At 44.0% G+C, this 1149961-nt stretch overlaps 2 protein-coding genes across 4 annotated transcripts; both read right to left on the bottom strand.

The window, feature by feature from the left end:
* Window positions 1-65574: 65574 nt before the first annotated feature.
* GCG (glucagon) lies at window positions 65575-91118 on the bottom strand. 2 transcript variants are annotated; one of them, XM_086956606.1, is made up of 6 exons: window positions 90928-91118; window positions 85985-86085; window positions 80843-81004; window positions 75731-75865; window positions 71186-71329; window positions 65575-66089 (listed from the first exon to the last, which is right to left on the bottom strand). In XM_086956606.1, exons 1-6 carry the CDS (start codon window positions 91069-91071, stop codon window positions 66068-66070), a joined length of 708 nt encoding a protein of 235 aa, XP_086812732.1. In that variant the 5' UTR covers window positions 91072-91118; the 3' UTR covers window positions 65575-66067. The 2 variants fall into 2 exon arrangements, with proteins under 2 accessions (XP_086812732.1, XP_086812733.1); XM_086956607.1 differs by having other exon boundaries at window positions 85985-86082; window positions 90928-91057.
* Window positions 91119-278242: 187124 nt separating this feature from the next.
* On the bottom strand, window positions 278243-1108453 carry FAP (fibroblast activation protein alpha). 2 transcript variants are annotated; one of them, XM_086956603.1, is made up of 26 exons: window positions 1108300-1108453; window positions 1107646-1107730; window positions 963243-963335; window positions 932664-932758; window positions 932462-932536; window positions 908122-908174; window positions 907955-908027; window positions 891115-891235; window positions 830574-830728; window positions 784859-784962; window positions 784591-784726; window positions 760648-760692; window positions 731226-731330; window positions 731071-731141; window positions 688534-688587; window positions 652005-652129; window positions 633536-633583; window positions 607945-608043; window positions 589754-589823; window positions 581409-581603; window positions 514628-514682; window positions 419123-419222; window positions 402546-402610; window positions 401561-401633; window positions 401207-401280; window positions 278243-278561 (listed from the first exon to the last, which is right to left on the bottom strand). In XM_086956603.1, the coding sequence occupies exons 1-26, from the start codon at window positions 1108303-1108305 to the stop codon at window positions 278463-278465; spliced, it is 2274 nt and encodes a 757-aa protein (XP_086812729.1). In that variant the 5' UTR covers window positions 1108306-1108453; the 3' UTR covers window positions 278243-278462. The 2 variants fall into 2 exon arrangements, with proteins under 2 accessions (XP_086812729.1, XP_086812730.1); XM_086956604.1 differs by lacking the exon at window positions 581409-581603 and having other exon boundaries at window positions 1108300-1108445.
* Window positions 1108454-1149961: the final 41508 nt, after the last annotated feature.

Genomic DNA, 1149961 nt, shown 5'->3' with positions numbered 1-1149961 from the left:
ACTGATCAAACCGGTTTCAATGTAAAAGGCGGCTTTTCGCTGGGGGAGTGGATATATTGAGGCATTTCGTATACAATAACCAGCTTCCTTCTTCGCAGTGTGGGCGTGGTTGATTTCGTTTTCAAGAAAAACCTGATGCTACGGACACTTCCCTTAACACCAACGCCGTGTCTGCCAAGGTAATTTTAGAACTTCGTGTAAGGATGTGTTTCATTAAATACAATTCTTCAAACTGGTTCTTAATGTTGTGCGTTCATGCCAGCGTCTGACAGGAAGAAATGTAAAACATTTTTATTGTGTTTGTAGGACCTACCAGCAGGGTCGGATTGGGATCACAATTCGGCCCGGGCACTGACGAAAAAAGTGGCCCACATTCAAGAGGCGTGGCCCATATTTAAGGGGCGTGGCCCACATTCAAGCGGCGTGCCCTTTCATGAAACACCATTTGCACAGACAAGGAATGAAAGTGGGAGGATACTGTTCTTGCACAGGACACAGGGCCAAGGTGCCAATGGCCTACATGCTGAGCAACTAAAAAAAATAGCAAGGCCCCTTTCTTGTCAAAAAATTATTCCAGGCCTCCAGCACAGGAGCACCTGAAAAGCAGCAAAGCCCCTGCTATTACTAACCTACTTAGCCCTCCCCAGACCTTCAGCTCAGGAGCACATGAACAGAGGTAAGGCCCCTGCAAAAAGTAAATTAATCAGCCCTCCATGCCTCGGGAAAATGTCCTCGCAGGGGAGCACAAAACACAGCTTTCTGGGTCATCCAAGGTAGCCAGGTAGCCAGGGGGGAGGCTGAGGTGAAGCTGGTGCATGGGAAGTGCCTTCCCAGTGTGTTCTGGCAGTTTGAGTGTTTACCATTTACTGTAGTATTACCCTTGTACCTGTGTATGGTACCCTTTTGTAACTTGCACACGTCACTTTTCTCTGGTATCACACTTTATGCTACCTCTCACTTTTGTTTGCTTTCAATACTTGCACAAGTGCCACCATTGCCTACGTAACGTTTGTTCTTGTGCTGGAGTGTTTGCCATTTATTGCAGTATTTTACCTCTACTTGTACTTAGTACGCTTTTGTAACCTGCACACATATCACTTTTTCCTCCTGTAATGTACCGATTACTACCTCATGTATTTTGGTTGCTCACTATTGTCACTTTTGATTCATATAACTTAACGTTTGCTTTTGTAATTTGTCCACTTGTAATTTTTCTCCTCATGTATTATTGCTGTTCCTTGTGTGAAGTGCTCTGACACCTTCGGGTAAAGTCCGCGCTATATAAAATCGCATAAATAAATAAATAAAATAAAAAAATTCCAAACATCACCTGGCCCCCACAGCAAGACCCATTCTTCCTCGTCCACTATGCCCGGAACGTGAAGGGCTGTGGGCGAGGTGCTAAGACTAACACCGTTTCTGGGCTGTATGGGCCCCAGGGGGGCCGAGGTGAAAATTGCTCAAAGGCCTGAGAAAAAGTAAAGATGACCGCTGAACTCCAATGTAATTATGATATTCGATTGGTAAAACCAAAAGTAAGAAACGTATAGGTACACCGGGTGTTCACCTCCTGGATCCTGAGGTGCTAGTAACCAATAGTCTCAAGAATCTTACAACGAGTAAGAATAACCCGGGGCCCTCTTGGGCACAATTTGTGCTATATATGAGTAAATACAAGTAATCCAAAGTAGAGTATATAGTTTACTCAATGCATTTAGTAAGTTTATCCATGATTGTTCAATTTTCCATCATATTAACATCATATGGTGAAATCATGAAAGCATATCCATCATTGGTAATCCATAGTAGGTATGTAAAACAACATCCACAATATGTTAAATCCCCGATGCATTTCGCGCTAGAAAGCGCTTCTTCAGGGGGTCTGGAAAGTTAAAAAGTAAATATTTGTAACAATACTGGATCACAGGAGCGAGAAGTGCATGTGATAAAAGTGATAACCATGCGTGGAGTTTAGACGTGGCTAGTGTGAAAGTGCATATCCAAGATAAGAATAGAGGCGAGAGTCACGAGAACAAATAACCCACAAAGAGTGAGTATGGGAGTAGTGGAAATATACCTACGCACTACGCATGCGCGGCGTCTTCCGGGTTCGCGGATAGCCGGGACCTGGCTTTCTCCGCATCACTGTATTACCGGTGCATCTTCTTCCATATTTACCGGGTGAGGACCATTTCAGTTCGTGTATACCGTACTCTCATTGCACATTTGCCGTTCGGGCATCTATTTTGGTTAATTTGCATACCACTTTTGTTTCTATTATGGCTATTGGTTTTTCTCCCTATAACTATTATCGATGAGTTATCATTGCTTTCACTACCTTTCCGGATCGCATGCTCAAATTGATTTAATCTTCACTACCCTTGGACTTGAATTATTCCTTACACGTGCACTCGCTCTCCAACCGGCACAAGTCCTATCAGACACTACTCCCATACTCACTCTTTGTGGGTTATTTGTTCTCGTGACTCTCGCCTCTATTCTTATCTTGGATATGCACTTTCACACTAGCCACGTCTAAACTCCACGCATGGTTATCACTTTTATCACATGCACTTCTCGCTCCTGTGATCCAGTATTGTTACAAATATTTACTTTTTAACTTTCCAGACCCCCTGAAGAAGCGCTTTCCAGCGCGAAATGCATCGGGGATTTAACATATTGTGGATGTTGTTTTACATACCTACTATGGATTACCAATGATGGATATGCTTTCATGATTTCACCATATGATGTTAATATGATGGAAAATTGAACAATCATGGATAAACTTACTAAATGCATTGAGTAAACTATATACTCTACTTTGGATTACTTGTATTTACTCATATATAGCACAAATTGTGCCCAAGAGTGCCCCGGGTTATTCTTACTCAAAGGCCTGAGAAACACCTGGCCCCCAGGGAGGCCGATTCTTGCTAACAATCACCCCTCCCCAGCCCAGCCTCAGCTTGATTGCTTGGCAGGGCAGGGGTGAAGGAGAGGCCACAGCTGACAATCGCTGTCCGGCCGCACAGCGAGGATGCTTTCATTTTCTCTGTCTGTCTCTGTGCACTCTGTGGGCCGTTTTTTTTCTCCCCTTTCCTAGTCCACTCTCTGTGGACTGGGACAGGGGAGAAAAAAACGGCCCACAGAGGGCACTGAGGCACCGGCCCTTCGGCCCATGCCCGAATGCCCGCCTTGCCAATCCGCCCCTGCCTACCAGTGCTTCACCCGCGAACCCTCAGCTCCACTGGCACGTGTTTTTGTTTTGATACACAGTGCCAGACTCTAAAAGAATCCCATTGGGCATTACCCCACAGGGCTGAAGTCTTTAGAGCACAGCTTTCCAAACTTTTCCTATTGGTGACACACTTATTAGATATTCATCATTTTGCGACACGGCAATGCGACCGAGCCCGAACAACCTAAAGGGGTTTGGAGGGGGCTCGGGGGGTGGGGGGCTAGGGGGGTGGGGGGGGTTTGAAGCCAAAAGTTCCCTCCCAGCACAACCCCAAATACTTAAAATATGGCGATTTTTAAAACTAGTTTCAGGGAACATGAGTAAGGGCTTGTCCACGTTATCATCTGGCTAAATAGTGTAGCAGAGATGAGCGCTAGACTGCTAACCAATGGTGGCCAGCAGCCAATGGTGACAGCAGCCAATGAGGAGTGACTTAAAAAAAAAATTACAATAGGAGGGACAGATAGGGCTATTTTGTAACAGGGTCCAGCGTACAAGCCCAGGAATATGTCAACAAAGAGAGGTACGCAGTTCCCCAAGTGTGATGTACCCCAGAAGTGAAGCTAGAGAGGCCAGGTATAGACATAAGAAGGAAACACGAGAAAGGGGGGGGGAGATCCTCCCTTTCGGGACTAAAACCCTCACACACCCAGCAAGCTAGGTGTCGTGCTTCATCATCTGGGTTTTGCTCTTCATCAAACTGGCGGTGCAGTGTCTGACGGGCACTCAGATGGGGCTCTTTATCGGAGATCTTTTGTCCCTGCCAGTTGGTGCATGTGGGTATGAGGGCCTAGTGGGAAGTGTGTAGATGTGAAAAAGTGGTGGTGATTATTAAAAAAGGTTAGGTAGTCCACTAAGTGTTTTTTAATGGTGTGGCTATCTACCTTAGTAAAAAACAGTGGGGAGAGATAACTTCCTGGTGTTAAGATCCAGAGAAGTATACTCTGCCAGGTGGTCAGTTAGTGGTTGGTCAACATGTTTCATGCAATTGTTCTGAAGGATACAGCGCAATTCATCAGGACCTAAAAGCTATAAAAACTATCTACACGCTGTGGAAGGAGAGAAGATTACCTACTCCACAGGGAGTTCAACGGTAGGCCGAAGGTCCTACCACTTCTCAGTGGAACCTGGGGAGGAAAAAACAAAAGGTGGGTACAGACGTGGAGAAATGGACTTGAAGTCAAGCCCATTGATCATCCGTTCATTCAAGGGTACACATCTAGACAAAGGTTAAGGGGTTCACCCATGTCGAGGTAGATGGTAAGTGAATACACAATTAAAAACATGGCACAATAAAATCAACAACGGAGCAATATTGATATGTCAGTTACATGATTTAAAACGTGGAGAAAACATAATTGATGCTCATCCTCACCCTAACGTGTACCGTGTATGGCTTCAACGGTCTCCTCCCGTAAAACGAGCACTTCAAAAGTACGTGCCCTGATGGAGCGAAGTAGGGAAGAGTGATTAAAAGGGCCGCCTTAATGGGGGGTGGTGGGTGAGTGGCCAGCTTTCAATGGTTACGCCAGCAACCCCAATGGTACCAGCCCCCTAGGCAGTGGGACTTGCCTTTGCTGGTAATGTTACAGCGCGTTTAGTATGTCTGGTTACGGAGCAAGGCAAAGGCATAGGGCCAGTAGGTAACAACGTAGGGAACTGCATAAGTATACCCCACAAGGGCAATGAAGTAGCCGCGGAGGTGTGGTAACACATGGGAGCCCGGGGGTACCATAGCCCGGAGGTCCAGGTGCAGCATCACATTAACCGTTGACCCAATGAACCGCACACACAATGTCCAAACACCGACAGGCAAGACCAGGGCGCCACTGCAAAGTAACCTGGGCATGGTGAGTGGTTCGCTAGTACCAAGGAGCGGAGGTCTGCCATGAGAGTCAGCCACCGGAGGTCCTGATGGCGGCGCTCACACTTAACTAGTGCCAGAGCACGTTGCAACCGTCAACCTACCCTCACGCAGCACAGGGAGAGTGAGCCGGAGGACGGAGATGCCCAAGACGTCGTCTTAAATGCAATCCCAGCCCGAGCGCAGAGCCCGCACTTCCGTGTCTGCGTAGAGCCGATTGACCTGCACATGCGTTGGCTACTGTGATTGGCAGGGCTGATGTGCCGTGTATGTCGGTGTGGTGGCCCTTTTAATCACTCTTCCCTACTTCCCTCCATCAGGGCACGTACTTTTGAGGTGCTCATTTTACGGGAGGAGACCGTTGAAGCCATACACGGTACACGTTAGGGTGAGGTTGAGCATCAATTATGTTTTCTCCACGGTTGAAGTCATGAAACTGACATATCAATATTGCTCCGTTGTTGATTTTATTGTGCCATGCTTTTAATTGTGTATTCACTTACCATCTACCTCGACAAGGGTGAACCCCTTAACCTTTATCTAGATTTGTACCCTTGAATGAACTGATGATCAATGGGCTTGACTTCAAGTCCATTTCTCGACGTCTGTACCCACCTTTTGTTTTTTCCTCCCCAGGTTCCACTGAGAAGTGGTAGGACCTTCGGCCTACCATTGAACTCCCTGTGGAGTAGGTAATCTTCTCTCCTTCCACAGCGTGTAGATAGTTTTTATAGCTTTTAGGTCCTGATGAATTGCCCTGTATCCTTTAGAACAATTGCATGAAACATGTTGACCAACCACTACCTGACCACCTGGTAGAGTATACTTCTCTGGATCTTAACACCAGGAAGTTATCTCTCCCCGCTGTTTTTTACTAAGGTAGATAGCCACACCAATAAAAAACACTTAGTGGACTACCTAACCTTTTTTAATAATCACCACCACTTTTGCACATCCACACACTTCCCACTAGGCCCTCATACCCACATGCACCAACTTGCAGGGACAAAAGATCTCCGATAAAGAGCCCCATCTGGGTGTCCGTCAGACATTGCAGCGCCAGTTTGACGAAGAGCAAAACCCAGATGATGAAGCATGACACCTAGCTTGCTGGGTGTGTGAGAGTTTTAGTCCCGAAAGGGAGGATCCCCCTCCCCCTTTCTTGTGTTTCCTTCTTAGTCTATATTTGGCCTCTCTAGCGTCACTCCTTGGGTACGATTCAGAAAAGGGGGTGGTGATGGACAGAGTATCTGAATTAAACAGAACACTCGTACCCAGTCAACAGATCAGGGCTTGATCCATCACCGTTTTTTAGCTCACTGCACCATCCCAGCTCAGAACCTGGCTACATGCAAATTAGTCTGTCCCTGGCCCAGTGCATCATGGGAACAGGGCAGACCAAACTACCAAGCCAATTCTTATACTGGAAAGGAAACAAGCTTCCGGGGACTGGTTTCTGGCATTTCAGCCGTCTTGTGCGTAAGCGGTTCAAAACCACGCTTGACATTTCCACTGGTTTTTATGCCCATTCATTGGACAGTCTGAGTTCCCAATGGACTTCTTTCACATGCGGCAGTGTCCAAAAAATGTTTCGGCGTCTCCCAATGGGCTATAAGAACAGTCCTGGAGTATTTTCCGCCCGCACTGTCTTTCTGTTAGAGAGGGTCGACCCAGATGCTTGTTCCTATGTGGATGATATCTATCTCACAGACGACGAACTTTGGGAGCATCTGTGTCGAGTGAACAGTATTATTTGTAACTTTGCGGACATGGGTTACAAGTTTAATTTTGCAAAATCGCACATTGCAGAGTACATGGTGTTGTTTCTAGGCTATGAACTGACTAATGAAGGAAAAGGCTTGGCTCCTCATTTCCTGAAGAAATGCGCACAGTTGCGCTCTCCGACAACACTGAAAAAATTACAGTCTTTACTGGGCTTTTTGAATTTCGGAAGAACATACATTCTGGAATATGCCCAGCGTATCACGCCTTTGTATGCTTTGATACAACCATCTGTTTCCAAATCATGCTGGCTGCCTGAGCATTCAGCTATTCTGCAGTCTTTGCAAGCTGATTTGCTCGCTTCTGAATACTTACAGACTCGTGATAACCAGACCAACCTGGTGATAAGAATTGTCCCGGGGACGGTAGGTTTCACGTACCTAACTTTTAATGAAGGAGATACCATACTTATGGCTTACAAGTCACACTTGTACACTTCGGCTGAAATGCGCTTTTCCACTGTGGAGAAAGTTTTAACGGCTGTGCAGATGGCAATTCTTAAGGAACGTGCCCTGTCACAGGGAAAACGCATGTTGGTTGTGGCCCCGTGTCCTGCCTTGGAGGCAGTCACAAAAGCCAGTGTACCACATTCTAAAGCTTTGCACCCTCGGTGGATTCAATGGGCTGCATCCTTGTCATCCCAGGATGTCACGGTTATTGTTGACGCCACTTTACGGTCGCAGGAGTATTTACAGTATGAATTTGTTCATCCTGCTCCTTTAGCAATGCGGCCGTTGGAGGATTTCCATTGCATCATTTACACTGATGGTTCGGCGCAGGTTGCGCATGGCTCTAAACATGCCTACGTTTACGCTTGCGCCATTGTGGTCGGTGCCATGGTGAACGATGAGTTCAAGTCCAGTGTCGTGCACACGCAGACGCTTGGAGACTGCACCGCACAATTAGCAGAGCTTCGTGCACTGATGCTTGCATTGGAGTACGCTGATCCTAGTGTGACGACTTTGATCGTAAGTGACTCTTACTACTGTGTCCAGTCTTACAATGAGAACTTGTTCTTTTGGATTCAGAATGATTTTTGTGATTCCAAAGGTAGCACAATCAAACATAAAATGATCTGGGTCCGAGTGGCGGAACTCAAAGAAAAGTTGCCACTCGTGTTTGTGATTCATACTCTTGGCCATCAGCGTGTGGGGGTCCACGCTGTCGGTAATTCGCTTGCTGATGAAGCAGCGAAGTCAGCAGTATCTAAATACTTAGTTGCAGCAGTCACGAGGTCCAAAAGTAAGATAGATGATGACATCATGGCAGCGGTTGCTGCTACTGAGAAGGGAAGTAAATATCCTGCGGGGTTCCCTTCTAAATACACATACCACTTAAGTCCTGATAAGGTTCCTTATGTGAAAATTCCTGATGTTGGCGAACGTTTAATTCCCAACTCGGATCGCAGGGCTGCTTTGATTACAGCGGCTCATGAAGGTGTGGCGTCTGTGCATGCGGGCGTCTCAGCCACTGTAACTCAGCTACAACAGAGGTTCTGGTGGCGGGGACTATACAAACAGACGTGCGATTATGTCCTTCAATGTGACATTTGCCAGCAGATTAAACCTTCAACTGCTGCGCGTCCGCCTCAGACACAGTTGTACATTTCTAATAAACCACTGGGGTGCGTTTATTTAGATCACTGCAGTCCTTTTTCTTCTGATACTGCATATAAGTACATCTTAGTAGCAGTTGATTCATGCACACGCTTTGTGTGGGTCTGGCCCCATCGGAGCGCTGATTCACGGACTGTCATTAAGGATTTGCGAGTCTTTGTAGGGATTTTTTCCCTGTGGTATCTTCCATTCGGATCAAGGTCCGGCTTTCGCCTCTAAGGCGTATAAGGATTCTATGGTTTCGCTGGGGGTCCAAGTCAAGTTTTCGTCTCCATACAGACCCGAGGGAAACAGTGTAGTGGAACGAATGAACCATGACTTAAAGCAATCTTTGACAGCTCGAGTTATAGGCACTGGCAGAAACTGGTTAGCCCACCTCAATGGCGTGCAGCGTGCGCTTAATAATCTCCCTAGAAGGTCTCTGGGTGGGCGGACCCCATACGAAATGCTCTTTGGTATCAAGATGTACGTCCCTAACCTCGACGGTCTAGACTGCAAGGCCCAGGCCGCGGCCTTTGACGTAGATGAACATTGCAATGTTTTACAAGATCTACAAAAGACCAGAGACAGTCTAGCAAAGGAACATTTGCCCTCCACATCGGATGATGCGTTGCAGATCCCGGTAGTTGGCTGGCTACCCCAAGTTGGAGAACTGGTTCGAAAGAAGATCGATAACAAGAAAGAGTTTGGTCCCTCATATCGTGCACCGGTTCGAGTTCTTGGAGTGAAGGGCATGAGAACAGTCATATTACCACCACTTCCAGGTCGTAAGGAAAACAGATTTATCTCTATTGACAATGTCAAGACACACAGGGTGGCCGATTCTTTATAGCATGACACCGGCTGTATCCTGTCCTTCCATGGTGAGGCATTCTGTGCTGGCTATTACTTCTGGTGCAGAACCGGAGGTGTCCCTCGAGATGCCTGCTATATCCAGTCCTTTATTAAATACTATTCCTGTTACTAACATTGAGGAGCTGAACTATACCTATCCTGCAGATTTATCAATGCCAGATTTGCAGACTTGTTTGGCCGACCAGTCCACATTCTCTTTTGACTCTGTTTCGGAACTTTCAAAGAAACCCTCAACTATTGCAAAATATGCCACTCTATTTAAAAAACATTTTTTAATTCCCCCTTGGACATACATTTGGTTGATTCTATTTTCATTTTACCTTTTTATGTCAATTGGTTTTGTGTTTTATTTTTTTCCGCCTGATCGATGGCCACTATGTTAAAGAAAGAACAGGAATTTGGTACCTTAATGGAACATTGGCCCCTCTTTCCTCTTCACATTCAGCACACAGACTGAAACGAGACTTGAATACAGTCAACATTACTGCTTGGCCTGTCCTTGATGGGATTGTGTGGGATGCGGTTAGATTTCAAATACATGGGCCCACTGAAGTGATTAATGTTCCGAATGTGCTTAGAGTAAACATGGGGGATGTAATTAAACAAAATATGCGTTCTGATGATTGGGATATTCAGGCCGTAGAAGCATTGTTCTCTGATTTGAAATATTATGCAGCTTTTGATGCTGAGGATTTATATTTAGATTCTGTTAATTATGGTGATTTGTTTTGCTTCCAACATTATGGTAATCATTTTCTACATAAGACGAATTCCAGGAGGGTTGCTTTGAATTACACACAGTGGGAACACTGCCCAGCTCCATTAATAGGCAGCTCCAGTACATTTCTGAAAAAATACACTTATTTTACAGACTTTAATCAATCAAATCCTGAGTCATTTTATTTTAAAATGACACAAAAGCCCATGTCCAAAGTTAAACTTACCGATACAAAATTGCTGTATTCGAAGTCCTTTCTAGACAAATTAGCTGTAGATGGCCACGAATTCTGGAAGGAATTAATTGACCTTAAATCGGTTTGGGGTACCAAAGATTGGCAGGTACAAGGCACTGAGGCTTTGCACCGTGCATGTCTCATCCCGAATCACATGTTGTTTCTAAATTCAACTATTTCCCAAACAACATGCTTTGGATTGGCTACTTCTAAAAAATTAAATACGCCAATTATACCCGAATTAGAAGAAAATTCAGGTTGGGGTAATTTTACTGAATTGTCTATTCGTGAGTTACAAGCTCTATTACACAATTCATCCTTTAATGTATCCAGTATGGATCCGAAGGGTTGGCTGATGTGGCAAAGAAGTGCTGATTCTTGCCAACGTAGTTTTCTAGGTTTGGCTGAAGGGTTCACACAAGTCAGACCTGATCCCCGTTTTGAAACTGATTATACTGTCACCACTTACTCTGTGGGGAAACTGTGTCAGAAGTGGTTACAACATTCAACTTTAGCTGCAGTTAAACTACATCTGTCTCAGTTGACTGAGAATGTGGATTTAAATGATTTTATAAAAGGCTCGGCTAAGGGTAGGTCTAAACGGTGGATTTATGCAGTTTACAATGAAATTTGGAAATTTTCGCAAATTGAGGCTGCTAAGCGCCTAAGGGCGATTGACCAGGCAAATTGGGAAAAAGTGCTTGCAGTTGTCGATAACAGTATTAACATGCTTTTTTCCCGAATTTACACGTTGAACAATATTGTCTCTTCTGTAGTTGATATTGTAAATGATGAAGTGTCTGTATTGTACCATGGACAAAATCAATTGCGTTCTGTGATGCAGTTTGCATGGACACTAGAGACTCTTAAGGCGGGTCACGTACCCTGGAGCTACATGAACGTGTCATCCCTATTTGCCCCATTTAATTTGACTGACAAGCAGCGCATGCTTTCCATGCGAGATGCATCATTTTCTATGTTACACATTGAAAAGTTAGAATCTTTGCCGTTTTCTGTAGCTGAAGCAGCTGCTGCTACATGGCTTATCCATGGTGTTATTACGTTACCATTTGCTTTGTACAAATTTACTAATTGTATGCAATATATTGCAATAGGGCGATATGAACCACTAGGCAGTGCTTTCCTACATGAGGCATGGTCTTTACCATACACGTACAGATGCCTAAAGGATGGAAAGGAAGTGAATCTGAATGGTGAAGAATGCACACAGTCGCCTGACCGTTCACTGATATGCAGACACATCCAGTTACATGGTTCTTGTAATCAGGACCGGCCTAATTTAGCCTGTGTTTTAAAAGGTACACCAGTTCCTGCAATAGTTCCCACATTCACTTTATTGACAAACGGTAGTTATTTGCTTTTGAATAACGAGGAGTGTTGTGGGTTAATGGTCGGTATCGCCTATGTGGTTACTGTATCAGAACGTTTGGTGTGTTGCAAGAACGTGTTATATCCACCCACGCATGGGAATTCAGATGTTTCCATCTGGCCGCGCATCCCAACCTTGAAAGCGGAGTTCAATGGTATGAGCAGAATAAGGGCTCTTTTGTCTCAAAAGGAAGTGGCCCTGAGCTCGGCCCGTGAAACTTATGTCCTTCACATAGCTAACACACGCACAGAGGTGCAGGCACTTTTAAATACTGACTTGCAGTTTCATTTCTGCGAATTAGTTCATCAAATCTTTAATGCCTCCTCCACGTCTGGCTTAGCTCATTTTTTTAAATTGGTTAGCAGTGGTCTTGTGACTACATTTGAAAAGATTTTTGGTGTCATCCCCGCTTTCTTCCATTCAATATTTTCGAGTTTGTTTGGCGGATTCCCTGTTTTGCTGGCTTTAGCTGCAGGCATTTTGATTTTATTCTGCTTCCTAAAACATGGATGCCCATCCTGCGCAAGAAGTCGCTCAGCCCCTTCTGACACTGTTTCGCAACCGGATGCTTGATTACTATGGCACCCTGCTGCTTGCGACCTTAAGCACGGCATTTGGATTATCGTTTCGATTTTCCTATTTCACATGTGTCCAGCCTGTGTTTCATTGCCTGAGCTGCGATTTTGACTGGGCCATTGATTTGTGTCTCTGCTTGCCGTTATCTCCTGAAGTCGATTTTAATCACCTGATGGGCCCCGTATTTGCTAACGAGTTGGTTTGTTCTGGCGAAAGGATTATGGCCTTGGCAGCGATGCATGGACTAATGGGTCAGTGGGACATCCCCGCAGCGGCGCATGAGTTTCTGGCACATAGCGTTCTTGAGAACCCACCGAGTTGTCCTCTGATGTTGCTAGAGGGTCCGGTGCTGGAGGAGCACGTATGTTCTTTCCCATTGCTTAATTGGATGGCTGAACTGTTTTCGGATGATGACAGTGATTTCATGTTGGAAGCTGTGGCTACCTATTTTGCATATTCTATCCACCCATGAGTGGCTTTGGAGACTTTCACTATACTGGCACGTGACTTTTTAGTAATTCTGAATGGTGCCTTTTTTCTTACGGACATTGGACTTTATATGTTCTAGGCCTATGATTTTGGCCTCAAGTTCGAGACTTTTATTACATTTTGTTTGGCCACTATAGGCGTTCATACATATTTTTGTATTGTTAATTTTTATATACACATAAATACATACATTTAGCTTGAGCAATATTGTTGAACTTTGCTTTCATGTTATGCCTTTATTATATTATTGGCTTGTTTTTGACCGTCCTCGGATCATTGGGGGGGTGTCATATAGTTACTGCTTTTCTATATATTGTGTCAAGTTAGCATGAGTTTATTAAATGTTTAAACGACATATTTTCCTTCGGCTTCAGTTTGCACCCGACACATAATTGTTATTGTAGCTTTCAACCTAGACGAAAGATGTGATTTATTTGAGAATAATATGTTATTGCTCTGATATCAGTCGTGCTTGGTACACTGTCTGCACACTGAGAGCTAAAGCCTCTAAGAATAACCTAACACAAGGTTGCTGGGAGGCCTGATCCTCGCACCACATTAGACATAACACAAATAAAGTTGCTGCCAACATTGGGCTCTACGCGGGTTTAAGATAGAGTTACTGAGAATGCACAAACACACTTGATGGTGCTTCGCATGAAGAGAGCTGGTAGCTGATGATGTGATCTTCTCCTACTGACATTTAGAGGTATGGGCCCGCCCTGCTAAAACCCAAATGAGACCTTCTTAGATATAAGATAGTATGCTAAATAGGGTGCGCAAAATATAGGTGATACAGATTTCTATTGATTTTTGCATTATAATATGCTATCACCGTTCGCTTACTATGGATTAGTGACTATGCTGATAACTCTGATTTTTATAATATGTATGCTGGTATTATGTAAGATACTGCATTTGAGAACCTTGCATTGAAAAATAAATATTTCAAACTTGCACGTGTGTTCTTTTACTCCCCGTTGTGGTTTGAAATGATTATAGAGCGAAAGAGTGTTCATGTGTTCCATGATACCTGAGGTAACCCAAGTTCATGTTCTGGTTTGTCTAAGTCATTGGGAGTTTGTTATGACCAATGAGACACTGTAGCTAGTTCGGTAAGGGGATTTTGAATACTAAGGTGAGTTTTGGGTCACCCTAATTCACAGAGGTTCCTGATCTCTGTGCACAGTTCTGTGGGAGAACGGAAACCCTGCTACATGGCGCCCATACGTTGTTGGCCCTATATCATGACACTCGAGTAGTATATCATTCAAACCTTAACCCCTTCATTCCCGTTTCCGTGAAACGGCGGTGTCGGAAAAACCTACCTATTTTTGAAATAGGTCTTTTCAAGCTTGAATCTATCTAAAACGGTTTCCTTGAATTGCTACCCAGTTGTGCTACAAAGTAATCTTTGTTTTTTTCACGTTCCTGTGCAGTCATGGCACAAGCCGTGGACATCCCGCTGCATAGTCGCATTGCGGTGCGTGATCATTTGCGGACTTATGATGTCCCTGCTGAGGGCTTGGCTGTGGGTATGGTGGTGAGTGCGGAACATGCGTACCCATACGAGCTGTTTTATTCGTGGGTGACATTTCCGGCAGTGGACGCTAATTCTGGTGTGTTCCACTCGTACACTCCGTCACCTGTACCTGCTGAATATGCTCCGTACAGAGCACAGGAAGTACCTATTGATGTTTGGCAGCATGGAGTTTGGTTTGGTGGCGCCCTACCACACGCTTTAACCGCTCCGAGGTTAGGTCCTTTGTCCATTCCGGGCACGAATTGGCCCGCTTTGGCTGGATTTACTCCTCACCCTAATCACGCCACTTGTAATGTGGCTGACCTTAGGCGACTTCATGTAGTCGCCATTGCCGTGATTAGAGCCCTTGTACATTACACAAGTCGTAATGTTCAGGGGGCAGCCCCTAGAGGTGCAGGCCTTCCGTCAGGGCAGGCTGGTTTGAAAATCAGTCCTGTCATGGAAATTCCGTTATGGGCAAGAAGCCCCAGGATAAGGATGATTTTCCTTTCTGGCTTGCCGAGAAATTTGACCAGCTGGAGGCGGTGTTTCCTAATACGACTCCGGGTGAGAAACACCGGATTCTTACGCTTAGTTTGCCGAAAGATTTGGCCCCTGAGCTTGTTGACTGTGAGACCTGGGGTAAGACTTTTGCGGCTGTATATTCGAGGTGCTTCGGCTTCCCGTCCGTGTTCAATCTGTCTACGGTCCTTAAACGTGTTCAAGATGATCACGGGCCGGAATCGGCTGTTGAGTTGGGTTTACGCCTATGTGTCTCCTTTAAAGTGGTTCGCGATCTGATCCTTGCGAATGTCAAGGGGGATGCAGTGAAATTTCAGGTGGCTAACGCTTTGGCGCTGGTACCCAATGCCGAGAAACCCCGACAGTTAGCAAGGATAATTGTGGCGGCTTATAAAACCGTGGGCCGCAATAGTAAGGGTAATAAGCCTTTTCCTACTACGGAGAAAAAGCAGCCCCAGGGACAGGCTTCGGAAACTGACGCTCAACCCAAGTCCAAGAAACAAAATTGGCCTAAAAAACAGAATCAGGGTAAGCAACAGCAACAACAACAAACACAGGTTTCGCGCCCTGCGTCGCCGTTGCCTGCGCAGTCAGAACGGGTTTATGATTTGTGCAACCGCGCGATGATTAAGTCATCTGAACGATTTCAGGCTTCTGACCAACGCTCTCCTCGTTCCTTTCAGGACTCATCAGCTCCGTCAACCGGTGATGGAGGGTGCGGCAGGGGCTGGGGTGGCCAGCAGGACGTGGTCAGCCCCGCCCGCACAACGGTGCAGACAAGCAGGAGGGCTCTACGCCTCAGAGACCGCAGTTTGCCAAGAAGAAAGTCGCAGCCTTAACGGCGCATCGATATGCCCCAGATTGTGAGAACGCGGCTTCGGAATATGACTTGGGCTCTGACCTTGCTGGACAGCGCTGCGGAGATTACCATAGTGAGAGAGGCCCTCCGTCCACTACTGAAGGTGACAGCGACTGACACTTATGTTGTGATTGAAGCAGCTGATACAAGAGTTGCTCCCCCTGATAGACTTTTTGAAATTGTCCTGTTAATTGAAGGTGACATACAGCGTACCATAAAAGGGGTATTTTGGGAGAATCTTTCGTCTACATATGACATTTTGCTTTCAGAGGCTGACTGGCCCCCACCTTTTGTGCTCGCAGCTCCGAGAGGAGAGGAGGTAATCCTCCCCAGTTTCGCGAACACTGTTTCGAGAGTGGAAGCGCTGCACTTTGCAGAAGAGTGGGCTCTAGCGCTTGCACTGGCTGTGTACCGCAATCAATGTGGATGTGATAAATTGTCCCCAAACCACGAGATTCCTTTACGGTCTCAGCCGCAGCCTCAACCTCAATATCCCATACGACGTGAAGCCAAAGCTTCAGTCGCAGCGATCCTTGAACAATTGGAATATCAAGGTGTAATTCAAACATGTGTGTCACCGATGAATAATCCCCTTTTTACTGTAAACAAGCCGGACGGCTCTTACCGTTTGGTTTTGGATTACCGGCATTTAAACTCGCATTGCCGTAACTGTGCAGTACAAAATACTCACGGCTCGGCCCTTGTAAATAGTCTTGTGCGTAAGCGGTTCAAAACCATGCTTGACATTTCCACTGGTTTTTATGCCCATTCATTGGACAGTCTGAGTTCCCAATGGACTTCTTTCACATGCGGCGGTGTCCAAAAAATGTTTCGGTGTCTCCCAATGGGCTATAAGAACAGTCCTGGAGTATTTTCCGCCCGCACAGTCTCTCTGTTGGAGAGGGTCGACCCAGATGCTTGTTCCTATGTGGATGATATCTATCTCACAGACGACGAACTTTGGGAGCATCTGTGTCGAGTGAACAGTATTATTTGTAACTTTGCGGACATGGGTTACAAGTTTAATTTTGCAAAATCGCCAAGCATGGGCGAATTTTGCGAATCTCGCGTTCGCGAATTTTGCGGATTTGCGAACTCGCAATCCGCAAAATCCGCGAATTCTCGCGAATTTGCGGATTTTTTTTTTTTGTGTTTGCGCGGGTTTCTGCCAGTTCGCGAGGGTTTTGTACACTTTCGCAAATTGCGAACTTACCTGTCGGGTCGCAAGTTTCGCGAACTTGTTGTTTCTACGTGTCCAGCCTGTTTGGGACACTCTTCTTCATCACTGCCACTCTCTGTCACCACTGCCACTCTCTGACTACTCATGCCACCCTCTGGCCCACCCATGCCACCCTCTGTTTCATCACAGCACCCTCTGGTTGTCCAGTCAGTGTACATTATTGTGGCAAAGCAAGCACACCTTCCCTGCCTCAAGTGACCTGAATTAATTTGGGGCTGATTAATGTGTCACAGAATATTTTTTTAGCTGGCACCTGCTTCCTTAGTGCTTCCTGATTAGTGATCTTTTGCACTTGCTAAGTGCTTTCATTGTTGCAAAATTAGTTACAACACCTGCCCTGCCCCAACTGACAATAATGAATTAGGGGCTGATTAATGGATTTGAACTTCCAGCCTGGCTCCTGCTTGTCTCCCTTAGCTGTAATTCAGGACCTTTGTGGCATATGTGTAACTATTCTGAGGTTCAGAGCAGGGTCACATAATAGTTGCAACTGGCAACTGAACTCTGGAGGGGCCCCTCAGGAAGCACTACAGGAAATGGCTACTAATGATGAGCCTGAACTTTTGAACCTGGTAGTTTCAGTTTTGCTAAAATCGTATTTCTGCAATTTTGCACTTATTCGCGGGGCGCGAAGTTGTACTGGGAAGCCGCGAACTCACGCGAACAGTGCGAGCAGTGCGAGCAAAATCCGCTGCTCGCGGATTTGCAGATTTTGCGGGAGATTCGCGAATCTCGCGGATTGCGAATTTACCGAAAATCCGCAAAATCCGCGAGCGAAACGGATTTTCCGCCCATGCTTAAAAATCGCACATTGCAGAGTACACGGTGTTGTTTCTAGGCTATGAACTGACTAATGAAGGAAAAGGCTTGGCTCCTCATTTCCTGGAGAAATGCGCACAGTTGCGCTCTCCGACAACACTGAAAAAATTACAGTCTTTACTGGGCTTTTTGAATTTCGGAAGAACATACATTCCGGAATATGCCCAGCGTATCAAGCCTTTGTATGCTTTGATACAACCATCTTTTTCCAAATCATGCTGGCTGCCTGAGCATTCAGCTATTCTGCAGTCTTTGCAAGCTGATTTGCTCGCTTCTGAATACTTACAGACTCGTGATAACCAGACCAACCTGGTGATAAGAATTGTCCCGGGGACGGTAGGTTTCACATACCTAACTTTTAATGAAGGAGATACAGTACCTATGGCTTACAAGTCACACTTGTACACTTCGGCTGAAATGTGCTTTTCCACTGTGGAGAAAGTTTTAACGGCTGTGCAGATGGCAATTCTTAAGGAACGTGCCCTGTCACAGGGAAAACGCATGTTGGTTGTGACCCCGTGTCCTGCCTTGGAGGCAGTCACAAAAGCCAGTGTACCAAATTCTAAAACTTTGCACCCTCGGTAGATTCAATGGGCTGCATCCTTGTCATCCCAGGATGTCACGTTTATTTTTGACGCCACTTTACGGTCGCAGGAGTACTTACAGTATGAATTTGTTCATCCTGCTCCTTTAGCAATGCGGCAGTTGGAGGATTTCCATTGCATCATTTACACTGATGGTTCGGCGCAGGTTGCGCATGGCTCTAAACATGCCTACGTTTCCGCTTACGCCATTGTGGTCGGTGCCATGGTGAACAATGAGTTCAAGTCCAGTGTCGTGCACACGCAGACGCTTGGAGACTGCACCGCACAATTAGCAGAGCTTTGTGCACTGATGCTTGCATTGGAGTACCCTGATCCTAGTGTGATGACTTTGATCGTAAGTGACTCTTACTACTGTGTCCAGTCTTACAATGAGAACTTGTTCTTTTGGATTCAGAATGATTTTCGTGATTCCAAAGGTAGCACAATCAAACATAAAATGATCTGGGTCCGAGTGGCGGAACTCAAAGAAAAGTTGCCACTCGTGTTTGTGATTCATACTCTTGGCCATCAGCGCGTGGGGGTCCATGCTGTCGGTAATTCGCTTGCTGATGAAGCAGCGAAGTCAGCAGTATCTAAATACTTAGTTGCAGCAATCACGAGGTCCAAAAGTAAGATAGATGATGACATCTTGGCAGCGGTTGCTGCTACTGAGAAGGGAAGTAAATATCCTGCGGGGTTCCCTTCTAAATACACATACCACTTAAGTCCCGATAAGGTTCCTTATGTGAAAATTCCTGAAGTTGGCAAACGTTTAATTCCCAACTCGGATCGCAGGGCTGCTTTGATTACAGCGGCTCATGAAGGTGTGGCGTCTGCGCATGCGGGCGTCTCAGCCACTGTAACTCAGCTACAACAGAGGTTCTGGTGGCGGGGACTGTACAAACAGACGCGCGATTATGTCCTTCAATGTGACATTTGCCAGCAGATTAAACCTTCAACTGCTGCGCGTCCGCCTCAGACACAGTTGTACATTTCTAATAAACCACTGGGGTGCGTTTATTTAGATCACTGCGGTCCTTTTTCTTCTGATACTGCATATAAGTACATCTTAGTAGCAGTTGATTCATGCACACGCTTTGTGTGGGTCTGGCCCCATCGGAGCGCTGATTCACGGACTGTCATTAAGGATTTGCGAGTCTTTGTAGGGATTTTTGCCTGTGGTACCTTCCATTCGGATCAAGGTCCGGCTTTCGCCTCTAAGGCGTATAAGGATTCTATGGATTCGCTGGGGGTCCAAGTCAAGTTTTCGTCTCCATACAGACCCGAGGGAAACAGTGTAGTGGAACGATTGAACCGTGACTTAAAGCAATCTTTGACAGCTCGAGTTATAGGCACTGGCAGAAACTGGTTAGCCCACCTCAATGGCGTGAAGCACGCACTTAATAATCTCCCTAGAAGGTCTCTGGGTGGGCGGACCCCATACGAATTGCTCTTTGGTATCAAGATGTACGTCCCTGACCTCGACGGTCTAGACTGCAAGGCCCAGGCCGCGGCCTTTGACGTAGATGAACATTGCAATGTTTTACAGGATCTACAAAAGACCAGAGACAGTCTAGCAAAGGAACATTTGCCCTCCACATCGGATGATGCGTTGCAGATCCCGGTAGTTGGCTGGCTACCCCAAGTTGGAGAACTGGTTCGAGAGAAGATCGATAACAAGAAAGAGTTTGGTCCCTCATATCGTGCACCGGTTCGAGTTCTTTTAGTGAAGGGCACGAGAACAGTCATATTACCACCACTTCCAGGTCGTAAGGAAAACAGATTTATCTCTATTGACAATGTCAAGACACAGAGGGTGGCCGATTCTTCATAGCATGACACCGGCTGTATCCTGTCCTTCCATGGTGAGGCATTCTGTGCTGGCTATTACTTCTGTTGCAGAGCCGGAGGTGTCCCTCGAGATGCCTGCTATATCCAGTCCTTTATTAAATACTATTCCTGTTACTAACATTGAGGAGCTGAACTATACCTATCCTGCTGATTTATCAATGCCAGATTTGCAGACTCGTTTGGCCGACCAGTCCAGATTCTCTTTTGACTCTGTTTCGGAACTTTCAAAGAAACCCTCAACTATTGCAAAATATGCCACTCTATTTAAAAAACATTTTTTAATTCCCCCTTGGACATACATTTGGTTGATTCTATTTTCATTTTAACTTTTAATGTCAATTGGTTTTGTGTTTTATTTTTTCCGCCTGATCGATGGCCACTATGTTAAAGAAAGAACAGGAATTTGGTACCTTAATGGAACATTGGCCCCTCTTTCCTCTTCACATTCAGCACACAGACTGAAACGAGACTTGAATACAGTCAACATTACTGCTTGGCCTGTCCTTGATGGGATTGTGTGGGATGCGGTTAGATTTCAAATACATGGGCCCACTGAAGTGATTAATGTTCCGAATGTGCTTAGAGTAAACATGGGGGATGTAATTAAACAAAATATACGTTCTGATGATTGGGATATTCAGGCCGTAGAAGCATTGTTCTCTGATTTGAAATATTATGCAGCTTTTGATGCTGAGGATTTATATTTAGATTCTGTTAATTATGGTGATTTGTTTTGCTTCCAACATTATGGTAATCATTTTCTACATAAGACGAATTCCAGGAGGGTTGCTGTGAATTACACACAGTGGGAACACTGCCCAGCTCCATTAATAGGCAGCTCCAGTACATTTCTGAAAAAATACACTTATTTTACAGACTTTAATCAATCAAATCCTGAGTCATTTTATTTTAAAATGACACAAAAGCCCATGTCCAAAGTTAAACTTACCGATACAAAATTGCTGTGTTCGAAGTCCTTTCTAGACAATTTAGCTGTAGATGGCTACGAATTCTGGAAGGAATTAATTGACCTTAAATCGGTTTGGGGTACCAAAGATTGGCAGGTACAAGGCACTGAGGCTTTGCACCGTGCATGTCTCATCCCGAATCACATGTTGTTTCTAAATTCAACTATTTCCCAAACAACATGCTTTGGATTGGCTACTTCTAAAAAATTAAATACGCCAATTATACCCGAATTAGAAGAATATTCAGGTTGGGGTAGTTTTACTGAATTGTCTATTCGTGAGTTACAAGCTCTATTACACAATTCATCCTTGAATGTATCCAGTATGGATCCGAAGGGTTGGCTGATGTGGCAAAGAAGTGCTGATTCTTGCCAACGTCGTTTTCTAGGTTTGGCTGAAGGGTTCACACAAGTCAGACCTGATCCCCGTTTTGAAACTGATTATACTGTCAACACTTACTCTGTGGGGAAACTGTGTCAGAATTGGTTACAACATTCAACTTTAGCTGCAGTTAAACTACATCTGTCTCAGTTGACTGAGAATGTGGATTTAAATGATTTTATAAAAGGCCCGGCTAAGGGTAGGTCTAAACGGTGGATTTATGCAGTTTACAATGAAATTTGGAAATTTTCGCAAATTGAGGCTGCTAAGCGCCTAAGGGCGATTGACCAGGCAAATTTGGAAAAAGTGCTTGCAGTTGTCGATAACAGTATTAACATGCTTTCTTCCCGAATTTACACGTTGAACAATATTGTCTCTTCTGTAGTTGACATTGTAAATGATGAGGTGTCTGTATTGTACCATGGACAAAATCAATTGCGTTCTGTGATGCAGTTTGCATGGACACTACAGACTCTTAAGGCGGGTCGCGTACCCTGGAGCTACATGAACGTGTCATCCCTATTTGCCCCATTTAATTTGACTGACAAGCAGCGCATGTTTTCCATGCGAGATGCATCATTTTCTATGTTACACATTGAAAAGTTAGAATCTTTGCCGTTTTCTGTAGCTGAAGCAGCTGCTGCTACATGGCTTATCCATGGTGTTATTACGTTACCATTTGCTTTGTACAAATTTACTAATTGTATGCGATATATTGCAATTGGGCGATATGAACCACTAGGCAGTGCTTTCCTACATGAGGCATGGTCTTTACCATACACGTACAGATGCCTAAAGGATGGAAAGGAAGTGAATCTGAATGGTGAAGAATGCACACAGTCGCCTGACCGTTCACTGATATGCAGACACATCCAGTTACATGGTTCTTGTAATCAGGACCGGTCTAATTTAGCCTGTGTTTTAAAAGGCACACCAGTTCCTGCAATAGTTCCCACATTCACTTTATTGACAAACAGTAGTTATTTGTTTTTGAATAACGAGGAGTGTTGTGGGTTAATGGTCGGTATCGCCTATGTGGTTACTGTATCAGAACGTGTGGTGTGTTGCAAGAACGTGTTATATCCACCCACGCATGGGAATTCAGATGTTCCCAACCTTGAAAGCGGAGTTCAATGGTATGAGCAGAATAAGGGCTCTTTTGTCTCAAAAGGAAGTGGCCCTGAGCTCGGCCCGTGAAACTTATGTCCTTCACATAGCTAACACACGCACAGAGGTGCAGGCACTTTTAAATACTGACTTGCAGTTTCATTTCTGCGAATTAGTTCATCAAATCTTTAATGCCTCCTCCACGTCTGGCCTAGCTCATTTTTTAAAATTGGTTAGCAGTGGTCTCGTGACTACATTTGAAAGGATTTTTGGTGTCATCCCCGCTTTCTTCCATTCAATATTTTCGAGTTTGTTTGGCGGATTCCCTGTTTTGCTGGCTTTAGCTGCAGGCGTTTTGATTTTATTCTGCTTCCTAAAACATGGATGCCCATCCTGCGCAAGAACCCGCTCAGCCCCTTCTGACACTGTTTCGCAACCAGATGCTTGATTACTATGGCACCCTGCCGCTTGCGACCTTAAGCACGGAATTTGGATTATCGTTTCGATTTTCCTATTTCACATGTGTCCAGCCTGTGTTTCATTGCCTGAGCTGCGATTTTGACTGGGCCATTGATTTGTGTCTCTGCTTGCCGTTTACTCCTGAAGTCGATTTTAATCACCTGATGGGCCCCGTATTTGCTCACGAGTTGGGTGTTTCTGGCGAAAGGATTATGGCCTTAGCAGCGATGCATGGACTAATGGGTCAGTGGGACATCCCCGCAGCGGCGCATGAGTTTCTGGCACATAGCGTTCTTGAGAACCCACGAGTTGTCCTCTGATGTTGCTAGAGGGTCCGGTGCTGGAGGAGCACGTATGTTTTTTCCCATTGCTTAATTGGATGGCTGAACTGTTTTCGGATGATGACCGTGATTTCATGTTGGAAGCTGTGGCTACCTATTTTGCATATTCTATCCACCCATGAGTGGCTTTGGAGACTTTCACTATACTGGCACGTGACTTTTTAGTAATTCTGAATGGTGCCTTTTTTCTTACGGACATTGGACTTTATATGTTCTAGGCCTAGGATTTTGGCCTCAAGTTCGAGACTTTTATTACATTTTGTTTGGCCACTATAGGCGTTCATACATATTTTTGTATTGTTAATTTTTATATACACATACATACATACATTTAGCTTGGCTCAATATTGTTGAAATCTGCTTTCATGTTATGCCTTTATTATATTATTGGCTTGTTTTTGACCGTCCTCGGATCATTGGGGGGGTGTCATATAGTTACTGCTTTTCTATATATTGTGTTAAGTTAGCATGAGTTTATTAAATGTTTAAACGACATATTTTCCTTCGGCTTCAGTTTGCACCCGACACATAATTGTTATTGTAGCTTTCAACCTAGACGAAAGATGTGATTTATTTGAGAATAATATGTTATTGCTCTGATATCAGTCGTGCTTGGTACACTTGGTACACTGTCTGCACACTGAGAGCTAAAGCCTCTAAGAATAACCTAACACAAGGTTGCTGGGAGGCCTGATCCTCGCACCACATTAGACATAACACAAATAAAGTTGCTGCCAACATTGGGCTCTACGCGGGTTTAAGATAGAGTTACTGAGAATGCACAAACACACTTGATGGTGCTTCGCATGAAGAGAGCTGGTAGCTGATGATGTGATCTTCTCCTACTGACATTTAGAGGTATGGGCCCTCCCTGCTAAAACCCAAATGAGACCTTCTTAGATATAATATAGTATGCTAAATAGGGTGCGCGAAATATAGGTGATACAGATTTCTATTGATTTTTGCATTATAATATGCTATCACCATTCGCTTACTATGGATTAGTGACTATGCTGAAAACTCTGATTTTTATAATATGTATGCTGGTATTATATAAGATACTGCGTTTGAGAACCTTGCATTGAAAAATAAATATTTCAAACTTGCACGTGTGTTCTTTTACTCCCCGTTGTGGTTTGAAATGATTATAGAGCGAAAGAGTGTTCATGTGTTCCACGATACCTGAGGTAACCCAAGTTCATGTTCTGGTTTGTCTAAGTCATTGGGAGTTTGTTATGACCAATGAGACACTGTAGCTAATTCGGTAAGGGGATTTTGGATACTAAGGTGAGTTTTGGGTCACCCTAATTCACCGAGGTTCCTGATCTCTGTGCACAGTTCTGTGGGAGAACGGAAACCCTGCTACAACACTTGATTTCTGTGATTCACTTCCTGTCCGTTCATTATTGTAAAGTGCATACAGTGCCTTTTTGACCTCGACTTTATCCTTTGTTTCAATTGTCATAGGGTTGGTAAACAGAATACCTCTATCAACTTCATTAAGTGATTTAAAAACTTCTAAGAGCCATGGAATATCCATTCCATGATCACAATTTAAACAGTCCTTTATAATATTTTGTGTAAGGACAGCAGCATCATTCCTCCAGATTCTAATCCAAAAAAGTGCTGGTCTTGCTCTAATAAAATCACTTATATAAGGAAGATTTAATTCACTGTGACAGATGAAATCAGATGAGGAGATTGGTGCGCCCAACACTTTTCTGCAAAAGCGATTTTCCTCCCTTTGAATGCAGAGGCTACTGCCCCCATACCTCCGCTCCATACGAGGCAACAGGTGAGCACTGCAATTTAAAAATCTTTAAAATAGCCTTAGTGGCACCGATTTTCTTTGGCCGAGGGAGGCTCAAAACAGAATTGTTGGCTTTCGAGAACTTGCTCGTGGCGTGGGCCAAATGCCCACGCCACGAGCCGTTCGCAGTGAAAACCAACCCTAGATAAGGGAATTTAGGGACAGATTCGAATTTATCTGTACCTATCTGTATAGTATTGAGTTTCCTTTTGCTAAAACGCACCCCTGTCTCACCCCTCTCCCTATATCAATGGCTCCTGAGACCTCTCCCCCCATCCCAATACGAACCTGTGCTTTCAGGTCAGTATGGAGGTAGGCTAAGAATCTTACAAGAGTGTCATCAAGGCCATTGAATGAAAGGATTGACCAGAGTTTGAATCTATTCACAAGATCAAAAGCGGATGAAAGATCCATAAAAGCAAGGTAGGTGGGAGATGAGCGGGCAACACTATATTTGTCAATTATTAATTTCAAATTTAGACATTGCTCCACTGTTCCCACCCCACTCCGGAACCCCATCTGGCAAGGGTCTAAAAAGTCTGTGTCAACCGCCCATTCCAATACTCTATTGTAGATTATACGTCCCAGGACTTTTAAGGTGTTATCCAAAAGGGAGATAGGGCGATAATTCGCAGGATCTGACCTGTCTCCCTTTTTATAGATTTATACAGCCCACACAGTTACAATCACTTTTGAAGGTGATGCACTGAAAGAGGCTGAGACCTTCACCTACCTGGGCGTAAGTTTGGGAGCAGATAGGAAAATATGTGTACACTCAAATAAAATGTAATTTAAAATCTTCTTTAATAGCAAAGTTAGATTTTTGGGCACTTTTTTTGAAAATGCCACTTTTTGAAAGTTAACATCACTGAGAATTGGGGCCTGTCTGCGCCCCAAACCAAACGCACTGCGAAATGTGCCACATTGGCAATAATTATTTGCTTATAAACCACTTTAAATTCATTTCATCCATCCTTTTACTCCTTTTCTTTGTTTCATTCTGTTAGTTTTTTGTCCCCACTCGACTTCATGCGCCTGTTTTCCAAATTTCTACTGTTCTGACTGTGCCCCTCCGGACCTCTTGTAAGAACATGACTGCTGCGAAGTTCATCGAAGGCAGTGTTTATTAAATAAAACCCAATGCATTTCGGGCAAAGGAATGCCCTTCATCAGGGGTCACTGTGAATAACAACAAAAATAATAAACAGCAAATCAGTATTGATTATCCTGTTACATAGTATTTGATTGCTCTTTTACAATATCATGTTTAGTTTACCAAAATTACTGTTTCTTTACAAGTCCAATTGTGTATTCCCCTGGAACGCTCCCCCAGTCACGTTTCTGTCAACCTCCCATCGTTATCAGTAAAATACTTTTCCAGAATTGTGTCTCTCCTTCCCACTCTTAGTCCGACAACCATTAATCACTCATGGCGGTAGAGCTGTGTATTCCACTTCTTATTATCCCCACAGCCTTTATCTCTCCCTATGATTCACACGTTTAGAATCCCTTTCCATTTTGCAATATTAAATTAGCCGGCATTATTCATTTTCCTTTGTGAATACAGACATACCTGCCGCAAAACGTTTAAAAACCGCCCGTCTTTCTCTTCATTGACTGAAATCATTATTCCTCCCAAACTCCTTTGCGTTTTTAAATCCCTCCTGGTCAGTCAGCAGTTCTACCTTTTCCTCCATCAAGGTTGACTACAGAAGTTATTTATGGGGTAAATACTAAATATACCAAAATGCAGTGTGATCAACAAAACGCAACTTAACAATCACAATATCCAAAAGTAATGCAGCCCCGCCCCCCACCCAGCAATGACTACCCATCCCTGTGCACCCAGGCCTCAATGCTCACCTTCCGCCACTGGCATGTCTCAAAGAGGGCCCACCACATTCCGGTACAAGCCCCAAGCCTGGGGCCCACGAACATGGCAGTTCCACATCATGCATCCCTGCTCCGCTGGCCACCAGGTAAGACACACTGGATTCTGGGTCTTGATTTAGCTATGGCAGAGATCATATCAGTGCACACTGCATCATCGTAGGCTGCCACTAACTCTGTGACCCGCGAGGCAACACCACGTGTCGGTAGGCCAGCACTGCCCGCTGACTCAGGCCTACACTGCGGTCCAGCAGGGCTCACACAAATCCTTACCTGTCTGGACTGCCAGGACGGGGCATCATCACAGGCTGCACACCCGCTCAGCTCTTTAGGTGCCCCTACCTCAGTGCACCGAAAGTCACCGTCCTGTGGCGGTGTGCCTGTGCCGGCCACAGTGTATCCAGTGAGACCAAGTCTGTGCCCCGCAAGCCATGGACCCTTTATGATTGAGTCTTGTGGTGCGAACGCCATCATGTCACTTCCGGCACTGGGGAATGTGATGTGGCAGGGCCCTAGGCCCTCATGCATAAATAATAACCACATGTATACACCCAGATAGAGAGTGGAAATGGCGTCCAGCACGTGCAACCGGCCCTTTTTATTGGCAGGGTCACATGTCCGGTGACGCGTGTGCTGGATGGGTGTGGTTTGGGTGTAAAACAGCTGTGAAGGAGTGGCTGTGGCATGATGACAACTAGACCTGTGATTAGCAGATCACTACAGGGAAGACCTGGGACATGTAGCGTTGTCGCCCCCCCTGTGAGCGAAAGCGGAGTGGGCTGGCCTGGCGTATGCCAGTCCAGCGTAAGGGTGTGAACAATGACCCAGGGCTCAGGGCGTGGTTCTGTCCTGGGCTGAGCAAGGAAATAACTAATGCGTGTGTCCCTGTTGTAGTGCCAGCGCCACCCGGACCGGAATCGGCAATGTGTCACCCTGTGACCCAAGTCTCACAACATGAGCAACATGGACGTAAGGGGGAATCACTGACCCTACATTCATCCATACTTCCACAATTGAAAGACCATAGACATGACACATCTGTGTGAATATGAATGTTTAATGCACATGCAGTGGAGTGTTGTAGCTGGAGCAGTACAGGGCCATGCAAACCCCACTTTACATTGTTGGCCCATGGAGTGCCAGCCATAGTCCTTCAGGGAATGACAAGTTCATCTGAAGAGGAAGAGTTCAGTCTGCAGTCTGATTGCTGTGTCATTGGTAACCATACAGAATATAGCAATACATGTTGAGGTCCAAGGTGAGTATCGCAGAGTGTATGGGGGACAGTGGAAGGTGATGATGCAGAGGGCAGAACCAAGCAGAAACTGGCCATCTGGCGGAGATGAATGCTACTGCGTCCTTCTTACCACGAATGGCAGATTCATCCGCATATTCGTCCTCTGCTGTTTCATGTGCCTTTCGTGTGAGTGGTGGTATTCTGTCTCCAGCACTGTGTGCAAGTAATACCTCAGGGGCCGGAGTTGGAATGTCTGCCACACTGTCTGGCATTGACAATTCAGGGCGTGGAGATGTGGATGGAGTGGTAGCAGCAGCATTATTCAGTGCGAGGCCTTGTGGCAGCAATGCCAGGAGGAGGGTCTTTAGGACATTGAGGAACCCAGCTACCTCTCACTGGTGTGCAGCCCTGGCAGCCGTTCTTTTTGCCTGAGTCTGCTCCATGGTCTCCATTATCCTCCGCATGTGTCCCAACTCCTGGGTTACATCGCTAGAGCCACTCTGACTAGACAGTTGTTCTTGTCTTTGAGTCAGGACTCCAGCAATGTCAGCCATGGATCATTGAAGGGCATGGAGCGGACTGTGGGTGTCCATTAGGGAATGTGAGTGGTCCCTGATGGGACTTAGACACCCACGTAGGGCATCTAGTTTGGATGCCATGCAGTCTAACCCCACCTGCACCTGTTCAACCAGCTGCTCCTGGCACCCCAACACTCAGCATTGGAAGGCCATGTGTTTTTTGTGGGGGTCATGGGAGGCAGCCGTTGTGGTGGCGGCTGCCTGCAGTGTGGTCTGTGCAGGGCTTGGGGTCTCATCGATGCAGCTGGGCAGCCCTGCTCCTGGAGGTGGGGTGCTGAGGCTGTCCACGAGCTGTTGGAGGGCGTCGGAGTCGAAGGTGTGGTGGTCCTCTTCGTCATCAGAGAAGACAGGTTCGGCCTGCTCTGCAGGAGGTGTTGGTTTTCCCTCTGCAATGTGAAGGGGAGATGCAGTTTAACATTGTGTTCACATGTATGTTGATGCATTGTACATGTTTACATACAGGCTGCATGACAGCGAACATTGTGACAGTTTGGGAGGAGCTGCATATTTGATGAGGGACAGTGGACATTTCAACAACATCACAGATGTGTGTTTGTACTTGTACAATGTCAGCTCACATTTCCCTGCAATGCCAAATGTGATTGGCCAGTTTCTACACACAAGAGGCTCCTGTTGTGTCCTCTGTTCTGTTGTGCATGTGTTGTGGTTTACACCACATTGTTGTCAATGTTGATGTGCTCTGCATGTTATGTGTGTCTGCTGAATTTTTAGAGAGTCACCCCTGCAGCTCTGATTTTGCTGCCCCTTATCCCTTTCATGCCATGTGCCTTTGACTTACTTCTGTGCTTATACAGTACTGAGATGTTGCAGACTTGGGTACATTGGTCTCTTGGTGGGAGTTGGGGGTCTGGTGCATGGTTTGTCTGCAGGGGGTTACATAGTCCCTCACCTTTCTAAGTTGTTGTAACTAGTGGCAGTAGGGCATGCCTTTCAGCCAATCTGCACGCAATCACGCCGAAGGATGGATTAATGTGAAGTTAAAAGAAAACGCGGTTTAAAAACAGGGTGTGCATTCCCTCATCTCACATAATTTTCATAACTACAGCCCTACCCAGGGATTGCACCCGTTAGAAGAATGAACATATTCATGAAAAGAAAAGAAGAGCGCTTGGAGATTCTAAAACATTCAGAGAAAACATCAAAGTTCATCGCATGGAGTTCGAAGGAATTATATGTACTGACAGCAACTGAACTCAAGGATACATCAAAACTGTGACATTTATTTTTTTAACAAACTTGATGAGTCGTATTTCATACTGCAGATATGCATTCTGGGTAATGTAGTTTTTTAGCGTCCTAAGTAGGGAGGAACAGGAAGTTTTATGTTCTGGGCCAATGGGAAGGGAGAGTGCTGGGGTGTATTGATTCAAATGAACGGGTTGTACACTTTCCAACAGCTTTGAGCAATCATGACGAGGGAAGGAGACGTTATTTTATCAGTCAAGCAGGTATGTCAAATGGTGTGTGATTTAGATGGCAGGCATCTTTACAATATGCATAAGAAGGATTTCGAGCTGGAAATGGGACACTGCCAGAAATAAACGTAGCTGCGCACATGTTTATGAAGTAAACGGACTTGATGATAAATGGATTTCCTTACAGAAACACCAGTAGTGGCACTAGCACAGAAGGTCAAAAACTGGAGGGGAGGGAGTAGCATTGTGAACAATTTATTAAACTAACAGCGTGTTGGGGAATTTGGTTTACATTCTTAGCATGAAGGAAAGGAACGGGATATTTTACTGAGAGGGAGACCCAGTGAGATAATGCAGTTTGTGTTAATGTCTTTTTTTTAAAAACGAAGAGAATGTAATTGTGAAATTATGGTGCAGCGTTGTGCATGGAGTTAAAGAACTGTTACTAATTCACTCATGTTATGATTTAATTGTAGTAGCCCCCGACGAAGGGCACATGGCAGCCCGAAATGCATTGGGTATTTTAACATGAAACATTAAAGACTGCTTGCGATGGACTTTTTGCTTCAATCGTATTCTTACTAAAAGGCCTGGATGGGCACAGTTTGAATATAAGAAACCTGTAAATTGGCATCATACCCCGAGTGTTGGACCTCTGGAAGAAACGGAGATAAAAAAAGTGGGACTTACAAGAGTTTAAATATGGTTACAATTTGGAATACTGCGGATAAAAGTTATTAGTTGTTTAAATTAGAGGTGCACGCTAAACTAGCGGCACGAAGCTGTGCATTTGGTTTTGGGGCTACATAGTCCCTCACCTTTCTAAGTTGTTGTAACTAGTGGCAGTAGGGCATGCCTTTCAGCCAATCTGCACGCAATCACGCCGAAGGATGGATTAATGTGAAGTTAAAAGAAAACGCGGTTTAAAAACAGGGTTTGCATTCCCTCATCTCACATAATTTTCATAACTACAGCCCTACCCAGGGATTGCACCCGTTAGAAGAATGAACATATTCATGAAAAGAAAAGAAGAGCGCTTGGAGATTCTAAAACATTCGGAGAAAACATCAAAGTTCATCGCATGGAGTTCGAAGGAATTATATGTACTGACAGCAACTGAACTCAAGGATACATCAAAACTGTGGCATTTATTTTTTTAACAAACTTGATGAGTCGTATTTCATACTGCAGATATGCATTCTGGGTAATGTAGTTTTTTAGCGTCCTAAGTAGGGAGGAACAGGAAGTTTTATGTTCTGGGCCAATGGGAACGGAGAGTGCTGGGGTGTATTGATTCAAATGAACGGGTGGTACACTTTCCAACAGCTTTGAGCAATCATGACGAGGGAAGGAGACGTTATTTTATCAGTCAATCGTATTCTTACTAAAAGGCCTGGATGGGCACAGTTTGAATATAAGAAACCTGTAAATTGGCATCATACCCTGAGTGTTGGACCTCTGGAAGAAACGGAGATAAAAAAAGTGGGACTTACAAGAGTTTAAAATATGGTTAAAATTTGGAATACTGCGGATAAAAGTTATTAGTTGTTTAAATTAGAGGTGCACGCTAAACTAGCGGCACGAAGCTGTGCATTTGGTTTTGGGGCTACATAGTCCCTCACCTTTCTAAGTTGTCTGCAGATGTGCCATTCTTACTTGTACATATGTGCCATTGTGCTCATCTCTCCCCATCCCCCCAGTCCCTAGTTGTTACTCACCCTGGTGCTGTTGTGTCAGGTCATGCTGAACAGTGCCCGGTCCCCCAACTCCTGCCACCGTCTCCCCACTGATGACTATTGACACCATTTTCTCCATATCGTCCAGCTACTCCTGTGGCGCAGGATTCCCACCTCCAGTCTGCATTGCTACCTTCCAGTTGTTGGCGAGTTTCTGCTTGGTTTTGCCCTACACATCATTCCAGCGCCTCTTGACCTCTTCCATTGTCCTCTGCAGTACTCCGACTGCATTCACCTTGTCCACGATGGACTGCCATATTCCATTGTTTGTTGCCAATGACACAGTGGAGGTGACGAACAGTAGTTGATGGTATTCTACCACCTCCGTTATCAGGATCCTGTTTTCCTGCGGACTGAACCGCTTCTTCCTACTCTTCTTGTCCTTGCCCTTCCCTGACCCAGAGGTCCCAGGCTGGTCCTCCGGGGGGCTTGTGGGGTTCTGGTTGTCCTCTGTACTTGCTCCGGCTACCTCCATTATGTTTCGCTGTTGTTTGGCTTTTGTTTGTATGTTTTTTTTCTACTTTTATAGCGATTTTCCCCGCCTAACGTGTGTGAATTGCAGGCCTGGGGAAAATTATCGCTGATTTTCTTATCGCGGTTGGGCCCATCACAACTTTTTTCGGGTTGGAGTTTACATTTTTATCGCCGTCCCAGTGACTTTATCACCGATATTTGACACGTTATCTGGAACATTTCGCATGTTGTGAATTGGAAGTTAATACAGAGGTATTTTCCCACAATAGACTGCGATGTGAGACATTGCGATAATCAATTTTGGCGATGATTATCACACGTTCTTAAGAATATCCCCCATCGTTTTTAAGCCATAGTCCCTTAAGTCTCACTTTGGACTCAACAAACCAAGCCGAAAGGCAAGTACAGAACACATGGGCTATTCTATTAAACACTATGCAACAAACTGTTGATGTGCTACACTATCAGTCTGACAAAATGGACCTACAATTGACATTACTTGACACCCTAGCTCTCTTTGTAGGAGGAATTGATGAAAAACTGGGGCTATTAAACTTACTAATCAGCAGAGCCCAGCAGGGGGCCAAATTGAACTGCAGCTGCAATCCCATCGTTGGCAAACTGGCATTGCTTCCCTCAATTGTATCCACACTCATGGAGGGTTTGGCAAAGGGCCAAAATCAAGAAAAAGTTACAGCGAATCAAGACAAAGCAGCGCCCAAGGGACCATTTAAAAAGGATCCTGCAGTCAAAAATACTGCTGCTCTAACCCCAGGGGACAGCCCGGCCGTTGGGACACAGCAGCCACAAAAGGAACAAATTACAGTTCAAAACGCTAAGCAATATAGTCAACTTGGAGAAAAGGATGCAACAAAGCAACATTCCTGAGTCACACAAAAGTATATCCCCTCTTTGTCACGAAAAAATAACAGCAGAAGATGTCCACACACAATATTACAACACAAGATCCAAAAACTCATGGAAGAACAAGTCAGCCAAAGGAAAATTTCCCCATGGTAGACAAGAAGGTGATGCAAGTGACAACTGCTTCACTCAGGGCAGATTCGACATTACCAAGCTGCCAAACTTGCACTCCAGGTACCAGAAAAATCAAAGTCGGACAGAATCAGGAAGGCAGCAACAATAGCCGACTTTTTTTACCAACAGAAAAATGAGGGACCCCCCCACACTCATGAACCAAATCAAGCACAGGCACCAACAGAAACACAGAGTTCACTCAGGGGCAATCTAGGGGACAAGGTAACCTTAAACGAATCCCTTTTAAAACTACAGGGCCACTATCTAAATACACCTACCACACCAAACAATCTCTCAGCCCACAGTATTACCCATGTTCCAACTCCAGTGCCAGGAGCAGCGAATCGAGAAAACGGCAACGATGGTAAAGCCCATATGGAGGTGCAGGGAGCACTGCATGGGCCAACAACAACCAGGCACCGGGTCTTCCTTTATTGCAAAATCAAAATATGAATACAGATGGTTGCACAGAAGTCTTCTCAGGCCCCAGGTGTCGAGAAATCCCAAAACCCCACAACTCCAGCGGGTTAACCAAGCAGCCCATTGGTACCTTTGGAGAAAAGCACCCGGGGGAAAAATCACTTAAAGCACCTCTAGTCAAACAAACAAGAAACTCTACCATCACACTTTTCACTCCAGAGTATGAATCAAAAGGGCTTTGTAACACCCTGAACAGAGGGAAAATTCTCCAACTATTAGGAGCAGTACCAACATTGAAAGGCGTTAATACAGCCGATCTTCTATGAAGAGAATTCATAAAGTAAGAAAAAAAGCTAGGCAGGGAGTCCACCATGGCCACCTGGGGCTCCATTCAAATTGCAATCAAAGTCCAGGAAGAATGGGAAACCTTTAAAGCCTGGGGTATGCGAACCTCTGCGTATTACAACATAGGATCGCCAGAATATGAGAAGGAACAACCAGCAACAGAGAAAAAATATCCTCAGTACTAATGGGAGCTCGAGGACGGTCACCCCACAGGGAGCAGGTGCTGAATACACACACATGCACTGATTACCATCATCCCATTATTTCTGAACATACCCGGATTATTAGAACCAGCAACACAGCCAGACCGTCACAATGACTAACTAACCCATATAACAACTGTAGAAACAACTAAAAAACAACCTTGAGGCTATGCTCATGGAACATTAATGGGTTGAACTGTAAGGTAGCAGATGTCGAATTTCTAGTTTACCTAAAAACCTTTGATATTGTCCTCCTGCAGGAAACATGGTTAGTGCACCCCTTGCAACTAGAGGGGTATATCTGCTTCCACACCCCAGCATTAAGGAAATCCAAATATGGCCCCCTATCAGGCGGTTTACCACCTATATTAACATAACAAAAATCAACGGCACGCAGGAATCTCCTTCCTCTTCATCATCTCTAAATACTGTTAAGATTCATTTAAAACTTAGCGGCAAAAAGGAGGAGGTGCTACTGACCAACACATACCTAAACCCGAAAAGGAAAAAACAAGACTCAAAAAATCTAATCAAACACTTGATTCAATTAAGTCTGCACAACACACCTAACCTTATCTAAATCAATTTTAGGCACATCATCAAATGACAATACACAGGTCCAGTCCTTCTATTGGAACATACCAGCTCAAACTAAAAGCAGCCACGGAAGACCTTCTAAGAGTGGTTTAGAGCAGTTAGAAGACCTGGAGCATACTGGCCTAAGGGCATTAAACGGAAGATTAACCGATGGCTCTCCTCCCGCCACCTCTTTTAACACTGAATTTGTGAATTCTACCATAGACTACACTTTAGTCTCTCTTTCCTTTTTCAACACGTAGCAGGCTTCTGCCTAGGAGACAAAGGGGACAGTGACCATCGTCCCCTGGAAGTTGTAATTCAAGCTCTCCCACATAAACCAACACTTAACCCAGTTGGTAAGCACGTATGCCTCACCATAGATTTAAAAAGAATCAAGTCATCCATAGCAAACACCAGGGAGGTGCTCCTGGCAGCAAAATCACAGTTAAATGAGCTTAATTATCCCACTGAAAACCTCAGTAGTCTATGGGAACATTTCATAGCTTTGTTTGCAAACTCCTATTCAACCATAGTCAGATACTCCCCTCCCAATGATCCAACGGCCGCAGAGAGGGTCACACACGCACAGAGGACTGATTTGAAACTTCTCAAAAATCTGTAAAAAACTTTTAAGATCATTGAGGGTTTGCACTGGGGATGAGAACCTAAACCATCAACTTTGTAAAAGAAAGGCCAAACTTAAAAAGCTCAATTGGAATATCAACAGGTCCACCAAAAACGAATTCTGGGCAAAACTGCACCATGACTCCAAAGGAATCAATAGGGCACTTATCTGGTCAACCATAAACCAAACTCTACAACCGGCAGATGGAGGCTTAACATTGCACATTACAGAAAATGCATGGACATCCTTTTTAAAATGTAATTTCAATCAACAGACACCTGGAGCAGAAGTGCCTCCGGATAATCTATTGAGTGCTCCCATTCAAACCGCGATGAATATAGAGGAAGAGGCAAATGGAATCGATGCCATCATGATTAGTAAACAAATTTCAAAAGGGAGGAAAGAAGGAGCACCAGGGCCAAATGGGATCCCACCACCCCTTTTCAAACAAGACCTGGAATACTGGTCAGAAACACTGGCTCCTCTCTTCTCTTCTGTCAGGCAGTCCGGGCTCCTACCCACATCATTGAAGGGCTCCATTATTTCACCTATTTATACGGCCACCGACAAAACCTTACCAAAAACCTATCGCCTGATTGCTCTACTAGATGTGGAGGCAAAATATTTTGCAGACACTCAACTCCATAGAGCTAGAGGACTGGGCAAAAGAGAAAGAAATAATCCCCTATTACCAAACAGGGTTTTGCAAAGATACCGGCACAACAACTAACATACTGACTATGTCAATACTCATCGACAAGGCAAAACTTTCTAAACAAACTCTTCATTTTTGGTTTGTGGACTTTAAGGCCACATTTGACAATGTTAATCGAGCAATACTGTGCGGGAAATTGGCACTCTGGAGGATCCCTCCATCTCTTCTGAACTTCTTCATACATCTACAATCCAATACATGGTTAAAGGTCAAACTAGGCAATGACTCCCATCTCTCGAGGGGCATACCAACAACCAAAGGCCTCAAACAGGGAAGTGTGCTCTCACCAACTCTTTTTAACCTTTATACAGCAGATATGATATCAGCCCTTAGTGCCTGCAAGGTGCACGCTCCTCGACTAGGTGGCAAAGCCATCTCTAATATGTTATACGCGGATGATGTTGTTCTAGCAAGCCATACTCAAGTTGGTCTACAACTGTTACTCAATAAGATGCACGAATACGCAGCTGAAAACCACCTAGAAGTAAATATTAATAAAACAAAAACCCTGACAGTCAATGGCAAGCAACGGTCTCACTACTGGTTTTTGGTGAAAAAAAGCAATTGCGAACACCTCAGAGTACAAATATCTAGGGGTAATATTGATAAAGGTGGCCAGTTTCCCAACCAATTTAAGGCTATCAAGAGGAAAGGGATGGCGATAGAGACAACACTAAGGCAACTTAAAACAAAACTTACTTGACCCATATTTTCCCCCTTGCTTCAGGTAGCACAAGCAAATATTCTACTGTCCATCACTTATGGCAGAGAATCCCTGAGGGATAGGGACGCAAAACTGCTGGATACCACCATGACGAAAGCATATAGAGTTATGCTAAACCTCCCATCTTACACTTCGCCTGCACAGATTCGTCTTGAGTTCGGCCTAACCAAACAACTTCTTGCAAGGCTTCTTACATCAAATGTTGGCACAGAATTAAGAACTCCCCCAGGAATACATTGAACCATCAGCTCTGGCAAGAACTGTGCAGCACGTCCACCTCGCCGGCCAAAAAATACTTGGAGGAATAATTGGCCATTACTAGATTAGTCTACTTATGGGAAACTCAAACTACTCACTCGCATTTTGCGCTCGTAGTAAACAAGGTCATCAAGAAGCTCTCTCTCGTTGAAGAAAAACCTGCCTGTGCCCATAGGAGCCATACATGAATGACATTGAGCAGCTACAAACTACTTGAGCCACAAGAATATTTTAAATTAGGGTACTCAAGGAAGATCAAAGAGGACTTTTTAAAATATAGGTTAAGAATCCTGCCAGCCATGCCGCAGATGCCACCCAGGCATAGGATCTCATGCAGGTTATGCGTGGACAGAACTGAGGACATAGAACATCTAATATGCTCTTGCACTAAATTAAAAGGGTAGGCGTTTTAAAAACCCATTTCAATGAACAAGTGATACCGATCCAGAGACAGGCTGTGATTGCCTGCTTCAATCCTAAGGACCCGCAGCTGAATGGGAAGTTAGTAAAGTTCCTGTCACTAGCAGCATCTAAGCAAGGATCAGTGGTACCCTGAGCTAGTGCAAAAACTACACAAGGCTTTAGCCTTCTTAACTGTAACCTATGTATAAATATTGGATTGTCCTCAGTGCAATGTGAATAAGGGCCTCTCTTATACCGGAAAACTTTCAGCTTTTAGAAATGTATTTCTACGTTCTTTAAACTTATAAGACTTCTACCAATGTGCATTTTGTAATGGTTTTAATTAATAAAAAACAATAAAAAATTAACTTACTTACTTACTCTCTTGAAGACATTCTGGCAGCAATTCACTCCACTAGAGCAGATATGGTCCACAGGATCAATGCAGTGGCAATAGACATTAATTTACTGAAATGCGATCTCCATAAAGTGTCGGACAGAGTCTCCTCAAACAAAAAAGATGTAAAGGCCATGCAGCAGGATACGTTTGCGCTGCTACAGAAAAAGGTGGTTCGCTTGGATGACCATGCAGAGGATGCAGAAGGAAGAGCCAGAAGGAATAATCTAAGATTCATAGGTTTTCCCGAGAAAGCTGAAGGTCTGTCTGCTGAACTATTCCTGGAGAACTGGATCGTCACTGAGCTGGCCCCCAAGAGACTTTCAAAATATTTTAATATAGAAAGAGCACACAAAGTGCTTGCTCTGCTGCCTCGCCCTGGAGCGCCACCAAGAGCTATCATAGCCCATTGTTTTTATTATAGAGATAGAGACATTTTTCTACAGGTCATCCATTCTCAGGGGCCACAATCATATCAAGGACACACCATTGCTATATATCCTGATTATATATAAAAAGTTCAGGAACAACGGAGAACCTTCCTGGTGGTGAAACGCTGTCTCCGGGATGCCGAGCTGAAGTACAGTCTTCTCTAGCCAGCCAAACTATGGTTGGAGCATAAGGGAAAAGTCCTTTTCTTTCAATCAGAGACGTAAGTGGCAGAATGGCTGGATGAGTCAGGCCACTTGGACTCCTCTTTGGTGCTACAGTCGGGATCTGGCCGGTCCCTGCGAATGAAGGGCCAAGCTAGAAGCAAATCCCGAACCGGTCAAAAGACTCAGGGGGAGCACAACAGCAATCCGAGTAGAATCGGAGTACACAAGGACGGCACCCCTGCCAATGATGGATTCGGTTTCTGACTCCTAGGACGAATTGCAGGATATAATTCCGGACTCACACCTATCAAAGTATGACGTGTGCTGAAATGTAAAGAGCATAACTGTAAGGAGTGTAACAGATTTGTGTACTAGTCTCAAACAAAGGAATGAAACACAAACCAGAATAAGATTTTATTTTAGTAACTTGCCACCTATCCCCGCCCTCCAGGGTCCAAGTCACGCTCTGAGAGCTAGAGGCTCGGCCTCGCACCCTGCTGTTTGCTCGGTCGCTTAGAGGTTAAGACTGGGGGAGTATGGACTCAAAAAAGTTACTAAGATTGTGACCAATATATTGACATGGTAACTTGAACATTGGTGCACTAGTTGTTGACATTTTGTAATTTGTTAAGGTGGGGGTAATGGGGGGTATGGGGTGGCATCTGTGAGCCAAGAATCTCTACGGTTGGGGGAAGGCGTGACCAGCAGTGCTGCCCAGGGGGTGGGGGGTTTGGGGAGTTCAGTTTGTTCAACAAGTTGGGAAATGGTGGATGTCCGTCTTTAATGTGTCTGGTCTATATGTAATGTACACAAAAATAATACAACTCGCTAAGAAGAATCTGAGAGGCGGGATTGATAGTGGGAGGAGGAAGGCACAAGAGAGGAAATGGCGGGGTTAACCTTTAATTCCTTGAAAATACTCACCTGGAATGTCCAGGCACCGGCAGCATTCGAGAAACGTAGGCGAGTATTTGCCTACCTGAAGTGTTGTAAGGTCTAAATTGCATGCTTGTGTGGTGGGAACTCATTGCCATGTATTAGATGCAAATGGAGGGGGCAGATGTAAGCAACTTCCTATTCAGGATTTGCTCGAGGAGTGCTCATATGGGTGGCAACGGGGATCCTCCTCCAACATTTACATCACGTGATAGACACGGAGGGAAGGTATGTGATCCTAAACGGGACACTAGAGGGGAGGGAAATATGTATTATATAAATGTGTTTGCTCGTAATGTCGACTGTCCTGACTTATTCCCTTTGTCATAGCGGCAGCATCACCGTATGCTGGAGCCACAATAATGTTGCTGGGAGATGGTAACTGTGTCATGGATGGGTCGGTAGATCATGAAACCCCCCCGATTGCACACAAAACCACATATGACTGATACACTGATAGATGTTTTGCAGGGCATGCAACTTACAGACATTTGGTGAGCCCGCAACCCGGGATTCAGAACATTCTCATGCTACATACCAGCAACTAACACGTTTCGCTGGCTAGACTACTGTTTCATTTCACATGAACTGATACTAGATGTCAAAGGGATAACATACCAAGCGCAGTATATCTTGGATCATTCATCGGTCCTGCTCAGCTTTGAGGGCCGCAGGCCTAAACCGGCAATCCCGATGTGGCGCCTCAGGGCGGAGGCGCTATTGGATCCCTCTTTGCAGCGGTGGTGTCGACTGCGCTGGTTAGATACTTTGAGGAAAATTGTGGATCAGACTCCAGTATGGCGTATGAGTTGAAAGTCATGAAAGTGGTTCTGAGGGGGATCTATATGTACATGACATATGGGGTGCCGCAGCAGCTGGAACACAATATAGATACGCAGTAGCGCAGCCTGGCCAAACTGGAGGTGGAGATGCATGTCTCCCTGCAGAGAAGGACATCATGGTGTGAAGCTCGCGCTGAGCTATTGGAAGCATGGAAATGTCTAGAAAAATATGACTACACTGCTTATAGACAACACCTCCATCGTGAGTGGGACAAAACTGGGGCCACGTTAGCCAGGTTACTGACAAGAAAATCAACATTACCGATCTTACAACTTCAAGTTAGCGACGGGAAACTAGAACTAACATAAGGAGCGATCCTTGATATAATTGCTAAACACCTGGCTAAGGTCTATCAATCTCAAGGTAGCGACACTCTATATTAAAATATCACTATCTAGTAAGAATGGAGCACACAAATCATTGATCCAAACTGTACTATTATTTATAGATACCATTGAAGCGCATGTTAAAACAAGCGAGAACTTATATTCAGTTCCTGACCGGATTCTAGAACCTGCTCATGGCTTTCCAGGATCTGGAAGCTATTAACACAATACAGGTAAATTGAAAGCTAATACCTAAATAATAAATATATTCAAATGAGTGAAATCTTCCCCATTAATATAAACTGGGCCCCATATTCTGGTACTATGAATGATATGTGATGTATACCAATACCAATACCAATAGTGTCAACCGCCACCTATCTTTCCCCTTTTTTTAACACCAACCACAAAATAATGTAGCCAACTAATAGTGTTGTTTTTGGAGAAATGTTCTGTCTGATAAATTGGAACTGCAAAAAAAAGTAATTTTCTGTTTCCTTTTAGAACTTGGTCCTGAGGAAGGTTTTCTATTGTTTGCCTGTAACCGAAACGCCGCGTCGACCCACGTTCTTTTGAACTTTTTAACCACTGTTTACTTTATGTGATTTTAAATGTTTTTTATGAAATGTTCAACATATTACATGTATGTTTTTTATAAGACTTGTGATCTCTGCGATAAAATGTTTTTCATCTGAATAAATATACAAAGTATATATATATTTTTCCAAAAACTACTCTCTGGTTTTCCAATTTTGTATCTTGTTTGTATAGGGTGCATGGTGTGCCATAGTGATATAAGCTTGCAATCTTTGGTGGTCCAATGAGTATATTTGTTTGCCTATGTTCTATATTCCTGAACCTCTGCAACCTATAGAATTGTGTGATTGGTATTGCTAGACATCCAAAAAGTTATAACGTACCACTCCTCCACTCTTTACCAATTGATTGGTAACCCTGTGGGACACTTGTTGTTTCCAATATATCTCCCCTGTCCCTAAGTTGACAGATAAAGGGGGCCTCCTCTTTACTTTTTTCTAAGGTCTATCAGGGACACACCGTACCTCCACGGGAAGCCATGGATGAGTTCTTGTCCTCATTGAGCTACGCCATCTGAAACAGGAGGCAGAGGAAATGCTCGGGGCTTTGATTACAAAGAAGGAGTAAACAGAGGCTATCAAATGATTAAAAAACAGCAAAAAAACGGGAAGTGATAGCTTTCCAGCAAAATGCTATTAACATTTTGCACCTATACTGGTTGATCGACTAGTGGAGGTCTATAATGAAGCATTACAGGCGCAAATCTTACCGGCCTCCATGAGGGAGGTGGTGGAAATAATGATTCCAAAGCAAGACAGAGACTCAAAACTGCCAAACTCCTATAGACCCATATCACTTTTAAATTTAGATTTAAAACTGTTGAGTGACATTCTCGCAGGTAGGCTTCTCCCTCATATGACTCCCTTGATCCACGCTGATCACAAACCAGTTTTATGCCACAACTTAGCACAATGCACAACCTAAGGAGGCTGGCGCATGTTTGGCATGCCCCCTGCCTAGCGGAGGAGGATTGTGCTTTAGCCCTCCTGGACATTGAGCAGGAATTTGATTTGGTGGCCTAGTCTTATGCTTGAGTGGTATTACAGTGATCGGGAGCGGACAGACCTTTCTTAGTTGGACTCAACTGCTGTACATGGATCCAGTGCCAGGGTCAGAGTAGGAGGCAGAGTTTCAGAACTGTTACCGTTGGAACAGGGTACCAGACAGGGATACCACCTGTAGCCCTTTTTATTTGCAATGGTAACGGAGCCATTGGCGGCGGCACTCAGAGATCGGTTAAGTGCTTAGAGAATACCTCTGGTGAACACTAAGCATGTGTTTTCCCTCTATGCCGACAATACACTGCTGTATATCCAACAGCCAGATCGGTACCGGTCCTTTTGGAGATTCTAACGGATTTTAGCGCTGTTTCGGGTCTACAAATTGTTTTAAAAAAAGATTTGCACTGGGAATGGCGACCTGCCTCCCAAAAAATGCTGTGTCACTTTAAAGAGCACCTCAACGAACCTGTGCTTCCAGCCCCACCGCTCTCAAACTTCATCAGCAGCCACTGAAAACAATGGCATAAAGCATAGAGTGGCTCATCTGTCAGATAGACTTAAGAAAGGTTACATTTTGCAGTCTAAAAGATGAAGATATCAATTTATGGACACATATATAAAAAGGTTGTCCAACCCCAAGCTCATATAGCTTTCGATCTCTGCCGCTAGGCATATAACAGGCATCTAGTAATTGCATAAGACAAGCCATTTTGTTCTACCTGACCTGAGTATGCGCAAGGCTTCAAGGGGGCGTGAGACGGAAAGCAATCGGCAAACTGGAATAATCCATGATTTCCTTGAGCTTGGATACATGGGACACCAAATAATAAATTGTTCTATGGTCTGTAAAGCAGAATGACAGGACGGGCAAATGGGAGATGTAACAACATTTGTCCAGCTATTTTTCCGTGCATTGAGTGAAGGAGTCCCTGTCCTAAACGGTATAGGCATACGTAACAACTGTCCACCATCCTGCTCCACTCAGGATCACTTAACTTAGATTTTAGTCCTGCGATATTCCAAAAAACATCCTGGAGTGACTGTTCTGCACCAACATTTCCCTGTTGAGTGGAGTCGGTTATGTGGTTTACTTGTGACAGGTCCTGGTCAGTTTCACTGGTAGTTGATTGGGTAAGTGAGGTATTATTCACTAACTCATTATAAGAAGCATTACCAGCAGTAATTGTTCCTTCTACTCTTATGTTTCTTCCTACAGCATTGGGCTGCCTTATATTCCAATTCCCTTGGTTTAGTCAGTCGGGGCCATCCAAATCGGTAAGGGCTGCATATCTATATATAATATTCAGAGAATGCAAGCGCTTCGGTGAACAACTGGGATTTGATTTTGTCATTTGCCTACGATTGCTGAGTGGCTTAAGTATTTCACCTTAGAAATACACAATTTGTCTCAGTGACTCGGAATGGTGTTGCTTTAACAAATGGAAAAGGATTTGAGAGAAATGAAGGTGATCAGTCCGGTGGATCAGTGGACACATGCATCTACTCTACGAGTATGTGTTTGACATACTCTATGAGTTTGTGTTTATCCTCATGGTCACATGTTTAAACTTCAGTGATCCCATTCAGCCTTCATCCTTCTGAGGCTGATAAAATAAGTACTGCTGAACTGCATAACAATAATTGTCTGGGCACAGATTTGCTATTCTTTGAGACAAGGCATTGGTGCATCAAAGTTGTTTCACTGTCTTGTTTGAAAGGGAGAGAGAAAGAATGTGCTGCATCTACTTAAGATATGGTGTATTTTTCTCTCTACCAGCCCAGCATCCATTGGTGATGCAGATACAGTGGCACGGGCCCACTGAGGTCTGAGGGGCCACTAAACCCTGATTATTGTTGTATTTTATAATTCAAACAGTAGCCAGAGGGCCATTTCCTTCTTTGCACCAAGGCCCATAAAACAATGGCTATGCTACTGATTATAGCAGCCATTTGCCAACGCACACACCCTTATGCCACAATGCAATGGTGTGTGCGTTCTATGAAACATAGGTTTTGTACTCGAAGGAGAGCCTTCCAATACAAAAACATGCTTTTAGGCTTGTTCCACTATGTAAGTGTGCTGTGCAATGCTGCTCACATGTAAAATGGCACAAGCGAGGAGAAATTAAAAAACTTTCTCCTCGTTACACCTGCCTTGAGGAGGTGTAAGATTTTGGCACAAACCCCTCTCTACCAATGATTTAGATAGGGATTTGCATCAAAGCCCATCAGTTGTCACATGGGAAAACCCATGCACCAAACACAAAATGCCCCGTCGACGGAAAGCAGCGCCTAGCTCAACTTTGAGTTTCGTTGGGATAGTATTCAATGCAAATCATGGCTAGTAAATCACACCGTAACACTTTGTGAGAGGTTTGTGTCACAAAAGTGTCACAAACCCTATACACAGCATTAGTAAATGTGGGCACCTGTGGGTGGTGAACGATTAACTTAAAAACATGTTATATTTAATACAAGGTCCATTGTGCAAGGACATATTTGTTATTGACTAAACTGGCTCCTAAGGGAGTTTGGATGGGAGCTTTCAGGCCTGCGGCTTGCAGCAAGGCCAAGAAGGCTGCCAATTGCAAAATGAGGGTATTTTATGAGTTGGAAAGGACTCACAGAATTCATAGGGAGATTGAATTTGAGGAGTATGTGTTATTTATTGACAATGATGCCTGCATGTATTTTATTGGAGAATGCATCCTTACGCCTCTCCTGGGGAGGAGCAGGATTCTGAGGCATTCCCAGCTTTACAAAATGTTGTAATTCTATGAATGCATCAAGTGCCATGGATGTTGAGTGGGAACACCCACAGCAACACCCATGGAATGCCCCTTTCACGCAGACTTATGCATGAAAGGGTAAACATATTTACAATGCCATGAAAAATCATGCAGGATGACTTAACATGGCCTTGTAAATATGGGGAAGCCCATTGCGCTGCTGGTGCATCAATAAACATGATGCACCGGAGGCATGTAAATAAGCCCCAGTATTTGCACGCATATGCATTATTTTAGTTCTGGACTGACAGGCCAGTTTGGCGAGGGGTGGACATAAAAATTGATAGCCCACATCAAAAGGTAATTAAGGAGTTAACTGGAGATCAGATTGAAATGGGGCAACAGATAGGTACTGAGGGGTAGGCTGAGGGCAAAGGATGCATAGTGGAGAGGACATTTTATGGAGGCGGACGGATAGGCTTGAAAGGACAAGGGTGGCTGTAGGTCCAAGTGGTTGGGTCTACTCTATTAGTAAGGCTATGAGATTAGGCTGAAGGCAATATGCGTGGTGTGCAATTTTGTGACCGTGCACATATCAACGTGTTATTTTACACATCAGACCCATGATTTTGAGTTACTCAGAAGATATGGCCCATTCCTGTCTTTCTCCCCTGCCCCAGCGCACAAAAAGCAGCCATGCATCAGAGCAGATACCCTTACCTTAATTAGCAAGGGTGCCAGTGCTGAGGAGATGTTTGTTTTTGTGCAGGAAGGGACACCTTCATGCACAAAAACAATCAATAAAGGCATTTTCCTCTTTCTATGCGTGCTGCAGAATGCAGCACGTATAAATAAATATTTTTCTCCTCGTTGTGCCACCTTACGCCTCTCCTGGGAAGGCATTCCTAGCTTTACAAAATGTTGTAATTCTATGAATGCGTCAAGTTCCATGGATGTTGAGTGGGAACACCCACAGCAACACCCATGCAATGCCCCTTTCACGCAGACTTTTGCGTGAAAGGGTAAACATAATTACAACGCCATGAATTGTCATGCAGTATGACTTAACATGGCCTTGTAAATATGGGGAAGCCCATTGCGCTGCCGGTGCATCAATAAACGTGATCACCGGCGGCGCAAGGGGCATGTAAATAAGCCTCAGTATTTGCACGCATAATGCAGGGAAATGTGCCTGAAGGAAAATGAGAGTGGACTGGTTTCATAAGCGCCCTCTTCTTCAAGGGGACTCTCTTCCAAGGCTGGATTACTATTTATTCCATTGGGCATTTCCTCTTGGGGGTTGTAGCCATAATAGGCCAGTTTTTGAGGGCATAGGGCAGCTTCTGGCACCCCTGCCATTTCCTCCATCTCCCCCAGGTAATTACAGCAGGTGCATCAGGCACTTTAGAAGAGAGACAGTAAAGAGGAGACAAGGACAGAGAGATGAGAAAATAGGGGGCTTAGCTATTATTGGTGCAGTGGCACCAGGACACAAAGCTCGAGGGGGCTCATTGAACTCTGATAATTGGTGTATGTTACTAGTCCAACAGCAGTCAAAAAGGACATTTTCCTTGCTCTTACTGAACCCATTGTATCCTTGCTACACCACAGTTGAACTACCCTTTCCCCTCTATTTTGTTTGGATTAACATATAACCATTGGGTTTTGTACAGCATCTTGCAGTGCTTCATTTGTAAAAGAATACGTGCCAGGGCACTTCCCAGAAACCCATTGCAGCCATGCATAGCCCCTGCCAGCGCTGTCAAGGACAGTACCAACATAACACCTAGCCATTCGCACTCCTACAAGTATGACAATGCAGACTATTTCAGGCCACACAAAGCTACAATAATGGTGTGAGAGGCTGGTATCAGACACCCTCAAAGCAATTTGACTTAATAAACATCGGTGTTGTATACTCATCTCAAAATTAAACAGACAACACAGACATGCAGTGGATAGTCACTAAAGCCTGTGCTACCAATTAAGATAGGGGCGTCCTTGTTCAGTATATATAGGAGCTGTTAGAGTGGGCAGAGTTAATATGTTAAATTACAGAACAAGAAGATCTAAAATAAAAGGAAATGTTACCAGGTTGTCTCAATGGCCTAACAATAGTCTCAAAGCTCCCCCAGTGCTGGGGTAATCGCAAGCTTCAGGTGGGCCCCTCTGGCACCGTACACAGGTGGGTCTGAGAGCTCCTGACAGGGTACAGAGTGTGGGGGCCCCCTTCATGCACTTTGCATGGGGCATCCGCAGGTTTTCTTCCCCACTCTGAACATCCCCAGCACCGTGGGATACAGGATTCAGGCAGTGCAGGTGGTATTGTAGCAATTCTAGAACAGATAGCTTGAGTTCCACAACAAACTCCTCATACAACTCTGGGACAGCAGACATGTAAAGGTGGTGATATCAGGCCTTGCCCTCCAATCCGCTCTAACTGGTCGACTTTTTAACATCTTCAACATTAATGTCCAACGCAGTGACTGTTTGACTCTCGGTTATGATATGTGTTTCTATTTGTTCTTCAACATTAGATTATAGAGTAATGATCTCTTTTGATTATACTGTTAATAATTATACTGGGGTCTAGCAAAATCTAGTCATAACAATGCTAAGTTGACTTTGACTATGATCTTCCTTATAATAGCCCTTTACCTGATGTTAGGCATGGAAAAGTGAATACGTTTCCTATTGCTAGTCCTGGATCTGACTTGTAAATGGATTAGGTAGTGTGCTATTACTTTCAAGTAGGCATGGGCGGAAAATCCGTTCCGCTCGCGGATTTTGCGGATTTTCGGGAAATCCGCAATCCGCGAGATTTGCGAATCTCCCGCAAAATCCGCAAATCCGCGAGCAGCGGATTTTGCTCGCACTGCTCGCACTGTTCGCGTGAGTTCGCGTGAGTTCGCGCCCCGCGAATAAGTGCAAAATTGCAGAAATACGATTTTAGCAAAACTGAAAGTAACTACTTACCAGGTTCAAAAGTTCAGGCTCATCATTAGTAGCCATTTCCTGTAGTGCTTCCTGAGGGGCCCCTCCAGAGTTCAGTTGCCAGTTGAAACTATTATGTGACCCTGCTCTGAACCTCAGAATAGTTACACATATGCCACAAAGGTCCTGAATTACAGCTAAGGGAGACAAGCAGGAGCCAGGCTGGAAGTTAAAATCCATTAATCAGCCCCTAATTCATTATTGTCAGTTGGGGCAGGGCAGGTGTTGTAACTAATTTTGCAACAATGAAAGCACTTAGCAAGTCTAAAAGATCACTAATCAGGGCGCACTAAGGAAGCAGGTGCCAGCTAAAAAAATATTCTGTGACACATTAATCAGCCCCAAATTAATTCAGGTCACTTGAGGCAGGGAAGGTGTGCTTTGCTTTGCCGAAAATAATGTACACTGGACAACCAGAGGGTGTGGTGATGAAACAGAGGGTGGCATGGGTGGGCCAGAGGGTGGCATGAGTAGTCAGAGAGTGGCAGTGGTGACAGAGAGTGGCAGTGATGAAGAAGAGTGTCCCAAACAGGCTGGACACGTAGAAACAACAAGTTCGCGAAACTTGCGACCCGACAGGTAAGTTCGCAATTTGCGAAAGTGTACAAAACCCTCGCGAACTGGCAGAAACACGGGCGAACACAAAAAAAATCCGCAAATTCGCGGGAATTCGCGGATTTTGCGGATTGCGAATCCGCAAATCCGCAAAATTCGCGAACGCGAGATCCGCAAAATTCGCTCATGCTTACTTTCAAGTCCATATCTCAATATCCCTTCCAGGCCATCAAGCCATCACATTCCATTAAGTTAGAATATGACACTTAACTCTGCACGCATTTACAATACGTGCCACTACCCCGCGTTTTTTACTCCGCAAAAACCTTTACAACGCAATCCATTACAAAGCATTGTCCATTACAATGCAATTTACATTCTAACGCCACCACGGCATTGTAATGGGGAATGCATTGTAATGGTTTGCGGTGTAAAGCCCTGAGTTGTTAATGTTTTTGAAGAGTAAAAAATGCAGGGTAATGACATGCGTTGTAACGAATGCGGAGTAAAGAATGTTTCCCATTAAGTTATACCACATATGTTCTGCATATTTGAGTCATTTGAATTTTGAAAATTTTGAGCTTCAGACCCAAGTATTGTATCAAAGTCCACACCTTAAGGCAATCATTTTAAATTGCCAGGGCGTGACCAGCGGTGAAGCAAGATGGCCAGTAGCTAGAGAAGCTCCTGAATACCGAACCCTCTTAAATACAAAAATACGATCTGTAATCCATGCTAGGTAAACAATAGGAGTCGCCGCCAAATTTAGAGACTCACCGGAGAGTTGTGGAGAAGAAGTGGACCCCTTGGTGGGGCCGATAAGGAGATCCATGGTGGGACTTAGAATTCGGCCGTGAACCGGGGACCCACGGTGAGAGAATCCCGCATCCGAATGGATCGAGAGATTGAGCATCATCGACTGAGGACCCCCCAAGAACGGAGAGGCCCTGGCTATCGGACCCCAGTCTGGACATGGTGAACTGAGGGTACAATCCGGGGGGTCGGAAGCCCGCTCGGAGATGAACAGGAAGAGGGCAAGGCTTCGGCCTAGTGGAGGAGCGAACACCAGTGTAGCTGTCGGAATAGGAAGAACGTCAGCCAGGTCCCCGGGAGGCAGAAAAGCAGCCACAGAGGGGCAGAGCCTACAAAACGGCAGGAAGGGAAAGATTGGCAGGGACCGGAGAGGGGAGGACAATCCATTGGATGCAGAGAGGGCAGGGCTGCATCCTGTTGAGACAGCGGACGCTGAAGTATTGCGTCAGAAGGACCCAAAAAGCAAGTGGGTTACCCGTCGAACCCATGAGTGGTCTGAACATACTTTGGAGGGAGGTAAAGGCTGGAATATGACAACAAGAGAGAACTGGTGCCAGGGCAAGACACTAAGAATGCACACTATATCCTCCTCTGAGGGGCAAAGAGGCAGGCAGATCGTGGCCTGAATACACGAAACATAGTCAGAAGACACAGGAAATAGAGACACTGCCTCCCCCGCCAGAAACTAAAAACTGAGCGGAGAAAAAGCACCCCCTCACATAAAGACAGACCCATTGACAAGCAACACGGCAATACTCACAGTTGAGGAGCACAGTAAATCAACGTACGCCAGATCATTGGCCAAGCGTGCAACAAGATCCGCACCCTAGTCCCACCAGGAGGCACCCGACAGGACACGTTGTTTCCAAAGGCACATACTGTCAGGTGTCGGAAAACACTTGGATGAGACAGAACAAGAGTGACCATAGTAACCTCAGTAACAGATAAAACTCCGGCACCATGACAGGCGGCAAAGTAGAGCGAAGCTCCCACCAAGCTAAGCTGGATGAATATGCTTGGACAAAACAGAAGGAGGTGGAAGAAAACACAAACGCAGAAGCCATGACCAGCATACAAAAAATACTGCAAGACATAATGATGGCTTTAAATGGAGTGCGAACCTCGCTAGAGTCTAGAATTGGCCCTGTCACCACTGAGGTATGCCTGGTCAGGGCAGACCTCAGGAAAATGAGCTTGAGAGTCACAGAGGTGGAGGAGAAGACAGCTGGCCTGCAGAATGGAACAGCCACACTTAAAAGTCAAGTCAAAGAACTTTCCGAAACCAGCAAAGAGATGGAAGCCAAACTAGAAGACTATCAAGGAAGATCAAGACGCAAAAACGTCAGAATCATAGGTGTACCAGAGTGAGCAGAGGGACCAGCGAAAGACTTGTTTGTCAAAGACCTAAACCTGAAATCGCTTTAGCCCCGTGGCTTCTCCAAATATTTTTCAGAAGAACATGCTCACTGAGATCCAGAGGGGAGACCGAGACCAGAAACACCTCTGAGACTGATACTGGCTCGTATTTTCAACTTCCAAGACTGATATGCAATACTTCAAGCCGCGCTCAGTGCACCACCAGTACGCTGTGAGAACAGTGTAATCACATTCTTTCTAGACTTCACACTAAAGGTCCAAAGACAGAGGCGCATCTTCCTGGAAGTCAAGAAAGGTCTGAGAGAAAAGAACATAAAATATGCAATGCTATTCCCTGAAAAGCCAAGGGAGGAAGCAGAAGGGCAATTCTGGTTCTTCCCATGGGAGTGGCTGGAAGGAAATCCACATATAACTGAGCCAGAAAGTACAGAGGATCCCTGAAGACCTCCACCAACACTCTTGAAACTGAAGCAGGAACAAGTGAAATCAGGAGAGATAGGAGTATTATGAGTAAACAAACTTTGAGAACATGAATCCGGAATCCAAGACCCAACATGCGGAGCGGGGAAAGACAGACGATACCCTGCTCCAGGAAATACAAGACTCTCGAAACGAGCAGGAACTAATCAAGGAATATTGTACCTAACGTAAAATACTATTGAGGGGAGGGACAAGGAAGGCAGAGAGGCTGAAACACTGATCCCCAAGTAAGGGTGGGGGGGATCAATCAATCAATCAATCAGTGACACTTATAAAGCGCGCTACATACCCGTAGGGTCTCAAGGCGCTGGGGGGGGGGGGGAGCTGCTACTGCTCGAACAGCCAGGTCTTCAGCTTCTTCCTGAAGGAGAGGTGGTCTTGGGTCAGGCGCAGGTCGGTCGGGAGGGAGTTCCAGGTCTTGGCGGCCAGGTAGGAGAAGGACCTTCCTCCTGTAGTCGATCTTCGGATGCGGGGGACGGCGGCGAGGGCGTGGTTGGCTGATCGGAGGTGGCGTTTGGGAGCGTAGAAGTTGACTCGGCTGTTGAGGTAGCTCGGGCCTTGGTCGTGTAGGGCTTTGTGTGCGTGGGTGAGGAGGCGGAAGGTGATTCTTTTGTTGACGGGGAGCCAGTGAAGGTCTCTCAGATGTCCGGAGATGTGGCTGGTTCGTGGGATGTCGAGGATGAGTCTGGCTGAGGCGTTCTGGATCCGCTGGAGTCTCTTCTGGAGCTTGGCGGTGGTACCGGCGTAGAGGGCGTTGCCGTAGTCCAGTCGGCTGGTGACGAGGGCCTGGGTGACGGTCTTCCTGGTCTCGGTGGGGATCCACCAGAAGATCTTCCGTAGCATGCGTAGGATGTTGAAGCATGCCGAGGAGACGTGGTTGGCTTGCCTGGTCATGGAGAGGGAGGAGTCCAGGATGAAGCCCAGGTTGCGTGCATGGTCTGTCGGTTTGGGTGCGGTGCCCAGGGCGGGAGGCCACCAGGAGTCGTCCCAGGCGGAGGGAGAGGAGCCCAGGATGAGGACCTCCGTCTTGTCCGAGTTCAGTTTCAGGCGGCTGGTCGTCATCCACTCGGCTACCTCTTTCATCCCTTCGTGCAGGTTGGCTCTGGTGGCGGCGGGGTCGTTGGTCAGGGAGAGGATCAGCTGGGTGTCGTCGGCGTAGGAGATTATGCTGAGGTTGTGTTTGCGTACGATGGCCGCGAAGGGGCTCATGTAGACGTTGAAGAGGGTGGGGCTCAGAGATGATCCTTGGGGGACGCCGCAGATGACTTCGGTGGCCTCTGACTTGTACGGTGGTAGGCGGACTCTCTGTGTTCTTCCGTCGAGGAAGGAGATGATCCATTCCAGCGCCTTGTCCTGGATTCCGACGTTGCTGAAGCGCCGTACTAGGGTGCGGTGGCAGACCGTGTCGAATGCCGCGGAGAGGTCTAGGAGGATGAGGGCCGCTGTGTCTCCATTGTCCATCAGGGCTCGGATGTCATCGGTGGCGGCGATGAGGGCGGTCTCGGTGCTGTGGTTGGCTCGGAAGAAGGACTGTGAGGGGTCGAGGGATCCGTTCGTCTCGAGGAAAGCGGCCATCTGCTTGTTGACGGTCTTCTCGATGACTTTGGCTGGAAACGGGAGGAGCGAGATGGGGCGGTAATTCTTGAGGTCGGTGGGGTCCGCTGTTGGTTTCTTGAGTAGAGCGCTGAGTTCGGCGTGTTTCCAGCTCTCAGGGAAGATGGTGGTGTCGAAGGATGTGTTGATGATGTCTCGCAGGTGGGGTGCGATGACAGCGTCGGCCTTGTTGAAGACGTGGTGAGGGCAGGGGTCGGTCGGTGATCCGGAGTGGATGGAGTTCATCGTGCGGATGGTGTCTTCGGTGCTAATCGGGGTCCAGGCATGGAGGGTGGTGGTGGGGGGTGGTTGTTCGGTCATGGTGTGCGTTGGTTGGTTGTTGAAGCTGTTGTGTATGTCCGCGATCTTGTTGTGGAAGTATGAAGCGAGGGAGTTGCAGAGGTCTTGCGATGGGGTGATGTCGTTGTTTCCTGCGCTGGGGTTGGAAAGCTCTTTCACGATGTTGAAGAGTTCCTTGCAGTTGTGTGCGTTGTTGTCCAACCGGTCCTTGAATGCTGTTTTCTTGGCGGCGCGGATCAGTTGGTGGTGTTTCCGGGTGGCAAGTTTGAGGGAGGTCTTGTTGTCCGGTGTCGGTTCCCTTCTCCAGACTTTCTCGAGGGCTCGGCAGTTCTTCTTGGAGCTTTTGAGTTCGTCGGTGAACCAAGGGGCTTTCTTGTTGCCGGGTCTGCTGGGCGGGGTCCTCAGTGGGGCGAGTTCGTCCGCGCAGTTGCTGATCCACTTCGTGAGGTTGTCGGCGGCCTGGCTGGGGTTCGCTGAGCTGGCAGGAGGGTGCTGGCTCAGGGAGGTGGCGAGATGGTCTGCTGTGATCTTGTTCCAGCTTCTGCGGGCGGCCTGTTGCTGGTGTTGGTGGGTCGTTGTTTTCTTGAAGGTGAAGTGGACGCAGCTGTGGTCCGTCCATTGAAGCTCTGTGGCGTGGCTGAAGTCGATGTCCTTGCTGGATGAGAAGACAGCGTCGAGTGTGTGTCCGGCGAGGTGTGTGGGGGTGGACACCAGTTGCTTGAGTCCCAGGTTGGCGAGGTTGTCGAGCAGGGTGCTGGTGTTGCGGTCGTTGTTGTTCTCCAGATGGAAGTTGAGGTCTCCCAGGAGGATGTAGTCAGCGGAGGGGAGGGCATGTGGGCTGACGAAGTCGGCGATGTCCTCGCAGAATTGTGTGCGTGGTCCAGGGGGTCGGTAGATCAGGGTGCCTCTGAGGGTGGTGTTCGGGTTGGTGTGGATCTGGAAATGCAGGTGTTCGGCGGTGGTCAGGGTGTTGTCGGTGCTGGTCGTGAGACGGATGGTGCTCCTGTGGATGATGGCGATGCCTCCTCCCATCTGGTTGGCGTTTCGGTCCCTCCGGACGATCTTGTAGCCCCCTGGGATGGCGATGGCGATGTCGGGAGCTGAAGAGGCGTTCATCCAGGTCTCCGTGAGGAAGGCAACGTCTGGAGCTGTGGTGTCGAGGAGGTTCCAGAGTTCGATGGCGTGTCTGTGGACGGAGCGGGTGTTGAGCAGGATGCACTTGAGGTGGGTGCTGCTGGTGTTCGGCTTGGTGGGTGCTGGTGCGAGGCAGGTCCGGATGCAGGTGAACTTGCAGGCGTGGCAGCTGAAGGGTCTGTGGGTACGTCGTGGAGTGGCTTGATGGCATTCTGGGAGTCGGCCGGTGTTGAGAGCGGTGAGGGTGGCGGCGGAGTACGTCAGGCGGGTCGGTCGGGGTCTTCGTGGGCCAGGGGTCCTGGCGCTGGTCGCGATTCGGTCGCGGACGGGCGCAGACGGGCTTACCTTTGGCGCGCCTTCGGCGCACAATCGGCGCGCCCGCTGCGCGTGACCGCTGCGCGTTCGCACGGTCGCCATTTAAGGCCAAGTGCGCGGGTGGGCGGAGCAGCTGGGAGGCGGGAGCGGGGAGGGTACAGAATAGAAAAAGGGGCGGGGAAAAGCGGCAGTGGCGGGAAGGGAGGGCGGAGGGCGGCGAGGTAGGCGGACAACAAGGAAGGAAAACCACAACACGGGGGAAATAAAAATTAAACAGATCAGGCACAAATTCTCGACAAAACAAGGAAAAAATGAAAGTTATACAAAACAGGCACAAATTCTAGACAAAACAAGGGCAAAAACAACTGCAGCGGCGGCAGCCGGCAACCGGCAAACGAGGCAGCAGCGAGGCGGAGGGCAGGCAAGGGGCACACGCAGCAGCTGGTGGCCGTGCGGCGCGGGGGTGTCCCACAAGTGGGATGACAGGCACTCTGCCGATTTAGGGACATGGGTAGTTGTAGGACCGAGTTGCAGGGAGGGAGGGAGGGGGATAGTTTAGTTTTAATATACCGTAAATAGAGTAGTTGGATTTCAGGTTCATCAGCAAATTATGTCACAAGTGGCATTTGGGGTCAAGACACCTAGGGACATTTCACCAAGGTCTCAGGTACACACAGAAATAACCTAAAGATTTACAACATTATAAACTTGTGGCCCTCTTGAGAACTATATGTCCATTCCACATATCAGGAAAGGCCAGACACAGGACGTCTAACAGGTACAGGGTGACAAGGTTACCATGCACAAATTGAGACTTCTCTCGTGGAATGTCAATGGGTTAGGGGATAATCCTAAAAGAGGGCCGATGCTCCAATACATTAGGTGTCACTCACCAGATGTGGCACTCATAGAGGAAACACACTTAGTTGGGAACACATGCAGGGTGCCCGACAGATGGGGATATACTTTAGCTGTACACACCAGTTTCACAACTGGGTCAAAAGGAGTGGGGGTGCTGATGAGGAAACAGTTCCCCTTCATGGTGGAAAAGACATTGACGTACAATTAGGGCAGAGTTGCTGCACTAATGGGCAAATGGGAGGGGAAAACAATTATCATAGTTTTGGGATACATACCACCAGCACTACATATTATCACTCGCCCAGAACTAAGCACATTCCTCCTCAGATTGCCTGACGGTGAACTTCTCATTGGCAGAGACTTTAATCTAACCCTAAACAATCTTCAAGTAGGTTAAAACCCTGGGTGCAGCCTAGGTGCCCCATGCCACTGCCGGACTTTGTGGGACCGATGGGCCTGGTGAATGTATGGCGTACACAAAACGCGCAGACAAAGCAATTAATTTCTTATTCTGGAGCGCATAATAGTCACTCTCGCAAAGACTTTATTATATCACATGCTGATGCAGTCTGTAATTTTAGAGAAACACATCAGCTGGCCAGAGGAATATCGGAACATTCCCCCCTCTGGTCCTGCTACTCGACAGGAGCTCCCAGCACCCAATGTGGTATATCCTTTCACCTGTGGAGCTTAAGGGTGCCCAAGATCTGAAAAAGGCTAACTCAAGCCATTAAAAACTACTTTGAGGAGAATAATGGCTCGATGACTTCCACACTTGTCCTGTGGGAAGCTTACAAGGTGGTCATAAAGGGGGAAGGACTCTATCTAATGGTAGGGCATAAAAAAGGACGGCCATAGAGGAGATAGAGGGAAATATACTGCAATTAGAGAACCAACTGGTCAGCAGCCCCACCAATGAGTCGGCAGAAATCTTACAAGAAAAGAGGTTGGAGTACAGAGAGCTAGAGACGGAAATGACCAGGGCCAAATTAACAGCTACAAGAGATAGAGTATACAAGCATGGAGATAAAGCTGGGAAACTTTTGGCCTGGCTTGGGGGACGGTAAAGGTCAAGTTGATGGTTACACACAATTACCACTGACTCAGGAGAGATTCTGAGCAGACCGCAAGAAATCACAGATTAATTTTTACAATATTCACCAAGATTTCTACAGCCACAACTAGAGCTGTGCTGGCGGATCTGACACTCCTAATCCTCACCCCCGATGCTATATCCGACTTGGACAAAGACATCACGGTTGAGGAACTATCCTCTGCCGTCCGTAGTATTCAGTCCGGAAAGGCAATGGCCCAAAATGTATTCCAATCGAATTGTATAAGGTAGTGGCATCCCAGATGGCACCATTTCTACTACGAATGTATTCGGAAAGTGTAGTAAGAGGTGAACTGACACAAGATCAGCGACTCGCCATGATAGTAGTCATACACAAACCTGGCGAACCGAGTGATCGCTGCTCCTCATACCGCCCCATTTCACAACTAGATGCCAAAATAATAATACTAGCTAAAATCCTGGTTTCTAGACTTATACAACACATCTCTCACAAATTCACCCGGACCCATCGGGAGTCATGCGGGCAGGAATATGGCGCTAAACCTGCGTCGCCTCCATGGGATGCTCGGTAGGAAAGATATGATTAGAGAGGAGGCAGTGATAATGTTCCTCGACACACGTATGGAGTTTGACACAGTGAAGTGGACATAATTATTTGCAGTGTTGGAGAAGATGGGGTTCAGTCCCAAATACCAGGCATGGATCGGCCTTTTGTATTCTGGGCCCATGGCACAGGTGGTAGTAAATGGGGGAACCTCCACAGCGTTTATGCTGCAGAGGGGGACTAAACAGGGTTGCCCCTTGTCGCACCTACTATTTGTACTAGTTCTCGAGCTGCTGGCGATATGGATATGGGGAGATCATCTGATGCGATATCTGCGCTGGGGGGAAGCTTAGGAAGATCGCAGATCATTGTATGAGGACGATGTTCTACTATATGTCACCTGCCCACGTCACTCCATGTCTAGGATTATAACGATTCTTATGAATTTAGGCAAGCAATCAGGGTACTCAATTAATTGGTCTAAATAAACAATATATATATATATACTAAGAAGTCAAACGCTGACACTACCAGAGGGCTGAAAATTAACTGTGACGAGAGAGGGATTTTGATACCTTGGCATATTACAGAATATGCTCTTCTAGCTGTCACAAAGCATCTGAGATGAGCCCTAGATGAGGGTCATATCTCGGCGCTGATTTTGCTTGACCTCAGTGAAGCGTTCGACACAGTCTCCCATCAGATTCTGCTAAGGCGTCTGGAGGACGTGGGCATAGTGGGTTCTGCCCTGGAGTGGTTTTCCTGTTTTCTTGCTAAGAGGTCCTTCCAGGTAGCCACCCCTCCCTTTGTCTCCAGTGTATGCCACCAAGCAGGGGGTACCATAGGGCTCAGCTTTGATCCCTACCCTCTTCAACCTATATGTTCAACCACTGACGATGGTAGCAAAGAATAGAAGGCTCACGGTAGTATCGTATGCAGACGATACTCAGTTGGTAGTCATACTCACCGACGACAGCACTCGCAACGCCTGACGGGGTGTGGATGACTGCCAACTGTCTCCAGCTCAACTCTAGCAAGTCTGAGATACTGCTGGTAGGGAGAGACTCGGGGCTTTGGAGTGAGGTCTGGTGGCCTGCCTCGTTGGGGCTGGTGCCTGCCCCTAAAAAGGCATTAAAAATCCTGGGGGTCTGGATTGACAACACCCTTAGCTTCCGCACCCAAACCAAGAAGGTGGCTGGGATTTGTTGTGGGCTACTGCGGGGGCACAAGCCTCTGTTGGGTTTCTTTGATCCCCCAATTAGGCAGGTTATTGTCCAGGCTTTGATTATGTCAAAACTAGACTATGCCAGTTCCCTGTATTTGGGGGCCAACCAGGCCAAAATTGTCAGACTACAAAGGGTTCAGAATGCGGTGGCACAAGCTCTCCTTGGTCTGCCTCGGAGGTGTACCACTTCTAATGCCATCCGTCACCTCCATTGACTGCCTGTGGCCAAGCGCATAGAATTTAAGGCTCTCTGTATCACGTTCAAAATCCTTAATTTTTATTGTCCTGGTATCCTGGCCAATCTGTGTACCTTTTATACCCCCTCCCGCCTACTTTGTTCTATGGGACAGAATCTTGTGGCTGTCCCTATGGTGAGGAGGGTTCGTGCTGGAGGGCGTTCCTTCTGCATGTTTGCCTCAAAACTCTGGAACGCGCTGCCCTTTTCCATCTGCAGTATAAAGACCTATCTGCCTTTTCGTAAAGCTGTCAAAACATTTATCTTCCCTCCGCTGTAAGTTGTCTTCTGGCCACTAGCTGTGCAGTTTTCTGCTTCAGCGAAGGGATGCCACTTTGCTGGGGCAGCCGTGCGCTTTATAAGCCATCATAACATAACATAACATTTGTGACATCAGATCCTGGGCTATTCTATGCTCAAAATATCCAAGCCCCACTGACCCACCTCCGGCGCCATGTACAACTGTGGACAAAGCTACTACTGTTGTTGCTGAGCCAAACGGGATTCTATAAAACAATGGCATTGCCTCGCTTCCTATATGTGCTACAAAATACACCATCCCTAATTCTCCAAAACCTTTTCTGACAGTGGAGGGGGAGGTACAAGATCCCTTACGGGATGGAAAACATTCACGGATAGCGGCTTGGAAACTGCCTTAAGGTGGTATGACCAGGCCCCCGTGCTACCACATCTCGAGACATACTATTGGGCAGCCCAATTGGCGGTAATAAATCAGTGGGTTCACCGACCACGCGATGAACCATTATATAGAATAGACAGGTTACTTCTGAGTAAGGGAGGATACATGAGAGCTTTGTACAGAAAACCAAGAGAAAATGCTCTGACTGGACCCACTGCACATACAATCACATTATGGCACAAGGTAAACAAAAGGCTTGGATGGTCTAACATCCTTATGCAAAGTACCCATTTATGGGATTGCAAGGGATTTGGAGGGCTTTACACTTCCCGAGGTTTCAACAGATGGGACCTCATAGGTATCTCGATGATAGGAGACATGTAGAAACAAGGGGGAGTTATACCCTTTGAAGAGTTACAGTATAAGTACGCAATGGCCCCAACCGAAACCTTCAGATACTTGCAGGTCAAATATGCTTTAAGGGTGGCTATACCACCGGGGAGAATTCCCCCGGAACCCTCTCTGTTAGAGGACAGGCTTTTCACAGACTGCCAATCGAATCGATTCAGCTGTATTGGAGGGAGGTGATGGGTGAAGTGGTTAGCGTCTGTGGGAGAAGTGGAGAGAAATAACCAAAGCTGTGTCTCCTTAACATATGGGAGGGGACCGACCTAAGCAGTAAAGAGCAGATAAGGGCTACATTGGGTGTGATGATTACAAAACGAAACATAGCACAACACTGGGGGCCCCAGAACACACTGATACTCTGGAACTGGGCAATGATATTGGCTCCTGTATGAAAACAGAAAAAACGATATACTCTATGAGAAGGTTTTCTGGGGAAATGGGATCAGATATGAGGCGACTGGAACACACACAGGGGTGGAATATGCACAAGTCCCTCAGATAACGGGAGAGGGGCCACAAGGAGATGCAGGGAGATGCACTCCCTGCAGTTGTGATAATTTCTCCGACCAATCTTTAATGCATTTTATCATGTTTTGTGATCACTCCATCAGAAAACAGTTTTTGGTGCCACTACTGAGAGAGGCGGCCTTTACACAAGTGCGGCCTGCCCTTATGCATTTACAACTGTTGGGGAGCACCCGGGTAATCTTTGGGGTTGCTAGCTTCCTTGTTGCTGCTATGCGTATTAAGGCTAAAACCCGGATGGCGAAATCTCAGAGGGGTGATTATATTTTGGTGAATATTTTTATCTTTGTATGTGGTGTTATTTTTACCTAATTTTTAATGTACACTCATGATGATGAATTGGTTTAATCTGCTTTTTTAATTTGTTCTTTATTGGAATTGTTTTTAATACTTGATAAATGTAATATAATTGCTTTTATGATTTAATTAATCGAATAAAGTATGATTTGACTTGACTTGAATAGCAAAGGGAACTCGAGTGTAGACACTCATGAAGCGGTCGATATGGGAGGAAACCTAAATTAAAATTGTAACATTTCTCTTTTAAAACTCACTGTGAATTTCAAGATATCAGTAAAATGCTGTACCTACCTGAACAAGTTACCTTAATAAAAATACTATTAAAAAAAAAAAATATATATATATATTGCCTTTTGTTTCGCAAATATATTTATATCCCACTCCACCTTTTCACAGGCTGAATATTCTCCTGTTGTCTTCAGTCCAGGAGCATGGGCATAGAGATTAATGGTGAAGGGGGTGCAGTGGCACCAGGGCCGAAATGTGTGAGGGGTCTTGGTAGCCAGGGATCCTTGTGCTGCACTACCCGATGTAGTCATTGTGTTGGCCAAATACACAGGTTGCCTACCTTTAATGACAATCCACCATTTAGTCGAACATGAGATACATTTACACATAAACGAGAGGCAACCAGACAGAAGCAGTGAGTATAGCTACAATATAGGCCAGTTTAAACAACACAATTCATTCCTCTGCTTGTATATTTTATTTTTATTCAGGGTTTTTTCTACACAAAAGAGCGGTAAACATGCAGCAAATGTGTTTCACCAATATAAGGCTTCTTCAGGGGCCAAAAGAGAATATTGGCAGTGGCCACCAATTTTGGTCCACAGCGTTACAGAAAGCAATTAAATTATTCACAAATATCTGACAAAAAGGTGATGTAGCATTGTTTCCGCGGTCCCCAGTGCAAGTAAGGTATATGGGTGTCCTGACTACTTCTTGGGTAGTAAAGTGGAGCAATAATTGTCCTTTCATTGAGCTCACAATGAACTTGGGTATCGGTTATGCGACGGACAAGGCCAAACAAGACTTAATTATTTTACCACTAACTGCCCAGAACAATTTGCGTGTTGTGATTGATGCAATCATACTCACAGATTAGGTTGAGAGACGTTTCTGTTGGATTTCTGCTTTGAATTTATGAAATTAGATTGACCATATTAACTACATGCCTTTTCGTCAGATATTTTTGAATAATCGGATTGCTTTTCTCACTTGTTGAGAAAAAAGCATGGATTAAAAGAACATATACAAGCAAAGGATTGAATTGAGTTATTTACACTGCCCTATATTGTGATTATACTCAATGCTTCTGTCTGGTGCCCTCTCGTTTATGTGTAAATGCATGAGGGGTCCAATGAACTCTGCTTATTGCTATACTTTACTACTCAAACAGCAGATAAGGTACCCATATTCCTTATTTGCACTGGGGACCCCGGAAACAATGATGCACTCATTTTACCCATTTTTCAATATTTAAAATCTGTTTGAGGGAGGATTACACATAGGAAATTGACAAGAAACAAAACAACCAACAGCCTTGTCAGATCTCCGTCAGAAAAAGACAAACGTGAAAAGAAAGAGAAAGAAGTCACAACTTAGGCTACCTTTTTTCCTGTTTTCAACTGAAACATTTTCTAATGGAATGAAATGTGGTAAAAAGTGCTCCACCTATCTGAATTAGCAGCCAGTCAGTGGAGCTTGTATTCACGGTGTTTTTTTCTTCTCCTTGGCATTGCCTATTGTCCTATTGTCCATATCAGTACCCACTAAGGTGGCATGGTGGGCAAAAGAACGATGCGTTGGATTGCTACCCAAGCCATAGCTAGAGGTTAGACGCATTGCAAGCATTCCTCCCATTATCTTTTGTGTGTTTGATTTAATGCTCTAGGTGGTCAAGGGTGTGCCCACATGTAGGTCCCAAGCTCACTATGCCTCTGAAATCAAGTCTGACATGACTAACAAGCCCCAATTTGGGTGAGATCAGTCTTGGGTTGCTTGGGTTGCGGTTAAGGTAGAACCTGGCCTGGCAGTTCATGCTGGACTGTTTCTGTTGGAGAAGGGTCAAGACTGATTTGCAGATTTCTGGGTCAATACTGAGGTGGCATTTTGGGCAAAAGACCAATGGATTGGAATGCTCGACCTAGGTAATAACAGCGGTTAGATGTACTGAACACCTTTTTCGTGTTTGATATATCACACTAAGTGGGTAACGGTCGCAGGTGTGGGTCTTGTCTCAATCTGCCATTTGAATCATGCTACATGCAACTGACAAGACCCATTCAGGGTAAAATTGGTCTTGGGTTGCTTTTGTTTCAGTCCAGAGAGAACCCAGCCTGGCAGTTTGGGCTGAACTGTTGCTATTGGAGCAGGGTCAAGACTGATCTACAAATGGCTATGTCCAAACCGAGGTGGCATGGTAAGCAACAGAATGAAGAATTGGAATGCTACCCTGAGTGATTGCCAGTGGTTAGACTTATTGCAAGCATTCCTCCCATCAATATGTGAGTGTTTACTATGAAAGTTAGCCATTTATTCTGCACTTGGGAAAAGGAGCGGTGTCTCACACAAAGCAACTGTCAGGATTGTTTACATCTTAAGCATAAAGTGAAGGGGCAAACTCATTCAAAGTTAAATATTATATTGAAACTATGGTAATGTATGTTAGAACATTAAATTAAATGAGTCAAACAACATGCTCAGCAAGAGGACTTTTACTGTCAATAAAGGAATGTTTTACAGAAACCGCTGCCATATGATGTTATAATGGTCTGGAACCATTCAGAATGTGACATTCCTGGTTTTTATTCTACTACTTTACTCACTTCAAGATTTTTTATGATGAAACGCAACAACGCAAGTTAACCAACCATATACATTGGACAATGAAGCACGCTGACTTATTTGTAGACTGGAGAGTGGCCCACCAGCTGCCCATGTTGACCGAGCTCTTGACCTGCTGCACCTCGAAGCAGAGAACTGTCTAACATATTTAGAGAAACCTACCTGCCTGACAAGGATTGCATTAATGAGAGCTCACTCTCCAGTGTGGCAAATGCAGCTTGATTTCTGCTGAATGCAAGTTGGGGCACTATGACGAAGCAAGTAGTTTGGTATTTTCTTTTGCTTTGCAACCACAAACCCTCCAAACTGGAGGTTTGTGGCTTCAAAGCAAAAGGCAAATGTTCCTAACAAACAAATAACTTCTACATCTACATTTTCCTTTCCGAGACTATCATGCTCCACATTATGGACACTCTAGGTGAGCATAACGGGCAATATTTACATCTAGTGTAATGATTCGTAATTACAGCAAAATGAGCCATAACTTTACGGAATTATATTAGAAGCTTAATCCAGAATTTAGTGCTATTTTCTTACTGCACAATGCACCCCCGCAACCAAAATGGGCCAGAGTGTGGTTTTTGCGCTAGGGTGTTGTATGACGTTACAACGCATGCCATTACCCTGCATTCCGTTGCAATGCAAATCTTTACCCCGACCTGTTGTCTGGGGTGCTCTGGAAGTTGGAATAGTTTAATTTACCATTCAAACTCCAGTGTGTGCAACAATAGGGAAGGTATTGGAGTAAAACCCAACACCTTGTACCCCCTGCTACACACCTTTCGCGTTGCAACGGCATGTGGGGTAATAGCATGCGTTGTAACAGTTGCGGTGTAAGCTGTTTCCCATGCTAGGGAAATAGCACTAAATGCAACAGAAAAAAAACAGCAGTAACCAGCACCTGCTTGCTCTCTCTTAGATAATCTCTTAGATCCTTTGTTCCTACGCTGAAGCTGTAGTACCATTACCCCTAGTTACTCTTGATTACTGGCATAATTGTGTCATTTCGTTCATTTCACATCGCCTGAGTAATGCATAATAACTGAAATTTCTCCAATTACTCCAGCATAATTAAAATTTTGCCCAGGCCTAATGGTCTCAAGCAGGAAAAAAAGTGAATGTTAGACCCTAGAGTAAAAAATAACTCATAGTGCATCTGACTCGACTTTGCTTTGGAAGCTGAATTAAGGTCATCTGGACATCTCAATGATGCCTTTCCTTCTCTTCAGCATCTTACTCCAAAATGAGTTTCTCATACTATATTTGCCATCAAGATGAGGACTGAGTTACAGGTCACCATAGTGGCAAAATGGCAAGGACTACCCAAATCCACCTTACATTCAGAATGTGAAGAACTTGAATGTCATAAAACTGAGGTTAACAACATTCTGTTGCAGAATGGAATGTTGGGTTGACGGATGGAGGCAAAATACTGTGGTTTACCTCTTCCTCCATCAGCACTGTCTTCTGGGGAACATGGAGACTATGCCCTGGAAAAACTGAACAGTTGCACGCACAAGCACATACACACACACACACACCCACACACACACAAACACAAACACACAGCCGCTTCTTGCTCCGAGTTCAGTTTGACATGGGAGTCCTGAAAATGCACATCTATGCTTATTAAGAGCGTAGTTCATACTTGTTGAATGTTTAATCGAGAAACTGAACACATACCAACACTTAAATACAGAAGGCAGAAAAACAAATTCCACTTGCCCCACCACTTTCTTTGATATATTACAGTAAAATATGTTTGTTAGGTCAAATTGCTTTGGTTAATCAAGCAGCTTCCAGGTAATCCAAATTTAGAACTGACAATTAGGCTGTCTTTCGGATATTGTATGCATTTATTTATGTTTTTAGTCAGCCAGACCTATGTAGGCAACATGCAGTGCGGAGCAGTGGGTTGAGGAGATCTAAGCAGGAGGAAGTAAAGTCTTATGCTGTCCAGTTTGGAACCAACACGCAACCTTCTCTTGGGAGTTCAAAAGATTTTATTTGTACATATCGGGAAAAAAGACAATGTAAAAGAAGCTTCAAAATATTTATTTAAGGCTGTTATTTAAGATCCTGAAAGCTCAGCATTTTCATAATAATACTTCCTTCTTCAGGGCGTGCGGATTGTAGGCCCTAATACTAGACCAATAATGAACCATGGAATGATTGGAACAATTTGTATATACAACTCAAGTTCAATAGAAAAATAATTTCATCCCTAAATGTAAACATGGTGTTTTTGTTTTCCTTTCTTTGCATCTCAATTAAAGGGAGTCTGTGGACCTGGAACTTATGTTTTAAAACCTCTGACTTCAGTTGTCCTTTGGATAATAAGTCTTTTTCTTTCACAATCCTTTGGCGACACAACACTACAGCACAGTTAGATTCGTTTCCTTGCATGCAAAGCGATACTGTGTGGCTTTAACATTACACCCGCTGTAAGTTACAGAACACAAATTTCAACGTTCAAAAGTGGCCGGGATTCGGTTTAGTGGAGAGGATCTGAGCAGGTCGGTTCTTCCTCGACTAGTATTCTCCCAAGAGGTCCCTGAAAAACAAAACAGTGACACAGCCATGTGGATCATCAGTTAAACACATGCTTGCCAAAGACATATCATTCATATACACAACGCACACTACCAACTAACTTGTCTGTTGCCGCTAATACCGTTTTATTGACACCGACTCAACCCCGTCCACACTAGAACACATGATCTCTAGAGTTTTTTTCAGCAAGAAGTTTACTGTCATATATTTTATGTGAAATTTAGTTCAAATATATTCTCTGGCTTGGGCTCATAGTCTTGTTTGTTCTTTGACTGTAGTCCATATCATGTACAATCCCATTGTATTGGGATTATTTAAAGTCAAATTAATTCAGAGATGTCCAGCTATCTAGTGAGAGAGGTTGACTGGACACAGTCCTGTACAGATTTGAGGCTATGAGTGTTTACCAATGAATATTAATGAGCTGGCTGTATGTACAGGCCTTGCAATTAAATAAGGAGAATGATGATGGCATACACATTCAACAACAATTGCCGCACTCTACATTTGTAGCCCGATTAACCAATTCAGGTCTTGCAATTTTGAAATAAAATCGATCACTTTTTATCTTACTCTGAGAGGTGGTATTAGTTATACAGCAGATTTTATTTTTCGAAGATCATTATGCCGCAAAGAACTGTTTAATAATTTACAAGGAACAGCAGTTTCTCCCAGTTTAGATTTTTTAAGATTTGTTTTGCAAAAAAGCAGTAATGGGTGTTTTCACTGTGATTTATCTTAGTATATCAATTCACTGGGGAAAGAAGCAAAGCTTGCTTGATGCTTTTCCTAATTTAATAGTTCTTATTGATCTTTTAAGATTTGAACACATGGAAGGATGTTCCATCCCTGCTACCTTCTCTTAACCTCCTGACTGATAGAATTGTTTTTGATTTTTGAGAATCTGTGCAAACTCATAAACTCATCCAGGTTGATATATTTTAGAATTATCACCTCACCACCTTTAGGTTAGATTTCCCAAATTCCAGGGTGTGTTTAGTCAGAGCATTTGCACATAATAATGGATTACTTTGCTGTTTATTTATCAGATGAGGCCAGTGTAAATACAAAAATACTCCTTATAGAAATATAGTGCTAATTAATGAGAATATCAATTAATGCAAATTAGCTACTTCCCCTTTTCGGAACCTCTGACTCTTCATTTACATGATCCAGAGATTAACCTTGTTTTTCTAAACCTAAAACCGATCACTTATGAGTTATCATCCATAAAACTTTAAACAAGCAGCTTCTCAGAATTGTGAGAACTGTTTCAAACTCAAATCAAAGGGAGGAACACAACTTACCAAAAACCTTAATATCAGTGGTAAAAGGGGCTGAGATTAATTCGAGCATCACTTTTGTTGTATTCTTCATTGTGATGCTCTAAGTGCGATGTTTATGCCCAGACGTGAGTCCAATACTCAAGGTCTTGGGTTGTTTGTGATCCAGGTCATAAATGACCTGGCTTAATAGTTTGTGTTGGACTGTTCCTATAGAAACAGGACCATGGGTGAGTTACATATGACTGGGTCTCATTTGAGGTGGCTTGGTGGGTGAGAAAATGATGAACTGGGATGTGGCCCGAAAAATGAATAGTGGATGAGACTAATTCAATCATTCCATCTATCAGTCTTTGAATTCTTCATTACCATGCAAATAAGGCATACTAAATATGTCTTCTCAAATTTCAAATGTCTATAATCAATTCAAAGAAACATCTAATTTCACGAATAGTTTTCCACCTAGATTCAATGTCAAAACCCATCTTTGTCACCAATGTATTGCATGAAGACATTGACCCAAAAGGAAAATATAATCAGCAAGCATATTTCTGCTAGCATCCACCGTCTGTTTTAAATAAATGGGCGTCAACAGGATAAATGGATACAATCATGCATTAATTTGATTACATTTTACTTTCTTCTTTGAATTAACTTCCTACTCTTCTTAGATGCATAACTCTGTATCAAGAGATAGTTCTGCACCCTTAAGCATAATAAAACCCTTGGGCCAAGTTAAGTTATGATGACATCTTTTTTTAAGATAATGCCCTTTGCAAACTACAATGGTTTCAAACTCCATCAGGATGGCATTGGTGAAACCACTTTTAATTAAGTCTATTTTAAATGCAACGTGAGGCTGTTTAAGACACAAAACATTATTCATTGTAGCTAAACTGGCTAGAACAAGGAACTCAGTTGATGTTGAAGCAATCACCATGAAGCAACTAGATATGTAGATCGTTTCATACTAACAACAGGATTGCTGTCTATTTTAACACTAGCACTTGACAATTAGAATTTAATTTTCAATAATAGCATGGTATCCTTCCTCATCTTACTAGTTCTAGTGAAAGCATTTGATATTGTGAATCATAGTTTCACCTTTGATTACCAGGCTCTGCTTGGAGTAACAAGACTATCTTTAGTGCAGTGTCACTCATTTTTACCAGGCTTCAGCCAATCCCAACCATTTGCTAATATTCTCCCAGTGCCTATGCAGTTACCTGCCTGGTCATGCCTTTTTCTAGTTTATAAAAAAAAGTGGTGAAACGTTTGCAGAATGTGGGCTTGCAAATGTTACATTGTCTTGTGAGCTAAAGCAATATGACCATGTCTCTCTTGTATGTCACAGTCTTTAGGGGCTTCCGGTAGAACATCATTAAGGCACAATACATGTTACATCAAGTTTTTAAGAATATCACATCTTCTTTTTTAGTTTACAAACTTTGACCATAAGTCCCATGGATATAGATTCATTCAAGCAGTGAGATCATTATGAAAATATCCTGCTTCAGAGAAAAGAAAGACTGAGAGCTGTTTTGAGTACTCCTGTTGCCCTTGGGGAATTCCTGGTTTCCTTTTGAACCTACATCATTCTACTATATCAATGTCTTCTATTTTTGTGTGTTCTAGTGCCATGATCTCAAAAGAAAGAGTTTGTAAAAAAATGAAAATAGAAATCGATAAATGAACTAATGTAAAACTAGGATAATACTAATATAAATATCATAGAAAGGACTGTGTATCCATAAGGAGGAGAGGAGGCTGTTTAGTGAGGGTGCTCTATGTCTGTGGTGGATAAGTGTTTTACAGTACAGATAGAGGGAAATAGTGGCAGTGATCGAACGTTTGTTGGAAGGACATGGCGTGATGTTCTATTATGGCTCTCATTATGAATGGGCCGGTAATCAGAATTTATCCAGGGCACTAAATGCTGTCCAAATAAATGTTTCTCCCTGATAATGGTGAGTAGCATAGAGATTTGGGGCCAGATGTAGGTGGCCCAATAGCGGTGGGTAACGGCCAAAATTACCGAATTTCGGCCGTTACCGACCGGTATTGGGCATTTGGGATGTAGGTGGCTACATTTCAGATTAGGTAATTTACCGAATCGGTAATTTAAGGAATCAGTAAATTACCGATTCCTTAAAATACTGATTCAGTAAATTACCGAATCTGAAATGTAGGGAGCACTCAAATGAGTGCATTGCACAGTTAAGGATTCGGTATTTACCACCAAATAAAGGTTGGTGGTAAATATCGAAAACCTTAATAAAAAGCAATTTTGTTATTTTTTTACTGTGCCATGTGGCAGACATACATGCCCTTAGAGCATGTATGTGGGCCACATGTGCACCTATGCACTATTCAGAGTTGCAACAGGGTGTCAATGTGACACCCTGCCACCCTTGAACATGGTCCCCCTTTAACCGATTCGGTAAATACCGAATCAGTAATTCCCAATCATTCCTATGGGCCTCCAGGCCCATAGGAATGAATGGGAATTACTGATTCGGTAAATATAGAATCGGTATTTACCGATTCGGTAAATACCGAATCACCAATACCGAATCCTACCGATTCAGTAAAATGTACTGATTAATTAGCTACATCCCGTTTACCGATTCTGAAATACCGAATCGGTAAAATTCAGTATTTTAGAATCGGTAAAATAGGATTACCTACATCTGACCCAACATGCTTACTTACTATATATAATCTGGTATTTTCCAGGCATGCTCCCCCCGCCCCAAAAAAAACCTTATAGCAGGTTTGTCCTGCTATTTATGAGTGGAATGCAATTTTATCATATACTCATAAAACTTATCTATTCCTCCACCAACTCGTACTAGGAGCCATAAATGGATTATTTGCATTCTTTTATTTTCAATGGCTAGATCTATATGAGCATTTGTAAGATATATCAGCTTTTTTAAAGGTGTGAAAACCTGGAGTTCTTTTATTTGATAAGTAACATTGCCCTTTTAACAACCTATATTTCATTTTGAAATAAATGTCATACCTCTGTATTTTAGTGCTTCCTTTTTTCTCTTATAGACATTGGGTGTTAATGTTCTCATTTGATTTAATATGACACTGTCAAACTTCTCAATTCAAGACAACTGCTATGAAAAGAGTAAATATACTACTTGGTCACTGGTAAATTGATGAATCAAGCCAAGTCTAACACATTTTTCAGACACCATGGGTTATCCAGGACAATAAGGCAGAATGGATTTTTATTGAAAGGATCTCATTCCACTATTTTATTCCTATTGGTTGAATACATTTTCATCCTGAGGTTTCCTTTCTTAAACTCAAAGGAAACATGCACCTCTTTGGATTTAGGTCTCAATAAAAATACTGCTCATGGATTTTGAAATGTGTGTGTCAAAGGAAAAGAGGAAGAGGTAGAATGTACAAAGGCACAGCTGTGGCATCAGAACACATTTATTGAAGAACACAATGATATCGTTAACTCAACCATCTATTACCATCAGAACAAGAAACTGCTGAGGGCAATGTAGAGGTTTATATGACTGATGAGGATATTAGCATTCTGACCTTTTGCTGTTGGTGCATAATAACCAAAGATAGCAAAAGAGTGAGGTTAGTGAAGGTTTATCATACACATCAGATGTGAATAATGGGAAGCTGTTATTTTGCAGCTCTGAGAGGTGCCTGTTTTGATATGATAAAGCCCTCCATTCTAATTTCAGAAGTTTTAAAAAGATAAATTATTTCAATTCCTGGATACTCACAGCTTGGGAAGTTTTAATGACATATATAAAAATGCAATTAATATTCATACCTCTCAGTAACTTTTGTGTTGATTAACCAATTTAAGAATTCCTTTGCAGCAATAGTATCCAGAACTTTATTGATATCGCTTGTAAAGCTGCCATCAGCATGTCTTCTGCCCATGTCTTCTGATACAGTATTTTCTTCTGAGAAACTTTAGAAAGTTGAAATTTCATCAGAAATTTCATCATATAGTGCTAAGGGCCATAACATACTTTCGAACAATGACCTAATGAAATTAGGCTAATACATTTATGCAAAATATCTTCTGAGGATAAATCCCAATGAAGGCATTTAAATGTCTTGACATGTGTTAGTACCAGAAGTGATTGTGGAAAAATCCATGCTCAATACGGCTCATACCGACTAGCTTTCTCTTATTTCTTGACTAAATAATGCTGTGTTCCAGACATTAAATTTGCAACAATATATCATCTTCCTGAAATAATATGAAGGAAGGATTATGCTTCCTTGATTTATTTAATTGAAAACAGACTGTCCTAATCACATTTATAATACAAATTAGAGAGTTATGGTTTATTCATGCAATGACATTGATTGGCTTTATGCATCTTGGCAGTGCAGTTATGCTACAGAAATCACATTTTCTCCAAGCAATGTTACTTAACGACTATTTTGATTTAGAATTTGGGAAATAAAATTAATGTCAACACAATTACGTTAATGGAATTAGCAAATAAAGGGTAAAACCTACAATCACATTTCAACTATCTATTTCACTTTTGATACATGTAAAATGTGTGAGATATTGAGTGCCAGAGTGAGTTCAAATAATCTTAAGAACTTCACACCTTCTAATGCCTTTTAATGTCCTACTTAGGCCATCTGGCAGACCCAAGCTTCATAAGTACACAAACAAAATAACAAAGAAGGAGGGGAGTGAAACACTCAACATATGTGACCAGGACTTTGGCAATTATCAGATCTTCTATAAACTGGTGTGCCTTAGAAGGAGAACTAATTTGTGCTCTGTGGGACATTCTGGGATATTTCCAGGAGAAGGTATTGGAATGTATTTATTAAGTACTGGACTGAATTGATTTTAGTCGGGCTGAGAGTGGAAGAAATGGCCATTTACCTAACAGGATACCCTCTGCCATGTTGGATTTTGCATCTTTGACAGAGAGAATTTTGATTCCAGTAGACCGCCAATGAAAGGCAATCACTTAATTGTACTTAATATATAATATGTACCTACTCTTTACTGCCATCTAGAAAACATATATCTGAGAACTCATTTATTAGATGTACAATATGCAGCAATAGCCTGTAGGCCCTATGATGAACATATGTGTTATGTCACATCACAATAACAATATATGGAGCTGGAAATAAAGTTGACCATATGTTTTAAGCTACCATTTGTATACTTAGACAGGACGTGGACGTGTTGGCAGCTTCCTTTCATACATTAAGCTATTTTTTATTTTAACTTTAAAAAAGAAACACAATTGTACATTAACATGTTTTTTCTGATGTTACCAGTTTGGCTGCAGCTGTGGTCTACAGCAGGGTTCTCCAGTCAAGCCTGGAGGGCCAGATCCATGCCAGATTTTTAGCATATCCCTCTTTAGATGAATGAAGTTATTTAAAAAATCTGGCATGGATCGGGTCTTCCAGGACCGACTTTTGAGAACCATGGTCTATAGTAAAACATTACTCAAGTGAAAATGCTTGTGCATCAACAGTTAGTACAAGAAAAGAGTGTATAGTAAATGCAATAGACCCCTAAAGCTCATGCTTTTGAAACATATTTTGCAAATAATCTGGACCACAAATCCCCCAAATATTCTGATGATTATTAAAAGAAAAGGTCATTAAAAGTGCTTTGAAAGTTGAAAACTGTTACCAAGTGGCTTGGGCCTTAGACAGAGGTAGGAGAGGGCTTTACAGCAGGAGTGATGATGTCCAAAAAGTGCACAGTAACATGGACATAAGATAAGCATATATTTTCAAAGAGTAGCTAGAAAGAAAAATGGGACCTTAAGAGCAGGGTGGGAGCAAAAAGAGTGAAAGTAAAAATGGAAGGGGCTCGTGAGGACATTAACTAAAGGGAAAAAGAGGAGGTGAGATAGGGATTACCTACATATAAAAATGGAAGGAAACATGTCAAGGAGACTAGGAAGGTGGATTGTGATCAAAGTTGGATGTAGACACGATAATTGATGAGCATTGGGTGGCGACTACAGAGAGTAGGCAAAGGAGGCAATAGGAGAAGGAAGATATTAACTAGATTGAGAAAATAAGTGGTGCAAAGGGATTTTCACCCATTAGCCCCTTCAGAGTGTGTGACCTGCATGGAGCGGCCCCATGTCATGGGGGGCAGGTGTGGAGGATGGCTGCATGCAGTCCCAGTACCAACCTTGTTAGGAGCGCTGGCGCTTCCCCCCCCGGGCCCCCCTCAACAAGCCTACATTGGGGTTGCAGCGGAAGCTCTTCCGCTGCCAGCACTGCCCCCACTCGGCGATCCAATGATGTCATCAAAAGACTACAGGACACACTGCAAACCATTTGTTTCGAGCATGTCATAGAAACAAGGTTAGTGTCTCCTCCAGTGACAATTCAGGGAAGGCAGAGAGTCACTAGGGGAAAGGAAAGAGTTTCTCCTTTCCCACAGAGTCTTTTTGCAGTGTCTTCCTGCTGTGCGATTGTGGGTGGGGCCACAATTGTGTAGCGGGAATGCACCCACTAGGCCACCAGGGATCTTCTTTCCTTTTGGGCAGCCGCGGCTGGTAGTGGGAGTACCTGCCGGGCGGTGACGTGGGGAGGGGGAGGGGCAGGGTGGGGGGGTAGTAATGTTTGGATTACGGAACAGGTAAGTAAACATATGAATAAATAAAACAAATTTTGTTGCACGCACTGCATTACATTTGGTGTTGCAGTGCACGCAACAAAATTCATTTTATTTATTTATATGTTTACTTACCTGTTAAGGTCCGTAATCTATACATTACTACCCCCCACCCTGCCCCTCCCCCTCCCCACATCACCGCCCGGCAGGCACTCCCACTACCTTCCGCAGCTGCTTTTGGGGAGCAGCCCTTTAGGCAAGGGTCTCTCCTCTTTATTTTGGGAAATATTTTGGTCATTTCTGCCCCCTTGGGGGCTGATCAGCCAAGTTTTTAGACGGATCTGTCCCCAAGGGGGTAGAAAACACACTAGACACCAGGGATAATTGTTTCGCAATTCTGGGAGTGGCCCCTTTTATTTGGCAGATAGGTCATAATTTCAGGCCACTCAACCCTCAAGGGGGCAGAAAGCCACTAGACAATAGGGAAAGTTTATGTGTGTGTGTGTGAACTGGAGGTTGACTGACGGTCTGTGTGAACTGGCATTTGGCTGACTGCGTGTGTATTGGCATTTGGCTGGCTGTGTGTGTGAACTGATGCTTGCCAATGTTGTCAGGCAATATTCATCAGATAGATGTTAAACCTTTTTTCCATTTCATCGTTGCAGCACATCTTCTCATCCTTAGGCAATATGAAGCTAAAGTACAAAAGTACATAACAACCATGACAGGAATGGTTGGAACCAGCTTCTTGGTAGTTACTCTAGAGTTGGAACTTTTTTCTAAAACAATTTTTGTTTCAACAATGCTGAAACAAAAACTAGAAAAGTGGCTAGAAGAAAATAAAAGATATAAAATAATTGATATGTTGTGGTTCAAATATACATATTGGGGTTGGAGCAGAAGACGAGTTTAAGGAGAATTTTATTGTTGGATTTCGGATATCTTAGGGGGTTAGGGTGAGGGTTAGAGTAACATATGGGGTGAGGGAAGATACGCATTAAGGTGTAGGGTAGAGGTAATGTGTAGAGGTAGTATTGAGTTAGTAGTTAGTGAATGTGTGACAGAATTGGAGTGTGGCAAAGAATAAGGGACGATGTAAGAAAAAGGCTCATGGTTAGTGCTGGAGTAATGGTTATATCAAGAATGGGGCAAGATTCATGGTTAGGGTAAAGCAAGGAGGTTAAGAGTACTTTGACAGAGGGGTGTAATAGGATTATATTAACAGAATGGGCAGGGGATGGAATAAGAAAAAGGTGAATGAGAATAGTGGCATGTAGAATGATATAAGAATATTTGCAAAAAACATTAGGAGACAGCATATTATAAAGGAAACATTTTATGTTTAGGAATAAGCAGGGAGAAAAAGGTTGGGATTCGTTTAAAGGTTTAGATTTCACTAATGTAGTGTTACATTTGGACTTTTTATCCCTCTAAATTCTTGTATATTCCATAAACATACATGCCATCCACGAGTTATTTCCTTAACCTTTTTTAGCTTTAGTTTTCCATCTCGATTTTTATATTTATTTTATTAACATGCAATCTTTTAATCACCCCACAAGAGAATATCCCAGTCTTGCTGATTCGTTTTCACTAAGCTCCACTCTTCATAATGGAAGCACAGCACACTGGGTGAACATACTTATTCTTAAACAGGGCATGCACACCGTAAAACCTTCTTCTATTTTCCTCTGACAGAACACACATTTGTAATGTTTTTAAATCCAGTCTATTGATACTTACTCTCTTCGCCCTCGGCCGTTCACTAACCAAGCAATAAATTCCTTTGCAGCCTGCTTTTCGAGGTAAGAGCTGATATCACTGGTAAGGGTTCCATCTGCATGCCTCTCGTATTCAGCATGGCGCCTCGTAACACCACTTTAATGAAGAAACAGAGAAACCATCAGTACTCCATCTCACTGTTCATATTACATTCAGTGAACGTGACTTTTAAAGTAACTGCATAATGCCTGGGATTTTACTTATCATGGTTTTGTGATTCACCTTACCATGTTCAATAAGAAACTTATATGTGCTGCCGCTTTTACTATGTATTTAAACTTTCAAATAAATTGTCATTCCCACACAAGAAAAATAAATCCACAGGTGTAAAAAAGGAAAGGAATCTTCTTGGGAGTGGGAGCTGCGAAAGTTTATGGAAAAGGAACATAACATTAACATCTCATATGTTGAACTGATTACATACAATGTTACATCTTTCTTCAGGTAAAAGGCTCACCATGAGAGCTTTAATAGGGCACCAGCAATATTTGAGTCTGTTGGAGGGGAGTCATATGGATGTGAAATAAAAAACATAATCACACAATAAATTGATGATTCCTCCTGAGTCCTCCAAATCTGGGTTTTAAGATACACGTTCTTTGTGGAGCAGCCAAGAGCATTCCCTGAATCTGTCCAGCTTTGGGTAAAGTTGTATGGTAAGGCGGCAAAGGATGTTCACCATTTGGGGCTCAAAACTCTCTTTGCGGTGATTTTCAAGAGTTAGTCTAACCATCTGCGAAGTTCTAAGTCATCCTTCTAAACTCTTTTTCACTCAGGCATTGAAAGATTTACGTTTTGTACAAGGAAAAACCCCTAGTTAAGAATTTTGCGTTGATGTGGCGAACTGTGGGACACACTCAAAAAGCTGATGGGTATGAGTTTTTGTATCTAGAAGTCACTTATGGGTTATAGAATTGTGCTGCTTTTCCTATAGTCCATTACACAAACCATTACTACCGAGCGAGATAGGTGCTGTATTTCTCTGATTATATAATGCAGCTGCCCCAGGGGGTCTTTAAAGGTGTTTTATTCTTTGCCATCACACACTGGAAATATATTTTCTCTTCCGTTGTATTACAAAAGTTTCATTAGTTCTTCAAATCTTCAAATGGAACACCTTCAAGTCTAGAACTCAAAATAAGGTTCAGAAGCTGTCATTATGCACAAGGACCTTAAAAATAAATTTCCTTCCTTACAATAACTAGTCCAAAAACGAATGTTTGCCAAAGGTGTTTGGCAAATTTGATAAGTGTAACGTTCATGAGACAGTGTGCTTCAACAAATAACTTTTTTGTTACTTATATGTACATGATAGATATAAAGCACATTTTTAGTCTGTGCCAGGAGCAAAATTTAGTTTTTACTTGTTCTATGCCCTGCAGAAATTGGCATTATTGACATGAGTACGGTAACTTAACTGTACCGCTAAATGTAAAAGCTCAGAGCCAATACAATTTTTACAGTGAAAGAAGCTAATGTATACGGAGTACAGCCCCTTGCAAATGAGCTCTGCTGAATGCTTCCAGTGTAATTCTCAGTACTTCACGTCTTGTTCTTTAACTACGTAAGAAGGACAATTGTTTTTATCACTTCAGGGTAAACACAGAGATTTCCGCATTGAATACATCAGCAAGAGACTAAAGGATCTAAGCCAGTGGTCTTCAAACCTTTTGATACCAAGACCCGCTTGTCAAACATTTTTAGGCGGAAGGACCCCCTTCCTAAAAAACTTTTTAGAACCTGGTATTCCTCATCATCAACAACTATCGACAACTATAAACACCCCCAATTACCAAGGAAAATAATGTTTACGGTGGGGAAAAATATGAAACCGTGTTTAGCAAAAAAAAAGGTCCGTGAGTGTGGGGTGTTGTTGAATGTGTAGCTAAAACCAAAGGGCCTCATTTATGAGGAATCGGGGTAGGGCAGTGCAGCAGTCTTCTTGCTGCACTGCCCTATGCCAATGTGAAAGGGCAGGAATGCACCGTATTTATGAAATGCGGTGCATTCCTGTCCTTTTCCCTTGCATTGGCGCACAAATTGCTGCCTAGTACCAACATAGACAAGAATGTTTTTTAACAGGAAGGGGCGCCTTGCTTCACAAAAACAATCCCAAGAGGCAGAATGCAGCAAACATGGACAGGGGAAAAAACTAGGAGAAATAAAATCATTTCTCCTCATTATGCCTCCATGGGGGAGGCGTCTGTTTGTGGAGTTGCCCGAGGGTTACATGATTTTGTGAATATGGGGCAGCATCAAAATCTATAGGTGTTGCGTGGAAACGCCATGCAAAGCCATTGAACACCTCCTTGACACAGAGTAAGGCAATGCAGTGACTTGCGCTGATATGTCTTACTTAGGCCATGCAGAGCCATGCAAGGTGAATTTGCACAGCCTCATAGGTATGGCTAAGACGCTTGCTCCACCGGAGAGTCATAAAAAGTGATGGTCTGACGGTGCAAGCCTCCCATAAATAAGCCTCAAAATATTCTGTACGCTTTTTAAGTCTTTCACCATCAGGCATCTATATAAAATATTGGGCACGGTAAATGAAAAATAAATGTAAAAAGTTGTTACTCAGTATGAAATGCACTGTAGTACGTTATGAAACCTCTATTAGTTAATGCCCTTCAGAGGTCTGTGAGTAACCAGATCGCCACAGATTTAAATCTTAATTGTTGCGGTGGAGGATAGTGATGTATATTTTTAGTGCTATGACAGAAAGCACTGTGAATATGTAAGTAATCATTTTATACTTGCATTACACACAGTATAAGATAGAATGCTGCAAAACGTGCACATATTTTTTTGATAAAATGTTTTAGTAATACCAGAGCGTATGTAATGCAATTTTGTTTTTACATAGCTTTCTCTTCAAAACCTCTTTAGGGGTACTGAGGGCTATGTAAATGCAATTAAAATTAAAAGGAAGCACTTCCCAGTCCAGTTATTAACTCTTTGGACTTCCACGCAACAAAATAAATCTTTGTCATCACAAAGCTTGGAGTGATTTGAAGAACTAAAGCCAGAACCACTCCCAAGCATCCTTTACACTTGCACATTAACTTCTAGGATACATTTGCATTTCATTCAGCCAGGCATTTGATAATGATCTTAGGGACATATTATCATGAAAGGGTGATACATTATCGCCACTTTTATCGACAGGAAACTGTGCTAAAGCGGCGATAATGGGCTTGATAATATGGCCTTGTGAATTCCAATAGAAGCCCATGTTCTGGTCGAACATGGGCTTCTATTGGAATTCTCAAGGGCATATTATCAAGCCCATTATTGCCACTTTAGCGGCAGTTTATTGTCGATAAAAGCGGGGATAATGTATCACCCTTTCATGATAATATGGCCCTAAATTAGCTGTCCCAGGATGGGTGTCTTATTACAAAAGGTAAGCAAATGTTATGGATTGCAGGGACGAGTAAAGCTGGGGAATGCGTGACCGCCATCCCAGGACTCCACGGCCCCCCCTGAGGGTCGCGTCCCACATGTTGAAGACCTCTGATCTAAGCGGACCTGTAGACTCTCAGAATGGGGTGCCAGCCATCAGAATTTACCTCTATTCTTTCAGATTCACTATCAAAGGCACGAAGCTAGCTGAGGACTTAAACTGTAGAGAATGCTAGGCTCAGATAAGTTATTGTTGGGGTGCTATTATGCAAATCCAGCCAGGCATAAATTATTTAAACTGTTCACCAACCTGAAAGTGTGCTGGGTCACGTGATGTATAGCCTGCATGCTTTGTTCTGAGAACCCGCACAATATTATTAATCTTTCACCTACAGGACATTGCACTTAGCTCTTTTATTTTACCAGGTCTACAAGGCATTTAGGGTGTGATGACGTTTTCAAAGAACAAACTATCCAGCTATCAAAAAAATCACATCTCCCAGACGAATAACAATGTGCATTTGTTACCATAAATGTTTTGTAGGCGAAGGAAATAATAAAGGAATTCCTTTTATTTTGTATAACAAAAAGAATTATAGAAATTTTAAAAATATACAAAATTGGTTGCCTCATAGCCATGGAAAAGGGGAGGCGAGACAGGCACTGGACACCACAAGGAATCCAACCAGATCCATTATTTCAAACGTTGACATGTGTACATCGGTGGCACTGCACTTTTCCTAGAAGAGATAGTTACTGCAAAATCTCTTGGATCCAGGTTTGAAATGAAGCTTTCGAAAATACAAGTTCATGTGAGTTTAGGTATTTGAAACTGCAAATGGCTAAGCAGTATTGGGCTTAATTCTGACACAGAATTCACCTCCTCCCACTTGTGCCACCTGGCCTCACAAGCTACTACCATCACATCCGCTACCTGGTCAAACTGACAAATGTTGGCATTCTGCTGGCAATCCGAAAGTATTCCTCTACTATCTATATCTTGTCAATTCATATTAAAATATATGTGACAATAAACAGCTGTCTAATATCGATCATTCCTATTGCTAACATTTCATTTCATTGCCTTAATCCTCTCTTATATCTCTAACATTTAATGACGTACCATTAAGGTCACTATGACAACTTAAATTTGTGTTTCTAGTTTATGTTATCCTTACTTGCATTGAACGCATGTAGGCTATAGAAACGTGGGATTGCACCGGCTGCAAAGAATACTAGTGCCAGAGGGCGTTTACTATGCCTTTTGTTTGTTTGAGGTCAATAAGAGATTAATGCTTAACTCAGCTGTTTAAAAGAAAATCGTATAATTTACATGGGTTTAATGTATTGTTACATTTTACAATGACAGAAATAATATATCATACGATTAAAAAAATGAATAATGTGGCTTTTTCTGGTTGATTTCGTTCAGTAGGTTTGAAATTGTGCAATAAAACACCTTGTATTATTTGCAGATATATGTATTTTTATTTGGCATCTCTTTACTGTAAGAATTACGAACTGTTATATTACTCTAGTTTCAGTTATATAACGCGCATTCTGTTGTTACTTTAGTCTTACACTTCTGCTCGCACTCTGCAGCTACTAGCCCTGATTTTGAGGAGTACTATGCTTAAGATAGTTAATTGATGACATTAAAATACTTACCCACTTCTTTTGGTGCTCATTAACCACTGGACAAAATCTTGAGCTCGCCTGTTGTCTAGATATTTGCTGTAATCGCTTGTGAATGTGCCTTGAGAATGGCGTTTGACCTCATTGAGCTGTCTGGAATCATCTAATGGAGCATTCTGAGAAGCTGCGAATGACCTTTCAACAAAATAAGAGAACAGTATTACTCTCAGGGTGAGCAAAAATATAGGAACAACAAATTCTTGTCGATGACAATTAAGACATCAAGTCTATTTCTAACATTGGACATTTATTCAGTTTGAACATATAACGCAGGGCATTACAAAATCTTGCTTTATGACAATTATAGAAGAGCAGAGGTATTTAGGCACATGAAGAATAAGTTGGTACTGGAAATGTGACTTTTCAGGTTATAAGTAATTTTGCAATATTTTCAATATGTATTTTGGGAGAAACATAATAATATGTGAATTGTACTATAAACTGGGAAAATTATATATTTTGCAATCTTCAATCTTAATGGTGATTACGTTTTATAGAATTATATAACAGGCCTCAACTGCTGTCAGTCTTCAGGCCAATGAATTATTTTTATTCAACTAGATCACAGCCTCTTACAGTTTTTAGTAGTCAAAGACTTTTAATTGCCCAAATAAACACAGAAATGACTGCTTTTTCTAACCTGAAATTTTGGGAAAAGCTGGTTTATTACCAATGCACTGTGCAGTCAGATCTATTCCATTGTTCATCCATGAATAATAAGTACGTAGTACCACCTTTATACGCATGTGGTGTTACAGAACTGACTATACCCTCCGTTTCAGATGTACCCTGTAACTCAGGCACTTATTTATTTATTCATTATTTAGTATATACTTCTTTGAGGGCTTACTGGTATTCATCTGTTTGTTTCAGTGTATTTTAAAAATCCTTGCCTGCTAGTGGTCAATCCTTCCTATTTGTCTCTCTGTTTTGTCAGTTGCTTAATCCCAAAGAGCAGTGCCCCAGAACTTGTACCCTTCTCCTTGTCCAATTATAGGATCTGTTTAGGGAATCTTTCTCTAAGAGCATTTAACACAACTGCTGGATGTTTTCAGTCACTCAGAGGTCCCATTTTGTAAATAGTGCTGTAAATTATGTTCTTATCTGCTTATATTGCTGTGCATTCAAAGACAGAGGTCAAATGTTAGAGGCTTTTCTCGAGGGAGCCTGTTTCTGCTCCCACCGCTGCCACTTTCAAGCACCTGAGCTGCCCCTGTTGCCTGTTAAGGGCAGTGAGCAATGCCTATTGGGACATGCAGTTCCTCATCACATGCAGGAGACTGCTGCTCGCAAACAGAGTGCACTGAAAATGCGGGTACTGTTGTGTTTGTCCCAGCATCGGCAAAATGGACAATGAGACAGTTAGTAGTTGCTCCCATGGATTTTCTACTATTACGGAGGCCGAATCAGTCCCACCATAATCCGAATTTGTGACTTCTCTCGTGGAAATAGATCTAGACGTTCTTTACACGTTTGACAGTGACAGATGGACGGAGCCCGGCGTAGTCTCTCTTTTATGTTCATGCTTGGTACCCTGGAGGGTGAGATTAGCATCTGCATTGTCAGGCAATACATGACCATCCATAGCAATTGCTCATAGCTGTGACTCTGCATGTCCTTGCAGACGCTACTCACAGAGTGGCCACATTGCATAATTAACATTAAGTAATGCTCCTCACGCTCGGGGACAGGCTTCTACCTATTACAGATGTGCTTCTGTGCTGTTTCTCAGCAGGATAGTGGATGTCCGTGCCGCACTCAGCTGGGCCCCTATATCTACAGTGAGTGTGCGGATTGCTCCCTCTGCCAAGTGCCTGTTTGATCCCCTTGCCAATCTCAGTTAATGGCCTTTCACAGCTTCAGAAGGTCACACCACAGGCTTCTCTCAATGATGGGGCAGGTGTGCCTTTCCGATCCTCTGCCCAATATAGGGTGGACAGTTGCAGGAAATTGAACCTTATTGGCTCCCATGTCCTAGGGACAATTAAATGGAGTGGAGCCCATGGGGCTGGTGTGGTCATTGCTTCAGAGACTCCACAGGGGGTAATTGCTGGTTGACTGTGGTGCTCCTTCGCTGAGTTTGGGGGCCTGGCACAGGTCTACCCTTCACCTTCTCACCAGTCTCCAGAAGTGCCTCCGATTCTGGAGAAAGTGCCAGTCATTGAAATTGTTCATGTAAAAATAAGTTTAAAATAGCTATCTAGGGATCATTGTAAAATAATGCTCTTTAGTTTCTGTAACCCCAATGAAAGCTAAACACACAAACCCTGCTCCAGATGCAAATCATATTGACTTGTGACAATCCATAAATATTCTAACCTAAAGTATACACACGCCAAAATCTATCCACATTCCCATTCACCACATCACGAAAGTTATTCAAACAAGATCAGCAATGAGTCAAGACAATTACAACCCATTTACTAAAACAATGTTCTTTTCTCATATGGCGCTTTAGCTAGGGGAAAACTTTGCTACTCTTCATAAATGTTCTTATACAGTGCATAGTGCAATGTGATTAGGCTCCAGCTACCCCACAAGGATAAGCAAACCGAGGTGCATGCAAACCAAGTCTGCATCAACAGGACTCACTCATAAGGAAAAATTAGGGGCTTGATGGGTGGTGTTGTCCAGATTAGTGGGGGCGGGGCTTTTGCAAGCTGTATCACCGCATACAGAAGGTGGGAACCACATTTTGATGATTATCGCTGCTGCTATTTTTCATACTGAGGAACATTTTACTTATGAGAACCCGACCAGTTATTAGCCTTTGGTTCCTAGAAATGAAGCATTTCAATCAAATTTTCTATGTTGTTATTACAAGCACTGCACCTGAGTTGCAAGTTGAAGTCAGGGAATTTATGTATTCCACATTTATCTTAGATGCCAATTCAATGATGTCTAGCTTTCAGAAATATTAACACACAACAGATGCATGCCTGCCAAGTTTGAAATAGATTTAGGGGGAGATTTAGGAAAGGTACCCTTCCTGTACAAAATAGTATGCTCAACAAAAGGGAAAGCTTTTCCCACTTTGTAAAGGGCGCAGTTTTATCATACTAAACCCAATCTACTTTATTTAGTAAATTGGGTTTAGCGTGAGAAACCTTGGGTGGTTGCATGGGAATGCCCACGCTCTGCCCTTGGTACGCCCCCATGGCGTAAAATAACGTGAAGCAGATCAATGCGCTGCTTCGTATTACTTTTATGTTATTTCAAGGGCTGAACAAGTTTATTGCTGGAAAGTAAATTACAAAAAAAAGATTTTGTGTCATTTTGCGTTACTTTTGGAAATCAAACATGGTGCTATAGCTGAGTAACTCCCCCCTTGGTATCATACGAACTTACATTTGCGCAATCACATTCATACACACTTGTTTAAACCAGAGTGTTCATTTTCCGGTCATTTATGTTATTGACACTATACTGATACGCATATGAGCATCTTTTGTCATTTCCGATACTACAAGGGTTTAATCAGGATATTCTAGTTTAATGCATCTTGCTCTCATGATTTTGTGATGATTTGTTATCCATCCAAACATGCATACAACCCTTTGTAACATCCCTAAACTGACAGACGGTGTTTAAATCCCAAGTAGTGACGCTTTTACTAGAACTTCATGCTTACTTTGCTCAATTCCACCCTGCTGCATACAACCTGAAATATTCTTAGTGCACACACCACATCGATAGCCGAGGTACCCGTAGTAATCCGGGATTCAACATATTTAACACCGCCATAGATTCTTAAAGGCCAAAAACATACCGATCAGAAACGCTGCTCTATCCATACATTTTATTACATTTCTGTTCATGATGTTGTACCTCAATTTTTCCTTCAGTTGACCACTTTCTTGTGTATGATGATATACTTTGCTTTTTCGGTGAATGTGATAGTGATGGACAATGCATATCAGTACTCATCTCTCTGCCTATTAGTGTGAAATCTTCTTTGTTAAAGAAATACACTTTTTTGCATTTTTAAGAGACGTTATCATTAAATAGCACGGAGACCCGCCCTTGGCTGTGTGTGGCTGTTCATCAGTGGTACGTGAAGTAACAGTAGATGTTGTAGCACCCAGGATGATTTGCAGCATGGCTAAATACTTATAAGATCCCAAAGTTGTGAGCTACTGGCAATGCCAATACCTGCTTTTGTTGTTGAGATTAGCGTGTGTTCTCAAGGAAACCATTCTATGCATTACTCCAATGTTCTATGGTAAATTGAATTAATAGGAGTAAGATGAAATCATCAGTGGGGACTTTGTGAGTTAATGGAGATTGCTGGTGAGCCTAATAGATAGGTTGGAGGGGACTAAGTATTGTTAGGTTTCCGGGATTTGTTTTAAAGGTATGAGAAGATGTGATCCATTAAATGAAATGTGGGCAACTTGCAGATATTCAATAACAGTTAATAAGGCAGGGAGTCGGGAGTTTACTATGAGGAACCATGCAGAGGATGGGAGTTTAGGAGAGTCATTGCATAGAAAGAAACGGTAGGAAAGCAATCCTTTCTTATTTAAGACAAGGGCAATTTTTCATGAGTATAAAGAATACTGTCAAAGACACACTTAAATCGAGTCTAAGTATATTTCTAAAACATTATATACATGAGAAATAAACGTTTAACAGCAGAGTGGGATCGAACTCGCATGCAAATTCGAGATGCAAATAATCAATTTTTAATGTATACCTCAACATTTGGAGCTAAAGGATTGTACAAATGTTTTACTTTAGGGTGTTCGAGGGGACTAGACTGAGGAGCGTGAAGAACGAGAACTTGGAGACAGTTCACTAGTTACAATCTTTCAAAAAAAAAAACCTGTTTTCTTTTAAACAAGAGAATGGTTCAATTTACGATGCAAATATTTGATTGCATTTTGCCATTTATGAAAGAAGTCCATTTTACGTAAAGTTCAAGGAGTTAATTGTGAAAGTCATACGTGGAAATTAATATACTATTATTTATTCTCGTGCTTTATAAAGCAATTGATTTAAAGAAGAATGTGCATATTAAAAATAAATCTAAATTGATCCGAGGAAAGTTTACATAAATGTGGATACATTTACATTAATACAGTAGTTTGTAGTTAGAACATGTTATATTCAAACCTGGATTTGTCTTCTGTGTCTTCAAGAGGGTTCTGGTAGCTGCTTTGTATGAACATTAAAAGCATACCGGCCACACAGCAAATGGTTTTCATCTCCATCTTCTGGGACATAAATTGATACAGTTTAATGTAAGAAAATGTTTCCGCATTTTTAAGCATCACGCTTTGTTTACAACATAAAAAGTGAAATAAAGCAGTAGAGTAAAAACAAGATAAAATAGAAAAACTGGCTGCACCATATTGTGCAGGGAAGGACGTGGCATGTATTTTAAATAACTGTTCAGCCTTTCTCATGCGCTACAAAATTCATCAGACCTGTATTATGGGAGGTGGTTTTTAGTTTGCATGCTGTTGTTGTGTATCAGTACATTTTGATGTAACTGTGTTTAATTAAATGAGCATGAACATTCCGGATCCGTGTTTGCTTGCCAGCCTCTATTCCTATAGTAGGTTTCAAGAATACAATATAAAAGTAATATGGTGATTATGAAAACAGCGAAGAGAATAGTAAACCAACCCCGTACACTTGGGCTGTGAGGTCAGTGCTTCTGAAAGGTAAGATTTAAAGAAGCTGAAGTCACCAAGTAACTCTTCAATTACCAAGTACGTTCTCTTAAACTGTAATTAGGGGGTGTTGAGGCAACATCAGTTTATCCGAGTTCTACAGATTTTTTGAGAGTTCAATTTCAAATTCATCAGGAACTTATAAATGGTTATACCGTCTAAACAAAGAACTCTTACAGCCCTGATATTGAGTTTCTTTTATGAGACTGATTCACAAACGTTTTTCCATAGGTGTGACTTACTCTAAAACATTTAGGAGTCAACCAGAATATGTCTGAAGAGTAGTTGGAAAATGCCCAAAAAGGCGTTTCTCATACTACAAACAATGGTCAAGCATAAATTGCGTGTTTCCAGATCCACGAGACTACTGAATGAAAATGCTGTATCTATCACAGATGCATTGTATGCCCTTGAATTACATGAACAGATTTTTGGGTGATACCTCTTCGATAGCACACAGTTGAGTACAGGGAAAGGGGAGACATTCATTCTGTGCAGTTATTATACATTGCTCATTGAAAAGAAAGATGGATATTGAGCATAAAGATTTTGTTAAGGGAGTGTGTATAGAAAGTGAATATAATATATGAAAGATATGAAATATATTTATTTATTACAAGCTGCTCCAAGTGTACTCCTGAACCATGAGGGAGTGGAGCACTATGTCGGCAGAGCGTACTGGCTATTGAATAGCGTAGGAAATTCATTAAAGACGGTCACTCGGGGTTAGAGTTGCTTGTTGAATAAATATTTAACGCTGCAAGTAGTTTGGCCCTGAGTAAGCATCTTTACTGCTTTCCCTGCATCATATGCTTAATCAAATAAATATTGAAGAATGCCTTCAAAAATTTTCCAACAATTCAGTGGGCAACATCAAATTTCAAGCTCAACTGGTAAGGCAAAGATCACATGCATTATGACCTGTGCAAGATTTGCTTTTGAACCACCTATATTAAATATGCTTCTCAAAATTAGCATGAAAGGCTGTTTTGTCAACTTCATACAGATTGTATAATTAGGAAATAAGTTGTCAGCCCAGATGCCTTTATCACGTTTAATGGTCGTTATATTTCAAAGGGTTATTTATACTGTACCACAACAGAAACTCTACCATGGTCTTTCAAATGATCTTTTCTTGAAATCAGGACATTACACATGTGTGGTCACGCTGAATAACCAATGCTGCTATAAAGTTAAGATGGTCAGAGATGGAGTCAATAAAGCAATCTTTCTTGACTCCTCTCGTTCCTCCATCCCCTTTCTTTTGAGGACAAAGACAAGCATAGATGAGTAGACTGTGATTTGGAAGCCTCAAGGAAAGGTGGAATATTTTGAATTGAAAAGTGCTAAGCCCAGGGCTTCACAGTCCAGAAAGCGGGTACTCAACTATGTCTCCATGCATGGAAAAATCTTTCATCCTGCTTAGGTAGCTGGTATTTTTATTATGAATCTGATGACATGAAGGTTGTTTAATACTCGCTCTGCTCTCCTGATTTAAAGTTCAAAATAGCCTGAGTTTTCAGTTTACAGCCAGGGAAATGTGGACACCGCTCAGTTACGAAGGACCCAAGCTATGAGAGTGTTAGAGCAGCATGAATGATGCCTCTTGCAGTCAAGGGTGTGTTGAAAGTACAGTACAACCAAGTGCATGGGTTTGAACAATGACATATAGAAAATTGCTGCCTAATCTTAACCCAGGTGTCTGATGCCTAATTAATAATACTATGGCTCAGTGTGTAAATCAGACACCTTTTATCTGCTCTGTTCAGGGAGCAATAGACTGCTGCAATAGGAATGCAATATGTGTGTGTTGATATATATATATATATATATATATATATATATATATATATATATATATATATATATATATATATATATATATATATATATATATATATATATATATATATATATATATATATATTTCCCATATATGAATGTATATACAGTATGCACAGTAGAATGCATTTTTACTACCTCTGCTGTCCAGAAGATGCTGGGGACTAGTAAAACAGCAAGATAGTATAGGAGGTGTGGCAACATTTCACCAAATCTTCAAGCCCAAGGTCTGTGCCACAGAGAAATTTGTCTCTGACAGCACAATACTGCAGCAAGGAGCAATATTTCATGTTTCATCAAAATGTTGTCACCTGACAAACCCATAGGCTCCATTTCCTATCACACAAGTTATGCTTTTCGCATGGAGGGGACATATTTTAAATATCCCAATGTCTCAATCGATACGTTTCTTTTACTAATATTTATTGAGGCTCCAATCATCATCCAAAAGAGAATTGTTATGTTTGTTGGGACATAAAGCACACCATCAATTTCCTTTGTAGCCTGCACAGACTTTATAACATTATAACAATAAAATAGTTACCAGGATAATGACATGTTGTTGCATTTTTAATTTTATTTAGCACATCTGTGGAACGGTCTTTATTATAAATTTGATAATAATATAAATACACTGCACTAAGGCACTGGACCGAAAGAATTGTCTATATATATAACAGTGCAAATAGATATTCCATATCTTTAACAAATTCAGCAAGTGTAGTTATATTGAGGCAATCTCTTTCCTTTAATTGTCATGCCTTTTCTGCCTTCTGTTCAGTATATCGACAATTGTTACAAATCTAATCATTTCTATTTGATATCTAATAGCGCACCTTTTTTAATATTGGATAAAAGGACTATAGTAACCTTTCTTAATTTCTACTAAGGGTGTTGCATGTTTGCGTTCAATAATCCTACACTGTCACGTTGCATTATTATTGCTGAACTTTATTTAATTCATGTTCTTTTGAAACCTACAGCGTTTGCTTGATTATACTGTGGATTGTGCAAACGAAGAACAAGACAACTCAAAGTTTGCAACATAGCAGCCAAGAAAGAATGCCTGTTGAATTTGCCATTAGATCATGGGCCATATCACATGAAGTGAGCTCTGTAGGCGCTAAGTTTAGACTCAGACAGTTTTGGGCTGACTGGTGCCATAAGTAGTTGAAAAGAGGAAGCAGCACAATTTTACCACAATAGATAGTGGAAATGGTTACTTGTCCTGTGAACTTTAAAGTAATGTGCTGCTTTAGCCTGGAAATGGAGCAGTATGTTGGCATATCTTAAGTAAACAACAAAACATGAAATGATAACATACACAAAGAGACATATTAGCACATTAAAAACACAACTGGACAAAACATGACAGTGCATCACTATAAAAAGTCAAAATAGAACACTACTGCCTAACTGTAATACAAGCCAACAAAACCACATTGCAAGAAAGTAGCACGAAAACAGCAGCATAAAAAGCAGCAGAGCTGAGCACATACCCACCTCAACAGAGTACCACCCAACAAATATGCACAAATGTTCTTTGTCACATATTATCACCACCTCCAGAAAAATCTGTTTCAATAAAAAATAGTGAAAGGTGCTTCGATAAAGCACTGCCTTAACTTGTTAACATGCAACCAAGGACATGAAATGTTTTGTGATCTGGCCCAAATTGAAGGGCCGAGTGGTTGTTTTATTGTCTGTAAGTTTTAAGGAAAAATAATACGAAATAAACTTTATATATATTGATAGACCGCAAGGAACAGTTTTGTAACAAAAACTTTATGCCTGCAATGGACAGGGTTAGATACTTTTGAATACGTCAAAAAACTTTACAAATGAACTTCACAGGGAAGAAATAATTAATAAAATATCCATGTGATGCATAGATTGTGTTCAACTAGAATGTTAGAAAGGCAATTCATTTACTGATAGCAAACCGACCAATGCAACAAACTACTCAATGCAAAATGTTTATTATGTTTAATGTCGATATGTTAAAGTGTGGAGATAAGTTGCACAGTTTCTTAAATCGTGGAACATTCTTGGACTTTTACGTTTCCGTATTTAATTATTGGAAAATGGGGGTAATCGAATTTTCAAGTTGTATTAAATATGCTCAAACGTAGGAGTTCACATCCCATCTCCATTTCCTATACAGTTAATATATAAAATATACTTTGGAAATATACAATATGTGTGAGTTTTCGAAGGTGTTAATACATATTAATTTTATTTTTAAACCTGCCTATAAGGAGGAAAAAATAGTATTGCTAAAACTGCAACCATATATTTCCATAGAAAAATTGCCCATGCTAAATTGGTCCTCATATTTCATTATAGCATTCAAGGTTTCACTTAGTTACTTAAACCTGAAGGTCAGCTTCTCAGTTATGGGCAAAACTACAACGAGTTCATTTTTAAGCACTCAGTCCAAAATATATATTGCAAAGAAAAAGAGTACGATTATTCTGTCAACGATCCACTCTCTTTAAAAGCAAGACTTTTTCCACAAACATCTAAAGAACTTCTTACCTTCTTGAACTGTGATGGGTGTTGCAGGTAGGGGGGAAAGAGTACAACTCTTTCTTCTGGAACTTTGGAAAGTCTTCTGATCCTGAGAGATGTCTGTCTGCTCCAGCCACACAGCTTTTTATAGGGTTCAGCTTCAGTGAGCATTCGTCGGAGTGCATTATTTCTGACATAGATAACATGATTCACGTATTTACCCATGTTTACATCTGACTGCTTTTTATTCAATTTCAGCATCACAGATGACTGGTAAATGTTTTCAAGCAATTGCACACATTGAAACGCTTCCTCCGTGGCATTGTATTTCTATTTGCAATGAGCCCTTAATGGAGGCTCGATAGAAAGGAGGTGTCTATGTCACAGTAAGTAAACATCACCACTAGAACGCTGTGGTGTGAGATTGATAACTGGGCAAACAAGCGCGCTCGCCATCAGGATGACATGTTCTTTGAAATCTGAAAGAATTCGTGCATCGAGCACTGTGTGCTTTAGCAAATCGCATACAGTTTTTCATCTTTACTGAAAGTAATGAAGGGAATGGAAAAAGCGTTTCATCTTTAATCGAGATAATGAGATGTAATACGGATGAAATCACAGAGCTCAGACCTAACTTGGAAAACATAATTTCAAATAAATAGGAATTAAACAGAGAAATACGAGTATCACACTGAGATAATAAAGTATTTGCTTACTTAAAACAGACAGTTATTCTTTTGTTTAATAGTTGGCAATTAGTAAAATCCACAGTTAGTATAAAATAAGACTTTACTTCTAGTGTGATCCGTGTTCATAGGGTCTACATTGTATTGCAGCATTTATGTAGCTCATGCTAACCCTATGTGAGGTACTTCCCTACATAGGTAGCACACTACACTGTTAGCGGGGGAAATGTATAGCTTATCATGTTATAGAGACCTATAGGGTCCAAGCCAGGATCCTAGTCAAAGGGTAAAATAATAGAATTAATAATAATATTCACTTGTGGTTTTATTTATTGCCTCACGTAGAGGGGCCTTCCATAGCACACTAAATACCAACAATTCGATATGATGGGCAATATAAATTATGGCTAGGTTCAACATATTGGATAAAGTTTCTGTTCCTGTAGTTTCAGATACTTCTATGAACTTGAGGGCAATCAGCTTTCAGAGTGCATTAAAATATGCATTCTTCTGAATATCTATACGCTAATGAACCTCTTACAAGCTTCTTATTCCAAGGGAGGTTACTAAAATTACTGTTCTGTGATTTTAGGATTTAAATCTGTAGCTTATTTGGAATTAAGGAATAATAAGATCAACTGATTATTCCCTTAAACATTTTGTGCCGTATATTGGCGCATTTGCAAAGTGCGTTTTCTACTTTCTGCCAATTGTGTGGAGGATTTCTTTAATCTAAGCAGATGAAAACCTTAGCCCATATAGTGTTTCTGCTTCTCGGCTCCTTTGAAAGGATGACCCATAAAAACGACAGATTGAACAAAACGTTACGCATTTCTTAATTATTACCAGGGGTGCTGAAATTATGTGGCAGAGGAGGACCTGATTATTTAGCAGGGTTGCCTACATTCTGTCATAAAAAAGGTAAATCAAGCAGCATATTATGCCACATTTTGGGATAGTCTTACTTCATTATTTTGTCATTTTTACTAATGGTAGCACTGAATGGGGAAAGATTTCAGCTTAATAGTTCAAGTTTAGCACCCAACTAGAGCAATAGGCAACTGAAAGATGGCCAGTCAATCTTTGTGAAGTGCCTTTTACTGCTCAGGAATAGGTGTCAACACGCTTTTAGTGACTTTTGATAATTAGAGCTAGAGACAACTTTTGTTTGCTATAATCTGCCAATTATGGAGAAAATTATGGATTATGTGGCAAATGCGGCACATCCATAATAATATACACAAAAATACATCTGCAGAAATCCATAATTCCTTTGGTGGTCTGACCTCCAAACTCGTAAGGGTGATCGGACTGCTGGTGCGGCATTGCCTGGACCGCCACCACGGCTATGGCAGTCCATAGGGCTGCCGTAGTCGCAAATTAACCCTTAAATCCAAATGTAGACATCTTCACTGCATTTTTTTCCAGTGGCTGAACAACAAACAACACTCCTTCCTCGGACACTGCCTGCAGCATTGTCCCGCTGAACTTCACCTTCTCAGAAAATTTTTCTTCAAAGTCCAAAGCGCTATTATTTACAAAAACTAAATAAATTCATGACTCTGATTCTACTGACTGGATTTTTTGTCATTTTGGTATCAAATAATGTAATAAAATGTACTTTATCTTCCAGCTTGGTGGGGCGATTTTTCTAGAGTTGTGTTTTCACTTTATTATTGTTTGTGTGCACCATTAATTACTTCACACTTTGTCTTTACGTTATGTCTCAATGCTTTTTGTGCCAAGCTACCCAGGGTTAAGCACAGGATAAATTACTGGCTTTTCCACTTGCCATTTCCCAAGACCAATGTTCATTTTATCATGCAAGTTAAAACACATTCTTGTTATAAATGAAATTGTTTAATTGTTTATCCCTGCTTTGAGTCGAGGTATCAAGTCAAAGTAATCTAAACTTAACAATCAAAAAGGACAACCCTGATTATACTATGTTACCCTCTACTCCATTGAGTGCTTTGTTTTATTAGGAACTACACACTCTACTCTTTAGTCATTAGTTCATGTCTATACATTATCCTTTTAAGGATATTGATCATCTTCTAAGTCACTGTTTTATTGAAGGTGTCTACAAAAAGACCCAGGATCTTCATGAACAATGCTCTGAATTATTTATTCTGTATTGGAGTTTTAGTGCCTCTTACTTATATAATATAACTTTAACCTCTAGTGCAGTAATTAGAACCCCTAAGTGAAAACTGGGTTCCCTTTAAGTGGTTCATCTTTTGACACGTTTCATTGTGTAACTCTTCTGTGGAACGAGACCTACTAACTGGGCATTCAGACATTTTCTCCGTTAAGATTGTCCCATTCTGCCTCCTAGAGCATCCACTATTTAATAGCATCAGGCTTGGCACACTGAATCGTCAAATTATGTTTTTACATGTCACTGATAGACATCAAACATTAACAAGTGCCACATTATAAGTTGACTGCAGCAGTTCCTAGTAATTTCTTCAATTATAAAAGTATGAAGCCGTTGGATTGTGGAGTAGGATACACAAATAAAATATTTCACAAGGTGTGTATGTGTAAATGTGAAAACTAACAGCCTTGCTATGGCAGAAATTCACCTAAAAGGTAAACATTGTTTACATCAAATTTTTGGGTCTGATGGCATATTCCTAATTCATTTTTCATATATGAATAGAATGTTGCTCAACATAACCAAATGGATATGGCTGAGATACCCGCCACCCCCTCTCAACACAATCCCCAAAAGGAGGGAAACCGGAAACAGTTCTTAAAGTTTTTGGATGTGGGAGGGAGTGACCCTCCCGGCCGTATTTATTAAAACAAAAATTAAAACATTAAACGTTTCATGTTATGTACAATTTCATTATCACATTGCGATGTTTGGCTAACCTTAACATATTCTCTAATACAGAGGTTCTCCTAGCCGAACTAGCATCCTACAAAACATTCTCTAGAAACACTGAAATTGTACATCCTAACGTTTAAGGGCCAACGGCAAGGTCATAACCGGTGTCAAGATCCCTAACCAGACTTACCCCTCCCACTTGGGAGGGGCGACAGCACAGAGGCTTACCTCAAGTGCAACTACTAACAATTTCCCTTGACTTGACGGGGGCACTTAAGACTCGACGCCATTTAAAGGTCGTTCGAAGACTTGTGTGTGGTATCTCGAAGGTATCGTGGACCTCCCCCCACCCCACACAACTTACCGCATCTGCCGTCGCAGATGACACTGGCCCCGGGAAATTCCCCAGGAGGGGGCTGTAACCCCTCCTACAAAGGAAGGGGCCTTGACCGCCTTTCCTTTACTTCCGGCGACCCGCCCTTAGACGGGACCGCCTCCCCACTGAGGGGCCAATGGCCACCTCTCCCGAGCGCTCCCATCCGTGTTGGGTGACGCCCACTCATAGGGATCTACCAATTAGTGCTCACCGATCATGACCTTACCGCCTACCAAAGATAAATACGACAATTCTTACTCAAACCTATGAAAACATTGGTCGCTACGACCGAAAGAACATTATTAAAATGCAATACTACATCAAATCATTTTAATCGTAACAACTTACACGATATTCACCATACTTTATTATGATCAACAACAAACTGGTACTTTCACAGCCTGTAAACGACACGGAAAACATACATATAACATTCACTTTATTGCACAACGACTTGCTGTCCTCAGGGGCTGGTGGGTGGGTCAAAATTGGCTCTTCGTTCTGTCCCGAGCTCACGGGTAGCGAGGAGGTGCAGCTTCGGAGCACAAGAACAAGAGGACGTCTTCTGGTCTTGCGTCTCTTTTTATCCGTCTTCAGGGCGGGCGAGAACCCGCCCCTGCCTGCCCCTAGGGCGGGGCTGGCTACGTCGGTGTCTAGGCCAGCCCACTCTAGGGCGGGAAAAAGCGTGCCCCGGCTACGCCGCTTCGGGCATACCAGCCGAGACGCGCCTCCCGCCCAAAAATGGCTTCCCGGGGGGATCGAGGCACTCCGCCATACGTTCGGGGGGACCGAGTGGTCGCCCCTTTCCATATGGCTGAGATACCCGCCACCCCCTCTCAACACAATCCCCAAAAGGAGGGAAACCGGAAACAGTTCTTAAAGTTTTTGGATGTGGGAGGGAGTGACCCTCCCGGCCGTATTTATTAAAACAAAAATTAAAACATTAAACGTTTCATGTTATGTACAATTTCATTATCACATTGCGATGTTTGGCTAACCTTAACATATTCTCTAATACAGAGGTTCTCCTAGCCGAACTAGCATCCTACAAAACATTCTCTAGAAACACTGAAATTGTACATCCTAACGTTTAAGGGCCAACGGCAAGGTCATAACCGGTGTCAAGATCCCTAACCAGACTTACCCCTCCCACTTGGGAGGGGCGACAGCACAGAGGCTTACCTCAAGTGCAACTACTAACAATTTCCCTTGACTTGACGGGGGCACTTAAGACTCGACGCCATTTAAAGGTCGTTCGAAGACTTGTGTGTGGTATCTCGAAGGTATCGTGGACCTCCCCCCACCCCACACAACTTACCGCATCTGCCGTCGCAGATGACACTGGCCCCGGGAAATTCCCCAGGAGGGGGCTGTAACCCCTCCTACAAAGGAAGGGGCCTTGACCGCCTTTCCTTTACTTCCGGCGACCCGCCCTTAGACGGGACCGCCTCCCCACTGAGGGGCCAATGGCCACCTCTCCCGAGCGCTCCCATCCGTGTTGGGTGACGCCCACTCATAGGGATCTACCAATTAGTGCTCACCGATCATGACCTTACCGCCACAGGTCCGGATAGTTGACCGGCTATCCGGACCCCCCACAAAACTCCTACCTAAAGGTCATGTTTTAACGACTTTAACCAAGCTAAGAAGTCTCCTATGAGTAACTCATTCCCCACCCTTGACAAATGCACACCATCCCCCAGATACATACTGTCATCATTAATACAACTATGCGAGATCGAATGCAATGTCTTGGCACGGAACAACCTACTCACTTTGTTATTCAATTTTCTAACAGAATGATTCAAAGCAGGGATCGAGATAGCCCCCCGCCACACTTTTCGTGGGATCATATGAGACCACGCAATTATGCACCCCGGAACTCTCCTCGCTAACCAACTTACCGTGGAAAGCATAGCCTCCAGGAGAAGTCGTCTACCGGTGGTGACCAAATCATTGCCCCCCAAATGCACTATGACTATGGACGGCGGTGACCTTATCCGCTCTAACAGACCCTCAAAGAATGGCTGAAACTGGTCAATACAGAGACCGCCCCTTCCGTAGAAGGACACTCTGTACCCGTATTCCCCAGGTACGTGAATCATGTCACCTGCTTTGAATACGTCTGCGGCCCGTCTCACGTATGAGTGGCCCACGACCCACACCTCCTTCCTCACAGCCGGTGACGTGCGACCGCTGGCCTGGTGTTGGGTCGACTGCACAGTCCGCCCTGCCGCGTAGGCTTGCGCAACTGAAAACAAACAAAAGACAAGAAGCGTGAGTACATGATTACAGCTTCATAACATGTGCAATCGCACGTACCTCTTATAACAATTGGAGGACCAGCGCCCCACACGTTTCACTTGTTCTACATTGAGACCCCTGGCTGTAGCTTCAGTGGCAGCCCCTATTCGAAAGGAATGGGTCCCAAATTCGCCCGGGTCCAAGCCCGCTGCGGCAATGGCCATTGTAAGCACCCGCTGAAACTGAAACCTCGTCAGCGGGGTGGCGTCTGCATGCCTCAACAATGTCGCCCCCATGATGCCACCCTTCGTGCTAGGTAATCTTCTAAGCACTGTACCGGACACATGGATGACCCGGGGATCCTGCGAATGATCGTGCAGTCCCCCCTCCCATCTTGGTCGGTCTTGGACCTGAGAAAGGAGACAATCATCGCATCGCCCCTGATCTGAACATGTTCCCTGCACAAGCCCCCCGCCACATCCTGTTTGTTCCTTGCAACCAGCTCACTAACTCTCATAGCCCCGTGAAATGCTAGCGTAAATGCAGTCCGGAACAAACAGGTCTCGAAAGGAGACGAGCATGTGTTAGGGAGTGAGGCCAGTAACTGGGACAACCTATCTAGACCTATCGGTCGTCTTACGTCAACTCTGCGACCCTCTAGGCGTTGCCACCCACGCAGCGCCTTTTGTACTGTAAAAGACGCTGTCGGGTCCTGGATGCCATGGGCCCTGGCAACAAAGGAAATGGCGGCACGATGCCTTTGGGCCGTAGCCACCGATTTCCCAGCCCTACGTAAAGACATCAGAAAAAGTACTACCCACTCTTCCTGACCCCAAAATCCCCCTCTCTCTGCCCCCAAAAAGGCTAAATAGGCCTGAAACGCCCCTTCATATGCCTTCCTTGTCCTGGGTGCTAGACTCTCTCCCACGAGGTGACGAAGTTCGGGGCACCGAGAGACCAGAGAGCTTCGGGGAAGGGTGCCGGCTCTGGGTCCGCTGAAGGAAGGAAACCCGAGAAAGCCTGCATGTGAAAACGAGACAGCGCATCAGCAGCCTGATTCATCACCCCTGGGACATGTTTTGCTCTGAATATCACGTTCAGTTGCATACACAGTAAGACAATTTCTTTGAGCAGCCTCAAGATCAATTTACAACGGGCTGCCTGACTATTGATGCATTCTACCACGGTCATATTGTCGGACCAGAACACGACAGAATGATCTCTGAACCCTTCTGGCCAGGTTCTCAGGGCCACCAGAATGGGAAATAGTTCAAGGAAAGCAATATTACTCGTCAGCCCCTTCTCGTGCCACCATAGGGGCCACCTTTGTGCAGACCATTTTGTGCCGAAGATGGCGCCAAAGCCTATGCTTCCTGCTGAATCCGTCCATAGCCCAAGCTCTTCGGAGGACACGGCTGGCTTGTTCCAGACGACTCGGCCATTGAAGTCCGCCAAAAATGCTAACCAAATCCGCATGTCCTGGCGGACCTCGGCCGATAACCTCGTGCGATGATGACCCTCTTTTAGGCCAACCATCGATTGGGCAAATGAGCGGGAAAAGGGGCGAGCCATTGGGATCACCCTCAAGGCAAAGTTCAACTTTCCCACTAATTGTTGCAACTGATGCAGTGTAACCTTAGATGCATTTAAACATACTTGGAGGGCTGTCCTGAATTTCAACACTTTGCTAGCTGGTAAACGGAAACACCCCTCCCTTGAGTCCAACTCGATCCCCAAAAACTCGAGGCAAGTCGTGGGACCCATAGTTTTACCTGGTGCCAATGGCACGCCAAAATGACCCATCAACACACGGAATTCAGCTAAGGCCTGGGCACATTCGGGATTTCCGGCGGAGCCAAGGAACAAAAAGTCGTCAAGGTAGTGCATTACATTTCGGAAACCCGTTTTCTTAGTAAACACCCATTGCAGGAAAGTACTGAATTGCTCAAAATAAGCACATGATATAGAGCATCCCATTGGCATACACCTATCCATGTAAAATGACCCCTGGAACCCGAATCCCAAAAGACGCTGATCGTCTGGGTGTACCGGGAGCAACCGGAACGCTGACTCGATATCTGATTTCGCCATCAACGTCCCGGGCCCCAGGCGATTCAAGATGGCTACTGCCTCATCAAACGATGCGTATCGCACCGAACAAACTTCTGGATCAATTGCGTCGTTCACCGAAAGACCATGCGGAGCAGACAGATTATGGATCAAACGAAACTCACCTGGGTCCTTCTTGGGGACCACCCCTAACGGAGAACAAACAAAATCCGGTACCGGGGGTACACAAAACGGGCCGGCGACCCGTCCCCAGCTAACCTCTTTCTGAATTTTCTCTTGCACTACAGATGTATGTTGTAAAACGGAAAGTTGATTTTTGCAAATCCCTACACCCTGAAAGTCCCCCACCGGGATGCGGAAACCATGTGTAAAACCGTTCCGCAGCACCCCAGCAGAAGTACGATCCGAGTATTCACTGAGCCAGGGAATCATTGCCAAGGTATCAATCGGGGTTGGTAAAGGCGCCCCTCGGACTAGTTTAGACCTGTTTGGCGCCTCCCTTACCCCAATTCTCACCCGTTCTGGCTCTGCACGATGACTCAGGATGGGACGACCCACACGTACTACACTCGTGTTTGAATTTACACGATCCCGGAGGCCTGGTACATTTCCCTTTGTTGAAATTAAAGCAGAAACCCTTTCTCCCTGTATTGCCTGCGGGCCTTGACTGATCGTCGGTGCTCGTACTTGGTCGAAAGGGCGTCCCCACATTTTGGCGGGAGTAATCAACAACATTGCTCCCAACCAATGGCATTTTCAACATTCCTGATTCTTTCATTTTATCCCATGTTACAGAATCGTAACAATCCCAAGTCAAACTCTTGTTATGTTCCTTTTCTTTCCTGAACAGATTGTCATAACAAAACCAATGGTTACCTTGATACGCTGTCGAGTAACCCATAATTCGTGATTGATAAATGGGAAACTCAGGAAGCAACTCGGGCCTACGTCCCCCCAAAATCGATGTAAAAATACCCCACGCATTGCCCCAGTTGCCAATATTCTCATTTACCTTAAAGGCGGCCATTTTTGCGCGCCAAACACTCGGATGCATTAGGTCCTTCTGACTTCTAACATGCTCCACCTCATAATGATCAACAAGCAAGGAGAAAATATTCACGTACTCCCCCGCCCAGATCTTTTCCTTTATAGCTAAAGGCACATGTTGTCCTAATCTCTCTCTACGAGAGGGTGCTGACTCGTCCCTTGCAATCGGCAATGGCCGCTTACCTGCACCGGATGCAGCTTCTGCCGCTTGCGGCTTGTCTATTCCCGCCAACGGCGCAGTCACTTTAGCTGCATCTCTCTTCTCACGAAGCCCTTTTATCAGCGCCTGTGCCTCGGCAGCCGTGGCGCCATCACTACTATCCCCCAACCAAGCTGCCAGCTGTGCTGCCAGCTCGGGGGGCATGTCTTCCTTGGATGTCGGGGTGACGACAACGGGGATTGGATTCCCCTCCATTGGTACCGGGGTCGGCGCCTCGAGCGGGGCAGAGGGAACCGGGACGTCTCCACCAGCTGGAACCCTTCTCGGCCTCTTAGGTCTCCCTCCAGCCGGCGCAGAGCCCGAACCCTCCTCCCCGTCTCGCTCCGCCAACCGTTTCTTTATGTCGGACACCACTTTGCAAAGGGCCCGCACCATCTGGTCGGTCGTCATTCTCTTTGCGCCTTTCTTGGGCATCTCTCCGACGAAGTATCTAGAAGACAAAGAAAAAGATCAAAACGCTCAAAATTGGCTCTTCGTTCTGTCCCGAGCTCACGGGTAGCGAGGAGGTGCAGCTTCGGAGCACAAGAACAAGAGGACGTCTTCTGGTCTTGCGTCTCTTTTTATCCGTCTTCAGGGCGGGCGAGAACCCGCCCCTGCCTGCCCCTAGGGCGGGGCTGGCTACGTCGGTGTCTAGGCCAGCCCACTCTAGGGCGGGAAAAAGCGTGCCCCGGCTACGCCGCTTCGGGCATACCAGCCGAGACGCGCCTCCCGCCCAAAAATGGCTTCCCGGGGGGATCGAGGCACTCCGCCATACGTTCGGGGGGACCGAGTGGTCGCCCCTTTCCATTTGAATTTGCGCTTGTGCTGTGACTTGATTTTACAAATGTACATTTTTATTTGAGTTATTCGTCAACAAAGTATAAATTGTATGAAATTTAATATGTATTTTAACATTCTAGATTAGTATTTATTGTGCTTAGCTTAGGGATATATGCTTTTATGACAATGTTGTCGAATAAAGTATTTAAACTTGAACTTGCGTGTATAGCTTTATATATTTAAGACCTATGATGTTTCATACGTTTTTGTACCCCTAATATAATAGTGAGATATTAGCACAAAGATCTAGCTTTCTGTCGAATTTGGTGTAAATCCGTTCAGTGTTTTAGGCTGTAGCTGTGTCTGAAACTCCTACAGTAAAAAAATGGAGAAAAAGTGTTTTGGACTTCCCTTGTTTCTCAGCCCCTCTTGACAGATCAACCCGACAATTTCCATCCACAAAGTAGGCACTTGATACTTTCTGCCTGTGGTATGTTGGTGTAAATGGATACACTGTCCAGAATGGCTAGTCATTCAGTCTCGCTGTCAAAGGACATGTCTTTGATAAGATTTATCATAAAATGACTGTCCCTTACATAAGTGTCCCGTAAAAAAATCTATATTGCACCCCAAAGGTTCCAAACTGAAGCCGCAACCAGATAAGATAGTCTTGCCCGGGGGGGGGGGGGGGGGGCATTTTTGTATACTTTTGGCAAGGTGTATACTTTTCGAATCGGGGTACAGGGATTCTCACTATTCAGATATTAAAATTCTTTTTTAGACATAATTCCTTGTTCTTTAGCAACAATGGTGATCTTTAATATCTCATTCCTGATGGTAGCTAATGGATTAGTTGTCAACTTTTTGTAGTGCTTCGGGTCCAACATTTGTCTTTTAAGATCATTGTCATAGTCTATATGGTCCTAAATGACAATTCCACCTCCTTTATCAGCAGGTTTCACAACAATGGATTTGTCATTTTTTAAAGATAAAAAGGTTTGCCTTTCAGCTAGAGAAATGCTGTAGGGAGTGAAACTCTTTGAAGACTTCAAATGGTTGAGGCCCCGAAGAACGAGTTTATCAAAAGTTAGTAACTCCGGTGGCATCATTGAATTAGCAGGAACGAAGCTCTGAGATGCGCTGAATTTGTTTTGTTTTCCGCACGACAGTCATCTGACCCAGAGTAAGTCCTGCAATCCAATTTCGCTTTCCCACCCCTTAATTACTCCCACTATTCCACATTGGTAACAGCTTCTTTATTCCACATTCGTCAGGCCTCCTGTCTAACACTTGTCCATGTGGTTACTATCATAAGGATCATTCCTCCCTTTCAGGTTCACATTTCACTGACATCAATCCACAGTTCTGTGGCAGCTTTATGGCAATAGACTGGTGTGCTATACAAGAGGAGGCATTTACACAGCCAGAGGGTGTCCAAAGAATTACCACAACATTTGGGGAAGGTAGTGGGTGTAGCAGAGTAGGATCTGCTTACTATGAATACCCCCACTTTTTGCTGGTGTTTCGCTGTTTCTCAACTTTAGTCTGACTGAGGCCCTGCCAATCAGGACCCCAGCGTAGCTGCTTACTTTCTAAATTGATTGCATGTACTTTAGGTACACTCCAGATTGGTTACTGCGTTACCCTTGTGAGCCCCAGGTATATTTTACCTTAGGTACTAAGGGCATAGGTACCCCAGAGGCCTACCAGGGGCTGAAGCATGTATTATGCCACCCCTGGGAAGCCTTCCAAAATGGTATCAACGGTTCTCTTACTGCAACCTGGGTAAGGTGGTGCATGCACCCCTTACTAAGATATAGGTTACCTATATTTACCTTAAATTACTGACACATATAAACCTATCAGTCACTCGTATGGCAGGCCTTATCAATCTTGAAGGCAGAGTGCTTGGTTTTGTGTGAGAGGGTGCCCATGAATGAGCAGGACCCCTCTGCAGCTTTCAGAATCTATTCTCTGAAGCTGTTCTGTGATGCAGCCAGACCATATACTCATTATATGATTGGGACCCTTGACCCCACCAGTTAGGTCGCTCCTCCTCCGCACAGCACTGCCTGTGTCTCCCTGCCCAACCTGCCGCTGCTGAGGAAGTTTGAGGCCCTACAACACCCACAGGCTACTACCTGTGCCTCATCCCTGGTGGCCAGTGGTAGGCCGTAGGTAGGTTTGTTCATCCTCCGCTTTATTGCTTTTATTGTATTTCCTGTATTTTCATTGTGTCTGTGACTGCTGTTGTCTGTCTTCACCCTCTGCCTGTACATGGTCTGGGCCCCTTTTTCTTCCCTCTGTTCCCCTCACTGTCCCCGTACTCTCTCTGCCCAGTCTTTCCATCTGTACCCCTCGCTGCCCCCGTGTCTCTGCCCGGTTTTCCCTTCTGTTCACCTCGCTGCCCCGTGTCTCTGCCCGGTTTTCCCTTCTGTTCCCCTCGCTGCTCCCATGCCTCTCTGCCCATTCTGCCTTCTGTTCTTAGCTTCCTCTGTATTTCTGTGTTCTGTATTTTACCTCTGTGCCACTCGTTTTTCCTGTATTTCTGTGCCCTTTATCTTCTGTGCCACTCTTTTTTCCCTCGTTTTTGTGCCCCTTTTGCCTTCTGTTCCACTTGTTTTTTGTGCCCATCTGCCTTCTGTGCCACTCGGTTTTCCCTTGTTTTTGTTACCCTTTTGCCTTCTGTTCCACTCGTTTTTTATCCCCTTCTGCCCTATGTTCCACTCATTTTTTGTGCCCTTCTGCCCTCTGTGCCACTCGTTTTTCCCTTGTTTTTGTGCAACTTTTGTCTTCTGTTCCACTCGTTTTGTGTGCCCTTCTGCCCTCTGTTGTACTTGTTTGTTTGTGCCCTTCTGCCCTCTGTGCCACTCGTTTTTCCCCTCATTTCTGTACCCCTTTTGCCTCTGTTCCACTAGTTTTTTGGGCCCTTTTGCCTTCTGTGCCACTCGTTTTTCCCTCAATTCTGTTCCCCTCACTGCCCCATGTCTCTGCCCGGTTTTCCCTTCTGTTCACCTCGCTGCCCCTGTGTCTCTGTGCGGTTTTCCCTTCTGTTCCCCTCGCTGCTCCCATGCCTCTCTGCCCATTCTGCCTTCTGTTCTTAGCTGCCCCTGTATTTCTGTGTTCTGTATTTTACCTCTGTGCCACTCGTTTTTCCGGTATTTCTGTGCCCTTTTGCCTTCTGTGCCAGTCATTTTTCCCTCGTTTTTGTGCCCCTTTTGCCTTCTGTTCCACTTGTTTTTTGTGCCTGTCTGCCTTCTGTGCCACACATTTTTTCCCTCGTTTGTGTGCCCCTTTTGCCTTCTGTTCCACTCGTTTTTGTGCCCTTCTGCCCTCTGTTTTAATCGTTTTTTTGTGCCCTACTGCCCTCTGTGCCACTTGTTTTTCCCTCGTTTTTGTGCCCCTTTTGCCTTCTGTTCCACTGATTTTTTGTGCCCTTCTGCCCTTTGTTCCACTCATTTTTTGTGCCCTTCTGCCCTCTGTGTCACTTGTCTTTCCCTTGTTTTTGTGCAACTTTTGCCTTCTGTTCCACTCTTTTTTTGTGCCCTTCTGCCCTCTGTTCTACTTGTTTTTTTGTGTTCTTCTGCCCTCTGTGCCACTCGTTTTCCCTTCATTTCTGTACCCCTTTTGCCTTCTGTTCCACTCGTTTTTTGTGCCCTTTTTCCTTCTGTGCCACTCGTTTTCCCCTTGATTTTGTGGCCCTTTTTCCTTTTATTACGTTTGTTGTCCCTCACCGCCCTCGCCACTGCGTCCCCCAGGGCCCGCCACCCTGATGGCCCACTGCCCATGCACTGCCCCGCCTCTCCGTCCTCCCCGCTGCTCCTCCCTCCCAACTCCCCATATATGCCGGCCACTGCGTGGCCACGCAGCGGGGACGCTGAAGGTGTGCCTAAGCCAAACTCATCTGTGCCCTTCCGAGCCTGGACCACGCCCAGCGCCAGAACCCCTGGCCCCCGCACCCTCCACAACGACCGCTGCCACTACAATGCCAGCACTCTGCATACTCTCAACTCCGGACGGAGCCACACCTGCTTCGAGGCCACCCCAAAACGGCCCCTTCACCTGCCAGAACTGCCGCTACACCAGCCTCGGAGCCGATGAACCACCCGCCAAGAAAGACCCCAACCACCTCCGATGCATACTACTGAAGACCCGCTCCGCACGCAAACATGCCGACGAGCTCTGGGACCTTCTCGACACAACATCCCCAGACGTCGCCTTACTGACAGAGCCTTGGTTTAACGACTCCTCTGTATCCGACATCACCATAGCCATCCCAGACAGCTACAAGATCACCCGCAGAGACCGCACCAACGGAGTTGGAGGAGGAATCTTCATCGTCCACAAGAACAGCATCAGGGTCTCGACGAGCACCGATGACGCGCTCAGCACCGCCGAACACATGCATTTGCAGATCCACACAGACCCTAACTCCACCCTCAGAGGCACCCTTGTCTACCCACCCCCGGACCCTGCCCCCAGTTCAGCGACTCCATTGCCGACTTGATCAGCACGCACACCCTGACCTCCACCGACTAAACCCTCCTCGGAGACCTGAACTTTCACCTTGAGAACAACAACGACAACAACTCCACAACCCTGATTGATAACCTCGCCAACCTTAGACGGAAGCAACTCGTCACAATGCCCACCCACTCCTCCGGCCACACGCTCAACCCCGTCTTCTCCTCAAGCCTGCACGTCTCCGTCAGCCACACCACCGAACTTCTCTGGACCGACCACCGCTGCATCCACTACGTCTTCCAGAAGCCCACCACACACCACCGCACCCAACAGATCCCCTGCCGCTGCTGGAGCAAAATCACCAAACACCAACTACAAGCAAACACTGCTCTCAGCCCAACCAACCGAACCCTCCAACACCGACGACGCTGCCCACGGCCTCAGACGTTTGATCGAGGACTGCGCCAACACCCTCGCCCTGCTGAAGAAACCCCCCCTCAGAGACACCAGCAAGAGGGCAAGCTGGTTCACCCCAGAATACCTAGCCTCCAAGCAGCCTGCCGGAAACTAGAGAAGAAATGTCACAGTGAACAAACTCCGGACAGCCACGCAGCACACAAGGACGCCATCTGCAACCACCACCACCTCATCAAGGCGGCCAAGAGGACCTCATTCAAAGACCACCTCAACAACAATGCACACAATAGCAAGGATCTCTTCAACATCGTGAAGGAACTCTCCAACCCCAGCTCCAACACCAACTACATCCCACCGTCGCAAGCCCTGTGTGACTCCCTCGCCACCTTCTTTCACCGCAAGATAGCAGATATCCGCAACAGCTTCCACACCCAGACACCCCCAACAGACAGCAACACAACAGACCCTCCGCACACAATCAACCACAACCCCCTGCTAGCCTGGGCCAGCGTGAGCATCGATGACACCTTTAAGACAATGCACACAATCCACTCCGGCTCTCTGCCAGACCCATTCCCGCACCACATCTTCAACATAGCAAGCAGCTCCATTGCACCCAACCTGCGCAACATCATCAATCTCTCCCTTGAGAGCGCAACCTTCCCAGAGATCTGGAAACACGCCGAGATCAATGCCCTACTCAAAAAACCTAAGGCAGACCCAAGAGAGCTCAAGAACTTCCGGCCCATCTCTCTGCTCCGCTTCCCGGCCAAGGTCATCAGGAAAACCATCAACAGACCAGTCAGGGTTCAGCAGCAACCACAGCACCGAGACTGCCTTCATCGCCGCAACCGATGATATTAGGACCCTGCTGGACAATGGCAAGACCGCGGCTCTCATCCTCTAGACCTCTGTGCCGCCTTCGACACTGTCTGCCACCACACACTACGTGCACGCCTCCACGCCGCAGGGATCAGAGACAAGGCTCTGGATTGGACCACCTCCTTCCTCTCCGGCAGAACCCAGCATCCGCCTCCCCCATTCTGTTCCAAAGCCTTACTCGCACATGTAGCCCGAGAGCACGACCTCAACATAATCTCCTACACCGACGACACTCAGCTGATCCTCTGCCTCACCAAGGACCCCATCACCGCCAAAGCGAACCTCCATGAAGGAATAAAGACTGTAGCCGACTGGATGAAGACCAGCTGTCTGAAGCTGAACTCAGACAAGATGGAGGTCCTCATCCTCAGCTCCAACCGTTCAGCCTGGGACAACTCTTGGTGGCCGACGGCACTGGGGGCAGCCCCGACACCCACTGCCCACGCACGCAACCTGGGAATCATCAGCGACTCAATGCTCTCAATGACCAAGCAAGCCAACGCCGTCTCCTCCTCCTGCTTCAACACCCTCCGAATGCTCCGCAAGATCTACAGATGGATCCCCACAGATACAAGAAAGACAGTCACCCAGGCCCTCGTCAGCAGCAGACTCGACTATGGAAACGCCTTCTACTCGGGAGCCCGACCAAGCTCATCAAATGACTACAACACATCCTAAACTCCTCGGCATGACTGATCCTCGACAAACCACGCCACGGCCACATCACCCCCACCTGAGAAAACTGTACTGGCCCCCCCCCCCTTCAAGCTCCTCACCCACACACACAAGGCACTCCACAAGATCGGCCCAGCCTACCTCAACAGACGGCTCTCCTTCTAAACCCAACCGCCAGCTACGCTCTGCCGTCCTCTCACTCGCCACAGTCCCGTGCATCCGAAGAACAACCATTGATGGGAGATCCTTCTCCCACCTCGCCGCCAAGACATGGAACAAGCTCCCACTGAGCCTATGAACCTAGGAAAGACCCAAGACCTGCTGACCTTCAGGAGAATACTCAAGACCTGGCTGTTCGATCAGCAGCACCCCCCCCCCCCCCAGCGCGGGTATGTAGTGCGCTTTACAAATGATTGGTTGATTGATAATTGGTCCAGCTGATTTTGTATTGGCCTGATTTGCACAAGGCACTTTTTCTCTACTTTTATGATCCACTTTTTCACATTAATGTACCTCTATTGGTTGCCAATCAATGATTCCCATGAATCAATGTGTTTTATAAGTTAAAGATCCATTGGTGTACATGACCTCAACTACAATACTCTATAATGGATCCTGAGCGATAAAATTAACTGTATCTTAATCTGTCAGTGTGGGTACAAGTTGGGAAATCGAATAGCACTAAGGGCCAGATGTAGGTAATCCTGTTTTACCGATTCTAAAATACCAAATTTTACCGATTCGGTATTTTAGAATTGGAAAATGGGATGTAGGTCGGTAAAATTTACAGATTCTGTAAAATTTGGAATATCCGATTCGGTATTTACCGATTCGGTATTTACCGAATCGGTAAATACCTATTCGGTAATTCCTATTCATTCCTATGGGCATCTAGGCCCATAGGAATGATCGGGAATTACCGAATCGGTATTTACCGATTCGGTAAATACTGAATCAGTAAATACCGAATCGGAGATACAAAAAACAAGCAATTGAGCAAACAACCAAACACGTGCATTCACCTCACCCCTCAACCAAGCAACAGAGGAACCAGCCAATCCTGTGCATCCACCCCACCCCAGAACCAGGAAGTGACCACACCCATGCAGGTGCAGACTAACTGAACATTCAGGAGAGCTCTGAGACCCTGTACTGAGCTGAGCTGAGCAGAAGTGCCGGATGGAATCATAAGACTCCCAGAGGGAAGGTGCTGACCGGAAAAGAAAACTGAAGTTCAGCACAGGTGAACTGTAGGTGCTGGTGGAGGAGGTGGTAAAACACCACACCCAGCTTTTTGGCAAACAGTCTCTGCAGGTAGCCGAGGCTGTGAAGAGGAGCACCTGGCTCGGAATCCAGGCTAAGGTGAACCCCATAGGGGTGACTACAAGAGAAGTAGATGATCTCAAGAAAAGATGGTATGATCTGAGGATCATTACTAAGAAGAAGCTGGCATCACAGAGAAAAGAGGCCAATGTGACAGGTGGAGTCCACCCTGGAGCCAGAGAGTATGTTTGGGAATGGTGATGCTGACAGCTCAGCCCGAGCTGCAACAAAACAAGGTAAGGGACATGTCCATAATTCCTCCCCCCTTGCCTGTCTCCCTTCTCTAATGTTGCTGTGTGTTACACACTCCAGTACAGGCTTTGGGATACACCAGCAAAGCATCATGGGAGAGGTAGTCATTGCAACATACATCAGTACAGTCATCATGAAAGAATGCCAGGCATGCCACACACTACATTTAGAGGCAGTTGAGGACCATGAAATTGTGTGACTGGATTGTAATTTAATATTAAAATACAGGGTTGCAGCACCACTAAGCCAATGTCCATATCTGTCCACAGGAGAGTCATTGTGCATGACTGTGCAGGAGAGGGAGAAAAGGGTACCCCAAAGGGAGAGGAGTGAGGATGCAAGCAGGAGTGCAGGGCCCAGCACTGTAACACCTCCTGCACCCAGAACACAGGCAGCTGCCACACCAGAGGCAGGCACGATACCACATCCATCATCGCCTCTGCTCTATGACTCTCCACAGCAGGACCCACAAACACAGTCTCCATCGGCAGCTTCAGAGGTGCCGGAAGTCTTCAGGCCCAGGAGGCATGATGTTCCCCCTCTACAAATCCTTGCAACGTCCTCTGATAAGGAAAGGGAGGGTGACACCCAAACTGAGCCAGTGGAGGCAAACATTGCTGGGCTGCCATCCACTCCTGTAGCTGTGCACAGAGGTGCAAGACGCCATAGGGTCCGGGAGGGAAGCAGAAGTGGCCATGGTGACGGGGTCTTCCGTGGGCTGGAGGCCACGATGGTCAAAGTGCAGCACCTGCAGGTGAAAGCAATTACTGTAGTACAAAGACAAATGCGCCACCTGAACAGTAACATGGGCAACATGAACTGGGGCATCACCTCCATGGCAGAGAGCATGAGGGACATGGCAGATGGGATGAGGGACATGTCCCAGTGCATGGTGGCACTTTGTGACGAACTGCATGATGACCGCACACATCGGGAGAGGCAGTGTATGCAGCATCAGACATGAACCGTCTTGCAACAGCAATTTCTCTGCTATGTTGCCGTTTTGAGAATGTAACTCATGGCACTCCCTTTTCCACCTAGGCGATAGCGCTTATGCTGTGCGGTCCTGTTGCAATGCAGGAGGGGCTGGTGCACTGCTGCACAGATCTTTCCAGGGGGATGGGGAGAGTTACAACTGCTATGGAAGTGCTGCTGACAAACCAGTTAGCCAACACTGGAGATGTAGGTGTGGGGGATACTGATGACACCAGGAGCAGCAGCAGCACACCTATACAGGACATTAGGAGGAGCAGCAGACGCCAAACTACAGGCCCTGGCTCAACAGCCAATGTTCAATCCCAACCTCAGGCATCCCGCAGTGTTGTGCGTGGGCGCAGACAGTAATCCTGCCCACACTCCAGAGGACATGTTAGGGTGAGGTAACCCGTTTCCACCTAGTTAGGCTTGTCACAATTTGTACTACAATGATGTGTCATTTGACATTTACCGTAGGGCCCATTAAACTACGTCATTCACATTCAACCCCTGGCTGTGTCTCCTTACTTACTTAAAAATAGCTGCATGTGATCTCTGCCCGTCTCAGTCTCCCATCAGTAGCTGGCGCTACTCCTGCTGCATATGGCTCTGGCTGTTCAGTTCCATCATCAATGTCCTCATGATGTGTTATTTCCACTTCTGTGCCTTTCTTGGCAGTAAGGTTGTGCAGCAAGGCACAGGTCGCAATCATTTTACAGCAGATGATAGGAGTGTACTGCCGTGCACCTCCACTCTTGTGGAGGCAGCGGAACCTGCTTTTTAAAAGTACAAATGTGCGTTCAACAACGTTGCATGTTGCTCTGTGTGCCACATTGTAACGTCTCTCACTCCTGGTAGATGGATTCAGGTAGGGGGTGAGAACAAAGGACCGCACAGCATAAGCGCTATCGCCTAGGTGGAAAAGAGAGTGTCATGAGTTACATTCTCAAAATACATTCATCTGCAGTATATATCAGGATGTGTCACAGTTATTTACCTAGCAGGTATCTTTCCCCAAATTCTCCAGCAGCAAGGCGTGTGTAGATCCCACTGTTCTGGAATATGTATGAGTCTTGGGTGCTCCCAGGGAATTTGGCCACAATGTCTGTTATCATGTTGCCAGCGTTGCATATCACCTGCACATTGATTGAGTGGGTTGACTTTCGGTTCCTGTACATGTATTTTGTGGCTGCAGGTGGGTAGACTGGGATGCGGGTGCCATCTATACAGCCTATGACGTGAGGGAACTGTGCCAGTTGATAGAACTCAGTTTTGGTCTTGAGCAGTTCTTCATGTGTGTCAGGGAAGCTGATGTAATGATGCATTCTCTGCATCATGGCCTCCAGGAACTTACGGAAGAAACAGGACAGGCAGCTCTGGGACACCCCACCTCACACTCTGGTAACTCCCAGATGCAAGCAGGTGTAGGCTACAGAGCACCTGCACATGGTGTGGATGCGTGCGCCCTTGGTGTTGGGTGCTCCAGTAGTGGGTGCAGGTCCCGGATCAAGTCCAGGATGGTTTGGGGGTGTAATCTGTACCTTTGCAATATCTCTGCCTCAATGAGTTGGAAGAGCGTAATCCTGTGCCTGTAGACTTGCTCCTCCCTCATCCAAACCCTCTCTCTCCTGCTGCCTGTAGCCGTAGCCGCCTTGAAATGACGTAGAATGCCGCCATTCTGGTCACACTGTTGCATTTTGGGGCCTTTTTTATAACCTGCACCTGGCTACCACCTGCTTTCACTCCATAGTAAATACCGACTCTTAAATACCGAATTTAATGAAATTCAGTATTTTTGAGGTTTCCTACATCTCAAAACTCATTTTTTACCATTTATTTATCGATTTGGGAAATAAGAATTCGGTATATTCCGAATCGATAAATTACTGACTCGTACTTACTGAATCGGTCAATTTTTGGCTCCTACATCTCAATAACCCAATTCCGGTCGGTAACGGCCGAAATTCGGTAATTTCGGCTGTTACCGACTGGTAATTGGCTACCTACATCTGGCCCTAAGTATTTTGTTTCCTCCATGACAGTATATCTTTGCACTTTAAATAGCTGCTGCTATTTATATATGTAATCAGGAATCGGTTTAGCTAATATGGTATTGCTTTGATATACTCAAGGCACTTTTTCCCAGCATTTATTATCTACTTTCGCATTTCTTCAAATGTTGTCATCTGGCCCGTATTTTGGTGAATGGGTAACTTTACAGTTGATATCGTGATATCGCTGCTATGCTCTGTTATTCTTCTACGATTCTATCCTGCTCAATAAAAAAAAATTACAACAATATTTGTGCTTCATATTCAAACTGTTATAGTAAATGACAAAAGAATATTACTTGTATTCTTAGTTGTCTATTGTAACAAAAATAACAAAAATACATCATATCATTGTCAGTTGCTGATGGAAAGCTACAACATCTTAAGACCCAGTGTTTTCATACTGAACCACAGTCTTTCAAAATGTGCTAGACTTCGAAAACTAACGCCTAATGATTGCACGTTTAACATAAATTAATTTAACGTTTGGCACATCTTTAAAACATGTGGAGAAATTATTTTTGGACTGAATGTGGTATGAAGGAATCATAATGCATTTATCAGCTTCAAAATCTATTAAGCACTGTTCTTGGCCCATGACCGAATAATGGACAGATTTTCAATTAATATAAAAAGGAAGTTACATAGATGTAAAAGTATGTTTGTTAAATTACTGTGTTTATCGTCAAGAAAACACATGGTGGCAATTACGAATTCCTACCAGTTTTTTTTCTGAGAATGAAATCTGACAAATCGAGCCCAACAAATAATTTTCACCTGTTATTGTGCAGTTTAAATTGAACGATCCTGGTTGGGATTGGATGTTTCTATTTTCTGGAATCCAGTTTGGGTAGAATCCAAGCCACCCCTTATATTCAGTTCCTAGGTGCTCATCTGTAACAGGGGTATGAGTGGGGAGTCACAGGAACCCACTACTAGGAATACAATGGCACAACAAGATCATAGGAAAGTGCAAAGAACACAAGACCAAAATACAGCCTGCAGAACAGACCAAATATAGCCAATGACCTCCAGAATTCTCACCTTTCTCCTGATACAGTAGTGTGAGCAAACCCCTTCAAGTCACTTATCCGTTGTATTAATTTGCAACAATAAGGTCAGAATCAAAAGCCTGGCCTTATTTCCAAGAAATTGTCCTTCAGATGTTGGAACACAAGACGCCCTGGCAAGATAACACAGTGAAGCAAAATTTCTACCAACATTTTTAGCTTAAATTCTAGGGGCCTGATTACGAGTTCCTTGGGTGGTGAAGGTGCGGTGGCAGTCGAAGACCACTGCATCAGTGGTCGACTGCCGTATTACGAGTATGGCAGTGGGAGTGCTTCAGGACTGCTGCAACTGCCTGTGATCTGCAATCCCAGGAAGTGGTGCGGTGGTCTGGAGCAGCAATATAATATGCATATGTTGAGTTTCTCCACCACAATCCTTTTCATAACAGTAGACACAATGGGGGCGGGGATTCATGCAGGGGGGCACATGTTGTGCCCCTCTGTCTGCATGCACCCCCTTTTCTGCATGGGGTGGACTCTACGGTCCATGTCATGCAGGAACAGCCTTAGGCGCTCCCATTGCGGTGCCTTTTCAATAGGCACCTCAATGGGACTGCTGTGCCGAAAACCCACCCACCAGACAACAAGGAAACTTCTAATCTGGCTGGTGGTCGACTGTTGACTTTGGCGGTCTGGGAGTGGGGCGCTGGCGAGGCGGACAGCTTCAGACCGCCAAAGTCGTAATCAGGCCCTAAGTAACTAATGCTTTCTTAGATAACGACCATCTATGCTAAAATCAGTGTCTCGTCGTTTGTCATCATGAGACCAATGTAGAAACAGACAAACAACACTCATCGTTATGTTTATAGGAAATGTCACAAGATAATGGTCACCAGCTGTATCAATCTGGGAAAATAAACAGAGACATTATGTCTTCAGCAGGATTTGAAAACATTACTAATTTTAAAGCCAAGGTGCTAGTTTTGGGTCTTACAAGGTGCAAATCATGCGCTATGAAACAAATATAAATTGATATTCATTTCATTATTCAAAAGTAATCACTACTTTTGCAACACAGTTGAAACATGTCGATCATTTCCATATAATGAAAACCATTTCTACTGGACAATAAAGCAAACAGATGTTTTAGCATGATAACATGGAAAACATTGACCATGAGATGGCAAGGCCTATAAAATGTGTGCTGAGATTTGTTTCACCTGGACCTCCATTGGACACTTGCTAACTTGATTATAAATATATGTGTACTTTGCTCAAAACATTGAAGATTTCAAAAGTACCTACAGGGTAGAGCTAGAATATTTCAGTAATTTTCAGTAAAGACGCAGTAGAAGCTGCTAAGCTTAAGCCTTTGGACCTGATGTTGATCTTAATTCTATTTGCCAGTATTCTTTAGTATTAGAAATTTTTGCCATACATCAGCTCTGGATCGGGAGCTGTATCTTGATTAGACGACACTAGCTCCCACTGAACACCTTTTTATTAAATGTCGTTGGAAAATTTTACTAGTGTTTACTTTTATTGCTAGATACTCGTGTCAGCATGTTCTTTTTTCATTTCAAATCCTTTTTATTGGAGAATGCAAATAACACCTAAAATACAAGAAATACCAAAGAAAAAGGAGTCAGAGAATAATGCATGGTTGAATATCTAAGGTACTATCAGGAAAGTAATATAGCCAGGATAAATAACACATATGAGAACAACGTAGCATATCATACACTGACAATTCCAATTGAAAGGCATTATACATAACATCATGCATAATATATTGGTCCTGTGTAACAGGTGCAATGAAATAAAGGGGGAGAAAGGAGAGAGAGGAGAAGAAGAAGGGAGATAGGCAAAGAGAGTGGAGGAGCCTAGGGAAGGGAGTAGAGGCGAGAGAAAGATAGAAAGTGAGTAAGTGAGACAGCAGCAACATGACATAAGTCAGTTGTCTTAGGTCAGGACAGTAAGGTTGCAATTCCGGAAAAATGACCATTGTGACACAAGTTACTGGGCGTGAGACAAGATGTACAACAGCCGGGTTAGCCTAAGGTGGGTCGTAACAGAGCTCTAGCGAATTAAGTAAGCTCCAGAGTTTGGTATGAGGTTTTCGCCAGGGAGATGAGTGAAGGACGTCATTATCTGCTCCCCTCAGTGAAGACAACCATACCTGCCAAAGTTTCAAGGAAACGTCGGAAGCGCTCTTCCATTTACTCAAGACGACCTTACATGCAAGTGTGAGCATGAGGTCCAATAGATATCTATCGTGCTCTTTTGTTATTCTCGGGTCAATCGCTCCCAGTAGGACATACACGAAGTCTCTGGGCGGCTGGAAGTGGAACATTCTTAGGATGTAGTTATAAATATTATCCCAGAATTTTTGGAGTAGTGGGCAGTGAAAGAGCATATGTGCCAGGTCGCCCACGTGGGATTTACAGCTCCAGCAGAGGGGATTATCAAGGAGCTTGAGCTTAAAGAGTTTTTTTGGTGTCCAGTACGATCTGTTTATTAACATAAACTTGGTCTGGGACAGTATCGGTGATATTTTATTATAAAAAGGAGTGAGATGGATCTTATCCCAGTCGAATATCAAGTTGTAGGAGTTAGGCTCAGTTTCCCAGTCCCGTTCGCACTTTCTGTGGGCTTTCTGAGGCATGGTAGAGAGGATTTTGTAAACTTTCGACACCATATGACCCATTGACATGAGTTGGAATCATTTATTGCAAAGTGTGGGTACGCATGGTGGGATGGCTCTGGCAGAAATAAGGGATTTAAGGCGTAGGAACCTATAAAAATCAAGCGGTTGGAGGGCAAATCGTGATTGTAAGGTGGCAAAAGCTAAAGGTGTGGACCCTTCATATATATCTTGTAGTGAGTTCAGACCCTTCTTAGACCAGTGATCCCAAAAGAGGTATTTGCCTTCATCTTCTTTAAAAGCCGGATTGAACCAAAACGAAGTTAAGTTGGATTTACAGAGGTTTACTTTAACTTTACAGTGCCTCTCTAGGTTAAGGAGAGCCCTTTTAGTGTTAAGAAAGATATACTTGGATTGGGGAAAGGCTGCGACATCCATAGTCATTATAGCAGAGAGTGGTACGTTTTTGATGATAGACTTTTCAACTTGGACCCATATAGGAGTATAACCCGGTTGAGCATGGAATCAATTTGTCCCCTGTTTGCATAAATAGGCCGTCTGGTAGCATCTAAAGTTCGGTAAGCCTATTCCCCCTTTATCTTTTGGTAGTTGGAGTTTTCGCAAGGAGATTCTTGGCTTCTTTTCCTGCCACAAAAAGGTATTAAAAATCTTATGTATCTCCGTGAGGAAGTCCTCAGAGAGGAGCATGGGCAACATGCTTATTAAATAATTGACAAGGGGCGTGATCATCATTTTTAGGGTTTCTGCTCTGCCCCACCAGGACTAAAATTTTGGGGACCAGCCATTCAACAGTGAGGATATCTTTTTATACAGGGAAAGTTCATTGATTTTAAGAGTGCGGATTAAGTCTTTCTCAAATTCAATGCCAAGATATTTAAAGCTCTTCAATTGCCAGCAAAGACCAGAATCCCTCAAAATGCTCTTATCACCTATATTATTATTTATTAAGTTTATATCCTGACACTGCAGCAAAGTCAGAAATAGAGGACATTAAAGCCGGAATTGCCACTTCTGCGTTCTCAGAGACTATCAAAACATCGTCAGCGTAAGCCGAAATTTTGACTGTGAAGCCTTCAAAATTGATCCCTTTAATTAGGTTGTTGTTCCGTAGAGAATAAAGAAAGGGCTCGATTTCTAAAAGAAAGAGTGAAGGAGAAAGGGGGCAGCCTTGTCTTGTTCATTGTTTGAGGTCGAATGAATTAGACAGGCATCCACCAGCTCTTACTCTTGCTGAAGGATTAGAGTATAAGGCCATCACTATACGGAGGAAGTCAGACCCCAGATTAAATTTATGTAGAGTTGCCTCTAGGTAATCCCAGTCGACCTTGTCAAAAGCCTTTTCGGCATCCAAAGTCACAGCCACCTTAGGGGAGGTAGTCATTTTTGCTCTTTCAAAGATGTGTGCTAGTGTCCGTATGTTATCGCTAGATAGTCTGTTTTTGAGAAACCCTACCAGGGATGGGTGGACCAGCTGAGGCAAGACCTTTTGAATCTGTTTGGCCAAAATCATGGCGTAGATCTTACAATCAAGGTTATTCAAGGATATCGGTCTGTAATTCTTCGGGGACGATGGGTCCTTACCATCTTTTGGGATAACCACAATAATGGCCTCTGCTGGGGTACCTTGAACTCGACCACTTGCGGCAAAATGCTCGTATAAGTCCCTGAGTGGTTCCATCAGGGTGGACGAGAAGCTCTTGTAGAACGTAGCGCTAAACCCATCAGGGCCTGGGACTTTCCCAGTTTTGAGGGATTTAATGGCCTGGATGATATCTTCTAAGGATATGGGACGGTTGAGTTCAGGTTGGTCTTGTGACGAGAGAGAAGGGAGCTTACATTTAGCTAGATATTTCCCTACTTTGAAACCATCTATTTCTAGGTTTTTGCTGTAGAGGTCATTGTAGAAATCGTTAAAGATGTCAGCAATTTTGTTGGGGTCTGAGTGTGGCTTCCCCAATTTATCAACAATGCTCTTGATAGCTGTTTGTTGTAGCTTGAATTTCAAATAAGAAGCAAGGCTCTTATCCGCTTTGTTAGTATGACACAGCCTGAAGTTTTTATGATGTTGAAGCCAAATTCCTGCTCTTTCACTTATTATTTTGTTATATTCGTATTTTTTGTTCATCAAATCATTGAGAACCAGGTGATCTTCAGAGGTTATATGATGTTTTTCTAGTTCTGCCATCTCCCCTTCTAACTGAGTTAGGGTTGAGTTAGCGTCTTTATTCATGGCTGCACGTATTTTAATTAATACCCCTCTGACTGTCTTTTTAACAGCCTCCCATCTTATAAGTTCCGTAGTATCCCCATTTTTATTGAGAGTAAGATAATCGTTAATGGCTGTTTCTATAGCCACCGTGTTTGTTTCTTTTTTCAGGACCGCATTATTGAACCTCCATAATGTAGATTTTTTAACCACATTATGTACTGCCAGAGTTCTCGTGATGCATGAGTGATCAGAAATCACACACGGTTCAATGGAAGTGGCTTCAATGTCCGCAGTTGAGGGAGCAGATATGAGTAGGTAATATATGCGTGAATATGAGCAGTGGGGTGGAGAATAGAAAGTATAGTCTCTACCTGTCGGATTCATCAGTCTCCATGAGTCAACCAGGTTGAAGCGGGAGCAGAGATTGAGGAGCACTTTGTGTGAGTGGTTTGATCGAAAGGGACAGCGGGAATCTCTATCTAAGAGAGGATCCATAGTAGATTTAGGTCACCACCTAGGATATGCGTTACAGTGTCTGGTATTGTATCAATATGGGCCCAAAGTTCCTTCCAAAAATCTTGGTCATCCTTATTGGGTGCATAGACATTGGTTACATAGAATTCTCTACCATCCTTTGACAGCTTGGCAGACACCCATCTACCTTTAGCGTCAGCAGTTTGGTGTAGAACATCAACATCAACATCAACATCAATCTTTTCGCAATAATTGTTAAAACCCCATTCTTTTTTCCCAAGGCATAAGATCCAAGTTCCTCACTGTACCATTTATTTTTCATAGAGTTAAATTGTGGTGAGTCAATTTTAGGTTCTTGTAATAGTATAATGTCACCCTTCTGTTTGTGTAAATAGTCTAGAATCTTTCTCTTTTTGATCGGGTGATTGTTACCCTTGACGTTGAGTGACACTATTTTAATAGTCTGTCTATTTGTTGCCATTAGAGGGGGATGAGTGTGATATGTGAGACATCGTGTTCTTCACAGCGCAGGATGTGCGGGACAGTATGCTCCTATCAGAAGTGAAGCCAAGGGACCACAAAATATATAGGCAAATGTGAAAGCATGCAAGTTGAGTACTGTCCTTGTTACTGACGAATAGAGCGTTGCTGCAGGAATACAGATGCCGAAGAGGAAACAAAAGCAAGAAGAAGAGCAGAGGAGAAGAAATAATAATAAATAGCAATATAATCAGGAACCCCCCACAACCCAAACCCACCCAAAAAATACGCAATGAGCATGGCGACCAAGGAGAAGCAACCACATGAGTTTCCTTCCCCCGGAGCGATTACAAGATAACCTGCTTACATTTTAGAAATGACAACCTGACTGTAAACAGACAATAGGAACGTTGGGTACATGTCAAAAGCACCTCGCCCCAAAACAGTGGATGCAACTAGCAAAGTAATCATATTTGCATCAGAACGTGCATAAGGCACTTGAATCAGCAACTCCAGGCCCTTATAACATCGGCATAAAATGATATGTAGTATGGTAACCGTGTAAACAAAACGTTAAGCCATTGTTAAAACATTAAACTTGACTTGTGTGATAAACGGACAGTGTTGAGACTAGGTATGCAACGTAACAACTCTAAAGCAAACAACCTCTACATCAGTCGAGAGATAATAAATGTATGGTGTACGGCACTGTGGGGTACCTTGACGATTAGTGCACAGCAACACCACAGCTAAATGTGGAGTCATAGGTAGAACATTGAACTTGACTTGTGCAATAAGTGAACAGTGGTGAGACTAGGTATGCAACATAACGTCCCGAAATCAGACAACCTCTACATCATTCAAGAGATAATGACATAACTTGTAGCTTATTCTCGTGCTCGCATACAATATAGGAAAGCTTCACAGGAACGTGGGCACATAGTAATGAGAGAAACATGCGTCCTACCACACCACCAATCATGCTTGTGGTATAAGACAATGAAGTCAATGAAGGTGAGCATTCTCCTTGAACCATGGACCAGGCAGCGACCACCATAGACTCCATGACCCCAGCCATAGATCAGCAGTTATCTTGTGATAGTCAAACAGGCAAAAGGACTGACAGGTTGTATTGAGATCACATAGGACCATTTTTGCCACCATGTGCTAGGTGCCATCTCCGTGAGCATTCGCCGCAGCAGCAGTTTACATCGAAGATTCCTCAGGACCATCGAGAAATGTCTTCAGGTGTGAAGGATCCGCGAATATTTGTGGTACTCCTTGAATCATGACTCGAAAGCGTGCCGGGCCCACAAAGCCATATTGATATTCCAGTGTACGTAGCCTTGGGCGAAGAGCTAGGACATTTTTTCTCAAATTGACCGTCTCTTTACAGTAAGCTTGCGAAATGTATACTTTGTTGGTCTTCCATAGGATGTGATTATGCTTGCGTATGAACGCTAAAATTTGGTCCACGTGCTTGTACCTGAGAGGTTTACAGACAATCGGCCTAGGACCCCTTTGTCGAGGCGTAATACGGGCCGGGACCCTGTGAGCTCGATCAAACTCCAGCGGGTGTTGAAGGAGATGTTGGTGGCTTGCGAAAACCAGGACTCCAGGAAAGGTATGCACGATCCATCTTTATCTTCTGCTCCCTCCGGGATACCAAAAATGTGCAGGTTCCCCCTTCGATTTCTGTCCTCCAATTCCGAGAGACGCAGCGACATGGAAGATGTAGATAGTGAGAGTTTCTTTGAGGGATTTGGTGACCTTCACCTCTGAATCTTCAAGTTGGCTGATCCTACATTCAGATTCAGAGAGCCTTACATTAGTGTGCTTAATATCTTGTCTTACTGCCGAGATTTCTTCTCCGGTGGACTTCGGGATTTCGTGAACTTCAGCGAGCTTGAGAAGTATCGTATCCAGCGTCGCATTTATGTCATGCGCACCCTTGGTTGGTGAAAGTGGGATTGGCAGGTCGGCCTTCAGCCGTTTCAGATTTGTAGCTTCCTTCTCTCCCATGATTAAGAATTGAGGTCCGCAGTAGTTCCAGATATTCAGAAAATGGCGCAAAGCCGCGGTATCACAGGAGTAGGATGTGGTGTGTCGTATGGACGTTGGGCATAGATACAATATCAGCAAGCGTGGTAGACCGTGGTAGACCGTGTATTAACTGACTAGAGATTGAGACCAAAGTAATAATAATGTTAATGCCTCAGTGACCATGTGGTTTGTGGTCGTCACTAAAATAGTTCAGCATCTGAGATACTCAACACATCATCTGAGAAGTGCATCCATCAGTCTCCTCCTGTAAGTGAGTGCTGTTTACTCCTTCACTCAATTAGGGTCATCAGATAGTTTGTCAACTACTTTAAGTGAGCAGAGATTATAATGAGCAGCAACTATACTCATCCTCACATTCAGCAGCAGATAGCTTTATTAAGGTAGCTTAATGTTTCAGACACCGGCCATTTTAGGGTCAGGCAAGGCTGAAATTGGAGTGGCTCCTTCTTTTGTCGCTGTTAGTGCCAGGTGACTCGGCAGTTCGTGGGCACCCATTAAATATATTGCAGTAAATGCGCACAAGCTTTGTAATCCACTGGGGTCAATGGAGAGCGCGTACATATTCCTCGCGCGGGATCGGGCTGATTAATGAACTATCGACCGCCATTTTAAGGGCTGCTGCGCACGGTGCCTTGAGAAAAAGGTCGTCCAGGCCGGGACTGTGGTACACAGCAGGCTGTCGGCATCCGCAGTCTACATGGATTTGAGTGAGTGAGCCGGTGTGGCGTGCATCGGAAGCTGCAGAAGCCTTCTGGAGGTGAGATGACTCGTCTGGTACACGCAGATGGCGGGCAGGGATCCGCAAGGGCTCACATGCGGTCACCACATCGGAGGCCCGGTTCGGCGGATAGACGTGTCCTCCAGTGCTCGGAATATCACTGTTATATTCCCAAGGAATTCCGCCATTTTACTGTACCATCGGGGTAAGCCAATAGCAGCAGGGAGATATCAAAACGCCTCACTGACTTGGCGCCACAGGAGGAGAAAAGGGCCTAGGCTGCCATCTTCCCCGGCGTCCAAGCCACGCCCCTCGTGTCAGCATGTTCTAAAACTTATTTTGGTGACCAAAACCAAGAAAAAAACGAAGACAAGTATTTTATTGACTAAAACACTTTCTACAAACTGTTGGGTTAAAAACGCAGAAGGCATTGTTCAGTTTGTAAAAATACTAACAAAAGATTTATTCAATTTGGTTCTGCTAACTTCCAATTCAAGGCTTGACATCAAGAAAATTAATTATTAAGTTTTAAGTAGTTTTCTAACTAATTCTTTTAATTTTAAATATTCCTCTGGTGTCTTGTGGTGTGTGATGGGTATACTCTGACGTGAGTCCCAGGCTCTCCACACCACTGGAGTCAAGCTATCCAGGCTGATGAAGGCTGATAGGTTATAGATGGGGGGGTTACCCAATTGTAGTCAATGGGACCTGGGTTCAGTAGGTACTAGGAGGAAGGGGTCCCAGTGTGAACAAGGAACATATATTACAATTCAATGAAATAATCAAAAACAATTATTTTGATCCGCAGAGTTTTATTCACTGTGGGATCCAGTGTTATGAATACACGTAGCAAACAATCAACAGTATTGGTGGTCATACAGTGCCCCAGGGGGGAGAAGGGAAGTGCTAGTGGAGAAATAAGGGAGGTGGTGGGATTGTGTGACAGTAAAATCAATCTTTTAATGAACTTTTCATGCTATAATTAGTATAGCAACAGCTGCCATGAGAAATGGCGTCATTATTTTAGAAAGGCATACAACACAAGGTACAGTGTATATACAAAATATTGGCGTGAGGTTGCCACAATCGGAAAAACAGTCGACGTTTCGACCCTCTGATAATGCAGGAAAAGTTAACCTTGCTGCGGGGTCTTCATCAGGACCAGGGGGAGGGGCAGGGAACCACAGGGTAAGGAGTTCTCCGTGTGGTCTATGATTAATTAGGGCAACGTCGGTAGTAAAGCTGCACCGGTAGCTGCGTAATGCACTCAGTAGGTGCTCGGTACATTAAGATATCGTGGGGAATTGATCCAAAGTTCAATAGGTTAGAGTTAATCAGGGAGCTCCGTACGAGGGCAGCCGATCGACTGTACCTTGTGTTGTATGCCTTTCTAAAATAATGACGCCATTTCTCATGGCAGCTGTTGCTATACTAATTATAGCATGAAAAGTTCATTAAAAGATTGATTTTACTGTCACACAATCCCACCACCTCCCTTATCTCTCCACTAGCACTTCCCTTCTCCCCCCTGGGGCACTGTATGACCACCAATACTGTTGATTGTTTGCTATGTGTATTCATAACACTGGATCCCACAGTGAATAAAACTCTGCGGATCAAAATAATTGTTTTTGATTAATTCATTGAATTGTAATATATGTTCCTTCTTCACGATGAAGGCTGATAGCCAGAAACCGGTCCTTGGATGCTTGATTCCGGTCTGGGAAAGACATGGCTTGGTAGTTCGGACTGGACTGTTCCCATGAGGCACAGGGTCAGAGCTGATTTGCATATAGCCAGTGTCTAACCCAGGGTGGTGTGGAGTGCAAAAAAACGATGGATGTAGGCCCAGATCCTTGTACTGGGGTGAATGTATGACATTGTTCTACATTCTGTCCATCAACTGTGTTTTTTGCAATTTTCACCTCGAGTGTGCTGGGTATACTCTGACGTGAGTCCCAGGCTCTCCACACCACTGGAGTCAAGCTATCCAGGCTGATGAAGGCTGATAGCCAGAAACCGGTCCTTGGATGCTTGATTCCGGTCTGGGAAAGACATGGCTTGGTAGTTCGGACTGGACTGTTCCCATGAGGCACAGGGTCAGAGCTGATTTGCATATAGCCAGTGTCTAACCCAGGGTGGTGTGGAGTGCAAAGAAACGATGGATTTAGGCCCAGATCCTTGTACTGGGGTGAATGTATGACATTGTTCTACATTCTGTCCATCAACTGTGTCTTGTGGCAAATGTACATGCAATTCCGGCAGTGCTGCTATTTTGTTTTTATAATTTCTGATTTAATGTATAGGATTTTTTGCCATAATATTGTACTGAGTTTGTATGTTTAATGGAATACTTTGGAACTGATTTTCTCTCTTCATTGGGGCTTACTGGAAGGGGTTCCCCTTGCCCTTGTTCCAATATACACTGTGTTGGCCAAAAGGCTACATGCAACTGACAATGTAAAACATCCAGGAGCCTGCTATGGATTTGGTAGCCATACCAGCTTCTCTTGGAGACAAAAGAACAAGAGATGAGGAAGCGAGTGACTGGACTGTCTGTGTTAGTAAAAACAAATGTTTTGGTAATTGGATTGGTGAATCAACATATTCTCCTTCAGAGTAAAAATAAATACATATCAAATCATTCAGCTTTCTTACACAGAATCTGCCAGTTAAATCCGAAGAATTCATAACAACTTTTAAAAAACAGCTTTTTAAATTAGCCATGAATTTCACTGTCTTCCCAGTCAATTCCACAACTTCACTCCATTGATACAGGACATCACTTCTGTGTTGAAATTGACAAAAAATAATCAAAAAATACACTGAAGCTAAAATCTTTCTTCATTTTTAATCCCAGGGCAATTGCACAACAAAAAAGATCGAATGTTCAGTCTTATAGTCACAGAATCTACATGTCTTTGCATCGTTAGAAATTGCCTTCCAACAACGCCCACACTTTTAAATAGGTACGATAAATTGAGGTATTACATTTCGGGCAATCCCACAATATGTGTAGCAGCGTACCTGGGGATGCACAATGTCACCAACATTCAGGGGATTTGGACTGGTTATATCTATGAAGCCAGTGTGGTGTAGAGTACCAGTAGGTGGCGATTTTCATAGCTGTCTCGATACTGGCAATGTTGTGGGAGGTGTGTCGGGCCCTATGATAGATGTCCCCCCAATCTTTGGTTGTAAGTTCTCTGCCTATTTCTTATCCCCATCTTGATTGGCTTTGGGATTTGTGGACCTCCACAGGTGGGCGTATCAATCTGTACATGTCTGAGACTATGCGCCTGTCGGATGTCCGGGACAGGAGCCAGCTTTGGAAAGGGGTAAGATGTCGTTTCATGCCTGGTTGAATAGACGGGTGCAGCATCAATTGGCGAATCTGGGTGTGATGCCATCGCTTCCTTTCTGGGAGCCTATACTCTGCACGGAGGGACTCAAAAGGAAGAGGGCCTCTCTGATCAAACAAACGGCCGACCGACCTGCAGCCCGCCTGCACCCAAACCTGAAATGTGAGATCCTGGACATCTGGGTGAAAATCTGGATTCTCAACTATTGGGGTTAGAGGTGAAGAAAGGGACATAAGGTCCCTCTGTGTTGCTATTCCATCCCAGACCGCCAGCGATGCCTTAATGATGGGAGAAAGATACAGCAATTTGGGCCTCCCTTGTTTGGGGAGGAAGGGAATGCACCATAAAGCCTGACCAGCCAGCTCTTGGTCCATAAACAACCATTTCATTTCAGATTCTGCATTTGACCATTCCACAAAGACCCATAGTTGAGTGGCTTGAAAGTAGCGATGAAGGTCGGGGATTCCCAGGCAACCCTCATCCGGGAAACAGTAGCTAAGGTCTCTGTGAATATTACGGGGCCCACGCAAATCTATTAATCTATTGTTGAAGGGAGGGCAGAGTCCCAGGTGGGGGAGCAGCCGAAAGCATCTGAAAAAGAAACAGGATGATGGGAAGGATCATCATTTTAATTGCCGATATTCGTCCTAGCCAGGAAAGAGAGTAGAACCGCCAGTGATGAAAATCTGATTTGATCTGGTGCGTTAAGCTTTGGTAATTGAGAGCAACGTTATCTGGAATAGTGGAGGTTATCTGGAGGTCTAGGTATGGGATGGAAGTCAGCGCCATTGTATGGGCAGGGTTTGTCACAAGTTGTCTAGGGTTTGTGGCTGAAGAGTAAGAGTAAGGGCCTGCGATTTATTTATGCTTATCTTAAAGCCTGATGCCCGGCCAAATTCCCTCAGCTCAGACAAGAAGGCAGGCAGTGAGTTGGAATGCTCTTCTAAGGATGCTATAACGTCGTCCACGTAAAGGCCTATTGCGTGCGCTTCCCCTCCAAATTGGACCCCTTTTATCTGTTGGTTGGAGTGGATTCTTTGGGCCATGTGTTCCATATAGAGGGTGAACGGTTGGGGCGACAGCGGGCACCCCTGCCTAGTTCCTCTGCTAATGTGGAAAGTGGCGGATGAGCATCCATTGACATGGACTACAGCTGTGGGGTGGGTGTAGCTACAGAGGATCCACTTTTGGTGGTAATCTCCCAGATCGAAGTGCACCAGAGTTGCCGCCAAGTAGGTTCAGTGGACTCTACCGAATGCCTTCTCAGCATCGATTGCGAAGAGTATTCTTTCTTGAGCTTAACTTGGAGATTTATCAACAATGTGCAATATCCACCTAATGTTGTCGCTACACTGCCATTGGGGCAAAAATCCAGCTCGGTCAGGTTCAATGAGGCCCGGGAGGAGAAGATAGAGATTAAGGTCGGTATTCAAAGGTAAAATATGAAGAGCAGGGAGTCTTGTCCTTTCCCGGTTTGGGAATTACTACTATTGCCACTCGGAGCATTGAAGAGGGAAGTGGGGTTATGTCCCCGATCACATTAAAAAGCCTAGTAAGGATGGGAGCAAGACTGTGGCAAATGTCTTTGTGAAAGGGGGCCGGAAAGCCATCTGGCCCCGGATCCTTGGATACCTTTTGGCAGGCTATGCTAGAAATAACTTCTTCAATCTGGATCGGTTGATCCAGTTCAAATTCTTGTTTGGGCATCAGGGAGGTAGTAGCGGCCTCTTTAAGGTATTCTGGTGTAGCACCTAGGTGGAGGTCTTGAGCTGTGTAGAGCGTCTGGTAGAAGTCACGGAAGGACTCCACTATGTCCGCGTCATACATCCAATCCTGTCCCTCCTTATTTAGGACCTTTCAGACCCCCGTCTCCTGATGCTGGGCCTAAGCCAATTCACCAGGAGGCGACCACAGTGGTGGCTTCCCACATAATACCGCTGTTGGAGCCTAAGTGGGGGATACTCAGCCCTATCCACGTCAAGTCCCGCCAATTGGGCTCGGGCTACTTCCAGCTGCCTCCACATCCTAGGAGCCCCTGTTCTCTTGTGTATGTGCTTCTGTTCTGACATTTGGCATGACAGGCGCTCCCTTTTTTCCCTGCGGATTCTATTATCCGCGGCAGCTATGGCTATGAATTCCCCTCAGACTATTGCTTTGATTGCGTTCCACAACGTGAAGATTGAAACCTCAGGGGTATCATTCATCTCCAAATAATCAGTGATTGTCTCAGTGACCCGGGCTACAACCTCTGGGTGCTGGAGAAAGGTGTCCCTAGGTCTCCAAGTTCTATGGCATGGGTTAGGGGTCGGTACTGCGAGCGTCACTCTTACTGTGGCGTGGTCTGAGAGAGAGCGTGGCTCAATCTCTATTGTCTGGACCACTGAAGCCACTTCCGGAGTGCCTAAGAAAAAATCAAGTTTGGCATATATTGTATGGGCATGGGAGTAATAGGTATGATCTTGGGAATCCGGGTGTGATGTTCTCCAAATGTCTGCTAAGCCCCCGTCCCCCAACCAGGTCCATCCCACTATATAAAGTGACCACCGTGTCCATGACGTTGTGCCAATCTATCTGAGTAAGTGTTGAATACCAGATTCAGATCTCCCTCCAGAAGCACTAGCCTATCCTGCATGGACATAGTCTCTGTCACTGCCTTACTGAGTAAGGATTCCTGTCCCTTATTGGGGGAATATATTGTTCCCACTGTGATGGTACTGGACCCAATGAGTAAAGAGTTTTCTAGGAGCCTGCCTTTAATCTCTGCCTGTTTGGACCCCACTTTCCCCTGAAAAGACCGGTATATCAGGTTCGCCACTCCTGCAGTCTTGGTCAGGAGGGAAGAGAAGAATTGATTAGGGAATACCTTCAAGCGAAGTCCATGGTGATCTTAGGGGACAAGGTTACATTTCTTGCAACAAACATATGTGTTTTCTAAGTAGGAAAGGATGAAACTACATTTTAGTAAGTGATTGAGGCCTTTGACATTAAGTGTGAGAATCACTAGTGGATGACTCATGGTGGTTCGGATGGGGAACAGCGTTTTGTGTAGCCCCAACCTGTTGTGACCTAGCCCTGTGTGGTTTAGGGGTACCAACAATCTGAATGTGTGTGTAACCGCAGAAGTGGAATCTGCCTCAGCGCCGGGTCAGCAGGTCCAACAAACCCATATAACAAAAGGCCCTAGAGGCTCAAATAAACGAGAACACACTATTGTCCAAAGAAAGAACATTGTCCAGGAAGGGTGTCTAGATGGAATATAAGTTGAAGAGGACAAATCTCTATGGCCCCCCTCCCTACCCCTGCCGAGCCCCGCTAGAATGAAAGGGGAGAGCATATATAGGGAGGGCAACAATGAAGAGGAAGAACATGGGCAAAGTGCATTACACAGTCGTGGACCTGGCTGAGTCTCCCAGCAGAGTAACCAGGACTGCCCTCCCCTCCCTGGCAATTGTATCAGGATCCGGGTGCCCTGCGACCCCGTCTCCTCCTAGGGTTGGAACACTCCGGGGAGGGATCTTTCAAATTAAGTAGGGGACATGCTTCATCCTGTGAGCGGAGTTGGTGCAACTTCTCCTGTAGTCGAAAAAACAATGGGTGACTCCAGGAGTAGGGCACCCCCAGTTCTCAAAGATGCAAGGTGATAAGTTGAAAGGCCCTGCACTTCTGGAGAGTGGACGCTGCCAGATCTTGATACATAAGAGGAGAGTGGCCCTGAAACTGGATAGGATGTTTGTCTCTGGTGCCCTTTAGGATTCTCTCCTTGAGAGTAAAGTGGTGGATGCAAGTTAGTATGTCCGGGGGGGGGGGTAAGTCCAGCTGAGGTTTTCCTCAGGCCCACTCTATGAGCTTGGTCATTCTTAAACTAGGCCTGGGTGAAAAATTCCATTCAGTTCGCGGAAGTTGCGAAGTTTGGGCATTTCTGCATTCAGCGGAGAACGCGAAGATGTCGAAACTTCTGCGATCCGCTGCGAAAGCGGAAGTATTTTCTTGTTTGCGCTTCAAAAATGCGTTCTTGTGTGCGCAGTAGCAACTTACCGGATCCCTGCGTTCGCTGACGAGTTTTCTTATCCGTTCGTGTGAGACACAAGATGTTGGATTGTTGCTAGACGGTTGCGCTATCCCGTTAGAGTTTGCAATTGCGAACACCTCATTCGACCCGGAACAGGAAATAAGCACTGTGAGCAAGATGGCCGCGCCCATTAGCGACTGCATGGACAAGTTAGAGATATATTTTCCAGCGAGCATGTAAAAACACATCGCCAACGGGCGGGAAAAGCAATCTCCGCGTGTTCGCGAAAGTTCTGCATGCTCTTGGAGATTTAGAGCAATTTCACGATAATTTGCATAGGGCAACTTCGCAAATTCCGCCAACACCACTCTTAAACTCCTGATTGTGGGCATCTTCGAGAATAGATCTGAACAGCTCCGACACAAAGGTGACGATATCTGATCCTTCTGCCACTGAAGCTACGCCTTGGATGCGTATGTTATTAGGCCGGGACCTGTTCTCTAGGTCCTTGCAGTGGGCTTGGAGGTCCAAATGCTGGTCACGAAGGTGTAGAATCTCCTTCTGGCACTGCTCGACTACTGTATCATGTTGCTGCTTGGGGTCCTCTAGAGTAGAGACTATCTCCTAGGCCCTCCACCTCCCTGCAAATCTCTTGTATCTCCCCAGCCAGCTCCTTTTTGGAGGATTGTAGGTCGTCTCACAACAAAGGGAAGAGTACTTCCAGGTATGGGCGAGTGACGGGTGCCTCCGCCTGTGTGGCGTCTGCCAGGTCTTTCATGTTCCAGAATGAGGCTGAGTCCCCAGAGTGGGGCATGTCTGTTTGAGGAGCATATCCTTTACATTTTGGTCCCTTTTATTCTTCCCTGAGGCCATGGCAGAGGCCAGGAAGTTGACCACCCCTCACAGAGGTCCATACCTGAGCTGATTCCAAAGGTTCAGGCTATTGGGATGTGACTGTGGTAGCCTCAGAGAGACCCAGGTTCAAGGCTAGTCTCAGGCAGGTTCCCTTCACAACATGGGGGCCAGCAGAGGTGGAACGCTCCTGTTTCTCAGTGACTGCATCACAATCACAGTCGGAGTCAGACAATGGGGATCAGAGCTCCGGCTAGGATACAGATTATGGGAACACGTATAGTGGGGACCTCCAAAGTTTTCTTTCCGGTGTGGGTCAGGGTAGGTCAGACTATGCTGTAGACCTACCTTCAGTGCCCACCCTGACACCCGGATGAGCCCAGGGTCTTCAAGTATCCACCCGGCCTCTGGGGGGAGCTCCCTATGGTCTCTGCCGGGTACTGCCTGTGTCAGGAGATGGCACAACGGGGAGGCTCATACGGCCTTCAACTCCAATGCTGCCCCCTCTCCTCACCACCTTTGGCGACTTAACCCCAAAAGGCCTTATTGTACCCCCTCCTCAGTCCAATGCGAAGGCCCTGCAGGCCCAGCAGCTCTGGTGGACCCCAAAGGAGGCTGCTCAATCCGTGGATGGGGCCAGTCGGTCTCCCCCCGCTCCGCTGCCAGAGCGTGTTCGCCCAGCCTCCTGTTGCATTCCGGTGCCTCCCAGGCCCCCACTTGGTCTTGTATCGGCAAGCCACAGGTCCCGGGCCACACACAGCCCACTTGCAGGTCCTTCAGGGGGTCTCTCACCAGGGTTTTGAAGCGGTGAGCAGACAAACCTGAGGCCTCTGATGTTGGGCCGCCTCTCTGAGCCGGAGAAGACCTCATCACTCCCCCTCCTCAGTCCAGGACGAAGGCCCTGCAGGCCCAGCGGTTCCTGCGGTCCCTGGAGCCTCTGATGTCAGACTGTCCTCACTCTGCCAGATGCCACCTGCGTGACCATGCTCAGTCCCCTGGTTTCTCTGTGCATACTGGAGGACTGGAATTGCTATTGCGAGATCCTGTGACTCTAAGGATTCCTCTGCTTTACTCAGTAGCTCGTCGTCCCTGTGCTTGAGGCAGCTATTGATGGGGAGTGTTTGTGGGGAGCAGGGAGAGACAAAAACGCATCTCACCTATCCGCCATCTTGGCCACGCCCCAGAGTGTGCAGTTTTAAAACTGAAAATTCTACCTGGCTTAAAGCGTCCTACTTAATGCTTAGAAGTCACCCCTCAGGCAGGCCCTAAATGCCCATAAAGCAGGGTGCATGGTATTTAAATACTAGGACATGTTTCATTTTACATGTTCTGGCTGTGAAAAATTGCCAAAGTCCCTTTTCACTGTGGCAATGATGGCTCTGTTCAATCAATCAATCAATCATAGCATTTGTATAGTGCACTACTCATCCGGAGGGTCTCAAGGCGCTTGGGGAAGGGGGTTCTGCTATTGCTCGAACAGCCAGGTCTTGAGTTGTCTCCTGAAGGCGAGATGGTCCTGGGTCAACCGGAGGTGGGTGGGGAGGGAGTTCCATGTCTTGGCCGCCAGGTAGGAGAAGGATCTTCCTCCGGCGGTGGCTCTTCGGATGCGTGGTACGGCGGCGAGGGCGAGGCTTGTCGAACGTAGCTGGCGGGTGGGCGTGTAGAAGGTCAAGAGGTCGTTAAGGTACTTGGGGCCCTGGTCTTGGAGGGACTTGTGTGAGGAGTCTGAACGTGATTCTCTTGCTGACGGGGAGCCAGTGCAGGTCTTCAGGTGTCCGGAGATGTGGCTGCGTCAGGGGATGTCCAGGATGAGTCGAGCGGAGGCATTCTGGATGTGTTGGAGTCTTTTCTGTAGCTTGGCTGTGGTTCCGGCGTAGAGGGTGTTTCCGTAGTCCAGTCGGCTTGTGACGAGTGCCTGGGTGACCGTCTTCTTGGTTTCGGTCGGGATCCATCGGAAGATCTTACGGAGCGTGCGTAGGGTGTTGAAGCATGATGAGGAGACGGCGTTGACTTGTCTGGTCATCGAGAGGGAGGAGTCCAGGATAAAGCCCAGGTTGCTTGCGTGGTCTGTTGGCTTGGGTGCGCTGCCTAGGGCCGGGGGCCATCAGGTGTCGTCCCAGGCGGAGGACGATGGTCCCAGAATCAGGACTTCCGTCTTGTCTGAGTTCAGTTTCAGGCGGCTGTTCTTCATCCACTCGGCGACGTCTTTCATCCCTTCGTGTAGGCTAGTTCTGGCGTTGGCGGGGTCACTGGTGAGGGAGAGGATCAGTTGGGTGTCATCAGCGTAAGAGATGATGTTGAGGTTGTGTTGGCGTGCGATGGCTGCAAGGGGTCTCATGTAGACGTTGAAGAGGGTGGGGCTGAGTGATGATCCTTGCGGTACGCCGCAGATGACTTCGGTGGCCTCGGATCGAAACGGGGCGAGGCGGACTCTCTGTGTTCTTCCGGCGAGGAACGAGATGATCCATTCCAGGGCCTTCTCTTGGATACCTGTGTTGCTCAGGCGTTGGACTAGGGTGCGGTGGCAGACCGTGTCAAATGCTGCGGAGAGATCCAGGAGGATGCGGGCCGCTGTTTCCCCGTTGTCGAGCAGGGTTCTGATGTTGTCGGTGGCGTTATGTCGTCAGTGTTATGTTATGTGATTTGTTATTTTATTGTACAATAATATTCTGTGAGAAAAACCAAGGCAGCCAGGTAGAAGGTGAGTGAGGCCAGCCCTGCATGCTTAGTCAAAAAGGTGGGTCTCAGCTTCCTGTCAAAGTCAAGAAGAGAGGAGGTGTCTCTGATGTGTTGTGGGAGGTCACTCAGGCTTTAAGGGCCAGATACGAGATGGCACAGCCCCTTGCTCTGCTTTGATTTATACTTGGGTTGTGTGCTAGTAGGAGACAAGCAGAGCAGAGGTATATGGAAGGTTTGTGGAAGTGAATACAGCTGTTCAGGTAGGCAAAGCCAGTATTGTGGAGAGATTTGTAGAGAGCTGCCATAGAAAATAACTGGGTTACATTGTAACACCTAATAATGCATAACTTCAGTTTGGAAATAGCTAGACCATGATCCGAGGACTCAAATTACCAGTGATTTGAAATCCAACCTAATGGTAAAGATGGATTTTAAATTACTATTTTGAAAATCCCACTTGTATGAAGTTGCCATTGTCCTATCTATGACAAAAGTGCCTTTCTGCCAGTGTTATGTGTCATCTGACTGTTAATGGCTCTTCTGGGGTGAGGTTTGTATTGCTCCCAGACATTGGACAAAAGTTTGGGTGTGGGAAGATGGAATGGTTGATGGGCTTTGCGTAGAAACGTAATTAAACATCAAAAGGCACTTTTAGACCAGGCATCCTTTGTGTGGTCCCCCAGACTTTTAGCATTTCACCCTCCTGATTCGCTGTCTTCATTTTTGCTGCCTTTAGGACTCTGCATGCTTTACCACTGCTAACCAGTGTTAAAGTGCTTGTGTTCTCTCCTTACAACAATGTAGAACTGACTTATACCCAATTGACATAATTAATGTACCTGTAAGACCCTAGTAAAGTGATATTACCTGTGACCAAGGCCTGTAAATTAAATGCTACTAGTATACTTGCAGCACTGATATTTCTACCCACTTAAGTAGCATTTAAAACATGCCTATGGAGAGCCATTGCATCCTGTGTGTGCAGTTTTAAACTGCTATTTTGATTTGGTAAAAGAAACATGTTGCCATGGGCAGACCTTCCTTGTTAATACATGTTAGCCACCCCTAGTATAGGCCTTGGACAGCCCAGAGGGCATGGTGCAGTGTTTCTTAAAAGTGGAGCATGTACTTTTCAGTTTTACATGTCCTGGTAGTGAAAAACCCTTAAAATCATTGTTCACTACTGCAAGGCCAACCTCTCCTACAGGCTAACATTGGAAGTTACCTTTTCATAGTTAATAAGTGATCATTTTAAAATAGGAGACTTTCAAAATAGGAGCAGGTAACCAGGTTATGTTGGGTGTTGTTAGAATTGTAATGAGAAATCCTCTCTCATGGTTGAGTCGGATTTTGAATTATACATCTGAAAATGCCACTTTTAGAACATTGGCATTTTCCTGCTTTAGACATTTAGTGCCTGCAGCCTGGCTCTGGGTCACATGACTGGGTGTAGTTAGCAGTTGGGATTTTTGTATTCCTCCTAAGCAGCAACACATAACAATGAGCTTAGGTGTTCATGGATGGACCATCACTGGCTGGATGGGAGGGCTGAGCTGGGCCTAGCCCTACTTACTCTTCAAAAGGCAGTGTCCTCCCTCCACACAAAGGGTTACATACCCCCTGTAGTTAGCCTGGAGTCAGTACAGGTAAGGCAGGATCCCTGGACTTCAAAGGGGAAGCCTCTAGAAGCATCGCCCCATTTCAAAGGAAGCCTGAGGTATAAATCTTGGACCTCAGACACCACCTCTTCAGTTCACTTCTGGACCTGTGGACACTCTACCAAGAAGAGGGACTGCTAACCTGCTGAAATGACTGCCACACTGGTGGACTGCTGCTCTGAAAGAACTTCTACACTGCTGTGCTGATCTCCTTCCCTTCTGTCAGGATAAGTAGCACTGGACCTGCAACTTTTGAACCCAGGACCCCCAAATCATTCCAAGGGCTCATTGGCTGACCTCCTGATCCTGACAAGAGTCTCAGGCACAGAATGCTCCAGCAACCTGGAACAAAGCACCAAGACTCTCCAATCTATGAGCCCTACTCTCCCAGTAGGTGCCATCCCAGTCCTGGACCCTTGGAAGATGGCCTAAAGGTACTCTGTTAGCCCAGCTGTGAATCCAGCAGAACTGATGCATCTCCCTGCTTTGCGGTGCAACCCGAAGCACAAACGATGAATCACCTCTACTGCAAGCATTCTCCCAATGCAAGGAATCTGCATCAACCTCACAGCTTGCATTGGAACCGCTGCCTGGGCTTAGCTTTTTCGATGCAGGTCCCTGCATCACAAATCTCGTTCACACCAATGTCTATGACTATGCAGGTTCTCTCATCGCAGCCTCGGAGCTCTTTGGAACCGGTGCATCGCCCCAACTGCATAACACATCCTTGATGCCGGACTTTGCATCACATGTCCCTCATCGGCAGGATTCTTTACAATGACGCAGAATCCCACATCGTAGCTTCACCATCCCTGGGAACTGACACATTATCCTAGATGTGCGACACATCCTCAGCGAGGTACCTTGCAATACTAGGCAAACTAGGATTTAAGGTACACATACTCGTGGGCCTAACTGGGTTCCTGAAGCCCGCCCATGCTCCATCGTGTGTGACCTGAAATTTTCACTTTGTCCCGGCCAGTGCGACCAGATATCCACAGTTAGCGCTTTTTGCTTTTTGGCACATTATTTGCTGAAATATTTAAATCTGCATATCTCCAGTTATACAAATTGGATTTTTGTCATTTTGGTCTTGATTTATTTATTATAATTCACTGTATTTTGTTGGGCCTTTTCTTGTGTTGTGTTTTCACTTTATTACTAGCTGGAGTGCTGCATAACTACTTTACACATAGCCTCTAAGTTAAGCCTAACTGCTCTGTGCCAAGCTACCAGAGGGTTGAGCACAGGTTGATTTGGGGTTTGCTTTTGCCTCACCCTGACAGAGATTGTGATTTCTGCTTGAGTTGGGTTTCACCCCCTCAACCAGTAACACAATTTCTCATGGGCGCCTATCCTCTCTCAAGCAGATGAGATTCACATCTAGGCCTAGCCCTTGATTGGCCTAGATGGACAGAAGGGCTCAGGCAGGTTCAGTTGCAGGTCCAGGTAGGCTGAGGTGCAGCAGGCCAGCTGGGCAGTTGCAGAGAGGCCTTTGGAACTTGTTGATTCCCGTTAGCTCCAAAAAGGAAGTCAGTCAGCTGAAACTTGGAGAGTCTTCTGCCAGGGATGAAGAGTACAGGTCTATTCTTCCTCCTTAGTAAGCACAGCAAACCTCAAGCAGCAGCGCATCAGGGTGTCCTCCTTTTGTAGTAGCCACAGGCCAGGAGTGTACTGAAGAGTAGGTCAGTGGGTACTAATTAAGCATGGGCGAATTTTGCGAATCTGGCGTTCGCGAATTTGCGTATTTGAGAACTCGCAATCCGCAAAATCCGCGAATTCTCTCGAATTTGCAGATTTTTTTGTTTTTATAGTGTTCTCAAGGGTTTCTGCCAGTTCGCGAGGATTTTTGTACCAGTTCGCAATTGCGAACTTACTTGTCGGCACGCAACGGTCGCGACTATGTTGTTTCTACGCCTGGTTTATCATCACAGGTTCACAGCACCCTCTGTTTCAACACTGCCACCCTCTGTTTCACCCATGCCACCCTCTGGTACATCAATGCCTCCCTCTGGTTCATCATCATCACTGTAGATTATGGGGGGAAAAGCAAGCACACCTGCCCTGCTTCAACTGACATGAATTAATTTGGGGTTGATTTATTAATGTGTCACTGTTTTAAAATTCCAGTCTGGCACCTGCTTCCTTATCTGTAATTTGCTTTCTGTTGCAGTGCAATTTTTTTTTCCAGGACCTTTGTGGCCTACTTGTAGCTATTCTATGATCCGGCTGTGAGGGTCAGAGCAGGGTCATACAATTGTTGCAACTAGCAACTGAACTCTGGAGGGGCCCCGGTCAGGAAGCACTACAGGGAATGGTTACTAATGATGAATTTGAACTTTTGCACCTGCTGAGTGCTTTCAGTTTAGCAAAACTCGTTTTTCTGCAGAACAGCAAATGTAATGCCCCAAACAAACTTACTTGTGAAAGTTTATTTCTAATCCAAAAGTGATCCAAAGAAAGTCAAAAGGCCTCAAATCCAAAAAAGGGCAGGCAAATGTCAACCTGAGGAGTTATTCTGATAAAAATCATCATTTTCAGAAGCTCTATGCTGCTTGCTAGTGGATTTCTTGTGCAGAATTGCAAATGTTGTAATTTTGCGAGTGCGAGATTGTTGCTGCCCGCCGCACCTACATGTTCGCAATTGCGAACTTACGCCGCAAGCCGCAAAATTGTATCACCAAGAAAAAAAAATCCGCTGCGTGCGAATTTACGGCTTTTCGGTAAATTCGCGAGCGTTCGCGGATCGCAAATTTACCGAAAATCCGCAAAATCTGCGAGCTGAACGGATTTTCCGCCCATGCTTAGTACTAATATTATACCTGTTGCTACCTTTGAGGTTGGAGACGTTTTTGAATTTCCTCCAAACAGAGGTGTCTGGCATTTCCTGCCTCTCTGCACTTGTCCTTGCTTGTCTGGAGACACAATAGACTACCATGAAGTCCTTTATGAGTGTGCAGGGCAGTGCGTTTGATGTGCAAGTATGGTATATGACAGCTGTGACCCTCATTAACTCAGGATAGCTCATTTCGCCAACACCCAGACCCTCTACTGTGATACTATCTGGGAGGAATATACAAAGGACAGTTGTTAATTACACCTAGTCATGTGACCCAGAATACAGGCTGAAGGTACCAAATAGTTAGGACAAGAAAATGGCAACTTTCTAAAAAGAGTTTTAAATTGCAATTCCTCAGACAGCAATCGTGACAGTCCTACCTGCTCCTGAACAAAACTTATCACTTATTGAATGTAATAAGGTAGCCCAATGTCATCCTATGGGAGAGGTAGACCTCACAGTAGTGAAACATGAATTTAGGGTCATTTAAAAGTACATGTCAAACTTCTTAAACACAATGAACCCTGTCCTATCTGCTGTTTAGGGCATATCCTAGGGATGACTTATATGTCATAAACTGGGAGTTTTAAGTCAGTTAAAAGGTTTATTTTTCCAGGTTGAAATAGCAGTTTAAAACTGCACACAGAGGCTGCAATGGCAGACCTGAGACATGTTTAAAAGGCTACTTAAGGGAGTGGGAGTGGGACAATAAGTGCTGCAGGTCTACTAGTAGCAATTAATTTGCAGGTCATGGGTACATGCCGTGCCCTTTACTAGGGCCTTAAAACCCTTAAAGTAAATTCAATGTGCCAATGGGGTGTAAGCCAATGTTATCATGTTTTAAGGCTAGAGCATAAGCACTTTAGCAGTGGTTAGCAATGGCAAAGTACACAAAGTCTTAAAAGGCAACAAAAACAAGTTCAGCAAAAAAGAGAGGGGAGCAAAAAAAGCAGTACATCTTAAATAATTTATTATATAACTTCAAAATGTAAATAAATACATTTCAGTAATATTTAATGCTATATATAAATATATACTTATATAAACAAACACATGTATGTGTGTTTATCCATATGTTTAGTGTAACACAATTATTGAAAATATATATTTAACAATATATTACTTTTTTAGTTAATTTATCAAATTTACCCATATAAAAAGCATGAGGGGCAGAAGAACGTTCTCCTTATGATGCACCAACTTCACCCTCTTTTTTGTAATAATTTTCATGCACTAGGCCTATCCCTTGTTTTTTAAGACCAAACTAGGCTGCTGTGCTTGTCAGAATTGGTGTAATTGATTATGGGTACTATACCTCGATATTTCATTATTTATAGAAAGGGTACTACACCTCCACTACCGCATTCCCATTTAATAACTTTGATGGCATGGTACCCCTTTACATAAACTAGGCCAAGATAACTATGTTTACCTTACCAGGCATAATGTGCGTAACTTATACCTTGTGCCTTCCACACTTACATATCTGAGCCTATCACACTATGGATACTCTATCCTGTGAACATTAATTGCATTCGGCAACAACAGTCTCCCATCATACACACACAAATCTCCGCCGCATTAGTATCCTAACGTTACAGATAAAGGAAAAGAACGGTAGATAGAAGGTTATACGCTTGCGCTCACTTGTCATAAATAATTATTGAACTGTGTGAGGCTGCTACTAGGGATAGAGATGACGTCTATCAAACTGTCACCATTAGATATGGAAAATCACATCCACAAAAATATACATGTTGTATCCCGAGCAGATTTGAACAAATGTATTGTGCAAATTATGAGTCCAGATGAACCATTACAATCCAAATAAGTGGTAATCTTCTTCTTTAATATTCAAAACAGCATCCTTTTGAGTTCTACCCAACACGTGTTTCGTCTAAGTAGCAGTATATGCATACAGGCTTCATCAGGGCAAAGCATGTATTGAGATACTGGCAACGCAAATTACTACCAGTTCCAATCGGCGCGTTTAGAAATAAAATAGATGTTCAAAATAGAATCCACGAAAAGCTAACACTTCAAGAAAAAAAGGGTTGTCGATAGCCTCGTTAGGGCATAGTCAGGTCACACAATCGAGTAAACTACGTGTTCAAATGAAAGTGGCAGCGAAAGTTCGGCGTCTAGATACATGCTTTGCCCTGATGAAGTCTGTATGCATATACTGCTACTTAGACGAAACACGTGTTGGCTAGAACTCAAAACGATGCTGTTTTGAATATTAAAGAAGAAGATTAACACTTATTTGGATTGTAATGTTTCATCTGGACTCATAATTTGCACAATACTTTTGTTAAAATCTGCTCGGGATACAACGTGTATATTACAGATAAAGGGTTAACCCAATGGTACTGGGACCTGGGTAGTTCCATGTTACATATAAAGGGGGTCCCAGTCGCTTGACAATCAATTATAATGGAACGGTTTGCAGAATTTTACAAAAGAATGAAAAAAATCTTTAAGAGCAATGTTGTTTATTCACACCCTCTTCATAAGTTGATTATGCATACATTTAGTCATATTTTTATCACAATTTTTAATGCCCAAAGAGAGGCGTGGGTGAAAGGCGAGGAAAGGGGGGGAAAAGGTACGTGATTGTTGAGGTTCAGGATAGTGAGAGAAAGCTTAGCGTAGGTCACATGTGGTCACCATGACATATTATACAGTTGGACAACACATGGGCATGTTAATATCGCCAAACAACAATTCTATACAAATGGCATCCTGTCCCAATAATTGGTGCACAGTCACAAATGTTTCTGTTGAACTTGGGTAGGATATGTAAAGGAGAGTAAGTCGACGTTTCGACCCCTGGTGGTGAAGGTTCACTTGCACCTTACCGTTGGGTCTTCATCAGGACAGGTGAGGTAGTGGGTCTGGGGGTGGGTGGGGACCAGGATAGGGCACCTAAAATTAAAAACATAAAGTAAGCTAGTGAGCAAACACCTAGCGGCAACTTAATTGTATAAGGGAAAGCATGTTTACCAAAATCACCACTACACTGGGTGTGGCAACGTGAGGAAGAAGAATCTAAAAAGGTCCGTGGGCTCCAGTCTGCCGAGCGAGCAGCAACCTAACGATTTGGAATAAATAAAAAACAGTAACGGGCTTACATGTAACAGTCCCACATCCAAAAGTTGCCAATGACTCGTAATGTGCAACCTAGTCCAAATACAGTAATACCCAGCCGGGTAAAAAACAATAGTACTATCATACTTGCTGAGGAAAACAAAGAAAATGCAACCAGTCCTGTTGAGGAATCAACCTAAACAATACTATCTGTAAACAGTAATACCCCGCCAGGCTAAAATCGCCAGTTCTGGTATGGGTACACAGAAACTAACAGGTGACTTGCGAGCAGTCATCATGAGTATACAGTGTAGAGGTGAGATCTCTAAACAGGCCATTGTTGGAGGAATACAAAAACAGTATAAAACCTTAATGGTTTGAACCATTAAAGACACTAACTTGGAACCTATCATCCGGCCTATTGTTTGAAACCGTGATTGGCATAATTGCACATACAATGTGAAGCTAAGAACAACAAACGGTCGTTTCAGTGTGAACTCTCAAACAAAAAACCTGATTAAATGTAGAATTACACAAAATAAACAAATTTAAATTAAACAAATGAATTGGGGCCCTGTGGACAAACTACAACCCGCTTTATACAAACAAATACATGGTGGTCAGTGGCGGCCTCCCCGATCGTGGCTGGATATGAATCAATTACTGAAAGGCTACAGGGCTTAAGCGTCTCGTCCATTCATCCATTCGTCTAAGTAGAGGGAACAATGGATTAAATAAATAACCTACGCGGACAAAATGAGTGGTTCAAAGATCCTAAAGAATGGGGGCGGACCGAGGCACTCACTGTGTTAGATTTCTGCAGCTTGCATCTTCGTTTGTGCTAGAGAAGTGAGCGCAGTATCCAGGCCGGTATTTCTAGAGCGATGCTCTACTGTTCCCACCCCAGTCTATGCAACAGCAGTGAAAGCACTGGAGTATATGGTGGGGTAAGGTTTACTATTCCCTCTCAAGTCTGTTCAACAGCAGGGAAAGCACAGGACTTCAGTGGGGTAAGATTTATTTTTCCCACTCCAGTCCCTGCAACAGTAGGTAATAAGTTGGACTTGGGGAGGTTATATTTACTACTCCCACTCAAGTCTAAGCAATGGCAGCGAAAACATTTATTTTGGAACTTTTAGATTGACTCTTCTCACTCCAAGCATTGAAACAGTAGAGAAAGCATTTGACTTCCGAGCGCTTAGATTTACTATTCCCACCCCGGTCTATTCAACAGCAGGTAAAACATTAAAGTTTGGAGGGGTAAGACTTACTATTGCCACGCCAGTCTGTGCAACAGTAGGGAAAGCATTGGACATCAGAGGGGTAGGATTTAGTATTTCCACTCCAGTCTATGCAACAGTATGTGTTGGACTTCGGAGGCGTTATATTTACTACTCCCACTCAAGTCTAAGCAACTGCAGGGAAAGCATTTCATTTTGGAGGATTAGATTTACTATTCCCACTCCAGTTAGTGCAACAGTAGGGAAAGTATTGGACTTCAGAGGAGTTACATTTACTATGCCTACTCCAAACAGCTCAATAGTAGGTAAAGTGCTGTACTTTGAAGGCATTAGATTTATTATTCAGACTCCAGTCTGTGCAATAGGAGTGTAAAATGTTAGACTTCGGTGGGGTTAAATTGACTATTCACATTCCAACCTAAGCAACAGTAGGGAAAGAAATTCAATTCAAACACATTACATATTTGAATAACCGTACTAATTTAGGAAAATTATTAAACTCTTAATGTGAATATTTTTATTATAGCAATATTTAAATATGTATTGAAAAAATTAAAAACAGGTACAACATTTATAAAATATAATAAACAATTCAATAATTAATAACATTATTGTTAATTACTACTTAAATACATTCCCACCAATTACCCTTAGAAGCTAGCAACCCATACCTAAAATTAAACTAAAATAAATAGGTATAGCACAATTAACATAAATGATAATCAAATAAACAATTAATAAAAAATTGACAATGTATTGTTTAACTAATTCTGACTTAATTATCTTCCTAAAATATACCCCTACAAGCCCAGCACCCTACACTTAAAACATAACAAAAATATATAATTATTACACAATTTACTTAATTAATACTCAATTAAATAATTATTACTAAACTAATAATGAATTGGTAATTCATTATTACTTAATTAACATCCCACTATATGCCATTACACACCTAGCATCCCGCATCTGAAAAATAACTAAAATAAATCAGTATTACATAATAGACACAATTTATATCAATTGCATAATTAATTAACTATTATTAACCAATCGTAAACAATAGAAATACATAAAATTAATATATTAACTAAAACACGTTACAATTAAAAAAACTATATTTTTACAACCTTATAATTGAAAACGATATTAAAGATATTGCTATTCTTAAAATCAATATTGCTTACCTAAAGAACAATATTCTTGACAATGATGTTATTGCATCACAATATTTTTCTGTCACAATATATTTTTCCACTATTTACTAGAAAACATTTTGTCCAAACATCTACAGGACAACGTCCTATTTTCTAACCAAACAAGATTGAAAAAAATCTTCAAATTCAACAGCTCGAGAATAGAACTGATTATCAACTTCAAATGAAGCACATCTTAAGGGCCGATTACAATGTCGTTAGGAAAGCATTCCCACTGCATCGGGTTAGGAATGTTTTCCGAACAATTTGTATTCGTGGAGTCTCACCGAATAAGCATGGGCGAATTTTGCGAATCTCGCGTTCGCGAATTTTGCGGATTTGCGAACTCGCAATCCGCAAAATCTGCGAATTCTCGCGAATTTGCGGATTTTTTTTTTGTGTTTGCGCGGGTTTCTGCCAGTTCGCGAGGGTTTTGTACAATTTCGCAAATTGCGAACTTACCTGTCGGGTCGCAAGTTTCGCGAACTTGTTGTTTCTACGTGTCCAGCCTGTTTGGGACACTCTTCTTCATCACTGCCACTCTCTGTCACCACTGCCACTCTCTGACTACTCATGCCACCCTCTGGCCCACCCATGCCACCCTCTGTTTCATCACAGCACCCTCTGGTTGTCCAGTCATTGTACATTATTGTGGCAACGCAAGCACACCTTCCCTGCCTCAAGTGACCTGAATTAATTTGGGGCTGATTAATGTGTCACAGAATATTTTTTTAGCTGGCACCTGCTTCCTTAGTGCTTCCTGATTAGTGATCTTTTGCACTTGCTAAGTGCTTTCATTGTTGCAAAATTAGTTACAACACCTGCCCTGCCCCAACTGACAATAATGAATTAGGGGCTGATTAATGGATTTGAACTTCCAGCCTGGCTCCTGCTTGTCTCCCTTAGCTGTAATTCAGGACCTTTGTGGCATATGTGTAACTATTCTGAGGTTCAGAGCAGGGTCACATAATAGTTGCAACTGGCAACTGAACTCTGGAGGGGCCCCTCAGGAAGCACTACAGGAAATGGCTACTAATGATGAGCCTGAACTTTTGAACCTGGTAAGTAGTTTCAGTTTTGCTAAGATCGTATTTCTGCAATTTTGCACTTATTCGCGGGACGCGAAGTTGTACTGGGAAGCCGCGAACTCACGCGAACAGTGCGAGCAAAATCCGCTGCTCGCGGATTTGCGGATTTTGCGGGAGATTCGCAAATCTCGCGGATTGCGAATTTACCGAAAATCCGCAAAATCCGCGAGCGAAACGGATTTTCCGCCCATGCTTATCACCGACCACTTTCAATGTGTCTGGATGGTTACGGGCTTGGTTTGGTTGGTCACGCATTGACTTCAATGGGAGCCTGTCTCCCGAATGAGAACATAGGCTCCAATTGGAAAAAGGGGTGGGTGGTGAAAACCTTGCACTGTAGGGCGGGCACCCCATGGTGCCTGCCACATTGTGCATGGTTGGGAGGAAGGGTCCCTTGGGTTGACCCACCGCCCTATTCGGTCACCTCCAGGTGAAGGGGTGTCCACAACAGGCTCCCAAAGGCCGATTCCAAAAGCTATTTTGTCTCAGTCAAACCGATTCGGGGCAGCTGTCCGAATTGGTCATTGTACTCTCACGTTCGGGCGATTGGGCTGTATGATTCAGCTCAGAATTTCTCCGGCTGCCTGAATCCCATCCAGAACCGTTTAAAACTGCCTGGATGGCTTCCTTGCATCGTACTCGGTCGTCCGGAAAGGTGACCAATTCGGTAGGAATCAAGGGTTCCGAATCGAATTTGACAATACCAAATCCCAACCGGAGCCCTTCCTAACGACATCATAATCATCCCTTAGTGCTTTTGGTGCACTAATATACTTCCCAATCTAGAAAAAGTCTTCAGACCAAGCCTCAAAAGCAAAAAACCTAGGAGTCACTCGTTAATGTGACACTAAGGGGCATATTATCAAGACAGGCAATAAAATTATCACCGTTTTAGCAGCAGAAAACTGCAGCTAAAACGGCGATAATGGGCTTGATAATATGCTCTATGGAATACCAATTGAAGCCATGTTAAATGTCCTTCACATTTAACATGGGCTTCAATTGGAATTCCAAAGAGCATATTATCAAACCCATTATCACCCTTTTAGAAGCAGTTTTCTGCCGCTAAAACAGCGATAATGTTATTGCCTGTCTTGATAATATGACCCCATGGAACCCAGATCAGAACAATATAGACATTTCATCACAACTTCTAAAATCTCCTCCAATGTCTGATCTTCTTCACCCTCAAGAGAAATCTGTAACAGTAAGAACCACCAAAAACATCTGGCCTCATTATGCAGTCTTCCTCAAACATCAGATTGTTAAGTAAAAACCTGGTTATCCTGGCAGCCGCTAGGTTCTGGATGTGACCGCTCCGCGTCGTGGATTCGAGCACCCCGGATCTCCCTTGAGATACCGTTTCTAGATCTGACGTCAAACACCTTTATAGCATTGCGTGCTTGTTGAACGAGTCCCATGTTGCCCCCTCATCCCTCTCTGGCAGCGTGAAATACTGCATCCATTAGTCTGACCCACCTATCATCTAAGATTGCCCTGTTTCCCGACCCAGTATCCAGACGCGGTAGCTCCCATGCTAACTTACGCAGCGCCCACAAAACTACGGAAGCCACTAACCTTACAAATCCAGTCTGAATTTATCGACCACTGCTTCATCTTCGATCAGTCTTCCACCAGTTTATCACTGTGATCTTTACCCTTTTTTCATCCCCTGGAACCTTTGGTACCTATCCTTGCGACCCCTTAGCTAGGATCCTGCCTTCTAGATTTTCGACCTCTAATTCTTCTCAGCTAGTGTGTTCCCCCCCTCACTTCTGCCAAGCCCTGACGAAGGTGCCCCACACCGAAAAGCACGTTGGCGTTATTACGGCGTTTACCACCAGGAATGGCAACTATACTCAATCTCCCTGCCGTCCGTTAAGTGGACCCACGTCTATGCAACCATAACCCCATCTTTTTTCTGTTGCAGGCTAAATACCAACCATCTCTATGAAGTGACTGAATGTGTTAGAGTATGAATGATTTTCTTAGATGCGAATGACTGTTGAGCCCCCGTTTTACCCCCTGGAGTGAGTGGAACACTGTGTATTTTTTATGTGTATTGGTCTTTATAAAAAAAATCCTTTTCTATCTATGAAATGACGAACAGCATTGATGTTTTTATGAATTTTTGTACCTCTCATCTGTGTAATATCTCGTCAATATGAATAACTGCACTAAAAACAAAAAAATAATAAATATATATATATATTGTCCCCACTCCCCGTCGCTACTCAAGGAAGGACTACTAAAAATACTGAACTGGATGACAGCAAACCAGTTAAAACTGAACGGGGACAAGACGGAAATTCTGATTTTGGGAAAGAACAAAGAACTCTGGAACCCCGCGCATTGGCCAGAACAGATGGGCATCCTTCCTACCCCGGTGTCCCATGCTCGTAATCTGGGTTTTGTACTAGACAACGCCTTATCCATGGATAAGCAGGCCAGCAAAGTTACTGGATTGTGCCTCACCATAATCAGATGGTTGAGGAAAATCCTGTGGATGTTGCCTTCGTCAACACAGAAGACCGTAGTCAATGCCCTTATCACATCAAGGCTTGACTACGGCAACATCCTATACTTAGGCGCAAATAAATCTGTCATTGGACGCCTGCAAGTGGCACAAAACGCCGCGGTCAGACTCCTGTGCAAGATTCCCAGGAACGCTGGAGTCTCGAACCACCGCCGGGACCTTCATTGGCTCAGGATAGAGAACAGAGTTCGCTTCAAGGCTTTGAACTACATGTTCAAAATAAAAACTGGAGGAGCCCCAAAATACCTCCAATCCCTTGCTTGCCTCTACACACCAAAGAGAAACCTCCGGTCCCAGACAGCAGCATGTTTCTGTATACCAAGGTTCAAACGTGCAAGATCAGGGGGCAGATCCTTTGCCTATCTTGGACCGTCCCTATGGAACTCGCTTCCTCCAAACATTCGGAAGGAAGATAACCACCATAGCTTCAGAAAGCTTGTAAAGACCTGGCTGTATGAACAGTAATCCACTCAAATCCCCCCTCCGTTTTTTGTCTTTTCGTTCTAGCTGAGTCTAGGCGCCGGGAAACCCTTCTTGGGTAGCTGTCGCGCCCTACAAATTGACAAAATAAAAATAAATAAAATAAATAAAATATTTTCTATAAAGAATGATCTAACTGTGATCCATTTGCTGATTTGGTTCTAGGCACTCCCCTGATATTGCTCCCCCTTATCAAAATTGGATCCCAGGTGGGACCACTATTTATCACTTTAGGCAGGGTGATCTTTTCTATTTACATTTGTGTTTTCCCCTATCTTCCTGCCTATATCATTCATTAGCCCTGGGGAACCTCCTTCTATTTCAGATTGTTAAGTAAAAATACTCTAGCATCCACATTGCTGCAGCAAGCATTGCTAATGCGAATCCTACTGCATGTTTAGTATACCCTAACAAGTCTGCTAGAAAGCTCCAGTCACCTTAGGAATCTCAGCATCAATCACAAATGCTTCAATCACTATGTAAATAAGCAACATGATTGTAAACGATTCCATAGAGCCCTCAATTGAAATGCAAACTAAGGCAAAGATCTCTCCCTATGCCGTCCAACAGTTTCTCCACAGTGCTGGGACAGATTTATAACTCCAAAGGCAATGATCACTACATATTTAGACTTTATAACACAATTTTACAGTTATCTATTAAAAAACACCTGTCAGTTAGCAAAACATTTAAATCATAACTTTTTCAGCTATTGTACTGCTCCCTCTTCACCTAGGAAGTGCCACAAGAGCGCACTGTAGAGGTCTTCTGGATTTTGTTCACAGTGCACGTACTCAAAATCACAACCCACTATTTGGGCCAGATGTTGTAATATCTTGATGTGATAGATGGTGACTTTTACAACACATCATGTATCTGGCGTTATGTTCTGAGCAGATTGGTATCACTGGAGTGGTCTTATGTGTCTCCCTTTTCTCTTGTTTCTATCTATAATCGTTCTGTACATTTTGTGTTTATTTTGAGCCTCATTGATGAATTATTATTGTAGAACAATGCTTTTAACCTATGAGACTGTGGTTTACGCACTATATTAGTATGCATATTGAGATTGCAACATTTTTAATTATATATGGTGTCTTTAAAACACATCATTAAACATTTCGAGTTTCTCCATAATGTTGTGGTACTGGTTTGATTGAGGGTGTCTTTGATGTATGACTGACCTAGAAAAGAGTGTTCTCTGAGTGTGTGAAGTGAGTATACTGCTGGCACACAACGGTTCTCAAGGGGAATTTTGATTGTATTGTCTCTCTGCTCCAACAGGAAGAGATGTTGTCAAACACCTCAAGGTTCACCTTGTGCCTATGTTCGCTTGAGATACTGCACATTTATTGTTGAATGGCAGTCACTTGGGCTCTAAGGTAATTAGTAACTGATTGAGTGATTTACATGTAAGAATTAACAGGCCATAATACCTGTTTTTCTCTTATCTCCTGTTGCTTAGAACTGTAAAAATGGACTTTGATCTGACAGCAGCCCTGGCTTCTTTTTCATCAAAGAGACGTTAAGAAACATGTTATGAAAAGCTGATGTAAAAATATAAACGTCTCGTTCTTTAAACTGAGCGCTTCGGCTAAAACGGTTCACATACAACTTGCACCATGTTTTACATTTAAATAAAATTACATGAAGTTTTTAGTAAAACGTGTCTTAACATATATAGACGTTAATAAAGACACTTTAGCATATTATTCCAAACTAATTTCAAGCACACTTACATTAGTGTAGATTCATCATATTGGATTCATTTTTGAAACATTATTCAATAACGTATTTTTCACGGCAAAACTGCTAATCTTAAAAATGCTACAGCAGCGCTTTGTGCGTTTCCTACTTAACATTTTAAAAATTCACATCTCCCCTTTTTAGTCATTTTGGTATCAATCTGTTTAATACATTTTATCCTATTTTCATTTTTCGGTTTTGAGAGTTTTATTTTAAGGCATTTTGACTGTATTACTGTTACAGTTCAGCCTGTCTACCAAAAAACTGAGCTCCAGTTAATTTAGTGAGTATAAGCGTTCATCTTGGCATGAGTGATTATTCCTTGAAGTGAGCAGTTGCCCATCCCAAATAGTAATCCAATGTCATACAAATTCCATCTAAGTGAAATCATGCTGTCAAGGTTTTGTACTAATTATGTGCTATACCAAGTCACCTACTGACCTCGGATGTCACTGAATGCATGAACAGGCACACATGTTTATCTGAAAGATGAAGACCAACTACAAGTGTGATTGAACTATTGGAAAGGGGCGACCACTCGGTCCCCCCGAACGTATGGTGGAGTACCCCGATCCCCCCGGGAAGCCATTTTGGGCGGGAGGCGAGTCTCGGCTGGTATGCCCGAAGCGGCGTAGCCGGGGTGCGCCTTTTCCCGCTCAAGAAGAGGTTGTCCTAGACACCAACACCACTAGCCACGCCCTGGAGGCGGATTGGAGGTGGGTCCACGCCCGCCCGAAGAAGGATAAAAGGAGCGACAAGCCAAGGAAGCATCCTCTTGTTCCTGTGCTCCGAAGCTGCACCTCCCCGTTGCACGTGAGCTGGAGACGGAACGAAGAGCCATTTTTGAGAATTTAATCGTTCGTTTCTGCTTTCAGTGAGTTCGGAGCTTCCTGGCCTAGGACCTTGAGGAATACGTGGACGATGCCCAGCAAGAAGGTCGGAAAGAGGGTCGGGACCGATCAGATGCTTCGTATGCTGATGAAGGACATGGCGGATATGAAGAAGCAGATGGCGGCAATGAATGGTGCGGGGGGACCTAAGAGAGTCATCGGACCAGCATTGCCGGGAGTGGTCCCTAACGGTAGAGGTAGAAGGGCCAAGAGGGGAGCGTCGGGTGGGGAGGCCCCGGTTCCCGAAGCACCCCCAACGCACCCGGTCACCCCGATAGAGGCCCCGACTCCGGTCCCGAACGCGGGGCAACCGATCCCTGTGGTGGTCACTCCTGTGAACGGGGAGGATATGCCTCCTGAGCTGGCTGCCCAGTTGGCGGCATGGTTGGGCAAAGAGAACGAGGGGGCCACGGCTGATGAAGCCAGGGCAATAATGAAGCAGTTGCGGCAATCGAAAGATGCTGCGAAGGCACCGTGTCCTTTTGTTTCCCCGCAGGCTCCCGTGGAACAACCAGTATCGGGCGTTGGTTCGGCAGGAACTACGGTCACAGTGGCCGGTTCAGGTAAGCAGGCACTGCCGATGGCGGGGTCGGTACCTTCAAGGAGGGAAAGAGTTGTTCAGCATATCCCGATTGAGGTAAAAGAAAGGATATGGGCTGGTAAATATGTGAACATGTTTTCCTTGTTGACCGATCACTATGAGATTGAGCATGTAAAAAATCAAAAAGAGTTTCTGCATCCTAGTGTATGGCGCGCCAAGATGGCCGGTTTCAGAGTTGATGAATCGATAGGCAATTGGGGCAGAGCGTTTGGAATGTTCACTGCAATTATGGGGGAACGTAGGCCCGAATTATTGGTGGAATTAGCCGTGTATCAGACACGTATCATGGAATTTTATGAAACATATGGTGGCAATCAATGGTTTTGTTACGATAGCATATTTCGTAAGTCCAAGGAGCACGACTCATCCCTGACGTGGGATTGTTTCGACTCCATTTCCTGGCAGAAAATGGAGAAGTCAGGCACGGCGAAGTCGCCATTTTTAGGGGGAAACGTGGTCGAGTTTTCCCGTCATTCGTCTGGGGCGCCCTTTCGGGCGGGATCAAGCAATGATCAGCACACAAGGAATAATGGCAACTCAGGTAAAAAAGGGGTCTGCTGGAGCTTTAACAGAGGCAAATGTACTAGGTTCAGGGATCTTGCAGGTTTAGGCATGAATGTGCAGGGTGCGGGCAGTCCTCGCACTCCGAGACCATGTGCAGAGCCAAAACTGGTGATACAGGAAGTAGAGGGGGCGCCAAACAGGTCTGAAATAGTCCGAGGGGCGCCTCTCCCTACCCCGATTGATATCATGGCACAGATTACTTGGCTGAACGAATATCCGGATCATATCTCCGCTGGGGTGTTGCGAGATGGTTTTTCGTATGGTTTCCGCATCCCGGCGGGGGATTTTCAGGGTAAAGCACAATGTAGGAACCAGCTGTCGGTTCTGCAGAATACGGCGGTGGTACAAGCAAAGATTGGGAAGGAGGTGACCCGAGGTCGGGTTGCCGGACCATATGACATGCCGCCAGTTGCTAATTTTGTTTGTTCGCCTCTGGGAGTGGTCCCCAAAAAAGACCCAGGGGAATTCAGGTTGATACATAATTTGTCAGCACCAAGGGGTCTTTCGGTGAACAATGCAATTGACCCGGGAGTTTGTTCGGTGCGGTACGCATCTTTTGATGAGGCTGTCGCCATGTTGAATCGCCTGGGGCCCGGAGCGCTGATGGCCAAATCAGACATTGAGTCGGCGTTCCGGTTGCTCCCGGTACACCCAGATGATCAGCGTCTCCTTGGTTTCATGTTTCAGGGACGCTATTACATGGATAAATGTATGCCAATGGGTTGCTCCATCTCTTGTGCGTATTTTGAGAAATTCAGCAGTTTTTTAATTTTTTACAAGAACAACGAGGTTTACGCATGTTATGCATTATCTTGATGATTTTCTATTTCTGGGGGCAGCCGGGGATATAGAATGTGCACAGGCTTTGAATGAATTTTGTGATCTCATGACTCGTTTTGGCGTGCCATTGGCACCAGGTAAGACAGTGGGCCCGGCTACTTCGCTCGAGTTTCTTGGAATAGAGCTCGATTCCGAAGAGGGGTGCTTCCGTTTGCCTAAGGAAAAAGTAACAAAATTTAAGGCATCGCTTGAAACATGTATTAGCGAGACGAAGGTAAATGTGCATCAGTTACAGCAGGCCGTTGGTCAGCTGAATTTTGCCCTTAGAGTGATACCGATGGCTCACCCCTTTTCCCGCTCTATTGCTCAAGCCATGGTCGGCCTTAAGGAAGGGCACCACCGCACAAGGCTCTCGGCAGAGGTCCGCCAGGACATGCGCATATGGTTGGCATTCTTGGCGAATTTCAACGGTCGTGTCGTGTGGAACAAACCAGCGGTTTCCTCCGTGGAGCTGGGGTTGTGGACTGACTCGGCAGGGAGCGTGGGCTTTGGCGCCATCTTGGGTAATCATTGGTCCGCACGAACCTGGCCGGCATGGTGGCACGAGAATGGGCTGACAGGTAACATTGGGTTTCTCGAAATTTTCCCTATTCTGGTGGCCTTAGAAACATGGCCCGAGGGGTTTCGTGATCGCTCTGTGGTGTTTTGGTCTGACAATATGACCGTGGTTGAGTGTATCAATAGTCAGGCTGCCCGCTGCAAATGGATTTTGAGACTGTTGAAGGAGATTGTCCTGCTGTGTATGAGACTGAACGTCCACTTTAGGGCAAGACATGTGCCAGGGGTGTTAAATCAGGCAGTTGATGCGCTTTCTCGTTCCCGTATGCAGGCCTTCTGGGGTTTTCTGCCCTCAGCGGACCCGGTGGCGGCACCATTTCCCGAAGCTCTCTGGTCTCTCGGTGCCCCGGACTACAAGACCTCGTGGGAGAGAGTCTAGCACCCAGGACAAGGAAGGCTTATGCAGGGGCGTTTCGTTCTTATTTGTCCTTTCTGGGTTCAGCTAGGGGGGAGCTGTGGGGTCAAGAGGAGTGTGTCCTGAACTTTTTGTTATCATTACATCAGGCGGGCAAATCAGTGACTACGGCCAATAGGCACCGGGCCGCCATTTCTTTCATGGCACGGGCCCATGGCATACAGGATCCCACAGCGTCTTTCTTGGTACAGAAGGTGCTGCGTGGGTGGCAACGCCGTGAGGGTTGCAGAGTGGATGAGAGGCACCCGATAGGTCTTGAAAGGTTGGCCCTGTTACTGTCCGTACTCCCTGCGACATGTTCATCTCAGTCAGAGACAGTGCTATTCCGGGCTGCTTTCGCATTGGCATTCCATGGGGCGATGCGGGTAAGCGAGCTGGTAGCAAGGAACAAGCAGGATACGGGGGGAGGTCTGTGCCGAGAGCACATCCTAATTAAGGGGGAGACAATGGTAGTCTCATTTGCCAGGTCCAAGACCGATCAGAGAGCGATCGGGGACAGCGTAGTGGTTCAGCGGATTCCCGGATCTCCCATGTGCCCGGTAGCATGCGTTGAGGAGTATTTGGTGCAGAGGGCGGCATCATGGGGGGGAAGCTTGCTGAGGCACGCCGACGCCACCCCGCTGACTAGGTTTCAGTTCCAGCGGGTGCTAACGATGGCAATCGCAGCAGCGGGCTTGAACCCGTGCGAGTTTGGGACCCATTCCTTCCGGATAGGGGCTGCTACAGAGGCTACAGCCAGGGGTCTGAGTGTGGAAAAAGTGAAACGGTTGGGGCGTTGGTCCTCAAATTGATATAAAAGGTATGTGCGGTTGCACATGTTGTGAAGCCTATGTCATGCACTCACGCTTCTTGTTTTTGTTTGGTTTACAGTGTCGCGAGCTTACGAGGCGGGGCGGACTGTGCAGTCGACCCGACACCTGGGAACCAGCGGTCAAAGATCACCGGCTGAGGAAAGAGTGGTGTGGGTCGTGGGCCACTCATACGTGAGGCGTGCCGCAGACGTATTCAAAGCAGGTGAAATGATTCACATGGCTGGGGAATACGGGTACAGGGTGACCTTCTACGGAAGGGGCGGGCTCTGTATTGACCAGTTCCAAAGTTTTATGGAGGGTTTGTTAGGGCGGACAAGGTCACCGCCATCTATAATCATAGTGCATCTTGGGGGCAATGATTTGGTGACCACTGGTCGACGAGTACTTCTCGAGTTGATACTATCCACAGTGAGTTGGCTGGCGAGAAGGGTTCCGGGGTGCACGATTGCATGGTCCCATATGATTCCACGAAAGGTGTGGCGGGGGGCTAATTCCGTGTCTGCTGTAAATCATTCAGTGAAGAAGGTGAATAACAAACTTGGTAGATTGTTCCGTACAAGTACATTGCATTCGATTCCGCATGGATGTATCAGGGGGGACCAGATGTATCTAGAGGATGGAGTCCATTTGTCCCGGGTGGGGAATACTTTACTCATAGGAGACCTCGTAGCTTGGTTAAAGAGTTTGCAACCATGACCTTTAAGTAGGAGTTTTTGTGGGGGGTCCGGATAGCCGGTCAACTATCCGGCCTGTGGCGGTAAGGTCATGATCGATGAGCAGGAATTAGAAGATCCCTAGAGGTGGGGCGTCACCCATTATGGATGGGAGCGCCCGGGGGGAGGCGGCCATTGGCCCCTCAAACGGGGAGGCGGTCCCCTCTAAGGATGGGGACGCCGAAAGGGAAGGCGGCCATAGGCCCCTCCCTGGGGAGGAGGGGCTAGGGCCCCTCCTGGGAATTTCCCGGGGCCAGGACATCTGCGACGGCAGATGTGGTAAGTTGTGTGGGGTGGGAGGGGGGTCTACGCTACCTTCTAGACACCTCACACGAGTCCTCGGACGACCACTAAGATGGCGTCGAGTTAACAGGGGGCCCCCGCTAAGACAAGGGAAATTGGAAGTTGGCACAGAGGTACAGTCCTCTGTGCGACCGCCCCTCACAAGTGAGGGGGAGATCTGGTATTGGGGATCTGACACCGGTTACGACCTTGCCGTTGGCCCGTAATGTTAGGATGTACAATTTCAATTTTGAGTAATGCATTTGCAGGATGTTTAGTATCGGCTAGGAGAACCTTTGTATTAGAGATGTGTTAAGGTCAGCCAAGAACATCGTAATGTTTAAATGAAATTGTACATGATATGAAACTGTTATTTTAACGTTTTAATTTTGTTTCATATTTTAATAAATACGGCCGGGAGGGTAACTCCCTCCCGCCTTCCAAAAGTTCAGAACCGTTTCCGTCTTCCCATCCTTGGGGATTGTGTTGAGAGGGGGTGGCGGGTATCTCAGCCATATGGAAAGGGGCGACCACTCGGTCCCCCCGAACGTATGGTGGAGTACCCCGATCCCCCCGGGAAGCCATTTTGGGCGGGAGGTGCGTCTCGGCTGGTATGCCCGAAGCGGCGTAGCCGGGGCGCGCCTTTTCCCGCTCAAGAAGAGGTTGTCCTAGACACCAACACCACTAGCCATGCCCTGGAGGCGGATTGGAGGTGGGTCCACGCCCGCCCGAAGAAGGATAAAAGGAGCGACAAGCCAAGGAAGCATCCTCTTGTTCCTGTGCTCCGAAGCTGCACCTCCCCGTTGCACGTGAGCTGGAGACGGAACGAAGAGCCATTTTTGACCCACCCACCAGCCCCTGATGACAGCGATTTGTCGGAATAAAGTCGAGTGTCGTGATATTGTTTCTCTTACAGGTTGTTTTGAGTAAAAGTTGGTAATTGGTGTGTAATAAAGTTGATAATTTTTCCTTTTCAGCATGTTTTATTCAGCAAAGTAGTTGCACCGGATGCTCGGTAGAGATTATACTTTGAATTGCTTAAGTATAAATTGTATTTCTCCATTTTAGTCTTAGATTGTCGTATTTATTTTGGTCGGGCGGTAAGGTCATGATCGGTGAGCAGGAATTAGAAGATCCCTAGAGGTGGGGCGTCACCCATTATGGATGGGAGCGCCCGGGGGGAGGCGGCCATTGGCCCCTCAAACGGGGAGGTGGTCCCCTCTAAGGATGGGGACGCCGAAAGGGAAGGCGGCCATAGGCCCCTCTCTGGGGAGGAGGGGCTAGGGCCCCTCCTGGGAATTTCCCGGGGCCAGGACATCTGCGACGGCAGATGTGGTAAGTTGTGTGGGGTGGGAGGGGGGTCTACGCTACCTTCTAGACACCTCACACGAGTCCTCGGACGACCACTAAGATGGCGTCGAGTTAACAGGGGGCCCCCGCTAAGACAAGGGAAATTGGAAGTTGGCACAGAGGTACAGTCCTCTGTGCGACCGCCCCTCACAAGTGAGGGGGAGATCTGGTATTGGGGATCTGACACCGGTTACGACCTTGCCGTTGGCCCGTAATGTTAGGATGTACAATTTCAATTTTGAGTAATGCATTTGCAGGATGTTTAGTATCGGCTAGGAGAACCTTTGTATTAGAGATGTGTTAAGGTCAGCCAAGAACATCGTAATGTTTAAATGAAATTGTACATGATATGAAACTGTTATTTTAACGTTTTAATTTTTAACTCCCTCCCGCCTTCCAAAAGTTCAGAACCGTTTCCGTCTTCCCATCCTTGGGGATTGTGTTGAGAGGGGGTGGCGGGTATCTCAGCCATATGATACTGAGCATTAGTTGAATTTCCATAGTTAAATCAGGGATAAAGAAATATCATTGGAGTAAGACCTTGTTAATATGACTTATGTCCAAGTACCAAGAAATTGAAAACTTTTTTAAATTAATTGCCTTGATATGAATTACATGTCGTACGCTTACAATTTTCTTAGATATTTGGGGTCATGTTGTTGTAGTTTTTATATATTTTTTATGTACTGTATGTTGTCTTTTATGAATTTTACTTCGAAATAAAGACATAATGAATTGAATTGACTTATGTTATGGTTATTTATAATGCACATTATCAACCACGAGGGTATTCTGGCGATGAGCCGATATGCCTTTTGTTGGTTAATTGAAAATCCTGGTCTTTAGCTTCTTGCGGAATTCAAAAAGAGAGGAGGAAGCTCCTATGTTGATTGGCTCGCAGTTCCACACTTTAGGAGAGATGTGAGAGAATGCCCATCCTCCTGATCTGGTTCTCTGTATATGAGGTATGGGCGTGAGTAGGGGTCCTGTGGAGTGAAGGTGTCTGGCTGGCTGATGAAAGGAGATGCGACTGTTCAGCTAGGTGGGGCTTAAGCTGTGTAGTGTCATGAATGTATATGGTTGTGAGGGCTTTGAAATTAGTCTGCTTATGTATTGGGAGCCAATGGAGCTCCCTGAGGTGAGATGTAATGTGAGTTCTGTGAGGGAGGTTGAGGGTGAGTCTGGATGCCAAGTTCGGGATGATTTTTAGTCTTCCAGTGATATGCTTGGTGATTCTAGCATAGAGGGTATTCCCGTAGTCCAACTTGCTGATGATTAGGACATAAGTGACAGTTTTGCTAGACTGGTGGGAGGAGTTGTCGCTGACACCTTAATAGGGCTGTGCCTGTCCCCTTGTAGTGTGTCTAGAGCCAAGACAGGGCAAGGCAGGATGTGAGCACTACGTCCGACTACCCTTTGAAGTATTCCTACTTCACAGGCCAAGAGGGGTATAAGTATTGGACCTATAACCTCACACTTCTGGATCAAGAGCAGACTGGAAGGATTGGACTTTTGCATTCTGTATCCTGCTTGCCAAGGTTCTCCAAGGACTTGTGTGTGTTTACCTCCTGTGAAGACGTCTCAGAGACACATAAGTCTTCTTGCAACTCTGCTGGTGCTGCTGGACTCTGCCTCCCGCCAGTCAAAGGTATTCAGAAGTGGGTTCTGTAGCTGATCTCTGTAAGAATAGGAGTTTAGCAACATGAAGCCTCGCAAAGTCTCGCCATGCAGCCTCTTGCAACTGACGCTAGATGACACAAAGCTTCACCCAATCCCCTGCACTGCTGACAGCTTCTCAAAACTGATGCCGGATGACGATGTAAAGCCCCATGAGGCCTCATTTTGCAGCTTCTTGGAACTGACTCCGGACGATGTAAAGCCTAGGTCAAATCTCACTGGACAGTTCCTCGGAACAGATGACGTGAAGCCCCACAAACTCTCGCCACGCAGCCTCCCAGAACCGACAAAGGGCAACGCGAAGCCTCACAAAAGTACTGCATCACTTCTGGTGAGCAACACATCATATCTGTGTGCAAAGTTTCAAATGCATCCCCTACAGAAAGGAGCCACCTCTGAAAATCGACGCATCACTTCTCCCCGCAGTGTGAAATCGATGCAACACCTCTCCTGCGTGCAGCAGAACAGACACATCCATTCCCCATGGACTCCAGAACGGATGCATTGCTGTGTTTTACGATGATTTCCACCTTTGCTGCAGTTTTTCGTTTTGGATTTTGACACATCAAAGGTACTTTGTGTAAACTCACAGCATATATTGGGTTCTATTGACAGAATTGCTAGAACCTTTAAAAAGTGATATTTTGAGTTATGTATGTTGACATTTTGTTGTTTTGGTCTCGTTTGGATTAGATAAAGATTGGTTATTTTTCTAAACAGATGTGGTGTCCATTTGTAGTGTTTCCTCTGTTTAACTGTGTGTGTTATGTACAAATACTTTATACATTGTACATCATACAGGTGCTGGTTTTGATAATTATGGGTGTGAGGAAGTCTGTGATGTTGCTGGTAAAATTGGTGCTGGTTCCTGGTGATCTGAATATGAGGGTTCCACCCCGGGTGAAGTTGATTGTGATGGGTATCATGAACTTGAAATTTTCCATGTAGCTGATGGGGGTGTCCGTGTTGTGGCGCAGCTCATGGTATCTTTTAATATGATGGCGCCTTCACTGTAGGACTTGTGTTGACGGTCCTGCCTGATGGCCTTACCTGAGAATCTTGCATCAGTGGGGATGACTGTAGCTATGTCCGGGGCAGCGTTTGGGTTAAGGCATGTTTCCATGAGGACAAGCAGATCCGGAGCATGGTCGTGCAGCAGGACCCATATGGGATCACAGTGAAGAGTAATTATTGTAAGCACATGACCTTGTCAGTGGTCAAGCTGGGGTTCTACCTCATTTTATCTGTAAGGTCCAGGATAATTTGGAAAGGAACATTGTTTGGAGAAAAATATATTTAAATAATCTTGGGGGGTTCCCGCATTAGAAATCAACTATTTAGTGACAAGGAAGTGAGGTGTTGGGCTAAGACAGGTATGAGAATCAGTGGTGAAATCATCAAGAGAGGTATTTGAGTACTGGAGGGTAATCCTGGTAACTGATCAGCCCTTCGGTGAAAGTATAATAGCTTGAATTCTTTCCTGAAGTGGGACAGCCAAAATGTGCTTAGTGATCATATTTGTCTGATACATAGTAAACCTTTACCAAATATTTTAGGGTATTCACAGGGGTCATTCCCACTCACTAGTTTGTGCCATTATCTCCAGGCACCCATTTCAGAACACACTTGTACCTGCAGAAGTTCAGAACAGAACTGAACCTGTTGACTTCAACCTAAGAAGGGCCCTGAACGGCTGTACCTGCTCTCTCTCTTGCACCCAGGGCAAAGAAGTAAACTTTGAGGGTACTAAGCGCCTAACCTCTTGTTCAAGCTACAGGGATTCAACAAGCAACAAGAGGCCTTTTCCACAACAGCCCAGCTGATCAGTTGACACTGGATGTGGTTTGGACTTTGCCTGCCACCCTGTCCTTCTGTAATGGCCTCCGATGCACAGACATATTATCGAGTCCAAAATATCGACTGGACATAATATCGAGTTTTTAATATAGACTGGACAAAATATCGACAGGACAGAATATAGATAACAAAAATATCGTTTTTAAGGTAAGCGAAGTAATATCAAATGTTAAAAATATAGATAGTTAAAATACAAAAGTATATAAAATAGATAGTTAAAAATATCGATTTTTTTAAAAATACATAATTTTTTTATAGTGTATTTTCATGTTATAATATGTGTGAAAAGTGTGTATTTATGTTATAAATCATTTTATTTAATGAATTTTGTTTTATAATTATTGCGTAATTTAATTCTGTAGCGGGTTGTGGGTTTATAGGGGAATAAGGTGGGAAGTAATTTAATTATAATTAATTAAATATGTAAATTTATTTATTGATAGTAATTTGTAATTAATTGTTAATTAATTTATATGTGTTAATTAATTTGATTGTAATTGGAAAATAATTATTATTAATTGATTAATTGGTAATTATGTAAATTTTACTAATTTAATTTCTGTAGCGGGTTGTGGGTTTATAGTGGAATAGGGTGGGAAGTAATTTATTAATAATTAATTAAATAATAAAATTAATTAAAATTAATTTATTTGGAAATAATTGTAAAATAATTTTTAATTATTAATTAATTAATTGTTAATGTTTAATTATTTGTATTAATAGGTGATTAATTGAAATAATTATTGTTAATTAGTAATTTTAAAATATTAATTAATATATTAGATAACATTTTTATTTATTTTTAAATAATTATTAATAGATATTCATTTTTAGATTTTTGAAGAATATATGAAATATTTACTTTCCCTAATGTTGTATTCTCTGGAGTGGGAATAGTAATTTTAACCCTTACGCTATCCAACACTTTCCCTACTGTTGCATCCACTGGAGTGGGAATAGTAATTTTAACCCCTACGATATCCAATGCTTTCCCTACTGTTGCACCCACTGGAGTTGGAATAGTAATTTTAACCCCTAAGCTATCCAACGCTTTCCATACTGTTGCACCCACTGGAGTGGGAATAGTAATTTTTACCCTCACGCTATCCAACGCTTTCCCTACTGTTGCAACCACTGGAGAAGGAATAGTAATTTTAACCCCTACGCTATCCAACGCTTTCCCTACTGTTGCACCCACTGGAGTGGGAATAATCATTTTAACCCCTACACTATGCAACACTTTCCCTACTGTTGCACCCACTGGAGTGGGAATGGTAATTTTAACCCCTACGCTATCCAACGCTTTCCCTACTGTTGCACTCACTGGAGTGGGAACAGTAATTTTAACCCCTACGCTATCCAACGCTTACCCTATGTTTGCACTCTTTGGAGTGGGAATAGTAATTTTTACACTTTTGTTATTGTACGTTAATAATATTGGCTATTATTTAATTATATTTTGTTACTATATATATATGTTTTAAGAAATATGATTTTTTTTTACTTTCATTAATTATTTAATTATTATAAGTTAATTTAAGTATTTTAAGTATATTTTAGTAATTAATTTTTAATATTAATTTAATTTAACATTGTTTTTAGTAAAGTCGATATTTTTTAAAACTATATTTTTGTAAGCGATATTTTTAACTCAATATTTTTGTACTTACCTGTTTGTAGATAGAAACTCGATATTTTGTCAGTCGATATTTTGTCAACGATATTCTTGATGGTCGATATTCTGTCTCTCGATATTATTTCAATGATCCATGGCCTCCAATAAGGTCCTGGGGGTTTTAGAAGTGTACTCATTTGGTGGATTGGAACTTAAAGGTCTAAAGTCAGAAGGAAAAATCTTTGACCATGATGAACCTGGTAGGGGTTTTTGACTCGTGTTCCATAGCTGTAGTGTAGTTCCTATATTCCCAATAGGCTCAGCGCATTGGAATAACATAAACAGTAGTTTATACGAAGGACTGAGGTCATCTAGGTCTCTACTGAATATGTTAGACTTAATTTGTTTTGCCAGCTAGCTCAGAGGTCACTAGAAACTTTCTTGAGTGAACAGGAAGGAGTTAACTTTCCTGAATATACAAGAAGGGATTAGTTTCTGACAACCGCATAAACATGACAACTTTGCTCCCCCTAGAATAAGGAGTATATCTCCAGAGTCGTGTGAAAACAATAGACAGCTATTTCACTCAGTCAATCGTGCATGCTTAGTTTCACCAGGAGTGCAGAGAAATAGAGAGACGGGCGTTTTCAATAAAAGTAATTATTTATTGAGCAGTCTTCTTTCTCATGCAAGAGAAATGAATTGCCACAATTGCAATACTTATCATGAAGTAAAGTGCGTACAGTAAAAGGAGTATTATGAAATAATACTGTAAAAGCATTTATATGGTTTCCGAGCCATAAGATACTTAAAATGGATAAAATATATACATACTTAAAATCATTGACTAAACGTGCTCAACTGGTGCTTCTAAGATACGCCTACCCCGGTGTACCTAACCTAAGCCTAGTACGTGGGAGGGAGTAAGTGAGCTGCAGTTTAAGTTAAGTTATTTTTGCCAAGAATCTGAATCAAGAATTCTCTAAGGATCTAATCAGCTCCGTACCTTGGTTATAGAATGAAGGAGGTCTTGTATCTCTTTCTCAGGACTCGATCTCCCAGCAACCCGCAAGGGTGACTGGAAACACTGGAGCTGGATTTCTCGGCAGGAGAAAAGACAGCGTCTCTCTCAGTGCGTCAATGGGAGGGTCGGCTTCCTTCGGCACTCATATCAGCTGGGTTTCGGGCAAGTAGATAGCAGATCTGCTCCAAACCACCGTGTGTGTGCTTAAGGCAGATGCTGGTATATTTATACCTGGAAGGTGCCGAGTTTGACGTAAGGTTGGACATAAGACATCACTAAGAACTTGCAGTTCTTTCAGGACTCCAGGAGTTCTAGGACAAATCAAAACAGAAGCAGGGGGAATTCCCGGGCTGCTGAAGGCTTGGTTTGTTTAAAGAACGCGTTGTACTTTGTAGGAGTCTATGGGAGTAGCCTTGCCGTATTTGGACTGCATTGGCTATGACTAAATATGGATATGATTCTTATGCCTTTATAAGGATATGATTTGTTATAAGCGCATAAGGGCATGAATCTGGAATATTTAAATAGGGTCCTAGATACGTTTACAACATAGCGGTCAGCATCAATTGTGCCTAGGTCCCAGGCTACAATACCATAGACTATCATTGGCACTTTGTGCTTCTTTGGGTTTTTCTATTTGCAGTTTAAAAATATATATATATGTAAATCCTCTTATTGAATTGTCGTTATTTTGGTGTCATGTTGTACATTTAATTTTACGCATTTGACTCTTTTTTCTACATTCGTTTTGGGATTCAGTGGTTTACCCTGACAAGCATTGCGGTTATTTTTTGAGGAGGGTATTTACTCCCCTCAACCAGTCCTCCAATTTCTTACAAATAGCATGTGTGAACTACTCCTACAGTGCCCCATCAAGTCTGATACCAGTTGCAAACTACTGGTGGTTCAGCTTAGCGATTTATGATGTCACAAGAACTCCTTAATGACAACATAGGACCATATAACACACTAACTCTCCTCATGTAACCTCTAAACCTGCATTTATGCTCTCAGATGCAGGGAAAACTATTGAGAACTGAGGGAGACTAACTATCCAGTGCTGCAAAGGCTCGCTGTAGCCAAACCACACATTTTCAAATGCTAGTATTTGCGTCGAACAAGTAAAAGTGCATTGCTTTTCTAGAAGTATTGCTGCTGGTATTTTCTAAAACGTAACAAACAAAAAGAAAATCCAATTAATTTTCTTTTATTGAAAAACATGCAAGCTGAATGCGTAAGAACAACTATAAATTAGTATGAATGTAATTCGGTTTGCGAAATTAAAATTAGTACTCAACATGTTGTGTGAAAACCTTCAAGCTTAATATGTGCGTTTCAAGTTGCAATTACATTATCATATTTAAGCTAATTAAAATTATGTTAATGGATTAATGTGCAAACATTATCCCATAAACTGAATTTAACATTACCATTGCAGGATAATTGTTGCATTTTGTTTTTACTAATAGCAATGGCAGTAGGCAGAATAAATGCAGCTCAAAGAGCCTCGTTACGAGTGGCCGGATAAATTACACTATGTCAGTTAATGTTACTTTGCATATCACAATTACAGACTTCCCTGATTTCATCACAACCGTTAAATACTGTGTGCAATAAAATATACATACTTGGATACATTTTTCAGGTGAAATCTTCCAATATTTCAGGAGGGTGATTGTAGAAATTACAGGAATATGTGGATTTTGGGGCTCAAAAATTCACATGGTATTTTCTGTTTTTAGGTGAAACACGTGTAGGAGGCATCACTTATTACACTAATAAATACCGTAACCCGCAGTATTGTTATATATCATGTGTCATAAATATAGCACCTAACACAAGGCCACTCAAAATTAGGACAATAAGCATCCATCATCCACCTGAAACTGTAGCTGTAGTGTCTTGCTAGTTAGAAATGATGGAACACTTTTAGTTCCTGATGGACTGCGTAGAACTGTGATGTTACGGTTAGAACGGAATACAATGAAGGCTGGTTTAGAATGTTGAGTTCACAGTTACAGGCATATAAATAAAGACATGTAATTCTAAGCTCCGTGTGTGGCGTAGTCATTGGTTGGTCCCCACCCTTGGGAGAACGCTATAGTAGCCAGAGGTGGATAGGCATGTAGGGAACTCACACAGCTTCCTGGCATTCCTGTATCTGTCACAGAGCCAGGGAGGGGCAAGGCAAGGCATTGGCTAGCAGATAGAGGCCAATCTGAGTTAGTGAGAGAGAGACACAGGAAAGATAGATACAGAAAGAAATCTTTCAGAGTCCTTATAGTGCTGCAATCGCTCCAGTGGTCTCTCTTGCACCGACCAAAGTATAGGACATTCCTTTATTTTTTTACAACTCTGGGTTTTAAAAACGTATTTGCATACCTAGCGGAATTACAGAAGACATGTTATTGGGAATAAAGTGTGTTTACATAAACCTAAATCTCTTTTTTCGTTTGACTTTATTGATGATTATTTTGATAGTGGTGAATTACTTTGAATATTAGTTGTAAGAATAATCACTAAAAGTGTAACACATAAAAATTAAGGTTGAATGCTAAGTGTTAATATTGCATATCCCAAGATATTTCTTTTAATTACCGTAGGAGAATTTAATACTGAGCTGGCAGACGAGAATTGAAACGTGTGAAATCCATTAAGCATGGTTTGCTTTGATGCTGTGAATACACTTGCAGTGTTGCTTTGTCAAGCCCTGCCTACATCACTTCACAGGAAATACATGAACTAGCTCATCCCAGAGATGAGACCATTCCAGAGCACTATTAATCCAATCGCAGCTCAGGGTCTAACCAAGTGGTCTGTTTGCCAAGATTAGATTTGAGCCTAATCCACATTCAAGTTTAGGTTTATATGCCACAATATGTATTAATGAAAAATGGTGCTACAACAATTTTGTAGCTTAAATATTGACAATCAAAATGTTATGTATGCTGTCATGTTTAGCTCAGTTTCTAGGGGCCATATGTATCATCAAACTATTTTGCATTTCCTAAATATCGAATTTTAGGTAATCGCTATTTAGGAAATGCAAAATGGTATGTATGAACAAAATCGCATTTAATTTGCGATTCCTTAAGCTTCCTTATTTGCGAATTCGCATTTTGCGAATTCGCAATTAAGGAATAATTTCCAATGCATTCCTATGGGCCAGGAGGCCCATAGGAATGAATGCAAAATAATTCTCAAATTGCGAATTCGCAATTTGCTAATCGCAATTTGAGAATTATTGCAAGGGTGCAGGGGTGTCTCAAAGACACCCTGCTGCAACCCTGAAAAGAACATGTGTGTGCATATGGCGCACATACATGCCCTATGGGCATGTGTGTGCATCATATGCCACCTTCAAAAATGCCAATTTGTGCATTTCTGGAAGAATTCGCAAGTTACCATCAACTGAAAGTTGGTGGTAATTTGCGAATTCCTAAACAGAATTCGCAAGCCAAAATTGCTACATACACAGCATTTAAGGAATCGCAAATTTGCGATTCCCTAAATGCTATGGAAAAATGAGGAATCGCACAAGTTTGCAATTCCTTATTTTGGGAATGTTTCATACATTCCAAAACGTGCAAAACGGCAGTTTGCGAGTCGCAAAGGCCGAAATTCTGCAAATTTCGGCCTTTGCGATTCAAAAACGGCTTGATAGATATGGCCCTAAATGTCGTAACCCACTGCTATGATGTATAAAAAATTGATAACACAAATTGTTACCCATTGTCGTAATGTCATAAAGGTCTTCCAGGCCAGGCTTTCAGAGCTATCTGAGAGCCAATCAGTGTAGCTGGGCTTGTCTGCTTTGAATCAAAGTAGTAAGCACAGTAAGCACAGCTGCAACAGAAGGAAAAAAGGCATGGGAGGTGGTGGGAATCGGTCAAGGATGGAAGGAATTGTTTTTTTTTTTACCTTTTGGAATGGGACACCTAACAGATGCCATGGCATATATGACTCAACCATTACTCCTCTGCCCCTGCGTAGCTTTTGAAAGCAATGTGCAGAACATTTTGGGGCAACACATTACATAAAATTATAGATGGATAAAAAGTGAATTACTGGGATGTTTTTCACCTCGGGGTTCTGAGTGATATCATAGACAACTCAATCTCATTCTTGTTGTCAATTTGATGTCACTCAGAACCCCTCGATGAAAAACATACCCGTATCACATGTTACCCATCTATAATTCTATTTATTGTGGTGGAAAATTATTGGAAAGTTTAATCAATTGCACTGTTAGCTGAGGGTGGTGAATTCCCATCTCAAGCAAAAATCATAATACTTGTCTGGGTGAATTCTTAAAATTACTAAATTAGCCTAACTGAACCCTATGGAAGCTATAGCACAGAGCAGACAGGCTCAAGTTAGAGGAAATGTGTCAAGTATTTATGCAGTACTAAAATAGTAATGAAGTCAAAATGCAAATGAATACAAATCACAAAATGAATTAGAAAAATATAGTCAAATTTAATAAACAAAATTGCAGCAAATTGACAAATATCTAATGATGGGAACAGCACCAAGAAGCAAAAAGTGCTGAAGATTATCACTAGTTATGGGATAACAGCATCTAAGTGCAATTTGACGATGACCACAATGAGTTTGAATTGGATATACAAACAAGGTTTGTCTTGGTCAAAGATTGTATCTTCTTATTTAAAGCCTTTAAGTCCCAATCCACCACAGGAGTGCACATTCAAAGCCCCCAAGGACCTCAGGGGTGGGACATTCACAGGCTGGCCGGTAGAGGTCCACCAGAGTCTACTCCAGGTCCAGTGGCCACTGGTCAGCTGGAAAGTTGTAGGAAAAGGTCTCTTTTAGCTTGTTTTGTCCCTTTAGCTTTAACAAGAGGTCATTCTTATTACCCTTGGGGTCAACTTCTTTGTCCTTAGTAGAAGAGGGAAAGCAGGTCCAGTCGTCTAGGATCTTCTTGGGTCTCAGACAGCAGTTCCTCTTCTGATCTTCCACAGGTCCTTGTGAGTTCTGAAGGGGGTGTTTGGATATTGCACATTTATGCCTATCACAAGGTAGTAGGTGGGAATGACGTATGGGGATGCCCTTGGGTAAAGGTTAACGAGGTTAACTCTACTCACTTTGGGAATTTTCAAGATGGCTGAAGTCTTCAAACACACTAAACTTGAGCAGTCTGAGGGCTGGGAGTGGGTGTGGAGACTCCACTATGGTAATCTCAGACTGCTCCCACATCTAACCCCGAAACCCACCTTTAGGCAGCCCTGTACCCCCAACACTGCAAAGAAATGTTTGACATTAACCTTTTACGCATACCCCCATTACTATAGAGACATGTTTACAATTAACCTTTACATGTCTTACTTTTCAATACCATGAACCCTGCCTTTATGGGCACTATGGCCGGTGTAGTGGTGAGTTACAAATATATATATTTGCGCAGTTTCCGTATCAAAAGACACAAAACCACAATCCCAGTGGTAAGAAAGATACGGACACGGTCCTCAGTTCAGTGCTTAAGTTTTATTTTCGGTGCTCAAGCGTCACGACGCGTTTCGGTCCCACCTTGGACCTTGATCACATGACACAGTGTAATAGATCACATGGGTTTAAGTGCTCTGTTGGAAATGATGACATCAACACAGTACCATAGACATAAAAGAGTTCCTATGGAACAAAACCACAATTCATATCATTGCTTAATTCAATATGTCAGTTTTAAAACGGTACATAGAACCCTGGTTTAAAGAGCGTGATAAAGTGCAGTAATAAATATAACAAGGTTAAAAACTTAATTTACCTTATTTGAAAAAGTGCTCGTGCAAGTGCAAAAAACAGGATAAGATTAATAGCTGCGCTCTGATGTTCACAAGAGTTTCTACAATTTTGAGCCCAAAATTGGTTGCATATGATGCGCAAAAAAAGTCACACATATCGGTATAAATACCCGAGCCAAAACATTTTTGTGTGATAAACACATATGTCACAAATTTTAAATGCCGGTATAAATACCCGAACCATAACATCTTGTGTAATAAACACATGTGTCACCAGGGTTATTTACAATAAAATTTCAAAAAAATATAAAAAAGTTCAATTACCTGATTTTGGAGCCCCAATAAAATAAGATTATAAAGAGTTCAGTTGCATTGACATTCGTTGTTTTATAGTCAAGGGTTGATTCAGAGAAATTGGACTCATCAAGTAAGTTTCATAATATACATTTCTGTATCATACTAGTGATCTCATAATTGTAACCCTCATATGCTGGCTAATATGGTTGCAGAGAGTAAGCGGGTGCTCACAGGAATATGCTGTATGGACTTTCATAAGGTCCTCTCATGCTATTATGTATGCTGCTGTTTATTGTTAGATTAAAATACATCATTGAGTCCTAAATTTCATATCAATATAAATAACAATAAAAATATGATTAATAAATAGGATAAAATAGCATACATAATGTGTGGGCAAACCGCAGCGTTAATATTAGCCTCAAAGGAGTATATGAATGCGAGAAAACTGTACCAAAATTAACAATAGATGAGATACCAACAATTCACATCAACCATACAGCTATGCTAATGTATCAGGTACATATGTGGGCAGGCTTACAAGCAGGTCGACCGATCTTCAGTCATATTAAGACCCGTAGGCTGTTTAGTATTAAGCTCGAGGATGTATCTTGTTTCTAATTGACGCAGTTTTTCTTCACGGTTACCACCCCTTCTACTGGCTGGTACCGAGTCAATAACAAAGAAACTGAGTTCCCGGCTGTTGGAGTTGTGTACGGATTTAAAATGCCTGGCCACGGGGTATGTGTTATCTTGATTATGTATGTATATATACATTTTAAGGCTCAAACATGTGGTATTAAGAGTAGTAGCCCTGTACCAATATGCACTTCCATGTTCTTGCATATGTACAACATAGAATTTCCGTCACCATACCAATCCCAGAGACTATCCTTGATCCACTCCTACCGAGTACCCAGAATAGGCCGGCCCAGAGTAAAATCAAAAGCACAGTTCAGCACTGAGTTTGTCACCATTTCCTATTTAACTAGTGCCTGGTTCACGATCTAACTCAAATTATTGTGTAGCTCTGATCTAAGCCCTTGGGCATTTTGTTTTCAACTTTACCATTTTATTCTGTCTAATTTGTCATGCTTTAAAATATCAGTAGATTATTTGAGATAAAATGCTCAAGCAGGATAAATGTTTAGGTCTATGGCAGAGGACAACTCAAACTCTCAACCATGTTTCTCTTTCCCTTCTCTCTCTCTTTGCACCTCACCCAGTGGCGGCTGGTAAAATTTAGAGGAAGGGGGAAGACGGGGCACACACACATGCACACATTACACTCACATCCATACATTCACATGCATGCACACACACACACTCACACACAAACACATCCATTCACAATATCTCTACCAAACATTCATACATGCATGCATGCACGCACCAAACATTAATTTAAAGCAAAAAAACTCTTACCTGCAGCCACCTCTGCTTCTGAGGTTCCAGAAGGGTTGGGACTGCTGCCTTCCCTCATTGATGGACCCCAATTCAATTCAAAACAAGCTTTATTCGGTTGAGACAAACAACCATAAAGACGCAAAATATAACATGTGACACTTTAAAATTAATAAAATAGACAACATGATAAAATGACATATAGTTAATTATTTTCCAATATGTGTCAAACATTGCATTGGTTCTCTTAGTGTAGATTATAAGCACATAACAACCTTACAAAATTAAAGTTGAAAAGATCACCAGGGCTTCGCAAAGAGAAGTTTAAAGTGCATAAATTGTATCATAACTCCAGATATAAACAATAACTGCATAGCAGCATAACATATTTATAAAAACGGAGTATAATTTAAAGTGCATAGATTGTGTCATACCTCCAGATGTAAACAATTGACTCATTGCAGCGAAATATGGTTATAAAAACGAAGGCTCAGAACACATGGGCTTAAAGTGCAATATCTAAAGGGCATAGGGTAAGATTTACGTTAAAACAGCATACTCTTTCTGGTCCTTATTGCACTTAAGATATATGTGGCAATATAAAAACACATATATGGTTCTTTAAGTGCAAGAAGTAGGGTCATAGCAGCATTAATGATATTAGTTTCGTATTTCTTAAACAAAGGTGTGAGATATACAATCCTAAGCGACAGAAATAAGTCACATAAAAACAAAAAGTGCATTGTGCTCTGTTTGATAATCCCATTGCAGGGGCAGGGGGAAACAGGGTACTGTTTCATCGTAGGAAACGTAACCAAATGGTGCACAAGACCTAGCCTCAATCTTGTTAAAACATTACGGTGGGAAGATCTTGTGACGAATGAAAGATAGGCTTGAAAACCCACTGTATCTATGTATTGATGGTATGGTACATGATGGACCTAAGTTCAGCCAGTGAGGGAAAGCAGCAGTCCCAACGTCATCACAGAGGGGGATGGGGTCAGTAGGACTGCTGACCCCACCCCACTCGGGTGCGAGGCAATCAGTGCCACAATCCCTTATCACTAAGAGGAGGGCCTCCGGGAACTTTGCTGATTTGAGGACATCACGCCCACAGGAGCTGTGGCTTTCTCAGCCCAGCAAAGCTCAGCTCAGGCAGCCAGGAGTCTGCACATTTAGCGCATGTCTAGTGTAGTGTAGGAGAGTAGGATCTGCTTACTATGGTTACCCCCACTTTTTGCTGGTATTTTACTGTTTTTTCACTTTAATCTGGCTGGGGCCCTGCTATCCAGGGCCCCAGCCTCGCTGCTTCCTCTCTAAATTGATTGCATGTACTATTGGTACAATCCAGTATGGTTACTGGGGTATCCTTGTGAGTCCCTAGTATATGGTACACTAGGTACTAAGGGCATAGGTACCCCGGATACCTACCAGGGGCTGCAGCATGTGTTATGCCACCACTGGGAAGCCTTCCAAAATGACACTACAGGGCTGCTACTGCAGACTGGGTAAGGTGGTGCAAGCACCCCTTACTAAGATACAGGTTACCTATATCTACCTTAAATCACTGCACATAGAAATCTATCAGTCACCCCTATGGCAGGCCTTATCAATCCTGAAGATAGGGTGTTTGGTTTCATGTGAGAGGGTACCCATACATGAGCAGGACCCTTCTGCAGCTTTTGGAATCTATCCTCTAAGGCTGTTCTGTGATGCAGCCAGACCATATACCCTTAAGTGTATTATAGCCTTGTGGTAAATGCTAACTTTGGAATGGCTGCATGGAAAAATGTTGTGTTTGGTGTCAAACACTTTGGAATCCAAACCCGTGAGTTCTCGCGGTGGGGTTAGAATTCCACCCTTCTAGAGGGAGAGATATGTACACACTGGTCTACCCGGTAATAGTTTAAAAGAGCCATGGCATCACAAAATGGATGCTGCAGCCACAGACTTGAGTCTGGATGAAACTCCGGCAGGGGAAGCCTGCCCAATAGATTTTCTGTCACAGGGAGATGTAACCACCTCCCAGATCGGCTTCAGTGTATTGGGGCTGGTTGGTGCACTCTGAGAGTGCCATAAAGTCTGTAATGGGGGCACATTTGGTGTCCCTGTGCATAGCCCAGTTCAAACCAGTTACAGGGGCTACCAGCCCCTCCTCTGGCATGAAACTGGACAAAGGAAATGAGTGTAGCCTTCCCTCTTTCCAGACCCTCCCATAGGTGGGTCCCCAGAGTATGTCCAACCCCTTTCTTTAGTATAAGTAAAGAACCCCTGGCAACAGGACTTTAGATTACACCGGGATGTTCCCTGACTCCCCACAATGTGGTGAGTCCCTCAGACCTTGCTGGTCTGCACCAAAGCATTTCTTTGATTTCTCCATGGGTTGCTGTTACCAAAGCTTGTTGGGTCCAATACGGGCACTGATACCGCAGCACCCAATATCTTTTGTGGAACAGCTCAAATCCAGATCCTGGTTGTCATCGACACCTCCTGACCTTAGTGGCTGAAGAGTCAAGCTTCACCTTCTTAACCTGAAGTCACCCGACATCGGTGGGCATTTGACTGTCGTGCCCATGGTCACTGGCAAGTGACCCAGACTCTGTCCCCTCTGCTTTCAGGTTCTTCTCATCTTTGATCCAGGTTTGGATCACCCCGGACACTTTCCTCTACGACGGCAACAGCATTTTGCAGCAGATCGCCATTGGAAACGACGACGATTCCCGAAACTAAAAGACACCTATACAACCGGCTTTCCTGGGTGAGGTAACTCGAGTACTCCAGTGCTTTCATGGTTGTTGGCTCTAGAACCCCTTAAGTCTAAAGGGGTTTGCTCAAAGTCCTCTCCTAAGTGTCCTTTATCTTTAAATTTCCAACCGCAACTTTCCCCATTGAAGTTATTGGCAACCCGTGGCTGTGTTCAGGCACTGCATGCGTTCCCTGTGGGTCCCCTGTGTCACTACCTTGGGTGGTTCCTTGTGGCCCCAGCACTTCTACAGGCTCTAGGCGTTGTGTATAGTTAAGTCGTGGTTCATATACCACTTTCTTAATATATGGTTTGGTACGCCCCTAGGGCTCAACGTATATTGTGCTAATTTACTGTGTGCTATTAAGTTTTCCGTATGTACTTTTGCCTCTAGCCTCATAAAGAGACTAGAGAGATGTGTTTAGAATAAATACATATATTTTATATATATATATATACCTAGTGTGATTCTCCTTTCATTTGGTCATTCACAAGATTATAGACTGGGAAAATAAGCTGCTTTACATTCCTCCATGACTTAGCCTGAAGGCAGCTCTCCACAGCTACCACTAGGATAGCTTTCTATAGAGGTTGTCTCTAACCTCCCATAAAAAAGGGGTCGTTTGGACTGGTGCAAGATGCCCACTAGAATAGTGGACAGCATATGCCAGGCTAACTTCTCACATTGGTGTGCAGCGTGTGGGATTCCAGCTTGCCATTGTTTTACCAGATAATCTCAAGTGTTTGACTAACTGAAAACCACTAAAGGTACCAGTGGTACATATAATATAAGCTTAAATACAGTAAGTTCTACTGAACTTAGAGTTGGATGTCAAGAGCTTAGCACACTCTTTCTACAACTCAAGAGAGTTTAGTAGGCTACAACTAGAGTAGGTAGGTACATACACCACACCTCACTAGTAATGTTGTTAAGGCGAGGTACCAGTGGGTCCCTGCCAGATGTCAGTATGTTATAGGCATCCAAGTATGACACATTCCCATTCTTAGAATTGAGGGCCTTGTATACTATGAGGAAATTGATGACAGGCAAACGTGCCAACACCCAATGCCTCAGAGAGGTACTACTGTTAGATGATCTTCAGAAGGCTTCAGAGCCTGGGGGTCAGGCAGTGGGGGTGGGGCAGCAGAGGAGGAAGAGGTCAGTGGTACAAAGCACATGGAATCAGACTCTGATGCTGACCAGGAAGGTAACAATAACCTTGACTTGGACCAAGCAGCTGCTATTGGAGCTGAGGAGCAAGGCCACGGTGGCCCTATCTTTGTCCCCTCAGGAAGAGTTGGAGGTATACCTAGAAGGCCCATATCCCCTTCTGTGGAGTCTAACCATTCTGGTGTATCTATAGGGACCTCTGTCTGTTCTCATAGGAGGGAATCTTTCCAGGAGAAGAGAGAAATGCAGCTCAAGTTTGAGGAAGCCCAGCTGAGAATTAGAAGACAACAGGTAGCCTTAGAAAGGGAGTCCCTAGAGCTTGACAAAGCTCAAAAAAAGATGGGACTAGACTATAGTTCCATGGTGGCAGCAACTTCCCTAGTGGTCGAGAAAGATCTCATGACCATACAAATTTAAACAAAACTGTCCCTCCCTACCAGAGTGGGGATGACATCCAGAAATGGATAATCACACTGGAGTGGGCCTGCAAAGTTCAAAAGGTCCCCCAGGAGCAGTGGGCAGCTATCTTGTGGCACTCGTTTGCAGACAGAGGCAGAGTTAAGCTCCTTACTGTTAGAGAAGAGGATGCTGATGATTATACAGTCCTGAAGAGTGCTCTGATTGAAAGGGTTTGGCCTAACCACTGAACAATACAGGATAAAGGACCAGATGTAGGAAGGCTATTACCGGTCGTAACGTCCGAAATTAACGAATTTCAGCCATTACCGACCAGTAATAGGTTTTTCTAATGGAGGGGCCTAAATTAAGGATTCAGTACTTAACTGAATCGGTAATTTAAGGAATCAGTTAATTACTGATTTCTTAAATACTGATTCGGTAAATTACCGAATTCCTAATGTAGGGAGCACTTAAATGAGTGCTTATCCCATGTTAGGATTCGTTATTTACCACCAACTACAAGTTGGTGGTAAATAACGGAAAAAAAACAAAAAGCAATTTTATGCAAATTGTTTCAGTGCCATGTTGCAGACATACATGCCCTTAGGGCATGTATGTCTGCACCCATACACAATTGAGGGGTGCAACAGGGTGTCAAAGTGACACCCTGCCACCCTTCAATGTTTTCCCCCTTTTACCGAATCAGTATTTGCCGATTCGGTAATTGTCATTCATTCCTATGGGTCTCCAGGCCCATAGGATTGAATTGCAATTACTGAATCGGTAAATACCGATTCGGTAAATACCAAATTTTACAGATTCTGTCAAATTTACCGAAAAATTACCTACATACTATTTACCTGTTCTTAAATACTGAATCAGTAAAATTTGGTATTTAAGAATAGGTAAATAGTATTTACCTACATCATGCCCAAAGTTCAGAGATACCCAAAAGGCTCAAACTCAGGACTGGGTTGACTGTGTTGATTGTGCTACTAAGGCTCTGGAGGGCTGGTTACTTGGCAGTAAGGTGTGTGATTATACAGGATTGTACAACATAATTATGAGGGAACAAATCCTTAATAATTGTCAAAATCATCCGTTGCTTCAGCACCTGGTAGACTCTGATCTGACCTCTCCCCAAGAATTGGGAAAGAAGGCAGACAAATGGGTCAGAACCAGGATGAAACAGAAGGTTCAGAACCAAGGTGGTGGCCAGAAGAAGTAAGATCCTAATAAGGGTAGGGAAAAGGGTGAGAGAGCGCAATTTGAATGCAAAGTATATAGTAACCATATCTAGACGTATATGTTATAAACGTAGGAATGAAACGCATATTGTAATGTAAAGTTGGCGACTATAGCATAAAAGCCAACGAATGTGATAACATGGTATAGGAAATGTAAATGTATTTACATGTTAAAATGCATTAGATTTAGAAGGCCCGTATATATGATGGGTAATGTAGAAATGCTTAGGAAATATCGAACGTGCACAGTAGAATTCGTGTACGTGTGTAACTTTAACATGTGTAACTTTAAACGGAGAAACGTGGATAAATGTATAAGAGAACTCACATAAAGATGTAACCAAGGAAAATGCATAAGTTATATTCTATGCAGTCGTATTTTATGTATTACACATATTTGATGTAGAATGTATTTAAGTATAACTAGGGCTTTTGCTGAAGTACGAATAAATGTATGCCAAAGGTTATACTGTGTAGAAGGCTTTTGTAGGAATGCTGGAAGAGTTTAGGTCATTTGTGTTTGTAACCTAACTGGTCAAGAGTTCGCAGGAGCATAGTCAAATGAATGTAATTTAGAGGACTTGTAAAAGTCGTAAATAGCTTGATGTGGACGTGAGAGCCAAGAAGTCTAGCACTTGTTAGATTTAAGGTGACAATGCCGGACGGAGCTTATTGCTCGAACGTGAGGAGAGACACTTTGAGTGTAGACTATGTTTTGACAAGACCATTCACAGGACCTAGCAGGGTCAAGTTAAGAGACATAGAGTTAAAGCCTTGTCTAAATTCATATGTTACTCGATCTGAAAGAGTCAATAAAAGTCGACGATGAGATGATGAAGATGACATCCAAAGGAGAAGGGTCAACTTAACGAACGACGCAAGGAGTGGACCAATGGACAAAGCAGGAAGTTGACATCATCGGGGAAAGTCCGTGGTGGGCGTCAAGGGGCGTTCCACCCACACTGTGATTGTGTATTTTAGGGACAGCACCCCGGGGAGGAGAGCAGAGCAATTAGCATTAGGCTAAGGCGAGAGCAAAGACAAGGGTAGATGCCTTGAGCAGATGCGCTGAGACATCAGAGCGCAAGGGAACAGTAGGCCGAGGACCCTTAGAAGAGCGGATGGGTAGGCAGATAGGGTACTGTTTCTGAAACTTAAGATTTCCTTTAGAGGCTAAAGAGAGTTTGAACTTCTTTGGGAGTCAAACTGCTGACACCTTTTTAGGGAAGAAACTTGCGAAGTAGGGTTGTCACGTAGCATAGAGTAGGGACAGATTAACTTGATGATATTTTTTATCTTACTGCAGATGACGCAGAAGGAACCACTTCACATCGAAGCTTAAGAATCTGATATTGTAACTGATTTTGTATTTTGTATACTTTGAGATTTTATCCTGAGTGGATTGTATCGCATTCAAATTAACTTTATATAAACTCTTAAAACTTTATCAGTTGTAAGTGGTTCTTCAGAGTGGCGTCAGTTAATGGGGTTTATCTAACCAATGCGGGGGTGGTCCTTTCCTCAATGACAGATACAAGCGGTCCAAAATAGATGAATGGGATTCTTTATTAAATTTATCATAACCATAAATTGATATCAAAATCTCATTCCCCGCAGTTGGTAGCAGAGTATGATGGTTATCTTCTTGAGGAAGACGACCTAGGCCAGGTTAATTTACCCCAAGGTCCCTAGTCATCGTCGACCAGAAGAAGAATTGCAGCCGAAGACGGTGCTGACGGTGTGTCGAGAAAAAAGCAGCAGAGTCGGTCGAGAGTGAGTATAAGGGTCATGCGTTGTAAGATTGCGGTGTTTTATGTTGTTCCTGTGTTGTAATGTCAAGCGGAGTTGAATGCCTGTAGTGTGATTGGGGGAAGGTTGTGAGCGCGCGCAACCGGATGAAATCTTATGTCCAGAGGACTTAAGTGGTTCGGGTGTATCGAACACCCAGAGTAATTTGTCTACCATTGAAAGGGGGTCATGAGGTACCATTGATTTCCCGACAGACCGATGATAGGGGGAGCGTGTGTGTGAGTGAATGAGTAGCGGACGCTGGTCGTACGTTTACTGTGTGTAAGTAACCTATCAGTTGAGGCAAGTGTCCGACCGTAAGAGGAAAAACGCTGTGCCAGTTGAGGTAGCAATTACAGTTAGACTGTGGCCGTACAGTCAGAGAAAAGTGATCGCTTGGACGGAAGTAGTCATTTTTCAGTGTATGAATGAAAACGCATGTGAAATTGTGAGACGAGTTGAGTTACGAGAGAAGCTGCTGAAGAAAGAAGTGACGTCAGCATAGAACCGCGCTGAGATTGGTTAGTTTGTCAGACGTCAGCGAAGAGTCGCGCTGAGATTGGTCGGTCAGCGTAGAGTCGCGCTGAGATAGGCTGATTAGCGAGAGTCGTACAGGGATTGGTGGTTGTTATCAAGACGCAAATAAGTAAGAAACATCATACGTGATTAAAATGAAGTGTTTTAAGGGTTTAGGAAAAATCTTTAAAAAGAAAAGAAGAAATTTATATACCGGAGAAGAAGCTCCACCAGAAGGCACACCTGCATATCATATGGCAGTAAATGTAGGCTTGCACTCGATACTATGGATTTCCGAGTGGCATAGGCTAACTGAAGGGCAAAAAGAACTGGCGTTCCCGAGATTTGGAACATTTAAATTGAGGTGTTGAACCAACTAAAAGCGACGATGCTTTCAATGAGACCTCTACCGAGGCCAACACAATTTGAAGCTCTTGGTGTGTGGTTTAGAACAGCACACGAAAGGGGCGTAAAAAGGCGCCAAGAAAGAGTGAGGAGATCGGTAAAAGCAGTGCAGGATGCTAAATGGGACGATGAAGCTAAGAAATGGAGGGTACAAAAGATAGAAGCGGACAAACTATTCACCATGATAGAGGCTACGGGAGAAAGGAAACCTCTAGAACAGGAAGATGAGGAAAGCGAGTCGGAGGAGGATCTGATAGAGAGGCTATTGACAGACAGACCACCTCCATACAGTGGGGAACTTGCGAGTCCCATATTACCGCAAACAGACGGAGCTAGGTGGGGGGAGTATAAGTCGATCCCAGTAACCGAGTGGGACGCTAACAAGACTGAGGAAATACCCCAAACTAGTTCTGAACAGAGAGTAGTGGGAAGATTTGTGGTCCAGAAGGTGCCGGAGACGCAGTGCGCTAGGTCATACCAAATGCCGGACGCTTTGCAGGTCCCGGTCACCATAGGCCCTATTGTGTCAATCTATAACCCAGAAGGGGTCCAGCAGGAGGAACAGGCACGATGGGACAATAAAAGAGCAGAAGAGGAGAATAGGAATGCCACAATGAATCCCCACAGGCCAATACGAGCACCAATAAGTCGGAGTACCCCATTAGATTCCGCAACGGGTCCCAGGGTAGAACAGGGAGGTCGAAGAGGACCAATGGATTTGAGGGGTCCTAAACCGAAAACCCATAAGGAATTAAGGGAATACCTGAGAGAATGGGACGCTGCCGAAGAGGCTCGGAATAAAAGTTTAGAAACGGGATCCGAGTGGAGAGAGCAAGATAACAGGATTCTCTCTCATTGTGGAGCTGGCGAAAGCAGCCCCGAGTGGGAGAGAGGAAGCCAAGAGAGCAGAAGAGATACTTATCCTACTGATAACAGCAATAGACTAATGTGCGAAGACAGAAGTGCAGGGTGTGGCGAAGTGCCTCGTGTCACCTTCAGTGAAGGAGAGCGTAGGACACAAGAGTACCAGAATACCTTCAGGTGCACACACCATGCCCCAGGTGAGAATGTGAGACATTGGAGTCACGGAAACATGGAGAGTCGCGAAGCGTCTCGACATACATCCGGGGATAGTGGAAGGAGTCGTGAGAACCTAGGGAGTCGCGAAACGTCTCGCCATGCATCCGGTGATCACGAAAGAGATCACGGGAACACGGAAGACCGGCGAGGGCCTTTCATTTTATTAAGCGATACCAGACAGCAAGCGAGTTATAGTGGGTTAGAACCGAACGGTGGATCCTATCTCACATTTGGAGAAACCGAGTCTAAAAATCGGAACATAGGGTTGGGGGACGGAGCATTATTCCACCATACCCCACGTGGAGATGGAAAAGCTTGGGATCTAGAAGGATGGGAACGAAGAGATGGAAGGAAGACTCCTCATAACTCACCTGTGCTCAGGCGTAGGGCGCACAGTGGAGGTGAGAGGGATATGAGAGAAGAACATAGAACTGAAATGCTGAAAGCTGAAATAAAAGCAAAACGGCTTGACGTGATGAGTTTGAAGGCAGATTTGGATGAATTGATTGATGGTACAGTGCCATTAGAAAGATTAGCCTCGTATACACCAGATGAGATACTGTTCCTATCCAAAGATATTACTCGGAGGGCGAGGTCAGCTCATGAGAACTTATCTAATTTAGCAAACAGGTATATGGTAGACCTGTCACGAACTAAGGCTTTACAGAGTAACCATAGGCTAACTTGCACGGATCAGGATTTGGATGATCGCAGAACGATCGCGCTGAAAGTACACATAAGGGAATTGATCGTAAGTATCAGAATATGGAGAGATCTAGATAGATGGGAGGAAAGATGGTCCAGAAAGGGCTCTGTCAGACGGAGTGTACTTGAGGGCTCCCAGGACACAGGCTTGATGCGAATGGAAGCTTTCCCTTTGCGAGAAATCGCGAATGGAAGCTACGTTCATGTGCCCTGGAGTAGGGGGGATTTGGCGGCATTCACCAATTCCTTCCCAAAGCTTAGAGACAATCCCGTTGAGTGGTATAAGCAGGTAGAGAGATTTATGAAGATCTCGAAGGTACTGTGGATCGATTTGAACACACTGTTCGATATCGTAGTACCCGGAGACTTGTGGACGGCGTGCAAGCTTAGTGTTGAATGGCCCACTTGTGAGCCATCAAGAGACGCCAGGACGAATGGTCCATCTGATAGAGTCATGGAAAAATACGAGAGAGTAATAACGTGGCTAAAAGAGAAAGTGCCGGTGCAAGACATAGACTGGGTAAAGATAGATCGGACTACCCAAGAGCCGAAAGAGACAGTTCATGAGTTTTACGAACGATTACTGAAAGCATTCAAGCAGTACAGCGGGTTAGATGTGATGGATCCCAAGGACATAGGACAGTTTGTTTCGAAGTTTGTCCTTGGATTAAGACCAGAAATATGCCTAATGATCCAACAGCATCTGATCTGTTGGCAGAACAAACCTTTAGATGAAATTCTGAGGTATGCAAGGTACTGTAGTGACGAGATAGACTCTAAGGCAAAGAAGCTTAAAGAAAAGTTAATGCTAGTGCAAATGCAAGCTGCTGGAAAGGATAAACCGCGGCAGCAGGGAACAGGAATGCAGGCAAAGAAACAGAATAATCAGAGCAGAGACGAGGAAGAAAGACCGAGACCGAGAATGGATATCGCGACACTGAAAAAGACGACGAGATGCCATCAATGTAATGAGGTGGGACACTGGCGACGTGAGTGTCCTTACAATGTTGAGTCAGGGGATCTTGAGCAGGAGGAGGAAGAGGTTCAGAACAACGTGGTTAAGGGAGCCACAGTCCCGAAGGGCAAGTTTGTCAAAGGGGGGACTCAGACTCCTCGAGCCCCGTTTCCTCAACCACCTCGCATCTCAAACGGAGGGAAAACCTACAGACAGATGCCATTGTTTGTAGGAGGAGAGGAATGCTACTACGTTGATCCTCTTACAGGGCAGCGGGCGAATAGGGAGGAAGACTGTACTCTAGGAGCCGCTTTGGAAGTAGATCAGAGAGGACCATACGTAGAGGCGGAAATAGCGGGATGTCCTACAACCTTTTTGGTGGATACAGGGGCCACTCGATCCACGTTAAGATCTGCGGTAGTCCCGGGTCTGCCAATATCAGGAGAAACGGTTCAGGTGGTAGGAGTCGCGAACAAAAGGATGACAAATCCCTTGACCGAACCAGTGTCAGTAAGAATAGGGAATTACAGTGACGAACATCAGTTTGTGATCTGCGATTCTAGTCCTGTGTGCTTATTAGGGAGAGATTTGCTGTGCAAACTGAATTGCACGATACATTGCACACCTGAGGGAGTAGAAGTGCAGACCAATGATGAGGACGCTGATTTTAAGGTTGTAAACTCAAAGGAGTGTGTGGAACTTTATCCTACCTTAACAGTGGAGGAGCTTCCGCAGGACTTGAGGGAGAAAGTCTCAGCTGAGGTATGGGATTTTACTGGGGAAGAAATCGGATTGATCAAAGGAGTGGAACCGGTAAAAATCTTGGTAAGACCCCATGCTGAGTATCCAAGAACACCACAGTATAAGCTAACGCCAGAGACGATTGCAGGGATCAAGCCTGTGATCGAATCCATGATTAAGCAGGGAATACTGAAGGAGATCGTGGGTAGTCCATGTAACTCCCCGATCATGGGTTTGCAGAAACCTAGTGGAAAATACAGAATAGTGCAGGATCTTCGAAAGATAAATAACATTGTTGTCTCATGTTGTCCAGTGGTACCGAATCCATCAGTCATATTGTTTCAGATACCGTTCCAAGCTGAATGGTTTACCGTGATAGATTTGTGCCAAGCTTTCTTTTCGATACCATTAGACGAAGAGAGCCAGTATCTTTTCGCTTTCAAGCTGGAAGATCGCGTTTTAACATGGTGTCGTATCCCTCAGGGGTATACAGAGAGCCCATCGATCTTTAACCAGCTGTTGAAGAAGAACCTTGAGAGTCTAGTACTGCCCAAGAATTCAGTTCTGGTCCAGTACATAGACGACCTCCTAGTTGCGTCAGAAACTGAGGAAGCTTGCAGAGAAGACACCATCACCTTGTTAAATCACTTGGCCGAGAACGGACACAAGGTGTCTCCAAGTAAATTGCAATATTGTAAGACTGAGGTGCAATACTTGGGCCACAGGATTGAAAAGGGAAAGCGGAAGGTGTCTCCCGACAGAATAGAGGCGATTATGAAAATGAACGCGCCTACGACACAAAGAGAAGTCAGGATGTTTCTAGGCATGGTCGGTTATTGTCGACAGTGGATAGCAAACTTTTCACTGAAGGCTAAACCGTTATTACAACTGACGCACAAAGGAGTAAGTGATCCGGTACCATGGGACAAAGATTGTTTGATGGCGTTTTTGCAGCTGAGGGAGGACTTATGTCGTGCCCCGGCTTTAGGAATGCCAGATTACACTAAACCTTTTTTGCTTTACTGCTGCGAGAGAGAGGGATGCGCTTTAGCAGTTTTAGCTCAGGTCCATGGAGATGCGCGCAGGCCAGTGGCGTACTTTTCGGCTACATTAGATCCAGTAGCCGCAGCGTTGCCCGGATGTCTCAAATCCGTAGCTGCAACGGGTGTCAGCATTGAACGATCTGAAAGCGTAGTTATGGGTCATCAGTTAGAAGTGTATGTACCACATTCTGTAGAACTGTTAATGACCAGGACTAAGACTCAGCATCTGACGAATAGCAGGCTCACACGCTACGAGCAGGTCATACTGGCTGCCGAGAATGTGACCCTAAAGAGATGCTCTGTCTTGAATCCTGCAACCTTGATGCCACTTCCGAATGAAGTGGACGACGAAAATTGTACAGAGCATGACTGCCTCGATGTGACTGAACTATGTACCAAACCAAGACCTGATATCGTAGATGAGCCATTGACAGACCCAGACGAAATTTTCTTCGTCGATGGTTCATGTGTAAGAAGCGATGTCGGTCAGCTGAGAGCAGCTTATGCAGTATGCACGATTACCAGAGTTATAGAAGCCGCTTGCCTGGAAGGAGTATACTCCGCACAGGTAGCTGAAATTGTGGCTTTGACTCGCGCTTGTCTAGCAGGCGACAGACTTCGAGTCACTATATACACCGATAGCCAATATGGTTTCGGCGTAGTTCATGATTACGGGCAGTTATGGTCTCAAAGAGGTTACATGACCTCCTCGGGTTCTCCTATTAGGAATGGAGAATTCGTGAAACTACTGTTAGAGGCTTTGCAAAAACCTATGGCCATAGCTGTGGTCAAATGTGTAGCACATACAAAAAATATGGATTTTGTATCACTAGGAAATAGATACGCAGATGAAGTAGCGCGTTATTGCGCAGAGCAGGGATATTCTCACACTGATGCCAAAGTGGGGGGAGTCCAGGAGAGAACTGAATTGACCATGTTGTTAGACACTGTGGATACATGGGATGAATTGAGAGCTGTACAGGAAAATGCACCAAATGATGAGAAAAAGAGCTGGGAAACAGCAGGGTGTGAAAAAAAGTGAGATGAATTTCTGGGTTTCTGCCGATGGAAGGGCAGTATTACCAAATGAGCTTGTTAGTCCAATGGCAAGGAAATTGCATGGATCAGCACACATAGGGAGAGATGCTATGGTGAGAGTATTCAGACAAACGTGGTTTAATCCTAAGTTTAGAGTAGCGGCAGAAGCAGTGTGTCAGCGATGTACGATCTGTCAGCAACTAAATGTGGGAAAGAGAACACCAGTTACCTTGAGTCACATAGGAAGGTCGGGGGGGCCTTTCAATAGGATGCAGATTGACTTCATAGAAATGCCTCCATGCAACAGACTCAGATACGTTTTAGTGATTGTCTGTATATTTTCTAGATGGGTTGAGGCTTACCCTACACGTAGGTGCGATACACTTACAGTAGCAAAATTGTTACTTAGAGAGTTGATACCGAGGTTTGGGGTGCCATCCTCTTTGGAATCGGACAGAGGAACTCATTTCAATAGCGAAGTGGTGAAGATGCTGTGTTCAGCTTTGAATATCGATCAGAAGTTACACTGCAGCTATCGACCAGAAGCTTCAGGGATTGTAGAACAAATTAACAGTACCATCAAGCCCAGACTGGCTAAAGTTTGTTCATCGACATCCCTGAGTTGGCCAGACGCACTTCCAGTAGTTCTTATGAGCATACGTAGCACACCTGATAGAAGAACAGGCCTCTCTCCACATGAAGTGCTAATGGGGAGAGCTATGAGATTGCCATCGGTTCCGACTGCAGCGCTAGTGAACATCACAGACGATTTGATCTTGGACTACTGCAAGGGACTATCTGATGCCGTTAATTCTGTGTCCCTCCAGGTCCAGGCTGCAGAGGTTCCATCAGTACAAGACTTGTGCCATGACCTGAGTCCAGGAGACTGGGTCCTGGTGAAGAAGCATGTCAGGAAGAACTGCTTAGACGTGCGTTGGCGAGGACCGTTTCAAGTCATACTTGTAACGAATACCGCAGTGAAGTGTGGAGGTCTGCCAAACTGGATACATGCCTCCCACACCCGAAGAGTGCCAACACCTCCAGAAGACACAGCTCCTCTCTCGGATGAGAATCCGGCGGGAAGCGGAGAAGCCATAGAGGGGGAAAGCCAAGCTGTGGAGGTGATCGAAGAAGCTGAAACTGTGTTGGAACAGGACGACGGAGGTCAGGACACTAGTGGGACCGAAGTCGCCTCAGGAGAAGAAAGTAATTGGGAGTCCGACACAGATATCGAGCAAACTGGGAGTGACCAAGAGACGGGTCCTGGAACAAGGAGCGGAAAGACGGAAAGCAACGAAGCCAGTTGGCCGGAGAGAAGGAAAAGGCCAAGTTCGGAAAGGAAAAAGGAAAGAACTCTTGCCCCGATCGCTGAAGAATCGGATCAGGAGGAAGAGACGACAGATTCAGGAACTGAGAGTCCACGAAGATCGAGAAGGGTACGTGTGCCCTGCAGAAGGTACGCCACCCCAGAGTGGACTTATCTAGCAGATGTATTGGGGACAGAAATCTGGGAGAGTGAAGAGTGTGAAAGTAATCAATCTCGATCCATTTGTGGCAGTGGAGATATGGATGTTGGCACCTGGACTCGAGACTGAGGGGTTACTGACTTTCACACTTCCCATACCCCCACGTTTGAGTAAAATTCAAGATCTAGTGCTAAAACGATTACAGTTTCCAACGGCTGGTCAGCAAATGACAGAAGAAGAAGAAAAAGTTATTCGCTTTGAACTATTAATTATTGTTGTGAAGGCTGCAGGTCCGAAAATAATTGTTGATGCATAAAAGACTTTTGTACTTATGTTATAAAGAAGAAGATAACCTAGCGCCGAGTGGAAAGAAGAATAAAATTAGGGATTACATTTAGAGGACGGAGAAGGGCTAGGGTTGTCTGCTGCTAGGAGAGAAAAATACATTGTGGTGAAAAAGATACCTGTTGATAAAAAGCACTTTAAAGACTGTGAAAGCAAACAAGCAACCAAAGACTGGAAAGAGAATTTTCGCTAGAGAACGAGGTATGCTGTTTTGATAACATGGAGAACGGCAACCCAAACCGAAAAGCTAGATTTATAGTAGGTACACTTATAGCAATAGTGATATTTCTCATAATCATAGTAGTGACGATATCTTACATGACAGGATATGAGAATGATAAAAGAATAGCAAATGTAAAAATTGTAACGACCTTGAAACCTGCTCTTGTGGGAAAGAAGGAGGAGAGCACTGTTATACGTGAAAAGGCGTTACTTGCAGATGAAGTTCGTAGGTTACACATAGATGAGTCACAGGGAAACTTTAGGTCAAATGCATATGCTAAATTATTGTATGAATATATCGATGCCATGGAGGCCAAAGATTGCTACGTTTGTATGCAATTGCCGGCTTCTGTAGACGAAGGCATTAGATATCACCATCTCCCATTGACTTATGGGATAACCTGTAGTTTACTGCTTAGTATATTTTATGGTAGAGAAGGGTTTGAGTACTACTTTTCAAATTATGATTCGGTACTGCCTGAAGTTCCGAATTATAAGCAGATGAATAAGTGGGACTACTACAAAAAGGAGGATAGATTAGCAAAATTCTTTCTTCCTTGGGACACATTAGATACATCATATGCACGTAGAAATAATCTGACTTGCAAGGTATCAGAAGTAGAGAAAAGGTTTATAGCACAAGTAGATGATCGATGCAGACGGCAGAAGATTCTAAAAATGTCAGGACAATGGAAAACAGATTGGACAGAAGAAGAGAAGGCACATAAAAGGAAAGGTAGCAATGGTCCAATAGCATTGGATAGAACACAGAAAGGAAAGTTATGTTTAACTCGAAGCAAAACGTATTATGAGAGTGAATTTGTAGGTGAAGTTAGTTGCGAGCACTCTTTTAGACTAGAGTACTACACGAAAGATTTTATGAAAGGGATGCAAGCTATTCCGAATGTGTATTTTGTATGTGGGAGAAATGCCTATGTAAAACTTCCAGACAATTGGTATGGTTCGTGTTACTTGGCAATTGTCTTCCCCAAAATATATCATGCAAAGGATTTAGCGAACATAGAAGGAAAGGCTTCGAGGAGAACGGAAAGGGAAGTAGGAGATGCAGAAGTAGTAGGAGATGTATTTGGAGCGATGTTTCCATTGTTAGGTTTGATTCTTAACGATGTTAAGATTAGGAGGTTAGCGACAGTCGTGGATAGATTGTCTGCCAGCACTGCAAGATCATTAATGTTAGTAGAGGGTGAGATGCAGTCGATTAGAGCAATGGTTTTACAGAACAGACTTGCGTTAGATGTGATATTAGCAAAAGAAGGCGGAGTTTGTAAAGCTTTGAAGGTTCAGGAATGTTGTACTTATATTCCTGATAATTCAAAACCACTTGAGAAAGTCATACAGAACATTACACAGATTCATCAAGAAATTGAAGATTTATCAAAAATAAATGTTTGGGAAAAAGTAGGAAATGGAGTGGGAAAGGTTGGAAGTTGGTTTACTAATATAGGCAAAAGTATAGTTTGGTATATTTTAAAGCCTGTATTAATAGTATTAATTTGTATAATTACATTATTAGGATTAGTAAAATTGTATAAATGGTATAGGTCGAACCAGTTACAAAGATCGATGAGAGACCAAGAAAGGAGACTAGCTGTTCTACAAGATCAACAGTATAAAAGTCTGAGAACACTTGAATCGATAAAAAGAGGAACTGATGTAACTAGTTCGGTATAAGAGATGTATTCAAATTGCTTTTAGTGATGACTCCTAAAAGTCATCAAAGGGGGGAACTGAGAGAGCGCAATTTGAATGCAAAGTATATAGTAACCATATCTAGACGTATATGTTATAAACGTAGGAATGAAACGCATATTGTAATGTAAAGTTGGCGACTATAGCATAAAAGCCAACGAATGTGATAACATGGTATAGGAAATGTAAATGTATTTACATGTTAAAATGCATTAGATTTAGAAGGCCCGTATATATGATGGGTAATGTAGAAATGCTTAGGAAATATCGAACGTGCACAGTAGAATTCGTGTACGTGTGTAACTTTAACATGTGTAACTTTAAACGGAGAAACGTGGATAAATGTATAAGAGAACTCACATAAAGATGTAACCAAGGAAAATGCATAAGTTATATTCTATGCAGTCGTATTTTATGTATTACACATATTTGATGTAGAATGTATTTAAGTATAACTAGGGCTTTTGCTGAAGTACGAATAAATGTATGCCAAAGGTTATACTGTGTAGAAGGCTTTTGTAGGAATGCTGGAAGAGTTTAGGTCATTTGTGTTTGTAACCTAACTGGTCAAGAGTTCGCAGGAGCATAGTCAAATGAATGTAATTTAGAGGACTTGTAAAAGTCGTAAATAGCTTGATGTGGACGTGAGAGCCAAGAAGTCTAGCACTTGTTAGATTTAAGGTGACAATGCCGGACGGAGCTTATTGCTCGAACGTGAGGAGAGACACTTTGAGTGTAGACTATGTTTTGACAAGACCATTCACAGGACCTAGCAGGGTCAAGTTAAGAGACATAGAGTTAAAGCCTTGTCTAAATTCATATGTTACTCGATCTGAAAGAGTCAATAAAAGTCGACGATGAGATGATGAAGATGACATCCAAAGGAGAAGGGTCAACTTAACGAACGACGCAAGGAGTGGACCAATGGACAAAGCAGGAAGTTGACATCATCGGGGAAAGTCCGTGGTGGGCGTCAAGGGGCGTTCCACCCACACTGTGATTGTGTATTTTAGGGACAGCACCCCGGGGAGGAGAGCAGAGCAATTAGCATTAGGCTAAGGCGAGAGCAAAGACAAGGGTAGATGCCTTGAGCAGATGCGCTGAGACATCAGAGCGCAAGGGAACAGTAGGCCGAGGACCCTTAGAAGAGCGGATGGGTAGGCAGATAGGGTACTGTTTCTGAAACTTAAGATTTCCTTTAGAGGCTAAAGAGAGTTTGAACTTCTTTGGGAGTCAAACTGCTGACACCTTTTTAGGGAAGAAACTTGCGAAGTAGGGTTGTCACGTAGCATAGAGTAGGGACAGATTAACTTGATGATATTTTTTATCTTACTGCAGATGACGCAGAAGGAACCACTTCACATCGAAGCTTAAGAATCTGATATTGTAACTGATTTTGTATTTTGTATACTTTGAGATTTTATCCTGAGTGGATTGTATCGCATTCAAATTAACTTTATATAAACTCTTAAAACTTTATCAGTTGTAAGTGGTTCTTCAGAGTGGCGTCAGTTAATGGGGTTTATCTAACCAATGCGGGGGTGGTCCTTTCCTCAATGACAGATACAAGCGGTCCAAAATAGATGAATGGGATTCTTTATTAAATTTATCATAACCATAAATTGATATCAAAATCTCATTCCCCGCAAGGGTAAAGACCAGAAGTCTTTTCAAGGTCCCCAAAAATCTTCAACTGGTGGGGAATCCCAATATTCCAAGAAGAAAGGCCAAAAGAAACCATGGTGTAAAATCTGTAAACAGAACAGCCATTGGACTAGTGATTGTTGTAGGCCCAATGACTCAACACCAGCCACCATTGCCCCTAAGGCAACTTTCCCCCTAGCTCAGCTCAAAATGATGGTACACAGAAGAGTGTAGTAGGGTTAACCCTGGGTTCTGAGATGGGTTGTGGCCTAGTCAGAGTTCCAACTCAGGTTGTACTGATCTGTGATGGAAGCATGGAAATGTCCTCCTTTGTGAGTCCCAGTAATCTGGGCAAATACAGATAGCAGCCTTTAATCAATGGAAAAGACGCTTTGGCATACAGGGACACTGGGGCAAGTGTCACAATGGTGACAAAAGACCTTGTGGCCCCTGGGCAGATCATACTTGGTGAACTTTACCAAGCAACCAATGCTAGCAATGTCAGGACCAACCATGCCCTGGCAGTTGTTAATTTCTCCTGGGGAGGGGTAACGAGCCTCAAAAAAATTGTGGTAAGTGCAGACCTCACTGTTGAATGCTTGCTTGGCAAAGATTTAGAGATTTCAGCCTGGTCTGAAGTGGAGCTCAGGACCCATGCAGAAATGTTAGGAATCTCTGCATGTGTTTGCTGTGACTAGGTCACAGGCCAAAATGTCTAAAACTGAACAGGCCCTGGTTGCTGGAAGAATGGACCAACTGCCTCCCAAGAAAAGGAGCAGTAGGGTTAAGGCAGTGCCTTCCCCCTGACTCAGAGTGAAGATCAGTCTCTTGAGGGAGATGATTGTTCTCCAGAAGAAGGAACTGTCACAGATGAGCTAAAGCCTGATCAGTTTTTGGGGACAAGGGGCCCTTCCAGGGCAGATCTGAGTCAGGAGCCGCTGAACTGCCCTTTTCTTGAACCCCTCAGACAGCAGGCTGCTGCTGAGGCTGCTGTGAATGCTGGTGGCACCCATAAGATTTATTGGGATGATGGACTTCTGTACTCAGAGAGTAGAGACCCCAAGCCTGGTGCAGACAGGAGGTTGGTTATACCTTTGAAGTTCAGGGGCTTCCTATTGACACTATCTCATGATATTCCCCTAGCAGGTCATCTGGGCTAAAACAAGACTTGGGACATAAATGTTCTTCACTTTCATTGGCCCCACATGTCTGAAGACACCAAGGAGTTTTGTCACTCCTGTGTCACCTGTCAAGCCAGTGGTAAGGCAGGAGGTACAGCAAAGGCCCCACTGATACCACTACCTGTGGCGGGGTTCTCTTTGAGAGAGGTTGGAATTGACATTGTTGGTCCCATGGATCCTCAGACAGCATCTGGGCACAGATGTATCCTGGTGGTGGTGGACCATGCCACCAGGTACCCAGAAGCAATTCCCCTTAAGACCACTACAGCACCTGTGGTGGCAAGAGCCCTCTTGGGAGTGTTCTCAAGAGTGGGTTTCCAGTTGCGGCTGGTGACATTTGAAAGTGGTGGGGCGTAAACTAATAGTCGTACTTCCCTGCGGCGAGCGAACGTTGAGAAAATTTGGAAAAAAGAGTGGGCAAATGGTGTATTTTCAAGTAAATTTGAGAGTGCAATCCCATTATTCGGACTCCTCCCTCCTATTCGTCATTACTACTGACGCCATGCACCAAAACACAGACATACCACAGCCACCCTACATTAAGATGAGGCCTTCTGCTACTACCAACCACTACACACTGACCGATCCCATGCACTACATCGCAACAGTGGCGGACACTATTACTACCCCAGAACTCTGCAGTTAAAACTTCTCCCTCGTTCTCGCCCTGTTTCTCTCATGTATTCTCCCTCGCTTGCTCATTTTTTATCGTTCCCCTCTGTCTGCCTTCTTCCTTCCATTTTCTTGCACCCGCCCCTCATTTTCTGCAACCCACTCTCTATCTTTATCGTTCTCGTACTCTGTCAGCCTCTTCTCTCTCCCTCTCCTGCAATCCCTTCTGCCTCTAGCTCAAACGTCTTTCTCTCAGCCTCACCTTGCAGTCTTGCTCACACCTCCTCTTCCCTCTCCCGTCTTCTGCCCCATTTCATCCTCCCTCTCTCTTAGCAACCCTCTACCTATCTTTTTACTCTATTTTCCACTCTCTCTCTATTTAAGCCCCTCCCACCCTCTCTCTCTCGTTGCTGCAGTTGGAGACATGTCTACATATTTAAAGATGTCAGATAGGACTGTGCGTTCCTAATTTGAGTTTTGAAAATGAAGGGTAAACAGTATTCTTTCAGTTGAGACCTGTCTGTGCACAATCAAGGTAGTGAGAGGTGCCCTACCAGTTCTTTCATCAAAGGTGCTCTAATTATCATCACTGTCATGGCACACATGTGGGGACCTTTTTCCTTTGAAATACTTACGATCTGACAAGAAAGTTATCTGCTATCACATGCAGATAGATGCATTTGAGGAGGAGGCATTCGCAGTCATTTAAGATGTGTTTAGCTGTAAGTAGGAGGTTCTCTGCAACGCTGTTCAAAGAGAATTTCAGTTCTTCACAAAGCAGAATTACAGTGCATTGCAGTAGAATCGCAGGATTACAAAATTCCTCGAATTTCGCTGACAGAATGAAAAATTCTACCGAGGCGTATACATTTCTTTCGCATGGGGGGTTAAATGCCCCAGAGACAGAACTAGTGATGCAACCAACCATCTTTATGACATCCATTTATCCAATAGCTTGATGGCCTAGCCTTGCCTCCCTATGCTCCTATGCCCGCATGTGTGTGGTCTGTTACTCTGTAAGGGGGTGGGGGAGTATGTGCATGCGTAAGTGTGTGTTTTTGCTTGCTCTATGCGCACGTGTGGCATTGTTTTTTATCTCTTTGTGCAGGAGTCACCAAGTGGTTCTATGTTAAGTGTGATATCCCCAGTGTGATCTCTCTAGGATGTTATGTCTGCTTCTTTCCCACAGCACAGGACAACTCCAGACTCAGCAAAAATACAACAAATCATACAGAGACATCAGTGACCCTTGACCCTGATCATTAAGCAGTCCCAGAACATACATAGGATACAAACCTACCTCTGCAGTAAACATTAGGAACAAGCCCAGCATCAGAAAGTGCACAATAACGGCTGCAGCCAAATAGGTGTCTGGTGTCTGTTCGATCAGCAACACAGGCCCTGGAGGTCCATTTACTCAGTAGTCCATATATCAAGCGCCCAGAGGAAGGGAACTGAAATATATTGAATCTGATCCACATACCGTCACCCCTTAGCTCGACCTTGCTCTAAAGCCCTTCCAACTGCTTGCTGCTCATTAAGTCATCCACTCTGTGTAATTTGGATTTGCATGTTCTTTTCAAAGGGGATTGCTAGTTTAGCAAGTTATTGTTGGAGTGAAACCATACAGCGATTTTGTTGACATTATGCAGAAAATGCTATGCTTCAATTGTACAAAGTCAAGAGGCTAGGATCCGCACATGATGCACTTGTCTCTCTGGCCTGTCACTGTTCTCTTCTTGGTTTACATAAGCGAGGGAAAATATATGCAGACCTTGAGGCTGATATATACCAGGAACTGTCCAATCTTTACCTGCTTCAGTCACGGATTTCATGATGGGCGGAAATGGGGTCGTCAGGGTGGGGGGGATGGGGGAGGCGTTAATTAAAAAAAACATAACATAAAACTTAACTTACCGTCCTGCGCCACTGCCACCTCACCTTCTGCCTTCTGGATGGGTCCGACTTCCGACTCCCGCCGACCTGCCTTTTTGCAATTCCTGCATCATCATGGCAGCCTCCCACCCTCCCCTCCACCTATCACGTTGCTGAAATGACAGAGTTGTGATTAGTGAGGCGCAGCGGAGTGGCCCCACCCTGGCCATTTTCTCTATGTAGGCTGATGCAGCAGCCTACATAGAGAAAAAAGGAAGAGTGGGCGGTCCTGCTCAAGAGCAAGGAGGGAGTGGCTTGCCCACTGTTGTGCATACTGACAGTTTGGTCGGTCCCACTCCCCCCTGCCCTTGAGCAGGAACCGCCCACCCCCAACCAGGCACTTCTGTTTTCTCGGGTGCGAGAAGGCAGAAACATAAAATGGTAGTTATTACCATTTATGTTTCTGCCTTCTCGCACTGCGAGAAAGCAGTGGGGCAATAAGGGAGCCTAAGGAGGTAGCATCAGACAGAGATGCAAACTTTATGTCTAGCTACTTGACTGCAATGTGGAAGGAATATGGAGTGAATTACAAATTCACCACACCCTATCACCCACAATGCAATGGTCTAATTGAAATGTTCAACAAAACCTTAAAGGGTATGATCAAGGGTCTCCCAGAAAAGCTTAGGTGGAGATGGACATCCTACGGCCCTGCCTTTTATTTGCATATAGGGAGGTTCCTCAGAAGGGGGTTGGATACAGCCCTTTTGAACTTCTGTTTGGGCATCCTGTCAGAGGTCCATTGTGTCTGGTGAAGGAGGGATGGGAGTTACCTCTCAAACCCCCTAAACAGGACATAGTGGACTATGCACTAGGTGTCCGCTCCAGGATGGCTGAATACATGAAAAAGGCAACCAAAAACATTGAGGCTAGCCAGGAATTGCAAAAGGCCTGGCATGGCCAAAAGGCTGTGTTGACTGTTTACCAGCCAGGACAGAAAGTGTGGGTGTTGGAGCCTGTGGCCCCAGCAGCCCTCCAAGACAAGTAGAGTGGCCCCCATACAAGGAGAGGTTACCTATCTGGTAGACCTTGAAACTCCCAGGAGCCCCCATAGGGTGCTTCATATCAACAGACTGAAACCTTAAGTTGACAGGGCAGACATGGCTACTGATGGGACAGGAGGAAAAGAGTGATCCACTCCCTGACCTGCTCTCACAGAACCCTGATGATGGGTCAGTTGATGGTGTAGCCTTGGCAGGCAGCCTCACTGCTCAGCAACAAGCTGATTGTAGACAGGTGCTCAATCCCGATAGCAACATGTTCTCAATGACTCCAAGTCAGACTACCTGGTGCACTCACGAAGTGGACATTGGGGACAGTCTACCTGTTAAAAATAAGATTTATAGGCAACCTGACTATGTCAGGGTTCTGTATCAGGACTGAAGTCTAGAAAATGTTGGATGTGGGAGTTATTGAACCCTTAGATAGCCCTTGGGCTAGTCCAGTGGTCTTGGTACCTTAACCTCACACCCAGGGTGGTAAGAGAGAGATGAAGTTGTGTGTGGACTACAGGTGTCTCAATGCAGTCACTAGGACTGATGCCATCCAATCCCAAGAGCAGATGAGCTTATAGATACTTTGGCCTCAGCCACGTTTCTGAGCACATTTGATCTTACAGCTGGCTACTGGTAGAGCAGGTTAGCTGATGATGCAAAGCCCAATACAACATGTTCTACCCCTAGTGGCAATGCCCTTTGGTTTGAAAAAGGCACCTGCCACTTTTTACAAGTTGGTGAAGAAAGTCCTAACAGGCCTGAAAGACTATAGTGCGGCATATCTCTTTGGCTCCAACTGGGAGGATCACCTTGTACACCTGAGAAATAGTTTGAAGGCCCTGCAGAAAGCAAGCCTAAATATCAAGGCTACTAACTGCCAGATAGGACAGAGTTAGGTTGTGTACCTGGGCCACCTTATAGGCGGAGGCCAGGTTCAACCATTGCAGAGCAAAATCCAGACCATCATGGACTGGGTTGCTCCAACTACCCAGACTCAAGTCAGAGCTTTCTTGGGCCTGACTGGGTACTACAGAAGATTTGTTACGGGGTAACTATGGATCCATTCTGGCACCCCTGAATGACTTAACTTTCAAGAGAATGCCAAAGAAAGTTCAGTGGACAATTAGCTGTCAAAAATGATTTGATGACCTGAAGCAGGCCATGTACACTGCACCAATTCTGCAAAGTCCTAACTACTCCAAAGAATTAATTGTCCAAACAGAAGCATCTGAGTTGGGGGTAGGGGCTGTGCTGTCACAATTGAATGATGAAGGTCAGGACCAGCCAGTAGCTTTTATTAGCAGAAGGCTGACCCCTAGAGAGAAACTTTGGTCAGCTATTGAGAGGGAGGCCTTTGCTGTGGTTTGGGATCTGAAGAAGCTGAGGCCATACTTGTTTGGCACTCACTTCACTGTTCAGACTGACCATAAGCCCCTCTTATGGCTAAAACAGATGAAGGGTGAAAACCCCAAACTTTCCCTACAGGGGATGGACCATACAGTGGAACATAGACCTGGGAGTAACCATGCCAATGCAGATTGACTCTCCAGATATTTCCACTTAGAACATGAAGACTCAACTGGTCAAGGTTAGTTTAATGTCCCTGCATTTGGGGGTGGGGTTGTGTAGGAAAGTAGGATCTGCTTACTATGGTTACCCCCACTTTTTGCTGGTGTTTCACTGTTTTTCGATTTCAGACTGGCTGGGGCCCTGCTATCCAGGACCCCAGCCTAGCTGCTTCATCTCTAAATTGATTGCATCTAAATTGATTGCATGTACTATAGATACACTCCAGTGTGGTTACTGGGGTACCCTTGTGAGTCCCTAGTATATGGTTCTCTAGGTACTAAGTGCATAGGTACCCCAGAGAACTACCAGGGGCTGCAGCATGTATTATGCCACCCCTGGGAAGCCTTCCAAATTGACACCAAAGGACTGCTACTGCTGCAGCCTGGGTAAGGTGGTGCAAGCACCCCTTACTAAGATATATGTTTCCTATATCTACCTTAAATCACTGCACATAGGAACCTATCAGTCACCCCTATGGCAGGCCTTATCAATCCTGAAGGCAGGGTGCTTGGTTTCATGTGAGAGGGTGCCCATGCATGAGCAGGACCCCTCTGCAGCTTTCGGAATCTATTCTCTAAGGCTATTATGTGATGCAGCCAGACCATATACTCTTAAGTGCATTCTAACCTCGCAGTAAATGCTAACTTTGGAATGGCTTCATGGAGACATGTCGTGTTTGGTGTCAAACACTTTTGAATCCTCCCCCCCCCCGACCAGTTCTGGCGGCAGGGGTAGAATTCCACCCTTCTAGAGGGAGAGACATGGTACCCGGTAATAGTTTAAAAGAGCCCTGGCATCACAAAATGGATGCTTCAGCCACAGACACGAGTCTGGCCTCCTGCTGTTGGATGAAACTCCGGCAGTGGAGGCCTGGACAATAGGTTTCCTGTCACAGGGAGGTGTAACCACCTCCCACACAGGCTTTAGTGTATTGATGCTGGGTGGGTGCACTCTGAGAGCCGGGGCCCTTGAGCTTGGGTAGGATATCAGCAAGTTGCTCAGCAGAACCTACATCCGGAGCAACGTTGTGCTCCGGCCACCCCGTCGGCCCTTGACGTTTTTACTTAGGGTTCACCTATTCCCCAGTTAACTTCAACTAGGGTTCCAACAAACCCTGGTAATTCACTACCAATTTTCGAATACCAGGTGGTAGTGCACCCATTCACTTCACTCAATTACGGTCCTGAAGAAGTGCCAATTGACCCATTAGGGGCTAGCATAGGCACAACACATGTCGACCTTACACACTTAGACTGCCCCTTAGGAACATTATTTTATTTATTTATTTATTTATTTAAACATTATAAATCCCCACAGGGGCACACTTTTGTTTTTGCCTAGGCTAGAGCTACCTTTTTCATTAAAATTTACTGTAAGGGACAGTCCTAGACCCATTTTAGCTTACCTTACTGTGCACTACCCAGCCCCCACGCCCGCATGCACCAAACGACTTCATATTCAAAAGATCTCCAATAAAGAGCCCCAAGTTCGGGAGCCTGTCAGGCATTGCAGCTCCGGCCTGACGAGGGGCACCGGCCCTATGATGAAGCATGACACCTCTCGGGATGTGTGAGGGCAGCACGAAGAAAGACCTGTCTTTCCCCTTCACTTCTATCTACTCCCAAACCCCCCCTGCCACATAGGAACTGCATACCCTCTTTAAAACACCTGCATTCTGAGAGTGCCAGAAAGTCTGCACTGGGGGCACATTTGCTGTCCCTGTGCATAGCCCAGTTCAAACCGGTTGCAGGGGCCACCAACCCCTGTTCTGGCATGAAACTGGACAAAGGAAATGGGTGTAGCCACCCCTCTTTCCAGACCCTCCCATAGGTGGGTCTCCAGAGTATGTCCAACCCCTTTCTTTAGTATAAGTAAGGAACCCCTGCCAACAGGACTTTAGATTACACCTGGATGAAACTCTGAATCTGAATCCTGGAAATTTGATGCTCTTCTAAAGACTAGTGGACGGAAGAATCTCCCTTGTGGTCAAGGAGTAACTCCCCTGCTTTGCAGGCACCAACAAAGCATCTTGCTGGTCTGCATTTCCGAAGCTCCCACCAGACTCAGAAGTCTTTTCAACACAGAAAGAAGATTTCCAGACTTCTCAGAGGCCGACCCGAGTCCCCTGCAAAGCTGAGGCCGAAAACCCTCACAAGTGACGTGGAACTGGAACTCCTGGACACCATGCACATTTGCTAGTTCATTACCTTCCCAACATTTGTTGAAGTTCTGCTTTGGGATACTTGTAGTCCAATCCCTGAGCACTATCTGCTCTGAAGATTGTGGGCCTACACTCCACGAGTGTTCCGTGAGCCCGCTTCTTGCATTTCTGCCTGAGGCTCCTTTGTGATCCCTGGTCTTTTGACTGGTGGGTCCCTGTGAATGCAACTCTGATTTTCAATGGGCTTCCTTAGTTGCTCCAAATGTGCCCTGACTTCCCACTGCGTGGTGAGTCCCTCAGACCTTGCTGGTCTGCACCAAAGCATTTCTTTGATTCCTGCGTGGGTTGCTATTGCCAAGGCTTGTTGGGTCCAATCTGGGTACCGATACCGCAGCACTCGACATCCTTTGTTGGACAGCTTGTATCCAGATCCTGGTTGTCGTCAACACCTCCTGGTCCTTGTGGCTGAAGAGTCAAGCTTCACCTTCTTAACCTGAAATCACCCGACATCGGTGGGCATTCGGCTATTGTGCCCCTGGTCACTGGCAAGTCACCCAGACTCTGTCCCCTCTGCTTTCACGTTCTTCTCATCTTCAATCCAGGCTTGGATCACCCATGACACTTTCCTCTACGACGGCAGCAGCACTTAGCAGCAGATTGCCATTGGAAACGAAGACGATTCCCGACACCAAAAGACACCTATGCCCCCGGCTTCCCTGGGTGAGGTAACTCGAGTACTCTGGTGCTCCTGTGGGTGTTGGCTCTAGAACCCTTTAAGTCTAAAGGGATTTGCTCAAAGTCCTCTCCTAAGTGTCCTTTATCTTTAAATTTCCAACCGCGACTGTCCCCATTGAAGTTAATGGCAACTCGCGGCTGTGTACAGACACTGCACGCATTCCCTGTGGGTCCCCTGTGTCACTCATACAGGCTCTAGGCCTTGTGTCTAGTCAAGTTGTGGTTCTTATAGCACTTTCTTAATATATGGTGTGGTATGCTCCTAGGGCTCAATGTAAATTGTGCTAATTTACTGTGTGCTATTAAGTTTTACTTATGTACTTTTGCCTCTAGCCTCATAAAGAGGCTATATTTTATATATATATATACTTGGTGTGGTTCTCCTTTCACTTGTTCATTCATGAGATTATAGACTGGTAAAACCAGCCGGTTTACATTTGTCATTGTCCAACAGACCCTTTTCATGCCACTGCTTCAAATGTCCATTATTCAAATTTGTTAAGGTATACATTGGATTATGAGGTTGGAAACTGTCTATAGTCAAGTAAATAAGCAAACCTATAAAAACTGTGTGATATTCACCAAAATTTATATATATATATAGTTGGCCAGTAATAAGTGAGAAAGTCACCCGACAAATCAATAGAATGAAGTTATTTCTTTTATTTATTTTGAGATTCTTGCAATTGTTTTTATCTTTTTATAGTATTTTTATAATTTATAAATATATTTTTTCTTCACATTTTTATATATCAGTTCATTATATAGTTGATGAACATTTCATATACATAAGATATTAAAACAGTTATAGACAAACATAAAATAAAGAGCAGACAATTAGTGTTGGCAATACTGCAAGATGGTTCACAACGCGCGTTTCGGCCTATATAGCCTTCCTCAGGTGGCCGTATATTGTTCTGAAATTTAAAAAAAACATATCATGTATATGAAAATAAATTTTGGTGAATATCACACAGTTTTTATAGGTTTGCTTATTTACTTGACTATAGACCGTTTCCAACCTCATTAGTTTCCCTATGTATAGCAAGTATATTACTATTATTATATAGGGGTCCCCTACTTTCAAAAATACATTGGATTATGAGCCACTTTTTCATAACACATTACATTATTCAATTGACCGTTGATTTAATTGCCAAAGTCAGATTTCTTCATCAGAACGATGTTCCCACCTTTATCTGCATTTCTGATGATTAATTCAGTATTTTCCACCAAACCCTTCAAGGTCTCTCTTTCATGTGATGACAGATTGTCTCTAACAAATCCCCGTAAAACTGCTCTTGTGGTGTTGTTATCTAGGTCTGATAGAACTAAATGGTGGAGTATTTCTATATTGTTACCACCCATCAGATTCGGGGACCATCTAGATTTCCCCTCAAGTCCACTTGATATGGTTAGGTCCGGTCTGATGTCCAGGTCTTCTAGTACCCTGGCCATTGTGAAAGGATCTTCTTCCGACTCTGTGATTGATAATAAATTCACTGTCTCTTGAATATTGTTAATAGTAAGTGAATTAGACATTGCGCTACACATTTGCAAAGTAATTTCTTTATTGGGTTTGGAATTTTGCGTGAAGAATTTTTTCAATTTCAATCGTCTGATAAATTGAAACAGATCTATCTTTGTATCACACAAATCACCTCTCGTACTTGGACAGAAACCCAAACCTTTCTTCAGTAAACATGCCATATCCTCCGTAAGTATAGTGTCAGATAGATTCACCACCTCCACTTCTTGGCTCTGCCTTAAAGTCATTCCTTGTTGTCCCAGGACCTTGTCTTCATTCCTGCCCTGTATCCTCCTGTCTCTTCTTTTCTTTCCCCTTCTGTTTTTTTTTGTTGGTTTTTTTTGGAACGCCTGTCCCAATATGTCGATATTTTTCTCCAACAACTAATGATCAATCTGCCCTCATGCATAAAGGATACACGTCACATTCTGAACATACTGGGAGACATCAGATGGTACCCTGGCATACTACTGGTCACCCTTGACGTGGTGTCATTGTACACTAGCATTAGAAATGAATTGGGCCTCAAGGCACTTATCTATTTCTTATCAAGGAAACTAGCTACTTAATGGGAACACACACAGATGGTACTAGTGATGACAGAACTGATTCTATCAAATACCTTCTTTCTGTTTAATGGAGAATGGTTTAAACAGACTCAGGGTATAGCCATGGGCTCCAAATTTTCCCCAACATACGCTAACATATTCATGGCCTTAATGGAAGACGTATTTATTTGGAGCCCAAGGGCAAGCCGTTGGCATAACATATCCTATACTTAGGAAGGTTCATTGACGACTGCCTAATGATCTGGACAGGCCCTGAACAACTACTAAATGAGTTATTTGATTACTTAAATGAGAATGACATGAACATAGGATTCACCACCAACCATAGCTTGACCAAAATAGTCTTCCTGGATGTGGAATTATACATGAAGGAAGACAAAAGTTTGAGTAGAAAGTATCGGAAACCGACCTCATGTAATGCAGTTTTGCATGCCAAGAGTGCGCACCCAAGACACCAAATTATAGCTATTCCATTTGGGAAGATGATAGGGCAAGAAGAAAGTGCAGCAAGGATCAATACTTTTCGGACTGTCTTAAAGACATGGAAGGGAGATTCCTCCGTAGAGGATATTGCAAACGAGATATTCAGGCAGCCAAACAGAAAGATATGAACAGGTGTCCTCAGGACACCCCCACGCCGCATGGCCCTCCAGCTGTGTCTGTGCCCCCTCACTGCTGCTCGCTGTGCCGTTTGCCCTCCTGTGCCTCAAATTATTACTTGTTCTTTTGCAGTATATCTCTGTTGTTTTTTGTTCTACTGTACCTCTGTTTTCTTTAGGTTCGTTGCTCCCCTCCGCTCTCCGCTTCCCGCCGCCGTGACATCGCGGCCCGCCCCCTTTTCTTTCTGTGTCCTCCCCGCTCCCGCCTCCCAGTTGCTCCTCCCTCCCACTTGGCCTTAAATGGAGACCGCACGGTGCAGGTGAGTGTGACCTGTCATCAGGACACCCCCACGCCGCACGGCCCTCCAGCTGTGTCTCTGCCCCCTCGCTTCTGCTCGCTGTGCCGTTTGCCCTCCTGTGCCTCTAATTATTACTTGTTCTTTTGCAGTATATCTCTGTTGTCTTTCGTTCTACTGTACCTCTGTTTTCTTTAGGTTCGTTGCTCCCCTGGTGTGACCCCCCCGCCGCTCCCCGCTTCCCGCGACATTGTGGCCCCGCCCCCTTTTCTTTCTGTGTCCTCCCCGCTCCCGCCTCCCAGCTGCTCCGCCCTCCCACTTCGCCTTAAATGGAGAGCGCGCAGACGTGCAGCGGTCACGGGCAGCGGGAGCACTGTTTGTGCGCCAAAAGCACGCCAAAGGCAAGCCCGCCGCGCCTGGACCACGCCCAGCGCCAGGACCCCTGGCCCCCGCCGACGCCAGACCACACGACGGACCTACAACGGCGCCACCCTCCACGCACTCAACGCCGGCCGGAACCCCGCCTGCTATCGAGCCACCCCGAAACGCACCCACGGACCCTTCACCTGCCAAGCCTGCCGATTCACCTGCCTCCGGACCTGCACCACACCCGCCAAGCCGATCTCCAGCAGCAACCACCTCAAGTGCATCCTGCTCAACACGCGGTCCGTCCACAGACACGCAGTGGAACTCTGGAACCTACTCGACACAACATTACCAGACGTTGCCTTCCTCACGGAAACCTGGATGAACGCCTCCTCAGCGCCCGACATCGCCATCGCCATCCCGGACGGATGCAAGATCACCCGGAAGGACCGCCTCAACCAGACTGGAGGAGGCATCGCCATCGTACACAAGAACACCATCCGCATCACGACCAACTCCGACGACACCCTCACCGCCGCCGAACACCTCCACTTCCAGATACACACCGACCCCAAGACCACACTCAGAGGCACCCTCATCTACAGACCCCCGGGACCACGCACACAATTCAGCGAAGACATTGCAGACTTCATCAGCCCGCACGCCCTCCCCTCCGCTGACTACATCCTCCTAGGGGACCCCAACTTCCACCTGGAGAACAACAGGGACAGCAACACCACCACCCTGCTGGACAACCTCGCCAACCTCGGACTCAAGCAACTGGTGAAAACCCCCACCCACTATGCCGGCCACACGCTTGACCCAGTCTTCTCCTCCAGCAAATACATCTCCTTCAGCCACTCCACCGGACTTCATTGGACAGACCACATCTGCGTCCACTTCAGCTTCAGAAGAACCACGACCCACCACCACCCGCAACAGGTTCCTCGTAGGAGCTGGAACAAGATCACCGCCGACCAGCTCACCACCTCCCTCAGCCAGAACCCTCCCGCCAGCACAACGGACCCCAACGAAGCAGCCAGCAACCTCACACAGTGGATCACCAACTGCGCAGACAACCTCGCACCACTGAAGACCCCTCCCAGCAGACCTGGCAGCTAGAAAGCCTCTTGGTTCACCGACAAGCTCAAAAACTCCAAGAAGAACTGCCGCACCCTCAAGAAAGCCTGGCGCAACAACCAGACCACAGACAACATGACTGCCCTCAAGCACGCCACCCGCAAACACCACCAGCTGATCCGCACTACCAAGAAGACAGCATTCAAAGAACGACTGAACAACAACGCCCACAACAGGAAGGAACTCTTCAGCATCGTCAAAGAGCTCTCCAACCCCAGCGCCGTAAACCACAACATCACTCCCTCGCAAGACCTCTGCGACTCACTCGCCTTGTTCTTTCACAGCAAGATCGCCGACATAGACAACAGCTTCGGCGCACAGACCAGGCACCCAACCTCCGAACCAGCACCCCCCACCACCACCCTCTGCTCCTGGACCGAGGTCATCACCAAAGACACCACCCGCACGATGAACACCATCCACTCCGGATCACCAACCGACCCCTGCCCCCACCACGTCTTCAACAAGGCCAACTCCATCATCGCACCCCAACTCCGGGACATCATCAACACCTCCTTCAACACCGCCACCTTCCCGGAGAGCTGAAAGCACGCCGAGCTCGGCACCCTCCTGAAGAAACCAACAGCGGACCCCACCGACCTCAAGAACTTCCGCCCCATCTCGCTCCTCCCTTTTTCCGCCAAAGTCATCGAGAAGACCGTAAACAGACAGCTTGCCACCTTCCCCGAGACGAACGGATCCCTCGACCACTTGCAGTCTGTCTTCCGAGCCAACCACAGCACCGAGACCGCCCTCATCGCAGCCACTGATGACATCAGATCCCTGCTCGACAATGGGGAAAGAGCGGCCCTCATCCTCCTGGACCTCTCCGCAGCGTTCAACACTGTCTGTCACTGCACCCTAGTGCAGTGCCTCAGCAACATCGGAATCCAAGACAAGGCACTGGAGTGGATCATCTCGTTCCTCACCGGAAGAACCCAGAGAGTCCGCCTCCCCCGTTCAGATCCGAGGCCATCGAAGTCATCTGCGGCGTACCACAAAGATCTTCACTCAGACCCACCCTCTTCAACGTCTACATGAGCCCCCTCGCAGCCATCAACATCATCTCCTATGCCGACGACACCCAGCTGATCCTCTCCCTCACCAACGACCCCGCCACCGCCAGAACCAGCCTACACGAAGGGATGAAAGACATTGCCGAGTGGATGAAGAACAGCCGCCTGAAACTGAACTCAGACAAGACGTAAGTCCTCATCCTGGGATCATCGCCCTCCGCCTGGGACGACTCCTGGTGGCCCCCTGCCATCGGCAACACTCTCAAGCCAACAGACCATGCACATAACCTGGCCTTCATCCTGGACTCCTCCCTCTCGATGACCAGACAAGTCAACGCCGTCTCATCATCGTGCTTCAACACCCTGCGCATGCTCCGAAAGATCTTCCGGTGGATCCCCACCGAAACCAGGAAGACGGTCACCATGGCACTCGTCACCAGCAGACTGGACTACGGAAACACCCTCTACGCCGGAATCACAGCCAAACTTCAGAAAAGACTCCAACGCATCCAGAATGCCTTCGCATGACTTGTCCTGCACATCCCCCGACACAGCCAGATCTCTGGCCACCTGAGAGACCTGCACTGGCTCCCCGTCAGCAAGAGGATCACGTTCAGACTCCTCACCCACGCACACAAGGCTCTCCACGACCTGGGCCCCAAGTACCTCAACAACCGCCTTACCTTCTACACTCCCACCCGCCAGCTACGATCAACCAGCTTCGCCCTCGCTGCCGTTCCACGCATCCCCAGAGCCACCACGGGAGAAATATCCGTCTCCTACCTGGCAGCCAAGATATGGAACTCCCTCCCCATCCACCTCCGGCTACCCCAGGACCATCTCTCCTTCAGGAAGCAACTCAAGACCTGGCTTTTTGAGCAGTAATGGACCCCGCTCCCCCAGCGCCTTGAGACCCCTCCGGGTAAGTAGCGTGCTATACAAATGTTATGATTGATTGATTGATTGATAACCGTATATCCACCTTAAAACTGGAAAAAAAGAAATACTGCAAATTCCAAACTAATTAGGGTCATTGCTAGCTATACCCCAACTAACAAGGTTTTACGAGAAAGTATGAACAAGCATTGGCACATTCTGAAACTAGATAAGGCTTTAGAGGGCCATATTGGAGTGCAACCTCAGATTACATATCGCAGAGGAAAAACGCTAGGCACACTGTTAAGTCCCAGTTATCCCATAAGGAAATTAGACACATGGCTGGACAAACATTCTAGGGGGTTCTTCAAATGTGGGCACTGTGGGGTTTGCAAATGTGCTAAGGATAAAACAAGGGATTTTCAGATAGGAACGGGTAAAAAGTATGAAATGCTTATGAATATTACCTGCAGTACCAAATATGTTGCATATTTGGATACGAGGTGACCGAGAGAATAGCTTCAAAGTGCTATTGATATACTCCGGACTGTGTAGTGCATGATACTGGCCTGATTTGGGTTTTACAAGAGAAAACAATTTATTTAATGGATGAGTCTTTAGGCTTTACTTAAGACCGAATTTGTCGTTTAAATTGATTGTCACGGAGGAGCTTCGCGCCCATCCAAGATTGCTGCATGAGCACAGGGCTTCCGAGACCCTCGTAGCCCCCCAAATATATATCCTGCCACTTATCCTGTCTACCGTTGAATTCTCAGTGTAGCTGAACCACGGGAGAATCGAACGCCGTAACCCGTGTCCCAAACGGACGCCGGATGCCAGAGTTGTGAAGTTAGAGAGTTTGCGGCCTCCACCTCCCGGGTACCCTAGGTGTAGTTCAACAACAACGGCGCCGTTTACCGGAAGTGGTGGGTCTGGCCCCACTTTCTCTTTCGATTTCATTAATCGACATCGACTTCGGACCTGGGTGCATTTCACTAGCACAGACGACCCTATCGCTGTTAAAAGAGCTGGTTGACTGCACAGTCCGATGAAGGACAAACTCTTGCCTTGAGAGCTGGGTATCTGGCCGACCATCGCTGGTGCTTCGCCTCGAGGCCTTCCTGTACCTTGCCTCTGTGGGAGCGGTGTGATCACGTTTTACAGATCAGAAACTGAGGGATCGATCTTATCGGCTGGCAGGCATTTGTAAGTCTTAACACCCCCTGAACTGTACGACGAGTTGGGGATTGCACTGAGATGGCGAACAAGCCGGAGGGGGATAAGCAGAAATTGAAGATCACTAGATGGGGTGGATATACCCAAACTAATGTTATGGACCGCTACGCCCAAGTTAAGGGATCGCCTAGTGGAACGGGTAGGTCACGGGATGAGGCAAGAGATTCCTCTGGTCTGTCAACTGAACCAACTTTGCAAAATGTCATGGCCGCCATTGATGGGATCAAATCCTCCCTTGGGAAGCAAATGGAGACCCTTCCTCATAAGCTAGACACAGTATCCATTGAGGTGAATTTGATTCACACAGACCTCACAAAAACTAGCGAAAAGGTAAAATCATTGGACATCAAAACATCAAGTCTCACGGATGACGTCACAGAATTGCAGACCGAGGTTCGGAATCTGAGGGCCTCTAATGACCTCGTCGTCCGTCGCCTGGAGGATTTCGAAGGGAGGGCCCGGAGGAACAACGTTCGCATTATCAAAGTGCCAGAAAAGGCGGAGGACCAGGCGGCTGACCTCTTTGTCTAGGATCTCATTGTCCAACATCTTGCACCCAAAGGCCTGAGCATGTTCTTCACTGTCGATCGAGTACACAGGGCCCCTGGCGGGAGGCCGCGAGTGGGCGCCCCGCCTAGGCCTATGATAGCTCGGATATTTAATTTTAGAGACAGAGATGCCATCCTCCAGGCCTCCTCAGTGGGTGGGCTCTTGAAGTATGAGAACTCGTCCATCGGTTTCTACCCGGATTTCACACAGACTGTTCAAAAACAGAGACTCAGTTTTCTGGGAGTGAAGAGAAGACTCCGGGACATGGGACTCAAATATGCGTTGCTTTTCCCGGCTAGGCTGCGGATCAAACACAATGACGGGCCTACTTCTTTGACAAGCCGGGGATCGCGGCTGACTGGTTGGACACTTTGTCGGCTCAGCAAGAACCGGAGGGAGAGAGTGGTGGTGCGGAGGGGGATCACAGGAGCAGGAATGAGCGCTGTTGTTCTGGTATCTGGGAACACCCAGGGTGCTGATTATTGTGGTGGTTCTGATCTAATTATGTTGATGCATGCAGTAAGGTTGGGGGGTTAACGGGCAATCGGGGGTCTCTCTCCTACTCAGATCTACTTCTTGTAGTTTAGTTTAGATGTGTGGGCGACAGGCACACTGCGAGTTTGGGTAGCTTTATAGTCGGAAGCAGGGGTGCAGGGAGGGGGGTATCGTAACGTGAAGTTTGGGGGGGTGGTGAGGCATTGGTTCTTTGTTTTGTTTTGTTCATGTTCCTGCAAGGCACCATATCGCGAGACTTTTTATTGTTGTGCTGGACTTAAGGGAGGGTTGCTTCTTCTTTCTCTTTCATGATGGGGGTAGGGGGTTGAGTGTGATGAGCTGGAACGTAAATGGGTTGGGGGATAAGATTAAACGCAGTATAGTATTGCAACTACTTAAAAGGCATTCACCTGATGTAGTGCTGCTTCAAGAAACCCACTTGATAGGCAATACGTGCAGAGCGATGAATAGGAAGGAGTATCGCCTAGTGGCTCATGCTGGGTTTACGTCTGGGTCCCGAGGAGTTGGCATCCTTCTCAAGAATTCTCTTCCGTTAGAGGTGGAATCTACTGTTTTGGATGATAGGGGGCGCTGTGTTGCTGTATCGGGACGCTGGGAGGGCTGTGCGCTTTCGCTGGTGTCTATTTATGTTCCTCCTTGCTTGCAGTCTGCGACCTTTGCTGACCTGGGAAGGGTTGTACTGGATCTTCCGGATGGTTTCTTGATCCTGGGTGGTGATTTTAATGCAGTGATTTCCGGTGTGTTAGATAGATATCCGCCTAGGGATGTCAGAAGGGCCCATGGATGGTTGCCTGACTTCATTGAGACAATGGGCCTAATGGATTGCTGGAGGTTGCTTCACCCCAATCAGCGGCAGTATATATTCTTCTCGGGCGCCCATGGTAGTCTTTCGAGGATAGACTATGTTTTGGTACCGGTGGCCCAGGCGTCATATGTCGCTGAGGTCAGACATATGGCTAGAGGTGTCTCGGATCATTCCCCGCGTTGGCTTAGATTTGAATTGGCCCCTGGCTCAGGGGGGAGGATAGCCCCCCATTAACCCTTGGTATCTGCGCAATCCTAAGACTCGGAATGATTTGGTAAAAGCGTTGGAGCATTATTTCCGGGAAAATTAAGGTTCAGTCTCCTCGTCGGTTTCGCTGTGGGAGGCTTTTAAGACGGTGCTTAGGGGTCAGGCTTTGTCCCTTATTACAGGTGTCAAAAGACAGAAGGAGGAAGATGTGGTTAGGGTACAGAACGTTGGTTACAGATGGGGCGAAGGCCCTTAGTCGAGAACAGCAAGGGCGTCTTTATGACGTTGGTGACAAGGCTAGTAAATTAATTGCCTGGCTGGACAAGAAAGATAGAGCTAGTCGTGTAGTTCCTGAGGTTGAGACGGAGTGTGGTATTTGTATAACTGATCCGCAGGGGATAGTGGACTGCTTCGCTGATCACTTTCGTTTTATTTACTCTTCTGTATCTGATAGACCGGAGGAGGATTCTCGCTTGTTTTTACGGGACATAGCACTTCAGTGCCTATCTGTGGAGCATCGGGACCTCATGGACGGTAGGATTACCGCGGATGAAGTAGCCTTAGCGGTGCGCTCCCTGAACTCGGGTAAGGCGATGGGCCCCAACGGTCTCCCGATTGAACTTTACAAGCTTAGGCCAGACAAGATTGCTCCCTATCTGAGAGACATGTTCCTAGAATCTCTGGAGTGTGGTCTTCTCCCTCGAGATCAGAGATTGGCGTCGATAGTTGTGATTCATAAGGAAGGGAAGCCTAGGAATAGATGTACTTCATATCGGCCGATCACGCTGTTGAAAGCGGAACCCAAGATTTTGGCTTAATTGTTAGCTACTAGATTGCCTAAGGTCATTAGTGAGCTTGTCCATCCAGATCAATCTGGCTTTATGCCGCACAGGAATACTGCGTTGAATCTTAGGCGTCTGCTTGGGGTTATTGCGAGGGCCTCTACGTTACTGGAGCCGGTCTTATTGGCGTTGTGAGATGCCACAATGGCTTTTGATACAGTTGAATGGCTGTATCTATGGGCAGTATTGGCCAAATTTGATTTCGGCCCGGACTTCATCAGTTGGGTGCGTCTTCTCTATACAGCACCCCTCGCTCAAGTAGTGGTTAACGGTCATGTTTCGGCACCATTTTGTCTTGGGAAGGGCACCCAACAGGGCTGCCCACTTTCTCCTCTTTCGTTTTCTTCGGCCCTTGAACCTCTTGCGGCCTGGCTTCGCTGGGAGCCTTCGATCAAGGGTATTCGATGGTCTCCTCAGTTCGCAGATCGCATTTAATTATATGCGGATGATATTTTATTGTATCTGACCTCTCCCAGGAAATCTTTGAATGTTCTCTGCGATGTGCTGGCTTCCTATGGTAGAAATTTAGGATTGGTTATAAATTGGGCGAAATCCTATTTGTATGTCCTGTGTGGTGATGCACTGGTGTTTCCTCGTAATTTTCCGATTCAAATTACAAAGGGCGGGTTCAAGTATCTCAGGATATATGTCTCCATGGATCCCGTTGGCAGATACGAAAAGAACCTTCTCCCTCCGTTGAATTGGCTGAAGCTTGATGTTGCTTGCTGGAATAAGCTTCCGCTGTCTATGTTGGGTCGGGCTGCCCTCTTTAAAATGATGTTGCTTCCTCGTTTTCTCTATTCCCTTCAAAATACTCTTGATATTGTTCCAGCTAGGTATTTTTGCAAATTGGAGGGTTTGCAACGGAAGTTGTTGTGGGATGGTAGACCGCGTATAGCATTGGCTAAATTAACGCTCCTGTGGTATGATTGGGGGATTGCTCTCCCTGATATTAAAAGATATTATTGGGCATCGCAGTTGGGGGCTATTAATCATGGTACGTACGGGCCTATGGCTGATCCCGGCTATGCCATGGATAGATGGATACTTCCTGGAGGCAATTATAACAGAGCCTTGTATACTAGGTCTGTGGAGAAGAGTTTGACTGGGCCGACTAGGGTGGCAGTGCGGATATGGCATGATGCTACTAGCTCGCTTGGATGGAAAGACCGTTTGACTTTAGCGACCCCGCTTTTCGGCTCTGAGAGGTTCGGCAGACTGTGGAATACTAAGGGTTTTGACAAATGGGATCTCATTGGCATTTCCACAGTGGGCGACCTCTGGGGGAAGGGAAAGGTTAAATCATTTGTAGCCTTACAGACTGAATACAAATTGGGAGAGACGGAATACATTCAATATGCGCAGGTCCGTCATGCACTGACATCGGTTTTCCCGGAGGCAACCCCATTGGAGGACCGTATATTGGACGGTTATCTGCCTGACAGTACCATTTCCCTTGTCTATAAGAAGCTGATCAATCATAGAACAGACCTTTTGACACAACTACGGGATAAGTGGACCCGAGACGGCTTAGAACTTGATGATGAGGACTGGCAATCGGCAATCTCCTAATCGAACGAGGTCGCGATTCCTGCGCGATTGAGATTGGTTCAGCTTAAAATACTACACAGAGTTTATGTCATGGGTCCCCGTTTGGTCCGAATGGGTTTCACGACGGAAGGTCTGTGTCAGCGAGGATGTGGTCATTTGGGGGCGTTTCTGCATATCATATGGGAATGTCGATATGTGGTTGAATATTGGGGCAGGGTCCACGAGGTGATGCAGGAAGTGACAGGGGTGGCTCTCTTGCCAGAAGCTAGGTGATGTTTGTTGAATGTATGGGAGCCGACTGATCTCAATAAGGCACAGACTCAATGGATGACTTTGGGGGCCATGATTGCTAAACGGAACGTAGCACAGCGGTGGGGGTCCCAGAGGCCACCCACTATTGAGGTGTTAATAGAAAACATGGAATGGTGCATGTGCCGGGAAAAAACTGTGTATTTGGCTCGGGCCGCCCAAGGAAATGGAATAATGTATGGGGCCCGTGGAATCGATACAGGGGAAACGTGTTTGTACCACCCGCGATTGCAACCCTTGATATCCCACTTTCCTCTTGACCCCTTATTATCAACGCTGATGTTGTATCTCTTCAGTACCCTCTCCTCCTCTCTCCTTACCCCCCCTCAGTTCATCATTAATTGTGTCATATGTTGATATTGTGGACGACCCTTGTATGTTCTATGCACTCATGTATTCTGTGGTTGCCTTGCTTTAATAAAAAGAAATATAAAAAAAAAATTGATTGTCACGTGGAAACTATATCACTAGATTTGGAAGCTTTGATTAACTTATCAAGAAACTAATGAGGGCGGAGATAATTAACGCACAATAACTCCAGCGAGACAATATACCTGAGAGATGCTAAAGCCCTGACAAAGCCGCAGGTAAACCCAACCAAGGCGAAATGCGTTGGCACAAAGGGATTGGAGTGTGACGGAAATAAAGAAAAGAACTACAAGAGCCCCACTGTTAACCTTGTGTGGATTTTTTGGAGATATTTACAGAACTGAGACTTTAAATTGTGCATGTGTGCTCCAAAAACTATTGTTTGAAGCTTTTTCAATCTCTGATTGAGTTTAAGGAAGAGGGGTGCTCTCTTCCCAAATTCTGGATACACCAGACTAATTGCCTTACTAAGGGATATTAAGTGATAATTACTATATGAGCGCCCGTTAATTCCGTACACCAAAAAGTTTTGTACCTGATAGGCTTGCCTTTTATAAGATGTTCTGATCCTTAACAAAGCCAGTAGGTCTTACCTAATTAAAATGACACCCACTTACGCTGTTACTTACATTTAGAATAAACTCTGAAATATGCTGAAAAAAAGGTTAAAATTACATCATAGTTAGGTGTGTTGATAATATCTTGCTTTAGATTTAAATAAACTCATTCTCTGACAAAAACAAAGGTTAAAGTGACATTAAAGCTAGGTGAAAAGTAATGTTTTAAACTATAAAAACCACTAAAATTCACAGTTATAGTTAGCTCCCTCCCCTTTAACTAAAATAAAAACATGGCCATGGGCTTGGGGAGGGGAACTGTGCAGCCCCCTTCCCTTTAATAAAAAAGAGGCGCCAAGTCACCGACAAGCCCTACCTGTTTGACCCCGTTCCTTCCAGTTAGTAGTATGCAATGGTGTTCCCGTCATTATCAAGACTGGTGTGTTTTCTCTAAAAGTACACCTTCAAAATGATCTAAAGTACTTGATGAAGGTGAATGCATGGTTGACTTATTGGAGTGTGATCTCTTATGTAGTGATTGTCCAAGAAAAGTGGGTTCTTTCTTGTCATCTCGTAGTCTGAGGGCAGAGTTCATTGTTCTCCATTTTAGTTGCTGCTGAGTATGCAAAGGTGCCAATTGACCTAAACGCTAGGCCTGTTTGGCCCCACCCCATCTGAGTTAATAGTATGCAATGGTGCTAGCTCCAGGTGGCTTGATTACAGTGCCTGGCCGCAGGTCATGCCTTGATGCCAAACCCCTGCTGTGCACCACCAAAAGGCCGTATGCAGTGTGGGATTGGCTCCAGTGGGGGGTTTGATGCAAAGGCCCTGCGGACAGCCCCCCCAGTCCCCCATGGTGGAAGGCCTTCAGCTTTTTGCCATGGGAGTTTGGCTTTATATATGGTAATAGAATATTACTGAATCTTAAAAAGAATCACTGAAAAAAACAAAGGTTAAAGCAACATTATAGTTAAGTGTGATAAAAAGATCTGTTTTTTGTTTAAAAGAACCATAGAAATTCACCAAAAAAAGAAAGGTTAAAGTAACATAAAACATTAAAATGTACTTGCATGTTTCACTATACTAATTCAACACTAATCCTCTATGGGTCCCAGAGTAGCGTGCTACTCGCCGAAAAAGCGATTCGACACCTTGTCAGGGGTAGTAAACGCAATATAAATGCAATTACAATACAATAAAATACAATAAATATTATGGTACTTTGTCAGTGAGAACAATAACATTTTGAACTAAAAGTACAGAAATTCCCCAGTCATAGTTACCAGAGATAACAACTTGCACCACCTTGATGAACTGCTATTATCTACTTATGATCTTTCATATTACATCACTCATGGCATGTTCTATGACATCGTTTATGACTCAAGCTGTTACACCTCCAAAGCACTCAATGATGGGGAGAGTACTTCTTTGGAGGCTCGAATGATAACAGTGAGTCAAGGCAGTCATCGAGCAATTCCTCTAAGAGTGATGCTAGTATAATTGATTCATCATAGTGAGCATGTAGCAGTAGGGACAGATGCATTGATTGACATTGTCTATGGTTTGATTGCAATGGTTGCTGAAGCATTTCCACATGTAGGAAGGCCAATGGAGGTTGTTCCTGATGTAGATCTAAGATGATTTCAGCTGGGTAGGTTATACACCAGAACACAGATTTCACTTACGTAGCATCTATTTTGTGAAAGGGCAGTATACAGTTCTTGCTAAGATGAAGGAAAAGTAGGACTTTGTGTTAAAAGAGCCACCACATCAATGGCAGTGTCTGAGATGTTTCTGAAACAGAGGTTCCTGCAAAGAACTCAGTTGCACTAGGAGGAGACTGATTATGCAATACCTGAAATTCGTGAGTACATTAGTATTCAGAAATGACATTGATGAAGACGAAGGCACAACTGGGGGCAGGGCCTAAAGGATTACAAGGGCTGAAAAGTGCATCACAGCAAAGGAGAGAATGTCATAAAGTTGGAGTAGGGCAAGTTCCCTGAAATATCATAATACAACAGAAGGTATTTAAATGCTGTCTAATTACGTTTGTGATGCCGCTGGATTCTGTTGTGGAGAGTCTGAGGCACATATTGTGAGTTTCTGCCATTTCTGGAGAAGGAGGATGTGGAGGATTTACTCTTGCTTCTTAAAAAAGAGAAAAACCGGGATGCAGCTGAACTGCAGGTGGACATTCATAAATTAATCAGGCTATCCATAATGATATCAAGTCAGAGAGTGCCCCAGAAGATAAGCAGAGGAATTGATATTGTGTCCCCCTATTCATCTAAGGTATGTGGAAAAAGTGCACTGTAAAAAACACCCCCGTTAGAAAATAAAATACATTGATCTGTATCTCTGAAGCTCCACTGCTTCTTCTACTTCACCTCCATACTCACCAACCTATGGTCAACTAGATATTAGTCTGGACATAATTGTTATTGCAAGTTTTCTTCTCAGAGCAGATGCTTAGGGCCAAACCAAATTGTCTTGAGTTCCAACTTGAGTCTTTCAAAACTGAAAATCTAGAGAGCTGCTTCTCATGCAAGTACACATATGTGTTGTGGAGGAAAGTGTAACTGCCTTGTGACACATCAGCAGCTCCTATCTGTGATCATACCTCCATTTGCCTCGCCTCTCAATGGCTAGGTCCTTTCATGGCTGTCAAATGTGGACGTTTAGGTTCAGTGCAATAGCGCTGTTAATGGGAAGCAGGCTGATCATGGCTGGGCCAGTCTTCCAGGGCTGTGCCTAGAATAGGATGCCATAGCGGAATTTACATTTTTATACATGCTTATTTACATAATAGTTTAAGAACAGGACATGGTCATACTCAATTAAATTACACCTTGTTTTTGACTTTGGCAACCTTCAAGCACATTCTCTTAATTGATACAATTTTCTATACGTTTAAAATGAGGAAAGGAGAACTATTACCAGAAAACAAAATTTCAATAAAGATATCTAGAAGGGGAAAACAACATATTTTATTACATTGTTCGGACCTGACAGAGCAGACAGAAATGTATGTCAAACCATAAGAAAATACCTGTTTTTTTGCATGAGAGTAACAGAAGGAACTTGATTAGCTTTACAAGTATACACTGTTAATTTTGTTGAATATCCTATTTTAACTAGTAGCTTTTAGACAGGTTGCATTTATTGAACTTTGATAAATGAACTGTCAAGGACTGTCATATCTTTTTCAAACTTTTAATAAAACTTAATATTAGAGCAAGACAAAGAGGCACATGAAAGTTGTATCTTCTTTAATTTGGCAGCAGCAGTAAAGTCATTGTCATGTCACACGGATGTCAACATGAAATAAAAGTCTGTGAGCTCTCCTATTCCTCAACACCAATACGCAGAAGTACTCTGATTAGGCTCTTCCATCCACCATAGACACTAGTCCTGTTTCATCTTCACACCTGCAGTCAAGGCACTGGATATATGAACTATTTCAACTTAGATTCTAGGAATGTTTTCCAGTCAACCACCCAGCTTAATTCTCTAGGAGCTAATGTGCCAATCCCCCAAAGTCCAGAGGGAACACCATGCACATCAGATACACGCTCCTATCATTTGCATCCAGTGTGCACAGCTTCAGAGATCAATGAACATATTATGTTCTCCCTCTATCTCTCTAGGAATGACCATCACACGTCCATGGATAGGTAGCAAAATGCTATTAGGAATGGACCAAATAACTCAAACCAAACTAGGGTGTTGGAGCATTTGGACCTATTATGATTGTTTCCCTTGAAAACATGAGGCGTATCTAGATTCTATGTGCAGATGCCCCCAGCATGCAATTTGCATGGAACATGCGTTTCCTGTCTATTCAGATGAATGTAGAAAGTCCATCTTGCAGAATTGAATTGCTCTGAAGATTGATAAACACCCTCTGGATGGCTTTATAAAAAAGTATAATAACCTCATCTTCAACAACAAAATTCAAAGTTCATTTCCGCCTTCACCACTCTTCACAGGGCTCAATCTTTGATCAAGAAGGGATTATGTGCGCCACTTGTTTTTGGTGTGGCAGGTAATTTTGGCAGACATGTCTTTGGATAACCAGACCAGTTTCTGCATATCCCTTTGAAACATGGCAATTGTTTATATCACGTATTTCCTGTGATATTCTAAAGTTATTTCTCAGGAGAGAATAAGGCGGAAGAAACAGTTTCAGCCCAAGCAGCATCATTTCAAAAACTCCCTCCTTCATTGCAAAGTTAGACAGCGTCCTACTTGCCCTTCTTCGTATAGTGAGGTTGATTGGGCCACATTGCATGGTTTATCCCACCTTAGCAGACCGTTTTGGCCAGGAGTACTGTTGAGCATAATGAGAATATTTTCTAGGGCGACAAAGCAAGGGCTTCAAAAAAGCTGCCTCTGAACTGGCTTCTGTCTACCTGGGGACTAATCATGAATGTATAGTGCCAGGAGGTACTGCACAAAAATGCAATACTGCATCATTGCAAATTTCAAGCCTCCGAAAGGGTGATTACACAGTAACACAATGTGTTTTTTCTGCTTCACGAGTTGAACACACCTACGATGTGTGCTCTTTGATTGCACAAAAAGTTTTGCCTGCAGAAACTCCACACAACTGATGACCCAAGGTCAGTTGCATGATATCTACTATTTTGTGCTTACTGGAATTGTAGGCTTTTGAAATTCTGTGCTCACTGGCACTGCTCATCAGGGTCCAGTGTGTGTGCTCCGACCCCAAAAACATTGTAAAATTGAGTAATCCCCAAATAGCATAATTAACTTTCCGGTAAGGCCGATGGAATAGATTTGCATGGGAGGGGAATCCGACCCACTGTGTTGGGAGAATAGAAACTTCAAAATTGAAAAATATAGAATTTGTAGGAATAAAACAAAAGATCATGTTTAGACCCTTAATTCCATTACTCTACCATGGTAAGTGTATAGGAAAAAACAGAGCTAAAACATAGGCCCAATAAAAAATGAACTAACTATAATACCAGTAAGATTCAGCTTAGTGTAGAGCAACATCATCTTTAGTACAATTAAAAAAACATTAAATATTAAAAAACCCTATATAATTTTTTTTAGAATTACATTCTTTTTTATATTCTCAAACAATTCTGGAACCATTCCCAAATACTTACCAGGAGGTGCTGTATAAAATATTTCATTACAGACAAATAAATTGCATAACTTCAAGACAGTGACTTCAATCATTACCAGAACAGTACCCACAAGCTGCCTAGCTGCATTGTCAAAGGCGCACGTCATTAAGAAGGGGGCGTCTGATCTTTAGATGGGAACCATTGAATCACTGAACAGATTGTGGAGCAGATGGCAGACACCAGAGGTCCTGCATGCGTTAAACTACCAAGGTGCTAATTTCGGGTTTGCTGGAATTAGGTGTGGGGATATCAATGACTGGAATATCCAGTTCCCGTTGGTAAAAACTGGCATTTATAAGTTTTGTCAAAGAATAGGGAATAGGCATATGAACTAAGAAACAGCATGTTCAATTCCATATTTTTCCATATTCCAAGAACAAATCTACTGACATTTTCCAGTTCCTCCAGGAAGCCCATAGCTGGATTTGGGCAGGACGAGGAGAGTACTGCCTGCTACACCCTGGCATTTCTTGGATCTCGGGTCTGTGCTCCTGTCTGCAGCACATGCCTCTGCCCTGCAACAGTTTCAACGTAGGAGCATTTGCACCGGGTGAAACTGAGCCCGGTGTTTCTGGGCCCTGGAATATCAGACAGACCCACAGACATCAGGCTTTGGAACTCACGCTCACCCAGTGGGGTCTCATGAGGTTATTTTACAGATTGCAGATGTTTCTTGTTACCTAGCTCAGTTGTGCTCATTTCAACGTCTGAAAGCAACGTCCTCGCTGTCCTGACGCCTCGCTACCTTGCTGGATCTCCGTGTGCTGCAGCCTGCCCTCCCGCCTCCCGCTGCCCGACTCCAATTACATCCAGGAGTAAAGTGGTGGCCGAGTGGAGCGTGGTCGAGTGGGTCTGGACTACAGTACCCAGAAGCCCAAGCGGCGCACGCCGCGTCACCTGCGCGCCTGGAGGCGCTGAAATAGCGCATCACCCCGGTCGAGGGGGGGAATCTGTCTGAAAGCAACGTCCTCGCTGTCCTGACGCCTCGCTACCTTGCTGGATCTCCGTGTGCTGCAGCCTGCCCTCCCGCCTCCCGCTGCCCGACTCCAATTACATCCAGGAGTAAAGTGGTGGCCGAGTGGAGCGTGGTCGAGTGGGTCTGGTCTACAGTACCCAGAAGCCCAAGCGGCGCACGCCGCGTCACCTGCGCGCCTGGAGGCGCTGAAATAGCGCATCACCCCGGTCGAGGGGGGGAATCTGTCTGAAAGCAATGTCCTCACTGTCCTGACGCCTCGCTACCTTGCTGGATCTCCGTGTGCTGCAGCCTGCCCTCCCGCCTCCCGCTGCCCGACTCCAATTACATCCAGGAGTAAAGTGGTGGCCGAGTGGAGCGTTGTCGAGTGGGTCTGGACTACAGTACCCAGAAGCCCAAGCGGCGCACGCCGCGTCACCTGCACGCCTGGAGGCGCTGAAATAGCGCATCACCCCGGTCGAGGGGGGGAATCTGTCTGAAAGCAACGTCCTCGCTGTCCTGACGCCTCGCTACCTTGCTGGATCTCCGTGTGCTGCAGCCTGCCCTCCCGCCTCCCACTGCCCGACTCCAATTACATCCAGGAGTAAAGTGGTGGCCGAGTGGAGCGTGGTCGAGTGGGTCTGGACTACAGTACCCAGAAGCCCAAGCGGCGCACGCCGCGTCACCTGCGCGCCTGGAGGCGCTGAAATAGCGCATCACCCCGGTCGAGGGGGGGAATCTGTCTGAAAGCAACGTCCTCGCTGTCCTGACGCCTCGCTACCTTGCTGGATCTCCGTGTGCTGCAGCCTGCCATCCCGCCTCCCGCTGCCCGACTCCAATTACATCCAGGAGTAAAGTGGTGGCCGAGTGGAGCGTGGTCGAGTGGGTCTGGACTACAGTACCCAGAAGCCCAAGCGGCGCACGCCGCGTCACCTGCGCGCCTGGAGGCGCTGAAATAGCGCATCACCCCCGTCTCGCGGGACGCCGGGCGAAGCCCGGGCCAAGGGCGGGCCCGTTTTAGCCCGTTCTAGACTGTGAAAGACTGGACTGGGCCACCCCTCTTTGCCCCATCATCCAAATCTACTTGGGGTAAGGTGACATACTTCTACATTCCCTGCGGTCATTGTGTAATTGGTCTACTATTGCCATATTTATTACCAGGGTTCTGTTGCCCAGAGTTGACTGATTGTTATGTCGAGGCAAAAAACACCTGTCACCCCGGCCAACACAATGGACAACTATTTGGTCCAGGTCGTGCCCAAAATCAATAATGATCGGAGGTCCTCTTTGGGACTCATGGACTCTCCACCTTGTGCCCAAATTAATTCAACAGGGGTATTCCACCCTGTCAGCGACGACACAATCACCACCGACCCTATCGAGGACTCTAATGATTGCCCTACAATAAATGTGTCCACGGCATCTATTGTCCAACAACCTGATTCTATTGCCGACTTACTCATTACAGAAGAGTTAAATAAATCCGATACAATTGTAGAGCTAGACTCTGAGAGCATTTCCCCTCCTACCCCTGTCCCTGCACCAAGAGCTAAAAGAGGGACCACTAAGGCTCCGCCTAGAAGAGGTGGTCCTCGTTCCTGTAAGAACAAACCTGTAACTCCACCTAGAAGAACAAATAAAAGGGCGGATGAAGGGATAAGGGAGGAAGAGAATGAAAGTATAGCCTGGGAGGATACGCTCTCAAATAAGCTCATGGGTATACTGGAGTCCAAACTATCAGGGCTAATGAAACCCCTTATATCAAAAATAGACCAACTAGCGAACAAAGTTAATAAATTAGAGACCCTCTTGAGAAAAACCAATGAGGGGGTGGGAGAAATACCAAATTTAATAATACACAAACTTGAAGATATAGAGGCTGCAGGGAAAACGCTTGGGGGGAACCCGAACGTAGGCCCACAAGTCCCACTTGACCAAACACAGCAAGCCAGCTCTAGATCCGGTGATATTCCTGACATTGCTCCAATCTTAGATCCAGTGCAAACAGTAGGTAACACTACCTCTGAGATTTTCAACCCAGAAACCGGCCCAGTTGAACTAATTGTTGAAGCTTCCCCCTTGATTCTAGTGCTTGCTAACACACCACCACTTAAAACAGGGCAGATTGAGTCTCCAGATTCTTTACGAAATAAGGCTCTGCAGTGGCTTAGTAACAACATGCATATATCTCCTTGGGGAAAGGAAAAGCTATCTGATGATTTGCTTACAGCAAGAAGGGTTAAGTGGATAGGCACTAAGACAAAGAAATTTCAAGGGGATTGTGTGGTTTTGAACTTCAAGGGCCCCGATGTATTACCTGATGTCCTACGGAACATCTTTCCACCACAACATAGAACAGCAGAAATAATACCACTGACACTAGACTTCTTCTATAGTAGAAGAGGCCTAGTAGCTAAACCTAGTATACTGAGAACAAAGTGGACAGTTGTGGGAAATAGAAGGGTCAGGAAGGGCCCATTATGTGAGTGGGGGTTAAATCTGGAAAACCACTACTCTGCGCTATCTGACTTAAACGAGTGTGACTGACTCGTGGGCTCTTCTCCTGCCCCTCCTAAAATCCAGTTGCACCAGGGGCGCGATAGGACACCTGCCCCACACGTGCGCTTACCAAAAGTACTGACCCTGGTCCCCAGGGAATCCTACACTCCTGCCTCAGAGGAACTAAGCGTAGTTTTAGAGGGACAAAATAGAGTACTAGAGGTGACCGAGAAATTACCAACATTGAGTGGAGGTCTAACACCAAGCACAGAATTTGAAGTAGCAGTAAACACTCCTGATAATGACCTGACATATCATCAATTGGATATACTGCCATTATCTCTTGTCTCTTGGAATATAGCCGGCATTACAAACAAGCGAAACATTCCAGATTGGGTCGATTTTATCGACCACTATGATATTATTATGCTTCAGGAAACGTGGTCGCTCACCCCAATTTTCCGGCAAGGGTACTTGAACTTCTATGTCCCAGCTGTAAGAAATCGAGTAGGTCGACCCTCTGGGGGCCTGTTAATTTGGGTACGCCAAACATTGAACTGCACAGTTAAGCAAAGGTCTATACCTTCTAATGATATTCTAGCTCTTGATATTACTTGGCAAAATGGCCAACAACTTGCCCTGTTCAATCTTTACTCCAGGGGAGTTGGTGGGGGTAAATTATCAGAGACTATAATGACTCTTGAGCATCACATTGAAATGCTACCAGTGCCACCTCATGTAATAATAGGCGGGGACTTTAACACCACCTTTGAACCTTTGGGTGAAGAGGATAGGATCCTGGCCGAAGAAGAGGATGCCAAGTGGAGAATTCCTCAACTAGACGTTCCAGTCATTAGAAAATGGAGCGCAGTAGCAATTCAACTAAAGAGTTTTTGTCTCTCAAGAGGGCTTAGAGCAGTCAATGGACGGGCACCCTCTGACACAATGGGGAAAAATACATTTGATAATGGCCGAGCAGCCAGCAGAATAGATTACATACTACTGGATGTAAGGGCTTGGAACAAATTGGTAGATATGGAAGTGAAAGATAAAATAGAAAGTGACCACAATCCTTTATGCCTGACACTCCATCCCTACCAAGAAGTGTTCGAACATCCAAGAGGAAATGAAATGGTGACGCAAGATCTTGTGAGCTCAAATAACCTTCGCCACCTGAAGTGGAGTATGCTCCTAGAAGACGCTTCTAAATTAGAGATTCTCAAGGAATTAGTGGTGGATGAAGTCTCTAAGATTAAGTCCCATTATGGGTTGATTGACTTTATAGACTACATGATGGAGGCCCATGAGAAACTATTCTCCAAAATTCAAAGTTTCTTTGTCAAAACGGTAGTCTCAAACAAAAAGAAAAAGGTTCAAGAGAGCAAAGGGTGGTATGACAAAAGTTGCAGGATAGCACGCCAAAATCTTAGCTTGGAACTGAGAATAGGAAATGCATCATCAGTTAGGCTGGCGAGAAACTAGTATAGACAGACCCAAAAACTGGCAAAGAAGCGTTGGGATGAGGATTGCTGGCGCAAACTTAAGGAGGCATGTGCCTCCAAGGATTCCAAGCGCTTCTGGGCCACAGTAAAATGGGAAAAGGGTGGCGTAGCCCTCCAGCCGATGAACCATGTCCCGAAAAGCAACTGGGTAGAATTTTTCCAACCTCAGTATGCCCGTAACCCAACATTTACCCATGATTGTCCTCCTCCACATGTCTATTACAAATCTCCAGTATTTGATGAAAAGGATGTGAGTATTGTATTGGATTGTGTAGCGGGGGGCAAAGCTCCAGGTATGGACGGAATTCCGGCTGATATATTCTTATCGGATCGGAACTCCTGGTGCAGTTATTTTACAATGCTGGCTAATGCGGTGCAATGGGAGGGAAAGTACCTGCCTCATGGAAGGGAGCCGAAATTATTCCCATATTCAAGAAAGGTGATAGAACTCTGGCTAAAAACTACCGACCCATTAGTCTGATCGATACAGCACAAAAACTAATGGGCCGTTTAGTCCAGAATAAACTGCAGCAATGGATTGATGAAAAGAATATTTTGTCATCTTACCAAGCTGGGTTTCGCCCTTTAACCAGTAGCGTTGATCAAGTCCTCCACTTCTTAACCATCTATTGGAGAAACGTTACGTTAAAAAAGGGGACATTGTATGCAGTCTTTGTGGACCTAAAATCCGCTTTCGACTTGGTCCCCAGAGAAAAACTCTGGCAGACCCTGGCGGACGTAGGCTTAAGCCAGGAATTGCTTACACTCCTTGTCCGTCTCCATGAAAACAATTTTGCAAGAATAAGATGGGGCAAGCAAGGAGAAGTAACTGATCCCTTTCCGGTAGAACGTGGGGTGAGACAAGGGTGTGTCCTAGCGCCGACTCTCTTCTCAATCTATATAAATGGCATTGTGGAACATCTAGAGAAGATTGCTAGTGACGCCCCAGTAATTGCAGGCTCTCATGTCCCCGTCCTCATGTTCGCGGACGACACGCTCTTACTTTCCCGCACCCCCGGTGGTCTCCAAAAAGTGGTTGATGCCTTTGGTGAGTTCTGTGATGGTAGGGGCCTTGAATTGAGTACCACCAAAACAAAATTCATGTGCCTCAACCAGCAGTCCACCTTTAAAGGTGTAATAAAATATAAAGGTACACCCCTAGAAAGGGTGGACTCTTTCTCTTACCTAGGCATCATCCTACAGGAAAACATGAGCTGGAAATCACATATAAATACAACTTTACTACAGTTTAGGCAGTTAGCAGGTGCAATTACCCTAAAACATCGATCCTCGCTAACAAAGCCGGTAAACTGTGCGTTGGAAATTTACTCTATGAAAGTCCTGGGCGCTTGTTTATATGGCTCTGAATTATGGGGGTTTTCTAATTTGAGAGAACTGGGCCGAGCAGAAAATAGATTCCTACGTGGCCTTGTGATGGTTCCCCAAAGCACACCCACAATCCCATTAAAATTGGATCTAGGAAGAAAAGGTATAGAGGACACAGCGAGGCTACGGCCCCTTCTATATTGGAGACGGATCATGGTGACCCCAGAACTAAGCCACTATGCGGCGGCCTTGATGGACGTCATTAAGTTCGACCGTTTCCATAGTATCCCATGGCTAAAGGAGCTCCGGGGACTCCTTATAAAACTGAAATTGGATTATCTATGGGATACCAAAGATGTGACCTGCTTCCCCACGAAAGCAATGCTGAAAGAATTATATTGGGAAATGGTGTATTTTACAATGTTTAGTGATGGTACAAGTTCAAGTCTAACATCTCGCTTCTTGGATATAAAAATGTACCCCTCATGCGAATCTTTTTGGGATATCATTGAAAAACCTTATGATAGAAAACTTTATTTCCAATTTCGCATAGGCACACTCCCGGTGAATGCTTTCAAGAAGCATTGGTCCCCAGCTTGGGATGAACACTGTCACCATTGTAATGAACAAATGGAGCACATTTCCCATCTCTTGTTCTGTTGCCCACTGTACTCGACCCCCAGACGTAAATGGTTAAAACCAGTGTGCTTAAGTATGGGAACCCGCAGTCAATCTGTAGCTCTTAGGATACTTGAAACAGATTGTTCCACTATGCTCGTGGTTGGGGTAGCAACATTTCTGGCCTGGGCAAGGACTATTCGTACCCGTTCACTAATGGCAATTACATCTCAATGAAATTATGTACATTATTAATTCTGCACTTTGCCATATGAATTATTGTATTTTAATTTTTAGAATAATTTACTTTTTAAGAAGTGTGATAATCCAGTGTATTTTTATCATGTATTTATTCGACAATTCATGTTTAATATCTATTTTAGCAAGTATTTTATGTGTAGTATTTATTGTATTAGGGTTAGGTGAATGCTTTTATGACAAATGTCGAATAAAGCTTTAAAACTAAAAAAAAACTAAAAACATTTCAACGTGGATCCACCAGCACTTACCCGCATCGGACTGTTAATGATTAAATATTTTATGTATCGCTACTGTGTACATATGACTTAGCAATAATAAGCAATATAGAAGGTTATTAGCTGTGATAAGTCTCCAAATTCCCCTTTGAACAAGTGTTTTTCTTGCAGATAAAACCATCTTGTTAGATGAAAAAGATGACTACTATTTGTGATTAATCCTGCTTACAGCTTATCAATAAAGAATGGATATTGCATAGGAAGTGATATTTATCATTAGGGCTCCCAGTTTTCTGTTTTTACTGATTTTTACAGCTAAATGACAGAAATCTATTTATTTTCCAGTCTTTATTTATTTTTAAGTACAGAAAAACACAGAAAATAGGCCTTCTTTGGATGATTTTTTCTATTGTCAATCATGAGTGTCAGGTCGGTAGGTGTGAGGAATGAGATGTAGAGGAGATGAAAAAAGACAATAGATTTCCTAATTAAGCATAATTAAGTGCAGAGCTACAGTTATTTATGCTATTTTACAATGCAAGTGCTTTTAGATAACGCTATTGCACTGTATACTGCTGAAACCCTTTGGAAATTTAAATGTAAGTATACATTTATCAGTTAAATGAATGTGGAAAAGTACCCATTGCAGTTTCATTTATACAGAAAACACAAAATAAATATGGATAAATACAGAGGGAAATTTAAAAAAAATTGATACCATAAAACCGGGAGCCGTATTTATCATAAGCCTGGAAACACTGCGGGAAAAATGAGGATTTAAGAGTTATAATTAGGGTTCAAGCACTGAAATATATTTGAGGTCCTAAATCACAATTAGGTTTGTGTTTTTATTCATTGCCAGTGAAGAGGAAACTCGTTCCTCATTTTTATAACCCACAACAAAGAACATAATCATCTCTTTGAGGCTTTAGAAATGTACGCATAGGTAGTCACATTTTGTGGTGACCCTTGAATTCTGAGCGTAGGTTCAACACAAAACCACCACTGTTCTTTTTCGAATTATTTAATGTAGATATATAATATAACTTGGTCATAGAAAGAAGGAACAGCAAAATATGTTTATTGTAGCAGGTTGATCTCAAACATAAGATGCCGAGCATAACAACCTTGTGATGGTTGTGAGATCTGATTCAAGAAACTTTGGCGTTACATGCATAAGTATAGGAATCAGTAAACCCCTGTATAGACTTAATGGCATGGGGAAAAACATAGTTTTCCAAATGTAATGTTCTAATTGCAAGTTTTTTTCTGGGGACATATACCCCTTGCTCAGTGCTTCCCAAACTTTTTAGAACCACAGCCCAATTTTTAGAACAAGATTTGTTTGCAACCCACCTAGCCATAATAGGCATGAGGCAGGTGATTTTTTTAATGTAACTTAAGTATAGTGCAGTAAAGCACTGTCATTTACAGAGAGCACAGTTTCCATTGAAATGGTCACTAAATTTGCATTGACGTGCAGTGTTAATGATAAAATTATATTCAGCATAGAAGATAATGTGTGGAAATCAGGTTTTCGTGAATATGTATCATTTGTGCATCACCATGGAAAGTGGCTTGATTTGGTTTGATCCTGTTAAATTCTTTGTTTCCATCACACTTTAGAATTGCAAAAAAGTGCTTCATTTTTGCTCTTCTAACTGTTGAATGTGTACCCTTCATTTACAGCTATTTAAATCTTTGGGGAATAAAAAAAGTGACATCCTGCAACCATTCTTTTCACCCTCCCCAAACCACAGCAAGATTGTCACATAATCTACTTTACTTTTCTTACTCTGACTGCAATGAGAGAGGAGGTTGTAAACACCAATGCTCAAGTTTAAAAAACAGGTAAGGCAAAAGACATAGCCTGACATTTGACCTCTGTATTTTGAATGCAGCAAATGTGGCAAGTGGTCTTGCCCCCCAATGTTTTACAATCTATTTCCATTTATTGTGATCTCGTTTTTGCTGGCCTTACGACTCTAGGCACCTTACTGTTGCTAACCAGTGCTAATGTGCATGCTCTCTCTCAGTTAAACATGGTAATATTGGCTCATACCCAATAGTCACATTTAATTTACTTACACATCCCTAGTAAAGTGCACTACCTGTGCCCTGAGCCTGTAAATTAAATGCTACTAGTGGGCATGCAGCACTGATTATGACACCCACCTAATTAGCCCTTTACACATGTCTTATGCCTGCCAGTGCAGAGCCTGAGTGTGCACTTTAAACTTCCATTTCAACCTGACAAATTAAGTATTTTGCCAGACCCAAACATTAATTTTTTACACATATAAGTCACACCTGAGGTAGGTCCTGAACACACAGACCAGAGGGCAGGGTGCCATGTATTTAGAAAGTAGGATGTGCACTTTTAAGTTTTACATGTCCTGGTAGTTTGTTTTTCACTACTGCAAGGCCTAAATCTACCATAGGATAACATTGGGGACAAGTGGTGCCACCCGAGTACTGGACCTTTGAAGGTGGACCTATGGTGCTTACCAGCAGAACCAATGCATCCGCCCTGCTGAGCAAAGCATCAGCGAGAAGAAGCCATGCATCTCCTCAGCTGAGCGGCTCATTCTGGAGCACAACGGACACATTGCTGCTGCTGTGTGGAGTGGACCCATTGCAAAAGACCCGCATTGTAGCCCTGCAAGTCCTCAGCACTGGCGCATCACCTCGATGGCACAGGGCATCCACAGCCCAGGTCCACGCATCTCTCTTCGACAGCAGTCTTGACGATGATGATGGATTCTGCATCGTAGCTTTGCAACTCCTCACAACCAATGCATCACCCGGGAGCGTGACGTTTTTCTGACACCAGACTTCACACCACAAGCCCTGTTGATGGAATGCTTGACGACAACAGGATCTTGCACCGCAGCCTTACAACATCTTGGATTGCATGGTGCATGGTGCATCATTGACATGGATCCACGCAACGCTCTGCAACCAAGATTTAAAGTACTATGTTCAGTGGGCATATCTAGGTCCCTGTAGCCGGCCCTTACTACATTGCGGTCGGCTTGATCCTGTGACTTTTTCCCAGTCATCCGTGACCAGATATCCCCAGTAGTGCTTTATGCTTTTAAGCGTTATTTTTACTATAAACTTTAAAATTAAAAATTTCTGATTCTACTGGTTGGATTTTTGTTGTTCCAGTCTTGTTTTATTTAATAAACATGCTCTGTCTCAATCTGTTGTCGGTTGCTTTTGTGGTGTGTTGTCACGGTTTTACTGTTTAAAGTGTTACACAAATACATTACACATTGCCTCTAAGTTAAGCCTGACTGCTCTGTGCCAAGCCACCAAGGGGGTGAGCACAGGTTAGTGTGGTGTTTGCTCGTTTCTTACCCTGACAAGGATTGAGGTTGTTTCTGACCAGGGTTTACACCCCAGTCTACCAACAACCCAATTTCTTACACAGAATTTATAGGTTATTTTTTGCCACCAAGAACCAGCTCGCAATCCACCAGTGGGTTGTGATGCACAGTTTGGGAAACACTGCTCTAGTTTGACTTAAAAGATTTGACTCCACTCGTAAATAATTAGGACCTGGAAGTATTCCCAGTGATAATTTACAAATGTCACATAATCTGATAAGCACCAGAGCAATGGCTTTCACAGATTCTAAAAGTATGCAACATTGCTGAGGTCAGAAGATCTTAATAACTAATACAATTGAAGAGGCACTACAGAAGAGGACTTCCTTTGATTGTTTTGTTGACACAAACATCATACTCTGCCACACATTCAAATAACCATGTTCAGTGATCACTAATGATTTCCCGATATGTGTCTGTTACATGTAAGTGATTTAGGTTGATTTGAGGCAACCACCATACAGGTGTGTCAATCCTAAATTAGTATAGTGAGTAAGTAGGTAAGTAAGTAAGTAAGTAACTGAGCTTATAAAGCGCCTGGTTACACTAGCCAGTGTGTCCCCGCGCTGTACCGCTGAGGAACCCATCCTGGCCTGTTCCTGTGAGGCGCCCACTCCTGGGCACCCCAAGGTGGAGCCTGGCATCCTTAGCGATTAGGGCCGGTGTGGAGATTAAGCAAGCTAATGCCCAGAGTTGCAGAATGGGACCCATGATTAGAGTAGGCACCGTGGCGATATTTATCGGGTCCGCGGACATTGAGCCCAAGACCCTGCAGCAACGGGAATTGAACCCTGGTCCCGGGTCAGATCTCTGCATCTGGGTCTGCTGCCGCTCTAACCAGTGAGCCACACTCACGATAGGTCCGTATTCCAACAATCATCGACTAAGTATCTTTGTGAAGTATTTATTATTTCTCCACTATGATCATGTCTCTTTCATCAACATTTTGCTACTGCTCTTCTCCAGGTGAACTATATTGTGTCGATCATTTCTTAGGCCAAGTCCCAGTATGCTGCATCTCTTGTGTTCTAAGTTGTAACTGTGCCTATGTGACCATTTGCAGTTTTGTAAAGGAACTTTTCTGGGATAGTGTGTTCTTCAATGAGTGCATGGCAGTCATACTTGCATAAGACCTCAAATGACACATTTTTGCAACATTTCCTAAAAGGTGCATTGTCATTGAAGATAATATTGATTGATGATGCCCCGTATTCTAAGATAAAATTAGAACTTTGATAAACAAAGGTATCTACTTTGTGGGTTTGTGTTAACCTTGTTGTGTTAGCACATTGCTGTAGGGATAGAGTATGGGCTCTATTACCCATTGCCCTAAAATAGGTTGTGAAAATCCCTCTGTTTGCACAATCATCCCATTTCTTGCTGACTAGTATTGCTGGTATTGGAACTGTGTATGTTGGGGAACTGCTGTCCATGCCCCAGTCCAGGCCACAGTTTATATGCTTTGACAATACGCCAATGAATTGGAAAGTTAAATGTCACCTGTGGATTGCAACACATGCTATTCCATCCACTAGGACAAGAAAAAAACATGGCTTCAGACCTAACTTTGTAGCCCGACTGCTGCAGCTTTTAAATCTGCAGACAAACCTATAAAATAAATGTTTTTGACATGAAAGTACCTGTTAGACCTGGCGTGTTTCCTGTGTCTTTTTGCTTTCTGACCTCCTGGTTTTTACTGGTTTAGTGTCTCTGCACACTGTCTCACTGCTGTTCAGTATTAAAGTGCGAGTGCTCCTACTACGAAAATTGTGTTATTGATTGGTGTTTCCATGACTGGCATGTTTGATTTAATTGTAAGTCCCTAGCAAAGTGCACTGAGAGTGTCAGGGCCTGTAAATGAAATGCTACTAGTAGCTTGGTGCACTGATTGTGCCACCCACAGAAGTAGCCCTGTAAAGGTATATCAGACCTGCCACTGCAGTGTCTGCGCACAGTTTTTACTGCCATGTTGTCTTGTCCAGTGCCCCCAATTGCCATGCCCTAAACTTCCCCTTTATGACATGTAAGTCATCCCTAAGTTAGGCCCATGGTGTCCCTATTGGCAGGGTGCAATGTATGTGAAAGGTAGAACATGTACTGGTGCGTGTGGCATGTCCTGATAGTAAAATACAGTGCATTTTGTTTTTCACTATTGAAAGGCTATCTGTCCCACCTGTCTTACAATATACCTTCCCACTGGGACAAGATGGAGAGATGGAGTTTAGTATGCCTGAACTCAGAATGTAAAAATGCACCTTTTAGTAAAAATGATTTCTATGTTTTGTGTTTGAAAATACCACTTTTAGAAAGTGGGTATTTTCTTGCTTCACCATCCTGTGTGCCTCTGCTGGGTTGTGAATTGACTGTCTGGCTTTGGAGTGACAGGGGCTCGGGCTATGCATTCGCTGTAGACAGGCACTTGTGGGGGGTTGAGGAGTGTCCTGACTTTTCAGCATGAGTCAGGGCTAAACTGAATTGACCTGGGCTGCATTTAAAGTAGTGGGAGGAGATTTCCTTGCACCTGAATAGGCCTTGTCTGCCTTACAAAATGCTGTCTCCACCTCCTGCCAGGAAGCTGGGCCAGAGAGGTCAAAACTGGTTTGGCTGAGCACAAAGGCTCTTTTCCACAAGAGAACAAAGGGAAATGTCATATAAATATTGGGGCCTAGACCCCAGAATTTTAGAGCTCTGTTGAACTAAGAATCATGCCTAGAAGAAGAGCAGGAGGAACTACCACTTTGCTGCCTGCTTTACTGTATTAGCCCGCAGTAGCTGCTTCTGTCTTGAGCAGAGAAAGGAATCGAAGGAACTTTCTGCTACTTCTTTCTTTGGGTTTTTCCAGAGGCTTGAGGTAGACCTTGCCCCCTGTTCAAGAAGTCTCAGGAACAGCAAAGACTTCAAGTTAATCTGCTACCAGCACTGGGAACTGTGGGACCGATTCCAAAAAGATAAACTGAGACAAAAATCTAACTTTACAACTTTCAGTATTCACAAAGTGCTTTTACGAGTAGTAAAGTTAAACTTTGTCTCAGTTTAACTGAAGCTTTTGTTTTAAGTTTAACTGAGACCATACATCTAGTCTCAGTTAAACTTGAGACCAAAACTTAAGTTAAACTGAGACAAAGGTCTAACTTTACTACTCGTAAATGCCCGTTGTGAAAACTGAAAGTCGTAAAGTTAGACTTTCGTTTCGGTTTACCTTTGTAAATCATCCCCTTTGTGTATTGTGCTGCAACAGAAGAAAAAGCAACCCAATGCTGTCAACAATGGCACTGCCGACTCTGTGTCCTGAAGTCACCAGAGAGGGCACCGCCACACTTGTTATGTTATAAGTTATGTTATAAACCGTTTTGTAACGCGCTCTGTTACTTGTGAGTATCCTGGCGCGGGGAAGGGATCAAAGCGGCAGAAAACAAAACAGAAGAGAATCCTCCTAACCTGCACTCGTGAATAGGTGGGTTTTCAGATGTTTTTTAAAAGCAGTGACTGTCGGCATGGAGCGAAGATGGAAAGGGAGGGCATTCCAGGCCCGAGCCACCACCACCGACAGCGACATACCACCCAGTCTGGCGCGTTTGAAGCGGGGAAGAGACAGTTTGAACAACGAGGCAGATCTCAGGGTGCGTGCCGGGATGTACTTAATGAATCTTCTCTTCAGATATGAGGGGCCTTGGTCATGAATTGCGCGAAACGCCAGCACCAAGGCTTTAAACCGAATGCGTTGTGTTACTGGAAGCCAGTGAAGCGAGCGCAGCTCCGTGCGAACGCTCTTCCACCTGGGGATGTTAAATAATAGGCGTACAACCGCATTCTGAACAATTTGGAGGCGATTGACCAGGTATGCCGGAATGCCACTAAACAGTGCATTCGCATAATCAAGGCGAGCCAGTATGAGTGCTCTGGCAACCGACTCTCTGGCCTCCCTGGGGAGCAGGGGGAAAAATTTGCGGAGCATTTTCAGAGTGGCAAAACAAGTGCCAGTGAGTTTTTTGATGTGATACTCAAATCTGAGATCCTCCGTAAACCAAATGCCCAGATTTTTTGCAGGTCTCCCCATCTCTGTTGGGCCAGGAATGTTTGGGGGCCAGAGTGTGCTCTTGAATGAGGGGGGAAAGGAGCCGTAAAAGAGCACCTCGGACTTGTCCTCATTGCACTTCAGCTGGGCCTGTGTTAACCAGCGAAATACTGAGGACAGACACAGATGAACTGTAGATGTGTCCAGGTTGTCATCTGGCCAGGTAAACAACAGTTGGGTGTCATCAGCATACCCTAAAATTTTAGCCCCGAACTGTTCAGCTAAGTACACCAAAGGTGTAATGTATACATTGAACAGAAGGGGGCTAAGTGTGGACCCCTGCGGGACCCCTGTAAGCAAAGGTCTTTGCTCCGAAGCATACGGAGGCATCCAAACCTGCTGGGTCCTATCTGATAGAAAAGAAGAAAGCCAATCAAGCACCACTCCCCCAATGCCAATGTCCGACAGCCGGCCAAGAAGGAGATCATAGGGGACAGTATCGAAAGCGGCAGAGAGGTCCAATAAAATTAGGACCGCTCTGCCACCTCCATCAAGACACTCCCGGATGGCTTCAGACATCTCCACCAGGGCCGTCTCGGTGCTATAAGCAGCCCTGAAGCCCGATTGGGCCGGGTGGAGGGCATTAGATGTTTCAACAAAGCTCTCCACTTGTAGAAGAGCAGCCTTCTCACAGATTTTTGTGAGAGCAGGCAGGAGGGAGATGGGTCGATAGTTTCCCGGGACCGACACATCTAGTCCTGGTTTTTTCAGGAGTGGAAGGAGTTTAGCGTGTTTCCAAACCTGGGGAACCACGCCAGCGGCCAGGGAGAGATTCACCAATTGCGTAATCTCACTGCAAACAGTCTCCGCCACCTCCGAGAGCACTCGGGCAGGGCATGGGTCGACAGGGGAGCCCGATTTAAGGGACTGGAGAAGATGGAAAACATCATCTTCCATAACCTGTGCGAAGGTGGTAAGTTGGTGCCCAGGGAGTGCAGGAGAGGGTGAGCAGGGACCAGCTACAGAGCGATCAGCGGGAAGTGCCTCTAAAAGGCCTTGCTGGATCTTCGCTATTTTAGTTATAAAAAAAGTAGACAACTCCTCACACCATTGTGCAGAGGACGGGAGGGGCATGGCTTCCGCCACAGGGGACACAAAGCTTTTGACGATCGCAAAGATCTCTCTGCTGTTGTTGTTGGCCTTGTTAATGCGCCCGGCATAGTAGAGACCTTTTGCGTCCCTAATGGCTCCATAATAGTTTTTTTGAGCAAGTCGAAGGGCGGATTTAGCCTCGAGGCTATACTCTCTCCTCCATGAGCGTTCTAGTTTCTTACAGCCCTGCTTCAGCTCTCTTAATTCTGGGGAGAACCAGGGTTGGGAGGGCGCGCGTCTGGCTCTGGTCAGCACTGTTTGTTTAGTAGATGCAGTCGCCGCCTGCCCTATCCATTCATTGAACTCCCCCACTACATCGTCCAAACATCCCTTGAGATGTGGGCGAGTATTAGACAGGGCAAGTCTGAACGCAGGTAGATTAATTTTTTGGCGATGACATGTGGGGGGCGGGGGGCTGGACTCTGCCAACTCCCAACTAAACCTGACCAGGTCATGATCAGACCAGGATGTTTTTTCCACCGACACTGGCTGGATGGGGAAGTTCGTACATACCAGGTCAAGTAAATGGCCACCCACATGCGTAGGCCCCGACACCCATTGTACTAGCTGGGCAAGCTCCAGAATTTCCCCGAGCCTACGAGCTTCGGAGGAATCAGGGGTATCCATGTGAACATTTAGGTCCCCGACCAAAAGAAACTTAGGAAAACCTAATGCCCGTGGAACTAAGTATTCTTCTAAAGAATTGATTAATTGGGTGGCTGAGCCTGGGGGCCTGTAGATCAAAGATCCACCTAAGGTAAAATGGGGAGAGGTTTTGATGGGCAACCCTGGCATCACCAAACAACAACGTTGATCCGTTGCTTGCACCACAACCTGTGGGCAAAGCACTTCATGCCACCGCCTTGATATTCCCGACAATGCCGCTCCACGCCAACATCGACGCCTCTGCTTGCACCGTGAATCGAGGGCATCACTCATTAGTTACACAATGCACTGCCCTCTTCTCGCACCTCAGCCTTGGCCTACTGACGCTGGTGCCATCGACTCTGGTTCTTCAGCTGACAACAGCACCTCCCGCAAAGATGAAGTTGTTGCTTGCATCATGACCTGCCAGCACTGTGATGACCACTGCATCACTTCGCACTACAGCCCTGGTTCTCTCCGATGTAGCTTGGTGACCATCAGCGAGTCGCTGCCTGCACCATGACCTAAGGGCATCAAACGCTGCAACTCGCACCACAGCCCCGACACCGGCAGTCCCGATTTCAACTGCTAGAAGTTCGGTCTGCAACGCTTGTGACTTTGAGAGAGCGCAAACTGACCAAAATGTAGAAATACATCACACTTACACGTAGTAAGCACAAATCATGAAGAGAAATGCCATGAGTGCTGATAGTATCCATAGTTATATTCTGAAATGTGTAGTTAATATAGAAGTTTAAATAGAAGTGGAACTAATACAGAAATGTGTGAAGTAATACAATTTTACTAAGCGTGATAATTCCTGAATCCATGTTGTGTAGCTGCTAAAATGTAAGATGGCATATGGAAAGTTGAAATGTGGTAGGCCTCAGGGCCAGAGCAAGACGGGAGGGGAAAGGTGATTAAAATTCACAATATGGATTGCACTAATGTTTAGTATTAATGAGTAGGCTTTTTGATTTATAGATGTGTTTACCGAAATCAGTAGAATATGAGTACTAACATGCTAATAAATAAAGAAGAAGTTGAATGCTATAAAATATAGTAGAGCTGGAAAGCTTTAAATGTTGATTTATACGTATTAGTCTGGGTCGAAGAATGTTGCAATGCGGTTGGAAAACCATGAGAATTGGGATTAGGCTGCAGATGTCTGTCTGGAAGAGAAAAGGGGGTATTCAATTATTAATATAATGAATAGAAGCTTGTTCAAGAAATGGACCAGACATGGAGGAGGGTTCCGGAATGTTTAAGGGGTATCAGCGGGCCGGAGACGAGTCTGAGAAGCAAGGTCGACTCTAACCACAAGGCCTCATCATGGAAACAGCCAGAAGCTACACCACGTGAGGGGCGTCTCACGAGGGGCGTCCTAAATGTTGTTGTATTTTTGTATTAGGGACAGCACCCCTGGGGAGAGTTAGAGCAGACGCCTGAGGATCCTTTAGAGAGCGGATGGGTAGGCAGAGAGGGGCCATGATTGGAGAACTATAGGTTTTCACCAAGAGTTCGAGAGTGAGTGGCTTCCCTTGGGAGTCATTCACTGCTGACACCTTTGATAGATTGAGACCTGGTTAAGTAGGGATACCATCTAGAGCAGGGTAGGGAAAGCCTAACCTGTATTTTCCTTCCGCCTGTAAATGAGTGATAGATTTCAATATGTGTCTATGCTAACGGCACTATTGTTTTTAGAACTGGTATTGATAGTTTCCGTTGTTCGTCTGAGGGCTTTCAGAGAACACGTGTACGTAGTTGGGCCCGTGTATCTGGTGAATCTCATCTTGAGATGCTTGTACTTGCAACTTATAATAAATCTTTGAAAGCTAGAAGTTGTTTGTGATCCTTTGAAGCAGAGTCCTTTACTGGGGGAACTAACTTGGTAAGAGATGCACTTTCTTTCCTCAATGACAGGCAATAAAGATTCAGTCGGCCAGACCGGGGTTTTAGATCGATAGTGATAAGGTATTGATCAAAATCTCAACCCTTCCAGTTGGTAGCAGAGGATGGTTGCCTTCTTGAGGAAGGTGATCTAGGCCAGGTTAGATTACCCCAAGCCCCCTAGAGACCGATGATCGGAGGAACCACCCGCGGAAGAAGGACCGGATGACGTGAGACAGAAAAGCAGCAGTATCGGTTAAGAGTGAGTATAAAGGGTCATGCGTGTTAAGATTGCGGTGTTTTGTATTGTATCTATGTTGTAATGTTTGGCGGAGTTGAATGACTGTAGAGAGACTGTGGAACAGGTTGTGAGCGCGCGCAACCGGTGGAAATCTTAGGCTCAAGGAGAGCTTAAGTGGTTCGGGTGTATCGGACACCCAGAAGTAATTGTTAACCAGGGTGAAGGGGGTCATGAGGTACCAGTGACCACCCGAAGGACCAGATAGGGGGAGTGAGTGCGCGAGTAACAGACGCTGGTCGGAAGTTACTGTGTGCGTAAAGAACCTATCAGAGTGACGACAGATATCTCGTCAGTTGTGTTGATAATTACAGATAGACTGTGGACGTACAGTCGAGGGAAGTGACCGCTTGGTCGGAAGTAGTCATTTTTCGGAGTATGAATGGGACGCATGCATGACCGCGAGGAGAGCTGAGAAAGGAGGGGTGCTGCTGCGAAGCGGAGACTAGTGACGTCAGACAGTGCCGCGCTGGGATTGGCCGGCCGGGGAAAGACCGCGCTGCGATAGGCCAGCTAGCTAAGCCGCGCTAGGATTGGTGGATTGTCATCAGGAAGTAAACAAAGTATTCAAGCTGGAAATTTTGCGCATAATTATGAAATGTTTTAAATGGTTAAGAGCGCTGTTTAAAAGAGAGCGCAGGGGATCGTATGAAGGGGAAGAAGCCCCGCCGGAGGGTACGCCAGCTCATTACATGGGGACAAATGTTGGGCTGCACACGATTCTATGGATCTCAGAGTGGAGTAAGATGACAGATGGAAATGAGGAACTCACGTTCCCGAAGTACGGGACGTATAGATTAGAGGTGCTACACAGATTAAAAGCAATTATGACCTCTACGAGACCCTTGCCTAGACCAACTCAGTTCGAAGCCCTTAATGCATGGATTAGGGCAGCGCATGAGAAGAACATGAATAGACGGCAAGAAAGAGTGAAACGTTCGGTAAGAGCAGTACAGGATTCCAAGTGGGATGAGGATGCTAAACGATGGAGGGTGCATAACATGGAAGTAAATAAATTGTATCCAGTGTTAGAGATGCCCGGGAATAAAAACCCCCTAGAAGAGGATGACGAGAGCGAGACAGAGGATAGCCTGATAAACAGATTATTGACAGACAGGCCGCCTCCGTATAACAGAGCAGGGGGAGATGCCGAGAAAGGGGGGGGCAATGCAGGAGAGCATGGGCCGCTTCCCAGTTCCGAATGGGATCCTGCTGCAAAGAAAGAACTGTCCCAGCCTAGCCAAGTGCAACAGGTGGTCGGGAGGTTTGTGGTGCAAAGAGCGCCAGAAATGGAGTGTGCCACATCCTACGCGTTACCTGATGCACTACAAGTACCGGTTACCATAGGTCCTATAGTATCGGTATATGATCCAGACAGGGCTAGAGGGGAGGAACGAGTACGGAGGGACAGAGAAAGAGCAGAGATGGCAAGGAGGAATGATACGATCAATTCCTCAAGCCAGTTGCCGATACCAAGAGATTGGAGCACCCCAGTACCCACGGCAGGGGATCTGGGGGACATTAAATACCCAGAGGATATGAGGGGACCAGGACAGAAATCCTTTCAGGAGTTAAATGAGTACATGAAGAAGTGGGATGAGGCAGTAGAGGCTCACAAGAACATCATAACTGCGGAAGCTGAAAGGGAAAGGCAGGACAGCAGAGCCCGGACTCACTGCGGGGCTGAAGAGAGCAGTCCGGAGTGGGACGGGAGGGAGAAAGACAGTAGGAGAGGCACCCATTGGGCCCGGAGTGGAGGTAGATCAGACCTGGAAAACGGAGGGGTGTCTCGCCCAATACGTAGTGATGAAGACAGAAGGGCTCGGGAGTACAGAGACAGCTTTAAGTGTATCCACTGCGTGCCAGACAATAGAGAACAGAGTGGGAGTTGCGAAAGGCCGCACCATAGTCCCTGTGATGATGGACATGAGCGCAGCCCAGGGAATATGGGAAACCAAGAAGGATCGTATCAGATACTGAGTGATACAAGGCCAAGAGGGGATGGGGACCGAAGGGAGAATAACAGGGAGTCCTACTGTGAGAAAAGAGGAGAGAACGGACAGAGTAAGGTAGGGGGTAACAGGCCTGTGTTCCATCACCTTCCAAGATCGGATGGCCGAGCATGGGATCTGGAGAGATGGGAACAAGAGAGAGCACTCCCCAACTCTCCCGAACCCAAACGAAGGGCCCGGAGTTGGGATGGGAGAGACACCTGTGAACCTCCCTCGAAGGAGATATTACGAGCAGAAATAAAAGCCAAAAGGCTCGATGTCTCCAGCTTAAAGTCAGATCTGGATGACATGGTAGATGGTACCCTGCCCTTAGAAAGAATAGACATGTATGAGCAGGGTGAAATTCTGTTCATGGCAAAGGACGTAACTCGAAAGGCGAGAGCAACCCATGAGAAATTAGTGGAACTAGCAGGCAAGTACATGGTAGACCTGTCAAGAACCAAAGCCTTACAGGGCAACCACAGGCTACATTACACAGACCGAGACCTAGATGAGAGGCGAACCATCGGATTGAAAACACACATAAGGGAACTGATCACTGGAATAAGGACATGGAGGGCCCTAGATAAGTGGGAAGAGAGGTGGTCCAAGAGAGGGACCGTCAGGAGAAGCACACTTATGATGACACCAGGAGGACAGCAGGGAGTAGAGACATACCCTTTGAGGGAAGTCGCAAATGGGACCTATGTCCACGTCCCTTGGAGTAGGGGGGATTTAGCTGCTTTTACCACCTCTTTCCCCAAATTGCGGGAAAACCCAGTGGAGTGGTATAAGCAAGTTGAGAGATTCGTAAAAATCGCAAAGGTCTTATGGATAGATTTGAACACGCTGTTTGACATAGTAGTGCCAGGAGATTTGTGGACCGCATGCAAGGTTAGTGCTGAGTGGCCCACCATAGAGCCAGAGAGAGATGCTAAGACTAATGGGCCGTCCGAGAGTGTGATGGCAAAGTTCGAGAGAGTAATGACTTGGCTGAAAGATAAAGTGCCAATGCAAGACATAGATTGGGTAAAAATTGACCGAACCAGACAGGAACCCAAAGAGACAGTTCACGAATACTATGAGAGATTGCTGAAGGCGTTCAAACAGTATAGCGGTCTGGATGTAATGGATCCAAAGGACATAGGGCAGTTTGTGTCCAAATTCGTCTTGGGTCTGAGACCGGATATTAGTTTAATGATACAGCAACACTTGATCTGTTGGCAAAATAAACCCCTAGACGAAATACTGAGGTATGCCAGGTACTGCTGTGATGAGATAGACTCCAAGGCTAAGAAACTAAAGGAGAAACTGATGGTGGTACAGATGCAGGCAGCAGGGAAGGGGGGACAGCAGCAACAGCAACCGGGAACAGGTACTGGAGGAAAGAAACAGTACAGTCAGAACAAGGACAATGGGGAGAACTCCACCTTTAGGCCCAGGATAGATATAACTGCCTTAAAGAAAACAACTAGGTGCCACCAGTGTAACGAGGTGGGACATTGGAAACGCGAGTGTCCCTATAATGTTGAGATAGGAGACGAAGAGGTAGAAGAGGAAGCGACCCAGAGTGCGCCTGCAAGAGGGGTAACGCAGTACCAGGGAAAGGTGCTCAAAGGGGGGGGGGCCACCTCCCCGAGCTCAGTTCCCACAGCCACCCAGATTAGGGACTATGGGTAAGACCTATAGACAGATGCCACTGTTTGTCGGGGGAGAGGAATGTTATTATGTGGACCCACTAACTGGACAGAGGGTAGAAAGGGATGACTGCACCCTCGGGGCAGCTCTGGAGGTAGATCAGAGGGGACCCTACGTTGAGGCCGAAGTGGCAGGGTTCCCCACGACCTTTCTCGTGGACACAGGAGCCACCAGATCCACGATCAGGTCAGCCGCAGTGCCAGGCCTGCCCATGTCTGGAGAGACCATACAAGTGGTGGGGGTCGCTAACAGGAGAATGACCAGTCCTCTGACGGAACCCGTGCAGGTGAAAATAGGGAAGTACAGTGATGAGCACCAGTTTGTGGTTTGCGATTCTAGTCCTGTATGTCTGTTAGGAAGAGACCTTTTATGCAAATTGAACTGCACTATATACTGTACACCGCAAGGAGTGGAGGTACTGACAAATGATGATGATGCTGACTTTAAAGTCGCCAACTCCAGAATATGTGTGGAACTGTATCCCACTTTGACAGTAGACGAGCTCCCCTGGGATCTGAGAGAGACCGTTGCTCCAGAAGTATGGGATTTCACTGGGGAAGAGATTGGGTTGGTGAAAGGAGTAGACCCAGTGAAAATTGTAGTGAAACCACATGCTGAGTTCCCAAGAACCCCTCAGTATAAATTGACCCCAGAAACGATTGCAGGCATACAACCCGTGATTGAGTCCATGATTAAGCAGGGAATACTAAAGGAAATCGTGGGTAGTCCATGTAACTCCCCGATTATGGGTCTGCAGAAACCAAATGGGAAATTCCGGATAGTGCAGGACCTCAGAAAGATTAATAACATAGTCGTTTCGTGTTGTCCAGTGGTACCAAATCCATCAGTGATACTGTTTCAGATACCGTTCCAAGCAGAATGGTTCACTGTAATTGATCTTTGCCAGGCTTTCTTTTCGATCCCTTTGGACGAAGAAAGCCATTTTCTTTTCGCATTTAAGCTGGAAGGTCGCGTCCTAACATGGTGTCGTATTCCTCAGGGGTATACAGAGAGCCCATCGATCTTCAACCAGCTCCTGAAGAGAAATCTTGAAAGTCTAGTACTGCCCCAGAGGTCAGTTCTGGTCCAGTACATAGACGACCTCCTTGTGGCGTCAGAGACAGAGGAAGCTTGCAGGGAAGACTCTATTGCTTTGTTAAACCATCTAGCCGAAAATGGGCATAAGGTGTCCCCGGGAAAATTGCAGTACTGCCTGACAGAGGTACAGTACTTGGGACACAGAATTGAGAAGGGGAAACGGAAGGTGTCACCAGACAGGATAGAGGCCATCATGAAGATGAATGCGCCTAAAACGCAGAGAGAAGTCAGGATGTTTCTAGGAATGGTGGGATATTGCCGACAGTGGATCGCAAACTTTTCACTGAAAGCAAAGCCCTTACAAAAACTGACGCACAAGGAGGTGAGTGATCCGGTACCATGGGACAAAGACTGTTTGATGGCGTTCCTGCAGCTGAGAGAGGACTTGTGTCGTGCTCCGGCTCTGGGAATGCCAGATTACGATAAACCATTCTTGCTCTATTGATGTGAGAGAGAGGGATGCGCGCTGTCTGTGTTAGTCCAAATCCATGGGAATGCCCGTAGACCAGTCGCGTATTTCTCGGCTACTTTAGACCCAGTAGCCGCAGCGTTGCCCGGATGTCTCAAATCCGTTGCCGCAACAGGTGTCAGCATTGAGAGGTGTGAGAACATTGTAATGGGGCACCCGTTAGAGGTGCATGTGCCCCACTCTGTTGAATTGTTGATGACCAGGACCAAAACCCAGCATCTGACGAATAGCAGGCTCACGCGCTATGAGCAAGTTATTCTTGCTGCAGAGAACGTGACCCTCAGGAGATGCTCTGTTTTGAACCCTGCCACCTTGATGCCACTTCCAAACGATATTGAGGGTGATGATGAATGTACAGACCATGACTGCCTCGATGTGACTGAACTATGCACCAAACCAAGACCCGACATCTTAGATGAGCCACTGACCGACCCCGATGAAATCTTCTTTGTCGATGGCTCATGTGTAAGAGACGAAGTTGGGCAGTTAAGAGCAGCTTACGCTGTTTGTACAATTACTGGAGTAGTGGAAGCTGGATGCCTGGAAGGAGTACACTCCGCTCAGGTAGCCGAGATTATTGCCCTGACGCGTGCCTGCCTGGCAAGCAATCAAATTCGAGTCACCATATACACTGACAGTCAATATGGTTACGGGGTAGTTCATGATTACGGGCAGTTATGGTCTCAAAGAGGTTTCATGACCTCTTCAGGCTCTCCCATTCGCAATGGAGAGTTTGTGCGCCTGTTGTTGGAGGCATTGCAATGTCCAGCAGGTATCGCAGTTGTGAAGTGTACCGCACATACCAGAAATATGGACTTCGTGTCACAAGGCAATAGATATGCCGACGAAGTCGCACGGTATTGCGCGGAAACAGGGTATTCTTTCACCGAGGTGGAAGTGGGTGGAATAAATGTAAGGACTGAATTAGCTATGATATTGGAAACTGTTGATACTTGGGACGAACTGAAGGAGATGCAAGAAAATGCTCCTGATTGTGAAAAAGAAACATGGCAAAAGGCAGGATGTGTAGTGGGGGAGGCCCATTTCTGGGTTTCAGCAGATGGCAGAGCAGTGTTGCCCAATGAGATGGTGAGCCCAATGGCCCGCCAAATACATGGTCCTGTCCACCTAGGAAGAGATGCTATGCTGAGAGTGTTTAGACAGACCTGGTACAACCCCAAGTTCAGAGTAGCAGCCGAAGCAGTGTGCCAGCGTTGTGTGACGTGCCAGCAGTTGAATGTAGGGAAAAAGACACCAGTTGCACTGAGCCACATAGGGAGGTCAGGAGGTCCATTCAACCGAATGCAGATAGATTTTATTGAAATGCCAAGGTGCAGCCGCCTCCGTTATATCTTGGTGGTTGTTTGCGTTTTCTCCAGATGGGTTGAGGCATATCCTACACGCAGGTGCGACACCCTCACAGTAGCTAAGATATTGCTTAGGGAGCTTATCCCGCGCTTCGGGGTGCCGGCCTCTTTGGAATCAGATAGGGGAACGCATTTCAACAGCTCGCTTGTGAAAATGATTTGTGCAGCTTTAAATATAGATCAAAAACTACATTGCAGTTATCGACCAGAAGCTTCAGGAATTGTGGAGCAGATAAATGGCACCATCAAGGCCAGAATTGCGAAGGTGTGTTCATCAACATCCTTGAGTTGGCCTGATGCGCTGCCATTGGTCCTTATGAGCCTCCGTAGTACCCCGGATAGGAGAACTGGTTTGTCTCCTCATGAGGTACTGATGGGAAGAGCAATGAGGTTACCTTCTGTCCCAACTGCTGCATTGATTAGCATCACAGATGATATGATCCTGGACTATTGTAAGGGGCTGTCTGACGCCATTCATTCTGTGTCCCTTCAGGTGCAGGCTGCCGAGGTACCATCGTGCCAGGACCCTTGTCATGACTTGCTTCCTGGGGACTGGGTCCTGGTGAAAAAGCACGTGAGAAGCAGCTGCTTGGATGTTCGTTGGCGTGGGCCCTTCCAGATCATCCTGACCACAAACACGGCCGTGAAGGTGGGAGGCCTGCCCAATTGGATCCACGCGTCGCACACGCGGAGAGTTCCAGCACCTCTGGAAGAAACAGCTCCTCTCTCGGATAGACGTCCAGCAACGGACCGAGAAGCCATAGAGGGGGCTAGCCAAGCTGTAGAGGTGCCAGCGGAAGCAGGGAACGAGTCTGACCAAGCTGAGGACGGTCAGTACAACAGCGAGACAGACGACGCTACTGAAGGGGAAAGTAGCTGGGAGTACGAGTCAGACGCTGATAGGTCTGACAGAGAGCGTGAACAAACGAGAAGAAGACGGAGTAGAAGGGTACGCGGAGAAGCTGATTGGCCGCAGAGAAGGAGCTCTAGCCTAAGGTCAACTCTGGAGAGAACCCTTCCTCCGATATCAGAAGACTCAGACCCAGAAGACGGTGCTCAGGGCGCTGAAGCACCGGAGTTGAGGAGGTCAAGAAGAGTGCGGGTGCCTAACAGAAGATACTCCACCCCTGAGTGGACATATCTGGCGACAGATGGCTTCGAAACCAGTGACAGGGAGGATCAGAGCGGTGGTGGTGTCCAGTTCTGAGCCCATCGTAACAGTGGAGATACGATTGTTAGTACCCGGAGTCGAACAAGAAGGGTCACTGACATTCATGCTTCCCCGTCCTCCCCGCCTCAGCAAGATAAAGGACATGTTTCTCACAGAATTGCAATTCCCTGATTTTGGTACAAAGATATCAGCCGCAGAAGAGCACAATCTTCGTCTGGAAATATTGAATTTTGCTGTCGAAGCTGCAGGCGAGCGCCTGATAGTGGATGCTTAAAAGACTTTGTAAATAAGCGTGAAGAAAAGAAGATTACCTAGCGCCTAGGAAGCAGAGAATCTTAGGGACTTTCCCTGAGTTGATGGAGAAGGGCTAGGGTTGTCTATATTGAACTAAAAGGAACTTTGGCGGAAAAGGTTGTCAGCTTCCAGTTGCGTGGTTCTCAAGACAAAAGGAGTAAAGAGACTGTAAAGGAACGAAAAAAAAGAAAGGAACTTTGTGCTGAGTTACGAGAGAGCCACACTATCTGACGAAATGGAGGCTGGTACCCAGAACCGCAGAGCGAAATGTATAATAGGTACACTAATAGTAGGAGTGATAATATTAATAGCTTTAGTAGTAACAGTCTCCTATGTAAAGGGACGTGAGGAAGAGGCAAAGGTAACTGATGTGAAATCTGTAGAGGCGCTTACACCCACCGTTGCGGGTGGGAAAGGGGAAAACACACAAGAGAAAGCGTTATTAGCTGCAGAAGCCCGCAGGTTACACGTAGATGAGTCCCAAGGTGACTTTAGGTCAAATGCTTATGCAAAATTATTGTATGAATATGTGGATGCCATGGAGGTCAAGGACTGCTATGTCTGCATGCAGTTGCCGGCATCTGTAGATGAAGGCATTCGATATCATCACCTCCCGCTGACATATGGCATTACATGTAGCTTATTGCTTAGTATATTTTATGGGAGAGATAGTTTTGAATACTATTTCTCCAATTATGACTCAGTGCTACCAGAAGTCCCAAATTATAAGCAGATGAACAAATGGGACTACTGGAAGAGTGAAGACAGATTGGCCAAGTTCTTCATTCCTTGGATTACATTAGACACTTCACATGCCCGCAGAAATAACCTGACATGTAAGGTGTCAGAGGTCGAGAAAAAGTTCATAGGGCAGGTGGATGATCGGAATAGGAGACAAAAGATTTTGAAAAAATCAGGACAAGGGAAAACAGATTGGACCGATGAAGAAAAGGTACACAAAAGAAAGGGTAGTAGTGGTCCAATAGCTTTAGATAGAACGCAGAGAGGAAAGTTATGTCTTCATAGAGCCAAAACGTATTATGAAAATGTATATGTGGGAGAAGTTAGCTGTGAACATGCTTTCAATTTAGAGTACTACACCAAGGACTTCCTGAAGGGAATGCAAGTGATTCCAAACGTATATTTCGTATGTGGAAGAAATGCTTACGTGAAGCTACCTGATAATTGGTATGGCTCATGTTACTTGGCAATTATCTTCCCTAAAATATACCATGCCCAAGACTTAGAGATCATCGAGGGCAAGACATCATCGAGGGGAAGGAGAGATGTAGGAGGTGTAGAAATGGTTGGGGATGTCTTTGGAGCTGTGTTCCCTTTTCTAGGATTAATTCTTAATGATGTTAAAATTAGACGACTAGCAACAGTCGTAGACAGGTTGTCTGCCAGTACTGCTCAGTCCTTAATGCTGGTAGAAGGAGAGATGCAATCGATAAGGGCTATGGTTCTTCAGAACCGTCTTGCCTTAGATGTCCTATTAGCAAAAGAGGGCGGAGTCTGTAAGGCCTTGAAGGTCCAGGAATGTTGTACTTACATTCCAGACAATTCGAAGCCCCTTGAAAAGGTTATTAGGAACATAACTGATATTCACAAGGAGATCGAAGACCTGAGCAGAGAAAATGTCTGGGAAAAGGTGGGCCAAGGGATAAGTGACGCTGGAGGTTGGCTCACCACCTTAGGCAAAAGTTTTGTGTGGAAAATACTAAAACCTATCATCATAATATTGATCTGTGGGATCGTGTTGTGGGGATTGGTGAGGGTATTCAGATGGTACAGATCAAGAAGGTCAGAGAGGGCTCAGAGAAAGCAGCTGCAGAGATTGGCTGCCATACAAGATAGTCAGTACCGGAGTCTGAGGGCTTTGGAAACCCAGAAACGAGTTATGCTAGCAATCACTGCAGTTTGAATATTAATGATGACCCCGAGAGGTCATCAAAGGGGGGAACTGAGAGAGCGCAAACTGACCAAAATGTAGAAATACATCACACTTACACGTAGTAAGCACAAATCATGAAGAGAAATGCCATGAGTGCTGATAGTATCCATAGTTATATTCTGAAATGTGTAGTTAATATAGAAGTTTAAATAGAAGTGGAACTAATACAGAAATGTGTGAAGTAATACAATTTTACTAAGCGTGATAATTCCTGAATCCATGTTGTGTAGCTGCTAAAATGTAAGATGGCATATGGAAAGTTGAAATGTGGTAGGCCTCAGGGCCAGAGCAAGACGGGAGGGGAAAGGTGATTAAAATTCACAATATGGATTGCACTAATGTTTAGTATTAATGAGTAGGCTTTTTGATTTATAGATGTGTTTACCGAAATCAGTAGAATATGAGTACTAACATGCTAATAAATAAAGAAGAAGTTGAATGCTATAAAATATAGTAGAGCTGGAAAGCTTTAAATGTTGATTTATACGTATTAGTCTGGGTCGAAGAATGTTGCAATGCGGTTGGAAAACCATGAGAATTGGGATTAGGCTGCAGATGTCTGTCTGGAAGAGAAAAGGGGGTATTCAATTATTAATATAATGAATAGAAGCTTGTTCAAGAAATGGACCAGACATGGAGGAGGGTTCCGGAATGTTTAAGGGGTATCAGCGGGCCGGAGACGAGTCTGAGAAGCAAGGTCGACTCTAACCACAAGGCCTCATCATGGAAACAGCCAGAAGCTACACCACGTGAGGGGCGTCTCACGAGGGGCGTCCTAAATGTTGTTGTATTTTTGTATTAGGGACAGCACCCCTGGGGAGAGTTAGAGCAGACGCCTGAGGATCCTTTAGAGAGCGGATGGGTAGGCAGAGAGGGGCCATGATTGGAGAACTATAGGTTTTCACCAAGAGTTCGAGAGTGAGTGGCTTCCCTTGGGAGTCATTCACTGCTGACACCTTTGATAGATTGAGACCTGGTTAAGTAGGGATACCATCTAGAGCAGGGTAGGGAAAGCCTAACCTGTATTTTCCTTCCGCCTGTAAATGAGTGATAGATTTCAATATGTGTCTATGCTAACGGCACTATTGTTTTTAGAACTGGTATTGATAGTTTCCGTTGTTCGTCTGAGGGCTTTCAGAGAACACGTGTACGTAGTTGGGCCCGTGTATCTGGTGAATCTCATCTTGAGATGCTTGTACTTGCAACTTATAATAAATCTTTGAAAGCTAGAAGTTGTTTGTGATCCTTTGAAGCAGAGTCCTTTACTGGGGGAACTAACTTGGTAAGAGATGCACTTTCTTTCCTCAATGACAGGCAATAAAGATTCAGTCGGCCAGACCGGGGTTTTAGATCGATAGTGATAAGGTATTGATCAAAATCTCAACCCTTCCAACTTCAAGAGCCCAACGACTCCTGCAACGACCTCCAGAACCGTCACCTGCTGACACCGGCTCTTCAGAGCTCAACAAGAGGTCGCCAACGCCCTGCATTTCTAAAGATACAGTTTTGCAGGTCTCCCTGAAACCATAGCTGTCCCGCTATGCTGCGTACTGTTTGGATTTGTTGCTCACAACGCCGTAATAGCCCCAGACTGAGCTTTTGACTTGAAATAATTGTATTTTAAGTCCTTCGATGCTTGGCCTTCTCCCCCCCCCCCCCCCCCCCACAAACTCCCCACCCCTGTCCTGTGCCTTTTTTGGCTATTTGGGGTAGTTTGTGCTTAGGTCCCTGTAACTCTCTGTCCACATAAGGTATCCACGCCAGATGTGCATTCTTTTCTTCCAACCACATGGTGATTTTAAAGGTACCTAGGGTTTGTGGAATCCCATGGAGGGGACCTAGAAATTAGCCAATATACAGCTGAGTTTTCTTCTTTTTTTTAAATGGAGAAATAGTGCTGCAGAATAAAGCATCTGGTTCTTTCCCTGCAAATGGTATCAACTAAAGGGTTGTGGTGCTGAAAGCACCATCTTCACAGCTTCCAGAGACATGGCAGACTCTTGTCAGAAAACCACATTTTTTACACAGTTTTGGCATTTTACTTGGGACATAGCCTATTTATACTTCTTTTTGTGCTTTCAACCTCCTTCCACTTAGTAGTAGAAATGGGTCTGAAAGCAATAATGGATCCCGGAAAGCTATATATCTCTGAAAAGTAGACAAAATTCTGAATTCATCAAGGGGTCATTTGTGTAGATCCTTAAAGTTTTTGTTTTATAGAAACTAATGGTTGAAAATAAGAAAAATTAAAAATGAGTTGAAAAAACAGTCATTTGTGCAAACATTTTCACCTGTAACTTCTTCTAAGTATGACAGATCTTTGAAAGGAATATACCGTTACATCCGCTGGACCCTTTTGGTTGTGGGGATATATAGGAACCCAGAGCCAATAGCTGAGCAGCACATTGCAATAGTTTATTATTGTGTACTGGTTAATAGCAATTCATTTAGTAAAATATAAAAAGTGAAAAATAGGTATCAAAGACACCTATGTATTTCCAAAATGGGAACAAAATATAGAGTTTAGAAACTGTAGCTCTTTGCACATCTCCAAAAGTGTGGGTACCCATACTAGTATGTGAATTATTCAAAGTAACTTCTGTTTTACACATCGTCTTACATTTGGAAGGCGAAATGCATAGAAAGTCAATAGGTAATAACAGTTGCTCTACAACTCTGTGTTCCCCTAAGCCTCCTGATAACAACGGTACCTCAATTGTGTGGGTAGGCCTAGTGCCCACAACAGGAAACGGGTCAAAACTAAGCATGGGCTGAAAATTAGTTCCGCTCGTGGAATTTGCGGATTTTCCGCGATTTCGCGATCCGCGAATCTCGCGAAATTGCGGTAAAATCCGCGAATCAGCGGGGGCAAATTTTCAGCCAAGCACTTACAGGGTTATAGCAGCAGGTGCAAAAATTGAAGCTACTTTTTTGTAACCTTTTACAAAAGGGTTACAAAGAAATTAACTTCAACTTGGGCACCTGCTGCTGTAAGCCTGTAAGTGCTTCCTGGCGGTTGCCTACTTGCAACTATTCTCTGACCCTGCTCTGACCCTTGAAGCGCAGGGTCAGAGAATAGTTACAAGTAGGCAATGAGGCGCCTGTCACGAAAATTAAACCTCAACAGGAAGCACTGACAGATATAGAAACAAGCATTTGCAATGCAATAGGTCTCGCATTAGGAAAGTTTGAGCTATTGGTCTTGTAAATGACAATTTTTTTATTTATGTGTTGGTTTTGAAAATAGCTAAATTAATAGCTTTGTCATTTACAATGCCAATAGTTATAACTTTCGCAAATGTGACACCTATAGCATTTGTAATGCAACATGTTTTGTATTTACGTGACTTAGCTGTATTGATATTACAAATAACAATGGCTTTTAATTTTTTTAAATAATTAATACTTAAATAAAAGTGATTTTAATTTATAATGGCAATAGCTTAAACTTTTGTAAATAACTTTTGTGAAGATTATGTTCAGGGTATTTTATTGTGACGAAAGTCCAAGAACAGAAGTGAAATATTAACAACTTTTTGTGACATTTGTAATAAAGTTTGAAACATTATGAGAACATATTTGAACCAGTTGTTGTTGAATGGTTACGCAGATTGATGCTGGGGTGGCGCTGAGTGATGCTGTGGTGGTGCTGAGTGATACTGGGATGGTGCTGAGTGATGCTGGGGTGGTGCTGAGTGGTGCTGAGTGATGCTGTGGTGATGCTGTGGTGGTGCTGAGTGATAATGTGGTGGTGCTGAGCGATGCTGTGGTGGTTCTGAGTGATGCTGTGGTGGCGCTGACTGGTGCTGTGGTGGTGCTGATTGGTGCTGTGGTGGTGCTGATTGGTGCTGTGGTGGTGCTGAGTGATGCAGTGGTAGTGTTGAGTGATGCTGTGGTGGTGCTGAGTGGTGCTGTGGTGGTGCTGAGTGATAATGTGGTGGCACTGAGTGATGCTTTGGTGGCGCTGAGTGATGCTGTGGTGGAGCTGAGTGGTGCTGTAGTGGTGCTGAGTGATAATGTGGTGGTGCTGAGTGATAATGTGGTGGTGCTGAGTGATGCTGGGGTAGCACTGAGTGATGATGTGGTGATGCAGAGGGCAGAAAGGCACAAAAAGCAGTCTAACAAAGGGCAGAAGGGCAGAAAAACAAGGGAAAAACGAGTCTAACAGAGGGCAGAAGGGCACAAAAAACTAGTCTAACAGGGCAGAAAGGCACAAAAACGAGTCTAACAGAGGGCAGAAGGGCACAATATACGAGTCTAACAGAGGGCAGAAGGGCACAAAAACAAGGGAATAACAGAGGGCAGAAAGGCACAAAAAACGAGTCTAACAGAGGGCAGAAGGGCAGAAAAACAAGGGAAAAAGGAGTCTAACAGAGGGCAGATGGGCACAAAAAAACGAGTCTAACAGGGGGCAGAAGGGCAGAAAAACAAGGGAAAAACGAGTATAACAGAGGGCAGAAGAGCAGAAAAACAAGGGAAAAACGAGGCTAACAGAGGGCAGAAGGGCACAAAAAAACTAGTCTAACAGGGGGCAGAATGAATCCCACCCTGCGTGTTTGTCCACGAAGCTGCCACCTTTTTGTGCAATACCTCTACTCAACTGGAGCCCTTTCTACTGTCTAATCAGTAAGTGCTCCCTCATTGACTAAATGTATAGGGGCAGATTTATAATAACTGGCGCATCCCCAGGGATGCGCCAGTTATTGTGTGCCGCAGCTCCGCCACCCATGATGTGCTGCATTTACAATGTGGCGCACCATGTGGCAAAAACGGCACAGATGTGTCACGCATCTGTGCCGTAAAAGCAGCGCATTGCTGGAGCTGCGTAGAGCTAGCGACGCAGCTCCAGCAATGCTCTGGGGGCCCTATCTCCTCAATGCTGCATCAAGCCTTACGCCTGCTTCAAGCAGGCGCAGGGTTTTGACGCAGCATTGGCCTAAAAGTGCCTGAGTGAATTCTTGTAGATTTCACTCAGCCACTTTTAGGAGGCGTTCCTGCGCAGGAACGCCATCCCCTGCGCTGGAACGCCTCCTGATGGCGCAGGGCTTTACAACGTGACACATCTCTCAGATGCGTCAAGTTGTTAATACCCAGCACCATGGCACATCTTTTGTGCTGCCGCTGCGTCACAAAAGGTTTCGGTAGAGGGTGGGAGTGGTGAACCAGAGGGGGGCAGTGATGAACCAGATGGTGACATGAATGAACCAGAGGGTGGCAGGGGTGAACCAGAGGGTGGCAGAGGTGAACCAGAGGGTGGCAGTGATGAACCAGGTATTGGCAGGGGTGAACCAGAGGGTGGCATGGGTGAACCGGAGGGTGGCATGGGTGAACCAGAGGGTGGCAGTGGTGAACCAGAGAGTCACAGTGGTGAACCAGAGGGTGGCAGTGCTGAAACAGAGGAGGACAGTGGTTAACCAGAGGGTGGCAGTGGTGAACCAGAGGTGCTGTGATGAACCAGAGGGTGGCAGTCGTGAACCAGAGGATGGCAGTGGTGAATCAGAGGTTGACAGTGCTGTACCAGAGGGTGGCAGGGGTGAACCAGAGGAGCTGTGATGAACCAGAGGGTGGGAGTCGTGAACCAGAGGGTGGCAGTGGTGAACCAACAGGTGACAGTGCTGTACCAGAGGGTGGCAGGGGTGAACCAGAGGGTGCTGTGATGAACCAGAGGGTGGCAGTAGTGAACCAGAGGGTGGCAGGGGTGAACCAGAGGGTGGCAGTGGTGAACCAGAGGGTGGCAGTGCTGAACCAGAGGTTGACAGTGGTTAGCCAGAGGGTGGCAGTGGTGAACCAGAGGTACTGTGATGAACCAGAGGGTGGCAGCCGTGAACCAGAGGGTGGCAGTGGTGAACCAGAGGGTGACATTGCTGAACCAGAAGGTGGCAGGGGTGAACCAGAGAGTGGCAGTGCTGAACCAGAGGGAGGCAGTGGTGAACCAGAGGGTGGCAGTGGTGAACCAGAGGGTGGCAGTGATGAACCAAAGGGTGCTGTGCCCATACACGACCGCATGGGTAACTTTGCCATGCAAGCGGCCCGCAAACACGCAAAAAGCCCCGCGAACACGCAAAAAACCCCGCAAACACGCAAAAAAAACAGCGAACACGCAAAAAACAAAAATCCGCAAATTCGCACAAATTCGCAGACTTTGCAGATTGCGAATTCGATTTCGTGCAAATTTGTGGAACGCGAATTCGCAACTTTCGCCATCCTTAGTCAAAACGCCATGTGGATTCGCTACATTTTTACAGTGAAAATGACCCTTTTTTCAAAGTGCCTAGCTGTGGATTTTGAACCCTAGCTCTGCCAGCACCTAGGGAAACCTAGCAACTAGACACCCAGGGGAATCCATAATGGGTTGACTTGTGTATATCTCACTAGGTTCTGTAATCCACAATCCCTTGCAAACCTCATACTTTGTAAAAAAAAAACATTTTCCTCACAAGTTTGTGATGGAAAGTACTGGAATCTGCGTGGATCCACAAAATTTCACACACCCCGCATTCCCCAAAGTCTTCCTATAACAACGGTACCTCACATGTGTGGGTAGGCCTAGTGTCCGTGCCTTGAAACAGGACAAAATGCAACATGGACACACCACATTTTTACAGTGAAAACAGACCCTTTTTTGCAAAGTGCCTAGCTTAATCAATCAATTAATCAGGGAGGGGTTTCAAGGTGCCGGATGGGGAGGGGGTTGTGGCAGCTCCGGTCAGTGGAAGAGCCTGGTCTTGAGTGTCTTCCTGAAGAGTGGTAAACGTCTGATGCGGATCGGGAGCTGGTTCCAGGTCTTTGGCGCAATGTAGGCGAAGGCTCTTCCACCATGTCTGGCTCTGCGGATGCGCGGGGTTTCGGCAGGGGCGGATTGGAGGTTTCTCTTGGGGACGTGAAAGGAGATTCTTTTGGTGAGATATTGGGCTCCGGTGTTGTGGAGGCATTTGTAGGCGTAGGTGAGTATCTTGAAGGTTACTCTCTTCTCGACGGTGGAGGTCTTGCAGGTGTTAGGTGATGTATTTGTGTCAAGGGATACTGAGGACGAGTCTGGCTGCAGTGTTCTGTATGGTCTGGAGCTTGCAGAGCTGAGATGTGTTGATCCCAGCATAGAGGAAGTTTCTGTTGTCCAGTCTGCTGGTTTTTGAGTGTGCGGGTGATGGTCTTTCTTGATTCTGGGGGATCCATTTGAAGGTCTCGCAAAGGATGCTGAGGGTGTTGAAGCAGGTGGAGGCAACGGCATTAATCTGTTGGGTAATGGCGAGGGAGCAGTTTGATTGCGAGGTTCCAGGCATGGTCTGTGGGGGTGTGGGGGCTGCTGAGGGTGTTGGGCCACCAGGTGTCCAATGCAGAGGGTCCAAAGATGAGGACTTCTGTCTTCTCCGAGTTAAGCTTCAGACAGCTGCTGCTCATCCAGGATGCAATATCCTTCCTTCCTTCCTGGAAGCTGAGTCTGGTGGTGAGGGGGTCCTTAGTGAGTGAGAGGATAAGCTGGATGTCATCGGCATAGGATACTATGATGAGTCCATGCTGTCTGACAATGGTGGCGAGGGGGGCTATGTAGATGTTAAAGAGCATGGGGCTGAGCGATGAGGCTTGGGGTACTCCGCAGCTGATCTCTGTGGGTTTTTGAGAGGAAGGGAGAAGTCAGATTCTTTGCGCTCAGCCGGTTAGGAAGAAGCGCAGCTGGTCGAGGGTGGTTTCCTGTATGCCGGCGTTGTGGAGTCTGGTGGTGAGAGTTAGGTGAGAGACGGTGTCAAAAGCTGCAGAGAGGTCGAGTAGGATCAGGGCTGTGGTGTGATCCATGTCGAGGAGGGTATGGATGTCATCTGAGGTGGCGAGTAGGGAGATCTCGGTGCTGTGGTTGCTGCAGAATCCGTATTAGGAGGGGTCGAGAATGGAGTTCTCTTCGATGAATTTCGTTACTTGGCCATTGACGATATTCTCAGTGACTTTGGCCATGAAAGGGAGGAGAGAGATGAGTCTGTAGTTCTTGGGGTCCGTCGATCTGCTGAGGGTTTCTTGAGAAGGGGCATGACTTCTGTGCATTTCCAGTCATTGGGGAATGTGAGCAGGAATGGGGTGACTTGTGTGGATCTCACCAAGGTCTGTTACCCAGATTCCCTTGCACACCTCAAACTTTTAAAAAACACATTTTCCCACATTTCTGTGATGGAAAGTTCTGGTATCTGTGTGGGTCCACAAACTTCCACCCACCCAGAATTTTCCAAAGTCTCCTGATAAAAATGGCACCTCACTCATGTGGATGGGCCAAGTGCTTGCAGCAGGGAAGGGCCCAAAACGCATTGTGGAGACATCAAAATTACCCATCACAAAAAAAAGTGGTTTTGCAAGGGGGGGTCACCTGTGTTTTTGGTCTTGGGCTTGGCGGCCATCTCAGGAAACCTATCAAATCACACATTTCTGAAACCTGGACACCCGGGGGAGACCAGGGTGATATGGTTTGGTTGCAAGGACCCCCAACATTTTCCTACCCAGAATCCCCTGCAAACCTCAAATTTTGCTGAAAAAGAAAATTTTCTCAATCTTCTGTGTGGGAAAGTTGTGGGTTCACTGGGCTGACACAAATTTCCTACCACCCAGCGTTGCCCCAGGTCTACCAATAAAAATTGTATCTCACTCGAATGAGTGAGACAAGTACACGTGACAGGCAAGGTCTCAAATCGTATTGTGGAGACATCAAAATTACCCACCAAAAAACAACCTGGTTTTGCAAGGGGGGTCACCTGGGTTTTTGGCCCCAGGATCGGAAGCCATCTAGGGAAACATACCAAACCCACACATTTCTGAAAACTAGACACCCAAGTCCATGTAGGTATGGCTTTATTGGCTTGCATGGAGCCCCAAACATTTTCCTACCCAAAATTCCCTTCAAACCTCAAATTTAGCTGACAAAATCAAATTGTTCTCAAATTTCTGTGTGAGAAAGTTATGGGGTCATTGGACTGACCCAAATTTCCTACCACCCACCTTTCTCCCAGGATGCCCGATAAAAGTGGTACCTCACTTGTGTGGGTGGGCCAAGTACCCAAGACAGGCAAGGGCCCAAAACGTATTGTGGAGACATCAAAATTACATATCACAAAATGACCAGGTTTTGCAAGGGGGTCACCTGAGTTTTTGGCCCCGGGCACTGCGGCCATCTTGGGAAACCTACCAAACCCACACATTTCTGAAAACTATACATGCTGGGGAGTCCAGGGAGGTATGGCTTGCATGGACCCCCCCAGCGTTTTTCTACACAGAATCACCTGCAAACCTCAAATGTAGCTGGAAAAAAATCACATTTTCCACATATAATGGCCTATTGCCTCTAACTGCCTCTGGGGCACAGAAAGATTGTGGCAATTTGTTTTGGGAAGGGGGCATTGGCATGCCCATTCTGGGCAGCCTCAACCCCGTGTATAAAAAAGTAATAAACCCTGGTGCCTAGTGGGTTTTCTGCCCTCTCAGGGGGCAGATCAGGGTCTACTGCCCCCATCTGCCCCCGGGGGGGGGGGGGGGGCAGAAAGACTGTGACTTTGGGGGGGGGGGGGTAGGGGAATTGGCATGCCCATTCTGGGCAGGCCTCAACACTGATTTAAAAAAAAATATTCCCTGATGCCTAGTGGGCTTTCTGCCCCCCGGGGGCAGATAAGGGGCTATTGACCCCATATGGCTCCTAAAGGGGCAGAAAGACTGTGGCAATTTTATTGGGGTGGGGGCATCAGCATGCCCATTCTGGGCATCCCCCACCCCAATGTTTGAAAATAATAAAACTCCCTGGTGCCTAATGGGCTCTCTGCCCCCGCTGGGGGCAGAAAAACTATGGCATGTTTTAGGAGGTTGGGGGCATTGGCATGCCAATCTTGGGCAGGCCCCAACCCCTAAATCAAATTTTAAAAAATCCCTGGCTTCTAGTGGCCTTTCTGCCCCGCGCACATTAGGGGATATTGCCACATCTGCCCCCAAGGAGGGCAGAAAGACTGGAATTTTGCTTCGGCAGCTCCCAAGGCTATTCTGATGAAAAAGAAATCCCTCTGGTGCCCGCACCAGAAGGATTTCCGCTGCTCTGTGTCAGGACGGCTCCCTCCGGACGGCCCGAAGCCATCCTGAGCACACTAGCCCCGTGGCTCAGGACGGCTCCTGGCTGTCCTGAGCACCCAAAGGGTTAAGTCTATTTTTGATTATTGATATTTCTGAGAACTATATGGTGGATGTTTTGATCGTTTTTGGTCTTGTTTGCTCAGAAAAAAAAATGGTTATTTTTCTAAAACTGGTTTGGTGTCTGTTTGTATTGTTTTAACTGCATTACTGTTGGTTATGGGCAAATGCTTTACACACTGCCTCTGAGGTAAGCCTGACTGCTTGTGCCAAGCTACCAAGGCAGGTGAGCAGGGGTTATTTAGGTAGTGGTTCCCCCTTATCCTGACTAGGAAGAAGTGTCCTTACCTGAACAGGGTGATAGCCTGCCAACTAGAGACCCCCATTTTTAACAGGACCCCACTTTTAAATATTCAATACGTTACTCCCAAGCAGTCCTTGTCGGTCTCAAGGTAGGATGCCTATTATTTAAAAGTTATGTAGAATTTAGTGTTAGTATGCACCTACAGTGACTAGTCCTCTTAAGCTCTTTTCACTCGACAGGGTTGTAGATGCTCCTATTTGGAAAAACTAACACTCAGATACAATAATACATCTGATATCTCTGATTTGGGATCATCTACTGAGATGATTCAATGACTATTTTCAATGTCCATTACAAAACGATTCACTGGTTTTCATTTTGGAATAGTATTTTTTTTTCAAGTTATACTTCTCTGCCTGAACATTCAGTGGACTAATTAGCATTAGCCTGCCAGCATCTGGCTTCTGTCACTGCTTCCCATATTGAGATATGAAAACTCATGAAGGGTAGCCAGGGAGAGTTCAGAAACTTCATTCGCTTCAAAAGTATCAAGGTTATGGCTGTCCCTTCATGCTTAAGTGTAAGGGGAGACATTTATTCCCTATCAGATCTGTAGCCAGATTAGCACCAGTTCAGTGTGAGGGATTCTGGTTTCTAAACTAGTTTGGTGAAGTTTAGAAGAAGGGAATTGGCTATTTTTCGACACACACCACTACCTTGCACACCAGAAACCTCAAAGAGCAGAAGGGTGCTGCCATTTTGTGTTTGCCTCAGAATAGTGCACTGTAGGATAAGCTGCAGTAAGTCAAAGAGGATTGCTAAAAAAAGTGTGAAGGGCTGGGGGGCGCTAGAGGGTGCACAACAAGATGGCTGTGCATTAGTGCAGCTCTGCTGGCTGATCTGCAATACGATTGGACTTGCTAAAAGGGATACAGCGACAAAATAAGTGGCCCTGGACAGGTATCAGACTGTGGCTGACTTTCTTAAGAATGGACGTGAGCCCAGCGGGGTGCCTGCTGTGCTAGTGGGACCTGGTCGGAGAAAGAAGGAGATCAGGACCCAAATCGCTGCCCGGTGCCGCTTATCGTTGTGTGGAGGTCTGCCCGGATCTGAACGGCGGGACCTGTCCTAGTTGAGAGGCGGGTCGGGCCTGCCCTGCGCAGTTCACTGTGAAACTGCTGAGGCGTCGGACAGTGGAAAGGGGCAGACTATCAATACGCCCTACGAAGGGAGAAGCTATTGCTAGGAAGCAGGGTTGGATTGGGATTGAAAATGGGCCCGGGCACGCAAAAAAAAAGTGGCCCACATTTGCATATTACGTTGCCGCAAAACACTGCTTCAGCGAAATGTTATTAAAAAGGTGTGGGGGGGGAGTGTTAAAAAGAAAATGCAAGGATTAGTTAACACTGGTGAAACACACCTGAAGACAAGGGAGGCCACTTTTGCTCAGGCCCCTATCCCCGCTCAATATGCATACATTAATGGGCAAAAGGAGTGACACCTCTGCCCCTTGGTAAAAGGGAGGTAATGGACACCCATCTACCTCCAGAAAGGCCGCTCAGAACTCAACTGGGCCTTTGGTGGCATGGAACAACTCAGAAACCGCCCAAATCGCCCCCCAGGCTGCTCAAAAAAGCAGCCCACAGCTGGAGCACTGACACCATCCCCTCGGGCATTGCCCGAGTGCCCTCATTACCAATCCGACGCTGCTAGGAAGTACGAGCTGCAGCGGTAAGCGGGAGTGGCGAGCCATTTCAGCCTTCGCCAATCGGGCCTGTGAGGGCTGGGACATACTTGCGGCCTATACATGATGCTGAGACCTAGGGCAACGATCGGACTGGTGATTGTCAGGACTAAGCAAAATCTGCAGAAAAGCCGGATGAGGGAGCATTGCATTGCTGCAAGGATATAAGTGCATAACTAATTGTGGACAAGGCAGAGGATGCAGCGGGCGGAGTGTGCTCTGAATTGGTGCCTGATAACCGCTGTGGAGGCTGATGGGATTGGCCATTGCTAGTAGGCCAAATGAGCAGGTCTCGATTTGAGGTGACTGGGTGGAAGCTACAGATATTGGGTCTTCATCGCTGTGAGATCAGGCTTGGCAATGTGGTGGGCTATAGTCACTAATAGAGGATCGGGCATGAGGAGCTGTGTGATGAGATTGAGCCTGAGCTGAGGTGCTGCCGTGGAGTTGCTGCCTGCACTGTATGCCATAGCAAGTGGAGTGGACACGGTGGACTGCGTGGAGGCGAGTACAGACGGCCTGCATTATGAGAGAGCCAGCAAATATAGGGAAACCAACAAATCACAATCCTGTCTCACATTTGAGAGCTAAACGTCGTTTACAACGCGGTGTTTACACTGTACGACCTTTACCACGCTGCCATTACAACGCAAGTCATTACTACGACTTGCGCTGGATGGTGCTGTTGGTTAAGGAATATTGTAATTTTATATTCCAACACCTTCCCTACTGTTACGTGGACTGGTGTTGGAATATAAAATTATAATATTCCTTAATCCGCGCCCTCCAAAGCAAGTCGTTGTAACGACTTGCGTTGTAATAACCGCGTTGTAAAGTACCGCGATCTAAAAGATCGCGTTGTACTGACATACATCCGTTCGAGATGCTGAGCAGGACCCTGTCGAAACACGCATCGGACTCAGAGGTGGATGCCCTAGCAGAAACTGCCCCCTCCCTGGAACTCACACTTTTGGCGATGCAGCGAAGCCTTCAGTCAATTGATGACAAAATCGACGCCCTGAATCTACAAGTGGACCATATGACTGTGAAATTGGAAAAACAAAACACCAGGCTAGGGAAGTTGGAACAGAGGGTCTCCACAGCTGAAGATTAACTGCATACGGGCTCCAGTAAATCCCTGGACAGGGAGAGGGTGTTGGAGAGGGTGTTGGCGATCATACAGGCGAAAAATGAGGATCTGAAGGTGAGGTCAAGGAGAAACAGCCTCACAATTACTGGGCTGCGAGAATCAACCAACAATAGTAAAATGAAGATCTTTGTGGAGGCAATGCTTAAGGACATATTTGGTGCTGATAATCTATCTTCGATGCTAATAGTGGAACATGCCCACCGCTCGCTGGTGGTTCATCCGATCCCGGGTGCACCGCCGTGCCCCATCATAGCTCGGATATTAAACTAAAGGGATCTGGATTCAATTCTATGAATGGCTAGGGAGAAAGGTTCCATCAGCTATTAAGGAAATGCACTGGCCTTCTTTCCGGACTTGACGACAGCGGTGCAGGCGGCCAGGAGGGAATTTGTGCCAGTTAAAAAGCTGCTGATGGCTGAGGATATCCCTTACAGCATGCTGTCCCCCGCTCACCTCAGGATTGGTCCAGAGGAGTGCCTCCAAGATCTTCACCGACCCAAAAGCTGCGCTGGATCACACCAAAACCTTGAAAAGGCGCAGGTGAGAAGTCTCTAACAGTCCTGACGATGAGGAACAGTAAGTCTCGGATTGTGCTGTGCTATATATGAAGTGAGAGGTGCTAATGTGTGGGGTGCTGCCTGTACAGCTCTGTTGTCGTGGGGCTGAGCCTTGTATTCTCACAGTGTTAAGTTAACATGAGCTTATTAGAAGTTTAAACCCCATTTTTCCTTTCTGCTGCCTTTTGCACACGGCGCACACTTTATTAATTGTTTTGAGTTTAGCAGAGTGTTTTGCTTCACACAAGAATAATATGTTTTTCTACATTAGTAGCCTTGCTTAGTAAGCTTAGTCTAAACAGTGAGTGCCGAGGCCTTCAAGGTTATTTCAACACTGGTTGTTGTTCGGACTGATCAGCTCATGTTCTAGACATAACACATATACAGCAGTGGCCACCTCTGATATTGGCGTGTTTAATAATGCACTGCATCGGCACGGTCACACACACTTGGAGAACATTTGTATGCTGAGAGCTTGTGCAGAATTTGATGTGATCCACTTCTGCTAAATACCAGAGGTAATGGGCCGCCTATGTAATCTCAAAGAGACCTTCTGTAGTTATAAAATAGCCTACTAGCAAGGGAGGGTGAAATATAGGTATATATTTAACCTGTTTCCGTTTAGCATTATAACATGCTTTCTCCCTTTGTATTTTATGGAATAGTAAATGTGCTGACAATCTAGTTTCTAATTATGTGTCTGCTCGTATTAGCTAAGGTGCTGACCATGAGGGTATGCTCAGACGTGAGTCCCTTGCTCACTTTGCTACTGCCACTGGATTCAAGCAAGCCAGGCTGAAGACGGCTGGAATGCCAGAAACCGGTCCTCGGAAGCTTGTTTCCGGTCCAGGGAAGACATTGCTTGGCAGTTCGGGCTGGACTGTTCCCATGAGGCACAGTGTCAGACTGATTTGCATATAGCCATGTCTGAACTGGGGTGGCAGAGTGGGCTGAAGAATGGTGATGGATTAAACCCAGATATTTTGACTGAGTGTGAGTGTTTGAATGATTCAGATGCTCCGTCCATCACCACCCCCTTTTGTACCGCTTTTGGCCGCCATAAGTGTGGCAGGGTATGCTCAGACGTGAGTCCCTTGCTCACCTTGCCAATGGATTCAAGCAAGCCGGGCTGAAGACGGCTGGAATGCCAGAAACCGTTCCTCAGAAGCTTGTTTCCGGTCCAGGGAAACATTGCTTGGCAGTTCGGGCTGGACTGTTCCCATGGGGCAGAGGGTCAGACTGATTTGCATATAGCCATGTCTGAACTGGGGTGGCAGAGTGGGCAAAAGAACGGTGATGGATTAAACCCAGATCTTTTGACTGGGTGTGAGTGTTTGATTGATTCAGATGCTCCGTCCATCATCACCCCCTTTTGTACCGACCATGAGAACACGGCGTTAGAAATAAATATTTCAAACTTGCTCATGTCTCTTATTACTCCCTCTTTTGGACTGGTATGTGAGTATAACGAAAGAGTGTTCTTATTTTCCACATTGCCTGAGGTAACCTAAGTCGCATGTTCTGGGTTGACTTATCATTGGTATTTTTGCTATAGGACGAAGAGCCAATGTGACACTGATGCTAGTCTGGTAGGGATTTTGGGTACTAAGGGGAGTTTTGGCACACCCTAATTCACTGAGGTCCCAAGTCTCTCTGCACAGTTCTGTGTAGGAGCAGAATCCCTGCAACACTGTCTGTAGCGTGGACTCACTCACTCCCCTGTGATGTTGGAGTTGCATGTCCCTGAGTGTGCTAGACCCCCATTTCAGTGGAGGCTACAGCAGTCCTCCTTTACTGACCCTGTCTTTTGGGCTACAATAGGAAATGCCATAAGGAACTTTTTTGCAGAAAATGAGGGATCGGTCAACAGTGCGGGGACACTTTGGGAGCCTTTTAAAGTGACCATATGAGGGGAGTGCATTGGGGCGCAGGCGAGAGTCCTGAAAAATCTCTGAAATAGAATCAGAGGGTTGGCAGCACAGATCTCTGAGCTGGAACGGGAGTATATGTTGAGTCCCACACCAGCGACACTTGCCAAAATCAGGGACCTGATTTCAGAACATAACCTAACAGCTGATCATGAGATCCAGAAGATATAAAGTGTTTTATTATGGGGATGGTGGTAGGCCGAGCCGCTCACTGGCTCACACGATTTCAATGCAGAGGGGTCAGGAACATATTGCTGAGATGCTGGATGGGGATCCTGTTGCACGGCAATCCACTTCGAACATTAGTAAGATATTCTTAGATTTTTACACCAAATTATATGGGGATAGGTCCTCGTAGAGCGAGGCTGAGATTTCCAGTTATCTAGAGGATATTATGCTTGGATGGCTCTCTGAGGGCCAGTGAGAGTATTTGATGTAACCTTTTGATATGGAAGATGTTAAGGAATCTATAATGTCCCTCCCCACATGCAAAGCCTCAGTTCTGGATGGGTTGCCCAGTGAATTTTACAAGGCCTATATTGAGGACCTTGCACTGAGATTGTTGGATGTATACGCTGAAGCATATGAGTCAGGTATGCTGCCTCCCTCTCTAAAAGAGGCGCTTATTATCACACTGTTAAAGCCTTAATTAACATTGATACTAAGATTTTGACAAAAATAATTGCTAATAGATTGCAGCCAGTGGTCCCAAAGCTGATTCTCCAGAATCTGTTGGGATTCATCCCTAAGCGATCAACTGTTCACAATTTGTGAACCATCTTCACAGTTCTAGATTATTTGGGCTCGACTTCCAGGTGGTTGCGGTTCTGCTAGATGCAGCAAAAGCCTTTGATTCACTACAATGGGGGGTATGTCTTTACTGTTTTGCAGACATTGGGTATGCCGCCATTCTTCCTGAAATTGGTGCATTTGCAATGCGCTGAACCAGTGGCCCGGCTGCTGGTCAATGGGTGGATTTCAGATGCCTTTCAAATTAAGAGAGGCACCAGACAGGGATGCCCCCTGTCCCCAATGCTGTTTACCTTGGCGCTTGAACCTTTGGCCTGCAAGATCTGACAAAACACACTGATGCTAGTCCAAGCTTTTGACAGCAACCACTTGCTGTTTCCTTGTATGCGGACGATATGATGCTGTATGTTCGTGAGCAGGCCACATATCTCCCGGCCCTGCTGTGGGAATATATATGTTTTATTTGAGAGGTATTCGGGTCTGGGAATAAACTGGGCGAAGTCCACAGTGTTCCTGTTGACTAATGGCACTCAGGAGACTGCTTTGGATTTCCAGCTTTCCTGGTCAACTGACCCGGTAAAGTATTTGGGGATATGGATACATAGGGACCCGGAGGTGGTTCTGACAATAAACTTTGGGCGTGCCGTTACTAAAACCATGGAGCAAGTCTCACGCTGGACTCGCTTGCCCCTCTCTTTTGCGGTCAGGATAGCAGTAGTAATAATTACTATTCTACGCAAGCTTCTTTATTTATTTGTCAATATCCCAAAGCGACTGAATGTGGCACTTCTTACAACATTGCAATCCTACCTGCTATCCCTTGTGTGGGCTGGAAAGCAACCAAGGTGCAGTTGGAATACTCTAGCACTACTGTTTGATCGAGGTGGGTTTGAGGCACCTGACTTGTGTTTGTATAATTTGTGAGCCCAAGCGCAATTCGTACACTACTGGTATTTCCCACAGCTTTACCTTCCACATACCGCTGTGGAGGCAGATACTGTGCATCCAACCCCGCTAACTACCATGGTTCTGCTGGATGGGGAGGGTGCCACCAGGAAGGAAATCAATTTGGTAATGTGCACTGGCTGGGCGTGGAAGACCCTTGCTAAACGTGCTCGGTTGGATTATATATATGCCCCTGCTATGCCGATTGCTGCACATCCAGGTATATCTGCAACCCAGGTACCGTGGGCCCTATTAGTACTGCAGAAGCCAGGAGTCACAAAACTTGGCGACGTACTCAAATGGCTTTTTCAAGCCTTTCTTTGATTTTCAGGATGGGCAAACGTATAATGCAATGCTTGGTTTTACATTTTCCAGGGTGCGCCAGGCATTACAGGTGGTCCTGGCTGGGGAGGAGTGCAGTGGGCTGATCACTAGATTGTATAACCCTTCCCAAAGGCAAAATGGGATGGCGGACCCCCTTGGCTTGATAAATGCAATGCGGTGCTTGAGATCCCCTTGACACTGGAGAGTTGGGAGTTCTACTGTGGGATGACTATTCGCCTGACCACTAATTGTAATCTCCATATTATACATTTCAAATATTTACAACAGTGTATAACACACCTATTCAGTTAAGGAGCTTTGGGTTGAGGAAGAATGCAAGGGGCACCAGATGCGGGCAAGATGTAGCTGATTTCATGAATCTGGCGTGGGGTTGCGCTGTTATATTTGCTTTTTGATTCAGAAAAGGTGGTGGTGATGAACAGAGTGTCTGAATTAAGCAGACCACTCCTACCCAGTCCAAAGATCAGGGCTTGATCCATCACCGTTTTTTAGCTCACTGCACCATCCCAGCTCAGAACCTGGCTACATGCAAATTTGTCTGTTCCTGTCCCAGTGCATGATGGGAACAGGGCAAAACCAAACTACCAAGCCAATTCTTATACTGGGAAGGAAACAAGCTTCAGGGGGCCGGTTTCTGGCATTTCAGCCGTCGTCGGCCCGGCTTGCTTGAATCCTGATGGTGCAATGAGCAAGGGACTCACATCTGAGTATACCCTTCCACGCTTATGGTGGACAAAATGATTCAGAAAAGGGGGTGGTGATGAACAGAGTGTCTGAATTAAGCAGACCACTCTTACCCAGTCCAAAGATCAGGGCTTGATCCATCACCGTTTTTTAGCTCACTGCACCATCCCAGTTCAGAACCTGGCTACATGCAAATTAGTCTGTTCCTGTCCCAGTGCATGATGGGAACAGGGCAAAACCAAACTACCAAGCCAATTCTTATACTGGGAAGGAAACAAGATTCCGGGGACCGGTTTCTGGCATTTCAGCCGTCGTCGGCCCGGCTTGCTTGAATCCTGATGGTGCGGTGAGCAAGGGACTCCCATCTGAGTATACCCTTCCACGCTTATGGTGGACAAAATGATTCAGAAAAGGGGGTGGTGATGAACAGAGTGTCTGAATTAAGCAGACCACTCTTACCCAGTCCAATAATCAGAGCTTGATCCATCACCGTTTTTTAGCTCACTGCGCCATCCCAGCTCAGAACCTGGCTACATGCAAATTAGTCTGTTCCTGGCGACGTACTCAAATGGCTTTTTCAAGCCTTTCTTTGATTTTCAGGATGGGCAAACGTATAATGCAATGCTTGGTTTTACATTTTCCAGGGTGCGCCAGGCATTACAGGTGGTCCTGGCTGGGGAGGAGTGCAGTGGGCTGATCACTAGATTGTATAACACTTCCCAAAGGCAAAATGGGCTGGCGGACCCCCCTGGCTTGATAAATGCAATGCGGTGCTTGAGATGCCCTTGACACTGGAGAGTTGGGAGTTCTACTGTGGGATGACTATTCGCCTGACCACTAATTGTAATCTCCATATTATACATTTCAAATAATTACAACAGTGTATAACACACCTATTCAGTTAAGGAGCTTTGGGTTGAGGGAGAATGCAAGGTGCACCAGATGGGGGCAAGATGGAGCTGATTTCATGAATCTGGCGTGGGGTTGCGCTGTTATATTTGCTTTTTGGCAGCGAGTTGTATAGATGCTCACTGACATAATACTCAATGGAATTGAATGTACTCACGAATTGTGCCTGCTCGGCCTGGTAAAGAAGCTTAAACCATGCAATAGGCATATTTTAGCAATATCTACCCTGCTTACTAAGCACGCAGTCACAATGCACTGGGGCTCCAAGACGGGACCACGTTGCTGAAGTGGATTCGTGATTTGGTGTATTGTAAAGAACGGATGGGGATGATGGGATATAAATATGATGAATATATGTTATTGGCCTAATATATACAATATAACCCTATAACCGCACGTTAGCTTAGCATTATTCACATTGTATTATTTTTGTAAGAATGATTCACTGTAGCGCTGCTGAAACCTATTGGTATGACCGGAGCCATCTTGTTTCGTTTCTCTATGTCAAGTACTTTTTTCCTTGAAATCACGTGATTAGGCTTGCTGGACGAAACCACGATGGCAGACTTAGCTCCCTGCTCCACTCGCTAGTTTGTAGCCCAGGGAACCCAAGGTCACACCTGCCCTTCTTGTGGGATGCGCACATTCTAGCAGAGCCCGTTCCTGTACTTCCTGAGCTACAGATAGAAAGGGAGGCACCTTAATGACCTGCCCCCGGAGTAGCTTAGGCCTAGCTGCTAGCAATCAATTGTGCCTTATATGGGTCTTCCTGCTGGCTCACTGACAAGTTGTATCTTTCCTAGTAAGGTGATATCATGCTGTGTGTGAAACGTATATATGCTTTGCCCTGTTTGTATGTAGTCAGTCTCCTCTGCGCACCTCCGAGGGTTGTGTAGACTGAGGCTCCCCTGTCAGGGCTTGTATCTGCAGAATAAACGATTGAACCTTCTCCATTGCCGACTGACTTATTATTTATGTATATGGTATATGGGCTATTGGTGAGTATAGTCCATTAGTCAAATATTTTGGTTCCTTCAGGGATATATGCTGAAGAGCTGCCTGTTGCCTCAAGACCAAAAGATTTTTGGGCACCGCTGTCTATGTTTCTGCTTGAGAACCCGGACCTGCGTTGAACTGTTTGGAATGACTGCCTAGATTGGTTATAGAACACTGTGATAGACTATACTTACCTCCCAGAGCTAGCACCATTATGCACAAATTGTAAATATGCTATACATGCTGTGCCTGCTGAATGGGATGAGTTGGGTTTGGGGTGGGATTGGGTATGATTAATTGTATCAGGAATAGAATTTGGATCCACTATTGCACAGCTCATGTTTGTATGGTTGCCCCCTCAGAACTCTGCTTGTTGCATTTTGCAAATTAATAAAAATACTTTGGGACTGCCACTTGGAACTTTTTATTCTCATTGGTATTCAGGAGCCACCCCCATCCACTTGCTAGGTAATCCTAGAAAAATGTTACCCTACCCAAACGCATCAAAACAAATTCTGGAATAGCAGAAGTGCAGAAGAGGACTGGACTTCCTGTCTGTGTTTGGAGGACTGAGGGGATGGGCCTGCACCCCATTGTACTCAGGACTGAGAGGTGGACTCAAAGGGTCAGTTGGCTCACCTTTTCAGACACAACAAGTTGCGAGCAGCCTTTCTCCTCAAGGGCCCATCTCACCACTAGCAGCTAATCTTGGAATGACCATGCTGGTGGTGTTTTCTGGAGTGAGTCCTGGCCCAAAAGTGCTGTACTTGAGATCCTTCAAACCACAGAAGAGACCAAGATAAAATGCTTCAGAATATCTGAATAGTTGGGAATTTCAAAATATTTAGAGTTCTAAGACTTACTGAATGTCTGCAGAACCTCAAGGCAAATTTGTCGAACTTTGAGAAGACTTCCTCAGACACAGCTTCCTGGTGTACCCTCTGGAGGGTTTTAAGATCCAAAAAAGAGAGTAAGGGCCCGATTTATTTGTTGGTGGTAAGCATATTCTCTTGCAATGGAGACAAAATATGCTTACCGCCAACTTAATGGTCCACCCACCAAATTTAGATGCAGGAGGAACTTTGGTTTAATCATGGCAGAGACTACTTTGTCTTTGCCGTGAGTAAACCCGTCTGACGGCCTTGTGGTGTAAGGGCAGTCAGACTCATAACTCTAATTTCACCCCCCTAATTTAGATGGATGGAACTAAAGGTCAGATTTCACTGCCCGTCCCCACCAAGAAAATCCTGGCAGTAAGGAGCTGAGAAAACTGCTAAATGTTCCCCTCACCATGGGAGAGAGCTCCTATGATGAGGGGGCCATATTTGTTTTTGTTTTCAAAAAGAAAATCCCACTTCAGGGTCACTCAGGTAGCCTAGGATGAAGGGAGAAGGTCCAGGCTTCCTTCTCAGATAGCAGGGCAGATGTCTAGCAGAGAAACTTCGAGATTCCTCCTAGCATCTGGTTCTGGAATTTCATCCAGTCCCCAGACCACAGAAACATATTCTCGCTAAATAGCACTCCACCTCTGTTTCTTGAGGAGAAAACTTCAGCCCATAAAGGGTAGAGGTTGTTCTAGGCCCTCCTCATTTAACTGTGATAGTATATACCCTATGCCATGATCTGAAGCATCGATCTGTACTATGAAGACCTGGGAGATGTCGGGGCCTTGAGCACTGGTGCCATGCATTTAGCCTCCTTGAGCTTGTTTTCTGGCAGGCCTCAGTCCAGCTCACCTTGTTGGACTGCTTCTTGAAAGTCAGCTCCTATAATATCCAGAGGCACAGGAAGGCTCTCACCTTTGTCTGAATTTGTGGGGGTTCCCAGGTCAGGAAATTCTCTATCTTGGTTTGGCGGGGCTGTACCTTGGCACTGCCCACCAGATGACCCAGCCTACACCATTGTTCCCTGCCCTATCAAGCTTTTGCTGCCCTTGATAGTCAGCCCTGCCTACATAGCCTGAAGTGCTTCCTGGAGGTGAAACAGGTGTTCCTCCCAGATGGAGCTGAAGACAACTATGTCGTCCAGATAAGTGGCACAACATGCTCCATCCCAGCCAGAACCCCTTTGACCAACCTCTTGAAGGTGACAGGGGCATTTATTGTCTCAAAGGGCATCACCCTAAATGGGAAGTTGCTTTCTGGGATACAAAGTGCTGACCTTTCTTTAGCCCCCTCAGTCAGGGCAATGTGCCAATGCCCAGATGTTAACTCAAAGGTACTCAGGAACTTGGCAGCTCCCAACCTGTTAATGAGCTTATCAGCTCCGGGGATCGTGGAGCATCAGTTTTGGTAAATGAATTAAGCCCCCTATAATCCACACAGAACCTGAATTCTGGTATGGTGCTCGGTGGGGTGGATTTGGGTACCAGCACCACTGTGCTGGACCAGGGACTACTTGAGTGCTCAATCACAGCCAAGTCAAGTATCTTGGATACCTCTGCATTGAAGCTAGCCCTCACCTTGTCTGACAGTCTGTAAATTGTATTCTTTACAGGAAGACTGTCTCCTGCATCTATGCCATGGGTACATAGGTGTGTGAGCACAGGTGCGAGGGAGAACAAAGAGACAAACTGCCCTAGCAACTGGCAATAGCGCTGCATCTGGTTTCCGAGTGCAAGCATGTTACTACATTCTGGGAGGGGGCTTCTTGAGAGCTTGCCCCCACCACTCTGTCTCTGACATTTGAAAGGGCTGAACCCAACTCCCTTCTGTGGTACTTCCCTGTAGGCATAAATCAGGCATGGTAAAAAGGCTTCCCACTCCTGGCTCCTGGGCTTAGGCAGAATCATAGTGAATTGAATCTTTCAACAAGCCCATTGGTCTGAGGGTAGTAGGGTGTTTGTGAATTTGTAAATTATTCCACACTCATCCTACATGGACGTCCTGCTTGCAGACATGAAAAAAGTGTCCTTGTTAGATACTACTTCTTTGAGGATTCCCATCGGGCTAAAATCCCCACCAAGGCCATAGCCCCTGCAGGTGCAGTTACAGAACTCAGAGGTATGGCCTCTGGGTATCTAGTAGCATGGTCCACCAAAACCAGAATGCACCTATTGCCTAAGGCAGTTTTGGGGTCCAGAGGCCAAACAATCTGGATGCCCACCTTTCAAAAGAGGTGTCAACAACAGGAAATTGAACTAGGGGAGCCTGGGGCTTTTTGCTTGTTTTCCCACTGGCCTGGCAGGTAGCACAGGACCTGCAGAATGCATTTGATCCATGTTCATCTGGGGCCAATAAACGTGGGTGGCAAGCCTGGTGAAGGTCATGTCCTGCCCCAGATGTACTGCCAGGGGTATATTGTGAGCCAGACCCAGAACGAAGGCGCCATAGCACTGAAGGACCACCAAAACACAAGTTGACCCATGCCCAGGAACCTAATGCTCACTATGTAGGAGAAGATTATCCCAATATATGTGGTGATCTTTAGAGCTGTCACCATCTCCCTGTGCTTCAGCTTGCTGCATCAAGTCCTTTAGGGATTGGCACTCCTTCAGTGCTTTGCAGAATTCCTCCCTTGTGGGCCAACCTTCAACTTGCCATCCAAGACGCTCAGACAGTTCTCCCAGGGTGGCCGTTTCCTCCCTGGTAGGTTCAAGGGTGGCACCCTCAAGCTCCGTTTCCCCCTGGTCTGGTGGGGATTCAGGGGCTGGCTTCTCATGCCCCTTGCCCTTCCTCTTTTCGGTAGTGGCCTGGCCATTTTTACAGGCTCCAGACCTCCTTGACTCCCTCTGTGGGCAGTGCAGTCTGTAGAGATGACTCATATGGAATTGTAAATGTGTTGCTTAGCAGCTTAGAATGTTTGGTTTTGAGTAGATGGTATTGAGCTGTGAAGCAAGCTGTGGATGAGCTGGAGGTTCCTGTACCTACTCTCCAATAAAGATTTTAATCACATTTTTCTGCCTGGACTCATCTTTAAATTTTTTCTCACAAGATTATTCTCAAAAGTAATGCCATTCCTGTAGTTCATAAAGTTAGATCTGTTCCTCATCTTATGAAAGGTCCTTTGCAAGAGGAACTTGATAAGGTATTAAAATTGGGGATAATTGAGCCTATTGAAGCTTCTGAGTGGCTTGCGCCCATTGTCGTTGCACCTAAAGATGGGGGAAAGAAGATTCGTTTATGTATTGACCTTCGAGATCTAAACAAAAACATATGGGTCGATCGTCAACCCTTACCGAATATTTCAGAGATGTTGACGGCAATGGGTGGGGGAAGCGTTTTTAGTGTTATTGATATGTCGTCAGCATATCATCAAATTGACCTCAGTGAGGAATCAAGACATTTAACATCATTTGTAACACCGCTGGGTGCTTTTTGTTACCGGAGAATGCCTTTTGGTTTGGCTTCTGCTTCAGCAGTGTTCCAAAGAGTTATGGGAAAAGTTCTTTATGGCATTAGTGACGTACTTTGTTTCCAAGGTGATGTGTTAATTGTAGGAAGAGATCATGGCCATCACGATCAAGTGATGGAAAATGTGTTGTGTCGTATGCGTGAACATGGGTTAGCAATAAAAAAAGAGAAATTTCAGTTGAGAAAGGACGTAGTTAGTTACCTTGGTCATGAGATTTCCAAGGAGGGTATCAGACTGAAGAAAAGTATTGTCTCTGCCATTAAAGATGCTCCTGTTCCTACTAGTACGGATCAACTTAGAAGTTTTCTTGGTTTAGCGGAGTATTGCTCCAAGTTTGTGAGGGATTTTACTAATATTGTGGAACCTTCGCGGGTCTTGATGAAAAATCGAGTAGAGTTTCTATGGTGCAATGCATGTGAAAAGACATTTCAGAAAGTTAAGGATGGAATATTGTCAGCACCTAGTCTTGGACATTTTGATGTGAGAGCAAAAACTTTTATTACTACTGATGCGAGCGTTATTGGTATTGGGGCTGTTTTAACTCAAGTGTTTAATGGAGAAGAAAGAATTATTGGGTTTGCGTCTAGAAGGTTGCAGGGTGCTGAGAGATCGTATTCTGTAATAGAAAAGGAAGCCTTAGCGTGTTATTGGGGTATTAGGCATTTCAAATACTTTGTGTGGGGTTTACCGTTTAAACTCCGCACTGATCACAAGCCCTTAGTCCATTTGTTTAAGGGTGGTAAAGGATTGGAAGGGAGTGTTACTCCGAGGATATCAAGGTGGATCTTATCCGTGTTGGAATTTAATTTTGAGGTGGAGTACATGAAGGGTTTGAAGAATATAATTGCGGACTGTTTATCAAGAATACCTGTTTTGGTCTGTGAAGTTGAGTTGGATGTTGATGTTGAGGTAGTAAGTTATACTGAAGAGCAAGCTTTTAGGTTGGAGGAATGGAATGCTGCAATGTTGGATGATGGTGTGTTGAAAAAGGATAATGTATTTTATTTCTAATGGTTGGGATACGCACTCAAGCAATGATGTGCAGCTCAAAGGTTTCATCAATGTTGCTGAGGAGTTAAGTGTAAGAGAAAAAAAATTGTGGAGGAGAGATAAGTTGGTACCACCGGAGACTCTTAAATCTAAGATTGTCATTATGGCCCACGAAGGTCATTTGGGAAGAAACATGACTAAGCGACGTGTGCGTCAGTCGTTCTGGTGGCCTGGTTTAGATAATGATGTTGAAGCTGTTGTCAAAGACTGTTATGCTTGTGCAACTAGTGATAAGACAAAAGTTTTACGTCAACCTCCTATTGCTCCTGTGAAGTTTCCAGAGCGTCCTTGGGAAAGGTCAGCTATTGATTTCATTGGTCCTGTTTCCAGATTAGGGTCAAACTGCAAGTTTTTAATGGTCTTGGTAGATTATCACTCCAAGTGGTTTGTGCTTGAGACATCTGAGTGCATCACAACTGAGAAGGTAATTACATTTCTTGAGAAAGTTTTTCAGAATGAAGGTATTCCCAAAGTTTTGGTGTCAGATAATGGTCCTCAGTTAATTTCTAGAAAAATGGAGGACTTCCTTTGTGGAAAGGGGATTAAGCATGAAAAAGCTGCTTTATTCAGACCACAAGCCAATGGCTTAGTTGAAAGAATTAACCGTTTAATTTTGGACAATATACAACTTTCGTTGTTCAATGGTTTGTCCTGGTCTGAAGAGTTGAAAAAACGAATGTGGTCTTATAGAGTGACACCGCACTCCATGACAGGAGTATCACCTTTCATTTCTCTCAAAGGAAGGGAACCAGGTTTGAAGAAGATACCAGGGTGGTTGAAAAATAGGGACTGTGTATGGGTGAATCGTGATGTTATTAGTAAACATGTTGTCAACAAACAAGAACTTGCTACCAAACACTATGATCAATCCAAAGGGGTTAAGTTTCCTAACATTAAATCAGGAGATTGGGTGGTAGTAAAACGTGGAGGTTTTGTTGTTAAAGGTGATAGCAAATTTTGTTCAAGTGAAAGAAGTAAAAAGGAGTGTCGTGATTTTGTGTGATGGGTCAACGTGGAGTTTAGGAAATGTTACTAAATGTTTTTCTCCTCGTATTTAGGTCTGTATATTTTTCTTTTTCTGTATCATGATTTCTTTCCGTTTTTAGTTGTGGGATATGTAAGGTGGGAGGTGTGTAGAGATGACTCATATGGAATTGTAAATGTTTTGCTTAGCACCTTAGAATGTTTGGTTTTGAGTAGATGGTATTGAGCTGTGAAGCAAGCTGTGGATGAGCTGGAAGTTCCTGTACCTACTCTCCAATAAAGATTGTAATCACATTTTTCTGCCTGGACTCATCTTTACACTGTCATGCACACCCACTCAAGCAACCATAACATCTCCAAGTGTGACCTGAGCCCCACTTCTTTCCAGGCTGTGTGCTCCAGACATTGCTTAACAGACAATCCGCAGGCATTCCAGCTCTCACAGCCACTTTTAGAAAACTCGACCACCCCCCTCCCAAAGGGAACTAGAGCTACACAGTAGTGACTCTCATGGTTGTCTACAACTACAATCTGGTCGAATGTATTGGATGTCACCTGCTCTATGGACAGCAGCTGACATCTTAGAGAAGCTATACTGGCTCCTGTGTCCTTGACCCTCAGTCCATTATTTGAAGGTATGTGGCTTTGGATACCATCTCCTTGTCATCAAGAGACAGTTAGGTAACGTCTTCACTCTCCCCCATGCTGACTGGAACCACATCCTACCCAAGAGCTACGCTGGTCAACCCCAGTGTTTGCCTACCAGTAGGGGTCTGTGGGTTCTTGAGGAATTTGATGACGTGCTTCATGTGTCCATACTTTCGGCACTCACTTCACCTGGAGGGGGCAAACCTGTATTCTTGTCAAAGAACCCCTTTTTCTTCTGATCTGGTTGAGACTGATTACCTCTCCCTTGTGAACTATTTGGGAGCCTGTAGAGAACTAATTATTATGTTTTTCTCCCTCCTCTTTCTTCTTTTGTGAAAAAGTTCCACACTTTGGGTGATCCCCCTCATATACCTTCTTGTTGACCCTGGTACTGAGCCAGCAGTCCACCTTCTTAGTAAACTACCTTGAGTCAGTGAACTTACTATCCTCTAGTTTTTGGCACAGCTCTGAAAAACAATTGCTGAACATGTGCTTTCAGTCAATCAAATTGCACAGGTCCCTTGTAATCATTCACATCATTGTCCTTCGTCCATCCATCAAGTGCTTTGAAACATTAATCCACATAATCCACCCAAAACTGTTGTGGCAACTTCTGCCTGTAGTTCTTTGGAGTGACACCATATTTCCTGGTAAGAAGGTACTTCTTGAGGGGGCACCTCATCCTAACCTCTTTCCCTAGGAGTGACAGCACATCCCTCCCTTCACTGGGAATGTACCTCCAGAAACTAGCCCCCATTCCTCCTCAGGGACCCTATGCATCTCTAGGGTAATCTCATAGGCATAAAACCACTTGTCATACCCTACATCAAAGTTAGGCACAAGGTCCTTGGGAATGTGAGCCTTCCTGTCTCCAGTTGGTACTGGGGTCTTGAGCCACTAATGATGCTGGACTCGGATGCTCGTCTTGCTTTGAGGTCCACCTCCTTCAGGCTTCTCTCATCAGCTAGCCTCTTTTCCTCCAGAGCCGCCTTCTCCTCTATTTTCAATTTAGCCATCTACAACCTGAAGTCCCTTTCTGCTTTCCTATTCACTAGTTCCTCTGAAGACACCTAGTGGTCTGAGATACTGCTGCTGGCCCTGGTTCTGGCAGAGGGTTCCCCTCCTGTCCTCCCTTTTCACTCCTTTCGTTCTATATTCTGAGGATTGTCGCCATCCCCCATATTCGCCCTGGTTCTGGCAGAGGGTTCCCCTCCTGTGCTCCATTTTCACTCCTTTGGGTCTATATTCTGAGGATTGTCACCCTCCCCCATATCATCCTCCTCTTCCTCCTCAATGTACCCCTCCTCATCTTCCTCCTGTGCTGTAGCCTGTAAGGCTCAGAGGGTTTTCTGGGGTTCCTGCTTCTTTGAACTCCTGGTGTTTGGGAGTCTCCAAGTTGTTAAGCTCAAACCCCATGCTTGCAGGTATGGTCATGTGTGCAAGAGAAACCTGGTAGAATTGAGAAATTTGAAAAAAAGCAAAAGAGGCCAATCAAGGAAAATTTTGGAAGAGGCTGAATCTGGTATCAAATTATTTATAGGGGATTAGTGTTACACAAAATCCCTAAACGACACAGCGCAAACACTAAATTACTGAATTCCATTGCTGAGCTCCAATGTTAGAAATTGGGGGTTTTGGGTTGAGGGGGTGAAAAACCTTCTCAAGCAACAACCAAAACTCTTGTCAGCGTGAACCACAAAAAGTCACTAAATTAACCTGTTACTAACCCTCTGGGAGCTTGGCACAAAGGCAGTCAGGCTTAACCTAGAGTGAATGTATGAAGTATTCATGCACACAAACAGTAATAAAGTGAAAATACAACACATTAAAAATCCCTACCAATTTAGAAAATTAAAATGAATGTAATAAATTAATTGAGACCACAACGAAAAAAGTCTTATCGGTTGAACTGGTGATATTTAGAAAATGTAAGTAGGAATAGCTCCTAAAAGCACTAAGGGCTACTCGCGGTAATCTGGTCATGCTAGGCCGAGTGAAAGGTAGAAGTTTAGACTGACTCACGACTGAGATGGAGCCAGATATAGGGACTAGGTTAGTTCAGCTGAAAAGGTTACCTTCTCAAATTCCGACAGGAAGAGTCCAGTTTGTGGTGGAGGAGTCTGTGAGGAGCAGGGAGAATGCCGCAAATGGTCGCCCTTGTGGTGCAAAGAGCAGGCAAGGCATCGTGAATGGTTGTTGCTGTAGAGAAAAGATCTTGTTGGGCATCTCAGACAGTTGTTGTTGGAGTTTCACACTGGTGATCACCGTGGGCTGTCAATGCTGCAGCTCCAAGTGTAGATCTCACCTTGTCGGTTGTTCCTAGTTGTCGCTGTAGCATGAAGAGTTGGGGTCATCGGAGCTTCATGTTGGTGGTCAGCAGAGGAAGCAAGATCTTGGTGCCCATTCACAGTCGCAAAGAGCCAAAAACTTTAGAATGACTCCTTTTCCTCACAGGAAAAGCTGAACGGATGTCAGTTAAGGGCTCTGGACCTGGGAAGGCACCACTTGGTAATCAGAAACTCACTTTAACAGAGGCCAGTAGGAGTCAGGCAGTTCAAGTTGCAGGTCCATACATGTCAAGTGCAGCAGGTCATCTGGAAAGGTACAGGGAGGCCTCTGTCCCTGTAGCTCGGAACAGAAGGCTACCTAATTAGCCCTTGGAGTCACTCAGGTAGCCTGGGTTAAAGGAAGCAAGTCCAGTCTTCCTTTTCAGACATCAGGGAGGAACTGAAGCAGCAGGGCAGTCCTTCTTCTGTACTATCCATAGGTCCAGGAGGGTACTGAAGTGTTGGTTTGGGGGTCCGATATTTACACCTAGTGCCAGCTTTGAATTGGGAGAAACTTCTAGACTTCCCCCTACATTTGGTTCTGAAATTCATTCTTAACTTGCACTGGTCCAAGGATGTCTGAAGTCACAAAAGGCGAGTGTGAAGCTCTTTGTGCGTGAGCTGAGGCAGCTCCATTGAAGTTCATGTGTGCTAGGTGACAGCTCCATGCCTCTCATCAAGTCAGGATGGGACATCCTGACAACACCAAGTCCCTCTTTGTGATCTCTCTGGGAGGAATACACAGAGACCAACAGACAACTACATCAAGTGATATGACCCAGGATACAGGCTGCAGGCACATAGTGGTTTGGATAAGAAAATTCCAAAATCCTAAATGTGCCACTTTCCGAACAGTGACTTAAAATCCAATTTCACCATTAAAGAGGGCTTTAAATTACAATTTATTTGAGTGCAAACATGGCATTTATACCTGTTCCCAAACAAAAGTTATCACGTATTAAGATAACCTCATATTTATCATCTGGGAGAGGTAGACCTTGCAGTAGTGAAAACATTAATTTAATAGTTTTTCACTACCGGGACATGCTTAAAATGATATATCCAACTTTTTAAATAAACTGCATCCTGCCCCATTGGCTGCTAGAGCCTACCCTAGTAGTGACTAATATGTATTATAAAAGGAAGGCTTAGGTCTGTCAAACGGTTTAGTTTTCTAGGTTGAAATTGTGGTTTAAAACTACACAACAGCCTGCAATGGCAGACCTGAGACATGGCGCTACTTATGTGGGTGGCACAATAAGTGCTGCAGGCCCACTAGTAGCATTTACTTTACAGTCCCTGAGTATATGTAGTAGACGTTTGCTAGAGACTTATAAGTAAATTAAAGGTGCCCATTGGGTGTAAGCCAATGTTACTATGCTTATATGAGAGAGCACAGGGGCTTTAGCACTGGTTACCTAAGGCCAATAAAAAATAATTCAGCAAAACAGGAGGAGTGAAAGCAAAACATTGGGGAAGGGAAGAGCCAAGGATGTCAGGTCTAACAGTCATGTTGATGGAGCCCTGCACCAAACTGCAAAAAACATTGAAAGGAACTGCCATGATAGTGGTTCCTGGCAATGCTTTAAGAAATGACGGCCTGCTTGATGTAATTTTTAAATCTGCCAGACAGTATCTCAGTCAGGGCGATGTAGAAACAGGCTGTTCGCCAGAATATAACTCTGGCCCCAAATCTGAATGTAGACATTTTGAAGATGGAAAAAATATCTGCCTGATAAGAGAATTTTCCTATTTGGAGCTTTTTCCACCAAAGAGTCACAAAATAAAATCTTTTAAAGGATGATGTGGTTGGGGTATCGACCTCCGCCCTATTGCAGTCAGCCTGAAATCATGTCTAGGTTCTGAACAACCGTGAACACTGACTTCTTTTTGGCGTTTTACTCTTTCTAGGTGAATTTCCTGAATTCTTTACTAATTTATATCATCAGCACTCCTTATAGGATCATATTCATTTTGGTATAATTTTCCTAATTACGTTTTTCTAGATTTCTAGAAATTAGTTGTGGGATTTTTATTGTGAAGAGCTTTGACTTTTCAATTATTTTGGTACTGCTAAATACTTTACACACTTTTCCTTAAGTTAAGCATGTCTTCTCAGTGCCAGAGCTACCAGGGGTTGAGTCCAGGTTTATTTATTGAACTTGTGTGTTGAATCTGACAACACTTTTGACTTATTACTTGGGACTGGCTCAAATTCTCCCCAACTAATAAACCATTAACTTAAAGGGAGGGAGGGGAAAGATTCTGAAACTGGAATTAACAAGTCTGCTGGTATCTCCACCACGGAATCTGGGCATTAACAGTTAAAGCTCTTGGAATGGAGAATAACATGTGGAACACCAGATCCTTTACCTCGTAAGGATTTGTGACTCTTGTGAATTTACTGCACACATTTTCCATCTGCTTTGAGAAGATGGAAAATGTCAGGCAACCTAAAGGTGGTTTTACTGGGTACAGACATGTACCAAGTAAAATCAAGACAGGGATTCCCGAACACTGTAATTTTGGGTATGGGAATACTAGCACAATCAGATTCAGTTGGCGTGATATCACTCTAGAGATACCTCTCTGACCGGCTCATAATGAAGGCCTATGTGTACAGTGAGGTCCAAATTTGTCTACTCTTTCAGGATTTGATATACAGTACTTTCATAATTCCTGTTAAAAGGAGAAGCATCTTATTCAAGGACATTTCTACTTTTCATAAGGCATACAGTATTTACTGATTTGCTATGTCCACATCTGTATTGCAAAGCATACAGAGTGTGCTCATATACATACAATAGATTGACTTATCCCTGGTTTCTTTCCGATTCTAGTGCAGGTAATAAGAAATAGAATCATATATAGAATTTTTTTATTTTATTCTTTTAAGAAGTTGTCATAATTCAGCTTTAGAGCTGTTAAAAATACAGAGAACTCACCAAAAAACATAGTCCTCGATTTAGAATTTGACGGACAGATTACTCAAATTCACAGGTGACGGAGTACCCTGTCCTCCAATCTTCCATTGGCTTAGTTGATGGAAAAATTCCTCCTATGTCCTGATGGAGTAGGGGCCATGGTAGGAAGGACGTTACACTGTCTGCCTTATTAATGGTGGACAGTGTAATGTCCTTTTTCCTGTCCATCATTGTCATGAAAAACCTCAGGGGCTCAGTAGTATTTGTTTCTCTGAAACAAACTCCTGCTTTGGGAGTTAGTTTCAGAAAAACAAAATATTTTGAAAAGTTTGGTGACCGGCCATCATACCTTATGACGGTCATCCACATTAATTTATGTACATTGACAGGAACCGCTACAATGGAGTTTCTTTCCAATTTAAAGCGATGGCAACATGGCCTGCTGTAATCTTTAAATTTGGCAGGCCATACTCAGTCAGAGTGGCAGATGTAATGTTCTCAATCACCCTGATGGATGGAGTGCTGTCCATCAGACATTAAATCAAGCCCTTACTCTGCAAACCAAAAAACATGAAAGGCCACAATTTTGAATGGTAATAAAATGAAGGACCACAATTTCCAATCGTAGTAAAAACACATTTTACTTTGAACATTATTTATAACTTCTGTAAAAATTAGAATAAAAAGGGACAGCTTTTCACTTAATTCCTGCTTGAATTTTACATAATCATAATTAATGCTACAGTCTTCTGAAAAACAGGTCGTTCAAAACTGATTACCCATCAGCTTTTCAAGGCACTGTGTGTAGGAAAAATGTGGTCACAAATAAATGTCTCTAAGGGAGAGAAAAACATTGCTTTAAAAAATGAGTCATATGGGTGTATAGGTGTTGCCTTCCAGTTCCTGAGATTGAATGGTCCTTGTCCGTGTACCACTGGAAAAAGAAGATAGACAAATCAGTTTCAGTTAATATCCGTTCATACCATTCGTTGCATCACTTCATTAGTTTACTATCTTTGCATTTAGGCAATATCAAAAGCAAAAGATCATATAAGACTGGAGTTTTAAGCCTGTACAAGATTAAGGGCCTAAATTAGAGTTGGCGAACGGGGATGGATTTCCCATCCACCTTAGCTCAAGTACATTGTGTTCTTTGAATGGATGTAATTTAGGGATCGCCAGTGGTTGCAGCTGTATCCCTTGGCTTGCTCCTTGCACCCCCTGACACTGTTTTTAAGACCCCTGCCTCAGGGGTGGCAAAATGAGTGCCTGGAACACAGTGGTAGCTTGTTCATATGGACAGTGGTTTGGGGTTCACTTTTCTTGTTTTCTGTCAATTGTTTTACTACACCAATAGTGAATAATATATTATTTACTATTAGTGTGATAACAATGGAGTACAATTAGCTGCAATATGACTATTTCTGTCAGCTTAGGTAAGCTAAACTTGCTTTTAAATGTATGCTTTGTGTTCTTGCAAGTGAGAGGGAGTTTATGTGAAAGAGAAGTATGCAGTGTATGTGTATGTGTGAGCATGTGTGTGTTAGTCAAAGTAAAGATCAAACGACATATGAGGTCGCTTTTACTGCCCCTGGCATTTTGGCCAATTGACGTCCACGGTTCTTTGATACTTGTAATCAGGTGGACGGAATATCTGTCACATCTGGGGCATAGTAACTCATTCCCCAAACTCAAAATCAAGCCTCAGAACTGGAAACTGGATTATATGTGTTGCAAAGTCATCCTGTGCCCTGGGCACCCCCCAAATTTTTGCTGACTGATGCTGGTGGTAACCGATTTTGACTGACCCCGGGCTTTGCCTAACCAGGCCCAGGGCCAGTGCTGAGCTGAAAGGACACATTAGAATACAGTTAAAACAACCAACATATACTAGGGTACACTATGGTATGGTGGGGTACCCCCTGTAATTGGCATGACCTACCCCATAGGACCCTAGTATAACTATATTGAAGGGCAGGGGATTGAAACTACCTAGAAGTCCCCAGTACCCTGGGGTATGGCAGTTTAGAGGCCAGCAGAGCAGCTTTCTCTGCACTAGCATGTGTGCAGTGCTGAAGCCTGAGGTCAGTTTAAAAGCAGCACTGGTTGCCAGGACTGCTTTTAAACAGTACATTGTGCCCAAAATCGACTTCGGTGGTAGGGGCACTTAAAAATGGAAAACCTACAATGTGTTGGCATATTAGGGACCCCCAGGGTCTCCGATAGGTATCCCTGGGGTGGGGGACAGTTATCTATATGGTACACCCTTATAAAATGAGTTTTTATATGCCTGGGTAAAGTGGAATTTCACATTTCACTCCCCACATTATGTTAAAGTGCTGGTCAAATTCGACTTTGATGCTAGGAGCACTTGGCAAAGAAGATCTGCAATATTTCTGCAGATTTAGAACCCCTAAATTCTCCCCTAGTTGCACAGGGGGTGGGTGTCCTGTAGAAATTAGGGAAATACTTATAACATATTTTTTGTAAGCCCTGGTGCTAGAATACTGGCCCAAGTCATTTTCCCAATTGCAAATCCCATGGGCCATAGGCTAACATGGGAGGGAATTATTAAAGAATAACTACTGATAGGAAGGAGATAGAGCTACCTTTCAAACTCTTAGTAGAATGGTAGGGAAAGATCCAACAATATTATATAGTTGGATTTCTTCTAAAGTGTACATTCGAATTGTTATAAGACTTTCTTGTTTGTAAGTCGAAATTCAGCCTTCCAGTGGTCTGCCCTGATTCGTCAGAGTTAAGTGGATTACCCAGGCTGATTTGAAGAGGTGATAAAGAACCCCTTGGGTTAACAACTCCGCTCGGAGAGCAGTGTGCTGGTCTCTAGAATGCCAGGCCAGGGGGTGGAGTCATAAACCATGCTCTTCAAAGGCAAAGGGGAGGGCTGAGTTTTAGTTTCACTCCTACAATCTAGACCCAGAGTCAGGGCTAGGCTTAAGGAAGGTATGTGCAGATGGTAGGTGGAGAGTCCATGGAAATAAGCCACCCCAGGGGGTGTGTTTAGCCAGCTCTTACCTGCTTGCTGAAAAATCAGCCATTGTGGATTGGAAGATTGGTGCACTCTGGGAGAAAATAATGCCACACTCTACAGGATGTGGTCATAACTATGAGGAGTTACCCTGCTGCTCTCATTGGTCATAGGTGACCTAGTGCTTGACCCAGAGAATTTTGAATAATTATCTGAGAGGGGCAGAGCCCTTCAGATCTGCTGCTTGAAACTTACTGAAGCAAGAAGTGCCCTGCTGAGAAGTTTTGCTGGGCAAAGATTTCTAAGGCCTGGCCTCTGAAAACTGCACCATCCAAAAACTGTAGCCCTGTGGATTACCCTGCTACAAAAGGACTAAGAAGTAGACTCCCTGCAAGCTACAGGTTAACAGAGCTCACCTGGACATCCCCACAAAGAATTACCAGCCTGGAGTACCAGTAGATTTGTATGGGTTTTGTTCAAGTGGATTGCGGGATTGAATGTTTTCACTTTCAAGGACCCTCTTGAAGATTCCAGAACCTTGGATTGTACTTTGGGACTCGCAAGCAGACCTTAAAGAAGGAGTTGTAACTGGACCCTGCTTGCTGAAGAAGGCGGCACAACACAGTGGTGAGAAAATTCTTGATTACAATTTCTTAAGGTGTGTCCCTGTCAGAGAAAACAAAATTACTGAAAAGGGCACTGTTGGTTTCTGAGCACTGGAAAGTGACTAATCTTCATTTAAAAGATAAAAATATTACCTATTTTTATAAATTGTTGTTGGACTTTTATTTTGTGTTGTGTCTTAACTATTTACCGAAATATGTATTTTTAAATGCTTTATATACCTGTCTTTGAAGTTAAGCCTGTCTGCTCGCAGCCACGTTACCAAGGGTTGAGCATAGGAATAATTATCTAAGACCAATGCTATGTCCTACCATGTGTTAGTGGCCTTATTGACAGTGGCAGACCTACATTTGCCCTTACCAATAACCCACTTTCCAACATTTGGCACTCAGCTGTGTGGATGAGGACTTGTGTTTAAAAAGTACACCTTTCAGTGAATAATTTAAGATTATAGAAATCCTCTAACAAAACTTTTGAGTTTGATTTTTGGAATTCGGACTAAACTGTTTTTAATCCATTGTTCTGATGTTCCCAAATTGTTCTAAATCTATTGTGCCTAGATTTTTGTGATCCAAAACTAGGGAACCAGGGCGCTGGACTTGGCTAAACTGTTCCAGTTTAAGACGGCTGATCTTAGGGAACAGTGTAGGCTTAGGGGGTTGCGTGCTGCTAAGAAAATGAGGAAGGCATGGTTGCTTAAGTCCCTAAACGCCAGGGCAGCTGAGGAGAACCCAGGGGGTGGGAAGATGTTCCCCCCAACCTCACGCGAGAGAGGGGTGAGGATGAGATCTTTTCCATTGTGACTAGTGGTAACCAGGTGAATCAAGGGGGTCTTGGATTGGGGAAGGGTCTCTTACTCAGGTACGACTACTGTAAATGTAAAATGTAAATTGATACTTGTATAGCGCACTACTCACCCGCAAGGGTCTCAAGGCGCTTGTACGAATACCACTGTGGAACCCGTCCTGGCTTTCCTTGTGAGGCGTCCACTCCTGGGCACCCCCAGGGTGAAGACCAGGCATCCTTAGCATTGTGGGGGCCGTTGTGGAGATTAAGCAAGCTATTGCCCAGAGTTGCAGAGTGGGACTCCATGATCAGAATAGGCACCGAGGCGAGAATTATCAGGTCCGTGGAATTTTGAGCCCAAGACCCACCGAGGCAGGGAATTGAACCCTGGTCCCGGGCTAGACCTCTGCATCAGGGTCTGCCGCTCTAACCATTGAGCCACACTTCTCCACTGTCCCTTTCAGATAGACAGCTTCAGGCTCAATTAGAGTTGATTGCCTTGGAGAAGGAGAAATCCAAATTGGCTAAGACAAAACAGGAGAGGGAGGAGGGGAAAGGAAATGGTGGCAGCGAAAGTGAGGAAGATGCTGAGGTGTCCAGGGGTGGTAGATTTGAACCTAAACTTCCCAAGGGCATAATACCCAAGGACACTGAGGGGGATGACATTGACAGGTGGCTAGCAGCTTTTGAGAGGGCCCTTAAAATGAGTAGGGTCCACTCTAGGGATTGGGGTGCACTCCTGTGGGAGTTAATTTCAGTAGCTGGGAGGGATAGGCTCCTAACCCTGAAGGGAGAGGATGCAGAATCATACCAGCAGATGAAGGCATGCTTAGTCAAGAGATTTGGTCTGACTCCAGAGCAGTAAAGGGTGAAGTTTAGAGAAATTGAGTTGAAAGTCTTAGACTTTGTGGATGTTTCAGTAAAGGCACTGGAAGGCTGGATTGTTGATAACAAAGTTGACACATATGAGGGATTGTATAATTTGTTTTTGAAAGAACACATTTTGACTCATTGTGCAGAAGAGAAGTTATGCCAGAATCTAATGGACTCTAAGCTGACAGACCCTAGAGAGTTGGGGGAATCAGCTGATGAGTGAGTGAGAACCCGGGTTTCCATTCAGCACCAGGGGGGGGGGGGGTGACCAGAAAAAAGGAGGACAGGTGCCTCCCCAGGGGAAAGCCCATGGAAATGAAGGTCAAAAACCTAAGGAGTCCTCCAGTGACCCACAACAACCTGCACAAGGTGGGGTGGCCCGAACCAACCCAAATTCAAAGGGAAGGGGTTTCAGGGAAAGCCTGGTAGGTTCTTTGACCCCTCAAAGATGGGTAAGTGATTTGACTGTAACCAGCCAGGGCATAAGCAGGGATATGCTGACTGCACCAAGTAGTTCCCCCCTAAGGGGCCATCCAGCGGAGGATCTGAGATTGCCAGTGTCAGTGTAGGGGTGGAGAGTAGTGCTCCAGAGAGGGGTAGTCAGGTGGTGGAAGCAAGCTTAGTGTCCCTTGGAGGGGTGAATATTGCCAACCTTGCTGCCTTACCTCCAAACATGGACAAGTACAGGCAGAGTCCTAAAGTGAATGGGGCTGAGGTTGAGGCTATCAGAGACATTGGGGCTAGTGTAACTATGGGCCCGGATGAAATGGTGCCTTCAGAGAGGTTGTTACCTTGTGAGTTTCATCAGATGACATATGCATACAGCACTACCAAACTCCGTCCAATGGCTGTGGTGGATTTGGAATGGGGTGGTGTGACAGGCCCTATGAAGGTAGCTGTGTCAGAGGTGCTTCCAGTCCAGTGTTTACTGGGCAATGACCTTGAAGCCTCTGTGTGGTCAGAGGTGGAGAGAGGACTCCATAAGAAAATATTGGAGCTCCCTGAGTGGGTATGTGCTGTACTAGGTCACAGACTAGCCAGAAGGGAGGGGCTAGACACACGGACCCTGGAAAAGGGCCAAGCATCCAAGGGCAAGGGCACTGGGCCTGGTGAGCCAGCCCAGGGAACTCCAGAGGTACAGGAAGAATCTAACCCTGATGCGGAGGATCTGACCTCTGAGGGAGGGACTCCATCCCTGCCAGAGCTGTCAGATTTGGCAGAACTGACAGGAGCAGGCAGACCCTCCAGAGAGAAGTTCAGTCAGGGACAAAACCCTGAAGGGCATGATAAATGGGTTGTCGGAGAAACTCAGGAGGAGATGGGATGTTTTCCTCCCATGCCTACTGTTTGCCTACAGGGAGGTGCCACAGAAAGGGGTTGGTTTCAGTTCCTTTGAGCTGCTGTTTGGACGCCCTGTGAGGGGGCCATTGAACCTGCTAAGAGAGTCTTTAGAGAAGCCTCTTAAAGAAGCCAAGGACAATATGCTTGATTATGTCCTAGGCCTGAGATCTAGAATGGCAGAGTACACGTACAAGGCAAACAGAAAACTGTAGGCCAGTCAGGAGCTCATGAAGCACTGGTAGGATCAAAAAGCTACTATGCCTGAGTATACTTGAGGACAGTTGGAGTGGGTGTTGGAGCCTGTGGCTCCCAGGGCCCTCCACAACAAGTGGAGTGGGCCCAATCCAATCTTAGAAAAGAAGGGTGAGGTTACCTATTTAGTTGGCCTTGGCAAACCCAGGAACCCTCACAGGGTCCTGCATGTGAACAGATTGAAACCCCACCATGACAAGGCAGACATGACACTGTTACTGGTCACTGATGAGGGTGTGGAGGAGGAAACTGAGCTTGAAGCAAGCCCAGGGAACTCCAGAGGTACAGGAAGAATCTAACCCTGATGCAGAGGATCTGACCTCTGAGGGAGGGACTCCATCCCTGCCAGAGCTGTCATATTTGGCAGAAATGACAGGAGCAGGTAGACCCTCCAGAGAGGAGTTCAGTCAGGGACAGCGTGACTGTCCCAACCTTGGGAGCTTGAGGCAGATTGCTTCCAAGCAAGAGGAGGGGGATGACAGTGGGTTTCACAAATTCTCCTGGGAAGATGGACTGCTTTATACTGAGGTCAGAAACCTCAAGTAAGGGGCCACCCGGAGTTTGGTGGTGCCCCAGAAGTACAGAGAGTTCATCCTGACTTTGGGTCATGATATCCCCTTGGCAGGACAATTGGGACAGACAAAGACATGGAACAGGTTGGTGAACGATTTCTACTGGCCCAATATGTCTGAAAAGGTAAAGGAGTTTTGCAGCTCCTGTGTCACTTGTCAGGCCAGTGGCACGGCAGGGGTAAGACAAAGGCTCCCTTAATACCACTGCCAGTGGTTGCCGTTCCTTTTGAAAGGGTGGGGATGGACATTGTTGGTCCCCTGGACCCACCTACTGCATCAGGGAAAAGGTATATCTTAGTGGTGGTTGACCATGCTACTAGATACCCTGAAGCCATACCTCTTAGAACCATTGATGCTCCTGCGGTGGCTAGAACCCTGCTTGGTGTTTTCACCAGAGTGGGTTTTCCAAAAGAGGTGGTGTCAGATAGGGGCGCAAACTTCCTGTCCAGCTATCTGACTGCTATGTGGGATGAGTATGCTGTTAACTACAAGTTCACCACCCGCTATCACCCATAAGCAAATGGTCTTGTTGAGAGATGCAACAAAACCCTGAATGGGTTGTCAGAGAAACTCAGGAGGATATGGTATGTTCTCCTCCCATAACTACTGTTTGCCTACAGGGAGGTGCCACAGAAAGGGGTTGGTTTCAGTCCCTTTGAGCTGCTGTTTGGACACCCTGTGAGGGGGCCATTGAACCTGATAAGAGAGTCTTTAGAGAAGCCTCTTAAAGAAGCTAAGGACAATGTGCTTGATTATGTGCTAGGTCTGAGATCTAGAATGGCAGAGTACACGTACAAGGCAAGCAGAAAACTGTAGGCCAGTCAGGAGCTCATGAAGCACTGGTAGGATAAAAAAACTACTATGCCTGAGTATACTCCAGGACAGTTGGAGTGGGTGTTGGAGCCTGTGGCTCCCAGGGCCCTCCATACCAAGTGGAGTGGGCCCAATCCAATCTTAGAAAAGAAGGGTGAGGTTACCTATTTGGTTGACCTTGGCACCCCCAGGAACCCTCACAGGGTCCTGCATGTGAACAGATTGAAACCCCACCATGACAGGGCAGACATGACGATGTTACTGGTCACTAATGAGGGTGTGGAGGAGGAAACTGAGCCTGTGCCTGACCTCCTCTCCGCTAATGTGCAAGATGGGTCTGTGGAAGGAGTTGTACTTTCTCCCAAATTGACAGACCAGCAGCACAGAGACTGTAAGCAGGTGCTGGAGCAGTTTGCTGGCCTGTTCTCTTTGACCCCAGGCATCACTGAGTGGTGTGTGCACCACATTGACACTGGTGACAGCCTAACTGTCCAAAATAAACTGTACAGGTTGTCTGACCATGTCAGAGCCAGCATTAAAGCTGAGGTTGCTAAGATGCTGGAACTGAGGGTAATTGAACCGTCTGAGAGTCCATGGGCCAGTCCAGTGGTGCTGGTACCTGAACCTAATCCTCAGGGGGACCCAAGGAATTAAGGTTCTGTGTGGACTACAGAGGTTTGAATGCAGTCACAAAGACTGATGCTCACCCTATACGTAGAGCTGATGAGCTCATTGATAGGTTAGGGGCCGCTATGTACCTGAGTACTTTTGATTTGAATTCAGGTTACTGGCAGATTGCCCTCACTGATGGAGCAAAGGAGAGGTCAGCAATCTCCACACCAGAGGGACATTATCAATTCAAGATAATGCCCTTTGGGTTAAAGAATGCACCTGCCACCATCCAAAGGTTGGTGAACAGGGTCTTGTCTGGGTTGTAACTGTTCAGTGCAGCTTACCTGGATGATATAGCTGTTTTCAGTTCTACCTGGGGGGATCACTTAAACCACCTAAGGGAAGTGCTATAGGCCATGCACCAGGCAGGCCTGACTATTAAGGCAAGCAAGTGCCAAATAGGGCAGAGTTATGTGGTGTACCTGGGCCACCTGGTAGGTAGGTGGAGGCCATGTACAGCCTCTCCAATCTAAAATTCAAACTATCTTGAATTAGACAGTTCCTGTTACCCAGACTCGGATCAGGGCATTCCTTGGACTGACAGGGTACTATAAAAGGTGTGTTCAATATTATGGGACCATTGTGGGGGCCCCTAACAGAACTGACTTCTAAAAAGAGGCCCAAAAAAGGTGATTTGGACCGCCGAGTGTCAGAAGGCTTTTGTCACTCTGAAAGCAGCTATGTGTTCAGCACCAGTGGTACTGGCCCCTGACTACACAAAATAATTTGTAGTTCAGACATATGCTTCAGAGCAAGCGATTGGGGCAGCGTTATCACAGCTAAATGAAGGGGGCCTTGATCAGTCAGTTGTCTTTATTAGGAGGAGGCTTCTTTCCAGAGAGCAGAGGTGGAGTGCTCTGGTGTGGTCCCTGAACAAGTTGCGACCATATTTGTTTGGGACTCACTTTCGTGTTCATATTGACCACAGGCCTCTCAGATGGCTCATGCAGGTCAGAGGGGAGAATCCCAAGCTGTTAAGGTGGTCCATTTCCCTACAGGGAATGGACTTTACAGTGGTACACAGACCTGGGGTTGCCCATGCAAATGCAGAGGGACTTTCCAGATTTTTCCACTTAGCTGATGAGGACTACCAGGGTGTAGGTTAGTAACCCATCACCTTTCGTTTGGGGGGAGCTATAATGAAAAGTCATCCTGGGCACCCCCCAACTTTTTGCTGACTGATGCTGGTGGTAACTGATTTTGACTGACCCTGGGCTCTGCCTAACCAGGCCCAGGGCCAGTGCTGAGCTGAAAGGAACACATTAGAAAACACCCAGCATACACTAAAGTACACTATGGTATGGAGGGGCACCCCAGTTATTGGCATGACCTACCCATAGACCCCTAGTATATAATAGGGCAGGGGACTGAAACTACCTAGAAGTCCCACGTATCCTAGGGTATGACAGTTTAGAGGCTAGCAGCTTTTTCTGCACTAGCATGTTTGCAGTGCTGAAGACTGAGGTCAGTTTAAAAGCAGGACTGGTTGCCTGGACTGTTTTTAAACAGTAAATTGTGCACAAACTCGACTTTGGTGGTAGGGGCACTTAAAAAGGGAAAACCTACAATGTTTTGGCATATTAGGGACCCCCCAGGGTCTCCTAGGTATCCCAGGGGTAGGGGGTCAGTTATCTATAAGGCACACCCTTATAAAATGAGTTTTTTATGCCTGGGTAAAGTGAAATTTCGCATTTCACTCCCCACATTTTGTTAAGGTGCTGCTCAGATTCGACTTTGATGCTAGGAGCACTGGGTAAGGAGGATCTACAATATTTTTTGCAGATTCGGAACCCCTAAAGTCTACCCTAGTTGCACAGGGTGTGGGAGTCCTGTAGAAATTAGGGAAATACTTATAAAAAATGTTTTTATAAGCCCTAGTGCTAGAAAACTGGCCCAAATCATTTTCCCAATTTCAAATCCCATGGCCCATAGATTAACATGGCAGGGAGTTAATAAAAACATAACTCCTGATAGGAAAGAGATAGAGCTACCTTTCAAACTCTTACTAGAATGGTAGGAAACATATAACAATATTTTATTTTTGGATTTCTCCTAAAGTGCACATTCAAGAAGTTGTAAGACGTTCTTGTTTGTAAGTCCAAATTCAGCCTTCCAGTAGTCTGCCCTGATTGGTCAGAGTTAAGTGGATTCGCCAGGCTGCTTTGAAGAGGTGATAAAGAACCCTTTGGGTTAACAACTCTCCTTGGAGGGCAGTGTGCTGGTCTATGGGAATGCCAGGCGAGGGGTGGAGTCGTAAACCATGCTCTTCAAAGGCAGAGGGGAGGCCTGAGTCTCAGTTTCACTCTTACACTCTTGACCCAGAGTCAGGGCTAGGCTTAAGGAAGATAGGTATGTGCAGATGGTAGGGAGAAAGTCCATGGAAATAAGCCATCCCAGGGGGTGTGTTTAGCCAGCTCTTACCTCCTTGCTGGAAATCAGCCATTTTGGATTTGGAAGATTGGTGCTCTCTGGGACAAAATAATGCCACACTCTACAGGATGTGGTCATAACTATAAAGGAGTTACCCTGCTCCCATTGGTCAGAAATGACCTGGTGTTTAACCTAGAGAATTTTGAATAAGTATCTGAGAGGGGCAGAGCCCTCCAGATCTGCTGCTTGAAATTTACTGAAGAAAGAAGTGCTCTGCTGAGAGGTTTTGCTGTGCAAAGATTTCTAAGGCCTGACCTCTGAAAACTGCACCATCTGAAAACTGCAGCCCTGTGGATTACCTTGCTACAAAAGGACTAAGAAGTAGACTCCCTGCAAGCTACAGGTTAACAGAGCTCACCTGGACATCCCCACAAAGAATTCCCAGCCTGGAGTACCAGTGGATTTGTAAGGGTTTTCTTCAAGTGGATTGCGGAATTGAAGTTTCACACTTTCAAGGACCCTCCTGGAGATTCCAGAGCCTTGGATTGTGTGTTGAATACTTTGAGACCCTCAAGCAGAACTTAAGGAAGGAGTTCTAACTGAACCCCGCTTGCTATAGAAGGCGGCGCAACACAGTGGTGAGAAAATTCTTGATTACAATTTCTTAAGGTGTGTCCCTGTCAGAGAAAACGAAATGACTGAAAGGGGCACTGTTGGTTTCTAAGCACTAGAAAGTGACTACCGTATTTTCCGGCGCATAAGACGACTGGGCGTATAAGACGACCCCCTACCTTTCTTGATAAAATGTAGGTTTCGTGCTATACTCGCCGTATAAGACTACTCCCTCTTCCTATGCAGTCCTGCATAGCCATAGCCATTTTGAGAATTTATTTTGGGCTTATTAGTGATTCTAGTAAAGTGATAAAGTAAAGTGTAAAGAACTGTCCTGTTCCTATATATAACTGTCCTGTTCCTATATATTTTGAATATGGGCATAGTCCTGTTGGTGCCTCATCTTGGTGTCTATAGTTACTGTTACCATATATTCTGTAGAATGCAAAAGTCAAAGTGGAGGTACGGTACTGTCGGTAGTGGGGTTGCTCTCATACGGGACAATGGATCTTTCTGATTATGGCACTTACTATTTTTGAACCTTCATGAGGAAATTCCTACCCATGATCTTGCTAGCATTAAGAGATTTGGAAAGCGGGTGAAGGAGGTCTCTGGAGTTATCATAGTTTTAGTACCGTGTGGATCTTGTCTTTCAATCCTGTCTTGTTGATGGACATGCGATTGCAGGAAGCTGGCTCTGTATATACTATACCAAAGTGAGGTATAGTGTGCACAGTCTCCAGTGGAACCCCAAGGGTAGGCAGAGGTAAAAGTAGAGAGCACCTTATTCTCGGTTTGTGATAGTGTGGGTGAGCAGTAAGGCTTTATCAGAGGAAAGTGTTAAGCATTTATTGTACACACTCAAAGACTGAACTCAAACCAATTGTTTATATAAACAATATTGCTTTAGTCACAATGTTTTTTTAGAACCATATGAAAAACAGTCACTTATAAACATAAGGCTGTTTGTCATCAAACATGTACGGTAAACATAAAACAGTGCAAGTGGATTAAACTTTTCAAAACTCCAAGCTATTTTTACAGGATTTGCTGGTGTGACAGTTTCCCTTTAAAAGCCTTCAAAATCCTCCTCTTTGTCATCTGATATCATAAGTAAATCAATGAGATCCTGTGGTATATTTGTAAAGCAGTCATCGTATGGATCTAATTCTGTAGCAGATGGTGTGGTCTCGGCTTCGGCTTCGGCTTCCTCTTCATCTTCCCACAAGTAGTCGTCCTCCATACCATCTAATAAATTTGATATGCCACACTTCCCACAAGTAGTCGTCCTCCATACCATCTAATGAATTTTATATGGAACACTTCTTGAAAGACTTGATCACTGTTTCTGCATCAATATAATTCCAGGCTTTTATGACAAACTTGCACAAAACATCCAACTGTGGAGCACGCATGTTTCCTCCTTTTGTGAATGACTTTTTGCTGCTAACCATCCACTCATTCCACTGTTCTCGAATGAGATCTTTAAATGGCTTGTTTAGGCACACATCCAGTGGCTGTACCAACGATGTCAATCCTCCAGGAATAACTGCAGCATCTGTTTTTATTCTTTCCAGCCTTTGCTTGGTGCTGGGAGTTAAATGAGCCCTGAAAACATCCCACACCAGTAGACTATGTTTTTAAACAAGTCCACCTGGTCGCCATAGCTTTACCCATTCTTCATCCATCCAGCCTTTTTCATTCACATGTACAAAACAACAAACAGGAAACTTGAGTTTCAACATTGTTTTTCTTATAAAAATAACCATTGGTCTCAGTTTGCCGCCATCAGCTGTGCATGCAAGTACCACTGTAAAACTGGACTTCTCATGTCCTGTTGTTTTTATTAAAATAGTTTTTTCACCTTTTGGATGGACAGTTTTATTTGCAACCATATCAAAATTCATTGGAGTTTCATCCATATTTCCGATACTACTTAACGCATAGCCATGTTTATTGCACAGCTGTATTACGTAGCAATGGAAACTATGTACTTTGGCACAAGATCTGCAGGTAATTTTTGTGCAATTTTCGTCTTTTGCCTCGGTACCAGATTATGCCTTCCCAAGAATCTAGTACACCAGGATACAGTGGCCTTAACTCTGTTGCTGAGATCTGGGTTAGATTTGGCCCACTGAAGTGCAAACAAACGTATTTTATTTCGTGCCACTACATAACCGCTTTGGCGATGCTCATTCACCATGTCTGCTACATGTTTATCGAGTTCTGGCCAATGTGGGGTCTCTCTTCTTAATGCACATTTACCCCTTGCCATACTCCTTAATGCTTTTTCATTTGCTTTCCAGTCCCAAACCATCTTTTCTGTTACTCTATATTGTCTTACAGCAGCACAGTTATTATGCTCCATGGCAAAGTTTACAACTTTAAGTTTGTAACTGGCTTCATATTTCTTTCTTCTTCCTGCTGCTGGAGCCATGATGGGTTCTTGGCTGTTAGGCATTTGCATACTGTACTGTATGTACTGGTGCTGTACTGTCTAAACCAGTACAGATACTGGTGCTGTGCTGTACTGTCTTCACCACGACATGTATCTGCTCACCAGATTGACTTCCTTTCCTGTCTACAACAACCAGCCAATCACGGCAAGCGATGTACCTGTACTGGTACAGGTATTTCCTGTGCACACTGCATACAAACTCTGCTTGGATTTGGAGGTTTGTAGTTCCTCTCATATTCTAAAACGTGTTGCAGTGTCATCTTTACTATGTGCTCACACTACAGGCCCTCTCCAAGCATCTCCTTTCATTAAACAGCCATGCAGAACAGTGCATTTCAGGCATTATGCGTGTGTATCAAAAGAAGGTTTGTAAGGATTCAACATCCGATCTTAAAAAGAAATGCTGTGTGTTTGTGATTCATCAGGTACCGTAATCACCCTTCAGAAATACCATAACTGCAGCAAAACATTATGTAACGGTACTGTATTGCCGGCGGGAACATTCTACAGTCCCCTTTCAATGGCCATGAACTGAGGAGATGACGTACTGACGCTCCTCTCCTTCCGATGTAGTGAGATTTATGGCCACATCGGAAGGAGAGAGAGACGCCAGATCAGCGCATGTTCCGCTGTGTCTCTAGACTGAAAATACGCAAAATGCCCCGTGAGAGCCTGCTCCCATCGGCACTACGGGACTGTAAAAGACTGCACACCGACGCGATTGGCATCAGCTCCTGGCTCGTGGAAGCGGAGCTCACCATGTCACCTTCTGGAGTAGAGCGGCACGGCTACCGTACAATGCCGGTAAGTGCGTGACAACAGCTGAACCCAGGGACATTGTACCTACTTAGGCATGACACACGGCGGCACTCTCGCGACAGTTCATTACGCTGGGCCCCGAACAGAGTGCCTCCGATTCCGAGCCACAATCTGCTATGGCACAGAGAGTGCGAACGCGCGCAGAGTAAAGCAAGAGCCCAGAGGCCATATTGGAGGGCTCGTGGGTGCTGACTCGTCAAACTTGGTTTTTGCTCCCAATTCGGAGCGTTGCTTCCACTCCTAAAAATTTGGTTCCCGGCGTATAAGACGACCCCCAACTTTCGAGAACATTTTAGGGGGTTAAAAAATGGTCTTATACGCTGGAAAATAGGGTAATCTTTAAAAATTCATATCTCTGGTTCCCTACAGTGGATCTTTTTCGTTTTGGTGTCATTTAAAAGATAACAATATTACCTATTTTCTTAAATTGATGTTGGGCTTTTATTTTGTGTTGTGTCTTAATTATTTACCGAAATAAGTATTTTTAAATGCTTTACATACCTGTCTTTGAAGTTAAGCCTGTCTGCTCGCAGCCACGTTACCAAGTGTTGAGCATAGGAATAATTTTCTAAGACCTAAGCTGGGTCCTATCATGTGTTAGTGGCCTTATTGCTAGTGTTAGACCTACATTTGCCCTTGCCAATAACCCACTTTCCAACAATATGTAATTTAATAAAAAAACACACTCTTGAAAGCAGAAGTGCCAAGTTTCAAAGTAAACCATGAGTGTCTATCTTTTCTCTAACTTCAAATTCTGTTGTCCTCAATATTCCAAAGTTCCTCTTTCAATCATCCAGCCAGTAGCTGTCAATGGCAGCTGGTGACATTTGAAACTGATAAGGCTTAAATGTTCGGTATGGCTGACCTGTGGCGAGTGAGTCCAGAAAGCGAGCCCGACTGTCATTAAGTGGGATCGGGGGAGGGGTGTTCTCCCCCCTAAAAGTTTGAAAAAAGATTGGGAAAATTGTGAATTTTAAAGCAAATCTGAGAAAGCAAGAAGATCAATATGATAATTGTGAAAGTGCAATTATGATATTGATTTGGGATTTCATATGATAATGACGTAGGTAGCTACTTAATCAGTATAACCACAGAACTTCATAACAGATTTTGAGATAACAATTCTGAATACCGCATAGATTTCCTTATTTACTGACATATCTTTGCTAATCTACTGAGGAAATACAAGTTATTGTGATTTGTCGGACTGGACAAAATGAGACAGCAAATAATAAACATTAAAAGGCAGTAGGCACCCTACAAGGTACTTAGGGGCATATTACCAAGGGCCTTATTGCCGCTTTAGCAGGACTTTCTCCCGCTAAAGCGGCGATAATTTTATCGCCCTATTACCTAGCTGTCGCTAACACCAGTTAGCAACAGCTTTAAGGAGATAGCGATCATCTTGGGGCCCACTTTGCATGTCAGTGATAATTATCGCTAATGACATGCAAAGTGGGTGTGCCAAGATGTTAGCGACTGGAAACAGTCGCTAACATCGCTATCTCCTATTATCTACTTTTGGAAATATTCGAACTAAGCGCGAATATCTCCAAAAGCTAACGCCTGCCAAAAGCAGTTCTTAGCCATGTTATCCAATGGAAGGTAGATAACATGGCTAAGAGCATTGTCACGATAATGCATGAATATCGCAGATTTTTCAGCGATATTCATGCATTTTGCAGGATTTTTACCGCTTTTGAGATAAATCTTGATAATATCAAGGTATCTCAGCGGTAAAAATCCTCGGTGCTCGGGGATATAATTTTACCCGCTAACCATGCATAGCGATAATTATCGCTATTGCTTGGTAATATGCCCCTGTATTTCTCATTCAGGAGATGTACTGGAAGTGGCAAGTCTAGGCGCTGCATTGTGCTATTTTAATACACCTGTTACTCTTATTGTATCATTATTTTTTTAGCAGTGGCATTCCTTGGTGCTTTTTAAATTATGACATCTGTGCCAAGCACTGCACCCGTCCCTGTTTTCGTACACTACTGCGATAGGTGTGTTTTCCTTACACTAATTGTTATTTGTGTTGTTTCAATACTCCGTTGCATTTGGCCCCTGTCAAAAATGATAGCTCTTGGCACAGCACTGTACCCTCTTTAAATAAAAACGCGACAGTGTCGCATTTTTACTAATACAATGCCTGAACGGAACCACGTATTTGATGCAGTTGTAAACTAGTGGCTGCTCTTGGGGCTATATTGGGGGTAGCTTGCAGAGCCTGGGGCTGCTCCTGCGCCAAACTTTGTGCTATTTTAACAGTGCTTGATATTTGCATTATATTGGGGCTGATTTAATGAATTGGCTGCTCTTGGCGCTACACTGGGCACTGTTTTAAGACAGCGGTTACTCTTAGCGCTACACAGAACCCTTTTCGAGCCAGTCACTGTGATTTGCGTCGTGTTAGGTCAGGAATAATTCAGTGGCTGCTGTTGGTACTGCTTCTAATGAAGATGTTGTGACCTGTTTTTGATGAATATGACCTGATTTAAATTGCTTGTGACTTCCTTTCGCATAGTACACATCTGCAGCACTGCTCGAAAAAGCAGCATTCAACTGCTGTGTGCTTATTTAATAATACATTTCTATACCTGTTTACACGATTTTAAATTGTTACATTTCTAAATTTGCATATTACTATTCTTTCCTGGGCACAGTGATGTACACACTTTCTGAATGTATTAGGAAGATGTGTAAGGAATGTATTTCAGCCCAGATGTTTCTAAAAATTCCTTGTTGAACAACTTGAGTTGCGATTGTTTTGCTCAGACTTATAGAGGCATAATAGCAAGAACCTCGTTAAAATTATCGCAGTTTTAGCGGCTGGAAACTGCCGCTAAAATGGTGATAACGGGATTGCTAATATGCCTTATAGAAGTCCAATAGAAGCCCAGGTTAGATGTCCTGTACATCTAACCTGGGCTCCTTTTGGAATTCTATACCGCATATTAGCAAGCCCATTATCGCCCTTTTAGCTGCAGTTTCCTGCCGCTAAAACAGCGATAATTTTAACGAGGTTCTTGCTAATATGCCCCTTAGCTTCATGCTAGAGTCTAGCCCACATCTTTGTATAACAATATTTAACAGTTCAGTGAGGCCACTCAGGCCTGCGTTTTTTAAGTATATTTGTAGGCTAAACACGATTTTATGCAGAACTGCTAGTAATATTTGTTTGCATGCTTTTATGGTATTTTTCAAAATTTTACGTCTTGAGTGTCACGAGGGGGGGGGGGGCACCTGTTAAGACCTAGATATACAGAGCTAAACATGGGATCTACCCGATACCGCTGTTTCTTAAAGTGTCTTCTTTACCATAATCCTTCCAGACTTCTAGATGATATATTCTGCAAGTTAGTAAGTTTCACATGTAAAGTCATTTTTCAAAATAGCGTGTAAGTAATACCTATATCTTTGGGGGTCAGGTGCATGCACAGTGTCATTGTAACTAGGAATGGGTATTGAAATAATGGATGTGGTATGTCCGACAGCTAGGCCAAAGGATAGCTCAGTGAGCTGAACGTTCACTACTGCCAAATGTTAGGTTCTTGACATCATCCTCATCCATGTACCGTTCCGTGGCAGTAACCACCATAAAATGGCTGTTTTGTCATTTACATGGCAGTGCTTAGAAAAGGAAGAAGTACGGTATTCAGTTCTACAACCATAACTTTGAGGGAATTTGGATATAGTGCCTAACTTTGTATGGTGTACTGTGTGGAAATCGACTCCTAAATAAGTGCTACAAAAACATCATAAGCAGAATATCCTGAATATATGTATGTGATACTTAACTTCACTTATAGGTACCATGCCAATATACATCTTCAAGGTACATGGGTTTGGAGATAAGAATAGTAAATCTGTACTTCGCTTGACCGAGTTCGGCACTTCAGATTGTGGCTGTGTTAGAAATGGGATCTCTGATTGGCTAAGGCTTGCACCAAAGCCAGGCAGAGACCACCACTCTAGTCAGGGCAAGGGAGTTACACGCCAAAGATAACCCCTGCTCACCCCCTTGGTAGTTTGGCACGAGCAGTCAGGCTTATCCCGGAGGCAATGTGTATAGCGTTTGCGCAACACACACCCAGCAACAACATACCAGGCACAACCCAAAAGGAACTCCACACAAGGTTATATCAGAAATAGCCTTTGTATAATTATAAAACACATTAGAATAGTAATCACACAATATACACTGTGCCAACTGGCACTGGGCAATATTTACAGGGGATTATATACACATGACAAGGCCACTTGGACCACTGTCAGAACCATCAGTTAGTAAAGATAGTAAATGTAGAACATATATTAAACATAGAACACAACCAGTAATTACTGGCAAACACTGTACTTAGCTTAATCCTGAAACATAAACCATATTATGCACAGTATTGTTGTTTTTTCAGTAACACATTTAAGTGTGAAATACATTCTGCGCCAACCTCATAAGCATAAACATATTAGACCATAACCTCCTAAGCATAACTCACATTAGAAAATAATCTCACTAGCATAAACCACAGTAGGCAAATAACCCCATACCTAAACCACAGTTAGAAGAATAAATCACAGTAGAGAATGAACTCAAACATAAACACAGTATGCAAAACCTCATAATCATAAAACCACATTTGGAGGCATAAATCAGGGTGTGTAAATCACAATACAGGAATCCCTTTTCTTAGCACCACATAAATCACATTAGGGCCTGGCGTCCGATAAACCTAACAGTCCCCTTGGCCAACTGGCCTTCTCAATGGGGCTCAAATGCTCTATGTCCAACAAAGTCAGGATGGCTGAAAATGCAGCGAAGTTCGCAGGTACGCAATTGCGCTGGGGCAGAGGAGTGCATCTCACTCCTATCTTCCTCAAAAAAAGGCCCCCAAAGAACTATGGCCTAAACGTTGCAGCTGGTGCTAATTGCTGCGCAGCTGTGAATGAAAGAAAGGCCTGCGCACTCAATGTGCCCTCTGAACCAATATGCCAAACGTTGCAGCTGCCAGTGGTGCAGCTGGAGATAATGTGAAGGGGCCCTGGCACGACTGTGCCCTCGGGGCCTCATTGGGGCTTTCTAAATCTGTTTGCCCAGAAACATTGCAGCTGCCCACTGACAGGCAAGGCAGCTGTGATTGCAAAGACTAAAGTCCCGGGCACAGGAGGGCCCTCTGGACCCCCGTAGGCTCTACCACAAGCCTGGCCCATCACTAGAATGGCCCGCAATGGCGGGACCGCTCAGGCACTCAAACCTGACACTGCGCCTCAATAGATTCAAGCTTACCAGCTCTTGGTGCAACTCTGCACTCCTCTCTGGACAGCTCAGCATTACGCGTGGCTCTCCCTTTGTTACGAGAGCTCTGCCGACCAGCGCCAGCATTTCTCCCCACTTCACCTGGGCCCCCCCTGGGACACAAGACTTTGACGAAGAGCCTGCGAGGCTCCGGGACGGACCTCCGGATGTGTGTAGGGGGCGTAGGCCCCGCCCACAACCAAGCAAGGCCGCCTGGCTTCCGGGCCATGCTGATAGCGGCCCAGAGAAGATTTCTTCTGCGGCTCGGGCCACGGCGGTGAAACTCAAAAGCGGGATGGGCACCCTCACATAACTATAAATGGGTGGGCACCCGCTTTCAACATCCATAAAGCGGGATAGGTTCCTGCTCGTAAGAGGCACAAACGCGGGGTGGGCACCATCGAATCACAGCGGCAATGCGGGGGAATCCCTACGTCGAGATTCCCTCTAAAAGGGTGGCAGCTCAGCGCTGCGCAGCCCACTTTTCTTCCTTCTCTGGGAAAATTAGAATAAAGTGCTCACAGGGCGCAACATGCAGCAAAAAGGTCCTGAAGGTCCTGGACTGCCAAAGAAAAGTAAAAGGGTCCAAGCAACAAGTTCTTTCAGTTCCAAGGGACATAGCTGGGCCCAGGGAGGCCAGCATACAGGGCCCTCCAGCAGGGAGGCAAGCCCCCATGGAGGTTCCTCCTGGGCCCCAGCAGCAGCACGTCCCAGCATGATTCAGGAACCGGAACTGAACAAATTCATGGGGTCACAGCTCCTCTACGTATACCAACATTTCCTTTGTCTGTAGTGCAGGGCATGGGGGAACCTGATGAAACAGGTTCAGGGGGGATTTGGAGCACTTTGTTTTGCAAGCTCCTCTTCCCATTTGTGAGGTGGGGGTCAGGTGATCATACACACCACAGGGGGCGGAGTCAGCATTCACTAGGGCAGGCACCATCCTATTTAGAGTCAGGGGATTACCCCTCCCACTACTCCCAGCCCAGATGCCCTATTCAGCCCAGAGCTGACTCACCCTGCCCCTTCTGGAGCCACACACACCTCCCAGCCCCTGTCACTTACAAGCCAGGCATGTAATTCACATCAGGCAGGCAGACACATAGCACACAGAAATGCCAACTTCTAAATGTTGCAGGTCTAAAATAACCACAATAAATCTGTGCACACCATTGCACAGCATTTATTCTCACAATGTCATACATACTAAATTTGACCATGCTTCTCCTCCCATTCCATGAATTACCACTGACACACACTGATCAGGGAATCCCCAATGCATTCCTATGGTAGGGCAGGCCAACCCTATCAAATGTACACAGAGAGTGCATGCACTTCACACTGGGTCACAGTTGCTAAAGGGCCCAGAGGCATAAAACCACCAACACCAGGTTACAGAAAAGGCAAAACGTTTAGGGGTGAACTTGCCAAAAAGGGCCAAGTCCAACAGGCTGACATACGACACTAATGTTTCAAGGAAATGTGGTTGTGCAAGAAGGATACAGACCTAATGTGTTTACAGCTTACTCATGATGGTCGCCTGAAAAGCTGATATACATGTGGCCCTGTGGCTGACCATGCGCGACACATGATACATTAACCTCATTGCAAACACATTGTGTTCATGGTTGACAGTTGCACGCTATTTTAAATTAAGAAATACAATAACATTGTGTGACCCTAGACCGCCATGGCAGCATGCATACCTGTCAAATGTTTATTTTTAGAGAAAAAATGGTAAAGTGTTCGCCAGCCCTGGAGCTTGCGTTATGCAGTGGAGCAGTCTTATTTTGTATTCACAAACTGGTTGCGGTTTTCGAGACTGCAGGGCTCAGTGGGTTTCTCGACCCACCTGGAGGCAGAGCAGAGGATGGGGAAACCAGCATGCCTTAAGTGGCACCAGTAACATCTTGAGCCCAAGCTCCCAAAGCAGCGAAGCAGAGATGGCAAAATCACATCAGCTGAATCTTCCAGGTCCGGGTTTGAGTGTGGGGCCTTTTGGGATTGTAGTAGGGCATTGGTGAAGTAGGACTGCTCCCTATCAGGCTCGGCCCTAATGACCCTTAGCATGAAGCACACCCTGGTAAAGGCAGAATGGAGGGCCTTCAAGGCCCAGTATAGGGGTATACCTGGGGAGACCTGTGGGCTGACCAACACTGGCAGATGTAATGAAGAAGTAGCACCTACACTCTCCACCTGGCCCATCTCATCCAAAGTTCTTTACTAACCATTAACCAGGTTAAATCTTAAGCCATAGGCACTGGAATATGTACATCATCACACTTATAAAATGCAAATAATACATTTTCTGCAACTGTTGTTCCATTGCTGGTGTGACATGCTTATTATTTAATGCACACATTCCCATTCACTCACCGTCTGGTAGTCCTGGCCTGGACCGTCAGAGACAGCAAAGAACAATCGTCAACTACTGGACTCATCAGGTTCATCATACCTCCAGACGTGCATCAAAGTTATTTTATGGGTGACGTGACCACCAGCTCGGCCCCCAGCCCCACCCTGCAACTCCTGAGCTTCTTTTCTGTTTATGTTAGGAAACAGCATGGGAACAGCGCAAGGATTGGCTCGGTCAAGCACTGCCAACGCTCCAAAGGGGCTTGGGGGCTGTGGCAGAAATCCCCAGGACTCCCTACATTGTTCATGTAGGCAAGGGTTCAAGTACATATGTTGGGCTGGGAAGAGCAAGGCACCCCTCCAACCTGACATGCACACTTCACCATAAGGAGGCCCGGCATCTGACTTGTCAATCACTCAAGCTCCCAGTCCCTTCCCTCACCCTCCCCTTCACACCAGCCTCACTCCTGTTAAAGAAAAACTTTGCCTGGGTCATGGTGTGCACTGTGGTCTAAATAATGAAAACAGCCAGCACATATCAATTGGTATGAGGTAAAAAAACAGGGGGGAGACGCGCCCAAGCTCAAATAACCGTCACTGGTAGCTATTTAGGAATAATGTAGTAACAACACGCTGCTTACATGAGACTAGTGTGTGTGAACTGCTTCAGTTGCAGTTGTATGGCACGTTCTCACACCACATTGCAAACCTCCATTTTTTTTTTAAACAACATAGCGTGATGTTCACTCGCACAAGCAAAATTGCTGTATGTATGTATATGGTATTCATACCACACAAATATAGCTGAATGGCAGAGGAACACTGGGAAAGTCAAGATAATGTCAATTTAAATTGTGAAACTCAGGAAACAGAAAGTCTGGCCAGCATACCTGTAAATATACAGCTCAAATGCACTGAAACGATGCAATCACGGTAGAATTGGATTGTCTTCAAATTCTCATGGCTGTGGTTCTCTCATCATTATGGTAAGACATATGTATAGATACTGTGCACTTGCTTTTACCAGGCTACAGTAGATAGAAGTTAGGTTTATTGTTTCCAGTCTTATTTTTAATCTTTGTCCATGCAGTCTTCTTGAAACGTTGATACAGCATTTACCAGTTAACCAGTATGTCCTACAGGCTCCTCCCAGCCAATTCTATTTGTGGATGCTCACAATCTCTTTGCTTCCCAGTAGCCAACACAGATCTCATTCGCTGTATTTCCAATATGAACATAGTCTTACATCATGTCTATAAATGTAGTTGTGCAAAAATTAAGATTCTGTTCTTGATTTTAGTGCACACACCATAAAATCCATGGCATTCCATGCATTTGGGAGATGGTCTTGCTTCTAACCTGTATACCCCTTCTGATCGGTAGATTCCTATTCTCCCAAACCTGAGCTAAATTCTATTTATCAGCATTCCAACTTGGCTCATGCATCTTATAAATAAAATACATTTTGAGACTGCTACCTCTATGAGTGTCTACTTCTTTTTTATGACGATGGATGATGAAGTGTCTTCCTTTCCACAGTTTTCCTACGTTTCACTTCATTTGCATTTGATTGTTTGTACCAAGGACATTTTTCTTCCATTTTTATGCCCACAGAGAATGTTGCTTGATGATTACCTCTTGCCCGGTACCACTCTGGCTCAATTAATTTAATTGTAATAATATGAAGTCTCATGAGCAATTTTCAACAAACGTTCCTCTGAATTTAATGCCACAACTAAATCATATATCCCCATAAAAGATCTATATGCCCAGATCACAGCGCCCTTGTGGGTAATGTAGCAAATCTACTCTTCAAGAATTTTTTCTTCATTTCAAGTACATTCCTGCTTTTTTGAGATTAATAAGGATCCTAAGGAGGACTCAGAAATCTACAGAAGTCAGAGTCATTGGAATACTCCACTACCTCCATCAGAATTAGACATGCAGATGTTAAACCATATGAACATCTGCATTTGGTAAATGTGGTGGAATGTGAATTTTCACATCCTTTTTCATAGCAAAATATTTTTTCCTTTTTCCAACCCCATACACACACACACACACACACACACTGGGAAAATTGGAATTCTCTGCACTCACAATCTTATTTCCTCATTTGGGGAGTCGTTTTAGGCCTGTACATGTAGCAGATAAAGTCATCAGGTTTTTATTTATTTATTTTACGCATTTAACATATTCAGTGGACACCTCTCTGGCCCACCTCTGTGAACCCGGATATTCCTATCCCCAACTCTAAACAAAGAATAGTAAACAATCCACAGATATAGAAGACAACTGCCATTGGTAGTACAAATGACAATAGAAAAAGATCCCCTACATCTTCATGCTTGAATAAGGATGCAAGAGTTATATTGCACTTTGCTGGGTCGCTAAGTTCCCTTTAGTTTTGAAGGAAGTTTGTGAATCCGGCCCAGTTTGATAATTTGACATAAAAAAACAGGATTAACTTGAGATTTGCCTGTTATTGATATTGCTGCCATATTGGCATACAAAATTAACCAAATCTTCCTTTTTACTGTAATGCCATTAATTGTCTTTTTACATGAATAGAAAAAGTGGAGTCCACATAGGCCGCTTGTTTCAGTATTTTATAGCTATTGATCACTGTCCAAGAATGAGATCTTTTAGAAAATATGCCTATATCAACCAGCTACGAATGGAACTTTTCGGCTTTGTTTAGTGCTAGCTTGAATGTTGGATAGGGCATAGTTTTAGTCCAGAGATGAGTAGTGCAAGTAACTTTTAGCGCGTGTTCCAAGAATTTATAGGCAGGCAATTTTTTTTTCTTGTTCCCATTCCAGCCATAAAGATTAAATGAGACTATTTTCCTCTACATTTTGTTTTAAGTGATACAACACCTTTATGTACCTGTAGAGTCTTCCCAATGTTTCATTCAATAGGCCAAATTCTAGGCGCATTTGCGCTGGTGAAGCAGTCTTGGGGAGCTGTACAACCTTTTTATAAATACTAGTTATTAGCTTGTTTAGAGTTTCTGAGTCCTTCCCATGCATAGTGGCACTGGCGTATGATAGTGTAGGCAGTACTTTAGCAGAAATAGTCATCAGTAGTGGTCTTAATGAAGGTCCCTACAGTTTCTTTGCAAGTGCTTTTAGTTTAAGTGTTAAAGCCCCCGCTCGCTGCGCCATATATATTGTCTGGTCTCAAAAGGATAACTTATCATCTTCATATTATTCCAAATATATGTAGCATGATACTTTCTCTAATAAGTTGCCTTTTAGCCTGATGTTATGTTTAGAGGCAATTCAGTTTTTAATGAGCATTGATTTCGTTTTAGATAAATTGAATTCCAATTTATTTACAGACAGAAATTCAGAGAGTTTGTTTAATAGCCTTTTCAAACCCACCTTAGTGAAGCTCAAAAGAACAATATCATCTGCGCAAGGAAGAAGCAAGATGTGACAATTGTATTTTGCCCAACTTCGGTGAATGTGACACACACTGATCAGGGAATCCCCAATGCATTCCTATGGGAGGGCAGGCCAACCCTATCAAATGTACACAGAGAGTGCATGCACTTCACACTGGGTCACAGTTGCTAAAGTGCCCAGAGGCCTAAAACCACCAACACCAGGTCACAGAAAAGGCAAAACGTTTAGGGGTAAACTTGCGAAAAAGGGCCAAGTCCAACAGGCTGACATACGACACTAATGTTTCAAGGAAATGTGGTTGTGCAAGAAGGATACAGACCTAATGTGTTTACAGCTTACTCATGATGGTCGCCTGAAAAGCTGGTATACATGTGGCCCTGTGGCTGACCATGCGCGACACATGATAAATTAACCTCATTGCAAACACATTGTGTTCATGGTTGACAGTTGCACGCCATTTTAAATTAAGAAGTACAATAACATCGTGTGACCCTAGACCGCCATGGCAGCATGCATACCTGTCAAATGTTTATTTTTAGAGAAAAAATGGTAAAGTGCTCGCCAGCCCTGGAGCTTGCGTTATGCAGTGGAGCGGTCTTATTTTGTATTCCAAACTGGTTGCGGTATTCGAGTCTGCAGGGCTCAGTGGGTTTCTTGACCCACCCGGAGGTAGAGCAGAGGATGGGGAAACCAGCATGCCTTAAGTGGCACCAGTAACATCTTGAGCCCAAGCTCCCAAAGCAGCGAAGCAGAGATGGCAAAATCACATCAGCTGAATCTTCCAGGTCCGGGTTTGAGTGTGGGGCCTTTTGGGATTGTAGTAGGGCATTGGTGAAGTAGGACTGCTCCCTATCAGGCTCGGCCCTAATGACCCTTAGCATGAAGCACACCCTGGTAAAGGCAGAATGGAGGGCCATCAAGGCCCAGTATAGGGGTATACCTGGGGAGACCTGTGGGCTGACCAACACTGGCAGATGTAATGAAGAAGTAGCACCTACACTCTCCACCTGGCCCACCTCATACAAAGTTCTTTATTAACCATCAACCAGGTTAAATCTTAAGCCATAGGTGTAGTGTCCTGGCAATCACACAAGGACACAAGGTTTATTATCAACTCTACTCTTTATTCTTTACGTCCTCTCTCCACCAGGTCCCTACTCTAACTGCCCTCGTCCTGTCCTGACTCCTCCTCTTCCCCTCAGCCCACCTAGCTCCGCCCACCCCAGCTACTAGACAGTCAACTATATTACATCTCCCCCTTTCTTAACAAAACGAGCTTAATGTCTTCAGTGTTCGCAATTCTCTAATCCACCACACGGGTCGGCGGACAGCCTGTTCTTCAAGCCTCAGTAGTGTCGAATCAGTGGTGGGCTTGGTTTTGATCAATCTTTCCGTTGTCTTAATCAGGGCATTATTGACCACGTTGCGTGTGAACTGTTTACTCTCACACTCCGCAGTCATCATGTTTCCTTCCTGTGATGTAACTGCTGTTGGTTCAGATGCTTGGTCTCTTTCACGAGTGGATAATGTTCTAGTCTTTCTCTGAACACCCGCATCTAATTTTACTTCCCTTTGTCTTGTCCGGTCGAGGGCAACACTGCCCTCCAATTCAGGGTCATGTATACCAGACAGTACGGTGCTGTCTGACGAGACTGTCTTGGTTTGGTTCGATAACTCCTTCAGGGCCTCGGGTTGTCTGGCGAACTCGTGGGCCATCTGTGCATAGGCACGTTTCTCTCTCATTTGATGATATCTCTCTACTGACATGTCCGGCTTTCCTTGCGGAGTGGCTGGCCGGTCCCTTCCCGTCCGGTGACTAAGGTCCACTGTCTCTGTCTTCTTTTTGTAGGTCCTTTGAGTCAGCCTCGCGGACCCCTTCAGGAGTGACGGTGTCTGATCTATGTCCGGATATACTTGTGATTGACATGACAGGTTGTCTTGTAGCATGGCTGAGTATTCAGAGACCTTAGTGTGTGGCATGTTGCTCTTGACGGGAAGGATGTCCTTTGGTTCCATGGTGTGTTCGGGTGATTGACGCCATGGTTGTTGTCGGGACCATGACTCGGTCGACTCACAGGATTGAACAGACGTGCTCTCTGGGTCAGAGAAGTCTCTTGTCGACTTCCAGGATCGGACAGACGCGCTCTCTGAACCAGAGGAGTTCCTGGCCATAGACAGGCTTGCTGGGTCAGAGAAGTCGTTTGTCGACCTCCAGGATCGGACGGACGCGCTCTCTGAATCAGAGGAGTTCCTGGCCATACTCCTTTTAAAGCGTTCCTTTGAGAGTGTATCGAGTAATGAATGTCTGAAATGAGTAGGCCGTGACACGTTGTTCTTTGACTCAGGGTTGTCTTTAAGACGCTTCTCCGGGAGCCTTCGCCGACTTGTCTTTGGCGTTGTTTCATGTGAGAAGTTGTTCAGCAACCACGTGCTTGTTCTTTGTGTTTGATCTTGATGTTTCCCATCTTTGCCTTTCTCATATGTCACCGACGTCTTCTCAGTTTCTTCGTTGCCCCAGGTGCCATTGATGCGTTGATCTTTTCCTGTTCGTTGTTGGGGAGGGTCAGTTCGTCTTATGCAACTTATTTCTTCTTCCCACTTATTTGTTGCTCGGACACTCATGATATGGGTGTGATGTGTTCTCCTGCTGGATGTTTCTTCTGACTCATCTTCACAACTTGGTGAAGAATGTTCCTGCACCAACTTCCAGTTTTGACCATTGTGATTTCTTCTTCTATAGTTTGTCTTCCTTACTCTCATGTTGTGCAGGTTGCCTCCTTGTCCAGGAGTGCGATCTGTCCCACTTGACGCTCCCTCCTCGTCGGACTTTGAATGACACCTTGAGGGTGAAGAACTCCTTGAGGTTGTCCTTTGACTGATTGACTCGGAGTGCTCCTTATCACTTTGTCTCTCTCGTTGTCTTTTCACTGGTCTGCCTTCCCTCGAGGGTGAATGACTCCTTGAGGTTGTCCTTTGACTGATTGACTCGGAGTGCTCCTTGTCACTTTGTCTCTCCTGTTGTCTTTTCACTGGTCTGCCTTCCCTCTCTCTCCTTTTTGTTTTGTGTATTTTCCGAGTTTCATCCGTCCCGGCATCTTGATATTTTGCCTTCAGAGGCAAGTCCTTTGATCTGTCTCCTGCTTTGACGTGTATTCCAATTTCAGCCTTCCTAATGATTTCTTCTAATGACCAATTTCCTCGCAGGATCTTGAGCTTTTTGTCGGGGTTTTCGCAGCCTTCAATTATCCGGAGTCGAACTGCGTCCTCATTCGTAAAGGTGTTAAAATGGCAGCCTTGTACCAGGTTTTGCAACCGAATGATGAAAGTTGGCAATGGTTCGCCTGGTTCCTGCCGAGCTGTGTTGAAAGCGATGCGATCATGATCCACTTCCGCTTGTGCGGAGAGGCGGGCACATAGCTTCTCTTGGAGTCTTTCATAGATTTCTGTGTCTTCTTTGGAAAATGTTTTGATTGGGCATCGGCCCTCAGGACCCACCAAATGGAGGAGCAGCATTAGACATTTTCTCTCTCTTTGTTCACCATTGGCGTCCAGGAAGTCACCCGATGTTGCCAGCCATTGGTTTCGTTTGAGACACAGACTCCAGGTATCCGTCTGTACCCCTGGGGGTGGTACTTCAATGCAGGGATTGAATCGTTGTGCTACTTCTTCCCCCGCCATGAGAGGAGGATTCTGACAGATTATATTTGCAGGGCACGGGCTGTTCAATTGTCTTCTCGTCTTCTTAGCTGATCCTCTTTAGTCGAAGCCTTCGGTCTGGTCATGCGCTGGGACGTTGATAATCTTTGTAATCATCACAGTATGTGCCAGTGAATCACTTAGATTTTGTGCGTTCCCAAGTGTCCACCACCCAGCTGCACTGTGCTGGACACAAGGTTCCTTTTCTTTTTTCAAGTCGCAAGCTAGTGGCAGGTGGTTACCAACTCTTCCGCGGTGATGCTGGGCATGTTTGACATCTTTGTTCGTTCGGGTGTTCCCTGTGTACTGGCGCAAGTCCTCCAGTCACTTCAGGGAGTGTTGTGCTTGTCTCTGGGACTGTCTTTCGCAGTCTTGCCCTCTTCTGAACCTTGTGCGGTTCTGTGCAGCAGCTCCTCTCTTTTATGCTCTTTGGTGCGTGTTCACCATCACCTGTACCCGTTGCTTGCGTTTGCATGTGTTTGTTTTCTTATTATACTCCTTGCAATTGCTCGCGACGCCCAGGGACCGGACACTGCTCAATTAGGGGTCTTGGGATGGTGAACTGCCAAATCCCACCCTCGTCGCCAGTTGTAGTGTCCTGGCAATCACACAAGGACACAAGGTTTATTATCAACTCTACTCTTTATTCTTTACGTCCTCTCTCCACCAGGTCCCTACTCTAACTGCCCTCGTCCTGTCCTGACTCCTCCTCTTCCCCTCAGCCCACCTAGCTCCGCCCACGCCAGCTACTAGACAGTCAACTATATTACATCAGGCACTGGAATATGTACATCATCACACTTATGAAATGCAAATAATACATTTTCTGCGACTGTTGTTCCATTGCTGGTGTGACATGCTTATTATTTATTGCACACATTCCCATTCACTCACCGTCTGGTAGTCCCGGCCTGGACCGTCAGAGACAACAAAGAACAATCGTCAACTACTCGACTCATCAGGTTCATCATACCTCCAGGCTTGCATCAAAGTTATTTTATGAGTGACGTGACCACCAGCTCGGCCCCCAGCCCCACCCTGCAACTCCTGAGCTTCTTTTCTGTTTATGTTAGGAAACAGCATGGGAACAGCGCAAGGATTGGCTAGGTCAAGCACTGCCAACGCTCCAAAGGGGCTTGGGGGCTGTGGCAGCAATCCCCAGGACCCCCTACATTGTGCATGTAGGCAAGGGTTCAAGTACATATGTTGGGCTGGGAAGAGCAAGGCACCCCTCCAACCTGACATGCACACTTCACCCTAAGGAGGCCCGGCATCTGACTTGTCAATCACTCAAGCTCCCAGTCCCTTCCCTCACCCTCCACTCACACCAGCCTCACTCCTGTTAAAGAAAAACTTTGCCTGGGTCATGGTGTGCACTGTGGTCTAAATAATGAAAACAGCCAGCACATATCAATTAGTATGAGGTAGAAAAACAGGGGGGAGACGCTTCCAACCTCAAATAACCGCCACTGGTAGCTATTTAGAATAATGTAGTAACAACATGCTGCTTACATGAGACTAGTGTGTGACAGTCACGGCCCGTGCCGGGCATTATACTGGGGCGGTGACGTCAGGCAGGGGAGGGTCAGGGTGGGGGGATGTTAAATACGGGATAAGGTCCATTAGAGGTAAGTATCGGGGGAAAAAAACCCGAATTTCGTTGCCCACGCTACATCACATTTGGCGATGCAGAGTGGACAACGAAATTCGTTTTTTTCCCCCCGATACTTACCTCTAATGGTCCTTATCCCGTATTTTACATCCCCCCACCCTGACCCTCCCCTGCCTGACGTCACCGCCCCAGTATAACACCCAGCACAGGCCGTGCCTGGTGTGTGAACTGCTTCAGTTGCAGTTGTATGTCACGTTCGCACAGCACATGCAAACCTCCATTTTTTTTTTAAACAACATAGCGTGATGTTCATTCGCACAAGCAAAATTGCTGTATGTATGTATATGGTATTCATACCACACAAATATAGCTGAATGGCAGAGGAACACTGGGAAAGTCATGATAATGTCAATTCAAATTGTGAAACTCAGAAAACAGAAAGTCTGGCCAGCCTACCTGTAAATATACAGATCAAAGGCACTGAAACGATGCGATCACGGTAGAATTGGATTGTCTTCAAATTCTCATGGCTGTGGTTTTCTCATCATTATGGTAAGACATATGTATAGATACTGTGCACTTGCTTTTACCAGGCTACAGTAGATAGAAGTTAGGTTTATTGTTTCCAGTCTTATTTTTAATCTTTGTCCATGCAGTCTTCTTGAAACGTTGATTCAGCATTTACCAGTTAACCAGTATGTCCTACAGGCTCCTCCCAGCCAATTCTATTTGTGGATGCTCACAATCTCTTTGCTTCCCAGTAGCCAACACAGATCTCATTCGCTGTATTTCCAATATGAACATAGTCTTACATCATGTCTATAAATGTAGTTGTGCAAAAATTAAGATTCTGTTCTTGATTTTAGTGCACACACCATAAAATCCATGGCATTCCATGCATTTGGGAGATGGTCTTGCTTCTAACCTGTATACCCCTTCTGATCGGTAGATTCCTATTCTCCCAAACCTGAGCTAAATTCTATTTATCAGCATTCCAACTTGGCTCATGCATCTTATAAATAAAATACATTTTGAGACTGCTACCTCTATGAGTGTCTACTTCTTTTTTATGACGATGGATGATGAAGTGTCTTCCTTTCCACAGTTTTCCTACGTTTCACTTCATTTGCATTTGATTGTTTGTACCAAGGACATTTTTCTTCCATTTTTATGCCCACAGAGAATGTTGCTTGATGATTACCTCTTGCCCGGTACCACTCTGGCTCAATTAATTTAATTGTAATAATATGAAGTCTCATGAGCAATTTTCAACAAACGTTCCTCTGAATTTAATGCCACAACTAAATCATATATCCCCATAAAAGATCTATATGCCCAGATCACAGCGCCCTTGTGGGTAATGTAGCAAATCTACTCTTCAAGAATTTTTTCTTCATTTCAAGTACATTCCTGCTTTTTTGAGATTCATAAGGATCCTAAGGAGGACTCAGAAATCTACAGAAGTCAGAGTCATTGGAATACTCCACTACCTCCATCAGAATTAGACATGCAGATGTTAAACCATATGAACATCTGCATTTGGTAAATGTGGTGGAATGTGAATTTTCACATCCTTTTTCATAGCAAAATATTTTTTCCTTTTTCCAACCCCATACACACACACACACACACACACTGGGAACATTGGAATTCTCTGCACTCACAATCTTATTTCCTCATTTGGGGAGTCGTTTTAGGCCTGTACATGTAGCAGATAAAGTCATCAGGTTTTTATTTATTTATTTTACGCATTTAACATATTCAGTGGACACCTCTCTGGCCCACCTCTGTGAACCCGGATATTCCTATCCCCAACTCTAAACAAAGAATAGTAAACAATCCACAGATATAGAAGACAACTGCCATTGGTAGTACAAATGACAATAGAAAAAGATCCCCTAAATCTTCATGCTTGAATAAGGATGCAAGAGTTATATTGCACTTTGCTGGGTCGCTAAGTTCCCTTTAGTTTTGAAGGAAGTTTGTGAATCCGGCCCAGTTTGATAATTTGACATAAAAAACAGGATTAACTTGAGATTTGCCTGTTATTGATATTGCCGCCATATTAAATGTGTGGATTTTGTGGAAAATTGTTTTTTGAAATTGTCTGAAATTGATTCACTAGGTATAGGGTTTGACAATGTAAAAAGGTAGGTACGTAGAGTGCGTTTGGCTTCATCATTTTAAACAGTTAACTTTCTTCAACCAGCCATTGTAGTGAGACTTTGACAATTGTGTCTTGGCTCAGCCCAGTGAAATATCTGACCTAATGCTTTTGTCTGTTTAGGTGGGTCCTTCTGCTTCCACTCAAGTGCTTACAGTAAAGTGCATGAAGGACTATTTCACATCTGTAGCCCTCTAATTCCACTCCTGATGGCTCCCTCATGTGTCTAGCTCTAATGTCCTCATGCTGCTTGCCTGAATACATTAAACAGAAATTCGTTTTGCCAGTTTTTTTTTATTTTGTCTATTGCACACAGCCATCTTTGCACTCGAAATCTGTTGAGAGGGGAGTCCTTGCAACTGAACAGGAAAATAGTAGGTCAGAGAGGGTGGAATTAACAGAAAGTTTGGCGGAACAAAAGGAGATTCCAGATTCAGGGAGGTGAAGCAGCTATCATTTCATAGCTTGTGGCCAAGGACCTACTATGGTATAATACCACTACAGTGTGCAGGTTTAGAGTGGAGCATTTTAAAAGATCTCAGATGCCAGATCTGAGCAGTCTCACATGGACATGTGGTATCAAAAAAGAGCTGGTCGTGGCAAGATGGGCGAGCTTAGACAGCCATAAGGCTAGTCTCACCGCTGTGTTCTCTTTAGGTTGGTGCCACCAAATCAGGAGGGCCAAGATATAGGGAATTCCCATAGTTCGGGTATGATAAATATTGACAAAAACAACCATGGCATTCTGATCGACACTGATGAAAGACACCATCTTGTTAAGAAGCTGGAGCATCATTGTAGTACTCTGTTTTAATGTGTCTTTTTTCCTTTATGGAATTCTACTTCAGTATTCCAGTGAATGCTGCATGACCATTGAAGGGTTGTGTAATTCAACAGTTAACAGTTGGGGAATGCGAGTGCAGAGGCTGGCAGGCGGTGATGTTTCCAGCTCCACTCCCTGAATAAAACATTAAAAGAAATCTAACCGAATTTCCCTTTGTTATTTAAGGAAGATCGCTAAAACTTTATTATGGAGTGGAAAGGAGCTGTAGAATAACTCACTATGAGAAACTACAGAGGAACGCTCAGGTAAGCTTAACTAATCTTATTTGGCTTTGTCACCCATTCTCCCAATCCTATAAACACCCATAGGGTTGTTCTTGAGCATTAAGCTTGTCCTGTGAGGTGCAAGGTTCCTGATTGTGGCTTCCTTCATGCTGTGTAATGTACTAGTTACAGGTCTTGCGTTCCTGCAATCAAAATGCGGCATGTGTCCCACTGACCACATCTATTTATGCATGCATTTTTTTATAGCGTGGACTTTACCCGAAGGTGTCAGAGCGCTTACCAATAGGAACAAAACTGATACATGAGGATAACATTACAAGTGAACAAATTACAAAAGCAAACATTAAGTTACATGAGGCAAAAAGGACAATTGTGAGCAAACAAAATACAAGAGGCAGCAAACGGTGCATTACAGGAGGAAAAAGTGACATGTGTGCAGGTTACAAAAGCGTACAAAGTACAAGTAGAGGTACAATACTGCAGTAAATGGCAGACACTCAAGCACAAGAGCAAACGTTACGTAGGCAATGGTGGCACTTGTGCAAGTATCTAAAGCATCGGGTGCATCCTTATGTTATTTACGTTCTGGATGCATGAATGAATGAATGAATGAATGAATGAATGAAATGAATGAATGAATAAAATATTTAATAAAGCGCACGATGGCCGAGCGGCTTCCTGGCGCTGGGGACCTGATCAGAACTCAACAGAGGGGACCCAAGGAGACTTAAGAGGGGAATGCCTGAGAGAAGAGAAAGGTTTTAAGAGCTTTGCGGAAGTGAGTGTAGATGGGAATGGAGCGGATGGAAAGGGGAAGGCTGTTCCAGAACTGGGGGGCCAGGACAGAGAATCGAGTGCCCCCTGTTCTGGATTTACGGAAGCGAGGGATATGAAGAAGAGAAAGAGAAGAGGAACGAAGAGTGCGGGCCGGGACATGAGAAGAAACAAGACAGGTGATGAACAGGGGCGCAGAGCGGGAATGAGCCCGAAAAGCTAGACAAGCCAGTTTGAAAAAGGATCTAAAGCGAACAGGGAGCCAGTGAAGTGATTTGAGAACCGGGGTGATGTGTGAAGATTTAGGGAAAGAAAGGATAAGACGAGCAGCTTGATTTTGGATGGCCTGTAGACGGCGGGATTCGTAAGCAGGGATGCCCACGTACAGGCTGTTCCCATAGTCAAGGCGGGAGATGACAAGGGCCATGACTATGGATTTAAGTGCATCGGTAGAAAAAAAGCGTGAAATTTTCCGAATTAAACGGAGAGAAAAGAAACAAGAAGACACCACGGAGCTGATCTGACTGTGCATTGATAGGTCATGACTGACCTTAATCCCAAGAGTGCGGACAGAAGAAGCAGGCACCGGGGGGGGACCAAAAGAAAGGGGCCAGTGTGCCGGGGACCAAGGGTTGGAAGGACCACCAGTGAGAACAAGTTCCGTCTTATCTGGATTGAGCTTCAGATGGTTGGCGCTCATCCAGTCAGAAATGAAAATTAAAGTAGAACAGAACTTGGAAAGGGAATCAGGAGTAGAGGAAAGATCAAAGACGAGCTGGAGGTCATCTGCGTAATTGTACACAGAGACCCCCAGCTCAAGAAGAGAGGTGATGAGAGGATGAATATAGAGATTGAAGAGAAGAGGGGAAAGAGAAGAGCCTTGGGGAACGCCGCAAGTGACTGAGCGGGGTGGAGCAGAAAAGCCGGAGAGATGAACTGCCTGGGACCTGTCCCGAAGGAAGGACGCCAGCCAGGAAAAGGCCGCACCCCGAATGCCCGCTGCGCTGACACGGTCGAGAAGGATGGAATGATCGACCGTGTCAAACGCAGCGGACAGATCGAGGAGGACCAAAGCTTGGGGGAGATTAGAGTCGGCTTTCCTCTTGAGCTCGTCCAAGACTGCGAGGACCACCATCTCCGTGGAGTGGCCCGGGCGAAATCCTGCTTGATGGGATGCAAGAAGGCCATTCTCCTCTATATAAGTGGAGAGGCAGGAGGTGACATGGGCTTCAAGGATCTTGCCGAGGTAGGGAAGAAGAGAAATGGGTCGGAAATTAGAAGGAAGAGAAGGGTCTAGACCGGTTTTTTTCAGAATAGGGAGGACTACTGCGGATTTGAAGGAAGAGGGAACTGAGCCAAGGGCCAAAGAGGAGTTGAGGAGAGCAAGAGGGGGGGCAGGACAGTTGGTGAAAAGAGTTTTAAGAATGCGTGCTGGCGCGCAATCTACGGGAGAGCCAGACTTGATTTTGACCAGAAGTTTTAGGAATGAATCGGTAGAAATGGGAGGGAAAAGAGCAAAGGAGAAAGAGGGACAGGTGGAGAGACAAGTAGGACGAGGTTGAGGTACTGTGGGAATGTTGGCTTTGATCTTCACGATCTTGTCGATAAAAAAGTCATTAAGAGAAGAGCAGAGGGATTGTGAGGGAACCAGGCTAGGGGTGGAGCGATCAGAGGTGGCAAGATTATGAACCAGAGAGAAGATTTCACGGGGTTTATTGGCCGCGAGAGCTACTCTTTCAGAAAAGTAAGCGGTTTTGGCCGCTAAGATCGCTTTTTTGTATTCAGTAAGGAGTGATTTGTATTTGGCGCGCAAGGAAGAGCAATAGTTCCGTCTCCAGTGGCGTTCCGACCGTCTAAGGTCGAGTTTGAGTGTTTTAAGTTCTGGAGAGAACCATTTGTGCGCGTCGTGGGAGCGAACCGCCTTGATCTTACGGAGCGGAGCGACTAGATCGCACGAAGAGGAAAGCCATGTGCCAATGGCGTTGACCTGGGAGTCAAGGGGAAGATAAGTGAGGTTAGGAACAGAGGAAGCCAAAGTGAGCGAGAGGGAATCAAGATCGGTCCGATTCCAACTACGGGCTAAGATGTTTTTCGGAAGGGGGGGCTTGTCGACCGCTCCCAGATGGATGGAGAAGGAGATGGAAGAATGATCCGACCAGACGCATGGGGATGTGAGAAGAGATGAGACAATGGGGCGTGAGGACCAGATTTGATCCAAAGTATGACCATGGACGTGAGTAGGGACTGAAACGTGAGATGTGAAGTTTAAACATTGGAGAGTACCAGAAAAATCTTTAGAGGGGAGGTCTTCCTTAGGGTCGCCCGGCCAATAATTAAAATCGCCGCGCAAAAGGACGGAGGAATTGTTGACCACAAGAGTGGCCATAAGGTCCTGGAGGGAGGCTACAAAAGAAGGCATAGATTGGGGGGGGCGATACACAAGGACAACAGTGAGGGGGGCAGAGAGATTGAGAGAGCGGGCAACAAGGTAGTCTACATTGGACATCCCACTGATGTCAGCATCTGTACACAATTACAGAGGAAGACGTTGTGTGCGGAACTGAGTATGAGGTCAGTTTTAAATGGGAAGTCGGACAGCTTCTGTCGCTCAACAAAATGTTGTCAAATAAAAAAAATTAAAAAAACAATCCGTGGAGATCTTGGTTGAAGCCTTTTCATTGCAGCCACCCTCAGTTTGTGAACCTGAACGCAAGACAGTTTTTAACTTAATGTAAGAAAAAGTCGAAATTATAAAAAAAAGTAATAAAAACCCTACGAGGGTCCACAAGGATTAGCTATTTGCCAGGGATTAGCTGTTTGCCGGGTTTCTGCCCTGTTGTAATTTGTCCCAGTTGAACATTTTGTCCCAGTTCTACATGGGTGAAAACGTTTGCTGTAAACAACAGTGGCACACACTTGTTAATAAGCATGTCAACAATTTATGACGTGCAAATGGAATACAAGCATGTCAAGAAACTGACATGCGCACTTATTTCACACACTTATTTCTATTACTGAAGAAGCATGTCAACTGTAGTGATACGTTAGTCCTTCGGGCGGTTGGGGGGCCTTACCAACCGGGGGTGTGCCATACCGCTCAGCCCTGAAAGGTGCGGGAGTATAAGACGCGATCACGTGATACGGAAAGGGATCTACAAAGGTGCTGCACTGTCTGGGCGTCGACCCACCGTGCTGGCTGGCTCATTAGGCAGGTGGGGCGGGGCGGCGAGGGGCTGCCGCCTTGGATCGCCCGTAAGATAACCCATGAACGTCATACTGTGTTGTATGAAAATAAACCTGCAGCTGTTCTTACCCATAAACAATGTGTCCTGTGTAGTCATTATATGGTCAAAATGTGTAATATGTTTGGTGGGAGCGGATGACAGTGTGGGCACTATGCCGCTGCCCGCGTCTCACGCAGGGGGACATCAGCAGGGCAGCCTTCCTAGTGGCCACTAGTCGTAGCCCCCCCTTTTTCTTCAGGGTTGGAGGGGAGGCTCTCAGAGCATCCCAGCCCCTCCCCCGGGGGACACCAAGGCGCACTTCCGGGGGAGGGCGCTCCCTTGGGGGTGGGCGGGCCGGGTACATATGCCCTGGCTGCCACCTGATCGTCCTCTTCTGAAAAATGTTGCCCCGTGGAGGATCGCTGCCTGCCTGCCGCACTGCACCCAACCTATCCTCATTCCCAGCAGCAGGGCAGGCGGCGCGCATATGGAATGTTTTAATTTTTTCTCTTGTGTTGCAGCTGGAGTTACAGGGCGATCTGGAGGCAGACGGGCACAGTAAGGGTACCTCTGCGGCAGACTGGTACAGTAAGGGTACCTCTGCCTGGCACAGTAAGGGTGCCTGAGCCAAAGACCTGGAGCCGCAGGAGGTTCCGGGAAAACCGCGACGGCGCCCCGTTAGGCCTTCGGGTGGTTGGGGGGCCTTACCAACCGGGGGTGTGCCATACCGCTCCGCCCTGAAAGGGGCGGGAGTATAAGACACGATCACGTGATCCGGAAAGGGATCTACAAAGGTGCTGCATTGTCCGGGCGTCGACCCACCGTGCTGGCTGGCTCATTAGGCAGGCGGGGCGGGGCGGCGAGGGGCTGCCGCCTTGGATCGCCCGTAAGATAACCCATGAACTTCATACTGTCTTGTATGAAAATAAACCTGCAGCAGACTTACCCATAAGCAATGTGTCCTGTGTAGTCATTATATGGTCAAAATGTGTAATATGTTTGGTGGGAGCGGATGACGGTGTGGGCACTAACAAGCATGTCAAGAAACTGACATGCACAGTTATTTCACACACTTATTTCTATTAGTGAAGAAGCATGTCAACAGTCAGAGACACGCCACTACATCTGTAGTGATATGCACGATTGTTAAAATGTACTCAATTTGGGTTCTACTACAAGCAATTCATTCTTCAGTATCCTGCGGGGGGGGGGGGGGCAAAGATTGCACACTGTTTTTGTATTTCTGCGTTCTGTTTTACAATCATTCTCTTTGAGCATGTTTAAAGTCAGTGACACACACAATTTTTGCTACTTTTGGTTGCAGAGACATGCAGTAGGTGAATCCACCACCTCTGTTTTTGGAATCCTGTGGCGAAACTCCTGTTAAGTAGAGTCAAAGGCTGGATGCATTCCAAACATATTTGGGTGCCATTGGTGTATCAATAGTTTTCCCAGAAAGAAGAAGAATTCTCCTCTTACATTCGATTGGTTATGAAGGTCGTTCTATTTGTAAACATTTACCTGATGTGGAAAGAGCAGAAGGGAAGGTAATTGATGAATGGATGGAGGCCATATAGAAATTGGAGGCTAAGTTCAATGTTCAATCAAGCATTGTGGTACGATGTCACAAATTCTTTATGAGGAAGCAACTTATTGGGTAAAACGTCAATACCTATGTCTCAATACTTAGGAGATCAGTAGTAGAATGTAATTTTTTTAATTTTACAGATCAATTGGTCCGTGACCGTTATATCAGTCATTGCAATACCAATGCTATCCAGCAAAAAAACTTATAATTTGGCAACCTGTTGTTGGATGAGACATTACGCAAAGCCGAAAGTATAGAAACGTCTGTGATCTCTGGAAAAGGATCGGAAAATTGGGAGAAATAAGTGACACTGTAAATTTTGGTAAAAGTCAAAGACGCCAATTTTGCTAGAGATGTCAGGTGTAAAGATAGCAGATTAACGGGGAGATTGAGTAAAAGCAATTCTGTCTAAATAATTTTTGTTTCAGGTGTGGAAACACAGCTCATTCCTTTGTGAGAGAGCATGTCTAGCAAAATTGGTATTTTGCAGGAATTGTAACAAAGTGGGTCATTTTGCCAAAGTATGTCAGGGCCAGGCAAAGGTATAAATGTGGTCATGGAAGGTTCAGGAGTAGAGGAAAATTACAGTTCTGACCAAATACAGAATGAATTGAGAGACATGGTTGTAATAATTGATGAGGGAGAGGCGAGGTCAGTTGATCTGTCAGAATGTTTTGACCCTAATAATGATATTGATAATAATAATAATAATAATAATAATAATAATAATAATAATAACATTAATAATCATAATAATCATAATCATAATCATAACCATAATCATGGTCTATTGTTCAGTTAATTAAAACCATAACAATATTACATACATCATTTAAAAAAATGCAAAAAAATTACATTATTGTATTCTAAAAACATCTTAAGATATACACAGTTGTTAAAATATTCTCCTGCATGTCTCATTAGGATACTTTTGCTTTCAGTTCTTGTTCATGAATGTGTAAAAACGTTATAAATTTGCAATTCATTTGGGAGTCGGTTGAGTCCAGTACTCTTATAATAGCAGTACTACACGATTTTGTTTCTCTGTCCAAGAATGCTCTCCGTAGTAAGGTAATTCGAGCTCATTGCAATATCTTACAATGGCATACAAAATGAACCAAATCTTCCTTTTTGTTGCCACAAAACGGGCATTTTTGGTTCTCCATATGCTTCCACCTCGGGCGTCTGCAAGATTGGGGAACTTTCCAAACTGTAATGCCATTAATTGTCTTTTTACATGAATAGAAAATGTGGAGTCCAAATAGGCCACTTGTTTCAGTATTTTATAGCTATTGATCAGTGTCCAAGAATGAGATTTTTTAGAAAATATGCCTATATCAACCAGCAACGAATGGAACTTTTCGGATTTGTTTAGTGCTACCTTGAATGTTGGATAGGGCATATTTTTAGTCCAGAGATCAGTAGTGCAAGTAACTTTTAGCGCGTGTTCCAAGAATTTATAGGCTGCCAATTTTTTTTCTTGTTCCCATTCCAGCCATAAAGATTCATTGAGACTATTTTCCTCTACATTTTGTTTTATCTGATACCACACCTTTATGTGTGTGTAGAGTCTTCCCAATGTTTCATTCAATAGGCCAAATTCCAAGCGCATTAGCGCTGATAAAGCAGTCTTGGGGAGCTGTAGACTCTTTTTATAAATACTAGTTATTAGATTTTTTAGAGTTTCTGAGTCCTTTCCATGCATAGTGTAGGCAGTACTTTAGCAGAAATAGTCATCAGTAGCGGTCTTAATGAAGATCCCTCTAGTTTCTTTGCAAGTGCTTTAAGGTGAAATGTTAGAGCCCCCGCTCGCTGCGTCATATATTTTGTCTGGTCTCAAAAGGATAACTTATCATCTACATAATGTCCCAAATACTTGTAGCAAGATACTTTCTCTAATAAGTTGCCTTTTAGGCTGATGTTATGATTAGAGGCTATTCGGTTTGTAATGAGCATTGATTTAGTTTTAGATAATTTGAATTCCAATTTATTTACAGACAGAAATTTAGAGTTTGTTTAATAGTCTTTTCAAACCCACCTTAGTTGAGCTCATAAGAACAATATCATCTGCACAAGCAAGATGCGACAATTGTATTTTGCCCAACTTCGATGAATGTGAGTTAATACCTTTGAGCTTTCCAGATAGGTCTGAGATGAATAAATTACATGGGTGCGGGGCCAACACGCACCCCTGTTTTAGACCCATGGTGGTATACACCTTTCTGGAAATTCTAGCTCCATTCCCAAGCTTCACACGAACCCAGGTATCTGTATCAAACAGCAGTAGACCCCTAAGTATTCTTTCCTGTATATTCAAGGATTTTAATTTAGTCCACATTAGTTTCCAGTCTACACTGTCAAAAGCAGCTTTTAAATCTATATAGCACAGATGTAGGTCCTGTTTCTTGTTTTTACATTTTTCAGCAATCAGTGAAATTGACAGGATATTTGAAGTAGTTCCGATGCCCTTTCTAAATCTTGTTTGATTTTTTGGGGAATTAAATTACATTCTCTTGACCAGTCAACCTGATCTTTATGAATAGGTGAGGCAAAATACTTAGCTTTGGCGTCCTGTAAGGCAATTAGCCTATAATGTGTAGGGTTGGATTTGTGTCCTCCTTTGTAAATAGGGTTTACGATTGATCCCTGCCAACTACCCTATTGTCCGGTGTATAAGATGACTTTTTAACCCATGAAAATCTTCTCGAAAGTCGGGGGTCGTCTTATACACCGGGTGTCGTCTCATGTAACTTAACGTTTGCTTTTGTAATTTGTTCACTTGTAATGTTCTCCTCATGTACCAGTTCTGTTCCTATTGTGAAGTGCTCTGACACCTTCGGGTAAAGTCTGCGCTATATAAAAACACATAAAATAAATACTGCTAAATAAATACCTAAATAAATATGCTGGTATACGGCGTGCTGTAACTTCAGGGACAGGCGCCGTAATGAATACCGAACATCGGCGCTGCCAGGCCCACGCGGGTGCACTCTGATTACAGGCACTGCCGCACTGATCATTGCCGCTCTGATTAAAGGCATTAAAAAGCTTTTAATAAAAGATTCCACCTCTGCTGGGTACGTTTATCGGCTACTGGACGAGGATATAAATGAGCCTGCGCAGCTAGGCGCGGGAGATCCAGCACAGATAGGGGCCCATCGACCACCCTCTTTCCCATCATCAATATCCGGAAGGTCATCTTCATCCTCACTAAGGCGGGGACATTATTACGGATGGAGAAACAAAGTGTGTGGGTTTTAATGGTAGGTATCAGTTCTTTTCCTATCCTGAAGCGTTCTGACACCTTCGGGTAAAGTCTGCGCTATATAATAAATACCGGTAAATAAATACCTAAATAAATATGCTGGTATACGGCGTGCTGTAACTTCAGGGACAAGCACCCTCTAGCTGAGCCACCATGCGCATTGATGTTTTTTAATTTTTATTTGGCGTGCGTTGGAAGAGGGGTAGTCTTATATGGCGAGTTTAGCCCAAAGCCTATATTTTAACAAGAAAAGTAGGGGGGTCGTCTTATATGTAAGCCCAGTCGTCTTATACGCCGGACAATACGGTATCTGGAACTAGATTATCAATTTCTATATCAGTGTAAAGTTTTTCTAAGTGCGAGCTCCAATACTCTGAATCATATTTAAAAGTGGCTTGCGGAATGCCATTCGGGCCAGGAGCTCCATCACTTTTACCTTTGTTTATTATATTTATTATTTCCTCTGCTGTGTAGATTTACTGAATTATCTGTGGAATCAATTCATGCTCAGTTGTCTGTGTCACAGTCAGTGATTGGCAATTGTCCGTGTCTTGAAGTTGTTTCTGTTTAAATTTCTCCCTGAGGAAATTAACCCATTCCTGCTCCTGTATATTCGATGTTAATACATTTCGAGGTCTATACAAGTTATTTATTGCCTGCCAGAATTGGTTCGAGTTTGAATGTCTTATGTTGTAAAGTAGTTTGGACCAGAAACTCTCTGCTTTCACTATTTTGAATTCCCACTTTCTCTTTTTAATTTGTTTTCTCAGTTGTTGAAATGTTTCCCAGATTATCCCCTCGGATTTGTCTAAGCGCAGATTCCTTTGTGCTCTTCTTAGTTCTCTCTTTAGCATTTGTAGATCAATTGGTAGCTCTTTCATTTGATCATATCTTTTAACCCTGATTTCTGGTTCTTTCATTATTTTTGCTAATTTGTTTAGAAAAATCGACAAAGCCTGTATTCTGTTCATGGGTTCTATTGTTTGTTCTGCCAGGAGAAATTTTATTGTTAAAAACAAATCTATTTGGTTGTGTTTGTCCATTTCAGACGCCTTAGATTTATTGATGTAAATTTGCCTTCTGGTGTATTAGTAAAATAAAATCTTGGCATGTTTAGATAAAAAATGACGTGTTGTATTGAGTGATCACTCAAGGTGGTGCACACTATGTAGAAGCGAGCTAATGATGGCATCAGAGGAAGTGTTATAAGTGTAAAATCTAATCTCGATTGCGCCCTTGGGCCATGATACGTTTTGTCCGGCGGGAGATCTTCGTCCATTCTTCCGTTAAGCGCACGCATACCTGGGAATTCAAGATCTGTTGCTAGTTGCTGACCAATATGGTCCACATGACATGTCTCCGCAGAATTTTGCTGTGGAACACACCAAAATGCATTATCTAATGTTGAGATTTCATCATCATCCGGCTTAATATCAGATTAGAATCAAAATCTCCTGTCACTATTAGATTCCATGTGGGCTGAGTACAGAGTAATCTTGATATTGTATTACCTTTTTTACTTGAGTGTTCATCTGAGAATTTTACAAGTTGTATACTGGGAACCAGAGATTTCAGCTGTTCTGTTGTTATTTTTATAGCTGTGGACTCATACAATATCAGTCCGCCTATTGCACGACCATATTGCATGCATTTTTCCACAGCTACTGTATAGTGGGTGAAACCTGCTATCGGAATCTCTTCCTGCAACCAAGTCTCCTGCTGGGTTATTATATCACAATCTACCCACTCCTTAAGTGGAAGGCCCTTCTCAAGTAATCGCCTGGCTCAGCTATGTTCCATGATAATGTGTATAGCACTTGTTTCAGAGCTGGTAACCTTAACTGTCTTATGTCAGACACTGCTTTTGTTGCTTAGTATACTGGGTAGCCAGTTCCATTGATCTTGATTTCATTCAGTCTCCCTTTGTACTTCTGTAACTAATCCCTCTGAAATCTGGACTGTCCCACTCCTACCCTTTGCATTATATAGAATTGAATAAACCTGTGAGTAAACTGCTTTTTGATTTGTTTTCCTTTTAATATCCCGCTTTTCAATTTCTTTCAGTGGAAATGAATAACAAGGTATTACCGGTGCTATTATTTGAATTCCCTAGGCTGAAAACTGATCCTAGCTACTTAGCATTAACTGTGCTAACTCGGATGTCTGCCACGTAGTTAATGCTCGTTCTTTTGTTGAATTGTTATCTTCAGGTAGAAATTGGACTGCTACAAGATCTGACGATTGTATGTGTTTTAGTTCCAAAAATTCTGCCATAAGTTTCATAATATTGCCTCTATTTAGGATATCATAATTGCCCTGTGTTTCATATTCTGGGGTCCATATTACCTGGTGAGTTACCTGGGTACTAGATACTATTCCCCTTCTTATATCTTTGTCTTCCATATTCTTAGACTGAGATTTAATTTGATTGGGAATATAGATACTTAGATGACCATAAGAGGGACATGGCTACTTTGTTTGTATATGATTTTGAGATACTACTGGAGTACATTGATTTGACACTTCTTTTACTGGATGTCGAGGTTAGAAGTTGTGTCTACTTTTTCAGCGTATATAATTGCCCCACTAACAGATTTCCAATTATGAGTATTAGTAGGTTCCCTGTTTACCACTAGATCCGTTCTGAATTTTTGAGCACTTAACAGAGTATCTGCAACATGCATTTTGGGAGTTTTTAAGTTTCCCTCTGTGATGACACCATATTTTCCTTCTTCCTTCTTGTTTTCTTGTAAATGTGGCTGCGTTGGTAAGGACAGGTCGTGTTTTGCAGGCTTGTTTTTGCTTGCTACATTGTCTAACTCTTTATATATTCGATTACTGTCTTCGTGCTTTACTGTGGCGACTACACGTTTTCCCTTTGACTCGGTTTTCATGAGATCTTTAAATAATGCTGAGGAGCAGTCCTCGATTTCCATTGGAATTGTATTATTAATGTATTTCCTGGGAGCTACCTCCTTTTCCTTATATGTGCCTTTGCATCCTTCACTAGAGGTATTTGCGTTATTTATAACACCATGCAGTGTTATTCCAGGACAATATTCTTCTTGGGGCTCACCTGCTGTTGTTTTAGAGAAGATGGCATATACTGTTCGACCTTGCTGAGGTTTAGGATCGTTGGTCCAGTTTCTTGCTTTCCTTTTTCTTTTGCCTTCTAGATTGAGTCCTCTTCTTTTCAGGTTTCTCTGTTGTCACACTCTGATCAGTTCTTATAAGATCCACCGTCTCAACAGTGGGAAGCTGAAATTCTTTCTTTTGTTCTTGAGCTATATTTGTGGGTGCATGTGCATGGTTCTGACTTACATTTACCTCTGATTTTATTGTATGGGCAGTCTCTAAATTCACAGCTGGCGAAACCAAGCGCTTATTCAAGCAAAATATCTGTTCCAATATTGTTGGAAGAAAACCTAATTTATCCATTACTGGTCCACATGTGCAGGTTCATTCCTGTGGTGAGTAAATTGGTTGTACCTTTTTATTAAATTTGTTAGGTCTTCAAGTTTATTAAAGCTTTATATGATGCAATGATATTCATAAGATCTATTTGTATGTCCAATTAAACCGAGTGCATTATCAAGGTAGCTGTCAACATTTGTAGTGCTTGGAGTACTGATGGAATTAATTCTGTTTGCCCATCTTTATTGTTTTTGCTATTACTTGGCCCTGTTTCAGGTGAATCTCCAGATTTCTCTGTTGGATTTGATTGAAAGTTGGCTCTAAGATCAGATGTTTTGTCTTTTCCTCCTGTGTGGTTTAGGCTAAATATATGTTTTTCCTCTTCAACCCTCCACTTGGGACACGTGTGTGTCTTCCTCAGGTTTGCTCGCCCATGAAGCGCCCAACTCCTCTTTTGCGTTTCCTTCCGTCGTTCTCTTGTGAGTTCCTTCCACAAGTTTACTCATCCTTGAGTCATCCAAGTCAGTTAGAGATAGACCTTGGCTTGACCAAAGGTGTACTAGATCGCCTATGTTTGATTGCAAGTCATTTAGGCTAACTTCTTGTCCATGCTCAACAGTTTGTAAGGAGTAACTGTTTGATGTATTCAGAACCGTAGGGCTTCTGTGTTGTAGCCAAACTACATGGCGTACATTCCCCGCAGATTTTACTAGAGGCAGGTAGAAGTTCATGATGTTGATGTTCCGAACTAATACTGATGTCGTATTGCGCAGCACGTACTGTTGCTGTTGCTAATATGGCACTATTCGGTGAGGTTACCCCGGCTAGACTGCTCTTGTCTTGAATCGCTAGCTTCCCTATCTGTTTGTTCGGGTATTGCGTCTCAATGGAGTTTAAATTTGAATTTAATTTCCTTAGCTTAGTTTCTTGAAGCAGCTCTTCCCCCCTTTGGTGTCTCCATTGTACGATTTTTTGGGATGCTAGCAAGGTCATCAGACCTGATGTTTCTCCAGGTGTAACACAGAGAGATAAACGGGGATCCTTTAAATAGTGAAATCTTGAATGTTGCATAGTTTTTCTATTTAACATTGATTTTTCAAACATATATGCAATAGGTGCGATTAGCAGGCTCTTCAGTAAAGAATTTCCACCATTTACTATTGCTGGTTTGTCGCCTTTTTTCCTTTAGGCAAAGCTTTTATGAGTAACTATTTTTCCTCCCAATGCCTTCCTCACCCTGCCTGATTGCATAGCTAAACGTTTAAATGATATATATTCGTTTTAAAGTAAAGTGGCGTTATCCACTGCTCACCTTCTTTTGACCTCTACTCTCTTCAAGCCTCCTTGAACCCCTTCCTTGACTCAACAGATTTCTCTCCATGAACCTATAGCTTTTTCTTTCCTTCTGCTCCGCTTTCTGAGGCAAGGGAGCAGAGAGCAGGGTACTCAGGAGAACCTGCAAGCCGCGTGGGTGGGTCGCTTCCGCAGACTCACTGTGCACACACTCCGCTGCCGCCCCCAACGGTGGCTGCGATCTCTTGCCCCTGCTCCTGCTGTTAGTGCTGTTCTAACCCCCAGGAATTGCTCCAGACATGTGCACTTCCTCCCTTCCTGATAGAAGCACACTGCAGGGGGCCAAACTGCTCTCAGCTCTTGCTCTTGCTACAGCTTTGCTTCACTCTGCCCCCTCTGCTCGATCCCGGTGGAGGTATGGTGCGAGACAGCGGGCATAGGCGCACGGCAGTAACGTACTATCAGGGGGCTGTCTGGGGGATGAGCTGCTAAACTGCTCCTAAGCTGCTGCTCCTACCCCCCGCCTCCACTGCCGGTCACTGTCAGCACTCCACAGTCTCTCCTCTGGACTGCACAGCTTAAGCACAGTCCACAATCACGGGTCCCGCCACACACCCCCTCCTTTTCTGAAAAACGTGTGGAGGATGCTGAGGGAGCTGCAGGAGCCACTGATCAGGACAGAGCAGGCCAGCGTGACGTTCTCACGGCTCGGGAGAGCAACAGAGCAGGCAGCTGCAGGCTGTCAGGCAGACAGGCGGGCTGCCAGGAACGAGCGAGCAAGCAAAAACTACGGAGGCAGCAGGGGCAGTGATCGCTAGTCCCACTTAGTCCTGCTCAGCTCGGCTCAAGCTCCTGCTCCGACTGTGAACTCTGTGTACTTTATGTGCAAACTCCTCCCTTTCAGACAACTTCCGACTCGCCAGGAACGTCTCTCGACTTCATTGATGTTTTGACCCATACATTGATGTAGTAGTGGGTGACAAAGTAATCAGAGCCAGAATTACAATGGTAACTGAAGAACTGTTCCAGGAAAAATGGCCTGGCAGGGTTTTAGAGCCTCTGGATTGTGCCCCTGTCTCATACGAGTATAGGAAGATTGAGTTGGCTGAATGTTTGGCTGAATTTTTTTATAAACTTTGGTGTTCAGCAGCAGGAAAACTGGGGAAAATATATGTAGCAATCAAGGGTTTGTGCATTTTGGGTGGTTCCACCAGAGACTTTTCAAAATGGTTTTGAGGCCAGAAAAAAAAACAAGCCTCTGTCATTGGGTTAGATCACATGGAAGAATCAAGATCCAAATATCCCTTAGGATTTTCAGAAATTGTTGGCACCATCAAGGGATTTTGTCATAACCTAAATGTTAGAGGGGTCCATTTCCATTAGGCACAAACTTCGTAGTGTTCCCTTTTCAGTCAGAGATCACCTCGAGAAAGCGTTGAAAGGCTTGTGTGGCAAAAGTATAATAGGACCCATTCTGTCATCCCTTTGGTTGTCTCCGTTGGTGGTGGCACGCAAATGTAACAGAGTATTGAGAGTTTTCATTGATTTGCATAGTCTCAACAAGGCTGTATGGGTGGAATCCTATCCACTTCCAATCATTTCTGACCTGTTGGCACTTATTGCTGGAGTAAAACGGTTCATCTAATTGAACTTAGCTTCAGCATACCATCAGTTTGTTTTAGAGCCTGAATCCAGAAACGACATGGCTTTTGTGTCATCATTTGGCATGGTCCAGTCCTGCAGGATGCCATTTTGTTTGGCATCATCCGCCGCAGTATTCCAGAGAATAATGTAACCACTGTTTAAGGGTATTAATGGCGATACACTATTTAAATTCATGCTGTGGCGGACGCGCAGAGGATATGAGTACGTTTGTTGCAGATAACTTTGATTAAAATCTGATCTGCTACTTTTTGCACCACTTTCTGTAAAACTATTGTGTTTGCAGATGTTGTCATTTACCTTTTCTTGCTTGCATTTCTCACTTTGTTCGCGCTCTAAGTGGTTTCATGCCTGGTTTCAGCTATGTTCCACCGCGGCTGTGTGTTGTTTGCGCAGAGGATGTTGTAAAATCAGCCAGGCCAATCAGGACACTCAGTCAGGCCACCCCGACCCACTTATAGCATTTCCAGTGGTGCGCGGTTGAGCGCCTACCGGCAATACACTATTTAAATTCATCCCGTGGCCGACGGGTGCAGCGGGCGCGCCACTGGCACGCCAAAGGCGCGCCAAAGGCAAGCCTGTCGGTGCCCGTACTTGTCCGGCAGGGGCCAGTGGCCGGGATCCTTGCCTATTTTTCTTCACAATCACGTATTGCCTATTCTTCTCAAGCCCTTTTTAGACTTAAATCCACCCTTAATGCTTGTTGTTAGATCTTCGCTCCAGATACATGCCCTTTGCATTGTACTAACTGCCAGTTTGATAGCATTTTTACCTCTCATCTTCTGTCTGGTATGGAGGCTCCTTGCACTCCGGTAAATATTAAGACCGTTTCCTGTCTACCCAAGGAATTTCGCTGTTTTAGCCTTTTTTTGTAGAGTTTTTTAAAGTTTTAACTAGACTCGAGACATCAGGTATCAGAGCGCTTTACATGAGCACCAGTTTTGTTACATGAGGACACATTCATTTTCATTAGGCACAGGGAGATTACGTGATTTGCCCCAAATCACAAGATGTTGAGCGTCGTTGCCCAGACTCAAACTCGGTTCCCCAGCTTCGAGGTCAACCGCTCAAGCCTTAAGGCTACATCCTCTCCCCAGCCTTAACTATCACTTGCTCCCTAAACATCAGCTGCATCTATTTCACTTCCTTGCTGACACTGACCCTTATCTGTTTGTTTTTAACAGAAACCTGACTTCATGATGGGTCCGGGCTGGATGTGATCACGGCACTCCCTGAAAACTTTGCGCTTCTAGGTATCAATAGACCTTACAAAACTAGTGGAGGTATTGCTATTGTTTTTATAAATGTCATAATTTTAAAATTGATGAACTTCGGATTCCAAACTGCAAAGCTTTGCTTTTTTCTATTCCTTTGTCTCCCAAATACACCTATTCTGATGCTTTTATCTATCATCCCCCTAGGCCAACCAACAACTGGGGCTCTATCCTTGCTGAATTGCTAATTGCTGGTTAATTTTTCAGTACTCAGGATTTAAATATTCCTCTTAAATATTCATTTAAATGTTCACCATTGGCCCTAACCCAGAAGCTGACAAAGTACGTTTCCCCAGGGGCATATTGGCTATTTCCAAATGGATGACCGATAACTGTCTCCAGTTGAACCCTGGAAAAACGGAAGTCATGCTACTGGAAAAAGCCTTGGCAGTCAGGTCAAATGAATGGTGGCCTTCTCAGTTAGGTTTAGCCCCCGTGCGCACACAAAGTGTCAAAAACCTTGGATTAAAATTGGACCAACCTTTAACAATGAAGGATCATGTAGCAGCCACAACGAGCTCTTGTTACTATAACTTACGATTACTTTGTAAAATCCTTCCATTCATGCCGACTGATCACCGCAGAACCCTGGTCCAAGCAATGGTGATCAATCGCTTAGACTATGGCAATGCCTTGCTGGCGGAAGTGGATGAGACCCAGTTAAAGAAAATACAGGTCATTCAGAATACAGCAGCTAGAATGATCTTGATCATGCCTGCTGGCTCCCCCTCCAAACCCTTGCTAAAAGAACTGCATTGGTTGCCAGTAAGGAAGAGATCCTTTTTCAAAATTTGCTGCCTAATGTACAACGCTCTAAACAGTCGTGGCCCTTACTATCTACGAAATAAACTAATTAAATATGGTACAGGCAGAAATCTGAAATCAGGCTCATCAGGACTTCTTCAGATCCCTGGCATACGCCTGGGGGTAAAGCCTTGAATGAATGAATGAATTTGAATTTATAGAGCGCAACTAAACCCGAAGGCATCAAGGCGCTGAAAGAGGGTATATCTGTTGGATCAAGAGATGGGCATATCATAGGTAGACTTCTCGGAAAAGCCAGGTCTTGAGTGCTTTGCGGAAGAGGGTGTGAGAAGTAATCCCCTTAAGGTCATCAGGGAGCGTGTTCCACAGTTTGGGTGCGAGGGAGCAAAAGGCCCTTCCACCCCATCTGGCCTTGAGGACCGGGGAACAGTCAAAAGATTTTTATTGGCAGAGCCAAGAGCCCTGCCAGGGACATAAAAAGACACGAGGGGACGAATGTCTTCTGGCCCAGTCCCATTTAGGGCGTGGTGTGTGAGGCAGAGGGCCTTAAAGTTAATCCTGGCCTGAATGGGGAGCCAGTGCAGGTTTTTCCGGATGGCAGTGCCTGACGCACGCTTCGGGGCATCTACAACAAAGCGGGCCGCTGCATTTTGCACTACCTGGAGGCGTTGGGCCAAGCCATTGTTAATGCCTAGATATAGTGCATTGCAGTAGTCCAGCCGGGAGGCTATAAGAGCCACGCGACCTGTTTGCGTACTTCTGGAGAGAGATAGTGGGAGATTTTTCTTACAATTCTTAGGGCACCACAGCAGGTAGAAACTGTCCTGCTAACCTGTTTATCAAGGGTAAGAGTGGTGTCCAGGATAACACCCAGATTTCGGGCCAAGGTAGAGGGCGTGGGACAGGCGCCAAGAGCAGAAGGCCACCAGTCCATTGACCAGGTCTCGTGTTTGCCTCCAAAAATGAGGACCTCCGTTTTCTCCCCGTTCAGCTTAAGGAAGTTCTGAACCATCCAGCCTGCGACTGCCTCCGTACAGTTTTTGAAATTTAAAGCTGCTATGTTCACCGATTGTGATATGGAGACCACAATCTGTGTGTCGTCGGCGTAGGAAAGAACTTCCAGCCCAAAGGATCTTACAAGCCTGGCGAGTGGGGCCACGTAAATGTTAGAAAGCATGGGGCTCAGGGAGGAGCCCTGGGGTACCCCACACTTCACAGGCTTGACTGGCAAGAGAAAATCGCCCAGCTTCACCCTTTGCTTCTGCTGGTCAAGGAAGGATGTTAGGAGGCTGAGTGTTGGGCCGGCCACTCCAACCTTACTGAGTCGGCTAGCTAGGATGGAAGGGGACAGGGTGTCGAAGGCCGCAATAAGGTCTAACAGCACCAGTAAAGCAATCTGGCCACTGTCAACGTTAGTGCGGATACTGTTGACAACCACTGTGAGCGCAGACTCAGTGCTGTGAGCCTTCCAGAAGCCGTGTTGTGAGGGATCCAGAGAGCTGGAGCTATCCAGAAATTCACTCAGATGATGATTAAGATGTGCCTCTAGTAACTTAGCAGGGGTAGGGAGGAGAGAAATGGGGCGGAAGTTTTTCAATGTCCCAGGGTCCAGAGTAGGTTTCTTCAGCAAGGGCTTGACAGTGGCCAATTTCCAGGGAAGGGGATAGACGCCTTCGGAGATTGCCAGATTCATGACCTCAGCAAGGGGGGGTAATATTTCCTCCCTGCACTCTTTGAGGGTTTTCGAAGGACAGGGGTCAAGCGGGGATCCGGACTTAAGTTTGTCTAGGAGCGGACTAAGAAGCTCGGGAGTGAGGAGGGGAAAGTGAGTAAGGATGCAACAGGGTTCGGGCATCTGACTTTCCAAAGGGGGTGCGACGATCGAGACGGGACTTCCAGGACTAAAGTTGAGAGCTTCCAAGTCTATGTAGATGTCCATGATGTTAGTATGGAAGAAGGAGGAGAAGAGATCTGATCACACAGTTCTTGGGAGGCGACTATGGGGTCGGGTGACTGATGGAGGGACAAGGTGTCAACTATTTTAAACAGGTCCCTAGGGGTGTTGAGTGAAGCGGTCAGTTTGGCAAAATGGGCCTTCTTTTCTGCCAGAACCGTAGCTTTATAGCCCTTGAGAAGTCTTTTGTGTTTGTCCTTCTCTATGGGGTCCAGATGTAGCCTCCAAAGTCTTTCTTGTTTCCTACATCCCTGTCTGAGGGCCCTGAGTGAGTCTGAAAACCAGGGAGCAGAAGGTCGTTTCCTGGCAGAGTGGTATTGCTTAGCCGGTGCTAGGGATTCAACGGCACCTGCCAAAGTATTTGACAGATCAAGGGCCGCAGCATCGGTACCACTTCCTAACAGAGGCTTGATTTTGGACATAAAGGGGGTAAGTGTATCGTTGTTTAGCCCCCTAAAGTTCCTCCTCGATTCCCACTTGTTATCCAACTGGGGCACAGTGAGGAGGGGAAGAACAAGATCGAGGGGAACAGCCAGATGGTCCGACCAGGACAGGGGGAGGGGAGAGCCAAACTGAAGCCGGGGGTTGTTGGTAAATACCCCGTCCAGAGTGTGCCCAGCTAGGTGGGTCGGACTACCCACTACCTGAGGCAGTCCACAGGAAGCGAGGGTGTCCAATAGGTGGACAGTATCAGAGGAATTGGAATTCTCCAAATGAAAATAGAAGTCCCTAAGAATAGTGAGGTTGGGTCTGTCCATATAGGGTTCCAAGGTCTTAAGAAGTCCGAGACAGAAAGCGGACCTGGGACCCGGGGCCTGTATATCAGGATCTCAGTGAAGGACACAGTGAGGGAGGGGTTTAAAGCAAAATATAAGGCCTGGAAGGGGTCAGACGGGGAGGACAGGTGATCGATTGGACATCTTGTCGAGCTGTGATACAAGATCCCCAGCCCTCCTCCCCTGCGACCAACTCTGTCCATTCTGGCCAAGGCATAGCCTTCTGGAATCGCATTTATTAGGTCGGGCTCGGAGGAGTCCGTCACCCAGGTTTCAGTAATAAAGACCCAGGTGGTATTTTTTTTCCAAAATGAATTCCCTGAAAGTGACATTATTTTTAACTAACGAGCGGGTGTTGATAAGAAACCCAGAGTAGTTAGAAATGGGGGGGGGGGGACCTGGCCTCTTAGGAGCAACCCTCTTATGGGTGGTTTCCGGGAGGTTATGGTGATGGCCTCTCTTGTTACAACCACAGTCAGGGTCAGTCATGAGCAAATCCGGAGCATAGGTGTAATGGCTAGACTGCCAAGGAGGTTTGAAGGATTTTAAGGCGGATAGGGTATACAGTGGTTCACATGAGGCTTGGATGTGAAAAGGGCCAGCCTCCCTGGCCCCTGGCGCTTCCTTGGCGCTGACGGGCGCAGACGGGCAGGACTCTGGCACAACTCCGGCACAGCCTTTTCGCATCTAGCTCCAAAGTATTGGAACATCCTGCCCAAGGCCTTGCGCAAAACTCCCACTTATTGAATTTTCAGGAAACACCTAAAAGCCTTCCTGTTTTAAAAAGACCGCCTCCCTGTCCCCCTGCCATTGGATTGTTCACCAGGCAGCGCTGAGATGCCCCAGGGTGATTTGTGCACTATAAAAGAACATCTAACATAACATCTAACATCTTGATGATCCTAATAACAAATCAGCACTGACCATTATGGATGACCTGAAGACCTTGGACCCTTCGCTTATTGATTCCCTACCTACTCATTCAGAGGGGCATCTCCTGGACCCTATTTTCTATAATTTAATAATGTTGTCCACTGGACCTCCTATTCAACTTGGTTGGTCTGATCACTTTGCTGTTCCCTTTTTCATTAAATCTCCATCAGGCCCCCCTTCAACAATCCGTCACACCAAAATTGAGGAACTGGTCTAAACTTGATACGCAGATGCTCAATAAGAAGCTCTTGAACACAATCCCACTTTACATCTCAGCCTGACCCAGATCAAATTTCGGTGCATCACTGGTTGTCGGAAGCTATTAATTCTACTCTTTGTCTTTCTGCCAAACTACAACCGAGAGCACACCTCCCTGCCCTGTGGTTTACTGACTCTCTCAAGCTTGATAAAAATCCTTGATAAAAATCACTGCAAAGTTTTGGAGAGACAGTGGAGAAAACACTACACACCAGAGGCTAAGGCTGTCTATTTTGCACCACTGGAAGAATACCATGTTCTATGCAGATGTGCACGTGCTTTCTTTTACACCAACAAGATTATGAATGCCCAAAACTGTCAGAAAACTTTATTCAACATTGTGAAAGAACTTTCTGCATCTAGCACGTTTCTGCCGTCTCCTTCGCTCTCGCTACATCAATGCAATGAACTTGCTTTGTTTTTTTCATAATAAAGTAGAGTCTATCCACGGTCAGCTTGACTCTGACTCTTCACTTCAAAACAACTTTATTTTCCCTAATTCTCCCTCTTTTGGTCAGGTGAATACTCTCTCTCAGGCCCCCTCATTTGTTGAGTCCAATCAGATTAAGGCCTTGCTCCCATTGGACTTGACCTTTCTTCATTGTTTGTTGGCAACAATTAAGTCCGGCTTTTCACTTGACCTCTCCCCCCATCCAAGCTAAGACTCTTGGAGGAGTCAGCCTTTGATGTGATTCTTACTCTTCACAATTCCTCCTTAAGTCTAAGTCAGGTCCCCCAGAATTGGAAGCATGCTCTGGTGCTCCCTTTGTTGAAAATGACCAATCTTGACCCCCTCTGTTGGTCAAATGATCATCCTATATCTCCTCTTTCTACTTTTTCCAAAGTTTTGGAAAGACATATCAATTCCCAACTCTCCTTACATGTGGCATTGCACAAGTTATTCCATCCATCACAGTTGGGTTTTTGTCCTTGGCATTGTCCGAATCTGCTCTGCTTGGTGTTACGGATTATTTTAGGCAGCAGCTTGAGTTCGGGTGTACAACAGCGCTCATCTTATTGGACTTGAGCGCGGCCTTTGACACGGTCTCACACTCCATCTTGGTGGATCGTCTTGAAGTCTCGGGTATTATTGGAGTGGCCTAGCAGTGGTTGATCTTGTTTTAAAAGGATTGCTCATTTCAAGTCTTCTCTCATACCACTAAATCTAATTCAGTAGCCCTAACATCAGGAGTATCGCAGGTTTCGATTTTGAGTCATCTGCTTTTTAATCTTTATGTTCGCCCTTTGGCGGACATTGCATAAAAGTCTTGGCTGACTTTTTTCTCTTACGCAGATGATCGTTTTCTCTCCTTCATCTGCTTAGCATCAGGATTCTTCCTTGCTCCAGCTCGGACTGTGTAATATCTCTTTGTGGATGCCTAGTAATGCTTTAAAGCTAAACGGCTCTATCACTGAGGTCCTCATTCTCGGAAACAATCCTGATCTATGGGGAGCAAACCATTGGCCTGACTCTCTGGGGCCTCTACCTGCTCCGGTTCCGAAGATGAAAAACTTGGGTGTTATCATTGATAGTAATCTCTATTTTAGAGCCCAAGTGTCTGGAGTCACTGCAACATGCTTTGGGGTTCTCAAATGGCTAAAAACAAATCTTTGGTTAATTCCACCTACAGCCCAAAGAACCGTGGTGCAGGCAATGGTGATCTCCAGACTTATATATGGCAATGTACTGTACTTGGGAAAGATCAGACAGCTGTTCGTCAGTTACAGCTCATTCAAAAGGCAACCTCTTGCCTGCTTTTTCGGCTGGCTCGACAAGCCTCTATTTCTCTTTTGCTCCATCAACTTCATTGGCTTAAGGTAAATAAACATATCGCACCCAAGGCACTATGTTGAGGAAATATAAATTTTATGGTCAAGTTGTGTTCCCTAGCGCGTACCCCATCGACTCCATGTACCATCTTAAAGTGCATGTAACTTCCCTCCTGTGTCAGCTATGAAGACGCAAATACATTTGCGTCCAACGTTAATATGTCCTCTTTCAGATCCACCCTGAATGGATTAAATGGTCCGTTCCTAAGTATGCCATGCCACCGTCTTTTTGTAGTGTACTTTACATGTTTTCCTGCTCTGGCGGAGTAGGCCCTGAATTTCTGCCATCGAGCCTCTTTTCTGGCTTTTGACTCTGACAGCCTCTGCCCAGGCTGCCTCTGTACCCGTGAACTCTGACTTACTTCCAGCGCGGCCCCTCGCGCTCAGCTCAGCCTGCTTTCTGCCAAGACTGACTATAACCTTCGAGTTATCTGTTCCGCTCCTCGAAGAATGCATTCCTGCCTACTAGTTTCAGTAAACATCCTCTCCAGCTGCAGAGCCAAAGGGCCGACCTGTCTCGGTGCATGTAATTCATAGCTTCTGTTACCATGCTTCCATGGAAGGCCCCGTGCCCCCACGCTTCTCATGCAGACACTCAGGCGCATATACACGCATCTACAGTCAGTATAGAATAGCTTCTGCCCTAGAGACCTTTCTGTCCAGATAATATGGTTCCCAAACATCAGATATCAGATATGATAAAAGTACAAGTTGATCTGACATGCCAGACTTCTGTCTCTTTCCGTCAGTGGAAATGTCAAGTCCCCTGCACCCCTCCAATCACCCGTCATGCAGCTGCGCGCGCATCCAAGCTTCCGATTTCTGCTGACATTGCAACATTTCTGTTAGTGCCACCCCTTTGTGACACCTACCTGTGACGTTTTCTAGCACACACCTCCAGTTCACGCCTAGTCCACGCCTTCTGATTACGTACTAGTAACACGTGTATACTGTTATCTTGTCTTCTCTCAGCTGTTACGCCTACTATACCATTTTCTTATGACATGAATTAATTATATAAGCTATGTACTGTCAATAAAATGTAGCGCGCTCTTACTATCCCTTCTTCCACCCCAGTGGTGGGAAGAACATGATATCTTGGTCATGACCATTCCTTTTTGAGGAATAAAACCCCTTAGAAACTCTAACACCACGGACTCTGGTTTCTTTCTTTCCGATTGAGTTATTATTGATTAAGTACTTACCTGCATAGAAATTAAGAGAGTAAATTAATTATTTACGTCATTTTGGCGCCCGAACAGGGACCCCTCCCCCACCTCACGCGCCGGTTGGTGCGTTGCAAGCTATGTCCCCTGCCATCAGTTAGATGGAACCTACGCGTACCGGCAGGATTTCCTGCATCTCCCTCTGACCCACGGAGGTGACGAAGACTGCGATCAGTACCCAGACGAGGCGGTGAGGAGTGCGGAGGATCCCGACCAGAGCCTAGCCGAAAGAAGCAAGGTCCGAGGTGTCAAGAGGCCCACCAGTTTTCCGAAGTTTTCCGAAGTTTTCCGAAGTCGAGCCGAGTCGAGTCCAGTCCAGTCGAGTTTTCCGAGGCCTTCTGTTTCCGTGCTTCCCGGTGAGTACCATTGCTGGGACGTATCTAGACGGGTTTGGGTACACAAGTCCGGTCTGCACTGTTTTTAGGCAGTGTATCTGTACTGTTTAGCAGTATATCTAGTATTCTGAATTTCTGAATTCCTGCACTGTTACACCAGTGTATCTGTACTGTTTTAGCAGTACATCCAGTATAGAGGGTAGTCATCTATGTCTCAAATGTCTTTTCATGTGATTAATGTCGTGGTATGAATGTGACCGTTTTAATGTGCATTATTGTGTTTCTTGTATAAACTAGCTGTATCCAGTATTAGGTAGTAAGGATCGAGCATTCAGTAATAAGTAAACAAGATGCCGTTTTTCAACAAGTTAAAGCAGATAGGAACTAGGAAAGGGATACTAGAGGAAGAAATTCCTATCCCCCCTAGGGACACTCCAGGCAACTTTATGTACCACAAACACGGCATAGATGCCATATTATATCTAGACTTATGGGCCGACTATACTAAACACCTAGACGAAAGACACAGATGGCCTGTTACCGGAACATAGGATGCCGAGTGCATCATGAAGGTAGAAGAAGTATTATGGAAAAAGAAAGCTAGACAATCTCAGAAAGACGCCATAGAATTCTGGCGTAAGGAATCACATAAGCGTGCTGAGAAAGCACTCCGTAGAGAAGACAGACTCAAAGAATCAGAAAAAGCCCAAGAAAACGAATTAGTTACTGAAGGGATCAGAGTAAAAACAGAACAAATAGACCGTGCCCGAAACAATCTCGTAAACGGTATGTATCTCGCGGCTGAGGGTTCACCTGAGGCCCTATCAGAAATACCGAAAAACTTACCACCGCCATTAGTTCCAACTAAAGTAATGCATAAGACTACTAAAGACATATTCCTAAATTCCTATCTAGAGGATGTAGCACCAGCTTACACCAATCTGCCTGTTCGTGCCCTGCCTCCTGACAGGGACGGGGGTGGCACTCCGCCCCCAGATCATGTTCCGCCGGTACCGCGACAGACCTCCCCCGTTCCGCCAGCCCCGCCACTTCCCGCACCCAAAATTGACCTACCGAAACAACGTCTACCTGATCCTACAAAACGACAAATTCAAGTTCAGATACAGACTCCACAGGGAGATAATGCCCAAGCATCCGCTTCAGGAGGTGCGACCGCGGGTCTTCGGACCCCGCCATTAACACCCAGATTCAATCTCAGGGACATGCAGAGTCCTCTCACGTTCAGGTCACCCCGCCTTGATGCATTAAAAGAAAACATTTCAGTTTGCAGATATGATCCAGTACCCGGAAAAGACGATCTTATGATATTGGCATCACTACGGTTAAGATCTACCACTGATATCTTGCTATGCTATGTAGGGATGAAGGACCGTCTAGATAGAATATATGAGTTTGTTCAGACAGGGAAAGACCCTGACAGTATCAAGGATGCCATGGAGAAACAGAAAGTTGACGTTCAAGCACAGATACTACGCTTTTTCATAAATTGCCTAATAAGAGAACGAGACAGGCCCGGAACAGATCAAAGTGAATTAGATGCACTGAACAAGAGGGGTCAAAATATAGCTGAAGGAAAACATGACAAGGGGGCTTGCATAGCCAGTATGTACAAGAAAATTAGAAAAGCAGTGATAACAGTACACCAGAAAGAAAAAGCTTCCTCCGAGGAGGAAGAAGAACTTGAAGAACCAGAAAGGACTACAGATACTATAGCGTATGTAGGTAAGGGAACTTACCTTAGGAAAGGCATCCGTCCGGAAAACAAGAGAGTTTTTCTCTCTGCTTTAACAAATCCGAACTCTTCTGAACATCAGTTCCAGGAGACTGATAAAAGACTACGAGAAAGAATGGGGTACCATGTACTGAATTCGATGGATGAACAAGAACTAGCCCGGTCAGCCATATTATGGGCCGAAAATCCAGACATATACAATGATGACACCTTAGCACAGACGTTTCTGAACCTTTCCCCAGACGAACAGAAATTAGCAGGTGTATACATGGTACAGCACCTCCTCACTAAATACAGAAACCAACACTCCGATCCAGGTCCCTTACACGAAACATTAGAAGCACTACTCATGGATAGATGGAGAGGTTTCAGTACCAAGTTAATACAAATAATTATAGAACAACGACATAGATATAACACTTTCATAAGTTCTGAATATGTTCCCGCTCCGCCCCCAGAAAGGAAAACGTATCATATGCAATGCGGGAGTGGCATTGAAAGTCAGAACCCCTTAGCTTAAAGACATGTTACTGATGGGGGATTACACGTATGATGATATTATGAAAATGTTAAAGGTACTGCTGCCCACGGGCATCTACGAGAAACTAAAAGAAAAAGGAATGGGAGGTGGGAGAGAAAAAGATTGTGTGGGCAGAAATAGAAGACGAAGAAAGCAAACGTGTCCCAGGGGTGGGCCTTGGGGACAGAACTAAAGCATTACCAGGTTTAATAGTACAGGTCCTGCCAAGATTATTGACAACTAGAAAGGAAGATTGGGACGCCATCTCGTCCTGTAAACAGAGACATGATGAAGATACTAGTGACTTCTATTCAAGATTCGAGAAATGTTTCATTATTAATAGTGGCCTAAAACCAAGTAGCGAATCATATCCGCACCTTTTTGTATCAAAATTAGTCGAGAACTCCCTACCATTAGTTAAAAACAGAGTGTACAAAGTTGAAAGTACTTGGCAGGCAAATACGCCATCCCAGATGTTACAAATGTTACAATACCATCAGAATAGAATTAGAGAAGAACAGGATCAGGAACAGAAACGTATGAAAGACACAAAGATGAAAATGTTAGTAGCTCAGACGGTCCCAGCTGACGGTCAAAGGAAGGGTGGGACCCAGACAAGTCACACTACAGCTCCCGTTAAAGGAACGTGCAATTACTGCAAGCAGCCAGGTCACTACGTACATGAATGTCCCGTTCTGAAACATAACATAGCAACAGGGAAAACTAAAGAAAGACCGCATCCACCTAGACAAGATCAGGTCCAGCAACAGACCTCACAGAATGCACAGCACATGCAGAATACACAGCCTATGCACGCCCCATCTCATACAGCCCAGACAGTAGCAGTACCACAGCCCATTGCCGCGACTCAGCAAGTTTCACAACAGATGTACCAGTATGCCCAATCTGCATATCCAGATTACCCCCGATATACATGAAATAGCCTAGAGAGGGAATTTGGCTTGCCTCTTATTGAAATTCCTGTAGATCAAGAAGGTCCTTATGTACACAGTCAAGTATTGGGAAAAGACAGAAAGTTTTTAATTGACACAGGGGCAAGCCGCACCACAATCAGCCATAATGAAGTCCCAGGGGCACCCCTCTCAGGCTCACAGAATGTTTCCCTTGGTTTTTCAGGACAGCCTATTGTAAATGAAGTATCGGAACCAGTACCGTTGGCTGTGGGTCCATTATCGCGAGTTACAGATTTGTTACTTACGAACTCATGCCCAGAAAATCTGTTAGGAATTAAAACACTGAAGGCTCTAGGAGCTATAATCTGCTGTTCCCCGGAGGGAGTTAGACTCTTTCTACGGGATTTCAAGGGTCATTATGTGTTGCGAGAATTCGATGTCAGGTTGAAAAATGTACCAGATTACTTGTGGGCAAAAGGCCCAACTGATGTAGGTTGTATGCATATCACACCATACCGTGTTACACTCAAGACAGGAGTTGTTCTACCCCGAATCAGACAATACAAGTTACCGCCTGATGCTGTAGTGGCTTTACTGGAAATCATTGAAGAGCTCATTGCCCGAGCAGTGGTCGTAGAGACCGACTCCAATATCTGTAATTCACCCATCATTCCAATTCTTAAACGTACTGATCCCAATGCACCGCCAGTATATCGGCTGGTGATTGATCTTCGAGAACTGAACAAATGTATTGTACCACAGTACCCTGTGGTCCCCGATATCTCTTCCCTATTGACTGCTATTGATTCAGAAGCAACGTTCTTTACCGTAATTGATCTCAAGAACGCTTTCTTCAGTGTACCCATTGATCCGGAGAGCCAATATCTCTTCGGATTCAGTTTAAATGGACGAAGTTTCAAATTTTCCCGCGCACCTCAAGGATTCACAGAAAGCCCCAGCATCTATAGTCAAGCACTAAAAAGACAACTAGATTGTATTCAAATGCCAGTTAACACCGCTTTACTGCAATACGTCGATGATCTACTGATCACCGCACGAAGTGAGCCCGAATGTGAACAAGCATCATTGACAGTTTTACATTTCCTGGCAGACAAGGGACACAAGGTGTCTCCTTCGAAGCTACAATTCTGTGTTCAGCAAGTTGTGTACTTGGGTCACTTGCTGTCCAAAGTGGGGAGACAGCTCACTCCCGATCGCATTCAGTTAATTGTAAATATGCCACGACCCCAGACACAAAAGGAAGTGCGGGCCTTCATAGGCCTCACCTCGTACTGCAGACAATGGATTCCTCAATATGCATTTCTAGCTAAACCACTCATCCAGTTAACGACGCAGGAGGCAGCAACTTCGACTGCCCTCCCTTGGACTCAGGAACATACACAAGCCTTTGAGGAATTAAAGAAAGCATTATGCCAAGCACCAGTTTTAGCGACACCATGTTACAGCAAACCGTTTACACTTTTTGTTACAGAACGTGATGGTACAGCATTGTCTGTCCTCACTCAAGATCAAGCTGGTTCACATAAGCCTTGCGCTTATTTTTCAAGTACATTGGACTCAGTAGCCCAGGCACTCCCTGCGTGCTTAAAGTCAGTAGCAGCAACAGCGTTAGCAATAAGACAGAGCGGCTCAATTGTTTTAGGACATCAGTTAACAGTACAAGTTCCACACTCTGTAGAGGCTCTTTTAAATAGAACCCAGACTCAACACTTGACCATAGCACGACTGACAGGTTACGAATTAACGCTATTCCAGCCACACATAGAAATCAGACGCTGCAGCATCCTGAACCCCGCAACACTATTACCTACAAATATGACAGATCCAGCCCCGCATGATTGCATAGAGATCATTAATGCAGTAACAAAGCCCCGACGAGACTTAACAGATGTTCCATTGACAAATCCAGACCTGACACTTTATGTGGACGGTTCATGTATTAGAACAAGCACAGGAGAATTAGTGGCCGCATATGCAGTGTCCACTGAAACCGAAGTTAAAGAAACACATCGTATTGACACACTGTCTGCTCAAGCGGCAGAGCTCATTGCTCTGACCCGAGCCTGTATACTAGCCAAGAACAGAAATGTCAACATATACACTGATTCCCGCTATGCGTTCGGAGTTGTACACGACTTCGGCATGTTATGGCAAGAAAGAGGTTTCTTGACCTCTCATGGTGCCAAGATCCAACACGGTCCCCTCATTCAGGCACTGTTAGAAGCAATACATCTGCCTTCAGGCATATCCGTCATGAAGTGTAAAGCACATACTAAAGTCACAGATTCTGTTTCCCAGGGTAACGACCTGGCAGACCAGACAGCAAAACATACAGCATTGACTCACACTCAGACAACTAACATGACAAAGACAACAGGACCGACAAATTGCATGACAGTCAGGGATCCCGCACTAGATGTTATCGATATTCAGACACATGCTACCTCAGAAGAAATAAAGAAATGGATTGAACTAGGAGGGATCCAGACAGATCAAGGTTGGATGACGAAGGGAAAATCTACATGGTTTCTCCCTGACTCTATGGTTCAAGTCATGATTAATACAGCACATAGTCCAGCACATCTAGGAGAGAAAGCGATGTTAAACAGTTTGCAAAATCTCTGGAACAATAAACACTTACGAGCAGCAGCAAAACAGAAAGTGCGTACTTGCATGATCTGTTGTGAGTTCAATCCAGGTAAAAGCGTCCCTGTAGAGCAAGGTGGATTTCATCCTCCCGATCACCCTTTTGAAGTCCTCCAGATGGATTATATCCAGATGGACCGTTGTCGAGGATTTAAATATGTCCCCGTAGTTGTTTGTGCTCTGTCCCGTTGGACCGAAGCATATCCAGGCCCAGACTATACTGCTCCGACCACTGCCAAGCAGTTGGTTCGTGAATTCTTCCCACGGTACGGCTTGCCTCGTGTCGTGCACTCAGATAACGGTCAGCCATTCTCATCCGCATTAATGAAAGAAGTTTCTTTATTGCTAGGATACCAGTGGAAATTCCATTGTGTCCGACACCCCGAAGCCGCAGGCCTTGTAGAGAGGCATAATCAGACACTAAAGACACGCCTTGCAAAAATATGTCAGGAGAAAGGGGTCGACTGGATAGTCGCCCTGCCAGTGGCACTATTCTATATGAGAATGGTTGCCCATTCGAGATCAGGGCTATCCCCGTACGAAGTGGTTTTTGGGAGACCACCGAATATGTGGGGGACGCCCATTCCGAAAAAGATTACTGATGTTGATTGTAACATGTTGACAGATTACCTTGCCTCCTTGATGTCTGCACTCCAATCATGTCGTTCACAGGTTGCCGCAGCCTTCCCCGACAACACTGATGTAAAGCCACATGAGGTCCGTCCTGGGGACCTAGTATTGGTACGCAATTTTGATAGAAAGAGTCCGCTGGAGCCCCGCTGGAAATCGCCGAAGACCGTCCTTCTCACCACGAGGACCGCCGTGAAGATCGAAGGGAGAAAGGGGTGGGTGCATACGAGTCATGTGAAAAAATTCCATGAACTGAAACCAGACCGAGACTCGTCCACCCCCACCAAAGACTGTGTTGAGCCAAAAGACTTTACAGTATCTGAACGAGAAAAAACTCCCCAAGAGGAGTATAAATTAAAACTCCAATCTAGCAAGTCAGACAGTTTAATTGTTTAAGTCCTCCCCTAGGTGAATCGGTTAAATAGTTTCTGACATGTATCCCCTAGATCGAGATAGAGAGAGAGAGAGACGAATTAAGAAACATGCATATTGTAAATCACTGCGTAGTCACTGTACACTATTAATCATGTTTATTCTGAGTATTTTAATTATTGTTGCTAGCATCTTACTACCTATCTACTACCCTATTTTCAAGCGTGAACAATCTGCTTACAATGTTTCTGCTGAACATACTTTTAGCGAGTTACCTCCACACGAACTCTCCTACAGACTTGCGCTGCGCAACAACACTTTCATTAGTATGCTACATCATTCCCATCAGACTAACAATGCTACAAACTGCTGGATATGTGGCCGACTCCCTCCCTACCAGAATTACAAGGGAGCTCTGCCCCTCTTTCCGTACCCGTTCACTCACAATGGCTCCTGCGGTGCATGGTTTAAAATAATTAATTCCTTAGATCCTGATATTGCTGTTTTCGATGGGGGCTGGGTTTGGGGAAACCTGAACCTGGTCCTGCTCGACGTCTGTTACCCTGATAAGGAGGGACTCCCCACTAGAATAGGAACTGATCTAGAAAATGAAGTATATGGATTAGGTAATTATACAATTAGCCTCATGATTCTCACTGTTGAAGCGGAAGCTGCACCAGTTCTACCCATTATGTCAGTATTACCAGTTACTGGTGAATTATGTATCAGGAAGAAAGGTTCAGTACACTTAGGTCATAGTAAATGCACTACTGTGATCGAATTCAGTGATCATGGAAAATCGTCCTTCAAAGCTATCCGTCATTCTTATTTTGTTTGTGGTCATACCGCATACATACGCTTGCCTCCAGATTGGGATGGTACCTGTTACATTGCATTCCTTCTGCCACCTGTCTTCCTAGCTCCTCCTGATTACCACAGAAATACAAATCTAGTAAAGAATAGACCCAGAAGAGATATCCCACTTGTCGACTACACAGAAACGGCATGGGAACAGTATACTGATTTTAATAAAGGATTCTTTTTCTTTTTAGGACCTGTTCAAAATAGTAAACTAATACGCAGATTAACTAGAACACTTGAAGCAGTAGTAAATGAAACTGCCTCCGCCCTAGGTAACTTAACCGAAGAGCAGTCCGCCATGCGGGTTGTTGTCCTTCAGAATCGTCTTGTTATTGACGTCATCTTGGCAGATAGAGGTGGAGCCTGTAAGGTCATCGGGTCAAGTTGCTGTGTTTTCATACCACAAAACGCACCATCTGTATATCAAGCTATTACACGTCTCCATAAAATTGCAAATCAGATACATCAGAATCCAGGCACCTGGACTTGGTCCGGATGGTTCTGGACAACGTTAACCGCTTGGGGATGGAAGATCCTATCCTTCCTAGGCATTGGCCTAGTCCTAGTATTCAGTTGCTGCCTGTGCCTGCAGTGTGGGCCAGCGATTTGTGGACTGTGTGCCACCTCTTGTATTGAACATTCCAGTTTTCTCTCAAAACGTAAAAGAAAGAAAGAAGAACAAATGATGTTACAAGAACAAACTGATCGATTCATGAGGATCGACATATCATGAAGGGTCCGTAGGGAACAAGGAGGGAATGAGGAAATATAAATTTTATGGTCAAGTTGTGTTCCCTAGCGCGTACCCCATCGACTCCATGTACCAGTTTAAAGTGCATGTAACTTCCCTCCTGTGTCAGCTATGAAGACGCAAATACATTTCCGTCCAACGTTAATATGTCCTCTTTCAGATCCACCCTGAATGGATTAAATGGTCCGTTCCTAAGTATGCCATGCCACCGTCTTTTTGTAGTGTACTTTACATGTTTTCCTGCTCTGGCGGAGTAGGCCCTGAATTTCTGCCATCGAGCCTCTTTTCTGGCTTTTGACTCTGACAGCCTCTGCCCAGGCTGCCTCTGTACCCGTGAACTCTGACTTACTTCCAGCGCGGCCCCTCGCGCTCAGCTCAGCCTGCTTTCTGCCAAGACTGACTATAACCTTCGAGTTATCTGTTCCGCTCCTCGAAGAATGCATTCCTGCCTACTAGTTTCAGTAAACATCCTCTCCAGCTGCAGAGCCAAAGGGCCGACCTGTCTCGGTGCATGTAATTCATAGCTTCTGTTACCATGCTTCCATGGAAGGCCCCGTGCCCCCACGCTTCTCATGCAGACACTCAGGCGCATATACACGCATCTACAGTCAGTATAGAATAGCTTCTGCCCTAGAGACCTTTCTGTCCAGATAATATGGTTCCCAAACATCAGATATCAGATATGATAAAAGTACAAGTTGATCTGACATGCCAGACTTCTGTCTCTTTCCGTCAGTGGAAATGTCAAGTCCCCTGCACCCCTCCAATCACCCGTCATGCAGCTGCGCGCGCATCCAAGCTTCCGATTTCTGCTGACATTGCAACATTTCTGTTAGTGCCACCCCTTTGTGACACCTACCTGTGACGTTTTCTAGCACACACCTCCAGTTCACGCCTAGTCCACGCCTTCTGATTACGTACTAGTAACACGTGTATACTGTTATCTTGTCTTCTCTCAGCTGTTACGCCTACTATACCATTTTCTTATGACATGAATTAAGTATATAAGCTATGTACTGTCAATAAAATGTAGCGCGCTCTTACTATCCCTTCTTCCACCCCAGTGGTGGGAAGAACATGATATCTTGGTCATGACCATTCCTTTTTGAGGAATAAAACCCCTTAGAAACTCTAACACCACGGACTCTGGTTTCTTTCTTTCCGATTGAGTTATTATTGATTAAGTACTTACCTGCATAGAAATTAAGAGAGTAAATTAATTATTTACGTCAATGTTATATGCTTAAATTTGAGCATGGCTTGGCTCCCTCATACATACAAAGCCTGGTCAAATCCTACCTACCCAACCGTCAGTTGAGAACGGCCAGCCACTCTCTTTTTTCTGTTCCCAGAGTGCTGATGACCTATATGTGAGGCCGCTCGTTTTCCTACCTTGCATCTAAACTGTGGAATTCTCCTCCTTTGGAACCTAGGAACTGTCAGTCTCTTGGCTTTTCGTAGAAAGCTATAAACTTTTCTTTATGACCAAGCTTAATCCTCTTGTTTCAGATATCTGCAATCATGCTTGCCTTGTTTAGTGAAGGGAAACCCTGCTGGGTAGCAGTGCACTGTGTAAATCTTTAAAATAAATAAATGAATTGATTAAAGGAGTCGTGGCCTTGAAGAAGTCTCAACAAGTGTTGTCTAAATTGCAGGAAAACGGGGTGGTGCTCAAAATGGGAACATTTGGATTGCTTAAAGACAAAGTGGAGTATTAAGGCCATGTTGTATCGGGTGATGGCATTGAACCAAGAACAGGTTGTTGAGGCCATTATCAGTGCAGTGGCATATGTAGATAAATCAACTCTAAAGTCATTTTTGGGTTTATGTACATTTTACGCAAGATTTATGCCCGATTATGCTTCTCATGTTAAAGCTTTGACTGGGTTGGTAAAGAAAAATGTGTTATTTGTATGGGATGTGAACTGTCAGGAGGCATTTGATTAGATTAACCCCTTGCGTGCTGATGACGGCCCCCATCCATCATGTAGTACGGTGGGCGTATGCTGATGACGGCTGGGGGCCGTCATGAACCCGCCCACTCTTTAGAAGTGCCGCACAGGCGCAGAATCGCGGCCACACGCAAGGAATTAAAAGACAGTTAGCAAGTTCTAGAGTACTTAAACCGTTTAACCCCAAATTGCCTTGCGGTACAGCAGTTTATGCCAGCAACCATGGGTTGGGGGTTGGTCTTACTCAGAATGAAGCAGGGGTTGCAAACACAATTGGATATGCATCCAGAGAGCCTGAGTCACATTTTTCCACTATTGAGAAAGACGTTTTGGCTTGCAGCTGGGCTATTAAAAAATGTAAGCCTTATGTGTGGGGAACCATGTTCACTGTGAAGACTGATCACAAGCCATTGGTGACAATTTCAGGGGGAGATAAGCTGAAATGAAACTCCTAGCATAGTTAGGTTGTCAACCAAGCTTTTACAATTTCATTTTAACATTGTTCACATTCAAGATGCATTGTGCAGAACACATAGAGCACTTATAGAAACAGCAAAACACCATTGATTGTGTATGTGCAGGAAGGTTTTCCTTCCTGCACGTAAACAATCTTTAAAAACAAATTACGCATTACAACTTCTATGTGTGCTGCATTATGCACCACACATAGAAGTTACAAAATGCCATTCATGATTGTTTATGTGCAGGAAAGGACAAATAAAAGAAAAATATAACGCAAACTGTGTGAAGCCCCCTTTTTTTGTAAGATTATAATAAAAACGTCGTGAAGTTGAGGATGAAAATCAATCACAAATTTCTACACCTATAATCTGAAATCAAAAGAAAAAGCACAAGCAGAGTTGGAGCAAGGGATTGCTGGTCGAGACAAAGTGAACATGTGCTGTCCACATAGCATGCTGTGGGATTATATTTAATTTTTTTAATAGAGATGGGAAATTGGTTAAATCAGAATATTGACTACAAAATATTGTCTGACAGAAATATCCGTTCTTAAATATTTACAAAAATATTGCTCCATTGGGAATATATTTTATATTATTAAGTAGAACAGTGTTTTTGTAAACAATATTTAGCTCACAATAATCTGGTATGCGAACATGTCCAACTTGCTTAACGAAAAGACACCTTATCAAACTGACAGACTGTTACAGCAAGCCCTTTTGCCTTGCTCAAGACTCCTCTAGTAATGGCATAAGTACTTCAGCTTGCAAGAGCAAAGTCTTTCACCTAACTTGAAGGACTTCTAGTAATACAAATTGCAGGAAATGACACGACCTATTGGCTTTGCTCGTGCTTGTTTTTTTCTTAGACTCAGGTGCTCATGCCACCTGACTTGAATAAACAATCATTAAAAATGCAATCGATCTCGCCTTTTATTAAGTTAAAGCCATTTGATTTGCTATACAATACCAGTAGCAAAGCAAATGGCTTTAACTTAATCAAAGGTCAGACCTATTGCATTTTCAATGCTTGTTTCCTGTGTACTGCATTGGATTGTAATGCGTTTTCCTTTGAGCCAGAAGAGTTCAAGCATTAATGCTCCAGCAGAGACTGAGCCCGAGCCCAGGAAGGACGCAGTGGAACATAATGAGTCCGAGGAGGAGGAAGAAGAGGCTGGGAGGGCTGGTGGAGAAAAAAGACAGACCCAGGTTGGGGGTGGGAAATCAGTGTTTGTGTGACGGTCTAGTTGTTCTGTGGGGCGGACGCCGCAGGCAGAACCTGAAGCACGGCCATTTTGTAAGAGCCGCGACTTCTGAGCCCGTAGGAAGCTCGTCCCGGCGCTCTGAGAATAAACATAGTTAAACCACTTTCGCCTTCTGCGTTGGTCAATTTAAATATACATGCCTTGCTACAAATGGCAACGAGGCACGGGATCCAGTGATAGCGAGCGTGTCACGCTGCACACTCACGCACACAAACACACTCTCAGATTGTGGCAGAGAGAGCAGAGCGAGGCTGCTAGCAACGAGCCCCCCACGGGGAGACAAGGCAGGAGGGCGGAAACAGTCCCCAGAGAGCCCACACACCCGGCTGCGGCCGGTAAGTACCAAGGACCACAAAGGAGGAGCACATCACCAGGGGAGAGCCGACAAGGCACATACAGGGAGGAGACGGCCGAGCAAGTAGAAAGGGGGCCATAAAGGAAGAATAGGGGCTCCTAAGCAACAATACCCACAAGAAGGAAAGGACAAGAAGGAGGAGCAAGGACGTGAGGGAGAGTGGGGGACTCAGGAAGGTCCTTGCGTCCAGCTGACCAACTGGGCAAGGGCACAAGACAAGACACAGCAGCCCAGTCACAAAACGCAGCCCTGGACTACTCAAGCACATCCGGTAGTGAAGAAGGAAGTCAAGTTCACGCCTGAGAAGGCAAGTGAGAAGAGAGACAAGCACCGGGAAGCCCACCGAGCATTGTCACGCAGCAGAACCCAGTGCCACGAAACGCGGAAAGGATGAGTGCGCAGTCGTCCTCTCTCACCAACCTGGTCCCATTCTTGCCCAAGAGAGGTGAACCAGCGATGCCATGGGAAGACTGGAAGAGGTACTTTCTCAATTACCTATCGGCCCTGTAAGAGGAGAGTGAAGGGACGTACTTGAGCGCCCGGAAGAAGAAGATACTTCTGCACAACCTGGGTGCGGAGGGGATCAGAGTGTATGACAACTTAGTGAATGAGACCCGTCCTCCCACAGATACAGATGAGTTCCGACACGCGATCGAAGATCTGGACTTGCACTACCGACCCGTGGTATGTGCCGCCATGGACAGATGTAACTTCTTCCGGTGAGAACAAGGCAGAGGAGAATCGGTCGACGAGTATGTCGCAGCGTTACAGAAACTTGAAGTGACCTGAAAATTTGGGACGCTACATGATGAACTGATCAGGGACCGGATCATTATGCACACATCCAACAAGGCCATCCAAGAAAAGTTGTGGGTAAATGGCGTTGCTCCGCTCAAAGAAGTGCTGGCGTTGGTGAAGAAGGCGGAACTGTCGGAACGGTGCGCGGAAGCGGCAAAGAGGGAGATGACCAGCAGAACGGCAGTATGCAAAGTCACAGAAGCAAACCGACCAACCAAGACCAAACAAACAGGACCAGCCAACACACGACCCCAGAAAAAGTACCCCCCAAGAGCAGGAGGAGGACAAAGACCAAAGTGGACCAACACAGAACACTGTTACCAATGTGGAATTTCAACGCATGCAGGCAATGACAAGGTCTGCCCAGCCTTCAGAGCTAAATGCTCGTACTGTGGCATCATGGGTCACTATGAGAAGGTGTGCCGCCACCGACCCAGGAAAGCAGAAGTGAAGTACGTAGCCCAAGACGGCGAAGAAGAAGAAGAAACGCAAGGGGAAGGTGCAGAGGAGGAATAAGTCTTGTGTATAGATGACCAAGTCATGGGGATAAGTTGCACGGGATCCAAGAAACCAGTGCTGAGAATGAGGATAGGAGGAGTAGAGATTGACATAGTGGCGGACTCCGGTTCCCCATACACGATAATTCAACGTACCGTATGGGAAAGGGACTTTCAAAACAAGACGAAAGCCAGCCTAAGTCCTCCGGACATATGCCCGGTCACATACACAGGTGAACCCATACCCATGGTAGGGTATTATCCTCTCACGTTTGAGTTCAAGTGGCGTAAGGCGGACGGCAAGTTGTATGTGGTGGAGAAAGGGCCTTCGGTCCTAGGGTGGATGGATCAAGGAGCCCTGGAAATTCAGCTTAACCCAGGAGGAATCCACAAAGTGCTAATGACTGACTCAGAACAAGAATACAAGTCGGACACCTGGATGAGGGAATACCCGGAGGTCTTCAAGGGAACCATAGGTCGGATAACCAAATTCACATACAGAATACGCCTGAAGGAAGGAGCTCGTCCGGTGAGCCACAAAGTCCGCAACATTCCCTTCCGTAGCAGGGAAGTGGTACAAGAAGAACTAAGGTGCCTGGAAAGGAGCGGGATCATAGAGGCCATCGAAAGCGCCGAATGGCTCGCACCCCTTGCCGGTAGCACAAAAACCAAACGGGAAGGTGCGTCTATGTGTGGACCTCAGGGAACTGAACAAAAACATATGGGTGGACAAGTTCCCTCTACCCAAGATCAACGAGATGCTATCGAAAACAAAAGGAATAAAGTGGTTCTCCACCGTGGATCTCTCTTCCGCATCTTACCAAATAGCTCTATATCCTTCCTGCAGCCACTTAACATCTTTCATAACACCGTTCGGGTGTTATAAGTTCCTGAGGATGCCTATCGGGCTAGCATCGGCAGCCGCCGTGTTTCAAAAATGAATGCACAGGCTGTTTGAAGAAGTGGACAGAGTACAGTACTTCCAGGACGATATCCTCATAATGGGGAAGTCTAAGAGCGACCACGACACAAAGCTGCACACGGTGTTGTCCATACTGGAGAAAAATGGGCTCACTGCAGAATGGGCGAAATGTAAGTTTAGCATGAAATCAATAACATACCTCGGTCACGAAGTCAGCGAGAAGGGAAAAGAACCGAAGAGAGCTAACGTAGCAGCCATCAAAGATGCACCTACACCTACGAGGAAGAAGAATATTCGCTTGTTTTTAGGGATGGCAGAATTCTACAGTAAGTTCATACCGCATTTTGCATCCAAGACCCACCACTTAAGGCATCTACTAAAAGAGAAAAACGTGTTCAAATGGTTCTGCGTGACACAGGAGGAATTCGAAGCCTTGAAACAAGAGATCTGTCATGCAGTACCCCTCAAAGGATTCGACCAAGCTGCCCTGTCCATACTGACCACGGACACAAGCGATAAAGGGTTAGGAGGTGTATTGATGCAGAAGTCAAGAGAAGGTGAAATCTCTACTGTCAGCTTTGCCTCAAGGTCATTGGTGCCGAATGAAGAAAAGTTCAGTGTAATCGAAAAGGAGATGCTGGCAGTGGTATGGGCCATGGAACGCTTCAGGCAGTTCTTATGGGGTTCCAGCTTCCTTCTTCGCATGGACCAAAAGCCACTAGAAAAGGTCCTCACCTCAAGCGGACACACCGATGTAACGCCCCCAAATAGCGAAGATGACCTTAAGGCTGTTAGACTATGTATACAAAGTGAATACATTCCAGGAAATAGGAACAGAGTGGCCGATTTTTTAAGCAGAGCGGCAGCAATGAAAAAGGTGGAAGATCAAGAACCCTCTGGCTGGGAAGGCTACATGGTAGCGTTTACCCAAGACCACGAAATGGTAATCAGTGAAAAGGAATGGGAGGAGGCGTACACCCAAGACGAGACGTTGGTGGCAGTGAAAGGCTATGAAACGCAGGGATGGCCGGACAAGAGACACCTCGACAATAGTCTGAAGAAGTTCTGGGAAGTTCGAGAGGAATTGTCGATCAGAGACAACCCAGAGTTCTTGCTGAGAGGGGACAAGGTAGTTCCCCCACAAAACTTAGTGGAACACCTCCTAACTATCCTCCACGAGGGACACCTCGGCATTGTGAAAACTAAAGCCAGGGCCAAGCAAGCGTACTGGTGGCCCGCCATGGACTGTCAAGTGGAAAGACACGTACGATCATGTGAACTGTGTTGCAGGGCGGACAAAACGCAGATCCTGCTGAGACCACCCCTGGGGAAATTTACGGTTCCCACCAGCCCATGGGAAATGCTATCAGTGGATATCCTAGGACCTATCCTAAGTATACATGGAGTGCCGAAATATGTCATAGTATTAGTAGACCGGTATTCCAAGTGGCCGGAGGTGAAAGTGCTAGAGACAGTGGACACGGAAGCAGTACTCTCATTCTTAACCTCCACATTCGTGAGTGAAGGGATCCCCAAGGTGATCACCTGTGACAATGGACCACAATTCATATCAGCAAAATGGGGTGCTTTTATGATCCGCAACGGAATAGAAATCAAACATACCCCAAAATACCACCCGGCGGGGAATGGATTAGCAGAGAGATTCAACAGAGTAATAATGGGGTCGGTGCAGGCAACGATCAGTGCCGGACAAGATTGGGAGAAGGAGCTCCTGAAGATGTTGTGGGCATATAGTATCACTCCAGCCAGCACCGGGTACACCCCCTTCCGAATACTGCGAGGGTGTGATCCCTTCACAAAAGACAATCAGGCATGGAAACATCTGGTAGTCCAGAGCAAGTGGTCTCCAGCAGTGGTACGTAGGAACATGGAAAGAGCACAAGCCTTGTACACCGAACACTACAACAAACAGTGGAACGTCCTGGAGGCGACCCTAGAAAACGGTGAGTGGGTGAGAGTGAAGCAGGCGGTTTTGAAAAAGAAGGTTGACAGCAATTTCACACCACTGTTGCAAGTGGTGGAACCATACTCCAGATCAGGTCTGCTCAGCGATGGCAAGGTGTGGTCGCAAGACAGAATGGCTCGGTGCAGTAAGATCCTGAAGTGGGAAGTTCCGGATGATATGTCAGTTAAGAACTGAAAATTAAGAAGAGCTGGGACTCGAAGCGACTTCAGGTCTGGTCTGGTCTTGACGTGTCTGGGGATCAGCTAAGGTGGAAAGGTGGAGAAGATCAGCAACACCGGGAGGAAGAAGAAACCGGAAGATCCTACCCACCGACGCCGAGGATTCAAGTTGGCGACAGGCTCGGCAGAGAACTGAGAACGGATGCTCATAAAGCGGGCGGAAGCCCTTTCAGGATCCAAAGCGAGGACATCGGCCCGGAGACGATGAGAACAAGGTCCGGCCGAGCGGTCAGACCGGCCAAGAGATTCGAAGACTTCAACATGGAGCTCAAGTAAGACTGTTCTTACTTTTTTGTCTTTTCTAATCCTTTGCTCTACCTCTTGGACTGAAACCTCCTTGTTCTGAAGGGCATTGTGATGAGGTTAAAGGGGGGAGATGTGTAGTCACGGTCTAGTTGTTCTGTGGGGTGGATGCCGCGGGCGGAACCGGAAGCGCACCCATTTTGTAAGCGCCCCGACTACAGAGCCCTTAGTACGCTCGGCGTTTTCAGAATAATCATAGTTAAACCACTTTCGCCTCCGCGTTGGTCAATTTAACCCGTTTGTATGCTCATGACGGAGCCGCTCCGTCATGAGCATCGGCTGAGCTGTGCTCATGACGGAGCGGTTCCGTCATGGCCCTGCCGCCGCGCCTGCGCGGCGCATTCTATTAAGCGGGCGGGGCTATGACGGAACCGCTCCGTCATGAGCACAGCACAACCGCGGCTCGTGACGGAGCGGCTCCGTCACGAGCATGCGGGCGCCGCTCGGGCCCTCCCCCTAGCGCTGCGGCGGAATTGCTGCCGCAGCGAAGGGGTTAAATATACGTGCCTTGCTACAGTGTTTTGTTTACAACATATCGGATACTGTGCTGTTGCTTTATAAAGTCGGAATTACATTGCCAGAGATGTCAAGACACGTCAGGTGTGAGTAGTGTATGTCCCTTGAATTCTGGGAATTGAAGTTTTGCTTTCCTATAGACGAAGGACTAGCTTTGCAGAGAGATGAAAATGGGAATAGATGAGTAGCTCGCACCACACAAGGCAGCTTGAGTGAATAAGCTCAGAAGCAGGTTTCATTACAGTATTCAGGTAACAGGTTCCACGTTTCTTATCCTAAAGTCAGACTACGAGCACTATATGCAATTAAAATTAATGTGGCCTGGTTGAGTCAATCTAATGGCTAACAGGGCAATGCAGAACCTATTGAAATGAATGTTGTGTGGCCCTCAAGAGATGGGCGGGTAGTAGTGGAAACCGAAAGCAACCTCCCTCCGGGAACGTTCCAGTTCACAGGCAGCAAATGGTGTCTCCTGGGTGGAGCACGAGACAACAGCAAAGGATTATAGGAGGGCTTACTCATTAAATGGAGATCATCAAATCAAAATGTTTAAAGGTAAAAACGTATTTTAGCCAGAAAGGTGGCAAGAGAGGACGTTATAGAAAAGCACATGCCATGAATATTTGGAAATAATTCTACTTATAAAAATGCTCCTCTCACCTGCTATTAATTGGGGTGGAGTCCGAATACAAACTAGGAAATCAGTTGTCAGCCCAGCATGTTAACAAGGAGACTTCCCAGAGGGGCCAAGATGGAAGGCTCGTTCCGCAGCCTGCTGTGAATGAGAGCAGCAAGCACTTGGGGGAAGGGGGGGGGGGGGGGGCTCGGGGATGCCTGTGACCCCCCCCCCTCATCTTCCAGTGAGCGGAGGAGGAGAGTGGTGCTGGTCAGAGAAGGGAGCCGCGAAGAGGAACAGAGCATGATTGAGCAGAAAACAGACACACAGTTTTCAGAGTGACAACTGACTCCGAGGGAGATGAAAATGAGCTGCCTGAAAGCGTTAGTGCTCCTGGAGAGCCTGAGCCCTAGCCCAAACTCAGGAAGGACGCAGCAGGAATGAGGGCTGGAGGGATAAAAAGACAGCCCAGGTCGGGCCAAAACTCGCACACTTTGGCTCCTGCAGCCTCCAAAACGGCGCTGCTACTCATGTTACACAGCGCAGCCAAGGTCCGTATAATAACAAGAGATACTGTTTCTACAAATGCAAAGCGAGGCGGACATAAACCATGTGTAGCCTGAGGCAGGACAACACAAGATGAAGAAAAGTAGTCCGCAAAAGAAGAACAAAAACACGCACAGCGTCGAACTCGCAATATAGTACTTGATCGGTGCTGCATGGCGAAAACCGGAAACAATAAGGAGGGACAAAGAGGACAGATTGTCCTTTAGCAAGCTTGTTTTTGTAAAGGAGTTCAACTCCTAAAGCATAAACAATAGGTCGCTAAGCGTTAGCTCAAGCGCTGTACACTCAACCTAAAAAGGCAAGGCTTGCCACAAAGTTTTAGATTTTTCTAGCAAACACTTCTAGCAATCCTGAACTGTATATGTGCTCTGCAACATATTAACCTTGTACACATATCTCGTTTTTATGTGTGCGGCTCCCCCCGCTCCATCGCCTCCGTTCACCCTTCTCCGCGCACATGACTGACGCGGTGCCTTAGAGGAAAGCACCCTAACCGGCAGCACGCACGTCGCTGCGTGCGTAACAACCATTTTGTATACCTGACAACCATCTCTATCGGCGTCAGGCACACGAACGGTCATTTCCTCAAATCAGCTGTTTTTCACTCTTCGACTTCGCGTTTTTTTTTTAATCGGTAATTTTTCCGATTAACTAGCTCACCTTTCCCTATCATTTAAACCCATAAAAAAAAAAAAAGAGGGGAAAAGTATACTTACCAACAGAGAGGCTACCTATTATCAGAGGCACAACAATGTCTACATCACCATCTCTCGACCAAAAACTAGAGGAACTCCTCAATAAGGCTCTAGAAAAAGCCCTGGGCTCAATTGACGACGCTATTAACAAAAAATTGGACTCCCTTTCCAATCTACCCTCTACCAGTAAAGCTAATGGGATATCTAAAAGTAACAAAAAAAGGGCCATTATCCCAACTCAATCCCAAAAAGGCGCCAAAAAGCTGAAGAGCTCTACTCCTACAGGCCCTAGGGGCGCTGACCAGATTGGTGCCTCGGGCACCCCAGATGGGGATGGTATAGGCCCAGAACTTCCTACCCACATCGATAGCAACGAAAGCTGTGAGGAAGAGATTGAGCTATCGTGCTCATCAGGATTTAATACAGATGTGGAGGATGACAATGCTAGACAAAGCGGAAACTTAGAAGGGGCTTCTAAGGCCTCAGCCTCTAACAGTATGCCTCTAGACCCCTTCGGGGAAGAAATGTTTGATCCCCTCCTAATTAAGCACCCACTCTCCCCAGAATGGACCCCCTCGCAACATATCGTTGACTACTTTTCATTCTGGCTCAGAAGAGAAATACCCCAAGAAGTGAGGTCTAGACTCAGATCCGAATGCCCACGCCCATCCCTACCAAATAAGGTCGCAATGACCCCAGAGTTAGACCCTAAGGTCGTGGCTTTTATAGCCAAAAATAACAGAGATCCTAGGAAAGGTCTGGATAAAGGACTTAAATCTTGTCAAGACCGCCTTCTGGATGTAATAGGACCTCTTGCTAAAATATTCGAGATGACAGAATCTGCGTACGTAGGGAATAACCAAATCGACGTCAAAGAACTACGAGAATGGGTGCAAAGAGCAATATACCTTGTTGGCAATGCTAATACTGCCATCTCCACCGAAAGGAGAAAAGGAGTCTTACTTAAAATAGATCCTAAACTCATTGAATTAGCCAAAAAAGACAGAGGTCCCGACTCACAAGGTCTCCTCTTTGGTGAGGACTTCATTAAAGAAATGGCTAAGTATGTGAGTGCCTTCAGTTCGATCCAAAGATCCCAGAAGGAAATTAAAAAAGTATTCAACGATAGAGTTTTTGCCAGGGCCGGGAGAATACGGGGTCGTTTCCCCGGCCGCGGAACTCAATCCTCTAGACCCTTTAACACCCGTGGAGGGAGATTCTCCAGCAACTATGGCTCCAACAACTATGGATCCCAATTCTTCCCGCAGAGACAGAGGAACCGAGGACGCACCTTCAGAGGCGAACGGAGACAACGTTCCTTTTCCTCAGGTAAGAACCTTCAAATACCATTCAGATATCCCTCCAAAGGTGGGAGGGAGACTACGCCAATTCGCTGGGAATTGGAACTTAGTAACACAAGACAATTGGGTTTTAGACACAGTAAAGGGTTACAAAATAGACCTTTTAGGCGTTCCCTTTCAATCTCGCCTCCCTCGCAAGATTACCTTCTCCCTCAAAGACCAAGACCTAGTCTCCAAAGAAGTACAAGACCTACTACAAAAAGGGGCAATAGTCGAGACGCAAACACAAGGTTTCCTCAGCAATGTTTTTCTAGTGGAGAAGAAAAACAAGGAACAGAGGCCAGTAATAAACCTAAAAGATTTAAATCGTTGGGTAGTTTACCAACATTTCAAAATGGAGGGCATTCACCTCCTAAGGGATATTTTGAGAAAAGGGGACTGGCTCACGAGGTTAGACCTGAAAGACGCCTACTTAACAATTCCCATCTGGGAACCCCACCAAAAATTCCTTCAATTCACTTGGCTGGGAAAACTTTACCAATTCTGCAGTCTCCCATTCGGTCTCTCGTCTGCCCCTTGGTGTTTCACCAAGGTGTTACGCCCTGTAACCTCCTGGCTCAGGCAGAGAGGGGTGAGACTGATCATATACCTAGACGACATCCTTATAATGGCCCAATCGAAAGAGACTGCATCTCTCCACACAAACCTTGCAATTCAGGTCCTGGAACATCTGGGTTTCATCATAAATACCAAGAAATCTTGTACTATTCCCGAACAACAAACACAATTCCTAGGCTTTACGGTAGACACTCTCAAAGCGGAACTGAAATTACCCTCCGAAAAAGTCAGGAAAGTAAGGAAAGAGATTAGGAAGGCTCTCGCGAAGAAGACCTTCCCTCTGAGAGTACTAGCGAGAATCGTTGGCCTCCTTTCTTCGACAATCCAAGCTATCTTCCCGGGACCCCTCCATTATCGGGCACTCCAAAGACTAAAAGCGAATGCCTAAGATCAAACCATTCATATTCCCACATGATTTCTTTGAATCAGGAATCAAAGACGGAACTGCTTTGGTGGCTCAGGAATGCGGAAGCATGGAATGGCAGAGCCATCTTCGGGGAACAACCGGATCTGGTAATAGAATCAGATGCGAGCTTAGAAGGATGGGGAGCGAGATGTGGGAAATACTCCACAGGTGGTCGTTGGACCACTCAAGAGAAGAGATTGCATATCAACTGCTTAGAATTACTGGCAGGTTCATTTGCAATTCGTTGTTTTACACCCAAAACAGCGAAATGCTGTGTGACATTACGCATGGACAATGTTTCGGCAGTCTGCTATGTCAACAAACTGGGCGGTCCACATTCCAAGGGCCTAACAGACCTTGCCAAGAGCTTTTGGGAATATTGCTTGAACAAAGGTATTTCGGTTATAGCGGAACATATCCCGGGCCTGAACAACAGTGTCGCAGACTGGTACTCCAGGAATTTCAGAGATTCGAGCAACTGGAGACTAGACAGACAGATCTTTTTGGCCATTCAATCAATATGGGGTCCATACAAGACAGACCTTTTTGCAGATCGTCTAAACACACAACTGAAGGAATTCTTCAGTTGGAGACCGGACCCTCAAGCTCAGAATGTAGATGCCTTCCTACAAGATTGGAGAGGTCTGAGACCTTATGCCTTCCCGCCGTTTGCTTTACTCCCTCGGCTTCTCCTTCATGCTCGACGCTACCACGAAATCATAACTGTAATAGCTCCTCTTTGGAGGTCCCAAGCCTGGTTTCCAGTCATTCTGGAAATGTGCATAGACTTTCCAATTCTAATACCCCCTTTCGGGGAAATGCTCTTGGGTCCAGAGGGAGACGTCCATCCCCTCGTGGATCAGGGTCTTCTAACTCTGACGGCCTGGAGGATTTCAGGAGACAATGGCAAATCCCTGGGCTTTCGCCAAATGCTTTCAGACTCATTTCTGAGTCATGGGCTCAAGGTACAAGAAAGGCATATCGACTGGCATGGAGCAAATGGGTTCGCTGGTGTCTTCAACGAAGTCACGATCCCGTTTCAGTTGATCTAGTTTATGTTATCAACTACCTTTCTGAACTTTTTACTTCAGGACTCTCTTATAGAACTGTTAATGTCTATAGATCTGCAATTTCTGCAGGCCATTCTCTCATTGATGGTCTCTCCGTTGGACAGAATTTACTCACTAAAAAAATCATGAGAAGCATGAGAGTCATTAACCCTCCAACCGCTAAATATACCGCCCTTTGGGACGTAACACTGGTACTCCGGACCTTATCTTCCTGGGGGGAGAACTCTTCCCTTTCTTTGAAACGTATCTCTTTCAAACTTACTGTTTTATTATGTCTGGTATCTTTCAGAAGAACCTCCGATGTCAAAGCTCTAGATATTTCTAGCAGATCCTTTCAACCAGAGGGTGTATGTTTCTATCTTAAAAGAAGAACTAAAACTTTATCTTCCTCTATTTTCTACCCCTTCTTTCCTCAGAATGAAAGACTCTGCGTGGTTAAATGTCTGAAAGAGTATGAGAGGAAGACTGCTAATCTAAGATCAAATGAAACTCAATTATTGATTTCCTTTAGATCTCCCCATAAAGGAGTTTCTTCTCCAACTCTAGCCAGATGGGTGAAAGGAGTTATGTACGAAAGTGGTGTGAACACCTCTATTTTTGGAGCGCATTCCCTTAGGGGCGCTTCTGCTTCTAAAGCCTATTTTCTTGGTGGTGGTTTACAAGAAATTCTTAAGGCGGCAGACTGGTCTAATGATACTATGTTTAGATCTTGTTACTTTAGACCAATCTCTAATGTGATTGATAATGTTCTTAATGCACTTTGAACTTGCATAATATGGCCTCCGTGTCGTGCCATAAAATTTAGATTTTTCACAGCCTGCTGGGCAGAAAATCTGGATTTTATTAAGGACACGGAGGCTAATATTATCCCGCCTCTATTTTTAATATGATTTGTAACCCACCCTTTTTTATTTGTTCAATATCTCGTTAATGTATACTTCTTCTTTCAGATTAAAATCTACTGGTTCAGAAGCTGAAATTTTATTTGTTGGAATTCTGATGCTGAATGTTTATTCATTGGAATCCTGAAAGTTTATTCGTTGGAATCTTGAAAGTTTATCCGTTGGAATCCTGTTTCTTTAATCTTTTCCTCATGTTGATCATCTTTCTTCGCAGCCTGACAAGAAGGAAGATGCCTGGTCAGAGAGGGACTAGTCTTCTCTTTAGAATGTTCACAAAGTTCTATTCCATTATTGCTGCTGAGCTGTGGTAATAAAGGAGATTTGCATAATATTAGCCTCCGTGTCCTTAAATAAAATCCAGATTTTCTGCCCAGCAGGCTGTGAAAAATCTAAATTTTTCTAGCAAACACTTCTAGCAATCCTGAACTGTATATGTGCTCTGCAACATATTAACCTTGTACGCATATCTCGTTTTTATGTGACGGAATACACCAGTTCCCTATAGAGACAGTAACCTTGTGCATGCACATCCATGTTTAAGCAATTAGTTACCTCCTCAACAAGTGCTACATATGCCCAGTGATTACTGTGCACGACTGCTCACTCAGTACACAAATGAACATTGTCTCAATAATGAATGCGCTTATAAGTGTCACTCCTACAGACCCAGAGGTTGCAGGTACGTCCCACATAGGCAGTGACGTGTTGTAAATGCACCACTGTGCACAGTGACCCGCTGCACATGTGCTGGGCTTACACTAACCTTGTCTGTTTGCCCTACAGGGTCTCTGAGCCAGCCTAGCCATACCAAATGCACATTGAAACTCAAGCACACATGTGGGATCGCATTTATACTCAGTGGCTGAATATGTATATGCCCTACATGAAAACATTGTCCCTAAACAAACGTGCCTGTTGAAGAGGCTGTGACTTGGTAGGTTAAGCAGTTGCCCCAAGTGTAGAAACTAATCCTAAGAGTCTGTGGACAATGTGGAAAAGAACTAAGATTATCTATGGTCAGTAACCCTATGATAAAAGCCATGTGTGCACATGTTCACTCAATCCCAGGCAGCGGGAGTGACCTTAATGGGTTGTAAGAATAGATACTTCTGTTTTAATATTGTACTTAAACTATCTATCTAAGTCGAGACACATTTCCTCAACAGTTTGATAAGAGAAAGTTTATATGAGCAGAGCAAGAGTTGGAATCTCTATGAGTAATTGAATGAAATGAAATGTCAATTTATAAAGCGTGATTGTTGCCCTGGGGCGTCCAAGCGCTAACAACCAATATCGAAGTTGCTTAACAGAAGGAAAAAAAGTTAAAATGGAGCATTAAACAAATAGGTCTCCAGCTGTTTCCGAAAGGTGGAAAGGTTTGAATTGGACCTGAGTTGAAACGGGAGTGAATTCCACAGCTTGGCGGCGTTGTAAGTGAACATCCTGCTGCCAGCTCTTGCCTTTTTTATTCTGGGGACTATAGCCATACATGCCTGGCTAGAACGAAGAGTTCTACTGGGTTGATACTGTGTTAGTAGGTCCTGAACAATAGCCGGTCCCGTGTCCCAAAAAGCTTGGTGGGATATACACATCGCCTTGAAGGCGATTCTTTGTCGTACTGGAAGCCAGTGCAGACTGATCAGACCAGGTTTGGCTGACAGCCTGCGCGACAACTGGAGCACTGTGCGAGCCGCACAGTTTTGCCCAATCTGAAGCTTGCTCAGTGTATATTCCGGGGCGCCAAGATAGAGGACGTTGTTAGGGTCCAAGCGGGACTGAATCAAACTCTGAATGGCCACCTGCTTTGCCTCCACAGGCAGAAGAGGAAGAAGTTTCTTCAGCATCCTTAGGAGACCAAAGCAAGTAGCCGAGAGTTTTGTGGCCTGAGTGTTGAAAAATAGGGTTTTGTCCAACCAAGCCCCAAGGCTTTTTATATTGTCCTTGGGTGTTGGAGGGGCACCAAGACATGAGGGCCAGAAGGGGTTGAAGGAAGTGGGGTTAGTGGGACCCAGGAGCATCAACTCTGTTTTGTCCCCATTAAGCTTAAGGGAAGAGGAAGTCATCCATCCCTTTACCTCCTCCAAGCATTTTGCCAGCCCGCCTGGGGATGGCGAGCCCGGCTCCTGCGCCAAGGAGACCACCAGCTGAGTGTCGTTCTGCATAGGAGATGATCTTAATGCCAAACGGACGGATAACCTCAGCCAGTGGTCTCATGTAGATGTTAAAAAGCGCAGGGCTTAAAGAGGAACCCAGCGGGACTCCACACTTCAGTGGCCTGCTTGAGGATACCGTGTCTCCATCAAAAATTTGGAAAGACCTATCACTCAAAAAGGATTTGAGCCAATTCATATACAGGAAAGTCCCCACATACCAACGATCATTCTGATTGGAGTATTTCTTTATCCATCAGTATTGAGGGCCAGAAAGGCTGTTTCTTTTAATAGATAATCAAGATTGGCGTAATACGTGACTCCTCAGTCTCTTTTCTTGTTTCTAGGATTCCTTCACAATAGAGCTAGATGCTCTCACATATCGATGGACCAATAGTCAGCTGTATGTTTTATCACTTATTCTCCAGTAGGTGTTTGTAGAATACCTTTATAAACCGGGAAGGTAACAGGATCCACTTCTTAAGAAGATTCTGATATCTAAGATATGGTTTCTGTCATTCATTACATGCCCTAAGTCTATTCTGTTTTTGTTTTTCACTCAAACCTCTAGAGTTGGCAGGTTGGAGATTGGGATGGAAGAGCACAGAGGTGTAAACCTTTCCCTTTTAATATAGTGTTACTGTTTCTGGGAAGTAATCACCTGACAGGATATATCATTATTATGTAATCTCTTTTGCAATGAGGAATACAGAGATTGGGTTATCTCCCACTCATTGTTCCTTAAGGAACATGTTTTCATTCCTATAGGACAGAGTATAACCTATGGTCACATTAGGAGGTTAGGGGAGAGGTTTTCAAAACTCCAGATCTCCTTTTATTCAGTCAGTGAATAATGAATGACAGGATGTTCTGAAATTATCAAGTTTTATTCATATTGTAAACTAATTTTCGATCAAAAATAGAAATCAAGAGTTAATTCTTCTGTTTTATGAATAGATCCACCTACAAACTAGGATTTTCTGCTGACATTGTAAAAATAATTAATTTTTTTGCACAAGCATATTCCAAATGTTCCCAATGTCTGCCAGATCCAATGCACGTTTTCTCCATGAGAGGAATGACAGCCTTATACATAGAATGGGGTGGAGCGTACATTTATTTACTTTACATTTTAATTTTGACCTAGCTCAAAAGTTGGACTTTGGGTACAGAATTTGGAAATTAAATACAGTTCCTTAAAAATCTTTACTTTGTTCCTTCAGAAGCATGATTATTTGATCATTTATTTTTACTGGTGTGGCTGTTGTCTAGATTATGTTTATGTGTGATTAGTTGCAAAGAAAACATTTGTTCTTGGGCATATATGCATTTAGTAAGGAATGGGACAAGGAATGCTAGATGTGGAGGCAACATCAAGATTACTGACCAGTAATCTTAATTTCTGCACTAGTAACATATTGTTTGTTTGTAAAGCGCACATTCACCCATGGGCATCTTGGGGCTGAATAACTGATGTTTATTGATACCCAAGGTTACACATTTTATTAACCGCAGAAGGATAAAAGGCTGAGTGGACCCACCGGGATTTGAACCTGTGAGCATGAAGTCAAACACAGGCCCTTACAATGGGCACATTAGTCCACTAAGCTACCAGACCCAGATAACCATGCAGTACTTATTTTCACACCCTCCTGAAGTCTCCTTCATGAGTTTTGGGAGCTTTAAAATATCAGGAGGTTTAAGGGATGCTGCTAGAAATGGGGGTTCTGGTTGGCAGAACATGCACCCTGCACAAGCAGGACCAACCACTCTATTCAGGGTAAGCTATATACACTTTAAAAAATAACCTGTGCTCGCCCTATGGTAGCTTGGCACAGAGCAGTCAGGCTTATCTAAAGAGGCAATGTGTAAAGAGTTCATGCAACACACACAGTAATACAATGAAAAAAACACAACAATACTCCACAAAGGGTTAGAGTAATAGGTTGTATTTCTTTTTGTTTCATTTTTTTTCAGAGTCAGCCATGATCATAGAGATAATATAACACGCTTTTTGCCAGTATACATTAAATTTAAGTAATCCTACCCTGAAAAACACCTTAATTGATTATTTAACCAGCAAATGTATTATAGGCTTTATTAATCCCAATTAAGACCGGCCCAAAATCTTTGAAGACGTTTCGTTGCTTTAGGGTCTCTAGCCTTGGCAATAGCTAACTCACATTCGTATATTTGTATAGCAATTGCCCACCTCTCAGCTACCTTTGGGGGAAGAGAAAATATCAATGACCTAGCTATTGGAAGAAGGGCTGCAATCATTATAATTGCCATCAAAAACCTAGCGCTGAGCTCATGCTCAGCTTTATAGTCCAACATAATCTCCCTAGTGGACAGCTGAAAGTCACGACCAAAAAAGGGTGTGACAGCTTGCAAGCATATGTACCAGGTCTGCTGCATGGCAGCTGCCATTTGGGCATTAAGTCTTATCTGAGACGTAGTTTGCGGTCCATTCTGAAATCCATTCAGGTGTGTAACAGAGCATGTAAATTGTCTTAAACTGCTACAGCCTTAGACTTACAGAGCAGATAGAGCGTTCGATAATTTTGAAGGCACTCTGGATCAGATCTGTGGCAATCCGGAAGTGATATATAAGCAGTTACTGTGCTCACGTCAGGTAAATAATTTGGTATACATGTACTGTAGGACAAACGAAAATGAAGCTGTTGGTTTGATGAAAGCTTTATGTAATTCTCTTTAGGGAGTATACAGACGCCAGCCGACACGTGTTTCATCAAGCAGGACGAAGCCTGTGAATCATCAGGGCTGTAAGACATGTATGTGACAATTGTCAAATAATAAATGCAAACACAAAACATAACAAAAACGAAAAATACTCGAAAGACAGCGGAAAAACAAAATCTCATGTGCACATTAAAGTCATGTGCAGCACAAATGGGACGTGAGTGCTCAGTGAGTGATCACTTGGGATAATGACTAAGGTGAGTGGGAGTGTATAGTGAGAGAACAGAGAACCACTGGTCGGGCCAGGAAAACAACTGGAAGTCACCTAAAATAGTGTTGTTGCGAATATAAGTTGCAAGGGTCGTGAACGGACGTCCGTTAAGCCTGGGACAGTCCGAAAGCGTATAAAAGAAAGTGGGGTGTAGTGATCTGGAAATTGTGTGTATACCGCGCCTAAACAAGCTGAAAAAAGGGGTAGGTAGTGCCGGGTGCGGTATAAAGCAGAAGGTATGCCCCGGGAGTGTGGGTGGAAACCGTAGCACGTGCTATTTTGGGCAAATGTACCAAGTAAGTACAAAGCCCTTGAACGAATCAGCAGGATGATTGTATAACCAGTTCTTGGGTAACTAACATGCAGAGGTGACAATCAGGGTCTAAGAACATGTCTAACACAAAAACCGGTAACATGGATAGCCTTAAACAATCGGGTGCATAATGCAAAGTATAGTTATTTCTATGCTACATAGTAAAGGAAACACATCTCTAAGAAAACGAGGCCAGTTACAATATATGCCTAGATTAGAAAAAACATTCGCTTTTGTAAATTGACATTGAGATGTGACTGGAAACTTCATATATACAACAGTAATCTCGTTTAGTTAATAAAAAAGTACACAGATGAACAGCATGACATGGTACATCGTGGTGAATAAGTCTAAAACATGAACCCGGTGCAGATATACGCGTTGTGGTAAAGTATTGCGTATCGGCGCGTGAACAATTGTAAACATTGGGACTACTACAAAATGACCGAGGGGTCCCGAAGCCAAGTGAATACATATAAATACCTGTGAGTGGCGTGAAGAATTGGAATACTGTAGAGAAACGACAAGATTATGGGAGAGGAGAAGAATATCAATGCCTGTAGAGCAATTATGTTTATATTACACTAATGGCGAGCGTGAGGAAGACAGAACTCACCTGGTAGGGTAGAGTAATCGTATTTTACTTGGTAGTCAATGTACTTGGTGTACCGGGATATGTTGACTAGAAGTAACAGTCGGGTACGACTGCAGTCGGTGACCTATGAGTGAAGAAAGGAATGCCCGTACGTTAGGGAGAAGTAACGTCAGGGAGGGGGCAGAAGGAAAAACCGCAAATCTCCTCTCCTTACCGTGAAACAGGGTAGCGGTGTCGCTCCGTGAGGGGTGTGACTACAAGAGGCAGTATGCCCCCATGACTAAGGAAATACTAATCCGTGGTGGTGCGCATGCGCAGTGACACCCGGAAGTGAGTATGGCCGACTAGAAACTAGTGTGCTAACCGTAACGGGAACGTAAACAAAAGGGATCATGTTTGTACAGTTGTGGAGTCCCGAAAGGACACTATTATAACACATAAGCAAGAAAGGTGATATACAAATTGAATAAATTCTAGAACATGCAAAGAACTTTGCGAGAAAATCATCTAACAAAATAGTAAAAATCTGTTTTGATGAAAATTGAGTCATGATTGAATTTAGTGTGGAAAGTTAGAAAGGGTGAGGATATATGCATATTGAGGCGAAACTGTTTCTGAGAAAGCGCGAAAAGGGCAGATGCGCATACTGCTCTGCGCAGATGATAAGTGGCAGGATAACAGTAGACAGCATGACCAGGGGTTTCAGAATCTAAATCAGTTAGAAAAGTCAATGGTCTAGAAAGTATTGAAGCTCTGAATCAAAGTTCTGACCGTATTTTACAGTGTGCAGACGCATTATCCAGGTTGCTTCTAGTCTGCGTAGACGGAGTTCTCTATTTCCTCCCCGTATGTTTGGTTTAGCAGTGTCAATCCCATAGAACTCAAATTTCTTGTATTGGGATTGGCTGGCACACGTTGCTATGTGAAGAGCCATAGGGTAGCGGGGATCCTGTTGGTGCATAGCTCTTGCATGTTCTCCAATACGTTCTTTTAGGGGCCGGATTGTGCTTCCCACATATTGGGTGTGACATGTGCATTCCAAGATGTACACAACGAACTTTGTGTTACAGTTGATGTTTTCCTTATTGTCATATTTTTGTTTGTGGTAGCCTTGAAAGTGTTTGGTGTTGTTTTTAGCCCATCTGCAGACACCGCAGCCGCCGCAGTTGTAAAAACCCTTGGTATGTGGGGTGAACCATGAGTTGGAGTTGACTGAAGGCAGGACCGTAGGACTAAGCCTGTTCCGTAGTTTTTTGCCTCTTCGATATGTGATCTGAGGTCTGGAGTTGATGCATGGTGCCAGAGTCTTGTCTGCCAGGAGGATATTCCAGTGTCTATTGATACTTTTCTTTATCACAGGGCTGATCTCGTTATAGTCAATGATCATTCTTGATTCTGGGTTCTTGTCAACAGGTTTGGGTTTGATCAATAGAGTGTTACTGCGGTTCAGTTTTTTTGCTCTTTTGACTGCCTGGTTGACTACTTGCTGGTTGTAGCCACGTTTATAGAAACGTGTGCGCATGTCCTCTATGCACGTGTGGAATTCTCCATCTTCGCTGCAGTTTCTCCGTGCTCTGACACATTCACCATAGGGTATGGTGTCTATCTGGTGTTTAGGGTGCGCGCTGTCAGCTCTCAGGATGGCGTTGCAGGCTGTCTCTTTCCGGTAGAGTTTGGTATGTAGAGTGTCATCGATTATGTAGATTTCTAGGTCCAAAAAGGTAACTTTGCTGGTACTGTAGCTGCACGTGAATTTCATATCCATGTTGTTCGTGTTAAGGTATTTAAAAAAGGCCTGTAATTTCACGTGTGTGCCAGACCTAAGTATGAGCGCAAAATCCATTCCGCTCGCGGATTTTGCGAATTTTCAGTAAATTTGCGATCCGCGAACTCCCGCGAATTTACCGCGAATTCGCAAATCCGCGAGCGGCGGATTCCGGGGGCAAAAGTTGAAGCCTGGCTTGCCTGTCAACTTGTAACTATTTTAGGATGGCGCCGGCAAGCTGCCAGCGCCATCCTAAAATAGTTACTAAGTTAGCTTCAACAGGAAGCTCTAATAGACATGCCCTAATCGTGAGCGTCGTCGAGGCAGGTGTGCCTTCTTCACAAATCTACCGTGGAAAATCAGCTGTGATGCTGGATAGAGGCTTTTGCATCCTTGACTTTCACGAGCGCAATACCCATGCTGTTTCTGTGACCAGGAGCTTATTTCTCTTCATCTGCTGAACTGATCTTTCTCTGACCTTTTATACACACAAGAAGCATGTGTGAACTCGCAGGGTAGCCCTGCCCGTTTGGCCCCGCCCACACACTCGCGGTTTGTACCGTCTTCCCGCCATTCACCCACTATGATGGACAGCTCACTCAAGGGACCCCTGCGCCCGTCGGGGCGATTGCATAGTAACACACACATGGTCGCTCAAACTAGTTGATGCTCAAATTCAGTGACTCATTCATTAGCCCAAAAACAATCGTGAGCGTCGTCGAGGCTGGACAGGTGTGCCTTCTTCCCAACTCTACCGTGGAAAATCAGCTGTGATGCTGGATAGAGGCCTCACAAGAGGCATGTGCACTCGCATGGAAGCCCCGCCCCAAATCCGCGGATCCGCAAATCCGCAAAATCCGCGGATTTTGCGGATCCACGATCCGCAAATCCGCAAAATCCGCGGATCGTGGATCCGCAAAATCCGCCCATGCTTAGCCAGACCAGATGAGCAGACAGTCATCAATGTATCGTCTCCAATACACTATTGAATCTATCCACGAAGCTCCATTGATGCTCCAAATCCAGGTGGTTTCTAATGTGCCCATGTAGAGATTCGCAAAAGAGGGGGAAAACCTGAGCCCATGGCTACCCCCTTCGTTTGCCTGTACCATTTTTGGTTGAACATGAAATAATTGTTTTTGAGGATGAGATCCATTATAGTTGTGATCATTTTGGTATGCTGCCACAGGTTGGCTGGTCTTTTATCCAGATATTTGGAAACGGCCACTAGACCTTTGTCTGGGTCTATTGAAGTGTATAATGACACCACATCCAGTGTGGCAAGGGTCATGCCTGTTTGCCATTGCATGTCACTGAGGATACTCAGGACATGTTTGGTATCCTGAATATATGACGGCAGGTTTTTGACAAGGGGATTGAGAAAGATGTCCACATATTCCGCCAATCTCTCGGTGGGTCCCCCTATTCCGGATACTATAGGTCTGCCGGGTGGAAAGGCAGCTGGTTTATGGATTTTAGGTAATGTATAGAACCATGGCGCCATGGGTTTGTTAACTTTCAAGTACATAGCCTCGTCATCATTTAATAGTCCTGCCCCATGCCATTCTTTGAGGTGGTTGTTGATTCTGGTTGTTACGGACTCTATCGGGTTGTTCTTGATAGAAATGTAGCATGTGGTGTCATTTAGTTGAGAGGTTATTTCTTGTTCATAGTCTTTTCTATCCATGATTACGACGTTTCCGCCCTTGTCCGCTTCCTTTATAACTAGATCCCTGTCCAGGGCAAGTGTCTTCAAAGCTATCTGTTCACTTCTGGTTAGATTGTCTTCGAATTTTGGTCTATGTTGTTTGTGGGTCTTGATTTCGTATCTTTCTAGGTCTTCAAGGACTAGAGTGTGGAAGGTGTCAATCGGGTTGCCTGCTGGTAAATTGGGTGTCCATTTGGATTTACATTTCAGATAGCTGGATTGAGTGTTGTCATCCTCAATACCCAGATCTTGTAAAAGTTGTTCGTAAGTAAGGGGTTGTTCGAGGGTCTCGTCCAGGGTCATGAGAAGGTGCGTGTCCTTAATTTCTTGTATGGTTTGTGAACCTCCAGTCAAGGTTATATTGACTCTATCTCTGGTTTGTGCTTCATTAGGATTATGTGCAAAATGTTTCCTGAGTTTCAATCGTCGTACAAACTTGAATAGGTCAATCTTGATTTTGCAGGGATCACCCATGTCTTGGGGATTGAAATTCAGACCCTTGCTGAGAACACGTCGTCATCTCCTGGGACAGAGTTTTACTGGAAAGGTTCACTACTTGTACTTCCTGGGTATCTTGACTCATCTGCGAGTATCTCCTGACCTCAGTTTTCTTCGATATTCTTCCTTGCCCTGATCGTTTCCCCCTTCTGTTTTTTTTGTTGTGAAATTCTGACGTTGTTGAGTCCTCTTCTCCCGTCTGATGGTTAAAATTTCGCCGAAAACTTTTAGAGGCGTTGGTGTTTCTATCCGGCTCAGTTTCGTTTTCACTGGGGATGGTATTGAGAGAAGAGGAGCTATAACTTCTAACTAATATTAAGGCATGGGATGCCTAAACATTATAGAACATATAAGCAGTTACTGTGCACACGTCAGGTAAATAATTTGGTATACATGTACTGAAGGACAAACAAAAATGAAGCTGTTGGTTTGATGAAAGCTTTATGTAATTCTCTTTAGGGAGTATACAGACGCCAGCCGACACGTGTTTCATCAAGCAGGACAAAGCCTGTGAATCATCAGGGCTGTAAGACATGTATGTGACAATTGTCAAATAATAAATGCAAACACAAAACATAACAAAAACGATAAATACTCGAAAGACAGCGGAAAAACAAAATCTCATGTGCACATTGAAGTCATGTGCAGCACAAATGGGACGTGAGTGCTCAGTGAGTGATCACTTGGGATAATGACTAAGGTGAGTGGGAGTGTATAGTGAGAGAACAGAGAAACTGGTCGGGCCATCCATTACCATACTCTACCCGCACTGTTTGAGTGCCTCTCACCTGTACATACCAAACCCACAGCAGATCATACGCAATCCGGAAGTGAGCATCCTGCTTGACTTAGATGCAAGCAAAGAACTATCAATGATGGTATGTACACATAACCTCTGATTTAATGCACTAATCATAGCTTTACCAGGTGCTCTGAAAAAGTAAAATAAAATGTCAGATTCTTCGAAGTCTATAGAGTCCTTACACCCATATAGAAAATTATCCTGCAGCGGTAGCTATTTAAAGAAAAACTGATAGGGAAGTGGATAACGAGTTTAGAGAAAGGCACATGGGCAAAATCCATTACAGTAATAAGCCCAAAAGTCTTCACATCTAACCTTATCCAGGCCTTGCCCACTGAGTCATGGAATATCTTGGGAAATGCTGGATTCCCCCACAGTGACGTGTGCACATGAAAAATGGCTAAAGAGTACTTTGAACAAATTTCCCTCTAGATATGGGGTAAGTCCCAAACAATTGTAAATCAAACCCATTTATAGTAGTTGGGATCCATGGGTTTATAAAGGAGAAGCCTAACATTGGTTCCAAGAGCCAGTTGATAGCTCAGAATGGACAGTTCTGGTTCCCACTCAGTGAACAGTTTTCGTACATGACCAGCAAAAGCTGCCCAAAAATAAAGTCAAAAGTCACGTAGCTGAAATCCCCCAACAATTGATTATATTTGTAAGAGTAAAAAAAGGCCATAATGACAAAAATCCAATAAGTAGAACCAGAGTTAAGACTTTTCAAAGATTAAATCAAATTATAGTGCTTAGAGTCATAAAGCAAGAAAAGGGACATCTGGGCGCATTAGTCTGAGGTAAATCCAAAGTTCTGGATCACCGCGATGGAGGGTAGGCCAGTTGCAGGACGAACGCAGGTACCGCTGAAAAAGTACCTTGAATGGAGGAAGTATTAACATTGAAGACTCAATGTGAAGAGCAGCAGAGGCGAGGTATCGTCATCCATCCTGGGGATGCAGGCGATGCATCAGTTCTGACCCACGCAGCCAATAAATGCTTCGTCAACAAACCCATTTATGATGCAGGTGATGCATCGTTGCGCAGTCTGTTATCATCGAGCCACGCAGTCAATCTTAACAATGCCATCAAGTGGAAGGCACATCAATGTTGAAGGTCGATGCATTGGTTCAGATCAGAGCAAAGGTGTTGATGTGCCAGTTTTGCTACATCAGCAAAGCATGAATCACCTTTCAAGGGCCTAGGACTAGATTGGGATCACTTGGAAGGGCAGGACTCACAGATGGCAGAGCCCAGGAGATGTTGAAGGAAGTCTTTGATGTCCCTAAGACTTCAGAACAGCAAACCATTGGAGTCACTCTGGGTTCAAATGAGATGGGTCCAGTCCTTGTCCTCAGCAGGGCAGGGTTCAGCAAGGCAGAAAATCAGTACTTCCAGAGTAGCAGACAGAGTGGCAGTCTTTACTCCTGGCAGAGTTCTTGACATGCCCAGTATTGTACTGTCTTGGTAGGGCCATAGCCCCAGTACATATACACAGTTGTAACTTTGAAGTGGGGGTGACTTAAAAAAAGGGTATTTGAAGTGCACAGAGCCCCTTTTTTCTCAGCCATGGCTCCAGACTATAAGTAGGGGGGTAATCGCCCTTTGTGTGGGAAATAGGACACCCCCTATTAAGGTGCAAGTGTGAGCTCCTCCCACTCTTCCTGCCCAGGAAGAGCTATCGGAATGCAGATGAGTTCTGTCACACCTACCCTTACTCTGTTTGTGGCTGTCCAGAGGGAATGCACAAAATGTAGCTGTCACACTCCCCAGAAGTGTATGGGAGACAGGTTGCAGGCACAAAGAGCAGATAAATCTCTGTATTCTAAAAGTGGCATTCCTAAAACAGTAATGTTAAATCCAACTTTACCAGTACAGAGGATTTATCATGTCACATTCAAATATATTAAACATATGTGGCTACTCCTTTCTAATCAGGAATTACATCTTAAAAGTGTATTAAAGATTTCCCAATGCTAGCCTATGAGATAAGCAGGCCTCACAATAGTTACAAACAAATGTGGGTGTTTGTCACTACTAGGACATGCAAAACTTACCAGTACATGTCCTACATTTTATTTACACAGCATTCTTCCCTATGGGCTTCCTATGGCCTTCCTAAGGGCTGACTTATGTGTAATAAAAGTTTTTTTTTTAGGCTTGACAAGTAGTTTTCAATTGCAAGTCGAAGTGGCAGTAAACTGCACACTCAGTGCTGCAGGTGCACTAGCAGCATTTAAGTTATAGGTCCTAGGTATAGGGTTTACCACTTTACAAGGGAATTACAAGCAAACTAAATATGTCAATTGTGTATACACCAATGTTACCATATTTAGGGCAGAAGCAAATACACTTTAACATTGGTCAGTAGTGGTAAAGTGCTGAGATTTCTAAGGCCAATAAAAAGAATCAGCAAAAATAGGATGTAAGCAGGTAAAACATTTGAGGGAAGACCACCCTAAGGATAACAGGTCTAACAGATGCCATTTCCCTTTATATTGTAAAGGGGGTAGGACTAAGAAAGAGTCATTAAAATGAAAGAAGATGCTATTGGAAGGATGGTGGTATGGTGGCAGTGTGTCCTCACTGAATTTAGTTAGTACTTGAATTAGGAATTCAGTATCAGAGTAATGAAAATTGTCAGTAAGTAATGAGTTTTGTGTCATGTTTTGTTTTATTACCTAACGTTATATTGCGTTGCGTTACATTATGTTACGTTATATTACATATATTGGTAAAGTGCGCTACCATCAGGGTATCCCGGCACTGAGTAGGTTTATTTATCTAGTCATGTCTGTAGTAGGTTGGGTAATTGAAAAGCCAGGTTTTCAATTGCAGACATAAAGAAAAAAGGAGGAGGTTATGATGTGAAGTGGGAGGCCATTCCACGCTTTAGGAGAAATGTAAGAGATTGCCTGTCCTCCTGATATGGTTCTGTATATGTATGGGATGTGTGCGAGTAGGGGTTCTGTAGAATGGAGGTGTCTGGGTGATTGGTGGAAGGAGATGCAACTATTCAGGTACTCGGCCCTACAGTATGTTGTGCCTTGAATATGTGTGTGGAAAGTTTGAAATTAATGTGTTTGTGTATTGGGAGCCAGGAGACCTCCCTGAAATGTTGTGTGATTGGAGTTATGTGTGGGAGGTTGGGGATGAGTCTGGCTGCTGAGTTCTGGATGCTTTGTATCCTTCTAGTGAGTTGCTTGGTGATCCTGGTTTAGAAGATGACTAGTGCATGAGTGACAGTTTTTCTAGTATTGCTTGGGAGCCATTTGAAGATCTTCCTCAGAATCTTCAAGGTGTCGAAGCACGATGCAGTGATGGCATTAACTTGTGCTGTCATATCCAGTTTGTGGCTCCTGGCATGCGTGTGACTCCAGGTTTGGCTGGCTACCAATTGGAGTCCTATGACGCGGTGTTATTACTGAAGATCACTAGTTCTGTCTTGTCAGTGTTGAGTTTGAGACAACTGATTCATCCAGTTAGAGACTTTGGTCATACAGGCAGTGAATGTGCTTCTTGTTTCGGGAGTCTAGTCTTAGAGGGAGGATATGAGTTGTGTGCTGCTAGCATAGGAGAGGATGTTAATGCTGTGTGCATTGATTACGTTGGCCAGAGGGATCGCAATTATCTTAAAGAGGATGGGGTTGAGCAGTGAACATTGAGGCACTCTGCAGATGACTTTGCAGGTTTCTGAGGAGTAAGGTGCCAGGCTGACAGCTTGTGTCTGATCCATTAATATGGAGATTCAGTGGAGAGCAGGCCCTTGGATGCCAATCTCTTGCAGGCGTCTGATGAGGATGGGGTGTGAGACCATGTCAAAAGCTACAAAGAGATCCAGGAGAATGAGAGCTTCTATGTCTCCTCTGTATGCAGATACCATCTCTAGCGGTGATCAGTGCTGTTTCTGTACGGTGGTTTGGGATGAATAGAGACTGTGCGACATTGAGGAGCTGGTGGTTGCTGAGGTGGCACTGAGGAATCAGTTGATTAGTTTCTGTAAGACTTTTGATGGGTATGGCAAGAGGGAGATAGACCTGTAAGTGGAAAGCATGGCTGGGTCAGCGAATGGTTTCTTGAGCAGGGGCATGATGGCAGCATGTTTTCAGGGGTCCGGGAATTTGGCTGAGTTGAGGGAGGCATTAAGGACAGGTATTAGTGCTTCAGTGATCGGTAGGAGTCCTTTGGTAAAGGCTTAGTTTGAGCAAGGGTTAGATAGGGCATCAGAGTGGATTGTTTCTATGGTAGTAGCGATTTTGATGGTGGGCAAATAGGCCAAAGTTAATTCTTTACTGTGATGGAAAGTTGAGCTGCAATAGTGATGAGGTCAGGATGAGGGTTGAAGTTGCTGTATATAGAATTGATTTTGTTGCTGAAGAATTCTGAGAGTTTGTTTCAAAGGTATTCCAAAGGGGTGATGTTGCTGGAGGCGGCAGCAGATGTAGTAAAATGTTTGATGATGGTGAAGATTTCTTTGCTGTTGTGAGTGCTGGCATTGATGAGATCTGCAAGAGCTGTGTGTTTGTTACGCATATGTTGGTGTTAGGGTCATAGAGCTGATTTGAGCATACCTTTATCTGTGGTGTCTTAAGTTTTTCTCCATTTGCTCTCCTTTTGCCAGTAGTTGCATTTCATCAGCATGAGTTCCTCTATGTACCAGTTAACTTGTGGTGGGGATCTTGCTGTTGGATTTGTACTTGATGGGAGCCAGGGTGTCAGTGAATGCAGTGAAACAGCTGTTGAGGCTCTTGATGGCTTTTGGCAAGTTGCTTCTTTTCTCTGGCCGATGTGCAGGGAGGGTGGAACCCTCTCTTCTTCTGTGATGCTTTTCCAACTGCAGTGGGCCGATAAGTGGGTGGTAGTCTGTGGTGGTGTGGAATGGGTATGCTGAACTGATCAGGAAGTGATCTGTCCAGTTCTCAGATGCTGGCTTGTCGACTGTGATGTTGATTAAGGAGAAAATTGGGTCCAATATTTTACTGGCAGTGTAGGTGGGTTTGGTAACATGCTGGATGAGGCCAAAGTTGCAGAGGTTTACTAGAAGGGCTGTAGAGTTCAGATAAGTGCCATCTGCCAGGTAAAAATGAAGGTCTCCAATGAGGATAAAGGTGCTTGCCATGACGAGGGGTGTAACAATATCCAAGATGTTGCTGGTGAAATTGGGGAGGTATCCTGGTGGTCTGCATACAAGAGTTACGCCCAGGGAGAAGTTGGCTGTGATATGTATCTTGTATATGAGGTGTTCCATGTAGCTGGTGGAGTTGTCCTGCTAGGTACAGCAAGCAGGTGGTGAGGTGCATGCATCCGAATGTGGCATGTTGTGTGGATGGCATTTGGTCTGTATACATGTGAATGGTTGGCTAGTTTGTGTCAGTGTAAGTGAGTTGGGTGCCGTTGGTGTGGCAGTGGTGGGTGCAGGGTGTGGGAGAGTGCATGAAAACGTGCAGGAGTCACAAGTAAATGCTCCTTCTGTGTTGTGGGAGGTTGTCTGGAAGCAGTGCTGCATTCAAAAGCTGGGATTTAGAGCATGGAGGTGTGCAGCAGGTTAGCAGTTGGTAGGAGGAGAACCAGGTTTTCTGGTGCTGTGTGCGGGTCAGGTGCAGATGGGCTTGACTTTGGGTTGCTAGCAGTGCATCCACTGCACGCGTCAATGCTGAAGCCACCATTAAGTAGGTACTGGGAGTGGGAGGAGCTCATGGTGCAATGCACGGGAAACCAGTGAAGTCGCTTCCTGGGCAGATGGATTTTTGGGAAATCTGGTGATGTCACTTCCTGTGTCGATGGATGATGAAAAATAAAGTTATCTTGCATAGCTTTTATAACAATGGCTTTAGTGGGAATCTAAGGTCAGGAATACTCGCATGAGTTGTTGGAGGGCTAAAAGCCCAAGTACGTCCTTGACCCACACTTCCATTAATGCCCTGATTGATGCAGGAGTGAAGGCCTTCTGGTGGGATATACTCAACAGGCTGAAGACATGGTCAGATGCTAATGACATCCTGTCTGATGCTCAATATGGCTTCAGGCCAGGTAGGTCTACATTTGATTAATGTTAGAATCTTTACTTAAATATTAACAAGTGCACAATCCATCTGGCATTTATGGACCTTACATCCGCATTCGACAGGGCTAACTGCACAAAATTGTGGGCCCTACTTTTTGAGTAAGGCTCCCTGTTTTCCACTTTTACAGATTTTTACAGATAAATACAGACAGAAAACAATGTGTTTTCTTTCTGCATTTATTTTTAAAAATTGATAAACACAGAAAATTGTGCTTCTTTTACGTGACTCTCTGTGCTGTCTTTCGTGAATTGTAGCCCAAACAGCTGACCAGATGGACAGCATGGGAAATTAAAACACAGGATTAAATTTCTTTAATTAATGGCATATGTCAACATACATTTGTGTTATAATGCTAATCTTCAGTGGATATATTGTTACGTAATATTTGGCAGCTTCAAAAGCTAAATCATGACAGAATTCAAAGAATGAGTCTGTCTCTATCCGTTAAATTAATATGGAAATGTACAGTTTTACAACATAATTTATAAACAAAACATAAAATAAATATAGATAACTACAGATAAAATGGCCCAAAAATAAATATGGATAAATACAGATGGAAATGTTAAAAAATAAAACATAAAACAGGGAGCTCTATTTTTGAGCTAGCGGTGGACCTGAGTATAGTGTGTTTTTTATACCTGATTTACAGTGTGACACTTCTGCTTTGGTGTGCTTTTCGCAAAGGGCTGCTCACACTGTCTTTTCCGACTTACAGATGTGTCTGGCAGGGGTGCCTTCTTGCACCATTTTTGCTCATCCTATTTGTTAATGGGCTAGGCAAGCATTTCTTTCAGTTTAGGCAGACTTCCCGAGGATCGGTGAGAGGTCGCTTCCAGTATTGTTATATGCTGATGATGTGGTCCTTATCGCCCGTATGGCTAGAGTGCTGCAGCTACTCTTGGACACATTTGTTGCCTTTATGGGCAGCTTGGATTTGGCTGTAACTGTTACTAAATCTTATGTTATGATAGTAGGTCCACGAGTTCTAAGACCTTTAATGTGGTCCACAAAACTCATGGTAAAGTTCCAGCCTTTCCCAACCTAGAGGTGTTATTTGATGCTAAGAATAATTGGAAGCCCCTGATTGAGGGAGAGCCAAGGTTGAGTAAAATTACTGGGGCAGTGACTAGTTGTCCACTTAGCTTGAGTTTCTGATCTACGAGTGTCCTACTTAAGATTTGCCAAGCCAAATTTGTGTCTCAGAATCTGTATGGCACAGAGATATGGGGGCATGTGAAGACTGACGTAATCCAAAAAGCAGAAAATCAATTTTTCAGGTGACTTGTTCAGGTTCCGCAAAGTACCCCTGCTTTTTCAGTTCATGCAGAACTGGGAATTAGTTAGTTAGGTGATATAGTCACTCTTAGCCCTCTGCTGTGCTGGATAAAGATCTGGATCAGGGTGGATCGAAGGCTTAATAGAGTGATCATCCCAGATTGTTTGTCCCTTGATGCTGCACATAGAAACCCCTGGTTAGCCTATGTGAAGGCAGTTTTTGCTTCCCAAGGAAGAGATGACATATATTCGAATCCCCAACTATTGTTATCTCAAGAACTAAAAAGAATAAAAGTTTTCCTTGAAAGGGCCGGGATAACTAGGCAACAGGTTGAAATGGTGAAACCCTCTGTGAGGGACACGCTTTTAAAGACTGTTCAGGGCATGTAACAGTACTTAGGGCAGGCACTGAATAGGTGAGATAGTTTTCTATTGTTCAGGTTCTGATTTAACTTGTTACACCATCTCCTTGCCTCACCTAGTACATGGGCTCAATCTGGCTATAGATTGCCATGTTTCTGCAACAATAGTCTCCGCAGGACACTCTGCACTTCGCCAGGTTCTGTTACTATTTTAGTAGGCCTAGAAAGCAGTTCTTAGTCCCACTGTTGGAAATATCTCAATTTTACTCTAGTACACCCCGCCCTTATGTACTTGTTGATGCTCGCTAATGAATATGTTTAATTTGCTGCTGTTATTTTTTTTACAAGCCGCCTTGATGTCAAAGCGATTGTGCCCTGACTCATTATGGCATTGATGCACTAGGGTCCTTTTTTAACCTGTTTTATTGTCATTTGGATTTTTTTTAATTCGGTGTTTAAAGTTTAAGCACTATATAAATTTGTTATCATGTAAATATTACTGTATTCTTTTATGGTTGATTTGGTCAACTGAATAAAGATTTTTTATGATGATAATTCAGAGTTTTTGTTGACAATACCCTTACTATGGTGTTTGAGTCGACTCCTTTCAACCAATCATTTTATTCGAACAGTCTCTTTCAGCCATTGGCTGGAGACTTTGTCAATTGTCTCTTGGCTCACCCAAGTGGTGGCATTTATCTCTTACTTAATGCTATTGGCTTTTTTGGGCATATCCTTCTGCCTCCACTCCAATGCTTGTATTGCACTGCTTGAGGGACTACTTTGTAATTAAATAACCTTCTCTATCCCCTTATTCTGGCTCTTGAATGTCTTGCTCTAGTTTGATAATGCTGCAAGCATTAGCACATTAAACCGAGATATATTGGCTTTGCCAATGTTTGCTGTGAAACATGTATGTAATGTCGTCTGGTGCAAACTCAACGAAGCAAAAACATGATTGCCCCATGTTTGCTGCAGTTAGTTAGACACACCGATAATCAGCAGAAGTGAAGTCATATTTCATGTGGCTGCTCTGAGAGAGCCGTATGCAGAGTCCAAGTACACTTAAACAAAGGAATACGCACATAGCATGTTCCAGTATCTGTATTTTTTTTTTTAAACTAATACGCAAATTTGACATTCATGGAGGATGCCAGTTTAAACACTTCCGTTCTGAGATATCATGAGCATGTCCCACGTGCTATTTAATGACACGCTGTACGCGCAATGGAGGCTGATAAACAGAAAGACAATGTAATCTGCTCTAGATAAAAGTGTTTACTGATATCAGATCCAAACTCCTTGGGAAAGCAGGTTTTAAAAACAGATGTTGGTTATTCTTTCTATTTTAGGTTTTTTCCGGAGATCGTACTTCCGTTAGTTTGTGGAAACACTATATTTGTGGAGGAAGTTAGTGCAGTGTTTAGCAATGTATACTTTTGCCTGATTCGCGTTCTGGTTAATTCGGTTGAGTTGCCTGTTAATCGTTTTTTGTACTGTTTAATTTACGTTTTGTAAAGCAACTATGCAAATCCATTTGCACCATTTTGCTAGTGCGACGTGTTTAATACAGAATGGAGCAAGATATAGAACCCACTGCTTTAAATTAACTTTGCAGTTTACATTCTAAGGGGCTTATTGCGTCGCTAGTGCGTCACTTTTAATATGGGAACAACAGCCTTATTCATGAAGGGGCCGTTTTGCGGGCCCCTAATAGCGAATCATAGTGATTCGCTATTAAGGACTCGCAAAACGGTAATCATGTAGGAATCGCATAATAAAATGCGATTCCTACTGATTCCTTATTTGCGATTAGCAAATTGCTAATCGCAAATAAGGAATAACTCGCCATTCATTCCTATGGGCCAAAAGGCCCATAGGAATGAATGGGGAGTATTCCTTATTTGCGATTAGCAATTAGCTAATCGCAAAAAAGATTGCGATTTGAAGGGTGCCAGGGGTGTCCACAGGACACCCTGTAGCACCCCTCAAATGATCTGTGACACAGGTGTTGCACACACACATGTCCAAAGGACATGTGTGTGTGTAACATGCAACTCAGAAAAATGCATTTAAATGCATTTTTCTGAGTTTTCGCAATTTACCGCGAGGTCTGACCTCGCGGTAAATTGCGCCTAGAAATAGCGAAATCGCAAATTGAAATAGGATGTTGAATAGCATTTAAGGAATCTCAAATAGAGATTCCTTAAATGTCATTTCCTCGCACATTTGCGACATCGCAATTAGCGATTTTTGCTTTTGGGATGCTGAATCCCAAAAGCAAAAATCGCACTCGCAAAGGGCCGGATTCTCAAAATCCGGCCCTTTGCGAGCCGATTTAGCCTTCATGAATAAGGCTGCAAGTGACGTACAGTGACGCACCGCCGGCATAAGGGACTTGTAAACAAGTATCTAAAATAGATTTCCTTCATTTTTCAAATATGAAATATGAGTTGTGGTTTAGCCAAGATCAGTTTTTTATTTTGGGGCTCTAGTTGTTAGTATACAATAGGTAGTATATTGTATTCAAGAATGCATCAAACTGGATAAAAGCACAGCAATTCCAGATTTTGTTTTTGTAATGTAATAATAAAGCAGTCCATAGGTACTGTACTGCCCTATACATTTTTTAGCACTTTTATAATGCCCTTTTTTAACAAGAACGTTTTTAGCATTTTTATGCAATCTTTTTAAATTTACAGTTGTGTAATGTAATGTATTTATGTGTCAGATTTCTATGAGACTTTTATTGTTTATATTTGCTTGGTTTGAAATATTGTTCCATTACATAATTAGCAAAAAATGTGCATGCATTTCACTTTATTTCTTTTGATATAAAGAGTTATTCATGGATGTGTGTAAGTGGTTTTGTTTTTGTTCCGCTTAGTACCCCCCTTCCACAACTGAGACATTAGAATAGAGCCTCAACCGTTGTAAGCTTCTGTTAAAATGGTTTTGAGTGATAACTACCAATGCCTGCCTTTTGTGATAAGGCCTATTGTTGTGCAGCTGAAGTAAGATCCTCTGCTCTGCTAACACATGAACATGTGTGCAGACTAAGCAAAGCAGACTCCTTTCTGTGTGACTCTGCCTGATACCTGCGCACAGGTAGCCTGTTACAGATCGGATTCTTAATACATTAGATATGAACTGTGCATGCCCTATATTTTGCTTGGGAATTCAAAAACAAATATCTCCATTTCGTTTTTTTAAAGTAAATTCTTTATTGCATCACTGTATTTACATTTTGGGCCACAAACTACATAAACAACTAAATGTGGATTGGGTCAACATACAGACTTGATTGATGTCACTTTCTTACATTTATAAAGGTTCTGAGAGCATATGGCATTGGCACTATTAGCACTCCTTAATGCTTTTAGACTTTGTTTTAGTATAGGCAGTATTTGCATGAACTATTCCTAATGAGATTCTGGTTTGGAACTCTGCCGCATTAAGTGTTCTGTTAGCCAGATGGCAGTTCACAGCTACCCTAGACAATAGGACAAACCTGGGCGGAATTAACTGTCAAGACCAATTGTAAGGAGTGAGGTAGTCTCCAGTCACCTTTGATGTGAACCCCTCTTTTCCAACAATGTCTGCACTTAAGATTCGTCAAACTTAATAGTGCATGATCCAAGGGAAAGAGAAAAAACAAAAGAGGGGGAGATAGCACTTTATCAATGACTGGTGCAGGGTGGCATCAAATCGCGGATGAGCTCCCAATTTCAGTTTTGAAACAAAATAGTACAATGTGGAGTAAAATACTTTTCCCGGTGTTTAGATTCTGCTATGCAAATAAAACGGTTCTCCCGTCTTGGAAAGGGAGTATATTAGTCCCCCTTTACAAGAAGGGAGACCGAGATGTTCCACATAACTACCGACAAATTGCACTTCTAGATGCCATGCGTAAAGGCTTTGCCAAATGCCTCTTGATGCAAATTAATGACTGGGTGGACATGGGTAAAATCTTACCTTTTGAACAAACCGGATTTAGGTTAAAGCATGGAACCATGGATAATCTAACGGCATTACAGGTAATAAATGAAAAATATGTTAAAGTCCGAGGAGGAAAAGTGTACACAGCATTCATAGACTTCTCCACAGCATTTGACAAAGTAGATAGTCTTTTGCTGTGGAGAAAACTGTCGGACCTCAGTATGCCGGTTATCCTCCTGGAGTTAGTCCGTGCTCTCCATACTGATACTTGGTGTAGAGTCTTGATGGGAGGGAAAGAGGTCTCTCCCAAGTTATCCCTACAATAAACGGCTTAAAACAAGGTTGTTTATTGGCCCCTTTACTATTCTCCTTATATATATCTGACCTCCCCTATGCCCTGTCTTTAAGTGAAGGTATCGCTCCATTACTGGAGGGAAAATCGATTGTCTGTTTACTTTATGCCGACGACATATTAATATTGGATCTAACACCGAGGGGATTAAACAGTCATCTGCAGGTATTACATGAATATGCAGAGGCACATTACTTAAAGATAAATGTGTCTAAAAGTAAAATAATGTGTATGCATGGAAGGAAAAAGTTGAAGTATGGGAATTATGCTTGGTCCGTAGGTGGACAAAAATTAGAATTGGTAAAATCATATGTCTTCCTAGGAAAAACGGTGTGCGGAAACTTAGGTGACAAGGCTCATATAGAAAACAATATCCGTAAAGCAATTGCACAAGGGAAAAGTTTAATCTCCCTCTATAGATCCACAGGAAGAAGACACTTTGCACTCCTACTAGAGGTATTTTGTGCTAAAATTCCCGCTTCCTTGTTGTATGGTACTGAACTACTCGACTCAGGAAAATGGGGCTTTTTAAATACAACAGAGGGTAAAATCTTACGGAACCTAGCCTCAGTTAATTCTACTTGCCCTGTCGCCGCACTCAGGTTGGAATTTGGTCTGCGAAGTAGTTGGGTACAGGGTCTTGCAGGGATAGTGCGATGGGTCACAAGCCTTGTAAAGGGTGATCCTGGTACATTAAGATCTTTTATTCAGAGGGAATTACTAGGAACCTTAAATGAGCAATCATTAATTGTAAAAAAAAATTGAATTGCGGTTGACTTGCTTCAATTGGACGAATCTGTACTTTTTACTTTATCTTCATATCAGCTAAAGGCCATTTTGAAACAGGACACCTGGAAATTAAGTTTCACAGTGGACAGGGAAACCCGTATTCTAAAGAGAGGCATTCATCCAGCTATTGACTCCTATCTGATCAATAAAGCACAATCTTATATTACTTGGAACCTCCCCCATGGAGTGTGCCGTTTTTGGCTTTTATTGAGGCAGGGTTCTCTTTCACTAAAAAAAGTATTATTCAAATGGTACGGTTCCTCCCCAGTCTGTAATTTGTGCAATAATTCTATCCAGGATGTTACCCATGTGCTCTTTATTTGTCCTGCTCTTTTATTATATCGACGTAAGTGGATGAGGCCAATCTGTCTACAACTATCCATTTTGTCTGCCTCAGCATTTATAGACGCCATCTATAATCCACCAAATGAAATGTTTTGTCACAGGATTTTTAACTTTTTTAAATGTTTTTTAGATATGTATTAAAACTTTATATGGATGTCATGATCATTAATATCGATTTTATTGGATGTTTTATAATATTTTGTGTATTTGTAAATCATATTTTACTGTCTGAGAATGTATGTTTCATCTTTTGTTCTTCTTTTTATGTGGATCTCTTTTGAGTTCCAAAATCATAAATAAATTTCACTTGAACTTGACATCAAATCGCGGCTCAAGATGGGGTTTTTTACTGTCTTATCTGGTAGATGGTGCACCATAAAGCAGAGGAGTGGATTTTAGCATCATGCACAAAATATCAAGCCAAGAATACAATAAAGGATAAGAATTCACTGACCAGCGGGTGCTTAAAGATAGACTGACGAACCCTGTGGAGTATCTGGAGTAGTCCTGAAATATGAGCACAGGCTGGTGAACACCTGCAGGATGAAACATAATCATAGCACCAAAACAACCAGCCAACATCGATGGAACAAGGAATAGCAATGAGCTTTGAAAGGGTAAATGGGGGGGCTGAGAAGTGAAACTAAGTAACAAAGGTGAGGGAATGCAATTCTGGTGAGCAAACTAGAGAGACTAGTAGACACACACAAAATGTTGATGGGCATCAAGGTCATGGACCTCATTCTCTTCTTACTGCTGCTGCTTAGTGCGACCTGGGACTATTGCATGACCTACGTTTATTAAAAGAACCGCTGACCTGGAACTAATGCTTGAGAGAATGAGGTAGCCTTTTCCCTTGTGCCATCAGCCTGTTCTCCAAAGTCACCAGTCTCTAATACCCAGTAGCCAAAAATAGTGACTCTCTCACATGTGTCGGATTAGCAAATATAATGGACTTCAGGCAGCCTACATTTTTTAAGATCGGTTAAGAGAGTGATGTAATGAGTATAACGTTCGAAATGATGTCCCCTGTGTGTAAATGCATCTTCTGATAGCCAGAAGCTCTCAATCATAAATTGTGTCGTTCTTTTCACATTGCGTCACAGTAAGTGAAAACTAGGGCACTGGATGTACCGCTTACATTAGGGTAAGATGGCTCCCAGAGCAAAGACCGAATTATCTATTTCTACAACAAAAGGCAGAAGCTGATGGAGCAAAATTGTCTTTAATGCTTTGAATGGTATTTCTTGCATCCTCTTCCACTTGAAACGTTCTCTCTTCTAGCATAATTTAATGATGGGAGCTACAGTTTCTGAAAATCTCTCAACGAATTCCTAGTAAAACCTCTCAATTCTTAAGAATCTTTGGATCTCTTTCACTATTTAAGGTTTTGGTCAACTGGAAATTGCTTTCAGATGCACAAAAAAGGCCGTAAAGAAAAGGGATGAGACTTCAAACACACAATGTTCAGTCTTAGCATGTGAACTATGCTTTTGTAAACAAGACGGAACTGTCTTCTTGTCTCTTTAATGTCAATAGTGAATATCTGACAACATCAACAAGTCATCAAGGAGACAATGATTTAACTGTCCAATATATCTTTGAAAAATATATGAATGCAATGTTGAAACATTGTTGGAAAACTGCACAGACTAAAAGGCATCACAAGATACACATAATACCTCAAGCTAGTGTTGAATGTCATTTTCCATTCATTGCCTTCTTTGATTGAGTTATATGCCCTTCTCAAATCTAGCTTATAAAAAATACGGGAATCCATAATCTGATACAAAAATCAAAGGAAATGGATAGCTTTTCGCAATTATAATGGCATTACGAACTCTGTAGTTAATGCAAGGTCAAAAAATAACATCCGGCTAGCAGGTTTAAAAAAAAAAGGGCCACTGCTGGAGAGGTAGAATGCCATATACGCTCTTTTTCCAAATGTTTCACCAAAATGTTAATTATCCTTTAAGCACTGATCCTCCTTTACCGAAAGTGAGTCAGTTCTATCATGGGCAACTTCAGTGACAGGAAAAAGATCAATTGCACAAATCATAGCTGTAATACTGTGGCAGTTGACAGCCCCCTTCACCCTGAATACATCACTGAAGATTTGGGAAGCTAAAGGAATCACAGGACGTTCAGTCATGGTAGAGAAACAAGATAAGGCTTGTTCCTCACAAGATTCTTGATGTTTAAAGGAGAAACTATGTTGCTAACTATAAATGGACCTAAAGTTATTTTCTTGGTGATCACAATTGATACGTGGGATATACAGTCATAGCAAAGTAATGCCCATCATCACATGAAACGATTGAAGAAATTATGAGATCAAAGCTGATTTTTTTCCACATGTTAATTTTCTGTAGACAAATGCAATGGTGGTTTTTCGAAGCAGACTGCTCCAGAGGTAAGCATTATACCATTAATGCCCTTGTTCCTTTAGGCTGTTTTTGTTAACTCTGGGCATATAGGCCCCAACATGAAATCTGATATTGCTAAAACAATTAGAGGATCTGGAATCAAGTAAGTCCAATACCAATAAGGGTCCATCATTGGTAACAAATATAATACATTATAAGAAATGCGCCCTGTTGATTACATATCTAATAATCAGGGGAGGCACCCTCTACTGCTCTGTAATTCAAAGGCAGGTTCTCTTGTTTCCCAATTGCAGTCAAACTGCTTTTGTGTCCACAGTACAAACTAGATGCATTCATTCCTTGGCTTTCATTTTCTTCCATTGTGAGTGTCTTTCTAACATTTCCTATCTGCATTTGTTCTTTGGAAGGATCAAGTTCTGCAAGCCAAGGAGGAGGAGGAATAATGTACATCTAAATCTTCCTCCTCTTTCTCGCTTTTGCTGTCTCTGTTGTTCATCAGTCTGTAAAGTCAGATCAATAAGTGGTGTTGTTTTCAATCATGTTTAATGTCTCCTTTATTCCTTTATGAAGGTCCTGGAAAAACCTTTAGCTACGCCATCATCAATCCAGACTGCTGGTTGTAATCGCTGAAATGATATTACTGACTAGATCATGGAACTCTGGTTCATAGGTAAGTAAGCCTGTGTGTGCAGTTGTGTAGTTTGTTTCGTTCTAAAAATAGCAAATAATTATTTCAGAAATTCCTTAAAATCCTCCAAGTATGGACTCCCTTTCAAAATTAAAGAGGTGGCTTATAACATGGTGTTTTTCCGCAAAGTATGTTAGCATGAAAGACACATTAGTTGGTTGCTGGAACCAAGCTCTAAATTGTAATTGACACATTACAGCAAAAAACCGATGCTGCTGAGGACCCCCCCAAGTGTATGAAGTGCTACTTATTGAGAAAATAAGGCCAAATGGTTGCCGCCCAATGAGCTGATGCTCCATTATTAAGACTTCTACCTGCACCTGCGAGTGGCGTTGGAGAAGCCACGACTGAAGCCTCAGAATGCAGTTGCACCAATAATTGTTTCATTTTATCTAACAAAAAAGTGTGCTCTCAAAAATTGGTTTCTTAATCATTTTGCATCTTTGCATTTGCACTGACCATTGCTTGTAAAAGATATATGGCAGAATCCATCTGCTCTGTCTTAGGGGCCTGGCAAGTTTTCATGACCATTGGTTATGTGTGAGGTAATCAGCAAGAAGCTTTGACATAAATCCTGCCCTTCCAATAGAGCCTGCACATGGAGTTTATTCAACTCACTAGTGCAAGTCCGAATGGAAAGGCAGGAACAAAACGAAGGAGATCAGACTTCATCCGAATAATACCAAATGACGTCAATTCTTGGCTCAAGTGGTCTTCTTAAGTGTCACATTTGGCATTGTTCAACCTAGGATAGATGAATGGATTTCAGAATCATGCACTAAATATCAAGGACATAAGAATACAAGAAGGGATAAGAAGTCACTAACAAGTGTACTTTCAAAGCCAGGCTGTGGTGAGCCCCTTGGAACACCTGGAGACCTCCTGGAATCCCAGCTTTGCTGGCTTACAACTGCTGGTTGGAGCATAATCAAGGAACAAAAACAACCATCCAAAAATTGAAATGAAGGAATGGGAATGTGCTGGGAAAGGGGAAATGCCAGGGACCAAGATGGGAATCAAAGTAACAGAGATGAAGGAATGCAAATCTGGTGAACAAATTTGAGCAAATAGCAGGAGCCACAACAAATGAAACAAAGTGACCAGGCACCAAGGTCATGGATCTCAGCCTATTCTTATGCTGCCTCCTAGCGTGGAACTAATATTTGTTAGGACATCCCAGTCTTTTTCCTATGCACTATCAACATTTTCTCTAAAGTCACCAATCTCTTACACCCAGTAACCTGTTCACTGTTCCCTTATTGTTATATGTCGGTAAGCATTTAATTCTTCCTTAGCCATGTTTCTACTCTTTTGATACTTCAATGTGTATATCTGCCTTCCTTTTGTCAAGGTTTGTATGTTACCCATTTCCTAATTTACTGATTGATGAATTTACAAGAGGGCAAAGAAAATTGAAACAAGTAGTGATTGGGTCTTGGCATGCCTACAGGATCTCTATGCGGGGGTCCTGCAACAAATTATGTCTACATAAATTAGGAAAGAGGAATGGGATATGTTCAAGAGAGATCTGGTAAATCTAATAGAGCTCCAGGGGGAAAATCCGATTTTGTTATTATTAGGGGATTTCAATCTGCATTTAGATCCAAGGAAGGCGGCCTTTGTAATCCCAGATGTGCTAAAGTGTTACAGCATCCCATCCACATTTTTTTTTAAATGTGTTTAGTCGAAGCTTGATAAGAACATGGTGAACTTTTTGGCAGAACTAGGGTCTGTATGCCTAAATGGCCATTTCAAAGAGGACGACCGGACAATCCAAACTTTTCTATATGGGAAACAACAGTGCCCTATTGACTACATATTCTTACAGTCATGGTATTTTAATCTCTGCAGGGAATTTATGGTACTAAGACTAACGGTAAGCGATCATTAGGGGCTAAAATTAGACATAGTGATAGCCCCATTAGTGAGTGATCAAGCTATTCCAATGACTCTAGAGTTCTCTAAACGTTTAACTACAAGAATTGATGGGAGATTTATAGAGCAGTTAATGCAGTACCAATAAATCAATGATATGATCCAGGATAGGGCCATGGAAGAAACCAAATGGTGCTTGGTATGAAACTACCATTGCAGAGGTAATAAAGAGATTGATACCAGTAGTAAGAGTATGTAATGAGAGGGGGAAAAAGGATCAGCTGTGCCAAATTTCAAATCAACAATGGTTTGACAAAGAGTGTGCCAGGAAGGAGTTAAGGAAAATAGAAAGGGTAAGGCGATCTAACAAACTTATTTGAAATCTACCATTGCAAGAAAAGGGAATATGAAACTCTGGTGAGTAGGAAGAAGTAGGCTTTATTTGAGTTGAACTGGGATGTGATGATTAGGACGCTTCAGGAAAAGGATATGAGGAAATTCTGGAAATTGGTCCAGAAGATTTGAGGTACGGATGCCCCTCCAGCTAGATGTATGGTGCCAGAAGCAGATTGGGTACCCTTCTTAACAAATATTTATAAGCCAAGTGGGACAGTGGTGAAGAAGGACTGGCCAACTGTGGGTATGGAGGCCTTGAAGTCATTCTCTTTTCAATCAATAGATACGTTGATAACTTCCTTAAAATTGACAAAGGCAATTTGACCAGATATCCTGCCAGCTTGAATAATTAGGTCAAATCATTGGTGGTGGGTTGGATTCTTTTCCAAAGTTCTATCCACATAACAAAGACCGGATATTTCCTCCGAGTTGGAAAGGTGCAATAATTAAACTTATGCATACAAAAGATGCTAAGGAAGACCCAGGGAATTACTGGTTAATAAGTCTGTTGAATGTAGGTGCGAAGCTGTGCTCCAAAGTAATACTAATGGATTTAAAGAAATGGATAGACGGAAATAGTGTTATCCCAATGGAGGAAGGAGGCTTTAAAGCAGGACACTCCTCAGTAGTTCACTGCTTCAGTTTATGGGCTTTGGGGAAGAAGGTAAAAGAAACAATAGGCTATCTATTATGTTGCTTTGTTGATTTTAGTTCAGTGTCCGATTTGGTCAATCGTAGAATACTTTAAGCAAAATAATACGATTGGGCATTCCTTGTCCATTAATTGAAATTCTGCAGGGATTGCATACTGGGAACTGGGCCCAAGTAAAACTTGACTTAGCTGGGTCCCTCTCTGAAAAAGTTCACTTGGGTAATGGATTAACCTCTTGCGTGCTGATGACGGCCACCGTCCGTCATGCAGCATGGTGCTCGTGTGCTGATGACGGCTGGGGGCCGTCATAAACCTGCCCACTCTTTAAAAGCGCCGCACAGGCACAGAATCGCGGCTGCATACAAGGGGTTAAGGCAGGGCTGTGTCCTGGCTCCCACATTGTTCTCCCTATTTTTAGCTGATCTACCGGGAGAGTTGACAGTGACACATTCGTTCTCCCCGAAAATAGGATGAAGACATGTGTCATCCCTACTCTATGCAGATGATGTGGCAATTCTGGATGTGACGCAAGTAGGCCTTGAGAGGAAGTTAAAAAAGTTTAATAATTATTGCGAGGCTAACAAATTGAAGATAAAGATGGGAAAAACAAAGATAATTTTGTTTGGGAATAAAGCAAATCGTATAATTGGCAGTTAGGCAACAGTAGAGTTGAGGATGTATTTAAGGAACAAACCCTCTGCTTAATACATGTTAGATTCATGGGAAAATATGAATGTATTCCTGTATTTATTACCATTAACGGATGCCCGGTTACAATTATTACTATTAAAGTTCTGTGCAGGATTAAATATGCGTTATGTAAGAACTGAAAAATTTGAAGCCATTTTAGATCAAGAGAATAACTGCACATGTGGGCTGCCGTATCATAACCCTAACGTTCATGTTTTAATTGATTGTCATAATTTTTATAGGCCAGGCTGCTTGATTTTAAAACCTCTTTTTAAAAATATAACAAATCAATTATAAAAGATCAATTGTCGGAATGATGCACTAGAACATCTCTTAAGGATGGAATTTTTTTATGTGACTTGTGCACTGGCTAAGTTTCTTTAAAATTGTTTGAATTAGTGCCTTAAAGTTTAAATAGTAGGGGTTCAGAGCTTTTAGTGTATTATAATGAATCGGTATTTATATGGTGTAATTATATACATTTTTGATTGTTTTTAGGGATGTATGTTTTAAAGACAGGCTCTCAACATTATTAAAAATACATTCATTCAATTTACTGATTCCTATCAATATCCTTTTTCTTGTGAGATGAAGAGGGCAAGGAAGAATTCTAAATTAGCTCATACCATCTGACAAGACTGGGCATGCCCTTCTCACAGGGACAAAGAGAGAACAGGCAGAACTATGACATCAGTCACACCAGGTATTCCCTTTCAAGTCTTGGAGGGTGGGAACCAGATTAGCCATGCTAGTAAACAGAAAATCTAAGGCCCCAGAAGAACTCTTGCAGACCACAACTTGATTCTGCTAAGTGACTAAGGCTGTGATGTAGATTTTAGTTGAGAGGGCACTCTACCGCAATGGCGATGGAGCACCCTCTCTGCTAACCTGAAGATCCACCGGCCTCATTTACAGATGGGTGGACTTTCGGTAAGCAGACGGTGAAAAGTATTTCGACCCCGCCATCTACTTAGTCCTCTGATGGCCCGAAAGAGTAGGAGCCCAGAGGTTTGGCAATGTGTTCACCTGCTAGTTTAGAGTGGACAGGCACATGGCTTGTTTTACTTTTACAAACCACCACCCAAAATATGGCAGTAAGTAAATGTAAAAACTTTTCAATGATCCCCATGCAATGAGAAAAAACTTGCCTGGCGAGGAGGTCATTGTTTTTTTCACTTTTAAAAACAAAATTTCGAAAGTGAAATTGTGCAGCACAGCACACTATTATTGCTTTTACAGGAACAGCTGTGATGGAAGTCATAGCAGGTCCCTAAAACTCTTTCTCAGTAGAGCAAGAGCAGGCAAAACAAAGTAAATATGTATTTAAAAATGAAGGCAAAAGTGAGTTGCTTTTTTTTATTTTGTTCTACATTTTATAAAAAATATTTTGAAATATTTTACATTCATATTTACCTTATGAATATATATATTTATATTTTTTTTAACATTTAACATATATTTTTTAACATTTAATAAACATTTCCCTATACTTTATTAAAGCGAGATCTTCACCTCAGTGGTAGAGACATCAACCTACATGTGAAAGTTTATATGTAGTAACTTTACATTTCTAAATTAGGCCCCAGCCCCTAAACACAAGGATTAAGGATTATTAAGTCTACTCTTGTAAGTAACTTTGCACTCATAAATGGCGAATAGCCAAAGTAAAAAAAAGTACGAGCAAACATATGTGAGGATTTACTCACATGTAAGTTTACCTTGTGAATAGCCACCTCGATCTTTAGAGTAATGTATCCTTCTCTTCTTTTTTAACTTCTGTTCCAAATCTCTGCCTAATACTAAGTCACCAGGATACGGTTTCCATCTTTGTTTTTTCAGAGAATAAATTCATAGCCTTCTCTTCTATTATAGCCCCTATCTTCTTCACCAAGATCCTTAGATATTCTAACCCTGTTCTATCTATCTACTCATATGACCTTGTTTGCTATATGTTCTATGTAAATCACTCTAAAACCACTCAGTACTGGGGCATGATCAAAACATTAATAATAATATTATTATGAGGATGATGGGGACACCCTGACAAAGGCAGCAGGCATACTTTTTAAATAATTCTCTCCCATTCTTGCGTTTGGTTCATGGGGGGGATTTTGTGTTTTTGCGGGCTAGGACTTACTGAGGTGGAGACTGTTGTTGCTATCTCATACATAGGGGTCCAGTGTACATTTAGGGGCTAGCTTGACCTTGATGACCTGGTGTTCCCTGGCTGTATGTTAGAGGGTGTCATGATAGGTATTCCACTTGACATTTTCTAAATATTTGTTAATTTGTGTTTAGTATTTAGATCTGGGTGTAATGTAATATGTTTCATTTTTATAAGAAAAATCATGGACTGGACAATCATTTATTAAGTGTGGTCTGCTGCATTGTTGAGCCCTGAATCCCTAGCCTGCAGCACCTCTCTTAAGTAAACCTTGGACTGATCTGTCTTGTTACCTGGAAAGTCCTAAAAGGGGTACTTGGTTCTGAGTTTCAGTGTACACAGTATGGAGGTCCCAGAGCACCAGCTGCGAAAGACCTCAGTTTTTATTTTGTTTGTGAACTTTTCTATGATATTTAAAGTATCTTTATTCAAGAGATTCATACATATGACTTTACAGTCTATTCCTTCATTTTTGCCCTGGTACAATTGTTTTTTACCAGGATCAAAATCTATCTGCTCAATAGCATATTGCACAAAGAGAAGCAATGGTGCACCAGTGTAAAGTGCCTGTGAAGTAATCAATGGTACTGTTTCATGAACTGAATGTTTTATATCATCATGTATGCTGTTCTTCAACCTGCACAGATAGCCATGTACTGCCCTTGGCAAAAATAACATAGGTTTTTACACAGAGTGTTTTTACACAAGAGTAAGAGGATAACCTCTTGTGTTTCTTCATTTTTTCACTAACTAGTATCTAGTGAGATGTAGCACTACACTTATATGTAGAGTTTGTATATCAGAACATCAAGCACAAAAATATTGATCTACAAAAATATAGGATCCAGAATACCAACTACTCTAGTATCCTAGCCCACTAAAAATGTTGCAATTACTTGCAATATATTGCTCTGCCTCTTCGCTGGTTCTTCCTCAGCAAACTTTTCTTTTTTTTCATAATCTTGACCATTTTATGAGTTTATCACATTGGTTTGGAATGAGCCTCAGAGAAATTACCTCTGGCCATGATTTATATCCACCCATCAACTCCCTATTTTCCTCACTGTGACACCATAAGTGTGATGGAGTTACACCTGGGAAGGAAATTCATCCAAGAAGGCAGGAAAGTGGGTTTTTAGTCTCTCAACTGCTATGAATAAGGGAGTGTGTCTCTGGACCTTGCAGTCTGCATGTCGTCAGAAGATTGCTCCAAGTTCCCTCAGTCAGAATTGATGTTTTTATGGCTTTGGCAGCCTGGAAGGTTCTTCTTCAAATGCTTGCCATTTCGAGAAAACACCATACTCCTAAAGAAGTAGGTGTGGATAACTTTGAATCTATTCCTATCCATAAAGGTCAAAATGGTGTTCGTGGTCAGAGTCTCCAATCAATGATGGTTCTACCTTTTTTTCTGTGATATCATTTCTTATTTAGAACATATATATGGAGGCATTGGTAAGAGAAAGATATAATGCAATGTTTCCTTTTCCTATTTTAGTTACAGTTGTTTATCACCCTCTTGGATGCTTTTTCTCCCTGGTGTTTGCTTCCTTTTTCTTCAGGCGTATTCCTTACTGGATGGTGTTGATCACTTGCTTATCTGTTCTTGTATCACTCATCATCTTCTATCAAGGACAACCAATATTACCACTGAGGATGTTTTTTGCCTTTTTAGTTTTTTCTTCCTAATTGGGAGTCTCCTAAGGAGCCACTTTTCAGCTTTTCATACATTTATTAATTGCAGCATGTCAGACAATCAAGAAGAAACTAGAAAGAGCTTCATAGCATCCAGTCTTTGACAGAATGCATTACCCACAACTTCAAAGTTTTGCCTTTGTCATGGGTCCCTTTCAGGAGCATGCTGAAGAATTTCAACAAGTTTGCTTTGAAAATACAGTCCTAAAACAGACATTTACATTAAGGTGTACAGAAGTTCCAGCAGTCCCTTCTAGTGTTCCACTTTTTTCGGAATCCCATGAAACAAATGGATTTTTGTATTCCCTGACAGTGCATGTTGCCTTCTTCCCAGCTTATTTCGTGCTAAAAGCTATAGTGGCACATTTAAAAAGCTGTAGCTACCACCCCTGACCCTTGCCTGAATATTTAGGTTACCTTCCTATTTGCAAGATGTTTGAAGGTTCTAACTTCTGATGAAGAGGCTCTTAGCCAGCAAGTTGCTTTGTATGTAGTGTGTTTACTCGTTGGTAGCTAATACTACTTGGTTTGATAGACACAAATAACAATATTGTTCTGTAGATTAAAAAAAGCAGATCAAGGACAAGTTAGCTTGTCTTCATCAAACTACTTCAGCTTTTGAACTCATGGATATAATAATAATATAGTGATTGAAAGAGTGCATAGTTACGTCAACTGACGTGTCCCAGTGCTGAGGTTCCCTTCCCACAGTACGGAGCATGAAGTGCCAAAATGGCTGGAATTTTGTAGATCTAAAGAGCAACCTTTTTAGTTTCTTGTGAAAGGATATCTCTGATATTTCCTGCCTAAGCAAGAGAGAGGCAGGGAGTACCACAGCTTGGCTGCCAGAAATCTGAAAGAGCATCCTCCAATATGAGCTCTTTTGATTCCTGGAATGCATGCTAGGGCACCGTCAGATGATCTCGAGTTTTTCTTTGGGGAGTAGGATGCAACCAAATTATGCAAATAACTGGGGCCTTTGCTGTTGAGAATTTGTGTTGCAGGTGCACACAGCTTTAAAGGAAACCTGTTACTTCAAGATAAGTCAATGCAACTTTACCAGAGCAGGAGCTGAGGTGAAGTATCTATGAAGACATAATAGCAGCCGAGCTGCCATGTTCTCCACACACTGAAGTCTCCTTAGTCGTGACTAAGAGACCCCCTATGTTGCAATAGTTCAGCCACAACGTGATCAGAGACTGGAGGATTGTCTTCCTAGCTGCCTCTGGCAAGAAAGCAATGATTGTTTTCAGGGACTTAAAAATCCCAAAAACATTATCCCACTAGGCTCATGGTTGGATTGACTTTGAGTCAAACCAGATGCCCAAGTTTTTGCCTCTTAGCTTGGGTAAAGGTAGAGGGCCCAGAGAGTCAGGCCACCAAGCAGTCAACCAGATTGAAGGCTGCTTGCCCCGGATGAGGACCTCAATCTTCCCAGCATTTAACTTGAGGCAACTGAGGCTCATAATTTCAGCCACCTCTTTCAGGCAGGTGTGAAGCAGCAAATAACATATGGCTCTGTTATTTGAACAGAAACTTAAGAAGGGATGTAATATCTGAGAGTAGAACCGATTCTACACCTCAAGTGGAACCTATGCAAACATAGGCAGTCAGGGAACCTTTAGCAGAGGATGAAAGAGAATGCTGGTGAATAGGCTGGGCTGTGCTTTGATTATGGTCATTTTAGACATATGATCCATAGCTGCACCATATGTCCTCAAAAAGATTTGAAAAAACAGCCAGTCTCTGAAAAAGGATATAGGATAGAACATTGTTCCTTTTGCCAGTCGCATTGAGAGCTGAAGCACGAAGGTGTATTAATTTTCCAGCACTGTTGTATAGTGGAGCATGTGGAACGTTTATTGATCTTATTGTGTTTTTAAGAACAACATCACTATGAGAGCTAAAAGGATACCTGAGGTAATACAAATGAATGATATTAAGCCACTGACCTTATGACCTGTTAAGGAGACTTCAATATTATTACAACTTTTTGGAGACCACAACGAAGTACTATTTTTTGGTCTAATAACTTTCCCAATCATGCTGTGTTTTGAGGATTCTTTATCTTCGGAAGCATACTCCATATGTCAAATGTGTTATCAGAACAATATCATTGCCATCACTATGTTGTCATTAGTGAACTATGGTTCTGGCGGTTATTGGTCACCTATGGAGGAAAAGGAAGAGTCTACCACTACTTTGAACTTGGTTGTGACAGAACTCTTTAGTGTCACCTCAGCACCATTTATGTTTTAGAGTGTTTACATAGCCTAATATCTTCCTGCTTCCTAGCATAGGAATAATGATTGAGCTATATTATTTGAACCAGGAGTGGTTGTACCTTTTGGATGCATGTATTATCAGTTTTAGAAATAGAAGGAAATATGTAAGGCTATTCATAAGAGAACTTGGAAAACTGATTGATTGTAGGTTCTTCATCTCCAGTTGCTATATCTGTGGTTCTTGTTCCAAAGATTTATCAAGGATGGTGATGTAGGCATTTAAGCTGTATGAGGCGATGTGGAGATCTTGTTCTACCCCGGAGGCCTGGTGATGAGACTGAAGGTGGTAGACAGAGTTGCAGAGAGTGGAATCTAACATGCAGTTGAATCTCACTTGCTTACTAGTGTATAGGGCCAGAGGGACATACAGATGACAGCAAAGTACCATCTCTTATGTGCATGATCTGTACAATGGATACTGTAGCCTATGGAAACAAGGACATCTAAAATGTGTGAGGGCGTGGGTGTTAACCATGCTTCTGTAATGAAGAGTGCATTAAGCTTATGAAAGGTGATAAGGTCTGCAATGTCCAGAACAAGGAGTACTGTAGTGTGCATATTAATGAAAATTCCCAGCAATTTGCGTATTCAGTAGCATGCGAGTATATGCAGTTGTTAGTCGATATTGATAAGGTTGGGACTGTGTTTTGTGATACTCCTCTGTGACTGTGTGGTCTAGGTGTGGGTGATTGTGGGGATGAGCAGTGTGGGGTGCTGGATGAGGCACATCATTGTATCTTACTGCTGGACCTGGCCCTTTCTACAGAGTCACCCCCAAATGTTTTGCCTTCCTCTTCCACTTTTTGCTAACTTCATTTTTGCTGGCTTTAGGATTTTGGGCACTTCACCACTGCTGACCAGTGCTAAAGTGCATGTGCCCCTCACTTAAAACTTGGTAACATTGGCAAACCCACAGCTGGCATATTTAATTTACTGAAAGGCCCTAGTAAAGTGCACCACTTGTTTCCAGGGCCTGTAAATTAAATGCTACTAATAGGCATGCAGCACTGATTGTGCCACCCACTTCAATGGCCCTTTAAACATGGATGTGTGAAGTTTTAAACTGCAATGTTGACCTGACAAGTTAACCCTCTTGCCAGACCCAAACCTTCCTTTTTAATACATATAAGTCACCCCTAATGGTAGGCCCTCTGCAGCCCCAAGGGCAGAGAGCAGTGAATTTAAAAGGTTGGACATGTACTTTAAAGTTTTACATGTCAGGAAGTGAAAAACTCTTAAATTCGTTTTTCACGTCTGCAAAGCCTATCTCTCCCATTGCTTAATGTAGGGACTATTATTATTATTACAGGTTATAAGTGTAATTTCCAAATGGCACAAGATAGATATTTTGAGGTTGGTGTCTCTGGACTCAGAATTTAAATTCACAACTTATGGCAAAGTTGGATTTTAAGTTGCAAGACTGATAATGCCACTTTTAGAAAGTTGCAATAACAACACATTCAAACAACATTAATTCCTCCTGTGACCACACAACTCAATTATTATGATCACCAATTATTCTTTCTTTTTCATTGATTAATACCTCATACCGAAATTTGAATGATAAAAGGCTGCAAGGGCCTTAAGAATATTCAAAACTATGACCCAAAAAGTCTCAGAGCAACACATATGCCCAATAAGCTCTTATCATGCATCTAAAAATAGCTATGATGTTATAAAGTTAGCCTAATGTGAAAGAGATACACATTAGTATTCACTTGTCTTTTTCTAAATTATTTTATTTTCACCAAATTATGCCTGACTTTATTGCTAAATCCTTCTTTGTCACAGAAAGACGTATGCTATGAATCATCCAGGTAAATTGGGAAAACACTTATTTTATGAGAGAGTGGAAGGATGATAGCTAGTAAAACATTAACTAACCAGGTGCTCTTTCATACTTCAGTCACAGTCTCTCTCTGCTGCCTACATTTCCTTTACTTGAGTCTTATATATAGAATGATGCACGTGCTCATTGTCATTGATTGCAGTGAATCAGTGGAAAGATCTGAATAACGATTGCATGGGTTTAGCTGTAACAGGTCAGTGAGACAAGGAAATATTGACGCAAACGTTATATTGCAGCAGATTAAAAGCTAGTGGAACCATTTTCCTGACCACTGCTGCATTTCATTTCAAAGTGGGCAATAAACTCTGCTTCTCCGCCAGAGTTCACAGAGTTTTGCCAAGTTTCGGAAAAACTATGCCAACTGCCACATGATGGAGTTTTTTCTCGCGTGTGGCTCTCCAACGTTAAGTTGGTGGCCCAGAAAATAAAGCTCGAGACCGCTCATGTTGAGAAAGCTGCTGCTCACATTGAGAAAGCTGCTGCATGAGTAGAAAATCTACTTGACCTACAGAAAGAAGCAGTGCACTCTGATACACCCTGTGGTGTTGTTCATGCTGATTTTACAGCGCGAGACAAGCTCCTGGCGCTTAAAATTAAGTATGGGCGGAAAATCCGTTCCGCTCACGGATTTTGCGGATTTTTGGCAAATTTGCAATCCGCGAGATTCGCGAATTTCCCGCAAAATCCGCGAGCGGAACGGATTGGGTCAAAAGTTGAAGCTGACTTTTGTAACTATTTTAGAATGGCGCCGGCAAGCTGCCAGCAAGCTGCCAGAGCCATTCTAAAATAGTTACAAAAGTCAGCTTGGGGTGATTAATGATTGTGTAACTTAATTTGACCTTCAACTCGAGCACCTGCTTTACTTTATCTATTCGTGCTTCCTGTTGAAGCTGACTTTGTAGCTATTTTAGAATGGCGCTGGCAGCTTGCCGGCACCATTCTAAGTGGGGCTGAGGGCAGAAGGACACAAAGTGGGACAGAGGGCAGAAGGGGACAAAAAACGAGTGGGTCGGAAGGCAGAAGGGCACAGAAACGAGTGGGGCAGAGGGCAGAAGGGGACAAAAACGAGTGGGGCAGAGGGCAGAAGAGCACAAAAACGAGTGGGACAGAGGGCAGAAACGAGTGAGGCAGAGGGCAGAAGACCACAAAAACGAGTTGGGCAGAGGGCAGAAGAGCACAAAAACGAGTGGGGCAGAGGGCAAAAGGGCACAAACACGAGTGGGGCAGAGAAAATAAAAAATCAGCAAATTTGCAAATTGCAAATTCGCAAAATTCGCCCATGCTTACTAAAAATAAGGGTGAGCAGCGCAACGTACCGAAGACCGCTGCTAATGGAACTTTGCAAAACCTCGTGGAGTTTTTAGGTAACTCAGCGGAATTCCATGGAATGAAGCTTCGCATGTTCATCCCACCCTCAATCACCATCACCTCTACTGTGCCCCAAGTAGAGGTGATGCCTCTATCTTAACTTAGGAAACATCCACCCGTCTATTTTGGAAGATAATGCCTTTCAAGTGTGCTCTTTCTTCATTTTCTGAATTTACAGACTTTTCATTAATTATTTAACTTATACAAAGTCTTTGTTTAGCTGAAGTGGGCATTTTCTGTTCTCTAACATTAAATTGTACAAAGACTTTTAACTGTTACTTTAAAAAGTCAATCATAAAGTGCATAGAAAAGAAAAAGGCCATACTACCATTGCCTGGAAGTCCACCTGCGCATCAACCAGAGCTTTACTGATCTGAGCTGCCTGCTGAAAGTGTACATTATCTGAAATTAAGAACAAAATAAAATAGTCAGATAACTAACAGTTAAATGTTTGAGAGATAAGGTTATAGTACATTAGCTGGAAATGACCCTCGACAATTGCTTATTGATTCAGTCGATCCTATCATCGCTGACTAAGCACCCTTCACCACTCTTCACTGTGAAACGGTACTAAGCACATTTATGGTCTAAGCCTGATCAGAAGTAAAGGAGAGTGCTTCTCAAACATTAGGTTGCCCTGGCTTTGTATTTGCACTGAAGACTGACGTCTGATAAATCTCACCATCTGCTGTGCCATGGATAAGAAGATAATCTACTTTTTTGAAATTCTCTGCTCTTGCCATCACTGTCGAGTTCTGAAAAGGGGAAAGAAAACTCGGTTTAGCAGATGTGATCCGTGATGCACGTCTAATATAAAAAGGTTTTTGTTTAGTCAAGCTATTGCTTACTGAATAGAACGGCAAAGTAAACTGACTTTTTGGGTCTGATGTCACATTTTACATTTGAACTAAAAGTAGTACTTAAAATTAGAATTCATCTTTTTTTGTTTTTGGCTTTGTGCTTACAACAATATTAAAACAGTGAAAGTAATAACAAGACAATGCGAGAGGAGTAATTGAAGCACTCATTTCATTATTTTTAAAAACCTACCCCACTTCCACCAATTCTTATCTGATTTACAAATATAATCTAAATCTTACATCATTTTCGGATCTGTTACTGGCATTCGTGTTCTCTTCTTAGTCTTGCTGCACACAGCAGCAACAAAGGCGGATTTGCTATCGCCTGCTCCCTTGCCGCCTAGCAATCATGCACACCACATCGTCATTAATGTCGACACGCCACATTTCAAGGTTATTTGGAGAAATATATATAAAGTTTTAAAAAAGACGTCCTCTTCACGCTCCAAACCATTTCGATTGTGAAATTGACTCAATTGTTTCTGAAATCCAAGTCTCTGAGGGTTGTTCCAATTAATATGTGACTCGTTACAGTAATATGTCACTCATTCCAGTAAACATACGACCTCTAGCTTTCGTTGTTGCATTGGCTGGTTGGAGGTAGGACGCAGACAGAGAGACTTTGGTGTTCACTCCTTCTGTTGCGACGCCCCTATTCGTTCTATACATTTGGCATACCATTACAGCTAAGTGACCAAAGCACAATTTTCAATACAAATGGAATGCTGCATTTCACATAAATTAGGCATTTGTCAGCACGATTCAGTCATGAAAAGACATTTACAAGAAACAAATTAGGCTGCATACCTTATACTGTTCAATGTTGTCTGATTTTGTAGGAAGACCCATATAACGTTCTGTATAGATTGATGCTAAACAATATTAAATAGAAGAATATAAATATGTTAGTCATCAAGACATTAACATAGGTTTCAAGGATGGACATAGAATGATTATAGTAATATTTTGATTATAAACAAATATTAGAGCCTTTCCTGTAAATAAAACACCTGAACGGGGTTTCTAGAACCCGTACCACAGTATCCACTGAGGCCCTTGTACTCTCATTAGTAGTACAACAATAAAAAAAGTTGTAAAAAAATGACTAGGGTCTGGTCAATGACCAGACCCTGTGGCCATTTGCCACTGCAAAAACCACAGTTGATGGACAGAATGCAGAACAATGTCATACATTCACCCCAGTACAGAGATCTGGGCCTAAAGCTATCGTTTTTTGCACTCCACACCTCCCCAGTTAATACATGGCCATATGCAAATCAGTTTGACCCTGTGCCTCATGGGAACAGTCCAGCCCGAACTGCCAAGCCATGCCTTCCCTGGACCGGAAACAAGCTTCAGAGAACCGGTTTCTGGCATTCCAGCCGTCTTCAGCCCGGCTTGCTTGAATCCAGTGGTGTGGAGAGCATGGGACTCACGTCTGAGCATACCCATCCCACTCGGGGTGACAAATGCAAAAACCACAGTTGATGGACAGAATGCAGAACAATGTCCCATCCCACTCGGGGTGACAAATGCAAAAACCACAGTTGATGGACAGAATGCAGAACAATGTCATACATTCACCCCAGGACAGAGATCTGGGCCTAAATCCATCGTTTTTTTGCACTCCACACCACCCCAGTTCAGACATGGCCATATGCAAATCAGTCTGACCCTGTGCCTCATGGGAACAGTCCAGCCTGAACTGCCAAGCCAAGCCATGCCTTCCCTGGACCAGAAACAAGCTTCCGAGGACCGGTTTCTGGCATTCCAGCCGTCTTCAGCCCGGCTTGCTTGAATCCAGTGGTGTGGAGAGCATGGGACTCACGTCTGAGCATACCCATCCCACTCAGGGTGACAAATGCAAAAACCACAGTTGATGGACAAAATGCAGAACAATGTCATACATTCACCCCAGTACAGAGATCTGGGCCTAAATCCATAGTTTTTTTGCACTCCACACCACCCTAGTTCAGACATGGCCATATGCAAATCAGTCTGACCCTGTGCCTCATGGGAACAGTCCAGCCCGAACTGCCAAGCCATGACTTCCCTGGACCGGAAACAAGCGTCCGAGGACCGGTTTCTGGCATTCCAGCCGTCTTCAGCCCGGCTTGCTTGAATCCAGTGGTGTGGAGAGCATGGGACTCACGTCTGAGCATACCCATCCCACTCTGGGTGACAAATGCAAAAACCACAGTTGATGGACAGAAAGCAGAACAATGTCATACATTCACCCCAGTACAGACATCTGGACCTAAATCCATCGTTTTTTTGCACTCCACACCACCCCAGTTCAGACATGGCCATATGCAAATCAGTCTGACCCTGTGCCTCATGGGAACAGTCCAGCCTTAACTGCCAAGCTATGCCTTCCCTGGACCGGAAACAAGCTTCCGAGGACCGGTTTCTGGCAATCCAGCTGTCTTCAGCCTGGCTTGCTTGAATCCATTGGTGTGGAGAGCATGGGACTCACATCTGAGCATACCCATCCCACTCGGGGTGACAAATGCAAAAACCACAGTTGATGGACAGAATGCAGAACAATGTCATACAATCTCCCCAGTACAGAGATCTGGGCCTAAATCCATTGTTTTTTTGCACTCCACACCACCCCAGTTCAGACATGGCCATATGCAAATCAGTCTGACCCTGTGCCTCATGGGAACAGTCCAGCCCGAACTGCCAAGCCATGCCTTCCCTGGACCGGAAACAAGCTTCCGAGGACCGGTTTCTAGCATTCCAGCCGTCTTCAGCCCGGCTTGGCAGTTGGCGCTGGACTGTTGCCATGAGGCACAGGGTCAGACTGATTTGCATATGGCCATGTCTGAACTGGGGTGGTGTGGAGTGCAAAAAAACAATGGATTTAGGCCCAGATCTCTGTACTGGGGAGATTGTATGACATTGTTCTAGATTCTGTCCATCAACTGTGGTTTTTGCATTTGCCATTTGCCACTGACCTGGCCGTAAGTATTGGGCAGTTGGGTTTGCTGTCTGCAGTGGGATGGGCTCAGGGCCAAATCTATGCTATGCATGGATGAAAGCCATGGGCAGTGAGGGTGAGGCGCCCATGGGGGGATGGATGCAGGGCCTCGACATAGGCCATGGAATGCAGGCAAAGTTCCTAGCACATGGACAAAGGCCATGCACAGTGGTGGTTTGGACACCCATGGTGGTTTTTGTGCAGGGCCGGGCCAAATGCTAGGTCCTGCAGCCAACCCCTGCTTTGCACAGCTAAAGAGGGCATCAGGAGGTTGACCACTGGTTGCCTGGAAAGATATGGCATGTGCTTAAATTTGAATACGCTATTAAAAAAAACACAAAAGTGTACTGAGAATAAAAGAAAAAAAACATAGTAAAAAAAGAATGATGGATTTAACCCATATCTCTTGACTGGCGGTGAGTGTTTTGATTTGTTCTGCATTCTGTCCATCAATTGTGTGTCTTTTGCTTTCTCGCCCTAAGTTGCCCGGGTATGGCCGGACCTGGTTTCAGGGCTCACTGTGCCACTGGATTCAAGCTATCCTGGCTGATGAGGGGGTGAAACCCTGAAACCGGTCCTGGGATGCTTGTTTCCGGTCCATGGAGGATCCTGGCTTGGCTGTTTGGCCTGGACTGTTCCCATGAGGCGCAGGGTCAAGACTGATTTGCATATGGCCAGGTCTAAACTGGGGTGGCATTGTGAGCAAAAGAATGATGGATTTAACCTAGATCTTTTGACTGGGGGTGAATGTTTTGATTTGTTTTGCATTCCGTCCATCGATTGTTTGTCTTTTGCTTTCTTGCAATAAGTGCACCGGGCATGCACAGATGTGGGTGTTGGATTCACTGTGCTACTGTATTTAAGATATCCTGGCTGATGAGGGGTGAAACCCCGAAACCGGACCTAGGATGCATGTTTCCTAGGATGCTTGTTCCCGGCTCAGGGAGGAACTGGCCTGAAAGTTTGCGCTGGACTGTTCCCATTAGGCACAGGGTCAAGACTGATTTGCATATGGCCAGGTTCAAACCAGGGTGGCATGGTGGCCAACAGATTGATGGATTTAACCCAGATCTCTTAACTGGGGTGAATGTTTTGATTTGCTCTGCATTCCGTCCATCAATTGTGTGTCTTTTGATTATATTTCGGTATGGCATTAAAATATTTTCTTCTGTTAAAAACAACCAGAAATCCACAGAAAAAAACAGGCAAAAACTATTGTTTTAAAACTTTAATCCATTGAATACCACCAGTTACAGTTTAGGGAAGTAATTATAATGTGAGTCTCATCATGCACTGCTTATGAAAACACTCATGGCCTGTTAAATAACAACACTGATAAAATCACTGATAACATTTCATATGAGAACACTGATGAGATTTCCGATGACATAATGCAGTCAATTTATTGTGTTAATTTTGATTGTTGTTATTGTATATATATGTGCTGTATGTTTGTGTACTTAGTGTTCTTTATTTTGTGCTTTTTCAGCCCTGATGAAGTTCCGCAAGGAACAAAACGCGTTGGCTGAGGCCTTTTAAAGATTGAATCAATAAAGGATTTTCACAATATTGGAACTTTTTGCACTTCTATCTTTGGTGCACCACCCGTATTCTCAAGATTTGGTATCCGTCTGAACAGTGGAGCATTCGTGTGGCTAGCTCTGGGTGTTTTGTGCACAAACCCAGTACTGGCAAGCCTATTTGGAAACTGAAGTGCCTAACCGTGGTCATCCACATTTTCTGTTCTTCATAATGCAGTCATTGTGACGGCACATCCATCTGCTGTTTCTCACTGTGACTCTAGAGAGTGGAGATGCAGACTTAACTTCGGGTTCAACCAGGAGACTCAGCATGTGGGAAATTTGGGAGGCAACTGTGACAGTGGCTGAAGCATTGAATGGGCCAAGGCAATGAATTAGGGCCCACACTTTTAGTGTGCCACCCCTAGGAAATCACTGGTTTGGTTACCATTGTCTTTCATGTCAGCACCTGGAAGCTTGTACTACAGACCTATGTGGTTGTGCTTGAATTTTTCTGACGCCAGAGACTTTTATTGGGGATAGAAACATTTTGTTCCTGTTGGTCGTCTCCAGTCACCTGTGCCAACAGCTAGGAGCCTCATGATACCAGATTTGCATGAGGAATTCATCCAGCCTTTCAACACCCCTGACACTACTGCTTCTTTCTCCAGCAGCACGGCTGCAATGGCATGGACCTGCTGTCCTTTACAGCCCTGGTGATCTCCTGATCTGGCATCTTACTCACAGCAACCTCAAGTCATCCTTGGTAGCCCAACCTCCCTGCCTGCACTCCGCTGCCACAAAAGCTTTGTACCAATTGCAATGTGACTGTGCGCATCAATAATAATCTGCAGTGAGAACTCTGTCCCCATCACAACAGGACCAGTCATACTTATTAGTGGTTGAGATTCTTGCATTTGAAAATAATTTTTTTTTGCATTTGTCACCCCGAGTGGGACGGGTACCCCAGTACAGAGATCTGGGCCTAAATCGATAGTTGTTTTGCTCACCATGCAATTCCAGTTTGAACCCAGCCACATTCAAATCAGTCTTGACCCTGTTTCCAATGGGAACAGTCCAGGCCAAACTGCCAGCCCAGGTCCTCCCTGGACTGGAAGCAAGTAGGCTAGGGCCAATTTCGGGGTTTCACCCCTCATGAGCCAGTGTAGCTTGACTCCAGTGGCATGGAAAGCGCAGGACCCACTTCTGGGCATACCCGTTCCACTCGAGGTAACAAATGCAAAAGGAACATTTGATGAACAGAATGCAGCACAATGTCATACATTCACCCAAGTACAGAGATCTGGGCCTAAATCCATTGTTTTTTTTTCTCAAAATGCCATTCCAGTTTGAACCCAGCCATATGCAAATCAGTCTTGACCCTGTTCCCAATGGGAACAGTCCAGCCCGATCTGCCAGGCCTGGTCCTCCCTGGACTGGAAGCAAGCATCCTAGGACCAGTTTTGGGGTTTCACCCCTCTTCAGCCAGGATAGCTTGACTCCATTGGCATGGAGAGCACAGGACCCACTCCCATTCAGAGTGGCAAATGCAAAAAGAACAATTGATGAACAGGTAGAAACATCATGTTTGGACTCAAATAAATTGTAATTTAAAAACGTTTTTAATGCATAGGTAGATATTAGATTACAATTTAGAAAATTTCACTTTTAGAAAGTTGGCATTTTCAGGGCGTGAACATTCTGAGGCCTTCTAGGAGTTTCCATCCAGCTGCCTGGGCCTGTAAATTGCTTCCCAAACAGATATGCATGTTGGGCCCATACAGCGAACAATAAGACGTGTGTTACTGGAAGAGGGCCACCCTGCCTGGATGGGAAGTGCAGAGCATTTCCCTGCTCCATTGACATTTCAAAAGGCTGCCTCCAGCACACTCAAAAATTAACTTAACACCAGCCTATTTTTACCCTAGACCACGTGGAGACTGGGCAGGAGAAGGAAGGACATTTCCAGAACCAGATGAAGGGTTAGACTAGAGGTTTCACCCACTTCAAGCCTGGCACCAGCTATGCATGCTGGACCCTCAGACCAGCTCCTTAGTACACTCATGGACCTGTGCAAGACTTCAAAAGGACTGACTTGAGCATCAGAGGACTGCCATGCTGCATGAGGACTTCCTTGAGCATCAGAGGACTGCTCTGCTGCTTGGGGCCAACTTTGTTCTCTAGACCTATCCTGCTGCTTGAGGGATGCCTTGCTGTTTGAAGGAGAGAGGTTTATCTCATTGAACCCAGAAATACCAGAATGACTTCAAGGGTCAGTGTATTGACCACCTGGTCTGGGCTAAAGGGACACAATTCCCGTTAGACATTGCAGCCTTAGGGTGGTCTTCCCCCAAATCTTTTGCCTTTTTACCTCCATTTTGCTAGAAATCATTTTTGGAGGCCTTTGGAATCTGAGTACTACTTTACCTTTGCTAACCAGTGCTAAAGTGATTCTGCTCACTCTGCTAGACATGGTAAGACTGGCTTACACCTAATTGGCATATTTAATTTACTCATACATCCTTTGTAGAGTGGTATACTATATACCTTGGCCCTGTAAATTCAATGTTACTAGTGGGCCTGCAGATCCTATTGTGCCACCCACTTAGGTAGCCCCTTAAAACATGTCCCAGGCCTGCTATTGCAGCCTAAATTTTTGACTTCAAATTCGACTTGGCAATACAACCCCCTTGCCATGCCTCATCTTCCCTTTTATTGCATATAGGTCACCGCTAAGGTAGGTCCTAGGTAGCCCAAAGGGCAGGGCCCATTTTAATTAAACAGTTGGGCATGTACTTTCAAGTTTACATGTCCTGGTACTGAAACTCCTACATTTGTTTTTCACTACTGGGAGGCCTACATGTCACATTGGATAACATTGGGTTACTTTGTTATATTTAATAAGTGCTGAATTTCAATTGGGAACAGACACTCATTTCACGTTTGCTATCTATGAAATTGCAATTAATAATCCTCTTTAATGGTAAAGTCGATTTTTAAATTACAATTTTGAAAATGCCACTTTAAAAAGTTGGCATTTTCCTGCTTGTTGTCATTTTGTGGCTGCAGCCTCCCCTGGATCTCATGACTGGGTGTAGTTCTCAATTAGACTTTGTGAATTCCTCCCAGACGTCACACAATAGAGGGATATGATTTGCATGAATGGGCCATCTTCTGGCAGGCTGGGGGATGGACCTGGGCATAGTCCTATATACAACTGAATAGGTTATGCCCTGCCTTCATACAAAGGGGGTTTCATCACTGCATTGCCTATGCAGCTATTCTGGAGCCGGTACACGGTAGTCTGGAAATTTCAATCACCTCAAAGAGATAACTCCAAAAACTTGGACTCCAAAGAAGGCACCAGGTATAAAAATAGGACCCATGGACCTATTCTTTAGTTCACTTTCTGGATCTCTGACAAAACTCTGAGAGATAAATTGTTCTCATGAGCACCAAAATATAAATGTTCAAAGTCCTAAAAATGTATTCTTTAATTTTCATCTTTTCTCATACATCCAGCAATTGATACAACACGGGTTTTATCATATTGGAATATTCACTATTGTCGTCATTGGGGTTACAGTAAACAAATCAAAGTTGCAAAATCAATATAAATCCACACTACTATAAATCAACCCTTCACCACACCTATGGTGTTAAGTTCTGTAAATTGCTCCAAATTTCTGAAACAGAGTTAACCCAAGTTAAAGTCACCCATGGTCATGAGGGTAGGGCAAATCAAAATATAAGATATGAAAACAATAGTATTGGGTATCCAAATAGTCAAAGAGAAAACACTTTTTCCAGCCTTATATCCCTTAGACAACCTGTGCAGAACAAAAGAAATTCCCATAAGATATTGAAACCATAATATAAGCTGTGTGATAATAAAAATCAAGACCATGTGTTAACCACTATCACACTATATTCTTACTGTAGGACTTGGCCCTTTTTGGCTAAAGTTCCCTAAACTATTTGTTTTTCCCCCAGACCTTTTTTATGACATGGTGTTGCCAACTTACATGCCTTGGACACTTTGCCACTGCTAAACAGTGTCAAAGTTCAAGTGCTCGCTGTATAAAGTGTAATGGTAATTGGTTGTCCATGATTGGTATGTTTGCCTTTCTATTAGAGTCCCTAGTAAAGTGCACTATGTGTGCCAGGGCTGGTAATGCAAATGCTACTAGTGGGCCTGCAGCACAAATTGTGCCACCCACACAAGTAGCCTTAAAAAGGGAACTCTGACCTGCAATGTCAGTGCCTGCACGCAGTTTGTTAAACTGCCATGTTCTGACAAGGGCACCCACTTGCCAGACTGTACCTTTCCCTTTCTATGCACATCAGACACCACTATGGTAGGTCCAGGGTATGCAGTGCATGTGAAAAGTAGGACATGTACCAAGGTGTGTACCATGTCCTGACAGTGAAATAATCTCCATTTTGTTTTTTCACTGTTGAAAGGCCATCTTGCCCATAGGATAGAATGGGAAGGCTGTGTAATATGCTTTCCAGCCTACCTTCCCAAAGGCTTAAGATGGAGAGGTGATGTTTAGTGTGCCTGAACTCACAATGTAACAACACATCTTTTTATGAAGGTGGCTTTTGCATTGTGTGTTTATAAACCACTCTTTTAGAAGTGGCTGGGTTTTTGTGCTCCAACATTTCTGTATGTGTCTTCCTGGTTGTGGATTGACTGACTGGATTTGAAAGCGATAGGATCTGGGGAATGTCTTGACCCGGGGAGGAGGTGTGCAGAAACAGGATGACCTGCATCTTGAGTGTAGCGAGAGGAGTAGCTCCTAGAGTTGAAAACAATTGTCCCACCTTCTGCTCAGTGAATGACAATCCAGACCCCAACTAATCAAAGGTAGAAGGTGTGATTGGCAGGGAGGCACCCAGAACTGGTTTGAACAGCGGTCAGTGCCTCCCTGAACACAAAGACTTCAAATACATTGAGGGGTATAACTATGAGAGCTGAAGCCCCTAAACTTTGGAGAATGGCTTGATCAAGATTGAACAAGATTGGAGCTACTTCGTGGTCAAGAGGAACCTTTGCCAAGTAAGAAACAACTGAAGAGACTGAAGGAAAGGACTGACCCCTGCTGCATGTTCTGAGGCTGGCCTGCAGTTTGCTGTTTTAAACAAGGAAAGGGTAAAGGGACTTTACTGTGTGATGTGTCCCCCTGCTTAAAAAGTACTTTGCTGTGCTGTGCCCTGAGATAACTTATCCCCAAGAGCCGGAGGTGAGCTGACTTCCTGTTGTGGAAACTCAGGAACACAAAGGTTTCCAGGAGAGTCTCAGCGGCGCTGTGTGCGTGCGCTTGTTGCAGCCTGAGACCCTCGTAAGCAGTGCCCTGTGATTGTGGGCACCTGGGGTCCAAGCGAGGATCAGCGACGCTGTGTGCGTGTGCTTTTTTCAGCCTGAACCCTTTGTGATGATTGTCCAGTTACCGTGTGCACCGGAATATAAGTGAGTCTCAATGATGCTGTGAGTGTGTGCTTTGTGCAGTGTGAGACCTTCGTGAGGATTGCCTTGTTATCGTGCACACCCGGAATCCAAGTGAGTCTCATGGCGCTATGTGCATGTTCTTTGTGCAGCGTGAGACCTTTGTGAGGGTTTCCTTGTTAACGTGCACCCGGAGTTAAAGTGAGTCTCAGCAATGCTGTGCGTGTGTTCTTCGTGCAGCCTGAGACCTTCGTGTGAAGTGCCCGGTGATCGTGCACCCGAAGCTCAAGGGAGTCTCAGCGATGCTGTGTATGTGTGCCCTGTGGCAACCTGAGATCTTCGTAGCAGTAGCTGCCCGGACCGGCAGCCCCAGAGGAGCTGAGCCGCCGGCCCGAGCCCGCCGTTGCCAATTCACAAAGATTGCATCAGAGGCCCAAGTCGCTGGACGAGGAGAGAAGAGTGAGTTTACGCCATCCAGGTAATGTGTGTCGACTCCTGGGGCGGGTTTCAGGCTCAGAGGGAGACATTCTCGGCATCTATCTCATTCCAGCAGCGCGAGCCTCTGCTTCGGCTCGTATCACGACCCGTATTGCCAAGGGAGTGACAGTACTGGAGCCAGAGTGCAGAGCTGCCCTTTTTGTTACACCATACCCTTGTTGGGGGCAACTGTTGACAGAGGCTGCCTGTGAGTCATGATCAGTGCTGGAGTGTATTTTCTTATTTTTGCATAACGGAGTACCTGATGGTCGTATTACACATTGCATCATTTCTACATAATGAAGTACCTGATGAGTGTATTATGCATTGCATTATTCCTGCATAACAAACCACCTGATTAGTGTATGACGCATGGCATTATTTCTGCATAATGAACTACCTGATTGTCGTATGAAGTATTGCATTGTTTCTGCATAACGAACTACCTGATTAGCATATTACGCATTGCATTATTCCTGCTTAACGAATTACCTGATTAGTGTATTACGCATTGCCTTATTTCTGCATAACGACGTACCTGGTGGTTGTATTACGCATTTCATTATTCTTACATTCCAAAGTGCCTGATTGTTGCATTACGCATTGCATTATTTTTACATTGCAAAGTGCCTGATTGTTGTGTTACGCATTGTATTAATTTTACATTGCAAAAGTGCCTGATTCTAGCATTACGAACTGCATAACATGGTATTAGGATTACAGTGGAATGTTTAGAAGTGCTCATTAATGTCGCCAGAACTTACAAGAGCTGGCTGGCCTAACAACCGGCCAGGAGGAATATTACAAATACAAATATGTTGGATTTATATCATGTGGTCTCATCGTACATCTTTTTATATAAATGTATACTTGATTTTATGAAACTCATGTAGAGTCCATTTGTGGGTATCATCATTGGGTTACTGAGAGCATGGTTGTAAATACTTTATTTTTTATTTTTATTTTTTATTTTATGTAGTTTGTAGAGCGCGCAGCTACCCCCGAAGGGGTGTCCCGGCGCTGAAATTCAGGGTCTGCCAAGGGAGAGGGGGAGTGAAGAAAAAGGGGAAGATGGATAGGCTAGGGTCGGGAGAAGAGCCAGGTTTTAAGTTTGGCTCGGAAGATTGTTTCGGAAGGACAGAACCTCAGCTCGAGTGGAAGGGAGTTCCACAGTCTGGCAGCGATGACACTGAAACCTCTGCCACCGGTTCTAGTCAGTCTGAACCGGGGCGAGATCAGGAGGCGGAGGTCATTGGATCTCAGGGATCTGGAGGAGCAGGATATCAAGACCCGTTTTTTCAAATAGGGAGGACCGTAGTTGTTGACGGCTCGGTAAGTAAGAGTGAGGACCTTAAATTGAATACGGCTAGCCACTGGAAGCCAGTGGAGTTCTCTCCGGTAGGCAGAGACAGATTGACGGTACGGGATGTTACCGATCAGTCTGGCTGCAGCATTCTGGACAATCTGCAGCCGGCTTATCAGGTACTGGGGAGCCCCTGCATAGAGACTATTGGCATAGTCCAGGTGGGACGTGATGAGGGCCTGGGTCACAGTGCGACGGGAATCCAGGGGGAGATAGGGTAGAATCTTTCTTATCATGCGAAGTTTTACAAACTTGCATTGAAGATAAGCCAGGCTGCTCGTGCCAAGCTACCAAGGGGATAACTGGGGGCTATCTGAGAAGGTGTTCTTATTTGCCCTGATGTGGAAGCAAGGGTCCCTGTTTGGCCTAAGGTACCTACCTCAGCCAACTAGCGACCCCCAGGTCTAACACTTACCCAAACTCTTATTGTGATTGGATGCACTTAAAAATATCGTCAAACAACTGTTGTATCCAGCAAATATAACCTCGAATAGAAAGACAAATCCTGTTCCAATCCTTATAGTGCAAGTGTTAGGTCATGCTCTAAATAAACTCTTATCTGTACATCTCACCCAGTACATCCAGTAGCAAATCATGCCATAAAATTATTGTATAGGTACTTAAATCCACTCATATGTAAAATAAAGTCCAAAACAGGGATAACTATTTGTTCATGATACAGCCCTGCTTATGTTACACATTTTTCAGAATCAGTTGCTTCAACCTTATATTGACCATACAACATTTAGGTACAAAATATGTCACAGTTCAGTTCAGACCAGAATCATGTGATGTTTCATAACATTGTGACTCAAACCCCAAATATTACATGATAAATATCAGTGCTATAATAACAGCTTATGATTCAATGCAAGATCCTCCTGCGTGCCAGGCGAAGTCTCTGGCAACATATCTGAGGCATTCAAGTGAATATTAAAGTCTTCTCTATCATAATAATCAGCTCATATACCCATATTTAAATACTCCATACCAATGTCAGCCTATATATTTTATGCGTACAATTCTCCAAAAACGTATATTTATTGTTAAAGCAACTCATAATATAGGCGCTACAGTAATAACATATTTGAAAACAAAGCTCCTACAGCGTGATGAGAACTTGGGCATACATATTCACTAATTACATCCGTAAAAAGTATTCACGTAAAATACTTTGTCTTCAATATCATAATAATCGGCTCACTTACAAACATTCAAATACTCCACATCAGTTTGTACCTTTTAACAAACATAATTTAGCACATACATGTCCCAAAGCTTAGCTAGAAAAACTGCAACTGTTGATGTTTGTGACCAGCGCCATCTTGGAGCATCTATTTGTTCTCATGTCTAGAAGACGGACCACAGCTCTCATAGAGTGGAGATCACAGTTACAAAAAACATTACGTAAGCACGGTGGCCATTGTTTAGTGTGGTAATCTTTCACCATTCCTTCTTATATTTTTCCTAAAGAATATATTACAGAGCAAACTACGCATCATTTTACAAAATCTTATAATATCTCATAGTATCCTATAACCATATCACACATGAACTCTGTCTAGCTTTGCCACTACAATCAGCATTCCCCACGAGCTCCATCTTAAGATCATTGCCAATTCTCATTTAGCAGATACTCTGCCTTTATGTAGCGCAAATATTTGTCATTGTGCATTTAAGTGCCATCTTAAATTAACTAGTAGCATCCTTCAACCATATTATAAAAGGGTTCTATCATATCATAAAAAAGTAAATTTTACACTGCGGTCTATACATGTGATCATCCCTCAGAGGACTGCTTGTTGGTGTGGCCAATTGTGTAGCCCCTAGACTGCCTTGCTGCATCTGTAAGGACTGCTTTGCTGGCTGGAACCTCTCTTGATTCCTCTGAAGCCTGCCCTGCTCCTTGAGCCCTGTTTCATCAATTGAACCCAAGACTACCAGAGTAACTCCACAGGCAAGTTTGCTGTTCTCCTGTTCGGAGCCACATAACAGGCTCCCCCATCTCAAACACAAACCTGGACCAAGCCAGAGTGGAGAGTCCTGAACCCCCAAGTGCTGCCCATCCAGGCTGAGACCCTTGGATGTGGTGTTAAAGTGCTGAAATAGCCAAAATCCAAAGCTTTAGACTTAGAAAATGTACCAACCTGCTTGTCAATCCACCCAAGGTCTAGCTTTGCGACAGCTCCCACCACGTTCTTCTCTGCAGCAGCAAATCCTTTTCAGCCGTACCTCTGCAAATGGGGTATGTGGCCTCCTGAAACTCTCATTGACTACAGCTTCATCCTGCAGAAGATTTCCAACTTCCAAAAAATAGACTATGCCTGAACGTAGAAATCTTCATGCAACTTCATCTGGTCGCTCTCTGATGAAGACACTCTCTCCGCAGCCACTCACTGCACCCCAGCCCTGCATAATTTTCCCTTCTTCGAACTATTTCTTCAAAATTTCTCATAAGTCTGAAGGTGAGTGCCGGCCGGACCAAATCCACTTCTTGTATCAGACCAATGCTCCATTGCGGTCTGCCTTATAGTTTTACTTTAAACCGGTCTCAAGCAAGATGTCCGAAGTTAGTATTTTGATCTTTCAGGTGCTGGATTTTACTAAAATCTTTTAAAATTCGTATCTCTGGTTTACTAATTGGATTTTTGTGGCTTTGCGGTCAAGTCATTTATTACAATTTACTCTATTTTTTAAATAAATACATTACACATTGCCTCTAATTTCAGCCTGACTGCTTGTGTGCCAAGCTACCAGAGGGTTAAGCATATGTTAATTTAGTGACTTTTGTGTTTCACCCTGACAAGGGTGAACCCCATTCAACCAACATCCTATTTTCTCACAGTGCTTGATCCCCAAGAGGTGCCTCCCCAGGTTCAGGACCCTTGGCTGGGATTAGTTGAGATCCTACTGTGAAATTCTGGAGATTTTAACTCTGCGTATCGAACTTTGAGAAGGCAACACTTTCAGCTGGATTAACCTGGTCCCTGTGCCCAGCCTGTACTCCCTTATGGCCGCCCTGAATTTGTAGCTTTGTTCCGGTCTAGAATGACCAGATACCCACACTTAATGTCTTCTTCTTCTTTGCACCATTTTTACTTAAAATTTTTTACAACTGCTCTAGTTGGAGAAGTGTGGCTCACTGGTTAGAAGCGGCAGACCCTGAAGCAGAGGTCGGTCTGGGACCGGGGTTCAATTCCCGACGCGGCAGTGTCTTGGGTCAATGTCTGCGGACTCGATAATTCTCGCCTAGGTGCCTACGCTAACCATGGGTCCCACTCTTCAACTCTGGGCAATAGCTTGCTTAATCTCCACAATGGCCCTATCAGCGCTGGGGATGCCTGGCTTCACCTTGGGGGTGCCCTCTAACAGGGAAAGCCAGGACGGGTTCCTCAGCGGTATACAGCACCAGGACGCCCCGAGTGATGGGGTAACAGTGCGCTTTACAAGTATACATACATACAGATTTAATTTTTACCATTTTGTTCTCATTTTATTTATTTATTTTTACTCTATTTTCTAAATTGGTGTAGGATAGCTCTTGTGCTTTGTGGTCACTTTATTACTGTTTGTGCATTGCATACATACTTAACACAGTGCTTCTAAGTGAAGCCTGGCTGATTTTGTGCCAAGGTATCAGAAGGTTAAGCACAAGTTAATTTAGTGTCTTATGTCGTATGTGCCCTGTTTTTAGATGCAAATGTTGACTAATCTATTTTTATCATTGTTTTTTAGTCATCGCACTGTTTTTTAAAACTTTTTATTATGTATTTTATATTTTATATTTAATTATGTACATGTTTTTGTGGCTTTGTTGACTTCCTATGGTTTTGAATTACAGAATAAAGTATTTATGACTGACTGACTGACCTTTGAGAATGGTTTTCACCCTCTCACTCAAAAACCCAATTTCTTCGACTATGCAAGACAGGTTCTCTATCTATTTGGATGAGGATCTGGTTAAATGCTATTGGAAGGAGGTGGGTGCATTTGGCGGGTTCTGTAAGTTGTTGGTACCAATAGATATGCCAGATGCATGACTGATTCCGACAGGTGTGACTGGGAGCCTATTGGCCAGGTTCGAAAAGAGTTGCAGAATCTCATTTTGCCACCTGATGTTCAAAATGCAACTTTCTGTCTTAATTTCTTGAAGGCAAGGTGTCAGAAACTGGGATGTTGGTTGACTGGGGTGTGAGCCTTGCTCAAGCAGCAACTACAATCCCTGTTGGGGTAAAGCACAAGCAAACCGCAAATTAACCTGTTCTCATCCTCCTGGTAGCTTGGCACAGACCAGTCAGACTTAACTCAGAGGCAATGTGTAAAGTATTTGAGCAACACTTCAAACAGTGACACAGTGATAACACCACATAAGTAGACGCCACACCAGATTAGACAAATAGAGCACAATGTAATATTAAAACAAGACCAAAACAACAAACATCCAATCACTAGAACCACAGTTATGAATTTTGAAAGAAAAACTGTAAAGTAGCACCTAAAAGCATGAAGTGCAAAATGCAGCTCTGGTTGCACTGAGCCAGGTCAAAGTCAAAAGTTTAGGCTGACTGCGATGGAGCGCACGACTGATACAGTGGCAAATTAGTCCCGCTACAGTTATCTTCTCAAGTTCTGTACTAAGAGGCCCGTTTGCATTGGAGAGATTTGGGAGGAGCAAGGAGGGTGTCAGGGAAGGCTGTTGGGATGGCGCGAAGAGCATGCTTGGAGACGTGAACACATGGGCTGTTGCTTCGCATTGGCAGTCTCCATGAGTGGTCAATGCTGCAGTGTGAAGAGACGGGCTGGCGATTGCTTCCGCTGATTTTCAGTGTTAGCAGCATGGTCTGAGTTTGAATGGCCCCATTCATAGTCGTGAAGAGCCCAAAAGCTTGATTTAAGAGCCTGTGAGTCACACTAAAACATGTTTAGAGTGCTACTTAAGTGGGTGGCACAATCAGTGATGCATGCTCAGTAGTAGCATTTAATTTACATGTAATTGTTAGAAATGCGGGTCTCTAGTTGGCAATGTTCTGCACCCTTGTCCAAGAAGGGACTCTTGCTTCTAGTCAGGGTAAGGAAGTTATGTCCTTAGACAACCCATGCTTACACCCTTGCTAGCGTGGCACGTGTAGACAGGCTTATCTCGAAGGCAATGTGAAAAGCATTTGTTCACACATACAGAAACACTGTGAAAACACTACAAATGGACACCACACCAGTTTAGAACAATATGTAATCTTTATCTAAACCAAACAAGACCAAAACGATAAAAATCCAACACACAAGAATCAAAATATGCACTTTGCAAGAATAACCTAAAAAATGCAGTTCCTTGAAGTCGGTAGCTCTGTCCAGGGCTACAGCTTGCTGAAAATAACCAAACCCAACAGTTTTGGCCACCCACATCAGGGTGGACTGGCGTCAATAAATAAAGAATGAAGTGACTGATACTGTTAAAAGTACTAGCCATGCAAATTCATGCATGTTCTGTTACATGTAGCAGCATTGAACTATGCCTTCAGTCAAAGGTGTTTTGATAAAATAGAACACTGGAAATATTGCAGTGCATTTTTAATACTGATGCATCATACATACCATAATATTCCCAGCTAGCGACAGGAGCCACTGCCATTCCACATTTAAATAGTCCACTTCCGGATCCTAGAACCATCGAGGTCACATATCCTCCATATGACTAAAATAGAAAAGGCATCTATATTTCACAAAATAAAACACTGACAGATAGCAATTAAATATTACTTTAAACATGTTCTTAAAGATGCACTGTGCCAATGAAAGAACACATAAAAGCAGTGCTGGTTAATTTAAAAATAATCTATAACCATGGACTGCATATGTCGGGTCCAGTGTGCACAAAGCAATATACTTTTGTTCCATTTTTTTGTTCTTTATTTATTAATGTATTTGTTCTTATACGCATGTTTGTATTTAAGAGTGGTATAAAACAGAAATTTCAGAGAGCTGTTGGTATGACTGTATCATTGGATTGAGATTATTGCCATACTTTTTTACCACCAACAACAATCAAGACATAGGACCCCTCACACACCCTCTCCCCAAGCCCCTCCCTTGCCTTCCAACGCCATCTACCGCCAACCATCTCCCGCAGTGAAGGCTCCACCCACCGCCTAACCCGGCCCCACCACCAACCACAGTCAGCCCACCAGAGAGGAGCCCTACTCCCATTCTCAACGGCTCCACGCCCCCCCTCAACCAGCCCTATCACGGCTAGACACGCGGACAGAGATAGCTCCCCCACTTCCCTTGAACCCTATTAGAAATAATGATACAAGCGGCTCGCCCACCATCATCCAACAAGACAGGACCGCACACACCTCCCCAGAGCAGAGCATTACCCATCTTCCCCCTCCCACCCACACAAATAACCTGTTGCATCGCCTCAACCTTCTTGAAGCTCAGCTCGAAACCCTGGTCCGAGGCCTGAACAAAACCCTATCCTCCCTAGCTAAAATCCGTATGCCCACCCACAATCCCACTGCCCCTCCTACCCCCACTCCGCCCACAACGAGCAAATCGCCTCCCTCCAATTTGACCTCCGCCCCCCCCCCCAGATCTTGTCTGCCCGACACTAAACGAGGGACCGAGATGCGAACAGACAGGCCAAGAAGAACTAAACCCACCCTCTCCCCGCAGGAAGTGACCCCACTCACCTCATCTTATGACCACCCTGCTAACCCTGACCACAACTCCGCACATCCCTCACAGAAAGTGACTCCACTTGCCTTAGCACAGGACCCCCATTGAAATCCTCACCCAAGTCCTCGATTCAAGTAATTACGGGAGTGGGTAGGGAACATCCCCCCTAGTATCCCTAGACCCCCAGCACACCTAACCTCCCTAACCAGAGCCCAACCCAGCAAGTCAAGGTCCGAAGAAGAACCCCTCATCAAATGCATGCTCATAACAGCAGATCTGCTTTCAAACATGCAACAGAATTAGAAGAAGCTATCCTCTCCCATGACCTAGATGTAGCTTTCATCACGGAAACCTGGCTCAACACCTTGTCCGGCCCCATCATGGACATGCTGGTGCCGCCAGGATTTACAATAACCCACAAAGATAGACATAAGCAGAGAGGCGGAGGCTTAGCTATCATTCATAAAAGTAACTTCTCTATCACAGAAAGCTCACCGTGTCTTATAGCTCCTTAGAATGCCTTTCAATCAACATCAAATCTTGCACGAGCAGATCGATACTCTGCCATCTCTTGTACCACCTTCCAGGCAATTCAAAAGAATTTGGAGCGCAGCTCTCTGACTTAATCACCCACTGCGCGCTAAACAACGCCAACAGCATAATTCTGGGCGATCTCAACATAAGATGGACTGAAACAAATAACCCGCTCATCCAATCTCTTAACAGCCTCCTGCTAGAAAACGATCTGGTACAACACTGCTCAGAAGAAACGCACCAAAGAGGAGCGATCCTTGACGCAATCATTTTGGACAAAAACACTATTACTATTGATTATTGATTATTGACCAGTAGACTGGTCAGATCATCACATTATTCTTTTCCATATCAACCAACCACCCCTAACTCAACCCCCTAAACAAGCTCCTCCCAGGTGGGTCAGAACACAGCTCAAGTCCTGTGGGCCAACCTTGAAGAAGGACTGAGCACGCTCCTCCCGAGCAGGGCGCAGCACCTCTCAACCACAGAACTCACCTCTCTCTACCATTCCAACATGATGTCTACCTTGGGCTGCCTGGCGCTCCTGAAATTAAAACTCAGAAGCACCCCCTCCAGATCTTGGTTCACCTCTGACATCAATGATGAAAGAAGACATCTTAGAACCCTAGAAAGAATCTGGAGGAGCAATCCCTCCTCCCTCCACCGTGATCAACTCAAGGCAGCACGCAGAAACTACAATAAGCACATCAAGAACAAATAGACATCTTTCTTCTGCTCCGCTTTAGACAATGCAAAAAAACGACCCAAAGAACTCTTTAACATCATCAGAAGCCAAACATCCATACCAATGTGATCTGATTTAGTGGCTTCCAAAGAACAATGTGACAACTTTGCCATCTTTTTCAACAAAAAAATCGCCAAGATCGATGTCTCTCAGCACAAATCCCTCCTCTCATAGGGAGACCAAGACGCCAGCAATTAAGGTCAGCGCCCCAGTGAACCCACCCACTCACTGGTCTGTCTTTACCCCCATTCAGGAAGCAGAGATAGTCAATCTGATCACCAACACCAAACCGTCATCCCACTCCCTAGACCAGCTTCCCACCAGCCAGGCCAAAGACCTGAAGCTTATCTTAGCCCCAATTTGGTGCAAGATCATCAACAACTCTCTGAGCTCAGGAAACTATCCCAGGCTGCCTCAAGGTCGGCCAAGTCATGCCGCTACTAAAAAAAACAGGACTAGACACTGAGGATATGAACAACTTTACACCCGTATCGAACCTACCTCTCTTATCCAAAATTCTAGAAAGATGTGTTCTTCCACAGCTAACCCAAGACTTGGAGAACATCAAGCTACTAGAACCACACCAATCGGGATTCAGAAAGGGATGCAGCACTGAAACGCAATCCTAAACGTCATGGACGATCTACACAAATCACTTGACTCAGACGAATGCTGCCTTCTCATTTTCATAGACTTATTGGCCGCTTTTGATACAGTTGATCACACCCTGCTCCTCAAAGTCCTTCAAGAAAGAGCAGGCATTGAAATGACGGTCCTAAACTGGTTCTCCTCCTTTCAACACAATCGCTCACAAAGAATAAAAATTAAAAACTTTGAATCCGACCCACTGCCCGTCATCAGAGGAGTTCCACAAGGGTCAGTACTTTCTCCCCAACTCTTCAACATCTACATGGAACCCCTCACCACACTACTCAGGAATTCCCACATCCCCTTCCACCTCTATGCGGATGACACTCAGCTCTATCTGGAAACCACCTCCATCGACGACATGCACAGACTAAATGGCACGCTCAAAGAGGTCCAACAATGGCTCTCATTGAAACACCTTAAACTTAATCACGAGAAAACTGAAGTTCTATTCATCTCCAACAGAGACGAACCCCCCCAAATCGAAGAATGGCTTAAAGCCGTTGACGCCCTCAATGGCACCCTCACGCCAACGGACTCAGTGAAGTCTGTAGGTGTCACCCTGGACCCCAAACAAGACATGAAAAAACACATCTCTAGATCTGCCAAAAGCGGGTTTCTTAATCTGAAACTTCTATACAAAATAAAACCCTTCCTTCCCCCGAAAGACCTTCAACAGGCCGCCCAGGCACTGGTGCTCTCCAGAATTGACTATGGAATCGCAGCCCTGACCGTGACAGCTAACTCTCACCGAGGTCCCCTGAAAACCACCCTCAATGCCGCAGAAAGAATGATCACAGGAACCAAGAAATTCGATCACATCTCTCCCGCACTCAAGGAGCTGAAATGACTACCAATTGAACAATGAGCCAGCTTCCGAACAGCATGCCTTACGCACAAAGCCCTTCACACAGGCAAACCAGAATACCTGGCTGCCAAACTCAAAAGGGCTGGCCGTCCAGAAATCTCAGAAGTTCCAACACGCTCCTTATCATTCCATTGAAATCTCGGAAACACAAAACCTCAAATAAATCCTTTGCAGGAAATGAACCTAAGATCTGGAACTCCATCCCCCCCAAATTAGAACGACCACCTCTTTCCCGAAATTCAAGACCCTACTCAAAGCCCTCTTCCTAGAGCGCTCTTGAACTTAGTGAGAAGAACACAAGATACTCCGGAAAGAGTTCGACACCGCACCACAACCTCGTTGTGGTCGAAAAATAGTCGTCTCAGAACTATAACCGCCGGGATCTCCAACCACACCTCATCCTACTTGATAGACACCCCTCTCGCTATCAGCAAACTAACTCCTCTGTATCAAACCCCTCAGACGCGACCCTCCGGTTTGACCTCAAGAACTGTATGGTAATTTTGTATATAATGCTCTTAAGTTTATAAGCTGTGGATTCTGCCTCCGCTGGTAAGGCGCATAATTGTACTTGCTGTGAAGCGCTCTGATATCCTCGGGTCCAGCTAGCGCTATACAAAACTTATAAATAAAATAAATAAATAAAGTACTGAGAGTGATTGGAGGGAGCATGGCTCAGAAAAGGCTACAGGAATGGGGGAGGGAGAGTATGCCTAACTTCGTGCCAATCTAAGCATAAATGATACATTAGCAGTGGATGGTGGCTCCTACACATTTCGCACAGAGTAAATGGTTGGCCTTTGATGATTAACAGGACTCGGGCGATGAAGGACAAAGATGCGCCCATTGTGAAGGCTTTTCTTTTGCTTCATTCTCAGGAAATCCTTGCATTGATGTCAGTTGGGCATGTTCTCAGGCCTAGTATTGTTTCTTCATGTTCATAACGCACAGATAGAGCTGGGCATCATAAACACGAGTTGCAGAGAAGGTTATTTTCCCCTGCAGTCTTCATTGTGGAGTGGGCTAGTGTTAAATACTAAAAAGTACTGTCTCACGGGGATCTTATGGATTACCACACATGACTTCACAGGAGTGTGAGCTAAAGAGGCACAGTCTGAGTAATTGAAAATTGCCTGATAGGAAATTGATGGAAGGCGAAGAAGGAGTAAAAACATCTGCTCCCTCAGAGTGGTGATGGAGTAGGACTTCATCATCAAAGTTGTGGTACACAACTAGAGTGAAAAGTACTATCAGTTTCTTTATGATGAACCTGAGGATGGTTGTTTTTTAGAGAAATCCCTTGAGTAAAATCCACAAATATATAGGATCAAAAATGGTAGGTTTGACACAGCTAGCCATAAGCATAAAGAAATAAGGCTTCTAAATGAGTTTTTAGGGAACAGAGAGGCCAGCACTGTACTTGTAATTTGGTGAGACACTGGTGTTCTCTTGAACATACTGGCAAATCTTACTCAATCAGAGGCCACATGTTCTAGTTTGCATAACTGAGTACCTCATTCAGCCCATGTTTTAGATTTGCACTCTTCCTTAAGACTACAAAGATATTAGATACTAAAACTATGAATACAAATAGTGGTTAGACAGCAGTGTTAAGAGCATTTTCGCAGTGAGTGGTAGGAAATGAGCCAGTAAACAAATGAGTGAGTGAGTTATGAGGGAGAGGGAAATTCCATAGCACCCTAATCAATTCTGTTCCCAATTGCACTAACTTCCATATAGAGAAGGCGTAATGCAATAAACATGGATCATCAAAATCAGACATTGGATCAAGCAAAAAATGAGAACCTTATCTTCCTGCAGCTTTTTAGCCCAATTCCACGTTCAAGTGGAGACAAACCTTCTACAAAACCAGAAAGTACCAGAATAAACACTCTCTCTATGGATGGAGTTTTGGGCACTTGTTGCTCATGGGATAGGAGTATGTTTGAGGCACCCCAAAATAACACAGCAATTAATTTTGAAGAACTTACATATAAGTGACAGTGTCCTGGATCTTCATGTGAGTTCACCATTTAATCACTTTTATGATCATCTTATGTATTTATTTTTGTTTGATGATATTCATCGATTGCGAAACTTTGCTGTTTAATGAATTGTATTCATTTGATTTTTCAATTATGGAATTCTCTTTTAATGATGGCGTATTATTATGATTTGCAGTGTTGTGTCTTTGTTTTTTATGGCCTGGCACGCCAAATAAAGGATTACTGAACTGCGTTCTCCATTTGGCAACACAATGTCTGAGTTTAGAAATATATATATATATATTTTCTCTTTAACAGATGACTGGTTTGTCCATGACTAAAATCGTATATCCGGAAGATACATGTTACACTAAAGTTTAATATTATACATTTTGGGTCAAACCCGTGTGCAGTGCTCATCTACCATTTACTGGATGTCCCAGCACTGGCTTTCTGAGGCAATTACTTTATAGTTGTAGTGTATAGTTTACTTTGGGTCAAGTGTTTCCATTTGTTGACTTTGTTGCAATATTGCACTAATGGGTAAACTAAATAAGGTGGTACTCCAGACCCTCTTGGTTCCTTATCTGAACTGGTGAAGTCTGTAGTGCCCAAAGAGTAGTTAAAAAACGTCCCCCATGCTTGGTGTGCACCCTGTTGAAAATCCAGTCAGATCATGTGAGGTATGTGTGAATTTTGATGTCATCACTGGAGAATATACACTAGAAATCCTTGTTGACAGAAGAATGATTGCATTTGAGATTTTGCTTATTAGATAATAAGTACCAGCAGCGGCCGGTGCAGGTAAGAGTGGTGAGGTCGGGTTGGGGGTGGATTTCGAAAGACGACGAGCAAAAATTAATTCTTTCTTTTTTTTTTTCAATCGTGGTCATCTGCCGATTCCACCCACCCCTCCCCAACCCAGCCCCACCGCTCTTAACTGCACGTGCTGCACTTTATAAGAACTATTGTGTAAAAGTGGGTTACCAAGATGGGGAGAACATTAAAAAACACAAATGGAAGGTTTGTCTAAAACTCAAGGGGATATTCACAAAGACGGGCGATAACTATCGCCATCGTCAGTCATCGCAAGAAAAGTGAACGCTGCCTAACCCTGATTAATATCGCCATGTTAGCAGGTTATTTTCAAGACCGCGGTACATGGCTATAGGGGTGTCAAAACCCACGTACTAATCATCGCGATGGCGAATTAAAAATCCTGCGTTAGCTGGGGATACGTTGTGAATGGCCAATTATCAGCTGAAAACTCCCATCATCACTACGTTTGGCTCCCGGCCCAACACTGCCCCTGCTGAAAGCAGGTGTCACTGTGAGACTGGCAGCATGGTGACCGTGGCAAACAGCTTCCTCGAAGTCTAAACCAAAAATACTGTCATTTTAGTGGTGCAAACTTAGGCAGACACCTTCCATCTGGAATAACTGCATCTTAAAAGGCTCTTGGCTATGTTCCCTTCCATGCTGAAGGTAGTTGTCCTGCTTAACACCAGCAAAAGGCAGGAGTAAAATCCCTGTCGCTACTGCAGGTTAAACCCTGTTTTTGCTTCACTTCACAGATCTGGCTGTTTGTTGTCAATGTGGTGTTGGGGTTTTCTCGTGTGTTTTTGCACAGGAACGCCTACTCTGCATCTCATTAGTGTTAGTTGGTGGTGTCCACATGGAGATAAATTTGGGGGCAGTTATCGCGGGAATACTGGTGTTGTCTGCAGGTTGCACCAGCTTGTGAATGGGGTGTTAATTCTGTCACCACTTTTGATGCCTTAAAGTGGGGATAATTCGGAGATAAGTCCTTGTGAATATGGCCCTCAGCATTTTAGGTCAGTTTGAAAGGCTTGAAAATCAGAGGTCAAAGACTGGGGGGCTATTGATTAACATGAGACTGTAGGAGCTACCAACCTAAGGGGGAAATTGAGTATTTATAACAACGTAATCCTAGAAACTCAGACAAACTCTATTAGACTAGGGGAGACATTTTCCTTCCCCCGAAGGAATTTGAATGATGAAGTTAAAGCCAAATCACAGTAATTGTTGTGCTTCGTGACGATGGGAACCAAAAATAATTGTGACAGTTGTGGATACGATGAAAGAACTGATTTTTTCAAGGCCATGTGTTCGAGAAGACACAAATCAGTGTGTGAGTTTTGAAATAGTACTCGTTCAAGGTTTCATTTGCTTGTCAGCAGATGGAATAGGTGCTTATAGGACTAGTATTGCACAGGGGTAAACCAGATATGAATGGCCATGGAGAGGCCACTGTAAATGTGGCAATATGTTGTGAAACCTTGTTGAAATGTAATACGTAAAATGAATGAGTCATGTTTTGCTGGTGTGCCATCAGTGGGCTCCAGAAGGCTGTATCAGTCTTTATGAAGCTGTGGGTGAGACTGTTAAACATTAAGCCTGCAGAATGTTTGAAAAGAAGGAAAAGAAGGAGATGAGGTAGTAGCTGGAAAACTGAGGACTGCTTTTTTAAATGATGGCTCACAAGCTAGTAAGTTGAGTGATATATTCGGGACCTAGATAGTTCATTGGCTGAAAAAAGGGGAAGGTTTTTTCCAGCGTTTTGCCCACTTTCCACAGGACAGATTTTTCTTATAAACTGTGATAGCCACAATTTAATTTAACTCAAGGCTACTGAATTCAGGGACAACTTGGTCACTTTAAAGAAAGGTCTGAAAAAAATGTCAGTTAAATAAATATGTACGAGTATCAAAGACAGGGAAACTGTAAAGTTCTGTCAAGTTTCCTTAAAGACTACCCAAGGAAAGGATGACTCCTCTCATACCCACGGTGCCACCCTGCATTTAATATACACAGTCAAGGTGTCAAGAGTATCATTAAGAGGAGGAAAACCCACGAAGGGCGAAACAACCTCCTTGCCATTTTTCATAGTTCTTGATTCAATAGCAGCACAGCATCAAACGTTCCAAGTATTAGGGCCGAGAGGAGAACCCAGCAAGGATCTTCCAGAAAGAAGGAATCCATATGTAATTTAGCTGCAGGAAAATTGGAGCAAAAATCGAGGACAAACATAGTCTCAAGGTACGATGAATACTATGGAAAATAAAGGAATAATGAAAGAAATGGGGTGCAATGCATCCATTTCTTGTCTATTTCTCCCTAAATATTATCTAAACTGGAAATGACATCACAGGAAAAAGATCAATGCCATCTTGGTTTGGGAACCTTAGGCAACAACCTTTTGAAAAGCCATCACTTTGAAAAGACCATAAATAAGGCTAGCCATGCCTACCTCTTAAGGAGTTCGGCTGTGCGTTGGTATGACAAGAAGGCAGTGGAACACTCTTCCCGGTAACTATGGCCGCAGAAATGCTGCCAAAGTGTGGGTGCCAAAGACATGTAACCAAGCAAGGCGTCTAGACAAGTACCGCCTCACCTGTTGGTAGGTGCAAAACTTCATCTAAGACCATCCCTCCTCAAGTAAGCAAGCAGCACAGATGTACCACCGAGGCAAAGAATCTTCCTTAACTTTGAAAATATTGTACAGATTTTGTAAGAAATAATCTATAAGCAGAGAGAAACAAAAGAAATAGATAGAAAGCTTTTCCCTATTGTGTAGAACGACACAGAGGCAGTGATTTATTTCTCAATACACACCCACGATTGGAAGATAATTGAAGAGCTAAAGGAGCAGCAGCCAGAGGAAGTGAGAAAGTGAAAATAGGACTATCCATAGGGGTTACTGATGCACTCAGTGTCAACATATTCAAGGGTAAATGGGTATCAAGGAAGAAGAAAGTAGATCCCTAAGAAAACAGAAAGGTGAAACTAAACTATTTGAACACTAAGGACATAGGCAAAGCGAGCATAATGAGACGAAGCAGGAGCAAACATGTAGGGGAAGAAGAATCACAAAGGGCAGAAACACAGGAATTTAGGCCAGGGCTAGAAAGAAGTCAATCATGGGCGACTTGGATGATCAAGAAAAGACAGTCACCCAGACACTGTCTGCCACCGCACCCTAGTGCAGCGCCTCAGCAACGTCGGAATCCAGGAGAGTGCACTGGAGTGGATCATCTCCTTCCTCGACGGAAGAACACAGAGAGTCTGACTACCACCGTACAAGTCAGAGGCCACCGAAGTCATCTGCGGCATCCCTCAAGGATCCTCGCTGAGCCCCACCCTCTTCAACGTCTACATGAGCCCCCTCGCGGTCATCGCACGCCAACACAACCTCAACATCATCTCCTACGCCGACGACACCCAGCTGATCCTCTCCCTGACCAACGACCCCGCCGCCGCCAGAGCCAACCTTCACGAAGGGATGAAACACGTAGCCGAGTGGATGACGACCAGCCGCCTGAAACTGAACTCAGACAAGATGGAGGTCCTCATCCTGGGCTCCTCGCCCTCCGCCTGGGACGACTCTTGGTGGCCCCCCGCCCTGGGCACTGCACCCAAACCGACGGACCACGCACGGAACCTGGGCGTCATCCTGGACTCCTCCCTCTCCATGACCAGACAAGTCAACGCCGTCTCCTCGTCGTGCTTCAACATCCTGCGCATGTTACGGAAGATCTTCCGGTGGATCCCCACCGAGACCAGGAAGACGGTCACCCAGGCCCTCGTCACCAGCCAACTGGACTACAGCAACGCCCTCTACGCCGGAACCAGCGCCAAGCTCCAGAAGAGACTCCAGCGGATCCAGAACGCCTCAGCCAGACTCATCCTCGACATCCCACGACACAGCCACATCACCGGACACCTGAGAGACCTGCATTGGCTCCCCGTCAACAAAAGAATCACCTTCCGTCTCCTCTCCCACGCACACAAACCCCTACACGATCAAGGCCGAGCTACCTCAACAACCGCATCAACTTCTACGCTCCCAAACGCCATCTCCGATCTGCCAATCACGCCCTCGCCGCCGTCCCCCGCATCCGAAGAACGACAACAGGAGGAAGGTCCTTCTCCTACCTGGCCGCCAAGACCTGGAACTCCCTCCCGACCGACCTGCGCCTGACCCAAGACCACTTCTCCTTCAGGAAGAAGCTCAAGACCTGGCTGTTCGAGCAGTAGCAGCACCCCCTCCCCCCCCCCCCCCAAGCGCCTTGAGACCCTCCGGGTAAGTAGTGCGCTCTATAAATGTCTTTGATTGATTGATTGATTGATTGACCCAATATACATTCGCAAAATAAATTGCGGGAAAGGCCCTCGAATTCAAACTTCCAACTGTCATTTCGAAATTCATTTTTTAATGCAAACCACACAAACTGCTAGATTGTTCAGTAAACCTAAGTGTGGTAAAATGTCCAGTGAATACAACTTCCAATGAATTACGTTTATTTCTGTAGATGGCATATTTCAGCGAGGTGCCCTGCCAATAAGCATGAGCGAATTTTGCGGATCTCGCGTTCGCGAATTTTGCGGATTTGCGGATTCGCAATCCGCAAAATCCGCGAATTCCCGCGAATTTGCGGATTTTTTTTTTTGTGTTCGCCCGTGTTTCTGCCAGTTCGCGAGGGTTTTGTACACTTTCGCAAATTGCGAACTTACCTGTCGGGTCGCAAGTTTCGCGAACTTGTTGTTTCTACGTGTCCAGCCTGTTTGGGACACTCTTCTTCATCACTGCCACTCTCTGTCACCACTGCCACTCTCTGACTACTCATGCCACCCTCTGGCCCACCCATGCCACCCTCTGTTTCATCACCACACCCTCTGGTTGTCCAGTGTACATTATTTTCGGCAAAGCAAAGCACACCTTCCCTGCCTCAAGTGACCTGAATTAATTTGGGGCTGATTAATGTGTCACAGAATATTTTTTTAGCTGGCACCTGCTTCCTTAGTGCGCCCTGATTAGTGATCTTTTGCACTTGCTAAGTGCTTTCATTGTTGCAAAATTAGTTACAACACCTGCCCTGCCCCAACTGACAATAATGAATTAGGGGCTGATTAATGGATTTTAACTTCCAGCCTGGCTCCTGCTTGTCTCCCTTAGCTGTAATTCAGGACCTTTGTGGCATATGTGTAACTATTCTGAGGTTCAGAGCAGGGTCACATAATAGTTTCAACTGGCAACTGAACTCTGGAGGGGCCCCTCAGGAAGCACTACAGGAAATGGCTACAAATGATGAGCCTGAACTTTTGAACCTGGTAAGTAGTTACTTTCAGTTTTGCTAAGATCGTATTTCTGCAATTTTGCACTTATTCGCGGGGCGCGAACTCACGCGAACTCACGCGAACAGTGCGAGCAAAATCCGCTGCTCGCGGATTTGCGGATTTTGCGGGAGATTCGCAAATCTCGCGGATTGCGGATTTCCCGAAAATCCGCAAAATCCGCGAGCAGGACGGATTTTCCGCCCATGCCTACCTGCCAACTTGGCTAGATTTGAACCACCCTCTGACATTATCAAAGTTACTCTTTTCCACTCACTGGGATAATGCCCTGATGGTAAAATCTGGGTATACCCATAAAATAAAACATGAAACATAAAGTGTATTTCAGGGGTGTAACAAAAACCACAGCAGTACCTGGGTGCCGGGAGGAGGTGTGGGGGGGGGGGAGCCTTCAGGGGCCCCTCAACTCTTTAGGGGTCCCCTATTCAGGTCAAAATCAATGAGTATCTATGAAATTTGCGAAACTGGGGGGCTCCTCCTTAAATTCTGCAGAGACCCCCATCATTGTGCTTTACGCCTCTGGTGCATCTGTGGCGAACTGTAAAATCAAAACATGTGAATCTGGAGTTCTGAATCCATCCAATCAAAAGAAATATATGACACTTCGAGATGTGAATGCTTTATGCTCGACTCAGTGGAATCAAGCATCAATAATGTGCTGTGAAGATCGGTGCTTTCCTGCATTACTGCACAGCTATGACTTTCAACATCCCTGAGTCACCTTGCGTCAAAGTTAATGATCACATATGTCTAAATGTTAAAGGTCAGATTACATTATGGTCCTAAGATTGCTTGTCGAAAACGACCTGTTTATGCTCTTTGGTCACGGTGAACACTGCTGTATGAACGATCTGTTACAAGAATTGTGCTTCAAATATTGCATTACTGGAGATACAATAGTATTTTTCTAGTCACATTGTCACAAACCACCGCAGTTTAAGTAAAGGCAGTATAATATTTTATTACACACTATGTTTCAGTGAAGAGTTCTCTCTATATCTATGGCCTGCGACTTCCACACAGCCTTAAGTATTCTAGAACTCCAGTTAGAAAAGTCATATACAAAGTATCACAGTTTGTTGGTAAAAACAGATAAGTTGCCATTTAAAACATCTTACACAAAATATGACCCATAAATGTACAAAATAATGTAAGTGGCGTGTAAAAAATCATAAAGCAGATATGTAAGCATTTCCCGATTTCTTTTTACTCTAATCACCTAGATCCTTTATGAAATATGCATTGTTATTTCTCAAGCTGTTGGCATAGTAATAGTCGGAGTATTTTTTTAAGTATTATTATCTTTAAAATGTAGGGGCATATTTACAAGGGCTTTATTTACGCTTTTTTGGCTTAAAAAGCCCAAAAAGCGGAGATAAAAATATCGCCCTTTTTACAAGAGGGTGGTAACATGCATAATCCTATGTTAGCACCCTTTTGCACTACGCCTACCTTTGCATCTCTAATGAGATGCAAAGTGGGCGTTCCTGACATACACTACATGTCAGGACATCAATAGCGTGGCTTTGCGCTATCAGCAAGGATGCCCTAGCATTTTAGCAGACTTTAGTTTTTGGAGAAAACTGCTGTTTTCTCCAAAAACAAACTTCTGCTAAATTCTTGACTTAGCCACCCCTAACATAGAGGGGTGGATTGTGCTGATACGACCCTTTGGGCCGCTGTTCCCTGCAAAAGGGAGATAACCTCGCTATCTCTGAAATTTTTATCACCCTGGAGTAACGCCTTGTTAATTACGCGCTACCAGATAAAAAGCAGAGATAGCCTGCAGATAATCTAATTATCGCTAAGGAAGGCCAGCGACTGGCCGTTGCTAATATGCCCCTTATTTTCTTATAAAATACAATATAGGCGCAAATGTTCTCTTTTACAACAGTACACCTACTGTTGCTGAAAGCTGACTCATGTTCTTCCTCGCTTGTAGGTTATCTCACCCTAATACTTTGTGGGTCCTATTACCAAAGCTTTATTTTGGATTTGGAAGAAGCGTTGTGTGGTCAGTGACGTCAGTGGCATTTCTTCATCAGGGCGCTGGAGAGAGTGTCTTGCTATGGATCACTGCAAATTACAGAATCACTTATTTACTTGAAATTTGTCCCTTGTCCATGTGGTGATCATAAAGTTGCTTGCATTGAAATTATTTAATGGAAGGGTGTAAAGGTCAACGGGCATACAAACATTAGTGCTCCCAAACATTAAAATGGCTCGACACCAATGTAGAGATTGACATTTGTCTACATATCAATTTCAAAAGCAATCCTTCAACTGGCATGATCTTTGTGCTGATACGCACAGGGACACTTTCTATGGAGGTTTAAATAAACTTGTTTCTTCATGAACCGATCAGCATACCTCTACTTAAGATAGGTGGATACCGATTTTACCGGTGTAGTCCACATAGGATGGATGGGTAGTCAGGTCCACAGTCAGGGCCAGAGAGGGAACCAAAAGCATTCCATTTCTCTCTTCTGTATCTTTGCTGAGGCCCCCAACCCACCTGCTTTAATTACCTGGGGAGGCTGGAGAAAGTGACAGAGTGGCCAGTGCCGGCCCCTCCCGGCCCTAAAAAACGGCCCTCAATGATTCCAGCACTCCATGGAAATGGCCGATGGATATAGGGGGCAGGCCGGGCCTGTGAAATGCTGGGGAGAAAGTACAGGCCACAACGAATAATTGATGTGAAAAACAAGGCGGTGAAAAAGTATATATATCTGGGGTTTAATCTCAGTACAGGTTAGATACTTCGAAATATTGATATAACATTTTGCAAAAGATAAGATGTACTGCAGTTTTATGTTATAATTCCCCAGCAGTAGTCTGTGCCTGGTGCAGACAAAACATGCCCTTGCCACAAACTTCCATTTTGCATCAAAGAGTACAAACATCACCATGGTCGTGAGTGCATGCTCACCTTTGGGCATGATGTGTATTTACAAATTGCATATGGCGTGCCTGATTCCCCTTCTATTTGTGTGGGTCGCCCGAAGCCCTCACGAAGAGGGCCCCTGGAGCTTTGATGAAGGTCATTTGTTTCCTACACTGATATGGCGCCAAGAACCCAGAGAAGGATAAAATCTCAGATTGCACATTTCTGACTTGGAAACGTGGTGGATGGAGAGTGTGGCTCAAGCCTAGGAACAAGGGAAATATATCACTTGCATTTCTAAATGCACATGGCTCTGATCTGGTCGCATTAAAATATTCAAATGCAGATGACCCAGGTTAAGAGGATACACCGGGATATCTCACCAACCCTAGTCCAAAATTGGCCATCTGCCTGCTAATTAACCACAGTGGTTGAGCTGTTGGGACCTCTAAGTGGGAACTTCAACCTGCATGTAACATTTTTCATGGAGAAGGAAGAAAGAGGGGCAAGGATGTGGGAGGGAGTTTGCCAAGAAGTGGAGACTGCGTCCAACTCGGAGTACAGAGGAAGTTACAGTGTCATCTGGACTTCTCAAAACAATCTTTTTCACGATTTTATGATGTCGCAATTTCGTAAATTGGGTGGAGGTCATTTTACACAATTAATATGGTTGTTGTCTCTGGGATTTGTGATGTTGCTAAAATAAATGACAAACTCAGTCCACAAATACTTAGGTCAAAATGCGGTTACTCACTTCCTGCATCAGAAACTTGAGAAGACCTATTCTTGTAAAAGTGAAGCATACATGCGCATTAATTCATTCATGCATTCATTCATCAGAGTTCCTGATGAACGGAAATGCATACAGTGGAAGCACGTTTCCTGGTGCATCTTAAAAACAGTTGAGTGCCGTGCCTGCTGCTGTTGTTTCCGCATGTTGTTGGAGACACAAGAAGCTCCTGTAGTGTGTTTGTAAAGCCCAGGAGAGAAGTTCATTCTCCAGTGAGCAGGAAGCACTCTTAGTATCTGAGAAATTGTCTTTCGAAACACTGTGCCTCACTGTGCATATGACCCATGAGGCACAACAGAGACTGATCTGATATTTTGCCACCCAAAGTGTGCAGTACCTTAAGGGTCAGAAGTATGTCGATAATCACACAAAATATGACCCATAAATGTACAAAATAATGTAAGTGGCGTGTAAAAAATCATAAAGCAGATATGTAAGCATTTCCCGATTTCTTTTTACTCTAATCACCTAGATCCTTTATGAAATATGCATTGTTATTTCTCAAGCTGTTGGCATAGTAATAGTCGGAGTATTTTTTTAAGTATTATTATCTTTAAAATGTAGGGGCATATTTACAAGGGCTTTATTTACGCTTTTTTGGCTTAAAAAGCCCAAAAAGCGGAGATAAAAATATCGCCCTTTTTACAAGAGGGTGGTAACATGCATAATCCTATGTTAGCACCCTTTTGCACTACGCCTACCTTTGCATCTCTAATGAGATGCAAAGTGGGCGTTCCTGACATACACTACATGTCAGGACATCAATAGCGTGGCTTTGCGCTATCAGCAAGGATGCCCTAGCATTTTAGCAGACTTTAGTTTTTGGAGAAAACTGCTGTTTTCTCCAAAAACAAACTTCTGCTAAATTCTTGACTTAGCCACCCCTAACATAGAGGGGTGGATTGTGCTGATACGACCCTTTGGGCCGCTGTTCCCTGCAAAAGGGAGATAACCTCGCTATCTCTGAAATTTTTATCACCCTGGAGTAACGCCTTGTTAATTACGCGCTACCAGATAAAAAGCAGAGATAGCCTGCAGATAATCTAATTATCGCTAAGGAAGGCCAGCGACTGGCCGTTGCTAATATGCCCCTTCTTTTCTTATAAAATACAATATAGGCGCAAATGTTCTCTTTTACAACAGTACACCTACTGTTGCTGAAAGCTGACTCATGTTCTTCCTCGCTTGTAGGTTATCTCACCCTAATACTTTGTGGGTCCTATTACCAAAGCTTTATTTTGGATTTGGAAGAAGCGTTGTGTGGTCAGTGACGTCAGTGGCATTTCTTCATCAGGGCGCTGGAGAGAGTGTCTTGCTATGGATCACTGCAAATTACAGAATCACTTATTTACTTGAAATTTGTCCCTTGTCCATGTGGTGATCATAAAGTTGCTTGCATTGAAATTATTTAATGGAAGGGTGTAAAGGTCAACGGGCATACAAACATTAGTGCTCCCAAACATTAAAATGGCTCGACACCAATGTAGAGATTGACATTTGTCTACATATCAATTTCAAAAGCAATCCTTCAACTGGCATGATCTTTGTGCTGATACGCACAGGGACACTTTCTATGGAGGTTTAAATAAACTTGTTTCTTCATGAACCGATCAGCATACCTCTACTTAAGATAGGTGGATACCGATTTTACCGGTGTAGTCCACATAGGATGGATGGGTAGTCAGGTCCACAGTCAGGGCCAGAGAGGGAACCAAAAGCATTCCATTTCTCTCTTCTGTATCTTTGCTGAGGCCCCCAACCCACCTGCTTTAATTACCTGGGGAGGCTGGAGAAAGTGACAGAGTGGCCAGTGCCGGCCCCTCCCGGCCCTAAAAAACGGCCCTCAATGATTCCAGCACTCCATGGAAATGGCCAATGGATATAGGGGGCAGGCCGGGCCTGTGAAATGCTGGGGAGAAAGTACAGGCCACAACGAATAATTGATGTGAAAAACAAGGCGGTGAAAAAGTATATATATCTGGGGTTTAATCTCAGTACAGGTTAGATACTTCGAAATATTGATATAACATTTTGCAAAAGATAAGATGTACTGCAGTTTTATGTTATAATTCCCCAGCAGTAGTCTGTGCCTGGTGCAGACAAAACATGCCCTTGCCACAAACTTCCATTTTGCATCAAAGAGTACAAACATCACCATGGTCGTGAGTGCATGCTCACCTTTGGGCATGATGTGTATTTACAAATTGCATATGGCGTGCCTGATTCCCCTTCTATTTGTGTGGGTCGCCCGAAGCCCTCACGAAGAGGGCCCCTGGAGCTTTGATGAAGGTCATTTGTTTCCTACACTGATATGGCGCCAAGAACCCAGAGAAGGATAAAATCTCAGATTGCACATTTCTGACTTGGAAACGTGGTGGATGGAGAGTGTGGCTCAAGCCTAGGAACAAGGGAAATATATCACTTGCATTTCTAAATGCACATGGCTCTGATCTGGTCGCATTAAAATATTCAAATGCAGATGACCCAGGTTAAGAGGATACACCGGGATATCTCACCAACCCTAGTCCAAAATTGGCCATCTGCCTGCTAATTAACCACAGTGGTTGAGCTGTTGGGACCTCTAAGTGGGAACTTCAACCTGCATGTAACATTTTTCATGGAGAAGGAAGAAAGAGGGGCAAGGATGTGGGAGGGAGTTTGCCAAGAAGTGGAGACTGCGTCCAACTCGGAGTACAGAGGAAGTTACAGTGTCATCTGGACTTCTCAAAACAATCTTTTTCACGATTTTATGATGTCGCAATTTCGTAAATTGGGTGGAGGTCATTTTACACAATTAATATGGTTGTTGTCTCTGGGATTTGTGATGTTGCTAAAATAAATGACAAACTCAGTCCACAAATACTTAGGTCAAAATGCGGTTACTCACTTCCTGCATCAGAAACTTGAGAAGACCTATTCTTGTAAAAGTGAAGCATACATGCGCATTAATTCATTCATGCATTCATTCATCAGAGTTCCTGATGGACGGAAATGCATACAGTGGAAGCACGTTTCCTGGTGCATCTTAAAAACAGTTGAGTGCCGTGCCTGCTGCTGTTGTTTCCGCATGTTGTTGGAGACACAAGAAGCTCCTGTAGTGTGTTTGTAAAGCCCAGGAGAGAAGTTCATTCTCCAGTGAGCAGGAAGCACTCTTAGTATCTGAGAAATTGTCTTTCGAAACACTGTGCCTCACTGTGCATATGACCCATGAGGCACAACAGAGACTGAGCTGATATTTTGCCACCCAAAGTGTGCAGTACCTTAAGGGTCAGAAGTATGTCGATAATCACACAAAATATGACCCATAAATGTACAAAATAATGTAAGTGGCGTGTAAAAAATCATAAAGCAGATATGTAAGCATTTCCCGATTTCTTTTTACTCTAATCACCTAGATCCTTTATGAAATATGCATTGTTATTTCTCAAGCTGTTGGCATAGTAATAGTCGGAGTATTTTTTTAAGTATTATTATCTTTAAAATGTAGGGGCATATTTACAAGGGCTTTATTTACGCTTTTTTGGCTTAAAAAGCCCAAAAAGCGGAGATAAAAATATCGCCCTTTTTACAAGAGGGTGGTAACATGCATAATCCTATGTTAGCACCCTTTTGCACTACGCCTACCTTTGCATCTCTAATGAGATGCAAAGTGGGCGTTCCTGACATACACTACATGTCAGGACATCAATAGCGTGGCTTTGCGCTATCAGCAAGGATGCCCTAGCATTTTAGCAGACTTTAGTTTTTGGAGAAAACTGCTGTTTTCTCCAAAAACAAACTTCTGCTAAATTCTTGACTTAGCCACCCCTAACATAGAGGGGTGGATTGTGCTGATACGACCCTTTTGGCCGCTGTTCCCTGCAAAAGGGAGATAACCTCGCTATCTCTGAAATTTTTATCACCCTGGAGTAACGCCTTGTTAATTACGCGCTACCAGATAAAAAGCAGAGATAGCCTGCAGATAATCTAATTATCGCTAAGGAAGGCCAGCGACTGGCCGTTGCTAATATGCCCCTTCTTTTCTTATAAAATACAATATAGGCGCAAATGTTCTCTTTTACAACAGTACACCTACTGTTGCTGAAAGCTGACTCATGTTCTTCCTCGCTTGTAGGTTATCTCACCCTAATACTTTGTGGGTCCTATTACCAAAGCTTTATTTTGGATTTGGAAGAAGCGTTGTGTGGTCAGTGACGTCAGTGGCATTTCTTCATCAGGGCGCTGGAGAGAGTGTCTTGCTATGGATCACTGCAAATTACAGAATCACTTATTTACTTGAAATTTGTCCCTTGTCCATGTGGTGATCATAAAGTTGCTTGCATTGAAATTATTTAATGGAAGGGTGTAAAGGTCAACGGGCATACAAACATTAGTGCTCCCAAACATTAAAATGGCTCGACACCAATGTAGAGATTGACATTTGTCTACATATCAATTTCAAAAGCAATCCTTCAACTGGCATGATCTTTGTGCTGATACGCACAGGGACACTTTCTATGGAGGTTTAAATAAACTTGTTTCTTCATGAACCGATCAGCATACCTCTACTTAAGATAGGTGGATACCGATTTTACCGGTGTAGTCCACATAGGATGGATGGGTAGTCAGGTCCACAGTCAGGGCCAGAGAGGGAACCAAAAGCATTCCATTTCTCTCTTCTGTATCTTTGCTGAGGCCCCCAACCCACCTGCTTTAATTACCTGGGGAGGCTGGAGAAAGTGACAGAGTGGCCAGTGCCGGCCCCTCCCGGCCCTAAAAAACGGCCCTCAATGATTCCAGCACTCCATGGAAATGGCCGATGGATATAGGGGGCAGGCCGGGCCTGTGAAATGCTGGGGAGAAAGTACAGGCCACAACGAATAATTGATGTGAAAAACAAGGCGGTGAAAAAGTATATATATCTGGGGTTTAATCTCAGTACAGGTTAGATACTTCGAAATATTGATATAACATTTTGCAAAAGATAAGATGTACTGCAGTTTTATGTTATAATTCCCCAGCAGTAGTCTGTGCCTGGTGCAGACAAAACATGCCCTTGCCACAAACTTCCATTTTGCATCAAAGAGTACAAACATCACCATGGTCGTGAGTGCATGCTCACCTTTGGGCATGATGTGTATTTACAAATTGCATATGGCGTGCCTGATTCCCCTTCTATTTGTGTGGGTCGCCCGAAGCCCTCACGAAGAGGGCCCCTGGAGCTTTGATGAAGGTCATTTGTTTCCTACACTGATATGGCGCCAAGAACCCAGAGAAGGATAAAATCTCAGATTGCACATTTCTGACTTGGAAACGTGGTGGATGGAGAGTGTGGCTCAAGCCTAGGAACAAGGGAAATATATCACTTGCATTTCTAAATGCACATGGCTCTGATCTGGTCGCATTAAAATATTCAAATGCAGATGACCCAGGTTAAGAGGATACACCGGGATATCTCACCAACCCTAGTCCAAAATTGGCCATCTGCCTGCTAATTAACCACAGTGGTTGAGCTGTTGGGACCTCTAAGTGGGAACTTCAACCTGCATGTAACATTTTTCATGGAGAAGGAAGAAAGAGGGGCAAGGATGTGGGAGGGAGTTTGCCAAGAAGTGGAGACTGCGTCCAACTCGGAGTACAGAGGAAGTTACAGTGTCATCTGGACTTCTCAAAACAATCTTTTTCACGATTTTATGATGTCGCAATTTCGTAAATTGGGTGGAGGTCATTTTACACAATTAATATGGTTGTTGTCTCTGGGATTTGTGATGTTGCTAAAATAAATGACAAACTCAGCCCACAAATACTTAGGTCAAAATGCGGTTACTCACTTCCTGCATCAGAAACTTGAGAAGACCTATTCTTGTAAAAGTGAAGCATACATGCGCATTAATTCATTCATGCATTCATTCATCAGAGTTCCTGATGGACGGAAATGCATACAGTGGAAGCACGTTTCCTGGTGCATCTTAAAAACAGTTGAGTGCCGTGCCTGCTGCTGTTGTTTCCGCATGTTGTTGGAGACACAAGAAGCTCCTGTAGTGTGTTTGTAAAGCCCAGGAGAGAAGATCATTCTCCAGTGAGCAGGAAGCACTCTTAGTATCTGAGAAATTGTCTTTCGAAACACTGTGCCTCACTGTGCATATGACCCATGAGGCACAACAGAGACTGATCTGATATTTTGCCACCCAAAGTGTGCAGTACCTTAAGGGTCAGAAGTATGTCGATAATCACTTGCGATGACCAAATATTTCATTTTTGCAATTCGCTATTTGGTAATCGCAAACACCCACGTACAAATGTATGCATTACACATTTTGAGATTCCCACTGGGTCAAAATAGACCCACCTCATAAATATTAAAGTGGTAGGTCTCAGTTTGCGATTTATTGAGAATCGCAAAATTCACAGGAATGGTGGCCCGTAGCGGTCAGCAGACCACCATGTATCTGATTGTTTTTCAATAAAGGTTTCTTTTTTCAATGCAGTCAATTTTTCAAAAAGAAAAATGAAACGTTTTCTTTTCATTCTTTAAGAGTGGCCAATGGTCTGTGGAACCACTGCCTTCTCTCAAAAACTGTTTTAACAAAGATGAAGGGGTCCCTTGGTGGCCCCTCCCTACTTGCAAATGGTCTACCACCAACTTGAAGTTGGTAGAAAATTGCGAACATTTTACTGCCGCATTTCGGTCACAAAACATTCACACATGCCACTGCAATTCGTCATTAGGAAGGGACACCACTCCTTCCTAATACTGAATCGCAAACCTATTGCTATTCGGTAAAAGGTTCTCCCGTTTTCTACAAGAGAAGTTTAAACATAAATGACAACATCCTAGTTTGCAAATGTTTTTTACATAATTAAGGCTATATTATAACAGAATAAGAACCATTCTACACGGAATAATCCTGACCAGTCTGCCATATTTGCCACATACTACATAATCTGTTGCATAATTTGACGATTTTGAGAAAAATGGACTAAAAGTTACAAAAAAATGTGACTTCTAATGCTGCAAAGTGCATTTGTATGTTACACTGGCACTGATAAGGCAAAATGTTTTCAGAAACTATCAGTATGTATAAAATGTCAAAATAATAAAGTATCAGAAAATGTACTGCATTACTCAGCAGCCTTTTTTTCTGCATAATTTAGTCAACACGGCAACATAATTTTGTCCTCCATTGCTGCATAATTTTGGTGCCCACAAAGCAGGCAGCACATTTTAAAAGTGCTTCAGCATGAAGCAGAGAGACTGTGAAGTTTGGAAACTTAGTTTGGTTTGCATGCAAATCCTGCATTGCCGATCCCTGGTGAATTGCACTACTGCAGCTGAAACAAGGGCAATGAGCGAGGCGGACTGGCCTCAAGGGTCCTGTGACCTTAGTGGCAGAGCCACTTTCGTTCTAGGATGTGCTGCTTCGTAGGCCTTCCCACAAGACTGGAGATGAACCTCAGTATGGATTGTGGTGGACAGGCATTGAAAATTAACACACACTTGCCACTCCTAGGGTCCACCTGCTGGTGTTAAGACACCAGGGTTTCCAAGGTCTAGCTGGTCCTTTTTAAGGTCTAGTATGGGAATCTGCTCCCTCAGAAGAGTGGTCTAGTGGACTGGTCATGAAGGCTAAGCCTTGTTCCTCTGTTCCAAATTCGGCAGCTCTGGCTATAGTGTCACATCCTCTCTCCCACTGAACACCATACTGCCCCGCTGAGAGAAACTCCCACTGCCCTCAGCCACAACCCAATTGTGCCCCTCCATAAAACCCAGATGCGACTCAATTCTGGTTATGCACTAGACAAGAGTAATATGCTGCCTGAAGACACAAAATAAATAACATCCTGGAAAAAGCAAACATTCATAGGAAATGCAAGATTAAGTAAAGCATGTGAAATTTTAGCAGGAACAACATGGTAACCTTGATGCTTTTAAATTAATTATTCAGAAATCAATTAACGTTTTTGCCTGAAAAATTAAGGGCATGACAAAAGCACCCGGAAGGGACCCGTTTCAATGTCCATTGCTTAAATCCTTTAAGATCATAAGCAGTCTGGTTTAAAAAGACCTCATCCCTGAACACAGAGCCGTGGTACACATTTTAGCAACTAGAATAAGGAAAAAGGCTGAAAAGGATAGCATTAAACGTTTTCCACTCCACGCATCAACCAGGTATGGCTGAACCAGGAATGGTGCACTTTCCCAGTAGGGGAAACTATATTGTTCAAAGAAAGACAAGAAAATTAAAGTAGCGGTTCACTGGCAACATTTCTTTAAAGTGTTGCTAATGTGTTTGGGTGTGAATAAAACCAATCTGGTCACTGTGCCACACTCTGTCTTCCTTTATTGAGTTATTGTTGGGCTTTTCAACCTTTTTTTCTCACTGTCTTTTCAATAGTCAAATGTGAGAAATAGAGGACATTTCCAGCAAAAGTGTTTCTTTCTTTTAGGATCCATTTCAGAGGAGAACACATGAAGGAAAGGAGAGGAAAGAGTTGTATTTTTGAAGTCATGGGTTTCATTCAGCAAGTAAGGAGGAGCTAGACAAAGACATAAAGTTAGGGAATAAGAGGTAGAAGGGGGGCAGCTGCCAGCGGCAGAGCAGGAGAAGTGGACACTGTCCTTGGCTTCTCTGGGCAAGGACTCCTCCATTCCTGTAAATTACCTCATTGCGAGCGCCCATCAGCACTGTCGGACCTACCTTTTTTGGCTCTGCCCTACTTTTACCGCATGCTCTTGAGAGAAAATCTCTGCAAGACCCAAAAAAAGTCAAGAAAACTGTGAAACCCAGTCTCGCAATCTGACAACTTCACTTTCAGTATAGGCCGTCGTAGGTCCCTTTTGCAGACAACGCCTTCAACTGACTTGTTCCCTCCAAAAACGATTATTAACAAATCTGTAAATGACAGATCAGAGAACCTAACCAAAGGGAAGGGCTTCCACTAGATGTGTGAAACAACGCCCCGAATCTAAGATGAGAAAATTATCTTCCCTTTGGTTATGTTCTCTGATCTGTCATTTACAGATTTGTTAATAACTGTACGCAATCTGGAGGATGAACCTAACGTTTACCTCCATCTCTCCCTTTTTGTTTATAATTCCTTTAAAAAACAACAAAACAAAAAACTCTAGTATATATAATCTCCTGTGGCCTTTTTCGGATGAAAGGTGGATGTTTCTAACGGGAAGTTTGGAGCTCAGTAAATAACAATCTGAAAACAAGCCACTGATCTCTGTAAATGGCTTTGTGCCTAGGGACCTATGTACTTACATAGCATTAGACCGCTTTTTAATTCAATATGAGTTAACCGAACAAAATAGCTGAATGATAATGCCAGAGAATGTGGTTTTGATTGAACAAAATGCGACCTAATTTGGCTTCTGTTATCGCAGAATAAATTCAATGATTGAGTACAATTTGGTCCTCTATTGCCATTTAATTGGGTCTTCTGTTGCCCTATAACTCGAGTGGCTTTTAAAAACACATACACATTTGTTCACACTCTGGCACAAGACAGTGATGTGATGGTTACGTTTAAGGTTGATAGGCCTATGTAATAGGCAGCTAGCTGTCGGGCACTTCTCTCAGGCGTGATTGCGGCTTGTTTTATTTTCAGTGTTACATTTCCTTTCAGTTTAATACCATTTAAAACAAGCACTGTGGCATGTTTTTAGCTATTTATACATAAGTAACGATTATGATTTTGTTAGCCTTTCATGCAACCAAAAGGTCCTTGGATTTTCCTATGACGATCGATCCAAAGTCCCTCACTGCTTATGGTTATTGTACCTAATAAAGAAATAAAACTTTATTGAGCTGGAAACCGGGCTTCTTCCTTTCAAGTCGCCTTCAAAGGACATTCAATAGCGGTAATCTAGGACTGCCAGAAAATAGCAGTTGCATATCATTAAATGAGTCACCATTATTGGCAACATATGCCTGGGACTTGCAGTACTTAGGCAACAGAGTAAATCTGCAAAGCCGACTAATGTCCACGCCCTGTGCAGCTTGAACTGTTCAATTTACTAATACTGACAGTAATGACAGGGAAGATTCTATTAGCCGACTGCTAGCCAGTCACGTCACTGCAGCCGCCCTTACTTGACGTTAATCAAGATTTTGGGCCCGTTTTAGAGTTTGACGGAAAGGGTACTTTGTCGTAACCATGACAAAGCACCTTCTTGACCAATCTCCTGGCCTGATTTTGGGTAGGGGTGATGGCTATGTTTATGCTGAAAAATGTATTCAATTGGCATACATTTTTCTCCAATGGCTAGATGAAGTGGGGGAGGGTGTGTTGAGAGAAGCACATGAACCGCCCACCCTATTTTGGGCAATGGAGTAAATCTGCAACGCCGACTAATGTCCACGCCCTGTGCAGCTTGAGCTGTTCATTTTACTGATACTGACAGTAACGACAGGGAATATTCTATTAGCCCACTGTCAGCCAGTCACGTCACTGCAGCCGCCCTCACTTGACGTTAATCAAGATTTTAGGCCCGTTTAGAGTTTGGCGGAAAGGGTACTCTATCGTAACCATGACAAAGCACCTTCTTGATCAATCTCCCGGCCTGATTTTGAGTAGGGGTGATGGCTAGGTTTATGCTGAAAAATGTATTCAATTGGCATAAACGTTTCTCCAACAGCTAGATGAAGTGGGGCAGGGTGTGTTGAGAGAAGCACATGAACCTCCACCCTATTTTGGGAAGGTGTAATGTTTTTTTTTTTTTTTGTCGCCGTTGATAAAACCTGGCAGTGAAGGAAAAAAGAAACAAATAATGCACTAATGACAGAAAACTCCCATGGTGTGGGGGAACATTAGTTCTTTTTATTTTTCAAAAACGAACTTGCGCTTTGGGAGTTTGTTTTGGAAAAATAAAAAAACTTTGTGAATGGTTGATGGCGGGCCATCAAGTTTAGCAGTGTAGTCTGTCAAACCTTTCCAACATTGACAGACGCAACAATGAAGAGGGTTATTGGTAATGTAAGCTTGTGTCAGCCAGGTGCTGGCGTAGCTCTGGAAAACAGTGACTGAACATTTGCTTTCTGGAGATCAAATTGTACAGACATTCATAGGTGTTTACCTCACTACCCTTCACCCAACCATCCAGTGCCGTACAGAAGTAATCCTAGAAATCCCCACAGCTGATGAGGCAGTTTTCGACTGCCTTTGAACCTCATCCTGTACTTTACTGTGTCTATATTTCATGAGAGGATACCTCATTGAGCCATCTTCTTAAGAGTCAGTAGTGTCAGGTTTGCATACCCCCCTCGCCCAGCGCCTTGAGATCCTCACGAGTGAGTAACACGCTTACAATTCTCTGATTGATTGATAGTGTTTCCCACCCTAAGTAGGTATATACCTCCAGAGGCCAGCTCCCCAATCTACCTCCAGAATCCTGTGAATCTCTAGAGTAACTTAATATGCCTCAAACCACCTGTCTATCTTATCCTCCACCTCAACATCAGGTACCATGTCCCTGAGTATGTGGATCCTTTCTTCACCGCTGGATAATGTATTTTCGCTGCCCCCATTCATGCTGGACTTTAAAAGCTGCTTGGCCATCAAGTCCAACTCTTTAAGAAAGACTCAGTTCATGAGTCATCAACAGTTTCCTCTCTTCCAAGGCTCTCCTTGCCTCATTCTTCGTTTATTCTTTCTTCTTGGCCAGTTTTTCCTTTGCTAAGTTTGTCTCAGTCTCAGCCCTTCTGTTAAACCTGACAGCCTTAGGATGGTCTACACCCCAAAACTTTACCTGCCTCCTCCACTTTCTTTTTTTTATTATTGAGCAGAGCACTAAAGCATAATATACACAGTACTAAACAGGAAATATAGCTAACACTTTTCGATAAAAAAAACCCACCTCATTCATTATTTAAATGGAACCAACATAAATTAAGTACCTGCACATGGAAGGAGAGCATATTGCAACAGTAATCTGGCTGTATCTTAAATTATTTATTAGTGAACAGATCTTCCATTTTGATATTCAAAAGTGCTAGAGTGCTACAGTGACCAGAGATAATCACACTGAAATAGTTCGGGGATCTATACATTTGCGTAAAATCAACATAAGAGCAAGGTTATTTAAAATCGTAGTCCAACTATAGGTCAACTATATCCTTGATTTTAGGGCACTACTTAAAACAGTATCTCAACCATTCACAAATGTGCAAGGATTTACCTGTAGAAATGCTGCAGTGTTCAAGTGCTATTGTGCCTTTTTTGAAGTGCATATCGAGCGCGCCAAAAAGTGCAATGTGCTGTAGAACCCAGGTGCTGAAGTGCAAAATCTATAACAATTATATTCCACCCATAATTTCAAAATTCTCAAAGAACTTCCAAACAGCAGTAAACTTTCTTGTAGCGCCTACCCTCCTAGCATATGCTTCTTAAAACATCATGGTTTGTTTAATTTTGTTTAACCATTTAGAGCAAGAAAGCATGTCTTCAGACCTCCAATTCTGGAGGACTAGAGAACAAGCAACAAGGGAACAAATCACAGTGAAGGTCTCTTCTGCTTTTGTCAGATCTGTCCTTACTCTAGAAATAACAAAGAAGGCTACCTAAGCCTCTGGGTCGAGTCTCTTCTGAATTGCCTGGTTTATAGCAGAGAAGATCTTGACCCAGAATAACTCTAATTTTGGACATGTGAAGGATGTGTGAAGCCAAGCCCATTCACCTTCTGCGTGACATCGGAAACATCTATTCTCCACTTCCAGATATCTTTTACTAAGAGTTTAAGGAGTATAGTATGCCAGCCACTCCTGGCTAGAGAAAGAACACTTAGTTTCCTGTGTTACTCTTCCTATGAATTTTTCAACCAAGGGAAACTCATTACATTTCCTCAGCAGAGAGTACCAGTTGCCAACCCCCCTTAATTTGGCTCAGTATAAAGCGTTCACTTGCTTTGTTGGGGCACCACTTAACGATAGATTATATCTATTTATAAAATGTACTATCTACAGATACTAAAAAATGCCAAGCGTATTACATTGTCCATATCTATTTTTGACCTCTTGTCAGGAAATTACTTTATTATTCATAAAATAAAGTGCTCCAGTTCTTCTAAACCACAATCCTTCAAACTTTTAAGATGACTAGAGTGTATTTGAAGGCCCAGATTTTTACAATCTGCTAACTTTAAATAGTGGAATCCAGAAGAGCCGGCTTGTTTAAAAAAGGATGGCAATCTAGAGGCGAAGTCTTGTACCGTCTTAAATCTGGTCTTCTTCAGCAATTTAGATGTTTTTAAAAATATCGGAATTTTCAAACCAGTATAGTGAACCATTTTGTCAAAGAGAAAATTGCCTAATAATCGCTTTGATTCCAGTAGACGAGCTGTAAGATCTAAAATCGCTGCCTCATAATAAGTTCAAAGTTCAAATTTCGGCAATGCTAAACCACCCTGATTGATTTCTTGCTAAAATATTTCTAGCTTGACCCTAGAAGCCAGCTCTTTAAAATAATTGGTATTGATTTTCAAAGGTACATTTATAAAAAGGAATTCTAATAGGGGAAGAATATACATTTTATTTGAGCTACATGGCCTATTAAAGTTAGGGGCAGACAAGACCACTTATCGAGCAATACTTTGATTTAATTCTGCATTGCTAGATAGTTTAAACTGAATAACTGTTCACAGTGGTTCCCAGATATGATACCGCTTTCAAAGCCCGGGATTTGATATTGGAGGGGAGAAAATGACAGTCGACATTCAATGTTAAAATCTCAGTTTTATTTTGATTTATTTTGTATCCCCAATCGATTCAAATTGGGTAAATTCTATTAGTGCCTGGTCCAGGTTCAGGTTCTCAGGACTTAAATATAAAACAATATCATCTGCAAACAGTTTCAAATTCACCATCCCTGGTATTGGAGCTTTAATTTCTGAATTTTCACGGATTCTTATGGCCAGTGGCTCGATGAAAAAGGTGAACAGTAAGGGGGACATCAGACACCCTTGTCTGGTCCCAAGATTAATATTTGATTGGCATTATCACTACCTGAGCCTGGGCACCCTGATAGACCTTCCTCAACATATTGGTGACCTGGACAGGGACACCAAATTTGTCCAGACCAAAGAAAAGTTTTCAGAACTGTTAAAGCTTCTGTTTCTGATATTTCAAGTTGGATTTGTTCCACGAGCATCTCTGACAAGCTCTGAAGATTCACCCCCTCAAAATATTTCTGGATTTGGTCCAATATCGCCCATATCAGGTGGCGTTTAACTGCAATATTCCATAAAGACTTTGGCTATGCCGTCCCTATCCATTATCATATCCTTGGTCTTAGGATCAATTACCTCGGAAATCAAGGCTGCTTCCTGTTCAGTTTTAGTTGCCCCGGCTAGCAATTTACCAACCATTTGGCTGTCCTCGTACACACATTGTTTGTACGTCCTAGAACTATTTATTTCTTCAATTAAAAAGAATTCCCTAAGTGCCAGTTTGGCCCTCTCAAGCTTACCCCCTGCTTCCCCTGCCTGCTGTGCCGTGGTATTTCTCTGGCGCAAGGCACTATCCACAGCCTGCGGAAGTTTGGCTATTTTTTCACTCCGTTGTTTAGGCTGGGCAGCTAAAAAGCCATCATTTTCCCACGCAAGGCTGCCTTGAACCCCCCAAACTGAAAAAACTTCTGCAGTACCTTCATTAATCCTGAGGTATTCCAGTATCCATTCTTTTACATCAGCTACCCATTGAGGGTCCTGAAGGAGAAGACAACCCATCTGCCACCTGGATATTGTCTTCCCTCCCTTCTCAATTTTCAACTCTAGTTTTACAAAGGAGTGGTCAAAGAATGAATGTGCCCCTATTTCTGTATCTATATGTTTCAGAGCTCGAGATATGAGAACAAAATAAATACGGGAAGCTGTTTGAAATTGGCGGGACTAGCATGTATATTTACAATTAGTCAGGTAAATTTGGCACCAGGGATCTAGCAAAAGATGCTCCTGTTTTAAAGTATCTAGGACTTTTTTGATTTTTGGCTTTAAATGCTTCTTGTTTTTGTTAGAGGTGTCTTTTTTCAAATCTAAAATCATCTTCCTCCGTATCCCTCAGAGTAGCTCACTGTCTTTCAATAGTGCTTTGGTATCGTCTATTACTGGGCCGTAGTAATTTACAAAGTTTAATGTTGTGCCGTTTAATTTAGCCATGACCCAGATCCACCTTCTAAAGGGGTCTCTCTGGTTTTGAACAAACTCCCACGGGAGACCTCTACAAAAGTAAATAGATACCCCTCTTTTGGCCAGCCCAGCTGATGCATAGAAAGCATTTGAAAATACTCTGGGGAGGAAAAGTTTTGGGGAATTGTTTTTTTAAATGGGTTTCTTGAAGAAATAACACCTGTGGCGAAAAAGAAGCCAACCACCTAATAAGCCCTTCATACTTTTGTTTGTTCAGTATTCCATTCACATTGACCGAAATAATGCAGCACTTATTTATCATTTCTAGAAACTTTCATACTGCAAAAGAAAAATCCCACAATCTTGTTTTTCTTCCCCACTTGCCCCTGCTGCTGCTTTCTTTACTGCTATACCCCTCTCTGGACCAGCCCCCCCTCAGCAATCCCCACTTCCAGAAATGTGGACCACCACACTAACAACATCTCACCACCCCCCCACTTCTCTAATGGGTGTCATGGAACTACACCCTGAGTGACCCGCCTCCCCTGGCAATAGTGAACTTCAACGAAATATTATCTAGCATATCATTTTATTTTGGAGAAGAAATCTCCTTGAGAAGACCCTAAGCATCTTCTAAATTTGAGAACATGTAGCTTGGATTGTTGGGCTATTGAAGCTTGTGCACCTTGAGCTTTAAAAAGGAAAAGAAGTTTGACTAACTCTTTGCTCATACGTGCAGCTGCCACTGACATGTCAGAAAATATACGATATTTTGAAGTTTCATTAATCGAAAATTATCTTTGTTCTATGGCCTGAGCCATAATCCTTTCCTTGATCTGATAGTCAGCGAAGTTGACCAAGATGGTGCATGAACTGTTAGAGTTAGGCAAGAGGTGAGAGGGGACTCTATGGGCCCTTGTGATTGATAGGTCTCCATTATGCTCGGGCAACGCCCTCTGCTTGGTAAAGGACTCCACCCATTGCAATACCTGGGAGCCCTCACTCCCCTCTGTCGTTCGATCGTCACAAATGATTTTGATGCTCCTCAAGTTTGTCCCTAAAATATTCTTATCCTTGGTGGCTTTGTTTACTCTCAGGAGCATGGAGCTCATTTGGTCCTCTAACTGGGCAATCCTTGACTCAGCTTCCTGAATTTTTACTGGAAAGCAGGCCACTGCTTCTTCAATTTTCCCAGGACGCTGATAAAGAGAGGCTATTTCATTTTCTTTATATCTCTTCATTTCTCTTATCTACTCAAGGATCAGGTTTAGCAAGGTCTTAACATCCATCTGTTTAGTGAGGGCTGCATCCATTGAGGCTTCTACAGATTCTGAGATCAGCTGTTGTCATTTCTTTTCCCCCTTCTGATCCCCGGGGACTGGCCCGGTGATCCTGCATTATTGCCATGGGACAGCTGGGGCGGGGTCTGCTGCTCTGCCTGGGCCCATGGTCTCAGTTCAATTGACTCTACTGCCGGTGTCTGAATGAGCTGGGTAAGGAGTTGTAAAGTAACGCCTGAAGAAGGAGGTACTGCCTGATCCACGCCGCATTGGCTGGATTCTTGTACTGTTTAGTCGGCTGGGACAGCAACCTGGGCTGTTAATAATGCAGATGTAGACGAAGTCTTTTGTGGGCTGTTGTGGATGTCTTCTATCCCTTCTACCCCTTCTTCCGTCAGCCCTGGTGGTTGGGCAATGAATTTGAGGGGGGCCGCCTTTTTCAAAAATAGAGGAAAGTCTTTCGTGTTTTTTGCCTCATCTTTGCTAGACCCTGCTGTAGGATCAACAACCTGTTTTTCTCCATTATTACAGGATCCTCTGTCTGAAGTTGGACTGAGGGAGCCCTAACTTCCAAAAACACCTCTACAGGCTCCTCTTCAGAGCTCTCAAAGCTTGAGTTGAGGCCAGGGCGGTTGACCGAATGTTCAGCTCTAACCGCGGAAGATAACGCTTTAGCCTGTGCCAATCGGGTTTTGGCTTTCAGTCCCACCACAGAATCAACTTTGGCAACGAGATTCATCTCTTTATGGTGCTTTCCCATCTTTACCCCCCCCCCCTTTAAATCCACACAGCATATATTTAAAGTCTTCCTTGTTTTTAATTTTTTTTCATTCAAGCAAAAGGCTGAAAACACCTTGATTTGTAAAGCCTGTTCACATTGAAAAATTGAAGGGGAAATTAAAAGGGAGAATCTGACTCCAGAAATATAGAAAAACGTTCTGCCCCTCAGTTCTTATTAATGAATCTTTTAGCTTTTAGACTGCGGAAATGACCGTACTTTTCAGGGCCGGTTCACCTCACCTCCTCAAGGACATCGTCTTCCCAGCAGGGTGGCGCCCACTCCACCCAGCTCGGCTCCAATTCGGATGTCCTTGCCTTGTCCTGCTGTTTAATGATGCATTATCAAATGGGCCTAATTTTCAGCTCCTGATGGAATGTTACTGCCGGCTCCCCAATCACTGGGCACACCGCAATGACGATGGTTAATTCTATGCGCCAGCCGCCAGCCAGCGAGATCTCAGTTCCGTGCTGTGCTGCTCAGAAACGCTGATCCGCTACCGCCATTGCCGGAGGAGGAAACTGGGTTCACCTGTGGCTACGCTGAGGCATAGTTCTCCATGGCCATCCCCTAGTTGAACTCGTTTTTGCTGGTATTAGGAGTCTGCACATTTAATCACTGCTATCCAGTGCTAAAGTGCTCGTGCTCTCTCTCCTAAACATAGTAATATTGGTTTATCTCCAATTAGCATATTTAATTTAGTTATAAGTCCCTAGTAAATTTGTAATACATGTGCCCAGGGACTGTAAATTAAATTCTATTAGTGGGCCTGCAGCACTGGTCATGCCACCCACTGAAGTAGCCCTTGACCATGTCTCAGGCCTGCCATTGCAAATCCTGTGGGTGCAGTTTACACTGCCATGTCATCCTTTTTCTAGACCCAAACTTTGCCTCTTTATACATGTAAGTCATTCCTAAGGTAGACCCTAGACAACCCAAAGAGCAGTGGGTACTGTATTTAAAAGGCAGCACATGTACTTTTAAGTTTTATGTATCCTGGGATTGAACAACTCTAAAAGTCATTTTTCACTACTTTACAGCTTATCTATCACATAGGATATCATTGGGATTACCTTCTTACATTTTTAAGTGTTATTTCCAATTTGGAACAGATAAACTTTGAAAGTCTAGTGTCTCTAGAATTGCAATTTAAAATAAAAACTGATGGTGAAGTCAGATTTTAAAGTGCAATTCTGAAAATGCCACTTTTAGAAAATTGGCATTTTCTTCCTTTAGACATTTGGCACATGTAGCCTGCCTCTGAGCACGCGACTGGGTGTAGTTTTCAGTTAGGGTCTGTGTATTTCTCCTAGACAAACACACAATGGGAGCTTAGGTGTGTCTCAAAGGACCATTTCTGGCAGGATGGGAGGGAGGAGTAGGGCACAGCCTCACTTACACCTGAATAGGCTATGTCCTGTCCACACACAAAGTGCTACATACCCCCCTGTAGTGAGTCTTGAGCCAGGGCAGGAAGGGAGGACATCTCTGCACTACAGAGGCATGTCTCTGAAGTATCCTCAACTTCAAATACACCACTGGGTATAAGTAAAGGACCTCAGATACCACCACTTCAGTACACTTCTGGACCTGTGGATACTATGCAGGAAGGAGAACTGCTGTGATGCTGAAGGACAGCCACTCTGCTGGACTGCACTCTGCTAGACTCCTGTTTGCTGAGCTGATCTGCCCTCTTGCCTGACTGAACCTGCATCTGATGAGCCCAGAACGCAAAGTGACTCTAAGGCTAGTTTGCTGGCCTCCTGATCTCAGGGACAATACAGACTTCCAATAACCCTGCACCTGGACTTTGTCCTGGCAAGCTGTCCCACCCCAGTCCTGGACCATTGGAAGTGGGACTAAGGTGCTTTGCCTGCCTCTGTGGATGCAGCCAAACCAACTCTTCTCCTCTGCTGCAGAGTGCAACCCAGAGGAGAACCAAGACATTGCTGCATGGATTGGACCCATTGCAAAGAACCGCATTGAAGAAGCAGTCTGCAAGCTTTCTGGACCCACTGCTGCATGAGACATTCTCGGTTCAGGCCCTAGCATCCCTCGTGAATGGCAGCTTTGATGTTGGAGTACACATTGCATCCTCACAGCTCCTCGAAACTGAGGCATCTCATCGACTTCGCAGCGCATCTTTGATACTGGACTTCCCCGTGAAAGCCCTCATTGGCGGGATCCTCGACAATGACGCAGGATCACAGAGCACATCCTCACCGCACCTCAGAACCAACACATCGCTTCGGCTGTGCAATGCATCTTCGAACCGGATGCTCGTAGCACTCAGCAAACCCGGGTGTAAGCTACTTTGTTTAGCAAGCCTAACTGGGTCACTGTTGCCTAAATTTGTTTTTCACTGCTGTGAGGCTTACCCCTCCCATAGGATAACATTGGAGATTCCTTGTTACATTTAACAAGCTATAATTCCTCATTGGGAGCAGGTAGATATCTCATGTTTGATACCTTTGAAATTGCAGTGTCAAACCCTCTTCAATGGTAAAGTCAGATTTTTCATTACAATTTGGAAAATGCCCCTTTAATAAAGTCGCCATTTTTCTGCCCATAGCCCTTTGTGCCTGTAGTTGGGCCTGGGTCACATGACTGGGTGTAACTGACAGACTTTATGAATTTCTCCCAAACAGTCATACAATATAGTGATTAGGTGTGCCTGAATGGACATTCTGCTGGCAGAATGGGGAGCAGAGCTGAGCACAGCCCCACTTACATCTGAGTAGCTTGCCCTCTGCCTCCACACAAAGGGCTTAACGGTCCTCTAGTGTCACTGAAGCCAGCTTGGAGCCAGTGCAGGGAGTCAGGAAATTCCATGCCCTTCAAAGAAACTTTCCAGAATCTTCTTCCACCTTCTAAAAGAAGGGGACTAGATTTTAAAAATGAGACCTTTAGACCCACTCTTTAGTTCACTACTGGACGTGCAGAAGGGCTCTCAGAGGGCTACCTGCTGCTGTGACCAGCTGTGCACTCTGGCAGACTGCTGCTGTACCTGGAAGGACTGCTTTGCTGCATGGAGCCTGCCGTGAACCCCCAGAGACTAGCCCTGCATCTTCATCTGCACCCAGGACTACCAGAACCAGCTCCAATAACTATTTGTCTGCCTCCTGTTCAGAGCTACAAGGACATCAAAGGCTCCACCATCTTGCACCCACACCTGGACACAGACTGAGTGAGACCTGAACCCCCAAGAGGTGTCCCACCCATCCTGGACCCTTATAAAATCAAGGATGGTGCACCAAAGGTAAAGAGTCCAAAGCATCTTGAAATTGTAGAAAATCAATCCTTTATTAATTCAAGCTTCGTCAGGGCTTATACATTTCTTTATCAAACTCATACGGCAGTCCGATACCTGGTGTGGAGAATATCCACTGTATGTCGGGAGCGCGTTCTTGGGTCATGTGTAATATAAGAGAGCAGGCGGCAGCTTGTAGGGCAATCTGATATCCCCACACTCAGAATAGGTTTCAACCATAAAAAATAATAGGAAATCTGTACTTTCCAAAAGGCAACGTGCCCAAGGACTTAGATAACACTCCGGATAAGTGAAGAAAAGATAAAGTTCATAGTGGCAGTCATACGACTCGGAGAAATATCAGGAAGGGGGCATACATAACCCCACGTCGCCTGGATACCTATGGCCTCCCGTCTACATATGTCCCTCCTCAACCGGTGTACACAGAGGCGTTCATTCTCCATGCTCAGGAGGGACATATGTAGACGGGCGGCCACAGGTATCCAAGCGACATGGGGTTATATATGCCCCTTTCCTGATTTTTCTCTGAGGGACTTATGTAGACTTATGCTAATCGCAAATAAGGATGCGATTTCAAGGGTGCCAGGGGTGTCCAAAGGACACCCTGTAGCACCCCTGAAATGAAAATGTAGACTGATGTTGCGCACGCACATGTCCAAAGGACATGTGTGTGTAACAAACAACTGAGAAAAATGCACAAAAGTGCATTTATCTCAGTTTTCACTATTTACCACGAAGTCAGACTTCGTGGTAAATAGCGGCAAAAAATAGCGTTATCGCAATTTTTCAAAGGTTCATGAATAGCATTTAAGGAATCTCAAATTGAGATTCCTTAAATGCGATCGCAATTTGAAAAATCGCAATTATTTGTGATTTCTCAAATTACGAGTTCATGACCCATTGATGAATTCCAAATGCCATTTTTGCGGGCGCAAACGGCCGAATATCGAGATTCGCACCGTTTGCACTCGCAAAAATGCTTGATGAATCTAGCTGATTATGAATATCTTGTCATTCCATTTGTTATATGCATTAGCCTTCTGCTTTCCAACATTTGGAGAGTGGCATTTTACAGATGTTGGGATACTTTACTGCAAGTATACTGGGAAGTAATCCTCATCAACTATGAGAACTCACAACATAGAGAGCATGTCAAGGAAGAGCTCACATTACAACAAGACACACAGTTTATGCTACATTTGAGACATTTATTTTTGAAGTTTGTGAAAGCATATTTTTAGGATTTAAAATATTCAAGAAGGGAGTAGGCATGGGCATCTCAAAAGTTCACGCTCTATTAGAGTGAACTACACCATGGGCCAGATGTATGATGTGCAAAATAGCGCCTTGCAAATTGCGAGTCTTCTGCGACTTGCAGTTAGGGAGGAGCTTTTTTGCATGTACTACATTGTTTTGACCACTGATTGCTAATCCCAATGGGGTCGCAAATTGCGAGGCTCATAAATATTAATGAGCCTCTCACAATTTGTGAGCCAATTGGGAATGACAGGCCCTCCCAGGTATGCTGGACTGCTGGACTCAGCAGAACACCATGTCTAGAACTGCTTTTAAGTAAAGCGGTTTTTCTTTTTTATTAAATGCAGCCCGTTTTTTTTATGGGAAAACGGGATGCATTAAAAAAAAACAGTTTTGTTTAATTTTCTAAGGACAGGTAGTGGTCCCTGGGACCACTGCCTGCCATTAAATATATTTTTTTAGACTGTTGCAAACTGCATTACCACCCTCTTGAAGAGGGTGGTAGCTTGCAAGTGTTTTGCGACTGCAATTGCGGTCATAAAACATTTGTGCATTGATTTGCGGATGCAATTAGGAAGGGAACGCCCCTTTCCTAATTGCGACTCGCAATTCATGATTAGTGAGTCGCACAAGAATTGTGATTTGCGATTTATGAATTGTACATGGCCCAGACTGAAATTGCATGCACAAACAGGTCGCAAACCAGTTTGCGCATGCAATTTTAGGTCGTACATCTGGCCTTATATATGATACGATGTTGCCAATCAAGGAAACCTTCACACTTTGGTGTCGTTACTTACAAGAGGGTAACTGCAAGGCCAAAGTGCGGACAGATTACAAGGACCTATTATATTTGACAGTGATGAAGTGTGCTAATACTCCCTATGCTTGTCGGCCCCTCTTCTTTTCTCATTTCCACTAAATGATAAATTGTTCTGGTTATCATCACGAGAAAGCTGATGCCTTGTTGAGACAGAAAGGTGAAGAAGATGAGTAATAGTTGTTTCTGAGTATATTAGCCTTCCAACATACTAAAGGATCCCAGAGGTCTGATTTTGAAACAAGTAGTTTAAGCCTAGCAATATGTTAATTCTACTCAGTGGTCGCAACAAGAACCCCAAAGGTAGCAGAGAGGGTCCGAGCTTTGTAGAGAGGAAGCTTTTTTATCTTCCTTTCATTGGATAATAAGTTCAGGCTCTGGGTTGATGACATGATTGTCCAGAGGCCAGTTGTTCAGGTCATGAAAGTCACATGATCTAGGCAGTTATTTTTGTTGACTAGGATTTACTCAAACCATCAAGAAAAATGCACAATAATGTGCTGTAAGTGTCCAAGTTAAAGACTCTTGTACCAAACCTGCAGTGTTACTCCAGCCACTGCCAAAAACCAGAATAACCTTGGTTGAATATTTTGATAGATTTTATTGTTGATCTGCTCTTCGATTGTCACAGACTAGTGTCCTACATTGGAACATGCCATTCTCTGTAAAGAAATTCTGGGCAGCAGCATATTTTGCACAGATGTTCCTACATCAAATTTTCTGAATAGGTGGTGTTAGAAATTAGGTTGTGGGTTGACTGGGTTGTGAGCCCTGGTAAAGCAAAAGTCACAGTCCCTTGCAGGGTGAACCAGAAAAAGATACATTCACCTGTGCTTATACCTGGGTAGCTTAGCACGAAGATCAGTCATTAGGAGCAATATGTAAATTATTTATGAAGCACAAAGACAGTAATAACATGAAAAATCAATACAAGAACATTTCCAAACCAGTTTAGAAAAATAGAGAATGTTTTAATAAATTATTTGATACCAAAAGGAAAAACATACAATCAGTAGAACCAGATTTATGATTTTTTAAATATTTTAGTGAAAATAGCCCCAAAAAGCAGAAAGCGTCAACTATGAATATCTGGCCAAGCTGAACCAAGTCAAATTCAAAAGTAGAGTGCAGGTAGGCTATAGTCACCAGATTAGTCCCACTAAGTTATCTTCTCACATTTGTGCCAAGAGTCCTGTTTGCGGTGGAGAAAACCTTGAGGAGATGTTCTGGAAGTGTATTGGTGTAGCATGAAGAGTCGGCAGGTGTCGTTGGCAAGCATTGCTGACAGTAGGTCAGCAAAGCAGGGCAACAGTTCCTTCAGAGCAGCAGTTCAGTAGAGGGTCAGTCCTTTCAGCAGCACATCAGTCCTTCTTCATACCACAGTATCCAGAGGCCCAGAAGTGTACTGATGAGTGGGTCTGAAGGTCCTATATTTACATCCTTCTTCTGGAAGGTGGGAGACGTTTCTGAAAAGGTTATTTGAAGTGTTTGGAATTTCCTGACTCCTCTGCCCTGGTTGTAGTGAAAATACAGGATTGTTAGGCCCTTTGTTTGAAGGCAGAGCAAAGGCTATTCAGTTGTAAGTGGGGCTGTGCTCAGCTTCGCCCCCAGCCTGTTAGTAGATGTCTTATTGAGGTACACCTAATACATCTAAAGTTGACTGTCTGGGAGGAAATCTCAAAGTCTAACCCTCAGCTACACCCAGTTATGAATGAATGAATGATGGGGAATTTATAGTGCGCAAACTTAACCCAGAGGGCATCAAGGCACAAGACACACACAAACATACAGTCTCAGAGAAGCGGATGCCAGGACATTAGTAAGCCTGAGAGAAGAGCCAGGTTTTTAAAAGTTTGCGGAAAATTCCCAGTGAGGGTTGACTAGAGAGTTCAGGTGGGAGGGAATTCCATAGCTTAGGGGCCAAGGTGGAGAAGGCTCTTCCTCCCCACTTCGCCTTTTTAAATCTGGGAACCGAAAGCAGATTTCTAGAGGCCAAGCAAAGGGTTCTGCTGGGAATGTAGGAGCTGACAAGAGACCTGATACCTTCAGAGCCCTAGAGCTTGAAAGAAATTCTGAAATGGATAGGTAGCCAGTGAAGATATGTAACATAAGACAGCCTGCAGACACAAAGGGCTAAAGACAAGAAAAGTGCCATTTTCAAATTTGTAAAAAAGAATCTGACTTTACCGTTCAGGAGGGTTTATCATTACAGTTTCATAGATACCAAACATTATATTACTACCAGCACCCAAGTGAAAATTACAATTTATTAAATGTAATAAGAAATCCCCAATGTTATCCCACAGGAGGGATATGTCTCTCAGTAGCGAAAAACTAACATAGGTGTATTTCACTACCCGGATATGTAAAACTTAAAAGTACATGTCCAAACATTTAGTTACACAGCACCCTGCCCTATGGGTCACCTAGGGCCTACCTCAAGGATTACCTATTTGTAATAAGTGTCAGGCTTGGCTAGAAGTTTAATGACAAATTGACATGGCAGTTTAAAACTGAGTTCAGGCTGTAGTGGCAGGTCTGGACAAGTTTTGAAGTGGCACTTAAGTGAGTGGCCCAATACTTGCTGCAGGTCCACTGGTAGTATTTAATTTAAAAGCCCTGGGTATATGATATACCACTCTACAAGATACTTACAAGTAAATTAAATATGTCTACCAGGTGTATGTCAATCGAATCATGTTTAGGGGAGTGAGCATAAGCACTTTATCACTGCTTAACAGTGGTAAAGTGCATAGAGTCCTAAGAGCAACAAAAACTAATTTAAGCAAAATATTCGAGGTAAGTAGGCAAAAGGTTTGGGGGAGTTGTGGCATTTGAATAGCATCAATACTGACCTTGGTCCAAGGGCCCAAACTTATTGTACACCGGCACATTAAACAGGACCTTCATCTGGGCCTGCTCAATTCAAGGTGGCCTAGGGTGCCGATTTGTATGTATCAAGGATGATGGTTCCTCAGACTAAAACCTGCAAAATGTTTATAAAAATACTCTAATAGGAGAAGAGTCAACTCAGAGCCCCTAACTTGGTGAGATTCAACACAAATAACAATTTGTGAGCTACTGCAGGATCTCTGAAATTAATAATCAAACAATCCCCGGCCGGTCTTTCCTCCACCTCCCCATCCACCTCACTTGGCGTGTAAACAAAATGTTATTGCCCAAGGATGTTGGATAATTTTTGTTCCTTCCCAGCTAAGTTACGCACTTGTTGCCAATCTAGCCATCACTTAGCCCTGGGACTCCAGTCAACACGACCACCGAAGGACAGGCCACTGGTGGAAAACTAATGTCCCAAAGATTCCTAGTTCCTTGGAGGGAAGATCCAGCCTCATTATTCCCAGCAAGGGATCCTAGGTTATCATGGACGCCCTGTTTGTCAATACACCCTAGTACTGCAGTTTTCTCCATATCAAGTTCCTCAGATCTGGCCATGACAGTGTTGAATATCTGTGGGGCAGTTGGGCTGGTAGCCTTTAACAAGCCAGAGTTTAATTTCAGATTTGACTCTGTGGAAGCAGGTTAAGCTCTTAGTTGGGGCTGCTCCTGTGATTGGTAAGGTTTAGAGGCAGTATTAATATGTGATTCAATCTCAGATATCCTGGCCAAAATAGGAGAAAGTCCCTCTTGTTAAACCCCTTTAAAACCCCTTTAAATTGTTTTACTATAACTTTACTAGAGCTTTCACAAAGTCATCCATCCAGCTTGATTCTATTGTATCAGCAACCCCCCGCATTATAGTAGTTTTTTTAGTGTGTCCAGATGGAGAGAGCAAAGGCATAGTGGGGCACCCATGGGTGGTGTTTTTTTCCTAACCACTCGCTTTGTTTTTTTAGCTACTTGTTGCTTTTCATCTAGACAACTTTCATGGCTCAGCTATGGATAGAGACGCTGGGGCCATATCCAACGAGTTAGAATCAGTATTAAGCTACGACTACAGATGCAACTTCAGCGAGATCCACAGATAAAGTTGGAAGTATAGGGCCAGAATTCTATACAGGTTCCCCACCTTCCAATGAAAGTAAATTCAATTTCTGTGTCAATAACCTCAATGGGCCTATGAAGTATCATGTGAATTGATGTGACTTTAGGAGGGGATGGAGTTCCTTAAGCCCTCCCACACACTTACATTTCCCCATACTAAACAATTTTCAAAGGAAAACCCAAGGGAGGTGTCCCAGCCCAGCCTCTTCGGGGTGATACCAGGCGAAAAAAGGCCCGTCTTGGCCTGGTCTGCACCTGGGAGTATACCACGCTGCAGGCAACATTAGCTGTTTTTAATGGATCCTACCCACGTTACCTCCCGTAGGAGGACTGGGGGATGGAGTCCGGCCCCAGTCGAAATGGCAGAGTACATGGAACCAGGGAAAAAAGGTCTAGCTGTAATCAGGGGCACTTGTGGCCCCTTCACTGTGGGCAGCGTCAGCTATTATTAAAGGGCTCCTGCCCACATGACTGCCTTTTGGAAGACTAAGGAGTGGATCCCTTATCCAGCTGAAACTGCAGAGTACAAGGAAACAGGGAAACAAAGTGTTACTGTCTTCAGTGGCACTTGCGGCTCTCATGCTGCGAGCAGCGTCAACTATTTTTAAAGGGCTCCTGCCCACGTGACTGCCCAACTGGCGAATTGAGTCTGGCCCCAGCCAATACTGCAAAGTTCAAGGAAACAGGGAAAAAAGGTCTAGCTGCCTTCAGCAGCACATGCGGTACTAAAGGGGTGTGATGGACGGAGCATCTGAACCAATCAAACACTCACACCCAGTCAACAGATCTGGGTTTAATCCATCACTGTTCTTTAGCCCACTCTGCCACCCGAGTTCAGACATGGCCATATGCAAATCAGTCTGACCCTGTGCCTCATGGGAACAGCCCGAACTGCCAAGCCATGCCTTCCCTGGACCGGAAACAAGCTTCCTAGGACCGGATTCTGGCATTACAGCCGTCTTCAGACAAGCTTGCTTGAATCCAGTGGCAAAGTGAGCAAGGGACTCACGTCTGAGCATACCCTGCCAACTTATGGCGAACAAAGCGCTACAAAAGGGGGTGGTGATGGACGGAGCATCTGAACCAATCAAACACTCACACCCAGTCAACAGATCTGGTTAAATCCATCACCGTTCTTTAGCCCACTCTGCCACCCCAGTTCAGACATGGCCATATGCAAATCAGTCTGACCCTGTGCCTCATAGGAACAGTCCAGCCCGAACTGCCAAGCCATGCCTTCCCTGGACCGGAAACAAGCTTCCTAGGACCGGTTTCTGGCATTACAGCCATCTTCAGCAGCACTTGCGTCTCCCCTGCTGCGGGCAGATTGAGCTGTTTTTAAACTACTTCTGTCAACCTGACTGCAAATAGGAGGACTGGGGGATGGAGTCCAGCCCCAGCCGAAATGGCAGAGGACACGGAAACAGGGAAACAAAGTCTTGCTGTCTTCAGCAACTTTTGGGGCTCCTGAAATACTGCATTAAGATATTTCTATAGGGGCCCAGATGGCTAACATGGTGAATGCTCTTCTTGGTGCTCTGGTTCTGCTCCTGGAATATCTTGGCATGGAGAGGTGCTGTTGAGCCGCACACCCATGAACAGGAGGAACTCTTGGTCTGTGGAAACCCAGGGAAGATAGTACAAGGCTGTGATGAGGCCTTGCAATGGATCAATGTGCCTGCAGCATGGATCAGGACTCAACGCTCCCATTAAAATGGAGGCTGCACCATCTGCTCTGGTGTAAGCAGCACAGGCCAGTCCTTAGTGACATTGGGGCCGTAGAGCGGCCCTTCATCTAAGAGCTGCCGCGGGGATTGGGGCCACCCCAGGGGAGTGCCTTGAGGTACAGGACCTGGAGGGACTTCCCTGGAGGTGAGAGAAGAGAGCAGCCAGAGCCACGTGGGCGAAGCCTTGTGGCAGGGAGCGCAAACAGTCATAAAAACCCAAGGTGCAGAATGATATCCCAAATGGGGCACTGAGGCCCACAGGATGCCTTGGGCATGGGAAACAGCCTTTACACTGCAACTGTTACAACACATGCATTTACCCCGCATGCCGTTGCAAGGAAAAAGGTGTGTAGCAGTGGGTTGAAGGTGTTGGATTTAACTCCAACACCTACCCTACTGTACATACGCTGGAGTTGCAATATAAAATTAATCTATTCCAACTTCCGGTGCTCCCCCGAAAGCAAGTCAGGGTAAAGTTTGGCGTTGCAACAGCATGCAGGGTAATGACATACTTTGTAATGTTAGATAACCCTCGGACACATCCGATGTAAATAGAGAAGGGACAGATTACCTGAACATCTCGGAATCAGGGGCTGTGGAGGGAGGTCCCACCAACTATTGATATGTAACCCTAACTTTCTGGAGGTATGCTGCTCTTCTACATTTGATAAACCTCTGCATACCAGTACAAATGCATGCTCTACACAGCTCTTGAAAGCTAGGATTTCCGGTTGAAGGTTTGGGACACAGCCTAGTTAAGAGTTGGTGAACTGTATTCTGGTGACATCAGCCTCGATAGAGTGGAAGAATAGGTAATAGAAGACTTGGGAGGGAAAGGTACTTAGTTGAAATGTTATGATGTTTGGTTTGGTTACCTTCTTCTAGGCAAACTTTATGACATGCATGGCTTACACTACTCCATGAATCATAACACCATCCCATAGAGAAGAGAGAGGGTCCAATCGGGGCTCTCCAGGGACAGAGAGAGTCCATTAGGCATCCCTTAATCCTACATATTGGTCTCATGTAGACAGCCATGATTTATAATTTTGCCATGACATGGGAAGTGAACAGTCTCTTAAACTGCATACAATGCGGGATGGTCCTGCAATTCATACATCGCCACACTCCTAGTGATGCTACAGCACACCCATCTCCCAGGGGCCAACTGTAACCTTTTGGCCAGATATAGCTACAACAAGATTTATCATGCAGTATTTACCTGGGGCTATAGGGGTGTGGCAATTATGCTTCATAAACCCTTTCATGGGTGGTCTCTCTGGCTATTTGTGACATCGGGAGAGGTATATCTGGGTGGAGGGTTTGATAGATGGTTTCCACTACACTCTGCTCAGTGTCTACATCCCCCACAAGCAGCCTCTCCTACACTGCAGACAGTTAAAGATCTTATCCTGTCTGCTCCCCCCTAGGTAGGACCATTACTGGAGAAGATTCTAACAACATCCTAAGCCCCTGGGATTCCCTATGGAGTCCAGTGCCTACTTCCAGGGGAGGAAGGGTATTGTTGAGCTGGGCTCTGGGACAATGCAACATGTGGAGGATATGGAAAAATGAGGCCAGGGGGCACACAAGCTTCCGTGACCCATGACTCATTATCCCTCATAGACTACTTTTTCCTCCTGGCTCCTGACTTTTTCCACATATGGGGTTCCAAAATACTTGTCTAGGGGTATCTCAGATCATGCTCCATCATAGTCCATATAGGAACCAGGAGGAGGAAAAGGGAAAGGCAGATGTAGCGTCTCAATTGTTTCTATCAGACCAGCCATTTATCCAGAATCATGGAAGAGCACTTAAAGACTTTAAAGACTCGCCCGGGACATTGCGGAAGGCACATAAAGTTACTATGAGAGGGGAAGCACAGTCCTACATTAAGAGCAAATCATGTGAGGCGCGTACCTGCATCTTAAAACTGGAAACATCTATCCTGCATTCCAGAGTAGAAGCTGGTGTACGCCAATGGAAATCAGGAGACTAGGCTCACTGGTGTTGGGAAGCCTCAACTAGAAGGGTATACAAGTGGCCTGATAAATCTGGCAAACGCCTGCACCGTCTGACCACTAGGGACATGGAATCCAGAGTGGTGCTCTGTATAAACAAAGCAAATGTGGTGTGGGTGGTAACTGCCCCAGAGTTCATGTTCACCTTTTCAGGATATTGTTGTCCCCACTACACTGAACCAGCATGACAGATGCAAGAAAAGGATGCCCCCTTACTCACCAACATTCCCCTGCCCAGACTGACTACGACAGAACGGGATGATTTAGACCTGCAAATTACCATACAGGAGATCAATGAGGCCCTTTTGGATCTCAACCAGGCAGGACTTCAGGCCCAGATGGATTCCTGATGGAATCGCACAGTGGACTTCACCGAACCATCCAGCCCTGTATCCTAAGAATGTACCTCGAAGCTATCACGTGAGGCCAGTTCCTTGGAGAAATAAACCTGACAACCATAGTGGTGCTTCTGAAACCCTACAAGTCGCTGGACCGTTCTGCCTCCCACAGGCTTATCTCCCTCATAACAATTTAGTTCAAACAGTTTCCCACGTCTTTGCGAGATGCTTCACCCATGTGTTAAGTGAACCTGGTCTATCCGAACCATTGTTGTTTTATTTACCCTTACAGCACAAGACACAGTATCTGAACAGTAAACATTGCCCTGGCCTGCTCCTGGACTCTGCAAAGCTCCACAACACTTTTGCTTCTAGACTTTGAGAAGGCCTTGGATTCTTTTGACTGGGCCATTTTACTGGAAGTGCTGAGCAAACTGGGTCTTAGTGTGCGTTTCAAATAAAAAAAAAAATATATATATATATATATATATATATACAACCTGCTGTAACAGGTCCCCTTACTCATATCCTGGAAACCTTTGGGACAGCGTCCAGACTCATAGTGATTCGGTCCAAACCTCTCCTGGTTCCCTTGAGAGGTGATTGAGGAGAAGAAACATGGCACCTTGCTCTCTCCATCTGACGCTTGAGCATTCAATACCAAGGCATCTATATGACCTGGGAGCCAGAACTGGCCTGGAGCCTTAACCTTTGATCACTTACCTGGGCAAATCATGCTATTGACTATAGACCAAATTGCCTCTAAATCAGCAACCAGGAGGCCCTATATAAGATGATGATTCTCTTGCACTTGCTAGATGTCCTCCAGAACTTCCCTTCTTTATCCAAAACCACTGGTTCGTGTATTTCACTCCCAAAGCACGTAAATAGCTATGGACCAACAAACCCCCAGAATGTCCTTCGATAATTGTGTCAGATCCACATTCAAGGGAGGCCTGGCTATGGAATATATCTGCCTTTACTACTGGGCCAAACACACTGGTGGTGAATAAATGGCTACACACTGGATTGGTAGACCTGGCCTTTAGGGAAGAGATCTACTTAACAGGTCTTGATAATATTACAGGTATACTATACAGGACACACATTCCCCCGGAGCTTCTGGAGATCACAGGACAGTTTTCCTGGCCTGGGGGTCGAGATTGCGGTGGATAGAGTGGGATCACTGGGTGACAATGACGACCCCTCTGGACAGGAAGGTGAATCAGGTGGCACAACTCAAAGGTTTCTGGGGATGGGACTTTATAGGAGTGCTGAGACTGCGAGATGTCTGAGAGGGTTACCACATGAAATCCTTTTTTACTGAATTTTCCCGACACAAATCCCAATTCTGTTGCTACCTCTAGCTGCAATACACCCTGCCTGCATATCAGACCACACTTGCAACGCCACCAAAATATAACACATTTGAGGCATGACTACTTATGGCCCATTGGTCAAGGGAGGTGTCTCTCAGATATACTGAACCCTAGTTAACCCCTTCCATGCGTCAGCCATCTGACGCAAAAGTGTTCCTGTGCGTTGGGCGGCTTGTGCGCGTCCGATGCCATGGTGCAGGAAATTCCTATGGAGCTGGCACCAGAGGGATTTCCTTTCAGTCAAAACACCGTCAGGAGCTGGGGAAGAGCTTCCCCAGCTCCCAAGGGTGATCTGATACTTTCTCCGAAATGATGATCGGTGCGCAAGTCGCGCTGACGAATTACGCGCCGAAATTTCAGAAAAACTGAAACTGAAATTTCAGTTTTCGTTTTACTGCCTCGTGCTCATGGGGATACCTCGGCGCCCTGAGCACCGAGGCAGACAGAAGATGTATCATTGCAAAGGGGAGAATCTCCCCTTAGCAATGGTAGCCTCCCTAGTGGATCCCTGCTTGGGGATCGCCTCAGGAGGGCGATCCCCAAGCAGGGATCCACCCATTAGGTACCAAGGAGGCGGAACAGCCCTTTGGGCAAGGGCTTTTGCTCGCCCCATATTTATTGGCCAGGTCAGTCTTTGTGCCCCACCGCAAAAATATGAAGGCAATAGCCCCTGATCTGCCCCTTAGAGGGGCAAAAAGCACACTAGGCACCAGCTTTTTTTTAAATGTATTATGTGGTGGGGGCTGCCCAAAATGGGCATGTCAATTCCCCCACCCCCCAAGAAAAAGTCCACAGTCTTGCTGCCCCCTTCCTGGGAGGCAGATGGGTTAACAGCCCCCGATCTGTCTCCGGAGGGGGGAAGCACTCTAGGCACCAGGGATTTATATTATGTCTACAGGGGGGGGGGGCTGACAAAATGGGAATGCCAATGACTACCTGCCCCAATGATTCCACAGTCTGTGTGCACCCATGGGAGGCAGATGGGGAAATAGCCCCCAATTTGTGCCCACATGGGGGGAATAAAGCCCACTAGGCAGCAAGGATTGTTTTATTTTTAGATAGGGTTGGGGTCTGCTAAAAATGGGTATGCCATTGTCTCCACCCCCACCCCCAAAAATGGCACAGTTCTTCTGGCTCCCCTGGAAGGTAGATGTGAGCAATAGCTTTCTATCTGCCCCCCAGGGGGGCAGAAAGCACACTTGGCACCAGTTTTTTTTTTCATGTATATAGGGGTGGGGTTGCCCAAAATAGGCATGCCAATGCCCCCACCTTTCCCCCAAAACTCCTATCTTTCTGCCCACCCGGGAGGCAGATGGGGGCAATATCCCCTGATCTGAGCCTCCAGGTGGAGGGGGGCAGAAAGTCCACTAGGCACAATGGATTTTCTTTTGTTATACATAGGGTTGGGGTCTGCCAAAAATGGGCATGTCATTACCCCCACTCTCCTCCCCAAAATTGGCACAGTCTTTCTGCCTCCCCTGAGAGGTAGATGTGGGCAATAGCCCGTGATCTGCCCCCCCTCCGGGGAGCAGAAAGCACACTAGGCACCAGGTATTTTTTTTGTTTGTGTATATAAGGGTGGGGCCTGCCCAACATGGGCATGCCAATGCCTCCACCCCAGCAAAAAAAATCCACAGTCTTTCCGCCCCCCAGGAGGCAAATGGGGGCAATAGCCTCTTATCTTCCATCTCACCGAGGGGTGGCATAAAGCCCACTGGGCACCAGGGATTTATTTTTATACATGGGGTTGGGACTGCCCAGAATGGGCATGGCAATGCCCCCCACTTCCCCCCCAAATTGCCCCAGTCCTCCTGCCTTCCCCATGAGGAAGTTGGGGCAATAGTGCCTTATCTGTCCCCCAGCCCCTGGGGCAGCATAAAGCCCACTAGACACCAGAGATTATGTTTTTTTATTATATGTAGGGGTGGGGGCTGTCCAGAATGGGCATGCCAATGCCCCCACCCCCCAAAAAAATAGCCACAGTCTTTCCCCCTGGGAGGCAGATAGAGGCAATAGTCCCTGATCTGCCCACACCAGTGGGGTGGTGGGGGGGCAGAAAGCCCACTAGTCTCCAGGGATCATGTGTTTTTTATATGTTGGGGTGAGGGATGCTAAGAATGGGCATGCTAATGCACCCACCCCGAAAAAAGTCTTTCTGCCCCCTGGAAGGCAGATTGGGGCAATAGCCCCTTATCTTCCCTCCAAGTAGTGGCAGAAAGCCCACTAGGCACCAGCGATATGTGTATGGGCATGTCAGGAAGAAGCCCCATAGGCAAGGGTCAGTCCTCTTTTTTTAGGCACACCTTCTGGCTGTTTCATTGATAATTGTAGTCTCATCTGCCCCCAAGGGGGGCAGGAAACCACCAGAAACCAGGGAGAGTTTGTGTGTGTGAACTTGAGTTTAGCTGATGATCTGTGTGTACTGACCTTTTGCTGGCATTTTGTTGGTGTTGTATGTGGACCTGTGCTTGTCTAATGGTGTGTGTGTGGACTAATGTTTGATGATTGTGTGTAGATTGGCACTTGGCTGGTAGTGTACATGGACTGGCGCTTGGCTGACTGTGTGCATGGATGGTGCTTGGTTGCAGGGCCGTACTGGCCCTAGCAGGCATCAGGCATTTCTCCGGTGGGCCGGAGTGGTGGGGGCCAGTTTTCTGGCCGTGGGGGCAGTTTTGTCACTGGGGACTGGTTTTGCAGCAGTGCTGCAATACCAGGACCCAGTAACAAAAGCGGGAGCAGTGCTTTATACTAGCTCTCCCCTACTCTCCCAGGGCCGGTCGAGAAGCTATCTGTCAGGGCTGGTTGCTTTTCTCAGTTCGGCCCTGCTTGGCTGGCTGTGTTCCGGGGATGGCGCTTGGCTGGCAGAATGCATGGGTGGCGCTTGGCCACGTTGTGCATTGATAGCACTTGGCTCATTTTGCATGGATGGCATTTGGCTCCCGGTGAACGTGATGGCATTTGACTGGCGGTGTGTGTGGATGGTGATTGGCTGGCAGTGTAAATGAATGGTGCTTTTGCTGGTGGTGTGCGTGGACGGTGGTGTGCATGTACTGATTCTTGGCTGGCAGTGTGGCATGCATGGATCCCCAGCGTTGTCTTACCCAAAATCCTCTGCAAACCTCAAATTTACTTACAAACCTACATTTTTATGTTTGTAGCAGATCCTGGGAAGAAATGTTGGGGGTTCAACGCCACACCTCCCTGGATTCCCACGGGTGTTTAGTTTTAAGACATTTCTAGATTTTTTAAGTTATCCTGGATGTGTGCAATTTGGGGACCAAAAACACAGGTGCCCAACTTTCTATCACAAAACGACCTCCTTTTTCAAGTGGGTCACCTGCGTTTTTGGTCCTGGGCTCAACGGCCATCAAGGGAAACCTACCAAACCCAGACATTTCTGAAACCTAGACACACTGGAGTCCAGGGAGGTGTGGCTTGAGTGGATCTCCAACATTTTCCTACCCAGAATCCCCTGCAAACCTCAAATTTAGCTAATACAATCTAATTTTCCTCACTTTTCTGTGTGGGAAGGTTGTGTAATCACTGGGTGGCCACATATTTCCTACCACCCAACGTTCCCCCAGGTCTTCCAAAAAAAAGGTACCTCACTTGTGTGGGTGGGCCAAGCACCCGCAAAAGCCAAGGGCCCAAAACATATTATGGAAACATCAAAATCACCTATCACAACCTGGGTTTTGCAAGGGGTGGTTGAACTGGGGTTTTGCCCCAAGCTTGAAGGCCATCTAGGAAAACCTACCAAGCGCACACATTTCTAAAAACTAGAGAAACGGGGGAGTCCATGGAGGTATGACTTGCGCTAATCCCCCAATGTTTTCCTACCCAGAATCCCCTGAAAACCTCCAATTTAGCTGAAGAAAATCAAATTTAGCTCACATTTCTGTATGGGATCACTGTGCGGTCACAAATATTCTACTATACAGAGTTCCCCTTGGTCACCCGATAAAAATGATACGTCATATTTCAATATTTTTTATTTCGACTGCTAGTTTCTATAAAAAAAAATTAGTCGGGGAACAGATTTTCAATCATGTGCTGTGGCCATTTGCTGTAACTGTGGAGCTATGACAGAACAGGAAAGGATGGTGGTTATGGTCACCTTTGTGGAATGGTTAGTATTGTTCAATTTGTTTATGAGTCATCTTAGTGAGTATCAAGTGTCATGCTTAGCATATTATGGCCAGACATGAACAATGTTTGCTCACTTCATCGGCCACAGATGTGGTTGTTCATTAGTGATTGAACATAGGACTGGAGGACCATGCTTGTCTCTGACTACCTGTTCCTAATGATGGAGGCCAATTTTATTTATTTATTTATTTTGATTTATATAGCGCGTAATCACCCCGCGGTCTCTAAGCGCTTTGTCTGTACATACCAAAAATTCTACAGCCGATCATCAAGTTACAACACACCCCATGCTTGCTGAAAAAGCACTGTTTTTAGTTTTTTTCGAAAAGGCAGCAAGTTGGATTCTTTGCGCAGTTCGATTGGTAAGCTATTCCAGACAGCTGGAAAGATGTTAGAGAATGCACGACCACCCAGGGTGGATAATCTGAAACGCGGTTGGGTTAGGAGGGTGGCTTCTGAAGAGCGCAGCCGAATACCAGGCTTGTATGGGGCCAAGCGGGCTTTGATATAGCTTGGCGCCTTTCCATACAGGACTTTATGCGTAATGCAAAGCCCTTTGAACAAAACCCTCTGTTTAACAGGCAACCAGTGGAGTTCACGCAGTAGAGGGGAAGCATGCGTTCTCCTCGGTTTTTTGAAAATCAATCTTTCAGCGTCATTCATGACGATTTGCAGTCGGTTCAGGTGTTTTTGAGGGAGCCCTGCATATAGTGAGTTGCCATAGTCCATCCTGGCTAGGATCATGGCAGACACAGCGCGCCTCAGGGTGGCAAAGGACAAGAGCAAGGAGATTTTCCTTAGTTGTCGAAGGAGGCCCACCAAAGTGCCCACCACCCCAGAGACTTGCTTTTGCATCGTCAAACTCCCATCCAGGGATATGCCCAGGCTTTTCACTACTGCTGCAGGTTCAGGGGGTGCCCCTAGTTCTATTGGCCAGAACCGATCATTCCAGGGGTTGCCCATGATAGTGATTGGCAACACCTCGGTCTTATCTGGATTGATTTTCATGGAGAGTTCACAGACATCCAATTAGCTGTATATCTTAGGATATTCTGCATTCTTACATGTGCACCCGGACAATCTTCCATTTGGATGATAATCTGGGTGTCGTCGGCGTAGTTGTCAATTTGACAATCCATCTGGTTAAGGGCCTAAATCAAGGGTTGTAAATAAACATCAAATAAAAGAGGGGAGAGGGCAGAGCCCTGTGGCACACCACAGGTAATTGGCACTGTGGTTGAGACTAAGTCTGCCAGTTGAACTCTCTGAGTTCTCCCTTGGGGAAAGGAGGAGCCAGACATGTGCTGTGCCGTGGATGCCTAAATCCCTCAACCGTAACAACAATTGACTATGACAAACGGTGTCAAATGCAGCGGAGAGGTCTAATAGCATCAGGGCCCCAGGGAGTTTCAATGTGGGAAAGGGAGATCAGTTCTGGCCTTGAGAATCTAAGGATGTCTGCCAGGGACCTACCTTGGAGTATCCGTATTTAAGTGCGGTATGGCCACTTAAGAAGATCATTAGAATTGTAGTCAAGCAATTTTAAGGCGCATGCAAATGTATAAGAGCTGTAAAGCTATCAAACTTGGGTATAAATATGTATTGATATGTGACCTAGATAAGTAATATTTTAATAAACATTAAAGCTGCCTCTTCAAGTTATGCTGACTGTTGCATAACAATTGTAGATTCCTCTGTCATGATAGTTATTATATAGACTGTAATGCGACTGATAAAGTTAAAGAAGCATTGTTTTTAAATAAATACACCCAATACGTTTCCAAGGACACAATAGAGTGTGCTTGTTTTTTAGGGACAAGCACATCTCACTGGACCCCAGTCTAAAATCAGAACCAAGACACACTAACGTTTTATGAAAATTAAAAGGAAAGAGCAATTGTTAGACCTAACATCCTTGGCATGATATTCCCCCAAATGTTTTGCCTTCACTTCACGATTTTTGCTGAAATCTTTTTTATTGGCATTAGAACTCTGCGCACTTTACAGCTGATATCCAGTCCTAAAGTAGTTATACCCTCCTGAAACATGGTAAAATTTGGCTACACGTAATTGGGTATTTTAATTTAGTTGTAGGTATCTAGAAAATAGCACTACATGTATCAAGGGCCCGTTAATTAAATGCTAATAGTGGACAGCAGCACTCATTGTACCACCCACTAAAGTAGCATTTTAAACCATGTCTCAGGCCTGCTATTGCCAATTTGACCTGCAAATAAACATTTTGCCACGCTTAAACAATCCTTTTGATTACTTGTAAGTCACCCGTATAGTAGGTTCTGAATGCTAATAGGGCAATGTATATTTAAAAAGTAGGATCTGTATGTTTAAGTTTTACATGTCCTGAATGATAGATAGATAATAGATACTCTTTATTGCTTGATTAATTAAAATCTTAGCAGTCTGTACAATAAACAGATAATTAGCACTGTTTCATATTCCCTTAAAAGCTAAGACTCTGTATTCTAAAAACTAGAATTTTACTATTTAAAATTACATGTACTAAAATTATGTTACACTTCATTAGTTCAGACAGAGTCTATATGCAAATCTAAGTGTTAAAAGCCAAAACACTATATTCTAAAATTGTGTTAAACTTCATTAGTTCGGGCAGAGTCTGTGTACAAGTCCTGAGCTTTCGTCTTCTCCTGGGTCCATGGGTCTTAGTTGGGATCATAGGTAAGCACCTGGCAGGGAACCTCAGGCGCAGTTGGATATACCCGAGTTTCTTCGCCTAGTTTTGCTTGTGCTTCTTCCATAAAACGGACAAAGCTGCAGAGTAGCCTGACGTTGGCCCCTTCGAAACATGCCTTCACTGCCTGTCTGCAGGACCGAATATGCAGTGCGTTTATATGTGGTTTTAACAGTTCTCTCCTCTCCAGGTCGAGAGCCTTACAGATACACAGGAGGTGCAACACATCTTCCTTGGTTTCTCCACATAGTCTGCAGAGGGTGGTTATTGGTGGTCTTTTCCAAGGGGGCATTTGAGTTTGGGCAGGTAGAATCCCCATCCTCATTGCCAAAAAGCGTTCCTTCAGTGTTTTAGAGAAGCTGGTGCCTAGGTACGATTGTGGTGAACATTTTGAGTAGCTTTGAATTACTACCCAGCTGTGTGCCCTCTTGTTTAGGTCTGCTCGATCTTTTTGAATAGAGACGAGGTTTATTGACTTGTTAACTAATGTTTTCACGTTATTGTAAGGGAGACCAGATTCCCAGATGTTCTGTAGGGCTAACTCGCTGATCCCTAGTTGAAGATAAGCCTTGGCCAGGGAATTGTTTTTCCGTGTAATTTCTTTCCAAAGAAATGAATTCAGTGATCCGGCCATGGAGCTCTTTATTTTGTACCAGGTTTTAACGTACATACCTTTCCGGTTTATTGTCTGGTTTGGGAATCCGAATTCCAATCTTAGTTGCGCTGGAGAGGTGTATTTTGGCAGCTTGAATATTATTCTCAGCGCTTTGGAGACTGTTTTATCTAAGATTGTTTCGTCCTTCCCTCTCATGGCCTCGCTGCCGTAAGTTATCGTTGGGAGGAGCTTAGCTCGTAGTACTTCGAGCAACGGGAGCAGGTTTGGACCAGTTATTTTATTTTTAAGGTTTATCAAGGTGATAGCCAGGAGGGTCCCTCGCCTTTGTATTGCCTCTTTTTGTTGGTCGAATAAACCTTTGTTATCGATAATTATCCCTAGATATTTGTACTCTTTGACCACTTCGAGATTACAATCTCCCAGCTGCCAATTTGAACGTCTTTTTACACGTCGCTCGTTTAGTACCATAATTTTTGATTTGTCTAAGTTGATTTCCAGCCCGTTCCTTGTTGCAAAGTCGTTTGTGGTGTTAAGTAAATGCTGTAAGCCTACTTGGGTTTGACTGATTAAGACCAGATCGTCGGCATACAGTAGGTTTGAAAGTGAGTGGCCACCCAGATTTGGCGCGTGGTGGTTGCAATTGTCCAATTCTATCGAGAGATCAGCTATGAAAAGGTTAAATAAAGTTGGAGCAAGAACGCAGCCCTGTTTTAGGCCTCTGGTCATTGAAATCCGCCTTGACGCCATGGTGCCACTCCCCAGCTTTATTTGAACCATGTCTCGGTGTGTAGTAAAATGAGTTGGTTCAGGAGGGGAGGAGGAATTCCCCATCGGGCTAGTTTTGACCATAATTTTCCTCTATCGATACTATCAAAGGTGGATTTGTAGTCAATGAAGTAGACAAATAACGATTGGCTGATTGCTTTTGCAGAGTCGGCTAACAGAGAGAGGGCCAGAATATTTGTGGTGGTCCCCAGGTTTTCCTGGAACCCTGTTTGGTTAATTGGGATTAGTGTTTTTTCCCTGGCCCAATCCTGTAGTTCGCCCAATATAATGCCTGCATAGTATTTGGCCTCAATGTCGATAAGAGCAATAAGCCTATAGTTTTTTGGGTCGCTCTTGCAGCCTTTTTTGTAGATGGGGGATATGATGGAACCTTTCCATGATTCTGGTATTATTCCTGTATTGGTGATGCTGTCAAAGAGTGGTTGTAGTGCCGTGGATCAATATTTAGGGTCTTGTTTGTATAAAATTGGAGGTAAACCGTTTGGCCCTGGAGCTCCCTCACGTCGGCTTTGGTTAATCTTACTCTCGATCATTTTGGGAGAGAAGCGCAATGGCAAGACGTTCCCTTGGAGGTCGCGAGATGGTTGGGCACCATAGAGCTCAGTTTGGTTTTGCCGATTGCTGTGTGGTTCAGGGTTAAAGTAGGTTTGTAAATGGTTTGCCCAAACGTCCTCCGTTATATGCGAGTGTATACCTGGTGCCTGTGGGTTCTCAATGCTCTTAACCGTTTGGCAGAATCGTGCGCCGTTGTTCCTTTTTGCGTCATGCAGTAATTTTGCCCATAATGATTCTGCGCTATCTTGCTTTGCGCGCCAAATGATTTTATTTTTCCTGGTCCGGAGCTTCCTTAGTTCTTCTGCAGCTCCATCGATCAAGTCGGTTTGGCGGAGGGTGCGAATTGCTCGATTTATGTCTCCCCTTATTAGTCTTAGTTCAGCGTGTTGGGTTGAGGAGAGGTGGAAGCAGTGGTTTTTTGCTGCCCTCTCTCCTTGTTTTTGATGGTGCTCACTTTTAAATATGTGCGAAGCTACTGAGGAGGTAGGCAAACCTAGGGCTTTTGTAAGAGTTTCCCAAGCGGGGATGATGTTTGCTTGTAAGGGTTTAATATCCTCCCACAAGGTTTTTGCCGCAGTTGATAGTTTTTCAGGCTCGTGGATTTTGCATTTGATTCTTCTATGTTGATATCTCGTTGTTAGGTGGGGGACCGGATTTGCGTATGTTAAAGCGGTGCCCTGAACACTGAGGGTGAGTTCTTGCGGTTGGTGGTCGCTATGGTCTGACACGCCGATCCTAAAGTCCTTAGTTAGGACAAAAGGTGGTAAAGCAACGAAGGTGTAATCAATTGCTTTGTTAACTAGTTGTCTGTGAAAGGTTGGGGCTTGGGGTCTGTCCCCTAGCGTGCGGCCATTTAGCGCCACCAGCGATAGACTTTCCAGCTCTCTCAGTAAGTCCTTCGAAGTCTTAGTTGGTTTGCCCCACTTGTATTTATCCTGGGAGAAGATCCCCCATGCTCGTTGGTTATCCTCTTCTGAGCTGTCTTGATTTTGGTCCTCAGCGAGGAATATATTAAAGTCACCAGTTATAATGTAACTCGATTGATCCGTCTCGTGATTAGCTTGGTCAGTTGGTAATTAACTGCTTTGCTCCATTCCTCTTGCTCTGTGGGTGTATATAAATGTTTGCCAAAATTAGGTGCTGAAGGTTTCTCTTTCTTTGTATTTGAAACTGATTTGCCATTATTTTGAGGGATGCAGTTTTCTTGCTAATTAGTTATTTTGCTGTAGATATGGCTTTAATCGAGGCGTAGATGGCTAGTGCGCCTTTGCAGTGACCGTAGTTGGAGTTTCGAGCTGCGGGGAGATGGTGGGTCTTGAAGCCTTCGAGATGGAGGGGGTCCTCTAGCCAAGTTTCCTGTAGGAGTGCCAAGTCGAATTTTTGGAGATATAACTGAAATGAGTGGTCGTTGATTTTGGTCCCTAGACCGTTTATGTTCCATGAACAGAATTTTAAGGCTCCCTCCATAATCCCCTGTTCGGTGTTGGGTCATGGGTTCTCTGATCTTAGATTTATAGTTTTGGCTAGCCAAGACCAGTCGGTTAAGAGATGGTTTTCTTGTTGGTTTCTGCGTCCCCCATTTGAGGGGTTTGGTGTGTCTTGGCCTGCTGGCGAGGTACTACGGGCTCCTTTAAGGACTGGAGTGACTTGACAGCGCCCTCTCGAGCTGGTGGATGGCCTCCTAGTGGAAACACAATGATGTTGAATCAGTGGGTCAGGATAACCATCTGGTCAATGATGTTGCACTCGGATCCCCCAAGCTTCTAGTTGTAATTCCTCGCTAAGAATTTTCTCCGCTAATTCTAATGTTGCCCATTCGGTCCTAGTTACCTCTTGGTCGGATAGATGTTTAGAGATATCAAATTTTACTGACAGCAAATCTTGGGTTCTGATCCCTGACAAGCTGCCAATTGCATATAAAATTTGAAGAATATTCCCACGATTTAAGGTATCTGTTCGCCCTTTTGATATATACTCAGGGATGAACAGGATTGTTTTTGAGGTTACTGGATGACAGTTATTCAGTGCACTTCTGCTGCATAAACGATTGTAGTTACGCTCTTTGCTTGCAGATGTTATTTGTGTTTTTTCTGCTTCTTTGCCTTTACTTGGGCTTGGCTCTTTAGGGATCAGATTTTTACCGGTGCTTGATTGGGGGGGAGAGGTCATTTTGATTTCTAAGTTGGTTTGACGGCCCAGGACGCATGCTGGTTGGTATCGCGTGTTGTTGGATGTCCATCCGTTGTGGGATCTTTGCTTCCTTTTATCTTTAATCGGAGGTTACTGATCTTGTTTTCTTGTTGGTTAAGCTGATATTGGTTGGGTTCCTTGAGAAGGGTCCCAGCTGCTTCTGCTGAAATGTTTGGCGCCTGATCGTTGGTTGGAGACTGATCTGATTGTTCGGTTTTTGATGCGCTGGCTCCTATGTGCTCCTGCTGAGAGCCGGTGTGGAGATTTGGTGTTTTTTGGAAGTAGGATTTTATAGGTGAGTTCTTATGCCTCCCTTTTCTCCTTTGTTTCCTTCTTTGTTTGGAGTTTTGCCTGCTGCTCTGTACAGCCTTTTCTTCTTTGATGGATACTTCTTGTATTTTATGGCTGCTGATAGTTGCTGCTGTTGGTTTAAGATGCATAGTCTCTGCACAAGCTGCGGGTATAAGGGGTAAATGGGTGACTGGTGCTAACGGGCCTTTGAGTCCTGCTTCTGCCTCTCGTCCTACCTCGTCAGGGTTTAGGGTCGTGCATTGACTTACTTCTTGGTGTGTTATTTTAACCGGCCATATGCCTGTCCTTATTGAGTTGGAGGTGGTAATTGGACTGGGATCTTGAGCGGCCGATTCTTGCGTCTCTTTGCGTGCCCTTCTGATGGAGGAAGTTGGCCTGTCGGGTTCGGGATCTCTGTTGCTGGAATTTACGTAGACGTCTGATTTAAAGCTTGTACCTATATTTTTAAGGTCGTTTAAAAGTTTGCTCATCACAGTCGGTAGTGTTGCAATTTTTTCCACTATTATATGGCAGGTACAGCTTGGTGGAAGTATAGCTGATTCACGTTGGGCTTTTTCTATGAAGTTATTCATGTCTGAAAGCTTACTGTCGATGCTGGTAATGTGTAGCGCTAGGCAGTTAAGCAGGGTGAGCTGAATATCCATTTTGTCAGAATGGTATTCCCGAGCTTTAGTAGAGAGTTGCATGGTATTTAAGAGGGAGGCCCATATTCCTGTTTTGGTTTGCGAGATACTTGCATCCGCCTTTTTGGGGGTGTTGCCTAGTCCTTGAGGGACCATTTCTTTTTCCCCCCAGATATATATGTAGTAACCAGGTTTTCCCATTCATCATTTGTAAGACCGGAGTGGTGGTTACCTGCAAGGGTTGATTCCTCAGAGTCTCCTTCCGTCGTCTTCGCTATGTTGGTTGGATTGGGTGGGGAGACTACTGTAGGAAATTCTGGCTGAGTTTGCTTTAGAGGCTTATGGATTGTGGTGTTCTTGACGACTATATTGTCTTTTATCGTCTCAATTGCTACTGGTTCCTTCTTACTGTCTTTGCAGTCCAGTTTATTAAGCTCAGTATGACGATCAGTAAAATTAAGATTCGGTTGAGGCAAAGTGGGTATTGCTCTAAGCGGGTTTAAGACTGTTGGATTTTGTAGAGGAGTACACGGGATCATAGAACCAGTAAAGTGGAAAACCTTTGACGTTGGGGCGGAGGCAATGGAGGGTGCCGGAGTTCGAGGAACGTGAGACAGTACTGTGATTTTAGGCTCCAGGGAAATCGTAGATGGTTCCGTTGGTGATTCCGTTAAGACTTCCTGAGGAGATGGCAGGGCTTGAGAGAGCGCGGTTTCGTGGTGCATTGGACTCCGTTCAAGTGCATCCCCGAAATAGTTTTCGGGGCAAGTTATGGGGGTTACTAAGGCCGCCGGTGGTCCTGTATTTTCTATTTCTTTGCGGGACCCTAGGTAGCTTGGTCCCCCTGGTTTTGTTGAATAAGTGAACGAGCCAAGGGATGATAGTGGAAGAACATTTTCCGAGTGCTCAGGGTGTAAACGCGAAGGAAGATTCAATTGGTTGTTAAGATTAAGATTTAATAATGCTCCTGCGTCTTTAATGAAGGAGAATTTGGAGTAGATTTTGGGTTGGTATTGTTTTTTCCCTTGAGTTGTTGGTTGCTTCTGAGCGTATTTTGCTCCTGGGGCTTGGGTTTGGTCTAGGTCTGGGTCTAAGTCTACAAGCATAATTCCTGGTTCTGCGCAGGGGTTGTAAGTCGCCTTATCCCTTACTGTGGGAGGGATTTTTGTTTGAGGATTACTACTGGTCGACGTATTTGTATCCTTGGTGTTTTTACTTTTCTTTTTCCTGGTGTTGGCGGCGACAGTTGTGGCTCGCCTCTCCTTGCCAGACCTCATTGCTGGGTTGCCAGCCTACGTAGGAAAGTGCTGAGTTTGTCAGCGAGTTGAATCCTTCACAAAAATGTTTGTTTTTTTAGTGGTTGCTAAGTTGCTAGGTTAGTTTTTTTTGTTCGGTGAATTATTAGGTATATATTTGTTTGCCTGGGGTTTCCTTCCCCTCAGCCTTGTGAGGTTCTAGTTTGCTCTGTTTGCCTTGCTAGGTGCTATTTTTGATACTTTTTATTTTATTTTCCTTCTCTGGCGGTGAAGCTCAGTTCTCATCTAGGCTGTTCCTATTATCTCGAATTGGCTTGTTGTACTGGTTATACAGGTCCTGCCCCCCCCCACCCTCAGTCCCGTCACTCTCTGTCTCCCCCCTTTCGCAGGGGGTGTCTGTAGGGGGGTCTGTGGGGGGGGTCTGTTTGCTGTACTATGGCTTTCCCTGCGCAGGCTCCCCACACACGGCTGTGGGGAGAAGCAGGAACCAGAAGGGTAGAGGGGACCGGTTTGCCCGTATGTAAAATGGAGAGCAAGTGAGCAGATGAGCAGGGAGGGGGTAAGGCAGCACGAATCACTATAGCTGCAGAAACCCCTGAGTCCTCAAACCTTCTTGCTGGAGCGGGGACAGGCGACCGCCCAGCCGGGTGAGGTGCTGGGAGGCTCAGACGAACAGATGAAATGGGGGTCTGCTGCACCCTCTATTGTGCCCACAAAGTCGCTAAAGTCGCAGAAGCTGAAGCTCGAAATTGTGTGCCCAAAATGCTGGCGGTACTCTCGAGAGCACAGCTTGCAGCTTACAGCGCGGTGCGGCTCAACACTTGCCTGGTTGCCGTCTGCCTGCCGGCGCCCAGTCGATGCTGCCGGTGTTTGCTGCCTCGAGAATCCGTGATGACTGGGACCCGGGTGGCCGGCGGGCTGATCAGCAGGTCACGGCCCATGGAATCGCGGCCCGTGGAGTCCGTGAGGCAAAGCAACAGGAGTAAGGACAGGGGTGAGGACCGCGGTAATGGCGGATCGCCAAACAGCAACAACAGTGCAGCTCCTCCTTGCAACAGCGGTGCGTAGCTCCTCCCACCACTCAGCTAGTGCACATGTCCTAAATGAAAACATTGAAAAACTCGATAAATCGATTTTCTCCAGTTGCAAGGCCTGTCTATCCCATAGGCTAACACGGCTTACCTTATTACAATTAATAAGCGTTACTGTCTGAATGGGAGCAGCTAGAAATATGCAGTTTACACTCAAATTATTTCTAATTTAAACTCCTCTTTAATTGTGGAGAGAGATTTAATTATACAATTCTGAAAATGCCACATTTAGAAAATAGAAATGTTCTTGTTCCAACCAACTGTGTCTTTCTTAAGCATGGGCGGAAAATCCGTTCCGCTCGCGGATTTTACGGATTTTCAGTAAATTCGCAATCCGCGAACTCTGGTGAATTTACCGAAAATCCGCAAATTCACACGCAGCGGATTTTTTTGCTTGGTGAAACAATAGTGCGGCGTTCACTTACCGTCATTCAGAGTTTGCCAAGTTGTTTTTCTCGATATTTTGTGCTGCGCCATTTTGGTTCTTGCTGCAGGAGTTTGGCGATGCATCGCGAGAGTTCGCATTTGCGAACATGTAGATGCGGCGGGCAGCAACAATCTCGCACTCGCGAAATTACAAAATTTGCAATTCTGCACAAGATATCCACCAGCAAGCAGCATAAACCTTCTGAAAATGATGATTTTTATCAGAATAACGCCTCAGGTTGACATTTGCCTGCTCTTTTTTTTACAAGGAGTCCATTTTGGGGGGGGGGAGGAAGGAAGTGCCCCACATAAAAACAAGTTTTGCAAAACTTAAAGCACTCAGCAGGTGCAAAAGTTCAAACTCATCATTAGTAACCATTCCCTGTAGTGCTTCCTGAGGGGCCCCTCCAGAGTTCAGTTGCCTACTTGCAACTATTCTATGACCCTGCTCTGACCCTCACAGCAGGCTCATAGAATAGCTACAAGTAGGCCACAAAGGTCCTGGGAAAAAAAATTGCACTGCAACAGAAAGCAAATTGCAGATAAGGAAGCAGGTGCCAGACAGGAAGTTTAAATTCAGTGACACATTCATCAACCCCAAATTAATTCATGTCAGTTGAAGCAGGGCAGGTGTGCTTGCTTTTCCCCCCATAATCTACAGTGATGAATCAGAGGGTGGCAGTGATGTACCAGAGGGTGGCATGGGGGAACCAGAGGATGGCAGTGGTGAAACAGAGGGTGCTGTGAACCTGTGATGATGAACCAGACGTAGAAACAACAAAGTCGCGACCGTTGCGAGCCGACAAGTAAGTTCGCAATTGCGAACTGGTACAAAACCCTCGCGAACTGGCAGAAACCCTTGCGAACACAAAAAAAATCTGCAAATTCGCGAGAGTTGGTGGATTTTGCGGATTGCGAATTCGCAAATACGCAAATTCGCGAACGCCAGATTCGCAAAATTCGCCCATGCTTAGTCTTTCTCCCAGTGTCCTGGGTTACATGACTGTAAATGGAACTGCTGCTGGGGTTTGTGTATTACTTCCAGACAGTGAGACTAAGGGAGTTCAGGTGTGATCCGGATGGGTCATCCTGACAGGATACCTGGGGAGGTGCTATATTTCAAAAGGCTTTGCCTGCAGCCCACACAAAGGAGTCTAATACCAGGCCAGACCTGCATTTTGTTACCCTAGACAGTTTGGAGCTTGTACCAGGGGACAAAGAAGAGTTGACCTTAATGTTGGGAAAGTCTGGACAGACGGGAACAGGCGATAAGCAGTGATATCACTGGAGACATCTCTGTGGCTTTTTATGGTATTATCGTGGACAGTGAAGATGAGACGAAGAAGATCTTGGTGAGGTCTGTGTATGTGGTATAACTGGAGCAGGCAACACTTTGTGAGGTCCGTGATCAGTGGTGTAGACAGAGTAGGTGGCGCTGTGTGAGGTCCGGCAGTCCGAGAGCTGCTTGCTCTTTGATGACATCACGGATACTCAAGACAGCAAGGGAGATTGCCTGGAAAAGTATGTAAGGCAGTGTGTTTGCTTCCATTTTGTTTGCTTGGGTGGCATTGGCTACGTTACCAAAGTGATGTGATAGTCTCCAAAGAGGAAATCAAGGGAGATTTACCAAAGAAAGCATGCAGGTTGGTGTGCGTTCTCTCATTTTAGGTGTTTGGGCTCCCTAACATTACTGTAGTGCAAAGGGTTGATTTTGAAAGCACATTACGCTGAGTGCATGCTGCTATTTTTTGATAGTGATATGAACACGAATCAGGAGCAGAGAGCATAGTGCATATCACGGTGATAGACACGTCTTATTTACATTACAGAGTGTTTTTATCTCAGACAGTGACAGGCATGCCTTATTTTGGGACAAACGTGTGTATTTTTGCCTTGTACTGTGACATGCACACCGATTAGCAGCACTGTATTGATGGTAATGGGACAACTGTAGTAAGTGTGTATTTAAATAAATATATTCTGTTACTGTGACAGGCACACCTTCCTTTGAGAAAAGCAGAGCATTTCTTCATGAGTGTGTGTTGCTTGTAACAGTGACAGTCACACCTGTTGTTGACAGAGAGCAAGTGTTTGCAGTTATTTTCAACACATTCATTGTGAAGTGGTAAGGTGGGATTTTTTAATTAACGAAATACTGCATTCTAAAGAAGAAGTAGAAACAAATAGTTGTGCAGGTAAGAACTTAAGTACTTGAGGAAGTTTCATGTTTCACGGTGGCCGACACATCATATTATTTAAGCCTGCAAATCTATGAAAAGTAGACAATTGTTGAAGTCATAAGTTGTTTAACAACTGATTGAAGTCATAAGTTGTTTAGGTATGCACATATTAGGTATATAGTTAGACTATTAGTTAGTTGTGACAACAATATATAATAAGGTGGATCATACTCTTTAGTAGACAATGCAGAATGTAATATCTTCTTTCTTAGCAGTCCAAGTGAACCAACTGTAAGCTGGAGCAAATGGGAAATAAATGTTTGACATTATATGTCTTGGTGGGGAAGGTCAAGAAGTACTGGAGGATTTACCAGAATTAAGTGATGAAGAACACATGGATTTAAATGAGTATGAGATATGTATGTTGAAACTTGACAGACATTATTTGCCACACATTAGTACTGTTCTTGAGAGATACCATTTCAGTTCAAGGGAGCAAAGCAAGGATGAATCTATTGAATAATTTAAACCAGCTCTGAGAAAATTGGCATTGACATGTGAATTTGGGGAGCCCACAGAATAAAGAAGAAAAGATCAACTAGTGTTAAGATGCAGAAATGATACAAATGTGAGAAGATCTTTGGCCCATGGGTGATCAACCTCTAGAGGAGGCAATATTAGTGGCAACGAGCTGTGAGCACATGATGAAACATGTCTTGGAAATAAACATTTTAAAGGGTAAAGAGACAGAATCTGTACAACCAGGGAAGGTGGATAAGATTGTTTGTGAAGTAAAAAACAAATTTAGAGTAAAACAAGATTCATACAGATCAAATGAAATTTGTGGTGGTATGTTATCGCTCTGGCAAGAGTGGTCACAAACCTTATGAAAAAACTGTCCAGCTATGAATGTGGTGTGCCATAGCTGTGGGAAAAGAGGCCATTTTAAATACCGTTGTGCGTCCAAATTCAAGAAACAGCAAGATAAAGAGGCTAAAACAACCACACATGTGGTCCAGGTTAAAGAAGCTGAGCTGGAGCATCCAAGTGGAATTGTTAAAAATGATGGAGTGGATGTGAATATGAAGTTTGATTCTTGTTTGCACATAACAAATATTTCAAATGATACGTATGGGCAATAGTTTGGATGGAAAAATAAGTTACAATTGATGGATGGAAATCCAGGAGGATTTGGGGACAACCCTTTAATGTGTGTGATTATTTTAATGTGTGCTTTGAAATGGCAGTTATATCCTGGGGGAAATGTATGTATCTGAGAAAGGAGATTATCTATTTGGGTGGTCCTCTCAGCAACACTTGGAGTAACCCTAAATCCTAATGCTGAGCCTCAAGTACAAATACAAGAGGTGGAAACAAGTACAGTGGATTTTGTGTCAGAATTTGCACACTTGTTTAGAAAAGAGTTAGGATATTTGAAGGAGTACAAACATGAAAAAGGGGCAGTACCAATCATAACTAAAGAAGGATGGATTCCTTTGGCAATACAGGAGAAGGTAGACCAGGAACTAAAGAAATCTACTACCAAATATTGATTAAATTGTTTCATCATTAATGGGTGTAAGGTATTTTACAATGCCGGACCTTACTTCAGTGTATCATCAGGTGGATTTGGTTGAACTATCCTAGGAACTTACATTGTTCATCACACCGATGGGTACATTCAAGGTTAGGCACATGCCATTTGGACTGGCGTCAGCAGCATCTGTTTTTCAGTAATGGCAACAGTCCTCAACTGGATAAAGGGTGTGATAAGTTAAATTATTGGTGCATGGTAACAATGTTTCTGAACACGATTTCAGGATAAGGCAAATGTTAGAGTCTCCTTCAAGCTGATCTAACCTTGAAGCAGGAAAAACACAAGTTGTTGGTAAAAAGAAGCAAATTACTTATGAGACTTGATTTCAGGAGAAGATGTGTTCCCTAAAAAGGAGTTGGTGGACACTATTCTAAGTTTGGCAAGCCCCATTTCAAAGGAAGAGAATGTATCTTTTCTTGGGATGTTAGAGTATTTTAGCAAGTTCATAAAGAATGTGACTGAGAAATCTGCACATTTGAAAGGTTTAGTGGTGAAGAATAAGGAATTTGTTTGGCCTTCGGATAGCCAACAAGAATCTCACATTTTAAAAGATTAAGGAAGGTTCCAAATTTGCAAACATATAGTCCAGGAGAAGAAACATTTATATTCACAATGTGCGTTCCAAAGTACTTGATACAATCTTGAAGCAAAGGAAAGATTGAAAGGAATGGCATTGTGTGCATCACAATGTTTTGATTAAGTGGATCAAAATTAAATTATTCTGTGACAGGGAGGCTTTAGCTACTTTTTGGTCATTAAATACATTGCAGAATTTTGTCTGGGGCACAAAATCTAAGGTATGCGCAGACCATAAGCTTTTAAAATAATAATTTCCCGAAAAATTATTGCATTTTGCATCGTCTAGAATCAGAAGAGGAGTGATTCCTTTACAGCATTTTGAGTTTGAAGTAGATCATGTTCCTTTTATTCACAATTTATCAGCTGATTGTTTTTCCAGATGCATGTCTACACAGGTGCAGGATGAAGAAAGAAAAGAAAATTTGGGAGAAGGTAATAATGTATGTGACGTAACTCTAGGGATATCGACAGAGGAGAACTGGATGGAGGAACTAGGTGAAGGTATCGAGTTAACAGAAATTATGCAGGCAAATTATGCAGGATAAAGTTCGAGGTCTAGCAAAACCTTGCTTTTTCATAAAGGATGAGTTAACAGTTTATACACGTTTACTGTTGAGGGGTACATGATTTGTTCTTCCTTTGAATTTGAAGAAATATTTAATATCTGAAGCTCATCTGCAACATCTAGATTGTAAGGGCAAAATTGAGTTGGCCAGGAATGGATTGAAGTGTTAAATGAGAGGTAAGAGATTGCTTGGCTGTAAGAGTGGTGACAAAGTATTAAAACCTCTACAGATGCCTTTAGTGTGTCGCACATAACTGAATCACCTGTGGCAGGAATTTGCAGACCATATTGTGTGTCCTTTGAGAGAGGAACAAGGAATACCTTATGTAATAGTTCTTATGGAGCTATATTCACAGTGGGTGGAAGTCATGGCTGTGCAGAGTCATCCAGAGTAATCATTACATTTCCAAGAGAAATATTTAAAAGGGAAAAATAATCCTACATCGCTTCTCTCTGACAATGGTCCTCAATTTATTTAAAAAGTAATGGAAGAATGTGTGCAATCTTGTGCAATGCACATTGGAAATGCTCTATTTATCATCCAGAATTGAACGGAAATCTGGAGAAATTTTACAAAGTAATCAAAGGAAATATGTAATTACTCAGAGTGAAGAGTTTAAATTGGAAAGAGGAGTTACAAAAATGCATAACAACACATAGAATGACACCACATATATTAACAGGAAAGTCACTGTTTGAATTATTTAAGGGCATGACTTCCAATACCATTTTGTGATGAATGGATTAGGACAAAGGAATGCAGTATAATATTGCAGGTGAATGTAGAAAATGTAAACTGGGGTTGCAGAAGAAAAAGAAGGAGTAGCTTGAGTTTGATAAAAAAAATAAAGCAGTAAAAAAGAATATAGTACAAGTTAGAGATTGGGTAAAAATAAGATTGCCTGTGGGTTGCATGCTTTGGTCAAAATTCACCAGGATAATTTGTGTGATTAAGTGTTTAGACAATGCTATTAAAATGAAAATGGCAGAGTGTGGAATAAAAGTCAGGTGGCGGTGTTAAGAGGTAATGTGAATGTTGAGGAAGAAAGTGAGAAGAATGAGGTTGTAAAATTAAAAAGAAAGATATAGAGTAAGGTAGCAAAACGGTGTCAAAGGGAAAAGAAACAGAAAGAAGCAAAAGCTTTTTTTTAAAGTAGATGTCCAAATTATCTCAAAGAGCATGCTTAATAATGCGGTTTATGTGGTTGGATTTTCATGTTGGGGAACTACAGAAGTAATATATGAATCATTCTGGAATTTTTCTTTTTACATTAGGAATGTTAGGAAAATCATTTCACAAACTTAAGTACTGTATCATTGGTGCTTAAAGTTGAAATATTTACTGTATGGGCTTATATGTTTCTTGTGTTATTTTTTGTTTATAATATTGAGGGAAGAAGTGTGGTATGTTGTACATGCTTATCTGGGAAAGAATATAAAATGAAGTGAATAGAATAGAGAACATAGATTGTTAAGCAGCTAAGTGACAGTTGCAGCGGTTTGTTTCTTATGAATCTGGATGGATGTGGTGCCTTAATAAATACTTCTTTTACTCGCCTGAATATGGAAGTTGGAGTGGTCATTTACTTCATTACATCCTAGTATCATTTTGTTAAAATGTACTCTATTATTTCTAAATTGGTTGGAATTTTTCTTGAGTTGTGTGCTATATTAATACTTTACACATTGCCTCTAAGTTAAGCCTGACTGCTTTTATGCCAATCTACCAGATGTTTAAGCACAGGTTAATATAGAGACTTTTTGTGGTTCACCCTGATGAGGATTGTGTTTGTTGCCTGAATGGGGATTCCCCTCTTCCTGCCCATCTCACCTCAATGGCCCCTCAGCCAATTATCCAATTCCCTACAACAATGCAGACTGTATTGCTGGGACGGACACTAAATTCACCTTAGAAGAAGCACAATAAAAAGGGACCAAGATAAAAGTTTCACAAGTGCGCTCAATTCAGTAAGAAGGTGCAATGTATCGTGAATGAAACACTGCTTGCTGACATTGCTAAGTACATCTGTGCTTTCCTCATTTGGTTCTTTATGTTCACCAAGGGCTCAGACGATAATTAAAATTCCTATAAATCGCAAGTGTTGCAGAACAGATTTTCTGCACCAAAGATACATGGGACCTCGTTTACAGAAAAGCGATGCTGCGCGGCTCCGCCAGCCATTTTGCACCGCAGAGAGGTGTCATTTTAAAAGCACATGGATGCATCATATTAACAACAATATGATGCATCCATGTGCCATCCACTGCAATGGCACACAAGTGGCTGCCATGTGCCAGCGTTCACACCCTTGCATCATGTTGCAAGGGTGCCTGCGTTGCAGGGATGATTGTTTTTGTGCAGGAAGGGACACCTTCCTGCACAGAAACAATCATTGATGGCATTTTCCACTTTCTATGTGTGCTGCAGAATGCAGCATGCATAGAAATAGGAAAAAACAAGGAGAAATAAAAGTATTTCTCCAGGTTGCACCACCAGGATTCTGACTCATTCTCAGATTTTAAAGAACTTTGAAATCTGGGAATGTATCAGGTTCCATGCATGTTGAGTGAGAAGACCCACAGCAACACCCATGGAACACCCCTTTCACATATTGAAAGGGGGCCATATTCACAAGGCCATGAAATGTTACGCAGGGTGACTTTACGTGGCCTTGTAAATATGGACAGGCTCACTGTGCTACATGTGCGTCAAAAAAAGTGACGCTCTGGTGGCACAATGGCCTTGCAAATGAGGCCCCTGGTTTATAGTGGGAAATTGTAGACTTTCACACAAGAAAACAAGAAGAAGGATAGAGTACTCAAGAACATAACTTCAGCATTGGACAAAAACGCATGATTTTGTAGTAATATTTATAAGGCCATTCTTGACCTGGCATCATAAAGGCAAATAAATGGAGGTTTAATTAACAGCACACATATTTATATTTGAAAATATAAACATTTTGCAAACTTTCACTTAGGTATTTTACTGCTGACTGTGTTGGCCGATCTGTGTGATGTAGGGGTAAACATTATAAATTACAGAAGAATGTTGTAAGGATTTGTCTTGTATTTTCAGCAAAGTAATGAGCAGTTTCATAAGGAAACTGTCTAAACATGTATATATATATATATATTACCTACTGGCGGTCGCCAGTAGGTAGTTATAGTTAGGATTTTTTTAAATGTTAAATCTCAAAATTCTATTTGGAATAACTTTAGCGCCGGTTGACGAATCTGCATGAAAATGTCCTCAAAATTGCCTCTTTGAGCTCCGGTCCTTCCCTGAAAGTTTGGGGGGGATGCGTCAAGCGGGGGCCGAGATAAAAGGGGGGTCCTAAAACGCGTTTTCCCCATGTTAATTTCCATAGGACGGTCGACCTCACTTTTAGCCCGAACGGCTGAATGGATTTCCACCAATCTTGGCAAAATTGTAGGGACTGGTAGCCCGATGTGCCTTTGCTATGTCTCAAGATATGTGCTCCAGTGGATTTTGAGTAATTTAGGTTCCAAAAAATATATATATCTATGGTAGCACCCCGGTACGCGCTCCGGGGAGCGCTCCGGGCGCGCTACTCGACTTGCGCACGGAAAGCTGATTGGCTCTCGGGTGTCTGTAAACATTCCAAACGGTCCGGAGCGGCCGCCATCTTGTGTCTCGGTATGATCGAAACACAAGAGGTGGCCAAAACAAAGGGGGGAAAGACCATTAGGGGGCAGAGTAGACCCCTCTGACCCCCTAGGTTTCATGTGGGGCTATAAAAGGGCCCCGCGGGGCAAAAAAAATATTATATTTTTTTTTTCGATTTGCGCGGGGGGAGCGCCCGGTACGCGCACCGGGGAGCACACCGGGGAGCGCACCGGGGAGAAAAGAGAATGGCAGAGTTTAAAAATTTAAGTCGTTTTATATAAATGGGAGGTAGTTCTGAAAATAACTGTTTTTTTATTCTTTTTGTTGTTTTATATTTTTTGGGGGTGTTTTTAATTTTTTTTTTCTTTTTTTGGTTTTTCTGAACATTCTTTGTTTTTTTTTGTATTTTTTAAGGGGAGAAACAAAAAACAGGCATTTCAAAAGGGCTCAACAGGAGAAAAAAAAGTGCAACAAATTAATATTTCCTTTGGCACTTGTGGTTATCCCAAGCACGATTAATAAGTGTGATGCATTGCTCACCATAGCAAATTGTTTGACCACAAAATTTACAAACCATTTTAAAATTTGAAAAGTTGGTTTGTATGATGGAGCATGTCTCCCTAACTTCCGGTCCTGATGGGGTGGAAACAGTAGTTTGGGAGGTGCTGGCAGAAGATTGGACAGGGTTTTTGGCCAGTTCCCTGACCTCTGCCCTAGAATTGTTATTGGGATGCTTTCTAAGCATATGCCTAATCATTGTGTGGTTGCCGAAGGAGTATTTCTTGTTGGGATTCCCCCTTGACAGCTCCTGATGACAGATTAAGCAGGTTGCTTTAGGTGCATTTACTTTTTTTTTGTCACTCGGATAGAAAAAAATTGCCATATGATGTGCTCTTTTGGCTTGTAGGTTATGTTGTCCTCTCGGACGAATCTACTCTCCTCTTCGTCCTCATCCTCGTCCTGTTCTTGATCTCCAACACTGTGAAGTTGTGGAGGTCCTTGTGGTGGTGGTGGTGGTGGTGGTCCAGAAGATCCAGCAGCTGCAGCTAATGTAGCCATTTTCGACAGATATAAGTACAGGTCTTCCTCTCTCAAAGCAAAAAGGTAGAATAAGGAAAAAAGGTGGGGGCTTTCATCATTTGGAGAAAAAGAAATATCCTGAACCAATGAAAAGCGTTAATTTTAGGTCACATGACCAGGGGTTTCATCATTATGAAACCAAAACTGTTATGAACCAATGAAAAGTGTTATTTTCAGGTCAAATGACCTGACGCGCTTACGCTACGCATAGGTTTTACACACGTTATAGTTAGGTAGTTAGGAAGTAGCATTTAAACTGATACTAAGAGAAATATCTAATAACCCATATACATACGCATGTAGCTACTTACCAACACATGTAGCCACTTATACAAAAAGTGAAACACTAATATATATATTTAAACATTACTCACTAATGTTTATTTTTCAGAAAGACACATATTCACTGGATGGTGTCATCAGTGATGTCATGAGTGATGTCACTGACCATGTCATGAGTGATGTAATATGTGATGTCATCAGCAGTGCATTGCACGTGCAAGTTATAGTGAGTCCAACTAACTATAACGTGGAATTTCATTGGTTTTTTATCAGTAAAATTTCCAGCTAACTATAACATGTGTCAAACCTATGGTTTTTTCAGTGAATTTCATAGGTTTTTTTAAATGCTACTTCCTAACTATAACGTGTGTAAAACCTATGGTTTTTTCTGTGAATTTCATTGGTTTTTAAAATGCTAATTCAGAAATATGTCGTGTATGCAACCTATACTTTTGTCAATAAAGTTCTGGCAATATTTTTTTCGAAAACAAGCCGTTTTCTTCACTGTTCAAGTTGCATAGAGACTCCTTGTAAAGCGATACAGAATTCGAAAGTCTGTACCTTGCCTTTTTTTAAACACATTAAAATTTGTCTGTAAATAAAAATAGCCTTACTAAACTTTCGTGCCCGACCCGGCGTGCACACTCTCGGCAACAGTTGTCAATAAAATAGATATCGCAGTTCCAGGCTTTCGTGCGCGACCGAGTGCGAGCACCTGCCTATATATTTCGTGAAAACTTTGCAATTTGAACTTATAAAATTTCTTCATACACCCCTCAAAGAACTTATAGTACGTCAAAGAGACTGTACCTAGACTTCTTTTTTATTCTTATGAAACTTTTCAGTAAATGGAGCCGAACGTCTTTTTAAACTTTTGTGCGTTACCGGATGTACACACCTTCGTATTTTTTTTAGAAATATAAAACGTTTCATACTTTAACAATTGTGTGCTTAAATCCAGCTCAGAAGATATACAAAATCAGGATGGTAGTTGGTTCAACCCGGACCGTTTATTAGAGGTAGATCGTCCGACTCCACAGCAGGACACCCCTAATAAAAAGGACATATATATAAAATGCGGACTAGCCGCTGTATCGTGCTAGCAAACTATAACATATAAATCATTAGAAAAAACAAAAGGAATCGAGCAAAATCAGTAGGCCACTGATGGGATCTCTTTTTGACCTCGCTAAAATTGAAAAATTAGGAACAACCCCTCATGAGAAATATGAAACTAGTGAGAGGAACCGAGCTCGACGCCATGATGGCTGCAAGTCAGCTCGGCTCCGCCGCCCACCCCACCCAAAATAACGACAAATATTATAAAGATATACAACACACCAGCAAAGTAACAGGGTAAAACGTTTTATTAAATAACTATTTACATGGCAGCCTACTGCAACATGAAAACAACACTTTCAATTGGTTCTTAATAGTTTCAATTCTGGAATTTACACGCAGCACTCCACCCACTTCCCTCACTATCTTTTCTACTCTCAAGACACAACAACATCCTACATCTTTCGGAAGACTTTGGTGAAATGGCTACCGTATCTCATTCATCTTCCGAATCTGACCAAAATGATCGACTACCTTTAATAAGAAAAAATAAATCTTTCATCTGGCAATTTTTCACTTATCCTGAAGATCAAAAGAAAGTGAATGCACCAAAAGTAACCTGCACGATATGTGACTTGGTTCTCTCAAGAAGAAATCCAGCAAAAAAATATTCCTTTGATAATGCCGCCACCCCCACCACCTTCTGTAGGAAGGACTCTGGATATGCTTGGTCCCTGAGAGGCTTCGATGTCCCTGCCTTGCACAAATGTCATAAGTTCTGGATGTTGAGTGCCATACTTCAGGGTCCAAGAAACGCGGACTCGGAGGGGGCGCTTGGCTCCTGCCCCCTCCCCAAGTCTTGTTCCCCTGGTATGGCCTGAGATCGCCCCCGACATAGGCGGCCGGCTCCCGGGGTCAGGCGGAACTTGTTGCCTTTTGATGCCTCTTCCATTCTGGACCTTGTCCCACAATCCGTTTGACCTGAAGACACGTCCTGCGGTGCCCTGGTCCGACCATCACATATACCTGCGCCAGGAGACGGCGTGGGGTGCACTGGAAGGGAGAGGCGGCGCGAACGAGCCTCTCCCACCACACCAGGTGGAAGTTTCTTAGCTACACCCCAGCGCTTCACTCGGCCAGCTGAGTTGCGCCTGCTCCTGCGGCACAGTGCCTCGCTCGGCCAGCTAAATTACGCCTGCTCTTGCTATTACAGCGTCTCACCCGCCATCCGGCTGAATTGCACCCACTCTTCCGATACAGCGACAGGCGGCTGCCACGGAGCTCAGGAAATGGCGGTCGGCTCCACAGACTTGGGCCTGGCCTGCAAGGATGGCTCTGGGCAACCCTGGAACTCGGACGCTTGACTGCTAGGGCATGAGCCCCATTCCCAAAAGCGTCCCCTCAGCCTTGAAAATTCTACAAGAGTCACCGAGGCCCCCGACTCCTGCAGACTTCCGGTGGGGAGCGACTGCCATAATTGCTCGCGGAATGGCCACGACGTAGCCACGGGGTGCTCTGATGCTGACGCCAGCTTCAGTCTGAAACATCCAGAAACACTGTAGACTACCAATTCAATCAGTTCCGGTGGAGCCCCAACGACGTATCGCATTGTTGCGTAATCCGTCATATGACGCGCCGCGTTAGCGCACCCGGAAGTGCTCCGGTGCGCGAGGCGCAAAGCGCAGCTTCCCGGAAGCAATCCGGGGCGCGGCGCGGAGCGCGTAACGTAAGCATTTACATTTCAGTTGGTTCTCCCTCACAATATTTTCAATGTCACATAAAAGTCACCCATCACCCACTGCCATCTCTGGCTGTTTCCATGGTAACACCTCATTCTGCACCTGGCTGAAGGCACAGGTCAAAAGTTCATATCTCAACGTTCTACAGCAAAGTAACAACACTGTTTACCCTCCAGAAACACCTGCCTATCCACAACTCTGTTACATGTCATTTTTCTCACACCCAATAGTACTTTTAGTTTTACATAACATTAACATGCAACGTAGTCTTCAATCTTCACGTATTAGAATCAGCCAATCATTTTTTGTTTTTCAACCACACCAAGCCTCATCCATTTTTTTATCCTGACTTTCAGCTTCTAACTGCCATTCCACTTCCAGAACACATCGGAGTACGAGTGCATCTGCCTTGAAAATTAAGGTTTGGCTTTTAGGACACAGCTATATTCACTGGACTGGAAAATATGCACCAAGCGGAAAGCAAGGAGACATGTAAATAAATCTGTTTCTGCATTCCTCAGAGATTATAGCATGGGTTCTATTTACCACAACGACTTGCGTTACCACATGCAAGACATCTATAGGAGAGATGGTGTTCATTTCACGGATGAGGGAAACAGAATCTTCCTCTGCAACATCAGGCTCTGCATCGGTACTTACTTATAAATGCAGAAAAAACTCAATTAACACAAGGGCTCTTTTCAGAGCCACCTTATATCTAAGCACTTAAACTTCTGATTTATCTCCATTTTCACACTCTTGTAAATAGGTGTGCGCGACCGGGTGCGCGCACCCCGTTATTTATTTCCCGGAAAAAAATATATCTTTTCGCGCTCAAGGGCCTTACTGCACACCCCGAGAAAACCTACGCAGCAAGACAATCTCTACCTTCTCCCCTTTCCATGTTTCAACGCTTTGAAATGAACAATATATTTATTCGCAGTGACAAAATGGCGGACACAACTTCCTGATTTCCTTCGAATCGAACGTTAACAGACGTCACGCAGCAAAAAAAAATTCCGCCCACGCGCAGCCGCTAGGGTGCGCGCACGCGTGCGCGCCTATAGATATATAATTGACTTTAACTTTAATTTTCTCAACAACTACTGAACGGATTTACACCATTCCAAAAAAAGCGTAATCTGCGAACAAGACTCTACAATTTTGGCAAATTTCTTATAAATCCATTCAGCCGTTCGACCTGTAGCCGAGTCTAAAGGTCCTATGGAAAATAACATGGAGAAAACACGTTTTGGGACCCCCCTTATATCTCAGCCCCCACTTGACCAATCCCCCCCAAACTTTCAGGGAAGGAGAGGAGCGGAGCGAGCCATCTTCTTTGAGAAATTTGCGAAGATTCATCAACCAGCTCCAAAGGTATTCTGAATAGAATGTTGGGGATTTCCTATGGAAACTAGGTCCTAACTATAACTACCTACTGGCGACCGCCAGTAGGTAATATATATATATATATATATATATATATATATATATATATATATATATATATATATATATATATATATAGATATATATATATAGTCCAACTGTCCTAAACTATTGGACATATAACTCGGGCACAAACCAAACTGCAAGATCAAATATACATTTTAATTGTGTAATTCTTACTTTGCACTAAAATAGGAAAAGACCATTGGCCAGTCTTCAGGGCCAGATCACAGAATCTGGCAAACAAGTTCAAAGAAAGCCAGGATGTGGCTACAATTAAAATGGTTACAATTAAAATGCACAATGCGGTGCCTTGATTAATCAAAGAGGTTTATAGAGACATCAAACTCTACATTGCCCTATACAGCTTATTGATAGCTTGTATCATTTTATTGGTACCATGTGATAATAATATATTATTTTGTTAGGTACATGTTGCCTGGATACACAATGCAATTGTCAAAGAGCATCGCAGGCCAACTTTGTCGAAAGAAAATCGTCTCTTAGACGTTTCTTATGCCCTGACTATTAAACGACTTTTTTTATAGCCGTGTTTTTTTTTTTAATCAGGAAGTCAGAGGTTGTTTTTTATTTCATTATTTTGATTGAAAATGTTCACCGTACGTTAGTGCAAAAATAAATCCAGGCAACACATTGCATGTAATGAGTGAACATTAAAATAATTTCGAATTCTCTAAAATTATTGTTACGAGTAACTAAACCTTCACAGATCAACAACCACTCAGATCCCTAGTGCACCGACGCAGTTACATCCTGTTAATATTTCTGAAACAATGAATCACTTTCTTCTTTCCTTGGACCGCTACCACATTTGGCAAGGTCCTCTTTCAAATACCTTCAAAACCCATTTTTCCAGCTCACAAAATATGATCCAAATAACTAAGAGGAATCACTCACATGAGTCCATCCAAGCTATCTTTAACAAACAAAATGAGATTTCCCCATTTGACACCATGTCCTAAAATCATTCAAAAACACCACATGGAAAGTCTTTCTCTCACGCTATCCTCCTGTTGCAAAAAAGATGTCAGCCCTGAAACACTTACAGCAGGTGCTCTCTAAGGATTCGAGTAATGCTGCTTTATGTTTTTTTACCTTTGCCCAAGGTGAACTTAAAAGCTTGGCTGCTGAAGGCCCATTTGGTGCATAGCTCAACCCATGTACCCAATGCTTTCATGCTGCGAGATGTCCCATCCACTCATGGCGGGTATATCCAGTAGGACATTCTTGTGTGCTGCAGTACTACAACCTGTGGTGATGGTGGGCGCTAGGCCCGCATAGCGGAAGGAGTGTGACACAGACACTGGATTGATGGTGGGTGCCACGGCACGTGCGCTCGGCCACTTTTATTAGAACAGCGTCACCAGATCAGGTAACGTCTGTGGTGGGTGGGTGTATAGTGTATTACATGCTCTGCAGCTCCTGGCACGTTTTGGCGCAGTGCTGTGCGGTCCTGGTATGTGGGTGTGGAGTTCTTGCACTCCTGGCGTGTGATCCGTTGCAAACTTCTGGGCGCTGCTGCGCTGTGCTCCTGTAATGCTGTTCTCTTCACTGCGCTTGCGATGAGCACCTGTGGCCACCAGGCATCACCACACTTCTCCTCAGCAGGGAGAGTGGGTCGCAGTCTCCGTCCGCGTCGCTGCTTTCCTCCTGTTATCTTTTCCTTGGCTTGTCTTGGGCTTGTTTGCTTCTTTTGGCGCAGTACCACCCAGTTTCCACTAGATGGCAGTGTATGATTAGGCTTGAATCTAGAAGCAGTCTACTTTGCTATTTGACTTTCTTTCCGTGATGTTTCTTTCCTTCTTGCAGGACCTGCTTCTCATGGACTGTACAGGGGGCTGGAGCCACTGCTGACCCCAGACATCAGGAGCAGGACATCACCTCCTCCTCCCGGTGAGTTTCTTTTATTTTGTTCACTTGTCTGGGAGCAGGAGGGTACAGGCATCGTTTTCGTATTGCCAGAGGGAGGCAACGCATTTCTGTGCGTGTGGCATTTCTGAATCTTTGCTGGCTGCATGGTGGCAGCTTGTACCACCGCATACACGGTCCTTTCACTTGTTTAATTCCGCTGCACTGGCCGCTTGCAGGCATTTCATTACTCTGCTGGGGCTCAGGAGGTGGGGGCACATTCCTTTTTGCCGGCGGCGGCCATCTTCCGCCGGCGGCGGCCATCTTCCGCATTTTCTTCGCCCTCCCTGCCCGCGGCAGCCTCGCACAGTCCTTGCACGGGCAGGGAGGCTATGGGCCAAGTGTAGCCGTGCGGGGTTGGCACCCGCCGGGTATTTATATCCCTTTAAGGCGGTGTTAGGTGTTGTTACATGGGCGGGTGCCCGGAGATGGCTGCAGGGCTTCACTTCAGTGCCCTCGCAGCGCTGTCGGTGGTGCTTCGTGCAGCGCTTTCCTCCGGGGCGCTAACCAGACGCTGTTTACTCCCCCTTCTCTCCGGTCCGGCCTTACATGCCGGGGAGGGGGTTTTGCTGGTGACACGGGCCGCATATCACTTCGCTCCGCTCCCACCAGCGGCAGCTACTTCCAGACTTCACGCTGCGAGGGTGGGGATCAGAGCTACCGTCTAGGCCCAAGTTTCTACCGCTTTCTCTTCTGTCACCCCCGCCACCGCAGCAGCCTCACATTACACATGCTGCGCGGCGGGGACAGGGGACGCTGCAGGCAGGCCGCGGGTGGGCTCCGCTGGCCTTGCTTCACAGTATGTTTATTTCAGGGCACCATGGCCATGCGGGTTGGCTCCGCTTAGTTTACAGTTCTACGGGGGGTCGCTTTTTGCTTGCGCGGCCCCTCAGGCACTTCCCAGCGCCCAGGCTCACGTCCGGCCTATAGGCCTTTTCCTCAGTGGGGGTGGGCTCTGGCTGGACTCTCAGTGGCGGCTGACGCGGGTGGGCTCCGGTCGGTCCGCTTATCTTCAGGCTCACTTGCGCCCTGTACAGGTGGGCTCTGACCGGTCCGCTTTCTTGGCGGGGGTCCCTTTCCCACCGGGCAGTTTGCTGCTGGAACGCGAGATGCGGGGTAGGCTCCCAGTCACCTCTTCATGGATCTTTAGGCCCGGGGCACGGCACACGCCCCGCAGGCCTCTCGGCGGCCGGCGCCGCTTCCCCGGGGGGTGCCCTTCGCATGGGCAGTTCACTCCTTCTTTTCGGGGGGTTTTCAGCTGCGGCACGCGTGGTCAGCGGCCGACCTCGTCGCCAATGTGGTGATGGTGGGCGCTAGGCCCGCATAGCGGAAGGAGTGTGACACAGACACTGGATTGATGGTGGGTGAACTGGCCCAGAGCACGTGCGCTCGCCCACTTTTATTAGAACAGGTTCACCTGACCAGTGACGTCTGTGGTGGGTGTATAGTGTATTGTATAACGCACTGGGGCACTAGACTGCTGACTTCCACGTGACTTCACAACCGTGTACCTTGGAGACATTAGCTGCAACGAACAGCAATGTATCCACAACTTCTCAGTGGTTACCCCTAGCCCTGAGGAAGAGTAGAAAAACGTTATGCAGCTGTTAGGCTGTAGTGGTTTATAGACAAGGAGGTCATAAACTGTCTCATTTCATTTGAAGTGAATTGTACTCCATTATCGGTTATTAATTCACTTGGAATGGCCTCTTTGGAGAATGTTTCTTTCAAAAATTCAATTAAAGAAGAGGTGGTAATGGAGGTGATCATTTTAGTTATAATCCAATGGGAGTGGTAGTCAATGAGAACAAACATGAATCTTTGGGAATCATGTAGCTGATTCAAAGGTCCAATATTGTCCAACCCCAGTATGTCCCAGGGTTTGGACGGGATGGATACGGGTGAGAGCTCCACAAGCTAGGCAATTTTGTACCTGTTCCTCTATCATGGAGTCTATATTAGGAAACCAATAGTCTTGTCTGATTTTGCTTTTTGTCATGTTCCTACCTGGGTGACCTTCATGAGCAATTTGGATGATGTGTTCCTGCATATTCAAGGGTGGACGATTTTGTTTCCTCTACAGACTAGGTCCCTTACAATGAACAATTCAATCTTTACGACCCAGAACTTATGGAGATTTTATGGCAATTCTTTTATGGTTTTAGGCGGACGTGATCTTCCATCAAAGATTTCTCCCATTCGCTTTTGTTGATGGCAGGAGTTTCAATCGAGAGGATTGTATCATCAGGAGGATCTAGAGTGGGGTGATCATCAGCTATAGGAAGTCTTGAGAGACAGTCTGCTACACGATTCTCTGATCCTGGAACGCGGAACATGGAGTAATTGAACACTTGAAGTCCCAGAACCCACTTAGAGATGCGAGGAGTGGTATTTTCTAAGCATTTGGTGGAAAAGAGAGGGATTAAAGGTTTGTGGTCAGTTTTCAAAGAGAACGGAATACCCCACAAGAAATACTTAAAGTGGTTTATAGCCCAATAACAGGCTAGGGCCTCTTTTTCAATAGTGGAGTCATTGATCTCAGAATCCTTCAAGGATCTTGATGCGAATGCTATCACCTTTTCTTGTCCATTGGCTCGCTGGGTAAGTGAAGTACGTAAACCTCTATTGCTGGCACCCGTAGACAAGGTCGCCTTAGCGTTGGGGTTGAATGTGCTTAGAACGGGTGCTTCACATATGGATTTCTTGATGTGTGTGAAGGCGTGTTGGCACCGGTGGCTCCATTCAAACCTCGACCCCATCTTGAGTAACTCCCTGAGAGGTTGGAGTTGATCAGCAAAATTCTTGACAAATTTGGACATGTACTCCACTAGGTCAAGAAAGGACTTTAGTTCGTCTTTATTCGTGGGGGCTGGAGCAAGTTTGACAGAGTCCACTAGACTTGATTTTGGTTTTATGCCTTCACTTGATATTGTGTATCCAAGGTAGACTATGGATTCTACTCCCACTCTGCATTTATCTCTTTGAGTAGTGAATCCTGCTTTGCTGAGTTTAGTTAGGACGTTCTCGAGGATCTTATTGTGTTCTTCTTCTGATGCACCATACAAAAGGATGTCATCTTGGAAGCATGTCACCTTTTCTACTCCTTGTAGTATATGCTGCATTATGCGTTGAAAGACTGCCGCTGCGGACGCTAGTCCGAACGGCAATCAAGAGCAGTGTTTCTCAAACTTGGGTCCGCGGACCCCCAGGGGTCCTTGACACATTCCCAGGGGTTCTCTAGGCAGCAGTTTTAAAAGAACAGCAAAGTTTCCTGTATAATTAGCAGCTTTCGAGGAACAATAAAAGTGTCAAGATAATGCCAGTGATTTATGTACCTGCTGGAGAGAGGAGTTTTGCTCAGTGGCAGCTTTGACTTAACTAATGTAGCACAGAGGGTTAATATGCCTTCTGCAAAAAAACTGTAACATGCATTTTATAAAGCAGTATTTTATGTGCATAGGTCCATGGTTACTGCTTTTGTCACAGAGATTCTTTTGCTACTTTGCACTTCATAAGTGACAATCGTAATCAAGCAGAGAGACCTATAAACTGACATCAAAGAGCTGCTTGCAAACTGATTGGTACTAGCTAGTTCCCAGTCATTCATTAACTTGATGCTGTTAAACAGCCTCGCACTGCAAAATAAAACCAACAATTTAAAAGGTAGTCACGGAGATGCGGCACCAACCTTCCCATTAAATGTTCTCCTTTTTTGCAAATTCCTTCAATATAAAATATTAAGGGCGAGATGTACGACCCATTTTTATATGCGCAAACGGGTTCGCGAACCCATTTGCACATGCAAAAACCTATTGGGCCATGTACATAGCCTATTTCGCGATTCACAATTTTCTTGTGACTCGCTAAATAGGTTTTGCAAATTGCTATTTGGAAGAGGCATTCCCCTCCAAATAGCGAGCCTCAAAACCATGTACAAATATTTTGCAACTGCAACTGCGGTCGCAAAATACTCGCAATTACCACCTACTTCAAGTAGATGGTAAATTCAAGTCCCCAGGGGACCCATTCAACTTTCCAAATGCATGGAAAATAATTTTTTAAGGGCTGGCAGTGGTCCCAGGACCACTGCCTGCCCTTAATAAAGTAAAAATAAAAGTTTCATTTTCTTTTTTTTTTAAATGCATGTAAACGGGCTGCATTTTTTTTAATGCTTTATTTAAAAGCAGTCCCAGACATGGTGTTCTGCTGAGCCCAGCTGGGCACCATCCCTGTGAGGGCTGGCATTCCCAATGGGCCCGCAAATTGCGCGAGGCTCATTAATATTAATGAGCCTCGCAATTTGTGACCTCATTGATAATCCAAACAGTGTTAAACACACTGTTGTACAGTTCATTAAGCGACTCGCAATTTGTCACTCGCAATGTGTTGCCAATTGCGAGGCGCTAAATGAAATGGTCGTACATCTGGCCCCAAAATCCTTAGTAATTTGAGTATTTGTTTTGTGTGTATACGTGTGTTTTTTTTCGAATTACTGTTTTAATATTTGAAATTTAAATCATACAAATTGCTTGGGGGTCCCCGGCTTCCAGTAGTGACTCAATGGGGGTCCTCAGGAGTCAAATGTTTTGGAACCACTGATCTAGAGAATTGATACGTACCAAATGGAGTTATGAAAGAAATTAGGTGTTTCGACTCAGGATGGAGGGCAACCTGATGGTAGGCTGAGGAAAGGTCTAATACTGTAAAGAACTTTGCTCCTTGTATAACCGCAGGCATTTCATTTATGTTGGGGAGGGGGTGTCTGTCCACCCAAATGTTGGAATTTAAGTCTCTGAGGTCTACACATAAACGGATACCTTTTCCCCCTCCCTTAGCCGCTACCACAATGGAGGCCAACCACTCCCAGCTTTAAATCCTCTCTATGATTTTGTCGGCTTCTAGTCTATTAAGTTCCTTCTTGAGTGATTCTCTTATCAGCAAGAGTAAGACCTGGCTTTATGTATAACTGGTTTGTAATTTGTCTTGAGTTTGATCTTGTGAAGAAACCCCTTAAATTGTCCTAATCTATCTGTAAATACCTCAGGAAATCTTTCACAAATTTCTTTTCCAACATTAGATCTATCTATCAGGTACACTGGTTCAGGGGCATTAGGATCCAGTGTGATACCCAAAACTTTCTGATGTTTCCAAGCAAGTAAATTCGAACCATTTATTTGTGAGGTATACTTTCCCTAATGTAGACCTATCCTTAAAGTCGATATGCATTAGTAGCATTCCCACTAAGGGTATAGGGTCCTGATTGTATGCACCTGGTTTAATATCAGGAAGCAGAAGGTTGTACCCTTTGTGTCCAAGAAGCTTAATTTATAAGGGTGTAAGTGGAGCAATAGTCAGCGAATACTTCGGATACTACGTTGTCGATTGAAATTTCACATTTAGGGTAGATATTGGTGTTCTGCTCCTCAACATTGAAACCCTGGAAATAATGTCCTCAGTAGGATGTTGTGGCAGGGGATCGGTAGTCACCTTGTGGGTGAGATTTCTCTTTAACTCATGGCACACCTTGGAGAAGTAATCCCTTTTTTTACATCTACTACAGGTAACACCTCTCGCTGGACACCTCACATTATTCGCTAAGTGGTTGGGATTCCCACACCTGAAGCATCTCAATTTGTTCCCTTGAGCAAATTGTTTCTCAGAAACTGAGGATGTTATTTTAGGTTAAGTGTCCTCATTTGTGTCTTTGTTAGTGATTTTGTTTCCTTCATTCTCTGAAACTTGTTTAATCTCAACTGCCTAATCTCATTCATGCAATAAGCTGTGAGGTCAATACTTTTTGCAATGTCAATGGCACGTTTTAAATCAGGAGCTTCCGCTAAAAGACTTTCCTGAATTTTCTTGTCACTGGTGCATCTAACTAGTTGATCCCTAATAAGGGACTCTTTTAAAGCTTTGAACTCACAAGTTGTGGCCAAACCCCTCAATACAGCAATATAATTCTTTACTTTTTCATTTTTTCCTTGAGCACGTAAGAAAAACTTGTGGCGTTCTAGAACAATATTAATTTTCTCACCGAATTGTGCTTCCAATTTTTTCATAGTTGTTTCATGGACATCATCTTGAACATCTCCTTCCCCTTCGGCTTTGGGGTTTACATTCTCAATTATGGAATCAGGAAGATCATCAAATATTTCTCTACCATGTTTCCCCAAATTGTGTAGTAGAATGTGCTGCTTACGTACTGCGGAAAACCTGTCACCCCTTATAGCAATTAAATATGACTCAAATTGATTTATCAATTTCTTCAATGGGATGAGAGTATCCCCTGCCTCATCAAGAAATGGAAGAGGTTGGTACATTGCAGCTCCCTGACGCGATGATGCAGTGTCGAATCCCAGAGCTCCGCCGCACCTCAGATGCTGTTATCCGGGGAGACCAAAAGGGCTGAGGCAGCACCCGGGGCAAGCGAGGACCACAGCAACAAATGGAGGCCTTCAGGGACGTCGAGGAACGCCAACACAATTGAGGGAAGGCCACCCACACAGCGTGCCTCCAGAGCGTGAAGGAAGCTCTGAAGCTTGACAGCAGTGAACATCCTCACCTACGAAACAGCGGAAAGGCCTGGACACTTGCAACCCGGACTGGAGGTACTCTCAGCTGACTGTAGTAGTAAGTTGGAAAGGAAGTAGGAACTCCGTGTGGTATGGAGTTCACTGTGGCAGGCAGGAGAAACTGGGGAAAGGATCTTGAACCGTCCCCAGCACGGTTCCCTCATCGCCAGTTTGATGAGAAGACACAACTCTCAGTGAGGTAAGAGAGAAGGTTTATTGGTATGGGTCCTTCAGTGCCTGCTCTATGAGTGAGCTCGCCAACATTCTAAGGCGAGCTTCACTCCAACATTCTACAGCGGGAGTGTACCAAGGGGAAGCGAGGGAAGGGGGACGAGGAGGAAGAAAGGTGGAGGGAAATAGCTAGTTACAACAAAATCAAATGCATGTGAGAGGGGATATTGAGAGATGAAGGGTAACTGGTGAAGCATGGTAGTGAGAGGACGTGTGATGAAGGAGGTTTTGGGAGGGGGCGGCAACCAAGATTATTGTAGGTGGCTTCACTAGAGCTAAAAAATACCAATGGATCTCTTGTTCCCAGATGTCGCCACCATCTGACTGTCCTGAAGAGAGTTCCATATTTCAAACAAATCTAAAACATCCATAAATACTTGGCATATATCTATTCTTTTACTGGGGTAGACAAGATGTCTAGCTGAAATTTGCATTTGATAAGCTTTCTTTCAAATGTTGACACCTCTGTTCAGCCCAGGTCAAAAGAAATCTATATGCTACATGGACACCAGGAGTTTACCTGATTCAGCAAGAAGACAGTATTCTCATGCTTAACATTAGGTTGATCATGATGATGTTAGAGCACAGAGATTTGCATCATCAGAGGAGAGATTCTTATTCCTTTGCCTATTCCATGCCCTATGCTGAAAGAGACATAGCCAAAAACATTTAAGAAGTCTACCTCTCCTAAGACTACTTCTTGAAGTTTTCACTCCAAGATTGAGTGAAGTATTTTCCTTGGAGGTTTCTGTTTAAACGAAATTTAGGGAAGCATTGACAAGTGATGAATATGTCACAACATATTTGTTCACCAGATACCTAGCAGACAACAGGGTCCTGATTTGAAAGATGCAGCAGGTGTAGTAGTGCCAGGAACAAAAGCTCTAGGCACCCCATGGATTGCTTGGAGGTAAACATGGCGGCCGCTGGTTAGGGCGGTGCGCGTCGAGGATGGATCTCCCCCCAGTCCCTGCAATTACGATCCAGTGATCGGCTACGTACTTGTTTCTCTGCCGGGTACCGATGCAGAGAGGTCCCCCGGTGGTCCTGGGGTCCCGTGGTGAGGAGAGGAGCTGATTGAGGTTTTCCCTATGTGTGCACTGGTTGTCCCGGGAGCGGCGCAGGCTCGATGTGCGTGAGCCTGGTTCCGCCCCCCTCCCTTCTCCCGCGGTGGAAAGAGGCAGCCATGGAGCTTCGGCGCGGCCCCACTGCGGCAGCCCGTGATCTCCTAAGAGGCTGCCAATGGATAACTGAAGAGAGGAAGGCAGCGACGCATCCTTTCTTCACGGAGTGTGCTGTATTGGAGTCAGCAGCTGAAAGGAGCGGCGCCTGTGGAATTACATCAGCTGTCTGTAGAACTCCATCAGGAAACCCGGCACCTGTCAGTAAGGAGGGGGAAGAGGGAGGGAGCGGAGGAGGAAAAGGCTCTAAGCCCGTAATCCAACCCATTGTTACCCCTGGCAAGAGAGCCAAAGGCAGGAGAAGGGGAAGGGGGGCAAAGAGCACTTCTACTACTAATAAATCTGGGAGAGGCAAGAAAGCGTGTCTAGGCGCTACACGAGACCTTAACTTAACAAAGGAATGCAGAGTGGGGGCAGAGGGAGAAGTGGATGTCACTGCAGAGGAAGTTCCCGGTGTAGGTTCCGCCGAAGACCCCCAGGAGCCTACAACTAGACACGGGAAGTTTTACCCTCTACCCAGTAGCAGTGCTAGTCCCAATACTCAGGTGCGGAGCAGTAGAAGAACAAAGTCGGGATCAAAAGGCGCAGCACGTATTACACCATCACTCCGCTCCTTCTTTAAGGTTATTCCCCAAGTCCTCAATATCCACCAAAAGGTAGGTATGGCTAGTGGGCCGGGTGAAAAAATGATGAGCAATGCTAAAACCAACAAGGGAAGCGAAGTGACCGAATCAGAGATTTTGGCCATTAGTCAGTACCAATGGAAAACCACGGCGGTCCTGACCTGGTCGACAGAACAACAACATCTGGAGTCCAAACCTTGGTAGAAACTACTGGGGACAACCGCTTAGAGGTACTCCTTTCGACAATGAGGAAGGAGATTTAGAGAGGATTTGCAGAATCTAAGAGTAATCAAATCGAGATTAGGGCAGTACGTGAGACACTTGGAAAAAAAAGGGGATGGCCTCTATGAAAGAACAGAAAGCCTGGAAGGTACAGTGGGAGAGTTAAAGGCTAACCTCGAGTCCGCAGAGAGTAAGATTTAGTGTCTTTGGAGGGATGGAGACGCAATGAAGGAGAGGGTCGAGTTCCTGGAGAATTACTCTAGGAGAAATAATCTTAGACTCTGAAGGGCCCTGAAGGGAAGGAGGGAGGCGATATTAAAGCCTAAGTTGTGTCCCTATTAAAGAATGTCCTTAATTTGGAAGAGACAACAGAGGACTTAGAAAAGGATATACAGAGGATTCACAGAGACCCTTTTCGCCTCAACCCCGGGAGAGAGAAACCAAGGAAAATCCTAGTGAATTTCCTCACATACAGCATAAAGGAAAACATTTTGAATCTTGCACTTAAAACAAAATCTCTAAAGGCTCAGGATTTCTCCTTCGAAGTCTGATCTGACCTGTCAAAAACCACCTTACATAGGCAGTGGGAACTGGGCCAGAGAATGGAGAGGTTTAGAGCCTTGGGGGCAACCATGCAGATGAGGCTTCCTGCATTCTTGAGGGTGATGTACAACAACAAGATGCATAAAATCCGTTCCCCTCTTGAGGCAGATGAATTATTAGCCTCTATCAGTGACCACACACAAAGTAGGCACCAGGACCCTTCTTTTTCCACTTTTAGCGCTCCCTCCTAGGTCGATACCTCAATATTATAGATAGGTCACATATCTACTCCATACACGCAAAATTCAGGTATCGTGAGTTTACCAAAATTGACAGAAAGCAAAGGGAAAAAAATAAAAATAAAAATGTTTTTCAAAATGTATAAAAAAAAGGTAAAACAAGTAATAAACATGTAAAGTCAACAATAAAACTCAACTTAAAAAAATATATATATATTACACGATAATATCGATACATTTCACGAGTGTGTCAACTAGAACTTGAACGAACTACGACACAAAGACACAGTTCCAAATCAAAAAACAGACAGAATCTAAATTACAAACAAAGACAGGCCACTGTTTAAATTCTGCCATGATTGCTACGGTATGGGAAACACTCAAAGCCTACTTAAGGGGATGTATAACCAACCGAGCCTCTTATAGAGGGAAGAAATATAGAGAAGCATTCACAAATATAGAGCAAGAATTAACAATTATAGATCAGAAGAGTGGATCCACCATCCGATTCTCTATTGATCAAGAGAGGTGGGAGGAGTTAAAGAAAAAGTTAGAAAATCTACTTCAAAGCAGAGTGGCTAAGAGGTGGGAGGCTAGCAAGCTCCAACACGTCGAATATGGAGAGGCTGCAGGCAAGGTTTTGGCCTGGAAAATTAAATCAGACCAAGCCAAAAAATATATTAAGGAAATAAGGGTGGGGGAGAAACGACATATAGAACCTCAAACCTAGGAATTGGAAGTGCCTTCCAGGATTTCTTCGGGAATATCTACAAGGAGGAGATCACGGAGGACGTGATGGCCCGGGAAACATGGTTGGATAAGATCAAACTGCCCTCTCTTTTATTAGAACAAAGGGACCGTCTGGATAAAGAAATATCAGAGACAGAAGTCCGTAATGCTATAAATCGATTAAAATGGGGGAAGGCTGCCGGACCAGACGGCCTACCAGGGGAGTTGTATCGTGTCCTGGGTTCCGCTATCATTCCAACATTAACGGCCCTTTTTAATGACATCTGTATGGAAGGCGTAGCACCCACTGAGTCATGGAGGGAGGCAACAATCGTCCTGATACCCAAACCAGGAAAGGACCCGTCTGATTGTGGGTCTTATCAGCCGATCTCGCTCCTAAACGACGACTACAAGATTTTTGCCGCCATTTTATCAACACGGCTGGGGAGCGAGATCAGTTCAATAATACACGACGATCAGAAGGGATTTATACAGGGGCGTCAGCTGGCAGATCTTACTTACGATCTGATCGGCACAATTGACATCGCCTCAACCTTCTCTCTTCCCCTGGGTATCCTGACCCTGGACGCCACCAAAGCGTTTGACAGAGTCAATTGGCCCTATCTGACTGCTGTAATGAAAAAGTTTCGGTTTGGGGAAAGGTTCTCACAAGTCATCATCCTGTTATACAGGGACCCAAGGGCCAGGCTTATGATCAATGGTGCTTGTACTGAGCCCTTCCAAGTTAAGAGGGGCACTAGGCAGGGCTAGCCGCTCTCCCCCCTCCTTTTCAATATATATATAGAACCTTTTGTGCAAGTTCTCAGAGAAGAGCCTAACATTCTCCCTTTTGAATTTGGAGGGTGGGTGAAGCGGGTAGGACTCTATGCCGATGATATTCTTATTTATACAACAAACCCAGTTGAAGCTTTTCCCACAGTAGTGAAAAGGGCAAAGGAATTCGGGGGGATCTCCGGATATGAAATTAATGAGGGAAAGACGTAGATCATGACTTGGAACCTAGACAACTCAAACCTCATAGTGACTCCTTCCATGCGATATTAATGTATAAGGATCACTCAGGACATCAGCAAACTAGCTCAGACTAACCTAGACCAGGTTTTCCGAAAATGCAGGGCACTATTAAAATCTTGGTCCTTTCTCCCTCTGACAATTTTTGGAAGGACTAGCCTGGTAAAAATGTCCATCCTCCCGAAATTCACATTTATATTCAATTCTATCCCCTTAGCCTTCGATAAAAAACAACTTCAAAAGAGTCGGCAGGAAATCAACTCTTTCATTTGGAGATATAAAGCAAATAGACTGGCATGGAAGAAACTAAGGAGGAGGAGGGAAAAGGGAGGGCTGGCATTGCCAGACCTACAGTACTATGCCTGGGCTTTCCAACTAACCCACTCAAGGATGCTATTAAAAGTTGCATCAGATACCTCAAACTGGAAAATGTTTAAAGCCATGCTAGCCGGGTCTAATTTGCCACTAGATGGATTTTTATTTAAGTTTGGCGATCAGAGATTTTTAAAAAAAGTAAGATTAAAGACTACTATCCCTGGTAAAAGACTGGGTGCAAATAAAAACAACTCTAGGACTAGTCTATTTCTCAAACTTTGCCCCGATTTGGGATTCCCCGGGGCTTCCCCCATGTCTGAAAGATAGTCTTGCAGTCCCGGTTAAGGAAGCTGAGATCCTTAGATGGGGAGAACTATTAGCAGGAGGAACACTGGTGGAATGGGAAAAGTTTAAATATATGCAACTCGCTAGCTGGGCTCGGGAGATGTCCAGGAAAAAGGTTCAAATAGGGAAGAACTGCCTCTTGGAAAAACAATTGGTAGAGAGGCAAGGGGGAAGAAAGGAGGTGGCACTTTGGTACTGGCAATATTGGAGGAGGTGGATGGGGAGTTCTCTCTCCCTGAGGAGTTGTGGGGGATGGACATGAATGTGCAGGGTGACCTTTGGATTAGATCCTTCTCCATTCTTTACAAAGGGGTAAAGCCAGCGTGGCTGAGGCAAAACAATCTGTACACAACACATCGCGCTTATCTTTCCCCTCTAAGGCTTTCCAAAGTCCAGCCAGGAAGGTGTTGTAATAAGTGCCTCCTCCCCGCAGCCTCCGACATACATATGTTCCTGGAATGTCCGCACTTAACTGCGTTTTGGGATGAAGTAAAGATCACCCTGGACTCAATTCTAAAAACATCAATCTCTATCACCTTGCCATTAATAATATTTGGGTGGGATGACAATCTTACGGGGCCAGCAGGAGCTTTTTTATTTTATGCAATTCTGCTTGCAAGAAGACAGATCTGTAAATGCTGGGTTGACTCCAAGGCACCATCCCATGCCGGCGTTTTAATGTCCCTATATGAAACATCAAAAGTGGACATGGCCAGGACCCGCAGTAAACGTAATCTTACCTTCTGTTATCTGCTGATCCAGTGGAGATAGTATGATCACCAGATTAGCCCAGGTTTTTTTTTATGCCTAAATACTCTATGGACATGGTGGGGGCAAGATCCAAGTAGTTTGATAACCAACCCGGTCCGGCAGGTTAATATGTGCCTAAGACGGAGCAAAAATCCCTTGAAAACATCCTCTGCCAATCTGGTACATTTGTCCTGAGCTGGGCAAGGGGAAGGTCCCTACCCAGTACTTAAAGGACAAACAAGGTGGTTGGTGCTTTAGTTTCTTTCTCTGGAACAAGGGATGGCAAATGAGGACAGAAAAAAAAAGAAAAAAGAAAAAAAACAGAACATATTTGTTCACTTACTTTACATTGCATTCTTCATACATGTGCTACTAATTTTGTCACTGATTATTGCTCGTATTGCTCCTCTTTCAAGCCAAATATTCTTTGGCTATTCATCTAAAAGTATTAGTGTCTTGTGTTGCTATTATCCCAAACCAGATGATAGGGAGGGCTTGGTGCCATACCTATGAACCATCTTCTTCGTTTTTTCTGACAGTGTGACTTATTCCTCCTAAGTGGGACCCTCTTGATGAAACCCGTGACCCCTTTCATGCGTACCTAATAGTGCAGAGTGGCACCAGATTACTTGGAGGGGTCACCCTTTGTCTGGGAAATCAAGAAGTAAACTTAACATAGCAGACTATCAAACTGTCCACCCCTTGTGACTATGTGACTCGGACAGGTGAATCCAAATGTCTATTTTCTAAGGTTTGCTGGGCCCAGTGAGGGCAAACCAGGGCAATCCAGTTAGGCCAAGATAGTGTTCTAGCTGATTATGTTTAGTAGCAAATCAGTTACAAAGTATTCAAAAATATTTTCTAATCATACGCACAGCAGAGGACATTCCTTCTTAGATTTCTGGGGGTTAGTTTTCCAGAACTTCCAGTCTTAACATTGGGGCTCTTGAAGTTTGAAGGCTCTTGATAATTAAATTGTGTACAAAGGTTTTTGGAGAAATTCTCTCCTATCAGAAAACATATAAGTAAAGAGGCACTATAATTTAGAAATAAGAGTAAGACATTTTGTGAGCATAGGCAGAAGAATCGAGCGGCATTATGCACCTAATTTGATCTTCAACAAAACCTCAAATAAGTAACCCAATCTTTGGAGCTGAACATTTTTGTAGTTTGGCTGTACTCAAGATTTACACCAGCCAGAGGTGGAGTTGTATGCAAGGGACCACAAATAGAATATAAAACAAAAGATGGACTTTCAGGCAAAGGTTTATATAACAATTAAGAATGCAATAATTAAGAATTTGTATATAAATGAGAAAAAGGTGAAATAACATGTTAGAGAAAAGCCCCCTATGAACAGATCCAAGCAATTTGTTATTCTCTGATATGTAATAAAACGAGCATGTGTTAGCATAGCTTCACTTTAGAAGCCGCTGTGCTATGGCACGTTTAGGCAACAGGAGAAGCTGTAAAAATTCAGAATATTTTTGCTTACACATGAGCTGATCAATTTCATAGTATTAACTGTGAGAGTACAACAGCCTGCCTTTCATCAGAATGTCTGACATAATATCGACAGACAGAATATCGAAATACAAAAATATCGGACCAAAAATATCGACATCAAAAATATCGGAATCCTATCTTCATAAAGGTAAGTACAAAAATATCAAAAAAATATATCGTAGTACAAAAATATCGGAATCAAAAATATCGTTTTTTTAAATGTATTAATAATAATGTAAAAATAATGTTAAAATACATATAATTTTACAAATATTAAATAAAAATATTAAAACAAAATTAAAACTAATACATATACATTTAAAATAAATAAAACACTTAATAATTTAATGTATTTTTTTTAAATGTTATTTATTTGATTTAATGTAATATTTTTTTGTTTTTACCCTGTACGCCAGTACCCCAAAAACCCAAAACTGACCCTGAACCCTAAAAATATCCCTGTACCCCAAAAACCCAAAACTGACCCTGAACCCTAAAAATATCCCTTTACCCAAAAACTGAAAACTGACCCTGAACCCTAAAAATACCCCTTTACCCAAAAACTGAAAACTGACCCTGAACCCTAAAAATACCCCTTTACCCATGAACTGAAAACTGACCCTTATCCCTGAAAATACCCCTTTACCCAAAAACTGAAAACTGACCCTGAACCCTAAAAATACCCCTTTACCCAAAAACTGAAAACTGACCCTGAACGCTAAAAATACCCCTTTACCCAAAAACTGAAAACTGACCCTGAACCCTAAAAATACCCCTTTACCCATGAACTGAAAACTGACCCTGAACCCTAAAAATACCCCTTTACCCAAAAACTGAAAACTGACCCTGAACCCTAAAAATACTCCTTTACCCAAAATTAATTAATATTATTTAATTACCAATTAATTATTAATTAACAATAACAATAAAGTAAATATATTAGCACATTAGCTGTAATTAATTTAATTTAATAATTAATATTATTTTTCCCAATTAATTAATTAAGAATAACAAAAAAATATATATATAAAAAATTACTATAATTAATGTAATTAAATAATTAATATTAATTAATTACCAACTAATTAATAATTAAAAATATGTACAAAATTATATTAATTAATTAACTAATTAATATAAATTCATTACCAATTAATTATTAATTAAAATATGTACAAACATATATTAATTAATTAATTATTATTAAATTACTTCCCACCCTGTTCCCCTATAAACCCATAACCCACTACAGAACATATTTATCAATTAATCAATTAATTAAAATTAATTAAAAATTATTTCTCAATTAATTAATTAATAATTCCTACTAATTAATAATTAATTTAACATAATTAAATTACTTCCCACCCTATTCCCCTATAAACCCACAACCCGCTACAGTAGTAAAAGACAATATTTAATTAAATTACATTAAAAATAAATAATAAAACATAATAAATACAATATGATATACACTAAATTTATTTAAAAATTGATATTAGTAACATCGAAGTTATTTATTTCGATATTATTGACATCGATATTTAAAACTTCGATATTACTGATATCATACTAATATCGATATTAAGACTGCCGATATTACTTACCTTCGATATTTTGTCCCATCGATATTTAAACTTCGATATTATTGTATATCGATATTTAAAAATCGATATTTTGTCTGTGTACCTTTCATCATGAGGAACCTCTGTGTACCTCATCGTTACCCACACCACTGCTCCGTTTCTTGCACCCTTCCATGCCAGTTGTTTCCACACGTTATATTTGTAAAGAATGAGTAAGTTCTGTTAGATGTTTAAAACTAGGATCATTAATAGCAATACATTTCATCACGTGAAAAAAGAGTCGTGACCTAACTTATTCTGTTTTTAATATGGTCCTAAAGCTAAGAGGGTAATTTAGAGTTTGGAGGAGCGGAAGTGCTGCTTTAAATTGAAAAGCAAACATACATTTTCCCGTCTTTATTTAGAGCTGGCAAGCAGCGGGTTCAGCTGTGGAGCCCCCACTGACTCCACTATTGTAAGCCTTTGACCTTTTGCACATGCTACACAGGGCCTGATGGTTATTGTGACTTGGTGATAGTATGTCCATCTTATTTAGATCTGGCTGACAGTCACTCAGTTTCTCTGCCTGGGACCACTATGCATGACAAGGCGTCCCAATTAGAAAAATCTTCCAATGACCTCGAGATTCTGGGGGAAACATCTTGTGTGCCTGGGGAATCGATTTTCTGTTTTTCATTCATAAACTCCCACTTTGGCAGTTTATTCTTGGAAAGCAAAAAAAATGCTAAGTGGGCAAATCAAACATAGTACCCGTTTCACTGCCTCCAATGAACTCCTGGCCACCACATCACCTCCATACAAGGCAGGGAAATCTTCATGTTGTTTGTGGCGATCTCTTAAGTATGGTACACGGTCTTCCACTGGGACCATCAGCTATAATGTAAATATCACCTTTAAGACATTCCTTCAGAATTCATTTCCTATCAGAATAAGGAACTAACAAAATATCAATCAGTTGAAAATAGTGTTGCTCTCCCAGTGTCAGATACAAGTTTTGTATGTGCATTCTAGAGGCCTCCCTTTACAGAGAGGATGCCTCTCCTAAGCGTTGTATTACCAGTGTAAACTGGCAAACAACAATATGCCATGTTACTTTTAGAAACAGAAGTTATTGTTTATCAGTCGAAGGAAATAGCAATAAAAATAACTTACCCAGCCCCAGATAGCTATTCTTTTTTCATCAATGAAACCCATGTCAATGAATTTTCTAAATGAGGAAAGAAAATCTCAGCATTAGGTCAGGTTTTATCAAAATAAATAGCAAGTCTTAACAACACACCGTATGTATCCATTTCATTCAAAGCTCAATGAAGTTTGGAATAAAAAAGAATCTTCATTTTCAAAGCCTATCAGACTGAAATGGTTGTGGCTATGGGTGGCATTATATAAATTGAACTTGATGTGAAGAATGTGGGGATCCCTCCTACCCAATGTGTTTTCTTATTACTGAATATGAGTATGGACAAATAGGCCATTCACTCATAGCACATACTTCCATTCGGGTTTATTGGATACACTCTGGGTTTCCTGTGCTACAAATAAGTCATTCAGTCCACCAACCAGTGAGGAGAGTCCAAACAAGTGAGTACATACCAAGAAACTCCTATAGCAGTATGTTCTGTGCAGATGATATTTGTAAATATGTACCAAGTACCATTTTTTCAAGAGGAAGCCCCTTAAAGCAGACACCAACTATCAGCACAATCTGTGGTTGGTCAAAATGCATGCATGTAAGAAATTGGTTGACTGGGGTATAAACTAATCTCAAGCAACAACCACAATCCTCGTCAGGATGAACCACAAAAGTCCCAAAATTAACCTATGCTTAACCCTCTGGTAGCTTGGCACAAAATAAGTCAGGGATGGGTTAGAGGCACTGTGTAAAGCATTCACGCAGCACACAAACAGTAATACAGTGAAAACAAAAGAAAAGAAAATTCAAACTTCCTCAAATTTAGAAAAATAGAGTAACCCCTTCTCCTGCTCAGGCTCCAAATGGTCTAGGGTGAAAATAGATTGGTTTCAAGTGCCTTTGTGAGTGTGCTGGAGGCAGCCCTTTAAGATGTAAGTGAGGCAGGCAACAGCTACACCCCCACCCACAATGGCAGGATTGCCTATCCTACCAACTCCCAGTCCCCCTTTATGTCACTGCCTAGAAGGAATACACAAAGGCCAACTATCAACTATCCACATCTTCATTTTTCACCCACCATGCCACCTCAGTTTAGACCCAGGAATATGGAAAACAGTCTTATTCTTACTCATCAATAGAATAGTTCAGCACAATACTGCTAGGTCAGGTCCTCTGTGCATGGAATCACAAACAACTCAGGAGTGGTTTCACTCTAACTAGGCCTCTTCAAATAGATATAACTTGATGACACTGGCACAGTGAGCCTGGTACTCATGTCTGGGCACTTGGGGCATCAAATACAAAAACAAAAAGGCGATGGATGGAATGCTTGAATTAATGTCACCCACTGGCAATCACTCTTGGCAACATCTCTATCCATAAGTTTTCGCCCATCATGCCACATATGGACCTAGCCATATGCAAATCAGTCTTGACTCTGCTCCTCATGGGAACAGTCCAGCCCTAACTGCCAGGACTGGTCCTGCCTGAACAGGAACACAAGCAACCCAGGACCATATTTTGTATAACTTTATATAGAAGTGGTATTTTCAGAATTGTGACTTAAAATCCGCCTTTATCATTAAAGATGGTTTTAAATTACAATTTGCTTGAGACAAACATGACATTTCTATATGTTCCTACTAAAAAAGTTACCATTTATTAAATGCAATAAGGTATCCCAATATTATCTTATGGGAGAGGGAGGACTCAAAGTAGTGAAAAACGAATGTGAAACTGTTTCGCAACCAAGACATGTAAAACTTAAAACCACATCTTATTCTTAAAATACAATGCACCCTGCTCTTATGGCAGTTTCAGGCCTACATTAGAGGTGATTTTTACATATAAAAAGGGAGGTTTAGGTCTGGCAAAAGGTTTATTTTGCCAGGTCAAATTGGATGTGTAAAACTGCGCACAGGCTGCAATGGCAGGATTAAGACATATTTAAAAGGATACTTAAGTGAGTGGAACAATAACTACAGCAGGCCCACTAGAAACATTCAATTTACAGGCCAGGCCCTGGGCACATGCAGTGTCACTTTACTAGGGACTCATAAGTAGATGAAATGTGCCAATTGGGTTAAGCCAAATTGTACCATGTTTAAAGAAGAGAGCGCAAGCACTTAAGTACTGGTCAGAAGTGGTAAAGTGCACAGAGTCTTAATGTCTATAAAAACAAAATTCAGAAACAGGAGGGGAGAAACTAAAAAGGTTGGTGGAAGGGACACACCAAAAATGACAAATCTAACAAAGCACTCCAAACATTTTGTATATTTCAGTGAGATGCCCTAAGTTTGACTGGTAAGCGCAGACGTGGATCCTCTGCCCACTGTACCACTGGAAACAGCCTACACCGGCTGAAGAGCCCCAATCAGGGTGAAAACGGTCTTAGGCTGCTGGTGTTCTGAATCAGGGAGGACATGGCCTGGCAGTACGGGTGGGCTGTTCCTTTTGGAGCTGAGTCCAGGCTGATTATCATCTGGCTGGGTCTCCAACATTAGGTTGCTTCGTGTGCAAAAGAATTATGGGTTGGAAAACGGACCATCTAATTAGCAGTGGTTGAGATTAATTCAAGCATTCCACCCATCACTTAGTGTACATTATAAAGCACAGTAAAGGCTGGCACCTGAAAATTACACACCAGTCTGCTGATTTGTGTACAGATTCTGATCCTAATGCACTATTTCCATTCGGATGCCACGGATGTTGAAATTGTACATGAACTGGTTTACAAACTGGAAAGCAGTTTGCGATGTGACCTATGTTTTACTAGGACACAATGCAAATTTCTATTCACAGGGAGGTCACAAAATGTTCCCCCTAATAAATATAATTTAGGCAGTTTGCAATTTGCAACACTCTGTGATTGGCTCTCAATGCAGAGATGGAGGCCTGCAATGAAGAGCAGACATCCATCTGTACATGTACATTACCAAAATGTAAACATTTTCTTTTCAAAACAATAAAGGAACCACTGCCTGTTCCTTCAGAGGCAGCTGTCCTGATTTCCAAGGGGCAATTTGCCACAAGGATACAGCTTTTCTTTAGCAAATCAAATTCCACCCACTTGAGGTGTCAGTATCAAATCAATAGTTTGCAACCACTATTAGGTCACATGCCACTGATACATCCAAATAACAGATATGTGAAGGTTAAACTTTTCATGACCCCATTCCTCTTTAAGATTGTGACATGTTCACTTAACCTCTTTTAAAAGATATACAGATTTTCTTGACCTGTAATAGGTCTTTTTACAAGTGCTAAAAATGTATTTTGCAGTCACAAACCGAGTGATTTTGCTAACTGAGTGATAGACAATTACCCTTGAACTTCAGTCCAAGGTTCCTGGCATTGAACAGGTACTATGGTATGGCATAGTTTCTGCATTTGCACCAGCGGCGGATCCTCCGTAATGACGGAGGAACACCTCTCCACTGGGTAAGAGCCAGAAGCTGAAAAATAAAATAATATTTTATTATCGTTCTATTTTCCAGATGCTGGCTGAGTCAGTGTGTGAGGGAGGGGCTGGGCATGGGAGGGAGGAGGAGTGGAGTGCACTTCTAGGTGCACATGATGGCCAAACGGGCATGCAGAGTTAATTTTCTCCAACCCAGCTGTATTGCACAGTAGGGTTGGAGAAATAGCACAGACTCCCTGTGCCTGAGCGAGTGTTAAAGCCGCCCGCTCAGGCCAATCCCCGCACTGCTCTCCTGCTATTGGTGAGAGCATGAGAGAAGCGCTGGGATTTCACAGGGAGTCTCTGGTGCTGCCCCAGTATCTGCTGAAACCAGGAAGCAGAAGAAAACTGAGGTCCAAGGCAGCCGACAAAATAAGGTAAGTATTACTTTTATTATTACCCCTATGCTACCACCCCAGCTAAGTCTTTTTGTATTATTACCCCTGCGCTTCACCCACCCACCCACTTTTTGTTAGTGTCGGATGCCTCTGCATTGCACCCATTTTTTTAATAGGACAAAGAATGATCCAACTTCCCCAGACAAAGATAACAATATGTGTATTACAGGATTCTTTCATTAAGAGAAGGCTCTAGCAGCAAGCTTTCTTATATCAAAACTCATGTTTGTTCAAAGATACATGGTATCACCAGAGAAAAAGCAGTGCATAAGAACAGTGCATAAAAACAGGTGGATAGTAAGAGGACATCTGCTTTGAACAAATTTTGTTTGGCTGGTCCAACACAATTTTCCATTTCTGGCAGTTCCAACACTGGTGATGTTTTAAAGAAAGCTCTTAAAATGTTGCAGGTGTCCTGAAAGAAAGCTCCCTGTAAGCCACCATTATTTATAGTGGGAGAACTGGAACATTATTTCCATTTTGCGGCTACGTATGCAATCTACACAGTGTTTGTCAGCAATTCCACCTCACCAGGGAGGCATGGTAGATTTGCCATTGGGTATCATTTTTAGATCTGGCATCAGACACAATCTTTTAATTTTGCTAATATTGTATACATAAGATTATGTACGTTTGCTTATGAAGCTTTCAGAAAGCAGTCTACATCCACAGGCCTGTTGTGTCATTCACATGTTTTGTCTGCTTACTATAGCATTCATCATGGGGCATTTGATCAGACTACTTCAAGCATTGACAAATTTCACTGTGAGTGACAGAATTCTGTTCTTACACAGGGAGCACTCTTACGCATAGTTCTTCTCAGTGCCAATGAGAACGGTAGCAAAAAATGCTTTTAGACACAATTGTTTTTTAACTTTTAGCAATGTTTTGCTTTTATACATTGGTGAGGGCTAGGCAGCTCCCCTAACATAACATTTTAGAAACAACCATGAGAAAACAAAACAAGCAATGGCAAAGACTTGCTGCCAATGCCAGACCTGTTGGCTTGACCAATGCTTGTTCCACATGGCAGCTTACCCGATCCCACAACCCTCCCCTCCGCCCCACCAGGAGACACCTTGGAGAGCAAAACATAGGGCCAATTGTGTGGATCTCATGATGAGACAAACCATTTTCCATTGATCCAGTGGATTGGTGTTCTGATCACCTGTCCTAAATATTAGTTTCAATTTAATTACCTTGCTTGACTTTTGCTATGTCCTAAGTATGGTGTACTTCCTTTCTACTCAGGATTGATTTACTTATGTGCATTTCTATGACACTATATTCTTGAACGTCATCATACGTATTAACCAAACTATTACTCCATCAACAACCAAAACCTACAAATGTATATGTAAATGTAAATGTTTCTAATGTATGTAATTGAACACTTTCAGTAAGAGGATATGCCTTATGGACGTGCTCAGAGTATAAAAGTAGAACATTTCAAGACCACAATAGCATCTTGAGAGATTTCATAACTTTCTTTTATTCATGAAAATCAAAATTAATGAATGAGAAATTGGTTGGTTATGTTGGGTTCAAGAGCCTTTGATTCAAGGCCTGATTCATAAGTTTGCTTCGATGTTCATGACGTGCTATCCTATGTCATTAAATAAACCTTATATGACAGTGTGAGACAGTACTTGGGTATTGTATGGTGCCCTTCAAAACATTTGCCATTTGAAATTGGGATTCCATTCATGTGTACACATTAATGATTTAAATATTCGTTTTATAGATTGTGTAATTCAGAATGCATGTAATATATTAAATCGAACTTGACATCTTAGAATAGTATATGGCCAGGTTAGGGGTTCAGATTGTAGCAGTAGTTTATATTTTGAATTTCACATCGTTTACATTTTGTGATATATGAATTATAGCACCCAGGTTAACATAAATGAATGTAAAATTAATATGGACGTTAACAAATAAATCTCTAATATTTTAGGTTTTGCATTGTAGCTAATAGTTTCTCCCCTATCAACTGTATCTGTACTTCAATTGAGGTTTTCCTGGTTGCACGTTATATACATGTTTGTGTTCTCTCATTGGACGACATGCTTCGGTGCAGTGATTCAAAAACCCTTATTTCACAGGGACTCATAAAATCCGAACAGCATTTCTGAGGTCCCTGATAAATACGGAAAACATTTCACAGGTCTTTGTGTATTATGAGTTTCTACATCATAATTACAAACCCAAATCACTCAGCATAACTTTTTTTATTATTAAAACATTTTATTTCGTAGTTTTCATCTTACATGACACATACAACAACATAACATCAATTGCCCAACAATGGTGTTACAATTCACAAGTGTCATGCCAGGCTGAAAGTGCAAACAACTCATCTTATGGGCCTTGCGACAGTTCGAGTTATCACACATGTCCCTCATGACTCTTCCGGTATAGGCAGGAGATAGGTGCCCAATAGGGCCCAAATATTCTTTGGCCATGAGTTTTGTGGCAGTTCTTCAGCATATGTCTCCAGGTGATGAATTTTGGATATTACTTTTCCCCCAGTGTATGGCCATCTTCCTCTGGGCCTGGCACTGGTTTTCGATTTGTTGGTTGTAATGACTTAACATATCCCAATATACGCATTTGGGGGATACTGATATTGGTTCCATCACCACTTCTGTAAGGACTTGTGTTTCTTGCACCCAGTACTGGTAAATCAACACACATAGCCCATGCAAAATGAATAAAACCTGCCCCAAAGTCACATACTGTGTGCATTTACATCCACTCTAAGACCATATTTAAACACACTGGCACACACTTTTTAATCAATATAAGTACTCCTCTGGAGTATGTGGAATAGGGCCAGGTCATACAATAACCAGCCCATCGAGCACCAAAGGCACTTGCCACATGATGGGTGAGAAGTGTCTCCTTCAATAATGCGATCTGCACCTGGTGTCTGACAAGATAGTCCAGCACCTGGAACGTGTTTTGAGGGTTATTAAGCCCCGAAACATTCAATGTTATCAGGGCTATCTGAGCTGTGGTGGAAGATCTAGCAGCCCTTGCAGAACCCATTATTAAATGTGTAAATACATATTTGGGAGGAGAGGCTGCAAATGCCCTAGACGCATACATTACAGAGAATGACTGGGTCAGCCATATTTAGGGTATGTTTAAGGGCGCTTCAGCCCAGTTTTTACTACCTGAGGGGGGAACCAAAAATACAGGAAGTGAGGCGAGGAATTACTGGCATGACACGCAACAAGGCCACTGGACCTGACAGAATTCCACCCGATCTTTATCTGTCTGAAGTGAAGTTCTGGGCACCCTTGCTTACCTCTGTAATTAATGCGGTCGTGAGGGCTGCCTCTCCTGCCTTCTGGGCTACCTCAATAATTGACCAGGTTTTTAGAAAGGGGGACCGGGATAGTACTTATTGCTACAGGCCTACATCCCTGCTGGACTCCGTGGTCATAGTGGTCGGAAAAATCCTGCTGGGTAGGTTATCGTCTTGGGCTCTTGACAATAACATCATGTCGGATGCCCAGTACAGTTTCCGCTCTGGACGCTCCACGATTGATCAATGTCTAAACCTCTTTATGATTTTGAATAAGTACCCGGTTGCACTGCTCTGGTACCATCTTTTTGGCCTTTATGGACCTGCGTTCCACATTTAATTGTGTGAACAGAGGTAAACTTTGGCAGATCCTTCTTTCTTTAGGGGTGGATAAGGACATAATCACCTTCCTATATGACCTCCATCGAGACACTAAGGCTGGCATGCGTTATTCGGCCGGCTTGAATGTATCTTGCTTGTTTCCCGTCAGGGGTGGGGTCCAGCAAGGTTGTATTTTGGCACCATTTTTATTCAATCTCTACATTATCAACTTGGAGAAAACTGTTTTGGAGACCAATGTGGACTTCCCTCAGTCAGGACAGCGGTGTCTCTCACTCCTGCTATATGCAGGTGATGCCGTTTGAATGGAGGTCGGATCCGCCTGGGCGGTCCTGAATGATTGGAGAATAAACACACAATTCATCAGGTGTGTCTCCTCATCTGAACTAGGACCCCAACATCAATCCCAGATGACGAGACTCCGCCACATGGGTGGGCCGATGGGATTCATTTCCACTGTTTCGCACACTCTTTTCTAACTCTCATGCATTCTTTTCTACTTATAGAGATCAGTCTTCTGCAGAGACCTCATTAAGCCTTTTTTCTTTTTGAGATGCCGTTTGAATGGCCAGGACCGAACATGGTTTGCTAACTCTTATAAACTCCTACGCACAATTTATGGGGGATATGGACCTGATGATTAATTATTAATATTCATAATTAATAATTACATTATGCAAGTAGGGGCATGGCCCAATAGGCCATATACTTTAATGGCAGGGCTTAACCCAATTCCTAAGTCAACCGCGTTCTCCTATCTGGGGGTACTTTTAGTTGAAAAAATTAACTGGGGCTCCAACTCATCAGCAAGAGAAATTACCTCACCAGGGAGACCGCGGCCATTTTTTATTTTGCCACTACACTGGGGAAAAGACCGACGGGGGCCCTTTTAAAGCTCTATAGGGCCAAGTGTATTTCAAAGGCCCTTTATGAGAGTTAAATCTGGGGTATACCAACACAAACGATCTCTAATTTGATGAAAACACATTTCTGAGACATCTTTTATCTGTTCCTTAGGCTACTCCCTCTTTCACTGCTCATGAAGAGCTAGGCCTGCCCTACGTTTTGGATCTAATAGCAATCTGCCCAGTGTCCCTCTGGCTAAAAATGTGGGTTGGGAAGGGGACCTCCCTAAATAAAGCAATTCTAAAAGATTGTCTGGCCCTAGATTACGCAGCCAGGGTACCATGGCTCAAATAGGTAGAAAGGAGCCTCACGAGTTTGGGAAGAGGAGACCTTTTCTCTAACCCGATGCGACAAGTGAAAATGATCTAGCACTCGTTAAGACGGCCTTCCTTGCATGCCGTCCCTTGGTAAGGGAGGAGAAGGAGCTTCTGAAGGCCAGCGTATGTCACTTCATCATGTTACGGACCACTCAGATGGTGGAACTGTCCTTGTTGGGGTTCATAAACTCATATGATCGTTTTCTTCTGACTAGGTTTCATTTTGATTTTTTCCATCTTCTTCTTGCCCATCCTAGGGGTCAGGATAAAGGGCATACTCTTTCATCCTGCGGCTGCGATGGTACATCTCCGCAGAACATGGTTAATTTCACAATGTTTTGCCCATTTTATGATATGCCCCGAAAATCCTTTATAATTCCAATTCTGAATCAGGCCAATTTTAGACAAGTACGGCCTGCATTTATAGTACCTCAAATGTTGACATGCACCATTGTTTTTATGAGCTTAACTTTTTAAAATCTGCGAATATACTTAGGGCAAGCTCTGATTAACTCGCCTCACCCTTGTCACTATCACCTGCACTATGCACTTTACCTTGCTCCTCTAGCTTTTTAACTAACAGCTCAATTAAGCGCAAGGTCTTACTGCACCATTTAGAGCGTTGTTTAGCAGGCATTTTATGTGTGTTCGTGGAGATTTGGTAATTATAGATTTTTAAACTGTATATATTTTTGTACATTGTATTTAAAATGGTTAAACCGGGTATGTTCCAGTCTGGATTGTATGTATTATATACTACTTGCGCGTTTATGGTTTTATCACATGACATCGAATAATGTGATTTTGATTTGATTTGATACCTACATATTCTCAACAAGGCTTTGCACAGTACCACACCGCCATGACGCTGAAAATTGAATTTCTCCATTGTTCAATTAGCAGTCTGATCACAAAAGGTAAACAAAACTTGTACATTCGAATGCCAGTCAATATCCACTGTTGAATTCACCTTGCAAAAAATACATTCAGCAATCTCCCTCATCTATGAGAAGAATTTGTTTTTTTTGTAAAGCAAAAGGTATTTTTTCCTTACATTTTACATTGTTAACAACGTAAATAATTATGGGCCAGGTGTAGGTGGCCAAGTACCGAGCGCTAATGTTGAAATTCACAGAATTTCAGCATTACTGACCGGTAAATAGCCGTGTACAATGTAGGTAATACCAAGCACTATCACAAAAAAGGAATCGTTAAAAATAAGGAAAACCAGTTAACGATTCCTTAATTTGCAATTAGTACACACCGAATCCCTAAATATCAAATCATAAAATAAGAAATCCTTAAAATAATTCGCAAATCGATGTACCAAAAATCGCTATTACCGATTTTTCAAATATTCGTTATTTATAAGACGAAAATTACCACAGACTCAAAGCAGGTGGTAATCAGGTGCACTGCATTTAAACAGCCCCAAAATACAACAGTGTGAACACAATGGCCGCCCTCTATGTCATTGCAAGGCGGCTTCGGATGGAAGCAACAAGACTTTTGGATCTGGAGACAGGAGTAATGCGTGTACAGACTGCACATTACATTATTCCTACTGACTGAGGCTGAAATCCATGAAAGGTACAGGCTTTACCCCCAAACCATCCTACACCTGATACAGGACCTGCACCTACTCCTGGAGAATCAGACACCAGGGGGGCACGCTATATCACCACATGTCCAGGTGCTTTGTAGCCTGCACCTACTTGCATCAGGTAGTTACCAGGGGGTGATAGCTGTGGCAGGTGGTGTGTCACAGAGTTGCCTGTCCCGTTTCTTCAACACTTTCCTGGATGCCATGATGCAAAACTGCACCACTACATACGGTTCCCCAGGACACAGGCGGAACTGCAAAAAACCAAGATGGATTTTTATAAAAAGGCACAGTTCCCACATGTAATAGGGTGCATTCATGGGACACACATACCAATCTGCCCACCTGCAGCTACAGAATACATATATTGTAACCGTAAATCTACACATTCCATCAGCGTGCAGGTAATTTATGATGCGGACCACATCATCACCGACATCATAGCCAAATTTCCAGGGAGCAACCATGACTCCTACATATTCAGGAACAGTGGGCTCTGCACACGTCTGGCCGGGGCGAATTTGGGGAAGGATCCCTGCTAGGTAAATCAATGTGACACACCGTGATGTATACCTTGGATGAATGTGTCGGTGACTGTTATTAATGACTCTTCCTTTCTCACTTAAGTAATAGCGCATATGCCGTGTGGGCATTTATCCTGACTCCATATCTCAACCCATCTACCCCAAGTGAGAGGAGATTCAATGTGGCACATAGATCTACGCATAATGTTGTGGAGTGCACATTTGGCCTCTTAAAAAGCAGGTTCAGCTGCCTCCACAAGGAGGTGCACGGCAGTACCGCCCTATAATCTGCTGTAAAATAATAGCAACATGTGCCATGCTGCATAACCTTGCCACAAAGAAAGGAACAGCAGTGAAACTAACTGACTCAGAAGATGAGGGTGAGGATTATCCACAACCAGAGCACAGAGCAGCTGGTGTGGCAGCAGCACCAGATGGGAGACACAGACGGACTGAGATCACACACAACTATTTCTGAGTAAGTAATGAGACAAAGCCAGTAGCTGTAATTGCGTGACAGTGTTTTATTAACCTTAACTCAGGCAAAAACACAGCACACCGTGACAGTGTTTTATTAACCTTAACTCAGGCAAAAACACAGCACACCGCCACACCATGAAGGCCTCAACATGCCATGGCAATATGCACTAAACATTCAAAAGGTGAAATGGGTTACATCACCAATCTCACAATGCCAGGTGATGGCTGTCATTATTTTCTGTGCCCACGTGGAGCACTGCGACGTTCCTTGGGCACATTGGCCTCCCTGGCGGTCTATCCTGTGGCAGCTTTGTGCCTTTTACTGTGCCTCCTGGACTCAGTTATATGAGGTGTGATGCTGCTGCGGCTAGTTGCCTCCTTACTTTCCCCCCAACCCCTGCACCTATGCGTCTATTTGGATGGCCTGGAGCACTTCCAAAGCCCTGGTAACTGTGACCAGCCCCCTTGCAACGTCACGGCTGCATTGGGCCATCTCTTCCTGCAAGGCCACTGAGTGCCTGCAGAGCACAGAGGTGGCAGTGGAGAGGCTTAGTGTAGCCGTCAGTCCCTGCGCCTCGCCACAAGATCTTCATCCAGTTTGCTGCATAGCAGCCTCACAGCCTCTGACATGTCCCTCATGCCCTCAGCCACAGTGTTGTTCATGCTGTTTATGCCCTCCTTAAGTTCTAGCATGTGTCTGTTCATGTGGACCATCTGGCGTTGCACTGATCTAATGGCTTTGCCTTGCAGGCGCTGTACCTTCAGCATAATCCCCTCTAGACCGGCGAATGCGCTTGACTTCTCGCCCTGTGCAACAAGACTGGCTGCCCTCGATCTGCAGCGACTGACACCTATGTGGGCGTACTCTGTGGCGGACTGTGTCCCTGCACTGTTCTCATCCTCTAACAGCGTGAAATGTTGGCCTCCCATGCTCTCCTCCTCGGACACCTCCATCTTATTATCGTAATTTTCCGGCGCCGAGTCTCCACTGCAAGGCAGTGGAGCAAATTACGATAATAAGACTTATCAAGGTCTTCAAGAATCTTTCACTCAGCAAGATAGGATTTACCTCCACGCAGCGAGTCGCACCTCCATAACAAGACAAATCTGCATCCAAATCACTTTTGTTCTTTCAATGCTCCACGAGGGACTATACAAGATTAAAGTTACCTAGAGGGAACCCACTTTCTGAATAGCTCGCTGTGACCAAGACATCCAATAGGTTTCGCATAAACGCTTCATACCCATATCTTTTCGAACTATAGACCTCTCCGATGCCAGAGCAGCATAAGACCAGAACAAGATAGCCTTGAAAAAGCCCTGGAGAGGGCGAAACACGTGTCGGCAGTGTAAAGCTGGGAAACTTTTAACTTATTTGAACAATAAAGAACTTGAAGCACAAGATTTAGTTTTGGATCCATACTTTGAATTGCCATTGAACCATTGAATGATGTTGGTGCAATAACCTTGGAAATAACTACATTTACGTTCATAGATTAATGGACTTTTAAGAGGGTGCTTGTGTAATTTGGTTTTCTCTCTTGATGTGTTACTTCTGAGTTCATCTCCCATAATGCAGTGCTGTTTTTCTGGAAAACATGTACTGGAGTGGGAATCATACTGCCTCATTTGGGATTGTGGATTGGGGTTAGGGAGTGGGGGACACAGCATGCTGTGCATGCATCTTACCTTGCCTGTTGCCAGCTCTGACTAAGCTGTCTGCGTCTCCAATCCCACTCACGCTCTTCGGCTGGAGGGTGGACTCCACCAATAGATCCAGGGCAGTTGGTACAGGCACTGTAGATCTCCCACCACCTGTCTGCTTGGCTTGCTTGATTCTTTCAGCCAACCTCTCTTTTGCATGTTTTCTGAAGTCATACCAGTGCTTTATTAGTTCTTCTATTCAGCGCTGTGTTACATCAATAGCATTTGTCCTCTCCTGGATCACCAGCCATATTTGCCTCTTTTGGGATTCCGGGACGTGCAGGGAATTTTTGCCGAAGCGCTTGTCATGGTCCTTTGTCACCTCTTCTATCAGCACCTCCAGCTCCCTCTTGCTGAATTTGTGCTTTCTTTTTCACTCTCCTGCCTCCTTTCCCTTTTCCTGGTTGTCCATTTTTGTTTTGGTGTGTCTGTAAAATGTTTGCCCAGCAGCTCCTTTGTTGTAAGGTCTGCTCCCTGCCTCTCCCACAGCTTCAGCCACTGTGTAGCAGCAGGTGTCAGGCCACTTCCTGCTTGTGATGTTGTCTGAATGCACCGGAATGGCAGTTTAAATAGTTAGCGATTTCTTAAAATACTGATTCGTTAATACCGATTCGGTAATATTAATTGCTATTTGCTAATCGGTAAATCTGAAACAGTATTTAATTTTACCGATTTTTACCAATTCGCTATTTTTTATGCATTATTACCTACATCGGACTTTGCAAGTTCATAATAGCGAATTGGTAAACATCGCTATTAGGAACTCACAAATTGTGTTTTACCTACATATGGCCCTTTGTGTCTTGTCATTTTCTACAGACCCCTACATCGTGACAAGGCAGCTATATTTAAGAGCTGAGCTTCTGTGTGGCTGGAATTAAGTGTCATTTTAGCAACGAAACAGAGCTCTTTCACCCGAAATGGGGACCAACATAGAGTTTTAGTGATCACTTGCAGATCCCTATTTCAGGTCAGATAGTGGAGCCTTTCAGCTCTCTTTTACCATCTGCTTGCATGGATCCCAGTGGATCGTGCATCTGGTACAAGGGGAGACGGCTGGTATGACGAAGGGAGAATTCTATGCTCTTCCGAGCAGTAGGAGCAGTCAGGCAAGGGCCAGTTTGCACTTGTGATGGGTGTATTTCCGTCTAGTAAAATAGGAACAGTGTTTCCACACCTGGTATTCCCATTGTGAAGGTAAAGAGTGCAAATTGTGATTGGGCAGAACAGTATATCACCCGCTACTCTGGAGCTACAAATCAGTTTGATTGGTTATCAGGCCCTTACTGTTTACAATCAATATGAATGACTTCATGGAAAAAGATGCTTTTCAAGCTAACTACTCATAAATAACAATGAAACTTTAAAAATATACAAAGATAATTTTACAAAACTCTCAGGTCCCTGTGACATATGAGGTTCTATGATACAGAACTTTGTGCAAGATAAGTCCCATTGAGACCTTCTGAAATAAGTCTGAAATGCGCTTCTATGTAAATAAATGGTGCAGCTATGCAATAATGAATAGTTTTCTGGAAAGTAAATATCCAAATACAAACTCTGAATGCATAATGAGACGTGGTGAAATGATAATGCTACAGACTGGAAACATTTTCATTTATTCATGATTGTCAATGTTTACATCACACATGACCAGGTTAATTAATGGTTTTTCCATTTGCAAAACCTGGGAAATCACAAGGTTTCAGGGTTTCTCACTGCAAAATCCATTTTTTATTCAAACTAATGCCATGATGTGGTTCAGCAAAGTTTTTCTGAATCACAACTTAAGGTTTCAATCCCATACCGAGAAGGAATTTTGGAAGAGGCATGTAAGGGATGTTCATTCCAAATCCCAAATTGATGTAATATGTATCAATGGTTCGTGACCACAATTTCTCCCGATTTGAGATGGTAACTGATTTACAAATGTGAAGAGGACCTGTCTCTGATTTTGGGATGCAACCTCTATACTGCTAGGTTGTGTTGCACTATCTCTATTTGCAGGGGTCTTCAGAATGTCCTGTCTAATAAATATTAATTACAAAGGTCACTATCTGCAATGAGGAGGAACGTTCCCGTTACACAAATTCTTAATTGCGAAGTAAAATGAGTCTGTAAATCTATTTTGGGATTCCAAAGGGCCTTACTGAAACCTAGATTGGGTTTAGGAACTAACTAAAAGCCAATATGTCATCACAAACACTGTATTTTTGCAAGTCACGTTGTTTGCGACCTCAAAAAGCCTTTTTGCATCTGGCCCGAACTGTTCTTGCATTTTTAACTTCAAGATGCTTTTCTGAAACGTGTAATGTGGAAAAGTAGCCTTTTGGAAGTTAATAACACTTTAAAAGATATAAACCACATATGACTAAAGTAGCGCCTCAGCTGTCTTCAGTAAAAGGTAATCAAACATTGTATTAGACTTTGTCAATAGCGAACCTACTTTGGTGTAGGGCCTTATGAACGAACTGCAAAGGTTTATTCGTGCAGAATATTAGGATAAAGTGCGTTTAATCGCTTGAGCTTCATATCTATTACACATGTGTTTGAGCTGGTCTGTATGCCGGCCTCTCATTTAGAAGTGTTTTCTACCAAGACTGAATAAGACAAAAACCACAAGTATGTAGTGTTTTTTGCAAACTCATCAGACCTCCGCCACATGTGAAGACATATCTGATGATGTATGCAGTTGTTTTTGTTGGCATCTGGAGTATTGACTGACACTTCGCACTAGCTCGCGGAAATGACACAATTCCCCTAGCCCACATTTTTTGAGACATTTTGTGAAGCATATGGACTTAGTTAAAGTTTTCAATTTAAAGACGCCCATAAATGGAAAAACATCATGCGAGCGGAATTCGCAAACATATGGCTTCAGGTTCTGCAATCTTGCATTACTCATTGAAGTAGGACAGACCAAAAGTTACCACATTAATGAACTATTCATTATTTTCTTGTAAAGTGCTGCACAGAGCTGCTCACAGCAGTTTGAAGGAACGACAAAGAGATTTTGTGCCATATGTATGAACACATTTTCCCATAGACACAGAATGGTTAAAACCCTTTGATACATCTGGCCCTTTATGTGGTACAGGAGAAATGCCACGGGACGATTGGCCAAAATTGCTCCTAAGTTTCACTTCTCGGGGAGAGCAAGCTACCACTTTAGCATGTTCTTCTTTCTTTCCATTCGGTGGGTCATATCTTGAATACAAAATAACTTGGATACACAGTATAACTTGGAATCAGAGTCCTTATAGCTGTTGCAGCTGGTCTGCGGTGAAGTAAGTCTGCAACAGCATAAAATAGTAGAATAGTGAAAAGGTTTGGGGGATCATTTCCTTTAAATAAATCCCAATTGTATCTGCCACTTTAGCAATGGTAATGTCGTATAGTATAAACCTCCTGATTTACTTCACGGTGACCAAGCAATCTGTTCAAAGCAGCCTTTTGTTGTCCTGCTGCCATCACAGGTTACAGACTCTGGACCAGATGTACAACCGTTTTTAGCAGTAGCAAATAGGAAATCAGGGCGTTTGTGAAAAAAGAAGAAAGGGTCCCGGCAAAGGGGGCACCAAGAGACACAGGAAGGTGGTCCAGGACAACATCCAGGGCATCACCAAGCTAGCCATTCGCTGCATAGCGTGCCTTGGTGGGGTAAGCGCATCTCTGGCCATATCTACGAGAAGACCCGTGGTGTGCTCAAGGTTTTCCTGGCGAATGTAATCACGGATGCTGTCACATGCACTGAGCACGCCAAGAGGAAGAAAGTCACTGCCAAGGACGTGGTCTATGCACTTAAGCGCCAGGTGTGCACTCTCTATGGATTTGGCGGCTAAATACTCGACTTACCCACCCAAAAAAAAACATCAACATGGGAAGGGGCATGTCAAGGGCGCTCCTTCCTAATAGCAAGTCGGATGGCGATGTAAGATTGCTTTGAGACCACAAATGCGGTTGCAAAACAATCACAGTTACTACCGATTTTAAATTGGTGGTAAGCCAGTTGCAAACAGGAAGGAATTCCTAGGGGAAACGTCCCTCTTTGTGATCAGCAGAAAAAATGTTTTTTTAGAGCAGGCAGTGGTCCGCTGGGACCACTGACTACTCTTAAAAATTGAAACTGAAACATTTCATGTTTATTTCTGAAATTTATTCCGTTTTCCTTATGGGCGGCATTTAAAAAAAAAACTGCTGCTTTACTTAAAAAGAATTCACAGACATGATGGTCTGCTGACCCCAGCAGACCGCCATCCCTGTGAGTGCCGAACATTCCCAATGGGTTGCAAAATGCAACGTCTCAAGAATATTAGAGAGGCAGGTTCTTTGCGGTCCATTTGAGAATCACAAGCAGTATCTCAGACTCTGTTGTACATCAGTTTTTGCATCTCGCAATTCGCAAGTTGCAAAATAATGCAAGCTGCTAGTCACAAACACTGAGGGTCGTACATCTGGCCCTCTATTCCTGATTACAATTTGCAGAGACTGGAGTAATGGTAAACTCTCATGTGATTTTACTGTAATGGTGTGGTATATCTGCACCAGTACCATGCAGTTACAAGTAAAACCCCATCAATTAGGTCATTACCGTGTTCAGGGCAGGTGGTAAGTGTATGCGGGACCTACCTGTGGGTTGGGGGGTGGTATGGGAGGGAACAGGGAAGTATTTTCTGACAGGGGAAGAACTGCATGCTCCCTTGTCACAAAGAAAGCAGGGAATGAGGTGTGACTGCTGGTGAAGGCAAACCCTCTTGGGATTTGTCTGTCCTGAATTACCAGTCGAAGAAATCAGGTATGATTTTCCCAAATGTGTGTAGAAAAAAACGACCTCATCTGAATCTGGCAGAGTACAATTCCACTCAGTAACCTTCCTCCACATTACTTAGAATAGGTTGTTAAATGTGGTGTAACTAGTTGCCCCATATAGTTTTCAAATCGTATACATAATTACGACACAAAACAATATTACTGAGCTTGTCCTAGGGCAGTGGGTTCGATAACTGATAATGTGTCCTTCTTTATAACAGCTGATTTAAACATTGACCTACGGCCACTAGGTATTATAATTGTCCATCTGAGTGCCATTGGAACTCATTATTTCAGTGTGGTAACAATACTGTTTCAGTAAACCATTTCCCCCAAACAATTGCTAAAAGCAAAGGCGATGCAAGTAGAGGTACTGGGGGTGCTGCAGAACACCAAAAATACCCATGCTGAAGTTTAGAAGGCCAATGAGCAATAAAGATGCCTTTAATTTTTGTTTATTTTGTCACAGTGGCTGTACTTCATCATCAGAGGTTAAATGGCAGTCTATGTCTTCTAACAAATTGCTCCTTCTTCTTTTATCTTGGAGATTGACGTTTACTTTATCTGAGAGTGAGAGCATTTTGTAATGTGAACTATGTGACAATCTTAATTGAGTACATGAAGTCTGAAAGTAAAGACGTTAGGATATCATTTTTTCAAAAACACAGAATTTAATTTCTGTAAATGAACTGTACAAATATTTCAGAATATATCAGCAGTTAGGAAAGCACAAATGAAGCACATTTCTTGTAATTCTGAAGTTTGATTGAAACAAAGATTTGAGTTGAAACAAGACAAATAAAGACACTGGTGATGCAAAAATGGTAAATAGTTTTGATTCGCACACATCATTCCTTGTGCTCTGTACTGTTTTATCATTAACTGTGTATGTCAGTGCAAATAGCGTGACCATTTCAAGGGAAAATGTGCTCTCTGTAAATGATAGTACGCTACCACAGCATGCTCAAGCAAAATATGTCAATGTGTTCCAAAATGCACTACCAGCTACCAAGCCCATTCTCATCACTCTTGTGCTGAATACATTTGCTGCACGTGTTCTTTGTGTGACCCTTTGATTATTCACAATCCCTATGATTTCGGTTATGTACCATTTATGACAGACCCTCACTCTAAAAATTGTTCCAGCACCACTGGATAGAAGGAGGAAACAGCGGGCGGTGGGTCCGCATTGGGGGATTTCAAGGAACGTTGCAGAGAGAAATTTAAATAAATAATTATTTTTCCCTCAGCATCGTCCTTCGAAATACACCCAACGCGGCTCCTCCACTGTTACCTGCACGGACCACGGCTGCAAATAATCCCTTTTTAGGGTGACTAAGTTCCACCATACAAATACACCTCGGTAGAATGCCCAAAGCCTGGGAAAACGGTGATGTAAATCAATGTGGATAATTAATGGGGTGAGCTACATCCCTACCTCATTGCAGTAGTCATGTATTCCTCCCTCACTGTTAGCTACTTAAAAACACATGTGCCATGCACACACAATATTGCAACAGAGTACTCTGCCCACCAAACCCTCAGTTCACCCACCTCATTTAGAGATGAGCAGACCGTAGCTATTTCATTGAGAGAGCTTGCGTTGGCTCTGTTGTCAGAATACTTTCTCTGGCAGTACAAAGGAGTAGGAGTCATCAAAGAAAGGAAATTACACCAATTTCGTGTGGACAATGTGATGCAGTTTCTCCTGTCCATCACCACCAGGAGTAAGATATATCTAATAATCCTCCAAACCCTGGGACAAGGATCCTAGGGTGTGGTGGTGTGGAAGGGGGTTATTATTTTTTTTGTTTTTACAAAAATAACCTCCTGCTTTCGGAGTTTGTTTCTAAAAAACAAAAAATACTAAAAACCAATAGCTGCTGGCCACCAAATATTTAGTACATTGAAAGCAACCTCAATGACAGTGGTTCCTTTCAATGCATAGAGATGACCCTTGGGCTGGGGGTCCTTGCTAATATTTTTACTGTCCTCTGCCACCCTAACAGATGGAGTACCATCTATCAAACAATAATTCAGGTCCTTACATAATTGGGTAGATTAGTAAAAAAATACATAAGAACCAGACTTGAGTGAAGGTCATAAATGTTCTGGTTTCTCTATAAGGATCCCGTTTAATGATCAGAAAGGGATCCTTCATCACATGCCTAATAGTGAGACACACTATCATCTCTACTGTATTTACAAAGAAGGATATCTGTGGATGGAGTAGAGCCTTAAGAGAATTACTAAGGAGATTCTTGAATATCAACAATAGATTCTACCTGTATAGTGGCCTACAGAGATGCACATGACGCAATAGGCTATCTGAATGAGAGTACATATGTAGCCAGTTTCATATCATTATTTGGAATGCATTAGGGTGGAAAACATTCTAGATAAGATGAAATAACTAAACATAGCTTAAAGTTTCCCAGGGCAGATATGTGTTAAAAAGGACATAGTCAATAACCATGTGGGGTCTGTGAAACTTATGGTTGGGACAGATATAAATTAACCAATGAATCCAAATACACCTTCCGCGCTAGACTTTACAATGCAGACATCCACGTCAAAGCCCTTGACTGGATTTGCTCATTCCTCACCGGTCGAACACAGAGAATCACAATTCCACCTTTTCTCCCAGAACCCACAGAAATCGGCTGTGGAGTGCCACATGGCTCCTCCCTGAGCCCCACCCTCTTCAATATCTACATGGCCCAGCTTGCAACCATCATCAGAAACCACGGCCTCAACATCATCTCTTACACTGCAACAACCAGCAGATTCTCTCCCTCACTGATTAACCCACAGCCACCAAGAACAACTTCCACAGCAGAATGAAGGCAGAAGCCACCTGGATAAAGGACAGCTGCCTCAAGCTAAACTCATACAAGACTGAAGTCCTCATCCTGGGCCCTGGCCCCTCCACCCAGGATGACTTCTGGTGGCCCACAATGCATTCTTGACTCCTCTCTCTCAATGATCCGCCAGATCAATGCCGTATCATCCTCCTGCTTCCACATGCTCCACCTGCTCCGGAAAATCTTCAAGTGGATCCCCACCGAATCCAGAAAAACAGTCACCCACGCACTTGTCAGCCACAGAATCAACTACAGCAATGCACTCTACACTGGCACCGTGCAAAAACTCCAAAAGAAGCTGCAAAACGCTTCCACCTGATAGAATTCACTTTTCGATGCTCTAATTACCCTATGATGACGTGCGAGTTAGCATCATATGACTAACTAATGCAGTTCGTATATGCACTTATGCTGAATTCATATTCTTACTTATTGCTTATATTCAAATGTATGCGTGACCATATTAGTTTCTTAGCTTAGCCTGTGTGCCACCATTTTGTGTAACTCTCTGTGCCTGCGGGCTCTGCTCGCTCATGCCCCTCCCGCAGGAATACAGAAAAATACTAAGACAGCAGTTTTCGTTTCTCGGCTCACTGTGACCGAAACTAACACTTCTCGTTATCTGTAATGTTCTCATGCCCAGAGACGCCGAAGCCTAGCTCCATGGCCTTGAGCAGAGATAATAATGTATCCCTTGCAGGTGCAGATGCCTGCTGTATGAGAGCATTGTCCACTGGTCTGAGGCTCGGTAACTTTCCACAAGGGGCGTACCCCATTTACTGTATTGCATTATAATGTATTGCTGTGATGCAGAGAGTCAGTCCTCTCGTTCGCACTCCTAGGAGTGAGGTCGGACAGGGCCCTCTCATATGAGTGTTGTTTGGCCTAATAAAGACTTTTGTTTATACTTCTCCACTGTCCGGCTGACTTCCTATAAGGTAATTATAGGTGAGTGCTGTAAGTCACTCCTGTGGATTTGAGCCACGCTTATCAGATGGCGCCCGAATAGGGACCCCGCGATAAGGATCTTTCTCACCCGTAAGTGGGTAGCAGAAGACCGGGGACCCGCTGGTCGGCACGGTGGGCCCGGGATCCCATTTGATGCCGAGCTTGGTTCTCGCAGCGCTGCCCCACCCTGCTGATCGGGAGAGGTCCCGGTTCGGATCTTACGCCGGGGTCCAGAAGGCGGAACTTGAAGCTGACCGTGTTGGTCCTGGCAGCCGGAGGTGGAGAACGGTAGAGGTCGGTGCCGCCTACGGAAGGTGAGTGGTCCACCTGTGATTGCTGCAAGAACGGGAGTGTTCCGAGAGACTAGAGTGTCTCCGATGGTTTGAGGAGCCGGTGTGCTCCTGGGGCTAGCGTGCTCCGGGGAACTCAGAGTACGAGTTGGTGCTCTGACAGACTTGACGGGGTTGGGGACGTATTTCGAGGTAATTGTTTGTAGCGATCCGACCGAATGGTACTGTGGTGAAGGCGTGGCTCATTGTGGGTAGACTCTGGTGCGCTTACCCTGAACTCCTAGTGTGGTGATTCAGTGGAGGTGTGATCCGGGTTTCCCGCGGTAAAGTGCGCAGCGATCCATAGTGCCGCACGGGTGGCGGATCTGTTCCCCGTCCTCAGAACAGTTAGCGTACTGTTCGGTCTGCGGTAGAGTCCAGGTTCCCCAGGACTTGGTCGACGGGCCTTGTCCCATTTGGTAACACGTGTTTGGAGATATTGTATATGTGTACGTGGTTCTCTGATGTCCGTCTATATGTTTGTGTGTGAATGAACTCGAGTTGTGATTCAAGATAAAGTAAAGATGCCGTGTTTTAGCAAGTTACGATGTTTTGGATGCTGTTGTCGACCCTCAGATACTAGACTGGCCGAGAGCCAACCTGCACCCCCTGAAGGGACACCGAGTTTTGATATGTATGTTAAACATGGACTGGTCCCGATTTTGTTTGGTACTTTGTGGCATCGGTATACTGCTGATAATGTGGATCTACAATGGCCTTTGACGGGTTCTTTTGATGAAGCTAAGTTGGATTATTTGCAAGACAAATTGTTTGCTAGGCGTAGCCGCCAGAGTATGTTCGACTCTTTGCGAGTGTGGCAGAAAGAGGCCAGGAAACGTAAGATGCGAGAGGAGAAAGAGGAGTATAAAAAGTCCACCCAGACTATGGCGCAGAAAGCGAAGGAACAGGTGGGGAACGAGAATGCACTACGCATGGAGCGCGCAGATAGACTTTGTAGGTTGAAGGAAAATAAAAGTTACGTAGTGAGAGAGGACGACCCAGATGAGATGGAGGACATTTTGAATGCCCGACCCCCTCCCCCTTATGCCCCGCAGCCCTTGTACCCCTCCTTGCCACTTTCGGCCCCTAGTAGTGCCATTCCAGGTCCTTCAGCGAGTGCCCCCCAACAATCCCTGCCCTCGACACCCCTCGTTTCTCTACTCCAGACCACTTCACCTGCCCCCTCACCATTTTCTTTAGCACTCCCTACTGTTTCAGCTAGTACCACCCCCAGTCAGGAGATGCTAACACCGAGTCGCGGCGCAGGTAGCGGATTGTTTTCGCAGGTACGGAAGCTGCTTACACGTTCTACAGTTGGTTTAGATGAAAAAAGTATGGTGGCTAATCAGGCATGCCAATGGGCCAGGAATAATATTTATTCGTTCGAAGATATTTGGTCCACCATTAAAGATTTTGAGCCCTTGATGCAGCAGCACGCTTTGTGGCACATGTCTAATGTATTGATACCGCTATGGGAGCAGGGATATGGAGGTGTGGCTCCGGCGGTTTTACGGGATATACAGGCTGGAGCGTACAGAACGAACACGGGGGTGAAGGAAGTGATGAGTAGTCTGCGTGCGCTATTGCAATACAGGAATGAATTGCCCTCTGTTGGTACACCCCACTTCCCAGGTCTCCCCCCAATGCGAGAGGTGCACCCTATTTTTCATCCCGAGGTCCCCGAGTTGTTAGACCCAGTCACGAGGGCTGTTACAAGGAACAGAATTGATGCGCATTTTCAGGAGCAATGGGTGTATACGCCATGGAAGAGAAGTGAGGTGTTGTCATTGAAGGCTCAGCTGCCGGATTCCAGAAAGAATCTGACCGCCTATTACAAAGAGCTTACGGAAGCGGCGTCTTCTACGGTGATGACGTTAGCCGATGTTGAATTGTTTTTCGGGCTTTTGGTCCCGGTTGATGTGTGGCGGCAGGTGAAAGGTACGGATCATAGGGAGGAACTGGGAGGTACATGGCAGGAGTTACAGGACTGGGACAAGGACCGTAAGCCAGGGGAGAAGCCGAAGGCTGAAATATTAGCTTTACCGGGGCGCATAATAAAGTATATGCACTCCCTTATTCCCCCGAAAAAGGTGGATTGGGACAAGTTGACGGCTTGCAAGCAGAAAAAGGATGAGGCGGTCTCAGATTTCTTTACGAGGTTTGAGGAAACGTTCATGGATTTTAGTGGACAGGATGTGTCACAGGATGGAGGGTTACGACTCTTTGTTAACAGGTTTGTCACAAATTTATTGCCTGAAATATCAGCTAGACTGCAAGCGTCGGAGAGCACGTGGACGACGTCCTCTCCTTCGGGAATACTAAGTATGGCGCAATATTACGAACACAGGGAAAATGAGAACAAGGACAAGCAGGAAAAGAAGGCTAAGGATTTGAAGACGAGGGTTTTGTTGCAGCAGGTGGCAAGAGGCAGAGGAAGAGGTGCGGCGCTGAGTCGCGGAGGTGGTTTTGGGAGAGGTGAGAGTAGGGAAAGGCTGGGACCGAACCAGTGCGCCAAGTGTAAGCAGGAAGGGCATTGGTGGCGAGACTGCCCGCTGCTCCAGTCAGGTACCGGTCCAGGAAGAGGACGAGGACGAGGTAGTGGTGATTTTGGGAGACAGGCTGCGCGATCAGAAGGTGGCGGGAGACCGGGAGGCAATTACTTTGACAACGGGACAGATAGACAACAGTCACAGAGGAGCGGGGGCCAGTATTACAACCATGATTACTCGGTGGACGATTTGACAGGGTTTTCCCACAACTAGGACAGCGTAGGACAGAGCATGGGACCGGTACTTATGGAAGTTGATCAGAGGGGACCTTATGTCGAAGCCGACCTACTAGGGTCTCAACAGAAATTTCTGGTGGATACGGGTGCAATGAAAAGTTCAGTGGCTCGTTCTCGGGTCCCAGGGGCGGCTCTGTCTGGCAAGAATAACATATCCGTGGGTTTCGCAGGAACTCCGGTGATTAGCCCCATTTCTAAACCTCTCACGTTAACGATTGGTCCTTTTACTGTTGATTCACCGTTTTTATTGACATCAAATTGTGGAGAAAATTTGTTGGGTTTAGATTTATTGAAGAGATTGCATGCCACCATTTATTGTTCTCCGGATGGCGTGTACCTTACTCTAGGCCCGAATGTTGCCCGCCCACTACAGTGCTTTTCAAAAGACGACCCGCTGCCACCCGAGTTCCGAGGCATACCCGACAGCTTGTGGGCTGTCAGTGATAATGATGTAGGGAAAATGGATATTGCCCCGGTGACAATAAGAGTGAAGGTGGGAGCCAAACTGCCCAGAATTCCACAATACAGAATACCTAGGGAGGGTGAGAAGGCCTTGTTACAAATAATTCAAGATTTAATACAGTCTGGAGTAGTGGAAGATACTGATTCGAATATATGTAACAGTCCTATTTTGCCTATACTTAAAAGACAGTCACCTGATGCTACTGATAATACTCCTGATGTTTATAGATTTGTGATTGATTTGCGACAAGTAAATAGAGTAGTGGAGCCCCAATATCCGGTGGTCTCGGACATCACTACAATATTGACTATGATTCCACCTTCGGCCAAATATTTCTCTGTCCTAGATTTGAAAAATGCTTTCTTCAGTATTCCAGTACATGAGGAAAGCCGTTATCTCTTCGGATTCTCATTGGCTGGCCGAAGTTTCCGCTTCAAGAGAATTCCCCAGGGGTACACTGAGAGTCCGAGTATATACAGTCAGGCTCTAAAGGCACAATTGGATGACCTGGAACTTCCACCTGGCAACGTCATGTTGCAATATGTGGATGATATCCTAATAGCATCGGATGATGAGCAGGGTTGTCGGGATGCTACTGTAAAATTGTTACACCATTTGGCAAAAAGGGGGCATAAAGTGTCCCTTCCGAAATTTCAATACTGTCGAACGGAGGTCACCTACCTCGGTCACCTCCTTTCGAAAGTGGGGAGGAGATTGACGCCGGAGCGCATAAAAGCGATCACTAACATGCAAATACCTAACACGCAGCGAGAGGTGCGCGCGTTCCTAGGCATAACATCGTATTGTCGCCAGTGGATACCTAATTATGCGTTACTAACAAAACCCCTATTGTATCTGACTACCAAAGAAGTGCGCGAACCCCTACCCTGGACCCCCGCATGTCAGGAAGCGTTTGAGTCACTAAAAACGTCTTTGTGTTCTGCGCCAGTTCTTGGAACACCTGATTACCAGAAGCCTTTTGTTCTTTACGTGCACGAGGCGGAAGGTTGCGCGTTGTCTGTCTTAACTCAGTGTTTTGGGGGGAAGCAGAGACCGTGTGCGTACTTCTCTGCAATGCTAGATAATGTGGCAAGAGCGCTGCCGAGCTGTCTGAGAGCCACGGCGGCTGCTGCGGTCTCCATAAGGCAATCGGCAGGGCTCGTGCTGGGATCAGACCTCACAGTAATGGTACCGCATGCTGTGGACATTTTACTGAACAGGACACAGACGCAGCATTTAACAAGCGCTCATCTGACGGGTTACGAGATGACTCTTTTTGCACCCCATGTAACAATTAAAAGGTGTGCCACATTGAATCCCGCCACCTTGTTACCTATCCCCACAGATACTGACACAAATAATGATGACATACATGACTGTCTGTATAGGACTGAGGAGGAGACAAAGGGGAGGGTGGATCTGACAGACAGGCCCATGGAAGAACCAGACGGGGAACTGTATGTCGATGGATCTTGTTTTAAATTACCAGACGGTACATCGACAGCAGCATATGCAATAACAACATTACAGACGGTGGTAGAGACTTCTAGAATACCTTACAATTCTGCTCAGGCTGCCGAGATTATTGCCTTGCTGAGAGCATGTGAGTTGAGTGAGGGGTTGGATGTGAACATTTACACCGATAGCCAATACGCCTTTGGCGTGGCTCATAATTATGGGCGACTTTGGGCAGAACGGGGATTTCTGACGTCTCACGGACAACGTATACAACATGGTCCACTGATATTACGACTGCTAACGGCACTGACATTACCCAAAAGATTGGCTGTGATAAAATGTAGCGCACACAAGACAATAGTGGACGATGTCGGGCGAGGCAACGCTTTTGCCGATGAGACAGCAAAAGAGACTGCTAGAGAAAAATTACCACGAATGTTTGTGGCAGGACCAGCACGATGGGTCCCAGATGTTCATATGTTCGCAGACACGGTACAGAGTGTCAAGAACATACAAAGCAAAGCGACGGATGAGGAATTGAGAGCATGGAAGGATGGGCAGGGACGACTGGATGCGGATGAATGTTGGACAGATGTGACAGACAAGAGACGATGGATGTTACCGAATGCGTATGTCCTTCCAGTAGTGACGATGGCACACGGGCCTGCCCATGTGAGTGCCAAGGGTATTTGCAAATTGTTAGACCCGGTGTGGAGCAATAAAAATATCTCTAAGATGGCCACCAATTTGGTTCGTCAGTGTATGGTGTGTTTGAGACACAATCCTGGAAAGGGTACCCCTGTTCCAACTGGAAATTTTGCACCCCCCTCTTTCCCTTTTGAGGTGATTCAGATGGATTACATCGAAATGGAAAGAGTCAATAACTTGAAGTACGTCCTTGTAGTCGTGTGTGCTTTTAGTAGGTGGGTGGAGGCGTTCCCAACGAAAGACTGCACGGCCATGTCTACTGCGAAAATGTTGATAAAGGAGTATTTCTCCCGCTTCGGATTACCTAGGGTGATCTGGAGTGATAATGGCACGTCCTTTAATGCAGAATTAGTGAAACAAATTAGTAAAGGTTTGCACATATCGCAGAAGTTTCATTCAGCCTTACACCCTCAGGCAGCAGGACTCGTGGAGCGGTTTAATGGCACGCTCAAGCTCAAGATGGCCAAAATATGTGAGAGTACAGGTCTCCGTTGGCCAGATGCACTTCCCTTAGCTTTGCTTTCCACGAGAGTCACTGTAAATGCAAAAATGGGCGTTTCTCCACATGAAGTGGTATTCGGCCGCCCGGCCAATATCTGGGGAGTGCCTAGGCCTAAATGTTTTACTGAAATACCTTACCCTTTGTTGACAGATTATCTGTATGCTTTGACTAAAGATCTTCGTTCTATTCATCAGCAGGTAGCAGACACTCTGAAGCCGTTGCCAGAGGGGCCTGGACACACCATCCACCCGGGGGACTGGGTCGTCGTCCGAAGATATCAGCGGAAGTCTTGTTTGGAACCGAGGTGGTCAGAGCCGCGCCAGGTGCTCCTCACTACGCGCACGGCGCTTCGGATTGACGGCAGGAAAGCGTGGACCCATGCCTCTCATGTGAAGAGGGTCCCGCTCCCGTTGCCCTATGATCAATGGGTACAAGATGGCATCGCTGACCAGGAGTCTGAACATATCCCGCGGTATGTTCCTTTCTCGGATGCTTCACTGATTGGAGAAGAGCGAAGCGGAATTGAGAATACTGTGAGCTCTACCACTCCTTTTGTTGCTAGCAAAGAGATATCGGAAAGTTCAGCATCTGCCACTGATACACCTGCTTTGTTTTCTGACCCCGAAGTGCCTGGGAGCACTCGCTATAATTTGCGGCCCCGAAGAAAATAAGCAACAGTGCTGGAATATGATGGACTAAATACTGGAAGAAGGGCTTAGTGGACATTCTGAAAAAGAAGATTTAGTGGTAGGGATGGACTTGTAAGAGCCCTGGTGTTTAGCCGAAGATTGTGTTCTTGAGACTATAGAGTGGCGCGGGGCCCGAATTAAGTGCTTCCCTTGTTTCAAATTGTTGAACAGCGACGGTGGAGTTAGGTATGGACGGTAAAAGCCTGCCTGTGAGGCTTTGAAGGACACAGGGAGAAGATCCCTTTTTAAAGGGTTGAAGAACCCCTCTGGCCGGTTGAGGATTGTCTGGGACTATTTTTTTTTAGCAACAGTGTGATTTTTATCTTTTTGATTTTTGATAATTTTGAACGATTATTCGAAATGTATCCCTTTGGGCGGCCCATTCCTGATGAGGAGCAGCCTTTTGCAGCTCCCCCGAGACGTGAGCCTGATTCCCCCTGGTTGGCCCTTCCCCGAAAGGGTAAAATAGTAGTTATCATAATTGTTTTAATTGCCTTTCTGGTGACTCTTGGAATACTGTTTTTCCTAGATAAACACTATCCCGTTCATACATTTGCACCCACACCTACTGCTGTTCCGGAACACAAAATGATCACTGTCGATTATGGTGAGAGAATGATACGTAAAAATTATAAAGACAATGTTTTTATTAAGACTTTGCATCATGCACATGCCACTACCAACATGACAGATTGCTGGGTTTGTGGGCTTTTGCCTTCTGCTGCTTATAAGAAAGATAGATTCCTTGCTCTTCCTTTGACTCCGGTAAATAGTTGTGTGGGATGGTACACCCTTATAGGTCTTGTTAAATATTTCCAACAGCCAGATTCCCTAACTCCCCGGCTGCAGAATAGGGGGTGGACAATGACCATGCGAGTACGCCCTTTGCCTTCAGCTTCCCTTGGACGAATATATACTGACGGACGTTTTGACCAGACCTTTATAGAGACATGTGAGAAAAGGTTGGGTCGATTCTTGACACCTAATGATACTGATCGACTTAGGGATAGTTTCATGAAATTGAACGCCACTTTGTCTTATAGGCATCCCCCTAAGAGTAACGACAGCTCCAAGTCTTTGATACCCCTGGCTGTGGTGGGTCCTTCTCCATTTTTCTGTATAGAGGGTAGGGGTCCCATAAAGGTTGGAAATAGCTCTTGTAATGTGACTGCTTCAATACGCCTGCCCGTTAGCCCCTCTTTGATTGCCCCACCCAGTGTCTATTTTGTTTGCGGTGAAAATGGGTACTTATGGTTGCCCGAGGGTTGGGGTGGGGTGTGCTACCTGGCTTATATGATTCCTCCCGTGTATGTGGCTCCCTCTGATTATCACAGAACTCATCGACGATTCCCCAGTCCCCAGGAGCAGCCGCAAGAGCAGTGTAAAAGGAGGGAACTTCAGGTAGATGACGTTGATCAGACGGATACTTCGTATCAACAATGGACTGATTTTTCTACGGGTTTGCTTCCTTTCTGGGGCCCTATATTCAACAGTAGAGCTATTAGACGACTCTCTAGGGTAATGGAAAAGGTGGTTCTGATTGAGGCTGACATTACGACTAACATATCTGTTGAGGTTCAGGCTATGAGATTATTACGATCCAGAATAGGATGGTCCTTGACGTCATACTAGCTGATAGGGGCGGGGCCTGTCGCGTCATCGGGACATCTTGCTGTGTTTATATCCCAGACTCCGCCCCGACTGTTAACTTGGCAGTACAAAAATTGCATAGATTAGCGGCTGAACTGCACCAAGACAATGGGACATGGTCACTACAAGGGTGGCTCTGGGGTGCCTTTTCTTCTTGGGGTTGGAAAATATTGATGGGCTTAGTTGGAGTGGTGAGTGTAATTCTGTCCTGCTGCCTTTGCATATATTGCCTCCCTCCATGTTGTTCAATGTGTGCTGCAAATATACGTCCGAAAAAGAAGTTACAGGGTCAATATGCCACCTCTATGATTACTGAAATTCCTGCTGATGCAAGTTGGTTGATGTTTATTGCAGAAGATGTTCTAGACTGAAGAAATATAGTCCTGCCCCTAGAATGGATGTCGGCACTACCTTTATGCAAATAAATGAGGCTATAGTTAGCCAATGATGCTAAAAGGAGGGTCTGATAGAATTCACTTTTCGATGCTCTAATTACCCTATGATGACGTGCGAGTTAGCATCATATGACTAACTAATGCAGTTCGTATATGCACTTATGCTGAATTCATATTCTTACTTATTGCTTATATTCAAATGTATGCGTGACCATATTAGTTTCTTAGCTTAGCCTGTGTGCCACCATTTTGTGTAACTCTCTGTGCCTGCGGGCTCTGCTCGCTCATGCCCCTCCCGCAGGAATACAGAAAAATACTAAGACAGCAGTTTTCGTTTCTCGGCTCACTGTGACCGAAACTAACACTTCTCGTTATCTGTAATGTTCTCATGCCCAGAGACGCCGAAGCCTAGCTCCATGGCCTTGAACAGATATAATAATGTATCCCTTGCAGGTGCAGATGCCTGCTGTATGAGAGCATTGTCCACTGGTCTGAGGCTCGGTAACTTTCCACAAGGGGCGTACCCCATTTACTGTATTGCATTATAATGTATTGCTGTGATGCAGAGAGTCAGTCCTCTCGTTCGCACTCCTAGGAGTGAGGTCGGACAGGGCCCTCTCATATGAGTGTTGTTTGGCCTAATAAAGACTTTTGTTTATACTTCTCCACTGTCCGGCTGACTTCCTATAAGGTAATTATAGGTGAGTGCTGTAAGTCACTCCTGTGGATTTGAGCCACGCTTATCACACCGGACATTCCTAAACACCCCCTGCCACAGCCATATCACCGGCCACCTGAGACACCTCCACTGGCTCCTGGTCAACAAAAGGATCACTTACATACTCCTCACATATGCCCATAAAGCCCTCCACAATGCTGGACCCGCAAACCTCAACCACTTCTTCTCCTTCCACACTCCCAGCAGACATCTCCGCTCCACCCATCAGACCCTGCCACCATCCCACAGATCCGCAGGACCACTACTGGAGGAAGATCCTACCTCACTGCAAAGACGTGGAACTCTCTACCTTTTGCATCTCAGGCAATCTTCATCTCTGCCTCAATTCAGGAAGGACCTTAAAACCGGGCTCTTCGATTGAACAGCAGACTTCTCCCACCACCCTCAGTGCCTTCAGATCCTTACAAGTGAGTAGCTGCACTTTACAGGAACACTGATTGATTGATTGATTGATTGATTGATTGATTGATTGCACCAGTAACACAGTCTTAAATCTACTTCAGCCTCCAATGGATTACATGCCATTGAAAATATGTGTCTACTTTAAAGGTACCAGGATCTAACTTTTTTACGCAGCTGAAAAAGTGGCTCTTCCTTTAAAGTAATGGGAAATGGTAACAAAAGACTATGGGCCTGATTTAGATTTCGGTGGATGGTGGAAAACTCCATCACAACGTGACAGATAACCCTTGCGCTGTGTTCCAAGTGCATTACATTCAATGACACTTCTAAAATGGCGACCAGAATGTCCATCATATTTGTGATAGAGTAATCCATTCGCTGAAATGTAAATTCCATTCCCTTTAATTACACTACATACATGCACAGGTGAAAACATTTCAGAAAATATAGATATGTTTCAGTAGTAATGCTTTCCTATTTTCAAGTTATACTTGTTAGGATACATTCTCATTTAGAACCTGCTTCCTAGGAAACCCAGAATGTATTGTGAATCTACCTTGGTTGCCTAGCACAGGATGTCAGTTGCTGCGGGCTGTCTTGTGGATAGGATGTTATATCTACTTTATCTTAAAATAAAGAAGAACCATCAATCAATATACTGACTCGAAGTGCTTCTTCACAGTTTCATTAGTAAAAATAACTATTCCGGTATGCTATTTCCTCCACACGCAAAATAGTTATACTTTTAAACATGTAACTCCTCCTTCTACTTTCACTGCTGCTGACAATCCAGTTCACTTTGGTCATTTCTTGTACCCTGTTTTACTTTCTATGCACCTTTCTTCTGAATTTCCTTTCAGTCTTTTCTGCTATCACATCTACCTGATAACATTTCTGTATCCCTACTGCCACTGACCTGTGATGCATCTAAATGACCAAATGCTTGTCTCCTCATGCCCAACACCAACGGACTTCAAACTGTGGGTGACACCCTGCTGATGGTCTCCATTTGCCATCAGGGAGAGTGTTGAATCCACAGCAGCAAGCTGTTGTCTTCTCTGTTATAAAAGCTCCACTGGTTTACTTCATGCTGTGAAATAGAGCCTTGGAGATTGGTGAAAGTAAATATTAGGTAGATGGCGTCGCCTTTTTCTTTATAACGTTTTCTATAGAATTTTTGCAATAGAGTCTTTTGCTGTCATATTTATCCCTCAGTAAATACCATCTGCTGGCATTCAAAATTAACAATCTTTCATTATACCAGAAGCTTGCTCCATTTATGGGGGTGCTATTATTCTAGTGTCTGTTGCCAGGTAGGGCCTTGTGCCCCTGGTTGAGATAATATATTTCACTTTGCAAAGAGCCCATGTGAAAGAACATAAAAACAGAGTAACTGTGAACCAACCATGATAACGTTTATTGCAGCTATAACAATGAAAACCTATACATTGGGTATGCTTTATCTGTTAATCTGGTTGTTACAGCGTGTGTTTTGGGTCAAGGGAATCAACTCTGTAGGCAAGCCTTAGGAGTAGCGGATACCTGTTGCTCTGCCATTACTGCTATCACCTCTAGTACTCTATCCCAATAAGGGGATAGGGTCAGGCACACCCAGACGATGTGGATAAAAGTGGTGCAAACCTTTCTGCATCTGGGACCACCTAGGTTTGTATCGGGGAAAAGTAATATGGTATATGTTTAAATTGTGTGTTACGTGATACCCTGGAGGTATGCACCACAATTTTAGTCTGGTCTGAGTCACCAATAGGGGTTCCCAGGTCCAACTCCCATTGTTCTCTGAGCAAACGCAGAGTAGTGTGTACCTGTTCCAGTAGCGCAATCTAAAACAGTTAGGTAGTGTGCCATCACCCAGAGATCTAGCAGATGCACTGCTACCCCGAGTGGGTCATTAGTTCTGCCAAACCATTGCGCCACCATTGTCGCATCACCACCGTGAGCATGCCATGGAGTAGGAAGTATCTCACTGGGATCTGGTATTGGTGCCCCAGGTGCTCAAAGTTCGTGAGAGTATCGTTCAGATATAAGTCTCCCACCCTGCTCCAACTGCCCCCCAAGAGGTAGGGCTAATAGTGTTTGCAACAGGAGTTCTTGGGCATAAGGGACTTGTGCTTTGGTGCATTGAAGTGCCCAATTCAATGCGTATCTGAGAGTCGCTGTCAGGATCCCGAATGTGAGGGGGCAAAATGGGCCCAGTGGCACAAGTAGTAACTTAGCTAGCATGTTTCACAAGGGTAATTCCTTGTATTCGTCCCGGCAGCCAACCCAACAATTCTTCTGCCAGCACGCAGCCCACTGCAGTTGCAGTAATAGACTAATATGTAGTAGAGTTCAAAATCTGGGACCATCAACCAACCCTCTGGCATGGGATGCCTCAACTTCACCAGTGCTATTCTTTTCCTGCCCGTCCCCATATTAGTTGTAAGAGGAGTGCATCCACTTTCTGGATGATCTTCCTAGGGATAACTACAAGTAGCACAGGTAAATAATACAACAGCCTTGAGAGGACAATCATTTTTGTTAGGGCTATTCTTTCTATGACTGAGGGTGTTAACTAATATGTTATCGCTGGGCACAGGGAGGCTACTGCTGTTTGAACAATTCCTTTTTTTTTTGTCCTCATCTTCACCAAGAGTTTTATTCCTTGATTCCTGGGGGCCCCTTGGCTCACTGTTTCCGTCTAGGCCCCTTGGCCTTCCTCACGAATATGAGGGTTGGTGTAATCATAGGACCATGTAAAAAAATTTTTTTTTAAAATAAAATAAAAAACTAGAGAACTCCTGGGACTTGATTGAGACTATTGGGACTTTAGTTAAATAATCAGATGTCTATGTCGTGCCCATCTTGTGAAGGGCTGCCAGATGTTAGGGGGTTCGTCATTTCCGGTGTTTAATTCCAATCTTGACATATTAACTGCTGCTCTAAACCAGAATTCTTTATCGGGGTGTAGGAGATTTCCAGTTAATACATATCTCTCTTCTTGCTAGAAGTATTAGGTACAACATTAATGCTTTTTGACACTGAGAGAATACTCCCATGGTTTGATCATTCATTCCAAAAAAGACTAGAGATCAATCTACTTCCAAACTAATGTCGAAGATGGATGACAACGTATCCCCAGCACCCTTCCAGTAAATGGTTAAGGTTGGGCATTGAAAAAAAATATGCAGATCGTTTGCCTTAATTTGGGCACATCTGGGACAACTTGGTGGCGGGTCTGGGGCAAATTTCGATATTTTTTCTTGGGTGTAATATAACCTGTTTATTACAAAAAAGAAATTTTTCTTCAATTTGGGCGGTTTCACATATTTATATAGAGTCTTTAATGAAATATCATATAGTACTTCAATATTTGGAATGACTAATATTGAATTTCATACTAATACTGGAGGTGGAGCAGTGCCTTCCTCTGCTTCTTGGATTTGTGTGTACCAAAGAGATATCTCTCTCTTCTTTGGGCTAGGATCTTGTAGTAGCATTTCAACTTCCAGTTACCTAAGATGTCGTCAGCTTCTGATTCGTACCAAGATTTTAGCTGAAGATACTTAAATCTCGAAAACTGGGGACCTATCTTGGCTTGTAAATATTCCCAGGGAAGAATGCACTCTGAATCAACCAAATTTGACCATCTAACCATCCCTGCATTTTTTATAGACATCGCCACCCTGCTTTCAAACAGAGTGGTGTCCCAGGGGAGTCCCAAATAGGGGCGAAATCCGAAAAGTATCCTAAGCCCCAGATGGTTCTTATTTTATACCAAGTGGAGAGTGCTAATTTTAACACCTTTAACCTGACTCTTTTGAAAAATCTTGGTGCGCCGAATTTGTATAAAAAGCCACCAGAAAAGCCCCCCTCCTCAACCATAACAGTTTCCCTGAGTACTCTGCCCCATGCTGATTGCTCAGGATAGGTTGATAGCATCCTTATACCTTTAAATTGAAAGGCCATCAGGTACCAGTTTATGTCCGGGAGTGCTAATCCTCCCTTGAGGAGCTTCCTCCTCAGCTTTTTCCACGACATCCTGGACTTTTTCTGACCCCATATAAACCTACAGATTTTCCCCTGTATTTTGTTGATAGCTTTACTAGGAAAAGTTATAGGGATTGCGTGAAAAATATATGTGAGTTTGGGCAGCACTGACATTTTAACTAAATTGACCCTCCCGTAGATGGTCAAAGGGAGGTTTTTCCATTTAGCGAACAAAAAATCCAGATCTTTCTCGATTTTGGCCAGGTTGATCAATGGGATTTTATCTAGTTCCTTGACTACCTTAATTCCAAGGTATCTGAGTTCCCTACTTTCTGATCCATTTCTATAGACTGTATTCCAACACATTTTTTCGGTTTTATCTGAATTAACCTGATACCCTGAAACCTTGCCAAATTCCCTCAAGGTGCATTCGAGTTGTGGTATGGAATGATCTGGGTTACTGGTATAAACTATAATGTCATCGGCATATAATGCCAGTTTACACTCATAGGCCGAGGATTTAAAGGGAGTAATGGCATTGTTCAATCTAATGGTCTGTGCTAGAGGTTCTATATATAAATTAAATAGAAGGGGTGACAGGGGGCATCCCTGCCTGGTCCCCCTCTGAATTGAAAAACTCGGGGTCAAAGAACCATTCAAAAGAATCTTAGCCAAAGCATCTGCATAATATTGGGCCCAGTCCCATAACCTCTAATGTTCCCCAAAGATATCTCCAACACACCCGGTCAAAGGCTTTTGAAGCGTTGATTGCAACTACTGCTAATGGCTCAGTCTTAGTCATTGCACGATCAATATTGCCTATAAGGAGCTGGGTTTGCTCTTGAATCATCCTGCCTGGCATGAAACCCTTCTGATCTTGATTAATTTAGTTGGATGCCAATTTCGCCAATCTACCTGCTAAAATGGCGATAAAGATCTTGTAATCGCTGTTTGAACAATTCCATCAATGATTGGCCCACTGTGTGACAGATACTAACCCCAACGTATTTAATTGTGGTGATTGCCCATCATAGAGTGTACTCCAGTGGTTCAGGAATAGTCCCTTTTCAAGTGGCCGTAAGTGGGAATGTGCAGGACATATTCCAGTTGACCCTCAATCCAGAGAGTCCCCCAAAAGGGTCCAACGCCCCAACAGATTCTTGTATGCTCGCCGTTTTGCCTGGCATGTATAGTAGCATGTCATTCATATACATGGAGAGGTAAAGTGGGGCTCCATTAACCCTAATCCTAAGAACTCTCTCTGTGTGGGCTGGAGGTGCAGCCACACGTTAACTAATTTCCATTGTGTCATCTAGTCATGAAACCCCCGGGCAGGTTTGCGTGGGGTCGAGTTATACAGTGGAGGAATGATCTTTCTAAGAGCATTTCAGCTACACAATTATATTCCCCTCCCATCATTAGGAGGTAATGGGTGGTTTGAACCAGTAGTCGGGCCAGATTGGATAGAAAGAAACCTGCACTGCTCCACATTGGGAGCATCAATGTTGAGGAAAGCTACATCTTTCCCATCTAGCTGCCCTGAAAGAAGTACATAATGCTCCTCTCTATCTACCACCTCCAAGTGAGGACGGTAGGGGACCCCTGGACGGACCCATATCAGTACTCTCCGTGCATAGGCAGAATATGTTGTGTAATGCAGATGGCCTCAATACCTCTTGTGAAGGGCTTGCCCCTCTGCCATAGTCAGGTGCATACATTGCAAAAAGACAACCTGGGCCTTCCACAGCTTGAGGAATACCTGCACATTATATTGCTTGTTAAGGGAGTTAAGCCCCAGCAGATTCCATGCTAGGACTCTTATGGACACCATCTGGTATAGGATGCAGATGTTCAAAAGGTCTCCACTGCGACACTCCCCTTCCCTGAATTAGCAATACGAGAAACCTTCTCTGTTGTATAGAGCAACACTTACACAAGTAAACACTTCCTGCACCCTCACCCAGAACAAAGAAGCCAAAACACACTGTCCAAACCAGCAGCATAGTTTGAAATGTTGCATCAGGGGTCTGACCCCACCTATGAACCATGCAGACATAGTGGTGTCCATTTGTGTCAAGGGTGGTAGAGTCCAAGTCCATTACAAATGAAAGTCTCAAGACTTGGTGCCACAGATGCTCTAGAGCGCAGAGCCTGTGTCCCTCATCCTATCTTTAGTGCCCCCAGTACCTAGTATCGTAATGACTTTCAGGGTTTCCGCAGGTGTCCCATCTACAAGTCATCTGTTTCAGGTTCAGTGCTGGGGCCTGCTGTCTCGTTCCCTATGAGGCTCCCAATTTACTTGCATACCCCTCCAAGTGTGATCCAAGTTCTAAGGCCAGTAGTTCAAAATAAGTCTTGCAGTAGTGTGTCAATTCTCCCACCACTTGCGCTCTCCTTGGACGCCTGTTCCTCCAAAGGGTGGTGACAAGCCTGGCAATTTACCTGTCTCCTAGGCCTCTTGCGCTACCAGGTGTTGTCAGGCATGCCTCCATTTGGTTGTAATTTGACGCCTTTAGCATGCAACTAGTTCCGGGCTTTCTCCTGGGTGTCAGAAAATGTGTAAACCGTGAAGTAATTAGGATATACTGTCTAAGTATGGGCGGAAAATCCGTTCCGCTCGCGGATTTTGCGGATTTTCAGTAAATTCGCAATCCGCGAGATTCGCGAATTTCCCGCAAAATCCGCAAATCCGCGAGCAGCGGATTTTATGGCTTTCTCGCACTGTTCGCGTGAGTTTGCGGCTTCCCAGTTCAACTTCGCGCCCCGCGAATAAGCGCTAAATTGCAGAAATACGATCTTAGCAAAACTGAAACTACTTACCAGGTTCAAAAGTTCAAGCTCATCATTAGTAGCCATTTCCTGTAGTGCTTCCTGAGGGGCCCCTCCAGAGTTCAGTTGCCTACTTGCAACTATTTTGTGACCCTGCTCTGACCCTCAGAATAGTTACACATATGCCACAAAGGCCCTGAATTACAGCTAAGGGAGACAAGCAGGAGCCAGGCTGGAAGTTCAAATCCAGTGACACATTTATCAGCCCCTAATTCATTATTGTCAGTTGGGGCAGGGCAGGTGTTGTAACTAATTTTGCAACAATGAAAGCACTCAGCAAGTGCAAAAGATCACTAATCAGGAAGCACTAAGGAAGCAGGTGCCAGCTAAAATAATATTCTTTGACACATTAATCAGCCCCAAATTAATTCAGGTCACTTGAGGCAGGGAAGGTGTGCTTTGCTTTGCCACAATAATGTACACTGGACAACCAGAGGGTGCTGTGATGAAACAGAGGGTGGCATGGGTGAGCCAGAGGGTGGCATGGGTGAACCAGAGAGTGGCAGTGGTGACAGAGGGTGGCAGTGATGAAGAAGAGTGTCCCAAACAGGCTGGACACGTAGAAACAACAAGTTCGCAATACTTGCGACCCGACAGGTAAGTTCGCGTTTGCGAAATTGTACAAAAACCCTCGCGACCTGGCAGAAACCCGCGCGAACACCAAAAAAAAATCCGCAAATTCGCGAGAATTCGCGGATTTTGCGGATTGCGAGTTCGCAAATCCGCAAAATTCGCGAACGCGAGATTCGCAAAATTCGCCCATGCTTAATACTGTCACTGTGGAACTCTCTATCTGCCAGTGCCCTTTAGCATGGAAGAGCTGTACAATCAAGTCTCTGTAGTTGAGGAGCAGTACAGTAATCGGTCGTTGGGCAGCTCCCGGCAGTGGGGGTGTCCTGGTACATGGCACGTTCTTTAAATGGAGAAGAACCAGGGGTTTTATCTGCCAGAACTATCTCCATTAACCAGCACTCAAGAAACGACTCCACGTTGTGCCCCTCCACTCATTCCGGGATGCAAAGGAACCTGATATTGTTGTACCATGAGCAGCCCTCATCATTCTCCGCCCTCTCCTGGAATTGTATTATGTCCCTGGTAAGCTGCCACAATTGCTCTTGCATCGTCAGTACCTGGGGACATGATGCAGTTAGTGGTTTTTAGGCATCCTCCACCCTCTCTGACAGTTTCTTGCAATCAGCACAGAGCAGTGACACCTCAATGGTGATAGTGTCAACCTTAGAATCCCGTGTGGACCTGGTTTCTTATATGGCCTGCAGGGTTTGTTCAGATTGACTGGAATGTTTCTCCAGGGTAGCCTCTAGTTGACCAATCACCCCTCTTTCCGGTGGCTGAGTCAGCAGTTCATCCCTTTTCATGTGGGTTGTTTGAAGCATCATTTCTGCTGTTTTAGGTTTCACCACTATGGGGCAGGTGCTTGGGGTCAATACTTAATTGGTTGTGTCTGTGTCGTATATCCCTTCACTAGGTTGGGACAGGTTGTTTGCTTTGGGGGGCATGTGGGGAAGAGGGCTCCCAAAGCGTGAGCCCCATACACTCTTCTGCAGGGGTGCCCCAATCCACCCAGCTGGCAAGATCTGGCATCATCTTCCCCGACTAATTGTGAGGCACTTGTCTGTGCTGGCCGTTAGTGCAGCCCAGTGGTAGAGTTACTGTCTGTCTCCATGGGGGAGACCATCTTGCAATAAGCTGATAACCAGCTTCGCTTTCAATCTCAATCCTAAGTGTTATTCAAGTCCCTTTCCTAGGGGTGCATTGCCTACCACATTCTATGCCCCCACCAGCCTGGCTAAGTCCATGCTTTATTGCCAAGAGATATGGGGGAGCCAGACTGAAGGGAATTCCTCTGCTGTGCCCGGGACACTCGCTGCTGGCCCAACTCCTCTGCCCAGCTAGGATCAGATTCCAGATACCGTTGTCTCCGGCGGCATGCCACACTCTCACATAACTTCAGACCTCTGGATGCATCACTGCACAGTGCTGGTAGTAGATCAGAAGGGGTGGGAATGAGGACTGATTCAGGAGTCTCTCTCGGTCATTTCTGTGAGGCTCTCCACCAGCCCTGCCCCCTGTCTGGGGCAAGCCCGTATCCAGGCCCCGTCACCATCCCCAGGCCTCCGTTCCACTCCGGCATGGAAAGACATATGTAGACCTGCAGTGCTGTTGGTTGTGATGCCCCCGGGCCCCATTGGGCACCCTTCACTGCCTCCCTGGCAGGTTAGGCCGCAAAGTGATGCACTGTCACCTTGCTGCTGCTGTGGCCTAGTCGTTTTCAGTTCTTAGAGCCCTGGGCACAGCAAACCCCAAAACATGACCTCCTGTGTCACAATGACACTGGGCTGAAAAGGGGACCCTGGAAACTAGATGGTCAGGATGAAGCAGGATTATGGTGGACCGCACTTTGAGCTCTGCCGCAAGCATCTGCTAAGTCCAATATCTTGGCCATGACCCCTAACTAGGGAGATACCCTTGTCACCCGCAAGGGGACAATATAGGGTCCAGTCCCTTCAAGTTTTCCTTCTACCCAGAATAAAAGTATTTTTCACTGGCCATTCGGCTACTCAAGTAGGCCACCACAATCTCCTTTCCTGTGAACCTGGGGTGACATTGTGTCTTGGCTAATGTTTGGGTGTTTACAAGAACTCATACACCTGCTCTCTCTTACTTTTGCCAGTAGAACACATAGCATATACTGCCTTCCATGTGAGAAGATTGCGGAAATCTGCAAAAAAATTCAGAGCATCCTGAAAAGGGACCAAGCAACATTAGGCAGACTTACTTTTGCAGCAAGGGCAATACCAACTGGAAGGTCATTCACACAGACTGGTTAGGGTGACAAAATTTAGCAAAAGGCATCACTTGATTTGGGTGAACCCGAGGCTAAAGAAGGACTTGGCTATGTGGCTATCATTCTTCAGATATTTCAATGGAGCATTAATATGCTACTGCTTTATTGATGCATCAGGTCAAGAATGCTTTGATTCTGCAAAAAAGAGATCTAGGAACTTAAAGGAGCTGTTTGTAGTACACCCACTTCTTGTCGGGCCACCATTCTGCAGTGTGAATATAGATATGATTTTCTTGGAAGCCTACTCCCCTATGGTGGAGTAAGCTTCCATTCAAAGTATATCTATATTCTCGCTGCAGAATGGTGTCCAAACGAGGAGTGGTTGTATTAGTGCAAGGAAGCACAGTAAGTTCCACTTTGAATATGAGCAGAAAGAATGGAGGTTGGATTGAGAGGACACTGTACGCTAACACACAGCTCCATTAAATTTCCAGAACTGAGGCCTGGATTGTGTGGCGGATATGTGTGGACCATAAGGGTAATAACACATCCCCATGAAATAAAAGTAAGTCATAATCTAGAATAAAATGACTCATAAACAGGAAGTTCCTGCTCAAGCGATTATATAACCTAGGCACTCTAAACAGCTATCTTCCAGATAAGAGTATCAACAAGGACAATATCATAAGAGATATATTACGTTTATTAGTGGTTAATGTGTATATTTATCACTAGGAGGAATGGTTTGAACTATCAGATAACTGACCCTGTTTTGTAAACATGTCTCAAGTGGTTTTATGATTGGGATATGGAATCTGATTTGTTTCCTATGTATAATATATGTTGTTTAATATAGTATCCTGAAGAAGATAGGGTGTGTGAATTATTTTGATGGATAGTTTTTAACTTCTCCGCCAGGCGAGAAATGCATCCTCAGTTCCAAGAAAGAATATTTCAGATCAGAACTGGGGAACACCAAGAACAGAGCCCGCAAGCTCTTTGAACTGATCAAACACCGATCTAATAAATTGGCTAAAACACAGAAAGAATCACCCAAATCTCTACTATCATCAGAGGAATTCTCCTCCTTCTTCGCTGATAACATCTCGGCGTTAGGAATTGAACTCAATACCGCCACCTACTCTCCACCCCTTCCGGACTGACCCCCCCTTTCCCCTCCACCTCACTTGACCTCACCTAAAAACCAAGCCTGCTGGACTGACTTTAAAAACTATAACGAAGGCTCCATCTCCAAAATCCTCTCTACCTTGAACCCAAATAATCACTTCAATGACCCGCTTCCAGCCAACTGTCTCGCAGATGCCTCCCAATCCATCGTTCCTTGCTTGACTGCAATAATCAACACCTCTCTCCAGCAGGGCTCGATTCCAGACCCTCTGAAGGCCAGCCAAGTCCTCCCTATTTTGAAAAAACAATCACTGGATCCAGCCTCTCCTGAAAATTTCAGACCTATCTCCAATATCCCTCTACTAGCCAAAGTATTGAAGAAGTGTGTTTAATAGCAACTAGGTCAGCACATCAACAACATCCACCTACTTGACGACTTCCAATCTGGACTCAGGCCAGGACACAGCACTGAAACAACTATGCTCCACATCGTGGATGACGCCCTCCAAGCCCTAGACCAAGTTAAAACTTGCCTTCTAATCCTCCTTGATCTATCCTCAGCCTTCGATACAGTCACCTGAAAAAATACTTGAACGCCTCAAATACAGGATGGGTCTGGATGGCGTGAATCTAAAATGGTTCAGATCCTTCCTCCACAATCGCTCTCAGAGATTCCTCATCAATGGCAACCTATCAGCTCCTACCCCGGTCAGAGTTGGAGTCCCCAAAGGCTCAACCCTGTGCCCCACCCTCTTTAATCTTTCCTTAAAGCCTCTCACCAAAGTTCTTTGTACCGCCAACATCTCCTACCATATGTATGCGGACGATACCCAATTATACATCAATATATCTTCGCACGAGGAGATCCTTTTCCTGAATGAAACCCTGAAACTGACTGTCCAATGGCTAGCCGACAACCAACTCAAACTTAACGCAAAGAAAACTGAATTTCTCCTTATCTCGTCTTCAAAAGCTAACCCGGATATCCAGATGTGGATTAAGGCCATCACAGCTCTGAATTGCCCGCCGACTATTGTGGACTCAGCCAAATCCCTGGGAATAATCCTCAACAGTAACCTGAACATGCAAGACCACATTAACTCAAAGGCCAAAGCTGCCAGATTCCACCTGAGCTACCAGTGGAAGCTAAAACCTTTCATCGAGGCTACGGACCTAAAAATGGCAGTGCAAGCACTAGTTGTCTCTAGACTGGAATATGGTTGTTCCAACCTCACAGGATTACCCAAGATCTCCTTAACAACTCTAAAAGTCTGCCTCAATGCAGCTGCCAGATTAGTCACAGGCACCAGGAAATTTGGTCACATCTCCCCACATATGAAAGCCCTGAACTGGCTCCCTCTAGTGGCCAGAATTCAGTTGAAACTGGCCTGCATTACACAAAAGGCTCTATACACGAACACCCCTGCTTATCTGGCTCAGAAACTAGTAGTATCTGGAGGTAGCAGGAACTCCAAGTTGGCTAGAAACCTCTTACTCCAACCTGCCTTCTTTCAGAAAAAACAACCTACAATAGGGCTTTTACTAGAGCAGCACCAAGAATTTGGAACTCTTTCCCACCTGAGGTCAGAAGAATCCCTACTCTAGCACTTTTCAAGAAGGAGGCCAAAACCTTCCTCATGGGTAAATTCCTCAGCTAAGGCCTCACCATACCCACCACACTGTGCCTGATGAATCTAAGACTATCGCTCCTTTTTGTCTACAACTTTGATTGTAACCATATACCTGTGTCCCCTTTTTCCCCATGTTCTCAGCACAGTGTTTGGTGGTTAAACAATATTCTTAACAAGTCTTATGAATATGTAGCATTATGGTGGTGCATCCTCATTGCCTCTCAACTAGCACATTCATATTTCACAGTAGTTAGGTACACAAAAGAGACTCCTATTTTTTCAGATTTCTGACATACCCTGTCCCTTTTGGTGAAGGGTGCCTCCTCCAGGTTTGTGAACTCAAGAATGCTTTAATGCCATACATGTTTTTTACTGGCATGCAGCCAAATAACACAACATTTCACTTCAGTGGGGCATTACCAGCAACGTAGCAATCTTGGAGCTACTGCCCATAGTGCCTGCACTCCTTTTTTGGCCAAATTAACTGAGAGACAGAGGGATCATACTTTAGTCTGATAATATGACAGTGGTGCATGCAGTGAACTCCAAGTCTGCAAAATGTCCAATCATACTACAACGCCTCAGGGAATTGGTTAGTGCATATCTCTATAGCAAATGCTGATTTCAGTGCATGTTGTGTGCAAGGCATAAAAAAACACCACAGCTGAAGGCCACCAACACTCTCTTTAATTGCAGTCTTTGACCTCCTTTCCTTGTCAGTCTTGGCAAATATCAATATAAGTATTAATATGATACTCACATCTGGCTACATCCAAAGTTATAAGCTCACCAGGGAGAAAAATGAGATGTGCTCTGCTTGTCACTCAACACGTTATTCACCGAATAACAGACAAACAAAAATGTGTACAAAAAGACGACAGTTGTGTGCGAGCCTGTCTAAAATAAATATAGTTTACTATCACAAAGAAAACACCATACAGAACACTTAACATCCATCCACTACCACAAATAAAATTACAATGCACACACATATACTTCAGTGACATTTATCACTAACACACATACCACAACAACACCTTAAAACATACAATACATTTATTCACATCCAGTAACACACATATATATTTAAAAATATATATGTTCAGATGCAGTCCGGCATGACCGACTCCACTAACAAATGGTGTTGGTGCTCAGTGACGAGTGTCAGATCTCATCAAATATTCAACGTCATAGCACTTCTATCCATATCCATGGAAATACACTGGCATCTTGAGAAAATGCATAATCTGTTTTCCAAATTCATTAAACATTAATCATGAATCTGTACCATGCAAGGTTCATCAATAGATCATTCTGGGGTATTGATGGATCGTGCACCCAAAGGGGGCATGTGGAGGCATGGGGCAATAACCCAAGTGTTTTTCAAAGAGGAGAGCTTTGAGGTATTTTTTGAAGGCATTGTGATGTGGCCAGACAGAGGCTTGGAGGGAGATTCCAGATTCCTGTGGCACTTCTGGAGAAGGGCTGGGTCATGTAACGCTTCCTCTTGAAGGTGGGGGGGGGGTCAAGGTGAAGGGACTGAGTGGCTCTTGAGTCCCTGTTGCCACCTGAACTTTCAGTTTCTCAGTTAGGTATGAGGGTGAATATGAGAAAAGTGCTTCATGAGCTGTTTTAAATTGAGCTCTCACCTTTACAGGAAGCCACTGTAGGGCGAGTAGGATAGGGGTGATGTGTTCAAATTTCTCATGCCCTGTTACGTCAGTGGCTGCACCATGTAGGACTACTCTGAGTGGCACGGGGTTGATTTTAAGGATGCCTGATTATGTACTCAAGTCTGGAAATGATGAACTCCTAGACAACTGATTTAAGGTCCTGTTTTGGGATAAGGTCCTGTTCTGGGATGATGAAATCCCCAGAGCAGCCATAGCTGGAACTGGGCATTCTTGGCTATGGATAATATTTAGCTCTAGAGGTTAAGACATATGTCACCGGTGAATCCCAGTGATTTGACATTCTGAATGATGGATGGATGTGCATCCAGGCCAAGGAGGACTTACATCTAGTCTTGAATTGATGTATTAGCTTTCTTCGGAGAGATTAGTAGAAACTATGTTTTCCCTGAGTTAAGTTTCTGGTGGTTGGCTATCTAAGTTCAAATTCTTTTCAGGGTGTTGTATAAGCAGGTAAAGTCATTTGGGGATGTTACCTTCTGGTAGATTTGGATGTTGTCAGCATACAGGCGGAAGAGTGTTCCAGAGTTTCTGAGGATCATACAGAGTGGTTCCAGAAAGAGGTTGAAGAGGGTCAGAAAAATAAACTATCCTTGGGAGAACCCTTTCTGTAGGCTAACTGGCTTCAAAATTGTGTTTCTGATTTTCACTATTTGAAAGTGGTTTGTAAGGTATGAAGTGAACCAGTTTAGGACTACACCTTCAAGACCTATTCACTGCTTCAGAGCGTTTAACAAAGCCTGGTGATTGACTATGTAAAATGCAGAAGAGAGGTCAAGAAGCTGAAGAAGAAGACAGGAGTTTTCGGTGTCAAGGATGTGAAGGGTGTTAGACTTGGCTGTCTCTTATTGGCAGAGGTATACACTTCTGACAAATAGGGACTCACCTCCTCTAGTCAGGGCAAGGGGATCACACACTTAGAGAACCCCTGCTCACCCCCTTGGTAGCTTGGCAAAGCAGACAGGCTTATCTTAGAGGCAGTGCGTTAAGCATGTATGACCACATACAGTAATAAAGTGAATACACTACAAATGGACACGACACAGTAGTATTATAAAAATAAGGATTTTTTTATAAGGCTTAGCACAAGACCAAATAACGACAAAAATATACCACAGTCTTAATAAATACTCTTGGAAGGAAAAAATAATAGTTCAAGTGTAGTTTCTTCTTAGCACAAAGTCTTTAGTATCAAAAGCAACTCTTCTTAGTTAAATCACAGTTCTTGGCAACAATGTAACCCACACGGGAGTCACACGACGTAGAGGCAAAGTTAATCCAAAGGTTCGGCATCGACCGCGAGGAGCGCTACGTCGAGCCCGGAGTCGCACAGACCCCCACAACACAGTACCTTGGAAAAGCGAAGCACACGATGATCAGCGGCGTCGAGATGTCCGGCGTCGCGTCTTCGGCGCCGATCCGGCCTCGGAGTCTGGGCGACCTGCAGCAGCGTCGACAGATGTCAGGCAGGAGCAGCGCTCACGAGGTGAAGCAGGATACGGCGTCGTCGTCGATGTCGATGATGATGTTGCAAGAGGGAGCAGCGCTCACGGCGTCGAGAGGGCTCGAAGTCGATGCGATCAGCAACGGTGCAGACACGGGGTCACTTGGAGCTGGAGCCGAACTCGCTACTCACTGGCGTTGCTGCTGGCATCGATCGGGCCCGGCGGCCGGCGTCGAGGAAGCGGGACACTGGAGCGGTTACTCACGATGGCGAGCTGGATTCGGCGGCGTCCGTCGGCGTCGAGATTGCTGGATTCTTTCAGAGGTGCTGGATTCTCAAGTTCCAGCAACCAGCACTTTTAGCAGATGAAGTCCTTTAGCCCTGTGACTTCAACAGGAGGCTGGCACTCTTCCAGCCCTTGGAGATTTTCTTTAGCAAAGCTTGAGAGTACACACTTAGTTCCTCTCTCCTGGTTCCTTGGCAAAAATAAAGAAGCACTGCAGGATTCCCCCCAGCAAACAGCACACTGGCAGAAGGGGTAGGCAAGTCCTTGGATCAGCAGGCTTCTTGTCCTTGGTTCAGGGTTTCTTGTCAGAAGTGATCTAAAGTCTTGGTTCAGGGGTCCTTCTCTTATACCCCTTTTTGGCTTTGACCCCTTTGTCCATGCAGGGGAATTTCCCCACATCCTGGGTCTGTAGTGGGTGTAGCCAGGCAGAGGCACCTGGCCTATTCACTGTGCAGGGCTGGGTCCTCAGACGCCCAGCAGGAGGTGGAGCCAGCATTGTATCAGGCAGGGCAGGCTATCAGGAACTCCCCCTACTCTCAATGCAAATGTCCCACTCATCCCACACTGACTCACTCAGACCTCTGGAGCCACCCAGCTCTTGTCACACACACACCAAACCAGCAGAAACCAGAAATAGTTAGACAAGAAAATAGCCACTTTCTAAAAGTGCTATTTTCAAACCCAGAGTCCAAAAACCATCCACACAAACGGATGCGTGATTAAACCCCGAGCTCAGGGATACCAAACTCGACATTGCACCATGCTCCCCGAGCCAGCTAGGATTATAGCATTAATAATCCTGGCAGCCCATTCTAACTAATGGAGAGCAGGTTACCTTACAATAGTGAGAAACGAATATGGCTGCAATTCACTATTAGGACATGCCAACTTGGTCAGGCTTGTCCTACCTTATGCTTGCAATGCACCCTGCCCGTGGGCCTACCATAGGGGTGACTAACATGAAGTTAAGGGAAGGTTTAGGGACTGGCAAGTAGGTGTACTTGCGCAGTCAGCGCCGCAGTACCAGACTGCACGTAGGTCTAGCAATGGCAGACCTTCAGACATACTTTTACTAGGCCGCTCTTGTGGGTGGACATGAAAGAATCAAGCTCAACAGCCTGACCTCTGCGCACTGTAGCTATTACCCTTTTGGGTTGGTCAATCTAAACACTTTATTTATCGCTTTTCAAAAAATCAGAACAACACCAGCTGTGGTTATGATTATGTTAAATTATATTGTCAGAACATGATCAGCAATTACATTTACAATTCTCATGTAGTTTGTAAAAAAAGTTCATTTGAAATTTGATGTTGTAGTCACATCTATGTAGCTTTCATCTTACAATTTATGGCCATAAGTTATCGTGCCCAATGCATTTCGGGCCGCACGGCCCTTCGTCGGGGGCAGTACCTGAAAAAAACATAAATGTTGTTGTTGCTTGATATACTGGTCTAACATCATGCAATGTTGCAGTAAGACACAACAGATTATAAACATGTATGTTAAAGATCCAAATGGGTGATGTTGACAATGATGTTTTGCTTACACCAAACTCTAAGGAGACCTTCATATGATTATACATGATTAAAATGATACTATACAAAGTGGCAATTTGAAATCACATTATTGAAACACATGAGGGTGACCGTGTTACCCTGAGTATGAAATGACTCACTTATCTGGCCTAAACTGCTGACAAGATCTGGGGTTTCTGTGGGATACAAAGTAATTCAAAGAAGCGTTTTCCCAATGAACTGAAAAAATGAACAAACGTGGATCAATACACCAGTGCTGAAACGGGTATGAAATAATGAACAAATCAGGTTGAATCCTAAAAAGCAAACTCACAAGGAACTTTCCGGTGATGTAAAGATTTGGTGAACCAAATTATAGTTGCGATTATTTCCGAGCGACACGAATGTCCAACCTACAAACACAAAGAGGAACTTATTTTAAACGCGCTGCTCACTATCCGTTCAATTAGACTCTATTTCAAAGTAGTTAAAGCTACGTTTTGAAGCCCACTGTTAGTTTTTTAGAAAAAACCAATGCCATAACTTTACACTTAGCCTGATTGCACACTAACCTTATATATGATCCATCAATGACCGGCAACCTGTTTTCGGCATCGTTCTATCGGCAACTCTCTAAAACGGGAAAACGGCGAAACTAGAATGAGCTTACATAACATGACGTGATGCCTCCTGCCTCAAAGCAAGCCTTTGTGAACCATACCTGTACGTGTCAACTGAGCGCATTCGCCAGACCGGACTGTTACCACCATTCCGTCTATCTTCCCTGACTTGACACGGCGCCATTAAGTGACGCGTTCTTGAACATAGAAATAAACAACGGACTAAAAAGAACAGGAGAACGCTGAGCCTGAAACTAGTTCGAGAATAGTGACAAAACCTCCAACAGGCGCCATATTTAAGTGGAAAAGTATAAGTATTAGAGTTATATCAAAATAGTATCTGCATATTCATAGCAATGAGGTCACCCTAAGGCCAAACTGAAAACAATAGTCAATGTACATGTAATAATACAATTCTCTTATACTGTCTTAACTGTCCTTCTGCATACAGTGATAGTGCAGTGTCTCATAGAAAACAAGTAAGATCCACTCGATCATTGATCCCTTTGGGATCTTGTGTCTGTAGTCTGCGAATCCAGAAAATTTCCCTCTGTAACAGAGTCTTGGTAATACATTTGCCAGGTGTCGGGGTAACCATTTCGAGAATCTGGAATTTAACCTGCGCAATGGTGTGTCTGTGATTTTCCCAATGTAAGGCTAGACTGCTCTTGGGATTCTTGTTTCTGATTGTGCTTTTATGTTCCGATATGCGGGTTTTTATCTTTCTTTCAGTCTTGCCTATATACAAAAGTCCACATGGGCACTTAATAGCATATATAACATTAGACGTGTTGCAGTCTGCACTGATCCTGATTGGGATAGTTTCTCCCGTGTGGGGGTGTTTCACACAGTCAGTCACGATAACATTATTGCAGTGAACGCAATTGTGACCTTTTCTCATGCCCTTGTGAGTTTTGGATGGAATCATGGGATGGTGTTTCAACATTTCTTTGATGTTTCTTGAGCGTTTGTACGCAAAAATTGGCTTGTCCCAGAACAACCCTTTGAAGTCGGTCTCATGTCTTAATAACTCCCAATGTGTGGTGATACTCTTCTTGATCTCATTTGAACAGGTAGAGTATTTAGAAACAAAAACCTGTCGTGTTTGTTGCTTTTTCATTTTCGGAATGAGTAAAGAATCACGTAGTGATTTTTCCGTTTTGTCCTTGGCTGTTTCTAGTACAGTAGAAGGATATCTCTTTGATGCGTATTTTGCTGTAATGATGGTCAGATTGCTTTGAAATGTTTCTGCTTGCGAGCAAATTCTTTTGGCTCGTAACATCATGGAGTAAGGTAGGTTGTTGATGAGATTCCTGGAATGGAAACTATTATACATCAGAGCCGTGTTCTTATCGGTTGGCTTATGATACACTTCAGTTTGTATTGTGTTATCCTTTATTCTCACCAATACATCCAAAAATGCAATCTGTTCCTTTTGTATGTTACAAGTGAATTGAATGTTCTCATCGTACAGATTCATTTGCACAATTTTCTGTTCTAGCTTTTCCTTGGTGTCTTTCCAAATCAGGAATATATCATCTATATAACGACAATATAAAATTGTGTTGTCTGTCCATTCTTTATCATTCCTTAGAAACATCTCCTCATACCTTGCCATATAAGTATTGGATGCAGGCGCACCAGAAAAACCCATGGAGGTACCCTTGTTCTGCAGATAAAAATCACCGTTCCATTTGAAATAACTATGGTGTAAACAAAAATGCAACAATTCTAACAAAAAGATTTTTTCCGCTGGTATCTCCTCTTGTTCCAGCAGGGCCCATTCCACAGCCTCTATGCCCTCAGAATGTGGGATAGAGGTGTAGAGAGCCTTGACGTCTAGCGTGCAAATCCATACATCTGAAGTTACTTGTATATCCATGAGTTTTTAAAAAAAATAAGTGGTGTCTTTGGTATAGGAGTACCAACCTTGGACAAACGGTTGTAGGAATTGATCCAAGTATTGGCCCAGAGGTTCGAAGATGGTCCCGCACCCGGTGACAATGGGACGGAATGGTGGGTTCGAAAGATCCTTATGGACTTTTGGTAGCATGTAAATTGCCGGTTGTTTTGGGAAAGAAACTGTTAGGAATTGGCGTGTTTTTTTGCTAATCCATTTCATGTTTTCTGCTCGTTCTAAGATACTTTCCAAAGTGGTTTGTAGTTGTTTGATCGGATCATGATCCAATTTAAGATAGGTTTGGATGTCGGATACATGTTCTGACACTTTGAGATCATAGAATTTTTGATCCATGACGACTATTGCGCCGCCCTTGTCTGCTTGTTGGATGTGTATCCTGGAGTCTTCCGCCAAATCTTTAAGGATCATTGTGGGTGGCACAACATGTGCTGCAAGCCCACGAGCAGCATTTGTATTTACAAGCCCTGGCACTCCTGGTGCACTAGACTAGGGACTGACAGTAAACCAAATAAGCCAAACATGGAATTCAATCAATACAGCAATTTTGCATAGGGAGCACTTGCACTGTGGCACTGATCAGCAGTGGCACGGTGCCCAAAGCATTATACCATCAAAAACATCGTAAACAGAGGAGGCAAACAGAAAAAAAATTGGAGGAGAGACTCAAGCCAATGATGTCAGGTCTAACAAAGGGCATTGTCTAATTTCTGCAATCTCCGTGCTCTGGCCATGGTGGAAGCCGGATTAAATTGGGTCAAGGAGGTTGTTTGCCTGTATGGGCAACAACAGTTGGTCATCACTTCAGCTTGCTATCATCTTGCTTAGGAGAGGCGAGGTGGAGACTAGACAGAAATTGTTCAGGTTGTTGGGATCCAATGACTTTTTTTTAGGAGAGGAGGGATTTGACCTATTTTTAGATGATCTAGGAATGCACCCTGATCAAGGAAGAAATGATCAGGATAGACCATATGGGGTGTAGCCATTTCGCTAGGGATTTGTTGATGGATCCCCGAATGGCATTGCAAGCTGCTTGAGGGTTTAACCTTGGATAATGTTAGTAATAGATCTGCCTCTGAGATTGAGGAGAAAGAGAATCAAGGTGCAGTGCTTTAGAGGATAAATCCTCTTTGACTACGTTGTTGTGGATAATAGTAAAGGAGATGTTTAGGTCCTTGACTTTTTTGTAGAAGACCTCCATAAAGCTGTTCCATAGCACTGCTGGTGGCTTGGATGAATGGGTGGAGGGGGGTTGTTAGCTTGTTCAATTACTTCAAATAGTTGTTTCAGACTGTTCTTGGCTGTGTCCATGGTGGATCTAATATGTGAAGACTGAGCTTTAAAGATGTAGTCATTATAGTTTTTACTGACAGAACACAGCTTAGTTAGGTTGAATGGAGAGGTAACTTCTCTTCATTCTTATACCAGCTTTCTGAGACACATTCTTCTTTCATAAAGGACTTTTGAGTCCTGAGGGCGAGAAGGATTGGGTCTGCTGTATCTTGTCTTGACTGATATGAATTCCTCAATAAGGGATTCCATGCAGGGGTCGAATTTGTGTGTGGCCTTATCTATGAAGAGCTGAGGAACTATTGTTGTGAGTTTATAAAGGCTAGGTTAGCCAGGGCTTCAGGTAGTTTTTCTAAACAAAAATGTTTCTTCCTTCGTTTGGCCAAGAGTTTTCATGTTTGTGAAAGGCAGTGTGAAGGGAATATGCATGTGATCACATCAGTCTACTGAGAAGGGGGAACTGGCCTCTAGGTGTGATGATCTGGAGATAATCAGGCCCAGGATGGAGCCCTAAAGTTGGTGGGTTTCAGACAGTGTTGGTGGAGGTAATTGTGGCTGAGAAATGTAGCAAAGTTGCCTCAGTAAAGGTTGAAATCACCAAGAAAGATGAGGTTGTCTTACCTGATTAATTGGTCTGTGAAGAATTCAATACAATCTCTGATGAAGGTTTTGGTTTGTTCAGGTTAGTGGTAGATTTCATTGTCCTGAAGAAGATGCGGGAGAGGATATTTCCAGTGATATACATTCAAACAATTGAAAGCATGATATGGAGAGTAGCCTGTAGCTAACGGAGTTTCTATGAATGGCCGCTAGACCTCCAACTTCGTCACATCTCAAAATGGTGTAAAGGGAGGAAGAATGAGAAGCAATGGATTGTTTGAGGAATTACTGAGCCAGGTTTTGCTGAGGGCAGTAATGTTGATGTCAGGGTCATTGATTGCGTCTGAGATTTCAAGGTAGTGTTTGACTGTGGAGCAGTAGTTGTGTAGCATGCAGATGAGGGAGGATCTGGAGATTTTCTGCATATGATGGTCGGAGGTAGAGTGGGAATTTGCAGGAGGTTGTGGTATGGGTTGTGCTTGTGGCTGGACGTGAGATTTGGACTAAATGGAATGCGGTTCAAGATGATGGTGGATTTAGGTAGGCCAGTTTGTATTTACTGTTGCAATGAGAGTCAGGGGATTTGGTCGGCTCTAGCCTGCATGCGGGGCTCTCCTCGTCACACGGGAGGCCCGCCTTGCCTCAGGTGCATTGCTACTTGTCTCCCTTCGCCCGGTCCCTCTTCCTGGGACCGGGACTTTGGTGGAACACCAGCGATGCTCTGGGTGGCTGTGGCTGGAGTCGGACACAGAGCGCGGTTTCCGTCTGCTCGTCTTGCCTGAAATCCGGCTTTTCCTGCTTCCTTCCTCGCAGGTCAGCCCGCCCACGATCAGGCTTTCAGGATGCCTGACTTCCTGTTTCACCGCCTGATCACTTCTCTCTAGGGCGAATGCAGGGTGGGCTCCCGCTGATAAACCAGCACAAGTGGGGGGTGGGCTCCCGCTGAACTTCACAAAATGTGAGGTAGGCACCTGCTAGTAAAGAGACCACAAAATGTGGGGTGGGCATCGCTCCCGCATGCAGTTTGGGGGAAATCCCCATCGGGATTCCCTTTATAATTACTGCAGCAGCACGCTGCCCGCTGCCAGCTCCTCCCTCTCCTCTTGGGCAATGAAAAGACAGCGCTTACGAGGCTCTATACCCCAAAAAAGTCCAGGGCAAAGACTGGGCAAGGAACTAATAGTCGTTGGGGCTCCCCAACAGGGTGCAGCCAGGCAGGCCAGCACACTGGGGCCCCCAAGAAGCTGCAGCTGAGTCCCACAACAGTTCCTCATGGCAGAGTGTCAGAGTGTCCCCCCCTGCCAAAGTAAGTACAGGAACAGCCTTTCTCATGGGGTCATAGCCCCTACCTTTATACCACTTTTCCCCTTTGTCTGCAAAGCACTGGGGCTGGGGAAACCAGTTCCAACTGGTTCTGGAGCACTCTGTTTACCAGGCTCCTCTTCCCTATTGTGGGGTGGGGGATTGGTGATAAGACAAACCAAAGGGAGTGGAGCCAGCATTGTACAGGGTAGGCACAGGCATATTCAGATCCCAGGGACTTCTCCTACCACTACTCCAAATGCAGATGTCCCATTTAGCTTAGTGCTAACTCACCCTGCCCCTCCTGGAACCACACACACCTCACCAGCCCCTGTCACTCAAAAGCCAGCCATGCAATTTACATCAGGCAGGCAGACATAGCACAAAGAAATGCTTCTAAAAGTGTAATTTCTAAAATAATTATAATAAGTCTGCACACACCATTTCGTAACATTTATTATCACTATTCCAAACATACCAAACTTGACCAATCTGCACCTCTCATATCAGGAATTACCTTTGAAACACTTATCAGGGAATCCCCAATGTATTCCTATGGGAGGGTAGCCCCACAGTAGTGAGAAACCAAAAATGGTTGTCACTACCAGGACATGTCACACACTTAACGTACATGTCCTATCTTTTACCTACAATGCACCCTGCCCATAGGGCTAGCTAGGGCCTACCTTAGGGGTGACTGATATCTAGTAAAAGTGGGGTCACAGACATGGCACACACTTTAGGTGCCATGTCACAGCGGCAGTTACACTGCGCACACAGGCCCTGCAATGGCAGAGGCCTGAGATAGGTTTGCAAGGCTACTTTGGTGGGTGGCGCAATCAGTGCTGCAAGCCCACCAGTAGCATTTAATTTACCAGCAATGGTTATGAGGTACCACTTTACTAGGGACTGACAGGTAAATTAAATAGGCCAAACAGGTGTAGACCAATCTTACCATATTTAACACAGAGAGCACACACATTTTACACTAAACAGCAGTGCTAAGGTGCCCAGAGTCCTAAAACCACCAACACCATGTTAGAAAAAAGGCCAGGAGAAAGGCAAAAAGTTTAGTGATGACCCTGGGAAAAGGGCCAAGTCCAACACAGCCCCCTTCCAGCCAAAACGCAGGGTGGACCTATCACCACCTTGATGGTCTTCCCTGCCTTGGGAGATAGAACACAGAAACAGGCCCGCAACTGCAGGGACACTCTCCAGTTCTACGCCACTCTGAACCCATGTGGTTCCCTCTGTAAAAGCATCCAGGACCAACTAGACTACCCCACTGGTAATCCCTGGCTGGCTGTCCATGGCCAGGAACAGGCCCTAGGCCATCCTGATGGGGTCAGTGCCATCTCACAGAGTGGGGGGTAGTAACCCCTGGCACAAAGTGATCATTCTCAACTCTACCTTTCATCAGGGCAGTTATAAACTGCCACTGATCCTCCAGCCTAGGGTCCGCACCCTCAGGCTGACCAGAAGTCATGGGTGAGGCTCTCTTCCCCCTACCTCTCCTTCTAGGGTTCCGCACTCTCCTCCTTTGAGAGGCATCCTCAGAAAACAACTCTCCCACCACTTCAGGACTTTCTCCAACAACTGGCATACCGACCTAGGGTCTAAACCCTCAGGTTCCACCGAAGTCAGAGGCGAGGACTCTCTCCCTCTTCATCCCCTACCAGAGTTCTGCACCTTTCCAACTGGAGCGTAACCCCTTGAAGCCAAACTAGTCAGGACACTGGTTACAGATGTCCCTCCCTCCAGGTTAGGCAGAACCTGAACCCACCCTCCCAACCTTGGGGCTGAACCCCACGGTTGAGGACTTCCCTGCACACCAGGACTTCTGGGGATGCACACAGTATCCCCCAGGTCAGGACACCACCTATCAATGCTCTTCCCTCCAGGTCAGGCAAAACCTGAACCTGGCCTCCCAACCTTGAGACCAACCCCTGCGGTTGAACACTTGCCTGGCACGCCAGAACTTCTGGGAACTCACATAGTATCCCCCGAGGGCAACACATGACTCATGTGTCATGTGACAGTCTACCTAGCGCAGATCTCCCGACCCCTGTCCATCTGACGGTGCACAAAGATCCCCAGGACAGAAGTGGTGTTACCATGGTTGCTTCTAGGAGACTTAGCCCTTCTGGCTGGTCCCTGACCCACTGGTTCTCCCACTGGGGAAAACATCCCTTCAATCTGGACTTCTGCACCCTCCCAACTGGAGCAGCTTTGCCAGGCACCAGAACCACTGGAGCTCCATTTACAGATGCTTCAGGTTCTCCGGACACTAGGAGCTCCCCCTCAAATGGTCTACTAGTACAGCCTAGGCCCCCAACCTGGTGTTCCTTTAGGGAACCCTCCAGGCCCTGAGAATGGGTTTCGGGCTCCTTGGGACACGCAGTCCCACACTCACTCCTTTTCCACTGAGACAAGACGTGGGCCCCTACACCCACTCCCAATACACTGGGACCTAGCTTGGCAAATCTAAACCTCTTCCCTCACACAGGTGTGGAAGATACCTAAGCCACTTCTTTTGAGATCACTCTCCAATGCCTATTCAGACCCTCCGACACACAGACAGAGTTCTCTGATCCCAGGGAGTGCAAGCTCCTGGGATCAGAGAACTCACACTCCAACAGGTGTTGGCGTAACCCCCCAAAAACAATTAATGAACATGTGCTCTCTGACAACCAGATTGAACAGTCCTTCAAAAATCATTTGCCCTGCTACCCATAACCCAACCTTCCAGTGCATCACAACATTCATCCACAAACTCCCCTCGAGACTGGTGAGACAGTTTCTTACTGCCACTGAACATCAACCTATACCCTTCAGGTGTGACACCCTCTTCCTGGGAACTAGGTACCACGCTCTGGGATCTAGGAGTGGGACTTCCTGCGCTGGACTCCATATTGCTGCCACCACTGGACCCCACCCTCACTGGTGAATCTAGACAACTAAAACTACTCTCATGGGACAATCAACCCTCCAGAAGCTAGTTTCTCCATGGCGAAGGCCCTCTCTGCTCCCGCCATCCTCTCCTGAGCTAAGACTCGTTCGGTCACTAGCTTTTGCTCCTTAAGGCCCAATGCCTTGAGACTTAACTCATGGGCCAACTCCTTGAGCCTCAGCTCCTGAGCCAACAAGGCCCTTTTCTCCTCCCAACCCAGCCGCGCTATCTCTGTGGCATACTCCGCCTGGAGCTTGCCCAAAGCCAGCAGATGCCCCCTTTCTTCCTTCCTATTCACCCACTCCTCTGTGGGCAGGGAAAGGGATTGGGCACTGCCCCGACACTGAACCCAGCAAGGGACTGCCTATCTTTGGGGTCCTCATTATCTACTGTCGTCCCTGCCCTGTCATTTTCTTCCTCTGCTTCAAATTCTTCAGGGCCACCCTCAGACCCACCCCCTCTTGGAGTGCGCCCTGGTACCTGTCCCTCTGTTTCTACCTATCCTGTTACCAGGGTATCAGGGCACACCCAAGGTTTCCCCGAGTGCCCTCTCCACTTATTTCTAAGCCTGTCTCATCACAGTACCCCCTCAGCTCCTATAGACTGTAGTTCAACATATCATGCAAGTTAAAGGTAGATTCCATTTGGGCAAGGCACTTAACCCTTTCGATGCTCATGACGTCATGATGCACAGTTGAGCTGTGCTGATGATGAGCTGAGCTCGTCATGACACCAGCAAAATGGCAATTTTCAGCACAGGGGGGGGGGGGGGGGGGAAGCCTAGCAGCCAAGGTGTTAATACACAGGTGCAACACAAGAGACACAGGCGTCTGAGCCGAAGCAAGAGTACACAATTCAGAAATGACACTTTTAGGAGAAAAATAAAACTCAGGAAAAATAATCCACAAACCTGTGATTATCTAAATGCAGAGTTTGTAGTGCAGCCTGTTGTTGCTGTGTTACTGCACAAACGCAAGTCCTATCCCACCCCTGACAACCAATGTTAGAAATGGGATTTCTGGTTGGCTAAGGCTTGCGCCAAAGCTAGGCAGAAACCACCACTCTAGTTAGGGCAAGGGAGTTACACGCTGAAGATAAACCCTACTCACCCCCTTGGTAGCAAGGTACGAGCAGTCAGGCTTATCCCAGAGGCAATTTGTAAAGTGTTTGCGCAACACACACACACACAGCAGCAACACACTAGGCACACTACAAAAGAAACTTCACACAAGGTTATATCAATAATTAGCCTTTGTATTATCATAAACACATTAGATCATAATCACACATATACACTGTGTCAACTGGCACCAGGTAGTAATTTACAGGGGTATATATACACATGACAATTGGACCACTGTCAGAACCTTCAGAAAAGGTAAGTATAAAACACAACCAGTAATTACTGGTACAATAATGAACTAAGCATTATCACATTAGGCATACAATACATTAGGCCCAAACCTCACTATCATAACACATTATGGCATAGGCATCCCAAACATAAATCATATTATGCAATCACATTAGGCATAAACATATTACACAATTTCACATTAGGCCTAAATCAGCAGTGCACCACAGTACACTACTACCAGTTGCATATATCACCCAACTGTCCCCAGGCCATTCTGGCACTCCATCGGAGCTCAAATGCCCTTTTGTCCAATTAATCAGGGCTGGGCTGCCAATGCAGCAAAATCAAAGTGCGCGTACTGCGCTAGTCTAAACATTGCATTGGCTACTAATTGCAGTGCAGCTGTGAAAATAAATCAGCCCTGGCACCACTGTGCCTCTTCAGCCCCGCTGGGACTAACTAAGATCAAAAGGGCCCCTTTGTTGCAGTGGCCTGCTCTCCTGTGGGGCCGCTAAGCAATTAGATCTGGCAGCACTGTACCTTGAGTCCCCCACTGAGACTCCACAACAAAAACAGCCCCCATGTTGCAGCTTCCCGCTACGGCGGCACAGCCGAGGGAACAAACAAGCACTGGCATTACGGGGCCCCCAAGGAGCACCAACGTGGCTCCAGGCCCAGACAATGTGCCTTGGTGGAGCCAAGATTGCCCCCAATGTTGCAGCTGCCCACTGTCAGGTGAGGCAGCTGTGGCAGAAACGGGCACCGACAATCTGCCCTGAACGTCACCAGCAACGCCTGTGTGAGCCCCACTGGGCTCTTTAACAAAAACGCTGCCTCCCAATCGGCCCCACTCACCGGGACCTTGCAGGCTCCTCTCCGGTCCTCCGGGCTCCTGGGACACGTGGGGCTCTCTGCTCAGTGGCCGAAGGTGGGCCGGCACATGTTACAGGTAGGCCCGACCATGGGACATCTTCTGGTCGGCTCTAGCTTGCAAGCAGGGCTCTCCTCACCACACGGGCGCCCAGCCTTGCCTCAGGTGCAGCGCTGCCTGTCTCCCTTCACCCAGTCCCCCTTCCTCGCGATGCGCTGGGTGGCTACTGCTGGAGTCGGACACGAAGCCCAGTCTCCGTCTGCTCGTCTTGCCTGACTTCTGGCTTTTCCTGCTTCCTTCCTCGCAGGTCGGCCCACATACGATCAGGCTTTCAGGACTTCCTGTTTCACAGCCCAATCGCTTCTCTCTCGGGCGAATGTGGGGTGGGCTCCCGCTGATAAACCAGCACAAGTGCCGGGTGGGCTCCCACCAAACTTGGCAAGATGCGGGGCAGGCAATCGCTAGTTAAAGTGACCTCAGAATGTGGGGTGGGCACCCGCAGGCAGTTCAGGGGAATCCCCCCATCGGGATTCCCTTTATAATTACTGCAGCAGCACGCTGCCCACCACCAGCTCTTCACTCTCCTCTTTGGCAATGAAAAGACAGCACTCAGTAGGTGCTATGCCCAAAAAAAGTCCAGGGCAAAGGCTGGACAAGGAACTAAAAGTCCTTGGGGCTGGAGGCACCCAAGCAGGGTGCATCCAGGCAGGCCAGTACGCAGGGACCCCCAAAAAGCTGCAGCTGGGTCCACAGCGGTTCCTCCTGGCAGAGTGTTCCCCCCCAGCCCAAGTAAGCCCTGGAACAACCTTTCTCATGGGGTCACAGCCTCTACCTTTATACCACTTTTCCCCTTTGTCAGCAAAGCACAGGGCTCGAGGAAGCCAATTCAACTGGTTCTGGAGCACTCTGTTTACCAGGCTACTCTTCCCTATTGTGAGGTGGGGGCTTGGTGATCAGTCGCAACACAGGGGGCGGAGCCTGCATTGTACAGGCTAGGCACACGCCTATTCAGGGACCAGGGACTTCTCCTCCCACTACTCCAAATGCAGATGTCCCATTCAGCTTAGCGCTGACTCACCCTGCCCCTCCTGGAGCCACACACACCTCACCAGCCCCTGTCACTCAAATGCCAAACATGCAATTCACATCAGACAGGCAGACATAGCACACAGAAATGCCAAGTTCTAAAAGTACCTCAAATCAATAAAGGGTTCTGGCCCATAATCAGTAAGGCTGGACCAATCTAAAATGGAAACACCAAAACAAATGCCAATACTGATGTCTGGTCTCACTTAATTTGTCACAATCACACATGGCACTCATTGTGATTGTAAAACAAATGAATGTTTTATTTCTTTTTTGTTCTTTTTGGCTAATTGATAAAGTATTCATATTATTATTTCACATTCCAAGTGCTTTTTAGACCACAAAACCATACAACCAAATAATACAAATAAAGTAATCACAAATAGGACACAACATTACATTTCATATTTAAAAACATTTAAGAAATATGAGTAAGCTCAAATTTTAGCCCAACAAACAAAAAAGAAAATAAACATTTATTTATTTTACAATCACTGCCACGTGCCACGTGCCACATGTGATTGTGATGAATGAAGTGAGAACAAACATCAGTATTGACATTTGTTTTGCTGTGCCCAACTGTGTCCAACTTCAAAAAGTGGCATTTCTAAAATAGTTATAATAAATCTGGGCACACCATTGCGTAGCATTTATCACTATTCCAAACATACCAAACTTGACCACGCTGCACCTCTCATTTCAGGAATTACCACTGAAACACTTATCAGGGAATCCCCAATGCATTCCTATGGGAGGAAAGCCCCACAGTAGTGAGCAACTAAAAATTACTGTGTTTGTCACAACCAGGAATTGTCACACACTTAAGGTACTTGTCCTATCTTTTACTTACAATGCACTCTGCCCGGAGGGCTAGCTAGGGCCTACCTTAGGGGTGACTGACATGTAGTAAAAGGGGGGTCACAGACATGGCACACACTTTAGGTGCCACGTCACAGCGGCAGTGACACTGCGCGCACAAGCCCTGCAATGGCAGAGGTGTGAGATAGGTTGGCAAGGCTACTTTGGTGGGTGGCGCAATCAGCACTGAAGCCCAATAGTAGCATTTAATTTACCAGCCCTGGGTATGAGATACCTCTTTACAAGAGACTGACAGGTAAATTAAATAGGTCAAATGGATGTAGACAAATCTTACCATATTTAACACAGAGAGCTCACACACTTTACACTGAACAGCAGTGCTAAAGTGCCCAGAGTCCTAAAACCACCAACACCATGTCAGAAAAAAGGCTAGGAGAAAAGCACAAAGTTTAGGGATGACCCTGCGAAAAGGGCCAAGTCCAATAATACTATTATTTATCTTTTAATTCATTAATTCTTCTATTATTCATCATTATCGAGAGGGAAAAATATGAGGTGTTTTTGCAATGATTTCCAAATATTCCACATACTTTTTGCAAGTGACTTCAGAGTCCTTCTCCGCATTTCAATGCCTGACTGTTGAGCAGGTAAGCAGCACTTACAAAAGCACCGACAGGGGGCTGAGCAATAACATAAAAAATGATTTGCATTCACATTTCACAACACAACCTTCCTTGGCTCGAATCAATATTTCAACTCATCCTATCTGACAATTACTTTAGGCAACATAAACTTGCACTTGCTTACCTTAAATGGCCCATATTACTCAATGTTTTTCCTTCTCATGGGAAATCATTTGATCGAGCAATGCCTCCACACACTCACACATGTTAAAGGAGCCAGATTAGACCTCATCATCATTACGAACTACATTCTATTAGAGTGTCTAATCACAGTTCATTGGTCTGATCACTATCAAATTCCATTTTCTAGACCATTGGTCTACCTAAGATGCATAGAGCATGGGAGTATGAAATTAAGAATATTTCTATCTATAATAACTTTGCTACATGCCTCACACAGAATCTCCCTAGCTTCTCAGGAGGCCATAACATTAGTGATACTTTGTCTACCTTTTATAGAAGCTTGACTGATATTATGAATGATTTCACCGCTCTCAACGAGGGAAGAATGAGAAGAAATAGGTCTGTACCCATAGGGCACCTTTGCACGGCTAGAAGGTCTTACAAGAAACATGTTTCCAAAGCTAAATCCTCAGCCATTGAACCCCAAATTGATTCAGAAAAACGTAGACAGAATAAACTATTTGACATCAACAAATCACAAATATCTCCTTCTTTGGCATTAACACGATTTCAATACCTGAGCAACGCTGGCGTAAATAAATATACATATCTATAACAACACTCTTTTTGGAAGAATAAGATTTCTTTGGTTCTCTTTTATTGTTGCAATTTCATGTTTTCTTCAAATTGAATCAGTTCTCAATTCTTGTCAGCCACAGGGTAACCAACATAGAAATTCTTGCCACAGTCCAGAAATAGCAAATTTCTCAGCCAATGAGAAGCCAAAAGATCTTGCCAACACATGTTTTGTCAGGCTTTTATGCCAACAGACTTCATCAGGCCAAGGATACGTGTATTATTTGGAAGTAACAATCCATCAGGAGTAGAAAAGATGGAAAGGTCCAGAAATGCTATTCTGTTTTTGTCTATTTAGACTGTGAACCCCAGGAAATCATTCCTCGTGTTTAGCCAATGTTGGAATTTGATAACCGAATCTGGGCTGCCTCGCCAATCCACAAAAACGTCATCTATATATCGCTTCCATAAGCGAAGAGATTCATGGAAGGGATTATCTGAAGTGAGAACGTGACGTTGCTCAAAGGAATGGACATATAGGTTGGCAAGGCTTGGCCCGAAAACGCTGCCCAGACTGGTCCCAGAGACCTGAAAAGAAAAAGTCTCCTCAAATTTAAAGAAGTTGTCTTTCATGGCCAGTTGGGCACATGACATGATAAAATAAACCAGAGTTATTTAATCTAAATCTGTATCAGTGAGGATGGTTGAAATAGTGCCCAGAATTTCATCTTGCGGCCCAGTTGAAATTTACATAACACCACTGTAATTTCCAAAATTTCATGTTACTCTTTTTATGCATAATTCCTGAAATTACACTATTACGCAATGTCACATAACTACGTGCAGTTTATGACAATATTTACCCCAAATGCGCAGTTCATTGTAAAAATGTTCTACGAATTCACAGGAATTATGCAAATGCCAGACGTAAGGGATTGTTGTTCATTGTGCTTTTGTTTTTTGTACATTTTTTCTTGCATGAATTGCATTTTCACATCCATAGAGAGCACAAGGGCTCATTTTGTGTCGTCAAAGTTTCAGGAACACATCACTCATGTCCATTCAGCAATAGCTTAAATTGATCAGTGTACACAGGAATGATGCCCATAAATACACATAAAAGGCAATTATTGCTCTTACTGACACAGTGAAGGCAGGTCACCAGTTACTATGGGAACAGGGATACCTCTGTGCTCATTCACAAATAACAAATACAATTCGATAATGTCTAGAAGGATGAGATAATATGATTTCAAGGATTTTGAAATGCAGATACGATTGTGTAGAACCTTTAAGGAATTTGTTTGCATTTTCGGGAGGCTTGCTGGAATCACAGTCCTCTGCACACAAGCAAGTTGTGAGAATCCATATTCATCATCTGTTTTTTATATTGAGTTCCCACTTCTTTGTGCAGTCTTTTTAATTTATAGCTCTTCTTGTGATACAAGAAATCTATGTCTTTCACTGGTATTGTTAATTGCTTCACAAGCAAATTCCACTTTCTTCTGGGCTTTTCATAATTCCGAAGTGGACCAATGGTCTTTCACTGCATTGTATATTTGCTGGCTCTAGTTAATTTACCATAGAGGAATCCATGTGTTCCTCGTTTTCTATCTGCATGTATCACATGTCTTCTTTCAACATTACTTCTCTCTGTAAAGAAGCATAGTGTAGACTTAGATACCTGGTTAGCTTTTCTGTGGCATTTTATTTTCCTGTAAAATGTTGGTGTTGTTGTTTCTTCCATTTAATATTTAAGTTTTCCACATCCAGGCTGATGATAATACGTAAATGTGAAGTTTATATTAATGATTGACCATATGACATGACTACTCAGATATCTTAGGAAAGATTGACATATTGACTGAAACATTATATAAAAAGTTAAATAGAATGTAGACTACTTACATGGATCTGTATAGCTTCCCATTGGTGGGGATCCTTAATATAAATGCCAGGATATAAGTTGTATACTGCCACTGATATCCAGGGTTCACAAATCATGGTTTCCATGATATTGAAGTTTAGAATTGATGATAAGTATTCTGCTTTTCTTTCAAAGCTTTAAACACCTATTACTTTGTTAATGTGCTTTACAGTATACCAATCTTAATTATTTTTGTTTATTAGCATGTAATTTGTTTTCTTAGTGCTTTTTCTTAATTTTGATTTTTATTAGGTTTTCTTATATTTTTTAACATGTTTTCTTTTGATTTTAATTACATTTGTAATTGTAATTTCAGTTGATTTTTTAAGGATTTTAGGTGTGTAGTGTTTTAAATTAATATTTTGAATGTATTTTGTATTCATGTAAATATTGTGTTTTTTAATATTTGTAATTACATTTCAAACTTTTTTTGGTTTAATTATATATATTTTTTGATGTTGGGATTCATGGGGTTTCAATAGGGTTCAAACTAAAAATAATTGCTGTTATCTTTGAAGTTAATTACATTTTTAATATTTTTCCTTTTTTATTTACTTTTGAAATGCATATATTTTGCATCTTGTTTTTGGTTGTTGAGGGCTTTCGCTGGGTAGTGTTTTAAAATTTAAACATTTACATTTTTGTTTTAAAAATATATGTGTTTTGTTTTTAAACATTTTAAAATATTTTTGTAATTCATTTATTAAAAATATATTGTTTTGTTCAAAAAATATCTTTTCGATCTTTAGCAATACCTTCATTTTTTTAATTAGGAAAACGGAATGGATTGTTACTGTTTTAAAATAATTTTTTCGCCCCCAAAAATATTGTGTTAATCTAAATATTTATATTCATGTTAATCTTAGTAAATCTGCCCCCTGCCCTTCCCTAGAGTCCAACACTTTCCCCCAATATTGTTCAGTTTGGAGTAGAATTACCAAACATTATTTTCCTTCTCCAACAGAGTCCAACACTTTCAATATTAAATGTTATTTACTTTGGAATGTGAATAGAGAATCTGACCCCTCCAGAGTCCACCACTTTCCCCATGTTGCTTAAAGATTAAAGTGGGAACACACCTTGTAGATATTGTCTAATATGTCTAACATTGTTCCTCTTTTTGTGACAAATGCATTCTTACATGATTTCTCTTACGTCATGCTACAATTAAATAGTATATATAAATAATGTAACTTTCGCTTGCATTTCTTGTTATGGGATCAAAAAAATGGGCATCATATTAAGCAGTGATGTCTTTCATTCAAGTACACTGCCAAATTTGCCAGAACTGCAAACATATTTGCAGAAAAGTTGATTATCCTTTGGTTGTAAAGGCATTTTCTATGTGTGTAGAGGACATATGAGTTCTTTGGAGAAAGGCATGTGTATTGTACAACCCAAAATAATAATGTAAGAATATTTCTCAGCAGCACATAGCATGGCAAAGTAACTGTTCTCCTTTTTAAAGATAGGTTTTTTATATCTGGTAAAGAGGGTCACATTCTGGAATCAGAAGGTATTTTTCATAAAAATCAAATGCTCTTTAAAAGTAATAACATATTACTTCAGTAACTTACTTAACTGCGGAAATTTGATCTTCAACTTCAAATGTTCCAAGTCTCTTGTAAATTGCATGCATAAAACTGTCACCTTGATAAGCTGTTCCCCTGCCATCCACTGATGCAATAATGATGTTTTCTGAACTGGCCAGGTATGTTCTCCACCCAATTGCAAATGTGTGTTGGGCCTCCTGACTAGCAGGTCCTCCATACCTGCAAGGAACAATTTCATGTTTAATTCACTTTGCTGCATAGATATGAAGTAATTTCTTGGATTGAAGTATATCTTTAAGTGTCAGAAATGTTTGGTGTAAGGCTTTTCAAATGGTTTGTATCTATAATTGGAGTATAAACCTTTTTTATGTGTGCACTTAAATTTCCCAGGGTACAAAAGAGAGGACATGCTGAGGTACATCCTACATTGCATCACCAGAGCAAGTGAGAGGAGAGGAGAAGAGAGGGGAGGAGGGGAGAGGAGAGAAGAGGAGAGGAGCAGAAAGAAGAGTGGGAGGAGAGGAGAGGAGAGGAGAGGAGAGGAGAGGTGAGGAGAGGAGAGGAGAGGAGAGGAGAGGAGAGGAGAGGAGAGGAGAGGAGAGGAGAGGAGAGGAGAGGAGAGGAGAGGAGAGGAGAGGAGAGGAGAGGAGAGGAGAGGAGAGGAGAGGAGAATACAAAACATGACAAGTATAAAATCACCATAACATGTGCCCCAAAATGAGTTTGAGAACTATCAATTCATCCTTAATGTTTGGATTGAAGATGCTGGTCCATTCTCCATATTTTACTTTATCCTCAACATTTCATTGAATGTGTCTGTTTTTGCCATAGCTTGAGGGCACTCTACTCCCAACAAGATCTTCCAGACTAATGTTCTAATGCACGCCATTGGTCTCACACCCTGTAGTCTTGAGGGGGTAGTCCCTCTTGATCTGTTTATAGGGTTGCACAACAGCATCAAGTAGAGTTCAAGTTGGCTGACCCCAGACAGCTTGGTAAGGAAGCTGATGTGTGTGTGGAGATTAGGGTGTCTAAGATGTCATTTGGGTGATCATAAGAAAAGAAAGGGGATTCAGTCCAGAGGGTCAGTCAGTAAGTCAGTCAGTCAAGGCAATGTTTATTTAGACCTTGGTCTTTAAACAATAGTAAAACCAATTGCAGTTAAAACATTCCACAGCACAATTTATACAATCTTAACATTAGAAGAAATAAATTAAGATGGAGTAACAATAGTGAGAAAACTTCATTGGGCGACACTGTTCTTTATAAAAGATATATATAAATTAAAACTTTAGGATGCTATACAATTCATCTATTTTAGGAGGAAATTTTATTTTAACCTTTCCTTTTAAAGTAAAACATTGTAAAAACTCTAAAAGTTACGGCTAATATGCTCTAAGGAAGCTTTGTATTGCCTTCGTATAGTTCCCTAGTGCAATCGCGATCTCGATAGTGGGCATTTCTGTGATTAAGTTTACCGCCTGTGCCCGTAGCCTTATATCGTATTTTAATAGTATTGGTCGAAGGTATCATTTACGCTGTTCTAATATTGTTGCACAATCTAGCAAAATGTGCAAAATATCACCTTTTGTTCCCAACATGCACTTACAATAACTATCGTGATCCAACATTTTTGTTTTTAATTCTTCATTTACCAGCCAAGGATTTATACCAATTCGCAATCTTAAGATCTCCTGTCTGTACCAGTGGTTGGGTGAAATGTCCAGATAGGGGAACCAATTTTCATTTGACAATGACTCCCTCATAAAATGTACAGATTTTGTCTTAGCCAGATATTCCATGTCTGTACGTCTAGAGAATTCTTGTCCATGATTCCTCATGGCACTTTTAGAGAATTCTACATGCAGGGATTCATTGCAGATTTCAACCTTTATTTTCTCACAGGCCAATAAGATTTTCTTCCTATTCACTTTTGCCCAATTTAGGTTGCTAGATCGGATCTCTTTTCTGCACCATTGGGATACCTTCTGACCTTTCTCTGAGTCCAAGCGTTTCCAAAATCTAATTAAAGCTATTTGTGACTGAACCCCCTAAGCCGTTGTTCCTATCTCGGTTCTTATTGCTTGGATCATCAACGAACGTGGTAGAGTCAACAGAGTTTTCAGGCATTTCCCTTCCTCCAAGTCCTAATCACGTTTGCCGCTTAAATAAAGCACTTCTGCTCCATAAAGTACTTGTGAGGGTATCATTGCATGGAATGCCTTTAACAGCGTTCTGTGAGACATATCTCCGTAATCACAGTTAAATATTTTCAGTCCACAGATCGATGTAAAGGCTTTCGCTTTCTGAGCTTTTAGATGCGTGTGCCACTTTAAAGAACTATCGAACCACATCTCAAGGTAGCGATATTCATTCAGCATTTCCAATTTCAAGTCTCCTAAAACCAATTAAACTTAGTATCTTTTTTCAAAGGCATAACATTTTTGTCTTTTCCAGATTTACAATTAAAAATTTCCTTTCACAATATTGTCTAAATGAATTTAGCTTTCTTTGGAGGCCCAATTCAGTCTGGTCTAAAATTACCAAGTCATATGCGTACAGTAGGCAGGACACTTTATTACCGTCCATTCTTGGGCTTGCACTTCTTTCGACCTCTAGGGATGCTGGTAGATCTGCTAAAAATATGGCAAATAACAGAGGGGCCAACACGCAGCCCTGTCTAAGGCTATTTTCAATTGGTATTGTTGGCGTCAGTGACACTTCTGTGTCTTTAATAACTTGTGCCCATTTTCCACTATGTAGCTCTTTTATTATAGCCAGCAAGCCTTCAGGAATATTTTTATTTGCAAGAGTTTCCCAAAGGCAGTTCCGGTCAACTGAGTCGAACGCTGCTCGGAAATCAACAAAACAGCAGCGCAGCTTACCGTTTTGTTCTATTGACTTGCGTGCTACTGCCCACAAAGCAATGCAGTGATCGACAAGGAGTGCCCTTCTTTAAAGCCCCCCTGTTCAACTGGAACAATTGAGAACTCCTCCACCCAATCTTTTAGTCTATTCAAAATTATTTTTGAGAAGACTTTTTCTCCTATGTCTAACAGATTAATCAACCTGTAATTTTGTGGTGCATTCATTCTACCTTTTTTATGGATTGGCCTTATTACTGCCCCCTTCTAATTCCTTGGAATTTTCCCTACTGCCAATATTACCTGGAAGAATTGGGAAAAGAATCTCACCCACCACTTTATCTGTGACTTTAATATTATTGCTGGGAGATTATCTGGTCCTGCTGCTCATGTTAATTTCAATTTCATTATTGTATTTTCTACATTCTGATATGTGAAGTCTGGTTTTAGTTCTTCCATTAGGTCTTGCCATGGCTGGGGCTCTGCTACTACTACTTCTCCACAGGGCCATAAAGTTCCTTCAGGTTCTTCTCCCAAGCTGCCTCGTCAACTACACAGTTCATTGCCCCAATGGCAACAAAGATAAAAGGAGTTCTCATTAGGGCCCCAGAGGTCTACTCAAGCAGGGGAGGCTAGAGTGTGCCTTGACAGTCACAAGCCTGGACATAACAAAGGAGACTCAGTCTGTTCCAAGAAGTTCCCCACTCGTGGGCAGTAATAATGGAGTCCAAGAAGTCCAGAGCAGATTATCGTAGATACTCTCTATACAGTAGTCAATGCTGACATTGGGGTGAAGTTTTGTTCCTTGGTAATGTCACCTTTAGTGCGGCAGGGTCATTGGCCTGAAGAAGGTAGCTGTGAGCCCTGCAATTCCAGAGAAGTATCTGTTGGGAAATGACCTAGAAACCTCTGCTAGGGCTGAGGTGGAAAAGAAGACTCATGATGAAATGGTGGGTCTGCCTGAGTGGGTGTTTCTGGCCTCAAGGTTAGGTTATCCTGAAGCCTGGAAAAATGGTCCAAGTTACCACAACCTAGAGGAAGGGCAACAGGCGTGGGTAACCAGCCTCAAAACTTTCCACAAGTAAGAAAAAGACACACAACTAGTGGACGGGATGCAGACCAAATCAAAACATTAACCAAACATTAACCACCAGTCAAGAGATCTGGGTTAAATCCATCATTCTTTTGCTCACCATGCCACCCCAGTTTAGACCTGGCAATATGCAAATCTGTCTTGACCCTGTGCCTCATGGGAACAGTCCAGCCCGATGTGCCAAGCCAGGTCCTACCTGTACCGAACACAAGTATCCTAGGACAGGTTTCAGGGTTTCACCCCTCATCAGCCAGGATAGCTGGAATCCAGTGGCACAGTTAGCCCGGGACCCACGTCTTGGCATACACAGCGCACTTAGGGCGAGAAAGCAAAAGACACACAACTGATGGACGGAATGCAGAACAAATCAAAACATCATGCCACCCCAGTTTAGACCTGGCCATATGCAAATAAGTCTTGAACCTGTGCCTCATGGGAACAGTGCAGCCTAAAATGCCAAGCCAGGTCCTCCCTGGACCGAACACAATTATCCTAGGGCCAGTTTCGGGGTTCCAACTCTCATCAGCCAGGATAGCTTGAATCCAGTGACACAGTGAGCCTGGGAGCCACGTCTGGGCATACCCGGGGCACTTAGGGTGAGAAAGCAAATGACACACAACAGTTCAACAGACTGCAGAACAAATCAAACAATCACCCTCAGTCAAGAGATCTGGGTTAAATCCATCATTCTTATGCCATCCCAGTTTAGACTAGGGCATATGCAAATCAGTCTTGATCCTGTGCCTCATGAGATCAGTCCAGCCCCAACTGTCAAGCCAGGCACTCCCTGGACCGGAAACAAGCAGCTTAGGACCAGTTTCAGGGTTTCACCCCTCATCAGCGAGGATAACTTGAATCCAATGGCACAGTGAGCCTTGGACCCACATATGAGGATACCAGGTGACTTAGGGTGAGAAAGCAAAAGACACACAACTGGCATAGAGAGCAGAAAAACGATGGATTTAGGCCTGTGCTCTCCAAGCCACTGGAGTCAAGCTATCCTGGTTGATGAGGGGATTAACACCGAAACCGGTCCTAGGATGCTTGTTTACAGTCCAGGGAGGTCCTGGCCTGGCAGTTCGGGCTGGACTGTTCCCACTGGGCGCAGGGTCAAGACTGATTTGCATATGCCTAGGTCCAAACTAGAATGGCATGGGGAGCAAAAAAACGATTGATTTAGGTCCAGGAGAAGAGGGATACCAGTGGAGCACACATGATCTACTGGGAAGAAGCTGTCTGATACAGTGAGTCTAGAGACCCATGGCCTGGGGCTATCAGGAGATTGGTGGTTCTCCAACAGCATAGGACCTGTCTCCTAAACCTAGCCCATTGCATAAGCTTGGATTGACATTTGGGGCAGACGAAAGCCTGGGATAGGTTGGTCAGCCACTTTACTGGCCCCAGATGTCTGAAAATATGAAGCATTTTTGTTGCTCCTGCACCACCTGTCAAGCCTGTGGCAGGACTGAAGGGCAACTCAAAGCTCCCTTAATTCCACTACCTGTGATTTGGATGCCTATTCAGAGGGTGGGAATTGACACTTCTGGGCCCCTGGACCGTAAAAATGCTTCAGGTAATAGGTTCATCATTGTGGTGATGTGGTAGTCCATGCCACTAGGTACCTTGGAGCCATACCTCTGAGGATGGTAACTGTACCTCTGAGGATGGTAACTGTGCCCATGATGGCCGGGCCCTGGTTAATATCTTTACCAGCTAGGGTTCCTCAAAGAGGTATTCTCAGATAGTGGCACAAACTGTGTACTAGAAGGCTATTTGAGATGAGTGTGGGGGTGAAATGTAAGTTCACCACACCTTATAACCTTCCCAAACCAATGGTCTTGTGAGGTGATTCAACAAGGTATGAATATGGGGTTGTTTGAGAAACTTCATAGGAAGAGGGATGCCCTATCCCCATGCCTCTTCGATGCCTACAAGGAATCACTGAAAAAGGGAGTGGGCTTCGGTCCCTTTGCACTTTTGTATAGGTCCCCTGTCAGAGGTTCCTTCAGTCTTGTCCGAGAAGAGTGGAAGTAACCTGTCAAGGAACCCAAACAGAACATAGTGGAGTATGTTCTAGGTCTGTGTTATCACATAGGTGAATACATGAAAAGGTCTAGCAAAACCTTGGAGGCCAGTTAGAAGCTTATCAAGCACTGACATGACCAGAAAGCAACCTTTATAGAATACCAGCTAGTTCACAAGGTGAGGTGTGTAGATCTTGTGGCTCCCAAGGCCATCCAGGACAAACGAACTGGGCTCCAAACAGTACTGGAAAATATGGGTGAGTTCACCTACTTGGTGGACCTTGCTAACCCCCAGACACCCCAGCAGGGCGATCCATGTCACCAGTCTGAAGCCCTAATTTGACAAGGTGGCTCTGACCATGCGCATGATCACTGATGGAGGGTAGGGAGAAAAAAGTGAGCCTCTCCCAGATCTCCTCTCCCACAATGACAACGATGGATCAGGAGGGAGTACTGTTCTGCCCTACACTGACAGAGCAGCAGAAGAGACACTTTCACCAATTGTAGGAACAGTTTGCTAGACTGTTCTCTCTGGCACGTGGACTGACTCAATGTTGTGTCAAGAGTAAAATCTACAGATTATCATAAAAGGTAAGAGCCAGAATTAAGGCGGAGCCTCCAAAATGGTTTTCCTGTGGGTCTTAGCCCTCCAGTACTCCCTGGACCAGCCCTATAATGCTGGGGTCCAAGGCTAACCCGAAAGGGGGGACTCCTGAATTCAAGTTTTGTGTGGACTACAGACGACTGAATGCTGTCACCAAGACTGATGCACCATCCATTACCGAGATGATGAGCTTATTGACCGCTTGGGGGCTTCCAAGTATCTCAGCATGTTTGCTTTAACATCTGGGTACTGACAGATTGCCCTGACTGAGGGAGCAAAGGAAAGGTCAGCAATCTCACCTCTTGAGAGCCACTTCCAATTTAAGGGGAAGCCCTTTGGGTTGATGAATGTCCATACCACCTTACAGAGGCTAGTGAACAAGGTGCTTTCTGGGCTGGAGCACTTTAGTGCAGCATATCTAGATGATGTTTCTCTGTTTATATCTACTTGGCAGGACCACTTGAATCACCTCTGACAAGTGCTTGAAGACCAGCAGCATGCAGGCCTCACTATAAAGACCAGCAAGTTCCCAATTAGATTTCTAGTGTATCAGGACACCGAGTTGGCATGGGACATTTGCAGCCTCTCTATCTCAAGATCTAGACAATCATGGCTTGGGACTCTCACAAAACCCAGATTCAGGTCAGATCTTTCATGGGTCTGACAGGATACTATAGAATGTAGGTATGCACCATTGTACCCCCTAACAGAGCTAACTTCAAAGAAGCAGCTAAAGAAAGTCATCTGGACGGAAGACTGCAAGAAGGTCTTTGACACCCTGAAAGAGGCGCAGTGCACAGCAGCCATACTAAAGGCACCTGATTTTAGCAAAGAGTTTGTGATTCAAACAGCTACCTCAGCATATGAAATTGAGGAAATGTTATCTCAACTCGCAGCTTCATGATGATGGTTAGGATCAACCAATTCCCTTTGTTAGAAGTCGATGACTCCCCAGAGAGCAGTTTTGGAATGACTAGGAGAGGAAAGCCTTTGCTGGGGTTGATCACTGAAGAAGCAGAGAGCCTATATATTTAGGACTCACTTTAGGGGTTAAACCCACCACAGGTCTCTCAGATGGCTACTGCAGGTGAAAGGGGAAAATGCCAAACTGTTGCGGTGGTCCATCTCCTGACAGGTTATGGACTTTACCGAGGAGCAGAGATCCTCGGTGCCGATGGCAGTTCCAGGTTCTTCCACTTGAATAATGAGAACTACCAAGCTGAGGGTTCGGCGCAAAGGCTGGCTCTGCGTGCAATCCCACGCTGCGCACATCTGAAGGTAATGCACGGCGGGCGGTTGGCATACTTACGAATAGAAATAACATTTTACTTTATGTAAAAAAAAATAGAAATTCACTACAAAAAAACAAAGTGATGTTATAGTTATGTTTGGCAATAATATCTTACTTTACATTTAAAAAAATACCTTGGAAATGTACTGACTAAACCAAAGGTTTAAGTAAACAGGTGAATTTCAGTGTTTTTGTTGTTGTTTAAAATGGTACATTTATACTGACATTTTCACCTAAGTATAAAGTCACTTTAACCTTTGTTTTTTTGTGAATATAGATAGAGATACATATTTTATTTTCCTTTTCCTTTTTTAGTACATTAACTTTACTGCGAAGTCTTGCTAGCCCTAGAAACAATTCTATTAGGCTACCAGTATGTAAACTCACAACTTTCTATAGTATTTCTCGTATTGCACGAATAATCTTCAGAATTAGACTCGAAAGTTCTTTAAGATGCGAATTGATGAGTAAGTAGGTTTTAGAAAATACGTACACATAGATGAGAAGAGGGTACTTCTTGGATTTTTTAAAATGTGGCGGCAGAGTCATCTTATACCATACACCTAGAAAGAAAAGAGAAAATAAGGAGGGTTCCCCGCTGTGACAAAAACGGATGGCATACATCACTGTTACGATTTTGGACGAACTTCCCAGCTCCTGCTAAATATTCAGTCCTTACAATAAGCAGATTCTTTCAATGCATGTTTACTTGCAAACAATGTAAGGCATATCGATAGAGCCAGAAAACACACAGTAAGGGAAAAGAAAATGTTGCCTAATGATGCGTTGCAGAACTGGGGTTGAAGCAGCCTAACGGCGCCTTTTCTCTATTAGCGTGTCATGAATGTGTGCATTGGCGCCGAACGAAGCTGTGGCCCACATGCATCAAGCACTTTTTCATTCGCAAACGGTGCGATTCCTTAAAATCGGCCGTTTGCGAATGCAAAAGTGCTTTTTGGGATGCATGAAGCAATTTTAGAATTTGCAACATTGTTGCGAGTTCTAAAATTGCGGGTGCTTTTAAGAAGTCGCAGATGTGCGACTTCTTAAAAGCAATGCATCATCACTTTTGACAAGTGAAAATTCGCACTTAGGGTTCCAAATTTACCGAGTGGTTGAACCACTCGGTAAATTTGGAAAAAGTGTTTAAAATGCTTAAAATGTTATTTTTTCAACATTCATGTTACGGACACACATGTCCTTAGGACATGTGTGTGTGCAACATGATGCGAAAAATACATTTCAGGGGTGCATGGGGGGGTCCTTTGGACCCCCCCCTGCACCCATGAAATTTTCTAAGTGCCACTCGCAATTTGAATTGACTCCTATGGGCCTTTTGGCCCATAGGAATCAATGGAAATTGCGAAAATTTACTTAAGAATTCGGTATTTCTTTGGGATTCGGTAAAAAATGCGATTTTTACCGAATCACAAAGAAATACCGAAAAAAATGATGCATAGCATTTTGCATTTCCTAAATAGCGATTCCTTAATTTTCGCTATTTAGGAAATGCAAAATCCTACAATGATGCATGTGCCCCTGTGTGCCTAATTCCGAACGAAATCACGTTGTCTGCACTCCATATATTAACTGTGAAGCTCGAGGAAATTCTCTGAGTTTGTGCATCGGCTGCAGACACCGAAGTTTGGAAACACAGAGCAACAACAAAATCTAGGTTTGGACTGGCCATATGAGACATAGGGACCCTCTGTGTCCACCCCAATAGGCTGAGGACCAATGTGCTTCTTTTAGGGGCGCATGCAATGAAGGGTCACCAGCTATCCATCCCCCACACAGCTCTTTGGGAATACGCACGTGGAAATGCACACAGGGCCGCTTTACAGCATTATAGGGCCGGGCAAAGCAGTGACCTGGCCCAGTCCTGCCTACACAACCACTCACAGGAATACAAGTTTCTAATGGAAAATGAGTGTTAAATTCTGGTTGCATGGGGCTGCTATGCTCATGGGGCTCCAAGGCAACTGCCCAGCGTGCCTATGCGTTAAGAGGGCACTGCGTGCACATATAGACAGGCTAAGTTGGTTCGAAACAGGCACAGCAATATAATACGCCTATGCACCCTCTCCCTCATACGGGCCTGGTCTAATGCATGGTATGTACCTGTACAAAAGGGCACTCAATATTTAACATGGATCAGAATTCAGATTCACCAGTTAGTACCCAACGAGATTCTAGTCTGATTGTATTTACGCACAGTTTCTAACAGGCACATGCATCAGTATTGCATTTTGCGATTCCTTAATCGCGAAAAATAAGGAATCGCAATTAAGAAATTGCAAACTTCAATGCATCAAGAAATCGCTATAAAAATTGCGATTTTTTAAAATTCCTTAATTGCGATTCTCTAATTGAGAATCGCAATTAAGGAATTTGCAATTCACCATTGAAAATTGACAAATTAAACATGCAATTTCAAGGGTGCAGGGGTGTCCAAAGGACACCCTGTTGCACCTCGGAAATCTGTTTAGGAGTACATTTTGCACACTCACATGCCCCAAGGGCATGTGTGTGTGTAAAATGGAACTTAGAAAAATGCACTTTAGTGCATTTTTCAACGTTTTCACAAATTACCATGAAGGTCATTGCATTTAAGGAATCTCAATTTGAGATTCCTTAAATGCAATCGCAATTTAAGAAAGTGCAATTTTGCGATTTCTTAAATTGCGAAAATTACTAAAATGTTACTGCATCCCAAAAATGGGAATTGCATTCGCAAACGGCCGAATTTTGCGATTCGCTCCGTTTGCGAATGCAATTTCCTTTGATGCATGTGGCTGTAAATGTATTAAGGCTTCATTACATTTCTGCTGCACTTTGGTACAGTCATAAAGTACTCTATAGATATGCTGACGAGTCAGGTGTGATCTAACGGCCTGTTTTCCGTTTCCATAACTTGTAACGGGAAATAGTTTTTCACCTATTCCAAGGTCTGCAAACTCGGAATTATGTGTCTCTTGTATCAAATTCTGCCAGGCTTTGTCTGGTGAAATCCCTGCAGGAAAAATGTGCAACATTACCAAACACGACAGCATTCCATTTCGGGACCTCTATTGCTGAAAAATACAAATTTCCACACACATCACAAGGTCCACAAACTTCCAATACACAGCTTTTTTACTGCACAAATTCTGTCAAGTTTTACTTCGTGCAGTTAGTGTTGTGAAAATGTGCAGTATTACCGCACCAGTCGGAGTATCAATTTGGATGTGATATCACTGCATAATGGCAATTTGCACGGTTTGGAACGGGGGGCGGGGGGGGTACTGGGTTGGGGGTTTGAGGGTGATGTGCATTACCTCAAATATGGAAAATGTAGCCTTTTCTCCACACCAACTCTGTCTGGACCAATTCTTGCAGGGAAAGTGTGCTGTGCAATAATATTTCACCATATCGATTCCCAAATTGGGGTTTAGTAATTACTGAAGGAGCTGCAAATAACTCATTTACTTTGATTATCCTTAAATCCTGACCTTTCTGCGGTCCTCTGGAAATTTAGTTCTGTGCCACTGTACACAAGTAACACTGTGCAGCAAAAAGTATGTGGTTACCAATGCACGGAACATGTTCAATAAAATATAGCTCCCTGACAAGCATGTGTAAATAGGGAGTGTGTTTTAACCCCCTTAGTAGATCATCCTAACTTTAAACTCGTAGATAAAAGTGATTGCGTAGGTGCCTAGAGCTGTTTTTCAATTCGATTCCAGCTTAATGCATAGAATTATACAATTATCCTGTATCTTAATAAAGCCCTCGTCAAAAACACAGAACTCGAAATTATGTTACTTAAAAAATGTGGTCCCAAACTATGCCTGAAAAGAAAGGCACAACTGAAGTAAATTTAGTGAAAGCAGAAGAGCAAAATGTAAACATCTTAAGTTAAGTTTGAGCAGAAACAATACACAATAGGACATCTTGGAGCAGCTGTGAACTTCCGAGGTTAAACTGACGTTTAGGTAAAGATAACAATAATGCGGAAGTGGCCTCTGATACTTTATGGATAACTCTGAGACAGCAGTAAACCCGGATGTGCTAGTCGCCACCAACCTGTCTAAATTTCTACTGCAGCACATTGCAAAAGGAATTGTGCAATGTAACCAAGTGCAGATGCGAAATAATTAATCTATTTTAAAAAGATGCAAAAATATCTTTGTTGTCGTAAGTATGCCATGTTTTCAACACATTTCAGGACAGATGCTTCCTCCCTCGTCTGCCCTTTAACAACAACTGTTCTTTCAAGTGTCTATCATTTCTCAGGCTTCTTAAAGCAATGAGGCGTGGTGCCAGACAACCCATAACTCCGTGCTTCAACCACACATTTGCATAGTCAAACGTACATACTCATGCATACAAGCACATACGTCACATATGTACAAGTACACATTAAAGTGCGCACAGACACCCGACCTATGAACTCATACAAGTGCTTGTATGCACATTTTGCTTGCCAGCTATTGTCCCTTCTTTCTGTGACGAATAACCCAACAAGGTCTCCATGGTGGAAAATTTCACAGTGACGGTATTGAGAGAGCGCAAAACTGAGTTAGAAAATTGTAGGGGTGCACCATATTCATGAGAAATCAACACCCGCATATATAAAGGATTATAATCATGTTTAGATGTGGTGTAGGTCTACGAAATAATGTACTAGGATTTACCTGGAGTAATGTAGAGTGTTTTGAAAGTACTAATGCCACGTAAATCTAGAAATATTGTTTGCAGTGAAGTATTAATCCAATTAAAAGATGGTCAATAAGTCATTAGTGTATTAAGATGCTTTACTAGAAGTTCATTATTGTATTCATATAACGACATAGAAGTGTTTAAGTTAGAAAATGTATTCTTTTGTTATAATGATGAAGGCCTAATGAACGAAAATGTTTTGCCAATGTTAGAATGTGATACCCAGAACGTGCAGAGGCCCAGGTGGGGAGAAAGACTGTGTAGGCCGAACTGAGAATGTTTCACTTCACATTAAATCATGGAAATGTCTTTCCTAGAAGGTTGCTTCAGAAAATTAATTGCAAGTAGCATGGAACTGTGAACCGATTTATGTGCGTTCTTTTGCAGGTGCAAGATTAACTAGAGATAGTAGAAGAAGGGCCCATTGTGTATGAGCGTTAGGATGGTAGTCCCAGACATGGAGGAGTGGCTGCGGAATTTAGGGAAGCAACTTCAAGAGGAGAAGGCTCTGGGACCCAAGGACGTTTTTCAACGAACAAGGATGAAGATGTCGTAATGGAATTTTCTGAAAGTTAATACCTTTGAGAGGGGCGTACCCTAGGGCGTGTTGCCCATATTGTGGGGTTTGTATTAGGGACAGCACCCCGTAGGAGGAGAGAGCAGGAGCGCATGAGGGCGAAGGAAGATGTTGGTCAGGCAGAGAGCTTTGCTATGCGAGATGGGTTCTTAGGCTAAGTCCGAACAAAGTGAGCGTGCTTCTTTGGAAGTCACCACGGCTGACACCTTTGGTAGGAGGCAACCTTGTTAAGTAGGGATGTCACTTAGTATAGTGTAGGGACAGATTAATCTGGATTCATTCTTTCCTTTTCCGATGCAAACCAAGACTCAAGTTATAGCAATTCTTGTTAGTCTGATGATTTTGGAGCTTATACTTGTATTGTTTCTTAGTCGATTAAGACTTTTCCGTAGAATTATGTTTGTATTAGTGCCTGCTTATCTCCTGAATCTTTTACTGAGGTGTTTATATACACAACTGTTTTGGCTTTATAATAAATCTTTAAACTCGACCTTATGTCAGTAGTTCTTTTGGGAAAGTAATGGGGATCGTTCAAATTGATGTTATACTGGTAAGAAAGATTGCCCTCTACACTCTATGACAGGTAAAAAGGTCTAGTCGACCTGCGACGGGATTCTAGAAAATGCTATTCTGGTTCTAGAGTAGAAATCCCGACTTTCCCAGTTGGTAGCAGAGTAGGATGGTTTATCTTCTGGAGTGAGGGTAATCTAGAGTAGGCTAAGATTCTCCCCAAGGCCCATAGAGATCTGGAGATGTGCGTCCGCAGAACCGCGGACGGAAGATGGCGTTCCACGGAAAATGACGGAGAGTGACGGTGCGGCAGAAAGCAGCAGGTCGTAAGAGAGTGAGTATGAAAAGGGTCATGCGTGTTAGATTGCGGTGTGCATTGTGTTGTTGAATTGTATTGTCTAGCGGAGTTGAGTGCCTGTAGTGTGAAAGGAGATCAGGTTGTGAGCGCGCGCAACTGCTGAAAATCTTAGGCTCAAGGAGAGTTTAAGTGGTTCGGGTGTATCGAACACCCACAGTGATTGTCGACCATTGAAAGGGGATCATGAGGTACCATTGATCGCCCGCAGGACCGAGATAGGGGGAACGAATGTGTGAATGCGTGGGTAACGGACGCTGGTCGGAAGTTGCCGTGTGTATGTAACCTATCAGAGAGGCGATTGTCTGGTCGTTAAGTGGACAGACATTTGCCAGTTCGGTGTCAATTACAGTCAGACTGTGGACGTACAGTCAAGGAAGTGGTTGCTTGGTCGGAAGTGATCATTTCAAGTGTATGATTGGGACGAATGCATGACCGAGAGACGAGCGGAGAAAGGAGGGGAACTGCTGCGAAGCAGAGGCGAGTGACGTCAGAAAGAGCCGCGCTGGGATAGGACGGTTAGTGTGGAGCCGCGCTGAGATTGGGCGGTTAGCAAGAAGCGAGTGACGTCAGAAGAGAGCCGCGCTGGGATAGGGCGGTTAGAGTAAAGCCGCTCTGGGATTGGTGGATTGTCATCGGGAAGTAAACGAACATAGTAAACAAGGAAACATTGTGGTTTTCATTATGAAATGTCGAAAAGGATTGCGAAGCTGTTTTACGGGAGAAAAGAAACCAGAACCTCGGGGTGGGGAAGAGGCTCCACCCGAGGACACGCCAGCTCATTATATGGCTACGAATGTTGGATTGCATACCATATTGTGGCTTGAGAACTGGTGTAAAATGACTGACGGAAGTGAGGAATTGACTTTTCCTAGGTACGGGACATTCAGATTAGAGGTGTTGTACCAGTTAAAAGCGACTATGTCTTCTTTGCGACCTTTACCTAGACCAACACAGTTTGAAGCATTTAATGCATGGATCAGGCAGCCTACGAAAAGAACAGAGATAGGCGACAGGAGAGAGTGAAGAGATCAGTTAGGGCGGTACAGGATGCGAGATGGGATGCACTGGCCAAGAGGTGGAGAGTGCAGACCATTGAAGGAGACAGGTTATAACCATTGCTGGAGAATGTAGGAGATGCCCAAAGAAAGAGCACAAAAGATGACGACAGTGAAACAGACGACAGCCTGATAGAGAGACTGTTGTCGGAGAGACCACCTCCATATAATCCTGAGATAGAAGGGAGCCCAGCACCACCAATGGGAAGAGAGACATCTATAGTAGGCGGTGGAGTTTTAAGAGAGAGCGACTTGGGCCCAGTAGGGGACAGGTTCGGCTCAGTGGAAGGAGAGGGGGTATCTCAACAGTCCCCAGAAGTGAGAGTAGTGGGAAGATTTACGGTGCAGAAGGTACACTGCGAAGAGGGAGTCAGTGCTCAGAGGCTACCAGATGCTCTTACGGTACCTGTCACCATAGGTCCCATAGTATCAGTATACAATCCGGAACAGACACAAGGTGAGAGTCTGCCACAATTAGACAGAGAGAGAAGCACCAGCGAAGGTAGAAGTAATGTGGCAGACGAGTGGAACCAATGGTCCAGACCTGTAGAAAGGAGCACCCCTTTGGCAGCATCGGCAGACTCATCCAGAGAACAGGGAGGTTTTAGACCGATGGATCTGAGAGGACCACGGCCAAGGCCGATTAGGGAATTGAGGCCAGATTTGAGAACCTGGGAGACGGTCGTGGATACCCAGAGCGACAAGGGAAGGTTATGGAAATGGAGGCCAGGACAATAGGGGGGTGTCTCACTGTACGTCTAATGGAAGCAGGCATGAATGGGACAGTAGGGGGGATCTGCATCTACAGATAGAAGACAAGACTGGGACCGTGAAAGATGGGAGCAAGGAAGCGTTCCCCATAACACACCCGAGGAAGACAGACGAGTGAGTCAGGAATGTAAGGGGAGAGACTCGAGTGAAACCTCTAGTTAAGGCACATTGAGGGCAGCAATAAAAGCAAGGAGAATAGATGTGCTGAGACTTAAATCAGAGGTGGAGGAAATAGTAGAAGGTACAATACCCCTGGAGAGAATAGAACTTTACGAACCAGATGAACTGTTGTTTGTAGCAAAAGATGTTACTCGCATGGCAAGGGCAGCCCACGAGAAGTTAACCGAGCTAGCGAACAAATACTCAGTGGATCTGACCAGGACAAAGGCATTTCAAGGTGGCCATAGGTTGCAGTATTCAGACCAAGATCTAGACGAGAAGAGAGTGATCAGATTAAAAACCCACATCAGAGAATTAATTGTGGGAATCCGAATATGGGTCCAACTGGACAAATGGGAGGAAAAGTTGTCAAGGAAGAAGAGCGTTAGGCGAAACACTATAGAGACAGCACCGGGAGCGGGGCTGATGCATGCAGAAACATACCCCTTGAGGGAGGTGGCTCATGGGGGATATGTGCATGTACCTTGGAGTAGGGGAGATTTGGCCACCTTTACGAACACATTTCCTAAATTAAGAGAGAGCCCAATAGAATGGTACAAACAGGTAGAGAGGTTTGTCAAGATCTCGAAAGTACTGTGGGTTGATTTGAACACATTGTTTGACATTGTGGTTCCGGGGGACCTGTGGGTAGCATGTAAAGTCAGCGTTGAATGGCCTACGGAGGAGCCAGAAAGAGATGCACTCACGAATGGACCCTCACCTAGGGTGATGATAAAGTACGAACAGGTGATTACGTGGTTAAAGACTAAAGTACCACCACAGGACATAGATTGGGTGAAAATAGATCGAACTAGACAAGAACCGAAGGAGACAGTCCACGAGTACTATGAGAGACTGTTGCAGATATTCAAGCAGTGCAGCGGTTTGGATGTGATGGATCCAAAGGACATGGGACAGTTTGTGTCCAAGTTTGTTCTGGGACTGAGACCCGAGATCTGTCTCAAGATACAACAACACTTGATTTGTTGGCAGAATAAACCTCTAGATGAGATCCTGAGGTATGCGAGGTACTGCAGTGATGAGATAGACTCTAAGACTAAGAAGCTCAAAGATAAGCTGATGATAGTCCAGATGCAACCGGGAGGACAGGGTCAGTCTGGAAATGGAACATTAGGGAGAAGATCGGGCGGTAGGAAAAGAGACAGTGAGGATGGTCCAAGGCCAAGGGTAGACCTGGCGACTCTGAAAAAGACAACTAGGTGTCATCAATGTCACGAGATCGGGCATTGGAGGCGCGAGTGTCCCCATAACCCAGAAAATCAAGTACAGGAGGAGGAAGAGGAGAGTCAGGCCCCTCAAGTACCGAGAACAACAGTAGTTAAGTTCAAGGCGGCAAAAGGGGGGACTTCCGCTCCTAGAGCTCCAGTTCCCCAGCCACCGAAGATTGCGGCAGGGAACAAGGCTTACCAACAGATGCCTCTCCTGGTAGACGGAGACGAGTACTATCACTTTGACCCAGTGACAGGACGGTGCCTGAGTGAAGGGGAAGATTGTACCTTACGAGCAGTACTAGAGATAGACCAGAGGGGACCCTTTGTAGAAGCTGATGTAGCTGGACACCCCACCACCTTTCTGGTGGATACGGGTGCTACCCGTTCTACTGTATGGTCTGCAGTAGTTCCTAACTTACCACTTTCCGGACAAACTATCCAAGTTGTAGGTGTCGCAAATAGGAGGATGACAAACCCACTGACAGAACCAGTCCCAGTAAAAATAGGGAATTTCAGGGACAACCACCAATTCGTGGTATGCGATTCTAGTCCTGTGTGTCTGCTAGGAAGGGATCTGTTATGTAAACTTAACTGCACCATCTACTGTACACCTAAGGGAGTGGAGTTAGAGACAAACAACGACGATGCTGCCTTTAAGGTTGCAAACACACATGTGTGCATAGAACTGTATCCTGCACTAACGGTAGAAGAACTCCCCTGGGACTTGAGAGAGACAGTCAGATAGGAAGTTTGGGACTTTACTGGAGAAGAAATTGGATTGATCAAAGGAGTGGAGCCAGTTAAGATTCAAGTGAGACCTAATGCAGAGTTCCCAAGAACACCCCAATACAAGTTGACTCCAGAAACAATTGCAGGAATAAAACCTGTGATTGAATCCATGATTAGACAAGGAATCCTGAAGGAAGTAATGGGCAGTCCATGTAACTCTCCGATCATGGGCTTGCAGAAGCCTAGCTGGAAGTTCAGGATTGTGCAGGATTTACGAAAAGTGAACGACATAGTTGTTCCATGCTGTCCAGTGGTACCGAATCCATCAGTGATATTGTTTCAGATTCCAGCACAGGCTGAGTGGTTCACAGTGATGGATTTGTGTCAGGCTTTCTTCTCAATACCATTACATGAGGAGAGCCAATTTCTTTTCGCTTTTAAGCTGGAAGATCGCGTGTTAATATGGTGTCGTATCCCTCAAGGGTATACAGAGAACCCATCGATCTTTAACCAATTGTTGAAGAGGAATCTTGAGAGTCTAGTACTGCCCCAGAACTCGGTTCTCGTACAGTACATAGACGACCTCCTTGTTGCGTCAGAGACAGAAGATGCTTGTAGAATAGACACCATCGCTTTGTTGAACCATCTGGCAGAAAATGGTCACAAGGTATCTCCCAGTAAGCTACAGTACTGTCTGTCTGAAGTCCAGTATCTGGGACACAGAATAGAAAAGGGCAAACGAAAGGTATCTCCAGATAGGATAGAGGCCATAATGAAAATGATGGTGCCCTCTACGCAGAGAAAAGTTAGAATGTTCTTGGGAATGGTTGGCTACTGTCGCCAGTGGATTGCTAACTTTTCCCTGAAAGCGAAGCCCTTGCAGAAACTGACGCTCAAGGACGTGAGTGATCCGGTACCATGGGACACAGACTGCATGATGGCTTTCTTTGTGTTGAGAGAGGATTTATGTCGTGCTCCGGCTCTGGGAATGCCTGATTACACCAAATTGTTTTCATTGTTTTGCTGCGAGCGAGAGGGTTGCGCATTGGCAGTTTTAACCCAAGATCATGGAGGTGTCCGTAGACCAGTTGCTTATTTCTCGGCTACCTTAGACCCAGTAGCCGCAGCGTTGCCCGGATGTCTCAAATCCGTTGCTGCAACAGGTGTCAGCATTGAGAGATGTGAAAGTATTGTGATGGGACATCCATTGGTGGTACATGTTCCACATTCAGTAGAACTGTTAATGACCAGGACCAAAACGCAGCACTTGACCAACAATAGGCTCACACGCTACGAGCAAGTTATACTTGCCGCGGAGAATGTGACCCTTCAGAGGTGCTCGGTTTTGAACCCTGCTACATTGATGCCATTGCCAAATGTCTTAGATGATGATTGTGAAGACCACGACTGCCTTGAGGTGACTGAACTGTGCACCAAACCTAGACCAGACATTGTCGATGAGCCATTGGAAGACCCTGATTAAATTTTCTTTGTAGATGGCTCATGCATAGGAGACAGTGCTGGACAGTTAAGAGCGGCGTTTGCACGATTCATGGGATAGTCGAAGCTGCCTGCCTAGAAGGAGTACACTCCGCTCAGGTGGCTGAGATATTTGCGTTGACGCGTGCCTGTTTGGCAGCCAACAAAATTCGAGTCACCATATACACCGACAGCCGATATGGGTTTGGTGTGGTTCATGACTTCGGTCAGTTGTGGTCTCAAAGGGGTTATATGACATCGTCAGGTTCCCCTATCAGGAATGGAGAATTTGTCAGGCTACTGCTGGAGGCGCTGCAGGGCCCAGCAGAAATCGCTGTGGTGAAATGTACAGCACATAGCAAAGGTGCTGATTTTGTGTCCCTGGGAAATCGTTATGCTGATGAAGTCGCACGTTATTGTGCAGAACAAGCTTACTCATTTACTGACCAAGTTATCGAGGGGATGCATAGAGGGACCGAGCTAAACATGATACTTGAAGTGGCTGATACCTGGGATGAATTGAGGAAGATGCAGGAACAAGCGTCAGACTTCGAGAAAAGAGTGTGGGTGACCTCTGGTTGTACCAAAGGGGAACTGGACTTGTGGATTTCAGCTGATGGGAGAGCTGTGTTGTCGAATGAACTAGTGAGCCCGATGGCTCGACAGATACATGGTCCTGTGCATTTGGGAAGGGATGCAATGATGCGAGTGTTCAGGCAGACTTGGTACAATCCCAAGTTTCGAACGGCTGCAAAAGCGGTGTGTCAGAGGTGTGTTACTTGTCAACAAATGAATGTTGGGAAAAGGACACCAGTCACGTTAAGTCATGTTGGAAGGTCTGGAGGGCCTTTCAACAGAATGCAACTGGATTTCATTGAGATGCCGAGGTGTAATTGCCTTAGATATGTCCTGGTGATTGTGTGCGTGTTTTCTAGGTGGGTCGAGGCATACCCAACTCGTAGGTGCGATACACTCACAGTAGCAAAATTATTGTTGAGGGAGATAGTGCCAAGATTCGGGGTCCCGACTAGGGGTGGGCGGCCAGCTACGCTCCGTGCACGGAGTGTGCGTAGTGCCGCCTACTCCGCATTTTGCGGAGCTGGCGTAGCCAGGCGGCACTACGCACGCTCCGCAGACGGAGCGTAGCTGGCCGCCACCCGCCTCCCTCCCGCCCTCCCTAGATACTTTCAAATAAAGCAATCAAATAATTTAAAAAGCACTTACCTTGCCGCCGCTGCCCGCCGCGTCCCCGGGGCTCGTTATCTTCCGTCTTCCGTCTTCTTTAGTAATGCGCATGCGCGGGCGGCCGCGCATGTGCATTTTCACGAGAAAATGCGCATGCGCGGCCGCCCGCGCATGCGCATTACTAAAGAAGACGGAAGATAGCGAGCCCCGGGGACGCGGCGGGCAGCGGCGGCAAGGTAAGTGCTTTTTAAATTATTTGATTGCTTTATTTGAAAGTATTTAGGGAGGGCGGGAGGGAGGCGGGTGGCGGGGCTGGCGGCCAGTGGTGTTGCGGAGTGGGGCTACGCGGAGTGCGGAGGTGGGCGTAGTTTCTCGCCCACTTCGCGTAGCTCGGCGAAGCCCCACTCCGCCAACTCCGCCCAGGGCTAGTCCCGACCTCTTTGGAATCGGACAGAGGGACGCATTTTAACAGTGAAGTTGTGAACATGCTCTGCTCTGCACTGAACATTGACCAGAGACTGCATTGTAGCTAACGACCAGAGGCTTCTGGCATAGTAGAGCAAATAAAAGGAACACTCAAGGCTCGAATGGAGAAGGTGTGCTCATCCACGTCCCTGAAATGGCCAGATGCTTTACCGTTGGTGCTAATGAGCTTACGTAGTACACCAGACAGGAGGACAGGACTCTCACCCCATGAGGTGTTGATGGGAAGGGCTATGGGATTGCCGTCCATCCCTTCAGCAGCCTTGCTAAATATCACAGATGATCTGATTCTTGACTACTGCAAGGGACTATCTGATGTCATCCATTCTGTGTCTCTTCAGGTGCAGACTGCTGAAATCCCGGCTTCCAGAGACCTTTGTCACGATCTGTGTCCAGGTGACTGGGTCCTGGTGCGGAAGCACGTGCGGAAGAGCTGCTTGGATGTGCGCTGGCGAGGCCCGTTTCAAGTTATCCTGGTGACGAACACTGCCGTGAAGTGTGGTGGATTGCCGAACTGGATACATGCTTCTCACACCCGAAGAGTCCCAGCACCCCTGGAAGAAACAGCTCCTCTCGTTGAAGGAAATCCAGCTGTGGAGGAAGATCCACTAGAGGGGAAAAGTCAAGCTGTGGGGGTGTCTGAAGAGGCTGGTAACTCATCTGACCGAGCTGAAGGAGATCACGACGACAGTGACATGGAATCCGCCTCTAAATGGGGAAGCTGCTGTGAAGGTGATCTCGTCCCTGAAAAAGCTGAAGGCAGTGATGAGCAGGTTGTGCCAACGAGAAGCAGAGGAGTGAACAGCAAAGAGGCAAGTTGGGCTGAGAGGAGAAGAAGGCTGAACGTGAGGCGGACCTCTGAAAGAGATCCTGCACCTGTATCTGAAGGTTCAGACCCGGAAGAGGAAAACAAAGAGTCAGAGGAAAAGGGTCCGAGGAGATCAAGGAGGGTGAGAGTTTACCTTGTCGAAGATACGCCACTCCAGAGTGGACCTACCCTTTGACAAATGCCAGGTGTACTGAGGTCCGGGAGGGTGAGGTCAGTGCTTGTGACCAATACGACCCCCAATGTTAAGTTGGAAGTGATACTGTTGGTACCTGGACTGAAAATTGAAGGTATACTGACAATCAAGATTCCTAATCCCCCTTACCTAAGCAAGATAAATGACTTAATCCTGAATAGACTGGTCTTTCCTACATATGGTCCTGAAATACCTGCTTATGAATCAATAGTCCTTCGAATGGAACTCTTGGATTATGTGCTATGTGCAGTTGGAGAAAATATCATCATTGATCAGTAAAGACTTTGTAAATAGCTGTTGAATTTTACTTAGAGCCGAGTGGAAGAAGAAGAAATTTAGGGACATCCCTTAGAGGACGGAGAAGGGTCAGGGTCGCCTGAATGCGAATGGAAATGAAGAATTGAAAGGGGATTTCTGCTTCCAGGTGTGGTTCGATTCACAAAGCCAAGAAAAAAAAAACTTTGTGTTGCTGCTAAAAACGAATCGCACTGTTTGAGACCATGGAGGCTGGGAACCTGACTCATAGGGCAAAATGTATTATAGGCACGCTTATAGGAGTAGTGATATTCTTTATATTTTTAGTAGTTTTAGTTTCTTATTTAGCACCACAAGAGCAGGAAGCGGAGGTCGAGGGAACGCCTACACCTACCACTCCTAGCCAGAAAGAGGTTAACATAGGAGCCGAGAAAGCTTTGCTAGCAGAAGAAAGCCGTAGATTACATGCAGATTTGTCTAAAGGAAACTTTGGAAAGAATGCGTATGCAAAGTTGTTGTATGAGTACATTGATGCGATGGATGCGAAAGATTGTTATGTGTGTATGCAGTTGCCAGCTTCAGTAGACGAGGGTATTAGATACCATCACCTGCCATTGACATATGGAATTTCATGTAGTTTGCTGCTTAGCATATTTTATGGGCGGAATCATTTTGAATATTTCTTTTCGAATTATGACGCTGTGCTACCGGAAGTCCCAAATTATAAGCACTTGAACAAATGGGATTATTATAAGTCAGAGGATAGACTTAGATACTTTTTCATTCCAGCACGAGAAATAGACACCTCATATGCTCATCGGCACAACTTGACCTGTTCATTGGCAGAGGTAGAGAAGAAGTTCATAGAACAGGTAGAGGATAGGTACCAAAAGCAAAAGCAGTTGCAGGCGTCAGGCCAAGGTAAAGTAGATTGAACGGATGAGGAGAAGTTGCATAAGACAAGGGGAAGCTATGGTCCGATAGCATTGGATGAGGTACAGAAAGGGAAGTTGTGCCTTCACAGACCAAAGACGTATTGTGAAAATGTATATGTGGGCCAGACAACTTGTGAACACACCTTCACATTAGAATATTACACCAAGGATTTCCTGAAGAGTGTGGTACAAGTGATCCCTACGGTGTACTTTTTCTGTGGGAAAAATGCATACGTGAGGTTGCCGGATAAGTGGTATGGGACATGTTACCTGGCGATTATTTTTCCTAAGATATACCACACCGAGGACTTTGCTCTGGTGGAAGGTGGACACTTGACGAGGGTGAAGCGAGGAGAGAGTGCTGGTGCAATAGTGGGGGATGTGTTTGGAGCTGCAATACCAATGTTGGGAGTGATCTTGAATGACGTGAAGATACGGCGGTTGGCAACTGTAGTGGATGAACTGTCAATGAGTACGGCTAAGTCATTAGTGTTCATTGAGGGTGAGATGTTGTCGATAAGGACAATGGTTTTGCAGAACCGTCTTGCTTTAGACTTCCTTATGGCGAAAGAGGGCGGAGTCTGTAAACTTTTGAAAGTTCAGGAATGTTGCACGTATATTCCAGATAATTCCAAGGATCTGAAGGAATATATACGTAACATTACTGCAATTCATTACGAAATTGAGGATTTGACGCAAGAGAATGCATGGGAAAAAGTTGGTAAAGGATTTGGAAGTGTTGGAAACTGGTTTGCAGGCCTGGGAAGGAGTTTCCTTGGATACTTACTGAAACCCCTTATCATCATAGTGGTATGTGTGATCGGATTATGGGGTTTGCTGAGATTGTACAAATGGTATAGGTCAAATAGGTTGACAAGATCGATGAGAGTGCAAGAGCAGAGAATGGAGAACTTGCAAGACAACCAATATCGAAGTCTAAGGGCATTAGAGATGCTCAAGCGAGGGAAACTTGCGACAAGTGCTGTGTAGCTCGGTCCCTACCCTAAGGAATGTTGGGTTGGTGGTGATGACACAGGTCATCAAAGGGGGGACTGAGAGAGCGCAAAACGGAGTTAGAAAATTGTAGGGGTGCACCATATTCATGAGTAATCAGCACCCGCATATATAAAGGATTATAATCATGTTTAGATGTGGTGTAGGGCTACGAAATAATGTACTAGGATTTACCTGGAGTAATGTAGAGTGTTTTGAAAGTACTAATGCCACGTAAATCTAGAAATATTGTTTGCAGTGAAGTATTAATCCAATTAAAAGATGGTCAATAAGTCATTAGTGTATTAAGATGCTTTACTAGAAGTTCAGTATTGTATTCATATAACGACATAGAAGTGTTTAAGTTAGAAAATGTATTCTTTTGCTATAATGATGAAGGCCTAATGAACGAAAATGTTTTGCCAATGTTAGGATGTGATACCCAGAATGTGCAGAGGCCCAGGTGGGGAGAAAGACTGTGTAGGCCGAACTGAGAATGTTTCACTTCATATTAAATCATAGAAGGTTGCTTCAGAAAAATAATTGCAAGTAGCATGAAACTGTGAACCGATTTATGTGCGTTCTTTTGCAGGTGCAAAGTTAACTAGAGATAGTAGAAGAAGGGCCCATTGTGTATGAGCGTTAGGATGGTAGTCCCAGACATGGAGGAGTGGCTGCGGAATTTAGGGAAGCAACTTCAAGAGGAGAAGGCTCTGGGACCCAAGGACGTTTTTCAACGAACAAGGATGAAGATGTCATAATGGAATTTTCTGAAAGTTAATACCTTTGAGAGGGGCGTACCCTAGGGCCTGTCGCCCATATTGTGGGGTTTGTATTAGGGACAGCACCCCGTAGGAGGAGAGAGCAGGAGCGCATGAGGGCGAAGGAAGATGTTGGTCAGGCAGAGAGCTTTGCTATGCGAGATGGGTTCTTAGGCTAAGTCCGAACAAAGTGAGTGTGCTTCTTTGGAAGTCACCACAGCTGACTCCTTTGGTAGGAGGGAACCTTGTTAAGTAGGGATGTCACTTAGTATAGTGTAGGGACAGATTAATCTGGATTCATTCTTTCCTTTTCCGATGCCTACCAAGACTCAAGTTATAGCAATTCTTGTTAGTCTGATGATTTTGGAGCTTATACTTGTATTGTTTCTTAGTCGATTAAGACTTTTCCGTAGAATTATGTTTGTATTAGTGCCTGTTTATCTCCTGAATCTTTTACTGAGGTGTTTATATACACAACTGTTTTTGGCTTTATAATAAATCTTTAAACTCGACCTTATGTCAGTGGTTCTTTTGGGAAAGTAATGGGGATCGTTCAAATTGATGTTATACTGGTAAGAAAGATTGCCCTCTACACTCTATGACAGGTAAAAAGGTCTAGTCGACCTGTGACGGGATTCTAGAAAATGCTATTCTGGTTCTAGAGTAGAAATCCCGACTTTCCCAGTATTTAAGCATAAGCAAAACTTTTGTTGTTGTTTCTAGGATGTTTAGTATTTTTGAAGTGTCTCTTATGTGGTTATTCTTAAAGGACCATCTCTTGAGGGGGAGCATTCAGAAATCTTCTTTCGGGGATGTGCTGATAAGATTCCAAGTGTTTCACTAGCCTAGGGTGACCAAGTGGGACCATCTATGCACAGTTTTTGAGTACCGTTGGGTAACAATAAACATCTGTTATTCAGCGCCAAGAGACCCTGTTAGGGTGAACGTGCGATTTACAAATACACATGTTGTGATATGTTATGCATGTACTTTCATCGATCCAGCTATCCACACAATAAACTGCTTTCTGTTCCCACTTGGATATGTTGCCAGAATTCCTAGGCATCCTCAATACATGCTGTTGCTGTAAGTAAAACAGGAGGATAGCACTGTTGTGACCTGCAAGAACTAATGTTGCAAAGATGCAAAACTTAAGGGCCAGCGGAATCTCAAGTTGAGGGGAAAAGCTGACCATCGTGCAGATGTCTGAAATAACTAAGGTCCGTGCAGGAGTCTTCCTAACCAGAGTAGAAGACACTACATGATAGTATTGGTTGTTCTTGGTTCAGCGCAAAAGGGGCTCATGAGAGATCGCAATGTTTGATGAAATCCATATAAAGAGAGATTACTCATTGATTGAAGACCAACATGGAATCAAAATCACGTTTAACTGGTGTTAAACCAATGTAAGATTCATATAATACAGACAAAAATATTGAAAATGCACAATAGAAGCACATTTAGAATTAAATATCTTACTCATTCCATCCAGTTCAATTGTCTTTATTTCCTCTGTGGGCATTTGGATTTTTTGAATCCCAGTTTCCAGGTCTTTATTGTCTTCCAAGATGTTGAGCTCTAAATAAAATATTTCATAGTTAAGTATTGTGTGTAATTATCTTGGGTAGTCGAACCAGCATCGTATTTCAAAAGCAGTTTAGATAAATTTTTTATCTGCAGTAATCTACCAATTGAACAACTCATGCAACCTTAACATTGAGTTTCTTTCAATTTTAGGTCTTGCATACGAACGGCTTTAGGAATATTTTGCTTTAAATTCACTGTCTATAATATAATGTACTTAAGGCATGCATTCTGTCAGTCCCTTGCTCAAGATTGCATGGCAAATATGTCTATCTCGGTGCCTTGCTCCTTATTGAATGACTTTCTTCCCTATTCTTGTTTTTGGCTCATCCAAACAGTATTTCAGTCCTACTAAATTTTTTACTGGATCAGCTGCATTCTTATACTGTCAAAACATTGCAAAGCATGAGGAACTATTTCTTTACCTTGCTCTGTCTCTGCCTTGTCCCTTTCCTTTAACACCAGTCCACTTGACTCTCTATTTAAAATAATCACCATTCACCTACTTGATTGTTCAGGCATCTCACACACCCATGCCGCCCACCACTGTATCACCTGATGTTGTCCAGAGTTATGTTTCAAAATAGGTTGTGACTCAACGCCTGTTGCAAAATATCTGTGAGAAAGCCCAATGCTTCTGTTGACAGTGGATATCTGGGCATGTGCTCATGTTAAATCGTTGCAATACATGTTAGAGAAATTCTATGTAACAAGGATGTCTATAAGCTGTGGATATCTATTTCCAGACCATCGCTGACAATTTTGAGGCATTGCAGGTTTTTGAATAATGTGGAATATAGGGGTTACCCACTTAGAGATGGTTTATCTCACACTGGATTGTACACATCAAGCTAAGGTTGTATACCATTGTGCCCATCTCAGGAATGTGTGTACTGTGTTTTTGAAAACTATGGAGGGTTGTCCATAGGGCTTGGCAAAAGGTGCCTTTTCAGTGGCATATGCATACCTGCCCCCCTCTTGACTTAAAATTGCAGGACATGTTAAACCTTTAACACGGTAATCCCCTTAAGGTAAATAAGCTACATTTCTTTTTGGAGGGATTTCAAGGCTTAAAATGGCAGAGACCCTATTAAAGTCTATGAGGCATTTTGTTTGTGGGTTGGGTGAATATCACTAATGAAAAGGATAACATTCAGCAACATGGGTGACTTGAAAGATAAGCTACATGTTCAGCATCTGATCAAAGATTATGTCCATTGTCACATTACTGATCGAAGAATATTGCCCACAGATGTTAAACGTTGAATTACTTCCAATCCACAAGCCCTATAGGGCACTGTTCCAATGACTGGATGATGTCATCAGTGATATGTGAATTCTTAAGCAATGCATTTTGGGGCACAAGTTACAGTAAGCACAGTAAACTATGACTGTTACTTTGATCAGGGAATCAAAATTAGCCCTGTGATTATTGTGTGGTTTTAAGTCTTGACAGAGACTCTAAGAAAAAAATAGGAAAAAGGAGAGCCTTAGTTCATTTTAATTGTATAAATAGCAACTTACATTGACCTTAAGATTCATAACTCACTTAAACTTATGTTTCTGGCCTAGAGACATTACTAAAAGATGTGGTGCAAAGTGCCCCCTTGTGGGCCGTTGGGCATTGCAGTGCCGTCGCAAGGAGGAGTACAGCCCGATGATGAAACATGCCACCATTGATGGGTGAGGGCTTGTGCTACTAAAAGGAGCTATGTTTAATGACCAAGACTGGTCCAGATCCATTTTATATGCTGGTGTCCCTTCTTTGTTAGGGAACAGTAAGTTTTTTTGTAGGAGATTGTTGATAAAGGGAGGATACATGCTGGATTGATTAACCCTCGCTACTCCTCAAGGATTTATAGGAGTTACGACGGAAGCAGCCAGCTTTACCACAATGAGAATTGTTTTTAGGCTTTTTCCTGTAAAGGCATGTGTAACATTTAGGGGCCTATCACGAAGTCGGTTTTAAGACCTCCGACCTCAGGTCGAAGGCCTTATGACCGACATCATCGGTTTCAATTCAGACCGGCTGATTTTAACTCAGCCTATCAGAATAGAAACTGACCAGTCATTCCGGCTGGCTTCCGACAGGCTCAACAAGCCCGTCGACCAGTCGAAACCAGCACGTAATCCAAATGGACGGAGGTTTATGCCGTCCAGATTACGATGCACAGTTTCCGGCAGTGTTTCCATGCCGTCCTTTTTAACATGGAAACCCTTTTGGAAAAATTGTGTTTGGGGGGCCCTAGCATCGGTGCAGAGATTAACACCACCTCACACCTCCCTATAGGAGCATGTACTAATGCCGGTTTACGGCCTTAACACATGCTTTAATAGGGTAATGTCAGTATGTGACCGCATCATGTGCGGTCACATCATAATGAAGTGGTCGGGACCGCCGACTGGAAACCGTTTGTCCCATTTCTGGCTGCTTGACATCGTAATAGGCCCCTAAGTGTTTACAGGTCCTACTTTTGAAGGGAAACATCCTTTACATTGCGGTAAGTACACCGCAATGAAGTTGCAACACAGCCATTACAACGCAAGTCGTTACATCGACTTACGCTGGATGGCGCTATAACCTAAGGAATAGTAAGATTTACTATTCCAACACCTTCCCTACTGTATGCAGACTGGTGATGAAATAGTAAATCTTACTATTCCTTAGTCCAGCGACCTCCAGTGCAATTCGTTGTGATGACTTACATTGTAAAAACAGAGATGTAACATACCGCAATAATTTTGATCTCCTTGTTACATCACATATTCACTGTTGAATACCATGCACTCTGCCTTCTGAGCATTAAAATCTACCTTATGGGTGATTTACTAATATTTTAAAGGAAGGATTAGGCTTGTGAAGAGGATTTATTTTGGCAAGTTGGAATAGTAGTTTTTGAATGCACTGTCAACATACAGTGGTAGGCCTGGGGTCGAGTTTGCTGTGTCACTGCAATTGGTGGCATAATGGGTGCTGCAGTCCACTGGTAACATTTAACTCACAAGTCCTGGATACACTTTATACTATATTCATGGGACTTATAGGGAAGTCAAATGTGCCAACCAGCTGTATATGAATTTCATCATGTTTAAAGGGGGATCACAGGCACTTTACCCCTACTTAGCAGGGGTAAAGTGCATGGCAAACAAAACAGTCAAGGCAACAATCTGGACAAATACCACACAAAAAATGATAATTTCCAACAGGAGTGATGAGAGGATTTGACTTTCCACCTAAGAGGAGGGCCTTCGGCTTGCACCACGCACAAGCCAAGAGGTGCCTCTACAGGTGAAGGGAAACAGATAAGAACAAGATCCAGAGTGTTGGACCTGACATCCTTGGTGTGTTTTCCCCCTTCTTTTTGCCTTCCATCCTCCTGTTTTTGCTGATTTCGTTTTTTCTAGCCTTAGGACTCTGAACATTTTAACACTACTGACCAGTGGTACAGTGCTTATGCTCTCTCCCTAAAGTACGGTAATATTGGCTTCCACCCAATTGGCACATTTAATTTACTTGCATGTCCCTAGTAAAGTGGTACTAAATGTACCCAAGGCCTGTAAATAAATGCTACTAGGTTGAATGATCTAGCCCCTGTGACTCCCCCGTACCACTTTGAAACGGGTCTCGGCCCCTTGGTTCACCGAAGTACTGGCGCACTCCCGTAAGCAGTGTAAAGTTGCCGAAAGGGCGTGGCGGTCTCAGTACGATGCTGAGGCGAGGGTTACCTATAGATCAATGGTCAAAGCCTACCATCGGGAAATTCTCCAGGAGAAAAAATGCTATTTTGCTAGGAGAATCGAGGATGCAGCAAACTCCCATAAGGAGATTTTCTCGATTGTTAGGGAATTTACGACCCTGCGCCCTAACTCAGCTCAGGCTGCCCCCTCTGAGACATGGGCTGCCACCCTTGCCAACTTTTTCACCACTAAAATCAGGTTGATACAGGACTCCTTTCCTACTAGGCCTGTTGATGTTTATCCGAGCCTCCTAGATGGGTCAGTCCATCCCATTACATCAGGCCCAGTCCTGGCAGTTTTCCCGTCGCTGACACTCATGACGAATCTCAAATCTGGCTCACCCCTTGATCCTTGCCCGGCCAAATTCCTAGCTAAAATGGCAGCTATTGTCAATCCTCTGGCCAACCCACTTTTGAACCTTTCCCTGAGTCAGGGGGTAATTCCGCAGACATGGAAGCAGGCTATGGTCATCCCCCTCCTTAAGAAACCGAGCCTTGCCCCGGAAGTCCCCGCCAATTACAGGCCCATCTTGCTTCTTCCTGCATTGGCTAAGATCCTGGAGAAGCATGTAAATGGTGTGCTCTCCAATTTTTTGGAGTCTCACGAGCTATTACATGCCTCTCAATCTGGCTTCCGCCCCAATTTAATCACTGAGACGGCGCTGTTGGAGGTATCTGAGGCCATCAAGGAGGCGCTGGATTCAGGAGGCAAAGCTATGCTGGTCATGCTTGATTTGTCGGCGCCCTTCGACACCGTCCCCCACGAGGGTCTCCTTGCAAGACTCCATGAAATCGGTCTGAGGGGGACAGTGCTCAGCTGGTTTCGTTCATTTCTAGCCGACCACCGACAAACGGTCTGGGCCTCCCCTGGCTCCGCCGAGATGTCGCCACTGGGAGTCGGAGTCCCTCAGGACTCTATGTTGAGCCCAACTCTATTTAACATCTTCATGACCCCATTGGCGACACTGGTGGAATCTTTCGGGGCCCAGATCGTATCCTATGCCGATGATACCCAGCTTCTCTTCACCTGCCAGAAGGGAGAAGATTTCGATGGAGAGAGTATCCGTGAGTGCCTTTGGGGCTGTTTTTAAATGGTTCCAGCAAAACAGCCTCAAGTGCAACTCAGATAAATCTGAGATACTCTTCTTCGGCTGTCCATCTGATCCGGACTGGCATGGGTGGTGGCCCGCCGATATGTTCCCCCCAGCTCATTCGTCCCAGTCAGCCAAGAACTTGGGAATTAAAATCGATAACGGGCTGACGCTTGAATCCCAGGTTCTGGCTCTCACAGGAACTTGCTTTGGCATCCTCAGGATGCTCCGGAAGTTCTTCCCTTTGCTCTCTGAGGAGCATAGGAGGACGATAGTTCAGGCCTTAATCGGCTCAAGATTGGATTATTCGAACATCCTATATCTTGGCCTGCCGGAGTACCTCTTGCAACGCCTGCAGGTGGCCCAGAGCACAGCGGCACGAGCCATCTTCGCCTCCACACGCGGGCCAGTGCCTCTAGCCTATTACAATTGCTCCATTGGCTACCTATCCGGAAGCGGATAGCATTCAAGGCCATGACATTGGCCCACAAGGCTTTGCATGCCTCGGGAGCCCAATATTTGCAAAGGAGGCTCGCCTTTTACCATCCGGCACGATCCTTGAGATCGGTGTCCTTCTTCCTGGCTGTGGTGCCCCGAGTAAAAAAAGCCCGCATTGGAGGGCGCTCATTTAGGCTGCTAGCCCCGCAGCTGTGGAACTCCGTACCTTTGACCCTGCGCTCTACATCTAATCTGCTGGCGTTCAGGAAGGGCCTAAAGACATGGCTCTTTCCCCGCTAGGGATTTCCTGATTTAGTTTCTGAACTTCGTGAGCCTTCCTTCTTAACTTATATTGTTATGTTTGTCTGTTTTCTTTCAGGTCATGAAATATAAAGCGCCGGGACACTCCTTTGGAGTAGCCGTGCGCTATAAAAGACCTATTTAACATATCATAACATAGTGGGCCTGCAGCACTCATTGTGCCATTCACTTAAGTAGCCCTTCAAACATGTCAAAGGCCTGACATTGCAACCTGTGTGTGCAGTTTAAACTGCCATTTCGACCTAACAATATAAATGTTTTTGCCTGGCATATATGTTCCTTTTTAATACAGATGTCACCCTTGGTTAGGCCCAAACGAAGCTATAGGGCAGGGTTCCAAGTATTTGAAAAGTTGCACATGTACTTTTGACTTTTACTTGTCCTTATAGTGAAAAACTCTTACATTGTTTTTTCACTCCTGCAAGGCCTGTCTCTCCTATAAGATAACATTCATCTACCTTATTACATTTATTAAGTGATAACTTTCAATTGAAAGCAGGTAGGAATATTGAGATTAGTCTCTAAAGAACTGTAATTTAAAACCATTTTAATGGTAACTTTGGATTTTAAGTTTCAATTCTGAAAATGTCATTTTTAGAAAGTTTTCATTTTCTTGTCCTAACCATTTGGTTCCTTAGCATGTATTCTGGATAGCATGGCTAGGTGTGGCTGGCAATTGGTCTTTATGTATTGCTCCCAGACAATGGGGGGTATATAAGTTGGCAGGGTGGGCTATCTCTGACTTGATGAGGGGGAGGAGCTGTCACCTCCACACTTATACATCACAAAGGGTCTGTCTCAGCACACTTACAATCAATCAATCAATCAATCAATCAAAGCATTTTTATAGCGCACTACCCACCCGGAGGGTCTCAAGGCGCTAGGGGAGGGGGGGGTCCGCTACTGCTCGAATAGCCAGGTCTTGAGCTGCTTCCTGGAGGCGAGGTGGTCCTGGGTCAGGCGGAGGTGGGTCGGGAGGGAGTTCCAAGTCTTGGCGGCGAGGTAGGAGAAGGACCTTCCTCCTGTGGTGGCTCTTCGGATGCGGGGGACGGCGGCGAGGGCGTGGCCGGTCGATCGAAGCTGGCGTTTGGGAGCGTAGAAGTTGAGGCGGCTGTTGAGGTATCCTGGGCCTTGGTTGTGCAGGGCTATGTGTGCAGGGTGAGGAGACGGAAGGTGATTCTCTTGTTGACCGGGAGCCAGTGCAGGTCTCTCAGGTGTCCGGAGATGTGGTTGCGACGGGGGTTGTCCAGGATGAGTCGTGCTGAGGCGTTCTGGATCCGCTGGAGTCTCTTCTGGAGTTTGGCGGTGGTTCCGGCGTAGAGGGAGTTGCCGCAGTCCAGTCGGCTGGTGACGAGGGCTTGGGTGACCGTCTTACTGGTCTCGTGGGGATCCACCGGAAGATCTTGCATAGCATGCATAGGATGTTGAAGCACGACGAGGAGACGGCGTTGACTTGTCTGGTCATGGAGAGGGAGGAGTCCAGGATGAAGCCCAGGTTGCGTGCGTGGTCCGTTGGTTTGGGTGCGTTGCCTAGGGCGGGGGGCCACCAGAAGTCGTCCCAGGCGGAGGGTGAGGATCCCAGGATGAGGACTTCCGTCTTGTCCGAGTTCAGTTTCAGGCGGCTGTTCTTCATCAATTCGGCTACCTCTTTCATCCCTTCGTGTAGGTTGGCTCTGGCGGTGGCGGGGTCGGGGAGTTTCACATCATTCTATTTTGCCCCAAGACAAGCTGAGGCCAAGAGGAAATTCCAAACTCTTCTGAAGAAGGAGCATGCTAGAAGCTTCTCCCACTTCAATGCTGACACCAAGTATATATATTGGACCCTCAGACCCAACTCTTCAGTTCACATTTAGACCTGGGGGATACTCAGAAAGACTGTTGTGCTGCTCTTCTGTAAGATGGTTTTTGAGTGAGAAGGACTGGGGCTGCATCATGAATCCAGGACCACCAAAGTGACCCTAAGGGCTAGTAGGTTGGCTGGATGATCAGATCCCCGGAGACAGAAAAGGCTCCAAACATCTTGAACCTTGCACCAGGACACTGCCTGCTGTAAGTCCTACCCCCCCCCTTGTGGTGCTAACCCAGTCCTGGCCCCTTGGAAGTGGGCCTGAAGATACTCTGCTGGAGGATGTGTATTGGCCTATGTGGCAAACAGCCAGGTTTTCAGCCCCTTCCTGAATGTCCGTTACAAATAATGGGGTAACCCAAAAATCATCACCAGACCTGAGTACAATGCGGGAATGAAAGAGTATTGGTCTCTGAGGTCTTTTGGAGCAAAATAAATTCAGAATTTAACTATTATGTAATGTAAATGTACATGTATTTATATAGCGCAAATCGCCCACATCGCAGGCATCTATGTGCTTGCTTAGGGAACCCGTCCTGGTATTCCCCTGTGAGATACCCCGGCAGGGTATCCACAAGGTGAAAGCCAGGCATCCCGCCGCGAGGGGCCGTTGTGGAGATTAAGCAAGCTATTGCCCAGAGTTGCATACATATACAACACTGGTATTTATTACCCTGTGGGGATGCACTATGTTCCAAGAGTATATTTTCACCATATACAATGAATGTAAAACAGGAGCGCCAAAACAGTTGGAATCAAATAAAGTCTGTTTATTCTGTATATTTAGAATCCAAATCATAATGAAGAATTTGATCTAAGGTTGGAAAAAGGAAAAGGAACTGGATTGGGCGTGTTTGTGATGGAATAGAACTGATGCAACATGACAGATCCTCAAACAGGACTGAGCATCATAACCCTGCAGCTGCTCGGAACTTCTGGTGCGTGATGAATCTTTGACTTAGGACCTTGCACCTGCCGCTGCCTGACACATCTGGGATGTGGAACTTTGCAACGCTCAACAACCAGGATTTAAGCTACTTTGTTCAATGGGCCTAACTTAGCCCCTGTCTTCGGCCTACGCTGCATCGCAGATGACCTCAACTTGTGGCTTTTAACCAGTTCGGCTTGACCAGGAAAACCACAGTTGGTGCTTTGTGCCATAAAGCACTATTTTTCCTTAACTATTTTAAATAGCATATATCCAGTTCTACTAATTGGATTTTTCTTGTTTTGTTGTCAAATAATGTTTTAAAATATACTGCATAAATACTTTGCACATTTCCTCTAAGTTAAGACTGAGTGCTTTTTTGACAAGTTACCAGAGGGTTATGTCCAGGTTAATTTGGACTCTGACAAGAATTGTGGTTGCTGCCTGAGTAGGGTTTCATCCCCCTCAACGAGAGGATCTGGAAAGAGACATGAAAAATAATGAGTAACAAAAATACTTGAGTACTACTTCTTCGTTTTCCCGTAACTTTTTTCCAACAGAAATATGAATAATGCTGCCTCGGGTATTCTATTTACCTAATGCAACTTCTAATTTCGAAAGGGTATCTCTCGGGTAAGGTAACCATCAGAGATGGAACAATGACATGAGACAGTAGAAGTCAGGAGTTAAAGGTGACTGTGAATATCTTTTAGATAAAAGTAAATGCAACACAGATACATACCCCTGTTAAATAGGGGGCATAAGAGAAGTGGTAAGAAGAAAGAAGAGTAGGTAGGCAGGAATTACAGTTCTAGCTAGGCTAACTACCTCCTGCCAAGTAATAGGATCATGAGGGGAAAGAATAACACCAACCTAGGCAATTATTCCAAGTACAAGGAAGTTTCAGAGGCAACAAACTTTGTTTGCTTAGGTCTTTTAAACTCATGCTGCCTGGCAAGTTTAGATCTCCTTCCTGGATGATCAGGGGGCAGGCTAGGTGATCTCTAACAGAGCACTTGCTGCCTCAGCTGAGGCTGGATTATGCCATAGTTTTCTGGAGGTGACTGGAGAGGCCCTCAGTAGGGGGATATGATATCCAATAGATTTAGGACAATCGCACACCTGGTAAAGTTGGGGTAGACTGGGTGAAATGGTAGGTAGGTGCAACTCGGTTAACCCTCCTGATTAAGAGGGTGAAGGTAAATCCCAAGACTTGCGTTATCCCTCACAGTGGAAAACGTCCCCAGGATGCACTCAATTGAAAAGATTCATTGATGTTCGAACACGTGTTTTTCAATTTTTTTCTTCAGTCTGATTTATTCAAATATATTTCTCTTCCAATGTTAGTTTTCTTCCATGCCATAGTGAATACTGAACGCCTGCATGCGCGCTGCCGCTATAGCCTCGACCTAAAAAGTGAGGCAGACATATTGGCCTGTTCAGTGCTTTTTGATTCTATTTTATTGCTTCAATGGCCGGCAGCTTCAAGATGCTACCAGCCCACCTCGTTTCCATTTTACATTCCTGTGTATTTTATTTTACTATTGTTATTTTAATGTTCTGACATGATAATCAGCTTTTTAAGTACGTCACTATCTGGCTGGCCCAAGGTACATAGTGAGACAGCCAGGCACCAGAAGGCCATTTATATGCATTTGCGCATGCATCAAATCTCGATGCCTGGGTGACGGCATGACGTCGGCTTACCACTCGAATGCCAGTTTTTTTCGGTCACCGCCTCTCTCCTCGGATCTGGGAGCATGCATGAGAAAGTTTTTTAAAGTACTTCTGTGGCCTGCGTGGTCAACATTTTTGTGCACGCACACGCAAACAAAGTCTGTTTCTCCTCATAAAGTCATAAGCCTAACATCTTAGTGGCTGGAGGCATAGATCAAATATTGCATTTGCTGACAGTGGCTTTAGGTAGCTGTTGTTGAGCTCGCTGTATTGTGGTCTTCATCCGCATCTAAATGCCCAATTGCCTACAATGCCTGACTCTGTGTTTGAGAAGAAAAGGTGCCCTGTTTTGTGAAAAGATGGTTTTAGAATTTGCTTCGCTTTTTAAAATCATCTCACTGTTTCAATACATTTACATTCCTAACTCTTCATAACATGTGTACTTCATGAAAAAAAAGAAAAAGTGTAAGACTGCAAAGAGTGGAAGCACATTGGTCTCTTGGTGCGATAAGATTGCTCACTGTGGACATCTCTGCCGAACCAGGGATTCATTCTAAGCAGGGCAGATTCAGGCTTTCATGATTTTGAAGTGAGTAAAATGTGCATGACTTTGCTCAGTTATAGGCACGTATTTTCTCACAAAGCTTGTATACTCCACTGGTATTTCAGGCCCGAGTATGACTAACGTGGATTTATGTACGAGTATACAGTGTGGCTGGAATTTACACTTCTGGCGCGTGACCCAGTATATACATCTGGCTACTACAAGGCAGTCACCAGATAATGGGGAATAACTGTGAAGACCGAGCTTTACCTGGTCAAATTACTCAAGGAATTGCCAATTCTGTGTAGACAACTGGTTCAGTTCATCACCTGCTCTAAGCAGTTGGTAAACCGGTGCAGGGGAGAAGGGGGCAGGTGTGTTGTGGGGTGGGGAGGGTGGCAGTGGGCAGGGACAGATGCCGTGCAGAGGGAGTGGGAGTACTACAGGCTCCTCCGTCCCAATGGGCAGGGCTTTAAGTGGTAAAACAAATTGGGGGTGCTCTAAAAGGGGCGGGGAAAACCTCAAATGGGTGGGGCCTATCTTAGTAGGGGCGTCGTCTCAATAAAGCTAAGTAGTGTAGCAGTACCCCCTGCTCTGACAAGCCGTCAGCTCTAGAACGCCTCAGAGCCTCCCCCCCCCCCCCCCCCCTCTGTGTGGCAGCCCAGGCTGAGACGGCTTCCGCACCCGAGTACTTCACAGGTCTTTAAAAGACCATTTGCATGTTAATGATTCTTTGACGTTTTTTCACCCCTTCTTGGAGCCCCTGCATCTCCACACTTCCTACTACTGTGCCCACAGGTGTTTTTTTCAGTGCAAATGCTCCCTCCTCCCCTTCATCGCCCCGTGGGTATGCCAGTGGGTGCTTGTCGCCAGAACACTGAATCGGCCCCTCTGTGGCTTTAACACTGGCAGTAAACAAACTGAGAGGCTTGTGGTGTTCCAAACAACTGGGCAATGCTGCAGGGCAGCGTCGCAGCGCACAAAATCAGTCTGCTGTTCTCACACTTGCATAATAGGGCTGTCACATTCTTGTTATGATGCGGTCACATAAAATTTCCTTCTGTGCAAACGCATTTGTATTATTTCACGTCTAACTTTTGTTTGACTGGACTTTTACAAACAAGTTTCCCATGATCAGAAGTAAAGAAGAGATATCAAAATGTAGGCAGTTTCTAACACTTGAGCTACCATTCATCGACACAAAGGTGCGATGAAAGAACACTACCAAGGAGTTGTGGGCACTCTAGTTGCGTCTCTGATTGAGCTGGTGTGGGGATGCCAGGGGTACTGGGTGTGCATTAGCTTGATTTGCTTAAGCAGTGTGCGCTCATGCTCACCCAAAACACCAACAAACACCGGAACTTCTGGTCACCTTACCTTTGAGGCCTGAAAATAGAGCCCCCTAGATACCCATTTTGAGGTCCCCCCCCAAAAAAACTGGGAGTGCATAGACCCCACAGACCCCCCCCCCAACTTAAAGACCTGCACAGGGGGATGTCTTGAAATCCAGGTGCGCCATCCACAGGTGAGTTATCATTGAACGAACTGGCAGGCGCTCAGCATTATCTGTCTCCTTAACATGTAACCGGGTCCTAAACCGTACGTCAATGGAAAGATGCTCTTCTCCTCAGGGCTCACACATACTGCAGCAGTGACCAGAAGTGTAGACCTTACTGTACTTCTTCACTTCAAACTGGTTTTAAGAGTTGGCCTCGGGCAAGGAGGTCAGTCGGGGCGGGCATGACAGGCGGGCGGGGGGGATCGCGTGGCGGGGTCGGAGAGGCAGGTGGGGTTTAATTAAAATTAAAAAAATTCCTGCTGCCGCAGGCGCAGCTCTCCTCAGTAAGCAGCCACCCACAGGCAGCCTGCCTCCCCTCCGCCAATCACAACGCTACAAAGGCAGTATCAGGATTGGTGGGGACGGCGCCCAGCCGGGCGCCTAATGGGAGGCCATTTTCTCTATGTAGGCTGCATGCAGCCTACATAGAGAAAAAGGAGAGTGCACATGACTGCTTTTGTCGGCCCCAGAGGGCCGACCAAGCAGTCAGGGCCCACAACAGCAGGCTAGCCATGCCTTCTCTGCTTTCCAGCAGAGCCATACAATCAGGCACTTTTGCTTTCTCACAGTGCGAGAAGCAAAAACATTAAATGGTAGTTTTACCATTGTATGTTTCTTCTAGAACTGCGAGAAAGAATTGGGGCAACGCCCCTCCGCCCTAACGGAGGAGCCGCCCCAGCTTTGTTGTCTGAAGAGGCCCGGACATACTACATAGGGCTTTAATCAAAATCGTATGTATTAATTTATAATTTGAGTTTTGTGCCTTGGTTTCTTTTAATTATTAATCAGGGGCCATTACTGCATCTCTAGAACACATTTAGAAGGGCTTTCTTTTTATATTTTCTGCTTAAAGTTTGTTCAGATAAGGAGGGAAAAACAGGATTTAGTTAATTCTGCTTATTTTGGTGACGGCCGGGACTACCTGTGTTGCCGGTAATAAACCTGCCAGGTGACAAACTTAGCTTTTCCGACGGAGTGCTGGCATCTGCTGCATTGCCTTGGAACACTTTAGTTTGCAGTAGGCACTACAGGTTTCCAACACATTACCGTTAATCTCAACCATCCAGACACGGTGCTACAGTATGGGGCCACATAAATAGACACAAGAGAGAAGTATTCATCCAGTGTATTTAAACAACATTCAGTTTCATAGTCAACACCATATGAATAGCACACATTATGCCATTTGTGTGTCATTGTACTGCTTTGGCACTCCTTAATTTTTCCTTGTGAGGTAAATAGTTGGGCGTTTTTGAAGCCAATCAGAATTGGAGCCAAAAAGCACTGGTTTACACAACCTTTGTAATAGCACTGGTTGTGTTTAAACCCCGACGAAAAGCAGCTAGCCAGTGCTGTCATTATATAATAAGCGCTGTAAAACCCAGTAGTACATCCTTTGGTATAATTCAAGGTTCATTTTCAAAACTACTGCAATGAAAAAGTTAAATCGTAGCTAAAAAAAATAAAGGTAGGATTCATCCACTCTTGTGCTCATTTTGTGAAAATTAGACCAAAGTCACATTTAGAATGTTTACCTTGTTTCTTGTTTTAGAATCCAGAAAAATGTACTGCTGAGCACTGTATAAATGGGAAACACATATTTGAAAATGTTGGTAGTGATTTCACATTTCCAATACAAGACTAAAGGTCAACAAAATAAATTTTGCCAGTGGAGTTTACAAACTTAGCATTCCATTAGGTTTGCACAGTTTATTAATTCTCGGAAAACATTTATTGCAGAACAGTTTCCTTTCCAAAACTATTCTTTGTAAGGTATGTCCCACTGAAAGTGAAATGTTGCATTACACCCACAGTGCCAAAATGTTCCTCATAATATCTACATCACAACCTTTGTGAGTTTTCCAGAGTTTGTAAAAAAGTTCACAGGGGGAAAAACATAGCACGCTCTTGGACAAGATCTTTCCACAAACACACTGCTATGCAGGGCCCTTCCATCATGCCATTCCATATGCCATTTCCAAAGCACTGGCTGGTTTGCCAGTGCACATCACCCCTGCAAAGTCCTAAAACGATTCTACGTAGATATCAAATTCAATGCAGTTTTCCATTTCACAAACAACTGCCCGTTCTGGACACCCTTTCACCAGGATATTGTATCTGTCATCTCGTTCATGTCTGTTCAGTGTTTAACTCAAAAGCACTAGGTTGCAGGATCCGCCTTATACTGGCTAGCATAGCTCTTTTTGTCCCTGCTGATGACCCACCACATCACTGAAACAAACATCCGTTTCACAATATGCTTCTACTTGTTCTCAGTGGACAGTCGGTTGATGGCCTTCTGCCTGCCTGTAGCTCTTTCCAGCTTTCACACGAGTGCCTGACAGCCTGTTATTGGGACACAAAAGAAGGTCTAACTAGCAAATCAAAATGAAATTCCAACTCTTCTTGTTTAAAACACTGTTCTGGTGGACCCTGAGACAACAACTTTTGTGAGTTCTATGAGTGTACATCATAGTTCTTAAACTACCTTCAAGGTTCCCATTCAGTGTTTTTAGGAAAGGCTACGGAGTACCACGCCTCCGTGTAGCCTCCCGTGACCCGTAACCTGGGACCCTGCACTGGAATGGCGGCAGAGAAACGCTAGCTGACAGACTGCTTCTGCAGCTTTGATTCTGCTCCTACGGCGTTGTGCGAATTTTTCACGGGGGCCGAGGCACCGGCGTCCCGTGAACTGAGTGAGAAGCTGGGGGGTGCTTGAATTTATCCGTAAAGCTGTTGCCGATTTAAAAACACAGCTCCTACGGCTTTTACGGCTTCCTCGGGGCTTGATGCTCGTTGCTTGTGGCTTGTAAGCGGTTCCTGAGGAATGCTACTCTGCAAGGGCAGGAGTGTTTGAGGACGCAAAGAAACGCGCAGAAACGGCTGAAGCGGTTGCTGATGAATACCTGCCAATGCTGGAGCTGGAGCTGGAACTGAGGTGGGGGCTTGGAGCCTATTAAGCCCTAAAGACGGCGCAGGGGCAGCACAGTTAACTTTGCACCAAATAGACTCAGGAAGAAGATACAACAAGTTGCTGCTGCTGCGGTGGAGGGATAAGGAATCTTGGAACATTTACACACTGTGAGTAACGGCTGGCAGAAAAAATAAATATATAAGAAAAACTGGAGGGAGGGAAAGGGGTTTTTTTCCTGCTAAATTAAAGGGCATAATGGGCAAGCCTCAGAAGGAGGGAGAAGAGTTTATTAAGCCTAACAAAGTTGAATTGGCTGCCCGCCAGAAAACAAAGACCCGCTTTGCCTTAGCCAGTAAGGCTCCACGAAAAGCAGCCAAGGACAATGATGAAAATAAAGATAAAAATAGGGAAGAGAACTCGGCTGAGGATACCATGCTTGAGTCCTCTGAAGATGAATTACCCCTTTCTTCTACCTCTCTGCAAGTTACTGAGCCAAAGAAGGCAGTTGTGGATCGGGAAAACATCTTAAATATAACTGCGCAATCCGAATTAGAAGCAGAAGTGCCAGATTCTACCTTGGTATCTGTTTCAGAAACACCACCTCAGGTTGGAGAGGCCAAAAATAAGAGTGGTATTGGAGGAAAGGAGATAAAGTATTTTCCACTCTTTGCAAAGAAAACCACTCCGAAGTCTCTCCCCTCACAATCCCCTATAGCCCCAGTTCCTGCTGCCTTGCCAGCTAACATTGTACGGTCTGAAGACTCTGGTCTGACAAAAACGACTAAGACGCATAGCCATGACCAGGGACCTGAACCTCTGCTCTTATCCCTACCACAATCTCCCTTAATTTTCATAAATGAGATGGTGGATGAGGGGAACTCTGTACAAGATTCTTCTCAATTACAGAGGATACAAAGCGGAACATCTGGGGCAGAAGGAGTAGAGGGAGAAGAGGTGTAGCTGAGTCCTAATGAGAGAAATATGAGTATCAATGTAGATCTATTGGTAGGAAAAGGCAACCTCCCGGGATCTGAGGCGAGATATCAGCTAGATATCCGTGAAATGCTGAATTTGATCCTTGATGAGATTCGAGAAATAAAAAACAATCAGCAGGTGGAGATAGCTGCCTTACATTCAAGGATGGACAAATTTGAGGAGTCAATGTTGGCACTCCCTAATAGACTACAGGAGGCAGGATCTAGGATCTCTGCACTTGAAGATCAAATGAACCTGGTCACGGGAGAAGCTAGGGAGGCAGCCAAGAAGAAAAACTCTCTTGAAAACAAGCTGGAGGAGCTTGAAAACCACTCTAGAAGATCAAATCTAAGGATAGTAGGGGTTCCGGAAGGAACAGAAGGCTCCGACACTATTCAGTGGGTCAGCTCTTTTATTCAGCATACAGCTCTACCTGAATTTGAGGGGGATTTGACTATAACAAGGGCTCATCTGGTCCCGACACAGCGCTTTGCAAATTCAACATTTCCAAGAACTATTCTATTGAATTTTGCTGATAATAGGATTAAGGAGAGGATTCTTTCTAGAGCCTATCAACAACGACAGTTTTCGGTGTCAGAAACAACAAAATGTAGGATCTCTTCTGACATGACAGCGGCAGCTGCAAGAAGGAGAAAAGAATTTGTAAAAATTTTACATCTATTTAAAGTAAATGGCACCCAAGCCTCGATTGCACAGCAATCAAAGTTGAAGGTCCTGGTCAAGGGAAAATGTTACTTGTTTACTGACTTAGAAGAGGCACAATCTCTTCTTAAGAAGATTTCTTCAGGGGCCAGGGCCTGAAAAAAAAAAATGAACTCATGGTTTGCAATGCTTTACTCTTTCTGAGTTGTTTTTTTTTCTTTTTGTTCTCTTTCTCTCTTTCTTTCCCCTTTTGGGGGTAAAGGAGGAGCGTTGTCTAGCGTTAAACTTAAAACAATAGTAAGAATGAGGTGGCCCCAGATTAATGGGTCACTCAGGGTGTAGCAAGAGGACACCCAGAACAGAAGAAGTAGGAGGAATGTGGACAGCGTGGAGGGGAAGGGAGTCTCCACATTCCCTGGTAGGGTGGGGGAGGGGGCGGGTAAATGCAGTAAAAAGGAACATGTGCAATAGGTATAGCATTTTTTCATTTTCTAATGGTAGGTACTTAACAAGGAAAATACCTTTTTTAGATGAAATTTAATACTTGCAATATCCTGTCAATTAATGCTAATTGAATGTTAAATAAACAGAAGTACGGGGCTCTTTTGAAATGGGTAATATCTCTTAGATCAAAGGTGGTCTATTTTCAGGAGACACATCTAAAGTCTAATACCCCTAAGTTGTTTATCCCGAAATACTTCTCTCATGTTTTGTATTCATCTGCAGGGGTGGCCCAGAGAGGGGTCGCTATTTACTTTTCGAGGGATCTGCCCTGGGAATTTCGACAGGTTCAAAGAGATTCCAAGGGAAGGTGGTTATGGGTTGTAGCGAAATTGCAAGAGAAAGTAATACATTTTGTGAACTACTACGGCCCCATTCTTGATGATATTTCTGGGTTGACAGAGATTTATGAATTTTTAAGGGGAGCCCCAGGACAGATTATTCTAGGAGGGGACTTTAATTATATTCAAGATTTGATAAGGGACACTTCTAATGAGAAAAAGAAGCAGCTAAAACCTAAAACTAAATGTTTTTTTGAAGCAATCTTACTCGAATATCAATTACGGGATCCCTGGCGCTGCAGGAACGTAGAAAAATAATCTTTTACATGCTATTCCCACTGGTTTCGGACTGCATCCAGAATAGATTTCTTTTTGATATCTAGATCTCTCCAGATCTCAAAAACTCTGATTGGATGCAATCCGTTTTCTGATCACAGCAGAATCGAACTAGAGCTAGTATTTGGAGGGGTGGATGGAGAGCATCCCAGGTGGCAGCTGGATCGCACCCTGCTCCAAACTCAGGACTGGGTTTCAGGATCCAGAGAAAGGATTACAGAATTCTTTGAAATGAATTATAATACAGCTGAACCCTTTTCAGTATGGGGCGGATTTAAAGCAGCAGCACACGGCCAGATTATCGATTATACTAGTGCCCAGGCGAATGAAAGAAAGCTAAAAATATCTAAGCTACAGTCAGCCATAGAGAAGGAATATGCCCTACAGTTCCAACAACACTCAAATCAATTAGACTAAAGCACTTTTACGGGATTTTTTTATTGTGGAGGAGATAAATAGCTCGAAAGCCTTCCAGCAAAAGGTCTACGAAGACAGCCAGTTGGTGGGGAAATTACTGGCTAACTCTGCGAGAAAGACTCAGGAGTCATCAATGATAGTGAAAATCCGAGACCCTCAGAGTGGACTGCAGGAGGTGGATGTTGACAAGATCTCTAGGATCTTCCTGGACCATTTAAAAAAATTTACTCTACAGAATACCAGGTAGAGGAAGTAATGATCCAGGAATATTTTGCCAATATAGAGATCACCAGATTTTCAGAAAATCGAGTTAACCAAATCGGGCTTGAAATAAGTACTTCTGAAATACAAGAATGTATAAAGGCAACATCCGGGGCAAAGGCTTCTGGTCAGGATAGGTACGCAATTGAATTCTAGGTTTTTTTTAGAATTCACCCTTAAAAAAGTTATTTAACCATATTAGATTAGGTGGCCATGTCCCCGTGGATTTTAAGTAATCCACAATTATATGTTTTGTTAAAAAAGATAAAAACCAAAATGACGTGAATTCATACAGGCCAATTAGCTTATTAAATTCGGATTTCTAAAATCCTCATGCAAATATGGGCGGAAAGATTTGTGCTCGCAGCCCAGGAAGTTATCCACCAAGATCAGACTGGGTTTATTGCAGGACGCTATATGGCAGCAAACACCAATTTCCTAATACAGGCATTGGACTATTTGAATATTAATTTGATTCCAGCCTGTATTTTAATGATTGACGCAGAAAAGGCGTTTGACTTGGTCAACTGGGCAGCACTGTTTCATTCTCTTGGCCAATTTGGATTCCCGGTCTCAATCATTGAGATGGTAAATAATATCTATGAGGGAGCATTGGCTCAAGTAATAATCAATGCAAAACAGGCCGGTAAGATTAAGGTAAATCGGGGAGCAAGGCAGGGCTGCCCGTTGTCCCCTTTACTCTTCACTTTCTTTATTGAGCCTCTAGTGGTAAAGATCAGGGATAATGTGGCTATTCAGCTCCCTATCATTGGTACGTCAAAGCTAAAGTTGTTTGCCAATGACATTATCCTTTATTTAATACCTAAAAAAGAAAATATTGAGAACTTAATGAGAGAGCTCAAGGATTATGAAAAGATAGGGGGCTGCAAAATAAATGCCCAAAAAAACGAGGTCCTTGCTTTGAACATCTATTTACATTTTCTTACTATTTATTTGCAGGCCCAAGCTGCAAGAAGCGACCCAATCAGATACCTGGGTATCTCCGTGACCTGCGAATATGATAAGCTTTTTGTCCTGAATTATACTAGAATGAAGAACAAAATTCAGAACCTTCTAGATCAATGGCTTTTACTCCCTTTATCAGTTATAGGCAGGGTATCATTTATCAAAATGTCAGTGCTGCCCCTGCTTATATTTCTGTTCAGCAATGTTCCCATTAAAATTAATTTAGGTTTCTTTAAAGAGCTGGAAACAATGCTGAGAGGATTTATTTGGGGCAATAAAGCTTCGAGAGTCAAGCTGCCAGTGATACAACTCTCAGTTGATCAAGGAGATCTAGCTCTACCCCATTTAAGGACCTACTATGAAGCTGCATTCTTTGATATAGTGGCAGGATTACTGAGGGTTAATCAGACAAGAGACAACTTTTTTCTTGTAAAGATGCTACAAGAGGCAGGTTCTCAAATTCCAATTTTTTTGAAAACTGCAAAGTTTCCAAAAAGGTCAAGATACAAGACGCTAAGAGAATATGTGTCAAGACTGTCGCTCCTTTTTAAAAAACATGGTTCTGATGGCTCCCATTATTTAAGTTTAATTGAATGTACTCAAATAGGTCTCCAAGTAAGTTTGAACCACATACAAAGTTGGGAACTTTGCGGGTTCCGCGAGTTGAGACATCTGGTAGTCCAAAACAGGGTAATTAGCTGGCAGCAGGTGTCAGCTAGAACGAATAGTCCCAAGCGTCCGACTTTTTTTTAACATATGCAGATTGTCTATTTCATCAGAAAATAAAATTCTCCTAATTTCTTGTTAAAAAAAAAGAAGACGTGTTCCAAAGAGCTTAATACACCTGGAAAGGGCACGTTATACGGCCATTTTCTTAAGCTCCAAGTCATTTTTTTCAGCTAAAATGCGTTTAATCTGTTTTTCGAGCAAAAGGATGTTCATTATTCATAGACTACATAACATTAATGGTGTAATGCAAGGAAACATTTTTGCAGGAGCATCATACAAGTATAAGCTATATTTTGGGCTAGTCTGTTACAGAAGAGAATGTAAAAAATATTTTAAAAAATCACTTTTGTGTCAGTCCCTTTAGTCACAGGTGTCCAAAAACATGCCATCATTTGTGTTAATATCTGGGTGGGCTGAAGTCTGGCACACTCTGCAAATTGTATGTGCACATGAAACTGACAGTATTTCTTAGATAAACGTGCAGGACGATGCCACATGGACCACTGCTGCCACGCACCATCTGCCATCAAAGCCAAAAGGTAAGATTATTAGGACAGGTCTGGATTTCTCTGGAAAAATAGACAAGCCCAGTCCTTATCAGTGTTCATATTTACAATCTTAAGTAGTGCCGCTCTTGTTGCCTCGCACTAAGTGAACAGCTTACAGTTAAATGTACCTGGCATGCTTTCACAGTCCCACCAACATGCATGGAGTGTATGACCTGCGCTGTGATATTCACTTGGCTTGAGAGCTCAGCACATGTGGCACTACCTAAAACCCACAGCTTTCTTAGTGCAAGTAGGTAAAGGCACTGCTCAGCACCCTCTCCCTTATTAACAAATGCTCCTCCTCTCCCAGCTGCCCATCACACACACACAAAAACTCACACCACCCCTTGCCCAATACTGCCATGTATAGTACCACTTCTTAGTACTGCTGTAATACATTTAATAGGAGCTTGCTTGCACTTCTCAGGAACAAACAGGTATTCTAAACAGTGCATAACTACACTTCTATATTTTCAATTCAAGTTCTGGAAACATCAACATGTTTCATCTTTAGAATGAAATACATTGGAATATGTTATGTTACTACTCATTTCCTTCTTTTGGTTTTTAAGCTGTCTGCGCCACATGGCTCTAAGCTGTCTGCAATATGTTTTGCTGCAGTACTCTGTGCTGCCTGGACTAGCAGTTGCAGCATACTTCTGGTATGCACACACCAATACATTGAGAAGCAGTGTGCCAGGGTGATAGTAGAGGAGTTCTATCCAATGTATGCGTGCTTTCGTGTGCACGTGTTCTTCAATACTTTCTGTTCGGCATGGGTCATCTGGCGTGATGTTTTAACGCCGTTGCTTCTATAGTGTGCTGCTTTTGACAACGTATAATTTGTTATCTACACAGTTCCATACCACACTATTCAACTCCACACATTGACAATCCACATCACATAAAAGCCACGTAATTCAACTCTGCAACACAACTACCGTATTTTCCGGCGTATAAGACGACCTTTTAACCCCTTAAAATTTTCTGGAAAGTCGGGGGTCGTCTTATACGCCGGGTACAAAATTTTATGGTATTTTTTCATGCGCTTTTTCATAGCGAGGACTTCACTCGAAGGTGTCAGACCGCTTCACAATACGAAATAACAAGAAACAACACACCTTATGTTAAAAAATACAGCCACCGACCCTGGCAACGTCCAAAAATACAGCCACCGACCCTGGCAACGTCCACACCCAGGCCCCGCGCCATGAATTGTGCAAGTATCGAAAGCGAGCGTGTTTTTGTCATAGCGAGGACTTCACTCGAAGGTGTCAGACCGCTTCACAATAGGAAATAACAAGAAACAACACACCTTATGTCAAAAAATACAGCCACCGACCCTGGCAACGTCCACACCCAGGCCCCGCGCCATGAAGTATCGAAAGCGAGCGTTTTTTTCATAGCAAGGACTTCACTCGAAGGTGTCAAACCGCTTCACAAGCGAGCAAATGGCGCCATGAGTCTTACCTCGACTGCCGCTGCCGCTGTACACGCGCCTCCAACCGCTTGCACATCCCCAGGCAGACGAGGCAGCAGGACGAGGCAGCAGGACGTCCGAAACACGGTACATGGTAATGGGCAGCCAGCGCCGAAGATGGCAGCGCCCAGTGTGTTGACACGTTTGGCACGTTTGGCACGTTTTGGCACGCTCACCTCTCCCCTTGGCATGGGCGTGGCATAGAAAGGGGACTGTACAATGTTCCCGAATGTTCCCGAAGGCAGTAGAGCACTTGCCGTGATTGGCTGGTTGTTGCTAAGAGGAAAAACAGTCTCGTGACCAGATAGCGTATTTGCCGTACCGTACGTGTGGTGTTGAAGACAGTCTCTGCACCTGTCCATTCTGTACAGCACCAGTACCGTACATCGAGTGCAAATGGCAGACAGCGAAGAACCCGGCAAGGCTCCAGCAGCGCATCCAGAGCAAATGGCTGGCAGTCTAGAACTCAGCAAGGCTCCAGCAGTGGCAAGGAGAAGAAAATATGAAGCCAGCTACAAACTCAAAGTTGTGGCTTTTGCCACGGAACATAATAACTGTGCTGCTGCTAGGCAATATGGAGTGACAGAGAAGATGGTTCGGGCCTGGAGAGCAAATGAGCAAGCATTGCGGAGTATGCCAAGGGGCAAGTGTGCACTAAGAAGAGGCACCCCACATTGGCCAGAACTGGAAAAGCATGTAGCAGACATGGTGGCCGAGCATCGGCAAAGCGGGTATGTCGTGACCCGAAATAAAATCCGCTTGGTTGCACTTCAGTGGGCCAAATCTAATCCCGATCTCAGCCACAGATTTAAGGCCACTGTGTCCTGGTGTACCAGATTCTTGGGAAGGCATAATCTGGTATTGCGGCAAAAGACAAAAATTGCCCAGAAATTACCAGCGGATCTTGATGCCAAAATGCATAGCTTCCATCGCTACGTCATTAGGCTGCGCAATGAACATGTGTATGCGCTAAGTAGCATCGGAAACATGGATGAAACTCCGATGAATTTTGATATGATCGCCAACAAAACTGTCCATCAAAAAGGCGAAAAGACAATTTTAATAAAAGCAACAGGACATGAGAAGTCCAGTTTCACTGTGGTACTTGCATGCACAGCTGATGGTGGCAAACTGAGGCCAATGGTTATTTTTAAAAGGAAAACAATGCCGAAACTCAAGTTTCCTGCTGGTTGTTTTGTGCATGTGAATGAGAAAGGATGGATGGATGAAGAAGGGGTAAAGCTATGGCTTGATAACGTATGGAGCAGGCGACCAGGTGGACTTCTACAAAGGCGTAGTCTACTGGTGTGGGATATGTTCAGGGCTCATTTAACTCCCAGCACCAAGCAAAGGCTGGCAAGACTGAAAACGGATGCTGCTGTTATACCTGGAGGACTGACATCGTTGGTGCAGCCACTGGATGTGTGCCTAAACAAGTCATTTAAAGATCGCATCCGAGAACAGTGGAATGAGTGGATGGTTAGCGGTGAAAAAACATTCACAAAAGGAGGAAACATGCGTGCGCCACAGTTGGATGTTTTGTGCAACTTCGTCATAAAGGCCTGGAACGACATCGATGCAGAAACAGTCATAAAGTCTTTCAAGAAGTGTGGCATATCGAACTCATTAGATGTTATGGAGGACGACTATCTGTGGGAAGGTGAAGAGGATGCCGAAGAAGAGACCACATCATCTGATACGGAATTGGTACAAGATCCATACGATGACTGCCTTACAGATGTACCACAAGATCTCATAGACTTACTTATGAGATCAGATGACGAAGAGGAGGATTTTGAAGGTTTTTAAAGGGAACGTTATAAATCCTGTAGAAATCGCTTGGATTTATGCGAAGTTATGGAACGTTTAATGCACTTGCACTGTTTCTTGCACTACGTTATTTATGTTTGCCGTTATTCAGAAGTGACAGTTTTTGATATGGTTTTAAATAAAATGTTTCCGAGTAAAGCAAGATTGTTTCTACAACCAATTTCTTTGCGTTCAGTCTTTCAGTTTGTAAAATAAACGCTTATAGGTACCCACTGCCCACTGATAAAGCCTTACTGCTCACCCACAGGGAGGAGGACTAGACTAATACGGTAAGTTCAAAATACCGGTACATACTCGGAATGGCTATGCTGCGCTGGAAGTGGGGGGTCGTCTTATACGGCGAGTATAGCACTAAACCTAACATTTTTCTGCCAAAGTCGGGGGTCGTCTTATACGCCGGGTCGTCTTATACGCCGGAAAATACGGTACTCAACACACCACATACATCCAATCCACATCACAAAATTCCTTATCATGCCACAAAATTCAACAGCACAACACTTAATTAAACTCCACTACATATCACTCCACAACACAAAATACAATTCCACATAATTACACATCAATAACACACAATCACACTCCACATAATTTCACCACACCCAATACCACATATTTACTATTTACATAGTTCCCCTGCAAACCATGCCATATAATTCCACTACACAAATCACCTCTATACAACACAATTCCACCACATACAATTTCACAACTAATAATTCCAATCCACATAATTCCTCTACACACCACATACATCCACTCCAATCCAAAACACTTAGGTAAAAAACATTGTCATTAATAATCCCAATAACTCTAACAATCACAAATGCTAGACCAATTTGCATTGCAAATGCTTGTTAAAGTGAGGCATCAAAACATATTAGCTTTGCCAATGCTCAGTTACATACAGGGTACTTTGGTGATGGAATGTTTGGCACTGAGTGCATGAGAAGTCCTGGTCTGTGTTTGATACCACTTCTGCAGTAGCTAACAGCAATCAAATGGGGTGAGTCCCAGTGACCTGCTGACATCACCAGGCCCTTTTACTCCACCCACATAGATTCTGAGAAAGCGACTCCAAGGGTGTGTCCTCTGAAATGCCAGTATTCCATTTCCACCTTTTATAATTTGATGGAAATGAACGCTCAGAAATATTTTCTTCCAGTAGAGCACTTCCGGCTCTCTTTGGTTTGCATCTTTCACTATAACTGAAGTGCACATTTTTTTGTCCCCCTTAACACCATGGAAGTGTGCATTTTTATGTATGGCCCTTCGATTAAAAGTACACCAAAAATTTGACAGAAAACAACAACGTTTACTGAAAATATATTTGCTTGGCCTTTTAGTAAGCTGAGATTGGTACAATGAACAATATTCTTAATTAATTCAAACTCCAAAACACAACAGGTTTATACAAATATAATTGCATAAAAATAAGTTAGTACCTGCATCATCGTATCCACGGTGTACGGTGAAAATTGGCAAACCTGGACCTGTGTCAGGAAACAAAGCATGTATCCTTGACTAAATAATTTTAAAAGTATAAAAGTTAGTTTTTCAGCATAAATAATGTAAGGTACAAATTTGAGTCATCCTGGTGACCAAAACTATCACAACATCTTAACATTGCATTGTATGATGTTGTTTGAGCAGTTGCAATTATAGCTAAATAGGTCCCACATTTCAAAACCTCGATCTAAAAATTCCTGTAGAGAAGTAATATACTTAACATACAAATCGAATTTAGATTAACACAATTTGAAAGAAATTTTATGAAACAAGAGTAACACTTTACTTAATTAACAACATTTATAAAGGTTTTTCCTAAAGCAACACTATTGACATTCTTGAATTCAAGCCCACCTTAGTTATGAAACTTCCTTTGTCCACCATATGTTCTACACCACTTTCACTGCAATTGATGCTCATATTTCCAGATTGTCATAGATTGTATGCACAATGTTGCTCTCTATTCCTATTGTTCTGCTACTTTTCGAAGGTAGGTTTGCTCTCTCTCAAAAAAACTGTGCAATATACATTATACATTTAATTTCCCATTTTACTCTTACTCATTTATATACTAAGGGCCCGATTACGACTTTGGCAGTGTTGGAGTAGGCACCAGGCCACTGCCCTGTTCCGACACTGCCAAACAGGGCAGCCACGCGTCCACCAGACTATGAGTATCATCGTGGTCTGGCGATGTGGTGGTTGTGCGGCGATGCAGTCAAGAGGCACATATGTGAGCCTTACACAGCACCGCTTGGAGACCGCCAGTGCATGTTCCTACATGGCATGGACTGTGCAGTCCATGCCCTGCAGGAATGGGGTGCATGCACACAGGTGAGCACAACATGTGCCCCCTTGCATGCACCTCTATGCACAGGGCCAAAAGGGGGCCCTGTACGGCCCCCTTTTGTTCCTCACTGCCAGCAGTTTCATGGAGTAAGAACCTCCATGAAATCACTGGCAGTGAGGAAAGTCGTAATATGCTTGGCGATGCCACAGCGCACCACCAAGCATATTCTAATCCCTGTCGGTTGCAGCTGTCCCATGGCGGTCCAACCGCCCAAGTTGTAATCCGTCGGTCGGACCGCTGGTGCAGCGGTGGCCAGACCGCTGACAGTGTGCCACTGTGAGTTTGGTGGTCATTAGACTGCCAAACTTATAATTCGGCCCTTAGAGTTTTTCCAAAGTTCAAATTTCAAAAATAATATTCATTAACCCTGGTGAGCTTATAAGCCATTGGGCATTCATTACGTTAAGCATCATCTCATTTTCCATCAGGGTATTGTTCTGTGGCGTGGGTCTATATATTAAGGTAAAGCTAACATTAAGTTCAGTACAGTTTCAATGCATTGGAAGAAAGTCTTGTGGGGTAATCCGTGATAGTTCATTTTGGAAGTAAACAGATGTCTGAAAAAGGCAAGTCTTCATGAGGTTCAAGCAGGGCCGTACTGGGAACAAAAACCGGCCCTGGCAAAGTGTTCTGCCTCCGCCTGGGGGTGCGACAGAGCTCGTTGCCGGGGCCGGTTTTTGGCCGATTTTGTTACAGGGCCGATTTTGCAGCTATGTTGAAAAAACGGTCCTGTAAGAAAAACGGTCCACAGGGGCCCAAAACCGGCCCCCACCCTTGCTGCGCACCAGGGGATTGCCCGGTGCCCGCAATGGCCAGTCCGGCCCTGGGTTCAAAATATGTTTGTTTTGGCAGCTCAGTTGTAAGTTATTGCAAGGCTTGGAATCCAGTGCCTTACACTTCTTCTACCTGAACCTTGTAAGAGAGATTCTGAAAGCTTATATGAGCATGGGTATGGACATAGTGAAGAGAACGTTTGCGTAGCTAGATTTAGCATTGTCTTCAGACTAACAAGCAAATGGTGCATAGGAACTTGGATTGTATTTTGGGCTTGTTTGGAAGCCAGTGAAGTGATTTCAATACAGGGGATATATGATAATGTTAATGCTCAAGATTAATATTTTTTCAATATTTGAAGATTTTTTTATATAAACTTTTGGCACACTAATTACACAGCATTACAGAATTGGTCACTATAATATCATTTATGATAGAATTGTTGATCCAAGGAAAGTCTTTAACCATAATCAAAATGTTGGGATTGTCAGTCATCAGCTATGTAGGTCACACTCAGATAGTTGTGTCCATGGCTGGCAATCAGGAAGACACCGCTAGCAGATTTCATAGCTGTATGCTGGAAATCAGCAATTGGATGACCTACAACTGTTTAAACTTAAATTCCAGCTAAACCGACGTGCTACTGCTGTGCAGCAACACTTCCTTCTGGTTCCCTTCCTAGTGGCCACAGGAACTGGGCGTACTGCCTATATCAGTTTCTAATGTAAAAAACTTGGGAGTTATCTTTGATGATGAAAAACGGTTGTTTGACAAGAACATAAATATGGTGACATCTTCGTCGTTCTATGTCCTTAAAATTCTAAAGAAACTTGTGGTTCTCGCACTTGTGCTCTCAAAATTAGATTATCGTAATGGACTAACTGCTAGATGCATCAACGTTCGATTGTGCGAGTCCTTAATTGCGAAGTTTAAGGATTCGCATTTAGGGACTCGCAAAATCAGATGCATGTAGGATTTGCTAAAATATTAGCAATTCCTAAATATTCCTTATCTGCGACTCGCAGGGTGCGATTAGCAAATAAGGAATGACATCTCATTGATTCCTATGGGCCAAGAGGCCCATAGGAATTAATGGGGATGAATTCTCAATTTGCGATTAGCAATTAGCTAATCGCAATTTGAGAATGCAATCTCAAGGGTGACGGGTGTCCAAAGGACACCCTGTTGCACCCCTTAAATTGACCTCGACACTGGTATTGCGCACACACATTGCCTTGCTTGGCTGCTGCTCTTTTCCTTACTATAATTTCCAGTAGTTCAGTCTTAATAGGGGTTCTGATGGTTAAATTACAGTTCCGTGAATTATCAAAAAGGTCCTGCCGTCCGATTTAATACAGTTGCAATTTAACTTAAGACAGCCATTTGATATTACCGGCTTTATCTAAATGTAGTCAATTTGTTATCACCATTTGACTAAGTTAGGCTTGCAGTCTCGCCCAGACCGATAGCCATAATGAAGTCGGATCCATTTTTATGATGTTCTCCCAAATTATGGAGGCCGTGTTCCTCTTGGCATATTGAGGCCTGAACACGCCTTGGTAATGAGAGCAATCTGCGTAAAAAAACACTGTTTTTGCAAATATGCAACTGTGTAGAGTTGCAAAATCCCCAAATTCCTGCTGAGAAGAAGTATTTGAAATACATTTGGCCTTGTAGATTTTAATTACTGCCTCCAAGGGTGATGACCCCAATTTGTTGGCAAACTCGAACAGTGAGACAATATTCTGCTCTTGGCAGTTCGGGCTGGACTGTTCCCATGAGGCACAGGGTCATACTGATTTGCACATGGCCATGTCTGAACTGGGGTGGTGTGGAATGCAAAAAAACAATGGATTTAGTCCCAGATCTCTGTACTGGGGTGAATGTATGACATTGTTCTGCATTCTGTCCATCAACTGTGGTTTTTGCATTTGTCACCCCGAGTGGGATGGGTATGCTCAGACGTGAGTCCCATGCTCTCCACACCACTGGATTCAAGCAAGCCGGGCTGAAGACGGCTGGAATGCCAGAAACTAGTCCTTGGAAGCTTGTTTCCGGTCCAGGGAAGGCATGGCTTGGCAGTTCGGGCTAGATTGTTCTCATGAGGCACAGGGTCCGACTGATTTGCATCTGGCCATGTCTGAACTGGGGTGGTGTGGAGTGCAAAAAAACGATGGATTTAGGCCCAGATCTCTATACTGGGGTGAATGTATGACATTGTTCTGCATTCTGTCCATCAACTGTGGTTTTTGCATTTGTCACCCCGAGTGGGATGGGTATGCTCAGACGTGAGTCCCATGCTGTCCACACCACTGGATTCAAGCAAGCCGGGCTGAAGACGGCTGGAATGCCAGAAACCGGTCCTCGGAAGCTTGTTTCCGGTCCAGGGAAGGCATGGCTTGGCAGTTCGGGCTGGACTGTTCCCATGAGGCACAGGGTCAGACTGATTTGCATATGGCCATGTCTGAACTGGGGTGGTGTGGAGTGCAAAAAAACGATGGATTTAGGCCCAGATCTCTGTACTGGGGTGAATGTATGACATTGTTCTGCATTCTGTCCATCAACTGTGGTTTTTGCATATTCTGATCTAGCTGCACACATCTCACCCTCGATAGCAGCTTCCAGGTATCCATGTTATCGAATGGGATCCCCAGGTAAGTAAAAGTGCTAACACTCTGTAGTTTGATACCTGTGACAAAAAGGGAGCTGTAGCTACATGCTAAGCCACTGCCAGACGATCTGTGCTGCAGTCTCTGCCTCTAGTTTGGTTGAATCCCCCCTGCTCATTGTTTTTATTTCCCCCTACATGCAATGACTAGAAAGTGCGATTAGCTGGCCTTGATTGCATGGATTTTGGGCTCCCTACGTTCAGGTCAGGCTTGGGAACAGCAACCAACCTGGAAGATTGTTGCTCTAGCGGCCCTGGGAGCGGAGGTTGGGGGGGCTGCTAGCAGGAAGCACCACTCCCGATTTTGTTACCGGGGGCCGGTATGGCAGCACTGCTGCAAAACTGGCCCCCACAGGCACAAAACCGGCCCCCACCCCTCCGGCTCACCGGGGAAATGCCCGGTGCCCGCTACGGCCAGTCCGGCCCTGCCTACGCTGTCCCTGAGGATCAGTGTATTGGTGCCCTGCAGATCCTCGCCTGTGAAACCTAAAGACTGACAGGTGTATGAATATTAAAATGCCCCCAAAAAATGACATTTTATGGCCGAAGCTGTGATGGCATTAATGTGCTACTAAAAGAAGCCTCAGGCTAAATCAATTCTCACTAGTGTGCTAGGGTGCTCATTTCGATATTTTTCCATGGTGTTCCTGAAGGAACAGGGGTACACCAAAGTACTGGTTCTGGGGCTGCCCAACAGTGCTCTCATGCAAGAAAATGTTGACACCCCACGTCTCCCAAGGTGGAGAATGATTGCCGCCAGAAGAGGTTTAAGTTAATGTGGGTTTACCTTTTGGCATACCCTGGATGTGTAGACCCATTAAGTTTCTTGGTCCCCAATGCTTGTAAGGCAATGTTATAAAACACTAGAAAAATGTTTTTATTGAAATGTTTGTTGTTAGACCTGGCACCATTGGCGTGGGTCTCCCTTCCACTTTTTCTGTTGACTCATGTATTTTTGCTGGTGTTATAACCTTTGGGCACTGTGCCACTGCTATCCAAACCCAGATTAAACCCAGATCTTTTGACTGGGTGTGAGTGATTGATTGATTCAGATTCTCCGTCCATCACCACCCCCTTTTGTACCGCTTTTGGCCGCCATAAGTGTGGCAGGGTATGCTCAGACGTGAGTCCCTTGCTCACTTTGCCACTGGATTCAAGCAAGCCGGGCTGAAGACGGCTGGAATGCCAGAAACCGGTCCTCGGAAGCTTGTTTCCGGTCCAGGGAAGAAATAGCTTGGCAGTTCGGGCTGGACTGTTCCCATGAGGCACAGGGTAAGACTGATTTGCATATAGCCATGTCTGAACTGGGGTGGCAGAGTGGGCTAAAGAACGGTGATGGATTAAACTCAGATCTTTTGACTGGGTGTGAGTGTTTGATTGATTCAGATGCTCCATCCATCACCACCCCCTTTTGTACCGCTTTTGGCCGCCATAAGTGTGGCAGGGTATGCTCAGACGTGAGTCCCTTGCTCACTTTGCCACTGGATTCAAGCAAGTCGGGCTGAAGACGGCTGGAATGCCAGAAACCGGTCCTCTGAAGCTTTTTTCCGGTCCAGGGAAGACATGGCTTGGCAGTTCGGGCTGGACTGTTCCCATGAGGCACAGGGTCAGACTGATTTGCATATAGCCATGTCTGAACTGGGGTGGCAGAGTGGGCTAAAGAATGGTGATGGATTAAACCCAGATCTTTTGACTGGGTGTGAGTGTTTGATTGATTCAGATGCTCCATCCATCACCACCCCCTTTTGTACGGCTTTTGGCCGCCATAAGTGTGGCAGGCTATGCTGGGACGTGAGTCCCTTGCTCACTTTGCCACTAAATTCAAGCAAGCCGGGCTGAAGACGGCTGGAATGCCAGAAACCTGTCCTCGGAAGTTTGTTTCCGGTCCAGGGAAGACATGGCTTGGCAGTTCGGGCTTGACTGTTCCCATGAGGCACAGGGTCAGACTGATTTGCATATAGCCATGTCTGAACTGGGGTGGCAGAGTGGGCTAAAGAACGGTGATGGATTAAACCCAGATCTTTTGACTGGGTGTGAGTGTTTGATTGATTTAGATGCTCCGTCCATCACCACCCCCATTTGTACCGCTTTTGACCGCCAAATATTGGCAGGGTATGCTCAGACATGAGTCCCTTGCTCACTTTGCCACTGGATTCAAGCAAGCGGGGCTGAAGACGGCTGGAATGCCAGAAACCGGTCCTTGGAAGCTTGTTTCCGGTCCAGGGAAGACATGGCTTGGCAGTTCGGGCTGGACTGTTCCCATGAGGCACAGGGTCAGACTGATTTGCATATAGCCATGTCTGAACTGGGGTGGCAGAGTGGGCTAAAGAACGGTGATGGATTAAACCCAGATCTTTTGACTGGGTGTGAGTGTTTGATTGATTCAGATGCTCCGTCCATCACCACCACCATTTGTACCGCTTTTGGCCGCCATAAGTGTGGCAGGGTATGCTCAGACATGAGTCCCTTGCTCACTTTGCCACTGGATTCAAGCAAGCGGGGCTGAAGACGGCTGGAATGCCAGAAACCGGTCCTCGGAAGCTTGTTTCCGGTCCAGGGAAGACATTGCTTGGCAGTTCGGGCTGGACTGTTCCCATGAGGCACAGGGTCACACTGATTTGCATGTAGCCATGTCTGAACTGGGGTGGCAGAGTGGGCTAAAGAACGGTGATGGATTAAACCCAGATCTTTTGACTGGGTGTGAGTGTTTGATTTATTAAGATTCTCCGTCCATCACCACCCCCTTTTGTACCGCTTTTGGCCGCCATAAGTGTGGCAGGGTATGCTCAGACGTGAGTCCCTTGCTCACTTTGCCACTGGATTCAACGAAGCCGGGCTGAAGACGGCTGGAATGCCAGAAACCGGTCCTCGGAAGCTTGTTTCCGGTCCAGGGAAGAAATGGCTTGGCAGTTCGGGCTGGACTGTTCCCAAGAGGCACAGGGTCAGACTGATTTGCATATAGCCATGTCTGAACTGGGGTGGCAGAGTGGGCTAAAGAACGGTGATGGATTAAACCCAGATCTTTTGACTGGGTGTGAGTGTTTGATTGATTCAGATGCTCCCTCCATCACCACCCCCTTTTGTACCGCTTTTGGCCGCCATAAGTTTGGCAGGGTATGCTCAGACGTGAGTCCCTTGCTCACTTTGCCACTGGATTCAAGCAAGTCGGGCTGAAGAGGGTTGGAATGCCAGAAAACGGTCCTCAGAAGCTTGTTTTCGGTCCAAGGAAGACATGGCTTGGCAGTTCGGGCTGGACTGTTCCCATGAGGCACAGGGTCAGACTGATTTGCATATAGCCATGTCTGAACTGGGGTGGCAGAGTGGGCTAAAGAACGGTGATGGATTAAACCCAGATCTTTTGACTGGGTGTGAGTGTTTGATTGATTCAGATGCTCCGTCCATCACCACCCCCTTTTCTACTGCTTTTGGCCGCCATAAGTGTGGCAGGGTATGCTCAGACGTGAGTCCCTTGCTCACTTTGCCACTGGATTCAAGCAAGTCGGGCTGAAGACGGCTGGAATGCCAGAAACCGGTCCTCGGAAGCTTGTTTCCAGTCCAGGGAAGACATGGCTTGGCAGTTCGGGCTGCACTGTTCCCATGAGGCACAGGGTCAGACTGATTTGCATATAGCCATGTCTGAACTGGGGTGGCAGAGTGGGCTAAAGAACGGTGATGGATTAAACCCAGATCTTTTGACTGGGCGTGAGGGTTTGATTGATTCAGATGCTCCGTCCATCACCACCCCCTTTTGTACCGCTTTTGGCCACCATAAGTGTGGCAGGGTATGCTCAGACGTGAGTCCCTTGCTCACTTTGCCACTGTATTCAAGCAAGCCAGGCTGAAGACGGCTGGAATGCCAGAAACCGGTCCTCGGAAGCTTGTTTCCGGTTCAGGGAAGACATGGCTTGGCAGTTCGGGTTGGACTGTTCCCATGAGGCACAGGGTCAGACTGATTTGCATATAGCCATGTCTGAACTGGGGTGGCAGAGTGGGCTAAAGAACGGTGATGGATTAAACCCAGATCTTTTGACTGGGTGTGAGTGTTTGATTGATTCAGATGCTCCGTCCATCACCACCCCCTTTTGTACCGCTTTTGGCCGCCATAAGTGTGGCAGGGTATGCTCAGACGTGAGTCCCTTGCTCACTTTGCCACTGGATTCAAGCAAGCCGGGCTGAAGACGGCTGGAATGCCAGAAACCGGTCCTCGGAAGCTTGTTTCCGGTCCAGGGAAGACATGGCTTGGCAATTCGGGCTGGACTGTTCCCATGAGGAACAGGGTCAGACTGATTTGCATATAGCCATGTCTGAACTGGGGTGGCAGAGTGGGCTACAGAACGGTGATGGATTAAACCCAAATCTTTTGACTGGGTGTGAGTGTTTGATTGATTCAGATGCTCCGTCCATCACCACCCCCTTTTGTACCGCTTTTGGCCGCCATAAGTGTGGCAGGGTATGCTCAGACGTGAGTCCCTTGCTCACTTTGCCACTGGATTCAAGCAAGCCGGGCTGAAGATGGCTGGAATGCCAGAAACCGGTCCTCGGAAGTTTGTTTCCGGTCCAGGGAAGACATGGCTTGGCAGTTCGGGCTGGACTGTTCCCATGAGGCACAGGGTCAGACTAATTTGCATATAGCCATGTCTGAACTGGGGTGGCAAAGTGGGCTAAAGAACGGTGATGGATTAAACCCAGATCTTTTGACTGGGTGTGAGTGTTTGATTGATTCAGATTCTCCGTTCATCACCACCCCCTTTTGTACCGCTTTTGGCCGCCATAAGTGTGGCAGGGTATGCTCAGACTTGAGTCCCTTGCTCACTTTGCCACTGGATTCAAGCAAGCCGGGCTGAAGACGACTGGAATGCCAGAAAACGGTCCTCGGAAGCTTGTTTCCGGTCCAGGGAAGAAATGGCTTGGCAGTTCAGGCTGGACTGTTCCCATGAGGCCCAGGGTCAGACTGATTTGCATATAGCCATGTCTGAACTGGGGTGGCAGAGTGGGCTAAAGAATGGTGATAGATTAAACCCAGATCTTTTGACTGGGTGTGAGTGTTTGATTGATTCAGATGCTCTGTCCATCACCACCCCCTTTTGTACCGCTTTTGGCCGCCATAAGTGTGGCCGGGTATGCTGAGACGTGAGTCCCTTGCTCACTTTGCCAATGGATTCAAGCAAGTCGGGCTGAAGACGGCTGGAATGCCAGAAATCAGTCCTCAGAAGCTTGTTTCTGGTCCAGGGAAGACATGGCTTGGCAGTTCGGGCTGGACTGTTCCCATGAGGCACAGGGTCAGACTGATTTGCATATAGCCACGTCCGAACTGGGGTGGCAGAGTGGGATAAAGAACGGTGATGGATTAAACCCAGATCTTTTGACTGGGTGTGAGTGTTTGATTGATTCAGATGCTCCGTCCATCATCACCCCCTTTTGTACTGCTTTTGGCCGCCATAAGTGTGGCAGGGTATGCTCAGACGTGAGTCCCTTGCTCACTTTGCCACTGGATTCAAGCAAGCCGGGCTGAAGACGGCTAGAATGCCAGAAAACGGTCCTCGGAAGCTTATTTCTGGTCCAGGGAAGACATGGCTTGGCAGTTCGGGCTGGACTGTTCCCATGAGGCACAGGGTCATACTGATTTGCATATAGCCATGTCTGAACTGGGGTGGAACAGTGGGCTAAAGAACGGTGATGGATTAAACCCAGATCTTTTGACTGGGTGTGAGTGTTTGATTGAATCAGATGCTCCGTCCATCACCACCCCTTTTGTACTGCTTTTGGCCGCCATAAGTGTGGCAGGGTATGCTCAGACGTGAGTCCCTTGCTCACTTTGCCACTGGATTCAAGCAAGTCGGGCTGAAGACGGCTGGAATGCCAGAAACCGGTCCTCGGAAGCTTGTTTTCGGTCCAGGGAAGACATGGCTTGGCAGTTCGGGCTGGACTGTTCCCATGAGGCACAGGGTCAGACTGATTTGCATATAGCCATGTCTGAACTGGGGTGGCAGAGTGGGCTAAAGAACGGTGATGGATTAAACCCAGATCTTTTGACTGGGTGTGAGTGTTTGATTGATTCAGATGCTCCGTCCATCACCACCCCCTTTTTTACCGCTTTTGGCCGCCATAAGTGTGGCAGGGTATGCTCAGACGTGAGTCCCTTGCTCACTTTGCCACTGAATTCAAGCAAGCCGGGCTGAAGACGGCTGGAATGCCAGAAACCGGTCCTCGGAAGCTTGTTTCCGGTCCAGGGAAGACATGGCTTGGCAGTTCGGGCTGGACTGTTCCTATGAGGCACAGGGTCAGACTAATTTGCATATAGCCATGTCTGAACTGGGGTGGCAAAGTAGGCTAAAGAACGGTGATGGATTAAACCCAGATCTTTTGACTGGGTGTGAGTGTTTGATTGATTCAGATTCTCCGTTCATCACCACCCCCTTTTGTACCGCTTTTGGCTGCCATAAGTGTGGCAGGGTATGCTCAGACGTGAGTCCCTTGCTCACTTTGCCACTGGATTCAAGCAAGCCGGGCTGAAGACGGCTAGAATGCCAGAAACCGGTCCTCGGAAGCTTGTTTCCGGTCCAGGGAAGACATGGCTTGGCAGTTCGGGCTGGACTGTTCCCATGAGGCACAGGGTCAGACTGATTTGCATATAGCCATGTCTGAACTGGGGTGGCAGAGTGGGCTAAAGAACTGTGATGGATTAAACCCAGATCTTTTGACTGGGTGTGAGTGTTTGATTGATTCAGATGATCCGTCCAATATCACCCCCTTTTGTACCGCTTTTGGCCGCCATAAGTGTGGCAGGGTATGCGCAGACATGAGTCCCTTGCTCGTATGCTCAGACCTGAGTCCCTTGATCACTTTGCCACTGGATTCAAGCAAGCCGGGCTGAAGACGGCTGGAATGCCAGAAACCGGTCCTCGGAAGCTTGTTTCCAGTCCAGGGAAGATATGGCTTGGCAGTTCGGGCTGGACTGTTCCCATGAGGCACAGGGTCAAACTGATTTGCATATAGTCATGTCTGAACTGGGGTGGCAGAGTGGGCTAAAGAACGGTGATGGATTAAACCCAGATCTTTTGACTGGGTGTGAGTGTTTGATTGATTCAGATGCTCCGTCCATCACCACCCCCTTTTGTACCGCTTTTGGCCGCCATAAGTGTGGCAGGGTATGCTCAGACGTGAGTCCCTTGCTCACTTTGCCACTGGATTCAAGCAAGCCGGGCTGAAGACGGCTGGAATGCCAGAAACCGGTCCTCGGAAGCTTGTGTACGGTCCAGGGAAGACATTGCTTGGCAGTTCGGGCTGGACTGTTCCCATGAGGCACAGGGTCAGACTGATTTGCATATAGCCATGTCTGAACTGGGGTGGCAGAGTGGGCTAAAGAACGGTGATGGATTAAACCCAGATCTTTTGACTGGGTGTGAGTGTTTGATTGATTCAGATGCTCCGTCCATCACCACCTCCTTCTGTACCGCTTTTGACCGCCATAAGTGTGGCAGGGTATGCTCAGACGTGAGTCCCTTGCTCACTTTGCCACTGGATTCAAGCAAGCCGGGCTGAAGACGGCTGGAATGCCAGAAACCGGTCCTCGGAAGCTTGTTTCCGGTCCAGGGAAGACATGGCTTGACAGTTCAGGCTGGACTGTTCCCATGAGGCACAGGGTCAGACTGATTTGCATATAGCCATGTCTGAACTGGGGTGGCAGAGTGGGCTAAAGAACGGTGATGGATTAAACCCAGATCTTTTGACTGGGAGTGAGTGTTTGATTGATTCAGATGCTCCGTCCATCACCACCCCCTTTTGTACCGCTTTTGACCGCCATAAGTGTGGCAGGGTATGCTCAGACGTGAGTCCCTTGCTCACTTTGCCACTGGATTCAAGCAAGCCGGGCTGAAGACGGCTGGAATGCCAGAAACCGGTCCTCGGAAGCTTGTTTCCGGTCCAGGGAAGACATGGCTTGGCAGTTCGGGCTGGACTGTTCCCATGAGGCACAGGGTCAGACTGATTTGCATATAGCCATGTCTGAACTGGGGTGGCAGAGTGGGCTAAAGAACAGTGATGGATTAAACCCAGATCTTTTGACTGGGTGTGAGTGTTTGATTGATTTAGAAGCTCCGTCCATCACCTCCCCCTTTTGTACCGCTTTTGACTGCCATAAGTGTGGCAGGGTATGTTCAGACGTGAGTCCCTTGCTCACTTTGCCACTGGATTCAAGCAAGCCGGGCTGAAGACGGCTGGAATGCCAGAAACCGGTCCTCGGAAGCTTGTTTCCGGTCCAGGGAAGACATGGCTTGGCAGTTCGGGCTGGACTGTTCCCATGAGGCACAGGGTCAGACTGATTTGCATATAGCCATGTCTGAACTGGGGTGGCAGAGTGGGCTAAAGAACACTGATGGATTAAACCCAGATCTTTTGACTGGGTGTGAGTGTTTGATTGATGCAGATGCTCCGTCCATCACCACCCCCTTTTGTACTGCTATCCAGTGCCACAGTACAAGTGCTCCCGATTGTAAATTGATATATTAATCAGTGGTTCCATGTTTTGCTATTTGGTTTACGTGTCAGACCCTAGTACAGTGCACTGAGTGTGCCCAGGGCATGTAAATCCAAATGCTGTGGGTGGGCCTGCAGCACAGGGTGTGCCACCCACAGAAGCAGCCTTGTAAAATGTGTCTAAGGTCTGCCATTGCAGAGCCTGTTTGCTGTCTGGTAATGTCACACTGACTGGACAAGTGCACCCACTTGTCTGTGCCTAAACCTTCCCTTTTCTTCATGTCAGTCACCCCTTTGGTAACCCCAAGTGCAGGGTGCATTGTAAATATAAGGTAGGACATGCCCTGGTGTGTGTGGCATGTCCTAATAGTGAATTACAGCTATTTTCGTTTTTCACTATTGCAAGGCTACCTGTTCTCCATAGGCCAGAATGGAATATTAGATTATTACATGTTTATAATCCTAACTGTCTCAGTGAACAAGGTAGAAATTTGAGTTTAGTATGCCTGAACTCGGAATGATAAAACACATCTTTATGTGAAGTTGGTTTTAACGTTTTGTGTTTGCAAATACCACTTTTAAAAAGTAGGTATTTGCTTGCCTAACCTTTCAAGCCTGCCTCTGCTAGGTTGTATATTCCTTGTCTGGTTTTGTGAGTGACAGGGCTGGGGGATTCCAAGAGACAGGATGAGTCAGCCCAGTGGTGAATAGAGAGATCTGCATCTAGATGGGAGGGGGGAGTTGCACCTGAACCTTAAATAGGGCTGGGTCTGCCTTCCACAATGCTGGCTCCCCCTCCTGGGGAGTGGCTGATGGCTCTGCCCTGCACACTGAAAGAAGAGAAGGTGTCCTGCAAACAAAATGCTCCAGGACTGTACTTCCCTTTCACAATTCTGGCTCCACCCCTTGTGGGGCGTCTGATGTTTCTGCCCTGAACTGTGAAAGGAAAGGAGAAGCCTGGTAAACAGAGTGTTTCAGAACTGGTTTGGACTGGGCAAAGCCCCTCTCCCCTCAGATAACAAAGGATTTTGTGGTATAACTATTGGGACCCTGATCCCATGAAATTAGATCACTTTGGACTACAAGAAGAAACCTTTACTGGGGAGAGGAACCTGAAAAAACTGAGGAGAGACTATTCCTGAGCTGAAGTGCTGCCTTGAGATTAGCCTGCAGTGGTTGCCTTACTGCCAATGGAAGGAGAAAGGAACTTTGTGTACTTTGCTTTCAACTTGTGTAGGATCTCCAAGGGCTTGGGAAAGAGCTTGCCTCCTGCTGAAGTCACAGGGACAACAGACTTCACCCCAAAGCTCCCCAGAGTTCTATTGGAAGTGCCTGCTGCTGTTTTGAGCCTTCTGAGGAACTGCGTGTCGCAAGGAGCTGGAAGCCCGACTCATCAAAGAAGAAGCGTGTCGCCGTCGCCGCTGGAACTGTCGCATTGCACCGCATCGAGAGAAGTGTCTGGCAACGAAGAGGAAGCATGTCGCCGTCGCTGCTGCTGCCATTGCAACTCTGAAGGAGGGTGTCGCCGCTGTAGCTGTCGCATTGCACCGCATCAAGAGAAGAGTCTCGCAACGAGGTCGGAGCGTGTCGTCGTCGCTGTGCCTGCCGTCGCAACTCCGATGGAGGGTGTCGCCGCTGGAACTGTCGCACTGCACCGCATCGAAGGAAAAGCGCCTCGCATCCCCGAGAAGCGCACCGCCATCGGAGCTGCTGCCGTTGCATCGTGGATATCGCCGGTGTAGTTGTCGCATCATGCGGAAGCTTCACGCATCATGGGAGAAGAGTGTTGCTAGTGGAGCTGCTGCTGTCGCATCGCAGAACAAGGGTGTCACCGCTGCAGTCCACGCATCGAACCGAGAAGTTCTCGCATCCCCAGAGAAGCATGTCGCATCTTGAAGATCTTCACGTCTTTATTTCTTTGTACTTGAACTTTGCCGCATTTCCCTTGCTGCGACATTGCCTGTTGTGGAAATGCAACGCAACCTAAGGTACATTGACGCAAAGTGTTGCATCTTAAGAACTGATCTTAACTAAGCTAAATCTACCATCTTAAAGTAACAGTATTGTGTATTTTTGTTGTTTATGGTCTTGTGGTAACTCTATATAAATAATACTTATTTTTTATATAAACACCTTGTGTGGTGTCCATCTGTAGTGTTGTCAATGGGTTACTGTATGTGGTCACAAATGCTTTACACACTGCCTCTGAGATAAGCCTGTCTGCTCGTGCCAAGCTACCAAGGGGGTGAGCAGGGGTGATTTTAGGAGTGCAATCCCCTTATCCTGACTAGAGGCAAGGGTCCCTATTCGTCACAAGTACCTACCTGTGCCAACTAGAAACACCCAAATCTAACATTTGTCTTTTCCTATATGTGCTATAGGCAATTTGTCAATGCCGTAAGGTATAGCTTTTCAATAGAGAATGGCAAAATATTTTGTCAGACTTTGAAGCATTTAAGCATATTGAAGCATGTTCATTATTGAATGTATGGTGAACACATTGCGACAAGACCAGTGGGAATTATTATTTTTCTAACTACACATTTTCTTTATTTAATCTAGAATTATATAGTGGTATGGCTGTTTTAGGAGCTGGAGTCTGCTAGAAGTTCTGAGTTACTAGCCCAGAGCACCTCTAGGAGTAAGCCCCGAACTGTTCTGCCTCACTACCCTGAGACTCAAGTGTTAGAAGGGATCTTTCGTTCAGATTGTGAGGTTTTAAAATACATGGACATCACATGTGGGGCTCCATAACTTATGACTGACCTGAGCACTCTGACCGATATTGATCATATCCAGCATTTCTATTTCTATAATTTTGTAGATAATCATGAATGGCTAGTTTGAATGGTTTGAGGTGCCCATGATTATTTCTGACTAGCAGGCATTCCTGATGTCTCTAAGAGTTTCAATGCATTTTTCATATATTCCTTTCTGCATGCTCCATCCACTTCCAAGTTTGATTTGTGCAAAATTCTGACAAAGATGCTTACATACAGGATAAACACACGTGTACATGCATGCAGGGAAACAAACCTACAGAACATTGCTATCTGCTGATACCGACCAACAGGTAGATAGGCAACAGGGCACACAGACATACAAGCATACATGAACGCACCCATGCACACAGGCCAAGAAACATTGTCTTCCAGTTAGATGTAGCTGCAGATAAAAAGAAATTAATGTCACCTCTGCTGACTGACCAATATGCATGCATTGACCCATGGCCATTGACCAATAGAAATGTGGCCTGCTGTAGGGCTTGGCAGGCGCCCCCCTGACAGTCAGGGTGACAAAGGATATTTTAACTAAGGACCCCACATCAGGGAGGTTTTACCCAGGGTGTGGGGGGGGGGGATCAATATTTTATTTTTATTTTCGTCCCCACCAGGTTTTCCTTGGCAGTGATGGATAAAAAAAAAAGACCTCAGATTGACAGTCTTAAATAGAGCATCGTGTGATGCCCTTACACTGATGACTAACTTTATGTTAGGCCATAGGAGTACGTTTTCTGTCGACAGAGCCAATGGGGGCAACATCGACAGAAAGCTGATAGTCCACCCATTTTTAAATAGAGTGGGTGCATCAAGAGTTTGGCCAACATGGTACTCCAAAAAACTGTACACAAAACTCAATATTGAGCCCAGAGCCTGGTGCAGCCGGGCACACATGATGATATGCCTCAAGGGAACGCAGTGGTAAGTGCATCAGGAGCAAGAGGGTGGTTCACAGCAGGGAAGCGGAGTACATTAGGGACAGAGGGAGAAGTGCTGCTGGGGAGCACAGTGTTTTGTTAGTTGAGTGTATATTAAATTAGCACTGGGTGTTGAGCACCAGGATAGAACTATGTGCAGTACATCAGACTAGCACTAGACAATTCTGGAGTAGTGGGCTTTGTGCACTGGAGACTGCAAGAGGTGCAGCTTGCGGCACAAGCTTTTGGGCACTAGGGGTATATGTTGATTTACTGTGGAGTGATGTGGAGTATGGAGCCCATATGCAAATATGTAACATTTGAATGGAACTAGTTCCCTAGGACACAGAGTAACGTGTATCATTGGAGCTCAGTATCAATGCATCAGGTGACAGGTGAGCTTGTGCAGAAGGGAAGCACAGGGTAATGTGTAGCAGTGGAGTGCAGTTATTTGTGACTCAAAGGAGCACTGGGTGCTGTGCTTAGCGTGTGAACAGGTTGCTCATTATTAGTGCGAAACTGGGCGTTGGGCATCAGGTTAGGGCAGGGTGTAGTATATCAGTTAAACTCTGGTAATTGGTAATTCAGGAGAACAGAGCTTTGTGCATTTGGTCTCTGTGTGATGTGTAGCATGAGGGACAGGCTGATCTGCTGCAAGGGGCAGAATGATGTACTTTGAGGGGTAATGTGCAATATGGGTCACATAATTGGTGAATTTGCAAATATTTATTTAATGCAAATTTATATAGCGCCAACATTACCCGAACGTGTCAGAGAGCTTTACAAAAGAACCAGTTACGTTACATAAGGACTTTGGATTACATGAGTTACATAAGAGATACAAACAGAAAAAATTGCAAATGTACAAGTTGTAAAGTCACACAAGGAAGAGATACACACAGAAATAAATTGCAAATGTACAAGTTGTAAAGTCACTCAAGGAAAAGATACAAATGGATAAACTCTAAACTTTTGCATTTTTACTAGCACAAACGCCCTGATTTGGCATTTGTGAAAGTAATTTGTTTTTCAATGTGCTAATACCTCCTTGGGAGTCAGAAATGTTTTACCAACGTCTAAAACGGGATTCTGAATGGATATGTTTCGTTATCTGAGAGGGGCGTGTTATAGGTATCTCTTCAACATGCCGAATCAGTATGCCATGGTCGCGAAATACTGAAAGGTTATCCAGACCTCAAAGGAGATGGTACCCATTTGCAAAATGTAAAGTTCCCCCTTGAGGCCCCTTCACCTAGTGAATTAAAATACATTTGTTCGGGAATAGGCTGTTGTCATGAGACCACTGCCTGCTCTCAAACAAGCAAAAAAAAGCTTTTCCTGTTAAACTCAGCCCTCTTTCCTATTAGGAAAATGTGCTATATGTAAGAAAAAAGTTTCCTTCATTTAAAGTGATCCCAGCAGGTCACCGCCCATGTGATGGCCTCCAACCATAGTGAGTCTCAGTTTGCCACCAAACTCATTATTATGAATGAGATAGGTCAGATAGCGACCTAATATGATCCAGAATTTTATGATTCGACCAATTACTACGTAGGTTTTTTTCGTTAAAACAAATTCTGGTCACAAAAATACTGGTTGCAATTTGCACTCAATGGGACTATTTACAAGCCTCTTGCGCCACCCTTACATCACTTTTCCCATGTTAAAAATGACGCAAAAGTGGCGCAAGGGGCTTGTAAATCTGACCCAATATTTTTTACCACTTATTTGTACACCTGGACCCAAATTCTCTAATACAATATAATAAAGTATTGTCATTTTCCACGCAAATCCCACCAGAAGATATAACATGCAGTCAGCAATGTCTCAAAAACTGTTGTAGACAAACAGTAATATTATCCCTTACACAATATGTGACCGTGGGGAATGCCACTAAAGGATGCAGAATGTAAGATGAAAATGTTCACATACAGAACTTACCGTAGCAGTATAATGAATAATACTTTGCACTTCTGCTGAACTTTGCAGAATAATACTGGCATCTCTTTCCACGCAAATTACAACTTATACATGTTTTTCTTGGAGGATTTTCATGGATATTAATTCTAAAATGTAAATAAAAGCATGTTTTAAACAAGATATATTTCGAGTACATATTTGACTACATGTTCGAATTTGGCACTTGCGCTATGAGCTGTTATGTGGTGTCTACAATTATATTCTGTGCAGTTGGACACATCCTTCCTCAGTGGGACGGGTGGGGAAGCTTTCTTAGCCAGACGCACTGACATAACACACCAGGAATTGGAGTCTCCACCTTTTTAATGGTGTTCCCTGCAGTTTTCATTGAGTCACAACGTAGACCGAAAATTCAGCTCCTAAGAGTGCGTGAATTACCGTATAGTAGTCTAGAAGTTTTTCAAATGTACACTGTCTTTTTACAAATTAAGTAATCCCTTAATATTTATTTTTCGTGTTGGCATCGATAAAATACATATTACAACTAACTCACACAATATATTAAAAGTAAGAAAACAATAGTTAAAATACAGAAGTAATAAACAATAGAAAAAACAATTGCATGAATTCGAAAAGGTAATACAGTGCATCATAGGGCAAAGATGTAAACATCTATGACCACGTTTTCACTAGGCCCGGCGAAATGTCATTTACGCCAAGGTAATTTGTGTAGTGTCTGACATTCTACATTACGTTGTTTATGTGAAATTACGCAAACATTTGAACGTCTCTTATTTACAGCACTGTGTCTGTCTTCGTGTCCAAAATTGGCGCAAGGTTGCATTTTGCACTAAAATGTGCTGAAAATGACAGATTTGCGGTTTGGGGAATTAGGCTTAATTTTCCTGAAATTTTCCATAATTACGCAAAAGGAATAACGCGAATTTCACAAACCCCAAATTCATAACCAAAGCATTTGCCACAGTCCATCTTTGGACATCATCATTGTACTTTGTGTCTATACTTTCCATAAAAAATGAGCTGTTTCCTATTCATATCCAGAAGTCTGGCATTATGCTGTGCATGCATCTTTAATGTGGCACTGCCTTGATTTTGAGGTATGGCACAGGACAGCTTTGGACACAGCTTCAGCTGTCTGCCACGGCTCAGCTTTTCACACAAACTATAAAATGCAATACTGAGAGATGCTCTGGTTCCACTGCTCTCTTGATTTTGTTCTTCAAGGGCATTTGATAGATCTGAAACTGTGATAGTCGCCGATGAATTAGTTGCATTGCTCATAATACATAGATATTTTCATCAGCGTCCTGTTTGAAATACAGTAGGAAGGGACTTTGTATAGTGAAATTCAGGGACAAAAAAATACGGCGTGGTTTTATTTAGTGAACTCTTTGACAATTACAATATGTAGGGGGTTTGCATTTTGAACTCTCTAACCTTGGGAACTCTGGCATGCAATTCAAAGATTTACAATGTGAACTATCTGACAAGTAAGATAGGAAATGGTCGGACATTGTGAATTCTGTGCCTAATATAATAAGGTGTTTTACACCATGAAGCTTTTGGCAAGGGTCTTTACATTGATTATTTTCTTAAACATATATATAGGGTAAAGGCCCCATTTGAAACCAATGACGCCCAATTTCCCTTGACCATCCTAACAAACCTCTCCCCACATTCCCAAAATAATTGTTTAGGAGGTGCATAGTTACTGCCCACTGCCCTGCATCTGATCCTCTGGCACAGCAAGCTATGACAGGTGCCACGGAAAAATACAGCAGTACCATACCATGCCATCAGAAGCATACCACGGCATTTGTGCCAGATGCACCAGGGGCATTTCAACACAGCATGACATACTATGGAGTCTCTAATCCAAACTTAGTTGCCTCGTTCAAACAGTGCCTGTTAGGTTGGTGCAGAGGGACAGGCAAGTAACTGCTAAAGAGCTGTTCTTGTGAGGCAGGGGACAGAGTTCCAGAGAAGAGTCTGAGGGGCTGAGACACTGTTCACTGGTGCAAGTGATGTTTGTGGCAACACTAAAGGCAATCCTTTGCTGTGTAATGATGATCTAACAAGGGGATTGGTGGTTGTGGGTGGTCTACCAGTGATCACTGAGCAAGGGGTCTCGAAGGTAGACACATGGACTGTCTGGATCATTAATAATACATCTCCAAGTCCATGGGTAGAGTCCTTAGGTAAAACAGGTAACTAGGGCTTACTGGCGGTGATGGAGCAGGGTTTCATATGTAACGAAACTTGCTCGGACTCAACTCTCTCGAAATAACATGTAACTTATTAACTAATTTGTTTTGTGAATTCTAATTATGCACCATACGAACATTTCAGTATCTAAGGGTAGCTTACCTATGTGCTTTTACTACCCAGTGACCCGAGTGTCCTAAAATGGCTGCCAAAAACGCTGGAACACTTCTGCGCATGCGTCTACTGCATGTACGTAGTATGACATACTTTACTTTTGGTGGGAATTCTTTGTGGCTGCGCAGTAGTGCCAGAAACCCACATGCTAATGCATATGCTTTTGCCTAAACTAAACCTCGTGTGTTTGCTTAACTGCTAATGCATTAGTTAAAATAAAACAAATGGGATTAGAGTAGGAATAAGTGGTATACAGGTCATTAATTTATTTTTGTATTCTAACGTGTCTTGCTTTGACTTTATTAATAGCTCGGAATAGGGCCTGAAGGGTGACTTGTAAAGACATCTTGAAACCTGAGTACGCATGTCCTGAAAGTACTGCGAGACCTCTAGCTATGTCATTGAACCAGTGCCAAGTCCCATCTTACAAGTGATGCGCCTGGGAACCTAACCTTCTAACCCAGAGAAAAGAATAAAATAAAATAAAATGTTTTACATTGTATATGAAATGAAAGGAAATAATGCTGGGCCGAATAAAAAAAACATGAGAAATAAATGAATGGTTGGGAATTTAGAACTATTAAGTCAATGAAAATGAGATCATACTAGTATGGTGAGATGACCTCTTCCCGTCTTTTTGACCAATCAAACAAAAGGAATACACTAATTTGCAACATTGGGGGGTGATACATACCCTGAAAATTGGTATAACTAAGGTAGGCTCAGTTAGTTGAGTTATCTGACTTGTCACAGACCTGTCACTGACCCAACATATGCTGAAGGAGAATCGAGAGCAGAGTGCTGGTTGAGCACTCTGAAAGAAGAATCAGGAATTTGCTGAGGGAGAAGAATCGATCTGCCCAGTCGAGGTCGGAGAGTAGCTGTAGAGAGGGGTGTAACGCTGGCGTTAGACTTAGTGGAGGTTACCTGTCCTGCAGCTGTCCTGACCTGTTGGCTCCTGTCTAGTCAGGAACCCTTTCTTTCCAGGCCTTGGCTGGGGTTGGTCCTCGCATCATTCTAGGTAAATATAAATCTGTGTGATATATCCTTGTACTGTCTTCCCTTCTTCACCCTTTCCAGGTACCAATGTCTAGAATTGTAATTAAGTCTCCAACGATTCTTGCTTTGATCATTATTCTTATTCTTGAGAAACTGTTAAATAGATTGCACTGATTTTTGACTCACAAATTATTGCACAGATAAAGTGTTTAAACTACCCGAGTCTGTGGTTATTTTTATGGTAAAGGTAAATTGTCATACTACCTATTATTCTAACTGCCAGATCTATGTTCCTCAGTGATTAAAATATATATAAGTGACAAGGAAATTGGTAAATTATGGTATTCTGGTATATTTTGTAAAACTCTTGATAGGCAGGAAAATAGATTACTGGTTCAAAGTGTGTATATATATATGGGCCCAGGTGAGTATGTGTGTTTAGAAATATCCTGAACTGGTAATCTCGCGCCATCAGTATTGCTGGAGAAAACACACGAATGGCAAAGAAGAAGGAAGATAAGACGAAAAAACTGTTAACAAGGGAGAAAGCCGGAGCCTGCAAGAGTGAGATAAAGGGGCAGGTAATGTCTGGCAGTGCATTAAACAGGCATGAGGTGGATTCAAGTTTAGGCAGCCTTGGTATTCAGCATGGGGGCATTCATCAGCATGGTTCACTGTATTTTGAGCAGTGCTTTGGGCACTAGCACTCATTATATTACAAATTAAGCACTGTTACAGAGTAGCAGTCTCACACCACCTACAGAATTCTCATACCATAAACAGGCCTACAGTCACACTCTACCATCAATATTCTCATACTTTTCAAAGAATAGGTATGGCTGATCCACAAAGGTGCCGCCACATCGGTGACTTCATGTCTATGGTTTTGAAGATGGGTGAGTGGCAGATTGTAAGAATGGGCCAGCAGTGGACGAATTTTTGACACAAATGTAAACATTAGTGACTTAGGGCCAGATGTACGACCAGTGTAAATTGCGACTCGCAATTTGAGCTTGAGTGTGAGTCGCAAATTGAGAGTCGCAATTTACAATGTACAACAGTGTCAGAGACACTGTTTGGAATTCCCAATGGGACCACTGCCTGCCCCTAAAACATATTTTCCTCTGCATTTACAAAGAGGAAGGCGTCCCCTGGGGACCTCTTCCCATTTGCGACTGCATTACCACCCTCTTGAAGAGGGCGTTAAATTGCAAGTATTTTGCAACTGCAACTTTCCATCGTACATCTGGTACTAAGTGCATAGGTGATGAGGGACTGGGGTAATGCAAGTATGGTGGTATCCAGGCATTTTGAATAATAAGCCAGACTGAATGAATGTGTCAATGCTTTCTGAAAATAGGTGCCACACTTGTCTGCCCTAATTAATTGTTAATTAAGTCGGAACAAGAAAAAGTCAACCAGTGCCTAGTGAGATGTTTTTTACACCTGTACAACTGTGAGAACAAACAAGCATTTGCAATGCAATAGGTCACACATTTACATGAGTTTAAGCCATTGGCATTGTAAACTACAATGCCTTTTATTTATGTTTTAAAAACCAAATCATAAATAAAATGCATTGGCATTTATAATGCCATTAGCTCTAACTTGCGTAAATGCGAGACGTATTGTATTGCAAATGCTTCTTTTGTTTACTTTCCCTGGCCGCGCATTGGCGTCCATCTATGGTGTTCAGCCTGTCACTGTTTACTGCAGGTCACTTCTCTTATCAGCTAACAAGCCACTTCGCCACAACCCCAGCTGCTGGAATAGTCTGAAATCAGAATATTGTACAGAAATGGTATAAAGGTTGAAAGTTAAAGTAGATCACCATCCTTCTTTCTGTAAATTTTCAGCTCTGCCCACCCTTAGCTTGAGTACGGTGCCTGTGGCTTCCATTGCTCGCACAAGCATCACACCCAGCTCTACCCAGGAGGTTGGATTTTTGTGCTTGTGCTTTCTGCCAGAGTCTTTGTCTCCAGACTTTGTTGTTTGTAGCGTTCCTGCAGTATTGTGTGCAACAGGAAACTGACCGAAAACCCCCAAACGCCCCTGAAAGTTCATGCCAACAGAGCACACTTCACTTCAGTCTAGTTCGGGTTCAACTGGACGATTCGGCGTCTTGTAGGTGGTGGCACGGAAGGTGGGGAGTTGAAGAGGTTATGGGAGAGGAGGTGTCAAATGCAGACTCTAACCACAGATTAAATGGTTTTGTTGAGCAGGAATGCCTAGTGTGGAATTTGGGGCCCGATGTAGGTGTCCATTTACCGACCGGTAAATGGTCATTCCTGATGTAGGGGGCCATTTTACCGATTCGGTAAATTTACCGAATAGGTAAATTTACCGAATCGGTATTTTTACCGATTCGGTAACTTCCATATGTAGGTGGGACTCTTCTGAGTCCCACAGGCCAGTCAGATTCGGTATTTTACCACCCAATCCCATTGGGTGGTAAAATACCGAATACAGGTGTGCATGCACATGTGTGCATGCACACCAGTGCCATGTGACAGATAGACATGCCCTTAGGGCATGTCTGTGTGCCACATGGCACACGTGCCTGAATTCAGGGTGCCAGAGGGTGTCAAAGTGACACCCCCTGCACCCTTGCTGGAATCCGTGACCTCCCTCAGAATATCCACTACCTCCCGCTAAAAGGGACCCAACTCGGGGCAGGACCAGAACATGTTTTGGAAACCAGCCAAGTCCGCCGGGCATCGCGGACAGGCCGCCGGGTGGGCTGGGAAATATTTTTGTAATTTGTCCGGGGTCAGGTAGGCCCTATGCAGGACATAGAAGTGCACCAGCTGTAACCTAGCGTTACGCGTTCTGTTTCGGGTCCGCTCCACAATGCCAGACCATGCCTCCTCAGGGATCTCCGTCGCCAGGTCAGCCTCCCATTTCTCCTTCAGAGTCAGCAGTGGGGTGACAGACTCCGAGACCATGCGCCTATATAGGCACGTGACTGCCTTAACCGTCCCCGCCATCATTACCACGTACTGGCAGCCCAGGGACAGTGGTGGCTCCGTCATGCCCGTCCTCCAGTGCTTGCGGATCGCCGTCGTTAGCGCCCGTGAAGGAGGAAGTCCCCCCCCGCCAGCTCAAAGCAGTCTCTTAGGTGATCAAAAGGCAGTAGCACCCTGCTCTCATATAGGTTCCCCATGGATGTCAGCCCCTGCAGCTCCCAGCTTTCCAGACCGTGCCACGAGCCCCCATGCGGTAGTACCCTGCACAGCTTGAGCGGGATCTCAGGTGCATATGGGATTGCGATACGGGCCCTCCGGGGATATCTATTCCAGCATTTCCGGGCCGTCTCAAATTCCTGAGTGAGGTGGAAATCTCCCACCGGGAGCCCCAGGACAATCTGGGATAACACCTGAACCGGGCCCGCCGGTTCCCCGGATCCGTCCTCTCCTCTCCTGGCCCTCGCGACCCATTGCGTCAGCCATTGCAGCTGCGCCGCCAGGTAGTATAATTCGTAGTCTGGCTCTGCAAGCCCTCCATCTGCTCTGGGGCGGAGAAGTGTGTTGTGTGCCACCCTGCGTCTGCCCGCCCCCCACATAAAAGCCGATTACCATCGACCGCAGACGTCGGAAGTAGCTCGCCGGAATCCAGATCGGGAGGGTCCTGAAGAAATAAAGCAGCCGCGGCAGGGTCACCATCTTGAGAAGTGCCACTCTCCCCATTAGCGACAATGGGAGCGTGCTCCAAAAGTCGAAGTTCGCTTTGGTGTGTCTAATGGCTGTCCCAATATTTCCCTCAAGGATATCAACATTGTCATGGAAGATCGAGGTCCCTAGATAGCGCAGGCTCCTCTCCACCCATGTCACCCCCTCCGTGGACTGTGGACAAAGCCTCCGCGGGCGGGCCGAGAACAGGTAGGACTTCAACCAGTTCACCCGGAGGCCCTACACTCTGCTCAGTGATTGTAGGAGGGACTTAGCTCCTCGCAGAGAGGCAACCAAGTCTGCCAGGAACATCAGCAGGTCATCTGCATATAATGCGATATGATGCACCTGTCCATACACATCCAGCCCCCGATACGCCCGGCCCAGGTGGGCACGCGCCGCGAGGGGTTCAACGGCTATGGCGAACAATAAGGGGGAAAGAGGACACCCCTGTCGGGTGCCCCTGCCCACCACACACATCTCAGAGAAAACTCTCCCAGTTCGGACCCTCACCGCCGCGTTCCGGTAGAGCAGTGCCGTCCAATCCACAAAGTCCTCGCCCAGGCCCAGCGTGCGCATGACATGGAAGAGATACGGCCATTCCAGGCTGTCAAAGGCCTTCTCCATGTCAACTGCAAACACCGCCGCCTCAGCGCCGTCATAGGTGTCAGCCTCCAGTATATGCAGGAGCGGCCGTACGTTAAGTGCCGTGTTGCGGGCCGGGATGAAGCCGGACTGGTCCGCGTGGATCAACATGGGCATATGGGGGAGCAAACGCGTCGCCAGGATTTTACTCAAGATCTTATAGTCCAAGTTGAGCATGGACAGTGGGCGATACGCTACCCTGTCCCATGGTTGCTTGCCCGGTTTTAATAGGGGGACGATAAGCGCCTCACCAGTGGTCACCGGCAGGCTGCCCAGTCGCTTCGCCTCGTTGTAGAGCCACGTCAGCCGGGGCGCAAGGAGGTCGATGTAGGTGAGATAAAATTCCGTCGGGAGCTCGTCGGAGCCCCGCGTCTTGTTCCTTGCCATATCCTTGATGGCGACTCTCACCTCTCTCTCCTCAATTTTGGTTCCGAGCCGCTTTGCGTCTTCCTCCCCCAGCTCCGGCAAATCCAAACCCCCCGTGAAGCCCTGGAAGTCTTCCTCCGACGGTAAGACCCTGCTGCGGTAAAGTTCAGTGTAGTAATCATGGAATAACTCATTAATCCCTTGTTGGTCAAACCGCGCCACACCCGAGTGATCTCTGAGCTCAAGGATAACCGAGCTCCGGCGAGCCGGGTTGGCCAGCCAGGCCAAAAGTGCTCCCGACTTATCCCGCTCCGAGTGCGCGCGTGTGAGGTAGGTCTTGTAGTCGAAGCACCTGAGGCGCTCCACTGTCACCGCCACTACTTCTCGTGCCTCGAGTAGTGCCTCATGTGTGTCTGGGCGCTCCGGCCTTGCCCTCTCCAGCCCCCGTAGCTTCTCATCCCCCTTCGTGATGTCCTCTAGCAAGGTCCTCCTAACCCCCGACGCCATCGCAATGCATTGTCCCCGCACAACTGTTTGAAGGCGTCCCACTCAGTTGCGGCTGAACCCGCGGTGCCCGCATTGACTTGAAAATACGCCTCGATTTCCGAGGCTATGGAGGTGCGGAAGAGCTGGTCGTCTAGCGCCTCTGGGCGCAGCTTCCAGGCAGGAATTCGCGGGCGACACTGCGACCAGCGCAGCTGCACAAGTAGCGGGTTATGATCGGAGATCGTGCGCGTGAGATACTCACTGTGGCACACCTCTGCATGCACGTCCTGGGAGCACAGGAAGGCATCGATGCGAACGTGTAACTCGTGGAGAGCAGAGAAAAATGAATAGTCCCTGTCTGATGGATGGTTGGCCCTCCACGAGTCGACCAGACCCCAATGGCATTGCCAGGCAGAGCGCGCAAGTGCCAGTTTGCCAGCTGGTGCATTAGGTAGGGGGGGGTGCGATCTGTCCAGGGCAGTGTCAGCTACACTATTGAAGTCCCCGCCAAGGAGCAAGGGCTCCACTAAGAATGGGGCCAGCTTGTTAGACAACAAGGAGAGAAATGCAGGCTGGTCTACGTTCGGGGCGTACAGACAACCCAAGGTAAGGTCCTTCCCATCTAGTTTGCCTCGCACCATTACATACCTCCCCTCTGGATCAATCAACTGCTGTGTGCACTGAAAAGGAACACCCGCCCGTACCCAAATGGCCACCCCCCTAGCATATGCGGAGTAGCCAGTGTGGTAGACCTGCCCACGCCATCTCCGCTGTAGCGCCTTCCCCTCCTTCGCTAGTAGGTGTGTTTCCTGGAGGAAGGCGAAGTGAATGCCCCGTCTGACTAAATAGGAGCGGATCTTGTGGCATCTGTGCATAGTGTGCATCCCTCTTACGTTCCACGTGAGACATTTGTAGTCTATGTCGGGTCCCATTGCAGAGCCCATCGCGCTTCATTCACACTCTCAGCGACCCCCCTGGCACGCCCGGGTCCCACCCCCATTCCCCCCCTGATCAATTAAACTCCCCCAACTCCCACACCCCAGGACAGACAACCAACGTGGGAAACCCCATCCAAACTCAAGTAGTGAAAGTGTATCTCAATAAACTAGGGCTAGGTTGGCCAGGACGCCGACCCAAACAGGTCCGAAGCCCCCCAGTCAGGAGCATCCCCCTCGGCTCGTCTCCTCCCCCCACAGCTTCAGTGAGAAGACCCGGTAGTCACCCACACCTCACCGCATAGCGTCCGATGGCAGCCTCACCCACAACCCAGTACCTTTTAAATGTGTCCAGTGTCCTGCTGTACACCTCAGCCAAGGATTCCGTCTGCCGTTTGGGGGGGTCAGCACCGGCAGGTCCGTCTCCGAAAGATCATGCCCACTACTGGAGCCAGGGCTGGGAGCTCTGGCCTTCGAGTGCTCCGATGCGCTACTGGAGGGACTGGCGTCTCCCTGGCTGATGGCCACCACCGCCAGCACCGCCTTAGCTCGTTCTTGTGCCATCCCGACGGGGAACCAGACCTCCGTGTCGGCGTCGGCGTTTTGGTAGAGCGCCTCCCAGGCGAGGCCTCCGGAGGGGCATCTGCACCCGACTGCTCCCTGGCGTCCAACCAGCTCCAAGCCTCCTGCGGTGTAAGGAAAAAGTGGGAGCGACCTCCAGCAATGACCCTCAGCCGAGCCGGGAACAACATTGCGTAGGGCAGCTGCAGCGATCTCAGTTTCCGCTTGACCGCCAGGAAAGAGGCCCTTTGTTTCTGTACGTCTCTGGTGAAGTCCGGGAACACCATGACCTTGCTATTGTCAATTCTCAGGTCCGGTAGGTCCCTGGCCCTCCGGAGTATGTGGTCTCTATCTCGGAAGTGCAGGAGGCGCAGCACTATCGGCCGCGGCGGTCCCCCTGGCTTGGGAGGGCGCGCCGGGACTCTGTGGGCCCGCTCTCGTGCAAAAAACAGGGAAAGTCCTTCTGGAGCCACTTCAGTACGCAGCCAATGCTCCAGGTAGGAGTCCGCATCCTGGCCCTCCACTTTCTCTGGGACCCCCACAAGGCGGAGGTTGTTGCGTCTGGAGCGCCCTTCACTGTCCTCAGCCCTGAGCTCCAGCACCCGGACCTTCTGCGCCACCTCCGCCAATGATGCTCTCAGGGTAGCCACTTCCCCCGGTAATTCCTTCAGGGTTACCTCCGAGGTCGCTACTCGCTCCTTCAGCTTCCTGTGGCCGTCCTTCAACAAGGTCAGGTCCGAACCGATGGCATCTATCTGCTTTTCTAGAGCTTTTCGGGACGCCACTATCGCCTGCATGATGTCTCCCAAGGACGGATCTCGTGAGTGGGTCGAGCTCCCTGCCCCAGACGTCGGTGCATCTTCCTCCACGAGATGGCCCGGGCCATCCAACAAGAGCCACATTATCACCCATGCATGCACACTTTGACACCCATGCTTATAGACCTACAGAACAAAACAAAAGCCATGACAACATATGCTGAAAGCCTCCATGTGGGACAAAACATACAGATAACTTTTCAAACAGGGACCAGACACGCACAGTGTTTCCCTTGCTGGAGCGCACAGCAGCGCCATCTGTTTTTAAAGCGCAAGCAAGATAATTGAAAGCAGATGGCGCTGAAACTCGCTCCCGCAAGGGAAACGCCAAACGTGCACGAGTGCCAATAGAGAACACTGCAAAACATCCACAAGTTTGAGCAAAAGTCCTGAGCGATTCTAAAAGGTCCCCTCCTAAGCAGCACTTCAGCGCTGCATAGGTGAGACCTAAAAAGACTTCGAGCTGGATTTTTTTTTTAGTCTTTGTTTTTATCAGGTAATCTCTGCCAATTAAATGTTGGGATAATGCAAAAACCATTACAGTAGAGGTCTAATGTTGTGAAAGTCTAGGTTGAAGGTACCTGATCCTATGTCGCATAGAGAATAGACTTTGCAACATTAAAGGACGTAGGCTTTATTCTGCATTCAAGAGATCATCAAAGACCAAGACATGTGTAATTCCATCTATAACAATCTTTAAAAAGAGGAAAACCTTTCAGTACCAAAAACAGAGAAGACAATAGTAATTTATTTAAACAAAATATGTTATTTAGTTCTATAAACTATAAGAGGATATACAATATCATTTAAAAAGAGCGGGGTTAAAAGAGAAAATGTAACTGCATCTAAAGAAAGGAGAATAGAGCGTCTGATCATTATCAATGATTCTAAAAAAATTGCAGTCACAACAACCAAGCTGAAAGTATGCTTCTTACAGAGGTGGAGTTGCACCTCTGTGGTTAAAGCTGTTGCCTCAATTCGGCCTCAAAGGTTGGCAAGTAATCCTTCTCTACAGGCCAAACAGTGGTGTGGCCCATGGAGCAGGGGCTAATCTGTAATGGGCAACTGTCACCCATTCCTGTGCATGGATCCCAATTGCGAAGAGGATTGGGAAAGTGGAGCGGGGTTCAAAGATATTCCATAGTCTGCTCTTCTAAAGGTCTGCATAATGCTGCGGGTAACAAAAGAAGCAGGGGTCAGCAGTCATGCATCCCTGAGCTCTGTTACCCAGTGCACAATGGGCAGCTGATAGGTGACCCCGAGTCTTCACCCACTCCTCTGTGACGCACTCAGTGCTGCAGGTCACAGTAGAGCGGCTGCGGTTACACACTCTCCTACACACCTGTCCTCAGCTGGAAACAGGACACATGGGCAGGTAACAGGTCACCCACTATTTGCTATTTTAAACCCCCCCCATCCTAGGGAAAAGTGTGGATAGAAATGAATAATTAAGAGCCCAGAACCCCTGGTCCAGTGCGGTGGAGGCACAAGCGCTCTAATGTGGGTGTAATATTAGACACAGTCCTCTTCATTTCTTAATTTTCTTGCGTTTGCAAAAATCAGGAGAGTTTAAAAAAATGACCCAGAATATTCGTGGGAGTTAAATTGCAAATGGTCTTTGATTATATACCAGTATTCCTTCCCATGGTTAAAGCTCCATTACACTCAAGGCAGTTTTGCACTTTACACACACCTTTTTACATACATACAAGATGCCAAGAGGTTATTTTTTTAGTCTCTTGTGAATTATCATTTTATTTGCGATTCTGCTTGTTTTAAAACTACCAGGTAGCAATATACTTGTGCTATGACGGTGAAATGATGCATGCATTATCCTCTAAATAAAGCAGAAAGAGAGTTAAATGTGCTATAAGTTTACAGTGCCTTCTCCATAAAAACTAACAAATCAAAAAACTTCTAAGTGAAGATGCTACCTTAAGTTTCCTCTTCTGACTCCGTACATCTTAACTGTTACTCCTATTATTACTGATAAAGCTTGTATTTATAGGTGGTTGAAAGGTTCTGTTATGTGTTCTGATAGCGTTTATGAAGTAACTCTGCTGAGCATTGCAAAGTGGTGACTGTGCGATTGAATGATGGTCGGAAATTGGTATAGGATGATGTTGGTGCAGGTCTATGTTGGCAGGTGTCTGCAAGCACAGTGATATGTGTGGTAAGTAGGGATGTATTATACTAAGGGTCTGATTAAGAGTTTGGCGGTGCGGAAGCGGACCGCCATGCCAGCTCTCGTTCCCGCACCACTAAACCTGTGGTCTGGCCGCCCACCAATTTTATGAGTGTTTCTCGTGTCTGGTGGGCTTTTTTTGGCAGTCCCAAGTCTGTGCCTCTGAAAATGGGTAGTGCAATGGGAATGGCAAAAAAAAGTCCTGCACGGCATGGAATGCAAAGTCCATGCCATGCAGGAATTATGGTGCATGCATAGGGGGGCACCTGTTGTGCCCCTCTGCATGCAACCCAGGTGCCATGGTTTTTATGGAGGAGGAACTGCGATGAAAACCACAGACGAGAGTAAACTTGTAATATGCTTCTTGGGACCTCAGCAGTCAATGACAAGCATATTACTGCCTCTACACTGCCACGCCACCAGTGGCTCTCTGGTGGAATCTGCAATGCAATGGCAGTCTGACCACCCTACTCGTAATGGGGCAGTTGGAGCTTGCGGGGGTGGCTAGACCACCACTGCCTCACCTCCTACATACGTAGGTGAGGTACACACTCATCATATCTATGTGACACATGGATGCGTGAAGGCCTGACTACCCTTGCTGAGGAACATCCTCTACTGGACTTGTTCATGGACTTCTTGAACGCTCATTCAAGCCCAAGTTCATCGTGTGGGACTGATCGGCCTTGCTGCCCTCCTGGACCCAGTCTGACATTCTATATAGTTTCTATTCACTGGTACACTATCCCCTGTGCCTAGATCATGGACACAGACTAGAGGTCACAGTGGATTCAGTAAGAAGGAAGGGCAGCTCATCCAAACTCCATCTGCTGTTCAGGAGACAGATATGGGCAATATTCACACCATCTACTGAACTATCTTTCAAATGTAATCAGATTAATGTGGGGCTGCCTTTTCTCCTCAGATTCCTTTGGTATTGCAACAACACAAGGCAAAAACAAGGAGATGAAGGACGCAGTGCTGAAACTTTTCAGACACTCACCCCCAGTCACAGATCTGGGTTGAATCCATCATCCTCCTTTAGTTCACTTCACCACCCCAGTTCAGACACAGTTATGTGCAAATCAGTCTTGACCCTGTGCCTCATGGGAACTGTCACTAACTGGCTGCCGGTTATGCACTGACTGCCCGTTGCATGTATGACTGGCATCATAGGCACACCCCCTCTGAACTACAACTCCCTGCAGGCAATGTGAGTCATGCCTCATGTGATGCAGATTCAAATCCCGCTGTAAGATTAAGGGCAGCGGAAGGAATCACTCGCTGCTGATAATTCACAGAATGCCTGTAGCAGACTTCTCTTGCAGACATCAGACTTCTGGGTGGTAAGTGTGCGAAAGCACAGGTTGTCGTATCGCTACCTATTGAGGGAGGCAGAGGTGTTCTCTAACCTCTCTGATTCCTCCACTGTTGTGACTCCTCTGTTGGCCAAGACCAGCTCAACCGATCTCTTGCAGAGGAGTCTCGGTGTTTCCGGAGCCCGTTTAGCATGGCATAACCCCTACGTTGGAGAGACGAACCATCACAGGTCTCAAGCGGGGAGGTAAAGAACTCTTTTCCATATTGCGTGCATTTGTGGTCATTGGTTTTGAGAGACCTGAAATCCTCAAAACACAGACGATGAACGAATTTGAGCACTGTCGTACCAGTTATAGAAAACCTGGATTGTTTATACCTAACATGCTGGGGGTATTGTGTGTCTATTAACAAGCACGAGCATAACACAGACTGGATAAGGGCAAGACTGTTATTGTTACCTGGTCCAGAAACACTCCTTCACTTTTTTGTTGTTTTTGTTCTCATTCCGCTTTGTATAGGAGAGAGTTACCAGAGAGGGTGTGCCGCCGCCAGGCCTCGGCATACTTGGCCTCACTTCATTTGCCCGTTTAGTTGGTGTAGCAGGGGGAACCAGTACACGCATAGTACAGTGTTAGAGAATCTCTAAGTTCTTGCCAATTTGTGTTCTTTATGTCTTTCACTAATTTCATGTTGTGATCCTGCCACCATCCTCTGCTCTCTTCTGTAAATCGTACTACACCTTCTTTATATTTCAGGTGGGTGAGGTAGGCTTTGTGCATTATGTCAGTTATTGTCTCTTTATCATGAGTCATATCTTGTATTACGCTGTGCTCATATTGTGCTCTTGTATCCTTCTCAGATCTCCTTCCCCGCAGTCCCTACCCTGTCCTTCCCCCGCTCGACTACCCCAACAGTCTGTGTGTCATTATATGCCAGACTTGGGGCTATCCAGATGTTGGCCACCTTTGAGCATCAACACAATCCTGAGAATTCAGAACGGAGGAGCCTGACAGGAATAGTCCAGCCCGAACTGCCAAGCCATGTCTTCACTTCCAGTGGCAAAGTCAGCAAGGGACCCACGTCTGGGCGTACCCTGCCAACTTAGCGCGAATAAAGCAATGGCATGGTGAGCAAAAAAACAATGGATTTAGGCCCAGATCTCTGTACTGGGTTGATTGTATGACATTGTTCTGCATTCTGTACATAAATTGTTCTTTTTGCATTGCACACCATTTGGGGGTTCCTGAGTTGCACCTGTGTCACCCAGGTAGGTGACATCAGAAGTCTTCCTAACCACCTTGTATGGAACACCTTCAAACCACTAGGGAGAGATAGTCCATCACTGTATTGCTTGGGGTTTCTTTTCAGTCTTCTATCCAAAGTCAGTGTAGTGTGCACAGAATAACCAAACATAAGCTCACAGGGAAACCCTACCCGCTTCTGTGACTTTTCCTGTAGGCAAACACAAGACATGCCTGGACATCTCCTCTTGAGGTTCTCAGGTAGAGATTTAATTGTGCTATTCAGGATCTTGTTAATTAATTTCACCAACCTCTATGCTTGCAGTGGTGAGGTGGAGAAGTGGTACATCATACCTACATGCTTCCACAGCACCCTCACGTATGAGAGAATGAAATTCATGTTTCTGTTGGAAACTAAAATCCTAGGTAATATGAAGCTGGAGGACATCTTAAGGAGGGCCCTTGCCACTACCTTAGAAGCTGTGTGCCTCTGGATACCTGGTGGTATGGTCTACCACTACAAAATGTACTTGTTCCCAGATGTAGAGGGATCTCAAATAGGTATACTATGTCTATGCCTAGCCTCTCAAACTACCCACAATCTATGGGTAGATGTACCAGTAGGGCCTTGTTTTTACCCCAAGAGTTGCCACTTATTTGACAAGTGAGGAAGGCTCTAAAAACCGTCTCTAAATCACAGCTCATATCTGGCTGGTAGAACAAAGGGTCTAACCTGTCATTGACAAGGGGGGTGGGAGCACACTGCCTATTATCCCAGCACAGTTCATTGCATCCTGGTAAATGCAGTACAATTACTTTAAATGTCTCTGTAGTTCTTCACCAAAGTTGGTACATGTAGTGCCGTTATCTCTACACTGTTTCTGGGTTTAACCCTTCATCAGTAGAGAACAAACGTAATGTAGAACAGAGAAAAGTATTCAATGGTTGCTGAAATGGTGCCCAAGTCTTCACTGGCCACAGTAACACTCCACAGGCACACAGGTGCATCCCAGGAGAGCTTGTCAGCTCATTGGCTCAAGGGAGCCTTTCAAACACTAACAGCACTAACCTGCACCAACTGTGGTGAAACACTTCAAGTAAGTATTTAAACTGAACTGCATTTACCATGATGCTAAGGTGCGAATGGTGCTGGGAGATGAAGCAGTGTTCTCCCATCCCCATCTATTTAAAAAGGCTCCCTTGAGCCACTGAGATGAGGAGCTCTTGGAGATGCACCTGTGTGCCTGGGAGAGGTCCATAGACCTGAGAGGATGGTGGCAGCTTTCTCAATAACCCCAGATGAATATCATTTTTATCTCTACTGATGAATGATAATATCCAGAAACACATGTGTCCAGAGATTAACAGCACTAACCTGCACCAACTTTAATTAAACACTTCAACAAAAATTCAACTAAACATTTAAACTTAACTGCATTTACCAGGATGCTAAAGGGTGACCTGTGCTGGGAGGTGAAACATTATGCTTCCATCCCCCTTCAGTCTAACCTGTCATTGGTTTTATTGAATCCAGGCTCCCTGCTATAGTTAACTAAAGGCCTAACAACAACAGGAAGACCCTGTGCACCCACTGAGCCACCAGCTTCTTGCTGGCTTTGGGTTCTAGATCCATGGGCTTACTGTACAGCATACTGGCATCCAAAGCTACCAACCACTGTGGTGGGAACTTTTTCCAAACCCAAGTTTATTAGGCCCAAAAGAGAAGGATATCCTTTATGTGCAATGCAAAACTACTCCTTAGAAGATACACCTGCTGTAGGCCTGTCCCATGGGGAGCTAGTGTGGCTCAGGGGTTAGAGGCGGCAGACCTGGAGCTTGAGTTCGGCCCGGGACCAGAGTTCAATTCCCCGCCTCGGCGGGTCTTGGGCTCAAAAATTCCACGGACTCGTTAATTCTCGCTCCGGTGCCTTCTCGACTCACGGGTTCACACTCTGCGACTCTGGGCAATAGCTTGCTTAATCTCCACAACGGCCCCTCGCGGTGGGATGCCTGGCGTTCACCTTGTGGATACCCTGCCAGGGCTATCTCACAGGGGTATACCAAGACGGGTTCCCTAAGCAAGCGCTGAGATGCCCCAGGGTAAGTTGTGCGCTATATAAGTCTCATTCATTTCATTTCATTTCAATAACTCTTGCAGTCCTGGCAGTGACCCAGACTCTAACACATCTGCAGCCTTCTTGCTCTCACCCTCAACGTCATCAGGTTCAGGGGCGATGTGCAGGGGCGATGTGCACCACAGCTGATGGCTTCCCAGAGACTGTTAAGGCACACATTATCCTACTCTTGTCTGATCCCTCCATTCCCACAAGGAGTGATCGTATTCTCTTCCTGAGGTTGATGTGAAGCCTGTACTATGGTCCTGGCCTTGACCAACAAACAAGCTGGTCATATCCCAGTCGGTATCAAGCACCTTGTTTCTCTTGCACCCCAATGTTAACAGTGGATATCTAACCATTCATCTCTAAATCAGTCTTGGAGTGCAGGTTCTCCATTTTATCCCACTTACTACCAGGCCATTGCCAATGGTACCAGGGAGAATTTCCTCAGCTTTGACATACTTCCTCTCAACCCAAGTCATGGAGGTGCCAGTGTCCTTTCAAAACTCATTGTATCACTTCTTCAGATGCCTATAGCCACTATGTTGACTGCCACTGGCTCCCCAATGGTACCCATCCATACTGCCAGTATACTGCCTATCAGGTGAAGACAGCATAGAATTCTTAGCAGGATAGTCCTTCTTATAATGCCCTTCCTTGTGGGACATAATGCAGTATACCACCTTAATTGAGGAGAGGGTCTTTTCCCTCACTTACCATTCTGATTCTAACTAGGAACCCAGCTTCCCTTAGGTTTCTGCCCTGGACAGGGCCCCTGAGAACTATTCTGGCCCCTCTTTTCTGGTCTAAACCCGTTTTTCTGAGAGCTCCTTTCCCCTTTCAGTTGGAACTATGCTGTTCCAGCGCCTTGTTCACCTTGTTAGGTAGCCTCTTGTCAGCCAACACAACAAGCTATTCCAAAAAGGTCTGAGAACTGTGCTGCCTGAGTGGGTTAAAGTACTCTTTCCTGAGCCGCTCTTAAATTAATAACTGATTTAGAAAAGGACAATCTTTGGCTTTCTTCTTCTCATCCATTAGTTCCAGACATGCACTATGCCATAGATCAAATTCTCAAAAGATATTCATTATTCGCTCTTGATTTTATAAAGCCTCTGCATCTTTATATACTCATAAGTTAGATTGTCATCCACAGGACTCCTTCCAATGACCTCAGCCCCTTCAAAAGGGAGACGACTTAGATGAGCCACTGTGTTGGATTATCATTCGGACGTTGAGCCTTATATGGAATTTCAAAATTGTGGAGCAACCTAGAAAGTCACTGCCAAGCTCATACATGTAGCAATTTCTTTAGTTTCATAATGGGGGATTTCTGGGTCTTAGATATGGGATTACCATCCCCAGAGTCAACTCTTCTCCCGACTGCTAATCTTAGATTTGTATTTTCCAGGTTTATCCACTCCTTCTTTAATTCCCTATCTCTCTCTTTCACTTGCCTCTCCTGTTCCATCTTCTTTGCTTCTTAGTCTCATTTATTATGGTTATCCCTTCTCCTAATCTCTCTTTTCTGGTGGTCTAATCAGAGTTTCTGTCTGTCAAACTCCTAAGCCTTATCACCCTTCTTCTTCTTAGCTTTATAGAATTCTAGTTCAAATTACAGTGTCAGAGTAAAATTTAGCTACCTAAGGGAGTGATCTCTAGGGTATGGTACATGGGTACCCCATTGATGGGCGGATTAAACTGTCTCTGGGACACTCTAGAAAACAATCTAGAGTACACTGTGAGGAAACTTTTAGCGATTCTGAGAGCCTGTGTCCACAGCACTCTCCTCTGGGGTATTTTGTACTGCGACCTTATCCTTCTCTTTCTGGCACTATTTTCCCCATTGATCCACAATAAAATCTATATTGATCTTCCTATCTTTGAATTAAGCAGCCCTCCACCTCAAATCCAACAAATCCCCATCAACTCCTCCATGGACAGGTTTCATTTCTTTTTTGAATGACATTGTTGATGGAATCAGTCTAATTTCCATTAGAAGGGCGTTCCAGATTCGTGGGGCAATTTCTTTGGTTTAAATAAGAGGGTGCTAGAGCTCCTGGAGGTATGGGCACCACCTGACAGGTCAAGTTTTTTTGCGAGGTAGAGAGGGGTGTTGAAATGAAGGGCTTTGTGGGTCATACAGGCAAGTAATATATATATATTATTTTCCATGAGTAATTATTAAAAGTGATTGACGAAGTTAGTTAAAAGTAATTTGATTATATTTTAATAAAAGTTATTGCTACCTGTATCTAGACAGTCAAAAATGGTCTCAAAATGGTTTATAGCTAATTAATATATTTTTCATTTTCTTTTCTTAAACATTAATTTATATTTATTTACATTTGTAACTATTTTAAATACTTGAATTTAATGTAACATTTCCTACACAAATTTATACCTCAATTATTTTCTAACGGAGTAGTACCAGTACCAATGGTTGGTCATGTGTGTTACTGGCTTACTCCAACCCAGAGCTGGACTAACTCATTACTGTTTTGGGTCTCTTTTTGGCTGCAGTAACTTTAGAAGTGCAGTTTGTTAATAGCGATTGGCTTACTCTTTTGTGGGTGGGTGGATGTATTTCCCTAAACTCCTGCCTGACCTTCCTAATCTCCTCTTTACTCCTCTATATTTCCCTCCCCTTTAGACTTGAGTGTATTCCATTTCCACACTTTCTTCTGTCCCTCCCACATAAACTACTAAACGCTTACCTAAGTGTGTGGAGATTCCACAGTTGGGGTAGAGATTGCTGCATATGAAAATATGGGGGGGAAGATGTGGCGTAACAGCTAGAGCGATCAACCTGGAAGATGGGTAACCGGGTTAGAGTCTCGGTAGGGACGTTCATGGGATTGTGGGCAAATCACTATTATGATGTCAGGTGGACTTGCATCAGCCCAAGACTGTCGCAGAAACAGGACTGACCGACCTCCAGTGAGCGGTCCCCACCGCCTAATTAGTCCAAGCTCCAATAGGGAAATGGGAGGCTGTGTTTATCCCTGCACTGCATTGCAGACACCTCAGGGCACCTCCCACACAGTGGAGGGATCACCAAGGGGGCACCTAGTGCCCTTAACTGAAGACCACAAACAAAAGGGGGCTCCCAAGCAAGCTTTCTGAGAGGAATTCCATGTCGGAAAGCCGGGCATGGAAAGCCTGGTGGTAACCGTGCATCATAATCCGGACAGCATAAAATGCCATCCATATGGATTATTGGTCAATTTCCAACTGGCTGACGGGCTCCTATCATTTTTTTGGCAAATATTATCTTTATTAAGAATGTTGTTACTTTTATATCGTTTTTAGTAATATAGTTGTTGAAAATATTGCGTTTTAAACATGTTACTGTGTTTTAGTTAAGCCTGGGTCGAGTTCACAGAGTTCCAGCCACAAAGTGCAAAAAAACCTCAGTTTGCAGTAATTTTCAGCAATGGGTGTTGGTCCGCGCTGTGAAATTATCGCGAAAGGCATCATGGACAGTGCAATCGGGCTCTGCTTCCTTTCTGCCGCTCAAGTAGATTTTCTACTCGAGCTGCAGCTTTCTCAACACGAACAGATGGTTTTTCAACATGAGCAGGAGGTTGACTTCCCTCGCTCGCATCAAATCGACGAGCGCAAATGAGGAAAGGTCTCGTCGGGAGGTGGATTTTCCTCATCCGCGCTTGCCAACTTGATGTTATCAAGCGCAAGCGAAGAAATCACTTTTTGGGAACTCCACGAGCTTCACATAACGCAGTGTGCAGAAAACTCAGCATATCCAGCGAGTGGAGCAGAGGTCACCGCCCAGACTTAGTTTTATTTCATATAATAATTTTAGGTGTTATTTTATTGATTGTTATAATTATAAATAATGTAGTTTGTAATTTTTAGTAATTTAGTATTTTATTTAATATTATTAGTGATTCATAGTGTTGTAGCAGGTTGTTGTGTTTATATTGAGTTAGGGAAGGAAGGTATTTAAATGTGAAACCGTTGAAAATATTGTTATTTTTTTAGAAATAATTAATTTTTTTAATTGATTATTAATAATGCACACACTGTTGTGTTAGATTTGGAATTTAAAAACATAAATGTAAAGCTTATTTTAGTTCTTTTATTAATATTAGGAAATTGCATTTTACTAGCAGGTTGTTGGCTTTGTAGGAGTATAGGGAGAGAAGTTATTAGATAGAAAAAAAATCTTATTTTGTTTTAAATTGTTCATTAATTATTTCACTAATTTAATTATGTAAACATTTATTATTGATTTATTTAAGGTATATTTTAGTAGATGGTTGTTGGTTCTGTAGGGATACAATGTGAGAAGTTAATTAAGTATAAAAAATATAAAGAAATTATTGGTAGTTCATCTTTAATTGTTAATTAACTATTCATTTAATATCTAGTTAAGTAAATAATTTCATACTGATTTATTCAAGTTATATTTTGGTAAAGGTGTGCTGAATTTGTAGGGGAATAGGACGGAAAATGAATTAAATTGAATGTAATTTAATTTCATTATTTTCTATATTAAATGTTAATTCATTATAAATTATATCTATTACTTAATTTATTAATTAATGTGTAATTTTTGTAATGGTTTTAGCATTTTATTATAGTTGTTATATGTATAATACAAATTTAATTCTTAATGCTGTGCTATTTTTTTAGGTGTGTAGTTTGCGAGAAAAAATATAATATTTTTTATATTCATTGATATTTAATATGCAATTAAATTGGTAATTATCATGTATACAGTTTTTAAATAAATTTTTTATTTAAAAAATATTTAATAGTAAGTGTTTGAAAAATTATGTTTCAGAGACAATATTTGTTACTGTTTTTTACAAAACATTTGAAATAAGTAAATAATTTTTTCATATTTGTGTTTTTTGTAGTTAGTTAATAATATATGGAATTACATATTTTTGTTAACATTTTTAAATATTTTGGATCAATATATATATATATATGTATTTTTGTATACTGTAATTTAATAATGGTTTTTATCACATGTTTATAAGATTTGTATTGATGTATGTAATCCTTTTAAAGTCAACCAGTTTCTCTGCTGCTACTGAGACTGGAGTGGGAATAATAAATCTATCCCCTCCGAAGTCCAACACTTTCTTTGCTCTTGCTTAGGCAAGAGTGGAATTAGTAAATTTATTCTGTCCAAAGCCCACCACTTTCCTTTCTCTGGAATAGACTGAGCTAGGAACAATAAATCTAACCTCTCTGAAGGCGAAGACATTCCTACTGCCATTTACACTGGAGTGGAAATACTAAATCTAAACCTTCTGGAGTCCAGCGCTCTCCCTACTGTTACTTAGACTAAAGTGGGAATTTGAAAACATAACCCCTCCAAGTCCAACACTTTCCCCACTGTTGCGCATACTGGAGTATGAATAGTAAATCTAGCCCCTCCGGGGTCCAATTCTGTCCCCAATGTTGCTTATAATGGAGTAGGAATAGAATACCTAAACCATTCGAAGTTCAATACTTTTCCTTCTCTTGTTTAGATGGGACTGGGAATAGCAAAAGTAATCACTCAGAAGTTCGCTTTTCTTACTGTTGCATAAGCAGGAGTGGGAATAGTATACCCAATATTTAGTATAACACTTTTCCTAGTATTGGTTAAACATAATTTATATTATTATTGATTTTTTTTGTACGGCATATAATTAGTTTTTATGTTTAAACCGTTTACCGCAGCGGTAATTCCACCACAGTGCAGGCATTCGAATGCGTTGGCAGGGGTGCGTCGGCCAACGGACGTGCGCAGCACTACCGAGGTAGTGCTCGCGACGGCCGTGGGCCGACGCACGCATGCAAGGGGTTAAGGTTCTTTCATGTTTATACTAGTTTTGAGTAATTTGCTAAAATCTTATAGATTGGCAAAATTAATTAATATATCTGTTATTTATTTGTATATGTATCACTTATAAATATATATATATATATATTCTTCAAACACCGCTGCCGCAGTACTTGTGGTAATATGTATATGTATCAATAGATGCTTTTACAGTACTAAATATACAAAAATGGATTATAGTGTAAAGTAAATATTTTTATTCATTATGTTACGCACACACATATACACATATATGCGTGTGTGTTTTCATAATTACAATTAGGATTAAGTGCCAAAACCTTTTATATATGTGTGTGTGTCTGAATGTGTATGTGTGTGTGTGTGTGTGTTACGATAAATACTATTAGGGTAAAGTGCCAATACCTTTTATCTTCAGTGGAGGCCGGTGGGTCAGGCTCCTATTTCTTTAATCCAAGACACACTTTCGTATGGCATGTTTCCAGTCACCACACATGAGTATTTCTGTTTTGGAAGCATGCGATTTGAGATGGCTTCACGCCATCGATTGATCCACGGCTCTGAGACAACTGAAAATTGACGAGTTTCCAATGTCTTTGGGGCATTGCAGTTGAAGGAGAATTTGTGTGTCATCTAAATAGTTATAGCAAGTGAGGTGGAACTGTTTGATCAGTGGGGTTAATGACTTCACATAGATTTTGAAAAGCATGGGTAATGATAGAGCCTTGAGAGACTCCTGTTTTGGTGAAGTATTGTTTGGATGAGAAAGGTGGGGTATGGATGCCATTAGTTCTGTTGCGAAGGTAGGACGTGATCTGGTCTACAGCAGTCCCCTCTATGCCAGCTTCGTAGAGTCTTTGTGCAACTTTTTGAGTTCTTCTGAAAATATTTCGGTAGTCAAGGAGTTGTTGATGATTCTCCTTACTGGAGTGGCAGCAGAGGTTGTTAGAAAAATTGTCTTGTAGGTTTGCGGTGGACACTGGTCAGAAGGGCTGCCGGCAAGCCTGCTTGCTTTGACCAGGCCCATAAATTCATTGTACCAGATGTGTTGGAAGGAACAGAGAGGCTGGGTTAAAGTTTTCTTGGATTGAAGCTTTTGAAACGGGTTAGTGCTGATGCTCTGTCTCTGTTTTAGGTATGAGTCCAACGTGTCTGCTTTGTCGGTGTAATGATTTGCCAGTTTGTCCGTGAACTCTAGAGTAATGGGATGAGCTGCTTCTAGGTAATTTGGTTTTGAAATTCATTGAGTAGTTTATAGAATTCTTTACTTGCAGATTAAGCATTTTTGATTTTTTGATAGCTTACTTGTATACTCTGTTAAGTTTCTCTAGGCAAAGTTTGTCTTGGTTGGTGTTTGTTTTGAGCCAGGCACGTTGCAGCTTTCTAGTTTGTTGTTTTATTTCTTTTATCTCTACATTTCTCAAAGGTACTTGTTTTCTTTTGTTCTGTTGTGTGCTTTTTTAGTGGTATCAGGATATCAAAAGCTTCCTGTAGCCAATCATATACTTGTTGAACAGAATTTATTGCTTGTAGATCTCTACTGCATGTTAGCTGTGTTTCTAATTGTTCCAAATTGAGTTTGTTTCACGCCCGATATTTGGATGCATGTAAGGTGGTATTTGGTGCGTCGCTCAGTGTTGTGTTATGCTGGAAGGAAAGCAAATGGTGGTCTGACCATGTGATCGGAGTCAGTCAGTCAAGTAAGCTTTATTCGACAAATGTCATAAAAGCATAAAACAGATAAGAAATGCATCTTCCATTTTGAAAAAACATGAAATTCATGATAAGAGAGTAAAATATACAATTCATTTCTGCTAAAAAAAATTGGCTAAAAATCATGACCAAGGTTAATAAAATATTAGACTATGTACAACATATTATCACAAATGCACATACCGGCAAATCACCCCTTCATCAATTTCCTCCTAATATTCCAAGACCAACCTAGAAACTTGGCAGCTGCGACATACACAGGTGGGTTGGTACTTGTACGAATAATTCTAGTAGCCACCATTCCACTCCTGGTGCCCATTAATTTACACATTGGGCGCAACTAAACTCTCCTCGGAGCAGAGTATCCAGGGCACCCAAATAGCATATGACTGGTTGTTTCAAAAGGAGCCGGACAACAGGGACATGCGGCGTTTCCACCATTTGACCACCTAGTTGTGAATGCTCTAATTGGTAAACTGACAATTCTCAATTGGAAGTAAAGCTTTCTGTCTAGAGGCTTAGTTATGTCATCCCAAAATGTCACAAAGAGAATCTCATCCTTGAATTCCAAAAAGACCCCCGTGAGTGAGAGTTAAGGAGTGGTTCTGAAAACTCTTTAGGGTACCATCCCCCAGTATAGGCCTTTTAGTACCTTCTTTGATGGAATCGTGGCATTGGATGGGTCCTCCCATAGTTCTAGCAATCCCAGCTCTATGAGTATTCCACCAATGCCAGAAAGCCATCTGATTCTGTGGAAGGTATCACTTTTGATTGTATCCAAAAGGCCAGAAGCAAATATTTTTAATTCAGGTGTTATCCATATGCGACTCCAGTACACTACAAGTCGCAAATTGGCAATGAGGTCAATTGGTCTCATACCCAAGTCATAAAGAACAGGACCCATAGGAGTACTCAGGGGTAAGTTAACAAGACTACGTAGAAACCTATTTTTGAATCCTACCATCATCTTTAGGTTCCTGAACCCCCAGATCTCCACCCCATAAAGGGCAGCACTCACTGCCTTTGGTCTATAAACGCGAAGGGCCAGGGCCAGTGGTTTTGTCAGTGACTTGGTGTGCTCTTTGCTCAGTGCTCCAGCCAATTGCCGATGCTTGAGTGTAGCTAGATCAATCTGTTCATTCCAGCACAAGTCATGTTGGATGGTGACACCCAGGTAGCTGAACGATTTGACTCGCTCCAGGGGTAATTCGTTCATATAAATATTGCCTTTGTATGACTTGTGTTGATTAAAAGACATGAATTTAGATTTTAAAACATTTATTTCCAGACCACGATTGGTGCAAAAAGCCTCGAAAGCACCTAGCGCTTTGACTGTCAGCAAACATTAAGATAGGTACTTTCGCCCTTGCTAGGATTGGAGCATCAACTTTTTCATCAATCAGTACTTTAGCCACATCATTAATGTATAAAGAAAACAGGGTTGGGGCTAACACACAGCCTTGACGTACCCCCCTTTCCACTGGAAACTGGCTAGTAACACTTCCAGGTCGACCCCATCTAATCTGAGCAAAGTTATGTTCATGGAGTCTCATAATTAATGAAAGGAGGGCAGGAGACAAACCCATATTATTCAAGACAGACCACAGGTTCGAGCGTGGAACGAGATCAATGGCTGCCCTCAAATCAATGAAGGCAAAGTATAAACTACCCCACCCCTAATTGCACAGTTTTCCAATAAAGCATAGCAAAATGCAGTACTTGGTCGACTGTGCTAATACGAGCTCTAAATCCAGCTTGCAGGTGTGATAGTATACTCGTTTCGCACTCCCAGTCCTGAACCTTGTTTAAAACCAGTCTGCCAAAAATCTTCTGCATGTTATCAATCAGACTGATTGGGCGGTGATTACAGAGGGAGTGACTTGTCACCCTTTTTAAAAACTGGGATAATTTCTGCACCATTCCACGATTCAGGTATGGGTGCTCCTTTAGCTATTATATTTGACAACAAGAGTATGTACCTTCCCAAGGATTCTCTATCATATAAAAAAATATCTGCCGGGACGCCAGCCATATCAGGCGCCCTTCCTGCTATTACAGAATCTAAGGCACATTCTACATCCCCGATATTAAACGTGTCTTCGAGCCATGGTGTATATATAACCTCTGCTCTGGGTTCTCTACCTAATTCAGTCCCCTTAGCATATTGGGGCTTAAAATAAGCCACCCATTCTTCCTGTGCAACCCAGTTTTGTGGCTCTTGGGACGGGCCCTCACATCCCCATCTGATTATGTTCCAGAAATGTTTGGAATCCTTTGCGGCACTAGCTTCTTTAAGCTCTTGCCACCTTTTGTCGTCCCAGGCACGCTTAGAGTTTTTTAATACATATTTGTAGGCTGCCCTTGCAAAGCAAACATTACCACTGGGTCCAGATTATACTGCAAGGCCCAGATCAGCTCGTGCTTTTCTACATTCCTTAGTATACCAGCATGGGGAATTTTTAACTGGGGCCTTCTTTCACTTGCACGGTCTGACGAACAGTTGTTTTAGTTGGGAAAACAGCGTTCCGTGTATTTTAGTACCATAATCTATGCCCAATTCCGCGTCATTGGTGCTGTAATAGGTGCTCAATTCCCTAGTTGCTTGCTCTAGCTTACTTAAAATATAAACAATATTTTCCTGACACTCAATCCCTTTGAGCCATTTTACGTGGCGCATGTCATTTGTGGGGACTGTACTGGGGGGAAGTTCTTCATTCGGTCCCCTATCAGTCATGGAGGGTTTCCAATAGGACAGAACCATACAATAGAGGGTTGTGGTTGCTCTCAAGGCGATCAACAACCATCATGTCCTCCAAGTGGGACCACAATTCGAGATTCACTAGTATGTAATCAATCCTACTAGTTCTTAAACCACTTTTAAAAGTGATAGCACCCACCTTATCCTTCAATGTCCTACCATTGGCCGCTCTTAGCCCTTTATTTAGACAAATTGAGTTAATCTGAATCGCCAGTTCAGACCACCTCCTGACTGGCTCCAACTCTATTTTAGGGACACCCCATTGCTTATCTTGTTCCTGTGTTAGGTCACAGTCGCCACTTATCAGCGGCTCAAAAGTCGTGTTAAAATCTCCTGCTACTATTATGTGTGATTGCGCAGAGTATCTATCTATGAGGTCTTCTAGGGCAGTGAATGTCCCAGACTTCTTCCCCCCTGTACTCCTTGCATACACATTGTAGATATCTACAGATTTTGCATTTGTAAACTTGAGTGAAACAATCTGTGTATCTCTATGATTTGCACAGAGCACTTTTATTTTAACGTCTAAGTCCTGCCTAATCCAAATTGTCAAACCTCCCGAAGGTCAACCTCTTGCACTTTTTTCCGCAGGAACACTAAAATTTAAAAACCCCTGGAAGTGTTGTGGTTCGAGTAACCAGGTCTCTTGGAATATGCATATGTTATATAGATTGACAAATAAGGCCCATTCCGGGCATTGTATCTTAGTGTTCAACCCTGCAATATTCCAGGACATGATTGAACCAGATTTTCCAAATCCATCTGGGAAATTAGCATTTACACATAAATTTGGATTCTCTGAAGGACAAGCTAGCATAGATTCGGCTTGGCCCTCAACAGCCCACAGGGTTACCATCGGACAAAGGGACTGCAGATTGCCATTTGGGTGCACACTTAGGGTTTCCACCACGGTGTAAACTGTGGGGAGATAAGTGATTATTCTCTTTTATCAGTCAATCATTTGACTCCAGACTCGAGCCACCCTGCCATCTTCCTGGTGCTCACCTCCCCATTTCTGCCGACCACTGGTGGGGGGGAGAAGATCTCGGTTGTATCAGGGAATGATCAGAGGAACAGCTTCTAAACTCTAGTAATATCAAACTTTGTGCCATATTTGCCAGCCTAACGGTCAGTTCAATACAATCGGCTTTCACCCCGGGATAGGAGAGCCTTCGCGCTCTGGTAATGTCATCCCTAATCACAGATCGACATCCCCTGATATGTCTGATCCAGTGAATAGCTTCATTCGTTAGGGAGTCACTTGTTTCTGTATCCTTGCCAAGGGCCAAATTTGGGACGTTAACCATGTAGACTTTAAACATATCATCCCGATTGGCACAGAGTTGTTGATTGCCTCTGTTTACCAATACATTATCACTATCAGGTTGTTTCAGCAAGCTGGTGTTCATACTCTATCCCAGTTTAGGAACGCCAGATAATTCTCCAGATTTTATATTTGAATACCCGGCAGTTTCCTTAAACGATGCTTGCGGAAGCCCCCTTCTTACTTCAGCCGCTTCGCTATACAAGGTACCAGCCTGTCTTGGCAAACTAGTGCTGTTCCGATTGGTCACAGTGTTTTGAGCTGTCACCCTACGCTGGTCTGGGGGTTTATCAATCAGTGGTTTTGTAGCCAGACAACAATTAGGGTATGGACCACAGCCAGATGTAACCTTATTTACAGTGGTGGTGAGAACTTCAATCTTAACTTGCATGCCTTGAATTAGCTTACACAATTGGTTGACTACACTAATCAAAACGGTGCTATCGCCTCCCAAGGGAAAAGAGAGTGTAGAAGAATCAGAAGAACCCCCCTGTCCCAAGTCACTAGCTCCTCGTGCAATATCTTGAGTGCACAACTGATTTATATGACCTTCGGTCTCGAGATCAGGGCTTTCAATGTTTACTAGCGCTGAAAACCTGTTTTTACAAAGTATATTAGGCTCAATCGCTGGTGGACGGATAACTCCTGGTTCTAAATCAGTGCTACCATTCTCATTACATCTAGAAACATCATTCCCTCCACCACGATCACAACTACATTGCTTTTTCCCGAAGAACATATCAGGAACCACTATAGAGCCCTGTTTACCAACCCTTCTTTGCTCTTCTACCAATTCCCCCACATTCTCAGCCAGATATCAGTTAGGAGGGTGTTCGGACGTAAGTAAAGTCCAGCAGTCCTCAATCAGTTCTTCAATACGGGTCATAACACAATTTTCCCCCGCGTCTTTTGTTACTTTCTTTGACTTCCTTGGCTTTTTCCTTTTTATCAGCACATTTGGTCCTTCCACCCCCCCTTCATACTTTTCCTTTTCCCCATTGTTCAAAATCAAAAGTCAACAGTACCTTTATGATTTACAGGGAGAAGTTAGGGGGGTGGCCCAGCCCGGCCTCCTTCGGCCACAGACGGTCCCGCCCTTTTCCCGGGCTTCTCCCGGCGCCGCCCGCGCGCGGCCCACGATGCGTGGGGGCGGGCACGCTTTCAGGGCTGGGGCCGACGCAGTGCTGACGTTGCTCCCCTAGAGGCTGCTGGGAGTTGTAGGCGGCGATGGGTATGTCTGTGATGCCATTCCCCTCACGGCTCAAGGATCGCGGTAAAAGCCATTTCCCTCACGGAGCTGGCGCTGGTCTCACTAGGGAAGCCGTTCACCTCACGGCGCAATGAAGAAAAGCCCAGGGACAGCCGTTCCCCTCACGGCGTTCAGGCAGGTCAGTGAGCGTGTCCCACGATGCGTGGATGTGGGCGCGCTTTCTCATTGCAGGGGCCGGCGCATTGCTGACATTGCTCCCCTAGAGGCTGCTGGGAGTTGTAGGTGGCGATGGGTATGTCCGCGATGCCAATCCCCTCACGGCTCAAGGATCGCGGTAAAAGCTGTTTCCCACACGGCGCTGTCGCTGGTCTCACTAGGGAAGCCGTTCACCTCACGGCGCGATGAAGAGAAGCCCAGGAACAGCCGTTCCCCTCACGGCGTTCAGGCAGGGCAGTGAGCGAGTCATCGTTTGAAAGGAAACTAATCTTGTATTAGCAAAAATGACATCTTGGTTGTGACTAGTGATGTGTGTGGGTTTGTGGACAATCTGATGCAGGTTCAGTGCTTCTAGGGCCACGGTGATAGTTTTTGGATGCCGAATATTTGGTTTGTCAAACCAAATGTTGAAGTCACCCAGAATGCAAAGTTTGTAGTGTAGTGTTATCAGGTTTGAAACTGTGTCTAGATGTGCATCTGGGAATGTTGCCTTGTTAGGTGGAGGTCTGTAAAGGAGCAGAAAGTTGCACAAAGAAATAGGTGTAGGATTGCATCTGGTGAAAAAGGCCTCACAATTTCTAATGGAGACGTCGTCAACTTTAGTGATATGTAATGTTTGTCTGTACACAACAGCTAGGCCACCTCCTTTTTTGCTTATCTGATTTTGGGTGATCGTGTTGTAGCCTAGAGGAATGGCTTTATGCAGGACTGGAGCTCTATCATCTCTCAACCATGATTCAGTTATGAACAGTATGTCTGGCTTTGCGTCAGTGAGAAGCTTGTGCATGTGATGTTTGTTCTTAGAGAGCGATCGAGCATTTATTAGTAAACAGTTTAGAGAATGTACTTTGGTGATAGTGTGATTTTGTTTTGTAGAAGAGTGAGCAGTATTTTGTGGGCTTGCAGCGGGTGTGTCCTTAGTGTTTGTATTATCTGTATGAGGATAGCAATTGTGTAGCTTTTCTTTATCATGTTCTTCGTCCAACAGGTTAAGAAGGCATTTTGATAGGTCTGCTTGTGTAGGTGGTGATGGTGTTTAAGAGTGAGTTGGTGTGCTGTGTTGTTCTTTTGGTGGAACCTTGTTGTACAGTAGACATGGAGAAGCAAATTTGTGAGGTGTGGCACTTTGCTTATTTTGTTTGTGTCTGCAGCATGTGGGTCATGTAGTAAGGTTCTAAATTGTCTAATGGATGAGACGCTGTTAAAAAGAGGCTTGCTGTGATGCTGTGTATGTGTTCGGTGTGGTGGATGAGAGAAAGCTTGGTATTGGAGGATGTTTATTTGTGTAATTTGAAAGGTGCGTGTATTTTTGCAGTTTGTGATGGCAAGTATTCAGAGGTTTTGTGCTTGAGATTTGGTTGTGCTGTTTTGCGTGATATGTTTTGTTTTTGATGAATAGTGAAGGGAGATGATGATATATTTGCTTTCTGAGATGGATTTGTTAGTATAGTATTGTTCATGAGTGAAAGTTGTAAGGTAAAAGGGTGGGTGATGCGTTTGTGAGTAGAGTGTGTGTTGTGTATAAGAGCGGAGGAAGAAGAGTTGTGAGTGTTTGTCTTAGACTTGTTTGGTGCAAGAGGTGGTATGTGTGGTGTAGTGGAGTTTAGGTGTTGTGTGGTTGTCTTATTGTGGTTGAAAGAGGTGGAGTTGGTCGTATAAATGACTGAAGGCTGATTCTAGGTTTGTTAGTCACAAAAATGGTTTTCTGAGGTATAATTGGAGCAGGGAGTGTGTGTCTGGTTGGGATATAGTTCAGTGTGGTATGGAACTGGGTTGTATTAGTCATGAGTGGATTGGTTAGTGGTATAGGAAAGAGTTGTGCACTTTGTGTTGGTGATGGTGAAAATGTACGGTATCTGGGATAGAAGGGTGTATAGGTGTGGTTTGTGTGGTTTTGTAGTGTGTGCAGAGATATAGATTTTTGTGTAGGGTTATTATGTTGTAAATGAGTAGAGTAGATGTGGTGTGAGTGTGTTAATCTGGTTGTGGATGTGGATGGGGTAGGGTGAGCGCAGGTGAATGGGAAAAAGGGAAGCATTACTGGCCCTAGTTCCAACCAGTCTTAAACAGGCACTTACCCTTGTTCTCTCTACCCTTTACTCGATGCCCAGGCTGGAACACCCTACGTCCTGCCCATATAGAGACCTAGTAATCAGATGATCCCGTCAACCAATGGGGACCCTAGCCTCAACCCTAGCCAATCACAACACTTGCCCTAAACCCTAGAACCAATCATAGCCCTAGTCCAATCACCCAATCAGGTACAAAACCCTAAACCCTACCGCCAATAGAAAGACTAAGTCTAGCCCTAGTCCCAAACCTACTCCAAGCAACCAATTACACAGGAAACCCTAAGTCCAATGTCCAATAGAAAGCCCAGGCCCAGGAACCAATTGAAAACCCTACAACTATCCACCAATCAGATCGCAAACTCTAAGCCCTACATCCGTAGCAGCACTGACTCAGGAACCAATGAGAGCCCTCAAATAACCAACCAATGAGAACACCATCCCTAATCCAATTGAAACACCAGATGCAACCACCAATCAGTGCACACATGTAGCATCCAATAGCAGACTATATAAGCTCCCTGTGCAAGGGTTGCTGGCCAGGGAGTTGGAATCTGCTCCTCAATTCAGAATCTCCTAGGAGACAGACAGGTTCAATCCACACTTTGTACTTCTGTAGACAAGGGCCTAACAAACTTTGCCCTCCACAATCCTGCTTTTATAAAACTGTACTCACTTTCCTAGCCCAAAAATGAGTGTACAATCCCTACAAAACCCAGCTTAAACAGCTCACAGCAGATTACTGCTGTCTCAGAGCACCCTATAGTCACTCTGATGTAGAATATCCCTGTTGCTAAGGGGGGAAAGGGAGGGGATCTGGTTTACTCACTTATTAACACAAAATGGGAGCTGGGGGATGGATTGCTTAACACACAGGTTTGAGCACAGAGTAAGGGAGAAATTAGGGGGGAAAAACAGAGAAAACAACAGAGTTTGGACTGCAAATCCCACAATTCAAAAGTTGAAATGAAACAGTCACGGGCAAGTAAAAAACATGGGTTTCTAAACAAAAACAGGTGAACAATGATGTAATCACAGGCAGGTTAAACTTCAATTTTTAAACTGTAGCAATCACAAGCAAAACAGTTAAAAATGATGCAATCACGGGTAGGGAAATACAATTTTACGAACGGTGCATTTGCCGGGGTGTGACTTACAGAACACTTACACAAATATATCTGTATCAAGGGGTTAAATCAGATTATCAGCATGTTAGACTCCATTTATTTACATATAAGCGGCAAATACCCCAGGAAGCCTGGTGCAAATCTTATTTGTACATGCTATTTTTCATCTATTTCTGAAAAAGCACATAATGTTGTTCACCTACCTATAAAAATTTAGGCTTGTAATGATTGGGTATTAGTAGGAAGGGCAAAAGATCAACTTGATCCTTTGCCATATACATGTAAAATATATTCAATGAACTTTTAAGTACTTCCATTTTGTTTAAACATTTCTTAAGTAAGTCATCATGTTCTCTTGGTGTGGCTCTAAATATATGTGTCAGGTGCATGTGCTTTATATGTAATGGATAATATGCCTGAATCTGAGTGTATAGTAGACAAAGACAAACTGGAAAAAAAATCTTTCTACATAATTTGCCTTCCGAGAAATAATATTATACTAGTGTTTTCTATAGGCTAACTTTCTGCCAAATTCTGTGACTGAGTACTCCATATAGTCTTCAGCTTATTACTCTTTATATGAGATCACCTTACCATCTGAAATTTGCAATATATGTATCTGCACCAAAATCCACATGTTCCCTATTTTCAGACATGTTTCACCTCTTACATTTTGAGACAGTTAGCCTGCCGAAATTTAACTCCCTGTGTTGGACTTCATTGGATGGGTGTGGTACATTTTAACAAACTTATAACTTTGACCAACTTGGCTGTACGCAATGTTTGCACAGGGGACAGGATGAGCCCTTTTTTATGCTGTTATGTGTGTATCACTAATGTTCTGTTACCATTTTCGTTAGCAGTTACCACTTTCACTGCATGTGTGTTTTGTATTCAAAGCCGAACTACACACATTCCCATTCTCAGCATCAGTAGTCACAGGAGACCAATTCAAACAATAACGCATACCTCATAGTCTAAACATGTCTTAAAAATGTATTTATATGTAACTATGACATTTCTCAATATACTAAGGCTCTAGGAGCTGGGTGCTAGAATAAATAACCTACAGAGGAAAGATGCCTAGGTTCAGATGAAACTCACTGTGAAGTTAAGGATTATGTGGATGAATAAAATGCTCAAATAACATCAAGCTTACAAGTTCGATGTATCTAGCCTGTGATCCCCAACCCCTTTAGAGGGTCTGGAAACACTATGTGAATTGTTAAACAAATTGAGGGTCCAATGATTAAGCCATTCTGCTGTGTCCATTTGTCTTTTTCCTTCTTGAGCCTGGGGAGGCCATTAAAAACAGCAATAAGCTTGTGTGGGTGGACCCTCCACCTCTTCGGGCGGGAGGGGAGACCTGTGCCAGCAAGAAAGAGATGGTGGGATGAGGACTCCCCAAAAAAATCTAAGGCCCTCTTAGACCTGGCAGTATTGGCGTGGGTCTCCCTTCCATTTTTTGCTGTTGCCTCTGATGTTTTTGCTTGTTTTAGTTGCTTTGGGCAATGTGCCACTGCCACTCAGTGCCACAGTGCAAGTGCTCCCTATGGTAAATTGATGTATGGATTAGTGACTCCATGATTGGCTTATTTGGTTTACTTGTCAGACCCCAGTACAGTGCACTGTGTGTGCCATGGCTTGTAAATCAAATGATGCTGGTGGGCTTGCAGCACTGATTGTGCCACTCACAATAGCAGCTTGTAAAATGTGTCTCAGGTCTGCCATTGCAGAGCCTGTGTGCAGTCTGGTACTGCCATGCTGACCTAGCAAGAGCACCCACCTGCCAGTCCCTAAACCTTCCCTTTTCTACATATTAGTCACCCTATGGTAGGCCCAAGGGCTGGGTGCATTGTATGTAAAAGGTAGGACCTGCCCTGATGTGTGTGGCATGTCCTGATAGTGATTTACAGCCAATAATGTTTTTCACTATTGCAAGGCAACCAGTTCCACATAGGCTAGAATGGGCACTTTGATTATAACATCTTATAATCCTAACTGACTCAGGGAACTAGGTAGAAATTCTTTCCATGGAACTGCCAAACTCGATATAAGGGGCTAAGATATAACGAGGCACTGTTCCATACCACATCTAAAATCTTTCTTCAGTCCATTAATCAGTGTTGTGCAGTAACTAATACTAATTTTAGGACTAATGCTCCACGAGAATCCTAAGGAGCCATAGGGCTTATTTCAGATCACAGACTTACTACTGTTGTAGTCACCATGTTCAAGCGACATAGACAATGGTAATTTGCATACGTTTAAAAGGATAGGTGCTGCACTGGTGTTTGCAGCAAGGTGAGCGATTTTTGAAAATACAGCCCCACCATATGTAGGTACTAATATCTGATATTGTTCACCAACTCTCAGGCATTTTTATATTGACAAATTTATATCTGGTGCTAAGATTTTCCAAAAATATGTGATTTCATTTTTAAAATGTACAGTAAGGTAGAGATATGTAATTATTTCCGGAAAAAAACATGATTATTTAATGACATCCATACAGTACATATTATAGACAATATTGACTTTAATTTTCATCAAATGATTATGATAAAAACTTACTTATAAATATTCCTTCTTCCGGGATACCCTTCAAATTCATTGCTTGAATAGTATCTGTAAATCAGAACGAAACTTGTTAGTAACTCGTATTTTATAGCAAGATTTAGTTTTTACTAATTCAAACCCTGTAAGTCACAAGCCATTATACTTTTCATATGTCAAAGTAATTATGGGTATATAGATCCAGGTTTCAAGCACTAGTGATGGGTTATGGTGCTAGAAAGAGACTGAGCAATAGATTAGGAATTTTAAAAACCACGATTCCCCATTAGTGGTATTATGATCTTCTTCCATTCGAACAGGACCGTTAAAGTTATAAGGAATGCTCTACTGGTAACACCAACAAATCCTAGATATTGTATCTTAAAAAGTACTGAACAGAAAATTAAAGCGTTGAAGATTTGTAAAAATGAAAAACAGTTATCAAGTTAGAAAATTCAGAAATATTAAGATGTGGTTGTTTTGTTTATTGGTGTAGATGTCCCTCAGTAGAGAACTGGGGTAGAGAAGTAATCTCCTTGTTTTGATATAGGGTCATATTAGACCTCTTTTCTTTTTTTTCCCCCTGTTTTAGGAAACTGGATTGATAACTAGAGGGAAGAGAAGTATCATCCTTTCTGTCTACTGTGGCTGAGCTTCCATAACGTTATGAAGCAATACCATGCGTGGTTCGGGTATTCCAAAGTGTATCCTTTTCAGCTGGACACAATCAGTCAGGATTCCATCAGAGAAAATGCAGTAACAAAAACAACATAAGAGTCCATTTAAAATACCATTACCAATTATATTTACTACACAGTTATTAAAACATGATTACATTGGCACAGAGTGGACAAAAATAGGTTTCAGGGATTAGGAGTTATGTATTTATGAAACAAATGTCAACCTGTGCCCATGGGAAAAAATGAGATGTAAAATGTAAACGTTACCCTAAGAGAGATGATGGACAGCGTCCTCTGTAGCTGACCAACATTGGTGTGAGATCAAACAATACAAGCAAAATGCCTTAACAATGTTACCTTCTGACCTAGTCCTTTGTTTAAAATCTAAGGGGCATATTCCCAAGTACATGTGATTACCAACGCAAAAATAACTTAACGCAACCTCCAACAGCGCAGTGTATCGCAGGAAAATGACGCTGTATTAACCAAGCATTCTCAACTGTGTGGTACCATGCGTTAGTCTCCAGATAACGCGTCAACTGACTGGTTAAAATCAACGCCACGCCACGAAAATGCGAAACACAAACGCAAAAAAAGCTGCGATGAGGCCGTTCGCTATACTGAAATCAGCAAAAACCAGATACAGGCCTGCAATTCACACGCATGGCTTGGCAGTTCGGTCTGGATTGATTGATGTTCATTTGTATATTCTGTATGATATTGATTGCCTGACAAACCCGGTTTTCATTCCTATATACTCCTGGTTCGTGAAGTTATGTTCTGTTCAGTATTGTATGCTGCCTACTTTAAAAAACGCAATAAATATGATTCTCATTAAAAAAAACTCTTACCTTTTGGCTTTGGTTCACAAATTTCAATTCTTTGGTGAGAAAGAGCACACTCCAGTACCAGCCGAGGGTGAAGGACCTGAGATGGACCTCTTGGGGATGAGGACTCTATCTTTAGGACTATACCAGCGGAATCCAGAGCAAGTCCATTACAAACTGGGCAGCACCGCCATACTAATTTATCCTTTCCATATGGAAATGCAGCAAAGATCTCATTGCTTGTTACTTTATCAAATACAGAACAGCAGGTCAGATATTTGTTTGACACTTAATTTGGCTGCCTGTGCAGCAGCTACTTCCTTTCGATCCACTGTGACTGATCACAGACATATTTGGATGCATTCCTCAAAGTAAACTATTTTCAAAAAGTCTGTTCTTTAATTCACAGGAGCAAAACTCTTCAGCAGTTAGAACTCCTTAAGAAGTCTCCGGAAGGCTAGAGGTTAATGACTCATGAGGGTCTTCCTGGCAAGGGGTGGAGCTATGGTTCTCTGACATTTTTGTGGCTTCTCTCAGCCGTGGGGTCTGGCCAAGCTTTTCAAATTTAAGGACCTGTAGTTGGGGGCTTATTTATTACAAATCCATCTTTCAGTCTTGCAGCACCCATCCTCCACAACTCCTTCAAAATTATAACTATGTCAGGCACCTTCCTGAATCTTCCAGTCTGGAGGAAAGTCAGCTTTAAGCCTTCTTCAGGGTTTGACAGACATCAATCTCAGATGCCTGGATACTCAAGAGAATACAAAAGGGGCATCAAATTGAGTTTCAATAAATTCCAAAGTACGATATCTGCTTCACTCCAGAACTTCACTGCCACAACCATCATCAATCTCTTTAGAGTGACGTCTAAGACCTGGCAGACAAGGTGGCAGTAATTCCTGTAATGAAGTCAGAGGGAAGGCGGGGTGTTTGGGAGTGCAAAAACCCCCAGTAGACTCCAGACCCATTTACATTTAAAGATGGTCATTTCTTTACTGTCCTATCGTTCAAAATGGAGACCCGCCAGTTTGTTCTGCCCTTGATCTTTTCATCTGACTTTTTGGATCTGTTTAATTTATGGAAGCTTGCTTGTACATTCCAAAAAATCGGGCTTCCGAGCGGTTCCTTTGAATCTGCATTTTGGTTGGAACTTTCAGTTCTAGGTGTTGAAACCCTCCCAAAGTCCATGTTTTCCCATAATTAGATGACTGGCTAATCTGTACCTCTTCTTTTTTCATAGATGAAGGGATGTCCATCAAGTTTGCAACACTCTACAATCCCATGGGTTTCTAGTACGTTTAATGAAGTTTGGTTTGGTTCCTAACCTATGCATGCAATGCATCAAAGCAGTGTTTAGAACTGATCTACGACAAGGGTTTCCCCCACCGCCGTGAATAATGAAGTTGGTGTCCTGATTGATATTGTTGCTGACTTCAGCAGAAGCTAGTGCTGGAGAATTGTTGAGAGTTAAGTATGAGGTCACAGCTTGTCTGCTCGTAATTCCCTGGGTCAACCTCTCCCTATAGTCCCTCACCAAACATCTTGTAGCCAGTGCAACCTCATGTCAATTAATTCTGATGTATTACCTTTTGTCACGTTACATAGTCAGAGCTAATCAAATTGACAAACTCTCATGTGCTTCCAATGCAGTGTACAGGAGCTGATTGCAGAATAGACCTAGGAAATGTGTTCCTTCACCTCCAAGGAAATGTAGGCGGTGTCTTGATCATCATTGTTGCTGACTCAGTCAGAAGCTATAGATTCGGAATGACTGAGAGTTCAGGACTGGATGGCTGTTTGTCAGCTGGTATCCTATTGAATCCAAGGGTTCTTTCTGTCCTCACCACTTGGGCACCCATTTTGAACATCACGGGCAAGGGAACACCCTAAACACCCTAGTATGGGATTATGACTTCCAATCCCATATGGGTAAACTGGACCCTGCCCAGAGCAATATCACTCCCACTTTCAAAGGGCATGGTAGTAACTATTTTATTGATTTTATTCTTGGCTCCAACCCTCTTTTAATTTAATATCGGACTTTTTTATTAAGGCAAGTATTCACAATGACCACAATCCACTATTTCTCAACCCAGATGTCTCACACTGGGCTTGAAGAAGAGGAGTGGGAGAGGAGGTGCCCTGAAGCCCACAAATGGGGGTAGAAGGCTTAAATGGGTGCAGATTATCACTGGTCTTTTTAATGAGACCTTTTTAGCTTATTGTCAGTAGGTATGGGCGAATTTTGCGAATCTCGCGTTCGCGAATTTTGCGGATTTGCGAGCTCGCAATCTGCAAAATCCGCGAATTCCCGCGAATTTGCGGATTTTTTTTTTTTATGTTCGCAGGGGTTTCTGCAAGTTCGCGAGGGTTTTGTACAATTTCGCAAATTGCAAAATTGTACAAAACGTGTGCGAACTTGCAGAAACCCGTGCGAACACAATGTGCCCAGTAGGGTATGTGCCTCTTGTGTGAATAAAAGGTCAGAGAAAGATCAGTTCAGCAGATGAAGAGAAAGAAGCTCGGGTATTGCGCTCGTGAAAGTCAAGGATGCAAAGCCTATCCAGCATCACAGCTGATTTTCCACGGTAGATTTGGGAAGAAGGCACACCTGTCCAGCCTCGACGACTCTCACGATTGTTTTTGGGCTAATGAATGAGTCACTGAATTTGAGCATCAACTAGTTCGAGCGACCATGTGTGTGTTACTATGCAATCGCCCCGAAGGGCACAGGGGTCCCTTGAGTGAGCTGCAGACCTGACCTGTGCCCAGCCATGCAACTATTTTACAATGGCGCCAGCAAGCTGCCAGCGTGGTTGTAAAATAGTTACAAAGTTAGCTTGCACAGGAAGCACTGAGATAAAATAAAGCAGCACCTGCTTCGTTTTATCTAGTGGTTCCTGTGCAAGCTAACTTTGTAACTATTTTACAAAGGCACTGCCAGCTTGCTGGCCCCATTGTAAAATTGTTGCATGAGTGGGGGTTCAACTTTTGCACCCGTTACGTTTGCGGATTTTTTTTTGCGGATTTTGCGGGAAATCCGCAAAATTCGCGGATTGCGGATTTCCCAAAAATCCGCAAAATCCGTGAGCGTAACGGATTTCCCGCTCACACTTAATTGTCCGGAAGAGATACAGGTTTGTCTGGCCGCTGAGCAGTATCCAGATGAGACAGTTGTTAAAGCCTGTGCATCCATTTCCTGCTCCATCGCTGACCTATTGACGATTTCCTCCTACAATAGCCAACAAAAAAGGGCACGAAGATGGTTCGAAACAACATGTTCACGCGTGGCCAGGTCGCTTAAGCAAGCACTGCATGCTGTCCCCAGAGATAGAGATTTAGTCGGAACTTGTAGAACACAGTATAAAGCGGCCCTTAAAAAACATAACAAAGCTTTGAAAGCGGATGCCTGGGGTAAGCTTATGGAACCCAGCACAATCAGGAGCAGTACCAAGTTTTGGGGTATTATCAGTAGTCCAATCTTGGGAGTAGAGACAGCAAGTGCTCTTATAACAGAGGATGACTGGGTCAGCCACTTTGAGTGTGTTCTTGGTTATTACGGACCAGAGATTACCCTGCAGGGTTGTTAATGTAAAGTCTGCACTGACAGTTTCGGAGGGAGAAGTGAGGCGGGGAATACCGGGCATGACACAAAATAAGGCACCTGGACGGGATGGAATTCTACCCGTCCAATACAGGGCATTGGGCACTGGTGCTTACCTGTGTTATTAACGCGGTTGTTAGGTCTGGTTTCCTGTTCTCATGGGCCATTTCCAACATTGTCCCCATTTTAAAAAAGGTGGATAGAGAGAGTACACACTGTTACAGGTCCATTTCCCTACTGGACATTGTGGTTGAAGTGGTCGGACAAATCTTTCTAGATAGGTTATCCAATTGTGCCACAGAGAATAACATTTTGGCAGATGCCCAATAGGGGTTCCATTCCGGCCGCTCAATAATAGTCAATGTCTGAACCACTTCCTGATAATGAACAAATATGCGATTGCTCGCGCCATAACCATTTTTCTAGCCTTTATGGACCTTTAATCCTCATTTGATTGTGTGAATAGAAGCAGGTTGTGGCAGACCCTGCTTTCCCTGCGGGTGGACAAGGATATAGTCCTTTTTTTACAACATTCCACCAAGACACAAGGGCGGCTGTGCTATACTCGGGTGACATGAAGGTCGCACGCTTCTTCCCTATTAGGAGAGGAGTACGACAGGGTTGTTTCTTGACCCCATTTCTATTTAATGTATATATTAAAGACCTGGGGAGTACTCTCAAAGAGACCAAGGGGGACTTCCCGCATGTCGGACGCTCTGTTCTTCCCATTCTGCTGTATGCAGACAATGCTGTATTGATGGCTAAGACGGAACAGAGGTTACAAATGCTAATAAACTCTTTTGTCCAGTTTATGGGGAAGCAGGATCTCATGGTTAACAATTCTAAGTACTTTATCATGCAAATAGGGCCTGCCCTAGTAGGCCATATACCTTTAAGGTAGGGCCCACCCCCGTCCAAGGTCGAGTGTCTTTTCATGCCTGTGTGTTTTGATGGATGATAAAATGAAATGAGGGCCTCAACTTACCCATTAAAAAAAGATCTACCCAGAGAGTGTTATGTTATGTTATGTTATGTTAAATTAACTTATTGAGCGCGCTAACACCATAAGGTTTCTTGGCGCTATACAGAGGGAGCAGGGAGGAGAGACAGAAGATAACATAACACAGAATGACGGCTAGTAATAAGCTACAGTGAAAAGGTGAGTTTTGAGGGAGGATCTGAATGTGGTGTAGGGGGAGGGCAACCTAAGAGAAAGAGGTAAGGTGTTCCAAAAAGACGGGGCTAAGAAAGAAAACCTGAGGCCACCGTGTTTCTTCCGCTTGAATCTGGGGACAGAAAGTAAGGCCAATTGAGATGACCGAAGAGTGCGGGAGGGAACATAAGGATGAAGCAAAGAAGAAATGAAGGAGGGACCATGACCAGTGAGGGATTTAAAAATGATGCAACCAAGCTTAAAGTTGCAGCGGGCAGAAACCGGAAGCCAGTGGAGACTTTTTAGGAGAGGTTGGACGTGCTGATCTCTAGGTTGATGATAGATCAAGCGTTCACAGCCATATTTAATTTTACAACTAGATTAATTTAATTTTACAACTAGATTGGGAAAAAGACCAATGGGATCCTTACTAAAGCTCTACTGTTGATTCAGCGGCGAACTAGCACCAGATTCTCCATTACCATATACTCACCTGGGCCCACAAAACACACAATTCACACACAGCCTGGTGCTAACCGCTGGAGTCAAGGTTTTATGATTTTATCATTTCAAGATTAGTTATCTCTTGTTCTCAACTAATCTTTTCAGTTATCAAAAAGTTCTTTCCTCCGGTCAATGGACCATTAGTTGAACTACTTGATGGTGAAATGACATAAATTATTTTCTATTATAATGAAATATTCACAGACTTGGGAAAAGTTTTAAATCTGTATCTAAATTATTTCATGAGAACCGTTTCTCAAAGTACAGTACAGTCTCTGTCACTCATAGAAAGAAAAACTCAATTAATCAATCAATCAAACAAATATATCATACTCCACAATGACGTTGCTCTGAAAGGAGAGGATAGAGGGAAAATTATAGACACATTCATGAAAGTATAGTTACCTAGGATAGTGTGAAAACCAACCCCCTGGCCAAGGAGCTGGAAAGGGTCACCCGGGAAAAATCATGTGGCAAAGGCTTCAGGACATGAATCAGGACAGGAACGATGACCTCTCTAACACCGATGCTTGCTTAGCACCCCTCTCTGACACTCTCTTCCTCTTAGAGATTCTTCCGCGATCTTCTTCTAAAGTAATTAGTTAAAGTAATTGGTTCAGCATTCGATTCTTCTTCAGTATCTCTCGTCACTCCTACAGCATCCCGGGGGGGGGATCATCACACCATGCTTATTTTTCATCTTAGTCTATCAGTCTATTGTTTAAAGATCCCACCCCTTAATTTTTATTTACAAATGTTTATTACCACCGTATTCACATTTTATTATACACAAACGTATCATTTTCACGTATTCCCATTCATTCGAAGGAATGTGGAGCTGGTTCCCAGGTATTAGCTTTTGCGTCCTTGGACTGCGTTCAAAAGTCACATCACTTCTTCGGGCTCAATCACACCACGCGGAGGTGCGGAGGTCAGGTGATTTATAGACAATGGAGAGGCCGAAACGATACTAATAGGAAAGTCAGAAAGACACATATTAATTTCAAAATAAAATGGTTTCACTGTATACCACTTATCACTACTCTAAACCCCTTTAACCATTATTGCTTTCCCCGCGTTATCATTAGGTAAATAGCTTGTTTTTGTGTCCGCAAAGCAGATGCTAAGCATGTGATCTTTCAAGCAACCATTTTAATAGCATCTGCGTAGGTGCAAGAAATTCCCTCCAAGCGATAGCACGTCATACTGCGTAGATGCAGTCGACGCATGTGCAATAAAGATTTCCCATTAGCGGCCATTTTAGAATTTCGCTCGAGTTACATATTAGTAAAACACGTAGGCAAGCTTCTCTGTCTTTTATGTCAAATGTGGTGCATATTTTGTTTACACAATACATAATTATTACAAGGTTAAAAGTTAAATGAGAAGATTGCTTCCGAGCAAGTCTCTTTTCTACGAGTCCTTGCGCCATCACTGTGCTAAGTGTCAATACGAGGCACTATATGCCAGTGAAATTTGGGGGTACATTAATACTGAGGGCCTTCAAATTGTGGAAAATAAGTTTCTGAGACGGATTCAATCGGTTCCTCAAGGTATCCTCTCTTTCACTATACGTGAGGAGCTTAGTATAACATATATAACTGACCTGATAGCGTATATTCCAGTATCCCTTTGGTTATAAATATGGGTTTGGTAAGGGGACAACATTAGATAAACTAATTTTAAAAGATTGTTTAGCTCTTGATTACGCCCCACGTGTGCCATGGCTCAAGTACGTCAAAGTGAGCTTAACAAGCATTGGGAGAGGTGATCTTTTTACCAATCCGGACCGGACAACCAAGAGAGACTTGAATCTTATAAAGGCGGCCTTTCATGTGCAGCGGGCTATGGTAAGGGAATAGAGGGAGCTCCTGAATCGTAGCATATGTTACTTTGTCATGTTAAAACCTTCTCAGATGGAAGAGCCTTACTTACTGGGATTCATACAGTAGTTTGGTAGATTTCTTCTAACAAGGTTCCGGTTTGACCTTTTTCACCTCCTCCTACTAACCCTAGGGGTCATAGCATGGGGCACACTTTGTTTTGCTGTTGCTGTGATGGGCAATCTCCACAGAACATGATTCATTTCATGATGTTTTGTAGTTTTTATGAAACTCCTAGAAAGTACTACTTAATTCCGATTCTGAAAAAAGACTAATTTTAGGCAAGTGCACCCAGCTTTTATTTTCTTACAAATGCTGACAGGTAGCACTGTCATTTATGTACTCAAATTCTTTAAATCCACCATCAGACTCAGATCTAGTTGTGATTAACAAGCTTCCTCCCTTCATCCCTTTTTTTTGGATGATGTATTCTTGCACTCCCGTACGTCATATGTTAAGTGCTGTGTTTTACTGTATTGATCGTGGTTGGATTAGTTTCATTGGTATAGCATGAACGATATTGGAGCCATTGAATTTTTGGATACCCATTGGTACAAGGTAATCGCCGGTTGATACATCTGTAGATAGTTATTCACCAGACGGTATTATTGTATTAATATATTTAATATGTGCTTTTATGGTTTTAATATCTGAAACCGAATAAAGATTATTTGATTTGATTTATTGAGTGTATAAAACACCTCCAGCCTCTCGTCAGGTATCTTCTTAGTCACTGGAGCCACTTTTAAGTTGACTATGAGCAATTTGTTGTGATCACTCTGCGTGTGGAGCTCAAATAACTTAACAATGTCTCATTTGGTCCCGACACAGAATCTTTAGTACATTGGAGGAGTGATCAGAACTGTTCTAGATCGTGTTTATCACTCCTCCAATGACAATGAAGCTAATTTCCCAAATGTATTGTTCCTGGCTCAATCAGAAGCTAAGTAAATGTTGAGTGTTCAGGGGTCAATGGCTGCCTGCCTGCTAGTAACTCATGGGGCTCATCACCACCGCCAATCTATGTTGAGACATTCTTAGATGTACTGGAACCCCCTGTCAAAGAATATAAAGCATTAGTTTGGTCATTTTATAGCTTCTCCAGTGGTGGTTGGTTTCACAGAATCTTTGACAAGGTAGATTTTCTTGTGCTTTTTTCCTCAACACAGATGAAAGTAGCAGGAATCTGGGGGAAATTTTGGAGTAGCACTAAGAACAGGGCCTCTGGGTTTTATCAAAAGCAGTAAGTTCCTGCAATTGGAACGAACTCTTTCATTTACCCTGCTCTCTTCTTTAGCCCTCTCTGACAGGGTAAGTCAGCTACAGGCAACCAGGTGGTTGAAGAGAGGGTTGTCCTACATACTAAAATTAGCTGCCTTGACTCAGGATATTGCCCTTTAGAAAAAGCACAAATGTCACTCTTTAACAGTATTTAACGAATGACCAAGAGAATGAGCCTGAGGGATATTTGGACCTATTTTTCCTTTCTCAGTGACTCTCTAGTTTTTTTCCCAAAAAATTCAGAGGATCATGCCTATCTCCAATACACATCTTGGGTGGGTGGAAGCTTCACATGGTGCAGTCCCGCTAGACAGCCACTAACTGAGAAAGGTTAGGTGTGTCTGAGGCTGATAGCCAAAAACCGGTCCTAGGATGCTTGATTCCGGTCCAGGGAAGACATGGCTTGGCAGTTCGGTTTGAACGGTTCCCATGAGGCACAGGTTCAAGACTGATTTGCATATGGCCATTTCTGAACTGGGGTGGCTTTCTGAGCAAAATAACGATGGATTTACCCAGATCTGTGACTGGGGTTGAATGTTTTGCCATTGTGCAACATTAAATCCATCATCTTGTGTGTTTTGCTGTTCACCCTAAGTGGGAAGGGTATGCCCAGACGTGGGTCCCGTGCTCACTAGGCCACTGGAGTCAAGCTATCCTGGCTGATGAAGGCTGATAGCCAGAAAATGGTCCTAGGATGCTTGATTCCGGTCCAGGGAAGACCTGGCTTGGCAGTTTGGTCTGGACTGTTCCCATGAGGCACAGGGTCAAGACTGATTTGCATTTGGCCATGTCTGAACTGGGGTGGCTTGGTGAGCAAAATAACGATGGATTTAACCCAGATCTGTGACTGGGGGTGAATGTTTTGCCATTGTGCAACATTCCGTTCATCATCTTGTGTCTTTTGCTGCTCACACTAAGTGGGAAGGATATGCCCAGACGTGGGTCTCATGCTCACTAGGCCACTGGAGTCAAGCTATCCTGGCTGATGAAGGCTGATAGCCAGAAAATGGTCCTAGGATGCTTGTTTCCGGTCCAGGGAAGACCTGGCTTGGCAGCTCGGTCTGGACTGTTCCCATGAGGCACAGGGTCAAGACTGATTTGCATTTGGCCATGTCTGAACTGGGGTGGCTTGGTGAGCAAAATAACAATGGATTTAACCCAGATTTGTGACTGGGGGTGAATGTTTTGCCATTGTGCAACATTCCGTTCATCATCTTGTGTGTTTTGCTGTTCACCCTAAGTGGGAAGGGTATGTCCAGACGTGGGTCCCGTGCTCACTAGACCACTGGAGTTAAGCTATCCTGACTAATGAAGGCTGATAGCCAGAAACCGGTCCTAGGATGCTTGATTCCGGTCCAGGGAAGACATGGCTTGGAAGTTCGGTCTGGACTGTTCCCATGAGGCACAGGGTCAAGACTGATTTGCATATGGGCATGTCTGAACAGGGGTGGCTTGGTGAGCAAAATAACGATGGATTTAACCCAGATCTGTGACTGGTGGTGAATATTTTGCCATTGTGCAACATTTCTTCCATCATCTTGTGTGTTTTGCTGTCTCCAATACACATCTTGGGTGTTTGGCAGCTTCACATGGTGCAGTCCCACTAGAAAGCCACTAACTGAGAAAGGTTAGGTGTGTCTGAGGCCTCATTTACATTCTGATGCCCATTCCTGGGCAGAAAGGAAAGGAGGAGTTGACTTTTGTACCTGAATAGACAGAGTCCTGCTCCCAAACAAAATACCCCCTAATGATAGAACACAACAAAAATGTGATGGATCGTGGGAACCTAGCCTGTAGAGAAAGTTTTTAGGTTCTCCCAAATTTTGGGTTTGCCTTGCCAGAAAAGAACAATTATTTTCTTGAGCCCCCTCACTCACCCAGGGTTGCTCCTAGGTGACATGCTTCATCATTGGGGCCATCACAAGCATCTACTGCTTGGGGCGTGCTGCGACTTGCGAAGGATATAGGAGCACTGATTACGTGAAACTATGTGTGGTGCAGTGTATGGTGGAGTGGTGATTGGTGCTACTTAACAATACCTAGCTAGTAAGCTCAATTTTTTTATTCCTTGACACTACAACTGACAAACACAACATGCAACATTTAACATTAATTCCCGGTTTTTGGGGAAGAAAACGTACTTTTTAGTTAGCAATGTTATGCCCCATTGTCCGCCTGGGTGGAAGGGCCTGTAGATTCTGTTGGTGCAAGGGAGGAGAAAATAGGCAAGAGGTGTAATTTGCCGTGGTTTTAATTGGCAAACCCAGCAGTAGAAGGAGCGTGTCATACTAAGGTAGGTCATAGTGGTATTAAAAAACTCCCAAACGATGTACCTGTTCAAGAAAGAATAAGTACTGAGTAGGGTGCTAAAGCGTTATTACTAGTCTCACCTAAATATTGTTACCAATACAAGTAAGGCTCAGGCTTCGACCACGTTTATGTGTGTCTGAGTCCTGTGCCCGTTTCCAGATTTAATGTTTGCTCTGCGTCTTATTTAAAATAAAAACACTATTTTGGGAGAAAAAACAACATGCTGCTACTACCACAATGAACACTTACTTGTCTCGGCAGCCCTCCGTCTATTGAACCTGCTGAGTCCCCGGCTCGACCACATCTTAGCGTGTTGGAGCCTGGGGGCCATTTTAAGTATTAGAATTTGCCCTGTCACTGTCCTCCTCGTGTCGCTAAAAGACTAGTGCGCGTCTTAAGCGGAAGTAAAAAGTAAAAAAGGCACGTAATGGAGGCCGTTATTTCCAGGTAGGTGTTCGTGGGGGTAATAGAACTTGAACGAAGGTTTAAACTGGTGCCCGTTATTTAACGTTTTTTATCACACGATGATAAGCATGCCATGAGGTTAACTGGGGCTTTGTTTGCTTCACCGGTGTCTGTAAGGAGTTTAAAAACCCACCTCTGTTCTCTTTCCAACAGTGCTTGTTCCAAATTGTCACAATGTTTTATGTGTTCCAGGATTACCCATTTTAAGTCATTTGGGGGGTGCTGTTTCTCATTAAAATGAGATGCCATCCTGGTGCTTGCCCTGTGGAATCAAATGTTACTAAGATATCCCTTAGGTTCTTCGCCCGCTTATGGGAAAACATAGGTACGGGTATATTCAAGTTTCCACTGTTAACTATTTGCCTTTTTTTCCCACAAGTTTAGCCACTTTGTCTGACGCTATGCTGAATGTTGTTATGCATATTGGTGTTTTCTCTCTTTCTGTCTCTTTCTTTTCATAGGTCTCCAAAAGGGCATGCACCTTTTGGAGACCTATGAAAAGAATGAGACAAAAGGGACACAAGGGTTCATTGTGGTAGTGGCAGCGGTCCTGAGCTCTTGGAGGTGAGTTTTCTGTGCTGACCCAGCAGAATTGACTCATCGCCTCCATTGCGCCGATCAAAACCAATGCATCCTCCCCAAAGCATTGCTGCTCAAGGACTTTACTTTGACAACAGTGCAACCCAACGATGATGGACTGCATGACTCAATGACGATGCATCACCTGCATCGCAAAGCAGATCACCGACAAAGCTTCTCTAACTGAGAGGATTGGAACTGATGCATCATCTACATCCAAGGGATTGACAACGGCACATAGCATCCACTGCTCCTCGCATCGAGGTATTCAACATTGATGTATCCTGCATCCAAGGTACTTTCTCAGTGGGAAAAAGCTGGTCCCAGTATCCAACTTGCTGTCCTTCACGGTCTGCCAAAACATTGGATTTGCCCCACTCAAGCACAACCAGGTTGGCACTGTTTGACTCTAAGCACTATATTTTCTTTTAACCTTTAAAAAATGATAACTCCAGTTCTACATATTGGATCTTGGTTGTTTTAGTCTAATTTTACTAAAGGCTTGGCAGTGGACACCGTTAGCAGAGTTCACAGAGTTTTGCCCACTCAGTGCTCCGCTTCGAGCACTGAGTCTGGCAAAAACTCAGTCGACAGCCGTAGCAAAGTTTACCGCCCACGCTCAGTTTATTTATTATTTTAATTAAATACCAGAAGTACCAACAATACTTGCTTTCTCTGTAGAGACATGTAAATCAGTTGCCCCATGTTATTCTACCACATGGCATCGCGCCATTAGCGCGGTGGATTAAATGTAGCAAGACACAAGAGACTGACGTACATTAACTAGACATGCTATGTGTATATTTCGAGGGGGCTCATACATTAACAGACATGATTTGTAGACTCCTGGAGAGAGGTTAAGGGCTGGAGGGCAGGGCCTGCTGAGCTGTTGCATGGCCGCCACGTCATCTGTCACTGCCTTAATCAAGTTATCAATGAAAATGTCAGATTCTGTAAAATAGAATATTCTTCAAAGAGTGAAAGGTTCCCCAAGCTCCCCCATCTGGCCAGAACTGCCGGACTAGAGGAGGATTGATATCAGAGGCCTCCCCCACCGGTAATAATGGGACATTCCTTTCTATTAAATGCAGCACACATTGCTCAATAAGTACATATTCCTTTACTAACCTGCAAACTCTTCTGCTGCTGGTAATTCCTTATGTCTCCTCCCAGACATAGGAAGAGGCTGAGGTGAAAACAAATACAGGCTAGAAAGAAATGAATATGCTACTGCCTCAAGATGGTGGTGGAACCATCAGAAATAGATGACAGATGGCGTGTACATCTTTTATTTCCAACCCTGCCTTCTCCCCTCCATTGTTGTGCGTGATCGCGGTGAACCAGTTCAGTTTACAGAGGCCTCTGCTTACCCTTTCGAGATCTGGACAGCGCTGAGACCGGTGCATCTCACTGACTGAGTGTGCCTGCTTTTCTGGGGTGAGGGAGGGAATGATGGGTGTTTGTGGCCCTTCCACTGTGAATGAGAGGACCTGCATTGAGGCCTGTAGTGCCTCCCACTGGGTTACAGATTATTAGCCTAATACTCCGCACACATATGGAACTCTACCGAATGCCACAGAGTTTTTCTGTAACTTCGTGGAATTCCACGGAGTCCAACTCCGCCCAGGCTTAATTTTACTCCTAAAATGATTGTATATTTCTATCACTGTGTGGAGTCTTTTTGTGCTGTTTTTATTGTATCACTATGTGTATGAGTTGCACAAATACTTTACACATAGCCTCTTTAGATAAGCCGGACTGCTCTGGGCCAAGCTACCAGAAGGTGAGCAAACATTATCTCTAAGTGTGTATCTACCTTACCACAACTAGGATTATGGTCCCTACTCGGACAGGGTGCATACCTCTGGCAGCTGGAGACCCTATTTCTAACAATGATGTGTCACTATGGGGCAATTTTGGGGCCTAGAGTCCGCCAAGGTTTCCAACTGCATCTTGTAACACAACTCAGGTTTTGGATTTGCTTAGAGATAGTCTCCTCCTTAGACCGGCATTTTTAGCCAATAGTAAATGGGTAGCGGTCAAAAACTGGGTTATTAATTTGGGAGAAGGGTACCTCTATAAACTTAATAAATCCACTACCAGTAGGTTGAATAAAGCCCCAGGAGTTTCACTGCTCTAACCTTGGGAGTCATGAGACAAGCAGAAGGCAAAAAGTGCTGTCAGTTCATTTTAAAGTAAGAACACTACACAATAAAATTCCCAAACCAATTTAACAAACTAGAGACGAATATAATGAACAAAATGAGAAGAAGAATATTAGAATTGGTTTATGGGAACAAGAGATATGAATTTTTGAATTTTGAGGGAAAAGAGTGCCTAGCAAGATTAAAGATCTATTGAAAACAACAATTCATAGGTGCAGGTTTGGAATAAACACCATGAAGGGTAGGTTGGATACACAAAGCAAGTCATCCCAGTCAAAGTTTTTACTAGCGCTGGCAGTGAACTCCACTCCACCAGCAGAGTTCAGAGAGTTTTTGCTACCTTGCGCTCCGCTTGGATCCCGGAGTTTAGCAAGAACTCCATCAACCACTGCAGAGGAAAGTTTCCCATATGATAGATCGCTTCTCTGTCTACTCACTAGAGTCATATATTGAAACAAGAGGCTTTGAATGCACAGTATTGTCTTGAGTTTCCTGTTCTGGCTGGCCTTCCCCTCTTTTGGTCTGTGGAGCTGAGAGGGGCATCACTCTGTGTTGCGTGTGTGCAATTTAGGTGATGCAAACAACAGAATTCCTATACAAGTCCCAGGTTGCTTTAATATAGACAATATTAAAGCATCCTGGGAGTTGTATTTCCATGTCCTGCGGCCACTTGGTGCAATGTATTTAAAGCACTTGGCTGTGATTATTGTTAACCTCTATACCTATGACTAAGGCATAAAAGGATTTTGATCATGCAGCCAAGACATTGTGAAAATAAACAAGGTGGTGCAACTGTGAATTGGCTTCTGTAACATATATATACATATATATGACCCGCCTGCAGTTTGTTCAAGGGGCTTGAATGTCAGTGGGGACCCAAGGAAGACAGAGGACATGTTATCTGTCACAGGCCCACCATCGGTACTTTGCACCTACTACTCCTGGCTTCTGGACAATTTTGGTCCTCCTTTCCCCAAAGCAGAGCCCATCCCGGTACAGCAAACTCTGGGATCTGTAGTTTAAAACATCCAAACTACAGAGGGCGTGCCATCATGTGGCCGTGGGGTGGAGCTCCCCAACCAATGGGAGCACAGCAGGAGGTGAATCTAGGTGGGAGTTCGACTTTCCTGTGTGAATAGGGGCATCTGATGAAGGCGCAGGAGCGCCGAAATGCATTATGCCGGTTTTCCCTATTAATGGCTCCCAAAAGGATTCCCCCGTGTGGCCTCTCACTTCTCAACATAGGAGGGGTGCTGTTATAAATATATGTTGTGGCCACTCTTCTTCGTACGGAGGAGTTCCTGTTCATATTTTCAGCGCGTGCACCAGAGTCGCGCTTGGAGAAGCCCCCGCAGCATAAGTTGGCCTTGGTAACGCTGGTCTCTTCCTCAGCGGAATTCTTTTTGCATCCTTGGTAATGGAATGACCAAGGCCCACCTTCAAGCCCGGGAGAAGATGGGGCGGTGCTGTAATCGGCGAGATTGCACGTTGGGCGAGGGGGACTTCCAGCATTGCCCCCGCCGATAGTATACCCCGTGGCCTGGGGATTGTTGTGGTCTGGGGACTGGAGGAGGCAGCTGACATTCGGCGGGCACACTCCGTTTGGGGAATTATCAACTTGCTGGCGCTAGACTCACTCCCGCAACACTGAACCTGCCAGGAATAGTGCATTCTGGGTCCTGTAGGCATCGCACAACAGGTAGCCTGCAGGAAGTGTTTGTGATTGGTACTTACCATGGGGGCGGAGCTACGTGTCCAGCAGCAGGATGTGGCAGGACATTTAAACCAACATCGGCGCCTGCATCCTGAACACACCCCTGGTGCTGAGGAAGGCAATACAGACGCCGAAATGCATTCACCACTGTGAGTGTGTCATTCCGCTGAATAAAGGTACCTCTGCTGTTTCCCCTGTTGTGGCCTCTCTTCTTCCTACGGAGGAGTTCCTGTATATATATATTATTTTTTTCTCTTCTCTTTTCATTTGTGGGTTTGAACCCTATGTTAATGTACATAGAAAATGATGCTCATAGTCTGTAAATGCATTTATGCAGAAATGGGACTAATATAAGCATTAACCTACATACAATTTCCATTATGGTTTATGAATATGAATACACCATTAACAAAATTGCATTATTGCATCAAATGTGTTGCTTAACTGTGTATTCAGGCGCATTCAGTCTGCTGTTTATGTCAATAGACCATGTGACCTAGTGGGAGGCAGCCTGAGGGCGGAGCACAATGCACTTTAAAAAGCACCTAATGCAGCTACTCCTTGCATGTGAACAAGGGCTGCAAAGCCCGAAACGCGTCATGGTCGGTTGTACTAGAAAAACCTGCAAATAAAAAACAGTTTCCTGAAACCTGCGGTCTGTCTCCTGCTTCGCCAGTTCTTTACGAGTGGAGGTGGCATTTGGGAGTTCCTGCACATGTTAATTACAGAAGTTCGGTTTGCTTCTGTCCACAGACCCCCTCTCTTCAAGTGGCGCCCGGATTTCATACCGAAATTGCAAGTTCTCTCAGACGGAATTCTACGGGTGCCCCCTACTGCAGTCTTGGACACAAATCGGCGAGCTACGTGCAGCGGTCGCGGACAGGGTCGGCTGATTCTGTCCTTTGATTGGAGCAACGCATCGCCGTTTCAGATACACGGCAGCACATAGGTGGAGAGGTTTTTCAGGTATATCACGAGCATTTTTCAAGTGATAACCGCATAAACGACTCACGGGCGGTTTGTCAGTGCATTGCAGCAAGTCTTAAGGCATTTCTGGTCAACTGACATGTCTGCGGAGGCTTTCCGTGCTAGGGAGGCGGAGGCAGAGCTACTATTTGATAACATTGCAATCTCTAAAGATACATCGCAAAATGTCCCGGCCGGGACGAGACAGAACGAGAATGGTGACATCAAGACATTATATCGTAGCCTGGAAAAACAAAAACGTTTGGAGGTAACAAAATGGTGGGAGCACTATTCTCTTTCTAAATATGCTGATGTCGGTCGTGTCCATAGGGGACTACGGATCATGCTGGCGCCGAGTTTTGACCGTCCTAACCCCGCAATGCTTAAGGAATGGGGTCAACTGAACTTAGCAGCGTCAATGAATCTTGTCCATTTGTTGGTTAAATATGCGGCAATTGACCGGGCGGAAATTCTTATTAACATTGAAAAGCTAAACAGCGAGATCGCCAAAGTAGAAGAAACCGAGTTGATCAAAAAACTCAGGGAGGCGATGGAAGAAAGATTAAGAAAACATGAAGATAAAATCAAAGCGAGGAAGGTCAGCAAGTTTGCACGGGATGAGGCGGACTACGCCCATGGACAAATCTTTACTTTTGCATGCAAATATAGCGTAGCTAAAAGACAGCAATACAGCAGCAAGATCAAAAAGCAGTCCGGACCCACAACATCGCAAATGGTACATAGAGAACCGACCGACAACGAAGATGAAATACCCAATGAAGACACAATTTCCATATCAAGTGGCACAAGTGGAGAATATGAAAGAAATCTGCAAGCAGCCCCTATCCTCAATTTGGAAGAGGAACTCGATTTTTTAGTGGCGGAAAGACTGATGACACTGCTCCCACGCTTAAACAGCCAGACATCAAAAGCAAAAGCAAAAACCAAAAAAGACGAGAACGTAGAAAACAAGCCAAACAAAAACGAGAAAACAAAGAAAACAAAAGTCCCATGGCAACGCAAGAAATAAGACAAAATAATGCTGTGATCAATCTGTCTAACATCACTTTAAGCAAAGCTGAAGAACAACTTTTAGCTCTAGGACTGAATTTTTGTCCAGCACAATCCTTTGATTATGCGGCAACCCGCATTGATGTGTACCGTTTCATCAGAAAAATTAAGCTGCAGAAATTCTTCGCCACTCAGAAACTGAAAATGGATGAAGACAAATCACCCGCTGATGATTCAAGCACTCCGGACGGAGTGCTCGAGGTAAGAGCGGCTCGCACCCACCTTTTTAACTCTCCATGACTTAGGTCAAGCTACTGACTCACAGCCTATGTGCCAGGACAATGAAGATAACACCCAAACTAGACTTGCCCAAATCAACATTTCTCAAAAAGGAGCAGGTATGACACCATTTAAAAATAAGTCCAAATTCACTCCTTTAATGATAAAAGACGCCATAGACACTTTACAGGATTGCATTGTAAATGAAATGAAGCAACTGTACACCAAAACATGTAACCGCAAACGACAACAGTACAATCATAAACAAGCTGAATATGTCGCTCTTGTCAAAAAACTCAGTACTAATCCTGACATAGTAATAAAAACAGCTGACAAGGGGGGCAACTTGGTAATTTGGGCCAAGAAAGATTACATAACAGAAGCCCTAAGACAACTGCATGATACTTCTTGCTATATTAAAAGCAACAGCAAAGAATACACCAAGGCCAAAGTCACTTTAGAAGAACTCTTGAGCAAATACCGGCGTGAGGGGCTAATTTCTGGAGAAGAATTCAAATTTATGAATAAAGAATTTCCAGTGCTGCCGGTTCTCTACCTGATTCCCAAAGTACACAAGGGAACCTTCCCCACCCCAGGACGGCCGATCATTTCGGCTATAGACGGTGTTGGAGAGAATGTAGGTCACTACATAGACTATTTTTTTCAAGACCTAGTCACTGCGTTACCAAGCTATGTACAGGACACCGGTGACTTCCTACGAAAAATCAAAGATCTAGAATGGCAAGAAGACATGCTACTCATGACATTGGATGTTGAGTCCCTATATACGAGCATTGGACATAAAGAGGGACTAAGGGCTACTCAGCACTTTCTAGGCAATAGATCTGCGGAATTATATGCTCACAACAATGTTATTCTTGATTTGATGGACTGGTGTCTGAATAATAATTATGTTTCTTTTGGCAAGGATTTGTGGAGACAACTTCGTGGCGTGGCGATGGGATCCTGCTGCTCCCCCAGCTATGCGTGCTTGCACGTAGGCTGGTGGGAGGAGAGGGTTCTCGCCGTCACGCACGAAGTGTGGGTAAGAGAAAAGATTGTTAAATATCTTAGATATATTGACGATATTTTCATTCTCTGGCAGGGCAGTGCAAAGGAGGCTCAATTGTTTGTAGATGAAATTAATGTCAACTCCCTCAATCTGCACTTTACTTCACATATCAGTCCCTCCGAAATAGAATTCCTGGATGTCAAGATATATATCAATGCTAACAGAATAGAGTCCACTCTATTCCGTAAACCCACTTCTGGTAATACTACATTACATGCCTCCAGTCTCCACCCACAACACACCATATCCAGTATTCCTTATGGAGAAATCCTAAGGATCAAACGTATATGTAGCTCTGCCACTGATTTTGAAAGGTGTGTTACTGAACTAAAAGCCCGGCTAAAAGACCGAGGATACTCTGATCGCACCTTTAACCAAGCTTTGGCTAAAGCTAGGTTGAGAAGTAGGGAGAGCTTTTTGCCAAATACTGATGTTGATTTGGAAGACACTGAGTCTGTTGCCAATACAATGTTGAAAAATACTACCTGTCCGAGATTCATCACAGCCTACAGCAGTGATGAAAAGGCCATTTAAAAGATTATCCGGAAAAATTGGCCAATAGTCTTAACTGACAACATTCTCAATTCCACCTTGCCCCGTACACCTACTGTCACCTTTCGATGGGCTAGAAATATGGGAGTTTCTTTAGATACCAGCAGTCCGGAGCTAAAATCAAAGGGCACATGGCTAAAAACTAAAGCAGGTTTTTACAAATGCACACATTGCAGAGCATGCAAATTCGGTGTAAACATGACTCATTATCGTACACCATTTAGCATGAGTGAAACTCCCATCAAGGGCAACCATGATTGTAAAACTGATTTTGCAGTCTACGTTCTGACGTGCACCTGTGGTCTAAACTACATTGGCAGCACAAAAGCCCAGGTGCACGTTAGAATTCTTCAACACCTCAGAGCTATACTCCACAATGATCAAGCCTACCCAGTGGCGCGTCACTTTGCGCTAAAACACAATCAAGATCTGCAGTGTTTAAGGTACTATGTAGTAGGGTCGGTACCCCCTTTGCGCAGAGGAGGTAACAGGGAGTTGTTACTGAGACAGTTGGAAACACGTTTCATTCTCCAGTTCGACAGTAAGTGGCCCAATGGGCTCAATAACACTGAAGATATATACAACTTCTTATAGAGCCCAGGGTCTTTGTTGTAATTGTTGAGTTCTGAATTTTTGTTTCTACTGCATATTGATTCATTCATTTATTTATGCCCTGCACTGATATTGGAGTTTTACATCAATCGTGCTTTGAAATTAACTCAATACAGTCATCATTTGTCTGATTCATCATGATGTATCTCCAGTTGGGTGGGCAGTCAGGTTCCCTGTTGCCCACCCATACTTTTTTGGATTACAAGAAGGGATAAACCCATACTATTTATGATGCACAATAGATAGTCAGGTTCCCTGTTATCTATTAGATTTTAACATATCCTTTTCATTAGTACATCTTTGTCCTTCGGCCATTATACATCTGTGGCATTCCTTCCTTTTTACACTTACATTTTTATCACTGCATATTTTATCACTATATTTATTCCTCACTTGTAAAATCATGATGAATTATTGTTTTTAGAATAGCATTTTATACTTACCTTTTATCATATAATATGGCTTTGTACATGTTTATATTACTGGTAATGTTCATATATGCATTCTTTGTTAACAGGAACACACATTTATATCATGGATTTTAGCACTCTTGTGATGTGAATACTTGCACTTTACATTTAGCCTCTTTGCACACTAGACAAGGTTGTCTTAGCTTCAGGTGTTTGACACTACAGCACTTTTTTTGCTCATTTGCACATCCGGCCGCCCATTCCCTCACACATATGTACATAGGTCCTTTGGAATTCATTATACAGAACATTGTTCTAGTTTTCAAGGTTGCTCATCCCTATTTATGGTGACATATCGGATTTATCCGGTTATTTTTTCTCTTCTCTTTTCATTTGTGGGTTTGAACCCTATGTTAACCCTTTCGATGCTGATGACGAGCTCAGCTCGTCATGATGCACAGTTGAGCTGTGCTGATGACGAGCTGAGCTCGTCATGAATATAGCCTAAGAGTAATTTCCAGCACAGGGGGGGAAAACGCCTAGCAGCCAAGGTGTTAATATACATAGAAAATGATGTTCATAGTCTGTAAATGCATTTATGCAGAAATTGGACTAATATAAGCATTAACCTACATACAATTTCCATTATGGTTTATGAATATGAATACACCATTAACAAAATTGCATTATTGCATCAAATGTGTTGCTTAACTGTGTATTCAGGCGCATTCAGTCTGCTGTTTATGTCAATAGACCATGTGACCTAGTGGGAGGCGGCCTGAGGGCGGAGCACAATGCACTTTAAAAATCACCTAATGCAGCTACTCCTTGCATGTGAACAAGGGCTGCAAAGCCCGAAACGCGTCATGGTCGGTTGTACTAGAAAAACCTGCAAATAAAAACCAGTTTCCTGAAACCTGCGGTCTGTCTCCTGCTTCGCCAGTTCTTTACGAGTGGAGGTGGCATTTGGGAGTTCCTGCACATACATATATATATATATATATATATATATATATATATATATATATATATATATATATATATATATATATATATATATATATATATATATATATATATATATATATATATATATTCACTGAAAAACCATAAGTTATAGACCATATATAGTTAGGAATTAGCATTTACAAAACCTTATTTTACTCACACAAAACCATTGAAATTTGCATATATAGTTGGTTGCACTAACTATATATCGCGCACTCGCAATCCACTGCTGATCATGTCACATATTACATCATTCATGACATGGTCAGTGACATCACTGATGACATCACTGATGACATCTCAAATGACATCACTGATGACATCACTGATGACAACATTCAGTGACTGTATGTTTCTGTAAAGTTAAAATATGTCTTACATATTGAAGAATGAGTGGATGTATAAGTGTCTGGATGAAGGATTTAGTAGGTGCATGACTGACTGTATGAGTGAGTGATTAAATGTGTCTCACTGAGTGCATGGGTTAGTGACTAAACTGTCTTAATTTGTGCATCATTATGTCTGTTGTTCTGTAAACTGCTGCATGTGTTGATCAGTAGCTATGAGAGTAACTATATGGGTTATTGATTGGTTGCCCAAGTATTTGTATGGGAGACTGAGTGTGTGTGTGTGGGTGACTGGGAGGTGTATGACTCTGTGCATAGATGTGTGAGCAGTTGATTCACTAGATGTATGGATTCAAAAGTGCATGTGGAAACAGCTGTATGGGCGGTTGACTGTGTGCATGAGTGTATTGGTGAGTGAATGGATATCTCAGTGCTACATGTCAAAGTAAGTACATATGTAAAACACAGTACAAGTGAGAGTTGACATATATAAATAACTGTGCATAAGAGCCAGTGAATGTGTGAGTGGCTGTATGGATCATTGTGAACTTGTATCAGGGATTGTTTAACCTCTTAGGTGCTGCGCCTATTCCAACGGCCGACGGCACCACTACCTCAGGAGTGCTGCCGTCGGCCGTTGGACGTTCGAACCTCACCTGTGCAATGGAACGTTCAGCACTGGAGCTGGACGTTCCATAGCTGCTAAGAGGATAAGAGAGTAAATATGTGTTAGTATATGTTTGAATAAGTAAGGTGTGTATAACTGTATAGTTGAGGAAATGGAGGTGTGATTGATTCTTTGCATAGCTGACTAGGTGTGTGAGTAACTCCATGGATGAGTGACAGTCTGTGAGTGTCTGTTTACACTGAGTGTATCTAAGGTTATATTAGAGTCTGAAGAGGTTCATCGTATTATCACATGAATGATGTCATCAGTGATGTGATCAGTAATGTCAAATGAGATGTCATCAGTGATGTCATTTGAGATGTCATCAGTGATGTCATTTGAGATGTCATCAGTGATGTCATCAGTGATGTCACTGACCATGTCATGAATGATGTAATATGTGACATGATCAGCAGTGGATTGCGGATGTGTGATATATAGTTAGTACAACTAACTATATATGCGAATTTCAATGGTTTTGTGTGAGTAAAATAAGGTTTTGTAAATGCTAATTCCTAACTATATATGGTCTATAACCAATGGTTTTTTTCAGTGAATTTTCAAGGTTTTGTAAATGCTAATTTCTAACTATATATGGTCTATAACCTATGGTTTTTTCAGTGAATATATATATATATATATATATATATATATATATATATATATATATATATATATATATATATATATATATATATATATATATATATATATATATATATCCAACATCAAAGTTCGCCTGCTGTAGGAAGAGCCCAACACTCGGTATTCAATAGCCCAACTCTTTAATGAAGGAAATGATGTGGCAGAACAGCTCAGTCCAGCATAAGATGAGCCCGACGTGTTTCGTGATTCTCATCACTTCTTCTGGGGCTCCTGGCTTGTTAACTGGCCGAAACAGCGGTTTACGCGGCATCGCGTTTTTGTAATTGTTCCCGCCCCAGTGGGCGCGGCCACTCCCCGTGGCCTGTGGTAGTTGTAGTGCCATGTCGCTGCCGTTCTGTTAGTCAAAAATTGCCAAAATTAAAATCACAGTGGATTGCGGTGCCAAGCTGCCACATAACACACCACTTGCTTGCTCCTTCAGAAAAAGGCACCCAATGTCCTTACGTGAAAGCGCCGTGTGACGCCACCACAGGACTGCCCACAATGGCAGCCAGGCTCTATTCCCGCGGCTCAGGCAAGCCGCAAAACATCCAACATCAAAGTTCGCCTGCTGTAGGAAGAGCCCAACACTCGGTATTCAATAGCCCAACTCTTTAACCTCTTCGCCGCTAATGACAAGGGTAACTCGTCATGGACTTTCCATTGATTTCAATGGAAATTACATAAAAGAAAGAAAATAGACTTAGCAGTAAAGGGGTTAATGAAGGAAATGATGTGGCAGAACAGCTCAGTCCAGCATAAGATTAGCCCGACGCGTTTCGTGATTCTCATCACTTCTTCTGGGGCTCCTGGCTTGTTAACTGGCCGAAACAGCGGTTTACGCGGCATCGCGTTTTTGTAATTGTTCCCGCCCCAGTGGGCGCGGCCACTCCCCGTGGCCTGTGGTAGTTGTAGTGCCATGCCGCTGCCGTTCTGTTAGTCAAAAATTGCCAAAAATAAAATCACAGTGGATTGTGGTGCCAAGCTGCCACATAACACACCACTTGCTTGCTCCTTCAGAAAAAGGCACCCAATGTCCTTACGTGAAAGCGCCGTGTGACGCCACCACAGGACTGCCCACAATGGCAGCCGGGCTCTATTCCCGCGGCTCAGGCAAGCCGCAAAACATCCAACATCAAAGTTCGCCTGCTGTAGGAAGAGCCCAACACTCGGTCTTCAATAGCCCAACTCTTTAATGAAGGAAATGATGTGGCAGAACAGCTCAGTCCAGCATAAGATTAGCCCGACGCGTTTCGTGATTCTCATCACTTCTTCTGGGGCTCCTGGCTTGTTAACTGGCCGAAACAGCGGTTTACGCGGCATCGCGTTTTTGTAATTGTTCCCGCCCCAGTGGGCGCGGCCACTCCCCGTGGCCTGTGGTAGTTGTAGTGCCATGCCGCTGCCGTTCTGTTAGTCAAAAATTGCCAAAATTAAAATCACAGTGGATTGCGGTGCCAAGCTGCCACATAACACACCACTTGCTTGCTCCTTCAGAAAAAGGCACCCAATGTCCTTACGTGAAAGCGCCGTGTGACGCCACCACAGGACTGCCCACAATGGCAGCCGGGCTCTATTCCCGCGGCTCAGGCAAGCCGCAAAACATCCAACATCAAAGTTCGCCTGCTGTAGGAAGAGCCCAACACTCGGTATTCAATAGCCCAACTCTTTAATGAAGGAAATGATGTGGCAGAACAGCTCAGTCCAGCATAAGATTAGCCCGACGCGTTTCGTGATTCTCATCACTTCTTCTGGGGCTCCTGGCTTGTTAACTGGCCGAAACAGCGGTTTACGCGGCTTCGTGTTTTTGTAATTGTTCCCGCCCCAGTGGGCGCGGCCACTCCCCGTGGCCTGTGGTAGTTGTAGTGCCATGCCGCTGCCGTTCTGTTAGTCAAAATTTGCCAAAATTAAAATCACAGTGGATTGCGGTGCCAAGCTGCCACATAACACACCACTTGCTTGCTCCTTCAGAAAAAGGCACCCAATGTCCTTACGTGAAAGCGCCGTGTGACGCCACCACAGGACTGCCCACAATGGCAGCCGGGCTCTATTCCCGCGGCTCAGGCAAGCCGCAAAACATCCAACATCAAAGTTCGCCTACTGTAGGAAGAGCCCAACACTCGGTATTCAATAGCCCAACTCTTTAATGAAGGAAATGATGTGGCAGAACAGCTCAGTCCAGCATAAGATTAGCCCGACGCGTTTCGTGATTCTCATCACTTCTTCTGGGGCTCCTGGCTTGTTAACTGGCCGAAACAGCGGTTTATTTGGCATCGCGTTTTTGTAATTGTTCCCGCCCCAGGGGGCGAGGCCACTCCCCGTGGCCTGTGGTAGTTGTAGTGCCATGCCGCTGCCGTTCTGTTAGTCAAAAATTGCCAAAATTAAAATCACAGTGGATTGCGGTGCCAAGCTGCCACATAACACACCACTTGCTTGCTCCTTCAGAAAAAGGCACCCAATGGCGGGAACAATTACAAAAACGCGATGCCGCGTAAACCGCTGTTTCGGCCAGTTAACAAGCCAGGAGCCCCAGAAGAAGTGATGAGAATCACGAAACGCGTCGGGCTAATCTTATGCTGGACTGAGCTGTTCTGCCACATCATTTCCTTCATTAAAGAGTTGGGCTATTGAATACCGAGTGTTGGGCTCTTCCTACAGCAGGCGAACTTTGATGTTGGATGTTTTGCGGCTTGCCTGAGCCGCGGGAATAGAGCCCGGCTGCCATTGTGGGCAGTCCTGTGGTGGCGTCACACGGCGCTTTCACGTAAGGACATTGGGTGCCTTTTTCTGAAGGAGCAAGCAAGTGGTGTGTTATGTGGCAGCTTGGCACCGCAATCCACTGTGATTTTAATTTTGGCAATTTAAAAAACCAGGCATGTAGGGTAATCTGTGACTGTGAACAAGGGCAACTGCCCGAAACGCGTCAGTCTCGTATGCTGCCTTTGCCTTAAGAAAATAAAAAGAACTTGCCTTGATTTTGGGACTCGTGTCGTTTTCTGGGTCTGGGGCTCCAGATTTCAGTCTTCGTGCTTTGCCTGCATCTAACCTGCGGAGGGTGGTTGCCTCCGCCTCGAGTCCACTCCCCAGTAGCTGTCCGACGGTCTCAACCAGCTGTTCGTATCCAGAGAAGTGGAATTTTCCGACGGACCCTGCCTGCGGAAATCAAACACACCCTGCCTTGTAACGTGACTCACTGAGACGCGCTGCACGCTGAAAAGTTTTCGCCATTGAGGAAGTGAGCGAGAAAGCAGAGCACAACGCGGCGTATTGGTGAGCAAAAGAAGAGTGGGGTGTTTGTTTCATATCGCATCACCAGGCGGTGGGAAGGACTTCAGGCATACGCGAGGGTACTTTAGGCTTAAATCGCACTATTTGCCTTTTGTACACCGAGCGTTTAATTTTCTATTCACACATATCCGGGCATGATGGCAGAAACGGGAATGTCGGAAGAGACAATGAGGGGGCGTGAGGCGGCGTCATTAGAGCTTTTTACCAACTTGCCGAAAATCACTCGGAAGGGAGCAACAGCGGAGGCAGGCACATCTGCATCTGCACAAAGCAACAGCCCATCGATAGAAATGCAGATAAGGGCTCTCATGAAACGCTTAGAAAAAACTATGAGAAACGAAGTCACAAAGTGGTGGGAGCATAAATCCCTTTCAATGTATATTGCGGAAGGAAGAATCCCAAGGGGTTTGAGAATTTTACTTGCTCCCAGTTACGATAAGCCACACCCGGAAATGTTGAAGGAGTGGGGTCACAGTAATTTGGATGCCTCCCGGAATTTGGTCCAAATCCTTATAAAATATGCGGAAATTGACCGCATGGAACTGCTTAAAGAATTACAAGAAATCAATGGAGAGCTGTCAAAACTAGAACCTCATGACCTCATTGCAACAATGAGAAAAGAAATTCAAGATAAAGTGAATAAACACGAGGAAAAAATAAAAGCGCGCAAAGCGTGGAAATTTGCGCGTGATAAAGATGACTACGAGCACGGGAAGATTTACACTTTTGCTCGTAAATTTGAATATGCAAAACGCCTAAAAATGAGCCAAAAGTCAGCCCCTGCGAAATCATCAACGAGGGTAGAAGTGACCGCTGATGGCTCACGCACGGATGTGCAGGCAGATGCACAAACAAATAGCGACTCCAACTCTACAAGCAGTAACAGAAGTAGCATTTATTCGGATGATGAGGCCTTAACAACGGGTTATGAAGAAGGAGAACCCCCCATGGTTTTGGATCTAGGTGAGGAGGTGGATTTTTTAGTGAACGCGCGGTTACAAACGCTGCGCCCACGAAATCAGCAAAGTCAACAGAAAAAAGGGCCAGAATCAACCGCCGTCGCAAAGAGCGCCGCAAAAAACACAAGCGTCAACAACAACAACAACAAGAAAAAGCAATGGCGCAAGAACAGAAATTAAATGACAAGACCGTTATAAACTTGTCCTCGACTATCCTCACCACTGCTGAAAACCAATTATTAAGTCTAGGCCTCACTTTTTGCCCAGTAACAGATTTCAATTACACAGCCACCAGAGTGGACGTGTTTCGTTTCATTCGAAAATTGAAGCTTCGCAAATTCTTCAATATTAAGGAGGGCCCAAATATTACTGAAACAGTGGACTTAAATCCAACTACACCTGTGTTACAAGCCCGTGATATCAGAGGCATGCTTACACTTCATCACCTGAGTGATGATAACAATGAGCCAAATACCAGCACATCCACGCAAGAGGAACTCAGGGAAGCCAACATCTCCCAAATCGGAGCGGGCTCCAGTCCATTTAAACCAGCGTCGACATTCACACCCACCATGCCCAAAGATGCAATAGATGCATTCCATGATGTGGTAACAGCAGATTTGAAAAAACTTTACCATCAGGTCAAACATCGAAGAAGAGCCAAGCGAGAGCATGAAAACCAATATTGGCAACTCATGAACAAGTTAAAACAGGATCATCGTAATATAGTCTGTGGTTCAGATAAAGGAGGAAATGTTGTTATATGGCCACAAGAACAGTATATAACAGAAGCCAACAGACAATTATCAGATCTGACTTGTTACATGAAGACAAATTTGAAAGATTATGATCTGGCTAGAGAGAAGTTACGCAAAATGCTCTTCAAATTTAGAAGGAAGGGCCTAATCTCTATGCAAGAATTCAAATTTCTACACACCGAGCTACCTATTATGCCCAGATTTTATTTAATCCCCAAGGTGCATAAGGGGATATCCCCAGTCCCAGGACGGCCCATTATCTCGGCTATAGACAGCATTGGTGAACATCTCGCTCAATATGTAGATTATTTTCTACAACCTTTGGTATCTAGTCTGCCCACATATATCAAGGATACGGGACATTTCCTACAGCAGATTAAATACACCACATGGACAGAAAACTCCTTACTAATAACATTGGACATAGAAGCTCTTTATACGAGCATTGAGCACTCCACTGGTCTAAAAGCTTTGGAATATTTTCTAAGTACCAGACCAGCAAACTGCTACAACCACAACAAAATGTTGGTGGACTTGGTCGAGTGGAGTCTCTATCACAACTTTTTTATGTTTGGGAGGGATGTTTATTTGCAACGGAGGGGGGTGGCCATGGGGGCCTGCTTCTCCCCTAGCTATGCGTGCTTGCACGTAGGCTATTGGGAGAAGCGGGTCCTCATGGGGGAACATCAGGCCATCTTTTCTAAATGTGTGGAACAATGGGTCAGATTTATTGACGATGTGTTTTTAATCTGGAGGGGTGATGAAGCCAGTGCGTTGGATTTTATAACAATGTTAAACACCAATGAATACAATCTAAAATTCACGCACCATATCAGTAAAACATCAGTTAATTTTTTGGATGTAAAAGTTTACCCCAAAAACAACCGGTTGGCAACCACCCTGTACAGAAAAGAAACAGCGGGCAACTCCACATTGCACGCCAGTAGTGCCCATCCGAAACATACCATAGATAACATTCCACATGGTGAGCTACTCAGGATTAAGAGAATCTGTAGTGTGGCAGAAGAAAGGGACAAATGTATAGAAGAATCCATCAGCAGATTTAAGGCCAGGGGATACCAAGACAAAACCCTTAAAACAGCAGTTACAAAAATCCAACAAGTAACCAGGGAATCCCTTCTGTCCCAAAATAAAAAGATTCTGAATGAAAAGGAACACTTTGAAAGTTCTGATATTAGGTTCCTTACAGCTTTCAGTTATCAGGACAGAAAAATAAGATCTATCCTCACGAGAAATTGGCCAATTCTGCAAACAGATGGAGTTCTAGCCGGAGATCTTCCAGCCAATCCAATCATTACGTTTAGGAGGGGACCCTCCTTACGTAGCCATGTCTCCAACCCTTTCCCAGAACTTAATACACAACCTACCCGATTACCACCCAGAAATTGGTTTTTCAAGTGTAACAGCTGTCGGGCATGTAAGTTCGGGATAAATACATGTTCATATTCTACTCCATTCAGTCCAACTCCCCTACAAATCAAGGGGAATTATAACTGTAGGACCGAATATGCAGTCTATGTCCTGACCTGTACTTGCGGCCTGAGGTACATTGGAAGTACCCGACCAGCAGTACATGGCAGGATATTACAACACTTGCGTGCAATTGTTAACAACGACAATGCTTATCCTGTCGCCAGGCATTTCAGACAAGTTCATAACAACAACTTGGAATGCTTGAATTATTTTGTGTTAACATCAGTTGCACAACCAAGAAGAGGGGGAGACAGAGACAAACTTCTGCGCCAGATGGAATCTAGAATGATATTAGAGCTTGACACTAAGGTTCCTAATGGACTTAACACCACGGAGGATCTCTATCATTTTCTTTAATTGATTTGTGAGTTTTTCCATTTGTCAAATTTCACACCCATTACTGACCCTTGTGTAGTCTCTTACTTTATGGTTGTGCTGTTATAGTTCCTTGTCCTTCTCCCTTCCCTGTGGCCCTCACTCTTTCCCTCATTGTCGATTCCAGTCTATCTTTCTTTCCTTCCCTTTTCTATATATATTTTGCACTGGGGTTCACTCAAATTGAAATGGATTAGTTTATGTTCCACCTTGAGTTTAACACGTGGCACTATGGTGTTATCAGCACATTTAGAACATTTGACATAGAGATCTACCAGACGGGGTGTTAGTCAAGGAAAGTAATAGGGCTGCCATCGCTTTTTGATGTCCCTTACAATTTATTTAGGATAAACAGGGTTGCCATCATTTTAAGATGTCCCTGCAGGATTGACAACAGTATTTTTTGGTCTTTACGGTTCTTGTATTTATATTGCGATTTTGCACAGAGTATATATGTTTACAGATCTTGTCTCTTTTAATGTGTATATAGGATATAACATTTTTATGATATAACAATTAATTTTGTATTGAAATTTTTTAAGTATTTATACTTTTATAACTAAAAATGCCTATTTTGCACAAGATGTAAAGACCTACAATTTGCACAATATAGCACCTTGCACTTTGCACTTTATATGAGAGACTGTTTTAGACCATAATCATGCATTTATGCAGATACAATCCTGTGTTACATTATCTATATTGTAAATGAATTACCAAATTGATTTTTGGGTATTCAAAACAAGAGGACTTTTCAATATAGCAGCCATACTCCAGAAGATGTATAACCCAAACCGTAATAGTAACTCTTCTATGTTTTTTACTATCACATGGTGTGCACTAGCAATTTAAAAAACCAGGCATGTAGGGTAATCTGTGACTGTGAACAAGGGCAACTGCCCGAAACGCGTCAGTCTCATATGCTGCCTTTGCCTTAAGAAAATAAAAAGAACTTGCCTTGATTTTGGGACTCGTGTCGTTTTCTGGGTCTGGGGCTCCAGATTTCAGTCTTCGTGCTTTGCCTGTATATATATATATATATATATATATATATATATATATATATATATATATATATATATATATATATATATATATATATATATATATATATATATATATATATATAACATTTCTATGGCAACATGAAAACCCTCATTGTGTTCCTTTGCAAATTAAATGTTTTAAGTGTTAACACTTTATTCCAATCAAGATGACTTCAGGTGTGCCATACTTTTGTCATAAGTAAGACTGTTAGCGCTCTAGTTGTTCTTTAGAACACTCTGGGACATTCTGTCACTGGGCTATAGTTGGGCTACATCTGGCTGATATTTGGGCTACATTTGTTTTTTTTTGTCTCTGGTGGCCATCTTTGGGCTACATTGGGCTACATTGGTCTACATTGGGCTACATTGGGCTACATTTGGGCTCTAACATATATATAGCCCAATGTAGCCCAATATATATTTTTCAAAGTTAATCTTCGTAAAAACCACTGGAGCATATATCTTGAGACATAGCAAAGGCACATCGGGCTACCAGTCCCTACAATTTTGCCAAGTTTTGTGGAAATCCATTCAGCCGTTCGAGCTAAAAGTGAGTCCAACCGCCCTATGGAAAACTCAATGTTAAAAACACGTTTTGGGACCCCCCTTTTTTCTCGGCCCCCGCTTGACGAACCCCCCCCCCCCCCAAACTTTCAGGGGACGCTCAGAAACAAAATGTGCCATTTTCCTGAAAATTTCAGCCAATTCCGTCCATCAATGCCAAAGTTATTATTCAACATAGAATTTTCAGAAATCCCTATTCAAAAAAATCCTAACTATATATACCTACTGGCGACCGCCAGTAGGTAATATATATATATATATATATATATATATATATATATATATATATATATATATATATATATATATATATATATATATATATGTATATATATCTCTCTAAAAGTAGCTCCTCTCGTCAGATAATGCCAGTGCTCTCTCACGGTGCGGTGTTCCACGGTAGAGCCAAACCGTTGAATATACACCACAAATCCCTTCAGCAAGGAAAGGAAGAATCGGGTCTCACTCATGTCTGGAAAAGTTTGCAATTTTTTTCATTTTATTTTGTATTATAAGTTCATAGTTAAGGTCTAGGCAGGCGATTTTCGCGTTTCGGTCTTAGCATAAGACCTTGGTCACGATCAAGATGGCAATTGACAAAACCAGTACTAGTACTTTTGAATTTACTGATGTCATTTCCTGTCTCATTTTTTATGTTAACCTGTAAGGAGTATGGGAGATGTAGTCCTTATAAATTATTTCCTGTATTAACTGTGCACAGTGAAAAAGACAAATACTAAATCAAACAATGAAAGTGAATTATTTACATATGAAACCAAAAAGAAAAATCTTGTTCATTTAATCCTCAACATCATTAAATGATTTAGAAATGTTCACTTTTTATATAGGCCAATATTCTATCAGTTCCTTATCATTAATTCAATTTTCAATAAATTAATTGTTTTCTTTTGTTTTTAAATTCCTTTTTCCAACCCCTCCAGTGGGCCTAGATGTTCTTTTTTATTATACCATCCAGTGGGTATTTCTTGGCCAATGATCACTATTATTTTGTTTCATATGTGTTGGTGTGAAAGTGTACTTTTTTATTTACATCATAGATAATTCATTTCAGATTTACGAGGGAAGCTGTGCAAGGAATGGAGAAGTTCCTAATATGGACCACATTTTATTTCTAGATAAATTTACATCTCTTCGATTTGATTCAATCTATTCGGTGTGAGAGTTCTTAAATTAAGGATGTGGCATGATTCTTTTTGCCACAATAATTTTTCTGTATTTCCACTGAGAATGGTTTGTGGCACTGACTCTATTCCATAGAATTTCAAGGTTTTACAATCACTTGCATGACACTGCTCCTTGTGTTTTTGCCACTGTATTAATTTTGTCCTTGTTTATCGTGGCTCGGACGTGTTCTAGTATTCTTTTTTTGAGTTTGCATATGGTGCTTCCAACATATTTTAACGAACACAGGCATTCAATCACATACACCATTGGCTTTTACAGGTTAATTAGATTTCTGATTTTCCAGATTTTGTTTTTAGCTAATCTGATTTCTGTGGTTAGTTTTGCAATTTGGCACCCCTTGCAGTTATGGCATTTTACAAAGTCCTGAGTTTTTAGCCATTGGTTACTTTTTTGATTGTTTCCTTTGTAGTGGCAATGAATCAGTTGATCCTTTAAATTTCTTGCTCTCCGATATGTAATATTCGGATGTTTGCCACAAATTTTCCCACAGTGTTATCCACTGGAAGTATTTTCCAATCCTTTCAAAGGTTGGATGGTATTTCTTTTGATTCCTTTGAGAAATCCATTATTAGCCCTATTGGTTCTGTTCTCCGGTGCTCATGACGAGCTCAGCTCGCCATGGCCCGTGGAACGCTCAGGTGCGGGGAGAATTCCCCATGCTATGCTGAATGTTCCACAGGATCCAATGCACCTGTGACGAGCTCAGCTCGTCATGAGCACAGGAGCGCCGTGCCTCATGACGAGCTGAGCTCGTCATGAGCATGCAGGCGCTGTGCGTGCCCCCCTCCCCCCAGCACAGCGGGGAAATAACCCCCGCAGCGAAGGGGTTAACATTCTGAGTTCAGGCATTCTAAACTCGTTTTTCTGCCTCGTTCCCTGGGTCAGTTAGGATTATAAGATGTGATAATCAAACTGTCCATTCTGGCCTATGGGAACAGGTAGCCTTCCAATATTAAAAAACAAAATTGGCTGCAATTCACTATCCGGACGTGCCACATACATTAGGGCATGTCCTACATTTCACATACAATGCACCCGGCCGATAAGGGTGACTAACATGTAGAAAAAGGAAGGTTTAGGGACTGACAAGCGGGTGCACTTGCCAAGTCGACATGGCAGTCCCAGACTGCACACAGGCTCTGCAATGGCAGGCCTGAGCCATATTTTACAAGCTGTTCTGTGGGTGGCACAATCAGTGCAGGAAACCCACCAGCAGCATTTGATTTACAGGCCCTGGCCACTCATGGGCACTGTGCTAGGGTCTGACAAGTAAATCAAATAAGCCAATCATGGAGTCACTAATCCATTACTGGAATTTACAAAAGAGAGCATAGGCACTTTAGCCCTGATCAGCAGTGAAAAAGTGCCCAGAGTCATAAAACCACAAACAGGTCAGAAAAAATACAGGAGGAAGACAAAAAATTCTGGGATGACCCTGCAAAAAGGGCCACGTCCAACAATTCCCCTTTGTATACATTTGTTGCAAAATTACATCTGAAATGCATTTTCCTTGTTCGAGGCGATACAAGACAGTTGTGAAGACTTCGGTGGTCACGAATACCGAGTGTTTTTGACGAAGTGTTAAACACATATTTAGATATGTTTTACATAAAGTTTGAGTCCACTGTTTAGAAAGATATTGATTTAACTTTCCCCTTTGTATATATTTGTCGGAAAAAGGTGTATCTAAAATGCATTTTCCTTATTCACATCAAAAACGGACAGTCATGATGACATCGGTAACTGCCACAATTGGGCCTTTATTCAGAGGTGTAAAACACATATATGCTCTCCTTTTACAGTATTTTAGACTCTAGGGGTTTATTAGTGCACTGTTTAAAATCATATTTTTTAGGGAGTTTGTATAAAAGCCATCTTTAAAACCGATTTTCCATTTTCGCCATGAGGCTGGGTGCCGCGATGATATCGGTTGCTGTGTTCACCGAGAATACGTCACGAAATGAAAGAACAAAAGCAGACATTTAATAGCCACCACTACATACAAAACGTATAACTTTAAAATGTATTATAACCAACACACTAAACACATTCTCTATAATAGCTTGTATAACTCCCTTAATATCTCTATAACACAGTGTATTACTCTTTCAATGCAGTCTGTGACTGCCTACATCACTGTATCAGTAAGTCTCTCATTAACTGTATAAGTATTTCTGTGGATCAGCGAGACAGTGTATCAGTCTATCAATGGTTATATGACGAACTGCGTGACTGTCTAAGTGCATCTATGACTAGGTGCAACAGTGTTTCAATGGATTAGTTGCATGATTCTCTCAGTTGATCTGTGAGTAGGTGCATGAGTGCATCTGAGCATTTGAAACTAAGCATATTGCTGCCTGACTGGATCTGTGAGTCAATACATGTGTGTCTAAGTGAATGTCTGAGAGGGTGAGTGAGTGCGTGCATGACTGTCCGAGTGGATCTGTGAGTGAGTGCATGAGTCTCTCAGTGGGTCAATAACTGGTAGTGTGAGTGTCTGAGTGGTTCTGTGGTTGGGTGCATGTGTATCTGATTGGGGCTGTGAGTGGGTGCATCAGTCGCTGAGTGTATCATTGACTGGGTGCATAAGTCTCTGAGTGAATCTGTGTGTGGATGTATGATTGAGGGAATCTGTGAGTGGGTGTGTAAGTGTCTCAAAGGGGTCTTTGAGTAAAGGCATACGTCTCTGAGTAAGAGAGTCAATGGATGCATACATGAGTTTCTGGGTGGGTCTGTGACAGCGAGTGTCTGGGTGGGTCTGTGAGTGGATGCATGAATCTTTGAGTGGGTGGGTGAGTGGGTGCATGTATATCACTGGGAGGGCAAGATGGCTGGAGCTCCATAGAGCTCCGTGTGGCTTGGGGGTGTCGGGGCTCAATCTCCTATCCTCTGACTTGACTGACGACCCAGTGTGTCAGAACACAGTACCTTTCCCACCTTCCCAGCACTGTCCGCTTTGCGGAAATGCTGACTGCATTATGGCCTGTAGTCCGACTGACCATTGTGAGACTGCCATCTTAAAAGTATCAAAACGCGCCAGATGAATTACCAAACGGAGAGCGCATCCATAGCGCTTCCGAACACCAAAATACTTGACTTCATCCGGAACGATGGAGGTAATCAGCAGATTTATGCCACAGTGGTGAGGACTGCCGTAGATCAGACTCCGGACCAGCGGCCACCATCGGTGAGGGCAAAGGTGGTGGGCCCGTTGTGGGGGCGATGCAGAGGACCGGCTGCGGCATCTGGAGGGCGGCGGAGCACTGAAGACACCCAGGGAGCCAAGACTGCGCTGGAGGTGAGCCTGGCAGGGGTCCTCCACCCAGTAACACCACACAGAGTGGCAGAGGTGACTCTGAGCATAGTGGAAGACTTGTGAGCCACAGAAACTCCCGTTTGCCCCTATTGCAGAAGAGGAGAGACACAGTCGGTGATTGATGGAGGTGACGGGCACATTAAATGCCGTAGTAGAGAGGCCTGCACCCGAGGCTCTGAAAGCTCCTGATCGTGCCCTGAACAGGTGAGTGAAGAGACGATCTAGAGGTCGAAATTGCCAAAGATGGAGATAAAACAAAACAATTGGACCTACGAGAGCAGATGATGAAACGCTTGAAGAATTATGAAGGAAAGATCAGGCAGAGGAAGAAAGAAAAATTTGAGCGCGATGAGCAAGGTAGAGTAATCACATTTGCCAAAAGGTACGATGCGCCACGAAGAGCCCTGCAAGATAAATCAAAGGCACAACCCGTGGTACGACCAGAAACCTCAGAGTCTGAGGTCACGAGCCCTGAACAATCGGGAAATAAAAATGCGGGTATACCAGGGGCTTCAAATAGATCCCTTTTTCAAGACGAATTCCGTGTGGTGCGTCAATCGTACCGAAAGATCCGGGGCAAACCGCCAGACCAAGGAAGCGCAGGCCAACGAGGAGGGGCGGCCAATGGCGTAAAAGGGCGGCAGTCACCACCTGTCACCAGGAGCAAGAAGAAATTCTTCAAACGCAGATAAAGAGTAGCGAGACTGGAGGTGAGACTCTAACTATAATTAATTTGACCCCACGAGTATTAACAACTGCTGAGGATGAAGTCTTGAAATTGGGCTTCACGTTTTGTCCTCAAAAAAACCTAGAATACACACAGACTCGGATAGACCTTTTTAAGTTCACTAGGAAACTTAAACTTCATAAGTTCTTTAAACTGAAGCCCAAACAAGAGAGTAAGAAAACGAGAGAGCAGTATGTGGCATCAGATGTTTTGGTGGAAAGGGACTTACCCGGTATGCAGATAATGGAAGACCTTCTACAAGAAGGTGGGACATTGAACACCCAACAGGCAATTGGAGGGGTAGTTGTTATAGCTCAAAGTAATGTAGAGACTCCATTTAAACCGGCATCAACCTTTTTGCCACAAATGCCGAATGATATAATTGACACTTTCTCGGAGACTATCACGAAGGAACTTATGAAAATGAGATGTAAGGAGCAGGGACGAGGCAAGAAAAGATATAATTTTAACTACGCACAATCTCAAGCTATAGAGAGTATTAGAAGTGACAAATCGATTGTGTGTAAGCCCTCTGATAAGGGCGGGAATGTAGTGCTTCAGACGTATGAAGCATACAATAAGGAAGCCTGAGACAACTGTCCGATAAGTCTTTTTATGAGAAATCAAAATAAAATGTGTGTATCTTGAAAGCATCAACAAGTGTCATGCAATGTAGAAAAGTTGGTATGAGAGGGGGATGATTGTTACAGAGGAGTATTTGTTTCTAAGAACTCTTAACCCCATAACACCGTGTTTTTATCATCTGTCCAAAGTCTACAAGGACATAATTACACCACCAGGTAGGCCGATTGTTTCTTAACAATCAAGTCTCCTGGAACATATCTCCGTCTATATTGATCATTTTCTGTTTGAATTTGTATTGCAATTGAGGTCATATGTGAAAGACACTAAGGATTTTCTGAAAATCATAGAGAATGTACAATGGCAGGATGGTGACCATATGATTGTCCTAGATATAACTAGCTTATATACATGCATTGCACATCATGATGGAATGAAGGCTGTGAAATACTTTCTGCAGAACAGGCCAGCTAAATTCAAACATCATAATGATATCGTGCTGGAATTTTTAGACTTTTGTCTGTATCATAACATCTTTTTATACCAAGGTCAATATTAGCACCAAACCTCTAGGACCGCGATGGGCACCTGCTTCGCTCCCAGCTACGCAAATTTATTTGTGGGTTGGTGGGAGGAGCAGGTGGCCGGGGCGGTAGATAACAGCGTTTGGACACAGAGGATAGTAGCATGGCATAGGTACATTGATGACCTGTTCATCATTTGGAGAGGGTCTTCAGAGAGTGCCGGGGAGTACATTGTGAAACTAAATACTAATGATTTAAATTTGAAATGTAGTGCAGATATAAGCTTGTCCTCAGTACATTTTTTGGACCTGGAGGTGTGTGCAACAGATGGTACCCTTTATACCAAATTGTTTTGGAAACCAACCGCCGGTAATTCTATATTACATGCGCAGAGTAGTCATCCAGCGAAACTGTTACAGAGCATCCCCTATGGGGAGCTCTTACGTATCAAAAGGAATGACACAAGAGAAGTAGACTTTGAAAGACATGCAGTGGAATGTATAGATAGATTCAGAGCACGGGGATATGAGGAATCTACACTCCAGAATGCATTGAGTAGAGTGAGTAAAATCTCTAGGAGCCATCTGTTAAAGGAAAAGACCAAAGTAGCAGATGAAAACAAGTTTCGCATTTTCACCACATTCTCAGAGGATATGGGAACCTTGAGGCAAATAAAAAAAAAAAAAATGGAACCTTTTAAAATTGGATCCAGTCATAGGTATGGATATACCGAGACAACCGCTACTTACGTTCAGAAGAGCTAGGTCATTAAGAGACTCCCTTACCAGCAGTTATCAAAAAAAAGAGGTGCCGAACCCATTTGCTAATACAATGCAGGGCTTTTACCCATGCTGTAAATGCATGGCTTGCTCTGCAAGCAAAAGGGTCCTGACATATAAGATTCCAGGTTCGGATAAACCCAAGAAAATAAAAAAATTCCTAACGTGCAGTACACCATACACTGTCTACTGCTAGGTCTGCCCCTGTGGACTCCAATATATTGGGAGTACCATCCATGAAACAAAAAAGAGGGTTCTGGAACACACCAGGGCCATAAAAAACTGTGATATGAATTATACGGTAGCACGTCACTTTCAAAAAGAACACAATAGTGATAGGAACCTTTTGTCTTTCTTTGCATTAGACCATGTTCCATCACACACCAGGGGAGGAGACAGGGTGATGACATTAAGGAGGTTAGAGTTGAGGTACATTATCGACCTACAAACTAAACACCGTGAAGGTCTCAACACACATGAGGAGTTGGCAATACACTTGGGGAACTGAGAGAACAGCCTAAGGCATTGAAATGTAATCAACATGAAATGTATTTATTCTGTAGGGTTTGGAATACACACGCATAGTTGGGGAGGATTTGCCCATTCAGGGCTTTTTGAAAGTTTTCGCCATATACGATGTGACTAACGAAATTTATAAAGCACAATTTCAAATGTAAACTTACTCATCTGTGGGTTGAATGTGTTTATAAATGAAAAATGGTTGCACCGATAAACGGATGTATTGTGTTCGACATGGTAAAGACATGTTTAAATATGGCGATTGTATATTTGGACATATAGTCCTCTTTCTATGCATGTGGTTTGTCGGAATCAAAATGACATAAAAATGGCCGTTTTAGGCGCGCCAAATTACCATCGACAAAGGCGAATGCCGAAACGCGATTGGCGACTGTGAGTTCACAATAAAAATCTTGAACTCGCCCCTGGAGAGTGCTTTCTCTTTCTTCATTACGAGGCAAGTGTGGAGCTAATACATATATATATATATATATATATATATATATATATACACACATATATATATAGACATATATATATTTATTTTTTACTTTCAATTTTCACATGACATTTTTTTGTTGCCAAATGTAGAGCTTAGTGTGCTCAAGAAATCAAATAAAAATCTATGGGGTGATTTACCCTGAAGTTCCCACAAATCCTGGATTCGCAGTATGCTACCTGGACTGTCAAATTCCATTAGTGACTGTAAATGTTCATGTTTAAGTTTAACCGAGATGCACAAAACATTTAGGCCCTGATAACATATACTGCAGTTTACCCGTGCTGGTGGACCAACTACCACCTACTCGTCGGACCGACCGCCCTATTAGGAGTAGGCCAGTCAGACCACCTCATGTCCACTGCAAGTCCTCTACCACCAACAGGATCATGGATACCACGATGACGACAGTCAGGAAAGCAGGGGGATGGCGGCGGTGTTGATGCAGGCATCACTGCCAGAATTGCTAGTTGCATTTTTGATGACTTTTCTATGACGGGAACCGTGCCATGGAAAGGTCACCTGAAAGGCTGGTAAGGGGCCCCAAACAGGGACCCCAGGCGTTGTAGCCCATTATAAGTGTGACTGGGGGCACATGTTGTGACCCCCCCATGCCTGCACTGTCATGCAAGCACTGTGTGCTATGCACAACATGGTGCATGTCCACAGTGCGTGAACAACAGTGCAGGTGCTGTAGTACAATGACAATACCTACAGGCTCATTCGGTGCGCCTAACAATGCCACTACCTTAAGACCACCATCGGCACACCACCGGCCTGATGGTCATTCCCAGATCCAGCTGTGAGGATGTTGCCTGTTTGACGACAATTCTAACGTCTGTCGCAATCGTGCCCTTAATTACCGGACTGAGATCTTATTTTTTAGTTGTACTACATGTGCCTAAAAAGGGGGCCTCTGTAGATTCGACGGCTAACATAAAGGTACAATATTTGCTTGGCAATACTTGGTCACATGCTCTAATTTTGTTCTTTTGCTTTGAAAAATAATCAATTCTTCACTGTGTTATTACCACGGTTTCTCTCTTACTTAATCATTTCCATACAGAGAACATGATGCAGATGTCTATGAATTAAAAATGAAATTGTGTAGTATGTCTGAAAAAAAGTATATATTTATTAATAAAAAGAAATGTTAGTAAATGATTTTATCAAATGCATAATACCTACATTGCATCATCTGTAACCATGAAAATGTATATTGCTTCCCATTTTCCACTGGTAAGTTGTACAGCATCCTCCTAAAACAAAAAATATTGGGCAATGTAAGACTGTTCATTTTGAAACTATAATCTGAATGTAAGAGTTTTATGATTGGATCATACCACAGAATTGTTGATATAATGGATATGTTTGTATCCCGTCTTGTCACTGAAAATTTTGTAGTATGATAAACCATCCGAAGTAAACACTGGAAGCGAAGGGAAGAACTGAAACAAAAGAAGAAATCACGATGTTTAGTTAGCTAAAGTATACAAATGTTGATTGCTTGGCATTTTAAGCAGACTAGCGTTCTAGACAGTTACATTTTCCTTTTAGGACTTAGCTACAGACAAGCAGACCTTTTGCTTCCGATACATAACATATACTTTTTTAGAGGTTGGTAATATATGTATGTATGTACATTCGTATATGAAGGCAGCGGAGGGCTGTATATGATCAAAGGCAACGGAGAAAGCATTTTTTATCAATTAGAAATTTGGTATAATTAGCTACATTTACGTCAGTTTAACTCAGCCTGCTTGCACTGACATCCATTTTAAAGCTGCTGAAGAAAAAGTGTTTCTTTTATTTTTCATGAAGGAACTTTCACATTCACGTTTCTAGCTGGTGAGTTTTCTTTTTTAGGAAGTAAAATAAATATATTTCACTTTCATGTTGTTGCAGAAGTTGCACGATAAAATGTATTGATCTGTGTTTCTGAAGAAGGAGGCTGTGTTCAGATGTATCAGACAAGTAACATTATCAATGCTTATTCTCAGGCCACACTGTGCTTAATTCTTGCTTAAACAGCTTATCATGGTGTTCGCTTCAAAATTGCAATGTAATTGTCCTTGTTTGTAGGCTTAATGGTGCTCAATAATTATTAATGATGTAGGTGTTTCATAAATGTGGTTTATTTCGTATAATGCAAGTTACCCAATGGCGATCTTTGTTAGTACAGCCCTATCATGCTGAATATTACCAAGTTCAGTGTGTGGTTTATCACTGTCTGAAACGAAAAAAAATTGCCCTTTCTCGGATGTGTGCAAGAACTTCTCTGCCTGTCCAGCCGAGTAGTCTCCACAGACCTTTTGGCTCTCTCCTCAGAGAAGGACTTCATGTTGGTCCTCTTGCTGATTTACACATCGACTTTCCTTGACTTATGAGTTGGGAAGATTTATGCTGGTTCTTTGCGGAACTATTTATTAGTTGTAGCTATTTACTTACTTTTGGAGACAACCTTATGTATTACCCCTTGCAAAATGTATGTTAGGATGCATTACTGATGATGATTTGAATATGACTGACTTACTATTTTTGATTTCTATAATGATCCTTAACTTTTGAATAAATCTTTATGGTTTTAACTTTGAAATGTGTGCTGAGAAGGATTTTTTTATTTGCACAAAGGCACTCTTCCTTTGGGACTTGGCCCAGATTTTGTGCATCAACCCTTTTAATTTAAGTGTTGAGGCAAGCTTAAAGTCATGAGATATATGAAAAGGAAGCTGAGTTGTGGATGGTTAATGCATTGTGACATAGTATTCTTTAAAGAAGTGAGTCTTCAATTTTTTTTAAATTGTAGCAGCATTTGGGTGGTCCTGATGGACAAGGGGATGCTATTTCAGGTCATGGGTGCATAGACTATAAAGGCCTGTAGTCATGGTTTCTTTTCTTTTCTTTTTTACATTTCTTAGTCTACACTTGGTGTCCTTGCTGTGGTTGTGCTGGGACTACCAGAGATGGTGACGTTGTCTGCAGGATAACCAGGGTTGCCGTTTGTGATGGCTTTGTAAAGGATGCAGCTGGTTTATGAGATGATGTGGGATGAAAAGGGGAGCCAATTGAGTTTGATCAGGATGGAGGTGATATGAACCATATTTCTTCAGGACCTGGTTGAGATGTGCTGTGGTGTTTAGGATGTGTCTTAGGGATGCTAGTGTAGAGTCTAGGAGGTCATGGACTAGAGCATTACCACCATCCAGATGAGAAAGAACAAGTGCGTGAACAGCAGTTCTAAAGTCGCTTTGTGGAAGGAATAGTTTGGCTTTCTTTAGAAGCGATAGCTGGTACCTGGCCATCTGTGTGTTTTTGACAATGTGTTCTTTGATGGAGAGGTTGGTGTCCATGGTGAGTCCAAGTAATCGGGCATTCAGTGAGAGTTGTAGTTCAAATCCATCAAGGTTCATGTTATTGAGCCAGGTTTCTATGGTAGCTTGTTTGTTGTTCTTAGAAAATAATAGGAATTCTTTCTTGGTTGGGTAAAGGTGTACCAATACACTCCTACTCTTAAGACGGGGTTAGGCTACGTTACCATAGATGTCTAGGCACTTGAATCACCATTAAAAATATACATGACATCAATTCGAATAGTTTGGTTTTTAAGCTTTGGGAGTCTCAACAAAAATATCCCTAGATTACATTTTAATTCTTTATATCTTTATTATAAGTATATTAATTCATTCAAGTACATATATAAAATCATTTATGAAACATATTTAAGGAAAGACAGTTTTTACAGTAAAAGGTACAACAAACACATAAAAAGACTGAAAAATTACCCGAGTAGACTCAACATACATCCTTAGACATTAAAAAGTTTGTAAGAGTGAATCAATTGTAATGTGTGGAGTATCTACTTTACACTGAAACTGGCCTCATAAAACATTATATCTTTCAAACTCTTCTCTTATAGCTTTTTACTTTTAAATCATACATCGATTAGTAGTCCATAATTTCGGCTGCTTCACTTTAGTCCTTTATCAGGATGGAACACATAATATACGTCTCATAACATCCTGTTTTGATGTTTCTACAATACAAAAACATTTAATCATTTTTATAAATGATGCATGTTGAAAATTACTTATGAATAATGAATATCAAAAATTACCCACACGGAAAGTAAATAAACTTTACACAAATTCAGAAACCATTTATCAATGTAAACATTACCATAACAGGATGTTATGACATCTGTATATATTTATATAGCAAGAGTGCGCAGTGTTTCCTAAGCAGTAATTTTCACTTTGATAAGTACTCAACAATATACTGGCAGACACAAGAGAGACACAAGAGAGTGGTAACTGGGCTATATTCCATACTAAAATGCTTACTAATGGCATCTGTCATGATCATTATTAAGGCTAGTGGGTTCAGATGTGTTACTTATTCAGATGTTGTGAGGTGTTCAACTTAGAGATCCTCAATTCATCTTACGGAAAGGGTTTTTCTTGTTTAAACACCTTGAACGCTACCACACTACAGGTAATGTGACAGGGGATTGAGGTCTAAATATGTCTAGGGGACAACTGTAGCTACTGCAGCCACTGACCAATGAGCCACCAAACATTATTCTTTCACAGCACATTAGCAAAGAAAGTGCTAATTAGCAGTAACTTTTAGGCTGGCAAAATATGAGGTTTCTGATGACTGAATTTCATATGTGCACCTTAATAACATGTCTGAACTCCTCCCTTTGCTTTTATAAACAAAGCTACCAGAGTGAAGCAGTGTTTCAGAGGGAAAACTTTCTTATGCAAATATTCTACTACAGGAGCTAGTAACTTGTTGAGCGCCAGAAGAGAGAATGTTTGCCTAAATTGAAGGACATGAAATTAGAAATGAGCCTTTGCCATAGAAACTGCAGGAACATATATATACGTACCTTTGACCATATGTATTTGTGTGATGCAATAATATTAATGAGATATGGTCCACTAAAGGTATTGAAGGTGCATTGATTGTGTGTTTTGACATATGTGTGTGTGTATATAGTGATTGTAGACCTTAAGCTGACATTCGAAATATTTAAAAGTAACGTGAAAGTTGTTTTTCTGCATGGTTTTCTCCTCTGAAGGTGCAGACTAAAGGCATTCATTAGTTAGTGAAAATCACATTGTATTTCAGAGATAGACAGGTGAGGAAGAACTGGCAAGGTTGAATTATTTTAATGAAGAACAAAGGGAGTGTTACCAGTTGGTACTATCAGACGAAGGGAGGAATCCAAGGAAGCCTTGGAAGCCAAGACTGGAATATGGGAGTAGCGTTTGAGGTGCCATGGTCTTTTTTGGGAAGTACTATGATGTATGTACGGTCATATTTATTGAATGTTGTTTGTGCATTTTAATTAGTGAACTTACTTTGGGTTTGGTCAGATTCCCCTTTAGACCAGGAGAGGTACAGTCCTCTCTTGTCATCTCTTATTGTGTGGCTTTACAGCTGCAACAGAGATCCTTATCTGCCCTTTGCTGTTGAGGACCAATATTGTACATCACTTTGGTCTTCCACTGATAATTTTGTGCTTTTATAGTATGCTTTTCAGATGTATTTATATTAGTCTGGCTTTGAGGTTGTAATAAACCTTTTAACTTCACAATACTGGCTCAGACTGCTGTTATGTGATCCTAATGGTCACACTGTACCTTAAAATACACATTTACTAACCCCTTTTCCTCTCATGCTATCAAGGTCTACTGACCAGCATTAAATAGGAAGAACCGGGCTACAGCATTCTCAACAATTGTGGAGAGAAAGTCCACTCTCCTCAACCCCCTGTAGTTACATATACTGTCAACATCTGTCATTTGGTCACGCTCTCAGTAGCGGTCGCTCCCCACGCTCCCTGCTCTCCTGTGGTATCGTTTGGCTGTACTCTTTGCTTTGCTCTGCGCATTTAAAAACTGCTGGCTGGTGTATGTTATAGCACTGTACCTCACTTAAGCATTGTTGATTAATTAATTAATTGTAGCGCTGTACCTCACTTAAGCATTGTTGATTTATTTGTGCAGTCCCAGTTTGTAGCGCTCGCTGTGAAGCTTTGACCTTTGACTGTAATTTGTATTGCTCGTTTTGTGCATTGACAATAGTAGCGCTCACATCACAGATTGTTATACCTCATCAATACTCTTTGTGCCCCGTCCTGTTCTGGTTTCACTTTTGCTGCCATTTTGTTGTTGTTGTGCCTCGGAGCCCGTCCTCTCCACCCCACTCCCGCCTCCCAGCTGCTCCTCCCTCCCACTGACTGCATAGCCTTGCCCCGTCCCCAGAAGCGCTGTGACCGTCCTGACGCTCTCAGTAGCGGTCGCTCCCCACGCTCCCTGCTCTCCTGTGGTATTGTTTGGCTGCACTCTTTGCTTTGCTCTGCGCATTTAAAAACTGCTGGCTGCTGTATGTTATAGCGCTGTACCTCACTTAAGCATTGTTGATTAATTAATTAATTGTAGCGCTGTACCTCACTTAAGCATTGTTGATTTATTTGTGCAGTCCCCGTTTGTAGCGCTCGCTTTGAAGCTTTGACCTTTGACTGTAATTTGTATTGCTCGTTTTGTGCATTGACAATAGTAGTGCTCACATCACAGATTGTTATACCTCATCAATACTCTTTGTGCCCCATCCTGTTCTGGTTTCACTTTTGCTGCCATTTTGTTGTTGTTGTGCCTCGGAGCCCGTCCTCTCCACCCCGCTCCCGCCTCCCAGCTGCTCCTCCCTCGCCCCCCCCCACTCTCCACTTATGACAGATGCATTTGCGCGCAGCATTCACGCGCAGCGGTCGCGCCCTATGCGCGCCGAAGGTGCGCCAAAGGTAAGCCTGTCTACGCCCATCCGCGCCTGGACCGCGCCCAGCGCCAGACCCCCTGGTCCTCGCAAATCCCACTCCACCCGCATAACGTACGATGCTGCTTCCCTCTCGGCACTCAACCCCGGCCGACTCCAAGACTGCTACCAAGCCGCCCCTGGACACACCCACGGACCCTTCACCTGCCACTCCTGCAAACTCGACTGCATCAAGACCCACACCAAATCCACAGACTCCAAACAGAGCTCCGACTCTAACCACCTTAAGTGCATCCTACTCAACACCCTCTCGGTCCACAGACACGCCATTGAACTTTGGAACCTACTCGGCACCACATCACCGGACGTCGCCTTCCTTACAGAAACCTCATCAGCTCCCGACATCGCCATAGCCATCCCGGACGGCTACAAGATCATCCGAAAGGACCGCACCATCTGAACAGGAGGAGGCATCACCATTGTACATAAGAATTCCATCCGCATCACGACCAGCTCAGACGATAACCTCGCAGCCGTTGAACACCTTCACTTCCAGATCCACACCGACCCCAAAGCCACACTCAGAGGCACCCTCATCTACAGACCACCAGGACCCCGCACTCGATTCAGCGAAGACATCACTGACTTCATCAGCCCACACGCCCTCTAATCTGAGGACTACATTCTACTGGGAGACCTCAACTTCCACCTGGAAAAGAAAAATGACAGCAACACCACCACCCTCCTGGATAACTTGGCCAATCTCGGACTAATACAACTTGTTGATACCCCCACCCACCATGCCGGGCAAACGCTCGACCCAATTTTCACCTCCAGCAAGCACATCTCCTTCAACCACACCACAGCTCTCCATTGGACAGACCACAGCTGCGTTCACTTCAACTACAAAAGGACCACGACCCACAACCTCCCACAACCAATTCCCCGAAGAAACTGGAACAAAATTACCACCGACCAGCTCTTCACTTCGCTTCACAAAAACCCTCCTGCCAAATCATCGGACCCAAACCAGGCTGCCACCAACCTCACACAATGGATCACCCACAGCGCCGACGAACTAGCACCCTTGAAAAACCATCAAATCAAGCAAAGTAACAAAAAAGCCCCCTGATTCAACGATGACCTTAAGACATCCAAGAAGTTCTGTCGTACCCTCGAGAAAGCCTGGGGAAAAAACCCAACCACTGACAACCTGACCACCTTCAAGAACGCCACCCGCAAACACCACCAACTGATCCGATCCACCAAGAAATCAGCATTCAAGGATCGAATTGACAACAACGCCCACAACAGCAAGGAACTATTCAACATCGTCAAAGAATTTACCAACCCCACCGCCGGCACCAACGACATCACCCCATCCCAAGACCTCTGCGACTCCCTAGCCTCTTTCTTCCACAACAAAATCGCCTACATACATAACAGCTTTGAAAACCAGTCCGGAGACCAGTCCACTCCACCCACCCCCGAACCAAATCCCCCCTCTAAAAACCTTTGCGCCTGGAACCCAATCACCACTGAGGACACCATCCGCCTGATGAACACCATCCACTCAGGATCGCCTACCGACCCATGTCCCCACCACATTTTCAACAAAGCAAACTCCATCATCGCACCCCATCTTTGAGACGTCATCAACTGCTCCCTCAACTCCGCTACCTTCCCGGAAAGCTGGAAACACGCCGAACTCAGCGCCCTTCTGAAGAAACCCACAGCAGACCCCACTGAACTTAAGAACTACCGTCCCATCTCGCTCCTCCCATTCCCTGCAAAAGTCATTGAGAAAGCCGTCAACAATCAGCTTGCCACCTTCCTCGAATCCAACAAATCCCTCGACCCCTCACAGTCCGGCTTCCGAGCCAAACACAGCACCAAAACCGCACTCATCGCAGCAACAGACGACATTCGAACACTTCTGCACAACGGAGAAACAGTTGCCCTCATCCTACTTGACCTCTCCGCAGCCTTCGACACAGTCTGTCATAGCACCCTCATACAACGCCTCAGCAACGTTGGAATACAAGGAAAAGCATTGGACTGGATCATTTCGTTCCTCGCCGGAAGAACACAAAGAGTCCGACTCCCCCCTTTTCAGATCAGAAGCCACCGAAGTCATCTGCGGCGTACCTCAAGGATCATCACTCAGTCCCACCCTCTTCAACGTATACATGAGTCCCCTCGCATCCATCGCGCGCCAACACAACCTCAACATCATCTCCTACGCCGACGACACCCAGCTGATCCTCTCCCTCACCAAAGACCCAAACACCGCCAAAACCAACTTATTCGAAGGAATGAAAAATGTTGCCGAGTGGATGAAGGACAGCCGTCTAAAACCGAACTCGGACAAAACGTAAGTCCTAATCTTAGGCTCATCCCCCTCTGCTTGGGATGACTCATGGTGGCTACAGGCCCTGGGAATAGCACCCATACCAACGGACCACGCACGCAACCTGGGCTTCATCCTGGACTCCTCCCTCTCGATGACCAGACAAGTCAATGCCGTTTCCTCATCATGCTTCAACATCCTACGCATGCTCCAAAAAATATTACGCTGGATACCCACCGAAACAAGAAAAACGGTCACCCACGCACTAGTCACAAGCCGACTGGATTACGGCAACACCCTTTACGCCGGAACCACAGCCAAACTACAGAAAAAACTCCAACGCATCCAAAACGTCTCAGACAAACTCATACTAGACATCCCCCGCCAAGCTCACATTTATGGTCACCTGAAAGACCTCCACTGGCTCCCCGTCAACAAGAGGATAACGTTCCGACTCCTCACCCACGCTCACAAAGCCCTCTACGACCTAGGACCCGAATGCCTCAACACACGCCTGTCCTTTTACTCCCCCACCCGCCAACTTCGTTCGTCCAATCAGGCCCTTGCCGCTATTCCGCGCATCAACAGATCCACCATGGGGGGAAGATCCTTCTCCTACTTAGCGGCCAAAACCTGGAATTCTCTCCCCACCCACCTCCGCCTTACACAGAACTACCTCTCCTTCAGAAAGCAACTTAAAACTTGGATATTCGATAAATAAAGTACCCCCCACCCCCCCCTCCCCTCCCTCAAGCGCCTTGAGACCCTCTGGGTGAGTAGTGCGCTATACAAATTTCTGAACTTGAACTTGAACTTGGTCAGGGAGGATTACTGGATGATTTTCTAGTCCACTGCTAATGAGGACCTAGGGGCACACCATTCTTCAATAGCTGCCGATTGCAAAGCACTTTTTCTGCTGTTTATGGACACATGGAATGAGTAATTGAGGTTGTGTATACTCTTGGATTCGTTTTATTGTGCAAGACAGGTTGTATGTACGAATTTTACATCTGATATAAGGGTTCAAAATGAAATGACGGAGTATTTTTGTATAATATTAAAAGAAAATTACATGCATCTTCATAGCAGCGTGTCTCAATATGTAAAGTGTTTATATGGTCATATTAACCATCTATAAGCTACCTAAGCAAAAACGATATGTTATGCACAATATCTGCAAGGCAGAAAATAGTTATGGCTATCATACTTCCTGTTATTTAGAGTTAAATGCGCAGTCAAGTTTTTTTAACTGATATTAGTTGGGAATGTAAGGATTTACAGAGTTTGAAGGAAAGGGTTGATGTTAAAGAGGCATGCACTGAGCTATGCTTATCAAGTATGACTAGGGACCATGTACATGCCCCAATTAAAGACGAAAAGCAAAAACATACAGGACTTTTAAAGGGCAAAAAATGTATTCAATCATGTAAGGATATTTTTACTGCCTAAGGAACCACCTACCTAATTTCGAAAGCTAACCTTAGGTATATGTGTTTTCCTTCAAACAACATGGTTGCAAGATCAGGTGGTTGGTATTTTAATTAGAAGAACTTTCTAGACACAGATTATTAAATTGCAACTCTTTGATAACTTTCTCTTTTATATCTATCTCAATATAGCAGTCATTTTTTTAAATTGCTTCATTATAGTGTGTTCAGACAACAGCATTTCTGCTCTCAGAGTCTTTAAGCAAAATTACAGCTATTTCATATAACGTAGGATCATGGAAAAAATTAAAAGCACCGGTTCCTTTAAGACTGTAAATGCGTTAGCATCAGAAATGCAATATCACAATGCAGTTTTAGTAACATTCCAAAAGAGCACAATCTGTTGCCTTCAATTAGTTCAGTTCTATAAATACTATCATTAAATGAAATTGATGTCAGCTGTAATGGTCAATTACCTCCAACAGTGTCAGTGTGTTCTGATTTGATATTTACACAAATTGAAAAAAGAAATAGATTTCTTCTATTAATATTGTTAAGAATAAAAAAATGAAGGAATGACTTATCAACAGAAGGTCTGAAGAGGGGAAGAAATTAAGGTTTGAACGAACAATGCAGTGGAGAGAGTGTAATCTGGTAGAAGGGTGCAAGTAATGGAAATAGAAAGAAATGGGGAGGAAATGAAAAAAAATATATAACCATGAAAGTAAAGAAGGAAGGATTATTTCTACCCTGCTGCACATAGTATTTCGGTTTGGATTCATGAGTTTATCAGTGGCGGATGGTGACATTTGAAAGTGGTGAGGTGAAAAAGTTGCAGATTAATGCCTGGCCGCCATAAGGGTGGATTGTAGCAGGGGAGAGGGGGGTCGGGTTATCCCCTCGAGAAAATGTTGAAAAAAGAGTGGGCACTATGCACGTCGAAGAAGAGCACATGTTCAGAACTCTCTTTGGCAGTGTCATGTCCATCAGCCCTTTGGCACAGCTTGTGCATTCGCATTCTGGGCACAGTGTGCAGGTTGAACTTCTGCGCTCAGGGAACGTGTTCTAAATGGATGGCACCTTCAAAGCAGGAAACATTACCTGATCACTAGACTGCTACTGTGGAGTACTGGAACCAAAATGCAGCTTGCCAACCCATGCCATCCTATGCTAGATTATTGGGATAGGCACCCACCAAGCAGCTGTACCTGAAAGAAGTGACTTTAACATCTTACACCTGTCTATCTGTAAAATACATGAGTTATACAGACAGTGGTCGGTGTGCAGCAGTTCAAGCTGCAAAGGATAGGTGGTAAACCCATGGTCACAAGTGCATCAAAGGCAAGACTGGGATTTGCTTTCCCAAAGTTTACAAACTACAACCCGAGCCCATATGTCATGATTGCCACCACTGCATGCCCATTCCATCAAACCCCGCCAGCCATCTGTTTTTAGGCCGATTGTTTATATAGTTTCGTAGGAACAGAAGTGCCAGTTGAGGTTTTTGCAGACCACTGTTTTATTCAGGCTGCAAGCCTTTTATCAGAACATAAGCACGGGACAAAATCCCAGCCTTGCCCTTGTAATGTAATGTAATGTAATGTAATGTAAAATTTTATTTATATCGCGCAGCAATCGCTCCAATGGAGCATCTAGGCGCTACCTCCGGCAAATTACCAGATTACTTGATGCAGACGCTGCTCTTGTAATCAGCAGCAAGGCTAAAGACTTCACAAAAGGACTGTGGAAAGATATCTTAAATTCATTTAACACTTTACATCTGGAATATAATCGGGTCCCCCGAACAGCTTCATTAGTTCTAGAGGGAAGTGAACAAGTAATCTGCAATAGGGAGCAGACAGTACGTTGTTGGCAATGTAAACATGCACGTCCGAAATGAGTCTGCACTGGGTGGGTTTTACATCCGTGCGTCGAGCAGTGACATGGAAGCTGAAACTGAATGTGTCTCTTTAAAGGATCATGTTGATGGGTGGAAAAAATATAGTGAAGAGAATACTCTGTCAACTGTGGAGCTCGGAGGCGGTAGGTGCAATCCTGATTTTTTGCAGGATTGTGGTTATGGTGAATTGCTTCATCACTCCGAGTATACATTTCCTCATTCCCTTAAGTACCAACATTTGAATTTTTTAGATATGGGCACACCTATTATGCAGTATGGAACTTGCTCAAAAATGTTCTGAGGGGCTTTTAAATGTACTTTAGAAATGCAAGGTGCTTCTATGATGGTGAATAATCTGGTGGGAGATGCTGCCGTTGGGGTATCAATAGCTTTGACCAAAGACATCCTGATCTCTTTAATAATTAAATTAACCTTCCAAGCTTTATTATTATGTATGCAACAAGGATTTTCATTGTCAGGTATCCATGTTTCTGATTCTGAAACTTCAGATTGTTGTAGAAAAATGCTTATGTGAAAGTTCAGGGAGAGTTTTGAAGCAAGTACCCCACAGCTAACCTCCAACCTCATCTTTTATTACCCTAAAGAAGGGACTGAAAACATACTTATTGGCCCAACAAGAATAGTTCAAATTAGCCAGCATTCAGGGCTCTACTCAAGAAACCTTTCTGTGCCTTTCAAGCGTCTGGTGAGCTGTAAGAGATATCCCCTGTCTCTGATTGTAAGTTGAAAGTCACAGCGATTCCCAACAAAACTAACATGCACAATTCTTCAAAGTCACTTTTAGGACTATATGTACAATGAGTTGGCAGGGAGAGGTGTTAGTCTATCTGGCTTAACGCCTCTCTCCGCCACTTCTGAAACGCAAGGCTGGATCCTATTTACAAGAATGTGGTGCCGCCTTGCATTTCCCTTGCAATGGCACTAAGTTTAGCAAGTTAACGCTAACGCAGCCAGTGCAAGGGTGCAAGCGTGCAGGGGGGGATTGTTTATGTGTAGGAAGATGTCCCTTCCTTCACATAAATTATCCTAAAATGCCATTCTGTCACTGCCATGTGTGCTGCTTCATGCAGCACACATGAAAATCACAAAATTGCATTTTTAGAAGAATTTTTTATGTACAGGAAGGGACACCTTCCTGTAAAGTGCTGCACAAGGCAGCACACTTGGCACACAAGGCACACGTGGCATTTCTCCTGGTTTCGCCAACTTAAGACCAGGATTTTCCTGGTCTTAAGTTTGGCACTGCCTCCTATGTACGCCACCCTTGAACATAGGGGACAGCGTCAAATACAATGGGTGTTGCAGTGGAACGCCCACCACTACACCCACTACACGCCCCTTTCACGCTAACCCTAGCTCGAAAGGTGGCCTTATGTACAAGGCAGCGTTAAGCCACGCTAAGTGGCTAAATGCTGCCTTGTAAATAAGCCACAGCCCCTATGGCCACCACAACGTCGATAAAAGTGACGCTGTGCTGGTGTTAGGGGCTTGTACATATGCCCCCTTAGTTTCAAACTCTCGGCTCTCCAGTGAAGCAATCGTGTGAGATCAGAGTAGGGAACAGTTGTGAAGGCTATTGAAACCCTGGAGTTATTTCGCAACATTAAGTGCTGAACATTTTCTTACTTAATGAAACATCTCATTCTGTTTTTAATTCCGATTTTTAAGCGATATAATTATGTTTTTGTCAGCATTCACTGACTACAAAGATACTGGAGATATTTCCATTTAATAGGCATCGACTGTTCACAAAAAGTTCAAATGCAACGGTGGCCGATGAAGGTACTTACTACAAATGCATGTAGAAGTATTCATGAGAAAGGCTATGGGCATGCCTTTCTAGAATGGGAAATGGAAAGAAGCCACCAACATGTGTAATGATCAAAAACAATTACCTCTTCTTTATGCAGACTCCAGTCCGAGTGCTTGCCTATCTTTCTGACATTTACTGAAAGGTCAGCAAGGTCACAATGTCTGGGCCCTACTCTAAGAACCTGGGGATATGGGTGGACCCTACCCTTTCTTATGAGGGGCGTGTGGTGGGAAACTGTTTTGGTGTTTTAAAAACACTAAACAAAACCTTGGACCTGCTCCCTCTAGAAGCGAGACGCACAATGACCCAGGCCCTCATCACACCCCGTATGGATTACGGGAACGTCTTATACCTGGGTGCATCGGAAAAAAGTATGGGACGTTTACAAGTTCTACAAAATGCGGCTGCCAGGCTAGTTTTAAGAGTTCCTAGAAGAGCAGCTTCTAAGCCTGCACTTGCGGCACTTCATTGGCTACTGGCCAAGAAGAGAGTCCTGTTTAAATCCCTCCTAATATGCCATTGTATTCTCTGGCACAATGCCCCTCCTTACCTGGGAGACCTGGTTACCTGATATGTGCCAGGCAGAGCTCTACGCTCAGGTGGGACAGGGCGACTTGAAATCCCTCGGATCAAGAAAACCAGAATGGCGGGACGTTCTTTCAGAGTCATAGTCGCTCACAGTTGGAATAAACTCCCGGTGGGTCTCAGACTGGAAAGGTCAGAGGCCAAGTTCAGGGATCTTCACAAAACTTATCTGTTTACTATTTAGAGGCGCATCTATACGGAAAGGTGTTTTGCGGATGGCATCTGGCGGGTTTGCTCTCCACAGCGCGGGGACACAACGGAATGGCGTAACCAGGCGCTTTATAAACTACCTTATTATTATATTATTATTATTATTATTATTATAACTGGCTTCTAAAAGTCCCTCTTTGTGCGTAATGCCGTTACTGGTACTGTGCATACTAAGAGGGAAGAGAGCAACTTCCACACCAATCCATACGCTGTTCTAATGCTGTTGATAATGTTCAACAACATGAGAACAGCGCCAGGATTGGCTGGAGTGGGCTGCCTCAACACTCCTACAGGCACTTAGGGCCTATGCCTGCTCTCCACCCAGATGTCTAAGGCAGCTCGGTGGAGTGGTTTATAGTGCGCATGTCAGGCTGGCCGTCGCAAGATAGTCAGCAAAAAAGACATGCACACTCTAAACTAGTGAAGTGAGTACCACTCCCTGCTGCCATTTAGTAACAGTGGACCCGCCCCCAAACACGGCTCAGCTGGGGAACAGAAAAACTAAAATGGTAAAAACTTCATGTTATTACCATTTTATTTTTCACCTTTGCGGTCATGGCAGCAGGAGGAGAGGCTTCTCTGCCCTAATGGAGGGGCTGCCGCTTGAGTTTTTCATCTTTTTATATTCCTTCAGGTATGGAGTGCTTCATGTGCCTCAGTGTCCTGACAGTTCCCCAAGGACTAACTGTATGTTCCATAATTTGGAAGTCCAAAATTTGTGTGGGGTTTCCTTGTTATTCAAACGAAAATGTGATCCGGAAACAGCTAGTGATTCGATTAGCTCACCACTGTTGCACTTGGATTGCAGAGTAATCCAGTACAATTCATCAGGATCACTGGAAAATTCTAGTATACATCAATCTATTTGGATGCTTAGAATTTGGCCTAAAATTACCCTCTACCCATGGCAGCTATCTGCAAAAGCAGATCTCTGCACTGCAGCATCTACTAATCCTTTTACACCATGGCCTAGATTTACTAAAAAGACATGCAACACATTGCAGAAAGGCAACATTCTGCACTTATTTGCATGACAGAAATAGAGCAGAACTGGCCATATTTACAAAGAAGCAATGGTGCCTAGAATACAATTTTGTGAAAGAAGGAGTACCTTCCTGCACAAAATCAATCTGTAAGGGCATATTCCTCTTTCTATGTGTGCTTCAGACAGAGGAAGTAACAAGGGGAAATAAAGATATTTCTTCTTGTTATGCTTGAGTCTGGGAGGTGCACCATTATGTTGCAACCCTAGGTTTACTGCCCTTAGTGAATCTGGGGTTGCGTCAAAACTCATGGGCGGATGCATGGGAACACCCATACATCACCCATGGAATACCTCCTCAATACCCCATAACACAAAGCTGCAATATGTGCTGATGTGCTTTAGTCTGGATTTACTAAACCATGCAGAGTTACATATGATGACTTTGTGTGGCTTAGTAAAATCCCAGTTGAAGACTTGCATTGCCCTGCGTCACTTCGCGTGATGCAGGGACAGTGAAAGCCCTTAATAAATCAGAGCCCGAATATACTCCAACTATCCCTTAGATATCAAGATTACTTTTACAACTAATTCTGTTCTTCCAGACTTTATCTCTCTCTTTACTATGTGTACTGTAGGAGAGGATCACATTTTTCAATATGAATCACCAGGAAATACCAGGAATGGCCAGTCTAAAATGATGTTGAGACTCCCTTCTGGTCAATTAATTAGTTCCATTTTTGGTAGCAATAAAAGTAAAACTATCATCATGCAGTGTACACTGACCTTTCATTTTAATGATTCACCTTCTTTGGCAAATTATTATGTTCTTTCAAACTCACCAATGTCCCTCTTTCATCAATGGATTACAGGTGAGTGATGAGCTGTAGTTGATAATAACTGCTACTAATAATATTAATAACAATACCCACAATAATAATAATAGAAATAAGGTATTTACATAAAGTGCTATTGTATGAAATTGGGTGACTGGTTGAGGGGGATATAACCTTACTAAAGCAACAACCAGAGTCCTTATCAGGATAAAGTCACAATCAAACCCCAAACTAACCTCTGCTCAACCCTCTGGTAGCTTGACAGAGAACAGTCAGCCTTTACTTAGAGACAATTTGGACAGTATGTATGCAGCACCACAAACTAATAAAGTGAAGACACAACACAAGGAAAATCCCCCACCTAGTTTGAAAAATGGAGTAAGCTTTCATAGATAAAACAACAGAATGACAAGAACTCCAGTATAAAGATTTATGCGAAAATAGCTACAAAAAGCACAAAGCGCCAGTGGTGGTTATCTGGTCAAGTAAAACCCAGACAAAGTCACAAGTTTAGGCCGATCGTGATGGAGCAGTGGCCAGCTACATAGACCCAGTTAGGCCTGTTTAACAACAGTACCATAAATCTTGGTTGCGAAGAGATATGTAGTCCCATGTTGAGCATGTGGCACACAGCAGAGGCAATGTGAGGGCTGGGCGAGGAGATACATTGTGTAGTGGCAGTTCCAGGAAGCTGCAAAGTTTAATGCAATCTTCTTGCATGGAGATATATGTTCCACAGTGGCAGTTCCGATGGGCTGTTTTAGGTGAGGCAATGTCTTTGAGTAGAGATGTGTTGCACAGCAGCAGTTCAGATGGGCTGCAGTGGGCAATGCAAAATCCTTGCTTCAGGGAAGTCCATACAGCAGAGGCTATGCTGAGGGTGATACATCGAGCAGCAAAGATAATGCACCGGTTTGGCAGGAGATGTGCCGCACCAGAGGGGATGCAACCATTCTAAATCCACGGATGGGCCGGCAGTGCACCTTCAGCCCCACTTCCAAGGGTCCAGAATTGGAGTGCCACCACTTAGGAGGGCAGGACTCACAAATGGCAGTGTCCAAGTGCTAGGTTCAAGATTCTTAGAGCCCTGTTATGTCCTTGGGGCTTCTGACCAGAAGGCCAGCCAACTAGCCTTTGGAGTCACTTTGGTGTCCTGAATTTAAAGATGCAGGTCTCAGTCCTATGCTAAAACTATAGTGTATATTATTCCAATGCACAGAGCCTATAAGGGAAATAGGAACTACACTACATGGTGCCCAATGGTTTGGTAAGGCACTAATTTAACGCTAGATACAGAAGTAACTCAGTCATGCTTTTCGCAGAGACCCCTACTCATATTACTCCATAGGACGTCCGGAGAGGATAGGGATAATTTCCGCCATAGCTGAGTAGGACGAAAATCCTATATATTAACTGTTTGGTTTGTTCAACGTTGAAGGATACAGTGTTCCAAAATATTTTGCACCTTATCTTTGTTCCCTTGAAACTTGTTCTACCTTTTCCATGAAACAATGACCGAGAACACCGGGACCGGTGGAGCTGCGGCTGACCCAGTCATAATAACTTTTAATCAAACAGGTTTTAACGAAACTGATGAGGATGTTATACAAATACATCCAAATTTAAGGAAAGCCATCACTCTAAAACTTATAAAACATGGTCTAACACCCAGAGGTGGTAGAGGAGTTTTCGTGATAGAGGCACATGAATCTTTTCAAACAGAGGTATTCTATTTATGGATAGTATTCCCAGAATCAAATCCAGTAACAAAAATGTTTCACTTCTACAAAGAATATGACCCACCTGAGGAATATATTCCTTTTGAGGATGTTGAAATTCCACTCACATACCAGGAGCATCAGCTCTGGTTTAAAGGCACCCTACAACATCATAATCACAATACCAGGCTCGGTCCACTAGGTATACATGGAGCAACATGGCCGATTTTAACCGGCTAGACACATCATCCTGACATTGAAGCAATGTCAGACGATGAATTACTTACTCAACTAAGGGAGTTAACAAAAATTCACAGACAATTAGTCCAATATGTCAACCACCATTAACCATTCCAAATCAAACCCCTTAACAGGGTAATAATCAAAATGTTACTTCACAGACTTTACACGCAGTCCTAATACTAGCCCTTATGAGAAACACAGAATCCTAACAATCTTTTTACCTATGGGGATCACACCACATCTGGCCACTTGGGGTTCGGTCTTTGCTGCCATCTACACTAAAACACATGGTGTTCCGTCTATTGCGGTAATACCTGATGTCCTGAAACAAATTCAAAATGAATATGGGGTAGAGGCTGCTATAAATTCAGGTATGAAATTACTGAAAAACTTTGACCAGTTCTCAACAATAATATTATCTAGTATTAATGGGGAGGCAGCCTCAGTGGCGATCCGCCAATGCTTAAGGGAATTTGATGTAACAGAACATCTACACGAACTACCCAGAATAATTGAAAAATCCTAAGAAGAATTAGGCAGAGACAGTTTGGGTAGAAAACCAGTTAAACCACAACTTTCTGGAGTTCCTTAAAAGGACTCTTTTAAACAGATGCCTACATCTTCTAAAAAGAAGTAGGAAAATAACAAACTAAATTCAAAAGATAAACATTCTCAATCCCGAGGAGATCTCCTCAAAAGAAGCCCTCTGAAAGGAGGTATAACCTCAGGAATAGGGATAATTTGAAAAAACCTGACAGGTATCAAGATACTGATACACGTTCCTCTTGTACCTTTCAGATATCGTCACAGACAACCGAAAGAAGAGGACAGTCAGATCAAAGAGAAGAACGTGTGAAGTCCAAAGACGATCAACACGTTCAGAAAAACAAACCCAAACCTCACTTCACCAAGAAAAGGTAGCAGGTCTGAAGATCAGACATGCCAAAAATTCTGAGAACACAACTCAAGAACTGAGAAAGGGCTCAGACAATGCTGGAAGGGGCAGCAGAAGTAACAATATCTCATCAGAACCTGAAGGAACTTCTGGAGACAGGGAACTTGAATGAGTACATACAAGTAGAGACTGTAGACACCAGGGTTAGTTCTCCACAAAAGTTATATGAAATAACACTCCGAATGGAGGGAGATATACCAAGAAAACTGAAAGCACTCTATTTTGGGAGAGACTTTCAAAGGGCTATGATATACTTCCAGCAGAAGGGGACTGGCCACCAGAATTTGTCAGGGAGTGTCCACATGGCGAAGACATCATTATGCCAGCCTTCTCCAAACATGTTCCAGTACATTTAAAAATATACTTATGCCAGGAAATGGACAGTTGCCCAAGCCTCAACATTATACAAAAATCATGTAGAATGGGATGAGGACTCACCTCACCACATGATCTAGTTTAAAAATCAATCTACTGCACAAAGGCAGTATCCAATTAAGAAAGAAGCTAAAAAACAGGTCAGGGAGATCTTAGATCAACTAGAATACCAAAGGGTGGTTGAAACATGCACCTCCTCAATGAACAATCCTTTGTTTTCACTATTCTGAGACATGTTCCAATTCTAAAGGGAAACAAAGTTGTCATGTTTATGCGGTTGTTAGAAACAAATCCCTTCTTGTTCATTCGAGAAGTTTCTAGTGACCTCTGAGTTAGCTGGCACACACAAGCAATTAAGTTTAATGTACTCGACAGGAGCATACTGACCTCAGTCCTATGTTAAAAATATTGTGCATATTATTCCAATGCGCAGAGCCTATAAGGGAAATAGGGACTACACTACATTACTAGGGACTTACATGTATATTACATGTGTCAATTGGGTGTAAGTCATATCTGCTATGTTTAAAGGAGAGAGCACAGGCACTTTAGCATTGGTTATCAGATGAAAAGAGTAGCAAGTCCTAAAAGCCAACAAAAACCGGTTAAAAGAACAGGAGGATGAAGGGATGACCCTGAAAAAAGGTCCAAGTCAAACCGCTGTAAAATCTTTCTGCTGTTTTTGAGGCTGTAAGTAAAAAATGCTACTGGTATTATGGTCCTGGATATAACTGTCTGGGGAAGGACTGAAAATGAAACTGACATTGATGGATTCAACCTTGTGCCCAGTAGAGATGAAATTGCAGAGCTATCTTTCAGGCTATGGGAGTCTTTCTGTGTCAAAAATGCAAAAAGCAAGTGTAATTGTGAATGAGATGTCTATCCATCTCTGTAAGTTCTCATCTAAAGGTTTCCTGGATTAATTGCAGGGATCCAGATAAATATTAGAAATGCCTAAAGGTATGATTTGGAAGCAATTGATGAGGAACCAGTAGATGTATCAGACAGCATTTCTTCTTGATGAATGTGTTACTACAGATTGGTTCCTCCCCAATGTGACCAGTAATACTCGGTCCCACCCATAAATTAGCGACTTGATCAAATGTTTTTAAGCAGTGTAAGGTATGAGGGCAATAGGCCTCATGATTTTTGTATGGAAAGAATGGATAGTTAGGCAGGGATTATAGTTGACCCGAAGAAAAACATGGACCCACCAAAGATTTTTTAGTTGGCCGAAACATGTTGGCATAGGAACAGGGCTAGATAAGTCTTTATTTCACAGGCCAACATATCTTTTTCCAACCACAACAAAGAAAATGGAAATTCTTGGGTTTACCTTTGAGTATTTTTAATATTGACTTGGATCCCTGCAATTAATCCAGCAAACATTTGTAAAAGATCTCCCAGAAATGTTTGAGACTGGCAAGGTGGTATTTACCTATCAGGGTGTGAGGAACCGCCAATGATGAAGCATTCCTCAAAATCCTTTGGCTTCCTGTAGGTTTAGTGAGTTAACCTCGCACAGCACCTTAGCATCTTTGGTATTTTCCTGTGTTCATAAGGGGGTTTAGCTTAGGTGTTTGTTCTCTCTCGCTCATTTATGTAAGTTCATGGGTATCCATCTTACTGCTCTTTGGGCAGATGGACTTAACTCTTCAGTGTCTTGAACTCTCAACGTAAAGGTATGGAGCTCCCTGTATGTTGGATCAACAAACCTATCTCGTTTGGATAGAGCTAAGGCAGACAGTCTGTAATTTGATGTTTAGAAGTTTGCTCTTTGTCTCCATTTTGAAGAACTGGATTTAGAGACTGATTTTTTGACATTCAAAAACAACTTAAGAAGAAACAAATTGAGCATTTATGGGATCACAAATGAGACACAAATGGAATCATTGTACTTATATTAGGCGTGGACTATCTTCCAGTGAGTTCCCAGTAGTTCTCAAAATCGTAGCATTAAGCGGCATATTTACGCGTCTCTTGCGACGCTGTTGCATCACTTTTTGGGATGCAACGACAACGCAAACCTCCAAACAATATTTATGAGGTGACGGAAAACCATTTTGAATGGCTCATCGTCATGAGTTAGGGCCAGGCAGAAACAATTGCTGCATTGCCTTACTCTGCACAAGGAAGGCATTCCATGAGCATTGCAACACCCATGGTTTTTGATGCATCCCCAGATTTACAAGCACATGTAAACCTGGGGATGCAGCCAAACCTTATCTATCATTTGGTCTGACCATTTTATGCTTACGTTCCTGATAAAAACAAATTGATCAGGACTCAATCTAATGGTGTGAAGAAAATAAAGGAATTTAGATCTTTTAAGCTCATCACACCTGAATCCTTGGCTGATATATTAGACTTTCACCCTATCCCTGGAGAAGGGTCTCTTGAAGATCCAACATTCGCTCTTGAGGATTGGTTACAGAATTGGGCGTTGCATCTTGCTCCTCCAAAGATACATAGGGCCTCTAGGGAAAACACCTCTGCTCCTTGGTTCACAGAAGCACTGAAAAAAAAGTAAGAGTGCTTTCTAAATCTCTGAAACCTTTATGGAGAAAAATCTTTGACCAGGAGAGCAAACACGTGTATAAACAGGCATTTAAAGCACACCATTTAAAGGTACGTGATGAGAAAAAAAGAAACCTGGCCACAAAAATTCATCTGGCTAGAAATAGTAACAGGGAGCTTTTTAAGATTGTAAAGGACGTTGCCTCTCCTATCGTCACTCATAGTCCTGTGTCTTTAGATACTTCACTCACTATTATGAAGACACTTAAATCTGGGTCCTCCATGGATCTTTATCCAGCAAAAATAATAGCATCTGTTGCTGAAGTTTTAAGCCCTGCTGTAAATACAGTTCCGAATCTCTCCTTCCAGTGGACAAGAGCCGGTTAGATGGAAACAGGGAAAAATCCTTCCCCTTCTGAAGAAACCTTCAGCGGATCCTACTGTAGTTAGTAACTATAGGCCCATTACATTGCTCCCTTTTTTTGCCAAGACTTTGGAGAAGCATGTAAATAAGGTTACTACGGACTTTATTGAGAGCACTAATTGCCTTCATCCTAGCCAGTCGGGTTTCAGGGCAAACTACAGTTCTGAAACAGCCTTACTTGAGGTTTCAGAAAGCATCAAAGCTATCCTTGACAGAGGAGGTAAGGCAGTTTTAATACTGCTAGACCTCTCGACGGCCTTTGATACCGTACCCCATGGACGCCTTCTTCAGAGGCTTAAGGAATGCGGCTTCGGGGGCACGGTTCTAAGATGGTTCTCTTCCTTTTTGGAAGACCATCAGCAATCTGTCTGGTCGCCACCTTTCTCAGACGATATTCCTACGCTGAATGTTGGAGTGCCTCAGGGCTCAGTTTTGAGCCCCACTCTTTTTAATATTTACATGGCACCTCTTGCTTCTTTAGTAGAGAATCAAGGGGCCAAGGTTCTTACTTAGGCAGATGATTCTCAACTTTAGTTTTCTTTTGAAAAAGATGAGCCATTCAACAAAAGTCAAATACATCTGTGTTTGAACACCTTGTTTGATTGGTTCCGACTGAATCAGCTATCATGCAACCCCGCCAGGACCGAAATTATTTCCTTCGTACTTACTCCAGATGATGAATGGCGGAAGTGGTGGCCCCAGGATCAACCGGCCCCTTCTAGTCCTGTTACTGCTGTTAGAAATCTTGGAGTTATGCTGGACTCAGAACTTTCTACGAAGATGCAGTTCAGTCAGTGGCTGGTATGTGCTTTAGGCTTTCAAAAATGATGAGAAATTTCCTCCCATTGCTGCCGCTGTATCATAGATAGACAGTGGTTCAAGCCTTAATAATATCAAGGCTGGACTATGCTAATGTGCTTTACTTGGGTATTCCCAAGTATTTACTAAGCCGTCTTCAGGTTGTTCAAAATTCAGCCGCTAGAGCTATCTCCGTGGCTGGGCCTAGAACACACATGACTAGCCTTCTGAAATCACTACATTGGTTGCCAATAAAAAACAGAGTTAATTTCAAGTCTCTTGTGTTGGCCTTTCAGGCTCTTCATAACAGCGGGGCTCAGTATATTAAAAAAATAATTATGCCCTAAATTTCAGCCAGGACCTTGAGGTCATCAACCTAACATTTGCTGTTGGTGCCAAAATGTTGTCTGGCCAGGAAGGGTGGCCGCTCCTTTCAGGTGGTAGTGAGTCGTCTATGGAACTCGCTGCCTCTATCATTGAGACAAGAATCTGAGCTCCTGAGCTTTAGAAGCCAACTTAAGACCTGGCTGTTCCATCAATAGTGAGAATTGTGTATGACTAAGAGTAAACTGGGTCCCTCTTTTTCAGGGTCTTCTTCTCTCATTCTTCTCTCCTTTTCTTTAGCGCCGGAACACTCCATGGAGTAGCCGTGTGCTTGTATAAATACCCCATTATATTAACATTAACAAAACCTTACACTTCCCCAGGGGAGGCAGAACAGGGAGAAATATGGTTATTTCTCCTCGTTTTTAGGTCTTGCCTGACCCAGCGCATGCACTGACTCTTCGAGACATTTAGTAAGTGGCTTTTAAAAGTGCCACCAGAAACGTTTGCTGGCCTACAGCTTGCGTTCAGGAGCTTGTGCACGCGCACAGCTGTTGTCTGTGTTTTTATTGCTGTAATCAGGCTCCTCTGCTTGCACTACCCCTCTCCCTTCCCCCCCCCCTCCTGGTCAGCTTCATTTGTGTCTTCTAGCTGTGAATCATGTTCCTCTGCTCGCACTAACCCCTCCCTTCTTTCTCTCCCTCTTTGTCAGTTTCATTTGTGTCTTCTATCACTGTGAATGCTCCTGCTTCCACCAGGCACACACACCATCAGTTGCCAGTGCACGCTTTCACCAGGCACACACACCACTAGCTGTCACTGCATGCTTCCACCAGGCACACACACCACCAGCCGTCAGTGCATGCTGCCACAAGGCACACACACCACCAGCCATCAGTGCACGCTTCCACCAGGCACACACACCACCAGCCATCAGTGCACGCTTCCACCAGGCACACATGCCACCAGCTGTCAGTGCATGCTTCCACCAGGCACACACACCACCTGCCATCACACACTACCATCCATCGGTACACGCTTCCACCAGGCACACACCACCAGCCTTCAATGCACGCTTTCACCAGGCACACACACCACCAGCCATCGGTGCACGCTTTCACTGGGCACACGCACCACTAGCTGTCAGTGCATGCTTTCACCAGGCACACACACCACCAGCCATCAGTGCACGCTTTCACCAGGCACACGCACCACCAGCTGTCAGTGCACACTTTCACTGGGCACACACACCACCAACCGTCAGTGCAGCAGGCAGGCTCTTCTCAGCATTTCTTGGTAAATATGTGTTCGATGCCTGGGAGGGAGTGGGTCGAGTTTTCTTAAACAATGCTGAGTATGCAGGTGCAGTGCATGAATTCCTGTGTGAGTGAGTCATGCTGCCTGGGGCTCACTCACTCCACACTTGTAAATTGCCCCTGCACCAGGCTTTTTCTCATTTACAAAGTTCGGCGCATGCGCACAGCTAGGCTGCCCCCACACCCCCGGGAATGACTGCTTCCTACAACCAGAATGGAAACAACATTCAGAGCAATGAAAACAAGTTCATTTGATGCAAGGAACTGTTAACAAAAACTGTGGTCTCGCTTTTTGGACCCTATAAGTATATAGTTATGCAGCAGAATATTCTTGGTGCAACAACACCAACTGTTGCATGGCTAAACACTTATGAGGTCCTAAATGCGAGACCTATTGGCCATGCCAATGCTTGTTTATTTTTCCTATATGTGTTGCACTCTGCAGCACACATAGAAAGAGAAAAAGCGTCCCAGGATTGTTTTTGCGCAGGAAGGTGCCCCTTCCTGCACAAAAACAATCCTTTATGCAACACAGGCACCCTTGTATTATGGGGAAGGGTGCCTGCATTGGCGCTATGATGGGGTAAAGATACCTTCAAGGGATTTTAATAGACACAGGAATTTTGAAATCACTTAAAGGATGAGATCGTGTGGGCTTAGTGATTTGGACCCACTAATGCTGGTTATGCAACAACAAAAATTACATATATTCAAAGCTGTTACTTGTGAGTAATCAGTCAGAGAGAGAGCAAAAAGAGATTGAAAAACGGGTGTGTATAAACAAAGAGTATTTAATCTTTTTTTTCAAATCAAGTTAAAAAGTTGGGTACAAGATAAACAGCAAAGATGTAAAAGGGTAAAACCATCAATCCACACAGACCTTGTTACATCAATTGCTCAAGCTTCTCTACCAAAGAGCTTGAGCAATTGATTTAAGTGATTTCAAAATTCCTGTGTCTATTAAAATCCCTTGAAGGTACCTTTACCCCATCATACTCTTTGCCCAAACCCTCAAGGGTATACTGGGTCGCCCACTATCAATTTGCATTGGCGCTAGGCTGCTGAAATGACTCCAGTGCAGGGGGAAAGGACAGAAATGTGCCGTACGCCATAGATATGTTCTGTGGCAACAAATAATGAATGGAATGCTGAATAAATCAAACATTCACCCCACTCAATAGGTCTGGGTTAAATTCATTGTTCTTTTGCTCACCATGCCACCCCAGTTTGGACCCAGGCATATGCAAATCAGTCTTGATCCTGCTTCTCTTGGGACCAGTCTAGGCCGAACTACCAGGGTTTGTCCTCCCTAAACGAGAAACAAGCATCCTGGGAGTGGTTTCGGGGTATCACCCCTCATCAGTCAGGCTAGCGTGAATCCAGTAGTAATGCGAGGTAGGGACCCACACCTGGGCACACGCATCCCACTCAGGGCGAAATGTGATGCAGCAACAAATGATGGATGGAATGCTGAAGAAATCAAATATTCACCTCAGTCAAGAGATCTGGGTTAAATACATTGTTCTTTTGCTCACTACCCCACCTCAGTTTGGACCCAGCCATATGCAAATCAGTCTTGACCCTGCTCCTCTTGGTAACAGTCCAGCCCAATCTGTCAAGCCGGGTCCTCCTAGGACTGGAAACAAGCATGCTGGGACCAGTTTTGGGGGGATGTATGACGGTACAACGCGTACCGTTACAACGCGTCCCTTTTAACAACGCTGATAGTGAATAGTTTAATTCACTATTCCAACACCAGTCCCCGTGGATAGTAGGGAAGGTGTTGGATAGTAAATTAAACTATCCCCTATCCTAGAGCGCCCTCCAGCGAAAGTCGGTGTAACGACTTTCGTTGTTAAAGCTGCGTCGTAACGGTATCGCGTTGTACCAGTTACGTTGTAAAGGATGTTTCCCATTTTGGGGTATCACCCCTCATCAGCCAGGCTAGCTTGAATCTAGTGGCATAGAGAACAAAGGACCTATGCCTTGGCAGACCAATTCCCACTTACGGCAAAAAGTGCTGCACCAATAAATGATGGACAGAATGCTGAATAAATCAAACATTAATACCCAGTCAAGAGATCTGGGTTAAATCCATTGCTCTTTTGCTCACTACGCCACAATAGTTTGGCCTCCTGTTCTGAAGTCTCAGGGATATCAAAGATTTGTTGGCCTGCTAAGTGGTACCAATCCAGGCCTGGCCCCTTGTAAGTGGGGCTTCTGTCTGTTTCTACAAAAATCCACAAAGTGTTGACTTTGTGCCATCAGCACTGATGCATTCTCTTCCCCAACACATCGCCGCCTGGAGGACACCACAGCGCCGACAGTGCAGTTCAAGTTCAACAAGGACCCATCTCCCCACTGCGCGGCTTGGAACCAACCCATTGTCTAAAGTCCTACGGCTCGCTGCCAACGTATCATCTCTGACCGCTCCTCACAGGTTGATCCTCGACGTCGATGCTTCCTCTGTGAAGTTAATTTTTGCAGTGGGCCCTGCGTGGCTCCTGTCCGACCCAATCTCCATCATGGTCGGTCTGACTTTTCAGATTTGACCAGGTCCAGCACCACCAGATAGCTATTTTTCTGAGCACAATATTTTGAGACGTTTTAAAAAAAATCAAAACTCTGGTTCTACTTTGTCGATTTTTGTTATTTATGTCATGTTTTGTTCATTATATTAAGCTCTGTTTCTATAACCTGGTGTGGATTCGTTTTCTGGGGAGTTGTTTTACTGTATTAAGTGTTACACAAATACTTTACATGCTGCCTCTTAAGTTAACCAGGAGTGTTCTGTGCCAAGCTACCAGAGGTTGAGCACAGGTTAATTTAGGGTGTGTATCTGACTTACCCTGACTAGGATTGTGGTTCCTACTTGGACAGGGTGCATACCTCTGCCAAACAGAAACCCAATTTTTAACAGGGCCTTGAACATATTCAACAACAACCATATTCTTAGAATAACCAGGCTACCCTGTAAATAATTATAATACAGCCTGGTAGTCTGTTTTAATGGACTATACTGGTCATTTAAGGCCTGCTCCATCGTTATAGGCCCAGGACAAAGACCACAACGCTATTAGAACATTCCATCCCCTGATGTCCCAATTAAAACATAGGCCGTCTGGGATACAGAGAGGAATTTAAAACCACATGCAGTTCTAAAAACCTTTGTTTCACTGCTCTTGCTGTGAATGCTCAACATTTGCAGCTGAGTGCTGGGCGATGGCTGTTAACTGTCGAACATGTACAGCAACAGCTGTGAAAGGAGGCTGAGGTCAGCCCCTGGTTCTCCCTTGGGTAGACCAACCAAGCCCGTGTTCTTCATTCGAAAGAGCCCGGAGACCTGCTAGTTGAACAGAATTCCACTCCCTCCTTTTAAGGTTCCAGGAACACTCTCAGTTATGGGTATTATGATGGGAGGCTTCTGTGTGCCCTTCTCCACAGCTCACATCCTCTCTCTTTCCCCTGAGCAATCCACATATCCTGGAGGGGCAGAGGCAAGAGAGATTCAGAGGCTCTGGATTAGGACTTGTAATGCTGAAAGGAGCGTGCCTATACAGGCATTTATATACAACCTGTTGCTGCTCCATTGTTTTAAGACATGAAACAAACACTGATGACTGAGTGTTGTAGGTTTTACACCCGTGTTGCTTAGAAGGCCTATGCGAAAACGTTAACAAATGCCATGACCAATGAGCATTAATTACAATGTTGTCGTTCCTGCTTATATCCAAGGTATAATTTGGATGGACCAAGTCATAAAGAAACCTGCCAGACTGTTCTCGTACAAATAGAAGCTTATTTTCAAGCAAGCAGAACTGTGGTGCTTAGGCCGCGTTTTTAAATTAATAATTTGAATCAAATTGGCTAATTTAGTTTTAGACTATTCGGATTTCTTATACGTGTCGGCAAACAAATTGCAGTAACCTACAGTTGCAGATAAAGCGTATGCTAAATGGATACGCATTTAGATCGCAGTGACCATTTTTGCAAATCACAATGTTATTTGCATACTATGAAGAAAAAAAATCTAGGCTTTATAATGCTTATAAAATCACACATTTGCAAGCTTTGTAAAACACTATTTCATTGTGGTTTGGGAATGCATATATGCCTTTCTTATAAGCTTATTAGAAACATTTCTCTATCAGGTGAATGATGGACTGTGCATAATCTACCAATACAACTGGGGAAAAGTGAAAGCCTGGTACCCTGCCCTGCTGACATCTGAAGGGCATCGACTTCACATGTGATGAACTCCGAACCTTGCCTAGAAGTCCCTCGGAGACACCAACTACAAATATAGTTTACTCTGCCCCAATTCAAGCTAATCTTTCACTGGTGGGAATGCCAAATAACTGAATGTCCTAGCGCTGGTATATAAGGGAGTATACACAATGCTTAATTTGTAAAATAACTGCTGGGAACCAAAGTTTATCTCAGAAGTCCTCGTGTTGCGCTATCAAAGATCGGGGTGCCGAATACCATGGCTGTGTAGTCTTGATTCCACCTCATGCCTCTAACCCACCACCAGGCACACTCGCTGCCTATTTATTTACCTCTCTATTTTCTCTCTTTGTGACTGTTATTCCATTTGCCCCCATGTTGTGCTTTTCTTTATTGATCTGGTTCAAAGTCTATTCAGGAAAAATAAATGATGTCCCCCAAAAATGAGTGCCCCATCTAGGAGGTAACTGACTGCTAGACCCAGAAGATTTTCGTGGCACGGGTCTGACATGTGACTGGCTCGATGCGAGTCTTGTCAGCCTTTGTGAAGCAGCACAAAATGACCCACTCTAATACGTGCCTTGTGTTCCTTGTTATTGTAAACTTGAGCTTAACAGTTGTGCATGGATGTCAGGCTGCTTTTGTGCTGGATTTTGGCATCCAACCAAAATGGCATGAGGCCATGGGCTATGCATGCAAATAGTAATAAACACTGGCTCTGGAATGTTACCATAAACTAACCTACACTGGTACGAATTTTCACTTACAAATCACCAGGCAGCTGTAGATCAAAAATGCGACAATTAATCGTATGTTTTCAAATATTTCAGTTTAATCCTGGAAAAGTGTTCTGTTGGCTGAGGGGGCCTGTGCAAATAAATTACTTGTTGGTGCCTACCTAATCTCGCAGTTTTTCATTTCTTCACATAATTTGTATTACAGAAAGACAAAAAAACATACTAACCACACCAATCCATCCAGTTTTACTTTCTTCAATGTGCTGCCGGTTCTGAAAAGTAAACAAATAGGCATGTTGTATTTATTTTGTACTGCAGTAGATTAGACACTGAAGGGCAAATTCACAAATTCACAACGTCTTTTCTACATTTAAGTTCACATTAGGTGTTCATATGGCTTTATTTAAGAGACGAAATACGGGTTTGTGATTCGAAAAATGTAACTTCGGAGTCCTAAAACGATATGCTCATTGCTTACATTACACCAATTTGGTGAAAAATCGGAAAGCAAGTACAAAATGCAGGCTAGGAATGTATAAAATGTTGATACATGCTTGCCAAATGTTTCTAACTCGGCATAATATTAACTTACGATTCCTACTTGCGATTAACCTACATACAAATACACAAATATACTTAGGATATGAGACTGTAGAAAACTCACACAAAAAATCATACCTGCACGCATAAAAAAACAACAATGATAAGTGGTAGGTTAATAATCACATTACTGCATTCCAAATCATATCATTTTGTATTAAACATATTTGATTTCTAGGTATTGCTGTTCATATGGGCAGCTAATCTAAAGATGTGTTATTTGTGAGTAATACAGTAGCCACTGAATAATAATGTCACACACAACAGTCTGCTTCAAAACATGCAAACACAATAAGATGATGGACGGAGTACTTAAACTTTAAAAGTCGAATCCCTTATTGTTCGTTTTTTTCCCTTCGCCACCCCAGTTCAGACCCAGCCATATGCAAATCATTCTTGACCCTGTTCCTCATGGGAGCAGTCCAGCCCAAACTGCCAAGCCAGGTCTTTCCTGGACCAGTAACGCTGCTCATCAGCCAGGCTAGCTTGAATCCTAGTGTCAAAGTGAGCAAGGTACCCACATCTGGGCATACACTGCCAACTTAGGACAAACAAGCCAACACAATAGGATGATGGACAGAGCGCTGAAACTTTTCAGACACTCACCCCAAGTCACTATTGGATCTGGGTTGGATCCATCGTCGTTCTTTTGCTCATGTCGCCACCCCAGATCAGACCAAGTCCTATGCAAATCTGTCTTTATCCTGTTTCTCATGGGAACAGTTGAGCCAGAACAGCCAAGCCAGGTCTTACCTGGACTGGAAACAAGCATCCTGGGACCGGTTTTGGGGTAACACCCCTCATCAGCCACGCTAGCTTGAATCCAGTGGCTTCCAGTAAGCAAGAATATTTTTTCTGCTCTTGCTCACTACAAGCGAAGCAGTGTTTGCTATGGCTTAGCAGGAGCTTCACCACTCCTGCCAAGCCATAGCAAACACTGCTCCGCTTGTAAACGGCACCATATAGGCCTCAAAGAAAAAGGATTGAAAGCAGCCGGGTCATAGAGGGCTGCACCACTAGAGCTAGTCACAAGTAGTATGCGATATTGCCCACCTCAAATGATCTGCTGCTTGTAGATCACATATATAACTATGTAGACTGGTTTGGATGAGAGGCAATATATGGACACATGTAATTAGATATAAAAAAATACATCAATAAAAAGCAATAGCAAGTGAATATTTTCTGGTCTTTTTATTCTCTGTTGCGCTTTGTATGATATAACCAGCCAATGCGTTTCCCCCAAACATCGGTTTCCTCAGGGCAAGATACTGTAGCAGTTAACCGTATCCTCTTGCGTGTGCATTTTGTGGAGATTCATCAAATGGTACCAAAGTTAATGGCAAAACAAATAACGCCTTTCCTATGGAAACTTTAGTCCTAAGTATAACTACCTACAGGCGATTGCCAGTAGGATACAAATATGTATATATATATATATTCACTGAAAAAAACATAGGTTTCCGGGACGTTACAGTTAGTTGGACATTTTTCTTGTACAAAATGATAGAAATTCCCCCATTATAGTTAGCTCAGCTAACAATAACTCGCGCCCCCGCAATGCACTGCTGATGATGTCACATATTACATCATTCATGACATGGTCAATGACATCACTGATGACATCACTGATGACATCTCAAATGGCATCACTGATGACATCATCCCGTTGTTTTTCTTTAAAGTTTAAATATGTGTTATATATATGCCAAGGTGTATTGAAGAATGAGTGGGTGTATAAGTGTCTGAATGGAAGATTTAGTAGGTGCGGCGTGACTGACTATTTAAGTGAGTGATTACATGTGTCTTACTGAATGCATGGTTTAGTGACTAAACTGTGTGAATGTCTGTATCAGTCTGTCTGTTGTTGTATAAGCTGCTGCATGGGTTGGTCAGTAGCTACACGAGTGTCTATATGGGTTAACAATTGGTTGCCTGAGTATTTGTATGGGTGCCTGGGTGTGTGTATGAGTGGGTGGGAGGTGTGTGTCTGTGCATAGATGTTTGAGTGGTTGATTCACTGTGTGTATGGGTTCAAGAGTGCATATGGAAACAGCTGTATGGATGGGTGAGTGTGTGTATGGGTGTGTCGGTGAGTGAATGGATGTTTCAATGGTACATGTCCAAGTAACTACATATGTAAAAGGCAGTGTATGTGAAAGTTGAAGTATATAAATGATTATACGTGGGAGTCAGTGATTGTGAGAGTGGCTGTATGGATGAGTGTGTACTTGTATCAGTGATTGTAGAAGAGAGTAAGTATGCATTTGTTTCTGTTTGAATAAGTGATGTGGTGTGTGTATAACTGTATAGGTCAGTAAATGGAAGTGTGATTGATTATTTGCATGACTAACTAGGTGTGTGAGTAACTCTGGATAGGTGGTGCTGTGCAAGTGTCTGTTTAGGTGTAGGAGTTCTTATAATAGTGTTGTATTGATGAGTGACATCATGCATGAGTGATTGTATGGGTGAATGAGTGGATGTGCGTGTAGTCCTAGGAATCAGTGAGTGCGTATGTAGTAACTGGTATGTCGATGGTTTCCAAAATGGTCATCTGTATTTTACAGTGGGAGTATCAAAGGTTATATTAGAGTGTGAGGAGGTGCATCAGATTTTCAGATTTTCAAGTGGATGATGTCATCAGTGATGTCATTTGAGATGTCATCAGTGATGTCATTTGAGATGTCATCAGTGGTCACTGACCATCTCATGAAATGATGTAATATGTGACATCATCAGCAGTGCATTGCGGGGGCACAAGTTATAGTTAGCTGAACTAACTATAACCGGGGAATTTCTATGATTTTTTTACGAGAGAAATGTACAACTAACTATAACGTCCCTGAAACCTATGGTTTTTTCAGTGAATTTCTAAGGTTTTTTAAATACTAATTTCTAACTATAACATACCTGAAACCTTTGTTTTTTTCAGTGAATTTTAAAGGTTTTTTAAATGCTAATTTCCAAATTATAATGTTCATTAAACCTATGTTTTTTTTTAGTAATTTGGAAAAAAATAATGTGAAATATGTTGTAAGTTTAATATCCTAAAAATATTTTTTGTAATTTTTTTTGTTTGTTATTAAAATAATATAATGTCTTCTGTTTTCTTAAGCATTAATATATATATATTTTGGGGGGGAGAAAAAAGTGAAGTCGCGCACCCATCGTGTACCTATCTCGGTGGGTATGCTGATTCAAACTGCCATATTAGTAAAGTTGTGAAGGGTGTGCATTTCAGCCAACCCACTCCTCTTACGCTTACAGGGAGGGAAGTACAATACTACATGTCCCACGTCTTCCCTGTAGTTGTCTGCTGATCAAAGGTCTAGTTGTCAGCATGCCATAGTCACTCCCTCACTGCTGGTTTACACCCACACCCCACCCTTGCAGCACAGGCATCACAGGACATGTGACACTGCCAATAAAAAGGGCCAGGTGCACATGCTCAATGCCATTTCCACTCTCTATCTGGGTGTATCAATGTGCTTATTAGGTTGGTGGCAGTCGAGGCACTTTGGCCGACACGGGCCTCCTGCAATGTGGCGATGACTTGAGATGCACAGAGTTGGTGGCAGCCGAAGCACTTTGCCAGCAGAAGCACTTTGCCAGACGCTGGCCTCCTGCCACGTGGCAATGACTTGAGGTGCACAGAGTTGGTGGCAGCCGAGGCATTTTGGCCGACATGGGCCTCCCATCGCGTGGCGATGACTTAAGCTGCACTGAGTTAGTGCCTCCAGAGCTGAGTGGGTCTGCAGCCTGGGATGATGCGTACGGCTCGATAGGCCATCCTGGCAATCAAGACCCGATTTGAATTGTGCACTCGGCTGCACCGCGTGTACGCCAAAGGCAGCTGGCAGTACAGACATGACTCCTCGGCACGGTGCAGCAGGATGTGCTGGGGGCCTGTGCCGCGGAATCCAGCGACGGCTGAGGAGGTTGCTCCAGCACATGGTGGGCCCTCTTAGAGACACGCCAGTGTTGGCTGGTGAGGATTGAGGTCTGGGTGCGGACTGGTCAGAGGACCAAGGCTGAGATGCTTGGAAAGATGTAGGAATTATGTACACTGCCTCACCCCCGTCCTGATGAAGACCACGCTGCAAGGACTTTACAAACACCTGCCAATCTCCAAGGGGTCGAAACGTCGACAGCTTTCTGTTGCTTTCAGCTCCACCCCATGAACATAACATTGAATGTATTATGTGGAGCATGCTTTGTGTTTCTAAGGAACTTTTGTATTGATGATGGCTTTATCTATGTTCAACTGAATAAACATAGTACAGTGTGGCTACTTAGCCTTTTTATGCCACTACCTCATTTACACTATCCTTCACAACACCACTCCCTTCCCTTCCAGGGGCACTTTTTGAATATTGTTGTAGTATATTATTAACTCATTCTTGTGATATATAGTACGTGTCTACATTGTGAATAAATAACAATGTATGTTAATTGATTGTTATCCAATTTTGCTCTATACCTTTACTATTCATTCTAGGTAAATCTGTTTTTGATTTGCTGGGACCCCTTTTACTGGTGTAAAGCAGGAGGACTACCTACAGTTTGAAAGGTAGCCCAGCCGAGAGCTACATCTGAAGACCAACATATGTCGTAGAGCTACTCATCATGTAGCTCCACTACCCAAGAAGGCCACAACACCCACCACCACCACTACCCCAGGACCTGCCCCGGACCAACCCCCCTACTACAACCAAGACAGTGCAGAACAGGACAGCGGACCTTCCGAAACCGGTATGGCCCCTCAGTCACACAATAGCTGAATTTTGGGAGAGGTGGGAACCAAGTATGTGTGAAGGAGGCAAGTCACCCATCAATAACAATGCACACAATGCCAAGTGTAGCAGTTATGTGCTGGACAGACCTCACTATGCAGAGCACAGACCTCTCCATGTGTATATATTCTGCTGGTGCTTGTAGTGCTGTGGACAGTGGACGCAACCATGTTACCTTAGGCAGTGGGGAAGATCTCGGTCATGTAGCTGTTGTCCCCCCCTGTAAGCGGAAGAGGAGTGGGCTGGTCCAACGTATGCCACTCTAGCGTAGGAGTGTGAATAAATAGACTGGGTCTCTGGGCGTGGTTTACTTCTGGGAAGGCCAACGCATCTGCCAGAGCATTGGCCCTCAGCCTGCCACTAGGCCACCACGGTGACCGCCGGCCTCCTAAATACAGGCCCCCTGCAAACCCAGCGGCACAGCACTGCAGAGTTATGTCTGTACAGACTACTGCCTTTGATGTACACTGCGGACAGCAAGGCTCACAATGCAGATCGAGTCGCGATTGCAGATGACGCAGTCCAGAAGGCAACAGACATTGCTACCAGTGCAGCCCACCCGGAGCACGCGTCATTGCAGGCTGCGGATACATTGAATACTTCTGGTGCCACTAACTGTGCAGCTCAACTCAACGCCATATGGCTATGGGCTCTTGCTGACCGCTGTCTTCGGCCTAGACTGTGGAAAGCAGGTCTCACAATTCAGATTGAGTCGCGATTGCAGATGACACAGTCCAGTAGGCAACAGACATTGCTACCAGTGTGGCCCTCCTGGACCATGCATCATCGCTGGCTGTGCACACACTGAGTGCTTCAGGTGCCACTAACTCAGTGCACCACAAGTCACTGCCATGTAGCCTTATTGAGGCAGAATTCATTAGGCAAAAGACATTGCTCCCAGTGCGGCCCGCCCGGACCACGCATCATCGCTGGCTGCGCACACACTGAGTGCTTCAAGTGCCACTAAATCAGTGCTCCAAAAGTCACTGCCACGTAGCCTAATTAAGGCTGAATTCATTAGGCAACAGACATTGCTACCAGTGTAGCCCTCCTGGACCACGCATCATTACTGGCTGTACACAATCTGAGTGCTTACAAGGACCACTAACTCAGTGCATCACAAGTCACTGTCAGGTAGCCTTATTAAGGCAGAATTAATTAGGTAAAAGACATTGCTCCCAGTGCGGCCTGCCCGGACCACGCATCATCGCAGGCTACGCACACGCTTAGTGCTTCTGGTGCCACTAACTGTGCGGCTGAACTTAATGCCACATGGCTGTGGGCCCTTGCTGACCGCTTCCTCCGGCCTACACTGTGGTCAGTAGGGCTCACAATTCAGATCGAGTCGCGATTGCAGATGACGCAGTCCAGTAGGCAACAGACATTGCTCCCAGTGCGGCCTGCCCGGACCACGCATCATCGCTGGCTGTGCTCACCCTGAGTGCTTCAGGTGCCACTAACTGTGCAGCTCAACTCAACGCCACATGGCTGTGGGCCTTTGCTTATTGCTGCCTCCAGCCTACACTGCGGACAGCAGGGCTCACAATTCAGATCAAGTCGCGATTGCAGATAACGCAGTCCAGTAGGCAACAGACATTGCTCCCAGTGCGGCCCGCCCGGACCATGAATCATCGCTGGCTGTGCCCCCGCTGAGTGCTTCAGGTGCCACTTACTCTGTGCAACTCAAGTGAACTCACATGGCTGTTGGCCCTTGCTGGCCGCAGCCTCCGGCCTACACTGCGGTCAGCAGGGCTGACTCCCATCTTACTTTAAAAGAGAGCATTTGATTGGTTCATAAGGTTTCCCATTCTAACAGTTGAAGGATCCCACCCATTTCAGTCCTTGTCTCTGCAACACCTGTTGTGTTTTTGCAGCTAGTCTGTAAGGTTTTGGGTGTTTTTTGGAAAGATTTGGAAATGGCTTCTTCCAATCCTCAGCAAGAACATGCATCTGATGATGAAGAGATAGAAGAACAACCTCCCAAAAAGAGACCAGAATCCATTGTGTGTACATTTTTCACCATCCCAGATGGTGAAAAGAGAGTCAACGCAAGAAAGGTCAGTTGTAGTCTCCGTCCATGGATTTTGTATAGAGGTAGTGACAAAAATACTCTTGGGACACGTCGAGCATGTACAAGCACCTCCAGAAAATCCACCCCAGACTTTTTGCACGGGAGCAGATGCGACATGCAAAAGAAAAATATGCAACAAGGTGACCATGGAGCTGCTCCCAGCACTTCAGGAGCATCAGGTACATCATCTCGAGGGCCAGACATACGCTGTTGGCACTTGCTGACTGGTCACACGCTGAGTGCTTCAGGTGCCACTAACTCTGTGCAGCTTAACTCAATGCCACGTGCCTGTGAGCCCTTGCTGAGAACTGCCTCCGGTATACACTGTGATCAGCAGGGCTCACAATTCAAATTCAGTCTTGATTTATTAATTGCAGAGTGAATTGTACTCTATGTCCTCGGATTTTGTCAAGAGGAAGTGACAAGAATCATTCCTTGATGTCTGTACTGACTACTGCCTTTGATGTACACTGCGGACAGCAGGGCTCACAATTTAGATCAAGTCGCGATTGAAGTTGACGCAGTCCAGGAGGCAACAGACATTGATCCCAGTGTGTCCTGCCCGGATGCCGTATCAACGCTGGCTGCGCACACGCTGAGTGCTTCAGGTGCCACTAACTCTGTGCAGCTCAAGTAAACGCCACGTGGCTGTGGGCCCTTGCTGACCGCTGCCTCCGGCCTACACTGTGGTCAGTAGGGCTCACAATTCAGATCGATTCACGATTGCAAATGACGCAGTCCAGTAGGGGAAAGAAATTGCTCCCAGTGCGGCCTGCTCAGACAATGCATCATCGCTGGCTGAACACACATTGAGTGCTTCAGGTGCCACTAACTCAGTGCACCACAAGTCACCGCCATTTGGCCTTATTGAGGCAGAATTAATTAGGCAAAAGTACACCTGTATCAGGTTATTGTTCGCATGGAGCCTAAAACAAGTAGGCTGCCTCCATCAGATTTACAAAGAGGCTTAAAAGTAAGAGTTGCGTATTTATCATTAGATTTTGAAAACAATCTTGAAACTATTGCTGTAGAGAAAGAGGAAACTGAACCTGTAGTTATTCTAGTAAATGGTGTTCCTACGAAGAGTCAAAAAATATGGCAAGAATAAGTAGATGTCAGCAAAGTGCAAAAGGCTACGTTATATCTCACAGAAAATAATGTTTACTAAAAAAATGTGTATGTGGAAGAAGAAGAAATCAATTGAGTTTATGATAGCGAAATTTCAAGTGGACAAATTTAAAAAGTAGACATCTCCAAAAGTGAAGAAATGTATGAACATTATAGTGTACATCCTTTAAATTCAAAGGAAGTGATTGGAAATAATATTGAATTATTCCAAATAAAGAAAGCAAAGGGAACATCCATGAGTGTTTGGGAAAGAAGTTTGGAAGCTCGTTGTTTTCCACAGCTCTTCACCACAGGAAAAGGTGGACAATATGACAAACAACCAGTACAGATTCCAGCATTAGAATATCGTCCAACAAAATTGTACTCAGAAGATCGAATATTTCAACAATGTATTCCATATTTATTTCATCTTTTGTTCCATTCGTCTACACTGCAGTCAGCAGAGCTCACAATTCAAATTCAGTCTTGATTCATTAATTGAAGAGTCGCTGCATGCGCACAAGCTGAGTGCTTCAGGTGCCACTAACTCTGTGCAGCTCAAGTCAACGCCACGTGGCTGTGTACACTTGCTGACCACTGCCTCCGGCCTACACAGTGGTCAGCAGGTGTCACAATTCAAATTAAGTCTTGATTCATTCATTGCAGAGTCCAGTAGGCAACAGACATTGCATCCAGTGCGGCCTGCCCGAACGATGCATCATCAGTGGCTGCTCACACACTGAGTGCTTCAGGTGCCACTAACTCTGTGCAGCTCAAGTGAACACCACATGGCTCTGTGCCCTTGCTGACTGCTGCCTCAGGCCTACACTGCGGTCAGCAGGGTTCACAATTCAAATTCAGTCTTGATTAATTAATTGCAGAGTTCAATAGGCAACAGACATTGCATCCAGTGCGGCCCGCCCGGACGACGCATTATCTCTGGCTGCACACATACTGAGTGCTTCAGGTGCCACTAACTGTGCAGCTCAAGTCAACGCCACTTGGTTGTGGCCCCTTGCTGACCGCTGCCTCCGGCCTACACTGCAGTCAGCAGGTCTCACACATATCCAATCCAATCCTGACCTGCAAGGACACGCCATCATCGCTGGCTGTGCACAGGCTGAGCTCTTCAAGTGCCACTAACTCTGTGCATCACAAGTCATGGACCCTTTATGATTGACTTTCGTGCTGTAGCCACCGGATGCAATAATGTCACCTCAGGCAGCAGAAATATCCAGAAGGGACATTAACAATTTCTTCACACGAGCTCGCTCATCTCTGGTGCCCCTACCTCAGTGCACCACAGGTCATGGACCCTTTACGATACAATTGTTTATGTGTGATTTAAGATCTGGTTGTCCTACCTTAGTGGACCATAAGTCATAGACCCTTTTATGATTGAATCTCTGTGTGTGATCCGATGATCACTGTTGTAGTTGTTGCCAGCACCAACCATTCCCTGAGGGCTGGCTTACAGTCACGGCACACACATCCAGCACAGGCGTCACTGTACATGTGACCCTGGTAATAAAAAGGGGCCGGGAAAACGTGCCAGTAGCCTGTTCCACTATCTATCTAATTGTGTCTGTGTGTTCATTACGTATGCATCTGGCCTTCTGCCCTACCACATTACATTGTGCTGTTGACTGCACACGCAACCATGTTACCTCTGGCGGTGGGGAAGACCTCGGTTATGTAACTTTGTCTGGGACATTCTATTAGTACATTGGTAGAGACTAGATGATTAGAGTACTGCAAGGAGAGTGTATGGTAAATTTAAAAGTGCTTGGGGATTGGCGGAGTGATTGGATAAGTACCTATGTTGACGGAGCCTAACCCCCGAGCACAAGCTTGGCTCTAATTGGCTGCCAACCAGAGGCAACCTCGGCGGAGCATCAGGATTGCAAGCCAAGCCTCGGGAGAGCCAATGCTATGCACGGAGTGTGAGTAGACACCACGCCGGTTCCGGAGGCACCCGCCTTCTTTGCAATGGGATCTCCACAGCCTTTGCTCTAGTACCCTGGGTTCCCGCTCACTAAAATCTGGGCCACTGGCTAGCGGGGATACCGCACGGATGCCTGGAAAACCAGAGTCCAGGAGCTTGAAATTCTCCTTGTGGAATACTGCATTCTCATTCAGTGGCTACCCTCCCAGGTCGTTGATCTCTGGATCAAGCAATTCTGACTGTTGGATCCCCGGAGTCCCTTCCACTGGATTCCGTAAAGCGAGCTGCTGGTTCCATGGAGCACCGGTAATAAAAGGCCCAGAAACCTGTCTGCAAGGTATTCCCAGCTCCACAGCTGGATCATTGACATACGATGGATAGAATCTATGGAATTCTGTAAGTGTGAGCGGAGTGGGCAGAGACGGCGTATGCCAGTCAGGGGTGCAACTAGAGCCACATTTCAGGGAAGGCTGATAAGAATTTCGGGGGGCTAATTCTTCCAGTCATAGGCAGAGTGGAGATGCAGGGGCTCTAAGAAGGGGTGAAAACTCAACAAAACCTAATTAACAGATAAATGGTTATTAAAGACCTGTGAAGTACTCGGGTGCAGCGCTGAGAGCCGCGCACCCAGCGCGTTCTCCTCCTTAATCAATAAATAGTAGTTAAGCAACTGAGAGCCCCTCTCAAATGAAGAAACCACCACCCTGAGGAATACCATCCACTCAGGAGCCCCCTTAGAACCCTCATCTCCCACACACTCACCATCATCATCACCTCATTAATACTATCACCTTCCCGTCTTGCTGGAAAAATGCAGAAGTCAATGCCCTATTGAAGAAACCAACAACAGACCCCAACATCCTCAGCAGCTACAGACCCATCTCGCTCCTGCCCTTTCCAGCTACATTCATTGGAAAGGCATCAATGCTCAACTCGCAGACCACCCAGAACCCCATCAACTCCTAGACAGCTCTCAACCAGGCTTTTGTGCTAACCACAGCACAGCGACAGTGCTCATTCTGGCCTTCGATGACATCAGAGGCATCCTCGACTGAGGAGAAACAGCTGCACTCATCCTCCTCGACCTCTCTTCAGCTTTCGATACGGTCTTTCACACGTCACTCATCAGAATGCTTCAGCACTTGATTATCTGCAGACTGAATCTCAAGTGGCAGAACTCAACATGTTAAACTTCCTCCCTACACCTGAGAACGCAAGAATCTCATCATACGGGGTCCCTCAAGACTCGTCGCTCAGCCTAGCACTCTTCAAGTTCTACATGACACTCCTCACAGCCATCGTCAGAGCCCACGGCATTAACATAGTATCCTATGCCGATTTCACACAAGTCACCCTCTCCCTTACTGACTTATCGAGCCCTGCCAAAGCAAACTGCGTGAGTAATAACGCGGCTTGGATGAAAAACAACTGCTTCCAGCTCAACACAGACAATACCAGTCTTAATCTTCAGCAACAAGCACAGCCCTGGAACGCCTCTTGGTGGTCCTCTGAACTTGGACCCCCACCTATCCCAGCAGACCATGCCAGGGACCTTTGGATCATCCTGGACACCAACATCTCCTTCAGCAGACAGACCAACACTGTCCACATCATGCTTTCATATCCTGCGAATGCTATGCAAGATTTTCAAGAAGCTCCCACTGAACACCAGATGAACAGTCACCTAGGCTTTTATCACAAGTAGATTTGATTACAGAAACACCCTGCACATCGGATTCCTAGGCCTATTCCAACCAATATCAAGAAGTTACCTGCCTAAATACTTCAGAAAGGCCATAAGCAAAGGGTCCCAATATTTGCGCAGAAACAAAGTGGGCATTTTTGAGAAGGCTGTGACTACCAAAATTGAAAAAATCATCAAATAAGTACCAAATCCTACTTTTATTCTTTCTAGAGAAGAAAATACCACCTTGATGACCCTGAAAGAAAATAAACTACTCACGATCAAGCCCTGTGATAAGGGAGGGGGCATTGTGATTCTCGATACCCCTTCATATGTTTAGAATATGAATACATTTCTTTCTTCCGCCAGACACTACAAACGTATTGTCAGAAACCCTGAACCTGGCTTGAAACAGCCGATCTTGTCCATGGTGGAGACTGCAGTGGATACGGGATACATATGCCCCAAGGAATCTGAATTTTTGACCCCTAGGCACACCCGTATGCCCATCATCTACCGGGTCCCTAAGACCCATAAGAATGTATCCGATTCTCCTCTAAGGCCCATTGTATACAACATTTGGCTCTGCCACGGAGCCCCTCTTCAAATATGTTGATCAATTTCTAAAGCCATTTGTCAACAAACTAGAGTCCTTTGTCAATGATACTGGCCATTTTATGGGAATACAATACCATGCAGGCAGGGAACTCTTGGTTACGCTGGACCTGGAGTCCTTGTATACTAACTTCCCTCAGGAAGGAGCATTGATGGTGCTGCAAGAGATTCTGTTCTCTGAAGCCGGAATTACTAATGACCAGTTTATTATCCAATGTCTCAACGTGGTCCTCAGTGAGAATTACTTTGAGTTTAACAACTGTGTTATAAATAAGTCCAAGAGGCAAAAGTAAGGAGAAAAAGGTGGGTTTATTTAAAAGAACAGTTCCTCTAACTGCCTAGACTAGAGCTCCTCAGGTCAAACCTCAACATTCTAAAGTGCACTCCCAATGGAATTCTCGGGAGAGACCACCCAGGGAGGGGGGAAAGGAGCGTACCAACAACATTATTATAAAGATAATAGCCATACGATATAAGAGGATTAAGTAATAAGGGGGAGATTATAACACATCTCCTTACCATAAGAAATTGAAGGGAAAAGGACGGGAGACAAGGGAGAAGAAGAAGATGGATAAAGACCAGGAGAGGAACAAGAAAAGTGCGAGAGTGGAGAGAGAGAGATGGCACAGGGAGAATGAAAAGTGGGTGATCAGAGCAGATAGAAGCAGTAAGGAGAAAGATGAAGCACCAAGAGGACAGCATCCAAAACAGTGCATAAAATATATGTAATAACATCAGAACTAGCATTAAGACAGTGTGAGAGACGATATTGAAAGTCATTTCATGACAAAATCCCCAAACCAGTTGGGTGACCTTACAGCTCTGTCACTCCGTTTGATCGCTGGTGCAAAGACTTTCCTGTTAGACTCATCCATAAACTTGTTGTCACTCTTTTGTTCCTTGCATGGAATCACTCTATCCATGCTCCACATTTTGTCATCAGTCATTGTGACAACATTTTTTCAAGCGTCTTTAATTCTAGCAGGACCATAGAATTTGTTGTACCTGTAAACATTGTTATCAGGTCTTTTGACCAGGACTCGTTGACCAATTTTGAGATCACGTGGTTTGACCCCCATTCTGCGATCGTATTCTTGTTTGTATTTCTCTTGATTGCACTCAATCTTTTCCTTGACTTTTTGACCATCCCTTTGAAAGGAATTATCTTCAAACAGCCAATTGGGCGTAAGTTTTGAACCAGGTTTGCATCCTCTTAGGAGACAAAAAGGGGAGTAACCAGTCACACTATTGGGTGTAATATGGCATGACCATATCATGTCTTTTATGGATTGAACAATAGGTTTCTTGGCAGCCATCGCCAGTTGTAGGGCATCTTTAATCATCCTATTGCAACGTTCTAAAAACCCATTGGCACAAGGGCAATATAATGGTGTGGAAATATGCTTTATGTCTAGACTACCCAAGAAATCTTTCATTTCCTCTGAAACCAACTGGACGCCATTGTCGGTAATGGCAGTGTGGGGCACAACTTCACTAGAAAATACATCAGAAAGCAAACATTTGATTGCTTTGGTATCCACTTTGTTGACAAATTTTAGTGTGACCCATTTTGAAAAATAATCCACCAGAACTATGATCAACCTTTCTTGAAGACCAATTATTTGTAGGGGACCTATGATGTCTAAGCCTAATTTTTCCCATCCTTTGATGGGAAATTCCACTGGTTCCAGTGGTATCCTTCTTGTGCTTTTAGTCTTATCACTAAAGCCACATGCATGGCACCCTGTGACCAACTATGTAATGAGAGTATCCATACCAGGGAACCAGTATCCTGAACGGAGTTTACTTTTGGTTAGGCTTCTTCCTAGATGGCCTTCATGCGCTATCTCACAAATGCGTCTTCTAAGTTCCTCAGGGGGAATTATCTTGCTAGCTTTGTACACGTTCATTCCTGCCATTGACAGTTCCTCTCTAACATTCCAGAATGGTTGCAACTCACCTGGTAGATCTGAACATTTCTTAGGCCAACCTTTTGTGATGTTTTCCCGGACTGTTTTTAGATTGACATCCTTTGACACAAAGTTCTTCCACTCTTCCTCTAAAATGGCAGGAATGGTGACTTGTAACACTTCCAAATCTTCCATATTGTCTTCTCTATACTTATTTAGGGGTAAACGAGAAAGGCAGTCACCAACTTGGTTCTTATTGCCAGGAACATGTTCCATCTTGAAACTAAAATTTTGTAGAGACACTAACCATTTCCCAATCCTTGGCGTAGTTTTCTCAATGTCCTTAGAGGAAAATAAAGATACTAAAGGCTTATGGTCAGTCCTGAATACGAACGGTAGGCCCCATAGAAAATACTTAAAATGGTTGGTTGCCCAAAAGCAAGATAAAGCCTCTTTTTCAATTGTGGAGTAGTTAATTTCAGCATCTTTAAGTGTGCGGGAAGCAAATGCTATGATTTTCTCTTTACCCTCTTGTATTTGAGACAGGGTGGCACCAAAACCACGGTTACTGGCATCAGTAGTGAGGAAAGTGTCTTTGGTACTGTCAAAGTTTCCAATACATGGTGCTAAAGCAATAGCTCTTTTGAGCCTAACAGATGCAGAATTGTGTACAGGTAACCATTCAAATTTGTTTTGTTTCTTGAGTAGATCTCTAATTGGTTGTACCAAATCTGAGAATTTTATGAATTTAGACATGTATTTAGTTAAACACAGGAAATATTTGATCTCTTCTTTGTTAGAAGGAACTGGAGCTTCTACCACTGACTCTATTAGGTTCATCTTGGGTTTCATGCCCTCGCTGGACAAGGTGTGTCCTAGAAAATCAACAGATAGTACTCCTATTTTGCATTTGTTTTTCTTGATAGTGAAACCAGCTTCACTGAGTTTAGTACACACTCTTCTTAAGTTACGATTTTGTTCCTCTTCGTCAGAGCCATGAATAAGAATGTCATCCTGAAAACAGATGGATTTGTCAACCCCCCCAAGATATGTTGCATTATTCTTTGAAAAGTCGCTGCAGCCGAAGCCAGACCAAAAGGCATTCTTAAGAATTTGTAAGTGCCAAAAGGTGTGGTGAAAGCTGTGAGGACTTGAGAATCAGGATGTAAAGCCACTTGATGATAAGCTGGAGTGAGATCTAATACAGAAAAGTACTTTGGACCATTAATTACAGATAGCATTTCATTAATATTTGGCAGTGGGTACCTAGCCACCCAAATGTTGGCATTTAAACTTCTCAAGTCCACACACATGTGGATCTCATTACTCTCTTTTTTTGAAGTTATAACAATGGAAGTCAACCATTCTGAACTTTTCACTGCCTGGATAATGCCAAGCTTTTCTAGCTTCTCCAGCTCTTTTTTTAAAGGCTCACGCATCACCAGAGGAATAGACCTGGTTTTGTGTGCAATTGGGACAGCATAATTCTTCAGTTTTAGTTTGAGCATGTAGTTTTTCAATAAACCAACATTATCAGTAAAGACCTCTGGAAATTCATCTCAAATACCTTTACCTGTTAAGGAATTACCAACCAGTAATACTTGTTCAACATTGTTGGGATCTAGTGTGATACCCAAATCCTTCTGGTGCTTCCACCCAAATGAGTTGCTTCCCTTTTCCGTGATGTAGACCTTCCCAAAGGTATGTCTATCCTTAAAGGTGATGCACATGCTAACCATCCCTTTTAAAGGAATGGGGTCCTTGTTGTACCCCCCCGGATGTACATCTGTTTTTTCCATAATGTAATCACCATCATTAAGTAAGTCTTGGAAAGTGTCAAATTCTATTAAGGTGTAAGGAGAACAGGAGTCGGCAAAAGCTTTAACTTTTTTGCCATCCAATTGTATTTTGCAAACTGGATAATTAACCTTTTCTTCAACCCCTTGACCATGAACTTGAAATATAAACTTGCTATCTGGAGAGACATTGGCTCTATCCTGGACAACATGTACATCTTTGCTCACCTCTCTAGAATTGCACATTTTTTAAAAGTGTCCCACTCTATTACACTTTCTGCAGTTCACCCCTCTAGCCGGACACCTGGGGAAATTGGCTAGATGATTAGCATTCTTGCATCTGTAACATCTGTAAGAGTCTTTTTTTTGCTTAGGGATGACAGTATTTTTGCTCACTACTTTAAGAATTTCCTCATCTTCTTTAATTACATTGACATGTTTCTCCTCTGCTGCAGACTCTTTATTAATTTCCATCTCTTTTACACAATAAGCTGTGTGTTCAATGCTCTTTGCTATGGTTACATCCTCGTCTAAATCAGGATTTTCGGTCCACAGCCTCTCCTGTACTTTGTGATCATTAGTGCATTGGACCAATTGGTCTCTGATGAGGGAATCTGCCAGTGCACCAAATTCGCAAGTGGCAGAGAGCCCTCTCAAAGAAGCAATGTATGCTGTGACTTATTTCGTTCTTCCCTTGAACTCTTTGGAAAAATGTATGTCTCTCCAATACAACATTTACTTTATCCTTAAAATGAGAACCTAATTTTTCTAATGTGGTAGTGAACACATTAATATCACCCTGATCATCCTCCCCTGTTCCATCAGCTAGATCTCCGTACACCTTCCTTCCATGAACACCCAGATTATGTAACAAGATATGTTGTTTTCTTACTGAAGAAAATGTTTCCCCTCCTATGACAATTAGATAGGAATGAAGCATTTTAACCCACGTGTCCCATGGACTCTCAGGTTCCCCTTCATCATTTAAAAATGGAGGCAGTTGATTCATGTTAGTAACAGACATGTTTACCTATAAGCTACACCAATATAGCGATCAAAGGTAACGGAGAATAAAAAATCACAGAGTATGACGAGCAACAGAAAGAGGAAAGCTATGCCTATAACCTTCTCTAATAGAAAATATTATCACAACATAAAAGTTCCAGTTACAATAGGTTGCAGTGTAAATGAGCACTACAAACAACATAGAAGCATGTGCCCATAGAAAAATAGAACTCTAGAAGCACCTGTTTTAAATGTAAAATGACTCTTGTTGGAAAGTAACACCACAATAAATAGGCTGTAGGAGCTGAACAATGCTGTTCCTGTCAGCGCAGATGGATAGCTGGCCGGCAATTCATGGTTCATCAAGCTTGGAGAAGGCGGCAGCACTGCAGATATAAGAATGTACTACTACAGCAAAGCTGTGCCTGTCAGCGCAGATATACAGCTGGAAGGCAATTCCAGATGATGGAAGGTGGGGGTGCAACCTCATGAAGGGAAAACGACAAGCAAAGCTGTGCTTGTCAGCGTAGAAAGACAGCTGGCATGCGACACCGTCAACACCAGGAAACTCAAGGAAATCTTACAGGAACATAAAGAACACCAGGAAACAGGGCACGAAAAAAAGAAATCACGCAGGTGGCACTGCAGCTTAAGATATGAACCAAGAAAACAAAGCAGCCTTCACATTGAAAGCTCACCTGAGGAGACATGACTGAAAAGGCTGAAAGGTAGTCTTCCAAACGTAGAAACCCCACCGCTTATGAGGAAAGCAGATGACAGACGCCCCACCTCAAGGCCTGTGTCTAACAGAAATATGCCAATGACAAGTCACTCTTTTTCTGACTGACTCCACAGAAAGCAGTGGAGCATGCATGGCAAGAAGACTCACAGAGGAGGTGGATGACGTGATCACTGGAGGCAGTACTGGAAAACAAACACAGGGTAAGTAGGCTCATTGTCGGAAGAGCCGACAGGGCAGATTTCCTCACTCCCATGATGAAACAGTAAAACGGAGTGGAGACTTGACACGAAGGCAGCAGGAGTGAGGAGGAGCAACGAAACTGTACACTCGGCTGGCAAAATCAGGGGAGTGGAACAGCAGCTATCCCCTGTGTAGCGATGTTGAATCCCATCCACGTCGCCAAATTGTTATAAATAAATCCAAGAGGAAAATGTAAGGAGAAAAAAGTGGGTTTATTTAAAAGAACAGTTCCTCTAACTGCCTAGCCTAGAACTCTTCAGGTCAAACCTCAACATTCTAAGGTGCACTCCCAATGGAATTCATGGGAGTGACCACCCAGGGAGGGGGAAAGGAGCGTACCAACAACATTATAATAAAGATAATAGCCATACGATATAAGAGGATTATGTAATAAGGAGGAGATTATAACGCACTGCTACTTTCAACAAGTCCAGGGAGTACGAATGGGGGCCTGGTGTGTCCCCAGTGTAGCCTGCTTATACATGGAGCATTTTGATCAAGTGAATATCTACAATGAGATGGCCCCCTTCCATGAGAATGTTCGAGCATGGTCGCGAATCATTGATATCTTTTTCATTTGGGAGGTGAACCATGTCTCAATAAATGTTTTTATCTTATGGATCAATGCTGTCGACAACAACTTGAAGTTTAATGCTCATTCAAGAAATTGCAAACTTGAGTTTTTGGATGTTTGGATCGAGCATAACCAGAATGAACTGTATGTTTCCTTATTTACCAAACCCGCTGCCCGAAATACTCTGCTGCAGTATGGAAGTTACCACCCCCCCTGTCAAAGGGACAGCATCCCTTTCAGCCAGTTTCTTCGTATATGAAGAAATTGCACTGACATCAAAGACTTCCTGAAGCAAGCCGACATTCTTAAGGAAAAACTTTCCAATCAGGACTATCCCCACAAATTTATTAAGGAGTCATTTAAAAGAGCCAGATACTTCAACCGAGATTCTATGTTCCGAACCAATGAAACTAGACCTATGGACAAGCTGGTCTGTGTGACAAAACATTCTAATATTAACCACAAACTGAGACAAACGATCAACTCTTACTGGTACCTTCTAAATATTGACAATGGTGAAGACAAACTCCCTAAACCCCTTTTTGCTTTTAAGAGAAATAAAAATCAAAAAAACGATCTAGTAAAAGGGAAGATGCAGGAGCCGTGTGTTCCTCACCAAAAATCCATATGTGGCCCTGGACCAATCAAAGGAATTCATCACTGCGGCAGTTGCCAAGCCTGCCCTAATGATATTGTGAGCGACACCATCAACACCCCTGAGCGTACGGTTATGCTTCAGGGAATGACAAATTGCAGCACCTCCAATATTACTTATATCATCACGTGACCTTGTGATCTTATGAATGTTGGAGAAACTGGACGTGAGTGTGGGACTAGAATGGGGGAACACAAGTCGAACATTCAAATAAAAAAACTTTTGGCTCCCCTGGTCTGCCACTGGCTTGAAAAAAACACTCTGAATTGGACCTTAAGTGGTGAATCCTGGAAAAAATCTGTATTACCCCAGGAAAAGTCCCCACGCTAATTAGCAAGAAAAGAGAGATATTTTGGATCTACCTCCTTAATTCCGTTAACAAAGGCCTTAATGAATATTGTCCCTGGGAAAATGACATAATATAACTGTTGTTGTGAACCCCCTATCTTTGGGACCTAAGGGCATCTAGATCAGATCCTGACCACTCCAATTGATTTGAGCATTTCCTCTTGTCATTAATTGAAACTGTTATTCGAATGGAGTTTCTCTTGTGTTCTCTCTACTCATTTTTGTGCTATTCTTAAAGTTATTATTATTTTGTTTGCTTCGTTAAATCAGTTTTTCCTCCCCCTTTTTTTAGAGCTCTCAGCTAGTTGGGGCACATTGTTTTAACCTTGAGTCCATCATTAAAGGTACTGTCTCTACCTATGTGATCTACTTTTGCCTCCTCTCCAAGAAGGCAAACCCATCGAAGTCTGTTTTCTATTGGGCTCTGCAGCATGTCTGAGCTCCTGATTGGGCCCGGAAATCATTGAAAGCGACCCTCCTTCCCCTGTCACTTTCTACTCCAGGAATTCTGCTACGCTACATCCTGGAAGAATGCTTCTGTGAAAAAGTTATCCTCGCATCCTGGTAAGCTGGGGCCAACCCGCAGGAATGTAATATCTCCCCCCCTACCCGCCCGACCTTCGTTGAGGCGCCCCTAGTAGGTCTGCTTTCTCTCCCTCATGGCGGAAAAGACGCTCCATCATTTCACTCAATAGACTGCGGGGCGGTCCATGCATAATTCCCTGCTAGCCCCAACAGAGCCTCTCTCATGCATGGATACTAAGTTTTCTGTCTACACAGTACCGAGCTTGACTCCTGTTTGTTTCTTTTTTAATTGTACCAATGAGTGTATCGGCTCCCGTACTTGTTTCTCCCACCCTTCTTCCACCATTTCCCCTCTCCCCTGCCCCCTTCCCCACAGCCCCCCTGCCCCCCCGCTCCTCTCTACTGAGCGCATAGATTATCTCTCTTGGAAACCCCCATGTTGAGCGTAAGGGGCTCTCACCGATGCCTGAGCGTGTATTTATCTCGCTCATTGAAAAGGTTGTTTTCACCTAGAATATTCCTTCCTTGCTTTACTGTCTAAATCCAGTACGCAATAACCAGCCCGCTTTTCTAAACTTTCTCTTTTCTTTTTTGTGTTATATAGAAATAATTAAACCCCTTGGAGACCTGTACCGAGCCTGAGCCATCCGCCATAGCCCCTCAATAAATCTCCACGCGTGGCCCCCCTCGTTGCCCTCCTCTGCTATTTATTGGACTATAAGCCTTGTTAGGGGTGATCTGGACAACGCTTGGTAGGTATTATATTGTGTGATTCTTGTGTGTAACTCCTTTGTGCCCATTCTATGTTTTTCTAGGATGTTTGTACCCTCCTACCCCCCTTCAAACTCTATTCCTCGATTCTTATCTCAGATCTAGCCGGAGTATATTCATGAATCCCGGAGTTTAACAGTATCCGTGGGAATTGTTTTCGCTTTTGACGCTCAGGTATTTTGTTATAATGTATGAGAGAGCTTTTCTCCTTCATCCTTGCCTGTTGGGTTGGGCTGTCTGATGCACACTTTTTAAATTTTTCAACTTTCTACACAGGTTTCCTTTGATTCCGTCTTAATCCTTTTTCCACGATCAGTTTGCATGAGAATTGTCATTGCCCAATATAAACCCTCATATGCTGCTTGGGTTGAGTATATTCCATACTGTCTTCGCCAAATCTGGTGGTGCACCCTATTCCATTTAACTCAGTTGTTGGCTGTGTTAATTATAATGAACTTAAAACCTGAAAAACCTTTGTTACACTGGGGCTGACGTTGGCTACTAGAAAACTCTAGCTATAATGAGCATTGATGCTGCAATAATTTGTCAGAATGTATACTGAATATGTATATTTTTTCGTGATTTTAGGTGTGTTTGTCCCACAACACTTGTCTGTCCTCGCCCTGATGAAGGTGTTGGCCCGGCTGGGGCTATGCCCTGAATTGCGTGTTGGCGTTTAAATTGTTCTGGGTAGCTGGATTGGTCCTACACCTACCCTTTGGATGATAGATGAGAACCTGTGATCCAACCACCTGTTGATGTGACGATGTTGTTCTGTGTTGTACATTATAAATGTTTGTGCTATCTGGAATGCATGCTAGTATGATTGTGCATTCTGATTGAGGTGTGTGGGACATGGTATATGTATAAATGTGTTGTTTAGTATTTTTGTTATGTATTTATTCTGCAAAAGCTTGATAAAGTAGTTTTGATAATATGAAAATAAAAATGAAAAACCTTTTTGATAAAAAAATTTGATTGTTGGATCTTTTGATATTTGCATCTGTCTGCGCCGGTGTTTCTGTGCAAGTATTGGGACCCTTTGCCTAGGGCCTTTCTGAAGTATTTAGGCAGGTAACTTCTTGATATTGGTTATCCGTATTTTCCTGCTCTACCTGCCTATTATTTGTTTGTAAGGGTCCCCCTTTTGAGTGGCTAGGCCTATTCCAAACCATCCAGAATGCCACAGCCAGACTCCTCCTGAACATCCCACAAAATAACCACATTTCTCCATACTTCAACAATCTCCAATGGCTCCCAGTCCAGGAAAGATGCAAGTTCAAGCTTCTCACCCACGCCTACAAAGCTCTCCACACCTGTCCATCTTATCTCAACAACCACCTAAACTTCTATCAACCCACCTGAGAGGCAAAAGCACACGTTCTTTGCATCAAGAAGACCAGAAAAGGAGGACGCTCCATCTCATACTTCGCAGAAAAGACCTGGCACAACCTCCTGAAACACTGCATAATCTCTCCATCACTCTTGTACTTCCAAAGGAACCTCAAGACACGGCTCTTCCAGATGAAATAGACATGATCTCCTCCTCCCCTCTCAGGCCTGTCCTACTTAGTGCCTTGAATCTCCTCACAGTTGTTTTGACCCTCTCTACAAATTCTCATAACTCAACACAACACAACATGGCATAACATAGCATAATACAACACAGCATAACATAACAAAGCATAACAGAACTTGCTTACTTATTGATGTGTATTGATCTGCAACAAATGTCATGCAACTAATTTACAATAACAGGTCATATTTGAATTAAAATAACAAAGACCTGGATAAAGGTTATCCTTTGCCCATTGAGTGTGTGAATTATATTTAAACATGGGTGAGTATTACAAACAAGCCCTCCAACTTATAATTCCTTGTTTAAGTGTTGCCTCCAAGCACTTGTAATTGTCTGTCGGAGACATCATTTTACCAATATACATGAACACAGCATACACATACAAAGAGAATGGGAATTTTGGTCCGCTCCTGTCAGTCATTTCCTGTTGGAATTTCTTAAGAGTTGACAATAGTTGCGTGGGCTGTCCTTAAAACCATGGCAATTTGTGAAAAATTACATCGATTTGCCATTACATTTTGTATTGCCTTTTGTGATAAGACAGGGCTTTAAGCAGAAACATTTTGCAATCTCGCCCCACTTCCCTTTACACCCACTTTCTGTCTTTGACTCAGCATGCAGAATGATACAACCCGCTGCCACTGTCCACTCATGCTTTTGGCTTTGACCGTCCTTAATACATTACATCACAAGCAATGGCAAAGTCAAAAGCATCATTCATTTATCTAGACTGAAAACAATTAATTCCAAGATAAATGCACAGCAGCCATCTTGTTATGGTATTTCATAACAAATTTTCTTTGAGTAGTTGTGCTTTACTCCAGACATAGATGTAGTTTAGCCGTGAATTGCAAGGGGTAAGACATGCTTACTCCTAGAGAAAAGCTTTGGGAATCAGAACACGTTTTTAAGAGAGTATTCATTTCTTACTCCTGTAACTCATTAGTAAGCCATACATGAGCCTAGAGTAAGGCTGCTCACTGACTGCAAGTGTTTTCTGAATCCGGCCTAGATACTAATGTGAATATCACATAGAAGACAGGATTAAGAAGGTCAATCAGCTGATAATAAGGCTTTGTAAATTGGGCATGCATGGTTCAGATCCATAGATTTAAAATGTGTATCACTAATGTAAATATCCTCATGCATTCTACAATGGCAAGCATAAATATTAAAAAGATATAAAATAACTAAAATAGTTGCATCATACCTGTGGACACGCCCATATATTCGAACTTCTCTTGTAGTCACATATAGATAGAACAGAGAAATTCTGTATTCTTTTCACCCATTGTACACAGATTCTCTCATCCAAAATCCATGTCGCCCAAACAAAGTAGTATTCACTGCAGACAAAACATTAAAATAATCAAAATAGGCCTTTAAAAAGAAATTACCAAAGTAAGACCTGACCATTTGTACATTTTCAGAGGTAAAACTAAGATTTATTAAAAATATATATTTGGGCAATCTCTCACCTAGATGCCATCATTGAAGACACAGGGACTTCCATCACATCCACATCTCCCGGATCATCTGTTTTCACGATGTTCAGTCTGACCGTTGGATTTTTTGTCCCTGCCTTGAAAGGAGATTCATTTTAATGCTACATAATTCTTACAGTAGGAAGAAAGTTATGCAAAAATGTTGATCTATATAAATATTTTTAATTTTGAAAAATGGTTTACATTCTCGGCACAATGGAGACGAAGTGCGTTGAGTTCACGATTCTACGTGGATTTTAAGCCACCTGCGTTGATAAAAAAGAAGCCCTTATGAGTAACACAACCAGCAAAGGTTCTAAACTCGACAAGCATGCTCCTCAATGTTCCGAAGTTTCCTCAAAGTAAAATAATGTGAAGCAATCTAAAGAGTGAGGACATTAAGGTGCTTATTTACTAATGTTTTCAAGGGTGATTGCACAATGCAATTGTATTTGCCGCTGCAAAAGCAGGCCTTATGGTCAGTAAATTGATGTATAATTTTCGTCATGTTTGGTTGCACGCTCGCACTCCAACAAAACTTGACTAAAAGAGAGCATTAGTTTGCTAACATTTCACATTTCTTGTTTCCTAATACATAAACTAGTTCAACATATTACTAATTAAGGATGTGGGCTCTCAAACATTAAGCATTTAAAGACCTCATGTAGAGGTTGTCACAAGCGTTGTGGACCACAGTGCCTCAATAGACTCGCATTGGGACAGGCCTTCTGAAACTGAGGGCCATATATATCAAAATTACATGCAACCCAACACAGAAAGACACCTTGATGTGCTGCGTGAAAGAGAGAGGGTAGGCATGCCCCATATCTACCAAGATATGGCAAATTCCTGCTCGCTGCCTGCGCTGGCATGCTGCCTAGTGCCAACGCAGGCACTCTTGTGCCTGCCTTACAGACAGGATTACTTTTATGCAGAAAGGGACAATTTCCTGCACAAAAGATTGGTCTGAGGCTTTTTCTTCTTTCTACACGTGCTGCAGAATGCAGCACATGTAGAAAGTGGAAAAGAGAGGAGAATTAAAGATATTTCTCCTAATTTGCCTCCTCTGGTGAGACGTACCCTTCTGACGCATTCCTTTGTCTACCAGTATTGGCAAAACTTAGAATGCTAATACAAAGCTCCCCCCACTCGGGTGGAGACACCCTGTTGCACAGCGTGTAACATAGACTGTTGTCTATAGATAGTTCATCAATAATTTCATCTCATGTTGGGGTTCCAAAATGTTTAATGCTTCATCAAAAGTTCAAAAATGATTCAAAGTTCAAGTATTTCATCCATTGTCAACATCATCCAATCATATAACTTCCCCAATGCATTTCGGGCTGATTACTGAGCCCTTCCTCAGGGGGTTACTCTACAAAAAAGGAACAAAGCATAATATCACTATGTCAATCACAACTCGTATCTATACAGTTACCCAGTAAAGTCATTAACTTCAAAAAAACTGTTTTTTAGTTTGCACTGGTATTTTAAATGCTGCACTGTTCGGTGAACGGGATAATCTGTTCACAAGCCTTTACTCGTTAAGCATGGACATTTTTTAGGCACGCTTTGGATTCACTTGTGGTGCACTCAGTTTATTAAGAGCATGTATATATAATTGATTCGATATATCGCAGTTTGAGCATACTGCCGTGTGTGTAATTTTCCGTTTTTTGAAGTTAATGACTTTACTGGGTAACTGTATAGATACGAGTTGTGATTGACATAGTGATATTATGCTTTGTTCCTTTTTTGTAGAGTAACCCCCTGAGGAAGGGCTCAGTAATCAGCCCGAAATGCATTGGGGAAGTTATATGATTGGATGAAATACTTGAACTTTGAATCATTTTTGAACTTTTGATGAAGCATTAAACATTTTGGAACCCCAACATGAGATGAAATTATTGATGAACTATCTATAGACAACAGTCTACGTTACGCGCTGTGCAACAGGGTGTCTCCACCCGAGTGGGGGGAGCTTTGTATTAGTTTTCAGTTGACCGCTGTGAGGCACGGGCAGCGTTTGACCCTGTTGGCACGCCACAAATTTACACTGTGAGAAAACTATTGAATTATCCAGCTGTGCAGGTCCTTCTCTTATTGTTTAAAACTTAGAATGCTTCAGAATCTACTGGTAGATGCATGGGAACCCCCATGCTTCACTCATGGAACACTTCCCTGGGGCAGAGTAATGTAAGACAGCGATTTGCGTATATTTAAGAAGCCACGCAGGGTGACGCAAGGTGGCCTTGCATGGCTTTGTAAATCTCATCTAGGTTTGGCGTCACCCTTGTGTTACCTTGCATTGCGCAAGGGTGATGCAAAACATTGATAAATATGCCCATGAGTTTTTTCGTCCCAAGTTCACCTTGTGGGACATGGTGATCGTGTGCAGGAAATTAATTTTAAAACTGTCCCATAAGCTGGGAGGAAAATCCTAGTATGTCAGGGTCATGTTTTTTTGTTTTCAGTTGCATAAAAAACACTGTTATGAGTGTTTATTTCGGTTAATCAAGGAAAATGTGAATCAGGCCAACATGACTACGCTCTACGGAAAGCGTGACATTTTCACTGAAAGAACTTCCAAGTACGCTGGAGCAGTTTCAGGAAAAATCCTTCACCAAAATGGTGAAGCACCCTCAATATTTCAGGCAATACTAGGGTTTAAATGGATTTGTATGCCGCTGTATATGTGCGTCTAAAATTTTTCCACATCATATCTAAATTTTGTGCTTGCACTGCAGGAATATGAGGTCTACATACTGCACAAATATGCCGTGAAAGGATGAAACAAGGGGGCACAGCTATCCCACTCCATGAATCCCCTTCCTAAAATGAAATAATGTAGGGCACAGGATGTCGAATAATCTAATACAAGTTCTAGAAATAGTTGAACACCACTTTTTCTACAAAGTATTTTAGCTATGGACAACAGACTGAGCCCTAGAGAACCCTTGCACAGGGAAAAGGTCCTGACGTACAAACCTGCCAGAACCTAATATCATTTGTGACTCTGTTATCCATCTTCAATTGAAATTTGAAATTCTAAGTAGAAACATTCTAAGCAGATCACTATTTGATGGGTTCTCCAATATACTCTCCATTGGCTTCAGCTGTCCCTGCGATAAAAATACCCAGGCCCCATAGATGATGCCCACAATTACAAAGGTTGTGACATTAAGATATTTCATCTTATTTCTATCAATTGTTTTTACTTTTTTAAGCTATAAAGCTTTCCTTATCTTTTTTCCTGATTAGTATCTGTCAGGTACATGCATCAATATTGCTTTTTGTGATTCCTTAATTGCGAAAAATAAGGAATCGCAATTAAGGAATTGCAAAATGCAATGCATCAAGAAATCGCTAAATTAATATTCCTTAATTGCGATTCGCAAATTGCGAGTCCCAATTAAGGAATACCTCCCCATTCATTCCTATAGGCCCATAGGAATGAATGGGAAGACATTCTCAATTTGCGATTAGCAATTAGCAAATCGCAAATTGAGAATGCGATTTCAAGGGTGCAGGGGTGTCCAAAAGAACACCCTGTTGCACCCCTGAAATCAATCCGTGCACATATGTTGTGCACACACATGTCCTTAGGGCATGTGTGTGCACAACATGAAACTTTGAAAAATGCACAAAAGTGCATTTTTCAAAGTTTTCGCAAATTACCATGAGGTTCAACCTCATGGTAATTTGCTCCCCCTAATTGCGAAGTCGCAATTTTTTTAAGTTTCATGCATTGCATTTAAGGAATCGCAAAATGCGATTCCTTAAATGCAATCGCAATTTGAGAATTCGCAAATATTTGCGAATTCTCAAATTGCGAGGGCCTTCACCCTTCATGCATTCCAAAAGCAGATTTTGCGATCGCAAACGGTTGATGTTTGCGATTCGCACCGTTTGTGATTGCAAAATTCTTTGATGCATGTGCCTATGTCTGCTTTCTTAACACGCCTTTGTAATTTTAAAAGAAATGGAACACAAACATAAAATGTATTAATTGACTGCATTAAAATAATTTTCCATCTGTCAAACATGGTATTATAAAATACATTTTACTATCCACAGTTCAATCTATCCAAATAGCTCTGCTATGTTGTTTTTAGAGACAAAGATATAGAATACACCAGAATTATGTCAGAGAAAGCGTGAAGAAAATGGCTTCCTTGTGATAAGATCTTAAATCTCCCTTTCATGTATGTTGTATAACATAAGCTCACTCTCAATCTCAAAAAGCTTCCTTGTGGCAACATTCAGAAAGTTCATAGGATATACCACTTATCTTCTACCAATTCCATCCTCTACAGAGGGTTACAACCAGAATCTTTAGTAAGCTCACCCAAGGTTATTTAGGAGCATGTTCACTAAGTACATTTCTCATAAGTCTTTATAGAAAATGCTGCAAGTGTATCAGAGAAAAGGCTTATTCCGAGGAATTAATTGTTATCAAGTAAACCATAAAACCAATTCTCATCAAATATTTAAAACCCTTTCCTCAGGTGTACGCTATTAAAGAGAAACCAATGCTGCCTGAGTGACAGAATACTGTGCAAACAGAGATCTTGCATATAATGTGAAGCGGGGGCGTGCCTTCAGGTACCTGACCCCTAAAGTATGAAACAACTTCCTACAATACATCAGTGTCTCCTCCTCTGTTCTTGTTTTTTGCAAGAAGCAGAAGACTTGGCTTTTTGAGTAAGCCCCCTTGGCCGGCCCACATACCTGCTACAGGGCAATTAGATAACCTCGCGGTGATTAGTGTGTAAAAACACACATAACATAACATTGATTATTTACTCATAATGATGATTACAGGCTCATGTCACACCGAACGGGGCATATTTGGGTACCTGGGGGTAGCATCAAAACCTTCCTCCATAAAATACCCTCTAACTGTGCCAAACGGGGATGATCCCTTCTTAACCAATTTGCGACCTCAAACGTGATTAAGGAATGAATCTTAATTTTGTAGACCCCAAGCAGAGCAAGCATAGGAAATTATCCATAGGTGTAGTCAAGTTGTGCTATCCATTTCGTTGCAAATCCCCCCTATTTAGACCTCTTTTCATTTAATAAATACCAAACAATTTCCTGTTGGTGTCTGCTACTCAACACCATATGGTTATTCATATTATACATGGATTAGGCCCCTTGAGGGCTGATTCGTCAATACATTATCATCTGCATACTTTGATAGACTTGCCTTCATGTTGCCAACATTTGGGATAATGAATGCAACACTATTCAGATCTAAGATCTAAAAATGTCGCTTAAAAGAACGACATACAATAGTGGGCCTAGAATACACCTTTTTCTCGAAAACAATTTACTGCTATTCAATTTGACAAAGAATTAGATCTCAGGCAGACAGAAAACAATGTGTCAGTGTATAACATCTCTGCCACACTGAGGATGCTGAGGGTAATATTTAAATGTCTGCAAAAAGGTTTTCCTGCGTAACATCTTTGTTATTCTATTTAACACTGAGCAAGTATAGACCAAAGGATTCATTGAACTGCCTTACTCATTAATACGAATTACTTAGAAACCCAACCAACTACAAGGAGGAGATGTGCCAGCGCTAGACACATATTAAATGTATGGACTAGAACATCACGTGGCACCCTACATGAGACGACAACATTTCAATTGAGAAATAGCTCTATAATTTAAAATACAATTTTTACTTTACATGAGGGAAATAGGTTACTCCAAAGTGGACCAAAGGTCTTAAAATCACCCAAATGAATGAGCTTATTGATAAGGAGCCATTGTGAATGAATAAATAAAAAGATTTTGCCCCGAGAAAAATATATATTAGAAAATGGTGCTGTTTCTTGATTTAAAAAGAGTCCATCAGACCTTAAGCACCTCAGTAATTTCTGATGATCACGTTTTAGCCACTACGTTTCAACTCCAGCCAGCTTTCAGGGTTAATGGTATACCTGTATTGGTTTTTGATCTTCACTGTTTTCATTAAATCAGACCCGCACTTCACGCTACAGTAACAACAAACAGCAATGACTGCCATCGCAAAGCTACAGTAGCAACAAACTGCAACACTACAGTGACGAACGCTTTGACACCCAACCTGCTCTTTGACGTTTTTGGTTCACCTTGACAAGGGTTATATTTGTTGTTTCCTGAGTGGGGCTTCCATCTCATCTCAACCAATAACCTGATTTCTTAAAGGCCACATCTGCATCATAATCATGTTGCAGGGTCAGATTTGCTGCCTAGTACTTCTTTTTTAACACATGGAGACAATGAATTTCCCTTAAAAGCAGTACTTGTCCAAGCCCGTAAGAAAGTTGCCATAATATTTTCCTCTTGCCAACAGAGCTGTGGTCACTCTTTGCCCCATTTGTGCAGAGCTGGTGAGGAATTACCTATTACTGTCCCTGAGAAGACCATCACCTCCACCTTCGCTGTCAAGAATCTACTGAGAAGAGACAGATCAACGAAAGCTGAATAGTGATATGCCAATCTGCCACCAGCCAAAACACATAATTGCAACAAAAATCAGTAACATGCAATGCAGTTTTCAGTTAATGGACATAAGGCCAGATGTACAAAGCATTTTTCTGGTCACAAACGATCCGATTTCCAGAATCGGCCTTTTGCGACTGGAAAAACGTTTTTTCTGATGTACAAAATGGAAAATGTGATTCACTAACTTGCTGCAGAATTGAAATTTGCATTTGCAATATAGCATTTGGAAGGGGCGTGCTTCCTTCCAAATACAGAATCAGTATGGTATGTATTACTGTTTTGCGTCTGAACAAAACAGTAAAACTTTATCACCATTTTAAAAATGGTGATAACTTATTTGCAAATGGGAACGGGTTCCTATGGGACCCTTTCCCTTTTGAGAATATTGAAAATATATTTTTTAAGAACAGACAGTGGTCCTTTGGACCATTGTCTACTCTTAAAAAATGAAACTTCAACATTCTCCCTTTTGTTTTTTTAATGCATCCCATTGGCCAGTGGCAATTGGTTTATTCTTGACCCATTTGCATCATATGAGTTTTGGGTTATTACACTACGTGTTCAGGTTTGTCAATTCAAGCCGAGAAAATCTATTGAGTAGATATAAATACCCACTAAGCTGGTAGATACTGTTAGACACCCACCGTTACCTAGTTCTGCTGTTGCATTGAACTGGATCTTTTTCCTTTGCAAGCAAACATTTGTCCATAAAACGTCATACCTACAACTTGATAAAAAATGTACCATTTTTAGCTGGTAACTTGAATTTCTAGTGGGACAGGCAGGTACAAATATAAACAAAACCAGTGCATATTTTGAATTGTCGGACTTCAAATGCAACCCAAAATATCCTTCTACAGTTCAAACGTTGAAAGTCCTGTGGGGGATCGGCTAGTTAGTGGCTGAAGGTTTCAGTAAAGGGGATTCACCGAATGGCCTACTATAAAAAATCAGATGGCTTTCTCACCTCTAAATGAAGCGGAGAGACCGCACAATTTGTAGAGTTGTACATCCACTACATTTTGGAGGATAATCTGAGCCACCAAACCTAATCAAAGCCTTTAGGTTTATTAGCCCCCTTCCTTCTTTATGAGTATCGAAAGTCTGATGACAGCCAGTCTGGTCATTTTCATACATTGCTATGCACATTAATTGGGGAAGTAGCGCAAAACAGTACTACCAAACTCATAATAAATGATGAAATAATAGAAATCGAAGATAGAATGTGGTGATTGTCATACACCATTGGAACTGTCAATCTATGAAAAAACAAACACACCATGTAACATTCGACCGGAAAAGGAAAACATATTGTGTCAAGACTCAAGAAGTTAAAATAGTTGGCTTAAAACATCCTCTTGAGTCAGAAAGCAAGCTATGGAAGAAGCTATACAGCAATGGACTTTACGACCATGACCCGGGATGATGCAGGTAGGAGTCCTTTATTTAAGCTCTTATTTCTCAGCAGCCAAGATCAATTTGGTCCAAAAATCAACAGGAACTACATTAGTGGTATTTTTTTACTATTTTTTTATTGTTTGTTTTTCTTCCTTTACATCTCAAATATTGCAAAAAGCACAATAGTAACATTTATAACAGTAACAAGTTCCTTATGAGGTACATTCCAGAAGGACTGTGCGGTTATTATACCAATTGTAACAGTTGAGTGAGAACACTTATCTCGACATTTTATATACCCCTAGCGTTTAGGGCTTATCTACATATATGGTGGATTTTCACTATGTGTTTAGCTTGTCCTTCAAGACATAGTTCGTTCCATGGCATCATGTGATTGGCTATATGATGTGTATTGTATTGAATGTTGTCTAGTAGATCTAGCTCATAGTAGCGTCGCCATAGACCCCATATTTTTTGGAATTTGCATGTGCTTCCCCTGACAGTATTGGTCATGTGTTTGGCGGCCATATAGAGGTCCATACCCTTCCTCCATACTTTCCTTGAGGGAGTTTACGCCACCCCCCACCACCTCGCTATGTCTCTGTGGGCACCAATAAGGTCTAGTGTCACCAGTGTCAGCTGAGCCCTGTTAATATCCACTTCATTAGGTATACCCAGGAGGATGTATTTGGGCCATAGTGGTATAGATGCTCCTATTATCTTCCCCAATTCTTCCACTATTGTTGTCCAGTACAGTTGGATTTTGATGCAGCCCCATATCGTACGATAGAAATCTCCCTTTATTACTTTACAAATGAGGCAGAACAGCGAACTAACCATCTGGACCCATCTAGCCTATGATTCTTTTTTTTGTAACCATGCCAGGAGTTTCCCTGCCTTGTCTCCAACCTCGTACAGTCTATGTAACATCGCCAGGCTTTAATTTTTTGCATTGTCTATAGGCAGGTATTTATAATCTTGGCGTATGATGTCTTAGTGTCGAGTGAGATCTGGGTATGCCGCTATGATGATCCGTTCCTCGAGGTTTAGTATGTTTTGCTCTATTTCTTCTAGTCTTTTAAATCTATTACTCTTTCCCTAGTCTATCTGATTTTGGGCTTTATCTCGCAGGACGGTCTTATAAGCCTCCCACACAGTTACCCCGGATGTTGCAGAGTTTTTGTTAAAATACATCTCAGTGTCTGTCCTGATGTCCCTTAGTACTCTGCCTTCTCTAAGCTCCCATGCGTTAAGATGCCACTCAGGGAGGTGACTACATCTCTGTGTTCCCAGTGTTTGAGCAGAGGGGAGTGGTCAGATAGCCCCCTATCAAGTATTCCTCATGCCCCACTATTTCATCTCCGGGAACAAAAATTTAATCTAATCTTGATTACACATTATGAGCCCCTGTATGATAGGAGTATTGTCGTGTATGTTGGTGACTACGACTCCATATGCCCCTGAGCTCTAAGGTGGTAGCCAATCGCCTTAATGGTGTAGCGTCTTTTGGTTCTACACCCACCCCTGATCGGTCCACCAGTGTATCCATTACATCATTAAAGTCTCCTCCAATCACAAAAAAGGAGGAGGATGTCTCCAACAGGATGTCCACTAACTTTTTAAGACCGGGAGCCTTGAGTCTAGGGGGTACATAGACGCAAATCAATGTTATCAGTTGTCTTCCCCAATGGCCCATAACCCCTACGTATCTGCCCATGGGGTCTATCCATTGGCGCAACATCCTGAAGGGGGGCCTCTTGAACAGCAAAGCCACTCCGCGTGAGCCCCTGGAGTACCCAGCGTGAGCCCACATCTTGTAGGCTCCACGGCCCAAAAAGCCACATTGGGTACCCAGCAGATGTGTCTCTTAGAGCATTATCACATCAGGGTGTAATCTCTTGATGTATTGTGTCACTAGCCCTCTTTTTATTTTATCTCCCAGGCCATTGACATTCCATATGAGTACTGTAAGGGAATTCCCTATATTAGATGTGTCCTGAGCTATAGGGGGTGATCTGTCAACTGTTTGTTCTCACGTGTCATAGACATAGAATGTATTTGTTCTGGGTGTTGCCTGTGTCCCTTTGTGTCCTCTGCGACTAACAGATAGCCAACTTTTCCTCTCCCCAACCAACCCCCCCTCCACCTCCGGTAGCCTCCCCTCTGCATCATGTTTCTATTCCGTGTGACACATCAGTATGCAGGAAAAGAGGAGGAGGTCTGTTGTCCACCCCCAGGAAATTAAACATTGTCCAACAGTGTGCTTTCTAATACAAACTAACACATACGTCCATGTGTATCACTATAACTTCTTGGATCAGCGTATGATGGGGGCGTCTCCGCAATCAATCTCAGGTAGTAGGCGGTGCTCCAGCCGGAATCAAATTGTTTGACTCTTTTTCTTGCGCCTTTAAGTTTATCCTTTCATCCAGTGTCAAATTCATGTCAGGGTCAGTGTCTTGCTCCATGGTGGCAAACTTGACAGCCAAAGGGTGTATGCTCTCCATTTCAGAGGACATTTCTGATTCCTCCAAGTTCGAATGGGACTCCAAGGATGCAGTTCCATTTGTATGGTGACCCGACCCTTCATTTTTTTCTGTGCCTTGCTCTTCCAGTAGCATCTTGCCTTTGGGGTTCCCGTTAGGGCACATGTTGTTTCTCTCCGTTCATGCCCTAGGCTGCGGTTTTTAACGGGTTGTCTTCTTGTCGATGTTTGGGATCCGTCTTTCCATGGGCGCAGTGAGCGAATCATTGGTTCGAGTGCCTTTTGGGAGCATAGATGTAGTCTTTACTCCACCCATGCCTCCTCAAGCGTTTGGAAGAAATGTGCCTTTCCCAAGTGGATAACTTTTAGTTTTGCTGGGAAGAGGAGCATTTATTGCAGCTGAGCGGCTTGGAGTTTCGCTATGACAAAGGAGCATCTCTGATGCTGTGCTTCCCAGCTATAGTGCAGGTATATAATTATTTTGGCATTGTTGTGTCTTATTTCACCTTTTTTGCGCATTTCTTGCAATATCATGTCTCTGTCCAAAAAGTTAAAAAATTATTATTATTTTTTTTCCCAAGACCTTTATTACAGCAAATACAAAAAAATACACAGCCAGGAGCCTACAACCCTGGGGCCGGCTGCAACATCAAACATATCATAGTATCGTGGCGTTATTACACAGCCCATTAGCCAACAACATGTGGTCCGGCGGCGTGAAACATTCAATTGTGTCTTGTTTTTAGGTTTTGGCGGTGCACATAAGTGAACATAAAACAACCACATATAACTATTTAACTGAGACCATTATACTCTGTTAGACAAATCAGTGAAGTTTGAATCATACAGATCACAACTGCAGAGCTAGAGCCATGAGGCGTACATTTCCTAGTAATTGTGTCTTACTCGTGCTGCACCTCGTCTACAGGACATTCGTTTGACCCAACCACGAAGGTGTTTAAATAGTCGGTTAGGTAACACCAGAAATCTTTGGGTTTGGATTTCGCCGGAAGTTCCCCTTCATACGTTAGGAGTCTATCGCTACAGCTAGCCATGTCTCGTAACCATCTTGACGTGGTCGGTTTTTTGGTACTATTCCAACATTGTGCAATTTGTGTCTTGGCCAGTTGTAATGACACTACACAAAATGTGCGTTTGGTGGCTTTAAATTGTGGTGTTATGCCCAACAAACCCACCCGTATTGTGCATGCAATTTCCGTCTTTAGCATGGTAGACAGTTTGGTGAGTACCTCTATCCAATATTCATGAATACTAGAACAGAACCAGGCTAAATGCATAAAATCCGCCCCTTCACTGCCACATCTTTTGCATCTGTTTTCTACTTGTAGCCCATATTTACACATACGTGCAGGCGTATAGTATGCATGGTGAAGGAATTTGTAGTGTATTATTCTAAGATTTCCATTTGGAGTGAGGATTTGTATTAAAGCGCAAGTCTGCTGCCATTCTTGATCCGTTAATGGAACCTCTAGCACCGAGTTCCATCTCTCCATGGCTTTCTCTGTTGTGTACGGTAGTTCTGCCTGTGCTGTTGTGTACAGTCTAGAAACTAGGTGTGATATGTTTTGCGAAGTAATGATCAGCTGTAGTGTGTCTAGACTTTCCGGTTCCTTAGGAAAGGTGGGGTAGTGTTCCTTTAAAGCACGTTTCAGTCTGTAATACGTGAAGTAAAACATTGGAGACTTGTTTTGTATGTAAGTTAATTCTTCAATGTCTATAAAGTTACTCTTGTTAAATAAATCTCCCAATCGCTCCATGCCTACCTGCTGCAATAATGACATACCTACTTTTTCTCCCGTGACCGACAATGCTTGGTGGTGTGATAAAGGCAGTGCTGGAGCGTATAGTGGTGTTTTATGTGCCAGTTGCCCCAATTTATGCCAAGCCCTTACAGTAGTGTCTACCGGGTTTATGTCTTGAGCATGAAGTGGTTGCCGTTTATGTGTCAGAATGGCTGTGAGAGGAATTGGATCCGTGTCACCTTCTTCTATTGCCGTGTGGGTAAGGTAAGGCACTTCGTGGTACCAATAAGCAGCATATTGAGCTTGTGCGCAGAGGTAGTATAAGAGAAAGTCTGGTACGCTGAATCCGCCCCTGCTATATGGCAGTGTCAATGTCTGGAGCTCTAAACGCGCCTGTTTGCCCACCCAAACGAGTTGTAGGACTGGCGACTTAATGCGTCGGAACACTTCTCCCGGGGGGGTGATTGGGATATTATTAAAGAGGTATAATAGTTTGGGTAATATATTCATTTTGACGATCGCGATGCGATCCGCCAAAGATAGAGGCAGCTGTAGCCATCGTCGTACTTTGTCCTCTAATTTGGAAATTGTCGTCCCATAATTCGCTCTGATCACTATCTCAGGATCCCTATGGAACATCACACCCAAATAACGTATTGGGTCAGTCTGCCATTCTAATGGATAATCTGTGGTCAGGGGAGTGGCCATGTCAGTCAGAGGAATGATGTAGGATTTGGACCAGTTTGTGGCCAATCCAGAGTGTCCCTCGAATTTTACGTATTCTCTCATAAGTGGATTTAGGTGGACAGCAGGTTCGCGTACATACACTAACATATCATCCGCATACAGAGATATATGAAGCGGTCTGGAAGGAAAGTGCAGGGCAGACGACTTATACTTCTGTCTAATCCTGCAAGCCAGAGGTTCCAGAGCTAGGGCAAATAGGAGGGGCGATAGTGGGCATCCCTGCCTAGTACCCCGCTCAATAGCAAAGCTGTTTGATATGTATCCGTTCACCCGGACCCTAGCGCGCGGATTAGTGTAAATCAGCAACACCCATTGCACAAATCTTTTGGGAAAACCCATTCTGTGAAGGGTAGTTATCAGATACCTCCACTCGATGGAGTCAAATGCCTTGGCGGCATCAAGCATCACCGCCACTGCCTTTGTGGAGGGCTGTAGTTGTGCGAGAGGGCAAATAGCGTTCTGGTGTTGTGCGCCGTGGAGCGTGTAGGGATAAAATCCGCTTGATCAGGGAGAACCAAGTTGGTCATCAGAGGTGTCAACCAGACCGCCAGAATTTTTGCCAGTATCTTGGAATCAACGTTAATAAGCGACAGTGGCCTGTAGGAGTCGCATAAGTCTGGGTCTTTGTGTGGTTTCAGTAAGGTGATTATTACCGCTTCTCTCAGTGTGGGGGGTAATTCTTCCTGATCAAAGGCTGTACCGTACATCGCCACCAGCCGGGGGGCCAAAATATCTACATATTGTTTATAGAATTTGTTTGTGAACCTGTTAGGGCCAGGCGCTTTGTTATTTGGTAATGACTTAATCACATCCGTGACCTCTTCTACCGAAATGGGTGATGCCAAGTATTCCCTCTGCCCATCTGACAACCATGCTATTGCTACATCATCCAAATAGCTTAAAATCTCCTCGGTGGATGCAATGGGGTGTGATTTATATAGTGCCCCGTATGTGTCAACAAAGCAATTTAGAATGTCTGATGCTTGTGTCTTAAAACGCCCTGCCCCGATTTGACCCGTAGAATTGATGTCTGTCTCCTACCATCACAAATTTTAGACGTCAGGATTCTGCCCGGTCTACCACCCTCACCGTAAGCTCTGGCCATGTGGTTTTTATCGAGATATTTTATTTCATCTTCCACAAAAGTCTGGTGTTCTGTGTGTAGTTGACGTAGCTCCCCTAGTAGGGTGATTTGCTGTGTGACCTCAAAGGTTCTTTCTAGTTCACTCATACGTGTTTCGCAGCGTTTTATTTGTTGCCTTATATCACGCAAAATGCCCACAGTGGTGCTCATGCATACACCTCGAATCGTCGCTTTGAAAGCTTCCCATAGAAGCCCAGGATCGTCCACTACCAGCTCGGTTATTTGAAAATATTACTCGATCGCTGTATGAATAGTGTGGGCATAAATTGTGTGTCTGTGAGGGCACGGGAATTGAATCTCCATTGAAAGGGGGGTGGAGTGTAATGTGGGACTGTGAGTTTGAGCAGAACAGGATTATGATCCGAAAGTGTCTTGGGGAATATATGCACATCTTGGGCCCATAATGTGCTGCTATCAGTACCTAGCCAGTAATCGAGGCGTGACCAGCTGTTATGTATGGCAGAGATATGTATCGCGCCCAGGATGTCAGGGTATTTGTGTCTCCAAAGATACGTCAACGACAAATCTCGTAGCATTTGTTGGAGTTTCAACCTCGCTTGTTTGTGTGGTTCAGAAGAATGTGGGGATCTGTCTAAATCATCTGTTAAAACCACATTCCAGTCGCCCCCACATATGATGTGATTGTCTTTTAGCGGTTGAAAATGACCCCAGAGCTCCTGGATAAATTCTGGCGCATCCACATTTGGACCATACACATTAAGAAATGTTATTCTTTGCCCCCGCAACATGCCAGTCACAATAACATATCTGCCATTAAGATCCTGTGTCACCCGTTGTTGTGTGAAATTCGTTCCTTTTCGGATCAGTGTTATCACCCCTCTAGAATAGGATGAATAATGAGACGTGTGGGATAATTCAGCCCAGCGTTTACCCAAGGAGTGATGAGAGTTGGGTGCAATGTGTGTTTCCTGTAACAAGGCCACGTCTATATCCCATCTATTCAGGTAAGCGAATATCTGTCTTATTTTCTTTGGTTGTGTGAAACCCCTAACTTTCCACGTGAGGAGGTTCACCTGATTTCTGCCTGCATTAGTAGTCATTTGTGACATTGGTAAAGTAAAGACATCAAAAGTAGCAGCCCATCACAAGCATGAGCAGGAATAGTGTTCCATGTAATTTGTGTGTTTGTACGTAACTCAATAACCCACTTTTGCCCTGCATTAATACGCTCTGCACATTTCAGATGAGTTGGTCTCATAACAGTAACGAAACTCCCGCCCTTCCCACCCCCACCCACTCCAGCAACCCAACCCTGCCGAAGCCATTTACCCTTGTAACATCTCCCTTTTAACCCAGAAAGCACTGTAGCTCTTCCCATTGAAACAAAACTTTTTTGGGGAACACCCTTGTGGAGGTCCGCTTGGGGCACAACTCAACATCCAACCAAATGGATGTGGACGACCCTAATGCCGCTCGGTCTGTACATGCGCGATGTGTCTGTATGTCCCATTGTCACCCATGTATGACTCATGGCTGTTGGCATCGTGCGTATGGCCTTTCCTATATAACGATTCAGAAAAGGGGGTGGTGATGAACAGAGTGTCTGAATTAAGCAGACCACTCTTACACAGTCCAAAGATCAGGGCTTGATCCATCACCGTTTTTTAGTTCACTGCACCATCCCAGCTCAGAACCTGGCTACATGCAAATTAGTCTGTTCCTGTCCCAGTGCATGATGGGAACAGGGCAAACCAAACTACCAAGCCAATTCTTATACTGGGAAGGAAACATGCCTCCGGGGACCGGTTTCTGGCATTTCAGCCGTCGTCGGCCCGGCTTGCTTGAATCCTGATGGTGCAGTGAGCAAGGGACTCATGTCTGAGTATATATAACATCGCACCTTCGCACCGGCTGGGACCATTGGCATATGAGGGTAGGCGAGACAATGTGCCAGTCACCTATATGTGATGCAGTATCACCGTACTCTAACCAGCGCAATCATAATTACAATATGTACCCCTTCAACTGATAAGGCCATCACCTTGATTGTCAAGCAACCGCAGAGGTTTCATGTGGTCGTGCAACGTACATAGGCAGTGTCTGGCAGAGCCGTTGTGAACTCAACATAGTTTAGAAAATTAGCAACAGGTGCCATCATGAACGGTGCAGCCCAACAGTTCACAATATGTGTCCTGGATTTACTGTAGCAGCTGTAAGTCAGACAGTGTCCTGTCTAGCATCTTACGTGTAATCAGAAGACCAAGTGAACACCCCCGAAGGCAACCGCCAATCAGCACCCGATGGCAAACCTGACAACACCTTGCAGTTTTATGCATAGACTGACCCTCTGCCCAACACATGAGTATACCTCTCAAACCTCCAAATAATTAGGACATCTAAGTCTGTACATTTCGTGCAATAACAGAAGGCCTCAATGCCGGCTATCAAAGAGCAGCCGACCCTCAGCAAACCAGCGCACAGCAGTAAATTAGAATGTCAGTACATGTTACAAAATGATCTTCAACTATACAAGACGCAGTCGCAGAGGCCACGGTAGATTATTGCATCTCAATAGCACTTTGTCAGTCAAGAAATACAAATAAGTTCGGACTGGAACGGTGGCAAAGGATTGTAGTGTGTTCCATCACCCATAAGTAGCTGGACACGCATGTAACTGGAATGTGAGAGCTCAGTGCAAGAGCGCATATAGAACTTGAACCGTGTAGAATAGTGTCATGTTGTAATACAATACATCATAGATTCGTAGGTGATCAAACACATGCACGTAGAGCGTTCAGTGGCGTGCGATGTACATGACAACTAGCCCTTCGACCAGGCTGAGCAAAAACCCCTATAGCGCTCACTATGTCAGTGTCATTACACCTGTGTGGCTCACTCAATATTTGGGGGTCCCATACTGTCAACGCATGTTACAGCTCCCCTGTTCTTTCAAGATGGCACCCGGGGCGGGGACCCTTGCAGCAGACACTGAGCATGTTGCGATATGTTCATAAGCGTTCAATAGAGTTCAGCATAGCACTCGTGTCCCTCATTGTCCGTGATAGCATATATACTGCATGAGTAACGGCACCTTGTCTCTGAATGTCAATAGGTCCGCCGCTGCCCCTCAGCAAAGTACGTCATGTGGCGAGCATGATCCACAACCCCCCTCACCCCCAGACCAGGTGTAGAGAATAACAATTAGCCTTTCAAAGTGACTGAAAAAGCCTTACCGCTGTTCATAACGTTCGTTTGTCAGCCATCGTTGACTCTCAGTCTGAATCTATGTGCTGTTCTTCTCGAGCTTTGGTTTTAGCCAGCTTCGCTGCCTTTTTAATAAACTCCTGCGCTGCCTTTGGATTTGATAAAATGACTGCTTTACCTTCCCATTTCACACGGAGCCGAGCCGGATACAGCATAGAATATTCAAGATGGAGCTCCCTGAGCTTGGCTTTCACAGAGGCAAACTCCCTCCTTGCCTGCTGAACTGCGACTGTGTGATCCGGATAAAATTCTAGCTTGTTACCCTGATGGGTGATTGGCCCTTTTTCCTGCGCCAATCTGAGGATGGCGTTTCTGTCACGATAATTTATATCCGCGCCACGATGGGTCTTGGCGTGGCACCTGGTGGAGGACGTGGTGCTAGGGACCTATGAGCCCTCTCAACTATGAAGATGGAGGACAGGGCCTCTGCTCCAAACAGTTCAGTGCACAGTTGTTCTACATATAGTTCCATGCGCCTCGTGTTCGTCGTTTCTGGTACGTCTGTGATGCGCACATTATTGCGTCTTGAACGCGCTTCCAATTCCTCCTCCTTCGCACGGATAACCTCCAGAACCCGCTCCATGCCACTGCATTTCGTTGCGGTGGCTCGTGCCTCGTCCTCCACTTCTGAAAATCTGGTCTCAGCCGTTTCCAGTCTTTCACCATGTTTCTCAATTTTGTGTAACATGCCATCCATTCTACACGTTAAGTGATCCAGCTTACCATTAATATCCTGTAAGTTTGATTGAATGGCCTGAAGTATTTTCTCCATGTTGTTGTTGGGTGCCATCTCGGGCGGTCCTCCACCCTGTGCCATTTGTTCCGAGTTTTTTTTAGGGGTCTTCTTAGCTTCGAAGCTGATCTTTTGTCGTTGCTTGTCCGGCCTCACCATCATCCCTTGCCGATTGGATTGCGTTTTAGCTGTCTGTAGGGAGGACCTTGTTAATCTTGTGGATGTCGCCGTTTTGGCACTCAGAGCGATGGTCGGTTGGTACTGGTTTATGGTCACTTGGTCTTCCAGTGAACCATTACTCACCCGGGCCCCCCGCTGCCTTCATCCGCCTCTTGGGGTATTTGCTTGCGACCGTGTGGTTCTGAACCGCTAAAGTGGCGGTCTCGTGTGGTCCGTGGTGCGACGTCGCGTGCAGAGTCAATGAAGCGCTACACCGCAGGTGTCACGTCATGGGACATGTTCCAATGGCATCGCGTGGCTCAGTAATGGACCGTAGTGCGATGGGTCTGCCGCGTCAACAGCAAGGCGGTCTCAGCCACTCACCGTCACACACAGGCCGGGCCTCCGAGGACTCATTTCGCGCTCAAAGCGTTGTTAATGCGCCGCCTCCGCTGTGAGCGCCTGGCAGGAAGCATCACTCATGAGCCATGAACTCCATAATCACGCACAGTCGGAGATTGTCGCGATGCCGTCCCCACAGTGGTAGCTACGTTATATTGCCGCTTAGAGTTCCGAAGCACAGTGGACCCAGTTGCGTCCATGCGATTATGTCAAAGTGGCACCACATACAAACGCGCCGAACATGCCACCTCTACCAGCGGTCCCCGCAACTGTGCTCACCGCTTCCAGCTTCATTATCATGGGTATCGCTGTTTCTTCGCACGATATCGCCGTGTCCTCCCCGCACACATTAGCTCCGTGTATACTGACTGAGCCTCGCCACGTTGGGCGCCACCATCTTGTCCCAGCCGGACCCTGAATGGCGAAGTGAGACAGCGCCGCTTATTACCATTTAGAGTCCCGGCTCGCAGTTATCAGGGCATTCCACTTGCTTTCAAATCGCACAGTCACCATAGGATTCACGATATCTGAACACACTTCCCCACTTACTGGTAGGCTCTCGGGGGAATGCCGCTGAGTAGCGCGGCGGCCGCCATTTTGTCCACTGCTCCGCACCGGCAACTAAGACCTCCAATTTCTCCTGCTCGTGTTTCCTCAGCCTACCAATGCATAGTCCAAAAGATGCACGCTACATTCCGACACCAGTTTCTGCCATTTGTTGATGGTTTTGTGCGTATTTAGCTGGGTTTCATCCAGTACGATGTCGGCCGTCCGGCGGAGCTGTGGTCTTACCCAGCCATCCCGCTGTGCGCCCCCTAGCGCCTCAAAAAGTAAAAAATGTTTGCTATGATCGGTCTTGGAGGGTGCGCCAGGCAGCGCCTCACATTTAATGCCCGATGTGCCTCTTCTATGGCAAAGCAGGAGGAGAAATGCTCCAGGGCAATGATGTTTTTGAGTCATGTCAATAGGAAGAATGCCACATTATTCTCTTCCACTCCTTCCGAAAAACCGAAAAAAAATGCAGATTATTCCTTCTTGTTGTTTTCTGCATCCTCCAGACGTCATATGACATTAACATTGGTGGTGCGGAGATCTGATACTACTTTTTGGACATCACATATGGTATCTTCTGCTTCTGAGCCCCGTGTTTTGACTTCTGTTACTCTTTCTGATATCTCACAGAGGTCCTGGCAGAGGAAACCCACCTCTGTGCATACCTCCCCGATCTTGCTTTCTCTTGAGGTCTGGATTGCCTGAAGTAGGACTGCTGTGTCTTTCCCAGGATGAGGTTTCTGCAGTCTCTGGTTGTGCATTCAGGACCTTGATGAAACAATCTAATTTTCCCTGCCGGGGTGGCTTTGGTACCTTATCCTTAGTCATCTTGCTCCTTTGCAGGGTGTTTGAGGGTATCATACTAGCACACCCAGTTCCTATCTGGTTCACTGGGGCCATATGGGATGTTAGGCTTCTACCGTTAATGGTATTTATAGGGGCCCTCTCTACAGCACAGGTACCTGGGTTGTCTCTGCTCAGATTGAAGTCTTTTGTTTCTGTCCATTTAGGCACGACTGGCAGAGGGTCTCTCTTCATTTATTTGCATTCTTTTGCCACTTTGTTATTATTAATGCCTTCCAATTGATAGTGGGCCCAAGTTTGTCTTGTCTGTTCCTCCTTGTTGCCAGCGACACCAGTAATTACACAGTCACTCAACCTCTTTCCTGCAGGGATCTTGGGATATCACATTCAATCTCCTCACAGTGGCACTGATCAGATGGCTAGTAATTTAGGTCTTCCCTGCTTCTCTCCTTTGCTTCAATAGATGTGGTCCAGCCTTTTAATTTTCACCTGTCCAGGTCTGCTGCCCGCTATCTAATGAAGATTGATGCTCAAGGCCTGCTGTTATGGTTGGGGAGGGTCCTTTAATTAATTCCTGTCTCCTGTCGCTCCGCGGTGTTTACTGCTGTATTTGGCCGCGCGGCCCAACTCCTTTGCATGGCCATTTCAGCACTTCTCCTCTGCACCAGAGCCTCTCCTGTGGCAGATCACGGGTCTCATATCTTGAACCCGCGTACCCGACCCAGCCCGCATGCTCCCTCTCGGACACGCTGCCTCGTTCTGAATGCCGCAAAGTTAGAGCGTACGGGGTGGGGGTGACATATTCACCGGAGCTTGTGGCAAGGTTCTTACCCTCTCAAGGCCGCTCTGTCTCTTCGCCACTCTGGATCTTTGATTGGCACCAGATTCTCCTTATAGCCACGAAATGGCCGCCATCTTTCTTGCGAGACACTAGTGAATCCGCCTCCCCGGACCTCCTCTCCATGAGGTAAACTGCGCCGGAATCCCCACCAAGCAATCTCGTATTACTTTCTGCCCCTTATTAGTTCATGGGAACTGCATTAGTTTCGTCATTTGAGGCAGAATCATGAACGAATGGTGGATCCAGGCAGGAGCTCCACTGGAGCATGTCTTACACGGCCATTGCCCAGGCCGCGGCCCTACATTTGTGGTACTTAAGTTTAAATAATTAAATTTGCTAACAGAGAACAAAAAACTGTCAAACAAATGCCTACATATTTCCATACATGTATTTTTCAAATTAAATATGTTGCCTTTACTTAAGTAAATCTGCTAATGTCATATTAAACATTCATCATACAGCAGACATTAAATGTAATCCTTTCTCACGAGTAGATAAAAGGGTTACATTCAAGATTTTGTGTAACATCTAGGACTAAGTAACACATACCTGTAAAACCCAACATCATGTTACATTCCCAAAATACATAATGTCTATGTCTACTCATCAGATCAACCAGCAAGCCTTCCAGGGAATAATGTATGGTTATAAATTTCTGTACTTTTAAGGACCATGACTCTGGAATGCCTTTGATGCCATTTTAAGAGCTGAACTCTTAATGTGGCATCAAAGGCCAACCACTTTGTTGTACGGCTTGTACCTCCATCAGTAAAACAGTGCATTTGTCAGACAACATAAAAGTCAAGATTGTGCCAGACTGATTTCATGCACACTCTGAGGATATGTTGACCTATGTCCCTGCTAGCCACAGTACACCATCTGTATCCCTAACCTTAGAGGCCAATACATGTGTGTGTGCAACTTTAGAATATGACAACCCTGATCCCCAAGGAAATCGTGGAAACAGATCTAAAACCTTTTTGTTTGCAGTCTCAGTCATACGTAAAGAAGTGCACAAGAAATACTCAGCAAGGCTTTTCAATATTTATTAAAACATTGCGATTCTTGCGTAAAAAATGTGTGCTTCAATAATTAGTAGAATGAAACAGATTCACGCATTAGCATCATAAGAACAGTGAAAATGATGAACATTTTCACCATTGCGCTGATACAGTGAATATATGCAGGCATATAAGTACTGTATATATTAGTACTCCTAGTTAGCGCTCCCTAACTTAGGGGCATATTACCAAGGCAGGCAAAATGAAATTATCGCTGCTTTTGCGGCCGGCGGCGATAATTTCATCGCCCTATTAGCAAGCTGTCGCTAACATCAGTTAGCGACAGCTTTTAGGTGATAGCGAGCGGTTTGGGGCCCGCTTTGCATGTCAGCGATATTTATCGCTAATGACATGCAAAGTGGGCTTACCCAACCTGTTAACGACTGAAAGCTGTCTCTAACATCGCTATCGCCTATTATCAACGCAGGCGTAGCGTCCAAAAAATGTGCGCTAAGCGCGAATATCGCTGAAAACGAACACCTGCTCAGACCATTTCTTACCCTGTATATCCAATGGGAGGTGGATATTCAGGCTAAGTCCCTATTAGCGATAATGCCTGAATATCGCTGGATTTCTAGCGATATTCACGCATTTCACCACTATCGCCGGATATTTTATCGCTTTGGAGATAAACGCTGCTAATAGTACGTTATCTCTGCGATAAAATCCGGCGATGTGGGAGATAAAAAAAATTTCGCTAAGCTTATTTAGCGATAAATATCGCTAGTTGTTGATAATATGCCCCTTAGTTTTGCCTAGGGTGGGTGATCTGCCAAATCTCTGTCTGTGTGGACTAACTCCCAGTTAACTGTAGGTAAGTGTTATCAGGCTGCCCGTCTTAGTGTAGAACTGAACATCCTTTGTGTTGGTACACAGGAATCAGCTGAGCTTGAATTTTGACATGTGTTTTCCCCACATTGTCAGCTGAGTGTTCTTCTGTCTAAACAAGGAAGTGGTTATATATATATATATATATATATATGTATATATAACAATAAAACCCATGTGGCCTGTTGCAACCCCTGTCAGGCCGCAATTGTTTATTCTAGTCGGATAGCATTGTTGCCTTACGATAACATAAATAAAATTTGCTCAGTAAACTTTATCTCTCGTACTGAATGTTCAAGGTACCTCAATAGGTGCCTATGAAATAGAAACGGAAGCAATGCAGATTCAGAGAATGTTATCCTACATGGTCACGCATGCCAAAGTATGTCAAAAGTCAATGGGCCTGATGTACGACCCTTTTTAACAGTCGCAAATGGAAAATCGTCCCATTTGTGACTGCTAAACTGGGTTGTGGTATGTACAAACCTTATTTTGCGAGCCTGTCACCTCTTACTGACTCATAGAATAGGGTTTGAGAAATGGAAAAATGGAAAAATAGATTTTTTACAAGATTGTTAATAAAACGATGCAGAGGAATGCATAAATCTGTCATGAAGGCTCAGATCAAACCATAATAAAACCTCTTTTTATGGAAAAATCTAAATGTCACACTGATAACACTGACAGAGAGTGAGGGAGTGTTCACTAGTTAAAACACCTGAGGGAATTCATTACGCGTTGTGGGTATTTAAGCATGAAGGGCAGACTGAATTACCGTTATGGTCGGACTTTCATGAAAGAGGATTATGTTGGAAGACAGCTTGAGAGGCTGCTGATTGCGGCATTTAAAAGGTAATTGGTTGGTAAAAGAATTTAGACAGTGAATACACAAGAGAGGTTAGAAGGAATTTACGTGAGGTTTTCTTGCAGGGATGTTGTTTAGTTTGGGTTACATGGTTGGGAAATACAAAAGGGCGGTCATGTATTGTGAGGTGAAAATCGGCGGAAGTGATTTAGGATGAGAGTTTGGTTTCTGCTACGGGGAGGGTAGGGAGTGTAATTAATTTTATGCTTACAGTTTTGTCACATTTTTTCATGATATGTTTTTTAAATGATTGGTTATTTTGCTTTTCTACATAGGTTGGTTAAGATGTTTTCTTTATTCTATTATAGAAACCCCTGGCGAAGAGTCGCAAAGGCTCGAAATGCATTGGGTTTAGAAGCGTTTTTCTTACTCCAGCATTGATGCATCTATTATTAACGAGCCGGTGTACAAAGCCAGAAGAGGCATACAGCCGGTGAAAACAATGTTGATTAAAAAACGCAGATGTAACCTTACCGTCTCCTTGGTGATGAATTACGGTGAACAAGGATAAGTCAAATATGAAGAATTTATTTGAAGAAAAGGTTTCAAGGACGAACTTAGGAGTACTAGGATGAATTGGATACATATGGGGAACGAATCCCACTTTTGGCAGTGCAACACTGAGGAGCGCGAGACACGTGCCCAGGTTTTTGTCAGTTCAACTGGCTGATGGCAGGGGTGAGGGAGCAGAGAAGAGACAGCGAGGAGAGCCAGAAGGCTGCATTGGACACTATAAGACAGCACTGCCCCTGCTGAAGAATTAATGTTACCAACCAAGCCAGTAATATTAACTAATAAAAACAGCACCCACCATACTAGCCTGCACAGACCCCAAACAGTTGTGGTAGAAAAAGGACTACATACAACTGTTGTGGCAGACAACTTTGAATAGGCACTACAACAGTGTATATATACAAGTGTTGAGACACAAGCTGCAGGATGGACCTGAGGTATGTAAGGGGGGTATAATTCTGAAGAAGGTGCATCCGAGTGGCAGACTTGATACAATTGACTCCATCACTGCATAAAAACTCCTGAATGTTATAAGTGGAGAAGTGTGGCTCACTGGTTAGAGGAGGCATACCCTGAAGCAGAGGTCAGACCTGGGACCAGGGTTCAATTCCCGACGCGGCAGGGTCTGAGCCCAAATGTCCACGGACTCGATAATTCTCACTTCGGTGCCTACTCAAATCACTGGTTCACACTCTGCAACTCTGGGCAATAGCTTGCTTAATCTCCACTACGGCCCACCGCGGCGGGATGCCTGGCTTTCACCTTGTGAATGCCCAGTAAGGGTTATCTCACAGGGAAAAAGCTAGGACGGGTTCCCAATGCAAGCGCTGAGATGCCCAAGGGTAAGTCGAGCGCTATATAAGAACATACATACATACATAAGACCATTGTAGAAACCCAACTGAATAATAGCTGTGTGAAGCTTGTGCCTCATTAGCACTCGTGCATTGTCGGATACATCCAGACAGGCAAACACACATGACAACTGTTTATTTCAGAGGCAGTGGCCAAACACCTGCAAACTCCAAAGTAAACCCAAGACATGTGGGCCACCAAAGAAATGTCGGAACCAGTGATTACGATGTTGCTTAAAGAACTAACGGATATCAAACTCTCTTTCAATGTGGTGAACACTGCAGTAGAGGCTACAATTGCGGATGCCCATTATTGCGAGGGGAAATTGCCACATTCAGGACACATTCTTAGTCAAAAGAGCTGCTGATGTAGAATCCTGTCTGGATCACTACCCAACTGGGACAGTGCAATATGGCAACTTCAGAAGAAGGCTATCGAATTCGAAGACCAAAACAGACAGGATAACGTGCAAATCACGGGCATGCCCGAACAAGTTGAGAAAGATGAAATGTTTGCATTCCTGACTACATTTTTTCAGGTGACATTGAATGTTACATTTGATCCTCCTCTAGGGCCTCAACATGTGCACCAAGTCAGAGCAGGCCTCAGCTCTTCCCCATACCCCATACTGCCCAATACATATCCTGATTTTCTGTGTATGACACCAACTAGCTCGCCAAATCATAGAAGTGGCCAAAAAGAATGGCCTTTATCAATGTGAAAACCCCCAGGTTTTCTTCACAGCAGACTTCTCGTACAACACCAATGCTGAAAGATGGCAATTTCTAGCCCTACCACCAACTCTGGGGGAAAAGGAGATTGATTATGGCTGGCTAGACCTGGTATTGATGATTGTCACACTGAACAGATGCCCCTTAAACCTGTGGAACTTGACATTCATGGAAGCGCACAATAAAAGACGTTTAGACACTGCTTAAAGTCTTAGGTGGCAAAAACTTGCCACGTAACAGTGAACAGATTTCTGGTCGTGGGAGCGTTTTCCTTTTTGCCCTGATCACCCCCTTTTTTTGTACTGGCACTGATGTTAACTGACTCTGAAGGTGCCGTGGGCTCTACTAGCCTGGCCAAGGGCCAATGCTCTGTCTTAAAAGGTATATAGTAATTGGTGTAAATATAATTGGCCAAGACAACCTACCTGTAAGTCCCTAGTATATGATAGAGCATGTAGGTTTAGAGACCCAGTAGGACTTAATGCACTTAAGTGTGCACTGCTGTGGTGTGTTGTGTCATTTTAAAGCCAGGCCTGACTTGCAGGCTGATTGTAAAATAAAACGGAATCCAAATTCGACTTTGGAATTCAAAGTACTTCCATAGTCTAAAAGTACAATTGTATTATATATACATCAAACCTAAGGTCTGCCCTAAGTGCCCCAATTGTGGGGTGCCTTTTATAAAAAGAAGGGACATTATAAAATATGTTTTTTGAGTCTTGGTAGGAAAAAACAGCCAATGTCATTTTCCCCCGTTGTAGTGCTGCTAGGCAACATAGGAAGGCTTTATAAACTTTCAAAAAGTCAAACTTTTGATTGGCGTTAGCTCGCAACATAGTTTAAATGATCAAAATATTAGTTACAATACATCCAACAACTTGCAAAGTTGGATTTAATATAACTGTTACAGGAAATAGTTTTGAAACTTAGTATCCTGATGCTACCTAAAACAGCCCTGCAGCAGCCTCTTCTGATTGGCCAGCCTCTGACAGTCTGAACCAAGCTTCCCCATGAGTAGGTGTGAAGATACCCGGGCCATAAAAAATGCAGCCATTTGGTGGGAGGAGATTTGCTTCCTTGAGAAGACAAGAAGGGAGCTGGGGAGATACACAGGTACCACAGGACTAGGCCAGCCCCCACTTCTTTGATCCCTAGCCATATGGGAGCCCTTCCAATTAGATTAGGAGAGGGGCTAAAAGGGGAGTGTAGGGAAATGTTAGCCACACTCGTGGGTTGGGTTTGCCAGACGTGCACTCCAAGGAGAAAATTTCTGCATTTTGTTTTTGGAGAAATGGGCATTCTGGGTCAAAAATATGCCACACTTCCCAGGAAGTGGCCATAGTAGAGGGTGGCTACTAGAAAGCCATTGGTTGGGTGACCCACTCTCGTGCTAGACCCGAATGAGGAATTAATATAAGAGATCTTCAGGAGCTCACAGATCCCTGCCTGCAACATTTGGAAGAGAAGGACTGCCCTGTTGAACCCTTGGACTGTACCACAGAAGGCTTGCACTCAGAAGGACTACACCTGCTACACTCTCAAGGCTCCACACAAGAAAGGACTGTGCATGTTTAAAAGGATAAGGGGTGGACCACCTGAATAGCAACAGGTTGAAAGGTGCTGGAAGAAGCCACCTGCAACAGCCCATAGAGAGAACTACTCCAGCTGACAAGCTCCACCTGGATTTTCTTTACTGCACAGATGTATTGTGGGAGATTGAGTCCTAGCCCCCAAGTGGCAATCCAGAACTTCGGAACCCTTGCCTAGCGCTAGAAGACACTGAACTCCCCAAAGAAACCAAGAAACAATAGAACTATAACTCCTGGAACCATCTGCAATGAGTTCCTGAACTCCAAGAGGCACCTCTCAGGTTGTTGGCTCTTGGTGTGCTTGCTTAGCTCTTAAATTAAAGCGTTTAGGCTTTTCACAAATGCAAACTCGCCAGTTTGTTCAAAAACTGAGACGTTCACACAAAGGATCAGCGGGATTAGGCGCAAGACCGAATCTTCATAAAGCATGTATGCCTACTCACAACTGCGAGGTTCCAGCCTGTCTGTCTGCAATGCCCGGTGGCTCTTCGTACCCAGCAAACCACTGCCATAATCGCTCTCCTTTCTTCCACTGACCGTCTTCCTTATGAACGGTACACTTGACACAATTCTTAAGAAGGGAAAGCTTCAGCTAGAATTACCTGGTACTGTACCCGAACTGCACTCCATCGCTGTGAGCTTGAACTTTCAGTTTTGACCCAGTCCAATGAGACCAGATAGCTACGAATGGCGCTTCATGCTTTTAGGCGCTATCCTGCAATTTATTCTTTATAAATTAATTTCTCTGGCTCCCTATATTAGATTTTTGTTGTTTTGGTGTCATTTTAAAGATAGAAATATTCTCTCTGTTAGATTTGTGTGTTGTGTCTTTTATTTATTTACTGTTTTGGTGATATTAAATGCTTTGCACACCTGTCTCCTATGTTAAGCCTGACTGCTCATCAGCCGAGCTACCCAGGGTTGAGCAAGGATTAATTTATTTAGACTTCACTGGACCTTATTAGTGATTGTATTATTACAAGCAGTAGGTACCTACCTGCACATACTAATAACCCGCCTTCCTACACCGGTCTAATGGACAAAACACCTGAGAGGCTTCTGGACATGCTAGGGAGTCCCTCAGAGCTGAGTGCAGCTGAAGAGGGATGGTTTTGTTTAACCTACAGAGGAGGAGACAAGCATCATGGACCTTCACTCATCTCTTCCCTTCTGCCTCTCCTCAGTGAGTTTTTATAAATACCTGTTGAAGGATCTGCTTGTGGTCTAGACCTTCACCATGCTTTCCCTTAGTTGCCTTTATCCCCCTTTTTCATTTCTTTCTTACTACTATTGTGTCTTCCAGGAACCACCTCTTTCTATTCAAGCAATTGATATGCTAAAGACAGTTCCTAGAGGGTACTGTCACATGATTCCTCAGAGTGATAAGCATGCTTCCCTCCAGTAGACTGAGAAATACTCTAGTTGAACAGCCTCTGGATCATGTGACCATTGGTTCACCTTATCATCCAGTATAAAGAGAGATTGGCCTTACCATAAAATATGTTAATATTCAGGATCTTAAATAGAGTCATATCTTATAATAATAATAATAATAATATTAATAATAATATTAATAATAATAATAATAATAATAATAATAATAATAATCTTTATTCAGCTGTTAAAACAGCAATAAAAAGAGAACAGACTGTAAAATAACATAAAATTAATTAAACAGAAGGGTCATATCTGTAAAATATGCAAAATAGCAAAATGTCAATATTCTCTTAAAACCAAACCTAATTTCTTGGCCATTGTGAGATACTTAAAAACATTCAATATCCTTAAACATACATTGTGTTTAGTGGATATTTTCACAAGCTGAGTCCACACAAACCTTCTATAGTAAATACCATAAAAAAGTCTGCGAGAATCACATTAGATCATTACACCTATAGAAGTGTGATAATAGACACTGCCACAGCTTCAATCACCTCTAGTGTTTCCTGGCCTTAATAATGATCTTAAAAAATTAATGACACAACAAAGTGTAGACACATTGGGTAATAGCTTTAAATACAGTAAGGCTACACAGGCATGCCTAAATCTCATTTCTTTTAAAAGCCTTAAAGAAACACTCGTCTGGGATACGTAAAATATTTACAAAGAAAGACAAAATGTAGGGTATCCTGTGGAGACCTATTGTCGCAGCCACACGGGCCCCTGTTGTCTGGGTGTTGGGCAAACCCTGGAGAGTCATATTTTAGTTTCCCTTACCTGCTTCACTGTTTATTTCCCCGCCCTCCTACCCCTCTTTTGCCCACCAGACCCCTCTACTGTAGATTTTGTAAGCATATTGATTCTGAGAGCACTACCTTGGGTTCATCTCTAACCTACTGTCATGGGAAAAAGGAATGGGTCCTTCTGTGTTGAAATAGGTTGTGGTAACTTCACTTTTCTCCCACTCACACACTTAGGGGGTCATTAGGATCGTGGACAGACTTGAGTCCGTCCGTGAACCCTGAGGAGGAGGGAACATCCGCAGGGGCTGCGGCGTTTCCCTCCGAGTAGATTAGGATGTGACCACCAGGGTGGCAGTCACATCCTCTATCTTTAACATTGCGGCGGGTGCAGCTTCAAGCTGCACCTGCCGCAAGGTTAAAAATGCATGCATTGCATTTGCATGCACAAAGCAGCAGGCACTGAGCAGTGCCTGCCGCATTGTGCACGCAAATGCAGGGGGGTACCATAGGTACCCCCCCATGTGCACCCCCCATTCACCCAGGGGGCCTGCAACGGGCCCCCAAAGTGAAAGTCTGTATGCTTTTCCACGGCGGAAAAGCCGCCGTGGAAAAGCATGTATTCACCACCATCCTAATATGGCTGGCGGTGTCTGATAGACACCGCGAGCCATGTTAGAGCTTTTCTGCCGCGGTCGGAAGGCGACCGCGCCGGAAAATTCCAGACCCAGCAGCCATCCTAATTTGGCGGTGGGTCTTTGGAGGCTCCGCAGCGGTTTTTCCTCATACTCCGGCCCGGCGGTGGCTTCCGCCGGCCCGGAGGATGGGGAAAAACCGCTCTCATAATCGGCCCCCAAATACCAATATTACATACTCTTGAGCTGGGTTCTTCATAATCAGGTGGACCAGTAGACTTTACTGGTGCTAGACCACACAGACGTTTCCTCGACTAGGGAAAAGTAGCGATCAATTATACGTTTTCTGCTATCCATAACCTGCTGAAAAGATGTGCCTCTCAAAATCAATGGTTAGTCACGTTTTATAAAATGCAAAAATATACTTCCAGTGTTAGGCCGGCAGCAAACTGCCCTTATTGAGCATTGAGATTGCTACACCCACGGGAGAGTGACAACGCTTTTACCTCTTGCCCCTACAATCTACGCACCTGGTTGACTGTTTTTTAATAGCCCCTAATGCTGTGCCTGGTGGGGGCCTCAATAGTAAAGAGTGGATTTCGGATCATGATATTATTAATGTTCAGTTAGAAATTGACCTCACTGTGGAGGTCTATGTTGCATGCGATCTTGAAATATAGAGACCCAAAGGCTACAGAATGTCCAAACTTAAAGGTGTTCCTAGTAGAAAATGAGAAATCAGTGTCCTCAGCAGAAGTCCTCTCGCGTGTAGGTAAAGCATGTATATGTGGGTTCCTCATGAGAGATGGAGCCATAGCAAGAAGAGGAATTTCAGCAATTGACAGAATGACCACCAACAGTGCTCCAGGAGGTGACAGATACGCCATAGATTCTATAAAATAATGAAAATAAAATAACAAAACCTATGATTTTACCACTACTGGACACAGTGTTTAAGAAAGTCCTTAAAATTGGCATTCAAATTCACTAGGGGCCAAATATCAGTATTTCTTAAACATGGAATGCTCAATCTACCGGCCCATTTAACTAATCTCTAAATCCTAATGAACCATTTAAAGTGTGTTAACCAAGCGTTAGTGGATCCAATGCAAGTAGGCTCACGAGGTGATCTTAATTTAACTATTTGTGAACATTTTCTCACGTCATTTGGCAACTTAAAGATGACTTAGAGGAGAAAATCTTTTTTTTAAATTAGATGCCAAGAAGGGATTCAACAGAGTGGGATGGAGCCACATGTTTCGAACGATGATAAGACCAAATTTGATGATACTGACTAAAGCGGTGTGCTAAAGCCTCAGTCAACCGTGGGGCTACGGCTCATCAATTTTATTAATCCTCAGGGGAACCAGTCAATGGTGTCCCTTGTTCTCATTATTATTTCACATGGCCTTGGAACCGCTGGTACTTGTGATAAAGGGGTTGACCGAATTCAATAGTAAGGGCATCGCCTGGTGAGATGAAAAGTTTTTATTACACAGACAACATCCTATTAATGCTGTCTCACATCATGGCCTCTGCTATGGCACTGGTGGACTGTATAGATTTTGCCACTGCCTTTTTGGGGTACTGTTGGAAAATGGGGCAGTATCTGTGAGGCTTGCACAAATAACATGTCACATTTGTCCTTCACTGAAAACCAAAAACTCTAGTGCAGCGCCTGACTCTCAGAGGTTAGCGTTGCAGAGCGGTCTAAGGCTTACCCATGCTAGGTGGTGTGCACTAGTAATCGCCATTACAGGTGCGCAAAAATAGCACTGAATAACTGATTGTCCCGTCTGTACTTTGCTTTATAAATGTAAAAGTACATTTATTAGACTCACACACTACTCAATACTATCCACCAAATTACAAATATACATAAGATGTTGGAATTACTTTGTGACATTCCATAACATCTCAACCCATCCCACAGGGGGAGTGGGGTAAGGTACCACCACTTCCATGTATGTACATCATCTTGCACCCAATGCAGTGGGTTGACACAACCTGGAGTGAGGGCTTGCCAACTGGCACCATCCGAGTGGCGGCCCACCCCATCATCTCAACAAGCATTAAAAATAGGTACTCCTGCCCTGGGGACACATAACCCTGACAGAGCATTGTAGACTGACCATACAGTATGCACCTCTACATCTTAGTAGCTAACAGTCTGGGTTGTTCATCCCCTAATGCAGTAGCAAGAATTCATGTTTAGGCATCACTTTAACCCCTTAAGTGCTGCTGACGGCCAATGGTCGTCAGCAGCGCTACCTCCCCAGTGCTGCGCACGACCATTGGACGTCCATTCAGCACTGGTTCCAATGGACAGCGCAGCACTGGGGAGGGATGTTTACACGCAGCTAAGGTGTTAAATGAGGTACTTATCCTAGCTGATAACAGTTGTAATGCATTGCAATCACAGCCTCTAAAAGGCATCTCCGGTAAAATTACTGGATTAAGCATTTACAGCCAGGCACCCTCGCAGGAATATCTGGCAACATAACCCTACTTTGCTGATGACATTACCTTACACAGGTGCTTCACATAACACATGTGACTTCCAATCCCTCTAAAAGAAATAACCTTAGCAAATGCATTTCTGCTGCAATTACACCTATTCGCCTCTAGGGGATGCCTTTCTCCAGACATCTCCAACTCAGACCTTCATGTCATGGTGTAGTCCTTTAGGCACCCCCCCCCCCCAGCTGTAGAACAAACGTTCCAGCGTGAGGATGCTTCAACTGCTGGCTGAGCACTTGAGGGGTGATCCGGAGCTTCACACCGCATCTAGGCTTTGTTGGAGGGTCCAATCCCACCTGGACCCCCAGGTGAGTCCTGCAGCTCGAGGAGCCCACCCCCGGCTGCTCCGGCTGTTTGTATGGGCCCGGTCCCACCCGGGTCCTTCGCTCCTCACCCTTTTCTTATGGGGGCCGGGTCCCACCCGGGCTCCCCGCGCTCCTCCGTGTTGGAGGGCCACCTGGGGAGCCCACCCCCGGTGGCTCCTGCTGGCTCCCCACCTGGCCCACACCCTCAGGTGAGGCTGTTGGAGCAGGGGAGTCAGTTTCAGTCTGTCCGCTCAAATTTTAAGTTCTACACCAGGTCAACACGAAACCTTGAAGGGTCCCTTTGGTGCCAGGATATATGTATGTGCATACCAGACGTAGCTGGATGACAGTCCAACAGGCTCAGCCTTTACAAGCGAGCACACGTGTTCATGTGCATACAACGGAAAGCCTCTTAACCCATTTGTGCAGCAGCAGACCTTATTTTAAAAAGCAGAAATTGGCGGCTAACAATCTTTGATCATTATCACCGAGTTTAGTGTTAGGAAATCGCAGTTAGTGAGAGTCACTCACAAGGAAAGTCGAAAACCAGGTGGTCTAAAAGTAAAAAGTCCAGGGCGTTAGCTGGGATGGGATTCATTTTCCTGTACATAATAAATAAATAAATACATAAATAAGCATGGAACAATAATTGTATATCCATATGTCATTATTTGCATGCCTGCTGGATTGAAATAAAAGAAGAAATGTCTATTTTAACTGTCTTTTATGTGCCTTTAATAAAACTGTATACGCAGAAACTATTTTTTATGCAGCTTTCTTTAGGTTTGGCATAATGATGCTAGAAACTGTCTCACTGAGCTGAAAATAAGTTGCTACCCTGATCTGAAATATACTGATTTGAGCAGTGGAGTTATGTATCTTCTTCTATAGTTTAAATCTTACCTGGCCAAGCAACTGCAGTCAGCACAATTTTGGGAGCTAAACTTGAATATTGTAGCAGCCATTATAAACCAATGAAATTTTTTTGTGTCTACAGAAAGTCTAAAACTATTCTGAAATAGCTAGAATTCAGGCAGATAAACGAGAGCCAATGATTTCGATTCTTCCCAAGTGACATGCACTCCGAATTGTGCCTCCAGTTAGTTGTCTTTAAGCTCCTCACCACAATCAACAACAGAAATTCTCGTCCCTTTTGCCATCAAAAGTGTTCCAGAACCCACTGGTGAACTTTTTTCTTTCCACAAAAAATCTTCTTGAAATCATGACATAAGCAGAAGAAAATGAAGTAAAGATGAATCTAGCATTTTTTAGCAGAAATATCTGGAAAACACAATTTTATAATTTTACAGAGGTACTGAACGTTTGGCCTTCAAATTTTAGCCTAAACACACATCTATGAAAATCTTCTGCATATTCAAATAACTTTGGCCATCTTTGCTCTTTTGCAGTGGACGTTTTCCTAGATACAAAAACTATACAATGTTCTAATTAAACAAAATATGTTATGTTATGTTCATTTCATTCCTTGAGCGCATAGTTACCCAAGGGTGTCCTGGTGCTGGCTACTGCCCTTCGAATTGCAGAGTATGTATTGGTCTATGTGGTAAACTGCCAGGTTTTCAGCCCCTTCCTGAATGTCAGCAGATCCTTTGTGTTCCTGAGATGGAAAGGAAGCTCGTTCCATGCCAGCGATGCACTTGTGACAAAGCTTCTACCACCACAGCTAGCTTTTTTAGCTAGAGGTGTAATCACCCCTGTTGGAAATGGCCCTTTTTGCAGGGTTATCCCCAAACGTTTTGCTTCTTCCTCCCTTGTTTTTCCTGAACTGTGGTTGTTGGCAACAGGACTCTGGGCACTTTACCACTGCTGATCAGTGCTAAGGTGCATATGCTCCCTGTGTAAATTATTATTGTAAATGGTTATCCATGATTGGCATATTTGTATCACAAAGAAGTCCCTAGTAAAGTGCCTTGAGTGTGCCAGGGCTGGTGATACAAATGCTACTAGTGGGTCTGCAGTACAGATTGTGCCACCCACATGAGTAGCCCTAAAATGGTGTCTCAGGCCTGCCACCTAGTGCATGTGTGCAGTCTGTGAACTACCATGTCCTCTTGGTCAGTGTCCCCACTGACTAGGCTAACCCTTCCCTTTCTTTACACATTGGTCACCCCTATGGAAGACCCAAGGTACCCCCTTGAGCAGGGTGCAGTGTATGTGAAAGGTAGAGCATGTACTGGTGCAGGCGACATGCTCTGGCAGTGAATGGCAGCCATTTTCATTTATCACTATTGTAAGGCTATCTTGCCCATAGGCTATCATGGGGGATGCTGGCTACAGTGACTACCAGCATATCTTCCCATAGGAGCAAGGTAGGACATAAAAGTCTGGTATCCCTGAACTCAGAATTTAATAACACATCTTTTAGGAAAGGTGGTTTTTAAATCCTGTGTTTGGGAACATCACTTTTAGAAAGTAGCTGTTTTCTTGTCTGACCTTTCTGTGTGCCTTGGCCTGTTTGTGAATTGACTGTCTGGTTTGTGAGTGACAGGGGCTGGGTGGCTCCCACAGGCTGAGTGGGCCATCCCTGGGCTGAATAGTCCATCTGCATCTAGAGTGGTGGGACGGGGTAACACCTGGGCCTGAATAGGGCTGTGCCTGCCTTCCACAATGCTGGCTCCACCTCCTGCTGGGCGGCTGATGACCCTGCCCCTCTCTCTGAAAGGAAAGGAGAGGCCAGGAAAACAAAGTGCTCAAGGAACACCCAGAACTGGTTCAGACCGGGCTCAGAGCCCTCCTGCACAAAGGGAACGAAGACTTTTAGGGGTATATGTATAGGACCCTAGACTACAGAAAATTAGATCATCCTGGAATCAAGAAGGAACCTCTGCCAAGGAAAAAGATGAAACTGAAGAAGGAAGACTTCCTGCTGTTGCTCTGCTGGACTGACCTGCTGTTGCTTTGCTGCCAAGGAGAGGGGAAGGACGTTGCTTTGTGCTGTGTCCCCTTGCTTGAAGGATTCTCCAAGGGCCTGAGAAGAGCTGACTCCCTGTTAAGAAGTCCCAGGAACAAAAGGACTTCACCCCCAGCTTCCCTGAACTCTGCTGAGAGAGTTCTGTCCTTCCTAGAGTGCTTTGGCCAGTTGGGGTGCCTCTGGAAGTTGTACCTGTGTTGGGAAGCTTGAAACCAAGATTTTAAAGACTTTTTACAAGTTTTATCACATTGCTTGCTTCCGGAGCGCATCCCAGTCAGTGCAAGGAAATTCCCGCCGCTACGAAGACCGAGATCGTCGCAGCGCCTGTTGTCGCATCCTTCGTTTGTGGGATGCACCCTGTGCGGGAAGATTACCATCGCTGCGAGTATCGTCACAGAGCCTGTCGTCACTGGATGAGATCGTCGAATGTATGACGGTACAACGCGTACCGTCACAACGCATCCCTTTACACCGCATCCCTTACAACGCAAGTCGTTACCACGACTTGCGTTGGGGGCGTGGATTTCAAATAGTATAATTTACTATTCTAGCACCAGTTCCCGTGGACCCTAGGGAAGGTGTTGGGATAGTAAATTTACTATTTTTAATCCTTTAGCGCCCTCCAGCGCAAGTCGTGGTAACGACTTCCGTTGTAACGGCCGCGTGGTAAAGGTACCGCGTGGTAAAAACTTCGTGGTAAAGGATGTTTACCGAGATCGTCACACCGCTTGCTTGCGGACCACATCACGTTGCTGCGAGAGTCATTGCAGAGCCATCGCATCGAGGGGGCCGCGAGAGGAGAAGATCGACGCTGATCCGCGCATCGTCACCTCACCGGAGATCGTCGCCATCCTGAAGATCATCGCGTCGTACCTTTTGCGAGCCGCTTCCACCGAAACTTGTGCACCGGAATCCACCCAAGGTATCGCATCCCTCCCCATACAGACCAGAGTCACCGCAACTCGCCCAATGCGTCCAGCGGGTTTGTTGCATCACCTTCCTAGGGTCTCAGGAGTGACGCATCGCTTGCTTTTCAACGCTGCATCTTTCACTTGGAACTTTTGTCGCATCTAAAGATACTGTTGGCTTAAACTTGACGCAACTGTGGATTATTTTAACACAACCTTAAGAACTAATTTGAAACGATATTCTTGAACTGTGTATGTTGTATTTAGTCATTTTGGTCTTGTCTAGTTTAGATTAAATACCTTTATTTTTCTAAACTGTTGTGGAGTCAGTTTGTGGTGTTTTCAATTTGTTGGACAGTGGTACCTACCTCTGCCAACTAGAGACCCCCAGTTCTAACAACCCCTTTGACTCCAGAGGAGCGAAGCGCTCTTCTGGGGATGTACCATTGGAAATGCTGTTTCAGGTAGTCTGGACCTATTCCATGCAGGGCCTTGAAAACCGTACACAGGGATTTGAATTGCACCCGTTGTTTCACTGGGAGCCAATGTAGCCTTTTTATTTCTTTTGCGATAGAAACAAACTTTGGTGTCCCAGTCAGCAGTCTGGCTGCTGCATTTTCCACCAGTTGTAGCTTGTTTAGGTGTTTCGTTTGTATATTAAGGTAAAGGCTATTACAATAGTGCACGTGTGACAGGATTAGAGATGTTATGACTATCCTTTGACGGTCAGCTGGTAAGAAAATTTTTATTTTTCTTATCATTCTGAGGAGATGGAAACTGGCAGAGGTTACAGTGTTTACCTGGTCCCCAAAGGTACGTTTATTGTCTACTATGACACCCAGATTTTTTGCTTTCCTGGTTGGCTCAGGGGGAGTCCCTAGTTCTTCCGGCCACCAACCTTGCGTCCAAAAGTTGGCATTGTTGCCAAAAATGAGGACCTCTGTTTTATTGGAGTTTAACTTAAAACAGTTGTTCGTCATCCATGATCTGACCACTTTCATGCAGTCGTTAAATCTTTTCCCTTTCTCTACCTCCTGTCCGGGGTGTAGTGACACCACTATATGCGTGTCATCAGCGTATGATGTCAGCTGAAATCCAATACATTCATAAATGTTAAATGAGTAAAAAAAATCAAACATAAAGATTTGATTAAATGGATATTGTTATCTAAGGGTCAGGTGTGCATAATTAAATGTCAGATGTGTTCTGTTAGTCCACTGGAATAATGAAGGACTTCGTATGTTGGGTTGACTTGTATTCATTTAAAAATTAATTCCGATTGGGAAAGCTGCATTTGACTCTGCCAGCACTACGAGTCCCGGGGGGCCAGGAGAGGCTCGCATTTGAGACTGCTGTGCACTGCCCTCAGCACCTTCATTACGGCTTGCCGCTCCAGCTTCACGGGACCCTCTGCGCCGATTGGGAAAGCTGCATTTGACCCTGCCAGCACTACGAGTCCCAGGGGACCAAGAGAGGCTCACACCTGAGACTGCTTTGCACTCTCCTTAGCACCTTCATTACGGCTTGCCGCTCCCGCTTTGCAGGAGTGGCCGCTCCGATTGGGAAAGCTGCATTTGACCCTGCCAGCACTATGAGTCCCAGGGGGCCAGGAGAGGCTCGCACCTGAGACTGCTTTGTACTGCCCTCACATTATTTTTTGGTATTTAACTATTTGCTTTCCCCAATACGCGAGACGCGCGCACCGGGCGAAGCCCGGGCCAAGGGCAGGCCAAGGGCGGGCCCGCCTGTGCCCGTCAGCGGCCGGAAGGGGCTGGGCCCCCTCTGAGAACTGACTCCCGAAACACATTTTATGAGATCGGACTTTTATGTGAGAACTTTGTGAGTGTAGTGTAGAATACAACTCCATTATTGTATTCTTAAGATGTATAAACGCAAATTGAGTAATGTAACATCTAAGCAGAAGGGGCAGGGCAGCAATCACTTTTGACCTACCTCACAGGGGCTATGGGAGCTATTGAAGAACAAATCCACATGGTGGAAGAAACATTAACAAAGGGGGGGGGGGAGATGTAGATACGATGGAGAAAGGGGATACTACTAGTCCTATAGTGAAAAGAAAGGAGGGTAACTTTAGGAGTCCGCAGAATGGATGCATACAGAATGTGGACGACCAAATAGCTTTAAGTGATCACAGTGAGATGGGTGAGGATCCACACCCTCCCTCTAAACGTAGTAAGATTTCTGCACATTTGGAGGAAAGTAGCTGACCCAGGATCGGTCACTGGCCATACTGATAAGGGGAACAAAATGAGAAAAAGCACTAAGAAACAAACTGTGCTAAAAACCTATACGAAGAAAAATCAATATAGCGTGGGTAATAACTCTATTGGTGCGATACTGGAGGGCCAGAAAAGGATAAAGGACAGCCTCCAGAATACCATGGATTCCCTAAAATCATACATTACACAGGTCCTGGGGTACTATCAGACAGAGTGACTAATATCGAAACTATTATACGTGGCACTACAGGTAATTTTAAAGAGGGGACACATAGCAGCACTGGGGGCTTGAAGGATCCTAGTATAAATACTCCTGTTAATATACATAATACCACAGCTGTGGCTAGAGACTCTAATAAAATTATCCCAGTGCAAAGATTGAGTGGAGAATGTGAACAAGGGAAGAATGACAGGGAACAGAGGAAACCCATTGACAGAAATACAGGCTCACTTGGGATTGTACCCCGTGGGGATCAAAGAACAGATCAATGTATGCAAGGACAATCCTGTCTTGATTTACCCCCAGCTGCTACCCCTTTTGTGGTCATTTTAGCTAAAGTTCCAGAACTGGAGCACCCTGTCCAAGAAACATGGAGGGAGCTGCGCAATAAATCATTACATTGGCTGGGAAATCGGACCGGCCTTTGTGATCCTTTATTCAAGCATTTCAAAATGGCCAGACGAGTCCCATGGGTTGGGAAAGGGCAAAAAGAGCTCAAGGGGGACTGCATAGTCTTGACTTTTAGCGATCCCAGAATAATTAGGGAGATCTTGAATAGGGCAGGGAACAATCGTTATGATTTTCTTGATATTAATATATTGCCTTTAGGATTTTTTTAACCACCAGCCCAGACAGGAACAAATTTTGAATTGAGATGTCCTGTTAATGCACCCTCTGGGAGGAGATCAGTTAGGGACCTTCAAGATGCACAAACTGGTTACATCCAAATCGCTTTAAATCCTTGACACGGTTGGATGAACAGGATTGACAGTGTGATACCCATGTGAGGAAGGAAACTCATGGGAACTCTGTTATATCTTTAGGGATGGAGGATAGCAGGGGAAATAGTGAGTTGAACGCTGGTAACAGCTTACGTATCGAAGAGACTATTCCCATGCAGGTGAAAAATAGTAGCCAGCCTGATGATGTTTTCACCGACCGACCCCCAACTATTTTGGATAAGATAGATATTATTGGTCAGACAAGGGCCTCACAGGGAACGTCTGATAATGTAAAAGAGAAGGGGGACACAGTGAGCCCTTGTAAAATTCTGAGTTGGAACATTGCAAGCCTCGCAGCCAAAGTTCATGATCCTGAGTGGCTATTATTCGTGGATAAGTACGATATATTATGTTTCCAAGAAACATGGTTAGAGAGGAAACCCATATTCATGGCTTTAGTACATTTCATACTCCAGCAATTGTTACCAATCATGGCCGCAATAAGGGGGGTTGTGTACTTACATTTCAGTAGAGGCTGGAGTATCAAATGTTAAGATCAAATATTGGTCCGAGTTCTATCAGATCTTGAATCTAAAGTTAAGATGGCATAAGGAAGTGGTTTTAGTGAATTTCTATGATAATGTCCCAACAGACCGAAAAGAGACTGCCTTTAGGGAATGAAGTTATGTCTTAAAAACCATAGAGGAAAACATGACAGGAGATATGCCTCTAATATGGGTAGGGGATTTCAATTGTTCACTCTGTGCGCACAGTGAACAGGGCATTTGCGGCCTATACGAAGATAACGAGGATATTTCTTCACACTTTACTCATAATGAAAGTGGGGAGTTGCTTAACGATATATTACATCAATTTGACCTGTGTTTTGCAAATAAGTTGTGTTTAAGTCCTACACCTTTCCATTCAACTTTTAATGGGAGAGGCTGACACTCTATTATTGACATTTTTATATTGTCCAAGAGATATGCCTCTAGCGTCTTGGAGTGCATAACAGAGGTAATCTCAATGAGTGACCTCTACCCATTTAGTCTAAAGATTCTTGTTTTGAGAAACTATAAAAATAGAAAGAGGCAGGCTCCTTGTGAGTATGGGATACTACTAGCTACCACTAATGGTTATTCCCTAAAATGGGATAGAGTTGACCTTGAGGATTTTTTGCGTAATTTAATTAATAAAACCCAGTCTGAAATGGAAACATGTCTCACACAGGGGAGCACTATTGAGGATGTTTATTCTGCCTTTTTAAAGATATCAGAGGAGACTTATAGACTCCTAAGGAGGGAAAATAGTTGTGGAAGATTTAAACCGAAGGGTTGGTTTGATGGAGATTGTTCTAGAGCCCATATCCACCTCAAAAGGATGTTGCATACTGTACCAAAATGTAAGGAGGATATTAGACAGGCGAGGATTGCCTATCGCCTTGCCCTGAAGAACCGTAAAAGTCAGTTAAAGAAGGAAGCCTGGGAAGTTTTATATCAGGCATGTGTAATGAAGGACAATATCGGTTTTTGGAAAGCCGTAAACGCTCCTTTTTATCAGTATAGAGAGGTAGATATCATAGACGTGGCTATTACGGGAGAAAGGTGGGTAGAATATTTTGGGGATCTCTACAAATCCAAGGGAGTTGTCACTGATATGCGAGTAGTTAGTGAGCAGGGAGTTTTCCCCCTTGATTTGAACATTACTTTAGAGGAGGTAACAAGGGCCATCAGGGAGAGTGCGGCAGGGAAAGCACCAGGCCCGGACGGGGTTCCAGTGGATGTCTACAGATCGTATATAGATCTGTGGGCTCCACTGTTAACGATGGTACGATGGTTAACGTTTATCCCTACCTGGTCAGATGCGATATTGGTACCTATTCTTAAGAAGGGGAACAGGAACGACCCTTGTTGTTATCGGCCCATTTCTCTCTTGGATGCTTTAATGAAAATTGCTGGGAGAATAATTTTAAATAGACTTCAAATTTGGGCGACTGAGGCGGGCTTTTTAACAAATTTACAATATGGTTTTCATTCAGGCATGGGAACTATAGATCAGGTATTGAATTTGGCTTTGATTACAGATAAATACACCAAGACAAAGAGGGGGAAACTTTTTCTTACTTTTGTAGATTTGAGTTCAGCTTTTGATTGTGTTGACCGTGTGTTGCATTAATAAAAGTACTTAATTATGTAAGTAGATCCAATAGTCGTTGGTATTCTTAAGTAGATATTTATTGGTTAAAGATGGTAAATAGGAAGGCCCCACCAGGAGCAGCATCCAGCTGCTCAGCCCCACTCATTCAAACTGACCACACATTCAAACCATGCACACAGGAACATTCTAATGACATCACACACACAGGCTGAGCAGCAGGGAAAGAGATGATCAGGATATAACACCGTGGTACGTTATGGAACACTTTAGAAGATCTCAAGGTGGACCCGGTTTTAATATTGTTTATAAGGGAAATGTTTAAGAACGTGGGGCGAGGGTGCGATTTGGTAAGATGGGGGAGTGTTCTGTCAAATTCCCAATCAAAAAGGGTGTCAGACAGGGGTGTATACTGGGCCCATTTCTTTTCACACTTTATATTAGTAGTTTGGGCCAACACCTCAGTAGAGATCAAAATGACTACCCGACTATTGGGGGCTCCCCCGTCCCTGTTTTACTTTACGGCGATGATGCGGTGATCATGTCAAGGACCCAACGGGGCCTTCAAAGGGCAGTTAGCAGTTTTGTTATTTATATGAAAGAGACTGGCCTAAGAGTGAATATAACAAAGACATTTACCATGGACTGTGGCAAGAATAGAGGAATAATATGTAATGTTTTATCGATAAAGGAAAGGTAGAAAACACTGGCACCTTTTGTTATTTAGGTATTACTTTTGATAAGAAAGGAACATGGAAATCGGCAATTAAGGCCAGAAAGCTGAATTTTAGCAGAGCTGTGGGGGGAGTCACAAATTTTGCTGGAAGGATAGGAGGAAGACTTATACAAGAGTTGCTGGAAGTTTATAAGTCAAAATGTATATCCACTGGGATATATGGGGCAGGTTCATGGGGCATCGAAGGATCGGATATAATACAAACCTGCGAAAATGGTTTTATTCGCTACCTCCTAGGTGTCTCTACCTCTTCTGCTACCCACAACTGTCATCAGGAACTGGGACTCTCTTACATTTCAGACACCATCAAGATAGCTCTGTTACTACTGTGGCATAAGGTCTGGGTAAAGGACGAAACAGGCTTTAATAGGGATGTATTCGGGACTACTTTAAACAAGATGGAGTCAAAGATATGGTGTGGCTCAATTATATAAAAAAGATAACTAATGCTATTGGACATCCCGAATATTTTATGGACCCCAGCAGCCTTGAAGACATGTCCAGAAAACATTTGAAAGCTCGTTGTTTGAAATATTTTTAAGATCAAAGATGGTGCAAAGAGAGAGAAAAACATATGGTAATGGCAAATCAACTGATTATGAGTGACGTGGCATTCAACAATATTTGTTGACGGTACAAGACAGCTTTAGCCGTATGCTTTTGGCCCGTTTTCGATTTGGTTTCTTTTTTAGAATGGTTTTATTCCCGGTGGTAAATGATTGGTCATCTTACACACTTGTATGCCCCTGCGATGATGTTTCATTACATTCAACCCTGCACTGCACTCTATGTTGTACATTTTTCTCGGTACCTAGAAAGAAATACCTAAGACCGATTCTTAGAAGCTGGAATATCAGATATTGTAGGGTAGCATTTCTAAGATTACAGTTGTTAGAAACATCAGCGACTATTCTGGCTGTAACAACTTATTTAAAGGCGATCATTAGGTCCCGGGCCACAATGTAATGTTTTTTTAATAGATTTATTTCTTCTGTTTTTACCATTTGATTATGGGGATTTATTAATACTTTTGCCAAGGTTTGTATTATTACTATACTGTGATACCTTTTTATACATTTTAGATTGTGTTTTTAAAAATAGACCCTGGCATACTATTAATTAATTTTTGTCTTTTTTTATGAAATGTTTTTGTGTAATCTCATGAGTATTGTCCCTCCTTTTAGATATACACCTTGTATTGTCTATTGGTTTTTCTTGTGATTATATATTTGACTGTTTTTAAGTATTTATATATTTTTTCTTTTCTTGTACTTTTATGATTTCTCATGCCATGAAATCAAATAACGTTTTATTTGATTTTTAAAAAAATGTATTTATTTAGTCTAACTTGAATGTGTCTTTATAGTCAAGTGTATATATATCATGTACATGACCCTTAGACCAACAACAACACTTTCTTGTTCCTCTGCTCTACTGCTTACTGCTCAATATGTATACTGTTTTCGTATCATATTCTTATTTTCTTACTATCTTTTGTATGTGGATAGGTGTTTCCTAACGTTGTGGCTTTTAGTCTTGTCTGCATAACCATATGTTTAATCAAAGAGACATTAGGACAAACAGTTTTTGATTTATCCATTGGTTATTTGGGGGCACAAATTAGGTAAAATTAAGTAATTCATTTTGGGGACCAACTGTGATATGCAAGCTAGCTCTTTATAGTTTCACAATGACAATGTAGAGGAGGTCATGAAGAGAGTGAGGGAGTGATGATCTGCATGACAGACACCATGTCATCGTTTTTCCCTTCGGTGAAGTGTAGCTTTCGGGCACTTATGGCATTCTGTTGCACGGAAAAAAAGCAATACGAATCCATATTTCCATTTTGTACCCTGAAAATATCCCTCATTCTTGACAAAACAAGCACATTTTGTAATGGCCTTATTGACCACAACAAGATCAAGTATTTTTAATCTTGTTAATATTAAATTCCAATATCCCTCTAAATGAAAAAAGCACTTTAAATATCTCAGAGCAAGTTTATTGCAGATATATTGTCTTTACGTTGTCTTTTTACTAGGCCCATGAGTACTCAAAATTGAAATGAATAGAGAAGCACTTATCACTTTGACTGCAAGTGATAAAGATCATCCTTAGTGCAATCTTTGGTAGGAAGTTGAGTCTACATGGGGAGTTTAAGTGTCTTGCCAAATTTAGCTGTTGGCAGGCCATCCACCAATCGTTGGACTGGTGGAAGCACTGCATCATTTCAGTTTTTGCACGAAAGTGGATCCAGAATCAGGGGCGGAAGTCCATTAGGTGAAAAACAACATAGGGCCTGACTAAGAGTTTGGTGGACGGGTTACTTCCTCAGATATGTGGCGGATACATATTCACCTTATTCCAAGTGAATTATATCCTATGGCACTTGAAATAAGGCATATAGGCCATAGCTCATGTTTCTGGTGGAGTAAACCATCTTCCAAACTCTAAATCAGGCCAATTGAGAGTAGACAAGCCATTGCATAGTAGCATACCAGAGGTGTCAGCATTTTGTTTCGAAGACAGGCCGTGAAAGTAAAGTCCCAGACATGGATGTTTTCTCCCAGCAGTGGTGATCTTTTTAGAAAACTTATCCTGTCTGTGACCAGCATAGTGCTTATGGCAAATCCAAAATGGAAAAACAGTGGGCATGATATAAATAGTCATGGCCAAATGATGTAATATATGCTCTTATTTGCCCTGCAGAAAGGACCTCATTCAGACAGAGGCAATGTTTGTTGTGCCATTGAGAAAATTGCATTCTTTCACGTAAAATTAAACAGTGCATGCAAGGGGTGGATGAATTAGATATTTTCGAATTTGTGCTAAATGTCCTTTTACTGCCTACCGATTAACTGAACCCCAGCTGTTTAATGCATTTGTCTTGTTTTCTAATATGTGATGATATTTTAACAAGAATTTGCATATCATATATAGAATTATGAGAAATTCACTCACCTTTGGGTATGGAATTTTTATTGTCCTTGGATATTGGTCGTCTCCATAAAAAGAATATTCAATAACTGGTATCCCTGTATCATTAAACTCCACATATGCTAAAAATCTTCCATTTGGAGACCACCACAAAGCAAACTTTGTGCCAAGCATTTCCTCTGTAAGAAGATATTAGGTCAGTAAAATTGTCTTTTAATTTTTGCATGATAGCACAACATTCTCTGTCCCACTCCAAACTGGGGGGTATCCTGTAATCTTCTTAGGTATTACAAGTGAGCTATCAATGGCACTATTGGTCGCAAAGATTCATTGATCGTGGTCCTAAAGGATATGTTGCCAGCTAGTCATGTTTTACATGCATTTTAAATGAAAGTTATATATGGGGTCTGACATAATTTGTGTGGAAGCATTGCAAATATTGAAATGTCTTGGGATAAAATACATACTGCGTCAATATTTCTATAAGGTAAAACAGTTCTAATTGTGAGGTACAATAAAAACAATGGACACAATTACCAAACTGCATTTTGTAGCACATAACATCGAACTAAGGTAGTACTAATCATACTACAATGTACTACAAAATGCAATTCACAAACATATGTCTAGAGACTACTCCTATCTTTTCTGCAACTGTAGGTATACAAAGTAGACATAAATGTGTGGCAGAACAAGGTGAAGTGGTGGGAAAATGGTGAATAGTTGCTACCAAATTGGAGGGGTTTGGGGGTATTTAAGGAGGGATCATAGACGGACAGAGTAATACAAAATGCAAAACCACAAATGAGTAACACAAGTGCAATTTACAAAATAAACTTCTAAGGTTGCTACATCTGTATGTACTAATGTACTAACACCAATCTTACAGTCAAGCACCAAACATGGCGAACCACTCGTACTACAACACACTCCCATGGAAGAAAAATAGAGGCAAGGGATTACCATAGCACCCCATGGGAACTAATGTTAAATAAATCTGTGATGTCATTTGAGGTGTCATGAGTGATGTCATGAGTGATGTTGCTGACCATGTCCTGAGTGATGTAATATGTGAAACTTTAAACAGTGCATTACTGGGGGTGTACATTATAGTTAGTGCAGGTAGCTATAACAGCTGAATTTCTGTGGTTTTGTGGGTGTACAATCTGAAACTGTATCTTTGCTTTTTCAGTAATATATATATATATATATATATATATATATATATATATATATATATCACAGGATCTCCCCGGTCCCGGGGAGGAATGGAGTCGCTGAAAGACGGCACTGACAAGCTTCTTTCAATAAAGGTGATTTATTTCATCAATCCATGTGGGGGATTTAACAACAAAAAGCAACCAACGCGTTTCGACAGCGTCCGCTGTCTTGATCACGACAGCGGACGCTGTCGAAACGCGTTGGTTGCTTTATTGAAAGAAGCGTGTCAGTGCCGTCTTTCAGCGACTCCATTCCTCCCCGGAACCGGGGAGATCCTGTGATAATTTGCAGCGGTTGGCTCAACCGCAGGAGAAACGCGACCGAGAATCAAGGAGCGCCTAGCGAAGGGAAAGTGAGCCAAGCGGTGGAATATATATATATATATATATATATGAGAACACAGGATTCCCTCTCTCCAGCTCTGCGTAGGCGGTCACAGCCTCCACGCCAACCACAGGAAGGAAAAGACGAACCACCAATCTAGCAGGCAAATAATGTTTATTGCAGTTCACAAGCCATATGTCAGCGACGCGTTTCGAGCACGGATGCCCTTGCTCACGCTGCGATGCAAGAATAAAACAATCACAAGCCATTTTTAAATGCATGTCACCTGTGTAAGTTACTACCCCCTGGTGGTAACCTCCCATATCACGTGATGAATATAAGTGAAGAAAGACTAGCGCTGCATTAGAATTCTTTCTAAACACACTTAAAACAAGGGGGCAGATGTCAGGTTAAATCCTGAATTATTTAACAGCGTTAATGAATTGCACTAGATGACTGGTTAAATCCACAATTGTACAGAATTGCTCATTATTGTATTTGCATACATAACACATTGTATGTACAAAAAATGTTACTGATGTAGGAATTGGGATCTCATAAGTGCAAAAACGTCAGAACCATAGTATAAGTGTGCAAAATATAGCAATGTTATCTTAGCAGCAAATAGACCATAATAAAGTGCGTATGTGACAAAAAAGTGCCTAAATAGTGATTGCGACGAAAGATGATCAACATCTATGGAAGTACATGTCAAGCCACGAATACCACCAAACAACGGAAGCCTAAGCAGCAAATATAACTGAATTCAGAGCCCTGAATTAAAATAAGTCATAAATACATAAAGGCAATCGATGTCATGAAAGGTAAAAGAAGTATCAAAAGTGTAGAAAAAAGTGTTAAAATTGTGTTAAAAAGCGGGTATCAAAATTTATAAATATAACAATATCTACAATCAATTTAGACAGATCAAATAGTCATGAGTACGGGGTTAGATTGTGCAAATTTGCAAAAAGCAGTTATATAAAGTACTATACACAGTGCAAGAATCAACACACCAATATCAAAATACAGAGTTAGAATACTTAAATAGTGCAACATGGCAGGGAAACAAATTCAAATTGATTAGTACATAAATAGGGAACCTAACTTATGTAGAATTTGTGGTCTGACAGACAATGGTATGCATGACTGGGTAAGGAATGGGCACACCTATTTAGACATCACAAATAGGGAACCTAACTTGAGATGTCTGAGAGCTTACAAGGAAGTACTTATGAGCTGGAAGAGAAATGAGTGGGATGGGATATCATTCTAAAAAGTGGTGCATTTCTTCAATGTTGTTAAGCCCGTTGGGCCAACGGCTATCCAACTCTAGTATAAATCTCGATTCCAACTTCCTAAGTAATAGCTCTCTATTGCCGCCTTTCCTGGACAAGGGTACAGAGCCAATTACAAAATAAGAAAGGCAAGACAGATCTCTTTTGTGAGTGTGGTTGAAATGCCTTGCGACCGGGTAGGCCGGATCGTTATGGAGTATGGCTCGTAGGTGTTGTAATATGCGCATGTGTACCTGGAGTTTGGTACTCCCCACGTACCGAAGTCCGCAGGTACATACCAAAACGTACACGGCATAGTCAGTTTTACAGGAATAGTTACCCAGTATAGGTTTGTCTTCAGAACTAAATGGGGTAGTGTAGTGGGTAGTGGACATGCCAAATTTGCATGCCCGACAGCTGGAGCATTTATAAAATCCTCTAGACGGTCGTAGCCACGCTGCTTTGGTTTTTAGTTCAGGAGCAGCAGTATCTAAGTAGCTACCCATAGTCTTAGCTCTCCTAAAAGTCACTGAAGGTGTGGGAGGTAACACTGGATTGAGAATATGGTCACTTAAAACTATTGGCCAATTTTTGTTCAGGATGGCCCTGATTTTCTTTTCTTCTCTGCTAAAAGTAGTGACCATACGAGGGCCTGTATCTGGAGGCCTGCTGGTGGTGGTGTTCTCAATATCAGTGTTGTTCTCAGGGAACAGGCTTTCTCTAGTACGGGATAAAGATTTTTTGTAGGCTTTTTCTAGCAGTGCCTCCGAATATCCCCTAGCTTTAAGACGGGATTTGAGGTCCTTTAAGCATGATTCAAAATCAGAATTGGAGCTGCATATTCTTTTAAGCCTTAACATTTCTCCGTAAGGAATGCCTGTGATGGTATGTCTAGGGTGCATACTGGTACAGTGTAATGTGGCATTACCCGCTGTCTTTTTTCTGTGTAAGGTGGTGTTTACCTTATTATTTTCTATATACACTTCCACATCTAGAAATTGAATTCTTTCTTTTTCCACAGGGGCGGTAAAATTGAGATTGCGATTGTTTTGGTTAATGTCATCTATAAATTCAATAGCTTCTGCCTTAGTGCCCTGCCATGCTATGAAAATGTCGTCAATATAACGTAAAAAACTGGTGACATGTGTGTCCATCCAGGCTTTGTGGCGTGTCATGAGGACCCGCTCCTCCCACCAGCCTACGTGTAAACACGCATAGCTGGGAGAGAAGCAGGCCCCCATCGCCACACCCGAAGCTGTCTGAATATATCTTTGCCAAAGGAAATTGTGGTGGAGACACCAGTCCATTAAATTAATGATGACCTTAATATATATATATATATATATATATATATATATATATATATATATATATATATATATATATATATATATATATATATATATATATATATATATATATATATATATATATATATATATATATGTGTATATATATATATATATATATATATCGCAACGCACTTCCAAACAATTACGTCCAGAAAAACGGCAAGCACTCCGATGTTGTGATGAGAAAGTAGATTTATTTCCAAACCCCCTTCCTAAACCCCCCCCAAAAAAAAAAAATATATATATATATATGTGTATATATATATGTGTATATATATATATATGTATGTGTATATATATATATATGAAACAGAACTCGTTCCGGCACAGGCCTGTGCCACCAATTATTCCAATCAATCGGCCAGAAAGAACGAAGAGCTAAACCCAACTTCAGTGCTGACAACAGGGTGCTTTATTTAAGTATGTTGCTGAGCCTGTCCGCCATTACGCGTTTCGACTGTTCCTACAGTCTTGATCACCAGTAGGTATATATAGTTAGGATTTTTTTGAATAGGGATTTCTGAAAATTCTATGTTGAATAACTTTGGCGTTGAAGGACGGAATTGGCTGAAATGTTCAGGAAAATGGCACATTTTGTTTCTGAGCGTCCCCTGAAAGTTTGGGGGGATTCGTCAAGCGGGGCCGAGATAAAAGGGGGGTCCCAAAACGTGTTTTCCCCATGTTAATTTCCATAGGGCGGTTGGACTCACTTTTAGCTCGAACGGCTGAATGGATTTTTATGAAACTTGGCAAAATTGTAGGGAGTGGTAGCCCGATGTGCCTTTGCTAGGTCTCAAGATATGTGCTTCAGTGGATTTTGAGAAATTAACGTTCAAAAAAATATATATATCTGTGACAGCGTCCCGGTTAGCGCCTCGGTTCGCGTACCAGACACGTAACGGAACTTCGCGTGGAGAATCGGATTGGCTCTCAGGTGACTGTGAACATTCTAAACAGTTCGGAGCGGCCGCCATTTTGTCTCTCGGTAGGATCGAGAGACAAGAGGTGGAAATAAACAAAGGGGGAAATGAATGAAAGGGTGCAAGGTAGACCCCTCTTGACCCCCTAGGATTGATGTGGGGGCTATTAAGGGGCCCCGCGGGCAAAAAAAAATTCGCGGTGGAAGCGCTACCCGGTACACGAACCGGGTAGCTTACCGGTAGCGTAACGGGAGTCCGCCATCTTGCGTTAAGGTCTAATTTGGACACAAGATGGATGATAAACAATGCTGAGTTTGTGTAAAAGGGGGCAAGGGAGACATATCTTGACCCCCTAGGTTTTGTGAGGGTGGATGAAGAGGCCTATATATGTCTAAAAAAGAAAAAAAAAATCAAATTTTCGCGCGGTTAGCGTCCGGTGCGCGAACCGGGTAGCGCTCCGGAAAGCGTAAATCCTAAAAATTAGTTACATTTAAAATGTATATAGAGTAATCATAGTTAGGGTAGCTCTGAAAAGAGCTTTTGGGTCTGTGGAAGATTTAGGTACTTATAAGTAGGTTCCAATACACAGTCTAAAATTCTGGATGAAAACTCTGTTCCCCTCATCTGTGAAGTGCACACCATCTCCTCTGTAGATATCTTGCATGTAGTAACGCAAGTTATTGTTGTAGAAGGCGCCCATTCCATGGTCTCTCATGTAAGCTGAAACAGACTTATTTACATGCTTCCTCGCTTTCTCAATTTGTGGACAAAATTGATTGGACCACCTCCATTTCTGTCTTTGGCATATATTGGAATATACCAAGGCAGTTTGAGGAAAAAGTGCCATCAATTGCTCAAAGGTGTCCTTTAAAAGCATTTCCAGACCAACCCCAGTCAAAGTGCCCAAATCATTTCCTCCACAGTGCACTACTATGAGGTCAGGGTTTGGCAGATGCAAAAAGGTTTTTACCAATGGTATCAATTGGTGACATTTCAATCCTCTTTGGCCAATCCATTTGATTTCCACATTTTGTAAATTGAGGTTGTGTAAATTTCTGTTATCAGCATACCTGTGAGCCCAGTGGATGTAGCCATGTCCAAGAATCCAGACAGAAAACATGGTGAAAGGAGGTTCTGCTGCAGTCAGATGAAGTGTGGGAATGAAATGGCAGTTGGAACAGTAGGAGTTTGTAATGGAAAAAAATTGTGGAGTTTTAGTGCTAATGATTCAGTAGCAGTGATTGGTGGTTTTTGATTGCTGAAAACAGAAAGTTAGGGTGCATGGATGTGTTCTTTGAAAGATGTATTCGAATGGTTAAGAAAAAATCATTTTAAGAAACATTGCACTGGATAAGCAGGTGTACTGAGAGTTCAGAGTTCATTTGGAACATTGTTGTGTGAACTTGTAAACATGAGAGGTCTTTCAGGAGGTAGTTGCTATGGAAAAAAGGCAGAAAGGGCAGAGGGGGGAGGGGTGTTGATTTGAAAAAAGTGAGGGAAGAGTTTTGATTGGGTGACATGAGAGATATGTGTGATGAATAACAGCATTTCTGTGCCATTGTTGGTTGCAGCCTCTGGAGTGCATACCCTTTGCTCTGCTAAAGAAAAATTGGTGTGTGTCTGAGACTGTTTTGAAATTCAAAAAGCATTTGCTAAGGTGAGAAAAGATTCATTTAATTTAGATAGAGACTAGTATGCTTTAGGGAGAAAATTAGGACGAAAGTTGTGTATTTAAAATGTTGCTTTGTGTCAAATGTTTTACAACAAGATTTTGTTTCTTTGAGAAATTGTAATTGGAGATAATGTGAATTATTAGTACTGACAGGGTGTGCTTGTACATAGGAGCTGTGCTGTGTTTTCAAATTATGACTTGAACATCGTTTTTATGGAAAAGCAATGCTTTTTAAATTTAAGAGAAGGAAAAAATGGTGTCTGCTTCTTTAAACAAATATTTCACTTGTCCCATGATTCAGGGAGAATAATTTGCTTACTTGATGTGTTTAAAAACGTTTCTTGAAGTCATTTAGGTTTCTTGATATGTACTGCTAGAGTTTCATAGCCAGCATGGGGCATATTTACAAGGCCTTTGAGTCACTTTCACGTTATTTTCCCCATGTTAAAAGTGACCCAAAAGTGGTGCAAGGGCCTTGTAAATACGCCCCCATGTGTGTTAGGGCATTTTAAGTCACTTCCCCATGAATCAGGGAGAATAATTTGTTTACTTGATGTGTTTAAAAACGTTTCTTGAAGTCATTTAGGTTTCTTGATATGTACTGCTAGAGTTTCATAGTCAGCATGGGGCATATTTTTAAGGACTTTGAGCCATTTTCACGTTATTTTCCCCATGTTAAAAGTGACGCAAAAGTGGTGCAAGGGCCTTGTATATCCGCCCTCATGTGTGTTAGGGCATTTTAAGTCACTTCTCCATGAATCTGGGAAAATAATCTGGTTGCAGCCTCTGGAGTGCATACTCTTTGCTCTGCTAAAGAAAAATTGGTGTGTGTCTGAGACTGTTTTGAAATTCAAAAAGCATTTGCTAAGGAGAGAAAAGATTCATTTAATTTAGATAGAGACTAGTATGCCTTGTAAATACGCCCTGATGTGTGTTAGGGCATTTTAAGTCACTTCCCCATGAATGGGGTTGAATAATTTGCTTATTTGATGTGTTTAAAAACGTTTCTTGAAGTCATTTAGGTTTCTTGATATGTACTGCTAAAGTTTCATAGTCAGCATGTTGAGCCACTTTTGAGCCACTTTCACGTTATTTTCCCCATTTTAAAAGTGATGCAAAAGTGGTGCAAGGGCCTTGTAAATTCGCCCTCATGTGTGTTAGGGCATTTTAAGTCACTTACCCATGAATGGGGGGAATAATTTGCTTACTTGATGTGTTTAAAAACGTTTCTTGGAGTCATTTGGGTTTCTTGATATGTACTGCTAGAGTTTTATAGTCAGCATGGGGTATATTTTTAAGGACTTTGAGCCACTTTCACGTTATTTTCCCCATGTTAAAAGTGACGCAAAAGTGGTGCAAGGGCCTTGTAAATACGCCCTCATGTGTGTTAGGGCATTTTAAGTCACTTCCCCATGAATGTGGGAGAATAATTTACTTATTTGATGTGTTTTAAAAATGTGTTTTTTGACTTAAAATGGCTCAAAGGCTTTGTAAATAAGGCCCATACTGGCTATGAAATTCTAGCAGTACATATTCTGTCTATGCTGCTAAATTACCATAGGTAGAATTGACATCTAGGGCTAGATGTAGGTAAATTAGATTTACCGATTCTAAAATACCGAATTTTACCGATTCGGTATTTTAGAATCGGTAAATCTGATGTAGGTAATAATTCGGTATTTTTTACTGAATCGTTAAGATTCGGTATTTACCAATTCGGTAAATACCGAATCGGTATTTGCTATTGAATCCTATGGGCAATGAAGCCCATAGGATTCAATAGCAAATACTGATTCGGTATTTACAGAATCGGTAAAAATACCGAATTGCCAAGGGGGACAGGGTGTCACTTTGACACCCTGTTACACCCCTGTTTCTGGCTTGTGTGCCATGTGGCACACATACATGCCCTAATGGCATGTATGTGTGTCACATGGCACAGGTGTACATGCACAGATGTGCATGTACACAAGAATTCGTTATTTACCATGCAATTGTATTACATGGTAAATAACGAATTCTAAAGGCCCTGTAGCACTGTTAGAAGTGCTACCTACATAGGAAAATACAGATTCGGTAATTTTACCGATCGGTAAATTTACAGAATCGGTAAAATTTACCGATTTTGTAATTTTACAGAATCGGTAATTTTACCGATTCGGTAAAATTACCGATTCGGTAAAATTACTGAATCTGTAGGATTTTCAATGCCCTACATACCAATGTCAAAATACCGGTCGGAAACGGCCGAAAATCGGTATTTTCGGCCGTTTCTGACCGGTATTTTGATACCTACATCGGGCCCTCTGTGTGTTAATTGTTTGCTTACTGTTATTGATTTACTGTTTGGTAATAGTATTTAATAACATTTTTTTTTAAATTAACCACAGATTCAACTCAAGATTTTTTGAAAAATTGAAACATGCCCTCAAGGCAAAGGAGAAGAAAAGAAGCAAAGCGACTTATACCCCACCTTGGTAAAGCATTGCAGCAGTCCTCTACAATAAAAAGTTGTCAAGTCATCAAAAAAATTCCGGGTAAGACAACAAAATCTTTTTTAAGAAACATTTGCAGACGAAAAAGTATCACTACAGAACATGTTTTACTTCAGAAAAAGAGAGCCAATTTAAACGGGAAGGAAAAGTCTCTCAAAAATGTTACTGCTAGAGCAGGAGATAACTCTGTGCATGGTAGTAGAAGGAGGAATCTGTTTAGAGATGTTCGTAGACGAATGTTCCGCAACAGGATAATTGGCAATTTGTTAAAAAATATTAAGAAAGGTCAACAGAAAGTGGCTTTTTATAAGAGAAAGAAAAATGTAGAGAAAATTATTGATCAGGCTTTTGAAATTAAGCGAAAGTTATTTATTTTGATAATCAATAGAATTAGGAAACTAAATAAGGCAGTCAGAATATCTTTATTTGGCTTATTTAAAAGCCATACAAAGAGAGAAAAAAGATAAAATACATTTCATACAAAATTTTTCCTATTTACACAGAAAACATTAAATGTAAACAACAAGTTTAAAAAATGTAACAAACAATTAAAAAGTGTTACGTTTGAACATAGGCATAGATTATAAAAAACAGTTACTCTAAGACTAATCTTGACAGACAGCTTTCACCCTTGAAGCGGCTACCAGAAAATTAGCAATGCAAAAAATAATGTGGGGATTGGGCAGTAATTGTAAAAAGAGCAGAGCCGGTCTCACTTGAGTGAAGCCGGCTTCTTTAAGAATGGGCAACAAATATTTTTTCCTTGGCTCTGAGTACAACCCACAGAACATGACAAAATGCATTGTATCTTGCACTGAAAACTGGTCGCAGCTACAGGGCAGGGCTAGTTCTGGCTTCTGCCAATTATTAAAAGAGCCTAAATAAAAATGTAACAAATTAAATCTGAATTTGGTTAAAAGGAACCTATGGAAGGGGATTGTGACAAAACCAAGATAGGGTGCAAGTGATAACGAGTTAACCAGTAAACAATGATCCCTCACTGCCGGTTTTACCAATTCGCGTTCTTCGCGGCATGCTTCCTTCCTTCCCATAAAGGACTTTTTCACAAAGTCAATGTCTTGAATCCTAATATTCTCAGGGGAGGTAAAAAGCTCCGGGCGGCCTAGGTCTGAAAATGCCCGGGCCAAATAAGCCAGCCAAGGAATCTTGTTGGATTTATCCAGGGACAGAACGTCAGACATAATCCTATGATTTAATGGGAGTTCTTCATTCATCCACATTTTTGGCCAAAAGATCAAGGGGGCCATACTCAGCTTATCAGAATGAAACTGTAGGCCCACTTCTTTATGAATGGAATAGGTTGGGGTCGACTGGGGTACAGAAAGTAGGGTTCTGATAAATCTATTCTCCGCTCTCAGAATTGATTCCACATTTACATGTCCCCACAATGCGGAACCATATAGTGCAATAGCCACAGATTTACTATTATAGATTTTTAGTATAGCTTCCATAGGCCTAGCCCCTAGCCTACCAGCAAAGCCCAGGAGTGCTGATGATGATCTAATAACAGCCAACCTCTTGGCTCTTACCTGCGGACCCCAGGACCCTTTCTGATCGAACAGTACGCCTAAGTAGGGGAATGTAGATACCCTAGAAACCGTGTCCCCCCTGCATGAGAATTTTTTTTTTTCTCTTCTTACGACACTCTTGACCCACCACCATTGTGTGTGACTTGGTTACGTTTATCTTAAGATCCAGTTGCTCCATAAACGAACCAAAGGCATTCAGAAGGCGCTGGAGGCCAACACCCGTGCGAGCGATCAGCACGGCGTCATCCGCATATAGGAGCGCCGGGATCTTAGTCGCTCCTACACGCGGGACGTCGGCTTCCTGCCCGCCTAGATGTGCGCCCAGGCCATTGATGTAGATGGTGAAGAGCAAGGGGGCTAAAATGCAGCCCTGCCACACCCCCCTTAATGATCTAAAGAGAGGGGTACACCTACCCTCGTTCGTTACGCGTACACTTGAAAAGAGTTCTTGATGCAGGGTGGCTATAAAGGTAACCAATGCCTCATCAATACCCATCTCCAACAAGATGGACCACAACTTTGTCCTATTGACCAGGTCAAAAGCCGAGGAGAGGTCCATGAATGCAAGATACAAGGACCCCTCCTTGGCCACAGTGTATTTGGAGATGAGCAAATGTAAGTTGGCGCACTGTTCGATAGTCCCCTTTCTTTCCCTAAAGCCGTATTGGGTTTCGGACAACCCGCCACAGCTCTCAACATTCTCCCTCAACCTGGATAAAAGAACTCTACCTTGAATTTTTACTGATGAGTCCAGAAGGGATATAGGCCTATAACAGCCTGGATCATCCCGCTGGCCTTTTTTAAAAATAGGGACAATGGTAGAGGTGTCCCATGAGGCAGGTGCAGAGTTACCATTGACTGCGTTGAACACATTTGCCAAAACTTCAGCCCACAATTTTGGTGAATACATGAAAAAGTCGGCGGGAACACCGTCAGGGCCAGGTGCCTTATGCTTTGTAGTGGCCAAAATGGCTTTTTCTACCTCATGTCGGTTAAAAAAGATGGGGCGAGTGGCTGAGATTGTCAACGAGACTTCTTCAGTCGCATCGACAGTATCCCCGTAGACGTTTTTAAAATGAGACAGCCATTTTTCATCAGAGATAACGCAGTCCATGGATTCGTTATTGTCGTCTGAAAAAAAGGGCTGTTTGATAATCTCCCAAATTTTTTTACTATCCTTCAAGACTGCCACCGAAAGGAGGCTATCCCATGCTTCTTGTTTGATGATGTCTTTTCGTTTTTTTACAGCTAATTTGTAGATCTTCCTGAGTCTGGTGATCTCATCTTTTACCTTAGGAGTATTTTTTAGGGCTGCCAGCAATGATCTATGTGCTTCTGAGCATGCGGAGTCAAACCAGCGCTTATTTCCTGGGGTTCCTTTTTTTGTCTTTGCTAGAAGATCCTGTGATACCTGCCCACATATCACCTCAAATGCCTCTACAATTTCTTGACCCTGGGCACAGGGATTCTTACAAATCTCAACCTGGTCCTTAATCTTTAAGAAATTTTCGGCATAACATTTTTCTGGTACCACCTTTGCCCATTTCATACGTCTACCTTGGTCAGAAGTCCTCAGGGGGTGGGCAGGCCTTACTATCGATGGGGATGGTCCCATATGACCTCCCCACGCCACTTTGAGTTCTACCGGATTATGGTCGCTAAAATGTGATTGTACCGTACGGTAAGCAATAACCCGGTTTAAAATACCTAGGGATATGAATATGTAATCTATAATTGTACCTTGAGGGATGCCAGTGAAAGTTGGCAATCTGGTGCCACCATCTGGTTCATGCAAGTCAAAGTTGGCAAGAAGATCTTCCAGCTCCTCTCCCTCTGTGGTATGTTCGAAATGAGGTCCCTCTAGTCCATCATCCCCTTCATTGCTACTTCTCCTACAGATTAAGTTACACGGATGGATATTAAAATCACCTAATAAAATATATTCTATGTCAAACTTGGTATTCTGACTGACCAAATTTAAAATGCTATCTAAGTCAGTGATATTACAACCTCTTTAGTCACTATTCCCTGAGTTGTAAAAGTTTATATAAATGGTCCTGCTGGTGTTATTAGTCACTCTTTCTACCATCAAAATGTTGGGAGAGTCGGCGCTAATCTGCCTACAGCTTCCCTTTAGGTCTAAGGAGAACAAGATTAGAAGGCCTCCCTTGGCCCTCCCCATACGACTGGGAACAGCTGCTTTGGTGAAACTAGTAAACCCATCCCACCAAAGGTTAGCAGAGATGTCCCAGGTTTCCTGGAGGGCAATAATGTGGTGGCCTAAAACAAAGCTTGACCATGCCTTATCCTGTCGCTTGCCGTTTAGCCCTGCTATGTTCCAACTTATCAGCTTACAGGATTCTATGGGTGTCTTAGGTTCTGAGTACCGCACCAATGCCCCTTCAGTCTCTCGTGATAATTGGGTTGCTTCGTTAGGTCCCACTTTCGATAGGCTCTGTAGGTTATCACTGGCGAGACCCTGGATGGCACAGTGCTCAGACAGATATGGCATGGGGAGATGATCATGTCTAAATGTAGTTTGGTCTTCCTGCCCTATCTGAGGGATGGGCTCACTGGGATCTAAACCATTAATGCGTAGGCTATTCTGATCTAATTGTTGATCTATAGCATCTTTTCCCAGGTTAGTGACCTCTATATGTCAGTCACAGTCATTTAAGTTGGACAAGACTCCATACCTGTTCCCTGTTCCAAATCCCCAGTCAAAAGGGGTGGCCACCTGACCCCATCCGTTTACAGCTGTATTCCACATAGGCTGTGGAGTATTAGGGCGCATCAGAAACTGTTCATTTCCCGGCCTGGCCATAAACCCGTTTCCCTGGCCTCTATTATCAAATCCCGGGGTGCTTGGTCCCCACCAATTTATAATGGGCCAATTTAGCCCCGGTGTTCTGGCCATTGGCCCAATCGGAAAGTTGTGTTGCCCTGTCCCAAGACTAATAATAGGGTGAAAACGGTCATTGTTAAATCTGGGTCTAGTTTCCCCACCCCAGTGAGTAACTCTTGTGTTCCTTCTAGGCCTGGAGATATTAGAAGAGGTCGCAATCTGATTCTCGTTATAAAAGAATTTCAGGGTAAGGGGGATTATGGAACCGCTTCTACGTTGAGGTGGGAAGATGTTAGCAAGAATATTTGGGAGTACTTCAGCGCTAGCAAAATTTAAAACTACGCAGTCCCCTTTAAACTTCTTAGGCTTATTCCCAATCCATGGAACCCTCCTTGTCATGACAATTTCCCCGGCTAGCTGGTCAACTCCCTGGTATGCAATATGCATGTTATTGGTGAGCCAATATAGAGCTTTATCTTTTAGTCCTTGAGTGGATTCTTTTTGCCCGTGAGATAGAACAGGGACGTTCGCCAATACCAGAACTAATGGTGAGACTTCCATGATAAATTGTGATGAATCATCCCCTAAATTCAGTGGTGCTGGCACAGCAGGTGGTAAAGTGGGGGACTCTCTTGTTGCATCCTGGCTGGGCGCAGGTGGTAGTAACTGCCCTACTGGGGTGGGCTGTAATTGGCCTTCCATGAGGCCTGTGTCAACGCCCGTATCCTCCTCCACTATGACTACTGGTTTGATAACGTGAGTGGCTAAATTCTCCAAATCATTAACCAGCTTACTTTGCGACCCACCCATCTTTTTTACTTCTGCTGTTAGTTTGTCTATCTTCCCAATAAGTGGCTTGATGATGGTCTTAATTTTAATATCTATCATATCCGCGATCCTATTAAATAGGTCATCGTCAATGATTTGTCTAAGCTCGTCGGCATCTTCGCACTCCACGTTTTTCCCTTCGTGTCTAGGTGGTGAGGTAAGCTTTTTCCTTCCTGACTGTTTCCCCCCTCGTTTAGCTTGTGATTTTCTACAAGTTCTCACAGGCCGTGTAACAGGCAGCGAGGGTGAGGGAACTTCCGCTGCGATATTTTGCTGTTGCTCGGAGTCAGACACTGCATTTGTTGACAGGTCAACTAGCAGGTCAGAGTTTTCATCATCGTTGCCAATGTCTTGAGAATTAGTGTCGGATATGTAAGTTGTGGGATCAAGTGGTGGTGTGCCAGACATTTGTGCATTGGGGACAGGGCTCAATGGGAGCAAGATTGGTGATTGGCTCAAACCTAGGGATTCCCTTCTTTCATTATTTATTTTTTTAACCACTTGGACTAAAAAGGAGTCTAAGGTATTAAGTGGTTCTGAGGTTACAGGGGCCAATTTTCTAGGCATATTTACAATAAGGTAAAGATGCTATCAGGGGTCAAGGACGGCACTCAAGTAGATAAAATAATGAAGACAGGCCGCAATACTAACAAAACAGGAAAAAACAATACCATACTGCTATGAACAGTTTCTTACTCCAATCAATTCAGGGACCAAATACAATTACAAATAGGTGCTGGGGTCCAGATATAAAATAACCTCTCAAAACAGCCTATATTAGGTCCGTATTAACCTCAAGTGGTTCACCTATAAAACAGAGTTATTCAGCAAGGTCCTACTTGAGTGCATATAGGCAAGATCTAGTCCTATTCAGTAACAATAACCCCTCCTACTAGTCCGTGATCCTGGGCGATTCAGTGAGGGCTCGAAAAAACCCTCTTCAGACTGACCCCCGTCTGGTAACCGGAAGAAGGATGGAGGATACAAGTAACTGGTAGGACCGAACGAACACAGTTCAGTAACAATAAAAGTCAATAGACCACGAAATTTTCCTCATATGGCACAGTACCTTAGCTGGTCCACAATGGGGATGTCAGAGAGGTGGCCCAGCCCGGCCTCCTTCGGCCCCGGACGGCCACAGACGGTCCCGCCCTTGTCCCAGGCTTAGCCCGGCGCCACCCCGCACGCTCCCGCGACGCGGGAAATGAGTCTCCAATTTAAACGCCTCCTGGCGCTATGTCCGCTGACGCGCCTTCCGGTCGCAGGGGGTGATGGGGATTGTAGTTTTTGTCCCCCTCACGCTCTCCCCCTCTCGGCGGCCGCACCCCAGGTCTCACAAGTGCGGCGGCGGAGGGAGAGCGGGAACCGGAGCACAGAGCTAGCAAGCTGGCTGGTAGAGTGGCTAGCAGAATGGCTACAGCAGGTAGGTTGCACAAATTCCAAAGCGTCCCCGCTCTGCCGCAAATGAGTCTCCAACTTAAACGCCTCCTGGCGCTATGTCCGCTGACGCGCCTTCCGGTCGCAGGGGGTGATGGGGATTGTAGTTTTTGGCCCCCTCACGCTCTCCCCCTCTCGGCGGCCGCACCCCAGGTCTCACAAGTGCGGCGGCGGAGGGAGAGCGGGAACCGGAGCACAGAGCTAGCAAGCTGGCTGGTAGAGTGGCTAGCAGAATGGCTACAGCAGGTAGGTTGCACAAATTCCAAAGCGTCCCCGCTCTGCCGCAAATGAGTCTCCAATTTAAACGCCTCCTGGCGCTATGTCCGCTGACGCGCCTTCCGGTCGCAGGGGGTGATGGGGTTTGTAGTTTTTGTCCCCCTCACGCTCTCCCCCTCTCGGCGGCCGCCGCACCCCAGGACTCACAAGTGCGGCGGCGGAGGGAGAGCGGGAACCGGAGCACAGAGCTAGCAAGCTGGCTGGTAGAGTGGCTAGCAGAATGGCTACAGCAGGTAGGTTGCACAAATTCCAAAGCCCAAATAAGGCAATTTATGATTTCAAATCAAATAGTAGATGGAAGAGAACAGTTAATCGTAGTAATTTTTATGAAGTTTTTTCAGGAGAATGGATGCATAGTTCAGGTTGTGAGGCATTTTTTTAATGAGGAGAGTTATTTCCAGGACAATGATTTGATGCATGCAGTTGACACCAGTGGTCGAGCTTATGAGGTGAAAGACGGTTGTCCGGTTGAAAAAGAAAAACTTGTGTCAACAGAGACAGAAGAGGTGTTAGGTAATGAAGTTTTAGGAAGACGTCCTAAGGGACCAGTGTACACCTGGAAGTGTAGTAGTATTTGCAGTGTGCGACAGGATTCCATCAATTTGCTTTGTGATTTTGTACGTACATTTAATAAGAAAAGTTTAAAACAGAAAATGAAGTTGTTGCAAGAATTAGATCCTTGCAGAGTGAGAGAAGTGACAGGTTTGCACGGTCATTCACTGGCTTGTCTTTCCAGGAGAGTATGCCAGAGTGTTTTTCATCATTTCAGGATGCTAGCAGTGCATCATAATAAAGTGAGGAAATTAGTTAGAATGTTGTATTATGCTAAGAGTCCAGCAATTATGCTTAAACAATTAAGCACTGCTCTTTTGCATGGTTCTGAAGTAGATGTGAAGAATATTTGTGAAGAAATTGAGTTTTGTTACTTTGCAAGTAAAGAGAACAATGTTGAAATTGACCCAGTAGGGGAGGAGCCAAGATGGCCGACAGGACGGACGTGTAGGCTCCCAGCTCCGCGAGCCTCCTACTCCCGCACCGCTATCCTGACACGGATCCTGAGTTATTGTTGCGGCGCCACGACCACATGCACGTGCTGGTTACAACCGCGTTCCTCCGAGGCTCCTATCAGCCTTGTGGACGGAGATACGGGCGTGTGAGCCTTTTGCCGGCGCACCCCCCTGACCCAGCTCTGATGGCCGCCGAGGGATGCTGATGTGCCGGGCAGACGACTACTGGCAGCGCCGCTGCGTGCAGCAGAGTTACCGCCGGCGGGGAGAGGCGGTGAGGTCATTTTCTGAACCCTTGGCTCCCCAGACCTGGATGCGGTGGGCACTGGTGAGACGGTACCCCCACCTCCCCTCGTACTGTATTGCGGTGCAACTGGAGGGCTGACTCGGCTCAGGCGGGCGGGACCGCCTGCGTCGGAATCTGCCTCTGGACTAGCGACGAGGGGTCGTTTACGGATTGTTCCTCTGCCCTGCTGGCCGCCCCCCTGCCGGTGCCCCTGCCTGATGTGTCCCGATTTCTGATCGCCCATCCCTCCCATTGTCACCGGATTGCCGATGTTAAGATGGCGGTCTCTGAGGAAGGAGAAATGGCTGCTTCTCTGTCCCCTGGACATTCTGTCGCGCCTGCTCTAATTCAATCCTGTAAACCGGAGATGCGGACCCAACAGCCGTCTTGTGCGGGATTACAGCGGGCCCCCACCTGTATGGAGATCCTTGCAGCTATCATGGATCTCAGATCTACGTGTCGGCAAACTATTAAGGACTTGTGCCGCACAATGGACGGGGCGATTCTAGCACCGAGACACCGGTGGCGCTCTGATTTTTTGCTGCCTACAATTGTCTTTGGCCCGGATACTAAGTTGCAGCAGGCACCTGCATTGTCGCCGGCGATTTCTGACAACAGCGCTATTGGCTCGCACACCGATGTTGCTACAATGTCGCTCTCCACTCCGCACTCCGAGGTTCAGCCTCCACCATCATCGCTCCTGTTTGGATCGCAGACTCCCTGGCTGCCCTGCTTCTTTACAGCTTTTGCCTTTGAAGCCTCCTCCTTTCCCCAGTCGGTGGTACTTTCTCCTGTTAGGGCTGGGAAGCCAGCCTCTTTTGCCAATCGACTCCTTGTGGACTGGGGACACTCGTATCTTCCTTCCATGCTTTCTCTATGTTGGAGACGGCCATCTTGTCCCTTTGTTCTGCCATCGGACTGTTTCCTGCAGTCGCCATTTTTGGGAGGCTTGCAACGCTCGGGCCAGGGGTGATGGATCCTTGCTCTGGTCTTGCATCCATGGCTGACGGACATCGGGACTCTCAAACTACTTTGGGACTTTTGATTGTTATTTTGTCTTGCCCTACATAGGGCTGTGATTGATGGGCACAGCTGCTGATTCCTGTTCAGGTGATGGGGGGTTTGGTGTGCGTGCGGTCCTGGGGCAAGTGGAGAAGGGGGGGTCCCTACTATGCTTTCTTACTTAGCTGGCTGCGCTCTGGACTGGAATGTTCTTAATGTACTGGGTGGCTGTACGCTTGTTATAATTGCTCGCTTCGGGCTACAGCTGGACTGATCTCTTGTGGGTTGTGGTGTCTGGGTTGGGGGTAGGGTGTGGGCTGGGAGCCCGAGTTACAGTGTTTCTGGCCCTCCCCCGGGCTTTCTTCTCCGGGGGGTTGTCTTCCCCCCGTCTTTCCCTTATGTGGGTACTCTTGGGGCGACAGGCACGTTAGTAGGGGGGGGTGGGCCATAGCCTCTTCAACGTGCAGGGTGGGGGGGTGGGGCTTTATTCTTTTCTCTTTTCGTTTCTATGGCCTTCTTTTTATCTTTCTTCTTATTTCTCTTTTTCTTCCTATGTCTCTTGGGTCAGACGGGAGGTTGGGTTTGGTTCTTTAGGGAACGTCTAATTTCTTTGTGTTTTGCGTCTACGTCCTTACCATTTGGTTCATTGATTCTATGATATAGATACCGATTCTCATGCATAGTCATTGAATGTTTACAGAATTTGCTCTTCCTTCCCTTTTTCCACTGTCGATTGAGGGCGCATATCCGATCGCGAATCTGGACATGTAATGACTGCCTTTTTTATACGTCACTGGATCCTTTCTTTCTGCTATATGATGCTCCCTTCTATATCCTGTCATATCGTAGGCAAATTAGATGTAATTCCTGGGTTATACACTGAATGGGCGGGCGCTATTTGGGACGGCATCTACCTCTGTGATTATATATCCTTATTGTAAATGTTTACGCCAGTATTTTAATGGAGATGAATCACTGTTGACCATCCTTCATGTTGTTCGCCCCCTCAGCTACCCTGTCTGACTTTAGGATGATCCATCAAAATTATAAAATGAAACCCTCGTTATCCTTTTCCTTGGGCTCCTTGCAAATCCTTCGTTGTGTTCTTGTTCATATTTGCTGCAACGCAAGGTACCTCGGGATGACTGTATATTGTCATAGCGGCCGGCCCGCAGTGGTTGTAGGCTGACGCTGTGTATTATGTTTTCGGAAAATAAAGGTTTTCAAAAAAAAAAAAAAAAAAAAAAAAGAAATTGACCCAGTAGAAGAAGGTAATGTGGAAGAGAGTGTACAGATTTTCAGTACAGATAAGTTTCACAAGGAAATTTCCACGTTTATGGTGAAATCAAGTGAGAGGCCTAATTTCACTTGTGTGTGTTGTCGACGGACTTATTATAAGAATAAGACTAAGTTAGTGGATTTATATACAAAAAGTAAAATGGTAAACAATAGTGAATGGAAGGATTTTGCAACATACTTGATGGTAGAAAATCGTTTTGATTTGGGATCAGATCAACGTATGTGTACTTATTGTTTTAACAAATTAAATCAAAACCGGATGCCTGCTAGAGCGGTTCATAATAATCTGGAATTGGTTGACATTCCTTCTGAACTGAAGGATTTAAATACTTATGAATCTATTTTGATTCAAAGTGTTCATCCGTTTCAGGCTATTGTTCGAATGGAGCCTAAGACAGGGAAATTGCCTCCTTCAGATTTACAGAGAGGATTAAAGGGAAGAGTTGTTTATTTGGATTTGAAGAAAAATATTGATACAATTGGTGTAGACAAAGTGGAAGAGGAACCTCTGGTTATCCTAGTTAATGGGGTTCCGACAAAGAGTAAGAAAATCTGGCAAGATTTAGTGGATGTTAGGAAAGTCAAAAAAGCAACGTTGTATTTGATGAAAAACAATGAGTACTACAAGAATGTATGTGTTGCAGAAGATGAACTAAGTGAAGAAGAAGACAGCGATTTGTGTACTGGACAAATAGAGAAAGTAGATGCCTCTAAAAATGAAGAAATATATGAACATTATAGTGTTCATCCTTTGCATTCTAAAGAAGTCATGGGGAATGCTATTGAGTTGTTTCAAATGAAACAAGTCAAAGGGAGTCCCATTAGTGTTTGGGAGGAAAGTTTGGAAGCTCGGTGTTTCCCACAGTTATTTCCAACAGGTCGAGGAGGAAGATATGATGCGCGACCTGATCAAATTCCTGCTTCTGAATACCGGACTTTACGATTGTATGCAGAAGATCCTAGGTTTCGTCAATGCATTCCCTATTTGTTTCATCTACTGTATGAAAGTGATCTGTCTGGACTGTCTTATGCAGTGAACCACATCCTGAAAAGTGGTGTACAGTTGCAAAATATCTCGGCAAGGGAGTTTATGGATAAAGTCAATGTGCAAGACAGTATTTTGGATTCTCACCTGATTAATCTCATGGCATGTCAGCGTGGTGCTAATGAGTATTGGTACCGTCTTCATGGTGACTTAAAATGTATGCTGAGGAACTTAGGAACTCCCACATGGTTCCTCACTCTCAGCTGTGCCGAGTATGGCTGGGAAGACTTACTTGAATTTCTATGAGAGGCAAATGGAAACATTGAAAATATCGAATTCAAGACACCCGGAGAACAGTGCTCTTTGGATCCAGTCAATGTATGCAGGTACTTCAATCATAGATTTGAAGCTATGATGTCTTTCATTACGAACAAGAAAAATCCACCTCTTGGAGAGGTGTTGGATTTCTTCTGGAGAAAGGAGTATCAAGCAAGAGGTGCTCCTCATATACATATACTGCTATGGATCAAAGATGCACCCAAATTTGGAACAGATCCGGATGACTTAGTGATGAGTTTCATAGAACAGTATTCTACATGTGCTGTTCCAAAGACAAAGGAAGACAAAAGTTTAAGAGAACAAGTTTTACGCTTTCAAAACCATCATTGTGGAAAGTACTGTCGTCGTAAATTTAAAAACAAGAACAAGTTCTATACAAAATGTCGTTTTGGGTTTCCACGATCAGTGATATCTGAAGGAAGAGTGAACAATTTGATGTCTTCACTGCGACATAATGTGACGAGGAAATCACCCAAAAATACAAACAATTTAAAAAGAAACGAAGAGTCCAAATACATCAACGACTACAAGCCAGTGATTTTGTCCATGTGGAATGCCAACATGGATATACAGTTTGTGGCTGACAACTGTATGGCTGTGGCTCGGTATGTGACGTCTTATATCACATAAAAAGAAAAGACAGAACTGAAGGATATGTGGGATGACATTTCACATGAAAAGAGCCTCAGTAGGAAGTTGTACAGTTTCAGTCTAAAGATGTTGTCGCTTCGAGAAATCGGAGCATACGAATGTTCTGATCGGTTATCTTCAGCAAGTCTCTATGCCAAATCTAGGAGTATAATTTGGGTGAGTCTTAGTCTTGCTGTAACACGTAATCGAGTTCTGAAACCTGTACGGGAAATTGAGTATTTGGCGGAGAAGGAGCCAAACAGTACAGATATTTTGAAGACCAACATGTTGGATACATATTATCCAAATAGAAGCAGTCATCTCGAGAATGTTTGTCTGTATGAGGTTCTACAAAATTACATATTCAAGAGGAACATCAAAGAAGATATTGATAAAGGAGTGTATGCTGTAATTGGAAGTGAGGGATGTCTGGTCAAGCAAAGAAAATGCCAATTGGTTAATCATCGAAAATTGAACTGCGAATCTCCTGAAAGAAAAGAGTTTTTCTATTGAGCTCTTTTGCAACTTTTCAAGCCTTGGCGTGCAGAAGAGGAACTGCTTGGAGATTTCCTCTGTTATGAAGATTCTTTCAATGCAGCCAAGGAGTCCATAGAATGTCCTGTTTTTCCAAAATATCTAGAAATGTTGAATGCAGAAATCGAGCAGGAAGCAACAATTGCAGCCGAGATTGCTAGAGACAGTCCTCTGGACAGTCAGAGTTCCACTTCATTGAGTCAGGATCCACTAGGAGGACCAGTTATAGAAAATGAAGCTGCCACTGCCATGATTGAAGTGGAAAGAGCCATGGCACATGCTCAGGAAGATGCGGTTAACTTAGAAGATTTGGAAAGACAACTTAACGTTGAGCAGAGGAAAATATATGACGAAGTTACCAACCAAATTGATCATGGATTAAGAAGAAACAGTGCTCATGTACGTCGTTGAAGCCTGTCCGACTGTACGTGAGTGGAGAAGCAGGAACTGGAAAAAGTTTCCTCATTAAAGCAATTTCATGTTATTTGCAGAAAAGGACTGAGTCATCGCTGTCTTGTGTTGTCACCGCTCCAACTGGTCTGGCAGCACATAACATTAAAGGTATTACTTTGCATCGTCTACTGATGCTGCCAGTGGAGCATGATAACAAATTACAATACCACAAGTTATCTGTAGATGCTTGTTGTGAAGTTTCAAGAGTCCTAAAGAAGATGAAACTTCTTATCATTGACGAAGTAAGCATGGTTTCTAATGTCATGCTTGCCTTTGTGCATTTGAGAATGCAAGAAGTTCTTAAAATAGAGTATGATGTGTTATTTGGTGGCAAACACATCATTGTTTTCGGTGATCTTCTGCAGCTGACACCAGTGAAAGGACAACCAGTGTTTAAACTACTGACGCATGAAGATACCAGGAAGTGCCTAGGGAGCATTGGCAACGTTAATATATGGTTAAACTTCAATTATGCTGAACTGCGTGAAAATATGCGTCAGGCGAAGGATGAAGATTATAAGAATATTCTACAAGATGTTAGAATTGGAAAAGTGACTGAGCATGGGAAGGAAGCTTTACATGCACGATTATTGTCAAATTTGTATCCAGATGAAGACGTTCTGCCAGAGAATATTTTTCAGAAAATTACTGAGAAGAAATCTGGGATATGTTTGATGCCAACTCTGCAAGAATGTTCCATCTTCAACAACAAAATGTTGCATTTAGAAAACCAAGACATAGTGAAACTGGAAGCTATTGACAGAATTGGGCATATGGGAGCAACAATTATTTTGTTTGAAAATTTGAAATCTAAATTGGATTCATTAGAGAAGACTATATCTAAAACTGCGAGTTTTGAAAAGACTCTGAATGTGTGCTTACATTGCCGTATCATTTTGAGAAGGAATTTAAATGTTGAAAGAGGTCTGGTAAATGGATCAATAGGTAATGTTGTTGATTTTGAGAAATACAGAAATAGAGATGGAATAGAATTTATAAAAATTAAATTTGATGGCATTGAGGATGTACAGCAAATTGGTGGTTGCTCTGCTAGGTTTTTGCTTGTTAAAGACTTATATGTTCGCCGTAAGCAGTTTCCTGTTTGCTTGGCATATGCAGTGACAATCCATAAATCACAAGGTTTAAGTGTAGACAGTGCTTTGGTGAATATTGGCAGTTCTGTGTTCAAGGAGGGTATGGCTTATGTGGCATTATCACGAGTCAGAACTTTATCTGGATTGTACTTGATTGAGTGTGATGAGACAAATATTTGTGCAGATCTAGATTGTGTTAAGGAATACAATATGTTAAGAAGAGAGTATGCGCCACATTTGCCTCAATATCCTTTGTTTGAAAAACATGTGGTAGGCCGGAAACATACTAATGTGACCAATAGTAGGGAGGTTCTAGCAAAAACACGAAAAGTCGATGAACCCGAAATTGTAAGCAAATAGAAAATGGATGCTGTTCAAGATGTTGTTGGTTTTCAATTTGAAAATAGTTCTGGTGTCAACTGCTATGCTAATGTAGTGGTTAATGTTGTCTTTTCTCTAGAAACATTAAAAGAACAGATTGTGGTCAATTCACATCAAAGATTTTGCTGTTTGTTAAATTCTGTGTTAGAGAAATGTAGCACTGATAGAAGAAAAATAGAAAGTGTATCTTAAATTCGAAATCTCTTAGACAAATGTTCAGGTCAAACGCAATTCTCTCAAAATATTCAACAGGATTGTCAGGAGTTTTTAATGTATATGCTTGATGTTTTGCAAGATGAAGGTGTAGATGTAGATTATCTATTTGGCCTTTCTTATCAATGGAAGCATGACTGCGAGAACTGTAGGCTATCAAGTACTACTAGTGTAGACTCAGAAAGATTTATATATTTAACTTTGCCTGACAGTAAATCAGTATCCTTTAATAAGCTAGTAAAAGCAGCCGATCAAAACATGGAGTGTAGCCAATATAAGTCTGCAATGCTGTCCACATTATTTATACGAAGTTATGGCCAGTATGTCATTTTAATTTTCCAACGATGTAGGTCTGATGGAACTAAATTGATAACTTTAATTAAAAATGTTGTGGCTTCGCAGTTGTCAATATCAGGAAGGACTTTTGTAACTGCAGCAATTATATATCATGACGGTCCTTCAACAACTTCAGGACATTACACAGCTTATTTAAAATCTGGAAACGGCTGGTCATTCTGCAATGATTCTGTTTTAACTTTCAAAAAACGTTTACCGTTTGACTTAAAAAATTCTTACCTAGTGTTTTTAAAGCCAAAATTTTAGGGAAGGAAAGTGGCCTACGAAGATTGGAGCAGTTGATACATTTTAGTCTGCTGTTTTAAATTGCTTTGTGAATTAGAGTGATCATAATAAATAAAAATGTAAAGTAGTCATAGAAATACATAACTGGTCTATAATGATTCAAAGAGTTGATATGATTTACTCTGTTGTTTAAAATTGCTTTGTTAGTAACTGAGATCAAGAGAATGAAAACATTGGAAAAGTCATAGAGGGAGTGTAAGTGTGCCTCATAGTAAGTGGTATCAATGTTATAGGAAATGTGAAACATGAGAAAACTAGAAGGGGAGATATTATTAGTACAAGATTGTGAAAGTGATTTTGGACGTTTTCTTTCTGAAAGTCGGGGAAAAAGAAGATGACGGTATTTGCTTTGAGGAATTCGAAGAGATTAAATTGGCTCTTACACGATTTGGCCGTGAGGAGAAGTGTGGTAGAGAGCAAAAAGTCATTTATTGTTTCTAACATATTACTCAGAAAGAAAGAGCTTTTCTTTCAGAAAGTGGCGGGCACAGATTTTTTAGAGCACAACAGAGTATAAGCTGTTCATCGCATATCATTTGACGTCATGGAAAGTAAGTGTACTTTTGATGAGTTCTGATTTCTGATTTGTTATATTATATGGGTTTTTTAAACACAATCATTTTGATTGTGTTTTTTTTCCCCGCTGTTATATGATGAATACCTTCAACTCAATGTTTTTAGTGAAATTTGATATATTCTGAGAACAGCAAAAAAAAAACATTTAACATGTATAATTAATTCTATATTTTGTATTGTGATTTTAAATTTGTACTCATCTTGTCTCATGCTCACTTGTCTTTTACTACCTTATTTCAATTCTCTTTACATACTCACATTGCCTTTTGTTTTATTCTCTTTCACCCTTGTTCTCTAACTCCACTTATCTTTCAACCTTTGTTTCCTTATTCCAACTCTGCTCTTTTCTTTTCTCACATGCACCATTTTCTAGCTTTTAGACCCTCTGCTTCGCTTCTCTTTTCCATCTTTTCTCCCTTTTGTTTTCGAAATTAAATAATTTTGGGTTCTCCTTTTTTGTTGCAATCAGTTAGTATAACTCACCTTCACTCATTTATCTTTCTTTGTTGCTTCACTCAGTCTGTATCTGACACTCTTTCCTTCACTTTCTGTGTCCCCTCTCTCCCTCACTCTCTTTTCCTTATTCACCCTTTCCTTATTTAGTTTACCTTACTCACATTCTTTTAGTATCTTACACATCTTTAGTTTATTTTTCTCTTCTATCCTTCTTTTCTGTCACTGAATCTACCCTCCTTTTTATTCACTTAGTAATTTACTCTATTTCTATTTCTTTTTGACTCTGTCTGTCTTTTACCGTTACTTTATTTTCCTTTCTGAATCTTTATCTCTAACTTTATTTCTTTGTAAAATTGTATGATTTTCAGCCTTATACCTTGTCTTTTCTATTTTTTAAATACATGTTTTAATATTTTTCAAATTTTTGTTCTTTCTTTCACAGATTGAAATAAAAAAAATTATAAGTGATGGAGTTAACAACAACTATAAAGTAAGTATTTAGTACTTTTTCCCTTACATCTCTATCACATTCAACTTCTATTACTTCCACTGCTTTATTTCCTTAACCCTCAGTTTCCTTCCTTTGCTTTTTCCCTCATTCCTTTTCAATTACTTACATACTCTACTCTACTCCTTCCACTCCTTTTGTCAGTCCCTCTGTTCTCACAGTTCCTCACTCCTTTTCACTCAGTCCGTCTCTCTAACACAAACTGTCACTGTCTCTTCACTCTTTTACAAGTTGTTCTTTATGCTTTCTCTCTGTAGTTCATGCACACTATCTTATTTTAATTTTTTTGCTGCTTCAATTATTCTTTTTCTATCACTTCTTCTTTTCTTCTTTCTGTTTTTTCTCTCTGTCATTCCACATGTTTTAATCTTATTCACTATGATACACCTTGTTTTAATCCTATTTACGTTCACTCTCTTTTTTTTAACACCTTCCCTCAGGGTTGTTGTTTTAGTCCGGTTCTATCCCTACTTCTTATTCCACATCCTTTACTCTCTTTCTTTTTAATTTGAAGATTCATTCACATTATCCAAGTAACTCTTGTTTATTATTATTCTACACTCTTTTTTTCTTTCACTTCCTTTTCTATTTTCTTTTTCTCAATTTTTCCCTCTTACAACTTTTCTTTGTATAATTATCTATTATACAGTATCTCTGTGTTACTCCCTCCAGATGTCTTTCTTTTAACATTATTCTCTCTGTCTCCTTCCCTTATATACACTATTTTTTTTTCATTTTTTTTTGGTTCGCTTCCGGTTCGCGTACCGGGGCGCGAACCAGGAAGCGAATCAAAAAAAAAAGAGAATGCAAGAGTGCTAAACATTTTAGCAATTTTTTATAAATGGGAGGTAGTTCTGAAAAGAACTTTTTTATTGTTTTTGTTGTTTTATATTTTTTTTATTTTTCTGAACATTTTTAATTTTTTTGAATTTTTTGAACAATTTAAAAAAAATTGTTTTTTTTGAGGGGGAAGAACGAAAAACAGGCACTAGAAACGGCTCAACAGGAGCAAAAAAAAATCACTTTTTGGGGCGTTTTGAGCACTTGTGATTTTCATATGCTCTGTTCATTAAATTTATACTCATTTCGCCGTAATCCCCCACAATATATACACACTAGCTTGATGTGTGCAAAATTTGTCTGGATACTGGGGACCGTCTCCCTTGCCTCTGGTCCCGAAAGACTTTCCTGTGTTGAGGTGGTGGCCACAGGAGTTGGTGGGTTTTCACGGAGGTTACGAACCTCAGCCACAATGTAATTTATTTGATGCCACCTTTGCATGTGGCGATGCATAGTATAGTTCCCGAAGCTATACTTTTTATCTGTGCCTCGGGACAGAACTTCTTTACAGATCAGGCATGTTACATGACGGGCATTGACCTTTTTTTGGCCTTGAGGAAATGTAAAAAACTGCCAAATGAAATTGTCCTTGTGGTGGGATTTCCGGGGCTGTTCAGGCAAGAATACTCTCTCATGTACCTCCTCTTTCTCTTCTTCCTCCTCTTCCTCAGGGTTGGGAATGAACTGGGTAGATGGTCCTTCCTTCCTAGGAGGTGGTGGTAGTGGTGGGGGTCCACCAGCTGCAGCTACTATTGAAGCCATCTTTCAATAATCAAAATAGGTCTTCCTCTCACAAAGTTGAAAGTCAGAGTGAGAAAAAAGGTGGGGGCTTTCATCATTTGGGAAAAAAAAATGTTCTAAACCAATGAAAAGTGTTATTTTTAGGTCACATGACCTAGCCTTACATCATTAGGAAACCAAAAGTGAAATGAAACAATAAAAAGTGTTATTTTCAAGTCACATGACCTGTTACGCTTACGTTACGCGTCCCGCTACCCACCCGGAGCGCTTCCGGGGTGCTGCGCTTCACGCCTCGGTTCGCGTTCCGGAACGCTTCCGGGTGCGCTAACGCGGCGCGTCATAAGACGCATTACGCGGCAACGCGATACGTGGCGCTTACGCGACGCGTCACAATGTTGTTTTCGAACGCGGCAGTTGCGCTAACGGAACGTTTACCGGTTCGCGGACCGGGTCGCGGCAACAAATTGAGCTAACGGGAAGCTACCCGGTACGCGGACCGGTAGCGAAACAAAAAAAATCATTAAAAAAATATATATACATAAAAATGTTAAAAACATATAAAATATATTTTTCGATTAAAAGAAGAATACATTTTACAGCTTTTGATATTTGCTAATAAAAAACCATTGAAATTCACCGAAAAAACCATAGGTTATAGACCATATATAGTTAGGAATTAGCATTTACAAAACCTTGAAAATTCACTGAAAAAACCATAGGTTATAGACCATATATAGTTAGGGATTAGCATTTAAAAAACCTTATTTTACTCACACAAAACCATTGAAATTCACATATATAGTTAGTTGCACTAACTATATATCGCGCACCCGCAATCCACTGCTGATGATGTCACATATTACATCATTCATGACATGGTCAGTGACATCACTGATGACATCACTGATGACAACTCAAATGACATCACTGACAACATCACTGATGACATCATTCATGTGTTAATACGATGAACCTCTACAGACTCTGATATGACCTTAGATACACTCAGTGTAAACAGACACTCACAGATTGTCATTTATCCATGGAGTTACTCATACACCTAGTCAGTCATGCAAAGAATCAATCACACCTCCATTTCCTCCACTATACAGTTATACACATCTTACTTATTGAAACATATTCTAACACATATTTACTCTCTTATACAATCACTGATACAAGTTTTCAATGATCCATGCAGCCACTCACACATTCACTGGCTCTTAAACACAGTAATTTATATATGCCAACTCTCACATGTACTGTGTTTTACATATGTACTTACTTTGACATGTAGCACTGAGATATCCATTCACTCACCAATACACTCATGCACACAGTCAACCACCCATACAGATGTTTCCACATGCAGTTTTGAACCCATACATCTAGTGAATCAACTGTTCACACATCTATGCAAAGAGTCACACACCTCCCAGCCACCCCCACACACACACTCACTCTCCCATACAAAAACTTGGGCAACCAATCAATAACCCATATAGTTACTCATATAGGTACTGATCAACACATGCAGCACTTTACAGAACAACAGATATAATGATGCATAAATTAAGACAGTTTGATGACTAACTCATGCACTCAGTGAGACACATTTAATCACTCTCTCATACAGTCAGTCATGCACCTACTAAATCCTTCATCCAGACATTTATACATCCACTCATTCTTCAATTTGTAAGACATATTTTAACTTTACAGAAACATACAGTCACTGGATGTTGTCCCCAAGAAAATGGCCTGCTTGGTTCCACTCCATCCCTGAAAGTTTGGGAGTGATTCGTTAAGCGGGAGGCGCGAAAAAGGGGGGGTCCCAAAACGTGTTTTCCCCATGCAATTTTCCATAGGGACCTTTAGCCAGTGATACAGCCCGAATGGCTGAACAGAATTACACGAAATTTGGTAGAGAGGTAGAGTTCTGTTCTCAGATCGTGCTTTTTGTTAAATGGTGTAAATCCGTTCAGTAGTTTCTGAGAAAATTGCAAGTAAAATCATAGCGATATCTAGAGACGGAGTTCAGCACACGTACTGAAATCTGTTATATTACGAGCGCGAGCGTTATGCTGATTGGCTGTGAACTCTCCGTCAACACTCAAAACCAGGAAGTGTTAGCGGCCATCTTGTGCCTCGCTAGAACCGAGTCACAAGAAAACAGTAAAGCAAAGTTGATAAATAAGGGAAGGGGGGAGGGTAGAAACATTCTGACGCTCTAGGCTTGCTCAGGGGGTCGGACATGGATGTTTAGGCTCTATTTTTAATTTTAATTTTTTTAAAGGAAAATCGAGGCGTACGCGTTTGGAAAGACGTACAATTACAAGCAAGAGCTGCATGCTGATTGGTTGTCAATACTCCAAAATAGGAAATGTTGGCAGCCATCTTGTTTGTCGCGAGAGCCGAGTCACAAGAAAACAGTAAAAGAAAGTTGAGATATAAGGAAAGGGGGCAGGGTAGAAACATTCTGACCCTATAGTCTTGGTCAGGGGGGTGGTACATGCATCTTTAGGCTCAATTTTTATTTAAAAATAAATAAAAAATGTCGGAGTACTCGTGCAGTACTTGTACGCGGTAGAAAAGGTGAAAAAAAACTAGAAGTCTGTTTTGTTTATTAGGTCCCGGGGGGGAAATTATGGGGGTAATTTTTAGAGCTATATTTCTATGACAGTATGTAAAACTTTCCTGTTTTTTTTTGCTGCATCGGTTGTACTGTCTATGCATGCGCAGCCTTGTATGGCTGAGATACCCGCCACCCCCTCTCAACACAATCCCCAAGGATGGGAAACCGGAAACAGTTCTGAACTTTTGGAAGACGGGAGGGAGTGACCCTCCCGGCCGTATTTATTAAAATATGAAACAAAATTAAAACATTAAAATAACAGTTTCATATTATGTACAATTTCATTACCACATTGCGATGTTTGGCTAACCTTAACATATTCTCTAATACAAAGGTTCTCCTAGCCGAACTAACATCCTACAAAACATCTAGCTTGAAATTTTGAAATTGTACATCCTAACGTTTAAGGGCCAACGGCAAGGTCGTAACCGGTGTCAAGATCCCTAACCAGAAATATCCCCCTCACTTGTGAGGGGCGACCGCACAGAGGTGTACCTCAAGTGCAACTACCAATTTCCCTTGACTTGACGGGGGCCCCAATAAACTCGACGCCACTTAAAGGTCGTCCGAGGACTCGTGTGAGGAATCTAGAAGGTAGCGTAGACCCCCCCCAAACCCCACACAACTTACCACATCTGCCGTCGCAGACGTCCTGGCCCCGGGAAATTCTCCGGGAGGGGGCTGTAGCCCCTCCTACCCAGGAAGGGGCCTTGACCGCCTTTCCTTTCCTTTCGGCGTCCCATCCTTAGAAGGGACCGCCTTCCCCGTTGAGGGGCCAATGGCCACCTCCCTCGAGCGCTCCCATCCGTAATGGGTGACGCCCACTCATAGGGATCTTCCAATTATTGCTCACCGATCATGACCTTACCGCCACAGGCCGGATAGTTGACCGGCTATCCGGACCCCCCACAACACTCCTACCTAAAGGTCATGTCTTAAAGTCTTTAGCCAAGCTATACAGTCTCCTATGAGTAACTCGTTCCCCACCCGGGACAAATGAACACCATCCCCCAAATACATACTGTCACCAGTAATACAACCATGCGAAATAGAATGCAGTGTATTGGAACGGAACAATCTACTCACTTTGTTATTAATTTTTCTTACTGAATGATTCAGAGCAGAAACAGAAATAGCCCCCCGCCATACTTTTCGTGGGATCATATGTGACCATGCAATCGTGCACCCTGGAACTCTCCTCGCCAACCAACTTACAGTGGAAAGCATCGCCTCAAGAAGAAGTCGTCTACCAGTGGTGACCAAATCATTGCCCCCAAGATGTACTATGACTATAGACGGCGGTGACCTCGTCCGCCCTAGCAAACCCTCAAAAAATGATTGAAACTGGTCAATACAGAGTCCGCCCTTTCCGTAGAAGGACACACTGTACCCGTATTCCCCAGCCACGTGATTCATGTCACCTGCTTTGAATACGTCCGCGGCACACCTCACGTATGAGTGGCCCACGACCCACACCTCCTTTTTCACAGCCGGTGAAGTCTGACCGCTGGCCCGGTGTTGGGTCGACTGCATAGTCCGCCCCGCCTCGTAGGCTTGCGCAACTGAAACCAAACAAAAACAAGAAGCGTGAGTACATCGTTACAGCTTCACAACATGTGCAACCGCACATACCTCTTATAACAATTGGAGGACCAACGCCCCACACGTTTAATTTGTTCAACATTCAGACCCCTGGCTGTAGCCTCTGTAGCAGCCCCTATCCGAAAGGAATGGGTCCCAAACTCGCCCGGGTTCAAGCCCGCAGCAGTAATCGACATCGCAAGCACCCGCTGAAACTGAAACCTCGTCAGTGGGGTGGCGTCAGCGTGTCTCAACAAGGTCCCCCCCCATGATGCCACCCTTTGTGCTAAATACTCCTCTACACAACTCACCGGGCACATGGAGGACCCGGGGATCCTTTGTATGATTATGCAATCACCCATCGCACCCTGATCGGTCTTGGACCTGACGAACGAGACAGTCATTGTCTCCCCTCTGATCTGAACGTGCTCTTGGCACAGTCCCCCCATCACGTCCTGCTTGTTCCTCGCCACTAGTTCGCTTACCCGCATAGCCCCATGGAATGCCAGCGTAAAAGCGGCTCGGAATAACACTGTTTCATACTGGGATGAACATGTTGCAGGGAGTCTAGATAATAACAGGGCTAACCTATCCAAACCTATCGGGCGCCTTTCATCTACTCTGCGACCCTCAAGGCGTTGCCACCCACGTAGCGCTTTTTACACAACGAAAGACGCTGTCGGGTCCTGGATCCCATGAGCCCTAGCCACAAAGGAAATGGCGGCCCGATGCCTCTGGGCCGTAGCCACTGATTTGCCTGCCTGACGTAAAGACAGCAGGAATTTCACTACCAACTCCTCCTGGCCCCAAAGCTCCCCTCTAGCTGCCCCCAAAAAGGCCCAATAGGAACGGAACGCCCCTTCATATGCCTTCCTCGTCCTGGGTGCTAAACTCTCTCCCACGAGGTTCTGTAGTTCGGGGCACTGAGAGACCAGAGAGCTTCGGGAAAGGGTGCTGCCACCGGGTCCGCTGTGGGCAGAAAACCCCAGAAGGCCTGCATACGAAAACGAGAAAGCGCATCAGCCGCCTGGTTCATCACCCCCGGGACATGTCTTGCCTTAAATAGTACATTCAATTGCATACACAATAACACAATTTCCTTGAGCAATCTCAGAATCCATTTGCATCGTGCTGCCTGGCTATTGATACACTCAACAACGGTCATGTTATCAGACCAGAATACCACAGAGTGATCTCTGAACCCCTCGGGCCAAGTTCTCAGGGCCACCAGAATGGGAAAAAGTTCTAGGAAGGCAATGTTACTTGTCAGACCACTATCATGCCACCATGACGGCCATTTTTGTGCCGACCACTGAGTGCCGAATATGGCACCAAAACCAATGCTCCCTGCCGAATCCGTCCACAGCCCCAGCTCCTCAGAGGACACGGCCGGTTTGTTCCAGACAATTCGGCCATTGAAATCCGCCAGAAATGCCAACCAAATGTGCATGTCCTGGCGAACCTCTGCCGAGAGCCTTGTGCGATGATGACCCTCCTTCAGGCCGACCATGGCTTGAGCGATCGAGCGAGAAAAGGGGCGGGCCATCGGTATAACTCTTAGGGCAAAATTCAACTGTCCCACCAATTGCTGTAATTGATGTAGCCTAACCTTCGACTCACTTATACACATTTGCAGGGATGCCCTGAATCTTAACACTTTGTCACCTGGTAAACGAAAACAACCTTCTTCGGAATCGAGCTCGATCCCCAGAAACTCGAGGCAAGTCGAGGGACCCACAGTTTTACCTGGTGCCAATGGCACGCCAAACTGATTCATCAAGACACAAAATGCAGTCAAAGCCTGTCCACATTCCGGATCCCCGGCTGCCCCCAGAAACAAAAAGTCATCGAGATAATGCATAACATGTTGAAACCCCGTTTTCTTTGTGAAGACCCATTGCAGGAAGCAATCCATGTAATAATGACCCTGAAACATGAAACCAAGGAGACGCTGATCGTCTGGATGTACCGGGAGCAACCGGAACGCTGACTCGATATCAGATTTTGCCATCAGCGCACCGGGCCCCAGGCGATTCAATATGGCTACAGCCTCATCGAAGGATGCGTACCGCACCGAACACACTTCCGGGTCTATCGCATCGTTTACGGAAAGACCACGTGGGGCTGATAAATTATGTATCAGCCGAAACTCACCCGGGTCCTTCTCGGGGACCACCCCTAAAGGGGAACAAACAAAGTTAGCAACTGGTGGCACATTAAATGGACCGGCGACTCTACCTCGAGCCACCTCCTTCCCGATCTTTTCCTGTACCACGGTCGTATGCTGTAAGACCGATATCTGGTTTTTACATTTTGCTATACCCTGAAACTCCCCCACTGGGATGCGGAAACCATATGAAAATCCGTTCCGCAACACCCCAGCGGAAGCGTGATCCGGGTATTCGCTGAGCCAGAGAATCATTGCCATGGTATCAATCGGGGTAGGTAAAGGCGCCCCTCGGACTATGTCAGACCTGTTTGGCGCCTCCTCTACCCCCTTTATCACCCGTTTTGGCTCTGCACATGGACTCAGGATGGGATGATTGCCCACACCCCCCACATTCGTGCCTAAATTTGCATGACCCCTGGGGCCTAGTACATTTCCCCCTGTTAAAGTTCCAACAAACCCCCCTTTTACCTGCGTTGCCGGTTGGCCTCGAGTGATTGTCGTTACTCGTACCTGATCGAAAGGGCGTCCCCGCATATTGGCGGGAGGATTCACCAACGTTACTCCCTACCAACGGCACCTTCAACATACCAGAGTCCTCCATTTTGGACGAGGACACAGAATCATAACAATCCCAAGTTAAGTTTTTATCATGCTCTTTCGCTTTTCTGAAAATATTATCGTAACAAAACCAATGATTGCCCTCATGAGATACTGAATACCCCATGATCCGTGACTGATAAATCGGCAATTCGGGCAGCAATTCGGGCCTACGTTCACCCAAGATGGATGTAAAAACCCCCCATGCTTTGCCCCAATTACCAATGTTTTCATTTACCTTAAAGGCGGCCATCTTTGCGCGCCAAACACTCGGATGCATGAGCTCCTTCTGGCTCTTAACATGCTCCATTTCATAATGATCGGTAAGCAACGAGAAGATGTTTATATACTCCCCTGCCCATATCTTCTCTTTGATAGCCAGAGGGACATGTTGACCCAACTTTTCCCTTCGAGAGGGTGCCGACTCATCCCTCGCAATCGGCAATGGCCGCTTACCTGAACCGGAAGCTGTATCTGCGACTGGAACTGACGGCGATGGTGCCTTCGTCGCTTCCCTTGTTTCCCGCAGCTGCTTCATCAACACCTGCGCGTCGTCAGCCGTGGCGCCCTTGCTACCTTTACCCAACCACGCTGCTAATTGTGCTGCCAGCTCGGGCGGCATATCCTCCCCGGACACGGGGGTGACTACTACGGGAATCGGATTCCCTTCCTCCGGCACAGGAGTGGGTGCTTCGAGTGGGGTACAGGGAACTGGGACGTCTCCCCCAGCTGCTCCCCTTCTGGGCCTCTTGCCTTTTCCTCCTGGAGCTGCTCCTGCCAGAGGACGTTTCGGCCCCCCTTCCTCGTCTTTCTCCGCGATTCGCTTCTTTAGGTCGGTCACCTCTTTCATGAGAACACGCAGCATCTGGTCGGTAGTCATTCGCTTTCCCGCCTTCTTAGGCATTCTCCGACAGAGTATCTGCAAAACAAACAAGAAAGATTACAACGCTCAAAATTGGCTCTTCGTTCCGTCTCGAGCTCACGTGCAGCGAGGTGGTGCAGCTTCAGAGCACAGGAACAAGAGGATGCTTCCTTGGCTTGTTGCTCCTTTTATCCGTCTTCAGGGCGGGCGTAAACCCGCCCCGGCCTGCCCCGAGGGCGTGGCCCGGCCGCGTCAGTGTCTAGGCCAGCCCACTCCAGGGCGGGAAAAAGGCGCGCCCCGGCTACGCCGCTTCGGGCATACCAGCCGAGACTCGCCTCCCGCCCAAGATGGCTTCCCGGGGGGATCGTGGCACTCCGCCATACGTTCGGGGGGACCGAATGGTCGCCCCTTTCCATTTGCAAGTGCACTTTTTTTTCTTTTACTTCAAGTTCGCCAAGCAAACCTTTCCTGATTTTAGGTATTAAATTTGCCACTTTGTTTTCCCGGGTCATGTGTGTTATCCGGTGCTATACTTTTGTAATATATTAATAAACATATTGTATGTATATTTATTTGAAATGTAGTATTGAGGCGCCAAACGTTGATTACATACTCCGTCCAATCGCCATTTTAGTAGTTTTCCTTAGTTATTTTTATTATACCTGTTACTTTAATTTTACCCAGCGTATATTTTCTCTGTGATCGATGAGATTTGGTGCCACAGATACCACGGTGTTTGTCCTTGGCCTCTGATCTTATGAGAGTTGGTCACACGTATATCTAGAAACTAATTTGAAGGACGTAAGGCACAGGCATTACAACATGTGTTGGTCAACAAAAAAACATTGTTAAGATTATGCATTTGTCATGTGTGGTAAATGCATACTAGTTGTAAAAGCATGTGTGGAAAAGCGATATGCGTGCTAATGGTTTTGTGTTGATGAGGGCCATGCAGCTGGGCTCATGCAATATAGAGGTAACATAGGATTTTTAAAACTTACAAAAAAATTATTCCATAATTATCCTAGATTAAGTCTTCTGTTAGTATGTTCATTAAATACATGAATATATGTTTTAAAGCAATTAAAAATATTTGCATCTTTTTTGTAAGGGGCATCTTCACACGGAGGCTTTGATGCGATGTGTAACCTCGAAGCATATTCGTAGCGTAAGCTGAGAATGATTAGCAGTACAAACTATGGTGCAATCACTCTCTCAATGTCAAATCAGAGCACAGGGCACACTATGAGAATGGTTAGAAGTGGTCACTCATTGGAGATCCAATTCAGGTGTGTGGCTTATCCCCAGTATAATAACTTTATTTTTTAACCTGGTTAAGTTTGAGGTTTGCATGAAATACTATGCTATAGGCAGATATGGATGTTTTGGCAGCGCTTATGTCCATGAAGCTTGGTTATTACCATTTACATATAGGTGTCTGAGGGAGGGAAAAGAAGTCTATGTGAATGGCGAGGATTGCACAATAGTACCACATCACTCCTTAATTTGTAGACACTTACAATTGCATGGCTCTTGTTTACAAGATGTACCTGATTTGGACTGAGTTTTGAAAGGTAGTCCGACACCTGCTATCATAACAAAGTTCCGTTTACTGGAAACGGGAGTTATTTACATTGAAATAATGGAGATTGTTGTTCAATGTTAGCAGGCATTGCTTACATGATTACGGTAACTGAGCGTGTGGTTTGAATAAAAAAAAGTTGTGTTAACTCCTCTGCATGGGAAGCTGGATGTTGCCATATGGCGGTCGATTTCGACCTTGAAAGCAGAGTCATCCAAATGAGTTGTATAAGAGCGCTTTTGTCTCAAAAAGAGGTCGCTCTTATATCTGGTACAGAAAAATTTGTCCTTTATGTAGCAAACACCCGCAGAGAAGTGCATGATTTATTAAATACAGACGTGCTCCTGAATTTTGGGGACTTAATTTAGAGTATCTTTAATGTGTCCTTGACTACGGGGTTACCTTACTTTTTTAAAGTTAGAAGCAGTGGCCTTGTGACTTCTGTAGAAAGTATATTTGGTGTCTTTTTAGGATTTTTTCATACGATTTTTTCCAGCATCTTTGGTGGATTGCGCTTAATACTCGCATTAGTTGCCGGTGTCCTTTTATTAATTTGTTTACATAAATAGGGATGCCCATCCTGCAGCAGACGATAATATATCTCGCCTGTTGCTGCTCCGCAACCGAATGCTTAGTTACTATGGAGCGCTGCCTCTTGCAACGTTGAGTGCAGCTTATGTATTATCGTTTCAATTCTCCTTTTTCACATGCGTTCAACCTGTATTCCATTGCCTGAGCTGCGATTTCGACTGGGCCCTGGATTTGTGTCTCTGCAATACGGTGTCTTCCAACGAGGATTATGACCAGTTGATGAGCCCCTTAGTGGTTCATGACTTGCTCTGTTCTTGCGGTGGGATTATGGCTTTAGCAGCGACACATGGAATAATGGGACGTTGGAATGTTTTTGCAGCGGCGCTTGAGTTCTTGGCACGCAGTTACATTGAAGATGACCCGAGTTTTCTTCCGATGGTGATAGAGGCTCCGGTGGTTGAGGAACATGTATGTTCATTCCCACTATTGATTTGGATGGCTGAAATGTTTTCAGATGAGAACAAGGACTACCTGTTGGAGGCTATTGCTACATACTGTGCTTACACGCTGTTGGATTAAGACTCTTTGATTTTTCACAATATTCTTTATTATTTAGTTACTGCTTTCTATCAAAGAGCGAATAACTTTTTTTTGGAAATGTGAACTTGACTCTGCTTTTTAGGCTTGGACTCTGCGCTCCTAATTCACCCACATTTATATCACATGCTTTGATCAAGAAAGGGTGCCATGGGGCTGAGCGTTGCACTCCCACCATGTTAAGTTAGTATGGGTTTATTAGAAGCTTACACACTATTTTTGCTTTCCTGCTCTGCTTTGCACACGACACGTACTTGTGATATTGTTTAGAGAAGGCTGAGTATTTTGCTTTATATGATAATAATTTGGTATGCTAGATTTGTAAACTGCCTCTTTAGTTTTGTGTGTATAGTGAGAGCACGGAACATCAAGTTTATCTTGAATACTGTGTCTGTTATTCAGAATGATCCTCGCACATTCGAGCCATAATACATATGGAGCTGTGGCCACCTCTGATACTTGCGCGTTTCATAATCCATTGTGGAGGCAAAGTTACACAGAGTTGGAGAACATTTGTATCCTGACAGTTTGTGCAGAACTCAATGTGATCAAATACTGCTGAGTACCAGAGGTATGGGTCTGCCCATGTAATCCTATGAGACCTTCTGTAGTTATAAACTAATCTGCTAGGTAGGGAGGGTGAAATGTGGGAATTTTTTTAAAATTTGTTTACCTTTAGCATTATAGGATGCTTTTCCCATTTGTATTTCATAGAATAGTAACAATGCTGACAACCTTGTTTGTGATGATATGTTTGGTTGTATTTTCTAAGGTACTGTGGATGAGATTATGGCGTTAGAAGTAAACATATAAAAGTTGCACGTGTCTTTATTTACATCTTGTTTTTGACTGGTGTAAGAGTATATTAAAAGAGTGTTTTTGTTATCCACTTTACTTCATGTAATCTAAGTCGCATGTTCTGGGTTGACTGTTCATTGGTGTTTTTGCTCTAGGGCGAAGAACCAGTGAGTCACTGATTGCTAGTTTGGTAGGGGGTTTGTGTAGTAAAGTGGGTTTTGGTACACCGTAATTGACTGAGGTCCTAAGTCTTTATGCACAGTTCTGTGTATGAGCAATATTCCTGGAACACTAGTTACAACAAAAAGGCTCAATAAAGGTCTTGCACTTTGAATATGAATATAAAATAGAAGAATAGTTGATAATCACAGCTAAGGAATGCAGCAATTAGATGTGTGTATGTGTGGATGATGTGTAGATCGAGTGGAAGATGAAAAACGTGAAAAATAAGAAAGGTTGGAGAGATGCAAACTACCCACTGCATTGTCAGTGAAGTGGATCTTTGGATTTCCAGGTCATTACACAGATAGGGTGTTGGATTCCGCAGTGGGAGCAAGAGAAACTAGTACAACAACTAAGGAAGAAAGCTAGTGCATAAAGTCTACACAGTTGGGCAGATTTACAAGGTCGTGGGAAAAATGATGTAAAAGTGGCGCAAGGAGCTTGTAAACCTGCCGCAGTATGTGGTAGAAAAGACGCAAGAAAGGACAGAAGTGTGCAAATTACCCACTGCTATTCACGAGTAGTAGTTACCAAGAAGGCTGAATAAAGGGCCTGCACTTTGAATTTGAATTATAGAAGAATAATTGATAAGCTTAGGCAAGAATGGTAGCAAGTAGGTGCATGTATTTGTGGTTGTTGTGTTGATTGAGTTGAAGATGACTAAGGTGAAAAATTAGAGAGGTTGCAGAGATGCAAACTTTCCATTTCTTTGTAAAGGAAGTGGGTGTTTAGTTTTCCTGTGCATATATATATATCCACTGAAAAAAACATAGGTTTCAAGCACAATATAGTTAGTAATTAGCATTTAAAAAACCTTAGAAATTCACAAAAAAAAACGAAGCTTTAAGCCACGTTATAGTTAGGAATTAGCATTTAAAAACCTTGGAAATCCACTGAAAAAACCATAGGTTTCACCCATGTTATAGTTAGCTGGACATTTCTCTCATACAAAACCATTGAAAATTCCCCCGTTATAGTTAGTTCAGCTAACTATAACTTGCGCGTCCGCAATGCACTTCTGATGATGTCACATATTACATCACGCATTACATGGTCAGTGACATCACTCATGACATCACTGATAACATCTGAAATGAAACAGGTACAGACCACTCAGGCGTTTTTTTTCCAAAGGTGAAAAGTGCTTTATTTCTCCGTGACGAGCAGCATGACGCGTTTCGACTGGGGGAACCCGGTCTTGATCACATGACAAGATCAGAGACAAATGAGTATTTATGTGCAGCTAGATAGTACACACTCCTCCCACAGTTCCATAAACATTGTAGAAAGACTATCAAAGTGAAACGCCTTACCAAAAAAGAACTGCTAATTAAAACATATTTCGTAAAACCCTTAAATGGGTAATTCAAAACATTTGACATAAAGTGCATAAAAATAATTATATAATATATAATGTAGTACGCACAATAGATCAAAATAATAAAGAACTACAATTTAGGGCAAGTGCCCAATAATAACAATTCTCAAAATGGTTGAACACAAAAAAAGTCAGTCTATATAAGCAAATTCATTGAGGAGGGTAATACTATCAAAGCTGCAAACGTGCAAAATAGTGAATGAAAAATAAAATTTGGATCGTACATCAGTGTAATCATAATCCAAAATAGAGCGAAGCCTTAATCAGTATAAAGTGTAAGTGCTACTAATCAATAAATTTACCACAGTTATATACAGATCAATATATGTACAAATAGAGTTACTATCAAATGGAAATCGGAATTCATGTAATCCATTGTGTATTAAAAAAATAATATAAAGTCCACTTAAAAAGCATTTCATTAATCATAGAGCAGGTAAGGTTCCATATATAGCAGCAAAAGATGATAAGTAATACAAATGTATACAAATTTCACACATATCTTAGGGGTCAAGCCTGCACCCTATGCATGGTTACTGATTAAATATAATATCATAAATATATAAATATATCTAAAACCACATCAATACTCATAAAAAATTGTATAAATCATCCCCCGTATTAAGGCCATTTGGAATCTTGGTATCAAGAAGTAGAATGTACTGGCTTTCCAATTGTCTAAGCTTCTGTTCTCTGTCACCACCCCTCTTGAATTTAGGTACAACATCTATGACGAAATAACTTAGATCATTTAAATTATTATTGTGCACCAACTTAAAATGCTGTGCCACGGGGCAACTAGGGTCAGAGTTTACAATCGCCATAAGATGTTGGAGAATGTGATTGTATATTTGGAGTTTAGTACTCCCAACATATTTTAACTTACAGGAACATTGCAAAACATAAACAGCATGATCTGTTTTGCAAGTAAATGTACCTTTAATTTTGATGTTCTCTAATTTAAAGGCATCCCTGTATTCTCTAGTGTTGCAACCGAACTTGCAAGCTCTGCATGAGCTGCATTTATAAAAACCTGTACGGTTGGAAAGCCAATTAGATGGTAAAACTACTTCTGGACTGGTCTTAACCAGAATATCCCTCATAGAGGGCGCCCTCCTAAACGTGATACACGGAATTTCATCCAATAAAGGAGCCAAAGTTATATCTGTTTTCAAAATTGGCCAGTTAGACTTAAGAATATTACGAATTTTACGTTCATGACTACTATAAGTAGTAATCAGTCTAACTTTCATTTCTTCCTTCGGTGAAATGACTTCAATACTAGAGGGCATATTTTCAACATCTGTATTCTGGTCTGGGGATTTTTTGTTTAAAATCATCTTTTTCAAAGCATCTTTTAAATCAATCTCTATAACCACGCCTCAAAAATCTCTGAAAATACTCATTGAAACATTTATCTAAATCATTATCATTGCTGCAAATGTGTTGGATTCTCACAAACTCCCCATGAGGGATACTTTTAATTAAGTGGTGGGGATGAGCACTAGAAGCATGAAGAATCGAATTTCCAGCAGTGCTTTTTCTGTGGAGTTTAGTCTGAATAGTATTGTTTAGAATATATACCTCCACATCCAAAAATTCCACTCTTTCATTACTAATAGTGGCAGTGAATTCCAAATTCAAATTATTGCAATTAATACTGTTCACAAATTTCTCTGCACTATCTTTAGTACCCTGCCAGATTATGAACACATCATCTATAAAACGCCAGAGATTAACAATTCCAGTGTCTGAGCCCCCCTAAACAACATCCCAGGCATGACAAAGGACACACTACTCCCACATGCGTAGCTGGGGGAGAAGCATGCACCCATCGCCACGCCCCGCAATTGTTGATATACTTCATTGCTGAAGAGAAAAAAATTGTTATGGAGGCATAATGATATCATCTTTATCAACATTGTATTGTGTTCATAAAACTTGATAAAAAGTGTTGAATAGCCTGTAAACCATCAGCATGTTTAATGGAAGTATAAAGAGAACAGATATCCATTACAATAAAGTAATAACTAGGATTCCAAATAACCTCTTTATGTTTACTCAATAAGTGGCCTGTATCTCTAATATAAGAAGGTAATAATTCCATGTGACTGTGCAGAAAAAAATCTACATATTTTGAAATAGGTTCCAATAAACTATTCTGAGCTGAAATGATGGGGCGCCCAGGTATTGGGGATACCCCTTTATGAACCTTGGGTAAAAGATATAAAATAGGGGTAATAGGGTGGTCATTCTTTAAAAACAAATACTCATTTTTTTAAATAAGACCATCCCTCTTCCACTGAGCTAACTGTTTATGTATAAGCTCTTTAACCTTATTCAATTCATTATATGATCCCTTCTTATAGCACAAATCATCATGTAATTGCCTTTCAGCTTCCAAAACATACATATCACGGGGCCACAAAACAATATTACCCCCTTTATCCACCTTGTTCACGATGATGTTACCATGGTTATTTATCTTACGCATAAGAGTAGAGTAACAAACCTCAGCGTAATTCCTGCATTTTTGTTTGCTAACAATGGATTTATTAAGGTTTTTCAAATCCTCTACCATGCGATCATTAAATACATCTATAGCATCCCTTGGCATCATCGGAACAAATGTAGAACGTGGGCTAAAAGGTTTGCAGCACTGCTACCACCTACTGCCCCCATAGATTCCAAGACTACCTGAGTAGACGCTTGGGAAGCATTATCAGGACTTGTTATTGCATGTACAGTTTTCAACACTGGGACATCAGAGGCTAACAAACTTTTACTAGGAAGGGAATCAGATAACACAGTACTTGCAATGCTAGTGACTTTATTTAATTTGTGGTATTTCATCAGTTTCAATTTTCCTATGAACTTAAATACATCAATTCGTGACTGGCTATACTTAAAATAATTTTTCGGGCAAAATGACAAGCCTAATGCCAAAAGCTGGGTCTCAGCTACACCAAGATTGAGGTCAGTTAAATTATTGACGGTGTTATCATTCATTGTACTTAAATCAGTAGTTTCATTTAAGTTGGTTGAGGGGCGCCTCTTCCTCTCTTCTTGTATGTGAAGCCTCCTCTGTTTCCTCCTCTCTTTGCGGCATTTATTTCTTTTTTGTCGTTTTTCACTGAGGGAGGAAACCATGACCTCAATGTTTGCCGCCTGTCTATCAATTTTTTTTCAATTTATAATCTTTATTCGGTTCTTAAAAAGACACCATAAAAGCACAAATACAAAATACACACATAAAAAGCTTTTAGTGTAACACATAAATAAATCACTAAATACGGGAGTCCTTAATTAAAATGTTCGTGCAATTTAACTCATCATGGGAACAGGCAAATGTCAGTGGTCAATTTTCTCTAGTATTTCTTAGTCTTATTGCTACACGAATAAAATTTATGGTGCAAAAGAGGGTATATGCATCCTCTGCTTCCTGTAGGAATCTCAGAGCCGTTCTTGCATGTTTAGGTTTTATGTCTTTCAGAATCCACACCAGGAACTTACGTCTAGGCATAGTATAAAATGGACACAATAGGACAAAATGAAGGGTATCCTGCGGAGACCTGTGGTCGCAGCCGCAGGTACCCTTCTCCGCCAGTGTGTGAGTAAACCCTGCCGGGACCGCAAGAATATGATGTAGCATGTTTAGTCTGAACCGTGTCATGACAAAGCGGTCCTGGGCGTTAAACATGACTCTTAAATAAGGTTCCATTCCATGCTTTGCTGTGAGTTCGTTATAGGTGGAATTTGTGGGTTTACAATTTTCTTTTTCTGCTCTTAATAGCTTGAGCTGTGCCAAGAAGAGGTTCTTTACCAATGATTTACTCTCAGGTGTTATAGAGTCTGGGGATGTGAAAAAGTTTGTGCAATCGATTTCGGCTAGGGATTTCTTTACATAGTTCAGCCAAGGGATGATGTCACCTTTATCTTTTTTGAGGCAGTCCTCGATGATTTGTCTTGTGAGGGCGGCCTCTGGGTTAGTCCATATTTTGACCCATGCCAGGAGGGGTTTAATTTTGATTTTATCTTCTATGAAGAGTGCTCCTAGTTCTTCATGGATTATGTGGGCCGATACACTCTGAGGGACCTTCAAATTCTCCTCATGAATTTGTTTTCTTCAGTCTGTATCAGCTGGGCTTTACAATCCAAGAAGCCCCACACTTCTGCGCCATAGGAGACTTTCGCGCAACAAATTGCCCTGTAAAGGTTCAAGATTTGTTCCGGGGACCATTTTCCCAGTCTTTGCCCGTATCCCATGATAGCTCCTACTGAAGCTGCAAGCTTCGTAGAATGTTTTTCGACCAAGGGTTTAAAGGTGAGGTGATGATCGAATAGTACCCCCAAATACGAAAAGGTCTGGACTTTGTCGATTTTGTGTGACCCAATGTGAAAGGAAAAAGATCCTTTTGTAGGTTTTCCGACGGACATGATATAGGATTTTTCCAGATTAGTTGCCATGTCTAGTTTGTCCATAAATCTAACAAACCCATCAATCAGTTTTTGCAGGCCTAGGGGGGTTCTAGCAAGCAAAACCGCGTCATCGGCGTATAATAACACAGGTACCGCACGATGACCGATTTGGGGTGAGTCCACCTTGAGATTAAGCAGGTCTTCTTCCAGCGAGTTAATGTAAATGGAGAACAAAAAGGGTGCAAGGATACATCCTTGCCTTACTCCACTTGTGCAAGTGAAGGGGTCGGTCTTCTTACCCTCTTGGCTGTACCTTACACTTGCAGTGGTGTTCCGGTGGAGATTTTGCAAGGTGTCCACTAGCGGTTGGTCCACTCCTAGTTCTACTAACATGCTCCAGAGCTTTCTCCTATTTACACGGTCGAAAGCCGCTGAAAGGTCCATAAACCCCATGTGAATGGACCCCTTTCCAGCGATGGTATATTTGGCTATCAGGAGGTAAAGATTTAAACATTGGTCAGTAGTGGATCTGCCTTTCCTGAAGCCGTATTGCATTTCTGAGAGGATTTGGTGTTCCTCGGCCCAATCTTGCAATCGCTGTAGGATGACTCGCCCTAGAACTTTTGCGGTCACGTCTATAAGCGATATGGGTCGGTAGCATTGGGGGTCATCGTGGTTCCCTTTCTTATAAATTGGGACTATGGTCGCCGTTGACCAGGACTGGGGTAGACCTGCCACCACCGCCTCATTTAAAACCCTGGTGAGTAACGGTGCCCACAAGTCAGGTTGACTCAGGTACAGGTCTGGTGGGATTCCGTCCGGGCCCGGGGCCTTATTTTTACTTAGTCCAGTTATTCCCCTTTTGACTTCTTTCAAAGAGAAGTCTAGCTTTGCCGGCTGATGTTTCCTCGATGTATCCCCCAGGGCTAGGTGATTTGAGTGGTTATATAGGCTCTGGAAGTGGGTCTGCCATTGCTCCGGTAAGATGATGTTTGTGATTTTTGGAGCCCCTTGGTCCTGGAAGCAAGGGGAATTAATCACTTTCCAGAAGCTAACAATGTCTTTTCTTTCGGCGGCATCCCTTAAGTCCTCCCAGGCCTGGTTTTGTAGATTTGCTTGCGTTTTTTCAAGGCCTTTTTATACTCCGCTCTGCTCTTTGTCACCCTGATCTTATCCCTTGGTTTACAGTGGAGGCTATCCTTCAGTTCTTTAAGCGCCTTGGTGCAGTTCGCATCGAACCAGCGGGGATTTGAGTTCATTTTATTAGATCCCGTGGTCGTTAGTGAATTATTTACGTGTTGTGCGATTTCTTCGAAAGCCTTGACCACCCGGTCCCCGCATATACTTGGGTCTAAGCATTTGTCAATTGCATCTGAAGCATCTATTAGTAATTTTTTATAAAAACTGACCCCATCAATTTTTGCCCATTTAATTCTTCTTCCCTGATCCACAGCTTTTTCAACGGTGTCAGGTTTCTTTGGGCATGTGTTAAAATCAAAACCTTCGGTTGCAATAAAGACCGGGTTATGATCACTAAAACTGCTGGCCTCTATTTTAGTGTTGGTAATGTTTCTTTTTAGGATGGGCGAGACTAAAATAAAATCAATGTAGGAGTGGCACCCTCTTCCTTTGTACGTTGGTGTCAGTTCTCCTAGTTCGCCCAATGCCACAAGGTCTAGCGTTTGGGTTAAGTTGTTCCTTTTCGTTAATCTCTCCAAATCCCATCCCTCTTTTGTATGTGCAAAATGTGGGCCTTTCATTAAAGTGCATCTTGACCAGTCTTTATTAAAAGGTTTTAGTTTGAGGCATAAATGACAGTTAAAATCTCCCGTTAGTATTATGCTCGGTTCATTTGGTGTCTTGTGTAAAAGGTTTAAGTTTCTTAAGCATTCCTCTAATTCAGAAATGGCTTTTCCCCTCTCCATCAGTGCTGGGGCGTTGTACCAATTAACTAGGAAAAGGGTTATTCTTGCTGAGGTGAACCTTAGAACTTGTAGGTTATGTGAGGCCCATTTGATGTTACTCCAGGTGCCCTTAATGTCTAGGTTGACATATATGGCCAGACCCCCACTTGCTCTCCCAGAGGTTACTTTTTTGGCTGGGACACAAAAGCTTTTGTATCCTTCCAGGCTGTAGTCATTTAATTCGAGAGCCCAAGTTTCCTGCAGGCAAATGATTTGGAATTTTTTGATGTAGCTCAGCCATTCCTGTGATTCGAACTTGGCCGCTAGTCCTGCAATGTTCCAGGATGCTATTAGTAGATTTGCTGGCGTCATTTCTTTAGTGGTCCTTTTTGGTTCATCTGGTAGGGGCATAACCTGTTTGCTTGTTTCTGTTAGGGTGGCATTGTTGGAATGAGTGTCGCTAAGAATATTTGGTGGGTTTATCCCTTTTTCTCTTCCAAGGCTGGTATTCGGAATTTTGGTGTATCCTCCTCTGTCGGGCACGTCAACTGTTTCATTGTCCATCCCTTTTTCCCTTCCTGTTAGTGGTGGATTTTCCACCTTCAACCTCTCAGTCTTGGGGGACTGATTGTCCCATCCCTGTCAATCGACCTCTTCCAGCGCACCGAATCTGTTCCAGTGTGCATATTGCATTAGGGAGGAGTCGTAGTTTGGCATGGCAAAGTTTGGTCTTTGCCATTGTGGTGGGCCATAGTGGGTACCAGGATATGGTAAGTTATTAGGGAAGGTTCTGTTGTTCTGCCTGATTCTTTGGGGTGCAAAGGGATAGAAATAAGACAAGTGTACCGGGTGGATCTGTGGTCGGGTATAGCTAGGGGGGCATTACAGATAAAATTAACTGCGTCCATATCTCTAAAGTTTATCGTAATTATATCCCCTGCTATGGTCTTGGTGCCTTTGCCAATCCACTCCCCTCTTCTTACAGACAAGATTTCCCCAAAAACATTGGGGGGCAAGGGTCTGTGTATTTGTAGCCACTGTGCGCATTTATTTTTCAATTCTATTTGTGTTTCCCGTTGGCCTTCCCTTAGAGGTGGAACTCCTGTTAACACCACTACATAGGGCAGTGCTTCAGGCGGGAGGTTAATTGACCTAAAGCGAGTAGATGTTTTGTTTTCTTTAGTTGTTGCAGTGGGCGGAGGCTTTGGGTTCACGTTGGGAGTTTGGACGTTGTTTGCTTCCAGCGTTTGGGGAGGTCCTGGGTTTGATTTGTTGTTTTCAGTAGTTGTTTTTTTACTGCTTTTCCCTCTGTCTGGTGTAGAGGAAACCTTTTGCTTATCTTTAATACTTTTTTGACTGGCTCTGTTTGGGGTTTTTGTGGGCGCATCAGGGATCGTAGGGACCTTGTCCTTAGTTTGGCTATAGGATGTAACGTCGGTCTGTTTTCTTAAACCGCCTTCTTGCCCTGGTTGGGTTTTTGTGCCATTCCCTCTGTTGTTTACAATTGAGGTTAGTCTGTCTATTTTAGCTATGAGGGGTTTTAGCAGCACAGTAATGGAGTGTTCGAGATCCGTTTGAAGGTCAGCCACCATGTTGGTGATCCAACACGGTATTCCCGAGGCAGGTGGGTTTATTGGTGTAACCAGGTTGTGATTTCTAGTTTTTGAGGATCCTTTTTTCCCCCCACGTTTAGGGCCTTCCTTGTGCAGATTTTTCTCAATGCTGCAGGGAGCGTTAATATGGTTGTGTGTTTGTACAACAGATCTCTCGCTACGAATATCTGCAGAGACGTGCGCACAAGGTAGGTCAGCAAAAGAAGAGGGAGAAAGGGGCAAGCTGGTGTCGAATTCCTCTACCAAATCTCGAGAGGCCTCGGTCAGGTTAATGAGGGATTCCTGGGTTTCCTGAATAATTGTCACGGGTGCTAGTGACATTCTTCTTTCAGTATCTGCGATGGCATTTGACACTGCCCCTATTGTTTGTTTGAGCATTTTGTCAATCGCAGTCAGTGTTGGTAATGGCGGTGGAGGATCCGTTTTATTTTTTGCGCTCGATCTAAAAGTGGGCATCTTGGGCTTCTTGGTGGTCTTCCTCATAATCTGTAGTGCTAAATACAGATGGTAGATTTTGCTAGAGCAGGTATAACCGACTAGAAGCCTGGTTCAAGAGTTGTAAAGTACGATTTTTCAGGCCTCTGAGAGCCACAGAGGGCCCGCCCTTTACCCGGGCTTCGCTCGGCGTCCCGCTCGCGTCCCGCTAAGCGGTAGACTGCTAAATATAAGGAGGTTGTGCAAGCAGGGGGCGTGTCTTCCTGGGGGCGCGCCCGTGCACACCTGTGCAGCGCAGGGACTCCTGGTCTTATGAGTCCCTGCGGCGCGCTCCCTCGATGTTATCTCGGTGCTCCTCCTCCTGGGACAGACCCAACAGCGTGAGTGCTCTCCCAGCCTCGACCCCACGCCACTCACCGCGCAGCAGCGCCCGCGAAGCGGGTGCTGCAAGTTGTAGCGTTGCGGGAGGGCGGTCAATCCCTCCTGGGACACAGGGAGGCCGGGTGTCAGCAAAAGGCGAGGGTAGAAAGTCTAGAAAGCCTAACGGCGACAACAGCAACAGTCTGGTAAGTACAGAGAATCCCGCTGGAGGCTACACAGTTTCCCGCTTAAGTAGGCTGGACAAGCAGGGGGCGTGTCTTCCTGGGGGCGCGCCCGTGCACACCTGTGCAGCGCAGGGACTCCTGGTCTTATGAGTCGCTGCGGCGCGCTCCCTCGATGTTATCTCGGTGCTCCTCCTCCTGGGACAGACCCAACAGCGCGAGTGCTCTCCCAGCCTCGACCCCACGCCACTCACCGCGCAGAAGCGCCCGCGAAGCGGGTGCTGCAAGTTGTAGCGTTGCAGGAGGGCAGTCAATCCCTCCTGGGACACAGGGAGGCCGGGTGTCAGCAAAAGGCGAGGGTAGAAAGTCTGGAAAGCCTAACGGCGACAACAGCAACAGTCTGGTAAGTACAGAGAATCCCCGCCTGTCTATCATAAACCCCGACTCCTCGGAAGGGGTAAAACCACTCATTAGAGAAGATTGCCCAACCATAGCACTCATTTCATCCGAATAAATACTACTCAATAAAGAGCTCACATCAGTGTCCGAGCTTTCAGAGTTTTTTCCATTTGTACTACAGGCAAGGTAGAAGTGGTTTTCAATGAGGCCTTGACCGTTAATGTCTGACTTTTGGCATTATCAAACTTTTTCGAAAAAGTAAAGATACGGCCCTGTTCATAATCTGCTCGATCCCGAGCGAATTTGAAAACCTTTCGTGTCTTGATGGTATTTTCATGCTTTTCTAGGCGCTTTTTAATCTCATCCCTTGTTTTAGCAATCATTTCTTTATGTTCCAGTTCGTCAAGGTCTTTATTGAAAGCATCAATCTGGCACATGATATCAAGTCTGTCAATCTCTGCATACTTGATGAGGATGCACACCATGTTCATTGATGCCTCTAAATTATTCGAAGCCCATTCCTTTAGCATGAGAGGGTTGGGGTTCTCAAAAGATGGAGCAATGAGAACCCTCAACCCTCGTGGCACCCTTCCAACCTCTTTGTATTTCTCTAGAGACTTTTTCTCCCACCATTTAGTGAGCGCTATTCTTTGTAGCTTTTCCAATTTCTTAAGTTTCCCTTTGACGTCATCTTGATCTGATGAAACCACCACATTTTTGTCTGTAATTACAGTATCCGGTAAATTTAAAAATAAGACATCCGCTACTAACTCGCGGTCTCTAAGCATGTCGGCTGCCATTGCTAACAAGCAAAAGAACTGTTCACGGAGAAACAAATATTAGCATGTCTTGGGAAAAAAAACAATCCATGTATTTAAAGTCCCCAAATATAAATCACGCAATCTCCTCACCCGCTATAGCCTTCGAGTGTAGTCGCGCCAAACACGGATCTCCTCCGATCCTGCCCTGAAGATTACCAGGAGTCACACAACTCCAAACAAACTCCGGGTTGTCAACGAAGTCAATCCGCCAAGGCGTTCCACCACCTGCTTTCCTTCCGGGGCCGCGGGGGGCTGGACGAAATACTCCTTCCGAGTCAAACAAAATATCGCAACGTGATACAAACTGAAAACATAGATAGTACACACTCCTCCGACAGTTCCATAAACATGGATGATGTCATCAGTGATGACATCAGTTATGTCATTTGAGATGTCATCAGTGATATCATGAGTGATGTCACTGACCATGTCATGAGTGATGTAATATGTGACGTCATTAGCGGGTGCATTGCGGGCGCGCGATTTATAGTTAGCTGAACTAACTATGACGGGGGAATTTCAAAGGTAAAATGACAAGCTGACTATAATTGGTGTGAAACCTATGTTTTTTTCTGTGAATTTCAGAGGTTTTTAAAATGCTAATTCCTAATTATAACGTGTGTGAAACCTATGTTTTTTTCAGTGAATTTGCAAGGTTTTTAAATGCTAATTCCTAACTATAACGTGTCTGAAACCTATGTTTTTTTCAGTGAATATATATATATATATATATATATTCACTTAAAAAACCATCGGTTTCAGGCCTTATATAGTTAGGAATTAGCATTTAAAAAAACGTTGAAATTGCTCCTATATAGTTAGTTGTACTAACTATATTTCGCGCACCCGCAATCCACTGCTGATGATGTCACATATTACATCATTGATGTTTGAAAGTTGGGGACAGTTGTCATCTGGTGCTGCTACGATGAAGGTTAATGAACCCACCGCTCCTCGAAGTCTGCATATGGCTATTTATTACTATCTACTTCATCAATTTGGTGATGAGCAGTTGAAAGGAAGAACCTAGCATTCCTCACTACAAGTCAGATTGTCAAGTACAGTGGAACAGATGTCTCTAATGGATCCAGAGCGAACGCCAACGAGCTGTGTTGTCATTTCTCAGGGGGACGAACATTCTCAGAAAATATGTTTTTCCCAGGTATGAGAGCATGTCCTATCAGCGTTTTGAGATAAATATTTGAGGATGTTGACTGCTGCGTTAAGCGCATAAGCTGTGGCACTCACGTACACATTAGAGAAAGCCACTCACTGCCCTCAGCCAGAATTCTATAGACTGTGGTGCACTCGCGCAACATCGGTAAAGGCGGCTTTCGGCGTATCTGTGTGTTCCCGAATCATTGCCACGCAGCCTCCACACAGAGGGGATGTTGCCATTAGATGTGGCTTTTTGGTGCCCCAGCTTGTTGCATCAGCTGACGCAATGTAGGTGCCAGCTTGTTTTGGGTGTCATTCTAACAGTCAACCAGGATTAAAGCAATTGGTTGTATTTATGTGAGCGTGACATCGCATTGTCCACGCAAAGGAGATGCCATTGTTGGTTGGAAAGATTCAAAATGAACAACTGCGTTTTATTGAAGGAGATTCTAGTCAGCGATGCACGCTCATGCAAGACTGGCGTGTTGCTGTACATTAATGATGGAGATCCTATCTATTCAGTGACACACACACTAGTACTAGACTGGCATGTTGCTGTTCTACATGTATAAACAGTGACACGCACACTAACAGGGTTTGGGAGTCTAGTCAGTGACATGCACACTTTTTCAGAATCGGTGTGTTGCTGAATCATAAATGTTAACTGTGACACACACACTAAAGCAATTTGGTTGTGTTTACATTCGTATTTGGAATGCCTCGAGTGTCAAAGCTGGAGCTGTGAAAATTAGTCACACACACTATTTATTTGTGGTCTTCAAAGCAACAGCTTTCAAAACAGTGACAATTGGAATATTTTTTTCAAAACTGACTACTGTGCTTTTAAACATTGATAGTGTTTTTGGGTTAGGTGGTAAAACGTCTTTTATTTATTCACCTACGTTGTTTTTGTTTCTCTTTGTGAGTTTTTGGTTATTTTACGAAATGCAGTCAATAAATGACCCTCCACCCTTTTCGCAATCCCCAGGTGAGCCACCTATTAAATAGACAACTTGCTTTGTTTCTAAATATTTGGGGGCTATAGGAGGGAAGAGATATTGTCCGAAAAAGGAAAGATTTCTTTTAGAACATAATTTAGGTTTCGGAGTGTAAGCTGTTTATGAACATTTTAACTTTAGTACAAGAAGGATCTGATGGAGAGGAGGAATTAGATGAGTATGAGGAGGCAATACAAAATCAGGAGAAGCAGTTTGATGTACAACCAAGCTTAATTGTCAAAAGACTTAAGTTTTTTACAAGAGAGTAGCACCAGGAGGAGTTGGTAGATTTGTACATGGCTGTGTTATGCATATGAGTGGCGGACTTCTAAGCAGATCACTGTGCACTTTTTGCTTATTTGCCCCTTGTACTTGTATCTCTGTATTGCTTACCTTAAACCCCTTTTACAAAAATATTCTGTGTCTACTGTTAAAACTGCTGTGAGGTTTTTATTTGCACTTGATGTACCGGATGTGTGTTTTTTTACTGCGATTTTTATTCTGAAATCCGTGTCCGACAGGAAAAGTATGGAATTTATAACCCAACTGTGAATGTACTGTTTCCCGTAAATTTAGCTGCTATTGCCGATTTGTTACCTCTCCCTTCCTTGTGATTGCACTGAATTTCTCATTTTTAAAACTTTTTAAAATTTTATAGCTGATATGTAATTTTGATGTAATTTCTTGTGTGCTTTTATGATTGTTTTTCAAATGATCAAATAAAGCTTTTGAACTGAGTGGCGGACTGTGAATTTGAGGACTTTACTAGTCAACTTTTTAGTGGCCAAATAGTGGTCATGTGTTGGGACAAAAAAGTGCAGAAAAGTTACTAACTTATAAGAGTCCATCATTAGTGGAAACAATAGATATTGTCAAGAGTATTGCGATTTCCCACAAGGCATCAAGAGAATTAGTGAACAAAGAAGACGTTGGTGCGCATGCAGTGTCTGACAGTGGTGTGAATAGTCACACTAGATCGACTTTTCAAAAAAAGAAATGTGAATTCCCAAAGGGGGATAAGAATCATTTTTTAACCAAAGAAAGCATATGTTTCAGATGTGGGTTTTCTCAACATTCAAACATGGGGCGGCTGTGCACTGCAAAGAATGCTACATGCAAAATTGGAAAGAATAAAATATTTGGTGCTAGTCATTACAGATCCAAAGAATCTGAATGTAGAGATCCGTACACTGATATTTGTATTGACTGGAAAGTTCTAAAGTTATTGGTTGATTCAGGTGTGAAGGTGACTAACATTACTGAAGCTTGTTTTAAGGGTACATGAACCAACAAAGAGATAATGTCAACAGACATGTGCCCAGTATCGTATGATAACAAGAGGGTTGAGTTTTTGGGGTATTTTGAGACCACACTACAGTTTAAGGAGAAACTTATCTGGGGAAAGGTTTTTGTTGAAAGGGCTCAACATTTTGTATTGGAGCCACCAAGGTTTATTTGGGATGACTGAGTCCAGGTAAGGAGGACCAAGTTTCGTTAGCAAGGGATACTTAGTTAGAAGTAAACAACATATGGATCAACAAATTTTCCAACGTTTTTGAGGGAAAGTTGGGTAGAATTAAGGGCTAACAGCATAAAATTAAGGTTCAGGAGGATGTGATACTAGTCTAGCACAAGCTGAGGAACGTGTCTTTTAGAATCAGGGAAAAGTTAGCAAATGTGCTTGACAAAATGTGCATAGAGGGAGGTCATTGAACCAGTAGAATCATCATTGTGGTGTTATCACACCGTTCGAGTATGGTTAGGGTCGAACATGTCAGAAGGTTTGCGGTAAAACCGTATATCTAAGTATTGGAATGTTATGGGTTGGCAGGTCAGGCAGTTGCCTCTGAGATGGTAGGCAGGGTCCTGGCAACCAGCATTGAAGGAGTAAATGCTTGATTTCACCTAGTTAACTCTGAGGTCCGAAATTGGGGCTAATCTGGCAAATATGTGTGCTATGTCCAGGGTAATTGTGTGTATGTCCTGTAGATATAGGAGCAAGACGTCGGCGTAGAGCAAAACCAAGTGCTTTCCATCTCCAAGTACTACTTCCCCGACCTGTCCATCTGTGTGGAGGGCAGCTGCTAGCGGTTCAATGGGCAGGGAAAAGAATAGGGTTGACAATGGGCAATCTTTGAAATCCTCAAACCCACCATTCAGATTCCTCGCTCTACCCAATGGGTTAAAATTTGATTCCTACATAAACTCAACAAATCCGGGACAAACTTAATATTTCCTGAGAATTCTTCAAATACATGCAAGTTTGGGCTAACATGAATGCTGACAAGTTAGTATCAAACTGCCTAATTGAGGGAGCTCTACAAATAAACGTGGGATATTATCAGATCTTTATTAAAGCAATGGATGAACGGTTATCTGGGTGGGTGGAATAATGGACAGGATTGCTAGGTGGCAAAATTAGCCCATATCTGTTAATCTATTCTGATACTTTGATATTTAAAAACTTATTTTCGGCATTAATGTTTCCGCATCACTATTTAACCAAGCAATACATTAAAAGTCACAAATGATAAAATAAATAAGTAACACATGTACAATGTTCAAAGTGCATTAGACTATTGCTCTCATGTCACAGATAATTAGGTTCCGTAATATAATGACAATAACAAAAATTCTAGAATTCCAGCTGGGATAAAAAAAACTCGTACAAGTACTGGCTAGGAGATGAGAAAATCTGCATATATGCAATTATCAACTGCAATTTAAAATTAGTACATTTTAAACTTTTGGGGTTTACTCCTAATGTCCCACATATGTTTTAGAAATTTGGCTAAAGAGCAAGCAAATATAGAGCTAGCGTTTGATCTTAATATTCGTAAAGCTGATCGATGCTTGCATGTGCCCAGCAACTTACAAATTGGTTTAATTAAATTGGCTCTAGGAAGCGCATATGCTGTACAGGCAAAGACTATATAAGCAATAGATTAAGTAGCAATGTTGCAAGCATAGCATAAATGAGGTGACAGCAGGTTGTGGTGCCAACCACTTTAAAGGTGGGGTACCAATCCTAAATTGGATGTAAAGCTTCCTATTGTTCGGTACCTGGATAATTTCTAGATAGTGTTCTAATGTGCTAACCGATTTGAAATCCAAGAACTCAGTGGTAAGCCTCACACAGGCTGAATTATTAATCTCTGTTTGTGCCACCCACTCCCAGTAACATAATGTCACCAGATCTTTGGAGGGGAGTGAGGCAGGGATAGAGATGCCTCGCGTTTCTCACAACCTGATGGCGGACAACAAATTCTTTACAGTGCTTATCCAAGCTATCTTATTAAACTTATCTAGAGTACTAACTTCCATTAGCACATAGGCATAGGGGAGCAGTTCAGGCGAAGACCTAATTCTCTTCCAGAATAACAAGGGATGTATCTTGGCCTTGGCCGCAATGGATTTCCTGCCCATGTCCAGCTTTAATGGGAGCAGTGGGGTGCTCGGGGGCAAAAGAACCATACTCCTTAAAAGCTAATGTTTGGTTCTAAACAGATTATTTATTTTAGTGAACCCCCACAGTTCAGCTCCATATAGGGCAGTGCTTACAGCTTTCAAATTGTAAACCTGAAGGGCAGCCACAATTGCTTTACTGGTCAATGTGCAATGTTCCTTAAAAAGTGCACAAACTATTTGCTTGTGCTTCAAGGACATCTTCGTTACATGTCGTTTCCCTGACATGTAGTCAGATAATTTATTACCCATATAATCAAAGGTTTTTACCCTCTCTAGTAGAAGAATGCCTAGAGTGGGCCTCCTCCTATAGGAATTATGGGGATTAATCACCATATAATTAGTCTTCGACGTGTTGATCTCTACTCCACGCAAAGCGCAGAAATCCTTGAACCGACTAAGTAACTACTGAAGACCCCCTGGTGTTTTAGATACTAGCAGGGTATCGTCTGCAAATAATAGAGTCACAATTTTTTCTCCCCCTAGCATGGGAGGATCTGAAAGTTGGAGAGACAAGAATTTGACCACATTTTTAAGATAAAGGGAAAAAACCTTTAGTGCCAAAACGCTCCCCTGGCGAACTCCCCTGTTGATGTTAATTGGGTCAGTAAGCTGGCCTTTGTCCCCGCAATTCACTCTAGCAAACTTAGCCTCATGGAGACAAATGATTAAAGATAGAGGGGCATATTACCAAGGGGGGCGATAGGCAATTATCGCCGGTTTAGCGGCTGTTTTCGGCTGCTAAGCGGCGATAATTCTATCGCTATATTAGCAAGCTGTCGCTAACTGATGTTGGCGACAGCTTTTAGGCGATAGCGAGCGGTTTGGGGCCCGCTTTGCATTTCAGCGATATTTATCGCTAATGTCATGCAAAGTGGGCGTACCCAACCTGTTAGCGACTGAGAGCAGTCGCTAACGTCACTATCACCTATCAGCAAGGTGGACGTAACAATGGAAATATTCCCGCTATCGCCAAAAACTAACGCCTGCTCAGACCAGTTCTTAGCCATGTTATCCAATGGGAGGTGGATAACATGGCTAAGAGCATTTTGTCGCTAATACGTGAATATAGCTGTATTCTCAGTGATATTCACGCTATCGCCGGAAAAATTATCGCTTTGGAGATAAGCATTGCTAATAGCACGTTATCTCAGCGATAATTTCTGGCGATGCTTAGCGATAAAAAAAATTGTTGCTAAGCCTAGATAGCAATAAATATCGCTACTTCTTGGTACTATGCCCCAGAATCTCCTTAGGCATCTCCTATTTCGGGTAGCACATCCCATAACTTGCATCTTGGAACCAAATCAAAAGCTGACTTTAAATCAATAAAGACATCATACAAGCTTCCTTTACCAATGACAATTTTCCAAAATTAAAGAAGGAAGCGAAGCACCTGATCAATTGTGCCAGCCTTCTGTCTAAAGCTAGCTTGGTAGAATGTTAAAATGTTGTTGTCACTTAGCCACTCCTAGATCTTGGAAAGAGCATAGAATATGCTAATCTTATATCATTTTTTTTAAAACAAGGACCTAATGAGTGCCCTGGAAGGGAATATTGAACTTATTGTACCAAATTAAATTGAGTATCCCTAAGGTTTAACTTTGCTGGTGTGATACATTCTGCTAATCATGATTTTTGTCTCAAAATAAAACGTAACTCGTGGGTGAACTTTGTTTATAAATAACAAATAAATAAATCATACGTTCTTATATAGCGCCTTTCACCGTAAGGTCTCAAGGCGCTTGCTTTGGGAACCCGTCCTAGCCTTTCCCTGCGAGATTTCCCCTACTGGGCACCCCCACGGCAAAGACCAGGCATCCCATCGCGGTGGGGCCGTAGTGGAGATTAGGCAAGCTATTGCCCAGAGTGTGAACCCACGATTCGAGTAGGGACCGAGGCGAGAATTATAGAGTCCGTGGACATTTTGAGCTCAAGGCCCTGCCGTGTCAGGGATTGAACCCTGGTCCCGGGTCTGACATCTGCATCAGGGACTGCCTCCTCTAACCGGTGAGCCACACTTCTCTTTATTACCAAAATCTGCATGTCACTGGATTTATTGAGCCTTTTTCTGAATGTAGATTTTGTCAGGTTGGACCTGCCAACATATGATAGGGGTTCAAGCAATTGTGCATCTGATAATTACCAAGGGCCATAATACAGAAATGCCCCAGGGGTACAATGGGTGTTTGTGTCCACTTTGTACACCATCTTGGCACTTTGATATTACAGAAGGGGTCACAAATGCTTGTGCAGCCTCTTCCGTAATACAGATAGCGCTGGCGCACATGTAGCACCAACACTATCATTTGAGGGTGTTCCCTCTTGCATGGGGGTGTGGCCTCATGCAAATGAGGGAATATCCGTGCCTCTGTCCATGCGCTGTATTAACAACGTGGGCCTAGAGGCAAATATGCCTTTAGGAGGTGCACCTTCTGAAGGCAACCCTCCAGAGGGATAAAGGGAGTCCCAAAGACCCCCCAGACTTCTCCTTGCAGGTGGACGCAGCCTCTCGCTACACCTGCCTGCAAGGGGATCTCTGATCCCTCCTAAAAGTGCAGGCGGGTTGCCACCTGCACAGAGAAGCACAGAGTTGCTTTGAAAAAAATGCTCCATATTTTTCTTGAATGTGCAGCCCTGAGGGCAGGGCGAGTTTGTGGCTGTTCTGATGGTAGTGCATTCAACATAATAGGGCTCACTTTCCCGTTTTCACCTGGCGCAACTTCTTAAAGGTGTGCCGCGGCATGAACAGGAACAATTCCCCTCTCTCTAATAGGGGCCCAGGTGTGCTAAATTTGGATCACTTGCAATTGCGTTCTCTGCGCAAACAGATTGCTAGCCTTCAGCCCACTTGTAGTGTTAGATGATACTGTAATGTCTTGAGATTCCAGATATTAGTCGGACTGCAGTGTTTTTGACCATCGTAATGATAAATATATTGTTTAGGGTCTACTAGACAACTAGCATTAGAGAAATTCAGCCTAGTTTTATCCAGGGCGTTTACAACTGGTAAGTCCAGGTTGCTGTCAATGAATAATAGGAGTTGCTTGAGAATGTATAATATGCCTAAGCATTTCCAGACACTGTACATATAGGTCTCTAGTGAAAGAATAGTATCCACATAGATGCCCAAATTGCATACAGCCTTGGTGGGAGATGGACGGTGGCAGTAGTCTGTCAACCAAGGCAAAGGGGCATTTGTGTAAGCAATACCACAGTCCTCGATGGGTTCTACTCCAGGAAGTGTGAAGCCATCCACCAGAGCATCAAAGTGAGACAGTAGGATAATGGCTTTTCAACCTGTTCTGAGTCAAAGTCATCAAGAGCCCGACCTAATATGTAGCAGGTAGTGGAGATTATTCGGATTGAATAAGACCACCAGTTTCTGTGCTGGTGCCTGGCCCAACCTCAACTTGAAAAGTACCCATGATGTTATTACCTTCGACAAATTGTTGGAGCTGTGTAAATCATAACTTTTCCAGTAGTTTGCTTAGATATTGCAAAAGGAAGATTAGTCGAATATTATTGAGATCATGAGAGTCAAGTGTATGTCAAAGGTAAAGTGGATCGAATGAATCCCTGGTGATGGTATTAAAACTGAACACATTATTTACTAAGAATACATAACTTCACATACATTGCCTTAATTTGATAGAATTAGAATAAATAGGTTACCTTCATACACCCAGTCAGGAATTCCATTAAATATTTCATTTTCTTTTCCATTAAACGTAACTTGTATAGCTGCTTCATCTGGGTTCTGCTTATAATATATATTGTTTCCATACACATATGCCTAGCAAAGAAGGGTATTCTATTAGTGCTTATCAAATTTTAATCCAAAATTACAGCACATTATATAGCTAATAAAGCCAACACTATACCTTAGCCTAAACATTTGACTACATGGTCATTTGTCAACATCTATACCATGGCTTTTAAGAAGATAAAATCCATCCAGTAATCATGAGCACGGGCCACTTTCTGTTGATCACGCCCTCTCATTGGTAAAAAAGTGCTGCAATAGGCTCCAAAAATGGCTTTACTCAATGACAACACCATGTTCCATTTTAACATTATACATTTATGCAAAGTCAAAGATATGAATGAAGTTGATTATCAAAGCAAGTTTCTTTTTTTAACAAGGAAGCACCTGTGCCAGGCAGATAAACTTCACCTCTCTAACACCAATGACCCACATAATGTTGAGACGATTCGAAATTTACAACTACCTCAGTAGGTGGCAAAAAGCAACAGTAAGGTAAAAGAACATGGTTTTAAAATCCACATTACATTAACAAAGAAGGTCCCTGCCAGTGTTTCAAAGAATTGGATAGTACTAAGCATCAGCATGGTACTAATTCGTATTTAATGAAATGCAAGCAAAAAATGTCTGTGAGGCACCAATGAAAAAGGACCTTTCGCAGAGGGAAAATAGATATGATGGTAGGAGCAAGATGAATATATACAAATACAGCTTAATTAATGTATAACTATTACACCAAACAAGCTGATGAATCAGGAACAGTTAGGTCGAAAAAGGTACATAAAAACCATGAAAATGGCCAACCAAAAGAACAGTGTTGCAGAGGCAGAGCAGAGGAGAAAAACTGATTGTATGATAGAGCACAAGAATACGAGCTTTGAATTATTGTGATGAACAGAATGCAGAAAAATGTCATACATTTACCCCAGTACCGAGATCTGGGCGTAAAACCATCTTTTTTTGCTCATGATGCCATTCCAGTTTGGACCAAGCCATATGAAAATCAGTCTTGATCCTGCGCCCAATGGGAACAGTCCAGCCCGAACTGCCAGACCAGGTCCTCCCTGGACTAGAAACAAGCATCCTAGGACCGTTTTGGGGTTTTCAGCCCTCATCAGCCAGGATAGCTTGACTCCAGTGGCATGGAGAGCACTGGACCCACGTCTGGGCATACCCGTCCCACTCGGGGTGACAAATGCAAAAAGAACAATTGATGGACAGAATGCAGAGCAATGTCATACATTCACCCCAGTACAGATATCTGGGCCTAAATCCTTCCTTTTTTGCTCACCATGCCATTCCAGTTTGGACCTAGCCATATGCAAATCAGTATTGATCCTGCACCCAATGAGAACAGTCCAGCCCGAACTGCCAGGCCAGGTCCTCCCTGGACTCGAAACAAGCATCCTAGGTCCGGTTTCGGGCTTTAAGCCCTCATCAGCCAGGATAGCTTGACTCCAGTGGCATGGAGAGCACAGGACCCACATTACAGAGATCGGGCCTAAATCCACCGTTTTTTTGCTCACCATGCCATTCCAGTTTGGACCCAGCCATATATCAGTCTTGATCCTGGGCCCATTGGGAACAGTCCAGCCCGAACTGCCAGGCCAGGTCCTCTCTGGACTGGAAACAAGCATCCTAGGACAGGTTTGTGGCTTTCAGCCCTCATCAGCCAGGATAGCTTGACTCCAGTGGCATGTAGAGCACAGGACCCATGTCTGGGCATACCCGTCTCACTCAGGGTGACAAATGCAAAAAGAACAATTTACGGACAGAATACAGAACAATGTCGTACATTCACCCCAGTCCAGAGAACTGGACCTAAATCCATTGTTTTCTTCCTCGCCATTCCAGTTTGGACCCAGCTATATGGAAATCAGTCTTGATCCTGCACCCAATGGGAACAGTCCAGCTCGAACTAACAGGCCAGGTCCTCCCTGTACTGGTAACAAGCATCCTAGTACCGGTCTCAGGCTTTCAGCCCTGATCAGCCAGGATAGCTTGACTCCAGTGGTATGGAGAGCATGGGACCCACGTCTGGGCAAAAAGAACAATTGATGGACAGAATGCAAAACAATGTCATACATTCACCGCAGTACAGAGATCTGGGCCTAAATCTATTGTTTTTTTGCTCACCATGCCATTCCAGTTTGGACCCAGCCATATGCAAATCAGTCTTGATCCTGCGCCCAATGGGGGGGCATGGTGAGCAAAAGAACAATGGATTTAACCTAGATGTTTTCAGTGGGTTTGAATGTATGATTTATTCAGCATTCCGTCCATCATTTGTTTGCATTGCACTTTTCACCCTAAGTGGGATGGGTATGCCCTGACGTGGGTCCCTTGGTCACTATGCCACTGGATTCAAGCTAGCCTGGCTGATGAAGGGTAATACCCAGAAACCGTTCCCAGGATGCTTGTTTCCAGTCCAGGGAGGACCTGGCTTTGCAGTTCGGTCTGGACTGTTCCCATGAGGCACAGGGTCAAGACTGATTTGCATATGACTGGGTCTAAACTGGGGTGGCATGGTGAGCAAAAGATTAATGGATTTAATCCAGATCTTTTGACTGGGGGTGAATGTATGATTTATTCAGCATTCCGTTCATCATTTGTTTGCGTAGCTCTAAAATGTCATAGCCAGACTATTGATTGCCAAAATATTGATAACATAGGTGCATATAGTGAAGTGTAAGTTTACTAGGTTACCTAGGTTTAAGTTCACATTTACATTCCTTGAAGAGATGTATGTACATTGTAATAGGGATAAATATGTGGATTTAAATATAGTTACTTCATAGTTACCTGTATAGACATACCTTGACAATATTTCGACAGCCCATATTCTGGCTACAATACTTAGGCAGCATTATATTTAAAACTCAATATTTAGGGAGCATATCAAAGAAAGACACAAATATTTATAGGGGACAGAACGAAGCAAAAACATCTGGAAAATAGAGATAGGAACTGCTAGGAAAGCTGTATTGATGAGAAAATAGAAAATAAGAAAATAAACAAACAAATGGCTAATGAGATTAATGAGCACAGAAAACATGCAGAAAAGACGGAATAGATGGGCAGCAGATAAGGGTCTATATAGGGCTTTCTAAGTATTGAAAAAATAATTGAAGTGGGGGTCAACAATCAAGAGCAAAGACTGTGAAATGTACTGAAACAGACAGGTTACAAACATCAGGAACATTGGGTCATTTCCCTGAATGCAAAAAGTCCATCAAATGAGGAGAATGAGGAATAAATACCTGATGAGTTAAAGGATAGACAAAAATGGGAGCATGGAGATCTCCCTTAAGAAAATAGGAACAAATAAATCAAGTTTTAGGGAAAGTAATCATCATCTTAATTAATATATAAATCCACACATTTTGTAAAAGCAGATGCAGTATCTCAGTATTGTTATGTTTCAATTCATATACAAAAACCACGTTCAGCTTTATGCATATTGTAACTTTATAGGAAGGCACGGAGACTAATATTATGCATATCCTATTTATTGCCACTCAAAGCAGCAACTAGACCGCGCTTTTGTGTGTGTAACCAGCAGAGAATGGCAGGCACAGTATGAGGGAGGTGACGGCTTGAGCTCAATTGATTTGCTATGATTTGAAGCTGGCAGGTGCATAGCAATATAGGCACTTGCGATTGCCAGTAAGAGTTTAATAGATACTCACAGTCTGCAGCGTCTCTCTCGGGGACGCAAGCCCATTCTTTAACAGTTGTGCAAATGGAGTGGCCGTAGGCGTCTTTTAACATGGGCAACTATTTTGAATTGGGCAAAATATGGGCGGCACTATTGTTTATTCGGCGGCTATATTTTGGGCAAACATACATATTTTTTCTTGTCAGTTTCATCATGACATCAGATGAGGAAAGTTGCTGGTGGTGAATGCTATTTAATGAGGTTTTTTTAAGAGAGCTGATTCAGAAATGATATAGGAGTAGTGTCAAATTTGAGTAAAACAACTCTAGGCCTGTGAATTGAAGTAGTGGAAGTCATTACGGAAGGAATTACAATAGGTGAGCACACTTTGGATGACAAGACACAGGAATGTGTGAATTAGGCTGTTTCTTCTTTGGCTAGTCAACTGGGGCAAAAAACTGGATGATCACTTGCAGAGGTTAGAAAGGAGGATTAATAAAAAATAAAGATTTACAGTTTTGGTCTGTTGAGAAGGTTGCTGTGAAGGTGTGTGGATTGAATGAGGGTTGTAAAGTGACAAAAAAAAGGAAACATTTACTTGGACACAAAGAAAAGAACACAAATTTGAAAGGACATTACGGTCCAAAAGTAAGAAAACAGTGGGCAACTTAGTTGGAGTTGGAAGCGAAGGCAATAAAGGCCACAAAAAGGGGTCACAGAGCAGTAGCTTGTGACAGGTCATCAAGCAGTGGTGACTTTGTAATTACTTGTTCATATGATATGGGGGATACAAATAATAATGAGACGGATCGGAAAATGCCAAAAAGTTCTTGGAAGGCAAGGAACCAGTAAAGCATGTAGAAGATTCTTTGGTAAGTACATGTTTGATCCTCACACAATACAGCACTGTGTATCTCCACAGTGGGTTCCGGGAGACCATGCAGCGAAGTATGTGGAGTTTTGGGTTAGACGAGAGATGCCTAAGGAGGTGAGAACTAGATTATGTTCTGAGTGTACCAGACCATCTTTATCTAACATAGTGGATTATACTCCCAAAGTAGATCCAAATATGTGGCTTTCTAAAATATGCCAGGGCATGAATCTGGAAGTCTGGACAAAGTTTTGAAGGGCTGCCAAGACAGACTGCTTGATGTATTTGGTTCCTTGGCCAAAATCACTGACATGTGTGAGGAGGCATATTTGCATGAGACATCTGTTGATGTTCAGGAGATGCACCAATGGGTACAGAGCTCTGTATGTTTATTGAAAACTGCAAAGCAGCCTTATTTGTTGAGAGTATGAAAAGTATATTGATGAAAATCAATCTGAAGCAAGCAGTACTTGCCAGTAAGGAATCAGGACTAGAAACCAAGGGTATGCTCTTTGGGGACGAGTTTGTGAAGGAGATGGTAAGGTATGCTAGAGCTTTAATTCCATACAAAAGGTTCAAAAGTATATAAGGAAGGTTTTTGGTTGGGCCAGGAGAATAAAGGGTTGATTTCCCTGCAGAGGATTTGGGATCATGCAAGCCTAATTTTCGCGAGGATATAGACACTCAGGATATCAATTGCAAGGATTTTTTCCTCAAATTCAGAGAGGAAGATCTAGGGGAGACAGAAGAGCAAGAGTAAAACAAGGTATGCTCAGAAAAAGACCCTTTGTGTACTCTAATAAAGGTGGGTGGCAGATTTGCCCACTTTTTAGAATGATGGAAGGAGATAACTGCAGATCCTTGGGTTTTGCAAACAATACAGGGTTGCCAAATAGATTGTGTGGGAGTGCCATTGCAGGTAAAGAGGCTGATGGTGTTAAGGTTTTCTAAAGAAGAAACCAAGATGGTAAAACCGGAAGTGGATGAACTTTTCAAAAACAGAGCAATAGAGAGATCAAAAAATGATTCAGCAGGTTTTGTAAGAAATAGTTTTTTAGAGGAGAAAAAGTACAGGGGAATAAGACCAGAAAATCTGAGAGAGTTGAACAATAGGGTACAGTACAATCATTTCAAGATGGAAGCTATTAATTTGTTGAGGAACCTGTTAAGGAAAAAGGATTAGCTGATGCATCTGGATTTGAAGGTTAGGTATTTGACAGTCCTAGCTTGTCGGAAGCAGAGAGATTTTCTGAGATTTCAGTGGAAAGGAACAATGTGGAAGTTCAAAAGTCTTCTGCTGGATCTGACATCAGCTCCATGGTGCTTCACAATGGTGATGAGACCAATAATGGCCCGGCTTCAGACGAGAAGTGTCAGTTTGATATTGTATTTGGAAGACATTCTGATTATGTCGGAGAGCAAAGGTTTGCAAATGGTGATAACAATACCAGTAATGGAGGACCATGGGTTTGCAGTGAACAGTAAGTAGTCTCAATGTGTGACTTAATGAGTGGAGAAGTGTGGCTCAATTATTAGAGAGGCAGACCCTGATGCAGAGGTCTAGCCCAGGACCAGGGTTCAATTCCCCGCCTCGGCGGGTCTTGGGCTCAAATTCCACGGACCTGATAATTCTCGTCTTGGTGCCTATTCCAATCATGGAGTCCAACTCTGCAACTCTGGGCAATAGCTTGCTTAATCTCCACAACGGCCCCCACAACGCTAAGGATGCCTGGCCTCCACCTTGGGGGTACCCAGGAGTGGACGCCTCACAGGGAAAGCCAGGATGGGTTCCACAACGGTATTCGTATAAGCGCCTTGAGACCTTTGCTGGTGAGTAGTGCGCTATACAAGTATCAATTTACATTTAGTCATGTCGAGATATGTGTCAGAAGATTTTGCTTTAAGAGTTACAGATTCAGACGTTGGAGTGTGTGTTGAAGTTACCAGTGGAGAAAGGGTAAGAAGATTTGCAGAGAGATTAAGAGGATGTTGCTATGCAATTGGGTCTCATTTTGGTAGATAGCGAGGATGTTGAATTTGTTGTCAGTGTCAATCCTAGCAATTTTCCTTGCCCCTTTACACTTTCCAGCTTTGCAGAGGTTGAAGGCGAGGTATCTGTACAAAGGAATGAGGTATTTTCAGAAAGTTCAGATGGATATAGAGACAAAGGCAGTGCTGGAACGGTGGTTAGGAAATCTGGAAGCGTGAAATGAAGAGCAGTTTTTGGCGAGGCTCTGGTCATGGTTATAAAGTTATATGACAGTCTTCTGGTTTGGGGAGAGAGATGTGGTTCTATTGCAACAGGAGGGAAGTGGACACTTCAGGAGAAGGAAATGCACATCAACTATTTGAATTTGCTGGCAGGGTTTTTGCTGTGAAGAGTTTTGTCAAGGATCAGGTAAAATGCTGCATGTTGTTGAAGATGGACAATGTGTCTGTGGTAGGGTACATGAACAACTTAGGAGGTCCTCGGTGCAAAGCTGTAGTGGATTTTGTGAAAGAGTTTGAGCATTTTTGTCTAGGCCAGACTATTAAGGTTCAGGCTCAACATATACCGGGTCTGAGCAATACGGTGGTAGACTGGAATTCCCAATATGTTGAGTGTCTCAAGCAACTGGATGTTGAACAGAGAGGTGTTCACGTCATTGGAGAGCAGATGGGGTCCATTGGCAGTGGATTTGTTTGCAAATATATTGAATGCACAAGTACGCAGATTTAACAGCTAGAAGCCAGTCCTGGAGGCAGAGGCAGCAGATTTGTTCATGAAACATTGGAGTGAGTCAGAGTTAGCATTGAAAGTGAGAAGAGAGCAAGCAGAGTTTGTGCTGGTAGCTCCTTTTTGGCCATCCCAAGTGTAGTTTCTGGAAGTCATGGAATTGTTAATAGTTGATCGAATACTTCTGCTTGAAGCTTCAAATCTGTTAATTATTCCTGTAGGAGAGAGAGTCACAAACTGGTGCTGCAGGGTCAGTTGCAGTTGATGAGATGATTCATTTCGGAAGAGCTTGGCAGGGGGTAAGGCTTAGCGTCAGAAGCTACAAAACTCCTTAAGGATTCCTGGGCTTAAGGAACGACAAAGGTATACAAGTTGGTGTTTTAATTGGCATGAAAGAGATGGGTATGTTAGTGTTCTACACAGAATTTGGATCCCATTTTAGCAGCTGTGATAAGTGTGGTTAATATTTTGACTGAGGTGTTTTAGAACGAAATTCCTATAGTGCAGAGAATTTGTGAGGATAAACATCTTAGCATGTCATGAATTGGTGAATGGTTTGCCTGTTGGGCAACATGATGTGGTGAAAAGTTCGGGAAGGAGTGTGAGTTTAAAAATTAATTCCCCCGGGGCCAAAGTATTCTTTCCTTTGGGATATAGATTTGGTAATAAGGGAGTTGGCTGATTGAAGTGAGAAGGAATTTCTGGATTGAAAGAATTTACCATTTACATTTGTCAGGCTTCTTTGTTTATCTGAGTTTAGGAGAGTATCAGATGTCAGGTCTTAGGAGGTTTTGTCACGGAGTTACCTACCAGAAGGAGTGTGTTTTAATATTAGGAAAAGAACTAAGATTGTGCTTCTGGCAAGATTTTATCTGAGCTTGGAGGAACACAGGAAAATGTGTATGTTAAGGTGTTTGTAAGGGTATGAGAGGAGAAACGCGAGTTAAGGGGTCAAGCAGATATGCATTTATTGATCTCTTTTAGGTATCCTAATAGCCCTGTTTCCTGTCCTACTCTGGCTAGGTGAGTTAAGGAGATCATTGAAAAAGGCTGGGATTGATGTTTCTAAGTTTGGAGCTCATTTCAGCGAGAGGTGAAATGACTTGTAAGCCTTTGTTGACAGTTGGAAGTTTAGGTAATATCTTGGCTGGGGCGGATTGGTCAACAGATTCTGGGCCATATGTATTATTGAAATTCGCATTCGCAAAGGCCGAAATTCGCAGAATTTCGGCCTTTGCGAATGCGAATTCTCAATATGGTATGTATTGAGCAAATGTGATTCGAAATAAGGAATCACACAATTTGCGATTCCTTATTTTGCGATTGCATTTAAGGAATCGCACAATTTGCGATTCCTTAAATGCAATGTATCATGCAATAAGAATTGCTAATTGTCCCTAAGGAATCGCAAATTACCACCAACTTCAAGTTGGTGGTAAGTTGCGAATTCCTTTCAAAAAGCAATTTTTTTAAAAACAAAAGTGCCATGTGACGCTCATACATGCCCTTAGGGCATGTATGTGCGCCATATGCGCACACATGTAATTTTCAGGGGTGCAGCAGGGTGTCCTTAGGACACCCCTGCACCCTTGAAAATATTCTCAATTTGCGATTAGCTAATTGCTAATCGCATATTTCTCCTTCATTCTTATGGGCCTCCTGGCCTATAGAAATGAATGGGAAATTATTACTTAATTGCGATTAGAAATTTGCTAATCGCAATTAAGGAATTTTAAGAAATCGCTAAAAAGAAGCTGATTTCTACATACATACCATTTTGCGATTTCTAAATAGCGATTCCTTAAAAATCGCTATTTAGAAATCGCAAAACGGAACTATGATACATATGGCCCTCTGTGTTTAAGAAATTGTATATTAAACTCGTGGAGTGTGCTGTAAGGAATATTATGGCAAAACTTTGAACATGCATAATGTTTGCCTCTGTGCCTTGTCATAAAAATCTGATTTTCCACAGGAGGGATGGGTAAAAAGTCATAATTTTACTAAAGACACAGAGGCAAATATTATCCCACCATACTGTTGGTGCCCATCCTTTAATACCTGTTGCTGTGGTTCAGGAAGCAATTGAGAAGATTGTAGAAGTTTGGGATGATTTCTGCCATTGAAATTTATTGATTTTGGAACACAAAACTGTTTCTATTCATTTGCAGCTAAAACAGAAGGAAGATGGCTGCTTGGTCAAGGATTATATAGTTAATTAGAATATTGTAAAGATTCCTATTCTAAGTTCTAATTGTAATGTTCTAGTTGCTGCTGTGAGTGTCAATAAAGAGGATATGCATAATATTAGCCTCCGTGTCTTTATTACAATCATGATTTTCAACCCATCCCTACTGTGGATAATCTGAAATATCTCTTTAAAACAATTATCTGTTGTTGAAAGCAAGGTTTTGAAAAAAACATATTACATTCATCCCTACATTATCAGGTGACAGGTCTCAGACTCAAATTCAGCTTAACAAATTTAAATGAGCTTTAGAAAATGTCAATTAAGAATCAAGTAAATTGAGGAGGAGCTTTGCGCACAACCAAGAAGGCTACGTGAGCACAGGGTTCCCGAGACCCTCGCTACCTTCCGCATCTATCCTGTAATATATCCTGTTCTTCATTGACGATTTTGTGTAGACGAACCACGGGTGAGGCGAAATTGTAATCAGATTCTGAATCAGACATCGGGAACCAAAGTTACGACGCTCTGAAGATCGCAGCCTGTACTGGAGTGATGCCCGGGGCTCGAGTTGGCATGATGCCCGTGCTGTAATTGATCAACATCGGCCTGAGGGGAGACGGACTGGCGGTTCGATTGACTTTCACTTTCAATTTTGGTGATCTCATCCGATGACTGTCCCCCTGGGCTGGAGGCTACTGCTATACGTGGCATGTTAGATCGCTTATCTGATTGCAGTATCGGACAGAGCCCTGGCCTGTCCCCTCTGACTGCCACTGCTCCTTTGTCTTGAGGACCTGGTGCCGCCATATTTCGCCACGGCGCACCTGCCTCGAGTATCTAGACATTTGCAATGGCAAGCAAAACTGATGGAGACAAGACGAAAGCTAAGACTACTCGGCGAGGTGGTTATACCAAGTCCAACAATATGGATCGGTACGCCCAAACTAAGGGATCCCCCAGTAGTCTGGGTAAATCGTTGAAAGACACAAGAGGCACTCCCCCCTCGTCAATGAAATTAACTTTGCAAGACGTTATGGCCGCCATTGACGGGAGTAAAGCTTCCTCTGAGAACAAATGGAGACCCTCGCTCTCAAGTTGGACACAGTGGCTATAGAAGTCAATCTGATTCGAACTGATTTGTCCAAAACGAACGAGAAAGTAAAATCTTTGGACATCAAGACTGCTAGCTTGACGGGGGATGTCACCGACTTGCAGACCGAGGTCCGCAACTTGCGAACCTCCAACGATCTCTTTGCTCGTCGTCTGGAGGAATTTGAGGGAAGAGCTAGGCGTAATAACGTCCGCATTATTGGAGCCCCGGAAAAAGCGGAGGATCCTGCAGCTGATCTCTTTGTGGAAAATCTCATTGTCTCCCACCTCGTACCTAAAGGACTGAGTATGTTTTTCACAGTCGAGCGGGCCCACAGAGTTCCGGGCGGTAAACCAAAGCCGGGGGCCTATTATTGCCAGGATCTTTAACTTCAGAGATCGAGATGCAATTCTGCAGGCCTCGCGGGTGGGTGGGCCCACGAAGTTCAAAAATACTACTGTGGGCTTCTACCCGGACTTCACGCAAGCGGTCCAGAAACAGAGACTAAGTTTCATGGGTGTCAAAAGGAGACTGAGAGACATGGGCCTAAAGTACGCGATGCTCTTCCCGGCCAAACTGAGAATCGAATCTGAGGAGCGGACATACTTTTTTGATCATCCTGAGGTGGTGGCGGACTGGCTGGACAATCTGCCCAATCGGCGTGGCCAGGATGGACAGTCTAGAGGAGCGGAGGGCGGGTCGGAGGAGCAGGAGTAGGCGCTCGACCTTCGATTCTGGAGCATGTTGGCCTCGGACAGTGGTTTGCTACACAAACTGAGTGAACTAAAGTGACAATGTGACTATTTGGGGGTGTCGGGTTATTGGTGGGTCTTCTCCTCCTCTGTTTCACTTTTTGTAGTTTAGTTTGATGCTAGGGCGACAGGCACACTGCAAGTTGGGGTGGCTTTTTAGGCTTATGCAGGGGTGCAGGGTGGGGGGTAAGTAACGGATTGGGGTTGGTGGGTGGGGGGGTCCTGGTTTGGGTGTTGGGGTTTTTTGCAAGGCAACGTATTGTTTTATCGTCTGATTGAAGTGCCGAGTTCTGGAGAGGGATGGATCTGTCTACATTTTCGGGATGGGGTAGGATATTGAAACTAATAAGTTGAAATGTGAATGGGTTGGGGGATGGATAAAATGTGGGGTTATGTTGCAATTGTTGAAAGGTCTCTCCCCTGATGTGATACTCCTCCAAGAAACACACTTGATAGGCAACACTTGTCATGCTATGAATAGGAGGGGTTATCGTTTAGTCGACCATGTCGGGTTTACCTCTGGGTCTAGGGGGGTAGGCATTTTAATGAAGAATTCCCTCCCATTAGAGTTTGACGCAACGGTTCTAGACGATAGAGGGCGCTATGTCGCTATCACTGGTAGGTGGGAGGGTCGTACCCTCTCCTTGGTTTCTGTGTATGTTCCCCGGGCCTGCAATTGACTACCTTTGCTGACCTTGGGCGAGTCATCCTTTTACTCCCGGAGGGGACTTTGGTATTGGGTGGTGATTTTAATTCATTGGTTTCTGGTAGAGAGGATCAACATCTGCCTAGGGACCTTCCGAGTGCCCAGACCTGGCGTGCAGCTTTATAGACACGCTGGGCTTGGTGGACTGTTGGCGGCTGTTACATCCTGCCCGGCACCAATACACCTTTCATTCGGGAGCACATGGTAGCCTTTCCACGATCGATTATGTACTGATGCCCGCTGCACAGGCCCTCTTGGTTACCGAGGTTAGGCATCTGACTCGGGGTGTATCCGACCACTCCCCAGTGTGGCTTCAGATGGAGTTACATCCGGGTGCTGAGGGCCGGGTGGCCCCGATCAACCCCTGGTATTTTCGAAATCCCATAACCCGTGCTGCCCTGGTTAAGTCCCTCGACCAGTATTTTATGGAAAATGAGGGGTCTGTATCATCCGCTGTGTCGCTTTGGGAGGCTTTCAAGACTGCCATTAGAGGCCAGGCGTTGTCTTTGATTGCGGGTGCGAAAAAGCAAAGAAATGAAGAAGTTGTAAAGATTGAGTCTGAGATTGTGGATCTGGAGTGTGACCTCAAGCAGGGGATTACTCTTGAGGAGCTACATGTTTTGCATCTTAAGCAATTGGAATACAAGGCATTGGTCACGGATGCGGCTAAGATCATGAATAGGGAGCAGCAGGGTCGTCTGTATGATGTTGGAGACAAGGCGGGTAAGCTGATAGCATGGCTGGATAAGAGAGATAGGGCGAGTCGTGTTGTTCCGGTGCTTGAGAGAGTGAGTGGTGAACGGGTGACTGACCCTGATGAGATCGCCCAGTGTTTTGCGGAGCACTTCCGGTCAGTCTATTCCCCTGTGTCAGAGCGGCCGGAAGAGGATTCGCATTTGTTATTATGCGATATCGCGTTGCCGTGCCTCTCTGACGCAGATAAGGAACAAATGGAGTCAGTGATAACTGTGGATGGAGTGGGTCTTGCTATCCGCTCCTTGCGATCGGGGAAGGCTATGGGACCCAATGGTTTCCCAATTGAACTCTATAAATTGCGTCCCGACAAGATGGCTCCCTATATACGGGATATGTTTGTGGAATCGCATGAGAGGGGCTCCCTTCCCAGGGATCAGCGTCTGGCTACCATTGTGGTGATCCACAACAAAGGGAAACCGAGGGGTCAGTGTGCTTCCTATAGGCCGATATCTCTTTTAAGGGCTGAATCTAAGATTCTCGCGAAAGTATCAGCTAATCGATTAATAACTGTGATTAGCAAGCTGATTCATCCAGATCAATCTGGTTTCATCCCGCACAGAAACACAGCTCTGAATCTCAGGCGGTTGCATGGTGTTCTTGCGAGGGCGGCGACGTTACGTGAGCCAGCCATCTTGGCTTCCTTGGATGCCACAATGGCGTTTGATACTGTGGAATGGCCGTATTTGTGGGCTGCTCTCGCTAAGTTCGGATTTGGTCCAGTTTTATTGGCTGGGTGCGACTCCTCTATGAGGACCCTCTGGCACAGATTGTTGTTAACGGGCGGGTTTCCAAGCCGTTCGGTCTGGGGAGAGGTACGAGACAGGGTTGTCCCTTGTCACCGCTACTGTTTGCCCTGGCCCTTGAGCCCCTTGCTGCATGGATAAGGTGGGAGCCCTCGATGAAGGGTATTCGGTGGTTCCCTGACTTCAAGGATCATATCTCGCTCTATGCAGATGATATCCTGCTTTATCTAACGTCTCCCCGGAAATCACTGATAGTTCTGTTCAACGTCCTGACCTCCTCTGGTAGGAATTCTGGTCTTGTTATAAATTGGACCAAGTCTTGTCTATATGTGCTATGGGGTGCGGTCCCCCCTCTCTCGCGTGACTGTCCCATCCAGGTGACACCTTTGGGGTTTAGGTATCTCGGAATTTATATTTTACTAGACCTGGTGGCTTGTTATGAGCAGAATTTGATTCCACCATTGAATAGGTTGAAATTGGATGTGGCGGGTTGGCGTAAGCTCCAGCTTTCGCCGCTCGGCCTGGCAGCTCTCTTCAAAATGATGTCTCTACCACGGTTCCTCTATGCACTCCAAAACACCCTTGACATAGTTCTGGCTAGCTATTTTCGTGCAGTGGAGGGACTCCAGAGGAAGTTGATTTGGGACGGTAGATCCCGTATCGCGCTCGATAAGCTAACACTCCCTTGGTACGATGGGGGTATTGCTCTCCCTGACATTAAGTGGTATTATTGGGCATCTCAACTGAGTGCTATTAATCATGACATGTATGGCCCATCTAACTCCGCGTTTAATATGGACAGGTGGTCGTTGCCCGGGGGGTGATTATTATAGAGCACTGTACTCAAGGTCAGCTGGTAGGGATCTGTCGGGGCCTACGAGGACTGCTGTGCGTCTGTGGTATAATGCGAATAATGCGATGGGATGGAAAGACCACATGACTCTGGCGACCCCGCTTTTCGCTTCTGAGAGACTGGGCAACCTGTGGAAGACCAAGGGGTTTGAGAAGTGGGACCTGATTGGTATTAGTAAGGTGGGTGACCTCTGGGTCAAGGACAGTATTAAATCATTTGAGGCGCTGAAGATAGAGTTCCAATTAAATGATAGGGAATACTTTCGATATCTTCAGATCCGCCATGACTTGAAGTCTAGTTTCTCAGAGGGTGAGAAGATCCCGGAATCGTCCCCGCTCGAGGATAGGGTGCTGGATTTGCCAGACAGTACTATCTCCTTGATTTACAAAAAACTAATAAACAATAGGGCTGACCTACTGGTTCAGCTCCGGGACTCATGGACCCGAGATGGCCTAGAATTGGACGACGAGGACTGGAAGTCAGCGGTCTCCTCTCCCAAGGAGGTTGCGATTCCGGCACGTCTCCGGTTAGTGCAGCTCAAGATACTCCACAGGACCTACGTTACTGGCCCCCGTCTGCTTAGAATGGGAATCTCTGAGGACGGTTTATGTAAGCGGGGATGCAGGCTGGTTGGGACGTTTCTCCACATTCTCTGGGAGTGCCGTGATGTGACTGTCTTCTGGAATGAGGTGCATAAAATGATGGAGGAAGCTACGGGTGTTGCTATTTTGCCCGAGGCCAGGCGCTGTTTGTTGAATGTGTTGGAGCCAACGGATCACAATGCTGCACAGACCCAGTGGGTGACCCTTGGAAACATGATCGCTAAAAGAGATATAGCACAGTTATGGGGTCCCAGAGGCCACCTACCGTTGAAGCATGGAGGGAGAATATGGACTGGGCGATGTTTAGGGAGAAAACTGTATACGTAGCCGGGGGCGACCCCCAAGTGGAACAAGATATGGGCTCCCTGGAACAATTACTGTGGTGGCATCTGTACTCCTCCCATGACAACTAACGCTGATGCTCCACTTTCCCCCTCACCTCACGTTCCTACTGAAGTATCATCTTAATGACGCACTGACTTGTTTCACCCCTTCTTTACCCCTACCACTGCCGATTGCATATGATTCTGTACTGCCTTGTTTCTCCCTCGTTTGAACTGGTATTTTGTAAAATGTACTTTATTTGCCTTGTTTGTTTATAATTTTCAAGAAAAAGAAACAAAAAAAGAATCAAGTAAATTAAGTTAAAAATACATTCTCATTCCAAATATTACTATTTCGCAACTGCCTAAGTAGAAAAACATGTATTGCTATAAACACCAGCAATGTCTAAAAACACCAATCATTCTACTGAGAAATCTATTCGGGAAGGTATTTATGGTGCCATAAGCTTAACATTCAAAAGCTACCCGTGCTGCAACTGAGATTACACATTCATGTTTCCTTTAAACATACATTTTTTCAGTTTTGTACCGCTCTTTCATGTTCTACTCGCCATTTACCCACAATATGTATAGCAGTAATGGTACTTTGTACTTTCGCCGCTGAGAAGAAGCAGATATCAATTTACATACATTGCTTTATTTAGCATCAATACTGTTTGCTCACGGAAGAGGGTGGCCTTCCCATCCCACTTCTTGTTGTGATGTTTTGACATATGTCATAAATAAGTGCGTATTCCTTCCATGACTAACTGCCTTTCAACTGCATTTCTAAATGTGTTCACCTTCACCACATTCATGACTGTTTCAAGAGAGTTTATAAGTTCATTTAAAAGCAAACGTTTTTGAGAATTTGGTAATATTTGAAACGCAAACGGTGGCAGTTGGATTTCCCTTCTTCCTGCTGAGCAGTATATAGGTCATTATTTTGCAGTATGTATCCCTGAAGAATGTACACCAATACTTCTCGAACCTCCAAATCCCTAATTCACGTTGTTCAATGGACAACAACAATTTAAATTTTCTTCTGGTGATCGCTATTGGGGTTGCAACACTTTACAATTGTTAATCACTGTACATTTTAACTGTCTTATTGCCACTATTTAACTGTCTCAACTTTATTTGGAGATAAATACAATTTATGTAATGTGAAAATTATCCTTTCTTTCAAAGAGTGGACATTATTCTTCCAAATATCATGCACTTTATGCTGCACATAGAACAGCAAAATTGAGTCTTAATTGCAATATACTGGAACATATTCAAAATAAAAAATTCAAGTTTTTCAATGAATCGTTACATTATCATTGCAGCATTTACTATTTCAGGGAGCTGAAGATTTATTTTCATTTAAGGTGTAATACTAATGAAATGTTCACTAAATAGATACCTTAAGAGATATCATAACTGCTGACTAGCATCTGTCTAACCAGTATACATTATTTTACATGACAATATGAACCAACTCACCAGTTTATGACCAACAGGAGACCAGGCTATGTACTGGATATTATGTGGTAGTTGATTTGTTGTTACCAGAACGCTAAAAGGAATGAAATGTTGTCAATATATTTTACTGTCACATAACATAACTAAATAATTATTGTAATGGAAAAAAGATACATAAAAACACTCACCTGTTCTCAACATCATAAATGTGATAGGAAGCTGTATACGAGTATCTCCATCGCTGTAACAATAAGAAATGCACAGAAAAGAAACGATTAAAATGTAAAAGAAAATATGGTGGAGATTATAATGCTTCTTATGATTAAACTTAGGAAACTTTAATTAGACAATAGTTATTTTCCATAGTAGTCTTCAAATGTTTTTTTTCCAAAGTCTCCTCTGGGGCTATCTTGCATACATTACACTCGTGCAAATGTGTGTCAACATTTCCAGGTTAGTTATCTCCACAGACATTTTTGCTCGACTTGCTTCAGCATTGTATGTTTTGTTAAGCTGATCACATGGTGCAAGTGAAGTTTTTGAAACTATTCTAAAGTGAAAATGTCAGCACAAAATTCACCGACATTAACGCAGTCTGTGTAATTCAGAAACAAGCATAACAGAGCTTTATAGAATAAAAATATACACATCTGCAAGTGAAACCAAATACACAAAAGTGCAGCCCAATAAGCCGCCCATGAGCTTTTTGAGCTCCACAAGGTCAAACACTGCCATAACTTACAAGAGCTTTGCAATATGCTATAATGCACAAGTTCCGTTCCTTGTTTGGGTTCATTGTACAATTGAGATCAAGCACATTTGCAAAAACAACTCATCTTCCATAATATTTGTATGTATGTACAGTCTTGCCAACATAGTATTACTGTACTATACAATAACCCTGAAATGGAGCCAGACTAAAGAAAGCTAACTGGTAAAAAGCCAGTGTTACTGCGGCCCTGAAATTTACTAGGTTTGCCAAACAGAACACCACTATGACCCTACATGCTATAATCAATCCAGTAAAGTGGCAGTAAAGTGGCAGAATGCCACTTAGCAGCGGCCTGTTCTAGTGCCCAAATGTAATTCAGTGAAGTCTGTGACCACAGAACACCACCTAATACCGGCTTGTGGTGCTCCATACCTGCTCATACAATGATGGTGCTAGAAAGAAAAGATCCAAACCCTGCACACAGTGTTGATTGGACAAATACCTAGGTCTTCTGATGAATGAAGAGCAGCATATTCTTCCCAGTATTTGAAGGGCGAGAGGATCAGCAGTTAAACATTTACTGGGACCTTTGAGGGGGGAAAAGATGGGCAGCGAGTGGTGGGGTCCTTGCCATCCCAATTCTGTTACATAAATAACACTGGCTGGAAAGTCCAGATCAGCAAAAGTTTCAGGATCACTATTGGCTTGTGCTGGCACACATTTTGCCATATGTGTAGGAAATAGAATCCTCCCATTTAATCCCCTTAGATTGTTTGCTTTTTGACTACTCGGTTTTGGACTTTTGCTGTGAGTGCGTCTCACCACCTGAATCGCACTCATTGTAAATTCTGTCCAATCCACCAGTCTCTGCCTTTTAAGTGAAGGCCACTACTGCACAGGTAGGATAAAAGGCTCTGGGCTGGTTACACACAAACATGTGAGCACACGTTCGAGAACACCTGTGTGGGTTGAGCGTACAATACTACAACCTGGCTCAGCCCAGTATTTGCACACAAATAGCCTTTAATCCTCGGCGGAGTACACAGAGTTACGCGAAACTGCGCAAAGTGCACAAAAAACCTCCACCATGCAACGCAGAGGTCCACAAGCGGCGGAGTGCGTTAGATAAATGCTGTTCGCTGTGATTTTCAGTGCCAGGTGCTTGTCTGCACTGTGCAATCATCTCAAGCTGCACCATGCACAGCTCAAGCAGGCGCTGCTTCGTTTCTGCTGCTCGAGAAGATTTTTACTCGAGCGGCAGCTTTCTCAACATGAATGGTCAGTTTCTCAATGTGAGCGGTCGCAAGCATATGCGACCACTAGCAATAAGAAATCTGACCGTCCGCGTTGAGAAATCTCACTGGTAGGTTGATTTTCCATGCTCACCTTCACTTGATGTAGACGATCGTGAACGAGGAAAAATCTCGCCGGGAGGTGGATTTTCCTCACTCGCGTTTGCCAACTTGAAGTTGACATATGCGAGTGAGGAAAAAAACTCTGCTCTGAGAGTTTTCCGGAACTCCGCAAGCTCCGCATAACGCGCAGTGCGGAAAACTCCGCGAACTGAGCGGAGTTCACTGCCCAGACTTGATTTTTTTTTAAATACAATTTTTATTGTAAACGTAAAAGATCAGACATCAAAAGAAAAAACAGACAGGCTTGCAAACATACACATTACAGTTGTGAGTTGTATCCATGTCAAATGTGCTTAGCACAACACAACATACATCTCTATTTTTATCTACAATCAGATTACATCATGTTACACAGTGGAAGGTAGTATATCAATAGGATGTGTTTATAAATAAGCCATTAGCGGTAGCCAATTGTCTCTGGGTTTAGATCTTCTCAGAAGTTCTTCCTCATAAGTTTGTAGTGTGTCCCTGCAATATACCATATTGTGTAACCATTGCTTACTTGTGGGGTATTTTTTGCCATTCCAAGACATAGATATCTATCTTTTCACCAAGATCAGAGCTATTACACAGAATTTATGCTTAAACGATCTTAAGTGTGACACAAGACCCAATAAACATGCACAGATTGTACAATCCACCCCGATTTCCAAAACAGCACTCAATATCTCTGTTAGATTTTCCCAGTACACTCTAATCTGTGGGCAGTACCACGCTAAGTGTATACAATCAGCATAATCAGTACTGCATATTTTACAGCATGCATCTGATCGAAGCCCGCATTTCTTTAGTTTAACTGGCGTATGGTATACTTAGGCCTTCCTGTTTTCAGTTTCTATTTTTTGTAGATTCTGGTGGGGTTTTATCAGTGTTTTCAAGTGATTTCAATACTTTAAAAAAACAGTGGTTATCAGTTGTTACACATTTTCGTGCCATGAAAAACGACAGAAACATTGTTTTTCTGGTGTTTCCGGAACTTATTGCTTTTGTTATTGCTTGCTTTCTGCAATGATAGTACATTGTATATAGACAGTGTACAACAGTGTATATGAGGCCCAAATACATTTTTACAATTCAAACTTATCATAGTAAACCATACAATACTTCTTCAGTGAGTCTTTGATCATGCACACTCACTCTTTCCTTCCCATGTACACTTTTATCAGTGAAAAGGCCCTCTTCAACATTGGCACTTGAAACAGGCAACTCCAAAATAGCCAGTACACAATTTGCTAACTCTGTCCACTGACATAGTTTCCATGCCAATACTGGTGCACCTGACGATTGTGATTCTCTGAGACAGGCTCTGCAACATGTGCATTGAACTGGGTGCATATGCCGACCGAGATATTGAAGTGGTCAAAAATGAGGCAGCACTTTTGAAACTCTGGAGAAAATTTCCCTTTGCGGAAGGGACTTGTGAAGATTACCACAGTGAGACTTCATTGACTTCTAATGCCATGGTTGGTGAAGGGCTATTTCTCATACATTGTAAAATAAAAGTTCCTGAATTACTCCTTAACATTTCTTTGCTTACCAAGTGGCAAGCACTCTAATATGGAACATGTAGCAGTGCCAAAGTCACTAAAAGTGTCAACCAGCCTAATCTGAAAGAGATGTTTCACATCTACATCAATTATGCTGACCACTTGGTAGACACGGGTGTTTTCAGACTCTAGTTTTTTTTATTATGTCGACTGCAGCAGTCATGTTTTCCTGTAAAACTCTAAAAATGCAGTAGAGTTTTCTTTTTTCAAATCACTATCAATATGTGACCAAGGATCCTCACATTTCTTGCCTTTGGCATCATCACTCAGCAAAAGTTCTGTAAACGGATGCCATATGAATAATATAGCATTCATGGCCTCTAGGACTGAGAACCACCAACTAAGTGACACAGTTTAGATGACTCTTTCTTTAATGCCACAAAATGCAAAAAATGAGAGATATTTGCATTTTAGTTTCCGTGCATACCAAAACAGTGCACCAGAATGGACTTAAAAGTCAATAGCATTCTTCATTAACTCTGAAGATTGTAAAGATGCTTTCAGCAAACCATCCAACAAGTGGCAAGGATCTCTTACAGGGAAGAACTTCAGCTCAGGTATTGATTTTAACAGGTCATAACACAACTTTTTCATATACGAGCTGAATCACTGTAAATACAAACAATATCACTCCAATCTTTGTTGAAGTTGGTAAGAACTTGTTGCAGCAGCATTCCAAGTGATACTGCATTCCATGCTTTCCGAAAGTCTGGTGTCATGTTTTTACCAGTATCCCAGATGTTTTGTGACTGCACTCTTTTCACATATACCTGACACTATACCTTGTCTTGAATGTTTAAAGCCTAGGGTGTTTGGCAATTCACCTACTATCAATACTGACTCACTAGAAAAGGGGGCTGATGAATCAAGATTTTTTACCCATTCTCCGTGGGTAAATGTGATTGTACATATTCAGAATGATTCTTATGAAACCTACATTTTTCCTTTCAGTGAAAGACTCAAACGTAGCCAATAAATTATATTTGATTTTGATATTTACCTGATTGTCTACAGTTTATAAAATAAATAAACAATACCTAAAACATGCTTCTAACCCCTGTATCTTTAACCACAGACCACAAAACTGAAAAAGGAAGAAGAAACAATATTTAAGTGACATCCCTAAAAAAGAAAAAGTTACACAGTTACATTGTATTGGCCCCTTTAAGAAGAAATAAAAATGACTCTTTCTCTCTCCTTTTCCAATCTTTGAATGGCATTTAGTTTGTGGTTGTGCAGGTTTTTTTCAGTGTTTATATGTTTACACTGGTGAGGGCTAATTCCCTTCCAGTGGGGTTTTATCAGTTATTATAGGTTTAAACCTAAAACCGGACAGCATAGTATACTTGATGTAGGTATTTATAATGTAGGATGAGCAAGTTGCCATTCGGAGTAAGCATGTCAGTTAGGGGGCAGCAAGTGTCCCACTCTTCGTCAGGTAGGGGCACATCCAGAACGTCCAACCATGTCTCTTGCACCTTTTCTGCAGTACCCGCTATGTTGGTCTGTAATAGCAAGTATAGTATGGTCACAAGGTGTATGTTATGCAGTTTAGTGATGATCATTTGTAAAGCTTGGAGTGATGTTGATTCTGCAAGAAAAGTCGGGTAAAGGTCTCTGATGGCACCTCGGAATCTATGATAAGTGAATTTAAAGAGGAGTGTTTGGTTACTAATGTAAGGGAGATCCTCCGGTTCTATAAAGATAACGTAGTTGTATAAATCACCTATCATATGTATCCCAACCTGTTGCAGTAGTGTCATGCCCACTTTTTCTTGAGTTACTGAAATGCTGGATGCTGTGGTAGTGGCAGTGCTGGTGCATAGAGTGGCAGCTTGTTTGCTAATTTCCCCATTCTCTGCCATGCCAGATTTGTAGAGCGAATGGTATTAATTTCATGTCTCGATACATGTGTGCGAGGATGTGTTGAAGCGCAATTGGATGAGCGTCCCCATCTTCTATCTCCAAATGAGGCAGGGATCGAACTGAGTGGTACCAATAGTGCGCATATTGCGCCTGGGCACACAAATAGTAGAGTAGAAAGTCAGGGACTTTAAAACCTCCCTTATCGTAAGGTAGTGTTAGCGCGTGTAGTTCAATGCGTGCTTGCTTACCAGCCCAGATGAGACGAGTTAAACGCATGCTTTCAAGCTTTGAAATAACGATTTTGGTGGGGTAATGGGGATGTTATTAAAGAGGTAGAGGAACTGGGGCGGTATGACTATTTTTACTATGGCAATTCTATCTGTCAAGGAGAGTGGCAAGGGTATCCAACATTCTATTTTAACTGCAAGTTTATTAATTGCAGGATCCCTGTGATACCAAATATCAAGGTATTTAATGGGTTCTAGCTGCCACTCCAAAGCAAAGTCCGCTGGGTGCGGTGTAGTAATCGCAGTTAATGGAATAATGGTGGACTTACTACAATTTATTTGGAGGCCCGAAGGTCCACCAAACTTGATGTATTCCCACAGAAGGGGAGATAGATTTTGTTTTGGTTCACAGACATATAAAACCATATCATCCACGTATAAGCAAATATTTATGTGGCGCTGTAGAAATTGCAGGACTGTGGCTTGAAGATGTTCCCTGATCTTACATGCTGTTCACCGCCCAGACTTCCGGGATTGATGTTTACCTGGTGTGGGCCTTAAAATGTGGGAGGGAGTTCATAGGGTATGTTAGACCTATTATCCTTAGCATGGTCTTTCCCCATACTTTTTGCCTTTTCCCTTCTGTTTTGCTGATTCTTTTTGTTGGCCTTAGGACTCTGAGCTCTTTACCACTGCTAACCAGTGCTAAAGTGCATGTGCTTCTCCCCTACACATGGTGACATTGGTGTATACCTGATTGGCATATTTAATTTACTGGTAAGTCCCTTAAAAATGTTGGTATAACATATACGCAGGGCCTGTAAGTTCAATGCTACCAGTGGACTGCAGCACTGATTGTGCTTGTTAAGATGTTCTGTGATATATCATAAATATATGCGTTTTCCTTCCATGACTAACTGCCTTTCTATGGGTGGCACAAACTGTGGCTCATTGTGCCTTCCACAGACGTAGCCTTCAGACCTGTCTCAGGCCTGCCACTGTAGTGTCTATGTGCAGTGTACTGCCACTTTAACCTTTAACTCCCCTTTTACTACAGATAAGTCACCTCTAAAGTAGGCCCTAAGTAACCTCTAGGGCAGGGTGCCATGTAAGTAAAAGGTAGGACATGTGCATCTAATCTTTACATGTGCTGGGCGGCAGCACAATCTAAGTAGGGGACCCAATCCAGCATGTTCACAGATGCCAATATGATTAGATTCCACTTCGAGAATCAATGGAGAATGGTCAGGGCCAAGTAGAAAATGTATGTGTCTATCCAGGGAAAAGGGTGCACAATGAAAAGAGGAAACTAGTCCAAGATAATTAATGAGTTTAAATACATTATTTCAGTGTTGTATGAGCTGACTATGCCCTGACACATATCTTTACAGCTGTGGCACAATATGGACAGGAGTTCTTATAGCCACTGTGCAAATCCATAACAACGTTCAATCCAATAATTTCTTTCATGAACATGACTATCTATGGCAGTGGCTCTTTTGAAAGGAATTTATTTCTGTTCTTCACATTGAGAGGTTGCCCATAAATAAGCAAAATACTACAGATCTCTACAGTGATTCTTAGTAAAAAATTAGTTTAACAGCAAATATTAATTTTAACAACCCACATTCTGAACGTAATGCAATTACAATACAATACCGAGCAGCCATGTCCCTCAAGAGGATGACGACCAGGATGATCGAAGGATCACTCCTTCTACCTGTTTGGGTTTAGAGGGGAGCAGAGCTTGGGCTGGGTGGGCTGCCTTGCTTCAATGCTGGGTTGGAGTTCTGTGTCCAAGGTCCACTACCCTGAAGTGCGTGATGGGCAGTGCCTGAATGCGAGCTCTCCCAACAGCTGCTAATGGCAGCTACAATACCAAGACAAACAGGCCATCTTTTAACAACTACCCCTGCACAATGAAAATCTTTGTAACACTCCTTTGGGCTGATCCAAGATCTGACTGGCACGTAAAAAACATAAAAAGGCTTACTGAGCAGACCCAGAGAAGATAGTTGCTGAAGGGGGCTGACTGATATCCCACATATAATGCATTTCTGTTGCAGAAAACCTAATTTTGCAATTCGGTAACCTGTTACCGACTCACACAATCAGTTTGCGATTCGCTATTTGAAAGGGGCATGTATAGGGCGTCCCTTCGAAATAGCGAATCCTAACTGTATGTATGAATGTTTTGTGACCGTGAATGCGGTCGCAACACATCTGCATATTACCACCTACTTCAAGTAGGTGGTAACCATTCCCCTTTGTGAATGTTAGTTAAATCATTTTTACAGAATAGGCATTAGTCCCACAGACATTTCATTTTTTTTTTTTAAATGCATCATGTTTTCCTTTAAGGAAAACGGGCTGCATTTTAAAAAAAAGAATTGCTTTATGAAAAAGCAATCACAGACACGGTGGTCTGCTGAGCCCAGCAGGCCACCATCCATGTGATTTTTGTGATTGCCTAGGGGGTCGCAAATTGTGACCAACCTCATTAATATTCATGAGGTAGGTCATTTGCAATCCCCTAGGGATCAGTAAAAGTGTTAAATACACTTTCATGCTTTCCGTTTTGCGATTTCCTAATTGCGAATCGCAAAGATTCGCAATTAGTAAATCGCAAAACAGGGCCTTCATACATCTGGCCCATGGAGATTTATTTATATAAAATCCCTGTAAAGGGACAAGGACAAATTCTCATTGATCGCATCATCGAGAGTGATTAAAGCAAAACAAATTATACAAAATGCAATGGCAATACTAAGGACCTAATTTTCACCAGGTACCAACAGAGATGAGCTTTAAAAAAGCCTTTCTCAAACCGAGAGAGAGAGAGAGAGAGAGAGAGAGAGAGAGAGAGAGAGAGAGATTGAGTGTGAGTGTGTATATATGTGTGTGGTTGTGTGTGTGTATCTGAGAGAGAACGAGAGATGCCTGCAAACACATACAATGACATACCCAGACATACCCACAAGCTCAGACCCGAACACAGAAACCTATGGTCATACAGGCCCACTCTTGTGCACTCACACATCTGTGTCCAAAGCAAGGTCGTGAGCCATTCCCATTGACTACACATAAAGTGGGCAGCTGACATAGGTCATGACTGAAGGAATGTCCTGTACTTAGTGCTACACCATGTATAATTGCATGCAAGAATAACGACTACGGCCACTGAAGCAAGGATTTTACATTTTCTTTTTTAAGCTGTCTTTTATCGGGTGTGTTTACTTTCTGTTAATTTATTTAATGAAATGCGTCTTTTCCTCTGTGTTTTACTTCCGATTAATTTAATAAATTACATGTAACTATCGTTCTGTTTTTTTTTCTTCAAAAACTTTATTCGAATTCCAAGAATTCATAAAAGCATGTCACATTTATACAATCTAAAATCCCTATAAAAACTTTACAAATTAGGCGTCAGACAGTTATAAGAATCAGTATACAGCAAAAAATCAAGGATTATCCATAATTTTACGGGCTCGAACAGCAAGTCTAAAAAAAGTGCTGGTGCGGAAAACTATATATTTAGTGTCGTTCTGTTTATAATTGTGCTTGTTCTCATAAATCAGCCCTCGGACAATTGTTCACACTATCTTCACGGTTCTGTGTTTCTTTTTTAATTCACACCCTTCTACTTTGGTTGTCTTATTTTTAATGCATCTTACAGCTAAATTGTTTGGGCATTAAAAATAATAAACAAAACGCGAACATAACAAAGAAGCGAGAATTGCAGAAATGGGTACAACTGCAACAGGGGTTAAGTTGTAAAGGAATAAGTGCTGGTTCCCAAAGCTCTGTTCAGAAGCCCGCGGATGGAGCTACTAAATGCCGGCGTGCCAACACCAAGGCTGCATGGTGTTTGTAAGGGAGGAGGGTAAATCACTGGAGGGACTAAACGGGGGTTATAATAAATGACACAACACGCTGGGATACTCTCTGGGACCGGAAGCCACGAGCGACCTCCAGTCATTTATTTATATCATTCTGGCCATGCCTGGCCAGAAGGTGCTACATTGTGTGTGGGTGTTTCCGGTTCTCAGCCGAGACCCGCGAAACACTAGAGCGCTACATCCCTTTCCAAGTTGGTAAATGTTCGGGAGCTTTTGCTCAGTCAACATGCAAAATCAGCCAGTCTCTGATTCGGCCTTGGGTTTGGCCTTAGGTTGTGGCTACCCCGACCCCGGACCATTCGGGGGTCCGGTTCTTCTCTGGCCGGAGACGGTGGGGGGATCTCAGGTACACCATCAGCAGCGAGATCCCCTGTTTCTACAGGCTGGCTTGCGACTTCAACATTTGACCGGTCGTTAATTCCCATGGAGTCTGTCTCAGGAGGGATGCGTTTGAACCACGACACGTTCCTGGTCACCTCTTCTCCATTTCTCTGTGCAGTCACCGCTGTGCCTTTGGTTGCTTTGATAGTCCAGGGTTCCGGTTCATACGGGGTCCTGAATTTCCCTTCTGGCCTTCGTGTTCGTATCAGTACCGCATCTCCAGGCCATAGTCTCCTTTCTTTTGCTCGTCTCCGCCGACTCGCCCGTTCATTGGTCCTTGTTCTCCTTTCCTGGGTGGCCTGGGGAACATATGGTTCAGGCGTCCAACTATCCGCCATCGGCAGCAGATCTCGTCGGGGCCCTGCAAACATTAACGACCAGGGGGATCTTTGTGTGGACCTGTGCGGAGTGCTTCGATACTCCCTCAGGAAATGCTGCAGTACCTTTTCGGGTTGGCCCCCTCGGCCATGACTATTCTTAGGGTCTTGTTGACAGTCCTCATGAATCTTTCTGCCTCACCGTTATCTTGAGGCCATTGAGCCGTGACACGGTGGTGTTTTACTCCCAGGCTGTGTAGGAATTCCCGGAAGTCACTGCCTTGGAACGGCAGCCCATTGTCCGTTTTGATCAACTGGGGAATTCCGAACATTGTGAAGACTTTGCTCAGTATCGGTTGTACATTCACAAAACTGGTGGACTGTGCTACTTCCACCACCGGGTATTTCGTATAGCTGTCAATTAGAACTACTGTCACTCTCCCATCCGGGAAGCTACCAAAATCCAGGCTGAGCCATGTCCAGGGTGACGGAGGCGGGTCTTCCATGATAATCGGTGCGGGTGTCTCCGGCAGACTAGTGAGCTGACACGCTCGGCAGTTCCGTACCACACCATCAATTTTCTCATCCATGTTGGGAAACCACACTTTCTCCCGCATCCGTGCTTTCATTCTTCTCGTTCCTTGATGACCCTCATGTGCTAACATGGTCGCCTGGTCCTGTAAGCTGATAGGGATAACTACTCTTGATCCTCGAAGAATTAAACATTACTAGCTCTGCTGAGCTCGTTGGGTATCTTCCAAAATTGCGACAGGCGGGCACGGTCTGCTTCATTCCAGCCACTGACGTTGCGCAAGATGTTCTCGCATGATCCAGTTTCTACTGCTTCCTTTACTCTCGTTATTACGGCATCATTGTCATATTGGGCTACAATAACATCTGCTGCTAGTGCCTGAGGGCACGACAGTTTAGAAACCATGTCCACGAATTCTTCTGTTAACGCTTCCTGATCCATCATTACACCGGTTTCACCCGAGGGGTGCCTTGACAGGAAGTCCGCCAGGTTTTTCGCCCGAGGCCTATAGACAAGGTCCATTGGATAGTGTTGGACCTGAATGGCCCATCTCTCAATCCGAGGCGGGGGATGCGGAGCAGTCCCTTTAAACAATGATATTAGTGGCTGATGGTCTGTGACCATCCGGAACGGATGACCCATTATGTACAGGTGGAAGTGGTTGCAGGCCCACTTCACTGCCAACGCCTCCCTCTCGATTTGTGAGTATCTGGCCTCCGTAGCTGTAAGGGCCTTACTGGCGAACGCTAAGGGAACCCATACTCCCGGTTCCGCCTCCTGCATTAGAAGTGCCCCCAGACCTACAGGGCTGGCATCCACTAGTATTTCTGTCTGCCTCGCTGTGTCAAAATACGCCAGTGTTGTACTGTCCAGTAGCGCTGCCTTCATCTTGTCAAACGCCTCGGCTTCCGCCTTGGACCACCGCCAGGGATTCTCTTTCTTCGTCAGATTCCTCAGAGGTTCTGCAATGGTGGCTAGCTGAGGGATGAAACGGGCACAGTACTGCGCCATGCCCATGAAACTTCGCACTTCCAACGCTGAAGTCGGAGCTGGAGCACACTTTATGGCTGACGACTTTCGGGGTTCAACCTTAACACCTTCCGAGTCAAAGACGTATCCGAAAAACTCTATGGACTGCTTGAAGAACTGGCCTTTCTCTTTGTGGAGTGTGACTGCAAAGTCTGACAGTCTCCTAAGTGTGGCTCTAAATCTTCGATGGTGCTCCTCACTTGTTTTGGCATGTATCAGTATGTCATCACTGACATTTAGTACTCCCGGACGTCCTGACAAGATCTCCTTGATTGCGTTCTGAAAAATGTCCGCAGCCGAGGTGATTCCAAAGTTCAGTCTCTTATATCTTCTTAGACCTAAGTGTGTAGAAAATGTTGTGATATAGCGACTTTCTTCGGCCAACTTTAGCTGATGGTAGCCTGCATTTAAGTCTAGTTTGGAGAACCACTGGTCTCCATTCAGGTCTGTCAATATGTCATCTACCGTGGGTGTTAGGTGCCTCTCCCTTTTGATCGCCTTATTGGGCATCCGCATGTCGATGCATATCCGTATTTGGCCAGGTTGTCTTGGTTTCTCAGCAATCACCATCGGCAAAACCCATGGCGTTGGTCCCGTCACCTTCTCTATGACACCTTGGTCCTCTAGTATCCTCAGTTCTTGCTCCACTGCTGATCGAAGATGAAACGGGATTCTCTGATGCCTCAATGCTATGGGCTGGATGGCCTTTTCAATGTGCAGTTTGACTGGCGGTGTTTTGATTGTTCCCAAACCTCGAAATAAAGATGGAAACATCTGTAGGACTTCCCCCGAATGCAGTGCCTTCACTGCATTGGCAAAAGCTATTAGCTTAAGGTCCTCTGCTGTATGACTTCCGATCAGCAAGTCTGCTTCCCTGTCGATGACATGGAACGTGGTCATTAGCTCCTGACCCTCTGCTCTGACTTGTACAGTCATTTTTCCTCGTAATGGTGGCGGCGTCTTGCTACCATACGTCAAGATTCGAGCTTTAGATCGCACCAATTTATGGCCTGTGTTGTAGCGCCTTGTAGTGCTGAATGCCCATTACGTTGATTGTGGCTCCTGTGTCTATGACTCCAGTGACTGTCGAGCCATCAATTTGAATCTGACACTTGGTTGTGGTCTCCGTTGTCTCTTGAGTTCGCTCATGAACGAGACATAGTAGCACTCTTCTTCATCCTCGGTCGACGAATCATCCAACCGCTGTGGGTAGCGGGCCTGTGTTCTCACCCCTTTCGAGTGGTGGGACTCTTCTAGGGCTAGTTGTCTCTCCGCTTTCGTCGGTGGTTTCCTGCCTGCTGTTCCGGACCCTCGAAGGTTTCCTCTCGTACTGCTCCTGCAGACACTGGCAAAATGGTTCAGCCCTCCACATTTGGCACATGCCTTGCCACGTGCTGGGCAGCCATCTTGGTTGTGCTCTTCATACCCACAGGAGCCGTAAGGCATGCGGCGTGGCGTTCTGGTCGGCCATCTTCCTCGTCCTCCTCGGCCACTGTTCCGCACTGCATCCACCCTTTCTGTCTTTACTGTGACTTCTGTGCTCGCTGTCGGGTTTATGGCCGCCTCCATTGCTGTGGCTCGTGCATCAGATAGCTCGTGTGACCGGGCTAGCATTAATATTTCGTACAGTGTTATTCGGGGTTGTCTCAGTATTAGTGTCCTAAGGTGTTTGTTCTTGCACCCTTGAATCAGCTGAGCTGTTACCTCTTTTGTTTGATCATCATCAGGGCACGTACTTATGAGCTCTCTCAGCCTCGCATGGAAAGCGTCCATTGTTTCTCCTTCCCGCTGCCTGGACTGCCTGAACTTGAAACGTTCATAATGAGGATTCAACTGAGGGTCAAAGTGTGCATTTAACGCTTGTACAGCCGCATCATAGTCCGTTGCTAGCCCAGTATTCGGCAAGTGCGTGAACAATTTGTAGAGCTCATCCCCACCAAAATGCAGGAGCAATGATCTCTTCACTTTGTTGATTTTTTCTCGAGTGGCAGTGAAATAATTGTTCAGTCGGCTTAGCCACAACGTCCACCTTGGTGCTGCCGTCCCTGGATCGATTAGTGCGCTGAACGGCGGTATGGGGTTGATCTGTGAGTGTGGTGAATGTTGGATCATTGGTCCCGCTGCCTGCTGTCCTGCCGGCCCTGCCACTTGTGCTGGGGCTGCTACCTGCGGTGCTCCTCCTTGCGTTGCATTGTCCTGGACAACAGACATCGTGACAAGGATTATTTTGGGGTTTTCTTCCGCACTTTCTTTTCACCCCTACACTTAGTTGTCCACTTGTTGCCTTGCTGCTCTCTCACTGTGGCTGTATTACATGTGCCAATACTTGTTATCCTTGTGGCTTTACTGGCAGTCACTGTTATACATGCTGCGGTGCACCATTCATGCCTCACGCTCCCATTTGCCAATGCTTGTTTGTCCTCTTGTGCGTAATTTCACGTTTGCATTTACCAATGCTTATTATTATTATTTTTTCCTGGTAACTTCACTCTTGAATCTCGGCTTCTACGGCCGTTTGACCCCTTTCCCTGTCGTTCCGCTGTACACTGGCTTCACACGTCACTCCAAACGCTTAGGATGCCGTTGCTCCAGTCATCGGAGCCGCTGTCTCTGCGCCGCGTTGGAGCCTTCACACGCGTCTCCCCAGTCTGGGCCAGCGTACATGCACTGCGCATGTGCGCGCAATGCCGTCCACTCGTACCTGCAGTTCACCCGGCCAGCCGAACACCGCGTCTCTCACTCTTCAGGGGCCTCCTGACTGCCGGTCCCTCACGCATCTCCCCGCACGCTGCTTACCGGCACCTGCAGATTCCGGGTCCACTTTCCAAAGCTATTAACACGATCTTCATGCAGCTTCACCTTTACACCGGCGGCCACGCAGTATAGCGGCGCCGATGATACCTCCACACCTCTCTCTGATTATTCTCGGGTTGTTGGGTTGTTTCCGAAGGGAAATACTTGCACCACCCTCGTCGCCAGTGTAAGGGAGGAGGGTAAATCACTGGAGGGCCCAAACGGGGGTTATATTAAATGACACAACACGCTGGGATACTCTCTGGGACCGGAAGCCACGAGCGACCTCCAGTCGTTTATTTATATCCTTCTGGCCACGCCTGGCCAGAAGGTGCTACATTGTGTGTGGGTGTTTCCGGGTCTCAGCCGAGACCCGCGAAACACTAGAGCGCTACATCGTTGAATCTATTTCACGTTGCTTTAATCCACTACCAAACATTCTCTGCCCCTTGTACTTCACCTGGGCATGTTCCTAGTACTTTCTTATTTTGTGACGGTTTTTCCGTCTTTCTCCTCCTCCTTCTTTCCTGTTTGCGTGTTTTCTTCCTGTTGCTACTGGAAAATGTTTGATGAGCAAAAATAAGTGCCAGTTACCAAAAATGAGTGTTGGTTGCCCACTCCCACAGCCACCTGCTCAAGTTAAGTATAGCAAACACAGAGCAGAGTCTATGTCCGGTCCCTCGTGGGTATAGTCTCAATACATGCTCAGGCCAGGGGTATTGTGTATAAGGAGTGGTAGACATCTGCATCATGTGCACAGTGCACAGTGGTCCGAGCCACATGCCTCATCCAACTGGCTCTAAGAGCAAAATAATTTGTTCAGATCATGTTCAAAGATCAGATACTTTACTCACTTGGCCTGACATAGGGTACTGAAGGCAGAGGTACCGTTACAAGACATGTCAAAGGCTATCCCATTCTCGAAGTGCCCTGTTAACATGTTCACAGGTTATACCAAACAGGCTCTCAATCAATCAATCAATCAAAGACATTTGTAGAGCGCACTACTTACCCGGAGGGTCTCAAGGCTGCTACTGCTCAAACAGCCAGGTCTTGAGCTTCTTCCTGAAGGAGAGGTGGTCTTGGGTCAGGCGCAGGTCGGTCGGGAGGGAGTTCCAGGTCTTGGCGGCCAGGTAGGAGAAGGACCTTCCTCCTGTTGTCGCTCTTCGGATGCGGGGGACGGCGGCGAGGGCGTGGTTGGTCGATCGGAGGTGGCGTTTGGGAGCGTAGAAGTTGAGGCGGTTGTTGAGGTAGCTCGGGCCTTGGTCGTGTAGGGCTTTGTGTGCGTGGGTGAGGAGACGGAAGGTGATTCTCTTGTTGACGGGGAGCCAGTGCAGGTCTCTCAGATGTCCGGAGATGTGGCTGCGTCGGGGGATGTCGAGGATGAGTCTGGCTGAGGCGTTCTGGATCTGCTGGAGTCTCTTCTGGAGCTTGGCGGTGGTTCCGGCGTAGAGGACGTTGCCGTAGTCCAGTCGGCTGGTGACGAGGGCCTGGGTGACCGTCTTCTTGGCCTCGGTGGGGATCCACCGGAAGATCTTCCGTAGCATGCGCAGGATGTTAAAACAGGACGCGGAGACGGCGTTGACTTGTCTGGTCATGGAGAGGGAGGAGTCCAGGATGAAGCCCAGGTTGCATGCGTGGTCTGTCGGTTTGGGTGCGGTGCCCAGGGCGGGGGGCCATCAGGAGTCATCCCAGGCGGAGGGCGAGGAGCCCAGGATGAGGACTTCCGTCTTGTCTGAGTTCAGTTTCAGGCGGCTGGTTGTCATCCACTCGGCTACGTCTTTCATCCCTTCGTGAAGGTCGGCTCTGGCGGCGGCGGTGTCGTTGGTCAGGGAGAGGATCAGCTGGGTGTCGTCAGCGTAGGAGATGATGTTGAGGTTTTGTTGGCGTGCGATGGCCGCGAGGGGGCTCATGTAGACGTTGGGGCTCAGCGAGGATCCTTGAGGGACGCCGCAGATGACTTCGGTGGCCTCTGACTTGTACGGTGGTAGACGGACTCTCTGTGTTCTTCCGTCCAGGAAGGAGATGATCCATTCCAGTGCCTTCTCCTGGATTCCGACGTTGCTGAGGCGCTGCACTAGGGTGCGGTGGCAGACAGTGTCGAATGCCGCTGAGAGGTCTAGGAGGATGAGGGCCGCTGTTTCTCCGTTGTCCATCAGGGCTCGGATGTCATCGGTGGCAGCGATGAGGGCGGTCTCGGTGCTGTGGTTGGCTCGGAAGCCAGACTGTGAGGGGTCGAGGGATCCATTCGTCTCGAGGATCCATTTGTCTCGAGGGAATACCCCTGCTCTGACAGCAGGGGTATTGTCACAGGTCATAGCAAAGCAATCACGCCCTGTGCTCAGTGCCCCATACATGAATTAAGTAACCAGTGTCTGCTGGGAAAAGTCACAGACGTGCCTATTGCCCAATAGGAATGATTGCATGGGTACTGATTCCAGGTGTCCGGAGCACAATGAATGATAGACAATCACAATCTGTGCCTATTGTGTATTGAGAGCAAGGGTACTACAGTCAGTTCCTGCACCCAACGTTTGCTAGATGTAGCCAAATGAAATGTCCAGCTCGGTCTGTCTTCAGGGGTATTGGTACACCAAAGTGGCTGAAACCTTTGACCGGGTTCAAGTGCCTTGTCATCCCTGCTATAGGCTGTTCTGAGTGTTCAGAGGCCAGACTACTGCACACAGATATAGAAATAAATTCATGCTATGTTATGTTTTTAGTGCAATCTGGGCAGGGATTTGCTCAGTGTCTGCCAGGTATTTCCAACCCTCAGTAACAAAAAGGTGGTCCCCGTGGGGGAAGTGTAGATTTGGACTTCCACGGCAATGATAATGTAAAAAAGTATAAACAGATTCTATTTCAACAATACGGTTAGTGCATTAGTTTATTTTGATTATAGCCCAAAATGGCACACCATTAATATGTTTCTTTTTTACGTTTAAAATAAAATAAAAAATATGAAGGTGCTCCTGTCGATTGTCAGCACAGGGAAAGTGAATAAAGTGACTAAATAGAGTGCTTGTGTTATATGCAAATTATATACATGTGACTGATTGTGACAATATGTTGTTTAAAAGAGCACTGGAAGTATGAGTGTCAGTCGACACAATCAAGATTTAAAACCAGTCCACACAGAATTATTTTCTCAATGCTTCGACCCCTTAGTACTATTATTTAAATCGGGGTCATCAGCTATTTAGGCCAAAGATACCCGTAAATTAGGATGTATCTCAGGTAACCCAAAGGAAATTCTCAGCTAACTGTATTAGATTAACAATGGACTGTGCTGATGTGCTGATTATCCTTTCCTCATGGTTCCCTCTAGTGTTTAGTAGGAGGGCTCAAAAAACAGTGCACAGGGTGCTCAGATCCCCTTGGGGTAATGGAAAATGAACTCTCGTTGTACGTAATAGGAAGAGATCTGTTCTCTTTCAGGGCAAAAGACCGGTACAGCAAAATTTTGCAACTATAGTCAATGGAATTGTAAGGGTCTGTTCTCTCTTAGGGCGTAAATCCCTGGCAGCAGATTGAGAATCTTAATTCTCTCTTATTTTCAAGAGTGCAGGTCCTAGAACAACCATTTATGTTTTTCACATTGGACCCGCTATCCCTGATTAAAGTGACCGCTTGAAAGAGAGACACTTCAGGGAAATGCACACGTTAACAGTTAATCATGGCATGTGGTTAGCCGGCAGGACCCGGTTGCCGCAACCTCTTGGCACAAGGTCATCAGAGCATGGCAGCATCTGTCTTCCAACAGGAGCATGAGATGAAGAACTGAGTGCAGGGTATGAACAAAGGTCATATCTAGTGCCTGCTGGGCATAGCTACTATCTATAGCCAGTAGGTATTGATACCATATGTACTAGCATATAGTATACTGATGGGAGTGACTATCTTTTGCATGAGGTACCCCCAGGTTTTTGCCTTGAATGTTTTTTACTAACTCTAGAACTCCAGTGTTAACCTGTCTGTGCCCTCTCTACCAACAAGAGAAATTGGCATCCGCCTAGTTGGCATATTTAGTTTACCTATAAGCTCCTTGTGTATGGTATTTAAATGTAGTCAGTGCCTGTAAGTTCAATATCAACAGGGGGCTTCAGCAGATACTGCACCATCCACAGCAGTGACAGAGTAAACATGACCGCAGGCCTGCCATGTGCAGCAAAGTGGTGCAGGTTTTAACTGGACTGGATGAAGGCTAATTGCCTTCAATTAAACGCCAGTAAGTCCGAGATTCTATTGTATGGGAAGGACCAGGGACTCTGGTCAGAGAAATGGTGGCCTGATCATCTGAAACCCGCGCCGTTGCCGAGGGAGACGGTAATGAACCTTGGTGTTTGGTTCGACTCCGGACTAACATTCGATAAGCAAACAAGAGCTGTAGCCGCGGTCTGCTTTGGGCTTTTGAGGGGATTGAGGCCCTTGCTTGGCTTCTTCCCTCCCAGAGTACGCCAGACCATCCTGCAGGCTTCCATTCTTGCGAGGCTTGACTACAGCAACGCCTTATATCTAGGTGCCAATAAAGCTAGCATCAAGCGCCTGCAGAGGGTCCACGTATGTTAGTGGCACTCCCAAGATCTCACTTAGTGGCCCAGGTGCTCTTGAAGCTGCACTGGCTGCTAATCGAAGCCCGCATTCAGTTTAAGGTGCTATGTACTGTGCACAAAATTCTGCGGCTCCAAGCCCCTATTGGGTTATTAGGTCTACTGAAGCCATATCAGCCTAGACCTGCTCTGCACTCGGCTAATCATGGTCTGGTCTGTGTCTCTCGAGTTAATAAAGCGAGGGCAGGGGGTCGCTCGTTTGCTCTCTTGGTGGCCAAACTGTGGAACTCTCTTCAAGCAAGCATCCGAGCCATCCCTAACCTTCTGATTTTTCGGAAATCCTTAAAAACTTGAAAACTTGGCTGTTCCCCACTATTTGATATTTGTCGCTCGCTGTGTCTCCCTGTCTCTTGTCTGATTTCTGGCTGCGCTGGGACGCCTCGTTGCTGAGGAAGCCATGCGCATTATAAAACCTTAAATAAATAAAATATAAATAAATACATTTTGCTTGTCGAAATACACCTTTTCTGACGCCCTAAACCCTCCTTTTAACTATTGAGTCACCCCTAAGTAAGCCTTTCTACTCATTACGTAGGCTTCATGGTATTTAAGAGAGGAAATGTACAAGTTTAATGTTAAACATGTCCTTAAAGTGAAAAAGTGCAAAGGGTTCTTTTAACTGTAGCAGGGTTAGCTGTTTCATAGGAAAGCATGGGAATCCAATCTTTTATGCAATATTGCTATCTCTACTTAGGAAACAGCTACAGAGTCATTCTTGGACATTTTAAAGTATTTATTAGAAAACAAATTATTTGGTAAAGTTGTATTGTAATAAATATTCTAGAACAAGCATTTTTAAACCCTGCTTAAAGCCTCTAGAAACCCATTTGCATGAACTTCAACTGTCACCTGGGAGCTGCATACCCTTGTTAATGAAGTGTGAACACCGCTAGAGAGTAGTAGCTGCTTGTGGAACCAAAGTCACTGGTGCTGTTGTCTTTTGTCTTCTGTCAGCCTTTCATCCTTCGAATGCAGGTAAATTGTGCATCATTAAACTAGTTCAAAGTTAGACCAATTATTTACAGAGTTTTTAAACAATTGAAGTACAGTATATGAAAATAATCTGTTTGAACGTTTGCTGTTGATTGGGACAGGCTTGTTTCTGGCAAAGATTTTCTGATAACATTAATGATGTTGGTGTCCCTTCCCTCTGTGTAGCATCACTGCATTAGGCACCTTCAATGCATCCTTATATTGACGAGTAGTGCTGTGCAATATATTCGTTGATTGCTCCTTGATGTAGATATGCGAGTTTATGCCCGAGCATAGCATGTGGACATACTGGACCAGTGTACATCTTTCAGAGAAAGGTGAATTATTTCCTAACTGCACAATGCGTTGTTTATGTTTTTCGGTCCATCATTGCACAAATAGTGTGGAGTAGTCATCATTGTCCGAAGTCTTCATATTACAGCCTTACAATTATTTCTCTTTTCCTAATTTCAATACACCAGAATTCTTTCAAAATAAGAAACCTTTTGCAAGTCTGAGATGGTGTGCTGCCAGACTGAAATTCCACTGTGATGGTTACCAACTCAAAGATGGTGAGTTATGGTTGGCTCTTACTCCACATGATCACTCTGTAATAGTTGGTATTGCAACAAACACTTGCTGGTTTATGAGCTGTACCAACCATTAGCTTTTTGACTACAATGAAGTTGTTCAATTTCATCAAAATCTATTATTTTCAATGGTCAGCAGAAATCTCCTGACAGGTGGTTAGTAGGCCACGTTTCACTCCCTTCTGTTTGCAAGAACCTCATGATGGCCCTGCATGACCTCATTTCCTGAAATTGAAACCTGCCAACCCAGCTCTGAAGAGCTGAATGCAGCACACATAGAAAGAGGAAAAATCAAGGAGAAATAGAGATATTCCTCCTCAATTCGCATCACCTTGAGAGGTGTATGATTTTGACACATTCCCAGGATTACAAGTCCTTGTAAATCTGGAACTGGGTCAAAAACCATGGAATTTACATAGGAGCACCGACCGCAAAGCCCAAGGAACTTTTCCCTTGCACAGAGTAAGGTGATGCAGCGATTTGCATTGCCGTACCCAAGATTAATGAGACCACTCAAAGCCACACAAGGTGGCTTTGTGCGGCTTCATAAAGCTGACTTAGAGCCTTGCGTCATGCATGCACCGCTTTGTGTAGTGGAAAAGTGACTCAAAGTTCCCATAAATATGGTCCTAAGACCCTCATTTATAGCAATTTGGTGTAGGGCAGTGCAGCAAGTCACCTTGCTGCGCTACCCTACGCTAAAGTGAAAGGACAGGAATGCACCATATCTTTTCAATATGGTACATTCCTGTCCCTTCCCCCTGTGTTGGCGCTCTTTTAGCAACATAGTGCAAATGCAGGCAACCTTGCACCATTTTGCAAGGGTGCCTGTGTTGTCTGCAGGATTTTATTTCTGCAGGAAGGGGCACATAGAAAGCGAAAAGTATGAGGAGAAATAGAGATATTTCTCCATGTTATGCCTCACTTTAGGAGGTGCAAGATGTTGACGCATTCCCAAGTTTATAAGTTCTTATAAATCTAGAAATGTATCAAAAAGCTTGGCAGTTGCGAGGGAACATCCACCACAATGCCAATGGAACGCCTTCCTTGCGCAGAGTAAGGTGACACAGTAATTTGCACTGCTTTGCCTGACTCATGATTTATGTGGCCACTCAAAGCCTCGCAAGCTGGTTTCGCGTGGCTTCATTAATTTGACTCAGAGGCTTGAGTCATTTTGCACCACTGTGAGGTGCAAACATGATGCATGTCTCATAAATATGCCCCTAAATCTGAATTTGCTTTTCTTTTGGCTTCTTGAAAATGGCTTAACCTCTTCGCTGCTAATGACGAGCTCAGCTCGTCATCAGCAACAGTAGTCGTGTGCGGATGACGAGCTGAGCTCGTCATGTAACGCGGCTTTTCGTAAATTGCTGCACACAGCGGGAAAAGCTGCTGCAGCAATGCGGTTAATAATTCAACAGTTAAACTCAGAAGCCTCCATGCTTTATGCAATAGCCAAGAGTAGACAAATACTGAACACCAGATATAAGCAGTATACAAAAGCAGAGTGATACTGAGCTACTTCCACCACCTGCTAGAAATTTGCATTCTGAAATAAAACATAATGCCTCAATTCATTTTAATTGGTAGTGCTTATAAAAAGTAAAATCCACATTTGTGCTAGATACCAACTACTATAGAACAGCACATTCATCTCACTATAGTAGCGTAGGCGTAAAGTAGACCCCAGCAAGCCCTTTGGAGCAGGACCAGGCACACTTGCAATTTGTGACCACTATCCAAATTGATTCAGAAAAGGGGGTGGTGATGAACAGAGTGTCTGAATTAAGCAGACCACTCTTACCCAGTCCAAAGATCAGGGCTTGATCCATCACCGTTATTTATCTCACTGCACCATCCCAGCTCAGAACCTGGCTATATGCAAATCAGTCTGTCCCTGGCCCGGTGCATCATGGGAACAGGGCAGACTAAACTACCAAGCCAATTCTTCACCAGAAAGGAGACAAGCTACCGGGGACCGGTTTCTGGCATTTCAGCCTTCTTCGGCCCGGCTTGCTTGAATCCTGATGGTGCAGTGAGAAAGGGACTCATGTCTGAGTATACCCTGCCACACCTATAGTGGCCAAAAATGATTCAGAAAAGGGGGTGGTGATGAACAGAGTGTCTGAATTAAGCAGACCACTCTTACCCAGTCCAAAGATCAGGGCTTGATCCATCACCGTTATTTATCTCACTGCACCATCCCAGCTCAGAACCTGGCTATATGCAAATCAGTCTGTCCCTGGCCCGGTGCATCATGGGAACAGGGCAGACTAAACTACCAAGCCAATTCTTCACCAGAAAGGAGACAAGCTACCGGGGACCGGTTTCTGGCATTTCAGCCTTCTTCGGCCCGGCTTGCTTGAATCCTGATGGTGCAGTGAGAAAGGGACTCATGTCTGAGTATACCCTGCCACACCTATAGTGGCCAAAAATGATTCAGAAAAGGGGGTGGTGATGAACAGAGTGTCTGAATTAAGCAGACCACTCTTACCCAGTCCAAAGATCAGGGCTTGATCCATCACCGTTATTTATCTCACTGCACCATCCCAGCTCAGAACCTGGCTATATGCAAATCAGTCTGTCCCTGGCACGGTGCATCATGGGAACAGGGCAGACTAAACTACCAAGCCAATTCTTCACCAGAAAGGAGACAAGCTACCGGGGACCGGTTTCTGGCATTTCAGCCTTCTTCGGCCCGGCTTGCTTGAATCCTGATGGTGCAGTGAGAAAGGGACTCATGTCTGAGTATACCCTGCCACACCTATAGTGGCCAAAAATGATTCAGAAAAGGGGGTGGTGATGAACAGAGTGTCTGAATTAGGCAGACCACTCTTACCCAGTCCAAAGATCAGGGCTTGATCCATCACCGTTATTTATCTCACTGCACCATCCCAGCTCAGAACCTGGCTATATGCAAATCAGTCTGTCCCTGGCCCGGTGCATCATGGGAACAGGGCAGACTAAACTACCAAGCCAATTCTTCACCAGAAAGGAGACAAGCTACGGGGACCGGTTTCTGGCATTTCAGCCTTCTTCGGCCCGGCTTGCTTGAATCCTGATGGTGCAGTGAGAAAGGGACTCATGTCTGAGTATACCCTGCCACACCTATAGTGGCCAAAAATGATTCAGAAAAGGGGGTGGTGATGAACAGAGTGTCTGAATTAAGCAGACCACTCTTACCCAGTCCAAAGATCAGGGCTTGATCCATCACCGTTATTTATCTCACTGCACCATCCCAGCTCAGAACCTGGCTATATGCAAATCAGTCTGTCCCTGGCCCGGTGCATCATGGGAACAGGGCAGACTAAACTACCAAGCCAATTCTTCACCAGAAAGGAGACAAGCTACCGGGGACCGGTTTCTGGCATTTCAGCCTTCTTCGGCCCGGCTTGCTTGAATCCTGATGGTGCAGTGAGAAAGGGACTCATGTCTGAGTATACCCTGCCACACCTATAGTGGCCAAAAATGATTCAGAAAAGGGGGTGGTGATGAACAGAGAGGTCTTGCCATTATGTGTAACTCCAACACTTATTATGTGTTCCAATTGATATCATAGTTGCATTGTAAGGAAATTAAAACAACACGATTAGATAAACAGAAAGGGTATTTGCAAGTCAAAAAAGGATCAACTGTACCTTTAAGTAATTACTTTCCAAGTATGCATATTTTCGATCCGCCGACAGTTGATAATTTGAAGCATTGACACTGTCCTGCAGATTCAAAAATATATTATTTTCAACGGTAGTAACCACATTCATATCTGTGCTGCATAAAATCGAAGCAGCACCAGTTCTTATTTCTTGTAATTTCTCTAGAAAGGTGTAAATATATGCTTACAAAAGTTATATTGGCCAAGATGGTGTTCTTTTCCCCTGTTTCAACATTGTGAATTAAAACATTGCCTTCACTGGATTTGTGCAAGTATTCATTTTCTACAAAAAAGAAAAAAAATTAGCATTGCTGAAACAATTAAAAGTAACTAAATATTCAAGCAAGCTGCTTCACTAAGTATTCACTGTTTGAGAGAAATTAAGCATAACATATAGATACACATATGTAGCAAACATAAATCGAAATGACTGACTATGTTGTTTCTGGAGTTTTGTGAAATTTTGTGTGGGCCCGATTCACAAAGGTTAACTTACACTTTTGTGTAAGTTTACTTACAAAGAAATTTAAGAGTAGTATCTTTACAAGCGCAGAGCCACCACACATAAAAAGATAGGACAGGCCTATCTTTTTATGGGCGGAGAAGGCATGGACGTCATTTGGGAGTAGTCAGGTGTCGCAGCTGTGACCCCTGGCTTGCTCCCTGCTACTCCTGGCACTTCCTCTGTGACCCCTGGCCTCAGTGAGGCAAACCCTTTTGATTCCTCTGAGGCCTGGGGTTGCAAAGGAAGTTCCAGAAGTAGTAAGGAGCAAGCTAGGGGTCACAGATGAGGCGTCTGACTACTCCTAAATGACGTCCTTGGGAGCATAAGCGTTTCCCTGGGAGGCTGGAAGGGTGGAGGCCAGTTTTGCAGCAGTGGGTGATGGTTTTGTTACTGGGTGCCGGTTTCGCAGGAGGGCAGCAATATCAGCCCCCAGTAACAAAAGCAGCAGTGCTTCACACTTACGTGTGCTTCCCTTGTCCGACAAAATTGCCAGGGCTGCTTTGAGTTCCCAGTCCAGCCCTGGTGCAGAAACTCCACACTCTTAAGGATACTACTAGTAAATTCCTTTATGAGTACTAAACAATCCTAAACTTACACAAATGTGTAGGTTTACCCTAGTTATTCAGGGCCTGTGTGTGTGTGAGTGTATGTGTGTGTGTGTGGGTGTGTGCGTGCATGTGTGTGAAACGAGTGTGTGAATGTCTTGTGTGTCTGTATTCTGAAACCGGCATTAATACCCAGCACACTCGAGGTGAAAATTGCAATGAGATACAGGGTCAGAGCTGATTTGCATATAGCCAGTGTCTAACCCAGGGTGGTGTGGAGTGCAAAAAACGATGGATTTAGGCCCTGATCCTTGTACTGGGGTGAATGTATGACATTGTTCTACATTCTGTCCATCAACTGTTTTTTGCAATTTTCACCCTGAGTGTGCTGGGTATACTCAGACGTGAGTCCCAGGCTCTCCACACCACTGGAGTCAAGCTATCCAGGCTGATGAAGGCTGATAGCCAGAAACCGGTCCTTGGATGCTTGATTCCGGTCTGGGAAAGACATGGCTTGGTAGTTCGGACTGGACTGTTCCCATGAGGCACAGGGTCAGAGCTGATTTGCATATAGCCAGCGTCTAACCCAGGGTGGTGTGGTGTGCAAAAAAATGATGGATTTAGGCCCAGATCCTTGTACTGGGGTGAATGTATGACATTGTTCTACATTCTGTCCATCAACTGTGTTTTTGAAATTTTCACCCTGAGTGTGCTGGGTATACTCAGACGTGAGTCCCAGGCTCTCCACACCACTGGAGTCAAGCTATCCAGGCTGATGAAGGCTGCAAGCCAGAAACCGGTCATTGGATGCTTGATTCCAGTCTGGGAAAGACATGGCTTGGTAGTTCGGACTGGACTGTTCCCATGAGGCACAGGGTCAGAGCTGATTTGCATATAGCCAGTGTCTAACCCAGGGTGGTGTGGAGTGCAAAAAAACGATGGATTTAGGCCCAGATCCTTGTACTGGGGTGAATGTATGACATTGTTCTACATTCTGTCCATCAACTGTGTTTCTTGCAATTTTCACCCTGAGTGTGCTGGGTATACTCAGACGTGAGTCCCAGGCTCTCCACACCACTGGAGTCAAGCTATCCAGGCTGATGAAGGCTGATAGCCAGAAACCGGTCCTTGGATGCTTGATTCCGGTCTGGGAAAGACATGGCTTGGTAGTTCGGACTGGACTGTTCCCATGAGGCACAGGGTCAGAGCTGATTTTCATATAGCCAGTGTCTAACCCAGGGTGGTGTGAAGTGCAAAAAAACGATGGATTTAGGCCCAGATCCTTGTACTGGGGTCAATGTATGACATTGTTCTACATTCTGTCCATCAACTGTGTTTCTTGCAATTTTCACCCTGAGTGTGCTGGGTATACGCAGACGTGAGTCCCAGGCTCTCCACACCACTGGAGTAGTTCGGACTGGACTGTTCCCATGAGGCACAGGGTCAGAGCTGATTTACATATAGCCAGTGTCTAACCCAGGGTGGTGTGGAGTGCAAAAAAACGATGGATTTAGGCCCAGATCCTTGTACTGGGGTGAATGTATGACATTGTTCTACATTCTGTCCATCTACTGTGTTTTTTGCAATTTTCACCCTGAGTGTGCTGGGTATACTCAGACGTGAGTCCCAGGCTCTCCACACCACTGGAGTCAAGCTATTCAGGCTGATGAAGGCTGATAGCCAGAAACCGGTCCTTGGATGCTTGATTCCGGTCTGGGAAAGACATGGCTTGGTAGTTCGGACTGGACTGTTCCCATGAGGCACAGGGTCAGAGCTGATTTGCATATAGCCAGTGTCTAACCCAGGGTGGTGTGGAGTGCAAGAAAACGATGGATTTAGGCCCAGATCCTTGTACTGGGGTGAATGTATGACATTGTTCTACATTCTGTCCATCAACTGTGTTTTTTGCAATTTTCAACCTGAGTGTGCTGGGTATACTCAGACGTGAGTCCCAGGCTCTCCACACCACTGGAGTCAAGCTATCCAGGTTGATGAAGGCTGATAGCCAGAAACCGGTCCTTGGATGCTTGATTCCGGTCTGGGAAAGACATGGCTTGGTAGTTCGGACTGGACTGTTCCCATGAGGCACAGGGTCAGAGCTGATTTGCATATAGCCAGCGTCTAACCCAGGGTGGTGTGGAGTGCAAAAAAATGATGGATTTAGGCCCAGATCCTTGTACTGGGGTGAATGTATGACATTGTTCTACATTCTGTCCATCAACTGTGTTTTTTGCAATTTTCACCCTGAGTGTGCTGGGTATACTCAGACGTGAGTCCCAGGCTCTCCACACCACTGGAGTAGTTCGGACTGGACTGTTCCCATGAGGCACAGGGTCAGAGCTGATTTGCATATAGCCAGTGTCTAACCCAGGGTGGTGTGGAGTGCAAAAAAACGATGGATTTAGGCCCAGATCCTTGTACTGGGGTGAATGTATGACATTGTTCTACATTCTGTCCATCTACTGTGTTTTTTGCAATTTTCACCCTGAGTGTGCTGGGTATACTCAGTCGTGAGTCCCAGGCTCTCCACACCACTGGAGTCAAGCTATTCAGGCTGATGAAGGCTGATAGCCAGAAACCGGTCCTTGGATGCTTGATTCCGGTCTGGGAAAGACATGGCTTGGTAGTTCGGACTGGACTGTTCCCATGAGGCACAGGGTCAGAGCTGATTTGCATATAGCCAGTGTCTAACCCAGGGTGATGTGGAGTGCAAAAAAACGATGGATTTAGGCCCAGATCCTTGTACTGGGGTGAATGTATGACATTGTTCTACATTCTGTCCATCAACTGTGTTTTTTGCAATTTTCAACCTGAGTGTGCTGGGTATACTCAGACGTGAGTCCCAGGCTCTCCACACCACTGGAGTCAAGCTATCCAGGCTGATGAAGGCTGATAGCCAGAAACCGGTCCTTGGATGCTTGATTCCGGTCTGGGAAAGACATGGCTTGGTAGTTCGGACTGGACTGTTCCCATGAGGCACAGGGTCAGAGCTGATTTGCATATAGCCAGTGTCTAACCCAGGGTGGTGTGGAGTGCAAAAAAACGATGGATTTAGGCCCAGATCCTTGTACTGGGGTGAATGTATGACATTGTTCTACATTCTGTCCATCAACTGTGTTTTTTGCAATTTTCACCCTGAGTGTGCTGGGTATACTCAGACGTAAGTCCCAGGCTCTCCACACCACTGGAGTCAAGCTATCCAGGCTGATGAAGGCTGATAGCCAGAAACCGGTCCTTGGATGCTTGATTCCGGTCTGGGAAAGACATGGCTTGGTAGTTCGGACTGGACTGTTCCCATGAGGCACAGGGTCAGAGCTGATTTGCATATAGCTAGTGTCTAACCCAGGGTGGTGTGGAGTGCAAAAAAACGATGGATTTAGGCCTAGATCCTTGTACTGGGGTGAATGTATGACATTGTTCTACATTCTGTCCATCAAATGTGTTTTTTGCAATTTTCACCCTGAGTGTGCTGGGTATACTCAGACGTGAGTCCCAGGCTCTCCACACCACTGGAGTCAAGCTATCCAGGCTGATGAAGGCTAATAGCCAGAAACCGGTCCTTGGATGCTTGATTCCAGTCTGGGAAAGACATGACTTGGTAGTTCGGACTGGACTGTTCCCATGAGGCACAGGGTCAAAGCTGATTTGCATATAGCCAGTGTCTAACCCAGGGTGGTGTGGAGTGCAAAAAAACGATGCATTTAGGCCCAGATCCTTGTACTGGGGTGAATGTATGACATTGTTCTACATTCTGTCCATCAACTTTGTTTTTTGCAATTTTCACCCTGAGTGTGCTGGGTATACTCAGACGTGAGTCCCAGGCTCTCCACACCACTGGAGTCAAGCTATCCAGGCTGATGAAGGCTGATAGCCAGAAACCGGTCCTTGGATGCTTGATTCCGGTCTGGGAAAGACATGGCTTGGTAGTTCGGACTGGACTGTTCCCATGAGGCACAGGGTCAGAGCTGATTTTCATATAGCCAGTGTCTAACCCAGGGTGGTGTGAAGTGCAAAAAAACGATGGATTTAGGCCCAGATCCTTGTACTGGGGTCAATGTATGACATTGTTCTACATTCTGTCCATCAACTGTGTTTCTTGCAATTTTCACCCTGAGTGTGCTGGGTATACTCAGACGTGAGTCCCAGGCTCTCCACACCACTGGAGTAGTTCGGACTGGACTGTTCCCATGAGGCACAGGGTCAGAGCTGATTTGCATATAGCCAGTGTCTAACCAGGGTGGTGTGGAGTGCAAAAAAACGATGGATTTAGGCCCAGATCCTTGTACTCGGGTGAATGTATGACATTGTTCTACATTCTGTCCATCAACTGTGTTTCTTGCAATTTTCACCCCGAGTGTGGTGGGTATACTCAGACGTGAGTCCCAGGCTCTCCACACCACTGGAGTCAAGCTATCCAGGCTGATGAAGGCTGATAGCCAGAAACCGGTCCTTGGATGCTTGATTCCGGTCTGGGAAAGACATGGCTTGGTAGTTCGGACTGGACTGTTCCCCTGAGGCACAGGGTCAGAGCTGATTTGCATATATCCAGTGTCTAACCCAGGGTGGTGTGGAGTGCAAAAAAACGATGGATTTAGGCCCAGATCCTTGTACTGGGGTGAATGTATGACATTGTTCTACATTCTGTCCATCTACTGTGTTTTTTGCAATTTTCACCCTGAGTGTGCTGGGTATACTCAGACGTGAGTCCCAGGCTCTCCACACCACTGGAGTCAAGCTATTCAGGCTGATGAAGGCTGACAGCCAGAAACCGGTCCTTGGACGCTTGATTCCGGTCTAGGAAAGACATGGCTTGGTAGTTCGGACAGGACTGTTCCCATGAGGCACAGGGTCAGAGCTGATTTGCATATAGCCAGTGTCTAACCCACGGTGGTGTGGAGTGCAAAAAAACGATGGATTTAGGCCCAGATCCTTGTACTGGGGTGAATGTATGACATTGTTCTACATTCTGTCCATCAACTGTGTTTTTTGCAATTTTCACCCTGAGTGTGCTGGGTATACTCAGACGTGAGTCCCAGGCTCTCCACACCACTGGAGTCAAGCTATCCAGGCTGATGAAGGCTGATAGCCAGAAACCGGTCCTTGGATGCTTGATTCCGGTCTGGGAAAGACATGGCTTGGTAGTTCGGACTGGACTGTTCCCATGAGGCACAGGGTCAGAGCTGATTTGCATATAGCCAGTGTCTAACCCAGTGTGGTGTGGAGTGCAAAAAAACAATGGATTTAGGCCCAGATCCTTGTACTGGGGTGAATGTATGACATTGTTCTACATTCTGTCCATCAACTGTGTTTTTTGCAATTTTCACCCTGAGTGTGCTGGGTATACTCAGACGTAAGTCCCAGGCTCTCCACACCACTGGAGTCAAGCTATCCAGGCTGATGAAGGCTGATAGCCAGAAACCGGTCCTTGGATGCTTGATTCCGGTCTGGGAAAGACATGGCTTGGTAGTTCGGACTGGACTGTTCCCATGAGGCACAGGGTCAGAGCTGATTTGCATATAGCCAGTGTCTAACCCAGGGTGGTGTGGAGTGCAAAAAAAACGATGGATTTAGGCCCAGATCCTTGTACTGGGGTGAATGTATGACATTGTTCTACATTCTGTCCATCAAATGTGTTTTTTGCAATTTTCACCCTGAGTGTGCTGGGTATACTCAGACGTGAGTCCCAGGCTCTCCACACCACTGGAGACAAGCTATCCAGGCTGATGAAGGCTGATAGCCTGAAACCGGTCCTTGGATGCTTGATTCCGGTCTGGGAAAGACATGACTTGGTAGTTCGGACTGGACTGTTCCCATGAGGCACAGGGTCAAAGCTGATTTGCATATAGCCAGTGTCTAACCCAGGGTGGTGTGGAGTGCAAAAAAACGATGGATTTAGGCCCAGATCCTTGTACTGGGGTGAATGTATGACATTGTTCTACATTCTGTCCATCTACTGTGTTTTTTGCAATTTTCACCCTGAGTGTGCTGGGTATACTCAGACGTGAGTCCCAGGCTCTCCACACCACTGGAGTCAAGCTATTCAGGCTGATGAAGGCTGATAGCCAGAAACCGGTCCTTGGATGCTTGATTCCGGTCTGGGAAAGACATGGCTTGGTAGTTCGGACTGGACTGTTCCCCTGAGGCACAGGGTCAGAGCTGATTTGCATATAGCCAGTGTCTAACCCAGGGTGGTGTGGAGTGCAAAAAAACGATGGATTTAGGCCCAGATCCTTGTACTGGGGTGAATGAATGACATTGTTCTACATTCTGTCCATCTACTGTGTTTTTTGCAATTTTCACCCTGAGTGTGCTGGGTATACTCAGACGTGAGTCCCAGGCTCTCCACACCACTGGAGTCAAGCTATTCAGGCTGATGAAGGCTGACAGCCAGAAACCGGTCCTTGGACGCTTGATTTCGGTCTAGGAAAGACATGGCTTGGTAGTTCGGACAGGACTGTTCCCATGAGGCACAGGGTCAGAGCTGATTTGCAAATAGCCAGTGTCTAACCCAGGGTGGTGTGGAGTGCAAAAAAATGATGGATTTAGGCCCAGATCCTTGTACTGGGGTGAATGTATGACATTGTTCTACATTCTGTCCATCAACTGTGTTTTTTGCAATTTTCACCCTGAGTGTGCTGGGTATACTCAGACGTGAGTCCTAGGCTCTCCACACCACTGGAGTCAAGCTATCCAGGCTGATGAAGGCTGATAGCCAGAAACCGGTCCTTGGATGCTTGATTCCGGTCTGGGAAAGACATGGCTTGGTAGTTCGGACTGGACTGTTCCCATGAGGCACAGGGTCAGAGCTGATTTGCATATAGCCAGTGTCTAACCCAGGGTGGTGTGGAGTGCAAAAAAACAATGGATTTAGGCCCAGATCCTTGTACTGGGGTGAATGTATGACATTGTTCTACATTCTGTCCATCAACTGTGTTTTTTGCAATTTTCACCCTGAGTGTGCTGGGTATACTCAGACGTAAGTCCCAGGCTCTCCACACCACTGGAGTCAAGCTATCCAGGCTGATGAAGGCTGATAGCCAGAAACCGGTCCTTGGATGCTTGATTCCGGTCTGGGAAAGACATGGCTTGGTAGTTCGGACTGGACTGTTCCCATGAGGCACAGGGTCAGAGCTGATTTGCATATAGCCAGTGTCTAACCCAGGGTGGTGTGGAGTGCAAAAAAAACAATGGATTTAGGCCCAGATCCTTGTACTGGGGTGAATGTATGACATTGTTCTACATTCTGTCCATCAAATGTGTTTTTTGCAATTTTCACCCTGAGTGTGCTGGGTATACTCAGACGTGAGTCCCAGGCTCTCCACACCACTGGAGACAAGCTATCCAGGCTGATGAAGGCTGATAGCCTGAAACCGGTCCTTGGATGCTGGATTCCGGTCTGGGAAAGACATGACTTGGTAGTTCGGACTGGACTGTTCCCATGAGGCACAGGGTCAAAGCTGATTTGCATATAGCCAGTGTCTAACCCAGGGTGGTGTGGAGTGCAAAAAAACGATGGATTTAGGCCCAGATCCTTGTACTGGGGTGAATGTATGACATTGTTCTACATTCTGTCCATCTACTGTGTTTTTTGCAATTTTCACCCTGAGTGTGCTGGGTATACTCAGACGTGAGTCCCAGGCTCTCCACACCACTGGAGTCAAGCTATTCAGGCTGATGAAGGCTGATAGCCAGAAACCGGTCCTTGGATGCTTGATTCCGGTCTGGGAAAGACATGGCTTGGTAGTTCGGACTGGACTGTTCCCCTGAGGCACAGGGTCAGAGCTGATTTGCATATAGCCAGTGTCTAACCCAGGGTGGTGTGGAGTGCAAAAAAACGATGGATTTAGGCCCAGATCCTTGTACTGGGGTGAATGAATGACATTGTTCTACATTCTGTCCATCTACTGTGTTTTTTGCAATTTTCACCCTGAGTGTGCTGGGTATACTCAGACGTGAGTCCCAGGCTCTCCACACCACTGGAGTCAAGCTATTCAGGCTGATGAAGGCTGACAGCCAGAAACCGGTCCTTGGACGCTTGATTTCGGTCTAGGAAAGACATGGCTTGGTAGTTCGGACAGGACTGTTCCCATGAGGCACAGGGTCAGAGCTGATTTGCAAATAGCCAGTGTCTAACCCAGGGTGGTGTGGAGTGCAAAAAAATGATGGATTTAGGCCCAGATCCTTGTACTGGGGTGAATGTATGACATTGTTCTACATTCTGTCCATCAACTGTGTTTTTTGCAATTTTCACCCTGAGTGTGCTGGGTATACTCAGACGTGAGTCCTAGGCTCTCCACACCACTGGAGTCAAGCTATCCAGGCTGATGAAGGCTGATAGCCAGAAACCGGTCCTTGGATGCTTGATTCCGGTCTGGGAAAGACATGGCTTGGTAGTTCGGACTGGACTGTTCCCATGAGGCACAGGGTCAGAGCTGATTTGCATATAGCCAGTGTCTAACCCAGGGTGGTGTGGAGTGCAAAAAAACAATGGATTTAGGCCCAGATCCTTGTACTGGGGTGAATGTATGACATTGTTCTACATTCTGTCCATCAACTGTGTTTTTTGCAATTTTCACCCTGAGTGTGCTGGGTATACTCAGACGTAAGTCCCAGGCTCTCCACACCACTGGAGTCAAGCTATCCAGGCTGATGAAGGCTGATAGCCAGAAACCGGTCCTTGGATGCTTGATTCCGGTCTGGGAAAGACATGGCTTGGTAGTTCGGACTGGACTGTTCCCATGAGGCACAGGGTCAGAGCTGATTTGCATATAGCCAGTGTCTAACCCAGGGTGGTGTGGAGTGCAAAAAAAACAATGGATTTAGGCCCAGATCCTTGTACTGGGGTGAATGTATGACATTGTTCTACATTCTGTCCATCAAATGTGTTTTTTGCAATTTTCACCCTGAGTGTGCTGGGTATACTCAGACGTGAGTCCCAGGCTCTCCACACCACTGGAGACAAGCTATCCAGGCTGATGAAGGCTGATAGCCTGAAACCGGTCCTTGGATGCTGGATTCCGGTCTGGGAAAGACATGACTTGGTAGTTCGGACTGGACTGTTCCCATGAGGCACAGGGTCAAAGCTGATTTGCATATAGCCAGTGTCTAACCCAGGGTGGTGTGGAGTGCAAAAAAACGATGGATTTAGGCCCAGATCCTTGTACTGGGGTGAATGTATGACATTGTTCTACATTCTGTCCATCAAATGTGTTTTTTGCAATTTTCACCCTGAGTGTGCTGGGTATACTCAGACGTGAGTCCCAGGCTCTCCACACCACTGGAGTCAAGCTATCCAGGCTGATGAAGGCTGATAGCCAGAAACCGGTCCTTGGATGCTTGATTCCGGTCTGGGAAAGACATGACTTGGTAGTTCGGACTGGACTGTTCCCATGAGGCACAGGGTCAAAGCTGATTTGCATATAGCCAGTGTCTAACCCAGGGTGGTGTGGAGTGCAAAAAAACGATGGATTTAGGCCCAGATCCTTGTACTGGGGTGAATGTATGACATTGTTCTACATTCTGTCCATCAACTGTGTTTTTTGCAATTTTCACCCTGAGTGTGCTGGGTATACTCAGACGTGAGTCCCAGGCTCTCAACACCACTGGAGTCAAGCTATCCAGGCTGATGAAGGCTGATAGCCAGAAACCGGTCCTTGGATGCTTTATTCCGGTCTGGGAAAGACATGGCTTGGTAGTTCGGACTGGACTGTTCCCATGAGGCACAGGGTCAGAGCTGATTTTCATATAGCCAGTGTCTAACCCAGGGTGGTGTGAAGTGCAAAAAAACGATGGATTTAGGCCCAGATCCTTGTACTGGGGTCAATGTATGACATTGTTCTACATTCTGTCCATCAACTGTGTTTCTTGCAATTTTCACCCTGAGTGTGCTGGGTATACTCAGACGTGAGTCCCAGGCTCTCCACACCACTGGAGTAGTTCGGACTGGACTGTTCCCATGAGGCACAGGGTCAGAGCTGATTTGCATATAGCCAGTGTCTAACCCTGGGTGGTGTGGAGTGCAAAAAAACGATGGATTTAGGCCCAGATCCTTGTACTCGGGTGAATGTATGACATTGTTCTACATTCTGTCCATCAACTGTGTTTCTTGCAATTTTCACCCCGAGTGTGGTGGGTATACTCAGACGTGAGTCCCAGGCTCTCCACACCACTGGAGTCAAGCTATCCAGGCTGATGAAGGCTGATAGCCAGAAACCGGTCCTTGGATGCTTGATTCCGGTCTGGGAAAGACATGGCTTGGTAGTTTGGACTGGACTGTTCCCCTGAGGCACAGGGTCAGAGCTGATTTGCATATAGCCAGTGTCTAACCCAGGGTGGTGTGGAGTGCAAAAAAACGATGGATTTAGGCCCAGATCCTTGTAATGGGGTGAATGTATGACATTGTTCTACATTCTGTCCATCAACTGTGTTTCTTGCAATTTTCACCCTGAGTGTGCTGGGTATACTCAGACGTGAGTCCCAGGCTCTCCACACCACTGGAGTCAAGCTATCCAGGCTGATGAAGGCTGATAGCCAGAAACCGGTCCTTGGATGCTTGATTCCGGTCTGGGAAAGACATGGCTTGGTAGTTTGGACTGGACTGTTCCCATGAGGCACAGGGTCAGAGCTGATTTTCATATAGCCAGTGTCTAACCCAGGGTGGTGTGAAGTGCAAAAAAACGATGGATTTAGGCCCAGATCCTTGTACTGGGGTCAATGTATGACATTGTTCTACATTCTGTCCATCAACTGTGTTTCTTGCAATTTTCACCCTGAGTGTGCTGGGTATACGCAGACGTGAGTCCCAGGCTCTCCACACCACTGGAGTAGTTCGGACTGGACTGTTCCCATGAGGCAAAGGGTCAGAGCTGATTTGCATATAGCCAGTGTCTAACCCAGGGTGGTGTGGAGTGCAAAAAAACGATGGATTTAGGCCCAGATCCTTGTACTGGGGTGAATGTATGACATTGTTCTACATTTTGTCCATCCACTGTGTTTTTTGCAATTTTCACCCTGAGTGTGCTGGGTATACTCAGACGTGAGTCCCAGGCTCTCCACACCACTGGAGTCAAGCTATTCAGGCTGATGAAGGCTGATAGCCAGAAACCGGTCCTTGGATGCTTGATTCCGGTCTGGGAAAGACATGGCTTGGTAGTTCGGACTGGACTGTTCCCATGAGGCACAGGGTCAGAGCTGATTTGCATATAGCCAGTGTCTAACCCAGGGTGGTGTGGAGTGCAAGAAAACGATGGATTTAGGCCCAGATCCTTGTACTGGGGTGAATGTATGACATTGTTCTACATTCTGTCCATCAACTGTGTTTTTTGCAATTTTCAACCTGAGTGTGCTGGGTATACTCAGACGTGAGTCCCAGGCTCTCCACACCACTGGAGTCAAGCTATCCAGGCTGATGAAGGCTGATAGCCAGAAACCGGTCCTTGGATGCTTGATTCCGGTCTGGGAAAGACATGGCTTGGTAGTTCGGACTGGACTGTTCCCATGAGGCACAGGGTCAGAGCTGATTTGCATATAGCCAGCGTCTAACCCAGGGTGGTGTGGAGTGCAAAAAAATGATGGATTTAGGCCCAGATCCTTGTACTGGGGTGAATGTATGACATTGTTCTACATTCTGTCCATCAACTGTGTTTTTTGCAATTTTCACCCTGAGTGTGCTGGGTATACTCAGACGTAAGTCCCAGGCTCTCCACACCACTGGAGTCAAGCTATCCAGGCTGATGAAGGCTGGAAGCCAGAGACCGGTCATTGGATGCTTGATTCCAGTCTGGGAAAGACATGGCTTGGTAGTTCGGACTGGACTGTTCCCATGAGGCACAGGGTCAGAGCTGATTTGCATATAGCCAGTGTCTAACCCAGGGTGGTGTGGAGTGCAAAAAAATGATGGATTTAGGCCCAGATCCTTGTACTGGGGTGAATGTATGACATTGTTCTACATTCTGTCCATCAACTGTGTTTCTTGCAATTTTCACCCTGAGTGTGCTGGGTATACTCAGACGTGAGTCCCAGGCTCTCCACACCACTGGAGTCAAGCTATCCAGGCTGATGAAGGCTGATAGCCAGAAACCGGTCCTTGGATGCTTGATTCCAGTCTGGGAAAGACATGACTTGGTAGTTCGGACTGGACTGTTCCCATGAGGCACAGGGTCAGAGCTGATTTTCATATAGCCAGTGTCTAACCCAGGGTGGTGTGGAGTGCAAAAATACAATGGATTTATGCCCAGATCCTTGTACTGGGGTCAATGTATGACATTGTTCTACATTCTGTCCATCAACTGTGTTTCTTGCAATTTTCACCCTGAGTGTGCTGGGTATACTCAGACGTGAGTCCCAGGCTCTCCACACCACTGGAGTAGTTCGGACTGGACTGTTCCCATGAGGCACAGGGTCAGAGCTGATTTGCATATAGCCAGTGTCTAACCCAGGGTGGTGTGGAGTGCAAAAAACGATGGATTTAGGCCCAGATCCTTGTACTGGGGTGAATGTATGACATTGTTCTACATTCTGTCCATCTACTGTGTTTTTTGCAATTTTCACCCTGAGTGTGCTGGGTATACTCAGACGTGAGTCCCAGGCTCTCCACACCACTGGAGTCAAGCTATTCAGGCTGATGAAGGCTGATAGCCAGAAACCGGTCCTTGGATGCTTGATTCCGGTCTGGGAAAGACATGGCTTGGTAGTTCGGACTGGACTGTTCCCATGAGGCACAGGGTCAGAGCTGATTTGCATATAGCCAGTGTCTAACCCAGGGTGGTGTGGAGTGCAAAAAAACGATGGATTTAGGCCCAGATCCTTGTACTGGGGTGAATGTATGACATTGTTCTACATTCTGTCCATCAACTGTGTTTTTTGCAATTTTCAACCTGAGTGTGCTGGGTATACTCAGACGTGAGTCCCAGGCTCTCCACACCACTGGAGTCAAGCTATCCAGGCTGATGAAGGCTGATAGCCAGAAACCGGTCCTTGGATGCTTGATTCCGGTCTGGGAAAGACATGGCTTGGTAGTTCGGACTGGACTGTTCCCATGAGGCACAGGGTCAGAGCTGATTTGCATATAGCCAGTGTCTAACCCAGGGTGGTGTGGAGTGCAAAAAAAAGATGGATTTAGGCCCAGATCCTTGTACTGGGGTGAATGTATGACATTGTTCTACATTCTGTCCATCAACTGTGTTTTTTGCAATTTTCACCCTGAGTGTGCTGGGTATACTCAGACGTAAGTCCCAGGCTCTCCACACCACTGGAGTCAAGCTATCCAGGCTGATGAAGGCTGATAGCCAGAAACCGGTCCTTGGATGCTTGATTCCGGTCTGGGAAAGACATGGCTTGGTAGTTCGGACTGGACTGTTCCCATGAGGCACAGGGTCAGAGCTGATTTGCATATAGCTAGTGTCTAACCCAGGGTGGTGTGGAGTGCAAAAAAACGATGGATTTAGGCCTAGATCCTTGTACTGGGGTGAATGTATGACATTGTTCTACATTCTGTCCATCAAATGTGTTTTTTGCAATTTTCACCCTGAGTGTGCTGGGTATACTCAGACGTGAGTCCCAGGCTCTCCACACCACTGGAGTCAAGCTATCCAGGCTGATGAAGGCTAATAGCCAGAAACCGGTCCTTGGATGCTTGATTCCAGTCTGGGAAAGACATGACTTGGTAGTTCGGACTGGACTGTTCCCATGAGGCACAGGGTCAAAGCTGATTTGCATATAGCCAGTGTCTAACCCAGGGTGGTGTGGAGTGCAAAAAAACGATGCATTTAGGCCCAGATCCTTGTACTGGGGTGAATGTATGACATTGTTCTACATTCTGTCCATCAACTTTGTTTTTTGCAATTTTCACCCTGAGTGTGCTGGGTATACTCAGACGTGAGTCCCAGGCTCTCCACACCACTGGAGTCAAGCTATCCAGGCTGATGAAGGCTGATAGCCAGAAACCGGTCCTTGGATGCTTGATTCCGGTCTGGGAAAGACATGGCTTGGTAGTTCGGACTGGACTGTTCCCATGAGGCACAGGGTCAGAGCTGATTTTCATATAGCCAGTGTCTAACCCAGGGTGGTGTGAAGTGCAAAAAAACGATGGATTTAGGCCCAGATCCTTGTACTGGGGTCAATGTATGACATTGTTCTACATTCTGTCCATCAACTGTGTTTCTTGCAATTTTCACCCTGAGTGTGCTGGGTATACTCAGACGTGAGTCCCAGGCTCTCCACACCACTGGAGTAGTTCGGACTGGACTGTTCCCATGAGGCACAGGGTCAGAGCTGATTTGCATATAGCCAGTGTCTAACCAGGGTGGTGTGGAGTGCAAAAAAACGATGGATTTAGGCCCAGATCCTTGTACTCGGGTGAATGTATGACATTGTTCTACATTCTGTCCATCAACTGTGTTTCTTGCAATTTTCACCCCGAGTGTGGTGGGTATACTCAGACGTGAGTCCCAGGCTCTCCACACCACTGGAGTCAAGCTATCCAGGCTGATGAAGGCTGATAGCCAGAAACCGGTCCTTGGATGCTTGATTCCGGTCTGGGAAAGACATGGCTTGGTAGTTCGGACTGGACTGTTCCCCTGAGGCACAGGGTCAGAGCTGATTTGCATATATCCAGTGTCTAACCCTGGGTGGTGTGGAGTGCAAAAAAACGATGGATTTAGGCCCAGATCCTTGTACTGGGGTGAATGTATGACATTGTTCTACATTCTGTCCATCTACTGTGTTTTTTGCAATTTTCACCCTGAGTGTGCTGGGTATACTCAGACGTGAGTCCCAGGCTCTCCACACCACTGGAGTCAAGCTATTCAGGCTGATGAAGGCTGACAGCCAGAAACCGGTCCTTGGACGCTTCATTCCGGTCTAGGAAAGACATGGCTTGGTAGTTCGGACAGGACTGTTCCCATGAGGCACAGGGTCAGAGCTGATTTGCATATAGCCAGTGTCTAACCCAGGGTGGTGTGGAGTGCAAAAAAACGATGGATTTAGGCCCAGATCCTTGTACTGGGGTGAATGTATGACATTGTTTTACATTCTGTCCATCAACTGTGTTTTTTGCAATTTTCACCCTGAGTGTGCTGGGTATACTCAGACGTGAGTCCCAGGCTCTCCACACCACTGGAGTCAAGCTATCCAGGCTGATGAAGGCTGATAGCCAGAAACCGGTCCTTGGATGCTTGATTCCGGTCTGGGAAAGACATGGCTTGGTAGTTCGGACTGGACTGTTCCCATGAGGCACAGGGTCAGAGCTGATTTGCATATAGCCAGTGTCTAACCCAGGGTGGTGTGGAGTGCAAAAAAATAATGGATTTAGGCCCAGATCCTTGTACTGGGGTGAATGTATGACATTGTTCTACATTCTGTCCATCAACTGTGTTTTTTGCAATTTTCACCCTGAGTGTGCTGGGTATACTCAGACGTAAGTCCCAGGCTCTCCACACCACTGGAGTCAAGCTATCCAGGCTGATGAAGGCTGATAGCCAGAAACCGGTCCTTGGATGCTTGATTCCGGTCTGGGAAAGACATGGCTTGGTAGTTCGGACTGGACTGTTCCCATGAGGCACAGGGTCAGAGCTGATTTGCATATAGCCAGTGTCTAACCCAGGGTGGTGTGGAGTGCAAAAAAAACGATGGATTTAGGCCCAGATCCTTGTACTGGGGTGAATGTATGACATTGTTCTACATTCTGTCCATCAAATGTGTTTTTTGCAATTTTCACCCTGAGTGTGCTGGGTATACTCAGACGTGAGTCCCAGGCTCTCCACACCACTGGAGACAAGCTATCCAGGCTGATGAAGGCTGATAGCCAGAAACCGGTCCTTGGATGCTTGATTCCGGTCTGGGAAAGACATGGCTTGGTAGTTCGGACTGGACTGTTCCCATGAGGCACAGGGTCAGAGCTGATTTGCATATAGCCAGTGTCTAACCCAGGGTGGTGTGGAGTGCAAAAAAACAATGGATTTAGGCCCAGATCCTTGTACTGGGGTGAATGTATGACATTGTTCTACATTCTGTCCATCAACTGTGTTTTTTGCAATTTTCATCCTGAGTGTGCTGGGTATACTCAGACGTAAGTCCCAGGCTCTCCACACCACTGGAGTCAAGCTATCCAGGCTGATGAAGGCTGATAGCCAGAAACCGGTCCTTGGATGCTTGATTCCGGTCTGGGAAAGACATGGCTTGGTAGTTCGGACTGGACTGTTCCCATGAGGCACAGGGTCAGAGCTGATTTGCATATAGCCAGTGTCTAACCCAGGGTGGTGTGGAGTGCAAAAAAACGATGGATTTAGGCCCAGATCCTTGTACTGGGGTGAATGTATGACATTGTTCTACATTCTGTCCATCAAATGTGTTTTTTGCAATTTTCACCCTGGTTGTTCTGGGTATACTCAGACGTGAGTCCCAGGCTCTCCACACCACTGGAGACAAGCTATCCAGGCTGATGAAGGCTGATAGCCTGAAACCGGTCCTTGGATGCTTGATTCCGGTCTGGGAAAGACATGACTTGGTAGTTCGGACTGGACTGTTCCCATGAGGCACAGGGTCAAAGCTGATTTGCATATAGCCAGTGTCTAACCCAGGGTGGTGTGGAGTGCAAAAAAACGATGGATTTAGGCCCAGATCCTTGTACTGGGGTCAATGTATGACATTGTTCTACATTCTGTCCATCAACTGTGTTTCTTGCAATTTTCACCCTGAGTGTGCTGGGTATACTCAGACGTGAGTCCCAGGCTCTCCACACCACTGGAGTAGTTCGGACTGGACTGTTCCCATGAGGCACAGGGTCAGAGCTGATTTGCATATAGCCAGTGTCTAACCCTGGGTGGTGTGGAGTGCAAAAAAACGATGGATTTAGGCCCAGATCCTTGTACTCGGGTGAATGTATGACATTGTTCTACATTCTGTCCATCAACTGTGTTTCTTGCAATTTTCACCCCGAGTGTGGTGGGTATACTCAGACGTGAGTCCCAGGCTCTCCACACCACTGGAGTCAAGCTATCCAGGCTGATGAAGGCTGATAGCCAGAAACCGGTCCTTGGATGCTTGATTCCGGTCTGGGAAAGACATGGCTTGGTAGTTTGGACTGGACTGTTCCCCTGAGGCACAGGGTCAGAGCTGATTTGCATATAGCCAGTGTCTAACCCAGGGTGGTGTGGAGTGCAAAAAAACGATGGATTTAGGCCCAGATCCTTGTAATGGGGTGAATGTATGACATTGTTCTACATTCTGTCCATCAACTGTGTTTCTTGCAATTTTCACCCTGAGTGTGCTGGGTATACTCAGACGTGAGTCCCAGGCTCTCCACACCACTGGAGTCAAGCTATCCAGGCTGATGAAGGCTGATAGCCAGAAACCGGTCCTTGGATGCTTGATTCCGGTCTGGGAAAGACATGGCTTGGTAGTTCGGACTGGACTGTTCCCATGAGGCACAGGGTCAGAGCTGATTTTCATATAGCCAGTGTCTAACCCAGGGTGGTGTGAAGTGCAAAAAAACGATGGATTTAGGCCCAGATCCTTGTACTGGGGTCAATGTATGACATTGTTCTACATTCTGTCCATCAACTGTGTTTCTTGCAATTTTCACCCTGAGTGTGCTGGGTATACGCAGACGTAAGTCCCAGGCTCTCCACACCACTGGAGTAGTTCGGACTGGACTGTTCCCATGAGGGACAGGGTCAGAGCTGATTTGCATATAGCCAGTGTCTAACCCAGGGTGGTGTGGAGTGCAAAAAAACGATGGATTTAGGCCCAGATCCTTGTACTGGGGTGAATGTATGACATTGTTCTACATTCTGTCCATCTACTGTGTTTTTTGCAATTTTCACCCTGAGTGTGCTGGGTATACTCAGACGTGAGTCCCAGGCTCTCCACACCACTGGAGTCAAGCTATTCAGGCTGATGAAGGCTGATAGCCAGAAACCGGTCCTTGGATGCTTGATTCCGGTCTGGGAAAGACATGGCTTGGTAGTTCGGACTGGACTGTTCCCATGAGGCACAGGGTCAGAGCTGATTTGCATATAGCCAGTGTCTAACCCAGGGTGGTGTGGAGTGCAAGAAAACGATGGATTTAGGCCCAGATCCTTGTACTGGGGTGAATGTATGACATTGTTCTACATTCTGTCCATCAACTGTGTTTTTTGCAATTTTCAACCTGAGTGTGCTGGGTATACTCAGACGTGAGTCCCAGGCTCTCCACACCACTGGAGTCAAGCTATCCAGGCTGATGAAGGCTGATAGCCAGAAACCGGTCCTTGGATGCTTAATTCCGGTCTGGGAAAGACATGGCTTGGTAGTTCGGACTGGACTGTTCCCATGAGGCACAGGGTCAGAGCTGATTTGCATATAGCCAGCGTCTAACCCAGGGTGGTGTGGAGTGCAAAAAAATGATGGATTTAGGCCCAGATCCTTGTACTGGGGTGAATGTATGACATTGTTGTACATTCTGTCCATCAACTGTGTTTTTTGCAATTTTCACCCTGAGTGTGCTGGGTATACTCAGACGTAAGTCCCAGGCTCTCCACACCACTGGAGTCAAGCTATCCAGGCTGATGAAGGCTGGAAGCCAGAGACCGGTCATTGGATGCTTGATTCCAGTCTGGGAAAGACATGGCTTGGTAGTTCGGACTGGACTGTTCCCATGAGGCACAGGGTCAGAGCTGATTTGCATATAGCCAGTGTCTAACCCAGGGTGGTGTGGAGTGCAAAAAAATGATGGATTTAGACCCAGATCCTTGTACTGGGGTGAATGTATGACATTGTTCTACATTCTGTCCATCAACTGTGTTTCTTGCAATTTTCACCCTGAGTGTGCTGGGTATACTCAGACGTGAGTCCCAGGCTCTCCACACCACTGGAGTCAAGCTATCCAGGCTGATGAAGGCTGATAGCCAGAAACCGGTCCTTGGATGCTTGATTCCAGTCTGGGAAAGACATGACTTGGTAGTTCGGACTGGACTGTTCCCATGAGGCACAGGGTCAGAGCTGATTTTCATATAGCCAGTGTCTAACCCAGGGTGGTGTGGAGTGCAAAAATACAATGGATTTAGGCCCAGATCCTTGTACTGGGGTCAATGTATGACATTGTTCTACATTCTGTCCATCAACTGTGTTTCTTGCAATTTTCACCCTGAGTGTGCTGGGTATACTCAGACGTGAGTCCCAGGCTCTCCACACCACTGGAGTAGTTCGGACTGGACTGTTCCCATGAGGCACAGGGTCAGAGCTGATTTGCATATAGCCAGTGTCTAACCCAGGGTGGTGTGGAGTGCAAAAAACGATGGATTTAGGCCCAGATCCTTGTACTGGGGTGAATGTATGACATTGTTCTACATTCTGTCCATCTACTGTGTTTTTTGCAATTTTCACCCTGAGTGTGCTGGGTATACTCAGACGTGAGTCCCAGGCTCTCCACACCACTGGAGTCAAGCTATTCAGGCTGATGAAGGCTGATAGCCAGAAACCGGTCCTTGGATGCTTGATTCCGGTCTGGGAAAGACATGGCTTGGTAGTTCGGACTGGACTGTTCCCATGAGGCACAGGGTCAGAGCTGATTTGCATATAGCCAGTGTCTAACCCAGGGTGGTGTGGAGTGCAAAAAAACGATGGATTTAGGCCCAGATCCTTGTACTGGGGTGAATGTATGACATTGTTCTACATTCTGTCCATCAACTGTGTTTTTTGCAATTTTCAACCTGAGTGTGCTGGGTATACTCAGACGTGAGTCCCAGGCTCTCCACACCACTGGAGTCAAGCTATCCAGGCTGATGAAGGCTGATAGCCAGAAACCGGTCCTTGGATGCTTGATTCCGGTCTGGGAAAGACATGGCTTGGTAGTTCGGACTGGACTGTTCCCATGAGGCACAGGGTCAGAGCTGATTTGCATATAGCCAGTGTCTAACCCAGGGTGGTGTGGAGTGCAAAAAAACGATGGATTTAGGCCCAGATCCTTGTACTGGGGTGAATGTATGACATTGTTCTACATTCTGTCCATCAACTGTGTTTTTTGCAATTTTCACCCTGAGTGTGCTGGGTATACTCAGACGTAAGTCCCAGGCTCTCCACACCACTGGAGTCAAGCTATCCAGGCTGATGAAGGCTGATAGCCAGAAACCGGTCCTTGGATGCTTGATTCCGGTCTGGGAAAGACATGGCTTGGTAGTTCGGACTGGACTGTTCCCATGAGGCACAGGGTCAGAGCTGATTTGCATATAGCTAGTGTCTAACCCAGGGTGGTGTGGAGTGCAAAAAAACGATGGATTTAGGCCTAGATCCTTGTACTGGGGTGAATGTATGACATTGTTCTACATTCTGTCCATCAAATGTGTTTTTTGCAATTTTCACCCTGAGTGTGCTGGGTATACTCAGACGTGAGTCCCAGGCTCTCCACACCACTGGAGTCAAGCTATCCAGGCTGATGAAGGCTAATAGCCAGAAACCGGTCCTTGGATGCTTGATTCCAGTCTGGGAAAGACATGACTTGGTAGTTCGGACTGGACTGTTCCCATGAGGCACAGGGTCAAAGCTGATTTGCATATAGCCAGTGTCTAACCCAGGGTGGTGTGGAGTGCAAAAAAACGATGCATTTAGGCCCAGATCCTTGTACTGGGGTGAATGTATGACATTGTTCTACATTCTGTCCATCAACTTTGTTTTTTGCAATTTTCACCCTGAGTGTGCTGGGTATACTCAGACGTGAGTCCCAGGCTCTCCACACCACTGGAGTCAAGCTATCCAGGCTGATGAAGGCTGATAGCCAGAAACCGGTCCTTGGATGCTTGATTCCGGTCTGGGAAAGACATGGCTTGGTAGTTCGGACTGGACTGTTCCCATGAGGCACAGGGTCAGAGCTGATTTTCATATAGCCAGTGTCTAACCCAGGGTGGTGTGAAGTGCAAAAAAACGATGGATTTAGGCCCAGATCCTTGTACTGGGGTCAATGTATGACATTGTTCTACATTCTGTCCATCAACTGTGTTTCTTGCAATTTTCACCCTGAGTGTGCTGGGTATACTCAGACGTGAGTCCCAGGCTCTCCACACCACTGGAGTAGTTCGGACTGGACTGTTCCCATGAGGCACAGGGTCAGAGCTGATTTGCATATAGCCAGTGTCTAACCAGGGTGGTGTGGAGTGCAAAAAAAACGATGGATTTAGGCCCAGATCCTTGTACTCGGGTGAATGTATGACATTGTTCTACATTCTGTCCATCAACTGTGTTTCTTGCAATTTTCACCCCGAGTGTGGTGGGTATACTCAGACGTGAGTCCCAGGCTCTCCACACCACTGGAGTCAAGCTATCCAGGCTGATGAAGGCTGATAGCCAGAAACCGGTCCTTGGATGCTTGATTCCGGTCTGGGAAAGACATGGCTTGGTAGTTCGGACTGGACTGTTCCCCTGAGGCACAGGGTCAGAGCTGATTTGCATATATCCAGTGTCTAACCCTGGGTGGTGTGGAGTGCAAAAAAACGATGGATTTAGGCCCAGATCCTTGTACTGGGGTGAATGTATGACATTGTTCTACATTCTGTCCATCTACTGTGTTTTTTGCAATTTTCACCCTGAGTGTGCTGGGTATACTCAGACGTGAGTCCCAGGCTCTCCACACCACTGGAGTCAAGCTATTCAGGCTGATGAAGGCTGACAGCCAGAAACCGGTCCTTGGACGCTTGATTCCGGTCTAGGAAAGACATGGCTTGGTAGTTCGGACAGGACTGTTCCCATGAGGCACAGGGTCAGAGCTGATTTGCATATAGCCAGTGTCTAACCCAGGGTGGTGTGGAGTGCAAAAAAACGATGGATTTAGGCCCAGATCCTTGTACTGGGGTGAATGTATGACATTGTTCTACATTCTGTCCATCAACTGTGTTTTTTGCAATTTTCACCCTGAGTGTGCTGGGTATACTCAGACGTGAGTCCCAGGCTCTCCACACCACTGGAGTCAAGCTATCCAGGCTGATGAAGGCTGATAGCCAGAAACCGGTCCTTGGATGCTTGATTCCGGTCTGGGAAAGACATGGCTTGGTAGTTCGGACTGGACTGTTCCCATGAGGCACAGGGTCAGAGCTGATTTGCATATAGCCAGTGTCTAACCCAGGGTGGTGTGGAGTGCAAAAAAACAATGGATTTAGGCCCAGATCCTTGTACTGGGGTGAATGTATGACATTGTTCTACATTCTGTCCATCAACTGTGTTTTTTGCAATTTTCACCCTGAGTGTGCTGGGTATACTCAGACGTAAGTCCCAGGCTCTCCACACCACTGGAGTCAAGCTATCCAGGCTGATGAAGGCTGATAGCCAGAAACCGGTCCTTGGATGCTTGATTCCGGTCTGGGAAAGACATGGCTTGGTAGTTCGGACTGGACTGTTCCCATGAGGCACAGGGTCAGAGCTGATTTGCATATAGCCAGTGTCTAACCCAGGGTGGTGTGGAGTGCAAAAAAAACGATGGATTTAGGCCCAGATCCTTGTACTGGGGTGAATGTATGACATTGTTCTACATTCTGTCCATCAAATGTGTTTTTTGCAATTTTCACCCTGAGTGTGCTGGGTATACTCAGACGTGAGTCCCAGGCTCTCCACACCACTGGAGAAAAGCTATCCAGGCTGATGAAGGCTGATAGCCAGAAACCGGTCCTTGGATGCTTGATTCCGGTCTGGGAAAGACATGGCTTGGTAGTTCGGACTGGACTGTTCCCATGAGGCACAGGGTCAGAGCTGATTTGCATATAGCCAGTGTCTAACCCAGGGTGGTGTGGAGTGCAAAAAAACAATGGATTTAGGCCCAGATCCTTGTACTGGGGTGAATGTATGACATTGTTCTACATTCTGTCCATCAACTGTGTTTTTTGCAATTTTCACCCTGAGTGTGCTGGGTATACTCAGACGTAAGTCCCAGGCTTTCCACACCACTGGAGTCAAGCTATCCAGGCTGATGAAGGCTGATAGCCAGAAACCGGTCCTTGGATGCTTGATTCCGGTCTGGGAAAGACATGGCTTGGTAGTTCGGACTGGACTGTTCCCATGAGGCACAGGGTCAGAGCTGATTTGCATATAGCCAGTGTCTAACCCAGGGTGGTGTGGAGTGCAAAAACAAACGATGGATTTAGGCCCAGATCCTTGTACTGGGGTGAATGTATGACATTGTTCTACATTCTGTCCATCAAATGTGTTTTTTGCAATTTTCACCCTGAGTGTGCTGGGTATACTCAGACGTGAGTCCCAGGCTCTCCACACCACTGGAGACAAGCTATCCAGGCTGATGAAGGCTGATAGCCTGAAACCGGTCCTTGGATGCTTGATTCCGGTCTGGGAAAGACATGACTTGGTAGTTCGGACTGGACTGTTCCCATGAGGCACAGGGTCAAAGCTGATTTGCATATAGCCAGTGTCTAACCCAGGGTGGTGTGGAGTGCAAAAAAACGATGGATTTAGGCCCAGATCCTTGTACTGGGGTGAATGTATGACATTGTTCTACATTCTGTCCATCAAATGTGTTTTTTGCAATTTTCACCCTGAGTGTGCTGGGTATACTCAGACGTGAGTCCCAGGCTCTCCACACCACTGGAGTCAAGCTATCCAGGCTGATGAAGGCTGATAGCCAGAAACCGGTCCTTGGATGCTTGATTCCGGTCTGGGAAAGACATGACTTGGTAGTTCGGACTGGACTGTTCCCATGAGGCACAGGGTCAAAGCTGATTTGCATATAGCCAGTGTCTAACCCAGGGTGGTGTGGAGTGCAAAAAAACGATGGATTTAGGCCCAGATCCTTGTACTGGGGTGAATGTATGACATTGTTCTACATTCTGTCCATCAACTGTGTTTTTTGCAATTTTCACCCTGAGTGTGCTGGGTATACTCAGACGTGAGTCCCAGGCTCTCCACACCACTGGAGTCAAGCTATCCAGGCTGATGAAGGCTGATAGTCAGAAACCGGTCCTTGGATGCTTTATTCCGGTCTGGGAAAGACATGGCTTGGTAGTGCGGACTGGACTGTTCCCATGAGGCACAGGGTCAGAGCTGATTTTCATATAGCCAGTGTCTAACCCAGGGTGGTGTGAAGTGCAAAAAAACGATGGATTTAGGCCCAGATCCTTGTACTGGGGTCAATGTATGACATTGTTCTACATTCTGTCCATCAACTGTGTTTCTTGCAATTTTCACCCTGAGTGTGCTGGGTATACTCAGACGTGAGTCCCAGGCTCTCCACACCACTGGAGTAGTTCGGACTGGACTGTTCCCATGAGGCACAGGGTCAGAGCTGATTTGCATATAGCCAGTGTCTAACCCTGGGTGGTGTGGAGTGCAAAAAACCGATGGATTTAGGCCCAGATCCTTGTACTCGGGTGAATGTATGACATTGTTCTACATTCTGTCCATCAACTGTGTTTCTTGCAATTTTCACCCGGAGTGTGGTGGGTATACTCAGACGTGAGTCCCAGGCTCTCCACACCACTGGAGTCAAGCTATCCAGGCTGATGAAGGCTGATAGCCAGAAACCGGTCCTTGGATGCTTGATTCCGGTCTGGGAAAGACATGGCTTGGTAGTTCGGACTGGACTGTTCCCCTGAGGCACAGGGTCAGAGCTGATTTGCATATAGCCAGTGTCTAACCCAGGGTGGTGTGGAGTGCAAAAAAACGATGGATTTAGGCCCAGATCCTTGTAATGGGGTGAATGTATGACATTGTTCTACATTCTGTCCATCTACTGTGTTTTTTGCAATTTTCACCCTGAGTGTGCTGGGTATACTCAGACGTGAGTCCCAGGCTCTCCACACCACTGGAGTCAAGCTATTCAGGCTGATGAAGGCTGATAGCCAGAAACCGGTCCTTGGATGCTTGATTCCGGTCTAGGAAAGACATGGCTTGGTAGTTCGAACTGGACTGTTCCCATGAGGCACAGGGTCAGAGCTGATTTGCATATAGCCAGTGTCTAACCCAGGGTGGTGTGGAGTGCAAAAAAACGATGGATTTAGGCCCAGATCCTTGTACTGGGGTGAATGTATGACATTGTTCTACATTCTGTCCATCAACTGTGTTTTTTGCAATTTTCACCCTGAGTGTGCTGGGTATACTCAGACGTGAGTCCCAGGCTCTCCACACCACTGGAGTCAAGCTATCCAGGCTGATGAAGGCTGATAGCCAGAAACCGGTCCTTGGATGCTTGATTCCGGTCTGGGAAAGATATGGCTTGGTAGTTCGGACTGGACTGTTCCCATGAGGCACAGGGTCAGAGCTGATTTGCATATAGCCAGTGTCTAACCCAGGGTGGTGTGGAGTGCAAAAAAATGATGGATTTAGGCCCAGATCCTTGTACTGGGGTGAATGTATGACATTGTTCTACATTCTGTCCATCAACTGTGTTTTTTGCAATTTTCACCCTGAGTGTGCTGGGTATACTCAGACGTAAGTCCCAGGCTCTCCACACCACTGGTGTCAAGCTATCCAGGCTGATGAAGGCTGATAGCCAGAAACCGGTCCTTGGATGCTTGATTCCGGTCTGGGAAAGACATGGCTTGGTAGTTCGGACTGGACTGTTCCCCTGAGGCACAGGGTCAGAGCTGATTTGCATATAGCCAGTGTCTAACCCAGGGTGGTGTGGAGTGCAAAAAAACGATGGATTTAGGCCCAGATCCTTGTACTGGGGTGAATGTATGACATTGTTCTACATTCTGTCCATCTACTGTGTTTTTTGCAATTTTCACCCTGAGTGTGCTGGGTATACTCAGACGTGAGTCCCAGGCTCTCCACACCACTGGAGTCAAGCTATTCAGGCTGATGAAGGCTGATAGCCAGAAACCGGTCCTTGGATGCTTGATTCCGGTCTAGGAAAGACATGGCTTGGTAGTTCGGACTGGACTGTTCCCATGAGGCACAGGGTCAGAGCTGATTTGCATATAGCCAGTGTCTAACCCAGGGTGGTGTGGAGTGCAAAAAAACGATGGATTTAGGCCCAGATCCTTGTACTGGGGTGAATGTATGACATTGTTCTACATTCTGTCCATCAACTGTGTTTTTTGCAATTTTCACCCTGAGTGTGCTGGGTATACTCAGACGTGAGTCCCAGGCTCTCCACACCACTGGAGTCAAGCTATCCAGGCTGATGAAGGCTGATAGCCAGAAACCGGTCCTTGGATGCTTGATTCCGGTCTGGGAAAGACATGGCTTGGTAGTTCGGACTGGACTGTTCCCATGAGGCACAGGGTCAGAGCTGATTTGCATATAGCCAGTGTCTAACCTAGGGTGGTGTGGAGTGCAAAAAAACGATGGATTTAGGCCCAGATCCTTGTACTGGGGTGAATGTATGACATTGTTCTACATTCTGTCCATCAACTGTGTTTTTTGCAATTTTCACCCTGAGTGTGCTGGGTATACTCAGACGTAAGTCCCAGGCTCTCCACACCACTGGAGTCAAGCTATCCAGGCTGATGAAGGCTGATAGCCAGAAACCGGTCCTTGGATGCTTGATTCCGGTCTGGGAAAGACATGGCTTGGTAGTTCGGACTGGACTGTTCCCATGAGGCACAGGGTCAGAGCTGATTTGCATATAGCCAGTGTCTAACCCAGGGTGGTGTGGAGTGCAAAAAAACGATGGATTTAGGCCCAGATCCTTGTACTGGGGTGAATGTATGACATTGTTCTACATTCTGTCCATCAAATGTGTTTTTTGCAATTTTCACCCTGAGTGTGCTGGCTATACTCAGACGTGAGTCCCAGACTCTCCACACCACTGGAGTCAAGCTATCCAGGCTGATGAAGGCTGATAGCCAGAAACCGGTCCTTGAATGCTTGATTCCGGTCTGGGAAAGACATGACTTGGTAGTTCGGACTGGACTGTTCCCATGAGGCACAGGGTCAAAGCTGATTTGCATATAGCCAGTGTCTAACCCAGGGTGGTGTGGAGTGCAAAAAAACGATGGATTTAGGCCCAGATCCTTGTACTGGGGTGAATGTATGACATTGTTCTACATTCTGTCCATCAACTGTGTTTTTTGCAATTTTCACCCTGAGTGTGCTGGGTATACTCAGACGTGAGTCCCAGGCTCTCCACACCACTGGAGTCAAGCTATCCAGGCTGATGAAGGCTGATAGCCAGAAACCGGTCCTTGGATGCTTGATTCCAGTCTGGGAAAGACATGGCTTGGTAGTTCGGACTGGACTGTCCCCATGAGGCACAGGGTCAGAGCTGATTTGCATATAGCCAGTGTCTAACCCAGGGTGGTGTGGAGTGCAAAAAAACGATGGATTTAGGCCCAGATCCTTGTACTGGGGTGAATGTATGACATTGTTCTACATTCTGTCCATCAACTGTGTTTTTTGCAATTTTCACCCTGAGTGTGCTGGGTATATTCAGACGTGAGTCCCAGGCTCTCCACACCACTGGAGTCAAGCTATCCAGGCTGATGAAGGCTGATAGCCAGAAACCGGTCCTTGGATGCTTTATTCCGGTCTGGGAAAGACATGGCTTGGTAGTTCGGACTGGACTGTTCCCATGAGGCACAGGGTCAGAGCTGATTTGCATATAGCCAGTGTCTAACCCAGGGTGGTGTGGAGTGCAAAAAAATGATGGATTTAGGCCCAGATCCTTGTACTGGGGTGAATGTATGACATTGTTCTACATTCTGTCCATCAACTGTGTTTTTTGCAAGTATCTTAAAGTGCTACATTTAGGCTGATTCATTTCTATTATTTACATAGGGAGTATATGACTCCGGGCAAAATATCTCTGTTTTTTCATGCTACTAATGTGGCATGTCCTCGATGCGATGAACATGGGGTTGAAATGTTCCACATGATGTGGTCTAGTTCACTGTTGGGGGGGGTTTGGAGGGATGTAGTGTACTGCATTAATGAGGTGACACAGACGTTGATTGATTGTGCTCCCTTGTTTTTGCCTTCTGGGGGGATTTCCTAGATCTGTCAAGCGCAAAAATACTTCAGGACTTATTGACTTGGCCCTGGTGCTTTCTAGACATGAGATTACTATGCATTGAAAAGCTGCAAGGGCCCATAGGGTTGAAAAATGGAAGGGGGAGGTTTGATTCAGTGGACAGGCTATGAGAGCACTGTGTTACGTAGAGAAGTGAGGAAAGGAAGAGGATCATTTGGCAGTAGTCGAGCATGGGATCCCTTATTGGATTGTCTTAGTGACCCTGACATGGTGGATGTATCTGGGGAGGAATGCACGTAGTAGTAATTTCAGAACATTCTGGAATGGAGAGTATGTAGTAGCAAATTCTGAAAATGTACGCTAAGAATGGAGAATATGTAGTATCAAATACTGAAAATGTGAATTTTGAGGCAAGAGGCTTCTAGACTATGATTCGAAAACAGTGATGCATGATGTGATAGGGGCTGCACTTTAAGGGGTTGTGGGAGGGTAGGGTGTAATAGGTTATTTGCAGTAGGATGTGTAGTGATATTTGTGTAATCTTTGTATCCTAATCAACTTATTTGGGTAATGTGTAATTTATCAAAAATGGCAATAAAATTCTGTTTACAAAAAAGAAAAGACTTCAATGTGCATATACATACCCTCATTATTTGAATGTCCTGTGATGTCTAAACATGAAAAGATATTTGTTCCCTATAACAAACTATACTTTCAACAAGAATATCCATCCAGAAAGCACTAAGGGGCATATTATCAAGAACGGCGTTAAAATTATCGCCGATTTAGCGGCAGGAAACTGCCACTAAAGCGGCGATAATGGGCTTGATAATATGCCCTTGAGAATTCCAATAGAAGCCCATGTTCACACCAGAACATGGGCTTCTATGGGAATTCACAAAGGCATATTATCAAGCCCATTATCCCAGCTGTTTTTTGATAATATGCCCCTAAATTGTGTATTTCAGGAATGAGCTCCTACAAACCGCCTCACCAAAACTGTGGTTTTTCTACGGGTCTTACCAACAGAGCTTCAGCTGGCTCTGTCTCCATCAACATGTGACCTGGCAATCTATCTGCCACTATGTCACAGTCACAGTCACCCCACCCTATTATGGCAAAAGCAACACTTCCTAGATTTACGTTTTGAGGCATGGAAGTGCCGTGCTAGGAAATCCCTGAATGGTCCCACAGCACAGGTGAAATGTTCCCAGTGTATCAGGGGCAATCATTTCTTTTTTCTTTGTTTTTTAGGAATAAACGGACGCTTTGGGATTTTCTTCTTGAAAAACAAACATGGTTCCTGCTCCTTAAGCTTCAAAGCAGCCACATCAGTGGTGGTTTTGAGACACCCGCAGGTAAGTGGGGATCTCTAAACATGGCGGACTGTTCGCCACCTGGGAAACATAGATCACGGCCTTTATGACCTGGAAGGCTAGTGGGCCACCTGCGAGGGCTTATATTAGCCCCTTTGTCCCTAATTTCCAACTATATATTTTTCATGATTCTCATAATTTTTGGGATCCTCTAAGCCAATCAAGTTAAATTTAAAATAAAATCAAATGTCATCGATCAAGTTAAAATTAACACTTTACGTGTTCAAAAGGAAATCTCTATGGTGTTCAAGAACCATTATATACCTTGTCACTATTTGTATGAACAACTGTCCTTGAAAGATTGAAATGTTACACCATTTTGATCCAAAGATTCCAGTTTCAAGAATATGTTATGTTGACAATGTATCTGTAATTTTCATTTAGATATTAAATCTACATCAGAAAGAATGCACGAATAACAATGCAACAGCTAGAAATTCAAGAGGCATACACCATACCTGAAATCCAAGAGGTATAATATTGTTTGTAATAGAAATGTGAACTAAATGCATCTTCCAAAGTGAATGGTCTGCCATCCTTCGTGTTCTGACCTTCATAGAAACAAAAATACAGAGGTGTGTAAATAGAGAGCTTTGCAAGAAGGGATTTCCAAATTTTCTGGCATCATTTTAGTACCTAGCAGTAGTGCTTTAACAGAATGCATTCCTAGACTAACTTTCTGTCACTGTTAGTGTTAGCGTTACTAAATGAGTAGGGAAGGAGACAGACTGAAAGGATGACAATGGGGAAAAGGGCAGGAAGAGATGGGAAGGAGCAAATAGGTGAAAGTTAGGAATGAGAAAATAAGGCTGGGAGAAAAATAAGAAAGCTAGTTGAACAGGAAGGGGAAAAGAGTGAGGGGAGAAGGAAGGAATAAGGGAAAGATGAAAGGAGGAAACTTGGAAGGAAGGATGGAAAGATAAAAGGAAGCCTGACATGAATGAAGGGTTAAGGGCGGGTGAAAACATGGAAGAACAAGCTTCAACTGTTGCAAAATGCAGCAGCTAGATTGCTCACCGACACACCAAAATTTAAGCCTATTGCTAAGGAAATCAAAAAACGTCACTGGCTGCATGTGAAGAAAAGGGTACGTTTTAAAGCTCTGTGTACAAGGCACTGCAGGGCACCGGCCCAGAATACCTCAAGCAGCAGCTGCAGTGGTACCAGCCCAAAAGATTACTTCGCTCATTGGGGGCTAGGTTGGTATCAGTACCGTCCATAAAAAGAGTTTCATGGGGTGGGAGAATCTTCATTGCTGGTGCTGCAAGGGCCTGGAATGATCTCCCCTTCCACTTAAGAAACTCCACCAATCTCCTGAAATTCAAGAAACAATTTAAAACCTGGCTCTTTAACCTTTAATTGTGCCTCCGCCTCAACATCCGGAGGAAAGCTGTTAGCGCCAGGACACCCTTGGGTAACAGTTTGTGCTTTAGAAATACCCTTAACATTAACAAGTGTGAAAAGAAGCGAGGTTGAAAATATGAACGGAAGGAAGAAAGGAAAGATGGAGAGGAAAAGGACGGCTAGAAGGTAAAATTATTAATATGTGAAAAGATGGCTAGATGGACGGACTGACAGATAGGCTGTTGAGCAAAAGAATGGATAGACAAAAGGATAAGTGAAGAAAAAGTAAAAGGAAAGAATGTGGAGGCGAAGCACTGGATAGATCAGCGAAAGGACGGATTGATGGATGGATGGATAGATTCTTAGATGGATGGATGGATGGATTGATGGACATTAGAAGGCTGAATGGGTAAAGGATGGATGGTTAATGGATTAGTAAAATGGTGAAAGTATGGCAAGGTGAAAAAGTAAATTGCAGATTTGGATGGTTAAATGCATGCAAGTGTGAAAGGATTAATCAATAGGCGGGTGAAAGATGAAAGGAACTTTTGCTGGGATCATGACCATTACTTGCTGCTGGTTTGCTTGCTATTTAAGGTTTTGCTCAAAGTGGTGATTTTTTAATTTTTTCACTGCTCCCTTGAAAATCGTTTCTACCTCTCCATTACACCTTTAACATATTATTTTTAGTTCTCAGCATAATTACCTAATTTCTCGCTGAGTCGAAAAACCCTAGATATCATTAAAAATGAGCTTTAGGATTCATTACAAATTGGGAAGGCTTATTTAACGCCTGCTATTATTTGAGAAGTGCTGGTGATTAACATTAAATGAGTGTACAGTCTGTTTCATAAATGTCGATCCACACAAAGGTCCGCGAGTGCAGAAGTGACATTTATTTATGTATGTATTTGTGTTTTTATTGTGAGGTCTATCAAAGTCCAGATGTACTTTTAGTTTTAGTTATTTATGTATGTGTTTATTATGACTTTTAAATATTTGAAATAGGGGTACATGTTACTCAGCGCCTTAATTACTGGCAATATTCAGTTACATAATGAGACATAAAGCAAGGGAAGTTAGGTTCTAATGGAATAGGCGCTGCTCAAATCTAATATTCTTCACATGCAAACCTTGACTAGTGAAGAATTGCGTTGGAAATCAAGTCTGAATAGCTCAGTCTTTAGGGGACTCAGAGAGGGATTGTGGGCATCTCGCAGTCCAGAGCCCAACACGCTTCATGTTTCAACCTATTGAATGATTGTTGATGGATGAGGTGGGTGGCTTTCAATGTATGTAGATATTCTTTGCCTTTCCCCCTATAAGCACTGTGGATGGTCTATAAGACCATGAGTTTGAATCTGACAGCATGTCAGTTGAGGGCTTTGAGGTTTAATGTAATTGAGTTTCCAGAGATTGAGACACGATATGGCTGACTGGTTTTGGAATCTTTGTAGATTGGCTACATGCTTTTTAGGTAGGTTTCTCTGGGTAATGTTATTTTAGTACTCATAGGAAGTAACAAGGCTCTTGTTAGCTCCAACGTGAGATCAGTTTGGAAGAATGGAAATAAATGTCAGAGAATAGAGAGCTGGAAATGAATGCCTCTGACTAATGCAAAGACTTCAGGGGCTAACCAGACTCCATAGTGAAAAAGTATATCCCTAGTTCCAGGGCTTTTGGGCCGCTATTGAGGTGTTCCCAGGATTTGAAGTCAATGAAAAGGTTGGGCACTAGATTCAGATTGCCCCATTGCGAAGATGCCAGTTGTGTCTTCGTTGATCCACAGGGTGTTCCTTTTAATCCAATGGAGAGCATGATTGTGAAAATAACTAACGCAATAAAGTGGGTGGGATTGACCAGAAAGTATTGAAGGGGGGTGTCACAGTCATACATTTGAAACGTGGCTTGCTGTTATTCAAGTGGTTGGGCTAAGGGAAAAATGAAAATATTGAACAACAAGCAAAAGAGGGGTGATCCTTGGCAGTGGGTGATTCAAATGACCAGATAGATCTAACCTTTTGGATGCTGTTCAACAGAGCAAATATAATCAATGATATAATAGATTCAGTTATTCATGCCCATTGTTCCAGCTTTTCCAGAAGCATTGTATGGCCGAGAGATTCATGTGCCACAGAGCTGCAGAGGCGTACAAGTGCTGCTTTCCCTTACGCTTTCTATTGCTGATTTCGTGCCTCTGGGGCTCCTCTAGGAGCTGATTTGATACAATGTACTGTTGGAATTGTCCTGTGTCCTCTCTTTTCCTGATGCTTATGGAGGAACACGAGGTTGTAGATTGGGCAGGGGTTTGACAGGGTCTTAGAATCAGCAGTTAATTGTTTATAGGATATGAATGTGGTGTGTTTCAGAGGCACAGAATCCTCTGTCGTATACTTTCTGATGGGTTTTACATTTTTCAGATCTGGACTTGTGCCTTTGCCGTTTCAGCTATTGGTTGGCATATTTCATTTCACCCAGTTCTATGCTGAAACACTTATTGGGTGCTTTGTTACCTTGCTTGACATTTCATACTTTTGATTCTAGCCTGTATTACCTTTTACCAGCGAAACAGAAAAGCAGAAAAAGATTTTTAATGACAGCGACAACAAAATAAGGAAAAACATGCGGGGTGGGGGTGGGGTCCTCATAGGATAATTGTTGCTGTTTGTCACCTGAGGGGATGAAATTGGTTCTTCTTATTAATCGTTAATTTTCCTGAATGTTAATTATTGTACTGTATAGATGGAAAGTCATTTTAAAAAGTTTAGCTTTTTAGTCTATTTTGTGATATACTTTTATGTTACAGAAAAGTATCAGATAAAGTTAACATTAATTGATTAATAGTGACAACCGTGGCTCTGAGTCAATGTGAGGATTCTGAGACCGAAGTACAAATATGTTAAAAACAAAAAAACAAATATTAACAAACATGCCACGGACAAAATGTTTATGTGAGTTTACATTATTCTTGACTGGCTCATTTCTTGTACAGAGCGGTTCTTTTACACATGAGAAAGGCAATTGAGTGTATTGTGCGTGAGGGTAAAAGATATAAGCATTATTGTTGTCTGACATTTTGACAGTATACAGGTACTTTATTGTATACCCATGAGAGAGCGCAAATCGAGTAAAATGTAGAAGTGCACCATATTTACAAGCACGTTGCACAAGTCTAGTTAAAGGAACATATAAGCGTGTCGAATTTAGAGAGTGTATACATAAGGGTGCTTAATTAATATAGAGTGCATATATCAGTGTGAAAAGCTAATGTAGTAATGTTTAGAGATATTAGAATGATATTAAATTCCATGTTATGTGACTGTTGCAAAGGAGAATGTAATGCTGCCAAACGTAGAAATGTGTAGGCCTCATGGCAGTTCACTGAAGAAAGAAAACGTGCCTTTGCAATTTCATCTGAGATGGATTACTGTTGTTATAATTCAAAGTATTATTGATCATAGACTGAAAAAATATGTTTTATAGAAGTGTTTCCTATAACCAGTGTGTGTAATAAGTTAGAATACTGTTTAGGCTGAGAAATAAAGGTTCATAGAGTGCACAGGCCTGTTTCATGTAATTCTAGTAGGCCTGGATAGATAAGGTCGTTTCTTTTGATCTGCATGTGCTAGTTAAAATCAGGTCGTGTTAAGCATAAATTGTGGACCATGCACGAAGTTTTACGACTTAGGAGATAAGCTGGAGGCCGGAATTTGGGGCCCACTTCATGGGTGTCTGTTTGCAGGTGCGAGGGGGTTCCAATCAAGAGAGTGATGAATAGAGATCTGTTCTGGGAGACAGGCACAGGCCTGGAGGAGGCTTCAGGAATTTCCTGGGGGGTACCGTCTTGCCGAGAAGAGCCTGAGAAGCAAGGTCAACGCTAACAAGGAGCCCGGAGGAGTATCAGCATGGAAAAAGCCAGAACCGACACCACGTGAGAGGTGTACGTGAGGGGCGTCTCTGAGGGGCGTTTCAACTGTAATTGTGATTTTGTATTAGGGACAGCACCCTGGGGTGGAGTTAGAGCAGATGGCCTGAGGAACCTTAGAGAGCGGATGGGTAGGCAGAGAGGGCACAATTACGATGCACAGATTTACAACAAAGACTAAGGGAAAGTGAGTGATCTTCTTTGGAAGTCACCACGGCTGACACCTTTTTAGGTTAAGATCCTGCTAAGTAGGGATGTCACTTAGTCTAGTGTAGGGACAGTCTAATCTGGATTTTTCTTCTTTTTTTGTAAATGACGCTCAAGTTACAACTTGTGTCTATTCTTGCAAACTTGCTGATCTTTGAATTAGTCTTGCTGATATTCTTCTGTCGCCTAAGAGCATTTAGAGAATTCATGTTTGTATTGATGCCAGTGCATCTTTTGAACCTTATATTGAGATGTTTGTATCTCCAGGTATCCTTGGCTTGATAATACAACTTTAAAACTTATTTGTGGTAAGTGGTTCTTCAGAGTTGTGTAAAGTCTTGAACTGATTAACCTAGTAGTGGATTGCTTTTACTCTATGACAGGTAATAAAGGTTCAGTCGACCTGAGTGGGATCTAGATCTATAGTGATCTGATAAGAGATCAATAATCCCGCCGTAACAGTTGGTAGCAGAGTAGGATGGTTACCTTCTAGAGGAAGGTGATCTGGACTAGGTTAAGATTACCCCGAGGCCCCTAGAGATCGAGACATGAGCAGCAGAAGAATCGCCTGCCGAAGAAGGTGCTGACGGTGCGAGAGAAAAGCAGCAGAATCGGTCGAGAGTGAGTATAATAAGGGTCATGCGTTGTCAGATTGCGGTGTTTGGTGTTGTACTTGTATCGTAATGTTATGCGGAGTTGAATGGCTGTAGTGTGATTGAGGCAGGGTTGTGAGCGCGCGCAACCTGGTGAAAATCTTAAGTTCAGAGAAGAACTTAAGTGGTTTGGGTGTATCGGACATCCAGAGTAATTGTCGACCATTGTAAAGGGGGTCATGAGGTGATAGGGGGAACGCAAGAGTGAGTGTATGGGTAACGAACGCTGGTCGGAAGTTACGGTGTGTAAGTAACCTATCAGTTAAGGCGATTGTCTGGACGTTCGCGGAAAGACATTTTGTCAGTTAAGGTGACAATTACAGTTAGACTGTGGGCGTACAGTCAAGGAAAGTGATTGCTTGGTCGGAAGTAATCATTTTTCAGGGTATGAATGGGACGCATGCATGAACGGGAGACGAGCTGAGAAAGGAGGGGAACTGTTGCGAAGGGGAGACGAGTGACGTCAGAGAGAGCCGCGCAGTGATAGGCCGGTTGGTGTGAAGCCGCGCTGGGATAGGTCGGTTAGCGAGAACCGCGCTGGGATTGGTGGATTGTAATCAGGAAGTAAACAAACACAGGGAAATAGGGGGAAATTGTAGATTTTGATCATGAAGTGTTTTAAATGCTTGAGAGCGATCTTTAAGAGAGAAAGGAGAGAATCTTATTACGGGGAAGAGGCCCCACCAGAGGGTACACCAGCTCATATGGCTACGAATGTTGGGTTGCATACTATACTGTGGCTTGCTACTTGGAGTAAGATTACAGAAGGGAACGAAGAACTGACTTTTCCAAAATACAGAACCTTTAGATTAGAAGTGTTGCACCAGCTAAAAGCAGTTATGTCTTCATTGAGACCTTTGCCTAGACCAACACAGTTTGAAGCCCTTAATGCGTGGATTAGAGCGGCGCACGACAGGAATCAGAACAGGCGTCAAAAAAGGGTGAGACGATCGGTAAGAGCAGTGCAAGACGCCAAATGGGATGCGGAAAACAAGAGATGGAGGGTACAGACTATTGAAGTGGATAAGTTATACGCAGTGATAGAGGTTACAGGAGACAAGAGAACCCCAGAGGAGGATGACGAGAGCGAGTCAGAAGATAGCCTAATAAATAGGTTGTTGATAGATAGACCGCCTCCGTACAATAGAGAGATGGAGGGTATCTAGCTCCCAAGGGAAGATAGGGTTGGCTTAGGGGAGAATGGACCACTCCCTATAACGGATTGGGAACCTACCAAAGGTGAGGAAACACCTCAACCTAGTCCAGTACAGAGAGTAGTCGGAAGGTTTGTGGTGCAGAAGGTGCCAGCAACGGAGTGTGTTGAGTCTTATGGATTGCCAGATGCTCTTCAAGTGCCCGTTAACATAGGTCCTATAGTATCGATTTATAACCCAGAGAAAGTGCGAGAGGAGGAACAGGTACGGCTAGACAGAGAAAGGGCTGAGATGGAAAGGAGGAACAACATGACAAATGCCCGGAGGCAATTGCCAGGACCGAGAGAATGGAGCACCCCATTGGATTCAGCAGTGGATCCCAAAACAGAACAGGGGGGTCAGAGAGGACCGATGGATCTGAGAGGACCACGGCCGAAATCCTTTAAGGAGTTGAGGGCTGACTTGAGGGAATGGGATGCTGCCACAGGAACACAGAGTAACAGGTCAAGAGCGGAAGCTGAATGGGGAAGTCAGGGCAATGGGACATTGTCTCACTGTGGGGCTAGCGAAAGCGGACAGGAGTGGGACGGTGAGAGTCAGGAGAGTAGAGGAGCTACCCGTCATATCCACGGTGGAAGTAGGCAGGAGCAAGAAGGTAGAAGTACAGATTGTGGAGGGGTGTCTCGTCTCATTCACAGTGAGGGAGACCGAAGGACGCAAGAGTACAGGGATAGCTTTAAGTGCACTCACCATGCACCTGGTGATAACATACAGCATTGGAATCGCGGGAACATGGGGAGCCACGAGGTGTCTCACCATGTGTCAAGCGATCATGGGCAGGAGCGGGATCGCAGGAACATGGGGAGCCGTGAAGGGCCTTGCCTTGCGTCGAGCGATCATGGACAGCAGGGGAATTGCGAAAGCATGGGGAATAATGGAGTGTCTTACCATGCACCTAGAGAAACCAAGCAGAATGGGCAGTGTGGGACTATGGGGAATAGAGCAGTGTTTCACCACACACCAAGAGAGGATGGAACTGCATGGGACCTGGAGAGATGGGATCATGGGAGGACTCCCCATAACACGCCTGAGTCCAGACGCAGGACTCAGAGCTGTGATGGGAGAGACGTAAATGGGCTCTCTAGAGACAGCATACTGAAAGCTGTGATAAAGGCAAAAAGGCTCGATGTGACCAGTTTAAAATCTGACCTGGATGAGATAATAGATGGTACGTTGCCTTTAGACAGTATCGACATGTACGAGCAAGATGAGGTGCTGTTTATAGCAAAGGATATTACTCTGAAGGCAAGAGCAATTCACGAGAAATTATCTGAACTGGCAGACAAGTATATGGTAGACTTGTCAAGAACAAAGGCATTACAGGGTAACCATAGGTTGCATTATACAGATCAGGATCTGGACGAGAGGAGGACAATTGGTTTGAAAACACACATAAGGGAACTCATCACAGGAATAAGGGCATGGAGAGATCTGGATAAATGGGAAGAAAGGTGGTCCAAGAAAGGGACTGTCAGGCGGAGCGCGATTGTGATGTCCCTGGAGGGAGGGCCACTGCGGATGGAGGTATACCCTTTGCAAGAAATAGCGAATGGGAGTTATGTACATGTGCCCTGGAGTACGGGAGATTTGGCTGCGTTTACCAATTCATTTCCTAAGTTAAGAGAGAATCCCGTAGAGTGGTACAAACAGGTAGAGAGGTTCATGAAGATCTCGAAGGTACTGTGGATTGATTTGAACACCTTATTTGATATTGTGGTCCCAGGAGACTTGTGGACAGCATGCAAAGTTAGTGTTGAATGGCCCACAGCAGAACCAGAAAGAAATGCTCATACTAATGCACCGTCACAAATAGTAATGACAAAATATGAAAGGGTGATGACATGGCTGAAAGAGAAGGTGCCACCGCAAGATATAGATTGGGTGAAAATAGACCAAACTAGACAGGAACCCAAGGAGACAGTCCATGAATGTTATGAGCGATTGCTGAAAACGTTCAAACAATACAGTGGATTAGATGTAATGGATCCCAAAGACATAGGACAGTTTGTATCGAAGTTCGTTTTGGGGTTGAGACCTGATATTTGTTTGATGATCCAGCAACACCTAATTTGTTGGCAAAACAAACCATTGCATGAAATTTTGAGATACGCAAGGTATTGCAGTGATGAAATAGATTCCAAAGCAAAGAAACTTAAGGAGAAGTTGATGATGGTTCAGATGCAGTCGGCTGGAAACGGTGGACAGCAGCAACAGGGAACAGGGACGATGGGAAGGAGATCAAATGGTCAGAATAGGGACAACGAGGAAAATCCAAGACCTAGAATAGACTTTGCTACATTGAAAAAGACGACAAAGTGTCACCAGTGTCACCAGGCGGGACATTGGAAACGCACGTGTCCCTATAACCCTGAAAACGGAGAACTGGAAGTAGAGGAGGAGGAAGTTCAGACCGTTCCAGTCCAAGGGATGACAGTACCAAAGGGTAAGGTGGCCAAAGGGGGGACTTCGGCTCCTCGAGCTCAGTTCCCTCAACCACCAATATTGTGACAGAAGGAAAGATCTATAGACAAATGCCTCTTTTAGTAGGAGGAGAAGAATGTTACTACGTTGATCCACTGATTGGACGGCGTGTGAGTAGAGAAGAGGACTGTACCCTCGGGGCAGTTCTAGAGGTGGACCAAAGGGGACCGTTTGTTGAGGCTGAGGTAGCGGGGTGTCCTACGAGATTTTTGGTAGATACCGGAGCTACTCGATCAACTTTGAGATCAGCAGTGGTTCCGGACCTGCCAATGTCGGGGGAAACAATTCAAGTGGTAGGAGTCGCTAATAGGAGAATGACTAACCCTTTGACGGAACCGGTGCTAGTGAGAATAGGAAAATACAGCGATGAACATCAGTTTGTGCTATGTGATTCTAGCCCTGTGTGTCTGTTAGGAAGAGACTTATTGTGCAAACTAAATTGCACAATATACTGCACGCCTCAGGGAGTAGAGGTACAGACTAACGACGATGATGCCACCTTTAAAGTTGCAAATTCCAAAGTATGCGTAGAACTGTATCCTACCCTGACGGTGGAAGAGCTCCCTTGGGACTTAAGGGATACTGTGTCATCTGAAGTATGGGATTTCACTGGAGAAGAGATAGGATTGATTAAAGGAATAGAACCAGTGAAAATCATGATAAAACCAAATGTTGAATATCCAAGAACGCCTCAATACAAACTGACCCCGGAGACGATTGCAGGAATAAAACCCGTGATCGACTCCATGATTAAGCAGGAAATACTGAAGGAAATCGTGGGTAGTCCATGTAACTCCCCAATTATGGGTTTGCAGAAACCTAACGGGAAATTTAGAATAGTACAGGATCTTCGAAAGGTTAATAACATAGTTGTTTCATGTTGTCCAGTGGTACCGAATCCATCAGTGATATTGTTTCAGATACCATTCCAAGCTGAGTGGTTCACAGTGATAGACCTTTGCCAGGCTTTCTTTTCAATTCCATTAGATGAGGAGAGCCAGTTTCTTTTCGCATTTAAGCTGGAAGATCGCGTCTTAACATGGTGTCGTATCCCACAGGGGTATACAGAAAGCCCATCGATTTTCAACCAGCTACTGAAGAAAAATCTTGAAAGTCTAGTACTACCACAGAACTCGGTTCTAGTTCAGTACATAGACGACCTACTTGTTGCGTCAGAAACAGAAGAAGCTTGTAAGATAGACACCATCACCTTGCTGAACCATTTAGCTGAAAATGGACATAAGGTGTCTCCGAGCAAATTACAGTACAGTCTGACAGAAGTACAGTACTTGGGTCACCGAATTGAAAAAGGAAAACGGAAGGTGTCACCAGACAGGATAGAGGCGATCATGAAGATGAACTCGCCTACGACACAAAGAGAGGTCAGGATGTTCCTAGGAATGGTTGGTTATTGCCGACAGTGGATAGCTAACTTTTTCCTGAAAGCAAAACCCTTACAAAAACTGACGCACAAGGAGGTGAGTGATCCGGTACCATGGGACAAGGATTGTTTGATGTCGTTCCTACAGCTGAGAGAGGACTTGTGTCGTGCTCCAGCTTTGGGAATGCCAGACTACGAAAAACCATTTTTACTTCACTGTTGCGAGAGAGAAGGTTGTGCTTTGTCAGTCCTAGCACAAATTCATGGAAATGCCCGTAGACCAGTTGCATATTTCTCAGCTACTTTAGACCCTGTAGCCGCAGCGTTGCCCGGATGTCTTACATCCGTTGCTGCAACGGGTGTCAGCATTGAGAGGTGTGAAAGCATAGTGATGGGACACCAATTAGTGGTGTATGTACCTCATTCTGTAGAACTGTTAATGACCAGGACCAAGACACAGCACTTGACCAATAATAGACTCACGCGCTACGAGCAAGTTATTCTTGCTGCGGAGAACGTGACCCTTAAGAGATGCTCTGTTTTGAATCCTGCTACTTTGATGCCACTCCCTAATGATATAGAAGACGAGGAATGTGAAGATCATGATTGCCTTGATGTGACTGAACTATGCACCAAGCCGAGACCAGATATTGTGGATGAGCCGTTGACCGACCCTGATGAAATTTTCTTTGTTGATGGCTCATGTGTAAGGGACAATACTGGTCAGTTGAGAGCAGCTTATGCTGTTTGCACCATTACTGGAGTTGTAGAAGCCGCTTGCCTGGAAGGAGTACACTCCGCTCAGGTAGCCGAGATCATTGCATTGACACGTGCCTGTTTAGCAGGTAGCAAAATTCGAGTCACCATTTACACAGATAGCCAATATGGTTTCGGTGTAGTTCATGACTTTGGGCAATTGTGGTCTCAGAGAGGTTACATGACCTCCTCAGGTTCGCCTATTCGAAATGGGGAGTTTGTGAGACTATTGTTAGAAGCGTTACAAGGTCCGGCAGCGATTGCTGTCGTTAAATGTGTAGCACACACCAAAGGTACAGATTTTGTGTCCCAAGGAAACAGGTAAGCCGATGAGGTTGCTCGCTACTGCGCAGAGCAAGGATACTCTTTCACGGAAGTGGAAGTGGGTGGGACACAGGAAAAGACAGAGTTAAACATGATGCTAGAAACAGTTGATGCTTGGGATGATTTAAAAGGCATGCAAGAGAACGCATCAGATTTTGAGAAAAAGGTATGGGAAACTGCAGGATGTGTAAAAAGTGAAATGGATTTGTGGATTTCAGCAGATGGAAGGGCAGTATTACCAAATTAATTAGTGAGTCCAATGGCAAGACAGATACATGGTCCAGTACATTTAGGAAGAGATGCCATGCTGTGGGTATTTAGGCAGACCTGGTATAACCCCAAGTTTAGAGTAGCCGCAGAAGCAGTGTGTCAGAGGTGTGTAACATGTCAGCAATTGAACGTAGGGAAAAGGACACCAGTTACATTGAGTCACATTGGGAGGTCTGGTGGGCCTTTCAACCGGATGCAATTAGACTTTATTGAGATGCCAAAATGCAACCGTCTCAGGTATGTTCTGGTAGTTGTATGTATATTTTCCAGATGGGTCGATGCATACCCTACACGCAGGTGCGACACACTCACAGTAGCAAAGTTGTTGCTTAGAGAGTTAATACCACGCTTCGGGTGCCGACCTCTTTGGAATCAGATAGAGGGGCACATTTCAACAGTGAAGTTGTGAAGATGCTTTGCTATGCATTAAATATAGATCAGAAGTTGCACTGTAGCTATCGACCAGAGGCTTCAGGAATCGTGGAGCAGATAAATGGGACGATAAAATCCCGAATGGCCAAGGTGTGTTCATCGACATCCTTAAGCTGGCCTGATGCTCTGCCATTGGTACTCATGAGTATACGTAGCACACCAGACAGAAGAACAGGTCTCTCCCCACACGAGATTCTAATGGGGAGGGCAATGAGACTTCCATCTGTTCCAACTACAGCTTTGTTGAATATCACAGATGATCTGATCCTGGATTATTGCAAGGGACTTTCTGATGTCATTCATTCTGTGTCTCTCCAGGTGCAGGCTGCTGAAATTCCATCTTCCAGAGACCTATGTCATGACCTGTGCCCTGGTGACTGGGTGCTGGTGAAGAAGCACGTCCGGAAGAACTGCCTAGATGTGCGCTGGAAAGTACCCTACCAGATAATTCTGACAACGAATACTGCTGTCAAGTGTGGAGGGCTGCCAAATTGGTTTCACGCCTCTCACACTCGAAGAGTTCCAGCACCCCTGGAAGAAACAGCTCCTCTCAAAGATGAAAATCCAGCTGTGGACGACGAACCACTAGAGAGGATCAGTCAAGCTGTGGGGGTGTCGGAGGACGCTGGGAGTGCGTCAGATCAAGCGGAAGAAAGACAGGACGACAGTGAAACTGACGTTGCCACAGAAGGAGAAAGTTGCTGTGAATACGGCTCAGACACTGATCAAGCCACAAGTGATCACGAACAAGGCGTGGAGAAGCTAGTTGGCCTGAAAGGAAGAAGAGGCTGAGCTTGAAGCCAACTCCAGGAAGAATCCTTGCTCCTATATCCGAAGACTCAGATCTGGACGAAGGTGCACAGAATCAAGAACAGGAGGGTCCAAGAAGATCAAGGAGGGTGCACGTGCCCTGCAGAAGATACGCCACTCCTGAGTGGACCTACCTAGCAGTAGATGTCTTGTGCACGGAGATCCGGGAGGGTGAGGGAAGTGACAGTGACCAGTACTGACCCAATCATAACGTTGGAAGTGGTGTTGTTGGTACCTGGACTTTAGATCGAAGGGTTGCTGACACTCACTGTCCCCAATCCTCCATATCTGAGTAGAATAAGAGAACTGGTTTTAAACAGAGTAGAATTTCCGACTTTTGGTCCAACGATACCAGCACTCGAGGAGATCATTCTTCGCTTAGAAATTTTAGAATACGTGATTAGAGCAGCTGGAACACGCATGATTGTAGACAGCTAAAGACTTTGTAAATAAACAAGATTGAGAAGATAACCTAGCGCCAAGTGGAAGAAGAAGAAATTTAGGGACTCTTCCATTTAGTGGATGGAGAAGGGCTAGGGTTGTCTGTTGCTAAAATTCAAAAGACTGATCTTGCAAGAGGGATTGTCAGCTTCCAGGTGTGGTTCGAAAAGATCGAATAAGCAAAGAAAACACTGTTGAAGGATCAAAGTAAAGAGACTTTGTGTTGTGGCAGAAAAATAGAACTACACTGTTTTGAGATCATGGAGGCCGGCAACCCGAACCGCAAGGCAAAATGCATAGTAGGCACATTTATAGTGGGAGTAATTTTTCTTATAGTTCTAGTAGTTACTGTATCAGATATAGTGGGACATGAAAATAAAGAGAAAGCAACGAAGACAGCAAAAGATGTAGCGACACTGAAACCTACTACTGCTGGTCAAAGGGGGGACAATACAGAGAAAGATAAAGCTTTGCTAGCAGCAGAAGCTCGCAGGTTGCACGTAGATGAATCACAAGGAAATTTCAAATCAAATGCATATGCTAAATTACTGTATGAATACATTGATGCCATGGATGCAAAGGACTGTTACGTCTGCATGCAATTGCCAGCCTCTGTAGACGAAGGTATTAGGTACCATCATCTTCCATTGACTTATGGAATTACATGTAGTTTGTTGCTTAGTATATTTTATGAACGCGATAGCTTTGAGTATTATTTTTCAAACTTTGACGCTGTTTTACCAGAGGTCCCGGCCTACAAGCATATGAATAAATGGGACTATTATAAGAGTGAAGATAGATTGAGGAAATTTTTCATTCCTTGGAGAACGTTAGATACTTCATATGCCCGAAGAAATCATTTGACCTGTAAAGTGTCAGAAATTGAGAAAAAGTTTATAGGGCAGGTGGATGATCGATACAGAAGGCAGAAGATTCTAAAGGCTTCAGGCCAATGGAAAACAGATTGGACCGAGGAGGAAAAGTCACACAAAAGGAAGGGTAGTAATGGTCCAATAGCTTTAGATCGAGAGCAAAGAGGGAAACTATGAATATACAGGGGTAAAACCTACTATGAGAATGTGTTTGTGGGAGAAGTAAGTTGTGAACATGCTTTCCAAATAGAATACTATACAAAGGATTTCTTGAAAGGAATGCAGGTGATTCCGAATGTATATTTTGTCTGTGGAAGAAATGCATACGTGAAACTACCGGATAATTGGTACGGATCATGTTATTTAGCAATTGTCTTCCCCAAAATATATCATGCCAAAGATCTAGAAATCATAGAGGGAAGAACTCAAGCCAGAGGGAGAAGGGATGTAAGCAATGATGAGGTAGTTGGAGATGTATTTGGTGCCATGTTACCTCTTTTAGGGTTAATACTGAATGATGTCAAGATTAGGAGATTGGCAACGGTTGTAGATAGATTATCTGCCAGTACTGCTAGATCAATAATGCTGGTAGAGGGAGAGATGCAATCGATAAGGGCAATGGTTCTCCAGAACCGACTTGCTTTAGACGTTCTGTTAGCCAAAGAGGGTGGAGTCTGTAAGGCTTTGAAGGTCCAGGAATGTTGCAGTTACATTCCAGACAATTCAAAACCTCTTGAGAAATATATACAGAATATCACTGAAATTCATAATGAGATTGAGGATTTGACAAAGGTGAATGTGTGGGAAAAGGTGGGTCATGGAATGGGTAAAGTTGGAGGTTGGTTTGCCAATCTAGGGAAGAGTTTCATTTGGTACATACTGAAACCTATCATCATAATAGTGATTTGCATAATCACATTGTGGGGGTTGGTGAGGCTGTATCAATGGTATAGATCAAATAGGTTGCAAAGATCCATGAGAGAGCAGGAGCAGAGGTTAGCTGCGATGCAGGATAACCAGTACAGGAGTCTGAGGGCTCTAGAGATGATAAAGTGAGGGAGCGTTGCAACGAGTTCTGTTTGATTCAATTCATTCCCTCAAGGGTGGTGTTGTGATGGTGATGACATCTAAAGGTCATCAAAGGGGGGAACTGAGAGAGCGCAAATCGAGTAAAATGTAGAAGTGCACCATATTTACAAGCACGTTGCACAAGTCTAGTTAAAGAAACATATAAGCATGTTGAATTTATAGAGTGTATACATAAGGGTGCTTAATTAATATAGAGTGCATATATCAGTGTGAAAAGCTAATGTAGTAATGTTTAGAGATATTAGAATGATATTAAATTCCATGTTATGTGACTGTTGCAAAGGAGAATGTAATGCTGCCAAACGTAGAAATGTGTAGGCCTCATGGCAGTTCACTGAAGAAAGAAAACGTGCCTTTGCAATTTCATCTGAGATGGATTACTGTTGTTATAATTCAAAGTATTATTGATCATAGACTGAAAAAATATGTTTTATAGAAGTGTTTCCTATAACCAGTGTGTGTAATAAGTTAGAATACTGTTTAGGCTGAGAAATAAAGGTTCATAGAGTGCACAGGCCTGTTTCATGTAATTCTAGTAGGCCTGGATAGATAAGGTCGTTTCTTTTGATCAGCATGTGCTAGTTAAAATCAGGTCGTGTTAAGCATAAATTGTGGACCATGCTCGAAGTTTTACGACTTAGAAGATAAGCTGGAGGCCGGAATTTGGGGCCCACTTCATGGGTGTCTGTTTGCAGGTGCGAGGGGGTTCCAATCAAGAGAGTAATGAATAGAGCTCTGTTCTGGGAGACAGGCACAGGCCTGGAGGAGGCTTCAGGAATTTCCTGGGGGGTACCGTCTTGCCGAGAAGAGCCTGAGAAGCAAGGTCAACGCTAACAAGGAGCCCAGAGGAGTAGCAGCATGGAAAAAGCCAGAACCAACACCACGTGAGAGGTGTACGTGAGGGGCGTCTCTGAGGGGCGTTTCAACTGTAATTGTGATTTTGTATTAGGGACAGCACCCTGGGGTGGAGTTAGAGCAGATGGCCTGAGGAACCTTAGAGAGCGTATGGGTAGGCAGAGAGGGCACAATTACGATGCACAGATTTACAACAAAGACTAAGGGAAAGTGAGTGATCTTCTTTGGAAGTCACCACGGCTGACACCTTTTTAGGTTAAGATCCTGCTAAGTAGGGATGTCACTTAGTCTAGTGTAGGGACAGTCTAATCTGGATTTTTCTTCTTTTTTTTGTAAATGACGCTCAAGTTACAACTTGTGTCTATTCTTGCAAACTTGCTGATCTTTGAATTAGTCTTGGTGATATTCTTCTGTCGCCTAAGAGCATTTAGAGAATTCATGTTTGTATTGATGCCAGTGTATCTTTTGAACCTTATATTGAAATGTTTGTATCTCCAGTTATCCTTGGCTTTATAATAAAACTTCAAAACTTATTTGTGGTAAGTGGTTCTTCAGAGTTGTGTAAAGTCTTGAACTGATTAACCTAGTAGTGGATTGCTTTTACTCTAGGACAGGTAATAAAGGTTCAGTCGACCTGAGTGGGATCTAGATCTATAGTGATCTGATAAGAGATCAATAATCCCGCGTAACACCCATATATGGGAACATCTTTAAATTGCTCTTAATTTGGTGGGCCCTTTCGTATTCCTTTATTGTTGCATTTAACATCGCCTATCAATGGATCATAATTTTACCAGTTGCCATTTTAAAAATCAATGGCATAGAGTTGATAGTTAATGGGAAATTGTATTTAGTGCTTAATATTATTTCTTTTACATTATTGCCCATATTTAAAGGAATTGAAAACATGTATCCCTTTTGCACCATATAGGGAGATAGCTGTCTCTGATATGGGCAAGATGGTAGCAGCATCAGGAACATTATAGCTTTTCAGAAATCACAGAGGCTCAAATTTAGTACACGTCGAGTACAGCAGCGCTGCACCTACATCTGCAGTGCTGCAATCATACAAATGGTAAAAAATCGGGGCAGCATCATGGGGCATATATACGAGAGAAGAGACGGAGCGTGGCGTAGGCCTCCTTGGCTTAACGTCACACTCCACCACTTCTGAAATGCAGGGCTGCAAAGTATTTACAAGAATACGGTGCAGCCCTGAGTTTCCCCCTGCACTGGCGCTAATTTAGCTACCTAGCACCAATGCTTGCACCCATGTACCATAGTGCAAGGGTGCCTGAGTTGCACGGTGCCCCTTTCTGCACATAAACATTCAGTAATGGCGCTTCTTAACTGCTGTGTGCGCTACTTAATGCAGCACACATAGAAGTTGCAAACCGTCATTTTTTTCAATGATCACCTTCCTGCACATAAACAATCATTGGCGTTTTGCTGCTGCTATGTGTGCATCACAATGCAGCACATGTGGAAACAGCAAAACTGGGTAGAAAAAAAGCATTTCTCCTCGTTTCGCCTATTTAAGATCACGTATTCCCTGGACTTAATTTTGGGGCTGCGTCCTATTTACGCCACCCTTGTAAATAGGGAGCAGCGTCTAAATCAATGGGTTTCACGGTGGAATGCCCACCACAACACCTATTGCCCTCCCCTTTCAGGCTCAGTGTTGCTTGAAAGGGGGCCCTATTTACAAGGCAGCGTTAAACCATGTTAAGTTGCTTAGCTCTGCCTTGTAAGTAAGGCTAAGCCCCTATCGCCACCACAACATCTGAAAAAGTGACGCTGTGGTGGCGATAGAGGCTTGCAATTATGCCCCAATATTTGTAAAGAGCACTACTGAGTTTGTGGGAAATGGTAGCTCAAGAAAATATATATATATTTTATTGCAATACTATGTTTTGCATTCCAGCACAAAAATGATACACAATTGTCTTGTTACACCCTACAGTACAAATGTCTATACACTAACAATTGTTCGAAGTTAAGCCTTGAAAAATATGTAATTTCGTACAAATTACACGTTACTCTAGCGAATATCACACAACATTCGGCATTTTGTACCTGGTTCCATTTGGCCCTAGGATTTCATACATAGTCAGATCTTGATACTTAAATAGATCTGGCATTATATGAATTCCTATGGGAGTTAGCGCTGATCCCACCAGAATAACTAACATGGGATTGGTCCTAGTCACCAGGGGCCATACTATACCTTGTGCCCCAGTGCCCAATGGGTGTGCATACCTGCTTTGTATCACCCGGAGCACAATGGTACTACAGAAGGGGCCACATAAAATTTGCTGCCCCTCCTGTACTAATGTTAGTGCTGGCACACATGTAGCACCAACGCTATCATGAGAGGGCATACCCTTATTTGCATGGGGGCCTAGTACCATGAAAATGAGGGAATCTCTTATAAACGTGGGCGCAGACACACGGGATGCACTGACAGTATGCCACAAAAAGCTAGGGCATTGTCGGTGTGCCTCCTGTAGGCAGCCTTCTCAAGGGGTGGAAGTGAGTTCCTCGGACCCTCCATTTTTCCGTCAGCAGGTGGGTGAAGTCATTCACTGCACCCACCTGCAACAGGGGATCTCTCCCCCTCTTCTAAGTGCAGGTGGTTTGCTGCCTGGTGAGAGAACCATAGAGTGGCTTTGAAGCAGCCTCTCCGTATTTCACTGAGTGTTCTGCCCCAGGGCAGCGCCAGATTGCTTATGCCCTAGGGGCAGTTCATTCATTGTAATAGGGCACTCTTTCCCCGTTTGCATCCAGCACACCTTTTGAAAGGTGCGCAATGGCGCAATTAGAGAAAGTCAACTCTATCAGTACACTGCCCCAGATAGCCAAATTGCACTATACTCACATCAACGTTCCAGTACAAAATATATATTTCATGAAAAAGTTAATCAACGCTACCATTACAACTGTTCTGCATTGTCCAGCACAACTTTGTGCTGCGCAAGAACATAGTAAATCTGCACCAGAAAATCAAATTTCAAATAAGACTAGAAAATCATGGCATAGAAAAGTCAATAAAATCGAGGAAGATAAATAAATACACATTTTTAACATGTCTGCTGATTTAAATATTTCTATGGTTCAATAAAAACAGATTTTCATCGTAAACACACTATACACAAACAAAGAATTACAAATGCATTCTAGTAAACTGTCCGATAGAGGTGTTATTCACTTCTTCTTAAACTCTGTAGATATTTTTTCGCCAATGTTAATAACTGCTTCAGCATGGATTTGTTTTACACTTTGATTGGCATTCGCACTCAGTTTACCTGACAGTTTTCTTCTGCGTTCATGCAGATAATAAGCAATACCAACAGTCACCCTGATGTGTGTAATCTTGAGTAAGTAATGACTACTCTACAGAAAGGCCATGTATCGTCATAATACTGTGCATCATAACGATAACAACATCAGAACTTTAGAATTGCTAAGTAACCATACAGCTGAGAAGTTTGTAAACCTACAAATATCTTATTATAATAATGATAACTTAACACTATCCCTACAAACTATTTTACTTTAATGTAAAACATTTATTTTTAGGCAATGACAATTGCCCTGGAGGACTAGATGTTATCACGCTCGATAAAATGTGACCCCCAAGGTTAGGAATGTATCAGATGCACATGAAGTGCACCTCTTCTGTGGAATTGTGGTGCATACTGCATAAAATTCTGCAAATTACAGTAAATATCGTAATCTTTTTCCTGGTTAACCATCAGCAGGTTCGAGCTGCTGAAATTTAAGGAAGAGTGAAGACTTTATCACACCTGGTAAAGAACAGGTCATTAAATTTCAAACAACTCTTTATTCCAACCCCTGCAAAAACAGAAGAGTGAAGGAAACAGACTTTTGGTAGGTTCCCCCCCATACACATTTTGCACCCATTTGACTAATGCTGCTGGTTTCTTTTTTACTCTGAGAGTGCACTAAGGCCTGCTACCCACACATCTGTGCCAGTGTTCTAACCCATGACCAAATATATGTTGAATTGAGTACCCCCAATTGGCATAAGCTTACTTACTTATAAGTCCCTAGTATATGGTACCAAAGGTACCCAGGGCATATGAGTTAGAGTGCCCACCCAGGCCACCCTGTGTTTGACAAAGTACAACATGGCTTAAAGGCTGCCACTGCAGCCTGGAAAAGCAGTTTTAAAGCTACTTGTTCGACGTCCCTTAACAATATATGTAAGTTTCCCTTAAGGAAGGCCTATAGATTCCTAAGGTAGAGAGCTGTATATTATTAGGTAGGATCTATACCTTCAGTATGTTCTAAAAGAAAAACTTCCAAATTTGTTGTTTAGCTGTGGAAAAGTAAGTAGCCCGATTAGCTAACACAGAGTTACAGGCTGACCCTTTAGCCCTGTTAACTTCTGAATGGGACTACTAAGAGGGGTACTTCAAGATATCAAATGAATCATGTCATTACACCTGACTCAAAGTCAAATTTAATGCCCCTTTATAGGAAAAGCAACTTTTAGAAAGTTGCCACTCTGTTGCACAGATTGACCAGTGCCCCCGCACAGTTTCTGTACACCAGGCATCCTTCTGCCCTCCTGGGGAGTAGTGTGAATGTCTCCCAGGATGAGGGACAATAGAGGTCTGCTACAGTGGGAGGTGTTCTCTCCACCTTGCAAGAAGCCACACAGGGTGCTGGCCAAAAGGCAAGCTTTCAGGAAGGAAGACATTTTGACGGGCAAATGGTGATCACACGCATGAAGGGCTGGCTCTTTGTTCAGGTAGACAGGCGGGCAGAGGGATCAGAGAGAGAAACAATTGGCCAAACACGTTTTCCCATTGGCCTTTAGCCCACAGGTAGCCACACCTCTAGAATGGTCTACTAAGCTCCTAATATCCAAGGAAGAGTTCAGACATCTTGAGAGTAGGCAGAATAGTGCACTTAGGAATTGCTAGATGCCACACATATCTGCAATCCATCATAGGCCATGAAGGATCCTGGCAGCACATTGGCTTGTGACTGCATCATCCTCCAGGGCACTATATGGGCAAAAATATGGCACTGCTGGCATCCTGAACCTCAGATCATGATGGAAAAGGGGAATGGACCAAAGATGGACTGCCCGGATGACCCCTGGAAATGGCAAGAGAGGATGCTTAGACTGCTGTACTACTTCTGCTGCACCTTGGGCTAGGAGAAGGAGGATTGTGTCTGGCTTCTGGCCTATGGAAAATTAGCTCCCAAGCTCCCAGACCAAAGAACTGACTCCAGTGGTCAGTCAGCTGCCCCCTGGAACCTGCACTAGGGTCTTCAAAGCTAAAGTAGCAAATCCCAGCAAGTTAGTACCCACATTCTTTGAATTACTTCTGATTGCCTCTTGGCAACATGAGAGACCAATCCTCCACAACCAAATGTTGCACCCGAGTCTGCCCAACCTGAAAAGTCATCTGAGTCCACATTGGTCACCTAAGATGGACATCAGCCTTCACCAAATGGTGGTCTTGATATAAAGTGTGGAACTGGACTGGAAACGGTTTTTGTGACAAGGTAACTATCTAAATACTTCTTTGTGGCCCCCTTGACCTTCTCCCTGCCAGAAGTGATCACCCCACTCGGGCCAGAGTAGCTGAGCACAACTCTTTAAACTTTTCAAAAAGTTTCTAAGCTTTACAGTTATAAATGCTTGTTTGCCCTTTAGATTAAAATTCTGAGATTTACATTTCACTTAATAATCTATGTCTTTGGAACCCTCTAGTCACTTTTGCTCATCTTGGTGTCTAAATATTATTAAAAATATAATCTGTTTTTATAAATTAGTGCCAGATTTCTTTTGTGTGGTGTGACTATCTTATTTGGTTGTGTGGTGCTTCTAAATGCTTTACACTAGTTCCTTCATTTAAGCCTTGCTGTTTAAAGCCACATCAACCCACAGTTAAGCTAATGTTTTTACAAGCAAGCCTGACTGGACCCAAGAAAATGTTGCTAGTGCATTAACACGGTAAGATTGCACAACCATACCATAAAATACACCACAATCCTCACATTGGTACCCAGCTATGGGATCTAGAACTTGTGTTTAGCTATCCCAGAGCTAAGAGAGCCCGAAATCCCAAACCCCCAAGTACCCATGTCTGAGGGAGCGTGTAGCCACCACCAATCTAGAAAATACCTGACTACAGATAAAGGCATGAAAAAGAGAGCTGCCGGTTCCCATGGCAGCAGGTGAGTGGCTGCCATGTGGGAGTTGGCGGGAAGGGGTTCTTAAAGCCTTATGGCCCAATGCTGGAAGAAAATCTTGGCTTTAAGGGGCCGATTCAGATTTCAGCCGGAAGGGCTCTGAACGATGGTTGGAGCCCTTCCGACTGACTCGGAATGTGACGGCCGGATTCCTTTCCAACCAAGCCATTCCGATGGGCTTGGTCGGAAAGGAATCCGACTCGGATTTCTGGATGTGTCAGATGGGCTCGGAGAGCCTGTCCGCAGTCCGGAAACCCTTCAGTACTCTTCCGGCTGCCTTTTCAGACCGAGGGAGTACGATGGCAGTTTCTCACTGCCTTTTTGTGCCTGTGTTTCAGGAATGAAAAGGCAGTCGAAACGGTCTTTGGGGGCCTGAGTAGGGCCCCCATGGGTGCGAGACCTATAGTGCCCCTCTGTTGATCCCTGCAACCGGTGGCAGGCGCCTTGGGGTGCCGGCCACAGGGTGCAGGGATGAACTGCACCCCTGCTTTTCACAATGCAGGCATGCATTCCGCTCGGAAGGGCCATAACCGACGACAGCAGGACGGTCGGTTACGGCTCCTGACCAATGTCAGACAGACCTGAGTCCATCCGACATCAGAATCGGCCCCTGAGTTACCATCCACATCTTTATGGGCATTGTCTTGCAGCTTGAGCTCTTTATAGTAGAATCAGTTTGAAACGTAATGATTGTTAGCAAGTTTTATATCATCCAGTTATGATAAACACTTTATGGGTTTCTGTGGAGAAATCTTGTTTTACTTTAATGAAAAATGTTGCACTGGTGAAAATACTTACTGCAAAAATCTGAGATCTTTGTATTATTATCCAGTTAGTTATCACTATTTCCATAACTATTTGTCCCTGCTGAATAACTATTCTTTGCAAATCAACAATTATGAATGGAATAATGTGTAAAAAAAGATTAGGACGCATACAGGAAACACAGCGAGGGGGTGTTTGGATGAAAGCCCACAACCATCTGTATGGATGCTCCATCCCTGAAATTTTCCTTTGTGTTGACAATCCCTATATTTTTCTCATTTTGACACACCTTTTGATGTGCTTATCTCAAGGGACCAGTCAAGTACTCTTGGTGTGGGCCTAAGATTCGGCAGACTCTCAATTGGTCAGTCTGCCATGTAGTCTCATGTGTTATTCATTGCTCAGGTGCCAGATTTTGATACACTTTTTTTTATTTGTATAGCAGCAGAACCAGGTCTCATGCTTACTGGCCCTTCTAAATTCAGCTCAGCAAATGTTGTGCCTTTCCTGTTTATTTTTTTATATGTGTGACAGCTGGATCGAGTGTAGTTTGTGTTATGTTTGTGTTAACTTTTCATAAGCCCGCTATAAGTGTTATTCTTTGATAATCATGTCCATCTTTTAGAATGGTGTGGTAGGTGCAGGAATGAGGATGGTTACATTTCAAGTAATATGGCAACCCAACACTCTCTTCAACTTGGCTTGCTACCTTTAGCTCTAGAGATAACTATTGAGGTTATGCCTATCTGGTGACGTGTAGCTACTAGGCCCCACAATGCATGTTGAGAGGAAAGGTCAACTTCAACCAGTTCAGTTAGTATAACAAACTCAAGAGATGCACTGACACTGATTGGCAGTGGGCTGTTGTCCAACTCTCACCAACTGGTCATAAAGGAATTAGCTCAATCCCATCTCCAAAAAGAACATCAACATCAAGCTAACCTACATGAACCCTGACATGATGCTTTCAAAGTACAAATCTTGATGCTGGTGATTTCCTCATCACTTGGAACAAGCATAAAGAGCCTGCTGAAGCTCTTCTGTCCTCCTCTGCTTCTGCCATTGACAAGTTTGGATGGTAGGCCTAGACAGCCAGATGAGTCCAGAAACAAAGATCCAGTGTTTAGATACCTTATCATCCCAGTACTAGAGAACATAATGATATGGTACCAGAATATTATAACCTGATAGAAATATCACATTCTCAATATTATTTACAAAAATATCACTCCATTAGAATTTATAGTATAAGCTCTACACCCAATCGGACAATATCTTTCTAAATGATGTTTTGACTTACAAACAGCTTGGGAGGGCTTCATCAAGATCCAGTCTCTGTGTGACAAACACACACCATGCATCACCTTGTATTGTTCATATGCCTTAAACACATCCCTTTCATGATAAGGGACAGCACCAACTTAGCGTGCATGCTGGACATATTGTCCCTGATACAGTCCCGGGTGGTACAACTGTGTGTCCAATTTGCCTGTCAAATGAAAACATACTTTTTTCAACAGTTGTGTTAAATGAGCCTGGCAGAGAATATCAAATTACTTTAGTTATCTCCCTTGTTTACATAGAACTACACTAAGATAATCTACCTCCCTATTCGCTCACAATACTTAGGCAATGGTGTCAGATGAAAGATGCTCACTGTGAGATATTAGCATTTAAAAAACCTTTGAAATTCACTGAATAAACCATAGGTTTCAGGCCTTATATAGTTAGGAATTAGCTTTTAAAAACCATTGAAATTCACTCAAAAATCTATAAGCTTTAGGGGTGATATAGTTAGCTGGACATTTCACTCATACAAAACCATTGAAATTGCTCCTATATAGTTAGTTGTACTAACTATATTTCACGCACCCGCAATGCACTGCTGATGATGTCACATATTAGATCATTCATGACATGTTCAGTGACATCACTGATGACATCACATCTCAAGTCAAGTCAAGTCAAGTCAGATAATTTATATAGCGCACTACATACCCAGAGGGTCTCAAGGCGCTTAGGAAGGGGAGGAGGATTACTTGTCGAATATCCACGTTTTAAGTTGCTTTCTGAATGCTAGGTGGTTCTGGGTAAGGCGAAGGTCAGCGGGGAGTGAGTTCCATGTTTTGGCAGCCAGGTAAGAGAAGGATCTGCCTCCCATGGTGGTCTTATTGATGCGAGCTACAGTGGCGAGGGCTTGGCTGGAAGAACGTAGTTGGCGGGGGGGGGTGTAGAAGGACAGTCGTGAGTTGAGGCATTCTGGTCCGATGTCGTAGAGTGATTTGTGTGCGTGGGTTAGCAGTCGGAAAGTGATTCTCTTATTGACGGGTAGCCAGTGGAGGTCTTTCAGGTGACCAGAGATATGTTTGTTGCGCGGGATGTCTAATATGATCCTGGCTGAGGCGTTTTGGATTCGTTGGAGTTTCTTCTGGAGTTTAGCGGTAGTACCTGCGTAGAGGGTGTTTCCGTAGTCCAGTCGGCTTGTGACCAGAGCATGGGTGACTGTTTTTCTGGTTTCGGTGGGGATCCAGCTAAATGTTTTTTTGAGCATGCGAAGAACGTTGAAGCAGGATGAGGAGACGGCGCTGACTTGTCTGTTCATTGAGAGTGAAGAATCCAGGATGACGCCTAGGTTCCGTGCGTGGTCTGTCGGGATGGGTGCTTTTCCAAGGGCTTCCGGCCACCAAGAGTCGTCCCATGCAGAGGGGGATGTACCTAAGATGAGGACTTCTGTTTTGTCTGAGTTCAGTTTCAGACGGCTTTGTTTCATCCATTCGGCAACTTCTTTCATTCCTTCGTGTAGGTTAGTTTTGGCGGTGCTGGGGTCATTGGTGAGAGAAAGGATTAGTTGAGTGTCATCCGCATAAGAGATGATGTTGAGGTTGTGTTGGCGGGCGATGGCCGCGAGGGGGCTCATGTATATGTTGAAGAGGGTGGGGCTGAGTGAGGATCCTTGTGGTACTCCACAGATGACTTCAGTGGCCTCGGACTTGAATGGTGGAAGGCGGACTCTCTGGGTTCTTCCGGTGAGGAACGAGGTGATCCATTCAAGTGCTTTTCCTTGTATTCCGATGTTATTGAGGCGTTGTAAAAGGGTGCTGTGGCAGACTGTGTCGAAGCACGGAACCGGTGCTTGGAATCCTTCAGGCACAGAGGAGTGAAACGAGTCGTTTGGATGAACGAATACTTAACAGAATGGCGAGATGCTGAGCCCCCACTCACCCCACTGGGGGAACACTACGAGTTATTTTCAGGCAAAATCGGCACCCACAGGGTTTTGAACAAGCAAAGGACTGCAACATCCATAATGCCTGAGCGCACACGCCCATCAGGGCGGGACTTTGTGCTTGAACTTATTGGTCCTTTGTACAAGCCGTTCTGCTTATCTTACCTCTTGCCCGTGAACAAGAGTACATGGCAGTACTCGAAACGCGTTGGGCTCTGTTGCTGAGGGGTACCTGACTTCTCTGCTGCTCTGTGTTCCTCCATTAAAGGCGTTTTACAATTTCACTGTGAGGCGTTTCCTAATTGGGCAACCTTCGTTTGAACATATATATATATATATATATATATATATATATATTATATATATATATATATATATATATATATATATATATATATATATATATATATATATATATATATATATATATAACCTACTGGCGATAGCCAGTAGGTATATATAGTTAGGATTAATTCTCTATGGAACTTTTGAAAATTCTATGTCTAATAACTTTGGCGTTTGTGGACGGAATCGACTGACATTTTCAGGAAAATGGCACATTCTGTTTCTGAGCAGCTCTTGAAAATTTGGGGGGGTTTCGTCAAGGGGGAGCCGAGAAAAAAGGGGGGTCCCAAAACGCATTTTTCCCATGTTAATTTCCGTAGGGCGTTTGGCCTCACTTTTAGCTCGAACGGCTGAATGGATTTGCACGAAACTTGGCAAAATTGTAGGGACTGTTAGCCCGATGTGCCTTTGCTGGGTCTCAATATATGTGCTCCAGTGGATTTTGAGAAATTAACGTTTTAAAAAATGTATATATCTGTGGCAGCGTCCCGGGTAGCGCTCCAGATCGCGTACTTTTCGTGTCACGGAGCTTTGCGAAGCGATGCTGATTGGCTCTCCGGTGTCTGTCAACATTCTAAACAGTCCGGTGCGGCCGCCATCTTGTCTCTCGGTAGGATCGAGAGACAAGAAGAGGTGAAAAACGAAGGAGGAATTTAATGAAAGGGGGCAAGGTAGACCCCTCTTGACCCCCTAGGAATGATGTTGGGGTTATTAAAGGGTCCCGTGGGGAAAATAAAAAAAATGTGATTTCTCACGGTAGAAGCGCTTCCCGGATCGCGAACCGGGCCGCAAACTGGTAGTGAAACGGGAATTCGCCATTTTGTGTTTCGATTTAATTAAATAACTAGGTATAAGGGGGTACGGGAGACGTATCCTGATCCCTTATGTTTTTTGAGGGTGGCTGAGGAGGCTCATATATGTTGATATATGTCTTCCAGCGGCTGTGCGTGAGCGTTTTATTTTTTTGCTGCGTGACATCTGTTAACGTTCGATTCGATGGAAATCAAGTGTTGACCGCCATTTTGTCACTGCGATAAAATATTTTGTTATAAATTAATCCTTATTGATAAACATTGTCTGCGCCATCTTGCCTTTTTTCCAATGCCACACTTTTGTCAAGCCCGGCAGCCATTTTAGATGCCTTGACCAGACCCACTGTCTGCACCCTCGCAAGCATCTCCCCCACGCACTGGTCACTCCCGCTCTCTTTCTCATGTATGGGCTAGAAACCTCCTCCCATCTGCGCTGTTCTTCTCTGAGAATCACACCCTGTGTCCCCCCGACACCTGCCTTCCACCCTATTCACTACCGCACCCTCTGGCACTCCTCTTCCTCTGTGTCCGATTGTCCAGGCCCGTCCCAGGCTATCACCTAGCCCTGCAGATGTAGTTTATGGCCTCAACTGTAAAGAATCACCCCTCTTCAAAGAAGTTACAGTAGATCAAGGCCCCCACCGATGAGATCCGTCACACTACACGCGTTCCTGCAATCTGATAACCATCCTGTATTGTGATTGGAGAGGGGATTCTCACTGTGAGGGTGTGTGGGACCGAGCCTGAAGCGGAAGATTACAGGGATGCCTTTTTGTACATCAAAGTCTTCACAATTATGTGTCACATTAAAAATATTTAGCACTCCAACAAAGTAGAAGGAAAATAACACTTTAATAACTTATAAATATATACATCGCAACAAAAACAGTAAACACCTTAAAACATTTTTTATTAAAACAGAAGCAACAATGGTTTATGACATGGGGAACAGTAGTGATATCCTGGGCGGGTGATGGAACTGGGTTTGTTAATGGAAAAACATCTACAGAGAAAACTATTGGTAAATTATACTTCTCCGGAAATTTTAAACTCACAAATGTTTCATTTGTGTAATCGTTTTATGAACATGTACATTAAAAAACTAAAAGAAATGCCAGGAACGTCCCATGTGAAAGTGAATTTAAAGCAGAGCAGGCTGGAACTGTAAATGGGGGGGGGGTATTTATTTGTGGAAAACATAACAGAGTAAGTGGTCGTTGATTTCATAGTAAAAAGTGCGACAAGTGCAACAAAATCTTATCGATAATTCATTGTGAGCAAGTACCAAAAGTGTCGACAATTCTAACCTTCAATAAATACAGTAATCAATGATGCATTAGAACTTAATATCAATTCATTGTCCGAATGTGTAATCAGTACAAGTCCCATGTCAAATTATTGTTCGAACGTTCTTATTGATAAACATTGTCTGCGCCATCTTGCCTTTTTTCCAATGCCACACTTTTGTCGAGCCCGGCAGCCATTTTAGATGCCTTGACCAGACCCACTGTCTGCACCCTCGCAAGCATCTCCCCCACGCACTGGTCACTCCCGCTCTCTTTCTCATGTATGGGCTAGAAACCTCCTCCCATCTGCGCTGTTCTTCTCTGAGAATCACACCCTGTGCCCGCCCGACACCTGCCTTTCACCCTATTCACTACCGCACCCTCTGACACTCCTCTTCCTCTGTGTCCGATTGTCCAGGCCCGTCCCAGGCTATCACCTAGCCCTGCAGGTGTAGTTTATGGCCTCAACTGTAAAGAATCACCCCTCTTCAAAGAAGTTACAGTAGATCAAGGCCCCCACCCGATGAGATCCGTCACACTACACGCGTTCCTGCAATCTGATAACCATCCAGTATTGTGATTGGAGAGGGGATTCTCACTGCGAGGGTGTGTGGGACCGAGCCTGAAGCAGAAGATTACAGGGATGCCTTTTTGTACATCAAAGTCTTCACAATTATGTGTCTCATTAAAAATATTTAGCACTCCAACAAAGTAGAAGGAAAATAACACTTTAATAACTTATAAATATATACATCGCAACAAAAACAGTAAACACCTTAAAACATTTTTTATTAAAACAGAAGCAACAATGGTTTATGACATGGGGAACAGTAGTGATATCCTGGGCGGGTGATGGAACTGGGTTTGTTAATGGTAAACATTTACAGAGAAAACTATTGGTAAATTATACTTCTCCGGAAATTTTAAACTCACAAACGTTTCATTTGTGTAATCGTTTTATGAACATGTACATTAAAAAACTAAAAGAAATGCCAAGAACGTCCCATGTGAAAGTGAATTTAAAGCAGAGCAGGCTGGAACTGTAAATGGGGGGGGGTATTTATTTGTGGAAAACATAACAGAGTAAGTGGTCGTTGATTTCATAGTAAAAAGTGCGACAAGTGCAACAAAATCTTATCGATAATTCATTGTGAGCAAGTACCAAAAGTGTCGACAATTCTAACCTTCAATAAATACAGTAATCAATGATGCATTAGAACTTAATATCAATTCATTGTCCGAATGTGTAATCAGTACAAGTCCCATGTCAATTTATTGTTTGAACGTATAATCAATACCCATCCCGGATCAATTCATTGTCCGAACATATAATCAGTCTTATCCCATATCAATTCATGTGCTAAAAACTGCATACATATCTCATGATATCAAGGCTGAGCAATCGGGGCACAATAGTTTCATTTGTACCGGCGCCATTTTGGGTGAGGTCAGGAAGGTCCAAGTATAGTCAAAATGTCTCCACCAACTCGTGGTTGGACCGGGACCTCTTTCGGCAGTCCAAAAGTTTTCGTTGAAGGGTAGTAGATGGGGCTGGTGACATGAACCATCAGTCAAAGAGGGGTGGGAGGCAAAAATCTCTCCTACCGGGTCATACTGGTGTCCCACCGGAACTGATCAAGTTGGTAGTCTTGCAGGATTTTGGTGATTTCAAGACTGAGGCCAGCGCCGGCATGAGCGCGCCGACGTCCCGCGGCTATGTCGTGGTCGTTCCGTGGGTGATCATGGCAGTCATTCCCCATCGGGGGTCGGGGGCCCCCGTGGCTCTTATAGAATCTTCAAAGTTGAGGAGAACGTTTCTGGATGCAGGACTCATTTTGTAGTTGAACTCAGAAGCGCCGTTGCACCCTAACAGTGGACGAGACCTCCGCTGGGTGAGCGGAGCATCATTGCCTCGCAATAGTGGACGAGACCTTTTGTCGGGTGAGTGCAGCGTCGCTGCATCGCAAAAGTGGAGGAACCCTTTTGTTGGGTGAGTGGAGCGTCGCTGCATCGCAAGAGTGGACGAACCCTTTTGTTGGGTGAGTGGAGCGTCGCTGCATCGCAAGAGTGGACGAACCCTTTTGTTGAGCGAGTGGAGCGTCGCTGTATCGCAAGAGTGGACGAACCCTTTTGTTGGGTGAGTGGAGCGTTGGGGGTGCAGCTGAGGGGCCCCCACCAGGGGGGGTGGGAGAGGCTTGTTCGCGCCGCCTCTCCCTCCCAGCGCACCCCACACCGACACCTGGCATTGATATCTGTGATGTCCGGACCAGGCGATAAGAGGGGGGGGTCGGAGGCAGAGGCAAGACATCCCCCCCCGTGGCCTGCAGGGCGCCGCTTCAGGCCTGAACGGGGAGCTCATATCAAGCCGGGGCCAGACCAGGAGATACGAGGGGGGGGGGGTCGGTGGCATGTGCAAGACATCCCCCCCGTTGTCGCAGCCATTATCTAAGAAAGAAGAAGAATCCCTCGGCCTCGGCTTCTTTCTTGGCCCGGAGATACGAGGGGAGGGGGGGGTCGGTGGCATGTGCAAGACATCCCCCGCGTGTTGTCGCAGCCATTATTGAAGAAAGAAGAAGAATCCCGTCGGCCTCGGCTCCTCTCCTGGCCCACCTTACGGGATGACCTCCCCGGCCGACGGCTGCCAGCAGGACTCGCCCTACACGTGCCGAAGGCCTCGTCTTCCGGATGGGCGTAGCCACGAACCTGTTGCACTTCGGGAGTTTCCGGAATGGGGGTAGGTATCTGCTGATTTGTATTTATTTCATGTTACCGTTATTGGGCGTGGCGGGCAGTGGGACAGACATGCTTGGAGCAGTGGGGAGGTGGCGGAGCCTAGCTACCTTGTGGCTGCCGTAACGTCAAGCTTGGCTTCTTTCACCACTTTCATGTTTCTTATTTCTAGCGAAGTCAAAAACTCATCAGAGGCCTACTGATTTTGTTCGATTTCTTTCCCTTCTTTTTCAAGTGTGTTTCATGCTAAAGTTTCTGTTTAACAGGATACAGGGATTACTTCGTATTTTACATATGTCTTCTTTATTAGGGGTTCTCTCCGGTTGAGTCAGATGATGTACCTCTAATAAATGGTCCGGGTGGAAGTAGTTTCTCAATCAGTGGGGAGTAGATGGGCATGACAGATTACAACGGGGGACAAAGGTCCGCATTACCCACCCTTCACTACTTGCAAAGACTAGACAGAATATTTCTATTCCACGTTATTTGCAAACAGAGAGTACCTCGAAATAACTATTCCTTGAACAATAAATGTCCAGCCAATCAATCAATCAGGCATGACGGATTACAACGGGGAACAAAAGTCCGCATTACCTATCCTTCACTATCTGCAAAGGGAGACAGAATATTTCTATTCTTCTCTGTTTGTAGACAGAGAATATCTCAAACAGCAATAATCGATAAAAAAAATAGTAGGATTATAACACTTTAATAACTTATAAATATATACATCGCAACAAAAACAGTAAACACCTTAAAACATTTTTTATTAAAACAGAAGCAACAATGACAACTAACAGTAGTGATATCCTGGGCGGGTGATGGAACTGGGATTGTTAATGGAAAAAGATCTACAGAGAAAACTATTGGTGAATTATACTTCTCCGGAAATTTAAAACTCACAAATGTTTTATTTGTGTAATCGTTTCAGGTCAAACGGATTGTGGGACAATGTTCACAATGGAAGAGTCACCAAAAGGCATTTGGATCGATGTTGCAGCAGACTGCCATGTATATAGTTATTTAATAAAACGTTTTACCCTGTTACTTTGCTGGTGTGTTGTATATATTTATAATATTTGCATAGGGTTTGTCGTTATTTTGGGTGGGGTGGGGTGGGCGACGGAGTCGAGCTGTCTTGCAGCCATCATGGTGTGGAGCTAAGTTCATCTTACTAGTTTCGTATTTCTCATGAGGGGTTGTTCTTAATGTTTCTATTTTAGAGAGGTCAAAAACAGATCCCATTAGTGGCCTACTGATTTTGCTCGATTCCTTTTGTTTTTTTAAACTATTTTTCACTATCTGCAAAGACTAAACAGAGTATTGCGACTCTGTGCTTGTTTGTAAATACAGAATGAACCAAAGAGAACCAATTCTAAAACAGTAAATGCTTGGATAGCAATCAATCAAAAAGAGAGAGAAGCAGGCACGACGGATTACAACGGGGGCAAAGGCCTGCGTTAACTACCCTTCACTATCTGCAAAGAGAGAGTACTGCTAAGAGAAAAGAGGGGGGGGGGGGCAGCGTTCAAAGCACATCAGCGTGCATAAACACGAAAATGTTTTTACCTATCATGTACTTGACATTTGACAGCATTTGATATTAAAAAACCATTGAAATTCACAGAAAAAACCATAGGTTTTAGGCCATATATAGTTAGGAATTAGCATTTACAAAACCTTATTTTACTCGCACAAAACCATTGAAATTCACATATATAGTTAGATGCGCTAACTATATATCGCGCACCCGCAATCCACTGCTGATGATGTCACATATTACATCATTCATGACATGGTCAGTGACATCACTGATGACATCACTGATGACAACTCAAATGACATCACTGATGACAACTCAAATGACATCACTGACAACATCACTGATGACATCAATCATGTGATAATACGATCAACCTCTTCAGACTCTAATATAACCTTAGATACACTCAGAGTAAACAGACCCTCACAGACTGTCACTCATCCATGGAGTTACTCCAACACCTAGTCAGTCATGCACTGAATCAATCACACCTCCATATCCTCAACTATACAGTTATACACACCTTACTTATTCAAACATATACTAACACATATTTACTCTCTTATACAATTCCTGATACAAGTTTTCAATGAACCATTCAGCCACTCACACATTCACTGGCTCTTATACACAGTAATTTATATATGTGAACTCTCACATGTACTGTGTTTTACATATGTACTTACTTTGACATGTAGCACTGAGATATCCATTCACTCACCAATACACTCGTACACAGTCAACCACCCATACAGCTGTTTCCACATGCAGTTTTGAACCCATAGATCTAGTGAATCAACTGTTCACACATATATGCACAGAGTCACACACCTCCCAGCCACCCCCACACACACACTCACTCTCCCATACAAATACTTGGGCAACCAATCAATAACCCATATAGTTACTCATATAGCTACTGATCAACACATGCAGCAGTTCATAGAACAACAGATATAATGATGCACAAATTAAGATAGTTTAGTCACTAACCCATGCACTCAGTGAGACACATTTAATCACTCTCTCATACAGTCAGTCATGCACCTACTAAATCCTTCATCCAGACACTTATACATCCACTCATTCTTCAATATGTAAGACATATTTTAACTTTACAGAAACAGACAGCCACTGGATGATGTCATCAGTGATGTCATTTGAGTTGTCATCAGTGATGTCACTGACCATGTCATGAATGATGTAATATGTGACATCATCAGCAGTGGATTGCAGGTGCGCGATATATAGTTAGCGCATCTAACTATATATGCGAATTTCAATGGTTTTGTGCGAGTAAAATAAGGTTTTGTAAATGCTAATTCCTAACTATATATGGCCTAAAACCTATGGTTTTTTCTGTGAATATATATATATATATATATATATATATATACACACACACATATATATATGCGTATTTGCACGGTTAATATTTGCACAGTAACGGTATTTATGCACTTGCACTTTATATCAGATTATTCCCTTCATTCATGTGCCGTTGTCGTAAACAGTAACCAATGATTCCAAAGAATTGCTAATACCTCTAACCATTGAATAACTAAGTCATGTTATGCATGAATATAACTTTGCACCATTCCAAAATGGCCGAACTAACAGCAACGTATATTGACAATGGGTCCTTACTATAGTCCTCTTTTTGGTTCACTGAACTGCATGAGGAACTTTTGGCGCGATGTTGCAATTAACTAATGTATTATTTAAATGAACTGTGTACCGTTTACCCGCTGACAGTGAGCAAGGGCGTTCACGCCCGAAACGCGTCTGTTTGGCAGTGTGTTGCACCTCTGCACTTTAAATGCAATAAAGGAAGAAGAATATCCTAAGTAAGTCTGGCTGTGGATTTATTCACCTGTGTCTGCGCACTGGGTTTGGTGCGAAAGGCGTCGCACAAACTTTCCGGTTGGAATTCATATATATATATATATATATATATATATATATATATATATATATATATGTATATATATATATATATATATATATATATATATACACACACACATATATATATATATATATACACACACACATATATATATATATATATATATATATATATATATATATATATATATATATATATATATATATATATATATATATATATATATTCCATGGATATCCGAATCCAATGCAGAGATCCAAAGCTGCAAAAACAGATACGGGCCCAAAGTAGATGCAAAATTAATTCTTTATTTGGTGTTGGTTCTTCAAATCACCATGACGCGTTTCGCGCTTCCCCGAGCGCTTGATCACATGACACAGTACATAGGCACGGTATTGGTTTAAATAGTCACCTTGCACAATCACATGTTACAGCCTAGATAGCATATAGACATAGAAGAGCTTTGTAGTTTAGAAAAACTACACACTATTTGTCTAAGTTAAAAATCAATTGATAAAACAATTTGCAATTTGTCTGTGATCTAAAATAGTTAAAACATGCGCTATTTCAAACAAAACTAAACTCCTGTAAAAGTCAATATACAAGTGCACAGAACAAGATATTATTTGAAAACCACAAATTGATGTTTTCCTTAAAAAGCAGCTGTATGAAATTTCTAAGGTTACTGATAGTTTCTCTTTTTTTGTTATATATTATTTTTTACATTTTTTTGATGTTATTTAATTATTTTGTTTTTTCTATATGTCTTTTGTCATATATTGATATACAAAGGCAAGGTGAACCTGTTGACTAACATCGGAGCCCCGGTGTTAATATATGCCTATTTAGTCAAATTAAAGTGCTACGTGCTTGTGCAAAAGGTAGGGGGGGGCGATCATATGTCGGTACAAATACCAAAAGAGTCACCAACGCCGGGGGTGTAGAATTTTGGGATGACTTTGCAAAACTGTACAATGATTAGCCTGGGATAAACATAACAGATGTTTCTCTCATAGCTATAAATACTGCTTCAAATTAATATAACCGTGATCTAAACAATTAAAGCATATGCCATACAATTAATAAAAACCATAAAATGGTTAAATGACGGCTAAAATTATATTTGTATCACACGTATAAAAACTTTAAAGGGAAATATACACATGAGAAAATCTGCCATAAAAGTAGATTTATAAATATATACATATTAATAAATATCTAAAAGGCATAAAAAGTTATTAAATTTCAATATATCTGCACATCCCTAAAATACAGTTTTGCTTGGTGTTTTAACTTGATTTGTAAATACATTAGAGGCATGTGTAAAGATCTTCCGTAATATTTAAACCCAATGGTTGTTTGGTGTTGAGTTCTAGTATGTAGCGGGTCTCGAGGCGGTGCAATTTCTCTTCTCTATTGCCGCCTCGTTTGCTTGCAAGAACACAGTCTATTACAAAATATTTAAATTCACCACTTTTAGATTTATGTTTGGCCTTGAAGTGTCTTGCCACTGGATACGTGTTGTCTTGGTTGCAGATTGCTCTGATATGCTGTAAAATTCCTTTATGTACAGGGAGCTTTGTGCTCCCCACATAGAGCAAGTTGCATGGACAGGACAAGACATAAACTGCATACTCAGTTTTACATGTGAGTAGCTTTGTGATTTTACGTTCTTTCAAGTCAAATGGTGACAAATAGCTAATTTTGTTTACTGCTTGTAGGCAGGCTTTGCACACTTTGCAATTAAAGAAGCCACCATGTGTCTGGAGCCAATTATTAGATTCCATGACTTCTGGACTGCTTTTGACAAGATCATCTTTCATAGATTGACCCCTACTGTAAGTTATAGAGGGTCTTTTAGGAAGATCTTTACCAATTATTGGATCGCTTAAAACCAAAGGCCAATTTCTATTGATGATGGATTGAATTTGTTTATGTTGGGCGCTGTATTGGACAATGTTTCTGAATTTAGTAGAACTAACTGAATTGTCCACCGCTGTCATTGTAGCATTGGAGCCTCCCTTTAAGAGATCTAACCTGTTTTTTTGCATTGATTTGGAGATGGCAGTGTTAACTTTTTTTTCAGAGTAGCCTCTTTCCAAAAATCTGGCTTTACTGGCTTTTTGAGCTAGAATCAGGTCATTTTCCTTACTGTGAATACGCCTTAGTCTCAACATCTCCCCATAAGGGATACTGTTAATTAGATGTTTGACATGTGAACTTTTGGCGTGTAGGGTAGAGTTGCCCGCCGTGGGCTTGTGGTGGAGTTTGGTCTCAATTTTATTCTTTTCAATGAATACCTCTTTGTCCAAAAAGGTAATAGATGACTTGCTAATGGTGGCAGTAAAATGTAAATTGAGGTTGTTTCTATTGATATCTTGAACAAACCTTTCAGCTGACTCTATATTGCCATCCCAGATCACAAACAAGTCATCTATATAGCGTAGCCAAGTTTTTACATGACACTCCATTGTTATGCGGTGCTCAGCCATGAGGACCAGCTCCTCCCACCAACCCATGTGAAGACATGCGTAGCTGTGGAGAAGCTGGCCCCCATAGCAACACCCTGCAACTGTCTGTACAACACATTATTGAAAATGAATATATTATTATTTAGACAAAAGTCCACCATTTCCAACAACATTTGTCTGTGTTTCAACATATCACCCATGGATTTTTTAAGGTAAAAGTCAAGTGCATTCAAACCATCCGAGTGCACAATGCTGGTATAAAGTGCACTTACATCCAGAGCAATAAGTAAATGTTGATTTTCCCATTTAATGTATTTGATTTTGTACAGAAAATCGCTAGTGTCACTTACAAAGGAAGCTAGTTTTTTAACCGCACCCTGTAGAAAAAAGTCCACATACTGGGACATATGTTCCAAGCATCCATTTTAAGCGGATATAATCGGTCGACCGGGTGGGTTCTTTGCATCTTTGTGTAACTTCGGTAAGAAGTATATTGTAGGTGTTATCGGGAATTCATTCTTCAAGAATTTATGTGCATAATAGGTCCTAACTATAACTATCTACTGGCGACCGCCAGTAGGTAATATATATATATATATATATATATATGTAAATAAATATATATATTCACTGAAAAAACCACAGGTTTCAGGGGTGTTATAGTTAGCTGAACATTTCACTCATACAAAACCATTGAAATTCCTCGGTTATAGTTAGTTGCACTAACTATAACTTGCGTGCCCGCAATCCACTGCTGATGTTGTCACATATTGCATCATTCATGACATGCTCAGTGACATCACTGATGACATCTCAAATCACATCACTGATGACATCACTGATGACATCATCCAGTGAATGTGGTTTGGTTTGGTATTTATATAATTATTATATATATAGGAATCTGCATTGAAGACTAAGTGGATGTAGAAGTGTTTGGAAGGAGGATATACTAGTACTGTGATAGACTGTGTAAGTGAGTAATTTAAAGTGTCCCACTAAATATATGGGATAGTGATTTAACTGAGTGAATATTTGTTTCACTCTGTGTCTTGTTGTGTAAACTACTGCATAAGTAGGTTAATAGGTATGTGAAACACTATGTTCGTTTTTAATTAGTTAAGACAGTATTTGTATGAGAGTAAATGTGTGTGTAGTTGTACGGAAGGTGTGTAACTGTCTAAAGATTTGTAAATAGTTGATTAAGTACATACATAGGGTTAAGACTGTATGTGACAACAGTTGTTTTGGGTGAGTAAATCTCTTTATGGGTGTGTTGATGAGTAAATATATTTCTCAATGATATATGTGCAACAAAGTAGAAGTATAAAAGGCAGTGTATGTGACAGTTGTTGTATATAAATTAAGCATGGGCTGAAAATTCGTTCCGCTCGTGGAATTTGCGGATTTTCTGCGATTTCGCGATCTGCGAATCTCTCGAAATCGCGGTAAAATCCGCATATCAGCGGGGACGAATTTTCAGCCAAGCACTTACAGGGTTACAGTAGCAGGTGTAAAAGTTGAAGCTAATTTTTTATAACCTTTTACAAAAGGGTTACAAAGAAATTAACTTCAACTTGGGCACCTGCTGCTGTAAGCCTGTAAGTGCTTCCTGGCGCCTCGTTGCCTACTTGCAACTATTCTCTGACCCTGCTCTGACCCTTGAAGCAGGGTCAGAGAATAGTTACAAGTAGGCAATGAGGCGCCTGTCACGAAAATTAAACCTCAACAGGAAGCACTGACAGATATAAAAACAAGCATTTGCAATGCAATAGGTCTCGCATTTGGAAAGTTTGAGCTATTGGTCTTGTAAATTACATTTTTTTTTATTTTGAAAATAGCTAAATTAATAGCTTTGTCATTTACAATGCCAATAGTTACAACTGTGGTGGTGCTGAGTGGTGCTGAGTGATAATGTGGTGGCACTGAGTGATGCTGTGGTGGCGCTGAGCGATGCTGTGGTGGCGCTGAGTGGTGCTGTGGTGGTGCTGAGATGTCATCAGTGATGTCATCAGTGATGTCACTGACCATGTCATGAATGATGTAATATGTGACATCATAAGCAGTCGATTGCGGGTGCGCAATATATAGTTATTGCAACTAACTATATATGCGAATTTCTATGGTTTTGTGCGAGTAAATTAAGGTTTTGTAAATGCTAATTCCTAACTATATATGGTCTATAACCTATGGTTTTTTCAGTGAATATATATATATATATACATCCAATCACTGTGCAAGAGGGTTAGTCTCCGGGATCCGGTTCCCGTAGTCAGGTGGCGTGTTCCACTCAGCCAACCCTGCCGCCGAGTAATGTCAATAGTTCCAAAGTTAAACGTGTGACCAAGGCACTTTTGTGCTGAAACGCGTAGCGTTACCTTGAAAATAAACGCCCACGAGCTGTACCTTTTCTGAGTGCGTGTATTGCTTATCGTAGCAAAACTTTGGAACTATATATATATACATACATACATGTATATATATATATATATATATATATATATATACATACATACATGTATATATATATATATATATATATTTTTTTTTAATCCAATGGCTCTGCAGCAACAGACGCACTCACAGCAGGCAGGAGTAATCCTTTATTATGCAGTTCAAAGGGTGGCACAGTCTCCGTTTGTTTTCCTCTTTGCATGCCAACGCATTTCGATGTCATTCACATCTTCTTCTTGGGCTGAGATGAAAAACCGGCATTATAAATGTGATCTGTCCCAGTCTGCCTCCCTCTTTAGTAGAAATTGGTGGCAGGTGTGAGTCGGCTTCTGTGGCACGTGACTCCTTCGCATTGTTTGCTAGGACTTGTAGTGTTGATATACAATTACTTCTCGCAGTGAGTTCCGTTTCAATCTCTAATTATTGCAGAGTCACAATCGTAAGTGTATATCCATTGTGACATTACAAGCACTCAGTGTGCCCCGATATGCTGTGTCCCCTCTGTAGTTAAAGCAGCTATGCTGCGCCAGCATCTAAACAGTAAGTGCATGTTTAGGTGGCCCCTGTCTCCGACGGCTCCTTCCTCTTTTCGCATGACAAAGCTGTTGTGTTTGTTATTTTAATCCAATGGCTCTGCAGCAACAGACGCACTCACAGCAGGCAGGAGTAATCCTTTATTATGCAGAAATGGAGACGGACCACTTTGATAGTGCCAAATAATGTATTTGCTGTTGCCTGGTCGTTCCTGACGCGTTTCGGCTCGGAGTGAGCCTTGATATATATATATACACACACACAAGTAAAGCATTGACCTTCATTATGAAAGGATTATACTAAAAAGAATCATTGAAAAATAGTTTTTTTTCAGCAGCACATTACTTAAGAGCTAGGCTATGGTAAGAATATGTTATTTTCTGATAGTGAATGCTTATTCAGAAACATTTTCCAACACTCTCTAAGTTGTCTGAGAAATAAAAACGATTAGGGTTGTCTGAAATGCTTGTGAATCTTACAAAATAGTGTTTGCCAATTAAGAAAAGAAAAATGTAATCAAATATATTGGCAAAAAAGGGCTTCAGCTCTACAGCTAAAACAAACGTTAGTTGGACGTTTGCTATATTAGTACCTGTATGGATCCACATGTTTTAATACTGAAAGCAAAATAAAAGGAAGTATTTGGCCATGGTATAACACGTTCAATATGATCATGGGCTTATAGAATTATTAAGGGTCATTCTAAAACCTTATAGATTAGATGAATGCAACAAGAATCATTGTTTATATTATGGTGGGCGTCATTATGAAGATTTAAACTTGGGGTAATTGAGTGTAGTCTGTGATAATTCATTTTAGAATTAGGCATGTCATTAATAATAGTGCATATTAGGAGATCACTACATCATCAAATAGATAGTCGAAGAGCATCACTGGACCCAAATCTAGGATCACCTACGTTCATTCTTTGCTCGAACCCTTCACTTACATAAAAGGAAACATTGAACGGGGAAGAAGCAGCATGCACATCTACCTCTCATATTTCTCATTTAAGTCAAGTCAAATTTGGTCAGAATGGATTTTTGTTATTCTCAGTATGCTTAACTAGATTACAAATATGGATAACTGGCACAATGTCGCAAAAAATGATATACAAACATATCAGAAATTAAAAAGAATTAACAAAAGTATCACCTTTCTATACAAAACTAATAAAACCACAAATATCAAAAATAAAAAAATAATTGTGAAAAATATAGATTTTCAAAACCAAAAATATGAGAATCTAATATAATTTGTCAAAAATATCACCTCACACAATATTGACTAAAATAATATTGCCCAAATAATTACATTATCATTACTAAACATAAAAAGAACTACTTTTTACAATAAACAAAACAATCAATTTAACATTAAACAATATATACACTTGTTTGAGCGGAAAATAAATTACATCACCAAAATATTTACAATTCACTCCAAAAAGAATTTGGCTAAATACATAACAATATGAGCTAAAAAAATATGTACATAAACTGCAAACATTTATACAACAATCTAAATATATACATATATATATATATATATATATATTCACTGAAAAAACCATAGATTATAGACCATATATAGTTAGGAATTCACATTTACAAAACCTTATTTTACTCACACAAAACCATTGAAATTCCATATATAGTTAGTTGCACTAACTATATATCGCGCACCCGCAATCCACTGCTGATGATGTCACATATTACATCATTCATGACATGGTCAGTGACATCACTGATGACATCACTGATGACATCTCAAATTACATCACTGATGACATCACTGATGACATCTCATTTGACATTACTGATCACATCACTGATGATATCATTCATGTGATAATACGATGAACCTCTTCAGACTCTAATATAACCTTAGATACAATCAGTGTAAACAGACACTCACAGACTGTCACTCATCCATGGAGTTACTCACACACCTAGTCAGTCATGCAAAGAATCAATCACACCTCCATTTCCTCAACTATACAGTTATACAAACTTTACTTATTCAAACATATACTAACACATATTTACTCTCTTATACAATCCCTGATACAAGTTCACAATGATCCATACAGCCACTCACACATTCACTGGCTCTTATGCACAGTTATTTATATATGTCAACTCTCACATGTACTGTGTTTTACATATGTACTTACTTTGACATGTAGCACTGAGATATCCATTCACTCACCAATACACTCATGCACACAGTCAACCGCCCATACAGCTGTTTCCACATGCACTTTTGAAACCATACATCTAGTGAATCAACTGCTCACACATCTATGCACAGAATCATACACCTCCCAGCCACCCACACACACACTCAGTCTCCCATACAAATACTTGGGCAACCAATCAATAACCCATATAGTTACTCATATAGCTACTTATCAACACATGCAACAGTTTACAGAACAACAGACATAATGATGCACAAATTAAGACAGTTTAGTCACTAACCCATGCACTCAGTGAGACACATTTAATCACTCACTCATACAGTCAGTCATGCACCTACTAAATCCTTCATCCAGACACTTATACATCCACTCATTCTTCAATATGTAAGACATATTTTAACTTTACAGAAACATACAGTCACTGGATGTTGTCATCAGTGATGTCATCAGTGATGTCATTTGAGATGTCATCAGTGATGTCATCAGTGATGTCACTGACCATGTCATGAATGATGTAATATGTGACATCATCAGCAGTGGATTGCGGGTGCGCGATATATAGTTAGTGCAACTAACTATATATGGAATTTCAATGGTTTTGTGTGAGTAAAATAAGGTTTTGTAAATGCGAATTCCTAACTATATATGGTCTATAACCTATGGTTTTTTCAGTGAATTTTCAAGGTTTTGTAAATGCTAAATCCTAACTATATATGGTCTATAACCTATGGTTTTTTCAGTGAATATATATATATACATACATATATAAACATATATCATCTGTATATCTATATAAATACAAACATAAATGCATGCATACATATACTTACATGCATACAGATGCATGTTATTTACATGAAAGTTGAAAAAACACTAATAAAAGCAAAGCTAAAAAGCCACCTCATTACAAACAGAATGGCTTTAACTTAAACGAGGGCGAGATCTATTGCATTTTCAATGCTTGTTTACTTTGGTTTCATCAAGAAGGCATTCAGATGTGTCACACATTTGCCATAAATTCTGAATGTTAGCACTCTAGTTGCACATTAGATCACTGTAGTAAAGCTACTGCTCACCAGGGAAGTCTGCTGCTGGTATTCAAAGTGCATGTTTCAGTCTGCATGTCAGAATTTTTTTAATGAAATAGAAGAGGATTTGAGAAGTCACTCAAAATGATCCCTAATTTTTCTTTCTGAAGCACTAATCATACTTTCTATGGCAAAATTAACCCCCTCATGTTGTTCCTTTTTAAATTGAGTGTTTTCAGACTTACCACTTCATTCCAATCAAGATGGCTTCTGGTGAGCCATACTTTTGTCATAAGTAAGACTGTTAGCGCTCTAGTTGTTCTTTAGAACACTCTGGGACATTCTGTCATTGGGCTATACTTGGGGTACATCTGGGTGATATTTGGGCTACATTTAGGCTCTTTTGTCTCTGGTGGCCATCTTGGGAGACTGTATGTCAGAATTTTTTAATGAAATTGAAGAGGGTTTGAGAAGTCACTCAAAATGTGCCCTAATTCTTCTTTCTGCAGCACTAATCATAATTCATATGGCAAAATATACCCCCTCATTTTGTTCCTTTTTAAATTAAATGTTTTAAGAGTTACCACATTATTCCAATCAAGATGGCTTCAGGTGCGCCATACCTTTGTAATAAGTAGGACTGTTAGCGCTCTAGTTGTTCTTTAGAACACTCTGGGACATTCTGTCATTGGGCTATACTTGGGCTACATCTGGGTGATATTTGGGCTACATTTGGACTCTTTTGTCTCTGGTGGCCATTTTGGGAGACTGCATGTCAGAATTTTTTAATGAAATAGAAGAGGATTTGAAAAGTCACTCAAAATGTGCCCTAATTTTTCTTTCTGCAGCACTAATAATACCTTCTATTGCATAATATACCCCCTCATTTTGTTCCTTTTTAAATTAAATGTTTTAAGAGTTACCACTTTATTCCCATCACGATGGCTCCAGGTGTGCTATACCTTTGTAATAAGTAGGACTGTTAGCGCTCTAGTTGTTCTTTAGAACACTCTGGGACATTCTGTCATTGGGCTATACTTGGGCTACATCTGGGTGATATTTGGGCTACATTTGGGCTCTTTTGTCTCTGGTGGCCATTTTGGGAGACTGCATGTCAGAATGTTTTAATGAAATAGAAAAGGATTTGAGAAGTCACTCAAAATGTGCCCTAATTTTTCATTCTGCAGCACTAATCATACTTTCTATGGCAAAATATACCCCCTCATGTTGTTTCTTTTTAAATTAAATGTTGTAAGAGTTACCACTTTATTCCAATCAAGAGGGCTTCAGGTGTGCCATACCTTTGTAATAAGTAGGACTGTTAGCGCTCTAGTTGTTCTTTAGAACACTCTGGGACATTCTGTCATTGGGCTATACTTGGGCTACATCTGGGTGATATTTGGGCTACATTTGGGCTCTTTTGTCTCTGGTGGCCATTTTGGGAGACTGCATGTCAGAATGTTTTAATGAAATAGAAAAGGATTTGAGAAGTCACTCAAAATGTGCCCTAATTTTTCATTCTGCAGCACTAATCATACTTTCTATGGCAAAATATACCCCCTCATGTTGTTTCTTTTTAAATTAAATGTTTTAAGAGTTACCACTTTATTCCAATCAAGATGGCTTCAGGTGTGCCATACCTTTGTAATAAGTAGGACTGTTAGCGCTCTAGTTGTTCTTTAGAACACTCTAGGAGGCTGCAGTAGAACACAAAGGAATCAACTGACAGTCTCTGTCCTTGTTGGATGTACATGTTTTACTGAGAATGTCAGACTTCATTTTCACATGACTGAGAAAGATAATGTGAATTTACAGAAAATATGCTTTCAGTTTAGCTTATAGATCCCCTTCCAAACCACTGTGGGAAAATCATGAGATATTAGTTTTCTTTCAAACAATATTCATGATATCACAGCAGAAGGTTTTTTCACATGGTAAAATCACCTTAGAACCCACCACAATTCCTAAAACGAGTATGGTACCATCAACAAATGATTTATAATGTAACTAAAGTCCTAAAACCCTCTATTAACTACAATGCTTTTTAATGAGGTGCTATCATGTATATTGGTCCCAAGATGGCTGCCAACACTTCTTGGATGAAGTGCTGACAGCCAATCAGATCAGATGTGTGGTTAGGCTCCGCCCAGATATATATCTTTTTTTGAACCTAAATTACTCAAAATCCACTGGAGCACATATATTGAGACCTAGCAAAGGCACATCGGGCTAACAGTCCCTACAATTTTGCCAAGTTTCGTGCAAATCCATTCAGCCGTTCGAGCTAAAAGTGAGGCCAACCGCTCTATGGAAATTAACATGGGAAAAACGTGTTTTGGGACCCCCCTTTTTTCTCAGCCCCCCCTTGATGAAACCCCCCCAAATTGTCAGGGGCTGCTCAGAAACAAAATGTTCCATTTTCCTGAAAATTTCAGCCAATTCCGTCCACAAACGCCAAAGTTATTAGACATAGAATTTTCAAAAATCCCATAGAGAAAAAATCCTAACTATATATACCTACTGGCGACCGCCAGTAGGTAATATATATATATATATATATATATATATATATATATATATATATATATATATATATATATATATAGACCTACATTCATACATATATATCTATGCACAAAGCCCCTCCAGTCAAGAAAAGGAGGAGACCACACAGGGAGTATATTTGGAAACGTTTTATTCACACAGCTTGAGGCATGATGCATTTCGGCTGATAAAGCCTTTTTCGGATACCACTGTAGTAATCAGGGTGCTGTCCCACCTGTGCTTTCAAATACTCCTGCGCTTTTCTATTGGTGAGAGCACCAGCAATCCCCTGTCACATGACCGCACATCAGAAGTACTGTAGTGTACAATGCAACTCCAAGAAACCATCTCACCAGGATAAATGCTGCATATATATCTATATATACATAGATATATATGAAATATTATTCAAATGTATCGAACTATATATTAAACTTTATAAATAAAACATCAATTAGCATTTTCCATGGCAGTACATAACTCATAAAAAACAACACTGATCACAAGTTATTATGAAATAGAAATTCACCCTAAAACTGAAAAAAAAAACTTAACAACCTCAAACTCTCCAAAGTATCAACCAACATTAAAAACTGACATGCTACAAAAAATATGAACCATCTAAGAATATACATACAAGTATAAATGAGAAAAGTAGATGCATAATTGTGCATGTAATTTACAAATGTATACACTTTTAAATGTGTAATTCTTTATGCAATTGCACTATTTTCAGACATAAGAAAGTAAAGCAACTGTTAACTCACATGGGATATACCTACAACCAAGAAAGTACATCGATGGGATGTTGTAATTAATGTAAGGGAACAAACTACCCCCAAATGTAACAGAAGTAGAAGTAAGGAAGGTACTACAGGATAAAACAGAGACACAAGCCCTAGCTTCCATGAGCTGCCAACCAAAATCCTAAAAGATTGACTTCATAAAGTCTTCAAACACATCACAGACCAACTACCACCTATACCCACTTTAAAACATTTAATTAAACAAACTAAAAAAGCCACCAGCTATAATCTTCCTGCCCCTAGAAGATACCAAGATATAGAAATACCTGAACACTTAAAAGTCACATATACTGAGCAACACGTCCTGTTATATACCAACCTAAACAATGATAGATAAATACAAATATTTTCTACAGCAGATACCTTAATAAAACTAAGCCTCTGCCAAACCTAGATGATGGATGGGGCCTTCAAAATGTGTCCCAAACCATTCACTCAGATATATACCATTCATGGTGAATATATCAAAACACAAATATCACTTAATATGTTGTTTACTACAAATAAAAAAGTAGCTCTTACTACGAACTCTTAAAGCACATTAAACATAAAACAAATAACTAGCCACAAAAAATTATCAAAGACTTTGAACAAGCCATGATTCAAACTATTTCAAAAGGTTACTCACACACAGTCATACAAGGATGTCAATACCGTTTCAATCAAAGAGTATGAAGACAACTCAAACAGTATGCACTTAGGGCTTAAGGCGTTAATATGAGTTTGCAGTCCCTGAACTACGGTACCGGCATTCAAGGTCTGAACGCTCTCTATTCGGCTGTCCAACCGCCGTATTACAAGATGTACGGATTGTATTTAGAAAGACCGCGGCTGAACTGCTGCCACCACCGCCAGCACACCACAGACAGTCACTGTCGGGGGAAGAGCAGCTGCCATAGGGCGGTACAGGGGAGTTTTCACTGCCGTCTGTATTTAGAGTTGGCTTTTTCACAAGCTGACCATGGTGGTGGGACCGTAAGCTTCAAGTCAGTGAAAACAAAGGATTTGGGGTGCGCACCCACCCATTTTCAGTAATTTTGGTCATAGTTCGATGTGGATCCCTTTCTAAAGGTCCCCCCTCACAGCCGCATCTTCACCCCGAGGATTATGACCCATTTTGTGAGCCTGTATAGGGGAGTCCTTTTTGTACCATACACCCATTGCCTGGATTGCCCTCATATGGGACATACTCCGGCAATGGGTAGATGCCAGTTTTCCAAATGTATTATGCATATGTCTGCATACGACACTTATGCAGTTGAACTGCTCACACATGCATCAATACAGATGGGAAAGTAATCACGACTGTTGCAAAATCTCCACGGACAACCTGGTAAACTTGTAATATGGTGGTAGGAAGACCACAGTCGCTGTGTTACCCTGGCGTTTGCGGTGTTTGGGAGGTTGGCCCGCCATACTCATAATCAGGCCTTAAGTGTGGACTATGCAATGAATAGTCAAGTTTCATATGAAATTAAACAAATTATAGCACTAGCCCTGCCACAGAGGTAGCTAACTACTTACATTTAGAAATAGAAAGTTCTTTCTACCAACAAAACAAACACAAACTGACCCCACTCATGGAAAGTTTGGGAGATTCTTGGGTTAGCTGACTACACAGCTCTAGACACAGACGCCAACCCAAAATCCAAATTCCATTGTTGGATTGTCTATGAGAGCACCTTGGCACAGGAAGCCAAAACTAACAACACAGTGGAAGGATGGAACAATGCCTTCTAAACGTGTGACCAAGGCACTTTTGTGCTGAAACGCGTAGCGTTACCTTGAAAATAAACGCCCACGAGCTGTACCTTTTCTGAGTGCGTGTATTGCTTATCGTAGCAAAACTTTGGAACTATATATATATACATACATACATGTGTATATATATATATATATATATATATATATATATATATATATATATATATATATATATATATATACATACATACATGTATATATACATATATATATATATTTTTTTTTAATCCAATGGCTCTGCAGCAACAGACGCACTCACAGCAGGCAGGAGTAATCCTTTATTATGCAGTTCAAAGGGTGGCACAGTCTCCGTTTGTTTTCCTCTTTGCATGCCAACGCATTTCGATGTCATTCACATCTTCTTCTTGGGCTGAGATGAAAAACCGGCATTATAAATGTGATCTGTCCCAGTCTGCCTCCCTCTTTAGTAGAAATTGGTGGCCGGTGTGAGTCGGCTTCTGTGGCACGTGACTCCTTCGCATTGTTTGCTAGGACTTGTAGTGTTGATATACAATTACTTCTCGCAGTGAGTTCCGTTTCAATCTCTAATTATTGCAGAGTCACAATCGTAAGTGTATATCCATTGTGACATTACAAGCACTCAGTGTGCCCCGATATGCTGTGTCCCCTCTGTAGTTAAAGCAGCTATGCTGCGCCAGCATCTAAACAGTAAGTGCATGTTTAGGTGGCCCCTGTCTCCGACGGCTCCTTCCTCTTTTCGCAGGCGGTGCTTCTATTCATGACAAAGCTGTTGTGTTTGTTATTTTAATCCAATGGCTCTGCAGCAACAGACGCACTCACAGCAGGCAGGAGTAATCCTTTATTATGCAGAAATGGAGATGGACCACTTTGATAGTGCCAAATAATTTATTTGCTGTTGCCTGATCGGTTCTGACGCTCCTTCGTCTTTTCGCAGGCGGTGCTTCTATTCACGACGAAGCTGTTGTGTTTGTTATTTGAATCCAATGGCTCTGCAGCAACAGACGCACTCACAGCAAGCAGGAGTAATCCTTTCTTATGCAGAAATGGAGACGGACCACTTTGATAGTGCCAAATTAATTTATTTGCTGTTGCCTGATCGGTCCTGACGCGTTTCGGCTCGGAGTGAGCCTTGATATATATATATATATACACACACACAAGTAAAGCATTGACCTTCATTATGAAAGGATTATACTAAAAAGAATCATTGAAAAATAGTTTTTTTTCAGCAGCACATTACTTAAGAGCTAGGCTATGGTAAGAATATGTTATTTTCTGATAATGAATGCTTATTCAGAAACATTTTCCAACACTCTCTAAGTTGTCTGAGAAATAAAAACGATTAGGGTTGTCTGAAATGCTTGTGAATCTTACAAAATAGTGTTTGCCACTTAAGAAAAGAAAAATGTAATCAAATATATTGGCAAAAAAGGGCTTCAGCTCTACAGCTAAAACAAACGTTAGTTGGACGTTTGCTATATTAGTACCTGTATGGATCCACATGTTTTAATACTGAAAGCAAAATAAAAGGAAGTATTTGGCCATGGTATAACACGTTCAATATGATCATGGGCTTATAGAATTATTAAGGGTCATTCTAAAACCTTATAGATTAGATGAATGCAACAAGAATCATTGTTTATATTATGATGGGCATCATTATGAAGATTTAAACTTGGGGTAATTGAGTGTAGTCTGTGATAATTCATTTTAGAATTAGGCATGTCATTAATAATAGTGCATATTAGGAGATCACTACATCATCAAATAGATAGTCGAGGAGCATCACTGGACCCAAATCTAGGATCACCTACGTTCATTCTTTGCTCGAACCCTTCACTTACATAAAAGGAAACATTGAACGGGGAAGAAGCAGCATGCACATCTACCTCTCATATTTCTCATTTAAGTCAAGTCAAATTTGGTCAGAATGGATTTTTGTTATTCTCAGTATGCTTAACTAGATTACAAATATGGATAACTGGCACAATGTCGCAAAAAATGATATACAAACATATCAGAAATTAAAAAGAATTAACAAAATTATCACCTTTCTATACAAAACTAATAAAACCACAAATATCAAGAATAAAAAAATAATTGTTAAAAATATAGATTTTCAAAACCAAAAATATGAGAATCTAATATAATTTGTCAAAAATATCACCTCACACAATATTGACTAAAATAATATTGCCCAAATAATTACATTATCATTACTAAACATAAAAAGAACTACTTTTTACAATAAACAAAACAATCAATTTAACATTAAACAATATATACACTTGTTTGAGCGGAAAATGAATTACATCACCAAACTATTTACATTTCACTCCAAAAAGAATATGGCTAAATACATAACAATATGAGCTAAAAAATATTTACATAAACTGCAAACATTTATACAACAATCTAAATATATACATATATATATATATATATATATATATATATATATATATATATATATATATATATATATATATATATATATATATATATATATATATATATGTGTGTATATATATATATATGTATATATATATATATATATATATATATATATATATATATATATATATATATATATATATATATATATATATATATATATATATATATATATATATATTACCTACTGGCGGTCGCCAGTAGGTAGTTATAGTTAGGATTTTTTTCAATGTTAAATCTGAAAATTCTATTTGGAATAACTTTGGCGCCGGTTGACGAATCTGCCTGAAAATTTCCTGAAAATGGCCTCGCAGGGTTCCGGTCCTTCCCTGAAAGTTTGGGGGGGATACGTTAAGCGGGGGCCGAGATAAAAGGGGGGTCCCAAAACGCGTTTTCCCCATGTTAATTTCCATAGGGCGGTCGATGTCACTTTTAGCCCGAACGGCTGAATGTATTTCCACCAAATTTGGCAAAATTGTAGGGACTGGTAGCCCGATGTGCCTTTGCTATGTCTCAAGATATGTGCTCCAGTGGATTTTGAGTAATTAAGGTTCAAAAAAATATATATATCTATAGCAGCGCACAGGTGCGCGCACCGGAGTGCGCTCCAGGCGCGACACGCGAGGTGCGCATGGAAAGCTGATTGGCTCTCGGGTGTCTGTAAACATTCGAAACAGTCCGCAGCGGCCGCCATCTTGTTACTCGGTAGGATTGAGGTGGTAAAAATCAAAGGGGGAAATGAGCAAAAGGGGGCAGGGTACACCCCCCCTGACCCCCTAGGTTTGATGTGGGGGTCATAAAAAAGCCGTACGGGGCCCCCAAAAAATTTTTTTTTTAAATTTGCGCCGAGGGAGCGCCTGGTACGCGCACCGGTGAGCGTACGATTGAGAAAAAGAATGGCACTTTTTTAAAAAAAAAAAATAGCATTTTTTTATAAATTGGAGGTAGTTCTGAAAAGAACTTTTTTTTTGTTTTTGTTGTTTTATATTTTTTTTATACTTTTTGAAACGATTTTATATTTTTTTTGGGTTTTTTTCAGGGGAAAAACAAAAACAGGGATTCAGAAAATGCTCAACAGGAGCAAAAAAATGAGAAAATTTAGGGACGGGGAGAGCATTGGTGTTCCTGTTTCTTTATTGCAATGAGTTCAACGCTCTGCTCCCCGTAACAGAGTAGTTCGTCACAGTTTGTGCATAAACATTTTATTCCTGCAAATACCGGCTGGATGTTAGGGACCATTCTTGCACGTGCTGAACCTGAAGGTGTTGCTCCACCAGTGGAGGTGCTGCTGCCATCTCTTCGTGCCTTCTCTGCCAGCTCCCTGACACTCTCCCTGGAGTAATTGTTGGGGTGTCTTCTTTTGACATGCCTAATTAAATTGGCATTTCCAAAGCTGTATTTATTTAGAGGATTGCCTCTGGATAAAATACTTCCACATATTTTACAAGTTACTTTACTTGCATTAACTTTTTTTTGTCCTTCAGGGATGTCATAAAATTTCCAGATGAAGTGGTTCTTTGTTTTCTAGTGAGGAGGGTCCTCTTGCACAAATCCATCTGAATCACTGCTGGAGGACTCCCTTGCAGCCATTGCTGTAGATCAGGAAAATTAATGAGTAGAAAATTCACAAAACACCTCTTGCTCTCTCCAAGTGAAAATCAATAGTGAGAGAAATGGGTGGGTTTCTCTAAATTTAGAAAAAAATAATTATTGAACCAATGAAAAGTGTTATTTACAGGTCACATGACCATGGGCTTCATCATTATGAAACCAAAACTGTTATGAACCAATGAAAAGTGTTATTTTCTGGTCACATGACCCGACGCGCTTACGCGACGCGCCGCGGGGCGCGGCCAGAGGCGCGCCGCGTAAGCGTGTCAGACGCCTACGTTGCACGATCGTATTCGCGCGAGTACTTCCGGGTGCGCTTACGCCGTGCGTATCACGCGGTCACGGCTACGCGAACGTCACAATCATGTTTTCGTTTGCGATATTGGCGCTCACGAGACGCTCCTCGGAGCGCGCCCGGGGGCGCTTTTCAGAAATACGCTTTTCGGGGCGCACTCCGGGGCGCGCTCTGGGAGCGCTCCCCCCAAAAATTAAAAAAAAAAATGGGAAAATTGTAGGGACAGGTAGCCCTATTCTGAAGTGGTTTGTAAAAAAATTAACTTTATAAAAATATGTATTGTGCTACATTGGGCTTAATATATGTTAGAGCCAAAATGTAGCCCAAATGTAGCCCAAAGTAGCCCAATGTAGCCCAAAGATGGCCACCAGAGATCAAAAATTGTAAATGTAGCCCAAAATTCAACTAGATGTAGCCCAACTGTAGCCCAATGACAGAATGTACCAGAGTGTTAAAAAGAACAACTAGAGTGCTAACAGTCTTATTTATAAAGTGAAACTTATAGTTAGGAATTAGCATTAAAAAAACCTTTGAAATTCACTGAAAAAAACCATAGGTTTCACACCAGTTATAGTTAGGAATTAGCATTTAAAAAACCTATTAAATTCACTGAAAAAACCATAGGTTTCACACCAGTTATAGTTAGCTGGACATTTTACTGATATAAAACCATTGAAATTCCCACGTTATAGTTAGTCGGACTCACTATAACTTGCGCGTGCAATGCACTGCTGATGACATCACATATTACATCACTCATGACATGGTCAGTGACATCACTCATGACATCACTGATGACACCATCCAGTGAATATGTGTCTTTCTGAAAAATAAATATTAGTGAGTTATGTTTAAAAATTTAAATACATATATTAGTGTTTCACTTTGTGTATAAGTGGCTACATGTGTTGATAAGTAGCAACATGCGTATGTATATGGGTTATTTGATATTATTATTAGTATCAGTATGAGTGTCTATATGGTTTGGTGGGGGTATTACTTAGCACATAGATGCATGAGTGACTGACTCTTTGTTTGTATGTGTTTTGAAGACAGCATATGTACAGGACTGTATGGGTGGATGAGTGTCTATATGTGTTTGTTAGTGAGTGAATGACTGTCTCACTAGTGTCTTTATCAGTAACTACATATGTTTTAATCTAGTATATATGAATATTGATGTATATAAGTGAGTATATGTGAGAGTAAGAGATTGTAAGATTTCCTTTTTAAATAAGTATGTGTTTCTATAAGTGATTGTTTAAGAGAATAAATATGTGTAATTTTCAATAGAAGTGAGGTGGAAGTGTGTGTATAACTCTATATTCAAATAAATGGATGTCCAATAGTTTATTTGCACGTGTGAATATGTGTGTGAGTAACTTTTGGATGAATGTCGGTGTGTAACAGGATGTATAGGTGTATCACTTCATATGATGAGTGAGTATATGTATGAGTGACTATATAGAACTGTTGGTGAATGAGTGGATGTGTATATAGATAGTGGAATTACTGAATTGCTTGTTGTAACTGATATAGGTATCTCCATTTTTTTTTAAATTTCAGTTTCTATTTTTGAATATGTGTCTCAAGGGTTACATTATAGTGAAAGGAGGTCTGTCACTATGTCACAAGGATGGTGTCATGAGTGATGTCACTGACCATGTCATGAGTGATGTAATATGTGATGTCATCAGCAGTGCATTGCACGCGCAAGTTATAGTGAGTCCGACTAACTATAACGTGGGAATTTCAATGGTTTTATATCAGTAAAATTTCCAGCTAACTATAACTGGTGTGAAACCTATGGTTTTTTCAGTGAATTTAATAGGTTTTTTAAATGCTAATTCCTAACTATAACTGGTGTGAAACCTATGGTTTTTTTCAGTGAATATATATATATATATATATATATATATATATATATATATATATATATATATATATATATATAGACCTACATTCATACATATATATCTATGCACAAAGGGCCCGATGTAGGTAAATCCCATTTACCGATTTAGAAATACCGAATCTTACCGATTCGGTATTTCAAAATCGGTAAATGGGATGTAGGTCCCAACATCTGGATTCGTTACCGAATCCTTAACAATTCTTTAATTACCGATTCGGTAAATACCGAATCGGTAATGCCCATTCATTCCTATGGGCTTTGAAGCCCATAGGAATGATTAGGCATTACCGATTCGGTATTTACCGAATCGGTAATTAAAGAATTCACAAGGGTGCAGGGGGTGTCACTTTGACACCCTCTAGCACCCCCAAAACGGGCATGTGTGCAATGTGGCACACAGACATGCCCTAAGGGCACGTCTGTCTGTCACATGGCACATGTGTACATGCACAGATGTGCATGTACACAGGAATCGGTATTTTACCAAGGATTAGTATTCCATGGTAAAATACCGATTCTGTAAGCCATGTGCCATAGGTAAATTTTCTACCTACATTGCTTTTTCGGTAATTTTAACGAATCAGTAAATATTACCGAATCGGTAATTATTTTACCGATTCGGTACATATTACCAAATCGGTAAATGTACCGATTCGGTAATGATACCGATTCGGTAAAATTACCGAAAATGTGCCCCTACATCTCGGTAGCCCTTTACCGATCGGAAACGGCCGAAAATCGGTATTTTCGGCCGATTCGGATCGGTAAAGGGCTACCTACATCGGGCCCAAAGCCCCTCCAGTCAAGAAAAGGAGGAGGCCACACAGGGAGTAGATTTGGAAACATTTTATTCACACAGCTTGAGGCATGATGCATTTCGGCTGATAAAGCCTTTTTCGGATACCACTGTAGTAATCAGGGTGCTGTCCCACCTGTGCTTTCAAATACTCCTGCGCTTTTCTATTGGTGAGAGCACCAGCAATCCCCTGTCACATGACCGCACATCAGAAGTACTGTAGTGTACAATGCAACTCCAAGAAACCACCTCACCAGGATAAATGCTGCATATATATCTACATAGATATATATGAAATATTATTCAAATGTATCGAACTATATATTAAACTTTATAAATAAAACATCAATTAGCATTTTCCATGGCAGTACATAACTCATAAAAAACAACACTGATCACAAGTTATTATGAAATAGAAATTCACCCTAAAACTGAAAAAAAAAACTTAACAACCTCAAACTCTCCAAAGTATCAACCAACATTAAAAACTGACATGCTACAAAAAATATGAACCATCTAAGAATATACATACAAGTATAAATGAGAAAAGTAGATGCATAATTGTGCATGTAATTTACAAATGTATACACTTTTAAATGTGTAATTCTTTATGCAATTGCACTATTTTCAGACATAAGAAAGTAAAGCAACTGTTAACTCACATGGGATATACCTACAACCAAGAAAGTACATCGATGGGATGTTGTAATTAATGTAAGGGAACAAACTACCCCCAAATGTAACAGAAGTAGAAGTAAGGAAGGTACTACAGGATATAACAGAGACACAAGCCCTAGCTTCCATGAGCTGACAACCAAAACCCTAAAAGATTGACTTCATAAAGTCTTCAAACACATCACAGACCAACTACCACCTATACCCACTTTAAAACATTTAATTAAACAAACTAAAAAAGCCACCAGCTATAATCTTCCTGCCCCTAGAAGATACCAAGATATAGAAATACCTGAACACTTAAAAGTCACATATACTGAGGAACACGTCCTGTTATATACCAACCTAAACAATGATAGATAAATACAAATATTTTCTACAGCAGATACCTTAATAAAACTAAGCCTCTGCCAAACCTAGATGATGGATGGGGCCTTCAAAATGTGTCCCAAACCATTCACTCAGATATATACCATTCATGGGGAATATATCAAAACACAAATATCACTTAATATGTTGTTTACTACAAATAAAAAAGTAGCTCTTACTACGAACTCTTAAAGCACATTAAACATAAAACAAACAACTAGCCACAAAAAATTATCAAAGACTTTGAACAAGCCATGATTCAAACTATTTCAAAAGGTTACTCACACACAGTCATACAAGGATGTCAATACCGTTTCAATCAAAGAGTATGAAGACAACTCAAACAGTATGCACTTAGGGCTTAAGGCGTTATTATGAGTTTGGCAGTCCCTGAACTACGGTACCGGCATTCAAGGTCTGAACGCTCTCTATTCGGCTGTCCAACCGCCGTATTACGAGATGTACGGATTGTATTTAGAAAGACCGCGGCTGAACTGCTGCCACCACCGCCAGCACACCACAGACAGTCACTGTCGGGGGAAGAGCAGCTGCCATAGGGCGGTACAGGGGAGTTTTCACTGCCGTCTGTATTTAGAGTTGGCTTTTTCACAAGCTGACCATGGTGGTGGGACCGTAAGCTTCAAGTCAGTGAAAACAAAGGATTTGGGGTGCGCACCCACCCATTTTCAGTAATTTTGGTCATAGTTCGATGTGGATCCCTTTCTAAAGGTCCCCCCTCACAGCCGCATCTTCACCCCGAGGATTATGACCCATTTTGTGAGCCTGTATAGGGGAGTCCTTTTTGTACCATACACCCATTGCCTGGATTGCCCTCATATGGGACATACTCCGGCAATGGGTAGATGCCAGTTTTCCAAATGTATTATGCATATGTCTGCATACGACACTTATGCAGTTGAACTGCTCACACATGCATCAATACAGATGGGAAAGTAATCACGACTGTTGCAAAATCTCCACGGACAACCTGGTAAACTTGTAATATGGTGGTAGGAAGACCACAGTCGCTGTGTTACCCTGGCGTTTGCGGTGTTTGGGAGGTTGGCTCGCCATACTCATAATCAGGCCTTAAGTGTGGACTATGCAATGAATAGTCAAGTTTCATATGAAATTAAACAAATTATAGCACTAGCCCTGCCACAGAGGTAGCTAACTACTTACATTTAGAAATAGAAAGTTCTTTCTACCAACAAAACAAACACAAACTGACCCCACTCATGGAAAGTTTGGGAGATTCTTGGGTTAGCTGACTACACAGCTCTAGACACAGACGCCAACCCAAAATCCAAATTCCATTGTTGGATTGTCTATGAGAGCACCTTGGCACAGGAAGCCAAAACTAACAACACAGTGGAAGGATGGAACAATGCCTTCTAATCCACACTAGGCAGAACCCAACCTATACTCTATAAATTTATAGAAGCATTATAAAAAGAAAAAAGCTACCAACAACTACGAATGTAATCCAAATTGCACCTAAAATTAGCAGAAGAGTAGATTACTTAGCAATAATAGCCAAAAGCATATCATAAAATAAATACTAACCTACAAAAGTCCTACAAAAGCATAGAATAATCTTAACCAACATTACAAAATGAGTTTTATATCAATAATACAGATACTATTTTGCTACATCAGTTAAAACATTTAAAAACTTCAATTTTTAAATAAGACTGATATAATAAAATAATATATGAATAATTTATATAAAACATCAAAACAACACAAACCAAAACCCTCAAAGAGCAAACTCAATCCAGTATGTACAATACATACAATACATAAAATACACAATACCAAATAAAAATCACATAAAATTTACATAATTAATAAAATATATTATTTCTTAATATTTATTATTTGAGTGAGCGCTTTTTCCGGGTCTTTGAGGGTGAGACAGTCTCTCCTAAACATCCTCTCAGGTGTGGGGTCCCTCAGGGCTCCTCCCTGAGCCCGACCCTCTTTAACGCCTACATGGAACCTCTGGACAGGATAGTCCATCCCTTTGGTGTGCGTATAGTCACCTACGCGGATGATACGCAGCTGGTGGTCTCGTTAGACCACGCAGATGGATCATCCAACACCTTAGGCCCCTGTCTAGAGGCTGTTGCCAGTTGGATGCAAGCCTCCTGTCTCAAGCTTAACGGGGAGAAGACAGACATCATTCTCCTTGGAAATCCCTCCCTGTCTGCTCTTGCACCCGTCTGGCCACCATGTCTTGGCGCTCCTCCTGCGCCCAAGTCCCAGATAAAGAGCCTCGGGATCTGGCTTGACACTGCCCTTGATTTCTCTGTCCAGGCTACTAAGACTGCTGCCACTTGCTTCGGACTAATGAGGATGCTCCGGCGGGTGCTCCCTTTGCTCCCTTTCCAGGCGAGGAGGATCATGGTCCAGGCCCTCTTTCTCTCTCGCCTGGATTACGGGAACGCTCTCTACCTGGGAGCACCGGCTTCGGTCCTTCAGAGGCTCCAGGTCACACAAAACAGTGCGGCCCGCCTATTGTTCAATCTGTCCCGTCGGCAGTCGGCGAGGAAGGCTCTGAGGGACCTTCATTGGCTCCCAATGGCTGCCAGAGTGCAGTTCAAAGCTCTGTGCATCATGCACAAATCCTTCCACCGTGTAGGCCCAGCGATTCTGCACCCTCTGGTTACGCCTTATGTTCCAACACGCCCCCTTCGGTCTGGTACCCTGCAGCTGGCCACCTCCTCTAAAATTAACAAAGCCCGTTGGGGTGGCCGCTCTTTTTCCCATTCGGCGACCAGACTCTGGAATGCCCTCCCCTTTGCCATCCGGGGTAACAGCAACCTCCTCTCGTTCAGAAAGGCCCTAAAAACGCATTTGTTTGCTAAATCTCTCTGATCTGCCCGAGCCTGCGCTAAAACCATTTTATCTTCAAGCGCTGCGAGGCCCCAGGGCGGTTATGCGCTATACAAATGCAATTTTTCATTTCATTTCAAAACAAATAAATTAAATATGACTTACTGTTCTTTGGATGCAGATCATTCTCTGTATCTATGAAGTCAAAAGAATAAGCTAGAAAAAAAAAGCCACAAATAAAGCCAATTCAAAAGAGATCCATCGAAGCACTCTGAATTATCTAGCAACCATAAAAATAACCAAAAAGAGTCTAATAAAATAAAAGCTCCTGAAAAACAGAAAAAAAGGAAATCGAGGTAGAAGATATTGGTTTATTACAAACCAAAACAGATTTCCTTAAAAAAACAGTAAATCTGCATGCCCATAGGACATGCTAATAAACAAAACCTGTAAAATAAAACCGAAAACCCACATGCAAAAACATTACATTTCCAAAAATACATATACATTATGCTTAAACATCAAAAATCAAAAATCTAACTCTTGTTTTAACTAGTTTGTGAAAGGTATTGGACACTGAAGGGGTGACAACTGGCAATCCAACTTTAATCTTAACCATTTTGAGGTAGATGTTAGTCACTAAAGGGTCGACATTTACTATTCCCAACCCAGTCTAAACCAGTTTGGGGATGGTGTTGGACACTAAAGGAGTAACATTTATTTGCCTACAGCAATCTAAACCACTTTTGTGAAGGTGTTGGACACAAAAGGCAGGGGTTGGCAGCTTGGGGGGGAGGTGGGGTTTTTGAGATGTGACGCCCCTCCCAAAATAAATGCATTCTTGGCTTGACAATTTGGTCTGGGGCCCTGAGTTGGGTCCTCTAGGCCTTTGTTGGTTTTTCTTGTTATGTTCGTTTGACTAAAAGGTTTTAACTTGTTATTTTTTTATTAGGAACTAGGGGGCTCATTACGATGACGGAGGGACCACCACCTCCTGCCTTGCAGTGGCGGTCGCTCCGCCATCTGGCTCCCATTTCCCCCGCCACATTAGGATGGCAGGGGGAATAGTGCCACAAGCATGGCTGGCGCAAAGAATGCCTGCCATGCTTCAGCCATAGGCAATCGTGACGATTGCCTGGTGGAGCGGATTAGGCCAGGCATATGGGGGCAGTGCCTCGAAGGCACAGTCCGCCTGATCACAATGGTGGTGCCAGCCAGCCTTTCCATGGCGGTACCCCCCTATATTTACATGCACAAAGTGGCCATTTTGCATTGCTGCGAATGCCTCAGCCAGCAGCACCTGGCGCAATGTTATATTGCCAGATGCGACCGCCGTGGTGGCGGTCGCATCATATTTAGTGGTGTGGGACCATCGCATTGCAGGCGGGTGGTCCCGATCCGGCTACGATGGCGGGCGGATCGTAATCGGCCCCATAGACAGAGGCCCACCTAATGCAAATCACTATTGAGCCTGTTTCTCATCATGGGAACAGTGTCCCCCTAAACTTAGTCATCCGCTCACCTTTCAACATAGTATTTTTAGTTGGGAAACTGATAATTCACAGCCCATGAATCACACTGACTGAGCTACGCCCCTGACAAAAGGGGCAACATTTACTATTCCCACTCCAATCAGGACCATTTTGTGGAAGGTGTTGGTCACTAAAGGGGTGACATTTACAATCCCCTCTCCATTCAAAACAAGTTTGTGGAAGGTGCTGAACACCCTAGGACATGGTCCTATGTCTCCTTTGATCTCCCCCTCACTCTGCTGGGAGAAGCCTGAACCACCCATCTTACGGTTACTACTATATACCTTCCTGTGGACCCTAATGCTAATCCAGTGGTTCGCCACCTTAGCAAACTCTCTGGGGTCAATGAGCTTACTATCAACAAGCTGTTGCCGCAGATCTGGAAAGTCAACAAATTACATAGCCTCTGGTAATCTTTTACCTCCCTGCCCTTAACCCAACCAGCCAATACCTTGCAAAACGAATACATATAATCTGCCCAGGTCTGTTGGGAAATATTCTGACTATCCATGAATTTCTGTCTATATTTCTCTGGGGGTAAACCAAACTTCCTGATTAGGGCCTCTTTCATGGGGGATACCTCAGCCTGTCATCCTTTCACTCCCTTCCAGGGCCAGTAGATTGTCCTTCCCCTCACTAGGGATGTGCCTGCAAAGACTAGCCCCCCATTATGCCCCAGTGACCTTGTGCCTTTGGACTGCAGTTTCATAGACCCCAAACCATATGTCTTTGTCTTCTCCCACCACAAAATCAGACACCAGACCCTTGAGTATATGAACTCTCCTGTCAGAAGGCACAGAAGAATTGCTGCCACCATCACTGCTGGACTCCACATGCCTGGCTTTGAAGACCAACTCTCTCAGACTCAACTCCTGAGCCAACATTAGTTTCTTTTCTACCAGACTCAACCTAGGTTTCTTTCCCTCCTTCTTCATAGCCAACCTCTTTGTACTCTTCCCCATTTCCATAATTAGCCTTTTTCCCCTAAGGCCACCTCTCTCCAATTTGAGCTTAGCCAGCTCCAATTTGAACTTTCTCTCCTACCTCCTGTCCTCTAGCTCGTCTGGAGAGAGGCCTTTGGATGAAACACGTCTGCCTGCACTGGAAGGGACGTCATTCCTGGGAGTAAGTTGCATTTCTCCTCCACAGACAGCTCAAGGCCTCATCTTAGACCTTGATCCAAATCATCCTCATCCAGCTCCTCCTCAGCCTCACCCTCCTCTGGGGTTCCATCTAACACAGTATGGGGTTAAGACCAGGCTCTTAGTGCCTTTTGCAGCTCCACCTTCCTGTTGGTGCTCTTTACAGAAAGCCCACAATATTTGCTGAAATAACTCAGACCGATGTAGCACAGGCAGGCTACCAGCACCCTTACAGTCCCTGCTGCAATCACAGTACCTTTCCACGGGAGGTGGAGACCTAAAAGCAGTTAATGTCAATCCAAATGTTAACCTATGGCAGAAATAGGACTGCAGACGTGAAAAATGAAAAGAGTATTTCACAATCAGGACATGCAAAATTCAAAAGTGCACGCCCTCGTTTTTAGATATAATGCACCCTGCCCACAGTGCTGCCTAGGGCCTGCCTTAGGGGTGACTTATATGTAATAAAAGAAAAGGTTTTGACTTGGCAAGTAGGTTAACTTGCCAGGCCGAAATGGCAGTTTAAAAGTGTACACACAGGACCTGCAATGGCAGGCATGAGTCATGTTTTAAAGGGCTACAGAGTGGGTGGCACAACCAGAGCTGCCAGCCCACTAGTAGCATTCAATTTACAGTCCCTCAGCATACATAGCATACTTCCGACCATCATCATAATAATGCCTTTAGATATATAATAAGAATTTTCATAGCTAAGTCTGCTCCTGGAAAATGTAGCATTACCTACAACTGTCCTTTGAGCTTACAAGGCACACTTTAGAGGTTATACCTCTAACATATACAAAGATTTTCTCATTGCAAAGGCACTTCTCTTGAACATTGATCACTAAAGTGCTTTTAAACTGCAGTGTAGCCAGTGCACAGTGGTGTTCCGGGAAGCCTTAGCTTTCTATCATCTATGTGGTTGGGGTAAATACACAATACAATGGGAGACACTTTCTGTGCTTTGAGGAAGGAGAACCCTTGTGTGCTGCTTTTCACCCGCTGGACTGCCTTTCTTTGCTGGGAGACCTTGCGGAACCCGCTGCGCGGGTCCCGCTTCGCCTGTGTGTCAAGGCGCTTTCCTGAGGATTTTAACATCGGACACCAAAGGCAGGAGGAGGAAGTACAGGGCTGCGAGCGCCAGGCGAGGGACAGGGACTCCATTGCCCAGGAGTCCCTGCGCTGTAATCACCTCCACCTGGTCGCTCTCCCTGTTTGCCCCGCCCTTGAGCGCCGAGTGAAAGGTGCCTGCAAGTTGCTGCCTCAGTGGGAGACGCTTTCTGTGCTTTGAGGAAGGGGAACCCTTGTGTGCTGCTTTTCACCCACTGGACTGCCTTTCTTTGCTGGGAGACCTCGCGGAACCCGCTGCGCGGGTCCCGCTTCGCCTGTGTGTCAAGGCGCTTTCCTGAGGATTTTAACATCGGACACCGTTGGCAGGAGGAGGAAGTACAGGGCTGCGAGCACCAGGCGAGGGACAGGGACTCCATTGCCCAGGAGTCCCTGCGCTGTAATCACCTCCACCTGGTCACTCTCCCTGTTTGCCCCGCCCTTGAATACCTCCCCTACATATAAGGAGTAGTCCTTGCTGCTGCGCGGGAGCGCGCGGGAGCGACCGGGAGAAGCCCGGGACAAGGGCGGGACCGTCTGTGGCCGTCAGGGGCCGAAGGAGGCCAGGCTGGGCCACCCCATTGACGAGTAGGACCAATAATTTTCTTGCTACTTTTGTGGACTATACTGACTCATTTAAATTTGTGCCCTATGGTGATCAAGTATTTGTAGTTTTGTTGTGGGGGGCCATAAATAATGTCTCTTACGCTAAATAGCACCAACTTGGCACCCTCTCAGGCTGAGGGTCGACCAACCATCCTTGGCCCATTAGACAATTTTTTTAATCGTGTTGTCCAAGATATTGATAAGGAGATCTCCTTAGCAGAAAAACGAGCCGAGCGTAGACTGTTTATTGAGCTCCTTAAAAATTCTACAGAAAAACGCTTGCCGCAAGCCTTCCCGGCATTGGTTACCCCTTTGTCCTCCATAACCCTGCCTGCTGTGTTTGAAATACCCAATGTTTCTCCTTTAATTATGGAGCCTGATGGTGGTTCGCCACCGAGATCGGATATTACCACCCTGTCCACAATTCCATCTGTAAATCCCATAGACTCCTCATCCTGTATAGTTGAAGCTAGTGTGTCTGATTCAAGAGCATGCGCAAAAAGAAAAAGGAGTACTGCTCCGAGGAAATGTTACTCCTCAAAACCCCCTAACAAGGTTAGGAAAGTCGCAAAAAAACCTTCACCCACCCAAAAGGAGAATAGTGGGGTTAGCGAAAGTGGTGACCTATCAAATGAGGGGGGAAATGTAGATTTGGCGAGCTCAAACCCTTCTTCTAATGACTCCCAGGGGAAGGGGTTGGCTGTGAATGCCCTCTCGACAGATCTACTGATACCCCAGTTGGAAAAGTTATTAAGGTCGCTTTTGACACCCATAGAGGTTCAAGTTAATAAGATAGTTAACCGTTTGGATCATTTTGAGCAGGCCACCTTAGACAATTTTTTCCACACAAAGTCATTAATCAAATCACAACCTAGATTAATTGAGACTAGCAAGGTTCAGGAAACCACGGGAAAGACAAAAAATCTGCCTATTTCAGAATTAAAACCCCCGTCAGGCAGAACTACAAACGTGTCCCAGAAAAAGGGACCAAGTCAATCGCCTAATCCTGTAGTGCTAGTCTGTACGGGTACTAGTACAGGCGAAAAAGTAACTAAGGTCCCAGACCCGGTGCCAAAGGGCAATAATAAAGAGTGTCTGCAAAATAGTACCACTGTTCCAAACAACCCCCAGCCCCCCCCCAAGCATTCTTAAACCCCACCCTAATGTTGGAGAGGGGGGTATTAACGGTTCCAGGCTAAGCAATGCTGTACCCACTAACTCCCAGCAAACAACAAATATCCCTATACCCTGTCCCAATGTCCCAGCTACCACACAACCACCAACTTATCCAGTGAAGCCACCTCAAAGGATACCTCCTGTGAATCTTACCCCGGACTCCCATCCCTTCGTCGCGGTCCTCACCAATGTACCACCTCTTTTGGTTGGACAAAGAGAAACCTTCCAGATGCTCAAAAACAAAGTAATGCAGTGGTTAAGGGTAAATAGACCATTACCGGGGGAAGTGGATGGGTTGATAATAGGGGTAAGGAGGATTGACTGAATTGGCTACACTCCCAAAAACTTGGGGGGGGACTGTATTATTATTAATTTTCAAGACCCCAGGGTGGCTGGTTGGATAACGAGGTAGGGTTGGGGTACAAGTAGTGGTGGAATTGGCATTGTGGATCTCACCTTTTTTTATCCAAGGCAAATATGTGCCAAAGTAGGAGGGTCTAGGAACTTAAACAGCTTTAACAACCCCCCGATGGTAAGGGTTGCTCCACCATCCATTACTCCATTGCAATGGCAAACCCACAGTAATGGTTTAAACTACAACTATCTGGAAGGCATGCAATGTTTGAATTGGGGTTGTTGACCAAAGTTTGACTATTGGAACAACAGGGGAGGTACATCTTGTTGGAAGTCATGTTGGAACCCTGATGTCCCTGCATTATTATTATTATTATTATGTTTCTTATATAGCGCCTGAATCGACCCCCGAAGGGGTATCTCCGCGCTTGCCTTGGGAACCCGACCTGGCTTTTCCCTGTGAGATAGCCCCTACAGGGCATCCCCAAGGTGAAAGCCAGGCATCCCGCCGCGGGGGGCCGTTGTGGAGATTAAGCAAGCTTAATGCCCAGAGTTGCAGAGTGTGAACCCATGATTAGGTCAGGCACCGAAGCGAGAATTATCGAGTCCATGGACATTAGAGCTCAAGACCCTGCCGCGTCGGGAATTGAACCCTGGTCCCAGGTCTGACCTCTGCTTCAGGGTCTGCCTGCTCTAACCAGTGAGCCACACTTCTCCACATTGAATACCGATGTTGTGTCAAATGAAACAAATGATGGTGAAAGGATTGTATTTGAGGAGGAAGCTGCTGGGTGGTTAATGCAAAACTCGGGGAGTGGGGAACCATTTGTTTTAAGCATTACTGTTTCTCAAGGAGTTGAACAAAATACCACGGGCAACTACCAAAATTGGGGAGAGCAGGGTGGTAGTCCAAAGAACTCCCCTAGATTGCCCATTACAAGAACAGTATGCAGGGATGGATCTGCTCCAGGGAGTTTTATATCTTGGAACATTGCAGGACTGGGGAGTAAGTTGATGTCACAATCATGGATTGATTTTATTAATCGGTTTGAACTATGTTTTCTACAGGAGACATGGGCTTGTGATCCTATCTATCTTCCAGGTTATTTTAATTTTTCGATTCCAGCAAGTAGAGGTGTCAGGGGTAGACCTATGGGAGGCCTCACAGTCTGGATTAGGCAGAACTTTGATACCACTGTGAAAATGTGGGATCTGGGTTGTAGAGACATTTGAATGTTGCGAATTTCCTCAGCAAAGTGGGGTGTGATAGATTTGTATAATGTCTATGCTAGAGGCTCCAATACTGGGAGTTCCCCCACTTTAGAGGCCTTATCTAATTTTCTGCAAACCAAGTCCCTTGGAAATCGAATAATAATAGCTGGGGATCTAAATAGGACCTTCAAACCCTTAGACAGTACTGAAGATCCATTGGGGCAGGAGGAGGACAATCTATGGGGAGTCCCTTATCTGAATCTAGCTCCTGTTAAACGCTGGACGAAGGATATACTTCTCCTAAATACTATGTGCTTGGAACATGAGATGAGAGCCCTCAATGGAAGAACAAAGGGAGACAAGGAGGGTGTGTGTACATATGATAATGGTCACAACAGAAGTAGGATAGACTACGTTATATGTAGTCTTAAGCTCTGGCAGGGGGTTTGTGCCATGGAAATCAAGGGCAGGATTGAAAGTGATCACAACCCCCTTTGTGTGACCCATACCTGGTGGAAGTTAACACAGCCCAACTTCCAAGCAAGTGATGGGTTGCTCCCAGACATGGCAAACGATATGCGCAGACTTAAATCGCCATGTGTGTTGGTGAATGCAGCATCTATGGACTCTATCGCTTCCGAGGTGGATAATGCAATTGTCTCCATGGAACTAGCAAGCTCTACAGTCCCAGGATCTAGGACAATTACTGATATTCATAATAATCTCTTCTCCCTTTTAAAACCCCATTTTGTGAGAGCATGTAAGGGAAATCGTACAGTACCCGCCAAACCAGCTAGGTGGTTCAATCGAGAGTGTAGGGCAGCCAGATTAACCCTGGGTAATGCTATTAGAAATGGGGACAGGGCAGCAATTATAGCTGCAAGGAAGCAATACAATACAAGCATCTCCCTGGCAAAGAAAACGTGGGATGAGAAGTATTGGGATGAACTAAAAGAGGCCTCTAGAGCCAAGGATTCCAGGCTTTTCTGGAAGATAGTGAAGTGGGGCAGAGGTGGTACCCCAAACAAACCAGATAATAACGTTGCAGAGTCCGCTTGGGTGAACTATTTCAGGCCCCAATATGCAGAGACAAAGGAGACGGTGGGATGGGATGCAATTTTAGCTGTATTTCCCAAAGACAATTTGTTTTACGCCAAAGAAGTTGAACTTGCAATAAGTTCAACACAAGGGGGTAGGGCCCCGGTTTAGATGGATTACCCTAGTATGTTTTTAAAAACGACAAAAACAGGTGGGTTAGGTATGTGTTTCTATTGGGGAATGCCATCGCAAAAGGTGCGCTAGTCCCAGACCAATGGAAGGGAGCTATTATTATACCGATCCATAAAAAAGGAGATCGATCCCTTCCGGCTAATTATAGGCCAATAAGTTTGATTGCCACTATCCAAAAAGTAATTGGGAAGATGGTGGTAAACAAACGTATGGAATGGGTGGACGAAAATGACTCCCTTTCCCCCTTCCAGGCAGGCTTCCGGAGGGCCACTAGCACCATTGACCAGGTGTTTCGTTTTACTATGTTGCGGTGGGGGACGGTACTTCTTGGCAAGGGCAGCCTGTATGTCGCTTTTGTCGACTTGCGGGCTGCCTTTGATTTAGTTCCAAGAAGTAAGCTCTGGACAGTTTTAAATAGGATAGGCATTCCAGCAGAATTGCTCACTCTAATTATGAGGTTGCACGAGAGCAATTTTGCTAAAGTCCAGTGGGGGTTGAATGGCCAATCCTCCATCGACTTCCCAGTGGAACGAGGGGTTCGCCAAGGTTGTGCAATGGCACCCTTGCTTTTTACATTATATATTAATGGGATAGTTGGCAGGATGCTGGACGCTAGTGTGGACGCACCTTCGTTAGCGGACATCAGGGTTCCAATCCTGATGTTCGCCGACGACACGTTAATAATGTCTAAGACCCCGGCCGGGCTACAGCGTGCCTTGAATATCTTTGATGAGTTCTGTCTGGAGCATGGACTTGAAGTAAACATAGGTAAGACCAAGTTGATGGCTTTTTCCCGAGGATGTAAACCTCGCCCTAGGATACACATGAATAACATCGGGCTTGAGGTAGTAAGGGAGTTTACCTACCTGGGGGTACAAATAGCAGATAACCACGGCTGGTCCCACCACATAGAAAAAGCGGTTTTGAAACATCAGCAAATTTCGGGGGCTCTACAGGTGGAGCACAAAAGATCAAAAACAAAGCCCATAAAACCTGTCCTTGCTGTATATGATGCAAGGGCAATAGGGTCGGCCCTATATGGGGCTGACCTGTGGGGTTTTGAAAAGTTTACTTCCCTACAGATAGCAGAGAACAGGTTTCTTAGGGGAATTACGGGACTTCCCCAGAGCACCCCACTAATCCCTCTTGGTCTTGACCTGGGGAGAAGATCTGTCAGCGATCGAGCTAGATTGCGTCCCATTTTATATTGGAGACGACTTTGGTCCACTCCCGAGATTAAGCACTATGCAGATGGGTTTCTGGCAATAATTAAATGGACACCTTCCATAAAATACCATGGTTGAAAAACTTAAGGGTAATGTTAGGTGAACTGGGTCTTTCCAACCTCTATGATAATCCAGCGGGGGAAGTTTTCCCAAGCAAAAATACACTTAAAACTCTATATTGGGAGTGGATAGATGGTAGGCTTTGGAGGGGGGTAAAATCTGATTCGATGGGTGGTCGTTTCTTGGAAAGCAAAATGTGTCCCGTATTAGAACAGTATTGGGACAGCATAACTGTCCCTATGGACAGGAAGTTGTTTTTCCAGCTAAGATCTGGCTCCCTCCCCCTGAGACATTTAACAGGCAGGTGGAAGAGTCGGAATACCCTGTGCTGCCCAGCATGTGGCGCAATTAATGAAAGTGTGGGTCACTTCCGATTTGCTTGTAACACCTATGTCACCCCAAGAAGGGTATGGTTAACCCCAGTTTGTAAGAACCTTGGGACATCCAGTGCTGTTGAGGCTCAGAGAATTATCTGTACCACCACGGAGGAGCCTATTGTCATGGGAATAGCTAAGTATTTGGGGTGGGCCTGGTCCATTAGGCGGAGAGCTCTTTCCTCAAATGTGTTTTGATTATTGTTTTAAATATGTGCTAATGTTTATATTGATCAAACTTGCACAACTGTTTTATAAACATGTATTTGACTAAATGTTTTATTATCAATTGCGAAGTTTTAAAATGTATGTTGTGCTTTTATGAGTATGCAACTCGAATAAAGCTTTCTACCGTAAATACACAATGCAATCCACAAAAGGTATTGCTCCTAGTTCAATTTCTGTGCCAACTTACAAAGACCGTATTAGAAACCAATCTTACAGTACCGTTTTTGGGATCGTGCACTTGCAATGTGGCACTAAATGCCAGTGATGCATGGCACAAAGCCAGCAAAAAATTGGTCCATACAATGGAGAAACATCTGGGATGACCAATCAGAAAATATAGATTTGCCACACACAAAAAAGAAAATGTGAAAATGTTTCTGTAAAATGCATATTTAAAAAGAAAAGGTCTTATGCATAAACCTACATGGACTACTCTGAAGTATGTCAGGACTGCTTGTTTCACCAGCTTGGTACACTTTGGAGTTGGTATTACACCCGCTACTGAAGGATCATGAGCTGCCACTAATTTAATTAGAAAATTAGAGGTTTGACTTATGTCTCCATTTTCTTATATCCGTTATTGCCTTCAAAGCTAATCTCTTCAATATAGCAGAAAAGAAGTGTTGAGCACATGCTGCACTATCTAGTGGTTCCCAAGTCCAATAATGTGTATAGGAGGTGAGTTCAGGATCTTCTTGAACCTGTCAGACAATGTTAACACATGCAATTTTCTGCTCAGTGATGCACCCAATGCCAGAGGCAGGAAGAACATAGATGACGCATTAACAATTATGTTCAATGACCTTTGACAGTTGTTATGTACATTGCAGAGTGGGTCAGTGTTGTCACTCACTGACAAAGAGTACTTCTCACATGTGTATGGGTGTTTAACCATTTCTACATCACCTGTGATTAATGTGGTAAAGTAAAAAATAATCATATCAGTGTTTCTTTCTGTTATAGTTTCCATTTTACTAAAATGAGGCAGTGGCACAACAGGAAACAGAACAGAGAAATAGGTAACGAAAGTCTCTTGCAGAATCCATACTCTTAAATACATACTGGATGATCCCCCCTTGACCTAATGCCTCACTTTTTGATCTCATATATTTATGTACCTTCTGAGAAAGGCACATGGTAGATAGGGTGTTGTATGTAATGGAAAGTGGTTTGCCTTGGCCTGGAAAACATATAAATTACTCCAGATAAATTAGTGACATTCCTAAATTTGGAATTACACAACATTTGCAACACTTTTCAAAATTGTCTTATTACGCTTTCTTCTTTGCACAATTCTGCCCTTGGGAGACTGTTTTGCGTTGAAAAGGTATCACCAACAGGCATTGCCTGCTCAAACTTGCCTCCTGCCAGTATCTTATGCTGCTTTTTTATGCAAAGTACGTCCTCACTTTATTAAAGCTACATGAGATACCAGAAACCCACATCTCAAGACTCAGATTTTGTTGGTGGGCTCTCCACCTCACCTTTGTGGACCCCATTTGTGGCCTGAAACTAGCTCCGGTACCCGTTGTCAAAAATCTCGGTTTTTAGTTTGACAATGAGCTCTCAATAAACCATCAGTTCACAAAGGTTGCATCCACTTGTTTTGGAATCTTAAGATGGTTAAGGAAAATCCTCGGGTGCCTTCCTGTCTCAGCTCATAAAATGGTGATACAGACCTTGATTATCTCCAGGCTGGACTATGGCAACATTCTTTCTTTAGGCATCCCTAAAGTTTCAATCAAATGCTTTCAGATAGTGCAAAATGCAGCTGCAAGACTTCTACTGCATCCCCTACATTTATGTTCATGGCCAGATTTCTTCATGATCTTTACTACTACCATCTGAGAGGCGAGTTCAATTTAAAGCACTGTGTTTCATGCATGAATGGATGTCAAACACTGGTCCCCACTATCTCAGATCTTTGGTGTCACCTCACAGGCCAAATCATGTTCTGGGTTCCAGCAATTCCATTATTTCCGCAGTCTCCAGAGTGAGGAGATCCCTTCTAGGGGACTGGGCTTTCCCCTACCCGCGTCCTAAGCTATGGAACACGTTACCATCCTCTATGAAATCATGTCACTCTCTCTCTGTCTTTCGTAATGTGTTAAAAACCTGACTGTTATGACTCAGCGTGCAGTGTTCATTTTGTTTGATGTCGCATGATAAGCTCAGTGCTGGAAAAGCATGTTTAGGTAGCCATGTGCTTTATAAATCAGTATTCAGAATAAGAATAATAAAGTGCTCTAGAGATTTGGATAGGGAAATGTGATTTTGGAAATCGGTTTTTTGATCTGGATATCCCCTGTGACAAAAAAACTAATCAAGAAAACAGATATTTCAATATGGTGTTACTACACAGCACATAGATTTGTAATTATATCTCTGTTGTGACTCAAAGAGGGAATAAGGCTGCAAGAAAATTCACTCTATCATTGCCAGCAGCAGTGCTATAACTGGTGATAGTAGCGGATGTATGATAGTAGTGGTGATAGTATTAGAAGTAGTTTGAATAGTCGTGGTAGCAGATTTGCAGGGATACATAATCAAACAAGCAATTGCTATTTTGCCATTTCAGTGAAAGTAATTCATGAATGATCTAAAAGTTTCCCATTTGTGTGGCTGTGTGGATAGGAGAATGGGTGAATGTGATGAGTCAATGGATGGATGGATAAATGAGTGCATGATTAGATGAATGAGTAAATGATTGAGTGCATGTATACTCATGAATGAGGGAAAATACATTGACTAAGTGCATGGATGTATGGCTGGATGAAGTGGTAAGTGCATACATGGAATACTAGGTTACTGCATAGATAAATTCAGACACATTACATCGGTCTTAAAGCTTGAGGCTTCAGACTGCAGAAGAAATAATTTTATAAAATATTATCATTTGTCAATACTATTACAGTGAAACAGTTACATCTAGGCCAAACATTGTTGAGCCAAGAACGCCTACAATATACATGTAGAAATACCATCATTATGCCACCACTATCATTACACCAATTACGGGTAATCTTGCTCCAAGACTGCCTACAAAATGTAACGAATTACAGTCATGTCAGTGAAATCATTATGCAGGAGTGAACACCACTGTGCCAGGTAAGCCTATCTTATGTCAGCGATTACCACCACTACGCAGGTGACCCATCAATCAGTACTACTTGTTACATGTTGCAGTTCACACCATCACTTATTAACAATGCCATGGGGGGTTTTAATACAATCCAGAACTCCACAACTTTAGAGATCCAGAGAGTCTGTTTTTAATTTTACTAGAAAATATAAAAATATACAAAAGTAAGTGTGTGGCAATAGGGAGTTTTGGGACAGAGGTATGAGGATTCAAAGAAGTAGACGTGTTACAAAGGGTGGAAAATATGTTCTTATGTAGACTATTGACAGTCCCAAAATCCTCCCCATCTTTTATGAACTACTCTGAAACATGGCTGAATTTATTGGGAAGACATTATCAGAATAAGACCATTATTACTGTAGTTAAGTGTGTGGAATACCACAGAAGCAATTTCACTAGGGAGATTTTATTAGAGTGTCTCTCTTTGGATAATGTATCAGCTATCCTCTGGCTTGGCCACTTAAAATCAGTTTTTAATACCCTGGGAATCTCCAAGTTATTTTCAAACGCTAAAGGCCTAAAACCAGAGGCGAGAAGTTAGAGCATGTGGTCAGTCGGCTTAAACGCCCGACGCTGATGCTGGAAACCAGAGTTTGAGCCTCGAGGTCGCGTCCACATCCTGTGATTCTGGGCAAATCACTTACAGCCTAATTCATGAAGCTGAATTCGGCTCGCAAAGGGCCAGATTCTGAGAATCTGGCCCTTTGCGAATGAGATTTTTGCATTTGGGATTCATCATCCCAAATGCAAAAATCGGTAATTGCGTTTTTGCAAATTTGCGATGGAGTACATTTAAGGAATCTCTATTTGAGATTCCTTAAATGCAATTCATCATCCATTTAAAAATTGCGAAATCGCAATTTCGGGCCGCTATTTACCGCGAGGTCAAACCTCGTGGTAAATAGCGATAACTCAGATAAATGCTTTTAAAAGCATTTTTCTGAGTTGCATGTTGCACACACACATGTCCTTTGGACATGTGTGTGCGCAACCCCTGTTCATATTAGCATTTAAGGGGTGCTACAGGGTGTCCTTTGGACACCCCTGGCACCCTTTAAATCGCTATCTTATTTGCGCTTAGATAATTGCTAATCGCAAATAAGGAATACTTCCCATTCATTCCTATGGGCCTTTTGGCCCATAGGAATGAATGGGGAGTTATTCCTTATTTGCGATTAGCAATTTGCTAATCGCAAATAAGGAATTAGTAGGAATCGCATTTTTTTTGCATATTCCTACATGAATCCCGTTTTGCGAGTCCTTAATAGCGATTCGCTATGAATCGCTATTAGGGGCTCGCAAAACGGGAGTATGATGAATCAGGCTGTTAATCTCCCCGTGCCTGAATGTGTAATGTAAATACGGTGATCATGTAAAGCGCTCCAATCCCTTCGGGTCGAGTTCGCGCTATATAAAATATGCAAAAAATATATATAAATATAGTATTTTAACTGGCGATCTCAATCAAGCCCTAGGAATTTCGAGGCTTGGAAGGTTAGTATTAGCTATTCTCTTTTAAATACAGCTTCAGGCCTGAGATATATTTACATAACAGTCTTCATTCTGAATATACATTATATTTGACTAGATTGTGCTTCAGTACCTTTCACTTTTTGGTCGCATTTCCAAAGCAGGGATCCTGGTTGCTGTCATTGCCGAATTGCCCCTACGATAATGACTCTAAACAAAGTACATGGCATTTCATGCTATTTTGTCCACCGTATGGTTATCCACTGCCAAAATTCCTACTCCCAGTTTTACAGGAAGCCAATTTTAGACAACATAAGTTAGCTCTTATATTCCTGCAAAAACTTGGCTCAGGGCATGTCACTCACGCTGTTATTAATCTTTTGAGATGTACTCTGGTTATTAGGAAAATATATGGTTTCTATGCTATATGATTTAAGTCTGTTGTTTCTATTCTCATCATTTTAAGATATGGAAGATATTAGAACATTCTTTTATAAGTAGAGCACATTGCACTTTAGGTCTTTTAGTTTATCTTTTGTACTTTGTTATTGAATTTTGATCTTAGTACCAAGTTCTCATCGTTAATATAGTATTACAAATTGTATGGATTACTCATTTTAGTGATGTTTAGGATGCATATTTGATTTTTTATTTTGCTTTTATGGCTGTATATAGGCGAATAAGGATTGGCTTGACTTGCCTTGAAACTATGCTAGCATTATGTTATTGTGCCAAGAACTCCTATAATATGTCATGAATTACCACCATTATCCATGTTCACATCTGGCCTATCATCAGTAGTTCTTATCGCACCTTCAGATTTACAACATCACTCTACCTAAGAATGAACATTTAGATTTGTACCATTAATCAATAATTGTTTATGCAATATAAATCTGCTAAGATTTGCACAAAAAACCTTAAGTGGCAGGCCAGATTTGCACCATTACATATAATACTTTTCATAATAGCACTTTTGTACCCTCACTCATCAAGCCTAATACATTATCAGATTTGCACGACCACTTAGTATTATTTAATGCCTGTCCAGAATTAAGCATTGGTCACTTATCTCCAATATATCCCTATATTTTAGCTATCACTGAGCTATCCCATTTCATTAGAATATAGAGCTGATAAAATCTCACATTTTGCTAATATTGCCTTTGAAGTCAGCAGAAATAGTAGAGTACCTCAAGTCATTACTAAACGTTTCTCTAAAGTCATCATTAATTTTAGGTACCAGAAAATGCTGAAGTCAGCAAAAAGGCTGCAGAGCCTAAATTGAGCGGTCCCTTTGAGGTTAACAAAAAGGAACTAGTACATCAGGTCTTAAGTGGGTGTCCCTCTCAGAGTCAGCAGAGTAGTGTAGCCTCACAAACAGTTAACAGATCATTGTGCACTCAAGTTCCTCAAGTTTCCAGCTTGTTCAAAACATATCTACAATATGTCAAGAAGTATTGCCTTTAGAAACCACAGCAGTGCAATGCAAAAATTACACAAGAGTGGGAATAATTGTGTCTAGAATGCCCACCACATTTCCAGGATTGCCAACATTATGAATGCTCAGGTTTGCCCCTTCACCCCTTATTCATTAACTCATGTATCGATTTTCAGCATCACTCATACCTCCTCAGTAGGTGCCCTATTTTTTATCATCACTGAATAATACTGTCACAACCCATTTGTGAACATATCGATAAACACAGCACACTTACAAATATATCAATACACCATTTTCAAATGTAAATGACATTGGGCAATTTCACAAAGGTAAGTTTCATTGCAAACATAAGTTGACAAGTGAATTTACCATTGTTCTCTTGCTAGGAATTCACAAGATATTCCTGGCAGCTGTACATTTATTTACAATTAAGAGGAGATGGCCATTTAGATGTGTTGTTGCTAATATTGTTTGAGTAATGCAATCTTTTTTTTATTTGTTGACTTTTATTGTGTTTTTGGTGGGTAGTGCTTTAAAATATTTTGTATGTACTTTAAATAAATATTTTGTTTAAATTCTATTTTAAAGATCTATGTTATTTTTCCATTTTATGGGTTTCATTCGAGTTTTGGGTGGGCAGTATTTTAACAATATTCTTTATTTTTTAAATGTAATTAATTTATATTTTCATTGTTGTAAATATTATTTTAATATAATTTTAATTGGTGTTTGATGTTATAGGCATCTTTTTTGGGTAGTGTTTTAGATTTGTTTATTAGGAATTTTTATGAAAATTAATTTCGTCTTTTTACAAATCTTATTTTTGGTGCTTTGATTGAATTTAGATTTTTGGGAGCATGCGGTGTTTTCATAAATGTGCATATTTTTATTTTTATAAACATTATTACATTATTTTAAAATTTGGATGTTTTGGATGTAGAAATGTAAATAATTTTAGGTTGTTTGCTTTTATAGGGTTTTTGGGTGGGCTGTCTGAAAAATATGTGTTTATTATAGAAGTCCAATTTTTTTAAAACAGTTTTTAATTTTTGTAATATGTTAATAAGATGTTATACTTTTCTTGGATTGTTGCATGTTTTAGATGTTTTTGTGAAGTTAAAAATAATTGCTAAAAAGTGTTTTTAAATGTTTTCAAAATTGTTTCAAACTCATTAGTTGGTTTATTGTTTTGGAAAAAGTTATAGAATAGGTTTACTATTTGATGTTTGACCTGTGTAGTCTGGCCGCCAGCTTTGAGTCAGTGGTAACGAAGGATTTGGGGACATACTCACCCCTCTCCTGTTCTTCCAGGCAGAGTTTGACATGGATCCCTTTCTTCAGGTCCCTCCTTCACAGCAGCATCTTCACACCAAAGAATACAACCCTGTTTGCGGCGATTTACAGGTAAGACTTTTTTGTTCCTTTTACCCATTGCCTGGACTGCCCACATATAGGCCGGACTCCAGCAATGGGTAGGTGGTATTTTTCCACATGTATCATGCATATGTGTGCTTTCGACATATATACATTCGAAAATCTCACACAAGCATCGATATCTGTGGATAAATATTCACCAATGCAGCAAGATCTCCGCAACCACACTGCCGACACTGTAGTCAACTCTTAATACACCAGTCAAAATACCATGGGGCAGATTTATGATAACTGGCGCATCCCCAGGGATGCGCCAGTTATTTTGCGCCACTACTCCGCCACCCATGGTGCGCCGCATTTACAATGCGGCGCACCATGGGGCAAAAACGGCACAGATGTGTGACGCATCTGTGCCGTAAAGGTGCCGCATTGCTGGAGTTGCGTCGCAAGCGTGACGCAGCTCCAGCAAGGCTCGGGGGTGCCCCATCTTTACAATGCTGCGTCAAGACCTACGCCTGATTCAAGCAGGCGCAGGGTTTTGACGCAGCATTGGCCTGAAAGTGACTGAGTGAAATCTTATAGATTTCACTCAGCCACTTTTGCGAGGCGCACCTGCCTTGGAACGCCCACCCTGCGCCGGAACGCCCACAAGTGGCGCAGGGATTTACAACGTGACGCATCTGCCTAGATGCGTCACGTTGTAAATGGGTCGTAGGGACGCAAACGTGGCGCATTCCCAACATAAATCTGCCCCCATAAGTACTATGGGCTACTGGCGGCTGCGATGCGGTTTTCTGAGGATCAGACCGCCAAATTCATAATGAGGCCTTTAGTTGTGCGTTTTGAGACTGAGAACACACTGAGGTACTGCGACCAGAAAAAGAATAATGTGCATAACAGTATCGCAAAATATAAGTGTACAGAACATATCATTTTTCTTATTCATGTTTTAAATGCCCCATCATTTAGCCATTTGATGAATTGTGTAAATGGTTCTATTATTTTTAGAAGAAGAAAAAAATGATTATACTTTTTAAATTGTTGAAGTTGTCATGTAAGATGAAAACATCTTTATAGTGTGCCTTATAGTTAGATTTGCGGGTATGTCTATAACAGAGAACATTTTAGGTGCTTGGTTGGCTTTTACATTTCTTTTTCTGGATATAGTTCTTTATTAAATGTGATACTGAGGGTAACTGTGTAATACAGTGGGTAGTTAGTAGTTATTCTCTGGGTTTAGCCTAGTGGTATTGTTCCAATAGGCTCTGTGACAATACGTTGAGGAGTCAAATATGTTGCAGACTTCTACTTCATCCTTGTTTAGTGGGTGGTTATGCTTAGTTGCATTTTCAACTTGGCATTTAAAGCTGTAGACTATCCATAGCGACCATTAGAAAAATATGTTGTGAATTCCTAGTTCTATGTACTTTGGTGGCACGTTCTCTACTGTAGGTGTATCCTATTTATGTGAGCAGAGGTTTCCCTATCTTAGACTCTGTGACGGATGATTCATTGGATGTATTGACTTTTGTATTTAATTTAAAATATAATGATTAAGATGGCGTTCAGACCGACTGCCATCTTCGCTGGTCCTATCCAGCCGCTGAGGCGGGAAGTCCCCACCCGTTATTACGATGCAACAAATGCTACCACGGTGGTCGCATCTACAGTGGAGCATATGTACCCGAATGTGTTGCTGCAAATGCGTACAAATCACAATAAGCATGTGAATTTTACACACATGCATGATATAAGTGGGGTATGACATTGATGGAATGTGCACTGTCCAGTCAATGGCGATACATACTGCATTAGGACTTAGCAGGATTCCATGGCCCACAGGATCATAGTCATTGGTATGCAGGCACTCAGGTGAAGGGGGACCTGGAGGAAGGGATCCATGGTGGAGACTGCTGAAGAGAAGCAGATTTGGGTGAGTATTCACCCCAAATCCATCATTTCCGGCGACTCTGGGCAGTCAGTCGGGCAGCCATGGTCGGGTCATCGAAAACCCATATCATAATCTGGAAGGTGTCGGAGTTCACTGTACTGCCCTATGGATGCTATTTTACTTTGCCCGCCATCTCAGAGGTCGGAGAAAGGTTGTCGGAGTCGGTGGTCTGTTAGCAGTCGCTTGGAACAGAATGCCCACGGAAGTCAGACCGACCAGCATCGCAATAAATCCCTTAGTTAGAAATTGCTTTATTACTTACACTATATATAGAAACAACTTAATTGCTGTCATAGTTACATTTTGCATTTTTCTTTTCTTCATGGTAGTAACTCTCTTGTTTGTGTCATCTCTAGTTTAGGTTTTAGTGTCTTTTAAATTAGTCTTCTTATTTCTTGTAGTACTGAATGTTTGATAAGGATATAAGAACAAAAATATAATTTCCTTTATTTTGCTGATAATATTATTTAACAAGTTGTTTTTTAGGAGTTGAGGGGTTTTAAATAATTTAGAAATTGTACCTACCTTTTGTGGAACTATGGAGCAAGATAGCCAGCTGGTGAATATCCAAACACCTGTTAAGAGCCTTAATCCTTATTCATACTAACAATAGGGTGAGAATCAAGCTCAGGCCTTTGCCTACCTATCAAGAGAGATTCCAAACTATCTAGGGCTGCGACATGGGTGTGTGCTAGCCTGAACTCTCTTTAATCTCGTTTTAGCTGATTTACCAACCACCCTATCACAAGTAAACTCCCATGCCCCGAAATTGGGAAACACCATACTATCGTCCCTGAAGTATGCCGACGACCTGATTCTGCTTAGCCAAACAAATATTGGGCTTCAAACGCTGTTAGACACTACAGCTCAAAATTTTGCTTCTAACGCATGAACATCAACTTAAAAAAGTCTAAAACAATGTCACTCAGAGAAACCTTGTGGCACACAATTCAGTGGCACTTGGGCGTCTACAAAATTGAGAATGTGCGGGAATACAAGTACCTGGGCATGCTTCTGGACAGCAAAGGCACATTCAAACCACATTAAGAACAGATACGATGCAGGACAAAAGTCCTAAAAAAAGAAGTGGGGGGACGCTGACGTCACAACAGGAAGTGACATCAAGAAAGGTGGCTTGCACCACCAGGTTTTGAGCTCCTTGTAAAATAAGTGGGGGGACGCCGTCCACCCCGTGGTACCCTGACTCGAGCCCTGATACGATGTCATCATTAGGTACCTCCCTTCCAAACAATCAAGCGTTCCCGCCAAACCACAACATTCATAGCAGCTACTGACCCCGAAACTTAACTCTTTTGTTTGGGACCGGACGGAGTACCCGCCACCCTACTGGATCGACCGTAAGTAAAATCGGCAATTATATCACGGGCTTAAATCTAAACTCTTAAATTTGTTAAAACCTCTAGTAAGTAACGCTCGTATGCGTAGCTGCTTAAAACATTGTCTCTTTTGCTGGATTACAGTTAAATCTAGTTTGGCGCCAGCAGAGAACCATTGAGCTTACATCACTATCGGAAATTCAACCCCTTCAAAGCATTTGTCAGGTAAAATCAAAATGAAATTAGGTTAGAACCCACTGCCCCTCTTTCCTGCTTAAAATATTTCAAGATCAAGCGGAGATATTATGTTCTTGTAATTTTACAGGCTGCCCGATCAAAACCAATCAAAAAGATCGTTCGGAAAATTCAACTACCCTTTTTGCCTCGTACATGATGATTCCAAATCTCGGCAAATTATAATGAGAAGCATGCAATCTATTTACACATATAAAGGTACTATATTCTGTAGCAAGCTATTCGACCTTTGTGGTGAAGATTATTTGAACTCAATAAGTGATAATTGATCATGGACTTATTTTTCATCCACAGAGATGAAACTATAACTGCTAAACCTTCTCAAAGTCAAGTCACCATATATCTTTGGAGACTAAAAAATTGGACAAATTTAGGTATTTTAGTGCCTCATTTACCCATATAAATCCTTATATTTTTAATACATCTCTAAAGTTGGACTTATAATGTATCATGTCACTTTTCTCCAGTTCCTTGGCGCATTACTTTGTCTAGAAAGTGCCTGTACCATTCGATCCATATTCTACCCTGACTCTGTCCTCATGCTCAATACCCTTAGGTGAGACTTCATTTTTTAATTCACAGAAATAGTTTAGCATATCTAACTTGAAAGCAACTCACATTAAGGCATTCGTGAAAACACTTGGTATTGTGGGCCCCCCTCTCCTTCTCTTTTCGTTCACTTCTCTGAAATCACTATCTAGGGTGTGGCTTTTTTCGCTATTCTTGATTGCTCAATCTTATTTTCCTTGGGCTAACACCAAACAGTTTTCCCTCGCACGTTTAGTTTAAAATGAACAGCTTAAGTCATAGTGTACTGGAATATATGAAATGATGTATTCTCGTTTCCTTATTAGGATTATCAAGTGGTTTGTCCTGAAGAAAGCGTGCAAGGCGCTGAAACGCATGTAGAAATCACCATTAGAACCACTATACAGATTTAAACCTTTTTTAACTATTGTGCTACAGTAATTTTTTAATGATATCCGATTTTAATTCTATGAATGTATTGTATCTTTTAATTTGTTATGTAATTGATTGTTTTGATATATGTTGATATCATTTTTTATGATCATTTATTGTGGCATTGAAATAATTTATATGTATACTGTGTATAATAAATTTAATTCTCATGTTTAATTAATTTGTCATCCTCGAGTTCCAGTACACTTGTGTTTATTTTTACTCATTTTGTTGCTTGATTTGCCTATTTGCAAACTGAATAGTTGCCTAGGAATTGTCTATTGCTGAAATACTATTGCCCTGTCCTAGGAACAATATCCATTTTCAGGGGACCCCTTTTACGTATTGTCACAACAGGAAGTGACATCAAGAAAGGTGGCTTGCACCACCAGTTATTGAGCTCCTGGTAAAATAGGTGGGGGGACGCCGTCCACCCGCGTGGTACCCCAACTCGAGCCCTGATACGATGGAAATCCATCTCCTTCACAGCTGTATTTAAACAAACTGAATCTGTCACCGGATCCTCTACCTATTTACCCTTGTTGAAAATAATTCATGCAAAACTGATTCCCACCATTGTATATGGAATTGAAATCTTGAGGGCCAGGGATGGTATCTATCTAGACTGAATCATTATTAGACTCTGTAAATCACTGTTCTCGCTATCGACATATATGTCTCCAGCCCAGCTACACCTCGAGTTTGGCTTAGTCAAACAATCCACAGCAAGGAAGGGTGATTTTGTTAAGCTTTGTTACAAACTAAAGGGGGCTCTTTTAGGCACACTCCCTCCTCTGGCCAGAAATAAATAGAGGGAACCGCTCCTTAGCCAGGTCATACCTCAACAGCTCTCTAGCATTCAGTCATACTTCTGGGAAGCATGAGCTGGGTTCGGATTTCCCAAAAATGTTATATCTTCGATACAAGCACTGTACCTAAACCCAAAAGCCAGAAATCTGGTCAACGGTACTCTTACAGATTGGGTGCAAATATCGGGTACAAGGCAGAGGTGTCCCCTATCCCCTTTGTTGTTCAATTTATATATTGAACCTCTAGCCTCCCAGTTGAGATCTGACATACTGATGAAGCCTTTTCTCTTAGAGGAATTAGTGCATTATATGCGGATGATCTTCTAATGTTTACCACCAATCCTGAAGTGGCAATTTCACAACTTCTCGATCAGGCTGAGACCTTTGGTGCAATTTCAGGGTATAAAATAAACAAGAAAAAAAATAAAATTATGCAGTGGAACCAGACAGTAGTATCCCATGCAATTAAGCCTCAGATGAGATATCTTGGAATACTCTTGACACAAAATATCTCTGAGATATCTAGGATAAATCTTTATAAAGTTTATAAGGAGGTCCGTGGGCTTTTACAGGGCTGGTCTGGTCTTCCTCCAAATATTTTATTGAGAGCAAATTTAATAAAAATGGTCATTTTGCCCAAAGTGACCTTTTTATTCAACTCTATACCCCTAAGTTTTACTCCTAAGGACATAGCAAAAATACAGGGGAAAATCGGATCCTTTATTTGGAATTCAAAATCTCCTCGAATCTCCTGGAAAAAGCTGAGGAGGAAACTGAAAGTAGGAGGGTTGGCACTGCCAGACATATTAATCTATTGCCACTCATTTCATTTTAAAAATTTCAGGATAATGGCAGATAAAGCGGATACGTCTTCAATGGGCCGCTTATTTCAGACGTTATTGCAGGGCATTCCCCAAGGGCATGAGTATTTTTTGTATAAATTCGGGGATCCCAGATTCTATAAAAAAGTAAGGTTGAAGATTTTAGGTACAGCCCTGAAGAATTGGGTATTCTTCAGGAAAAAACTAGGAATTCCGTATTATGTGCCTCAGGCCCCGATATGGGATTTCCAAGGGACACCTGAATGCCTTAAAGACCAATTATCAAATCCCCCTAAAACAGCGGGCATTACTCACTGGCAGGATCTCCAAAATAATTTACAGCTTTTAGACTGGGATACCATTTCTAACCTGACAGGAGGAACACTTACCAGATTCAAATACTACCAGCTGTCTGGCTGGTGGGCTACCATACCATGGGTCTCTGATGTATTTGAACCCAAGCTGGATATGATAAATAGAAAGGGAAGTTGGAAAAAAGAGATATCTTTTTGGTATGAGGCTATGCTGGAGGCAGAGGGGATTACGGAACAAGAACTCCATAAATTATGGGGGGATAGCGAGCTTAGACTACAATAATTTAGAGGATTTGTGGAGGAATTCATTTATGACACTCTATGCAGTAGTTAAGGCTGCACCCCTTAAAAGGAATCATCTATTTACTCTGTATAGAGCATACTTCTCTCCCAAAAAATTGGCTAAGATCACCAATCTAGAATATCTCTGCCCAAGGTGTAAAGTCCCTTCTGCTGACGACCTACACATGTTTGTGGAATGTCCTAGGCTTATAAACTTTTGGTCACAAATAGAAGGGTTTGTAGCAGAAGTATTGAATATACAATTTTCAATTACTCCTTTGGCCTTTATTTCTTTGTATTCTATCTTCTCTTCTTCCGAGGCACTTATTCTTCTGTTTCTCTCTCCCCTCTCACCTCTTTTTTTGGCACTTATGTATTCACATATCTCTTGCGTTTTTTTACTGTACTTGCAATGTTCCTGTTTTTAGGGCTTTACTTACCATGTTTACCTTGTTTCACAATTCAGAGTTATATCTTGGAATGTTAAAGGTTTTAATAATCCCATTAAACGACATAGGATACTTGCTCACCTATCTACCTACACACCTGATATTGTTCTTTTACAGGAGACTCACCTTAATGATGTAGAATCTCTTAAATTGAAGAGGAGTTGGGTGGGTAATGTGTTGTTTTCACCAACAGATAACAAAAAGAATGGGGTTGCCATTTTAGTGCATAAAAAACGTACATGTAAAGTTTTGCTTGAGGAGAAAGATTTGGAGGGTCGTTGGATTTTGGCCAAATTGCTGATTGATTCTATCCTCTTGACTGTCTTTAATGGTTATGTCCCTACCCAACCCGATGTGTGTTTTGGTCGATCATTTCAAGTAAATGTACACAATACAAAGATGATTTTTTCCTATTGGGTGGAGATTGTAATCAAATTGTTGATCCCTTTCAAGATCGTAAGTCCACTGTTCGTTTTGTTCCACATAAGTCTCATAAGCAATTTTTGAACACTATATCCCAAGCTAATCTTTCAGACTCCTGGCGTCTCACGCATCCAGATATCATTGACTATTCCTTTTTCTCACACCCTCATTCGTCCTTTTCTAGACTGGATTATATCTTTCTCTCTCACCCTCTTATTCAGAATCTTCTCTCTTCTTCTATTGAGCCCATTGTAATTTCGGATCATGCCCCCATTATTACACATATTGATCTCCTCCCCCCTCGCCCCAATTTCTCTTGTTGGCGTTTTAACTCCTCGCTTCTTACTGATCCCGACTTTCTTCTTCTTTCCGTTCTTTCATCAATGACTTCTTCCTTACCAACTCTACCCCTGATATTTCCCCACATACTCTTTGGGACTCTTTCAAAGCGACAGCATGGGGTTTTATTATCGATTTTGTTTCCCGGAAAAAGAAATAATTTCTTCAGAAGCGGAAAGCCTCTCTCGCCCATATTAAGGAATCGGAACATCAGTTCTATACCTCCTCGGCTAAGTGTATATCACCAGATCTCTTACGCGCCAAAATCGCTTCCAACAAGTTATCCAAGGACAATGCCTCCTCTATTCTTCTTTGGAGTAGTGCTCGATATTACGGCGGTCGTAATAAGTCTGGCAAACTTTTGGCTAATTATCTTAAGTTTCGTAAGGAGCGTACTTGTATTGAATCTATTTTTTCCCCAGATAACTCTCTTCTTCATGACACCGATAAAATTCTTGAACAATTCCAACTTTTTTATAAGAACCTCTATACCCCAGAATCTCCTCCTTCTCCCTCTATGCTACACTCTTACTTTGAGAAACTCCCTAAGCCCTCTACTCCAGATCTTAATTTCGCCTCCCTGGACCTCAATCTTACTCTTCAGGAGCTTTCTGTAGTGCTTTCCTCCCTTACCAAAGGTTAAACTCCTGGTCCAGATGGGTTCCCAGTGGAATTCTATTTACATTTCTCTGATCTCCTTCTCCCCAGACTGTTAACACTCTTTCAGTCCTTTGCTTCTTTAGGTTCGGCTGCGGGTACTTTTCAAGACGCTACCATCTGTTTGATCCCTAAAGAAGGTAGAGATCCACAATTTTGCAAAAATTACCGCCCTATCTTGTTAGTTAACGTCGACTATAAACTTTTTGCCAAGCTACTCGTCTTTCGACTTGACTCCTCTATGCCGCATCTAGTTGGCAAAGAACAATGCGGGTTTATCAAGGGTAGGCTCACTTCAGATAATTCTCGTCTTTTCCTTAATGTCTTGAATAAAGCCCCCTCTTTATCGTTTCCTTTAGCCCCCATCTCAGTCGACGCTGAAGAAGCTTTTGACCGGGTGGATTGGTCTTTCTTATTTGCTTCTCTTACTTGGCATGGCTTCGATCCTAAGTTCATATCGCTCGTATCTTTATTATATTCTTCTCTCAAAGCTTCTGTTCTGGTTAATGGTCATCTCTCTTCCTCTTTTAACCTTCAAAGGGGTGTTCGGCAGGGCTGCCCTCTCTTCCCGCTTCTTTTTGTTTTGGCTCTTGAACCCTTTTTATCCTCCATTCATCAGAATGCTTCCATCTCTGGCTTTCCCTATGGAACTAACCAATTGAAACTCTCTGCTTACGCTGACGATATCCTTTTGTTCATTTCTAATCCGGAATCCTCTATTTCCCCTTTATTAGCTGAATTTGAAAACTTTTCCCTTGTTTCTGGTTATAAAATTAATTCTGACAAGACAGAAATTCTTCCCTTAACGAAGTACTGCCTCCCTCATCTTTTCTCTTCTACTGAATTTCGCCTGGAATAGTACCAAGATCAAATATCTTGGGATTTGGTTTTCTAATTCTATCGCTTCTTCTGTTAAGCTAAATATGTCCACTGCCCTTTCACGTATTGATCAATTGTTTTCCTCTTGGAATCCGCTTTTTCTTTTTTGGTGGGGTAGATTGGACTCTGTCAAGATGATGGTTCCTCCCATTCTTATTTACATGCTTTCGATGCTTCCCGTCCATATTCCCGCTCTATATTTTAAGCATCTTGACTCTTTTTGAAATTTCTTTGGAAAGGCAAAAGATCTAGGATCTCTCTCCTTTCACTTTGTAAACCCAATTCCAATGGCGGTGTTAACTTCCCTGATTTTCGTGTATATCATAAAGCCTTTGCCCTTCGTCAGGCTTTGCGTTGGCTTTCCTATGCAACCTCTCATTTCTCTCCTCTCTGGCTTTCTATTTACCACGCCTTTCTATCGCCTTTTTCATTTGACGAATTAATCTGTTTTTCATCCAAGACCCCTTTTGACTCTTTCCCATTGTTTCAACACACTTCTTTTCTTTTGCGCCCTTTATTCTCACTATCAACTATCTCACGTGAGTCCTTTTTACAACAGCCCATCTGGTATAATTCGCTCCTTCTTATCAATAATAGACCTATCTGCTGGAATTCTTGGAAGCGGAAGGGTATTATTTGGATTCATCAGCTCTTTGATGGAACCACCCCTTGTCCATTTCCTCTTTTCCAGTTTCAGTTTTCTTGTCCTCGTTCCTTCTTGCATAAATATACTCTTCTTATGGGAGTGATTCTAGAGCGTTATTACTCTTTCTCTCCTACCCTACCTCTCGTTCCCCCTTCTGCTCTTCTTCCGTTACTTTCCGCTCTCCCCAAAGCATCACTTATATACAAGTTCTTTTCTTCCCCTAACCCGGACCGTCCTAAATCCAAACTCCAACTCTCTTGGGAAACTGATCTAGGTTGTGTATGGCCCATTTCCCTTTGAGATAAGCTTTGGCTCAAATCCTTGAAGGTCTCTCGCTCTGCATCTCTTACTCAATCTCTCTTTTTTCTATATCACAGACTTTATCTTTCTCCTCTTTCTCTTTCTCGCTTTTCTCCGTCCTCTGATTCTGCCTGTTGGACTTGTCACTCACCTTCTGCGGATCTTCTACACTTGTTCTTTTTCTGTCCTACGGTCTCTGCTCTTTGGAATCAGGTTTGGCACTGCATTTCTCAAATAGTTTCCCTCCCCATTTCATACTCTGCCTCTATCCTTTTCCTAGGCAGTCTTTCTGAGGCACTTACTTTGCCGCCACTCTCCTGTGGTCTCTTTGACCTTATGCTTGCACTCACCTTTCAACATATTTCTTCCAATTGGAAATCCCTTACAAATGTCTCCATACAACATTGGTGGAACTCCGTATGTCACTTCCATGGGTTGGATGTCTCCTTTGCCTCCTCCTGCAAACCCCCTCGTAATGTTGAGCTTTTTTGGCTTCCTCTTACTGTTTATTTAGATCGTCCAGCCATAAAAAAGAAGCCTTTACCTACTAACTGAAAATTTTAAGCCCCCTTAGAAGGCTTTATCCTCTGTCATGTATTATGTATTATGTATTATGTAATATGTATTATGTATTATGCCGTTATGCTGTTATGCTTATATGCTTATATACTTATACTCTTATATTTACATGCCTATATTTTTACTTCTACGCTCACAAAATATCTGATTCAACTTGATCAGAGAAATTCAAGTGCTACGGGGGCCCTGATCACCATTGATCGCATCATCCCTGCACAATTGTCTAGCGCCACAGACGCAACATCGACCAGCAGCCATTACAGAAAACAAAAGAGACTGCAGCTGATCTCCACAGAAAGGATATATGTACTTTTAGACGTTAGTATTCTTTTAATGTGCCATCTGCTTCACAAATTCATATTTATCACCTCATGACATTTTTTTTATATCACTCTGATTTTAAACTGAAGTTTTTACTTGAGGTCTTGCAAGCACTTAACATCTCACCACTTTATTGTATTGCCTCTTTCCTCTTTCTTAGAATCCACCATTTGATCTTTTTCTCAAGAGAGGCTCTTTTCTACCTATTCGCACTTGGTGCAAAGGTTTTAATTAACTGAGCACTTAATAAAATAAACTGAATTGCACCTACTTTTTGTGGCAGTTGTATGGTTGTATTTGGACAGTCTTGCACGTTTCTTTCTCCTTTGTAGGGTGCAGGCACAAATGTTTTACTTTTGTCATTTCTTTAATAGTATTTTGTAATTAATTTTTTTCTGATATTTCCTTGTGTCGCACATGTTAATTAAAGAGTATGTATTTTTTGACTTTACCTTTTTGTGTGATTTATATAGTTATATACATATTTATTTTAGTTTATTTTAAGGGTTACAATATTATATTTTTTTCATATTTTGGTATGGTTACATTTTGGGCATAAATTTGTCAATATTGTGTGTTTCTATATGTTGCCTATTGGCCTATCCTATTTATGATGTTTTTATAAGCAGTAACCTGCGGCACTTACTCGAGATACCACAGCCAACAGGAAGTGTGATGTGCCTCCTGTCATTACGAGAGGTCTCTTCAAGGTTATCAGATGAAATGCTGTGTTATACCACTTACATGAGATCCCTCTGATGTCAGCAGAAAGGGTGCAGTACATCGCATCATTTCGTGAAGTTATTCTGAAGTCAGCAGAAAGGATGCACTACCTCTGGTTGTTACTAGAAGCCCCACTAAAGCCAGCAGAAATATGTAGTACCATAATCTACTACCAGATGTCTTTCAGAAGCCTCAGTATTGCGTACCATTGTTCCTAGAGTCAATACAATAAGCCAGGAATTGCTGGCATAAAGTCAGTGTATATGTTACACTGAATTTTGAACCGTTATTCCAAGAAAGCATACAATAGGTCACTAATTACCACCGTTCTGCATGTTCAGACTTACCCCATCACTGAGTAATCAGCGGCAGCTCCTCCACTAAGACGGAGCGCCGCCCCACTGCTTTTTGAGCAGTAGAAAAAGGAAAAATAAAATGATAACACAACGTTATTAGCATTTTATTTTTCCATACAGAAGCAGGTTTACGAGGAAGGGCGGGCTGGGCTGTCAGCACAACTAGCAGGGGAGGAGTGGTTGGGGCACTTGAGTACGCATGACAGTTAGACCGGCAGTCTTGGGCCGGTCAAACCATCATACCCACTTAGCATGTTCTCCACCTGACTGTATTACACACCCTGGCTGGCTAACATGCACAGTCCCCCACTACAAGTCTGTGAGCTGAATCAAGGTGCTCAGACTAATCATGATGCTGTTGTGATGCTAGTGACGGTAGCGTTGTGATTGGCTCAGGAGAGCCTGTAAGTGCTTCCTGCTTCCAGCGCGAACAGGAGAGGATATGGGCGAGGTGGCAGCCGGCAGCCAGGTAAGTCACTTTTATTTATTTTTCTACCCCCGTCGCACCCAAACTATTCGGTGGCAGCCGCCACTGTGAGTAATGCATTTTTTTTAGGTGTGCAAAATCAATAATTATTATCAATTGCAAATTCAGATTTGACCCCATTATTCTGTAATTATTATTGCATGTTTACATTTGACACTTCATTTATTAACCCTTAGTGAATATGTACAGGTGCACACTCACTCATATCAAATGCTGCTACGTTTTGTACTTGTAAATTGTTAAGGCTAGGACAGATTTGCACCAATATTTATAATGCTTGTCTGAAAGAGGCCATTTAAACCAATACGTAATAATGGTAGTGCATCTTGGTTTTTGCACTGCCATTCAATACACTCAGTAAAATTAATGCACTCATGTACTCAGTAAACATTAATGCATGCTGACATTTTCACCAACACAGACTAAACCACAATACATTTCCATATTTTCACTTTCACTCAGCAATACTGCAACAATCCATTTGTAAACATTAACAAAACCACATTTGCTGGCATTGCAGTATGCCATCGTTATATGTAAATTACATCTTTTATTTGCTGCTGACAATACACCATCGCTCATCCTTCCCTAGCGGTTACTTTATTTATCTGCTCCTTATTCCTTATGCTTCCAGACACAAAATAGTGCAGTTCTATAGGTTATTACTAGATGATATATGGTAAATATGGTCGTTACAAGAGGTCACTTTGATATCAGTACAATGTATCCAGCATCCTTATTAGAGGTCCCTTTCGAGTCAGTAGAAAGGGTGCAGTTCCTTAGATGCCTCTGAGTGGTCCTTTTAAATCCTGCAGAATGAATGCAGCACTCCTGGTAATTACTAGAGACCTTGCTGAGGTCAGCAGAATGGGCGCAGTTACTTGATATCCCACTAAAGCCAGCAGAAGGTCATAGTACAATAATTGGTTACCAGATGCCGTATGTACTCAGAAGCCTCCTATCACCACAGGAAATAACAATATGCTTTACTCCTGCCTCCTATATTATAATAATTTAAGGCAGCCTTTTGTCAAGAAACTAAACTTACAAAGAAAATAAGTTGTGTGTTTTGTGCCCAATACCTTCAGAAGACATTTAAATGACCAGGTAGGCTCCTGAGACAGGCTATGGAGCAAGCAAGGCCCAGTGTGACTGTCAAATAGAGCACCAAGGAACTCTTGGGGCAAGTATAATGAGGAATCCTTGTGTATCAGGTTAATTTCATTAGCCTGGGAAACACCTTTAGCATTTATCGCACTCCTAGTGTGTGTGCAAAGGTGTTACTGAGCAACCCATAATAAAAAAAAGAATAGCTTGTTTACTGTTTTTCTTTTTGAGTCATTTGAGTTTTGTGTGGTAACTGTGAAGTTATTAAGAAATATTAGAGGTCTTTCAATATATTGAATTTCAATGTTGTTTATATCGAAAGGCTTAATAATTGGGTATGTAGGTTTAGCTGCTTTGTGCTTTTAAATGTTCAATGTGCAATGACTTCCCATTGTAAGTGTGAAGCAATATGTATGATTTCAACATGAATTCCAAAATAGCACCAATGAATTTGTGCCTGGTAAAAAGTGACAGTCAAAGGACCTAAATTCAGATGCAACGACCTTCTTGTTAGGCCTTATGCTGGTGATATGTATGCTTCCCTTAAACATGCAGGGGCATATTTATGACCTCCCTTGCATCAAAGTGGCATCACTTTTACCTATGCTCTGGTGGGGAAAGCCTTGAAATCATATCTATGAGGCAACGCAAAGCCACTTTCTGTGGCTTTGAATGGTCTTATATGTATGGAGTAAGGCAAGGCAGCACAAATCATTGCGTTTCCATACTTTGCATTAGAGAGGCGTTCCATGGGTGTTGCGGTGGTTAGTCCCACACAACACCCATAGACTTTGATAATTCCCCAGATTTACAAGAGCAATAAAACCTGGGGATGCTTCAAAACCTTACGCCTCCTCAGGTGAGGCATAACAATGAGAAATAACTTTATTTCTCCTCGTTTATTACTGTATCTATGTGTGTTGCATCATTCTGCAGCACATATAGAAAGAGAAACACTCCTCAATGGATTGTTTCTGTGCAGGAAGATTCCCCTTCCTGCACTTAAAGAATCCTGCCTACAAGGCAGGGACCCTTGCACTGTTATGTTATGTTGTCATGTTATGTTAAATGAATTTATATCGCGCTCAGCTAATCAATAGAGTGTCCCGGCACGTACAAAGGTAAAGGCAAAAAGGTACCAGAGGGTCAGCTAAAAGAGGAATGTTTTAAGCTTTTTCTTAAAAATTGCATGATCCTGAATGCTCTGCAATGTCAAGGGCAAAGCATTCCAGGCCAATCTAGCTTTCCTGACAAGTGAGCAACCGCCCAGCCTTTGACGAATGAATCTAGGGGTCTGCAGCAGAAGTTGAGAAGAGGAGCGCAACTGTCTAGCTGGAGTGTAAAAGACAAATCTCTTCTGAAGATAGCTAGGGCCCCTGCCATAGAGGGGCCTCTGGGCAATGGAAAGCATTTTGAATTTAATTTGAGCATCAACAGGAAGCCAGTGCAGGGAGCGCAAATGAGCACACACACTACACCTTTTGGTCAAGCCTAGCAGGAGTCTGGCCGCAGAGTTTTGAGCAACCTGCAATTTACTTAAGAGGTAGCCAGGCATACCCACATACAAGGCATTGGCATAATCCAGGCAAGATAAAATCAAAGCGCGGACCACTGTCTCTTTAGCAGGTCCTGGAAGAAAGGGAAGAGACTTTTTCAGGGCTTTCAAGGTGCCAAAGCACGGCCCAACAAGATACTTAACTTGTGCATTCCCATATTATATGTTTCCAACTACCCTTTTCTTCACAGCGAAAACACTTATCCTCCACTTGAGGATATATATTGTGGAGAAACGAAGGTGTTCTATAGGTTAACCATTTATTGAAGAATTGCATTCGCTTAAAATTAGCGCCTCGGAAAATGGACTTATTAAATGTATTAACTTTGTCCCAGGTTGATTTATTAATCTCAATATCTTCTTTCTTTCACCACCTGTCACTCGCCTTATTATATAAAGTGACTGCATTATCTTCATTGAGATTTTTTATCCAAGTGCTAATCTTCCTCTGCGTTGAACTGTTTAGTGCTTCACTTATATTTATTTTATAAAATAGGTTACCTATATCTAACTCTCTCAGTGCGGCATGGAGACTAATAAAGGACCATTTCAGGATTGTATTTGAATGCCGGATCTCCCTTTCAACTTCCTCCCAGGTTTTCCAACTATTCCCTAGAATAAAATCCTCAATTTTTTCAAAACCGTTATCCTTCCAGAGCCCCAAAATGTTTTTATCCAAAGTACCCATCTCTCCTATATTTAGATTCAATAAGCTGGTTGAGCTATTTGTTCTAAAAATATCAAACTGGGTTTTTTGTTTTTTGTTTAAATAGCCACTGTATAGACTTGTAACGTACCTTCTTTGGATATTTAGTAATTCTTACTGGGTCGTTAATCTTAAGTTCAATCAACATCTTTCTCATAAAAAAATTATCTGCTTCGTGATCATCCGTAAAAAAAACAAAAAAACTGTGATGTGCAAAAGTAGCATAATAATAGTCTCTAATATTTGGAAGAAACAATCCTCCCTCTGTAATCGGACAGTTCAAAGTGCTAAGTGCTAATCTCAGAGTCTTATTTGCCCATAGAAAAGAAGAAAACATGCCGTCCACTTTCTTAAAAAATGAAACCTGAATTGCACAAGGAGCTGCACTAAAAAGGAAGTTAAAAAGTGGTAGTATAGATATGCAAATTAGAGCAGCACGACCCATTATTGATAGTGGGAGTTGGTTCCAGCGATCTAATTGTGAGCCAACCCTTTTTAATAAAGGTATATAATTTAATGGGTAGAGGTCTTCCAGTTTTTCTGTTATAAAAATTCCCAAATATCTCTTAGGAAGAGTATTATATATTTGCCTGAATTCTGTTAGTAAAGTGTCTACAGTGCAATTACATAAGATGATTTCCGTTTTATTCGTATTTATCTTAAAGCTCCCAATTTTTGGGAAATCTGAAAAGATTTTTAAAATTTCCAGCTGACTGGTAGGCTTAGAGTTTAGAAATAGCACAATGTCATCGGCATAGAGTTTTATATACGTCATTCCAACTACTGGTACTGTACAGGCCATTTTCCCCCTAATTGGGATCGCCAAAGGTTCAATAAATAAGGCAAATAAAATTGGAGATAGGGGGCAGCCTTGCCGTGTGCCTCTGTTTATTTGGTATGTCCCTACGTTTACATTGTTGATAATAATCTGTGCCCTAGAATTCCCATATAGTTGTTTCAAAAGAGAAATGAATTCAATCGGAAAATCAAAACTGTGCAAATTCGCAAAAAGACAGTCCCATGAAACAAGGTTGAAAGCCTTTTCGGCATCTAAAAACCAAATCTGTGCTTCCACTTTGTTAACATTAAAAAAATCCAGAGCCTCCAATAAAAATGTTGTGTTAGTGTGGAGGTGTCTTCCTGCTATAAAACCCCACTGATCTCGTCCAACAAGTAGCCCTACCATTTTATTCAGTCGGTTCGCTAGGAGTTTCGTGAACATTTTGTAGTCTGTATTTAAAAGGCTTATTGGCCTGTACGAATTCATGTTTTCCTTATCTTTTTCTTTCTTCAAAATACCAACTACAACTGCAGTGCGGAAGGATTCTGGCGGAGGCCCTCCTTGTAATAGATGATTAGCTAATAGCAAAAAAAATACATAATATGGGAATGCACCAAAATACAGGAATTTTGGAAGGATATTGAAAAATATCTTAGAAACATAATTGATGCCACAATCTCATTTAATGAATTTATTTCATTCCTTGGTTGCTCCCCCAGCTCCACTCCCCATGATGAGTCCCTGTTTATAGCATCCCTCGTAGCAAAATCACTTATTCTGCAACTCTGGAAAACAGACAAAGTACAGACTCTCAATGCATGGAAAGTGAAAATATCCAGGATTCAGGGAAGGGGGAAAAAAATAAGCATGGAGGTCAGCAACCTATAGAAAATATGATAAATACTGGAGTGTGTTTGAATGCTAGTCACAAATTGGATGTGAAGCTAGTGAATCACTAGCTTCATCCCTTTAGGCACACATTCTCTGTCTTTTTGCTAGAAAGAGACTTCCACACTAGTTTTTCAATTAGTTCATTGTGTTGTTTTTATTCGTTTGTATTTACTTTCCTTTTGCTTTTCAATCATAATAAGTTGGTTTTGTACACATATTTCACTTCAGGCAATGTCCTGTGGATAAATCCAATGCATTTCGGGCATTACTTGATGCCCTTCGTCAGGGAACAGACACTACAAAAATGTATATAAACAAAACATTAGGATACTTTTTCGTTTTTGCCCTGTGAACAAAGTGCATGAAAAATGTATAGAAATTATATAAAACCATAGTTGCATGCATCGCTAAGGTTGTGTGCATGTTGTTATTGTGACACCTTCTATAACCCCTAGACCCGTGAGGTTCCTAAATAAACTCATGACTTAGTGTAAAACGTCGTATCACTTACAAGCCTGTTATCGTGGTTTGAGAACGAATCTGTAAAACGAACGGAAATGTTCAATGTGGGACTGTCTATAAGTTAGTTTTCATAGATTAACGCGCTGGGGTTGAGGGAAGTGGATGATTGACTGACCTTAGTGAGTGATCGTAGCGTTTTCCGATGTTCTGGCTTCCTTGCAAACGCCGGCATAGAGCTGGTCTAGCCGCGTTTTTGAGATTCAAAAAAGAGTTACGGTCACGTGACCATGAATATAGACGACAGACTACGTTTAGCGGTAAGATGCGTGGCTATACATTAAGCCGCGGTTCTATGGCTCGGTTGCACACCTTTGTTGTAGATGTAAATACATCCTGCTGTGATAAAGTAGGAGATTATGTGATTGGGAAGTAAAAGAATTGTAGGGAGTGAAAAAATAGTAAATTAAGAAAGTAAGTGAGCGGTAGCGCGCCTATGAGGATACGAACTCATGAGTCGTGTGTGGTCCTGTATCTACCCTTAACGGTTGAGCTGTGGGTCTACTTAAAGATCGGAGGATCCTCATGTGTATATACTGGTGGTTTGAACAGGGTTGACTTGGATACATGTCAACATTTGGTGAATATAAACAAACAGTGTCATGTTATAGTAAGTCTGTGCGAGCAGTCACAGTATTTACAATATAGTCCGTGGAGCATTGATAGAGATAGCATGACAGTTCAATCCTATCATTTAAGCCAAAAGGCTTTTGAGTGGAAAGTCTTAGTATCCAGAAGTTTTCTCTTCTTAATAGATGTTTTGTGTTGTCTCTTCCTTCTAGTTTGTGCACAGTTTCTAGGATGGTAAATTTGAGTTGGGAGATGTTGTGTTGTTCTTCCACGAAGTGGGCTGATAGGGATGACTTCGTGCTTTTTAAGCGAATGTTTGATTTATGTTCAGTTAATCGTACTTTCATACGTCGTTCTGTTTTGCCCACGTATAATTTCCCACATGGGCATTTTATTGCGTATATCAAGTTGCTCGAGTCACATGTGGCGTTGACTTTAAGTTTGATTTCATGTCCCTTCATGGGGTGGTTGATCTTGTTCCCCTTGATTACGCTGTTGCAATTGCCACAGTTTAAGCATGGTTTGGTTCCTGAGTATTCAATTGTTGGCACAGGTTTGTTTTGGAGGATTTCCCCCAGGTTTCGTGCTCTCGTAAATGCGAATATTGGCGGGAGGTTGAAGATCTGTTTGAAATCTGGTTCTATATTTAAAAGTGACCAATGTTTCAGGATTATTTTTTTGTATTTCCTGCTGGATGTTGAGAATTTGGAAACCACCACAGTACGGGTTTGTTCTGCCTTGACTCTTGGTGATAAGAGTTTTGTCCTTGTTATATTTTCAATACTTTCTTTGGATTCTTCTATCATGGACTGAGGGTACCCTCTGTTAATGAATTTTTTGCTGTCTCCTTGATTCTTTGGTCCAACATGTTCGACTCTGAGGTAATTCTTTTTACACGTGCCATCTGTGAGAATGGTAAGTTCCTTTTGAGATTGGGTTCGTGAAAGCTTGTGTAGTGCAACATATTATTCCTATCTGTGGCTTTTACATGCAGATCTGTGGAGAATCCTTCCGATGTTACAGAAACTTTGACGTCCAGAAAGTTAACTGAAGTTTCAGATATTTCCCAAGTTAGCTGTAAGCGTTCGTCTATTTGGTTGAATTTTATGAGTACCTTTTGTAACTCCTCTTTGGAGTTTGTCCAAATGATGAATATGTCATCGATATATCTGATGATCAATTTCAGGTTGTCTGTCCATTCTCTTTTGGCGAAGATATGTTTGTTCTCGTATCATTGCATAAAGATGTTGGCATATACCGGCGCCGCCGAATTGCCCATAGCCATTCCGGTTAGTTGTTGATACCATCTGTCCTGGTATTTGAAGTAGCTCTGATAAAGTGTGAAGAGCATGAGTTCTATCAAAAAAGTCTGAAAGCAAGAATCTAGTTCTGTGTTCAATAATGCCTCCTCCATAGCTTCTATGCCCAGCATGTGAGGTATGCTGGTATATAATGAGCGGACGTCCGCTGTGCAGAGTATGAATTTTTCTTGGGGTTCAAATGTCACTTCTTGTAATTTGAGCAAGAATTGTGTGGTGTCCTTGACGTATGTTTTCATAGCTTGCACTGTGGGTTGGAGATACTTATCCAAAAGTTGTCCAATGGGTTCGTGTAGACTCCCACGTGTAGAGACAATGGGTCTCATCGGTGGGTCCATTATGTTTTTGTGTATTTTAGGTACCATTCGCAAAGTGGGGCTCCTCGGGTTGGATTTGAGTAGAAAGTTTTTTGTTCTGTCTGTGATGGTACCCTGTTGGTGGGCCCTTTCAATGATGGCACGTAGATGTTTCATGAATTCTGCTGTGGATTATTCTGTAACATCGGAAGGATTCTCCACAGATCTGCATGTAAAAGCCACAGATGGGAATAATATGTTGCACTACACAAGCTTTCACGAACCCAATCTCAAAAGGAACTTACCATTCTCACAGATGGCACGTGTAAAAAGAATTATCTCAGAGTCGAACATGTTGGACCAAAGAATCAAGGAGACAGCAAAAAAATTCATTAACAGAGGGTACCCTCAGTCCATGATAGAAGAATCCAAAGAAAGGATTGAAAATATAACAAGGACAAAACTCTTATCACCAAGAGTCAAGGCAGAACAAACCCGTACTGTGGTGGTTTCCAAAGTGGGGCTCCTCGGGTTGGATTTGAGTAGAAAGTTTTTTGTTCTGTCTGTGATGGTACCCTGTTGGTGGGCCCTTTCAATGATGGCACATAGATGTTTCATGAATTCTGCTGTTGGATTGTTCTCCAGCTTCATATATGTGTTGGTGTCTGCGATGTGCTCCATCACTTTCATTTCATACATGGAATTGTTCATGATTACAAGTGCTCCACCTTTGTCAGCCTTTGTACAGATAATGTTTTCATTAGCTGCTAGTTTCCGCAACGTATCAAGGTCCTTTTGAGTTACATTCTTCTTTTTCACTTTGTAGTGTTTCATCTTTGTTAAATCCTGCTTGACCACATTTTCAAAGAGATCAAGTGTTTTGTGACTAACGGGTGCTTGGAAACTACTTGATATCCGTAGGCCTAATAATTGGTCTTGTTCTTTCTTTGGTTGTTCAGGAAGCACATTGTCGAAGAAGTGTCTTAACCTGAGTTTTCGCATGAGCTTAAAGAAGCTTACTTCTAGTTCCAAGTTGTCTGTAATCGTTGTGGGTACAAAAGATGTTCCCTTCTGTAAGAGTCGTAGTTCATAAGGATTAAGATGGTAGTCGCTTATGTTGATCACAAGCTGTTCTATGTCTGATTCTTTTTCGCTTTCTTCTCCTTCTCTTTGTTGGTTCCTGTCACTTCAAATACCAGGACAGATCGTATCAACAACTAACCGGAATGGCTATGGGCAATTCGGCGGCGCCGGTATATGCCAACATCTTTATGCAATGGTACGAGAAAAAACATATCTTCACCAAAAGAGAATGGACAGACAACCTGAAATTGATCATCAGATATATCGATGACATATTCATCATTTTGACAAACTCCAAAGAGGAGTTACAAAAGGTACTCATAAAATTCAACCAAATAGACGAACGCATACAGCTAACTTGGGAAATATCTGAAACTTCAGTTAACTTTCTGGACGTCAAAGTTTCTGTAACATCGGAAGGATTCTCCACAGATCTGCATGTAAAAGCCACAGATAGGAATAATATGTTGCACTACACAAGCTTTCACGAACCCAATCTCAAAAGGAACTTACCATTCTCACAGATGGCACGTGTAAAAAGAATTACATCAGAGTCGACCATGTTGGACCAAAGAATCAAGGAGACAGCAAAAAAATTCATTAACAGAGGGTACCCTCAGTCCATGATAGAAGAATCCAAAGAAAGGATTGAAAATATAACAAGGACAAAACTCTTATCACCAAGAGTCAAGGCAGAACAAACCCGTACTGTGGTGGTTTCCAAATTCTCAACATCCAGCAGGAAATACAAAAAAATAATCCTGAAACATTGGTCACTTTTAAATATAGAACCAGATTTCAAACAGATCTTCAACCTCCCGCCAATATTCGCATTTACGAGAGCACGAAACCTGGGGGAAATCCTCCAAAACAAACCTGTGCCAACAATTGAATACTCAGGAACCAAACCATGCTTAAACTGTGGCAATTGCAACAGCGTAATCAAGGGGAACAAGATCAACCACCCCATGAAGGGACATGAAATCAAACTTAAAGTCAACGCCACATGTGACTCGAACAACTTGATATACGCAATAAAATGCCCATGTGGGAAATTATACGTGGGCAAAACAGAACGACGTATGAAAGTACGATTAACTGAACATAAATCAAACATTCGCTTAAAAAACACGAAGTCATCCCAATCAGCCCACTTCGTGGAAGAACAACACAACATCTCCCAACTCAAATTTACCATCCTAGAAACTGTGCACAAACTAGAAGGAAGAGACAACACAAAACATCTATTAAGAAGAGAAAACTTCTGGATACAAAGACTTTCCACTCAAAAGCCTTTTGGCTTAAATGATAGGATTGAACTGTCAAGCTATCTCTAGCAATGCTCCACGGACTATATTGTAATTACTGTGACTGCTCGCACAGACTTACTATAACATGACACTGTTTGTTTATATTCACCAAATGTTGATATGTATCCAAGTCAACCCTGTTCAAACCACCAGTATATACACATGAGGATCCCCCCGATCTTTAAGTAGACCCACAGCTCAACCGTTAAGGGTAGATACAGGACCACACACAACTCATGAGTTCGTATCCTCATAGTGCGCGCTACCGCTCACTTACTTTCTTAATTTACTATTTTTTCACACCCTACAATTCTTTTACTTCCCAATCACATAATCTCCTACTTTATCACAGCAGGATGTATTTACATCTACAACAAAGGTGTGCGACTGAGCCATAGATACACGGCTTAATGTATAGCCACGCATCTTACCGCTAAACGTAGTCTGTCGTCTATATTCATGGTCACATGACCGTAACTCTTTTTTGAATCTCAAAAACGCGGCTAGACCAGCTCTATGCCGGCGTTTGCAAGGAAGCCAGAACATCGGAAAATGCTACGATCACTCACTAAGGTCAGTCAATCATCCACTTCCCTCAACCCCAGCGCGTTAATCTATGAAAACTAACTTACAGACAGTCCCACATTGAACTTTTCCGTTCGTTTTACAGATTCGTTCTCAAACCACGATAACAGGCTTGTAAGTGATACGACGTTTTACACTAAGTCATGAGTTTATTTAGGAACCTCACGGGTCTAGGGGTTACAGAAGGTGTCACAATAACAACATGCACACAACCTTAGCGATGCATGCAACTATGGTTTTATATAATTTCTATACATTTTTCATGCACTTTGTTCACATGGCAAAAACAAAAAAGTATCCTAATGTTTTGTTTATATGCATTTTTGTAGTGTCTGTTCCCTGACGAAGGGCATCAAGTAATGCCCGAAATGCATTGGATTTATCCACAAGACATTGCCTGAAGTGTAATATGTGTACAAAACAAACTTATTATGATTGAAAAGCAAAAGGAATGTAAATACAAATGAATAAAAACAACACAATGAACTAATTGAAAAACTAGTGTGGAAGTCTCTTTCTAGCAAAACGACAGAGAATGTGTGCCTAAAGGGATGAAGCTAGTGATTCACTAGCTTCACATCCAATTCATGTATTTCTGATGTCGTGGGACTCTCGACGCCACCTTTGGAGCACCAACAAACGCAGTCAAACCGTTTGACAAATATAAGTGTAATCAGCTTTGCATTTGCCCTAAAATCAGTTCTCACTGAATGCTAGTCACTGCAGATTCTTAACTTCTTTCTCTTTTTTATATGTATTTTTGTAAAGTTTGTTTTTATAAATATCAATATATTGCACAATGCACATTGCACTTTAAAAGAAATATCTTCTCTCAGAATTTGTATTTCTATTACGGTACATTCACAGCCTGCCTGTTTTGTATTATGTATTTTGCAATTTTTAAATCCCATGCGAAAAGTGAACTCTCAATAAAAAAAAGGAAAAAAAGAAAAAAAAAGATACTTAACTTGTGTAGAGAAATTCAAATTTTCAGCGAACCAAATCCCTAGATTTTTTGCTATATTGTTCCCTGCACTAGGCAGGGGGAAGCCAGGGGGCCACAGCTTTTCTCTAAAATTGACTTAAAAGGTCCCATACAAGAGAACCTCTGATTTCCCTTCATTGCACTTCAGCTGCGTCTTGGCCAGCCAGTGGGAAATGGAGGCAAGGCAGCGTTGTGCAAACTGGACAGATTCGTCATCTCTTCCCCAAGAAAACAAAAGCTGGGTGTCGTCAGCAAAGGCCATCACCTTAGCCCCCAATGATTCTGCTAGAAAAACGAGCGGACTAACATAGATAATAAATAAGAGGGGATTAAGGGATGACCTTGCGGAACACTGGTAGCCATCTGCTGAGGCTCTGAGGCACACGGAGGAAGCCAGACCTGCTGTGTCCAGGCTTCAAGGAGGGACCTAATCCAGCCCCAGACGGAACCTGCGACGCCAATTTCCGAGAGGTGGTTAAGAAGCAGAGACTGAGGCACTGTGTCGAATGCCGCCCAAAGGTCCAGCATAACCAAAGCTGCCCTCCCGCCGGCATCCAAACACTCTTGAATTGCCTCTGCCACCTCTACTAAGGCTGATTCGATGCTGTAGGCTGCACAGAAGCCAGATTGTGCTGGATGCAGTAGGCCAGATGCCTCAACAAAGTTAGTAAGCTGATTAGTGACTACTTTCTCGCAGACTTTAGCTAAGCTTGGCAGGAGTGAGATTGGTCTATAATTCTCGGGTATGGAAGGGTCGAGAGAAGGCTTTTTAAGAAGAGGGAGAATTAGTGCCATCTTCCAAGAAGTTGGGACCATGGCCTCCCTGCGGGACATATTAATGATTTGGTTGACTTCAGGATTAATAATATCCGCAGCAGCGTCCAGGAATCTGGCGACGCAAGGGTAATTAGGAGAGCCAGACTTCAAGGATTTAAGAATTTTTTATGTATCTGATAGCTCAACAGGTGCAAAAGTTGACAGCCTATTTGATGTATCAGCCATCAGATGGGCAGATGAGGAACCTGTAAGCCCTCCCGCCGGGGTGGAGAAAGTAGCTTGAATGGTACATATTTTGTCCACAAAAAACTTAGAAAGGGTGTTGCGCCAGGAGTCTGATACTGACATTGCTCACACCAGTGCGCTAGGGACCATAACATTTTGAACAATGGCAAAGATTCCTTCGAATTATTATTAGTCAAGGCAATCCGTGAGGCATAGTAAAGGCTTTTGGCGGCAACAACAGCGGTGTAATAACTTTTTTGTTTGGCCCTAAGTGCAAGTTTGGACACGGAGCCATAGCCACTGGAACGCCAAGCCCTCTCCAAAAACTTGCATTCATGTTTAAGGGCCTTCAACTCCTGGGAAAACCATGGTTTAGAAGGCGAGTCTCTTGCCAACTTGGGTCGACAGGGAACTGCAAGAGCAGACACTGAGTCTGAGATCCAAGTTTGAAACCCATTAACTAATCCCTCCAGGCTATCTTGGGGGAGAGGCCTGGAGGCAGCCAAGGAGCTGATAAACTGGTGAGGGTCAATTTTGCTATAGGCCAAAGGACAGCTAGGGAAATGATCAGTGAAGAGACAGGCAAGGGTTTATCAACCTGAATCACAAAATTTGAGCAAATGGGGTCAAGAGTGTGACCCGCTGGTGAGTCAGATATGTGACCCATTGGCTTAGTTGGACTGATTGAAGTAAATCAAGGAAAACAGCAGATTCCAAGGCCTCCTGATGGTCCAAGTGAAGATTGACATCCCCAAGAATCAGATAATGTGAGAAGCACAACGCTCGTTCGGCCATAGCGTCTCCACATGATTTAAGAAAAACATTTGGCGGTCCTAGGGGACGATAAAAAAGGGACCCCCCAATGTAAAGTAGGCTGAAAGCTTTACACTAAAATCTAAAGCTTCACACTCACCCCAGAGGCTAGACATTTCGCTATGAAGAGCCCAATTCGCTCTATACATAATAGCGAGGCTGCCTCCCTTGCCGACAGGGCGATCGGCTCGATGTAGTTTATAACCAGCGGGGGTAGCCAGCGTGACAATGGGGTTGGATGAGTCAACCGGTAAACAACCTTTACAACAAAACTTTTACATCGCACAACCATTACATCGCAACTTTTACAACGCAAACCATTACAACGCATTGCGCTGGGGGGCGCTCTAGGATAGGGAATAGGTTTCATTTACTATCCAACACCTTCCCTACTATCCACGGGGACTGGAGTTGGAATAGTAAATTAAACTATTCACTATCCAGCGCCCTAAAGCACTATGCGTTGTAAAGGCATGCGTTGTAAAAACCACGTTGTAAAGGCATGCGTGGTAAAAGCATGCGTTGTAACGTCATACATCCAGTCAACCAACCACATTTTAGTGATAAAAAGAAAATCCTATGAGTGATCAGAGACCAGATAAAAAAATATCTACATAATGCTTCCTCATTGATGTGGCGTTAATCAGGGCAGCTTTGAAGGGTGCTGGCCTAGGTAAATAGGCACTGTGGTGCAAGGGTGCCTGCATTGGTGCTAGGCTGCTGAAACCACGTCAACGCAGGAGGAAAGGACAGGAATGCACAGTATTGGTGCATTCCTGCCCTTACACTTCGACGTAGCACAGCTCAGCAAGTAGCCTTGCTGTGCTGCCCTATGCTAAATCCCCATAAATGAGGCCCACAGTGTGTGGCAATCAGCAACACCAGAGTTCCTTTTCACACTTTATAATGCACTAACATTAGATCCTCTTGTCGGGCTGTTTTCCTCTTTTCAGTTGTAGTTTATTCTTACAAATCATTTTTAAGATGGGACTCGCAAGGCAAAGGTTTTACCATATAGTTTTAATTCTCAATGCTACGATATGTTTGAAATATATTGAGAAATGAGCTCTACGTTTCGTTTGAGGGAAATTCAATTTACACTGGTGCAGTTACTATAATTTCAGGAACTTTGCATTGTGGATAATATATGAAATTCCTGAAAGTGAGCCATTATGCTACTTGCATTATTACGTGCCATTAACAGTAAAGGTTTACAATGAATGCGCTGAAATAACAGAATGTGAGCGTCTGTTTCACTGTCTTTCAAAGTGCTGTTATGTTTTCTCCACTATTTTTTTATCGGAAAATGAGTCCTGGCATCAAAAATATAGCACAAAATGATGGATTTGCATTTCGTGTAATTATGCATAAATTTGCTGCAATTGTGTATGTTTACATAAAATCAAATTATACGTATTTCGCACAACCTTTGAATAACACACTGAACAATTACTGTCTAGTTCCACTTTACATCATATATGTGATGCGGGCGGGCCTCCCCATCCAAACAACACTACAGAATATAAACACACAATATACCTGTATGCTGATGCTTAACATGAAACATACTGTACAAAATCAATGGCTGAAGAGAGAGGACCTAAAACACTTCTCCCTATTCTATTTATGTATGTTGATTACATGAGCTCTGGCGGAAAGCTAAAGCTGTATGAAACCAGATCTGATAAGGGCTCCATCAAACCCCTCTTCAATGTCCTATACTCCAAAATGGCAGGTGTGTGCACAGAAGCATGCACATAGCTCTAGGTGTAGCTATGTGTCGCAGGTCTGCCTGAAATGTTCTGAGCTGTGCCTTTGCTCCTATTTGTTGTGTTTCTGTGTTTATGCATGAATGGTACCGTGACTGTTCTTTGGTTTGTTGGCCATTCTGGAGGGAATGTGAATTTCTTCTACCGGACTCACTGCAATTCAGCCTGGTTTAGTCTTTTGCGTACTTCTATTAGTAGTTACTCATAGTTGTGGAAAGTGGCTCTTGGCCTGTGGGTTAAGAGCTGGTATATTTCTTGTGCTGGTCTTCCTGCATGCTCAAGTCCCTGCACATCATTATATGTGACACCAAAGTTTGCCAAACACTGACTGTATTCTTGTGCGCTCCATTACTGAATATATCTTACAGAAATCTGCCCTTTGAAAATCAGTTTATGAATCTTGGTCATGACGGTTTCGAACGAAATCTATTTTTACACTTGGATCAGAAACATTGAGAACTGTCCTTAATTCACCCTGTAGCCGTGGCTTTTTTTTTGGTTTTCAACCCACATTTTACAATTTTCAGCTCACTTATGTTGGGTCAGTGACCAGCACAATGAAAGAAAGATGCATAACTACATAGTTTCAATGAACATCAGCTGTGTACCCCTGAGAGAGTACACCACAGTCTGACAAATAAAATGCACGCCTGTTATAGGAGGGCGGGGTATCTTAAGCACCACTAACTGCATCAAGAACAAAAGCTGCATCCCATGTATCAACTCCAGTGAGAACAAACTGTTTTTAGTCTCGTCAGTCACACAAATCAGCATTAGGGAGAAGTCAGACAAGTAGAAGGAAGGTAGATCTGAAAAGGGAGGTGGAGGTAACCAGAACGGATGACGGTTCGTCACCTTCCATAAATCGGGAGAGTGTTAATAAAACTCCACTAAGCCATTGTGGGAGTGCATTGATCAACACAGAGCCAATGCCTGAGGAGAGGGTGCAGCTACCAATAAACTCTCAAGTTCCAGGTGAAAGAGCACATGAGGCTCCTTCATCACAGCCTTCAATACGTCTTCTCAAACATTGAAGGATTCGCCACATATGATGCAGCAAACAAATACAGAGGCAGTTCCCTTCAGTGCTTAAATTGAGCCAGTGGTTTCCAGTGCTGAGCACCAGCACTTAATTACCGGCCGGCACTTAATTGCTGGGACCTGCACTTATGACAGCTGCCACATGGTGGCCCTGTTTGTGAAATTTAAAGACGAGCAAAAAAACTGTTGTTCGTTAATTCAATATATATTAAAAACAACTAAAACCTGCCACACAAGCCATTCTTAAAGCTTTAGCGGCCTCGAACAGACTAAATTGTCAAACTTATAACAGTGTGATGGTTAGTAGTTGTGTAAGTACAGTGGCAATGAGAGGTGCAAACTGCGGTGGCTTCCTGACGAGGACCAGGAGCGGGTAACCTAAATGCTTCCCCCGTATGTTCCTATCAATTTGGGGCTTCTTCGATATGAGAACTGAGACAGCAATCTCCTGAGGCGGAAGCCGGGAGACCGATCGCTTGCTTATTTTTAACATTTAAGTGTGATATTGTGCTTTTAACTTACCTAATCCTCTCTCCCTGGGCACCTATTATTTGTTAAAACACTCTCTGGGTATCCCAGCACAGCGGATCTTAACGCTGCCGCGGGCTACAAAATTCTCTTGCCGCCATCACCTGGGAACCCTCAGGCCACGTCCACTATTGTTAGGCCACGCCCCCCCCCCCCGCCAAAGGTTACTTAGGACGCGCTGAATACAAGCGCGAGTGTGAGACAGCAATCTCCTGAGGCGGAAGCCGGGAGACCGATCGCTTGCTTATTTTTAACATTTGAGTGTGATATTGCGCTTTTAACTTACCTAATCCTCTCTCCCTGGGCACCTATTATTTGTTTAAACACTCTCTGGGCATCCCCGCGCAGCAGATCTTAACGCTGCCACGGGCTACAACCCCCTCACGTGTCCTCTCGCCTATAAACCATGTGCATCTACCGGACGCGCAGCGGACGAGCGCAGCGGGCGCGCCTAAGGCAAGCCCATCTGCACCCGTCCGCGCCAGCTCCGGGCCTAGGGCCAGTCATGCTGTCGGGTCCCATCTCGTACAGAGGCAGGTCTGGTCTAGATCGCAGCTTCTGGACTTAAGAGAGAATATTTGCTCCCCATCGGCACGGTGCAATATCCTATTGACTAGCCCCCCCTATTTTAAATGTAACAGCTGTCCTTTCTCCCTCACTCCTCACATAATATGTTCCCATTTATCGCCAAAAATCTATCCCACGCCTATACAAATCTGTTCTATGGGATTATTGAATTGTCGCTCTTTGACATGCCACTCTAGTGACATTTGGCTACTGCTCTCATCAATGTCTTGGGACTTACTCTTTTTGACTGAGACATGGATCAAGGACTCTTCCAACCCAGACATTTCTCTTGCCTTGCCCCCGGGATACCGCCTCACAGGAGTAAGCCTGTGAGGCGGTATCCCAGAAATCCCCTATCTCCACTTGCCTCTGGTGGCCAACTGAATTGGATCCTCCCCCTGTACCCGTCCAATCTGCCCACAATCTGGGTTTTCAATTTGACTCAGCCCTCTGCTGCAAAACCCAAATTAATAAAGTTTTGGCGTCCTGTTTCGGAAAGCTGCGCATGATAAAAAAATTATCTCTTTCCTACCACTAGATTCTCGCAAAATAGTAGTCCACGCCCTTATAACTTCCCATTTGGACTACGCCAATAGTCTGTATGTTGGAGCCCCGGCGTATCTCATCAATCGATTACAGACAGTACAGAATTCAGCAGTCAGGTTGATCTGCAATATCCCCTACCGCCACTCCATCTCACCTCATCTAATCAAAATTACACTGGCTCCCAGTGAGACTACGTATCCAATTAAAATCGCTGATCATTGCTTTTAGAGCTCTTAATGGTCGAGGCCCTGCTTACCTGAGACACAGTCTGAAGATCTCACAAGCGACGCGGAATCTCAGATCTAACCATCTTCGCTTAATGCTTTGCCCCCGATTTCGCCTTGCGCGTACGGGAGGGAGGGCCTTTGCAGTGGCCACCTCCAGACTTTGGAATCATCTGCCACTGGAACTTAGATTTCTGACATCAGAGCCACTGTTTCGAAAGAAACTTAAGACCTGGCTCCTCTCTCTGATCTAGCACACTCTCTATCTCTCTGGGTTTTACCGTACCTCACTAGTTGCTGTCTTTAGCGCCGGGACACTCCCGTTGGGGGTAGCTGTGCGCTCTACAAACTTCTAAGGCTCCAAGTCCGGAGGCGAAATCGCGGTTATCTTACAGTCTCACTTGACGATCACGTCTCGGAAAATCCCGAATTTAGGGCCCATAGAAGCATTATACTTCTCCATCTCGGATGACAACACAGCCATCTTTTCGGGGGTCCTGGTATATAGTCCCCCTAATACCCCTCTGCCTGCCGTTTCTGCACTACTAGCAGTTATTGCTGATCTGTCTCTTAAACACCCGCACTTTACGGTACTGGGAGACTTTAACCATCATGTGGATGTACCCGACTGTACTAGAGCCATTCATCTTTTAGATTCCATGCAAAGTTTAAACCTGACTCAAGGGGTTAGTGGCCCTACACATTCTGCAGGACACACCCTTGATCTGATCTTTTCTAACTGGCCGGAGCTCATGATTCTCCCCTCCATACCTCTGACTTGGTCTGATCACTTCCTGATCCCATTGGAAATGTCTATATCCCAGCCTCCCAAGAGGGATTCTGCCATTAGAGAACAAAGCAGAAAATGGCATAAGGTCTCATATAATGCCTTGGAGCAAACGTTAAGAGTAACTCATACTCACTCCCTGACAACCTCAATGCAGCGGTATCCATATTTAATAACGATCTCACGGCCGCCGTTGAGCGAGTCGCACCCTTGCAGACTCTCACCTCCCGTAGATCTAAACCGTCAGCTCCCTGGTTCACTCAGGAATTAAGGGAAAACAGAAGCAGTTGCAAAAAACTGGAGCGCCTATGGCGCCGGACCTATGACCCGGCAGCCAAATCCCTTTATAGACTAGCTCTCAAAGAGTTTCATAAACTCAAACGCAATATATATCAATACTTCGCAGAAAAAATCATTTGCGTGAAAAACTCCACCAAGACCCTCTTCAATATTGTTAAAGAGTTCACTAATCCTGCTGCTCTGTCCTTCCCTGTTACTCCCAGCCAATTGCTCAGTGAAGGTCTATCTGACTTTTTTTCTGAAAAATTGCTAACATTACGGCATCAATCCTTCAGAACCGCACTGAAGTAAGTTTGGATCCTGACCTCTCCTGTGCAAAAGCATTCACTTCTTTTAAACCATTGACTAAAGAGTATGCCTTGACTCTATTCCTAACCCCTTCCAGGCTCATGACGAGCTGGGCTCGTCATGAAGTAGCCTCCTGCCAGGCTGATGACGAGCCCAGCTCGTCATGAACAATGGACTTTTGAAAATTCCAGCACAGGAGAAAAATATGATTAGCAGTGATGGTGTTAAAATGTAAATCAGGATCACCCCTTGATCCAGCCCCGGTACTGATCCTGAATGATATTGCCCCGTTAGTAATTAATCCCCTGCTTGAAATCTGGAATTCCTCCCTGCAATCGGGTGTTGTCCCTTCTCTATGGAAACACGCGTTGCTGATTCCAATTAAAAAAAAGCTGGTGCCGATCTTGTGTGTTTTAGCAACTACCGACCAATTTCACTCCTTCCCAAGCCAGCCAAAGTACTCGAGAAAGCGGTACAAGAACAACTGTCTGACTATCTTGAATCAAACATGCTGCTCCATGACTCTCAGTCAGGATTTAGACCGGACTTCAGTACTGAATCAGCCCTACTGGAAGTGTCCGAGTCCATTTGTGAGTGCGCGGATAGGGGAGAGGAGGCCATGCTGGTCCTCCTCGACCTATCCGCAGCATTCGACACCATCTCCCATGACACTCTGATAACACGTCTTCAGGAGGTGGGAGTTGGTGGGACCCCGCTGGCCTGGGTCAAATCTTTCCTGACGGATCGAATTCAACAAGTCATGCTGGGCTGATTCTTCTCCACCAAGAAACCATTGACATGGGGGGTTCCGCAGGGATCTGCTCTCAGCCCACTCTTGTTCAACGTATAACTGAAGCCTTTGGCGAAAGATGCTGACGATACTCAGCTCGTGTTTTTCCGCCACTGTTTGGTGAATATCCCCTCTTGGATGTCCTCAAATAATTTAAAACTGAACACGGATAAGACGGAAGTCTTATTTTTAATCAGAAATCCCCTATCTCCACTTGCCTCTGGTGGCCAACTGAATTGGATCCTCCCCCTGTACCCGTCCAATCTGCCCACAATCTGGGTTTTCAATTTGACTCAGCCCTCTGCTGCAAAACCCAAATTAATAAAGTTTTGGCGTCCTGTTTCGGAAAGCTGCGCATGATAAAAAAATTATCCCTTTCCTACCACTAGATTCTCGCAAAATAGTAGTCCACGCCCTTATAACTTCCCATTTGGACTACGCCAATAGTCTGTATGTTGGAGCCCCGGCGTATCTCATCAATCGATTACAGACAGTACAGAATTCAGCAGTCAGGTTGATCTGCAATATCCCCTACCGCCACTCCATCTCACCTCATCTAATCAAAATTACACTGGCTTCCAGTGAGACTACGTATCCAATTAAAATCGCTGATCATTGCTTTTAGAGCTCTTAATGGTCGAGGCCCTGCTTACCTGAGACACAGTCTGAAGATCTCACAAGCGACGCGGAATCTCAGATCTAACCATCTTCGCTTAATGCTTTGCCCCCGATTTCGCCTTGCGCGTACGGGAGGGAGGGCCTTTGCAGTGGCCACCTCCAGACTTTGGAATCATCTGCCACTGGAACTTAGATTTCTGACATCAGAGCCACTGTTTCGAAAGAAACTTAAGACCTGGCTCCTCTCCCTGATCTAGCACACTCTCTATCTCTCTGGGTTTTACCGTACCTCACTAGTTGCTGTCTTTAGCGCCGGGACACTCCCGTTGGGGGTAGCTGTGCGCTCTACAAACTTCTAAAATAAAAATAAAATAAAACTTAGAAAACATCTTTGAAATAAATAAACAAGCATTTGCAATGCAATAGGTCTCGCATTTGCAAGAGTTTAAGCTATTGGAATTGTAAATGACAATGCTTTTCATTTATGTTTTAAAAATCAACATATAAATAAAAGGCATTGTCATTTACAATTCCAATAACTCAAACTCATGACAATGCGAGACCTGTTGCATTGCAAATGCTTGTTTAATAAAGTCCTGATACACAAATTTAGTTTACTCCCACAATAATTTTAGAAAATCTCCTAGTCAGGACATTGATGCGGATGTGTCTATTGCAGATTAATGATGAGCAATGCTTAATTTGAGCCTGTTTTTTTCTGGTGCTTTACACTGGCCTGTAATTAATTAAACCTGCACTTATGAGAGTCTACCATATGGTGGTGCGGTCTAATTTATAAATGAGCACTACTACAGCAATGTATTAATTCGGTATACATTAAAAATTAGTAATACATTCCCGTCAGGCAATTCTGATAGTGTTGAACACATGGAATAACTTGATTTGTCACCCTTGTAGAAGTGTGATGGTTAGTAGTTGTGTTGGTACTGTCATAGGCAGCGCTTGCAGGGGCAGTGGGTGGTGCAAGCTCCAGTGGTCTCCTGCCGAGGGCACTGGCACTTTTCTTTTACAGATTAAGCACTGAATAAGCGTTCTTTATAGTGCGCCAAAGCAATTTGGACCTTTTTGTCAAAAATTTAAAAACATTCTCAATTGCTGCTAAACATGAAACTTGATGGTACAGATGTACCTAAGAGTTGAAAACAGAGTGCATTGAACACTGTATATTATGTAGATGGACATGTTGAAAGGACAGCTTGTACATGGCGACATCTTTTGTTATCATCACTGATTAGAATCCAGGTCCCCAGGTGCCAAAATCAGCAGCTTAGTCAATAAACACAACTCCTCCACATTCTGGGAATAGTAGTCTTGGCCCAAATCAAAGACATTACAGTACCAGACTACAAGGAGTACCAAACATGACAGGTAATAAAAAAAGAGATAATCAGCTTTCCCTTCCCAGGGTAGAAGAGTTCCCTGAGGCCCCCATTATAAGTGCCGCCCTCGAGGTTAATATGTCCATAGAAACACTTTGCGTCCAGTGTTTTCTGGCACACATTTCTTCTGAAGTGTCCAAGTGAAACAGCGGAAAATAACAAAAACATGTACGAATCGTGTGTGATTCCCAGGGTATTCTCCATAATCATGTCATCAGGACTACTTCTTTACCACCTGGAAGTACCAATTGCTGCAATACTGTTGATTAATTCCTAGGAGAGAGGGGCGGGGGGTGCCTGGCCGTTTTATGGACACTCATGATGAAACCTTAAGTTCTGTCTTCTTTGCATTTTGGGATTTGTAATTTGACAACATCCATCAGAAATGCAAGTCTAGCAGACCTTCTGATCTCTGTAATAGTAGTCCAGCTGCTAGATAAACGAAAGGACACTACGGCGAACAAAGCAAGTACATTTTATTACACAGATGACAGTTCCAGTATTTTACAGATCCCAAGTAGGAGCGGTTGTGCTTCTATTCCAGGCTGTCTAGTTCTTTGTATTCTGGTAATGTGTGTGTGTGTGTGTGGGGTGGGGGGGCGATGTCTCCGGTACATAACACTCATCGCACACCTCTGAGGGGCAGACCAGTAGTCACTGAACACTAGCAAGGCAACGCCCCTTTTCTGAGGTCAGTAAAGTGAGTATCATTAAACTGTTACTTACAGAGCCCGAGAGCAGGAGACGCTGATAAATAGAGTTAAAGTTCAGGGGTGTATAAGGACTACTTATCTGACAGACAACAAATGGAGTAGTTAACGCCTCAAACACTCAATAAACGAGAAAGAAAAAAAAAGTTTAAAATGATGGTTCGCACCAACCTTGCACCGCGAAAGATGTATTCACTGCGCTGCCCGAGAGACCAATAATAAACCGGCTTTCTGCGACTTTTCACGCGAGGAGGTCCGTGCTCGGATGCCTGAAGCTGTGAGGGGAGCGCACTGGCAGTTTTCGGAATCCTCGGAATGATAAGACAATGATGTACACACAGCGGCAGAACACTTTTTTTGTGAGTTTCATATAGCACAAATTCTAAAGGAAGGTATCAGAGCCCTTTACACGAGTGCCAGTTGCTTTACAGACTGACACATTTATTCTGTTAGGCATGGGGAGATTAAGTGACTTGCCCAGAATCACAGCGACCATTCCAAGACTCGAACCCCGTTCCCCAGCTTCGAGGTCGACCACTCTGGCCCTTACGACATATCCTCTCCCCTGAACTCAAACAAGGGGGACAGCACAAGAAAACAGTCAAAACAGTACAACACAACAGCCAGAGCTTAACACACCACAATGCAACGATGCAGCACAAAAACCCCACAACACAAAAAAACAATACTTCACCACTGCAATACAATTATAAACAATATCAATGCACATTCTCTGTCACATATTACCACTTCAAGTAATCTGCATTCGTAATACGATGGTAATAGTGTATTTGCACTGACTCACTTTCAACTAAAGACCTGAAATAGAGCCAGACAAAACTGTTGTGTGATCCGATTCTAAACCACCAGACGTGAACGCCTGCCCAACTAGTAGCATGCCGAATTGAATTGACATAACGTGGGGTGCTGTGCACTTATGTACTGTGCAAGGAAAGCCTGGCCTTTTAAACTTATTTAAAAAAATTCACACATTTGTTAGGCTAACATTTAGGTTGAATGACAACCTTGTCGCTATTTCCGAGGACAATCCTTTACGGCACCATCACACTACCACATCTATCATCAGACACTGTCCCTAAGATGTCAGGGAGGGGAAGCTGCACCTCCCTCTTTAATGAGGAGTTAAAATTCATGCTATGAAATCTGCCCATATATGTTCGGTGCCTTAAAACAACTTTGTATTCTTCAATTGTGAAAGCTGGGTGGGAGTGGGTGATTTGATATATTTTGTGTGATAAAATTGGTTCACGGAAAATGTTCTTTAACCCAAAGTGAGAACATCGCAGGTGGAATTCATCTCTGGTAGTCATTATCCTCTCCACATGTACACATTCACTATTGTGATGTTAAGCATCAAAAAACACGATTAATGTTATCCTTTTTTTACTGCTCTATACCTGTTTTATTTAACAATTAAAATATAAACAGTAACACATCGATCAATAGAAGGTGTCCATGATCACACAACCATGACCAGTATCTGTACTTGTGTACCTTTGTATCTATACTCAGAAACATACACTAAGCACTATTATATGTGCCAAAAATCACCTCAGCAGCTCAGTTGCCCTGGCTTCTTGGTGGGCGTCAGGAATAACTATTCACCACGGGAACCGGCGATGGTCTTAATTTGCAAAGTAACATTTTGTTCTGATCTGAGCGACAACATAAAGGGCAGGCATTGAAACTGCACAACATGAGCGGGGCTGAGGGCCTGCTCAGTGTCTGTTTTTTCTTTATTGCCCATCAGGCCAGGGGGAACAAGAGCTGTGCAAGGGAAGACGGGACATACCGCAAGGAGAGCCCTCTATGTGCCCCTCTCTACCAGCTGCGATGACTTCAAAGAATCAGCAACAAGTTGGCTCAGTGGAGCCGACGGGGGGGGGGGGGGGGAAAGTGAATGCGCGCTGACAGGAGATGTGCTGTGGCTTTGGTGCACGAAGGGAGACAGGAGGTGGCATGTGAGGTCAGGAGATGTGCACTCCGTACGTGTGCACATCGCATGACCGCGCGAGCCACCTCCTGTCTCCCTTCGCGCACCGAAGCGGCAGCAATAGAGGCTCGTTAGTGAAGCAGCTGTGCTGCATTCGCTAGCGAGACCTTATACGATGATAGTGGATCTCAATGTAGCGCTACAGTGGGAAAGAGACTACAAACGTGTGATCTTAAAACATCTACACTGAAGAATGGAGCAGCTCATCTTATGACCCAAACAATATCAATCATTCACAGAAAAATGTAAAGCCAATTCACAAGTTGGAGATGGAGATACTACAATGATTGCAAATGGAAAACAGCACCTCTCACTATGCTTCTGCCAGTGTCCCAGAAGGGCAGGCCTGCTGAAGCTCACCCCCAGAATATTTTCTACTGCACCCCATGGCAAATTCCTGCAAACCTTAAGCTGAGTCGAGGCAGATGCTGGAAGAAAGAAGCTAGGGATACAGATTGTTAAAGAGCCAGTACCAACCTTCCAATCTTAACCAATGCGAGACCCATTGTGAAGTGTGCTTCCAAAATGGAGCATACTGAAAATATTAAATCAAGACTCACAATCCTAAATCTTGAAAGAATAGAACATTGCGATAGCTAATGTACCAGAAATGGCACCGTGGGAGGCACAAAAGAACAACATTCTATGATCCACGACTTCTGTAGTGCTAAGGGTGGTCTGTCCTCAACTCATAATTCAAGATGGACTGACAAAAACTCCATCATTAATGGCTGTAGTTCAGGGAATCTCCCTCAATTTCTCTGACTCACCATGGGCTTAGTCCACGCCGAAACTTGTTGCTGACTGTTAGATGAATAGTTCCCAACAAGCGCTAACCTCACACAGCCAGTTGTAATCAGGTCTATGAATGAAAGTAGTATATATCGGCACTTCTCCGTCTAAATGTATTAGCTGAAGACAGCTTAAGTTGTGTTACTGTAATGAAATATATTCGATGTTCTAATTCTTGTTAAATGCTGGCCGTTCCTCTGTTTTTAGTATAAACTAACAGATTACCTAATAGAGAGACAATATCTTGACTTACAGTATCCCATTATACCCTGTGCTATGTTCATTTTAGTTTCATTCGTGTTTGTAGCTTCCCATCTCTCCACAGCATCCTTTCTCCTGATGCTTGTAGTATGACTTCTGTCCTGGGCTTCTCTATTCGGAGGGCAACAAGTTTTGTAACCGAACACCTATACATTTTCTCTTCATTTTCATTCTTGCTTTATACTGTGCTACTTTGCCTTCTTGCAGGAAATGCTAATGTGGCTGAAATTGCTAATATTAAACTTGAATTTGAAAGTTTATCTAAATTGAGTATTGGAATCCTGCATAAACAAAGCCACGGTTTACTCATCATTACCCATTTGAACTGGGACTTTCAACACAAACTTTTCAAGTTGGTAAAAGTGGGGATTCAGCTAAAAATGATTACAGACATTGGAAAAAGTTAAACATTGTGGTAAGAAAAGTTGAACACACATTGCTGAGCTTGCCAGGATGTTAGGAAATCTCAGTAAACGCACAGCACATTCCATACATGACTCAGCACTACAGGAAGCGGGCAGAAGTGACTAAGTAAAAGACTAAACGATGCACATTAAGAAAGCTACCATTAAAGAAAAGGAGATCGAATGATGGCCTTTGATGTCTGCTTACTCCAAAAACGAGGTCAGGTCACTCGTTTTGCCTGTGCTGACTTGTTGTATCTTTCAAATAGTGCATAGTTTGATGTTTTGTGAAATCATTAAAGTGAATAACTATATTTAAAACACTGTGAACGAGGCCAGGTGTAAAGATGTAAGTCACTAACCATTCTGTGTTCCTGCCATTTCCTTTTGTCTTTGTGATCCCTCTCTGATTTTTAGATTTCGCCTAGGCAGCGCATGCGCTGTCTCGGCGAGAGATGCTGTATGCAGTATTAGTGGGGGAAGCTCCGCCCACTTTCTGCCTATCTTTGTTATTGGCTGAAATCCTAAATGCTGCAATCTGATTGGTTTTCAGCAACTTAATCCAGCCATGTCGTCATTTTTCTCCATCCATAGCTATCAGCCCCTTTACGTACAAATAATTTTTGTTCCCCTGCCTCCCCCATTCCCTCCCGTAGTCTGTGGCTTTTCTGCCCAACACAAACCCCGTCCCACTCCCATTTGTATCTTCTTCGAGGCCTGCACTTTTATTTACAATGCAATAGGTCTCTCGTAAACACGAGTCCTATTGCATTTATAAATGCTTGTTTTGTGCTAGGATTGGCTGGTGGAGTTCGCACTCTATTTTGCAATTATACCTAGCCACAACATATGCGCGCGCATACAATGTTTTTCATGATGAAGGAGTTAGGTTCATGTTTGCAACACGGGCCCATTCACGCGGAAGGCATAGACAGCACAAGCAGGGAAATGAAACAGGACAAAGAGAAGCGCGCCGGGTTGAGTATGCTGTCCTTGATTTCATTTCTGTTTTGCCATTTCTTATTTTTTTATTCGAGCAGAGCAATAGGTACAGAACATACATTTCATAATCAATCTGAATTTCGATTCCAATACATTAAAAGCTTCTTCCTACAGGTAAAAAGGGGTAAAAAAAGATAAACAAGAACCATCGAAGCAGTATCAGCCAATGTCATCATCAACAATTTCCTGAAGAGCAACGTGAAAAATCAGCAATATCTTTGAATAAAGTGCTACTGCAATGAACAAAGATACAATAAAGTGCAATCGTAAAAAAGTGCCAGTGCAAGATAGTGCAAACAGCATAAAAGTGTAAAAGCTTCTAAAGTGCAACTGTGCCAGTAAACATACTAGTACTCTTGATGAGATGGCTGGTAACAATTTCGACATCCCCGTCTAATCTTTTAAATCATCCCCCCCTTAATTCCTCGAGATTCTCAAAATACTTCCAAGTTTTTTCAAATTTCCTAATAGCTCCCACCCTGCTAGCATACGCTTTTTCGAAATGGCGAGTCCTCCTCATTTTGTTAAGCAATTTTAATTGAGATGGAACTTCCCTGGATTTCCAGTTCTGGAGTATTAAAGATCGGGCAACGGAGCAAGATATAAATACAAACCCTTCCTAAGCCTTATTTAACCTCCTCCTATCTTTGTATATACCGAACAGAGCCACCTCCATCGCTGGCTAAAATGTCCTCCCGATGGCCTTTTCGATATCAGCAAATATGGCCTTCCAAAATGATTCTAGCTGTGGGCAAGTAAAAAAGATATGGTGCCACCCCCCATGGCCGTTGGCTTGACATCCAAAACATTTATTTTCAACTTCAGGGTACCTTTTCCCTAAGGCCTCTGGTGTCAAATATGCTAGCCAGCGTGATAAGAAAGCCATCCTCTTATAGTTGGCCGCACGTAGGGATTTACTTCCCAGCTGACACAGGGTCTCCCAATCTCTGCATTGAGTCGGGAGGCCTATTTTGCTTAAATGGCTATCTACTAATATTGTTTGTCCAATACGGTGAAGCATCCTATACCAGTTTCGCCCCGTAAAGGGCTGCTACCGATTCATTTGGGAATCACAGAGGCCACTAATATTTTTTGTGAAAAAATGAATAATTTGTAGATATTCGAAAAAAATAGGTTGCCTGGGATTATTTGCTCTAGCCGACACCTCCTGCCAAGTAATCACCCTATTTTGGATGACGAAATGTCTCAACTCTCGTAGCCCACGTATTTCCCAGTTTATCATATGGCTAGAGTTTAATTGAAGACCCATTCGGGTACATTCCCTCAGACTCAAATATTGCGAGCCAGAGGAGCTGGAATTTTTAAAAAAAGACTGAAGTCTGGATGAGTATTATCTTAATGTCTTATATCTCGGGTTTTTTGGGAACTTAGAAGTTTTTAAAAAATGTGTGTTGAGAATCTATTTCTTGCAACATTTTACCAAGGAAGAAGCTATCTCTAGTATATTTTGGTCCCATCAATCCTGCCACTATATCAAGGAATGCTGCCTCATAATATGTTTTTAGATGAGGTAGAGCAAGACCTCCCTGATCTATTGGAAGTTGTACCACTGGTAACTTGACCCTAGATATTTTCTTTCCCCAAATGAATCCCCTAAACATCGTTTCCAACTCTTTAAAAAAGCATGAATTAATTTTAATTGGGACGTTACTAAACAAAAATATATGCAGTGGTAACATTGACATTTTAATTAGAGATACCCTGCCTATCAGCGAGAGAGGGAGTAGGAGCCACTGATCTAAAAGTCTTTTAATTTTGTTTTTCATTCTTATATAATTCAAAACAAATAGTTGATGATAATCGCTAGTCACAAAAATACCAAGATATCTAATTGGGTCCTGACTTGCAGCTTTGACCCGTTACTAAGATGGAAGAAAATTCAGATTGCTTTTGAGAGCGAGGATCTCCGTTTTCTTAGCATTCATTCAGGGCTGTCCAATTAACCAGGTTGAATGCCTTTTCGGCGTCGACCATTATAATACATGTTGGGGTTAAATTGATGCTAAAATATCCAAAGCCTGTATTAAAAATTCGGTGTTAGCTGCCATTGATCGTCCCGCTATAAAACCAGTCTGATCGTGGTGTATTACCTCCTGTGCTGCAAATACAAATCGTTCGGCCCAAATTTTCATTAAAATCTTATAATCTGAATTTAAAAGACTAATAGGCCTATAAGAATTAACATCATCTGGATTTTTGTCTTTGTTAACAAAAGATACAATTATTGATTCTTTAAAATTAGCGGGTAACTGTCCTCCCTGTTTAATGTAATTAAATAGTTTTTTCAAAGGTATTAACAATTCTTTAGAAAAAGATTTATAAATTCAATAGGATAACCATCCTGTCCACATGCCTTTGCCCCGGCTGTTGCTGTGATGGAATCTAATATTTCTGTAGTGCTTAATTCTAGCCTGAGTTGATTGACCCGGTTTTCAGAAATTTTAGGAATATCTATATTTGAAAAATATTCCTGGATCAACTCCTCCTCCACCTGGTATTCCGTGGAATGAATATGATCAAAGTGCTCTAAAAAAATCTTTGAGATCTTGTCTCCGTTAACTTCTTCCTGACCGTTCTGAGGGTCCCTTATTTTAATTATCATAGCTGACTCTTGCCTCTTTCTCAAGGAATTAGCCAGTAGCTGCCCTACCAACTGGCTGTCTTCGTAAACCTTTTGCTGTTAGGTTTTGGAGCTGTTTATCTCCTCCAGAATGAAGAAATCTCTTAAATGTGATTTCGCCTGCTCTAGTTGGTTCGGATACTGTGGGAACTGCAGAGCATACTCTTTCTCAACTGCTGACTGTAGCTTAGATATTTTTAGCTTCCTATCATTTGCCTGGGCGGTGGTGTAAGTGATAATCTGGCCACCAACTGCTACTTTAAACCCACCCCACACTGAAAAGGGCTCGGCTGTGTTATCGTTCATTTTAAAGTACTCAGAGATCCACTCTCTGAAGCCCGCTACCCAGTCCTGATTTTGTAGAAGAGTGCGGTCCAGCTGCCACCTGGATCGCTCTCTGCTCTTTATTTCAAACACTACCTCGAGCTCAATTTTTCCATGATCAGAGAAAGGATTACATCCACTATTAGTCTTTGAAATCTGCAGGGATCTAGATATTAGAAAAAAATCAATTCTCAATGCTGTCCGGAACCGATGTGAATAACAAGTAAAAAAATTCTTTGTTGGGGTTCCTACAGTGCCAGGGGTCTATTAATTGATATTCAAGTGTGAGAGCATCCAGAATTTTTTTTGTATTTGGTTTTAATTGTTTCTTATTTTTATTAGAAGTGTCCTTTTTCAAATCTTGAATGAAGTTAAAGTCCCCTACTAGAATAAGCTGGCCTGGGGCCCCTTTCAGAAGTTTTGCCGTTTCCTGCTGAAAGCCTGCCGTCTTTGCCTCTTGCAGGTCACTGGAGCCGTGCTTGTGTGGGCTGATTTAATTGTGACGTAGAGTGAAGGGAGAGGCAGAGGCGGGCTCTAGTGAAGTTTTGCAAGCTAAGGACTTGATAATTAATGGGGGTAACAAAGCAGTGGTGCATTGTAGTGTAGAAGCCTGGAGTAGATAACCGACTTGCCGGGAACGGGGGCACACCGGAAGGCGGTGTGCTGGTGGTCATTGATAGGGGACAGTTTGTCTCTGGGGTAGCGTTGGTAGGAGCTGGTTGCTTAGAGGACTAATGCGGCATGTGTCCGACCTCATTGCTGCAATTTCGGGTCCCAGTAGGGCCACTCCACCTTCCATCCCTCAGGGGTCAGTGAAATGGGTATTGTTTGGTAACAGACATATGTTGTTCATCGCCAAGGTACCCTGGGGTATACGCGCACTTTACAAACGTTATCTGTAAGGGACTGGCACCAGCAGTCAGTAGGCCTTTAGGGTTGGACAGTCTAACAATGAACAGGAATAAAAAGGCATTGTAGCACTTTAAAACAAATGTTTTACAGAGCTATGCACTCAGGCCTCCGCCAGGATCGAGTCTTGGCCTCTGCTCAATAGCTGATGAATATGGGCAAATCTCTTACTCACTGGGAAAGTAAATATTAATTCACGTGTCCGTATGAACTAAACTTGTGCTCATGTAAAGTGTTCCAGTATTTTTGGGCTGAGCTAGCGCTATATATGTAAAATACTACTTCTGGTTTCAATGTGGTATTCTTTAAAAGGGGAAGGGGGAGGGAAGGATGTGTGCGCTCGGGCTGCATGAGAAAGTCCCTGGAAGATTGACATCTCCACCCCTCCTAGCAGGGCCACTCTCTTCAAACGCCTCTTGCACATTAAAGCAGCCCAGTTTCCGATTAAGGTGACCAACTGGCATGGGTGTAAATTCAGGACGGTGAGTGTAAAAACTCAGGACAAAGGGTCAAAATTCAGGACAAAAGTTCAGGACAGGAGGTCAAAATTCAGGACAAAACTTCAGCATAAAAGGTAAGTTTTACAAACACAGAGGAGGTCGCGCAATAGTATATAAGTAAGTAAATAGACAACCACTTAAGTACAAGTCAAAATACATTTCTATTAGGTTGAGTCAATCGTGCCCTTCACGGTTTTTCAGTATGCTACCTTAGACGATTCAAAACTCGCATCTCACTCCAGCAGGTACATTAGTCATCAGACAATGGTGAACAACACCTGAATATAAGTGAGGCCGCTTTTATTAATGATTGAAAACTACTGGATATACAAGGAACTTTGCAGTGCCAGCCCCCAGTAACTAAACCGCCCCAACGCCCTCTCGAGCCTCCAGGGCAAACACCTGATCCCCAATCCGGCCAGTCTGAACTTACCACCGCCCTCCAATGGTGCCCCTCGTCTTCACATAGACTGTCTCTCATGTGTATTTAATTTCTTTTATAGTGTTACTCATCCCAAGTATGTAGGGCAGGGTGTCGGAGTGTGACACATCACACACACACATTATATAGAGACAATGAATCACATAATGTAAAAGTTAATTTATAGGAAATGTTACTTAATAGAATGGGTGCTACAAGGTATAATTCTTTCATCTATCATTTAGTCTTTCACCATTAATTCTGCCCTTCCATCAGTGTGCCCATCTATATCCAAACATATTCAACCATTTTCAAACCTATCCACCATGTATCCTTCCATCTATCATTTCACTCATCCATCCCTCCATTCACCCTTTCACTCATCCATCCAGTATTCATCCATCTACCCTTTTACCCCATCCATCCTTACACTCAGCATCCACTCTACCATCCATCCATCTATTCACTCATCCATCCAGCCATTTACCCTTTCACCCATCTAGCCATTCTTTCATTTACTCATCCATCCACCCAGTCACTTGTCCTTTCACCCATTCACCCTTTCAGTCATTCATCCTCCCTTTCTCTCTCCATCCCGCTTTCACTTATCAATTCATCCATCCATCTATCCTTCCACAGACCCACCCATCTAATTATCCATTTGTGAATCCATCCATTTATTACTCATCTATCCTTTCATTCATCCATCCATCCATTTTCTCATCCATCCACCCTTTCACTTCTTCACTCATCTATCCATCCTTTTGTCTGTCTACCCCCTTTCACTCACTCATCAATCCTTACATCCCCTCTTTCACTCATCCATCCATCCATTCATTTAGCAATTCATCAATCCATTCTTTCACTCATTCATCAATCCATCCATCATTTCACTCATCCATCCATCCTTTCACTCATCCATCCACCCATTCACTCACCTATCTACCCTTTCACTCATCCAGCCATCCTTTCACTCACTCATCCACCCTTCCACCCTTAGAGCCATCTATTTACCTTTTCTCTCACCCATCCATCCTTTTTCATTATCTATCCATTCACCCTTTCGTTCATCCATTCATCCTTCCACTAATCTATCCAGCCATTCACCCATTCCTTCACTTATTTACTTACCCACCTTTTCACATTATGAGCTGAAGAGGCCCATCAAGAACTTTACCCCTGCTATAGTTCCGAAAGAAAGGGGTGCGGTGGTTGAGGGTTTAACTATGCCCCTGCACATGGGCAACCTGATAATTTAGAAGTCATGCATGGCGCAAAGAAATTGCAAACAGTACAAAATGAAGCTGTGAGACTGATATGTATGCTACCGAAAAGATCCCCTACGTCATCTTGCCTCCGGAGTCTCCATTGGCTCCGTATTGAACAACGAGCAAAATTCAAAGCTCTATGCTTCATGCATAGAATCAAGGCTGGTAAGGCCCCTGTCTATCTGAGCTCGCTGGTTCAGCAATACACCCCTCCTAGAACCCTACGTTCCTCGACTCAACATAAGTTCCAGGTGCCTAGGATCAATCGAGTTAGACAGGGTGGTCGCTCCTTCTCCTATCTAGCCCCCTCACTGTGGAACTCCCTTCCAATTCAGCTTCGTACAAATGAATGCTATTCGCAATTTCGTAAGAAACTGAAAACATGGTTGTTTAACCAATAACTCGAATTTCATTAACCCACTATCTCTCCTCTGTTACTTGTTTCAGTTTCATTTTTAGCGCCGGGAAACCTTAGGGTAGCTGTTGCGCTCTACAAAAATAAATATAATAATAATAATAATAATAATAATAATGGCGCAAACTGCCAGGACGTGGAGAAGTGTGGCTCAGGGGTTAGAGGCGGCAGACCCAGAAGCTGAGATCGGCCCTGGACCAGGGTTCAATTCCCCGCCTCGGCTGGTCTTGGGCTCAATAATTCCACGGACTCGATAATTCTCGCTCCGGTGCCTACTCCACTCACGGGTTCACACTCTGCGACTCTGGGCAATAGCTTGCTTAATCTCCACAACGGCCCCTCGCGGCGGGATGCCTGGCTTTCACCTTGTGGATACCCTGCCGGGGCTATCTCACAGGGGAATACCAGGACAGGTTCCCTAAGCAAGCGCATAGATGCCTGCGATGTGGGCGATTTGCGCTATATAAATACATGTACATTTACATTTACATTTACTGTGGCATGGTGGTGTTTCCAGGACTTTAAGTGGGGTAAAAAAACTCGGGGTCTCTTCAAAGGGGGTGTTTGATGAATTTAAGGGCATGGCTTAAAACACCTAGGCTAAAAAGCTGTGTTTAGCATAGCGTTCCGCCCGATTGGTATTATGCTGTTTGGTCATTGCATCCAGATATATAATACAGCAAGTATTGTTACACCAACAACAAGCCAGGACTATTGGCCTTGTCAATGGTTGTTAGTTGCTTAAAAAAAGTAGCAACCATGGATTTGTTCAATATATTATTTTTTACTTGTTTCACAGGCTTCTTTATGTTAACTGTATTCTCACGTTGCAGCATGGGCGTTTAACCTTTTATCTATCTTACAAAATGCCCTGCTGTACACTGAGGCAGGAGGAGGCCGTTACAGCAACCCAGACTGCCCCATTGTCATTCTGTATGTGGCAATCATCCACATACAGAATGCCAAAGGGCGGGGTGGGGGTGCTCTTGTGCTCAAAGAGGAGTGCGAGCCATCCCCATAAGGGGGCTGAGGCTTCTCGCAGGGGAGCAGTGCTGCTCCCTGCAAGGCCATAATTACGGACAAAAGGAGTCAGTAAAAGGGATCCTCGCGGACAACGGACGTGAGGTCCAATTTACGGACGGTCCATGAAATTTATGGACGGTTGGTCACCCTAATTCCGATATAGTCTAGCCCAGCATAATAAGATATGTACCACTCGTCGCCCCTTGTGATATACAAACTACATTTTCGGCTCTCATTTTTTTCACGATGCACACGCTCATGAATTAGAAATAGAGGAGACGTTAGTCACACCAGCGGGCGTGGCAAGAGCCTCCGAAAATCAAGGCACTCGACTCGGTTCGGTAACAATGCGTGTTTGAGCCCTGGAAATGGCAACTTGCCCCTCTGCCCCTTGGCTACCACCGAGGGGACAACGAACGGTCTTGTCTTGTTAACCTCCCCTTTGATTCGCACAGCAGGAGTATGCGGGTGTTAATCATTGTAACGTTCGTTAATCTTGAACTGTCCCCGGGATGCTTTGAACCAGATCAGTTTTAGCGTGAAACTGGCCATTTTCTGCCTGAAGATGACGTGCAGACCTTGCCAATTGGGTCACATGACATGATTCAGGTATACTTGTTTTTGAACAGTTTCCTGAAGCACTTTAATGAGGAGATGGTATTAAGTTTATGTTGTCTAGCTGTCCGTAATTTATACAGCATTCAAAAGTCCCACAAAAGAAGGAACTAAATCATGTTAATGCCTAGAACCGGCAGGTTTTTTTTATAGTTGTCATTTTTAAAAACACAATCTGCTCCAGCTGATCTCCAGGCTTGAGTTCTCCTGATGGCATCCTCAAATAACCCCCTTTCCAACTTGTTGAAAGGAAAATCTGTCCTTTTACCACAGTGCTCCTTGTAGTGACACTGCCTTGGCAGTCTGAAAAAAAACTTCACCTGATGTGAAAGGCGACGTCCTATTATTTGCAGGTTTGCTAGTGTTTCTTCTAACCTGTTTTAAGGTTAATTTCTACTACCTCGTCTGCACCATTCCCAGTTGCGCCTGAAAAGTAGAGCCGCTACTGAAGCCTCTTGCTAATGGTCATCTAGGATGTTTGGATCTCTTATAAATACAGACTGCGACACACGTTGCAAAAGTGATCTCTAGATATGGAAACAAATCTTCTCAAGATCAGCAAGTTAAAAAAAGTGGTGGCCATAATACGTATTTTTGTACTCCTGTGTACCATCCCGGTCAGCACGATATGTTTTGCATGGTAAACAGTCAAAATATGGAGTAAAAAATATCGAATGGACATAATATCGAGTTTAAAATATAGAATGAACAAAATATCGAATGGACAGAATATAGACATCACAAATATCGTTTTTAAGGTAAGTAATATAATATCGAATGTTAAAAATATAGAAAGTTAACATATCGAAGTATATAATGTAGGTTATTAAAATTATCGAATTTTTAATAATATCGAATTTTTTATTGTGTTTTTTATGTAATTATATGTGTGAAAAGTGTGTATTTATGTTATAAATTATTTTAATAATGAATTTTGTTATTTTAATGTTTGCGTAATTTAATTCTGTAGCGGGTTGTGTGTTTATAGGGGAATAGGGTGGGAAGTAATTTAATTATAATTAATTAAATATGTAAATGTATTTATTGGTATTCAATTTTAATTATTGTTAATTAATTTATATTTGGTAATTAATTACATTTTATTTGGCAATTAATTTTAATTAATTGATTAATTGCTAATTATGTTAATTTTACTAATTTATTTTCTGTAGCGGGTTGTGGGTTTATAGGGGAATTGGGTGGGAAGTAATTTATTTATAATTAATTAAATATATAAAATTATTTATTGGTATTTATTTAGAATTAATTGTTAATTAATTTTTTATGGGTAATTAATTACATTTTAATTGCCAATTAATTTTATTTAATTGACTAATTGCGAATTATGTTAATTTTACTAATTTATTTTCTGTAGCGGATTGTGGGTTTATAGGGGAATAGGGAGGGAAGTAATTTATTTATAATTAATTAAATAATTCGATTTCTTTAATTGCATTTAATTTGAATTAATTGTTAATTAATTTTTAATTGTTAATTTGTAATTAATTTGTATTAGTAGGTAACTAATTGTAGTAATTAATTTTAATTTGTAATTTTAATTGATTAATTATTATATTATATTAAATTGGTAATTACTTTTAATTAATTTTTTATAGATATTAATTTATATTTTTTTAAATAATATATGAAGTATTTACTTTCCCTACTGTTGCACTCTCTGGTGTTGGAATAGTAATTTTTACACCTACGCTATCCAACGCTTTCCCTACTGTTGCACTCTTACGAGTGGGTATAGTAATTTTAACCCCTACGCTATCCAATGCTTTCCCTACTGTTGCACTCTTCGGAGTGGGAAGAGTAATTTTAACCCCTACGCTATCCAACGCTTTCCCTACTGTTGCACTCTTTGGAGTGGGAATAGTAATTTTTACCCTTACGCTATCCAACGCTTTCCCTACTGATGCACTCAATGGAGTGGGAATAGTAATTTTTACCCCTACGCTATCCAACGATTTCCCTACTGTTGCACCCACTGGAGTGGGAATAGTCATTTTTACCTCTACGCTATCCAACGCTTTCCCTACTGTTGCACTCACTGGAGTGAGAATAGTAATTTTTACCCCTACGCTATCCAACGCTTTCCCTACTGTTGCACCCACTGGAGTGGGAATAGTATTTTTTACCCCTACGCTATCCAACGCTTTCCCTCCTGTTGCACTCTTTGGAGTGGGAATAGTAATTTTAACCCCTACTGTATCCAATGCTTTCCCTACTGTTGCACTCTTTGGAGTGGGAATAGTAATTTTTACCCCTACGCTACTTAACGCTTTCCCTACTGTTGCAATCTTTGGAGTTGGAATAGTAATTTTTACCCCTACACTATCCAACGCTTTCCCTACTGTTGCACTCACTGGAGTGGGAATAGTAATTTTTACCCCTACGCTATCCAACGCTTTCTCTACTGTTGCCCTCACTGGAGTGGGAATAGTAATTTTTACCCCTACGCTATCCAACGCTTTACCTACTTTCTATACTTTTCATACGTTCAACTTCAAAAAACCTATCATCGTCATGTCTGCAGAACAAGGGCGGCGTATTATGCCACCGAAATCAACAGTAGCACCAACGTTTCGAAAACTGTCTTTAAAATTTTAAAAGACCTTACTGCAAAAAAAAACGCCATCACTGCCGCCACCTCTCCGGACCTATGTAATAATATGGCCAATTTCTTCACCGACAAAATAAAGAAAATTTACGATACCTTCGCCAATTCCCCCCAGATCTCTGTCACTTTGGACCCCACCAGACCCTATCTCTCTTCCCTCCCTACACTAGAGCGTGAGAGCTTTCAAAAAATCTGTAAAAAAATCAAATCTGGCTCCCCGGCTGACCCCCTAAAACCCGAGACCTTTTGTGAAGCCAATGAGCTTGTCACGGAACCTATACGGAATATCATTAACCTGTCTCTTTCCACTGCCAAAATACCCTCTAAATGGAAGCAGGCATGGGTATCTCCCATCTTAAAAAAGCTCACCCTAGATCCCACTCTTCCTGAAAATTTTCGGCCTATCTCACTTCTCCCCTGGCCAGCTAAAATTATAGAGACACACGTCAACACCACCCTCACCAATTTCCTCCTAACCAATAACATCCTGGATAACTCTCAACACGGGTTTAGAGCTGGTCATAGCACCGAGACAGCCTTGCTCAGTGTTACAGAGGACCTCCGTGCCATTCTTGACACCGGCGGAACGGCAGCACTGATCCTGTTGGATCTCAGTGCTGCCTTCGACACGGTGTCACACGAGGTCCTTCTGATGAGACTGGAGGAAATTGGAATCACAGGGACTGCCCTGGGATGGTTTAGAGACTTTCTTTCCAACAGATCCTTTAAAGTCTCCACCCCCCTTACCTCTCTAAAGAGCACAGCACTGGACAGGGGGTGCCTCAGGGGTCATCACTGAGCCCCACCCTGTTCAATGTTTATGTCCGACCGCTAGCAGAAGTGGTTAAAAAGAGTGGACTGGCGTTAGTGTCTTACGCAGACAACACCCAGTTGGTGATAGCTCTCAATGACAACAACGGTTTGGAGGCCCATCACTTCAAACAGACCCTTACTGACATCACCAACTGGATGACGGCGAATTTCCTCCAGCTCAATGCGGGGAAAACAGAGATACTGCTCCTGGGGAAAAACACCGCATCCTGGGGCGAAAGCTGGTGGCCCGACACCTTGGGCCAACCTCCTACGCCCAAGGAATGTGTTAAAAATCTGGGAGTCTGGGTAGACTCGGCATTGAATTTCACCCACCACACCAAAAAAGTGGCAGCCATCTGCTTCGGCATCCTGCGCAATCTAAGACCCATCCTGAAGTTCTTCGACTGTCACACCTGCCAGTTAATTGTCCAAGCTACCATCCTTTCTAGGCTGGATTACACCAGCTCCCTTTTACTGGGCGCTAACCTAGAGGAAACTACCAGACTTCAGAGAGTCCAGAATGCTGCCGCCAGGGCTCTGGTAGGTCTCCCCCGCCACTCCTCGGTGGCTGGAGTCCTGAAAAAACTGCACTGGCTCCCGGTGGGAAAAAGGATTCAGTTTAAGGCACTCTGCTTAGCCTTCAAAATCCTTAAAACCGCCTCCCCCCCGATGTTGCGCCCCCTCCTGGCGGAGTATATTCCTAGGAGGTCACTTCGTTCAGAAGGACAGCATCTTGTGGTCATTCCCCGTACCAAACTGGCCAGAATGGGCGGCCGATCCTTCAGCTTACTCGCTGCTAAGCTTTGGAACAGCCTACCGGAAACAATCCGTGGCATACAAGACCTTCTGGCATTCAGGAAAGCCATCAAAACCCACCTCTTTCAGTAATCTCCCCTTCTCCCCTCTGATGCTTTCTTCTTTTTCTGCCTTCAGCCTCACTCGCAGCGCCGGGACGCCCCTTGGCTGGGGCAGCCGAGCGCTGTATAAATCCCAATAACATTAACATTAACATTAACATTACTGTTGCACTCACTGGAGTGGGAATAGTAATTTTTACCCCTACGCTATCTAACGCTTTCCCTACTGTTGCACTCTTTGGAGTGGGAATAGTAATTTTTACCCCTACGCTATCCAACGCTTTTCCTACTGTTGAACTCTTTGGACTCGGGATAGTAATTTTTACTGCTACACTATCCAACGCTTTCCCTACTGTTGCACTCACTGAAGTGGGAATAACAATTTTTACGCCTACGCTATCCAACGCTTTCTCTACTGTTGCACTCACTGGAGTGTGAATAGTAATTTTTACCCCTACGCTATCCAACGCTTTCCCTACTGTTGCACTCACTGGAGTGGGAATAGTAATTTTTACCCCTACGCTATCCAACGCTTTCCCTACTGTTGCACTCTTTGGAGTGGGAATAGTAATTTTTACCCCTACGCTATCCAACGCTTTCCCTACTGTTGAACTCTTTGGACTCGGGATAGTAATTTTTACTGCTACGCTATCCAACGCTTTCCCTACTGTTGCACTCATTGGAGTGAGAATAGTAATTTTAACACTCTTGCTATGCCACGGTAATAATATTGTATATTTTTTAATAATATTATGTTAATATACATATCTTTTAACAAATAAAATTGTATTTTTTTATAACTTAAATTAATTATTTAATCATTTTAAGGTTATTTAAATATTTTTAAGTATATTTTAGTTATTTATTTTTAATATTTGTTTAATTTTACATTCATTTTTATAAATTCGATATTTTTACAAAGTACATATTTTTAAACGATATTTTTGATTCGATATTTTTGTACTTACCTGTTTGTAGATAGCACTTCGATATTTTTGTAGTCGATATTTTGGAGTCGATATTTTAAATGCCTATATTTTTGTAGTCGGTATTATGTCAGTGATCCGTTTTGCATTGCAAGTATTTTTTTTGCATCTCAATAAGTAACGCTAGACAAGGGTCTCCTTAAATTGCACAGGAGAAGCTTGAAGCGGAGTCATGTATGAATGCTGGCGTGTCGTTTCAGGAGAAATAGAAGTAGCAGAGCTGTGGCAGACTAACAGCCTGTCTTGCAGCAACTAAGTAGATCATGATCATGCAGGCGGCCCTAAGAGGGTATTTTATGCCCAGGGTAAATGTTTTATCTCTGTAGAATGACAGGAATTCCACGAATGAAAGGAAAGTAGCAGGTTTAGGAGGTCTCTGCCTCTTGCGCCTTTTACCCTGGGCAAGAGCCTTCTAGCCGTGCCTCAGAGAAGACAATGCTTTCTAATAAGCAGCCAGGGTGCGACTGGTCAATAGAGCAGTCATATAGTGCAGGATGAGCTGCTCTGACAGATCAGTGTGTGTGCCCTATTTTGGGCTGTTTTGTGGGCCAGTTGTATGGTCTGCTGAGTCAGTTTGTACTGTTGATTTCCCTGATATTAAAACCAGCATTGTCTGCTGCAATTTAAATCCATGCACTCTTCCATCCTTTCAAAACAGGGTGTCCTTAAAAGTTCAAAACTGCCTGAATTTACAAGCAGGGACACTTTTTGTTGCTTTCTAATTCATTATGGAGTGCGCCTTTGTTTTGGTGCCCGGGCCTATATTTTGTCCAAGTCTGGCACTGTATGATTCAGTCAAAAAGCACTTTGAGCTGCATGGGGCAGGCTGAGAGACGCCGAATCCTGCACATTAATGACCACTTCAACTTGGTATGACCCACAGGCGTCAACCCCTGTTTACTTGTACACTGATAATTTGAGCTTCAGGTGTTACACAGCTTGACAAATGAGCCTGTAAGATGCCTTTGAGCGATTCACCTGTACCTGTGTTTTGTTAGGCTTGCCTAGACCAGCACGTGGAGTGGCCTGGCTCCTTGCACTTTACAAATGGCCGACAAGGGCACAATTTGTGTCCCATCTCCGAGAGGCAAGATAGCAACCAAACGAAAACTGAGCAATCCGAGATGGAGCAGCGACCCCACCACACGGCCCTCGCACAAGAAGAAAAGTACCAGCTGGCGTGTCACCGTAGTCCAAGCTGACATAAACCACCAGCTGGTTGCTCCATGGTGATGCTGGCAAAGGAAAACCCCATCACGGTAAAGGAACAGAATGTAAACTCAATCGAACATACTAAAGCTGCTCACCCTGTGCCTAGATTAAAAGTTGTATTTAAAAAGAACAATCAAAAAAACATGACAGACATTGACAAAATCCAATGCCTTGACACGGCAGGACAGCAGGATGATGCTAACACCCAGGTGACGCGCAGGCATGGTTTTGTGGGGTTTGCAAGACTCTCCTTTGTTGATCCAGGAACCAACTAATAATTAACAGGTAATGTATGGTATGAAAGGATCAAACACAGCATTTAGTACCATTTAGTTGTGTTGCCAAACTAACTACTGCAAGAAGGAATGGGTCAGGTCTTCTGTTTCATTATTTAAAGATAGAAGAGCGGGGTCCGTTAAAACACAGGATCTGGGGCAAAGAGTCCCAGCTTGACTCCCTTTCTAACAACACTGAGTGGCGCAACTCAAGAACTACCTAAAGACACAGATTAGTCTGATAAAATGGTCAAACATGTACTGCTATCACGTACAGCAGGAGGCAAAGTGCCCAACTTATTCAGGCTGCTGCCCGACACAAGGCCACTCATGCAACAGTGTTAGCCGGTAACACACACTTCAAGCCACCAAGAAAAGTTTCAGCTATGGAAATCAATCAAAACAAAAGAGTCAAATGATGTATTTCATGTCAGATTGCCGGGGCCAGCGAGCATGCAACTGGATGCTTGTGATCACATCAGAGGACAACTTATACAAGACTGTAGGATTGCAAAACTGCTTTCACTAATGTACAAAGAACTTTGCACCTCCTCCAGCACATTCTAGCTGTAGGGAGATCTCATAATGTATCAGAGGTAAGAGCATTCCACATGTACAAAGTTCATATCCAAACTGAGCTCTGTCAACAGGTTGCAGAGGAACCATCAAACCACCAGAGGTGTGTTAGGCTGACTGCTGACCATTCTGCTTGTACTATTGGGATATATCGCTCTAATATTATGTTGTGAAGGGTAGTCTGCTACAAATGATCGTGTATCAAGAGGGAGAGAGAGGACCAGAAAGCTAGTCCATATCCCTGGGTTATATAGAGTTTAATCAAAAAGAGACTAGCTTAAGTAGAGGGGAGGATTATGTCGCTGAGTGTGCGGGGAAGAGTGTTATGAATGTGAGTTTAAAACGGCATGGCGGAGGTCCCAGTACCCGAAGGTGAATTAATCTTTAATACCTGGGCCACAGTCAGCGGTTAAAAATAAGGCTGTTGGATGTTAGAGGCGAGTTACGACCTCCCACATCCTTAGATGAGTCAACATGTTTCAGCCAGTGCCTTATGAATATGCTGGCTTTCTTCAGGACAGATTAAAAATGTGTGTGTAATTAAACTAGTGGGTGTGTGATCCAGACTATGTGTCTACACGCCCTAAAGTGTTTATCTATGTGTGAGAGGAGGATTCCCTTCTCAAAACACGCTAGTTTTAAGGAGTTTTTGCTTCAAGGTAGTGAAGTGGCAAAGGGTTGACCAGCTTTTCTGGCCAGAGCCTGCTTTGGACCTGTAGTGCCTTCTTAGCAGAACCGTTTTAAACTCACATTCATAACACTCTTCACCGCACACTCAGCGCCATACCTGCTCCGCTGTAATCAGGCGTCGAAGCACACCCGGGACACGCTAGGTGTCACTGGGTGGGCCCGATGATGAAGCATGGCACCAACTAGGTTGGTGGGTGAGGGCTTCATGAGCACACTCACCAGGTGCCACTACCCCCTGACGAAACATATCTGAGTCATTTAAAATTCAAAATTAAAAATACAATTTTGTTAATCCTCCCCTCTACTTAAGCTAGTCTCTTTTTGATTAAACCCCAGTCTGCTACAAATGCCATTCCATTTGTAGGATGTTTGCTTCTGAAGGAGTTCTGGCAGTTCTACCCCTACTGTCTAGTAGTGCATACTGCCTGATTTATACTCAGCCCTGTACGGGCTGTCCTTGACATACACGTCACAACAGCCTCTCTCCACTGCCCACCAATGTCAATTTGCACTCCGGGCACTATTTTCTCAAATACCTTTCTCCTGCCTGCTGTTGCACGCAGGGCATGCTCTCTTCTAATGCTTTTTTTAAACATCTTTATAGCACCGGTGCTGAATGCATTTGCAATGCAATAGGTCTCGCATTTACGAGAGTTTAAGCTATTGGCATTGTGAATGACAATGCCTTTTATTTATCGTTTTTTAAAACTACTCATAAATAAAAGGCATTGTCTTTTACAATGCCAATAGCTCAAATGCTTATTTTATATTTGGCACAGGAAGGTTGTACGGATGGCACTCCCCGACAATTCCTTGTATTTTTTTCAACCCTGTCATTTTTCGCTTGTCCTTTGGGTTCCTCTGTGTTGGCCATTTTTGCCTAGTTTGAGGGGGCCCTAAAACCTGGGAACCCACGCAGACAGCATATGTCTGTTCCTTTGAGGCAACCCTGGAGCTCAACGAGATTAAGGAAACTCGCAATTGTTTTCCCCACTTTGTAGTCTCAAAAGGATAGAAACCCTTAGCTATTGTGCCAAGGTGGAGGATGGTACAAAAGGTTATAGTTTATGTGGTACTGTAGCTGCACTGAGGGCTAATGGTGTGATGTCTGGGGAACAACCACAGTAAGTGAAATCCAGTTGCTAATGACAAATTGGACCGCTTTTTTTGTGACTGTGAATGCTTGTGCAGATTATGGGCTCGGGTCCACCAGCCTGGAAACAAGCTCAACTCCAGCACAAAGAAGATCTAAACTGGTCCCAACCTGTGTGTAACCTGCTGTGGTGCTTCCTGCACTATGAGCTGCATGTTGTCCATCTTCTCATATTAACCCCTTGACTGCTAAGGCAATTCCCGCTGGGTGCTGAGCTTATTTGAATACCATTGTTTCATGACGAGCTGAGCTCGTCATAAGCACACGACCAGTGTATTGCCTGACAAGCTGAGCTCGTCATGAGCAGCGAAGGGGTTAAGACAAAGCCTGAAGTTCTACAGTGGAAGTTGGACTTGCCTGCCGTGCTGCAGTGGCTGATTTTGCCTGAATGGAAACCCTGGCCAGACAAGGCAGGCCAACTGTGCAGACGAACACTGGCCAAGAAGCTCGCTCAGCTCTGCTCTATGCCACTGACCGGAACAGAGCTGCCAAGAAACAGGCCATGTCCAATTACTGGTGAGCATAGTGGTGACTCTACCTGCCGCACACAGTTCCTCTCTGTACCGGCTTTTATTGAATATGTACCTTCCGGCCTGTCCTGTCATGCAGGGATCCAGCACCATTATGGCCTCCTTACTAGCCACAACCTTGAGGCGGCCCAGGTGTGCCCTTCTGCATGTGGGCTCATAGAGCTAACTGCCCCTGTGGGTCAGACACCTCCCATCGGCACCCACACTGGACTTCCATCTCCCTCAACATCACCCGCCCAGGTCGTGAGATATCCATGTTTAAAGGAACCAATTAACAATGACCAATAACCAGTAGATGAACATATCATCCTGGTATCATAACTCTGAACACTGGACTGAGGCTTCTTATCTTACTGCTGTAGGTCCCCATTGTCATTCTTCACACGTTTCACTGAATTTACTGTGCATTTTTATATTTTTTAAGGTGTTTGAAATCGGTTAGCAATTGCGAACTGCGTTTAGAGAGAAATTTGGTGGAAAGATTGTGAGTGCATATGTTTGCAAAATGTGCATTATGCGGCATTACTTAGTGATGGGGCATATTTAACACATTGTGTACTTGGGGGTTGGCGTTGCCTTACTATTCCACAGTGGTATTCGGGTTCTTATTCCATTTTACCTGCTTTTGATTGATTGGTGAATATCTTTACTGTGCATGTCTTTACATCTGTTTGTAGTATTATTAAGATGCTGTTCTTTAATACGCAATACCATCTCTTATCTTTATTGCAACTTTGGTAATTGTACTGTCTTGTACTTTGAATAAAACCTCAGACCACGTCCAGTGAGCTAAGCCTTGGCTGCTTGACCCCACAACCCAGTGCATCAAGGATGCTTGAGAAGCAAACTTGCCTGTGTTTTGAGGGTACACTAGTTAGTGGTGACTAGAGTCCAACTCAGCTTTGATATTGCTGTGCTGTCCCTACAAGTTCAGGGATTAGATTAAAACCTGACGACGTGATTCTTTCGAGGAGAACTGCAATGGAAAAATATTTCTCCTGCCCATCATGCAAGCTGACAAAGAAGGTTCTAGGCATATGAGGAGAAAGCATTTGATGCAAAACTTGGACCAGAAAAGAAAGATTCAATTTGTCTTCTTAAATCAACAATAGACTAAAAGGGAAGGTTACATTTCTAATCTGCAGGGGTATCGCTTCTGGGGGGTATTTGAGGTGTTACTTCACCCCCTAATAAATGTATTCTGCAATAAATAGTTCTGTACAGGTGCTTCAAGTCGGGCATACTGAGGTGTTTGTCTTTCACTTGGGGCGTTTACATACACATGCAGATGAAAACACACCCACTTTATTGATCTTAAAAAATTGTCATTTTACTAAATATTGGGCACGATTCACAGAATGAGCTTAAGACTAAATCCTAAACTTACTACTATTTTCATACTCATACTATTTGGTATTCACAGAATGCACTTACTACTTTCGGGATTCACTAAGTGAGGTGGGTATTTAGCCATGGCTGCAATCTCCACCTCTGGGCCGGAAGCTCCGCCTCCAAGCCGCAAGCTCCGCCTCTGAGCCAGAAGTTCCGCCTCCAGTCTGTAAGCTCCACCCCCAAGCCGGAAGCTCCGCCTCTGGGCTGGAATTTCCGGCCCGCATGCGGACGTAAAGTTAGTAGTCTTAAATCTATTCTGTGAATACCGAAAGTAGTAAGTTCATTCTGTGAATCCCAAAAGTAGTAAATTGACTCTGTGAATCCCGAAAGTAGCAAGTGCATTCTGTGAATAACAAATAGTAGTAAGTTTAGGATTTAGTCTTAAGTTCGTTCTGTGAATCGGGCCTTTGTGTTTAAGTACCTTCACAATCTGCACTGCTCTCCCTTTCTGCTGTTCCTTAAGCTCCCTCTTGTCCGGCTTTTCATATCATGTATTTTAACCTGCGTGATTGTTGGGAAATATGAAGCTCACACACCCCCAATCCTACTGACCAAGCTACGTCCCTGCTAAAATGATGCCCATGAAGAATTATATGTGAACATTTAAGTCTAACATAGTGAAGAAACACCTTCCATGTTTTAGGTCTGGGCGGTGAACTCCACTACATTTGCGGAGTTTGCTGAGTTTTCTGCACTTCGCATAGTACAGCGGAGTTTTTCCTCGCACACGCTCATGAACGGTAAGTTCGCGAACACGAGCTGCCGCTCGGGTAAAATTTCTACCCCAGCAGCAGGAAGACCAGCGCGAATGGCAGTTCGCACTGCACTTCGCTACTTGCGACACTTCGCTGAGTTTTTTGTCTCTTTGCAGAGTTCCGCGTAGCAAAAACTCCGTGAACCACACCCATCTATTTGGCATCAAATGCATGGATGGAATATATTTGGGAACCTGCACTAGGTTGTAAATGAATGCCACTGAAGCGCCCAAACTGAAAGTGCACTGACCGCCTCAGATGAGGTTAGAATCTGCAATATAACAGCTATGTCAAAAGGGATTTTACCAGAATAAATGATTTCATGTTAAAATATACTTGGACATTCTAGAAAAAACTACCATACAGAGTTGTTCTTCGGTCATACATTTCTGAATAGGATGCACAGATCATTAAAGGCAATAGGTGGCCTTCTGTGTAGACATGAGGTGGGGCCAGTACAAAGAACAGTGGCGGCTCCTCTACAATGGTGGAGGAGCGTCGCCCCACTGCCTGGTTCAGAGCGAGTAAGTGAAAAATAAAACAATGTCATCGTTTTATTTGTTATTTTCCGGCTCTGAGCCAGCTTACGAAGGGAGGGGCGGGGCATTGGGAGGAGGAGCGTGACATGCACTCCACTCCCTAAGTGTGCATATGTGTTTTGGCCGGCCGGCTCAGGCCAACCAAAACACACAACATGCAAACTTATGTTTTCTCCAGCCAGCTGCATTGAGCAGCCAGGCTGGAGAAAGCCCACAGACTCCCTGGTCTGAGCAGGGTGTCTTTCCTGCCTGCGCAGACCAATATCCGGGCTGCTCTCACGTGAGAGCAGCGTGGGGATTGCAGGGAGTCCATGACGTTGTCCCAGTGCTGGCGTGCTGGCTGGGACCAGGAAGGATTGTACTGAGTGTGACGCAGTAGGTGGGAGGCAGCTCCAGGTACGTTTTTTTTTGTTTTATTTAATACAACACCCCATGCGCGCTCCCCCTCCCGCACTTCCCTGGACCCCTCCACCTGCACCACCACATCTTTATTGTGGCGGTCGTGACTGCAAGGGAAGTGTTCTTTAATTGAATGAGAGAGCTCTGATACTTGTAGTACAGGCTCCACTATCACACACCAATGACGGGGTGGGCATAGTACAGGAGGAAATGGTGTGGTGCAGTGTTTCTTAACCTGTGGTCTCAGGACCCCTTGAGATTTGCAATGCCTATCCAGGGGGTCTGTGACTGCTTATAACATTAAATAATATTAACAGACTAATAAAGCATATTTAAAAAAAAACATTTTACATTTTTAAATGGTCTGTAAATGTGAAAGATTTTAAATTTGTAGGCTAAAAATTAAGTTGGCATCCTCAGATTGATTTGTAGGAGCAGTGGAGTGCATCACATAGAATATAGTATGGAGGATTGATGGCCTCAATTAAATTTAGAAAAGCTCCAACCTTCCCATTAAACGTAACATTTTCGATTTTTATGTTTGTAAATGAAATAAAATATTTAATTGATTATGTATTTAGTTGATGAATGCTTGTTTGCGTGATTTTGTGTATTGTTTAGCGGTTCAAATTATTGAAATTGCCTCAGATGGGGTCTCCGGTTTCAATAATGAATTAGTGGTAATTCTAAATCTGGTTTAATACTGCAATATTATACAATAGTGTCAACGAAAGCTGTGCCATAGCTGTTAAAAAAAAGTAGTAGTAAAAAAAAATCTAGATTGTCCTGGCAGGGCTCTGTGAGAGTGATGGAGAGTCGGGCCTTTGTGTTTAAGTACCTTCACAATCTGCACTGCTCTCCCTTTCTGCTGTTCCTTAAGCTCCCTCTTGTCCGGCTTTTCATATCATGTATTTTAACCTGCGTGATTGTTGGGAAATATGAAGCTCACACACCCCCAATCCTACTGACCAAGCTACGTCCCTGCTAAAATGATGCCCATGAAGAATTATATGTGAACATTTAAGTCTAACATAGTGAAGAAACACCTTCCATGTTTTAGGTCTGGGCGGTGAACTCCACTACATTTGCGGAGTTTGCTGAGTTTTCTGCACTTCGCATAGTACAGCGGAGTTTTTCCTCGCACACGCTCATGAACGGTAAGTTCGCGAACACGAGCTGCCGCTCGGGTAAAATTTCTACCCCAGCAGCAGGAAGACCAGCGCGAATGGCAGTTCGCACTGCACTTCGCTACTTGCGACACTTCGCTGAGTTTTTTGTCTCTTTGCAGAGTTCCGCGTAGCAAAAACTCCGTGAACCACACCCATCTATTTGGCATCAAATGCATGGATGGAATATATTTGGGAACCTGCACTAGGTTGTAAATGAATGCCACTGAAGCGCCCAAACTGAAAGTGCACTGACCGCCTCAGATGAGGTTAGAATCTGCAATATAACAGCTATGTCAAAAGGGATTTTACCAGAATAAATGATTTCATGTTAAAATATACTTGGACATTCTAGAAAAAACTACCATACAGAGTTGTTCTTCGGTCATACATTTCTGAATAGGATGCACAGATCATTAAAGGCAATAGGTGGCCTTCTGTGTAGACATGAGGTGGGCCCAGTACAAAGAACAGTGGCGGCTCCACTACAATGGTGGAGGAGCGTCGCCCCACTGCCTGGTTCAGAGCGAGTAAGGGAAAAATAAAACAATGTCATCGTTTTATTTGTTATTTTCCGGCTCTGAGCCAGCTTACGAAGGGAGGGGCGGGGCATTGGGAGGAGGAGCGTGACATGCACTCCACTCCCTAAGTGTGCATATGTGTTTTGGCCGGCCGGCTCAGGCCAACCAAAACACACAACATGCAAACTTATGTTTTCTCCAGCCAATAATGAATTAGTGGGGCCCCAGAGAAGGTTAAATAAGAACCACTGGTGTGGTGCGCTTATTGTATGAGACAAGTATCGGAAAGCGACACGGTGGAACGCGAAAACAGGGTCCTTGGGCCTGCTGATATGCTGGACGGATTATTGTTATTATCTCTTTCATAATAAAAGTAGTTTTCCAGGTCTGCCCTGCAAAACTAATAGGCCCAACAACAACAAAAACACAAATCTGCAACTACACATGTTCTACTATACAACGGTCTAGATTACAATTTTTAGGAATTCACATACAGTATAACTCGGATTTAGGGCAAGGTAGACAGTTGTGCAAATGCCCATTTTAATGGTTTCCCCCACAGGGAAAACATGTTCCCCCTGGATAAACCACTTCCCCTACTCCTCTGGGGAGTTTAAAGTATGTTCTGTTGCCCTTTGCTCTGTGGAAGGTGTTTTTGTTTTAACTATTCACTGGAGCAGATCTCTGACCATTGAGGGAACAGGTCAGAGAGGAGTTTCTGAATGCAAGTGTACTCAGAAGTTTTAGAGGCATTCACAACCTCTTAAGGTAAATACAGTCTTGAACCACCCAATGCCCAATTCTTGGGGTAGTAGTGCTTCTTCGTAGCTTGTCATGGTGTAGCATTTACACAGCAGTAAAATGATCTGCAGCTGCACGGCATCCTTCTCTGAAGATCCGGTATGATTAATTGAATTCATTTTCAATCATAAATATACATTTTGAACTAAAAATGTTTTTTTCGGGCCCAATATTTGTACACTGCACTTACAGTCTAGAAGCAATAGGTTGTGCCCCAATCTTTGTCACACCATAGTATTGTTTTAAGACCGTTCTGTAAAACTAAAGTGGGCTTGCTGAGCGTCAAGAAGCAGTAAACTATCTCGATATTTTCACTGCCGCTCAGAGAGCACTATGGCATAACGGTGCCTTTGTACAGCTAAAGTGTGAGTACTGCATCTCTATGAAGGGTGGGGCTGAATCTGAATGGATATTCACCTTACTTGCACTGTACTTTAACAACTTCTAAGTGAAAAATGTGTAAAACACTAGTTTACTTTGACTTGCAGTTCATCACATTGGTTTCTGTTCCCAGAACACTGAAGAGTAATTCTAAATCTGGTTTAATACTGCAATATTATACAATAGTGTCAACGAAAGCTGTGCCATAGCTGTTAAAAAAAAGTAGTAGTAAAAAAAAATCTAGATTGTCCTGGCAGGGCTCTGTGAGAGTGATGGAGAGTGGAGATCACAACTTGTTGAGGCGAGGAGGCAAGGGAACTTGTTGAGGGGAGGAGGCAAGGGAAGGCACTAAGGGTGATGGGGCGGGGGGGGGGCAGGAGCTCAGATTTATTTTGATTTTTTCCATTTGGGACAGGAAGGAATGGCCATGTTGTGTGCTGCTCTCCCATTACTTTTCCGCCCCCTCCATAGCAGATGAAAGCAGGGGAAGGTGATTATCGGACCATACATAACATAAAATTGTAGATAAATAAAAAGTAAACGACAGGGATGTTCTTTTCTCGGGGTTCTGAACAACATAACAGACAACTCGAGCTTCACTTCCCTCTCCTTACCTATTTGAAGTCACTCAAAACCCATCAGTAAAAAATATTTCTGTTACCTTTGTAAGTATATTTATTTTTATTGCAACGACCCCGCCACCGCCAGAGCCAACCTACACGAAGGGATGACAGACGTAGCCAAGTGGATGATGAACAGCAGCCTGAAGCTGAACTCGGACAAGACGGAGGTCCTCATCCTGGGCTCCTCACCCTCCGCCTGGAACGACTCCTGGTGGCCCCCTACCCTGGGCCGCGCACCCAAACCGACAGACCATGCACGCAACCTGGGCTTCATCCTGGACTCCTCCCTCTCCATGACCAGACAAGTCAACGCCGTCTCCTCGTCGTGCTTCAACATCCTGCGCATGCTACGTAAGTTCTTCCGGTGGATCCCCAATGAGACCAGAAAGACGGTTACCCAGACCCTCGTCACAAGCCGACTGGACTACGGCAACTCCCTCTACGCCGGAACAACTGCCAAACTCCAGAAGAGACTCCATGGGATCCAGAACACCTCAGCAAGACTCATCCTCGACATCCCCCGACACAGCCACATCTCCAGACACCTGGGAGACCTGCACTGGCTCCCGGTCAACAAGAGAATCACCTTCCGTCTCCTCACCCACGCACACAAAGCCCTACACAACCAAGGCCCAAGATACCTCAACAGCCGCCTCAACTTCTACAATCCCACACGTCAGCTTCGATCGACCAGCCATGCCCTCGCCGCAGTCCCCCGCATCCGAAGAGTCAACACAGGAGGAAGGGCCTTCTCCTACCTGGCCGCCAAGACTTGGAACTCCCTCCCGACCCACCTCCGCCTGACCCAAGACCACCTCACCTTCAGGAAGCAACTCAAGACCTGGCTGTTCGAGCAGTAGCGGACCCCCCTCCCCAAGCGCCTTGAGACCCTCCGGGTGAGTAGTGCGCTATATAAATGCTTTGATTGATTGATTGATTGATGTGATTTTCCAGTGGATTGAACTGTATTTTATTGATTGTTATGGGACTTTGGGAACATGCCAGGCAGTTAAATCCTCGGAAGTCAATGAAGAATCCCTCTTCCTAGGCAATGAAAATCTTTTGAAATGTATATTTTTGTTATCCAGGTGGAGATATTTGACATATTAATTTGTGATGCTACAATGTCTGATTTATAACTGATTAATAAAAAGTCAATAACAAAAAGTCAATGAAGAGTTAGCGGAGGTCAAAGCACGGGTATGTCATAAATATGTAAAAAATGTGTTTGCACATTGCCCTCCATTTCGCTAATCTATGAAGATATCCTTCTCAGCCCCATTCCGAAATAAGACCTAGCAGTGGAAAAATCATCTTGTGATCGCATAAGTGATGTGTGCAGACCACAATTTAACAGGTCCCCCAGATACATTTGGTGGCTTGGAAACGAAATATTTTAAAATGTGACCTAAGCCATGACTTTTTAATAAGTACGGTCAACGCCTGTGTTTTTTAACTTTCATCTGTGCTTCGTGGCGTGTTTTCCCCAGGAAAATAGACTGTTGTAATACCCTCAACCCATGCCAACATTCCTAAAAGATGATAAATCCAAACCTCAACAGTGCTTAATTTAACAGGAAAATGGTACGTTATACTTTCATAGTTCACAACTGCAGCTGTGCACAAGTTTTACAGTACTCGAGGTATAACAGTCCGCGCGGAACCCGGATGTGACTTACCACTTGACACCAGCACTCCAATGCACACCAATAATATCGCGACCACTGTGAGTGCGATCGCTCCCAGTAAGATTTTCTGTTGTGTCTGCAGAAAATTGTAAAGGGAAATGCATGGTTGGTATTAACTGTTCAAAACCGAGATGCACGTGCACATTTGGTAACGCATGCGCTCTTTGCGGGGTTTGCTTAAAAATGGCCAGTTATGACCGGAACAGAACGTGCGTCTACTACTGGCGGCATGCGGCAGGCAAGTAGACATGGCTTCAGATTGTGCGTGGAAGCGCGTGTCAAAAGCAACCAGATGAAATGCAGATGAAATGCAGTGACAAAGAACTTATGCGTTTTAGTGTATTTGAAATTGCATCTATACAGGGGTTGCAAGCCCTGAGGAGGCGTTAAAACGCTCTGATTTGTCTAAATTGTAAAATGAGTACAGCCTGAGTGCAAATGCATTTTTGAAATTTGCAACTGGGTTGAAACAATATGGACAAACTCGTTCATATATATGTCCAGAACAGGTCCTGTAACTCATCAGCAAAAGCATTCGCTTAATTTAGCAGAAAAGCACTGGACTGAAGAGCAACGGCAGTCCGATAAAACACAGTGCAAACATCTTTAAAAGTAGTTACATTGAAAAAAGTGATGACAACTGACCTTCATTTTGTAAGATGCAGAGAAAGAAGAATTTTCCTGTCTGTAAACGACTTGTTGTTGAGTGAATGGGAGCCGGTAAATGCACAGCCCGCCTGAGAGTTCACCGCAAAGGGCTGATTCCTCCCCAGACTTCTTTGCATACTTGAAACACTGGCAGACCACTCAGGTTCCACAAAATTGGAAACAGACTTTAGGGGAAGTTCTTGGCAGGGAAGGCGTGGGTGGTACTTAAAATAAAGTTTCAGAGCCGCCCAACTATCGAAGATGTAACCTGCTGCATCCCTCCCAACTTCCAGTTAAAGTGACAACAATACGGTTAAGATGCATTTCATTTTCCATCTTCTTTTAAATCTTGGAAACCACTTTGTATTTTCAGAACCTGCAGGTTTAAAGCACTAGTCTGCAGAAAACCCCGACTGACAATTTGATAATAAAAACTTTCAAGGTTCATAATTTGAAGAATGTAAAGTATTTTAGAGCAGGTAAGGGAATGTTAATGCTATGATATTTAATTGCTGTAATTAACAAAGATTGGCAAGGTCAGTAGATCTGGCTTCTTTTTAGATGTATGTGCTCTCTGTTGCACTGGACATATGTTAGTGTGCGATATGTGTGACTATACAAATAGAGCACACACATACAAGGACACATATGCACACAGGTGAGAACCAAATGCAAACATTCCCACACAGACAACACACAGAAACACATGCATATAAACACATATGGACAATGGAGGGTGTTGGTTAGATGCCTGAATGGATGTATTGATGGCTCAAAGGTTCTATACAAGAATGAATGTTGGTTAGGCCAATAGGTGTTTTTCGCACCTTCGTTACATCACTATTGTACCAATTTGAGGTGGTGGGTTGGATTTTGTCCATAACACTGTAGAGTTCTCCATTTAATGATTTCTATCTTCGAGGGAATGATTAGAAGCTATATATGCGGTTTTAGAAAGTGGATCAGGAAGTCTTAGGTTTAGTCAATGTGTTTGACGTCTTTATAGTTTATTGTTTCTGTGTGCTGTTCAGTGGGGTGCATAAAGGTCAATATTTTGAAAGGAATGAGTACATGGTCTTGTTAATCAAAACTGAGACAGAAAGAGACAAATGTGGGTTTTGCATTATAGACCACAGGTTTACAGTTCAGGAGGGTAGTTTTGATGTGATGTGTATGAGATCAAACACTAACTAGGTGATTCAGTGGTAATTCTTCTGCGTTTGCATGAGCAGATGAGTTTTTGATTTTTTTTTATTGGACTTCTAGCTCTGGAGATTAAGGGAACCGGATTTTGATATCACCAACTATTCTGGTGTATAGGGTATGTTACATGAAATGTGGAGGTATACTTCGAAGTGTTCAGTTGGCATCAGCCTTTACAAGTGGAGGTGAATTGAGTGAGGTATAAGTGGAAGACGGCAGAGCAGCGCCTAACAGGTGAGAGCTTTTTGGAGAGAAAGATGGGGAATGTGGTTCACAGACTTTGTATCATGCCCCTCTCATGATCATGCTTATGGGTGATCAAGTCCTTCTGTGAAGAGTCAGTATTAGTGCTGTTATGTTTCTGTAGCAGGACTGAACCAGGAGGTTTGTTGACAGAAGGAGGCATTATGATTTTATGAATAGACAGTGGTTGCTACCAAAAGAGGTATGAGTTTGACCCTTGACAGTATTTTGGTCTGTGTTAGTGTGTACATAGTTGTATTACCGGTTATGGTCATGGATAACTTGATTTATGTCAGCATCGTGCTTTCACGTTTAATTGACTAACTTGATTTATGCCGACATCCTGCTGTCTAATTCCATTCCTGAGGGGTGTGTGGCTGATAATAGGGAGTTGGAGGAGCGAAGGAGCTTGAGCTGAGGGCTTCATAGTCAGTGAAGATGGTAGGTATGTTCTGGGTGTTAATGTCCCTAGTCAAGATAGAAGCTTCTTTTGGTCTTCAGGGTATCAAACAAGATAGTGAAGATGTGGAGGTTGATGTCTGAGGATTGGATTATTCACTTCTGAGATAATTTTGGTACTAAGAAGTCACATTTGAAATAAAATATGAACCGCAGTATTACCTCACTTTGGGCCTGCAGCACATTGAGGCTAACAATCATCAATGGTGAAGCATCAGTAAGAGTGTGGAAAACCTCTAAGAGTACACATTATATTTTTGTGCATAATCAGATTTAAGTGCAAAAACACTGTTCATACAAAAAATGAACAGAATTGTGACAACTTATTTAGAAGCAAAATCACATTTAGCATAAAAATTACCATTGATGTGACATCAACTACACTTTTATGCCAATATGCCAGTTTATGTCCCTGTTCGTATTTTTCGCGAACTGGAGACTCTAAGCAGACGATTAATTTGGAACAAGGGGCGGCCCAGGGTAGCGCTACACACCCTATATGCATCGTCGGAGGCTGGCGGGCTAGCTGTACCGAACCATGAATTATATTATTTAGCTGCACAATTGCAGTGGGTGGCCTACTGGCTAAGCGGGAAAAATTTGGCTGACACGGCCACAGATGAGAAAGTTTTGTCTGCTACTCAAGTACATGAGCTTTTTCATCCACTCTCCAAGTCCCGTTGCCCAACACAGATACACCTGGCGGTGGCACGAAAATGTTATGTACGCAGCTTAAAACTCACAAACAGCACTAAGCCGTATGCACCTAATCTGCCATTGTTGGGGACGCCCTGGGGTGCCGGGACACTCACAGAAGCGGCGCTGAGCAGCTGGCTGCAGGCGGACCTAGACACACTGGGCGCCCTATACGAGGACGGCTCATTACTTCCGTTCGAATCACTGGTTGCTGACGCAGGGATTCCAGCAGGCCAATTCCTTATGCATACAACGCTCACGCGCATACTCACAGAAGCTTGGGGTGACCTTGCGGTGGAACCACCACCTCATTTGCTGATACAATACCTGCACGTGCATACACAATACTCCTCCCAGAGCTTGCGAGATAAGTGGACTGGAGACAGGGGACGGAACTGGACCGGCAAAGACTGGGCTAAGGCACTAGCCGGAACGATAGACATCCCGCGCAACTCCCGATTTAAAATTATCCAATATTATATTATACATCGGGCATACCTTTCCCCAGATAAGATAAACCGCTATTTTGGGCTGACAACGGTGTCCTGTCCTAGGTGCGGATTAATAGATTCAGACTTTTTGCATATGCTATGCATATTTCATATGCTATAGGCCTGCCCTTCTTTGCATGGCTACTGGACGGAGGTCTTCGCTGCACTGGCGATAGGGACGGGAGGTAGATTGCCACACACATGGGAGGCTTGTCTATTGGGCCTATGTAAGAGGACAAAGCTGTCGAAAGTCCCAGCTAGATTCTGGGACCTTGGTCTCATAACTGCAAAAGGGCTCATTACCAAGCGCTGGAACTGGAAAAATGGAGAACCCCCACAGGCCATACACTGACGTAATTCATTTTATAACTGACGAGAGCAGAGAGCGTTGCTTTGCATAGGGAGGAGACTGCAGGTCTTCGTAAATATCCTATAGCCCAGACCTGGGATGATATCCTGGCCGCCTTTCACCAGGTGTGTTTGCAGAGAGGCATTACTTAGGCGCACTTCCCCCTTTACTCCCCAGACCCCGGGAAAACATAGAAACAAGAGACCCACTTGAATGGCGCCCCCACGCCTGCGCCCTTTTGAAGGCAACCGATAACACTTCTGCATGGTAACAGACACGCGATCTTGGATGTCACTGCATTAACAGCGTTTTCTCCTTTCCCTTCCCTCCCTTCCCCTCCCCCACCGGCCCTGCGGCAGTGGCCCACGCTCACACTGAACTATTTACGCTGCGATCGGCAGAACATGCACCCTACACACGCTCGCATTTGCTTCCTGACCTGTTTTGATTTGCATCTTGTTCGGTTCCTGTTTTCTTGAGTTTGGATTGGGTTTATCATTCCCAGATTGGGATATTGAAAGTTGCATCAGTTATGACTCTCCCTGGGCTACATGTAGAGACTGCTAGTTCGGATTGCATTACGCCGACACATCAGGGTTCCCAGAGGCGGGAGTGCACTATTTGGTTGAGAAGCGGATGGCACGATTTCATGAGCAGGGATACTTCACTAGGATAGCTGCGCCCTGGCCCTGGGGAACACACTCAATGTTCCGAACTGCATATGCCCTGGTGTATCTTTTACTCGAAACAATACCTGTTAATAGTGAAAAGCCAACACCAACTGGCTGGAGGCGTACCTACTGGCTAGTATAGGCCTTGCCCAGAGCCTGTACTATATGGTTTCAGTGTGGTATGTCTCACTTAGCTTATTTATCTCATAGGGCGTGTGCGGTGCTACTGACTGTGGTGCTGAACTGTTGTTGTGTATGGATACCCTAGCGAAAATTACTGGATGCATATGTCTTATTTCATTCTCCTTTTGTTTGGACCTGAGCAATATGTATAACGGTAAACAGTCAAAATATCGATTTTTTAATTTCGACTTACACTTATATCGAGTTGCTAATATCGATGGGACAGAATATCGATGTCCAGAATATCGATGGCCAGAATATCGACCCTAAGGTAAGTAATATCGAAATTACTTATATCGATAGCATATATATCGATGTAAGTAATTTCGATTTACTAATATGTGTTAGAAATTTTAGTTAAGTATTTAAATTAATTGTTATAATATGTGTTTAATATGTTTTTATAAATAAAAAATATATAAAAGTAAATAATATGTTTTATTACCAGAGCGGGTTGTGGGTTTTTAGGGGAATAGGGTGGGAAGTAATTTATTTGTAATTAAATAATTATTTTTTAATGATTAATTTATTTTGCAATTAAATATTAATTGGCAATGAATTATTTTAATTGATTAATTGATGAATTAGTTGATAATTTATGTATATTTTTAAGTAAATTATATGTTTTACTACTGGAGCGGGTTGTGGGTTTGTAGGGGAATAGGGTGGGAAGTAATTTATTTTTAATTAAATAATTATTTTTCAATGATTAATTTATTTTTCAATTCAATATTAATTGGCAATGAATTATTTTAATTGATTAATTAATTGATAATTTATGTATTTTTTAAATTAAATTATATGTTTTACTACTGGAGCGGGTTGTGGGTTTGTAGGGGAATAGGGTGGGAAGTAATTTATTTGTAATTAAATAATTATTTTTCATTGATTAATTTATTTTTCAATTCAATATTAATTGGCAATGAATTATTTTAATTGATTAATTGATTAATTAATTGATAATTTATGTATTTTTTAATTAAATTATATGTTTTACTACTGGAGCGGGTTGTGGGTTTATAGGGGAATAGGGTGGGAAGTAATTTATTTGTAATTAAATAATTATTTTTTCATAATTTATTTATTTTGCTATTAAATATTAATTGGCAATGAATTATTTTAATTGATTAATAGAATAATTAATTGATAATTTATGTTTATTTTTAACTAAATTATATGTTTTACTACTGGAGCGGGTTGTGGGTTTATAGGGGAATAGGGTGGGAAGTAATTTAATTGTAATATTAATTAATTTTGGGTAAAGGAGTATTTTTAGTGTTCAGGGTCAGTTTGGGGTTTTTGGGTAAAGGGGTATTTTTAGTGTTCTGGGTCAGTTTTGGTTTTTGGGGTAAAGGGGTATTTTTAGGATTCAGGGTCAGTTTTCAGTTTTTGGGTAAAGGGGTATTTTTAGGGTTCAGGGTCAGTTTTCAGTTTTTGGGTAAAGGGGTATTTTTGGGGTTCAGGGTCAGTTTCCAGTTTTTGGGTAAAGGGGTATTTTTAGGGTTCAGGGTCAGTTTTTAGTTTTTGGGTAAAGGGGTATTTTTAGGGTTCAGGGTCAGTTTTCAGTTTTTGGGTAAAGGGGTATTTTTAGGGTTCAGGGTCAGTTTTCAGTTTTTGGGTAAAGGGGTATTTTTAGGGTTCAGGGTCAGTTTTTAGTTTTTGGGTAAAGGGGTATTTTTAGGGTTCAGGGTCAGTTTTCAGTTTTTGGGTAAAGGGGTATTTTTTGGGTTCAGGGTCAGTTTTCAGTTTTTGGGTAAAGGGGTATTTTTAGGGTTCAGGGTCAGTTTTAGGTTTTTGGGTAAAGGGGTATTTTTAGGGTTCAGGGTCAGTTTTCCCTACTGTTGCACCCACTGGAGTGGGAATAGTAATTATTGTTAAGTAAGTATATATTATATATGATTTTTAATTATTCTTTTTTAAATTAAATATGTATTATTAATTTTTTTACCATTATTACATATATTTAAATATGTTTAAGTAATTAATAAGTATTATTTACAGTATTTTTTATGTTATTTTAAATAAAAAAAATCGATATATTTAACAACGATATTTTTAACATCGATATTATTTTTTCGATATTTTGGTACTGACCATGTTGTATATAGGGCGTCAATATTTTTGCTATCGATATAATTACGCCGATATTTGTGTAGGTCGAAATTCTGTCTGTCGAAATTCTGTCATAGATCCATGTATAACAAGTGGTACATGCACTAGACCGATGGCTGTTGTATTTTATCCTACTTGTCGCATCCATGTAACCTTATATCAAAAATGCAATAATGATAATAACAAATATTCAAACAAAACAAAACAAAATTGACGTGACATCAACTACACTGTGAAAACATGCAGGAACAATATTTCATTGAGATGGCAAACACGTGCTCTTAGTGCAAACTAAGCAGGAGTGTGAACATTTAAGTGCAAAATCACTCAGTACAGGGAGAAAATGGTGTTCTAGCATGTTCCATTGTAGTAAGATGTCACATTATATGTAGAAATGTCTCTCGGTCTGAAATTACATTATGTTGACGGCCAACTGACATGAAATATCACCTTGGTGTGACATAAGCATGAGTGTGGAAACTGTTTATGACCACAAAAAACATTTATGTGCAACATCACATTTTAGTGCAAATTCACTTTTATGTTCAAAATGTACCCTCACATCCAAAATGGGGGGATCTATTCTGCAGTTAGAAACATTAAAACATGCAGCAGCACATGAATAGCGAGTGCAAGGAACCACCACTGCCTTACTGAATATGCTCTCGTGGATCGATTTTTTCCCCCCAATTACTCTTAATTACGCAAGCAGGAGTAATTCCATAATTATCGGTGATTACACTTCAAAGAGTTACTTGGAATTACCAAAATTACTCCAACGTAATTGAAATTCGGCCCAGGCCTAGCGAAAACACACGTAGCAGCAAAATACTCATAAAGGTTCAAAAATCATATTTAGGTGCACAAACACATTAGGTGCTAATTTCCTCTTGCTTCAAACTTCGCAGTAATGCAGCAAGCCATGCAGGTGCAGAATTCACCCTTTGTGCAACATAAGTAGGAGTGTAAAAGTAGTTTTATCAGTAAACCATGTTAAAAGGCAAAATCGCATTTTGGTGTTAAGCCATCATTGATGCAATATCACTTTTGGACTTGGCCCTTTCTGGAGGTTTATCCCCAAACTTTTTCCTTTCACTCTCCTATTTTCAGAACCCCTTTTTGTTGGATGTTAGGATGCAACCAGTGCTAAAGTGCTTGTTCTCTCTCCTTTTAACATGGTAACATTTGTTACACCCAATTGGTACATTTTATTTACTTCTAAGTCCCTAGTAAAGGAGTGCCATGGCCTGTAAATTAAATGCTACTAGTGGATCTGCAGCACTCATTGTGCTACCCACTTAAGTAGCCCTTTAAACATGTCTCAGGCCTGCCATTAAAACATGTGTGTGCAGTTTTAAAACTGTCATTTTGACATGGCAAGATAAACCTCTTACAAGTATGATAACTTGAATGCACTGTGTACTGTACACTGGGTTCGATTGAACCCCTACATTTTATCAAAATTCTAAACCTTAACAGATTATCCATCAATGTTTGTGGTTCAACAATTGTATTCTTATTGTCAAAACATAATCTCAAAGCATGATCAGAATCATAGCTGCAACAGAACCACAAACAATAAGTTTACAATCAGTACATCATTATGTTTTACATATTGACAATTCTACTAGTGACATCACATCTTATAAATCAGATTCATTTTATATCATTGCCCGACGCATTTTGGGACATTTCTGTCCCTTTCTCAGGGGCCAATCTACAAAGAAAAAAGAAAAGTAATGTGCTTTCAAACTCACATCAGCTACAATCCCCAGTTGCCCATACATTGAATCATCAGCAACATAATATGGAGTGTCCTAATATCCCAGGCCCAAAAGAATCATCCGTCTGTTAGAGTTTCATAAAAACCCAATCAGTTGGTATCGTGATGGCTTTGTTTTAAAACGTGGTAGATAAAAATGCAGAAACACCCAGTGCGCCGGATAGACCCCTAGGTTCTAATAAACTGAGTATCGCGTTCCTTGTTTACTCCTACCAGTCTTCTTGGGGGCACTTCGATCAGGAGCCAGCATTTCCTTTCCTGCCGTCCCGCTGCCACTTGTCAAGGCACCCGCTCTCCCCCCGCCACCGCACCTTGCATCATCTGTGTGCGGCCGCTGTGTGGGGGGGGGGGCCCTGTGAGTGAGCGGGCAATTACCACTACCAGCGGACGCTGTTTGTTGGACCTGGCCGGCGCTGCTTGTGTGTAAGGGCTGCATAAACCCACGACTTGCGGAACCCGCTCCGCGGGTCCCGCTGCGGAATCTCCTGACCTTCACCGCCTGCTTGTGGTCTCCTGCCTGGCTGCTCTGTGGGGGCGTGTGAGGCTTCAGGGCTGCGAGCGCGAACCGGGACTCACCTTCCCAGGAGTCCCGGTCCCGGAGGCTGTCACCTGGCCCCGCTCTCCCTGAACGCCCCGCCCCCACCTTCTAACAACTTAAAAGGCACCTGGACCCTTCCCTCGTGGGACGCTGTTTGTTGGACCTGGCCGGCGCTGCTTGTGTGTAAGGGCTGCATAAACCCACGACTTGCGGAACCCGCTCCGCGGGTCCCGCTGCGGAATCTCCTGACCTTCACCGCCTGCTTGTGGTCTCCTGCCTGGCTGCTCTGTGGGGGCGTGTGAGGCTTCAGGGCTGCGAGCGCGAACCGGGACTCACCTTCCCAGGAGTCCCGGTCCCGGAGGCTGAGTCACCTGGCCCGCTCTCCCTGAACGCCCCGCCCCCACCTTCTAACAACTTAAAAGGCACCTGGACCCTTCCCTCGTGGGACGCTGTTTGTTGGACCTGGCCGGCGCTGCTTGTGTGTAAGGGCTGCATAAACTCACGACTTGCGGAACCCGCTCCGCGGGTCCCGCTGCGGAATCTCCTGACCTTCACCGCCTGCTTGTGGTCTCCTGCCTGGCTGCTCTGTGGGGGCGTGTGAGGCTTCAGGGCTGCGAGCGCGAACCGGGACTCACCTTCCCAGGAGTCCCGGTCCCGGAGGCTGAGTCACCTGGCCCCGCTCTCCCTGATCGCCCCGCCCCCACCTTCTAACAACTTAAATGGCACCTGGACCCTTCCCTCGTGGGACGCTGTTTGTTGGACCTGGCCGGCGCTGCTTGTGTGTAAGGGCTGCATAAACCCACGACTTGCGGAACCCGCTCCGCGGGTCCCGCTGCGGAATCTCCTGACCTTCACCGCCTGCTTGTGGTCTCCTGCCTGGCTGCTCTGTGGGGGCGTGTGAGGCTTCAGGGCTGCGAGCGCGAACCGGGACTCACCTTCCCAGGAGTCCCGGTCCCAGAGGCTGAGTCACCTGGCCCCGCTCTCCCTGAACGCCCCGCCCCCATCTTCTTACAACACGCCCCATTGGTCTTTGGCCCATAAATATCGGAGAGTGTCGCTGCGCGGGAGCGCGCGGGAGCGTCCGGGGCTAAGACCGGGCAAAGAGCGGGCCGTTTGAGGCCGTTCGAGGACTAGGAGGACTGGACTGGCCCACCCCTTTTGGCTCGATATTTTTGGAATCTAAATCAATAACTGAGGGGAAATAGACCTACCTTCGTCACAGTGCTTTAGCGCTATGGATCCAAGGGTAACCCGTAGCAAGACTTCTAAACGTGGGTCACAAATCAGTGGCCCCATGGATGACTTTATAACCCGCCCCAACATAGCCATAGACGAAGAGATATCTAAGCTTCAAACCCGGGTCTCGCTAGAACTAGATGCCGCCAGAAGAGTGTCCCAAGTAATTGCACTTTCCAAGAAATCCTCCCTAGGCCACATAGCCACTTCTGTCACCCCTGAGCGCCCAGCCCGCCCACATTGTATAGTTACTCAGGTTGATGTTCACCATTCACCGACCCCGGCTATTCTCCAACTTGCCTCAGGAAGTAAGGATGAGGATACTCCATCGATACCTCTTAGTGTGCATATCCCTGTCCCCATTGTATCTCTCCCGAACCTGTCCAATAATCTCCCCAGTGGTAAACAACCGAAGAGGAAACGCAATTCTCGCTCAGCTTATTTCCGCAAGAAAGCGAAAATTGCTGTTCCAAAAGACCTGCCAATGACCAACATCATAGCATCCAATGCTGGAGTAGAACATACCCCTAATATCCGGTCATGTAGTGAGGGGCAGGGAAAAAATCCATCTATTCCCCTCCATAATTCCCCAGCAGGTGAGGACCCTGAAGTAGACGGGTTAACCGATAATAATAAAGAATTTATAGAGGTGGTTTGGGACACACTTAAAAAACCTTTGTCACCTCTAGACCTAAGACTATCAAGGATAGAAAATAACTTGTTAGAAATGGAGAAGAGCATTATTGCTCTGGCCACTCTTGGGTTGAAAAGTCTGGAAAACCAGGGCATTATTGCAGCTGACTCAACGCCACAACCTACCGCACCCCAAACCAATCTAGCTTCCTCTTCAGTACCACCCACAACAAAACCTGTCCCTAAACCAAGGACAGTTACGGTGGAGCAAGCTCGCGTTAAACCAAAGGCTCCTCCACGAGGCCCCACACGTAACCTACAATATCCCAAACCCGAAACACTAAATAGACCGATTCCCAGTGAAACCCAGGTTCCCCCAGTCAAAGATAATTTTAGAGGTGGCTATATTGACCTTCCCCCAGAGGCAAACGACTATGTGGTTGTTCTGACGGGTGTTCCCAGGATAGGTAATGGCCAATTTGAAAATCACTGGTCGCTGAAAAATAAAATAATGCACTGGTTAAATGTCAACAGACCAATCCCCAATGGTAGAAGAAGTCGCGTACTGATGGTTCGCAGAACTCCCTGGGTAGGGCCAACGCTGAAATCCAGTCCGGGGGACTGCATAGTAGTGACCTTCGAAGATCCACACACGGCGCACCACATCTGTAGTTGGCCCAGTAATGATGACTCCTTAGTCAAACCCAAACCTCTATCCTTTTTTTATCCTCCCCGACCTAACTGTAACCAGGGGGATAATTGGTCATTGGTCCAACACCACCAACGGCCGAATAGGTCCCGGGGCCACCGGGAGACCCTCCTACATTGGAATGGTCTCTCTACTTATAATAGATTTGGTGGCCTAGAGGAGGTGGATTGACTCCCTGTGCAATCAGTCAAACAAACCCGAAGGGAATTCTTAACTTTGCAAAGGCATCATTCCATTGATTGTCCTGCCCCTGAGCCTGTAATAAGCCAAGTAGGACGATCCATCAACGCAAGGGTTGATGGGGTGACATTGTCATTGGACATAACAGTAAATTGTAGCAGGGAAGATTGGGAAGATTGGTCAAACTTGCTCTGCATGACCCCCCCTGCATCTACTTCTCTTGAACAGTCGGATCCTACCTGCCTTGTCCCCTATGCGACCTCCAATCTCCAGCAAATCGAGCCACTTGTGAGGTCTCCGAAACTTGTGGGTGCGACTGCTTCTCCTATGCCTATGCCTACTGACCCTATCAAGGTCTCTTCACCAGCTGACTCTGTCTTAAAAATTCTATCTTGGAATGTGGCTGGTCTTGGTCGTAACTTTGACATCCCCGAATGGAACGACTTCCTGGAACCCTTTCACATCTGCCTCCTTCAGGAAACCTGGTGTTTGGAGCCAAGACACCGAGTGGGATTCTCCACCTTTTTTATCCCCGCAGTCCAGGAACAAGGATCCAAAGGTCGCCCGTCAGGCGGTCTTATTATATGGATTAGTATTGCTCTGGGCTTCAGGGTAAAAGAAAGAAACACCCAATCATCGGATCTCCAGTGGCTAACGATAACACACAAAGGGGGAAGAAGTATGGAAGTTTTCAACATCTACCTTAGGGGTGCCAAAGGCGGCGTATCCCATCTACCTTCCACAGGCCTAAACCGCAACTTGGCTGCCTGCAATGCGGACTCCAATATAATGCTTGCAGGCGATTTCAACTGCGGTTTTGAGCCTTTGGCCAGCGAAGATATCTTGGACACTTTCGAGGAGGACACCAGGAGAGGTATTCCTATTTTGAATCTTGACCCGATTCCCAAATGGTCGCAAAACGCAATAGAGATCAATGCCCTCTGCATGGAGCATAATTTGCGACCGACAAATGGCCGATCTATATCTGACCATATGGGTGCTCACACTTATAATAGACAAGACCATACGTCTAGGATTGATTATATCATGCTTAACTACAATCTTTGGCAACATCACCTAGATATGGAGGTTATAGTGTCGGGTGATAGCGACCACAACCCCTTATCGCTATCTATCTCATCTCCTTGGCAGGCTGGAAGTCAAGGCCCAAGCGATCATAAGTGGAATCCTCCCATGAATTAGTCCCCACAAACTGTAGCAGGCGCTTAAAGTGGGCAAAAGTCTTAGCCGATGACACAAGGATGGCCCAAGCCGGGACTATTTTGGAAGAGGTGGAGCCCCGGATGAACACTTTAAGTCTAACCGATAACAAGATCCTACCTCTATTCACTGAGACTGTACTGGCACTGAGTGACTTATTTATTGTTCCCCAAACCACTCGTAGGGGTCCCTCGAAAACCTTGCCTAAACAGTCAGACAAGTGGTATACTGCAAAATGTCGTGAAGCTAAGAAGGAACTTGTCGTGGCATTAAAGTCCAAAGATGCAGTTGCTATTAGGGCTGCTAGAAAATTTTATTAAAAAACCATATTTGAAGCTAAACAGGTTTATGATTTTAACTTTTGGGGAGATCTAGTAGAGGTTAGCACTAGGAAGGACGCCAAGAGGTTCTGGGACTTATTAAGATCTAGGGAAAAGCCCACTGACCAGCAGCTAACTTGTAACATTACAGGGGGCGTATGGTTCGACCACTTTTCACAACTGTACTCCGCTCCTCCAGGCCCCCCCCAGCTAGCTTGCCCACCCACGGGTTCTTTGCCTAACTTTACAATCAACCTCCCGTGCTATGATGGCCTATTCGCCAGCCTAGAAGTAGAGAGAGCAATCCAATGTATTGTCCCGAACAAAGCAGCGGGCCCTGACGGAATCCCAGGAGACCTAATCAAGAATTACCCATCTTCTTGGAGTAGATTAATTGCCTCGCTTTTGAATGAAGTGATGTTGGGTGGAGTCTTTCCTGACTCATGGAGGGGTGCTGAGGTCGTACCCATTTTTAAAAAAGGTCCTAGGGACGACCCAGCGAACTACCGTCCAATTAGTTTATTGGACTCTTCTCAAAAGGTAGCAGGGAAGGTGGTATTGGGCAGGATCATCGAGTGGGCAGATGGAAATCACATCCTGTCAGATCTCCAAGCGGGCTTCAGAACAGGAACAGGTACAATCGAGCAGACGTTCCGCCTTCTAATGATCTATTGGAAAGTGGTGGTGCTGGGAGGGGGCAGTCTGTATTTAGTCTTCATTGACTTGCGGACTGCCTTCGACCTGGTACCACGCGCGCTTCTATGGAACGTCCTCGATGGGTTAGGCCTCCCTCCCTATTTGCTGTCGCTGCTCGTAAAATTTCACGATAGGAATTTCGCCCAAATTAGATGGGGTGCACAGGGAGAGAAAACATCTCGTATCCCCGTGGACAGAGGCGTTCGCCAGGGGTGTGTGCTTGCCCCCACTCTGTTTTCTCTTTACATTAACGGAGTGGTGGAGCATCTTCTACAACAACCATCAGATGCACCCACCCTGGCCGGAAGGAAAATCCCAACGCTTTTGTTCGCGGACGATACCCTCCTAATTTCAAAATCACCAATGGGCATCCAATCGTTGCTTTCCAGCTTTCAAACCTTCTGTGATGGAAGGGGTTTGGCCATAAACATAGGTAAAACTAAGTTTTTAGTCCTCAACCCGCCCAAAAAATCTGTCTATCCCCCGGTCCTAGATTCTGTCCCACTTGATCGCGTCAAAGAATTTGACTACCTGGGTATACGCATCAGTGACACCATGAGCTGGAAGGCACACCACCAAAAAGTCTTCCTTACCCACAAAAGGGTGGCAGGTGCGTTGCTCAAGGAACAGCGAGCCTCATCATCAAAACCTATTGGGGCTCCCCTAGATATCTACAGGGCAAGGGTTGTAAGCGCGGCACTTTACGGTGCTGAGCTGTGGGGCACTCATAGAGTTGACACTCTGGTCCACCTTGAGAACAACTTCCATAAAGACCTAATGGGTTTGCCCCACAGCACGCCAACAATCCCATTGCTGCTAGATGCAGGCACCCGGGCAATCTGCGACCAGGCGAAGCTACGCCCACTTCTGTTATGGTCCAGAATCTGGAATGTGCAGGAATTAAGAAGCTACGCAGAAGCTTTGAATGACATTCTGTCATTACCGGGTTCACATAAGATCATTTGGCTTAGGGAGGTAAAAAAGCTGCTTTACAATTTAGGCCTAGGAGAGGCTTGGGTCAATAAATCTGCACCTCCGAAACAACAGCTAAAGAAGGTTTATTGGGCATGGGTAGACAATGAGAGGGCCCGAAGTACAAATCATTGTAAATCTGTAGTTCTGTTTCTGTCGGTCAAAGAGTCTCCGTTAAGGGAACCTTATCTAGACACCATTCAGAGCTCATGGGACCGAGTACTGTACATTAAGTTCAGGGTGGGGGTGCTTCCATTATGTGAGTTCATGTCTACTTGGAAACCGCCCGCTCAAACTGTACTCTATTGCCCCTTTTGTGTCCTAAGGGTTGAGTCTGTGTCCCACATGTTGTTCGAATGTAGTGTCTATGTAGCCCCGAGGCGTAGGTGGTTGAAGCCCCTTTGTAGGTGTCTGGGAACTCGTTCTCACTTGGAAGCCCTGCGTATTTTACGTACAGATGCTAGACCCTTCTTTTCCACTTGTATGGCAAATTTTTTGGGTTGGGCTTGGCGTCTAAGAACTGCAAGAAAACTGTTAATCCAGTGAACGACCCTCCCTACCCAACATGCTGTTCCGGATATGAAATGTTTTTATGTTGATGATTGTTGTTAAAAATGTTTTTTTTAAAATATGTGAAAAATGCTTTTATGATATGTTTTTATCGAATAAAGCTACTTACTTACTTACTTACTTACACTACCAGCCTGCAACTCGGCTGGAAGCCACCAATGGGATAACCGCGCCAGGTGGCGCTTAAAGGACGGCCTCATCCCTGGTGGAGCGGGTACCTGTAAAAAACACCCGCGTTCCTTGTTTACTCCTACCAGTCTTTTTGGGGGCACTTCGATAAGGAGCCAGCATTTCCTTTCCTGCCGTCCCGCTGTCGCTTGTCACAGCACCCGCTCTCCCCCCGCCACCTCACCTTGCATCATCTGTGTGCGACCGCTGTGTGGGCTGGGCCCTGTGAGTGAGCGGGCAACTACCACTACCAGCCTGCAACACGGCCGGAAGCCACCAACGGGATAACCGCGCCATGTGGCGCTTAAAGGACGGCCTCATCCCTGGTGGAGCGGGCACCTTGTAAAAAACACCCGCGTTCCTTGTTTACTCCTACCAGTCTTTTTGGGGCACTTCGATCAGGAGCCAGCATTTCCTTTACTGCCGTCCCGCTGCCGCTTGTCACAGCACCCACTCTCCCCCCGCCGCTGCACCTTGCCTCATCTGTGTGCGGCCGCTGTGTGGGGGGGCCCCGTGAGTGAGCGGGCAACTACCACTACCAGCCTGCAACGCGGCCGGAAGCCACCAACGGGATAACCACGCCAGGTGGTGCTTGAAGGACGGCCTCATCCCTCGCGTCGCGGGAGCGTCCCAGGAGAAGCCCAGGACAAGGGCGGGACCATTTGTGACCATTCGTGACTGTTCGAGGCTGGGCTGGGCCATACCATTAACACTTTGGGGCGTATGTACAACTTACGATACTTTTAACATATTTTGTTTAAATTTGGGGGCCATGAGTACGCGGAATGACACAGTGCGAGGGGGAGGGGTCGGTGGCAGCATCACGGGAACACTAGATAATTTTATTATTAGAGCTGCTAGTGTCCTCGAAAAAGAAATCGCTTTAACTGAGAAACGCTTGTCAATGGAACCACTATACAATAGGCGTTCATCTATGGGAACCATAGCAAAATCTAGCACGCCCCACCAAGTTGTGGCTCTGCAGAAGAATTGGCTCAAATAGCGTAGTCAGCAATAACACCCCACTCCCTAGGACTAGGTCCAAAACCAAAAATATTCCTAACTATGGAGGAAAAACTAATACATGCAAGGAAGTCCCTACTAACAAACTCAAAGAACACAGGAAACCAAGAGCTGAGAAAATAAAAAAACTACATCTGGAAAGGGTGTAAATGAGACTAAAACATCTAGGAGTGTTAGCAGAGCAGTACAGACCATAAGAACTATAGATCATGCCACGTTAACAACTACCCAGAAAACCATAGGTCCTGATATCATTGCGGCAGAACAGGCAAGTCAGGTATTGGATAACACAAGCGGTGGAGAGGGGCTATTGTTGAAGATGGAACACCTGATGAGGTCGCTTATGTTACCCCTGTATGAAAGGGTAAAGAGGATAGGGGAGAAACTGGAAAAAATAGAAGAAGTTTTGCGGATGAACAATGAGCTGTTGTTAAAGTATGTAAAACCGACACAGACACAGACTCTAAACATCACAGAATCAGTACATCCACCTAAAAACATGAACAGCCCAGCAGTAGTACCCGGTACACGTAAGTCAGCTAAACGCAGGCAATCGCCTGTAATACTCAGTACCGGGCACACAGACGCATTAAACAATCCCCCAGCAACTCCAGGGACAGAGAGAACGGAGATACCTATTGTCCCCCAGACTAGGGAAAGACAAACATTGTTGAATAATCTTTTAAGATTTATAGATTTGATAAAATTTAAGGGTTTGATCGAACACAGTGTACAGTGCACAGAGCATTCAAGTTATCATACTTGTAAGAGATCCTTTTGAGTCAAAACTTGGCATGACAGCAAGTGTAGCACAGTAGCACCATTTAGCGATAAAACTAGAGTTAAACAGTTAAACAGTTTCACTTGAGAAAAACAGTTAAAACAGGAGTGCTCCCCCCACTTCCCCTTCAAGATAAACCTCTTGCCAGTCCCAAACCTCCCTTTTTATTACTTGTAAGTTACCCCTTGGGTAGGACCTAGACAGCCTAGAGGGCAGGGTAAGTGTATGTAAAAAGATGGCAAGTATTTTTAAGAATTTTTTTTAATGTCCTCATTCATCGCCAGGAAACCATTAGCCCGCTGGGGTCAGACCCTTACACGAGAGGGGTCTCTCCAACACGTACCCATGGACCTCTTGGTTCGGTAAGTTGGACATGTGGATTTAATCATTGGACAGTCCCCTCTTCAGATCTTTTCTTGTGGTGTTCAACCTTTCCCACCAATGCTCCACCCACTCCCACATCTCAGTATTCTCACCAAACAAACGTTTCCGATCCAACCTTCTGAAGCACAAAGCCAATTTTATCTATTCCATGAACTCATGGAGGCCGAAGAAACCCATTTCTTACATAGCTCCCTTCTAGCCAGTAAGGCCATATACAATACTAGGGACAGTTGTCTCTTTGATGAGTAAGATGTGGTTCTACTTTCTTCAGTGATCCCAAAAAACACCAATAGAGGGCTTCCCTCAAATTCTCTACCCCAAATTCTGTAAAGAGCTTTACCTACTTCCTGCTAGAAGAACTGGATACCGGGGCACTCCAAAAACATATGCACATCATCCACCTTTAGAAGCCCACACTTTGGATATCTTTTTTCTGTCTGGTTCGCCATCTTCGATAGCCTTGTTAGTGTTCAGTGTGTCTTTGTAGTTCAAAAAGCTACTTCTTCCTTAAGTATGTAAATTTTACAGTTTTGTACAAAGTGCACATATGAACTTGCTATATTCCTGAAGATCTCTATTGTCTCCAGGACAATTTTACACAATTCCTCAGGCAGCGTGAATTCTTATCAGCAGGCTCTAAAAACAACCAGCACCACCTTTTGACTTCTTTTTTCTTGGGGACACTTTCCTGTAGCCGACACCTGAGAGGGACACTCATGCCCTATCCCTGGCCCTCATCCTGGGCCCAGCTAGGCAGCTAATACTATTTGAATCTGGAGAGTCTAAAGTCAGTTTTTGCCCAAACTTTTTCCCACTGAGCAGCACCCTCATCCTGGAAAAGATGTCCCCATCTCTGAAATTCACTGTTCCTCAGCAGCCTAGTTAATTGATCTGACAAGCACTCCGGGGAGCCTGATAAGTTTCCAATAGGGTAACATTGAATGTTGCAGGCCACTCCAAAACTGTTCTAATTTGAGTCGAAGGCTTGACTGCTGTGCCCAAGACTTTCATCTTCACCTTCTTGAAGAACGTAGTGTTCCCAAACTTATACAGAAACTGTGTTTCTCCCCGCTGACAATTCTTAACCATGGCTCGGAACATAAGGCCTATTTGGGATTGATCTGTATCCGACAGCATCATCCTACAATTCTTCTACTGGAAGGCCCAACAATACAGTTAAAAATCCGGTACTTTAAGCCTCCCTTTTCCTTTTTCTTCTGTTGCTTCTCCCATGTGATTCTGATACCCCTTAGATGCCCAAATAAAACTACTGACTACACCAAGAAGTTTGGTAAGCCACTCCTTTTAAAAACACAGTGGGATTGAGTTGATTAACCACTTGGCTGCTAAGGCAATTTTTTACTTTTCATTGAATTTCCATTGAAATCAATGAAAAGTGCATGACGAGTTACCCTTGTCATTAGCGGCGAAGAGGTTAAGAAAGAAAACTTAGGTCGTATCAGCATCTTAACTTTATTAGCCCTGCCAAATATTGGTATTCAGACACAATAACGGAAAAAATCCTCGTCTTACAAAAATATCGAGTCCTATATATGTTAATATAGAAATATCATGTGCAAGAATATCGCTGTTAAAAATATTTATTTGAGGTAGGCAATATCGATATTGAAAATATCAAAGTTATTAATATAGTTTAGAGAAATATCAAAAGCATTACCCAAGCATAGTTGTTAATAGTATCGTTTTTTGATTATCTGTATGTATGTTTGTATGTATATATTAATTCTATATGTTTTAAAGTATATGTTTAAATATTGTTAATGTTTTTTCAAATATTTTTATTTAATTATTAGTAGTTTGGAAATTTAATTTTATAATTCTTTTTCATTTTTAGTACAGTAGCGGGTTGTGGGGTTTATAGAGGGACAGGGTTGGAAGTAATATAAATATAATTATTTCATATTTTGTTTCTAATTCGTATTTTGAAGTTAATTGATTATTAGTTATGCTAATTGCATAATTATTACTATTTTAATTAAGATTTGGGTGTGGGATGTGGTAGAAAGGTATTTAATTAAATTAATTAATAATTAATTTAAGAGTAGTATTAATTATTTAATTGCCAATTAATTATTTCAATTGCATTATTTTTTGTTTCTAATTAAGTTTCAGGAGCAGGAAATGTGTTCTGTAGGGGTATAGGGTGGGAGGTAAATTAATTCTAAATAAATATCAATTACAATTTAAAAATAAAAATATTTAAATGATAACTTTGTTAATTTTAAAGTTATCTGTTTATTTTAATTAAGCTTTAGGTGTGGGTTGTGTGTTTTGTAGGGAAATAGGGTGGGAAGTAAATTATTTATAATTAATTAATTATTACTTCTTAATTAACAATTCTTATTTTTTTGATAATCAGTTGTGTGTATAATTGTTTTTTTATTTAGTTTTAGATATGGGTTGTGTGTTTCGTAGGGGCATAGGATGGGAAGTGATGTTTTTGTAATTAATTAATTATACATCTGTAAAAAATATTAATTACTTAATAGATAATTAATTATGGTAATTGTATAATTTTCTAAAATTAGGTTGTAGGTGTGAATAGTGTGTTCTGTGGGGATTTAGGGTGGAAGGTAATAACATTAGATTTATTTAATTATTTTTTGTTGCTAATAATTACATTTTGAATAATATCAATACTTTCAATGATAAGTAATTATGTAAATTGCTAAATATATTAAATGTTTGTATGTTTTGTGTGTTGTTTTGTATGTGTAAAAGGTGTGTAGGAAAGTAATTATACTAATCAATAATCCATTTATAGGGAGGAGGAGCTTCGCGGGCGACCAAGATGGCCGCGTAAGCTCGGAGCTCCGTGGACCGTCCGACCCACCGCAACTCTCCTGCCTGAAATCATGGTCCACATTGGTGGAATTGTAATGCTGGTGGCCTGCTGAGGTGGGGGCTGCAATCGGCTTCCGAATCGGTGGATCCTGAGCAGAGTTACGTTGAGCTGAACTTCGCTCCGTGACGGTGCCATTGTCCCTCCGGACTTCGTCACTTCGCACGATCGGACTGCGTAGTGCCCGCCTGCCGCCCTCGTCGGTGAAGTAACTGCGCTCCTGCTTGAGCCTTCTACACCCTGGTCTTGCCTCCTTGATCCGTCTGCCTTTCGGCTGTGGACCCAGACCTGTTGCCACCTCGCCTTTGTTCTCACGTACCCATCATGGCGGGCAGAGGTGATCCGGACAGGGCATCGAATAAAGGTGGTCGGGGCAAATCGCAAACGCAGAATAATCGCATGGAGCGATATGTGAATCTCAAGTCGCCACCTACATCTGGGGCTGTCTCTAAAGGGACCCCATCGACGAGCCCACCGGATGGATCGGACCCCACCCTCGTGGACATCATGGGTGCCATCACTAGCCTCCGGGCCGACATGCAGCAGCAGCACGAGACCCTGACTCATAAAGTGGACTCCATGGCTGTTGATATCACCCTCATAAGGGCCGATTTGGGCAAGACCAACGAGCGTGTGAAGGCTCTCGACATCAAGACCGCCAGCCTAACCTCGGACGTTTCCGAGTTACAGACTTAGGTCCGCAACCTGCGGATGTCCGCTGATCTATTCTCAAGGCGGCTGGAGGACTTTGAGGGGCGAGCCAGGCGGCAGAACGTCCGCATAGTAGGGGTACCGGAGGGATCCGAGAATGACGCTGCTGACCTATTTGTGGAGGACTTGGTTAAGACTCATTTGGCGCCCTCTGGACTGAGTAACTTTTTCTCAGTGGAGCGTGCCCACCGTGTACCGGGGGGCCCGCCGAAAACGGGAGCGTCGCCGCGACCGATTGTGGCGCGCCTCCTCAACTTCAGGCACCGGGACGCGATCCTCCAAGCTTCCAGATCGCATGGACCACTTCATTACCAAAATGCGGAGGTGCACTTTTATCCGGACTTCACCAGGCTGGTGCAGCGTCAGCGCTTGAGCTACGCGGGGGTGAAGAGACGCCTCAGAGACTTGGGTCTCAAGTACTCAATGATGTTCCCTGCGAAACTCCGTATTGAGCACAAGGGACGTGCCCTCTTTTTTGACTATCCTGAAAATGTCAGTGAATGGTTGGACACTGTTTCGCCTACTCGTGACGAACAAGAGGATGAAGCTGGAGGCGCCTCGGGCGGAGCGGAGCGGCAAGACTGAACTAGGAGCTGATGCTACCCCCGCCTCGAATGACCGCCGGACTGGTGCTTTGTTATTTAATGGTCTCTCCTTCATTTACATGGTGGGTGGCGGGACGTTTTCACGGGGATTCCTTACTCCTCTGGGTCTTTCGTAGAGTAGTTAATGGGGCGACAGGCACACTGCTGGTTGGGGGGGCTTTTTAGTCTACTGCAGGGGTGCAGGGTGGGGGGTTTGTTGGGGACAGTTATTTTGTGTGTTGTTTTTTCCTTTCTTTCTCTAGTGTGGCAATGGGACATTGGTGCTCCTGAACTGTTTTTGATGCGGGTGTCTTTGGGCATTGGGTGGGACGGGCAGTGGGGGGATGGGGGGTAGGATGTTAAGAATTCTCAGTTGGAATGTTAACGGGTTGGGTGACCGAATTAAGAGAGGGGTGGTGATACAACTGATTAAACGGCACATGCCAGATATTGTCCTTCTTCAGGAGACGCACTTGGTGGGCAACGCTTGTAAAGCTTTGAATCGTAAGGTTTACAAAATGGTGGCACACTCGGGGTTCTCTTCCGGCTCCCGGGGGACGGGCATCCTCGTGCGCGCGTCCCTTCCCCTAGAGATAGAGGTCACCTTGATTGATGACAGGGGGCGGTACGCTGCCGTGGCTGGTAGATGGGAAGGGCGTTCCCTCACGTTGTTTTCCGTGTACGTCCCCCCGGGGCTCCAATCTAGTACCTTTCAGGACCTTGGTGGTGCCATCTTGTCTATGCCGGCTGGCCGGTTGATAGTGGGGGGTGACTTTAATTCAGTTTGCTCTGGTCCGCTTGATCGCCAACCGCCCCGCGACCTACGTAGCCCGCAGATGTGGCTGCCCTCCTTTCTCGAGTCCATGGGTCTGGTAGACGGGTGGCGACTTCTACATCCCACGCTCCGTCAATTTTCCTTTCTATCGGGTGCACACGGGAGTCTTTCTCGCATTGATTATGTCCTCACATTGGCTTTGGACGCACTGGACGTTTCTGAAGCCCGCTTTCTGGCGCGGGGCATTTCTGATCACTCCCCGTTATGGGTCTCTTTCGACTTTGGGGTGGTCCTGTCGGAACGACCGGCCGCGGTCAATCCGTGGTATTTTCGTAACGTCAAAACCCGCTCCCTCCTGGCCAAAGCCATTGATCGGTGAGGTCGGCCGTTACGCTCTGGGAGGCCTTCAAGACGGTGCTCCGTGGCGAGGCCCAGGCGATCATCGCGGAGGCCCGCCGGACTAGGTATTCTGACATGTTGGTTGTTGAGCAGGAGGTCTTGCGTCTCGAGGCCCAGCTGGGGCCCGAGCCGGACCCCTCTGTCCTGCATACCCTCTCGCTGAAACAAGCGGAGTACCATGCCTTGGCCACGAATGCCGCACTCGCTCTAGCCAAGGAACAGCGAGGCCGCATCTACGATGTGGGCGATAAGGCCGGGAAGTTGCTGGCTTGGTTAGACAGAAGGGAGATGGCCAGCCGTGTGGTGCCCGAACTCCTCGGTGATGACGGTGTGGTCCTTACGGACCCTAGTGCCATCGTCGACTCATTCGCTGGCTACTTTCGGGGGGTCTATGAGTCTGCCTCGGACTTTTCGGAGGCGGACTCATCGGCCTTCCTTTCGGATATTGACCTACCCTGCCTTTCCGAGGATGAGAGAGCGGACTTGGATAGAGACATCACCGCTGACGAGATTGACTTTGCGATCCGCTCCCTGCGGACCGGAAAGGCCTCCGGGCCTAACGGAATACCGGTGGAACTGTATAAAATCCGCTCGGACGCGGTCTCCCCGCACCTCCGTAAAATGTTCTTGGAGTCCTTTGAGAAGGGCTGTCTCCCTCTGGATCAACGACTGGCTACCATCGTGGTCATCCACAAGGAGGGTAAGCCACGGGATGTCTGTCGATCGTACCGTCCTATCTCTCTCCTTAACGTGGAGCCCAAGGTCCTCGCCAAGCTGCTCGCCAACCGACTGATTGGCGTCATTAGCGACCTCGTGCACCCCGACCAGTCGGGTTTCATCCCCCACCGAAACACCGCTCTCAATTTGCGACGCCTCCATGGTGTCATGGCCAGGGCTCACACTCTCGAAGAGCCGGCTGTCCTTGCGTCCCTCGACGCCACTATGGCCATCGACTCGCTCGAATGGCCATACCTCTGGGCAGTGCTGACCAAACTCGGGTTCGGACCGGTCTTTGTGAGCTGGGTGAAGCTACTGTACGCGGACCCGATGGCTAATGTTACGGTCAACGGTCGCCTGTCGGCGCCATTCCCCCTACGTCGGTGTTCTAGACAGGGTTGCCCCCTTTCGCCCCTTCTGTTTGCCTTGGCCCTTGAACCGCTTGCAGCTTTACTGCGTGTGCATCCTGACCTGCGAGGCATTACATGGGCCCCTGGCTTCGAAGACAGGGTCTCCCTGTACGCTGATGATATCCTGCTCTATCTGACTTCCCCCTGCAGGTCCCTCATTGTGGCCTGTGATGTGATCAGACTTTTTGGGCGGTACTGTGGCCTGATTATCAACTGGGCCAAGTCCTCCCTATATGTCCTCAAGGGAGATACTCCACGTCTCCCCAGAGGATGCAGGATCCAGATTGCCACGCGCGGCTTCAAGTACCTGGGCATCTACATTTCTGGTAACCCCAAGTTGAGGCATGATAACAATTTACTCCCCCCTCTTCAGCGGTTACGGCGTGATGTGGACAGCTGGCGTAAACTGCCGCTCTCCCTTCTTGGCCGTGCCGCTCTGTTCAAGATGATGGCCCTGCCCAGGTTCCTATACGCACTTCAAAACGCCCAGGACCCGGTCCCGGCGCGCTACTTTCGTGATCTTGAAGGCCTCCTCCGGACCCTCCTCTGGGATGGCCGGCCCCGCGTTGCCATCCACAAACTCACACTCCCCTGGTACGACGGTGGCATCGCCCTCCCAGATGTGCGCCGCTACTATTGGTCTTCGCAACTAGCTGCCCTCAACCACGGCTTTTATGGCCCAGTGGGGAGCCCCGGCTATGCCATGGATAGATGGTTGATGGGCGATGGTAACTATTATCGGGCCCTATACTCGAAGTCTTTTGACCGGCGGTTGACGGGCCCCACCCGTACGGCGGTCCGCACTTGACGAGCGGTTACTAAGGCACAAGGGTGGCAAGGCAGACTCACAAGGTTCACTCCCCTCTTTGATTCGGACATCCTGGGTAGACTATGGCACACCAAGGGATTTGATAAGTGGGACCTTATCGGCATCAGCAGGGTTGATGATATGCTCTCTAGGAGCTCAATTAAGACCTTCCCCCAGTTACAAACCGAATACCAGCTGGGCGCGACGGAGTTTTTTCGCTACGCTCAACTGAGACACGCGCTGCTTTCGGCCTTTCCGCCGGACGGCGTCATTCCTGAGAGTTCCCCTCTGGAAGACAGGATACTAGATGGGCACATGCCGGACAGCGCAATCTCCCTCTCCTATAAAAAATTGATCAATGTGCGCACGGACCTCCTCCTTAGCTTGAGAGACCAGTGGGTGGCGGACGGCCTTGAATTGGACGATGAGGATTGGCAGAGCGCAGTTGCCTCCCCTAAGGAGGTTGCCATTTCCTCCCGTCTTCGCCTCGTGCAATTTAAGATCCTGCACCGGGTGTATATGACAGGACCCCGATTAATGCGTATGGGTTTCTCGCCTGATGGTCTCTGTCGTAGGGGCTGCGGGGCTCTTGCCACTTTTTTGCACATCCTTTGGGAATGCCCGGTGATTGCCTCCTACTGGAGGAGAGTGCACCGAGTTATGGAGGAGGTGACTGGCGTGGCTGCTCACGCGGAAGCCCGTAGATGCCTTCTGAACGTATGGGAGCCTTCCGATCACAACGTTGCGCAGACTAGATGGGTTACCCTTGGGAACATGGTGGCTAAGAGGGACATAGCCCAAAAATGGGGTGCGCCCGCGGCCCCCCTGCTGGTACAGTGGAAGGCCAACATGGACTGGTGCATGTTCAGGGAGAAGACAGTCTATGTGGCCAGAGGGAGACCCCGAACTTGGACTAAGGTTTGGGGAGCATGGAATGAGTACAGGGGAGATGTGTGCTTACCGCCTGAATCAGTCAGCCTGCATGATAATGTGTCTCCCTAGCCTGTGATGCCAACTGAGCTCTACTGTAATATATTCTCCTGTTACCTTCCCCCCCCTCCTCCTTCCCGTTCTGGTAACTTATCCTTGATGAACATATCCCTGCCTTCCTCCCCTACCCATCCCCGACACCCAGCGTCACACTGTCCCCACTGCCACTTTCGCGCCCGCGGGCGCCCTTTTGTTGAACTTCATCTTAATATAAAATTAACCTTCGACGATTATGTCTCATTTGTTTGACACTATTTCTCTCCTGTTAGCCCTGCTGCCTTGCCTCCGGGGATGTCAGGCTGAATAGCTGTGTGTTCTGATTTCAATAAAGGTTTTCAAAAAATTAAAAAAAAAAATAATAATCCATTTATTGAAATGATAAAGAATTATGGTAAATATGTAAATAAAATATTATTTAAATTATATATTGGGGGCTTATTATGAAGGTGGGCAGAAAATGTAATTTTCCGCACGCCAGCAGCAGTCCTCACGACCGCCATATTACAATGGGCAAACATCGCCCATTTCCCGTCCGCCGCGGTGTGAAGTGAACCACCAAAAAAATGCGCCATCACAGCGGCGGTGGGAGCCAATAGAGACCCACTGCCGTGCGGAATGACGTCCTGAACTTCGTACAAATCAGGATGCCCCAAACAGCCCGTCACACCACAGCGGAGAAACCACCCAACCGGAGAAGGCGGAAGCACAACAGCGGAGTGCCAAACCAGACTCCTGGTCCCCTCCACCCGGTCCTGACCGCAATTGATCCAGCTTTACATGCCTTTCCAGTGCTGTACCTGATCCACTACCAGCAAGTAATGCACTGTCGCGAACAACACCGCAGGTACGCAATCACACAACTCCGCACACCACAACACACAACTCATGGGCTGACATACTGTTCACCCATCAACCACTGCAATCGCCCAGTCACGTCACTGCAGCGGTGCATACGCGGGAAAACATGCGCAAAATGTAGTAGGCAGGGCCAGAGCCAGGCATGGGCATTTCACAATGATCATAGGGCCACATCTCCACCCTTCACACACTAGGCCCCCCACACCCATTAGGGAACATGCTGTGTGCCCCTCCTGTGCCCCTCTGCACAATTAACCAGTCAGGTGTACCCAGACCCTGCACCACACACACTAAAGAACCAGGGAGCCTGCATCATAAGATGGAGGTGAAGAGGAACAGCCTGCACAGAAGCTCAGGGCCAGGGCAACTCCCTCCTCACACCTACCCTCCACTCATGTCAAGCAAACTGAGCCCATTCACAAAATGAACACTCATACTGAATATGAACAACCACTTGACTGTGCACACTGCCTGTCAAGTCACCCAGACATACCCAACACTGACACATAGCCACATACACATACTAGATGCCAGCAGCAATGGAGGACAATAAATGGGCTAGCCAAAAGTGAGGTGGACAGTGCTGGAAAGTTATGGAGCAAGCCACAAAGCATGTGTACATCACATGCAAGAGAAGGAACATATCACAACACCCAAAGGCCATCAAATCAGGCATGGCTGGCACAGTGAGTGAAATTAAACCACAGTGACCTCTGTGCAACAACTCAGGGAGACAGCAAGGCAAGCCATGCATAAGCCAGGGATTATAGGAAGTGTCTGAAGTCAAACAGTGATCAGCCACACAGCTGTCTCACATTACTTGACATGTGTATGTCATCAGCACAGTACACATGAATCATTGTCACATTCTATGACTGTCAAACACAAGGTGGATCCTTCACACATACCCCTCCTTCATTCAACCCACTCACAGCTGCACCACTCAACACCAGTGTTAAATGCAGAGAATGGTACAAATAATGTCCTGTGAGTACACTGACAAATAATCACACTCCCTGGGGTGCATCCACAAACATCACACACACACTCAGGGATGCCTGAACCAATGCTGCACAAAAACAATAGCCAAACACAAATTTCACAAACAACATACACAGAAGTACAACAAGCACACATATCGCCAGCCAAACGGTGGAAAAGCAATGGGACCTCAGACAGAACAGTGGTACACAACATTGTCACTCAAGGCCACCATACCCTAACCTATACAAGAAGTGCATCATCTCAAAACAATCATGGACACAAACTAGGATCAATTGGACAATAAGGTGACATAGACCAACATACCACACCACCCATGGTGTCATAGTGTACCACATGCATGCACATGCACAATCCTGACAAGTCACAGGTCAAAAATAGGAGGACAAACCACCATTGTGCACTCAAAACAAGCTCAGGAACAAGAATCCACCATGCTGCATGTGACAGACACACAAGTAATGCACACTACACTTGCAACACACATCTTAATGTATCACAATGCACAAACAACTCACACACAATGTAATGCAATAGAACATCACACACAGAGCATCTGTCAGCTGAAAGAGCCATTACTGCCCAAACACTGCATACATCCACAACAAAAACACAACAAATGCACATATCAACCCATCACATTGCAAACTCAGCTAGACATCAGTAGATGCACACTAGGCAAGTAAAAGGCTACATACACTGACAGTACTGCATGCACAACAAGCAGTGTGTGCACACCAACCAAATCAGTAGCACACACATCTCAGTGCCACACCATGTACTCCCACAACACAAATCAGCACATCACACAGACAACATCATTTTCAGGCTAGCAGTACCTCAGCAAACACACATACAGCTAACCCGACGCCCACAGATGTACAACTCAGGGACACCCAGGTGCAAGCAACATGACCAGACGACTGTGCAGCACAAACAGTTGCAGTGCACATGAGCAACCATGACTACAAACCAATACAAGAAAATCACACACACCTAATTGGGAAACTGTCATGAGTGACACATTGGTCCTGTGCACAGATCAGCAAGACAAAGCATAGTGTAACAAATGAAGTGGTGGGGAGGCACACAAACTGGCAACCCAAGGGGATAGGTGATATGCGAGTGAAGTGGTGTGTACATCATTAGTGGACAGGTCAGGAGTGTACAATACAGAAATACATGGAGGAATCCCTCACAATAGGTAGGCATCAGGAGCAAAGATAGGGGATGGTGTAACTCCACATCCCACATACCATACTGGAGCCAAAAATGGCTCAAGTGACAGCAATGCATGAGAAAACTCACCCACAATGTCAGTGAGGCTGAGCAGGTCTGCACAGTGAGCACAAACAGTAATGCGACACATGCCTGATCAACAAAACACAACACAGACTTGGCTGTCACACACTCTGCATATGTTTCAAAAAAGGGGGAGAAAGAGGGAAATAGGAACCAGGCTCACCCTCCTATAATTAACAGTAAGCATAAAACCTTTGTAGACCAAAGGTCAAAAGCCTGGTTTGTCAGTGTCTAGTATTCGTAACACTCACTGGAGTTGGAATCAATATGTTTTTTAGAAGAAAGAAAAAAAATTCTTTATTGAGTCCCCTCACTCACCAGGGTTTCCCCACGGTGACATGCTTCATCATTGGGGCCATCCCAGCCCTCTACGGACTGAGGCGTGCTGCGACTTGCGAACTACGTAGGAGCACTTTTAAGTGATGGACTATGTGTGGTGCAAGTGGTGTTGTGAAGTGGAGTGGTCTGATCTATGTGTGTTAAAAACTACTTTCCTAGTGAGCTACAAATGATTTTTTCTGTCTCCTAGGTGGTATATTTAAAACAGGGTAGAGAACTAGGGATCCTACTGGCAATGAGTCAGGTATGCCTAGTCACTTCTGTCAACATGTTTCGAGCTTCCCCAAGCTCTTCCTCAGGACTACACAGGGATCAGCCCTGTGTTTGCCACTCCTAAACCGTGCTCAAGTGAGGTATTTATAAAGAACAAATCAAAATAAATGCTGCAAAGAAACGAGAAATGTGCTGAAAACTTTCACCAATTGTAACAGTTGTACCTTGTTCTATGCAATTCTGTGCCCTTGAGATTTGATCTATGTGGGACAGACCAAACAAAAAATCAAGTTAAGGATCTCGCAACATTGGAGTAGAATCAGATGTAAAACGCATGCCAGGGGACAGACCTCAAGCCCCAACTTTCCACAGAAACGCGGTCAACACCGCAATCGACTATACCTTCGTCGCCCTCCCACTTCTGGGCTTAGTAAAAGATTTCAGGATTGGGGTGTCCGATTACAGTTACCATCAGCCCCAAGAACTCACTCTAGGTATCCAGGGCACTGCCACAACATACGCAACTTCAGAACCCTGTCAGACCACGAGATACCAACATAGGAGAATCCGTTGTAAAATACGCGACCCAGAAAAGCTAGCAGCTGCTGCAAAAACAACATGGGAAGAAATCAAACTCACTGAAGGAAGCACCGTCCCCGCCTGGGAAATTTTTACCAAAGCTATGGGCCAACCCGCCCCACCTGCTGTCACCCAACCAGTACAAAAAGTGCCTCAGCCAGAACAAAGCATCTGGGCAGGAACAAACCAGTGCACCCACTTGTCATCAAGTGAGCATGCCGAATTAAGACAACTAAGGGGCGACACAAACAGAGCAATTCGCTCTATTCGCCAAAACAGCGCAACTGTCGGCACCATAGATGCACTAAGAAAACTTCGAACAAGAAAAAAGAAAATCATCTGGCGCGCAAACAAGGAATACAAAGAATCACTCTGGGCTAAGCTACTCCATGATGCCAAAATGAATAACAGTGCCAGATTCTGGCAAACGGTCAAGAGCATTGAAAATCCATCGGCACCCAGGATCAACTCCTACATAACGGAGGACGTTTGGACAACCTATCTGCAACACTACTTTAATGTAGGCCCCCAAAGCAACTTGCAAAAACCAGCTGAGTTCTATGCTGATCTATCTCGGCCCACCCTTTATAGGAATAATCTACCACCTATTTCCTCCCTAAAAACAATCGAGGACAGAATACAGCACAGCCACCAAGAGGGTGCCCCCGGGCCAAACGGCTTGCCCCCATTGTTATACAAACAAGATCAAAAGTATTGGTCTGGCTCATTACTAAAGCTATTTGGCAACATTACTACAACAGGAACAATCCCAGAATCCTGGAAAGGCTCAATCCTCTCGCCTATCTATAAAAAAGGCTGTAAAAGTGAACCAAAAAACTACAGGCTCATCGCCCTCATTGACATCGAGGCCAAGTACTACGCGGGACTTATTCTAGCCGACCTCCGGGAATGGGCAAGGGAAAAGGCCTTAATTCCAATTAACCAAACAGGCTTCCAGGAAAACCTGGGGACCACCACAAACATCATGGCTTTTATCCTTTTAGCCGATTCGACAAAAGCAGCAAGAAAACCATTATTTGTCTGTTTCATCGATTACAAAGCTGCCTTTGACAGCATAGATCGAGGAAAGCTATGGTCAAAGCTAGTACGATGGGAAATTCCTCCCGCCCTTCTGAATCAACTCATCCTACTACATTCAGATACATGGGTCCAAATAAAACTGGGGAGTGGTACAATCGTATCCAGGCGGATCCCAACCTCCAGAGGCTTAAAGCAGGGGTGCGTTTTGGCTCCTACTCTATTTAACCTCTTCGTGGCTGATCTTTCAACTGACCTAGATAATTGTAACCATCATGCACCAAACCTGGGAGGCCTCCCTCTCTCAAATTTACTGTACGCCGACGACCTGCTTTTAATCAGCCAAACCCCAGTCGGCTTACAACACCTGCTCCATACTACGAACAACCACGCCTCAAAAAACGGGTTGGAAATCAACTTAGAAAAGTCAAAAATAATAGTGCTAAACCAGCGCAACCCAAAAAAGCGACTGAAATGGCAGCTGGGTGAGAGAGAACTTGAAGTCGTCCACGACTATAATTATCTAGGAATTATCTTTGATAAGAATGGGACATATGACCAACAAAAAGAGGTGATTCAGAGACGAGGAACCATCTTAGCAATCACCCTGAAAAATCTTAAAAGCAAAATAGCAGGACCAAACCTGCTCCCGCTGCTTGAAGTGCTTCGCGCAAAGCTGCTGCCCACGCTCACATACGACAGCGAGGCCTTGCGAGGGTCGGACGAAGAAACCCTCAATAAAACGGTTGCTAAAGCTTTAAGAATAATCTTCAAGCTTCCTAAATACACCACCCCAGCCCAACTACGCCTCGAATTTGGAATAGTAAACCAGATAATAAGCAGGAAGGCCGCGTATGTAAAGAACTGGTATAAGATAAAGAGTGCAAAGGCGGGCTCGCTGAACTCATTCCTATGGAAGGAAATCTCAAGGAAACATGCCTCACCGGCCAAAGACTACCTCCAATCAGGGATCAGTTTGTTAGCCCTGGAGAATATATGGGAGTCAGGACTCCCATTCAAGACCGTAAAAGACCTGGTGAATAAGTTAACAAAGCTCGTCTCCACCGCAAATGATAAAGAATGTCTAAATAAGAGGGCCCATAGCTGGTTCGTGATACAAAGCTATCCAAAATGCTCACCACAACCGTACTTCGGTACCAGCTTTTCCGGGCCTTTAAAAGAAGGCTTCTTGGCCCTGAGGATGGGCATCCTTCCTGTCAAACCACATTTGCCCCCCTGGAAACGTATATTCACATCTACACAATGCAGACTATGTGGCGAAACTAAAGAAGATATGCTGCATCTCCTATGCATATGTAAGTTCCTAGACCGGGGGAGGAGAGAACTGCTAAAACCGCATATAAATGAAATGCATATCCGGACGTGCAGACAGGCAGTGAAGGCGTGCTTCAGTGGAGCCAACGTTAAACTAACCTGCAGCTTCGTCCGCTACATGAAAAGTGCCCAAATAAAGCTTCTCGCCGCAGCCTGAGCACAGTTGCGCGCACCCAAGCTCTTTTATCCGGCAACTCTCTTTGACTCCCACTACGTTTCAACCCTGAGGCAGTCATCCACGACCACACAATAGACTATTAGAACTACGGACACTGGCGTCACCCCCAGACGGGGACTCACCCTTACTTCTTCCTTAAATTTTATACCTTCATCACAAACAAACTGTATGTAATTTTAACCAGAAAATTGGTCGATTTTAATGCATATCCATCACGTTGTTTTTTTTTTAAGACAATATGAAATGATGTCACATATATGTATCCTTTTATACATTTTTTACTGATGTGTGTACTGCTAAGATTTTAATTAATCAAGCAATAAACTTACTTACTTACTTACTTAAAGATGTAAAACCATGAATGCCCCTCTTGTGGAACATTTTATTGAAAAAGGACACACGGAGAATGAGATAAGACAGACTGTGATCAGCCAAGTAACCCTGCCCTCGGGAGGTGGTGACCTATCCAAAATGCTAAACAAAGAGGAGCTCAAATAGATCCTGTGAACCGTAGCTTGAATTCGGGGCTCAACCTACAGGTCTTATCTCCATGCTTATTATGTTGGAAAGCAACCACTGACATTACTACTAAAATCCTGAACTGTAAAAAACAAAAAACGATTTGGTATGGGCATAATAGTAGAAGAATGGGCCCCCACCAACATGGCTGCCGAAACTTCTGCCCTAAAAACGAGCCATGGGCAGCCCACACCTTCCGCGGTGCACGGGCCCCCATTTTTATTATAAATAATTTTACTTATAAAAATTTGTAAATAACCTTTTTGGGTCACTAATATGCCCGTGATCTTTAGAAAATTGATTTTTTTAAATTCCGAGCCCTGGGGACAACGTCTCGCAACCTTTTAGATCGCAGGACTACTCCCAAGATGGCTGCCAAGGTTTGCTAAGAAAAACCTTGGAGCCTCGCGGTCCATGCCGACCGCAATGACAATGCAGACTGATCTGCTTTAAAACAGCCTCCGGACACACACTCGTCAAGATGCGGTCCGTAGGTTGCAGTATAGGTGATTGTGCCACGCTATCCTGAGATTCAAGTAAGTGCTCAAAATAACCCTGCAGGGCCTCAGTGGACCAACAGCCCATCCCTTACTCCTTTAACCATCTCTATCGTTCCATTTGGCGGCGAAACCAGCAATCACGAGAATGGCACGCCTGATACATTTAGGTGCCGATTTCTAACACGGCCCTCGTTTTTCCTCATTCATTTCCCTAGATTGAACAGGATACGAGCAACTCTGCGCAATCCATGGGGCTCAGTTAGGTCCTGTTAAATATATGTAACAGTCTGTCTTTTTAATGTGATATGTGTGTGTGGCTTATCACTGAGTATTGAGCGATACACTGTTTTAAATTTCACGCACTTGGCTTTTTATTTTCAAGCATGGACAAAGACGCAGTCAATCATGGATCTGCTTCTGATGTATGGTGAAAACGGTAATACTCTGTGGGGACATACCCCGTTAACCATTGAAGTATGTTTTTTTCTTACAGGTACTACGTGACCATTACTCTACGTATGTACTAATGCATGCTTTATCATTGCAGCATTTATTTTTATTAGTTATTTATAAATACCTCACTTGAGCACGGTTTAGGAGTGGCGAACACAGGGCTGGTCCCTGTGTAGTCCCGAGGAAGAGCTTGGGGAAGCTCGAAACATGTTGACAGAAGTGACTAGGGATACCTGACTCATTGCCAGTCGGATCCCTAGTACTCTACGCCGTTTTTAATATACCCCCCAGGAGCAAGAATAAATCATTTGTAGCTCACTAAGAAGGTAGTTTTTAACTCACATAGATCAGACCACTCCACTTCACAACACCACATGCACCACACATAGTCCATCACTTAAAAGTGCTCCTACGTAGTTCGCAAGTCGCAGCACGCCTCAGTCCGTAGAGGGCTGGGATGGCCCCAATGATGAAGCATGTCACCGTGGGGAAACCCTGGTGAGTGAGGGGACTCAAGAAAGAAATTTATTTTTCGTTCTTCTAAAAAGCATATTGATTCCATCTCTAGTGAGTGTTGCGAATACTAGACACTTTCAAACTAGGCTTTTGACCTTTGGTCTACAAAGGTTTTACAAACTCTGCATACTCACAGCTGGCAGCAACAGCAAGTAGGTGTCCCCCAGGAGTGCAATGACACACAACGCACTGTACAGTGCACAACCTACAACTCCCACATGTGCACACAATCACAAGCACAGGGCTGACAAATCAAACTAACAGGCACTCAGCTCCTGGGTGACACAAGTGTGCAGTTGCCATTGCAGGGGCACACATACATCAAAACTACTGACCAAGTTTCCCCCTTCACACTGCACACTTCATGACCACTCAAGAGCATACATTCCAAGTACCCATGTGACTAGGAAGACAGGCCATCACAGGATGACCATACACCAACACTGCTGTCCACACATCAAGAAAGGTCACATAGACACGATGGACCCTGGCCAGCCTGCCTACAATCCTGTGGATAGAATCCCCTTCTGTGCTGGAAGTGCATCCAAACATGACATGTGTACAATTTAGCAAACCTGACCATAGAATGATTAGGATAACAGTAGGTCATCACAAACAACCATCAATGCACCTCCAAGCATCAGAGTCAAGAAGAACTGAAGTGCCTGTCACCTCTGGCAAACTCTAAAAAAGTGAAACAAGCCATTGGCAATGTTAAAGTGCCATACAGAGCATGTGTCACATTAAACCATAATCATACAGAAAACCATTTATTTAGCAAGGATACTGACAAAGCAGAAACCAGGACTAAAGCCAGTGACCAGTCCACAGTTCAAAGTAGGCACATATGTGTATGAGAAGCTGCACATGGAATGGGCATCTAAAGGGATGAACAGCAAGGCCATTGGCCATTTCGAAGTGCAAAGTAGGTACATGAGAACCTGCACAGGAAATGGGCAAACACGGTAATAAACAGCAAGGTCAGCAGCCAGTCAACAGTTCAAATTAGGCACTTGTGTGCATGAGAACCTTCATAGGGAAAGGGCATCCTAAGTGATGAACAGCAAAGCCAGTGGCCAGTACAAAGTAGAACAAAGTACATGTGTGCAAAGTAACTTGCACAGGGAATAGGAATCCCAAGTGATAAACAGCAAGGCCTGTGGCCAGTACAAAGTAGAACAAAGTACAAGTGTGCATGAGAAACTGCACAGGGAATGGGTATTCATAGTAACCAACAGCAAGGCCAGTAGCCAGTACAAAGTAGAACAAAGTAGAGGTGTGCTTGAGAAACTGCACAGGGAATGGGCATCCATAGTAACCAACAGCCTGGCCAGTGGCCAGTACAAAGTAGAACAAAGTAGATGTGTGCTTGAGAAACTGCACAGGGAATTGGCATCCATAGTAACCAACAGCAAGGCCAGTGGCCAGTACAAAGTGCAAAGTAGATACAAGAGAACCTGTACAGGGAATGGGCAAACACAGTAATAAACAGCAAGGACAGTGGCCAGTCCACAGTTCAAAGTAGGCACATGTGTGCATGAGAACCTGCACAGGGAATGGGCAAACACAGTAATAAACTTCAAGGCCATCGGCCAGTCCATAGTTCAAAGTAGGTATATGTGAACTTGCACAGGGAATGGGCATCCAAAGTGAGGATCAGCAAGGCCATTGACCAGTACAAAGTGCAAAGTGCAAAGTGGGTACATGAGAACCTGCACAGGGAATGGGCAAACACAGTAATAAACAGCAAGGCCAGTGGCCAGTCCATACTTCAAAGTAGGCACTTGTATGCATGAGAACCTGCACAGGGAATGGGTGAGACTGTATACTGTCTCACACAAGAAAGGGGAGAGGGTCAAACCACAACTCTACCACCCCGAACTGTACACTGCCATGTACACTGCCATGGTCAGTAATACAGCTAGGGGATAACAATGGACAGTCCAGGCACCGCTGTGGGAGAGACAGGTGTTTGAGGGGGACTTTGCCTCAGACTTGACTGTCAGTCAGACAGGGAGGTGGCTGAGTATTGGGGCCAGTTGGAGGACTAGACCTCGGAGAGAGAGGAACAGCTGAGGTAGAGGCATCAGTGACTTTGGGAGCCAGAGGGCTGCTTGGACCGGGTGGTGTTGTGGCACATGGAGGCGGAGACATGCTGCCCTGATACACAGTATGGGTGGGAGAATGTGGAGGGGTGCCTTTCCACTTATTGGGGACTCAATATGGAATTTTGGTCTTGATAGGAGTGCGAGGTGGGGAGGGCACAACAGGCACACTCTCCACCAAAGCTGCATCAGGTGCAGCCGGTGGCCCTCCCTCTGGGGACCTTCTGAATCCGACAGTACACTTGGCCTGGCCTTGCCTTTCCCCCTCCATCTCCTTTATTATCTCCTGTAATGTATCAATGCGTACTAGTACAAGATCCATTTTGAATCGCTGCCGTACCTCAGGGTTGTCGGCTGAGGAGCTGTGTTAAATTCTGATAAATCATGTTAAATAAGGTTTCGCTTCTGTCTAGCGGCCGGCCCCCGTGGTTGTAGGCCCATACTTGTACCTTCTGAATGCTGCAATAAAGGTTTTCCCCAAAAAATAAAAATAAAAAAATAAATAACGTGGAAGATTGGAAGTATGCACCTACGACAGCATCCAGTGGTCATGGTGAAGCATTATTCACCATGTCCTAATCCAGAACATTCCTTGGGCTTGCCTTACAAATAACTACAGGTGATGTGGGCCTCTGCCTTTTGACCTCTCCTGCTTGGCACATTTTGCCCTGGTTGTAACCACCTTCTCTGCTGCCAAAGAAAGATAAGCTGCATTCTGACTCCTCTGCTGTACCTATTGGTGACCAGGTGACTATGCCATGTTTTTTTAAATATCTTTTTATTGGCATTTATATTTAAAACAGAGATATTCTCAACACATTTACAGTCCCATAGTAAGAGTATCACAGAACTTAATACATTTAGCTGATATTTGTCCTATTATAATAGTTGTAGAATTGTATGATTGGAGGTTGTAATGTCCTTGTTATTTCTTGTTTATATTTAGTGATGACCAGGATAGTTCCTCATTTCAGACACACTGTGATAATAACATAGTCTCTCACTATGGTTTTGGGAACAATGCGGAGTAGTTGGGCAGTCCATGTCATTGTCTTTTATAGTTGTGCATGTGCCCAAGAAGCACAGTTTTGGTGTATATCAAAGTGTTCAGCAGTTCATAAAGGATGGTGTGAGCCAGATATTATAAGTAAAAAAGAAATGAGAAGAAAAAGGAGTGAAAAGAAAAAAGAAACACAAACAAATATATTTTGTTTCAATATGAATGAACATACAACTACAACTAGGGTTAAACCACCAGGGGTCTGCAATCCTTGTGAGCGTCTGTGAGTTATAAATCAACGCCATTTGGAGGTAGGGGGAACGGGGTGGGGAGGACCAAGGGGGGAAGGGAACAATGTTATAATCCTCAGTGCTTCCACCCTGTCCACCACAGTCTGATCGGTATGAGATTGAGTGTGCAAGTATCTCTCTCTATTCTTCAGAGCCGGTTCGAGGCAGAATATCAACACTGTTCCAGTGCGTGTTGTGTGTCCCATGCTCTCGCTAAGTCTGCCCTTGGTTCCGCTAGTAGCTTACGCCATTTTGTGATTCTATCTTCCCTAAGCAAAGCTTTTTCCTCTGCCCTGGTCCAGCAAGAGACGTTATCTTCCCAGGTGACCACCAACGGGGCCTGTTTCTTCTTCCATCCAAGGGCTATCCTCCTTTTAGCCATGAGAAAAGCCAGGTCTGTGAACCTGTGACACAGTCTTTGGGATTTGGGTCTCAGGAATAGACCCAGGAGACAAACCTCTAGGGAGAACGTTAGGTTTCAAGACAAAACTCCGTTAATCATGTCTACAATCTTAGTCCAAACATCTGTGAGCCTTGGGCAAGACCAAACCATGTGGTCAAAATCGGCATCTCTCTGCAAGCACCTGGTACATGCTTGATCATCACTGCCATATATTACATTCAGTCGATGAGGGGTAAGATAAGTTCTATGGAGGATATTAAATTGTATAAGCTTAAAAGCCATATTCTTGGATACCTTTTTTGGGCCACCCAGAGCCTTCTTCCATTCCTTTTCAGTCAGTTGCCAGCTCAACATACCCTCCCATCTCTCCAGAACGCGAGGCAGTGGTAGTGGTGTCAATTCCATTATTGCTACATAAAGCCATTTCACCAGGTATCCTGCTGAGCCCAAAGTCACCATTGAATGTAGGGCCGCATGTGTACCTGGTTCTTTTATGACCGACACCCAGAGTTCTATTGATGTCCCCCATATCTTATGATAATTGAAAAACTGCACCATGGGTAGTTCATGGCATTCCAGGAATTCGTCTAGTGGCAGCAATTCACCATCTCTATAACATTCATCGATGATCTTTACTCTTGTATCCTCCCAACCTAACAGCTGTCTCTGTGTAAGAGGCGTCCCCTTCCCGCCTGCGGGTACCCTACAAGTGGGATCCTGGGTGCGTAGAACAGCGTTCCTTTGGAGCGCGCCATACATCTGTCCCAGCATATCATTGCCACTGAGAGCAGTACCCCAGTACTTCTGATTTTCAGGTGACTGTTAAGCATCCAGGAAGTAAAACCGTCTGTACTGTACCAGCGGGTAGCGAAAGAGTATCTAGTCCCCTTCTGTCCAGCCATCTGGCTAGCCACTGAAGTTGGGCAGCCAGATAGTAGGCTTCGAAATCAGGAGCCCTCAATCCACCTCCCGTGAGCGGGAGTCGCAAAGTCTGTAACGACACTCTGTTGCGGACGCCATCCCATACCAAGTCTCTCAATATCATGTCTAAGGTCTTAAACCAACTTTTAGGTATTACCACCGGTAAGTTAACAAAATAGTACAAAAGGTGAGGTAACATCACCAATTTAGACAGCGCCACTCTAGCCATAACAGGTAGTTTGAGCATGCACCAAAAGGCCACATTTGCCTGAAGCGCTCTCAGGGCTCCTCCAAGGTTTCCTTCGAACAGATCAACCCGATTATGATATATCTGAATCCCTAGATATTTAAAGAAGACTGGTGCCAATTCCAGGTCAGGCGGTAGGTTCAGAGGTCTAGCAAGGGTGGAGTGCAGCGGGAACACAAAGGTCTTTCTCTTATTTACGCGCAAACCGTAGAGTTCAGCAAAGTTATCTAATATCCGTAGTACTACCTGTAACCCACTAGACCCATTTCACAGGTATATTAACACATTGTCTGCGTAAAATGAGATAATGTGTTTGGTTCTATCAAGAGACACTCCAAGTCCCCCACTCTCTTGTCTAATGCATTTTGTGAGTGGTTCTATTGCTAGGGCAAAAAGCAGTGGTGACAAGGGACATCCCTGCCTGGTGCCTCAATGGATGAGGTAAGGTGTAGACACTGTATGACCTGTGTGCACCCGGGCTCTGGGATTTTCATATAGGAGACAAACCCATTGCGACCACCCATTCCCCATCTTCTTTGTCTCCATTACAGCTAGTAAAAAATCCCACCTTAGGGAATTGAAGGCCTTTTCAAGGTCTATCGCTACCAGTAATGCATCTGGGTAGTTTCCCAGTTCAGGGTGGAACATGACATGATACAGTCTCCTGAGATTGTTGGACGTAGAACGTGTGGGAATAAAACCATCTTGATCACTGTGGACCAACCTTTGCATATATGGTAGAAGCCTAGTTGCCAGCATTTTGCTTAAAATTTTAAAGTCCATGTTCAGCATGGATAAAGGTCTAAAATTCAGGCAGCGTGGCATGGTCATTCTTGGTCTTTGGCAGGGGAATTACCAATGCTTCTCTAATGGACGGCTACAGTTGTTTCTCTCACAGTGCACATGCATAGACTTGTTCTAACCTCAGGGCTAATATATCCATAAAGGCAACATAAAATTCTGCCTGAAGGCCGTCTGGCCCAGGCGTTTTCCCCCTAGCCATTTCCTTTTTTGCTCCTCTTATCTCGCCTGCCTTAATTGGCAATCCTAACAAGTATCTGGAGTCTCTGTTCAGTCGTGTCAATCGCAACCCGTCTAAATATACAGATAAGTCTTCCCCCTGACCAAGTCCTGGTAACCCGTAGATCATCTCATAGTAGCACCTAAATGCATCATTGATGGCCCTCGGATTTGAGAGTATCTGTCTTTGTGCGTCAGTAATACTAGGGATTGGTGTACCTCTACTTTCTGGTTTAATCAGCCAGGCCAAAAATCTCCTGGCTTTACTTCCTCCCTCATGCTGTTTTGCCTGGTAAGTTTTAAGGTCTAATGCTCGCAACCTATCCCAAGTGGAGTTATAAAGGCTCCCCACCTCTGCCAGTTTACCCTGCTTCATGATCCCTCCTACAATCTCTCTGTCTAATATCAAGATCTGTGCTTCCAGGTCTTCTAGTTCCTGAGTCACCATTCTCCTAATTCCCACCACCTGCCTTAAACATCGTCCCCGGGTCACTACTCCGAATGCTTCCCATTCATCCAAAGAGGAGCTAAGTGTTCACAGGTACTCTGTAAAGTATGTTACTAAGGCTGCAGAAAGGAGCTGTTGAAAACCATCGTCCTCTAATAAGACGAGGTCCAGCCTCCACAGTGGGATTGGGGCCCGCCCAGGGGTGGGATCATATCTCATAAGCAGGTGTCTATGATCAGAAATGGACCTACCTAGGTATTTGGCCCCAAACATCATGGGGGCCAGTGCATCAGAGCAGAAGAACATATCTAGTCTTATGTGTAGGTCATAAAGATGGAGTAATAGGAGTATTCCCTTCGGTTTGTTTTTTGCAGTCTCAAAACATCCAACAGGTCCCACCCCATTGGCCAGTTCCTAAATCCTCTATCTGTTGTGGCTTCCAGTGTACCACGCAGTGGAGGAGTCGATCTATCCCATCCCACATCGTATACACAATTATAGTCCCCCCCCCATAT

Source organism: Lissotriton vulgaris, chromosome 2_1 (genome assembly GCF_964263255.1).
Source record: "Lissotriton vulgaris chromosome 2_1, aLisVul1.2, whole genome shotgun sequence".
Taxonomy (NCBI): domain Eukaryota; kingdom Metazoa; phylum Chordata; class Amphibia; order Caudata; family Salamandridae; genus Lissotriton; species Lissotriton vulgaris.
Note: the sequence above shows the minus strand (reverse complement) of the source record. Positions and strands in the feature narration are given on the sequence as shown.

Excerpts from the sequence above, each read along its gene's own strand:
- GCG (XM_086956606.1), bottom strand. The coding sequence starts at position 91,071 with ATGCTCACTGAAGCTGAACCCTATAAAAAGCTGTGTGGCTGGAGCAGA. Across the intron at positions 86,086-90,927 it reads ACCCATCACAGTTCAAGAAG|AAGATGGAGATGAAAACCAT; the intron begins GTAAGAAGTTCT and ends TTTATGTCCCAG. Across the intron at positions 71,330-75,730 it reads AACGGCCGAGGGCGAAGAGA|TTTCTCAGAAGAAAATACTG; the intron begins GTAAGTATCAAT and ends AACTTTCTAAAG.
- FAP (XM_086956603.1), bottom strand. Across the intron at positions 932,759-963,242 it reads TTATACCTCTTGGATTTCAG|AAAATGAATACTTGCACAAA; the intron begins GTATGGTGTATG and ends TCTTTTTTGTAG. Across the intron at positions 731,142-731,225 it reads ATTATATCAACAATTCTGTG|GAGGATGCTGTACAACTTAC; the intron begins GTATGATCCAAT and ends TTTTTGTTTTAG.